The sequence below is a fragment of the Lissotriton vulgaris genome, chromosome 4_1, assembly GCF_964263255.1.
Source record: "Lissotriton vulgaris chromosome 4_1, aLisVul1.2, whole genome shotgun sequence".
Classification (NCBI taxonomy): Eukaryota; Metazoa; Chordata; class Amphibia; order Caudata; family Salamandridae; genus Lissotriton; species Lissotriton vulgaris.
The window spans coordinates 367,555,439-368,708,871 of record NC_141691.1 but is presented as its reverse complement, the minus strand read 5'-3'; the positions used below and the strand labels follow the sequence as shown (position 1 = coordinate 368,708,871).

General features: G+C 44.8%; 1 protein-coding gene across 2 annotated transcripts; it reads left to right on the top strand.

Moving 5' to 3' along the window:
* Nucleotides 1-347,995: 347,995 nt before the first annotated feature.
* CYSLTR1 (cysteinyl leukotriene receptor 1) lies at nt 347,996-914,103 on the top strand. 2 transcript variants are annotated; one of them, XM_086918746.1, is made up of 4 exons: nt 347,996-348,159; nt 591,448-591,539; nt 722,065-722,131; nt 910,475-914,103. In XM_086918746.1, the coding sequence occupies exon 4, from the start codon at nt 910,495-910,497 to the stop codon at nt 911,545-911,547; it is 1,053 nt and encodes a 350-aa protein (XP_086774872.1). In that variant the 5' UTR covers nt 347,996-348,159; nt 591,448-591,539; nt 722,065-722,131; nt 910,475-910,494; the 3' UTR covers nt 911,548-914,103. The 2 variants fall into 2 exon arrangements, with proteins under 2 accessions (XP_086774872.1, XP_086774871.1); XM_086918745.1 differs by lacking the exon at nt 591,448-591,539.
* The last annotated feature ends 239,330 nt before the right edge of the window (nt 914,104-1,153,433 follow it).

Genomic DNA, 1,153,433 nt, shown 5'->3' with positions numbered 1-1,153,433 from the left:
CATGACTGAAACCCGAGACTGTGGAGACCCCTGCGGACCCTGCAACCCCACACTATTTTTTTAAAGAAATGCCCTGTAACCTAGCCCACCCAGGGACCTCATTAGACCTAGGGGGTCAGAGGGTTTCTATCCTGCCACCTTCCCTTGTTTCATACCTTTGCTTCTCCATTGTTGGGTGACTCGCTTCTACCGAGCCACAAGATGGCTGCCAACACTTCTTGGTTTGGAGTGTTGGCAGCCAATCACAGTGAAGCTCACGCACGCGACTTAGGCTCCGCCCAGATATCGAAACTTTTATTTTTCTAATTTTCACCATTTAAAAAAAGGTCGTTTTTGACCCATGCACTACCATCGTGCCCAGTTCATAAGTTTCGGCTGTAGCTTTGCACAAAGTATTCTATGGGAAAATGATTTTTTCACTCTTATTTTTTGATTTTCTCAAAAACTACTGAACCGATTTACACCATGTAAAAAATAGGTCGCTTTCTGAACCAAGCTCTACCTTTCTGCCAAATTTGGGGTAATTCCGTTCAGCAGTTCGGGCTGGAGCTCTTTGCAAAATTTCTTATTGAAATTAACTTGAGGAAAACGCGTTTTGGGACCCCCCCTTTTTTCTCAGCCCCTGCTTGACGAATCACCCTCAAACTTTCAGGATAGGGACTGACCTGGATGGACTTTGTTCGGGAGAATTTCAGGAAGATTCGTCAAACGACGTCAAAGTTATTAGCAAATCAAAAAAAAATTCCTATGGAAACTAGGTTGTAACTATAACTACCTACTGGTGATCTCCAGTAGGTAATATATATATGCGCCATGGGTAGCCCTCCTGAAGCGCCTGGCGTTTTTGCTCGTTTATATTTATATATATATATATTTTTTTTTTTTATAAATATATATATATATATATATATATTTATATATATTTATATATATATATATATATATATATATATATATATTTATATATATATTTATATATATATATTAATATATATATAGATATATATATATATATATAGATAGATATATATATATATATATATATATATATATATATATATATCAAACTCACAGTTTGCCTGTAGTGAGACGACCAAACACCAGGTAGGTTTCAATATGTCTTGCATTTATTCTGCGAGGGCAAGCATAGCTTCCAAACAACTTAGCACCAAAATTCGTCCTTTCTTTTCCTTCCTTACGCGTTTCGTGCATGGAGCGCACTTCTTCAGAGGATGGGGGACATTACTGGAATGAAACCGGCATTTCTCTGCATCACCATATCTCCGTTTTCATTAACCGCCCTCCTGGGCGTGGCCATTACTATGGCCTACTGGGTGATGTATTTGATATATATATATATATATATATATATATATATGTATATTGATGACGCTGCAATGCGAAACGCGTCTGTCGGGGGTGAGGGGTTCGTAATAAATTATTCAAAAAAACGGATATCGGTGTGCTTGCCGTTCTTTTGACTCAACTAGTCAAATTGTGTTGGAATATATATATTCACTGAAAAAACCATAGGTTTTAGGGGTGTTATAGTTAGCTAGACATTTATTTTACTCATATAAAACCATTGAAATTCCCCCGTTATAGTTAGTTGTACTACCACTGCTGATGATGTCACATATTACATCATTCATGACATGGTCAGTGACATCATGGATGATATCTCAAATGACATCACTGATGACATTACTGATGACATTATCCAGTGAATGTAGTTTGGTTCGATATTTAAATAAGTATTATATATATATAGCAATCTGCCTTGAAGACTGAGTGGATGTATAAGTGTCTGAATGGAGGAATTAGTAGCAATGTGATTGACTGTCTAAGTGACGAATTTAATGTGTCTCACTAAATATATGGGATAGTGATTAAACTTTGGGAATACCTGTATCACTCTATCTCTTGTTGAGCAAACAACTTCATAAGTTGTTTACTAGCTATGTGACAGTCTATATTAGTTATTAATTAGTTAAGTGAGTATTTGTATGGGATAGTGAATGAATGTGTGTGTGTTTGGGTGGGACGTGTATGACTGTCCATAGATGTGTAAATAGTTCATTTAGCAGGTATATGAGCTTAATAGTGTATGTCGAAACAGTTGTTTGAGTGAGTAAATCTCGTTATAGATGTAGTGATGAGTAATTATATTTCTGAATGATATATGTTCAACAAACTAGAAATATAAAAGGCACCGTATGTGACAGTTGTTGTATATAAATAAGTATACCTAAGACTCAGTGATTGTATGAGTGCCTGTATGGATAACTGTATACTTGTAATAGTGATTTTATAACACACTAAGTATGACTTTCTAACTATATGAATACATAAAGTGGTGTTTGTGTAAGTGTGTAGCTTAGTAAATATAAGTATGAGCAATTGTTGGCATAAGTGAGTAGGATGTCTGCATAAGTGAATAGGATGTGTGCTGGTGTGTAATGTTGATGTAGGTGTATAAGTATATTTAATAATATTCTATTGATCTTTGTTAGCATGTATGACTGAATCTATACATAAGTGTTTAGATGTGTGTGTAGATGTAGGAATCACTAAGTGGGTTTTTAGAAACTTTTATTATTGGTGTGTCAATGGTTTCAAACATGATACTCCATATTTTATAATGAGTGTTGAAAGGCTATGCTACTGTATGATGAGGTGTATCAGTTTGTCACATGGATGATGTCATCAGTGATGCCATTTGAGATGTCATCAGTGATGCCACTGACCATGTCATGACCATGTCATGAATGATGTAATATGTGACATCATCAGCAGTGGATTGCGGGCGCGTGAGTTATAGTTAGTACAACTAACTATAAAGATGGGAATTTCAATGGTTGTATACGAGTGAAATGTCTTTCTAACTATAACACCCCTAAAACCTATGGTTTTTTCAGTGAATTTCTAAGATGTTTTAAATGCTAATTCCTAACTATAACATGTCTGAAACCTATGTTTTTTTCAGTGAATTTAAATTTTTTTTAGATGCTAATTCCTCACTATAACATGTCTGAAACCTAAGGTTTTTTCAGTGAATTTCAAAGGTTTTTTTAAATGCTAATTCCTAACTATAACATATGCAAAACCTATGGTTTCATTAGTGAACTTCAAAGGTTTTTTAAATGATAATTTTAAAATATATTTATTGTTGTTTTTCTATATTTTTTAACTACATTTTTTTAATCTTTTTATTTTTAGATGTTATTTTTTATATTACATTACACATATTTTTTTAATAAAATTGTTTTTAAATAAAAAAATCAAATTATTTTATATTGTTTATAATATACTTAAATTATTTTTTTTTTTTTTTTCCTTTTTCTTGGAGTCGCGCACCCAAAGCGCACCACGCTCGTCTACTCCTGCGAAACCTGTCCACCATTTTAGGGTTGCTGTCTAGGATCCGCGTAGGGTGTGCGACGGGTACGACTTTACCGACGTAGTTGCTATGCGACTTTTGCACGACTTCTGGCGCATACGCGAGATATACGTATTACGTGACATGACGGACTTGCGGTAGTGCGTGACGTCATAGGCATATCGGACGCGGTGGGTGCTCGACTCCTGCGATTTTTTTGTAATGTTCAAAAAGTTGTATATATATATTTAATATAAATAGTAGGAGAATACATTATAAAAATAATATTCTTTAACTTTCTTAAAAAGTATATCACTTTTTAATGCAATTTCGCAAAGTCGTGCTGGGTGCGAGCACAATGCCAGCAGGGTGCATGCTGAGTGCACGCATCCTACGCGTACCCCATGTGACCTCAAAAAATGAGATTTGATTGGTTCATTAGACCTACTATTGAAACTATTGAAGGACTCCATCCATTTCAATCACTCTTCTTAGAACTTTTCTTAGGGAAAGACCTGCTGAGAAGATCTGATTTTCCTTCCTTACTGGAGAAGAGATTGACCTGATTCAACTATGGCTGCAAATCCACCACCTTCCTCTGATTCAGACCATTCTTCAGAACAGGAATTTGTTTCAGAACCTCCACCTAAAGAAAGATACACAAGTTTTGTCTGGCAAATTTTCACAATTCCTCCAGGGTTGAAGAAGGTAAATGCGACTAAAGTGACTTGCAAGGCAGTGCTTTCGAGGGGAGACCCCAAAAAAAATATTCATATGGTACTGCAAGTATGCAGAAGCACTTGCAAACAAAACACCCTGTGAACTTTGCCAGGCAGGAATTAAGAAGACTAAGGGAGACTCCTCCTGATCAATCGGCAGTGCCTAGTACAAGTGGAGCAACACCATCAAGCTCATCATCGCCTCCAGACATCCATCCCCAATTAGGGAAAGTCTGGATGACATGCATAAAATGTGGACTGCTCATTGCATATGGGGAGAAGTCAGTGGATATGGTGTGTTAAGCCATTGAAAACAACAACAATTGTTAGTTTTCTTTTTTCCTCTCCTCCCAGTTTTTTAGTTCTGTTTTCGCGTTTCACATTTTATCCCCTCTTTAAAAAAAAATACAAAATCGTTCAAAAAATAAAAATAAAAATAAAAATACAAAACAACTAAAAGGAAAAAAAAACATTTTTAGAGCTAGCTACTCTGGTTAAAGAAAGAGCTAAACTAGTATGCTAGTGTGTGAACATTTAGATGAATGTATGTATAGTGCATAATTGACTGTAAAAATACATTTGTGATGTGTGTTGAATGCATAAGTGCAGAATTATGACGAGGTGCTGCAGCATGACACTATAAACTATTTAACTACAGCATGCTGTGGTACTTCTGAACCACAGGGATGCAACATATGTATATAAAATGTTGCAGGTCTGTGTTTCACTCTGCACAGCTGCTTAAACTGCAGCCATGTGGTGACACAGGCACCCTTGCACCATGGTGCAAGGATGTCCGTGTCATGTGGAGATTGTTTTTGTGCAAGAAGGGACACCTTCCTGCACAAAAACAATCAGTAAAGGCATTTTTCTACTTCAATATGTGCTGTGCATTGTAGCATATATTGAAAGTGAAGAAATGAGGAGAAGTGAAAACAATATTCCTCGTTGTGGTTTGCTACACCAATAGAAAGATGGTGCAGCATTCACAACCATGTCCACATTAATGTGGACATGGTTGTGCATGGACATGTCTCTGTGCAACCATGCGCTTAACAAATGTCATTAACCTAACCTAACCAATGATTTATGATAAATCTGGAGATGTGTCTTGTTCTATGCAAACACGCACAGCAAAACCTATAGAACACATTTTCAACAAAAAATGCTGTGTATGATGAGATTATATTTACATGGAAAAGAAAAGGTATACAGAATTCCTTTTCCTCACCTTGTAAATAATAAAGAGAGTTAATGGCTAGACCAATTGTTTTTATAGGAGTACATTTCTGTACTGATAACAAAAGAACAAGATACATTTACAACTACTTACATTTTAGGGAACTGTTAGGACATGTTTATATATTACTGAAGGGAAGCGCTGAGGTCTGATATGATATGTGCAAAAACACTCAGTGATGTGGTTTAAGTTAAAGAGTTTCATGTCTTTTAAATCTGAAATTACCAAGACCTGCAAAACAACCATATCAGTCTATTCTGTACTGTACCATGTATTTTGCATGTGTTCTGAAGCTGTCCCCTATTTCATACCTGTCTGCATTGGAATTTTATGGCACAAATCTAGTCCATCCATCTTCCTTTTCTTCAACTGTGTGGAAACACAGTCCGTGGTGCATTTTAAGACTTACTAAAACTTACCTCAACAGTAATACACCTAAAAAACGCTACACATTTTATTCACTTGTTTTTTATAATCTAAATTGTGGTAAATTCCATATCTTAGAATTAAGAACTGTAAAAGAAAAGAAAAAATAGTTATAACATGTAAATGTTTAATAACACAGCATAATTTTAATATTTTACAAAGTAATTTCTTTGCTTTTTTTGCTGTTCTCTGAATATATTGAATTTTACTAGAAATAGTGACTTCAATCATACTCATAACATAACAACGGGCAAAAAAAAACAATCAATTAGATTGTTTAAAAAGAACAATAATCCATCTATAGTAAAATACTAGATAATACAAATCACACATATATAAAATGATTACTGCTAAGAAAATGTTATAACTTAAATTTATAAACACTATAAATGATGCCAGTTAAAAATATACCCAGAGACAATGTGCAACAAAAAGTCCATAATACAAATAAGTACCTTTCCTTGATGCCAAATTGTATTTTTGCAGTCATTTATATGTAAATTATCCAATGAGAGTCCTATTAAATGATAATAATAATTTCCTCAGAGGCTAAATTATCTTCCTAAAACTTTGGCTTAAAAAATATTAGGTAAGTATTTGGTAATTCGAAAGGCAAACATTGTTTGAAAACCAACTCAGCATCATTACAAAGAGTTCAGCCATTCTCAATTTTGAGATATGCAGTGCAATATCCCGATGTTATTGAAGGACCATTGTGGAAAATAATTGCTACTGCTACAAAAGTCCTTCCTGATATTGAAAGTTGACTTGCTACAAAATGTTTTATTAAAGTGTCCAATTTTCTTCTGTCAGCTGTACAACGTTGGATCATTAAAATTATATATTTTCCATATCTTTGTATAAATAACATTTCTGATTTGCATTGGCTACACTCCATGTTTTGATTTGCAGCTTTAACTAATTTACTGAAAGACACTGATTTGTAGTCCGGTAATGTCAAATATAGAAATCTTTCAGTATCTACATTAGTGCTACGTGTATACGTACAATTTTCACATTGGTGTTCCCATTTATAACAAAGGCCAAAAATATTCTCTATGTCTACACCTTCATTTTCCAATACAGTAAGCATATACATTAGATATTCCTGAACATCTTGTTGGATATTTTGTGTAAATTGTGTAGGACCAGAACATACATCCAAAAGATTATGAACATCAGAAATGCTTTGTATTTTACTTTTATCAGTTCTCAATTTTCCATGAACAGAATGCAACAAGGAACAAAATCTTTTTTCCTGATTCTCCATAATTTGCTGTTGCAAACCTTCAAGAAAAAAACAACATTGACCTCTGGCGCCGTAAGAAGGAAGACATAACATGCAGAGGATGCGGGTCAGCAACAGAAACAATTATGCATGTGCTCTGCATCTGTCCCTCATTCAATTTCCAGCGCAGACGCCTGCTCAAGCAAGAATGGAACAGGTTGGGCGTTTGGACCTGCAGGCATGCCATTATCGCTGCTCTGTCTCTAGATAACATTGTTTTAAACATAAACCTGTCCAAATTCATTCAGCACGCTTATCGCAACCTATATAAAATGGACATTGCTGAGGCCATATAGTGATTGACAAGATTGAACATGTACTTTAATAGAACTTGCAATAACGGTGAGGGTTAATCAACAAATTGAAAGGTTTTAACTAGCATGCTTACTGTCACATTTTATTCTTTTATCATCTCTTATTCATAAAACTGTACACAGTGTGATTTGTGCAATCTTTTAAAGATATGTTTTTTATATCTAAATAAAGAATTACTACTTGTACTTGTCAAACATTAACCACTACATTAGCACTGCAGTTGACACCAGAACTATTTTCAAACTGATAACCAACAATCTCTTCAACAGTGTTCTTTTTCTTTTTGCTTGCAATCACAACATTATCTTCTTTTTTTTCCTACTCTATAACTTCACTACAGATATTCTCATACCTTCTTTTTTGACCTATCACACACTTTTCAAATACAGGATATTGACCTAAATTGGGAGCATACGCTCTTCTTTACCTATTATATTCTTTTACACAGTTTGCATCTGCAGTAACCTTTGTGTCATCAAAATCAATCAAAAACAAACATGATAAAGTTCTGACTCGGGACAAAGCAATATGTGCCATACCCTCTTTAAACATGGTACTTTCAATCTTCACCAAAGCACTGTCTACACTTAAACCTTGAGATTTATGAATAGTCACTGCATATGCCAGAGAAATATGAAACTGTTTCTACAGACATATAAATCTTTAACAAGCAAAAAATAAACTGAACAATGACCAATTTGTTTTACTTCTTCCACCTGATCAAATTTATTTTTGAAAATTCAATTCTATCTTTTTTCTGCTAATTAACAAAATCCACAACTTTGCCCATTGCTCCATTTACTAAACCTTTTTCTACATCCAAATTTCACCTCAAAATTACCCGACAGTTTATACCTGCATATAGATTTTTTTCTAAACCAGCAGTTTTAGATATCGGTTTTTCTAAAGAATCCAATTTTGTTTTGAATTTTTCTGTCAAAATAATATTGATTCCTTCATGCTCTATTTTATCAACTGATTCCGTTTTTATTATTTCTTCATTTTCCAGCTTCAATAGTTGTTCATTGAATATAGAAAACTCATGTAGTTTTGGCATTAAGCAGAATATAGATTTGTTTTCTGCAATTTTCATATATATTTTTTCAGGAACGCTATTTTCATTTGGAAACAAATTGGAAAGTAATCGACACTGCAAAGCTTGTTTGCCATGTTCTGTTAGTACTCCAATTCTTATATCTTGAAGAATAGTTTCATAATCAACATCATTTGCCTGTCGCAAATTTGTAATGAGTTGTTTGTATTCAAAATATGAGAGAAATATTAACATTTCCAACGCTATCCAAAGACTTTCTGGTGTCTTCATGTGCAAGTGTTTTAAATACTGGTTGTCCTTTTATGGGAGTAAGTTGCAGTAGGTCTCCAAAAACTATGACATGTTTTCCTCCAATAAGACATTGTACTCTGTTTTAAGAATTTGCTGCATTCTTAAATTCACAAAAGCAAGCATTAAGTCCATGCTTACCTCATCAATAATCAGAAGTTTCATTTTCTTTAGCACTCTTGAAACTTCACAACAAGCTTCTCCAGATAGCTTGTGATATTCCAATTTCTTTTCATGCTCCACAGGTAGCATAAGTAAACGATGTAATGTAATTCCTTTAATGTTGTGTGCTGCCAACCCAGTTGGAGCAGTTACAACACAAGACAAATGTGACTCCGTTGTTTTCTGTAAATAACTGGTGATTACTTTAATTAAGAAACTTTTTCCCGTTCCAGCTTGTCCACTCAAATACATTCAGACAGGTTGAAATGATGTGCATGTGCATTCTTTCTTTTCATGAAGAAATCCATGGTCAATCTGTTGTCTCACTTGCTGATATATTTCTTTCTGTTCAACATTTAGTTGTTCACCCAACTTTGCTAAGTCCATTATATCATCTTGAGCTTGATGCATTGCTGTTTCCACCCTATTGGGCGATTGCTGCTTCATTTTCAACAATTCGTTGTCCTAGTGGATCTTCACTCCGTGGAGCAGAACTTTGTCTTGAAAACTGTCTCTAGCAATCTCAGCTGCAATAGTAGCTTATTGATTAATTTCATTGTTCAACATTTTCACATAATATGCAAAAACAGTACATTGTATGGTATCTTTACAAGCATTGAAGCAATCTTGATAACTCTGAAAAACTCCAATTCATTCCAATTCTGAACGCCATGGTTTGAACAGTTGCAAAAGTGCTAAATAGTAAAATTCCCTTTTATCAGCACTGTTACAACTCCTTTTCCTGTGATTAATTAAATTTCCTTTCCTTTGTTTCACCAAACATCCTTCGGAACCAATCACTGCATATTTTCCATCATTGATGTTTCTATAGTATTCCGTTTAAAAGTGTAGTTTTTCAGCACTTCATAGAGACAAATGTTCTCACGATGATGACTTCTATTTGGATGATATGTGTCCAACATATTTGTTTTCACAATATCTGTACTTTCCGGATCTTTTTCTGCTAAATATTCGATTTGTTGTACAGATTTAAGTATTCGATTTCGTGTTGCACCAAGACCTAGACTCACCCAAATGATTCTTCTAGATTTGAAGTATAGACTTGCAGATGATAACCGATCTGAGCATTCATATGCTCTGATTTCTCGATGGGATAACATCTTCAAACTGAAACTGTATAATTTCTTACTTAGACTCTTCTCGTGAGAAATCTCTTCCCACATTTCTTTTAATTCCAACTTTTCTGATTTTTGTTCAAGTTCAAGTTCAAGTTCAGGAATTTGTATAGCGCGCTACTCACCCAGAGGGTCTCAAGGCGCTTGAGGGAGGGTGGGAGCATTACTTATCGAATAGCCAGGTTTTTAGTAGCTTTCTGAAGGAGAGGTGGTTCTGTGTAAGTCGGAGGTGAGTGGGGAGAGAATTCCAGGTTTTGGCCACTAAGTAGGAGAAGGATCTTCCTCCCATGGTGGATATGTGGATGCGCGGAATTGTGGTGAGGGCTTGATTGGATGATCGTAGTTGACGGGTGGGTGTGTAGAAGGACAGTCGTGTGTTGAGGCATTCGGGCCCTAGGTCGTAGAGGGCCTTGTGTGCATGGGTGAGGAGACGGAACGTAATTCTCTTGTGGATGGGGAGCCAGTGGAGGTCCTTCAGGTGACCGGAGATGTGAGCATGACGGGGAATGTCCAGTATGAGTCTGGCTGAGGCGTTTTGGATGCGTTGGAGTTTTTTCTGTAGTTTGGCTGTGGTCCCGGCGTAAAGGGTATTTCCATAATCCAGTTGGCTGGTGACCAGTGCGTGGGTGACTGTCTTTCTTGTTTCGGTGGGGATCCAGCGGAAGATTTTTTTGAGCATGCGTAGGATGTTGAAGCATGAAGATGAGACGGCGTTGACTTGTCTTGTCATCGAGAGGGAGGAGTCTAGGATGAAGCCCAGGTTACGTGCGTGATCTGTAGGTATGGGTGCTGTACCAAGGGCCGGTGGCCACCATGAGTCGTCCCAGGCAGAGGGGGATGATCCTAAGATGAGGACTTCCGTTTTTTCCAAGTTGAGTTTTAAACGGCTGTTCTTCATCCATTCGGCTACTTCTTTCATTCCTTCGTGTAGATTGGTTTTGGCGGTGTTTGGGTATTTGGTGAGGGAGAGGATCAGCTGGGTGTCGTCTGTGTAGCAGATGATGTTGAGGTTGTGATGGCGCGCGATGGATGCGAGGGGACTCATGTATACGTTGAAGAGGGTGGGGCTGAGTGAAGATCCTTGTGGTACACCACAGATGACTTCGGTGGCCTCTGATTTGAATGGGGGGAGGCGGACCCTCAGGGTTCTTCCGGCGAGGAACGAGATGATCCAATCCAAAGCTTTTCCTTGTATTCCGACGTTGTTGAGGCGTTGCATGAGTGTGCTATGACATACTGTGTCGAAGGCGGTGGAGAGGTCGAGTAGGATGAGGGCAACTGTTTCTCTGTTGTCCAGTAGCATTCGGATATCGTCTGTAGCTGCGATGAGGGCGGTTTTGGTGCTGTGTTTGGCTCGGAAGCCGGACTGTGAAGGGTTGAGGGAATTGTTGGATTCAAGGAAGGCGGCGAGCTGATTATTGACGGCTTTCTCAATGACTTTGGCAGGGAATGGGAGGAGTGAGATGGGTCGGTAGTTCTTAAGTTCAGAGGGGTCTGCTGTGGGTTTCTTCAGAAGGGCGCTGAGTTCGGCATGTTTCCAGCTTTTCGGGAAGGTAGCGGAGTTGAAGGAACAGTTGATGACATTGCGGAGATGGGGTGCGATGATGGAGTCTGCTTTGTTGAAGATGTGGTGGGGACATGGGTCGGTTGGCGATCCTGAGTGAATGGAGTTCATCAGGCGGATGGTGTCTTCAGTGGTGATAGGGTTCCAGGCGAAAAGGTTGTGAGAGTGTTGTTTTGGTTCGGAGGTGGGTGGAGTGGGCTGTTCCTCGGACTGGTTTTCAAAGCTGTTATGTATGTCGGCGATTTTGTTGAGGAAGAAAGAGGATAAAGAGTCACCGCAGAGGTCTTGGGAGGGAGTGATGTTGTTGGTGCCGGCGGTGGGGTTGGTAAATTCTTTGACGATGTTGAATAGTTCCTTGCTGTTGTGGGCGTTGTTGTCGAGTCGATCCTTGAATGCTGATTTCTTGGTGGATAGGATCAATTGGTGGTGTTTGCGGGTGGCGTCCGTGAAGGTGGTCAGGTTGTCAGAGGTTGGGTATTTTCTCCAGGTTTTCTCGAGGGATCGACATAACTTCTGGGATTTCTTAAAGTCGTCGTTGAACCAGGGGGCCTTTTTGCTACCTTGTTTGGTCTGATGGTTTTTCAAGGGTGCTAATACGTCAGCGCTGTGGGTGATCCATTGTGTGAGTTTGGTGGCATCTTGGTTTAGGTCCGATGATATGGCAGGAGGGTTTTGGTTTAGCGATTTGAAGAGTTGGTCGGTGGTGATTTTGTTCCAGTTTCTTCGAGGAATAGGTTGTGGGGGGTTGTGGGTTGAGGTCTTTTTGTAGCTGAAGTGAACGCAGTTGTGGTCCGTCCAATGGAGAGCTGTGGTGTGATCGAAGGAGATGTGTTTGCTGGAGGAGAAGATAGGGTCGAGCGTATGTCCGGCAAGGTGAGTGGGGGTGTCAACACGTTGTTTGAGTCCGAGATTGGCCAGGTTGTCTAGAAGGGTGGTGGTGTTGCTGTCGTTTTTCTTTCCCAGGTGGAAGTTGAGGTCTCCTAGTAGAATGTAGTTCTCGGAGGCGAGGGCATGTGGGCTGATGAAGTCTGTGATGTCTTCGTTGAATTGTGCGCGGGTTCCTGGTGGTCTGTAGATGAGGGTGCCTCTAAGTGTGGTTTTGGGGTCGGTGTGGATCTGGAAATGAAGGTGTTCGGCGGTCGCGAGGTTATCGTCGGAGCTGGTTGTGATTCGGATGGTGTTCTTATAGACGATGGCGATGCCTCCTCCTGTTTGGTTGGTGCGGTCTTTTCGGATGATCTTGTAAGCGTCCGGGATGGCTATGGCGATGTCGGGCGCTGATGAAGCGTTCTTTCAGGTTTCTGCGAGGAAGGCGACGTCCGGGGATGCAGAGTCGAGTAGGTCCCAGAGTTCAGTGGCGTGTCTGTGGACCGAGCGGGTGTTCAGCAGGATGCACTTCAGGTGGTTGGAGTTGGAGCTGTGTTTGGAGGTAGTGGATTTGGAGTTGGTCCTGGTGCAGGCGAACTTGCTGGAGTGGCAGGCGAATGGACCATGGGTGTGTCCTGGGGAAGCTTCGCAGCATTGTGGTGTGCGTCCGGGGTTAAGGGCAAAGAGGGTAGCGGCGTCATACGTTATGCGGGAGGAGTGGGTTTTGCGAGGACCAGGGGGTCTGGCGCTGGGCGCGGTCCAGGCGCGGACGGGCGTAGACGGGCTTACCTTTGGCATGGGGCACGACCGCTGCAGGTGGCAGCAGTCGCGCCCCATTTTGTAATGTAGGATGTTACATATCGAGCAACAGCAATGAATTGTCCGCAACATACTGAATATCCATGTTAGCATTTTACATGGACAGAATAAGCAGATTGTAATCATTTATGTATTTGGATTCTTTGCTTCTTCTCAAATTGTAGGTATTTTTTGGGAACTTTCTTGTGATCGTATGCCGTATAGCTGACATAAAACTGTTCACTCTTCCTTTCGATATTACAGGACTTAGAAATGCAAAACAACATTTGGTATAGAGCTTATCCTTAGACTTGTACTTTTGTCGAAAGTATTTTCCACATCGATGGCTTTGGAATCATAAGACCTGTTGTCTTAAGTTGTTTTATTCTGTGCTTTTGGGTATAGCACATGTGGCATATTCTTCAATAAAAGGCAAAACAGTATCTTTCGAATCTGTTCTGAATTTAAGGGCATCCTTGATCCATAAAAGCATATGTTTATGAGGAGCAGCTCATGCTTGATACTCATTTCTCCAAAAGAAATCCACAACTTTTCCAAGAGGAGGATTTTTTTTATTGCCGATAACAGACATCATAGCTTCAAATCTATGATTGAAATACCTGCATACATTAACAGGATCCAAATAGCACAATTCTCCAGGTGTCTTGTATTCAATATTTTTTATATTCGAATTTCCCTCTCGAAGAAATTCAAGTAAATCATCCCAAGCGTATTCAGCACAGATTAGGGTAAGGAACCATGTAAGAGTTCCTAAGTTCCTTAGCATACATTTAAGTTCTCCATGATGATGGTACCAATACCCATTAGTGCCACGCTGACATGCCATCAGATTACTCAGCTGAGATTCTAAATGATCATTTCTCTGGTGCACTTTACCCATAAATTCCTTTGCAGAAACATTTTGCAGATGAACTCCTGTTTTCAATATGTGAACGACTGTATATGAAAGTCCAAGCAAGTCACTCTAAAACAAAAGATGAAATATATATGGGATACATTGTCGAAACCTTGGATCTTCTGCATACAATATTGTTGTCTGATATTCAGATGCCGCAATCTGCACAGGTCTTCATCATATCGTACTCCTTTTCCTGTTGGGAACAACTGCGCAAAACAACGATCTTCCAAGCTTTCTTCCCATACTCTCATGGGTCTTACCTTCGCTTTTTTCATTTGGAATAACTTAATAGTATTCCCCATCACTTCTTTTGAATGAAGTGGATGTACACTGTAATGTTCATAGATTTCTTCACTTGTGGACATTTCCACTTTTCCAATTTGTCCACTTGAAGTTTCAGTATCTTCTGCTAAAAGTATTTCTTCTTCTCCCATATACACATTCTTATAATACTCATTGTTTTTTATCAGATACAAATTTGCCTTTTGCACTTTCCTAACATCCACTAATTCCTGCCAGAATTTCTTACTCTTAGTAAGCACGCCATTAACTAGAATAACTAGTGGTTCATTTTTTACAGACCTTACACCAATAGTTTCAACATTTTTCTTTAAATCTAGAGGTAAATATACAACTCTTGCTTTCAATCCTCTCTGTAAATCTGAAGGAGGCAATTTACCTGTTTTAGGCTCCATACAAACAATAGCCTTAAATGGGTGATCACATTGAATAAGAATAGACCCATAAGTATTTAAATTTATCAGTTCTGGAGGAATAGTCACCAACTCTAGATTATTATGGACAGCTCTAGCGGGCATTTTATTCTCATCTAATTTATTATAACAATATTTACAAATACACTGATCAGAACTTAAATTGAAACAATTCAATTTTTAAATACAGATCAACAGTCCTAGTCTGAATTTTATAGTGAATTCGCCTACAACAAATACAAGAATAATTTGGCCTTTCACCTGAAATCACCTTAAACTTTGTAATTTGTTCCTCAAAATGTATTGTAGTAGTATGTTGAACATTCTCTTCAACATTTTCTTCTATTAATGTCCAGTTTCTGCACTCTCTTGTTCAGGACCAAATTAACAAAACTCAATTTCATCACAAACCTTCTTAACAACTGATACTAACCAACACAAAAGAGCACTGTTCAACTCATTTAATTTCAGTGCTGGACTTTTTGCATAATACAATCTTCTGACTAACTTCCGCATTTGAGAATGATGTACTGCTAGCATCCTGAAATGATGAAAAACACTTTGACATACTTTTCTGGAAGGATAAGCCAGAGAATGACCTTGCAAACCAGTATTTTTTCTCACTCTGCAAGGGTCTAGTCCTTGCAACATCTTAATCTTTTGTTTAACACTTTTTTAATGTATTATCATAAGAAATTACCTAAAATATCAATAAATTCTTGTTGTACGCTACAAATACTAATGCAATCCCAAGTGTACACTGGGGCTTTAGGATGTCTGCCTAGAACTTCATCAGCTAACACTTCTTCTGCATTTCTGGTAACCATTTTTTCTTTCTCAATTGGACAACCATTTCTAACCTCATAAGCTGGACCACCGGTATCAACTACATGCAATCAATCATTGGTTTGAAAATAACTTTCTTCATTAAAGAAAGGCTCTGAACTTGAACTATGTTTCCATTCACACCAAAAGAAAAAATCACAAAAACTAGTTCTGTTAATTACTCTTTTCCTCTTACTTTTTGCCTTCATTAAATGGATTGGTTTATCTAGTGATCAAATTCTGTTTTAAACTAAAATTAATAGTTTTCTTTTTACTTCAAAAGCGTTTTGAACAATGGATTCAATATGCTTCTTCTTTTTATAAAATAGTGCTCATTGTCCATCTTTTTTCACCTCTTTCAGCAAGTTAAGTATCACTCTATTCTACATTTTTCTTTACGGATTTCTTTATACTGGTTTTGCCTTCTTTTACCATACATCAAATCTTCTGACTGTAAGTTTACTTTTTATCCTTTCCTGTAACACATTTTATTTTTTCTGGTTAAAATATTCTCATAAGTTTGCAAGTTCTGCACACTTTTTGTAGGCTTTGAAAGTTTTTTTTAATGAATTCCTTAGTTGTCTTACCAGAAGTTTATTTCTTTTTACCCATATGATGTTGGTCATCCAATACTTGTTGTGGTAACTTTATTTTAATGATGATGAACAATATCTGTAAAAAATAAACATAAGTAAATGTATTTTAATAAATATATAAATTATACTTTTCTATTACTATGCAAACTCATTCTACATAAAAATCATTTAACCACTTTCTTTTCTCATCACTAATTGAAATTGTAATTCAAGGTGTATACATAACTGTATAGGAATGCAAGGGGAGTAACTGGGTGTTTGCAGTAGTGTATGGATACTGACTGAGGAATTGTAGGTCTGAAACAAAAGTGTAAAAGTGTAACGGTGGCTATAGCACTACATTCATAGTGTCTAGGAGTGTGAAGCAGTCCATGCCCTAAAGCCTGACTCACTGTATGAGTACATGGATACTGACTGAATGATTAGAGTAGCATAAGGAGAGACACTGGGTAAATTCATAATTGGTTCAGTTTTACTTCTGTGAATGGATTAGTACATGGACATGAAAGGGTCACTATAGAACTGCAAGAGCAGTGAAAGGGTGTTTTCTGGAGTGTATGGATTTTGACTGGGGAATTGTAGGCCTGAAACACAAGTGTGCAGGTGGTAAAAAAAACCAACATGCATAGTGCATAGGAGTTTGAAGCAGTCCATGCCCTAAGGCGTGGCTTGCTGCATGAGTACATGGATACAAACTGAATGATTACAGTAGTACAAAGAGAGACACTGGGTGAATTTATAATTGGTTGAGTTTTCCTTCAGTGAATGGATTAGTACATGGTACTGAAAGGGTCACTAAAGGAGTGCAAGAGCAGAAACTGTGTGTTACCAGGAAGGTTTGGATAATGACTGTGGAATTGTAGGCCTGAAACACAAGTGTGTTGGCCGTTAGAAGACTACATACATAGTGCATAAGAGTTTGAAAAAGTCCATGTGCTCCGGCCCTGAATCACTGCATGAGTACTTGCATATTGACTGAATGATTAGATTAGTACAAAGACACATGAAGTTACCAAATGCTTCTCTCACAATGGTTTCCAAATGCCCACAGACTCACAGTGTTATTCTAGATAAGCAACTCTATTCACTAGTCTAGAAGAGGTAAGATAACTGCACACATTCCACATATTTTAGAATTGCACTTTAGTGTGGAAGCCTGACTCATTTTGCAAATACATAAGCAATGATTGGTTTCTAATTCTATCAAAACTTGAGAACAGTACAGGTTTTCAAGCAGTTATGTGTCTGCAAAAACATGATGTACCCAAATGCTTCTGTCACAATGGTTCCCAAATAAACACAGACTCACAGTGTGATTCTAGACAAGTAACAGTATCCCTTGGACTTTACCAAAAAACATTTACTACTCTGGAAGAGGTAACATGACTACACACAATCCACATATTTTACTGCACTTTAGTGTGCAAGCCTTATTCATTTTGCAAACAATAAGCAATTACTGGTTTCTAATTCTACCAAAACTTGAGAACAGGATAGGCTTTTAAGCAGGTATATATCTGCAAGCACATGAAGTACCCAAATGCTTCTCTCACAATGGTTCCCAAATGCACACAGACTCACTGTGTGATTCTAGACAAGCAAAACTATCCCTTGGACTTTTTCAAAAAACATTTACTAATCTGGAAGAGGTAAGATGGCTGCGCACATTCCACATATTTTAGAACTGCACTTTAGTGTGCAAGCCTGACTCATTTTGCAAATACATAAGCAATGACTTGTTTCTATATCTACCAAAACCTGAGGACAGGATACGTTTTTAAGCAGTTATATGTCTTCAAAAACATGAAGTATCTAAATGCTTCTGTCACAATAGTTCCCAAATCCACACAGGTTCAAAGTGGGATTCTAGACAAGCAAGGCTACTCCCTGCACTTTACCAAGAAAAACACATTAATCTTATTAAAAACAAGAACACCACATACAACCCCTCACAAATTAGGAACTCACCTTTCAAATTGATTTGTAGATTAAGAACTATGTCAGTCAGACACCAGATTTTCTTATTCAGAATGTCTGTACTGCACTGCTCTTATCAAAACCAAAAAATGGCAAAGTTTCCCTCTCATTCTGCACACATATACATGTAAATATCAAATCACATTGCTTCCCACATTATTTCAAAAGCTAACAGACATTTCTATTGGTTACACATTTCAACACTTTCCAATTGTCATAATTTTGAACCCTACCCCCAATCTGCTTACTGCCTGTTACCATAGTAACAGTTCATGGAACACTCAACTGAACACACAGGTCACAAGTTCAGCACACAATGTTGCTAATCCAAACAGCAAGTGTACTTGACTTTTCAAAATATCACCTTATCCTATGTAATGTTCCTTTCAAACAGTTTTTGTTAACCAATAAGAAACATGCTTTTAAAAAACAGAAACATACACCCCACTTTTCAGTCTAGAATGTTCTCAAACAACCAATCATTACTTTTCTTTTTTCAAAACTGCATTTTATCCACCATTTTAGAAAAATCCTAGTTTTCAAACTGTCATTTCATTTACAGAGACCATCTGAGTGCATCCAGACCTCCTTTCAAGATGCATAGAATGTGGATTGTGGGACACAGCTTTATTTTCTGGAGCCAAAGGTATGCAGAAAACAGAGGCATTGTCAAAGACCTAGCTTTGCCAAATGTAGATATTAAATGGATTGGACATAGAGGATTAAAGTGGCACCAATTGATGCCATTGGTTAAATCCTTTTTACATCTCCAACACTCTGACCTCATAATTGTGCACTGTGGTAGCAATGACCTAGGCACTTTGACTGGGGTAGGTCTGGAAATGTTTATGAATGACACCGTTGGAGAATTTATGTCACTTTTCCCCCAAACTGCCTTTGTCTATTCCAACTTATGCCAAAGGCAGAAATGGAACTGGTCCAATCAATTTTGTCCACAGATTGAGAAAGCTAGGAAACATGTCAACAAAGCTGTTCCTGCTTTTATCTGAGATTGTAGGATGGGGTCCATTTACCACAACAATCTGCGTTTCAATATGGATGCCATGGGCCCTTGCTGAGCGCCGCACTGGGTGTGCAACTCCTAATTAAAAAATATAACACCTATCACTAATTTCTATTCTCCCAGAGACCCCATCCCCGGGGCCTATATGCAATGTTGGGGACCTAGGGGGGAGCCCCAATGCCCCCACGGTCCCAGCCGGCTCCCTGCATCCTTCGGGAGCTCCCGTGTGGTAAAGTAATATGGTTTGCATTTTGAAAGAGAGAGCAGGTTTCCCTGATCTCTCTTTCAAAATCCAGACCAAGTTTGCAATGACAGGGCGGGAGCCTCGGCTCCCACCCTGCCATAGCAAACAGCAGTGTCCAGGAGGTGGGCACTCCGAAACACTGCAGGAGCCAGCCCTGGGGGGTGGTGGTCCCCAGGGCCCTTGAGGGCTCCAGGAGCCCCAATGCCCCCACTGTTCCAGCCGGCTCCCTGCGTCCTTCGGGAGCGGGCATTGCTATTCCACATGGGGAGCTGCTAACATTCAGCTCCCTGTGTGGAAAAGCTATATGGTTTGCATTTTGAAAGAGAGAGCAGGTTTTTCTGCTCTCTCTTTCTCTTTCAAAATCCAAACCAAGTTTGCTATGACGGGGTGGGAGCCTCGGCTCCCACCCTGCCATAGCAACAGCAGTGTCCCAGAGGTGGGCACCCCGAGACTCTGCAGGAGCCGGACCTGGGGGGTGGCGGTCCCCAGGGCCCTCGAGGGCTTCAGGAGGGGGGCATGCGGCACCCCTCCCACAATATAAAAAGTCCCGGATATGGTGGTCCCCGGGACTTGGGGGGCCTTTGAGCTCCCCAAACTATTTTTTAGAAAGCCCCCACGGGTAGCGGTCACCGGGGCAGGGAGGCCTTTGAGCCCCCTCACCCATGTATTTTGCTGGGGGCTGGCGGTTGAGCCCCCCCAACCATTTATTTTGTAGCCCCGGGGGTTGTGGTCCCCGGAGCTGGGTGTCCCCTCTGGGCCCCCCATAAAATTTAATGTTTTTGCCCCCGGTATTTTGCCCCAAGGGGACTACTTATTAAAAAAAGCGCGGGAGCCCGCGCTTCGTTTTTTCTTTTTTTTATGGCATGATCTGCGCACCCTGTGCGCATTTTGCCATTTAAAAAAAAAAAGAAAAAAACATTTTGGGCCCTGGGGGTCCTTGTGGGACCCCCTAAGCAGGTCTAGAGGGTCAGGGTATTTCTACCCTGCCCCCTTTCTACATTTTGCACACTTATTCCGCTGATTTCTTCAGGCTCGCTTCTACCAAGGCACAAAATGGCTGCCAACACTTCCTAGTTTGGAGTGTTAACAGACAGTTGACAGCCAATTAGCATGCAGCTCGTAATCGTAAGGGTGCCCTCAGGGTGCGCTCAGGATGCGCGGAACCACCGCGGCCATAGATATATATGTGAATTTACTTTTGATTTTCTCAGGAACTACTGAACGGATTTACACCATTTAAGCAAAATGTTGCATTCATTTCAACAGTTCAAAAACACTGTTGCTTGATTTATTTTCATGTGAAAAAGTCATTTCTTAAAGCTTCAAGACATATATTGTGAACAAAATAAATTACATGTATTAAGACAAAACATTATGAAACAACAAATCCAGTCAAAGATTTAAACCATAAGCAACAAGCACTTTTCCTAGTGCTTCAAATTACATACAAAATACAGGGGTTGTTACACCCCTAGGTTAACATTTTTAGATCCAATGTGCATAAAATTCAATGAACATGCTATACCTGGACAATTATTATTTAAATAACACAACAGTAAGGAGAACGCCGACGCGTTTGGAATCCCTTATTTCTTTATGGTATTCTCATCAGGGCTGTATATCGGACAGAACAATTTCTTCGCTTTGACTTTTAATTCAGGGATAACTCTGAAAAATATTTGGGCAGAAATTCGTTGTGAGAATGAGTTTTGTTTGTTATTTGCTGGCACGTCTAATGCGGTGAAGAAGGAAGAAGAAGTTAATTAGGTTCCTTCTATGTTCAGAGTTTAGAGTTTTACTTTGCGTTCGATAGTTGCAACATTGCTGCAATGAATCCTGAGCTCTTGCTCTGACTCGAACATGCATTAATCTTACAGCTGCTGCTTGCTGATGTCATAGAGAAGAGTAGAGTATCTCACGGTGGCATATAGTGGAATACAGTGTGGCACATCGGAAAGTATGGGCATATAGACGAGTACAATGTTGTAGAGTGTAGTAGAGTCTTGTAGAGGGGAGATGCAAAGAGTGGAGTAGAGTGTTGCAGAATGTAGTGGTGAAGAGAGGCATATCATACAGGGGCATCTAAAGTGTTGTATAGTGGAATAGAGTGGAGTGGAGTTTAGTAGCATAACATAGAGTGGAGTAAAGTGTGATAGAGCTGATTGGCCTGTTGAAAAGTAGAGTGGCATGGAGTAGAGTACAGTGGAATGGCATATTACACAGTGGAGTAAAGTGTCATAAAGTGCAGTGGCATGTTGTAGAGTGGACTGGAGTGGCTTGTTGTAGAGCATGGGTACTCATAGTGCGGCCCGCGAGCCCGGCAAGCCGTCCATGGTGCACTGAGGACCTTGCAGACATTGTACCTTTGTTTGAAAAAAAATTAATTTTTAATGGGTCAGCAAACAATGCAGGTTGAAGCAGCAGCTCTGCTCTATGGGGGCCGGTGATTTCAGTGATTGTCAGAGTAAAGATGCAGGGGCACTAAGAAGAGGTGAAATACAACAAAGCTTTATTAACATGTAAATGGTCTTTTAAAGACCTGTGAAGTACTCAGGTGCGGCTGTGTGTGTGCGCTGGGGAAGCTGTCTCAGGTCGGGCTGACACACGCTGGGTGAGATGACAGAGGGAGACAGATTGAGAGGGAGGGAGAGGGAGGGAGAGGGAGGGTGACAGAGCAAGGGAGACAAAGGGTGACAGAGAGAGGTAGACAGAGAGAGGCAGTCAGGGGGAGACAGAGGGAGGGGGACAGATGAAGGGAGAGAGAGGATGGGAGTGGGAGGGCGGGAGAGGGAGGGAGACAGAGGTAGGGAGAGGGAGGAAGAGGGAGGGAGAGGGATGGTGAGGGAGGGAGAGGGATGGTGAGGGAGGGAGAGGAAGGGGGAGAGAAAGAGAGACAGAGAGAAGGAGAAAGAGAGAGGGAGACAGACAGGGATGCAGAGAGGGAGTAACACATAGGGAGGGAGAGGGAGGGAGAGGGAGAGGGAGAGGGAAGGAGGGGAGGGAGACAGAGGGTGAGGGAGGGAGAGGGAACCAGAGGGAGAGGGAGGGAGAAGGAGGAAGGGAGAGGGAGGGAAACAGAGGTTGACAGAGCGAGGGAGATAGAGGGTGACAGAGCGAGGGAGATAGAGGGTGACAGAGAGAGGGAGACAGAGAGAGGCAGTCAGGGGGAGACAAAGGGAGGCAGAGGGAGGGAGGGAGAGAGAGGGAGAGAGACAGAGGTTGACAGAGCAAGGGAAAGAGAGGGTGACAGAGAGAGGCAGTCAGGGGACGACAGAGGGAGGGAGACAGAGAGAGGGAGGCAGAGAGGGATGCAGAGGGAGGGTGAGGGAGACAGGGAGGGAAACAGAGGGAGGGAGACAGAGGAAGGGAGGGAGAGGGAGGCAAACTGAGGTGGGGAGATGGAGGGAGTAAAAGGGAGGTAGGGAAACAGAGGGTGGCAGAGGGAGGGAGGAAGACAGAGGGAGGGAGGAAGACAGAGGGAGGGAGAGGGAGACAGAGGTAGGGAGACTGAGGGAGAGAGACAGTGAGGGAGACAGAGGGAGGGAGACAGAGGGAGAAGGAGGGAGGGGATGGAGACAGAGGGTGAGGGAGGGAGGGAGAGGGAGCCAGAGGGAGAGGGAGGGAGAAGAACAGAGGATGACAGAGCAAGGGAAACAGAGGGTGACAGAGAGAGGGAGACAGAGAGAGGCAGTCAGGGGACGACAGAAGGAGGGAGACAGAGGGAGACAGAGAGAGAGAGACAGAGGGACACAGAGGGAGAGAAAGGGAGACAGAGGTAGGGAGACAGAGGGAGGAAGACAGGGAGGGAGAGAGAGTGGGAGACAGAGAGGAAGGGATAAAGAGAGAGTGGGACAGAAACAGGGTGAGACAGAGGGATGGAGACGGAGGGAGACAGAGAGAGGGAGACAGAGGGGGAAACAGAGAGAGAGAGAGGGAGACAGAGGGACACAGACAGAGGGAGGAGGGTGACAGAGGGAGGAGGGCGACAGAGCGAGGGTGACAGAGGAGGAAGACAGAGTGCGGTAGACAGAGGGAGGGAGACAGAGGGAGACGGACAGAGGGAGACAGAGGGAGGGAAACAGAGGAACTTAACAGAGGGACGGAGACAGAGGGAGACAGAGAAGGAAACAGAGAGGGAGACAGAGAGAGAGAGGAGGGCGATAGAGAGAGGGCGGCAAAGGGACAGAGACAGAGTGAGGGAGACAGAGGCAGGGAGATAGATAGAGGGAGACAGAGGGAGGGAGACAGAAGGAGGGAGGGAGACAGAGGGACGGAGACAGAGGGAGACAGAGGGAAACAGAGAGAGGGAGACAGAGAGGGAAACAGAGAGAGAAAGGAAGACAGAGGGAGGAGGGCAACAGAGGCAGGAGGGCGACAGAGGGAGGGAGACAATAGGAGGGAGACAGAGGGAGACAGATAGAGGGAGACAGAGGGAGAGAGAGCGAGGGGGACAGAGGGAGAGGGAGAGGGAGAGGGAGGGAGGGGATGGAGACAGAGGGTGAGGAAGGGAGGGAGGGAGAGGAAGCCAGAGGGAGAAGGAGGAAGGGAGAGGGAGGTAAACAGAGGTTGACAGAGCGAGGGAGACAGAGAGAGGCAGTCAGGGGGAGACAAAGGGAGGCAGAGGGAGGGAGGGAGAGAGAGGGAGAGAGACAGAGGTTGACAGAGCGAGGGAAACAGAGGGTGACAGAAAGAGGGAGAGGCAGTCAGGGGACGACAGATGGAAGGAGACAGAGAGATGGAGGCAGAGAGGAAGACAGAGGGAGGGAGAGGGAGACAGGGAGGGAGACAGAGGGAGGGAGACAGAGGGAGGGAGACAGAGGGAGGAAGACAGAGGGAGGGAGATGGAGGGAGTAAGAGGGAGGGAGGGTGGGAAACAGAGGGTGGCAGAGGGAGAGAGGAAGACAGAGGGAGGGAGGAAGACAGAGGGAGGGAGAGGGAGACAGAAGGAGGGAGACTGAGGGAGAAAGACAGGGAGGGAAACCGAGGGAGGGAGACAGAGGGAGGGAGACAGAGGAAGGGGGACAGAGGGAGACAGAGAGAGAGACAGAGGGAGACAGAGAGAGAGAAGGGGAGACAGAGGTCGGGAGACAGAGGGAGGAAGACAGGGAGGGAGAGAGAGTGGGAGACAGAGAGGAAGGGATAAAGAGAGAGTGGGACAGAAACAGAGGGAGACAGAGGATGGAGACGAAGGGATACAGAGAGAGAGGGAGACAGAGGGGGAGACAGAGTGAGACAGACAAAGGGAGGAGGGCGACAGAGGGAGGGCAACAGAGGAGGAAGACAGAGTGCGGTAGACAGAGGGAGGGAGACGGACAGAGGGAGACAGAGGGAGAGAAACAGAGGAACGGAGACAGAGGGATGGAGGCAGAAAGGGAAACGGACAGAGTGAGTGAGACAGAGGGAGAGAGCGAGATAGAGAGAGGGAGGGAGACAAATAGAGAGAGTGAGATAGAGAGAGAGAGAGAGAGAGAGAGAGAGAGAGAGAGAGAGAGAGAGAGAGAGAGAGAGAGAGAGAGAGAGAGAGAGAGAGAGAGAAATGTGTGTATGCCAGGTCTGGTTAATCACTAGACAAGGGTGTCTGCTGCAGGGACCTGTGTTCAACCACAAGGTCACAGTTTTTTTGTTGCTTTAGCCCCACCCCCTCCCCCTCTGAACCCGCCCCCACCGCTACTGCCCTTCGCCACAAACCACGCTGTAAATTTGGCCTCCTAGAGAAAGTTTGTGAGTACCCATGTTGTAGAGTGTCAGAAAGTGTTGTAGAGTGAAGTAGAGAGGAATGCCATAGAGTTTATTAGTGTTGTAGAGTTGAGCGATATGAAGTGTTGTTGAGTTAAATGCCATACAGCAGCATGGAATGGAGGGGAGTAGTGGAGTAGAGTGGAGTAGAGTGCAGCAGAGTGTCATAGAGTAGAGTGCAGTAAATTGTGGTGGAGTGGCACAGAGGGAACTGCATAGAGTGCCGTAGAGTGTTGTAAGGTGGCACAGAGTGAAGTCGAGTGGCATACAGTGACACAGACTGGAGTCGGCTGTTGTACCGTGGAGTGCTATATAGTGGAGTAGAGAGTTGTTGAGTGGAGAGAAGTAAAGTGGAATAGAGTGGAGTGGAGTGTGATACAGTAGAGTGGTGATTGGAGTGGCATTGAGTGGAGTGGCATAGGATGTATGACGTTAGCACGCATACTATTACCACGCATACCATTACAACGCGGTATTTACAACGAATACCGTTACAACGCATAGCGCTTTGAGGTGCTGGATAGTGGTAAGTATAATTTTATATTCCAACTCCAGTCCCTGTGGACACTAGGGAAGGTGTTGGATATAAAATTAAACTTATTCCCTATCCTAGAGCGCCCCCCAGCGCAATGCGTTGTAATGGTATGCGTGGTAATGCCTGCGTTGTAAGGGTAGTGCGTGGTAAAAAATGTGTGCTAAACGTTGTATACCGTGGCATAGAGTGGAACAGCGTAGAGTGGAGTGGAGTGGGGAGGAGTACAGTTGGGTAGACAGGAGTGCGACAGAGTGGAATACCATAGAGTGAAGTGGAATAGAGTGGACTGGCATAGAGTGAAGGGCCTCAGAAAGGAGTTGCATATCGTGGAATATCATAGATTGGAGTGGAGTACAGTGAAGCGCCATAGAGAGATGAATAGTTTAGAGTGGTGTGGCATAGAGTGTCAAGGCAAACAGCAGAATAGCATGGAGTGAAGTGGCGTAGAGTGGAGTGGCCTAGAGTGAAGTGGCATACAGTGGCATGGCGTAGAGTGCAGTGGCGTAGACTGGAGTAGCGTAGACTGGAGTGGCTTAATGTGAAGTGACACTGAGTAAAGTGATGTAGAGTGGGGCAGCACAGAATATAGTGATTCAAGTCGAATAGCCTAGAGTGGAGTGGCATAGAGTGCAATGGCGTAGAGTGGAATAGTGTAGAGTGGAGTGGCATATTGTGCCGTGGAATAGTATACAATGGAGTGCATAGAGTGGTATAGCGTAAAGTGGAGTTGGGTACAGTGGAGTGGCATAGAGTGGAGTGGCGTGGTATGTTAGACTGGAGTTGTGTGTTGTAGAGGGAAGGCATTGTGGAGTGTCATACATCAGAGTGAGTTGTTGCAGAGGGAACTGTCTTGTTGTAGAGAGGAGAGATGTATATTGGAGTGTCGTAAAAGTCAGTGGAATGGATTAGAGTGGAGTGGGATAGAGTGAAATATCATAGATTGGAGTGGTGTGTAATACTGTAAGGTGGAGTAGCATCCCTCCAGACTTTCTGGGATTAGAGAATCTTCTTCTCCTGCTGTAATTAGAGCCCAACACCATCTGGATATTTCCTTTTTTATTGGGATGATTTTCACCATTTCTTTCTCTATGTCCTCATTACCTCTTTTTTTTCTCCGTGAGTAATTTAGCCCAGCTATTGAGTTGGTAATATTTGAATTTAGACACAGATGAGCTTGAAATTGTATCTATTTGGTCCCAAGAGATTAAGGAGTTTTCTGTCATCAGCTGGCCCCACTTTTTGATTCCTGCCGCTTTAAGGGACAAGGCCATGGAGTCTTTCAAGCTGTCCGGTGTGCCCGGAGATTCCCCAGTGGGGGCCAACGAACTATAGTAAGGTATGTTTAAAGTACTTCTGACTTGATACCATACTTTAACTGCATTGACTAGTATCTTTAGTTTTATCTTTTTGAAGAATTTTGGGTGTCCAAATTTGTATAGGAAGTGATCTATTCTACCTGTCATATTTTGTAAGTGATCGGGGTAAAACTGGTAGTTCTTAAGAAGAGGTCTCATGTTTTTAAATTAGAAAGCCCTGTAATATTCAAAAAGGTCGGGGCTGGCAATTCCCCCTTGATCTTTTCTTTGCCTTAGTTTTTTCCATGCGATCCTTGTTCCTTTGGATGACCAAATGAAGCTTGCGATTTCTCCCTGGATTTTCTTCAAATTATTTCTCTTGAATTCCAACAGTATTGTATTAAAGAGGTAGGTGAATTTGGGGACAATGGTCATTTTTATTGTGTTTGATCTTCCCAAGAAACTAAGAGGTAGCCCGTCCCATACCTTGAGCAATTTCCTAGTTTCTCTTATGATTCTGTCAAGGTTTATTTGGGGCACTTTTCCTAATTCCTTGACCAATGTGATGCCTAAGTATTTTATTTTCTCTTTAGAGTGTGGGGTGCTAGACTTACAAAATATCTGGCAAAGATCACTGGAAAAACGTTGGACGACCATAAAACCGGCCAACTTGAAGAGAAACCACCTATTCACCATACACAGGGCCTATTGGACACCGAAAAGACAATCAAAATTCAAGGGGGCCAGCATAAAGACCTGCCCTAAATGTGGTTTGGAAAGGGCAAATGATCTCCATATGTTCAAAGAGTGCCCCCTCCTTGACTCCTTCTGGCAGGAAGTCGGTAAGATGATGAGTCTAGTATTGGGAAAACAGTTGGAAGTAAGTATAAGTTTTAGTATCTTTGGGATCGGCTCCAATATTGATCGGGGTAAGTTAACAAAAAAACAAGAAAACCTGTTGTTTGTACTGGTATTACTAGCAAGGAGAGAGATATGCATAAACTGGGTCAAGCCAACACCTCCTTTACATGGGGAATGGCTAAACTCTATAATAAAAATAAACAGAAGTGATAGAAAAGGGAAACCCAGTAAAAAGTTCAAATTTTGGGAAATCTGGGAAAATTACTATGAATCAGGCACCTAACTGCACTAATATGGCCCCGGAAAACAAAGTCCAATGATTAAAGCGGTGACAATAATTCAGACCGGAAAGATTCCCATCGAGTAGCCAGGATGGCTAGATCACCCCACAAAAAACAGAATTATTGATTATGATAAAGGACACAGGAGACCCTGAACTAATAACATCCGCTAAAGGGAGACTCCCCATCTCAGGACGGCTAACAAGGGGCAGTGAAGGTGCAATAGTTAAAAGGAACGGGCTCCCGACAAAATCCTTGCACATATAATCGCAATATGAGGACTTAAAAAAAAAAAAAAGTGGAGTAGCGTATTATAGGGTGACATATGTTAGTGTCTTAGAATAGAGGAGCATAGAGTGGCGTGACACAGAGTGAACTGGGATATCAAAGAGTGGAGTGGTGTAGAGTAGAGGGGAATGCCATAGAGAGGAGTGGTGTGTGGTAGAGTTGAATGACATGCCAGAGTGGAGTGGCCTGTTGTACAGTGAAGTGGAGTGGTATGTTGTATCGCAGAGTATTGTTTAAACAGAGGTCGCATTAAAACAGATTTAGAGGAAATGTGTTAGAAGTATAGATTTTGGGTGTATCAGGTTACTTTGGTAGTAGATCTAAATTGATTCAGTAGTTTCTAAGTTATAAAGCCTGATTCACAAAGGTAGACTTACACTTTTGTGTAAGTTCACAATTGTTTGCTATTCTCAAAGGTATTTTACGAGTAGTATCTTTACATCTGGTGAGCCTCCGCACATTAAAAGATAGGAGAGTCTTTCTTTTAATGTGTGCAGACTTCACAGTTGTAAATATACTATGGCTAAATTTCCTTTGTGAATAGCAGGCAACGATAAACTTAATCAACAAGCATTTGCAATGCCATGGGTCTCGCATTTGCAAGAGTTTAAGCTATTGGTATTGTAAATGACAATCCCTTTTTCATGTTTTAAAAAGGAACAGGTAAATAAAAGGCATTGTCATTTACAATGCCAATAGCTCAAACTCTCACAACTGTGAGACCTATTGCATTGCAGAGAAATAAGGAACGGTGCTGGAAGGGCAGTAAAAAAAAGTTAAGAATTGTCTACAATGTCGAGAAGGACCAATTGATACATGGTAAGCAGTTGAAGTCCCTTTTGTGAATGTTAGTCCACTGCCCTGATGTCTACCTTTAGAGTGTGCTAATACCGAGGAGAGACCATCTTCAGATGAGGCCAGACAGACTTGCCCCATACCCCATGGCCCACACTCACCCAGCGTTTGTGGCTGCAGGGCCTTTACTGAACTGCAGAATTGCAGCAAAGAACTACTATACAGACTTGATGTTTACTCAATCACTCTCATCGAATCTCACTGCACCTGGCGAAATCTCTTGATGTGCGAGCACCAAGCATCAACTGTACTCCTGCAGCTATCCAGCCCCAGTATCCAAACATGAATACGGGTCTTGGGTCGGGGTCTTTGGTCCCATTTTGAATTGGAGTGCGTGGTTGGGTCAAAGTACCCACCCCGAAGGATGTAGGAAAACATCTGCAACAGTCGCCCCTCAAAGAGCTGGAGGATTGTGCATCAGAGCTGCCAATGTCCACGGCTACCCAGCAATGGCAACTGTATATTGCAGAGCACGACTTATGTTCACTTGCAAGTGGCAGATCTGGCTGAGCAGAGCATTAATATAAACGCAAAGGGGAGAGATCAAATTAAAAACTGCAAATATCTTAACAAATGCTAATATGAAAGGATACGAGGGCAGCTAAATTTGGTCGGGTGGGATAACACAGAAAGTGGTCCTGAGTGCATCAATGCTCGAACTACAAGTCCCACAGTACCCAGCTGAGCACTAATAGAAGCAGAAATAGGCTGTGAGAGTTGGGCCTCTTAAACAGAGGCAGGTGCTCCATCAACTCTCACGATTACTCAAATACAGTACCCACAGATTTCTGAATGCCCTAATTAAATCATGTACATAATGTTAGTCTGCATTTCTTTTGACTGCTCTGCTTCACATCCAGTGCTAAAGGAGTGTGCTTGGTACTCAGCTTTAATGTCTAGTAATAGGCAAGGCAATAAGAGGTAAAAGGCCACAATTATCCACACTGCAGTAGCCCCTGTGTGCCCTGGAACACCCAAGTCAGTTAGCACATGCACTTGTTAACAAAACTGAAAACTGCAAACATTACCTGTGTATACTTAAAAAAAAGTGTAGTAGCATCCGACAGGCCTGAACAAAAGACTTCTGGTAATAATTCTGTATACTAATATAACAATACGCCACTCAAGTGTTGGGTTCAATGGGAAACAAAAATATGTATTTTCCTACTTAGCAGTCATGCAATATGCACCCTGCTGCAATATGCACTGCTTTACATAGAAGTTGAGTAAAAAACCTAGTTACACAAGTTGCATAGGTTATCAGGGAACAAAGAAAACACAAGAGCAAGTCAAAGAAGAACATAATGAGGTGGCGGGGAGGGGAAATTGAGCCCGTAACTGGACAACGGATAAGTCATACTGCAAGGAAGACAGTTAAACATGAGATGTCCCTCCAAAGACAATGTCAGCAAACCCATTAGACCAGTCGGGGACATGAAATCCACGGCACCCGGGCCGGCCTCGCTCACCGTGCTGGAGCACCCTGGCTGTGGAGAGGGTCAGAGGAGTGTGGCGAAGTGACTGACTTGGACGGGTCATTGTTATTGATAGGGAGTAGTCGCCTCATTAATGGGGGATTGTCAAGAGTCAAGAGTCAGTGGTGAAACAATGACAAAGACCAGCCTCAAGCGGAGAGAGCAAGAATCCGATCCACGCCACCAAGAGGGCTCAGGTCACAGGCACATCGACCTCAGCACAAAATGGAGGAAATTCGATCCATCAAACCCCAAACACCAATCCGGGAGGAAAGGGCAAAAGACAAGGAACTCACTGCTCTCTCTGTCCGGAATCACTCGGGGAACACAAAGGCGGCAACGTTGCGTAGAGCACTAGCACTCACTGCTTTAACTGAGGCAAGCGACTCGGGTGCAAAAAGCACCCGCCACAGGAGGCGTAGAAAAGAGGAAGTCGTAGCGAGAAACTGAGCACCCATGGCCATGCCCGGAAGGTAGGTGACGGCTGTGAACAGCACTTGAGACGTGATCCCAGCCCATCTCCTCTCAGCTGCTGAGCACCCCAACTGAGCTTCGGCCATGATGCTTGGGCTCTATTGGCGGCATTCTTTCCAGGCTTTTTGCTAGCTGCCAGCATAATCTCAGTAAGTGAAAGCCGCGAATCGGCCCTGGAAATCGCAGGAAAGTATTCCACGGGTCTTCAGGTGTGGAGCGCATCAGAAAACAAAATCGCGGCCACCTCTTTACATATTCAGTGCGGTGTGCACACTAATATTAAAGTGAAAACAGGCATGGCCTGCTGTCAACAATAAAAAAAAGTACGATCTGGCGTACGAAAACTGTAATTAGTGGCAACTGCTTCCGGACTACACAGAAGTCAGTTTGACCTCAACAGCCAGTGAAACAACATTTAGCAAATGGCAAGCGGCAGGAGAAACTACAGGCTGCTTGCCAACAAATAGAGATTACTTTATGTCTCACTGAGATAGCGCATGCAGCGCATGCGCTGCCAAGGCGAGACCTAACAATGTAGGTTTACCATTGTGAATCAGCCCCTTAAGGCAGAAGACATTAATGATACATTTGGCCACAGTATATTGCTGAATACTGCCAATGAAAAAAGGTATATGATTGCATAATGTCAGTCCTTATAGTAGAAGGCAGCCATATTTTTTAGACTCCAATTCGGCTATGTTCTGACATGTGAGTGTAAATGTTGTGTTCCACAGTTTTATACATGTATAGGATGGGATGAGATATTTTATACAAGTGTGAAAGGGTAAGTAAAAGTTGTGTTATTACCAGGGTGGGTGGTGAACTCGCTCCATTTTGCAACTACACAGTCCACTTGGAGCACAAGGTTCGGCAAAAGTACTCTGCCTCCCACAAAGCCAGCAGAGTTTGCTGGTGCGGCCCACCCCCATTTATTTATTTATTTGTTTTATTTATTTATTTGTCTTATAAAGCACACTATCACCTTGCAGGCATCCTGGCGCTGGAAGCTCAAAAGAAGGACAGGACAAAAGTCAGACGGAGCAGGACAGTCGGATTACATCACTTGGGAAAAAGCCAAGTTTTAACCTTTTTCCTAAAGGGGAGAAGCTCCTCAGTTTGCCTAATCTCGAACGGGAGCAGATTCCATAATTTGGCAGCAGCCACCTCAAAAGATCTACCCCCTGATCTAACCTTCTTAAACCTAGGCACTCTCACCAGCCTAGCCGCTGAAGAGCGCAGCCGCCTGGCTGGGGTATACCAGGCAAATTTAGCTTGCAGGGGTAGAGGACCTATTCCATAAAGTGCTTTAAAAACTAGGCATAGGGCCTTAAATTATACCCTTTGTCTCACCGGGAGCCAATGAAGTTTCGCCAGGGCTACCGGCGCATGTGCTCTCCTAGTAAGCCCCAGGACCAGCCTAGCAGCCGCTGATTGCATTCTTTGAAGCCTGTCCAACAAAAGGCATGGGGACTCCTATAGTATGGCATTACAGTAATCTATCCTGCTAAGGATAGTACACCTGACCATTTGGGCGCACGCCTAAAGTGGAAATAATGGCATGATCTTCCGCAAAGACCGCAGGATAGCAAAACAACAGGAGTTTTTTTTTTTAACATGAGTCTCTATGCTCAACTTCTGATCAAGCATAACCCCTAAGTTGCGGACTGATTCCACTGGCCGCACTGTGGTCATTGTCTCAGGGGGCAAAAATTCTCTGGTAAAGGATGGGAGATCTTATTCCCATTGCTGAAAAGCACCTCCGTCTTCCCAGCATTAAATTGAAGAGAGTTGTTCTTCAGCCAGCGTGACGTATCCCGCAGACAATTGTGGAATACCTCCACAGGAATCGATTCCTCTCCCTCGAAGGAGAGGATCATCTGCGTATCATCCGCGTAGTTTATTATCTTGATTTTATAGGCTTTGATAAGCAAGATCAGAGGTCTTGAGTATAGGTTGAAGAGGATGGGGCTAATTGCTGATCCTGTGGCACCCCGTGTGGAACATGGGAAAACCCAGTTAGAAAAGGAGGCAAGGACACTGCCGGCTGTCTGTCCTGCAAGAATGACCAAAACCACAACAGAGCACTACCTCTCACCCCCGCATCACTTAAACGGCCCAGTAAAATCTCAAGGTTAACCGTATCAAAGGCGGCAGACAAGTCAAGCAGAATCAGAACCGCTGCCTGTCCCCTGTCTGCACGCCTTTGAAGCTCGTCCACGGAAGGTGACCAGTGCCGTTTCGGTCCCATGAGCTGGCCGGAAGCCAAATTGATCCCCCTCTAAAAAGTTATGCTGTTCCAGATGTTTTGAGAGAGTAGAACTGACCATACGCTCAACAATTATGGCTGGAAAAGGCAGCAAGGAGATTGGTCTATAATTTTTGGAACATTCAGGGTCTAAAGAAGGCTTCTTCAACAGGGAAGATATCACAGCCTGCTTCCACTGGGATTGAACAATACCAGTGGCAAGAGATTGATTACAGATTAGGCAAAGAGTTGGAAATAATTCCTCCTCGTACTCCTTCCAAATCTTGTGTGGCATGGGGTCCAAAGGAGATCCAGAGGAAATCCCCCATGCCAGCCCACTAAAGGCTTCTCTCATCAGAAGTGGAAGCTCTAGTAAAGGTTCACCCAACTGCCAAACTGGATTGTTAGTCTTATCAACCGGAGACCCGTGTCCAGTGGCCAAGAGTCCACCGCTCTCAGGGGAGTCCTTCAAATCCTCAATGATTAACTCCATTTTCTCCTTGAAGAATTGGGCAAGACTCTCACAGAGCTCCAGAGACGGGACAATAGAGTTCTTGGTACACTTGTAAGTGTGGTACCTGCTATTTAGGGATCATAAACAATGTCAAAAGAGTTCTGATTCTGGCCATTTGTCTTTTACAAGCCCCCACTAACTTGTGTTTGGCCAGTTGAACTCAGCCTCTGCTTCCATCTCTGCAGAGCAAACTCTCATTGAAAGGAATCTCCAGTGTGTCCTCCTCCCCTTCAAAATGGGGAAACATGACCACAGGCACTGAAGCCATGAGCACGCTAGAGAAAGTATCATGTGTTTGTCTCTTCCCCTGTGGCTGTATTTCGAGAACCCCCATGAGAGCAGTCCCCCTGGTAAAGACCCAACTGTGAGTGACGACATCCTGCTCTTGAGCTAACTACTAAGCAGTCTGAGCACACTGCACAAAGTGAGGCACTGGCAAGGCAAGAAGGTGCGTGCTGAGGGGTAGCCGCTCTCTTGGAACCTGATTGTCAAAAAATAATAGCCATGAGTGTGCATTCAATAATTCAACAGGGCTTGATAGTTTTTTTAAAAGCCTTAGAGTGATGCACGAGCCAATTTATCATATACAACTCAGCACCGTCTAATGACTGCAGAAACTTTTGATGTTGAGCAGATAGAATCCCATGGAGTTTCAATGGGCGCAGAGGCTTTCTTTAATGTGTGATAGAGAGCGGGCTCACCAGCTCGGGATTTTACCATACTCACCTGGGCCCATAAACACATACACACTTTGAGCAGGTAAACCTACGCTAAGCCAGAATTTTATTAAACAATTTAGGACCTATACCATTTGTCTTACCAATCCTTGTCACCGGTACCTAAAGTCCTAAGGGCTCAAGGGAGTTAGCATAATAGTAAATAAACTTTTGCCCACATTAAAATAACCACAGACTCGGGTAAGATGTAATCACTTTATCTAAGAAAATTCTTAAATGTCAGAGTCCATACTAAATCACTCAAAGCTTGTTCAATGAGGAAGAATATAATCAAAGAAAGATGGTGCAAAAATATTATGAGACTTTCTTTAAGAATTGAAACATAGGAAGGGTAAGAAAAGGGAAACAGTACAATGACATACCCACATGAATTTTATATTTACCTAGAATGGTGTGAAGACCAACCCTGGCCACGGGCAGGGATAAATAACAGGACTTCTAGTAGCTCAGATGCCAGTAAGACAGCACAGGTGTAGATCAGGACCAGTGATGCCCAAATTAGGATGGTTTCAGGTTAGAAACAGGTACCCTCAGCTAAGTGCAACGCCAGCATCCTACCCCTCACTGCGGCTAACAGTTGGACCCCGATTGGGTTAGCGAATCTTCTTCCTCAGGAACCCCGATTGAGTTATCAAATCTCTTTCCCAGAACCCCAATTGGGTTACCGATTCTTCTGTCAGAGTGCCCTGCCTGCACCTCTGCTCTCGATCGCCTATTGAGTGCATTCGGTCAGTGACAGGTCAGCTATTCAGACAAGTCAAACAAACTAACTATCTAAGCCTACCTTAGTTATACCATTTTCCATGGCTGTGTACCACCCACCCAATGTTGTAAATATGTGTATTCCCTCAATTTGATTGGTCAAAAGACGAGGAGAGGTCATCACACTATACCAGTTATGAGGTCACTTGATTCAATAATACAAATTATCTTCCCGCCCATAACTTTAATTTTCCCATGCATTTTATTCCACCCAACAATTAATGTTCTAATAGTAAATACAATGTTAAACAACTTATCTCTCGAGAGGGCGCGGGGTGAGTTTCTCAGGCGCATCTTAGGCAAGACTGTTGTTGGCATGGATTCAATGCTATGGCTTGTGGACTCTTGAGAACTCAGCACATGCGCAGTTGCAGGACCCAAGATTGAGCAACATTGTACTTGATTGGTCCAAAAATGAGCTAATAGCAAAGTCAAAGAAGAACAGTTTCAGAACAAAGAAAAAATGAATGCACTGTATACCACTTATCTCTACTCTATTCCCCTTACTTTACTTTAACTACAGCATTAGGAATTAAGCAGAACTAACAATTTAGTAAAAGCAACAATGCAAGTGTTAGCATATGAAAACATATAGCAGCCATGTTTTCTTCTAGTGTGTAGAAGCTCAGTTTTCCCACCAAGCTAAGAATACATCATGCCACGTGAGTGTGACAGACGCATGCGCAGAAAAATTCCCACATTGCGGCAGCCATTTTAAGACACTCTAGTTATGTTTAGTAGAAAGCACATTGAAAAGCTTCTCTTAGATACTAGAAATGTCATGTGGTGCATTGTTAGTAAGACAAACCATGTTTATTAGTGCATTACGGTTTATTTTGAGAGGGTTGAGTACAAGCAAGTCTCTTTATGTGTGAAATCTTGCTCCATCAATCCCCGAAACAGATGCCAACTTTTCAACATTTAATCATTTCTATTTCTTCAAGCACTCTTTTAGATTTTTAACCATTATTCATGTGGAAGTTTTTCATCTATTTATACAAATCCCCCATTAATTCTTCAAGCTCGATTTCGCTGAAGTTTCTTTTCTTCCCTTTCTGATTTACTTTATATGTTTGCGACATTTGCAACAAATTATTATCCCTAAAAGCAGTAGTGCTACTCCCACCAGTTGCATCAGAATTTTACCTACAAAACTCTTCCTATGTTAGTGAACCAACTACCTATTGAAGAGAGACCACTAATTAGTCTCTTCCCTGCACTGTCAACCTCCAGTGGTTTCAATTCTTCTCTCAAATTGGTAATATTTCTCGCGTACTTTTACATTTCTATGCTTTCGTCTAGAATATAAGTGCAACAATGTTGCATCTTCAACATTTTACAGACTACGCCCTTTTTTTGCCAATAATATATCAAGAGCAAGTCGATTTTGTAGAATCATTGATCTTACTGCAACTAATTCGGTATTGATCATCAAAAATCCACTGGCAGTGTCAGTCGATAAGCGATGTACTACTGTTGACAATTTGCAAATTCTTTGAGTGTTCAGAACCACTCCCACTGAAGGTATTATTGCACTAAATATGCCACTTACTATTTAAGCAAATGATGCTCTTTTACTATGAGTTAATCCATTTGTTTCTTCATTATTTCAAGTGATTTTCTCCACATGGTACACCTTTGGGAATACTATTCCAAAATAGCAACTCCCATACCAATGATCAGGCAATTTAAAATAGACCTTGTTCCCACAAATGTAATAAATTCCAGGATTAACTGGTTCAGTTCCATCTTTAAAACCCCAACCCCCAATACATTTGAAATTATGTTCATATCCACTGGAACCAATGAATATATTGTTATAATAATTTGTTTTCTCTCTATGGTGACAGAGTTTCCCTTTCTTTTCGAAATCCATTAACACAGCAGCTTGAGTTGTGCCATTAGAGGTAAATTCTGTATTTTCAGCCCATTTAGGAATCTTTCGTTTATGATCAGTGGCTTTTCTATGGAAATCCTGTCTCCTTTTCTCTACTAAATCTAGAAACATCTTTTCTTTGTCCTGTAATGTACATGTTAGATTGTTTTTGTGTGCTTCAGCTATGTCTATTGATCCTACTGTTAGAAAATAGTCTCCCATAAAGTGTGTAGAGTCTCTAGTACTAGAAATACGATTCATATTTCTGCGTAAAGGAACTTCAGAAAAAACGACGTCAAAATTAGAATAATAATACTGCAGTTTTCCAGTTCTATAAAACAAACTAGCTAAAATGCTACATGAAATACCATAGGTCAGAGGTAAGTGATGGTAAGTGTCCCCTTCAGCTACTGAAGTGGGCAACTTCATGCACACGTAGCAATCACTAATTTTCATAGCTTCTACATAATGTACTAACAAATTAGCTAATACATTTAAATCAGTTCTATTTCTAGCTCTTGTATAATGTAAATCTCCCTCATCTGGTGCTTCTAAACCTACTCCAGGTTGCTTACGAATAACTGCTTTCTCATGTATGTGTGTGTATTTATTGTCTTAGGTGAATCTACTTGCTCAGTTATATTAGTATTATTCTGTATTTCTTTGCTCATGAGGTAAGATATAGCTGATGTCAATCCAAACCATACTATAACTACCATTACTATAATGCATGTGATTATTCTGCAACACGTCTTTAGACGATTTATTTTCGGTCTTCCGTAAACATTATAATCAGCCATTTCTTACTAAGGAGACTTTATCCCCTCTTTGTACCTTTTCCAAAGACCTTAACCTATGAAATATTGTCAAGTTGTTCCCACTTCTTCGTCTGTCTGATCAACAATCAGCTCGTCATCACTTAGTTCCAGATTTTCAAAATCTTCAAGTATGACTTAGGTCCACTCAGGTCCTTTGAACTTATTGCTCAGTCTTTTCAACCGTGAACTTCTCCTTTTTGGTTGCTCTTTGGATGGTCCAGCTTGACTTGATATTTCATTTACTTGCTCTGGCTCTTCATTTATTGTTTTAAGGTGAAGTTTCAATCTTTTTACAAACCTAGGCCACTTATCTCCCTTTCTGAGTCTTTTAGCTGGCACTGTGCTTTGACTTTCTTCAGTTGTTCTTTTGTTTTCGATCAGTTGTGGCACAACTTGTTCTTTGTCAGCTTCAGAATTCCTCTCAATCTGACTTGGTCCAGGGCTTAATTTCGTTTCTTCTGCATGAATACTAATCTGGCCTTGTTCAGGTGTTTGCTGTATTTGACTTTGACTTTGAGTTTCAATTTGACTTTGTTCGCCCTTCTTTTCCTGAGCACATTTGTCTACCCCTATGTGGTCCTGCTCAGGTCTTTGGGTTTCTTAATTGTCTTCTGCCTGAGCTTTTGCCCTAATACCTACCTGTCCCTCCTCAGACTCAGGGGTTTTTGCTTGAGTTTCAAATGTCTGAGTGCATTGATCTTTTCTTATCTGGTCCTCCTCAGGATTACTATTGGCTTGGATTTCTGTAATCTGAGTACCTTCTTCTATTCCTAACTCATCCTCACTTTCACCCAGTCTATCAAGATAAGTTTGACTTCTGATTCTCACAAAATCTGCAGTTATGTTGACTACTGGAATCCATTCATCCTGACTGAAGCTCGTTTGCTCTTCATCAACCACTTCAGGATCAACTTCTCAAGACCCCTCAGCTACACAACCTTCAGCTCCTACTTCATCAGGTTCTGTCACCCTCTTGGTGTGACTGGTATGGATCCAATTCGAAATTCCCCTGCACTTCACAGCTGTGGTGGTAACCAATATCACTTAGTGAGGCTCTCCCCACCTTGGTGCTAGGCAAGATTCTCGAGTATGTTCCTTTATCACTACCCAGTCACCTCGAATCAGATCACGTGCTAGAGTTGATTGTCTGGTGACAGTATCTTCTCCAACCTGGTGAGAGATAGAACGCACTTGGTCAGCCAGTTCTTTGCAGTACTCGAGCACTAAATCATCAGATATATATATTTATGGTACCCATGCCTGCCTCATTGCTCTTCCCATGAGTATTTCATGGGGACTCAAGCCTGTGTTTCTGTCTGGGATGCTTCGGAGTCCCATCAGAACAAGAGGTAAAGCATCAGGCCACACCAATCGGGTAGATTCACACATCTTTCCCAATTGTGCTTTGGTTGTGTCATTCAGTTGTTCTACCACTCCTGAAGGCTCTGGGCGGTATGCACAGTGCAGCCTTTGCTCAATTTATTTACAACAAGGGGTGGTGAGGGACAGAGTCTCTGAATTAAACAGAATACTCTCACCCAGTCAAGAGATCAGGGCTAGATCCAACACCGTTTTTTAGCTCACTGCACCATCCCAGTTTCAGAACCTGACTGTATGCAAATTAGTCTGTTCCTGTCCCAGTGCATGATGGGAACAGGGCAAACCAAACTACAAAAGCCAATTCTTACACTGGGAAGGAAACAAGCTACCGGGGACCGGTTTCTGGCATTTCAGCCTCTTCGGCCCGGCTTGCTTGAATCCTGATGGTGCAATGAGCAAGGGACTCACATCTGAGTATACCCTTCCACGCTTAGGGTGGACAAAAATATTTACAACAAGGGGTGGTGAGGGACAGAGTCTCTGAATTAAACAGAATACTCTCACCCAGTCAAGAGATCAGGGCTAGATCCAACACCGTTTTTTAGCTCACTGCACCATCCCAGTTTCAGAACCTGACTGTATGCAAATTAGTCTGTTCCTGTCCCAGTGCATGATGGGAACAGGGCAAACCAAACTACAAAAGCCAATTCTTACACTGGGAAGGAAACAAGCTACCGGGGACCGGTTTCTGGCATTTCAGCCTCTTCGGCCCGGCTTGCTTGAATCCTGATGGTGCAATGAGCAAGGGACTTTGCTCAATTTGGAATGCTTCACAGATCAGATGAATTATTTCATTATTAAAATGAGACCCACGGTCTGGAAAACCAAAATGTGGTATGAGCTCTCTCAGTAGTAGTTTAGCTACACTGGTGCTATCATTTCTGCGGGTAGGGTAGGCTTCCACCCATTTTGAAAACAGGCAGACAATGACAAGGGTGTACTTTAGACCTCTGCAAGGGGCAACTGGATGAATTCAATCGGTAGGTATGAAGGGACCTTCAGCCTTTCCAATCTTTCCTGGTAATACTACAGTTCTCTTACCAGGATTCATTCTTTGGCATGTTATGCACCTCTGGCAAAGACTCTCTGCTACATGTTTATGTTTATGTTTATGTTTATGTTTACAGATTTGTAAAGTGTATGGCTGCCCGTGAGCATCCCAGCTCTAGTGATAGAGCAGATTACGTTGAAGAGGGAGATAATTAGGGGAACAGCCACGTCTTCAACAGTTTGCGAAACGAAAGGAGATTGGGATGAGCCCGAATGTCTAATGGCAGTGCGTTCCACAATTTGGAGGCATTATACGAAAAGAGACGGCCTCCAGATCTGGCCCTCTTAATCCTGGGTATTGACGTCAGGTGGAGGTGTGTGGAGCGAAGAGTTCTATTAGTTTTATAGGGCATGACAAGATCCTTTAGGATGGGGGGGGGGGCCTTGCCGTGCAAAATTTTATGGGTAGTGCAGAGGGCCTTGAAATGCACCCTTTCCCGTATGGGCAGCCAATGGAGTGACTTAAGGGCTGGTTTGGCTGAGCAACGGTTGTTTGTGCCCGTGAGAAGCCGGGCAGCAGTGTTTTGCACAACCTGAAGCTTTGCCATAACTTTGTTGGGGGCCCCGAGGTATAGGGCATTGCCGTAATCCAAACGGGACAGTACAAGGCCTTGAATCAGAAGCTTTTGAGATTGAGTAGGAAGTAGGGGTAGAATTATTTGGAAGGTACGTAAGAGGCCGTAGCAGGTTCCTGCGTTTTTTCTGGCTTGGGTGATAAGTGTAAGGCCTTCATCCAGCCATATCCCCAGGCTTTTGATTTCAGACTTTGGAATTGGAGGTGGACCCATACAGGGAGGACACAAGGTCTCCGGGCGAAAATGTGATTCGTTGCCCAGAACCAAGATCTCCGTCTTATCGCTGTTTAGCTTAAGATGGGACCTGTCCATCCATTTGGTTATATACCCAAGACAGGAATGAAGATTGGTAGGGGGGAGGTCCTGCTGACTTAGGGATACAACCAGCTGGGTATCATCAGCATAAGTTAGGAGCTTGATACCAAATGGGGTGACAATCTTTTCAAGGGGGGGCATATATACGTTAAAAAGGGTTGGGCTCAAGGCAGAGCCTTGGGGACACCACAGTGTATAGGTGTTATTTTAGAGATGAATTTGCCATCCGCCACCTGAAAAGAGCGGCGGTGTAAAAGAGATTTAAGCCAGGACAGGGCTGACCCTGAGAAACCCAAGTCCTCAAGCCTATGGGCCAGCGTAGAGTGGTTAACGGTGTCGAAGGCCGCGCTCAGATCCAGGAGGGTCACTGCCACTGATCCTCCTGCGTTTATGATCTTTCTGGCCTCTTCCACTACCACAACCATTGCGGTCTCCGTGCTCTGGCCCGGTCTAAAGCCCGACTGTGAGGGTTTAAGTAAACCATTTATTTCAAGGTAGTCCGATAGCTGACGGTTAATACTTTTTTTTGCTACCTTGCTGACGCCTGGCAGTAAAGAAATTGGCATAAAGTTGTTCAGTTCCAGGGTGTCTAAATTGGGTTTTTTAATCATTGCTTTAATTATTGCCTTTTTCCAACTCGGAGGTACAATGCCGTGGGAGAGCGGTGTTAATGAAGTTCGCCATATATGGAAGAATGGTGGGGGTCACTAATTTTAAGATATTCAAAGGAGCAGGATCTAACGGTGAGCCGCTTTTAATTGATTGAAAAATAGAGGAGAGCGTATCTGATGTTATTGGGGGAAACCTATCCAGATTGGACTTGAGTGGCTTGAGTGCTAATCTAGATGAATCTTGTAGGTCAATGGTGTCAGTAGTGTGCAGAGGGAGATGGTTAATGATTTTTTGGATCTTTGAATCAAAGAACTCGGCTACGACTGACCTAGGGATCCACGGGGGAGGGGGGGTTGGGAGTTTTTAAAAGTTTTTTTGCAATTTGAAAAGTTTCCCTTGACGAATTAGCAGAAGATCAAATTTTTTCTTCAAAAAAAAGTGAATTGTGCCAATTTAAGGGCCTTTTTATAATTGAGGATCATGCACTTATAGTCATGCTTCTTAAGGGGATCGAAGTTCTTCCTCCATGCCCTTTCAGATTTTTTACGAAGTTTTTTTAGGAGTTGAACTTCCTTAGTGAACCACGGCGAGGTGGTTTTGCCTCGAGGTTTGCAGGTGGATGTTTTCGGCAGAACTATGTCCAGTGCCGTTTCAATCCACATTGAGAACTCAGTATCTGCTGCTACGGGATCTGACTCACAAGATGGAGGTGAGAGCTCCATAGTATGCTTCCATTCTTCCGGGTCAAGTTTAGCCCATGGACGCGCGATCCTACTGGGTACTGGTCTAGGGCGATGGGTGGTAGGAAATCGCCAACTAAACGGTACCAGAATGGGAGTGGGAACTCTGAGGTCGGGAATGCTGGAAAAGATGAGGTCCAGGAGATGCCCCAGCTTGTGGGTGGGTTGGAGGCTCTCCAGCTGAAGCTGGTATGTCGCTAAGTCCAGTGACAGTTCAGAAGCTAGTTTATCTCCACCATTACCAAAGTGGATATTTAAATCCCCTAGAATCATGAAGTTGGAGAGAGTGGTGGCCAACACCAATGAGTTTTCTAGGAGTGAGCTGTAGAATTGTCCTGTAGCGCCTGGAGGGCGGTAGATAAGAATTCCCAAAAGGGATTTGCTTGGAAAGGCTTGGATAGTGAAAAAAACATTTTCACAATCGGATAAGGGACTGCCATGGAGTCGGCAGGAAAGATGGTCCTTATAGAATATGGTGATTCCCCCTCCCTTTCCCTTTGATCGATCCACATGCTGGATGAGGAAGCCCGGGGGTAAAGACTTGATTATGTCTGGGTCGGAATCAGGCCCTAACCATGTTTCTGTCAGGAACAGGATCTCCAACCGAAGATCTTCTAAGATTATATAAATTTCTTGAGCGTGTTTTGGTAAGGATCTGCAGTTTACCAAAGCCATGTTCAGAACAGTGTAGGGGGGTGGGCATACAATCTGGTAACACAGGTCTCCCATCAAGGTAAACAATAACACCATCCTCAGCCCTTCTACAACATCCTATTTTCTCCCACTCTTCCTTTTCCTTTATTTCTGCCTCCTTTTGCAAATCTCTCCCTTCTTTCCATGTTTTCACTCTTTCAAGCAACATAAGTTGGCAGCTGTTTCCATGTGCATCAATTTTCCTATTTATTGCTATTTTATGTTTGGCACAATGCTGGGCTAGTTGGTCAGAATATCAGTTGTACGTCTAAGTCCGACCCCAAAAATAGCCCTGCCCTACCTACTCTACAAACCCACATGATACCGTCCCCGCATGCTCCACAATTTCTTCCCTCTGAGGTAATCCCTAACTCTGAGATTGTGGGGTCCATCGAGCACATAGTAAGATCTCTCATCCTCCCAGTAATAGAGAGACTGAAAGAAATGTCTGTCCAACTAGGATCCCTAGAACAAGTGGTCAGGGAGAACATAGGAGCAAACAAGGTCCAATCAGACACCGTTCCACCAACGTTACCTTCGGTAATGATAGCTCCACCTCCAGCACCTGTCACAGGTAAAAAAAGGCCACCTCCATCTTCGTTATTTGCTCCTTTAAAACCTGCTCCTGTGGTAAAAATTTGTGTTAAAAATAACAATCCCACCACCCCCCCTAATAAGGTAAGGGCAAAGACCATTAATCCTTCCAATCCAAATCCTGCGCAAACAAAAGTGCCACAAGTATCACAGACAGCACCTGCTCTTAGGGCAAATAACACACAGAGGGGTAGGAATGTCTCAAAGCATCAACCCTTGCCTGTTCAAGGCGCACGGCCAATACATGTTGAATTAAATAAACCCAGGATTAAGCCTGTAGATCTCCCTCCGGAAGCGGTTCCGTATGTGGTCGTCCTGACAGGCGTTCAACCTTTAGAGGAAGGCAAGACGGAAAAGTTTTTCCAATTGAAAAACAAAGTCCTGCATTGGCTCCGTCAAATTCGTCCACTCCCTCCGTCCCTGAATGGTGAAATCATCCATGTTAGACGTCTGCCCTGGCTGGGCTGTCATAGAAAAGATGTACCAGGTGACATTATCATTGTTAATTTTTCAGATAGTAGAGCTGTGAATTACATGTTAACTGATTTTCAGGACAGTTGACTAGGGGGTATCACAACACGAGAACTGAGTTTCTTCTACCCAAGATCAGCAGTAGAATTCATTCCAAACCTAGGATCACAAACTAGCTATCCTAACAATCGTCCTAGGTCTACCCAGAATCGCTGCGTTTTCAGCAGTAATGGCTACAATGGCTATAACCCTTTCTTTTGGTCTGAACCCTTCAAAACGTCTAACAGATTTAATCTTCTATCAGGCCTGGATGCTAATGACTGACTGGTTCACTTACCAAAGCTTCCAGTTTCCTTGTCCCCAACGCTCCCTAAATGCATTAATGTAGTAAATCAAGAACCCCAACCTCCTTCCCCTGGCAGGGCTTTGGAGGAGACCCACTTGTGTGCGCAAGAGTCCTCCAACTCTATTTTGCTTGCAGCAACTCCAGGCAAGGGCCTACACAGGGCCTTGACTAAACCTCCAGCTGTAGACTTTGTAATAGAGGGGGTTCGGTAAGACCTGAGCAATCCCTCAACTTGATATTCTGGAATGTAAACGGTTTGCGTACTAAGGTAGATCTCCCATCTTGGCTCTTGAGTATTAATGTTTATAACATATCAGTTGCCTGCTGTCACTCTGTCATTTCCAGATTTTTGAGCAGCACTTGACCACAGCCACTTCTTTGGTAATTGAATTGGCCAAAGTCATGCACAACTCCGTAACCATACTGACTGTCAGGATATTTGGTTACTTTCAAATTTTCCCCAAATTTGCAGACTCTTGTCAATCCAACTAATTCGGCTACTTGTGCAGACTTGACTCCGTGTAAATAGGATGCTTCAACTGGAGCCCACAAAGTACACACAGCATAAGGAGCACTTAATCCTCCTTCCTCATGTCTCATGCATGAGCCATCCACAAACAGCTCATATTCAAAAGTTAACAATGGCTCTTCTTTTATGTCTGGATAGGGCTTAGTACTGTAGTCTGTGAGGTCAATGCAATCATGTTCAACTTCCCCTTTCACTTCTTCAAAGTGTGAGTCAGGTAACAATGTGGCTGGATTTAGGACAGTGCATCTATCAATGGTCACATTCCCTGCACTTTGAAGAATTTGCTCATACTTAGTCAGCCGACTATGAGTCAAATACTGAGTACGTGTTCTGGATAACAGAATCACCACTGAGTGTGGGACATAAATGGTTACAGGGTGTCCCATAATGATGGATTCACTTTGCTCAAGACTCATGCAGGTTGCAGCTACTGCTTTCAAGCATCCTCGCAATGAAGATGCCACTGCATCTAGTGTGGATGAAAAATATGCCACAGGACGTCTCATTAAACCATGAGTATGGGTCAGAACAGACAATGCAAAATTGTTGCGTGCATCACAGAACAATGCAAATTCTTTTGAATAATCAGGCATCCCTGAATCTGGAGCTGAGCAGAGACAGTCTTGCAGCTTCAAAAAGGCAGTCATGCTTTCATCATCCCACTCTACTGGGTCTTTTGCTCTTTTCATTGTCATTTGTATCAGAGGTTTAGCTAGGACTGCCAATCCCACAATCCACTGCCTGCAGTAACCTACAACCCCAAGAAAAATTCTAATTTCTTGCTGTTTTTGAGGTAGGTTCATATTTCTGATTATTTTGATTCTTTCAGAGGTAACTCGTCTGTCACCTCTCTCTATCTGGTGCCCCAGATATTTTACCGATGTGGTGCAGAATTGCAACTTCTCAGGTGACACTTTATGCCCTCCTTCTGCCAAATGATTCAGCAATGCAATGGTGTCAACTACACAGTCATTTTGAGTCCTAGACACAACCAACATGTCGTCTATGTATTGCACCAGGATAGACTGTCCGGGCAGGACCAAGGAATTACCGGGACTGCTAATTATTTCTTATAAAATCCCTTGTTCAACCAAACGCTTTATTTCTGCTGCAACACTTGCTTTTATTTATGGGCTCATTTTGCATTGTTGAGTATTTGGGTAAACTGCACATTCTTTCACTGTCACTTTTACTGGGTCAACATTTGCCATTAAGCCTACATCTTTCCCAGTGATATCCTACACTTCAGGATTCACTGTATGCTGTAATTCTTTTGGGAGATCTTCCACTAGAATCTTTTTATTTTCAGGTTCTTGTGTGGCTAACATTAATTTATAAACTCCATCTTTGTCTGGGGTTTGAATTTCAACACCACTTGGGGTACAAAAGAGTGTGCAATTCATTTTGCACAATAAGTCCCTCCCTAATAGGTTCACTGGATTGGAGTCGCACACTACAAACTTGTGCATTTCTATAAAATTACCTATTCTGATTTCCATAGGTTCTGTAACAGGGGTACTAATTTGTTTATTAGAAACGCCCACTACTTGGATCGCTTCTTCCGAGAGGGGTAGGTTTGGAGTGTCTGGTGTTCTCACAGTAGAACGGGTAGTGCCAGTATCCAACAAAAAGGTAACATCATTTCCCTCAACTTTTCCCTCAATGTATGGACCTGACTGATCTACCGGCAAGGATGCGCCTCTAAGGCACCGTCAGTAACTATATTCCTCAAAAAATGCGTCACTCAAAAGAAATTGTGATGTCTCTGCGTCTCTCCTTCCACTTCCCTCCCAATTTGTGGTATACACCTTGTAATTTGCTTGGCTCCCAGAATCTGGCATAAGTGCAAGTGGTAACTGTTTCTTTATTACCTGTTGCTGTGGCTTCCTTGACACCCCATTCTGCGTCTGTGGATTAAAATGATCATTTTGCACATTGTTACTTATCACAACCTTACACTCATTCCTCCAATGCCCCATTGTCCCATGCCCATGAGAAGGACATTTTTTCTTGGCCTCCTCTCTGCTCATCATACCTCTTGGCTTACCCCCATTTCTATCTCCTTGACTCTGATTATTTTTCAACTGATTTAACCGGAGTTCCTGTTGCTCTGCTAATTTTACCTGTGCCACATTACCTTTTCTTCTAAATTCTTTCATTTATTGTCGATTTCATCACCACAATATTTTGCATGCTTAAGTATTTCATCTACTGGTTTGGCCTGCCAGCAGATTTCATGATCTTTAATCATTTGCGAAATTTCTGGCTTTAACCCTGACACAAACGGATAAATAAAATGTGTCATGTCTTTCGTATCAATGCTCTCCAACCCACTGTACTGCTTGAATATCTGCAAGAGGCGTTCATCATATGCATGTTCATCTTTATTTTGGGTAGTTCTGTCTATTCTTGTTCAATCTGTTTCTTTCGGGGGTACTTTCCCCTTCAGAAATGATATGACTTGATGATACTTTTTCAACACGTCATCTGATGGTGTTCCTATCTTTGGGTCTCTGGGGTATTCGTCACTGGGCCAGTCAATAGTAAATTTACATTCTGTCTATAAATCTGCGGGTACTACAATGTCAAACAACCCATGTAAACTCTTTGACAGTACTTTTAAATCTTTTACAAATCTTTCAACTTGTCTGTACCACTCTACAGATTTCTCTCTGTGTTTTGAGAAATCATTTGTAAATGATGAAATATCCTGTCGGGACCATGGGACATGCACATAACCTCCTCCGGGCACTTCTCTCATTGGGCATAACCTTTCCACTTTTTCTGGTTCTTTTAGTAAATATTCAGATGCAGTGCTTTTCCCCTAGGCTTCCTCCCTTTTCTTTGCCCATCATGTTTTCCATTTGTCTACTTCACCCCATTTTTGCAACAACAACAATAATTCTTTGATTTTCAATTTACGTCCTGACACATTCATGTCTTCTACATTTTTATCATAAAATTCAGCCCGGTATGGTTTCTGTAAAACTTTAGATTTACCAATCTCAATTCCCCTTTCAGAAGCCAAACTCATTAACGTTTTTGTATTTCGAGTGATACTTCGACATATAAACAACAATTCATCTTCACTGAAAGTGTTTAACCTTTCCAAACCCACATTTCCAGCAATCATTTCTTCTAATTCAACTCTTAATTTAAAAATATCCAATACCTTTGGCTGTGATCTTGGCTTTTCTATTTCTCGGGACCATCTCTCTATTTCTTCCGGGGATACTATAGTAGCGCTTCTTGTACCTGAGGATGTTTCCATCTGTACCTCTCTGGAACTTCCAGGAGTGTTTTTCCTGATCGAGTCACCCACCGGTTCCCTTATAGGTAGATCCATCAGGGAAATCACTGACTCGCATTCACTTGTGTGATCAACTATCAAGGGTTCTTTTCTGGATTGCACTACAGGTATAGTCAGAATGGGAGTTTTTGGACAGAACTGATTTTCTCCATATAATGGAACCACAGGACCTATGGTTACCGGAATGGTCAATGCTTCAGGATTCATATTCAACTGGTAGATTTTCTGAATTAATTCACTTCTTTTGTAGTGTAGTTCCTATATTCCCAATAGGCTCTGCGCATTGGAATAATATATCCTATAGATGGGACGTAGGACTTATGTCTACTAGGTTTCTATCGAACATATTAAACTTAATTGTGAGTGCCAGCTAGCCCAGAGGTCACTATAAACTTTCTCGAGTTCAAAAGAAGGGATTAGTTTCTGACAACTGCATAAACATAACAACTTTGTTTCCCAAAGATAAAACTGATCTTCAGAGACGTGGAAACAATAAATAGATATTTTACTCAGTCATTTGTGCATGCTTCGTTTCACCAGAGGTGCAGAGAAATAGAGAGAAGGCCGTTTTCAATAAAAGTATTTATTGAACAGTCTTCTTTCTCATGCTGAAGATATGAACTGCTACAATCGTAATACTGGTTGCAAAGTATAATGCGTACAGTAAAAAGAGTATTATAAAATAATACTGTAAAAGCATTGTATGGTTCCTAGACCATAGATAAATATATACATAAATAACAAAAGACTAAAAAGTACTCAACTGATGCTTCTAAAATACGCCTACCCCGATGTACCTAACCTAAGTGTAGTACAAGGGAAGAAGTAAGTGAGGTGTAGCATGAATTTAGTATTCTTTGCCAAGAATCTATCCAAGATTTCTCTAAGGGTCTAATCAGCTCCGTACCTTGGTTTTAGAATGAAGGAGGTCAGTCTCTGGACTCGATTTCCCAACAACCCGCAAGGGTAGCTTTGAAACACTGGAGCTGGATTTCTCGGCAGGAGAAAAGACAGCGTCTCTCTCAGTGCGACTGCTGGAGGGTCGGCTTCCTTCGGCACTTGCTGTAGCAGGATGCGTTGGGCAAGTAGATAGTCGTACTGCTCCAAACAGGTGTGTGTTTGCTTTGGCAAGTTTGGGCATATTTATAGCTTGAAGGTGCCGAGATTGACGTAAAGGTGGACATAATAACGTCATCAAAGAGTCTCAATTCTTTGCAAACTCCATGAGTTCTTGGACAAGTCACTATTCAAGCAAGGGGAAGTCCCTAGCTGCTGAAACCGAGTTTTCCAAGAAATCGTTGTGGATTTTCGGAACTAGTGGAAGCAGCCATGTCGTATTTGGACTGCATGAGCTATGTCTAAATTTGGTTATGATTGCTATGCCTATATAAGGACATGGTGATTTATACCTATATAAGGGCATGAATCGGGAACATTACACTAAGGTCCTAAAATGCTATACAACACCAACTCCACTTTATTATGTTCAACATTACTAAGTTCAAGCACTAAAACATGTGTTTACAATCCCACCCACAAATACATAAAAATGCATTTGAAAAATGGTTGCACACGGAAAAATTAGCATTTGTATTGTACTGCACGCATTTCAAAAGCAATTATTTCATTTCAATCATGTAGCAGGTTGTTAGTATTGCTAACTGAATGAATCATAAAATAAATTTACATTTATGAAATGGCCCTAAATACAGAAAAAAGATTGAGACCATCCCATAGCAGAATATATAACCTCTTTTGGTTTCTTGATAAGGTCGATATTATTTCTAGGAAGTGTTCAATGAATTCTTCTTCTCTAAGAATAGGTCTACTTTAAGCAGATTGCTTTGTGCCAAAGTTCATTTTTGGAAAAAAGTCAAATCAAATCATAGAAAAATAGAGTTCCAAAGTTAGAAGTTTTGTTTTGAAAAAGCGAAGGTCGAACTTCAGAGTTGAAAGAACATTGTGTGCTAACTTCAAAAGTTATTCTCGGTGTCAGGAGAAAACATTAAATCGACATGGCTGGCAAAGAAATCATCTACCACAGTAGATGAAAGTTGAACCACTTCATTAAGTAGATCAATCGTACACAGATGTGAAGCATTGCAGTCAGCGTCAGTCGCATTAGCAAAGTTCGCATTAGATGGTACCTGTGTTCCTGATGGTCCGCATATCTCACCTTCAGCTGGAATTGCCAGTGAGATCCCTATGAATGCCGTCATCAGGATTGGTAGCCGTTAGGGGCAACACAATACATGAGCCGTTATCAGACCCAGTAAGGCGTCGGTTGGCAGTGCTGATGGAAGTGTTAGACAGATATCCAACACGCATTCCTCTCCACAAAGCAGGAATGGTAGAACCCGTAAGATGCAATCTTGCCAGATTGGTCTAAACGATAGGAACCACGTGGTATTCAGATCTCTCAAACGAGCCAAGCCAAAAATCTGTGTTATGCGTTCATGATACTGCAATGCCAGAAGAGCGTTCTCCATGGTAATCTGGGTATCGCTGCTGACCAGACTTGCCATAACTGAGCAGGAGGAACAAAAATAGTATCCCTGCTATGAATCCCAAGATGAGAGGCAGGCCGATGAATACAGAGTGCACAAAGTTAGGAAAAATGCCCAGGACTGATTCAAACGGTGCTAACAGTCCTGAAAAAATCATCTTAAATACATGTACAATACCACTGGTATCAGACATGTTTAAGATACGACCTAACATTTCTGTAAAATGTATGGGGCAGTTTGTTGATAATAAGGCATGTATCTCTGCAGAGGACCTTGCAACTTGCAGATCATACGTCTCTCTGGACGAGGTCAGTGGTACAGTTTTTTGTAAAAGAATGGCTTTCATTCTGCTTAAAGTATCAATTTGTATAGAAGAGATGTTCAGTGAAGGCCATAGTGGCGACTTCCCGTCTGTCTTAGTTTTTGGAAACAATACTTGCATACAACAAGTGACCTTGGCTGACACACTAAGGAGATAGGCTATTCCTGGCATCATTCCACAACATCTGTGATCATTCAGCATTATGTAACTCCCATTGGAAAGCTGCTTAAAAATTGGAACTATCACTGCTGCCGGGGAACCCTGCAGGTGGCATGATAAGTTGTTTGAAGAACCATCACAGGTTCCGTGTAAATTAATGCCTTGACAAAGAAGTGTACCGCTCAATGTTGTTTTATAATTTTTACCACTAAGAAATACAGAGTTTTCCACACTCCAACATTTGTGTGTATATGGTAAATACCAGGTCGACTTTATCTATTCTTTACCCAACCTTTCATGCAGGCCTGCTGGTACGTGTTTTAATCAATACTAAAACTGGAATATCGTCACTGGTATCGTAATGGTGACATGTATTATCCATTCAACGGTTGGTTTCTCAGGAACGGTTAATGGTAATCTCTCCAGTTTTTCTATGCTCAGCACCGTATAGTCTGCTCTCCTCTGTGCCAAAGAGATTTGTTTATCTGTAAGGTTAAATACAGTAAACAATGATGTGGTGTTGATTAGACGCCAAGGCACATAGCCTGAACGAAGGTTTTGTAATGTCCAGCCTAGCAGCATTATAGAACGCAATTGAGACTGGCCATGTTGTAACATTAGCAAGTCCTGTTCCATTATGTCTATGGCAGAGGATACAATGCTGTCCAAAGAATACATTCTGGACGACAGAGTTATTAGCCCATTGTCAGCTACAGACAGAGCTTTCTCTAAATTGATATGGTCAATTTCCCCTATTTGTTCTTCAGTTTCCATTTGTGTGACTTTCCATGCTTTATTATAAGCAGAGTATATACCGGTGTATATGAAACGTTTATGACGTTGTTTGCGAGGTCCAAGTAAGAATTCTCTCAAATCATTTCAGTAAAGTTAAGTGTTGTTTTATATCTGGGAGTGCAGATTTTTGTATCCACTCAAAGCACAGTTTTCCTACACTGTAAGTTGTTATTATCCCTGGATGTTGTCTCTCGACGAATCTTGGATCTGGCCTAGTTACTGTAAACCCTTATGTCTTGTTCAAGAATCTATCTTGACAGTTATTCGTGTCTTTGGGCCAGATTAACCATTTTTTCAAATCAGGATTAGTTCTGTTTTGTTGTAAAATATAATTTACGTCTTCCTCCTCATCTGCAGTTCTTTTACTATCAGGTGTGGGCTTAGGTATGGACGGGTTGTTTAAATCTTTTATCTTAGCCAGGCCAAGACTAGATGTCTGTTGCACTGTTTTATTTAAGAACATTATTTGTTCTGGGATGATGCAGGCTCTGAATAATGCTTCTAAACCTTGTACCTGCCAGTCTTTTGTGTCCCAGACAGTCTTTGTCTGAATGTTGTCTTTCCAAAAGTCAACACCTAATGTGGACAATTGAGCATAAAAGGCCGCAGAATAAATTTGCTTAGTATTAGTTAACATACTTTTCATGACTGTCTTAATAACATTTTTAAAATAAACGTTTTCTGGATTTGTGACATTAAAACCTGTAAAGTACGGAAATTTTTCATAAAATGTTTTCGAGCTACCTTTTGGTGGCGTTGGACAATGTTCCCATTGATTATAAGTTAAAAAAAATTCTGGGGTTTGCAGATTTGTGCAAATAATGATGACCAAAATGATTAAAACAATACATTTCTTCATAATTTGATGAACCATCTAAGTGTTCATGTTTTGCAAATTTTGCAAATTTTGCTGACATTTCTAAGTCTGTCATCGTGTTATTACCAATTTCAAAGTCCCAATCATCAGAAAATGTACTCGGTGAAACAAAATCACTCAAGGAAATGTTAAATTGGTTCGGAATCTTCAGCAGCTTTACAGGGCCATAAATGTCATAATCAGTTCTATCCCATGCTATACCATCAGGTAGAGGAACAGCTGTGATGTTCACTGATGACAGGTCTCTTTGTTCACAATGAGATGATTTGTGTGGCTTCAGGAGCAAGTTGATGTTCTTACTTGCTGTGTCCATTTTACTATATTTTCCACCTATTTGCTTTCCCAAACTTAAAACAAGAATGAGCCATAGTAGGGGAAAAATTCCACCTAACACAATCCAAAATTAAATCTATGGTGAAACTAGATATGTATTTGGAAGCTGGTGACAAAATTATTTTACTTGTTCCTTGAAATTTTTATTTGCTGGCGTCGTTTCAGGTTCACTGGGATCCTCAGAAAACGTATCAAAGTTAATGAAATAGCCAGAGGCAGTTCTGTCAATTGTTGGTATTGCATCCGGATTATTCGAAACAGCTGGAGTTGCTTGTTCCCTTGACATGTTAGTATAGTCAGATGCTACCTCATGGTAGACGGGAGTGTCTTGACGAACTGTTATCTGGGTTTCAAGAGGCACAAGTTCAATGGCCTTATTGCATAGTCCTTCTTTTCGTACTGCAGATTCTTCAAAGGGGATGAATCTTTCAGTTTGAACCTCTTGGATGGTAGCCAGATTTGGTCGTCTACTACATCTTTGGAGTACACTGGGTCTACTACTTATTATAGGCCACCTGGTGTGGTTTTGCCAGGTCAATTGATATGGACCGGTTCTCCTTTCTTCCAGCAAGGGGTGGCAGTAACACTGTTCTTGATCCATAGACTGCTAGTACAGGTACTGGTTTTCTGTAAGAAGGCCCAAATTCCTTCTTATCCGCTATTTTCTCTTTGACTAGATCCCCAATCTTTGGAATCCAGACAGGTCTTGCTGGGACAGGTGGTTTTTCTTCAGTGGTCGTTGGCTTTTGTATGGTGTTGCTTAGACTTCTTCTTGTTTCATTTAAGTCCTGTAAAACAGCCAAACGATCTTTGATATCAAAGGGTTTTTGTTCTACCACTGAAGTATGATAATCGAGGTCTTCGTCCATCATTCTAGTACCAAAAAGTATTTCATATGGAGAGATTACACTCAAAGAATTCCTTGGCAGGTTATTAAGACTACTTTGGACACTTATTCGATGTTTGACCCACCCGTCACCTGAACCTAATACCCTTGCTGTTATAGATTGCGTAATGTTTTTTCTTTCCACAACCGCATTTCCCTCAGGATGGAGTGGACTTGAGTACCGCAGTGCAAAGCCCAAGCTGGCCATGGCCTCCGTGTAAGCCCGAGAGCTAAAACCAGGACCTTGGTCAGAATGTAGCATGCCAATTGCATATGTGCCGATAATGACTCGCAAATCTTTTATAACAGTTCGGGTGTCAGCTGAGCGCTGAGGCCACATCCAAATGAATCTTGTGCATGAATCCACTGTGACCATAGTATATTTATAGTTACCATCCCTTTGTAAGAGACCACAGTGGTCCAGGTAAACGCATGCTAATGGTTTATCTGTAATAAGAAGGGGCGTCTGCGCCGGACGTTTCACTGTTGAAACTTTCATTTTCTGGCAGATTTCACATTCCAAAACATAGTGTCTGGTTTGTTTCCTCGTGTGTGGCCACCAGTATCTCTGTTTTAATAAAGAAACTGTGGCATAAACACCTACGTGCGCAGAGGCCAGGTATTCATGGACTGCTAAAATTAGTCCTAACCTGTGTTCCATGTTTGGGATTACACTATACCCCACCCCAGGAATTTGAGCAAACGGAACATTGTTTGCATCCGTTATGTATGAGTACTTGAGTGGAAAACCTTTTGGTAGTGTTTTACCACTGTCTTTTATTGAAGCAGTGACAGCTTGCATTATTTTGCTGTCTATTTTTGTTTTTGAACGAGTGATTGCAGCTACGGAATCTGTTTGCACAGCTGCCTTTGAATTCCCTTCAATGTGAACGCCATCACGCTGATGACTCGGTGTATGGATCACGTGATTCTTTTGTAGTTCTTTCTGTAACAGAACTACTGATTCCCAAAGCATTTTATGCTTGATTGTGCCACCTTTTGTGTCTTTGAAACCGTTTTGAACCCAGTTCGGCAAATATTCATTGTAAGATTGGACGCAGTAATACAAATCGCACACTATGAGTGTGGGGAATTCGCAATCTGTATTTCCAAGCGCCATCTTGAAAGCCTGTAGTTCAGCTCGCTGAGCTGTACAATCTCCTAGAGATAGAGTTTTTTTGACCATAGGTCTGAATTTACCATCGAACCAGCAACCTTTAACAATCGCACATGCTGCACTATAAGCTTTTTTACGCCCAATAGTGGGCTCTGCTGATCTGTCTGTATAAATTATACATCCGTAAGGTTCTAGAGGCAGAATCTCAGTGGGCAGAGGACATTCTTGTTTGCATTGGAGAAATTCTTGAGTCTTCAAGTAAGGGGTCAAAAACGTATTCAACGTCTGTTGCAGCAAGAGAATTAACCCATTGTATCCATCTTGGATGTAAAGCTTTTGCATTTGGAATGCTTGCTTTTGTCGCTGCCTCTAAGGCAGGTACAGGAGTAACAACTTTTATGCGTTTACCCTGTGCGAGTGCTCTCTCTCTCTTGCTACTGCAGTTTGAACCGCTATCAGAATTTTTTCTTTTGAAGTGAATTTCATTTCAGCTTGTGTGTGCAAGTGTGATTTGTAAGCTATTGGTACCTTTTCACCTTCATTAAAGGTTAGGTATGTGAATCTGCATCTCCCTGGGATGATTCGGATTACAAGGTTTCATTAATTTACACGTGTCTGTAAATGGGTTGTTGCTAACACGTTCGTTTGCACTGAACGCAAAATTTCTGTGTGTTTTTGAGTCCAACTAGTAGGTTTGAAATCAGGTTTGATTAATTTGTAGAGAAGTTTAACCCTTCTGCGTAATTTAGAATGTAAGTTCTTCCAAAATTCAGGAATCCTAGAAATGACTGTAAGTTTATCCGCGTTTTTGGAGGTTGGAGCAGCGCACATTTCTCTAAAAAGTTTGCTGCCAGGCTTTTGCCTTCACTTGAAATTTCCTATCCCAAGAATAGGACATTGAGGTGGGCAATTCTTGATTTTGTAAAGTTGAATTTGTACCCTTCAGAGGCAAAGCCAAGTATTATGGTGTTCACCCTGTTCAAGTGCCTGTCCAAATCATCATCTATAAGATAGATGTCATCAACATAAGATAATGCCTCATCATCATACGTTTGCAGTCATTCTGTTACTCAGGCTGAAAATAACCAAAGACTGTTCTTGAATCCCTGTGGGAGACGACAGAAGTGACCCTGTGTCCCCATAATAGAGAAAGCGGTCAAGTATCTGCCTTCAGGTGCAATGTTTTGACAGAAGAAACCGTTTGAAATATCTGTGTTTTTATATTTTTTGTGCACAATGTTATTCATCAGTGCTGCACTGTATGCAGTTTGTACTGCAAAGGTTTTGCAACAAGCATTTAAATGTCTGTAGTCCAAAACTAGACGATATGTATTGTCTGGTTTGGAGACAGGAAACAAAGGATTGTTCATGGACGAGGTGCATGTTTCAATCACCCCTTGGTATTGAAGTTGATCTAGGATCTCCCTGACCTGCTTTTTAGATTCATGTTTAACCGGATACTGCTTTTGAGCAGTTGGTTGATTTTTTAACTAGATCTTATGGCGAGGAGAATCCTCATCCCATCCCACATGATTTTTATATAATGCTGGAGCCTGGGCCACAGCCCATTTTCAGGCATAGGTGTATTTTTTATAAATCGGAATACTATTTGAGAAGGCTGGCATAATGATCTCTTCCCCATGTGGGAACTTCCTGATAAATTCAGGTGGCCAGTCTTTTTCAGCCAGAAGAATGTCATAACCCTTAGATAGTTTTTCCCAAAACAGTGCTTTTATTTTCCTAGGTATATCCCCTTCTATTCTGAGCGTTACTTCATTTAACTTATGTGGTACACTAACCCTGGTATCTGCAGTTTCAACCTGAATGCATTCATTCAGGTCCACTGTCTCCAGATGATCCTTCAGGAACTTGCGAGCTATGGTAACCTCTGCTGCGCTGTTCAGCATTGTCTGGGCCCACTCCCCATTCTTGAGTTGTGTCCTCAAGATCCTCGGCATGTCTGACTTTAAGACTTGCTACCTTCTTTTTGGTAAATTGGGTTTTCTTATTTTTCGGAACGTGTTGATCGTCTTTGGACTTCACGCGTTCTACCTTGTGTTCTGATCGTCCTCTTCTTTTGGATTTCTGCGAAGAAGTCTGAAAGGCACAAGAGGAACGTGTATCAGTACCTTGGTATCTATCAGGTTTTCTCAAATTTTCCCTGTTTCTGAGGTTATACCTCTTTTCAGAGGGCTCCTTTTGAGGAGACCTTCCTCTGGATTGAGAACGCTTTGATTTAGGAAGAGTCTGTCTACTATTTTCCCACTTCTTTTTAGGAGTAGTGAGTGTGTTTTTGATAAAAAAACTTTTTCAGGATTTTCTGTTAGTTCGGGCTTTACTGGTTTCCCTCTCAAACTATCTCTTCCTAGTTCTTCACAGGATTTTTCTATTATTCTGGCCAGTTCATATGTTGGCACAGTTACATCAAGTTCTTTTAGTTTTTGGTGGATTGCCACGGATGCTGCTTCACCTTTAATATTTGCTAATATTATAGCTGAGACCTGTTTGAAATCTTCCAGTAACTTCATACCGAGATTTAAAGCAGGTTCTGCCCCGTATTCATTTTGAATCTGTTTGAGGACATCTGGTATTACCGCCATGGACAGAACACCACGTGTTTTTGTGTAGATTGCAGCAAAGACTGTACCCCAAGTGTCACGGTGCTCCAGGTGTGGTGCGATCCCCATTGGTAAACAGATTGTACCAAGAAATTACAGTGATATATCATGGCCTAATATATCACTAAGTTTTAGTACCTTATAAGTACAAAATTGCTGAACGTTCATGAAATAGCAACAAGGATCCTTTCCTGACCATAATCTAGAGTCCTGACAGATTTCATGGAAATCCTTTCAGCCGTTTTGCTGCTACGACACTGTAAAAAGTTCATGAAAAATCCATTTGATTTGGGATGCCCCTTTTTCTTTGCACCCCCTTAGCTAATCATCTCCCAAAGCAGGCCCTACCTCATACTAATTAGCTCTGAAAAATAGATGACACGTTGGTCAATGATGGACATAGAAGAGGTGCACTCCAATTTTCCACCCTTGGAATAATTTCATATCACTAGGATTACTTAAACCATTGCAGGGGTTTGCCCTGCTCTGTTCACAATTTCTCTGGTAGTGTTCTTCACAAATACTGTAGTCATATATCTATCATCAGGGTTGGACTGGCCTGTAGGGCCGGTCTGACAATCAGTGTGTGGTGTTTCTGGGCCTGTTTTATGGCCTGGTAGGCTGGTTTTTACTGTTAATTTCTCTGGCATTCAAAGAAAAATTTCCTGCAGCAAGCTCACATCCAATCATTATTTCAGGCTTTGCAAAATGTGTATACAGCGCATCTTTACAAGTTCAAAACTGTCACATTTTACAAATGTATGCCACTTTTTAATTATCAAACCCACTAAAGTAGGTCACTTTTGCTTTGTTGCCCAGGCTTATTTTCTGTCCCACTCCAATCCTAACCATAATGAATTACAGAAATGTATATAAATGCGAGTATTACATTTCTGTAAGGTGGCACTGTGACGTGTAATTGGTTACTTCTTGAGACCTCTAAGAAAAACTCAGTTCAGTGTATTATTTAACAGTGCCCTACGTGGTTCCCTTGCTTTCTCTCTTTTCTTTTTTCTTTTCTTTCACATTTTCTCTTCTTATGTTTTCTTCTTTTCCCATTTTAAGGCACTTTTCTACATGCACTCCGGCATCATTTACCCTTGTAACTATTTGCTCTATACGACTCTGATTGCCAATATTTTCTCGTTATATTCGAGAGATCCTATTGTATCTCTGTTCTTAAACATTGACCAACAAATTGAAATTCCGTAATTTGATTGGAGAGTTGTTCTCTTGTTGTATTACACTTAAATCAATTTAAAAAGTTTGCAACAAAAAAATATTGTTCTGAAGCAACATGCAAATTCAAGGTATATACACTTGCATGTGTTTTAAATAGCACCTGTTATTGTCTTCTGTGATATATTGTGTTGCTGTGTCACGACAACACTATAATGATCCACTGAACCACAGCAGCAACGTCTCTTGATTTTCATTCAACAAAGTCTTTACCAAGATTTTATGAACACTTTGCCGACCTGCACTGGTACATTCTCTCCTATGCATTTGTGGTAATCTTCCTCGGATAAATTTATAACGTCTCTAATAGTAGTAATTAAGTTCAATTTATTTAAAGCAGTGCTACAACCAACATGGTCACTCAGCTACAAGAGGTCAGCTCAACTGTCACCACAGTTGAATCCTTATGATAGAGCGCGTCAGTCACCCGTCTATAAATTTACCATACTCACCTGGGCCCATAATCAATAACTCATAATTTAATCAGGTAACCTTCGCTCTACTACCAGGTATTTCACTTTCTAGGTTCTATACTATTGACTTACCAATCCTTGTCGCTGGTCCCTGTAAGCCTATTGGATCAGGGTGTTAGATTGAAGATAGATAGAGAAAAAATTATGTTTGCACTCGTAATAATCACAGACTCAGGTAGTTTTAAAATCTTTATCTAAGTGTCTTAAATGGTCATGATCCAAAGATTAAACACCAACAGACTCTCAATAATGAAAATCAATACTAGAATATAACTGTGCAAAAGATGTATTAGACAAATTTCAACCATTTAGCAAAAAGGAGGGTAAAGAAAGGAACATTATATGCAATCAAAATAATTTTGAGCGTTTATCAAAGGGATGGTAGGAAAAGGGAACATAATATGCAATTGAAACTTTAACGGTAAGAAGGGTAAAGAGAAAAGGGAACAAAACAATGACGAACCGACATGAATTTATATTTACCTAGAATGGTGTGAAGACCAACCCTGGCCACGGGTTAGTTTAAAGGATAGAACGCCAAAAGTTGCAGTTGCCAGTAGGCTAGCAGGTGCAGATCAGAATCAGGACAGGTAAAGCCAAATTGGATCAGGACAGGACCACCAAAGGTTAAGACCGGCACCCGCAGTTCAGTTCAAAACCTGTGCTACTCCCTCTCTGCAGCTGAGCTAACAGCCAGAACACCGATTGGGTTATCGATTTCACCGAAAAAGTGCGTTGCCATCACTTCAGCTTCCCAGAACCCCGATTGGGTTATCAAATCTTCTGACAGAGTGCTCCTCAGCCCTCTGCTCTTAATCACCTATTGAGTGTGTTGGGTCAGTGACAGGTCAGCTATTCGGACAAGTCGGACAAATTAACTAACTAAACCTACCCTAGTTATACTATTTTCTAGGTCAGTGTACCACCCCTCAATGTTGCAAGTGTAAGGATCCCCAAATTTGATTGGACAAAGAATGAGGAGAGGTCATCACACCATACCAAAATGTATCTTTTATCAAGGAATATTATAATAATGTTCCCGCTCATCAAATGTCATCTTCTCATGTATGTTTTATTCCACTCGACAATGAATGTTCCAATATTGGTTACATTTTAGTCCATTTGAAAATGTTACCTTCCTTCGTAGGGTCAAAAGGTAAGGTTCCCACAAGCATCTTCTAGCAAGTTGGCTCTTTGGCAGCGTTTCAAATGTCATTCTGCTTCATTGACTTTGTGATATGTGCGCAGTTGCAGTTTCTCCAAGATGGAGTTCAGCAATAGACGTCAGGTCCAAAATGATTTACATGTAAGAATAGAAAAGAAACCGTCTGAGAACACGAAATAAATGAATTTCCTGTATACCACTTATCTCTACTCTATTCCCATTACTTTATATTTAACTATTTGCGTTAAGGTTAAGCAGAACGAACAGCTTAGCAGAAGCAGCAGTGCAGGCTTCATGTATGCGGTTACACAGAGAAGCCATTTTAATTCTAGTGCGCAGAAGAGAAGGTTTACCCCCAAGCAAAAGATACGTCATGTCACATGAGTATGACAGACGCATGCGCAGTAGGAAATCTTGCGTAGCGGCAGCCATTTTAATTGCAAGCAGATTATCGTTAGTAGAAACAAATATGCAAGCTTCCTCTACATACCCAATGTTTATGTGAAATGCAATATTATTAAAACATGTTGATTAGTATATTAACGTTATGTCGAGAGGACGCAAGTCGCGTTACGTGCAAATCTTTGCTCCATCAATGCCCTCTTTGATGATATTTTATATCATCACTAATTAATAAAACAGATGCCAACTTTTCGCAATTCACCCAACTCAATCTCTTCAAATTTTCTATTTTGTTTCTTTTCATTGTTTGTGTGAACGTTTTTCACTTTCTTGTATATATTTCCATTCAACTCTTCTATTTCTAGCTCATCAATATTTCTCTTTTTCCCTCTCTTACTTACTGTATATGCCTTTTTGTGCTTCTGACATTTGCAGCAGATTATTATCCCTAAAATCAGTAAGCCTTTTCCCGCCATTGGCATCAGTATTCTACCTACAAAACTGTTTCCTACATTAGAAAGCCAACTACCTATTGAGGAGAGACCATCAGTAAGTCTCTTCCATGCACTATCAACCTCCAGTGGTTTAAGCTCTTTTTCCAAATGTGTAATATTTCTCACATACCCCTTAATTTCAACACTTTTGTCAGGTATGTAAGTGCAACAATGTTGCGCTTTCAACATTCTACAGACTCCGTCCTGTTTTACTAATAATGTATGAAGAGCAAGTCGATTTTGTAAAACCATTGATCTGATCGCAACCAATTCGGTATTGACCATCAAGAATCCTCCAGCAGTGTCAATTGATAACTGATCCACTACTGTTGACAATTTGCAAATTCTGTGTGTATTTAGAGCCACTCCCACTGTAGGTATCAATGCACTAAATATATCACCTACTATTTCACCAAAACTTGCTCTTTTATTACGTATTAATCCATTAGTCTCTTCATTGTTTCCAGTGATTTTACTTACATGATATAGCTTTGGGAAAACTATTCCAAAATAACAGCTCCCATACCAGTGATCTGGCAATTTGTAATAAGCTGTGTTTCCGCATATAAAATAGATTCCTGGAAACACAGGTTCAGTTTCATCCTTGAAACCCCAACCCCCAATTACCTTATAATTGTGTTCACATTCACTGGAACCAATGAATATACTATTATAATAACTTGTTCTTTCTCTATGGAGACAGAGTTTCCCTTTCTTTTCAAAATCCAGCAACATAGCAGCATGAGTTTTGCCACTTGGGGTGTACCCTATATTTTCAGCCCATTTAGGAATTTCATGATTCTTATCATTTGCCTTTCTTTGGAAATTCTCTCTCCTTTTTTCAACCATATTCAAATATATTTTCTCTTTTTCTTGTAATAAACATGTTAGATTACTCTTGTGTGCTTCAGCTATATCGATTGTACCTATTGTTAGAAAATATTCACCCATGTAATGTGTTACATCACTTTTAGTACGTACAGGATTCAGGTTACTACGTATAGGGAGTTCAGAAAATATCACATCTGAATTGGAATAGTAATATTACAAAGGTCCTTTCTTAGAGAATAAGCTGGCTAAAATACTACTTGAAATACCATATGTTAGTGGTAAATGCTACCGAAGTAGGTAACTTCATACAAACATAGCAATTTCCATAGCTTTCACATAGTGTACTAATAGATTTGCAAATACATTTAAGTGAGTTCTATTTTTAATTCTAGTATAATGCAGTCCTTCCTCATCCGATGCTTCTAAATCTACCTTCTGTTGTTTAATGCTAAGTGCTTTTTCTTGTGTATCTATTCTTCTAGGTTTATCTGTCGTTTGTAGCTCATTAGTATCATACTTCATGTCTTCATGTAAGGAATAGCTATTGTCAGTCCTAACCATACTATGAGTAGTATCGCTATACTACATGTGCATATTCTACAGCAAGTTTGTAACCACTTCGATGCTGATGACGAGCTTAGCTTGTCATCAGGCTTACCTGCCCTGTGCGGATGAGCAGCTGAGCTCGTCACGTAACGCGGTAATTTAAAAAATGCCGCACACAGCGGGAAAAGCTGCCGCAGCGATGGGGTTAAGCAATTTCTTATCGGTCTTCCATTAACAGTATGATCAGCCATTTCTATCCAAGGAGACTTAACCCCTCTTTGTAGCCTTTACACAGTCTTTTACCCTGTGAAAATGTCAAGTAGGTCTCACTTCTCCGTCAGTCTGATCAGCAATCAATTTGTCATCACTTTTGTCACTTTTTTCTAAATTTTCTAAATCTTCAAGAACGATGTAAGTCATTCAGGGCCTCTGAATTTATTATTCAGCCTTTTCAGTCGTGGACTTCACCTTCTTGGTTGTATTACAGACTGTTCAGCTTGAGTAGTTATTTCATTAACTTGTTCTGGTTCCTCATTTATTGTCTTTAGACGAAGTCTCAATCTTTTGACAAATCTAGGCTACTTGTCTCCTTTTCTGAGTCTTTTAGCTGGCACTGTGCTCTGGTCTTCTTCCCATGCTCTTTTATTTTCATTCAGCTGTGGCATATCTATTTCAATGCTGTCTTCTGTATCCTTCTCTATCTGACTAGGTCCAGGTCTTATTTCCATTTCTTCTGCCTGGTTACTAATCTGGCCTTGTTCAGGTATCTGCTGAATTTGACTTTGGGTTTTTTCACCCTCTTCTTCCTGAGCACTTTTTTCTACCACTATCTGGTCCTTCTCAAGCTCTTCGAACCCTTGATTTACTTCTGCTCGAGCTTCCACCCTTTTACCTATCTGTCCCCCCTCAGACTCTGGAGCTGTGACAGGTATCTGGAATGTCTGAGTATTTAGATTTTCCCTAATTGATCCTCCTCAAGATTACTATTGGCTTGAATTTCTGTAATCTGAGTCCGTTCTTCTGGACCTATCTCATCCTCACTATCACTCTGGCTATCTTGATAGGTTTGACTTCTGGTTCTCACATATTCTGCAGGTATCTCAACTACTGGAAACCAATCATCTTGACTTGTGCTTGGTTGTTCCTCTTCATCTACTTCAGGATCGATATCTTGAGACCCCTCAGCTGCACAACCTTCAGCTTCAGTTTCATCTGGCTCAGTCACTCTTTGTGGAACTCCTTTGAACTTTACAACTGTGGTGGTAAACAAAATCACTTGACGTGGTTTTCCCCACCTAGGTGCAAGGTAATATTTTTGAGTATATTTCTTTAGCACTACCCAATCACCTGGGTTCAGATCATGTGCTGGTGTTGCTTGTCTGGCGAAAGCGTCTTCCCCAACCTGGTGAGAGATAGACCGCACTTGGTCAGGCAGTTCTTTGCAGTACTCCAGTACTAAATCATCAGATATATTTATCAGTTTGTGTCCTGGCACCCATGCTTGCCTCATTGCTCTTCCCATCAGTGTCTCATGAGGACTCAAACCTGTGTTCCGATCTGGTAGGTAAAGCATCTGACAACTCTAGTCGGGTGGACTCATACATCTTTCCCAATCTTGACTTGATTGTGCTATTCAGTTGTTCTTCTACTCCAGAAGCCTCTGGGCGGTATGTACAGTGCAGCTTTTGTTTAACATTGAATGCTTCACAGATTAGACTAATTATTTCACTATTAAAATGTTTTCCTCGGTCTGATTCAATTGTTACTGGGAAACCGAGCCTCGGGATGAGTTCTCTGAGTAGGAGTTTGGCTACAGTGATGCTATCATTCCTACGTGTGGGGTAAGCTTCTCCCCATTTTGAAAACAGGCAGACAATGACAAGAATGTATTTTAGTCCTCGACAAGGGGGTAACTGAATGAAATCAATCTGTAATCGTATGAAGGGACCCTCTGCCTTCCCAATCCTTCCTGGTAACACTATAGTTTTCTTTCCAGGATTCATCTGTTGACAAATTAAACATCTTTGGTAAAGTGCATCTGCTATGTTCCTGAATTTCACATCGTAGTAGTAGTAGTAAAAGTATGTTTATTAGACCGTTGGTCTCCAAACAGAATACATATTACAATAAATAGGTTAAAACATATAAAAAAAGTTCACGAATACTTTAAAAAGGGACGATTCCTTCAAGGGGCAGTTCCTGCCTCTCACCCGCAACTTACAACGTTTCGTACAGCAATACTCCTAAAATTGCAGTCAGCAACACATTCAAGCTATAACGTAAGGATAGCATTCCAACCTAAACTCAATTTTCTTAGAGCATGACCTACTGTAACTCCATGCCAATTTCTATCCAATCATATTTGGTTCCAACAGAGTCCTTTTTACCTCCTTCATATATTTTGCCATGGCGATTGCTATATCAAGATTTGGCAAGTCAGTAAGCAGATTAATTGCTAGCAGGCGCTCAGTTATGCCATATTTTAAAAACAAAGGTTGTAAAAACAGTTTCCGCTGTGACACAAATTTTTGACAGTCTAGTAAAATATGTAGATTGTCGCACTTGGTACCTAATCCACAGCGGCATTTACCATCCGGTTGTACCAATTCTGCTTTTCTATTTCCCTGAGATACCCAACAGTTAATCCCTATTCTCCATCGGAGCACTTCAGCTCTTAATCCAGCATTAGGTAGTGTGTCCAAATAGGGTACCATGTATCATTCTCCCAACTATTTTTCATATAATGGAATGACACTTTCTTTCTCAGGTATATCATATCATTTTGCCTGGATATTTCTCTTCCTGTTGTTTTAAGATCCGCATTTGAAGCTTCAACCGACAGTGTCGCCTGGTCAAATTTTACATTTAGGCTTTTACGCAATGCGCACAATTTCATTCTAATCACATTCGATCAATTTCGCATTGAACCAACTCTGTCTGAACAACCTAATCATGGCATCTCTTCCCAAATGGGTATCTCCGTGGAACATCCTAGCCATAGGAGCAAGCAAACAGTCTGGTAACACAGGCCTACCATCAAGGTAAACAATGACATCATCCTCAATCATTCTCTGACAACCTATCTTTCTCCATTCTTCCTTTTCTTTTGGTTCTGCTTCATTTTGTACATTTCTCACTTCTTCCCACATTCTCACACCTTCAAGCAACATAAGTTGGCAGCTGTTTTCACCTACTTCAACTTTCTTGTTTATAGCCATTCTGAATTTGGCACAATGTTGGGCTAACGGGTCAGCATATCAGTTACCAGCTGTTACTTTGTCATTTCCAGATTTGTGAGCAGCACACTTGACCACAGCCACTTCTTTTGGTAATTGAATTGCTTCAAGTAAATCCTTTCCATAATGACCATTTTTGATTTGAGTACCTGAAGAGGTCCGAAACTCCCTTTGCATCCATAATTGGCCATAGTCATGCACGACCCAGTAACCATACTGGCTATCGGTGTATATGGTTACTTTTCAATTTTTCCCAAATTTGCAGGCTTTTGTCATGGCAACCAATTCAGCTACTTGTGCAGACTTGACTTCAGGTAAATAGGATGCTTCAATTGGACCCCCCAACGTACACACCGCGTAGGCAGCACATAAACCTCCTTCCTCATGTCTCATACGTGAGCCATCTACAAATAGCTCATATTCTGAATCAATTAATGGCTCCTCTCTTATGTCCGGACGTGGTTTTGTACTATATTCAGTCAAGTCAATACAATCATGTTCGACTTCTCCCTTTACTTCTGCAAGTGTGAATTAGGTGGCAGGGTTGCTGGGTTCAGAATATTACACCAAGCAATGGTTACATTTCCTGCACCTACAAGGATTCTCTCATACTTAGTCAGCCGCCTAGGTGTGAGATACTGGGTCTTGTTCCTGGTTAACAAGATCAGAACTGCATGTGGAACATATACTGTCACAGGATGTCCTATAATAATGGACTCACTTTGCTCAAGGCTCATGCAGGTTGCAGGTTGCAGCTACTGCTTTCAGACATCCAGGCAATGCAGATGCCACTGGGTCTAGTTTGGAAGAAAAATATGCCACAGTACGTCTGATCAGACCGTGAGTTTGGGTCAAAACGGAAAGTGCACAATTATCTTGTGTGTCACAGAATAATGCAAAATCCTTTGAATAGTCAGGCATACCTAATGCGGGAGCTGTACACAGACATTCTCGTAATTTCAGGAAAGCAGTCATGCTTTCGTCATCCCATTCTACTTGGTCTTTTGCTCTTTTCTTTTTCATTTGTACCAATGGTTTTGCTAAAACTGCAAATCCCACAATCCATTGCCTGCAGTAACCTACAACTCCAAGAAACATTCTGATCTCTTTCTGAGTTTGAGGTAAATTCATGTTTTTAATTATTCTGATTCTTTTCTATGGTAACCCTTCTGATACCTCTTTATATCTGGTGCCCCAGATATGTCACTGAGGTGGTGCAAAACTGCAATTTCTCAGGTGATACTTTATGCCCTCCTTCACCCAAATGATTCAGTAAGGTAATGGTATCTCCAACACAGTCATTTCGAGTTTTAGACGCCACCAATAGGTCATCTATATATTGAACCAGTACTGACTGTCCAGGCAGTACCAAAGACTCAAGGCACTTTTTCAGAATCTAATTAGAAATCAATGGACTCTCTGTATAACCCTGTGGAAAGCGGTTCCAGACGTACACATGACTGTCGATTTCAAAAGAAAAAAGAAATTTGCTTTCTGGGTGCAATGGAATTGAGAAAAATGCGTGACACAAGTCTATTACAGTAAACCATCCAGCCTCCCACGGTATCTGATACACAATTACTTCAGGATTTGGCACAACTTTACTGAACAGCATGGGACAACAATCTTAATAATTTTTCGAAGGTCTTGTACGACCCTATACTTGCCACTCGGTTTCTTTATTCCAATTATGGGCGAATTACTTGGACTTCTCATTATTTCTTGTAAAATGCCTGATTCAACCAAACGTTTTATTTCTGCTACAACCCCTGCTTTTATTTCTGGGCTCATTTTGTACTGTCGAGTATTTGGGTAAACTGCACCTTCCTTTACTGTCGAATAAATATTGAATAATCTTTATTTATTTGGATTTAAAATATCCTTAAAAGAGCACCTCAATGATTCCAACAACAATACACGTTATTGAGAAAAAAGAAAAATCAATTAAACAACAGTGATGTAATGAGAATCTTCCAGATCGCATTATGCGGCTTCTATTAATTATGAGTGATTAAAAAACATAATGTGCAGGACAACAAGGTTAACATACCATTAAAACAGAGAGGTTTGTGGTACTAACAATTAGCAATGTTGGGCTTATAAAAAAGTCTGATGTTCAGCAAATAACTGCGGGTTATAATAAAATGTGATCAGATAAAAAACAGCAGCAAACAGATCGATAGCAGCGGGTTATAATACAATGCGATCAAATAAAAAACAGTTTTAGCAGCATAGAAATGGAGTGCAGTTTAATTTGAACTATTACTTAAAAGGGGGAGGCATTGACAGGCCCTTCAGGTTACTGCGTAAAATGACGGTATGTATGACGTATATAGGTTGTAAGGCCTATATTTAAAGCTGTGTTTTCAGGGCTCAGAGCTGCAATATTTGCCTGTCTGCAGGTCCGAATACCCAACCTATTCCACTCCATTTTCAGTTTACTTCTGCGCTGTAACATAAGGGAGGGGCAAAGACAAACCACATGCTCCAAGGTTTCAGCCCTCTTGCCGTACCCTCTGCACAATAAAACTTCTGACGTGCGACACCAAGAGGGCAAATCTTTTAGGAATTGGCAGTCACCCAATCTGATAGCCATAAATCTGAGTTTTAGATGCAGGGAGTAAGTGCAGGACAGGTAGGTAGCAGGAAATATCAGCAAGTAAGAATTCATAATTGCCCATGCGTGTCTGCGTTTAGCAAAATGGGCTGTATCATTGATAAGGGAGCTCATTCTGACACATTTCTTAATGCTAGTTTTAAATGCTGTCGTGCTAGGGTTGAGGGCCCATAGGTCGCCCGCAGACATTTCACGGATGGAATCCTTAAAAAGGCGACCATACGAGCCACCTGGATTTTTCTGGGTAATATCTAACCAAACTCGTGACTCTAATGAGCCGGTATCTGCTTGTCTAAGTTTTTGGCAAAGATTTAAGTATGTGCCGTTGTTAGAGACTTCATAATTTAATAAGCCCAGTTCTAATCTGATCTGGGCAGCAGTTGCTTTTTGGCGAACCTCCCATCTTAGGTAGATGACTGTTTGTTTCTTCTAGGGTAGCCGACAAGTTTGCTATGAACAGATTAAAAAGAAGTGGGACCAGCACACATCCCTGTTTGACGCCTCTAGTTGTCATGATTTTCCGAGAGAGATGTGTGCCGGACCCCAACTTCACTTTAACCCATGTGCCTGAGTGCAATTGGATAATCGCCTCCAGGAGTTTTTCTGGGATCCCCCATTTTTTTAGCTTTTCTCATAGGACAGCCCTGGCAATCCGGTCGAAGGCGGCTTTAAAATCAACAAAACAACAAAAAACAGCCCTAGATGTAGAAAATGCTTTGTCAACAATTATGGACAAAGTTAGTCAGAGTACCAGAGTTGGCGGTGAAACCGGTTTGGTTCATTGGAATCAGGTTTTTCTGCTCTGCCCATGTTCTCAGCTCCTTCAAAATAATACCTGCATAGTGCTTAGCCTCGATGTCTAAGAGGGCAATTAGTCTATAGTTGTTTGGAGAGGCGTGGGAGCCTGATTTATAGATTGGATGAATTATTGCGCCACGTCAAGAGTCCGGTATAGTTGAAGTTCTTAGTGCAAAGTTAAAAAGGTTAGTTAGGTATCCCGACCAAAGTGGTATATTTGATTCAAACAAGTTCTGTGGTAGGCCATTTGGACCCGGAGCTCCGTCAGTTCTTGCTTTTAACAATACTTTGGTAACCATTTCTTGGGTGGTCTGTAGATCTTCACTGAAGAGGTCTAAACGTCCAGTGGGCCTGCTCCAGCTCTTACTCTGGCTTATTTCTGTCAAATTAGGGGCGCATGTGTCTATGGGCACTGTTCCCTCTGGAGACCTAAATTGGTCTGTCAGGAAGGCGGACCAATCGGTTTCTTGAATGTTTGCCGACCTATAATAGTTTACACCAGAATTGACTTTGGTGGAGTCGTTTATCTTTTTGTAGAGCCTGCCTAAATGATTTTTGAGCAGTTTTGTAAGCATTCAGGAGCTCGTTGTTTCCTGGGGATTTCGTAAGGAACCGCAAGACGTTGTTTCTGCATTTCTTCAGCACCCTTGTTTGGCTTGAGATTGAAAACGGACGGCTAGAAGAAGCCTTGTGGGAATGCTGTTTAGCTGGGAAGAGGGTTATCAATTGTGAACAGAGCATCGACCATGCAACAATAGGAGAAACCGCCAGGTCAGTTCCGCCTGGTATGAGAGCCAAACTTGCCTTCATGACATTGGGGCTTATGTCTTCATGTCATCTTAGATGCTTCGGGTTTTCAGTGTAAGATCCTGTGCATGTTGATGAGGCAGATTTGTGATACTCTGGCTTTACATTGAGGGTAACGATCTGGGGGCGATGGTCGCTTTCCGGTTGAGGATAAATACTGAAGTTGCCCAGGTGTTGGAGCAGGGCTGAATTGCAGATGGTATAGTCCAGGTAAGATTGTTTGCGGCCATTTGTCCAAGACCATTTTGGTGGAGTATCATTCGTGGATCTGCCGTTCATTACCAGAAATCCGGCACTGTAAAGTTGCAGCATGCAAAGTTCTCCCAGACCGCAGTAAGCTTGATTTGGTGGTTTGGGCTGTGCCTCTGCCTCAGTTAATGTAAATGGGAAAAGCCCTACGTAGTCAGCAGGGCTACCCTGAAAGAGGTTTGTGTTAAAGTCCCCTGAGACCATGCAGTTGGAATAAGGTTGGTCCATGGCCAGGTCGCACACGATTTTCATTAAACGTGTTAGATGGTCCTTTTTTGTGCGCGTACTCGGATTAATGTAGACGTTGAGAAGTACGAGTGGACGTTGTTTGCTCCATGAGTCAATTTTAACACCAAGTAGCCAGTCTTCATCAAAATTTAGTGGCACGATCGGACCTTTTAGGTTGTTTGAAACGTAGATCAACAGGCCACCTTTAGGGTGGCCATAGGAGCAGTCTCTAATTGCCGGTTTCCAAAATTCAATAAAGCCAGTCACAGGACAATTTTGGATAGGTCATGTTTCCTGAAGGGCTGTTACAACATGCCTAAATATGAAGGAGTACGTCTCTAAGTTGGTAATTTTCTGTTGGAGGCCAATGATGTTTCATGAACACAATATAAAAGAGGACTCTGGCTGGGGGTTTAAGAGATTTGCAGGTGGAGATGCTTTGGATCTTAATTGGGCCAAGGCCTTGCAATTTGGGTCTTCAAAAGGTACTTCGCGTGGTCAGTCTATTTTTGTACAGGACAGGGCAGCCGGAAGAAATCCCCATTCTTGGGTTTTGTCAGGATTAAGGTCTCCACTCAAAGAAATTATGTTCAATTCTGTTGTTCCTAAGGCATTTTTTAAGATTGAATATGGCCTGGTTTTGACTCCAATTCTAGGGCATTCGGCTTTTAGCAAGGTGGCTGGCTAATTAATTAGCACTGTGGGGTAACCTGGAGTGGAATAAGGATACATTTTGATGCCCAATTGCCGAAAGGTATCATTATGATCTAAGAATGCTTGTGCCCAAGTGACGGACCTGAATGACACCAGAGTTTCCTCGGAGGGTTGTGTGCCTCTTGGTGGAAGGAATTCGATGGACTCAATATCGTCCGATGTCAGGGCCTCAAAACCCGGGGCACCATTCACTAGTTTTATTATGTTTGACCTGTTGAGGTTGTCATGCCGACCTTTTGATTTATATTCGGGGGTAAAAGTATTTTGAAGCACTGTGGATCGCATTTAGCACCCTTGCTACTTGAGCTTGGGTTAGGCTGAATTGTTTTGTCGATTGAGGTGCCTACGTCTCATCCCAGTTGGGGTTGGGGAGGGTCTCGTGGGCCTCGCCTCAATGTCTGAGTATTTATAGATGGAGATGGTTTATTGTTATAAATTACTTTTGAGAGGTTGGATCCAGTATTTATTTTTTCAGACCGGGGTGTACTTGAAGGAAAAACTGGTTGAGGTTGTGTTATCGTGACTGTAGTCATCGGTGTAACTGATTCGTTAGGTTTGACCCTTAGTTTTTCAGTGATGGGCTGAGGCGCTAGTGCCGCTATTTCAGCAGATGGGGTGTTTCGATCGTGGCTACAAACAAAAATCTCTTGAAAGGCACTTGAAGTTGAGTCTGCCGTGGGTAGACTTTGACAGAGGTTTGTTGACATTGATGGTGATTGTGGGACGCTTTGGACTTTTTTATCAGTTAAGAACAACGTTGACTGTTGGATTTAATCTTAATTTATTTCTTTGTTTGCGCTGACGTTTGCGCTCTCTCTTGCTGCAGGGAGGCATAGGGCAGGGAGTGTTTTAGGGTTAGGGACAGCAGCAGCGGCTGGCTTGACAGGCAACCCTGCCACGTTAATGCCGGTGGGGTGTATTTGCCCACTTGCAGACCAAACTTTTAAGGCCGGTGATGCAGTCGGCACTGCTGAGATAGGAGGGCCTTGGAGTTGGTGGGGGTCTTCTTGATGGTTGATCTGAATTGTTAAAGGTTCTGGTTCCCCACTCGGCTGAGTCCCAATTGTGGGTTTTTGGGGTAGCTGGTAGGGACATTCAGATAGACTTCCTCCCTTCAACTGCTTAACCTCGCTTATGATGGTGGATAAGAAGGCTGGAAGCGAGGAGAGTGAGTCAATGATGGGTGAGCAGCAACAAACTGATTGTACTAGTTTTGAGGACGATTGTGCTCCTATAATTAAGTTGTTCAATTTGTCCAGTTTATTATCGATCCCTGCTGTGAACAACGCTAAAGTGTTCAGTAGGTCAACCTGCGTGTCTAATTTGTCAGAGTGATAATTTAAGGCAGTTACTGTCAATTGAAAGGTTTGAAGTAGTTGAGGCCAGATGCTCGATATTGTGGAGCCATCTTGATGTGGCTCTGTTTTTGCTCTAGGGTTAGGTGAATTTTGAGAATTTTTGAAGAAAAAGGACAGGTCCGCTAACAGTTGGTCATTTGGATCAGTTTTTTGTGGAGATTTTGGAGAAGTTGTTACTACTGCTGGTGGTGAGTATGAGCGTTGTTGGAGATTAGTCGAGTCTGGGCTCCCCTCTGGAAGGCTTGGGACATGTGGTAAGGGGGGACTAAATATACCGAAGTTGGGTGCAAGATCCTATTGTGCGTGGATTTCTGGGAAAATTAAATGAGAGTAAGGTGCAGGGGTAACCTCCCTAGGCGCATAGGAGTTTTGAGGTAGCAATGTTGAGAGGTTCTCTGATGGCAATGGTTGCAGTGCTTGGGGGCTTAGGTTATGAGTAAGACTCACTGGGGGTGATTGACTGGAACAGGCCTCTAGCATATAAATGTCATGAGGGGGGAGAAGCTGACTTAGTGAAGATTGATAACTTGGTGGAGGGTTTTGAGTAACCCTCACAAAACCCTCAGAGACGGTGTTCTGGTCGTCGGGTGCAGACCCAAAAATATAAACATACAGAGCTGGAGCAGGCTTGTTACTTGATGTTGACAACGTTTGTAGCAGGTGCGTGCTTGACTCTGCAGGTTTGTCAGAATCATAAGGCTTAGTTACCTCTAAGGATTGAGGGAAATAAGGGAACTTGGCCCCACCCGGAGCTTTTTTAAAGTAGTCCAAGAGGGTAAACGATTTTAAACCGTTCAAAGATGGTGCGCAAGGGGAATGCATACTGCTATTATTAGTATGTTGCCATCCATTTGATGATGATTTAGGAGCCTTCAATGTGACCGTAGAGGCCAATGGACTCGTGTGGTTGGCAGGGGGGCGCTCCGCATCAGTTGCCGACTGTTTTGATTTCTTCCGTTTTAGTGCGGAGGGAGCTTTTCTTATTTTCCTGGATCTCATTGCTTCTGTTGTTGGGCGTGGCTATTCAGAGCCAGTAAGTTTGAGGACTAGTACAGGTGGGCCTTCTTCCAAATGCTCTCTTTTTTGCCAACTGCATTAAGGTGTATTTACTGGGTGCCGGAAGGATCGTGTGGGGTCGTGAACAACCAAGATAGCTCCAGGGCGAGATTGCTAATCTTGTCTTGTCTTATCTTGTCTTATCATAGGCAGCAGGGTCAAATGGTTGGTGCTATACGCGTAGGCACCCCCCCGCCCACTTGGTCCCTACCCAACCCCTCGCTCGCGGCCACCTGTTCACTGGTCTTAGCTACTCCGCTGGCCTGAGGCCTGTGCTTTGGCTCCTAAATACTCCCCCCCAAATGCGACACCGCAACTAACCAGGTGGGGTCACACACAGGGGGGGGAGTGAGTGAACTGTCACCGCCCAGTTCCAATCAGGGTAGTGGGGCCAGCAGTTGTAGCGACGGGCTAGGGGGCGTTGGATGGGGTGGGGGGAGCAGAACTAAAGCTGGGAAGGCCTAGCTAACGAGCGCCCTAAGCGGCTGAACAGCGGGAGAAGGTGGGTGGTGGGAGGTTGTGAGCAAAGCAGAGCAGAAAGGAGCGGGGTCGCTGAGCAGCCGAGACCGAAACCAGGGCTGGGGCACTACGCGGCACGATGAAGGCGGCCCTGCTGAGGACGTTACACCAAGCCAGCGGCGGAGAAGTGATTAGACTAGGGCAGGCTAGCGGGGGAGCACAATGCATCCAGGGGGGAGCGAGGTCTTGGTCTTAAGGGCTCAGGGGGCTCGCACGGGTCCACAACAGGTCACAAGAGCTCACAGCCTGCACCTCGGCCTCGGCCCGCCGCAGCCACCGCGCCGCACCGCTCGTTCGCTCGGCTCCGCCCACTAGCCGCGACCTCGCCCTCGTCAGCACTCTCTGCATGCTCTGCGATCCGCCGTCAATCAGTGGTTCTCGGCCCAGGAAACAATGATACTCACTGTCAATTTTATTGGATCAACATTTGCCATCAATCCTACATCTTTTCCAGTAAAATTCCATACATTAGGACTTACAGTCTGTTGTAATTCTTCTGGTAAGTCTTCTATAGTCTTCTATAGTCAACTTTTTATTTTTAGTTTCCTGTTTTGCTAACATTAATTTATAAACTCCGTGTTCGTCTGGGGTTTATATCTCACCACCACTTGGGGTGCAAAAGATTGTGCAATTCATTTTGCACAATACATCTCTACCTAACAGATTCACTGGACTTGAATCACACACAACAAATCTGTGCATTTCTTTAAAATTGCCTATTCTAACTTCCATTGGTTCTGTAACTGGGGTACTAATTTGTTTATTAGAAACGCCCACTACTTGGATCGCTTCTCCCAAGAGGGGTAGGTTTGGAACGTCTGCTGTTCTCACAGTAGAACGGGTAGCACCAGTGTCCAATAGAAAGGTGACATCATTTCATTCAACCTTTCCTTCAATGTATGGACCTGACTGATCTACCGGCAAGGAGGCACCAAGTACGCGCTCCTCCTCCTCCCCTCTCAAGCACCGTCAGTAGGTGTCCTCACTGAAAAATGTATCACTCAAAAGATATTGTGATGTCGCTGTGTCTCTCCTTTCACTTCCCTCCCAATTTGTGGTATCCACACTCTGGTGTGCTTTGCTCCTATAATTTGGCATAGGTGCAGGGGGTAAACGATTTTGTATTAGCTGCTGCTGTGGCTTCTGTGGCACTTCATTCTGCGTCTGTGGATTCAAATCATTAGTTTGAACAGTGTTATTTTGCACAGCATTACACTCGTTCTTCCAGTGCCCCAACTTGCCACACCAGTGACAAGGGAACTTCTTTTTCGCTTCCTCTCTATTGAATTTTCCCCTTTGCTTAATCCTATTACCATCACCTTGATTCTGATATTGTTAATTTGACTCAATTGGGGCACTTGTTGCTCTGCTAATTTCACTTGTGCCCACATTACTTTCTCCTTTAATTCTTTTTGATTATTGTGGAGCTCATCTTCACAGTATTTTGCATATTTAAGGATTTCATCAATCGGCTTGGCCTGCCAGCAAATCTTATGGTCTTTAATCCATTGCAAAATTTCTGGCTTTAATCCGGACACAAACCTATAGATGAAATGCGTCATGTCCTTCATATCAATGTTATCCAGACCACTGTACTGTTTGAACACCTGTAACAGGTGTTCATAATATGCATGCACAGACTCATCTTTATTCTGGGTAGTTCTACCTATTCTAGTCCAATCTGTCTCCTTTGCGGGCACCTTACCTTTGAGGTAGAGTATTACCTGGTTGTATTTCTTCATCACCTCATTAGAAGGTGACCCTGTCTTTGGGTCTCTAGGGTATTCATCACTAGGCCAATCAATAGCAATTTTACATTCTGTCCACAAATCCACGGGAACAACAATGTCAAACAATCCATCTAAATCTTTCCAAAGACATGTTGAAACCTTCACAAATCTCTCGACCTGTCTGTACCATTCTACAGGTTTTTCTTGAAGTTTTGGGAAATCATTTGTAAATGACAAAATATCCTGTCGGGACCATGAGACATGTACATAACATCCACCTGGTACCTCTCTCATGAGGCATAATTTTTCTGTCTTTTTTAATACATATTCAGAAACACTTTGTCTTGATTGAGCCTGTTCCTTTTTCTTTGCCCATCTAGTTTTCCATTTTTCTAAGTCACCCCATTTCTTCAATAATGACATCAATTCCCTGATTTGGACTTTTTTCCCTGATGCATTCATGTTTTCCAAATCTCTGTCAGAAAATTCAACTCAATATTGTTTTTGTAACACTTTTGATTTACCAATGTCAATTCCCATATTAGCTGCCGTGTCCAATAATTTTTCATGAAACACTTTTGTATTTCTAGTAATGCTTTTGCATATAAATAATAACTCATCTTCACAGAATGTATTTAATTTGTCCAATCCCACATTTCCAGCCATCATTTCCTCTAATTCGAATCTTAATTTAAATATATCCAATACCTTTGACTGTAACTTTGGTTTCTCTATTTCTATTGTCCATCTCTCTATTTCTTCTGGAGTTACTACTGTGGCACTTCTTGTACCTGAGGATGTCTTCATCTGTACTTCTCTAGAGTTCATAGGAGTATTTTTCCTGATTGAGTCACCCACTGGTTCTCTTATGGGCAAATCCATTAGAAAAATCACTGACTCACATTCACTTGCCTGATCATTAACTATTAAGTGTTCTTTTCTTGGCTGAACTACAGGTGTAGTCTGAACAGGAGTTTTTTGACTAGCTTGCTCATCCCCGTACACAAGGAACAACTGGGCTGATAGTTACCGGAATTGTCAGGGCTTCAGGACTTGTATTTAATTGAGAAATTTTCTGAATCAACTTGTTTCTTTGTTTATTTAATGCTTCTCTTTCCCTGTCTTGTAGTACTTTTTCTAATGAAGTTTCATGTACCACTTGCGGAATCAAAGGTGGTTTAAAAAATGGAGCATTTGGATTAACTGTGCTCGGTTCTTCATTATAAGGTGGTGAATTTTTCAATAACAAATCCTCTAAATATTCATCATCTGACTCACCACTAGTCATTAAATGTTTTATTTTCATATTCTTTTTCCTTCCAGTAGGCTCTTCTAAAGTTAATACAGGATAAAATACTTCCACTAACATGGATTGTCTCCATTGTTTCATTTGTTTGTCTCTTGTTTCTTTTGGAAATCTGGGATAGAACTTACTCCAATTCCTGTTACTTCTGGGTCTATCTCTCTCAAAGGCCTCAGTTTCCCATTCCTCTAATGCCTCATACTGCGTTAATATAGGTCTGGGATCTAATTCATTCATGCAAGTTCTCAAATTGTACAAAACTCTGCCATTTAAAGTACCATTTTCCGGAAATGCTAAAACCCCATCATCTTTTGTATACTCCATCCAACTTTCTATCCACACACAAGTGTTATAACCCCTTTCGAGCATCATGTATGATGCAGGCGTATTTGGTGGTAGAATAACAATCCCTTCTCTTGTTTAAATTCCTTTATCTTTTTTTAAATAATTCTTAATTCTTTTAATGAATGACATTTTTCTTTTCTCTCCGTACATGATATACGGTCTTCCTCCTATAAACTGTTCTTGCGTAAACCCTAGATATTTCCTATTGGGTCTACCTCCTACAATTGGACCTATATGCCACATATAAGTTAAAGGCAAATCTTTAGGATAAATCTCACTTTGTTTACAAAATAAAAATTACTCCAATACCAGCGAGTCTTTTATTTTTCAGCGACCAATCAAAATTTTGATTTCAAATAAATCCAACCAATAGTTGAGCTGCTTTTCTCGTGAGACTAATTTCCACGCTCCTGTACTCACCCTTCCTTTACAATTATTACCTCAGCTACACACCCGTTGTCTCAACCAATACCAGCTCTGAGTGACATCAGCGCAGCTCCGCGACTGACTCCCTCCTTTGCAAGGTAATACGAAAACTTAATTTCTTTTACTTCTAATGCAGATTTGTATTATTTAACAATGTAAAAACATTAGCCACTGTACCTGAGTGACTAATTCAAAGGAAATTTCCATCTCATTCACTACAAGTAAATCCCTTCCGCTTACTCTTCATATACTACGAGTAGATCCCTTCTGTCTACCCTTCACGCAAGCATTAAGGAACCTGCTACTCCTTCAGAATTATCCACTCCGGGATATACTAAGGCCTAAGTTTCACCAGCGAACCCTTTTGCTATCAACCAAGCTCAGACGAACCTGCTACTCCTTCCGTGTGACCCTTTCTAGGTGATATCACACAAAAGGTTTTGCTAGCATACTCTCTGCTATCATTTATTCACACATTTATACAGAAAATCCTTAAATAGTGCTCCCGGTTTTACCTAACCATGCACTTATTTCCTCTAGGTAAGTGACCTCACTGCAGTGTGGCTTCCATTTACCACCCGCTATTCTGCCCCCTGGGATTCCAGACAAAACATATAACAGGTACGAACAATTTTGGTTAATATATAAATTCAATACAGCATCAGAATAATCAATGTAAAGTCAGATTTGATCAATAATCAATAGATAACTGTTACTACATATCATAACTAAACCCTAACCTTACCTCTGCTACCAAAAGAATATTCTGATAGATCGCGTAGGTCACCCGTCTATAAATTTACCATACTCACCTGGGCCTATAATCAATAACTCATAATTTAATCAGGTAACCTTCACTCTACTACCACTTATTTCACTTTCTAGGTTCCATACCATTGACTTACCAATACTTGTCGCTGGTACCCGTAAACCTATTGGATCAGGGTGTTAGATTTAAGATAGATAGAGAAAAAAAAACGTTTGCACTCATGTAATAATCACAGACTCAGTAAGTTTTAAAATCTTTATCTAAGTTTCTTAAATGGTCATGATCAAAAGATTTAACACCAACAGACTCTCAATAATGAAAATCAATACTAGAATATAACTATGCAAAAGATATATAAACAGATTTCAACCATTTAGCAAAAGGGAGGGTAAAAAAAGGAACATAATATGCAATCAAAATGATTTTGAGCGTTTATCAAAGGGAGGGTAAGAAAAGGGAACATAATATGCAATTGAAACGTTAACGGTAGGAAGGGTAAAGAGAAAAGGGAACAAAACAATGACGAACCCACATGAATTTATATTTACCTAGAATGGTGTGAAGACTAACCCTGGCCATGGGTCAGTTTAAAGGATAGAACTCCGAAAGTTGCAGTTGTTAGTAGGCTAGCAGGTGCAGATCAGAATCAGGACAGGTAAAGCCAAATTGGATCAGGACAGGACCACCAAATGTTAAGACTGGCACCCGCAGTTCAGTTGCAACGCCTGCGCTACTTCCTCTCTGCAGCTAACAGCCAGAACCCCAATTGAGTTATCGATTTCACCGAAAAAGTGCTTCACCAGCACCCCGATTGGGGTATCAAATCTTCTGACAGAGTGCTCCGCAGCCCTCTGCTCCTAATCACCTATTGAATGTGTTGGGTCAGTGACAGTTCCGCTATTCGGACAAGTCGGACAAATTAACTAACTAAACCTACCCTAGTTATACTATTTTCCAGGTCAGTGTACCACCCCTCAATGTTGCAAGTGAAAGGATCCCCAAATTTGATTGGACAAAGAATGAGGAGAGGTCATCACACCATACAAAAATGTAACTTTTATCAAGGAATATTATAATAATGTTCCCGCCCATCAAATTTCATCTTCTCAGGTATGTTTTATAACACCCGACAATGAATGTTCCAATATTGGTTACATTTTAGTCCATTTGAGAATTTTAACTTCCTTCGTAGGGTCAAGAGGTAAGGTTCCCACAAGCATCTTCTAGCAAGTTGGCTTTTTGGCAGCGTTTCAAAGGTCATTCTGCTTAATGGACTTTGTGATTTGTGCGCAGTCGCATTTTCTCCAAGATGGAGTTCAGCAATAGGCGTCAGGCCCAACATGATTTACATGTAGGAATAGAAAAGAAACAGTCTGAGACCACAGAATCAATTAATGTACTGTATATCACTTATCTCTACTCTATTCCCATTACTTTATATTTAACAATTTGCGTTAAGGTTAAGCAGAACGAACAGCTTAGCAAAAGCAGCAGTGCAAGCTTCATGCATGCGGTTACGCAGAGAAGCCATTTTAATTCTAGTGCGCTGAAGCGAAAGTTTCCCCCAAGCAAAAATACGTCATGTCACGTGAGTATGACAGATGCATGCGCAGTAGGAAATCCTGGGTAGCAGCAGCCATTTTAATTGCAAGCGGATTATCGTTAGTAGAAACACATATGCAAGCTTCTTTTAGATACCCAATGTTTATGTGAAATGCAATATTAATAAAACAAACATGTTGATTAGTATATTAACGTTATGTCGAGAGGACTGAGAACAAGCAAGTCACGTTACGTGCGAATCCTTGCTCCATCACTTTCATTCCAAACTCCTCAAGCATCACTCTCTGAAATGTTAGCTTAACATTCCAGAGAATGCATCATCACATAGACTAAGATTACTACAGTGTCCGCCCACTTAGGGGATTCATTTTCTCAACATGCATATTTACTTAGGGGTTCACGCTGGGAATCTCGAGTCTGCATTTTGAGTGTTTGGAGTTGACATTTAGGGCCTCATTAGGATCGCGGACGGACTTGCGTCCGTCCGCGACCCCAGAGCAGGAGGGAACCTCCGCATGGTATGCGGAGTTCCCTCCTGTGCAATTAGGATGTGACCGCCACCCTGGCGGTCACATCCTCTATTTTTAACATTGCGGCGGGTGCGGCTTCAAGCTGCACCCGCAGCAATGTTAAAAATGCAGTCATTGCATGTGCATGCAGAAAGAGGCAGGCACCGCGCGGTGCACCCCCCACACCCCCCTTCACCTAGGGGGCCCGCAACGGGCCCCCGCAGTGAAGTTCCGTATGCTTTTCCACAGCGGAAAAACCGCCGCGGAATAGCATAATTGATAGCCCATCCTAATATGGCGGACGGTGTCTGAGAGACACCTTCACCATATTAGAGCTTTTCCGCCGCGGTTGTAATCCGACCGCGGCGGAAAATTTGCGGACAGAAACCAGGACCCACCAGCCATCCTAATGTGGCGGTGGGTCTTTGGTCAGTCCGCTGCAGTTTTTCCGCAACCTCGGGGCCGGCGGTGGCTTCCGCCAGCCCCGAGGATGCAGAAAATTCGCAATCATAATGACCCCCTTAGTCTGTGGGCAGTGGCAGTAGAGTGAACTGTCTTCTTTGTTACTACAGGGAAAGGAATACCTTTTCAGGTAGAATCAAAGAGATTTCTACATGCAAAGGGAATGGCAAGGGCGTACGAGACAGAACATTTCTGCGGAGGTGGGATGGGGGAATGGGGAGGGACGCAGACAGCCTAGGGGAAAACCGAGCCAGGGTCTAGCTTAGATCTTAGAGCATGAGCTGAGTCATCAAAAGATGCAAATCAAGCAGCAAATGTCATGAAAATTATAGTAACGTTTGTGAAATACTTCTGTACTTTTAAATATTTTTGAGTGTATCAATTTAGTACCTAGGTTCACATCTCTGAATTGAAGGACATTTATTGAAAGTAATATTAAAAAATACCCCATACCCTGCCGAGTGGCCACACGTTAATCAAAATGTATCAGTTTGTCAGGTTCTCCATTAATATAACTAAGTTGCTATTTTGTGTTAGTTGTAAGAAATTGGATTTTTTATGGGGGCAGGTGACTGCCTACTCAAAGAATATTCACAACTCTTGTCAAGGTGAACCCTTAAAGTCATTAGAGTAGCATGAGCTCTAAACCCTGACAGCCATTGCACAGAGCAGACAGGCTTAATTTAGAGCAATGTGTATTTATGCAGTACAAAAACAGTACAAAAATCAAAGCACCCAAAACTAAAGTCCCAAACCTAATTAGATAAATAGAGTACATTTTAATAAACAAAATGCAACTACAAAACAATAATCCAATATTGGGAACTATCGATATGAATTGTTAAAGTTTTACATAAAAATAGTATCAAGAAGCACAAAGAGCCAATGATAGTCAACGGCCTGCCGTAGACTAGATTCTAGGTGCGATTTGAGCCCAACCGTTATGAGAGGCAGGTCAGATACACCAATCAGGTTCGTCATGGTCAAAGAATTCACCTTCTGACTCAGGGTCTGATTTAGAGTTTGGTGGAAGGTTAATGTCTGACATGTTACAAGTGCATTATATCTAATGGCATTTTTTATGTGGCAGACAGGTTTTCCATCATGTTAGTGACTGAGTAATCCATTCACCGAACTCTAAATCTGGCAGTTAGGGGTTGATTAGGATGGCAGGCAGATCGGCACCACTGTGCCGGCGGTGATGATCCACCCACCATCGCAACCTGATTTGCCCCCAGTCATATCATAGTGGCGGGGGGTATTGTGGCGGACGCAAAATACGTCCGCTGCTCTTCCTCCAATCGGCAATCGTTCCGATTGCCGGCCGGGTGGACTTGAGCCATAATATGGTGGCGATGCCTAGCAAGCATCCATATTAGGCCGTGTGGTATTCAAGGCCTTTCCATGGTGGCTATGCTGCCATGGAAAGGCTGGGGGGGGTTTACTTTGGGGGCCCGTTGTGGGCCCCCGGAGGGTGAGAGGTGGGGGAGTGCACTTGGGGGATACCTATGATACCCCCCTACATTGCTGTGCACAAGGTGGCAGGCACCGCACGTTGCCTGCCACGTTGTGCATGCAATCGCACACCATGGCACTTTGTCAAAAATGCGGAATGCGATCGCCAGGGTGGAAGTCACATCCTAATTAGCGGTGCGGGACCACCGCACATCTGGCAGCCGGTTCCAGCACCGCAAGGATAGCGTGCGGACTACAGTCCGCCCAGGATCCTAATCACCCCTTTAGTCTTTTAAGTCCCAGCCAACCACAAGAGTGCACTTGTAAGGCCCCAGGACCTCAAGAGAAGGCACTTAGGGACTACCAGAGTGTCAGGCAGAGACCAACAGTAAAGTCCAGACCAAGTCCAGGTGCACCAGTCACCTGGCAAATTAGAAAAAAAAGTTTTCCTGCATCTTATGATCTCTCTGCGTCACACAGGAGATTAGCCAAAGGAGCTTTGAAGTCTGATCTTCCTCCTGGGTGCAAAGGGGAGCAGGTCTAGGCCTTTAGGCCTTCCCTCATGTCACAGAAAGCAGGGTAGTCCTCTTCCGACCTTCCACAGGTCCAGACGTTACCTGAAGTGGGTGCCCAGAGCTATCATATTTTTGCATGCCACCAGCTGGTAGGTGGGGAACTCTTGGGCACTTCCTAACCAATAGAGTAAAAGGGCCATGGGCCAACCCTACCCACTTTGTCAGTAGTTCCTGCTATCCTTACTGCAAACAAGCCCAAAATGCAATGTCTTGCAGGATTTATAAGATGATAAATATCTTCAGCCACACTAAACGTGAGCCCTGAAGGCTTGGGTGTGTGGGTGAGTATTGTAGGGAAATCACCAGTTGTCCTTGCACATCTTCCACTAACTCCACTTTGAAGCAGACACTTCCGCCATAAGAAACCCAGAGACAGAAGTCAGCAACCAGACATGGGATACACAAGAATTGTTTTGGCATTCTGTTCTCTCTCTCTCAACTTCAAACCAAGTTTTACATGTGACTCAACAAACCTGTCAAACAGGATATGGCAGAGTGGTGCCACAGGATGCCCACAGCCCCTACTCTGAATATTCTGTGGAGTTCAGTAGAGTTACCTCTGTCAATTCACGTCAGTCTATTTTGTGTTCCTGAAAGGCATTTCACACATCTTTCACGTCTATTCAAGGCTAATCAATAGCTGAGCTACTGCTGGAGAGCTAATGAAAATTAGCCTCTTGGAGCATCAGACAGGTGTTGACCCTTTGCCATAGTATATATATATATTAAACGCCAATATGAATTATAGGAGCAGTGTGAGTCCCAAAGGACTGGGGAACCAGGCATTTAAGGGAAACCTTAGCAAGGCCATTTTTAAAGGCAAAATCATAAGGGTTTATTAAAAATTCAGGAATTATTACAGAAAGCAAAATGTTAATCAGTTTAAATCAGCATCAACATAATTCATAATAAGTGAGAGGTTTAACAAAAGGTTGGTGTCCAGAATAAAAATACTCTAAGTACAGGAAAAAACAACAGTCTGGCATGGGGACTGCTTGGGATGAAGATAAGAAAATGTCTGGCCACTTCCAAGCAAAGGCTCTTTTATGGATTCAGGGGAGTAGAAAGCCATGTTACCAGCATGGTATGAAGTGGCACCATGAACTGAACTAGTAACTTTACATGAAATAATCCAATTAATATTGCAGAAATTGTGTTACATAAAACAGTCTACCATAGAGACCAGCTAAAATATTAAATAATAGTGACTCCCTTTAACTTACATACAAAGGAAACAGCATTGCACAGTTGAATATTAAACCTTTTAAAATGATTAAACAAACATTTGTGGCTGCTAGCATTAACAACCATGATTATTGCAACAATACGGGAACATCTTCAGGATGGTTTTCTTCAAAGCACAAGGTAGATAAAGTACAAAAAGATACACCACAAAATGAGTCCCATTTCAACTATTTTTGGATAATGGAAAATTTACTCCAGCAGGCCTTTCAAATGTGGAGAATAAACAGAGTTTATTTTCATACTTGCAAATGGTCATGTTCTCTCCCTCTCAAGTTCAACCAAAGTGCATTTCTCTACAGACAGAGCCAGAATGTCAACTCAAGGCGTTGAACCATGAACCCATAATTTTCCAAAGCTTTACCTTAATGGGAAATATTTGGTATGTGCTAGACCTGTCAGCCTTAGGGTGGTCTTAACCCAAATAATTTGTCTTCCCTCTCCATTTTTAATGGCCTCATTTTCTCTTGCCTTAGGACTCTGTACACTGCTAACCAGTGTTAAAGTGCTTATGCTCTCTTGTCTAATCTGATAGCATTGTCTTATACCCAATTGGCAAATTTAATTTACTTATATGTCCCAGTAACATGGCACCACATGTGCCCAGGGCCTGTAAATTGAATGCTACTAGTGGGCTAGGAACAGTGGTTGTGCCATTCACTGAGTAGCCCTTTAAACATTTCTCAGGTCTGCCATTGCAGTGCCTGTGTGCATTGTTTAAGCTGCCATTTTGACCTGGCAAAATAAACGTCTTGCCTGGCCCAAAGCTTCCTTATTAATCCATATAAGTCACCCCTAGGGTAGGCTCTAGAGATCCCAGAGAGCAGAGTGCGATGTATATAAAAAGTAGGACATGTACTCTAGCCTGTATCTGGTCACATGACTGTATGTAGGTGATAGTGGGGCTTTATGTATTCCTCCCAGACAGCCACACACACTAGGTAGCTTAGGTGTACCCGGACGTGCCATCACTGGCTGGAGGGGAGGGTGGAGCTTGGCACAGCCCCACGTATCCCTAAATAAGCTGTGTCCTGCCTCCATGCAAAGGATGGCATACCTCATATAGTTAGTCTGGAGCCAGGGCAGGGGAGGCAGGTTGCCTAGGGACTTTGAAGGGAAACCTCTAAACATGTCTACCCCATTTCAAAGGCACAACTGGGTATAAATGCCAGACCTCAGACACTACCACTTCAGTACACCTCTGGACCTGTGGATACCCTGCTAGAAAGAAGGACTGCTGTGTTGTTAAAAGGACTGCTACTCTGCTAGACTGCTGCTCTGAAAGACCTGCTGCGCTGACCTGCTGCGCTGACCTGCTGCCTGCTGCCTTCTGCCTGGGTGAGAAGGACTGGCCCTGCATTTCTTGAACTCAGAACACAGAGTGAATCCAAGGGCTAGTTGTCTCGCTTCTAGATCTGAAGCCTCAGGGACATATGACCTTGGGCCTGCATCTGGACTCTGCCATCTGTGAGTCCACCCTGCCAAGTGGTGCCACCTCAGTCATGTACCCTGGAAGTGGACTTTTGGTGCTTTTCCATCCTCTTTGGGTGCAGCGCAACATAAGCATTTCATCTGCTGCACAGCCCAACCCAAAAGGAAATGACGCTTCTCTGCTGCAGCATGGAATGGACCCATTGCAAATTCCCGCATTACCCTCACAACGCCCTTGAAACTGCCACTACACAATGCATCCTTGGCATAGGACCTTGCTAATGGTATGCTCGATTATGACAGCCTCACAGCTCTTCCAACAGATGCATCGTCCTGACTGCACGCCTGCAGTGTAATGTGTGAAATTATAAGCAGTCCATTTTGGGGTGTCAGCTATGATTTTCATGGAGATGGTGTAAGCACCTGCTTGTGTAGCTCGCTTTCAACTAGCCAGATTCATATATATTTTAACCCTGCTGTTACCGCAGACATGCAACCTTCTTTTTTAAATGAGCCCCAATACTGTAAGATACTCTTCGCATTGCCTACACCCTCATTGTTCTCCTTAATTGTAGAATTAGATTTGTGACTACTCAAAGCATAACTTATTTAGAGGATGTGGTAAAATATTTTCTGTCTTTCAGGCAACAGAGTTCTCGCTGTTTAAGTCTCACCACAGAATTGGATGCTTGTTCAATCATGCAATCTGACATATCATCCAGTGAAGTGATATGTTTGTTCCTCTTCTTACCTAATAACTCCTCTAGCTTAAAGTGCTGTTCAAATGCATTCAAATATGTGGTTTTCAAATGTCGCAGAACACTGTCTGGGGGAATTTTCTTAGAAATCTTTAACCGAAGTAACCTAAAAACCTACTTTCCCAAGGTTTCAAAAGATTGCGAGCCACAGAAAAAATGCACTCCACTAGAATTCAAGTGCGAGTGACATAACCTAATATAAAAAAAGAAATGTGTAAAATACAAAAGACATACTAAAATATTTGACACTTCTGTTTCAAAAACAGACAAGACATAAAATTGTGCATAAGCAAACCTCTGTTATATCTGTTATGTGTCGTGAACAACACTTGATAAATCACAACTTACTACTAATGCCAAAGATAGTGAGGATCTACACAACACAGGCTAACAAACTTTTCTGTGGCAAAAACCCTAACCATTATGAGGTCTATTTATGATGGCGGGCAGACCGTAGCTGAATGCGGGACTGTCCGCAAGGGGTGCGGCAGTCCTGCACCTACAATTAGGATGCCACCGCCACCGTGGTGGTGGCATCCCCTATTCCCAGCATTGTGGTGGGCGGTGCTCACAGCACTGCCTGCCACAATGCTGGGGATGCACGTCGTGAATTGGCATGCACAAGGTGACAGGCACTGCGCAGTGCCTGTTACTCTGTCCATGCCAATGCAGGGGGGCACCATAGGTACCTAGCATTTGCACACCTAACTACCTGGGGGCCCGCTAAGGACCCCCATAGGCAAAGAACGCATGCCTTTCCATGGCAGCGTTGCCGCCATGGAAAGGCACATCTCCGCCTGCATGCACTATGTCAGACCCCTTTTCTGCCCAGTTGACTCGTCGACAGGAGGAAATGCGGCGGACGGTCTTCCCATCCGCTGCGGACCCCCCAGCCATCATAATATGGCGGGGGGTCATTCATGCGTGGATGGCGGGCGGATCGCCCCTGCCAGGCCCGCGTTGACTACCGCCGGCCCGGGGGGGGTGGGCGAGTTGCCCGCCCTACTTATAGGCCCCTATGTGTCAGTTTACCAACTATTGACCTCACGTTGGTAGTCCTTGGTACATTGAGGGAAAAAAGACATGGTCTGTGCCATTCTGCACAGGATCTGAATATGCCAATCACGGTGGCCAGTGGCATAGCATGCTTTACAGCCACAGAGTATCTCAAAATGAAATCAGTCTTTGACTTTTTGTGAAATGTACTTTTTTACATTATTAGAATCATTTTGTTTCATTCATTTTAATTACATCAAATTACATTTATTTAATACTCTAATGAAATTTGATCTATGTAATTTGCTTTTATCTTCAGCTAAAAGGTGGCTTACTGCAAAGCCAAGTCTTCACTGAGACTGAAGAGAGCACCAGTGCAAACATCCATCCCAAATAAAATCGCATCTAAGCACTTAACGATCTACAAAAATTTAGGGGCATATTATCAAGGACAGGCGATACATTATCGCCACTTTTATCGGCAGGAAACTGCCGATAAAGCTGCGATAATGGCCTTGATAATATGTTCTATGAATTTCAATCGAAGCCCATGTTAGATGTGTACACATCTAACATGGGCTTCGATTGGAATTCATAGAACATATTATCAAGGCCATTATCGCCGCTTTATCGGCAGTTTCCTGCCGATAAAAGCGGCGATAATGTATCGCTTGTCCTTGATAATATGCCCCTAAATTTTCTAGGGGAGGTGATTGAAATAGACATTCTCTGGTTAGCCTGCAATACATAAAAGACAAGAATCATTGATTTGTAAATGAAGTAGTACTTTGCAGACACTACTTTAAAAGTTGGGGCCTTTGCTATTAGAGCTGCATCTGTGGAAACGCCTCTATCTGAGAGGCAGATCATAAGTAAGTAAGATTCTAAAAGTGATATCCTTTTATGTCGTAATACTTCACAAAATTAGCTTGGCACAACAGAGTAGCAAAATATTCCCCTTGAGCGGATAACTGGTAGAAAAGGTCCAGTAATACATATGAAAAATAAGTATTTGCAATGCAATCGGTCTCGCATTTGTGGAAGTTAGAGCTTTTGACGTTGAAAATGGCAATGTTTTTTAATTTTGTGTTTTTGTGAATGCAGTAGAGTGATGATATTTGCATAGCGCTATTTCAAATTGAATTATCCTGTGGCGCTGGAGAACCCGAAAATGGGAAATAGGCTATGAGGGAGGGGAGACAAGAGTGATATGCTGGCAGGAAAAAAAAATAACATCCTGGAAAAATCCAACACATATGGAAATTTAGGATTAAGTAAAACATGTAAAATGTAAGCAGGAACATCACAGTTTAACTTAATGGTTTTACACATACTTAGAAATCAATTAGTGTTTTTGGCTGAAAAGCTAAGGACATGACTAGTAGAGAGATGATGCGATCAGTTGGATTTATTGCGAGTGGACTATACATCTACATGTTTGTAAATATCTGGTGGCATCACATAGTAACACTATTAAAGCAGCTTCCTACTGATAATTGTGAGTGTTGCGGCATTCTTAGAAATGAGGACATGCATGTTCGAGAAAGAGCAATAAACGAGACAAGTCCGCAAATAGTTGCAGGCTATAGTGCTAGCTGTGTCTATGTCAGGGTGTGCATGCATGTGTTTTTTTAGTTTGTTAATTAATATGTGTGAGAGAATATCTGCTTTTCTGTGAGTGTTAGCTTCTGGGAAGTGAGAATGTGTATACGCGGGTTATGCGCCTATGTGACGTGAGTTTTTGTTTGGCGAAGGTCGAAAAACAAGGGGCAGTGAGAAGATTGGGGTCATTTGGAATGGGAGAATGCAGAAACGTACCTACGAGTAGCTTCAGATGTTTAAGGAGCCACAGTGGAACACCAGCAGCAGGACGAACCCGATGTGAAACGCAGCAGCAGCAAGTTTGGTAGAAGGCGGCAGGGACAAGAAGAAAGGAAGCAACTAGGAGGTGAAAGGTGTCAGCCAAGAGGCGAATGGCAGAGAAAAAGCTCCACTTTCACTGCCAAGTACTTTATATTGGCAAGTTTTATCTTTATGAAATTAAAAATTGTAGGTATTTTCCATAATCGTGCTGCTTTTTCTAATTGTAGGAACATTAGTGCTGACGCTTATGTACAATTACTGTCTACTCTGATTGACCTCTCCAATCAGAGAGCCCTATGCGAGATGGCCACGGTATTGAAAGGTTCGCCCTTCGTTCACCCTCAGCTTCAGGTCTATAGATACACCGTGGCGGACACTCTCAGGCCTCAACTATTTAGTGCCCACCCAAACGCAATAACATAATTGGATACAGCTGCAAATACCTACTAATTCAGGCTAGAGAAGCAGGACTGTCAACATCAGCTGTTTATTTTATTAATAACTCGTTTTTATTTTTTCAAAGTTATATTTATTGAACATTTTGTTAAACTAGGTATATGCATCACCCAAGTGCAGCTTAGTTTTTACAAGGCGTTTCTGTCTGACGGGGTGTCACAGGAAGTGGCATATGGCTGATCGGACTGCGTGGCTACTGAAGTGCCCTGTGTCTATTATTTAGTGATTTTTTTTTTTTTTTTACCAGCACGATTGCCTAATGACCCAATGGAATACACAAGGTGGCCTATTTATGAGCCCCAGCATCACTTTTGCACCAACTGTGCTTCACTTTTTGTGACGCACCAGCGGCTTAGAAAATGAGCATTGTTGCACAATATTTACAAAGTGACGCATCTAGGTAGATGAGTCACTTTGTAAACCCCTGCACCACATCATACCTGCGCCAGGTATAATGTATGCAGGGGGCGTTCCAACGCAAGAAAGGGTCGTAGAAGTGATGCTGTGTTATCTATAAGATTTCACTGCGCCACTTCTAGGTCGCAAATGCGTCAATAACTTACACCTACCTCGCGGCAGGCGTAAGACTGACGCAGGCACATTTAACATGGGACTTGCCCATATGTATCGACCCATTGCTGCAGTTGCGTCACTTTTGTGACCCACTCCAGCAATGCGTAATTTTGGCTCTTTGAGATACATCAGAAATACTGACATATCTGTAACCCCTTGCAACATGATGAGTCACACTGTAAATATGATGCATCATTGGTGTCCCAAGGAGGACGCAATGAAAAGTGACGCATCGCTGTTTTCTCGCAGTGATGCGTCACTTTTCATAAATGAGGCTGATAAAAGCACTCAATTCAGTAGAAGTAGAAGTTAAAGAGTAGCTTTAATGTACAACCATCAACAAGGAAAAGCAACAGCAAACTGAATTCTGAGCAATTGGAATATAATCATTCCATTAATGATGTAATCAACCAAGTCACTCTTAAAAGAGACAGTAAACATAACACATCCCCTATACACAGTAAAAGAAATAAAAACAAAGCTTGAAGAGAGAATGTATAACATCAAACTAGAAGAGAGAATGTATAACAACAAAATAAATTAACGCATAATATAGTCATTGAATCTCCTAGGAAGCTGTAAAGACCTTCTAGGAGTGTCTCTCTGGCCACTTGTAGGAGAAGCAACACTAGGATTGCTAGAGATTCTAGAACCTCTATTAAAGTGATTCATTACATCATTGCACTTAGCTAATTTAGACATATTCCAAGTGCAACCATTATCCAAAGTGACAACATTTTTCTTTATAGAAACAATGGTGAAAGGACCACTGAAATTCAAAACACTTTTGTGACCAAATTTCGTTTTTTTCACCAGAACACTGTCACTCACATTCCATTTCCTAAGTTTGACAACCATCTTAGCATCATAACGTTGTTTATATTTCTGCTGATAATTTGTCAAAACTTCTCTCCTTTTCACCTCTTCCTCAACACTATCACTACTGACCCTCTCCGGAAGCCAAGTTGGGTTGAGCTTAGAACACGCCAATCTCCCCCTCAAAGCCTCAAAAGGAGATCTCTGCATGACAACATTAGGAGTCGTGCGATGTGCCCACCACGTCTCCCTTAACACACTGCTAAAAGAGACTTTAGACTCCAGAGCCCTCTGTGCACAACTCTTCACAACTCTATTCATACTCTCTGTGAGACCATTCACTTGTGGAGAATAAAGAGCTGTTTTCTGGTGAGTAATTCCAAGGCTTCTCAAGAAACTATCCATCTCATTGGAGGTGAATTGCACCCCGTTGTCGGTGAGCAAATACTTAGGCACTCCTTCTGACACAAACACATCCCTTAAGAACTCAATCACAGTTCTAGAATTTACAACACTCATGCATTTGGAAATCACCCATTTAGAGGTATAATCCACCAACAATACAACAAATCTCTCATGTGAGGACATAAGCTCAAAAGGACCTGCAATATCCAACCCCAACTTAGTCCAAACTGCAACAGGGACTTCAACAGGTGAAAGTGGAGATTGACTAGTAGTACGTGATTTGTCATTGACCGTACACAAATCTTTGACAACTACTTCCACCATACGATCCATACCAGGCCACCAGTATCTCTCTCTAATCCGAGCTTTCGTGAGGTTTCTACCCAAATGCCCTTCATGAGCGAAGTTAACAACTCTTTCTCTTAAATCACCCGGGGGCACAACTCTGTCACCTCTCATAAAATTATTTTGGAAGAAAGTTAAATCATCCCTCACCGTCCAGAAAGGCTTCAATTCACACTCAAGAACATCATAATTTGGCCACCCGTTTCTAATGACATTGCTTAACAATTGAAAAGTGGCATCATCCTTAACACACTGCAACCATTCTTCCTTGGATATGCTTGACTCCAATACCCAATTTATACATGTAGCAACACCATCTGCAACACAATCTCTTTCGATGGGAAGACGTGATAAACAATCAGCAGGCTTATTGTTTTGTCCTGGAATATATTGTACTAGAAAGTTGAACTCTTGCAAACCTTCACTCCATCTTTTCAACCTTGGCGTCATATGATCACTCTAATGACACAAAAAAATTTGAACCAGGGGACGAGGATCAGTTTTAACAACAAACGGGATGCCCCACAAATAAAATTTGAAGTGAAGTACAGACCAAAATACTGCCAACGCCTCTCTTTAAATACAAGAATAATTAAACTCTGCTTCCTTTAACCGCATGCGCGCTAGCGGGTTGTCCTGCTGCGCGCTGAAAATTTAAAAAACCTGCGTTACGTGACAAACCCAGCTTGTCATGCGCGCAGCGCAGGTAACGCCCATGACGAGCTGGCTTTGTCACCAGCATCGAAGGGGTTAAGGCCCTTGAAGCGAAAGCAACAACAGCTTCTTCCCCATTCACAACTTGGGAAAGCACAGCACCCAAACCCTTAAGACTGGCATCAGTTGTCAGGATGGTCTTAAGTTTGGAGTCAAAATGACCCAAAGTTGGCATTTACCAATCTCCATTTTAACCGATTCAAAAGCTTTCTCACAATCATCAGACCAAGTAAAGCGTACACCCTTCTTTAAAAGAGACCTTATAGGTTCAACAAGACTGGCAAAACCCTTAACAAACTTGGAATAAAATTCCGCCATTCCCAAAAATGACTTGACTTGGTCTTTATCTACAGGAGTCGGTGCCTTTACAATGCTCTCAGCCAATTCCAATTTGGGCTCAATTCCATTCCCAGAAATAACATGTCCTAAATATGTGACAGACTCTAATCCAATCCGACATTTTTCTTTTTTAACTGTGAGTCCACCATCATTTAACTTGTCCAAAACTGATCTCAGTACTTTGTCATGTTCACAAACATCCACACCCTGAACTAAAATTTCGTCTTGAAAAAACAACACATTGCGAAGACTACCAAGGACCATTTTCATCACTCTTTGAAAACACGCAGCACCTGAAGCTAAGCCAAATGGCATTATTAGAAACTGATAAGCACCTAAAGGTGTAACAAAAGATGTTAAATGTCTGGAATCCTTATGTAACACAATTTGGTGGTAAGCTGAAGAAAGATCAAGTACACTGAAAATCTTTGCCCCTTTCAAAATACTAATACTCTCAGCTATATTGGGCAAGGGCTGTCAATCAACCCAGATCCATTCATTCAATCCGCGCAGATCCACACACATCCTAATCGATTTCCCACCATCCTTGGGTGCTAAAACCACTGGACTTAACCATTCTGAAGATTCTATCTCCTCAATCAGACCTAAATTCAACAACCTCTCAATCTCATGTCTCAGTGGCTCAAGCATCATGTTAGGCACTTTCCTAAGTTTGTGCACACATGGTTTGGCAGATTTCTTAAGAATAATTCTATGTTCAAATCCCTTTAAAGACCCTAAAGTGTCAGAAAAAACTTTAGGATAATCTGCAAAATATTTGGCAGACCCACACACAAAATCAACCTTAGCTGGAAGGAAACTGGAAAGAAAGTCTTCCATCAACATGACTTGGTTCTTAGGATCTTTGTCTCAAGGATTAAGAATTATGCCAAAATCGTGCTGATGTCTCCACCCAAGAAGGTTGTCTCCTCTGACAGCAACATAAACCTTGCCACTAATGTTCTTGCTTCTAAAAGTGATATTGGCTACAGTGTATCCCAAAATCTCTATTTTTGACCCTGCATAACTCAGCGGAGCAATGTCAGGAGGTAAAAGTTGAACATTTTCTAAACTCACAACTTCATCCCAAATCTTGTTCCCAATTAAAGTGAAAGGAGACCCAGAGTCTGCCATGAGCTTAAATACAAATTTGTCAATGCCTATATCATAAAATGGCATAAATATATGTTCTGTATCAACCATTTCACCTTTAACATTGGATACCACAACTGTACGTACAATGTCAGAGACAGATTCATTACTATCTCTTTTCTTACCAGACCTACACACGCGAGCATAATGTCCGTTAATTCCACAGTTATTACAAAAGCTGTCTTTTGCAAAACAATTAGGAAAATTAGAAGTGTGGGGGAAACTTCCACACCTGAAACAACGTATTCTCTGGTTGCTAAAGGGGCGTTGTTGACGAAAACCACGTTCTTTAGACAAAAGGGACTCTTTACTAGCAGAAGAACGATTTTCAAAAGTGCTTTTCTGAGAAGATGGAGTCTTTTTGAATAGGTTTGTTCTTTGAACCTACACTGACTTTAGCAACTTCTTCATGACACTCTCCGACAAGGTCATCTTCTTCCAGCATGTGTACTGTGTCAAGGGCTTTCTTTTTATTATCACTAATGGTGTGACTTTCATCCTCTTTATTTTTCCTTATTTCTTTGACCCATGTAGAGGTATTCTCCATCCCCTCTACAATGGCTACAGCCTCTTTTAATGTAGGATTCTTTGACAATAACTTCTCTTGGACCCTAGAACTATTCGTACATCGAACAAGTTGGTCTCTAACAAGAGATTCGGATAGATCTCCAAAATCACATGTACGCGAAAGAGTTTTTAAAGCAGCAACATATGTTCCAACACGTTCACGTGGACCCTGAACACGAGTGAAAAATCTATGTCGTTCTAAAACAACATTATTCTTGGACCAAAATACTGTTCCTGCATAGTCATTGACATTTCGAAAACATCTGCAGGTTCACCACCAGCCCCACCAACAGGTATACTGTCCATACTGTCATATGTGTGCCTGCCTTCAACCCCTAAATTGTGTAACAAAATGGCTTGTTTCCTAAAAGCTGAAAATTTCTCTCCACCAATTGCAACCAAATACGAATCAAACAAATTTCTCCATCTCTTCCAAGGAAGAATGGGTTCACCTTCCTCTGAAAGAAATGGTGGTGGTTGTGACATGCTAGATGTGGTAGCCATATTGAAATAATAAATGAATAAGAAAAAATAAATACCAAAACAACGTGTTTCTAGGTAATATGCAAAAACTCACAACACAAAAAAAATAAATAAGCTGTGGTACACATAAATAAGCGCTGATATCAACTTTAAAATACCCCAATTTTCAATGTACAGCTGTGCACATCAGCGTAGAAAATAGCGATGCATAGTTTTAAATTTTGAAATTCACTGATGCACAGCCGTGCGCATCGGCGTTGAAACGGTAATCCAAATATTGAAATGAATCGATGCACAGCCGTGCGCATCGGCGTTGAAACGATAATCCAAATATAGAAATAAATCGATGCACAGCCATGTGCATCGGCGTTGAAAGCGTAGTCAAGGAAACCACAAAATAGCCGCTTACGCGATGACATGGGACGTTGCGTGACGTCAGGTCAAAGTTCTCAGCACCGCATCACCACATCACAACATCGGAACGAAGAAGTTGCCGAATGGAGTCACCGAATGAAGATCTCATGCGTTGCATGCAATGTGTAACGCGAGGCAATTTCAAATCCAAACAAGGTCAGTAAACATCGGTGAATCCGAATCTAAACAGATAGATTTTAATCGGATTTTCTGTACATAGCTATTTAGTACACGGCAATTACTTCTTCTTCCAGCTATTTTGATGGCAAACAAATTCTAAAGTCATAGTAAGAGCCAACAAACGTTGTGAAGTTATGGAACTTCAAATTCTTGAAAATTTAGCAAAGTATAACCAAAAGAAATATCAAGATGACTGTTCAATATTGAAGTACAGTAACAAATCCAAAGTGAATAGTCCAAAACTGCAAATAAGAATTTAACAGTTCAAGAGAATTTTCAGAGTCAGTCAATCCAAGAAAAGTAAAATCCAAGGTAGAACTGCTGTAGTTCAAATTCAAATAATTAGCAGCATTAGTGGAGAAAGATGCTATTGTAAATCCAAAATAATGCAGTACCTGTAGAGTATCCAAGTGCAGTAGTTGGTTCAAAATTTGTCCAAATCAAGTCCAAAACAAAATTTCCAATTCTAGGGGAATTGATGGTTGTAGGTGCTAGTCCCCAATCAAGCCTTGACCCTCGTTGCCAGTGATAAAAGCACTCAATTCAGTAGAAGTAGAAGTTGAAGAGTAGCTTTAATGTACAACCATCAACAAGGAAAAGCAACAGCAAACTGAATTCTGAGCAATTGGAATATAATCATTCCATTAATGATGTATTCAACCAAGTCACTCTTAAAGAGACAGTAAACATAACAGAGGCCCAAGGTGCTTAACTTAACTCTAATATGATGAGTGATGTAGCACATAAAAAAGTACAAGACAAGGGGTGGCTTTGCTGGGTATGTGGCGTTGCTGTTGCATAGCGCCTCAGACGATTGTTGTTATTTATATTGTTTTTACAGGGTGGATAAATTCCATGAGGATTTATATTTTTGATGGATAAGAGAAGCAAACAATGTTGGTGTTCCAGTGGGCGGTGTTGGTGCTAAACTGTTTTTATATTATTATCCCCAAAGATGAGCGTCAGTTGGTGAACAGTTTAGTGGATGTGCAAGTGGATGCATGGGTGTGTAAACAAGTCAAGTCAAGTCAAGTCAAAACATTTATATAGCGCACTACATACCCAGAGGGTTTCAAGGCGCTTAGGAAGGGGAGGTGGATTATTTGTCAAATATCCACGTTTTAAGCTGCTTTCTGAACGCTAGGTGATTCTGGGTGAGGCGAAGGTAAGCGGGGAGTGATTTCCATGTTTTGGCAGCCAGGTATGAGAAGGATCTGCCTCCCATGGTGGACTTGTTGATGCGAGGTACAGTGGCGAAGGCTTGGCTGGAAGAGCGGAGTTGGCGGGAGGGGGTGTAGAAGGACAGTCGAGAGTTGAGGCAATCTGGTCCGATGTCGTAGAGTGATTTGTGTGCGTGGGTAAGCAGTCGGAAAGTGATCCTCTTATTGACGGGTAGCCAGTGGAGGCCTTTAAGGTGACCGGAGATGTGTTCGTTGCGAGGGATGTCTAATATGAGCCTGGCTGATGCGTTTTGGATTCGTTGTAGTTTCTTCTGGAGTTTCGCGGTGGTACCTGCGTAGAGGGTGTTTCCGTAGTCCAGTCGGCTCGTGACTAGAGCGTGGGTGACTGTTTTCCTTGTTTCGGGGGGGATCCAGCGAAATGTTTTTCTGAGCATGCGAAGAATGTTAAAGCAGGAAGAGGATACGGCGCTGACTTGTCTGTTCATTGAGAGTGAAGAATCCAGGATGACGCCAAGGTTCCGTGCGTGGTCTGTCGGGATGGGTGCATTTCCGAGGGCTTCCGGCCACCAGGAGTCGTCCCATGCAGAGGGGGATTTACCTAAGATGAGGACTTCTGTTTTATCTGAGTTCAGTTTCAGACGGCTTTGTTTCATCCATTCGGCGACTTCTTTCATTCCTTCGTGTAGGTTAGTTTTAGCGGTGCTGGGGTCCTTGGTGAGAGATAGGATCAGTTGAGTGTCATCCGCGTAAGAGATGATGTTGAGGTTGTGTTGGCGGGCGATGGCCGCGAGGGGGCTCATGTATACGTTGAAGAGGGTGGGACTGAGTGAGGATCCTTGTGGTACGCCGCAGATGATTTCGGAGGCCTCGGACTTGAATGGTGGGAGGCGGACTCTCTGGGTTCTTCCGGTGAGGAACGAGGTGATCCATTCCAGTGCCTTACCTTGGATTCCGATGTTTCTGAGGCGTTGTAAAAGGGTGCTGTGGCAGACTGTGTCGAAGGCTGCAGAGAGGTCGAGGAGGATGAGGGCGACTGTGTCTCCATTGTCCAGTAGAGTTCGAATGTCGTCTGTTGCTGCGATGAGGGCGGTCTCAGTGCTGTGTTTGGCTCGGAAGCCAGATTGCGAGGGGTCGAGTGATTTGTTGTCTTCGAGGAAGGCGGCGAGCTGGTTGTTGACAGCTTTCTCGATGACTTTGGCCGGGAATGGAAGAAGCGAGATGGGGCGGTAGTTTTTGAGTTCGGTGGGGTCTGCTGTTGTTTTTTTCAGAAGGGCGGTGAGTTCAGCGTGTTTCCAATCTTCTGGGAAGGTAGCGGAGTTGAGGGAGCAGTTGATGACGTCTCGGAGGTGCGGAGCTATGACGGAGTCTGCTTTGTTGAAGATGTGGTGGGGGCATGGGTCTGTGGGGGATCCAGAGTGGATGGAGTTCATCAGGCGGATGGTGTCCTCAGTGGAGATTGGGTTCCAGGCGTTAAGGGTGTTAACGGGGGGAAGATGGTCAGTTGATGGTGGGGTGGGTTGGCTTCCGGGTTGGTTGTCAAAGCTGTTGTGGATGTCAGCAATCTTGTTGTGGAAAAAAGAGGCTAGGGAATCGCAGAGGGTTTGAGAGGGGGTGACGTCGTTGGAGTTGGCCGAGGGGTTGGAAAATTCCTTGACGATGTTGAAAAGTTCCTTGCTGTTGTGGGCGTTGTTGTCAAGTCGATCTTTGAATGCTGTTTTCTTGGCTTTTCGGATCAGTTGGTGGTGAGTACGGATGGCGCTTTTGAAGGCGTCCTTGTTGCTGGTGGATGGGTCTTTTTTCCAGGCCTTTTCAAGGGAGCGGCACAGTTTCTTGGATTTCTTGAGGTCGTCGTTGAACCATGAAGCCTTCTTGATGCCAAGTTTGTGTTGACGTTTTTTCAGTGGTGCTAAGGTGTCGGCGGTGTTGGATAACCAAAGGGTGAGGTTGGAGGCGGCTTCGTTGGCATTAGAAGAGAGGGCTGGGGAGGTTTGAAGGAGTGATGTGGAGATCTGCTCTGTGGTGATTTTGTTCCAGTTTCTTTGTAGAGTTGGTTGGAGGTGGATGATGGGTTTCGGCTTGTTGTAGGTGAAGTGAACGCAGCTGTGGTCAGTCCAGAGGAGATCCGTAGTGTGGCTGAAGGAGACATGGTTGCTGGAGGTGAAGATGGGGTCGAGAGTGTGACCTGCGATGTGTGTGGGGGAAGTGACCAGTTGTTTAAGTCCGAGGTTGGCGAGGTTGTCTAAGAGGGTGGCGGTGTTGCGGTCGTTGCTCTTTTCAAGGTGGAAGTTGAGGTCTCCCAGAAGGATGTAGTCTTTGGAGGGGAGCGCGTGTGGGGTGATGAAGTCCGTGATGTCTTCACTGAATTTTGCGCGTGGTCCTGGTGGTCTGTAGAGGAGGGTGCCTCTGAGTGTGGTCGTGGGGTCGATGTGGATCTGGAAGTGAAGGTGTTCGGAGTTAGCGAGGTTGGCGTCGGAGCTGGTGGTGATGCGGATGGATTTCTTATGGACGATAGCGATTCCTCCTCCTGTATGGTCGGTGCGGTGCTTGCGAGTGATCTTATAGTCGTCAGGGATAGCGATGGCGATGTCAGGGGCGGAGGAAGCGTTCATCCATGTTTCCGTTAGGAAGGCGACGTCAGGAGAGATGGTGTCTAGTAGGTTCCAAAGGTCAATGGCGTGCCTGTGGACCGAGCGGGTGTTGAGAAGAATGCATTCTAGGTGGTTGGGGTCGGGAATCTGTGTTGTGGTCGCAGCGGAGATGTTGTCGGTGCCGCTAAATTTGCAGGAGAGGCAGGAGAACGGTCCATGGGTGCGTCCAGGAGCGGCTTGGATGCAGTTGGGGGAGCGGCCGGGGTTAAGGGCTAGGAGGGTGGCGGCATCGTAGGTAATGCGGGGGGGCTTGGCTGCGCGAGGGGCAGGGGGTCTGGCGCTGGGCGCGGTCCAGGCGCGGACGGGCGTAGACGGGCTTACCTTTGGCGCACCTTCGGCGTGTCCGAAGCGCGTGGACGCTGCGCGTGGAGGCATTGGCCATAAATGGATGTTGGAGGGGGCGGAGCGTGGGAGGGGCAGCAGCTGGGAGGCGGTAGCGGGGAGGAGGGGCGGTCCAGGAAACTACTACCAGCAAAATGGAGGGTGATAGTGAAAGTGAGGCAGGGGCAGCAAATGGACCAGCAGGTCGTATAGCAAACACAGCGTCAGCAAAGTACAGCGCTAATTAAAATCGGGCGTCTAAGCACACAAGCACAGCGCTAGTTAAAACGGGCGCTTAAGGGCTAATAATGCAGTGTAAGCGTACAGGCACAGCGCAAATCACAGAGCACAATGTTAACACAGCGTCACCACAAAGTACAGCGCTAGTCACCCAAATTCGATCTGCGGCGTCCACAGTGCGTGAGACCAGCGAGGGAGGGAGGGAGGGAGGGAGCGACCGTTCAGGAGCAAGTCCAGGTGGTCACAGTGGGTCAGGGGACGAGGCTATCCCTGTGTTCGTGGGTGGGAGGGGCAGCAGCTGGGAGGCGGTAGCGGGGAGGAGGGGCGGTCCAGGAAACTACTACCAGCAAAATGGAGGGTGATAGTGAAAGTGAGGCAGGGGCAGCAAATGGACCAGCAGGTCGTATAGCAAACACAGCGTCAGCAAAGTACAGCGCTAATTAAAATCGGGCGTCTAAGCACACAAGCACAGCGCTAGTTAAAACGGGCGCTTAAGGGCTAATAATGCAGTGTAAGCGTACAGGCACAGCGCAAATCACAGAGCACAATGTTAACACAGCGTCACCACAAAGTACAGCGCTAGTCACCCAAATTCGATCTGCGGCGTCCACAGTGCGTGAGACCAGCGAGGGAGGGAGGGAGGGAGCGACCGTTCAGGAGCAAGTCCAGGTGGTCACAGTGGGTCAGGGGACGAGGCTATCCCTGTGTTCGTGGGTGGGAGGGGCAGCAGCTGGGAGGCGGTAGCGGGGAGGAGGGGCGGTCCAGGAAACTACTACCAGCAAAATGGAGGGTGATAGTGAAAGTGAGGCAGGGGCAGCAAATGGACCAGCAGGTCGTATAGCAAACACAGCGTCAGCAAAGTACAGCGCTAATTAAAATCGGGCGTCTAAGCACACAAGCACAGCGCTAGTTAAAACGGGCGCTTAAGGGCTAATAATGCAGTGTAAGCGTACAGGCACAGCGCAAATCACAGAGCACAATGTTAACACAGCGTCACCACAAAGTACAGCGCTAGTCACCCAAATTCGATCTGCGGCATCCACAGTGCGTGAGACCAGCGAGGGAGGGAGGGAGGGAGGGAGGGAGCGACCGTTCAGGAGCAAGTCCAGGTGGTCACAGTGGGTCAGGGGACGAGGCTATCCCTGTGTTCGTGGGTGGGAGGGGCAGCAGCTGGGAGGCGGTAGCGGGGAGGAGGGGCGGTCCAGGAAACTACTACCAGCAAAATGGAGGGTGATAGTGAAAGTGAGGCAGGGGCAGCAAATGGACCAGCAGGTCGTATAGCAAACACAGCGTCAGCAAAGTACAGCGCTAATTAAAATCGGGCGTCTAAGCACACAAGCACAGCGCTAGTTAAAACGGGCGCTTAAGGGTTAATAATGCAGTGTAAGCGTACAGGCACAGCGCAAATCACAGAGCACAATGTTAACACAGCGTCACCACAAAGTACAGCGCTAGTCACCCAAATTCGATCTGCGGCGTCCACAGTGCGTGAGACCAGCGAGGGAGGGAGGGAGGGAGGGAGCGACCGTTCAGGAGCAAGTCCAGGTGGTCACTGTGGATCAGGGGACGAGGCTATCCCTGTGTTCGTGGGTGGGAGGGGCAGCAGCTGGGAGGCGGTAGCGGGGAGGAGGGGCGGTCCAGGAAACTACTACCAGCAAAATGGAGGGTGATAGTGAAAGTGAGGCAGGGGCAGCAAATGGACCAGCAGGTCGTATAGCAAACACAGCTTCAGCAAAGTACAGCGCTAATTAAAATCGGGCATCTAAGCACACAAGCACAGCGCTAGTTAAAACGGGCGCTTAAGGGCTAATAATGCAGTGTAAGCGTACAGGCACAGCGCAAATCACAGAGCACAATGTTAACACAGCGTCACCACAAAGTACAGCGCTAGTCACCCAAATTCGATCTGCGGCGTCCACAGTGCATGAGACCAGCGAGGGAGGGAGGGAGGGAGGGAGCGACCGTTCAGGAGCAAGTCCAGGTGGTCACAGTGGGTCAGGGGACGAGGCTATCCCTGTGTTCGTGGGTGGGAGGGGCAGCAGCTGGGAGGCGGTAGCGGGGAGGAGGGGCGGTCCAGGAAACTACTACCAGCAAAATGGAGGGTGATAGTGAAAGTGAGGCAGGGGCAGCAAAGGGACCAGCAGGTCGTATAGCAAACACAGCGTCAGCAAAGTACAGCGCTAATTAAAATCGGGCGTCTAAGCACACAAGCACAGCGCTAGTTAAAACGGGCGCTTAAGGGCTAATAATGCAGTGTAAGCGTACAGGCACATCGCAAATCACAGAGCACAATGTTAACACAGCGTCACCACAAAGTACAGCGCTAGTCACCCAAATTCGATCTGCGGCGTCCACAGTGCGTGAGACCAGCGAGGGAGGGAGGGAGGGAGGGAGCGACCGTTCAGGAGCAAGTCCAGGTGGTCACAGTGGGTCAGGGGACGAGGCTATCCCTGTGTTCGTGGGTGGGAGGGGCAGCAGCTGGGAGGCGGTAGCGGGGAGGAGGGGCGGTCCAGGAAACTACTACCAGCAAAATGGAGGGTGATAGTGAAAGTGAGGCAGGGGCAGCAAATGGACCAGCAGGTCGTATAGCAAACACAGCGTCAGCAAAGTACAGCGCTAATTAAAATCGGGCGTCTAAGCACACAAGCACAGCGCTAGTTAAAACGGGCGCTTAAGGGCTAATAATGCAGTGTAAGCGTACAGGCACAGCGCAAATCACAGAGCACAATGTTAACACAGCGTCACCACAAAGTACAGCGCTAGTCACCCAAATTCGATCTGCGGCGTCCACAGTGCGTGAGACCAGCGAGGGAGGGAGGGAGGGAGGGAGCGACCGTTCAGGAGCAAGTCCAGGTGGTCACAGTGGGTCAGGGGACGAGGCTATCCCTGTGTTCGTGGGTGGGAGGGGCAGCAGCTGGGAGGCGGTAGCGGGGAGGAGGGGCGGTCCAGGAAACTACTACCAGCAAAATGGAGGGTGATAGTGAAAGTGAGGCAGGGGCAGCAAATGGACCAGCAGGTCGTATAGCAAACACAGCGTCAGCAAAGTACAGCGCTAATTAAAATCGGGCGTCTAAGCACACAAGCACAGCGCTAGTTAAAACGGGCGCTTAAGGGCTAATAATGCAGTGTAAGCGTACAGGCACAGCGCAAATCACAGAGCACAATGTTAACACAGCGTCACCACAAAGTACAGCGCTAGTCACCCAAATTCGATCTGCGGCGTCCACAGTGCGTGAGACCAGCGAGGGAGGGAGGGAGGGAGCGACCGTTCAGGAGCAAGTCCAGGTGGTCACAGTGGGTCAGGGGACGAGGCTATCCCTGTGTTCGTGGGTGGGAGGGGCAGCAGCTGGGAGGCGGTAGCGGGGAGGAGGGGCGGTCCAGGAAACTACTACCAGCAAAATGGAGGGTGATAGTGAAAGTGAGGCAGGGGCAGCAAATGGACCAGCAGGTCGTATAGCAAACACAGCGTCAGCAAAGTACAGCGCTAATTAAAATCGGGCGTCTAAGCACACAAGCACAGCGCTAGTTAAAACGGGCGCTTAAGGGCTAATAATGCAGTGTAAGCGTACAGGCACAGCGCAAATCACAGAGCACAATGTTAACACAGCGTCACCACAAAGTACAGCGCTAGTCACCCAAATTCGATCTGCGGCATCCACAGTGCGTGAGACCAGCGAGGGAGGGAGGGAGGGAGGGAGCGACCGTTCAGGAGCAAGTCCAGGTGGTCACAGTGGGTCAGGGGACGAGGCTATCCCTGTGTTCGTGGGTGGGAGGGGCAGCAGCTGGGAGGCGGTAGCGGGGAGGAGGGGCGGTCCAGGAAACTACTACCAGCAAAATGGAGGGTGATAGTGAAAGTGAGGCAGGGGCAGCAAATGGACCAGCAGGTCGTATAGCAAACACAGCGTCAGCAAAGTACAGCGCTAATTAAAATCGGGCGTCTAAGCACACAAGCACAGCGCTAGTTAAAACGGGCGCTTAAGGGTTAATAATGCAGTGTAAGCGTACAGGCACAGCGCAAATCACAGAGCACAATGTTAACACAGCGTCACCACAAAGTACAGCGCTAGTCACCCAAATTCGATCTGCGGCGTCCACAGTGCGTGAGACCAGCGAGGGAGGGAGGGAGGGAGGGAGCGACCGTTCAGGAGCAAGTCCAGGTGGTCACAGTGGGTCAGGGGACGAGGCTATCCCTGTGTTCGTGGGTGGGAGGGGCAGCAGCTGGGAGGCGGTAGCGGGGAGGAGGGGCGGTCCAGGAAACTACTACCAGCAAAATGGAGGGTGATAGTGAAAGTGAGGCAGGGGCAGCAAATGGACCAGCAGGTCGTATAGCAAACACAGCTTCAGCAAAGTACAGCGCTAATTAAAATCGGGCATCTAAGCACACAAGCACAGCGCTAGTTAAAACGGGCGCTTAAGGGCTAATAATGCAGTGTAAGCGTACAGGCACAGCGCAAATCACAGAGCACAATGTTAACACAGCGTCACCACAAAGTACAGCGCTAGTCACCCAAATTCGATCTGCGGCGTCCACAGTGCGTGAGACCAGCGAGGGAGGGAGGGAGGGAGGGAGCGACCGTTCAGGAGCAAGTCCAGGTGGTCACAGTGGGTCAGGGGACGAGGCTATCCCTGTGTTCGTGGGTGGGAGGGGCAGCAGCTGGGAGGCGGTAGCGGGGAGGAGGGGCGGTCCAGGAAACTACTACCAGCAAAATGGAGGGTGATAGTGAAAGTGAGGCAGGGGCAGCAAAGGGACCAGCAGGTCGTATAGCAAACACAGCGTCAGCAAAGTACAGCGCTAATTAAAATCGGGCGTCTAAGCACACAAGCACAGCGCTAGTTAAAACGGGCGCTTAAGGGCTAATAATGCAGTGTAAGCGTACAGGCACATCGCAAATCACAGAGCACAATGTTAACACAGCGTCACCACAAAGTACAGCGCTAGTCACCCAAATTCGATCTGCGGCGTCCACAGTGCGTGAGACCAGCGAGGGAGGGAGGGAGGGAGGGAGCGACCGTTCAGGAGCAAGTCCAGGTGGTCACAGTGGGTCAGGGGACGAGGCTATCCCTGTGTTCGTGGGTGGGAGGGGCAGCAGCTGGGAGGCGGTAGCGGGGAGGAGGGGCGGTCCAGGAAACTACTACCAGCAAAATGGAGGGTGATAGTGAAAGTGAGGCAGGGGCAGCAAATGGACCAGCAGGTCGTATAGCAAACACAGCGTCAGCAAAGTACAGCGCTAATTAAAATCGGGCGTCTAAGCACACAAGCACAGCGCTAGTTAAAACGGGCGCTTAAGGGCTAATAATGCAGTGTAAGCATACAGGCACAGCGCAAATCACAGAGCACAATGTTAACACAGCGTCACCACAAAGTACAGCGCTAGTCACCCAAATTCGATCTGCGGCGTCCACAGTGCGTGAGACCAGCGAGGGAGGGAGGGAGGGAGGGAGCGACCGTTCAGGAGCAAGTCCAGGTGGTCAAACAAGAGCGCTTGTAGTCCAGAGAGTAAGTGCATGGGCCGGACGGCACTGTTGTCAGTCAGGAACCTCTGCTAGTGAAGAGCAAGACCCATTCATAGCAAGTGGAGATTGAAGGGAGCGGTTAAGTCTGAAGTGTCTGTGAGATAAAGACAGAACCCCTGGCATGAAGGTGTTTTTCTTCTGGTGCCAACACTCGGCGTTAGGTGCTCTTTGGCACAAAATCTCTGCCTGCTGCTTCCCTCACAGTATAATGACTGATCAAACTTTAGCGACCTGTGCTCTGCCTCCCTGGGTTGAATACTGACTCCCACCAGAGACGAGATCTGGACGCAGGCACAGACAGGTAGCACGTGCGCCACAGGCCTCCTAGCTGGTACGATACAATCTGAATAAAGCAAAATGACCCCAATAGGCATAAGCACTGACTGTGGCCGCAGCTGAGGTCATAAGCAGGGAACAGGTCTAATATTAGATGTGGATACTGCCTGGCTGTCATCAGCCCTTTATTAACAGAGATGTTTGGAGCTAAGCCGGTGCTGCTTGTTGGAGTGGGGGACAGAAATAACTCACTCAGTGTCTCCAATGTGCGCTCTTGTTGTGTTATAGAATTACGTTCAAGACACACTGTCTTCAGTGAAAGTGGTGGGTCTTGTGACACTGGCAAACAAAACAAAAAACAGCCACCACCCCAGCCACCTCACAGTGCATGGATACATCAGAGGCACGAGAGCCCGTTGGTGGCAGATTAGACTCCAGGGCCGATTCACCGTTCACAACAGCTGAGTGAGCACTTGACAGCAGTTGAAGTCCCTGCTCGTCGACAGCTCCCTCGTCCTGCTTGCTTCCAGCATGCTCTGCTGCATGCGTAAGACACACCACAAGGCCAAGCTGTTCTCACGCTTCAGGGAGGAAACAAATCAAACATGCAGTGTTAAATGGCTCTTCAGGCTTCCATCAGAAAACAAGCTTAGAACAAGCACTCTTTGGATGCACTGCACGTAGGGACTGCATGCCCGCCACTGCTCGTTCCAGCGGCAGTACTCCAGGGGAGTCAACTTTAAAAATGAGCCTCAGCTTCTCTTCAACATCCGGGAATTCTGTGAAAATCACTTAATCTCCCCATGCCTGCCAAATAATGACTATGTCCTAGTGTAACGTAACTGGAGCTCATGTAATGTGCTCCGATACCTTCGGGTCCGGTTCGCGCTATATAAAACTACAAAAAATGAAACACGTCTGACCTGCAATAGCCAGATGGGAGGACAGAAGAGTGGCCATCACACACTGAACTGTGTGATGGCCAACCAAAATGTACATCACTGATAAATATGGACACAGGGCACCGCAAAAATATATGTGAAGTGAGTGTGTACATGGTTTCATGCACAATCATTTGATAACGGACCTTAGAAAACAGCGGGTGGCCTTGTGCCTTACCTTCTACAGATCATGGTTCCTTCCGTGCCTAAAGCTGCACTCCACCCAGTGTGTGTGAGATCAGGCTACCGGTGGCAGACTTGCATGTGCTTGGCCCATAGAGTGCATCATGCGCAGTCGAATTCCCTCACACTTTCCTCCTCAGCATCATCGACAGAGTGATGACTTGTTGTGAATGGTAGTTGATGCTTAAAATGCGAGTCGAGAGAGTCACGCGGAAGAGGAGGATATTATGACAAGATGGGAAGTGGAGGGCAGTGAGCGTTCCGTGGTTGCTTAACTATTAATACAAAAATGCAAGATCTATAGCGTTGCAAACAAATGGCCACCATTGTACTGGCTGCTTTGACAGTGAAAGCGTGGACGCGCGTTGAATGTAAGCAAAGAACGTCATCGTGCCTAACATAGGAGTAACTCCATAAAGAAAATAGTATAGGTGGCGTGTAACAACCAAGTAACGGGTCCAGTTGCCATGGGAGGTTACAAACGAAGACATGGCCATACTAAGGAGGGACTAACAAGACAATTACTGAATCAGAAGCCAGCATTTACGAAGGACAAATACACAAGCCAATGAAAAATATGGGCTGGGGAGTGGGAGAGGCTTCTCTTCCATACTGGACTACAGCAGTTTGCTAGAGCAGCTCTTGCGCGCTGACTCAGGCACGACCTAATAAATATTTCAATATTGAAGATCTCTTGAACCCGTTGAATTTAATTAGATTAATTAGAAATAGAAGGCTAAATTTAGAAGAAAACCTATTGAGTTACAGAAGGAGATGGCAATTTAAAACAAACATCTATGCTACCAACTAAATAGACTATCTCTAGTTCTTCGAGTTAGTTGCACTGACTGATAGATCCAACCTAATGTTACCTACGAAGGATCAACCGAAGTTACACACTCCTGCACTGCCAAAAGCATGCTTAACAACTAGCCTAGGTTAACCACATGAATATATACTAAAGGCTATTATGGTACATTACCCTATACACATTTCTTCATATACATATATACTGTACATTGACAAACATAGAGAGAATGTGCAGTCAGAACACAATTCAGTATGTGATGAAAGGGATCCTACAAGCAATCATTTAATTTAGGGAGATGCAGCTCATTCTATAGTTTACCAGTCAAGTTCTCCTACTGTGTGTAGTCATACAGTTGAACTCTTATCTTGTTAAGGAAACGTCCATTAAATATATTTTGATGTACAGCTTTCTTTTAAGATACTAATGGTCATTACTCTGTAGGTATCTAAATACACTATTGTTAGAGCTGTCAGCCTAAGCTTGGTCTTCCAACAAGCTTTTTGCCTTCGTCGTCCATTTTTGCTGGCCTTCAGACTCTGCAAACCTTACCACTGCTGAACTAAATTGCAGGTGCTTTCTCCTCAAAACATGGTAACATTTACGTACAATTGGTATATTTAATGTACTTGCAAGTTCCTAGTAAAGTGGCACCACTTGTGCTCAGGGCCTGTAAATTAAATGTGACTGGTGCGTCTGCAGCCCTGATTGTGCCACACACTTAAGTAGTGCTTTAAACATGTCCCAGGCCTGCTACTGCAGAACCTGCCATGTCGGTCTTGAAAAGCAAACATTTTGCCAGGCCCAAACATTACTTTTTAATAAATATCAGTCATCCGTTGGGTAGGCCATGGAATACCCAGAAGGGCAGGGTGCAATGTAGTTAAAAAGTAGGTCATGTACTTTATAGTGCCTGATTCTGCTGAGGTTGGGAAGCATTCCCACCTAGGGCCTTATTCTGAGGTGGTAGGGAAGGCCCCCTGACGGCATTTTCTCTTTCCAAATCGGATCAGGAATGTATCTTTCTGACCGAGGGCCCAATTATGATGTTTTTAGGGGCATATCATGTATGGAAGCATCCTGATGCATCGTACTCCGTCGATCAGACTCTCCCAATCTGAGTGGGTCGGAAACAATTTCCAAACCGATTCAGTCTGGAAGCTTTCCAACCCGTATCAGAAGTGTTGCATGCCCTGGTAGTGAAAAACTCTTAAATTTGTTTTTCACAACTGCAAGGCCTATCTCTCCCATAGGATAATATTAGAGTTACCTTATTACATTTTGTATGTGTAATATCCAAATGGGAATAGGTGACCAGATCATGTTTGGTGTCTCTGGAATCCTATTATAAAATCTTAACTTATGGTGAAGTCAGATTTAAATTACAATTTTGAAAATTCCACTTTAGGAAAATTGCCATTTTACTGCCTCAGCTATTTAGTTTCTGTAGCATGTCATTGGTCACACGACTGGGTGTAGTTGACAGTAAGACTTTATGTATTCCTCCTATACAGCCACAACAATAGGTAGCTTAGATGTCACCTGGATTGACGATTTCTGGCAGGATAGGAGCGCTAAGCTGGACTCAGCCTCACTTGCTCCTGAATAAGCTGTATCCTGCTGCTCTACAAAGGGCTCTATGCCCCCTGTACTTAGTCTGGAGCCAGGTCAGGGAAGGTAAGGTGCCTGGGGACTTCAAAGGAAAACATCTAAAAGCTTCTGTCCCACTTCAAAGGCACAACTGGGTATAAACCACTGGACTTCAGACACTACTACGTCAGTACACTTCTGGACCTGTGATCTTTGCCAGTAAGAAGGAATGCTGTGCTGCTGAAGGACTGCTACTCTGCTTGACTTCAACTCCGAAGGAACTGCTGCCCTGCTGTGATTACCTGATGCTCTCTGGACTCGGTGAGAAGGACTGGACCTGTACTTCTTGAACCCAGATTTCACAGTGACTCCAGGGACCAGTTGGCTGGCCTCCTGATCTGAATGAAGCCTCAGGGACATAACAGGCTTTCATCAACCTTGCACCTGTGCCTAGACCCTACCATCTGTGGGTCTACCCTGACAAGTTCTGGACCCTTGAAAGTGGGCCAAAGGTGCTCTGCCAGCCTACAGCAGAATCAATTCACCTCCTCTGCTGCATAGCACAACCCGGAGGATCGCTGCTACTGCTTGGATCTGAACCAATGCAAAGACCCACATCGCATCTCAGCGCATTGCTGCATCAGAACCGCCACTGCATGATACATCCTCAGTACAGAGCCATGCATCTCTTATCAATGGCAGCCTCAACAACGATGCCGGACTCTGCGTTGCAGCTTCACAGCTCCTCGATCCCAAAGCATTGTCCCAAATGTGTGGTGCATCCTTGACTCCGGACTTTCCATCACAAGCCCTGATCAATGGGACCCTAGACGGCGATGCAGGACCTCGCATCGCAGCCTTGCCACATCTTGGAAACGATAGAGCTATTTGGCTAGGCGCTGTATCTTAGAAGCCTATCCTCCCAATGCTCCGTAAACCGGAATTTAAGGTACTTTTTCAGCTGGCCTATCTGGGTACCTGTAACAGGCCCATACACCATCGCTGGCAGCCTGAACTTGTGACTTTGTCCGGGTCTGGCATGACCAGATATCCACAGTTGAATCACTGACATATTATCGAAAGACACAATATCAGCCTACAAAAATATCGGCACAAAATTATCGAACACAATAATATCGACATCCTATACATAACTAAAAACATACAAAAATATTGGTTACACAATATTGACCTACAGAAACATCGATCTCACTAAAATCGACAACATACATATCGAAAGTTTTAAATATCGACTACATTAAAATGTATACCCTACGTCAAAAATATCGTAAACACATTTATCGACAACAATATTATAGGTATTTTATATATATCGAAATTATTTATATATGTATATAACAATACTTTCCAACATTTAAAAATTAAATTAACACCAAAATACACATCTCTCATAACAAACTATAAATATAATTACATTTCAGATGTATTAAACATCTAATACATTTACAAATTTTAATAAAACTTTTTAATTTAATTATATAAAATTAAGACACTAAATTATTATTTTACGTTTGCCTTATTTATAAATAAAAAACCTAACATATATTCAAAGATACAAACTAACCAATGAAAACACTGAAAATATAAATTAATCAATAGCAAACTAATTACTAACTCCAAACCACTATATAAACAATTACATACTAAACACAAACCACCTGAAGAAAAAAACAACAGGAGAAAATACATTGGATAAATTCGACTACACATACAAGAACATCAAGATTGAACCTAAAATTCTATGAATTAAAAGTAAGTAACTAAAATAAACTAAATAAAAGTAACTGCTAAAATGTGAGAAATTACAAACATTATCAAATTAATAATGCATATCTACTTTTTATTTTCACCTACCACTACAGAATACTTTACTAACAAAGAACAGAGAACAGAATTCTGAAAACCACAAAACAACTAACAAAGTAAGTATGTTCAAACATTAAATTAACTGCTAAAATGTTAAAAATTGCAAACATGTTTGAATTACTAATACATATCTACTTTTTATTTTCTCCTACAACTACAGAATACTCTACTGACAAAGAACAGAGAACAAAATTCTGAAAACCAAGATACAAACAAAGTAAGTATATTCTAACATTTTCTGAAAAACATAAAATAAGTTTAAGCAAAAAGTAAAACTGTAATTGCAACCTAAAAAATATGTCTGAACAATTAACACAAATAAATGCATTTTTTCCTAACAGATCAAGAAAACACAGAAAATAAAGGCCACAACTAAACAGTCAAGTACATCAAAATCAAAGACAGAATTTCTAAAAATGTAAGTATATACTATAGAAATGTTTTTTAAATTAACTTAAAATACATACATTATTTTTTAATAACTACAAAATATATTTCTTGTAGAGTAACAAACAACAAAATGAGTGAAGGAGCTGAATTTGTTACCAGCCAGAAAGGAAAACTATTACTCTGCTACATGGGTTACACTTATACCCAAGAAAAACAATTTGGGATGAAAGTTAATTGGAAATGTTGCAAATATCACTCCAACAAATGTTACGGAAGGGCAACAACTATAGAAGCAAAAGTACTTTATGCTAGGGAACACAACCACCCACCAAACGTAACAGAAATAGAAGTTAGAACAGCATTGGAAAACATAAAAGAGGCAAGAACAGGTTCCCAAAAAGCAACAAGCACCATTTTAAAAGAACAAATTCCCAAAATACCTAAAACAGCGACTACTCAGATGCCAAATATTATTTCCCTAAAAAGAACAATAGCCCGAACAAAAAGAACAACTATTACTACCACTCCAACTCCTAGAACATATAGCGATATAAATTTAAATCCTAACCAAACTATAACTTTAAACAAACGACCATTTGTCATTTACGACAATGAAAGCAATGATAATAGACTCATCATTTTTGGCACAAATATACACCTCATAAAACTTCGGCAAAGCCAATATTGGATGTTGGATGGGACTTTTAACATCTGTCCCAAACCTTTTTTCAAATTATATACAATACATGGCCTATATCAAAACTGCAACACACCTCTACTTTATGCACTATTACCAAATAAAACTAATTCCACATATATGGAATTATTAAACACAATCAAACAAAAAACTAATGACTACTCCCCTTAAAAAATAATACTTGATTTTGAACAAGCAATGCTTTCAAGTATTTTAAAAATACACCCCCATACCTGTATTCAAGGCTGCTATTATCACTTTAACCACTGTCTATGGAGACATTTACAAAAGTCTACTTTAAGTATAGAATATGCAACAAACTCATCTTTTGCATATCAAATAAAAAAACTCACAGCCCTGGCTTACGTTCCAGAAACAGACGTAGTAGAACACTACAACCTTTTAATTGATAGCATCTATTATAAACAAAATGAAGCTAAATTAAGTCAACTTTTAGACTACTTTGAAGATACCTGGGTAGGCAGACTCCATAGATCTGGCCACAGAAGAAATCCTAAATTCCTAATACCCTGGTGGAACGTTTACCGAAGCACCTTAAATGGTGAATCAAAAACAAACAACGCTGTTGAAGGCTGCCACAATGCCTTCCTACAATCAACTGGCAGAACTAAATCAAGTTTAAAAAAATGTATAAAATGCCTACAAAAAGAACAAAGCCATCAAGAATTCAGAATGGAACAATCCATTACTGAACTAACTCCAAAAACATCTAAACAAACCAAACAAATGCACAAATACCTAGAACAACATGTAAAGTTGTACCCTAGCACAAAAGGCATTGAATACCTCAACATAATAGCCAAAACACTACTCTAAATTACTGTGAAGAACAACCAGTCCTAAAAAATAAAACCAATACAATATAAATAACAATAATATATTTTATTTAAAAAAAATGTGTGCAATATATGTAAAATGTTATTAAATATATACACACATTAAGTAAATTTGAAATAAATAAAACAAGTCAATTATAATAATAACATTACCCACCCACAATAAATAAAATTTAAAAAACTTACCAAGCATATTACAAGTGCTGTAGAATCCATGTTCACCAAAACAATCCAGTTAGGAAAAAGTTTGCATGAAAAATGAAAAAATGAAAAAATACAACTGTCCCAAAACTGAATAATGCATTCAACGAATATCCTTCGAATAACCATAAAATTCCCAAAAATGTGTAAAATATAGAACAAACGCTTCAGGAAACCCGAAAAATTTAAAGAAGTGTTCAAAATCCATTAGTTAATAAAACTAACAAACACTTCTTTTAAAAAAAAAAACAACTGCTTCCGATATCACGAACACCTGCAACAAAAATATATAAAACATTCATTCCCACCCACATAAAACAACACATAAACAGCTACTAACATCACTAGTAAGATTATATTTCACCTAAATATACTTTTAACATCGAAATATAAACTATGCAAACAAGCCTAGAACAAGCTAAAAATACGTACATCCACCATACGTAAATTCAACATATCAAACAGTTTAATTTAACTAATTTACTTCTAACAACACTAAATAGTACCACACTACTATCAAAATTACTTTAAAACACACTTAAAACATATAAAACAAACCTTACCTTTAGCGACGTGAAGTGTCTCCCAACCGTGAGCTAGTCTTCATCCAACTGACACAAAACGACCTAAAGCGGTCACAAAATAAAAGACCGAAAACTAATAACATAGATTACCTTACAAACATTTTATGTAATTTTCAAAAATATTCTTTACTAAATTTAAAAAAAAAGTATGTTAAAAAAATCTATTTTTGTTATTTTTTATTAAACTACTTAACAAAATGTATATATTTTGTAAAATTATAAAAATAAATATTATAAAATACATAATATTTAATATTATAATTATTAAAACATGGAAAAATTGTACAAAAAACTGTGTACCAAATTTAGAATTTGTATATAAATATACTTGCATTAAAAAAATATCATTTCAATATATTGTTTAAAAAATAATAATATTTCGATAGTAATATTAATTTAAAAACTATAGGTACAACCAACATGTATAACAATATAAAAATGTTATATATTATGTGAATTTTATTTATTTTTTTGTTATAATTGTAAACCATACTTACATCTTTCAATAAAATGTACAATTTCAAAGAAATATTAAAATGTAAATTGAACATAAATTTTTTTGTCAAATATATGTAACAAAATCAATTAGTATGAAATAAAAATGTAATACTAATATTTCATGTTTTGTTTTTTCATGTTATTAAAAAAATAAAAGATTGCAACTACACAACAATTGTATACATTTATTTATATTCATAAATAATTTACTATTCTCACTCCAGTCTACATTACATTGGGGTAGGTGCTGGACACTAATTAATTATGAATTACTATTCCCACTCCAGTCTACATTAAATTGGGGTAAGTGCTGGACAATAATTAATTATAATTTACTATTCCCACTCCAATCTACATTAAATTAGGGTAGGTGCTGGACACTAATTAAATATAATTTACTATTCCCACTCCAGTCTACATTAAATTGTGGTAGGTGCTGGACACTAATTAAATATAATTTACTATTACCACTCCAGTCTACATTAAATTGTGGTAGGTGCTGGACAATAATTAATTATAATTTACTATTCCCACTCCAGTCTACATTAAATTGTGGTAGGTGCTGGACACTAATTAAATATAATTTACTATTCCCCCTCCAGTCTACATTAAATTGTGGTAGGTGCTGGACACTAATTAAATATAATTTACTATTCCCACTCCAGTCTATATTAAATTGGGGTAGGTGCTGGACACTTATTTAAAATTATTTACTATTCCCACTCCCGTCTACATTAAATTGGTGTAGATGCTGGACACTAATAATTAAAAATTACTATTCCCACTCCAGTCTACATTAAATTGGGGTAAGTGCTGAACACTAATTAATTATAATTTACAATTCCAACTCCAATCTACATTAAATTGGGGTAGGTGCTGGACACTACTTAAATATAATTTAGTATTCCCACTCCAGTCTACATTAAATTGGAGTAGGTGCTGGACAGTAATAAAATATCATTTACCATTCCCACTCCAGTGTACATGAAATTGGAGTAGGTGCTGGACAATAATTAAATATAATTTACTATTCCCACTCCAGTCTATATTAAATTAGGGTAGGTGCTGGACACTAATTAATTATAATTTACTATTCCCACTCCAGTCTACATCAAATTGGGGTAGATGCTGGACACTAATTAATTATAATTTACTATTCCCACTCCAGTCTACATTAAATTGTGGTAGGTGCTGGACACTAATTAAATATAATTTACTATTCCCACTCCAGTCTACATTAAATTGGGGTAGGTGCTGGATACTTATTTAGAATTATTTACTATTCCCACTCCAGTCTACATTAAATTGGTGTAGATGCTGGACACTAATTAATTATAAATTACTATTCCCACTCCAGTCTACATTAAATTGGAGTAGGTGCTGGACACTAATTAATTATAAATTACTATTCCCACTCCAGTCTACATTAAATTGGGTTAAGTGCTGGACACTAATTAATTATAATTTACTATTCCCACTCCAGTCTACATTAAATTGAGGTAGGTGCTGGACACAAATTAAATATAATTTACTATTCCCACTCCAGTCTACATTAAATTTGAGTAGTAGCTATAAACCAATTAAATATTTATAATACATCAAACAAACTTTATACAAACAAATTCAATTATATAGTAATATAATATGTGTTTTCAAAACAAAAATATTATTATAAATTTTAAAAATATATGCGCATTTTTTGTTTACAATATGACAAAAATATGAATTGTGTATTAAATTTAAAAAAAAATTGAAATTAAAATGTTTATTTTTGTTAATATTTTAAATTTTTCATATATTTTCTAATTTTTTTTAAAAAAAATTAAAAAATATTTTTTGTTTTTTATATTTTTTTAAACATTCCCCACCTTTATCCCCTATAAACCCAACATCCCACTACTATATATTTTTTTATTTAATTTATTTACATTTTTTATTTGATTACAGTTTTTAAACAAATATTTCTCAAAAATTGAAATTTTAATGACTCCTCACCCTTTTTCCCTACAAACCCAACATCCCACTACAAAATATTTTTATTTTAAAATTTAACTTTTAAATTTCTTTAAATTAAAATTTTTTAAAAAAATATTACTTCAAATTTTACATTTTTGAAAACACTCCACACCCTTATCCCCTATAAACCCAACATCCCGCTACTAAATAATTTTTTTAATTTTTTTAATTTTTTTTGAAAAATTTTAAACAATTAATTAAAATGTTTATATTTTTGAAACACTCCCCACCTTTATCCCCTATAAACCCAACATCCCGCTACTAAATTTTTTATTTTTTTACTTTTTTTTAATTTAATTTATTTTTTTAATTTTAAACAAATATTACTTCAAATGTTTATATTTTTAAAACACTCCCCACCCTTATCCCCTATAAACCCAACATCCCACTACTAAATTTTCTTTTTTTTAAATGTCATTTTAATATATTTTTTTTTAACAAATATTACTTCAAATATTTAACATTTTATAACACTCTCCACCCTTATCCCCTATAAACTCAACATCCCGCTCCTAAAATTATATATTATTTTTAAAAATATATATATAAATAACATTTAATAACACATTGAAATTACTAATTATTAATAAACACTAAACATTTCTAAAGAATAAACAATTTTTACTAATGATTACAATATATCGATATTTTTATACAACAATATTTTGTGCTACTATATTTTTGCATCCGATATAAAACTACACATACTTACAACTATATTTTTGTAATCGATATTTTATGATTTGATATACTTTACCATCGATATAAAAACTTTGATATTCTGTCACATCGATATTAACCTCATTGGAGCGTCGAACGTTCAGTGCCCAGTGCTGAACGTTCGAAGAACGAATGCTGGCCCGTCGGCCAACGGTCGTGCGCAGCACTGGTAAGGTAGTGCTCGCGACGACCGTTGGCCGACGGCAGCACTTAAGGGGTTAAAAATTCAATGTTATGTCTGCCTACCTCACAGTTGATACTTTACACTTTTTAGCACTATTTTTACTAAAACCTTTTAAAATGGAATATCTCAGGTTCTACAGATTGGAATTTTGGACTTTTGGTGTTGATAAATGTATAAAAAATGATTCTATGTGTGAGAGGATGTCTCAGTATATGATGTACACTTATGTAAGTGAACACCTTCCACTGATCCAGACAACCCTTATGGTGATTTTAGAGGTCTTAGACAACCATAGAAAGCTCTCTAAGTGGTAGATGTGGAGAACAGCCTTCAGGCTTAGTCCAGAAGAAGTGTAAAGCAGCTTGTTTTAAGATAACATAACCGTATAGGTGTAAACTAGGTGAAAAAGAACCAGGCAGCGTATTTATAAACATATATATGTATTTATTATAAGACACTCACTAACACATACAGATATCTCCTAGCTGGAGATATACACAATGCACACAATATTTTGCAATAGAAAAAGGTAAGTAGCACAGAATACAAAGTGGTCCCCAGGAGGGAGACCAACCCATATACTAAAATTGTGGTATGCGAACCAGGGCTCGAGTTAAGACAATACTCAGAGGACGTAGAAGTGTCAGGGACACAAGGAACCTCCCAAGGTGAATATCTAGGAGCCCCATGGAGGTCGTGTGCAGGGTAGGAACAGGACTGGGTTCTATGTACAAATCAACGTGTATTGTCTTGACTCGAGTCATGGTTCCCATGCCACTATTTGAGTATATGGTTTGGTCTTCCCCTGGGGACTACTGTGTATTCTGTGCTACTTACATGTTTCTATTGCAAAGTATTGTGTGCATCTCCAGCTAGGAGATATCTGTATGTGTTAGTGAGTGTCCTATAATAAATACATATTTTTTAAATACACAGTGTGATTCTTTTTCACCAAATTTATACCTATAAGATTACGTTATCATAAAACAAGTTGCTTTATATTCCTTCTGGACTACGCTTGGAGGCTGCTCTCTATAGCTACAACTTAAGGAGCTTTCTAAGGTTGTCTAAGACCACTAAAATTGCCATAAGGGTTGTATGGATCAGTGCAAGGTGCCCACTTATATAAGTGTACATCATGTCCTGAGCCAGCCTATCACATTGGTGTGCAGCGGTTGGGATTCAAGCCTGCATTGTTATACCAGATACTGTTGGTGTGGATTAATTGAAAGACCACTGGGTACTAAAGAGGGTTTGTGAAGGGATATGGGTCCATTGTAACTCCTCTGAATGATCTGACATCAAAAAGAATGCACAAGAAAGTTCAGAGGACAGTAAGCTGTCAAAAGGCATTTGATGACCTAAAGCAGGCCATGTGCACTGCTCCCATCCTGCAAAGTCCTGACTACTCCAAAACTTTCATTGTCCATACAGATGCATCTGAGATAGGCGTAGGAGCTGTGTTATCACAACCTAATGCAGAGGGTCAGGATCAACCAATAGCTTTTATCAGCAGAAGGTTGACACCCAGGGATAAATGTTGGTCAGCCATTAGGAGGGAGGCCTTTGCCGTTGTCTGGGCCTTGAAGAAGCTGAGGCCATACCTATTTGGCACTCACTTCATTGTTCAGACAGACCACAAGCCCCTCTTATGGCTTAAATAGATGAAAGGTGAAAATCCCAAAGTTTTAAGGTGGTCCATCTTTCTACAGGGGATGGACTATACAGTGGAACATAGACCTGGAAGTAACCATGCCAATGCCAAAGCAGGTGGACTCTCCAGATATTTCCACTTAGAAAATGAAGACTCAAATGAGCAAGGTTAGTCTCATCTCCTTACTCTTGGGGAGGGGGTGGGTTGTGTAGAAAGTAGGATCTGCTTTTTTTAATGGTGAACCCCACTTTTTGCCTGGTGCTATGCTGTTTCTGACTAGCCTGGCTCGGTTCCTGCTAACCATGAACCCACTCTCTCAGCTTTCTCCCCTAAATTGTTATGATAAGTACTTAGGTACATTCCAGATGTGTACACGTATCAGTCCCTAGTATTTGGTACTTAGGTTCCCAGGGCATAGGTACACCAGGGGTCCCCCATGGGTTGAAGCATGTATTATGCCACCCAAGGGAGACCACTTAATTTTTAACTATAGGCCTGCGATTGCAGCCTGTGTAAGCTGGTGCTAGCCCCACTTATGAAAGATAGAGGTTTCCCTATATCTAAGATCACTTCACTTAAAACCTATAAGTCACCCCTTAAACTGGCCTTTTTAATCCTGAAGGCGGGGTGCTCAGTTTTAAGTGTAAGGGTGCCCCTGCATGAGCAGGACACCCTTACAGCCATCGGAGTCCATTCTTCCAGGTTGTAAGTGAGACAGCCATATAACATATAGATGAGCACCGCATCATTACTTCATGACCATCTCGAAAATGGCTGTAACACACCCTAATATGATTCCAAGCACTGTAAATGCCGTATGTTAGGTCCTCAGTGCTCCAGGTACCAGTCTTCTAGACCTGGACAGCACGACAAGGCTGCTGTCGACCAGAGACATGATTTTGTCCTCCTGCTGCTCAGTCAAGCTTGAGCAGGGGAGGGCAGAACAATATGTGTCCTGCCATAGGGAGGTGTGACCACCTCTCAGACAGATTTTACTGTATTGGGGCTAGTTGGAAGTGCTTGCTAGTGCCGCTCAGTCAGCGCGAGGGGCACCTTTGGTACCCTCTTGCATAGTCCAGCTCTAACCCGCTCTTGTGCGAAACTGGACAATGACATGGGAGTATCCTCCCCACTGTCCAACCCCCTCCCCCCGGGAGGGAACCCTGAATCATCCCAACCCTTTCCTTAAGGTACTTAAGGGCTTACCTGAGAGTTGGTTCCCTAGATTCATCATGGGACATGATTCAATTCAGACACTACTTCAACTTCAACCGACTAGGCACTCTGGACTTCGCTGGATTTCACTCTGGGAATCAAGGCTGCAACCGGGAAGACACTTGCTGCCCCTGATCTCTTTGCCCTGCTTGTTTGCTGCAACGTCCGTGCCTGTGCTCCATACAGGAAACCTTTCAAGGCCTGTGGGCATCGAAGACACCTGAAGGAATTTCCCTTGAAGTGAAGGAGTCACTTCCCTGCAGATGCAGGCACCACAACTAAGTTGACCGGACTGCTGATCCTGGGCTCCCACAGGCCCCGAAAAGCTCATCAACACAGGTGGTGGTTATTCACATTACTCAAAGCCTGCCCAGTCCTCTCAAAAAGTTTGAGGCCAGTATCCCTCGTAGGAGCAGCAGAAACATAACCCTTCTGCACAGCGTCGACTTGCTGTTACAAAAGCTTGTTGGCTTCCTTCTATCAAGTTCTTCAAGCTCCTAGTAGCCCCAGCCTCAAGCATCTCCAGGGACCAAAATCTACTACCACACCATATTGCTTGCACCGTGGGCCTGCTTCTATGGTAGCTGCTCGAGGTCCTCTTGCGACTCCAGTGCCTCCGTCCTGTGGATCCTGTCGAGGTTCACATTTGAATTCTTTGGGATCCCCTGATTGCTCTGGGCCTGCTCTGATTCCCCTGCTTGTGGTTAGTCTCTTGATTCTTGCTGGTCCCAACATTGCACCTTGTTCAACTTCCCTGTTGGTTGTAGTTGCCAAGGCTTGTTGGTGCTCCCTCTGGACACCAACCCCTCAACTCTCGACAGGCAACATGGGACAGCTTGTGTATGGCTTCTGGTCTTCCACAGTGTCACCTCGTCCACACAGTTGCAGTTTCAAAGTCACCATCAGCTCTTCTGCAGCACCCGACATCAGTGGGCATTAGTCTTCCGTGTCTCCTGGTCACTCCTGAGTGCCACAGACTCTGTCCCATCTGCTTGCAGGTTCTTCACATCTTAAATCCAATTTTGGATTCCCCCAGAAACTTTCTCCTTCCCCAGCAGCGGCATCTTTCTGAAATCCTCCATTGGGTTTGACAGCGGTTTCCGAAGCCACTTCACACCTATGCACCCGGCTTCACTATTGCAGGTATTCTGGTTCCTAAGGTATGCATGGGTGAGGTTACTCTCCACCCTCTTGTGTTCCATGGGGTTTATTCAGGGTCCACTGGGAAGGGTCCTCTTTCTTTAAAATTTAAACCGTGACTTAAACAATGATTTGTACAGAGAACGCAGTTGTGTTCCTACACTGCACATGACCTCCATGGGGCACCTAGATACTCCCCATGGGTAGTTCCTTGAGTCCGCGACACTTCTACATCCTCTGAGTATTCTCTTGACTCAAGTCGTGGTTCGCATACCACTATTTTACTATATGGTTTGGTCTTACCCTGTGGACCATTGTGTATTCTGTGCTACTTACCTGTTTCTATTGCACATTATTGTGCACATTGTGTATATCTCCGGCTAGGAGATATCTGTATGTGTAAGTGAGTGTCTTATAATAAATAACATATTTTTATGAATACATTTGGTGGTTCTTTTTCACCTAATCTTTACCTATAAGATTATGTTCTGGTAAAACTTGCTGGTTTAGATTCCTTCTGGACTAAGCATGGTGTCTGCTATCCACAGCTACCACTTAGAGAGCTTTCTAAGGTTGTCTATGACCACTAAAAGCACCATAAGGGTTGTCTGAATCAGTGCAAGGTGTCCACTTACAATGTGTACATCATATACTGAGCCAGCCTCTCACACTTAGGGCCCGATGTAGGTCGGTCGGTAACGGCCGAAAATCGGTATTTTCGGTCGTTACCGATCGGTAAATAGGTGATTGGTATGTAGGGGGCATTATTTTACCGAATCAGTAAAATTACCGATTCGGTAATTTTACCGATTCTGTAAAATAAAAAATCGGTAAATTTACCGAATCTGAGCCACCCATATGTAGGTGGGACTCTTCAGAGTCCCAGGAGCCTTACCGAATTGGTATTTTACCATCAAATCCAATTTGATGGTAAAATACCGATTCCGGTGTGCATGCACATGTGTGCATGCACACCTATGCAATGCGACAGGCAGACCTGCCCTTAGGGCATGCATGCCTGCCACATGGCAACCGAGCCTGTTTTGGGGGTGCCAGAGGGTGTGAAAGTGACACCCCCTGCACCCTTGTGAAAATCGGTATTTACCGATTCGGTAAATACCGAATCGGTAATGCCCATTCATTCCTATGGGCTTCAAAGCCCATAGGAATGAATGGGCATTACCGATTCGGTATTTACTGAATCGGTAAATACCGAAATCATCCAATTCGGTATTCCAGCACATCTGGAATACCTACATGTCGAACCCATAGATTTACCGATTTTTAATTACCGAATCGGTAAAATTCGGTAATTTAAAATCAGTAAATCTATTTCACCTACATCTGGCCCCTAAGTTTCTAATTTTGTTGTGGGCTCCTTTTGTGGTGTATTTCACTGTGTTACTGTTTAAGTCTTGCACAAATACTTTACACATTGCCTGACTTCTCTGTGCCAAGCCTGACTGCTCTGACCCAAGCTACCCGAGGGTTGAGAACAGGTTAATTTAGGGTTTGCTAGTGACTTCACACTGAGAAATATTGTGGTTGCTGCTTAAGAAGTGTTTTACACCCTCCCCCGCCCCCACCAGTAACTCAATTTCTTACAACTACGCACACAAACAAATGCAGACAAAAAGGGTAAAAGTTAAGCCATTGTAGCCTAGAGAATGGGCCACCTTGGAAACTTTGTGGGTCCCATATGTCATTGCTTTCTAATTAGAAACAATTTCAATAAGTCATCAAGGCAAAACTGTGCAATTCAGAAGTACATATTTGTACTTATTTGTAGACTGTAATGTAACTTCTCTTAATATTTAGCAACATAAGGAATCTCAAGGTACACCTTTTGGTATAGATTTGGTTGATTTCACTATAAGAGCTATATTGTGAAATAATGCAGGTATAAAACAGCACATACGCAACAGTGACTTGCAGACTTTTTTAAGCTTGTATGTGATCTGTCGCCCAATGGAAACCTGGGGCTTAGAGTGTATTTATAAAGATGAAAGTGCCTCTAATTTTGTTAGAAATACCTCACTGTAAGCAAAGGGTTTGATGATCGTTTTATACCCGCCAGGATCTTATGCACCCTGGGGCCAAAGTCAATGGGATTTATGGCCACTTTATGCCCCTGAGACCAATCTGACTTCTTAGGCTGAGAAACAAGCATCTTAATGCCCATGTTGTCACTTTTGTGGTTATCAGTAGATGTGACACTATGAATCATTCCACACCTGGCCATATCATTAAAGGAATTGGATATGTCCTCTGGATAACACCCAGCCTTAAAGAAAATTAGTATTTTTCTTTAATAGACCCTCACCCACACACCAAGTCTCATACTGGTCCCTAAAAAACAGAATGGGCTCAAGCATATGCCAGGGAGCATTTTGAATCTTACTTCAGCTGGGGTCTTCAGGTTATAATTAAAAAAAAACCTTGAACAACCAAGGTATCCCTTTAATAGCAGTTATTCGGGTATGGTTTCAAATGTAGGTGGGTGTAAAAATACAAAATGTTATATTAACCTCTAAATTTGTTGACATGTTTCAGCCCTCAAATTATTGGTCTCTTGGGTCAGGACAGGTATGATGCTCCGAAATTGTTTATGTCAGTCCTAATAATTATAATAAGACAGACAACAAGAAACACATTAATGCATGCACTAAGAAGGGTTACTCACCCAGTTTGCTGGAAAAAGTGTCTTGATTCCTATTTTGGAGACAAACAGGTATTTTAATAATGGAAGCAGGGGTGATGTTCTCAGTTCATGTCAACTCGCCAAACGATATATTTAGCATTCATGTTGCTTTATACACATTCTTTGCCAAATGCATATCTCAAGTCTGAAATTGCATACTTCATGCTGTGATGTGCCACACAAATACCTTCACAGAAAATGCGGTCTAAAGACCAGGGGGCAGACTTACAAGCCCCTTGCGCCACTTTTACTTCACTTTTAACATGAGAAAAGTGACACAGAAGTGGCGCAAGGGGCTTGTAAATCTGCCCCCAGGTGCATTTTGACTGGACAGTGCGGTCTAGCAATCCACAGCAAAGGTGAGTTCCTGTGGGTATGTGTAAAAAACATTACTGGGTACTTACCCGTTTTGGGAAAAGTTCATTACCACATCGGAAGACGGGGATGTGCCCCTGTAGTCACACACTGGTTCAAGTCTTTTCTGAAAGGTCACTCTCAGGTCATCACTCTGGCTCCGCTTTCAGCCCCACATGTATTTGCCCCCATCACTTCCTTCATCCAGTTGTTCAGGCTAAAGGGTCCATTAGGATGACGGGCGGACTTTGCCCGCCCGTCATCCTATTGTAAATCGGGACCGCCCGCCATAAGGGTAGGGGTCCCGGGGGTGCCATTAGGATGTGGCCGCCACAGTGGCGGGCACATCCTGTATTTTCAGCATTGTGGCAGGCAATGCCCTCTGCAGCGCCCGCCACAGTGCTGAAAATGCACTTTCACATTATCATTTGCAAAGCGGGAGGCACCACGCGGTGCCTGCCGCTTTGCAAATGACAATGAAGGGGATACCACAGGTACCCCCCATGTGCACCCCCCCTACTGTACTTCACTCTGGGGGCCCGCAGGGGGCCCCCAGAGTGAAGACCGCATGCCTTTCCGTGGCGGCATTGCCGCCACGGAAAAGCATTGAAAAATGCCCATTATAATATGGCTGGCGATGTCTGATAGACACCGCCACCATGTTATCCCTTTTCCGCCCCGGCCGCAAGGCGACCGGGGCGGAGAACAGGCGGGCGGTGTTTCCCACCGCTGCGGTCCCCTCCGCCATCGTAATATGGTGGGGGGAATGCAGGGAAGGATGTCGGGCGGATTGCCTGCGCCAGGGTGGCGGTGGCCACCGCTACCCTGGCGGAGGCAATCCGCCCGACATCCTAATGGACCCCTAAGTTTCTACTTGTGTGCAGATGATACCCTGTAGAATTTGTGGCTCCTGAAGAAGGCGTCTCTTGCAACGCCGAAACGCGCGTCAAATAATATTGATTGCCACTGTTTTATATTTTTTTATTGATTATATTGTATGGAAATTGTATAATTGTTTTTTTGTATTTCTTTCTGAACTTATGTTGTTTTATTGTTTGATTTTAACATGAATATTTGTATATATTAAATGAAACAAAGTCTTTTATAATTATTTGCTTCTGTGGTTCTGTGCTTCTGTGGTTCCTTCATGAACTTTCTCCCACATATTTTGTTAATATTATGCCATGATCTTTACACTGTGTATTTCCCTGCCTTAAGAATTAATATTCCGAACAGGGGGTCCTGGTTATTTACATTGTTAATGCAATTACGTGACATGTTTTAGGTTATTGACAAGTAGCTTGGAGAATTAGAATAAATGTAACTAGCAGAAAACATTAACACAAAGAAGTTGTGCTGTGAAGTTGACACTTCTCATAAACTAAATGTGATTAACAATAATATTTCTATAAGTTGGCATATGAATTAGTTGAAACGCTGTAATGATTATGCGAATCTGTGGCGCTGAAAGTGACATGTTCTTATTTTACCTCCAATCGTAGGCCTGAAATGCAAGTCCCTGAAAACTCTTGCTTTAGAATTATTAGTTGAATTTTATGTGCACTGTTTAATCTGTTCTTTCCCATGTTTGCATTGCAGGTGGAAAATAAATATTTTAGGGAAAAGTAATGCCTTTGTTTTAGTAGGTAAAGGGAGAAGAAGGTACAGTTACATGGTTTGGAAGTGATAAACACTGAGACGGATTCACATGGGAGAAGGCATAGGAACCAAGGACAATTTGTTACAAGATATATACATGGACAGCATCATGGAAAAGTACCCACATGACTGGACCCATTGTGCATAAGGAACATGCTGTGCATTATGAGACTCTCTACCTGTGTAGAACTGATTGTTGGAATTAGGGAAAGTGCTCACTTCATTCTTGCCTTCAGAAAGAGAGCATCTCAGAACAAGCTGCTTCTCTTGTGATTGTGGCTTTATGCTGCTTGACCCATGGATGGTGGAGAGAATTCTTAGGAAGACTCCACGCACTGACATCTTTTCCTTTCCACTGAAAATGTTTATGGAGATATGTCATCTTAGCGCTAGAGTAGGGATAGATTTAATGCTTTTTACTCATCAACCCTTGATGCAGGGAAAATTGGGCTCATGCTTCCTGAGTCTCTCCATCCTGCATCTTGAATTAATAGTCTTGTTCATGCCGCACCATTTAAATGTGATGTGTAGAATTGGCTTCATGCTAATTCTTTTGTATTTGTATACCCTCATGTTGAGGTGTCTTCATGTTCAGTTATTTTTGGCCTTGAAATAAATTAACTAACCATTGTTGTCCGTGTATTATTATGCTGTAAGAAGAATTGTTGACTGACTCGTTGTGTATTAACAATTTTCTTCCCTTCACACTTTCATGCTACAAAAAAGAACCATCTGAGTTTGTCTCTCGAAAAGGTTGAGAACGAATGGGTCCAGCCCTTTCAATTGGTAGCAGAGTAGAATGGTTTGCACATGAAGTAAGGGGAGCATTTAGAAGTGGTCTATAATAATGGGAACGTAGTACCCCATAGCCCCGAACTAGAGCCCAATGATCGAGAAAGGAAGACAACCGAATCTCGTGGAGATTGACAGAGTTTGATGGTGTTACCTGATCACTGGTGGAAGGAGGAGTGAGTATTAACAGGGTGTATGAAGTATGTTAGATTGCAGGAATGGTTTGATTGTGTAATGTCTTACAGAGTTGGAGTGAGAGTCCAGTGAATGTGGTTTCGGGTCAGATGTGGCCCAAGGATTGAGATGCAAGTCCTGAAGTGGCCTAAGATCCTGGGATATTAAATGGTGTAGAAGACCCCAAGATTGTGGTTGTCTGACCGAAGAAATAAGGAGTTGTTGTGAGACATCATCGGCAGTTCCATCGAAGAAAGGGAACTTTGTGTGAATGGAACATGTAGGAATCGTCTAGCAGACATTGTGTTCAGGGGTAACTAGACCAATTCCGGTGATCCACACTGGTCGAGGGTTACCATGTGCGAATGTTCTTGATTGATTGAATTCTATTGATCTTTCAGAGTGGCAGACAATTACGGTTTTAAGATGATTGTGTGAGGGAATGCCTATGGAGAAATTGTGAAGGAGTCATAATAAGAAATGACAACAAGAGCTGCAACAACACGTCACTTATTGTTGGTCTCGCGTCATTGCGCATGCGCTAAGGAGCAGTGTCTCTCTTCGCGTTTTCCGCCCGCGGCGTGTTGAATGCAAAACACCCAGTATGCCTTATTATTCAATTATCGGCAGCTACAAAAGGGGTGCTAGACGGCTTCACAAAATACCTCCACTTGCGCTCGGTCTACAATCAAGGGCACCGACGGGCAGGTGAGTCTCCTGTTGGTCGTTCTCCTAATTAGTTAGCCCCTCTGTGGGGCTCAGTCGAGTCAACTCGTACTTAAGAGATAAGTTTAGAGTGAGTTTGGATGGCCCCTTCATTCGATCAGACTTAGTTGCCGAGTTGAGACTTTGCTGTTCTATGCTCCTTAACTATGGGTGGCCTTGGGATCTATTCTTGGGGCTCTTTCTAGGAACTCCTACCTATAGTTTTATATTGTGACTCTATGTAGGTTTTTTAGGAGTCCAAACAGTAGCTACTCAGAGGCACACATAAGTGTTTTCACTGTGTCCCAGGACATGATAAATACTGCAAAAGCTATTAAGAGGCACACATAAGTATTTCCATTATATCCTATGACATGAGAAATACCGCTAGATGTGTATGTTTCAAGCGTCTCACGGAGGTAGGAATGTGGTTCAGTTCATGGTTTGACAGTTGGGGGTCTATCACACGTCTGTTGGGTTGTTGTGTAGAGCAATTGGCTTGGGCACTGTAGAGCTGTGTGCTTACTGTGTCCTTTTTCTACACTGTAGAGCGGGGCCTCATACTCCCGAGCGGTTGCCGGGTGAGGTGAGGTCTTCACCCACACAAAGCTGGGTGAGTATCACCGTGAGGAAATGCCTCCGGTTGATAAAGCTATTATGCTTCTTGTATAATGCTGAATGTAAATTATTCATGCAGGTGTGTTTGTCTGTACGGTCTATGTGCGCTGGGCGGATGTATGTGTGTTTCCCTCTGTTATTGTAAAACATTCTTGTTTTTTAGGAAGAAGACATGCTTCTCTCCCTCCAGTGGGCATTCAACTGTAAAAGTTCCTGGTAGATATGTAACTTTTCCTTAGTACATTCATTCATCTATTATTATTTTTTTCACCTTACACATTACTTATAGTTGCAGTAGCTATTCTAAACTTTTGGTCCTGAAGAAAGCCGGGGCAACGCCCCAGAGGCTGAAACATGTCGACCGTCCTGCACAGCGCCATAGGGTAGTCTTACTACTTGGCGTGTTTTTAACCCTCGACACATGGATTTTTTGTTTAAATGTTTCCCATAGTCTGTGTAGTCAATTTTATTTTTCACTGTCACTCGAGCACTGCACTTTATTAACACCACTTTATGATGGTAATCATGGAAATCATGGCTAGTTTACTGACATCCATTCCCACATTGGCACTATATGGTCAAACGTGAAATGGAGTGATCAGCAATATCCCACATGACGCTAACTCCACCGTAAGAGTGGTCTGATGGGATTTTTTCTGGCCTTTGGTTTCAATGGTATGCGTCCACATATGCATCCAACTGGTTCACATTCGCCAGTACAGCTACACACCAATTTTTTGACCTGGTCTGCTCTTTTGTGAGTTTTGTATCTGACAGTAGGGGAGCGAGTAGACAAGTCATTACATATTCCCCTTGACCCTCCACACACAGGTTTTGTTTTTGATATTGAGTAGTGCCACGCTGCGATAGGGTGGTTGGTGTTACACCGCGTTATGATTGCTTGGTAGTCATTGGGAAGTCTGTGGTTAAAAATGATTGTTCTGTCGTAATCAATTTAACAGATATTACATTTTAGAAATCATGCGATGATTTAGGGTGTTACGGGATCTTTTCACAGATGATGAAGGAGTTGCTACTCATGTGGGGAGGCACTACCTAAGGATACTCCAGCAGACTATATGTTGGCAAAAGCTAGACTCCACACTATAATTTGGCTCCAAAATTGGCACAAGACCACTAAAAAGGAGGGTAATTTGTCATTTCCACTCTTTGGTTCATTCGGGTTAGATGTGTTGAATCAACTTAGGGGAATGATGTTTGTGATGCAACCCTTGCCTAGACCCACTCAGTTTGAAGGGTTAGATGCATGGATGCATGCAGCTCATGCTAAGCAAAGAGAAAAATATCAAGGGAGGGTGAAGAAACCTATGAAGGCATATCAGGATGCACAGTGGGATGCGAGGTTTAAGAGGTGGAGAGTGGACACCAGTGAGGGAGAGAAGTTGTACTTAGTGCTGGTAGGAGATTAGGGACCACAGGATAGCAGCAGGAAGACAAATGAGAGGAAAAGTAGTGATAATGAAGACAGCTTTTTGGCTGAGCATCCACCACCTTACAGTCCACAAACAGGTGAAGGGGGATAAAGCGGTCAAGGCACTGAGAATGTGGGGAACGTACCAACCCCAGTAGCTCCTGATCCAGGGGTCGGGGAATAATATCAGCAAGAGTAGGGGGACGGGAGTGCCCGTCTAAGGAGGTAACGGAATGGTGTTAACGCTGATTCACCCGTTGCCAGAAGCTCTTAGGGTACTGATTACTGTTGGTCCTGTCATTCCTGTTTATGACTCAAGCCCAGTAGGAAACCTTGGTCAGAAACAATCTATACATGCCGGAGGGACTGGTTTGGGAAGAACAGGGAGCACGAACGGGAATTGCCATCCTTTAGTGCCTATGGAATCAAGTACCCCATTTACGACTACTTCTGACCCTTCCGGAGTATGGATTGGCTCCAGTAACAAAAGGCCTATACCTATGGTAAGCACTAGTTCAGGTCTGCAAATGTGGGACACTCCTTTGAGAGGACCAAGTGGCATGACTCAAGAAGCAAGTAGAAGTCAGACAACCTCTTAGAATCAGCATGTTCTAGACGTTACTGACTTAGAGTAATTGTTGAGGGACCTTAATATCAGCAAGGCTAGTCAGAGACAGGGTACCATCAAGGCTGCAATGAAGGTGAAGCTAGTGAATGTGATGAGGATGAAGGCTTAGTCAGAGGAGATCATGAGTGGGAGTTTACCTTTGGACAGAATAAAGACCTATGAGCCAGATGACTTGCTGTTTATGACTAAGGATGTCACCCGAAGGGTGACATAAGCACATAAGAAGTTGTCGGAGATGGCTCAGAGGTACGAAGTAGATTTATCCCAGATGAATTAATGCAGGAAAATGTCAGGCCTATTTACAATGACTCAGAGTTAGAGGAAAAGAGAGTGACTGGATTGAAGACACACATTCAGGAACTGGTATTAGGAATATGCATGCTGGAGAAGTGTGAGGAAGTGGGAGGAGAGGTTGTCAAAGAAGAAGAGCGTAAGAAAGGTGACAGGAGAGATGCCACCTCCTTGAGGGGGAACACAGCTAGTAGAGGCATATCCGTGGAGGGTATGTGCATATTCCCTGGAGTTGGGCTGACCTTGCTGCATTCACAACTCATTTCCCCAGACTAAGAGAGAAACCTGCTGAGTGGTACAAGCAAGTCATTTGCTTTGTCAAGATCTCAAAAGTGTTGTTCGACTTAAACACCTTGATGGAAATTGTGGTTCCTAGTGGCCTATGGTCTGCTTGTAAGATAGCTGTTGAGTGACCTAATGTGGAACCAGAGAGGAACGTAGTATTTCATGGTCCTTCGCCGATGGTTATGAAGAAGTACGATCAGGTGATCACATGGTTGCAGTTCAAAATAGCCCTACAGGACATATATTTTTTTAAACTAGATCGAATGACACAGGAACCTAAAGAATCAGTACATGCTTACTACGAGAGGCTTTTAGAAGCCTTCAAGCCAAACAGTGGGGTACACGCTCGACCCTAAAGATATTGGACATATTGTGTCCACATTTGGATTGAGATTGAGGTCAGAGATCAGCCTCACGATCCAACAACACCTGATGTGTTGGCAAAACAAATCTGTACATAAAATCTTACGGTATGCCAGGTATTGCAGTGAGGAGGTGGACTCAAAACATAGCTAGAAATAAAAATAATTTAAAAAAAACACAAGTTGTGTGAAACTAAGTCAAATGGAGTTTTATAAAAAAAAACATGCAATGTGAGCTCCTTTGTAGAGCAACTAAGCTACAAGTAATTTAAAATTGTTCTCAAACTGAAAATAAAACAAGTGGTCGCAATTGTCCCTGCAGTTTCCCTATGTCACGAGATCTCACAGGAGCAGCATCAGACAGTGAAGGCGCCAACTGGGGCTTCGAGGTGGGGGGCAGGGCACCGGCAGAGACGGTAGTCCGCTCACGAGAAGTCTATTTACAACAAGCGGTCTACAGCTTTGAAAGAGAAAGCACGCACAGTGTGCTGAATGCAAATAAAGCATGTCGACGTGACTCAAGCAGGACAAACTCAAAAAAGAATATAGCGCTTACCGTGTAAGAACCAAAGTAAAGGGGCCAGTAGTCATAGGAGGATACTAATGACGACATGGCCGTACTAAAGAGGGACTAACAAGCCTATGGAGGAATCTCACGCCAGCATTTACGCAGGATACAAGCACAAGCCATTGACAAATATGGGCTGGTATTCTCCTCCATACTCTATCTAAAACAGATCCCCAGAGCAGCGTTTGCGCTGGCTCTGGCTCAATGTAAAAATGAGGGCTAGATACATTTTAAAGGAGGAGGATTTAAGAGGTTAAAGATGGACTGTGAAAATTAGATCACACAATCAGAGAGATTTGAAAAACAAGATGTCCACACCCATGCGAACCAATTGGTGCCATTCACACTCGATTTCTAGCACAAAGACGCACTCGGTGTTGCACATGGCAACGCGAACAGGCACACACCAAACTCCGCCTGCACTCGGAACTCTACGTAGAGCAGCAGAATTTTTAACCACTTCACAGAGTTCCACGTAGCAGAATTCCATGTACTCCGCCCAGGCCTAGTTGACATCCTGATGGGGCAGACATAGTATTGGGTGACATGTTATGTGGTAAGCATTTCACCTTGACTTGGCCACAGTCAACGTCATTTAGGCTGCATCTCTCCGTATGTTGTAGGTTGGATATGTGTTAGGTATCTTTAAGTTAGATATTTGTTTCTCCACTTAAACCCTTGTGTAGTTCTGCATGGACATGTGTCCATTTTGCAGTGTGTACCTTACAGCGTTTTCATCTAGATGTGTGCCACATGGTATTAGAACAGTGTGTGCTTTCATAAGTTACGCTTACCCATTGCCTACATATGCAAGGCACTTAGTTATGCTATTGTTTGTCCCTGATATATTTCAGTTCCTAGGTCCAGTGCACATGGAGTATGTCAGGCAGGTGCAAAATATACTTTGCCCCAGTGCCCCAGCCTTTCAAGATAGCTCCTAATAGAGGCAAAGTTGTCCTGCAGATAGTGTTTCTATTGTGCCCTTAGAATCTAGGGGAAGCCAATGCCTCATTCCATTCCTGCTCATCAAGCGCGCCCACCTCCTGCTCCCATTTTTCCTTGAGAGTCACTAGTGGGTCCGGGGAATTGTTAAGGAGCTTTCGGTAAGTGAGGGAGGTGGCCTTTTCTTTCATATAGTCCGTCAGGAGGCGATCCTCTAGCGGGGAGGACTCGGTAACAGTCGAACCCGCCAGGATAGCCGACAGTAGTGCATGGCGAATTTGGACGTACCGGTAGGTTTCGTGTGGTCCCAGATCATAAACCTCTTTCAAACGGGCGAAGGTGATAACTCCCCCTCGTTCCCACATGTCCCCCACCGTGGAGATTCCAATGTCATCCCAACGGGAGAACCCCTTACTGACCCGAAGATTGCCCCAGGCTCGTGCGTCCCAGAGTGGAGTAAGCTTAGTGAGTGTATCTTTCCACCCTAGCGCAGCGGTGGCTGCATGCCAGGTGGCCACCGTGAGCCTAGTGGGGCCCACCAGCGGTCTAAGTTTCCCCCGGTCATAAAGCGGTGCCAGCAAGGTATTGGCACCCAATTGAGCTCTATCCGCCTGGAATGCCGGATCTGATTGCGATGCATGCAGCCATTGGTTGATGGGCCTGAGCTGTGCTGCCCAATAATATAGGTGCAGGTTTGGGAGCGCGATGCCGCCCTCGTACCAGCTCCTGCAAAGTTTGGCGTGGGCTATACGCGCCGGGCGGTTGCCCCACAGCAATCCAGAGACCACTGCCGCCACTCTCCTGAAGTATTGTTTTGGTACTGCGAATGGGGTATTGTCTAGGATGTATAGGAAACGGGGCAGGGACTTCATTTTAAACAAGGCAGCTTTCCCCAACAACGTCAACGGCAATCCCGCCCAAAAGCTTGCATCTTGTTTGAGGCGGTCCAGTGGTGGCAAGAGATTCAACCTTTCGTGTTCAGCGGGGTCACCTGTGACGTGGATGCCTAGGTATTTGAATGAGGAGCCGGCAAGCCGTAGAGGGCAGTCCGGACCAAGCGTTGGGTGATCTCCCGCCAGGGTGTACAACTCTGATTTGCTCCAATTGATGGTATAGCCTGACACCTCGCCGTGGTCATTACAGAGACGCAAGAGAGCTGGTATGCCATGATCGGGTTCCGTCAGGTACACCAGCATGTCGTCTGCGTATAATGACACGCGGTCCTCCCACCCCTCCCTCCATTTAATCCCTTTAAGTAAAGGGGTAGTCCTGATACGGATCGCCAGCGGTTCTAGAGAGAGTGCAAAAAGAAGGGGGAAGAGAGGGCATCCTTGTCGGGTGCCACATCTAAGGGGGAAGGAGCGTGAAATGTGGCCGTTTGCTACCACGTGTGCCACCGGTGCAGTGTAGAGTAAATTAATCCAGGAGATGAAAATTGGGCCAAATCCCATACACAAAAGGACCTCAAAGAGGTAGGCCCACTCCACCAGATCAAAGGCCATTTTCGCGTCCAGCGCCAATATAGCCGCGGGTTCGCCTATGTCGTCCGCTCTCGCCAGCACCCCGTGCACCCGTCTGAGATTGAGCGCAGTGTTCCTGTGGGGCATGAATCCTGACTGGTCCGGGTGGAGGAGATCAGACAGATGAGGCATGAGACGATTTGCTAGGAGTTTTGCTAGTATTTTACTTTCTGCATTAAGCAGAGAGATAGGGCGGTAGGAGGAGCAGTCCTCAGGGGGTTTACCGGGCTTAGGAATAGCCACAATCGTGGCAGTCCGTTGGTCCAACGGGAGCAATCCCTTACCATGACATTCCTCGTACATTTTGAGCAGGTGCGGGCTAAGAGTGTCAGTGCGCGCTTGGAACCATTAGACCGGGATGCCATTTGGCCCCAGCGCCTTGCCTGTACGGAGGGCTCCAATGGCCATCCGTAGTTCGTCTGTGGTAAACGGTGCCTCCAGCTCCGCTATGGCCTCCGGCTGCAGTGTTGGGATGTCTATGTCGCTCAGTGTGCATTGGGCCGCAATCGCAGTAACGTCCCGTTCCAGGGTGTATACTTTTTCAAAGTGGGACGCCAATGCCTCTACTACTCAATCCGGGTCTGTCTGAACCCTACCCTCATCATCTTTCACCTGCTGGATCCCTCTGGAGCTACCCCCTCTCTTGTCGAGCCAGGCCAGCATCTTCCCTGCTTTGTCTCCAACATCGTATACTCGGTTCTGTGTGTCGGTGATGTGTCCTTGTGTAATGAGCCGTGCGTGATCTGCGTATAGTCGCTGTTCAAGTGCGAGGGCATGCGCTGTATCATCTGTGGGGTCGGTTTCATGGGCAGTAGTGGCTGCGCGTAGTCGGAGCTCAAGGGCTGTGTGTTCAGCCGCCTGTTCCCTTCTATGTGTTGTTATAGAGCCTATAGCTTGCCCCCGCAACACTGTCTTGTAGGCCTCCCAGAGTACCTCGGCCGAGGCTGCGGTTGGTTCGTTTTCAATGAAATAGTGTGTCCTGGCCTTCTGCAGGGCCTTCCTGACCTTCGGGACTTTAAGATAAGAGGCGTGAATGGGGAATATGCGGCGGCGGGATCGTGTCCGTGAGGTAATGGTGAGAGTCAGTGGCGAATGGTCTGAGATGCCCCGAGGGTGTATGTGCACTTCTTCCACACGCTGCAGCCCATCCCCTAAAGCCAGGAAGTAGTCAATGCAGGATAGACTATTGTGAACGGTGGAGTGGAACGTGTATTGCTGGGTCGTAGGGTGAACATGGCACCAGACGTCCACCAGCCCCAGTGCCTCTAGGAACCGCTGAAACCGGGAGGGACCCCCTGGGGGGGTGGTTGTCGGGAACTTGTCGAGCTGCGGGTCTGCAGTTGCGTTGAAGTCCCCACCTAGAAGCATGTCTCCCTCAGGGAGGGACAGTAAGAAATCACCCAGGGCCGGTAACATCACCGAGTGTAGTGAAGGTGGGATGTAAACTGAGACTACTGTTAAGGGGCGCCCGTCCCATTGTCCCGCCACCGCCGCAAAGCAACCCTGTGTATCAGTTCTAGTGCTAAGGGTAATGAAGTTGGAGGATTTTCTGATTAGTATGCCTGTACCCCGGGAACCAGTGGAGAATTCAGAGTGGGCTAACATTTTATATCCCCTTCTGTCTAAGGCCTTAGTAGCGCTACCCACCAAGTGGGTCTCCTGCAGGAGTATCAGGTCAGGTTCATAGCGTTTCACCTCGGACAGAACGAGGCCGCGTTTCACTTTATCACCCAGGCCACGCACGTTCCAGGCAAGGAGTCGGAGGGTGGAGCCGCCTATACGCGTCTCCTCCACTCTCACTGTATTGAGCTGTTCACCCGCCATCAATAGAGATCAGAAACATAAACCATCCGTATAGACTCCATCGCCCCAGCAATATTACAATAGCACATTGTACAGTTCTAGATCGTCTCTGTGAATTTCCCGTAAAAAAGAACAAACCCCCCCCCAACCCGCCCCACCCTGCCTCCCTGCCTGACGGACTCAGAACTGCCCGCCACCCCAACTTAGCAGAGCGCTTATCCCATGCCAAAAACAGAGTACTTGCACGTCGGGGGAGAGTGTCCCCCAAAGCAGGCGGTCCCTCTGCTGCCCTCGGGCTGTCCGGGCCAGCATCCAAGAACGACTTGATAAGCAATCTTCTCGGGAGTAGATTCGAGTCCAATCAGTCTCTCACGGTGGTTTCATTCACCTTCAGCGGCCCCTGCGTGGTCTTGCGATGGTGATCCGCTCGCGCTTCCCCTGGCTGATGATTGTGAGTCCGGCCGGCTATCCTCTTCTGGCCTGTTGCGTCGACGACTGGAAGTGCGGTCCACCGTGCGCCATCCATCCAGCCATTCTCTTGCTGACTCAGCCGAGTCGAAGAACCAGACCTTTTTGTCAGCCACAACTCTTAGACGGGCCGGAAACAACATGGAGTACGGCAATTCTTGTTCGCGGAGTGATTTCTTTACCTCCAAGAAGGTCCTCCTCCTGCGGGTGACCTCTGCTGTGTAGTCCGGGAAGAAGGATATCCGCGAGTTCTGGACATGGATAGGTGGTGCCACTCTGGCCGCCTGGAGAACTGTGTTGCGGTCTCTAAAATTGAAGAGTCTCGTCAGGATAGGGCGCGGGGCGGCCCCCGGCGTAGGTGTCCCACCGGGGACCCGGTGTGCACGTTCTACTGTGAAGAAATTGGAGAGTCCCTTTGGGGCCAAGCGAGTCTTTATGAGGTCCTCCACATACAGATCCATGGCTCCTTTCGTTTCCGACTCTGGAACCCCCAAGATGCGGACGTTGTTGCGTCTGGAGCGCCCTTCATGGTCGTCCAATTTACTTTTTAGGAGCTTATTGTCCGCTTGCAGTCTTTCCACGGCTACTTGCAGGTCGGAGACGTCCTCTATCAGCGATTTAGCCACCACTTTCACCTGCTTCACCCTTTCGCCCATCTTCTGGAGGTCGGCTCTAATGAGGGTCACCTCGGCGGCAGTCGAGCCCACTGTAGCCTGAACCTGTTCCAGTGCGCATAGGACATCATCCAGCGTGGCCTTTTTAGTCCCATCATTGTCTGCGCCCTTGCCCAGTGATTTGCGCTGCTCAGGTTGAGTGGACGTCTGATTATCATAGGCAAATTTACAGAGTTTCGCCTGGGCGGTGGTTTGTCTTTGCCCCTTCCCCGCCATTTTTGCTCTGCGGCAAGACACAGTTGAAGATGGAGCGGGCCAAGCGCCCGTAGCCGACCGTGTGGGGGTGGCTGTACAGGAGGTTCAGTCCGGGCATAGGCCAGGGGTCGCCGACGATGACAAGGTGCTGCCGGCAGCCACGGAACTGCTGCGGCCTCTGCAAGCTCGGGCAAGATGGCGACTGCTGCGTAGCAAGTTCCACGTCTTGGCCGAGTGCAGTGAGGGGGCACTACGGTGTAGCGCCGTACAGAATATATTTGATATCAAAACATGATCTAGGATCTGTGAAATGTGAGTGTGTCACATGCATAATAGCATCTTGGTCAGAGTTTGAGTGGCAAGGCCTCATAGTATTTGTAGTCAATGTCACTTTAGCAACACTTGAGTAATGGTAAGCTTCTTGGCAGTGTAGATCAGTAGCAACATGCAAGACAAGTCAAAAAGAGCAAGAGGAGTCTAGTATCCTGGTTAAAGTTGGAGTGACTAAACTTGGTTGTTGTAGTCACTTCACCGGCATGGTTTGTGAACTTCAGCAGTGACATGGGAGACTACTGAGAAAGGGCAAAAGTTGTGTGTGATAGACATTAATAGGTGTGATATTGGTGGGTAGGTGGGGTTGATGATTACAAAATAATGCACACAACACTATCTCTGTATATAACTTACAAACACATTGGACAGCCACTACCGGTACTGTGGTCCACAGACCACCAAACTCGTAAAAAGGCCCTTAGGCTTTTTTTAATAACACATTAATTGAAGAGGCAGCTAGTATTAATAATCTTTCCTGTTCACCTACACATTCAGTTAATAATTCCTTTCACACTCTAGGAGGATACGTACATTTCTCTGAAGAACTACAAGAGGATTTTTGAATCAATGCTTTCGCCTCTCGAAAAGACTACGAGTAACTAGAATCATAACTTGGAAATCTTAACAGCAATACTAAAATCGCTTAATAAACGAAAAAGGCACTCCCTATCTATTAGATGCTCTATGCGAGAAACAATGCTAGAAAAGCAAACGGGTATTCATTCTAAAGGGTGCATTTTAGCAGAGAAGGGTCTGAAGCAAACACGGACATGGGTGATGCACACAGGGAAAATACGACCTAATAATGATAATAAAAGCAGAAGTCGAATACCTCAGGGACTGTTTTCTCACTTCAAAAATCGTTTTCAAAAGGCACACAAGACCATCTGCAATCCCTAGTGCCCTCTCCACTGCTATATAATATTCAAAACATTAAAGAAGACGAACGACAGAGCAGATACACTGAATTTAAATGGTCCAACGGAAACAGAAACAAATAGCAACCAATGAGGAATATAAGTACTAAATACCCAGAAAAGATTAACAAGGAGAGGAACTTAGCATACAATTACTAGAAAAGCTCAAAACGTGTAAGATTTAACATGAAGAGTGTTCCAAAAATAAAAACCGAGGTTACCTGCCCCCAAAAAACTGATTAATTTATCGGGGAGGGTTTTGAGGCATCGCCTTTTTGCCTACCACCCCTGGTGAACTAAACAGTGGATTAAATCCTAAGGTTCCTGAATTTAAACCTTCTGTCTTTTCCCAGGAGTAAATGGAGCATAAGCCTGCAAACATGGTATGAGGCCTAAATGCTGAACCAATGCATAAAGTGACAGGAATTCGCAATTCAGCCCCCTAGTCCTCAATTATTGAAATCACAGATCTCTTTCCAAATGATAGTAGTCCCTCAAACAGACAGAAAATTCTCAGCATTTTGCAAATATATCCACAACTTAAATGTCTTTCTTCAGCAGAGGTGAAGTTGTTTTCCTTTCCAGTGGCGTAACGAAACTTGAGGGGCCCCCCTGCAAGGGGATGTGGAGGGGCCCCCTCCGGACACAATCAGGAGCTCTCCGCAGGCTCGTAGCCAGAATGATATTTTTCGGGGGGCATAGCCCTCAGCTATGACGAAATATTAAAGCTGTGCACCATACGTATATTCATTCCCAAGTATTTGTAGGGGAAATGTACAGTATGCAACATTTGAAATTGCCCACTGCTTTTTCGTACTTTTTCAAACAACAGAAATTCTATATTGGTTGGGTCGAGATTCTGCTAGGTGCTGGGCATCAAGGTTTGCATGATATACAGGCAGTGTTTTAGGCACTGGATGTTAGAAGTAAAGGAGACTTTCGAATAAAACTGTGTATCATCGGTGTGTTGAAGGAAGCTGAGAGGTCCGGAAATATCAGGAGGCAGTGGTAACTTCATTTGGGATTAGGAGTGCATTGTTTACTACGTGTAAGGTAGTATTCTCAAAGCTACAGCATGCACTGAAGCCAGACTGGTAGTTCTACATATCTAAATGGCTTCATTTTCAAGTGCAAAGTATTCACAAACAGTGACCATGCAATAGTAAATCGATTTCATTATGCACAGACACTTGGCCGGTGTTAAAGTCTACGCCTCCTGTCCCTAAACTGCAAGAAGTGGGTCTCATAAACTTTCTGGTAGCTTTTTGCCTGGAAGATTGACAGACCGGGATCGTCGCCAGAGCTGTTTTAAAATGTAAAATCGCCAGTTGTGCTAGGATGACAGGCAGTGTGCTCCCAACCACTCTTCTGTCAGACTCGACTTTCTTGTTTACACCAGTGAAGGAGATATGACTTCTAGAAATGTTTCTAAGTCTGAATATGGAGGGCTACACCAGGATTCATGCCAAACAGCATCAGATCAACATTGAGGCCTTCCGAGGCATGGACTTCAAACTTCGCCCGCTCACTTTCCCGCCTTCGTCTACAATCGCACTGTGATTCCGCTCATAAGCAACCCATCGTCATCAAACACCACTTCAGATTAGCTTGTCTTGCCGATGACTCTTCAGAGACCACATTTTCCCCATAAAACTTTCTAAGTCAGAAGGTAAACCTTCCACTGGCAGGAACCTAGTCCCTGCATCCGACCCACGCTCTATCACGGTCGTCCTTAACTTTTGATTTTGAACTAGTCTAACATGATCAGATGCCCACAATTGATGCTTATTCGTATCTCCGGTTCTACTTATTGGATTTTTATCGCTTTGGTATAGTCTTGTTTATTAAAATGTTCTATATTTTCCTAAATTGGCTTGGGATTTTTGTTTTGTTGTGTTTTCACTTCATTACTGTTTGAGTACTGCATAAATACTTTACTCAATAAGTCAAAGGTAAGACTGACTGTTGTGTGTCAAGCTACCAGAGAATTAGGCTTAGGTTTATTTAGTGACTAGTGGTTTATGCTGATAAGGCTTCGGATTATTATGTGAGGTGGGTTTTCACTCTCTCAACCAATATTCCAAGATCTTACAGCAAGCAAAACTGGGAAACCAAGGCTGCTGAGATTTTGTTAAATTCAATCATGGGTAGGTGTTCAAGTCACTGTCTTAGCAATGTTGGTTTAGACTGCCTTGAATACCCACCTCTGTAAAAATCCATTATGACAGATGTTTATTGTGAATGATGCCCCCAGAATTAAAAGAATGTGGACACTGACAGCCAGCATACAACTCTCCTCTCAGGTTACCCAGATTCAACAGCACTATCAGTCCCATTCTATAGTGTCGAAGAAAGTGTGCATATACTTGATGGGGAGGCCATGCTGTGCTATGTGATACTGATTTGAGACCAAGATGCCCAAGCTAAAGCTTATTTTGAAATGGGAAGGAGAGAAATATTGTGGTAGTTTCAAAAGTCTATCGAATCAAGGGGTCACTTCATTTTTTTTCCTCTCCCACTTTCATTCATTTCCTCCCAACTTTGCCTATTGTCCTGCCTCTTCCTTGACAGCATTTTGTTTGTTCTTCTCTCGCAACTTGTTCTCTGCAGTCCATCACTGTGGTCCTTCAGCCCAGTCAAGTCAGTTTCTCACCCAGATTACTTATGACACTCCAGTTGAGTATATATTTCTCACCCAGATTACTTATGACACTGTGGTTGAGTGTATAGCTCAATGGTGTGGGGACAAAGAAATCACCGAAATATGATGCCCTGGTGGAAGAATGTTGTTTAAGATGGTCTCTGAATTGCCATTTCTTTCCTTAATTGTGACTGTGTCCTTGGCCAAATGTGTGCTCATCAGTGACATCTTAAGGAACTGATTGAACATCACTATGGGTTTGGCAATGGATATGAACTAAATGCTCACAGGTAGAGAAGGGGGAAATCTCTGGAGACCTCATTACTGTATTTCATGGGACTGACCTTTCGTCAATAGTATCTGGGGAAGTGCTGTTTTCCATTTTATCTAAGAGCAGGCGTGTAAGACTGTAGATGACACACTGTTATGAAATCAGATCACAGTATGTTTGGGGAACGGTGCTACAAAGCTTTTGAACTGACTTAGGGCAGGTTTGATGTTGATGTTTGAAAGTGGTTACATGTGTGAATGTCCAAGGTTTATTTTAAGCTGAGGATAATCATTCCAAACAACTTGAGGTTCCTGATGTTGGTTTCAATCATTAGTGTAAATGGACGATGTGCTTTGCTTGGAATCTTTCAATTCTGAAATAGTGTGTTGTCTTAAATGGGTTTCTTTTCTAGTTGTAGGCAAATATTGAAGACCCCCTGCTAATTAGCTCAGAAGATGTTGCAACATGGAACAAAGGTACAACCAGCATAACTCTGGCTCCAAGTACCTCAGGAGGGGTTTAATTGAATGTGTGAAGGAAAGAGAACAAACATGAGTGAATAGAACTTAAATCCAAGAGCAAAGCCACAATTTTGGAGAGAGCTGCCATCTTAAATACTCAGAGTGCATAAAAGGATGAAGAGACAGTAGGCTGACAACTCCTAGAGACAAAAAGGGTCAAGAAATAGGGTGAGTGTCTCACTAATCATAGAAAACCCCTCCTCCATTTTTATGGCAGAACCTGAAAAGCTGAAAGGACAGAAGAAGAAATAACCTAATTTAACCTAAATTTCCTAAGACTCCTGGATTGAACTCTGGACTGGGTGGATCTTCCTCCGGTCTGGCGACTTAAGCTCCCTGACTTCTGTCATGACAGGTAGAGGGCGAATTTGTTCCAAACCCTGGAGGTGGTGCCCTCGACTTCTGTGGACTTGTATTGTTGAGGAGGCCCTAGGATAGCGTAATACAGACTCTTTTTGGACCTAAAGTCACCTTTAAACTGGGAGAGCGTGTAGGTGGCTGGGTAGTAAAGGCTAGGAGACTGATTTGATGTAGAAGATCTTGAGGCCTGCTGCCAGTAAGATCTCATAATATGAGGCCACAAGTACAGGACAAGTAGGCAGGCCCACAACTCTAGAACCAAGGTACTACTAAGCAGGAGAAATCAAAAGTGCTGGTGGTTAGAAAACCCCAAGAAAATGTCCCTGCTGGTAGGCGCAGGAACAAAATGCCTCAAAGCCTGTGTGAATATGAGCAAAGGGGTGCCAAAATGAAAAAGTCACTTCTGGGATGCATACATGGAATTACAGTGGTTGCTCCGGAGTTGGAAGCGAACACCTACAATGAGAAATCCCATGTGAAATCTCTGTAGGGCTCTTGGCGAGCGTATTTGTCCATGGGTCCCCCTGGGGACCAAAGTGTGGGTATGTGCCCACAAGTTGGAGGTAGAGTAGGATCACCTGCCGAAGTTATCACTTACCATGGGAGACACCAGGCATGTGCTGTGGCCGTTAGAGGAAGGGAACCTAAAGAGATAGGAGCATCACTCTGAATGATTCACTCTCGGCAGTGTACACCCGAGGTGGGTATGGAGAGATCGTTGCCGTAGGAGCCTGCTTTAGGGCCATTGCACGTGTGCACTGGGAGAGCAGCAGGGAGTTTTCCGTAGAAGTTAAAGTTTTCCAGCTGGTGTGGACACATCAAACACAAGTCAAAAACCTCCTCAGGGCTACTACAGAGTCAGCAGTTCCCCCATAATCCGATGTGGGCTGAAAAAAACATTTGAATACCAGAAGGCAAGAGTTCCCATGAGAGGGGCACCTGCAAGTTAGCAATGTTGTACATATCTGTAATTTTCTGCATAAAATGAAAAATGTAATGTGTATTAAAGTACTTTTTATTTTTTAAGAACAGGCACTGCCTGGACAATCATTTAGTGATGGTTGTTTGTGCCCTCTTGGGTTCTGAGTTTCTAGTCCGCGGCACCTCCTTGAATCAGCCTTGGAATGCTTTGACTCACTGCTTGAAAGCCAAGTGCTAAAAGGAGCACTTTGGGCCATATGTATGAAGGTAGCAATTAGCGATTCTGTAATAGAGATTTTTAAGAAATCGCTAATTGCTATGTATCAAGAAAATCGCATTTTTTTAAGGATTTCTTGATATTCCTTCATTGCGAATTCGCAAATTGCGTATTCGCAATGAAGGAATACTTTCCCATTTATTTCTATGGGCCAGGAGGCCCATAGGAATGAAGGGGAAATTTGCGATTCGCAATTTGCTAATCGCAAAATGAGAATATTTTCAAGGGTGCAGGGGTGTCCAAAGGACACCCTGTTGCATCCCTGAAATATGCATGGGTGCACATGTGGCGCACATACATGCCCTAAGGGCATGTATGTGCCTCACCTGGCACTTTGAATAATGCTAAAATATGGATGTATGTCGTTACAATGCATACCTTTACAACGCCTTTTTTACACCGCAACATCCATTACAACGCATTCCATTGCAACGCATGCCATTACAACAAATTCTTCGAAACTACCTTTACAACGCATTCCACTACAAAGCATACTACATTTACAACGCATACCATTACAATGCATACCATTACATTGCATGTATGGTAAGTATTGGATAGTGTAGGGGTAAAAATTACTATTCTAACTCCAGGGGGTGCAACAGTAGGGTAAGTGTTGGATAGTGTAGGGGTAAAAATTACTATTCTAACTCCAGGGGGTGCAACAGTAGGGTAAGTATTGGATAGTGTAGGTATGCATTGTAATGGTATGCGTTATAATGACTGCGTTGTAATGACATGCGTTGTAGTGGTATGCGTTTTAGTGACATGCGTTGTAATGGTTGCGTTGTAATGGCATGCATTGTAATGGATGTTGCATTGTAAAAGTTTTGTTGTAAAGGTAGTGCGTTGTAAAAGTTGCGTTGTAAGTGTTGTTTGCCCAAAAATATGCATTTTTAAAGGAAATAGCAACTGGTGGTAATTTGCAATTTCTTAAGGCCAATTTGCGAATTTTTTTGGCTTCTTACATTGCATTTAAGGAATCGCAAATTTTGTGATTCCTTATTTTTCAAGCAGATTTCCTTGATACATACCAGTAGTCCAAATTGCATTCGCAAACGCCGAAATTCTGTGAATTTTGGCGTTTGCTAAGTCAATTTGGCTTGATACATATGGCCCTTTGTCCTCAGTTTGAGTAACTCTGGTACGGAGGCCCCTGGACACCATTGGTGAGAGGCCCATGCTGACATTATTTAGATCAAGTAACTTCTCATTGCTCTGTCATCTCCGAAACCAGATTTCTCACATTGACCAAGTTTCCAGGAGATTCTACAGCTATAATGAATCGTTCACATTTTTTTCATCATGCTCCAGTTTCTGTATACTTTTTTACAAAATGTGTTCATAGTGGAATTCAGGCTTGTTATGGTGCAAGTAGTAGAAGAGAGGGTGTTACGTATCCACAATGAAAGAAATTGTTTATTGAATTATCAACCGCGCTAGGCAGAGCTCAGAGCCAGATACCATAGATAATGCTCTCCACCTTACCGACAGATACTCGAGAGAAGCTTTGCTACACTTGAATAGAGATATAAAGGGCCCTTGCTTACACTCCGTACTTGGGGATAATTCCTCCAACCACTGCCTCTATTGTCCGTACAAATTTACACCTACTGTGCCTCAACAAACTTCTTCCATCCTAATGCGCATGGCCCTGATTAATTGCAGATCACTCCCCAAACACTCAATAGAAATTTACCACACTTTAGAAAATCGTCAGCTAGACGTTCTTTTTTTAACAGAAACCTGGTTGGGACCAGATTCCGGCCCGCACATTGTCAAGTCCCTTCCTCCTGGCTTCTTAATTCAACATGTAGACCGATCCAAAGGGAAGGGAGGGGGTATCGCTATAATCTATAAAGACCATCTTTCCTGCCGATTGCAAGGCAGCCCCCTCCTAGATTGTGAAAATGTTCTATTCTCTATTCAAATCTCCCCATGTAGATCTTTGTCAGGAATTCTTATCTACCGCCCTCCAAGACCCATGGGTCAGTTCAGTGAATCTCTCATGGAACATACTTGTACACTGGCTGCCATCCACTCTACTTTTATGATCCTGGGAGATCTTAACATTCATTTCGATAAAAATGAAGTCAAACTAGCCTCTGATCTAATAGCAGACCTTGAAACCCTTCAGCTTAGGCTACAGAGTAGACAACCTACCCATTCATTGGGCCACCTGTTGGATCCCATTTTTTACAACATTAATGATCTTACTACCTTAGATCATACTCCGGTACCATGGTCTGACCATTTCTTAATTTCACTGAATTGGCAGCCATATAACATCATACGCCCTAAATCTCTACCTAATAAGCCCACTCGTTCCTGGGCTACCCTAGACCCAGAAAAATGGAAGTTAAATCTAGAGCGCTCCCCTCCTAGACTTGTCTCCTACCCTGTTCACGCCGACGCGGAGTTCTCGAAATGGATAGGAGAGACATTGGACAAAACTCTACCTAAAAAATCTACCTGTAAGCCCTGAGGTAAAATTACCTCCCCATGGTTCACCCAGGAAATGCGGCTTCTGAAAAAAATCTGTGAGATATCAGAAAGAGACTGGAGAAAAAAAAATCGACCCTAAAAAAATTGAATATAAACATACCATTCTTAACTATAAAAAGGCACTTAAAATCACCCAAGTCAAATATTTCGAAGAAAAAATCAAATCATCTGCCAACTCATCAAGGGAGACGTTTCAAATTGCTAAAAAACTTCTCAAAGCACCTGATCCTCCCCCTCCAGTAGAGCCTTCAGCCAACCGATGTAAGGAACATCCTTAATTCCCTTTCCGTCACAAACATCCGATGCTCTCTCCATTGTTAATCCGCCTAGTTCCACACCCCAAACTACAGCATATCAATTGACCCACTTCGCCCCCCTGACAATAGATACTCTCTCCCCAATATTACACTATATCAAAAGTGGATCTCCAACTGATCCCGCACCTTTTAACATCTTAAAATCAGTTGCTCCTACCATTCTTCCTTATCTGGCAAATTTGACTAACACCTCGCTTACCCATGGTGCTGTTCCACCCAGCTGGAAAAAAGCAATTGTCAAAGCCCTTATTAAGAAACCTCAATTATATACACTAGAATTAAGCAATTTTCGGCCAATCTCCTTGCTCCCAGGCATCAGCAAGATAGCCGAACAATATGTCAACCATCAACTCTCTGAATACCTTGAAACCAATGGTCTCCTGGAGCCGTCCCAGACGGGATTTAGGCCCGGCCAGAGCACAGAAACTGCGATGTTGGCGGTTGTCGAAGAGGCAAGAAAGATCATCGATTCAGGAGGATCAGTGGCAGTGATCCTCCTGGACCTGAGCGCAGCCTTCGACACCGTCAACCACTCGACACTGGTCCATAGGCTTAGGGATCTTGGAATCACAGGGACGGCCCTGCCCTGGTTGGAATCCTTCCTGAACGATAGGTCCTTCCAGGTAGCAGATGGTAATTTTATCTCCAGGCCCACTGCCATCAGCTGTGGGGTCCCTCAAGGGTCATCCCTGAGTCCGACCCTTTTTAATGTTTACATGTCCCCCCTTGAAAAGATCGTCACCCCATTCGGGATCAAGCTTTTAACTTACGCTGACGATACCCAATTGGTAGTCTCCCTAAGTCAGCAAGACCAATCTCTCAACAACCTCCACAAATGTCTTAGTGACATAACGAAATGGATGAACAACTCACATCTTAAACTTAATAATCACAAGACAGAGATAATGGTTCTAGGCAATCAGTCACTTTACCAACCCAAATCCCTGTGGCCCCCCTGTATGGGCACACCACCTAATCCTAAACAGAAAATCAAGAGTTTTGGAATTTGGCTGGATGAAGGTCTCAATTTCTTCAGCCAAGCAAGAAAAACGGCCGGTGTGTGTCATGGCCTTTTACGGACCGCCACAAAAATTCTGCCTTTACTCCCAACACAATCTCAAAAACTCCTGATTCAGGGCCTTGTGTTGTCCCGCCTAGACTACGGCAATGCCCTCTATCTGGGGGCCCCTTAAAAAGTACTATCAAAACTCCAAACAGTACAAAATACTGCCGCCCGTCTTCTCACAGGAACTCATCGTCACTGTTCAGCCAAACCAGCCCTGAACCCCTTGCACTGGCTGCCCATCCAGGAGAGAATAAAATTTAAGGCATTATGCACGACACACAAAATTCTTCATGGAAAGGCTCCACCTATTTTAAAAAACCTTATCACTCCCTATAATACCAAGAAAACTTTACGTTCCTCACACTGCAACTTGGCATCCGTACCCAGAATCAAGAAGGCCCGCTCTGGAGGTCGACTCTTTGCCTATAATGCTTCCAAGCTATGGAACTCACTGCCCCCAGACATTAGGGCCCAGCCCAACCTACTCTCATTTCGGAAGGCACTCAAGACCTGGCTGTTCCCATAACGCTTCACTCTCGCACCTGGTTTCTTTATCACTAGCGCTGGGACGCTTACGGGCAGCCAGGCGCTTTACAAATCTGTAAAATAAATAAAAAAAATTAAAAAAATTGTTTTTGCTTCCTTTAATTTAAACAATGTTTTCTGTTGAACTTTATTTTTTCAATTTCACCCCAGGGAATTACTGTGGGGGATGGTGATGGCAGTAAATACTGTGTACAATTGATTATGAAGGGGAAGTTTCATGAACAATGTTCTTTTAAACCCTCCCCACTCACCTGAAGGGCATTGCCCCTCCAGTTTGGAGCTGAGGGATGAATCGAGGAGGCACAGGACAATGGTCAAGGAAGATGGAGTGGCATCCATTCTGCCAGAAGATTGGTAGATAGGATCAAGTGGTTTTACAAGGTGAAGGAATCCCAGGTAAGTCTCTAGAGAACATCACAAGTTAGGCTGCTGCAGCCGCGACCAGTACTCAAATAATGCGACACAGCATCCAGCAATGCTGGTGTAAAAACTATTGGATTGTAGAAGATGAGTGTCAGAACCTATAGAGCTCAAGTGGCGTCAATTACACACAGAGGGTCAAGTTTAGGAAGAATTAACCCAGCAAGGAGTTCATGGTCCGAGCTAACGCAAATTCGGCATACTAAGATGACCGCCGGGTTCGCGCTCGGGTTAGCAGTCTTGTCATTGTATTAGGTCATCGCCAGAGTTCAGGTGAGGCGCGCCCTAGATTGAAGCTGCGCACTTCACCGAGGATTCTACCCTGAGAGGAAGCATCACAGAAGACCGGAGTGTATCTTGTTAGTGTACAAATCTTAATCGATCTGAGAGGAGCTTACCATCTGGTTAGGATGCATGAAGGCAACAAATGGAATACAGCCTTTCGAACAAAATTTGGATTGTTCAAATACCAGGTCATGCCTTATGGACTTTGCAACGCCCCAGCTGCCTTCCAACATTTCACAGTGAGTGGTGTGGCTCACTAGTTAGAGGCGGCAGACCCGGAAGCAAAGAACAGTCCGGGACCAGGATTCAATTCCCAACGTGGCAGGGTCGTGGACCAGGGTCAACGGACTCAATAATTCTCGCTTCGGTGCCTACTCTAACCAGGGATCACACTCGGCAACTCTGGGCATTAACTTGCCTCATCTCTACAACGGCCCCCCACATTCGCCGGGGATGCCTGGTTTCACCTTGGAGATACCCACTAGGGACCATCTCACAGGGATAGCCAGGACGGGTTCCCCAGTGGTCTACAGCGCCACGACGCCTCAGGGCAGCAGTGCGCTTTACAAGACCACAAACATTACATTACATAAATGACGTCCTAAAAGAGTACATTAACCAATGTGTTATTGTATACATTTATTCCACAGATACGGAGAAACATCGAGATCAAGTCAAGGGGGGGTCTTAGAAAATTAAAGGACAATCGGCTACTTGTGAAATTAGAAAAATGTGCGTTCAATGTGTCTAAGGTGGAATTTCTCGGGCGCGTCATTTCTCCAAATGGAATACTAATGGGCACATAGAAGATTGAAGCAGTGATTGGTTGGAAGTCTCCAGCAAGTGTCTAAGAAGTTCAGAGCTTTATAGGGTTCGCAAATTTCTATCGACGATTCATTAGTGAATTTTCACGAAAGATTCTACCGCTCACCAAGTTGTTGAGAAAGGAATTCAGTTTGAATGGTCGAGGGAGGCTGAAGAAGCTTTTGAAGCCTTGAAGCGGGACTTCATCTCGGCTCCAATTCTACAGCATCCGGATCCTTCTGAACCTTTCTATGTAGAGACTGATGCCTCGGATCAAGCGGTAGGAGGTGTTCTATCTCAATGGAACAAAATAACGGGACAACTGCATCCAGTCACTTATAGATCCAGAAAGTAGAACCCCGCTGAAATAAACTATACCATCACCGAGAAAGAATTATTGCCCATAAAAGATGCATTAAATGAATGGTGACACTATCTCATGGGCGATTCAGAAAAGGGAGTGGTGATGAACAGAGTGTCTGAATTAAGCAGACCACTCTTACCCAGTCCAAAGATCAGGGCTTGATCCATCACCGTTATTTATCTCACTGCACCATCCCAGCTCAGAACCTGGCTATATGCAAATCAGTCTGTCCCTGGCCCAGTGCATCATGGGAACAGGGCAGACTAAACTACCAAGCCAATTCTTCACCAGAAAGGAGACAAGCTACTGGGGACCAGTTTCTGGCATTTCAGCCGTCTTCGGCCCGGCTTGCTTGAATCCTGATGGTGCAGTGAGAAAGGGACTCATGTCTGAGTATACCCTGCCACACCTATAGTGGCCAAAAACGATTCAGAAAAGGGGGTGGTGATGAACAGAGTGTCTGAATTAAGCAGACCACTCTTACCCAGCCCAAAGATCAGGGCTTGATCCATCACCGTTATTTATCTCACTGCACCATCCCAGCTCAGAACCTGGCTATATGCAAATCAGTCTGTCCCTGGCCCAGTGCATCATGGGAACAGGGCAGACTAAACTACCAAGCCAATTCTTCACCAGAAAGGAGACAAGCTACCGGGGACCGGTTTCTGACATTTCAGCCGTCTTCGGCCCGGCTTGCTTGAATCCTGATGGTGCAGTGAGAAAGGGACTCATGTCTGAGTTTACCCTGCCACACCTATAGTGGCCAAAAACGATTCAGAAAAGGGGGTGGTGATGAACAGAGTGTCTGAATTAAGCAGACCACTCTTACCCAGTCCAAAGATCAGGGCTTGATCCATCACCATTATTTATCTCACTGCACCATCCCACCATAAGCGTGGAAGGGTATACTCAGATGTGAGTCCCTTGCTCATTGCACCATCAGGATTCAAGCAAGCCGGGCCGAAGACGGCTGAAATGCCAGAAACCGGTCCCCGGAAGCTTGTTTCCTTCCCAGTATAAGAATTGGCTTGGTAGTTTGGTCTGCCCTGTTCCCATGATGCACTGGGCCAGGGTCAGACTAATTTGCATATAGCCAAGTTCTAAGCTGGGATGGTGCAGTGAGCTGAAAAACGGTGATGGATCAAGCCCCGATTTTTGGACTGGGTAAGAGTGGTCTGCTTAATTCAGACACTCTGTTCATCACCACCCCTTTTTCTGAATCATTTTTGTCCACCATAAGCGTGGAAGGGTATACTCAGATGTGAGTCCCTTGCTCATTGCACCATCAGGATTCAAGCAAGCCGGGCCGAAGACGGCTGAAATGCCAGAAACCGGTCCCCGGAAGCTTGTTTCCTTCCCAGTATAAGAATTGGCTTGGTAGTTTGGTCTGCCCTGTTCCCATGATGCACTGGACCAGGGTCAGACTAATTTGCATATAGCCAAGTTCTGAGCTGGGATGGTGCAGTGAGCTGAAAATCGGTGATGGATCAAGCCCCGATTTTTGGACTGGGTAAGAGTGGTCTGCTTAATTCAGGCACTCTGTTCATCACCACCCCTTTTTCTGAATCACTATCTCATGGGGGCACAGCATCAGGTGACAGTGTTTACGGACCATCATAATCTGAAATTTCTGAAAACAGCAAGAACACTTACTCCAAGACAGTTGAGATGGTCACTGTATTTTGCGGATTACGACTTTGTAATCACCTACAGACCTGGAGCGCAAAATGGAAAAGCAGATGCACTGTCTCGGATAGATACAGAAAATTCAAAGACTCCCTTGGAAAACCAATCTATCATTCCGAGTAACAAGATAATTGGCGCTACTACCTCAGTCAATCTTGAAAAAAGTATCTCTGAAGCGATGGATTCAGAAGCCATGCTTGATTGGGTGAAAGAGAAAGAAGGTAGAAGCATCATCCGACAATTGCCATATTTTCGGGAAACCTTATTTATACCTACCAAAGAGCTGGAGCGACAAGTCATGCAAGAGGGTCACGACGACAAGCTGGCAGGACATAAAGGGGAGGCGAAAACAAAGGAACTAATTAAAAGACACTATTGGTGGCCAGAAATGTCTAAAGACATAGAGAACTATGTAAAGACTTGTGAGATTTGCGCCCAGGGAAAATTTGAACGGCAAGCCCCGAAGGGGCTACTTCAGCCCTTGCCCACTCCACCTTATCCCTGGCACACAGTAACCTTAGATCTTATCACAGACTTACCACTTAGCCAAGGCCATAACACTATATTAGTGGTAGTTCAATTTCAATTTCAATTTCAATAATCTTTATTTCGTTGCAATTGCATCATAAAAGATATACAAAAAAACACAGTATATGTAATAATGCATATAAAAAAAAAAAAATACATAATACACATAGTTATACATGGCCACAATATCATCAGCAAATTTACATAATATATAATTCAGAAAGTGCTAGTGCATGACCAAAATATTATCCCTGGGCTTCTTAGTTAAATCACGAGAGTGAGCTTTAAGTTAATTCTCTTACCGACATGGCACATTTCACCGCCTTAAAAGGAATCCCAAATTCCAAACAGTTAGGCAATCACTTTAGTACTAGAATAGTGAATATACATGGCATCCCCAAGGTTATAATCTCTGACAGGGGGACCCAATTCCTTTCCCATTTTTGGAAATCATTCATGGAGGGTTTAGGAACAGAGGTGAGGTACTCCATCAGTTACCACCCAGAGACAGATGGCCAGACCGAGAGGGTGAATCAGGAGCTAGAACAATATTTAAGATTGTTTCTCTTGAAAAAAGAAGGGAACTGGTCAGATTATTTGTGGGCAGCAGAGTTTGCCCACAATAATGCCAAGAATGTGTCTACAGGGTTTTCACCCTTCTATATGAATTATGGTAGATACCCGAATTCAACTATCAGACAAACCGATATATCAGTTCCAGCTGTTGAGAAAATAGTGTCCCATTTAGAACAAGTTCATCAGAATGCTAAAGAAAAACTTGAACTGGCGAAAGAAAGGTATAAAACTTTTGCAGACAAGAAAAGAAGAGAAGGTCCTCCAATTGAAAAAGGGGGTCAAATCTGGCTAAGTACTAAGAATCTGAGACTAAAAGGAAACCGGAAATTCCAACCCAGGTTCATTGGTCCTTATCCAGTGGAAGAAAAGATAAATCAAGTGACTTATCAAATTACTTTGCCACCCAAGTTGAAGATACACCCAGTTTTCCATGTTTCCTTGCTGAAGATAACTCCAATTAATCTACGAAAGACGTTACCTCTCAAACCAGTTCAGTTAGAAACTGGAATTGAGTTTGAGGTAAAAGAAATTTTAGACTCAAAGTGGTCTAAGGGACAATTGTACTATTTGGTGGACAGGAAAGGATACGGCCCAGAGGAGCGATCTTGGGAAAAAGATTAAGATATCCACGCTCCCAAGTTACTAAGACAGTTTCAGCAACGATTTCCTACTAAGCCGAGACGGAAGGAATCTACCTTGTTGGGGGGTACTGTCAGAACCTACAGAGCTCAAGTGGCGTCAATTACACACAGAGGGCCAAGTTGTCGAATAATTATCCCAGCAAGGAGTTCATGGTCCTAGCTAATGCGAATTCGGCATACTAAGATGACCGCCGGGTTCGCGCTCTGGTTTGCAGTTTAGTCATTGTATTAGGTCATCACCAGAGTTCAGATGAGGCGCGCGCTAGATTGAAGCTGTGCACTTCACGAGGACTCTACCCTGAGAGGAAGCGTCACAAAAGACCGGAGTGTATCTTGTTAGTGTACAAATCTTAATGAGCGTTTTATGCGAGAATTCCAGTACCACTAAAACGCTAATTAGAGAAGACCGTTTACCGTTGTCAACAGAGTTAATCCAGCGGACGGCGTTTTCTTCAGAAGTCATCGTGCCGCGTAGTCGGCCATTCGAGCTACTGTGGAGAGAAAACAACATCAAATAAGAGCAAAGTCACATAAGAAATAAATTAATATTAGCAGTAAATATTACATAAGAAAAGCGTTAAAGGATACTTACCATATATGTAACAAATTATTGTTCTGAATTTACATCATTGAAGGTGAACCTTGTTCTTGTGAATACCCTAAGAGAAGTGGAAAGAAATACAATGTTACCAGCAAGTCAAAGCCAACTAAAATAAATAGCTATTCGGAACGAACTTATTACTTAAAAAGAAAGAAAGACAACACCTCCATCTGATAACTAATAAGTGAGTATAGGAAATAGTGGAGTATAATAATAGCCAAGGGTCTAAATCAGAGAGTTAAAAATATGTTCATTTGAATTGTGCAGAGTTACAGATTAGAAGAAAGAGCCATTAGGAAGAAGACGAGTCACATAACTGTTTCACTGAGAATAATACAAAAGAAGACTACAAGTGGTGAAAACAGAACCTAATGCAAGCAATAGGAGAGAGGCTAGTACTTGGAAGCTATAGGTAAGTGTAGGAAGAGAAATTAGTAAGATATAAGGAAGAGTGAGTTAGAGTAGGAAGTTTCATATAATAATAATTATTTTCCCTTTAGGTTACAATCGAACAGTCTGCAGGACGGACTAGATGAATAGGACCATCCAAGACAGTCTCTTCTCTTCTCTTCTCTGTTTGTTATTTTATCCAATATCCCCCTTCCACCCAAGATAATGATTTAGAGACTTGTAAGAAATTGAGCTCTGGATTGTTGTCAGGGTGGATTTGGGACAAGGCATTTCTGTTCCTGTGAGGCCAAGTAAATCGAGTTTTCTCAGATCTGACAATGAGATGGATCAACTCGAGGAGTGTCAAATTCATCCATAATTTATCTCCGAATTTGCTTTATAGAATACTGCCACTATCCTGCCACTGTTGCGGAGCCGACCTACCTGCAACCAGACGATTTTCTACAGGCACTCTTGCCACATGGAAAGGCTGCTCCAGGGCTCCAGGGACTACAATTCACAGCACCCTTGAGAGGCGCACACCACCTGCTTCATCTCAAAGTGCCCGGAGGCGCTTAAATCAGCTTTGCGCCTCCCGCAGCGCCGGACGTGCGCGGGCGGGCCCGGGCTCTGCCCGGGCAAAGTCCAGGCCAAGGGCGGGCCCGTCCGCGCCAATCAAAGGCAGGAAGAGGCCGGGCTGGAATACCCCCCTTGCATTTAAAGCTGGAGTCCCACTCCACTGTCGCACTGGAAGACACCGGGAAGAAGCCCTGTGGACTGGCTCGTAAATACTGTTCCGATTCCTAGTACCAAGAGCCAGGAGGGTTGCCTCTTGACTCCAAGAACACAGGAGATCCCAGGGACTGAACTACATCTGGACTACAGTAGCCATCAAGGTACTGACCCCTGTTGTTTTTCCCCCTGATTCTATTCCACTCTTGTCCTGTGTAATATAAATTAAAACACATTTTTATTCTCACATTCTCCATAAAGAGCAAACGCAAGGTCCTAACCACTGCGCTGGGGGGCGGGGTAAAGGGAACTCTTGACGCTTTTCTCACAAGAGCAAAGTCGGTGCTAATTCGCGAAATTCAGTTGACAGAGAAGAGACTATCGTTGGACACAATTTTAGAACATAAGTGATCCTCTATGGGAACCATAGCCAAGGTAAATCACCCAATGTCGGGACTCCCTCAGGTCAACCGAATCAAACCCCCAGTAACAGCACAAAGGCCCTAGTTCTTGCCATCCCATTGTCACAGGGGGTGGGTCTGTTAACACAATCCATTGATTTGCTAACTGCTGATTTAAGCCAGTCTCAGATCACTATAGAAGAGACGGAGGGGCATCTCAACCTAATCTCTCTGTCATCTGATGGGGTTGGAATGGGGAAGGCAAGATGGCTCCAGTTGTGGAACCAGTTGTGGACCCATCAGGCGTAGGAACAACGCCAAGAGTATGCGGGGAGGTGGTCACACGACCTAAAAGGGTCCTGAAAGCTATGGGTACTGCAACCACGGCCTCCCCCTTAGCTGACTCAATGGCTCCAGGTAATCGAACCGGAGGGGGTCAGCATATGTTGCAACCCAAACCAAAACAGAGGGGTGTGCCCAAAATGAGCAGGGCTAAAGAAGTAGGGGGTCCTGAAGTCAACTCATAGTGCCAAAATTTTGGGAACGCTGAGTTGAATCAGGGAGTGGAAAATGTATTGTGGTCACAACTTGAATCAATGTTAATTACCCACTTGGGGCCTGTGTATGAGAAAATGAATGTGATAGAAGGGAAACTTTCCCTGTTACTTGAACAGGGCAGCACTGTGTCCTCTGTGATTTTGGGGCCTTTGGCGGGAGTATTCGAGGCTGCACCACGCCCCAAGTCAGACCCGAGTAATGAGGGAACAGTGGGGGGGAACCATGACTGTGGACAGCCTGAAGGTGTAAAAGAGGTCACACACGAGAGACCAATGGCAGGAACTAATTGTGAAAATGCCCAAGGTTCAACTAGTGTCAGGCCAGCTTATAGGCCTAACCATAATATTGCCCCCTATCACACTGAGGGAAGAGTGGCCATACCTAATGACACTGAGCCAATACTAGCCAACCTTGCACAGACCACCCAGAGCTTGCCGATCCTAGACCTACCACCGGCATCATGCCCTTATACAGTGGTCCTGAAAGGGGTCCCGGCCTGCAGTGATGACAGTGAAGAAACCCCGAGAACCCTGATTAACAAGGCTGCCCATTGGTTGGCTAACAATACAGGGTTTAACATCTCACATCACAGGTATATTCTTATGTCAAGGAGGGTGTCCTGGATTGGAAACAGCAGGAAGAGCTTCCAAGGAGATTGTGTGATTTTAAACTTAAGGTATTCAGAGCTGGTAAGAGACCTTCTTTCTAGCCAACGCAGGGGACCGCATCAGGTCGAGGGTGGGTCAAATATCAGAATTCTCCCCCTGGGTTTTTTCTATAGGGACATGATGCGTATGAAAAACCAAGATGATTTTAGGCGGAATCTAGCTGGACCAGACTGGGAGGGCCGGACAGTCCTGCTAACTAACTGGTATGCACCTCTTCACAGTGTTTCAGCCCTGAAATAAATAGATTGACTGGCTAGTGGGCTGTCACCTGAGAAGGGTGTCACACGGGAGGGTTTGCCTCCTAACGGAGACTCAGGAGGGTCAGGCTTTCTAAAGCTAAGCGATTCCATTCCTTTTGCTGGATATGGAGAGCACAGTGGGATGGGCCCAGCGGGAATTTCCTGAAAACCTGGCGAGTCCCCCAGACCACACATTTGTTCAAGGCCTGAAAGCCCGGGCAGCCTACCACCTATAGATATCAAGATAATCTCCTGGAACAGGAACGGGAGTGTCCTTCAAACTAAAAAAACATGACTGGTTAGCCTACATAAAGAATTTTCACATCATTTGCCTACAGGAAACGTGGGAGGTAAATAGCAGTGCACCTGCCCTAGAAGAATACAAAATGTTTTTTGTACCTGCACGCAAGGTAGCCTCGGGGCGAGCCAAGGGTGGTCTGATCACCTATGTGGATTTGAGGCTACAGGGGAGATGGGAGGATCTGGGCTGGGACTCGGAATTTATGCAAGGGACCGGGTATCGCAACAGGGGCCTAAAATTCTTTTTTATTAATTTTACAATGCCATCACAGTGGAACAGACATTGATAAGACTGACTGAACTGGAGGGCCACCTGGCAGGAATCCAAGAGCAAGGGGCAATGAGTTTCCAGTTGGTATTAGTGGGCTATTTCAACTGCCATCCGTGCCCCTCCCTGAAAATCAGCAGGGGGGGAATGGTCCTCTTGCCCATTGGCGGAGGGTTGGCACTTGGAAAACTCAAGGGAGGGAAGGGAGTTAAGCAAGGTCCTGGGCACACACGCCCTTATGCACACTACAGATCTGATTACAGTGGGGAAGAATAGCCCGGTCAACCCAACCTTTAAAGGAAGGGGAAGGGACACTTTTATTGATTTCATTTTTGTTACCAACAGGTTAAAGTGCTGGATTATAAGTTTTAATATAGAGGCCAGTATTTTTTGTGATCATAATTCCCGGGTCGTGTCTTTTAGGGACCCCAACCCGCCCATGCATCTTTCCCGAAGGGAGGCCGGTGGCCTAATCAAGGCTACCGATCAGGGTAGGAGACTAAGAAGGGTTAATATTGATGGTGAAGCAATTTACAGAGAGTTACTGTCACAGAGTGAACATCAGGTTTGGAAGTGTCTAGATCATAACAGTAGAGGGGGCACACTTTATCAAAGCATTTGAGGGTGTCGCCCATCAAATTGATGGCTTGCTTAGGAGCGGAATGATGAAAAAGGACCTTGACACCCCCAGGTGGTTTGATCATCAATGCTCTCCCGCTCTGAGGGAGCTGAAGTCAGCCCTAAAAACTGCCCCAAAAAATAAGATGAAGGTATCCTGCTGTAGGGCACGGTATAAAAAGGCATTAAAATGCCTCAAAACCTTATTGCAGAAGCAGGCATGGGAGAACCTAAGAGAAGCGGCTCAGTCAAAGGACTTGACTGCTTTCTGGAAAGTCATTAATGACCCTTGCGTCCAAGACTCAGATAAACTCAAGCTAGCATGTCACATATCAGATGTCTATAATGTCTATAAACACATGTCACATATCAGAGTCTTGGTTTGAGCACTTTCAAGGTCTCTATAATTTTGGTAGCATTGACGATCTGACTGTAGCAGAGGTAGGAAATGTGAGCTCAACTCAGACAATATTTTCCCTGTGAGAGATAAAGGCGGGCATTGAGGGGCTGACACGGAACAAGGCCCCGGGCCCCGATGGGATCCCTCCAGACCTTCTTATGAGCCAAGTAGAACTTTGGGCGCCTATATTAACTAGAGTAATAAATGTAGCAGTGGACTCAGGGATGCCAGCGTCCTGGTTCATGGCCACAATAGTCCCCATTTTCAAAAAGGGTAATAGGAATAACCCACAATGCTATCGGCCCATTTCACTAATTGACGTGACTGTGAAAGTCCTAGGCAGGGCCATTCTCAATAGGTTATCCACATTAGTGACAGGCTGCAACTTAAACCCCTCACATGTTGGATTAAAATATGGACAAATCCAGAAGGCTCATTAGGCAAGCAGATAATAACGGACTGTATTGCCCGGGACCGGGCTCGAAATATCCCCTGGCTCAAATATGTGAGGGAAACTCTGACGGGTTTGGGCTATGCTGAATACTTTATCCACCCGACAAAACTGCTACCTCGGGACAAAGGCCTCATTAAGACTGAATTTTTAAAGTAAATGGCATCAATAAGGGAAGACAGGGAGCTGACCAAATCATTGGTGAGAGCTCACGTGTTAGCCAATCGTGCTTGGGCATGGAACCGTATCTGTCCCAAAATCACAATCCACAGGATAGATTTCTCATGACCCGATTTAGGCTGAACTTGCTCCACCACATCCTGTCAGTTACCGCAGGGTACACAGCATCAAAGGAGATGAAGGGTCCATGCGGCTGCGAACAACGGTCTCCGCAGGACACGCTTAACTTTGTTTTACTATGCCCTCTTTATGCCTATCCTAGGAAATTATTTTTTAAAAGTATTTTAAAGAATGCTAGATTCAAACAGGCAAAGGTGGCCCTACTGTTCCTGAAACTGTCCACAAAGGTCCTAACACTCTTTTGTACTGTACATTTTTTAAGATCATCTGTGAGACTTAGAAACACTAGAGGCGAGGGGTAAATGTTCTCGTTTTTAACACCTTTTTACAAGGAAACGGGTGGGTATCCCCTCATCACTATGAATTATTTATTTGTGCTCCAACTTGTCACATTTTAATGTACCTTGTCATTGAACTTTTGTCGACCCACTCTAACCCTGGACATCTCATGCCAGTCCATCAAGATTATCTTCTTGGCGAATTAGACCCATTTTTTGAACTGATTGTAAATTGAGTTTTAGCTTGGTTTTAATTTTTTTCGTGATGTTTTTTAATATTGTACTTTTTAAGGTATTCTTTTATGCCGAATAAAGTTATTTTGTTGATGATGATGAATACTGATAGAAAGACAGCAGTCATTAAGCAACAGCACTTCCCAGGCAATGGGTTATATTTCTCCTTTTGCAAACAGTAAAAACACAGACTCAAAAATACATATTAAACGAAAGTCATTAAACAAATAACATATGACAAGAAAGAATAAAACATACAAATCCACTAATGGCGTGTTTGTCTAAAGGTCCAAAAATCAATAATAGATAAGTGACTCCCTTCCTCTCTATCTCCTGCTTTTTCTTTACTTCTTTGTTTCATGAGTTAAAAACCTTGACGTGCTGTCAATCATCTAGCTGTTGTTCAATGTTTTATAGAAAATAGTTGGGTTCTGATATTAATTGATGATTTTCTCTCTGGAAATTACAAGAAGAACCTTAAACTTGATGTTGCTCCACTTAGGAAGATTTTTTATCAAGCAAGCCTAACATACGGATGGATACCCCAGCTTATTCTAAACATAAAAACGCAATCTTTTATATCACTTTCAGAACCTTTTTTACTTGTAATCGTTACGTTCCTTTCTTATATTTAGGCATTCCGAATTACGGTTGATATTTGATTATCATGAGAACTTAAATTAGCTTTTCTCTTAAATATAAAAAACAAGTTTTCATTTTTAATAACCACAGAAGTTAGCAATTTCCATCTGGGTTAGTTTAGGCTCGGTTTGCAGAACATGCACAAAAGATAAACCGCTAATCAACATGCTCTCCTTCAATGATCTTATCGCTATTCATTTGCTGACTCAGCCCAAACAAGGCAAACCATTTAGTTCATGTCTGCAAAATATATTAACACAGAAGGCCTGATTCACGAAAAGCATTTTGGAGTATGTAATGTTGCACTCCATTAGCAGTATTTCATGTACTAACAAATGCATTCACAAACCTATGACTGGCACTCTCCACCTCACCCTCATATTTCTTTTTTTGTCCCGAGATCTCTGTCCTTGGGAGCAGATCGCCGTACATTTAAAAATAGGATTTAGTAGTAAATATGAGAAAAGCAGGTCGGTGTAGTTGAAAAAAGGGAATAATTACAAAAAATGGGTGGAGTTACACACCAACGTTAGAGTGAAATAATTGCTGTTGATAAGGCACACTTCTAATTCTACTAATTAGCCAATGCTCCTTTTAAAATGTATTTTTTACATTTGCATGTAATTTTGACTCCATGGACAGAGTTTCATGAAATTCGGTAATCAACTGGTTTAGCCAGCTAGGTTGAGGTATGCCAGATGTCATTAAGATGCCTTCAGTGGACACAAGTTGAAGGGGAGTGAAGAAAGAAGAGTTTTTACATTTTATTTTCCTTGGGGTGTTTTACTTGCACCTACAAACCACTGAAAGGATTTAAAGCAAACTTGGCATGAAAAGTTTGACTTATTTAGAAAGTGTTCTTTTCTTGGTCTGGTTTAAATCCATTCATTAGTGTTTAAATATTAGCATCTAATTATGAAAAATTTCAGAAAAATTAAGTGAAATTATGTTAACCACAAATCTGGTGTAGTACTGTTTTTTAGTGTACTTCGGTATATTCTGAACATGAGGACACAATTTGCATTAAATATATTGCCTGAATCGCACAACATGCAAAGAGCAGCCGCTCTATTTTTGTCTGAGCTGAAAATAGATTAGACAGACACAATGCATTCAGATTACGATTGTTATTTTTGAATTTGTCAATGTATATAAGCGGCCAGTTAAAAAGTAGGGCCTATGAAGTATTCATTTCCTAATACGTTTGGCACCCTGTGATGAGTCTGTTCAAAATTTGGCTGAAGCTAGAGAGGATTACTATTGATATGTCAAGTTTTGTGCCAGTCCATCAGTAGTGGGATAGTTTAAAAGGGTGGGCCAGTAGAATTTTCATGTGCTTATAAATTTGACCCTGTTAAATTAATCTGTGTAAAATGTGGCAAGTAATTAGCAAATGATATCCAGTGCATGTAGTTCAGGTTTTGTGCAGACCCAAAGGGGCAAGAGTAAAAGGGAGTCAAAGATTGTTGCTTCACCAATAGCTTTGACACATATGATAGATTTGCAAAGACTGAGCATGTTTAACTTTCTTTTAGTATGTTTAAGTTTATACAGCTCCACCAAGGATGCACTCATTTATAAAGGGGAGTCTTTATTTGTAAAGAACATTGGAACTGTGTGATGAATCTGCATACATTTTGCCAGGAGCTGGACTGTTTAGTTTTTGATTGGAGTGTCAAGATTTGTATCAATCTGTCTAGTGATCAAAGTTAAAGGGGGGATTAAAACAATTTCCAATTTCTTATTAATTTCTCCCTGTATGATGAATCGGAAACAAATTTGATGAGCAGCTGTACACCTAGTTCTGGCTTTGTTAAGATCCAACGGGGGTCGCATTATTTTGATTTACTAATAACTTTGGCACGGTCTGATGGATGTGCGTGGAATTTGATAGCGACTTACCATGCTTAGCCTACTCTTGATTCCTCACTTTCATGCAAGCCCATGTACGGAGGACTTCAAGGGGTGAAAGAAGTGTTCCTATACCAATAAATTTGGCACTGTCTAATGAATATACACATCGTTTTTTTTTTTTTATTTGCAAAGTTTTTTATTTGCATCAAAGGATCACATAGGCAATAAACATTTCATTTTTACAAAGAGAAACAAAAATATAACAGTACTCCATGGCTGCATTAGATAATGATATAACATTACTTAAACCGTGCCACACATATAAATAAGAACAGATAGACATAAATTTTAAGAAAAGATTACTAAGACATAAATAAACCCCATATTCTGTCAATTTTTCGTCTGGCCTGCAATGCCCTTGAGTCTGCAATAGCGGTTTCCATACTATAAATCTCCTTAACTAAACTCCACCATTCTAAAACTATTGGTGGGTTCTTTTGGATCCATGCTCTAGCAATAGTTAACCTTGCACAAGTGATTAGGATATTCAAAAGATCTCTAAACCTTTCACCCCAATTGATGCCCACACAAACATCAATATTTGAGAGTGAGAAGGGTTGCTCAAGCCTTTCAGAGATAACCTTAGTTATTCCTTCCCAGTATTCATTAAGATGAGGGCAAGAAAAAAACATGTGAACAATATCCGCGCCACTCATATCACATTTAGGGCACTTCGTTCTATCAAAATAGTTATTGTTCGTTGCCCATTTGAGTATCCTTTCAGGCGTGTAATATAATTGACAGACTGTTTTGAACATTTGCAATTTTAGGCTGGAAGATTGAACTGATGCATTTAGGCTTTTAAGAGATGTGGTAATTAGATCTGCTGGGACACTCACTGCCAGTTTCCTATTCCATTTCTCTGTTAAAGAAGTAACATCGCCGGTCCTAAGATCAGAAAAGAGCTTATAAACCAAACTTATGATAGATTTATCTACATCTCTATAGATACAGTCCCATATCTCAGATTCTGAGACTGCAGTGAGTTCTAATTTTTTCACCATACAATCTCTAATCTGATAGTATTTAAACCTTGCCATTTCAGGTAGATTATAGCAGAGTTTCATTTTATCAAATGCCATAAAACCATGATGGTCATATAAATCCCCCAGAAATCTAATACCGGAGTTTAAAAAAATTTGACAAGCTGGGTCATGAAAAATAGTAGGGAAACCGGGATTGCCCCATAAAGGTGTTTTACTATGAAAAAGAGAGGTATTGCATTTAGCCATAATAGATCGCCAGACACTCACAGTGTCCCGTATGGTCTTAAATTTAACCCTTTTAAAATAGTTGGAGTCATTTATCCTATACAGAAACATATTGACATCTAATCCTAGTAGAAACTTGTGAAAGTATAAACATTTGTCCATAACTGTCAAACTGCAGATCCGAGTCATAAATGCTGACCAGTAATAAAATTTAAGGTCCGGAAAAAGCAGTCCTCCTTGACTAAAGGGGAGTTTAAGCAATGATACGGCGCGCCGGGCTTTTTTATATCCCCATACAAAACTGCCAATGATACCTTCTAGTCTGATGAAGAAGGAGTTGTTGACCCGTAGAGGAATTGTTCGGAACAAATATGAAAATTTAGGCAAAATTTTCATTTTTATTAAATTTATTCGACCAATCATACTGATTGGAAGTTTATGCCATTTCTTAAGTTGCATGGCAGTTTCTTTTAGTAAAGGTTCGTAGTTTAATCCTATGATAGAATCAATATCCGAGCAGATTTTAACACCTAGATAGGTGGCTGCATTACTTATTCCAGAGACAGGAGTGGTTGATTGGTAATTCATGACGACCTGAGTTTTGGTGGTGTTAAGTCTGTAACCAGAGACAAAGCCATATGTGCCTGCTTCTATTAAAATACCTTTCATGGTTTTAACAACATCTGGCGAGAAAACAGCAATATCGTCAGCATATACAGTTATATCTAATTTATCTGATCCATTAAAAAAAGGGCAAATTAGCGTTTGGCGTTGTAGGGCAATTAAAAAAGGTTCTATTGCAAGAGCAAAAAGCAGTGGTGATAAAGGACACCCCTGCCTTGTCCCTCTTTTAATGGAAAACAGAGAAGAGCATTTCCCCATATATGAGATCTTACCCATAGGATTATCATATATTGATTGGATCCATCGTAAATGTTGTCCTTTAATACCAAATGCCTGTAGAGCTGCCCAAAGAAAACCCCACCCCACCCGGTCAAATGCTTTTTCAGCGTCTAATAAAATCATACCGAGTGGGGTGTGTTTAGTCCGTGCTGCATCAAAGGCTGATATAGCCATGTTAATATGCGCTGTGGTGTCACGCTTAGGAATGAATCCATGTTGTTGGGGAGAGACAAGTTGGGACATGTATGGAGCTAATCTAGTAGCCAATATTTTGGCAAAAATTTTTGCATCACTATTAGTAAGTGAAATAGGCCTGTAAGATCCCCTCTCTTGTTGTGCTTTACCTTTTTTTAAAAAGAAAATAATTTGGGTTAAATTCCAGGATCTGGGTGCTTGTTGCCCTTTACCAATAGCACTAATCACATCAACAAATAGTGATATTAATTCTTCAATACAATATTTATACAGTTCCAGAGGAATAAGATCTTCCCCTACAGCTTTGCCCATTGCTAAAGATTTAATTGCGCCCCTAATTTCTAAAGGCGTGATATCGGCCTCTAATTGAGCCGATTGTTCTGGCTCTAAATTATTGACTTTGTTAACATTAATATAGTTATTAATACAATCATCTGAAATAGCAGCTTCCGGTGTATAAAGGGTTTGATAGAAGGAAGAAAATTGTTGTAGAATCGATTTTGGATCACAAAATAATTGATTATTGTCCCCTTTAATTTCTTTAACCATATTAATAGAACGATCTTCAGCAACTTTGTAAGCCAAAAGTTTCCCACTTCTATCTCCATTTTCATACTGTTCTAGATGATATTTTTTAAGTTTATTAATACTTTTGTTCCTCAGAAGGTTTTTTATTGCGGCTTTAAGCTCAGTTAGTTTGAAGTTTAATTCTTCTAGATTTGGAGCACTATTACAGATAGCATCAGATATCTGGAGTTCAATATCTCTGATTTCGTTTAGCCTTTGCTGATTTAAAGTTCGGAGTTCTTTGTTTTGTCGCCAGATGTATTGCTGGGTAAATCCACGTATGCTAGCCTTACAAGAGTCCCAAACTATCCATGGTAAGCTGGATTGTCTGTTAATGTCAATGAATTCTTTTATATGCTCTTTAAGTTGGTTTATGAACATCGTATCAGAAAATAAGTAACGAGGAAAAGAGAAGGAGCGGATAGTAGTTTCCTCAGTTGTTAGTGTAAATGTTATAGACACATAGTTTAGCAGATGCTTAGTGGGTTTAGCTTACAATTGATGATGCCACAATTTCAGCAGATCCATCAGGGGAAAAGGGGAAATGAAAGGGCAATGCAAATTGTATTCACTAATAACATTGATGCTGTTCAATTAATTTGTTTGAGATTATTCAGCTAGCAAATTAAGCTCAGTCCAAAGCCAGGAAGTCATCCAACCAACATGTGCTGCAGAAGGCAGATGCTGATCTGGTGGAGGGCATGGCCAAAGTATGGACTCAGTGCCAAATGGGTAGATGGCAGGTGAATGCAGTACATTATAAAGCACACCCCAGAAACAGTAACAAGTCAGTTATGGATCCATGAGCAAAAATCTTGAAAATGTTTAGTGACCATATTTCGGTTGCTAAATATTTTCACATGACACTGCGATTCAGTATTAGGAAGGGACACCCTTGGTATGCCCCTTCCTAATGCCAAATCAGTATGTATTCTAAATTCCAAACTGTGATTTGATTACATGTTAGCGAATTGCAATTTGGGAATGATAAATACAAAAATAGAACTTTCCAGTCGCAAATGGCCCAATTGGGTTAATCGGGCTGTTTTCAACCAGAAACCTACTAAATCTATCTGGCCCTTAGTCCACAAATACCATATGTGAGTGTTGGTGGGTTTCAGCAAGCTCACATTAACACATCTAACCCCTAAAGGAAACAGGGTAACAGATGTTGTTGGCAACCTCAAACATGATTCTTTTATTTCCAATGAGTCCATGGAATCAGATCTAACTCTTTCATTTGACACTCTTGCATGCCCCAGGAAAACACAAGAAAGATACGACAATGCATTTTCAAACTTTCTTTAAAATTATAGTAGTCTTACGATTATTATTAGAAAAATGAGGCATGTTACTGTAATCAGCATTGTTAGAAGGGTAAACAGTATGAACCATTCGACCATGTTAATTGCTGCTAATGTTTGCCTACTCCTCTCTGGATCTAAACTATACTAAAGAAAGCATAACAATAGCATTATTCTGCAAGATCAGTTGGGCTATTCTTACTTAGGGCCACTTCATCAATATTGAGAGTAGCAATTACTTAATTGCGATTCTCTGCGAACCATACCTTGGTCTTAGGTGTCCGGAAGCCGGTCAAAGTGCACAGGTTAGCTACCTAGTCAGCCGGGCTGCATCTCAGTCACAGTCTGCAGCGGTGCTGTGATAATTCCCAACATGGAAATGTTAAAGATTGCAGGAATCTGTTAGCATGAGCTGAATGCCATTTTGTACTTAGCAGCCATCTTAGTTAGCCATGTGCTTGCCATGTGCCTTTTCTCCTTTCCAGAGGCTTGCACATGCTCAGAAAGGCCTGGTGGTCAGAATGCACCTGCTCCTAGTATAGAACTGTCAGGCTATTCGTGCTGATGTAAGGAGAAATATCTCTCCTCCCACTTTGTTGAGAAAGCAGATTTTTTATAGCCATATGAGTCATTTTGCATGCTGGTATGTGCCAGGACCTCCCCTTGGTTTAATGCTGACTAATTTAACCTATGCATATATAAGGCCCCTTTCTCTGTACTCCTTAGACTGGCTCCTGTAGTGGCCTGAGGGTACCGTATGACGCAGTCTCTCTCATGTGAGGTTATTAAAAATGTTATTTTTATATTACAGATTCTGTGTATATTTTTTCTTAGTTGCTTAAAAGGACTAGTTGTATCAGTGAACCCCTTAGGAGGTTTATATTTCAGCAGAAATGCTTCTCTCAAAGAGCTTTGGCACATAGGTTGTTTTTTATAATAAAACACTGTTATTATCAACTGTGGCAGAGGTGCATAGCAGCTAAGTTGGTTTAGTCTACCTAAAATCTCCTAACAATCAAAGAAAGAAAGACAACAGTGGTATTGTGTTCTTCATGTGCAACCCTGGAATTATCTGTACAGACTACAGGGCGGCGTTTCAATTGCAAATACATATGTGTTGGCAAAAAGTAACGACGGTTGGCAAAGAGCACTAAGAGATAGAGATGGCAACTTAAGGAGTGAAATCTAATATGGAGAATACCTGCAAACCATGCCACAGTATTACTACCACTAATATCGGCACCACTTGTTCCATCATTGTCACCACTACAATCATTGGTACCACTTGCAACTGTACTGCTACCATTATTACCACCTTCAACATTACAACCACCAATACCTTCATCACCATTGCAACCACCTTTACCATTCCCACCACCCCCATTATGAACACTGCAATTAACACCACTACTACAAATATCACTATCATCACTACTGTTCCCTCCGATACTAATACTATTACTATCATTGCCACCATGACTACATCCATCCTCATTGCAATTACTAATACCAGCACCATCACAATCATCACCATTACCACCAGTACCTCCATCATAATTATCAGCAACACCAATGCCATCACTATTAAAACTAACTACTATCCCCTCAATTACCACCCCAATATTTACCATTGCCATGTTACCACCGCCGTTACCACCACAACACCCACCAATACAACAACCAACATTATCTTCATTGGTGTTACCCCATCACCAACAGTACCACCACCACTGCCATTGTCACATCATTACCACTGCTATATCACCATTACCATTGCAACCACTCCTACCCATCATCATCATGAACACCAACATTATCACTACCATCACCACTGACATTACCACCTCATTATCATTACCACAAGCATTATTAACACCATTATCACCATCACAGTTGCAACCACCAGCACTATTACTACCTCCAGCATTACCATCATTACTAGTTCCGTTACCGTGACCATCATGACAACCACCATTACCAACACCTTCACTACCACCACCACTTTTAATACCACCACATCAATTACATCATTGGTACCACCAACATAACCATCATTATCATCACCAGCTTTGCCACCACTATCACCACAAAAACCATTACAACACCACCGATAGCAGCACCCCCTTTACTACAACCTACATTCCTGTTCTCACCAATATCAGTATCATAGTCATCACCATTATCACTACTACCACCAATAATTCTTGCCATTGGTTGCTCATCAGCACCATTAACACCAACCCTCCTCCACCCTACTGCCCACCACCTATATCATTACCACCACAATTAACACTACCGCCAAATTTATTACCACCAGTATCACTACCACCATAACCCCCACCATAATAAACACCATTATCATCACCACCTTCATTACCATCTCCACTATTTGAAGCACTGCTAGCAATATCATCACCAGTATCACTGCTAGCAATAGCCCCACCACTTTTCCTATCATTACTATTAACAATTCTATTGTCCATCTCATTAGAATGATATCTACCACCACTACTTCAACCCCACTACCATTATTACAGTTACCCCCACTATTACCAACCCCCAGCGTTACACTGCCAATTTTCATCACCAACGTAAATACCACCAACAGCGTCAACACTACAGCTGCCATCACTGCTACTACATCTACGACCATAAAGAACACTATTACACCTATTAGCATCAATATTACCACCATTATCACCACCAATACACTACAGTTCTCGCCATTGCTCTGTTATGATTAGCAATGTATTCAATTATAGGCCAGGGGGGTAGTCTCCTAACCCTTCACCTACATTTACCCTACCATTGCCCTACATAACTGTTTTTGGTACTGACCTTTAACCTAGTTAGGTGCTACATAAATGTTGTGGGGTTTTCCCCAAAAAACTAGCCTCATTTATTATGATTGAGGATTCTCAGAATCACAGCAGGATGAACATTGTCTGCATAATAACTGTGTATATGGTTCATTACTACCGTCACCCTCAGCCAACATGAACAGCAAGGTAGAACCCCTGAGGGTGTATTTTGGATATATAAGTTCCATATCTTTGCTGGGGCAGGCAAAGGAGAAAGACTCCCATGCTGACATGCTGACACAAGACGCTGAGGTTCCTGCACGCAGACATCGCTCTTGGGGTGTCCATCTCCAGACAAAGATGGGATCCTTTGCTCTCTCAAATCAGGTAATGGCGTTGGGTCTAACCTAGGGGGAGTCTTTCCTCTACACCTACATAGATGCTAGGTACATTTAGGTACATCTATTTATTTTAATTTTATTTATTTCAAAGGTTTTATATAGCGCTGGCTAGACTCAGAGGTATCAGAGCGCTTTACATGAGCATCAGATCATAGTTACAGGTTACACTGTTACAAAGGTTACACAGTTATGAGAGTATGGCAACATAGTTACTTGTAAGGTCGAGATAAAACAATAAGCACAAATACGTAATGGAAAAGCAGGCAAGGGGAGAGATTCAGGGGAGGGGTAATGAGGCAGGAAAGAGAAGAGGAGGGTGACGGACACAGCATGGAAAGAGGAGGGGAAGGGCGACGGGGACACAAACCGGTAGACGAGTCAAATCAATGTCCAAAGTCCAGTAAGCTGTGATCCCAGGGAAAGTGGTATCACTTCTCTATCTCTTTTGCGGGAGGTTCCCTTTACGCAGCGGACTCTCTCAGAGGGGTCTCTGAGACTCCAAGGCCTACATACTGGATCCTTCCCCAAAAAGAGGAGAGGGAGTGCTTTGGCAAGGGTGCCATACCATACCTCAGCTGTGAGGGGCTCCCTTGGTGCAGTGGACTCTCTCAGTGGGTTTGCTAAGACTCCAGAGTATAAATATTGGATCTTTCCCCAACAAGGGAAGAAGGAGTGCTTAGTCAAAGGGCACAAAGGACAGGGGGCTCGGCAGACTAGCAGGCAAGGTGAGAGATTTAGGGGAGAGGGGATAGGAGCTAGGGAAGTAGACAAAGAGAGAAAGAGTACTAAATGAGAAAAAAATTAAATAAATGAGTTATTATATAGCGCTGGCTAGACCCGAAGGAAACAGAGCACTTTACATGAGGAACAATAATGTTGCAATTTACATCAGTTAAAAATACATAAGTATCAAGAAAATCATTAAAAGAACATAGGGGACAAGGTGAATGGTACAAGGAAGGGTAAGGGGATAGGGTAAAGAGGTAGGAGGAAGATAGGACGTAAAGACGAGGGGAAAATCTGCCCAAGGTCCGGCTGGGTAGATGATGGCAGGGGGGGAGTCCACAACCCATCTCCTCTTTAGCTATTTGGTAGCTCCACCAGGAAACAGCCAAATCGCTTGGTCTCTGCAGTCTGGGGTAAGTTCCACAGGTTCCAAGTTCTAATCTGTAAGCAGGTTAGGGGATAGGTTCAAGGTCTGGTCAATGTCCAATTGTTGTCCCAGGGAAGTAAAACAATGTGGAGGGGATCACTATGGAAGCCATCTTGGAGTCAGGCAGGGGACTGAACTGTACACTGGTGGCCATCTTAAGGTCAGGCACCTGGCAGTTGGAGTCAATTTCCAGGACAGTGGCTGCCAGAGAATACCAAATCCAGCGTGGACACACCATCACACGCACAGACATGCACAAGCACATACAAATGTGGGCACGCACTCTCATATATGCACACACACAAGCATATAGACAGAAACATCCAAAAACACAAGTTCACATAAAATCCCATGCTCTAGTACAAAAACACCCAAGTACATGCACATGCAAACACCATCACATGCACAGACATGCACAAGCACACACAAGGGGTGCCATTCCCACCCCTCCGCTGAGTGTGGCTCCCTTGACGCTGTGGACTCTCTCAGAGGGGGCTCTGAGCCTCCAGGGTAAACATGTTGGATCCCTCCCCAACAAGGGGAGAAGGAGTGCTTTGGTAAAGAGCACATGCTTATAATAGTTAGAGTTGCAAAAGTCCAGGGCAAAAGAAAAAAGTCCCCGGGAGAGGAAAGAGGGAAGGGGGGCTGGGAAGCGGGTCAGATCTGGCAGATCAGCAGTGGGAGAGAAAAAACCTCATGGGGACCAAACGGTACAGTAAATGGTCCCCACGCTTAGATGGGCTCTCATAGTCATAAATTGAAGTCTGGGCACCATTTTAGAGTCAGGCAAGTCCAAAGGTAGCTGGGCACAATGAACCCTGGGTACGATGGCCGCCATCTTAGGGTCAGGTAGCTGGGATCTGGTCGGCCCGTGCTGAATCCCCCAGAGTCAGGGCATCTTTCGAGGCATACACTCTCAATGTCAGGGGGCTCTCGTGTCAGTGGTAGTCCCCAACTACCAACACCAGAGGTCTCCTACCGGTGCGCCCCGAAGGGGCTATGCATTGACTGCTATGGGCAGGCAGTTGCACTGGTTGTTATCACGCTGCAACATCCACTGGGTAGATGGGAGTCTTTGTCGCTTTTTTATTTCAGGGTAGGTTTTCTATATGTTGCTACTGGATTAGGTTTTTCAGTAACCACAGTAGGAGGCATGAGCAGCCAGGCACCCTCGGCCAGGGTGCAAATTCCAGGTGCGCAGCTGCCTGCACCCTCACGCTGACCCACCGCTGCTTGCGCCCTCACACAGAGCTGCAGCTGGCAGGACGCGGCACATCATGATTGGGCATATGCATAGATGCCTTAGTTGGTCTCCACCACGATGAAGTCCTGCTCGTGTGAGACCACAGACGGGCCAGACGCCAGGCTGTTGGTGAAACACGTGAGGTAGATGTAGTGGGACTTCATCTTTCCCTGGAGGACAGGGTCGAATTCATGGATGTGCTGTAGGAAGGTGAGCAGCAACTCACCGTGCCCTCAACCAAGAGGTCTTTGCCGGGAGTAAAGTAAAGTGAGCTGAGCTGTATTGTGCAAGGGGGACCCCTCAGAGTGTACCGCTAAGCCTCCCATGGCTGCCTGACTGCGGGCGCCATTTTGGGGTCAGGCGTCAATCCCAGGGTTTAGCGAGAGCACTGCTAAATTGTGAGAGCACAACTGAATTACAATCACCCAGCGTGGCCCGGGCGACCAGGCAGCCCGATTTATTATTACTGCCCTCCCCTGCCTCCTAGTTGATCGCAGATGAAGCCCTCCTGGGCCAAACCTCTTCCCAGTAAGCGTGCTTGAGGCAAGGATGTTGTCTGCCACTGCATGCACCCACGGCAATATGGGCCGGAGGAGCTGGGGTCATTTTATTTTGCTGCCGCTGACAGTCTTTTCCAAGGCAGCTCGCCACCGCTACCTCCCTTCTGTTATGCCAGTAGCCTGGGCCCGCACCCTCGGAGAACGCCTTGCCGTCTTTGAATGTCCTGCTGACTTCACCTTGGTGCCATTTCCTAGACAGGCATCCAATCACTTTCATTGAGCGCACTCGGCGCGGCCGCGGGACACACCACCGAACTTGAAGTATGTCTCCAGGCAGCTCCGCACCAATTCTCATAGCTGCGCCAAGAGACTGGGGCTCCCGTTCGCTTGAATTCAGTGCCATTTTGTGAAGTTACTGACTGGTCACCCTCCATCTACCGGAACGCTTGCCGGCCACTGCAGGTGCTGTAAAGATCAAAGAAAGTCAAGATGACACAACCTATATTCGTTGATTGATATCGTTTTCAGTTCTTGGAAAGGATAAGATCACACTCAAAAGTTATTGCGTTGTGTGTTTTTTATTAGTCTGATGAAAAGTTCCCCTAATCAAAAGGGGGAACTTTTTAGCACAAGAAACCAGCCGACGCGTGTTTTGTCAAAACGGGGTAGACCCGTGACTCTTCAGGGCAGGGGACCGGTGATAGTTCCAACCCGGTCCTAATCGGATGTAAATGGACAAGAAAGCGAAAGGAAGGTACTCCAAATCGCGTCAATACCGGTGTCTCTGGAACAGGGTAGTCCGCCGTGGGTAGACAGTCGGACGGTTGGGGAAGCGGTCGGCTTGCCCTCACAAGTTGGCTTGTAGCCAGAACGAGGGTCTCTGTAGAAGTGCGTCAGTTTTCCGGGTATGGTAAAGATCAGCCAATGTCAACGGGTGGATCCACCTACCGTCCGTGCCAGGTGTTGCAAAGTTGGAGTTGCCGCTCCTCAGGGAACTGCTGTTTCACCTCCCGGTGCGGTGGAGCTTCACCGATAAGTTACTGCACAAGCGCCATCTTTTTTTTCGCATTGTAGGAGTATGCATTATTACTGTCATGCATTTATATGCTAAAGGCGACCTTGCAAACTCCTTTTGCGACCATAACACCCAAAAGTGGCCATTCCCTGGGTGATTAACCGCTCGCTTTTCGGGAACGTTCCAATAAAGTGCATTTTAGATGCGACTTTTTTATGAATAAACTTGCGACCAGTTTAAAATTAAAAATGTTTGTTTCCATTAAATCACACCCGCACGTGGGACCTCATAGAAATCATCTATCTTGTTTCAGATAAACAACTTTTTCAAATAATAACATGACGGATTCCGATTGTGTAATCCACGGAACCCAATAGGAAACGCTTGACCAACAATCAAGTAAGTAACATGCATCAAGTGACTCCTTTAAAAGAAGTCCCATTTGACCTCTACTCGCTGCTAGACATACTTGTAATCTTCTCTTCCAGATTTACGGAAGTGAAGCTTCTTAAAAACAAGCAAAGGTAGGATCTGAGTATATGCTGAGCTGAATGTAAGTTGAGAGTCGCTCATATAGATGACTGACAGTATGTTATTCAATTTATGTCTTTCAGATCTTCTTGTTCGGTCCTGAAGAGAATCCCTCGATTCTTAGGGATTCGAAACGTGTTGACCTTATTTTTATGTTTGTATAGACCAATCTATTACAATCATGTACTGTAAAAATTGAAAAGTTTTTGATGGTCTATTCTATGAATAGAATTTAATTTTTGTATTTCTCCATTGATTGGATTAGGTTCTTCCTGCCAACACAAATAAATAATGTGCAGGACCTATAACCAAAAATAAATTTATAAGGCGCAACAGCTACCCAAACAGGGTTTCCTGGCACTGGGACGGACTGGGTGAAAAACAGAGCGGCAGTGAGTTGAGATTATTGGTTAAATAACCAGTTCTTCAGGGATCTGTGGAAACGGGTGTAAATAGTTTCTTTGCGGATAGTAAGGAGAAGAGAGTTCCAGAGGGAAGGGCCAAGATAGGCAAAAGATCTTCCACCCATCCTGGAAAGTTTGAACCTGGGTACCGTAACGTTTTCGTGAGTTGCAGGCTGGAGATAGCGAGTGAGAGCATAAGGGCAGACAAGAGATTGCAGATACTGTGGTGCTGTGCCTGTTTTGATTTTGAACATATAGCTCAGGGCTTTGAACTTAATACGGTTCTCCACCCTGAGCCAATGTAGGTCACAGAGGTAGCTGGAAATGGAAGTGGCTCTGGGAGCCCAGCAGAGTAGTCTTGCTGCAGAGTTCTGTACCAGCTGCAGTGTATGGGTCACCGCCTTGTTGGAGCCAAGGTATAGAATATTTCCATAGTCAAGCCGTGAGGTGACAAGGGCTTGAACCACTGTTTTCTGGGTAGCATCTGGCAGCATCCAGATAATCTTCCTAAGCCATTTTAGGACAAAGTGAGCACGAGTGACTGAGCAAAAAGTACTGTACTGCTTCCATGATCTCTGAGAGGACAGGCTTGTCATGTTCGATAGTTGGTAGAAACTATTTGCTTCTTGGTAAGAGTTCATAGTGGCACTGTGAGCTAGCTGGTATACAGACGAATATATCCAGTGGCGGTGTTGGAATCAGTCTGGACACTGATCCTGCAGTTTATGTTGTCTAAACGTGCATATCCTATATAGATTTATAGAGCTACACAACAGCTTTCAACATCAACAACACCACCCCACTACCATTGTTATCACTCATTATCACAAGCATACCTGCTATCAGCAACATCATCACTACCACCATCACAAAGGATGCCACTTAGTGATAACCACTATCACTACCATTAACAACATCACCACCACTGTTGAACTTCACATCTTTGGTATGGTATTGCCCCAACTTGTTCCTTCACTCCTATGTTTTTTGCTGGCCTTAGGACACTGCACACTTTACCACTGCTAACCATTACTAAAGTGTTTGTGCTGTCTCAGTTAAACGTGGTGAAATTGGCTGACACCAATTGGCATATTTAATTTACTTGTAAGTCTCTAGTAAAGTGCTACTACATGTACCCTTGGCCTGTAAACTAAACTCTACTAGTGGGCCTGCAGCACTGATTTTGACACTTACTTAAGTAGCCCTTGAAACCTGTTTCAGGCCTGTCATTGTTGCCTATGTGTGCAGTTTCAAACTGCCATTGTGACTTGGCATAATAAACCTTTTGCAAGGCCTGAATCTTCCTTTTAATACATTTAGGTCATCTCTAGGTAGGCCCTATACAGCCCATAGGGCGGGGTGCAGTGTGTTTAAAAAGGCGGACACATACTTTTAACTTTTACATGTCCTGGTAATAAAATATATCTCAAATTTGTTTTTCACAATTGCATGACCTACCTCTCCTATAGGATATCATTGGGTTACCTTATACCATTTAATAAATGATAACGTTTGATTGGGACCAGGTAGGAATGTCAGGTTGGGTGCTTGAGATATTGTGATATGAAACCCCCTTTAATGGTAATGTTAGAATTTATGTCACTATTCTGAAAATACCACTTTTAGAAAATTTGCATTTTCTTCTCCTAATCATTTGGTGCCTGCATCCTGTTTCCTGGGTCACATGACCAGGTGTAGTCGGCAGTTGGCCTTTGTGTATTCTTCTCAGAAAGCATCACATTCTAGGGTCTGAATGCTGGCAGGTTTATCCATATCTGGCACCAGCATTTATGTTTGCAGACACTTGTGTAGGGGGAACTCCAGAATCTTCCCCCACTTCAAAGTGGGCACCAAGTATAAAAAGGGAAGCCCTCATACCCAATCTTCAGTAGACTTATGGATCTGTGGCTGCTACACAAGAAGGATGCCGTGCTGTTCAAGGCCTGCCCTGGCTGCTATGAAGGAAGTTTGGACATGTACCCTTCCTCCCAGGCTGAAGTGACTTCAAGGGTCAGCTGACTGACTTCCTGTTCGGAGCTAGGTCCAGAGGACTCCCTTCAACTACCTAGGTGGCTTTCTGTGCCTGGACCTACACCTGATCCTGCATGAACCCCGCCACATTTCTTGTATCAAACAGGGGTTCTTAGTTTGTTTCAAAGTTTTAGAACACACCATTGAACAGATTAGGTGCTATCAATTTATATCAACCCCTTTTCTTCCACAGACAGACATCAGACTGAAAGATTAAATCAGGCTCCTTAACAATCTTTCAATTGCTCCATTATGGGACATCACAAATGTCTGGGTTTTTTGGCTGAACTTGTATACAGTCATTCACTTCATTTTGTTTTAGGATGTTCACCTTTTCATAGCACTATTTTCACCTTAAAATCTGTTCCACTTGATTTTAACTGCAGAATTACCATCAGTGCAAAGTGTACTTAGTAAATTGTGCCAAATTCATAAATAAGCTATTAGAAATATACAAAACTAAAACAAATACACAGATAGAAATGGGTCTCCTACATCCAAATATCAAGTAGGAGAAATGTTCTAGTTGTCCATACCTCATATAGTAATTCCTGGTATACATCCAAAGCTTGTACCACAATTTGTAGAACATTTTGAAATAGCATTCCTAGCACACATCCAAAGCGTATACCACAATTTGTAGGGCGATTTGAAATAGTATAAATAATAGTCAAGCTAGGGGTGCAGCTAAAATTGCCTAATAAATGTACAATGCACCACATTTCCATGTTTCACTAGTTTAGAAAGCACAATAAATCCCACCATTTCATTCCCATTGCAATCACATTTACCACCATCAGCAAAATGACCACAATTACCACAAGTATCACCACCATTACCACCACACCATGTTGCCATTTTCATTTTAAAACCAGCATTAACACCACATCCCCCACCACTACAGCAATCAATATTATCATTGCTGGTATTATCCCCCAATTACCCATACCATTACCACTGCAATATCACCATTACCTCACCAACACTATCCCTCTCAGTATTACTGCCATTACCACCTCATCATCATTTTCACATGCATTAATTACACCATTATCGCCTTCACAGCTGCCACCACCAGCACTATTGTCACAACCTCCATTACCATCACCAACACTTTTAACACCACCACAGAAATTATACAATTGCTACCACAAACATAACCACCATTACTACCAGCTGTACCACCACTATCCTTCCCACTTCCACCACCATCATGAAAACCATTACAACCACCAATATAAACAACACCCCTAGTACCCCAACCTTCATCACTTTTATCAGCTACATCACAATTATAGCCATCCTCATTACCGCTACCAGCACCAAGCATCATTGTCATACTTTGATCATAATCAACATCAACACCTCCACCCAATTCCCACCACCACCACCATTACGATCACCATAACCACTACGACCACAAACATTACCACCACCACCATTATTACTACCATCATTACTACCATAATGGTCAACGATATTATCACAGCCACCTCCATTGCCATCTTCATTATCACAAGCATTGACAGCAATAACTTCACCAGTATCACTGCTAGGAACATTCTTACCACCATTCCCCATTAACACCTGCTTCATCACTCCCACTATCATAATAGCTCCCACCACTACTTCCATCTGTGGTACCATTATAACCATACCACAACCACTATTATCACCCCCACCATTGCCACTACCATTCCCATCACCAACATAATCACCACCCGAGCATCATCACTAGCGCTGCCATCACAGCTACTACATCTACCACCATTAGGACCGCTTTTGCCACTATCACCACCAGTATTACTACCACCGTCACCATCAATGACATAATCACTACTATCACCAACATCACTAGCACTGTCACTACTGCCACTACCCTTTTCACCACTGCTCTCACCATCAACAACCCCACCACCATTGCCAATGTTGTCACCTAATATAACAGGCATACCTGCTATCAGCAACATCATCACTACCGTCTCAAACATTACAAATGCTGCCACCTAGTGATAAACCCTCTCACTGATATTAAAAAGAGTACCACCACTTTTGGACCAGACATTTTTTATGTGGTTTTCCCCCAGCTTTTTGCCTTCGCTCCTCTGGTGTTTGCTGACTTTGTTTTTGCTGGCCTTAGGACCCTGAATACTTTACCACAACTAACAAGTACTAAAGTGTTTGTATTCTCTACCTTAAACATAGTAAAATTGGCTTACACTCAATGGGCCTATTACTTTACTTGTAAGTCACCAGTAAAATGGTACTACATGTCGCTAGGGACTGTAAACTAAATGTTACTAGTGGGCCTGCAGCACTGATTGTGCCACCCACTTAGGAGGCCCTATAAACCTGACTCATGCCTGCCTTTGCAGTTTTAAACTACCATTGTTGATTTAGACCCACTACTGCAGAACCAAACTTGCAGGACACTCTGTTCATCACCACCCCCATTTCTGAATCATTTTGTCCACCATAAGCGTGTAAGGGTATACTCAGATGTGAGTCCCTTGCTCATTGCACCATCAGGATTCAAGCAAGCCGGGCCGACGACGGCTGAAATGCCAGAAACCGGTCCCCGGAAGCTTGTTTCCTTCCCAGTATAAGAATTGGCTTGGTAGTTTGGTTTGCCCTGTTCCCATCATGCACTGGGACAGGAACAGACTAATTTGCATGTAGCCAGGTTCTGAGCTGGGATGGTGCAGTGAGCTAAAAAACGGTGATGGATCAAGCCCTGATCTTTGGACTGGGTAAGAGTGGTCTGCTTAATTCAGACACTCTGTTCATCACCACCCCCTTTTCTGAATCAATATAAAAGACCAGGCGCACGTGCTCTACGCCATTACAGAGTTGCTCTCACCAGATGTACTGCAGCCGGCACAGGCACACCGGCACGGGACGGTGACTTTTGGTCCACTGAGGTGTAGTGAGGGCAGACCTCTGCTTGTGCACATTGATATGTTAGCATAAGCTTATTAGAAGTTTAAACGCCATTTTGCACTTTTAACACTTTTGCATCACGATACTGCAGGTAGCTGCTATTGTAAGTTTGAATTTGTGAATATATTTACATGAGAATGGCTTGTTTGTCTGCACAGTGAGTTCTTAAGCCTCCAAGGTTATCATAACAATGTTTAGCTGTTGTTCGGGCTGATCGGCTCCCGGTTAGACACAACATACACGCAGCTGCAGTTAACTGAAATTCTGGCACCTTTAATATGGCACTGCATACATGATTTCACACACTTGGAAGAAATCCATTTCCAGAGAGACCGAGAGTTTTTGCAGATCCTGATCTTAGAGGTATGGGGTCCCCTACACAAGCCTAAGAGACCTTCTATATTTTATAAAACATAGTTCCTAGCCAGGGGGGGTGGCATACAAGGCACTATAGGACCTGTTCCCACCATCATTATAATATGATTTCCCCTTTTGTGTTTTATGGAATTGTAACAATGCTGCTTGTATTGTTTTTAATCATATGCCTGCTTATGCTTGCAAAAATACTGCATCTTAGAGCACTTTGTTAAAATAAACAGTTTAAACTTTACTGTGTCTCTTTTTTACCCAGGTTGTGGACTAGTATGATAATAACAAACAAAAGAGTGTTCTTGATTCCCACCATTCCTGAGAGTACCCTAAGTTACATGTTCTGATTTGTCTAATCATTGGTTACTTTGCTATAGGACAAAGAGCTGATGTGCCACTGATGCTAATCGGTTATGGGTTCTAGGTACTAAGGTGAGTTTTTTGGTCCACCACAATTCACTGAGGTTCTGGGTCTCTGTGCACAGTTCTGTGTCTGAGCAGAATCCCTGCAACATGGTGCACCTAACGTAGTAGTCTTATTTTGAGACTCACGAGTAGTGCTTATGTCAGTCCACTCACTATTGCTTCCAGTTGACAGTAGGTTTATTCAAGCTTGATAATTTACAAAGGTTAGAACTTTGAGTTACTACCCATTTAGTGTTGTGCTACATGTTCTTACTTCTTCTACTCTACTGTGTCCTTATAGCTGATGTTGAGATCCCCCAGCATAGTCGGATGGCGGTCTGCAGTCATTTGCAGGCTTATGCAGTCCCCTTGGAGGCATGACGGTTGTTTTTGTGGTGAGTGCCGAAGCTGCATACCCATTTGTGCATTCCTACTCATGGGTTACGTTCCCTGCGATGAATGCAGATAGCAATACGTTTCATGTTTACTCCCACTGCCGTGTCTATGGAGTATACTCCTTATTGGACACAGGGAATTCCGATTTCAGGTTGGCAGCACCTAGTTTGGTTTAATGGCACCCTTCCCCACTCTGTAACAGCAGTTCGGTTAGGTACTTTGTCCATCCCAGGAGCCTCTTGGCCTGTTTTGGATGGGTTTACTCCACACCCGCGTTACATGCAAGTTCCCGTTGGTAAATTGAGAACCATTTATACCTCTGCTATTGGGGTTATAAGGGCCTTGGTACAGTACGTAGCCCACAACGTCCTGGGCGGGGCACCTGGAGCTGTGGCGCATCCAGTTGGGCCGAGCAGTATGAAGCTTAGTCCCATCATGGTAAATGTGTCATGGGCAAGTGCCCCCAGGATAAGGATGATATGCCTTTTCGGCTTGCCGAGAAATTTGACCAACTGGAAGCAGTATTTCCCAATATGACTCCTGTTGAGAAACACAGGATTCTTACTATTAGTTTGCAGAAAGACTTAGTGCCGGAGGTAACTGATTGTGACACCTGGGGTAAGATATTTGCGCAGTCTATGCTAAGTGCTTTGGCACAGGGTCCATGGCTGTCCTACCTTCCGTCATTAAGAGTGTCCAGGATGAGCATGGAGTGTAGGCGGCTGTTGAATTGGGAATGAGACTCATTGGAGTGTTTAACATAGTTTCCAATCTGGTCCTTGCTAATGTCAAGTGTGATGCAGTGAGTTTTCAGGTGTCTAATGCTTTGCACGATGTCCCCGATGCCGATAAGCCCAGGCAGATTCCTTAAATTATTACGGCAGCTTATAAGACCATTGGCCACAATAGTTTGGGTGCTAAACCTTTTGCTAATGCAGCACAGAAGCAAACGCAGGAGCAGAAGTCTACTAAACAAGACCGCTCTGAATTTCGAAAGCAGAATTAGAATAAGAATAAGAAACAGGGGAAAAAGCAACAGAAACAGGGGTCACATCCTTCGTTGCCAATACCTGTGTCTACTGAGCACACTTATGATTTGCATGACTGCACTACTATTAAGTCAACTGATCGTTTTCAGGTTCCTGAACAACTTTCTCCTTGCTCTTTGCAGGAAACATCGGTCTCACCAACCAGTGGAGGATACTGCGGCAAAAGTCGGGGTGCCCAGCAAAGCCGTGAGCAGCCCCGCCAGACTGACGGTAAAGGCAAGAAAGACGACGCTCAACATCCTCGACCCCAGTTTCAGAAGAAGAAAGTTGCTGCTTTAACAGCGAGATATGCCACGGATAGTGAGAACACAGCTTCGGAACCTGTCGTGGGCACTGATGCTGTTAGGCAGTGTGGCGGAAATTACCATAGTGCGGGCAGCATTGCGTCTACTTCTGAAGGTGACAGCAACTGATTCATTTGTTACTGTTGAGACAGCTGACACTAGAGTGGCTCCTCCTGAAAGACTTTATGAAATAGTTCTTTTAATTGAAGGTGACATACAACGTACTATAAATGGGGTATTTTGGGAAAATCTTACAACTACCTATGACATTTTGTTGGCGGAAGTAGATTGGCCTCAGCCTTTCTTTCTGGCCCCTCTGCAAGGGGAGGAGGTGATCCTCCTTGCTTTAGTATACCCAGTGCCGAAGGAGCATACCCTGTATTTTGCAGAAGAGTGGGCTAAGGTGCTTGCACCGGCAGTGTACCGTACTCAATGTGGACGGGAAAAATGTTTTCCCAGTCATGAGATTCCATTGCGGTCTATGCCACAGCCTCAACCCCATGCGACGTGAAGCGAAAGCTCCCGTGGTGGAAATCCTTGAGCAATTGGAATATCAAGGTGTGATCAAAACATGTGGGTTTCCTATGAATAACCCTCTTTTTACTGTGACCAAGACTGATTGCTCGTACCGTTTGGCATTGGATTACCGGCACTTAAACTCCCATTGTCGATTCAGAATACTCACAGTTCTGCCCTTGTGGATAGTCTCGTGCGTAAAAGGTTTAAAACCACACTTGACATGCCAATGGCTTCTTTAGCCATAACCTGTCCTCGATTAGTAGTCAATGGACAGCATTTATCTGTGACAGTAAACAAAAACAGTTCTGAAGATGGGCTATGGGCTATAAGAAAAGTCCTGGTGTCTTTGCCGCACGCATAGTCTCTCTTTTGGAGAGACTCGACCCTGATGCGTGTTCGTATGTAGATGGCATTTATCTCACAGACGACAAGTTATGGACGCTTCTGTGTCGCGCTGACTGTATCATCTTTGCGTTTGCGGACTTCGGTTACAAATTTAACTTTGCAAAATCTCATATTGCAGAGTACACAATTTCATTCCTGGGCTATGAGCTCAATAATGAAGGTTGAGGTTTGGCACCTCACTTCCTGGAGAAAGGCGCACAACTGTGAGCTCTGACAACTCTGAAAATATTACAATCTTTACTGGGTTTTTTTAACTTTAGGCATACTTATATTTCTGATTATGCCCAGCGTATCAAGCCACTTAATGCCTTTGTACAACCTACTTTCTCCAAACCATGCTGGCTGCCTGAACATTCTGCAATTTTGCAAGCTTTGCAGTCTGATCTTCTTGAATCTAGATTCTTACTGATTCATGATAACCACACCAACCTGGTAATAAGAATTGTGCCTGGCGTGGTGGGTTTCACGTACCTGACTTTTAATGAGGGTGAACAGTCCCTATCGCTTGCAAGTCGCACTTGCACACTTTGGCTGAAATGCAGTTTTCCTCTGTGGTAAAAGTCTTGACTGCAGTGCAGATGGCAATTCTGAAAGAACGTGCACTGTCGCAGGGGAAACGCATGTTGGTTGTTACACCGTATCCTGCCTTGGAGGCAGTGACGAAGTCCAGTGTACCTAATTCAAAAGCTTTGCATCCCAGGTGGATACAATTGACCACATCTTTGACGTCTCCGGATGTCACCTTCATTTTTGATTCCTCTTTGCAGACTCAAGAGTTCTTGCAGTATGAATTTGTTCATCCTGCTCCTCTGACCATGTGCCCACTGGAGGATTTCCATTGTATCATTTACACAGATGGTTCGGCGGAATCGGCGACAGAGTCTAAACATGCTTATCCTGCCGCCTGCGCAATAGTGGCCGGTACCATGGTGAATGGAGAGATAAAGTCCGATGTTGTGCATGCACAGCCATTAGGGGACTGTTCTGCCCAGTTGGCAGAGCTCCATGCTCTGGTGCTTGCACTGGAGTATGCTGATCCTAGTGTGATTACTCTTATTGTGAGCGACTCTTACTACTGTGTACAGTCTTACAACAACAACTTATTATTTTGGACTCAGAATGACTATCGTGATTCCAAAGGTAGCACGATTAAGCACAAAATGATTTGGGTTCGAGTGGCTGAGCTTAAAAAACGGCTACCACTCATGTTTGTAATTCATACTCTTGGTCACCAACACGTGGGGGCACATGCTGTTGGTAACAGTCTTGCTGATGAAGCAGCGAAGACAGCAGTTGCAACATACTTGGTAGTAGCAGTTACACGTTCCAAAAGTAAGATTGATGATGACATCTTGGCAGCTACTGCTGCAACAGCGAAGGGAGGTAATTACCCAAAAGGTTTCCCTTCTAAATAATCTTATCATTTAAGTCCTGATAAAGTTCCCTATGTGAGAATTAATGATGTTGGTGACAGGTTAATTGCCAAAGCGGACCGCAGGCAGACTTTGAAAACAGCGGCTCACAAGAGTATGGCCTCGGCTCATGTCAGCGTGTCAGCTACTGTATCTCTCCTACAACAGCATTACTGGTGGAGTGGTTTGTACAAACAGACACATGATTATGTCCTTCATTGTGACATTTGCCAGCAGATTAAACCTTCAACTGCTTTAAACCATGAACAGGGTACTTAGTTTAAGGGATACATTTGCGCTCCACTAAACAAATTGGTTAGGTTCGTCGTACTTGTTTGTTTGATGTGGTGCTCCTAGGAAAGGGGTGACCCTAACAAACCCCTCGACAATGTATTACAAAGTATACACTTACAATTTGAGAAAACAAAACCTGTGCACACACAATCTGAATATCAACAATTAATATTTTTTTGTGTTCTTGGAAGTAATGAAGACGGGCAGTCTGTATTGGCACTTGTATTTATTGCGCCAGCCAACACGTGTTTCATTGGAGTGGGGTACACTCCAAATCCTCAGGGATAGATTCACAATGGATAAGGTGGGTAATCCCCCACGACTGGTGATAATTCCAACCCAGTCAGGGTATCGGTAGATTGGTCAGTTGAAAAGGCCAGATGATTAGCGACGCGCTGTAGCAACAATGCGACTGGATGAAAGATTCATGAGCCGGTACTGGGCCAGGACGGATGAGGGTGGGACTTTGTTGAGAGATAATTGTAAGTTGAAATGAAAATGGTAGCTGCCGGTAGTCTATCCGATGGTAACCATGTATAGTCGTACAAATTGTCAGTGGTAAGCTAGATCAAGAACCACTGCCTCAGTGGGCGCTCTGGTCCTGAGTGATATCTGGTCTGAAGTCCCGCTAATCGTCCTGGCGTCCTGCGCGTGGTGATGGTTGCAGATTAAACCTTGAACTGCTGCGTGCCCGCCCGAGACACAGTTGTACATATCTAATAAACCACTTGGGTGCATTTATTTAGATCACTGGGGTCCTTTCTCCTCTGATACTGCGTGTAAGTACATCTTAGTTACAGTTGATTCGTGCACACGCTTTGTTTGGGTTTGGCCGCAAAGGAGTGCTGATGCCCGCACTGTCATCAGGGATTTGCCTGTCTTTGTGGAAATTTTTGGATGTGGTACCTTCTATTCGGACCAGGGTCCAGCTTTCGCCTGTAAAGTGTACAAGGATGCCATGGCTTCATCAAAGTCAAATTTTCGTCTCCATACAGGCCTGGGGGTAATTCAGTTGTGGAGCGAAGGAACCGTGACTTAAAGCAATCCTTGACAGCTAAGGTTTTAGGTACAGTCTGTAACTGTCTCGCCCATCTCTATAGCATGCAACGTGCACTTAATAATCTCCCTAGAAGGTCTTTGGGTGGGTGGACCCCATACGAAATGCTCTTTGGCATCAAAATGTTTGTTCTGGACCTTGAGGGTCTAGACATGGCGGCGTCTGCTGCATCCTTTGACGTAGATAAACATTGTGATGTTTTACATTATCTACAAAAGACCAGAGACAGGCTTGCAGAGGAACATTTGCCCTCCACATTTGATGATGCTCTTCAGATACCTGTAGTTGGCTGGCTACCCCGAGTTGGTGATCTGGTACATGAGAAGGTGGAGAGCAAGAAGGATTTCTGCCCCTCATATCGTGCACCAGTTCCTGTACTTGGCGTGCAGGGAATAAGAATAGTTGTTTCACCTCCACTTCCTGGTCGCAAGGACAACAGGTACATCTCCACTGACAATGTCAAATTACAGCGAGTGGCCGATACTTCTTAGTATGACACCTGCGGTCTCTTGTCCAGTGATGCTGAGAAATTATGTTTTGGCTCCGGCAATGATGATACTGAGTATACTTACCCCACAGATTTGTCCATGCCCGATTTGCAGTCATGTGTGGCTAATCAGTCGCGCTTTTCATTTGACACTGACTCTGTCTCATTGAAGTCCCCTTCAAAGGTTTCTATTTTTGCTGTTTGGTTTAAAAAACATTTTTTGATAGCCCCTTGGACTTACATTTGGCTGGTGCTAATTTCAAATTTTTTATTCATGTCAATTAGATTTGTGGTGTATTTTTCCGTCTATTGAATGAACATTATGTTAAAGAAAGATCTACGATTAGACTAATTGATGGAACTTTGGCACTCCACTCCTCATCACTCATCCTGAAAAGGGTCCAGACGTTTGTGAATATCACAGTTTGGCCTGTCTTAGAAGGGATTGTATGGGATGCTGTAAAATTTCAAATCCACGGACAACTGCTAAGTCCTCCTCCAAAGATAGACTTACCCACACTAAATTATTATATTCCAAGTCCTTTATTGACCAATTGGCTATTAGGGGCTATGAGCTATGGAAAGAGACTATCACTCATAAATCTGTTTGGGGTTCTAAAAGTTGGCAAGTGCAAGGCACTCAGGCTTTGCATCGTGAATGTCTCATCCCAAACCATATGTTGTTTTTGAATTTGACTATTTCACAAACCACCTGCTTTGGATTGGCTACGTCTATAAAATTAAATGCTCCTTTTCTTCCTGATTTGGGAGCATACCCCACCTGGTACAATCACACAAGTCACTTATTGATTTACAGTCTCTGTTTATAAATTCGTCCTTTAATATTTCCAGTTTTGATCCTCCAGGTTGGTTATTATGGCAAAAAAGTTCAGATTCATGCCAACATTGTTTTCTGGGTTTGGCCGAGGGCTACACACAGGTCAGGGTGGATCCCTGTTTTGAGAGTGGACATTCAGCCACTACCTACTCAGTAGGCATTCCACTTTAGCGTCGGTTAAGCTTCATTTATCTAAACTGACTGACGATGTTGATTTGAATGACTTTGTGAAAGGTCCTGCAACAGGCAGATCCAAAAGATGGATTTACGAGGTTTGGAACCTGTCCCAAATTGAAGCTGCATCTAGGTTAAGGGCTGTTGATCAAGCTAATTTTGAAAAAGTGCTTGCAGTTGTAGATAATAGCATTAACACACTTTCTTCCCGAATTTACACGTTAGAAAATATTGTTTCTTCTGTTGTTGATATTGTGCAAGATGATGTCTCTGTTTTGTACCATGGTAAAAATCAATCACGTTCTATTATGCAGTTTGCATGGACATTACAAACGTTGAAGGCTGGTAAGGTGCCTCGGGACTACATGAACACTTCTTCTCTATTTTTACCCTTTAATCTAACTGTAAAGCAACAATTTATGTCCATGAAAGATGCTACATATTTGCTTTTGCATATTGAAAAGTTGGAACTGTTACCATTTTCTGTGGCCAAAACTAATTCAGCTGTTTGGCATATTCATGGTTTAATAACTCTACCATTTCCATTGTTTACATTTGAAGCATGTATGAAACACTATGCTGTAGGCAGATATGAACCCTTAGGTAGCGCTTATCTTCATGACGTTTGGTCCCTCCCATTTACCTATAGGTGCCTGAGGGTAGGGAAAGAATTTTATTTGAAAGGTGAAGATTGCACTTCAACACCGACCATTCATTGGTCTGTAGAAATATACAATTGCACATCTCTTGTAATTCAGACGCCCCAAATTTGGCCTGCATTTTAAAAGGTACACCAGCTCCGTCTATTGCACCGACTTTCACGTTGTTAGCGAACGGCAGTTATTTACTTTGTCTGTTGTAAAAATGTGCTGTTCCCTTTTCCGCATGGGAAGTTTGATGTATCCATCTGGCCTTTCACTCTGACCTTGAAAGCAGAGTTCAACAAGATAAATAGAATAAGGGCTCTTTTGTCTCAAAAAGAAGTCGCCCTTACATCCTCGTGTGAAACATTGGTACTTCACGTAGCAAACACTCGCACCGAGGTGCATGCCCTAATGAATACTGATCTCCGCCTGCATTTTGGTGCTTTGATTCACACTATATTTAATGCCTCTTCAACCACAGGCTTGGCGCACTATTTTAAATTAGTACATTCTGGCCTTGTGACCTCATTCCAAGCTATATTTGGTGTGATACCAGCATTTTTTTATTCAATTTTTTTACCGTTAATTTTCGCCTTGGCTCCTGATGTACTGTTGTTAATTTGCTTGCTCAAAAAAGGTTGGACATTCTGTGCCACACGACAACCTGCCCCGGCTGCTCCAGCTTCGTAACCGGATGCTTGAATACTATGGTACGCTACCTCTGGCTACATTGAGTGTGGCATATGGATTATCGCTCCAGTTTTCGTACTTTACGTGCGGCGTGCAGCCTGTCTTCCATTGCCTGGATTGCAGTTTTGAGTGGGCTCTGGATTTGTGTCTTTGCAATATGGTTTCACCTAACCGGGATTATGATCTACTAATGAGTCCCTTAGTTGCTCATGAACTAGACTGTTATGGTGTCGGGATTATGGCCAGCGCAGCGGCTCATGGAGTCCTAGGTAATTGGAATATATGGACTGCAGCCCATGACTTTCTGGCACGCAGTTATCTCGAAGAAGACCCAAGTTGTCCTCTAATGGTGTTAGGGGCTCCGGCTGTTGAAGAACATGTATGTTCTTTTCCATTACTGAATTGGATGGCTGAAATGTTCACGGCCAATAACAACGACTTCCTATTGGAGGCGGTTGCAACGTACTGTGCCTATATGCTGTTGGATTGAAGTCACATTTGTTTTTCTTTTCTTTCTACTTCATAGACACGTACTGGCCTCTTGATTTCTCTTGATTTTTTCTTTTTATCCATTACTTGTGTTCGACACCATACACCCCTGTTGGGTTTTGAATCTTTTGTGGTTACTAATTCAGAATTTTTCTCCCAATTATCCGGTTTGGCAAAATTTTGAACTTGGTTCTGTCTCATTTGAAATTGAACACTGCATTCTAAAATTGCCCCCCTTCTTGTGCGTTCTCCGATCAAGGGAGGGTGTGGCGAGGGCAGACCTCTGCTTGTACACATTGATATGTTAGCATAAGCTTATTAAAAGTTTAAACACCATTTTGTCCTTTTACCGCTTTTGCACACAACACTGCAGGTAGCTGGTATTGTAAGTTTGAATTCCTGAATATTTTCACATGAGAATGGCTTGTTTTCAGCATCCCTAGACTTACATCGCGACCTTAGTCTGCACAGTGAGTTCTGAAGCCTCCAAGGTTATCATAACAATGTTTATCTGTTGTTCGGGCTAATCGTCTCACGCTTAGACACAACATACACGGAGCTGCAGTTAACTGAAATTCTGGCACCTTTTTTATGGCACTGCATAGATGATTTCACACACTTGGAACAATTCCTTTTCCAGAGAGAGCGAGAGCTTTTGCAGATCCTGATGTGATACACTCCTGCTGATCTTAGAGGTATGGGGTCCCCCACACAAGCCTAAGAGACCTTCTATATTTTATAAAACATAGTTCCTAGCTAGGGGGGGTGGCATACAAGGCACTATAGGACCTGTTCCCACCATCATCATAATATGATTTCCCCTTTTGTGTTTTATGGAATTGTAACAATGCTGCTTGTATTATTATTATTATTTTTTTTTTTTCAAAACCTTGATTGTACCTTTACATAAGTACACAGCCATTCGCCTACAACCCAAAGGGCCGGACGCTATTAATTGAGCATTGGATGTCGTGCATGAGGATAAGTCCATACTTGATCACGTTGCTGAAAAGTAAAAGGTTCATCACACGGCAAAGTAAAAGGTACAAAACTGACGTTATGTTGCTAATCAGTAATGGTTTTAGTTTTCTGTTTTTTATGAAAATAACAAAAAGAACAATGAGGAAATCACATTGCGGTCTTCCAAATGTAATTAATGCTGTATAGCTGTACTGAAAGTCTACCCGACAGTATGTGTTACTATTTATAGTCACGGATTCAAACCCAATGCTTGTATTATTGTTAATCATATGCCTGCTTATGCTTGCAAAAATACTGCATCTTAGAGCACGTTGTTAAAAATTAAAAATGTTAAACTTTACTGTGACTCTTTTTTACCCATGTTGTGGACTGGTATGAGAATAACAAACAAAAGAGTGTTCTTGATTCCAACCATTCCTGAGAGTAACATAAGTCACATGTTCTGGGTTGTCTAGTCATTGGTTACTTAGCTATAGGACAAAGAGCTAATGTGACACTGATGCTATTCAGTTAGGGGTTCTAGGTACTAAGGTGAGTTTTTGGTCCACCACAGTTCACTGAGGTCCTGTATCTCTGTGCACAGTTCTGTGTCTGAGCAGAATCCCTGCAACAGAGGTACTGGTACCGTAACTGCTGAGCGGGTATGGAGACAGCAGTGATGGCCCGTCCCGGTGGTCTGGCCAGCTCAGGTTTCATGTGCCCTGCTGAACCGCAGTGTAGGTATGAGCCATCAGACAATGCAGGCCTACCACCATGTGGCGTTGCCTCGCTGTTCAGAGAGTTAGTAGCACTGCATGGGCTGAGCGGCTGTGCAGCCTGCAATGAAAAGCCGGGTACACTGGTATGTCCTCTGCCATGGCAAAATCAAGACCCAGCACCAAATGTGAGACCTTGTGGCCTGGGGAACAGGGCTGCATGATATGCAGGGTGCCCTGTCCGTGGGCCCAGGCTTGGGGCTTGCAGGGGCACGTGGTTGGCCCTCTTTTCTACACGCAGCTTACGAAAGGTGAGCAGAGAAGCTTGTTTGCACAGCGGCAGGTAGTCACCTCCGGTCAGTGGGGCTGGATGGGGTGCAGAAGCCTGGGTGCACAGCGGCAGGTGGTCACCTCTGGGCAGTGGGAGTAGATGGGGTGCAGCAGCCTGGGTGCGCAGCAGCGGGCAAATGCCTCTGGGCAGTGGAAGTGGATGGGGTGCAGCAGCCTGGATGCACAAAGGCGGGACAACGATTTAGGCGTGCACAGTTGTATGTACTCTGCCATTACTGATTCCATACTACGTTTCAGATGAGAAAGCTTGAGGGCTTCACTATGTCCCGGCACGAGGTAGGATACACACCGGTGACGGAAAGGTGAGCTGTGAGGCTTTTGTCCACAGTGTGGGCACTCGTTGTCCCTCTCCATCTCTTCCTTTCTCTCCCTCACACTCTTTCTCTCTCTCTTCCTCTCCCTCACACTGTTTCTCTCTTTCTCTCTCTCTTCCTCTCTCTCTCACTCTTTCTCTCTCTATCACTCTTCCTCTGTTTCTCTATTCCTCTTTCTCACACTGTTTCTCTTGCTCTCTCTCTCTTCCTCTCTCTCACTGTTTCTCTCTCTCTTCCTCCCTCTCTCACTCTTTCTCTCTGTCTTCCTCACACTCTTTCTTTCTTTCTCTCTCTCTTCCTCTCTCTCTCTTTCTCTCTCTCTCTCTCTCTCCTTTGATGGACTCATGACGCACAATCTTATTTTGCCTTTTGTCTAGCAGGCTGTGTTTCACAGATTGACAACAACCCCCCTGACATGGACCTCCCGCCACGAGGAGATGACTTCAGTTCCACTGAGTTAGTGCCAACAGACCTGAGCATGTGTGCAGCCTGCAATGATGCATGGCCATCCTGGCAATCAACACTCACTCTGAATTGGTGCAGTAGCCTGAGTGCGCAGGGGCGAAACAGAGAATTAGGTGTGTGCAGTTGTATGTACCCTGCCATTATTGATTCTATACTTTTTTTCAGATGACTAAACTTGAGGGCTGCACTATGTGCCGGCACATGGTTGGAGACACACTGATTGCAGAAAGGTGAGCTGCGAGGATTTTCTCCACAGTGTCAACACTCACTCTCCCTCTCCATCTCTTCCTTTTTGTCATTAACATTCTTTCTCTCTCTCTCACTCTCTATCTCTTCCTTTCTCTCTCTCACACTCTTTCTCTGTCTCTTCATCTCTCTCTCATTCTTTCCCTTTCTCTCTCTCTTCCTCTCTGTCTCACTCTTTCGCTCTCTCTCTTCCACTCTCTCACACTGTTTCTCTCTTTCTCTCTCTATTCCTTGTATCTCGCTCTTTCTCTCGTTCTCTCCCTTCATCTCTCTCTCACTCTTTTTCTCTTTCTCTGTCTTCCGCTCCCTCACACTCTGTCTTTCTTTCTCTCTCTCTTCCTCTCTCTCACTCTTTCTCTCTCTCACTCTCCTTTGACGCACAATCTTATCTTTCTTTTTGTTTTGCAGGCTGTGATTCACAAATTGTTAAGGGGTGCCTGTACCTACATTTATTTTGTTGTTTTGTTTAAATAAAATGGTATATATGTAAATCCATAGATGACTGAGATTTTTATTTTCCAACCTCACATGCATCTTTTTTATTATAATTGTACAACATCAGCCAATTTGTTACATTCCAGATTTCCTCTGGGACCTACTAGACACTGCGTCACCGGACATCGCCTTCCTTACAGAAACCTGGATGAACGCATCATCAGCACCCGACATAGCATTAGCCATCCCCGACGCATACAAGATCATCCGAAAGGACCGCACCAACCAAACAGGAGGAGGCATAGCCATCGTCCATAAGAACACTATCAGAATCACGACCAGCCTCGACGATAACCTTGCAACCGCAGAACACCTCCACTTCCAGATCCCCACCGACCCCAGGACCACACTTAGAGGCACCATCATCTACAGACCACCATGAACCCGTAAACAATTCAGCGAAGACATCACTGACTTCATCAGCCCACATGCCCTCCCCTCTGAGAACTACATTCTACTGGGAGACTTCAACTTCCACCTAGAAAAGAAAAACGACAGCAACACCTCCACCCTTCTGGACAACCTGGCCAATCTCGGACTCAAACAACTTGTTGACACCCCCAATCATGTAGCCGGACATACGCTCGACTCTGTCTTCACCTCCTGCAAACACATCTCCTTCGATCACACCACAGCTCTCCACTGGACGGACCACAGCTGTGTTCACTTCAGCTACAAAACCACCACGATCCACAACCCCCCACAACCTATTCCTCGAAGAAACTGGAACAAAATCACCACTGACCAACTCCTCACATCGCTCAACCAAAACCCTCCCGCCCTCTCATCGGACCCAAACGAAGCTGCCACCAAACTCAAACAATGGATCACTCACAGCGTTGACGAATTAGCACCCTTGAAAAACCACCAGATCAAACAAGGTAACTAAAAGGCCCCCTGGTTCAACGATGACCTTAAAAAATCCAAGAAACTATGCAGCACTCTCGAAAAAACATGGAGAAAAAACCCAATCACTGACAACCTGACCACCTTCAAGGCAGCCACCCGCAAACACCACCAATTTATCCGATCCACCAAGAAATCAGCATTCAAGGATCGACTCGACAACAACGCCCATAACAGCAAGGAACTTTTCAACATCGTCAAAGAATTTACCAACCCCACCGCAGCCTCAAACAACATCACTCCCTCCCAAGACCTCTGCGACTCGTTATCCTCTTTCTTCTACAACAAAATCACCGACATACATAACAGCTTTAAGAACATCTCCAAAGAACAGTCCACTCCACCCACCTCCAAACCGGAACCGCTCTCTAACAACCTTCGCGCCTGGAACCCAATCACCACTGAAGACACCATCCGCCTAATGAACTCCATCCATTCATTTTCGCCAACCAACCCCTGTCCCCACCACATCTTTAAGAAAGCAGACTCCATCATCGCACCCCATCTCCGTGATATCATCAACTGCTCCTTCAACTCCGCTACCTTCCCAGAAAGCTGGAAACACGCCGAACTCAGCGCCCTCCTGAAGAAACCCACAGCAGACCCCTCTGAACTTAAGAACTACCGCCCCATTTCCCTCCTCCCATTCCCTGCCAAAGTCATTGAGAAAGCCCTCAATAGCCAGCTCGCCGCCTTCCTTGAATCCAACAACTCCCTCGACTCTTCACAGTCCGGCTTTCGAGCCAAACACAGCACCGAAACCGCCCTCATTGCAGCGACAGACGACATCCGAACGCTGCTGGACAATGGAGAAACAGTTGCCCTCATCCTACTCGACCTCTCCGCCGCCTTCGACACAGTCTGCCATAGCACCCTCATACAACGCCTCAGCAACGTCGGAATACAAGGAAAAGCCTTGGACTGGATCATCTTGTTCCTCGCCGGAAGAACCCAGAGAGTCCGCCTCCCCCCTTTCAAATCAGAGGCCAACGAAGTCATCTGCGGAGTACCACAAGGATCATCACTCAGTCCCACCCTCTTCAACGTCTACATGAGTCCCCTCGCATCCATCGCGTGACAACACAACCTCAACATCATCTCCTACTCTGACGACACCCAGCTGATCCTTTCCCTCACCAAAGACCCTAACATCGCCAAAACCAATCTTCATGAAGGCATGAAAGAAGTAGCCGAATGGATGAAAAACAGCTGCCTAAAACTTAACTCAGACAAAACGGAAGTTCTCATCCTAGGATCTTCCCCCTCTGCCTGGGACGACTCATGGTGGCCACCGGCCCTGGGCACAGCCCCCATACCCACAGACCACGCACGCAACCTAGGCTTCATCCTTGACTCCTCCCTCTCAATGACCAGACAAGTTAACGCCGTCTCATCTTCTTGATTCAACGTACTTCGTATGCTTAAAAAAATCTTCCGTTGGATCCCCACCAAAACAAGAAAGACGGTCACCCACGCACTGGTCACTAGCCAATTTACCGAAAAAACTCCAACGCATCCAAAATGCATCAGCCAGACTCATACTGGACATCCCTCGCCAAGCTCACATTACCGGCCACCTGAAAGACCTCCACTGGCTTCCCGTCAACAAGAGAATAACGTTCCGTCTCCTCACCCACGCACACAAGGCCCTTTACAAACTAGGACCCGAATGCCTCAACACACGACTGTCCTTCTACACACCCACCCGCCAACTAAGATCCTCCAACCAAGCGCTCGCCACAGTTCTGCGCATCCACAGATCCACCATGGGAGGAAGATCCTTCTCCTACCTGGCGGCCAAGACCTGGAATTCTCTCTCCACTCACCTCCGCCTCACACAGAACCACTTTTCCTTCAGAAAGGAACTTAAAACCTGGCTATTCGATAAATAACGCTCCCCCTCCCACAAGCACCTTGAGACCCTCTGGGTGAGTAGTGCACTATACAAATTCTTGAACTTGAACTAAGGTTGGTATCACATTTGTTTGTGGGGGGTTGAGGAGGATGGTGAACAAAGGGCTGGTGGCGGGAGGTGTCGGAGTAGTTTTGGGTGTCCGAGCTGCATGATCGTTGGCTCCATTGCATCTGTTGTCATTCAGGTATGGCTTTGGGCTGGGCTCCCTTTCATGTTGCAGTTTGTAGTCTGACTTTACACCAGCTCAGAGCAGGTGTAAACTTCCTGCTAATAATGCACCTTATCGCCTGTTTTGTACTCTCTTCAGCGATCTTGCTGGTGGTTGAGAAACTTGCAAAGTGATGTGCTTGCTCCTTTTTGCACGGGAACGCCTACTCTACATCTCTACATCTCATTAGCAATATTTACCAGGGTCATCCATGACAATGCTTTTTGAGGCTGCTATCACTGGAAAACTGGTGATATGGGCTGTTTGCTCCAGCTTCTGAATGGCGCGCTAAATTTATCACCATTTTTGTTGCAATAAAGTGCTGTTAACTCGCCGATGTGTCCTTGAGAATATACCCCTTGGTGTTTGAAAGACTTAAGAAGTACTTGAGTGCTGCGCTGAGAGCTGCGCACCCATCGCTTTCACACGGGGGCTGCTCTAGAGTCGCAACTCCGTTTTTTTTTTTAAACGGCCACTTTCAATTATTTACATTCGCCTCGGGACCCCATCCCCCGAAGCATGCCGACATGTTCATTATTTTAAAAAAAACTAAATGAGAAGAGGGCCGCGTCGACTTCCCTCCTGTGGCCAATTCCGGCCCGAGGACCCCATTCCCCGGGGCCTGGCCTCACCGTTGGAGACCGTGGGTCCCGCCTGCTCACCGCATCCCGCTTTTCCACACGGGGAGCTGCTGACATGCTAGGGCCATCACGGGCTCCAGGAGGGGGGCCTCATGTCCCCCTCCCAACATGAGTGTAGCCCCGGGAGGTGATGTTCCCAGGGGCTGTGAGGGCCCCAGTGGGCCCCCGCTAATATTTTTTAAGAAATGCCCCCGGGACCTAGCCCACCCGGGGGTCTCATTAAAATAAAACACGGGAACCCATGCTTCATTGTTTTTAAAAATGTTGGCGGAATTCGCGACCCCAGGACGAATTGCGCCGAAATAAAAAAAAATGCTTCTTTTGACCCTGGATGTCCTTCTGGGACTCCCTGAGCAGGCCTAGGGGGTCACAGTGTTTCTGCCCTGCCCCCTTCTCTTGTTTTATATCTTTGTTTCTCTGTTTTTTGGTGACGCGCTTCTACTGAGTTATAAGATGGCTGACAACACTTCCTGGTTTGGAGTGTTGGCAGCCAAAATAAAATGAAGCTCGTGGTCGGGAGGGGTCGTGACTCCATCGCGTCCCTAGATATCAAAACTTATTTATTTTATTTCTTAGCAACTACTTAATGGAAAAAAAGGTTGCTTTCTGAACAAAGCGCTATCTTTTTGTCGAATTTGGGTTAATTCCGTTCAGCAGTTCGGGCAGTAGCCTGTCTCAAAATGTCCTATGGAAAATAACATGGAGAAAACGTGTTTTAGGACCCCCTTTTTTCTCAGCCCCGCTTGACGAATCACCCCCAAACTTTCAGGATAAGAGCTGACCTGGATAGACTTTTTTTGAGGGGAAAATTTCACGAAGATTAGGCAAACGTTGCCAAAGTTATTAGCAAATCAAAAAATGCCTTTCCTATGGAAACTAGGTTCTACCTATAACTACCTAGTGGTGACCACCGGTAGCTAATATATATACATATATATGTATGTATGAAAGTACTATATAGTTAAAGGTTTGTTAAACATACATATATTATATATATTTAGTGCTTATGACTTTGATGAGTGTACCCCTGGAAGTAATTTAGGATTACAGGTAAGTAACTTATCCCTATTATTGTTGCATAAGAACATTAATGACAGAGGGTGACTGTGTTTTGAAATCTTGATGTTAGGACAGCAGTGATAAGTGACATGCGGATGATGGTGTTTAAATATCTTGGTCGGTGTTTGTTCATGCAGTGACCATGATTGAAATCTATAAGAGATGTGATGTGACTCTGAGAGTTCACATCATTGTGGTGATGAGTGACTTAGTTGTGACAGTGAGAATATGGCCTTAGGCCATACCAGGCACTAACCAGACCAAAAGAGGAGATGTGTTTGTCCTTGTTTACCCTGGAAAGGAAACTCTGAGATTTGTAGTAAAAATAGGAGGGTGAAACCAGTACCATGATCTGTCTGCTGAACAGAAGGGTCAATGCAGTAATAAGAGAGATCTGTGGCATGCTGGTGCTTCCGGTGTGTGTAGGTGACTGATTCAGACTCTACCTTGCCTTCTTAACTTGTCCTGCTGGTTACCTGACTGGTGGTGAAAAAGTTATTGTGTCAGTTCACATGCCCTGTGCTGCTTGGGCACACCAGCGGATGGCGTAGCATGAGGGGAGGGCTTTTAATTTGGTCTAGTTGTGAAAAACCAGCATTGCATGCTGGCTGGTGGGCCAATACAGCAGGGCACAAGGCCTATTCTGTTCAGTCCTCTGGGGAACACTTACAAATACTTTGAATGGTCCTTTGGTACCGGTAATCAAGCTGAACATCTTGATTTGGGGGCAGATGGGACAATGCTATGGAAAACTTGACCTGTACGGGACTTGTATTGCTACAGTCCTCTGGTGGTTGGTGTAGCTGCACCTGTTACTGTTTTCTGGAGGTCAAAATCCAACGCCTTGAGCTGAATGTTGGTTGTGTGTTGGGGTGGCTGATGTTGCAGTTCACATGATCTAACTTGCATTGGTGCAACTGCGACATACTGGTACTCAGTGCCACCAGTGTCACCCAACACACTTCAAAGTAATCTGCAATCTTCTCCTTGGTTTTGCCATACTCTAGGTGCAAGAAAATCAGAGGAATACTGAAGAGAATGAACATCGTTTGTGTGGTGTACCCACAGATTTGTGGAACTTTTGGAGTGGAGTTCTTTACTGCTGTTAAACAGTGTTGACAGGCCTATGCTCACCCTTTCAACATGATGATATTAGTATACTCCTAGGGCCCGATTCACAGAACTAACTTAAGACAAAATCCTAAACTTACTACCATTTTGATATTCACAGAAGGTACTTACTCATTTCGGTATTCACAGAAGTTAGGAGTCTTAACTTTAGGACTCCTAAATGCCTTCAGTGAATACCGAAAGTCTTAAAATTAAGGGGCCCGATTCACAGAACTAACTTAAGGCAAAATCCTAAACTTACTACTTTTGGTATTCACAGAAGTAAGGATTTTGTCTTAAGACAAACTTAAGACAGACTTAAGACAGACTTAAGTTAGGATTTTGTCTTAAGTCTGTCTTAAGTTTGTTTTAAAACAAACTTAAGACAAAATCCTAACTTCTGTGAATACCAAAAGTAGTAAGTTTAGGATTTTGTCTTAAGTTAGTTCTGTGAATCGGCCCCAAGATTCTTCTCAGTTTAGGAGGAGTAAAGTTAGAACTCCTAACTGTAGGACTCCTAAATGCCTTCTGTGAATTCCGAAAGTCTTAAAGTTAGGATTTTTCTGTTTAGGAGTAGTAAAGTTAGGACTCCTAACTTTAATACTCCTAAACTGAGAAAAATCCTAGCTTAAGACTTTCGGTAATCATAGAAGGCATTTAGGAGTAGGAAAGTTAGGAATCCTAACTTCTGTGAATACTGAAGTGGGTAAGTGCCTTCTGTGAATACCAAAATGAGTAAGTGTCTTCTGTGAATACCAAAATGGTATTAAGTTTAGGATTTTGTCTTAAGTTAGTTCTGTGAATCGGGCCCCTAGTTAGTATATTTAACTTACCTATAAGTCACTAGTGTCTGGTACCAAGTGTAGCCATGGCCTGGACGATAAATGTCATTAGTGGACCTAAGCATCCATTGTGCCACCCACTTCAGTGACAGCGCAAACATGTCTGCAGGCCTACTTTTGTAGCCTGGCAGTTGCAGTTTTAAACTGCAAATTCATCCTGTCAAAATATTACTTTTTGACAGGCCTAAATATTCCTTTCAAATATCAGTAAGTCATCCATTGGAGGCCTTACTTTACATAAGGCAGAGTGCATGGTATTTGAAAGTAGGACTTGTAAAGGTCAAATGTTCACCATTTCCTAGCAGTGAAAACGCCCCAAAAACTATTTACAATGGAGCGAGTCTTGCTGTGCTCTAGAAAAACACAGGGTTGCATAATTGCATTTAATATTGCTAATTTAAGGTAGGAAACAGCAAGAAATATAATTCAAAGACTCTTTTAATATGTATTCAAAATCTAATTTAGTGGACAAAGGCCTTGGCTATGAGGGGGTGTGTCTGTTCCTTTGGAATGGATACAATATGGCTCTGCTCAGGAAATAAATTAACTTCACAGCGGCTTACTGTATAATAGGCATATATAAGCTGTCTCCTGGGTAGGACCCTTCATTGCTCAGTCTGGCAGTCAGGCACCAATCCTACTGGGAGAGCAGGTGCCTCCAGAACAGGTTGATAGTGATCACATAGGAGGGGTTGCTCATTACCCTGGCCTCACCTCTAGCGTGGGCGACCAGAATTTTAACATCAGAACAAAGGTTTTGCCATCTTGTATTAAGACACAGAGGGGCATTGTTGCATGTTAGGGAACATAAGGTAATGCAAAAGTGTGTGCCCTATTGCTAGATGGTGTAAAGATGCCCATATATGAGCGAGCTCTCAGTCTAGCTCTCTAGGGCTAGGGGTCATATTTAGCGTAAATACATATTTTGCCAGGGCCATCCACTCAAGAAAGTTGGTTCCATGGGTGCCTCAAATGGGGAGCTTGCATGGATCTGAGCATGGTCAAGGAACTGAGAGGCCTTCAGAGTATCTCCTTTCGGAGTCAGACACATATTTCCCTCAGGGTTCAAATCAGTGATGCTACAGCAATACCTTTACAGTGAGTGGTGGGTGTTTCTGGGTGGGACATGGCTCAGAATTTAAACATGTGGAGGGTATTGCAGAGCAGCACTTTCCAGCTGCTTCCCTACGCCACCCTCCCTTGGCAGTCAGCCAGCCTCCTGAACTATTGAGCCTCCTTCTGAGCAGATCTTTGCTGGGGGTAATGCTTTAACTGGACAACTTTCCCTACTCATGGCCCACCCTGAGGGAGCTTACCCCACAGAGCGAGGCCCAAACTCTGCCTGTATGAAAGGCGGAGTGCTGGTGCTGCCAAGCGCGGATCTTCTCTCAGCACCGGTAAGTCGCTCTGGCGGGCCCAGCCGTTTCCCCCGGAAGGGAGAGGCAGGCTGCTGAGCAGCCTGATTGAGACGCAGGGGTACCGAAGCCTGGCGGTGTGCTGAGTTGCATGGGAAATGTGCTGGGTGAGGAGGGGTGACTGGGTGTCGCGTGGGGCCCACAGACCTGCTGGGCGGCAGCAACTGAGGGCCTGGCACCACCGACCCCTTCTGCTGGGCCACTGGGGGCACACAAGCTGCCAGGGCCGCTTAACCTTTGCTCTGTTGGGTAGGGTGAGGGCACTCGAGTCGGATGGTCCATGTGGGGTGGAAGCTCTTTGCTTGAAACATTAGTGGTCCCAGCTGGGCCTCAGCTGTGAATGGGGGAGCCAACGGGCCATCTGACCTGGGGCATGCGGACTCCTTGACAAGCAGGCAAAGTGGGGGAGGTCTGCACGGACCGGCAGAACCCCGTCCCGGGCCCTTGGCAGAGCAGCAGGCCGAAGGACGGGCCCCAAGGCAGGAGAGCTCAACCCTGGGCCTGGCAGGGCCCCGGTATCCTATCGGGCTCACGGTCCCAGAGTCACAGGGGAAGCTGACCCAGGCCTGCCTGACCTTGTTGTGTTTATATCTAGGACCCTAATTCGATATTCCTGATTTATGCCCTTATGAGGTTATAATCAATAATATCCTGATAAAGGCATAAGAATCAGATCCATATTCAGTAATAGCCCATGCAGTCCAAAGCACAGCACGGCTACTCCCATCGACTCCTAGAAAGCACAACGCGTTCTTTAATCAAACCAAGCCTCCAGCAGCCCGGGAAATTCCCCCCCTGCTTTTGTTTTGATTTGAACAAGAACTACTGGAGTCCAGCAAGAACTGTTCGTTCTTAGTGACGTCTTATGTCCAACCTTACGTCAAATCCGGCACCTTTCAGGTATAAAATACCAACAGTTGCCTTAAGTAAACACATGGTGGTTTGGAGCAGAGCGGCCATCTACTTGCCCAAGAGCCCAGCTGATGCGAGAAACCACAGAAGCCGCCCCTCCCGTTTGACGCACTGAGAGAGACGCTGTCTTTTTCTCCAGCCAAGAAAATCCAGCTCCGTTTTTTCCAGCCTACCCTTGCGGGTTGCTGGGATATCGAGTCTTGAGGAAAGAGATACCAGACCTCCCACATTCTATTACCAAGGTACGGAGCTGACTAAACCCTTAAGAGAATTCTTGATGCAGATTCTTGGCAAAATAATCTTAACCAACTTAACTTAAACTGCTACTTACTCATCCCTTCCCAAGTATTAGGCTTAGGTCAGGTACACTGGGGTAGGCTTAGTTAGAAGCACCAGTTGAGTACGTTAGTCAATGTATTTATGTATGTATATATTTTATCCATTTTAAAGTATCATATGGCTAAGAAACCATATCAATGCTTTTACAGTATTATTTCCTAATACTACTTTTACTGTACGCACTTTACTTTACTTTAAGTATTGCAATTGTGGCAATTCATTTCTCTTGCATGAGAAAGAAGACTGCTCAATAAATAACACCTTTTATTGAAAACGCCCGTCTCTCTATTTCTCTGCATTCTGATGAAACTAAGTATGCACTGCTGACTGAGTGAAATAGCTTTCTATTGTTTTCACATGACTCTAGAGATACACTCTTATTCTGAGGGAGCAAAGTTGTCATGTTTATGCGGTTGTCGGAAACTGAATCCCTTCTTGTCTGAGCCAGGGGAGCTTGTCCCTCCCTATTCATTCAAGAAAGTTTCCAGTGACCTCTGAGCTAGCTGGCGCAAACCTAAATAAAGTTTAACATAGTCAGTAGAGACCTAGATGACCTCAGTCCTACGTCTACACTCTGTTTATGTTATTCCAATGCGCAGAGCCTATTGGGAAAATAGGAACTACACTACAACCCCATCGGGGCACCCTGCTATTTGGCAGGCCTGAGGACAGAGCCTGGGGTGGGGAGGCCTCCCTCCCCAGGGCCCTCAGGGGCCCCAGACGCAGATCCTGATCCCAGTCAAGTGAGGGGGCTTCCGGGCATGACAGAACTGTGTCTCGGGCTTTTGGCATAGCGGCAGGCCGGGGGACGGGGCCCAGGACTAGTGTACCCGACCTGGTGCCAGGTGTGGCCCCTGCAACCAGCCGGGGCTCCCAGGCCCAAAGGCACAGGTGAAATTTCTCTGGAACCACGGTACCCCATCCCGGTCACCCTGCCATGCTGCAGGCCCGAAGATGGAACCTGTGGTGGGGAGGCCGCCCTCCCCAGGGCCCTCAAGGGGGGCACTTCAGAGCACTTGTACCCAGTCAAGCAGGGGCAGGCTCCCCCGACACGACAGACCAGAAGACTGAGCCTAGGGCCCCTGGACCCTATTGGGAGTCCTGGGCAGAGGTGAGGCCTCCCCAGGACCAGGAGCCACCATCCTGGGCACCAAGACACACGTTCGTCCAGGGGATGGTGCCCCGGGCTGGAGGGGTATCCTGGCCTGTCCGGCTTCTGGCTGCGGACCGCTAGGCCGAGAGGTGTTTTGGAGTAGCCTGTTCCTAGTGATCAGGAGGAAGGGTACCCCCTTCCTGGTAACCTGTGCACACCGCAAGATTGAGGGGACCTAAGGCATGGATGCACCCAACCTCCAGGTGCCTGTCTGGGATCGGGGGGCAAATGAGCCCTTATCGAGACTTTCAGATGGCCAAGGGGGAAGATGCGACCAGATGGGGGACTGCGGACGGGGGTCCCCGACAGACCTCCGACCCGGGACCCCCCAGGCACCATGATGGTCGGGAGAAGCAAGAGAGAGGCCTGCCTGGGCCTGAAAAACTCCCATCCTGGGACCATTGTGAAGCAGGGGGACATGGCCCTGTCCCCTGTCCCCTGGGCCTGGCCGGAGGTCACGGGCCAGCACACACAGGGGAGTTCTTCCCAAGGCTGGCACCCAGGCTGCCTTGCCATGAGGCAGGCCCAAGGATGGAGACCAGGGTGGGGAGGGCACCCTCCACCCCAGGGCCACCAAGGGCCCCTACCGGAGCTCCTGAATCCAAGCCGAGCTGGGGAACGCCTAACGAGCCCCAGGCCCAGAGCTCAGCGGAGGACAGAGACCAGTGTAGGGAGTGCCCAGCCAGAGCTCTCTGGCCTGGACACCCAATGGAGGACTGCCCGGGCCCAATGGAGCCCATCCCGAGCACTTTGCCATGTGGCGGGCCGGAGGATGGAGGACTGGACGAGGGGGGTTTGCCCAGCCCTAACCCATCAGGTCCCCAGTTGGGAGCCCTCAGCCCACGATAGGTTCTGGCATACCCTGTGCCTAGTAATCCGGAGAAAGGGTACCCTCTTTTCTGGTAACCTGTGCATACCACAAGACTAAGGGGACAAGGCACAGATGCGCCCGACCTCCTGGAGCCCTGGCTGGGATCGGGGAGGCAAACAAGCCCTCATCGAGACTTCTAGGCAGCCCGGCCATCTGGTCGCCCCATTGCAAAGCATTGCACTCGACCAGATGGCTGAGGGGAAGGGGCAACCAAATATCTGGGCCCGAAGGACACCAATCTGCCTGCCCCGAGCCTTCATTGGAGGGCTCCCACCTGTCCTTCGGAGGTCTCGGGTGCTCTGAATCCAGGGGGCTTGGAGACCCCGGCTGGGCCTTTGGCCCAAGGCTCGGACAGGGTCCCAGACAAACATCTGACCCGGGGTCCCCAAGGCACCTTGACAGGCAGGCTAAGCAGGAGGGAGGCCTGCCCAGGCACGACAGACCCCCGTCCTGGGACCATGGCAACGCAGGGGGACAGAGCCCTGTCCCCTAATCCCGGCCAGAGGTCCCGGGCCAGCACACGCAAGGGAGGCCTCCATAAGGCCGGCTTCCCGGTGCCCTGCCACGGGGCAGGCCCAAGGATGGAGCCTGGGGTGGGGAGGGCACCCTCCACCCCAGGGTCACCAAGGGCCCCTGCCAGAGCTCCTGAACCCAAGCCAAGCTAGGGAACGCCCAACTGGCCCCGGACCCATGGCAGAGCGGAGGACGGAACCCAGTGTAAGGAGTGCTCTGCCAGAGCTCTCGGGCCCAGACTCCCAAGGGGGGATCGCCTGGGCCCGATGGAGCCAATCCCAGGCACTTTTCCATGCAGCAGGCAGGAGGATTGTGCCCCGGACAGGGGGAAATGTGGTGCCCGGTCCCAGCCCATCTGGTCCCTGACTGAGAATCGGCAGCACACGAGGGGTTCCGGCATACCCTGTCCCTACTAATCCAGAGGAAAGATACTCCTCTTTCTGGTAACCCCTGCACACTGAGTGACGAAGGGTACCCAGGGCGCGGAGGTGCCCGGTCTCCTAGAGCCCTGGCTGGGATCAGGGAGGTGAACGAGCCCTCATTGGATTTTTCCAGGCTGGCCCGGCCATCTGGTCACCCCATTGGAAAGCATTGCGCACGACCAGATGGCTGAGGGGAAAGGCGCAACCAGATGGCTGGGCCCAAAGGATGCCAATCTGCTCGCCCGAGCCTTTGTGGGAGGGATCCTGACTGCCCTTTGGAAGGCTCAGGCCTCTGCTTCCTGGGGGCTTATCAGAGCCTTTAGCTAGGTCTCAGTCACAGTGCTGCAAGGGGGGCCCCCTGATAGAACTCTGACCCAGGGTCCGCAGGCACCTTGACACACAGGTGAAGAGAAGGAGGCTTACCCTGGCCCGATGGACCCCGTGACAGGCAACCGGACAGGAAGTGGGCTACCACACCCCAGGGTTTGATGGAGCCCAGGTCCTGGAACCGGTCCCCACTTCTGAACCCAGCCAGGGGTGGTGTTCTTTTCCACGGTCATGAAAGTTACCAGTGATGATAGCATGAGCAAACTGGTGTGTATCAACCAGCAGCTCCCTTGGTGATGCTTATGTGAGGTACTTTCTGACCTTTCATGCCCTTTTTTCCCACCTGTTTCTAGTTTTCTTTTGGTGTTTTGACAAACATCTTAAAATGTGAAACCTGTGAATTAAATAGGACTGGCATTCTGGAGAAGCCAGCTTTTCATGGCAGAGATAGTTTCAGACTGCCCCTCTTATTCTAAAGAAGAATAGTGTTCTGTAGTAACCAAGTCTTGTGTATTACAGCCAGAAAGAAATTATTACATTACCCCCATGCTGATCACTCACCAATGGTTACCAATTGAAGCAAGGGGAGCTACAAGACAGCCTGCATCACCCATGAAGCTCTGCACACATCCACTCCATGTTATCTGGTGGACAAACTCAAACTATCAGGTGGCTCAAGTCCATCACATACACCACAGTAATGTTCATTGAACCCCTGTCCTTCAAAAGAGAATGACTGACAGCACAATCCGTCTAAGGAAGCGCAACCAGAATCTGGAACTCACTACCCCAAACCTGAGCAAAATACCTCAATGCAGACTTTAAAAAAAAACCTAAAAGCCCTTTTCTTATAAATGTATTTTAGCTAAAACACAGTAATCAACTCTTGGCACAGACTGCTGTTCTTCCTCAGACTTTTTCTAGCTGTATACTATCTCAAACTTTTTATGGTCATATTTACCTTTTGCACGCTCTATATATTACTTCAACCTTTAACAGACATATATATCTATTGTACACTCTGAAAACTACCTGAATGGATGAATGAATGAATGAATGAATGAATGAATGAATGAATGAATGAATGAATGAATGAATGAATGAATGAATGGATACTACCTAAACCCTCTTATGGTTTTTTCACATTTTGTGGTATATACTGATCTACCAAGTTGTACTCTTAACTCTGTAATTACTTATAGCAGTATTGTTTATCTTAAACTATCAGTAACTTCTATTCTGGGACTTATCTCTCCTGTAAAGTACTCAAGCCCCTTTGGGTCATGTCTGTGAAATATAAATATGCATAAATAGAACAATAAATAATCAATCCCAGTGTCCCTCTCTACCTAAAACCAAGATGGCAGAACTTTTCTTCCCCTGTGCAGAGCTCCTGTGCCCACCCTAGAGATGTGGCCAGGAAAATAAGAAAACTCTACTCTGTGGCCAATAAAATCATGTTTTGTCAGCCCCTCTTCCACTGGGTCTGATTCCTGACTGACTAAAGGGACAAAGAAAAAGGCCAGGACCAGGTGTTAGCTACATCTGTCTGTGACAGGGTAGGCATACTTTGAAGATATGCAAGGGGTTGGGGACAGCCCCCAGACCATCCTGTCAAGGGAAAGACTAGCTCTCCCCATGACAAAAACTTCTGTTTCAGCTGTGGGAGCCAATTCACAACTCATCAGGGAGTACTTTAGCTCCTGCATGACAGATGGAAGAGCAGGCAAATGGGCTTCTAGAGGCTTTTTGTGCAGGTTAAATGTGGCTTTTTAAAAGTACCTTTTGTAGGATATTTAGTACAAATCCAATTTAACAATAAACTGGATATGTAATAAATATTTTACAAAGTCCAAGAATGCATTTTTTAGCTGGTTCCTACACAGAGATACCATTATTTAATTGTAATATTAACTCCCAATGTGCTCCAATGGAACAGCTAACGCTGCTACAGGGAAAAAATATTTTGGGCTTTCACTGTAAGCACGTTTTACAATAAATATTTGCATGTCCTACTTTTAAATATCATGCGCCTTGCCTGTGAGAAGTTGGTTTTTGGTTGAGGGGGTTGAACCTCTACTCAAGCAACAGGCCACAATCATTGTCAGGGTGAACTACAAAAAGTTAACAAATTAACCTGTTCTCAACCCTGGAGAGGATGTAGTGTAACAACCATAACTTCTGACTTTGTTACTGGAGAACTGGGTTTGAGTCTCAATGTTGGCTCAACATCCTGTGATTCTGGGCAAATTATTCATTCTCCCCATGCCTGCAAAACATAAATGTGTCCTTGTGTAATGTGACTGGTGCTCATGTAAAGTGCTTCGATACCTTTGGGTTGGGTGTGTGCTCTCTTAACTGAAAAACAAACTCGGGTAGCTTGGCAAACAAGCATTGGCATAGCCAATAGGTCTCGCTTTTGGGACCTTATAAGTATTTAGTTTTGCACCACAGAATCCTTGGTGCAACAACATCAGCTGTTGCATGGCTAAACCTTGTACCTTATAATGTAATGTAATGTAATGGACATTTCTATAGCGCACCTATCACTCCAAGGAGCATCTTGGCACTTAGAAGTGTTTAGCCATGCAACAGTTGATGTTGTTGCACAAACGATATTGTGCTGCATAACTAAATACTTATAAGGTCCCAAAAGTGAGACCTATTGGCTATGCCAATGCTTGTTATTGTGAGGAACTACAAACCGCATGGTTCTTAAATGGTGTAAATGTAGGGCATGAACCGGCATGACAGCTATAAATTGTTTGTACCCAATGTTACTACTGTGGCAGCCCTAAGTCTTCCATTAGATGCGGCCTTGTGCAAGTGGCAATGTAAGTGAAGGTGCTTTTTGCTTCAAACCTGCCACTGCTATTTGGGGAAAACTATATAGCCATTATTAGAGTTAAAGGTTTATTAATAAATGTACTGTGTCAACAGATGTTGGACTACAAATCCCATGAAGCGTCCTAGCCGAACGTGCAGCAGAGTAATTTTTGCTGTGCGCTCGCGTTACTGCAGGGCAAAAGAATCAGCAGTGACAATTGATGGTAGCCGACCCGGAGACTGCACTGCACAACTGTTTCCGATGAGTGAAAGCAGTGAACTGTGAGTCGCACACGATCCTCGTGCAGCCGCCTGTCTCCGGAGCGGCACAGTCAATACTTTGATTCCAGGTACAGGGGGTCGAACAGAAAAGAGAGGGAGAGGGGCTGTAAGTCAGCGTCTGGTATCCATGGCAACGGAAACAGCAAACCCTGAATAAAAGTGAAGAAAGACTATGAGTCAGTGCTCAATGCTACATGTTGTTGAAGGAAGCGGGCCAACCATGCTTTAGGAAGAAACACTCAATTAAGAAATAATCTCATAGACGAAGTGATGATAAACCCAGGGTTATTAGAGATCAATTGTGCGCGAAATCGCAAGCTGGTGGCCAGGAAAAGCCTTTGGTAGCACTTAGAAAAGCCACTGACTAAATGTCTCGGCCAGACAGCGCATGCTGCTGGATCAGGCGAGACCTAAAAAGCAATTAGGCTTAATTTAGAAGCAATGTGTACAGCATTTATGCACCACACAAACAGTTATAAAATAGAAAAACAACATAATAAACATCCCAAACCAATTTTGAAAATAGAGTAAACTTTAATGAATTATATGACACCAAAATTAAAAAGATTCAGTAGAATCAGAAATATGTAATTGTAAAGATTTAGGTAAAAACATGGCCTAAAAGCACAAAGCGCCAACTGTGGTTATCTGGTCAAACCAGACAAAGTCACAAGATCAGGCTGACCGCAATGGAGTGCTGGCTTGATTCAGGGACCTTGGCTAGGGCAGCTAAGAATTGTACCTTGGATTTGGGCTGTAGCACTGCGCAGTGGAGGTGCTGAGCATCGATGCACGGCCCTGAATTGAGTTGCTTCACTCTGAGTCAAATCTGATGGGGAGCTGCGAGGGTTGTGACAGGTTATGTTACTGTAAGACCTGTTAGCCTTAGGAGCCTTCCCCCATACATTTTGCCGTCCTTCTCCATTTTTAATTATCTTGTTTTGATGGCCTTAGGCCTCTGAGCACTATGCCACTGCTAACCATTGCTAAAGTTCATTTGCTCACTCCTTAAAACATGGTAATAATGACTTATCCCTAATTATCAAATTTCATTTCCCTGTAAGTCCCTAGTAAGGGGGTGCTACATTTAACCAGGGCCTGTAAATTAAATGCTACTAGTGGGCCTGGAACCCTTCTTGTGCCACCCAGTTAAGTAGCCCTTTACACATGTTTCAGGGCCGCCATTGCAGAGTCTGTGCATGCAGTTTTCAACTTCCATTTCGGCCTAACAAAATAAACTTCTGGCTATGCCCAAACCTTCCTTTTTAATACATATAAGTCACCTCTAAGGTAGGTCCTGGGCAGCCCAGAGGGCAGGGTGCAACGAATTAAAAAGTAGGACATGTACTTTTAAGTTTTACTTGCTCTGGTAGTGAAAAACTCTTAAATTAGTTTTTTACTACTGCAAGGCCTTTCGCTCCTATAGGATAAATTTGGGGTTGCCTTATAACATTTTATAAGTGTGATTTATAAATGGGAAGAGATAGCTAGTTCATGTTTGGTGTCTCTAAAATCATAATTTAAAATGTTAATTTATGGCGAGTCGGATTTTAATTTGTAATTATGAAAAGGGTTATTTTAGAAGGTTGCTATTACAGAAATGGGGTTACCCAATTGGCCCTGGACCTGGGTGTAGTTTGGTACAATAAACAATGGTCCTAAACCTTATTAACATGCCAAATTAATCATAATCCTTAGTTCATTCGGTACATCAATTTACGAGCATGCTGAGAGAACACAAGTCTGCTCATGGTATTCAATACATTATTCAAGCAAAAGGGGAGACAAGGCAACAACCAGATTCTATAACCACAGGCAATTTATTTTCATTGCAAATGGTAATTATTAAGTATATAATGGGTGCCCCAAAGGAGTAATGTGCGAAGAGGAAAAGTGCTCTAGTGAGTTGTGGTGAGGGAAAGGAAAGGTATTTTGGATAGTGACATAAAAAAGATATAATACAATACTAAAATGTGGACTGGTTCTCAATCACTTTCCTTTTTGGTCTGGCCACAAATGCAGTTTAAGCAGTATTTTCACACAATTCTCTAAACAGGGATATGCATTCCCATGTGGCACATTGGTTATGAAGGATGGGGGTCCAGGCCGTAAGTTTGAAGGGGCGTCGACGTTTCGACCCAACTTAGGGCAATGTGGGTAAGTTAGACATCGGCCGTGCGGGTCTTCATCAGGACAGACTGAGGCAAACCAGAAGATTTGACGGGGCTTCAGATTACCCTAAGGAAATTAGAATGAGGCTGTTGCACTGAGTAAGGGGCCATAAGTACATGGGAGGGCATGGCAATAAAGGTTTACCCCATAGGAGATTCACAAACCGCGTTGAATCCAATTCCTTGTGAAAGGGACATTGTAGTTGATCACTAATGTGATATCTGTAATGTAATAGGGGTTTGTATCAGCCCATTAAAAAATAATAATAATGCAAGTGAATCAAAGGCCGCAATTTGCAGGTATACCAAGATTACCTGTAGATTCCAGAATGGTTAAACTGTGCGGAGAGAGGTAGGTCCAATTAGTTGGAACACTCCTCATCTAGGCTTGAAATAAATTCAAAGCTGTAAGAAAAATGGAGCTTGATTTAGTTATGCTAGTACTAAAGGTGCAGGCGGCATTTTAAAAAACATGACCGGCGTGTCCAGCATGGCATTACCTTGGGCTGCAAACAGTGTCTGTGTATGTCTGAGCATTGTGGGGGAATTCTGTTAGTTCTTTAGTCATGGGACACATTTTACAAACACCCCATTTGTGGTGACCTCTAACAGGCGGAATACCCCAAAGGGTGGTTTGGCCAAGGATGCGTTACACTTTACAAGAACATGGTAACTGCAATACGACTTACGTCATGTACGCCATCAGCTGCCCCTGTGGCTTTCTTTATGTAGGACAGACAGTACAGAAGGTAAAATGCTGCATCCTAAAGCAATGCAGCTGCATCCGGTGCAAGGAGTGCTCTTAGTCGACCATTTCACCACCTTTGAACATGAAACTGATAGCCTCAGGTGGTGGATTATTGAAAAAGTGAACCCCAACCCTAGAGGGGGTGACTTAGGCAGCATACTTAACAAACGCGAGTGCAAATGGATACACTCTGTGGATACTGTCTCCATAGGTTTGAATGAACTGGAGGAGATCAGCAGACAGGTGTCTGTATTTTGTATCAAATGAATCCATCTAATCCTGTATATCCATCATTAGACTGTCTCACTATGGGTCCATTGTATAGCTATTCCCACACAGCCACTAATGCGCCACTTTCCTGAGCCTGAAAGGTCACCTGCTCACACCCATTCCCAGTCTGACCTCTAGGCCACTGTAACTAATTGTTTTGCAAACCCTTTTCCAAACCATTTCCTTACAACACTCAGCTATCTGTATAATTATATGTTTGAAACACTTTAGCTATGCTGTGGCCTTTGAAATATTGTAATAGCAAGTAATCGGTTATAATATCGTAACCCACACGCTTTATTTATACTGTGTCTTTTTCAATATTGTAATACTAAGCATTCTGCTGTTATTTCGAAGCACATTATTTGCACTCTGTTCTTTATACTCTACTGTGCAGTAAACTCCCCCACTGCCACCTGTGCGGTATCATCATTATAAGGTCAATAATACTTTTATTTGATTTATAATAAAATCATAAAAAGGGTGCAGCTTACCACCATTTGGTCAATATTTACATCTTTAAAACAACACAAAATCAGCTTCAAGTCAAAATAAAACAAAAAGGATAGGAAAAGCAAAGAAAATATAAAATTACACGGGCTTTTCAGGAAAGTGGTATAAGGGGAAAAGTAAAACTTAAAGAGGTGAAATGAGTTGGATCAGGGTACACTTTTGTGACATGAAATTACACAAACTTTTCAAAAAGTGGGGTAAGGGGGAAAGTAAAACTTGGGGAAACAATGTGGGTTGGATCAGGGTACACTTTTGTGACATGAGTTGAAGTGCTAAGGGATGGAAACAAGAGAGTCCGTTAGCAAAATAAGAGTAAGTCCATGGCCGGCTGTGTCCAGACCTTTTATCCTGAGTTCTCTTTGGTTGCTGCCTTGTTTCCCAGCTCTTGAGCAGCATGCTCCAGAAATTTTATAGTGTTGCAAGATAGTTTTATCCAAGTCCCACTGAAGCATAGGATGACGGCCGCCCTGCAGGTTCTCACCTGAGCGACTCTTAAGAGTGGTAACAAAAGCACTTCCCTTAGTTTCTGCAGTGCAGGGCATATGCATATTAGATGCAGTAATGACTCTGCGCCGTTGTTACACATTATCATTATCATCATGATCCTATATTTGCAGATAGCTCTTAATATCGAAGCGCATTCTCAATACGCCCATTACACAAATCATTGTGCATTGTAATTTTTGGCCTTTAATCTATGTTTTATGGGGTCCCATACATTTTAATTAGTCACTGTCGAACAAGAATGTTTATGGCCACCGAAGGTTAGTCTTTCCTCTGTTTCTACCGCACCGGCACTGTCAGACTGATGTTGACTCGGTCTTAAACGTCCTTGAGGCATACGCGCTTGCACTCTTGAGCAAGGCGCGATGCCGATGAGACGCTGACTGTTTGCAGACTAAAGTAATTCCATGCTGCACATGCCGGTCATGTTTTTAAGCTGCCGACTGCAACTTTAGTACTAGCATAACTAAATCAAGCTCCATTTTTCTTACAGCTTTGAATTCATTTCAAGCCTAGATGAGGAGTTTTCAAACTAATCAGACCTACCTCTCCCCGCACAGATCAACCCTTCTGGAATCTACAGGTAATCTTGGTATACCTGTAATTTGCAGCCTTTGATTCACTCGCATTATTATTATTTTTAAATGGGCTGATACAAACCCCTATTACATTACAGATATCACATCAGTGATCAACTACACTGGCCCTTTCACAAGGAATTGAATTCAACGCAGTTTGTGAATCTCCTAGGGGGTAAGCCTTTATTGCCATGCCCTTCCATGTACTCATGGCCCATTACTCAGTGCAGCAGCCTCACTCTATCCATTAATTTCATTAGGGTAATCTGAAGCCGCGTGAAATCTTCTGGTTTGCCCCAGTATGTCCTGATGAAGACCCACACGGCCAAGGTTTAACTTACCTACATTGCCCAAAGTCGGGTTGAAACATAGACGCCCCTTTAAACGTATGGCCTGGACCCCCATCCTTCATACCCAACGTGCCACATGGGAATGTATGTCCCTGTTTAGAGAATTGTGTGAAAATACTGCTTAAACTGCATTTGTGGCCAGGCCAAAAAGGTCAGTGATTGAGAACCAGTCCACATTTAGAATTGTATTATCTCTTTTTTATGACACTACCTAAAATACCTTTCCTTTTCCTCACCACTACACACTAGAGCACTCTTCCTCTTCGCACGTTCCTCCTTTGGGGCACCCATTGTATATGTAATATTTACTGTAAAGTGTGCTTATGTTTACCATTTGCAATGAAAATAAATTGCCGCTGGTTATAGAATCTGGTTGTTGCCTTGTCTCCCCTTTTGCTTGAATGATGTATTGAATACCATGAGCAGACTTGTGTTCTCTCAGCATGCTCGTAAATTGATGTACCAAATGAACTAAGTATTATGATTAATTTGGCATTTTGATAAGGTTTAGGACCATTGTTTATTTTAGAAGGTTGCCATTTTTCTGCCTTATCCATTTAGTGCCTGTAGCTTGTCTCTGGTCACATGACTGGGTGTACTTGACAGAAGGGCTTTGTGTATTCAGCCACAATACATAAGGAGGTTAGGTATGCCTGGGTGGGCCATCACTGGCAGGATGGAAGGGAGGAGCTGGCCACGGCCCAGCTTACACCTGAATAAGCTATGTCCTGCCTCCACACAAAGGGCAGCATACCCCCTGTAGTTAGTCTGGAGCCAGGGTCGGCGGAATGCCTGGGAAAGGGAAAGCTCTAGAAGCTTCTCCCCCACTTCCAAGGCACAACTATGTATAAATACTGGAGCTCAGACACCATCACTTCAGTACACTTCTTGACCAGTGAATTCTCTGCCAAGAAGGTGGACTGCTGTGCTGCTAAAGGACTGCCACTCTTCTGGACTGTACACTGCTGGAATCCTGCTTCACTGACCTGACCTGTTGCATTCTTGAATTGCGGAAAAGGATTGGACCTGCAAGCCTTTAACCCTGAACCCAGATTGACTTCAAAGGCTAGTTGGTTGGCCTCCTGAGCTGAAACCTCAGGGACATAACAGGCTTCCACCCACCTTGCATCTGCACCTTGACTCTGCCATCTGTGATTCTATCCTTTAAAGTGGTGCCACTCCAGTATTGGGTCCTTAAGGTGCTTTGCCATCCTCTATGGATCCAGCTGAACTGACACATCTCCTGTGCTGTGAGGTTAGCACACTCAGGAGGCAGAGTCTAGGTGCAGTATTAAAGGGTATTGAAGCCCTTGGAGTCATTCTGGGCTTAAGGTGCAGGTCCAATCTTCTTGCTCAAGCAGCAGGCAGCAGATCAGTCCTTTTTGTAGCCAGAGAAGCTGGGCAGCAGAACAGTGGATCAGCTGGGTATTCAGTCCCGTAGCAGGGCAGCAGAGCAACCGAGCAGCTGGGCAGTCCTTCTTGTAGCAAATGAGCAAGATGGCAGAGTAGGCCTTCTTTAGAGTCTTCCACAGGTCCAGGCATGATCTGAAGAGTTGGGTCTTAGAGCCCAATATCTATACCTGTTGCCAGCTTTGAAGTGAGTGAAGCCTCTGGAGTTTCTCCCCTACAGAGGTGTCTGGAATTTCCTGCCTCCCTGCCCTGGTCCCAGTCTCTCTGGAGGCAAAATAGTATACTGTGAAATCCTTTGTGTGTGAGTTGAGCCAGTGCCATTGAAGTCTAAGTGTGGTAGCTGACAGCTCCACCCCATATCTGTGAAGGTACAACACTGATGACAGTCCTTAAAATGGCCGCTACTGCTATCTCCCGGTCCCCTCCATCAATGATTACTAGGGCTCGCCGAGCCCCGGGCCCCCCAGCGATACTAAGCGAGGCCTCTCAAGCCTATTAACTGTGCATAGGTGACCTGGGAATGTAAAACAGAGCACGAAAGTCCCTAACGGAGCCTTGCTCCACCATTTGAATCTGCCTGACCGAAAGATGCCGATCCCGAACTCTTGGGGATACGCTTTTAGCTAAAGTCTGAATCCATAAAGACAATGCAATTATGCAATGCTGCAAGGGTCATCATGCTTAAAGGACCAAACGTTCTTTCGCCCTTCAAGAAGCTATTAACAATAATGAGCATCAACTACATAGGGCCCCATTCCTTCAGCCAATTCTGCCTGGTCTCAAAATGGCAGATCCTCGACTCTTGATCCCACATTTAGATATAGATAGGATCTCCAAACTCTAACAACAGCTGCAAAGATCACCTATTAAGGAGTTCCCAACGGCCTCCTACTCATAGCCAATGAAGTTTCTGAAATTAGCTTCTAAGTCCTACTTGGAGCCCCACTCCCACACTTAACTTTGCCTGGCCTAAGATGGCCGATCCATGGCTCTCGGCGATCCCTGGAATCTTCAAAAAATACAATCTTCAACAAGAACCAATCGCTGCAAGGGCCACCAAACAAGAAAAACACAAAAGCCTTCTGCCCATAATTCCATAGTATCTTGCCTCTACGCAGCCTCCCATTCTCCAGCATGCAATTCACTTTGCCCGTTCCAAGATGGCCACCCTTGTCAACACAATGATCACCCCCTTACCACACTTTTACTTCAAAGACACTGGCTCATCTTATACACAAAGGACTGCACACTAGCCTATTGTGTACCCATATGGGCTGGCACCACAGCAGGTAGGCAGAATATTCCAGACACCTCTGTAGGGGGAACTCCAGAAGCCTCACCCACTTCAAAGCTGGGAACAGGTATAAATATTGGACACAACTCTTCAGATCACGTCTGGACCTGTGGAAGACTCAGAAGAAGTACTGTTCTGCTGCCCTGCTGCTCTGCCTGTAGGAAGGATTGCTCTACTGCCCTGCTGCCTGAAGAAGATGGGCTGGACCTGCACCTCCAGAGTGACTCTAGTGACCAGAGAGTCTATGTGAAGCAGACAGGAAGTGTTGTCTTTCAGTAATCTGAGTGTTACAAATATGGGAACTCCAAAGAAGACAACAAATGTCTCAAGAGACCACAGCCTCCCAATGGTGGGCAGAAGCCAGGGTTGCAAGTGTAGTGCTTTGGGAGAAAGTGGTCCCAGTTAGCATGTGGGAGAGAGTAGGGGTTACCCTTGTGTCGCTGGGGGATAGAGATATGGTACGAAAAGCCCTCATACCTTCACAAACTTCCAAATATAGGAAGTGGTTCACCATCAATGGGCAAATGGTGAAGACTCTCAGAGATACAGGAGCCAGTATGACTACTGTGAGGTGTCTTTTGGTGTCCTCAAAGCAGGTGGTACCCAATACATTCCATCAGAACAGACTCACAGACACTGTCAGGGTCACTATATAGTGACTCTGGTTCTCTTTGTCCCAGAGGGGGATGTTATGTTCTCTACAAGTAGCTGTGGGCACTGCCATGCCTGCACATTTACTGTTACGAAATCATCTGGAGCACATTGTCTAGAAAGAAGTTGAGCTCAGGCCACACCTGGAGATATAAGGGATGCCTGAGTGGGTCTGCATGACTACACAGTCCACGGCTGCCCAAGCGGGGAGTCAAGGAAGCCTGGAGCCTGAAACAAAGGCCTAGGCTGATGCCAAGAAGAGAAATGGCAAGGGGTGTGGGAAACCAGACCCTAAAACTCCAGTGGACCGAGTTGAAGTGAGAGCCTGAGGAGTAGTGGCAGCTGGTGAGATATGAAAGTTGTAGATGTAAAAGTTTGAGATGAGTGGCCTGTGGCGAGCGTGCGTAGTACGCTAGCCCACCTGCCATAAGGGGGGTTTGGAGGGGCTTTTCCATCCAGACTTTTTTTTTAAAAAGAGAGCACAAATGGTGCATTTTCAAGCAAATTTGCGAAAGCAAGAAGGTTAATAATGCAATTGAGAAAGAGGGCTCGTGACCTGGTGCTGCAGTTGGTACCGGACCGATAGGGGTGATTTATTTCACCTGACCTTGTAACTATCAACGTTGCACTCTTTTTTGTGCAGCATCACGTAGTGTGTAAGCATATAAAGGTTCTGACATTTTTTACACTTTTTGTGTTATATAATCAAGCTGGCATGGTAATAAAATACAAAAGCATAAAACATGTCAGAGCGTTTACAGGCTTATACAATATATTTCCTTAGATTGATCAGCGATTTGTTTATAGTGGGCTGAAGAAACAGTGGGGTGCACTTATAGCATGCTCCTGGATGTAAACTGGGCATGTCCCACAACAATAACTGTTTGATTAAACTCAAATCACAACTACAAGTGCAAGATGAATAGTTGATAAGGAATTGACTGAACAGAATGGGCAGCGCTAGCATTGGAGAGGTGAGCAATTAACACCTTCGCTGCGGTGGCTATTACGCCGCAGCGCTAAGGGGGCGGGGCGGTCGCGCGGCGCGCCCATGCTGGTGACGGAACCGCTCCGTCACCAGCCTCGGTTGAGCTGTGCTCATGACGGAGCAATTCTGTCATGGCCCTGCCCGCTCAATGGAACGCCCAGCGCAGGCGCGGAATCCGCGCCTCGCAGGCGCGACGAGCGGGCCATGACGGAACCGCTCCGTCATCAGCACAGAGCTACCGCGGCTGATGACAGAGCAGTGTCGTCATCAGCATCGAAAAGGTTAAGAGATGCTGTAATCCCCTCTGAATCGCCCTTCTCACACAGAGCTAAGAAGAGCCCAGAGCTCATTGTCGACTCAAATGAATCATCAAATTAAAGGAACATGGAATCCAGGGACATATTATCAAGCATAAGCGCCTATTTTTATCGCTTAGGAGCCTTGCTATTATCAAGGTTTATCTCCTAAGCGATAAAAATTGGCCGAAATGCATGAATATCGCTGAAAAGTTAGCGATATTCATGCATTACCGAGCTAATGCTCTTAGCCATGTTATCCACCTACCATTGGATATTGGATAACATGGCTAAGAACTGCTCAGGGCAGGCGTTAGCTTTTGGAGATATTCGCGCTTAGCGTGAATATTTCTAAAAGTTGGTAATCGGAGATAGCGATGTTAGCGACTGTTTTCAGTCGCTAACATCTTGGCACGCCCACTTTGCATGTCTTAGCGATAATTATCGCTGACATGCAAAGTGGGACCCTAAATGGTGTTAGCGACAGCTTGGTAATAGGGCGATGAAATTATCGCCTCATTAGCAGGAAAAAGTCCCGCTAATGCGGCGATAATGGCCCTTGGCAATATGTCCCACCGGCCGATTTTTATCGCTTAGCAGATAAACCTTGATAATAGTAAGGCTCCTAAGCGATAAAAATAGGCGCTTATGCTTGGTAATATGCCCCTATAAGCGGCACCGTGGTAATCCTCAAAGGAGAACGCTATCCAGAAAATGGAAACACCAGCATGTGAACCACCCACATCAACAGTAGTAAGGGCCTGCCTGGCACGATACTAGAAAGACAAAAACAGTATTTGGAGCAGGCGGGGTTAAAGGTAGTTTGTGCATAATGCCATCTCAAAACTAATACATTTCAAAAGTATAATGTATTGGCTTTGCTAACATACTTTGTTCCCGTACAGTCACTGAACGAGAGAAATCCTTTGGACAACAGAGCTGCCAAAAGGAAGATGGGAGGAGGTTTAGTGGAAAACTTAGCAGTCATTAGGTAATGTAACCATATAGTCTAAAAAAACATCATGCTGAGGATATTAAAAACCCAAGGAGTGCTGTGCACCTAACAAGTACAAGCACAGAAGATTATGAGAAAATTCAGCACACACACCTTATAAACTTCAGAAATAGTCTCCTGACTTCAACAAAAAAACATACAAATATTTCAGTTATATTAAATACTGTAGTACTACTGTATTTACAAGTTTTCAAAAGTTAAAGTATGTATGGGTGCTTAAAATCACATGCAAATGGTGAAATCAAAAATATTTTCACTGAATACACACACTAATTAAACTTAGCTGTGGAAGCTCAGTTCTTTCCAAATACGTTCCGTGGTAGCACCAACTAATGCCTGTCAATGCCTATGCCGCACGAAAAGTGGAGAGAGTGAGTGAGACAGCCCCCATGCAGCCTCATGTCAGGTACGCACTGCACCACAGCCCCCTGGTAATAACTATGCAGTGAATCTCTAAGCCAATCTTGACGCTGCACCTGCTATTACTGTGAAAGAAGACGATGCAGTGGAATAAATCAAAAGGAAGAATAACTTCAAGAGGAAGGCTTAAATTGATCCCTCTCGAGGACTTAAATTAAAGTCCAATTACCTTTGAAAAAAAATCAAAAACCATTTCTCAAGAGTAGTCCAAGATGAATAAAAGAATATATATATACACAGAAAACCAACAGCATGCAATAGCATTTTACATGCTAACAGTGGACACCCGACAAGACTGAAGTGGAGCATCCCTTATGGTCAGATGCTAAGGGCAAAAAGAAACTGCTCCGAGGAAAATGATTTGAATACAGAAATAGAGAATATGGGTTCCAGATTCCTTGAAAGAGGATACCCAATGGAGGTCATCACCATTGCAAAAAGTAGGATGCACCTGAAGAAAAGGGAAGAACTATTGTCCCCAAAAAACAAGAAACTTAGAAAAAACCAAGAACAGGAAACTGATCAGAGCAGAGATATAACCAGACTGATAGTTGATTATGATAATCAAAGTCCCCAGATGAGAAAAGCCTACAAAAAACATTGGCAAGTTCTTCGTTTGGACAACACCTTAAATGAGAGTCTGACAAAACATCCCAGTATAACATACAGGAAAACCTCCTCCCTGAGAGACATCCTAACGCAAAGTCATCTAGTAGTGCGGGAGGAGAAAAAACAGAGATGGCTCACAACACCTGGCTTCTGGAAATGCCATAAATGTAAAGCCTGTGAACATGGGGTGAACATCAAATCTTATCTACTACAAGATGGCAGAAAAGAAACCATTTATGACCATATCACATGTGATTCTAAGTGTGTAATTTACAGACTTCAATGCCCTTGTGGCAAATACTACATTGGGAGCACTGTAAATAAACTCAAGTTGAGAATACTACAACATCTGAGGGCGATAAAAAACAAAGACCCGTGTTACCCAATGGCCACACACTTTGCACAACACCATCAGAGTGACACCACCCTTTTGAAATATTCTGGAATAAAACTGTGCAAACTTCCAGAACGAGGCGGTGACCAGTTACAACTACTAAGACGCCTAGAATCGAGAATGATACTCAGTATGGGAACTGAAGCACCGTTTGGTCATAATTTGGATGCCGAACTGTATGTACATTTGTGATTTGACCTCCTGATCCAAGATAATTTAATGACACTTTGATTTCAAACCTGTGGAAACCCTTAAGAGTGTGGAAAATGTTGTTCCTTAATACTGGAATGTGTACATGTTATGATTAATTGATTCTGAACCGATAAATCATTTAGAATCCTAGCATCCCCTTCTGAGAAGATAATGAATGGATAGGAATGATGGTTTGTAGTTCAATAATAGTTGGATGTTTAGAAGAGAAAAAGCTGGGAATATAAGTACTTCACATGAACTATGGTTGTTTGCACAGTAAGGTTGGTCGAGATGGTATATTAAGCTATATACGATAGGTCATGTGATACCTTGATAATGACGTTTTATACTGTCCTGGAATTCAATCCTGTAGATATACTGTAGATACTTTATTGTGAACTTTGCAACAACCTATTAAGCGTAAAGACCTAAGTTCTCTTCTAGTAAAAACTTTAGAAACTGATTGTTTCTCTAGAAACTATAACCATCTTTAACTCAAGTGATCCTCCAAATTAACATTCTTATAGGGGATGGATCTAAATGTAAATAATGATTTTTTGTACATACTTTATTTTATAAAAAATCTACGGTTCTTTACAAAGGGGTACTTTACACTAAACTTGCGCATTGACATGTAAGAACCAGACCATGAAACCGGATAATACTTTATTTTGAATGCTTGGTCAAAAAACTTTGTTGTACTTTACGTTGATTGTACATAGTTATGTATATACCTTTACAATTATATGCGCAGTGATATGTAAAACAGACCATGGAACGCTATAATACTTTATTCTCATATGGTCATGGACTTTTGACTAATGTACTTTACGTTGATTGTACATAATTGTGTATATACCTTTTAACATGTACTTGCCATGTATATACACTATGCTGGGTTGGGTTGGTCTAGAAAACCATGGAAATGGTAGAGGGTACTTACACTATTTGCACTATATAAGTAAGGTCTAGACCCAGGGACTCTATGGTCCATGGTCCAGTGGAAGGCAGGAGCCGAAACGCGTAGACCGTCCATTTGATGCACGTTATCTTTTGCACTGGTGTGTAAATAAAGCGCTGAAATCCATCTGTTGCTGTGCCGTGGTCTTTACTCTACCTAACGTGGAAAGAAGAAATCTGTGGCTATATATATATATATATATATATATATATATATAAATCGACCCACTTCCTCCGTTTACACCGGGACCTTAAAAACTGCGGTGCAATCCAGGGGCGGAGGTCGCCCTGTATATATTGTTGTCCACCAAGCACAGCAACCGCTGTGCAAATGCACTCCAAGCCAGTTAGTTCAAGGAAACCATGAAAACGTGCGTGTGCTCAAAAGATTTAATTCTCCATTTGCAGTTCCAGCATACAATACACGGCTAGTATGGAACAAAAACCCAACGCGTTTCGGCGATGACTCTCGCCTTGCTCACGGGTAACTCGTGTATGAAAACAAACAATTAAATAAAGTTTTACCCAAAGTGCACATGTGGTCAATGACTCGATCATGAACATAGACGAAGGACATAGTTGATGATCACTATGGTGGCCATCTTAGCATGGTAAAATAACAGTGTGCCAAAGTAAATAATATCATTATACACAGTTATCAATCACTGTTACTCAAAGAATTATGGCACATTCTAAAGTTCATATGCTGTATGTCTACATCCACATATAAGCCCAGTGGCTTAATTACGACGGCCCTACGTAATGTATCAGTGACCTTCAATATAGTAACATTGTCGACTGCCACTGTAAAGTGGATACATATACTGACATGCTCTGATTGGTTTTGCTGTAATTACATGATAATTGTCCAAGTGGATATTCGTAATATATAAAATGTCAACAATTGATCATCATGGGTTAAGTCACCCTATCCACAAGCTGTTGTATTTTTCTCCTCTTGATTGTCCAAGTGGACTGAATAAACAAAGGTACATAGATCCTGTCTGGTTAGTTATTGATAAAACCATCAGATAGGGTTAGGAATGCTTAATTCTGTGCCAAGTGGCTAATTTACAAATTGTCCAAATATTCAAAATCAGAATAATCATATAGAAAATATATTTCAGGGTGAGTGGCTCAGAACCTTACTACACTCATCACAGATTTCTCATCCTTTCTTCCCCAGTGGGAATTTCAACCTCTATTCACTTCAGGTCACAAATCTTCTCAGTCCTGTACAACAGCGAAAGAAAACAAAAAATACAGCCAGTCAGCATCATCACATATTGAGTCAACAATGATACTACTCAAGCTATGTTCAGACAAATTTGGTACACAGATTGTGCTCCGGTGATATCAGTGATTAAAAACAGTTAAAATGATGTTGTATATGCAGGACATTTGGAACAAACATTGTTAGTCTCCATGGTTGTTTAGTTAAATCAATGCTCAGAAATTTTTGAGAACCAAGATTACTTGAGCTCCCCAGAATAATACCATACTGATTAAGATTCCTTCACTCTCCTAGGTGCCAGACCATTTCTTCCTCCGAATTCAGGCCCCCCGGAATCAAACAGTCTAAATCGATAATGTACCTGTTCTCCAGTTGTCTTAATTTTCGAATCTTGTCCCCCCCTCTTTTCATTTGTGGTAATTTGTCTATCACAAAGAATTTTAGGAGGTTACGGTTTCCTCCATGTAATTCCTCGAAGTGTCGAGCAACGGGGGAATTCTGTTCTTTATTTTGAATTGCCCTCATGTGTTGCAGGATCCGAGTCTTCGCAGGAAACATGGTGCTACCTACATACTTTTTGTTGCAGGGGCATGTGAGAACGTAAACACAGTATTCTGACAGGCATGTAAGGTGCTTTTCAATGGCTCTTTCTTTTCCCTCTACAGGAAAATATACCTTTTTGACGTTCGAACTATACTTGCATGCTTTGCATTTCATGCAGGTATAGAAACCTTGGATCTTGGAGGTATTCGGTTTGACCATGCTTATCTCATTACGGCCTACCTTACTCCTGAGAGTGTCTGATCTCCGATAGGTGCTACTGGGCCTTTCTTTGAGGATATCATTGAGGGTAGGTTCAGTCATAAGGACTTTCCAATGTTTGTTAAGACTTTTTCGTACCCTCCATGATTTAGAATGAAATGTGGAAATGAATCTGATCGTTTCACTTTCCCCATTTGTCTTTTTCTGTTCTGGGGTCAAAAGGGACAGATGAGTGATCTTGCTAGCTTTTTCAAAGGCACAATCTATGATTTCTTGCTTATAGCCTCTTTCTATGAATCGTTTTTTCATACATTCGCCTTCTTTGATAAAATCACAATCCCTACTACAATTCCTCCGGGCCCGGAGAAATTCTCCATATGGGATGCTTTCAATCAAGGCCTTGGGATGACTACTTTCTGCATGCAGTAAGGTGTTACCTGCGGTCTTTTTACGGAATAGCTTCATCGCAAGTTTGCCTGCAGATACCTCCACTGATAGGTCTAAAAACACTGCCCCAGATTTGCTTATGTTCCCCTCTAGGATCAGGTTGAGGTCATTTTTGTTCAGATCCTTGATAAATGACTCTGCGATGTTATTCGGACCATCCCAGATGATAAATAGGTCATCTATGTACCGCAGCCATATTTTCACATGGCTGCGGTACAGATGGTTGGTCCTGGCCACCTGCTGCTCCCAGCTCGCCATGAAAAGGTTGGCGAAACTGGGAGCAAAGCAAGTTCCCATCGCTGTCCCCTGGCATTGGCGATAGTACGTGTCATTGAACACAAAATAGTTGTGTTCAAGACAAAACTGCATCATAGTGATGATCATGTTTGTGTGTTCCAAAAATGAGATGGATCTTCTTTTAAGGAACATGCAGCATGCCTCAATACCATTGTTGTGTCTTATAGACGTGTATAAGCTACACACGTCTAATGTTATAAACAAGTAATTGTCATTCCATGCAAAATCTTTCAATTTGGTAATGAAGTCCCTGCTGTCTTTGAGGTAAGATGGGGTCTCTTCCACAAAGGGGCGTAGAAAGTGGTCGATATATCTGGATGTATTCTCCAGCAAGGACCCAATTGAAGAAACAATTGGTCTTCCTGGAGGATGTTTAGAGTCTTTGTGCAGTTTGGGTAACAGGTATAAGACTGCTATCATAGGGTTACGGTTTAGAAGGAACGAGTACTCATTCCATTCAATGAGCCCTTGGTCCTTCCAACCTTTTAACATATCAAAATATGTGGCATTCGTTTCCTCAATCTTTTCTATAGATGAGATCTCGTAACAGTCAGCACATCTCAGTTGCCGTATACCTTCAGCAATATAATCTTTCGTATCCATGACCACCACATTCCCCCCTTTATCAGACTGTCTGATTACAATAGATGAATCATCACGCAAAGCTTTTATGGCAATCCGTTCACATTTGGTCAGATTGTCTCCCGACCAATGTTCATGTTTTGCCAAATTTTTAAAGTCAGCAATCATCAAAGATTCAAAAGTATCAATTCCACAAGTAGGTAAAGAGGGATTAAATGTCGATTTCGGTCTGAAAGGGTTTGGACAATTCAAATTCGTATTAAAACCCAGAGACATAGCATTAATCCCTTCATTTGTTGGTGTACCCATTTCTAGACTTTTCAGAGTGATAAGTGCTTCCACTTCAATTATACTTTCATTGGCAGGTTTGGCATTGGGTGGAACAGATGTAGTGTTTTTTACTTTAAGTTTATTCCACTTGTGTAGTCTCAATTTCCGTGTAAATTTAAAAAGGTCTATACGTTCTTGTGAATAACAGAAATTAGTAGTGGGACAAAAAGAAAGGCCAAATTGGAGTACCTCATGCTCACTCTTGGATAGAGGGCGAGAAGACAAATTTATCACATTCTGTTGATTCATTTTCCTCTTCTTTTCTGGCCCCGTGTCTCCACTCCCATAGGGGCTGTATTTCCTTTTACCGCCTCCGCCTCGCCTGTCTTTTGGTTGGGCTTGTTGGCGTTTTCTCCTGGATTTCCTCTGCCTTTGCCTCTTCCTCTGAATCCTCTGCCCCTTCCTCGGCCTCGGTCTATTTGCCAATTCGGCTGTTGTTGGTTCTGATTCATACGTTTGAATTCCTCCCGAAAATTTGACGATTTGGTAGGATTCTTTGTCATATTTTCTGTTGATCCTGATGCCTGTTCCTCCACAGACACATCGCTCTCAACCACTTCATCACCGGATTCCGCTTCCATCTGGGTCTTATCAATGTTTGCCTGTACTCCTTTGCGTACCATGTGGTCATACTTTTTACTGAATGTGAATACTCTTCCAGAGCTGTAGTCAATTTGGTCTCTTAGGAATTTGCGTTCCTTTTTGGCTATTATTTCATCTTCATGTTTGCTGATTCTTTTATTGATTTCCTCCATCTTTTTGGTAAAGGTTTCTGGTATTTCTTCCTTTGAGATCTCCTCCTTGAGTTCTGCTATTTTTTTGAGCAGTACAAGTCTATCTTTCCATGCATGTTTTATAAGGATAGACAACATCCTGTTAGAACAGTCCATAAGATTGTCTGCCCACTCTTCTGCAAGTTCCATGTCAGGTTCCTCATACGAGGGTGCTATTAGAATCCGTAAACCCCTTGGTACTCTTTTTTCTTCTTGATATTTCTCCAGGGTTATTGCCTCCCACCATTTGGAGACTTCTTTACGGATTAACTTTTCCAATTTGTTATAGTTGTTCTGTAGATTCATTGTTGCAGATTGGGGTTCTTTATTGGGTTGTCCTGTAGGTGTTGCTACAAACATTGTTTGTGCCCTGAGCCTCCTGCGGGACTCCATATCATCCTCCATATTGCCGTTTCAATCACTGGGTGAAATACCCTTATGTATGCTGGTTAATCAAAGTAGTATTCGTGATGCTCACGCACTGTTTGTTATGTGAATCAAAGTTATTAACTGGATGCCCGTGTCACCTACCGGCAGACTTATTTTATGCTGCGGGTTGGACACAGGACAGTAGCGTAGTAAGTCAATAAATTTGAGCGAATTATATAAATGGAAATGTTCGACTGAGTCTTATGCGTCTAGTCAAGCGCTCCACACGGTAACTTCATCCATACTTTTGGAGAGTCTTTTTACTGTGCGCGCCATGTGAGCAATACTCGCATTTGCCAGAGAAAGAATAATAAACGTGAATGGACTCACCCAGGGATCACGCCGACGAAGTCCGACAGAGTCCTCTGTGTTCCGGACAGGCAGTTCCCTTCCGAGCGGTCCAAAGTCCAATCTGGCAATATTCCGCAATAATTCGCTCCGTAGTTTATACTCCAACGCGGTCGACCGGTGTCTTTCACAATAAATCGACCCACTTCCTCCGTTTACACCGGGACCTTTAAAACTGCGGTGCAATCCAGGGGCGGAGGTCGCCCTGTATATATTGTTGTCCACCAAGCACAGCAATCGCTGTGCAAATGCACTCCAAGCCAGTTAGTTCAAGGAAACCATGAAAACGTGCGTGTGCTCAAAAGATTTAATTCTCCATTCGCAGTTCCAGCATACAATACACGGCTAGTATGGAACAAAAACCCAACGCGTTTCGGCGATGACTCTCGCCTTGCTCACGGGTAACTCGTGTATGAAAACAAACAATTAAATAAAGTTTTACCCAAAGTGCACATGTGGTCAATGACTCGATCATGAACATAGACGAAGGACATAGTTGATGATCACTATGGTGGCCATCTTAGCATGGTAAAATAACAGTGTGCCAAAGTAAATAATATCATTATACACAGTTATCAATCACTGTTACTCAAAGAATTATGGCACATTCTAAAGTTCATATGCTGTATGTGTACATCCACATATAAGCCCAGTGGCTTAATTACGACGGCCCTACGTAATGTATCAGTGACCTTCAATATAGTAACATTGTCGACTGCCACTGTAAAGTGGATACATATACTGACATGCTCTGATTGGTTTTGCTGTAATTACATGATAATTGTCCAAGTGGATATTCGTAATATATAAAATGTCAACAATTGATCATCATGGGTTAAGTCACCCTATCCATAAGCTGTTGTATTTTTCTCCTCTTGATTGTCCAAGTGGACTGAATAAACAAAGGTACATAGATCCTGTCTGGTTAGGTATTGATAAAACCATCAGATAGGGTTAGGAATGCTAGCTTGGAGTGCATTTGCACAGCGGTTGCTGTGCTTGGTGGACAACAATATATATATATATATATATCAAATGCTCCAAAACACCAGCCGGTTGCACTCGTGAGCGGGTGCACGCCAAAACGGGGGTGTACCCGTTGTATATTAATTGTTTATTTGTACATAACAGTGTTAGGATATACCTCTCCAACATGGCGGTTCCATTTGTTACCATGTACATAGTCCTTCTTTGCTTACCATTGTAATAGCGGAAGTAAGATTTTTTTGTTTTATAATGAATTGAAACGCCTTACCCTTTGCATATCTTGACGAAGCCCTCTGGCGAAACGCGTCGTATGCTGTAAGTTCCCTCATTAAATCTATGTGGAACTACCCCCTGAGTGTGCTGCTTTCTTTACGAATTAAGGATTCGTGGATCGTTTGTAGCTGTGATAAATACAACGGGTACACCCCCGTTTTGGCGTGCACCCGCTCACGAGTGCAACCGGCTGGTGTTTTGGAGCATTTGATTTGGATTACTGGCTGCACCGAGTTTGCCTGCAACCCTACACCGCATTGCCCGGATCCTGAAGATACCGCCGCGAGGTTTCATCTGACTCGCATCATTCCAGGCGTTTGTATCATTTGGGTAAGGCGCGGTGTGCGCTATACTGACTATTTGAACTTGGTTGGGCGCTGGCATTTTACTCTGAGCGAAGGGGGGAAACAGCGTGTTCACACAGGTAGTTGCGGCTGCACTACCTTACATCATGTTTAGCGAGGCAGAGAGGAGAGAGGCGGAACTTGGGATGTTCAAAAATAAGAAAAAACCAGATGCGACACAAAAGGCAAGCACTAATCAAGCTGGAGGAGGCAGCACCACTTTAAATTCAAAATTGGCCACTTTGGAACGGCTTTACGAAAGAGAAATCCGCAAGTGGTGGGAGGCAACATCACTTCAGAACTACATAGATGTTGACCGTGTCCCTCGTGGATTACGAATATACACCATCCCAGCATATGAGAACCCGGACCCTAAATTACTAGATGCATGGGCTGCTCACACAGCGGCATCTTGCAAAGGTAGTCTGGTCATACTGGTTCGCTTCGCCTGGAGTGATAGAGACAAAGCCCTGACACAGATCAAAGAGATCGAGGATGATCTACTAAAGGAAGAGGATCAAACCAGCTTGGAAGAGAAACGTGAACTTATCAAAAAACGGCTGAAGAAATATGAAAACAAAATCAAACAACGCAAAGAGGAAAAGTTTGATAGAGACGAAAAAGATTATAAGATGGGACGAGTGTTAACCTTTGCTAAAAAATATGAGCATACAAGGAAACAACTCAAGATAAAAGCAAGCGGTCCTAACACCGTGGAACCTGCCACTTCCGAATCTGACACTAATGCAGATGATATGCTCAGTGAAGATGGGAGTGATGAGGCTTCTTCTTTTCAGGTGGAGTACAAGGTAATGCGAAACAACCAACTGGTAGGAGGCAGGGGCAAGCCCCCGGATTACCAAGGACCAAGAGGAAGACGAGGCGGGGGGCCGCAGGAAGAAATCCTCCAGGTTCGCCTCCAGTAACTCGCAGTATGAAGAATTATCAAAAGAAAAAGAACCCAGCTCAAACCTAGAAAACTCCATGAAACCTGATAATCTTACCATCATTAATCTCACAGATAAAGTTCTTACCACGGAAGAAAATTCCATTCTGCAATTGGGTTTGTCTTTCTGTCCTCAAAAGAACTTTGAATTTGCACAAACTCGTATTGACATTTTTAAGTTCACCAGAAAGTTAAAACTTCATAAATTTTTCAAATTAAAACCACACATTGAGAGCGTTGTGTCTGGTAGCACTAGCATCACGGAAAATCTCAGATGTCGGGACTTAGGTGGTCTTCGAGCTATGGAGAGTCTAGACCAAGAGATTAATTTGGGTCTGGACGTCGAAGTTACCAATACACAGATATTGACCACTTCCGACATCCGACAAAAAGGTGGTCAAAGTGAATTTAAACCGGCATCCACTTTTATGCCTATTATGAGCACCGACGCCATCGACATCTTCTCAGACGCTGTTCTGAGAGATCTTACCAGACTACGAAGGACGAAACAGTATACCTCTTCAAATGAGAATTTCACCAAACAACAGCAAATTGCGCTACAAACTCTGTGTTCTGATTCCAGCCTGGTTTGTAAACCCTCTGATAAAGGGGGGAACATTGTGCTACTCACTTCGGCACAATATGAAAATGAGGCCAATCGACTTTTGGGAGACATGGAAACGTACACTATCGTGGGAGAAAAAGATTACAATAAAAGTGTGGGTGAGTACCACGACATGATATCTAAATGGTACAACAGCACCATGCTCAACACAGACGAATATTTGTTTCTGCGTTGTCTAAGCCCAGTGATTCCTACGTTTTATTACCTTCCCAAGGTACATAAGGACATGTCCAATCCTCCGGGAAGGCCCATTGTCGCCTCCAACGGTAGTCTCACTGAAAACCTCTCCATTTATGTGGATTCTTTTCTTTCACCTTTGGTTATGTCATTGCCCTCTTATCTTAGAGACACCAAACATTTTTTGACTTTGATGGACAACATTGTATGGAAAGCCACTTACTGCATGATGGTATTAGACATCGCCAGTCTATACACATGTATAGCTCATGACGATGGGTTGAGATCCATGGCGAGTTTCTTGGATAAACGTCCTGCGTGTTACTATGAACATAATAAGATGTTGCTTGATTTTATGAATTTCAGCTTGAAAAATAATATTTTTCTTTACAGGCAGATCTCTGGAGTTGCCATGGGAGCTTGCTCCGCTCCAAGCTTCGCTAACCTCTTTGTAGGTTGGCGGGAGGAGCAAGCTCCCTTGGAGAACCACCAATCCAGAGTGGCATGACAGAATAATTGGATGGCATCGATATATCAATGATTTGTTTATCATCCTTGAAAGTCCAATAGACACTGCCATGTCGTTCATAGACTTACTCAACATCAATGACATGAATTTAAAGTTTTCAGGTCATATAAGCAGGACTTCTGTGAACTACCTCGATCTCACAGTGTATATAGATGACAAGGGAATGGTGCAAACTAAACTATTCAGGAAAGAGACGGCAGGTAATTTCACCCTCTTCGCCACTAGTAGCCATCCACGCCAATTGGTAGAAAGCATCCCTTATGGAGAACTTCTAAGGCTTAGACGTAATAACTCTAATCAAGAGGATTTTAAGAAGGCAGCGGAGGCCAGTCTTCAAAGATTCAGGATCAGGGGTTATAGTGAAAAGGTGTTAACCAGGGCTCTTGACAGAGCCAACAAGATGCAGAGGAAAACACTGTTAGAACCTAAGCAAACAGGTAAATCCATCAATGGGGCATTTCGCCTCATTACCACCTTTTCCCGCAATGCTGGCCAAGTCAAAAAGATACTTAAAAAGAATTGGAACATCTTAATGTCAGACAACATCATTAAAGCTGACTTGCCCAGTAATCCTCTTGTAACGTTTAGGAAGGCCAGATCGCTCAGAGACCAGTTGGTTTCGAGTCACTATTCAGTTCCTGAAAATAAAGCCAAATTACCGGCACTCAAAGGCTTCTACCCATGTGGCCGGTGCAAGGCCTGCAAATATAGCAAGCGGACGCTTGCTTTTAAAATTCCAGGTCTGCCAGCACCCAAAAAGATTACTAAATTCCTCACGTGCTCCACAGCATATGTCATCTACTGTCTCACTTGCCCTTGTGGCTTAAACTACATTGGGAGCACTACCAATGCAGTTAAATTGAGAATTTTAGAACACATGCGTGCCATTGCCAAAAAAGACGCCACCTACCCTGTAGCGAGGCACTTTGAAAAGAAACATAATAGCAACAGGGACCTGTTAGCTTATTGTTGTCTCGATAGTGTAGCAGTGAACATCAGGGGTGGCGACCGCCTTCTCAAACTTAGAAGGCTGGAGTCAAGATACATCATTGACTTGCAGAGTAAATACCCCAAAGGTCTTAATATGCACGAAGAACTTTCAGTCCATTTGGGTTAATCTGCATGCATTCATGATGGAGACCAATGTTGGCATTTGCATTGCATTCTCGAATTTTTCCTTCATAGTCCATACTTGTTATTCGTATTTCTGGTTTTAGGATTACATGATTGTTATTCATATTTAGAATTTTGTTCTTACATCCCCCTTTTCATTGGTTATTTCTTTTGTACAGGTGTAGTACACAGGCCCATCCAGGGCTATATTTAGGCCTGTTAATATGGCCATGGTTTTGAGGGTGCGTTCTCTGTGTTCACAGGATTCCGTGCCATGCAGCTTGATTATGCCGAGTACTGCTACTCGCTGCTTACTGTATATATGTATATATGTATTTACGTGCACCTATTGGTTCCCTGCATCACAGAGCATAGTGTATTTTACTAACACCCCATCTATTGTACTATACACCTGTCCACTTGCTATGCCCATCCCGGGCGTTATCACGTTAGAAGGACTCATCACGCCCATTCTGGACCTGATCAACCTTGCAACCCTCCATCACGCTTTAGAGGTGCTGCAGTTCATGTAAATATGTATATTGATTATGTATATTAATTGTTTATTTGTACATAACAGTGTTAGGATATACCTCTCCAACATGGCGGTTCCATTTGTTACCATGTACATAGTCCTTCTTTGCTTACCATTGTAATAGCGGAAGTAAGATTTTTTTGTTTTATAATGAATTGAAACGCCTTACCCTTTGCATATCTTGACGAAGCCCTCTGGCGAAACGCGTCGTATGCTGTAAGTTCCCTCATTAAATCTATGTGGAACTACCCCCTGAGTGTGCTGCTTTCTTTACGAATTAAGGATTCGTGGATCGTTTGTAGCTGTGATAAATACAACGGGTACACCCCCGTTTTGGCGTGCACCCGCTCACGAGTGCAACCGGCTGGTGTTTTGGAGCATTTGATTTGGATTACTGGCTGCACCGAGTTTGCCTGCAACCCTACACCGCATTGCCCGGATCCTGAAGATACCGCCGCGAGGTTTCATCTGACTCGCATCATTCCAGGCGTTTGTATCATTTGGGTAAGGCGCGGTGTGCGCTATACTGACTATTTGAACTTGGTTGGGCGCTGGCATTTTACTCTGAGCGAAGGGGGGAAACAGCGTGTTCACACAGGTAGTTGCGGCTGCACTACCTTACATCATGTTTAGCGAGGCAGAGAGGAGAGAGGCGGAACTTGGGATGTTCAAAAATAAGAAAAAACCAGATGCGACACAAAAGGCAAGCACTAATCAAGCTGGAGGAGGCAGCACCACTTTAAATTCAAAATTGGCCACTTTGGAACGGCTTTACGAAAGAGAAATCCGCAAGTGGTGGGAGGCAACATCACTTCAGAACTACATAGATGTTGACCGTGTCCCTCGTGGATTACGAATATACACCATCCCAGCATATGAGAACCCGGACCCTAAATTACTAGATGCATGGGCTGCTCACACAGCGGCATCTTGCAAAGGTAGTCTGGTCATACTGGTTCGCTTCGCCTGGAGTGATAGAGACAAAGCCCTGACACAGATCAAAGAGATCGAGGATGATCTACTAAAGGAAGAGGATCAAACCAGCTTGGAAGAGAAACGTGAACTTATCAAAAAACGGCTGAAGAAATATGAAAACAAAATCAAACAACGCAAAGAGGAAAAGTTTGATAGAGACGAAAAAGATTATAAGATGGGACGAGTGTTAACCTTTGCTAAAAAATATGAGCATACAAGGAAACAACTCAAGATAAAAGCAAGCGGTCCTAACACCGTGGAACCTGCCACTTCCGAATCTGACACTAATGCAGATGATATGCTCAGTGAAGATGGGAGTGATGAGGCTTCTTCTTTTCAGGTGGAGTACAAGGTAATGCGAAACAACCAACTGGTAGGAGGCAGGGGCAAGCCCCCGGATTACCAAGGACCAAGAGGAAGACGAGGCGGGGGGCCGCAGGAAGAAATCCTCCAGGTTCGCCTCCAGTAACTCGCAGTATGAAGAATTATCAAAAGAAAAAGAACCCAGCTCAAACCTAGAAAACTCCATGAAACCTGATAATCTTACCATCATTAATCTCACAGATAAAGTTCTTACCACGGAAGAAAATTCCATTCTGCAATTGGGTTTGTCTTTCTGTCCTCAAAAGAACTTTGAATTTGCACAAACTCGTATTGACATTTTTAAGTTCACCAGAAAGTTAAAACTTCATAAATTTTTCAAATTAAAACCACACATTGAGAGCGTTGTGTCTGGTAGCACTAGCATCACGGAAAATCTCAGATGTCGGGACTTAGGTGGTCTTCGAGCTATGGAGAGTCTAGACCAAGAGATTAATTTGGGTCTGGACGTCGAAGTTACCAATACACAGATATTGACCACTTCCGACATCCGACAAAAAGGTGGTCAAAGTGAATTTAAACCGGCATCCACTTTTATGCCTATTATGAGCACCGACGCCATCGACATCTTCTCAGACGCTGTTCTGAGAGATCTTACCAGACTACGAAGGACGAAACAGTATACCTCTTCAAATGAGAATTTCACCAAACAACAGCAAATTGCGCTACAAACTCTGTGTTCTGATTCCAGCCTGGTTTGTAAACCCTCTGATAAAGGGGGGAACATTGTGCTACTCACTTCGGCACAATATGAAAATGAGGCCAATCGACTTTTGGGAGACATGGAAACGTACACTATCGTGGGAGAAAAAGATTACAATAAAAGTGTGGGTGAGTACCACGACATGATATCTAAATGGTACAACAGCACCATGCTCAACACAGACGAATATTTGTTTCTGCGTTGTCTAAGCCCAGTGATTCCTACGTTTTATTACCTTCCCAAGGTACATAAGGACATGTCCAATCCTCCGGGAAGGCCCATTGTCGCCTCCAACGGTAGTCTCACTGAAAACCTCTCCATTTATGTGGATTCTTTTCTTTCACCTTTGGTTATGTCATTGCCCTCTTATCTTAGAGACACCAAACATTTTTTGACTTTGATGGACAACATTGTATGGAAAGCCACTTACTGCATGATGGTATTAGACATCGCCAGTCTATACACATGTATAGCTCATGACGATGGGTTGAGATCCATGGCGAGTTTCTTGGATAAACGTCCTGCGTGTTACTATGAACATAATAAGATGTTGCTTGATTTTATGAATTTCAGCTTGAAAAATAATATTTTTCTTTACAGGCAGATCTCTGGAGTTGCCATGGGAGCTTGCTCCGCTCCAAGCTTCGCTAACCTCTTTGTAGGTTGGCGGGAGGAGCAAGCTCCCTTGGAGAACCACCAATCCAGAGTGGCATGACAGAATAATTGGATGGCATCGATATATCAATGATTTGTTTATCATCCTTGAAAGTCCAATAGACACTGCCATGTCGTTCATAGACTTACTCAACATCAATGACATGAATTTAAAGTTTTCAGGTCATATAAGCAGGACTTCTGTGAACTACCTCGATCTCACAGTGTATATAGATGACAAGGGAATGGTGCAAACTAAACTATTCAGGAAAGAGACGGCAGGTAATTTCACCCTCTTCGCCACTAGTAGCCATCCACGCCAATTGGTAGAAAGCATCCCTTATGGAGAACTTCTAAGGCTTAGACGTAATAACTCTAATCAAGAGGATTTTAAGAAGGCAGCGGAGGCCAGTCTTCAAAGATTCAGGATCAGGGGTTATAGTGAAAAGGTGTTAACCAGGGCTCTTGACAGAGCCAACAAGATGCAGAGGAAAACACTGTTAGAACCTAAGCAAACAGGTAAATCCATCAATGGGGCATTTCGCCTCATTACCACCTTTTCCCGCAATGCTGGCCAAGTCAAAAAGATACTTAAAAAGAATTGGAACATCTTAATGTCAGACAACATCATTAAAGCTGACTTGCCCAGTAATCCTCTTGTAACGTTTAGGAAGGCCAGATCGCTCAGAGACCAGTTGGTTTCGAGTCACTATTCAGTTCCTGAAAATAAAGCCAAATTACCGGCACTCAAAGGCTTCTACCCATGTGGCCGGTGCAAGGCCTGCAAATATAGCAAGCGGACGCTTGCTTTTAAAATTCCAGGTCTGCCAGCACCCAAAAAGATTACTAAATTCCTCACGTGCTCCACAGCATATGTCATCTACTGTCTCACTTGCCCTTGTGGCTTAAACTACATTGGGAGCACTACCAATGCAGTTAAATTGAGAATTTTAGAACACATGCGTGCCATTGCCAAAAAAGACGCCACCTACCCTGTAGCGAGGCACTTTGAAAAGAAACATAATAGCAACAGGGACCTGTTAGCTTATTGTTGTCTCGATAGTGTAGCAGTGAACATCAGGGGTGGCGACCGCCTTCTCAAACTTAGAAGGCTGGAGTCAAGATACATCATTGACTTGCAGAGTAAATACCCCAAAGGTCTTAATATGCACGAAGAACTTTCAGTCCATTTGGGTTAATCTGCATGCATTCATGATGGAGACCAATGTTGGCATTTGCATTGCATTCTCGAATTTTTCCTTCATAGTCCATACTTGTTATTCGTATTTCTGGTTTTAGGATTACATGATTGTTATTCATATTTAGAATTTTGTTCTTACATCCCCCTTTTCATTGGTTATTTCTTTTGTACAGGTGTAGTACACAGGCCCATCCAGGGCTATATTTAGGCCTGTTAATATGGCCATGGTTTTGAGGGTGCGTTCTCTGTGTTCACAGGATTCCGTGCCATGCAGCTTGATTATGCCGAGTACTGCTACTCGCTGCTTACTGTATATATGTATATATGTATTTACGTGCACCTATTGGTTCCCTGCATCACAGAGCATAGTGTATTTTACTAACACCCCATCTATTGTACTATACACCTGTCCACTTGCTATGCCCATCCCGGGCGTTATCACGTTAGAAGGACTCATCACGCCCATTCTGGACCTGATCAACCTTGCAACCCTCCATCACGCTTTAGAGGTGCTGCAGTTCATGTAAATATGTATATTGATTATGTATATTAATTGTTTATTTGTACATAACAGTGTTAGGATATACCTCTCCAACATGGCGGTTCCATTTGTTACCATGTACATAGTCCTTCTTTGCTTACCATTGTAATAGCGGAAGTAAGATTTTTTTGTTTTATAATGAATTGAAACGCCTTACCCTTTGCATATCTTGACGAAGCCCTCTGGCGAAACGCGTCGTATGCTGTAAGTTCCCTCATTAAATCTATGTGGAACTACCCCCTGAGTGTGCTGCTTTCTTTACGAATTAAGGATTCGTGGATCGTTTGTAGCTGTGATATATATATATATATATATATATATATATATATATATATATATATATATATATATATATATATATATATATATATATATATATATATATATATATATATATATATATATATATATATATATATATATATATATATTCACTGAAAAAACCATAGGTTATAGACCATATATAGTTAGGAATTAGCATTTACAAAACCTTATTTTACTCACACAAAACCATTGAAATTCGCATATATAGTTAGTTGCACTAACTATATATCGCGCACCCGCAATCCACTGCTGATCATGTAACATATTACATCATTCATGACATGGTCAGTGACATCACTGATGACATCTCAAATGGCATCACTGATGACATCACTGATGACAACATCCAGTGACTGTATGTTTCTGTAAAGTTAAAATATGTCTTACATATACTGGCCTCCTCAGCCACCCTCAGAAAACCTAGGGGGTCAGGATATGTCTCCCGTGCTCCCTTATACCCATTCCCAACATTGTTTATCCTCCATCTTGTGACTAAATTCGTCCGAAACACAAGAAGGTGGACTCCCGTTACGCTACCGGTGAGCTACCCGGTTCGCGTACCGGGTAGCGCTTCCACCGCGAAAAATCGAGAAAAAATGTACTTTATTTTTTTGCCCCGCGGGGCCCTTTAATAGCCCCCACATCAATCCTAGGGAGTCAGGAGGGGTCTACCTTGCCCCTTTCATTCATTTCCCCCTTCGTTTATTTCCACCTCTTGTCTCTCGATCCTACCGAGAGACAAGATGGCGGCCGCTCCGGACTGTTTAGAATGTTGAGAGTCACCGGAGAGCCAATCCGCTTCTCCTCGCGAAGTTCCCTTACGCGTCTGGTACGCGAACCGGGGCGCTAACCTGGACACTGTCACAGATATATATATTTTTTTGAAAGTTAATTTCTCAAAATCCACTGGAGCACATATCTTGAGACCTAGCAAAGGCACATCGGGCAAACAGTCTCTACAATTTTACCAAGTTTCATAGAAATCCATTCAGCCGTTCGAGCTAAAAGTGAGTCCAACCGCCCTATGGAAAACTCAATGTTAAAAACATGTTTTGGGACCCCCCTTTTTTCTCGGCCCCCACTTGACGAAACCCCCCCAAACTTTCAGGGAACGCTCAGAAACAAAATGTGCCATTTTCCTGAAAATTTCAGCCAATTCCATCAACGCCAAAGTTATTCAACATAGAATTTTCAGAAATCCCTAGTCAAAAAAATCCTAACTATATATACCTACTGGCGACTGCCAGTAGGTTATATATATCTATATATATATATATATATATATATATATATATATATATATATATATATATATATATATATATATATATATATATAACATTTCTATGGCAAAATTTGAATAATGAAAATAAAAGATCAATGTGACAATTTTCTAAATTGAATTTCTTTGATGAACTTTTGACCTATTTTTTTGTATGAGTATAGTTAACGGTTTTAGTTCGTCTTGGTATGTAATGTGATGGCTGGTGCTATGCCGATACACGGCTTCATTGTTGCTAGAATCACCGGCCCCACGCGGCCCAATTGCCGATACACGGCTTTATCACTGTGATAACTTGGCACCACACAAGATGTGGATGCATAAAATGTTTGTGTAAAACACTTAATGTTTGAACATGGTATTTGCCCAGTTTAAAATGGCTGCGGTGTTTACATACGTTTGAAATCCTTTGGTGCCGTAATTGCTTTCTATGCACAATTGGCAATGACGTGTTGATTTAAAGCCAGGCAATACTGTCCAGGTGGTAAACACTGATGAAGGACTTGACGTCCGAAATGCGTCTGTTTTGTTGTCCGGATTAAAAACCGTTTGGAAAAACCCACCGGAGTGCTTTTACTTTGTTCACTAAAGAGCGAAGTTCTGAGCTGGATATATATATATATATATCTACGGAGGAAGGCACTTTGGAGACATTTTCTGCGCACACCAGAAGCGCACTTCAGAAGTCCCTGTCAAATTTGGGTCCGGACCAATTCTGGTATGCCTTATGGCTTTTTCCCTTTGCTCCAGGTATGGAGAGTGTCCGGCCCCTCGCCCCTGACTACGGAGGACTCGAGCAGTCGGGGTATTCACCTCTCTCGTGGCAATTTGCATTGCATTTGTCCCTGCACAAAGGACTCTTGTGAATGAGGGCGGTGGCAGTATCGACAGGGATCCGAGAAGAGGCTTGAAATTGAAAGACTTTGGCGTTTGTTTCCCTACCCTGCTACATCATGGGCCGGATTAACAACATCGTGAATTCCACCCCCCATTGTCACCGGCCTGAGGTGCTGTGCATCAAGCATCCTGGGAGTTGTGGTTCAGAGCATTCAGACTGAACTACAACAGGTGAGCCCAATGGTGAGGGGGAGGAGCGGACCACGCCAGTCATTCTTCAGGCAGCAGGGAAGGACTCACCTTTATTTTCCACTCTGGTGTTGGGCGCTGAAGAAGGCGGATAGCCGAAATGCATTCGCCGCCACCGGAGCTATGCTGATGTCAATAAAGCCTTTCCAACTGTTCCTCGTCTGGGCTTCTGCTTCTTTCTACGGAGGAAGGCACTTTGCAGACATTTTCTGCGCACACCAGAAGCGCACTTCAAAAGTCCCTGTCAAATTTGGGTCCGGACCAATTCTGGTATGCCTTACGGCTTTTTCCCTTTGCTCCAGGTATGGAGAGTGTCCGGCCCCCCGCCCCTGACTACGGAGGACTCGAGCAGTCGGGGTATTCACCTCTCTCGTGGCAATTTGCATTGCATTTGTCCCTGCACAAAGGACTCTTGTGATTGAGGGCGGTGGCAGTATCGACGGGGACCTGAGAAGAGGCTTGAAAGACTTTGGCGTTTGTTTCCCTACCCTGCTACATCATGGGCCGGATTGCAACATCGTGAATTCCACCCCCATTGTCACCGGCCTGAGGTGCTGCGCATCAAGCATCCTGGGAGTTATGGTTCAGAGCATTCAGAATGAACTACAACAGGTGAGCCCAATGGTGAGGGGGAGGAGCGGACCACGCCAGTCATTCTTCAGGCAGCAGGGAAGGACTCACCGTTATTTTCCACTCTGGTGTTGGGCGCTGAAGAAGGCGGATAGCCGAAATGCATTCGCCGCAACCGGAGCTATGCTGATGTCAATAAAGCCTTTCCAACTGTTCCTCGTCTGGGCTTCTGCTTCTTTCTACGGAGGAAGGCACTTTGGAGACATTTTTTGCGCACACCAGAAGCGCACTTCAGAAGTCCCTGTCAAATTTGGGTCCGGACCAATTCTGGTATGCCTTATGGCTTTTTCCCTTTGCTCCAGGTATGGAGAGTGTCCGGCCCTCCGCCCCTGACTACGGAGGACTCGAGCAGTCGGGGTATTCACCTCTCTCGTGGCAATTTGCATTGCATTTGTCCCTGCACAAAGGACTCTTGTGATTGAGGGCGGTGGCAGTATCGACGGGGACCCGAGAAGAGGCTTGAAAGACTTTGGCGTTTGTTTCCCTACCCTGCTACATCATGGGCCGGATTACAACATCGTGAATTCCACCCCCCATTGTCACCGGCCTGAGGTGCTGTGCATCAAGCATCCTGGGAGTTGTGGTTCAGTGCATTCAGAATGAACTACAACAGGTGAGCCCAATGCTGAGGGGGAGGAGCGGACCACGCCAGTCATTCTTCAGGCAGCAGGGAAGGACTCACCGTTATTTTCCACTCTGGTGTTGGGCGCTGAAGAAGGCGGATAGCCGAAATGCATTCGCCGCCACCGGAGCTATGCTGATGTCAATAAAGCCTTTCCAACTGTTCCTCGTCTGGGCTTCTGCTTCTTTCTAAGGAGGAAGGCACTTTGGAGACATTTTCTGCGCACACCAGAAGAGCACTTCAGAAGTCCCTGTCAAATTTGGGTCCGGACCAATTCTGTTATGCCTTATGGCTTTTTCCCTTTGCTCCAGGTATGGAGAGTGTCCGGCCCCCCGCCCCTGACTACGGAGGACTCGAGCAGTCGGGGCATTCACCTCTCTCGTGGCAATTTGCATTGCATTTGTCCCTGCACAAAGGACTCTTGTGATTGAGGGCGGTGGCAGTATCGACGGGGACCCAAGAAGAGGCTTGAAAGACTTTGGCGTTTGTTTCCCTACCCTGCTACATCATGGGCCGGATTAACAACATCGTGAATTCCACCCCCCATTGTCACCGGCCTGAGGTGCTGTGCATCAAGCATCCTGGGAGTTGTGGTTCAGAGCATTCAGAATGAACTACAACAGGTGAGCCCAATGGTGAGGGGGAGGAGCGGACCACGCCAGTCATTCTTCAGGCAGCAGGGAAGGACTCACCGTTATTTTCCACTCTGGTGTTGGGCACTGAAGAAGGCGGATAGCCGAAATGCATTCGCCACCACCGGAGCTATGTTGATGTCAATAAAGCCTTTCCAACTGTTCCTCGTCTGGGCTTCTGCTTCTTTCTACGGAGGAAGGCACTTTGGAGAAATTTTTTGCGCACACCAGAAGCGCACTTCAGAAGTCCCTGTCAAATTTGGGTCCGGACCAATTCTGGTATGCCTTATGGCTTTTTCCCTTTGCTCCAGGTATGGAGAGTGTCCGGCCCCCCGCCCCTGACTACGGAGGACTCGAGCAGTCGGGGTATTCACCTATCTCGTGGCAATTTGCATTGCATTTGTCCCTGCACAAAGGACTCTTGTGATTGAGGGCGGTGGCAGTATCGACGGGGACCCGAGAAGAGGCTTGAAAGACTTTGGCGTTTGTTTCCCTACCCTGCTACATCATGGGCCGGATTAACAACATCGTGAATTCCACCCCCCATTGTCACCGGCCTGAGGTGCTGTGCATCAAGCATCCAGGGAGTTGTGGTTCAGAGGCGCATTCAGAATGAACTACAACCGGTGAGCCCAATGGTGAGGGGGAGGAGCAGACCACGCCAGTCATTCTTCAGGCAGCAGGGAAGAACTCACCGTTATTTTCCACTCTGGTGTTGGGCGCTGAAGAAGGCGGATAGCCGAAATGCATTCGCGCCACCGGAGCTATGCTGATGTCAATAAAGCCTTTCCAACTGTTCCTCGTCTGGGCTTCTGCTTCTTTCTACGGAGGAAGGCACTTTGGATATATATATATATATATATATATATATATATATATATATATATATATATATATATATATATATATATATATATATATATATATATATATATATATATATATATATATATATATATATATATATATATTACCTACTGGCGGTCGCCAGTAGGTAGTTATAGTTAGGATTTTTTTCAATGTTAAATCTCAAAATTCTATTTGGAATAACTTTGGCACCGGTTGACGAATCTGCCTGACAATTTCCTGAAAATGGCCTCGTCGAGCTCCGGTCCTTCCCCGAAAGTTTGGGGGGGATACGTCAAGCGGGGGCCGAGATAAAAGGGGGGTCCCAAAACGCATTTTCCCCATGTTAATTTCCATAGGGCGGTCAATTTCACTTTTAGCCCGAACGGCTGAATGGATTTACACCAAACTTGGCAAAATTGTAGGGACTGGTAGCCCGATGTGCCTTTGCTATGTCTCAAGATATGTGCTCCAGTGGATTTTGAGTAATTTAGGTTCAAAAAAATATATATATCTATAGGCGCTCTCCGGTGCGCGCACTTGAGTGCGCTCCTGGCGCGACACGCGACTTGCGCGCAGAAAGCTGATTGGCTCTTGGGTGTCTGTAAACATTCTAAACAGTCTGGAGCGGCCGCCATCTTGTGTCTCGGTAAAATCGAGACACAAGGGGTTTGAAAAAAAAAGGGGCAAATGACCATAAGGGGGAAGAGTAGACCCCCTCTGACCCCCTAGGTTTGATGTAGGGACTAAAATAGGGTCCTGCAGGGCATTAAATTTTTTTTTTCGTTTTGCGCGGGGGAAGCGCATGGTACGCGCACCGGCGAAGCATGGGGAAAATCCAGGACCATATTTATGAAGGCCTTGCGCTGTTAGTTTTGCGCCTCCTGTGCGTCAATTTTTGTGACGCACCAGTGGTGTAAAAAAATGCGCATTGTTATGCAATATTTAAAAAGTGACGCATCTATCTAGATGCGTCACTTTTTAAATATAGTGCAACGAGGCACATTTTATTACACTGCTGGTGTTATGCGTCACTTTTCTGTGCGCACTCCTTATGACATTCCAGATGTGTCATATTTAATGTATGACGAATCATGTTGCAAGGAGTTACAGATACGTCAGTATTTCTGACATATCTGTAAACATAAAAGTGATGCGAGGCAGGTGCAAGATTTTGACGCAACAGCATCCTAAAAGTGACGCAGAGAAATCTTATAGATTTCAGTACGTCGTTATTACCAAGCTTTTTGCGGGGGAATGCCCCCTTTGCATACATTATACCTGACGCAGATATAATGTGGCGCAGAGTTTTAAAAAGTGACCCATGTACCTAGATGCGTCACTTTTTAAAAATAGCGTCAGGTATAATGCATGCAGAGGGGGTGTTCTCCCGCAAAAAGCTTTGTAATAGCGACGCAGTGAAATCTTTGAGATTTCACTGCGTCAGTTTTAGGATGCTGTTGCGTCAAAATCTTGTGCCTGCTTTACAGCAGGTGTTAGACTGAGGCAAGACCTTTCACATGCTGCTTTCCCCATTTGAAAGGACGCATTACTGGAGTTGCGTCACTTTTGTGACGCACTCCAGCAATGCGTTACTTGGAATGTCATAAGGAGTGCGCACAGAAAAGTGACGCATCGCACCAGTGGTGTAAAAAAATGTGCCTCGTTGCGTTATATTTAAAAAGTGACGTATCTAGGTAGATGGGTCACTTTTTAAAATCAAGCGCCACATTATATCTGCGTGAGGTATAATGCATGCAGAGGGGGTGTTCCCCCACAAAAAGCTTTGTAATAGCGACGCAGTGAAATGTTTGAGATTTCACTGCGTCACTTTTAGGATGCTGTTGCATCCTTTAAATATAGTGCAACGAGGCACATTTTATTACACTGCTGGTGTGATGCGTCACTTTTCTGTCCACAGTCCTTATGACATTCCAGATGTGTCATATTTAATGTATGATGAATCATGTTGCAAGGAGTTACAGATACGTCAGTATTTCTCACATATCTGTAAACATGAAAGTGACGCGAGGCAGGCGCAAGATTTTGACGCAACAGCATCCTAAAAGTGACGCAGAGAAATCTCATAGATTTCAGTACGTCGTTATTACCAAGCTTTTTGCGAGGGATTGCCCCCTCTGCATACATTATACCTGATGCAGATACAATGTGGCGCAGAGTTTTAAAAAGTGACCCATGTACCTAGATGCGTCACTTTTTAAAAAATAGTGTCAGGTATAATGCATGCAGAGGGGGTGTTCCTTGCAAAAAGCTTGGTAATAATGACGCAGTGCGTCACTTTTAGGATGCTGTTGCGCCAAAATCTTGCGCCTGCTTCACAGCAAACCTTTCACATGGTGCTTTTTCCATGTGAAAGGACACATTACTGGAGTTGCGTCACTTTTGTGACGCACTCCTGCAATGCGTTACTTTTGTGTTTACAGATACGTCAGAAATACTGACATATCTGTAACTCCTTGCGAATTGATTAGTCATATATTAAATATGACATATCTGGAATGTCATAAGGAGTGCGTCCAGAAAAGTGACGCATCGCTGTTTACACGTAGCGATGCGTCACTTTTCAGAAATGAGGCCTCCAGTTTATTCACTGTGTCATAACTTTCTTTTCTAACACTCACCTTCTTTCATTCCTCCTACTTCACTTCCTTTCACCTCTCATACCTTTCTGTTCTTTCTTACTCATTCTCCTTTCAATTATCAATGCACTATATTTCACTTACTCTTCATTTTTTAAGAATATAGCTCTTTGATGAGAATTGGAGGTAGTTCTGAAAAGAACTTTTGGTTTTCTTCTTTTAACTGAACAGGAACAAAAACAGGGAATGGAAACTGCTCAACAGGAGCAAAAAGAAAAGAAAAAAATTAGGGGTGGGAAGGGCAGCGATGGTTCTCCAATGCTCGAACCATGAGCAGGACACTTTGCTCCCCATAGGTGAGGAGTTGATTGCAGTATCTGCATTTGACGACCCCATGGTTAAATGCAGGTTGTATGTTTGCTACCTGCTCCTGTGATTGTTCTCTCCCAGAAGAAGTTGCTCCTCCTGTTGATGTAGAGGCCCCATCTCTGGGAACCTCTTGTGCCAGAGCCCTGACACTTTCCCGGGCAAAATTCTGGGGGTGCCTCCTCTCCACATGGCGAATCATGGTGAAGTTGCCAAAAGAGTATTTTTTTGGGGGGTTACCCCGTGACAGGACCTGTTTGCAGACCCTGCACTCTACTTCTGGTGCATTCACCTTCTTCTGGTCTGCTGGAAACTTAAAAAATTTCCAGATGAAATGTTCTTTGACCTTCGGCTGAGGAGGCTCTTCATCAATGAAATCATTGGAGTCATCTTCACTGCTGGATGGTCTGGCAGCCATGATTAATCAAGGAATATGGAACAGCAAAAAAGGCAGGTCTTTCAGTCACAAAAGTGAAAGAAGAAGTGAAGGAAATGGGTGGGGATTTCATTCATTGTAAAAAAAAACTGTTAGCAACCAATGAAAAGTGTTATTTTAGGGTCACATGACCCGACGCGTTTACGCTGCGCGCTCCGGAGCACTTCCGGTGCGTTTACGCAGCGCGATCGTAGGCGCTTCCGGGGCGCAAACGTGGCGCGATCGTAGGCGCTTTTGCGTGCGTTTATGCGCCGCGAACGTAGGCGCTTCCGAGGGCACTTACGTTGCGCGCCGAAGTGACGTCATCAATCATTTATAGAAATGCATAATCATTTTCCTTATTAAAAAAAACTAATTTTATTTGTATGGTACGAAATGTTTTGCATTATTATTAACTTTTCATTCATATTTTTTTTCACGAACGACAGTTGCGCTCTGGGTGTGCTTTCAGATGAGCTCTCGGAAAAGCTTACCGGAGAGCTTAGCTGAAAGCTTCCCGGAGCGCGCACCCAGAGCGCAAAAGAAAAAAATTATATAAAAAAAATGAATACTTAAAAAAAAACAGCAAATTGTAAAAAAAAAAAAAGGTTAGAAACTCGATATACAAAGGAATTAGCATTTAAAAAACCTATGAAATTCACTAAAACCATAGGTTTCACACCAGTTATAGTTAGGAATTAGCATTTAAAAAACCTATTAAATTCACTGAAAAAACCATAGGTTTCACACCAGTTATAGTTAGCTGGAAATTTTACTGATATAAAACCATTGAAATTCCCACGTTATAGTTAGATGGACTCACTATAACTTGCGCGTGCAATGCACTGCTGATGATGTCTTATTAAGCCAGTTAACCAATCAATTTTTAAAAACCATCCATTTAGACACTTATTTAAACATTTATTCTTCCATCAACTTTTACATATACATATATAAAATATATTTATTTTTCAGAAAGACACACATTCACTGGATGGTGTCATCAGTGATGTCATGAGTGATGTCACTGACCATGTCATGAGTGATGTAATATGTGATGTCATCAGCAGTGCATTGCACGCGCAAGTTATAGTGAGTCCATCTAACTATAACGTGGGAATTTCAATGGTTTTATATCAGTAAAATTTCCAGCTAACTATAACTGGTGTGAAACCTATGGTTTTTTCAGTGAATATATATATATATAACATTTCTATGGCAAAATGAAACCCCTCATTTTGTTCCTTTGAAAATTAAATGTTTTAAGTGTTAACACTTTATTCCAATCAAGATGACTTCAGGTGTGCCATACTTTTGTCATAAGTAAGACTGTTAGCGCTCTAGTTGTTCTTTAGAACACTCTGGGACATTCTGTCACTGGGCTATAGTTGGGCTACATCTGGCTGATATTTGGGCTACATTTGTTTTTTTTTGTCTCTGGTGGCCATCTTTGGGCTACATTGGGCTACATTGGGCTACATTTGGGCTCTAACATATATTTAGCCCAATGTAGCCCAATATATATTTTTCAAAGTTAATTTTTGTAAAAACCACTGGAGCATATATCTTGAGACATAGCAAAGGCACATCAGGCTACCAGTCCCTACAATTTTGCCAAGTTTTGGGGAAATCCATTCAGCCGTTCGAGCTAAAAGTGAGTCCAACCGCCCTATGGAAAACTCAATGTTAAAAACACGTTTTGGGACCCCCTTTTTTCTCGGCCCCCACTTGACGAAACCCCCCCCCCAAACTTTCAGGGGACGCTCAGAAACAAAATGTGCCATTTTCCTGTAAATTTCAGCCAATTCCGTCCATCAACGCCAAAGTTATTCAACATAGAATTTTCAGAAATCCCTATTCAAAAAAATCCTAACTATATATACCTACTGGCGACCACCAGTAGGTGATATATATAAATATATATATATGCAGAACACTCGTTTCAAGAAAGAAGCAGAGGCCATGTAGGGGATGACAGGAACCACTATTATTGAAGCTTTGACTCGTACACAGCGGATGCATTTCGGCATTTGTAGCCTTCCTCAGCGCTCTGTGAGCAGGGTGTGGGCACAAGATGGAGTTTTAGCAATGTCCTGCCGCACACCGATAGGTTCGCATCCGACCCCGCCTCCCAAGTGGTCAATCTACTACACCTGAAGATTTGAGGCTACAGCAAAGACTGCAGGTCCCAGAATGCAGTTCTTCAATGAGGTGAGTGATGGGGGGGGATCAGATGCTTGTGGCGGCTATATATATATATACACACACACACTTTTTTGAGCAACACAATACAAACAATTATATATACAGAGGTTATATATACAAAAAACAGTAACATAAACAATACATAATATCTAAACAAAAATATAATTTCTTGTTACCCTTGTTTGATATTACGGAAGCAGGGAAATAAATTAGTTATAGTGATCCGTATGAAAATGGAGATAGTCCTAAAAATAACACACAACCGGGGTAAACTTTTTTCAAAGAACCCTCTATCTTAGTAGGGCTGTGTAATACATTCTTTTTAATCCATTTAAAATTTTTGCAGGGCTACTCCAAATTGTGGAGTCTAAGCGTTTCAGCCCATATATTTAGGGCCTCATCAGGACTGGGGCCAAAAGGAAACCTTTACATTTCCAACTGTATGTAAGACAGAAGCCAAAGTACTCTCTGTATGTAAATATGTTGTAATGTACATTTGCTTGTTTCTTTTGGTTTGTACTATGACATACTGCCATTCCTTTTCCTTGTACATTCTTTCCTTCTCCTTATGGGAAACATCACTTACAACGCAACTTTTACAACGACATACCATTACAACAGAACTTTTACAACGCAAAAACTTTTACAACGCATGTATTTACAACGCATGTTTTTACAACGCAGGTACCTTTACAACGCATACCATTACAACGTAAGTATTGGTAAGTATATAATTATATTTTAAATGTTATATGTTTGGGGTAAAGGGGTATTTTTAGGTTTCAGGGTCAGTTTTGGGTTTTTGGGTAAAGGGGTATTTTTAGGGTTCAGGGTCAGTTTTTAGTTTTTGGGTAAAGGGGTATTTTTGGGGTTCAGGGTCAGTTTTTAGTTTTTGGGTAAAGGGGTATTTTTGGGGTTCAGATTTTTGGGGTTCAGGGTCAGTTTTTAGTTTTTGGGTAAAGGGGTATTTTTGGGGTTCAGGGTCAGTTTTTAGTTTTTGGGTAAAGGGGTATTTTTGGGGTTCAGGGTCAGTTTTTAGTTTTTGGGTAAAGGGGTATTTTTGGGGTTCAGGGTCAGTTTTTAGTATTTGGGTAAAGGGGTATTTTTGGGGGTTCAGGGTCAGTTTTTAGTTTTTGGGTAAAGGGGTATTTTTGGGGTTCAGGGTCAGTTTTTAGTTTTTGGGTAAAGGGGTATTTTTGGGGTTCAGGGTCAGTTTTTAGTTTTTGGGTAAAGGGGTATTTTTGGGGTTCAGGGTCAGTTTTTAGTTTTTGGGTAAAGGGGTATTTTTAGGGTTCAGGGTCAGTTTTTAGTTTTTGGGTAAAGGGGTATTTTTGGGGTTCAGGGTCAGGTTTTAGTTTTTGGGTAAAGGGGTATTTTTGGGGTTCAGGGTCAGTTTTTAGTTTTTGGGTAAAGGGGTATTTTTGGGGTTCAGGGTCAGTTTTTAGTTTTTGGGTAAAGGGGTATTTTTGGGGTTCAGGGTCAGTTTGTAGTTTTTGGGTAATGGGGTATTTTTGGGGTTCAGGGTCAGTTTTTATTTTTTGGGTAAAGGGGTATTTTTGGGGTTGAGGGTCAGTTTTGGGTTTTTGGGGTACAGGGGTACAGGGTAAAAATAAATTAAAATTAAATTTAAATTAAATTTAAATTAAATTAATTAAATGAAATGAAATTAAATTAAATTACATTAAATTATATTTTTTTCAATTAATTTACGATTATAAAATTAATATATATTTACCAATACTTACGTTGTAATGGTATGCGTTGTAAAGGTACCTGCGTTGTAAAAACATTAGTTGTAAATACATGCGTTGTAAAAGTTTTTGCGTTGTAAAAAATGCGATGTAAAAGCATGCGTTGTAATAACATGCGTTGTATCATCATATATCCCTCCTTATGATTCCATGCTCAGATGAGTCTTGGAGCATGGAGGAGCTGGCGGAGTTGTTGATAGCTGTTGGTGATGTTTTGCCATTAAAACCTACTTTTGAATTTATCTGGTGTTACAGCTTCTTTTTAACACTTGCGATGATTGGCAGCTTTGAAGGGACAAGCCACATTATCACTTAACCCTGAACCCACCTTTCACTTGGATTTATTCGGTTTGAATTGGATTTAAAATTTACTCTGGACTTGTGGATTTATGAATTTAGGATTCATCTGCTTTTATTTTTAATTTTTTTGCTTCCTGGATTCCACTACTGGATCTCTTTGGACTTGGGTTTAGACTGATTTAGACGGATTTCACCGGACTAAACCTCTTGAATTTTTATCTCTCTGCTTGGATTTCCCACTGACTGCCTTGTTCACACCAGGTAACCTCTGTGTTGTGTACTTTTCACAGTTTTTGACTCTTTCCCTGCATTTTCACTCGACGTTGGGGCAGAAGCTAAGTTGTTTACCTTTGAGTCTCAACGGCCTTACCTGCCGTTTCAAGCACGCTCCGCCTCGCTCTCTCTTCTCGCTCTGCTTCATTTTCGAACGCGCTGGGGTCGCGCTGCTTGCCCGCGCACCCTGCCATCGCTCTGTTCTCTCGCTCCTCTTCCTGGCTTCCCAGCTGGCTTTGCGTGTGACGGATGGACGTGGTGACGTCACACTCATGCGTGCCGCCATTTTAGCTTCTTCGGTTGCCTAGCTACCGCCTGGTGCACGGCTTTGGGAAAATATTCGTTGGACTTCCTACGTTTTCACCCGAATTGGTGAAATTTATATTGTTCATGGGATTTCCTACGTTTTCACCCGGTTTGGTGAGATTTACATTTCTCATATTGGATTGCTGACTTTATATTTCTGTCATCATTTTTTTTTTTTGCTTCGTGACTGCATGGATTCGGACTGTGTATCAGTTCAGATTCTTCAGTGATACACACACTCAGAAAGTTTATCTATTTATATTCTTCAGTGATACACACACTTTATTTATTTTTTTAATTTATTGGTTGTTCAACACTACTCATTTTATTTGACAATGAGTTCGTCTTCTTCCATGACTCAACCTCCTGCTTTATTTTGTGAGAAAGGCGATGGAAAAGATGGAGAAATCTTTTTGATTCTTATTTACTAGCTAAAGGTGGAGAAAAATTTTCAGCTGTAAGAAAACAAGCTATTTTGCTACACAACATAGGAGTTGAAGGTCGTAATATATATGACAGTATTGATGAAATACCTATAAATGATGGTTCTGGTGATTCACCTACAGATGTTTTTCACATGTCTCTAAAAATGTTAGAAGATTATTTTAGTCCCAGAATCAATGTGGTTTTAGAACGACCTAAGTTCTTTATGAGAGCACAGGAATCTAAGTAAAAGGTTGGAAATTACGTAGCTTCCTTAAAAACGTTGGCACGTACTTGTGAGTTTGGTGAGCTTACAGATTCTTTGATTCATGATCAATTAGTCAGATGCATGAATAGTTCAAGGGTACAAGAGAAACTCTTATCGAAAAATCCTTCTCTGAGGGAAGCTTTAGCCATTGTGGAGGGTATAGAAAACACTTCTGGTTGGGCTGAAGAGATGAAAGAACACAAAGTTTCACCTGACTGTTCTTCCAGCTCCAGCAGTATTCATGAGGTTACTCAACCCATGATCCCTACTCAACCATCTACTTCAGATGATAGCATTTGTACGGTTATGCAAAGCACCAAGTCAAAGATTCCTTTTGATCGTAGTAAGATCAAATGCTATAGATGTGGTAGTTCTAACCATTCTTCTTCCTTTCCCAACTGCTATGCCAAGTCTTCCAGCTGTCTCAAATGTGGTATAAAAGGACACTATGCTAGGGTTTGCAAATCCACTACTAAAGTACACTCCATTGAATGCCCAGTATCTTCTTCAGATGCTCCCAGATTGGTAATTTCGAGTGTCACAAGTGATGGCAGCATTGACGCTGATCCTATCTTCATGCCTGAGTGTAATGTGATAATTGGAGGAGAACATTTTATTGTTTTAGCAGACTCTGGTTCGCCCTTCACTCTAATTGGAAATGAAAACTGGAACAAAACCTTTCCTAAAGTTGACTTATTTAAACCTGATATTAATGCTGTTAGTTACAATGGTTCTCGTATTGAAGTATCTGGTTATACTGTCATGAGAATTAATTTCAAAGGTCGTGAAACAGTTGGTAAGATTTATGTTGCTTACAGAGGTGGCAATCTTTTAGGCTGGAGGCATCAAAGGGATTTAGGCATTATCCTCAATCCTAATGCTCTCAAACCCTCTGACCAAGTCATGCTTATTGATCAGATCTCTTCTTCCAACAGGTTTTTTGATGAATTTCCCCATGTTTTCTCTGACAAATTGGGTTTACTGAAAGACTTTGAACATCGGATTATCCTAAAGAAAAATGCTGTTCCTTGTGTATATAAAGTTAGGAAGGTTCCTAACATGATGCTTGCCCCTCTTAAACAGGAACTTTCTAGACTTATTGAATTGAATGTTATAGAAGAGATTGAGTCATCAGAGTGGTTGGCCCCAGTGGTTTTGGCCCCCAAGGATGGTGGAAAGAACATTCGCATATGTGTGGACCTTAGGGGGTTAAACAAATGCATTTGGGTGGATCGACAACCTCTACCTAATATCCCTGAATCTATCACTATGCTGTCTGGGGCTAAAATATTCTCTGTTCTTGACTTGTCCTCAGCTTACCACCAGGTTCCACTTCATCATGATTCAAAACATCTTACCTCCTTTGTCACACCTCTTGGAGCGTTTCATTTTGTCAGGATGCCATTTGGCTTAGCATAAGCAGCAGCTTGTTTTCAAAGAATTATGAAATTGGTTGTAGGTGATGTTTCTAACGTCATTTTCTTCCAAGATGATATTTTGGTTTTTGGCAAGGACAATATTGAACATGATAATGTTTTAAGGGCAGTTTTATTGAGATTGGCTGATAAGGGTTTGACAGTAAACAAAGCAAAATGTAAGATTAGTGTAACTTCTGTTACCTATCTCGGTCATGTAATTTCTGGGGAAGGAATACAGCCTAAGTTGGAATTAGCAAAGAGTATTGCAGAGGCTCCCACCCCACGTGGCAAGGATCAAGTCAGATCATTTCTTGGACTAGCCGAGTTTTATGCAAAATATATTTAAAAAATTGCCTCTGTTGTGGAGCCTATTAGAAACCTTCTTAAAAAAGGTGTTCATTTTGAGTGGAATACTGGTTGCAATGATGCGTTTCAACTTGTGAAGAAGACTATCAGCCAACTGCCTAGTTTGGGTCATTTTGTTACCAAGAAAAAGATATTCCTCTCCACTGATGCTAGTTTATCCGGTTTGGGTGCAGTTCTTTCTCAAGTGGATAATGGTGTTGAAATGGTTGTGGCATTTGCTTCTAGAGCTCTGAAAAAGGCTGAAGGAAATTATTCTTGCATCGAAAGAGAAGCTCTTGCAGTTGTTTGGGCTATTAAACATTTTAAATTTTATTTGTGGGGAATTCCTTTTATTGTAAAAATCTGATCATAAACCCTTAATACAAGTGTTTTCTTGCATGGAGAGAGAGAGATTAACCCCTAGACTTAAACGCTGGAGTGAGGGGTTAGAAGAGTTTAATTTCATTGTGCGATATTTTCCTGGGTCTTTGAATAAGGCTGCGGATTGTCTCTCACGTTTACCCTTACAAGATCAGACTGAACATTTTGATTTGGGCAGTGTCAAGGTGTCCTGGGTGAGTGAAAGTGCCATTTCTTTGGAAGATTGGGTTGTTGCTCAAGCTGGTGATCTGGTTTTTCCTTTGGTTAAGGATTTTGTGGTTAAAGGTTGGCCTAATAACAGCAGAGATATTGGCAAAGAGCTTTTGCCTTTTTGGTCGGTTCGTGATGAACTTACTATTGTTGATGACATTGTGATGCGTGGTGAGAGGTTAATTCCTCCTTCTTTAATGAGATCAAAGCTAATCAATCTTGCACATGATGGACACATGGGTAGGAGTCTTACCAAAGCACGTCTGAGAGAAAGGTATTGGTGGCCCAATATGGACAGTGAGGTTGAACTGGTGGTTAAAGATTGTTATCAGTGTGCCATTAATGACATGTCTAAAGTTGTAAGCAAGGCCCCATTATCACCAGTGACGATTCCTGACCAACCTTGGTCCAAATTGGGTTTGGATATCATGGGTCCATTTGATTTGTTGATAGCTTCTGAGAGATTTGTGATTCTTCTTGTTGATTATACTTCAAAGTGGGTGTCCACTAAGTGTGTAGCCTCAGTCACTTCTAAAGTGGTCATTGATTTCTTGCGTGATGAATTTGTGTCTAAAGGCATTCCCAAGTGCATCATTACAGATAATGGTGTGCAGTTTATCTTCACAGATATGGAGACTTTCTTGATTGACCATGGCATAACACATCTTAAAACTGCACTTCATGCACCCCGGGCCAATGTTCTTGCGGAGCGGATGAATCGTGTTGTCAAGGGGTGCGTGCAGAGAACTATTGAGATAAAAGGTTCTCTTAAAGATGTATTATGTGATACCTGGTGGGCACATCGCACCACGATCAATTACATTTCCAAGTCCTCCCCGTTTTTTTTGTTACGAGGTAGGCAAGCTTGTTCAAAATTGAATCCCTCTTGGCTTCCTTCTCAGTCTCTTCTGCCTTTGGATAAGGGGAATGTGGAGGACAGAATTCTCTGTTACCAACAAAAATATAAAGAACGTTATGATGTGAAGAATTCTACCAAACCTGTGTTGTGGTCTGTGGGTGAATGGGTCTGGTTAAAAAACCTAGGTTTTCTAAAAAAGGTAACTCTGAGTTCATGGGTCCTTTCAAGATTACCAAGATTTACAGGAATGTGGTTACTATGCAGAATGGTTGTAAATGGAGCATGTCTAGGCTTGCTAAGTTTTCTCCTCTGTTGCCTCCTTCTCCTCCCAACTTTGATTGTTCTTTCCCTGCCCCCTCTCCTGCTGGTCAAAGTGCTGTATCATCTTGAAGGTTTCCACAGAGAACTCATCAAGCTCCTGTACGCTACAGAGACTATGTTTAGGTCATTTATTATATTCTTATTTTTCTGTTGAGGTATCCTTTTTTGCTCATGATGTAATACTGTGCTTTTGTTTGTATTTCTTAATATTGTTATTTTCCTCTTTTCTATTAGTATAGGGGATGTGTTGTAATATACATTTGCTTGTTTCTTTTGGTTTGTACTATGACATACTGCCATTCCTTTTCCTTGTACATTCTTTCCTTCTCCTTATGATTCCATGCTCAGATGAGTCTTGGAGCCTGGCGGGGCTGGCAGAGTTGTTGAGAGCTGTTGGTGATGTTTTACCATTAAAACCTACTTTTGAATTTATCTGGTGTTACAGCTTCTTTTTAACAAAATATTTATGATATAAAGATGAAGCACTTCTAAAAGTAAAAAAAACTTCCTGGCGTCACAACAATTCTGCCACCTGGTCGCATGGATTTTTATTATTTGAGCAATTTGTTTTGGTTTAGTCCAAGTTGTGGGAAAAAGCTAGCCGTCTGCACCAGAACATCTCCAAAACCATGGATCGCAATGCTATTACAGCAGACCCAGAATTGGCTCAGGTGAGCAACTGCGCCACTCATTACTGCAATCAGCTTTGGGTCACCCCTGACTCATTAATGCGAGACTCTGAGAGACCTGGCCGGTGAAAGCCAGCAGTACAAACCAAAATGTGTCTGCACTTGAGACCACTTGTGCTGACTTTGATGAGTGTTACGTCAAAGATCACAAAAATATAGATGTAGAAATGTTGTTTATTCGTAGGTAAAGAAGCATCTCCTAGTAACACATCCTTGTACATCGGTCAGCTCACAGCAACTGACCAAACTATGTCCAAACAGTGAAACGGCACGATTGCAGATCGTGCCGTGAAGCAAAACAAGCACATTCAAATAATAACATAATATTCAAAGAAACACAATGCGCGAGAGAACAGCGCGCAAGAGCAACAGCACGCGAGATAAAGTGCATGACAGAAGCATGCGCGTGACAGAAGCATACACAACACACCTTCCCCCCTTATAAAACAAAACAAATAAATAAAAACAACAACAATAAAAAAAATTAGCTTTCAAATTTACCCTTCACAAAAACAATAAAGTCTGACATCCATTTAGGCTTTCTCATAGATCTTTTCTGTAAATACACATCAATGCTATTGACAGGTGTAGATTGAACATCCACATTTTGACCTCCCACACTGGAACAACTAGGTGCTGCTCCATCATTATTACAAATTGTACTTCCGTCTAAATTCTCATCCAAAAACGAATAATCAGTGTGGTTCACAGTGTCAAATTTCCTGTAAACAGCCTTATCTGATTTAAGAACAGCGATCCTGTTCAGATTCCATACCTTATTATTTGACAATCTCACAGAATTTTTCAGAACCTCAACAACTTCAAGAGGACCCATGAATGAACTTTCTCCTTTTTTGACCTTCCAAGGTTTTTTAACTTTTACCATCATGCCAACTTCCACAATCGGGTCAACTTTAGAACCAAATTTCTCATTAAAATACCTTTTGGTATTACAATTGGTGCGAGCAAGATTTTCTTTAACTTTGCCCAAATCTACACCTGAAAAAGTTGATTTAATCAACCATGACGGATTCACTTTAGTCCTAGGGAGCCTTACCCTCATTATCTTAAAAGGAGAATATTCAGTCATTGAATTTACAGTAGTCCTGTACATCCACACTTTTTAAAAAACTTCCACCTCCCATCTCTTGCCTTCATTTCCAACCGACTGTATGGCACTTTTTAAAACTCTATTAAACCTCTCTATTACTCCATTACCGCTAGGATTGTACAGAGAAGTTGTGGAATGCACAATACCTAACCTTGAAAAATAATCTTTAGCCCTATTTGAATTAAATTGAACTCCATTGTCCGTTATAAGTCTAACAGGCAAACCTTCTTCAGTGAAAACCTTATCTAAAAAACACAAAACAGACTCAGTATCTATCCTTTCAACAATCTTGATAATGGGCCATTTAGAAAACACACCAATAGCCGCAATGATATACTTAGATTCATAACCAATGGGACCCATAATGTCCATAGCAATGGTTTCCCAAGGATTATCAGGAATAACCTGCTCACTCATATTGGGTTTAAGAGTAGTTAAAGACTTGTCAGAATTTGCACAAATAACACAAACCCTAACAAAACGTTCAATAAACAAATCCATGCCTGGCCACCAGAACAAACTTTTAACTTGCTGTTTAGTTCTGACCATACCACTATGACCCTCATGACTTTGTGCAACTATAATCTTTCTCACACCAACTGGTGGAATGAAACGTTCACCTCTTTTAACCACGCTCTCATTATATGAAAGCTCAGATCTCACTTCCCAGAAACTTTTAAGCTCTGAGCCAATGTATTTCTTATCTGGCCAAGTACTAGTAATGTAATCAGCAACACTTTTCAAAACCTCATCCTCCTCAATTTTTTTACACCACAAAGTCTGATCAATAGGAATAGGACCTTCATCGTGAATCATAGCAATTTGAAAATCATCCCACGCATTATACAAATCTTCCTGAATGGGCAAAGGCATTCTGGACAAAAAATCAGCAGAAACATTTTCCTTCCCAGGAACATATTGTATGTTGTAGATAAAATCCTGCAACCGCATGGACATACGTGCAATACGGGCTGAAGCTCTCAACATCCCTTCGGTAGTGAGTAAACGTACTAAGGGTTTATGGTCACTCCTCAATATACACTCCTTTCCCCAAATAAATACTCTGAAATGTTCCAAAGCCCAAATACACGCTAACGTTTCCCTCTCTATTGTGGAATACTTCTCCTCAGAAGGAGTAAGAGCTCTGGACGCATGTGCAATGACAACCTCTTTGCCATTTTTGTTTTTTTGAGAAAAAACTGCGCCAAGCCCTTTTGAACTGGCATCAGTGGTAATAATATTTTGTAGAGAAGGGTCAAAACAAGAAAGGGCATTGGCAGAGCAAATAGCGTCTTTCACATCACAAAACTCTTTCTCACACTCATTTGTCCACTCAAAAGTAACCCTGTTCTTAATTAGTTGTCTTATATTGAATGTCCAACAAGAAAAATCAGGTACATATCTAGCATAGAACTCAACTAACCCTAAAAACGACCTCACATCATCTTTAGATTTAGGATGCGGTACAGACTTGATAGCCTCTAATAAATTAGATTTAGGCTTAATTCCTTCCTCACACAGTTCATGGCCCAGATAGTTAACAGAATGAACACCAAATTTACATTTTTCATACTTAATGGTAAGACCATGCATATTCAAGGCACCCAAAACATCTTCCAAGGCAGAGATATGATTTTCTCTGTTGTAATTGAAAACTAAAATGACATCCTGAAAACAGACAGCATTCTTGCAATTCTTTAAAATGTCTTGCATCACCCTCTGAAAAATGGCAGCAGCCAACGCCAAACCAAAAGGCATCCTGTTAAATCTAAAACACCCAAATGGGGTGATGAATGCTGTTAAATCCTTGCTCTTTTCACAAAGCTCTATCTGGTGGTAGGCAGCAGATAATTCTATGGTTGAGAAAAATTTAGAACCACCAGCAGAAGATAACAATTCAGAAATGCGAGGAAGAGGAAATTGATCTACTACAATATTATTGTTAAGGTGGCGAAGGTCAATGCAAAGTCTGACCTTGCCATTGGCCCGTCTGGCAACCACTATGGGAGAAACCCATTCAGAAGACTCAATCCTTTCTATTATGCCTTCTTTTACTAAAGCATCCAATTCGTTTTGGACTTCCTCTCGAACAGCAAAAGGAATATTCCTAGCTTTGTGCACTTTAGGGCATGCATTTTCCTTCAAACGAATTTCATGTTTGAAGCTGGTTAACCTCCCAATATTTTTTGAAAAAACTTTTGGGAATTTGTCTAATAACAAAGCTGAAATCCCATTATGTTCATCCACTAACATTACTGGATTTGGACTATTTGGATTCAAAATGATACCAAGTTTACCTAGATCAAACCAGCTAAGGACTGAAGGACCTTTCTTAGAAATATAAAGTTTTGCAATACATTCTCTATTTTTGAACCTGAAAACTAATGTTCTAAAACCTAAAATGTCTATTCTTCCTCCTGAATACCCTTCAGGATTAATGTCACTCTTTTCTAAATAACTTCCTAGTCTATCTACAAATAACTTCTTCCACACAGATTCACATACAATGGAATATGGTGAACCAGAGTCAGCATACATGTTGATTTTTACCCCTCCAATACCCATATCGCATAATGGTTTTTTCTTAATCACAGCATCATTAACATCTAAAACTGCAGATTCTTTAACATTTAAAACAAAAGAACAGTTGTTGGAATCACCCGAGAAGGTATCGTCTTCACTGTTATCGCTCTGCTCAATACACTTGACCTTCTGGCTGGTCTTACTTTTTCTGCAAGCAGAAGTAAAATGACCAGATAATCCACAATTAGAACATTTTTGTTTTAAACCAGGACATGTTTTGCTATTAGCCAGATGTGATTTGCTATTACACCTGTAACATTTTAAATTACTCTTATACTCTTCAGAATTATTTTTTGAACTGAAATTTTGTTTCTTTTTTCAAAAAATCCTTACGCTTATCGTCATATTTAGGATTAATTTTTGAGACAATATCCTTACTTACAGAGACATCCTTCCCTTTAACTTGTTGTGCACTCCTACATGAAAGTTCAGCTTTTCTAACAATAGCAACAACAAAATCCAAATTTTCATCACCATTAATCCACAATCTTTCTTGTATAGTTTCATTACATGAGTGCATAACAACCTGATCTCTAATTAGATCTTCTTGTAAATTCCCAAACTTGCAGTCTAAGGCTATAGTTTTAAGAAAGAAACAAAAATGTCAACAGATTCTTCACTTAACTGTTTTCTTTGAAAGAATTTGTATCTAGAGATTCCTATACGCACCTTAGGAGAACAATATTTATCAAAATCAAATAATGCCTTTTCAAAAACATTCGCATCCCACTAGCTTGTGAAGCAGGTAATTGATTAAAGGCTTTTAAACCTTCTGGTCCCAAGCAATGTAAAAAAATACCCTTTTTCTCTGGAGGTTTCATTTTACCATTAGCATCTAAAGTCTCAATATAATTTAGAAAATAAGCTTTCCACTCAATCCAGGGCATGCAAGGGAAACTTCCAGCTGCCCAATAACTCTGGGGTGGAGAAAGAGTGTAACCCTGTGCACACATAGTAATACTCTAATAACTTATCAAAGCAAAACAAATAAATATAAATGATTAATTATCAAGAAAAGCAATGTGTTCTAAAAAAACACAGTCACGAACTCAAGTTACACTGAATTGTTGAAGAAATTAAATCTTCTCTTTAAATAAAATTGGAGCGTTGAAAAATAAGAGTTGCAGAGTCTTCCTTAAAGTGCTCCAAATAATAAACAAGGAATGACTTCTTGTTCGTGAAATCCGATTAAATAGTCAATAAAAAGTCACCTCCTTTCTTCTTAAAACTTCAAACTGCCGATGAATAAACAAGAAATAACTTCCTCTTTGTGAATTCCAGTTAGAGAACAAACGAAGAAGTCACCTCTTTTCTTTCCGAGACCGGTTAAGGGGAGTGGTGCTTAAACCAGTTGATCCAATCACCTCTCTGCTTTAAAGAGAAACCAATGAATGCTTCTCATACACAAACCAATGAATGCTTCTCATACGCAAACGTTGTGAGATGTAGATAACCCTCTTATCCTTCGGTGCTCGTTTATGTATAAAAAAAATATTTAAAAAAAATAATAAAACCAGGAAATGCTTCCAAAGTGCTCCGTCCCTCGTCGCCAAATTGTTACGTCAAAGATCACAAAAATATAGATGTAGAAATGTTGTTTATTCGTAGGTAAAGAAGCATCTCCTAGTAACACATCCTTGTACATCGGTCAGCTCACAGCAACTGACCAAACTATGTCCAAACAGTGAAACGGCACGATTGCAGATCGTGCCGTGAAGCAATACAAGCACATTCAAATAATAACATAATATTCAAAGAAACACAATGCGCGAGAGAACAGCGAGCAAGAGCAACAGCACGCGAGATAAAGTGCATGACAGAAGCATGCGCGTGACAGAAGCATACACAACAATGAGTACAATGGGCGTGTCTATCAATAATGTGATGCCCCACCCCCTCAGGCTTGCGCTGGCTTCTCCAGGATCCATCTAATGCTGCAGCGCTCGATACATGCTGCAACCGGCAAGCGTTGCCTAAAGGACTTTAAAAATAGTTTACTAGTAATACTCACATTTAATTGGAGCAAACTATGAGTGGGGTAGTGCCCCAATGCCCTAAGGGAGGCACTGCCCCTGCCGAGGAGGCTGTCCTGGAACCTACTGGGGAGGACATTGCCACCCTGGGTGACCTGCCTTAAATTGCTGAATGGCAAGTTGAGGGCGGATTCACCAGGGAGGAATTCTGCAAGCTGCAGAAAGAGTGTCCAAGAGGGCTTGAGGTAGCAAGCTGGGGCCCAGACAACTGGTGACAAATTGTCATGTGTCCGAGTTAGGCCCAGTAGGAAATAGTTCCATTTTACATGTACATGGTTCTTTCCTAAAGTTGCCTTCACTTTGCCACATTGACTTTTGACACACATTTGCATTGTCGACCCACAAGTTAGTTTCTCGTAAACATCGACCTTGCTAACGTAGAGAACTTCTTGAGAATATTATTACACTACCTTGTCATTGTGTACAAGGCCCTCATGTGTGTTGTAATGAACAAAACAATTGCCAATACTGATTCATTATTTCTACTCATTCACTTTTGAGAGGCCATGTTGAAATTCCAACATCAACCATAGACCACCTGTTCCGTCTAGAACAAATCTTTTTTCTTTATTTTAGTATAGTTCTTACATCACAAAATTAAACATTCTTAAATCATTACACATTGCACCGCAAAAAATAGTTTTCTTAAATAAAAAACATTCTTTAGATCATCACACCTTTCACTCACTTAATCCCATCCATACATAAACGCGTAGACCTGTTTCTTCTGCCATAAGAATAGTGTACAAAGTTAAACTCTTTGACAGAGTACATTTGTGTTTTAGATTCTTCTTCTATGGCATGTAACAAAATGGCTTTAATATAGAAATTAATGTACATAGTGTGAATGTTGGTGATGTGGTGAATGTATGAGTGAGAACAGAATATGAGTGTGAAACAGAATTTTTATGTATGGATGGGATTAAGTGAGTGAAAGGTGTGATGATCTAAAGAATGTTTTTTATCTAAGAAAAGTATTTTTGCGGTGCACTGTGTAATGATTTAAGAATGTTTAATTTTGTGATGTAAGAAACAAACTAAAATAAAGAAAAAAGATTTGTTCTAGACTGAACAGGTGGTCTATGGTTGATTTTGTTGCAATTTCAACATGGCCTCCCAAAAGTGAATGAGTAGAAATAAGGTATAAGTATTGGCAATTGTTTTGTTTACTATTGTATTGAGGCTTAGCCTCACTGTTTTTGAGCCCAAACCTAGTTTTGGTATTGGCTCATGTATGTTGGGCAAATGTGTTTGTTATTACGTCCAAATGGCGACAAGGCTATCTATGGAATACAAACAATAGCAGCCTGATCACAATCATGGTTGAAGGCAAGGATGCCATTATCTATATATAACCTTTTGTTTTCAATTATAATCAGAGGAGACACTTCTGCTGACTTCGAGGGGTCCCTACATGCTGAAGCTTTTGCCCATCAGTCGACGGCATCCTGTGAGGCGTGTACAGTTTGTGACCAAGACTGGGTCCTACACTCTTACCCACCAGGTAATGGGGTTAGATCATCCATTAGAGGGTTTCTTGGAAAAAATACAAGACAATACAATACTAGACAACCTGTAGCTTTCATCAGTATAATGAAGAAGCTGAGGGTATTGCTAATTTCTGGATTCAGACGGACCACAGACCAACATTGGGTTACCTTATAATATTTAATAAGTAATAACTTTTGATCTGGAGCAGGTAGGAACATCATGTTTAGTATGTGAGGAATTGTAATTCAAACCATAATTAATAGTAAAGTCAGATTTTAGGTCACAATCCTGAAAATACCACTTTTAAAAAGTTGGCATTTTCTTGTCCATATCATTTGGTGCCTGCAGCCTGTTTATGGGTCACATGACAAGGTGTAGTTTGTATTTGACCTTTTTGTATTCCTCACAGACACCATCACAATAGAGGGTCTGGGTGTTGGCAGCATGGTTCATCTCTGAGTTGATATTTTTATTTATTTATTTTAGAAATGTTATATAGCGCTGGCCTTACCCGAGGGTATCAGAGAGCTTTACAGAAGATACATTGCAGAGAATCACAACAAACGAGACAAAAGAATGACACAACAACATTGCAGGATGCTGGTTGAGGGGTCTGCTTCGTAGCCATGGGACATCTGTTTCGTAGTCTCGAGGACATGATGTTGGAGCAGTGCGGGGTGTCTGTTACCCCTCTCCGAATGCTCCTATCAACTCCCTAGGGAGCAGTTGAGGAGCAAGATTTTGAGTTGGCTTTTGAATTTTACAAAAGAAGGAATGGTTCTGATGTGAGTGGGAACAGAGTTCCAGATTTTGGGAGCGCTTCCGGTGAAGGATCAAGCCCCAGTTTTTAATTTTCTAGTTTTTGGGTGGATGAGAAGGAGGAAGTTTGAGTTTCTGAGGTTCCTGGCCTAACCGGATTTTTTGAGTTTGGCCACCAGGTATTCGGGTTTGCCGGTATGTAGTGCTTTATGAGTGAGGCAGGGTGTTCTGAAGCTGATGCGCATTTCAACTGGGAGTCACTTAAGTTCTCTGAGTGCAGGGGAGATGTGGTCAAATCTCTTGATTCCGGTGACCATTTTGGCTGCCGCATTCAGACTGGTTTTGATGGGAGCTAGATGTGACTTTGCAATTCCTGATAGGACTGCATTCCAATAGTCCAGTCTTGACAGCACCAGTGTTTGAGTGGCCTGTTTGAGATCACTGGACAGAATGAAAGGTTTAATTTTGTTCAGTAGTTTAAGGTTAAGGAAGGCGCTCTTGGCCGATTTCATGATGTATCTGGTCATGTTTAGTTTCGGGTCTAGTGTGATGCCTAGTGATTTGACAGAGTCAGCTAGGATGAGAATCCTGTTGTGCGCACCCACCGCCTTTAGCCATTCAACAATTTGAGTGTTCTCCTCCTGGTTCAACATTAGAAGTATCTCAGTTTTGTTGGGGTTTGATTCAATGACATCCAGTTATGGACATGGTAACTAGTCAAAATATTTAGTTTTTAAATGCGACTAGACATAGTATCGAGTAAAAGATATAGAATAGACCTAATATCGACTAGACATAATATAGACTACAAAAATATCGACTAGAAAAAATTATTATCGACTAGAATCGCAATAATATCGAATCAAAAATATAGAATGGACATAATATCGACTAGACAGAATATAGACAAAAAAATATCGAATTTAAGGTAAGTTAATATTAATATTTAATTTTTGTGTAATATAATTTTGTCGCGGGTTGTGGATTTATAGGGGAATAGGGTGGGAAGTAATTTAATTATAATTAATTAAATATGTTATTTTATTCATTGGTATTCATTTAGAATTAATTGTTACATTATTATTAATTGGTAATTAATTAAAATATAATTGCTAATTAATTTGTATTGATTAATTGATAAATATTTTATTTTTAGTAATGTATTTATTGTAGCGGGTTGTGGGTTTATAGGAGAATATGTTGGGAAGTAATTTAATTATAATTAATTAAATAGGTTACTTTATTTATTGGTATTTATTTACAATTAATTGTTAAATTAATATTAATTGCTAATTAATTAAAATATAATTGCTAAATAATTTTTATTGAATAATTGATCAATATTTTATTTTTAGTAATTTATTTTTTGTAGCGGGTTGTGAGTTTATAGGGAAATAGGGTGGGAAGTAATTTAATTATAATGCATTAAGTATGTTATATTAGTTATTGGTATTTAATTAGAATTATTTGTTAATTAATTAAAAATTGGCAATTAAATAAAATATAATTGGTAATTAATTTTAATTGATTAATTGATAAATATGTTAATGTTATTAATTGCTTTTCTGTAGCAGGTTGTGGGTTTATAGGGGAATAGGGTGGGAAGTAATTTTATTATAATTAATTAAATATGTAATTTAATTTGTGGGTATTTATTTAGACATAATTGATAATCAATAATTGATTGGCAATTAATTAAAATATAATTGGTAGATACATTTATTTGAATAATTGATAAATATGTTAATTTTAGTATTTTATTTTCTGTAGCGGGTTGGTGGTTTATAGGCGAATAGGGTCGGAAGTAATTTCATTATAATTATTTAAATATGTTGTTCTAATTATTGGTATTTATTTAAAATTAATTATAAATTAATTATTAATTTGTAATTAATTAAAATATATTTTGTAATTTATTGTAATTGATTAATTGATAATTATGTTACTTTTATTAATTTCATTTCTGTAGTGGGTTGTGTGTTTTTAGGGGAATAGCTTGTGAAGTAATTTAATTGTGAGTAATTACATTTTTGAATAAAAAATGTATTGAGTTAATTTTTTAAAATACTTATAAATTGTTGATTATTTTATTATTAATAGGTAAATAATTAGTATTAGTAGGTAATTTTTATTATTAAATAATTTTTATTTATATTTTATTGATTATTTAATATATTTAACACAATTGTAAAATATTTTCATTAATTGGTAATTGGTGTTACTATTTATATTATTTATATGTAAATAAGAAGTATTTACTTGCCCTACTATTGCACTCATTATAGTTGAAATAGTAATTTTACCACTACGCTATCCAACGCTTTCCCTACTGTTGCACTCACTGGAGTTGGAATAGTAATTTTTACCCCTACACTAGCCAACGCTTTCCATACTGTTGCACTCACTGGAGTGGGAATAGTAATTTTTACCCCTACGCTATCCAACGCTTTCCCTACTGTTCCACTCTCTGGAGTGGGAATAGTAACTTTTACCCCTACCCTATCCAACGCTTACCCTACTGTTACACTCACTGGAGTTGGAATAGTAATTTAAATCCCGACGCTATCCAACGCTTTCCCTACTGTTGCACTCACTGGAGTGGGAATAGTAATTTTTTCCCCTACGCTATCCAACACTTTCCCTACTGTTGCACTCTCTGAAGTGGTAATAGTAATTTTTACCCCTATGCTATCCAATGTTTTCCCTACTGTTGCACTCTCTGGAGTTGGAATCGTAGTTTTTATCCCTACGCTATCCAACGCTTACCCTACTGTTACACTCACTGGAGATGGAATAGTAATTTAAACCCCTATGCTATCCAACGCTTTCCCTACTGTTGCACTCACTGGAATGGGAATAGTAATTTTTACCCCTACACTATCCAACGCTTTCCCTACTGTTGGACTCTCTGGAGTGGTAATAGTAATTTGTACCCCTACGCTATCCAATGTTTTCACTACTGTTGCACGCGATTGAGTGGGAATAGTAATTTTTACCCCTACGCTATCCAACGCTTTCCCTACTGTTGCACTCTCTGGAGTGGTAATAGTAATTTTTACCCCTACGCTATCCAATGTTTTCCCTACTGCTGCACTGGCTGGAGTGGGAATAGTAATTTTTACCCCTACGCTATCCAACGCTTTCCCTACTTTTGGACTCTCTGGAGTGGTAATAGTAATTGTTACCTCTACGCTATCCAACGCTTTCCCTACTGTTGCACTCTCAGGAGTGAGAATAGTAAGTTTTACCGCTACGCTATCCAACGTTTTCCCTACTGTTGCACTCTCTGGAGTTGGAATAGTAATGTTTACCCCTACGCTATCCAACGCTTTCCCTACTGTTGCACTCACTGTAGCTGGAATAGTTATTTTAACCTCTACGCCAGGGGTCTCCAAACTGGTCCTGGAGGGCCGGATCCATGCCAGATTTTTAAAATTACTACATGTATCTCAATGGGGATATCCAAAAAATCTGGCATGGATCCGGCCCTCCAGGACCGGTTTGGAGACCCCTGCCCTACGCTATCCAACGCTTTCCCTACTGTTGCACTCACTGGAGTGGGAATAGTAATTTTTATCATTACGCTATCCAACGCTTTCCCTACTGTGGCACTCTCTGGAGTGGGAATAGTAATTTTTACACCTACGCTATCCAACACTTTACCTACTGTTGCACTCTCTGGAGTGGCAATAGTAATTTTTACCCCCTACGCTATCCAACGCTTTCCCTACAGTTGCACTCTCTGGAGTGGGAATAGTAATTTTTACCCCTACGCTATCCAATGCTTTCCCTACTGTTGCTCTCACTGGAGTCGTTACTGTAAATTTAACCCTTTCGCTATCTTACGGTAAAAATATTGTATATGTTTTGTAAATAATATGTCGAAATATTTATATATATATATATGTATTTAAAATATATTTTTTTGTTACTTTAATTATTTCTTCAATTTAACGTTTATTTAAGTATTTTAAATATGTTTAAATTAATTTAATTTTTTATTATATTACTTTTAATTTACTTTTAAGACATTTTAAAAAATCGATATTTTGACAGTCTATAGTTTTTTACACTCAATATTTTGGAGTCGTAATTTTTGTACTTACCAGTTTGAAAATAGGAAGTCGATATTTTTGCAGTCGATATTTTTACTTCAATATTTGGTCCTCTCGATATTTTGATGTTGTGTCAGTGATCCGTTGGAAATCTCTCAGTACGTAATTGAGTCTTTGAATGTCACTGAGGAAGGTGGTTTCCAGGTATATCTGAGTATCGGCTGCGTAAAGATGGAAACGGATGTTGGCTGCTTTGAGTAGTTTGATGAGAGGTTCCATATAGATGTTAAAAAGTTGCAAGAAAGCACTGAGCCTTGAGGGAAGTCCTTGTTGACAGGGTGAGAGTCAGAGGCAAAGTTTATTTTTTTTATTTTTTGAGTGGGATTGTGCAGGACGGAGGAAAACCATTGGAGGACCGCCTCACCAAGACCGGCTCTTTCTTGGAGAGCCCTAATGAGGAGTTTGTGGTCTACTGTGTCAAATGCTGCTGATAGGTCAATGAGAATGAGGAGGCAGCATTGGTCCGATTCTAGTGAAATGTGGATATCGTTGATGATGTTGAGGATCGTGGTTTCTATGCTACAGTCTTTTCTGAAGCCAGATTGGTGCGAGTCCAGGAGGTTGATGTTTTCCAGGTGCTGGGTTAGCTGTTGGAGTACACACTTTTCTAGGATTTTGGACGGAAGGGGAAGGTTAGATACAGGTCTGAAGTTTTCAAATCCGTTGTGTCAAAGCTGGGTTTAATCAGCAGGGGTGTGACTTGTCCTACTTTGAAAAAAAACACAAAAAACACAGTTGATGGACAGAATGTAGAACAATGTCATACATTCAACCCAGTACAAGGATCTGGGCCTAAATCCATCGTTTTTTTGCACTCCACACCACCCTGGGTTAGACACTGGCTATATGCAAATCAGCTCTGACCCTGTGCCTCATGGGAACAGTCCAGTCCGAACTACCAAGCCATGTCTTTCCCAGACCGGAATCAAGCATCCAAGGACCGGTTTCTGGTTATCAGCCTTCTTCAGCCTAGATAGCTTGACTCCAGAGGTGTGGAGAGCCTGGGACTCACGTCTGAGTATACCCAGCACACTCGGGGTGAAAATTGCAAAAAACACAGTTGATGGACAGAATGTAGAACAATGTCATACATTCAACCCAGTACAAGGATCTGGGCCTAAATCCATCGTTTTTTTGCACTCCACACCACCCTAGGTTAGACACTGGCTATATGCAAATCAGCTCTGACCCTGTGCCTCATGGGAACAGTCCAGTCCGAACTACCAAGCCATGTCTTTCCCAGACCGGAATCAAGCATCCAAGGACCGGTTTCTGGCTATCAGCCTTCTTCAGCCTGGATAGCTTGACTCCAGTGGTGTGGAGAGCCTGGGACTCACGTCTGAGTATACCCAGCACACTCGGGGTGAAAATTGCAAAAACACAGTTGATGGACAGAATGTAGAACAATGTCATACATTCAACCCAGTACAAGGATCTGTGCCTAAATCCATCGTTTTTTTGCACTACACACCACCCTGGGTTAGACACAGGCTATATGCAAATCAGCTCTGACCCTGTCCCTCATGGGAACAGTCCAGTCCGAACTACCAAGCCATGTCTTTCCCAGACCGGAATCAAGCATCCAAGGACCGGTTTCTGGCTATCAGCCTTCTTCAGCCTGGATAGCTTGACTCCAGTGGTGTGGAGAGCCTAGGACTCACGTCTGAGTATACCCAGCACACTCGGGGTGAAAATTGCAAAAAACACAGTTGATGGACAGAATGTAGAACAATGTCATACATTCAACCCAGTACAAGGATCTGGGCCTAAATCCGTTGTTTTTATGCACTCCACACCACCCTGGGTTAGACACTGGCTATATGCAAATCAGCTCTGACCCTGTGCCTCATGGGAACAGTCCAGTCCGAACTACCAAGCCATGTCTTTCCCAGACCGGAATCAAGCATCCAAGGACCGGTTTCTGGCTATCAGCCTTCTTCAGCCTGGATAGCTTGACTCCAGTGGTGTGGAGAGCCTGGGACTCACGTCTGAGTATACCCAGCACACTCGGGGTGAGAATTGCAATAAACACAGTTGATGGGCAGAATGTAGAACAATGTCATACATTTAACCCAGTACAAGGATCTGGGCCTAAATCCATCGTTTTTTTGCACACCACTGGAGTCAAGCTATCCATGCTGATGAAGGCTGATAGCCAGAAACCGGCCAGTGTCTAACCCAGGGTGGTGTGGAGTGCAAATAAACGATGGATTTAGGCCCAGATCCTTGTACTGGGGTGAATGTATGACATTGTTCTACATTTTGTCCATCAACTGTGTTTTTTGCAATTTTCACCCCGAGTGTGCTGGGTATACTCAGACGTGAGTCCCAGGCTCTCCACACCACTGGAGTCAAGCTATCCAGGCTGATGAAGGCTGATGAAACCGGTCCTTGGATGCTTGATTCCGGTCTGGGAAAGACATGGCTTGGTAGTTCGGACTGGACTGTTCCCATGAGGCACAGGGTCAGAGCTGATTTGCATATAGCCAGTGTCTATCCCAGGGTGGTGTGGAGTGCAAAAAAAACGATGGATTTAGGCCCAGATCCTTGTACTGGGGTGAATGTATGACATTGTTCTACATTCTGTCTATCAACTGTGTTTTTTGCAATTTTCACCCCGAGTGTGCTGGGTATACTCAGACGTGAGTCCCAGGCTCTCCACACCACTGGAGTCAAGCTATCCAGGCTGATAGCCAGAAACCGGTCCTTGGATGCTTGATTCCGGTCTAGGAAAGACATGGCTTGGTAGTTCGGACTGGACTGTTCCCATGAGGCACAGGGTCAGAGCTGATTTGCATATAGCCAGTGTCTAACCCAGGGTGGTGTGGAGTGCAAAAAAACGATGGATTTAGGCCCAGATCCTTGTACTGGGGTGAATGTATGACATTGTTCAACATTCTGTCCATCAACTGTGTTTTTTGCAATTTTCACCCTGAGTGTGCTGGGTATACTCAGACGTGAGTCCCAGGCTCTCCACACCACTGGAGTCAAGCTATCCAGGCTGATGAAGGCTGATAGCCAGAAACCGGTCCTTGGATGCTTGATTCCGGTCTGGGAAAGACATGGCTTGGTAGTTCGGACTGGACTGTTCCCATGAGGCACAGGGTCAGAGCTGATTTGCATATAGCCAGTGTATAACCCAGGGTGGTGTGGAGTGCAAAAAAACGATGGATTTAGGCCCAGATCCTTGTACTGGGGTGAATGTATGACATTGTTCTACATTCTGTCCATCACTGTGTTTTTTGCAATTTTCACCCTGAGTGTGCTGGGTATACTCAGACGTGAGTCCCAGGCTATCCACACCACTGGAGTAAAGCTATCCAGGCTGATGAAGGCTGATAGCCAGAAACCGGTCCTTGGATGCTTGATTCCGGTCTGGGAAAGACATGGCTTGGTAGTTTGGACTGGACTGTTCCCATGAGGCACAGGGTCAGAGCTGATTTGCATATAGCCAGTGTCTAACCCAGGGTGGTGTGGAGTGCAAAAAAACGATGGATTTAGGCCCAGATCCTTGTACTGGGGTGAATGTATGACATTGTTCTACATTCTGTCCATCAGCTGTGTTTTTTGCAATTTTCACCCCGAGTGTGCTGGGTATACTCAGACATGAGTCCCAGGCTCTCCACACCACTGGAGTCAAGCTATCCAGGCTGATGAAGGCTGATAGCCAGAAACCGGTCCTTGGATGCTTGATTCCGGTCTGGGAAAGACATGGCTTGGTAGTTCGGACTGGACTGTTCCCATGAGGCACAGGGTCAGAGCTGATTTGCATATAGCCAGTGTCTAACCCAGGGTGGTGTGGAGTGCAAAAAAACGATGGATTTAGGCCCAGATCCTTGTACTGGTGAGGAAATATACATTTTATGGTCAAGTTGTGTTCCCTAGCGCGTACCCCACCGTCTCCATGTACCAGCTTAAAGTGCATGTAACTTCCCTCCTGTGCCAGCTATGAAGACGCAAATACATTTGCGTCCAACGTTAACTTGTCCTCTTTCAGATCCACCCTGAATGGGTTGAATAGTCCGTTCCTAAGTATGCTATGCCACCGTCTTTTTGTAGTGTACTTTACATGTTTTTCTGCTCTGGCAAAGTAGGCCCTGAATTTCTGCCATCGAGCCTCTTTTCTGGCTTCTGACTCTGACAGCCTCAGCCCAGGCTGCCTCTGTACCCGTGAACTCTGACTTACTTCCAGCGCGGCCCCTCGCGCTCAGCTCAGCCTGCTGCCTGCCAAGACTGACTATAACCTTCGAGTTATCTGTTCCGCTCCTCGAAAATACATTCCTGCCTACTAGCTTCAGTAAACATCCTCCCCAGCTGCAGAGCCAAAGGGCCGACCTGTCTTAGTGCAAGTAATTCATAGTCTCTGTTGCCATGCTTCCATGGAAGGCCCCGTGCCCCCACGCTTCTCATGCAGACACTCAGGCGCATATACACGCATTCACAGTTAGTATAGAATAGCTTCTGCCCTAGAGACCTTTCCGTCCAGATAATATGGTTCCCAAACATCAGATATCAGATATGATAGAAGTACAAGTTGATCTGACATGCCAGACTTCTGTCTCTTTCCGTTAGTGTAAATGTCAAGTCCCTGCACCCCCCAGTTTCACGTCAATCACACGTCATGTAGCTGCGCGCGCATCCAAGCTTCCGATTTCTGCTGACATCGCAACATTTCTGTTGGTGCCACCCCTTTGTGACACTTACCTGTGACGTTTCTAGCACACACCTCCAGTTCACGCCTAGTCCACGCCTTCTGATTACGTACTAGTATCACGTGTATACTGTTATCTTGTCTTCTCTCAGCTGTTACGCCTACTGCACTGTTTCTTATGATATGAATTAAGTATATAAGCTATGTATTGTCAATAAAATGTAGCGCGCTCTTACTATCTCTTCTTCCACCCCTGTGGTGGGAAGAACATGATATCTTGTCATGACCATTCCTTTTGAGGAATAAAACCCCTAAGAACTCTAACACCACGGACTCTGGTTCTTTCTTTCCGATTTGAGTTATTATTGATTAAGTACTTACCTGCATAGAAATTAAGAGAGTAAATTATATATTTACGTCATTTTGGCGCCCGAATAGGGACCCCTCCCCCACCTCACGCGCCGGTTGGTGCGTTGCAAGCTATGTCCCCTGCCATCAGTTAGATGGAACCTACGCGTACCGGCAGGATTTCCTGCATCTCCCTCTGACCCACGGAGGTGACGAAGACTGCGATCAGTACCCAGACGAGGCGGTGAGGAGTGCGGAGGATCCCGACCAGAGCCTAGCCGAAAGAAGCAAGGTCCGAGGTGTCAAGAGGCCCACCAGTTTTCCGAAGTTTTCCGAAGTTTCCCGAAGTTGAGCCGAGTCGAGTCCAGTCCAGTCGAGTTTTCCGAGGCCTTCTGTTTCCGTGCTTCCCGGTGAGTACCATTGCTGGGACGTATCTAGACGGGTTTGGGTACACAAGTCCGGTCTGCACTGTTTTTAGGCAGTGTATCTGTACTGTTTAGCAGTATATCTAGTATTCTGAATTTTCTGCACTGTTACACCAGTGTATCTGTACTGTTTAGCAGTACATCCAGTCAAGGGGGTAGTCATCTATGTCTCAAATGTCTTTTTATGTGATTAATGTCGTGGTATGAATGTGACCGTTTTAATGTGCATTATTGTGTTTCTTGTATAAACTAGCTGTATCCAGTATTAAGTAGTTGAGCATTCAGTACCAAGTAAACAAGATGCCGTTTTTCAACAAGTTAAAGCAGATAGGAACTAGGAAAGGGATACTAGAGGAAGAAATTCCTATCCCCTCTAGGGACACTCCAGGTAACTTTATGTATCATAAACATGGCATAGATGCCATATTGTATCTAGAGTTATGGGCCGACTATACCAAGCATCTAGACGAAAGACACAGATGGCCTGTTACCGGAACATGGGATGCCGAGTGCATCATGAAAGTAGAAGAAGCATTATGGAAAAAGAAAGCTAGACAATCTCAGAAAGACGCCATAGAATTTTGGCGTAAGGAATCACATAAGCGTGCTGAGAAAGCGCTCCGTAGAGAAGACAGACTTAAAGAATCAGAAAAAGCACAAGAAAACGAATTAGTTACTGAAGGGATCCGAGTAAAAACAGAACAAATAGACCGTGCCCGAAACAATCTCGTGAACAGTATGTATCTCGCGGCCGAGGGTACACCTGAGGCCCTTTCAGAAATACCGAAAAACTTACCGCCGCCATTAGTTCCAACTAAAGTAATGCATAAGACTACTAAAGACATATTCCTAAATTCTTATCTAGAGGATGTAGCACCGGCTTACACCAATCTGCCTGTTCGTGCCTTGCCTACTGACAGGGATGGGGGTGGCACCCCGCCCCCAGATCATATCCCACCGGTACCGCGACAGACCTCCCCCGTTCCGCCAGCCCCGCCACTTCCCGCACCCAAAATTGACCTACCGAAACCACGTCTACCTGATCCTACTAAACGACAAGTTCAAGTTCAGATACAGACTCCACAGGGAGATAATGCACAAGCATCCGCTTCAGGAGGTGCGACCGCGGGTCTTCGGACCCGCCATTAACACACAGATTCAATCTCAGGGATATGCAGAGTCCTCTCATGTTCAGGTCACCCCGCCTTGACGCATTAAAAGAAAACATTTCAGTTTGCAGATATGATCCAGTACCTGGAAAAGACGATCTAATGATATTGGCATCACTACGGTTAAGATCTGCTACTGATATCTTGCTATGCTATGTAGGAATGAAAGACCGTCTAGATAGAATATATGAGTTTGTTCAGACAGGGAAAGACCCTGACAGTATCAAGGATGCCATGGAGAAACAGAAAGTTGACGTTCAAGCACAGATACTACGATTTTTTATAAATTGTCTAATAAGAGAACGAGACAGGCCTGGAACAGATCAAAGTGAATTAGATGCATTGAACAAGTGGGGTCAAAATATAGCTGAAGGAAAACATGACAAGGGGACTTGCATAGCCAGTATGTACAAGAAAATTAGAAAAGCAGTGATAACAGTACATCAAAAAGAAAAAGCTTCCTCCGAGGAGGAAGAAGAACTTGAAGAACCAGAAAGGACTACAGATACTATAGCGTATGTAGGTAAAGGAACTTACCTTAGGAAAGGTATCCGTCCGGAAAGCAAGAGAGTTTTTCTCTCTGCCTTAACAAACCCGAATTCTGCGGAACATCAGTTCCAGGAAACCGATAAAAGACTTAGAGACCGAGTGGGGTACCACATACTCAATTCGATGGATGAACAAGAACTAGCCCGGTCAGCCATATTATGGGCTGAAAATCCGGATATGTACAATGATGACACAGTAGCACAGACATTTCTGAACCTCTCCCCAGACGAGCAGAAATTAGCAGGTGTATACATGATGCAGCACCTCCTTACAAAATACAGAAACCAACATTCTGATCCAGGTCCCTTACATGAAACATTAGAAGCATTACTCATGGATAGATGGAGAGGTCTCAGTACCAAATTAATACAAATAATTCTGGAACAACGACATAGATATAACACTTTCGTAAGCTCTGAATATGTTCCCGCTCCACCCCCAGAAAGGAAAACGTATCACATGCAATGCGTGAGTGGCATTGAAAGTCAGAACCCCTTACGAGAAGTACACCCAGTTATGGGTGCGGATCACCTCTTGAAACGTGTATATGTACACACGCCACTGACTAAGTTAGAACTGTTAGAAATGAAGAAACTAGTTCCGAGCCATGATAAAGACCCTGCAGGTTTTCACAGAGAGCTTAAAGACATGTTACTGATGGGGGATTACACGTATGATGATATTATGAAAATGTTAAAGGTACTGCTGCCCACGGGCATCTACGAGAAACTAAAGGAAAAAGAATGGGAGGTGGGAGAGAAAAAGATTGTATGGGCAGAAATAGAAGACGAAGAAAGCAAACGTGTCCCAGGGGTAGGCCTTGGGGACAGAACTAAAGCATTACCAGGTTTGATAGTACAGGTCCTGCCCAGATTATTGGCAACTAGAAAAGAAGATTGGGACGCCATCTCGTCCTGTAAACAGAAACATGATGAAGATACTAGTGACTTCTATTCAAGATTCGAGAAATGTTTCATTATTAATAGTGGCCTAAAACCAAGTAGCGAGTCATATCCACACCTTTTTGTATCAAAATTAGTCGAAAACTCCCTACCATTAGTTAAAAACCGAGTATACAAAGTTGAAAGTACTTGGCAGGCAAATACGCCATCCCAGATGTTACAAATGTTACAATACCATCAGAATAGAATTAGAGAAGAACAAGATCAGGAACAGAAGCGTATGAAAGACACGAAAATGAAAATGTTAGTAGCCCAGACGGTCCCAGCCGACGGTCAAAGGAAGGGTGGGACCCAGACAAGTCACACTACAGCTCCCGTTAAAGGGACATGCAATTATTGCAAGCAGCCAGGTCACTACGTACATGAATGTCCAGTTCTGAAACATAATATAGCAACAGGTAAAACTAAAGAAAGACCGCATCCGCCTAGACAAGATCAGGTCCAGCAACAGACCTCACAAAATGTACAGCCCATGCAGAATACACAGCCTATGCATGCCCCATCTCATACAGCACAGACAGTAGCAGTACCACAGCCCATTGCCGCGACTCAGCAAGTTTCACAACAGATGTACCAGTATGCCCAATCTGCATATCCAGATTACCCCCGATATACATGAAACAGCCTAGAGAGGGAATTTGGCTTGCCTCTTATAGAAATTCCTGTAGATCAAGAAGGTCCTTATGTACACAGTCAAGTATTGGGAAAAGACAGAAAGTTTTTAATTGACACAGGGGCAAGCCGCACCACAATCAGCCATAATGAAGTCCCAGGGGCACCCCTCTCAGGCTCACAGAAGGTTTCCCTTGGTTTTTCAGTACAGCCTATTGTAAATGAGGTATCGGAACCAGTACCGTTGGCTGTGGGTCCATTATCAAGAGTTACAGATTTGTTACTTACGAACTCATGCCCAGAAAATCTGTTAGGAATTAAAACATTGAAGGCTCTAGGAGCTATAATCTGCTGTTCCCCGGTTAGACTCTTTCTACGGGATTTCAAGGGTCACTATGTGTTGCGAGAATTCGATGTCAGATTAAGAAATGTACCAGATCACCTATGGGCAAAAGGCCCAACTGATGTAGGTTGTATGCATATCACACCATACCGTGTTACACTCAAGACAGGAATTGTACTACCCCGAATCAGACAATACAAGTTACCACCCGATGCTGTAGTGGCTTTACTGGAAATCATTGAAGAGCTCATAGTCCAAGGAGTGGTCGTAGAAACCGACTCCAATATCTGTAATTCACCCATCATTCCAATTCTTAAACGTTCTGATCCCAATGCACCGCCAGTATATCGGCTGGTGATTGACCTTCGAGAACTGAACAAATGTATTGTACCACAGTACCCTGTGGTCCCCGATATCTCTTCCCTATTGACTGCTATTGATTCAGAAGCAACGTTCTTTACTGTAATTGATCTCAAGAACGCTTTCTTCAGTGTACCTATTGATCCGGAGAGCCAATATCTCTTCGGATTCAGTTTAAATGGACGAAGTTTCAAATTTTCCCGCGCACCTCAAGGATTCACAGAAAGCCCCAGCATCTATAGTCAAGCACTGAAAAGACAACTAGATTGTATTCAAATGCCAGTTAACACCGCTTTACTGCAATACGTCGATGATCTGCTGATCACCGCACGAAGTGAGCCCGAATGTGAACAAGCATCACTGACAGTTTTACATTTCCTGGCAGACAAGGGACACAAGGTGTCTCCTTCGAAGCTACAATTCTGTGTTCAGCAAGTTGTGTACTTGGGTCACTTGCTGTCCAAAGTGGGGAGACAGCTCACTCCCGATCGCATTCAGTTAATTGTAAATATGCCACAACCCCAGACACAAAAGGAAGTGCGGGCCTTCATAGGCCTCACCTCGTACTGCAGACAATGGATTCCTCAATATGCATTTCTAGCTAAACCACTCATCCAGTTAACGACGCAGGAGGCAGCAACTTCGAATGCCCTCCCTTGGACTCAGGAACATACACAAGCCTTTGAGGAATTAAAGAAAGCATTATGCCAAGCACCAGTTTTAGCGACACCATGTTACAGCAAACCGTTTACACTTTTTGTTACAGAACGTGATGGTACAGCATTGTCTGTCCTCACTCAAGACCAAGCAGGTTCACATAAGCCTTGCGCTTATTTTTCAAGTACATTGGATTCAGTAGCCCAGGCACTCCCTGCATGCTTAAAGTCAGTAGCAGCAACAGCGTTAGCAATAAGACAGAGCGATTCAATTGTTTTAGGCCATCAGTTAACAGTACAAGTTCCACACTCTGTAGAGGTTCTTTTAAACAGAACCCAGACTCAGCACTTGACCATAGCACGACTGACAGGTTACGAATTAACACTATTCCAGCCACACATAGAAATCAGACGCTGCAGCATTCTGAACCCCGCAACACTGTTACCTACAATTATGACAGATCCAGCCCCGCATGATTGCATAGAGATCATTAATGCGGAAACAAAGCCCAGACGAGACTTAACAGATGTTCCATTGACAAATCCAGACCTGACACTTTATGTGGACGGTTCATGCATGCGAACAAGTACAGGAGAATTAGTGGCCGCGTATGCAGTGACCACTGAAACCGAAGTAAAAGAAACACATCGTATTGACACACTGTCCGCTCAAGCGGCAGAGCTTATTGCTCTGACCCGAGCCTGTATACTAGCCAAGAACAGAAATGTCAACATATACACTGATTCCCGTTATGCGTTCGGAGTTGTACACGACTTCGGCATGTTATGGCAAGAACGAGGTTTTCTGACCTCTCACGGTGCCAAGATCCAACATGGTCCCCTCATTCAAGCACTGCTAGAAGCAATACATCTGCCTTCAGGAATATCCGTCATGAAGTGTAAAGCACATACTAAAGTCACAGATTCTGTTTCCCAGGGTAACGACCTGGCAGACCAGACAGCAAAACATACAGCATTGACTCACACTCAGACAACTGACATGACAAAAACAACCGGACCGACACATTGTATGACAGTCAGAGATCCCACACTAGATGTTATCGATATTCAGACACATGCTACCCCAGAAGAAATAAAGAAATGGATTGAACTAGGAGGGATCCAGACAGATCAAGGTTGGATGACGAAGGGAAAATCTACATGGTTTCTCCCTGACTCTATGGTTCAAGTCATGATTAATACAGCACATAGCCCAGCACATCTAGGAGAGAAAGCGATGTTAGACAGTTTACAAAATCTTTGGAACAATAAACACTTACGAGCAGCAGCAAAACAGAAAGTGCGTACTTGCATGATCTGTTGCCAGTTCAATCCAGGTAAAAGCGTCCCTGTAGAGCAAGGTGGATTTCATCCTCCCGATCACCCTTTTGAAGTCCTCCAGATGGATTATATCCAGATGGACCGTTGTCGAGGATTTAAATATGTTCTCGTAGTTGTTTGTGCTCTGTCCCGCTGGACCGAAGCATACCCAGTCCCAGATTACACTGCTCCGACCACTGCCAGGCAGTTGGTTCGTGAATTCTTCCCACGGTACGGCTTGCCTCGTGTCGTGTACTCAGATAACGGTCAGCCGTTCTCATCCGCATTAATGAAAGAAGTTTCTTTATTGCTGGGATACCAGTGGAAATTCCATTGTGTCCGACATCCCGAAGCCGCAGGCCTTGTAGAAAGGCATAATCAGACACTAAAGACGCGTCTTGCAAAAATATGTCAGGAGAAAGGGGTCGACTGGATAGTCGCCCTGCCAGTGGCACTATTCTATATGAGAATGGTTGCCCATTCGAGATCAGGGCTATCTCCGTACGAAGTGGTTTTTGGTAGACCACCGAATATGTGGGGGACGCCCATTCCGAAAAAGATTACTGATGTTGATTGTAACATGTTGACAGATTACCTTGCCTCCTTGATGTCTGCACTCCAATCATGTTGTTCACAGGTTGCCGCAGCCTTCCCTGACAACACTGATGTAAAGCCACATGATGTCCGTCCTGGGGACCTAGTATTGGTGCGAAATTTTGATAGGAAGAGTCCGTTGGAGCCCCGCTGGAAATCGCCGAAGACCGTCCTTCTCACCACGAGGACCGCCGTGAAGATCGAAGGGAGAAAGGGGTGGGTCCATACGAGTCATGTAAAAAAATTCCATGAACTGAAACCAGACCGAGACTCGTCCACCCCCACCAAAGACTGTGTTGAGCCAAAAGACTTTAAGGTTTCCGAACGAGAAAAGACTCCCCAAGAAGAGTACCGATCGAAGCTCCGATCTCGCAAGTCAGACAGTTTAATTGTTTAAGTCCTCCCCTAGGTGAATCGGTTAAATAGTTTCTGACATGTATCCCCTAGATCGAGATAGAGAGAGAGAGAGAGAAGCCAAGAAACGTACATACTGTAAATCACTGCGTAGTCACTGTATAGTGACACTATTAATCATGTTTATTCTGAGTATTTTAATTATTGTTGCTAGCATCCTTCTACCTCTCTACTACCCTATTTTCAAGCGTGAACAATCTGCTTACAATGTTTCTGCTGAACACACTTTTAGTGAGTTACCTCCACACGAACTCTCCTACAGACTTGCGCTGCGCAACAACACTTTCATTAGTATGCTACATCATTCCCATCAGACTAACAATGCTACAAACTGCTGGATATGTGGCCGACTCCCTCCCTACCAGAATTACAAGGGAGCTCTGCCCCTGTTTCCGTACCCGTTCACTCACAATGGCTCCTGTGGTGCATGGTTTAAAATAATTAATTCCTTAGATCCTGATATTGCTGTTTTCGATGGGGGCTGGGTTTGGGGAAACCTGAACTTGGTCCTGCTCGACGTCTGTTACCCTGATAAGGAGGGACTACCCACTAGAATAGGAACTGATCTAGAAAATGAAGTGTATGGATTAGGTAATTACACAATTAGCCTCATGATTCTCACTGTTGAAGCGGAAGCTGCACCAGTTCTGCCCACTATGTCAGTATTGCCAGTCACTGGCGAATTATGTATCAGGAAGAAAGGTTCAGTACACTTAGGTCATAGTAAATGTACTACTGTGGTCGAATTCAGTGATCATGGTAAATCGTCCTTCAAAGCTATTCGTCATTCCTATTTTGTTTGTGGTCATACCGCATACATACGCCTACCTCCAGATTGGGATGGTACCTGTTATATTGCATTCCTTCTGCCACCTGTTTTCCTAGCTCCTCCTGATTACCACAGAAATACAAATCTAGTAAAGAATAGACCCAGAAGAGATATCCCACTTGTCGACTACACAGAAACGGCATGGGAACAGTATACCGATTTTAATAAAGGATTCTTTTTCTTTTTAGGACCTGTTCAGAATAGTAAATTAATACGCAGATTAACTAGAACACTTGAAGCAGTAGTAAATGAAACTGCCTCCGCCCTAGGTAACTTAACCGAAGAGCAGTCCGCCATGCGGGTTGTTGTCCTTCAGAATCGTCTTGTTATTGACGTCATCTTGGCAGATAGAGGTGGAGCCTGTAAGGTCATCGGGTCAAGTTGCTGTGTTTACATTCCACAAAACGCACCATCTGTATATCAAGCTATTACACGTCTCCATAAAATTGCAAATCAGATACATCAGAATCCAGGCACCTGGACTTGGTCCGGTTGGTTCTGGACAACGTTAACCACTTGGGGATGGAAGATCCTATCCTTCCTAGGCATTGGCCTAGTCCTAGTATTCAGTTGCTGCTTGTGCCTTCAGTGCGGGCCAGCGATTTGTGGACTGTGTGCCACATCTTGTATTGAACATTCCAGTTTTCTCTCAAAACGTAAAAGAAAGAAAGAAGAGCAAATGATGTTACAAGAACAAACTGATCGGTTCATGAGGATCGATATATCATGAAGGGTCCGTAGGGAACAAGGAGGGAATGAGGAAATATAAATTTTATGGTCAAGTTGTGTTCCCTAGCGCGTACCCCACCGTCTCCATGTACCAGCTTAAAGTGCATGTAAATTCCCTCCTGTGCCAGCTATGAAGACGCAAATACATTTGCGTCCAACGTTAACTTGTCCTCTTTCAGATCCACCCTGAATGGGTTGAATAGTCCGTTCCTAAGTATGCTATGCCACCGTCTTTTTGTAGTGTACTTTACATGTTTTTCTGCTCTGGCAAAGTAGGCCCTGAATTTCTGCCATCGAGCCTCTTTTCTGGCTTCTGACTCTGACAGCCTCAGCCCAGGCTGCCTCTGTACCCGTGAACTCTGACTTACTTCCAGCGCGGCCCCTCGCGCTCAGCTCAGCCTGCTGCCTGCCAAGACTGACTATAACCTTCGAGTTATCTGTTCCGCTCCTCGAAAATACATTCCTGCCTACTAGCTTCAGTAAACATCCTCCCCAGCTGCAGAGCCAAAGGGCCGACCTGTCTTAGTGCAAGTAATTCATAGTCTCTGTTGCCATGCTTCCATGGAAGGCCCCGTGCCCCCACGCTTCTCATGCAGACACTCAGGCGCATATACACGCATTCACAGTTAGTATAGAATAGCTTCTGCCCTAGAGACCTTTCCGTCCAGATAATATGGTTCCCAAACATCAGATATCAGATATGATAGAAGTACAAGTTGATCTGACATGCCAGACTTCTGTCTCTTTCCGTTAGTGTAAATGTCAAGTCCCTGCACCCCCCAGTTTCACGTCAATCACACGTCATGTAGCTGCGCGCGCATCCAAGCTTCCGATTTCTGCTGACATCGCAACATTTCTGTTGGTGCCACCCCTTTGTGACACTTACCTGTGACGTTTCTAGCACACACCTCCAGTTCACGCCTAGTCCACGCCTTCTGATTACGTACTAGTATCACGTGTATACTGTTATCTTGTCTTCTCTCAGCTGTTACGCCTACTGCACTGTTTCTTATGATATGAATTAAGTATATAAGCTATGTATTGTCAATAAAATGTAGCGCGCTCTTACTATCTCTTCTTCCACCCCTGTGGTGGGAAGAACATGATATCTTGTCATGACCGTTCCTTTTGAGGAATAAAACCCCTAAGAACTCTAACACCACGGACTCTGGTTCTTTCTTTCCGATTTGAGTTATTATTGATTAAGTACTTACCTGCATAGAAATTAAGAGAGTAAATTATATATTTACGTCACTGGGGTGAATGTATGACATTGTTCTACATTCTGTCCATCAACTGTGTTTTTTGCAATTTTCGCCCCGAGTGTGCTGGATATACTCAGACGTGAGTCCCAGGCTCTCTACACCACTGGAGTCAAGCTATCCAGGCTGATGAAGGCTGATAGCCAGAAACCGGTCCTTGGATGCTTGATTCCGGTCTGGGAAAGACATGGCTTGGTAGTTCGGACTGGACTGTTCCCATGAGGCACAGGGTCAGAGCTGATTTGCATATAGCCAGTGTCTAACCCAGGGTGGTGTGGAGTGCAAAAAAACGATGGATTTAGGCCCAGATCCTTGTACTGGGGTGAATGTGTGACCTTGTTCTACATTCTGCCCATCAACTGTGTTTTTTGCAATTTTCACCCCGAGTGTGCTGGGTATACTCAGACGTGAGTCCCAGGCTCTCCACACCACTGGAGTCAAGCTATCCAGGCTGATGAAGGCTGATAGCCAGAAACCGGTCCTTGGATGCTTGATTCCAGTCTGGGAAAGACATGGCTTGGTAGTTCGGACTGGACTGTTCCCATGAGGCACAGGGTCAGAGCTGATTTGCATATAGCCAGTGTATAACCCAGGGTGGTGTGGAGTGCAAAAAAACGATGGATTTAGGCCCAGATCCTTGTACTGGGGTGAATGTATGACATTGTTCTACATTCTGTCCATCACTGTGTTTTTTGCAATTTTCACCCTGAGTGTGCTGGGTATACTCAGACGTGAGTCCCAGGCTATCCACACCACTGGAGTCAAGCTATCCAGGCTGATGAAGGCTGATAGCCAGAAACCGGTCCTTGGATGCTTGATTCCGGTCTGGGAAAGACATGGCTTGGTAGTTCGGACTGGACTGTTCCCATGAGGCACAGGGTCAGAGCTGATTTGCATATAGCCAGTGTCTAACCCAGGGTGGTGTGGAGTGCAAAAAAACGATGGATTTAGGCCCAGATCCTTGTACTGGGGTGAATGTATGACATTGTTCTACATTCTGTCCATCAACTGTGTTTTTTGCAATTTTCGCCCCGAGTGTGCTGGGTATACTCAGACGTGAGTCCCAGGCTCTCTACACCACTGGAGTCAAGCTATCCAGGCTGATGAAGGCTGATAGCCAGAAACCGGTCCTTGGATGCTTGATTCCGGTCTGGGAAAGACATGGCTTGGTAGTTCGGACTGGACTGTTCCCATGAGGCACAGGGTCAGAGCTGATTTGCATATAGCCAGTGTCTAACCCAGGGTGGTGTGGAGTGCAAAAAAACGATGGATTTAGGCCCAGATCCTTGTACTGGGGTGAATGTGTGACCTTGTTCTACATTTTGCCCATCAACTGTGTTTTTTGCAATTTTCACCCCGAGTGTGCTGGGTATACTCAGACGTGAGTCCCAGGCTCTCCACACCACTGGAGTCAAGCTATCCAGGCTGATGAAGGCTGATAGCCAGAAACCGGTCCTTGGATGCTTCATTCCGGTCTGGGAAAGACATGGCTTGGTAGTTCGGACTGGACTGTTCCGATGAGACACAGGGTCAGAGCTGATTTGCATATAGCCAATGTCTAACCCAGGGTGGTGTGGAGTGCAAAAAAACGATGGATTTAGGCCCAGATCCTTGTACTGGGGTGAATGTATGACATTGTTCTACATTCTGTCCATCAACTGTGTTTTTTTGCAATTTTTGTCCTACTTTGAGGCAGTCTGGAACATCTCCATTTTTCATGGAGCTGTTTATTATCATGCATCAAAGCGGTGCTAGGGAGTGCTTCAGCTTGTTGGTTAGTAGGGGCGGAATGGGATCAAGGACATGAAAAGAGGGTTTGGAGGTGGAGATCAGCGTGATTATCTCATGTTCCTGAATGGGGGCGAAGCTTAGCCAAGATTTGGATGAGGGGCTGGGAGTGATAAGGACCGCCCCGGGTGTGGTGCTCTTGAGAGTCGAGTGTTGACAGTGTCCAGTGAGTGTTCGATCTTAGTAATCTTGTCTTTAAAGAAGTTGGCGAAGTTGTCACAGAGTTCTTTGGACGCCTGTATTGAGGAGGTCACAGGCTTGGAAGTTTGTTGCCTGATGATGCTATAGAGCTCTTTGGGTCTATTTTTTGCACTGTCCAGCGCTTAGCAGAAAAACAAGGATTTATTGTTTTTGATGTGATTGTTGTATTTCCTGCGAGCTGTTTTGCGTTGTTGGCAGAGGGAGGAGGTAGGGTTCTTCCTCCAGCTTCTTTCTTTGGCTCTTAGTTTTCTCCTTTCGCAATTTAGTGTCAGTTTGGAACCAAGACCTGGACGGAATGGAACAGCTTTTTTTCAACTTTCGAGGAGCAAGTTGATAAAGCATAGTCACCAAGTTAGAGTTGGACCGCGCAGTGAGTTTGGTAGTGGAAAGGTGGTCATTGGTGGAGGGAAGGAGCAAGCTGATTCTTTTTTCGAAGACTTCCATGGACATCTGGGAGAGGTTTCTCACCCATTCGGGGGGGTCTTGGATAGGTGGTTGATAGAGAATTTGTTGGTTGATTTGAAATAGGATCATGTGGTGGTCCGACCAGTCCACTGGGAGTACGTGTACGATCGAAATTGCGTCTCGTTGGGCGATGATGGCATCTAAGCTAGCTCCTTTGTAGTGTGTCTCCTCTGTACAATGTTGGGTTAAATTATTGTCACAGAGAAGATTGGATAGCGTTTGAATTAGTGGGTTATGTGTTTTATTCAATCGCAGGTTAAGATCACCAAGAATTAGGTGGTTGGAGTCTCAGAGAGCACAGTGAGCAATCAGGTCTGATAATTGTTCCACAAATGCCAAGGTGTTGCCTAGTGGGTGATAGAGAAGGTGACAGAGTAGTGTTCTATTATCTTTAGTCTTTATGTTAGCGGTAAAACATTCAAAGGTATTGTACTTGCATGAGTCTATTTCCATGATGGCGATGTTGTCTTTATGAATGATAGCTAACCCACCCCTCATTGGTCTTTGCTATTTTTGTTAATAATGGAAAAACCTAGGGGCACAAGCATGTCTAAGCATGGTGAGGAGAGCTCATTGAGGCAGGTCTCCATGATGAATGCAATGTCAATGTCCTGCGAGAGAATGGCTTCAGCAAGTTCGGTTGCATGCATGGATGCCGATCTGCAGTTGATGAGCATAGTTGGTGGAAAGATCTTTTTTGCTAGGGTTCTTTTCCTTGGGCGCCCTAGGAAGGGAGGTCTAGGAAGTTTTGTGCACAGAGGGTCTCTTCTGAAACCCGTGATCAGTTGGATCTTGGATTCTGGGGAGTCAGAGGGGGGTGCATTGTATGAAGAGGCTAGATCGGCCGCTTCTTTGTCAGACATCGCAGCTTTGGTCCTAGTAGGTCTCAAGGAGAAGGGCTCTATGTCGGTATTCAAGCGACTCTGAGACCTAGTGAAGCGGACTGTGTTTCTTAGGGTTTTTTGAGACAAGTCCTCCGTGTCCGTTCTTGAGGGTCTCTGTACCTGTGTCTCGGAGGTTGCTACTGGCCTAGTGGAGAGCTGGTGGTGATTGGAGTTGAATGGAGAAGGTACCCTGGGAGGGGATTGTTGGGGCCTTCGGGCCTTGTCGAGGTTGGTGAGGATTTTGCTCAAGCCCCGGGAAATTGCTTCTAGCTGGTTTTCTAGTGAAGCGAGATGCTGCGCCATGGTGTTGTGGGCAGAGGTGAGGGCATCATGGGGAGGATTGACCTGTATGTTGTAGGTCATGTTTATGATTAGATGCCTATTACTACTTGGTAGAACATTTTGCCCCCTTTTGGTACCCTGAGAGGGTGGTGCATTGCGTCATGGTGTGAAATCGCCCTTCTGAGATCTGGGCGAGTACCAGTGTGATTAGGGGTCGATGGCGGCCGAGAGGGTTCAAGGAGTTGGGGAGGGTGGATCAAATTAGGAAGTCAAGTTTGCAGTTCCCTTGAAAGTTGGAGAACACTTTTGTAGAGGCTCTGGAGTGAGGGGTGACTCAGGGGCAGGAGGAGGAGGTGTGGGTCGAGGTGGGGACAGTTTGTTTTTCCTGTTGGGGCCAGTTATCTGTTGGTTGGAGCTGGGTCGGGAAGGATCGAGGCAAGTGAGGAAGAGCGGAGCGGAGTGTGGGGAAGGTCCTTCTCCTACCTGGCCGCCAAGACCTGGAACTCCCTCCCGACCGGCCTGCGCCTGACCCAAGACCACCTCTCCTTCAGGAAGAAGCTGAAGACCTGGCTGTTCGAGCAGTAGCGGCACCCCCACCCCCACCCCCACCCCCAGCGCCTTGAGACCCTACGGGTATGTAGTGCGCTCTATAAATGTCATTGATTGATTGATTGATTGGGGAAGAGGACGTCGAAAGCCTCTAGGTTCTTGTTATTAGCCTGAATCAGGACAGTGCCGTTTGTGTCAATGGTCACAGACGTGATCCTACGCCTTGATGAATGGTTAGGGAGCGAGGTAGTAAGTCTGCATCTATGTGAGGTAGTTGTGATTTTGGAGATGTAGAGTTGTGTTCTGAGAGAAGTGTTCCATTCCTCTGGTCTTTCAGAATGAAAGATTAAGTCCATCTTAATCTGTCCTTTAGAGGGGCAGTGATATGGGTCCGTCAATAGAATTTCTTTGTGTTATCTGATCAATTTATGCTTGAAATTGTGTCTCGCTTTAGGAAAAAAGTTTAGGGGGAACCTATTCGGGAATGCGTTTGTGCTGTGAGGTTTCAAGTGGGTCGATGAGGGTTGGTTGGAGTGTGTTGGCGTTCCCGGTGCCATTGTGGGAATTTCTAAGAGAAGGCGATCGTGTATCAGAAAGGGAGTCTAGGAAAGTTTGGTGAGGTTGGGCAGATCAGCTGGGATGAGATGAAAATTGTCGCCCAAAGATGTGTCAGGATGGGTAAGATTGCAGCTGTGCGTTCCCTTACTAACCTGCCGGTGAAGGTCAAGGGGTATTGACTTCGGGGAGCCACCCGATTTGTGTCCAGGCCTTTGGGTCTGGTATGGAATGGGATTGAGCCTCCGTAGTTAGGAATCCCTCTCATTTCGGATTCACCCTGACAGGTTCGATATTTCACATTGTCACAGCAGTTTTGGCGAGTGTGGCTTCTGTCAGGGAGGATCATCTGAAAAAGCTGTGGGAGGTGTTTGTTTATGTTTTACCGGGCAAGGATACTTAGCAGTTGATTCGGGTAGGTAGATAGAATACCAAGTGGAAGCTGTAGTTCTTTTGCTATCATCTTGAGGATACCTTATTATTTAGAGATTGAAGAATTCTGGTCACCTGTAATCCACACTATGTTTAACCATTTCCTCGATGAGGGGTCACCTCAGCAGGGATGAGTGTGGTAGGTGACAGGCCCACCCCAATCAATTCCGAGATGACCCACCCTGGCAACACCCAGACCTTCTATAATGATGCAGTCTGGGTGGAATACACAAAGACCAACTGCCAACTACTGCTAGTCATGTGACCCAAGAACACGCTGCTGGCACCAAATGATTCAGGCATGAAAATTCCAAATTTCTAAAAATACCATTTTGAGGATTGTGACTTAAAATCTGACATTACCATCAAATAGGGTTTTAAATTATAATTCCTCAGATACCAAACAAGAGTTTCCTACCTGCTTTCAAACAAATGTTACCACTAATTAAATGTAATAAAGTAACCCAATGTTTTCCTACAGGAGAGGTAGACATTTATATTTTCAATGTGAAAAGCAAATTAGAGAGTTTTTCACAACAAGGACATGTGAAACTTGCAAACACATGTCCAGCTTTTTCAGTATAATGCACACTGATATGTGGGCTGTTTAGGGGCTACCCTCATTATCTTCATGGTTGTGACATATCATCCTTATCCATTTCATCACAGTATCAATTTTGCCGTTATATGATCCTCCCTGTTCGCTATTCCCAATGCATTTCGGGCTTTGTGTCAGCCCTTGATCAGGGGATTACTTAAGATGCGAAGGAACTCCGCAGTGTATCCGCGCTTCCGTCTGACTCGTGGCATGGCAATCATATAACGGCAATATTGATACTGTGATGAAATGGATAAGGATGATATGTCACAACCATGAAGATAATGAGTTGAACTAATAAAGAGACTTTGAATCCACACCATTTTGAATAAAGAGAATTTTATTAAACTTACAAAAGTGAATAAGACTATTTAGTCTCCAAAGCAGTGCACAGAGGAGCCTTCCCCCTGGCTGGGGCAGCTTTGCAAAACGTTTATTTTGCCAGATCGAGATGGCAGGTTAAAACTGCACACACAGCTTCCAAAGGCAGGGCTGAGACTTGTTTCAAAGGATACTTAAGTGAGTGGCACAATTGGTCCTGCAGGCCCACAAGTAGCATTTGATTTGCAGGCCCTGGTTACTAGGGACTTAGAAGTAAATTAAATGTGCCAAATGGGTGTAAGCTGATTTCATCATGTTTAAAGGAGAGAGCATAAGCACTGTAATACTGGCTAGCAGTGGTACAGTGTAAAGAGTCCTGAAAGTCAACAAAAACAGGTTCAGAAAACAGGAGGGTTAAGTTAAACATTTGGGGGAATGCCACCCTGAGGCTGACAGGTTTAACACTTCCTTATTGGACAGCAAGGCTTACTTAGGGATGACTAAATTTGCCAAGTAGGAGTAGACCAATTGAAAATATTTCAGGACTAAGGGCCCATACACTGGGCACTTTACAGCACTGTCCCAGTTTGCGGATTCCAAAAACCTGCAATAAAATATAACAAAAAATGGGGTGACCTCGTAAAAAGGGGCAAAGAAAGGCCTGTCCAACACTCTACTTTTCTAAATTGGTTTGGGGTTTTTCTTTTGCTGTGTTTTGACTTCATTACTATTTAAGTAGTGCATAAATACTTTACATATTGCCTTTAAGTTAAGCGTGTCTGCTCTGTGCCATAGTTACTGAGGGGTTGAGCTCAGGTTAATTTTGTGACTTTAAAGGGTCACCATGACATGGGATGTGGTTATAACTTGAGATGGGTATCAACCACTCAATCAATCAATCAATCAGGTGTTTGTTAATCACAACTACTCAACTGTAAGGGTCTCAAGGAACTGAGGGGTGGTGGGGGGGGGGGTCGCAGGTTCCAGTCCATCAAGGAGGGGGGTCTGTCGAAGAGCCAGGTTTTGAGGTTTCTTGGGAAGATGGGGCGATATTATCTGTCTGAGGTTGAGCGGAAAGTCATTCCAGGCTCTGGTCACATGGAAGGAGAAGGAGCAGCCTCCTGATCTGGGCTTTCTGGTATGGAGTACCACGACATAGGAGAGCTGGTCTGATCGTAGGGTCCTTTGTGGTGTGTGGAATTTGAGTTAGCTGTTCAGGTAGTCAAGTCAAGTCAAGTCAAGTCATAGAATTTGTATAGCGCACTACATACCCAGAGGGTTTCAAGGCGCTTAGGAAGGGGAGGAGGATTACTTGTCAAATATCCACGTTTTAAGTTGCTTTCTGAATGCTAGGTGGTTCTGGGTAAGGCGAAGGTAAGCGGGGAGTGAGTTCCATGTTTTAGCAGCCAGGTATGAAAAGGATCTGCCTCCCATGGTGGTCTTGTTGATGCGAGGTACAGTGGCGAGGGCTTGGCTGGAAGAACGTAGTTGGCGGGAGGGGGTGTAGAAGGACAGTCGTGAGTTGAGGCAATCTGGTCCGATGTCGTAGAGTTATTTGTGTGCGTGGGTAAGCAGACGGAAAGTGATCCTCTTATTGACGGGTAGCCAGTGGAGGTCTTTAAGGTGACCAGAGATGTGTTCGTTGCGTGGGATGTCTAATATGAGCCTGGCTGAGGCGTTTTGGATTCGTTGGAGTTTCTTCTGGAGTTTTGCGGTAGTACCTGCGTAGAGGGTGTTTCCGTAGTCCAGTCGGCTCGTGACCAGAGCGTGGGTGACTGTTTTCCTTGTTTCGGAGGGGATCCAGCGAAATGTTTTTCTGAGCATGCGAAGAATGTTGAAGCAGGAAGAGGATACGGCGCTGACTTGTCTGTTCATTGAGAGTGAAGAATCCAGGATGACGCCTAGGTTCCGTGCGTGGTCTGTCGGGATGGGTGCTTTTCCGAGGGCTTCTGGCCACCAGGAGTCGTCCCATGCAGAGGGGGATGTACCTAAGATGAGGACTTCTGTTTTGTCCGAGTTCAGTTTCAGACGGCTTTGTTTCATCCATTCGGCAACTTCTTTCATTCCTTCGTGTAGGTTAGTTTTGGCGATGCTGGGGTCATTGGTGAGAGAAAGGATCAGTTGAGTGTCGTCCGCGTAAGAGATGATGTTGAGGTTGTGTTGGCGTGCGATGGCCGCGAGGGGGCTCATGTATACGTTGAAGAGGGTGGGACTGAGTGAGGATCCTTGTGGTACGCCGCAGATGACTTCAGAGGCCTCGGACTTGAATGGAGGAAGGCGCACTCTCTGGGTTCTTCCGGTGAGGAACGAGGTGATCCATTCAAGTGCTTTTCCTTGGATTCCGATGTTATTGAGGCGTTGTAAAAGGGTGCAGTGGCAGACTGTGTTGAAAGCTGCAGAGAGGTCAAGGAGGATGAGGGCGACTGTGTCTCCATTGTCCAGTAGAGTTCGAATGTCGTCTGTTGCTGCGATGAGGGCGGTCTCAGTGCTGTGTTTTGCTCGGAAGCCAGATTGTGAGGGGTCGAGGGATTTGTTGGCTTCGAGGAAGGCGGCGAGCTGGTTGTTGATAGCTTTCTCGATGACTTTGGCCGGGAATGGAAGAAGCGAGATGGGGCGGTAATTTTTGAGTTCGGTGGGGTCTGCTGTTGGTTTTTTCAGAAGGGCGGTGAGTTCAGCGTGTTTCCAGTCTTCCGGGAAGGTGGCGGAGTTGAGGGAGCAGTTGATGACGTCTCGGAGGTGCGGTGCTATGACGGAGTCTGCTTTGTTGAAGATGTGGTGAGGACATGGGTCTGTGGGGGATCCTGAGTGGATGGAATTCATCAGGCGGATGGTGTCCTCAGTGGAGATTGGGTTCCAATCATTAAGGGTGTTCACGGGGGGAAGATGATCAGCAAATGGTAGGGTGGGTTGGTTTCCGGGTTGGTTGTCAAAGCTGTTGTGGATGTCTGCAATCTTGTTGTGGAAAAATGAGGCTAGGGAGTCGCAGAGGATTTGAGAGGGGGTGATGTCGTTGGAGTTGGCCGAGGGATTGGAAAATTCCTTGACGATGTTGAAAAGTTCCTTGCTGTTGTGGGCGTTGTTGTCAAGTCGATCCTTGAATGCTGTTTTCTTGGCTTTTCGGATCAATTGGTGGTGAGTGCGGGTGGCGCTTTTGAAGGCGTCCTTGGTGCTGGTGGTTGGGTCTTTTTTCCAGGCCTTTTCAAGGGAGCGGCAGAGTTTCTTGGACTTCTTGAGATCATCGTTGAACCATGAGGCCTTCTTGCTGCCAGGTTTGCTTTGACGTTTTTTCAGTGGTGCTAAGGTGTCAGCGGTGTTGGATAACCATAGGGTGAGGTTGGCGGCGGCTTCGTTGGCGTTAGAATAGAGGGCTGGGGAGTTTCGAAGGAGCGATGCGGAGATTTGGTCCGTGGTGATTTTGTTCCAGTTTCTTTGCAGGGTAGGTTGGAGGTGGATGATGGGTTTTGGTTTGTTGTAGGTGAAGTGAACGCAGCTGTTGTCAGTCCAGAGGAGGTCCGTGGTGTGGCTGAAGGAGACATGGTTGCTGGAGGTGAAGATTGGGTCGAGTGTGTGACCTGCGATGTGGGTGGGGGAAGTGACTAGTTGTTTAAGTCCGAGGGTGGCGAGGTTGTCCACGAGGGTGGCGGTGTTGCGGTCGTTGATCTTTTCAAGGTGAAAGTTGAGGTCTCCCAGAAGGATGTAGTCTTTGGAGGGGAGCGCGTGTGGAGTGATGAAGTCCGTGATGTCTTCACTGAATTTTGCGCGGGGTCCTGGTGGTCTGTAGAGGAGGGTGCCTCTGAGTGTGGTTTTGGGGTCGATGTGGATCTGGAAGTGAAGGTGTTCGGAGTTGGCGAGGTTGGCGTCAGAGCTGGTTGAGATCCGGATTGATTTCTTATGGACGATAGCGATCCCTCCTCCTGTGTGACTGGTACGGTCTTTGCGAGTGATCTTATAGTCTTCAGGGATGGCAATGGTGATGTCTGGTGCGGAGGAAGCGTTCATCCATGTTTCCGTAAGGAAGGCGATGTCCGGAGAAATGGTGTCTAGTAGATTCCAAAGGTCAATGGCGTGCCTGTGGACTGATCGGGTGTTGAGAAGGATGCATTGTAGGTGATTGGGCTCGGGGATCTGTGGTGTGGTCGTAGCGGAGATGTTGACGGTGCCGCTGAATTTGCAGGAGTAGCAAGAGAAAGGTCCCTGGGTGTGTCCAGGAGCGGCTTGGACGCAGTTGGGGGCGCGACCGGGGTCAAGGGCTAGGAGGGTGGCGGCATCGTAGGTAATGCGGGAGGGCTGGGGAGCGCGAGGGGCAGGGGGTCTGGCGCTGGGCGCGGTCCAGGCGCGGACGGGCGTAGACGGGCTTACCTTTGGCGCACCTTCGGCGCGGATTGGGCGCGGTCGCTGCGCGTGAACGCTGCGCGCGGGAACTACTGTCATATATGGATAGTGGAGGGGGAGGGGCGAGGGCGGCTCAGCTGGGAGGCGGGGCGGGCTCAGGGAGTACGACAACAACAACACCGGAGACAAAATGGAGGGGGGAGCAGAGCAGGGCGCCGGGGGATATCGCGCAAATAATGCTAATGCAGGCACAAATGTTTCAACCTAGCGATGATGAAACAAATACGTTTTCAAGTACAATTGCAATACTACAGTTGCTTGCTATGCAGCGCTGATCACCAATACCGCATTTCAGCAGACAGGCAGACCAGGGAGCGACCACTCGGGGCAGGAGCGACGAGGAGTCACAGCGCTACGAGGTCAGGGGGCGCTGAAATAGGTAGTGGGAGGGCGGCTCAGCTGGGAGGCGGGGCGGGCTCAGGGAGTACGACAACAACAACACCGGAGACAAAATGGAGGGGGGAGCAGAGCAGGGCGCCGGGGGATATCGCGCAAATAATGCTAATGCAGGCACAAATGTTTCAACCTAGCGATGATGAAACAAATACGTTTTCAAGTACAATTGCAATACTACAGTTGCTTGCTATGCAGCGCTGATCACCAATACCGCGTTTCAGCAGACAGGCAGACCAGGGAGCGACCACTCGGGGCAGGAGCGACGAGGAGTCACAGCGCTACGAGGTCAGGGGGCGCTGAAATAGGTAGTGGGAGGGCGGCTCAGCTGGGAGGCGGGGCGGGCTCAGGGAGTACGAAAACAACAACACCGGAGACAAAATGGAGGGGGGAGCAGAGCAGGGCGCCGGGGGATATCGCACAAATAATGCTAATGCAGGCACAAATGTTTCAACCTAGCGATGATGAAACAAATACGTTTTCAAGTACAATTGCAATACTACAGTTGCTGCTGGGAGATGTGGCAGTGTCTTGGCAGGTTGAGGACAAGTTTTGCGGCAGCGTTTTGGATGTTCTGTAGTTTGCGGGTGAGGATTTTGTTTATGCCGGCATTAGTGTGTTGCCATAGTCGAGCCTGCTGGTGACCAGGTTGTGAGTGACGTTCTTTCTGTGTTCAAGGGGGATCCATTTGAAGGTCTTCTGTAGGAGAGGGAGGGTGTGGAAGCAGGAGGATGAGACAGAGTTGATCTAGGGTGACCAACTGTCCGTAAATTTCACGGACCATCTGTCATTTTAGTATGATGTCCACAAGGTGTCCGTAATTTGGGGTTCCCAAATTACGGACGCCTTACAGACTTCATACTAAAATCGGAATGGGAAATTTCAGAAAGGAATGCTGTTTCCCATGCGAGAGGCCCTGTGAGTTAAAAAAAATTCACTCGGGCCTCTTGCTCTTATCTTTGAAACTGAAGAGGCTCCCTGCAGCCGCCCCTCCCAGACCTCCATCATGCAGACTGTGGAGCGGCCCATTGTCAGTCTGAGACTGCAGCTGATTGTCATTCTATAAGTGCTAATGGGCCCAATTGTAGTGAGAGCATGTGGGGTGCTTTCTCCTGCATGGGACTAGGGCAAAGCATTCTGCTTTTGTCTTGGCACCATGCTGGAGAAAATACAAATAAAATAACTAAGACCGTTTTCACTGTACATTTAAAAGACAGATTTCAACATACACAAAAAAATACTATTTATTAATGTTTATTGTTACTAGCACAAATCTTGATTGCAGAAAGGGCCCAATGTCGCTTTGCAAAGTTGCACGCATACTGAAAAACTGTGAAGTGGACAATTTGATCAACCTTATATTTGACTTGTATTTATTTTGGTTGTCTATTTACTTACTTATATATTATTGTGCCACCTCCTCTGATATGTCCGTAAAACTGACTTTCGTCCCAAATTTTTGTCCTGAATTTTGACCTTCTGTCCTGAATTTTTGTCCTGAATTTTGACCCTTTGTCCTGAATTTTCACACTGACCGACCTGAATTTGCACCCTGCCAGTTGGTAACCCTAAGTTGATCTGGCGGTCCATTTTGAGGTCGTAGTACAGGATGATTTCCAATTTGTGTGTGTAGTCTGTTGGGGTGGGAGGGCTTCCGAGGGCGGGGGCCCACCAGGTGTCGTTCCAGGGGACGGGGTCTGGGCCCCTGATGAGTATATCCGGTTTGTTGGTGTGTTGGTGTTTAGTTGTAGGCAGCTGTTTTTCATCCATTTGGCAACAGCTTCCATGCCTTCTCTAAAGTTGTGTTGGGCGGTGTTGGGTTCGTTGGATAGGGAGAGGATGAGTTGGGCGTCGTCCGCGTCTGACACAATGTTAAGTCCGTAGGTTTTGACGATGGGGGCGAGCGGAGCCATGTAGACGTTGAAGAGCGTAGGGCTGAGGGAGGACCCCTCAGGGACTCCACAGGTGGTAGGTTTAGGGTCCTAGAGGAAAGGGGTGAGTCTGACCGACTGCGTCTGCCGGAGTGGAAGGAGCGGACCCAGTCCAGGGCCTTGTCTTAGATCTCTACGTTGTGGATTCTGCGTATTAGGGTGCGGTGAGAGACTGTGCTAAACGCAGCTGAGATGTCGAGGAGGATGAGGGCTGCTGTTTCTCCTATGTCCTGTAAGGTACAGATGTTGTCTGTTGCCACGAGGAGGGCGGTTTCCGTACTTTGTTTTTTTCTGAAGGCAGATTAGGAGGAGTTGAGGATGTTGTGCCCTTTTATAAATGTGGTGAGATGGCTGTTGATGGCTTTCTCAATGACTTTCTCTGGGAACGGGAGCAGGGAGATGGGTCTGTAGTTTTTGAGGAAGGTGTGGTCCGCCGAAAGGTTTCTTCAGGAGGAGGTTGATCTCAGCGTGTTTCCAGTCATCAGGGAAAGAGGCGGTTGCCAGGGAGCGGTTGATGGTGTGGCAGAGCATGGGTGCGATGGTGTCGGCGGCTCTGTTGAAAATGTGGTGGGGCAGGGGTCCGTGGAGGCTCCGAAGTCGAATGACTTCATTGTCTTCAGTGTGTCTTCAGTAATGAGGGCTGTCCAGCTGTCGATCGCTGGCTTCAGGTGGCTGGTGAGGGTTCAGAGCATTGGTTGTCTTTGTCAAAGTTGTTGTAGATCCTCTTGATTTTGTGGTGGAAAAAGGTGCTGAGTTTGTCGCAGAGGTCTTGTGAGGGAGGGATGTCGTTGGACTCGATGGTGGCTTGGGCGAACTCCTTGCTGATGTTAAAGAGTTCTTTGCTGTTATGTGCATGAGTGGAGATTCTGTCTTCAATCACTTTCTTCCTCATTTTTCTGATGAGTTGGGGGTGGGCCTTGGTGGTGGCTCTGAAGTTGTTGTGGGCATCTGTGGATTTGGTGTTCCTCCAGGCCTTTTCGAAGCAGTGGCAAGCGCGTCTGGACTCTCGAAGTTCAGTGGTGAACCATCTAGCTTTCTTGCCGTGGGTGTTGCTGTTTTTTCTTGAGGGGGGCTATGGTGTTGGCACTGTCAGGGATCCATCTGTCCAGGTTTCGGGCTGCAGTGTTGGGGTTGTCATTTTCCGCAATGGTTGGGGTGGAGTTGCTGAGTGATGAGGTTAGCTGGTAATCGGTGATTCTGGTCCAGTTTCTTCGTGGGAGCAGGTGCTGGTGTCTGTGGTGATGGGTGTTCTGAAGGTGAAGTGGACACATAGATGGTCAGTCCATGGGAGTTTGGTGGTGTGGCTGAAGGTGATGGAGTTTCCTGTTGTGAAGAGGGGGTTGAGGGTGTGCTCTGCTGAGTGTGTGGGTTTGGTCACGATCTGGTGGAGTCCAATTTTGTGGAGGTTGTCCAATAGGAATGTGATGCTGGGGTCCAGTTGGTTGTCAAGGTGGAAGTTAAGGTCTCCCAATAGGGTGTAGTTGGTGGACGTGATGTCATGCGGGGAGATGATGCCCGTGATGGAGTTGGCAAAAAGTCTGCGGGGTCCAGGGGGTCGGTAGATGAGGGTTCCTCGGATGGTAGAGGTAGGGCTAGCCAGTATCTTGATACTCCATCAGGTCTGTGGGGTCATGAGGGAGTGTGCTCAGGCAGTGGGTGGATTTGTGAACAATGCTGATTCCTCCTGGGCAGGTGGGTCTGTCCTTCCTGGAAATCTTGTATCCTTGGGGAATGGAGATGGCGATGTGTGGTCGCGAGGTGGTGTTGGTCCATGTTTCGCTAAAGAATGCTACGTCCGGGATGGTGTTGTCGAGGAAGGCCCAGATTTCGGTGGCATGTTTGTTGAGGGATCGGACATTGAGGAGGATGCATTGTAGGGTCTTCAGTTCAGTTGTGTTCTTGCGGGCGGGTTGCGCTAGGCCCGTGGTCTTGGCGGTGCTACAGGTGTGCCAGCAGCAGTGACAGCTGAAGTGTCCGTGGGTGTCGGCTGGTGATGCTAGCTTGCAGTCGTTGCTTCAGCCTGGGTTGAGAGAGTGGCGTGCCACTGGGTCGTAGCGTTGGCGGTGCAGAGATCCAGGGTTCCTGGCACTGGTCTCAGTCGGGTCGCTGACGGGCAAAGATGGGTTTGCCTTTGACACACCGGTGGCGCTGCCTCTGCATGCCGCGCAGTAGCTGTCATTAAGTAGGGGTCAGGGAGGGCTGGACAGCTGGGAGGCAGGAGCAGGGAGGGGAGCTGGATTGGGCCAGTCATACTGGTCATGGTGGGGGCAGGGGCCGCGGGGGCAGCAGTGGCAGGGAAAAATGGGCTGAAAAAGGCAAAACGAACAAGGCAAAAAGAGAGAGAAAAGTGCAAATAAGGCAGAAAAAGTGCAAGAAAGAGTGTAGGAGGACACAGAAGGAGAGTGAAGTGGGAGATTGAGATGAAGGTAAAAAACGAGTGAAAAAGGAGAGAAAAAGCAGAGCTAGAGAATGGAGATAGAGGTACACTGGACCACCAGGGATGAGGCGCAGGTGAAACCTGCGGGTGGAGGAGGGTCTTGAACACCAAGACTCGAGAGTGTAGGGGCTCGGGGGAAGGCCTAACTTAATGGTGGAGCTGCGAGGGAGGGAGAGCAATTTCACTGAAAATGAGTCAGTGGTCTTGCACTCTGTCCCCTCAGCGGCCACCATTAAGTAGGGGTCGGGAGGGCTGGACAGCTAGGAGGTGGGAGAGGGGATGGGAGCTGGATGGGGCCGGTTGCACTGGTTGTACTGGGTCGGAGGGGCCGCAAGGGCAGCCACGATTGGGAAAAAGCAAGCTGAAAAAGGCAAAAGGAAAAGGAAAAAAGAGAGAGAAAAGTGCAAATATGGCAGCAAAAGTGCAAGAAAGAAATTAGGAAAGACACAGAGGACACAGAAGGAGAGTGATAGAGGGAGGTTGAGATGAGTGTAAAAAACGAGTGAAAAATGGAGGAAAGACACTGAAGGAGAGTGAAGGGGGAGCTTGAAATTAGGGGAAAACAAAAGAAAATGGAGGAAAGACCCAGAAGGAGAGTGAAGGGGGAGACAGAAGTGAGGGGACAAAAGAGTGAAAAGGGAGAGAAAAATCTGAGCAAGAGAATGGAAACAGAGGTTCACTGGACCACCAGGAATGAGGCGCAGGTGAAACCTGCGGGTGGAGGAGGGCCTTGAATACCAACACTCGAGTGTGCAGGGACTCAGGGGGAGTCCTCACTTAATGGTGGAGCTGCGAGGGAGGGAGAGCAATTTCACAGACAATGAGTCAGTGGTCTTGCTTGCCTGTCTCCGCAGCGGTCACCATTAAGTAGGGGTCGAGGAGGGCTGGACAGCTGGGAGGTGGGAGCGGGGAGGGGAGGGGAGCTGGATTGGGCCAGTCGCACCAGTCGTGCTGGGGAGAGGGGCTGCTGGGGCAGCAGCAGCAGGGAAAAACGGCTGAAAAAGGCAAAAGGAAAAAAGCAAAAAGAGAGAAAAGTGCAAATAAGGTAGCAAAAGTGAAAGAAAGAGTGGACGAAAGACACTGAGGCCACAGTAGGAGAGTGAAAGGGGGCGATTGAGATGGCGGTAAAAAACAAGTGAAAAAGGAGAGAAAATGCGGAGCAAGAGAATGGAGATAGAGGTCCACTGGACCACCAGAGATGAGGCACAGGTGAAACCTGTGGGTGGAGGAAAGCCTTGAACACCAACACTCGAGAGTGCAGAGGCTCGGGGGAAGGCCTCACTTAATGGTGGAGCTGTGAGGGAGAGAGAGCAATTTCACTGACAATGAATCAGTGGTCTTGCTCGCCTGTCCCCGCAGCGGCTGCCAGTAAGTAGGGGTCGGGGAGGGCTGGACAGCTGGGAGGTGGGAGCGGGGAGGGGAGCTGGATTTGGCCAGTCGCACTGGTTGTGCTGGGGGGAGGGGCTGCGGGGGCAGCCGCGGCAGCGAAAAACGAGTTGAAAAAGGAAAAAGGCAAAAAGAGAGAGAAAGGTGCAAATAAGGCAGCAAAAGTGCAAGAAAGTGTGAAGGGAAGACAATGAGGACACAGAAGGAGAGTGAAAGGGGGAGACTGAGATGAGTGTAAAAAAACAAGCGAAAAAACAACCGAAAAACAGTGGAAAGACACAGAAGGAGAGTGAAGGGGGAGTTTTAAATGAGGTGAAAACAAAAGAAAATGGAGGAAAGACCCAGAAGGAGAGTGAAGGGGGGAGACAGAAGTGAGGGGAAAAAATTAGTGAAAAAGGAGAAAAAAGCTGAGCAAGAGAATGGAAACAGAGGTCCACTGGACCACCAGGAATGAGGCGCAGGTGAAAGCTGCGGGTGGAGGAGGGCCTCGAACACAAACACTCAAGAGTGCAGGGGCTCGGGAGCAGGCCTCACTTAATGGTGGAGCTGCGAGGGAGGGAGAGCAATTTCACTGACAATGAGTCAGGGGTCTTTCTCGCCTTTACCCGCATCATGCCACCATTAAGTAGGGTCGGGGAGGGCTGGACAGCGATGAGGCGGGAGCGAGGAGGAGAGCTGGATTGGCTGGTTGCACCGGTCGTGCTGGGGGGGAGGAGCCAGGGGGGCATAGCGGCGGGCAAAAACAGGCTGAAAAAGGCAAAAGGAAAAAGGCAAAAAGAGAGAGAAAAGTGCAAATAAGGCAGCAGAAGTGTAAGTACGAGTGGCGGAAAGGCACAGAGCACACAGAAGGAGAGTGAAAGGGGGAGATTAAGATGAGGGAAAAAATGATTGAAAAACTGAAGAAAGACACTGAAGGAGAGTAAAGGTGGGTTCTTGAAATGAGGGGAAAACTAAAGGAAATGGAGGAAAGACCCAGAAGGAGAGTGAAGGGGGAGATAGAAGTGAGGGAAAAAACAAGTGAAAAAGGAGAGAAAAAGTGGAGCGAGAGAATGAAGACAGAGGTCCACTGGACCACCAGGGATGAGGCTCAGGTGAAACCTGCAGGTGGAGGAAGGCCTCGAACAACAACACTCAACAGTGCAGGGGCGCGGGGGGAGGCCTCACTTAATAGTGGAGCTGCGAGGGAGGTAGAGCAATTTCACTGACAATTAGTCACTGGTCTTACTCAACTCTTAACTTATTCCCATATTTCTTACAATAACAGTGTCACTTGTCGCTAGGCATGCCAAAAAATGTTCCTCAAACAGGATGAAAGTCCAATAATTTGAAACAGTTTGTCACAGTATGAATTGCTGGCCAATAGATTAGCCCACTTCCTAATCTGGGGTGGCATGGTGAGCAAAAGAATGCTTGTTTTCTGGCTTGTCAGTTCGGCATGGACTGTTCCCATGAAACACAGGGTCAAGACTGATTTGCATATGACCAGGTCTAAACTGGGGTGGCATGGTGAGCCAAAGTATGATGGATTTAACCCAGATCTCTTGACTGGTGGGTGAATGTTTTGATTTGTTCTGCATTCCATCCATCAATTGTGTGTCTTTTGCTTTCTCGCCCTAAGTGCGCCGGGTATGCCCAGACATGTGTCCCTGGCTCACTGTGCCACTGGATTCAAGCTATCCTGGCTGAAGAGGGGTAAAACCCCAAAACCGGTTCTGGGATGCTTGTTTCCGGTCCAGGGAGGTCCTGGCTTGGCAGTTCTGGCTGGACTGTTCCGATGAGGCACAGGGTCAAGACTGATTTGCATATGGCCAGGTCTAAACTGGGGTGGCATGGTGAGCAAAAGAATGATGGATTTAACCCAGATCTCTTGACTGGTGGGTGAATGTTTTTATTTGTTCTGCATTCCGTCCATCAATTGTGTGTCTTTTCCTTTCTCGCCCTAAGTGCGCCAGGTATGCCCAGACGTGGGTCCCGGGCTCACTGTGCCACTGGATTCAAGCTATCCTGGATGAAGAGGGGTGTCACTTCCAAACATAAGCCTGCATTTGGTTCTGTCTCCATATAATTCACTAATTTTTTCAAAGAAAACTAATACAAAAGTATATGCAGATTTGCTAATATTTTATGCAACACAGCAATCAATCAATCAATCAATCAAGATTTTGTAGAGCGCACTACTTACCTGTGAGGGTCTCAAGGCGCTGGGGGAAGAAGAGGGGGAGGCATTGCAGTCACAGCGCAAAGATGTGTGCGATGTGTAGCGTAGGTTTTAAACTGCGGGTGTACAAAATACTATGCTCAGAGATACTTTAACGCAATGCAGCATACATTTAAAGTTTGGAGAAAAAAATGTTTCTCCTACTTTGCGCATTCCTCAAAGAGTCATTTTATTTGGTACAGACTGAGCCCTGACTAATATTGGATCAAAAACCAATGGGTGGCCTCATGGGAACACATGTGCTACACAAGGGACACCCCTCTGACACAGAGAAACGCAAAGTAACACAAAGGGCTATTTGGGTTGCACTGGAAAGTAAATAGTTTAGCACCACTTGGTGGTGGTTAGCGTCACTTTCTGTGACTGTACCAGTGCAAGGCAGGGTTCTTCAGCCAGAAAGCAAACTTAGTAGCCATTTTTAAATTGGTGTATACCAACTTTCTTTGAAAACACAGTTCTCCACTACATTATTTAAAAACCCTTCAATTAAGTCAGTTTTGTAATACGTGGTGTGTCCACACTGTAAAGCAATATTCATAAATGTGAGTGTATTTAAAATGTAACGTGAATAAAAAAATATATATATTATTTTATTTATAAAGTTTTATATAGCGCGAATGTGACCCACAGGCGTATCAGAGCGCTTTACAATAAAAAAACATAAATGGTTGAGGTGGCATATAAGCAAAAGAAATTGTCAAATAATGCAAAAACAATATAAAGTAAATACATAACAAACATAGAGGACCCAAAATCTGCAGGAAGTTGTACATTAGTCAGTTAATGAACGTTAAGAGATTGTGCTAGCAAACATACATATTATAACTTCTAACTATTCAAAGTTGATCTATAAGATGTATAGATGACCAGGCGGACCCATAGCCAGCTAAGTATTAGACAACATACAGTATAGAGCAAGAAGGGCTGCAATAAAGCCTTACATACTGTAGAATGTACCAAATCATTTTAGATAGGTAGTGGAGATAGGATCTTAAAGGTGACTCAGTAGCCTCCTATAATTAAAATTTAGGAGATTAATTTGTTCATTAGTAGTCTTTTTACTTGCTTTTTGAATGCATAAAGGAAGTGATTCCACGCACTAGTAGAAGTAAAGAGTTCCAGATCTTTGGTGCAATCCCTGAGAAAGGTCTACAGCCTGTTCTCTTCTTATGGAAGGTTTGAGGTTTTAAAAGGAAAGTGCTCGCACTTTGTAGCTGTCTGCATCCTCTAGACTTTTCCTGCTTTAGCGCCAAGTAACTGGGTGTATTGTTGTGAATTGCTTTGTGCGTCATGCACGCCACTTTAAGGTTTATTCTTGCCTCGTAAGGCAACCAATTCAGTGCTTTCATGGTTGGTGAGATGTGATTGTTTCTTTTGGATCCAGATACCAGTCTAGCCGCCGCATTCAGTGCTGCTCACAGCGGGGACAACTTGAATTTAGGGAGACCACAGAGGGTGGTGCTTCCATAGTCTAATCTTGACTGAACTAGGGCGTGTACTGCAGTTTTTAGATCTGCCTGAGGGAGGAAGGGTTTGAGTTTGCTTAATATACTCATCTTGTGATTAGCTCCCTTGGTGGCCATAGAGATGTGCGACTGCACATTCAAATGTTTGTCAATGGAGATACCTAGGTATTTAGCTGAGTCAATGATAGAAGGGACACAGTCGTAGGAAGTTAGGTGTTTTAAACAGAGGTCTAGCTTTGGCGTGTGGCTCGGGTGAGATTAGAATGAATTCCGTTGTTTTGGTATTCAACATCAGATGGTTCTTAGTGAGCCAACTTTGAGTGTTCAGTAGAATAGTGTTGAGGGCAATGAAGTCATCAGGCGAGGAGATTTTTAGATACAGCTGGGTGTCATCCACGTACAGGTGATATAGAATGTTCACTGATTTCAGTGCATTCGCCAAAGGCTCCATTAGGATGTTGAAAAGAATGGGTGAATGGGCAGAACCCTCCGGCACACCAAGTGTGACCATGGAGGGTTGCAAGAGTGAATTCTTCATCTTAATTCTTTGTGATCTGTTATTCAGGAAGGAGGAGAACCATTGCAACACTGTGCCCGTGAGGCTAATCCTTCTTTCCAATAGGGACAGAATGTTGTCATGCTTGACCGTATTGAAGGCGCAGGCAGATCAAGAAGATTCAATAGGTATGATTCATTGCGGTCAAGCACTTTTAGTATATCGTTCATAATATGTGTGAGTGCAGAGTCTGTGCTGTGTCCACGGCGAAAGCCCGATTGGTGACAGTCTAAGAGGTTGTAGTTCTCAATGTGGTTGGATAATTGAATTTGTACACAGTTTTCCAATAGTTTTGCCAAGGTGGGGATGTTGGTAATAGGCCGGTAGTTGTTAAGATCAGATGGAGAGGCATCAGCTTTCTTTAGTATAGGAGTGACCTGCCCTATTTTAAGACAGTCCAGAATGATACCTTGACTCAGAGAGGCGTTTACAATTTTTACCCTTAATGTGAAGATAGATGTTTTTAAAATCTTGTACAGGGCAGGCGGCATTGGGTCCGCGAAATGATTGAAGGGGTTGATTGCTTGGAGAGTGTTGTCAATAGATTGTTGAGAGATTATCAAGAATGAGTGCCAAAAGGCATTGTTTTTTTAGATTTCCCTTGTAATATTAGAATGTACTTCGAATAAAGAACGCCAATAAGGATCTTGGAGCAAAGGATGCAGGAGGGCCTCCTAGCTTGGATGTCTAGCTCTATGGTCCTAGTCTAATCCTGAAAGAAATTGGAAAGCACGTCACATGTAGGAGTGGCCAGGCCATTTAACTCACTAAAGTTAGTTGTGTTACATGATTTTTGCTTGATGATTTCAAAGAGTTTTTGGGCTGGTTAATAACTTGGTTCAGCTGAGTTCTGAAAAAGTCTGCCTTAGCTTTAAGAATCTTCCTATTGTAAGAATTCCTTAACGTTCTAAGGTGCTCAAGGTTAACAGTGCTAGGAGTCGATTTTCAAAGACATTCAGCAGCTCTTAGTTATCTACGCTCCAAATTCAGGCCATCATTGAACCAAGGCTTGGAAATCTTAAAGGAGACATTTTTTACCTGTAGGGGCGCTGTAGAATCCAGAACTTCGAGTAACGTGTCATTTTAGAAGGTTGTAAGGTCATGTACATCAGTTATGTCCGTCATGAGGTTCAGAGTGGAGTAGCAATGGTTTACCAAGGTGATGGGATTGATATTTTGTAAGTTCCCTTTTAATTGCCTTGATTTAGAGGGTTGACCCCTTTTATGAATAGCTTCGATGTTGATGGAGAAGAGGATTCAGTAATGATCAGACCAATCGCATGGGGTGATGGAATCTAGGAGGATGATGTTTGATTTTGCAATGATGAGGTCCAATGTCTCTCCCTTGTTATGCGTAGGGCCATCACGGAATTGGGATAACTCATGTTCAGACAAAAATTCTTTAAAACAACCTATGATATGATCATTTGTGTTGTTCCAATGGAGGTTGAAGTCACCTAAGAAAATATGAGGTACTAAAGAGTTGGCATTGGATGCCATGATCTCCATAATCTCGTCAATACAAGTCACGTTATCACCTGAGGAATGGTAGAATATGTGTAACTTGTTGGTGATGCACTTTGTATCAGAGATATTAATGCATAGATAATCACAAGAGGATAGCTCAATGAAGTCAGCTTTCTTGACTGATAATGAATTACGATAAATTCAGGCTACACCTCCCCCTAGTTTCCCAATTCTATTGAGTCGAGTTAAGTCATGGGTAGGAGGAACCAGTAATTCAAGAATGGGAGAGGAGGAGCTATTTAGCCAAGTTTCTGGGAGTACCATAATGTCTAAATCCTCCTCTAAAATGAGATTGAATATATCAGTAGCATGTTTGCTAGCAGATCTGCAATTTATGAGCCCACACTTCAACTTGTTAATCAAGGGGTTTAAGGGAAGCTGTTCTAAATTGATATGTGTGAGGTTATCTCTGTTCATAGATCTGTTATTGAGTGTAGGTTCTCTGAGGGGATTGGAATCAATGGTTTCAATAGCGTCGCAATGGAACTTACTATTGGTTTGAGTAGCATCACAATGGGACTTACTACTTGGGTTTTTCCTTCTTTGTTCCCTTGCTATCCTGGTGTCTGATAAGGATCAAGAAGGAAGTGGTATTTACTTTCATTCCGTTCACTCCACCACCTCCCCCCCACCCACCAGTCCCTTTGAAGCAAGGAGAACATGTTAAACCAAGAACGACAGCACAAAGGGCAAACCCGATCTGATGTCACAAGTGGTCAAAGGGTGCATGAAGTCACTTTCATTGCTCCTGGGATTTTGGCGAATCAAGGTCCACGTGAAAACTTCTTTTAAATAACTGTATCCACCTCCAGAACAGATCACAGTAACACTGGTCTAAGGTATAAAAACCCTATTTTTTTTCGCAACAACTTTCAAAATGTGGAAATAAAAGTCGCTTGAAAGTTGTCAGTGTAAATTGCCTTGACCAATCGGTTTTGCACAACAGAGGCGTCTGGCGTATGTCTATCCTGTTTATGAAACCTCAGTTTCTCAAAAATGTATTTTCTAATATCCCCACATCCCTGATAGCTGGGATGCATTTTTATAAGATTCCAGGGTTTGTTATTACTTTGCTGTTCGCAGATAACTAAAATAATGCAAGATATACAAGGAATATGAGAAAGTGCAATCTAATTTGGCAGATAAATACACACACACATTTTTTATGAAGAATAATAAAAAATGTGTAAAACGTAGTAAATGTACATTATATATTATGGTAGTTAACGCCAGTGGAATTCTGCAGTGCACTCTATAGCCATTATGCCAACATGTTGGGTTTGTGAGATGCATTTTCAGATGTCACAGGCCACCTCACATCCCTTTAAATATATATGTATTGCTATGATGGTGAATTAGCAAGATTAGGAACTTTGGTATGAGGAGCCTGGTGTTCTCAGATTGTGGCTCAACTAGTTTTTTTTATTTATCAATACCATGAAATTGTTATTGTTTGAAAACAGTAGAAATGTGGTGTGAAGCTGAAGCACATAAGGCTCCTATTTTTCACTTTTTACAGATTTTTACAGATAAACACAGACAGAAAACGATGTATTTCCTGTCTGTATTTATTTCTAAAAGGAGAAAAATACTGAAAATTGTGGTCTTGTGAGAATCTCGATGTGGTCTGTCTTGAACTCCAGGCAAAACCTAAGCAGATAGACAGCACGGGGAGTTAAGAAACAGGATGAGATTTCCTGAAACATAAGCATATGTTAAGATGTATTTGTAGTACAATGCTAATCTGCAGCAGTGGGTGTAGTGTTTAGTTTAAGTGGCTGTTTAATTTGCTAAAATGCGACAGGCATCCACATATGAGTGCACGTCTAAGAGTTAAATAAATGTGGAATTATGCCATTTTACGACTCCTTTTATCTCAAAACACAAAATAAATATGGACAAATACCAATAAGATGTCCCAAAAATAAATATGATTAGATACAGGTGGAAATGTTAAAAAAATAAATGCCATAAAACCAGAAGCCCTAATCAAACAAGGTATTGTCTAGGCTCAGTTAGTATTCTGCAGCCTGTTGGCATGAGGCCTGTCTGAACCTATGTGGGCAGCACCTCTGATGCGATCCACTTTGCGAGTGGTATGGCACAAGAAGGGGTGAGAGGAAAAACAAGAAGTGGCGTATTTTTGCCCATAGACTCTTGTTGTTGCAATACCCGCTCTCTTACTCCTGCCAATGCTGACTCCTGCTTTGATTAACCAAATGCATTATTGAATGGTACTAAGAGGAAGGAGAAGTGGAGAAGTGGAGAAGTGTGGCTCAGTGGTTAGAGGCGGCAGACCCGGAGGCTGAGAGCGGCCGTGGACCAGGGTTCGATTCCCGACGCGGCAGGGTCTCGGGCTCAAAAATTCCACGGACTTGTTAATTCTCGCGCCGGTGCCTACTCAACTCACGGGGTCACACTCTGCGACTCTGGGCAATAGCTTGCTTAATCTCCACAACGGCCCCTCACGGCGGGATGCCTGGCTTTCACCTTGTGGATACCCTGCCGGGGGTATCTCACAGGGGAATACCAGGACGGGTTCCCTAAGCAAGCGCCCTGAGACCTTCGGGTGATTTGTGCGCTATATAAGTCAAATTACATTACAAGGAGCACATGGGAGACAGCAGTGATGGATCGGAGTCTTAAAAAGATGGATTTATATTTGATGCCTAATCATTGAAACAGTTAATACTTCCTCCTTTTTCAACTGGAGGTTCAAGGTCCACACTTGTTGGTAATGGAGAGGAACCCAAGCACTTCAAGAAAGTGCTCCCGTTTTCTCTTTAGGTTGTGTTTTGTACATAAGGCATTAAAGACATCTACCACCAGGAGGTAGTAAATATCTGGAGATGTCTGAGGGATGAAGCACTGTGTATTCGGCATGTGTAGAATTGTAGGTGGTGGTCATTATGCCTGAGAGGATCTTAATCATCCGTGAAGATATTTCATTAGGTGAGAGGGAAAGTAACATAGATTATTCTGGCAGTATTAAGATAATTTTTGTGGCCTGTGCAAACCCAAATGGAGCATGCCCTGCACGCAATTGCACCTAGTGGTATCATAATATATAAACAAAGATGGGCATATCTGAGCCAGTTCATATGTGTGTGTGTGTGTGTGTGTGCAGTCCACCTCCTTATGGCAGGTAGTAACGTAACTGATCCTGAGGAAGGCTGGGAAAACTCCATCATTTTGGGCCAGAGTCTGAACTTGTATTTGCTATTTTGTAAGCTAGAAATTACGGCAAACCAAACCACATGACACAGGATGCTTTACTCCCAGTCAAGATGATCATGAATAGGATTGCACTGACCCACTCCCCCTTAATGTGACACCTTCCAATTTGCAATTATGAGAACAGTAGAGGAGGGCCCGATGCCCTTGACTTTTCCCTCACCACAGACCTTCTCAGATCCTCACAAGCAGCAGCACTCTCACGCCCCCGCTCCCAGGCCCAGCACTTTCACTTTCCATATTATTTGGATTGATACTATTTATCTGACATGGGGTTTGACTTCCTTTCGCCTTGCACCAGAGAATCAAAGCAAACCAATCAGGCAGAACCAGCAGCAAACCCGTCTACACTGCACCTGCTGCACCTTTTGCTTGAGTGGCTCCCCTCCCCAGATTTTGACACTGCCTGGGCCCAGCACTCACCAGAGGTGCAAGTTCTCTTGTTAGGACAGTTACTGCCACAGAAAGGGAGACTGCAGTGTGACATAATTAGACTGTGGGCATGGGTTTGTGTGTATGAGGACTCTGAACTCAATGGTTTATACCAGCTGCTAGGTGGCTTGGGGTTAGAATGATGACCACCCAAGCAGTCCAGCTTCCTGTTCTGAGCTGTGATGTCATAGGTGTTAGTTGGGTGCTGCATTTAGCTTCTCTAGATGAGACAGAACAGTCCCATGTGGTCAGAAATTGTAAATAGGGCCAGCAATCACTTACCTTCCACAGAATTCAGGGTCGTTAACAAAATGGGAATATTCAACCTCATGAAAACTCTGACCTCTATGACAAACCGACAATTTTTTTTTTAAGTTTCACTATTCCAGGCTGCACACAAATCTCACGTCTTTTGATTTTTTTTTTTGCAAAAGGAGAGCTATGCTGATGGCACCACAATACCCCATGCATGCCACTGACTGAAAAAGACTTTAGTATGACATCATGGTAACACCCAGTACCAGATCATGGCCCACATAGATGGCAGAAAATATCCTGTCTGTGAGCTCAGATTTACTTTTTTTAAAAGGTGGTGATAGTGAGGTGAAGTGTTTTATTTATTTATTTTATCAATAGAAAGAACCAGACCCATTAGACAGCGAAGTGTTTACAGGAGGTGTTGGGGTTTTATAACAGGGACGTGTTTTCATTAAAGCTTTTCCTAATTATAGCAGACCATGGAAAGATCAGAAACAGCGTTGGTGGTTTTGGCCAAATGTTTAACTGTAATTCAGGGATGTACCACAGTGGGGGTTCAGAGTTCAAACGGTAGTCAGCTGTGCAGTGGACTTGAATATTAGCAAGGCCACTGGTATTATGAATTCTGCAGTTGCAACGTTTTCTGCATAATTATTCCGTGTTTGCCACAGAATTAGTCACTGGCTGCATAAATTGCAAATTTTAACAAAAATTGTTTCTAGCTCGAACGGATCAAGTCTCTAAACACTCAAAAAATGTGTTGCTGTGCAGTAGAAGTAGAAGGCCTGTCACAAAAGTTGGCAGGTCACGTTTCAGTTGCTTATTTATGTGTTTGGGTGCAAAACTTGTATTAATGGGATGAAACATTTGCCCAAACATTTATAACGTGATTAAAAATAAAAAAATAATGATGCAATGGTACCCAAACATTGTGCTGCATTATAAAGCATACTTTGCCTTTTCTTGCAGCATAATATAGTCAACCCTGCCACATAATTTGATATATCCCTGCTGCATTATTCCAGTGGCCTTGAATAATAGCTACTGAAAGTAATGAGCAAACAGAGCTAGAATTTCTAAAGTTTCATGATATCATTAATTGTGGCTGTGCAGGGAAGCAGTAGCGTAACAAAGGTCCCAGCAGCCCCCATGGTGTGGGGGGTCTCCGAGCTCCAGTGGGTCTCCTCAGCACATTGCCCTGGCCTGAGAGCTCTTGAGTGTGGTTGCAAAGAACATGGAGGGGGGCCCCCTCAAGTTTCGTTACTCCACTGCCTGGTGCGTGGCCCCCCCGCAATGCGGGGGCCTGTGTTACACCCCTGGATGGAACTACCCACCACATGAAAGACCGCAGAAAAGGCTCATGAAACAAGACAGACTGGGTGAAAAGCATCCAGGATCAAGTACAATTTATTCAGCCATGCCATCACACGTCATCCAAAGCCTTCCCTTGGAGGAATCCAATTTGGGTAAAAATAAAAGGTGAACTCATGTCAACCAGAGGGACAGGGTTTTTATCCGCTCTTAGTGATAGCTCTTAGTGATAGCTGTTAGGAAGGAAATTAGTTAGTAGCTAAATTTCATACTTGAGTCTTGATTGGGTCTCAATGCTCAGTTTTGCTTGAAAAAATAACAGCTCACACTTTTCAGAGGGTGGTTGTGTTTTATTTATACTCCTTTCCTATATTCTGGCTCAACCTAGTTTCTAGATATCCACCCTACACATTAGATGGCGGAGCTGTGTTCACATATGTAATCCCCCGACAGCGTTGGCCCTGTGGTTTGCACGGACAGACATATCTTCTCTTGTAGTTGCCAACCTCGGAACATCTTTTTTTCTTGTAAAAAAAGGTGAGACCCACACTTCCAATTATTTCTAATAGTCTTATTCTAAATGAAAAGATAAACAAAACCTGATATGTTTATCTTGGCAATTAATTGCGCCTTTTATTCATACGTTTTTAGAAAAAGAATACTGTTTTTTGACAAGAGAAGACAATGTTCTTCACATGGCCAAACAATCTTGTTGTCTTAATTGTACCAAAATATTCATCAAACATACATAAAAAGTGAAAAACAATCAATTATTACGAAACATAAAGAGTGAAGTAAAAAAGGATAAATGTCAAACAATTTCAAACAACATCAAAACAATTGTTCAAAGATACATGCATTTCATTACTAGTTATTGGAATATCATAAATGTATCTAAATTTAGGAATAAATGTCACAGTTATTTTCGAAAGAGTAAAGGTTAATCTCCTTTGCCTAATAGTGTTTTCAAAGAATGGAACTTAATTCCCTTTGCCGACGCGTTTCGAGTTTGGGTGCGTTGTCCCCAGACTCTCATCTGGGCCAAGTTAATCCTTTTCTCAACGTTCCATTCTTTGAAAACACTATTAGGCAAAGGAGTAATGAAATGCATGACAACAAGATTGTTTGGCCATGTGAAGAACATTGTCTTCTCTTGTCAAAAAACAGTATTCTTTTTCTAAAAACGTATGAATAAAAGGCGCAATTAATTGCCAAGATAAACATATCAGGTTTTGTTTATCTTTTCATTTAGAATAAGACTATTAGAAATAATTGGAAGTGTGGGTCTCTCCTTTTTTTACAAGTATTTCTGGGCCCTACCCCACTTCTGTCCATTGGGCCACACTCCTTATTTTCTTAGAAAACCTCGGAACATCAGCATCTTTGCTTTTAGCACTCCCACTCTATGGCAAGCCAAAGCAGTATCTCTGAATCCCAATGTCCTTGTGACATCTTCCCAGGGGTGTCCAGCTCTTCCTTAAATCCCGGGTAGAAAGAACAGGCACCTCCCCAAGCTCTGGTGCAAGCACTGAACTGGGGCAGCGCTAGGTTCATGGTGGCCCTGGGCAGGGAGCGTAGGTAGGGGGCCCCGGAAGAGGGGGTCTGGGTGGGGCGGAGCACGGAGGCCAGTGAAGAGGGGGGGTCAGGGTGTTTGGAAGTGGAATAGAGCCAGAGGCCACCAAATCCCTGCCAGGGGCCCCCACACAAATATGTATCCATCCTCAGAGGATTAATATATTAAGGATATATATTGATGTGGAGGCCACTGGGGTTTGGTGGCCCTGTGAAGGTGCACAGCTTGCACATGCCTAAGGCTGCCCCTGCACTGAAAAAAGAAGACAGGGGAGCCAGGAGAGCGGCAAAGATTCACCACGGAGCCTGGAAATGTCAGTAGCATCTCAGAGAGGGTAATTTCTAATCATATTATTATTATTGTTATTATTATTTGTATTGTTGTTGCTATGAATAAGAACAATGATAGCGACAACGATAATAATAATAGTGATTGATTACTATTATTAATTAATAATCTTCGTTTTATTACGATTGTAGTAATAGGCAGGGCTTTAAGTGGGCCGGGTCCTGCGGGTGCTGAGGTTCTGACTGGCCACTATCGGGCTCTCCGTTTTTGTCCTCACCCTCAGAGTGACTCTGCAGCAGTGCCACCCTTCACTGCCTAATGTAACTTCAAAGAGACTCCGCATAGTTCTTTCGCAGTGTCATCATTTCTGAACTGATGTATTTCCAATATGATATACAATAAAGCCATAGTTGTTGCTTATTTATCTTATGTAACTAGCAAACATTTACAGAGCCAATAGTCTTGGCTTGTTGCAGGTGTGTTGTCACTTGTTGCATTATTTATCCGGACGCAGTGACAGAATCAGCAAAATACCAGTCCGGGCGGCACACTGTGCTAAGCTCAGACGTTTAGCTTACACGTTCTGAAGCGCGCTGTTGAAAGTGTCTGAGTCCAGTACTTCCCCTTATATTCTTCCTTGTCATTAAGTAATCCCTATTCAGCCATGCCATCACACGTCATCCAAAGGCTTCCCTTGGAGGAAACCAATTTGGGTAAAAAAAAGGTGAACTCATGTCAACCATAGAGCCCGTGGGACAGGGATTTTATCCGCTCTTAGTGATAGCTCTTAGAGATAGCTGTTAGGATATAATTAGTGAATAGCTAAATTTCATACTTGAGTCTTGATTGGGTCTCAATGCTCAGTTTTGTTTGAAAAAATAACAGCTCACACTTTTCAGAGGGTGGTTGTGTTTTATTTATACTAATCTATACTACTATTATAAAGAGAGAACAGACACCTTTTGGCAAGGTAAACTCGGGAACCACAGCGCCAATTCACACACCCAATACATTGTTGTAATCCTCAGGGTGTGTAGATGGACATAGGCTGTATATAAAAAAAACGTAAATTAAAAAATAAAAGTTTAAAAACAAAGTTGTCCCCTAAAACAAGTGCCGGCCGCAACGTAGCGCTAACCCTGACCTACACCTGGGTGATGACTGTGAGAAGTTGGCCCGATATGCAACGTTCGCTATTCTAGCGACCGCTATGTATCGTTCCAACGACCCTTATGGTGTTTGGTTGTAAGTCAACCTATAGACCAGCTATCCTAGTAGCGTGGATACGAGCAGTCTAAGGCTAAAGACTCGAGAGGGCGCGTTAAGCTAGCTGTTTACCACACATGTACCCCTTGAACACCCAGTGAAAGGACACCACACAAGTGTTATGAAAATAAACAGTATATTTATTAAGAATCACAACAGCCCTGTACTCTTTATGAGGACAGGGTACTAAGCACAACCAAATCTCTCTAGCAAATACTTCAAGTGCACGTTTAAACAAGTGTCCGAGGACACGGAAAGGTTAAGGCAAGTCGGAAGCGAGGGACTCGGGACCCTAGAGTAAGGAGGCTATGCAGGCACCGAAATGCCGAGTTACCTAGCCACGAGGGCTGCGGCTGCACAAGTCTTACAGGCGTCGGGGTCTTCGCTGACGAGCCAGGAGCCGGAAGAAAAGGAGTTGCTGGCCGGCGACCAGTGATGAATAGTTCGTAGGGATCCAAGCCTGGATCAGAGATTGATGAAACCTGAAAGCAGAGGGGACCAAGTTCGTACTACTAGCCAGTAGTCAGAGGGTACCAGGAAGGCACCGGTTGGCCGTCACCTCGACCAGGTGAGTGGGCGACGCTAGGCTCTGCAGTCTCACGGACCAGGAGGCGTTGTCGGCGACCACGGTGGAGGTGCGAGCTGTCCCACGAAGGATGGTGCTGTCGGCGTCGCTGGGCCCAGGATGGGGCAACAAGCCTTGGCAGATCTCAGGGCCACGTGGTGGGCCTAAGATGGCGTCTTGGTTGGACCAGGAGGGTCCGGGATGCTTCTCGCAAAGATGGAAGCAAGGGCCAGTCTGGAGCAACCAGACCAGCAGTGATGGTTCTCGGATGTCGTCACAGAAGGGCACAAGCCAGCGGCTAGTGACCAGACAACGTGCTGAGCAGCGAGCAGAAGGGCCCCACGCAGATCGTGGAGATGCTGGGAGACTGCACTTCGGTGCTGGAGCGGCTCAGGGTCGGGGCTTCTCGGACCCCAGAGCACTCACCAGAGAGTTACCTCGATGGTCGTGCTGGTTTTAAGAGCGTGCAGGTTCTGATGATGGCCGGTCCCTCGAGGTCTCGTCGCACCCACAGATCACAGCTGAGCTGATGACGTGGGTAGAGGTCAGAGGTGCCAGGGAAGCCGGTTCTCGTCGAGCTGGGCCGTCGGATTCCTTGAGGAAGGACTTACAGCAAACCGCAGAGTTCTTAGATGGTGCCCGCTGATGCAGGGTGACTACTCCTTAGCCACAAGGGAGAAATCTTGAGAAGAGTCTTGAAGTCCTTTCGTAGAAAGTATTCTTGATTCAAAGATGATCTAATTTGGAAGGGTCCCCGCTCCGGCCTTTATCCTAAAGAAAGGGGCGGGTATGACTAGGTCCTGCCCTAAGGGTGGGACCAGGAAGGGGGTAGTTACACCCCTCTCCCCTGCCGGACTTTCCCCAGGCCAGGGCTGTCGCCCCTGGAACTGGTTCTAACCGGCAGATGCGTAGTGAGCACCGGGGTGCCACTCCGCAGTCACCTTCTTGCAAAAGCCCTACCTACCCAGAATACACAAACCCTGTCTGGGACGGTGCGAACACCGCCCTCGACAGGAAACCCTTTGTCCAAGCGCTCCTCGCTGGAAGGACTCCCAGCAGCAGGAGGTCAGACTCGTGTCTGTGGTGGCAGCATCCATTTTGTGGAGCTGAGGCTTTCGTTAACTTTAACCGGGGTTCACAGTTACGTACATGTCGTGTCCCTCTAGAAGGGCGGGATGCTAACCTCGTCGCCAGGGTTGGTGAGAGGGCAGCACCCCGATTCGTATGACACCTTACTCGACATGTCTTGATAACGCGACGCCGAAGTTACCGATGTGGTACGCGTTATCATGGAACAGCCATTGGGTCTTTTCTCCGCAAGCTGCAACCGGCTCGGCTCGGGCCAGAACACAGTTCACACGAGCCCATGCACTCTGCCTTCAGGATTGTCAAGGCCTGCCATAGGAGTGACTGATAGGAACTCGGGTGTCCATTGTATGGTTAGATATAGGGCTACTATATCTAAAGCAAAGGGTGATTACACGACTTCGGCCCAGCTGTCATGCAGCCAGTTGTGTCAAATTTAGGAGGCCAGCCAAGGGTGGCATAATACATGCTGCAGCCCCTGGCGGCCCTGGGTACACCTATGCCCTGAGTTACAGGGTCTGATAAGGTGGCCCAGTACCAATTGGTAAATGCACCTAGGGTACATATCGTAATTTAGAAAGAGAACAGCCAGGCTGTGGGTCTGATTGGCAGGCCCACAGCCAGAGAAAGTCGTAAACCAGTGAAACAAAAGCAAAAAATCTGGGTGATCATAGGATTGCAGACCCTACTCTCCTACATGACCCCCCCCCCAAACGTCGGAACAACTAGCTAACCTTGACCAGGTGAGTCTTCTTGTTCTAAGTGGAAATATCTGGAGAGCCCATCGGCATTGCCATGATCAGTACCAGGTCTATGTTCCACTGTGAAGTCCATCCCCTGTAGGGAAATGGACCACCTAAGCAGTTTGGGGTTTTCACCCTTCATCTGATTTAGCCACAAGAGGGGCTTATGGTCGGTCTGAATCTTGAAGTGAGTGCCAAACAAGTATGGCCTCAGCTTCTTCAGGGCCCAAACCACAGCAAAGGCCTCCCTCTCAATAGCCGACCAATTCTTCTCTCTAGGGGTCAGCCTTCTGCTTATAAAAGCAATGGGCTGGTCTTGACCATCAAAATTCAGTTGAGAAAGAACAGCTCCCACACCCAACTCAGAAGCATCTGTTTGGACAATGAATGGTTTGGAGTAGTCCGGACTCTTGAGGATAGGCGCCGTGCACATGGCCTGCTTTAGGTCATCGAATGCTTTTTGACAGCTCGCTGTCCACTGAACCTTCTTTGGCATTTTCTTACTTGTCAGTTCGTTTAATGGTGTCACGATGGAACCATAGTTCCTGACAAACTTCCTATAGTAACCAGTCAGGCCCAAGAAAGCTCGAACCTGAGTCTGGGTGGTTGGAGGAGCCCAGTCCCTGATTGACTGTATCTTGCTCTCCAGTGGCTGAACCTGGCCTCCACCTACAAGGTGGCCCAGGTATACAACCTGTGTCTGCCCTATCTGGCACTTGGTGGCCTTGATAGTGAGGCCTGCTGCTTGCAGCGCCTCTAACGTCTTCCGCAGGTGGACCAGGTGATCCTCCCAGGTGGAGCTAAAGACAGCAATATCGTCAAGATACGCCGCACAGAAGTCATCCAGCCCAGTAAAGACTTGATTCACCAACCGTTGGAAGGTGGCAGGTGCATTTTTCAGACCAAAGGGCATCACCACGAACTGGTAATGCCCACCAGGGGTTGAAAATGCGGTTTTAGGCTTGGCGTCCTCAGCTAACCTGATTTGCCAATACCCAGCTGTCAGGTCAAACGTACTTAGGTAGTTGGCCGAAGCCAATCTATCGATAAGCTCGTCTGCCCTTGGTATTGGGTGGGCGTCAGTCTTAGTGACTGCATTGAGACCCCTGTAGTCTACGCAAAACCTCATCTCTCTCTTACCACCCTGGGTGTGAGGTTTCGGCACTAGAACTACGGGACTAGCCCAAGGGCTATCCGAGGGTTCAATGACTCCCAGCTCCAACATTTTCTGCACTTCACTTTTGATGCAGTCTCTAACGTGATCAGGCTGCCTGTAGATTTTACTCTTTACGGGCAAGCTGTCACCAGTGTCGACCTCATGGGTGCACCAATCGGTCTGGCTGGGTGTCAGAGAAAACAGATGTCGGAACGACTGAAGAACCTGTTTACAGTCGCTCTGCTGATGTTCGGAGAGGCTGCCACAAAAGACAACACCATCTACCGAGCCATCGTCAGGATTCTGAGTGAGCAGGTCGGGGAGAGGGTCACTCTCCTCTTCCTGTCCCTCATCTAGGGCCATGAGCAAACTCATGTCCTTCCTGTCGACATATGCTTTTAGCCTGTTGACATGAAGCACCCTGTGGGGGCTCCGGGGAGTTCCCAGGTCGACCAGGTAGGTGACCTCTCCCTTTTTCTCCAGGATGGTGTGGGGCCCGGACCATTTGTCCTTGAGTGCTGCTGGGGCCACTGGCTCCAACACCCACACCTTCTGTCCGGGCTGGTAAACAGTCAAGACAGCCTTTTGGTCATGCCAAGCTTTTTGGAGTTCTTGGCTGGCCTTAAGGTTTTCGGATGCCTTTTCCATGTACTCAGCCATCCGCGAGCGGAGGCCAAGCACATAGTCCACTATGTTGGCTGCAGGCTTTTTGAGAGGTCTCTCCCATCCTTCCTTCACCAAACACAGGGGTCCTCTTACAGGATGCCCATACAAAAGTTCAAAAGGGCTGTAACCAACCCCCTTCTGTGGGACTTCTCTGTAGGCGAACAAGAGGCAGGGGATCAGGACGTCCCATCTACGCCGAAGCTTTTCCGGTAGTCCATGAATCATCCCTTTTAGGGTCCTGTTGAACCTCTCAACAAGCCCATTGCATTGTGGATGATAGGGTGTAGTGAACTTGTAGTTGACACCACATTCCTTCCACATAGCAGTTAAGTAGCTCGACATAAAGTTTGCACCTCTGTCGGAGACGACCTCCTTAGGGAAGCCCACTCTGGAGAATACTCCAACTAGGGCTCTTGCCACAACAGGTGCTGTAGTGGTCCTAAGGGGAATAGCTTCAGGATACCTGGTGGCATGATCCACTACCACCAGTATAAACTTGTGCCCTGATGCTGTTGGTGGTTCCATGGGACCGACGATGTCGATCCCCACCCGTTCAAAGGGCACCCCCACCACAGGCATTGGTATAAGGGGGGCCTTTGTCGTGCCACCTGACTTACCACTGGCTTGGCAAGTGACACAGGAGCGGCAAAACTCCTTGGTATCTTCGTTCATGTGAGGCCAGTGAAAGTGTGAGACAAGCCTGTCCCATGTCTTCGTCTGGCCTAAGTGACCTGCTAAGGGAATCTCGTGGGCCAAGGTAAGGAGGAAACCACGCTGAGACAAGGGGACGACCAGCCTCCTGGTCATGCCAGGCTTGGGGTCTCTTGACTCAGTGTACAGGAGTCCATCTTCCCAGTATACCTTGTGGGTACCTGTGGCGTTCCCAGCAGCCTCAGCAGCAGCCTGCTGTCTGAGGGGTTCAAGAGAAGGGCAGTCTAACTGGTCCTTCCCCAGGTCTTCCCTTGAGGGTCCCCCTGAGCCCAAGAATTCAACTTGATCAAGTTCGAACTCCCTAGGCTCAGTTTCCCTCAATTCCTGTAGGTCAGCCTCCTCTGAGACTTGATCCTCGACCTGGGGCAAGGGGGAAGGCGCAGCCTTAACCCTACCGCTCATTTTCTTGGGAGGTGTCTGGTCCGTTGTTCCAGGATCCAGCACCTGTTCAGTGGGGCATTTCCTGACCTGTGACCTAGTCACAGCGAACACATGTGCTGGCAAACCTAACATTTCCATGTGAGTCCGGTGCTCCACTTCTGACCATTGTGACGACTCCAAATCATTGCCCAACAAACAATCCACTGGGAGGTCTGGACTAACTACAACCTTCTTTTGGCCAGTTACCCCTCCCCAGGAGAAAGCTACAATTGCCATACTGTGATTGGTAGTGACATTGCTTGCATTGGTCACCAGGAATTCTGTACCTGGCATGATCTGTCCAGGGTCCACAAAGTTAGGCGTCACCATGGTGACGCTGGCACAAGTGTCCCTATAGGCCTGAGCCATCTTTCCATTTATGAAAGGCGTCTGTCGGTATTTGCCCAAAGTATTGGGGCTTACGTCAGGGGATACGTCCGCGTCCCCTGTACTGACAAGGACAGCCTGAGTGAGTGTGCCAACTAAGTTGTCACGCCCCTCAGAACCCAGGGTTAACCCTACTAAACCCTTGGGAGGCGCACTACCACTGCTGACTGTACTAGGGGGCACAGGTGCCTTAGGGGCTGCAGTGGCAGGAGTCTGCCCTCCTCCTTTCTTGGTGCACTCACTAAACCAGTGAGATTTACTCTTACAGTACTGGCACCATCTTTTGGATTGGCCTTCTTTCTTCTTTTGGGGAGCCTGACCCCCACCCTCTTTGGGTTGTTGGGGACCTGTCGAAGACTTCTGGTCATTTTGTTCCCCCTTAGAGTCTTTACCCTTTTGGTCTGCTTTCTTCTGACCACCTTGATTCTGGCCCTGGTTCTGTTTAACTCTCGTACGAACCCATCTGTCTGCCTTCTTTCCCAATTCTTGGGGAGAGGTCAGATCCGAGTCGACAAGATGCTGATGCAACAACTGGTTCTGACAATTGTTTAAAATTTGTTCTCTCATCATCAAATTATACAATCCTGCGTAATCAGTAACCTTACTGCCCAGCAACCAGCCCTCAAAAGCCTTAGTGGCACAATCGACAAAATCAGACCAATCTTGAGACTGCGTTTTCTGGGTATCCCTGAACAGCACCCTGTACTGCTCAGTGGTTAGGCCGAACCCTTCAACGAGTGTATTCTTCAAGACCTGGTAATTATTAGCGTCCTCTACCCTTGTGGTGAGGAGCTTGTCTCTTCCTTTTCCTTCAAAGGAGAGCCACAAGATAGCTGCCCACTGACTCTGGGGAACACCCTGCACAGTGCAGGCCCTCTCCAAAGCAGTAATCCATTTGTGGATGTCGTCCCCTTGTTTAAAGGGGGGCACTATCTTCCCAAGGTGCTTCGTATCGAAACTGTTTTCCCTATTACTAGGTACATTGCTGCCACCAGTGGGGACTACCCCACTTAACTGTTGCTCTCTAGCAAAAGCAAGCTTTTCCTTGGCCAGGGCAAGTTCTTCCCTTTCGATCCTCAGATTAGCTGCCCTTTCCTTCGCTTCGTACACTCTCCTCTGAGGGGACGTCATCCCTCTTTGAGAAGAGTTGTGAGAGCCATTGGTATGAAGGGATCTGCCAGAGCCTCTTGACAGAGATCTGGCTCGTCCATTCCCCATGTTAAGCGGACCTGACAGTAGCGCCGGGGTTTCCCCAGTACCACTATCATGTTTGCTTAAGTTGGACCGTGTTAGTCTGACGACTTCTACCTGTCCCTTATCTGCCTCATCCCCAGAGAGATCCTCATCCTCATCCTCCTCCCCATCTTCGTTCTCAGTTGCGAGGTGGATGAGGTCAGGATCGTCCCGGGTTCCCTCGAGGGGAGGCATGTCTCCTTCTGGATTAGAAGAGCTACGAAGTTTCTCAGCTCTCCTGGCATCATAAGTCTCCAAGAGACCAATCAGAAAGGACGTTGTGGGGTTAGACCCCTGCTGAATCTTCCTGGAGTGACACAGTCGTCTTAACTCCTTGAAGCTCAGCACAGTATATCCTGAAGGGATGACCTGTGGAGGGTCAACTGCCACAAGGGGAGACTCAGAGTTTCCTCCTTGGCCCGACATACTGTTTCTAGTGTGGTGTAAGTGATGCACCTACCTACACTATGTGTTTTCCTACTGTTCCCTTGCTAAGAGTTGTAGCCAAGGTGTGCTAAGCCTTGAGGAGCTACAACAGCTGGTTCAGTAGAACTCAGAGTATTCTAAGCTTTTAGTTATATGTACTAACAGTACTTGTGAGATCTTTCAATAAGATATTCTTAGGATACGTGTGGTAAAACAACAGCAAGCTCAAATCCCAACCGCTGCTCACCAATGTGAGAAGTTGGCCCGATATGCAACGTTCGCTATTCTAGCGACCGCTATGTATCGTTCCAACGACCCTTATGGTGTTTGGTTGTAAGTCAACCTATAGACCAGCTATCCTAGTAGCGTGGATACGAGCAGTCTAAGGCTAAAGACTCGAGAGGGCGCGTTAAGCTAGCTGTTTACCACACATGTACCCCTTGAACACCCAGTGAAAGGACACCACACAAGTGTTATGAAAATAAACAGTATATTTATTAAGAATCACAACAGCCCTGTACTCTTTATGAGGACAGGGTACTAAGCACAACCAAATCTCTTTAGTAAATACTTCAAGTGCACGTTTAAACAAGTGTCCGAGGACACGGAAAGGTTATGACGTAAATAATTAATTTACTCTCTTAATTTCTATGCAGGTAAGTACTTAATCAATAATAACTCAATCGGAATGAAAAAAGACAGAGTCCGTGGTGTTAGAGTTTCTTAGGGGTTTTATTCCTTAGAAAGGAATGGTCGTGACCAGGATATCATGTTCTGACCACCACAGGGGTGTCAGAAGGGATAGAGCAAACTTTATTGACATTACATAGCTTATATACTTAATTCACATCATAAGTAGTAGTGCAAGAGGCGTAACAGCTGAGAGAAGACAAGATAACAGTATACACGTGGTACTAGTACGTAATCAAGAGGCGTGAACTAGGCGTGAACCAGAGGTGTGTGCTAGAAACGTCACTGATAGGTGACGCAAGTGGGTGGCACCAAGGGGTGGTGCTAACAGAATTGTTGCAATGTCAGCAGAAATCGGAAGCTTGGATGCGCGCGCAGCTGCATGACGTGTGATTGACGGGGTGCAGGGGACTTGACATTTACACTGACGGAAAGAGACAGAAGTCTGGCATGTCAGATCAACTTGTACTTCTATCATATCTGATATCTGATGTTTAGGAACCATACTATCTGGGCGGAAAGGTCTCTAGGGCAGAAGCTATTCTATGCTAACTGTGGATGCGTGTATAAGCGCCTAAGTGTCTGCGTGAGAAGCGTGGGGGCACGGGGCCTTCCATGGAAGCATGGTAACAGAGGCTATGAATTACTTGCATTGAGACAGGTCGGTCCTTTGGCTCTGCAGCTGGAGGGGATGTTTACTGGAGCTAGTAGGCAGGAATGCATTCTCGAGGAGCGGAACAGATAACTCGAAGGTTATAGTCAGTCTTGGCAGAAAGCAGGCTGAGCTGAGCGCGAGGGGCCGCGCTGAAAGTAAGTCAGAGTTCACGGGTACAGAGGTAGCCTGGGCAGAGGCTGTCAAAGTCAGGAGCCAAAAAAGAGGTTCGATGGCAGAAATTCAGGGCCTACTCTGCTAGAGCAGGAAAACATGTAAAGTGTACTACAAAAAGACGGTGGCATAGCATACTTAGGAACGGACAATATAATCCATTCATGCTGGATCTGAAAGAGGACAAGTTAACGTTGGACGCAAATGTATTTGCGTCTTCATAGCTGGCACAGGAGGGAAGTTACATGCACTTTAAGCTGGTACATGGAGTCGGTGGGGTACGCGCTAGGGAACATAACATGACCAAAATTTATATTTCCTCATTCCCTCCTTGTTCCCTACGGACCCTTCATGAAATATCGATCCTCATGAATCAATCAGTTTGTTCTTGTAACATCATTTGTTCTTCTTTCTTTCGTTTACGTTTTGAGAGAAAACTGGAGTGTTCAATACAAGAGGTGGCACACAGTCCACAAATCGCTGGCCCACACTGCAGGCACAGGCAGCAACTGAATACTAGGACTAGGCCAATGCCTAGGAAGGATAGGATTTTCCATCCCCAAGCTGTTAATGTTGTCCAGAACCAACCGGACCAAGTCCAGGTGCCTGGATTCTGATGTATCTGATTTGCAATTTTATGGAGACGGGTGATAGCTTGATATACAGATGGTGCGTTTTGTGGTATGAAAACACAGCAACTTGACCCGATGACCTTACAGGCTCCACCTCTATCTGCCAAGATGACGTCAATAACAAGACGATTCTGAAGGACAACAACCCGCATAGCGGACTGCTCTTCTGTTAAGTTACCTAAGGCGGAGGCAGTTTCATTCACTACTGCTTCAAGTGTTCTAGTTAATCTGCGTATTAATTTACTATTCTGGACAGGGCCTAAAAAGAAAAAGAATCCTTTATTAAAATCGGTGTACTGTTCCCATGCCGTTTCTGTGTAGTCGACAAGTGGGATATCTCTTCTAGGTCTATTCTTTACTAGATTGGTATTTCTATGGTAATCAGGGGGAGCTAGGAAAACAGGTGGCAGAAGGAATGCAATGTAACAGGTACCATCCCAATCTGGAGGTAGACGTATGTATGCGGTATGACCACAAACAAAGTAAGAATGACTAATAGCTTTAAAGGACGATTTTCCTTGATCACTGAATTCGACCACAGTAGTGCATTTACTATGACCTAAGTGTACTGAACCTTTCTTTTTGATACATAATTCTCCAGTGACTGGCAGTACTGACATAATGGGTAGAACTGGCGTAGCTTCGGACTCGACAGTAAGAATCATAAGGCTAATTGTATAATTACCTAATCCATACACTTCATTTTCTAGATCAGTTCCTATTCTAGTGGGAAGTCCCTCCTTATCTGGGTAACAGACGTCTAGCAGGACTAAGTTCAGATTTCCCCAAACCCAGCCCCCATCGAAAACAGCAATATCAGGATCTAAGGAGTTAATTATTTTAAACCATGCTCCGCAGGAGCCATTGTGAGTGAATGGGTACGGAAAGAGGGGCAGAGCTCCCTTGTAATTCTGGTAGGGAGGGAGTCGGCCACATATCCAGCAATTTGTAGCATTGTTAGTTTGATGAGAATGATGTAGCATACTAATGAATGTATTGTTGCGCAGCGCAAGTCTGTAGGACAGTTCGTGTGGAGGTAACTCACTAAAAGTGTGTTCAGCAGAGACATTATAGGCAGATTGTTCACGCTTGAAAATAGGGTAATAGATAGGCAAGACGATGCTGACAATAATAATTAAAATACTCAGGATAAACATTATTAATAGTGTCACTATACAGTGACTACGAAGTGATTTACAATATGTACGTTTCTTTGCTTCTCTCTCTCTCTCTCTATCTCGATCTAGGGGATACATGTCAGAAACTATTTAACCGATTCACCTAGGGGAGGACTTAAACAATTAAACTGTCTGACTTGCTAGATCGTAATTTCATGCGATAACTTTCTTGAGGAGTTTTTTCTCGTTCAGATTCTGTAAAGTCTTTTTGTTCGGCACAGTCTTTGGTGGGGGTGGACGAGTCTCGATCAGGTTTCAGTCCAGAGAATTTTTTTATATGACTCGTGTGAACCCACCCCTTTCTTCCTTCGATTTTCACGGCCGTCCTTGTTGTGAGAAGTACGGTCTTCGGGGACTTCCAGCGGGGCTCCAGCGGACTTTTTCTGTCGAAGTTGCGAACGAGCACAATATCGCCAGGACGGACGTCGTGTGGCTTTACATCAGTGTTGTCAGGGAAAGCTGCGGCAACCTGTGAACGACATGATTGGAGTGCAGACATCAAGGAGGCAAGGTAATCTGTCAACATATTACAATCAACATCAGTAATCTTTTTCGGAATGGGCGTCCCCCACATATTCGGTGGTCTGCCAAAGACCACCTCGTACGGAGATAGCCCTGATCTCGAATGGGCGACCATTCTCATGTAGAATAGTGCCACTGGCAGGGCGACTATCCAGTCGACCCCTTTCTCCTGACATATTTTGGCAAGGCGGATCTTTAGTGTCTGGTTATGCCTCTCTACAAGGCCTGCGGCTTCGGGATGTCGGACACAATGGAATTTCCACTGGTATCCCAGTAATAAAGAAACTTCTTTCATTAAGGCAGACGAGAATGGCTGACCGTTATCTGAGTACACGACACGAGGCAAGCCGTATCGTGGGAAAAATTCACGAACCAGCTGCTTGGCAGTGGTCGGAGCAGTGTAATCTGGGACTGGGTATGCTTCGGTCCAGCGGGACAGAGCACAAACAATTACGAGAACATATTTAAATCCTCGACAACGGTCCATCTGGATATAATCCATCTGGAGGACTTCAAAAGGGTGATCGGGAGGATGAAATCCACCTTGCTCTACAGGGACGCTTTTACCTGGATTGAACTGACAACAGATCATGCAAGTACGCACTTTCTGTTTTGCGGCTGCTCGTAAGTGTTTATTGTTCCAGAGATTTTGTAAACTGTCTAACATCGCTTTCTCTCCTAGATGTGCAGGACTATGTGCTGTATTTATCATGACTTGAACCATAGAGTCAGGGAGAAACCATGTAGATTTTCCCTTCGTCATCCAACCTTGGTCTGTCTGGATCCCTCCTAGTTCGATCCATTTCTTTATTTCTTCTGGAGTAGCATGTGTCTGAATGTCGATAACATCTAGTGTGGGATCCCTGACTGTCATACAGTTTGTCGGATCTGTTGTCTTTGTCGTATCAGTTGTCTGAGTGTGAGTCAGTGCTGTATGTTTTGCTGTTTGATCTGCCAGGTCGTTACCCTGGGAAACAGAATCTGTGACTTTAGTATGTGCTTTACACTTCATGACGGATATGGCTGAAGGCAGATGTATTGCTTCTAACAGTGCTTGAATGAGGGGACCGTGTTGGATCTTGGCACCATGAGAGGTCAGAAAACCTCGTTCTTGCCACAGCATGCCGAAGTCGTGTACAACTCCGAACGCATAACGGGAATCAGTGTATATGTTGACATTTCTGTTCTTGGCTAGAATACAGGCTCGGGTCAGAGCGATGAGCTCTGCCGCTTGAGCAGACAATGTGTCAATACGATGTGTTTCTTTAACTTCAGTTTCAGTGGTCACGGCATACGCGGCCACTAATTCTCCTGTACTTGTTCTCATACATGAACCATCCACATAAAGTATCAGGTCTGGATTTGTCAATGGAACATCTGTTAAATCTCGTCGGGGCTTTGTTACTGCATTAATGATCTCTATGCAATCATGTGGAACTGGATCTGTCATAACTGTAGGTAACAGTGTTGCTGGGTTCAGGATACTGCAACGTCTGATTTCTATGTGTGGCTGGAATAGTGTCAATTCGTAACCTGTCAGTCGTGCTATAGTCAAGTGTTGAGTCTGGGTTCTGTTTAAAAGAACCTCTACAGAATGTAGAACTTGTACTGTTAATTGATGACCTAAAACAATTGAATCGCTCTGTCTGATTGCTAACGCTGTTGCTGCTACTGACTTTAAGCACGCAGGGAGTGCCTGGGCTACTGAATCCAATGTACTTGAAAAATAAGCACAAGGCTTATGTGAACCTGCTTGATCTTGAGTGAGGACAGACAATGCTGTACCATCACGTTCTGTAACAAAAAGTGTAAACGGTTTGCTGTAACATGGTGTCGCTAAAACTGGTGCTTGGCATAATGCTTTCTTTAATTCCTCAAAGGCTTGTGTATGTTCCTGAGTCCAAGGGAGGGCAATTGAAGTTGCTGCCTCCTGCGTCGTTAACTGGATGAGTGGTTTAGCTAGAAATGCATATTGAGGAATCCATTGTCTGCAGTACGAGGTGAGGCCTATGAAGGCCCGCACTTCCTTTTGTGTCTGGGGTCGTGGCATATTTACAATTAACTGAATGCGATCGGGAGTGAGCTGTCTCCCCACTTTGGACAGCAAGTGACCCAAGTACACAACTTGCTGAACACAGAATTGTAGCTTCGAAGGAGACACCTTGTGTCCCTTGTCGGCCAGGAAATGTAAAACTGTTAATGATGCTTGCTCACATTCGGGCTCATTTCGTGCGGTGATCAGTAGATCATCGACGTATTGCAGTAAAGCGGTGTTAGCTGGCATTTGGATACAATCTAGTTGCCTTTTCAGTGCTTGGCTATAGATGCTGGGGCTTTCTGTGAATCCTTGAGGTGCGCGGGAAAATTTGAAACTTCGTCCATTTAAATTGAATCCGAAGAGATATTGGCTCTCCGGATCAATAGGTACACTGAAGAAAGCGTTCTTGAGATCAATTACAGTAAAGAACGTTGCTTCTGAATCAATGGCAGTCAATAGGGAAGAGATATCGGGGACCACGGGGTACTGTGGTACAATGCATTTGTTCAGCTCTCGAAGATCAATCACCAGCCGATATACTGGCGGTGCATTGGGGTCAGTACGTTTAAGAATTGGAATGATAGGTGAATTACAGATATTGGAGTCGGTCTCTACGACCACTCCTTGGGCAATAAGCTCTTCAATGATTTTCAGTAAAGCCACTACAGCATCGGGTGGTAACTTGTATTGTCTGATTCTGGGTAGAACAACTCCTGTCTTGAGTGTAACACGATATGGAGTGATATGCATACAACCTACATCAGCTGGGCCTTTTGCCCATAAGTGATCTGGTACATTTTTCAATCTGACATCAAATTCACGTAAAACATAATGACCCTTGAAATCCCGTAGAAAGAGTCTGACTCCCTCCGGGGAACAGCATATTATGGCTCCTAGAGCCTTCAGTGTTTTAATACCTAACAGATTTTCTGGACATGATTTCGTAAGTAACAAATCTGTAACTCGAGATAATGGACCCACAGCTAATGGTACTGGTTCCGATACTTCATTTACAATAGGCTGTCCTGAAAAACCAAGGGAAACATTCTGTGAGCCTGAGAGGGGTGCCCCTGGGACTTCATTATGACTGATTGTAGTGCGACTTGCCCCTGTATCAATTAAAAACTTTCTGTCTTTTCCCAATACATGACTGTGTACATAAGGACCTTCTTGATCTACAGGAATTTCAATAAGAGGCAAACCACTTTCCCTCTCTAGGCTGTTTCATGTATATCCTGGGTAATCTGGATATGCAGATTGGGCATACTGGTACATCTGTTGTGAAACTTGCTGAGTCGCGGCAATGGGCTGTGGCTGCGGTACTGCTACTGTCTGTGCTGTGTGGGATGGAGCATGCATAGGCTGTGTGTTCTGCATCGGCTGTACATTTTGTGAGGTCTGTTGCTGGACCTGATCGTGTCTAGGCGGATGCGGTCTTTCTTTAGTTTTACCTGTTGAGATGTTATGTTTCAGGACTGGGCATTCATGTACATAATGACCTGGCTGCTTGCAGTAATTACATGTCCCTTTAACAGGAGCTGTAGAGTGACTTGTCTGGGTCCCACCCTTTCTTTGACCGTCGGCTGGGACCGTCTGAGCTACTAACATCTTCATTTTCGTGTCTTTCATACGTTTCTGTTCCTGATCTTGTTCTTCTCTAATTCTGTTCTGATGATATTGTAACATTTGTAACATTTGGGATGGCGTATTTGCCTGCCAAGTACTTTCAACTTTGTACACTCTATTTTTAACTAATGGTAGGGAATTCTCGACTAATTTGGATACAAAAAGGTGTGGATATGACTCGCTGCTTGGTTGTAGGCCACTATTTATAATGAAACATTTCTCGAATCTTGAATAGAAGTCACTAGTATCTTCATCTTGTTTCTGTTTACAGGACGAGATTGCGTCCCAATCTTCCTTTCGAGTTGTCAATAATCTTGGCAAAACCTGTACTATTAATCCGGGTAATGCTTTAGTCCTGTCCCCAAGGCCTAACCCTGGGATTCGTTTGCTTTCTTCGTCTTCTATTTCTGCCCATGCTATCTTGGCCTCCCCTACCTCCCAATCCTTTTCCTTTAATTTCTCGTAAATGCCCGTGGGCAACAGTACTTTTAACATTTTCATAATATCATCATACGTGTAATCTCCCATCAGTAACATGTCTTTGAGCTCTCTGTGAAAACCTGCAGGGTCTTTATCGTGACACGGGACTAATTTCTTCATTTCTAACAGTTCTAACTTAGTCAGTGGCGTGTGAACATACACACGTTTCAAGACTTGATCCGCACCCATAACTGGGTGTACTTCTCGTAAGGGGTTCTGACTTTCAATGCCACTCAGGCATTGCATGTGGTACGTTTTTCTTTCTGGAGGCGGGGGGGGGAACATATTCAGAGCTTATGAAGGTGTTATATTTATGTCGTTGTTCTAGAATTATTTGTATTAACTTGGTGCTGAAACCTCTCCATCTATCCATGAGTAGTGCTTCTAATGTTTCGTGTAAGGGACCTGGGTCGGAATGGTGGTTTCTGAACTTGATGAGGAGGTGCTGAATCATGTATACACCTGCTATTTTCTGCTCGTCTGGGGAAAGGTTCAAGAATGTCTGTGCTAACGTATCATCATGATATATGTCTGGGTTTTCGGCCCATAACACGGCTGACCGGGCTAGTTCCTGTTCATCCATAGAATTGAGTACATGGTACCCCATTCGATCTCCAAGCCTTTTATCAGTTTCCTGGAACTGATGTTCAGAAGAATTCGGGTTTGTTAAAGCAGAGAGAAAAACTCTCTTGTTTTCTGGACGGATGCCTTTCCTAAGGTAGTTTCCCTTACCTACATACGCTATAGTATCTGTAGACCTTCCTGGTTCTGCAAGTTCTTCTTCCTCCTCGGAGGAAGCTTTGTCATTCCCTTTCTGGTGTGCCGTTATCACTGCTCTTCTAATTTTCTGGTACATACTGGCTATGCAAGCCCCCCTGTCATGTTTTTCTTCGGCTATATTTTGACCCCACTTGGTTAGTGCATCCAATTCACTTTGATCTGTCTCAGGCCTGTCTCGCTCTCTTATTAGACAATTTATGAAAAATCGTAATATCTGTGCTTGAATGTCAACTTTCTGTTTATCCATGGCATCCTTGATACTGTCAGGGTCTTTCCCTGTCTGAACAAACTCATATATTCTATCTAGCCGTTCCTTCATTCCTACATAGCATAGCAAGATATCAGTGGCAGATCTTAATCGTAGTGATGCCAATATCATTAGATCATTTTTTCCGGGTACTGGATCATATCTGCAAACTGACATGTTTTCCTTTAATGCGTCAAGACGGGGGGACTGGAACGTGAAAGGATTCTGCGTGTCCCTTAAATTGAATCTGTGTGTTAATGGCGGGGTCCGAGGACCCGCAGTCGCACCTCCTGAGGCGGATGCTTGGGCATTATCTCTTTGCGGAGTCTGGATCTGAACTTGAATTTGTCGTTTAGTAGGATCAGGTAGGACTTGTTTCGGTAGGTCAATCTTGAGTGCGGGAAGTGGCGGAGCTGGCGGAACAGGGGAGGTCTGTCGCGGTACTGGCGGAACATGATCTGGGGGCGTGGTGCCACCCCCATCCCTGTCAGTAGGCAGGGCACGAACAGGCAGATTGGTGTAAGCTGGTGCTACATCCTCTAAATATGAATTTAGGAATATGTCTTTAGTAGTTTTATGCATTACTTTAGTTGGAACTAATGGTGACGGTAAGTTTTTCGGTATTTCTGATAGGCCTTCAGATGTGCCCTCGGCCGCGAGATACATTCCGTTTACAAGATTGTTTCGGGCACGGTCTATTTGTTCTGTTTTTACTCGGATCCCTTCAATAACTAATTCGTTTTCTTGGGCCTTTTCTGATTCCTTAAGTCGGTCCTCTCTACGGAGTGCTTTCTCAGCACGCTTATGTGATTCCTTACGCCAGAATTCTATGGCGTCTTTCTGGGATTGTCTAGCTTTCTTTTTCCATAATGCTTCTTCTACCTTCATGATGCACTCGGCATCCCATGTTCCGGTAACAGGCCATCTGTGTCTTTCGTCTAGGTGTTTGGTGTAATCGGCCCATAAATCTAGATATAATATGGCATCTATGCCATGTTTGTGGTACATAAAGTTACCTGGAGTGTCCCTAGGGGGAATAGGAATTTCTTCCTCCAGTATCCCTTTCCTAGTTCCTATCTGCTTTAACTTGCTGAAAAACGGCATTTTACTTACCTATTACTGAATGCTCAATCCTTATTCCTTAATACTCTTGACAGCTAGTTTATACGAGAAACACAATAATACACATTTAAACAGTCACATTCATACCACGACATTAATCACATAAAAACATTGAAGACGTAGATGACTACCCCCCTATACTAGATGTACTGCTCAACAGTACAGATACACTGGCGTAACAGTGCAGAAATTCGGAATACTAGATATACTGCTAAACAGTACAGATACACTGCCTAAAAACAGTGCAGACCGGACTTGCGTACCCAAACCCGTCTAGATACGACCCAGCAATGGTACTCACCGGGAAGCACGGAAACAGAAGGCCTCGGAAAACTCGACTGGACTCGACTCGGTACTTCGGAAAACCTCGGAAAACTTCGGAAAACTTCGGAAACCTGGTGGGCCTCTTGACACCTCGGACCTTGCTTCTTTCGGCTAGGCTCTGGTCTGGATCCTCCGCACTCCTCACCGCCTCGTCTGGGCACTGATCGCAGTCTTCGTCACCTCCTTGAGTCAGAGGGAGATGCAGGAAATCCTGCCAGTACGCGTAGGTTCCTTCTAACTGATGGCAGGGGACAGAGCTTGCAACGCACCAACCGGCGCGTGAGGTGGGGGAGGGGTCCCTGTTCGGGCGCCAAAATGACGTAAATAATTAATTTACTCTCTTAATTTCTATGCAGGTAAGTACTTAATCAATAATAACTCAATCGGAATGAAAAAAGACAGAGTCCGTGGTGTTAGAGTTTCTTAGGGGTTTTATTCCTTAGAAAGGAATGGTCGTGACCAGGATATCATGTTCTGACCACCACAGGGGTGTCAGAAGGGATAGAGCAAACTTTATTGACATTACATAGCTTATATACTTAATTCACATCATAAGTAGTAGTGCAAGAGGCGTAACAGCTGAGAGAAGACAAGATAACAGTATACACGTGGTACTAGTACGTAATCAAGAGGCGTGAACTAGGCGTGAACCAGAGGTGTGTGCTAGAAACGTCACTGATAGGTGACGCAAGTGGGTGGCACCAAGGGGTGGTGCTAACAGAATTGTTGCAATGTCAGCAGAAATCGGAAGCTTGGATGCGCGCGCAGCTGCATGACGTGTGATTGACGGGGTGCAGGGGACTTGACATTTACACTGACGGAAAGAGACAGAAGTCTGGCATGTCAGATCAACTTGTACTTCTATCATATCTGATATCTGATGTTTAGGAACCATACTATCTGGGCGGAAAGGTCTCTAGGGCAGAAGCTATTCTATGCTAACTGTGGATGCGTGTATAAGCGCCTAAGTGTCTGCGTGAGAAGTGTGGGGGCACGGGGCCTTCCATGGAAGCATGGTAACAGAGGCTATGAATTACTTGCATTGAGACAGGTCGGTCCTTTGGCTCTGCAGCTGGAGGGGATGTTTACTGGAGCTAGTAGGCAGGAATGCATTCTCGAGGAGCGGAACAGATAACTCGAAGGTTATAGTCAGTCTTGGCAGAAAGCAGGCTGAGCTGAGCGCGAGGGGCCGCGCTGAAAGTAAGTCAGAGTTCACGGGTACAGAGGTAGCCTGGGCAGAGGCTGTCAAAGTCAGGAGCCAAAAAAGAGGTTCGATGGCAGAAATTCAGGGCCTACTCTGCTAGAGCAGGAAAACATGTAAAGTGTACTACAAAAAGACGGTGGCATAGCATACTTAGGAACGGACAATATAATCCATTCATGCTGGATCTGAAAGAGGACAAGTTAACGTTGGACGCAAATGTATTTGCGTCTTCATAGCTGGCACAGGAGGGAAGTTACATGCACTTTAAGCTGGTACATGGAGTCGGTGGGGTACGCGCTAGGGAACATAACATGACCAAAATTTATATTTCCTCAGTTAAGGCAAGTCGGAAGCGAGGGACTCGGGACCCTAGAGTAAGGAGGCTATGCAGGCACCGAAATGCCGAGTTACCTAGCCACGAGGGCTGCGGCTGCACAAGTCTTACAGGCGTCGGGGTCTTCGCTGACGAGCCAGGAGCCGGAAGAAAAGGAGTTGCTGGCCGGCGACCAGTGATGAATAGTTCGTAGGGATCCAAGCCTGGATCAGAGATTGATGAAACCTGAAAGCAGAGGGGACCAAGTTCGTACTACTAGCCAGTAGTCAGAGGGTACCAGGAAGGCACCGGTTGGCCGTCACCTCGACCAGGTGAGTGGGCGACGCTAGGCTCTGCAGTCTCACGGACCAGGAGGCGTTGTCGGCGACCACGGTGGAGGTGCGAGCTGTCCCACGAAGGATGGTGCTGTCGGCGTCGCTGGGCCCAGGATGGGGCAACAAGCCTTGGCAGATCTCAGGGCCACGTGGTGGGCCTAAGATGGCGTCTTGGTTGGACCAGGAGGGTCCGGGATGCTTCTCGCAAAGATGGAAGCAAGGGCCAGTCTGGAGCAACCAGACCAGCAGTGATGGTTCTCGGATGTCGTCACAGAAGGGCACACGCCAGCGGCTAGTGACCAGACAACGTGCTGAGCAGCGAGCAGAAGGGCCCCACGCAGATCGTGGAGATGCTGGGAGACTGCACTTCGGTGCTGGAGCGGCTCAGGGTCGGGGCTTCTCGGACCCCAGAGCACTCACCAGAGAGTTACCTCGATGGTCGTGCTGGTTTTAAGAGCGTGCAGGTTCTGATGATGGCCGGTCCCTCGAGGTCTCGTCGCACCCACAGATCACAGCTGAGCTGATGACGTGGGTAGAGGTCAGAGGTGCCAGGGAAGCCGGTTCTCGTCGAGCTGGGCCGTCGGATTCCTTGAGGAAGGACTTACAGCAAACCGCAGAGTTCTTAGATGGTGCCCGCTGATGCAGGGTGACTACTCCTTAGCCACAAGGGAGAAATCTTGAGAAGAGTCTTGAAGTCCTTTCGTAGAAAGTATTCTTGATTCAAAGATGATCTAATTTGGAAGGGTCCCCGCTCCGGCCTTTATCCTAAAGAAAGGGGCGGGTATGACTAGGTCCTGCCCTAAGGGTGGGACCAGGAAGGGGGTAGTTACACCCCTCTCCCCTGCCGGACTTTCCCCAGGCCAGGGCTGTCGCCCCTGGAACTGGTTCTAACCGGCAGATGCGTAGTGAGCACCGGGGTGCCACTCCGCAGTCACCTTCTTGCAAAAGCCCTACCTACCCAGAATACACAAACCCTGTCTGGGACGGTGCGAACACCGCCCTCGACAGGAAACCCTTTGTCCAAGCGCTCCTCGCTGGAAGGACTCCCAGCAGCAGGAGGTCAGACTCGTGTCTGTGGTGGCAGCATCCATTTTGTGGAGCTGAGGCTTTCGTTAACTTTAACCGGGGTTCACAGTTACGTACATGTCGTGTCCCTCTAGAAGGGCGGGATGCTAACCTCGTCGCCAGGGTTGGTGAGAGGGCAGCACCCCGATTCGTATGACACCTTACTCGACATGTCTTGATAACGCGACGCCGAAGTTACCGATGTGGTACGCGTTATCATGGAACAGCCATTGGGTCTTTTCTCCGCAAGCTGCAACCGGCTCGGCTCGGGCCAGAACACAGTTCACACGAGCCCATGCACTCTGCCTTCAGGATTGTCAAGGCCTGCCATAGGAGTGACTGATAGGAACTCGGGTGTCCATTGTATGGTTAGATATAGGGCTACTATATCTAAAGCAAAGGGTGATTACACGACTTCGCCCCAGCTGTCATGCAGCCAGTTGTGTCAAATTTAGGAGGCCAGCCAAGGGTGGCATAATACATGCTGCAGCCCCTGGCGGCCCTGGGTACACTTATGCCCTGAGTTACAGGGTCTGATAAGGTGGCCCAGTACCAATTGGTAAATGCACCTAGGGTACATATCGTAATTTAGAAAGAGAACAGCCAGGCTGTGGGTCTGATTGGCAGGCCCCCAGCCAGAGAAAGTCGTAAACCAGTGAAACAAAAGCAAAAAATCTGGGTGATCATAGGATTGCAGACCCTACTCTCCTACAATGACAACAGGCGGGAAGGAGCGGTGACAAGCGGCGATGTGCGGCGAGGAGTGGAGTGCGGCGATGAGTGGCGCGGCGCCTCATGTAAGGCGAGGCAGGAGGTGGGAGCCGGTCCGGGCAATGTCGGTGCGGGCGGGGGCCTGGGAGTAGGGGCTAAGTCCAGAGCGGAGGTAAGGCAGAGGTGGGAGGCGGGAGGCGGGCAGGAGGCAGGTGGCGGCCAGCGGTATACGCAATGTCGGGCGGGCAGGGGGCAGGGGGCCCGGCCGGGACTAAGCAAATACTCAAAATTTAGCCCCCTTCTGCCCCCGGGCAACGCCGGGGCGGGCTGCTAGTTTCCTATATTCTGGCTCAACCTAGTTTCTAGATATCCACTGTTAGAACCGGCTGTCTCTAGTTGGCAGAGGTATGTACTTCTGACAAATAGGGACACTCCTTTTCTAGTCAGGGCAAGGGGATCACACCCTTCGATAACCCCTGCTCACCCCCTCGGTAGCTTGGCAGAGCAGAACAGGCTTATCTCAGAGGCTGTGTGTTAAGCAATTATGACCACATACAGTAATACAGTGAATGCACTACAAATGGACACGACACATTAGTATTATAAAAATAAGTATTTTTATATAAGACTTAGCACAAGACCAAATAACGACAAAACTGTACACAATCGGAATAAATACGTTCGGGAAGGAAAAAGGATAGTTCAAAGGTAGTTTCTTCTTTAGCACAAGAGTCTTTAGTATCAAGCAATTCTTCTTCTTGGAAACACAGTTCTTAGCAACAGGGTAACTCACACAGGAGCTACACAACGCCGGGGCAAAGATAATCCACAGGTTCGGCGTCGACCGCGAGGAGCGCTACGTCGGGCCTGGAGTCACACGGACCCCCCAACAACACAGTACCTTAGGAAAATGAAGCACACGATGATCAGCGGCGTCGAGCAATCCGGCGTCGCGCCTTCGGTGTCGATCAGGCCTCAGCAGGCGTTGTCGATGATGCAGTTGCACAGAGTGAGCAGCGCTCACGGCGTCGAAGGGCACACGGTTGATGCGATCAGCAGCGGGGCAGACACGAGGTCCTCTGGAGTTAGAGCCGTACTCCTACTCACTGGCGTTGCTGCTGGCGTCGGTTGGGCCCAGCGTCCGATCGTCGTGGTTGCTGGTTCTTTCAGAGGTGCTGGATTCACACTTCCAGCAGATAGCACTTTGTAGCAGGTGAAGTCCTTTAGCCCTGTGACTTCGGCAGGAGACTGGCACTCTTCCAGTCCTTGGAGATTTTCTTGCAAGCGTGAGAGTACACACAAAGTTCCTCTCTCCTGGTTCCTTGGCAAAAATAAAGAAGCACTGCAGGATTCCCCCAACAACAGCACACTGGCAGAAGGGGTAGGCAGTCCTTTAGATCAACAGGCTTCTTGTCCTTGGTTACAGGGTTCCTTGTCAGAAGTGATCTGATTTCCTAGTTCAGGGGTCCTTCTCTTATACCCCTTTTCGTCTTTGATCCCTTTGTCTATGCCGGGGGTTTCCCAACATCCTGGGTCTGTGGTGGGTGGAGCTAGGCGGTCACACCTGGCCTATTCATTGAGCTGGGCCGGGTCCTCAGACGCCCCGCAGGAGGTGGAGCCAGCATTGACACTGGCAGGAGCAGAGCTATCGCCCTCCTGGCAGGAGGTGGGGCCAGGATCGTCCATGGCAGGCACAGAGCCATCAGTCGCTCGGCAGGAGGTGGAGCCAGCATTGTATCAGGCAAGGCAGGCTATCAACAACTACTCTCCCCCTACTCTCAAAGTAATGTCCCACTCATCCCACACTGACTCATCCAGACCTCTTGGAGCCACCCAGCTCCTGTCACACACACGTAAGACCAGCAGAGACCAGATATGGTTAGACAAGAAAATAGACACTTTCTAAAAGTGCTATTTTCGAACCCAGAGTCCAAAAACCATCCATACCAACGGATGCGTAATTGAACCCCGAGTTCAGGGATACCAAACTCGACATTGCACCATGCTCCCCGAGCCAGCTAGGATTATAGCGTTAATAATCCCGGCGGCCCATTCTATCCAACGGAGAGCAGGCTACCTCGCAATAGTGAAGCCCTAAGATGGCGGCACTTCACTATCAGGACATGCCAACTTGGTCAGGCTTGTCCTACCTTACACTTACAATGCACCCTGCCCATGGGCCTACCATAGGGGTGACTAACATAAAGTTAAGGGAAGGTTGGAGGGGCTGGCAAGTAGTTATACCTGCGCAGCCGACGTGACAGTGCAAGACTGCACGTGGGTCTCGCAATGACCGACCCGTAGACGTTCTTTTACAAGGCCGCTCCTGTGGGTGGCACAACACGTGCTGCAAGCCCACGAGCGGCATTTGTATTTACAAGCCCCGGCACTCCTGGTGCACTAGACTAGGGACTGACAGTAAACCAAATAAGCCAAACATGGATACAATAGATACATCATTTTAACATAGGGAGCACTTGCGCTATGGCACTGATCAGCAGTGACACGGCGCCCAAAGCATATACCAGCAAAACATCGTAAAACAGTAGAGGCAAACAGAAAAATGGAGGAGAGACTCAAGCCAATGATGTCAGGTCTAACACGTGTCCCCTCCAGCTGAAATGTGGGGAGAACTACCCTTAACCTAGGGAGTCCTCATCACTAAGGCGGAAAAATCTGGACAGACCATCAGCATTGGCGTGATCTGTACCAGGGCGGTGTTCCACCGTAAAGTCCATCCCCTGTAGAGCAATGGACCACCTCAACAGTTTTGGATTCTCACCCCTCATTTGCATTAACCATCTGAGGGGCCTGTGGTCTGTCTGAACCCGGAAGTGAGTCCCAAACAGGTAGGGTCTTAGCCTCTTCAGCGCCCAGACCACATCAAATGCTTCTCTCTCTATCGCACTCCACCTCGTTTCCCTGGGAAGTAACCTCCTACTGATGAAGGCTACCGGCAAGTCTCGGCCCTCTTCATTCACCTGAGCTAGAACAGCCCCCACGCCATGCTCTGAAGCGTCCGTCTGAACAATGAATTCTTTCGAAAAGTCGGGTGCTTGGAGTATAGGTGCTGTGCACATTGCAGTTTTCAGGGTGTCAAAGGCTTTTGACAGGCATCAGTCCAGATCACGTTTCGTGGCTGCTTCCTGGAAGTCAGCGAAGTCAAGGGGTGCACAATGTTACCGTAATCCTTGACAAACCTCCTGTAATAACCCGTGAGTCCTAGGAAGGCTCTCACCTGTGTTTGGGTTTTGGGCTGTGCCCAAGCCAGGATGGTATCAATCTTGGGTTGCAGGGGGGCCACCTTACCACTCCCTACTTGGTGCCCCAAGTACACCACAGAACCCTGCCCAATCTGGCACTTACTGGCCTTGATCGTGAGGCCTGCTCCGCGCAGGGCCAACAACACTTCCTGGAGGTGGCGCAAGTGTTCCTCCCAGCTGGCGCTGAACACTGCGATGTCGTCCAGGTAGGCGGCGCTGAATTCCTCCAGTCCAGCCAAGACCTGGTTGACCAACCTCTGGAAGGTGGCAGGGGCATTCTTCATCCCAAAGGGCATCACCCGGAACTGGTATAGCCCATCTGGTGTGGAGAATGCTGACCTCTCTTTTGCCCCATCAGTCAAGGCGATCTGCCAGTACCCAGACGTTAAGTCAAACGTACTAAGGTACCGGGCAGCCCCCAACCGATCGATGAGCTCATCAGCTCTGGGGATGGGGTGCGCGTCAGTCTTCGTGACCGAATTGAGTCCTCGGTAATCCACGCAGAACCGGAGTTCTGGTGAAGCACCAGGCGCTGCAGCCTTCGGGACCAAGACCACTGGGCTGGCCCAAGGACTGCTAGAGGACTCAATCACCCCTAACGCGAACATTTTGGAGACCTCCTCCTTAATGTACGCTCTGACCTTGTCAGTCACCCTGTAAGCCTTGTGCTTCACAGGAGGGCTGTCTCCGGTGTCAATGTCATGGACACACCAATGCGTGACACCCGGAACCAAGGAAAACAGATCCGGGAATTGTCCCAACAGGCGGTGACAATCCTGTTTCTGCTCAAGGGTCAGTGTGTCAGAGAGGACCACACCATCTACTGACCCGTCTTGCTCTTTGGCATACAGGAGGTCAGGAAGAGGCTCACTCTCCTCCTCCGTCCCATCATCTGTCGCGAGGAGCATGCCCACTTCGGACCTTTCTAAGTGGGGCTTCAAACGGTTGACATGCAGGACCCGCAAGGGGTTCCTGGGAGATTTCAAGTCCACCAAGTAGGTGACATCGCTCTTCTTCTCCACAACCTTAAACGGTCCAGTCCACCTGTCCTTGAGCGCACAAGGTTCCACAGGGGACATGACCCACACTTCCTGACCAGGCTGAAGCTCTACCAGAGTGGCATTCCGGTCGTACCATCGCTTCATCTCCTCCTGGCTGGCCTCCAGATGTGCCTGAGCAAGTTCTCTGAAGCGCCGAGTCTGGTTCCGAAAGGCCAGCATGTAGCTGTATACATCCTGGGGAGGTTTCCTGGGAGATTGCTCCCAGCCTTCCTTGACCAGACTCAAAGGCCCTCTTACCGGGTGACCGTATAAGAGCTCAAAGGGGCTGAACCCTAGAGCCTTCTGCGGTACCTCACGGTAAGCAAACAACAGGCATGGCAAGAGGATGTCCCATTTCCGCCTCATTGGTTCTTCAAGACCCATAATCATGCCTTTCAGGGTCCGGTTGAATCTCTCAACCAGCCCATTTCCTTGAGGGTGGTAAGGAGTGGTGAACTTGTAGGTTACCCCACACTCCTTCCACAGAGACTTCATATAGTTCGAAATGAAGTTGGTGCCTCGGTCGGACACCACCTCTCTGGGGAACCCCATCCGGGAGAAAACACCCATCAGTGCCCGTCCCACCACGGGGGCCGTCACTGTCCTGAGAGGGATGGCTTCCGGGTACCTTGTGGCATGGTCCACCAAGACCAGGATGAACCTGTTGCCCAGGGCTGTCTTGGGGTCCAGGGGCCCAACAATGTCAATACCCACCCGGTCAAAGGGGGTGCTGACTACCGGAAAAGGTTGGAGGGGAGCCTTCTGCTTCCTTCCGCTTTTCCCACTTGCCTGGCAAGTGCGACAAGTCTTGCAATGGATGTCTACATCCCTACGCATCTGAGGCCAATAAAAATGGGTGACAAGCCTGTCATAGGTCTTGTCCTGCCCCAGATGTCCAGCTAATGGTACGTCATGAGCCAAACCCAGTAGGAAGGCTCTGAAGCGCTGGGGTACCACCAGCACACGGGCTGACCCAGGCTCAGCAGCCTTAGGCTCGCTATACAGGAGGTCGTTCTCCCAGTACACAAAATGTGACCCTGACTGATCACCTGAGGATTGGGCTGCGGCCTGCTGCCTCATGCCCACAAGAGAAGGGCACTCTTTCTGTTCCGCACAGAATTCCTCCCTGGAGGGACCACCATCCTGCTGCCAGTGGGTCAGCTCGGGCAGATCTCCCAGTTCGGCAATTTGTTCCCCTGTGGGCTCCAGGGCATCCCCCTCAGGGTCTACCTCCTTCTGGACCACGGGAACAACGGGGGCCGGTTTCCCGCGCCTCCTGCCTCTTCTCTTCACAGCTGGGTCCTGGGCCGTACTTTCAGGCTCCGGGACCCCATCAACACCCTTACTTGCTGTCATGGATCGAGTGGTTGCACACACCCACTCTGGCACACCCAACATTTTCAAGTGCGCCCCTCGCTCCACCTTGGCCCAAGGGGAGTCTTCCAAATCATTGCCCAGGAGACAGTCGACAGGCATGGCAGGCCTCACAGCAACCTGAAGAGTACCTGAAACTCCCCCCCATTCAAAGGAAACCTGAGCCACCTCACACTCTTTCTGGGAGTTATCGGCAGCTATCACGGGGTAGAATGCGTGGGGAACCACCTGCTCTCTGGACACCAAGTGGCACTTGACAGCTGTCACACTCGCTCCGGTGTCTCTGAGAGCTTCCACTCTATGGCCATTAATGGTCACCCACTGCCTATATTTACTAGTGTTACTAGGCAGAGGGGGTGGAGGGACCATTTGCATGTCTCCTAGCGAGACCAGGGACATTTCTGCGGGACCCCTCCCACCATGGACAACCATCTCCTCCCCTCCCAAGGCTACACTTGCCAACTGACGAGGGGGTGCACGCGGCGGTGCATTCGAATCCTTCTTGGGACACTGGGGGTCATAAAACCGGTGTCCCACCTGCCCACAACCGTAGCAGGTTAGGGGGCCCCTATGAACAGGTTTACCCGTCGGGGCCCCTGACTTCTTCTCAGGGGGAGGCTGGGAACCTTTCCCTTGGTTCCCTTGGGGATTACTTTGGGGCCCTTTCTGAGACTCCTTCTGTTTACCCTTGTCCCCCCCACTCTTCTGCTGGGGACCCTGCCCACCTTTGGCTGAGTCTCCCACTGGACCCTTGTGGACCCTGGTACTGACCCAGCGGTCCGCCTCCTCAGCAAGTTTTCTAGGGTTAGATATCTTGCTATCAATCAGGTGCTGGCGCAGCTCTGGAAAACAGTTATTAGACAAGTGCTCCCACGCAAACAAATCATAGAGAGCTTCATAACTTTCCACTTTGCAGCCCTTTACCCAACCATCCATGGCTCTGCAAAAATAAGACACATATTCAACCCACGTCGTACCAGGCAACTTCTTACATTCTCTAAAAGCTTGTCTGTACTGCTCGGGGGTTAAACCATATCGCAACATTAAAGCATCCTTCATATGAGCATACGACATCCTATCTGCAACAGGCATGTCTAACAGGGTATCTCTTCCCTCATTCACAAAGCGACCCCACAACCCCGATCCCCAATTCTTCTCAGGGACCTGGTGGGCCAACAATGCTAACTCATATGCTTTAAACCATTGACCAATATCTTCATTCTTATGGTAATCTTTGATCACATCTTTCGGGAAGTAAAACTTACTTTCTGCAGGCTCGGATGGAATGCTGCCACCAGAGGGGTTCAACTCTAACTTTTTAGCTTGGATATCCAGTTCCCTCAACCTGGCTTCACGCTCCAAAGCTAACTTCTCTCGCTCAAACTCCAACTTTTTGACCTCTAAATCAGCTTCCCTTCTACCTCTTGCATTTTCTAACTCCAACTGCCCATTTATCTTTAGCCTTGCCATCTCCATGTTGTAAGCTCGCTCTTTCGCCCTTTCTTCTCTTTCTTCAGGGGAAAGACCTTTGGAGGAAACACTGCTTCTGGGAGAGGGCACAGGTCCATTCACTGGCACCTCCTCATCCCCTTCCTCTGTGGGTACCACCACCGCATCAGAGGGATTTCTGGACTCCCACCAGGCCTGTAAGGCTTTACGAAAATCATCTTTTCTCGAGAGGCCTGTGGTAGGAACTTTAAACTGGTCGCAAAAGTGTTTCAGCTCATCTTTCTTGTATCTCTTAAGCTTGTTCCTCTCGAACTCTTCAACAACAACGATAGCAGGGGCAGTGACTCCGTTGTCACTCATGATGAAACTGGCAGTGTTCAGAAAATCAAGTTTCAGGAAAGCGGAGAACAAAAATAGGATCCTTCCGAATCAGATTGTGACTGCGTTATGGTCTGCTTTCACTACGTAGCGCACACTAATCACTGTACATGGGTCATAAATGCAAGGTCCAAATCCCACCGCTGCCACCAATGTTAGAACCGGCTGTCTCTAGTTGGCAGAGGTATGTACTTCTGACAAATAGGGACACTCCTTTTCTAGTCAGGGCAAGGGGATCACACCCTTCGATAACCCCTGCTCACCCCCTCGGTAGCTTGGCAGAGCAGAACATTCTTATCTCAGAGGCTGTGTGTTAAGCAATTATGACCACATACAGTAATACAGTGAATGCACTACAAATGGACACGACACAGTAGTATTATAAAAATAAGTATTTTTATATAAGACTTAGCACAAGACCAAATAACGACAAAACTGTACACAATCTGAATAAATACGTTCGGGAAGGAAAAAGGATAGTTCAAAGGTAGTTTCTTCTTTAGCACAAGAGTCTTTAGTATCAAGCAATTCTTCTTCTTGGAAACACAGTTCTTAGCAACAGGGTAACTCACACGGGAGCTACACAACGCCGGGGCAAAGATAATCCACAGGTTCGGCGTCGACCGCGAGGAGCGCTACGTCGGGCCTGGAGTCACACGGACCCCCCAACAACACAGTACCTTAGGAAAATGAAGCACACGATGATCAGCGGCGTCGAGCAATCCGGCGTCGCGCCTTCGGTGTCGATCAGGCCTCAGCAGGCGTTGTCGATGATGCAGTTGCACAGAGTGAGCAGCGCTCACGGCGTCGAAGGGCACACGGTTGATGCGATCAGCAGCGGGGCAGACACGAGGTCCTCTGGAGTTAGAGCCGTACTCCTACTCACTGGCGTTGCTGCTGGCGTCGGTTGGGCCCAGCGTCCGATCGTCGTGGTTGCTGGTTCTTTCAGAGGTGCTGGATTCACACTTCCAGCAGATAGCACTTTGTAGCAGGTGAAGTCCTTTAGCCCTGTGACTTCGGCAGGAGACTGGCACTCTTCCAGTCCTTGGAGATTTTCTTGCAAGCGTGAGAGTACACACAAAGTTCCTCTCTCCTGGTTCCTTGGCAAAAATAAAGAAGCACTGCAGGATTCCCCCAACAACAGCATACTGGCAGAAGGGGTAGGCAGTCCTTTAGATCAACAGGCTTCTTGTCCTTGGTTACAGGGTTCCTTGTCAGAAGTGATCTGATTTCCTAGTTCAGGGGTCCTTCTCTTATACCCCTTTTCGTCTTTGATCCCTTTGTCTATGCCGGGGGTTTCCCAACATCCTGGGTCTGTGGTGGGTGGAGCTAGGCGGTCACACCTGGCCTATTCATTGAGCCGGGCCGGGTCCTCAGACGCCCCGCAGGAGGTGGAGCCAGCATTGACACTGGCAGGAGCAGAGCTATCGCCCTCCTGGCAGGAGGTGGGGCCAGGATCGTCCATGGCAGGCACAGAGCCATCAGTCGCTCGGCAGGAGGTGGAGCCAGCATTGTATCAGGCAAGGCAGGCTATCAACAACTACTCTCCCCCTACTCTCAACGTAATGTCCCACTCATCCCACACTGACTCATCCAGACCTCTTGGAGCCACCCAGCTCCTGTCACACACACGTAAGACCAGCAGAGACCAGATATGGTTAGACAAGAAAATAGACACTTTCTAAAAGTGCTATTTTCGAACCCAGAGTCCAAAAACCATCCATACCAACGGATGCGTAATTGAACCCCGAGTTCAGGGATACCAAACCCGACATTGCACCATGCTCCCCGAGCCAGCTAGGATTATAGCGTTAATAATCCCGGCGGCCCATTCTATCCAAAGGAGAGCAGGCTACCTCGCAATAGTGAAGCCCTAAGATGGCGGCACTTCACTATCAGGTCATGCCAACTTGGTCAGGCTTGTCCTACCTTACACTTACAATGCACCCTGCCCATGGGCCTACCATAGGGGTGACTAACATGAAGTTAAGGGAAGGTTGGAGGGGCTGGCAAGTAGTTATACCTGCGCAGCCGACGTGACAGTGCAAGACTGCACGTGGGTCTCGCAATGACCAACCCGTAGACGTTCTTTTACAAGGCCGCTCCTGTGGGTGGCACAACACGTGCTGCAAGCCCACGAGCGGCATTTGTATTTACAAGCCCCGGCACTCCTGGTGCACTAGACTAGGGACTGACAGTAAACCAAATAAGCCAAACATGGATACAATAGATACATCATTTTAACATAGGGAGCACTTGCGCTATGGCACTGATCAGCAGTGACACGGCGCCCAAAGCATATACCAGCAAAACATCGTAAAACAGTAGAGGCAAACAGAAAAATGGAGGAGAGACTCAAGCCAATGATGTCAGGTCTAACATCCACCCTACACATTAGATGGCGGAGCTGTGTTCACATAAGTGATCCCCGACAGCGTTGGCCCTGTGGTCTGCATGGACAGACATATCTTCTCTTGTAGTTGCCAACCTCGGAATATCAGCATCTTTGCTTTCAGCACTCCCACTCTTTACCAAGCCAAAGCAGTATCTCTGAATCCCAATGTCCTTGTGACATCTTCCCAGGGGTGTCCAGCTCCTCCTTGAATCCCGGGTAGAAAGAACAGGCACCTCCCCAAGCTCTGGTGCAAGCACTGAACAGGGGCGGCTCTAGGTTCATGGTGGCCCTGGGCAGGGAGCATAGGTAGGGGACCCCGGAAGAGGGGGTCTGGGCGGGGCGGAGCGCGGAGGCCAGTGAAGAGGGGGGGTCAGGGTGTTTGGAAGTGGAATAGAGCCAGAGGCCACCAAATCCCTGCCAGGGCCCGCCACACAAATATGTATCCATCATCAGAGGATTATTATATTAAGGATATATATTGGTGTGGTGGCCCCTGGGGTTTGGTGGCCCTGTGAAGGTGCTCAGCTTGCACATGCCTAAGGCCGCCCCTGAACTGAAAAAAGAATTCAGAGGAGCCAGGAGAGCGGCAAAGATTCACCACGGAGCCTGGAAATGTCAGTAGCATCTCAGAGAGGGTCATTTCTAATCATATTATTATTATTGTTATTATTATTTGTATTGTTGTTGTTGTTGTTGCTATGAATATGAAAAATGATAGCGACAATGATAATAATAATAGTGATTGATTACTATTATTAATTAATAATCTTCGTTTTATTACGATTGTAGTAATAGTCAGGGCTTTAAGTGGGCCGGGGCCTGCGGGTGCTGAGGTTCTGACTGGCCACTATCGGGCTCCCCATTTTTGTCCTCACCCTCAGAGTGACTCTGCAGCAGTGCCACCCTTCACTGCCTAATGTAACTTCAAAGAGACTCCGCATAGTTCTTTCGCAGTGTCATCATTTCCGAACTGATGTATTTCCAATATGATATACAATAAAGCCATAGTTGTTGCTCATTTATTTTATGTAACTAACAAACATTTACAGTCAATAGTCTTGGCTTGTTGCAGGTGTGTTGTCACTTGTTGCATTATTTATCCGGACGCAGTGACAGAATCAGCAAAATACCAGTCCGGGCGGCACACTGTGCTAAGCTCAGACGTTTAGCTTACACGTTCTGAAGCGCGCTGTTGAAAGTGTCTGAGTCAGTACTTCCCCGTATATTCTTCCTTGTCATTAAGTGATCCCTATGTGTAGACTAACTTAGATACCACTAACACAATAAAACCGGCGCTGGGCTCTGCCGTGAGCCAGCGCAGCTCTTCATGCTACGGCCCGACGGCCGCACCCCTCCAATCAGCTTTGAGAGACCTATCGCGTGCAGCGCCTCCAGTGCTGGGCGTGTCCGCGGGGAGGCAGTTCAAGTCCCTAAATGCGCTGCATTCCTAACACATCTGAGCCATCAGGCACGAACCGCGCTCGCTGCTCGGCGGACTCCCGCTCCTTCCCAGCTGTGAAGAAAGCTACCAATAACCGCACGCTGACGGGGGTGCGTGAGCAGGAACAGACGCGCGCGGGCGGCTTGCAGAGCACACCCGACTTCCAAAGTAAGAGAGACGCTGCTTGTAAATGTATATGTTTAAAAAAGTTATCACACAACAGCTTTTTATTCACTTTATTATATTTTTTAACGATGGAGGTGAGAGCATGAATATAGCGATGCCCTGCCATCGCACGTCAGGCTTTGTTTTCAATGGAAATGTATAGATTTTTGAGATAAGGGCACAGCGCATGTATAATGTGAAACTGTCTGAAGAAATTGCCGCCTCTTCCTCAAAGCAAACCGGGGAGTGGTATGGCAATGTACGTTTTGCAATGGAATGCAGTTGATTGTGGCTTATTTCCTAGTTGTAGCCAGGCGGCAGATGTGGCACAGAACAATGCTTAAAGTTTTCTAAACGATGTACACGGGCTCCTTGTCCGAATGAAAGCACTTGTATTCAAGTTCTAGATTAGAATCATCTGTAAAATAAAAGTTTATTCCAGAATATGGTATTTAGGATGAATTCAGCCTAGTAATACTTTAGTAATTTCAGGTTAAATTGCTTAAAATGTGTTATGTTATGGTACATTCCATTTTATATTATTATGAGTTACATGATGGTATGCTGCATTATGGTAAATATACTTTGTTATGTAATTACGTTTCATATGTTCGTTTCATGTTATTTTATAAGACTTCTAGTGCACTCACTACTAGCTGAATAATCATTAGCCGTATTATCTCATTTATCTGCGGTTTTACAAGGGTTGCCAAAGCTTTACACATTTGTGATTAAGGTACCAAGAAGTAGCATGAACGAATGCTGTAAAGGGAAGGTATGGGACACTCTGTTGCTTATTCCCAATGAAAATCATCCCTTTATGTACATTATGCTAGAATGTTATGTTTTTCGCATTTATGTGGTGTGCATTTGATTTGGGCTTACAATGCCACATAATCATTATACCAGCTGTTCTTGTTGGATGAGAAGATGCCGTAGAAAGCAGGTTGTGCATGCTCTGCACAATATATATAGACTCCGGATGCATAGATTGCAATATATATGTTGTAATTGGCTGCTGAATGACATGCTGGCAGGGCCAGACTGGTCATTCCGCCACACTGGCATTATCACGCTGCGCTGCAGGACGCGGGGCGGTCATAAACCAACAATGACCCAATTGCCCCATTGCCTTCTGCAGTGAAGGGCTGGTTTGAATATTTTCGCCAGGACTGATTTTGGTCCAGCCCTCCATGTCGGCAGCTCCCCTGTCACTGCTTTGGAGGATGGCAGTCAGAGAGTTTATGAAGTTGGAGTTTCTGAGAGGGACAAATAAGCTTGCAGGAGTGGAAAACACAAACATTTCACAGGGCGTGATTGCAAGCTAGTATAATTGGAGAAAAAATAGAGAATTGTAAACATACTGACTATCACTATGCAGAGAAGGTATGTACATAGAGGTAAATAAAGATTTGCTATTCTTCACTTCACATCTATGTACCTTGAAGGTATGTATATAATCACAGCACATATACGTTGAGTTAAGAATAGTAAATCTATAGTTCTCTATATATGATTACATTTATGATATTATAGTGATTAATATGTTAGTCATAATTTTGACAAGTAAATATTAAACAGTTGATTTTCTGGTGGAAAACTCTTCAGGATTTCTTTAAGCTCCTGGGATTTAGAGAGGATTCACCGGAACGTTGCACTGAGAACTGTGGGGTTCCAGAGGTTTAAGAGTGGGTAAGTGGCCCCGGGATTTAGAACAAGGGCTTTGTCAGGCTCAATATACCTAGTCGGTTTGTGCAGCATGAAGTAATTCAGATAACACAACTGACAGGCACTCCCCTAGCATAATGGAAGTATATAGCGGACAGCAAGGCAATTATTGCTATGCTATACCATTGCTGGGGAGAACCAACATTGATGCTCTATTTCAGTTCCACAGCAATGGGGCAGTCTTGGGATTTCCAGCCGTAATATACACTCTCTGACTATCTAACCCCATTCTATTCTTTTTTGTCTCTTTCTCCCTCTTTATACTTCCCAATAATCCGCACTCTTTTTCTCAATGTCTTTTTCCGCCTTCTTCTGCCCAGTTCACCTTGCTACCTGTCTTCCACTTCTGTCCACTAATGATCCCTGCGTTGCCAATAAGTCTTTCTCTGTGCAGTACACTCTGGTCTAGTCACTCCTCCTCTGTCTCGCTCTGCATCTACAGTCTCTTTGAACCTCAAAGTGTGGCGGAGATAAGATTAATCATTTCCCTTAACACCCACATATTCACGGAGGCATAAACAAAGGCCCCAGATCACATGAAGCGTTGACAAAGTCAATAGGCTTGGCTTCCATTCTGAGTCCTGACTAAAAAAAAATTAAAAGCCTGCTGTAGTCACAGTTAAAAAACAAATCAAAAACGGTTGCTTGTATATATAGTGCATCTATAAGATGAAGAACACAATGCGTGATTATTCTCTATACATTAGAGATGTAAAATAGTGCCTCATGTATTGCAATGCAAACACTTCAAAGGTGGTGGAATGAGACACCGAACATCTAACAGCAAGTGGTGACAGGTTGGTACTCCTGTGAGGTGGAGCCACTCCCCATTCTATGTAGCCTATCCTTTGGCCATGTAAAGGACTCCACTGCCTTTTGGCTAGGTTTGCTCTATAGAAATATTGTATACATACATACAAAAACATGTTAAAGAATTGGTAACTATAGATGTGCACTTAGCTGTTCCATCAAGCCAGACCTAATAAAGTAGTATAAAGAATTAGCACCAAATGTAGAGCCAATTGTAGGGAATACGAGTTCTCTTCGATGTGTAACAGTGACTGCCTATTCACCGGGCTCACACTGTGGGAGAGTCGGGAGAGGAGGAGATCAGCCACTTGTGGGACACCCCCGCGCCGCACGGCCACCAGCTGCTGCGTGTGCCCCCAGTGCCTGCCTCTGCCTCAGCGCCGTCCTCGCTGCTGCCTTGAGCGCTCCCCTTTGGTTTTTGCCCGTTTTGTCGGAAATTTGTGCTTGTTTTCTTTCTGTGCCCGAGATCGTGCTTCCACTGTTTTTTCCCCATTTTGTCCTGTATTATTGCCTGCTTTTTCTGTGACGTTTTCTCTTCGTGTTTTTTACCTCCATTGTGCCTGCCTCCTTCCTGCTTGCCCGCCTACCTCGCCGCTCTCCCTCCCCGCTCCCGCTTCCCGCCACCGCCATTAGCCCCGCCCCTTTTTCTTCTGTACCCTCCCCGCTCCCGCCTCCCAGCTGCTCCGCCCACCCGCGCACTTCGCCTTAAATGGCGACCGTGCGAACGCGCAGCGGTCACGCGCAGCGGGCGCGCCGTTTGTGCGCCGAAGGCGCGCCAAAGGTAAGCCCGTCTGCGCCCGTCCGCGACCGGATCGCGACCAGCGCCAGGACCCCTGGCCCCCGAAGAGCCCGACCTACCCGCCTGACGTACTCCGCCGCCACCCTCAACGCACTCAACACCGGCCGACTCCCAGAATGCCACCTAGCCGCTCCACGAGGTACCCACGGACCTTTCAGCTGCCACACCTGCAAGTTCTCCTGCACCCGGACCAGCCTCGCACCAGCACCCGTCACAAAGTTAATTTGTAGTGTAGCGTGTAGCAATGGTCCTTTCTGATAAGCAAATAGACCCTGGCGAAATTTAAATTACACAGGCATAATTTGTGTAATTTAGGGAATTTCGCATTATGCTTGTTATATAATATGCTCTGAATTTTGCCATGTCACAAATTTCTACTACTGTTTGTGGCAAAATAATAGCATGAGAGCACGGGAACGACGCGAACATCCAGAACACTAGTGATTGTTCTTTGATGGAATTCTGTGTTTCACACTATTATTTAGCGTGAAACACAGAGCTCTCATACTGCACTCTATCCCGAGGTGCACCATTCAATATGATACTAGTGCAGAGAAATTGAGAGCCTCCATGCAATGCAATCATTCCACAGAGCTCTTTCAAAGCACATCTGTGCTGGCCTTCATCATTCACGTGTTCAAGTTTTGAAAACGTCAGGATTTTCTAATGCTCCCCTGTGGTGGCCCGCATATTTACTCTGCTCACAACATTACCTATAAAAACCCCGCTGGTATGGCTTGCTCAGGGACTGATATTTATTGGCAGAACTCCTGGAAACGCCCTGCTTATACCAAATGTTTTATTCCAAGGCGAAACAGAAGGATGTCACACAAGAATCCTTGGTGAAGCAGTTTATTAAACTTCAACTGTTTTCATGGCTTTTTTCCTGCAGTTCAACACAAAGTGCAAGGTGCATGTAAACCCCTAAGCAGACCTACGCGTTTCGGCCGTAGCCTTCTTCTGGGTCATGAAGTTTTAGTGCATAGAGTGTCATTTTTAAAAGGACAGCTGCTCCCTTTCCCATCACCAATTAAAACAACTTTGTATTCATCTTAAAGGGGAAAACACATATATAATATTACCTTTTAAATTTGAGATATATCACTGCCTAAATCTTAGTCAGTTGGTGGCCTGCTGTACACAATGGCCTTCAAGTACTGAGATATTTAATGTGCTCAGAACATTACCTATAAAAACCCATCTGGTATGGCTTGCTCAGTGAAATGATATATATATATCATATGGTCTGTTGGCTCAGTGGACTAATGCGTCTACTGGAGAGGCTTGTGTATGTACTCGTGGTCACAGGTTCAAATCCCGGCAGTTCCACTCAGCCTTTCATCCATCTGAGGTTGATAAAATGAGTATCATTGAGTTGGGTAACAATAAACATCTGTTTTTCAGCACCATGATACCCGTAGTGGTGAACGTGCGATTTACAAATATACGTGTTCTGTTATATATATATATATGCCGCTACATTGCTCCTTCCATCTCCCCTTGCCCTGGGCTGAGGATCGCTGTGGCCGGCGGAGCGCACTGGGCATTTACTCCATAAAACAATTCCATATTAAGGCAATCACCCAGAGTTGTATTCCTCATCAGCAGATGGCTTAATCAGTTACACGTACGTGTAACTGATTAAACGCCAGTAGGATGTTATAGTTAGTACCTAGTTTCCATAGGAATTCCGCAACATTCTATTTAGAATAACTTTGGCGCCGGTTAACGAGTCTTCGCGAAATTCTCCAAGAAGATGGGGCGCTCCACTTCTATCCTGAAAGTTTCGAGGTGATTTGTCAAGCAGGGGCCGAGAAACAATAGGGGGCCCAGAACGTGTTTTTCCCATGCAATTTTCCATAGGGACCTTTAGACACGGCTACAGCCCGAACTGCTGAACGGAATTACACCAAATTTGGCAAAAAAGTAGAGTTTGGTTCGCAGATTACGCTTTTTGTTAAATGGTGTAAATCTGTGCAGTAGTTCCTGAGACAATCAAAAAAATCATAGATATATCTATGGACAAATTACCGTACGGGTACCGTCCAAGGATTATACATGTACCATTACGAGCACGAGCTGCATGCTAATTGGCTGTCAACTGTCTGTCAACACGCCAACCAGGAAGTGTTGGCAGCCATCTTGTGTCTCGGTAGAACCGAGGCACAAGAAAACTGAAAAACAAGTGTGTAAAAGACGCAAAGGGGGCAGAGTAGGAACACCCTGAATCATAGGCCTGCTCAGGGGGTCCCACAAGGAGCCCAAGGCCCAAAAAATGTTGTAATTATTTTTTAAATTGCTGGATGCGCGTAGGGTACGCGTATCCCGCAAAAAAAAAACCAACCCAAAGTCTGCTTTTTTTCTAATTAGCCCCTGGTGGTCCAAGTCCTGGGGACAATGTGCTTTTTAGGTTTCGGCCTGGCCGTAGCACTGCGAAGCAGTGCTCCGCCCAGGGCGAAACCTTATGTCCTACAGTATGGGGCTTCGTCCCGCCTCTGTCTTCCATTGGCTAGCTCCATAAATGGAGGCTAGCCATTGGAAGAGATTGGCAGTCAGTCACTATTTCCCCGTCGGCCCGCGATTCGGGGGCGTTTCTTGGTCTTTTTTTATGTCCCGCCCCCACACCCTCCCTCTCGCCGTCCCGTTGCCCGTGCCTTCTTGAAGTTCTCCCTCCCGCCCGCCCACTGCCCGCTCACTGTCCGTGCCTCCTCACTCCGCCCACTCCTCTCGCCGAGGAGTTATCCTGCCGTCAGCGATCCATTTGTTTATCCCCCGCCCTCCTTCCTGTTGTCCGTGCCTTTTCCCACCCGCCCTCTGTCCGTGCCTCCTCCCTCCCGTCCACTCCTCTCGCCGAGGAGTTATCCCGCCCTCCTCCCGCCGTCAGCGATCCATTTGTTCCCGCGCTCCTGCAGGCAAACACAATTATTTGTAGGATATTTTATTGCTTGCGCTTTGTATAACATTTATAGAAATACATACTGTGACATAAGTTTGCGCAACTCTTGTCAAAAGCCTCTGTCGCGGTTGTTTGCGCCTGCGCATTGCACTGCCCCCGCAGCGCTTGCTCAGTGCACCACGCCCGGGTGCCGGTTGTTCTTCTGCGCACGCATTGCGCTGCTGCGGTGGGCTTCGGCGGTGCGCAGGCGTGATACTTTCTTTTCTCTCGGGTCTCCTTCTGCGCTGCCGGTTGGGTTTTGACAAGGACTGAGCAGAGGCGTGCGAGCAAGCCCCAGAAGAGCCGCGACAAGATGGTGCTCGACCTAGACCTCGTCCGTGCCGACAAAGGCGGAGACCCAGAGGCGGTGTGAGAAACCCAGCGCAAGCGGTTCAAGGATCCGGGGCTGGTGGACTGACTGCTGCAGGCTGACGGGGTCTGGAGGTGGAGTGAGTACACGAGGGGGCATGCACGAGCGGGGCCAGGTAGGGGCGTAAAGTGGGATAGGCTGTGGAGCGGGGTAAGTGGGGAGACTGGGACAGACAGGAAGGTGCATTAAGTGTATACAAAGGTGCGTGGACTAAGAAGTGGTCCTAAGTATACGAGGAGCATGAAAAAGGTGTTTGTAGGGGGAGGGAATCATTTGGGAGAGGAAAGAGAAAGACTTGGGGGCAGGTATAATAAGTGACCTGTCTAAAAAGAGACTTGGAGTAAGACAAGCCTTGATAAATGAGACCAGGGGAAAAGAAGGCCTCTCATCCAGGTGCTCCCTGGTGTTATAGATGCTGGGAGGAGGGTGGGAGTATTAAGGCTAAGAAGGAACTGTCTTCAAGAGGCTGAATGTAAAGGATGCAGCGTGAGCGTGACATTCTTTTAGAGAAGCTGGAAAATAGCGTAGCCAGAGTTACTGAATGAGACATAGTTCAAGGAATGTGTGTAGATGTACATTCAAGGGGCGATTGAGGTTGGGGACTCTAGATTAAGGGTCTAGGGAGAGAAGAGTTTTGGCCAAAGGTGATGAAGGGGCCAGTCACTATAGAAGATTGGGGGAAGAAGGTGCCTGGAAGGCAGAGAGGCTGAGAATAATACAGCTTGGCACTGACTCTGGAGCGGCTGAGATACTGTGGTCATGGCTATCGGTGTTTAGTGGGAGTGCACGAGAATGGAGAACAGTATGACAGGTCATCATTGGCTGTGTAAAGTGGCCCGGTTTGCACTATTGTTTCCTGTGTCATAATCACTGTGACTTTTCTGCTGTGTCGATGCTATGCCTCTTCCTGTCTAGATAAAAGTGTCCTCAATCTGGAACCTCCACTGCTCGTCTTATTTGTGTCAGTGTACGACCCAATTGCAATAGGAGTGGGGCCTCCGACTCCTGTTGTGATATGGGCGTGAGCTCACTCTTCGAGTTACAATGTTGTTATATCATTGTGACCCCAAACCATGCTTTCAGTTTCCCCAAGTTTTATTTGTGATAGTCACAATAACCAACACCCTCACATAAGAACATGCTTAAAACAATCCCTACAAATGAAAAGTGATTGTAAGATAACTGATTTATAATATTCTTTTCGGGCATAATTACAGCCAGAGTAACAGTGTGTGGGTGAAAGAGTGGTAATTGCACTGCTTTTAGAAAAATTTAAACATCACTGTTTTTCCATTTTATGCAAACTGCAAGGACTTCCCTTCCATGCTGGCCCTGGAGGGTGCGTTCCAACGGGGGGAGGGGGGAGGCTGTGTGTGTGTGTGTGGCTCTGTGTATGTGTGTGTGTCTGTGGCTCTGCAGGTATGTATGTGTATGGGACTCTGTGGGTCTGTGTGTTTGTGTGTGGCATTTGCGAGACATTAAGCTATTGGCATTGTAAATGGCAGTGCCATTTATTTATCTGTTTTGAAAACCAACACATAAAAAAAGTTGTCATTTACAATGCCAATAGCTCTAACTTTTTCAAAGGCGAAACCGTTGCATTGTAAATGCTTGTTTATAATGTGCCCCCCCCCCGCCCTGGGGCCTGCCACCCCCTAGGATTTAATCTTACGAATGCGGGGGCGCTCATGGCCCCCCACTGCCTCGGGGACCGCCACCCTGGGGCTTCTTTTATTTTGTAATATAGGGGGGTCCAGAGGGGCCCGTCAGCCCCGGGCTTTAACATTATGTTTGGGGGGCTCACGCCCCCCCAACCCCGGGGACCACCACCCCCCTGGGGCTTCTAAAATAAATATTAGAAACCTGTATGGGGGGCTCAAGCCCCCCCACATGCCCCTGAGGCACTGCATTTTTAAATTGGGGGTCTGTGACGGACCCCCCAGCCCCAGGGACCACCACCCCCGGGGCTTTTAAATGTTGGGAAGGGGGCCGTGCGGCCCCCCTCCTTGAGCCTTGTGGTGGACCTGGGGACCTCCACAACTAAGGGCCGGCTCCTGCAGTGTCCCGGGGTGCCTACCCCCGGGACACTGTAGTTTGCTATGATAGGCTCCCACCTTACCATAGCAAACTGCTTTGGTTTTTGGAAGAGAGAGCTGGAAACCTGCTCTCTCTTCCAGAAACCAAGCCGATTGCTTTTTTGAACGGGGAGCAGCATGTTAGCTGCTCCCCATGCAGAAAAGCAATGCCGGCTCCTGCAGGATGTGGGCAGCCGGCAGGGACTGTGGGGGCTTGGGGACCCCCCCACAGCCCCCAACTAGTAGGGCCAGCCCCGGGGGATGGGGTCCCCGGGGCTAGAAGTGGCCCGGGAGGGGGGCCACGCTGCCCCCGTCCACAAAAATTTTTTTTAAACGGCCCCAGTGGATGGGGTCTTCGGGGCCATAAGAGGCCACAGGAGGGGGGCAAGGCAGCCCCCTCCAAAGGAGTTTTATTTTTCTTTAAAAAGGCCATGCCCCGGGGGATGGGGTTCCCGGGGCCGAGAAAGGTCTCAGGAGGGGGCCACACGGCCCCCTTCCCAAAATGTTTTTAAAAAATGAAAAATTTGGAGGCAGGCCCTGGGGGATGGGTTCCCCAGGGCCAAAAAAAAGAAAAAGAAAGGGGGCTGCACAGCCCCCCTTCTTAAAAGTAAATTTAAAAAAAACGGGATCGGGGAGGAGGCCACGCCCCTCATTGCACCTCTCTGCAAACGCGCCCCCTGGCGCATTTGTAGAGGGGAAAGTAATTCCCCTTGAATACTGGGGGTACCTGGGGGCCAACTAACCCACCAGGAACCCACAGTATGTACCAGGGGGCTGCGTTGCAGAGAGGTGTAATGAGGCCTCGCCCCTTTTTACACCTCTCTGCAATGCATTCCCCTGGCGCATATTGGAGATCCTGGTGGGCTAGTTGGACCCCAGGGACCCCCAGTATTCAAGGGGAATTTGTTTCCCCTCTGTAAACGCGCCAGGGGGCTGCGTTGCAGTGAGGTGTAATGAGGCCACGCCCCTTTTACACCTGTCTGCAACGCAGCCCCCTGGCGCATATTGGAGATCCTGGTGGGCTAGTTGGCCCCCAGGGACCCCCAGTATGCAAGGGGACTTACTCCCCAACTTAGAATGCACTACGGGGCGCGTTTGCACAGTGGTGAAGGTAGGGGGCGGGGCTTGAGGTGATATGAGTGCAAACATGCCCTGTGGTTCGTTTTAAGTTGGGGAATTAATTCCACTTCAATCCAGAGGTCCCGTAGGGGCCAACTAGCCCACCAGGTACCTCCAGTAAGCACCACGGAGCTGCGTTGCAGAGTGTTGTACAAAGGGGTCATGGCCTCTGAACACCTCTCTGCAAAGCAGCCCCCTGGCGCATACTGGAGGTACCTGGTGGGCTAGTTGGCCCACAGGGGACCTCAGGATTGAAGAGGAATTAATTCCCCAACTTAAAACTCGCCACAGGGTGTGTTTGCACACATGTCACCCCAGGCCCCGCCCCTTCCTTCACTATTGAGCAAAATATTCCTCTAAAATCAGCTGAACTACGAATTCCGATTTACTCACCTATTATCACAAGAGACCTCAGTGCTGCATCTTTGAGCCCAGTACGGAACCTGAAAAGTAAATCCAAGCATACTTACCAGTAACTTATATTTCCTTCTATAGGAATCTATTGTGTGGTTTTCACCAGAAGAGTTTCTGTCTATTTTTGAAACGTACAAATATTCCTCTAAAATCAGCCGAACTACGAATTCCGATTTACTCACCTATTATCAGGAGAGACTTCAGTACTGCATGTTTCAGCCCACTACTGAACCTGAAAAGTAATTCTAACCGTACTTACAGTAACTTGAATTTCCTTCCGTAGGCTAACATTGACTGGTTTCACTTGGAAATTCTTCTAAGTGTGGAATTTTGCAACTTTAAAAAACTCCTCTAAAATCAGCCGAACGCCGAATTCCGATTTACTCACCTGTTATCAGAAGAGACCTCAGTGCTGCATCTTTCAGCCCACTACTGATCCTGAAAAGTAATTCTAACCATACCTACCAGTAACTTGAATTTCCTTCAATGGGATATCATTGCCTGCTATATAATATATATATATATATATATATATATATATATATATATATATATATATATATATATATATATATATATATATATATATATATATATATATATATATATATATATATATATATATATATATTACCTACTGGCGGTCGCCAGTAGGTAGTTATAGTTAGGATTTTTTTCAATGTTAAATCTCAAAATTCTATTTGGAATAACTTTGGCGCCGGTTGACGAATCTGCATGAAAATTTCCTGAAAATAGCCTCGTCAAGCTCGGGTCCTTCCTTGAAAGTTTGGGGGGGATACGTCAAGCGGGGGCCGAGATAAAAGGGGGGTCCCAAAACGCGTTTTCCCCATGTAAATTTCCATAGGGCGGTCGATTTCACTTTTAGCCCGAACGGCTGAATGGATTTCCAGCAAACTTGGCAAAATTGAAGGGACTGGTAGCCCGATGTGCCTTTGCTATGTCTCAAGATATGTGCTGCAGTGGATTTTGAGTAATTTAGGTTCAAAAAAATATATATATCTATAGGCGCTCTCCGGTGCGCGCACCGGAGTGCGCTCCAGGCGCGACACGCGACTTGCGCGCAGGAAGCTGATTGGCTCTTGGGTGTCTGTAAACATTCTAAACAGTCTGGAGCGGCCGCCATCTTGTGTCTCGGTAAAATTGAGACACAAGGGGTTTGAAAAAAAAAGGGGCAAATGACCATAAGGGGGAAGAGTAGACCCCCTCTGACCCCCTAGGTTTGATGTAGGGGCTAAAATAGGGTCCTGCAGGGCATTACATTTTTTATTTTATTTTTTCGTTTTGCGCGGGGGAAGCGCATGGTACGCGCACCGGCGAAGCACGGGGAAAATCCAGGACCATATTTATGAAGGCCTTGCGCTGCTAGTTTTGCGCCTCCTGTGCGTCAATTTTTGTGACGCACCAGCGGTGTAAAAAAATGCGCATTGTTATGCAATATTTAAAAAGTGACGCATCTATCTAGATGCGTCACTTTTTAAATATAGTGCAACGAGGCACATTTTTTTACACTGCTGTTGTGATGCGTCACTTTTCTGTGCGCACTCCTTATGACATTCAAGATGTGTCATATTTAATGTATGACGAATCATGTTGCAAGGAGTTACAGATACATCAGTATTTCTGACATATCTGTAAACATAAAAGTGACGCGAGGCAGGCGCAAGATTTTGACGCAACAGCATCCTAAAAGTGACGCAGAGAAATCTCATAGATTTCAGTACGTCGTTATTACCAAGCTTTTTGCGGGGGAATGCCCCCTCTGCATACATTATATCTGACCCAGATATAATGTGGCGCAGAGTTTTAAAAAGTGACCCATGTACCTAGATGCGTCACTTTTTAAAAATAGCGTCAGGTATAATGCATGCAGAGGGGGTTTTCTCCCGCAAAAAGCTTTGTAATAGCGACGCAGTGAAATCTTTGAGATTTCACTGCGTCACATCTAGGATGCTGTTGCGTCAAAATATTGCGCCTGCTTTACAGCAGGTGTTAGACTGACGCAAGCCCTTTCACATGGTGCTTTTTACATGTGAAAGGACACATTACTGGAGTTGCGTCACTTTTGTGACGCACTCCAGCAATACGTTACTTGGAATGTCATAAGGAGTGCGCACAGAAAAGTGACGCATCGCACCAGTGGTGTAAAAAAATGTGCCTCGTTGCGTTATATTTAAAAAGTGACGTATCTAGGTAGATGGGTCACTTTTTAAAATCAAGCGCCACATTATATCTGCGTGAGGTATAATGCATGCAGAGGGGGTGTTCCCCCGCAAAAAGCTTTGTAATAGCGACGCAGTGAAATGTTTGAGATTTCACTGCGTCACTTTTAGGATGCTGTTGCATCCTTTAAATATAGTGCAACGAGGCACATTTTATTACACTGCTGGTGCGATGCGTCACTTTTCTGTGCGCACTCCTTATGACATTCCAGATGTGTCATATTTAATGTATGACGAATCATGTTGCAAGGAGTTACAGATACGTCAGTATTTCTCACATATCTGTAAACATGAAAGTGACGCGAGGCAGGCGCAAGATTTTGACGCAACAGCATCCTAAAAGTGACGCAGAGTAATCGCATAGATTTCAGTACGTCGTTATTACCAAGCTTTTTGCGAGGGATTGCCCCCTCTGCATACATTATACCTGACGCAGATATAATGTGGCGCAGAGTTTTAAAAAGTGACCCATGTACCTAGATGTGTCACTTTTTAAAAATAGTGTCAGGTATAATGCATGCAGAGGGGGTGTTCCCCTGCAAAAAGCTTGGTAATAATGACGCAGTGCGTCTTTTTTAGGATGCTGTTGCACCAAAATCTTGCGCCTGCTTCACAGCAAACCTTTCACATGGTGCTTTTTCCATGTGAAAGGACACATTACTGGAGTTGCGTCACTTTTGTGACGCACTCCAGCAATGCGTTACTTTTGTGTTTACAGATACGTCAGAAATACTGACATATCTGTAACTCCTTGCGAATTGATTAGTCATATATTAAATATGACATATCTGGAATGTCATATGGAGTGCGTCCAGAAAAGTGACGCATCGCTGTTTTCACGTAGCGATGCGTCACTTTTCAGAAATGAGGCCTCCAGTTTATTCACTGTGTCATAACTTTCTTTTCTAACACTCACCTTCTTTCATTCCTCCTACTTCACTTCCTTTCACCTCTCATACCTTTCTGTTCTTTCTTACTCATTCTCCTTTCAATTATCAATGCACTATATTTCACTTACTCTTCATTTTTTTAAGAATATAGCTCTTTGATGAGAATTGGAGGTAGTTCTGAAAAGAACTTTTGGTTTTCTTCTTTTAACTGAACAGGAACAAAAACAGGGAATGGAAACTGCTCAACAGGAGCAAAAAGAAAAGAAAAAAATTAGGGGTGGGAAGGGCAGCGATGGTTCTCCAATGCTCGAACCATGAGCAGGACACTTTGCTCCCCATAGGTGAGGAGTTGATTGCAGTATCTGCATTTGACGACCCCATGATTAAATGCAGGTTGTATGTTTGCCACCTGCTCCTGCGATTGCTCTCTCCCAGAAGAAGTTGCTCCTCCTGTTGATGTAGAGGCCCCATCTCTGGGAACCTCTTGTGCCAGAACCCTGACACTTTCCCGGGCAAAATTCTGGGGGTGCCTCCTCTCCACATGGCGAATCATGGTGAAGTTGCCAAAAGAATACTTTTTTGGGGGGTTACCCCGTGACAGGACCTGTTTGCAGATCCTGCACTCTACTTTTGGTGCATTCACCTTTTTCTGGTCTGCTGGAAACTTAAAAAATTTCCAGATGAAATGTTCTTTGACCTTCGGCTGAGGAGGCTCTTCATCAATGAAATCATTGGAGTCATCTTCACTGCTGGATGGTCTGGCAGCCATGATTAATCAAGAAATATGCAACAGCAAAAAAGGCAGGTCTTTCAGTCACAAAAGTGAAAGAAGAAGTGAAGGAAATGGGTGGGGATTTCATTCATTGTAAAAAAAAACTGTTAGCAACCAATGAAAAGTGTTATTTGAGGGTCACATGACCCGACGCGTTTACGCTGCGCGCTCCGGAGCACTTCCGGTGCGTTTACGCAGCGCGATCGTAGGCGCTTCCGGGGCGCAAACGTGGTGCGATCGTAGGCGCTTTTGCGTGCGTTTACGCGCCGCGAACGTAGGCGCTTCCGAGGGCACTTACGTTGCGCGCCGAAGTGACGTCATCAAACTTTTACAGAAATGCATAATCATTTTCCTTATTAAAAAAAACTAATTTTATTTGTATGGTACGAAATGTTTTGCATTATTATTAACTTTTCATTCATATTTTTTTTCACGAACGACAGTTGCGCTCTGGGTGCGCTTTCAGATGAGCTCACGGAAAAGCTTACCGGAGAGCTTAGCTGAAAGCTTCCCGGAGCGCGCACACAGAGCGCAAAACAAAAAAAATTATATAAAAAAAACATGAATACTTTTAAAAAAACAGCAAATTGTAAAAAAAAAAAAGGGTTAGAAAATCGATATACAAAGGAATTAGCATTTAAAAAACCTATGAAATTCACTGAAAAAACCATAGGTTTCACACCAGTTATAGTTAGGAATTCGCATTTAAAAAACCTATTAAATTCACTGAAAAAACCATGGTTTCACACCAGTTATAGTTAGCTGGAAATTTTACTGATATAAAACCATTGAAATTCCCACGTTATAGTTAGATGGACTCACTATAACTTGCGCGTGCAATGCACTGCTGATGACGTCACATATTACATCACTCATGACATGGTCAGTGACATCACTCATGACATCACTGATGACACCAGTGTCTTTCTGAAAAATAAATATATTTTATATATGTATATGTAAAAGTTGATGGAAGAATAAATGTTTAAATAAGTGTCTAAATGGATGGTTTTTAAAAAAAAATTGATTGGTTAACTGGCTTATTAAGTGTATCTTAGTGAATACATATATTAGTGAGTAATGTTTAAATATTTAAATATATGTATTAGTGTTTCACTTTGTTTATAAGTGGCCGCATGGGTTGGTGAGTAGCTACATGTGTAGGTATATGGGTTATTAGATGTTTTTTTAGTATCAGTATGAGTGTTTGTATGGTTTGGTGGGGGTATTACTTATCACATAGATGCATGAATGACTGACTCTCTCTTTGTATGTGTTTTGAAGACAGCATATGTGCAGGACTGTATGGGTGGATGAGTGTGTATATGTGTGTGTTACTGCGTGAATGACTGTCTCACTAGTGTCTTTATCAGTAACTACATATGTTTTAATCTAGTATATGTGAATATTGATGTATATAAGTGAGTATATGTGAGAGTAAGAGATTGTAAGAGTTCCTGTTTAAATAAGTATGTGTTTCTATAAGTGATTGTTTAAGAGAGTAAGTATGTGTAAGTTTCCTTAGAAGTAAGGTGGTAGTGTGTGTTTAGCTGTATATGCAAATAAATGGATGTTCAATAGTTTACTTGCATGTGTGAGTATGTGTGAGAGTAACTTTTGGATGACTGTTGGTGTGTAACAGGATGTATAGGTGTATCACTACATATGATGAGTGAGTATATGTATGAGTGACTATATAGAACTGTTGGTGAATGAGTGGATGTGTATATAGATGGTGGAATTATTGAATTGGTTGTTGTAACTTTTATGTGTATCTCCATTTTTTTGAAAATGTTAATTTCTATTTTTGAATATGTGTTTCATGGGTTACATTACACTGAAAGGAGGTCTGTCACTCTGTCACAAGGATGATGTCATCAGTGATGTCATGAGCGATGTCACTGACCATGTCATGAGTGATGTAATATGTGACGTCATCAGCAGTGCATTGCACGCGCAAGTTATAGCGAGTCCATCTAACTATAACGTGGGAATATATATATATATATAAATTAAAAAATATATAAAATAAAAAAAAAAAATATTACAATTTCAATATTTTTTAAAACATTTTTTTCAATTTATATTACAAATATGTAATGTAATTTAAAAAATAAATTATCTAAAAATAAATAGTTAAAAAAAAGTAGTAAATCAGTATTAAAAAATATAACAATTAATACATTTAAAAATGATCATTTGCAAAACCTTTGAAATTCACAAAAAAAAACATAGGTTTCAGCCACGTTATAGTTAGGAATTAGCCTTTAAAAAACCCTGCAAATTCACAGAAAAAAACATAGGTTTCAGGCACGTTATAGTTAGGAATTAGCATTTAAAAACCGTTGAAATTCACTGAAAAAATCATAGGTTTCACACGTTATAGTTAGCTGGACATTTCACTTATACAAAACCATTGAAATTCCCCCGTTATAGTTAGTTCAGCTAAAAAGCAGGAAACGAAAAAACAGGAGATGGGGCAAATGCAAAACAGCAAAAAGACAATACAAAGAAACAGAACTACAGACGATACAACAGAAGATAATGGAAACACAACTTGAGGAAAACATGCAAGACAAAAATACAGTCATCAATCTAACAAACATGGCTCTGACAAAAGAAGAAGAAGAAACCTTGTCATTAGGATTAACCTATTGCAAACGGACAAACTTCAATTACACTCAGACCCGGATAGATTTGCATCAGTTTACAAGAAAACTGAAATTAAAAAAACATTTCTTCAACACCAGAGAGATGAATAATACGGAAAAAACATCACAAGGAGCCACAAACTGGCAAGTCGACGATATGGCTTTCATCAGGGCAATGGCAGAGTTGGACAAAGATGAAACAAGTGAAATAATGGACACCCAGGAAGCAGCAGAGCATGCAGGTATAAGCATTGGGAGTTCATCAAAGACAGATTTTAAGCCGAAATCAACATTTTGTCCAATTATGCCCAAAGACTGCATAGACATCTTCTCTGAGAAAGTCATCAGTGATCTCAAAACCCTATCATGGTCAAGTAGCAATGATTTCAATAAATCACATGCGAATGAAAGACTGGCTTATGAAAAGGTTATGACAAAAATAAGAGAAAGAAGCGATGTAGTTGTGTGCTGGTCGGATAAAGGTGGTAACGTAGTTCTCTGGCCACTGGAGATGTATAATGCTGAAGCGTTATCACAATTGTCTGACAGAGAATGCTACCAAAGGATTAGTGAAACAAATATCATCAATATAAAAGAAAGATACCACAGGAGTCTGTATGACTGGAAAGCAGCGGGGATAATTTCAAAGAATGAATTTGAGTTCCTACGGAACAATTATCCCATAACGCCAAACCTGTATCTAATCCCGAAAGTGCATAAGAACCCAACTTGCCCACCGGGAAGACCGATAATCTCCGCTATTGGAGGTCTTTTCGAAAACACAAGCCGATTTGTGGACTCCTTCCTGCAACCCTTTGTAAAGGACCTACCCTCATATACGAGAGACAGTGGCGATTTTTTGAAAAAAATCTATGATATCAAATGGGACTCAGATTATGTTTTTGTCACACTTGATGTTCAAAGTCTATATACGAGCATAAGACACCAAGATGGACTTAATGCAATAAGACACTTTTTGGGAGGCCGCAGCCTAGATTTGTACAAACACACACAGATGTTACTCCAAATGGTTGAGTGGTGTTTGGAAAATAATACATTCAGTTTTGATAAACTACTGTACAAACAGATACAGGGGACGGCCATGGGTACTTGCTTCGCCCCCAGCTATGCTAATTTGCATATGGGCTGGTGGGAGGAGCAAGTACTCAGGGTGAAACATATGGAGGAAATGACAAAAAATGTAATATTTTATTGTCGCTATATAGACGACATCTTCCTAATTTGGAAAGGCAGTGAATCCAGTGTCCGAGAGTTTGCTGAAAGGCTTAATGAAAACAGTCTAAACCTGAAATTTACTTGTGAAACAAGTACTAATAAGATAAATTTCTTAGACCTGGAATTGTTAGCCGTAGACAATGAAATCGAAACCAACAGCTACCGAAAACCGACTGCAGGTAACACTATCCTGCATGCTTCCAGTTTTCACCCTCCAAACCTAATTGACAGCATACCATATGCAGAGTGTCTCCGCATGAAAAGAAACTGTAGTACAACCACCACTTACAAAAACTCTAAAACAAAACTGTTCAACAGATTAAAACTTAGGGGATATTCAGAACAAATACTAGAAAAGGCAGAACAAAAATGTGACCCAAAAGACAGAAAAGAACTACTGTTCAATGTCAAAACTGCAAAACCTAAATCTGAGTCTAATACAGGAATCCCACGTCTCATTACAGGTTTTAATGCTTACCATAAACAAGTGAGAAACATAATTTACAGACATTGGCCTATAGTTCGGAATGATCCGATAATAGGCAAATGCTGTACCAAGAACCCACAACTCACTTTCAGGAAAGCGAAAAGTATGAGGGAAGAGCTAGTTGACAATGCCCCAGTGTTGAAAAGGAAAGAACTGCCATGGTTAAAAACTAAAAATGGTTTCTTTAAGTGCACTAAGTGCAAAGCGTGTCAGTATGGTACCAATGTTACCAAGGTAAATGTGCCAAACAGAAAAACCCCACTAGAGATACGAGCGAATTACTCATGCAAAACAGACTTCGCAGTCTATGTATTGCAGTGTAGCTGTAATAAAAAATACGTGGGGAGTACAATACACCCGGTCCACGTAAGAGTGCTCCAACACCTCAGGGCCATAAAAAACAATGACCCTACGTATCCAGTGGCGAGGCATATAAACATGACACACGAAGGCAATGCAGATAACATCAAATATTTTGTAATAGACCATGTGAAAAAAAGCATCAGAGGAGGAAACAGACAATTAGCCCTTAGGAGATTAGAATCAAGGTACATCATTCTCCTGGACAGTAAGACGCCGCAGGGTCTTAATGCAGACGAAGCACTTAGTGTACATCTATGATTCCCACAATAATGTAAAACAGAATTGATCCAGTAAGCTCCCAAACCGTTCCTCCGGTAACAGAGATCAGAATGTAATCATATGTATATGATATATGTCATCTATCTGAATTTGCAGTATATATGCTCACAGAACTTATTTTATGGTTGTCCCCAAAAACTAGATATCTCACTGTTTTAGCATTGCTAATTTATGCATTTAATAAATAGCTCAATGTGATGTTTATGTAGTAATAATCATACAATGTGTTGCCATTGCCCACTTGGGCTCAATTCAGAAATTGTTTAAAAAACAATCATGTGTGTTATCACACATTGAACCTCGGGATTTTCAAGGTTCTTGATTATAAAACGGGCACTAGACCCAGTATTTTTTAATCTAAAGTACAACCATGATTTTTGTACTCACACGGCAGATTGAACTGGTTTATTTGCTTAAACACATTGCGATAAATAGTTTTACATGCATTCTTTTGATATTTGCAAAGTGTGCAATGCTTTTCGGTTAAATTCATAATCGACAATGATATAAATTGTCCATTATTTACATAGAATGAAATATATGTGGTTTAACTTTAAGGTTGCTGTTTCTAAAGTAGGAGCAGTTGTACTTCACAGAACGCTGTAACTTTCCAGTGAGTTTGTAACTGGTAGTCATGACTACGGGGAAACCATTCTGAGATCCAATCAAATGTTGACATGTTTAAAAGCAATGACTCATTGTTAGCTCTGTGTTGTGAGCAAGGCGGCTTTGACCGTCGAAGCGCGTCAATCCTAATGCACTAAGAAAAATAAAATATTTGTTTCTGAACATGACCCCACGGAGTCAGCGCCTGATTGCTACTGTTTTCGTCAGGATTGGAGAAAATATATATATATATATATATATATATAAATTAAAAAATATATAAAATAAAAAAAACAAATATTACAATTTCAATATTTTTAAAAACATTTTTTTCAATTTATATTACAAATATGTAATGTAATTTAAAAAATAAATTATCTAAAAATAAATAGTTAAAAAAAATGTAGTAAATCAGTATTAAAAAATATAACAATTAAGTGAGACAGCATCGCCGTGAGGGAAACGGCTTACCGCATTTACCTCCTTGGGGCCGCCTGAACTGTGCCTCAGCACCGCCGTGAGGGAAACGGCGCAACGAACAGACACACCTTGAGCGACGGCGCCGAGCGGGCAGGGAAACTACAATTCCCAGGTGCCCCGGCGGCCGTGACGCCAGCAGAGCGCCCGGAGGCGCGTAAAAAAAAAGCAGCGCCGAGCGTGCACTGGGAGCTTCCTGAGTGAGACAGCATCGCCGTGAGGGAAACGGCTTACCGCATTTACCTCCTTGGGGCCGCCTGAACTGTGCCTCAGCACCGCCGTGAGGGAAACGGCGCAACGAACAGACACACCTTGAGCGACGGCGCCGAGCGGGCAGGGAAACTACAATTCCCAGGTGCCCCGGCGGCCGTGACGCCAGCAGAGCGCCCGGAGGCGCGTAAAAAGAGTGCAGCGCCGAGCGTGCACTGGGAGCTTCCTGAGTGAGACAGCATCGCCGTGAGGGAAACGGCTTACCGCATTTACCTCCTTGGGGCCGCCTGAACTGTGCCTCAGCACCGCCGTGAGGGAAACGGCGCAACGAACAGACACACCTTGAGCGACGGCGCCGAGCGGGCAGGGAAACTACAATTCCCAGGTGCCCCGGCGGCCGTGACGCCAGCAGAGCGCCCGGAGGCGCGTAAAAAGAGTGCAACGCCTCTCGCCCCGCGAGTCGCGCGCGGGGAGCGCCCGGGGCGAAGCCCGGGCAAAGGGCGGGCCGTCTGTGGCCGTCAGTGGACTGCAGTGGACGGGCGGGCCACCCCTCTAATATCTAACTTCTGTATCAAAGGTGAGAATTAACATTGGAGTACAAAATGAGTGAGAGTAATATTACTGATGCTGAAAATAAGGCTATTGACACTTCTGTCTCCCTCATCACTTCCTTTGAGTCAATGATAGACTCTGCTTTTAATGAAATAGTGGAGACTGAGAGAAGGTTTTCTATGGGTTCCCATTCAACTTATAATAAAATGTCTCTCACAAGTACCACTAGCTGTCCCAACGGAGACGTTCACATAAACCCAGAAATTTTAGTGGTAAAATCATCACATCCCCCCGTTGAAGTGCCCACTATTACGGATGATGAATACACTGTCACCTATATAGCACAAGATTCAGCTTCTACAACATCAGGGGTAGTAATATCCAAACCCTTACGGACAGTGACATCTCCAGTTTCCCTCCAGACAGAAAATGTTTCTACCATCATAACTGCCTCGCAGGATGATGTAATTACTCTGGACAACATCGATTCCAGCTGTAACAAAACAGGAAGGGAAAAACGCAAAAGAGGTTCAATTAAGCAGAGAGCTAATAAAAGAAAACAGCCCCTATTCCACAAAAACCAGCCGACACCGCAAAGCCTGTGGAATAAAAATACACCTATAGGGGCACAAATTGTCCCTACAGAGGTTAAAGATCCCGCTGATACGGGCAGCACTTCTGATGTATCTACCACTTATCAGCGCGGGAATTCAAAAACCATATGGACTCAAACAGCACTAATGGGTGACAACTACAATTTATCTAGACAGAATGGAAACATAATAGAAACTATCGTCAACACCATTTTTAACCGGATTGAGAAACAAATGATCAGTCAGTTTAATAATATTTTTAAAAGACTGGACAGATTAGATAATCTGGTCAAGACTGGGGAAACAAAAAAGAAGGGGTCAATTGTTTTGGACCAAGTCAGAGCAGATCGCCTTTTGAAGGAATTGGAAAATACAAACAATATACTGTCACTAAAGTCACAGGATACCACCAGCACCTTGGGCGGGGTATTGACCAATTCTGCTTCTTTACCCCCATCTACTACGCCATCAATAACTAAACCCATAACTACTAAAGAAGGGCTAACCGTGAATAAAGTTAATTCAACAAAACCGATTCCCATACCTGCTCCCAGGAAAGTTGTTATTCCATCTTCTTCTAACATTCCTGTTCCAAATAGCAACAAAGGCCCAATTAAACCAACTATAGCCCCAAATACGACTGCTGCTAATAATACTGTGGGGTCCGGCTCTCAAGGATCTACCAAACCTTTCAAACATCAAGGACCAGCTTTACATTTGCCACCAGATGCTTGTCCGTTTGTTTTGATTTTAGCGGGTGTTCCACCATTGAGGGAGGATCAGGGGGAATCATGGGTGCAACTGAGAAATAAGAGCATAGACTGGCTGACTAAACACAAAGGAGTTGGATTTGATATCTCAAGAGAGATCATATCTGCACGTAGGGTATCGTGGGTTGGCCCCTTACTCAAGGACAAGGAAGGTGACTGTATAGTTCTTAACTTTAACAACCCAGGGACTGTAAGAAACCTCCTTAACAGAAATTGCAACTATTCATCCATCTCTACTGTTGCAACTATGTTACCCCTGAGTTACTTTTATAGACAATTGGCCACACAACCTCGCCCACAACTTATGCAATTCCCCTTGCCATCAATGCATTTCCAACCACCATCCATGCATTTTCAACCACCATCTATGCACTTTAGGCCATCACCTATGCAATTCCAACAACCTTATTTCCCATTTCAAACGTATAACAGATTTGCACCCCTTTCGGATTTGGATATGCAAGGCTGACCATCCTCGACTATATTTGGCGAATTACCCTTGACTCCGTTATCCGAACCTGTGACTGTGCCTGAATCCTCGCCTCAAAGTATTCCGAGAGAACCTCCTCAGACCCTTGTCCATCTGCCTTTGGACTCTGAACTATCTTTAGTCAGTTGGAATATAGCAGGTTTAAAATCTAAATTGAAAATCATAGAGTGGCACAATTGGGTTAATAATAATTGTGATATACTGTTGCTACAGGAAACTTGGAGCACAACATCACCAACTATTGAGGGCTTTTGTTGTTATAATCTCAAGGCTTCCCCGTCTCATATGGGGCGACCTAGTGGGGGATTATCTATCTGGTCCAAAATAAAATGTGGGGTGCAAACTAAGTTGATCCCAACACCAGGAAATTGCTGTTTTATGGCTATAATGTACATTAACAGATTGAAATTATGTATTATTAATTTTTATAATAATGATTTTGTTAGCCACCCAAATGGTAATTTTATATTATTGTTTAGTTTTATAGATGAAATTATGGGGGGGCAAAAGTACGGACCCTTTGATGGTATTTGCATCGGTGGGGATTTTAATGCACATATGTATCGCCATAGTCCAATATGTAAAAACGGGGAAGAATTGAAAAATGATATAGCTTCCCGTGATCTAGTTAATGTTATGGATATTGTATGTACTAGCGCAAATAACATAACAACTCCCACTTTTATAGGTCATGGTAATGCCTCCACAATAGATTATATTTTCGCATGTCCAAGACTAGGTGAAATTATCTTAAAAGCAGAAGTCATCTGTTCCATTTACAGTGACCACTACCCGATTAGAATTAATTTACATAATCCCCAGACCTCAAGGGTTGCAGCGAAGCTAGTGGTAGGGCCTCAAAATCTAGCATTATCGACGGATAAATTGAGACTAGTATGGAAGGGAGCTGATAATAAAGGAATACTCTCCAGAGTTATTAAAAAGCACCCTGAGACGGTTGAGACTTGTCTGTCTTATACAAGTCCCAGTAATGAGGTGGTTGGCGCTTTTGGTGACCTATGCAGGGCAATTAGAACTGAATCCTCCAAACCTGTAAGGCAGAACATCGCCCAGGTACCTCGTTGGTTTGATTCCTCCTGCTCCAGGGCCAATAGGGATTTGAGGGCAGCACTCAATATTAATCCAAGGGACTCTCAACTAGTGAGAGAATTAAGATCAAAATATAAAAGTGCTTTACGAATTAGATCTGAAGCCCTAGTAATTAACCATTGGGAATCCCTTACGCGTGCGGCCAAATTGAAGGACACAATGGGTTTCTGGAAAGAGGTTAAGTTTTTAAGATCTTTTGGTTCCAATATCAATCCAATTAACAGCAACATAACAGGCGAGGCGTGGGTAGAACATTTCTCCCAAATCTATGCCTTATCAGCTACCCCTCTAGACACTGTCCCTTTACCCCACAGCACTGAACCTCTGGTTTTTTCACTATTAGAGGTTGAGGATGCAATTACTGATAGTGCTAGTAATAAAGCCCCAGGCCCCGATGGCCTTTCTATAGATCAGATAAAATCAGAAATAAATTTTTGGGCACCCCTTTTATGCAACCTATTTAATAACCTAAATGACAGCTCAATCCCTGTATCCTGGTCGAACAGTGTCATCGTTCCTATATTTAAGAAAGGTGACAGGTCTGATCCCGCCTGTTACCGTCCGATCTCACTGATCGATAATACATTAAAAGTCCTGGGAAGGGTAATTTTTAAGCGGATAAGGGACTGGGCTGATGATAACAACGTCCTTCATTGCAGCCAACTGGGATTTAGAAGTAAAGTAGGAACTGTTGAACAATGTTTAAACTTAAATTTAATTATGGCTAAATATATCATTGTTAAAAAATCCCCTCTTTATCTAGGTTTTATGGATTTGAGTTCTGCGTTTGATTTTGTTAACCGTTCTAAGTTGTGGTCACTTTTGCTTGATTATGGTTTAGACGACTCACTGGTGTATTTTCTTTCTTATTTACATAGGGACTTAAATGCGCGAGTAAGAATTAATAATGTTGGCGACTTATCTGATGATATCCCTATCAGCAGAGGTGTCAGACAGGGTTGCGTACTTGCCCCACTGCTTTTTATTTTATATATTAATAGGTTAAGTAGTACTTTGAGCGAGATCATTAAGGATGTCCCAATAATAAACGGTACCACCATTACTACGCTACTCTATGCGGATGACGCTGTATTAATGGGGCGTACACCGAAAGCTTTACGCACTTTAATTTCTGGGTTTGTTACCTTCATGTCCGATCTTGGTCTAAACACCAATTTTAAAAAATCTTTTATAATGAATTGCGGACCAAAGAAGTATAACATCACATCAATTAAATCCGGCAACGATATGTTAAAATGCACTAGCACTTTCCCCTATTTAGGGTTGTTATTCTCCAACTCAGGTTTATGGCATCAACATGCTGCCCTCGCGAGTAATAAAATTGGCAAATCAATTAACTCGATCCTATCCCTTCGCCAACCAAAATTGGCTGACGTCGTTACCCCCCTTCTTACTATCTATAGTACCCAATGTCGACCAACTGGGACTTATGGAGCTGAAGTATGGGGGTATTGTAACAGCTCGGCCCTCCAGGTGGAGGAAAACAGATTTTGTAGGAGGGTGTTAGGGGGAGTCCCTTGTGCTCCCACTCTGATCTGTCACAATGAATTAAGGTTGCCATATATTGCTGATTTTATTAAGTCGAGGCCTGCCATTTTTTGGATTAAAATATGGCTAAACTCAGCGGCAACACTAACGCGCAGTATTATAACTGACTGCTTGTCTAGTGATAGATCACATTACATACCCTGGCTTAATGCTGTTAAAAACAGTTTGCAGCGGGTGGGACAAGGAATTTTATTTAGCTCCCCTGATTCCATTATACCCGCCCACAAGAATATTATTAAACGGGCATTAATGGATTTATATACTGAGGAAAGGATGAGTTCAGAATCTATTAAACCTGTGGTCAGTAGATATCTATGTAACATTGACTTAGGTGTTGACAACTCACATAATCCTATAAGATATTTGTCAATGCCTATAGGAAGATGGAATCGGAGTCTCTTATTTAGGTTTCGGGAGGGAAGCATTTGCTTAGCTTCCCTATTGGCTACAACAAAAAACTTGAAGAGTTGGATTGTCCCTGTTTACACGGTGGAAAACAAAATTTATTACATTATTTCTTTTTTTGTGGCCATTATAAATTGTACACTTGCCAATATTTAAAACCAATCCTCCGCAAGTATAATTTACGAGACTCTATTCCTGCTCTGCAATTTTTACAAATGTTACATAAAGACGATGTCATTTACTCTGTCAGTTGTTTCATAAAAGCCTGTGTAATATCAAGGGCTAGCATGGAACATGGCTAATGGACTATAGTATTATGCCATCCTATGTATCTGTGCACTTTATTATTATACTAGCTACCGAATAGTGACTCCACTGTATATGTGTTTGTTTTGAACCAATTCTCGTGGGAGAACACAAGTATATCTGAAACTTAAGGACACTAAAGGACTAATGTTCCTCTCGTATTATGTGGTATGCTTTTTTGCACTGTATACTTTATGCACTTTATGCCATGTATGCTGCTTAATCTAATTGGATAATTTGTTTTTAAATTAGTTTTTAAAATGTTTTTAAAACTTTCTGTATGTACTTTTATGGATGTACTAAATCCGAATAAAGATCATTTGAATTGAATTGAATTGAAATTGAATTGAAATTAATACATTTAAAAATGATCATTTGCAAAACCTTTGAAATTCACAAAAAAAACCATAGGTTTCAGCCATGTTATAGTTAGGAATTAGCCTTTAAAAAACCCTGCAAATTCACAGAAAAAACCATAGGTTTCAGGCACGTTATAGTTAGGAATTAGCATTTAAAAACCGTTGAAATTCACTGAAAAAATCGTAGGTTTCACACGTTATAGTTAGCTGGACATTTCACTTATACAAAACCATTGAAATTCCCCCGTTATAGTTAGTTCAGCTAACTATAACTTGCGCGCCCGCAATGCACTGCTGATGACGTCACATATTACATCACTCATGACATGGTCAGTGACATCACTCATGACATCACTGATGACATCACTGATGACATCATCCTTGTGAAAGAGTGGCAGACCTCCTCTCACCGTAATGTAACTTTGATACACACATTCAAAAATAGAAACTAAAATATTAAAAAAATGGAGATACCAATACAAGTTACAACAACCTATTCAGTAATTCCAACATCTACATACACATCCACTCATTCACCAACAGTTCTATATAGTCACTCATTCATGTACTCACTCATCATATGTAATCATACACCTATACCTCCTGATACACACCGACACTCATCCATAGAGTTACTCACACACATACTCACACATGCAAATAAACTATTAAACATCCATTTACTTGCATATACAGCTATACACACACCACCACTTAATTCTACAGAAACATACACATACTTACTCTCTTAAACAATCACTTATAGAAACGCATACTTATTTAAACAGGAACTCTTCCAATCTCTCACTCTCACATATACCCACTTATATACATCAATACTCACAGATACTAGTTTAAAACATATGTAGTTACTCATAAAGATACTATTGAGACAGCCATTCACTCACTAACATACCCATACACACACTCATCCACCCATACAGTCCTGCACACATGCTGTCTTCAAAATTCATACAAACAGTGAGTCGGTCATTCATGCATCTATGCGCTAAGTAATACCTCCACCAAACCATACAGACATATACTGATACTCAAAAAACCAACTAATAACCCATATAGACACTCATGTAGCTACTCCCCAACCCATGCAGCCACTTATACACAAAGTGAGACACTGATACAGATATTTACAGATTTAAACATTACTCGCTAATACATGTATTCACTAAAGTGCACTTAATAAGTCAGTTATACAATCATTTTTACAAAAAAAACATCCATTTAGACACTTATTTACCCATTTATTCTTCCATCGACCTTTAGATATACATATATAAAAAATATTTATTTTTCAGAAAGACACACATTCACTGGATGTCATCAGTAATGTCATCAGTGAAGTCATTTGAGATGTCATGAGTGATGTCATGAGTGATGTCACTGACCATGTCATGAGTGATGTAACATGTGACGTCATCAAAAGTGCATTGCGGGCGCGCAAGTTATAGTTAGCTGAACTAACTATAGCATGGGAATTTCAATGGTTTTGTATGAGTGAAATGTCCAGCTAACTATAACAAATGTGAAACCTATGTTTTTTTCCGTGAATTTGTAAGGTTTTTAAATGCTAATTCCTAACTATAACATGGCTGAAACCTATGGTTTTTTTCAGTGAATATATATATATATATATATATATATATATATATATATATATATATATATATATATATATATATATATATATATATATATATTCACTGAAAAAAACCATAGGTTTCAGCCATGTTATATATATATATATATATATATATATATATATATATATATATATATATATATATTACTTGAACGTTTACAAATTACTCCTAAAGTACCTCTTTAGCGATCTACTCTGATCAGTATTATACCAGGATTGTGAAATCTGCAATTTTTTTTCAATGAACTTCTGTCATTGATGTATCCTGTACTGTTCTCCAAGGATTGTACATCTGAATATTGACACGAACAATATCTTTTAATATTAATATTGAGGGTAGAATGTCGAGGGACAAAATATTGAAAGGTAAGTACACATAGGGAATTACAGATTAATTATTCCTACCACCTTATCTACGTACCTTGATGATAAATGTACAGCATAGGTACATATATGTGGAGTTAGGTATAGAAAATATAGACCTACCTGTCAATATTTTATTTTAAATATTGTATCCCATCAACATTGTTGTTTCGATATTTAGTGGGCATCCTTCCCCAAATAAGGAGCTATTTAAAGAGTCTTAGAAAGTACCTCATTCTTTGAACCTCCAGCATGTAATTGTATCCTAGAAATCACAGATCCCTAAGATCTCCATGGTCTTTTCAGAGAAATACCGGGGTTGGATTTTACTATCTGGCCAATATATTCCTCAAGATAATGAGGATTATAAATTTCTGTTCCTAGAATAAGGAAAAGCATGAGGACTCTAAATACACCGTCCACTTTTCTATGTTTTCACCTTGTAGGGGAAGTAACAGGCCAAAAGTGGCAGACATATACCATCTGTGTGGAGCAGGTAGTACACGAGACAGTGTCTTTTTTCTTAGTCCAGAGAGAGGGGTTTTGAGGGAGTCATGGGTGGTAGCATGGAATGCAGTCTTTAACTTCAGTCAGGGGAAGCTTTTTCTGCACCCCCATACTGAAGTATAAGGGTGAGCAGTGGCCAGGCGCAGCTGGTGACCAGAGCCCACGCAGCTCCTCAGAAGTCTTGGTGTGACGCCTCCAGGCCTCGAATTCTTGTGTCCCAAGCCTGAAGAACCAATCATTCATAGCCCAGAGACACCTGAAAACTTGTAGTTACCTAGAGCCATTTGCCCATCGATCCAGGATACCGCTCTGGGGAACTGGTAATAAATGCCCCAGTGCATCTCCAACTCAATTTCCAGGATATCAGTGGTGAACTATTCACCCATCAATGAACCTCTGTCACTGGCCCCTCCACTCCACACATGATTATCCATAGACAGCAAAGGCCGGGCACTTCCTTAAAGCGTACACTGTCTCGCACTCATGTACCGATACTTCCACTGATCTCAAAAAGCACTCGCCTCTCAGAAACACGATGCTCACAACCCTGTGGAAAATGTACTTACAGGGCCCCGGGCTTAAATCGCAGATGCAGACCTGCCAACTTGAAAATAAAATCTGCCTTGAGAGAAGGGAATGTGGCCTTGGAGGGGCGGGGGCTTCATGCTAAACACTGTATTTGAGGCCCGTTTGCCCCAGTGGCCCGTGCCTCCATCTATCTCCTTTTCTCTCCAACACAACTGGATCACGAAGGCTGCTGGGACAGCAGCCGATGTCCTGGGGTGAGTTCACACCTCATATCGGACTTCGGCTGCATACAGCCTACAAAGAAGAGCTGGAAACCACACTTTTCAGTGGTTTTCCTGCTCCTCTTGCCTGTCACCTTGTTATTTTGGCTCCTCTGCATGTGACCTTGTGAAGAGAGCCGAAATTGTGTGGCACCGTAGGAGTTGGCAGGTCTGCAGATGAGTGCTCCTGAGGTAATTCCGCCTAAATAAGTTCTGCATGCACTGTAGCTTCATCAGCGGCCCAACACGTTAATGTTCAACCACTCTGTACATTAGAAACTATTGTGGCAGGAAGCATCTGTGTGCTTTACATAAATATAGTTTAGCTGGGAAATATAGCTCTGTGACTTGAATATGTGCCCCCCGAAAAATAACAGGCTCCAATCTTGAGAAGGTAGCTTAAAGGGTAGAACACCCGCTGTCGTGTTTAAAAAACGTAAGCTTGGTTAATTTGTGTAAACTGGATCGGTGACAAGAACAGCCAAACACCATATGAGAGAGCCAGAAAAGGAGTGCTGGCCGTACCAAGGTGGCAGTGCACGCACCCAGGGCATGTGGGTGGCAAGAATGAGGGTTATTCTGCACCTTTATAATTTCATGTCCTGTAACACAACATTTAGCTGGCATTATTTTCAGTTACATCTCTCAATTGTACTGTAATCTTAGTAATCGCATTTGTGTGTAAATTTTCCTTCAATATTCGACTTGTTCTAATGACAACTCCTTTTGATTTGATTAACTGACCTTTTAATACATAGGATTAGAATTAATTGACAATGTGCAGAGTTGAAGCAGGTAATTGTAGAATGTTGTTTATAAGTACTATTGATAAAAGAGCATACAACAAAACAGCGAAAACAATTCAACTGAACCACAACGGAATCACATTGCAATAATGCAGCATCGAAACACATCCGCACAAAAAACAACAGGACAAATTTCAATCACAACAAAATGCCATGCAACAAATATGCACAAACGTTCTTGTCACACATTACCACCTACAGATTCCTAGTTTTAAAATATGGTGGTAAAATATGTTTGGACCAAGCACTGTCTTAACTTATCACCAAAGATATGAAATAGCACCAATAAAAATGTTTTATGATCCGGCTCATGATCTCTGCAGTCCATTGTGACACTGAGGGATTATCACAGAGTGATGGAAGGACAGCTATAGTCATGACTGCGTCTTCTTTCTTGGCTCAGCTGTGACACTATCCCCAATCCAACGTTATGCACTGGAATCCTTTGATGTCCAGGATGGCCAGACGACTGATGAAGAGTAATTCATTGTAAACACTTATGCATCGCTGGCATGCCTAAGCATTGCACCAAGCTTGCTGTGATATGACCAGAGCTCCCTGCCGGGCCTCACGTGCAACAGCTAACAGTTCCCACGACCTCTAATTATAAACTCACAGTCTCTTCGATGTTTATTACACAGGGTAGCCACAAAGCGACACACACCAGACTGCACTTCGGGAGCCAAACATGTGGCATGAATTGGTTAAACAAATGACAGAATACAATATACTGCCATATATTCAGAGCCAGACTGGCAGCAGCGGGCACCAGGCATTTCCCAGGTGGCCCGGAGAGGTGGGCGCCGTTTTTTTGGCCTTGAGGGCTGGTTTTGTAGCAGTGCTGCAATATCTCCCCACTGTAACAAAAGCGGGAGCGGTGCTTTTTCCTAGCACCTCCCTCCCCTGGGTGCCGGTCGAGCAGCAATCAGCCAGGGCAGGTTGCTGTTCCCTGTCTGGTCCTGCATACATTACATTGACGGGGCTCCATGTGGATAAAGACAAACAAGAGCCGGTCATGGGATTCAGCCTGGAATGCTACAACACACACCACACTTGTGCAGAGATTTCAAATGAATGCTAAATATTAGTGAAGACAACAGTGACTTCCAAGGAACCCTATCCTGGTTGGCAGTTTTTGGGGCTTATAATGTCAAGTTAGGCCTATCATATTCTTATCAGGACTGGTCGGATCCAGGGAAAAGCACTGTTTGAAACACCTGGTACTTCTTGCTACCACTTTGTTCTACAAGGTGAAGAGTTATAGTGCTGCTAAGGACCAATGTTTCTGAATCACTCATTGGTTTAGGTTCCTTAGCATCAGTTAAGGCAACCACTGCAACTGCTTTCTGACCTTAAACCATACCTCAGGTCAAAAAGTCAAGTAAACACCTTCAGATGGCGCTCAAGCTGAAAGGTCATTGTGCTTTCTAGCAGTAGCGGCCGGTGTGTTTGCAGAGTGGCGGGGAGAGGGGGAGAGGGGGACGGTCGGTTAGACAAAAATAAAATTACATTTAAAAAATCACTTACCTGCTTTGATTTGCGCACACAGTGAGACTGGGAGCCTGTGCCTGCTCTCTTCACCCCGGCAATGCAGCTGGAGTTGGAGAAAGCTTCAGTGGGCATGATGATTTGGCCGGCCTGAGACCACCTGCCTGACAGTCATGTGCACTGAATACCAGTGCTCAGCACTCCCCCTCCATCCTGTCATCACCCTGGCCCGACTTCCAAGCCTCGGCTGGAAGAGAAAAAATAAAACGATAATAAACTAGGGTAAATTATCGTTTTAGTTTTCATATTTTTGGCTGCTGGCAGCACTCTTGCAAGGTATGATGAGGGTGTTCATCCTTGGAGCGCCAGAGTATGTGTAGACTTCTGGAGCAACTGGCTGAGGCCAGTCTGCTGAGTGCTAATGGAAAGGATGGCTGCGGAGAACGTCTGAACTTTTAGCTAAGGAGGGTCTTTTGAACAAAGAAGGGGAAGCACCACGTCACCCACTCCCCAAATTGGTTTGTAGATCACAATGGAAGGGCCACCGTTCCTTCATGAGCTTTCTACTCCCCAGTGGGGACAGATAGATCCCTTTCCTATTCCTCCATTGTACAGCAGGCATTCTGGGCCGATCAGCCTTCTCTGTGTTCTCTCCATGCACATGCAGAACACAAGCAATTTGAGAACTGAGTGCAAATATGTTTGGGAAAACTCTATCGAATACATGAACCAAACTTCACGTTGTCAGTACTTTAAAAGTGTTCTAATCTATTTAACCCATGATTTGACTACACTAAGTGTTGTATAGTTACCTGTTCAGCCACGTTCTGTGTGAAGGAGAGAATGTCAGGCTAATCGCAAAATAATTGGGTTTAGATTATTATTATTGAATCTAAAATTCATCAACTACTCCCAAATCAATTTCTCTTTGATTAAAAATAGAGTAATAATTTGGAAATTCATGTATGATATCAAAATTGTTTGAATTATTCAGTGACTGAAAGATGAACATGTAGCAGTAGATTTATCATTCTCTCAAGGAGCACAACGGAGCAAGCTACCTTGTTGTGTTGCACTGTGAGAAAGGTAAAGAGTAGCAATGTGCCGTATTTACAATTATACGGTGCCTTCCTATCTTTTCCTAGCACTGGTGTACTTTTGGCTAACTAGCAAATACTTAGGTACCCTTGTGTCATGGTGCAAAGGTGCCTGCATTTAAGGCAGGATTATTTGTGTGTAGGAAGGGGCACCTTTCTCAAAAATAATTCAGAGACGCATATTCCTCGTTCAATATGTGCTGCAGAATGCAGCACACATAGAAAGAAGGAAAAACAAAGAGAAATTAAGATAATTCTCCTTGTTATGCATCAGCTGGCGAGGCACAGCTTTTTGATGTAGTCCCAGGTCTGAGGACAGATCCACTCCCACTGAGTTTGGTGCCTGGCTGGCCAGAGGGACAATAGAGGGGGTCAGGCACCAGTGTGAGCTACATCTGCCTGTGACAGGGCAGACCCTTTTGAAGATAATTACGTTTCCAGGCAATGGCCTGTTGGTCATCATGTCAGGGGAACAGGACACCTACTCACACCCAAGCCCTTTGTCTAAGCTCTGGGAGCCAATTCACACCTCATCAAGAAGCTATTCAGCTCCTCAGTGGCATGCAAATGGGCTTCTAGAGGCTTTAGGCAGATAAAAGCGGACTTTTTAAAAGTACAGTGTGTAAAATGTTTGTTACAAATCTGGCTTTACCAATGAATTGAATTTGTAATAAATATTTTAAAAATCCAAAAATTGACTTTTTATTTGTTTTCGATGCACAGATACCTTTATTAACTTTAGTGATTCAGAAAAGGGGGTGGTGATGAACAGAGTGTCTGAATTAAGCAGACCACTCTTACCCAGTCCAAAGATCAGGGCTTGATCCATCACCGTTATTTATCTCACTGCACCATCCCAGCTCAGAACTCGGCTATATGCAAATCAGTCTGTCCCTGGCCCAGTGCATCATGGGAACAGGGCAGACTAAACTACCAAGCCAATTCTTCACCAGAAAGGAGACAAGCTACCGGGGACCGGTTTCTGGCATTTCAGCTGTCTTCGGCCCGGCTTGCTTGAATCCTGATGGTGCAGTGAGAAAGGGACTCATGTCTGAGTATACCCTGCCACACCTATAGTGGCCAAAAAGGATTCAGAAAAGGGGGTGGTGATGAACAGAGTGTCTGAATTAAGCAGACCACTCTTACCCAGTCCAAAGATCAGGGCTTGATCCATCACCGTTATTTATATTACTGCACCATCCCAGCTCACAACCCGGCTATATGCAAATCAGTCTGTCCCTGGCCCAGTGCATCATGGGAACAGGGCAGACTAAACTACCAAGCCAATTCTTCACCAGAAAGGAGACAAGCTACCGGGGACCGGTTTCTGGCATTTCAGCCGTCTTCGGCCCGGCTTGCTTGAATCCTGATGGTGCAGTGAGAAAGGGACTCATGTCTGAGTATACCCTGCTACACCTATAGTGGCCAAAAACGATTCAGAAAAGGGGGTGGTGATGAACAGAGTGTCTGAATTAAGCAGACCACTCTTACCCAGTCCAAAGATCAGGGCTTGATCCATCACCTTTATTTATCTCACTGCACCATCCCAGCTCAGAACCCGGCTATATGAAAATCAGTCTGTCCGTGGCCCAGTGCATCATGGGAACAGGGCAGACTAAACTACCAAGCCAATTCTTCACCAGAAAGGAGACAAGCTACCGGGGACCGGTTTCTGGCATTTCAGCCGTCTTCGGCTCGGCTTGCTTGAATCCTGATGGTGCAGTGAGAAAGGGACTCATGTCTGAGTATACCCTGCCACACCTATAGTGGCCAAAAACGATTCAGAAAAGGGGGTGGTGATGAACAGAGTGTCTGAATTAAGCAGACTACTCTTACCCAGTACAAAGATCAGGGCTTGATCCATCACCGTTATTTATCTCACTGCACCATCCCAGCTCAGAACCCGGCTATATGCAAATCAGTCTGTCCCTGGCCCAGTGCATCATGGGAACAGGGCAGACTAAACTACCAAGCCAATTCTTCACCAGAAAGGAGACAAGCTATCGGGGACCGGTTTCTGGCATTTCAGCCGTCTTCGGCCCGGCTTGCTTGAATCCTGATGGTGCAGTGAGAAAGGGACTCATGTCTGAGTATACCCTGCCACACATATAGTGGCCAAAAACGATTCAGAAAAGGGGGTGGTGATGAACAGAGAGTCTGAATTAAGCAGACCATTCTTACCCAGTCCAAAGATCAGGGCTTGATCCATCACCGTTATTTATCTCACTGCACCATCCCAGCTCAGAACCCGGCTATATGCAAATCAGTCTGTCCCTGGCCCAGTGCATCATGGGAACGGGGCAGACTAAACTACCAAGCCAATTCTTCACCAGAAAGGAGACAAGGTACCGGGGACCGGTTTCTTGGCATTTCAGCCGTCTTCGGCCCGGCTTGCTTGAATCCTGATGGTGCAGTGAGAAAGGGACTCATGTCTGAGTATACCCTGCCACACCTATAGTGGCCAAAACCGATTCAGAAAAGGGGGTGGTGATGAACAGAGTGTCTGAATTAAGCAGACCACTCTTACCCAGTCCAAAGATCAGGGCTTGATCCATCACCGTTATTTATCTCACTGCACCATCCCAGCTCAGAACCCGGCTATATGCAAATCAGTCTGTCCCTGGCCCAGTGCATCATGGGAACAGGGCAGACTAAACTACCAAGCCAATTCTTCACCAGAAAGGAGACAAGCTACCGGGGACCGGTTTCTGGCATTTCAGCCGTCTTCGGCCCGGCTTGCTTGAATCCTGATGGTGTAGTGAGAAAGGGACTCATGTCTGAGTATACCCTGCACACCTATAGTGGCCAAAAACGATTCAGAAAAGGGGGTGGTGATGAACAGAGTGTCTGAATTAAGCAGACCACTCTTACCCAGTCCAAAGATCAGGGCTTGATCCATCACCGTTATTTATCTCACTGCACCATCCCAGCTCAGAACCCGGCTATATGCAAATCAGTCTGTCCCTGGCCCAGTGCATCATGGGAACAGGGCAGACTAAACTACCAAGCCAATTCGTCACCAGAAAGGAGAGAAGCTACCGGGGACCGCTTTCTGGCATTTCAGCCGTCTTCGGCCCGGCTTGCTTGAATCCTGATGGTGCAGTGAGAAAGGGACTCATGTCTGAGTATACCCTGCTACACCTATAGTGGCCAAAAACGATTCAGAAAAGGGGGTGGTGATGAACAGAGTGTCTGAATTAAGCAGACCACTCTTACCCAGTCCAAAGATCAGGGCTTGATCCATCACCGTTATTTATCTCACTGCACCATCCCAGCTCAGAACCCGGCTATATGCAAATCAGTGTGTCCCTGGCCCAGTGCATCATGGGAACAGGGCAGACCAAACTACCAAGCCAATTCTTCACCAGAAAGGAAACAAGCTACCGGGGACCGGTTTCTGGCATTTCAGCCGTCTTCGGCCCGGCTTGCTTGAATCCTGATGGTGCAGTGAGAAAGGGACTCATGTCTGAGTAAACCCTGCCACACCTATAGTGGCCAAAAACGATTTAGAAAAGGGGGTGGTGATGAACAGAGTGTCTGAATTAAGCAGACCACTCTTACCCAGTCCAAAGATCAGGGCTTGATCCATCACCGTTATTTATCTCACTGCACCATCCCAGCTCAGAACCCGGCTATATGCAAATCAGTCTGTCGCTGGCCCAGTGCATCATGGGAACAGGGCAGACTAAACTACCAAGCCAATTCTTCACCAGAAAGGAGACAAGCTACCGGGGACCGGTTTCTGGCATTTCAGCCGTCTTCGGCCCGGCTTGCTTGAATCCTGATGGTGCAGTCAGAAAGTGACTCATGTCTGAGTATACCCTGCCACACCTATAGTGGCCAAAAACGATTCAGAAATGGGGTGGTGATGAACAGAGTGTCTGAATTAAGCAGACCACTCTTACCCAGTCCAAAGATCAGGGCTTGACCCATCACCGTTATTTATCTCACTGCACCATCCCAGCTCAGAACCCGGCTATATGCAAATCAGTCTGTCCCTGACCCAGTGCATCATGGGAACAGGGCAGACTAAACTACCAAGCCAATTCTTCACCAGAAAGGAGACAAGCTACCGGGGACCGGTTTCTGGCATTTCAGCCGTCTTCGGACCGGCTTGCTTGAATCCTGATGGTGCAGCGAGAAAGGGACTCATGTCTGAGTATACCCTACCACACCTATAGTGGCCAAAAACGATTCAGAAAAGGGGGTGGTGATGAACAGAGTGTCTGAATTAAGCAGACCACTCTTACCCAGTCCAAAGATCAGGGCTTGATCCATCACCGTTATTTATCTCACTGCACCATCCCAGCTCAGAACCCAGCTATATGCAAATCAGTCTGTCCCTGGCCCAGTGCATCATGGGAACAGGGCAGACTAAACTACCAAGCCAATTCTTCACCAGAAAGGAGACAAGCTACCGGGGACCGTTTTCTGGCATTTCAGCCGTCTTCGGCCCGGCTTGCTTGAATCCTGATTGTGCAGTGAGAAAGGGACTCATGTCTGAGTATACCCTGCTACACCTATAGTGGCCAAAAAAGATTCAGAAAAGGGGTGGTGGTGAACAGAGTGTCTGAATTAAGCAGACCACTCTTACCCAGTCCAAAGATCAGGGCTTGATCCATCACCGTTATTTATCTCACTGCACCATCCCAGCTCAGAACCCAGCTATATGCAAATCAGTCTGTCCCTGGCCCAGTGCATCATGGGAACAGGGCAGACTAAACTACCAAGCCAATTCTTCACCAGAAAGGAGACAAGCTACCGGGGACCAGTTTCTGGAATTTCAGCCGTCTTCGGCCCGGCTTGCTTGAATCCTGATGGTGCAGTGAGGAAAGGACTCATGTCTGAGTATACCCTGCCACACCTATAGTGGCCAAAAACGATTCAGAAAAGGGGGTGGTGATGAACAGAGTGTCTGAATTAAGCAGACCACTCTTATCCAGTCCAAAGATCAGGGCTTGATCCATCACCGTTATTTATCTCACTTCACCATCCCAGCTCAGAACCCGGCTATATGCAAATCAGTCTGTCCCTGGCCCAGTGCATCATGGGAACAGGGCAGACTAAACTACCAAGCCAATTCTTCACCAGAAAGGAGACAAGCTACCGGAGACCGGTTTCTGGCATTTCAGCCGGTTTCGCCCGGCTTGCTTGAATCCTGATGGTGCAGTGAGAAAGGGACTCATGTCTGAGTATACCCTGCCACACCTATAGTGGCCAAAAACGATTCAGAAAAGGGGGTGGTGATGAACAGAGTGTCTGAATTAAGCAGACCACTCTTACCCAGTCCAAAGATCAGGGCTTGATCCATCACCGTTATTTATCTCACTGCACCATCCCAGCTCAGAACCCGGCTATATGCAAATCAGTGTGTCCCTGGCCCAGTGCATCATGGGAACAGGGCAGACTAAACTACCAAGCCAATTCTTCACCAGAAAGGAGACAAGCTACCGGGGACCGGTGTCTGGCATTTCAGCCGTCTTCGGCCCGGCTTGCTTGAATCCTGATGGTGCAGTGAGAAAGGGAATCATGTCTGAGTATACCCTGCCACACCTATAGTGGCCAAAAACGATTCAGAAAAGGGGGTGGTGATGAACAGAGTGTCTGAATTAAGCAGATCACTCTTACCCAGTCCAAAGATCAGGGCTTGATCCATCACCGTTATTTATCTCACTGCACCATCCCAGCTCAGAACCCGGCTATATGCAAATCAGTCTGTCCCTGGCCCAGTGCATCATGGGAACAGGGCAGACTAAACTACCAAGCCAATTCTTCACCAGAAAGGAGAGAAGCTACCGGGGACCAGTTTCTGGCATTTCAGCCGTCTTCGGCCCGGCTTGCTTGAATCCTGATGGTGCAGTGAGAAAGGGAATCATGTCTGAGTATACCCTGCCACACCTATAGTGGCCAAAAACGATTCAGAAAAGGGGGTGGTGATGAACAGAGTGTCTGAATTAAGCAGATCACTCTTACCCAGTCCAAAGATCAGGGCTTGATCCATCACCATTATTTATCTCACTGCACCATCCCAGCTCAGAACCCGGCTATATGCAAATCAGTCTGTCCCTGGCCCAGTGCATCATGGGAACAGGGCAGACTAAACTACCAAGCCAATTCTTCACCAGAAAGGAGAGAAGCTACCGGGGACCAGTTTCTGGCATTTCAGCCGTCTTCGGCCCGGCTTGCTTGAATCCTGATGGTGCAGTGAGAAAGGGACTCATGTCTGAGTATACCCTGCCACACCTATAGTGGCCAAAAACGATTCAGAAAAGGGGGTGGTGATGAACAGAGTGTCTGAATTAAGCAGACCACTCTTACCCAGTCCAAAGATCAGGGCTTGATCCATCACCGTTATTTATCTCACTGCACCATCCCAGCTCAGAACCCGGCTATATGCAAATCAGGCTGTCCCTGGCCCAGTGCATCATGGGAACAGGGCAGACTAAACTACCAAGCCAATTCTTCACCAGAAAGGAGACAAGCTACCGGGTTTGTATTGTTACTTTAGTGGTGATGCATTATGTGCTACCGTCCACTAGAGACATTTAAATTACATGCCCTGACTATACCAAGTACCATATATTATGGGCATATTTGTAAGTTAAAAATGCTAATTAGGAGTGTAGCACATTTTGACATGTTTCAGGGGTCAGACTACCTGCACTGGGCACTTAACAGCAGTGTCTCTTAGTCCTCAAAGACCCAAAAAGCAACAATAAGATCTAGCAAAAAATGGGGGTGACCTGGCTACAGTGATCATTTTCTTAAAACTTCAACAAAAAATGTTGATTTGGGAGTGCATTCTCCCAAAGCTAATTTTAAGTCACTTTGGGCATGATTTAGATCTTGGCGGTAATGGTCTTGCCATCACATTTTCGACTGAATCCCCACCCGCCAACTTGGCAGTCCACCGACTTGGTGGCCCGCCTACTCTATTTAGATATTAGAGGATCAATGGATGAAAGACTGCCAGCGTCTTTCAGACTCTGCCAGGAATTCTTACCTGCATCAACGGCGTCATAGGCGGAAGCGGCTGCCGGCAGGAGTCAAGTCAAGATGACCTCCAAGCTAATCATGATTTGGGTTTCCATCGAGGCAAATGCCTTGGTGGGAATACCTCCTACTTTGAGTTGGTGGAATCATAGAAATGAGGCAAGAATTTACCTTTTGTATTGTTTTCCATTTCCATCATGAACCCCATCGTCCAAGTTCCTTCTTTGCAGCTCCGACACCACCACAACACCAAACAGCTCTGTTGTCACCAGGTTCCAAGGTTAGCAACTTTTACAAATGTCTTACTATGAATCATTTTTTAACAATTGCTGCAGCCTCTTGTATTTTCACATGCTCTTGCATACAGTTTCTTATGTGTAAGGCAGTAGTGTTCGTTTTCCAACTTATCATGGTAAAATAAATACACCTGTATTGACACTTTAAAAAAAAAATGTTTTTGTGGTGGTTGGAGATTTTGTGTTTGTGATGCCTGTAGGCGTGCATTCAATAGTGTGTGTATGTTGTTTGTGTGGCATGCAATATATAACAAAAAGGGGCATAAAACATTATCTGCATTTGCTTTTGAGGCAAACACAACATATATGTGTAATGACACGAAAATAAATTGTACTTGCTAGTCTCCACTCCACCAGGGGTCACTCCATCAGCAAACCACCACTAGGGCAACAGCAGCACAACAGGAACATCTATATAGGCTTGGTGGAATACCGCTGGCTTGATGGCGACGCAGCCAGCAGAACCAGCACACATCTAAATACAACGGGTGAGACTTCATCAACTCGGCGGAGTACTTGAAACCACCGCTGGAGTACCACCAAGATCTAAATCAGGCCCTAAGTGATAACAAACTCTGCTCATTATCAGTCAATTTAATAGCAGGTAAATAGTATTTTAAAGTAATTATTTAGAATGATATTGAGTATAATATAGGCAGATGATAATTTATTTAAATGAAACTGACGAGAGGCGCATTTGCAAAGTGGTGGGAAAAGGGGCGTGACCTCCAACCACCTCTCAGCAATCCCACCTTGTTGGGATTACTGGAGGTAACAGTCGGGCTAGTTGGCCCCTAAGTCCCCTCAGCAGTAAAGGGTCTTCATCCCCTAACCAAGAGCTTGCCAAGAGGTATGTTTGCAGAGTAGTGAAGAAAGGGGGCGGGGCCCCCAGAGAGTTGCCGACTCCCATTTTTTTGGCCACAGCCTTCACAGTCCCCCTTTCCTTAATCCTTTTTGACCCCAGGAACCCCATCCACCGGGGCCTCTCCCTTTGGGAGCCGGCATTGGTTTTAGGCTGAGTGAGCTGCAAACATGCACCCCAGGACCTTGCTGAAGCTGTCCCTGAAGGGTGCTCCTGGAGTGGGTCTGTGCAGCCCCCCTTTCATCTTCTGTATAGCCACAGGGAGGTGGTGGTCTCAGGGGCCAGGGGTTCGCAATGGATGCCTGTCTTTACTTAATTTCTGCACCGGGGAGATGGTGGCCCCCTGGGCTGCATAGGGGTTGGCCTCCCACGCATGTTTTAATCTAGCCCCTTGGAGGTGGTGGTCCCCGGGGCTGCAGGGGGGTGCGTGGCCCCCTCACTTAAAAGCATTAGTCCCAGGGAGGTAGTAATCCCCGGGGATCTGTGGGGGGGCTGGAGCCCCCCCATGCTTTTTATTATACAATTAGCCCCAGGGAGGTGGCAGTCCCTGGGGCAATGGGGGCCTCCATGACCCCCACATTATTACTTAACATTGCCCCCAGATCCTGGCCCTCCTGGGGGCCTAATTAAATGAAGCGCGGGACACCGTGCTTCAGTTATTTTTTAATTTGCAGATGGATTTGCGGATCCTTCGCAACTCCCGCTGAAAATTTTAAGACGATTCTTCAAACGGCGACAGAGTTATTGGTAAATCAAAAAATGCTTTTCCAATAAAAACTATGTCCTAACTATAACTAGCAACTGGTGACCTCCAGTAGGTAATAAATATACATATATACTTATGTGTGTGTGTGAAAAAAAAAATATATATATATATATATACTGTACTAAATGTTCCCAGGCCCACCTTTGAAGTTTGGGGTGAAGATTTAGCGGTGTTGGATACCTTGGTAGAGCTGGATTTCGCTTCTTATCCCGCCATTCCAAATCCTGTGCTTCTGGGGTTGATGCGGTCCAGGGGACTGGAGGGGACAATTTATTTCAGCGACATGCAGGACATCGGTGTGAGCAACTGTGAGAAGCCCAGCAGTCCGCACCAGCATCTGATTATCCCCGTATTACTCATGCTGAAATGCATCCGCCAATTATGAGGACAGCTCAATAAAGATGTTTCCTGATTTCCCCTACGTAGCCTCTGCTCTTTCTTGGAGGAGTGTTTTTGCTCTATATATATATATTTTTGAAAGGGTCAGGAAACACAGTCCTCTAATAATTATGAAATTAACATCTGATTTTATGATCTACATATTTATATATTTATATGTATATATTCATGAAGTTTTTGTACATGTTTATTTATTTGCGCATTTGCACATATATGTATATACTTCAGTTCATTCACCCACTTTGGGTTGTATTCAAGATAGAGTGGGGCTATACATTAACGTTATAGTCCTTTGTTTGTTTCCATGTACCCTTCGAAAGCATTTTGTTTTTGCATATGGTGGTTGAAACTTAGTCCACCTTTTGTGTCATTGTAAAGGAGGATAAATTCCCATGTGGCTTTGCGATCACATCATGTGATCAAGACAGTGGATACTGTCGAAACGCGTAATGGCGGGCATGCTGAGCAAGATTGAGCTTCAATAAACACACTTGTTTGGCACCATCTCTGGGTTCCTCTCTTCGTCTGTTCAGGGCTGCGCGATATCTGGCAGTGTTGGAGATTGGGACGAGCCTTTCTTTGATGTATTGCACCTGGAGGCTTCCGTTGGTGCGAGAGGAACCCCTCCCCCTTTGAAGTGGTTTGGCGGCGGGAAGCAGAGAGTTTCGTTTTCGGAGCTGTCTTTACAAACTTCGGCTTGAAGTTAGCCGCCGAGGACCCCGGATGCTGAAGAATCCTGCCTTGGTTTTTGGAATCGCAGTGCTTGGTTTCGAGAGAACTAATTGCACAGCGGTAATCCTACGAGGTAGGCGAAGTGAGATTGTCCGGTGGGGAGTGTGCCTGGGGCTGCGTTCACGATCCAGCAAGAAGCAATTTGCCCTTTGTGAACGCGTTTCCCAACTTTAACAAAGTGTGGCTCTAATTATACAAGTTACAGCACAAGCATGTCCGCGGATGTATTGCGGAGCAGAGAGGAGGCCGCCGGCCTCCTATTTGTACAACCCCCGGCTGGGGGAACTGACTCTACACGGCCAACGACCGTTGTAAATGCAAACCAGACAATTCGTGATTTATACAGAAAACTGGAAAAACTAAAAATCAAAGAACAGTCCAAATGGTGGGAAAATAAATCGTTGACTATGTACCTGCAGGAGGGACGGGTTCCTAGAGGGTTACGAATCAGCTTAGCCCCTAGTTATGAGACACCCGATCCAGATATGCTCACTGAGTGGGCGGAGGCAAACTTAGAGTCATCTGCAAAATTGATGAGAATATTGGTGAAGTACGCAGAATCTGACCGTTGCAAATTATAGACGCAGATTGAAGCACTGGAAGAGAAAATAGAAGGTATGGGAACAAGTGAAGCGACGGATAAAATGCGAGCTGAAATGCAGACTAGGCTAATCAAAGAGGAAGATATAATAAAGAAACGTAAAGCCTACAAATTCGAGCGAGATCGCTTGGACTACCTACACGGGCAAATCTTTACTTATGCCAAGCGCTATGAGAACATCAAGGCGAGGGCTAGAAAAACTCGTGTGGTCGCACCTGATAATGTTCCAAATGTCCCTTCCTCTTCGGATGCAAGTTCTGTGGGCAGCGAATCTGAAAATGAGGGGGCAAGAAGTATGCCGTTGGGGTTTACAGCACTCTCCAAGGCCCAGGAAATGAGCTGTATGTGTCAGGACCGCCGAGACACATTGAGATCCAGAGGACAGACTGGCGGTCAAATCGCCAAAGGGCCAACAGGAAACGAGGCGAAAGGAGAAGGTGCAACAAAAGTAAAAACAAACAACAGTCAAAAGAAAAGCCGCTGAAACAACAAAAAAGCAACAAAAACACAGGCGCCAGCCCCAGCTCAATAATGAATTTGACCGCATTAAAATTAACTGAAAAGGAAACCAATATTTTAAGTTTAGGTTTGTCTTATTGTCCTCCATGTAACTTCAATTACGCGGACACGAGAATGGATGCCTTCCGCTTTGTGAGAAAATTAAAACTGAAAAAATATTTCAAAATGCAACCGGCGAAAAAGAAAAGATTGGGAGCAACAGAAATGGATTCTGTCACCTTGGAAGCAGGAGACAGAGAGGATTTTGACGAGATATGGGGATTGCAGGAGGAGACAAACCCCTCAACACTGTTGCCTCTGGTAAGGTCGAGAGTTGATCAAATATCGGGGGCTACTCCTTTCAAACCTAAATCGGTGTTTCTCCCTATAATGCCACACGATAATATTGATGTTTATCAAGATCTAATTACTAAGGACTTGAAACAGCTCTACATCACCACTAGCAAAAAACGCAGAGTGATTAGCAATTTAAATCAGAGCTATAATACCCTTGTGAGAAAATTGGAATCGGACAACACTATTCTGGTCCGCCAAGCTGATAAGGGTGGAAACACAGTATTGTGGCCTCGCCAAATGTACATTGAGGAAGCGGAAAAACAGTTACAGGACCATTCATGTTACAGAAGGAGCAATTTGGGAGCAGTAAGGTTGGCATGGGAAGATCAGAATGCCAAACTAGTTGCATGGAAATGTGGCAATTTAATAACTAAAGAGGAACTGGGGTTTTTGAAGAAGGAATTCCCGGTTATCCCTTCCTTTTACTTGCTCCCAAAAGTTCATAAGAACACACAAATCCCTCCTGGGAGACCCATAATCTCAGCGATGAATAGTTCCACGGAGAAGATATCAACTTACATTGACTATTTTTTGCAGGACAGTGTTAAAAACCTGGATTCCTATGTACAGGACTCTTCTGATTTTGTCAGAAAATTGGGCAATTTTGTTTGAAATGAAGACTGTACTCGTGAGTTTAGATGTCACATCCTTATACACGTACATACGTCATTTGGACGGTATTAGGGCAGTGAATTATTTTCTTAATAGGAGATCTATCAATTTTTCTGCTCATAATTCCATGCTCACTGCCATGATTAAGATTTGTCTGAAGCAAAATTATTTTTTGTTCAACAGTCAAGCGTATCAGCAGGTCAGAGGGGTAGCTATGTGGGCCTGTTTTTCTCCCAGCCTAGCGTGCTTGCACATGGGCTGGTGGGAGGAGCAGGTCCTCATGGTGCAGCATCAGGCCATTATGAGGAGGCATGTTCCAGTCTATCTCAGATATATAGACGACCTCTTCTTTATCTGGCAGGGTACTATGCTTGAAGCCCAGGAATTTGTAGAGAAACTGAATTGCAATGATCTGAATTTGGAATTTACTTCCACCATGAGCAAAACACAGCTTTGTTTCCTTGACATAGAGGTCTATATACATGAAGGTTATCTAGCCACACGGTTAAATAGAAAGCCAACTGCAGGCAACACCATCCTGCACGCGGCAAGCCAACACCCGCATCACTTGATACAAAGCATCCCCTTCGGCGAGATGCTTCGTATTAAAAGAATTTGCAGTGATGAAAGAGAATGCACAAGAGCTATGGATGAAAGCAGATTGCGTTTCCTGGCACGGGGATATTCAGCAAGAACTATCACCAGGGCCATGGAGCGTGCCAATAACATGACAAGGGCACAGGTTCTGGCGCCCAAACCAAAATGTGATGCTGTTCAGAATGAAACTTCCAAAGAAAGCTCTAGGGTTGTGATTACATATAACCAACAACATAATGAGATCAGGCGGATTTTCAGCCGTAACTGGAACCTAGTGACGGGGGATCCCGTCATTGGGGGTGCAGTGGGCAGAAGGCCAGAATTTTCTTTCAGGAAATCCACCTCTATGTCAGATAGGCTGGTGAAGAACCATTTGGAACTTCCAATATCAAAAACCTTTATGAACTTGAAAAAAGGTTTTTTGAAATGTTCCAGTTGTAAGGCCTGTAAGAATGGATGCAATAAAACACGCTATAGCACTCCGTTCAAGGAAGAACCGGTATTGATAACTAAACAGTTATCCTGTAAAACGGAGTTTGCCGTTTACGTGCTGCAGTGCCCCTGTGAACTTAGGTATGTAGGGAGTACCCGGCTTCCGGTTCACAGGAGAATACTGCAGCACTTGAGGGCAATTTCCAACAATGAACAAAGCTACCCGGTGGCACGTCATTTTCAGGCGGTGCATGGGAGTGATCCCAAACACCTCACCTATTTTGTTATAGACTGTGTGCCACCCCTCAAAAGAGGAGGGAATAGGGATGGGCTACTCAGGGTCCTTGAGACTCGGTATATTTTGGAACTAAATAGTCGTACTCCTGGAGGTCTCAACGCCAGTGAGGACTTATACACCTGTCTATAGTTCCAACTTCCATATGATCTGTGGCTGCACCCGACTTACAATTGAATATACTGTTTAGTAATTGCATAGCACTGTTTGGAGAATAAGAAAGTAAGGATAAAAAGTCAATAGAATTGTTTTGCATTTCCGGTTAGAGCTGTGTGTTAACATCTGTCAGCCTAATGAACTTAAAAGGGAGGGGCTCTTCCCTTTTTAAACATTTTGATATAATTTACTTGCACTCAACACTTTGGATATTCTTTATTTGCACTTTTGCGATGATGGCTGCTCCTTGCCGCATTATGGGAATCTAACGGTATGAATTGTGTATGTTTACATAGGATTCTGTTTACATATAGCACTTGACACTTTATTGGAAATTCCCACTTGGGATATATTTTCTAAATGTTCTTTTTGAAAGGGTCAGGAAACACAGTCCTCTAATAATTATGAAATTAACATCTGATTTTATGATCTACATATTTATATATTTATATGTATATATTCATGAAGTTTTTGTACATGTTTATTTATTTGCGCATTTGCACATATATGTATATACTTCAGTTCATTCACCCACTTTGGGTTGTATTCAAGATAGAGTGGGGCTATACTTAATGTTATAGTCCTTTGTTTGTTTCCATGTACCCTTCGAAAGCATTTTGTTTTTGCATATGGTGGTTGAAACTTAGTCCACCTTTTGTGTCATTGTAAAGGAGGATAAATTCCCATGTGGCTTTGCGATCACATCATGTGATCAAGACAGTGGATACGGTCGAAACGCGTAATGGCGGGCATGCTGAGCAAGATTGAGCTTCAATAAACACACTTGTTTGGCACCATCTCTGGTTCCTCTCTTGGGACGAGCCTTTCTTTTATATATATATATATATATATATGGGGTGACTCGTTATTTTTGATATATATATATATATATATATATATATATATATATATATATATATATATATATATATATATATATATATATATATATATATATATATATATATATATATATATATATATATATATATCAAAAATAACGATTTCCAACAATGAACAAAGCTACCCGGTGGCACGTCATTTTCAGGCGGTGCATGGGAGTGATCCCAAACACCTCACCTATTTTGTTATAGACTGTGTGCCACCCCTCAAAAGAGGAGGGAATAGGGATGGGCTACTCAGGGTCCTTGAGACTCGGTATATTTTGGAACTAAATAGTCGTACTCCTGGAGGTCTCAACGCCAGTGAGGACTTATACACCTGTCTATAGTTCCAACTTCCATATGATCTGTGGCTGCACCCGACTTACAATTGAATATACTGTTTAGTAATTGCATAGCACTGTTTGGAGAATAAGAAAGTAAGGATAAAAAGTCAATAGAATTGTTTTGCATTTCCGGTTAGAGCTGTGTGTTAACATCTGTCAGCCTAATGAACTTAAAAGGGAGGGGCTCTTCCCTTTTTAAACATTTTGATATAATTTACTTGCACTCAACACTTTGGATATTCTTTATTTGCACTTTTGCGATGATGGCTGCTCCTTGCCGCATTATGGGAATCTAACGGTATGAATTGTGTATGTTTACATAGGATTCTGTTTACATATAGCACTTGACACTTTATTGGAAATTCCCACTTGGGATATATTTTCTAAATGTTCTTTTTGAAAGGGTCAGGAAACACAGTCCTCTAATAATTATGAAATTAACATCTGATTTTATGATCTACATATTTATATATTTATATGTATATATTCATGAAGTTTTTGTACATGTTTATTTATTTGCGCATTTGCACATATATGTATATACTTCAGTTCATTCACCCACTTTGGGTTGTATTCAAGATAGAGTGGGGCTATACTTAATGTTATAGTCCTTTGTTTGTTTCCATGTACCCTTCGAAAGCATTTTGTTTTTGCATATGGTGGTTGAAACTTAGTCCACCTTTTGTGTCATTGTAAAGGAGGATAAATTCCCATGTGGCTTTGCGATCACATCATGTGATCAAGACAGTGGATACTGTCGAAACGCGTAATGGCGGGCATGCTGAGCAAGATTGAGCTTCAATAAACACACTTGTTTGGCACCATCTCTGGTTCCTCTCGGATTTAAACCTTCCTATTTTGTGGCTCTTCTAAATGGGGTGACTCGTTATTTTTGATATATATATATATATATATATATATATATATATATATATATATATATATATATCAAAAATAACGAGTCACCCCATTTAGAAGAGCCACAAAATAGGAAGGTTTAAATCCGTTTATTCCGTGCAAGTGACAGCACACAGGAAGGAAGACTGTCCATAAATCTGCCATCCATAAACCTTCCTATTTTGTGGCTCTTCTAAATGGGGTGACTCGTTATTTTTGGTATTTAAACGGCCGGTCGTGGAAGAGCCCTGCCACGAGTGTTTGTGGACCAAGCTGCTTTGAAACTGAAGAGCAACGTAATGGACAGGAAGGTTGTTTAGTGCAAGAAGGCACTTGCAGCGCAAAGGTAATGGGACACTATCCAAACCCACTGGGGTCTCAATTTTTCCAAAGTTTGCACCGCAGTGAAGCAGCTCACTGGAGTACTATCGAAAGCACTACATTGACCATCAGGCTCAGGGGAGAGCCGACGCCCACTGAGGCAGGTGGTGGGAGTTACAAGTAATGCTGATGCTTCGTGCCTTGCTGGATCAAAGCCTCTGAAGAAATGCTCAAGGGAGCATGAAACGCGTCAGGCTGGCAGATTTATGGACAGTCTTCCTTCCTGTGTGCTGTCACTTGCACGGAATAAACGGATTTAAACCTTCCAATTTTGTGGCTCTTCTAAATGGGGTGACTCGTTATTTTTGAGATATATATATATATATATATATATATATATATATATATATATATATATATATATATATATATATATATATATGGTACAAACATAGATTTTTATCTTGTATCTGCATTAGAAACCTTTCACAATAATTTATGAATCTATAAATCAGTATATATATAAAGCACATGTACGCACAATACTCACGATTGCATGGTGTAGGTGCCCCCTCCAGTTTTGCTTGTGACCCCATTGTGTGTCCTCTAAAAATCCCTTCTAGAGACTCTATGGATATAAACAAAGGAATTAAAACGTCTTAGTTTTGGACAAGCAACAAAAAGTAAACAGGGATTATGTTTTCCTTTATTTCCTTCCACTGCCTTCGTAATGTTTCAGGATCGGAGCCGCAAAGGCATTGTCTGTGGTCGCAATGAGCATGCCAACGGTTGCAGCAGTAACCCCTAAATAACATCCATTCAAAATTCAATGGCTGTACCAGTACTTTGCCCAACAGCTATCTGGCTTTGTGGAAGCCATCTTGGCCACAACCTGCTGCTTGGCCCGCTGAGGATTTATGACTTCCATTTTAGAGATTAAGGGCCTGATTAAGAGTACTGCAGTCCCAAGACTACAGTAACTGCAGTGGCGGTCCAACTGCTGCCTCTTCGGCGGTCCTACCACCCATTTACTATCAGGGAAGACAAATTGCCAAAAGACAGCCACAACTGACAGGATCTTGGATCCGCAGTGGCGGCAGTCAAAACTGCATTGGCCTATGGAGGCAGTGCTGATGCCTGCACTTCCATCGCAATTACGACCTGCCTTTTCGCCAACCATTTTATGGCAGGGACCCCACCATAAAAATGTCAGTGAGAAGGCAGGGAAGAGGTCCTAAACTGGGCCCCCAGGCATTTTAGCCCATTGGGCATTGTGGCTGGGGGCACATGTTGTGCCCCCTATGCTTGCAATGTCGGGCACTGTGATGCGTACACTGTGTGCACTGTGTGCAACAGGGCGTTCACGACAGTGCAGGCTCTGCACTGTGGCGGCAATGCCTTCAGACTATCTCTGTGATCCGAAGCATGCAGCTGCCACAAGACTGCCATGGCAGACTGCCAGCCCAGTGGTAAACTACACATGCAGTGGTCAGGATGCCCCAGGCTTGGCGGAGGTCTCCCGACCACCACCTGGCAGTCGGACCTACACGGTCTTCATCAGGGCCTAATTCACAAGGTAAAACCTCTCAGTAGTATGAACCTGGTCTCTGTATCAAAACCACGCTCCATCGCAGTAGGTCTGAAACCGTATTCTTGTCCCATTCTAGCACAATCAGTGCCCCGCAGTAGGCCCGTGGCAATTTCTAGTGCTATTTTTATTTAAAAAGTCATATTTATGGTACCCCTTATTATTTATTTGTCATTTTGGTGTCATTTTGTTCAACAAAATATTCTGTATTACTCATCAATTGGAATGCAATTTTTATTGTGTTGTGTTTTTGACCGTTGAACTGTTTTGGAACTTCTAAATGCTTTACTCATTTTCTTAAGTCAAGTTTTTGGGCTACGTGTCACTGTACCAGGTTTGGAGCTCAGGTTCAACTTACTGAAACCTTTACCAAGAATGGAGGCATAATTACTGGTGGTGAACTACCATCCACCCCAACTAATAATCCACTTTCTCACAGCTATGTACAAGTCACAAAATTTTGGAGAAAAAGCTAGAAATTATCTGAAAATATATTGGTCCACAATGTTATGGCATCCAACTTTGGCTTTAATTATTAAAAAAAAAAACGCTATGATTCAAATTCTCTGTTTTATGAGTCATAGGGGAATTATGGTTTTGTTAAAATTACATAAAATTCATACCACATTAGAAGAGAAATGTTTGATTTTTCATTCTGATGCTGAAAGCTTAATACACATCTTGTTTAATATGAATACATTCCTATGTTGAGGAATTATTATGGGAAAATATGATTTAGATACTTGGTCTAAGTCCATCTTTATGAGCAACGTTATTTGTTCTGATAATTATTTGTTCTCTCTCATTTAAACTATAAAATATATAATAAATGAGTTGTTATTTTCGGTAGCTTAATAACAACTGACATCTAGTTGGAAACATCAAAACGACCTTGCTCTTCTAGGTGGACTCATGCTTGTTTTAATCATAGAGTTGCTGCAGCATAGTCTTTTTTAAATAATCAATCAGAACATTTATAGAGCGCGCTACTCACCCGTGAGGGTGTCAAGGCGCTAAGGGGAGGGGTGCTGTCACTGCTCAAATAGCCAGGTCTTGAGGTGTTTCCTGTAGGTGAGGTGGTCCTGGGTCATTCATAGGTGTGTGGGGAGTGAGTTCCATGTCTTGGCGGCCAGGTAGGAGAACGATCTTCCTCCGGCGGTGGTTCTGCATATCCGTGGGATGGTAGCGAGGGCGAGGCCGGCTGATCGGAGCTGTCGGTTTGGAGTGTAGAACGAGAGGCGGTTGTTGAGGTATTCAGGTCCTTTGTTGTGGAGCGCTTTGTGTGCGTGGGTGAGGAGCCTGAATGTGATCCTCTTGCTGATGGGAAGCCAGTGCAGGTTTCTCAGGTGTGCGGATATGTGGCTGTGGTGGGGGATGTCGAGGATTAGTCGGGGAAAAGAGTTCTGTATGTGCTGGAGTTGTTTCTGAAGTTTGGCTGTGGTTCCTGCGTAGAGGGCGTTTCCATAGTCCAGTCGGCTGGTGACGAGGGCCTGGGTGACGGTTTTTCTGGTTTCTTTGGGGATCCATCGGAAGATTTTTCGGAGCATGCGTAGGGTGTTGAAGCAGGATGATGAGGCGGCGTTAACTTGCTTGGTCATCGAGAGGGAGGAGTCAAATATAAATCCCAGGTTACGTGCGTGGTCAGTGGAAGTAGGTGCGGAGCCCAGTGCTGTGGGCCACCAGGAGTTGTCCCAGGCGGAGGGGGAATGTCCGAGGATGAGGATCTCCGTCTTGTCTGAGTTTAGCTTCAGGGGACAGAGCTTCATCCATTCTTCGACGTCTTTCATTCCTTCCTGGAGGTTGGTTTTGGCGGTGGCTGGGTCCTTGGTGAGGGAGAGTATCAGTTGGGTGTCGTCAGCGTAGGAGAGGATGTTGATGTTGTGTTTGCGTGCGATAGCGGCGAGGGGGCTCATGTAGATATTGAAGAGTGTTGGGCTGAGTGAGGAGCCTTGGGGTATGCCGCAGATGATCTTGGTGGCTGTTGAGCGGAAGGGAAGGAGGCGGACTCTCTGGGTTCTGTCAGAGAGGAAGGAGGTGATCCATTCCAGGGCCTTTCCTTGGATCCCGGTGTGGAAGAGGCGGGTTATCAGGGTGCAGTGGCAGACGGTGTCAAAAGCTGCTGAGAGGTCTAGGAGAATGTGGGCAGTTGTTTATCCGTTGTCCATCAGGGTCCTGATGTCATCGGTGGCTGTGATGAGGGCAGTCTCGGTGCTGTGGTTGGCTCGAAATCCGGACTGTGATGGGTCAAGTGAGTTGTTTGTCTCGAGGAAAGCAGTCAGCTGTTTATTGACGGTTTTCTTGATTACTTTAGCTGGGAAGGGAAGAAGAGCGATGGGGTGGAAGTTCTTGCAGTCTTTGCGGTTTGCTGTGTGTTTTTTCAGAAGGGCGTTGATTTTGGCGTGCTTCCATCTTTCAGGGAAGATGGCTGACGTGAAGGAGTTGTTTATGACGTTCCGGAGGTGGGGTGCGATGATGTTGTCGGCTTTGTTGAAGATGTGATGGGGGCATGGGTCCGAGGGGGATCCGGAGTGGATGGTGTTCATGACGTGCTTGGTGTCTTCAGTACTGATGGGGGTCCAAGCACTGATGGTAGTGGTGGGGGTCATTGGTTCGGTGTCTGGAGGCGGAGAATGGGGTCCAAAGCTGTCGTGTATATCTGCGATCTTACGGTGGAAGAATGTGGCGAGGGAGTTGCAGAGGTCTTGTGACGGTGTGATGTCGTTGTTGCTGGTGCTGGGGTTGGATAGCTGTTTGATGATGCTGAAGAGTTCCTTGCTGTTGTGGGTGTTGCTGTCTAGTCGCTCTTTGAATGATGTCCTTTTGGTGGTGCGGATCAGCTGGTGGTGTTTGCAGGTGGCGTTTTTGAGGCCTGTCATGTTTCCTGTGGTCCGATCGTGGCGCCAGGTTTTTTCGAGGGTCCGGCAGGATTTCTTTGATTCTTTGAGGGTGTCTGTGAACCATGAGGTTTTTCTGTTGTCGGTCTTGCCTGAGGGGTTCTTCAGTGGAGCGAGGTCGTCGGCGCAGTTAGTGATCCATTGAGCTAGGTTGTTGGCTTCGTCGTTGGGGTCAGAGGTGTCGGCTGGCGGGTTCTGGCTCAGTGACGAGAGGAGCTGGTCTGTGGTGATTTTGCTCCAGGATCTGCAGGGGATTTGTTGTGTGCGGCAGTGGGGTGTATTCTTTTTGAAGGTGAAGTGGATGCATATGTGGTCGGTCGAGGTCAAGGATAAAATCAATTACAGTATGCGTTTAAAAAAAACAAATGTCTTCCTAAAGACTATGGGCCAGATGTAGGTGGCTAAATACCGGTCGTTAACGCCAAAATTCGGTAAATTTCAGCGTTACCGACCGGTATTTAGCCATCCCTAATGTAGGTAAGGAATCGATAAATAAGGAATCGGTAAATACTGATTCCTTAATACCGATTCCTTATTGCTTTTGCATTTAAGGAATTGGAAAAACCGATTCCTTAAATGCATTGTAGGAAGCACATTAAAGAGTGCTTTTGAGCCTTAAGAAATCGGTAATTACCACCAACTTCAAGTTGGTGGTAATTCCCGATTTCCCTTAAAAACGCACTTTTTAACTTTTTTTAAAGTGCCATGTGGCACACATGCACATTTCAGGGGTACCGAATCGCTAATACTGAATGTCTTCACATTCATTCCTATGGGCCTCCAAGCCCATAGAAATGAATAGGTAGGTATTCCTCATTACAGAATCTCAATTACCGATTCGGTAATAAGGAATATTAAGGATTCAGTATTTTTTACAGAATCTTTACCTACATAGGAAATACTGATTTCTTAATAGCAAATCGGTAAAATTCGCTATTAAGAAATCGGTATTTCACATTTACCTACATCTGGCCCTAAATGACAATTATTTCAAGAGATGAGGATCACAAGCTTCCATAAATATATATACGTGCCAGGATATACTGTTGGTAGTCCAGTCAAACTAATGTTTATAATATATGGTGGGACATATGCCTTTTCCATTTGGTCAATCCAGATTTTCTACCATTTCCTGGACCCTATTTTGTGTTAGAACTTTGTAAATGTTACCCTGCTTACAAGTAGAAAAGTAACTGAGCTCTCCTTTAGCCATGGTTACATAGGCTTATTCCTGAATGGCACATTTTACTTGCTTGTAAGTCCCTAGCCTTTGGTATAAACTGTGCACCTAGGGCCTGGACGTTAAATGCCACTGGTGGACTACAGCACCAATTGTGCCATCCACTTCAGAGGCAGTGCAAACATTTTTACAGTCCTACCCTGTGTAGGCTAACGGCTGTTGTGTAAACCCTCCAATGCAACCTATTAAAATAACCATTGTTGTCAGATAAAATCCTCCATTTTAGACATTAGTTAGTTACCCATATGTAAGCCTTGTAGCACTCAAGGGCGGGTGTATGGGTTTTAAATCCAGGACATGTAGAAAATCAATATTACGGTGTCCCTACCGTGACAAGCCCCAACGAGGTATTTTTACTATGGCAGGCCTATCTGCCCTACGTAGAAAACCAGAGTGAAATGAAAATAATAATACAGCCAACTCAGTAAGGGAACCAGCAAACATAATTTAAATAAGAACTACAGGTTCTTTGCGTTTCAAACGAGGGCAGCAGTATGCATGAAAACCAGGGCTTGTGTAGTAGTTTTTATCACAGGATCGTAATTTTCATACTCTATTCTGGAGTGCCAATGATCTCAAGTAACTCTCTTTCATGACTGTCCACTTCCTGCACAGTTTGCGTTGATGAAAACAGATAACTTATTAAAGGCTTGCATGATCCTAGTCAGAACGTATGTCTATCAGTTTTTGCAAGTTACATGTTGAAGGTTGATTGCACAGTACATGCTGTTGTAGCACACATCCGATTTCACAGTTCCTGTGAAGCGTGTCTGCTCGCACCAAGCCTTGCGTGAGAGGAAGCTCTGTTATTATTGTGAGTCTCAGAAAAGAAGGAAGTTACACAGCCTACTTTTGGCATATCTGGCTAAGTGTGAAAATGTACACTTAGAAAATGTTTGGGGCAGTTCAGGCATGCATTAAGATAAACAGAATAAGCATGGCAAGGTCAACCAATCTCACTGAAGAAAAGGCATTGGTAAAAAGATGAAAAAGGTGCGGCGGAGTCAGGGATGACTAGCCTATAGGTCAATATGGCAGTGCTCGAAGTGCTGCTCTGACAGGTCAGTGTGTGCCATTTATAGGTCGAGCATTCTGCGAGGCATGCAGTAGTAGATTATGGAAGACAAGCTGTTCTCACTCTCCGCCCATATTTTTAATTGGTTTCCGTGTTTGTCCTTCGTAAATTCTCTCTTCTGATTGATTATGAGGCTTTTTAGTCCCGCCTTATTATGCCATTTCATCATTTGTACCCTTCCGTGGCTATTGGCCCCTTTATTTCGAGTGTTACACTGTACAGACCTGTTATTTAGAGCACAAATTTGTATCCCCTCCCCCGCACTCCCGTTGTCCGTGCCTTCTCGCACCGCCTGCCCACCCCACCCGCACTCCCGCTGCCCTTGCCTTCTCGCCCCCCTGCCCCCTGCCCGTCTATACTCCAGTTGCAATGCAATAGGTTTTGCGTCAATGAGAGTCCTATTGCATTGCAAATGCTTGTTTTAATGATGTACTGCACATGTGCCCCCTTGCAATTTTGCTAGCAAATGTAACTGACTCACAAGCTGTACAAGAAAATAACATTCAGGGGGAACCTGCCTTCTCAGCTGTGGTGTGCATTGTTTTATCACCCAAGTATCGTGCTAAAGGGTGCACTTTTTTCTGGCTGATGCCCACAACGAATACTAAAGAGAGGCAAATTCGAGGGTTGAAACTCTGAGGATGGTACGCTGCTTTCATACTGTGTATCCTTCAGTTGTCAAACCAGCAGGTCCTAGAATGGGACAGCTAGACCTCTGCTTGGCCGGGCACAAAGGTGATACAGCGGTGTTTTAAGGTGCACACCTCACACCACGATATAGGTACAATACAGTAAACACATCAGCGTGGTGGGTAAGCAGTCGTGGGGTTGGCGTGTCATTTGTGATGGAATTTTGACCTCGAGGGGTGTTCCCTTTCCAGTGCACAAGAGGTGGAGAAGGGGCGATTAAGGCGCTAGAAAGGGCATATTTTTTCATTGTCCTGGATGCAACCGAAGGCATGTGGGAAACTGTCGAGTCTCATCAGGGGAGGGTTGTGCCAATGTTTACTTTTTTGAGGGAGTTGGGGGGGGGGGGGGTGATGATGCCCACTGGAAAGTTTAGAATGTAACGGCGTATTCCTCCTGCAGTGGTGGGACACAAAAATGATGGAGCCCCTCAGCAGACTTTGGCGAGTCCATCTACCCCCCAAGTCTCCAATATTTGTTATTAATTCACCTTAGGCTGAGTGGAGCCCCTCGTGAATGGTTGAGGAGCCCCTGGAACATTGGACCTAGAGGCTGCAGTGGTCTTTGATGCCCCTGGACACCTACCCTATACAACATTAACAGCCTTATGTGTAGGGCGGTAGCAAAGCTAATTACTGTTTTGTTGGTAACACCGCTCCTAATCCTGGCTACGATATGTGTGCAGACACCAGCTGCCTATGATCACACTGCGGGTCAGAGGTGGAAGCATGACTCCATCTTCGTGTCTGACTTCGGGTGGCTCGTCCCAGTCTATGTGTGCACTTTGCTGTCGCTAGTTTTTGGCGGGAGGTAGACTTCAAACAGTGAAGCGGTTTTTAAATAATGGAGGAACAGAATGTATTATGATCAGTGTGCACCAATGCTTTCACTGGTGAGCTGGTTGAGGATCACCTGATAACACGAGTGTGAGCATCACTCCGGTGAAGATAAAGCTGAAGCATTAATACTCTGTCTTGGGTAACCTTTGTATGGAGGAATATTGCCTGACACTGCACACCTGCCCAACTCTGCCTCATTCTACCCAGAGCCTGTTGCATTCCACTGTCCCCCTCTGCCCCATTCTTGTATCTTGGTCGGGAGTCTACTGTAACCTCATTGCCGGCCACTGCCCACCAGTCCATCTCTGCTCCACTCCTCTGATTGCCTGATACTGCTCACCTACATAACTTTGCCCAATTCAACTCAAGGATGCAGTCTAGTATAAGCCTTATTGCCTGCCACTTCTCACCTGCCCAACTCTGCCCCATTTTTGTAGTGAGTAATGTAGTCTAATGTGAGCCTGATTGCCTTCCACTGCCCTGATCTGCCTCATTCTACCAGGGCTGCAGGTAGCATCAGCCTTACTGTCTGGCACTGCTCGCCTGCCCAGTTCTACCCCTTTGCTCTACCCAGGGCTGCAGTCTAGCTTGAGCTTGAGTCGAGCTTGACTGCCTGGCACTGCCCACCTCTGGCTCATTCTATCCAGGTCTGCGGTCTAGCATCCTGACTGCCCGGCACTGCTCACCTCTGCCTCATTCCACCAGGTCTGCATTCTATTGTGAGCCTGACTGCCTGGCACTTTCTTCATCTGTCACATTCTACCAGGCCTGCAGTCTAGCATCCTGGCCTCCTGGCACTGCCCCTCTCTGCCCCATTCTACCAGATCTGCAGTCTAGCATTCTATCATGTCTGCAGTCTAGTGTGAGCCTAACTGCCTGGCACTGCCCACCTCTGCCTCATTCTACCCGGTCAGCAGTCTAATGAGAGCCTGACCGCCTGGCACTGCCCACCTCTGCCTCATTCTATCTAGGGGTACAGTCTTGCATCCTGGCACTGCCCACCACTAACTCATTCTATTAAAGTCTGCAGTCTAGCGTGAACCTGACCGCCTGGCACTGTCCTCCTCTGTCTCATCCTACAAGGGGTGCAGTCTAGCGTGAGCCTGTCCACCTGGCACTGCCCACCTCTGCCTCATTCTACTAGGTCTGCAGCCTATCATGAGCCTGTCTGCCTGCCACTGCTCACCTCTGCCTCATTCTACCCAGGTCTGCAGTCTAGCATCCACCTGCCCTCCACTCGCGGAGCCACCACTCCTCAGCTTAGCAGATGATGCCACTGTTGTAACTCAGCTGTGTGCTTTTGTTCAGCGAGCACAGCTGTGCACTGGAGTGGGCGGAACATGTAAACACCTTACACACGCTGCATCAGCATGTTAATGTGTGCCACCTCCCTGCTGTAGAAAGGGAATTCTCTGCTCGAACAGATGTACATGGGAGAGAGCTGTCCAGACATGCTTACAATGCCACAGGCGCCCTTGAACGTCACTTAGGACTCAGGACTCACAACTTCTAACCATGGTACCCCTGGCCTGTTCTCTGTGACCTCATGGTCTGATCTTCACTCGAGTGTTGCTGGGCACAAGGGAAGCAGGAATAAGAAACACTGACTTGCATTTAGACCCCCATCTAAAATATATCCTGCTGCAGCTGAGACCATCCCTCCCACCCTCCATGTCTGCCATAAAGCACAGCCCGCCCTGCACCAGGAGGTGAAACCAGGGCCCTTCTACAGCCTGAGTGCTTTTATTAGGCCAAAGATAGCAATGGTATTACGCAATGCCACATTGTACACTCAAATCAAGGAGAGGGAAGGAAATAGCTACCCCCTTCCACTATTCCTCCTGAGCCGCAACAGTGTAATCACAGAGCGAAAGGTATTGGAGCGCTTTTTTAGTGCTTATAGCTCAGGGCATATGTAACTCTCACTTAACACTTTGTGTCTGTGTAATTTATAACACTGACACATCTTCTTCACCGCACTATTTATCACTACTTTGAAGACATCACAGGCCAGTCTCTTCCTCTGATATTTACAATCTAACAAGCGGTTGAGAAGGCGCTTTATTGCAATGCAATAGGTCTCGCATTTGTGCGAGTTTAAGCTATTAGTAATGTAAATAACTATGCCTTTTATTCATGTTTTAAAACCCAAAACATAAATAAAAGGCAATGTCATTTACAATGCCAATAGCTCAAACTCGCATGACAGCAAGACCTATTATTTATTTATTATTATTATTTAAAACACTTGTATAGCGCGGCTGTCACCTTACAGGCATCCTGGCGCTGAGATATCTCCGGGGGGGGGGGGGGGGGGGGGGGAATGGGGAGGCACGTGGGGAACAGCAATACAGTGGCCAGCAGGTTAATATTTAGGAAACAGCCAAGTCTTGACACTTTTCCTAAAAGGAAGGAGTTGTTTTGTTCGACGGATATCTAGGGGCATACTATTCCAGAGTCTAGCAGCCGCAACTTTGAAAGATCTGCCTCCTGTCCAAGCTTTTTTAAATCTCGGCACTTTTACAAGGCATGCCGTTGTAGAGCGAAGTGCTCTGGTTGGAGAGTACCAGTGAAACATGGCTTGCAGAGAGCTGGGCCCAAGTCCATGCAAGGCCTTGAAAACAAGACAGAGGGATTTAAAGGCCACTCGTTGTTTCAACGGGAGGCAGTGGAGTTCGGCCATCGCTGCTGTGGCAGAAGATCTCCTCGGCCAACCAAGAGCCAGTTTAGCAGCGCCAGATTGTACTCTTTGAAGTCTGTCCAACAGGAAGGCCGGAGACTCTAGTAGCAGCGCATTACAATAGTCAAGGCGACTTAGAATAGTGCACCTGACTATTAACGCTCGGGCCTCTAAGGAGAGTAGTGGCAGGATCTTACGTAGGGATCGAATGAGGGCCGAACAGGTGGACACTGTTTTCGCAACCTGGGCTTCCATGCTGAGTTTGTTGTTCATCATAACCCCCAGGTTGCGAACAGCAGCGACCGGCTGGGGTTTTTCCGAGGTTTCTGGGGGCCAAAAATCCATCGGGAAAGGGCGAGGGATCCGGCTTCCGGCACAGAACAAGACCTCAGTTTTGGAGGCATTAAACTGTAGTGAGTTGTTGTGTAGCCAGCCAGCCGTGTCTCGCAGACAGTCATGAAAGGATTCCAGAGTAATCGATTCCTCACCCTCCCAAGAGAGGATAAGTTGAGTGTCGTCTGCGTAGTTGATAGCCTTCAGCCGGTAAGATTTTATCAACGTGATCAATGGTTTGAGATACACGTTAAATAAAATCGGGCTGATGGACGAGCCCTGAGGCACCCCATGAGATACCGAGGAGAAGACTGATTGGAACGGAGGAAGGGTTACAGCCTGCTTCCTATCCCACAGGAAGGAACAAAACCAATGCAAGGCAGTACCACCCACCCCGGCTTCCCCCACTCTCTCCAATAGAATCCCATGATTAACCGTGTCGAATGCGGCAGACAGGTCCAGCAGAATCAGAGCTACTGCCTTACCCCTGTCTGCACGCATTCGAAGGTCCTCCACAGCAGTGAGGAGGGCTGTTTCGGTGCCATGGGCTGGGCGGAAACCGAATTGTACTTCGTCCAGGAATTGATGCTGCTCCAAATGTTTGGAGAGACATGAACTCACCCAACGCTCAGCGATTTTTGCAGGGAATGGTAGCAAGGAGATGGGTCTGTAATTCTGTAGGCACTCCGGATTTAGGGAGGGCTTTTTTAAAAGTGGCGAAACAAGAGCCTGCTTCCAAGAAGCAGGAACTGTGCCACTGCACAGAGATTGATTACAGATCCTGCAGAGAGTAGGAAAGAGTTCCTCTCCGGAGGTCTTCCAGATTTTATGGGGGATAGGGTCCAGAGGAGATCCAGATGATATACCGCGAGCCAGTCTGTCGAAGTCCGCCTCAGTAATAGGGGGGAGCTCCAACAGACAGTCTGCAGGCTGCCATCCTGGGTTCCCCGCTCCAATGTCTATAATACCTTCCCCAGAGTGAGGGGGACAGACCAGAGTAGGGGAAGTACTCAAGCTGCGAATAATGGTTTCAATCTTTTCATTGAAAAACAGAGCTAGATTATCGCAGAGGGCCTGTGTGGGAAGGGTCGATTTTTTTGAGCAGTCAGGGTGGGTAAGACTGTTCAGAATCTGGAAAATGCTTTTGGAGCTATTAGCGGCTGTGCATATTGTTGAGCAAAAATAATCAGATTTAGATTTCTGGATCAAGGCTTTATATTCGGAGAGTTTAATTTTCCAGAGCAGTTTGCTGGCTTCAGTGTAACCCTGCCTCCATTTCCTTTCCGCTGGTTTGCAGGCAAGTTTTAGAGCCTTTAGAGAGTCATTGGACCACGGGGACGACACTCTGCCCTTATGCCTGCCTTTTTTTAGTGGAGCAAGAGAGTCAACCCTCGTGGTTATCCTGAGATACAAAGCCTCGTAATTGTCATCGACTTGACGATCCGGGGAGAAGCTGTCATCCACTTTGAACACAGCCTCAGTAGTTCTCAGCCTTTCAAGAACTTTCCAGTCTCTGTACATAAATTCAGAGGTGGTGCCATGTGCCTGAAATCTAGCCCCCTTAATATTAATGTGGAATTTAAGAAGGGAATGATCAGTCCAACCCATGGGGAACATTTCATCCAGGTGTACTAGCTGTGGGACCGAAAAGATACGATCAAGCTGATGCCCTGCTCTATGGGTGGATTCCCTGACTAATTGCTGAAGACCCACACTTTCACAAGAGATCAGAAGATTATGCAGCCCAGTATCTAAGGTGCCATTCGGCCAAAGGTTAAAATCGCCTAAGATAATCAGTTTGTTGTGGGAGGTCGCCATGTTGGAGAAGGTATTAAGTAGCGATTGTTGCTGCTGGGTGCTAAAGGCCCCTGGAGGTCTGTAACAGATAATCACCGTAAGATCGGCCCTGTGTGACTGTTAATGGAGAGGCCAAGCAACTCAGTCCCAACAACTGAGTCCATATCAAGAATATTGATATTCCACCTCGTCCTTTCGGTCAGGGGAGATGCAGGATTTTGTATTCCTGCGGGTAGGCCCAGCCCAGTTCGACTTCGCAGTCAAGGTGGGTCCAAGTCTCAGTAAGAAACAAGGCATTTAACTGATGAGTATCCACCAGTAGTTGGATTTCTTCGGCATGCTTGGGCAAAGATCTAACGTTAAGAAGGCCGCATGATAACAGACCCCTAATCACAAAGTCTTTCAAAGGGAGAGCAGTGTCTGCAAATGAAAGGTGACCCTCATGCGCGTACTCACCCAAGTTGAGCAGGGTCTCCCGGGAGTATAATGGCGGGGCTGCAGCTGCACTCGCGATAATTTGAGCAGAGTACCCGGCGCTAGTCGCGACCTGGTCGCGGACGGGCGCAGACAGGCTTGCCTTAGGCGCACCTCCGGCGCACTGACGGCGCGCCCGCTGCGCTCGTCTGCTGCGCTTCCGAAAAGTGAGCATAGTTATGGGAAAAAGGAGGGGCATGGCTTGGAATTAGGGGGCGTGGCCTAGTGTCTCGTGGGCGATGGCGGCGATGTTGTTTGCCCTCCCCGCAGCAGCGCTGGTTCCGCTGCATGAGAATGTCCCCCAAGACCCTGACACAGCTGAAGGATCAACTGAGCAGCTAGGTAGGCACAGAGTGTTTTTAAAATCAACAATCAGGCTATATACAAATAGTTAAAAAACGAAGGTCGATGCTCCCGGCTTCCGCCTCAGGAGTAGCTATCTCTAGATGCCGGCTTGTGTGTCAGCACGGCTTTTAAAGTGCAGAAGGGGGCGTGGCTGGGAATTAGGGGGCGTGGCCTAGTCTCGTGGGCGATGGCGGCGATGTTGTTTGCCCTCCCCGCAGCAGCGCTGGTTCCGCTGCACGAGAATGTCCCCCAAGACCCTGACACAGCTGAAGGATCAACTGAGCAGCTAGGTAGGCACAGAGTGTTTTTAAAATCAACAATCAGGCAATATACAAATAGTTAAAAAACGAAGGTCGTTGCTCCCTGCTTCCGCCTCAGGAGTAGCTATCTCTAGATGCCGGCTTGTGTGTCAGCACGGCTTTTAAAGTGCAGAAGGGGGCGTGGCTTGGAATTAGGGGGCGTGGCCTAGTGTCTCGTGGGCGATGGCGGCGATGTTGTTTGCCCTCCCCGCAGCAGCGCTATTTCCGCTGCACGAGAATGTCCCCCAAGACCCTGACACAGCTGAAGGATCAACTGAGTAGCTAGGTAGGCACATAGTGTTTTTAAAATCAGCAATCAGGCAATATACAAATAGTTAAAAAACGAAGGTCGTTGCTCCCGGCTTCCGCCTCAGGAGTAGCTATCTCTAGATTGCAAATGCTTGTTCTGACTGTTTGTCAGCCTGTTTTATAATCAGCTGGGATGGTTTTTACTGTTGATTTCCCTGACATTAAAACAAACATTGAAAGCACCAAGCTCATATCCATTCAGTCTTCCATACCTTTCAAAACACTTATACAATCTGTCTTTATAGTTCAAACCTGCCTATGGTTGTAAAGATGAGTTCATTTTTTTAGGTATCTTAATCACTATTCTGATCACTTTTATTGTAGTGCCTGGACCTATTTTCTGTCCCAGTCCAACCCTGGGCAGAGGACTTATTTGTGGAAAGAGGTAGCTTGGCATCTTTGGTGGCATCTTTGGTTTCATGTTCTGTTGTAATCGAATCTAGACCCCTAGTGTAATTTTCCCGATTCATGCCATTATATAGGTATACTTTATCATATCCTTATATAGGCATAGAAATCACTACCCTATTTGGTCTGAACCATACAGCCCAAATACGGCATGGCTACTTCCACTAGGTTCCGAGAATTAACAACGATTTCTTGGAAAAACCCGCCTCCAGCAGCTAGGAACTTCCCCCTGCTTGAATATTAAGTTCTCCAAGAACTCCTGGCGTTTTCAAAGAATTTAGCCTTTGAGTGACGATATTAAGTCCAAACATGCGTCAAACTAGCCACCTTCCAAGTATAAATATGCCCAGGTTTGCCCAGTCAAACACACGGTGGTTTGGAGCAGATCGACTATCTATGTTTGAGAAAGAAGTCTATTCAATAAATACTATTATTGAAAACGCCCGTCTCTCTATTTCTCTGCATTTCTGGTGAAACGAAGCATGCATGATTGACTGAGTAAAATAGCTATCTATTGTTTCCACGACCCTAGAGATTAGGGGCCAGATGTAGCAAAATCAGAAATACCGACTCTTAATTACCAAATTTTACCGATTCGGTAATTAAGAGTAGGTATTTCTAATGTAGGTACCAATTCGGTAAATTTTACCGAATCGGTAAAATTAGGTATTTACTGATTCGGTAAATACCGAATCGGTATTTGCTATTGAATCCTATGGGCCTTGAAGCCCATAGGATTCAATATCAAATACCGATTCGGTATTTACCGAATCAGTAAATACCGAATTTTGCAAGGGTGCAGGGGGTGTCACTTTGACGCCCTCTGGCACCCCTGTTTTAGGCTTGCCCTAAGGGCATGTATGTGTGCCACATGGCACAGGTGTACATGCACAGATGTGCATGTACACCTGAATCGGTATTTTACCATGCAATTGTATTGCATGGTAAAATACCGATTTTCAAAGCCCTGTGTCAATGTTAAAATTGGCACCTACATACCAAACATGCATTTTCGGTAATTTTACAGACCGGTATATTTACCGATTCGGTAAAATATACAGAATTGGTAATTTTACCGATTCTGTAAATTTACCGAATCGGTAAAATTACTGATTCGGTAAAATTACCGAAAATGCATGTTTTTTATCCCCCTACATCTCAATGGCCATTTACCGGTCGGTATCGGCCGAATTCGGTTGTCATGTTTATGCGGTTGTCAGAAACGAATCCCTTCTTGTGAATTCAAGAAAGTTTCTAGTGACCTCTGAGCTAGCTGGCACTCACTATTAAGTTTAATATATTCGGTAGAGACCTAGTAGACCTCAGTCCTACGTCTAAACTACAGTATATATTATTCCAATGCGCAGAGCCTATTGGGAATATATGAACTTCACTACAGTTCTTTAAGTGAACAAATTGAAAGTCTAGCGCTGAAATCTAGTCACGTACATTTTTTGTATGTTCTTCTCTGAATTGCTGATGTTACACCCAAATGATGATGTTACATGATGGCATATACAGAAATATTTGTGCAACAGGGATAGGAACCATTACATAAATAGTGGAGCACATAACAGAGAACTTCACCTTGAAAGGGGGAGAAAAAAAGCCAACTGGTATTATTTAGACAAGAGAGTCTGTCTTGCTTGGCTTTCTCAGTGCTCAGTGATGAACAAGGTTACTCCAGCTGAGCAATGTGACCTGTTTTTCTCTTTGTGAGATTATGAACACTTGGCTGTCACTAAGGTGCTAATGGTCTGGTTGGCCTTATAGAACATCACAAGATGCTGTGTTTGTGTCTGATTGATGTGGCCTTGCCGCTCCTCCTCTAAGCTAGGAGATGTAACTGTGCCTAACTATGTAGAGAGGGGTGCACCAAAAGGCCCACAACATTCAAAGTGAACCTAGTTAGTGTAGGGTACAGGATACTCTCTTACTGCACTCTGCACTACCTACAGCCTATGGTGCTTCCGTACGCCTAATGCATGGTACAGTGGTCTGATAGAGAGCTGAAAGGTTCATCAGACAGCTACAGATTTCTGGGTGGCAGGCAAACTGAGGACTGCTCTCTCTTTTTGAGAATGTCTCAGACTGCATCTGTGGGGCAATGTGCCAACTCTTTCCTTCAATCTTTCCCAGCCGGTGTGACTTTGCATAAAAGGTTTACAGAGCACTACCAATGGTTACTAATCAAAATCCTGTTGTGCCGGGGACTCAGGGACATTTATCTGTGTGTACCATAGAAGCAATACTACTGAAATGATGTGTCTCATGAAAGAAGGGAGTGGCAAATTGACTTGATAGGCACATTCAGCTGATAGGCACAGGTACATGAAAATCATACACTCTCTGACAGCTCACACTTTCTGATCAATTACAAATGGACCAAGAGACACTAGAGCACCAACGGTTTTCCCTTTGTCACATGAGATTTGGGCTTATCTAACATTCTGTGAACTGTCTTTCTACTGGGCATGTTTAGTTAGGAGGCAGAGCAATCTCCTTGAATCCTCAGAGATTGTAAATTCTTATATCAAACTTACAGGTCAGCTCAGTATGGAGAATTCTATTAATTCAGAGGAACTACAAGCCTTGTGGTGATGTAGAACGGTTTAGAAAGATTGGTGAAAGATAGTAACAAGATCTGATCGCCCAAAAGGATAAAGGACAGGGCAGAACAGGCACTCCCATCCAGTGGTAAAAGTTGAATGTTACATTAAAATGTAAATGGAAAAAGTTATCTGACATCAGTAGTGGGATGATTTAACCCATCCAATCAAAGCACAAGGAGATCAAAAGGTTCCTCTTGGTGGGACAATTACCAGAATTGGAAAGCCACCAAATTAAGTGCGGGGAACTGAAACAGACAAGAAAGCAAAGGACAGTCCTCAAGCCCATCTAGCTATAAAAGGCTACCTGTAACTAGATTGGTTAGACTGTGATCAGTGCAGTCAAATATTTATGTCTTGATTGATTAACAGCACAACTTTTGCTGGATATTACATGATCACCTGCAGGGCTTTCAGGAGTAATACAGAGAGGGGCTTTGGCTCCTCCCACATGTTGATAGCCATGAGTACATCTTTCATAGGGCAGAATTTGTGTGGTTCCACAAAAAGTATTTTCCATTCACACAGCTGTGATAATTTTATTTATGTGTCCAGTATCCAGAACCTGAGCTTGAGCTAGATCTTTCAGGCGCACTCCCATGACATTGTAATGCTATTAAATTGTCTTAGATAACTAAATAATTTACATGTTTGTTTTTCTCTGGCAGTAGCACAGATGGGAGGCAGGCAGGCATCAACTGTAGACTTCAAACTGCAGTTTTTTGTTTGATGGCTCAGGGCTACACTAATGTACGTTGCCAGACATTATGTGGTCAATAAAAAGGCTTTTAGAGTCCTACTGAGAGTGGGATTTAGGTTCCACCCCCATGTTGGTTCCCCTAAGTACATGATTTGTTGGGCTGCAGTAGTGCTCTTCCATGAAAAAGACTGCATGTATTGTACTTTTTGGCTTGTGAAACGTGTATACTAGTTAAGCAGGACTGAGTTCCTTGTTAGCCTGTCCTGTTAGCCTGTCTTAGGAGAGAGAGCATTTTACGTCGACAACTGTCATTTTGTATATCTTTCTATTTTTATGAGTTTGTGTCTGATGGTTGGCTTTTGATGAAGCTCACACTTAAAACTGCAAGCCTGAGTGTTTATGGTAACAATCTATATGTCTGTTTGGTGCACTGGAACACGTTGTGTCTGATTGCATAGGCCTGGTCTGCTTATTCTGAAACATTTTGACAAAGACAGTTGTTGCAGCTTATAAATTGGTTAAAGCCAGTAAGAATTTAATAGTTAGCTGGTAACAAATTGTCATGCAGGTCATAGGCAGGTACTTTGTTAAATGTAATCACACAGATTATCGTAGCAGGCAAGGATTTTGGCATTAGCCACCCACTCTGAAAACAAAGGTATTGTAAACAGTCTATTGTTGTTTTAAAGTTAATGCATGACCACCACATTTAAAACCAAAGTGTTAGTCATATGGGAATAGTAAAATAATAATACACTATGGACAATAGCATTTCACAGTGGTCTCCTGGTTTAGAGGAAGTGACCAAGTGGGATGCAGTTTACTGCAAATTAAATAGGCAGCAAACAAGCGACCCATCAGTACTGCTTAGAGGGGTGTACCTAACATTAAAATAAATAAAGGAGAGACAAAGAAACGGAAAAGGAACTATCCAAATTGAAAATTCAGAACAAAAGAACTGTCCAACCGGCACCAACACTGAAGCACCCTTATTTTCAGGTGGACGTACATATGTGATCAGAAAATGCTGTCATTCACAGGGCACGAGACAAGCGAGCCAATGACTGATATGGACTGAACAATTAACTCATGCAGTTCACTGTAATGGATGGAAGCATAGTCTAAATGGCACTCAGCAGACCAATGACAAAACAGCTCTGACCCAAAGGCCCTCTATATAGCTATTTAGATATTTATTTATATGGATGTATGTATTATTTAATTTTTGTTTTGTTACAAGATCATGGCAGACAGCTAAGGAGAGATTCTAATAAGAATATTTTCACTCCCTAAGGTTTGTCAGAAGCAGTAATCAGCCCCTAAATCATTTCCTACAAAGGCAATCTGTGACTTTTACAGTGACAAACAGCTATCTGCAAGCATTAAATGGAGAAATAACAATCCACCCTTAAATGCCTATTGATTTTAACAATTGCCTTTCAACAACAATATGTTAAGTTTAATGTATGTATTATAACTTTTCATAATAAACAGATCAGACCTATGGCGAAAGAAATATATTTTGTTAGTGAAGCAAACAGGCCTATAGCTGTTATCATTGGCTAATCACCATAACTAACTGAGGCCTCTTGTACTAAGTGTAAGCTTATTCTCACAGCAGCATGTTTTTCTTTTTCTACTTGTATTCTTTTAGTTTATCATGGTTATGTTCTTGAGTTTCCATGTGCTATATCGTGTTTGTGTCAGATGGTGAATGTAAGAATGAGTCAATGGATGGATGAATGCATACCTGAATACAAAATTAGTGACAGAGTACACATATGACGACTTATTACGTGCTTAAACCCATCAGTGACACAAAAGTCACTTTCATTCATAAGCCTGGAATATTGGCATTGCAGTGCTTGTGTTCAGTAGTGTGATTGGCCTTCCACTACTAATAAGCTTTTCCACAAGGCAACCATCAGGGATGCAATCCTAAAATTACACTGTAAACACAATTACTGCTGACAGAGCAAAATACTATCTCTCCTAAGAGGTCCTAACAAGCATTCAGATAGTATAAATGTTCGATATTCATGAGTAATTTCAATCTACTGTTAAATGCCTATTGGAGTTAATATATGCTTTTCATAATCAATATGTGGGGCCTACTGCCTTTATTGTAACTTTTCATTATAAACAATCAGGATGTAAGATTTATAATACTCGGAATTCTGCAATCTCTGTATAAATGTCTGTCTCTAATTTCTTTATAATCTGCGACTTCTGATGCACTCAGTCATCAATTATAAAGAAAAGATGTCAGAAGTAAACTGTAATAACTTATTACAGTTGAGTTCTGATATCACAGGGCCTGCTGCCATAGCCAGCAGACAGGTGAAAGGCAGGTCAGGTCCGAAGTAGCTGTGCAAATGAAAAGTGCTTTTCGTCTTTTGGCTTTTTGTAACTCTAAAATGCAAATCAGTATGTAGGTATTCATGGCAGGATGTTTATTTTTGCACTTTTTGGGATATTACATAAAAGTAATATTATTTCTGCAAATTCCTGATACACCTTTCTTTTTTTAAACTGACTTCTATTCAAATGTTTCTCATATATTTTGTCAAAAACTAGCTAACAACTATTTTTGGTGTGTTTAATTTTACACAAGGGATTCTATTTTTATTCTTCTTTGTTTGAAAACATGGTCTCTCTTTAATATGAAAGAGCTATGCACCAAGGATTTAAGTGGTTTATGGGAAAGGTGATGGTGTTACTGTGTATTGTAATGGATAAAGAACCCCTTGCTATACATGATAAGGATATTGCAAGTCACCTCGAACTTCCATAAACTTTGGCCTCATTCTTCTTTATGGCCATGGAACTCATCGGTCACTTGGAATGTTGTGTGTTTCCGTCATGTCCCATTGAAGTTTTTCCTATATTAGCCTAACATGCTGAAGGCCACGTTTTCCTTTGCACTCATTACTATATAAACATGCTTGCTTTTGTGCCACATTGCACTTTCAGATGGAACCTGCATATGTTTGTGTGCTCTGTTCTCTTCCTGGGATTTAGTCTGAACACAGACAAGGTCAAACAACAAAATTCGTTATTATTCTCTCTGTTCAGGCACTAGCACCAATGCATAAGACAAGCAAGAATGCAGCTGTGCACACGTCTTGTTATATAGATGAGCCAATGAGCTAAAAACACACACATGGAACAAGAGTTATGAGAGAAAAGCACTGCATCTGCTGAGCTGTAGAATTTCCATCTGTGTATTTTAAAGTAAGAGATCTGTTGGTAATCCCGGAGATCTTTCATATATATTGATTTAGCTTTAGGAGCAGCGGAGGGCGGGGTTAGGTCACTCTGTGTGGCACGTATACTGCCTTTCAGAGCATTATAGTTTAAATAAATATTCTAAACTTCCTTTGTGTCTCCTGGTTAACTTATTGTGGACAAGTACGGGTGAGAGAACGAAAGGGTGTGTCCTTTTACCATGATCCCTGAGAGGGTTGAGAGGGTTGTGTTCTGGGGTGTCAATTCCCTTGTTTCTCTTATAATGTTAGGAGGGCAAGTGAGGCAATATAGCTAGTCAGACTCAGACTCATAGACACTGAAGTGGTATGGTGACTCAGTCCTGCATACTGATGTTCTATGCTTTCACGCATAGTTCTGTTCCAGAATCCCTGCAACAGCAATATCCCTATAATGTACAGTAGGCGGTACTTTATCCCATATATCATTGGTGTCTCATCATAAGCAAGTCAGACCTACTGGGTTGGTTTCTAAGCCTTCCCACTAGGCAATCATCAGGTATACCATAACAATATCACAAATATTGTCAAAACAAAGTTGTCAAAAAAATAGAAAATCCCTACTAATCGAGCCTAAAAAGGGTTACTGTAGTGCTTATCATCTATCCCCATGGTATGTTTAGGTAGGTCGCCAACACCAATACCCTTGCCTTACACTGTAATCTGCTATATTCCATGTTACAAAATACCCACTACAGGGTTTAGTACAGTGTAATATCAATACACTCTTAAATGTATCTTGCCTATAACACACCCTTTTCACAATAAATGAGATAGCTCTACTTGCTTTGTCATAACGTTTCATTATAGAGATCATATCTAAGGAATAAAACAATTACAAATATATAAAAAATTACAATTGGCAAGACAATATACAAACCCTCTCAACAGGACCTAACAAAAACCATCTAAGTGAAATTCTGCTCCTAGAATTTGTTAGAGTGGGTGACCAATAGCAAAATCTTCACACAGTATAGTAATATGTTAGAACAGATTTATACAGCCTGTAATATAATGTTATACCAATCCATAGTTGCTAATGGTTTTACTGTATCATTCGCACAATAAATAAGTCAGGATTACTACGTTTGTAACAGCTTTTCATAATAAAGAGGTTAGACCTATGGCATCAGGTTTAATGGCAGTTGAAATCCACATCAAATGTGACTCCCTTATAGGTGAAATGGGGAACTTTCCTAATTTCTTCACCTCCGAGTAAGAATTTCTTTGTCTTAGCATGTTTTGGACCACATTTCATTATGTATGATTTAGAGCGATTGGTCTTAAGTCCTAGGTTGTTGATAAAAACAAAATGTGTAGGCTCTTAGCTGTCCTCGCTATGAGGTCAGCATTGTCTGCATATAGTTACACACAAATTCTGCATGAATCCTTCCCCGCCCTGCATAAATGTTCCCCTAGCCCGTTAATATATAATAAAAAATGGAATGGGGACAGAACAAACACCTGGCTGACCCCCATATCAGAGGAAAATTCTTCTGTTAAATCCCTCTCCCTGTTAAACCGCACTTTGACTGATGTGCATTCGTGGAGCCTGCTAAGCAGGGTGATAATTGCTCCATCAATCCCTAAATGTCCCATTGCGGATGATAGTTTAGGACGGTTCAGTGTATCAAAGGCACATGTTAAATCCATGAAAGCTAAGTGCACACAGCCTTTTTGGGCCTTCTTATATTTTTGTACAATTAGGGCAGGGTTAAATGAATGATCCACGTTTCCGAGCCCTGGTCGAAACCCAAAATGATAGACCCAGAGCACCTGGGACTTGGACGCCCATAGTTCTAATTTGGCCAAAATATCCCTGCCCAAGATTTTAACTGAGCCACCCAGCAGCGAAATCGGGTGATAACATAAATAATAAATAAAACGCATAAAAACGCATAACATAACAGTGAGGTTGACTCTTGTCCCACTTTTTAAAAATCGGAACTCTAATGGCTTCCTGCCATGTCCGAACTAGGGGTCCCCCTATAACAGCTTTTATAACATTGGTTATTAACAGGGCCCAGAAATCAGGTAGATACTTCTAGAGATCTATTGGGATTCTCTTAGGCCCCAGAGCTTTCTCTAACTGGCTGTTCTCTATCGCTAGTATTACATCAGCTACCTCAGCTGAATTATTCAGGGCCTGAGCTGCTCTTATGTCAAAGGGAGCTTTTGAATCCAAAATCACGTTCACGGGCTGAAGGTTGGGGGAAAATATCATGTGGCACCTAAATAATATACGAGCCGTACAATAAACACACTCCATAGTAAACCTACATAGTGCTGAAGAAAAGGCAACATCATAATGATTTCAAAGAAAAAACAAATAGCTGAGCTCCTTTTTTGTTTTGGGGCTCCAGGCGTATTGTAAGGTCAAAAATAATGCTGTGCAGATTCTAGTCGAATTCTGCCTATGCAGCCCTGAGTTTAAGCAGGGGTGTGGAATTTAACAAAATATCTACTTGTCCATGGGGAAGGTGCCTTTATAAATCTACTTGTCCTGTAAACAAATCTACTTGTCCCTTTTGTGCCATGTAGTGCGACAACAAATGATGGCAGCAATCTATTTATATAAGAGCTCTGATATAGTTTCTCCGATTATGCCAGGGCTTCTACCATAGTAGAAAGTGAATACTTGCAATCCCCTTTTGTTGCCACATTTCCACAGATCTACATACTCAGGCTGAAGGTAGTGCTAAGCAATTGTTCCAGGGTTAGAATACCCTTTTGAGTCTGTGCAAACCTACAAACTTGCATGTTTTAAGGGTTTTCAACAACTCTTCTCTAATATTTACCATACTGAGAAATGTTGGAAATTTACCCCTGACAATGGCAGACGTAAACCATCTTCCAGAGTTGGGGAAAAAAGCGATTGTAGGGAAAGTAAACTTGCAAACGCTCGGATTTTAGCATGAGAAATCTGCACATGCATATTTGCTCATGCTAAAATACAGTTCACAAATATTGTCTAGGAGTGCTATTTCTTGACCTACTTCTGTAAATTCTTGGGAATTCACGAAAGCCGGAAACTGCACTTAATGCAAGGAAGTATATATAACATGAGTGCACTTTTGAGACTTTCTTTAATATTCAGGCCCCTAATTTGGTCTGGCGTTGACCATTACCTTTTGCGTTAATTGAAATTCTGTCTCTCTATCTGTATCGTCTGGCTTCACTATGAGTGACAGCATTCTGCTCTTTCACAAGGAGCATATTGGCACATATAGTAATTTGGTTCAGTGCCAGTAACTAGTGTGGCAGTGTGTGCTTTTTGAGACTAAAAACTATTTTCACTTTTGTCAATGTTGGTTATAATGGTGAGGCCTGGCAGCTCACACACCAAGTAGATTTTACAAAAACCATGCTAAAACAAGTCATCATTGACAAAACTAAAACTCTGACCACCAATTTCGGACCTACTGGCTTTGTCAATGCTTGTTTATTTTTGTTTCCTATAATCGTATTGAAACTGGTTACACTGATTTTCCATTATGAATATTTTTGAGAAATACTAGCATCCATCAACACATGTTACTAAATGATGCTGCAAAGAAATAGTACCTGAAATTTACAGTAGTTAAGCTAAATGCTTTTTTCCCTCTTTTCATTTATTTATGAACATTTTATTTTGAAAGCAAAGAATCATCAATCTTGCTTTCAAGCTTCTGAAAATATTTGCATCAAATCAGAGCACATTCTGGAAGCATTATACATAGCCTCAGATTGCTAAACTTTGAAAACGTGTGTACATATTTTTATACTGGAACCACTGTCAGTAGTGCAGTCAAAGCTCACAACATTGTCTTAAAGTGCTCACCCTAATAATAAAGGCCTTTCAATTAATGAACCATAAATACAATTATGAACAGCATTAACATATCTGCAACAATATTACCGTAACTGCAGACCGTGCCCTTCCCTCTGATCCATAATGTGGTACTGCACACTGGCAGCCAAGGAATTTGTGCTGCAGGGGGTTGGGCCTACTTGTCCCTAGTACAAAATATACAAATGAACATGTTGCCCTTGAACCCAAACAATATGTCCTGGGTGTCAGGCTATAGCAATTCTACATTCCTGTTAAGGTAGAGCTGTTTAGATCCAGGGATCTATTCACAATGGTAAATCTACACATGTGGATTAACTACAAGTAAATTTACTTTTACACTTTTTGAGTGACTTTATTACATTTGCCTGTTTACTTTTTACTAGTGGAAAGATACTCAATAGTGTAAGCTTTTGAGTACCTTTAGTGAATCCTTCAAATGAGAACATAAATGTACTACTAGTAGTGACTTTGTGCCCATATTTTAGGTTCTGCACACTTGGCGGCGACCTCCGCGATCAGGTAGATTTCCTTAAAGTAATGTATAGGGAAACGTTTATTACACTTTTAAAAGAAATATGGAAAAATTATTTTATGTTAAATAATAATGTTAATTAATTTTATATACTTATTTAAAATGTAGAAAAATCTAAAAAAGATGCAGCAATAATAAGTTAGGGCCCGATTATGATGTCTGACGGATTTCCACGAAAAGGCCGTTGGTCCGTTTGATATCTAGAGCTGTGGTCCGACTGCCGCTTTATGATGCCGTATCGGTCGGAGGGACCAACAGAAGCTTCTGACGGGCTTAAAGAGCTGTTGTTCAATTGGTCGGATCATAATCTCTACAATAAAGTGTTGTGCCTTCTCAGGCACCGCAGTAGGGATTACAATGTCCCTTTCCAACAGCCTTTCCATGGCAGTCTGACTGCCATAGAAACGCTTTCGGAGAGGAACATTATGGGCCCCTAGCAGGGCCCTCATCCCCCGTGGGCCTCTGATCTGAGGAACCACATAGTATATGACACACACATGGATGTTTGAAAGCATACCATTTACTATCGTGGCTTGTGCTGCAGCCCTTTTCCAACTGGCAGCACAAATTGCAATAGAAAAGGCTAAGCTTCTGACTGCCGTGCTGGCAGTTGCATTGCACTAAGGCGGGTGGAACCTCCGATTCCTTGTCAGGCGGCCCCTTTCCCGCTACGATGTCAGTCGGATATCGTAATGAGGGCCTTAATTTCAAATTAAAAATATAATTATTATGAATATGATAAATTATAATAAAATATTTTTTTCTGAAGTATAAATACATTTCCAACCTAAAGATAAAAAATAAAAATGTATTATGATTTAAAAATATTAAACAGGATGCATGGAATTAATTCAGAGTAATATAATTGTTTTAATAAATATTATTTTATTAATTTATTTAAAGGTTTACTGAAATATCTTATGTAAAATAATAATTATGTTTTATTCATAACAATGTTTTAACATTCTAAAAAGATTATTTATAAATAGTTTTGAATATTTAAGTCATTCTAACATTAGTTCCCATGGGCTATCATTATAAGACCCTACCTCCATTATTTTCTATGAGGGAGTTGAAGTACCTGTGAAGCGTCTGTGGGTGTTGGTGGACTATCTGTGGCTCTGAGCTGGATTACATGTATGAATGGTTCTTTTTTGGCTGTGGTAACTATAGAAGTGCATTTAGTGAATAGAAAGGGGCCTACTCTTTGGAAATTGTGTTAATGCCCCTCCCAACCATGGGGGTTGAGGTTGTTTGCCAGAGATGTCCTGGGGCCCATCAAATGGGCCAAGAACAAACCCTTCTGCACTTGACTCTCAGGGTAAGGAGGATGAGCAGCCATAGGATTCTCAGGTAGGTAGTGTGGGATTGCTCAAGCTCAGCTTTCTAACATTAGTTCCCATGGTGTATCATTATAAGACCCTACCTCCATTATTTTCTATGGGAGTGTTAAAGTACCTGTAAAGCATCTGTGGGTGGTGCTGGACTCACTGTGGTTCTGAGCTGGATTGCATGTGGAATACGCTGGGCCCTTTTTGGCTGGAGTAACTATAGAAGTGCATTTTGTAAATAGAAAGGGGCTTACTCTTTGCAAGTCGTGTTAATGCCCCTCCCAACTGTGGGGGTTGAGGTTGCTTGCAAGTGATGTCCTGGGGCCCATCAAATGGGCCAAGAACAAACCCTTTTGCACTTGACTCTCAGGGTAAGAAGGATAAGCACCCATAGGCTTCTCAGGGAGGTAGTGTGGGATTGCCCAAGCTTAGCACTCAACAGTTAGCCAACAGATACAATCGGCTGAATTTCCAGCCCAGTGCTTATCTTTATACGAAATAAAGCACTTTAATCACAGATTTCCACAAAAACTGCACAATATCAAATTATCATATGAGTGCAATCCCTAAAGGTGCTACACCCACCCTGCTCCCTGCTAAAGAATCTATCTTTCATGATTGGGTTATTTGATTTCCTTGTCAGACCCTAGTACAGTGCACCATGTGTGCCCAGAGCTTGTAAATCAAATGCTGCTTGTGGGCTTACAGCACTGGTTGTGCCACCCACAGAAACAGCTTGTAAACTGTGTCTGAGGCTTGCTATTGCACGGCCTGTGTGCAGTCTGTGAATGACATGTCGATTTGGCAAGTGTACCCACTTGCCAGTCCCTAAACCTTCCTTTTGCTTCATATCAGACACCCCTATGGTAGGCCCAAGGGCAGGGTGCATTGTAAGTGTAAGGTAGGACATGCCCTGGTGTGTGTAGCATGTCCTAATAGTGAATTACAGCCATTGTCATTGTTCACTATTTCAAGGCTACCTGTTCTCCATGGGTTAGAATGGGCAGTTAGATTATTACATTCTTATAATCCTAACTGACTCGGGGAACAGAAATTCAAATTTAGTATGCCTGAACTCAGAATGATAAAATACATGTTTTAGTAAAATTGGTTTTAATATTCTGTGTTTGAAAATACCTATTTTAGAAAGTAGGTATTTCCTTGCCTAACTGTCCAGGCCTGCCTCTGCTAGGTTGGGCATTCTTATCTGGACTTTTGAGTGACAAGGCTGGGGGATTCCAGGAGACAGGCTGGGGCAGCCCAGTGGTGAATAGAGCGATCTGCATCTAGATGGGAGGGAGGAGTTGCACCTGGGACCTAATATGGCTGGGCCTTCCCTCTACAATGCTGGCTCCACCTCCTGTGGTGTGTCTGATGTCTCTGCCCTGCACTGTGAAAGGAGAGAAGGAATCTTGTCAATAAAGCGCTCCAGGGTTGTGCCTTACTTCCACTGTGCTGGGTCCACCTCCCGTGGGGCGTTTGATGTTTCTGCCCTGCACTGTGAAAGGGAAGAAGGAGTCCTGTAAACAAGGTGCTCAGGAACTGGTTTGGACTAGGCAGAGTCCTCTCTGCCTTCAGAGAACAAAGGATTTTGGGGTATAAATATTGGAACCCAGTCCCAAGAACTTTAGATCACTTCTGGAAACAAGGAACCTTTTTGCCAAGGAGAAGAACCAAGGAAGCTGCAGGAGTTTGACTGCCCCTCTGCCAGTGTGCTGGTTGCTGGGTTGGCCTGCAGTGGTTGCTTTATTGCCAAGGAAAGGAGAAGGAACGTTTTAAGGACTTTCATCATCTACATAAATAGGCTTCTTGTTTGCTCAAAAATAAGTAACTGTATATATCACTGTTTGCTCCTTTTGCTGCTACTCTTTTTCCTGCTAAGAGTCCCCCCACCAACCCACCCTCCGATCCCGAAAAGGAAGAACCCCCCGCTAGCCATGCTATCCATATTTCTACTACCCTACTAACCTCATGGGTGTCATGGTACCACACGCTAGGTGACCCTGCTTCACCCAGCAAATAGGAAACTCAAACTTTCTTTAGTATTAAATCAAGTTCTAGATCCAGCCGAGATTTCTTTCAGTAACACCTAAGCCTCTTCCAAATTTGAGAATAGATGGAACTTCCCCTTAACCAAAACCCGCAACTTTGACTGTTGTGCTATTGATGCTTGGGCACCATGAGCTGTAAATAGATATAACATCTTTATAAATGACTTTTGCCAACTCGTTGCCACAGCTGTATTGTCAGAAAATATGCAATATTTAGAGGTTTCATTTACAAAAAATTGTCTTTGCTGAATCGCCTTTATTAAGTCTTCAAAGTTCACCAAAATTGTTCATGGTATCGTTGAATTTGGGAAGGGATGAGTGGGAAATCAATGTGCCCTTGCGATGGTTAAGTCTCCATCAAATTTAGGAAGAACTTTTTGTTTAATAAACTTGTTGACGCATTGAAGAGTTTGAGTCCCTTCAATTCCTTCGGGGAACCCCACTATATAAAGGCTCGACCTCCGGGAATGATTCTCGAGTTCCTCTAACTTGTGTTCCAAAAAGCTTTTGTTTTTTACTGCTTCATTCACCTTCCCGAGCATCTCATTCATTTGGTCTTCCAGCAGCGAGGTTCTGGTTTCAGCTTCCTGCAATTTAATTGGAAGACATGTCATTGCTTCTTCAATTTTGCTTAGCTGTTGATATAAAGAGGCAATCTCGAGTTTTTGAGATTTTTTTCAATTCCCTGACCTCTTCCAGAATAAAGTTCAGCATGTCTCTTATGTCCATCTGATGTGTAAAGGGTGCTTCTACCCCATTGCTACAGTTGATTTGTGATGCCATCCCATCCTGGTTCAAATTTTCAGTGGATGAATTCTCAGTTTCCAGGAAGGTGGCACCCGGCAGTTTCCCCCGTATCAGAGGCTCAGACTGAGGTCAAAGTTGAGACTGGGATTGGACTGGCTCCTATAGTAGTGGAGGATATTGTGCCTCTCTTACTGGTGTCTTGTTGACTTCATATGGAAGTATGATTAGCTGAGTCGGGTTTAGAGCCTTCTTTTCTGCCAAGGTTGATGGTTCTAATGAGCCCCCCTGGTTTTGGTCATGGACTGCCGTTTTTTTGGGGTGGGATGGATATGGGGCCTGTCCAGGCAACGGGCCACACTGTTATGTTATCAGGTCTTGTGCAGAACCTTCTGGTAAATCACCTGACACATCTGGTGGCACATTTGGTGCTTTTGTAATCGATCTGGGAGGTGGTGGTAGGGACGCTTTTTTCAGAAAAAGAGGAAATTCCTTTACACCTTTTAACTCCTTTTTATGTCCATCAACTATTGGGGTGTCTTGTCGTTGTTTAGCCGATGATGCTGGAACCTCCATCAGATTAGTTGCAGCTATATTCTCATCTTCTACCAGTTCCTGGGACAGAGAGGGGGCATCTCTTCTTCTGAACTTTGAAAGATGACATCTGAGCCATGGGGATTGGTACTATGCTCCCTTCTAGCTATCCGTGCAGTTGACTTTGCCTGGGCTAAGTGAGTTTTGGCTTTCAGCCCGGCTTCTGGGTCAACTTTGGCAACTGCGCTAGAATGTTTTAAGATGTTTACCCTTTTTTTCAGCCCTCCTATTTCCCCTCATATCTGTCCAAGTATCTCCTGTCTGCACCCACTGTTCCTGAATCTCCACAAAAGTCCAGGGGCTATGCACATAAGATTATGTACACAGGACAAAAGGCCTCCCATCTCCTTCCTCCTATTGCTGTTCCGTACCTCTTAGCCTCAGCGCCTCTTCAGCTTCCTCCACATACAGCCAAAAAAAACACCCTGTGCTTCTCCACTGTTGATCCTGGCATTTGAGTTATTCCTGATTTTCAGAAGTTTAGGTGTCTTCTTCCAAATAAAACTCTGGCGCTATCACCTCCTTTCATCCCCAGCGCCTCGAGACATGTGGTGCCGGCAGGTCCGCAGTAAGGAGAGAGACCTGGGAACACCAGCGGCAAAGTCCGAAGCAGTGCAACTTCCCGTTATCTTCCTGCGAGAAAATGAACAAATAGATCGGCGGGGCACCGTGCAAGCGACTTTTCCTGCCACATTTACGACGAACATTTAGAATGTTATCCTCCAGCGGGGGGAAGCCGGCAGCAAAATTGCCAGTGGGGGCTCCGTGTTTTTGGCGTTGTTTTTCTTGAATTTTGGATGGTTTTCCTGCTGCATCTACATGAGGAACGCAGAGGTCCAATTTACCATTGCTAAGGGCGGAGCAGGCAGCGTCACCGAGGCTACTCGGAGGTGTGGTTCTCCGTAGTCATCCTCCATCAGCAACAACACTCTTGTATGCCCTCAGTAGCACTCATTCCCATTCTTCTCAGACTTCTGTTAAATATCTTTTATTTAGCAACCAGCATAATATAACATGAATGCTGGTCTATTTGCCTAATTGTCATTAGGTATCTATATGTGGGTTCCTGTTATTTCCTGGTCTGGGTTTGGTATTGGCATCTGTAGCGTGTATGTGTGCATGAGTGTATGTGTGTGTGTGTGTGTGTGAGTGAGTGTGTGAGTGTGTGTGCGTGTGCGGGTGTGTGTGTGTATGCACACGGGTGTGTGTGTGAGCGCACCCCTGCACATATATTTCTATTACTCTGTATATATACATGAATGTATGACCTTGGTCACTATGTTCAACTATGTTCATGCATGTTGTGTGTCTGCTTGAATGCACGATCCAAAAGTCAATCTTCTGGCTTTGTCAATACTAGATTATAATGTTGAAAGTTTTAGAGGCACTCCACCTGAAAAAGCTGTTCTTAAAAAAAAGTGGTTCTAGCAAGCCCCTTGCATAACTCTATCCTCTGTCTAAAATAACTAAAAGATAGCAGCCCATCAAACTCGAGAATACTAACGCAAAAATAAAAATGTCCCACTTTAGTTCCTTCCTTCACTAATGTCTGTCTGTCCCTGCAGAGGCTAAACTCTCTTTATTAACGTATTTTTACATTAGGCGGATTAATATGATTTTAGCAATAGAAGATAATGTGAAACCCTGTTGGTACTATGGACACTGGGAAAGTCAGGATGAATTTGATAAACTTATTAGAATACAGTGTTGCTTTTGATCAATGGAGATGTGCGCCTTTGAGATTATGGCTGTGCTCGCATGTTGTGCGATCAATATATTTTGCGAGATTTTCAAATTGCTTTGACAGTTGGCTTTTCTGTTGATCTGTACATTTCCTCTACATGGCCAACGGGCTGGCACTTGAGCCATTGCCTTTTGGTAAAGAGATCCTTTTCCTAGAAACAGCTCATGCAAAAATAGCTAACCTATTACAGCAAATGTGGCTTGGCTTACGAATAACAACCCCTCCAATCAAAAGAAAGTTCAGTGCTTAATTTTTGCGGGTGTATGTAGGTGATATATCCGGCCCTCATTCCTGGGGAATTCCATTTTGACTGGGGAATTCCACTTAGAACCCAGGAAAAAGAATGCAAACATTGAAGCAAGAGGAAGGAAGAGAAAGTTAAGGAAACATTGACAAATGTAGACTAGAGAAAGCAGGATGAAAAATATCCTGCAAGAGTGAGATGAAGGATGCAGTGTTGTGAAATAAAAATATGAGGGGGAATCAAACTAGGCAGCTTCAGTATTCAGCAAACCCCACATTCGGCGACGCCCGCAGCAGCTTCCTTTTAAATCTTTGTCCCCCTTCTTTAAATACCTGATTTACAAATTAGGCATTGTTTGTGACCAACGAACAAAGCAGGGATTCCTTCTATTAAATGGGTTATGTGTGCCTCACAGAACCTCCTAAACCATGTTACTGATAAATATCTTAACTTTAAAAAAAAAAGGCAGCGATCTGGAAATAATAAACAGGAACACTAATTCATAAAAATAAACGCTGCGCTTGTAAAAAAAAATTAAAAAATCCTGATTTCAGGAAAGCTGCCTCGGACATTATTTCTGCCCATGGCGTTGAACTGCAAAATGAGGAACACAGGAAACGAGTAGATGCTTCCTTCGATTGTCGAGTAGATGATGCTGTATTTTCTGAAAGCAAGATGGTATTGTAGCAAAACAAGGAATTGATGAGACTAAACGGTTCATGTAAGGAGAGGCTATTACAACCCTGGCACTGTATACATTCCTTCTCTGTACTTATAACCCTTCCCCCTGTTTTTCTGTTCACCCACAAATTACAAGAGAGTACTAATACAGGTCTTGTAATTTCTTGTGCGGATTTACTGGAATATCCTGCATTGTTATAGCTCGCCCTCACCAAGAGGCGCCCATTCCACAGTCCTGCACTCAGGATTGGTGCAGTGTAGGTGGGTTACTTGACTCCATAGGGACAGTGATGAGGGTGAGAATCTAGATGGATTCGCCTTGACTTAAGCAGTGCTGCACATTCTCAGTACTGTTGTTCTACTCAGAGTGCATGTTTAAGTCTCATCTTTGCCTTTCAGAAAGTCGAATACCTTTCTCCAATTTAAAATGGACGGCAGAGGGACAGCCCACCGTTGCTATGGTTTGCGCCTGCATTTCGTCCTAAAGCAGACCTGCATCGCTTGTGTTGTTTCATCCATGTCCTTTCTGCCTTCCTCGCCTCCTTGCTTTCTGTGCCAAATTGCTCTTCTCACACTGGGTCCATGTCTGTGCCCCTCTTCTTATACCCAGAAGTAATCCACTAACGCCTCCTACTCACGTGTTGGTGACACCCCACGCCTCACTGCTCTATGCCCACCTATTCATTGTGCTTCCTTATTCCTCAGCGATATGGTCCCCCGTGAATGTCACTGATGCAACAGGTGCCATTTTCAGCATGATAAGTTACAAAGCACTTCTTAAGGCAAATGTCTTTCATTGTACCTAACTAAGAAATGACTCGACTTATTTGAAAACTTTCTGTGTCCTGTGTGTAGATGCCACCTGAGGCTTCACATATATCGTCACTTTCAACTATTTCTATTGAAACCATACATAGAGTTAAGCAGGACCATCTCAAGGCTAGGGGTGTGATCAATGTGTGATGGTTGCAGTGGACGAACCCATATACCTATAAATTCTTCTTTTCAGTGCATCAAAGTCTGAAATTATATTTAAATATATTTATTGGGTGCAGGGACTCATATGAACTACCTCAGACTGTTTCTGAAGTCTGAAAGTCTTCTCCCAATGTGTAATTGTATGAAGGATGGTTCGGTGATATATGACTTTCGTATAATGTTTTCTGACCCCTTTCACAAGTGCAACCTTTCATCTTATTTGAGGTGTTTCAGGTGCTATTCTCGACCTTGATGATGTTAGAAATAATGGAAAAAAGCAAATCAGATGTCGTATTCTGGACAATTTTGAGAAGGTCTTCTGGATCTTTTTTCTTTTTCTGCCTTTTATTGGTTATGTTATGAGATAGGTGTGCAAACTAAAGCGCCGGGACACTCTTCGAGTAGCCGTGCGCTATACAAAACCCAGAATAACATAACAGAATAACATAACATTTACAAAGGGAATTGCAAAGTATACTGACAGCCAGCGATGCAGGTAGAGGTCATAACTTCCGATTGTGTTGTTTGAAATCAGGACATTACTTCTACATACAGAAAAGAGTAACAATGCGCCCTACAAAACAAGAGGGGTATAGTAGACCACTATGAGTCTGCCTTTTTCTTCTCATGCACTCCTCTGCTGATTGTGTCATATGCAGCATGCCATCACAAACAGTCCCTTTAGAAGAGCCTTAAGGTACAAATGCAAACTTTCATTTTTGTAACAAATAGGTGAAATGAGACTCTGCTTTCTGCAAAATTACAATGTTAACTAATGACATCAGCATTGGACATGAGAATTACTTTTTTATTGCTTAAAAACATATTTGAATACTAAATTCCAACGTTAAGAATAAAAATCAACCTTTATAAAAAATTCAACTGTAAGTCTATTGATGAACCTTAGTGGTTTATACTAGACCAGAAATCGCAAGTGTGGGTATGGTCCAATTTATTTTAGGTAATTCCATCTCTACGAGCCTGTTCTTCCTTGTTACAGTTATTGATGAGATGAGAATAGCCGAGGTGATGAGGCGAGAGCATCTTCCAAGGCAGACACACTCATGCAACATTCTCCTATTGAGTCTTCAAAACACAACTCATCAAAGACCTTATCTCCGACCGCCCTCCACGGAAATTAACCAGCTGCACAGAATAAATACTGTTTTGTAACTAAGCTAAAAGTGAAAGAACTAAATCAACACCAGTTTGCATGTGAGGGATGTAATGACTCTCCTAACCAGGATGAACAGTCTTGGAGTAATGGAATTACTGTTAAGTAATTAGAACATTACCTCTTCATTCTCTTCATCATTCTAGATATTACATAATAAGGTATACCAGACATAACCACTGAGATGACCGGCTCTCCACATTATGTACTTAGGGCCATATTATGAGTATGGCGGTCCTCAAGACCACTGTACTTATGGTGACGGTCCGATCACCGCCACACTGCAGGTTCACCCGCAGTATTCTGAGTGTGGCGGTCGGACCACTACGAGACCGCTGGCTCCATCGGGATGAAGGATGCCTGGGCCGACGGTCTGCAACCAACAGGAATATGCTGGCTGTACTGCTGGAGGCACCACCGAGCATATTACAAGTTGACTTTTCACCGCCCTTTTCATGGCTGTGAGCCTGCCATGTAAAGAGCAGTGGAGAGGCAATTAAAGGGGCAGTAACAAGGCCCTCTGCTGGATCTGGGCTTGGGGTTTCATTCAGAGTGGCATCTGTTGTGCTCCCCCTGTAATTGCGCCCCCATTTCTGCATGGTGTGGCATGCATGCCACACCGTGTAGGAGCATGCAGACAGTCCTGTCATGGTGGCAGGCTGCATGTTATGCTCTCCGATGAGCCTAACAGCCCACCGTCCTAAGACCGCTTCAGCACCGCATGCCCGCCTTGGATTTAACTCTGAATTCGGTGGGCAAGCGCATCTTGGCCTTGGTGGTCCTCGTGTGGATGGTGCAGTTGTGATGCCGCACAATGACTGCCAAAGTTGTAATAAGGCCCTAAGTGCACACAAAACTGGCAGAGAGCACATACATCAGGGCCAGACTGGCAAACCAAAGCAGCCCTGTCAAATTTTGTCAGACCAACCCCCATATTGTGAGTAGCATGTGAGCATAGTGAGTATGCCTACCTGCTACAAGGAGAGGTTGGGGGAGTTATGCCCCCAAGAAATGTGGAAAAAAATGTCAAAAAGCGTACATTTTCCAGCATATGTTATGTTCAAATGTATTTACTTTTAAAGCCTAGTAAATGGTAACTTTTGGGTGAACCTGGATATCCAGTTTTAAACCTGTCAGCTGTAAGGTGGTCTTCCCTTCACCTTCCTATTTTTCTGAATTTGTTTTGCTGGCTTTAGGACTCTGCACACTATACATCTGCTAACCAGTGCTAAAGTGCTTGTGCTCTCTCCCTAAACTATTGTAAAATTGACTTAAACCTGATTGACATATTTACTATACTTATAAGTCCCTAATAAAGTGGTATAGAAAATACTCATGACCTGTAAATGAAATGCTACTACTGGGCCTGCAGCACTTATGGTACCACCCTCTGAAGTAGTCCTTCAAAACATGTCCCAGGTCTGCCATTGCAGCCTTTATGCAGTTTTAAACTACCATTCGACTTGGTAATGAAGCCCCATTGCCAAGCCTTAATCTCCTCTTTTTTTTGCACATAAGTCACCCATAAGGCAGGCCATAGGTAGCTAATAGGGCAGGGTGCTGTTTTACATGTCCTGGTAGTGATCAACTCCTAAATAATTTTTTCATTACTGTGAGGCCAATCTCTCCTATATGATAAGATTGGCTTCCCTTAGTACATTTAATAAGTGCTAACATTTAACTGGGAGCAAGTAGGATATTCATTTTTGGTGTCTAAGAAATTGTATTTTTAAATCCTCTTTATTGGTAAAGCCAAATTTTAAGTAACAATTTAAAAAATGCCACTTTTAGAAACTTAGCAATTTCCTGCCCTAGCTATTTTGTGCCTGTTCCTCTGTCACATTACTATCTTAAGGTGGAAGTTCGACTTTGTTTGTTCCTCCCAGACAGCCACACAGTAGAGGGATTAGGTGTGCTTGGATGATCCATCAATATTAGGAATGCATACGGAGCTGGACACAGCCCCACTTACAAGTCTATGGGATTGTGCCTGCCTTCACACAAATTAAAACTACCTCTTTGATCATGCAGCCAGGCTGGAGCCAGGGCAGAGGAGATAGGACATTTTCAAACACTTCAAAGAGAATTCTCTAGACACTTCCCTTACTTTAAAGAAGGAACCAGGTGTAAATATAGGACCCTCAGACCCAATCTTGAGTTCCCTTTCTAGACCAATGGAAGGACTCTCAGAAGACTGCCTGCTGCTGTAACCTGCTGTGTACTTGGGAAGCCTGATTCGCTGCACCTGGACGGACTGCTCTGCTGCCTGGCTCCTGCCTTAAACCCTCAGAGTCCGGCCATGCCGCTTGAGCCCTATTACACTGATTAACTTTAGGACTACAAGCGTGACCCCCAGGCCTAGTTAGCAGACCTCCTGATCAGAGCCTTAGGGACAGAAAATGCTCTAAGGAGCTTCAAACTGCAGCTGGACCCAGCCTGCATGAGTCCCAACCCTCCAAGTGTTGCCTCTCCAGTCCAGGAACCCTGGAAGTGGTGCTAAAGGTGTACAGCGAGCCAACATCCAAAACTTGGGATCTGGAAATGTTATGGCTAAAAACTGCTCTGTGAACTGAGGAGGCCAGGGCCAACTTGCTCTTTAATCTGCCCATGGTGCATTGCCGGTCGACCTGTCTTTTGGAGCTTCTCCCGCTATGTTCTTCTCTACAGAAACTTCTGTCCATTTGTCCTCTGCAGAAGGGGTATCCGGCCTAATGGAGCCCTCATCAGCTATTGCCTCCAGCCACTTCCCACCGGAGATTTTTAACTTTCCAAAAAGTCCAACCGTGGAAATCTTCACCACAACTTCGTCCAGCGGCTCCCCAATGACAATGCCTCCTTCTAGGACATCCCCTACAGCCTTGCCCCTCTTTACTGTCTCGTGAGATATTTGGTGAATTTTTTTTAAAGTACAAAGGTAAGCTCTGTCTGGGCCCAACCTACCTTTTGTATTTGATTCACGGTCCATCGTGTTAAGCCATATTTTTCAACCAGTCTCGTGCAAATAGATGTACATGATTGACGCTCTGATTTTTTTCAGGCACTATTTTTTACAATAAACTTTAAAAATCCATAACTCCGGTTCTACTAATTGAATTGTTGTTGTTTTGGTAAAATTGACTCCACATCCCTAAATTGGTGTGGGATTTTTCTTATGTTGTGTTTTCACTTTCTTTTTGTTTGTGTGCTGCATAAACACTTAACACATTGCCTTTAAGTTAAGCTTGACTGCATTTGTGCCAAGCTACCAGACAGATAAGGACAGGTTAAATTAGTGACATTTGTAAATGTGTCTGTTGCTTGAGCAGTGGTACCACCCCACTCAACCAACAACCCAATTTCTCACACCCAGTAATAGTAGGAAATGCTACTCACCTATTAAGGGGTAGATGGGATAGAGCTGTTACTAGAATATATTATGGGAGGTCATAGAAATGTACTGGTAGCTTGTTTTCCAGGATCAGGGAACTGAGTCTGTAGCCAATCCAGCCTTGTCCAAAACAACACAAGAATTAATCTAAAAGAATTAACAGTAGTAATAGTTTGTTTGCAGGCAAAATAAAAAAAAGATTCCACTTTGAAAGCTTATAAAACCCATCAGTGATATCCTTTATGTCCTCATTTTACACCAAAGGACACAACCATAAGATAATTACAGTGCCTTGTGACATGGATGGCTCTCTTGCCACAAGAAATTGCTTACTGGGGAAAGACGTTGGCAACACTAAATACTTCCTCCCACTGCTTACAAAAGTCAAAGCGGAACTCGGGGCATATCTTGCTGTAGACATTGGTATTAAATTGGTTTGTAATATTGATGAAGTAGCCAAGATAGTCTAGACAATGGAACAAGAAATGCTAACCTCATTGCAATAAGTCAAAGATACATAATTACCCGACAAGAGTAGAAAGAGAAGGAATTATGTAAAATTGTATTCCAAGCACACTTTGCCGTGGAAATGGGTATCCTCTGGATGAGATCTCTTAAGCCAGAGTTAAAAATACATGCAAACATGAGACAAACACAAAAGAAAAGAAAGAAACCTTAGAGGTCTATGAAATGCAGCTCCAAAAAGAGGAGTAAATCATGTGGCTGAGAACCATCATAATTATATTTTAAAGGGGAAAACTGAGTGGAATATCACTTGAGAGAACTTTTCTCAGTAGCCTTGCTCCTCGTGATCAATGTGATACTGAGTTGGGTCCACCTTCAGGCAGTTTTGACTCTAAATTCTATAAAAGAGCAGCTTATCATGGCCAGATTGGGGTGTGAGGGTAGGATTAGGGTAGGAACAAAAGCTGGAAAAAAAAGACGGAACGTGAGTACTAGGTACTTTGAAATCTGGTACCATTGAACTCTGGGTGTTATTTATTCTCCATAATATAATTTGGATAATATTGCTATGCCTTGGTAATGAACTTCTCAGGAGAAAGGAATGGGTAGCGACTGCTATATATTGGCTGCAACAACCCAAATAGATTAGCACTATGGTAAGGTTCTAGCCACACTTCTGTACAGCAATCTATTTTTGGGAAATATTTCCATGTTACAAAACAATCCAGCCTATAACCTTAAGATACTGTTTTGGTATGTTGACCCTGTGATTAATTTCTTGTTGAAAAAACTTACAAGGTCACAGGGTGCTAGTCTTTCACAGTTCTCATTTGTAAACAACAGTTAACAGTATTTAAGACGTGTCCAAAATCAGCTCAGTTAGTTGTCAGTGTTAACCTTCACACCAGGGTTCTCCAAGTCTTTCTTCATCCTGACAAACCGAGTAAAAATATGCCCAAAATCCAAAGTAACAACAGTAATAAAGTACCACTGTTTGCCTTCAAACTAATAACTTTACAGAAGTAAAATAGTCTGCGCAGAATGCTCCTATCTTTGAGGGCTCTCTCAAAAGCACCACAGCAACTGACCAGTCTTGCTCACTAGTTATCAAATACACCACATTAGCTGTTACTAGGAAATGCTGACATGCTACTCTGGTCATTGAGAACTCTCCAGAACATCAAGCATGTGAAGCACCTTGACCCTTTTTATAGTGCAGCTTTCAAAGCAGCCCCTGCGCTATGTGTACTGGTTAGTTAATTTCTGGTCAGATTTAGAGAGCGATATTTGCTTTGTTTGTTATCATTACCTGCATCTTTTGTCTGCAAAGCAAAGTCCACCAGCTACCTACCCGTATGTTCTGTCCAACTGGGATAAATGCTGGACAATGGGGATTGCGCCCAATAGTGCCCAATACTGCCATCCCAAGACAGTCAGCGGAAATAAAATACTCTGATCTGTTTTTGAACATACGATTAGCAGTTCATTGAATATTATAATTTTTGATCTATCCGCTACAGACTTCAGACATCTGCTTATCCACAGGACAGTAAACCTCCTGGTTTCCACATCTAGGACACCACTGTCCAAGTGAAAGCTCACTGGAAGTAACACCTTGTATCTTGGCTTGCTATATCCCAACATGGCTTCACTTCAAACTGCAGCTAAAAGATACACCTGCAGACAAGCTGAGGTGCAGGTTGTCTGGTCTCCATCTCTGACTGTGTGAGTGCCAAGTGTTGTCCATCTTTTATTTCAACAACGGAAGTCATGGGAATAAAAGATGGACAATGGTGATTAGATCTGTCAGATTCAGACTCTGAATGATAATGGCCTGCACTGATGACAAATAACCCTGGGAGGGAACAGCCTTTACAACGCATCTTTTACCACACAATGCCTTACCACGCATTGCCTTTAATATGCAGGTATTTATCACTCATATGCCTTTACCATGCCTGCCTTTACAACTAAATTGTAAATATATATATCAGGTAAGTGTAACTAGTAATAGTTAGGACCTAATGTTTTTTTGTTTTGCTAATAACTTTGGTGCCATTTGATAATCTTCACAAAATATTTTTAAAAAGTTTCTCTCTCACTCCAGCTGCTGTCTGTAAAGTTTCAGGGTGATTTGTCTAGCAGGGCCTGAGAAAAAGAGTGTGGCTCCAAAACACGTTTTCCCCATGCAATTTTCCACAGGGATTTTAGACACACATATAGCTCGAACCACTGACCACAATTATACAAAAATGTTGCAGTAAGCTCGATCTTGGTCTAGAAAGAGTGCTAATTGTAATTTGGTGTATATCTGTTCAGGAGTTCTGTAGTTATTAAATAAAGAAGATTAATGTATATCTAGAGATGCAGATCCATGCACCAATAGCAACGTCATGATTTGCTGGCCGCAACCCGAAAGAAAAGTTGCGGCCACCATTTCGGGGCACAGTTCCCAAGGGGGGAAATAAAGCAGAAATAGGATATGAAAGGTTGTGCCCTAAGGTAACTATAACTCGTGCCCTCGTCTTACACCACTAATCAGCCCACATATTACGTTACTCATGACGTCTTCTATGATATCTTTGACATTTGCAGTGACATCATTGATGAGAAAACTGGTCATGGAGCAGGCACAAGTTTTAGTTGCCCTAGGGCTTGAGTTATAGTCACTTGAGATAACTATAACTGCTGAAATTTCTATGGTTTTGTGTGTGTATTATCTGAATCTAACTATAAAATCCCTGTAACCTTTGGATTTTTTGTGGAATATTTATATATATATATATATATAAAACATTTTAAACAATGTCACTGATCATGTCATGAATGATGTAATATGTGACATGATCAGCAGTGGATTGCGGGTGCGCGATATATAGTTAGTGCAACTAACTATATATGAAATTTCAATGGTTTTGTGTGAGTAAAATAAGGTTTTGTAAATGCTAATTCCTAACTATATATGGTCTATAACCCATGGTTTTTTCAGCGAATTTTCAAGGTTTTGTAAATGCTAATTCCTAACTATATATGGTCTATAACCTATGGTTTTTTCAGTGAATTTCAATGGTTTTTTAATAGCAAATATCAAGCTTTAAAATGTCAAGTACGTGGTAGGTAAAAACATTTTCGTGTTTATGCACGCTGATGTGCTTTGAAGGCTGCCCCCCCCCTCCTCTTTTCTTTTAGGAGTATTCTCTCTTTGCAGATAGTGAAGGGTAGGTAACGCTGGCCTTTGCCCCCGTTGTAATCCGTCGTGCCTGCTTCCCTCTCCATTTGATTGGTTGTTATCCTAGCATTTATTGTTTTGGAATTGGTTCTCTTTGGTTCATTCTCTATTTACAAACAAGCACAGAGTCGCAATACTCTGTTTAGTCTTTGCAGATAGTGAAAAATCGTTAAAAAAACAAAAGGAATCAAGCAAAATCAGTAGGCCACTAATGGGATCTCTTTTTGACCTCACTAAAATAGAAACATTAGGAACAACCCCTCATGAGAAATACGAAACTGGTGAGAGGAACTGAGCTCGACACCATGATGGCTGCAAGACAGCTTGGCTCCGCCGCCCACCCCACCCAAAATAACAACAAACCCTATGCAAATATTATAAATATATACAACACACCAGCAAAGTAACAGGGTAAAACGTTTTATTAAATAACTATTTACATGGCAGCCTGCTGCAACATCGATCCAAACAAGCCTTTGTATTTGGGGCTCAAAATCAACAAGTAACAGGGTAAAACGGTTTATTAAATATCTATTTACATGGCAGCCTGTTGCAACATCGATCCAAACAAGCCTTTGTGTTTGTGGCTCAAATTTCAACCATCAATAGTAAGATTTTCATAGGTGAGTGTAGGTTCATGGTTTTCCATCCACAGACTAAAAGCCTGTAGTGGGAGTGAAAGAACAATAACTAGGTAAGAAGGAAGGCAGAGGTTGTGGGAAGGACTCTGGATATGGTATGTTGCTTGGTCCCTGAGATTCTTCGATGTTACTGCCTTGCACAAATGGATGTTCGGTGCCATAGTTGAGGGTTCCGAGCAGCGCTTGTAACACTGTCTGAAGCTTATTTGCACCTGCTGCAGCTTCACTATTCTCAAAGTAAGTGGGGGCTGTTTGTGGACCTGACTGCATTGGAAAACAATGTGATGCGGTGCCTCCCTGAACCGCTTGACGGAGGCCCCCGAGATAATTGCGCCTGCTCCACACCTTGTCCCACAATCCGTTTGACCTGAAGACACGTCCTGCGGTGCCCTGGTCCCACCATCACATATACCTGCGCCAGGAGATGGCGTGGGGTGCACTAGAAGGGAGAGGCGGCGCGAACGAGCCTCCCCCACCTCCCCAGGTGGAGGTTTCTCAGCTACACCCCAGCGCTTCACTCGACCAGCTGACTTGCGCCCGCTCTTGCGACACAGTGCCTCGCTCGGCCAGCTGAATTGCACCTGCTCTTGCTATTACAACGCCTCACACACCACCCAACGGAATTGCACCCAATCTTGCGGTACAGCGACAGGCGGCTGCTACGGAGCTCACAAAATGGCGGTCGGCTCCACAGACTTGGGCCTGGCCTGCAAAGATCGCAGAACTCGGACGCTTGACTGCTAGGGCATGGGCCCCATTCCCAAAAGAGTCCCCTCAGCCTTGAAGATTCTACAACAGTCACCGGGACCCCCGACTCCTGTAGACTTCCGGTGGGGAGCGGCTGCCATGATTGCTCGCGGAATGGCCACGACGTAGCCACGAGATGGTGGTGCTCTCATGCTGATGCCAGCTTCAGTCTGAAACATCCAGAAACACTGTAGACTACCATTTTGATCAGTTCCGGTGGAGCCCCAACGTGACCCGGTAGAGAAGAACTTGCCCTCCCCTCTTTGACTGATGGTTCTTGTTGCCTGTCCCTTCTGTTGTCATTTAACAGAACTTTTTGGACTGCTGAAAGGGGTTGTGTTCCGACCGCTGGTTGGTGGAGACATTTTGACTATATTCTGGACCTGCGTTGTCGCGTAATGCGTCATATGACGCGCCGCGTTAGCGCACCCGGAAGTGCTCCGGTGCGCGAGGCGCAGCTTCCCGGAAGCGATCCAGGGCGCGGCGCGCAGCGCGTAACGTAAGCATAACAGGTCATGTGACTTGTTAATAAAACTTTTCATTGGTTCATTTTACTTTTGTTTTTCTAATGATGGAAGGCTTGGTCATATGACCTAAAAATAACACTTTTCATTGTTTTCGAACATTATTTTTTCCCAAATGATGAAAGCCCCACCTTTTTTTTTCTCACTCTGACTTGTAAAGCAAAGGACCCAGATGCATTTACAGTTTATCACTAACAATGTTCCAGGCTAATGTATTTTCCCGGGAAATTTACAACTGTCCTGCAAGTAAAATATTCCTATTTCGAGAAAAAGGGCGTTTCTTCGTCTCATGAGGGAGCCGTTGAACAAAAGAGGCTCGACCTGCTGTCTTAGTCGCTGATAGGCATGAATATCGGATTCTTATCGATCACTTTATGTTGCAGGAGTGGAAAACACAACAGCCCATGACCATTTATCTTTACTGCTTTCCTGCGTATTATACCTTTTAACCGTCATGTAATCGGGCTGCTTTATTTCACTTGCCTTTTACTAATTCGAAAACAGTGGCTATTATTCAAAACTTTACCAATCTAGGTACTACTACCATATTTTGTTTTAAAAACCTTTATTGTGAAAATGTCAGTATACAAATACGGGCCTATAACCACGTGGGCCGGCCACGGAGCAAACTGTAATCGTATATGATGAGGGGACATTTACACTGTAGAAGAACGTAACGGGCGGGCCATTAGGTTGCAAGAACTAAGGTGTCTAACAGTTGCGGAATCGGTGGACGTACATTTTATAATTAAAGTACGACAGGGCCAGTTACAATAAAATTATCTAGATATACATTTGCGGGCAAGTACAATGGGTGACGTTAATTCGAACTTTCAATAGTACAGTAATCAATAACACATCAGAACTTAATATCAATAGGGATGTCCAAATGTTCAATCAGTACTCGCCCCCGCACGCTATGTGCTTCAAAACTGCATACGTATCTCGTGATATCAAGGTTGGGCAACCAGTACACAACAAGGAGTTACGAGTCCCATTTATACCGGCGCCATTTTGGGCGAGGCCGGGCAGGTCCAGGATATAGTCAAAATGTCTCCACCAACCAGCGGTCGGACCAGAACCCCTTTCGGCAGTCCAAAAAGGTTCTGTTAAATGACAACAGAAGAGATAGGCAACAAGAACAATCAGTCAAAAGAGGGGACGCTTTCGGGAATGGGGCTCATGCCCTAGCAGGCAAGCGTCCGAGTTCCAAGGTGTCCCAGGGCCATTTTAGTGGACCAGGCCCAAATCCAAAGAGCCGGCCGCCATTTTGAGAGTCCTGTTGCAGCCGCCTATCTCTGCACCGCAAGAGTGGGCGCAATTCAGCTGGATGGTGGGCGAGACGCTGTAGCCGCAAGAGCGGGCGCAACTCAGCTGGATGGCGGGTGAGGCACTGTGCCGCAAGAGCGGGCGGAACTCAGCTGGATAGCGAGTGAAACGCCAAGGGGCGCCCCGCTACAGCTGAGGAGCCTCCACCTGGGGAGGCGGGAGAGGCCCGTTCAGGCCGTCTTTCGGTGCAGCATTGTAGGATGGCCACACCAGTGCGACAACTTGCTGGACACCACCTCGGTGTCATCCGGATCTCGACGCGTTGTGCTGCCTTCGGCCTACTGTAGCAGCAAGTGCAGGCGCAACTCAGCTGGACAGCGAGTGAAACGCTAAGGGGCGCCCCACTGCAGATGAGGCGCCTCCACCTGGGGAGGCGGGAGAGGCCCGTTCGCGCCGCCTCCCCCCAACCCCCCGGGCACCCCACGCCGTCTTTCGGCGCAGCATTGTAGGATGGCCACACCAGTGCGGCAACTTGCTGGACACCACCTCGGTGCCATCCGGGTCTCGGCGCGTTGTACTGCCTTCGGCCTACTGTAGCAGCAAGTGCGGGCGCAACTCAGCTGGACAGCGAGTGAAACGCTAAGGGGCGCCCCACTGCAGATAAGGTGCCTCCACCTGGGGAGGCGGGAGAGGTCGTTCGCGCCGCCTCCCCCCCCCCCTCGGGCACCACACGCCGTCTTTCGGCGCAGCATTGTAGGATGGCCACACCAGTGCGGCAACTTGCTGGACACCACCTCGGTGCCATCCGGATCTCGGCGCGTTGTGCTGCCTTAGGCCTATTCGCACATCGTTCCGCTACTGACGCTGCCTCACAGGCCAACGGATTTTGTAGGCTTTTTATAGCCCAAAGCCGCATAACAGGTCATGTGACTTGTTTATAAAACTTTTCATTGGTTCATTTTACTTTTGGTTTCCTAATGATGGAAGGCTTGATCATATGACCTAAAAATAACACTTTTCATTGGATTGAAACATTTTTTTTTCCCAAATGATGAAAGCCCCACTTTTTTTTCTCACTCGGCAGTCCAAAAAGGTTCCGTTAGATGACAACAGAGGGGACAGGCAACAAGAACCATCAGTCAAAAGAGGGGAGGGCAAGTTCTTCCCTACCGGGTCACGTTGGAGCTCCACCGGAAGTCATCGAATTGGTAGTCTACAGTGTTTCTGGATGTTTCAGACTGAAGCTGGCGTCATCATGAGAGCACCACCATCTCGTGGCTCCGTCGTGGCCATTCCGCAAGCAATCATGGCAGCCGCTCCCCACCGGAAGCCTGCGGGAGTCGGGGGCCCCGATGACTTTTGTAGAATCTTCAGGCAAATGTCCAAGTTCAAATGTGTCCCAGGGCCATTTTAGTGGACCAGGCCCAAATCCGAAGAGCCGGCCGCCATTTTAAGAGTCCTGTGGCAGCCGCCTATCGCTGCACCGCAAGAGTGGGCGCAATTCAACTGGATGGTGGGCGAGACGCTGTAGCCGCAAGAGCGGGCGCAACTCAGTTGAATGGCGGATGAGGCACAGTGCCGCAAGAGCGGGCGCATTTCAGCTGAATGGCGACTGAAACGCTAAGGGGCGCCCCACTGCAGCAGAGGAGCCTCCACCTGGGGAGGCGGGGGAGGCCCGTTCGCGCCCCACGCCGTTTTTCGGCGCAGCATTGTAGGATGGCCAGATCAGTGCGGCAACTTACTGGACACCACCTGGGTGCCGTCCGGATCTCGGCGCGTTGTGCTGCCTTCGCCTATTCGCACAACGGACCGCTACTGACGCCACCTCACAGGCCGACGGATTTTGCCGACTAAAAGACAGACCAAAGCAGCCCATTGTTGCTTTGAGATGGATGTTGCAGCAGGCTGCCATGTAAATAGTTGTTTAAAATGTTTTTTTTAACGTGTTTACTTTGTTGGAGCGTTGTATATATTTATAAGTTATTAAAGTGTTATAATCCTACTACTTTGTTGGAGTGCTATATATTTTTAATGTGACACATAATTGTGAAGACTTTGATGTACAAAAAGGCATCCCTGGAATCTTCTGCTTCAGGCTCGGTCCCACACACCCTTACAGTGAGAATCCCCTCCCCAATCACAATACAGGATCATTATCAGATAGTAGTAACGCGTGTGGTGTGACGGATCTCATGGGGTGGGGGCCTTGATCTACTGTAACTCCTTTGAAGAGGGGTGATTCTTTACAGTTGGGGCCATAAACTACATCCGCAGGGCTAGGTGATATCCTGGGACCGGCCTGGACAATCAGACACAGAGGAACAGGAGTGTCACAGGGTGCGGTAGTGAATAGGGTGAAAGGGAGGTGTCGGGCGGGCACAGGGTGTGATTCTCAGGGAAGAGCAGCGCAGATGGGGGGAGGTTTATGGCCCATGCATGAGAGAGAGAGCAGGGGTGACCGGTGCGTGGGGGAGATGCTTGCGAGGGTGGGGAGCCATGCTGAGGATCGGCGGCGTGCAGAGAGTGGGTCTGGTCAAGGCATCTAAAATGGCTGCCGTGTACGACAAAAGTGTGGCATTGGAAAAAAGGCAAGATGGCGCAGACAATGTTTATCAATACGGATTAATTTATAACAATTATTTTTAACAATATATTTACTCGCAGTGATAAAATGGCGGTCAACACTTCCTGATTTCCTTCGAATCGAACATTAACAGACGTCACGCAGCAAAAAAAATAAAATCCGCTCACGCGCAGCCGCTGGAAGACATGTATCAACATATATGAGCATCCTCAGCCACCCTCAGAAAACATAGGGGGTCAGGATACGTCTCCCGTACCCCCTTATACCCATTTCTCACATTGTTTTTCCTCCATCTTGTAATTTAATTAAAACGAAACACAAAATGGCGAATTCCCGTTTCGCTACCGGTTCGCGACCCAGTTCGCGAACCGGGAAGCGCTTCTACGGCAAAAAATCAAATTTTTTTTATTTTCCCCACGGGACCCTTTAATAACCCCAACATCATTCCTAGGGGGTCAAGAGGGGTCTACCTTGCCCTCTTTCTTTAAATTCCCCCTTCGTTTTTCTCCTCCTCTTGCCAAGTTTCGTGCAAATCCATTCAGATCTAAATAAATATATTGTGCTCCAAATTCTTCCCCACTTGCAAAGAATCATGCACATTCACGGGGCTGATTTCCAAAGGTTGTTTTATTTCTCAACAACACACAGACGCATTCGCGTTTTGGCACACAGCCGTTCTCGATATATATATAAATATATATATATATATATATATATATATATATATATATATATATATATATATATATATATATATATATATATATATATATATATATATATATATACATATATATATATATATATATATATATATATATATATATTACCTACTGGCGGTCGCCAGTAGGTATATATAGTTAGGATTTTTTCCCTATGGGATTTCTGAAAATTCTATGTCTAATAACTTTGGCGTTTGTGGACGAAATTGGCTGAAATTTTCAGGAAAATGGCACATTTTGTTTCTGAACAGCTCCTGGAAATTTGGGGGGGGTTCGTCAAGGGGGGGCCGAGAAAAAAGGGGGGTCCCAAAACGCGGTTTTCCCATGTTAATTTCCATAGGGCGGTTGGACTCACTTTTAGCCCGAACGGCTGAATGGATTTCCACGAAACTTGGCAAAATTGTAGGGACTGTTAGCCCGATGTGCCTTTGCTAGGTCTCAATATATGTGCTTCAGTGGATTTTGAGAAATTAACATTTAAATCAAGATATATATCTGTAACAGCGCTCCGGGCAGCGATCCGGTTAGCGAACTTTTCGCGTATCGGAACTTTGCGATGCGAAGCTGATTGGCCCTCCGGTGTCTGTCAACATTCTAAACAGTCCGGAGCGGCCGCCATCTTGTCTCTCGGTAGGATCGAGAGACAAGAGGAGGCCAAAACAAAGGGGGAAATGAAGGAAAGGGGGCAATGTAGACCCCTTCTGACCCCCTAGGATTGATGAGGGGGATATTATAGAGCCACGCGGGGCCCCAAAAAAAAAAAAAATCCGATTTTTTCGCCGTAGAGACGCGTCTTGGTAAGCGAACCGGGCAGCTAACCGGGCAGCTAACCGGGAAGCTAACCGGCAGTGTAACGGGAGTCTGAGGAGTAGCTGATTGGCTGTCAACATTGTAAACAGTCCGGAGCGGCCGCCATCTTGTCTCTCGGTAGGATCGAGAGACAAGAGGAGACCAAAACAAAGGGGGAAATGAAGGAAAGAGGGCAAGGTAGACCCCTTCTGACCCCATAGGATTGATGAGGGGGATATTATAAAGCCACGCGGGGCCAAAAAAAAAAAAAAAAAATCCGATTTTTTCGTCGTAGAGACGCGTCTTGGTACGCGAACCGGGCAGCTAACCGGACAGCTAACCGGGAAGCTAACCGGCAGTGTAACCGGAGTCCGAGGAGTAGCTGATTGGCTGTCAACATTGTAAACAGTCCGGAGCGGCCGCCATCTTGTCTCTCGGTATGATCGAGAGACAAGAGGTGGAAAAAATAAAAGGTGTAAATGAATGAAAGGGCTAAGGCAGACCCCTCCTGAACCCCTAGGATTGATGAGGGGGCTATTAAAGTTCCCTGCGGGGCAAAAGAAAAAAAAAATTGCGATTTTTCGCGGTAAAGGTGCTTCCTGGTACGTTAACCGGGCAGCTAACCGGCAGCGTAACGGGAGTCCGACATATTGTGTTTTTTGAACGTTTGTGATATGTGCACGTGTGGATTTTGTCTAATTAAGGTTAAAAAAATATATATATCTTTAAGCGTGTTCTGGCGCGCTTACGTTTTGGGTTTGGTTTGCGCTGCAGAGACGATACGTCACGGTTATGCGATGCATCATGAGGCGTCTCACGGGCTACGTGATACGTCACTTAATAAAGAATATATTTTACAGCTATAGATATTAGCTTTTAAAAAACCATGAAATTCACAGAAAAAACCATAGGTTATAGACCATATATAGTTAGGAATCAAAAAACCTTATTTTATTTGCGCAAAACCATTGAAATTCCATATATAGTTAGTTGCACTAACTATATATCGCGGACCCGCAATCCACTGCTAATGATGTCACATATTACATCATTCATGACATGGTCAGTGACATCACTGATGACATCACTGATGACATCTCAAATGACATCACTGATGACATCACTGACATCTCATTTGACATTACTGATTACACCACTGATGATATCATTTATGTGATAATACATCTTCAGGCACTAATATAACCTTAGATACACTCAGTGTAAACAGGCACTCACAGACTGTCACACATCCATGGAGTTACTCACACACCTAGTCAGTCATGCAAAGAATCAATCACATCTCCATTTCCTCAACTATACAGTTATACACACCTTACTTATTCAAACATATAGTAACACATATTTACTCTCTTATACAATCCTTGATACAAGTTCACAATGATTCATACAGCCACTCACACATTCACTGGCTCTTATGTTCAGTTATATATATATATATGTCAACTCTCACATGGAGTGTGTTTTACATATGTACTTACTTTGACATGTAGCACTGAGATATCCATTCACTCACCAATATACTCATGCACACAGTCAACTGTCCATACAGCTGTTTCTACATGCACTTTTGAACCCATACACCTAGGGAATCAACTGCTCACACATCTATGCACAGAGTTATACACCTCCCAGCCACCCACACCATACAAATACTTGGGCAACCATTCAATAACCCATATAGTTACTGATATAGCTACTGATTTAAACATGCAGCAGTTTACAGAACAACATAAATAATGATTGCCAAATTAAGACACTTTAATCACTAACCCATACACTCAGTGAGACACATTTAATCATTCTCTCATACAGTCAGTCATGCACCTACTAAATCCTTCATCCAGACACTTATACATCCACTCATTCTTCAATATGTAAGACATATTTTAACTTTACAGAAACATACAGTCACTGGGTGTTGTCATCAGTGATGTCATCAGTGATGTCATCAGTGATGTCATTTGAGATGTCATCAGTGATGTCATCAGTGATGTCACTGACCATGTCATGAATGATGTAATATGTGACATCATTAGCAGTGGATTGCGGGTCCGCGATATATAGTTAGTGCAACTAACTATATATGGAATTTCAATGGTTTTGTGCAAATAAAATAAGGTTTTTTAAATGCTAATCCCTAACTATATATGGTCTATAACCTATGGTTTTTTCAGTGAATTTTCAAGGTTTTGCAAATGCAAATTCCTAACTATATATGGTCTATAACCTATGTTTTTTTCTGTGAATATATATATATATATATATATATATATATATATATATATATATATATATCGCTGCGAGACTCCTCCCCAGCCGGGAAAGAAAAAGGCAGCACTCGCGGGGTGTTTTGTCAGTTATTCAACTTTATTTAAGCGCTTCTCACAGACGCGTTTCGGGTCAAGCCCTTTATCAATGTGTGGGACACATTGATAAAGGGCTTGACCCGAAACGCGTCTGTGAGAAGCGCTTGAATAAATTTGGATAACTGACAAAACACCCCGCGAGTGCTGCGTTTCCTTTCCCAGCTGGGGAGGAGACTCGAAGCGGTATCTATACACGGTGCATCACCGTGTCAGCGGCACCCACCGCCTGTGCCCCGTCGCTGTTGGTGCAAACTTGAGCTGGAATATATATCATCAACGTGATTCCTACATAACGCGCTCACAGCCGGTACCATCATTCGGGGCGGAATCAAGCGCACGCACAATTTTGTCCCCAAAAGAAATAAGGGAGTATACAAGTTATTTATTCACACCACCAACAGTGATGAATGACCTCATCGTTACTGAACCCATCATAGGCACTAAGTGGCATATTATCAAGAAGGGCGTTAAAATTATTGCCACTTTAGCGGCAGGAAACTGTCGCTAAAGCAGCGATAATGGGCTTGATAATATGCGCTTGTGAATTCCTATAGAAGCCCTTGTTCACACCAGAAAATGGGCTTCTATGGGAATTCACAAGGGCATTTTATCAAGCCCATTATCACTGCTTTAGCAGCGGTTTCGTGCCACTAAGCAGCGATAATTTTAACACCATTCTGGATAATATGCCCCTAATTCTGGAATAGATAAAAGATAAAAATTATATGGCAGAAGATAAATGAACACACCATGTTATAAAAATAATGTCTTTCATATATGGCACTTAGCCCAAAATCAAAATTGATGATAGCAGAAAGTATATTAGAATAGTAACACACATATTATGTCTGACTGCTAACGAATTATGCACCTGAAATTCACAACTAATTCAGTGAATGAGAGTGGTGGTATAATGAACATGACCATTGAGATAAAAATTAACCAAAAGGTTTCAGAGGAAACATAAAACGTTGTTACATTGTAGTTTGTTAAAACTACATATCCCACAATGCTTCATTAAGAGCCAAGTGGGCATGTTTGTATATAATGAAATGAAAGTAGGACTCACCCAACTGTGATCAGGATTTTTTAGTCGAAACACGTTGGTGTTGGTGGTGTGATTAAATACCTTGAATACCTTACTCCTGGAGTGCGGTCTATTTCTTTTGGCGACAAACTCACTGTAAGGAAAAAGCTGCACCGCGAGCTGCAGGTAACAGCCAGGATTTAATCCAATAACCCAAGTGCAAAAAAACGGAAGAAAAAGATGGTTGCTGCGTTTTGGCTGGTTGCCCTCAACTGAAACATAGAGCCCCATGCCTAGATAGTCTATTTAACTTGACAGTGTTGTAAATAATCCTTCATTGCTGTTCCGTTCCAAATAAAGCTAGAATGTGACATTTCATTAAACTAAAGTGAACATTTGTCCAATACATGTCACCATTTTGTTGTTTGACTACAAATGAAATGAAATAAGTATGTTGATGCATAGTACATGAAACATGCATTCTATTCATTAGGAAGTCATCATTGTTATTTAAACAGGATCAGTCAATAATATCATGATGGTCAGACAGATTCATTTCAATGAAAGAACTTTAACAATGAGGTGGTGACTAAATTCCCACATTACATACAAAGTACAGGCATCAAGTTATTAGTTCTGTTCATAAATGTTAAGTTCATAAATGCAGGCAACTGACAAATGGGTGATATTATAGTTTAGGGATGGGTACGTTTATTGGATTGCTGCTCGGAGGATGAAGTCCACTTGTGCGCTGAGGTCCTCAGGACACAAGAGAACCTCATCACCCCACCAGCAGTGTGCCAAAAGGTGCATTTGCAGAGAGGTTTAAAAGGGGCGTGGCTTGGGCCACCTCTCTGTAGTCCAGCTCTGTGGCGCTTACTGGCGGTACCTGGTGGTCTAGTTGGCCCCCAGGAACCCTCAGTATTTAAAGATAATTAATTCCCAAACTTAAAACTCACCAGTGGGCGCATTTGCAGAGTGTTGCAGGGAGGGGGCGGGGACCCCGGCGAGATGCCGGCTGTGTGGCCCCCTTCTTTTAGCATGTTTGGGGCCCTGGGGACCAAACCCCCAGGGCCTGACCCCTTTTTATATAAAAAATAAAAAAGAAAACAGGAAGGGGCCTGTGCGCCCCCCTCCCGGGGCCAATTTAGGCCCCGGGGACCCCATCCCCTGGAGCATGACCAGACTTGTTTTTGTTTTTTTTAATTAATTTGGTGGGGGCCGCGTGGCCCCCCTCCTCAGGCCAATTATGGCCCTGGGGACCCCATCCAATGGGACCGGCCTTCTGCTTTTTTTTAGAATTTATTATAGGTAAGGGGGGGCCACGTGGCCCCAATTCCCTGGGTCACTATTGGCCCTGGGGACCCCATCCCGGGGGCTTGGACATTATTTATTTTATTGTAATTTTGAGGAGGAGAGCAGCACGGAAGAAAATTTCCCCTTCTGTTTTTGAGCAAATTAAATGCCAAAATATTTTTAGGTAGGTCATGACATTAAACGCCGCCCTACATATCTGTTTGAATCATGTGTTGAAGAAAAGTGATGAACTGGTTTAATTAAATGCAGTACATTTCAGGGTATTATGTTTTTGCAGAATAGTGTTGAATTGGTTTTATTAATTGCAGTACAGTGTATAACAGTAGTCATATGTATGTTTTTAAATGATTGTTGATTGATGGGTCACTTTCTGTTTAAAGTGATAATAATAAAATGTTTCTTACCTTTTAGAAAACTTTGCTCTGAAGAAGGTGAAAGAGACACAACTCACTGAAACGCTGCGTCGACTTTTGTAGTTTTCCTGTGATGTTTATTTTTAACAATGTACTAAGAATGATATGTTTTTGAACATAAGACAGAGGAATTGCGTTTTGGTGGGCGGAGGAACATGGCGGCCGCAGCGCAGTCGGCCACGGGCTCGCTCCCTCAGGCTGCAATTGGCTGCAATTGGCGGCTGTTTGAACTGAGCTTAGACGGCATTCAGATACTTGCTTTTTGAGCCGTGAGCTCTCTGTCTCTCCCGGTTGAGTTGCGTATCCTCCACTGTCTTGTCTTTTCACCCGGCGATGCGAGGGGACCTGCTGAACTGTGAGCCGACTTCCCCTGAGGCTGTGTACGGTGATCTGGTCGTCTCGAGCGTCGGCGGAGCAGCTGTTGAGAGGCTGCGCTGGAGATGAGAGACCGCAGTGCTCGAGTGAAGACGCAGTAGTCTCCATTCCCTGCTGTTTCAGCTCGCTGAAGGACGTGTGGTTAATTCTAAGTGCGACTACCTGGGTTCAGGGCAGGTAGGTGGGTTGCGTCCTCTGCGCAGGGCACTGATTGCGGCCTCGAATGGTCAGAGGTATCTTTTTGGAGACCAACCAGCTGTGAGGAGTGTTAACAGCAGTAGCAGCGCAGAGGAGGGGTCCGGGTGTCCCTTAGACTGTACGGAGGAGAGTGCCAAGATACAAGAGGGTTTCCCCCCCTAAATTGAACAGATATACACTGCGGGCGAGGGCAGCTCTTCTCGCAGCCTATAAAGAGATAACCCACTCTGGTCTGTCCCAACGGAGTTCTCCGCCAGTAGCAGTGGCAGAAGTTAGAGCTTCTGTGTCAGGACAGTGCAAGCAGGGGGAGGGGCCTCTGGGTCTGTTGGGTCTGCTGGTTGTGTAACCCCAGATAAAGTCAAATTGCAAAAGGGCAAGACGAAACCACGAGATAAGAAAAAATCTACAATGAAATCGAAAATTACTCCATCTTTGAAAACCTTTTATCAGGTTATGTCTCTCTCGTCAGCAACTAAATCATCTCAGTCAGCATCTATATCAGCTACTAAAGCTGCTTTTAGCTCCACGCCGGGGTCTGTTTCATCTATTTCACTTCACACACCAGGATGATGGCGGAGAAGGGTTGTGTCCCTACACAGCTAACCAAAACAAAACCTCCCAGCATTTAGGACCTGATGAGTCAACTGATGTAGAATTGTTGGTTCATTCAGAGATTAGCCTTGCTAATAGATATTCTGTGTTGGGGGAGGAGGAAGACTTAAGCCAAGACCTGGATGACGATCAGGGTCAAGTACGGGGAGAGAGCTGTGTGGAGCAAGATCCTTTGCAGAAGGACGGGCTAGATCATGAGGCGGAGCAGGCCCTATTTATTTATTTATTTATTTAAAGAGTTTTATATAGCGCTGGCGAGACCCGAAGGTATCCGAGCACTTTACAAGAGAATCAACAATGTATCAGAAAAAGATCAACAGTTACACATTACATCAAAAAATTAGGCAATACATTAGGAGAGGAGGGGAAGGAGAGAGAAAAGTAGTGGAGGGGACAGGGAAGGTGAGAAAGGGATGATAAGGGAAGAGACAACAAGTTGAGATGAGAGAAAGTCTGTATAAAGGCCGACTGGGTAGGTGACGACCAAGGAGGGAGTCCACGGTCCATCTCCCCTATAGCTAAACCAGGTAGCTCCATCGGGCATCAGACAAAATAGTTCTGTCTCAATACATTCAGAGAGGAAAGGAGAGACATAAATAGAGGGACAATGTGGGAAGAGACGACAGGAGAGATGAAAGGAAGTCTGGCTAAAGACCAACTGGGTAGGTGACGTCCAAGGAGGGAATCCCTGACCTGTCACCCCTATAGCTAAACCAGGTAGCTCCATCGGGTATCAGACAAAATAGCTAGATCTTAAATGACGAGGTAAAATTCACAGATAAACAGGGTAGGGACTAAGGGCCAGCCGGACAGGTGAGGGCAGAGGTAAGTAGCAGGAAAGTGGAGAAGAATAGAGAGGGGAGGGGTAGGGGGTAGGTAGTTCGGTAAAAGTTCCCAAAGCTCCGATTCGAATCATCATAAAAGCAGGTCCGTTCCTTCTCAGGTGCCATCTTGAGGTTAAAACGCCTGGTATAGCAGTGTAGTAGCTGAGTGGGGGGCCCTCACTGAAGGAAGTATCACTTGCATGAGACCCTGTCAGGAGGTTCACTTATCTCAGGAGGGTGCCAGCAGATAGGCAGTGGTGTAGTGTAGAAGCACAACAGAAAGCTGTAGACCTCAGAGACCCATCGGCAATGCGCCCTTCACAGCATCGTGGTAAGTTAGACAAATAGATTTACAGTTTCTGAGACGAACCAATCAGAATTGGCTAATAGGTTTTCTGTCTCAGAGGCAAATCAGGCTGCAATTCAGTCATCCTGCGAGGTCCTGGCCAAAAAGTTAGAGGAAGCCACGGTAAGGACTGAGGCCATTGAAGAAGAGATCCCAAAACTGAAAGACTCGATAGAGATCACCACTTCCCATTTGGAGAAACTCTCCTCCCAGAATAAGGAACTGAAGGATAACCTTGAACGATTAGAGGATCACTCAAGGAAAAATAACTTATGTTCTTGAATGTGCTGGAAGCTGTGGAAGGGGAAGACATAAAAGGGTTCCTGATCACTTTATTGATGGGTACAGTTCCTAAGAGTCACCCAAATATCGATCTTAACTATGACATTCAAAGAGTTCACAGGGACCCCTTTAAAAGAAACTTGGGAAGACAGAAACCTTGCGAAATACTGGTGAATTTTCTTTCATATTCTGTAAAGGAATTTATCTTGACAGCTGCTCTAAAGACGGATGTAATTTCCTCTTCAATCTCAGATCGACCTCCTTTACTTTTTCCATCAGGTCTGACATCTTTCACATAACGGTCACAAGACAGTGGGAGTAGGGGAAAACATTAGAGGAGCTAAATAGTCTCGGGCCAAACCGCAGTCGAGGTTCCCAGCCTCACTGCATGTGATCCAGAACAATCACATGCATATGATGCATTCAACTGAAGAAGTCGATACTCTCATTGTAAAAATTCAACGTGAAAAACAGGGAGGGATGTGAGGGAGGAATATGGAGGTTATTTTCTGAGAGCAGGATTTCTTGCAGCCGCTGAGGTATATTTGTTTTAAGTAATGGAATATAGTCAGTGGGAGTAGTGCCCAAATAGGGTTCCTCAGGGTGAAGGGGGGTATGGGGATATTAGGGGGCACGGAGGGGAAGGGGAAGGGGGAGCACAGGGTGGGGAGCAATGTAGGGGAACAATAAATAAAAAATATTCCTCATCTCGCCAGTTTAACAACGAGCATTATCAAAATTTAGGAAAAGACGTCTTAGCCTATGATAGGCAACATGAAAGGGGGGGTCGTAAGATCCATGTTATCTCTTGGAATTTGAACAGGTTGAGGTGCCCGCGTAGGCAAAGATTGATTCTAAAGTACTTAGAACTTTCACCAGCACAGGTCTGTCTCTTACAGGAAACCCATCTAAATCCAACTGAACGACAGATAGCGTTCACTAAAATTCAATGGATTCAGTGTTTTTGCTCCTCAACGCAATCAATATGCAGCCGTGGAGTAGCAATTGCAGTAAAGAAGGGGATCCCATGTAGGATCAAGTCAGTTCAAACCGATCGAACAGGCAGATGGATCATAGCCCTCCTGGATTTTGAGGGGATGGAAATGATCTGCTCATCTCTCTATGGTCCAAATATGGTTGATCTGGCCCCCTTAGTTAAACTACAAGATAGTCTGATTATGGTAAACCCCCCTTTGGTAATAGGAGGTGACTTTAATGTCAGACTTAACCCAGTTAAAGATAGATCGAGTCATGCAGTAGGGACCCCAATATCACGTAGGATTATAAAAAACATAATATCTAATATAAATCAATCAGTCAATCAATCAATCAGAGTACTTGTAAAGCGCGGTACTTACCCGTGAGGGTCTCAAGTGCTATGGGAAAGGGGTGCCGCTACTGTTTGAAGAGCCATGTCTTGAGGAGTTTTCTGAAGGCGAGTAGGTCTTGGGTCTGCCTTGGATGGGTAGGGAGGTTGTTCCAGGTCTTGGCAGCGAGGTAGGAGAAGGATCTGCCACCGGAGTTTTTCGTTGGATGCGGAGAACAATGGCGAGGGCGAGGCTGGCAGAGCGGAGCTGGAGGGTGGGGGTGTAGAAGCTGAGTCTGCTGTTCAGGTAGGCTGGTCCGGCATTGTGGAGTGCTTTGTGTGCGTGGGTGAGGAGCTTGAAGGTGATCCTCTTGTTGACGGGGAGCCAGTGTAGGTCTCTCAGGTGGGGGGTTATGTGGCTACAGCGGGGGTTGTTGACGATCAGTTGGGCAGAGGCGTTTTGGATGCGTTGTAGTCGTCGTAGGTGTTTGGCTTGGATTCCTGCGTAGAGTGTGTTGCCATAGTCCTGTCTGCTGCTGACGAGGGCCTGTGTCACCGCTCTTCTTGTTTCGGTCGGGATCCACTTGTAGATCCTGCGGGGCATGCGGAGCTTGTTGTATCAGGAGGAGGAGACGGTGTTGACCTGTTTAGACATGGAAAAGGAGGAGTTGAGGATGAATCCTAGGTTGCGTGCATGGTCGGTGGGTGTCGGTGCTGTTCCCAGTCTAGTCGGCCACCAGGAGTCATCCCAGGCTGAGGGGGTGGGTCTGAGGATGAGTACCTCCGTCTTGTCCGAGTTCAGCTTCAGACGACTGTTCCTCATCCAGTCGGCGACGGCCTTTATTCCTTTGTGGAGGTTGGTTTTGGCGGTGTGTGGGTCCTTGGTGAGGAAGAGGATGAGCAGGGTGTCTTCGGCGTAGGAGATGATATTGAGGTCATGTTGGTGGGCCACTTGTGCAAGGGGGGTCATGTAGCTGTTGAACAGCGTCGGGCTGAGTGATGAGCCCTGGGGGACGTCGCAGAAGATGTCAGAGGCTTCAGATCGGAAGGGCGGGAGGCGGGCGCTCTGGGTTCTGCCGGAGAGGAAGGACGTGGTCCAGTCTAGGGCCTTCTCTTGAATTCCGGGTTCTAGAAGGCGTGTCATTAGAGTGCGATGGCAGACTGTGTCGAAGGCGGCTGACAGGTCCAGGAGGAGGAGGGCTGATGCTTCTTTGTTGTCTAGTTGGCACCTGATGTCGTCTGTGGCGGCGATGAGGGCTGTCTCGGTGCTGTGGTTTCGTCTGAACCCGGACTGGGGGGCGGGTCCAAGATGTTGTTGTCTTCCAGGTGGCGGGCCAGTTGCATGTTGACGATTTTCTCGATGTCCTTCGCCAGGAACGGGAGCAGGGAGATGGGCCGGAAGTTCATGAGGTCGTCGGAGTCCGCATTGGGCTTCTTGAGGAGGGCGTTGTTTTTGGCGTGTTTCCAGCTTTCCGGGAATGTCGCTGTTTCGAAGGAGATATTGATGACCTTCCGTATTTGGGGTGCGATGGCAGTGTCTGCTTTGTTGAATACGTGGTGTGGGCACAGGTCTGACGAAGATCCTGAGTGGATGGAGTTTGTGACCTTGCGTGTCTCGTCGTCGTTGACGTTGGACCAGGAGGTCAGGCGCTTGGCACTGGTGGTATTCACAGGGGAGGTGGGGTCTGGCTTAGTCGGGGAGGGCATGGTGTTGAAGCTGTCATGGATGTCAGCAATCTTGTGGTGCAAGAAGATGGCCAGTGAGTTGCACAGTTCTTGTGAGGGAGGTATGTTGTTGGCGTTGGTGCTGGGGTTGGAGAGTTCCTTTACGATGCTAAAAAGCTCTTTGCTGTTGTGTGCGTTGTTATCCAGGCGGTCTTTGAAGGAGGATCTCTTGGCTAATCTGATGAGGTGTTGATGTCTGCGGGTGGCATCCTTGTGGGCTGCGTGGTTGTCCGGGGTGCGTTCGTGGAGCCATATCTTCTCCAGTTTCCGGCATGCGTGTTTGGAGGTCTGCAGCTCGTCGGTGAACCAGGTGGCTCTCTGCTGGTGTGGTTGTTGGAGGTTTTCTTGAGTGGGGCGAGGGTGTTGGCGCAGTCATCAATCCACTGTCTGAGGTTGCGGGCTGCGGTGTCTGGGTTGGTGGGGTCGGTGAGTGGGTTTTGGGCGAGGGTGGTGATCAGCTGGTCTTCGCTGACTTTGCTCCAGCAGCGGCGAGGTAGCTGTTGGGTGCGGTGGTGCATGGCTGGTCTATCGAATGTGAAATGGATGCAGCGATGGTCGGTCCAGTGGAGTTCGGTGGTGTGGTCGAAGGTGACGTGGGTGCCTGTGGAGAAGACGGGGTCCAGCATGTGGCCAGCGGCATGGGTGGGTGCGGTGATGAGTTGTCTGAGGCCGAGGTTGGTGAGGTTGTCGATCAGGGTGGCGGAGTTGTTGTTGTTCTCGAGGTGGAAATTCAGGTCCTTGAGGAGGATGTAGTCCGTTGAGGCGAGTGCGTGGGGGCTGGCGAGGTCGGCGATGGAGACGCTGAATTGAGCTTGGGGTCTGGGGGGTCTGTAGATGAGTGTTTCTCTGATGGTGGTGTTGGGGTCCGGAAGTGCAGGTGTTCGGTGGTGTTGAGGGTGTCGTCTGCGTGGGTGGACTTGTGGATGATGGCTATTCCTCCTCCAATTCCGTGGGCGCGATCCCTGCGGGTGATCTTGTAGCCGTCCGGGATGGCTATGGCAATGTCAGGGGCCGAGGAGTTGTTCTACCAGGTCTCGGTCAGGAAGCCAACGTCTGGGGCGGAGGTGTCGAGCAGATCCTAGAGCTCGACGGCGTGTTTGCGTGGGGATCGGGTGTTGAGGAGTATGCTGCGGAGGAGGTTGGGTCCAGTCCTTGGAGGTTTGGTGGCTCTGTCGCAGGTGAAGCTGCAGGTGTGGAAGGAGAAAGGTCTGTGAGTCTGTTTCGGGGCGGCTTGGAAGCAGATGTGTTTTTGGCCAGCGTTGAGTGCGTAGAGAGTGCTGGCGTCGTAGCGGAGTTTGGTGTTGTGGCGTTCGCGGGGTCCAGGGGTTCTGGCCCTGGGTGCGGTCCATGTGTGGACGAGCACAGACGGGCGCAGACAGGCGCAGACGGGCTTGCCTTTGGCGTGCCTTCGGCGCCCCTGCGGCACGCCCACTGCACGCTGCCTCCATAAGAGGGGGAGAGGGAGGGAGGAGCAGCTGGGAGGCGGGAACGGGGTGGCCAATTGGGAGCAGGGGGGGGAGGCCGCAGGGACGCAGCAGCAGGAAGGAGCGGAAATGGCAGGAAAGCAGGCAGGGAGCAGGTATTAGGCAGCAGGCGGCCGTGTGGTGGTGTGGGGAGTGACCTGCCTGCGAGCAGGGTCAGAGGCGCTCCGACGCCACTGCGCAGCTTTCTTAAGAGGGGGAGAGGGAGAGAGGAGCAGCTGGGAGGCGGAAGCAGGATGGCCAATGGGGAGCAGTGGGGTGGGGCCGCAGGGACGCAGCGGCGGGAAGGAGCGGAAAACAGTGGGAAAACAGGCGGACGGCAGGGAGCAGGTATGAGGCAGCTGGCGGCCGTGTGGAGGTGTGGGGAGTGACCTGCCTGCGAGCAGGGTCAGAGGTCGCTCCTACACCATTGCGCGGCCTCCTTAAGAGGGGGAGAGGAAGGGAGGAGCAGCTGGGAGGGGGGAGCGGGGTGGTCAATGGGGAGCAGTGGGTGGCTTCGCAGGGACGCAGCAGCGGGAAGGAGCGGGAAACAGTGGGAAAACAGGCGGGCAGCAGGGAGCAGGTACGAGGCAGCTGGCGGCTGTGTGGTGGTGTGGGGAGCGACCTGCCTGCGAGCAGGGTCAGAGGTCGCCTAGTAGATCTCTGGAGGTCCAAGATGGGCGAGGCTAAAGGTTTTACTTTTCACTGTAAAAAGTATCAACATTACTCAAGGATAGACTATGCGCTGGTTAATAGAGAAGCTCTTGGTAATTTTATCAATATTTCGATTTTGCCTAGTCATTTATTGGACCAAACTCCTCTCTTATTCTTATATTCTATGGGCAATAATTTTTCTCAAGATGGACTTTGAACAGAGCAATGTTATTAGACTCAGAAATTGTACACTCCATTAGTAAGAACTCTCTTGAATTTTTACCACAAATCTAGGATCTACTTCAATAGACTATGTATGGGATGCCTATAAGGCCAGTTTGAGAGGTATATTACACGCCATTATAAGTTCCAAGAACCGAATAAAGACTCTGGAACTGCAGTCCCTTGAGAGCAAGATATCTGTTTTAGAACTGGAAAGGAGTAGTGCTAATCCTGATGATATAGAAAATGTAAATCATATCGGAAGGAATTTGGAAGAGGCTAGGCAGAATGTTAGGTCCTTTTTACACCTGAAATGTAAGGCCCAGTGGCAAACTAGAAATATGGAAAATTTTGACGATGGAAAAAAGGCAGGGGCTCTTCTGGCTTGGAAGGCGAGGCTGGATAGGGCAAAAACTGTATTAATGAACTTATCATTGATGATAATGGGCATAAATCTAGTAAGCCGGAAGAGATGCAAAAACGCCTTTTATCTCTTTTTTCAGATATATATAGGGAAGATTTAGATTCTTCCCAGGGCCAGATATTCTCCTGGCTAAGGGATAAGTCTCTACCTATTCTCACTGAAACCTCTACAGAGACGCTTGATGCACCCATAACTAGAGAGGAGATTAGGACACAAATAAATGGATTGAAAAATAAAAAGGCTGCTGGTCCTGATGCTCTCCCTAATGAAATATATAAGCTGTTACTTGAAGAACTTGTACCACTATTGTATTCACTATTTAATTCAGTTTATTGTTCTAATGGGGTGATGCCTGGATCCTGGAAGGAGGCAATGTTAGTTTTAATATTAAAGCCAGGAAGGGACCCCTTGATGGCTGATTCATATCGTCCGATCTCCCTGCTGAACACCGATTATAAGATCTTCATGGGCGTTCTAGCAGGGACATTGACAAAACTGGCACCTAATCTGATCAACCCTGATCAGAAGGGTTTCATGGGGGGAGAGCAATCCATGAGCAAACCCAGCTATTGATTGGGAATATTGACCTGGCGGAGACAAGGGTAGACCCCTTGGCAGTTGTAGCCCTGGACGCTGCCAAGTCCTTCAACCGGGTGTGTTAGAGGTACCTTTGGGGAGTATTGGAGGTTATGGGTATGGGTCCTGTCTTTGTGCAGACTTTAAAGCACTGTTACTCGGGCGCATCGGCAAAAGTTCTCCAGAACGGCTCGTTGACCCCAAACTTTGACATACAGAGATGGACAAGGCAGGGGTGCCCCTGTCCCCTCTCTTGTTTAAAATCTATATTGAGTCCTTAGCCCAAACTATCATACTGGATAACACTATCACTCCGTTTAAATCTTCAAACTATGAATGTAAATTAGCATTGTATGCGTACAATGTGATTGTATATACTAATGACCCAGAGCTAGCTATTCCACAACTTGAACACAGGCTGAAGGAATTTGGTTCGATTTCAGGATACCTTGCCAATTCGGCAAAAAAAGAAGTAATGTGCTGGAATACGCTCTACAGAGATGGCCCCTCCAGTAAAGAATTTAGATACCTAGGTATTAAAATTGTTAAAGACCTGTCTAAAATCCCCCTGATAAACTTGGGGAAAATCAAAAAGGAGATTGAATATCTTTTTGCTAAATGGAAAAACCTCCCCTTAACCATCTATGGGAGGGTAAATCTTGTGAAAATGTCTGTTTTACCAAAATTAACGTACATTTTGCAATCCCTTTAAATTTCCCCCCAAAGAACATAAGCTAGATTCAAGGGAAAATGCGCAGTTTTAAATGGGGCCAAAAAAGTGCTAGGATGTCATGGAAAAAACTAAGAAGGAAGCTCCTAAAAGGTGGGTTGACTCTTCCGGATGTTAATTGGTATTTGGTGGCTTTCCAATTTAAGGGCATCAGGATGCTGCTGACTACCCCGAAGGAAACTAAGTGGGGTAGAGTGCTGGGGGAAATGGCACTGGCTGAGGGAGGTAGTGGACAAGGAGGGTTTCTTTATAAGTTCGGGCCCCAAAGTTTTTTAAACAGGTTCGTCTTAAGGTTCTCAAGTCAGCTTTGACTACTTGGTATAAAATCAGGCATATTTGGGGTATAGGCTACTTCTCGGACTACGCCTCTATTTGGGATTTCCCGAGGACCCCGCCTTGCATGTGCGAAAGCTTGGCCACTCCGATTAAAAGTGCTGGTCTTGCAAGGTGTTTGGACTTGGTGGATTCAGATGGGATTCTCCCGTGTGAGGTTCAATGAGCCAAGATAGGCTCAAGATTCTCCAGGTTCAAATTTCTCCAGTTAAGATCATGGTGCGAGACAGAAGTGGCAGAAGTTATTGGGAACTGGGATCTTGAACAGTCATTACAAGACACTCGGCCTAAAAAGAAAGAAATATCTCTTTGGTACACTAGAATCTTAGAAGCAGAGGAAATAGAGGCCCCCCTCCCAAATATCAGTTTAGAAGCAAACTTCACTTGCCAATGGCATTGAGATTTCTTTGAACCATCACTTAAGCTACTTTATAAATATATAAAGCCTGCTAGTCTGAAGAAAAAAAAATTTTTTGTGATCAACAGGCTCTATTATACCCCGGGCAAGATCACCAAGCTGTCCTAGATAAAAAACTTGCCAAAGCCGATGATATTCATATTTCTTTTGAATATCCGAAAGTAACCTCTTTTTGGAAAAATGTGGGAGACACCTTAACATCTATTTTTGAAAGCAATATAGAGATAGATCTTCACTTCGTGATATTTGGGAAGAACGATTCAACCAGTGGGGTGCTCTCACAGATCCAAATGGTCTTGCTGCTATATCTGGTGCTTTTGGAGAGGAGGGAGACCTGCATAAGATGAAAGGCAATAACCCCTCCGGGGAAAGAAGATTGGCTCAAAGCCGCCTTTAATATGGCGCGCTTAGTACAAGACGGCAGTGAGGGAAACTTATCAAATATATGGCTTCCGCTGCTAAGTTGGGGTAGGCGCCTGCGACTGATAATGGCTAAATATAGGTACCAACGCTGAGTTCTATGATTACACCAGACCTCCAAAACGTGAGGAACGGTTGGTTGGCCTAGACAGATGCAGTTAGCTGAAGGACGCCCAGTAAGAATTAAAAGATCAGCTTGCTAAATCTGTTAATGTCTTGGGTGAGATGAGGACAAAAAAATGATATGTTTTTAACCCATATGTGACCATATTGTTTTAATTGTTTAAAAAAATGTAATACTCTCATATTAAGTTTGTTTATTGTTCCTAAGGATCTCCTTTAACTATCTGCATTGTCTATTGCATAACCATTGTCACAATACAAAGTTACATGTTAAACACATGATCCAAATATATATAATATGAATAGGAACTCATTTTGTTTTCATTGTTGGTTTACCCCTTCCCTTTTCTTAGTATTAGGGTTTCTCCTTCTTTTTTTTCATTGTGATTTACACCCAAACTCAACACAACCATGACTTATGTTTGTCACTCCAGCACAGAAAACAAGCATTTGCGATGCAATAAGTCTCGCATTTGTGAGAGTTTAAGCTATTGGCATTGCAAATGCCTTTTATTTATCTGTTTTGATAATTAACACATAAATAAAAGGCATTGTCATTTGCAATGCCAATAGCTCAAAATCTTGTAAATGCGAGACCTATTTCATTTCAAAGAAGCAACTGCAATTGTCCCGGGCTGCTTGGAAAGTGAAAAAGCACATGGCGCGCTGAGTGTTGCAGGGAAGCATGTCGTGCCTGCTGTTGGAAAAAGTCATTAAAGAAAATTTAACATTTAACAGCAGAAGTAAAAGGGCCAGTCCTCATGGGAGGTTACAAAGTCAGCACTAAGGAGGGACTAACAAGCCTTTTAATGAATCGGAAACCAGCATTTACAAAGGACAATGACACAAGCCAATGCAAAATATGGGCAGAGAGTGGGCGGAGCTTCATGTCCATACTCGAATACAGCATGACTCACAGAGTAGCTCATGCCCAGGCTCGACCTAAAAACCTGCCCAAAGCTGTTGAAGAGAAAATCTAATTGTTTAACCCCTTCTCCGCGGGGCTAATTCCCCTGCGGTGCGGGGGGGACGGGGCCACATGCGGCGCCACAGTGCTCTTGAGGAGCTCGGCTCGTCACGCAGCATGGTGGCGCTGTGCTCATGACGAGCTGAGCTCGTCATGACCACGCCCGTTTAATGGAACGCCCAGCACAGCAGGGGAATTATCCCCGTTTGGGCGTTCCGCAGCGGTCATGACGAGCTCAGCTCATCATGAGCACAGCGCAACTGTGCCTCATGACGAGCTGAGCTTGTCATGAGCACCCAAGGGGTTAATAATATAAAGAAGAAATATGCTTACTGTCCATTTGCTTTCACCGCAGTGAAGTGACTAAGATAATCATACTCCTTTTCATACTTGAGAACATCCCTGTGTATATCCTGCAGAGCTTTTTAGGTCTCCATATACTGCAAGCTTTAGCTGTCTGTTTTGGTAGACCTAGTTCCCTGATTCTTATTCAATGACTTTTCTCCTTATTATTGTTTTGTTCCCACCCTTGGATCATACTTTTTTTCCATTTTTTTGATTGATGGCGTATAACCTTCCTCTGCTAGTATGCAGGGAATTACGTTCTTATTTCAATTGCAGCACTCAACAGGAGTGCAACATTTTCCTCGTTACCTTTTACTTAAAATAAAATAATTCCAAGATAGCTGCTGTGCATGCACCTGCATATGTGGCAGTAATCTTGTGGATTTTTTTAGTTTTTTATAAGATGGAAGATAACCACCTCAGAGCAGTAAAAAAACAAGTTTAGGTGAGACCTTTTGGCTTTGCCACTGCTTGTTTTGAATGTTAAAGAGAATTATTTTGTGCTTTGCTTGAGCATAAAAGACCCTTCAGTAGGGGTTCAAAATGATGGGCGTATAGCAGCAGCAGCCTGTCTGTGCGGACTGAGAGGCCACGTCCCCACCTTTTTCCAGGCAATAAGAGTGTCTGTCAGGCTGAACAAAAGTCAGTCTGACAGAGGCTCTTTTTTTTCAGGGTCAGGCAGGCAGGAGCTAGACATGCGCTAAATGTGCAGGCTCCCAGCTGCCTGAGCTGGACATTGCCAGGCTGAGGATTTTACAGCCCTGTGAGCATGACCTCCTCAGCCTGGCAAAAGTTCCTGAAGACCCTTCCCGTGTTGACGAGGGGGAGCGTCACTGATTGCTTCAGACCCGGGCGCTTCAATTTTACGCTCTGAAGCGCACAAGACTGAGTGTACATCAGTGACACTTCATCACAGAGTAGAGTGGGGTGGGGGCAGCTGATGAGGTTGGAAGTGTTGCCTTCCCTCACTGGCTGACCAATGGTGAGCCAATGAGGGAAGGCAGCAGTCCCAACCCTCCTGGGACCTCTGAGGCTTGGGACTACTGCCTTTCATCATTGGCTAAACTCGGAGGCTACCCTCTTGGAGAGATGACGTTAAGCTAAGTTTTATGTGTTTTTTTTAATGTATGGTGGGTACATCTGTGTATGTATGAATGTATGTGCATTTGTTAAAGAACGTTGTCAATGGTTTTGTGTGATTGTGGGAATTAATGGACGTGTGAGGTGTGTGTGTGTGTGTTTGTGCATGCGTGCGTGTGTGTGTGTGTGCGCCCCCACCCATCTCCCTGGTAAAATTACCGGCTGCCACTGGTGTATGGGTTATTTAAATTTTTTTATGGATTATTCAGCAGCCTAGGATAACAAGCATTACCAAATACAAAGGTTTACCTATAAATGAAACTGCTTCTTCCATCAGTGACAAGTTTGTTGTGACTTTGGGTATGTGAATGAATGATATGTGTTGATGGCTGAAGGAATAGATGGGTAAATCCATGTATCGATGAGCATAAGTTTACGAGTTCCTGTGGTCCAGTGCTTTGGGGCCCTTATTTTAGAGAGTTAGACATTTGTTTAGCCACGCCGTTGCTCGTGTGCGTGTTGTGAGAATGTCTTCACTTGCTCTGGTGAGCAGGAATCAGTCTTGGTATTTTGAGGGAGTTTGAAGAGTGGGTAGACTTGCAGGCCTTCCAGACCCTTTTGATTTCCTGTCCTTCAGCGATCTGGATAAAGATTTTTTTTGTTTAGTTTTCTATTTCTCATTTTTTTGTTTTCCCTTGAGAGCACAGGTGCAAACTACAGCAGCTAGCATGAGGCAACCAAAACAAAGTTCAGGGAAATCAGGAAAAAAACAAGATTCAAATGCCAGCCTCTCACGGCAACAAAATAGTCGCTTAAATGGCAAATCTTTTTTCCAGAAAGTGCACTGGAGGACTACAGTGTGAGGTAGGGCAACTCAGAACCTTCCGAAGCAGATGTTCTGTTTAGACTTCGGTGTAATGCCCTTTTATTGAAGACAGCTGTTGTGTCGGGTGATCTACGCTCATCAAGGGGCATCTAACCCTGACTAGGCCTAGCACGTGGTCCTAGAATAAACTCAGCCAGACACTGGGAATAAAGTTGCTTGGTCGGTCGGCGCGCGTCTCTGAACGCCCTCTCACGTGCTCGACCTCTTTTTATTATAGGGCGGTCACATGACCAACTTGTCCGTCCCTCCGGACCTCGGGGGAGGACCCTCGGGGACACAACATTCCTCCTAAAACACGAAAAACAACAAAACCAACAACACACTGTAACACTGCAAATATAGTCTGATCGGGCCCACTGGCTCATTAGCATCGGGACTGATACCTTCAGCGTCTTTCACAAATGCTAGCGCATTCAGTTCAAAATATTGCAGGCGCACGTATAAATTAGAACAGTCTTACGTAAAGTAGTCTCTCAGCCAGCTGGAGGGGGTGGGGTTAGCACGTAGCTGGCGCTGGGACCCTCGCTGCGTCATCGGCTCGGTTCCAGTCTCCACCTCTTGGCTTGGCGCCTCGTTGTCGGCCCCCTCCGGATCTGGGGCCTCATCCAGGGCCTCCAGGTCTCCGCCCACATCCTCACCAGGGACCGGCTGCTCAACACGTGGCCGGACCTCGTGCTGAGATGTTGATTCACCAGGCGGCACCATAGTTGCAGTTTCGGTTTCTCTGTCGCCTTGCTGGCGCCTTGGCTCACTGCTCGCCGGGTGGTATAGTTTGAAATGGGATACATTGCGAGTCACCTTGTCTCGTCCTCGAGTAACTGTGATGCGGGTGCCCTTCACGCCACTGACTCGCCATGGTCGTCTTTCATAACTGAGTTTGAATTTTCCCCCAGTGGCCCGATTTTTTATGAGTACAAGGTCACCTCTTTTGATGTGGGGGGGCACCGCCCTCCGTTTCTTGCTGATCTGATCATAGGCGGCCCGCCTCTTCATTTCTACAGTCTGTTCGTTTATCAGTTCAGGGGCCCACTGGGGATGATGAGGAATGGAGTCCGTTATTACTCGTCCTACGAGAAGGTGTGCAGGAGCTACCCCCGTTGTAGAGTGAGGGGTCTGGCGGTAGCTACGGAGAAAGGTGAAGATGGCCATCTCCACAGACTGTCCTTTATCATGTGCAATTCGGATTACTTTGTTCAATGTTCTCATGAATCGTTCGGCCTCTCCATTGGCCTGAGGCCATCTTGGGGTGATGCGCCTGTGGCGAATTCCTTGGGATAAGAGATAGTCTGCAAAGTCTTGGCCCTGAAATGGCGGGCCATTGTCCGTTCTGAGTTCTTTCATGGCTCCGTGCGTGGCAATAATTTTCTCTATCTTGGGAATCACACAGTCGGCACTGGTGCTGGTGATTATTTCGACTTCCGGGTACTTGGAGTGATCATCGATCATCACTAGCGTGTGCCGTCCATCCGGAAGGCTGCCAAAGTCCATGCTGACCCTTTCCCAAGGACCTCGGGGCCTGGGTTCCACGATAATGGGTGCTTCGCGGGGGCTGTCACCTGTGGTCTGGCAGGCCGTGCATGTGCGCACCGCTGTTTCCACCATGTCGTCCATTAGCGGGAACCACACCTTTGTCCGCAGCCGGGCCTTTGTTTTAACCATTCCCTGGTGTCCTACATGCGCCAGCTGAACTACTCGGCTCGTCAAGGCCGTCGGGATCACCAGACGATGCCCTCGCAGGAGGCACCCTGCCTCGTCTTCATTCAGTTCAGCCCTCACGTGGTACAGACCGTCCATGATTTTCTGGGCCACGGGGGTGAGCATCTTCCAGCTCTCCCTAGCTTTCTGCCAGTTGGCTGTCCGGAGCAGATCTTTGGCCCGCTGTATGCAGGCGTCCTGAGCCGTGGCGCTCACCACCTCTTCCAGGGATATGGGGCGCGGGCATGATCTGGCCACGACCCATCGCACATAGGCCTCCGTCTCTTCAGCTTCCTCCATCTCCTCTGGGGTGGCCGCCCGGGGGTGTCGTGACAGATAGTCCGCCGGATTCTTTGCCCCTGGCTGGTACTCAATGGTGCAGTTGTACTCCTGCAATTGCAGAATCCACTTCTCAATTCTGGGGGGTGGTTTGGATGATGTACCTGAGAACAGCGACAGCAGTGGCTTGTGGTCCGTTACTACTGTGAAGGGTTTGCCATATACATACAGATGGAAGTGCCGGCATCCCCAATGGATTGCGATGGCTTCCTTTTCAATTTGGGAGTACCTTTGTTCAGTGTCCGTGAGGGACCGGCTGGCAAAAGCGACGGGGGCCCAGTCCACCTCGTCCCGGGCTCTCTGCATCAGGACGGCTCCCAATCCCGCCGGTCCAGCATCTACAGCAATGAGAGTGAAACGTCTGGGGTCAAAAAACGCCAGCGTGGTGTCGCTGGACAGCGCACTCTTGATGGCTTGGAATGCTCTTTCCTGCTCCGGTCCCCAGTTCCATGGTGTGGAGTCTTTGGTTAACTCACGCAGAGGGAGGGTCAGGTTAGCTAGGTCTCTTATGAAGCGACCACAGTAGTTCACCATTCCGAGGAAGCTTCGGACTTCCGTGACAGTCGTGGGCGGAGGTGCATCTTTGATGTCCTTGACCTTGTCCGGATCAGGAGTAACGCCATCGGCCGAGAATACATAGCCGAAGAACCCCAGCTTGGTCTGAAGGAACTCGCATTTGTCTCGGTGCAGAGTGAGTCCAGCGCTGCGGAGCCTGCGGAACACCTGTGCCAAGCGTTGGTTGTGCTCAGGAATTGTCCTCGCGTGCACCATGATGTCGTCACTAACGTTGATCACCCCCGGTATGCCAGCAATGAGCTCTTGGATGACATTCTGGAATACCTCGGCAGCACTGGAGATCCCGAAACTCAATCTGGTGTACCTGCGCAGTCCGACGTGAGTGGAGAACGTCGTGATGTTCCGAGACTCTCTATCCAGCACGAGCTGGTGGTACCCCGCTCTGAGGTCCAACTTGGAAAACCACCGGGCTCCAGCCATCTCTCCGATCAGGTCATCGATCGTGGGGGTGATGTGTCTTTCCCGTTTGATGGCCGCATTGGGGAGGCGCATGTCCACGCATATCCGGACCGCTCCCGGCTGCTTGGGCTTCCGGGTGACCACGATGGGCGATACCCAGGGGGTGGGCCCGGACACTTTCTCAATGATGCCCGCTGCTTCCAACTTCTGTAGCTCTTCTTCAACCAGGGGCCTCAGATGAAACGCGACCCGCCGGTGTCGCAGGGCCACCGGTTGGACAGTGGGGTCCACATGCAAGTGTATTTCCCGGCCCTTGAATCGGCCGATCCCTTCAAACAGGTCCGAAAAGTCTATGATCAGTTGCTGCACTGACTCCTCGTGCACCCCAAATGCAAAAGAGACCACTCCCAGGTCTTCTGCCGTCCGGCAACTCAGGAGCATGCCTTGGCCCTCCTCCGACACAAAGACGTTGGCACGCGTGATCTTATCTCCGTGCCGGACTGCTGCTTTGAACTTTCCTCGAATACGGAGGGGCACATCCTGGCCATAGGCAAAAACAGTGATCGGAGTGGGGCGGAGGCTGGGTGGAGAAGCCATGTTTCCATAAAGGGACGCACTCATCAGGTTTATGGATGCGCCCGTATCCACCGTCGCCATGATGTCCTGATCGGCCACTTGTATTGCGCATTGTGGTAGGGTCATTGTGCGTCGGGTGGCTGTGCCGATCATGTGCACCTTGTGTGGGGACCTTTCCTCCTCGTCGTCGTCCATGTCACTGTTGCTGGGCCCTCCTTCCGCGCTTTCAGGCTCCACCACCGCGTGTACTGTCTGGCGGGGCTTGCTGAACTTTTTAGACCGACACACCTTTCCAAAATGGTTCATTTTCCCGCACCCGGAGCAGATCTTGCCCCGTGCTGGACATTCTGGCGCCGGGTGTCTCGGGCCTCCGCAGTAACCACATGACTGCGCCGAGGCTCCGCCCTGCGGAGTTGTTGTTCTCTTCACCCATTTGGGCTGTGGGCGGACCTGCAGTTTGTTCACCGGTTCCACTTTCATATTGGCCTGCAGAGCTGCTTCCATGTGGGCTGCCCTGGCCTTGGACAGCTCCTTCGTGCGGCCCAGCGTGAGAATGTCTGGGAGGGGTTTCCCGGATTCTTCCAGAATTCTCTCGCGCAGTTTGGCAGAAGCGCAGCCCTGAATGATCTGTCCTCTGATTTCCTCCGTGACATCCTGAAATCCACACGTTAGTGCCAGTTTCTTCAGCCTCGAGTGATAGGCGTCCAGTGATTCTTCTGGCAGTTGCCGCGCTTGCCTGAAGATGAACCGTTCATAGTCTTGGTTGGCCATGGGTTCAAAATGCGCATTGAGCGCATTTATGAGCGTGTGGTGGGTTTTGGGAGTTGCTTCCGTGAGGGTGCGGGCGATGGAATGAATGTCCTTGCCACCAAGATGGAGGATCATGGCCCGCTTCTGCTCCTTGTGGACCTTGGTGGCCTCAAAGAATATGAATAGCCTGTCCACCCATTCTTTCCACTTCGGTGCGAGAGTGGACGGTGCACCTTCCACCACGAACGGCTCAATGGGCGGAATGTTAGCCATCGCTTTGGACGGCAGGGAGGATCTCCGTGGGTAGCCGGGATGTGATCCAGCGGCAGCCGGAGCACCGGACGCGCCTCGCGCGACCAATCGGACTGCTGTGCGCCGCAGAGCGATGCAGGCCAGCACTGCTCACCTGATGAGAGCCAGGGATCAGAGTGTTTCCTCCAGGCAGGCAGAGCGGGGGGGGGTGTGTGGTGGCAAGGCACGAGCACCGCGGACACGTGGTAGTGCCCGCAGCCGCCTCACCCCAATAGGGACACACACACGCACCCCGCGCGGGGAATCGATCACCACCCTCGTCGCCAATTGTTGTGTCGGGTGATCTACGCTCATCAAGGGGCATCTAACCCTGACTAGGCCTAGCACGTGGTCCTAGAATAAACTCAGCCAGACACTGGGAATAAAGTTGCTTGGTCGGTCGGCGCGCGTCTCTGAACGCCCTCTCACGTGCTCGACCTCTTTTTATTATAGGGCGGTCACATGACCAACTTGTCCGTCCCTCCGGACCTCGGGGGAGGACCCTCGGGGACACAACAACAGCCAACTCCTTCCTCCGCGTGCCAGCCTCCCTTCTGGTTTTCCTCATGATGCCTCTAAATAGCTGTTGCTAAGGAATCAAATGAACTACCGACATATACAATGTACCAGAAACAAAAAGCCCTGTCTTTGCTATGCCACCTCCTCTCCCGAACACGGCTACGGTATTATGCTACCATGCTGTACAAATATAATAATGCCGTACAACAGCAATGCGTTCCTTAACAGAATCCTTGCTTAACTTATGTTTCAACAATTGTTTTATAAGCTTTTTTTTCAATAACTGTACAGAACAGATTACATGGAACCGCTACAACCTTTGCATAAAGCAAGCGCCTGGGGCAGACTAAGTTATGCTAGGTGCAGAAATAGCTGCATTCATGGACACCATCAATCGTGTCACGTGATTCACTACTGCTCTTCTAAGATGGCACTCTCTTGCACCTCTCCGTGGACATTGCTACCACCGGACGCTGTTTACTATTTTAATTGTACCCCACTCATTCTCATGCTGTCCGTGGAGGGGGGATGCCTTCCGGATACCATCATTCGCTTCCCCACTATAAGGTCAAGCCTTAGTTGAGTGATGAGGGGTGCTCCTTCTCCCTTTACAACCTTTGTTGCTGCAACCATTACTATTTTAATTTTAAATAATGAAAATAGTAATAAACTATAATAATAAAAAAAACAATAAACTGTTGCAAATGCCCATGCCCCATATAAAATAAACTGCTGCGTATGCCCATTCCATGATGATTTCTGGGGTGATAATTCAAGTGTGACAAGTAAAGCAAACACAAGTATGGCAACCCATAAAAACATGCAAGGATGTTGGCTGCAGTTGCGGGTTCCTTCTTTTGGCAGATCATCGTGAATTACCTGAGAAAAGAATGCGCTGAAAGATGGGATTTTCGGGATCCTATGCTAAGCTTATACACCTACACTGATGACTGGTAAAGCCTAAGGTATGAATAAGAATTGGAAAGAAGTGGGGGAGCTTGGCGCCTGTCAAAGAGGGAAGCAGAGGCCTTCACACCGTGGATGAAGGGAGAACCTGCGGACGTACAGATGTTCATTCATTTATCAGCTTCTACACAGCCATTGATTCCGCCTCTTCAACCCTTTCCACCTTTCAGCCCAGTAATGCTAAAAAAAGAGGAATCTACGCCAATTCACACTAGCATGTTTCCAAGCTTAGTATGCAATACTGCTTGTATCTGGTGCAGCAGCAGTTTAGGATCAAGGCTGGCTTTACCTTGGTAAGGCCTGAAGACATCTTCCATGACCTGAACATCCTGCATTGTCAGTGACATGCTTCAAAACTAGAACATCTTGGCCTTTCCACATTTTCAAATGTAGTGGCCAAGGAACACGCAAAGCAATGCGTTCCTGAGCAGAGGAGCGGGTCTCTCCTAATGTAGCGGTAGGACCCTCCCCAGAGCACAGAAGAGCAGTCTTTTTGGTGATAGGTGAGTCATCTTCTGCTGGTTGGGGCAGATTTAGGGTTTTACTGATGGCAGGAGTTGGTTTGAAATATTTCACACAAAGAAGCGCCTTAGAGGCTGGTGGTCATGAGGAAAGGGCCGGTGTTCCGTTCTTTACAGTTGACCTTATCTTTCAGTTCAGAAGCTTCATCATGCCCTTTACAAAGGTAGCGTCCATTGCAGACTGCAAGCACTCGGACCTGCTTTACAGCTGGATGGCAATACTCACATGATGAGCAGTGAACATATATACAATATCGCAGTGGGCTGCCATTTCAGTTCAAGGACACTTCACAATCCATGTACTAAAATGAAAGTACTCTGTGGAAAGTCAGCCCAATTTACAACCGATGCCCAGGCTGCTGGCGCAAGACGCCTCTTAGTTCCCATTCTGAATAGTTACCAAATAAAGAGACGGGCGCTGGACGCAGGTTCATAAGAACAGAGTTTTATTTCTCATGAGGAGAGCCTGTCATTTCGGACACGAAACACCGTGTCTTTCGGGAGGTGCTCTAACAAGTTCTCTGAGGCCTGGCCTCTTATACCCTGGTTTATGGCATGTGACCACTCTTTATTACAATCAAGACATTGTGTAGTAAGGAAAAGAAAAAAAAACATCCCCATAATCCTCGTGTCAATCCCCACCCCACATGCATCACAATAGAGGTCCTCAACCTGCTGATAAGAGGAGGGGGCTATCACGCAGCTGAGTGTTCCGCCGATTCCTTTGGAATGTGTGCACCTGATTGATTCTCGGAGGGGTGGGGAGGTCATGAGCTCTTTTGAAGAGGGACGAGTGCATACAGTGGTGGGCAATAAACTGTATCTTTAGGCGAAGGAGATGACCAGTGGTCCGTGCGGACAATCGGGCTCAGTGGAGGGGCCATCAAGGGAGGGGTATTCATGAAGGCAGGGAGGTGTTGGTCAGGCGCGGGGTGTGATTCCCAGGGACAGAGTCGCACAGAGAGAGAGAGAGGTCTTATGACCCGTACATGAGGGAGCGGGGGCAGTCAGGTACAGCTGGGGGGGGTTATGTCAGCTGAGGCGAGGGGTGCTTCTTCAAGAGGAAATGGGGGGTGCGCGGGTCAAGCAGGAGGGTTACTTTTCAGAGCAGGGTCGCGCAGAGGGAGAGGGTTTTATGGTCTATGCATGTGAGAGTGGGGGAGGGTGTTCAAATATGCGCAGGAGGGAAGCCGGGGATTCCAATGAGCGGGCAAAAAGGCCATGGTGCCTAAAATGGCTGTCATGTACATATGGGCATGGGCTTTTACTGGCGGAATGATGCGGTCAATGTTTCACGGTATTCCTGGTGCTTACGGGGAGGGGAATGGGGAAAGGCAAATGAACGCCGCTTATGTACATTAATATTGCTAATTTCCACAGTCGCCGCTTTTAACATAAGTGAGTTCATTTCCTAATCAACGGGTGCACATATAAACATGTATGGTTGTTGAAAATTTAACAATACTAGCAGATTGCATATAACCATGAGCAGTCGATGTGATTGGCAGAACGCAATACATAGAAATTTACATTTGCTGGATTACTACAAGCCTAGGGTGCAGCATATTACACAGTATAGATGCTTCTGACTTTCTCATCAATGTAAGGTGACCGACAAACATTTTGACAACAATACCAAGTGGTTGAGGGAGGAATTCAGTCCAATATATCTTCGTCACAGTGTCTTTTTAGCAGTGAGCCATCACTGGTAGGCTCTAGTCCGTTTTCTTTCGTTGGCGCTGTTGAGCACCGGCGGTGGAGCTATAGGTCCAGCTCGGATCTATCCTTACGCGTTGCAGGGTGCGGTCAGTCCTCTGCTGTTAGACCACAGTCCTGTTCCCTAACCAATTCTTTACGGGCGCCTTATACTCGGCACCTGTATTTCCTTTTTCCTTCTGTAGCAAACCCCATTTCCATCTGAATGCTGTTTCTTTCTTTCTGAGTCAAAAAGTCATGTGGGAAAAGAGGGGGTTGTTGGATAGTTGAGGGAAGAGAGGGCGGAGTGGGATCAGATCTTTTCGGACACTTCCAAGGGACCAAGGGAGCAAAGGATAACGGGCAGGCAGGCCCATCAATCGGGCCCAAAAAGGGGGGCGAAGACTTCAGGCACACGAGGGTTAGCAGACTGAGGGCTTCAGGGCAGCCCGTCAACTTTTCATTTTCCACGTTTGAGATTGCTGTCTCGTCCCGTATCTTGTTGCTCTGCAGCTCCACCATTGGTCGAGGTCACATGTGTCTCAAGATCTGCAGCCAGGCTGTACGTCACGTCCGACCCTTCTCCTCCGGCGATCGTATATCTTTGAATAGGTACAAAACAAGCTTTAGAGAACTGGCAGGAGAAGACATTTATGCATGTGAATTCCTCCTTCAATCCTACGCACTTGGGAGATACGTTCATTGGTCATAGTCAGAAGTCTATTACCATGCAGTGTATATGTCGGCATTCCTACTGGGTTAACGCCAAGTTTATTCATCGTCTATTCATGACACATATGGAGAGAAATCAGACTCCTATCAACTGCGCATTTCAGCAAACTCAACATTTCGGAACCTCCAGGGAGACTCGTCTTTCTAACCCGAGTCTTAACAGTCTAACATTTCCCTTCAGAGCTGGTCAACCAGTTCAAACAGGGCGAGGGTGCTATCATCGAGGAGCGACAGTTAATCAAGGTCATCAGTTATACTTCGGGGGTAGCAGATATGGAGCATGGGTCAATGGGAGTAGCGGGGACGCTTTGAACATTCGCGCTTGAGTACATAAGGGTGGGGCAACCTGGACATTGGGGATCAATCTGGGCATTGGGGATTGTATTTCTAACGAACTGAAGAATAGGAAGCCATTGACATATAGTCCCCCCCCATAAAAGGCCAGATTGGGGGATATCAGTCGTCTTACCTGCCCTTTCTTTCTTAGCCAATTCAAGTCCATTCATTTTTGCAGAAAGGAGAGGTAGTAATATGGCAAGTCACAATCGTTTTAGTTTCTGTCAATTTTGCTGAACACCTTTGCGTTCAAATAAAGAACCCAATTAGACTGGTGCCGACGGGGCACAATTTTACCACGAAATGAAAGAGGGAATAGGTGGACTCTCATAGAGAGTTAGAGTCGTCTGCAACCTAAACGAGCCATTCGGTACACGTATGACATGTAGAGAGAGAGAGAGAAAGAGAGATAGGGAGATAGAGAGGGAGAGAGGGAGAGGGAGAGAGAGAGAGACGTGTACGGTAATAGGTCATTTAGTGCGCTCACAACACGGAACAGCAGGGGTCAGGTAACACAGAGACGCAAACAGAGGGAAGACATAAACCCATACATTACATACACACAAACTCAGACAAGGGAAGACAGTACGTGTGTTACAAAAAAAAAATTCACGACAAAACATAGAACAGTTATTGGCCAAAAAGATCTCTTTCTGCATGCTGCGCATCTTTAGTATCCTATTTATCTACGTTCTGAGCTCTTTTTACCTTTTTTCTCCTTTTCCTTTCGTTTGCCATCTTTGCGAGGGTTCTCGGTCACTAATACTTACACCTCGGTCAGTTGGTCAGGAATTAACCTGGTCGGGGTACTGCTCATGGTGGGATCTTTGAATCATTTTTCCTTTTCTCCTTTTTTGGCGAAAAGGCTCCCCAGGCTGAGGCGACGGAGGGCGTTAATCGGGAGAACAGTCGGACAGCTGGGCTATATCTATAAGAGTGCGAGAGGGAGGTGGTACATTTTTGAACATCAACATCGTTCCTACTTTTCCAGACGGGTGGTGCCTAGGTAAACCTTACCCCGGAACTTTCCTTGTCCTTTCCCTATCTAGTAAAAACGTCATAGTTGCACTATCTGTCGTGCTGGTTCGAGTCAAATTCTGTCATACAGTACTAACCCGTCAAGTTTCTATGTCAGTCCATCCTCCCAGTCGCTACGTTCTAAGGAGGAACAGTCATATCTAAGTCTACGCTTTTCAAAACTCGTTAACATAAGTACTATGCTCAGATCCCCTTTTTCTCCTTCTGTTGGTCGTTCGATCAACGCGCTTCCATACTTCAACCGATGTTCAGACGTGACCTGCAGAAGGGAGGAGAAGAAGGGGGTGGGGGCAGCATCCAAAACACATCAGCGCGCATAAATCCGAAAATGTTTTTACCTACCACATACTCGACCTATCTCCACGGTGTCCATTCTCCACCATCTCAGCGTTTAAGCCCGGAGGGACCAGTAGTGTTAGATAGATAATCATCGACGGTCTGCGTATCTACATGAATCACTTGACCGCGGCCTTTTAGGTCAGGTGGCATTCCTTCGGTATCGCTTAAGGGCGTCTAAAACACTTTTCCGGCTGCCTGTGACACATAGTGTAGCTGCTAAGTATCGGGCCCTTTAACCTTCAACCTTAATCATGCTGTGTGTATTTTACTTATATCGGTGTCAGTAGCCATACATTTCGAAACTCATCAATCCAAACGCTACAATTATATTTGCCTGTTCAAAAAGAAAAAAAAAACCTTTAATAAAGATGTTGGCGCACAAATACGGGCCTACAACCCAGTGGGCCGGCTACGGAGCAGACTGGAACTGCGCATAAGAGGAACGAAGTCGGTGGCCATTTATCTCATAATATAAAGTGCAGCAGTGTAATAAAATCGTATCGAAATTCATTGGGAGCAAGCATCATAAATGTCGACAATTCGAACTTTTAATAACTATTGGTTTCAAACTTTACATCATTTCATTGTCCAACTATTCACTCAATATCTATCGTGTATCAATCCATTTAAAAATCACGTAACCAGTATTCATCTTATGCCGAATTCATTGTTGAAATACATGATCAATACCCATCTAATATCTGTTCATTATCCATCCACATAATTAGTACCCACCCCATACCAGTTCATTGTCCCAACACATAATCAATATCCATCTTATATCAAATCCTTTTCTGAACACATTATCAATATTCATCTTATCTACTTTCATTGTCCAAAAACTACATGCATATCTCAGAACATCAAGGCTTGAGCAATCAGGGTACAACAAAGAGCTGAAAGTTTCATTTGTATCGGCGCCATTTTGGGCGAGGTCAGGCAGGTCCCAAGTATAGTAAAAAATGTTTCCTCCATCTTGTGGTTGGACCAGAACCTCTTTCGCCAGTTCAAGAGTTTGTTTTTCGAAAGGGCAACAGAAGAGACTGGCAATGTGAACCATCAGTCAAAAAGTGGGGAGGGAGGCAACAATTTTCCTACCGGGTCATACTGGTATCCCACCGGAACTGTTCAAGTTGGCGGTCTTGCGGGGTCTTAGTCATTTCAAATCTGAGGTCGGTGACGGCAGGAGTGCACCGGTGTCGCTGTTCCCAACGGGGGACGAGGGCGGCGGGGGGCGCCCGTGGAGGGGTCGGACCCCCGGCTCTTTTAGAATCTTCAAGGTTGAGGAGAGCACAGGACGTGCACCGGTCCTGGGCCAAGCGCCGCTTTTCGATTGGGACCCTGTTGATCGAAGCGCTGGGGTGTCGCTGGATGCCCCCACCTGGGGGTGGCTCGTTCGCGCCGCCTCCACCTTCCAGCGACCCCACGCCTTTTCGGCTCCAGCACCTTGGTATGGCCGTACCAGGCAATGACGATGGGGGGGGGTCGGAGGCAGCAAGACATCCCCCCCTCCGTGCGGCCTGCAGGGCACCGTTTTTCGTAGCGACCAGACCAGGCGAGACTACCTGCAACTCTCAAGTGTTGCCGCTGAAGGGGCTACCTGCAACTTTCCAGTGTTGTCCAAGCCATAATTGAAAAGAAAGAAGTGTTGTCGCAGCCATTATTGCTGAAAGAAGCGCTGCCGACAAGGGACCCCCCCTCGCCTTGGCTCCGGTCTTTGATGATGGCCGGATCAGGCAAGAGAGGGGGGGGGGGTCGGTGGCTGAGGCAAGACATCCCCCCCCGTGGCCCGCAGGGCAGAAGGAAAGAAGGGAATGGGGAGACCATAACAACCTTCGGGCCGTCTGCCCCACAGCCTCCCCTTCCAATGGCAGCCAGCCGAGCCCTGCTCTACACGTGCTGAGGCCTCGCCTTCCGGATGGGCGTAACCGCGGACCTGTTGCACTTCGAGAGCTTCCGGAATGGGGGTAGGTATCTGACTGTTATTTGCGTGTGGCGGGCGGTGGGACAGACATGTTTGGAGCAGTGAGGGGTGGTGAAGCCTAATCTACCTCGTGTCTGCCTTGGTGTCAAGCTTGTCTTCCTTCGCCATTTTTATGTTTCTTATTGCAGGTTATTTCTAACGTTTCTTATTTTATTTTTAGCGAAGTTGATAACTCATCAGTGGCCTACTGATTTTGCTCGACTCTTTTACTTGTATTTTTATGCCATAACCTTTTATAAGCTATAGCGACTAGTCCACACTTAATGAACATGTCCTTATTAGGTGTGCCCTCCAGTGGAGCTGGATGGTTCATCTCTAATAAGCGGTCCGGGCTAAACAGGCTACCAATCAGTGGGGAGAAGATAGGCATGACGGATTACAACGGGGACAAAAGTCTGCACTACCTATCTTATCACGGCGGGCAAAGACTAGACAGAATATTTGTATTCTTTGTTGTTTGCAGGCGGTGAATACCTCAAGAGAACCAATATCGAACAATCAATGTTCGGTCAATCAAACAATCAGTGGGGAGAATAAGTAGGTACGACGTGTTAAAGGTTTGCGTTACCTACCTTTTCGCTACCTGCAAAGAGAGACCTTGTTCTTCCCTGTTTGCAGACAGAGAATCTCCAGACAATAATCCACGAACAACAGTTCGGGAAACAGTGGGGGAGGAAGATAGGCACGACGGATTACAACGGGGACAAAAGTCTGCGTTACCTATCCTTCACTGCTTGCAAAGGGAAAGCCTGTTGTTTCTCCGTTTGCAGACGGTGAATCTCCAGAGGAATCAACAAAAGAGTAATACTAGTATTATCCAAATCAAACAATCATTTCACAATTTGTCGCATTTACGCGACCTTACCCGGACCGGACCGTGTGGGCAGTTCTTCGCCTTCCTTCCTCCAGTGCCCGATCGTTCTCTTACTCCATGATTTTACCGCAGCAGTCCTGTGGGATCCCAGTCAGGACAATGGGTCACTCAAGAGAGGTCCGTTCGGAATCGGTGAAGTTCATTCAATCAGCAGCCGGACGAGGGTCCTCTCAAGGCAGGTATACTCCGATCGTTTAGATGTTCACCCCATCGTCTGGACCTCTCTTACCGGACCTTATGTCGCTAATGGGCCCCGCGTTTGGGACGCCAATTGTGGAAAGTCAGCCCAATTTACAACCGATGCCCAGGCTGCTGGCGCAAGATGCCTCTTAGTTCCCATTCTGAATAGTTACCAAATAAAGAGACGGGCGCTGGACGCAGGATCATAAGAACAGAGTTTTATTTCTCATGAGGAGAGCCTGTCATTTCGGACACGAAACACCGTGTCTTTCGGGAGGTGCTCTAACAAGTTCTCTGAGGCCTGGCCTCTTATACCCTGGTTTATGGCATGTGACCACTCTTTATTACAATCAAGACATTGTGTAGTAAGGAAAAGAAAAAAAAACATCCCCATAATCCTCGTGTCAATCCCCACTCCACATGCATCACAATAGAGGTCCTCAACCTGCTGATAAGAGGAGGGGGCTTGGGCTATCATGCAGCTGAGTGTTCCGCCGATTCCTTTGGAATGTGTGCGCCTGATTGATTCTCGGATGGGTGGGGAGGTCATGAGCTCTTTTGAAGAGGGACGAGTGCATACAGTGGTGGGCAATAAACTGTATCTTTAGGCGAAGGAGATGACCAGTGGTCCGTGCCGACAATCGGGCTCAGTGGAGGGGCCATCAAGGGAGGGGTATTCATGAAGGCAGGGAGGTGTTGGTCAGGCGCGGGGTGTGATTCCCAGGGACAGAGTCGCACAGAGAGAGAGAGAGGTCTTATGACCCGTACATGAGGGAGCGGGGGCAGTCAGGTACAGCTGGGGGGGGTTATGTCAGCTGAGGCGAGGGGTGCTTCTTCAAGAGGAAATGGGGGGTGCGCGGGTCAAGCAGGATGGTTACTTTTCAGAGCAGGGTCGCGCAGAGGGAGAGGGTTTTATGGTCTATGCATGTGAGAGTGGGGGAGGGTGTTCAAATACGCGCAGGAGGGAAGCCGGGGATTCCAATGAGCGGGCAAAAAGGCCATGGTGCCTAAAATGGCTGTCATGTACATATGGGCACGGGCTTTTACTGGCGGAATGATGCGGTCAATGTTTCACGGTATTCCTGGTGCTTACGGGGAGGGGAATGGGGAAAGGCAAATGAACGCCGCTTATGTACATTAATATTGCTAATTTCCACAACTCCGTAGGTAGCCTAAAACCAACAATAATATTCCTGGAGACTGATTACATGATAATAATGTCATTATAAAGGAGCAATCGATTAATTTATCTGAGAGATCCATAGTTTCCAAAAACTTAATAAGGAAGTTGCATAGTACCATCATTGGTCTCATGTCTCTAGATCAGCAGAATTACATACATCATAATAATATTTGGTAGAGGAGCAAACTTTGGGCTGATTATGTCTGTCTAAGGCAATTAGCTCACATTAGGGCATGCTAAGGAAGCAGAAGCAATGTTTAAAGAACTTAGTGACTGATAGTTTGGCAGATGTGTTACTCCATCACAAACATGATGGATATCCCGTACGCTGTATTTTAAATGCCATTAGATATAATGTACTTGTAATACGATGGACGGCATCTTCGTCACATTTATGACAGAGTAACCGGTTCTCCAAACTCTAAATTAGACAATTAATTACATATAAAATCCAAAAGTTCACATGAAAGTTTGACAGCGAATTATAAAGCTGTAAAATGTGCTAATCAAAATCAGTTCTCGAAGATAGTTATTCTTGGTTCAAATGCAAATCCTTATATCGTGGAACTACCTGTCCCTACACAGTATAGCCTCCACGTCCCTTACTTCTGCAACTCTGCAGGAAGCTGAAGACCTGGCTTTTCATGTAGGCTCGTAGGTGTGCCTGAACTCACACCTGCTCAGCACCAGGATACCCTCCAGGGTGAAAGTGTGCTCTACAGATCTACAAAACATAACATAACAGAAACGGCCCCCAGGACTTTTGATGATCTTTGTTTTTGTACATATTGGCACCTTACATCATTGCAACCCGATTTCAGTGTCAGGTCTAGGACAATAGCCTAATGAAGGAATTGATAGAACACAATGCTACAGTCTACATTTTGAGCGGCTAAGGGTCAAGCATGTTTTCTAAAATTTTATAAAAAAAGACCCACAATGGTAATTGCCAGTAATAACCCCCCTTTTCAATGGTATGCTCCAGAAGTCACTATACTAAATGATTAGAGTGGGGGGCCTTCAGTAGCAATTTAAAGAAAGGCACCCTTATTAATTCAGGAGACCACCAACTATTATCAATGTTGTGCCCTGCAGTCAGGATGTTTTCTAAAATCCTGCTTACTGAGCTGAAAACTTGTATTAGTGATACTATCTATTCTCTCACTCAGATGGGCTTTCACCATGGATTTATATATAGTACACAGTGGAGTGCCTCTGGTCCTTTTTGCAAGTCAGGCATTAGACCCCCATGCTGTGCTGCTCCCCTCTGCTTTAATTGACATCTCCAGGGTATTCAGTCACCTGTAATTCATGAACACATGTTGTTCAGATAAAGCAAGGGTAGTGCTATAATGGAGCCTAAAGTCAGATTATGAACGTTTGATGAGTGTCCCAATCAGTGAGAGACTGGCACCTGCGAGCGTTGGGGGTGGGGGCTGTCGGTGGTGCACTGACTGTTCACCAGCTCAATATGGAGCACAGTCAATGCACCTCCTGATGGCACCTGATCCTGTGTGTGTAATATGACATGGGACAAATTAAACCAAACGTTCTCTTGAGATCTTGCTGGCTCATATATACTGCCTCTGCGGTCTTCATTACAGAAGAGCTGCTTAAGTGTCTGAGGCCCTTCTTTAATACCGAAGTGCCCTGGTGGTACTAAAACCGTATACACACACACACACCTGTTGTACCTCTGGAATCACTTTCATTGGTATCTGCCTGGAATTTATGCTAGAAGAGAAGAAGGGGTCAAGCTTTATTTATCTGCTCATTCATTTATAGGCTATCACCATGTGGATAGGCACAACAGTGTAATCATTGAATTGGTACCTCAATCACCATTCATAAAAATTCAACCGGTGACAATTCCAAGATCATCACAGTAATGTTTATTATATTTCACCACTTGCCTTCAGACACTTTGGAGCCATAAATTACCTCACAATCCCCTGCAGGCTTTGCTGCTGTTTAATGGGAAACAACCATTACAACACAGGTATTACAATGCACTACCTTTACAATGCAGCTTTTACAACATAACTGCCTTTACATCTCATGCCATTACGGCGTATGCCATTACCACGCATTATAAGGTAAGTAATGGGTATTTTTTAGTTTTAGGATGAGTATGCATTTTGGGGTAAATGGGGATAGTATTTTCACCCCTCCACTATCCAACACTTACTCTACTGTTGCACTCACTGAAGTGGGATTAGTAATTTTTACCCCTACACTATCCAACACTTACCCTACTGTTGCACTCACTAGATTGGGAATAGTACACTATCCAACACTTACCCCACTGTTGCCCAAAAAGTATTATACTCTTTAATGGTATGCATTGTAATGGTATGCATTGTAATGTTATGCGTTGTAATGGTAGTTTGAAAAATGTATTGTAATGGCATACAATGTAAAACATGCGTTGTAAAGGCATGCATTGTAATTATTTGCATTGTAACATCATATATTCCTATTTAGTGAGTACTCTAGAGAAGTGCGGTAAAAAAGATTTCAATGAAAACTTATAAACGGGAACCAGTGATAAATAAATCTCACAATGCAGCACTTATTCTCTAGTATTGATGCACAAATGTAGGTACTCCTTACTAGCCATAAACAAGCCAGACCATTTTCAGACCTGCAGAATAGGGAACAATGAGAACAACTAATGGGTCCCGCAGACTCTTGAACTCGAGCTCATGAAGATCACAGACCACCAGACTACTCAGGTTGCAGATCCCACCTCTGCTATAGAGACGGCTTTGTTGGTTTTATTAGGTCTCGCCTATGCAGTGTGCATGCAATGCTTCGGAGGGCCTTTAGCTGTCGCTCTGCTCATTTTCAAGCACGCACTCATGCTTGTGGTGGCATCCACCTTGCAGGAGCGAGCAGAGGTGCACCACAAGCACGAGTGCAGTGCTTGAAAAGTGAAGACTGCAGGCGCATGTGCGCACACACACACACCTCCAGGGCTTGTTCTTCTCATTCTGCTTTGGCAAAGTCAATCACTTGTTGTTTTTTGCATTACACTTTCACTTCAAGTGAAAGAGCACTGCAAATATAAGCAATCGGCTACCTTTGTGCAATGGTGCAAATGAAAAAAGCTTTTTTTAATCAGCCCTACACCCCTTCCATCCAGCTTGTTGCACATACTAGGACACAAGCAGATGATATAGATGTGCAGCGTTCTCCCGTGAGTTTCCTTGCGTTGCACTTTAATCCCAGTTCCTTGAACAAGAAGACAGATTCCCGGTTTCTCAAGTGGACACCACGGCCTTGAAGTTAAACCCACAGTCAAATAAAGCCTGCCTATAGCATCAAGGATCAAATCGCAGCCAAACAAGAAATGTGCCCACATCACACTTATGGAGCTATCCCTCTCAAGACTTCATGTGGAGGGGGAGAACACCTGAAAACTGTCTGCACCACACACAGGGCCCTGTAACCCTCTGCACTCATCCACCTAACTAAAAGAATGACGAATGGGGGACATAATGTTGGAGCCTCCCACCTTCAAAGGAGAACATAGAACAGCTGATCATTCTTAGAACCAATATAAGAATTTGGAATTCTCTTTCTTCGACCTTCGTAAGACCCTGTTTAGTTTACAGGGAAACTCAAACCCTTCTCTTTAGAGAGGCTTGGGCTGAATCTCTGATCCCCACACACTCTGCTGTTTCTCACGTTTTCTGTCTGTGTCTCAAATATTCTCATGTTAATTGACAGTAATTGTACTCTTGTACAGCGCTCTGATGCCCTTCAGCAATGTCTGTGCTGTGTAAAATCACAAAAATCAATAATACGTGTATAAAATTGTCCTACTTTTGGTATCTCTAGCTCTTGAAGCGCTGCGCACAATACAGGCTCATCAACAGGCCCAGAGTAAAGTATGGCATCTTGCTGCCCCTCCCTCTCTCGGATAACTAACTATTCTTAAATAACTGCTCGAGCCTCTGCAGTGGTGGAGATTAGAGCCCTGCAGCCACCAGTAAACTCATCCCAGTGGGCGGGTGGGTGGGCGAGTGCAGTGTAATGCCGGTGGAGGATAAACGGGGAATGATGGCTGGGCTCATCCCAGGAAAGGCTGCGCGGGGCAGCGCATCCTGCAAAGCTCTGTGCACACCCGCAGCAACCCACAGATCAAGCTACCCCGCTTACCTCATACACCAGATTAACCCAACCACATTTACCAGAGTATACACCATGCAACCTGCAGATGGACATAGATCTCACGCCACTGCTCGTCTTACACATGCATATGTCTCACATTTCACCCGACATATCAGCCTCTCATACTATCTCACCCCAGTGACTGTGGGATCTTACACCAGCACATCAATCCAGTCTCACCTCACAGATCCAATACACAGTCTCACCACACAGCTCACTCTTCAAACCTAAGGCTCACCCGTCAAACCTGCAGCTCACCTTACACTTCGAAACCCAGAGACTAATCGGTGCTATCTCACCTATGACCTGCCGAACCCGCCGATCACATCTCACCCACAGCTCACTCACCAACAGTCCACCCCAAATATCATCTCAAAACTCCACAACTCACCCCATCGACCTTGACACGGCTCATTCCACACCCCATCTCTCACACTTCACCCCACAGGCCTCATACACTTTAAAAGTCACATATGATCCCTCTCTCCTTGGAGGGGCATAGCTATTATCAGTGCCGCTGGTGCAGTGGCACCATGGCCTTAGGAATGGGCAAAGGCTGTTGCATGGCTGCACACCTCACGTCACGGACTGCTCCAGCCGCATTTCCCACCAGAACCAGACATCACGCACGCGGTGCCGGTGGAAACCTACACCAGGCTACTCTGTCAATTCCCACTGAAACATTAAAACACAGATGCCGGTTAACATCAGTAGGGGAGACCCCAGCCTGCGAGGAACCAAGAGCAAAGGTGCGTTAATATCAGGTGCCGCCTGTTTTTCTTGAGTAGACGACTGACAGTGTTTCATTTCTGGAGGTCCCTTTCTAATAAAGATAAGCAGCAGATGGAGCACACATCAACTCCGTCACTGGGATGTGCAGTTTACAGCCTCTACCGGGCACTATAATTACCACCGCTCCTTTCCCACCAGGAGCAGACATGCACATTATGTATTCCAGAGTTTAAACCGAGTCCCCTCTGCCCTTCCATGAGCTTCAGTGCTCTGTGGGGGGTGGGTGGCCATACAAACGGCCCTAATATGTTCAGCCCATTGCTAGTGTTGTCCAATGGTTGTTGCAAATGCTGACATCTCTTCATATTGTTTCATTTGTCATTCATCCGTTAATTCAGTTCACAAACTACTGCTCCAATGATAGGGGCTTATTTATAAGCCCCTTGCACCGCCGGTATATCACTTTTTCCCATATTAAAAGTGGCGCACGGGGCCTGTAAATATGCTCCATAGTAGAGAGAGAGCTAGCCGTAGAGAGGTTGTGGCCTTGCAGCTAGAGCTGCTGACTTTGGAGCTGGGGAAAGGTTTGTACCTGTCTGTTGGCTCAGTTTTCTGTGATTCTGGGCATATCACAATCTCCTCGTGCCTACCAAGAAATGAATGTGTCCTTGTATAACTCAACTGGTGCTTATGTAAAGCGCTATATAAATAGTGACATCTGTATTTACGGCACTTAGAAACAGTAGCTGTGTTTTATGAGGTACTAGCTTACCCGTCGCTTGTTGCTGCGATTTCAGAAGAAAGGAAATTTAAGGAAACTTGTTATGCTAATATTCAATTTACATTGTGTCATTTTTATTGAAACTTATTCATTTTAATCTGGAAAACATTTTAAAGTGTTGTTTTCATTCTGTTTATTTATTCGAGTGCTTGTGGATACACTGTATTTTTTGTTTTTCCGTTCGGTGCGTACACAAATAAATCAGAAGGTTTTCCGACGCATGAGCTAGCCACATACAGTTGTCCATGTGAGGAGCACGGATTCTCCAAATCTAGTCCACACACTTGCAGCGATTGTCCTTGTGCTTTGTTGATGGTCATTGCAAAAGCGAGTCGCACCGGAAACTGTAAACGTTCTGTATTGGAAAGGCTATGAGGGCCCGGGGGGACCGGGGAACGATATTTGACAAATTTTTCTCTTTTTTGTTTGCCAGAAACCTTTGCGGGAGTGTACTCAACAACTTCCCAAAGTTTCATGCCGATCGGATGAATGGTGTAGTAATAAATAAAGGACAAACAGACAGACATACATTCGTTTTTATATATATAGATTGTATGATAAAAAAATGTTTTATCAATAGCCATGGTGCTTTCCTGAAGTCTATCTCTTGCTGTGTTTTCAATGTTGAGAGATTACACCTATTACAAACAAGCATTGGCATAGCCAATAGATCTCGCCTTTGGGTCCTAATAATTGTTTATCCATGCAGCACTTGATGATGTTGCACCAAGGACATTGTGCAATATAACTAAACACTTATAATGTCCGAAAGGTGAGACAGACTGGCTATGCCAATGCTTGTTTTCTCTACTCTGATACGAGGAGGAAACCATTTTTGCAGTGCCAGGCCTTGGTGACCCATTAAGCATTTTCTTGCATTTCCAAAATGTATTCTGAAAGTAGATGAGGGGGGGGGGGTCTTCCAAAAAGACTGCAAAAGACAATAATCCCGAGGCCCTGCTAGTTTTCTCTAACATATCTGCACACATGCTCGACCATTGTTTTTCCAGAGTTTCCATATTTGCTCTTTATCTCCATCTGCATATCATTCCACTTTTTACAAGTGAGTTATAGGAATGGTTTCAGTTGTATCAGTTCCACTTGTTATGCTTTAGCTAGATTACACATTTATTTGCATTGAATTTTCATGCAAGGCACTGTTCATTTGATTATTTAAGGGGCTTGTAATGAGTTCTTTATTTAATTGTTCCATTTCCTTCAAATGTACTACTCGGACATCAAGCATTTAATGCCTGCCAATGAGTCAGCTTAACTGAGTTATTAATATGATCAAATTTGTGTACCAGATAACTGCATTTGAACATCAGCGCTCATGTACCAACATCTAATTGGGTATTCTGCACTCTAACTGAATATAGCTAGATTGTGTATAATGAACTTCGAAATGGAACACACGTGAGCTAATGTAATGTGTTTAATGTGTGTTATAGATCTCTTGATGGATAATTTGACATAAGGATAATTAGTGGGGATGAGGGTTTGCGCGCTGAGAGGCTGATTTTTTTAGCCCCAGGAGGATGGGAAGGGTGGCATTACTGTAAAGAGCACAGACGTGCGGTATAGCTGACTCCTCAGTCCTGCTTCGATCGACTTGTGCCACATTCAGTGGCATAACACAGACCCCGCAACCCCCCCTTTGCGAGAGGGAGGGGCAGGTTCCAGTGGGGCCCCTCAGCACAGTACTCTGCCTAGAAACCTCCTTCATGAGTCCAGAGGGGGCTCCGCCACGTACCTTGCAGGTAAGCCCCATCAAGTTTCGTTATCCATTGGCCACATTTTACAACATTAATGCAAACGGTCTCATTGTTGTAGCATCGTGCTACAAATAACCACAGACGCTGGTTGTACTTGAACTGGAGTCTTTATTATCTGTGTCCAGCTCTAACCCTGTCCCTACTCTAACTGCCTTCATCCTGTCCTGTCTCCTCCTCTTCCCCTCAGCCCACCTTGCTCCCCCCACCCCAGCTACTAGACCGGCAACTGTATTACATCTCCCCCTTTCTTGATAAACAAAACACACAACTACTGCTTCAGTCCATCTCTACAATGAGCCTCTTTAGTGGCTGAATATCACGACGTGGTCGCAAAGACATGGTCCCAGTAAACACACTTGGTGAGGGCCCACCCTGCTGACCTTGATTCTCCAAGTGACCATGGTCAGGTTCTTCCAGTGCAGGATTGCTGGTAGGGTTCGTCACTGGCCCCTTCATGTCTTGAGGAAACCTCTTGGTGAGAAACATTTCTGGTATTTCGTCGGTGTTCAGATTCCGCAGTCAGCATGGTGCCCTTTTGTTGAGTCACCAGCAGTGGCTCATCACGAAATCGACAATCAGTCTTTTTCTGCTGCTCCTGCTTGACGAAGATATGATCTCCTTCATGCAAGGATGGCGATCTCGCTCTCCTTTTGGCATCGGCGTATGCCTTCATTTTGTCTTTGTTGTGTCTGTCAGTCACGGCCATCTTCTGGTGAATGCGACTTGGCAGTACCTCTTGCAGGGCTCCTTCCCATGTCGGGATGCGATTTCTCATTGTTCGTCCTAGCATGAAGGTCGCAGGGCATTGCCCGGTAGTTGAATGAGGAGTCGTCCTGTACGCCCTGAGAACTTCATTCAGAGCGGCCTGCAGCTCCTTCTTCTCAGCCGTCGCTTGCTGGAAGGTTCCTTTGATGGTAGCCATAAACCTTTCAACGGTGCCATTGGCTTGTGGCCAAAGTGGTGTGACTTTTCTGTGCTTGAAGTCCATGTGCTTTGCAAATGCTCTAAATTCGTGTCCATTAAATGGGGGCCCGTTGTCTGTTTTAACCTCTCTGGGAACACCCCAAGTTGCGAATACCTCGTCGAGCACCTTGAGTGTGCAGGAGGCACTGGTGGACGATATTATTTGTGCGATCGGAAATCTGGAGTATTCGTCAATTATAGCACCCACATACTTCCCAGACTGTAGCGGTCCATAAAAGTCCATGCCAACTTCTTGCCACACTCCACTGGGCAGGGAGGTCATTTGTAGTGGTGCCGGAGGATTACTTTTGCTGGTCAACTGACAGAGATGACAGTCTTTCAATGTATCTTCTACCATTTGGTCAAGAGAAGGGAACCAGACACGTTCTCTTAACGCTCGCTTGGTGGATACTACTCCTCTGTGGCCTTCATGGGCTAGATTGACAACTCCTTGCCGCAGCTGACTAGGAATGACAAGTCGATGATCTCTTAGAATGACTCCATCAGTGGTGACCGACAGTTCATCGCAGACGTGCCGGAATGCTTGTATCTCTTTCCGGATTGTGGGGTCGGTGTCCTCTTCCTGCGGGTTATATCTCCATCTGTTGGTTTGAATCCGGTGGAGTACCATTTGCAGGATGGTGTCTTGGGCGGTGACCTCCCGGATGACATCCATGGGAATGGCAGGTGGCAATGCCTGGTCAGCCACGAAGTGGATATACTCCTCAGCGGTCGATAGTTTGGATTCTGAAGACAGCTGAGGGTGGCGGGACATGTAGTCAGCCGGGTTCTCCGCCTTCCCCGGTTTGTGAACAATCGTGAAGGTGTACTCCTGAAGCCTGAGACCCCATCTCTCAATTCTCGGAGGCATCTTGGATTTCGGGTTGCCATAGATGGTGACTAGCGCCTGATGATCCGTGATCAGAGTAAAATGTTTGCCATATATGAAGACATGAAATAGTTTGCATGCCCACACCACTGCAAGACTCTCCTTCTCTGGCTGTGAGTACTTCTTCTCAGGATCAGAGAGGCTGCGGCTGGCATAGGCAACAATCCGCCTTTGGTCAGAGTCATTATCATATTGAGCCAAGATGGCCCCTAAGCCAACGGGGCTGGCGTCGACTGTGATATCAGTCTTCCATTGGGGGTTGAAGTATGAGAGGCTGTCAGCTGACTCTACAGCATGCTTGATGTCTTTGAACGCCTGCTCACACTCAGGGGTCGAGTAGAATGGTTGGCCAAGCTTGGTAAGGATCCGAAGGGGGTGACTGATGGTCGCGTAGTCACGGATGTAGCGAGCACAGTAGCTGGCCATCCCTAAGAAGGACCTCAAGTCATTGACATCCTGCGGGCCCTTGGTGTTGTTTAGAGTCGCGATCTTGTCCGGGTCAGGGTTCATGCCCTCATCTGAGAAAATGTGGCCAAAGAATTTCAAAGTGGCCTGGTGAAACTCACATTTGTCTTTGTTCAGCGTCAAATTCGCGTCCAGCAGGGCATGGCGGACGCGATCCAGAGCGATGTCATGCTCACGAACATCCGATCCGTAGACTAGGATGACGTCGCTGTAGTTTAAGGTGTTGGGGATATGCTGAATGATTTGACGGATGGCCTCCTGAAAGATCTCAGCGGCGGAGGAGACACCAAAGCTCAGACGTTTATACCTAAAAAGTCCTAGGTGAGTAGCAAACGTGGTGATATAGTGAGATTTGGCGTCTAATTCCAGTTGGTGATAACCTTTATTCAGGTCAAGCTTTGAGAAGACCCTAGCGCCATTCAGTGCAGCGATCATATCGCTCAGGTGCGGTCCAGGGTGTCGCTCCCTTTCAATTGCGGTGTTGGGTAGGAGCATATCAACGCACCGTCTCACTTTGTTGGGAGTCCCTTTCTTAGGCACGATGACCACCGGCGATACCCAAGGGGTCGGGCCATCCGTGCGCTCAATGATGTCTCCATCTAGGAGTTCCTGAAGTTCGTCCTCGACGGCACTTTGAAGATGGAACGGAACTTGTCGTGGGTGCTGCACGACGAGTTTGATCTGTTCATTAATGTGTAGCCGAATTTGACACCCTTTCAGCTTGCCTAGGCCTTGAAATTATTTGGGAAACTTGTTGACACAGTCCTGATTGTCGTTAACTTTGAATAGAATTTCCACCAGACAAAGACGCTCCGCGGTGGGGAGGCTGAGTAGGCAATCGGCTTCAGGTCCTTTGATAACATGTATGACTGCCTGTATGGTGATGCCATCATGGCTAAGCGTTGTGTGGAATTTGCCCAGACAAGGAAGTGGCTTCTTGGACATCCACGTAAAGACGCGGACTGGTGCAAAAGTCAGTGGTGGTTTCGGGACCATTTTCTCATGTTCTGTAACTGGAATATAGTTTAGCGAGGCTCCGCTGTCCATTACGAATTTGGTGTTGTGATTCCCCACTCTGATGTCAAGACGTGGATACTTTTTTAACTGATCAGGATCCGCAATCATGTTCAAGTATTCCACGGTGTAAGTCGAGTCTCTGGAGGATGATGATCTCGAGTCCCGAGATGGGGATCTGCGTTCCCATCGTGACCTGCGTGATTCTCAGCTGGAATGAGATGAGCTTGGCGACCGCACGGACTCTCCTTGAACGGCTCGAATGTGATGTTTTTTGTGTCCGAGCGGGACGATCTCGTCATTTCACTTCGCCGTTCCTTGTGGTAGTCCCCGCACATTGCTTCAAAGTGGTTGGATCGCCCGCATTTCCTGCATCGCTGACCCATGGCCGGACAGGTGTCTATGTGAGGATAGTCATATCCACACCGATAACATCGCTTGGTCCTCTCCTGCTTTCGGTCCCTTCGCCCTGGTTCTCTTCTCCGGTACTCCGGGCGTCATTGGTGCGATGACGGTCTGGGTCTCCATTGTTTCTCCCGCGAATACTTTCTTCTGCTGCGAGGCTGTTCTTGAATACGGTGTGCTTTCTCGTGACTGATGCTGTGTCCTGTTTCAATGGTGGCGGCATGTTCCTCCGCTTGGTCGTATATCCGAGTCATTTCTTCAATCTCCTCCAACTCGTGGGGTTTCCTCAGCAATCGTCTCCTGAGTGTCTCTGAGTGGCAGCCGGCTATGATTTGTGATTTGATGGCAGCGTCAGGCGAGTAATTTTCAAATTCACAATGTCTCGACAGCCGTCGCAACCGGGTGATGAATGCACTCATTGCTTCCTCTTTTGGTTGACGTGCTTGATGAAACGCATGGCGCTCATAATCCACGTTTCTTTTGTGGAGGAACTTCTTATTTAGTGCCTCACGCACTTTGTCATAGGTTCCAGTATCTGCAGGTGAAAGGTCCTTTATGATTTTGCTTACTTCCCGGCCTGCTAGGTTGCGGAGGGCAATTAACTTCTCCTTGTCTTCAGTCACTTTGGATCCCTCAATATAATCTTCGAAGTCTTCTAACCATTCTTGCCACTTGGGGCCCATGCTCCCTCCTGTGGTCACGGTCAGAGGTTCCGGAGCTCGCAGGTGTGATCCTCCTGCGACAGCAGGTTTCCGCTGTGGTGAGTTGGTGGGGGTCACCATTGTGTCGTTGTTTCCCTTTTACTTTCTTGTTTGCTCTTATTTCTTTATTTGTCTTTGCCAGTGCTTGTTTATTTACTCTTGACAATGCTTGTTTATTTCTGCTCGCCAATGCTTGTTTATTCTTTCTTGCCATTGCTTGTTTATTTACTCTTGACAATGTTTGTTTATTTCTATTTACCAATGCTTGTTTATTCCTTCTTGCCAATGCTTGTTTATTTGCTTCAACCAATGCTTGTTGATCTCTTCTTGCCAATGCTTGTTTAATTGTTCTGGTCAATGCTTGTTTCTCTGTGCCTGACTTCGAGATGGCCGCTCTGTGATAGTCAAGGGGTCTGTCCTGAGAAGCGCCTGACTTTAAGATGGCCGCCGTCACTGCAGTCACACGAGGCTTTCTCTCCAGACTCATTCAGTTCCAGTGCACTCTGGACTCACCGGCCGGCGATTTCAGACGCAGCACACATCAAGGTTCACTTTTCTTTGGCCGCGGCAGCTACCAGGTGAGGTTGGGGTGGGCTCCCGCCTTACTTTTCACTTTCCCGCTCTCCTTCGCCGCTAGCATGCCGAAGCTCATGCATCGTGTGTGAGGTTTTCCGACCTCTGAGGGCACCCGGGCTCCACTTCCAGCGTGCTCGGCAGCGCTTGTCACCAGGCTCTCGGGGACAGCGTCCTCCACGTCGGGGGACCTTTATCTCGCTCTGAGGTGCTGGACAGGGTCGGAGTGGGCTCCCGACTCCTGTTCTTTCACGGGTGCCAAGTTGCACGCATCCGGCGGTACTCGCGCTTTCGGCGCGAACAGCTTCTTCTTTCGAGCGTTTCAGCGCTCGTGGCAGTGGCTCCCTCTGGGCTCCCCACAGTCGCTGGAGGGGCAGGGTCACCTGCTGCTGACCTCTATCTTCAGGTAGCAGCACCACACGGCAGCGGAGTCTCTTCCTCGACGCTGCAGGGGACAGGGCACTCCTATGAGGTTCTGTAAGCTACAGTCATGCCTATCCCATCCTCGTCGCCAGTTGTAGCATCGTGCTACAAATAACCACAGACGCTGGTTGTACTTGAACTGGAGCCTTTATTATCTGTGTCCAGCTCTAACCCTGTCCCTACTCTAACTGCCCTCATCCTGTCCTGTCTCCTCCTCTTCCCCTCAGCCCACCTAGCTCCGTCCACCCCAGCTACTAGACCGGCAACTGTATTACATCTGTGAGTGCAGGCAGACGGCTTGGCTTCGTTAACACAACCCTTGGTAAGAAACATCCTAATTTACTAAACTTTCACGCAATGCAGTTCGGGAAGGCACTGCATTTTGTCAAAGAGAGAGAGCAGACATGGGTCACTTTACTAAGATATGTTGCACTTCTGCTTCCTCCTTGTGCTGGTGCACTTGTGGCTGCCTAGTGTCACGCAGGCACACTTGTACAGTGGTGCCTATGTTGTGGCCAGGGTAGTTTTTGTGCAGAAAGGGGTACATGCCCACATAAAAACTATGCTTAGAAGCATATTCCTCTTTCTATGTGTTTGATACAAAACTTTCGTTAATGTGACCCGAGACATAGCATCTAGGGTTATTGGTGCTTTTTGTGGCACTATTTCATTGTTTTTCAATAGCAACATAAACATTTGTAACCAGGTCTATGGTTCATGCCAGAATCCATGATCCAAAACAGACTGGTTAGCTTCTGTGAAAATTATTTGCATTAATAACGGATAGCGTGTTGTAAAACACCAGTGCAACATCTTTCATCTGGGCAACAATATGTAGCACAGTTATTCAAAGCAGTTCATCCGATGTGCCATTTAAAAGAATGCTGCAGGTAGGCACACCAGGGAGCATTTCAAAATATACTTGAAAAAATTATGTAAATTATCAGATAAGGCATAAAGTGTAAATTTTATAGGTAAATAAGGTGTTTAAAGTTAGGCTAGATAAAAAGAAAGTAGATTATCCTTTTTTTGAAACTGCTATTGTATTTGTAACAACATTAAGGAATCACCTTACGATTGCGAGGTGGACATTGGCAGAAGAGCAGTTATATCCCAAGCTTTTGAAAATGTGACTTACAACACTCGAAAGTGAAAGTATCAATTAGACGCCTCTTGATTACTGATGCTATACGATCTTGTGTTATTCAAAAACACAGTAGAGTTATAGAAATTGATGGATCCCGACTATTTTTATACATCTGTCATTAGGACCAGTGGTGCACTTCAATGAAGCAGTTATTTAGTATTCCAACTTCTCGTCCATTTGGACACTGAAGTTTATTGTTTGAAAGAACCAAGTTAAATGTTTCTGTGCCAATATTTTAAAGACTCTCATTAAAAGTACCTAATAACACTACCGGAACTGGTCATCAGAAGACGTGGCTACACACACACACGTCCCATCACAACTTGGCTACAATTGTGGTTGTTTTCTTGTTCATTTTCATTTTTGATCTATTTATATTTTTTTATCTACAGCATTTGAATTATTTAATGAAACGTATGACTCCAGACCTTACTGGCATCAAAACACCCGAGGTTCTTGAATCCGTATATTTGATTCTGTGATCATGGCATCAGCTCCCGATGTTTGGGTTCGTAAAGCCAACATTTGGATGTGGACTGAAGAATACATTAAATATACCAATTGTAACCTTAACATATACCAGAACGACTCCGCCGTGAAGAAAATCATAGCCTATACTCTTTTCAATGGCAAGTGTTATATGTTTATCCTATTAGTCGAAGTAAATAAGTAGCACAGTATGGTTATGGATAGACATGCCTAGGAAAACAATGATTTATTGGCTGAAACAAATTGCTGGTCCTTTTTTGCAAATGCTGTATGGAAAGTCAGTAATGTACTCATCATAGATTTTCACCTATGAATTGCATAGAATTCTAACTTTTTTTTAGCATTCTCAAAAATCACCAAGAAGCACACACACACAAATCTTCAAATTTTAAGTTTCTGCATTTCAGAGGGCCATGGGGGCACTCACGAGCTACTAGGCCTAACTGTGGTGGCTGAGGCCTTTTATGCCTGAGGGTCTGGGGCTGGATCTACTATGGTTTTTTTCTTCACTTGACTCTCAATGGTAGCTGTGGACGAACAGTAAAAGGCTCTCGGAGGGGGGGTATAATGTCAGTACTGGTTGGTGAACGTGATTAATACTCAAAGTGCACTCAGCAATGTCAATAAATCAATGTCCAATCAAATACGCGTTTTTATATTCAAAAGAAGTACTTATTTCTAACTCTATAGATTCAAAGAAAAGTTCATTTCATTCATAAGCTGTAAAACTGGAAATTACACCCTTTTTATCATAATGTGGTCAGGGTTATTCTTCATTCACTGGTGACCGCATCGTTGGGATGCTCCCTAGTAGGCCTTACTCAAGAGGCCACTCCTACTCTTAGGAAACCGTCAAAAGTGTCTATGTTACCAAAGTGCCTTAAGCAGTGAGTCCTCCAAGGCCCGGCAGGCCTTGCAGCAGGAAGGGGTTTCAGCAGGTGCCTGACCATTGTCACTTGCAGTGCTCCAGTCCTGCGCTGCCGAGACGGTCTGCAAACGGGATGCGGGGCAGCACCTAGAAGGTGCAGGCTTTTCCCAAGCTGTGCTGGCAGTTCCAACAGCAATCAGAGGTGCCCCTGGCTTCTATTGCTGCAGTAAGTTCAGCACTTCCCCCACACAAGAGGGGTTAGTCCTCTTTCTCCTGACCGGATCTCAGTGATAGAGCGATGCCCTCTTGACGTTCTCCAGAGTTCACAGGTCAGTTCAGGGGTAGTTCTCAGTGTTTATTTCCGATCAGCAGGTCGAAATTTCAGTTTTCTGGGTGATGACTCTTTTTAATTTAATTTCTTTATTTGCATTTTTTTATATAAACAGTACCGTTCACAGAAGAAGTAGTATATGGTATACATATTTGGGTTCCACTGGTGCCTTCACTTGTACATAGATACATAGCAAATCAGATCAGCTTAGTCTCTGTTGACCGGTAGAGGAAAGTTATCGTTACATCTTTAATGCACAGTCATTATCTTACATTTTTATTTTTATTTTTTATTTTTTTATTTTTTTGAAAACCTTTATCAAACATATGCACAGTACACAGCGTCTGCCTACAACCCGATCGAGTCGGCTGCTATGACATCAAAGTGAATTATAACCACAATGCATTGTAGAAAAGCCAAAGGTCGATTCAGTACGGTGCAGCGGTGTAAACATCATAGTAAGGATAAGGAAGGTTCAATTTTGTAATTTTGTTGAAATCAAACAAACAGCAAAAACACTCACATGGTGGCAACAATATCTAGTTCACGTGGGGGGGTAGGGACAGGGGAAATCGACATATGAGAATGGAACCAGTTCCACAGGGGAATGAAAGGGATGTTAAAAAATAGACGCTAATCAAAAGGAACATCAATTACGGAGATGAAGGGATAGTTTCAGTATAATCAAGTGGTGGGGTACAAATGTCTCCCCGGTATTCGTTCCACTGTGCCCAGATTCTACCCCATTTCTTAGGACGACCTCGAGCCTCATAGACTGTCTTTTCCCGAAACATGCACCAGTCCATGTTATCTTTCCAGGCACTTACTCCCGGTGGTCTGTGAGAGCCCCAAAGTTGCGCTATGTCTCTTTTAGCAATCATGTTGCCTAGAGTGACCCAGAAGGTCTGAGCGGTCGTACAATCTGTGGGTTCCCATACGTTAAGCAGGCAGCGTCTCGCCTCAGGAAGAAGGGAGACCCCAGTAACTCGCCCCATCACATCATGCACCCTAGACCAAAAGACGGAAATAACCGGACATTCCCACAAAATATGAAGAAAGGTGCCATTCATTCCACAGCCACGCCTGCACAATCCATCAGTTGCGAGCCCCATCCGTACCAGACGCACACCAGTCACATACACTTGGTGGAGGATCTTCAGTTGTACAAAGCGCAACCGAGCTGGAATGGCCACCTCCTTGGGAGAGGAAATCGCCATTTGCCAGTCTTCGTCATCTAATTCAAGGCCATCCGCCACCCAGGAGGCACGAAGTTTCACCAGAAGGTCCGCCCTGGTGTTGATGAGCTTTTTAGAGATTAAGGAAATCGTACTATCCGGGACATGGCCATCCAGAATACGGTCTTCCAGCGGTGACGACTGGGGAATTTCCGGCCCCGGGGGGAAGGTTAAAAGCAGGGCGTGCCGTACCTGGAGGTAGCGAAAATATTCCTTATCGTCCAGTTGATATTCTAACTTCAGGGCCTCAAAGGACTTGACTGTGCCCTTGGCCCACAGATCCTCCACCTTGCTAATACCAATCATATCCCATCTGTCAAACCCTTTCATACGCCACAGGTTACCCAGCCGTTCAGAATCATACAGTGAGGTCATGCGCGTCAATCTATCACTCCAACCCGTAGCCACAGTAGCGTCCTTCCAGGCAGGCACGGCACATCTCGTAGGGCCAGTCAGAAGCCGGAGTGGTGGCTTCGAATATAAGGCTCTGTTAAAGTTACCGCCCGGCAACAGGAATTTATCCATGGCGAAAGCGGGAGTGGGCCCTGGAGAATACGTCGCATGATTGATCGCACTCAAGTGCGAGGCCCAATAGTAACGCCTGATGTCGGGCAGAGCTATACCGCCATCATACCACGGGAGCGTGAGTTTTGATAGGGAGATACGGACCCGTCCATCCCAAATTAACTGCCTCTGAAGGCTTTCCACCTCACGGAAATAACGGGAAGGAACAGGATCGAAAAAATTCTGTAGGCTGTATAAAAACCTGGGGAGGGACATCATTTTAAAAAGTGCCGCTCGTCCCAGCGGGGATAACGGCAAATCGTGCCACCTACGCACATCCTGCTTGAGGCGACGAAGAGGAGCATAAAGATTACGGTCATAGCGCACGGAGGAGTCCATAGAAATAAAAATCCCCAAATATTTAAAGCCATCCGCGGCCACGTGAATCGGGAATCTACGGGGTAGCGGAGGCAATACCCCCGCTATAACATAGACACATGATTTGGTCCAATTAATAACAAGCCCGGAGTTCTTCCCAAAGGAGGTGAGAACATCGAAGAGCACATTGAGAGACTTCTGAGGTGACGTGAAATAAAGAAGGATATTGTCTGCGTATAGCGAGACGCGATCCTCCAGATCCGGTGTCCACTGGATCCCCTTTATCGATGGCTCCCAGCGGAGCCACACTGCGAGGGGTTCCAACGCCAATGCAAAAAGAAGTGGAGAGAGCGGGCACCCCTGACGAGTGCCACGCCCCAATGGAAACGACGCAGAAGCTCTGCCGTTAACTACAACCTGGGCTAATGGCTGCTCATACAGGAGCCGCACCCATGCAATGAAACCAGGACCGAAACCGAAAGGGCAGCCCATAAGTACGGCCACTCAATGGTGTCAAAAGCCATTGTGGCGTCCAAGGACGCCACCACTGTGGGTTCAGAGAGAGTCTCTGCTCTCGCGAGGACACTGTGGATCCTACGAAGGTTGAGAGCCGTATTCCGATGGGGAATAAAACCGGACTGATCCGGATGGATCAAGTCACAAATCACTGACAATAAACGATTAGCCAGAACTTTGGCCAGGATCTTAGGCTCAGCGTTAAGCAATGAAATGGGACGATACGAGGCGCAGCAGTCACGAGGTTTGCCATCCTTGTGGATGACCACTATGGTAGCCAGGCGCTGTTCGGGGGGAAGGAGGCCCTCTTCAAGCGCATCAAGAAACATAGTACGCAGATGCGCGGCCATTTTGTCCGGTCTCAGTTTGTAAAGTTCGATAGGCAATCCGTTGGGCCCCATTGCTTTGCCCGATCGCAAGGACCTAATGGCGTTTGCAATCTCATCCACCATGAACGGCGCCTCTAGGACCAATCTATTCTCCTCCGACACACAAGGCAGTGCGATGTCATGTAAAAGCAAACAGGAATCAGCCTCATCACGGTCGCTCACAGACCCATACACAGTTCGGAAAGTGTCCACAAAACATTCAACAATCCCGCCCGGGTCAGTCACACTTTCACCATCTTCACGGATTATTTCTGGCACCACACGACTCAATCTATCAACTTTGTCCAACCACGCCAGGAGCTTACTAGCCTTATCACCCACTTCATACAGACGACCTAACTGATTCATACGCATCACCTTAGCCGCGTCAGTAACCAGGGCTCTATAATCTGCCTGTTTCAGCTCCAGGGAATGTAAGAGCGCAGGTGTATCATCTCTACCCAATTCAGTTTCGAGCTCTGTTATTTCGGCCTCAAGAGCTGACACAGCCTCCCTCCTCGCCTTCCTATCTGCAGCAATAAGGGACAGCGCGGAGCCCGGTATGACAGTTTTGAAGGCCTCCCACAGAATTGTAGGGGAAGCGACCGACCCCAAATTCTCATCAAAGTAACAATCGATCGCCTTAACCAAGTTCGAGCGAATCTGAGGATTCTTAAAGTGCCAGGGAGAAATAGGAGGGACCCTACAGCCAGAAAAGCCGCCCACCGAAACCTCAAGTAACAGAGGGGAGTGGTCAGAAATACCCCTGGGGAGATGTCGGATCCCACTAACGAAGGAGGAATTGGCAGTTAACATCAAAAAATAATCAATTCTCGAGAGGCTACCATGAGCACCGGAGTGAAAAGTGTACTGAGTTTGCGCGGGGTGCAACATCCGCCAAACATCCACCAGCCCAAAGGTCTCAATCAAGTCAGTCAGCCACATCTGGGACAATGGTAGAACCCTGGGGGGCAACCGGTCACACTCGCCCGATATTACCAAATTGAAATCCCCACCCATGATCAGGAGACCATCTGGAAGCCCTAGAAGAGTCCCACCAAGGTCAGCATAAGTGGTGGCCTGCAGTCCCGGGGGAATATAAACAGCAACAAGTACAACCAATCTTCCCTCCCATCTCCCCGAAACAGCAGCAAATCGGCCCCGGTCATCGAGGGTGACGTCGTCAATTGCAAGGGCCAAGGAGGATTTCACCATTATGCCAACCCCCCGGGAGCCGGATGTAAAGCCAGCGTGAGCCACAAGTCGGTATCCTCGGCGTTCGAGAGCTTTACAAGCATTCCCTATCAAGTGGGTCTCTTGGAGGAAAACAACATCAGGGGAGTGGCGTCTGATGAACAGAAGCACAATACCACGTTTAATCCTATCCCCCAAACCATTGACGTTCCAAGATAGCACTTTCATGTCACCCCCCCCCATTTCAGTATGACTCCCATACTACCACCGCCCGAAACCACAGAGCAAGGATATGAATAAGCGATAAAGTACCATGTGAGAAAAAACATTGAACACAAAAAACAACCAAAATCCCACCCACCACCTCCCAACCATAAACCCGTTACAACACCCCCCACCCTGCACCACTGCTGACTCATAAGCCACCCCAAACTGCAGTGTGCCTGTCGCCCCTTTCAAAAATCTACACAAAGAACCCCTGAGGAGGAAGGAGAGACTATCCCAACCCGCACCACCCCTGGGCCGAAAAGTAAAAGCATATGAAAACACTCTGCAAGTAGTTACGACTCAGAATCGGACCCCAGGACCCAAAGTCATTCTTGTGCCGATGCACCTCCGTCCGCGCCTCCGGGGCCTCTGCTCTCGGCATCGTCCTTCGGCAATGAGTCCAGCCAGTCACTAACACTATCCGGTTGATCAAAAAAGAAAGCACGTTCTCTGTATTCAATACGCAGACGAGCGGGGAACAACATATTATATTTGAGTCCCTAGTCTCTCAGGCGGCGTTCCACTCCCAGAAACCCAGATCGTTGCTGATGCACCTGAAGGGTAAAATCAGGGTAGATGGAAATGGAGCTGTTCTCAAATTTCAGCGGGCCATGTCTACGAGAGGCCTGAAGAATGGCGTCCCTGTCCCGAAAGTGAAATAGCCTAGCAATAATAGGCCTTGGGGAGGCCCCCGGTGTGACCTGTCCACCTGGGAAGCGGTACGCACGCTCCACCGCGAAGAACTTACTAAGGCCTGCGGGAGCCAGTTTGCCAACAATCAACTCCTCGACCAGTAAATCGATCGAAGTAGCACCGCTGTCCTCCGGCACCCCGACCAGGCAAATGTTGTTCCGTAGGGCCCGGTTATCGTTCTCCTCCATACGTCTGATCAAGAGATCATGTGATGACCGGATATTCACGATCTCCGATTGTGCTTCCGCCATATCAGTAACCAGACTGGTGGCCTTAAGGTCCAATTCCTTGACCCTCTCATTAGTTTTAGCCAGGTTGGCTCGAATAAGAGTGACATTGACCGCCACCGTGTCTATCTTGGACCCGATGGCCTCATATTGTTGACTCATATCCGCCGTGAGTCCTGAAGTGGCGGCCATTAGATCTTGAAGGGACACCTCCGATGCGGCCACCAGGTCCGTCCTCATGTCCTCAGTACCGCGGCCAGCAGCGCTGGGGGAGCCTCTTGACTGAGTATAACGGTCTATCACGTTAGTCTGGACCGATCCCCCACAGTTGGTGACTTTCCTGCGCTTCTCCAGCTCTGGTTTCGTCGCCATGTCGAAGTCGGCACCTCGTTGGGTCTGCGCGGTCGCGATAAGATGGCAGCGACCCTCTGGACTCCAAAGCCACACTGCCACGAAAGACCGCAAATCGCCGGCCCAAGGCCTGGTCAGACGCACAGCTGGTCAGACCACCGGAGTCAGGAAGGCAGTGTAGCTCTCCGGCAATCAATTCAACAGGGAAACAGAAACCGAAAGTGAAAGTGGCAACACCACCGATAGAGCAGATGCCAGGCGACCGTTGTTGTTGCATTACTGCACGGCCATTCAAAGCAGCAGAGTCCCCGGTTCCGTCCAGGGCTAGGCCTGAAAACCTAGGACGACGTAAAATGGGTTCCTGAAGTCCGATCTCGGCCCGGAAAAGTGTAGCAGCATCAGGACGAGTAGTACTTCAAAAGCCCATCCAAGTAACCAGGATAGCAGAAGGATAGATCAAGAAGGGCGGCGCGGGTCTCAGGAGCTCTCTGCTCACGCGACCATCTTGGATGCCCGCGTAGCTCCTCCCCCCTATCTTACATTTTTAAAGTGTCCAATAGTTATGGGAACAGTAAATTCCTGGATCCAAATCATGTAATTTCTCAATGGGTTTATGTGTCCACTTGTCAGTCTGGTTTTACCACTCAAACCCCATGGCCCACATCATATGAACATCTTGATGCAAATTTAACACATTATTTAACAAAACAACAATAACATTCCGTTACATCTAGGTCGTTCCTAGCAAATAGTCATGGCTGCATTCTTAAGGAAGTTTTTTGTACATATCTCACACCCCCACCATGCAGTGCTAAGTAAGATACAGTCCTGTATCTCTCCAACCGTCTTGCATATCACTCTTGCTCCTTCCCATACTGCATGTACATTCAGTTGACATAGCTTGAACCTAGTCTGCATTGTGTTTAGGCGTCCATGTCTGACCCTGACCTTGACCTATCTTCATTTTGTGAGTTATTGCTTTCGGTTTCCTGTCTGCAAGGTTCAGCTCCATCAACATCACATCCCAGTCTGGGTGATGACTCATAGCTTCGCAGTACCTGGTACTGGCAGAATCTTCGTGGCATACAAGTTTGCTGCAGTACCCTCTGGCAAGGTATCAGAATTTGTTTTGCTTCATAGCCTCTTATACCACTGTGGCTCCTCTTGGCATAGCGCTACACCTGCCGGTCTTTGGGCTTTCTCAGCAACAAGTACTTTCATGGTAGCCCCTCCTGGCATACTGAGTTACCACAATGAGACGTTACAGGTTTCACGCTCCCTGCATGGAGCTCGATTGACATCTAAGTTAACATCGACCCTCTCCTGTCATATGGGGTTGTCTTTCCAAGCACAACAGTCTCCTCGCACCAGGAGCTTTCTTAGCAGAACTCCCCACTGGACTTCACTCCCTTCAATATTCTCCTCTTCCTCACAGGGCACTCTAGTCTTGCCAATCAGTCAGGTGCTTGTGGTCTTGAGTTCCCTAGGGGATGTCCCCACTCCCATCAGGGAGATTAGCAGGCCATGGCCCCCTATCCTAGTCATAGGCACAAGTCTTGATGAGCTTTACACCTAATACAGCCTATCTGGCTGCTTGGCAGATACATTGTTTGGGTCTCAACCTACCCTTCTTGTAGTTTTTTTTCCCAGACACCAATTGTGATTTAGTTTCTGGATCTCTGAAATGTTATGTTGAAGTCAAGGCCATCTCTGCTTGCTTTGTTACTGCTTCAATTATTTATTATTCCTTAGTTTCTCATAAATTGCACAAATAAAAAAAGACTATGCTTGCTTATGCTCAGCTAGTGCTCATGTTTGTTTCATTCTGCCTAACTTCTGCTTGTACGAAAAATAAACAATAAAAGAGAATTGTTTAAAAATTGCCTCTCCCTCCATTCTCTGCTCTTCTCTCCCTTTCCCTTCATACCTGGTGAGCAGTGCCCATTGTGATGCAAGATCACAATGGAGGTCATTCTTTCGTTTGTTGGGAGCTTTAGGATACTCTACTTTCCCTTCATGCAGGGGCAGGCAACCGTTCACAGATAATGCACCTTCAAGAGCGGTGGCGAATCACAGCCCGTCCCGACGTTGTCCGGGAGAAATTAGGCTTCAGGGCCCCCGCCCACCCCGACGTTGTCCGTGGGTCCCCCTGAGCCTTCCTCCATATATTGCAGTATTATACCTCTATGTTTACGGGTTACTTTGTGCGCTTTTGTAAACTGCACATGTCAGTTTTTCCTCCTGTAATGCAGTATTATACCTCTATGTTTACTTTGTACGCTTTTGTAACATGCACACGTAACTTTTTCCTCCTGTAATGCACAGTTTGGCTCACTTTTGTAATGCTCCGTTTGCTTCCTCTTGCTCACGATGTACGCTTTTGTAACCTGCACACGTAACTTTTTCCTCCTGTAATGCACCGTTTGGCTCACTTTTGTAATGCTCCGTTTGCTTCCTCTTGCTCCCGATTGTCATTTTTGCTTCATTTTTCCGCCGCTCACTGCTCCTAAATAAATAAATAAATAACCTACCTCATCCGCCGTTCACCGCTTCTCCCCGCCTGTCCGCCGCTCCTCACCGCCTGTCCGCCGCTCCTCACCGCTCCTCCCCGCTCCATGTCCGCCGGTCCTCCTCGCGCTCCTGGACGCCGTTCCTCCCCGCGCTACTCACGTCTGCATGCACGTCGCGGACGGCGCTTCTTCCAAGGGACTACTTTTTTCGGTAAATTTTTTAAATAACATATATTTATTACGTTTATATAGCCTATGTCCATCTGCGCACCCTCACGATTACAACGATGTATTGGGTGTGTGGATTGGCGCTGTGGTTCCCGAGTTTACCTGCCTCAAAGGTTCAAAGTTCTTACTTTAGAATAGTAGTATAGATGCAGCAATTAGGCCGAGGGACAGCGGCGGTCCATGCAGGTAAGCAAGCGCATTGTTGGGAGGTCAACAGACAGCGGATTAGGGAAAATGAAATAAATCATATTCTGTCGTCTGTTAACATCACCCTGCCCACCCTACCACGCTTAGACGCATGGACCACTGCAGCCGAGGGAGGGGTGTCAGCAAAGCAGGTCTGGCAGAAAATGAAAGGCCATTAAAATATTTTCATTACGACTGGGAGCTGACAGGGGAGTTGGGGCGATCATTTGCCCTTTCAGTCCATGGCTAAAGGACCCAGGAGAGTGGGGTTGGGGGTCTCTTGTGCCTCACATCACTGCACCACGGCTGCAAGACCCCAGGGAGGGGGCTGCCCACTTGTAGGTAGTAACACTGATGCCTTTATAAAGGCGGTGCTCTGGTGTGGGCCTGTAGTTTTGAGCATACCAAGGCCCTGGGTAACTCCCACACTGCCCATGCCCAGCACTGGCTCTGCCCGACGTCATGTTAAAGCCAATATCCCCATCGTGGGTTAGCTGTAGGCTAAAAGTTTCAAGCAGCAAAACCAAATGAAAAACCAATACAGGAAACCAAGTGGTAGGCAGAGAATCTCTGGGTTATCTGTGGGTTTGCGGGACAAGGATTTCGCTTATTTTTGTTGCAAGTGTCCTTATCAACCTCTTCTGCAAATATTCTCGACTTTTGATTTGCTTTCAGCTTTTTCATATTTGTCTGTGTGGTGTTGCGCTCTAGTCTACGAGCGTGAACGCGATGACGCGTCACGCTATAGACAAGAGCGAGGCGCGCGCGCTGCGTATAGATAAGAAGAAAGGCGCGAAGATGTGAGGCGGTTGGCGTCCGATGCAGCTACTAGCAAGACGCTCGGCGCTCTTTATGATCTTGAGTTGCACTTGTTGTTCAATAAAGCAAGTTGAACTTTACCTTGCCTCAGAGCACTGTGTGGGGGACAAACCAACATCATTACAGTGGCGACGAGGATTGGGATTTCCCCACCGTCCACACACAGCCAACTGGGAGTCGGGTTCCAGAAACGTAGAGGAACTTCCCAGGCCGAGAGAGCAGCGGATGAGAAGCAGCAGCAACGCGGAATTGTAGAGCGCGGCAGAAGCGCACCACCACTACTCGGCAGCGGACCAGTCACAGGCCACACCTCAGGTCAGTGCGGTCCCGGAGGAGAGGGGTCCCTCAGCCTGCACGCTGGCAACTAAAGGCACAGTCCAGAATCAAGAGGAGGGTGAGCAAATCTCCAACCCTCCGCGAGGCGCCGAGGACAATACCCCAGGCAGCCCCAGAAGCCAAGGAGACGCCGCAGGAAGTGCAGAAAGCTCCAGTGCACCGAATAGCCCCAGGGCCCAAATAGAAACACCGAAAGACGTACCCAAGATGGCGAACCAATCCTCCGCGTTGATGGCACCCATCCCCTTCTTACCCAGGCCGGGTGAACCCCAAATGAAGTGGGAAGACTGGAGGGAATATTTCAGGACTACATAGAAGCACTCGAAGACGAAAACGGAGGACCATACGCCCCAGCTCGAAAGAGGAGGCTGTTGCTCCACAACTTAGGCCCGGAAGGAGTGAGGGTGTTCGCCAACATAGTTCCTAAGGAACGCAAAGCAACAGAGGACGACGTGTTCAAAAACACGCTGGAAGATCTAGACAACCACTTTCGTCCTGCTGTGTGTGTCTCCATAGACCGCTACAATTTCCAACAAAGGAAACAAGAAGCAGGGGAGTCTATCGACGACTACGTAGCTGCTCTACGGCGCCTGGCCATCACATGCAAGTACGGAACACTACAAGATGAGTACATAAAGGACCAGATAGTGATGCACACCACCAACAAATCGGTCCAGGACAAACTATGGGCACAAAGCGAAACGTCGCTTAAGGACGTCATAGCCATGGTGAAAAAAGCAGAGATGTCGAAGCGCTGCGCAGACGCGGCCAAACGAGAAAACACACAGAAACAAATGGTCAACAAGATCGATGAAGCCCCAACCATGCACAAACAAAAAAGTTCTTTTGGAGACCAGAAGCAAGAACCCAGATGGACAGGGAAGCAAACAGGTCGACTGCCCACAGAAAGCAAGTTCTCATGCTACAGGTGCGGCAGCACAGCCCACTCGGCACAAGACAAACGTTGCCCAGCGTTTCGCGCCAGATGCGCGTTCTGCGGCCTGGTCGGCCATTTTGAAAAAGTTTGCCACAAAAATTGAAAAAGGTCCACCGTGAAGTGCATCGAGTCAGCACCGTCAGAAGTCGGAACGGAGGATGATCTGGAAGATAGCGACATGGTACTATGCATCGAAGGTCAAGTACTAGATGTGACAGGAAAACGCACAGACAAACCACGCACGGACATGTTCATCGGCGGGGTGAAAGTGCACGTGGCAGTGGACTCTGGATCCCCCTGGACGATAGTACAACGGTCCATATGGGAAAGAGACTTCGAGCCCACAGTAGGGCCAGAGCTGCACCCACCAGACATCCGTGCCATTTCCTACACCGAAAACGCCCTTCCCATGATAGGCTTCCGACCACTGAAATTTGAATTCCGAGGCAGATCGGCAACCTGCAAGTTGTATGTGGCAGAAAGGGGCCCCTCTGTCCTGGGATGGAGAGATGCAGGATACTTAGGAATAAGACTGGATCCAGGGGGCAAGGAACAAATCCTCCTAACAGAAGAACAGCCCATCACGAACGGTGAAGAGTGGAAAGAACCCTACCCCAAAGTGTTCGATGGCACGGTAGGGAAATTGGACAAATTCGTCCACAAAATAATACTCAAGGAAGGAGCGACACCAGTGTCACACAAAGTCAGGAACATCCCCATATCTACGATGGAGGCTGTGCAAGCTGAACTCCAAAGACTAGAGAGGCAGGGCATCATAGAGCCCATAGACAGTTCAGAGTGGTTGGCCCCCCTGGTAGTGGCCAAGAAGCCCAACGGCAAGGTCCGTCTATGCGTGGACCTCCGTGAACTCAACAAGTGTCTCATTGTGGAAAAGTTCCCTCTGCCCAGAATTGATGAAATGCTGGCGAAAACCAAAGGCGTCACCCACTTCTCCACCATCGACCTCACGTCGGCATACCACCAAATCGACCTGCACCCCACAAGCAGAAAATACACCTCCTTCATCACGCCCTTTGGATGCTACCAATTCGGCCGTATGCCCTTTGGCCTGGCATCGGCCGCCGCGGTCTTCCAAAAATTAATGCATCGCTTGTTCAAAGACATACCCGGAGTCCAGTACTTTCAGGATGATATCCTAGTAATGGGAGCCAACCGGGAAGATCAGGATGGAAAACTGACCAAGGTGCTCACAGGGCTGCAAAACAAAGGCCTCACAGCAGAAAGGAGTAAATGCAAAATAGGGTTACCCTCCGTAACCTATTTGGGACACGAAATAGGAAGCCAGGGCATATCGCCAAAAGGAATGAACGTGAGAGCCATCAAAGAGGCCGAGGCTCCGAAATCCAAAGAGGAGGTACGGTCGTTTCTTGGAATGGCAGAGTACTATAGTCGATTTGTGAGACACTTCGCGACAAAGACGTACAGGATGCGTCTACTCATCCGAGACAAGTCGAAGTTCGAATGGGATGCGGAAGCCCAGGGAGAATTTGAAACGGTGAAGAAAGACATTAGTGAAGCCGTCCCGTTACAGGGCTATGATCCCTCAGGGAACACCATCCTGACAACAGACGCCAGTGACAAGGGCCTGGGAGCGGTGCTGGCACAGGTGAGGGAGAACGGCTCCGTAGAGACAATCAGTTTTGCGTCACGGGCCTTATCCCCCACGGAACAAAGATATAGCGTCATAGAGAAAGAGATGCTGGCTGTAACGTGGGCAATGAGCAAGTTTCGGCAGTTCATCTGGGGCCCCAGGTTCAAACTCCAAACAGATCACAAACCCTTAGTCAAGGTCTTGACATCCTCGGGCCATGACACAACCACCAAGCGCATTGCAAAGATGATGCTCAAATTGCTGGACTATATATGACGTCGAATATCTGCCAGGCACCCAGAACAGGGTGGCAGACTACCTCAGTAGAGCCTCCGCCATGGAGGAAGCGCCAGTGACAGCACCGGAAATGGACAAGATGGTAGCGAACATGATGGACAATGAGATGTCGATAAGCAGCCAGGAATGGGCAGCGGCCTATGAGCGAGACCCGGAGATGTCAGAGGTCAAACAACACCTCACATCCGGCTGGCCAGATAAACGGAGGCTCAAGGCGGAGATGAGGAAGTTCTATGAAATTCGAGAAGAACTGTCCCTGAGCGACTCAGGAATTTTCCTGTACAGAGGTGAGAGGGTCGTTCCACCCGAGACCCTCATACCGGCATTGCTGAAACAATTACACGAAGGACACCTAGGCATTGTGAAGACCAAGGCCCGGGTGAAGCAGATGTATTGGTGGCCAGGCATGGACACTCAAATTGAAAGACTGGTGAGAGAGTGTGAGCAATGCCAAGGAGCTGACAAAATACTCCGACCCTTCAGACCAGCGCTAGGGAAATTCGATAACCCCCAAAGCCCATGGGAAGACATAGCCATTGACATCCTGGGGCCGGTGCTGGACAACAGAGGAATAAACAAATTTCTGTGTGTGGTTATCGACAAATACTCCAAGTGGCCGGAAGTGGACGTGCAGGAGGCCATGGATACCGAGACTATTTTGAGATTCTTAACCTCCTTGTTCTTAAGAGAAGGCATACCCAAGAGTATACTGAGTGACAACGGACCTCAGTTCATCTCGGAAAAATGGTCCAGATTCATGAAGAGGAACGGGATCATATCGAAGCACACTGCAATATACCACCCAGCGAGAAACGGCCAAGTGGAGAGGTTTAACCGCGTACTGATGGGCTCAATACAAGCGGCCATCATGCAAGGGAAGGACTGGGAAGCAGAAGCACTAAAAAAGGGGGGTTTCCTTTCTGTGGTTATTTCATAATTCTCGTACAGTAGATCCAACCAATAGTACCAGACACCTGTTGTGAAACAGTTTTTAACTTGTAGATGTTTTACAATATCCTCAAAATTATATATACATATAGACAAAAAATTGTATCAAAAGTCACATTTATTAAAAAAGGAAGACACAAGTATAAATGCTAGAGAATTCAAACAATATCATAAAAATACATACATATACTTTTCTTCCAAATATTACAATATAAAAACATGAGAAGACATAATAAAAAGAACACTGTTGTCGACGCGTTTCGGTGCTTAGTCGGATAAGACACCTTCTTCAGGACTAATGATTAAAACTTCATAAATCTAAAAGAAACATATTTGACATAAATTAATACAAGGTATTTGAGGATTTGTTTTTTTCACACAGAAACATATTTGTCTCACTACATACAGGGTCATGGCTATTAGTGGTCAAAATATCTTACTTTTCAAGCATTTTCAATTTGCTCTACCAGTCTTGATCCTGGAGCGAAAAATTCCTTTGGTTTGTATATTCACCTCTGTTTGCCAATCTAGAGGATCTAGGGTAACAATAATACTTGGTGTTACATACGGCTATTTGTGTGGTATATATAGTATTAATTTGCATGCACCAATGCTTACTTGGTAACGGTGTGCGGATACCAGGAATTTAGATGGGCATTCCTCAGAGCGCCTATTTTCTGTATAGGTCGACTTAAGTTATTCGGGAGCCTTCTTACAAGTAAATTGCTTGTTTTAGACAACCTTCACATCTATAAATGGAAAGCAATGGACAAAGTCTGTTGCCATGTTGAGTATATAGTGAATCTGCGTCTGCTTTAGTCTCGTAATATACCGCCAGTATTATAATCAGGCCCATATATGTTTAAAGAGCTGCTTTAGTCTCGTAATATACAGCCAGTATTGTAATCAGGCACATATATGTTAAAGAGCTACTACAGATCTGTTTGGTCAGAGTTAGCAGAGCATTAAATTTAACCTAGAAATACATTTGTGCAAAAGCATGGTATCATCAAGTTATTTGGAATTTTAGAAGCAGCCATATTCTTAATAAACAGTATGGGGCAGAGAGTTCAATATGGCTTGGTTCAAAACACGGGTGTATAACTCAGTGTTAATAGGCAGAGTCTTACCTAGATTGAATTATATGCGCGCAGTCTGCCTGGTCTCCCCGGTCTCCAGAGTCAGTATGGAGCGCGGGGCACGTTTTGAATGTAGTGCTGCTTGGGCTCTGTTGGGGCAATGTTAACACAGCGTTAAAGATGTTGTGGATTTTTGTGAGCACACCAACCTAATAAATTAATAAAGTGGTGCTCCGCTTTAATGCAGCAACATTATTTAAAAAAGGGAGAGGGGGTCAGAAGTCCCTTGTGGCTAGGCTGCTAGCGTAAGTATTCGTTTCCATATGATCGGGTCCGGTCTTACCTCGATGTAGTCTTGTGCGCGCGGTCTGCCTGGTCTCCCCGGTCTCCAGAGTCAGTATGGACGGCGGAGCACGGGGGCAGAATTTATACCCGCGAATATCGCAGTAAACAAGGTGATAAGTTGCACCTGTCTCTCATTAGGTCATGGTCGTGTTCTGCGCCATTTTAGTAGTTTTTACAAGGTAGACTATGCTGCCTCGAGATAAACGAAGGACTTTGTTTAGATGCCGCTTCGTTGTCACGGGAACGTCTTTAGTGCGATAGTATCAACCAGTGAAGGCGTACATCCGTTTTTGCAGCGAAACCAGAGCTTTAATAGTTGCCGGTTGCAAAAGTAGAGGGACAAGAGCCGTTGAGTTGCCAGGTCACAACATTTATGTTAACAAAAAGTCCTTTAGAGTGTGACTTTAGTTTTCAGTTGAATGATCTTATGAGGCCGCGCCATTTTAGTAGTTTTCCGCTATTAATTCAACTACTAAAGGACTCGAACGGGATTTGGTACGCAATGAAGGATACGTATTCATTGAGATACATGTCCGAAGATGAGAGTAGGCTCCGGTTCTTATGTTGGTGACTCTATCTATTAAAAAACGAATAATGAGTGCACAATTACAGAATCACAACATTCACCATTGCTGAAAACTTAATTAGTTCAGATCCATAATTTACGAACTAAAGGCATATTGAATTTTGATGCGCCTAGAGTGTTTTACTTTTTCTAATATCATTACATGTGTATGGCATTTGATTAATTTATGCCTATACTTTAAAGGATTTTCCTTCTCTATTTATGTAGAATACTTTTTTTTGTCAAGGGTTACAATGTTTCATGCAGATTTACTTAACTGCGGTATTCATATTCATTTTAAAACATACATATCAATATGGTAAGAACGCTCCTATTATGCAGCTCTTATTGTGACGGGGCTATTTTTGAATAGGGAATATGCAACCAATTTTTTGGTGGAAGAGCATGTATTAATATGTATATATGGACAATTCCATATATATGGCTGTAGATAATGGAACGTTCTTGTACAGCATTGGGAACCAATTCATGTGACATCTTGTTAATAATATGTCATTAATACTTAGGTCTATTCAATAACCGCAGTATGTATTCCAGTATCTTTACACAGTACATCGTTATGAGAAATGGTCATGTTACTTAAATCAAAGCAAGATCATATGTCCATTTTGATTAGTGCGTCAATTTCGTGTGAGATGGAACAGTGTACACACAGTTTTATTATCGTTTGGTGACGTCACTTATTATGGTAAAGGGGCCGAGGTTGGTTTGATCATGCTAGTGGGTTGACTCTATCTAACCAGTCTTTCCCACTCTTCTCTGCTGTTCAGTCCATGGTGATATGTGCGGAATTTAGACATTAAGAACTGCTCCCTTTGTTTGCGTTTGAGGTCTGTATTGCCTCCTCTAGCTGATGTTTTAATTTTTTCTATTATGAACCATTTAAGTTCATCCTCCTTGTGGTTTTTGGTTGACCAATGGTCAACCAGTGGGGCATTCTTTTTTTTATTCTTGAGCGCCGATCTATGCTCATTTAGTCGTAGTCTCATTTCACGGCCTGTTTCACCAATGTACCCCTTTTGACAAGGGCAGATTAAGAGGTATACTACATTGGAAGTTCTACAGTTGACATGGTCATTCATCCAATGTGATGTACCGTTCAGCTCCACCTTATCTGCATGAATGATAGACTTGCAGTGGGAACATGATCCACAGGGCTGATTACCTCTTATAGGTGTCCCTAGGTCTATGCTCAGTTGCCTGCCGTTCTTTGGTTCTCTATAGGTGTGGACCAGGCAATTACGTATTGTCCTGTTTCTCCTGTAGGCAAAAATCGGTTTTGAGAGTGGGGTTTTGCCTTGTTTATTAAGAATGAACCAGTTTTTGTTGATAAGATTTTTTATTTTAAAGCTGATACCATTGTAGTTAGAGACCATGACAATGGTATTTTCTGGTTCCTGTTTTTTATTTTTAGGTTCAAGTAAAGTCGCTCTGTTTTGGTATTTGGCCCTTTTGTAGCTATCTCTTATCAATCTTTTTGGGTATCCTCGCTGGAGTAGTTTGGTTTTAAGATTTTCTGCATGTTTTTCAAAAGAATCTTTGTCGGTACAGTTTCGTCTTATCCTTATAAATTGACTATATGGGATGCCTTCTTTCTGGTTCTTGGGGTGGTAGCTATTATGGTGGAGCAGGGTGTTACGGTCGGATGGTTTGACGAAAAGCTCAACACATAACTTCCCCATTTCTGGTTTAATTTTTATGTCCAGAAAGTCCACTGCCTCTTGGCTTTGATTGCTGGTGAATTTGAGGTTGGCATCCCCGCAGTTCAGCCACTCAATGAAGGCTGTGAGCTCAATCTCGCTGCCATCCCACACAAAGAAAACATCGTCTATGAATCTAGACCAATGTTTCACATTTTCATAAAATGGGCTAAGTTCATTGTAGATATGATGTTTCTCGAAGTTCCCTACGTATAGGCAGGCGAGGCTTGGCGCGCAGGTAACCCCCATACTTGTCCCTTTTATTTGACAAAATAAGTCATTGTTGAATAGAAAGATGTTATTAAGTAGAACAATTTCGATACACTCAGCTATGAATGTATTTTGGGCAGAGAGATAGCCTTCCTCGTCACTTAAAATCTCTCTCATCATCCTAATGGTATCTTTTTGAGGTATGTTGGTGTACAAGGACTCAATGTCCAAGCACACCAACCATTGGGTTTCACTGTTAAAGCTTATACCTTCTACCTTTGTGATCATGTCTTTGGTATCTTTTATATAGGAGGGCAGTGTCTCCACTAAGGGGCGAATAAAGCAGTCAGCATATTTGCAGAGTGGCTCCGTAATGGAGTCTATACCTGAGACTATTGGTCGCATGGGGGGGTTATGGATGTCCTTATGGACTTTTGGGAGTCCATAGAGGGCTGGTATTTTAGGGTGATCGTTCACTAGAAACTTGTATTCATCCTCGCAGATGATACAGTCCTCTTTTGCTAAGGTCACTATGCTTTTCACTTTCTTTTTAAGATTGTTCCACTCGCCTATGTTGGATTTTCTGTAATGCAATTTATTGCTAAGTAGGCCATACATTTTTTGGTTATAGTCCTGGGTATTAAGGATCACAATACTGCCACCCTTATCCCCAGGTTTGATGGTGATGTCATCATATGTTTGTAAATTGGTCAAGGCTGCTCTTTCAGTTTTAGAGAGATTATTAGTGGTCCATATCTTTTCATCTAGCAATTTTTCCAGGCCAATAGTAATGACCTTTTCAAACGTGTCTATTTCTTGGCTAACCATAGAGATATCAGGGGTCCAGGTCGAGGGAGGTTTAAGTCCTGACTGGTTGTTCTTAGGTCTATTTTCCTTATTTTCAAAGAACCGTTTGATTCTAATTTTGCGAAATAGGTCTCTTATGTCCTTCTCTATTGAGTATCTGCAGATACCGCGACTAGGGGCAAAGCCTAAACCTTTTTCAAGTATCTTAACCTCATCTACTGTTAGAATTTTATTGGAGAGATTAATGATTGGGGCCTTTTGGGTATGGCTATCTACTCCCAATCCGTGTGGCTCCGAGTTCTCATGTAGGGTCTCCTTATTGTTCCCTCCTTTTGACGAAAGCCCTGACGGCCCCTCCCCCGGGTCCTGAAGCCACGGGTCTGTCTCTTTTGATGTTGGCCTAAAAAAGGTTTTTGATAATCAGGGAATTCATCTCCACTTTCATCTCTTGATTCGTTGCGTTTACTGCTATCTTGTGCTCTTTCAGCCTCCGAATCACTTGTATGATATGAGGTATCTGAAAAGGTCACGTTTTTCTTATAAAATTTGTTTTTGTTATATCTGTATGGGCGGTTGTTGAACTCATTAGGGATAGGTTGTTCAATGTAATCCTTCTGCAGATATGGGTATACCTGTTCCAAATTAAAGTTGGCTATATCTTTTCGTAATTTGTTAGTTTTTTTATTTATCATGTATTCTTGATACCCTGTGATATCTTCTTTTATCTCTGCTAGTTTTTTAGTGGCTTCATCTAGTGCAGTAGACTCATTGAGTTCCTTCTCCAACTTATCTATTTCCTCTTTTTCAATTATCAGGAGCCCCTGTGCTGTATCTATAATGAGCAACATCCAGTCGCGACTGCATCTATTTGCTATTAGTGTCCAACTGTCTTTAAATTTCTCATCTGTGACAAATAACCCGGGCTCATTAGTAATTTGTAAACCCTTAGGTATGACTCCCTTTTTGCAGTATTGGATGATAAATTCTGCATGGAGCTCAGTCCGGATCAGTTTTTTCTTTAGATTCCAGAGTCTGTTCCATTTGTCTTCATCACTGCTGGATAGTGTGACAGTACTAATACTTTTTGAAGAACCACCTAAGAGCTTTTTACATTGGTCTTCTGAGAACCCGAAGGTTCGTAATGTATCCATATTGATAGTTTGGACTCTCTGGCTACTGGAGCCTGAGTAAACCGAAAACCGGAGAGAGTTTTCCCGAGGGGACCCAGAAAGGACTGGGAAATAGTGACACTAAAAAAGGGGGGTTTCCTTTCTGTGGTTATTTCATAATTCTCGTACAGTAGATCCAACCAATAGTACCAGACACCTGTTGTGAAACAGTTTTTAACTTGTAGATGTTTTACAATATCCTCAAAATTATATCTACATATAGACAAAAAATTGTATCAAAAGTCACATTTATTAAAAAAGGAAGACACAAGTATAAATGCTAGAGAATTCAAACAATATCATAAAAATTGGTTGGATCTACTGTACGAGAATTATGAAATAACCACAGAAAGGAAATCCCCCTTTTTTAGTGTCACTATTTCCCAGTCCTTTCTGGGTCCCCTCGGGAAAACTCTCTCCGGTTCTGGGAAGCAGAAGTACATAGCATGTTGTGGGCGTACAGGATCACCCCCACCGTGGTAGGTTACAGCCCCTTCCAAATCCTAAGAGGCCGATTCCCGTTCACCCGGGACAATGTGGTTTGGAAAGAAAAAACTGTAACCAGCAAATGGTCCCCAGCAGTAGTGCAGCACAACTTAGAAAAGGCCCAAAGGGTATACGCTGCCCACTATGACAGACGGCATAACGTAAAAGAGACTGTGTTGGAGGAAGGAGAATGGGTTAGAGTCAAACTACCCACCCTACAGAGGAAGGGAGAGAGCAAGTATAGCTCACCCTTACAAGTCAAAGAAGTTCGAGGTAGAGCTGCGCTACTCAGTGACGGCAAAGTGTGGTCCCAAGATCGCATGGCGAGAGTCAACAAGATCGTAAGGTGGCCTAAACCAGAGGAAGAGGAGACACGCATAGGAGGAGAAGAGGAGACACCTGTAAGCGAGGAAAGCCTAAGAGAAACCATCGAGGACAGAGAAGAAGGAGGAGGAAGTGAAAAACAGACTACAGAACGTGCAAATGACCACTCCAACCCCGCAGCTGAAGGGGAGAGAGACAATGAAAAAGACACTGAGAATCTTCCTGGAGTAAGCGGTGGTGAGGAGAGCAACCCGGTAAGGCGGACCCGCACGGTAAGAACTGTCATCTTACCTGCCAAATATAGAGACTATGATATGAGCGGACTATAGAGATTCTTCCCCAGTTTATCTAAAAAAGTTGTTGTGTCAAAGGGGGGAGATATGTGGTGTTGCGCTCTAGTCTACGAGCGTGAACGCAATGACGCGTCACTCTATAGACAAGAGCGAGGCGCGCGCGCTGCGTATAGATAAGAAGAAAGGCGCGAAGATGTGAGGCGGTTGGCGTCCGATGCAGCTACTAGCAAGACGCTCGGCGCTCTTTATGATCTTGAGTTGCACTTGTTGTTCAATAAAGCAAGTTGAACTTTACCTTGCCTCAGAGCACTGTGTGGGGGACAAACCAACATCATTACAGTCTGTTCTATAGCTGCATATCATTCTGCTTCAACAAGATATAGGAATGGTTTATACGGACGTTGTTTTTTTAACTTCTCCTTTATATGATTTAGCTAGATTAAATTTTTTATTTTTATTGAATTTCACACCGTCACTGTTCATTTGACTTTTAAGTGTTTTGACATTAGTTCTTTTTTAGTTGTTCTGTTCCCTGCACATTTGCTTTTTAAACATTAATCATTTCGTGCCTGGCAATGGGTCTACTTATCTTTTTAACATGATCAAATTTGTGTACCAGATAACTGCCTTTTAAGATCTGCACTCAGGGACCAATATGTAATTAGGTATTCTCCATTTTAAATGACTACAGCTGGATTGTTTATCATGTCGAGCCTATAGCGGCTTTATCCTCACCAGATAGAAGGCTTTCTTCCACGCCTTCCCCAGGCCGCATTTCTGGGGGACAGCTCTCCTTTCAGCCCGGCGGCGAGGGGGGAGGCAGCGGGCAAGCTTATTTGCTTGACTTAGAATCTATTGCATGAATGATTCCTAAAATCAATTGAGCGTACTGCATTCAAGACAAAAAACACTCACTCGAGTACTGGTTTACAATTCAGGAGCAAAACAGATAGTCCAAAATAAATACAAATATTGCTCGACGACCAGTTTTCTAAAGTTGCAAATATTAATTCTTTACGGTGGATTGTATGATGCGCCGTGTGAGGTTGTGTTTATCTGCCTCGTAAGTGGGTGTGTCTGTACGTGTGTTTCTATGTATCTCTACGTGTCTATGAATGTGTTTCGGATCTGTGGGTATGAAAGTCAGAGTGTGCCTGTGTAGTTTACGAGTATTTGTACTTTGTGTACATGGAGCGCATGTATGTGTGTGTGTGTGTGTGTGTGGCGTGCTCCTGTACATGTTCGGAGTCTGTGGGTATATGTGTGTGTTTGTGTGTCAGTAAGTACTTGTGCATTGTGTGTGTGCTTGTGCATGTGTGTTGTTTTCAGGGGCAGTTGTGTGTGGTGACAGTGGGTGTCTTTATATCTGTGAGCGTCTTTGTTACATCACCGTAGATCACCTCCCTGGTCACAAAGAATGACACATGGGAGACACTATTTCCCTTTTTAAGACATCACATATGTTGCTTAACTGTATTTATTGCAATTACACTGCTGTCTAGACGGCATTAAATACACTTTCCCTGACATTGTGGAAGCTGGTACGCGGGCCCGTGGCTCCCATGTGTCATTCTTTGTGTCCAGGGAGGTGATCTCTGACCTCGAAGCCCTGACAAATTTGCCGTAAACAAATAAAGGCAGTGAAACATGTTGGCCTACTTAGAACGGGTATATAACATGCTGTGTTTTTAATATTGGGCAAGCTCACAATTTCAAATTAAAGGGTTAAAATTGTGTATGTGAGTCGTAGCTCATTTTTATTTTTTAGTTTGAGACAATTTTGTCTCTTGCACTTCACGGGGTCTGGTTCTCTTCCTTTCTTCTTTATTAGTGATTTTTTTCACTAAGTACACCTCTACACATTTGTTTTTCTGGACACCATATATTTTTTCATTTTAACATGTTAAAGTTGTCGATGATGATGATTACGTGGGCGAGCAGTTGAGAACCTGCCAGTAGCTCCTATGGTGGTGCGCACATGAGGCACTTTCTCTTTTTCACACACATTTTCTGGGTGGGACACTTATTCTAATGTTTAGTGGATGTGTAATTTTGAATTGTTTGACATACACCTGTTTTGTGATTCCTTTTTTAGTTAACCTATTACCCTGGGCATAGAAGACCGTATTAGAATGTATAATTTTTTAAACAGTTGCTGGGTTGAGGTGAACACCCCCTGACTTCAGTCTTACTAAAAAGAGAGAAAAAAGTATCCCGATGGCCAGATCCTTGTTGTTTGAACAGTTGATGGGTGGAGTGCGATCTGGCTTGAAACTTTCCCTCTGTAGCTCCTTGCTGTTTAGGGGTCAGTCTATTCAAGGCCAATTGCCATGTTCAGTGGATCAGCGGGGTGGGAATTGTCAGTGTGGTTGTCGGGATTTGCCAGGTGTTGAAGATAGTAGATGAGGGGGCCCCATATATCAGAAGGTCTGTTTGCCACAGGCATCAATCCCAGATTTCCCCCAAGAGCAATTGACAGTGGGCAGCCTTGGCCAGCCAGTTTTTAATAAACGGCGCTGGCCAGCAGCCCCAATGAATTGCCACCCGGTGTCTGGCCAGCACCAGCAGCATGGCGGTGAGCTTGCGGTTGGGGTCTGAGATGTCTTTGACGTGGCCCAGCAGGCAGAGGAGGAGGGTCGGGAACAATACACTCCGTGATGATGTTGATAATTGCAGAGCACACCTCCACCCAGAACCTAGAGACCTTGGGGCACAGCCATGTCAGGTGCACAAAGTCGTCGCAGGGGGATGAGCAGCACGCACATCAATCATTGTCTAGTAGCCTTATCTTGTGCAGCGAGGCAGGCGTGCGATAAAACCGATGTAGGTATTTGAAGTGAATGAGCTTTAATCAGTAATTTTGGGAAAAAAGCTTGGCCTGGCTGCAGCAGTACTGCCATTGCACAGGGGAAAAAACGCGTCCCAAGCAGCACGAGCGCGTTCCATGTCCCTCGGGGACACTGCCAGCATCAATGCATACAATCTTGGGACAAACTTACATGAGGAAATGGAGGAGTGAATGTATTCAAGTGCGACTCAAGGCTTGGGCGTCAGGGGGAATGTCAAATGAATGGCTTTGCATGGGGCCCTGATCTGATAATAAAGCAATTTGTCGAGTGGTGCGAGTCCTCGGGAATAGTGAAGAAGTTGCTATTGGGGTAGAGGTCTGCATTAGTGCAGACACCCAGGGCAGCAGCCCGGCAAACCATGCCAGCTGTCTGTAGCGTAGGGAATGAGGGGTTATTAGCGAGCTGCATGGAGGGTGTGAAAAGGTCCTTAGTGCAAGTGAACTGACAAATCCCCTCCAAGGCCCAGCGCACGTATTCCACAGTGTCGACCACATCATGGGGGATCTTTTGATTCAAAAACATTGCAGTTGGCAGTAGCCAGGGTGAGGCCAGGTCTGTTTCGACTGCTACGTGGGGTTGAAAAGCCGTTGGGTGGATCCAGAAATGGAGAAGGCTAGGTTGGGCACACATTGCATAGAGCCTAAAGTCGGGTGCATCCATACAGCCGCATGTCGACGGGTGTGTAAGAAGCTCGTAGGCGATGCGAGGCTGGCGTCCAGCCCAGATCAATGTAATGATGGCCAAACGTAACTTTTTAAAGAATTGTGAGGAGAGTGGTATAGGGATGTTTAGGAATAAGTATACAAATTCGGGAGCACAACAATCTTCGCGTTTGCGATAAACCCTGCTTCCATCAACTTCCACCTGGAGAACAACAACGATCGCAACACCACCACCCTGCTTGACAACCTCGCCAACCTCGGACTCAAGCAGCTGGTGACCACCCCCACCCACCTCGCCGGACACACTCTCGACGCTGTCTTCTCATCCAGCAAGGACATCGTCTTCAGCCACGCCATCGGACTCCACTGGACGGACCACAGCTGCGTCCACTTCACCTTCAGAAGATCCACGATCCACCACCAACAGCAACAGGTTGCTCGAAGAAACTGGAACAAGATCACAGCAGACCAGCTCGCCGCTTCCCTGAGCCAGCACCCTCCCGCCAGCTCAGCGAACCCCAGCCAGGCCGCCGACAACCTCACAAAGTGGAGCAGCAACTGCGCAGACGACCTCGCCCCACTGAGGACCCCGCCTAGCAGACCCGGCAGCAAGAAGGCCCCATGGTTCACCGACGAACTCAAGAGCTCCAAGAAGAACTGCCGAGCCCTCGAGAAAGCCTGGAGAAGGGAGCCAACACCGGACAACATGACCATCCTCAAGCTCGCCACCACGGAAGCACCATCAACTGATCCGCGCCACCAAGAAAACAGCATTCAAGGACCGGCTGGACAACAACGCACACAACTGCAAGGAACTTTTCAACATCGTGAAAGAGCTCTCCAACCCCAACGCCGGAAACAACGACATCACCCCGTCGCAAGACCTCTGCAACTCCCTCGTCTCCTACTTCCACAACAAGATCGCGGACATACACAACAGCTTCAGCCCACAAACAACGCTCCCAACGACCGCACCAACGCCCCCCACCACCACCCTCAGCGCCTGGACCCAGATCAACACAGACGACACCATCCGCACGATGAACTCTATCCACTCCGGATCCCCGACCGACCCGTGCCCCCACCACGTCTTCAACAAGGCCGACGCTGTCATCACACCCCACCTGCGGGACATCATCAACTCCTCCTTCGACACCGCCACCTTCCCTGAGAGCTGGAAGCACGCCGAACTCAGCGCTCTACTAAAGAAACCAACAGCGGACCCCACCGAACTCAAGAATTACCGCCCCATCTCGCTCCTCCCGTTCCCAGCCAAAGTTATCGAGAAGACCGTCAACAAGCAGCTGGCCGCCTTCCTCGAGACGAATGGATCCCTCGACCCCTCACAGTCTGGCTTCCGAGCCAACCACAGCACCGAGACCGCCCTCATCGCTGCCACCGATGACTTCCGAGCCCTGCTGGACAACGGTGAAACAGCGGCCCACATCCTCCTAGACCTCTCCGCGGCGTTCCACACTGTCTGCCACCGCACCCTAGTGCAGCGCCTCAGCAACACCGGAATCCAGGAGAAGGCACTGGAGTGGATCATTTCCTTCCTCGCTGGAAGGACACAGAGAGTCCGCCTACCACCGTTCAGATCTGCAGCCACGGAAGTCATCTGCGGTGTTCCTCAGGGCTCCTCGCTCAGCCCCACCCTCTTCAACGTCTACATGAGCCCCCTTGCGGCCATCGCACGCCAACACAACCTCAACATCATCTCCTACGCCGACGACACCCAGCTGATTCTCTCCCTGACCAACGACCCCGCCGCCGCCAGAACCAACCTCCACGAAGGGATGAAAGACGTAGCCGAGTGGATGACGACCAGCCGCCTGAAACTGAACTCAGACAAGACGGAAGTCCTCATCCTGGGCTCCTCGCCCTCCGCCTGGGACGACTCCTGGTGGCCCCCCGCCCTGGGCGCCGCACCCAAACCGACAGACCACGCACGCAACCTGGGCTTCACCCTGGACTCCTCCCTCTCCATGACCAAACAAGTCAACGCCGTCTCCGTGTCCTGTTTTAACATCCTGCGCATGCTACGGAAGATCTTCCGGTGGATCCCCACCGAGACCAGGAAGACTGTCACCCAGGCCCTCGTCACCAGCCGACTGGACTACGGCAACGCCCTCTACGCCGGAACCACCGCCAAGCTCCAGAAGAGACTCCAGCGGATCCAAAACGCCTCAGCCAGACTCATCCTCGACATCCCCCGGAGCAGCCACATCTCCGGACATCTGAGAGACCTGCACTGGCTCCCCGTCAACAAGAGAATCACCTTCCGTCTCCTCACCCACGCACACAAAGCCCTACACGACCAAGGCCCGAGCTACCTCAACAACCGCCTCAACTTCTACGCTCCCAAACGCCACCTCCGATCGACCAACCACGCCCTCGCCGCCGTCCCCCGCATCCGAAGAGAGACAACAGGAGGAAGGTCCTTCTCCTACCTGGCCGCCAAGACCTGGAACACCCTCCCGACCGACCTTCGCCTGACCCAAGACCACCTCTCCTTCAGGAAGAAACTCAAGACCTGGATGTTCCAGCAGTAGCGGCACCCCCCCCCCCCCCCCCCCCAAGCGCCTTGAGACCCTCTGGGTAAGTAGTGCGCTCTATAAATGCCTTGATTGATTGATTGATTGATTGCTAGTGAGAGGGGGAGTTTGTGCCAAGATTGTATTTTGGATTTGAGCCAATCCATGGTCCTACTGAAGTTAAACCTCCATAGTTCATCCATATCCCTGCTCGGCCAGACGCCCAAGTATTTAGTAGGGCCCGACACCCAGATGAACGGATAGTCGGGCGGGAATGGCTTGTTGGCGTCAGTGAGAGGGAAGAGCACAGACTTGCTCCAGTTAACCTGAACGCCAGAGAGGCAGCCAAAATGGATCACCTCCCTCGTCATGGGGGCCAGGTTCTCTTGCGAGTTACAGATGTAAATCTTGACTTCATCAGCAAACATGGAGGTCACTCAGGTGGCAGACGAGAACCTAATGCCCCAGTTTGCGTGATGCTGGTGCAAACCTTGCGGCCAGTGACTCCATGTCGATGGCAAATAACATAGGGGATAGGGGACATACCTACCTGGTGCCTCTAGTAGGGTCGGTGACCAGCCCATTAATCCTAATGCGCGCTGTTGGGAGTGTGTATAGGAGTTGAATCTTTTGCACAAAGCTCGGGCTGATATCCAGTCTAGGAAGGAGATAGAATAGAAAGGGCCACTTGAGTGTATCAAAGGCCTTGGCGGTGTCCAAGAGGGCGGCCACGGCAGGCAAAGCGGTGTTGATTTGGTGGATGACCAAAAAGATAGTAGGCAAATTATGTGAGGTGGCCCGGCCAGGGATAAACCCTCATTGATCAGGATGGGATATTAGCAACATAAGGGGGAGAAGTCGATTGGCTAGCAATTTTGCATACGTTTTGTTAACAGTCTTGATTAATGATAGAGGACTGTATGAGCCACATCCTTCTGAGGATTTATCGGGCTTAAGGATAGGAGAGATAATGGCATCGCGAAAAGGAGGGGGGGTCTGCCTGATTCGTTGTACATTTCGGCCAGGCCAGGATAAATAATGGTGATGGATTACACCCAGATCTGTTGACTGGGTGTGAGTGTTTGATTGGTTCAGATGCTCCGTCCATCATCACCCCCTTTTGTACCGCTTTGTTCGCGATAAGTTGGCAGGGTATGCTCAGACGTGAGTCCCTTGCTCACTTCGCCACTGGATTCAAGCAAGCCTGGCTGAAGACGGCTGGAATGCCAGAAACCGGTCCTAGGAAGCTTGTTTCCGGTCCAGAGAAGGCATGGCTTGGGAGTTCGGGCTGGACTGTTCCCATGAGGCGCAGGGTCAGACTTATTTGCATATGGCCATGTCTGAACTGGGGTGGCAGAGTGGGCTAAAGAACGGTGATGGATTAAACCCAGATCTGTTGACTGGATGTGAGTGTTTGATTGGTTCAGATGCTCCGTCCATCATCACCCCCTTTTGTACCGCTTTGTTCGCCATAAGTTGGCAGGGTATGCTCAGACGTGAGTCCCTTGCTCACTTTGCCACTGGATTCAAGCAAGCCTGGCTGAAGATTCTGGAATGTCAGAAACCGGTCCTCGGAAGCTTGTTTCCGGTCCAGAGAAGGCATGGCTCGGCAGTTCGGGCTGGACTGTTCCCATGAGGCACAGGGTCAAACTGATTTGCATATGGCCATGTCTGAACTGGGGTGGCAGAGTGGGCTAAAGAACGGTAATGGATTAAACCCAGATCTGTTGACTGGGTGTGAGTGTTTGATTGGTTCAGATGCTCCGTCCATCACCACCCCCTTTTGTACTGCTGTCTATGTTGGCACAGATTATGTACACAAAATACTCTCCCCGAGAATCTTGCAATTTATAGAGATATGTGATGTATCCCTCCCAAAGCTACTCAGTACAACTGTTGGGCATACGAAAACAATTTAACAGATTGTCCTCACACACCACCAGGTGTCATGCTTCATCATAGGACAATCCTTGCTCTCCAAAACCTCCATTTGATGGAGAGCAGGCCTACACCTGGAGTCAGGGAGGCACTAGGAATTAAGAATGGATCAGTGATATAATTGTGTTAAAATCCAATGTGGCATCCTAAAACAGTTTATTCGCTAGACATGACACTTGGTGATTAAAATCAATTATGGAGATAAGGGAAATTAGTACCCCATCACCACTGTTACCGTCAACATGTTTCTGCCTTGTGGCTCAATTGAGTCTGTGGCTTTCATCAGGACGGGAAAACAAAATCCTAATGAGGCAATTTGCTTTCCCTCCAAACCAGAATGATCTGTGTCTACCTCTTAACTAATCTTGCTTTCCAATGCCTCTGGATAGACAAGAATATCCTTACCATTCCATATTCTACTTGTAAGGAATACACAACAATACTTGTATATTTGAAAGCATGCAACACTTGCATGCTTCCTGTTTTTTTTGGCACATCACACATGAGGTAAAATCATGGTATTATTACAGTTGTGAGACCAGCTCATGATCTTACCCCAATGATGGGGTTTCTATGCACCATGGAAGAAGTGCACAGGGCCCCATAGTCACAGTCTAAAGCGTAATGAAAAGGAGGGGTAAAGCTTTTAGTGTGAGCCTCTAGTTACCTACATGAGGTACCTCCCATGAGAGTGTGTCTATATGTTGACAAGGACCCACGGGGAAAAAAATACCTTAAGAAAAGGTCTCTTTCCCCTGATAAGAAGAGCCATGAAAATTCCTTCTGTTTCTGCAACTACAACTACACTGGTGAATATTACAGATTGCTTAGCTCTCAACCTTTGCAAAAAGGGCAACCTCATATGGTGCGTTCTTTCTCTCATCAGGTTAGGCTTGCTGACTCCTCTAGTGATACTGAAACGTTGCAATGATGTGAGCCCTGGTGACTGGGTTCTCATGAAGAAGCATGTGTGCAAGTCCTGTCTAGAAGCCCACTGGAGAGGATTGCGACTAACAATGCTGTGAATTGAGCAGGGCTAATGAACTGAATGCATGCATCACACCTGAAGAGAATGACCCAAGCAGAAGAAGAAGTGGGGGCAACACCCACTGATTCTCTGATTCCAGCTTCATTCGAAGTTTCTGAGGTGTCAGAGAAAGAGGAAGAAGACGTCCTATTTGAGATTATGCAGACCCATTTGCCTGAAAAACATCCAGAGCGAGTCTGAGAGAAGCACCAGGGTCTCTAGCCCAAGGAAAGACGCAGAGACGAGGACTGAGACTCTGATTCTGTCGAGTCACCGGTGAGCCATCAAACAGGAATCTGTGCACAACCCGTTGGAGACGATGCAGTAAATGCAGCAGGGATACATCCAGAATCCGAAAACGAAACTGTGCTCCATGAATCAGAAGTGACAAGTTCCACAAAGGAGAGACTGCATCACAAAGATAAATAGCCAAACAATGAAATGCAAAAGGTAGAGTGCTGACAAGCTCAAGAAGACTAGAGACTATAAGACAGGAAAGAGAGCTAGAAGAACAAGAAGACTTACAACAGGCAGGGCCTAGTGGCAGTCACACTTAGCGACCAAAATTCAAGAACAAAGAAGGTTCAGCAACCGAAAAAAAATACTCATGCCCTGAATGGACTTACTTAGTCAGAGGCGACATTGGCTTGAGTGACTATCAGATTTACTTTGAATAGTCCCTGTGAAATGCAAAATGGTAGCCAAGGAAAATTAATTTATGCCAAACAATTTTTTATCATGCAAGAACTCACTGAAAGAAGAAATCATTTTTGCTTTTGGACCTTACGCCATCAGTTGAAGGACTTTAGAGACTAGAGGAATCCAGCTGAAGAAGATGATGGTTGCTTAGGTCCTCATTTATGGGTTTTTGCCGTAGAGCAGCAAAGCAGGCCTTGCTGCTGTGCAGCCTGGTGTAAAAGAAAAGGGCAGGAATGCACCATATCTGTTAGATACATCACATTTCTCTCCTTTTCCACTGCGCCGGAGCACAATGGGCTGCCGTGCTCCAACGCAGGCACCTTTGCACAATGGTGCAAGGGTGCCTGTGTTGCGGGGATGATTATTTTTGTACAGGAAGGGAAACCTTCCTGCACAAAAACAATCCAATAGGCTTTAACATCTTTCTATCTGTACTGCAGAATGTAGCAAACATAGAAAGAGGAAAAACAATGGAGAAATAAAGATATTTCTCCTCGTTGTGCCTCCATTTCGCCTCCCCTGGCAGGTGTACATTTTTGGCGCTGCCTCAGATTTAGGATTTCTCGTAAATCTGGGGCAGTGTCAAAAAGCCATGAATGTTGCTAGGAACACCCCTAGTAACACCCATGGAATGCCCCTTTCACACAGTTTTCTGCTTGGAAATGGGCACATATTTAAAAGGCCATGACAAGCTATGTAATGTGCTTTTATGTGGTCTTATAAATATGCCAGTGGCACATTGCGACATTGGAACGTAAAAAAAGTGGCGTTCTGGTGGTGCAATAGTGATGGTAGGGCCTCATAAATGAAGCCCTTAGAATCTAGATAGAGTGAGGACTGCAGCACAGACTGTGGACTAAACTGACTATGACTAAGGACTGAACTGATATTGAATGTCAGCAAAGATCAAAGTACAAGTTTTTTTTTTTTGCTGCCTGGAACTGTGAACGAACAGATTAACCTGGACATAAGTGTGCTACAAAGTTGTCGTAGTAAGGTTAGTGATGGCTATAGTAACTTTTTTAGTTGGCTTGCCGTTAGACCTCTACCTTCTGGACGGATATGCCTCACTTAACTAAAAGATAAATCAGATGCTAATAAATAGTAAAGAAAAATAAGTAGGAAGATGAACACATAACGAAAATTCTGAAAGTATCTTTAGTTATAATGTTTATTATCAAATCCTAGCAGAGTACTTACAGCTAATGAATGTAGAAAATTGTCATGTGTGCTCTTATTACCTTCCTTTGCAGTTAAGGAAACTAGTTATTTTCAACTCCCGCTGTCTTATTTGTTTTCCTATAGTGTGCTTATCAACCTGTTGGATCACTAGGATACCATCAAACTGTTTTATTCTGATTATGAATCACGTTTAGAGAAATAAATCTCACTAAGTCTTCGAATTTGTACTTCTGGTAGTAATAGAAAAAACAGTGAAATTATTTCAGCTTTATTTTTAAAATAATACGACTAACACAAGTGCACATGAACTGTCATGTAAAATTACCACGCTGAAAGGATTTTTATGGATGAACTTAATGAAAGGATAAGAAAGGAGAGGGGACGTTCAAATGATGGGACAAAAAGTAAGTGAAAAGCATCTTACTGCTGAAGGTGCGTGGAGCGTGGACTGCATTTTGCCAGTTGTTATTTCAGGGAGGAGAGGAGGACTTTGCCCCACTGCTCGCCGCACCCGCTCCGCGGGTGCCGCTTTGCGTTTGGACCCGGGGAAAGTGCAGAGCGCTGCTGTTGTTTGTGGCCTGTAAACGGCGGAGGAGACTGCTTTGGACGCACGCAGATACTCGCTGTACCAGGAGTCCCTGCGCTGACTAGAAACACCTGGTCCACCGTCCTGCTGTCAGCCACGCCCCCAGGCTCCCCCACGAACAAAACCTCCCCCCGTAGTACTTCACTGGGCTTCTTGCTGCTGAAGGTGCGTGGAGCGTGGACTGCATTTTGCCGGTTGTTATTTCAGGGAGGAGAGGAGGACTTTGCCCTACTGCTCGCCGCACCCGCTCCGCAGGTGCCGCTTCACGTTTGGACCCGGGGAAAGTGCAGAGCGCTGCTGTTGTTTGTGGGCTGTAAACGGTGGAGGAGACTGCTTTGGACGCACGCAGGGACTCGCTGTACCAGGAGTCTCTGCGCTGACTAGAAACACCTGGTCCACCGTCCTGCCGCCAGCCACGCCCCCAGGCTCCCCCACGTGGTTTAAGGGAGCCGAGAGCTCACGCAGCATGGGAGTGCGCGGAGGACGGCCGGGAGAAGCCCGGGACAAGGGCGGGACAGTCTGTGGCAGTCCGGGGCAGGCCGAGGCTGGGCTGGGCCACAACCCTTGGCCCTACATCTAGGACCTTCTCTCTCCAACCTGTGAAACATCGAAATATATTATTTTAAGACTCTGATACGTAATATTGGTGTTACACAATCTTATCGTATTTTTTCATGATAGCTTTCGGTATTTTAATATAATATTGTGTACCTTGTTGGTGGTTTTCATAATGTCTAAACAAAAAATAACGAAAAAACCCCCAGTGCCTGCCACATTGGATAACTATCTAGTCAAAGTAGTTAAGAAAATTAACAACGATCGGCGATTACCACTAGGACGTGGTAGTCCACCGACTCTATCTACTTCTTTTGGCGCATCTGTAATAGATGATAGCTGTGAGGTGGAAAATGTGGATGTTACTGACAATGAGTCCCTAGTGTTAGTAGCCCCCAGCCAGGTTGTGCTGGATGATTCTCCTGCTCCTTGTAACACATTAGTACATGCTTCCCCGCCGCGCAGAGTAGTTAGAGCCTGCAGGAAAGTTCCAATTAGACGTGGGGGAAATTGGAGTAAAAAAAATAATTTGGAAGCCCCCCCAAAAGTATAGTGAGCGAGGAGGATGTCACGGAAAAGGAAGGTGCTGCCAAACTAAATACTGAGCAATTAAATCTATTGGTTAGCATCATTAATGCCAAGCTAGATAGTATTATTAAACTCCTAGTGGCCAAACTAGATCTGATTTCTGCTGAAGCAACCAGATTGGGAGGCCTTTTGGATTCTCATATCGCCCTGGTTGGAAAGCCTAAGACCACTGAGAAGGGCACAAGAGTGATCAGAGAGGTTAAAACACCAGTAGAGGGTAGGCAAATGTTAAAGAGACAGTTATACTAGACAGTCCACCTAGCATTTGCCAAGGAAATAAGGCCACCGCCGTGGTTGAGAACAAAGAGGGGTGGACAGAAGTGAAGAGAAGGCGTTTTATCGATCTCCCCCCAGATTGTGCCCCCTATGTGATTGTCCTAACTAATGTGCCTCCTGTTGAAACATGTATGACCCAGTCTCAACAAGAATCACATGACTCCTTAAAAAACAAAACAGTCTCCTGGTTGCATAGGCATTGTGGGTTTCCAGTCAAATATTCAGACCAAATTGTAACAACCAGAAGGGTGAACTGGATCGGCAACTCTACAAAGAGTAGCGGTGATTGTGTTATTATTAACTTTAAACACCCCCAACATGCTGCTACTGTTTTGTTGAGAGCAGCATCCTTACCGTCCGTTGATAACAGTGTCTATGCCCGTCCACTTGGTTACTTTTATAGCCACCTTTGTAAAGCCATCCCCAATGATAACAACAATACTAGGCAATTCCCATTTATGTACAGGCCCGGTCTGGTTATCCCATTGCAAAATCGATGTCATGCTTTAAGCAGCTTAGACACTAATGACTGACTTCCTCAGGTTTCTGAGACCCCCCCCAAGCGAGATTCCAGAAGCTTTGGTGAGCGAGGCTAGTAATAAACCTATGGTAGCCGAGCCGATTCAGGTTTCCGAGCCCTCTCTGTGTGAGATTCCATATGTATTGGCAAGCGAGACTAGTGATAATCCTATGGTATCCGAGCAGATCCGGGTTTCTGAGCCCCCCTTGTGTAAGATTTCAGATGCATTGGTGAGCGAGGCTACTGATCACTTTATGGTAGTTGAGTTGACACAGGTGGTCAACCATGACCTGACCAATGACCTTGGGGTCCTACCTAAAGGAAATCAAAGGGAGGAAGACGGCAGTAATGTAATTGTAATACCTGATAGTACGGGGATAAGTGGCAAAGGGATAACAATTGCTAGTTGGAATATTGTGGGTTTGAAATCAAAGGGGAATGTCCTAGGGTGGTTGGACCTGATTAACACCTATGATATACTATGCCTCCAAGAAACCTGGTGCCGGGATGATGTTAATTTTGACGGGTTTGTCTCTTGTAATCTTCTGGCGCAGGGCATAGGACCAGGGAGAGCTAAAGGTGGACTACTGACACTCGTGTCTATTATTCGCCCGATTGTAGTTGAGGGGTATATAACTGTGGGAGCACATGTGCAGATTCTTTGGTTATCTGAGGCCCAAGGACGTAACATTTTACTGCTAAACTATTATAACAACATTTTTGATAGCTCAAGGGTTATAGTAATATCTGATCTGGCAAGTGCTATTGAAAAGTTAATTTTAGAAGTAAACGTCATTTTTGATTTTATTTGGGTCGGTGATTTTAACACTCCTTTATGCAAATTTTCCACCCAGAAAGTCTGTAGGTTCACAAGTAATGCTGGATTTGATGATTTGCATTTTGGGCACAACAGCTATGGGGAGGTATTAAATTCATTTATGGGCTGCTATGACCTGGAAATTTTGGGCTTTGCTAATGGCGAAGAAGGTGAAACTATCTCTACCTTTAAGAATCGGCATACTAGCTCGGTTATTGATCATGTTATTATCTCTTCGAACATCAATTCTAGTTGTGCTGTTCCAAGGATTGAAGAAACTTCGATTAGTGATCATAATCGTATAATCCTGGAAACAACATTTTGGGGTGGAAGTTTTGTCAAAACGGGTATTTCAATTAATAATGTGGAACCACACAGACCCAATGGGGTCAGATTGAGATGGACAGGGGACAGAGCCAATTAATTAATCAGATCCATTGTCAGGGATTGTATGTCAGATATCACCTTTATCCTTGATAATGGTTCCGATCACATCCAGGTCTTATCTTCTTTTAATAACATCAACAAATTAATTGATGCCAGGTTCACTATGCCTAAAAGTGCTCAGACTAAAAACGGCCCAGACTGGTTTGACCACACATGCACTAGTTTACTAACTGAATTAAAACATGCACTCGCTAAAAGGCTGAGGGACACTAACTTTATAAGTAATTTAAGAACTGAATATAAACGTGCTCTGAAACGGAAGAGGAGTGAGTTACAGCAGCTGGCCTGGGATTCTCTTAACCAAGCTGCTGAATTATCTAACAGTACTCTGTTCTGGGCTACTGTTAACTCTCCTTTTCTGAAAGAAGAAAATATGCCAGAGCTAACCTAGAATATATCTAGTGATGGCTGGGTTGCCCATTTTTCAACCATCTTTGATTCAAATAATTGTGTGGACCCCAACCTTGGAAGGTGGGCTGTTTTGCCTTTGGATTTTTCGGTCACAGAGGTTGAACTTGCCATACGTGCTAGTAAAGGGGGGAAAGCCCAGGGCCCCTACTGGGTTCCTGTGGATGTTTTTATAGCAGCTCCTGAGATGTGGAGTCCTACCTTGGCTATCACTTTTAACGCCACAATATGTACTGAGGCACCCAAATCATGGGGGGAATCTATCATCATCCCAATACATCAAAAGGGCAGCAGGTCTGATGTGAAAAATTACCACCCCATTTCCCTTCTTGACTCCTCAGTTAAGATCATGAGTAGAGTCATGCTGGTTAGGCTAGAGGAATGGGTCGAGCAAGAGGGTATTCTAGTGACAGCCAGTATGGATTTAGAAAGGGCCGGGGAACACTAGACCAGTGTATAAACCTTGATCTGTTGATCGGGAAATACACTGAAGCAAAACAAGAATCGCTGTACCTTTGCTTTGCAGACCTAAGTAGTGCTTTTGACATGGTTGACAACTCTATTCTGTGGCCAACCCTGCTACAGCTAGGAGCACCAGAGGGTATTATCTTTTTTCTCGCAAGGCTGTACGGGAAATTACAAACATCTGTGCGTTACGGCGTTAAAGGTGAATGCACTCCTAAATTGAATGTAAGAAGAGGGATTAGACAGGGCTTTGTTTTGGCCCCCCTACTTTTTATCTTATTTATTAACAGTATCGACGTAATTTATAAAAATGTTAAAGCTGATGCCCCCCAGACTAAAGGCGTACCTGTCCCTGTGTTATTATATGCAGATGACGTTTTTCTGCTCTCTAGAACCCCTTTGGGTTTACAGCGTCTACTTGATAGATTTTCTGTCTTTATTAGGGACAGAAAATTGATCATTAACAAGGGGAAAACACATACAATGACGCTTGGGGCTAGAAGCACATTTTTAAATACTTTTTTTATAGACCAGGATAAGGTGCAACAAGTAGATGAATTTTGCTACCTCGGTATAACCTTCTCCAAAGATAGAAAATGGTCCAATGAATTTAGCAATATTCATATCAAAATGGCTAAAAGTGCCCATGGCGTTTTTAGATTTGCTGCTAAGGTGGGGGACCGACGTACCAGGGACATGCTTAAGATATATCAAGCAAGATGTATCTCTATTGCTCTGTATGGGGCTAGTGTGTGGGGTCACAGAAGAGACCACCCTTTGCAGCAGGAGGAAAATTCCTTTTTAAAAAAGATCCTGTTTTTACCAACCTCTGCCCCTACTGAGTTAATCCATCGGGAACTGGATATCGATCATCTAATGGATCTGTTATCCCTGAGACCACTTATGATTTGGCGGTCAATTTAGCTCCAGGAAGAAAAAACTTTTAACAGATCTGTTATTAAGGATTGTATCTCGCTGGATAAACATCTAAATATACCCTAGTTAAAATATGTCATTGTTTGTTTCTCAGAGATATTTCATATGAATGTCTTGACTGACCCCAGTGCAGCCTCCCAGATACCCAAAATTGAGTTTAAAGCTAAATTCTTGGCTTATAATGTAAGGAAACAAGCCTTAGCCTATGGCACTCTATCAACTGTTATGTTTTATAATAGTTATATTACTGCTGGAGGTTTCCCCAATTATTTCGTAGGGGTGACAAAGCCATCTCACAAGTTTGTGCTGACCAGACTGAGGTTTGGAATAGCTCACCACCTAGCGGCTCTGCCGAACCTTAAGAGACATCCAGTAGGGCCATGTATGTGTGATGGCGTATCTAAACAGAGCACTTTGCACTTTTACTTTTTCGGAAACTGTACATGCATCTGCGTACTGCTTATCGAAAACCTATGTTCGTCAAATATGGTGTACGTACAGTCAATCAGGCAATGAATCTACTTTTTAACTTACAATCTGTCGATATCTGTTTTTATACTGCAACGTTTTTAATTCAGTCTACTAATATTAGCAAAAGTATGCGTTTTTAAACAAATTAGGTTTGTGTTCTCTTGGTTGTTCTCTGCCCTGAAATCTGATGTGTATTTTTATATTATGTATGACTTTTCTTTTTCTCTGTTGTTTGTGCTTTTATGGTCATTTTATATGCACCGAATAAAGCCTCATGAATTGAATTGAAGTGAAAACCGGGGAAAGAGAAAGATAAAAGGACAGAAATAAATCCAAGGTTAAACTTGGATTTGGCAGAGGGAAAAACTATGCGTTATCCGTGAAAGGGAAGGGAGCCAGACTGCAGAAATGGTGAGTAGGAGCACCTGTGACCAGATATTTCTGTTGAAGGATCCAGCATTAACAGGACAAGAAGCTAGAATAAGGAGTTTCTGCAATGTGTGTGGTAAATCTACTTATTTTCAGTGACCACGTTATTGGGTGGCAAAATGCTATGTGGCTTTAGTCTTTCTAAAGATATACCATACAGACATTTTGAATAGAGAAAATATTCCTTATTCTTCTTGGAATAGTGATGGTCACCATATATATTTACAGTTATTTTCCTGTTGCCTCTGTCTGTCTGTCTGTCTCTCTCTCTCTCTCTCTCGCTCTCTTTTTCTATATCTATCCTACTTCCTCTCCTTAACTCTGTCTTCTTTTCTCTATCTACCATTACGCACTATGCTCTGTGTTACATTTTAGAAATGTGCATACTTGCCATGTGTGTCACATTTTATTACCCCATCCTGTTGTTGATGGGTGAAGCATTCCGCATTAGTAGGTGAGCCAACAAAAGCGGAACTGTGGCGCCTTCCCTTGTGCACTTCAGAAAGTGTTACAGTGTACAGTGTAGGATGTATCCTTCTATGTCCTTCTTACAAACAAAATGATATGATCTTGTTTTCGGGCAGGGAGACGGCACCATCAGATTACACCCAAATAAAACATGCGGCAAAAAGGTTGGGGAAAAGAGAAATGTTGGCAGAAAGATGTGCTTCTGTACTTTTTTTTTCTTCTCATAATTCGATATATAGCTCCTAGTGGCTCTGATTGCTCAAAGATGATAGCTGCAATACTCATCAATACATCAACACACAACCCTACTTGAAAGTCCCTTCCACTGAAGACATTCAATGTCTCAAACACTCCCAGAGCCGGGTGACTTGCAGCTAACTACCAGCCTACCAGAGAAGCTCAACTTCACCAAAACTGGAGTTTTGTTATTTGCCAAGAATAACTCGCAACAATAAGTCCTGACCTGACTTACACATGATATCCAGACAGATTCAAAACTCATGATTTTACCACCACAATGCCACTCTAAATTAGCTCTATAAACCATAATAAGCAACTGTTCCTCCCTAAAAGCAACATCGGAGCTGCAAATCAAGCAAGCTCTTGTTCTCTGGCATCTTGATGATGGCAGCACCTTGCTCCGCTGTCTCCCATATCCCACATTAGCCTCCAGTAAGGGCAACCTTACAACACAGCACACGTCTACAGAGTCAGACGAATATGGCCACGTCATCCCTCCACGCTATTTTTTTTAAAAAGGTCCATTTTGAATAAAGCCAGCATGAGCAGCATCCCTGCCTATCTGACTGACATACCCACCTTCTGCAGTGGCTCTCAGTATTCCTGCAGCCAGGACGCAATCAGATTGGAGACATGGAAGTGTGAAAAAGAAAGACATAAGGCAGCAGACCTTACCTACCTATCAATCCAGGATTTGATCATGTCATACTTGTAATCAGCAGGACCGCCCAAGATCTGCAACATTATTTTTATCTGACATAGTTTCATGTTTGCAAGTGTTCTACTTTAAACTACAGACAGACGTCAACATGTAGAAACACAAGTGCTCTAACTGATATGTACGACACGTGGTGATGATTATTTTATGAGCAGAGATCATAAAGAGGGACAATACCAGTGGACTTCTTAGCTATCATAGACTTGCATTTCAGCGCAAGAACACTTCACAATACATTCGTTGCAGTGGCAGATTGTAGGCCCTCATGAGTAAATTACAATGAAATGTCTGGAGTGGTGCAGACAATTACTCCTTTGGGCGAATCCAAAACATAAATGACAGATTCCACAAGCAATGTCTGGCAGGTGCCTACTCAAACAACCAACAGCTAAAGAAGGCTGATCTAAAGCCCTCTCTTTGTACTTTCTTCCTTCTCATATCATCAGTTGTGGCAGACAGCTACATCTGCTTCTTGTCAGAGGCAGACTGCTGACTCGCTCCATAGCATCATTTGTGCAGATTCGCAATGGTCTTAACTCTAAATAGTGCTTGAACTTTTTGTACGCACCATGCTCGATGTCCAGTTTGTAAATCCATCTTGTTTTTAAATGTGCAAAACCTGGATGATATCTTGCTCTTGTATCCGCACAAATGCTTTGCAGTGGGTGGTTAGCAAGCTGGAGTCACCAAGTCTATGTTTCATCCTAATAATTGGCCCTGTCATATTCTAAGGGTAGAAACAGGTTATAATTCCTCATTATAACAAATAAGATTCCATCCAGTTTCTTCTGTGTTTTATTACTGTTTTCTTTTATCTGAGGCCAAAGTATGGCCTCATTTTGGAGAAATATGCTCATTCACTGATATGAAAGTGGACACCTGGTGTATGGTCTCTTTTCGGTTCAAGGGTCACATCATATATTTTACAAATATTTGCACCCCAAAAAACAGTTTTGTAAATGAATAAAAGGTTTACTTTTTTGTAATCAGTATGATATGATTCAGAATAAAAGAGTAATGTGACTATGCTGTGCGTGAACTGAAGAAATATATACAATGAGTAGAAATGACAAACATTAGCAAATGCTCTGCCAAAATAATCAATTACTTAATTATAGATAAGAAAAGCAAGCTATTCAATTTTTAATTAATTTTAAATATTAGAGATGATTCAAGAGGCTCGGATGGAACCTACAGGCAGTCAAAGAAATTGAATATATATTTCCCTTTATTATCGGAATCCAAGGTTTTTGGAAACAACAGAGAAGTTACATGTTTCGCCTATTGATGCTAAAGTTGCTGCAGGCTGGATTAAATCTTGTAGAGGGCTGTCCGTAGCCCATGGGTCTTGGTGGAGAAGCAAGCGGGCCTGGATCAACAACCATTTGCAGTGAAATACATTAGTGGTGTGAGAATTCATATGATGCCATTTTGCAGATGACTAATAACAATCTAACACACTTTAAAAAAAATAATTGAGGCCATTGATGGCAGAATTTTCGGAGATTATGGGCCTGATGTACAAGGGAGTGGTTGAAATTTGTATCCAGTGTTTTTGCAACCAGTAAAAATATATAAAATTGACCTGCATACTAATAGGTAAGTCCATAAAATTCTGATTCAGAGTGGGTCACAAACAATGCTACAAAGTGAATATTGAGCAGCAAACACCAGTCGCTGACCATCATAGAGATGGAGGCATGCAAGGGTCAGCAGACCATCTTGTCTGTGATCACCTTTAAATATAATTGTCTCTGTGTTTTTTAAAGTGGCCGAAACAGAGCAGTGTTTAAAAAGAAACGTTTCTATTTTTGAAAAGGTTTGTTTTAGAGTTGGCAGTGGTTCCATGAACTAGGGCCCACTCCAAACAAACAGTTTTTTAATATTCACAAAGGGGAAGGGATCCCAAATGGCTTACTTCCTATATTGAGGTGTCTGTAACTTCTGATTGGTTTGAACCTGGCATTGCGGTTGCAAACCATTGATACATAATGTAACAAACCGCTCTTTGGAAGGGGTGCACTCAAATCACCTGTATCAAGTAGCAATTCCGTAAACCATTTTTAAACCATGAATCACAGCTACCGCTGTAATTCGGAAGAATGAATTAGTACATTGGAAAAATCATTTTAGTCATCACAAACCCACTAATTTAGCAAATTGCAGGGGTTTATGACTGCTAAAAAGTTTAGTATATCTGGCCCTATAGCTCCTAGTATGAACAGAGTGGATACCCTAATGGACATCTGTCGAGGATAAGATATGCCACTTTGTGGGTTATTCCACTCCATCTGTTCTTGTCCCTAATAGGATAGGGTGAAGCTATATCATAGCCTTATGCTTAATACCTATTTTAAATACCTATGGGCCAGATGAACATAGGTTTGTGTTTGCAATTGCTTAATAGAGACTTTTTGTGATTCGTTATTAGGTAATCACAAACAACTATGTACTACAGTGCAAGGGCGGCTCCTCCGTTTGAGTAGAGAAGTGTAGCCCCACAAACAAAACCCCCAGGTCAGACTTGAAAAATAAAATGGTAATAAAGTTTGTTTATTACCATTTTATTTTTCAGCAACCGGCCCATCCTAAACTGAGCATCAGGATGGGGTGGGCCATTGCTGCTGAGTGGCAGCAGGGAGCTTTGTGCTCTCAAGTTTAAAATGCGCATATCTCCTTGGCCGGCCGTCTTACGAGGGCCAGTCAGGCATGAACATTTCAGACCTTGCTAACCTAGCTATCTTAAGACAGATGGGTTAGAGAAAGCAAAGGCCTCCAGTGCTCGTGTGAGTGCTGATAGAGGCTGCTCACACCAATCCTAGTGCTGCTCTCATGCTGCATAAGAGCAACGCCTGGATTGACTTGGGAGTCGGGAGCCTGCCTGCTGCCTGCCTCGAGGAGAGATGGATCGAGGAGGACGCCATGCTCGTAGAAAAGGTAAATGCTTTTATTTTTTATTTTGTTATGTGCCCCCACCCACCACCCTTGAAAAATATCATTCGCCACTGCTACAGTGTGTTTTAGACAATTTGCGATTGCCGGTGGGTCCCAAATTGACCTACTTCAGTAATATTCATGAGGCAAGTCGGCCCATTGGGAATCTCTAAAATCACTGGTATGTGCCCTATGTCTGTGACTGCTTTTAAATAAAGCAACATTGATTTTTGTGAAAAGCAGCCCATTTTCCTTAAATGAACAAAGGATTTCTTAAAAAAAAAATGAAAAGATTCTCTTTCTTTTGAATTTTTAAGTGTAGGCTGTGGTCCGTGGGCCCACTGCCTGCTGTTAAAAAACGCCTTTACGACCATTCACGATTGGGTTACCACCTACTTGAAGTAGGCAGTAAAATGCAAATGTTTTGTGACAGCATTACTATCGCTAAACATTCACACTTACCACTGTGAGTTACTATTAGGAAGCGATGTCCTTAACGTGCCCCTTCTTGATACTGAATCGCCAACCCATTTTGCGATTCGGTAACAGGTTACCAAATCGTAAAATAGGGGTTAGTACATAGCAAAATACTTTTTCCCGGTTGTAAATGGCCCGATTCTGCAAATCGGGCCATTTGCGACTGAAAAAAAGCATAGTACATCTGGCCTCTATATCCTGAGCAGAGGTTACACTTGTTTTTTTCAGATAAATGAGGTAGAGGTAATATTGGAAAGCCAGAACATTCTCCATTGCCAATCCATCTCCAATTCATTTACAGTTTGCAAGATATAAATAAGCAGGACTAACTGCTCCTAGGATAACGCAAGGTGTGACTGTGTAATGAATGACATGTTGAGGATACACCTCCGTTAGACCGCAATTTCTGAATTTGAAAACCTTGCATTAGGATGAGCCACAATTCTGCAGTGGTCTCAGATCAAAACTATATTGGTCCGAAGATTTTTTCATTTTGATTAGAAGCTTTACAGAAATAATTCAGGCTCTTAATGGTTGGAATTCAAATGCATATTAAATATCTAAAACATATCGTATGCATTCCCCTGAGCCTCAGGTAGTTCATATTTTTTTAAATTATCTACTGTACTTTCATATTGCATTATGCAGCATGTAAACTTAAGTAGATAACAAATATTTTTTTTTCATTTTGTGCTGTGGAAGGGCCCCAACATATTTAAGATAACTGTCGAGATTTCTTTTTGACAATTTGGTTTTTATATGAACCATAATTCTTGACTTTTGATCTGTTATGTTTTTTTTCATTTGATTTTCAAGCACATAACCTAATTCTGTTCTTGTCAGCGTTTTGCTTCTTCACACTCTATCTTCTCCATGGGATAGTTATAGTACACATAGAATTACAGTTCCCTCTCCCATTGCCTCTCTCGCTCTCGCTCTCTCTCTGTCTCTGAATGAATGAATACTTTATTGTATGATTACCTAAAATCATTTACAAAAGCAATGCATATTAATATCATAGGTAAAACAGTAAGTTGATAAAAGAAAAGCATTTAAAAAGCATTGAAAATGCAGAGAAATTCAAAAGAGAAGGGAAAAAAAACATCTAGAGACATATACATTGGGTTGGACAATCATTGCCCTAGTGTCAGTTCATCTTAACTTATCGGGCTTAGTACCATCTCTCTCTGTCTCCTTCACACTCTCTCCTTCTATTTCTCCCTCTCCTTATCTCTGTCTATCACAAACTCAGAATTTTGTTTATATTTTTCACAATGCAGCATATATGCCTTTCTTCATTGCTCTCTGTCGGCCCATTTTGCACTATGCTCTTTGTTACATTTCAGAAATCTGCAATCTTGCAGTGTGTGTCACATTGCATCAGTATCACCACATCCTGCTTTTGATATGTGGGCCAGCAAAAGAGGAACGGTGGCGTCTACACTTTCGCACTTCATTAAAGTGTTGTGTGATGTAAGATTTGCCTTTCCGTGTGTTTCTTACTAAAAAGATATGATCTTGGGCACGTGCAAGGTAGAGGACCACAAAGATTTTAAGAGCAAGTATGTCTGCAAAGATTTCATCAGCGCACACCCAACCAAATCATGAGGCAGAAAGTTGATTTTTCTACAGCATTTGATATGTCATTGCATAGGGGAGTGGGTGTTTCATAGATTAGGGCCATTAACCCAGAATCTGTGCCCCTCTGGTAATGCACATAGACTTGGTGATAACCAAGACCACACATCAGAAGGCTAACATTTCTGGTGGCAGAAAGCTAGGGGAAAGGAGAGAGTTTGGTAGAAAGCTGACTTCAATACATGCTGCCACAGTCCTGCACCAAACAGCGAAATGCATTGGCAGGAACCGCCGAGGTAGCAGTTCCTGACAATGCACTAAAAATGACGGCCTGCATGGCGGTCATTTATAAATTTGGTAGGCAGTCCCTCAATCTATGAAAAACCCACTCCCATATACTAAGACATACCACATGCAGAAAAAATCTAAATGTACTGAGTCATGAAGTCATCTTTGTGCCAAACTCTCCCTTTTCCTCCAACTTTCTGCCGCATGATTTAGTTAGGTGTTCTCTGATGGTATCCTTGCAGACATATCTACTCATTGATTCTTTGTGGTCCTCTACCCCAAACATGCGCTAAACCATATCTTTTTTTAGTATGAAACACATAGAAGGGCAAATCTTAAATCATACAACACTTTGCTGAAGTGCGAAAGTGGTGACGTGACAGTTCATCATTTGCTGGCCAACAAACTAATGGGTAACACTTTATCTATCAACAGCAGGATGGGGTGATACTGATACAATGTACCATTTCTTCAACAGCCCTTCCTCAGTTGGGCCATCAGAGAGGTTTGGTGGTGGAGTAGTCACCCCCGTAGTCAAACCACTGGTCCACCCATATTTAAATCAGGCGGGTAGGCCATTTTGTTGGCGGTAAGGCTATTCCATTAGTGTTGAGATGGAGTATGCTTACTGCCAACATATAAACAAGCATTGGCATAGCCAATAGGTCATGCCTTTGGGACCTTATAAGTGTTTAGTTATCCAGCACAATATCCATGGTGCAACAACATCAACTGTTGCATAGCTAAACTCTTATAAGGTCCCAAAGACGCAACCTATTTGCACTGCTAATGCTTTTTGTACTTATTATTGAACCCCTAGTTTGCTTACTTATGAAAAAAATATGGAACATTGTTTTCTCCATACAGAGTTATTGATAAACTGAATGCAGAATAAATCACCGTCTATGCGAGGCAACGGGACGCCGATTGGACGCCAATAGTCATGGAGATTTTGTGAATATGGCTAACAGTCTATATTACATATCAACTCGACAAAGTGGGCATTACTCCATCTGACAGGAAAAACCTGAGAAACAGGTGCATGGCAGATACGGAGTTCAGGATGGTGTGATAGCAGGCGTCGCAGTGAGCAAGGCCACAGCTTTACTCTACTCAGTTACAGGTTCGCTCTAGATCAGCGACAAATCCATATTCTCTGGATCCAAGTGCTCCAGAACATACTGGTCAGAATCAAACAGATAAGGATGGTTGTCCTGCACTCATTTACTTGCCTTTTTTGAGTATCTCTATCTCACCCATCAAGAATACTTCACTCATCAAAGCAATAGGCTTGGAAACTAGCTGGGATAAGAAAAAACATAACAGAACTACCTTAGGAAAGAGGAGCTTTTCACACACGGACCTGGAGTGATATTACGTTGCAGCCTAAGCACGGTAGGCCTTGACCTCAGATAGCATATTGTAAGGCCTTAAGTTCTGCTGGTGGTCTTTGGTATGTAGTCATGCAGGATTTCAGCATGCATCGCCATTGTAGTAGAGGAACAAATTTGGTTTGCTGTACAGTGTGTAATCTTTAAAAGCTTTAACACTAATAAAAAGAACAATTAAAACACCTTTCACTGACCCACAGTCAAAGAAAGGGAACTGATCACCCAGATTCAGTACAATGATTCTTACCCAACTCTCATGTCTAGGTTTCACTCATTTGATGTCAGAGTAGCGATTAAGACCTTTCTAATCCCACTGACTGCTTTCCTACCTGGCTTGAGGATGCAGAATCCCAAGCAGTGCAAATGCCACATATTGTAGAGTGTTGATAGATGAGACAGAAGACAAAATAAACAAGCGTGACTGCGGTGGGCAATGGGCCAGTTCGTGGCTACTGCAAGGTGCATGTAAGCACTGTTGTACAGAAATTGGAGTCGCAGAGAGTAGGTATATGCAGTCACAAGGAGTCATGGTCTGTGGATCTGTGAAGCACTCTGCCACCGATTGCCATCACTGATAACTACTTAGGGAGTTTCCTCAGCTAGATAGTACTATTCTGGCTGCTATCACCCCTTGGCTTAACAGGAATTGCAACTTAAATTGCTCTGTGATCTTGCATGTTGCGGCTCTTGTCCCTTGTAGACTGACAGCAGCCAGGAGTGACGTCACTAATCCAAACCATAACATGCCTGGGCGGTTGATGCCGGGTCAATGAGCTGGCGCTCTGATGTGGGGGCCTGAGCAGAACAAAAAAAAAACACTTCTAATAAAGTAAATAAAAAGCAGGTGTTCAGGGACGAAACAAATATGTATACAGAAAACAATGCTACTGAGAATTGGACGCATACAACCCTAGCTTTATTTTTAAACGCAATTGAAACAAAGATACAAATATGATGAACAAAATTACAGAACGTCTTTGCATTGTAGGAAAAAAGCTGTACATAGAGTTAGAGTGGTCCACTGCACGTACGTGAACAAATATGCTTCAGCGACAGCACAAATATATATTCTTATGGCGTTGAGTCCCACTTACCTTGACTGCAGCTCAGAAACCCAGAGTTGGGCAGCTACACCATTTACCAGTCCGTAATCCATCCCCTCCTCTTTGGGCCAGGAGGGAGATCTACTGCTGGGCATGCCATTAGGTCACGGCATCACCGGGCATCCCACAGTTGCAGCGGCAGATCCTGAGAACTGCCAGCTCAGTAAATGAACAGCTCAGGAAGGATTTTGTGTGTGAAGAAGGATACCTGGGCAGCCCACTCCGCCCATTCGAGAAAGCAGAGAGAGGAGATGCCCAAAAGCAGGCAGAGAAGAGGACTGGGTAAGATATGCATTGCCCCAGGTGGCCAGCTCTACGTGGTTTAACTTACTGGCATGTGTCACTGCATATATGATGTCCATTGTCCACCACATTAATGGAATAAGAGATTCTCTGAGAATGTACAAAGAGCCCGCATTTCACAGTGTTTCAGTTTTACAACTCGTGAACTGAAGTGGCTGCAACACCTGATACATCAGTGACAGATACGTTTAAAAATGTAAATGCTCGGGGCAACGTTGAGGAGTAAAAGGAGCACTAGACCAGGCAGCAACCACATAGATTGAAAATGTGCACATAGGGATTCTCCCTAGGGCGGCCTTGAGGTGCAAAATACTAATAGGCCAAACCAAACAATGCCTAACAGATAAAGGAGCAAAAAAAAGGGGTGGGTGCCACAGTGCCAGTAAACTCCGCCTCGCGGTGGTGATGGAGTTTTTTGTTGAACTCCGCACTCAAAGGGTAGCACTGAGTGGGAAAACTCAGATAACTCCATCAGTGGAGCAGAGTTCACTGCGCACCCCTACTGTTTCAAGTCCCAGGAAAGGTCAGTCACCAGCCAGATACTTTTGTAACCTTCCCTTTTTGAAGATTTCTAACTTCTGACTTACTCCCTTTTTGAAGCTTTGATTCTTCCAGTGTGTAAAGGCTGCAGGCTGTAGCTAAAGAGGGCTTCATGTGGCTGGATATCTTCTCTGCGTAGTCCCAATGAATTGGGTTTAATGCTGCAAAATGCTTGGAGTGGGAGCAACCTGAGTCTTTGGCCCAGCATCACCTCACCTTCTGTAGAGGCCAAAAGTTTCTAAGACCCAGGATTCTGGATTTGTTAGCACACTTTGACACCAGTCAAGGGTCCAGGACTTTGGGGACAGCCCTTTGGGTCAAGATTCACTCCAGCAGAGGCTAGCAGCAGGCTTGGAACTAGACAGTTTGCCAGGAGGAACTTGTCAGGATTCATCGAGTAGCCACTGTAGCTTCCTCAAGACTGTTATCCAAATCCTTGTCATGGCCCCGTTCTGCACGATCTAATGTGTGGTTCCCTTGCTCCTCTGGCAGACTGAGAAATTCCAGAGGTAATCCGAGTCATTGAACTAGAGAACTGATAAGATTGAATATAGTTCCCCTCCCTAAGATGGCCGCTCAATGTTCCATTTAGAGTATTCGATAGATGCGCCCTCTAGTGGGCTTCTGGAAGGCGCGCGCTCCTAACTGCGCACTTCAACGAAGATTCCGTTCGAGAAGCTTGTTCTTGTCGCTGCTCCGCGTCAACTATTCATGACGGGAGAATAACAGCAATTATAGAAGATATTCAGCGTGTCATAGTAATTGGGTTTACAGAGACGTTTGTAAGTGAAATCCCTACCGTGCGCTCTCACAGCTCAGAGAGGCACCTCAGTCCAGACGAAGTTCCCGGCCGCTGTCACAGAGCGGTGACAGCTGTCATCCAGATTTCATAGCTGCTCTTCATGAGAAGACGTGTGTCGTGGAAGACTTGACCAGACTCGACGAAGTTGAGTATCCAACTGAAGAGATTCCAGAACTCTACAAGTAAGAGGTTACATCTTCTCGTCAAGCCAGCAAGTACAAGAACTGTATTGTCAGCATTCATATTTACCCCCCGGACATTCCCCCTTGCGTTTTTCCTTTCCTTTCCTCCCCCTTGTACCTTCCTGTATCCTTTTTGCGTGCTACGGAAATTCTGTTGAACTCTTGATTGCACATCTGACAAGAAGATCAGCTCTTCATAGAACCCCCAAGACCAAGTCTGACAAAGGGCTTCACAGGTATTAGTTCAGTCAGAGAGAGAGAGTGAGCGAGTGTGGAGAAATATTCTGGGTGGAGATTTTAATGTTCATATATGTCTTCACTGCAGGAAGCTCAGTCCGATAACATTCCACAATATAGAAGAGAGGCAAATACCTGGGCAGAAATTGGTAGGACAAGTTTCGTTTACCTTTTAAGAATAGTCTACATAGTGAAGGAAGGTTTGTGGTATATTCTCTGCTTCTTTCCCTTCTGTGTATTAGGCACCTTCAGAGTCGACGGCGAGACATATAGCAGTCACTAGAAGTAAGGGGTGCCAGTCGAAGTACAGGTATTCTCTTCTCTGTCCACTTCCCCTTTCCCTGCTGCTGGTGGTCTTGCTCTTGAAGCGAGGGTACCGGTGGAAGGGTGATCGGCACATTCGTCAGTACTGCCCCTACGAAGCGTTGGAGCACCAGGACATCGTGACAGATTGAAGTGCCCACGTATTTTATCTTCGCCCGGGCAGTATGGCTGAGGGAATGGACTTGAAGGAATTAGGTGCAATCTTAGTGGGTATTCAGAGAGATTTGGGAGCAGTTCGGGACGAAAACCAAAGTTTAAAATTAGAGTTAGTGGCTTCCCGTCAAGAGACAAGGCTGTTGGCACAAAAGGTAGATGGATCCAAAATCTGTAGCTCAAGTAATTCATTCGGTATCCCCGCTGATTCCGTTGGCGACTCCTGAAAGGTTTTCAGGAGATCCTCAAAAGGCGCAATATTTTTTGACCCAATGTTCCCTTCACTTCATGTGCCGCCCCACTCTGTTTCCGGATGCCCAATCTCGAGTAGCATTTATCCTGTCATATTTGAGTGGAGATGCTGCCAATTGGGCCATGCCTTTAGTTAGTGAGGATGATCCTTTGCTTAGTGACTTCCCTAAATTTAAGGCTGAGTTTCTTAGAATTTTTGATCGGAGAAGGATATCTCAGGCCACCGATAACGAGTTATTGGAGCTGCGTCAGGGATCTAATGATTTGATTACTTACCTCACGCAGTTTAATAAATTAATCCTGGAAACTAGTTGGCCAGAGGAAAAGAGAGCTGCCTTATTCTATCGTGGATTAAGGGATGAAATCAAGGACACTCTGGCTCAGATCCCTAATAGACCCACAGAATTGTCAGCTTTGGTGGATTGGGTTTTGGAATTGGATTTTCGGAATTCAGAACGCAAGGGTGAAAAGAAGAGAGATTGGAAGATAAATTTCCCGCGCTTTGACAGAGTGAAGAGTGAAAAAGGACCCGGAGGGAATTCTGAGTCGGAACCCATGCAAATTGGGACAGTTCGAGGTCCCTTGAGCAACGAAGAAAAGGAACAACGGAGGCAAAAGAAGTTGTGCTTGTATTGTGGTGCCGCCGGCCATTTTGTAAAGGATTGTTTGAAGCGTCCCAAGACTCCGTTTAAGGGAAACGAGATGAACCGCCAGTAGACGGGGTCGCTCTGGTGGTGAAAGAAGACAAGACGGCTCCAAAATCTCATTTAATTTTAAATACACTACAGACCATGACTCCTCATGTGATTCTTCAGGTAACCATGCAATTCCGTGAACATCAGATTTTCGGAGTGGCAATTATGCTCGACTCCGGTGCCACTGGAAACTTCTGTGATATCCGTTATGCTAAACAGATGGGAATCAAAGCAATCGCAAAAGACCATCCAGAGCCAGTTCGTGCTGTAGATGGAACAAATTTGACTTCCGGACCAATTACTAGTCACACTGAAGAATTGGAAATTACTCAAGGGGATGGGCATCGGGAAGTGTTGCAATTCAACTTAATCGACGCACCACAATTTCAATTGATCCTGGGACTGCCATGGTTAACCCTTCATAACCCGACCATAGATTGGGAAAACCGGACAGTCAATCTGCATTCTGAGTTTTGCCTGTCCCACTGTTACGGTACAAAAAATCATGAGAAGGAACCTACGCCATCTATGCTGTTGTCGTTTGGTGGTCAGTCCATTGGAGCGATAGTGACGGAAGAAATCCCTCCAGAGTATCGAGATCTAGAGACTGTGTTCAGTGAACAGGAAGCCGAATTGTTGCCACCCCACCGTGCTTATGATTGCACCATAGACTTGGAACCTGGAGCAGTTCTCCCATGTAGTCGAATTTATGCTCTGACAGAAGCTGAAAATGTACATTTAAAAGAATACCTAGATCGATATCTTGCTAATGGATTTATCCGGCCATCTCAGTCTCCAGTCTCCTCACCACTGTTCTTCATACCGAAGAAGCAAGAAGGTAGCCTAAGAACTTGCATAGACTATCGTGCATTAAATCAGGTCACCATTAAAAATAGGTACCCGTTGCCGTTGATTTCTGTTCTTTTGGATCAGATTAAGGAAGCTCAAATTTTCACCAAACTGGATTTGCGAGGAGCTTATCACTTGGTTCGCATGAAAGAAGGGCATGAGTGGAAGACCGCCTTTCGAACCAAGTTTGGTCTTTTTGAATATTGTGTCATGCCATTTGGCCTTTGTAATGCTCCAGCAGTGTTCCAACATTTTATCAACGACATCATGAGTGATTTAATTGATAAGATTGCCATCATCTACCTGGATGATATTTTGATTTACTCTCAGAACCCTCAGGAACACACTCAGCATGTACGTTTGGTCTTAGAACGATTGCAAGCGAATCAGCTATTTGTTAAATTGGAAAAGTGTGTTTTTCATGTGTCACAAGTGGAATTTTTGGGATTCGTTATCTCACCTCAGGGAGTTACCATGGATCCAGGAAAAGTAAAAGCAGTGGAAGATTGGCCTGCCCCCAAGAACGTGAAAGAAATTCAAAGATTTCTGGGCTTTGCCAATTTCTATCGGCGATTTATTCAGGGATTTTCTCAACTGATAACTCCCATCACTGTTCTCTTGAATAAAGGAGTTAAATTTGAATGGACGGATGATTCAAATTCCGCTTTCCTGAGTCTGAAGAAACAATTCACTTCTGCCCCCATCCTTCTGCACGCGGATCCTGCTGAACCATTTTATGTGGAAGCTGATGCTTCAGATCAGGCCATCGGGGGAGTCCTTTCCCAACGCCATCCAAAGACTGGACAGTTGCATCCCGTGGCGTACCGCTCTAGAAAACTGAACTCTGCTGAAATTAACTATACCATCACGGAGAAAGAGTTATTGGCGGTAAAGGATGCTTTTGAGGACTGGAGGCACTATCTGTTGGGGGCACGACATACAGTCACAGTTTATTCCGATCACAAAAATTTGCAGTTTTTAAAGATGGCTAAGACCTTGACTCCACGTCAGTTGCGCTGGTCCCTTTACTTTGCAGACTTCGACTTCGTGATTACATATCGACCTGGCCCTAAGAACGGAAAAGCAGACGCACTGTCCCGATTACAGACTGAAGAATCTGAGCATACTGTTGAAGCGAAACCAATTATTCCAGAAACAAAGATAGTGGGTGCACTTACTTTGGATAATTTCAAAGAAGAGGTCCGTAAGAATTTAACCACAGAAGAGATTCAGCAGTGGGTTCTACAAGGAGAAGAACGCCAGTGTCGACAGCAGTTACCCTATGTCAAAGAAGCCTTATATCTTCCTACCACTGATCTCCAAGAAAAGGCCTTGCGGAGCTGCCATGATCATCCCTTAGCAGGTCACAAAGGAATTGCTAAGACTCAAGAACTGGTGCAGCGTTATTTTTGGTGGCCTGGGATGTCCGATCAGATCAAGAAATATGTTCAGTCTTGCGAGTCTTGTGCTCGAAGTAAACCCACTAGACAGGCTCCCCAAGAGTTTTTGCAGCCTTTGCCCACTCCCACTTCTCCATGGCATACAATTTCCTTGGATCTCATAGTAGACCTACTGTTGAGCAAGGGATTTGATACCATCCTGGTGGTGGTAGATACCTTCACCAAGATGAGTCATTTCGTCCCTCTGTCAGGAATTCCAATCGCAGTCCAATTAGCTAGAGTATTTAGTGAAAATGTCGTAAAAATTCATGGTGTCCCTAAGATAGTGGTCTCAGATCGAGGTCCCCAATTTATTTCTCACTTCTGGAAGGCCTTCCTAAAGGGTATGGGGATAGAGGGTAGACTGTCTTCTAGTTATCACCCAGAATCCGATGGGCAGACAGAAAGGATCAATCAAGAATTAGAACAGTACTTGAGGTTATTTCTATTGGATCAAGGTGGGGAATGGTCAGAAAAGTTGTGGATGGCAGAGTTTGCTTGCAATAATGCGAAGAGTGCGTCTACAGGTTACTCTCCGTTTTATTTGAACTTTGGTAGACATCCTAACTTTATGGTTTTGCAAGAGGAGTTAGATGTCCCTGCAGCCAAGAGAGCCCTTTTAGATTTGAGTTCTTTGCACAAATCAGCTGAGAAGAATTTAGAGAAAGCTAAGGCGTCCTATAAGAAGTTTGCAGATTCACATAGACAAAAGTCCCCACAGTACCAAGAAGGAGATCAGGTGTGGTTGTCCACTAAAAATTTACATTTGAAGGGAAACAGAAAGTTTCAACCCAGATTTGTGGGTCCATATACCATAGAGAAGGTGTTAGGACCAGTTACTGTAAAATTGAAACTTCCGACCAAGATTGGGGTACATCCAGTTTTCCATGTATCCTTGCTGAAAAAGGTTCAATCACCTATACGACTTACAAAACCTCCTGACCCACTTAACATTCAAGGACACACAGAATATGAGGTTAAGGATATTTTAGATTCCAAGTACTTAAAAGGTAAATTGAAATATTTAGTGGATTGGAAAGGGTTTGGCCCAGAGGAAAGGTCCTGGGAACCTGTCAGTAACATCCATGCTCCACAACTGCTGAAACGTTTTCACTCCAGATTTCCACACAAACCAGGACCGATGAATCGGTCCTTGAGAGGGGGTACTGTCAGGATTCATCGAGTAGCCACTGTAGCTTCCTCAAGACTGTTATCCAAATCCTTGTCATGGCCCCGTTCTGCACGATCTAATGTGTGGTACCCTTGCTCCTCTGGCAGACTGAGAAATTCCAGAGGTAATCCGAGTCATTGAACTAGAGAACTGATAAGATTGTATATAGTTCCCCTCCCTAAGATGGCCGCTCAATGTTCCATTTAGAGTATTCGATAGATGCGCCCTCTAGTGGGCTTCTGGAAGGCGCGCGCTCCTAACTGCGCACTTCAACGAAGATTCCGTTCGAGAAGCTTGTTCTTGTCGCTGCTCCGCGTCAACTATTCATGACGGGAGAATAACAGCAATTATAGAAGATTTTCAGCGTGTCATAGTAATTGGGTTTACAGAGACGTTTGTAAGTGAAATCCCTACCGTGCGCTCTCACAGCTCAGAGAGGTACCTCAGTCCAGACGAAGTTCCCGGCCGCTGTCACAGAGCGGTGACAGCTGTCATCCAGATTTCATAGCTGCTCTTCATGAGAAGACGTGTGTCGTGGAAGACTTGACCAGACTCGACGAAGTTGAGTATCCAACTGAAGAGATTCCAGAACTCTACAAGTAAGAGGTTACATCTTCTCGTCAAGCCAGCAAGTACAAGAACTGTATTGTCAGCATTCGTATTTACCCCCCGGACATTCCCCCTTGCGTTTTTCCTTTCCTTTCCTCCCCCTTGTACCTTCCTGTATCCTTTTTGCGTGCTACGGAAATTCTGTTGAACTCTTGCTTGCACATCTGACAAGAAGATCAGCTCTTCATAGAACCCCCAAGACCAAGTCTGACAAAGGGCTTCACAGGTACTAGTTCAGTCAGAGAGAGAGAGTGAGCGAGTGTGGAGAAATATTCTGGGTGGAGATTTTAATGTTCATATATGTCTTCACTGCAGGAAGCTCAGTCGGATAACATTCCACAATATAGAAGAGAGGCAAATACCTGGGCAGAAACTGGTAGGACAAGTTTCGTTTACCTTTTAAGAATAGTCTACATAGTGAAGGAAGGTTTGTGGTATATTCTCTGCTTCTTTCCCTTCTGTGTATTAGGCACCTTCAGAGTCGACGGCGAGACATATAGCAGTCACTAGAAGTAAGGGGTGCCAGTCGAAGTACAGGTATTCTCTTCTCTGTCCACTTCCCCTTTCCCTGCTGCTGGTGGTCTTGCTCTTGAAGCGAGGGTACTGGTGGAAGGGTGATTGGGACATTCGTCAGTACTGCCCCTGTGAAGCGTTGGAGCACCAGGACATCGTGACAGAACTAGTCAGTTTGGCAGTAGCAGGAATGGCCTATTGTAGCGTGTTGTGTCCCTGTGGCTTGAAAAGGAGGTCAGCCTTAGGAACCGTGCATCCCACTTCTTTATCCTTTATACCAGATGGAGAGCAGATCATGTTTCCTCTAAGCTCTTCTCAGTTCACAGACAGCTGTCAAGTCCACTTGTGTTTTTCCTCTGCTCCGGAAAGTATTCTGAGGAGGGTACTGGGGATGCTACTTTATGTCTGGCATCATCCTGCACGGGGGGAAATTCCGGGCCACTCCCAAACCAATTGGGTAAATATTCCTAGATGTGACTCTACCCACTTTTGCAGCAGTTCTTGTGTACCCTACTGCATACAAACACACTGTGCCCCTCCCTACTAAAAACCAAGTGGCAGAATGAATAAATGAATGAATGCATTTGAAATTTGTATTGCGCGACTTAACCCAAAGGCATCAAGGCGCATATGTACAGAGATCTCCGTGCCCTTTATGTGGAGGACCCTTTCTTCCCCGTGTACAGCCAGTTCTGGGGGCAGGTCTTCTCCCATTGGGATTGGTACCTGGCTGGGGGAAGAAACAATGACTCTGCCAAGATGTTAGGTAACAATTAGCTGAGATAGGGTAGGCCTTTTTGAAGTTCATCAAATCAAGTTCCCGGGCATAGCCCATTGGCCGTCCAGTCATGGAAACAACATCACCTTCCCACACCCAAGGCCCTTTGTCCTTTCTCTGGGAGCACATTCACAACTCACTGAGGGAGATATTCAGCTGCCAGGTGACAATTGGAGCTCATGCAAATGGCATTTCAGAGGTTTTAGGCAGGGAAAAGGTAACTTTCTGAAAGTACCTTTTCCAAACTATTTATTATAAATCAGGTTCTACCAGTGAATTGGTCATGTGATAAATATTTTAAAATGTCCAAGAAAAGCCTTTGTAGGTGTTTCCGAGCCAGAGATAACATTATTTTCTTTAATATTGTAACCCAGTATTTTCTTATGCAACTGCCAACCCTGCTACAGTGAAATTCATCTTTAGGACATTTTCAGTCTAAGGACATGTTTAACATTAAATTTTTATATGCCTGTGGTCCGTCCCTTATTATTATTTTGACAGATTGATTTTGCAGTTTTAAAACCTTACAGCCAGGATACAAATGGTAGGCCTGCAGTCTTGTTTGCACTGCCACTGCAGTGGATGGTACAATTGGTGCTGCAGCCTACTTGTGAACTTTAAATTACGGGCCCTGGGTGCACTTTGTACCATATACTAGGGACTTCTAGGTAAGTTAAATATGCTACTTAGGGGAATGGCAATTTCATTAGGTTCAAAGAGGGGGCACAGGCACTTTAACACAGGTTACAGCCAACAAAGCAGTCAAGGCATAAATGTGGGGGTACATCACAAAAAAAATTCCAACAGATTATATAGGTTAAAAAATTATATATGCTACAGGAATCAAGGCAGGTTATATTGAGAGTGCATTTGTTGCTGAGAGTCAGGGGAGTACTTAAACGGAAACAAGAGCAACCTTCTTCTTTCATTCACATATTTGCCAATACTAAGGGTGTCTATTGATTTATGAATGGAATAGAATTAGATTCAGCTGAATCGAATTGTACTACAAGTTACTGGCTGTTCTCCTTTTTGGGAAATGAAATGTTTGCATAAGATTGTCTAAAACTGAAAACTTCTGTCAATAAATAGGAATTAAATATGACCTTCGATTAAATCTACACAGAAACTCTGTGCTATCTTAATTTTCTTACAAATGAGTTCCATGTGAACGCCTGTTCCAAGTTCTGAGATTCAGGGAGTAGCATATTTCTCGTAATTTCTTTTTTCGTGGTTTTCAGTTTGCAGTCTCATGGTGAACTTGTCAACTAAAATAACTCAGTGATTTTGAGGACAGTTATCAGAATAACATACTGTTTCTATTAAGTCACAGGATAATCACTTTTGCTATGCTAAGTAAAAGTGCCCATCTAGTCTGCTTTCTTTAACCAGTCATATATTGCTAACATTTACAATCAGCAAGCATTCTAGAATATTAATTTGTTTGATGATGCATACTTATTTTTTAAGATCTGTTGTGACATCATTCAGCAGTTGGATACTTCAAAGTCAATTATAGCAAGTTAGGAATCGACCAGTATGTCCATCAGGCAAATGAGGTGCATTAATGCAATGTTCCAATGCAATCAATTGGTAAAGAAATGTGTGCATCATTGGTATACATTTGTACATTGAGTCAGTGAATTTAATACATAATTAAGGGAAGTGTTCTACATTTAAAACAATATATTGGACAATACGAAGTTATGTGGAACCTTGCAGTCTGGCGTGTAGGAGTTATGAATTAATTGGTATAATCTCCTATGGCATCATTATCAACTGATGTCTTTTGCTGAGAAGCGACATAAGTAAGTCGTGACTGTGGCCTTTAATTTCACCAACCGTTGTAGATCTGGTGGGGTGGCGAGAAGTGCAACTTTACACTACCAGGTAGCTGGCTTCATCCATAAGATAAAGGAATGGCCAAAAATTAAAAAGGAAGGGAATCTAAAAGCAAGAAGAATTCTAAAAATTTCTATGGAGATTGTTTTCAAGGGTTATTAGAATGTTTCGTTCATAGCAACAGACCTGCCATTTAAAGCTTATGGAGATCTGTTAGTCTCATAAGACCAGAGGCATCCAGCCCACCCCACGTTAGAGCCCCCACAAACCTTGTGCCAAACACTTGTGTTGATGTTTAGGATAATTCTTACTTAAGCCTTCATACGTTTTTTTCACAAAAGGTATTCTGGCCAAATTTGCATGCTTTATTTCCCGTAAACTGGAACTTGTTGTGGTACCCAGTGTTTGTTGATTCCCCTGGAGTTAATCGGGGAATTACAAAAATGTAGCAAGATTAGATTATTTGGAAAAATGAGAACATGTGCCGTGCAAGAATATATATATATTTTTCTAAAAATTGACAATCTCTAACGGCTTGTTTTGCTAAGATCACACCTTTTGCAGCTTTCAGGAACAGGCATAGTTGTAAAAAATATTTTTTAAAACAGTTTTTACCATTTTGTAAGCAGTGGTCAATTTTTTGTTTCTACTTGTAGCTTGTGGCGGAAATAGGTGTGATACCCATGTATGAACCTCAATTCAGCAAGTGGCCTTTTCTGTAGCTCACACATGGTTTTTCCAAAGAAAGATATGCAAAAAAAATAATAATAATATCAAATATTTAAATAGAAATAGGTGACAATGTTTTTATTTGTGAAGTTTTGCCTAGATGGATTATTTACAAAAGTAATATACTATCGCATCCATGAGACTCTCCTGGTGATGGGGAAATTGAGGATCTGTTTCACAAAAGTAAACATACTATTTTGTGTAAGTTAATTTTTTTGTTGTTATTCACAAGCTACCATTTAATAGTAACGTTATGACTTTGGAGACTCTACAGACGGGGCAGATAACTACGCACATAAAAAGATAGGCCTGGCCTATCTTTATTACTGCCTGTCTTTATATGTGCAAAGTGTTTACCAGGAGTTTTAAGAGTCTGCAGTCGTAAAGATACTACTCATAAAATTGTTTTGCGAATTGCAGAAAATCTTACACTCGCACAGAAATGTAAGTTTATCTTTGGGAATCAGCCTTATGAATTTTAATATATATTTTTAACAGAAATTAGGTGGACACTGGGCACGGATGTATGTCAATACCGCGCGTACCATTACAACGCGGTTGTAACAACGCAAGTCATTACAACGACTTGCGTTGAGGGGGCGCAAATTAAAAAAATATAATTTACTATTCCAACACCAGCCCCCGTGGATAGTAGGGAAGGTGTTGGGATAGTAAATTAAATCATTTATTATCCTTGAGCGCCACCCAGCCCAATTCGTTGTAACAACTTTCGTTGTTATAACCGCTTGGTAATGGTACTTCGTTGTAACGCTCGCATTGTCAACGTTGTATACCGGACACTGGCTCATAGAGGTGTCAGTCCTTACACCCACCCCTAAAACCCCAACAGTCTTTTCTGATCGTTCAAGCAGATAAAAGTGCCTGATTCACTAATGTAAACTTACACTTTTGTGGAAAGTTTTTTTTTTTTACAATTCACAAAGCAATTTTACAGGTAGCATCTTTATGGCTGCGAAGGCTCAGAACTCATTGCCGAGACTCTGCACATAAAAAGATAGGCACAAAAAAAGATAGACCACGCCTATCTTTTTATGTACGGATTTCTTGTCCTCAACTGCGGAGTCTCAGCAGTTGTAAACTTACTATTTGTTGGTGAATAGTAAAAAAAGAGTAAACTTACCCAAACTTTTACCTTTGTGAATTGGGTCCCAAGTGTCTCAAGGGTATTCTACCCAGGGAGGGCTGATTGTGGGTAATCTCCCACATCTGACCTCTAGGGGACTGAAAAACTACTGGGTACCATAACCTTGGGGATATGATGCCTAGACAGTGGGTATGAACATCTTATCCTCTGCAGTGCAGTGGTTAAGTTCCTGTACACGTAGAGGCTATTTAAGACTTTCTGGATTGTTGAAAACATTGATGATTTTACTAAAAGTCCTACTAAATCTCAAAAGCATTTTAAGGTCCATTAGAACACTATAATCTTGGGAGCTCCATTGAAGACAATTGAGCAGCAGTGGCCTATATGAAGTGCTATAAGCCCACTGCTCTCAACATTTCAGTGTTCTAATGCACAGCCTCTGCCTTTTAATTTCCCCTGCCTCCCTAAAATATATTTATTAGGCAGATGAAAGTGAAAGGAGGACATATGCAGCCTTTATCCTCCCCTCCAGCTGTGGCTCAGTGTCACAAGGGCTTGAGAAGGAGGGAGGGGTGAATGCTGCTCAGACCCTGGGTCTCCCTTGCTTAGCTGAACTACAAACTGCAGTTCTGCCAAGCCAGGGAGAACCATAGGGCACACTCATGCTGCCTTTCACAGCTCTTGCTGTGAATATTCAACAGCTGTGACCCTGCGCACAGCTGTTAACTTTAGAACATTTACAGCAAAAGCAGTGCACAAAGATGTTGGAGCTGGGGGGATTTTCAACCTCCTCAATCTCTGAAAGACCTTTGTTTTTCTTTTTAGAACATTCTGCCCTTATGGGGCAGAATTTTATAATAGCTTTATAGCCCACCAAAGCTGCGCTATACTAGCCATTAAAAGCCTGCAACCTTATTAAAGGCCCTCGTCTTCAGCTCTGACCTTTAACACTGGAGTAGGACTTTAATGGCCAGTATAGCCTGCTACAGCGAGCTATAAAGCTATATCAGAACATTGGAATGTTGGGAGCTTCATTGAAGACTATGGAGTAGCTCCGGGCTTATAATGGCTGGATTAAGCCTTCTGCTCCAACATTCCAATGTTTGTCTTCCTGTTTCTCCCCTTTCAATTTAGAACATTCTACCCTCAGTGGGTGAAATGTTCTTATAGTCTTGTAGCAATTCTGCCATGGTCTATTCGGATTATTAAAGGCCTTCTAGTCACTCAAGCCTATTACTCAGAGTCAGGATCTTCAACAACCTTTATATCACTTGGCAGACTATATTCCACAACATAGTCCACTTGATAGAAGTTCTGTCAACATCTTTCAGAAGTAAATTTATCTACATTGAGTCTTGTTCAAACCAGGAAACATTTTCGAATTTGAATTTTGAATTAACTACCCTGCATTGAAAGGGCAGACAGAGTCTATGGAAGCATTTATAGGATGAAGGGAAAGTTATTTCAGTTCTTCATTGAAGAAAACCAATTCATTTTAAGGACCAGCAAACATATCAACTGCTTTGGGCATAGAACATCATCTATTGTCTGGACATAGCACATTATCTATAGCCCCTAAAGCATCCTCATCAAAAAGTGAACTCCTCTAAGATATTTCTGCTGTGAACAGTCTATCTCTGAAGAAGGTAGATTTGTGTTGTTCAGTTTTCTTTATACCTAATATGTCTTTTCTGTCATGTTTTCTTCAATCCAACAACTAACCTAAAGATCAATAACTTGAATATTGTTTTGATCAAGACTGAACATTGGAGCGCCGTCTCGTTTTTATTATTATCACTGAGTTATGTCTGTAGCGTCTGGATACTGTTAACTTAGATTTCGGTTTCTGCATGTAGAGAGAAACTAGGCTCTTGTTGAGCAGTTTTAGGAGCTAAAACACAACTGCTTGTGATCTGACCACATAATAGGCATGGAAACCAACATGTGAACAATTTAAATTGCATTGTTCGGTGTAACTCTTTCCTCTTATGCAAAGATTTAATTTATTTTCATTATGGAACTAATGTACCTACTTCAAATAGATTGGGATGATTGGATTACTATTTAATGGGCAGGATTGCATTTATTTTCTCTGCTCAATACATTTCTTCTCAATCAGCACATAACAAAGGCAAGACCTGCCCATCTTGTACTGAAAAGACAGTTCAGACTAAAGAGAATGATTGGGGGTTAACTTCAAAGTTTGTCAGGGTAAAACTCTGCTCTTTTGGCTTTTAGCAGTTCATATAAAAAGTGTACTGTAATTTTATTGGCTCTAAAAGCTATAGGGTGTTGAGACAGAATATTGAGTTGGAAATGTCGACTTACACAAATATCGTCATAAATATTGTTTGTAAAAATATAGATATTTAAAATATCGATTTTTTTATCAGTGTTATGTATTTTAGTTGATATTTTAAATGTATGTGATGTGTGTTTTTTGTATAAGTATTGTTTACGTTTTTTAATATGTGTGTTACATTTTTAGTAGCTATGAATTTTATTTTAATTAGATGCATTTTTTTAGTTCCTTAGTGGGTTGTGGGTTTATAGGGCAATATGGTGGGAAGTAATTGAATTGTATTAATATATGATTATTTTTATTTATTTTATTTAGATTTTATAGTGTTAATTGTGGGAAGTAGTTTATTTGTAATTAATTATTGATTGGCTGTTAAGTAATATTAATTAATTAATTGATAATTAATTATGGTAATTGTGTAAAACTAAATAGGTGCAGGTTGTGGGGTTTATAGGGGTAACGGGTGGGAAGTAATTTATTTTTAATTAATTAATTAATATGTATTTGTTAACCCCTTCGCTGCTGGGCCTTTTCCCCTCCTGTGCTGAGCCCTTTTTTGGCTATTTGGGGTAGTGCGCGCTTAGGCCCCTGTAACTTTTTGACCACATGAGCTATCCACGCCAAATTTGCGTCCTTTTCTTCCAACATCATGTGGATTCCAAAGGCGCCCAGGGTTTGTGGATTCCCTTGGAGGGGTCCCAGAAATTAACCAAAATATAGTGATTTTTTTGTTTTTTTCAGAAAAATGGGAAAAACGGGCTGCAAATGAAAGCCTCTGGGTTTTTCCCTGAAAATGGTATCAAAAAAGGGTTTGTGGGGCTGAAATCTCCGTTTTCTCAGCTTTCAGGGAATGACAGTCTTTTGTCAGGGAACCAACATTTTTCACACAGTTTTGGCATTTTTCTGGGACATAGCCTATTTTTGCTATTTTTAGAGCTTTCCACCTTCTTCCAATTAATGGTAGAAAAGAGTTTGAAAGCAATAATGGATCCTAGAAAGCTGTACATTTTCGAAAAGTAAACAAAATTCTGAATTCAGAAAGGGGTCATTTGTCTAAATCCATGAAGGATTCTTTATCGAAACTAACAGTTAAATCTTGGAATAATAGAAAATTAACCAAAAGAACCCAACGAACCCAGATCCAAAAACTGAGCAGCAACTTGCAATGGTTTTTTTTCTTTTACTGGGTATAGGGCACTTTGTCTTAGAAAATGTATACATGGAAAAATCTGTATGAAAGACACCTATGTATTTCTGAATTGGGTACAAAATATAGAGTTCAGAAACAGTATATAATTGCACATTTTCAAAATTGGGAATACCCATACTAGCTTGAGAATTATTGGTCATTTTTCAAAAACATTTTTTTTTTACACAATGTCTGTCATTGAAAGGGAGAAATGCTAGAAAGCTCATTTGGTAATAACAGTTGATTTACAAATCTGAATTACCCGAAGTCTCCCGATAAAAACGGTACCTCACTTGTGTGGGTCGGCCTTGTGCCTGCGATAGGAAACGGCGCAAAATGCAACGTGGTCACACCTCAATTTTGCAGTTACAAATTGACCCTTTTATGGCAAAGTGCCTACCAGTAGTTTTTGCACCCTACCTCTGCCCGCACCTAGGGAAACCTAGCAAACCTATACATTTTTGGAAAGTAGACACCCTGGGGAATTCAGGATGGGGGTGACTCGACTGCCTACCACCAGGCTTTGTTACCCAGAATCCCTTGCAAAGTTTAGAATTTGACAAAAAAACAAATTTTCCTCACATTTCTGTAGTGTAAAGTTCTGGAATCTGCGTGGATCAACAAACTTCCACCCACCCAGCGTTCCCCCAGGTCTCCTGAGAAAAATGGTACCTCACTTGTGTGGGTAGGCATAGTGGCTGCGACACGAAACAGCGCAAAACGCAACGTGGTTGCACCTCAATTTCCCAGTGAAATCTTGTGCTTTTTGGACAAAGAGACTACCTTTAGTTTTTGAGTCCTAGCTCTGCCAGCACCTAGAGAAACCTAGCAAACCTATACATTTTTGAAAACTAGACACCCAGGGAAATTCAGGATGGGGTGACTCGTCTGCCTACCCCCTGATTTTGTTACCCAGAATCCCTTGCAAAGCTAAAAATATGACAAAAAAACACATTTTCCTCACATTTTTGTGGTGGAAAGTTCTGGAATCAGCGTGGATCAACACATTTCTACCCACCCAGCGTTCTCCCAGGTCCCCCGAAAAAAATGGTACGTCACTTGCATTGTTAGGCATAGTGGCTGTGACATGAAACGGCGCAAAACGCAACGTCGTTGCACCTCAATTTCACAGTGAAATCTTGCGCTTTTTGGAGGAAGAGACATCCTTTTGTTTTTGAGCTCTAGCTCTGCCAGCACCTAGGGAAACCTAGCAAACCTATACATTTTTGAAAAGTAGACACCCGGGGAAATTCAGGATGGGGTGACTCCTCTGCCTACCTCCAGGTTCCGTTACCCAGAATCCCTTGTAAAGTTGAGAAATTTGAAAAAAAAACACATTTTCCTCACATTTCCGTGGTGGAAAGTTCTGGAATCTGTGTGGATCAAAAAATTTCCACCCACCCTGCGTTCCCCCAGGTCTCCTGAAAAAAATGCTACCTCACTTGCCTGGGTCTGACTAGTGCCTGCGACAGGAAACAGCGCAAAACGCAACGTGGTCACAACTCAATTTTGCAGTGAAATCGTGCACTTTTTGGGCAAAGAGACTACCTTTAGTTTTTGAACCCTAGCTCTGCCGGCACCTAGGGAAACCTAGCAAACCTATATATTTTTGAAAAGTAGACAACCAGGGGAATTCAGGATGGGGTGACTCGACTGCCTACCCCCAGGTTCTCTTACCCATAATCCCTTGCAAAGCTAAGAAATTGGAAAAAAAACACATTTTCCCTACATTTCTGTGGTGGAAAGTTCCGGAATCTGCGTGGATCAACAAATTTCCATGCACCCAGCGTTCCCCCAGGTCTCCCGAGAAAAATGGTATCTCACTTGCGTGGGTAGGCATAGTGGCTGCGAGAGGAAACAGTGCAAAACGCAACGTGGTCACAACTATATTTTTCAGAGAAATTGTGCACTTTTTGAGCAAAGAGACTACCTTTTGTTTTTGAACCCTAGCTCTGCCGGCACCTAGGGAAACCTAGCAAACCTATATATGTTTGAAAAGTAGATACCCAGGGGAATTTAGGATGGGGTGACTCGACTGCCTACCCCCAGGTTCTCTTACCCAGAATCCCTTGCAAAGCTAAGAAATTGGAAAAAAACAACACATTTTCCTCACATTTCTGTGGTGGAAAGTTCCGGAATCTGCGTGGATCAACAAATTTCCACCCACCCTGCGTTCCCCCAGGTCTCCCGAGAAAAATGGTATCTCACTTGCGTGGGTAGGCATAGTGGCTGCGACAGGAAACAGTGCAAAACGCAACATGGTCACAACTCAATTTTCCAATGAAATTGTGCACTTTTTGGGCAAAGAGACTACCTTTTGTTTTTGAACCCTAGCTCTGCCGGCACCTAGGGAAACCTAGCAAACCTATATATTTTTGAAAAGTAGACAACCAGGGAAATTCAGGATGGGGTGACTCGACTGCCTACCCCCAGGTTCTCTTACCCAGAATCCCTTGCATAGCTAAGAAATTGGAAACAAAAACACATTTTCCTCACATTTCTGTGGTGGAAAGTTCCGGAATCTGCGTGTATCAACAAATTTCCACCCACCCAGCGTTCCCCCAGGTCTCCCGAGAAAAATGGTATCTCACTTGCGTGGGTAGGCATAGTGGCTGCGACAGGAAACAGTGCAAAACACAACGTGGTCACAACTATATTTTTCAGTGAAATTGTGCACTTTTTGGGCAAAGAGACTACCTTTTGTTTTTGAACCCTAGCTCTGCCGGCACCTACAGAAACCTAGCAAAACTATATATTTTTGAAAAGTAGACACCCAGGGAAATTCAGGATGGGGTGACTCGACTGCCTACCCCCAGGTTCTCTTACCCAGAATCCCTTGCAAAGCTAAGAAATTGGAAAAAAAAACATTTTCCTTACATTTCTGTGGTGGAAAGTTCCGGAATCTGCGTGGATCAACAAATTTCCACCCACCCAGCGTTCCGCCAGGTCTCCCGAGAAAAATGGTATCTCACTTGCGTGGGTAGGCATAGTGGCTGCGACAGGAAACAGTGCAAAATGCAACGTGGTCACAACTCAATTTTTCAGTGAAATTGTGCCCTTTTTGGGCAAAGAGACTACCTTTTGTTTTTGAACCCTAGCTCTGCCGGCACCTAGGGAAACCTAGCAAACCTATATATTTTTTAAAAGTAGACACCCAGGGGAATTCAGGATGGGGTGACTCGACTGCCTACCCCCAGGTTCTCTTACCCAGAATCCCTTGCAAATCTAAGAAATTGGAAAAAAACCCATATTTTCCTCACATTTCTGTGGTGGAAAGTTCCCGAATCTGCGTGGATCAACAAATTTCAACCCACCCAGCGTTCCCCCAGGTCTCCCGAGAAAAATGGTATCTCACTTGCTTGGGTAGGCATAGTGGCTGCGACAGGAAACAGCGCAAAACGCAACGTGGTCACAACTCAATTTTTCTGTGAAATTGTGGCCTTTTTGGGCAAAGAGACTACCTTTTGTTTTTGAACCCTAGCTCTGCCGGCACCTAGGGAAACCTAGCAAACCTATATATGTTTGAAAAGTAGATACCCAGGGGAATTTAGGATGGGGTGACTCGACTGCCTACCCCCAGGTTCTCTTACCCAGAATCCCTTGCAAAGCTAAGAAATTGGAAAAAAAACACATTTTCCTCACATTTCTGTGGTGGAAAGTTCCGGAATCTGCATGGATCAACAAATTTCCACCCACCCTGCGTTCCCCCAGGTCTCCCGAGAAAAATGGTATCTCACTTGCGTGGGTAGGCATAGTGGCTGCGACAGGAAACAGTGCAAAACGCAACATGGTCACAACTCAATTTTCCAATGAAATTGTGCACTTTTTGGGCAAAGAGACTACCTTTTGTTTTTGAACCCTAGCTCTGCCGGCACCTAGGGAAACCTAGCAAACCTATATATTTTTGAAAAGTAGACAACCAGGGAAATTCAGGATGGGGTGACTCGACTGCCTACCCCCAGGTTCTCTTACCCAGAATCCCTTGCATAGCTAAGAAATTGGAAACAAAAACACATTTTCCTCACATTTCTGTGGTGGAAAGTTCCGGAATCTGCGTGTATCAACAAATTTCCACCCACCCAGCGTTCCCCCAGGTCTCCCGAGAAAAATGGTATCTCACTTGCGTGGGTAGGCATAGTGGCTGCGACAGGAAACAGTGCAAAACACAACGTGGTCACAACTATATTTTTCAGTGAAATTGTGCACTTTTTGGGCAAAGAGACTACCTTTTGTTTTTGAACCCTAGCTCTGCCGGCACCTACAGAAACCTAGCAAAACTATATATTTTTGAAAAGTAGACACCCAGGGAAATTCAGGATGGGGTGACTCGACTGCCTACCCCCAGGTTCTCTTACCCAGAATCCCTTGCAAAGCTAAGAAATTGGAAAAAAAAAAACATTTTCCTTACATTTCTGTGGTGGAAAGTTCCGGAATCTGCGTGGATCAACAAATTTCCACCCACCCAGCGTTCCGCCAGGTCTCCCGAGAAAAATGGTATCTCACTTGCGTGGGTAGGCATAGTGGCTGCGACAGGAAACAGTGCAAAATGCAACGTGGTCACAACTCAATTTTTCAGTGAAATTGTGCCCTTTTTGGGCAAAGAGACTACCTTTTGTTTTTGAACCCTAGCTCTGCCGGCACCTAGGGAAACCTAGCAAACCTATATATTTTTTAAAAGTAGACACCCAGGGGAATTCAGGATGGGGTGACTCGACTGCCTACCCCCAGGTTCTCTTACCCAGAATCCCTTGCAAATCTAAGAAATTGGAAAAAAACCCACATTTTCCTCACATTTCTGTGGTGGAAAGTTCCCGAATCTGCGTGGATCAACAAATTTCAACCCACCCAGCGTTCCCCCAGGTCTCCCGAGAAAAATGGTATCTCACTTGCTTGGGTAGGCATAGTGGCTGCGACAGGAAACAGCGCAAAACGCAACGTGGTCACAACTCAATTTTTCTGTGAAATTGTGGCCTTTTTGGGCAAAGAGACTACCTTTTGTTTTTGAACCCTAGCTCTGCCGGCACCTAGGGAAACCTAGCAAACCTATATATGTTTGAAAAGTAGATACCCAGGGGAATTTAGGATGGGGTGACTCGACTGCCTACCCCCAGGTTCTCTTACCCAGAATCCCTTGCAAAGCTAAGAAATTGGAAAAAAAACACATTTTCCTCACATTTCTGTGGTGGAAAGTTCCGGAATCTGCGTAGATCAACGAATTTCCACCCACCCTGCGTTCCCCGAGGTCTCCCGAGAAAAATGGTATCTCACTTGCGTGGGTAGGCATAGTGGCTGCGACAGGAAACAGTGCAAAACGCAACATGGTCACAACTCAGTTTTCCAATGAAATTGTGCACTTTTTGGGCAAAGAGACTACCTTTTGTTTTTGAACCCTAGCTCTGCCGGCACCTAGGGAAACCTAGCAAACCTATATATTTTTGAAAAGTAGACAACCAGGGAAATTCAGGATGGGGTGACTCGACTGCCTACCCCCAGGTTCTCTTACCCAGAATCCCTTGCATAGCTAAGAAATTGGAAACAAAAACACATTTTCCTCACATTTCTGTGGTGGAAAGTTCCGGAATCTGCGTGGATCAACAAATTTCCACCCACCCAGCGTTCCCCCAGGTCTCCCGAGAAAAATGGTATCTCACTTGCGTGGGTAGGCATAGTGGCTGCGACAGGAAACAGTGCAAAACACAACGTGGTCACAACTATATTTTTCAGTGAAATTGTGCACTTTTTGGGCAAAGAGACTACCTTTTGTTTTTGAACCCTAGCTCTGCCGGCACCTACAGAAACCTAGCAAAACTATATATTTTTGAAAAGTAGACACCCAGGGAAATTCAGGATGGGGTGACTCGACTGCCTACCCCCAGGTTCTCTTACCCAGAATCCCTTGCAAAGCTAAGAAATTGGAAAAAAAAAACATTTTCCTTACATTTCTGTGGTGGAAAGTTCCGGAATCTGCGTGGATCAACAAATTTCCACCCACCCAGCGTTCCGCCAGGTCTCCCGAGAAAAATGGTATCTCACTTGCGTGGGTAGGCATAGTGGCTGCGACAGGAAACAGTGCAAAATGCAACGTGGTCACAACTCAATTTTTCAGTGAAATTGTGCCCTTTTTGGGCAAAGAGACTACCTTTTGTTTTTGAACCCTAGCTCTGCCGGCACCTAGGGAAACCTAGCAAACCTATATATTTTTTAAAAGTAGACACCCAGAGAAATTCAGGATGGGGTGACTCGACTGCCTACCCCCAGGTTCTCTTACCCAGAATCCCTTGCAAATCTCAGAAATAGGAAAAAAACCCACATTTTCCTCACATTTCTGTGGTGGAAAGTTCCCGAATCTGCGTGGATCAACAAATTTCCACCCACCCAGCGTTCCCCCAGGTCTCCCGAGAAAAATGGTATCTCACTTGCGTGGGTAGGCATAGTGGCTGCGACAGGAAACAGTGCAAAACACAACGTGGTCACAACTATATTTTTCAGTGAAATTGTGCACTTTTTGGGCAAAGAGACTACCTTTTGTTTTTGAACCCTAGCTCTGCTGGCACCTAGGGAAACCTAGCAAACCTATATATTTTTGCAAAGTAGACACCCAGGGAAATTCAGGATGGGGTGACTCGACTGCCTACCCCCAGGTTCTCTTACCCAGAATCCCTTGCAAAGCTAAGAAATTGGAAAAAAAAAACATTTTCCTTACATTTCTGTGGTGGAAAGTTCCGGAATCTGCGTGGATCAACAAATTTCCACCCACCCAGCGTTCCGCCAGGTCTCCCGAGAAAAATGGTATCTCACTTGCGTGGGTAGGCATAGTGGCTGCGACAGGAAACAGTGCAAAATGCAACGTGGTCACAACTCAATTTTTCAGTGAAATTGTGCCCTTTTTGGGCAAAGAGACTACCTTTTGTTTTTGAACCCTAGCTCTGCCGGCACCTAGGGAAACCTAGCAAACCTATATATTTTTTAAAAGTAGACACCCAGGGGAATTCAGGATGGGGTGACTCGACTGCCTACCCCCAGGTTCTCTTACCCAGAATCCCTTGCAAATCTAAGAAATTGGAAAAAAACCCACATTTTCCTCACATTTCTGTGGTGGAAAGTTCCCGAATCTGCGTGGATCAACAAATTTCAACCCACCCAGCGTTCCCCCAGGTCTCCCGAGAAAAATTGTATCGCACTTGCTTGGGTAGGCATAGTGGCTGCGACAGGAAACAGCACAAAACGCAACGTGGTCACAACTCAATTTTTCTGTGAAATTGTGGCCTTTTTGGGCAAAGAGACTACCTTTTGTTTTTGAACCCTAGCTCTGCCGGCACCTAGGGAAACCTAGCAAACCTATATATGTTTGAAAAGTAGATACCCAGGGGAATTTAGGATGGGGTGACTCGACTGCCTACCCCCAGGTTCTCTTACCCAGAATCCCTTGCAAAGCTAAGAAATTGGAAAAAAAAACACATTTTCCTCACATTTCTGTGGTGGAAAGTTCCGGAATCTGCGTGGATCAACAAATTTCCACCCACCCTGCGTTCCCCCAGGTCTCCCGAGAAAAATGGTATCTCACTTGCGTGGGTAGGCATAGTGGCTGCGAAAGGAAATGGTTCAAATTGTACGGTGGTGAATTTACAATACCAAATTGCTAAACAACCTTCATTTTTTGGGGGGGGGCACCTGAGTTTTTGTCCCGGGGCTCGGTGGTATTCTTTGGAAAGTACCAAACCCAAACAGATCTGAAAAGTAGACCCCCGGGGGAGTCCAGGGAGGTATGGCATGCGTGGGTCCCCGAACGTTTTCCTACCCAGAACACCTTGCAAACCTTAAAATTAGGTAAAATAATCACTTTTCCAAACTTTTTTGCGTGGGATCACCGTGCCGGCAAAAATGTCCTACCACCCAGCGCTCCCCCTGTTCTCCCGAGTAAAAGGATACCTCACTTGTGTGGGTGCCCCAAAGCAGAACAGGCCAAAAATGAATGTTGAAAAAAGTAGTATTTCAGTGTTGCAAATTAAGCCCCCCTGCCTTAGTCACAGGCCTTTGGCCCACCCACACAAGTGAGGTATCATTTTACTTAGGAGAACAAGGGGAACGCAGGGTGGTAGGACATTTGTGCCGACACGGCGATTCCACGCAAAAATGTATGGAAAACTGTTTTTTTAACCTAAATTTATGGTTTGCAGGGATTTCTGGGTAGGAAAACATTGGGGGACCCACGCATGCCATACCTCCCCAGACTCCCCCGGGTGTCTAGTTTTCAGAAATGTTTGAGTTTGGTAGTTACCAAAGATGCCCGCCGAGCCCCGATCCAAAAACTCAGTCCCCCCCCCTAAAAAAAGAAGGTAATCTTGCTATTGGTTATTGTAATGTCTCCACCGTACGATTTGGACCTTTTCCTGTTGCCGCCACTATGCCTACCCACGCAAGTGAGGTACCATTTTTATCGGGAGACCTGGGGGAACGCTGGGTGGGAGGAAATTTGTGTGAGCCCAGTGACGCCACGCTTTCCCACGCGAAAAAAGTGTGTAAAAACTGATCTTTCCAGCAAAAATTGTGGTTTGCAAGGGATTCTGGGTAAAGGAACGTTGGAGGATCCACGCAAGCCATACCTCGTTGGAAGCCCCCGGGTGTCTACTTGTCAGAAATGTGTGGGTTTGGTAGGTTTCCCTACATGGCCGCCTCGCACGGGGCCAAAAACCCAGGTAACCCCTCTTGCAAAAACCGGTGGTATTGACATTGAATACCACCAGCTTTTGAAAGAGAGGTTACCTGGGTTTTTGGCCCCGTGCGAGACGGCCATGTAGGGAAACCTACTAAACCCACACATTTCTGAAAAGTAGACACCCAGGGGCTTCCAAGTAGGTATGGCTTGCGTGGATCCTCCAACGTTCCTTTACCCAGAATCCCTTGCAAACCACAATTTTTGCTGGAAAAATCAGTTTTTACACACTTTTTTTGCGTGGGAAAGCGTGGCGTCACTGGGCTCACACAAAATTCCTCCCACCCAGCATTCCCCCAGGTCTCCCGATAAAAATGGTACCTCACTTGCGTGGGTAGGCATAGTGGCTGCGAAAAGAAATGGTTCAAATTGTACGGTGGTGAATTTACAATACCAAATTGCTAAACAACCTTCATTTTTGGGGGGGGGGGACCTGAGTTTTTGGCCCGGGGCTCGGTGGTATTCTTTGGAAAGTACCAAACCCAAACAGATCTGAAAAGTAGACCCCCGGGGTAGTCCAGGGAGGTATGGCATGCGTGGGTCCCCGAACGTTTTCCTACCCAGAACACCTTGCAAACCTTAAAATTAGGTAAAATAATCACTTTTCCAAACTTTTTTGCGTGGGATCACCGTGCCGGCAAAAATGTCCTACCACCCAGCGCTCCCCCTGTTCTCCCGAGTAAAAGGATACCTCACTTGTGTGGGTGCCCCAAAGCAGAACAGGCCAAAAATGAATGTTGAAAAAAGTAGTATTTCAGTGTTGCAAATTAAGCCCCCCTGCCTTAGTCACAGGCCTTTGGCCCACCCACACAAGTGAGGTATCATTTTACTCGGGAGAACAAGGGGAACGCAGGGTGGTAGGACATTTGTGCCGACACAGCGATCCCACGCAAAAATGTATGGAAAACTGTTTTTTTAACCTAAATTTATGGTTTGCAGTGATTTCTGGGTAGGAAAACATTGGGGGACCCATGCATGCCATACCTCACCAGACTCCCCCGGGTGTCTAGTTTTCAGAAATGTTTGGGTTTGGTAGTTACCAAAGATGCCCGCCGAGCCCCGATCCAAAAACTCAGTCCCCCCCCTAAAAAAAGAAGGTAATCTTGCGATTGGTTATTGTAATGTCTCCACCGTACGATTTGGACCTTTTCCTGTTGCCGCCACTATGCCTACCCACGCAAGTGAGGTACCATTTTTATCGGGAGACCTGGGGGAACGCTGGGTGGGAGGAAATTTGTGTGAGCCCAGTGACGCCACGCTTTCCCACACAAAAAAAGTGTGTAAAAACTGATCTTTCCAGCAAAAATTGTGGTTTGCAAGGGATTCTGGGTAAAGGAACGTTGGAGGATCCACGCAAGCCATACCTCCTTGGAAGCCCCCGGGTGTCTACTTGTCAGAAATGTGTGGGTTTGGTAGGTTTCCCTACATGGCCGCCTCGCACGGGGCCAAAAACCCAGGTAACCCCTCTTGCAAAAGCTGGTGGTATTGACATTGAATACCACCAGCTTTTGAAAGAGAGGTTACCTGGGTTTTTGGCCCCGTGCGAGACGGCCATGTAGGGAAACCTACTAAACCCACACATTTCTGAAAAGTAGACACCCAGGGGCTTCCAAGGAGGTATGGCTTGCGTGGATCCTCCAACTTTCCTTTACCCAGAATCCCTTGCAAACCACAATTTTTGCTGGAAAAATCAGTTTTTACACACTTTTTTTGCGTGGGAAAGCGTGGCGTCACTGGGCTCACACAAATTTCCTCCTACCCAGCGTTCCCCCAGTTCTCCCGATAAAAATGGTACCTCACTTGCGTGGGTAGGCATAGTGGCTGCAACAGGAAAAGGTCCAAATTGTACAGTGGCGAATTAAGTTTTCAATTTGAGAGCGTGTGATTCAAGGAAACTGTGACAGACAATTTCAAGTTTGCAGGAGATTTTGAAAACAAATCAATAAAATTCACCAGAAAGACATGACCATATACTTCCATGGTTTAACAATAAAATCTAAATTTAGTAAGTTATTTATAGCTAAAATTTACACCGTAACAGAGTTACTCAAAAGTCAAACATTCAAGCACGGCTAACTATTCCTCAAAGACACACACACACAGGTTGGATTTGGCACGAGGGCGAGTGATGGTTCAGTACATAAAATTTTATTAACAAGATATTTCAAAAAATGAAATGCTCTGTCAATAAATAAATGCATAAAAACCAAACCAGTGACTCCCAGCTCGTGAGCTGTAAAGCCACGACAAGGCACCAACCGTTTTACAGACCATTCACGCACCTTTCATACCTGTTACACACCAGACCATTGACACCATCCGGAAGGAAAAGCAACACATTACAGCATTCACAAAAAGGGACAAGGTACACCCTACTTCTAAAAGGGAAAACAAAAACAAATATTACTGGACAGCCATCTAAACCGCAAACACACACACATACTGGTTGGATTTGGCACGAGGATGAGTGATGATTCAGTACATACAATTTTATTTGCAAGTGATTTCACAAAAATGAAATACACTGCGTATAATTGAAAGTATGATAAACTGAACCACTGACTCACAGCTCGTGAGCTGTAAAGCCACGTCAAGGCACCAACCTCTTTAGAGGCCATTCATACACCTTTCGTACGTGTGACACATACAAAACATTCACGCCGCCAGCCGCGGACCCATCACATTACAACACTCACACCAGCAGACCGCGCCATTCAAGGGCCCATCATTTTCACACGCCCATATATCATCCACAGCAACTACACAAAATGATGGACTGCGTAGAGTGTCACTCAACTAGCAGTGTATGTAGTGACCAACAGAAAGTTAGTACTCACGCACCGCCAGCTGAGCGCCAGACCACCCACACCACCATCCAAGCACCAAACCATGCACACCGCCAGCCAAACATCACTCAGCGCACACAGACAGCCAAGTACCACTCCACGCACACCGCCAGCTAAGTACCACTCCACGCACACCGCCAGACAAGCAGCACTCCGTGCACAAACAGCCAGCCAAGCAGCACTCTGTGCACAGACAGCCACGAACCACTCCACGCACACCATCCAGCCAAACACCACTCCACACACACCGCCAGCCAAGCACCACTCCATGCACAGACAGCCAAGTACCACTCCATGCACAGACAGCCAAGTACCACTCCACGCACACCATCCAGCCAAGCGCCACTCCACGCACACCATCCAGCCAAGCGCCACTCCACACACACCGCAAGCCAAGCGCCACTCCACACACACCGCAAGCCAAGCGCCACCCCACACACACCGCAAGCCAAGCGCCACTCCACACACACCGCAAGCCAAGCGCCACTCCACGAACACCGCAAGCCAAGCACCACTCCACGCACACCACAAGCCAAGCGCCACTCCACGCACACCGCAAGCCAAGCGCCACTCCATGCACACCGCAAGCCAAGCACCACTCCATGCACACCGCAAGCCAAGCGCCACTCCACGCACACCGCAAGCCAAGCGCCACTCCACACACACCGCAAGCCAAGCGCCAGTCCACGAACACCGCAAGCCAAGCACCACTCCACGCACACCGCAAGCCAAGCGCCACTCCACGCACACCGCAAGCCAAGCGCCACTCCACGCACACCGCAAGCCCAGCGCCACTCAATGCACACCGCAAGCCAAGCGCCACTCCACACACACCGCAAGCCAAGCGCCAGTCCACGAACACCGCAAGCCAAGCACCACTCCACGCACACCGCAAGCCAAGCGCCACTCCACGCACACCGCAAGCCAAGCGCCACTCCATGCACACCGCAAGCCAAGCACCACTCCATGCACACCGCAAGCCAAGCGCCACTCCACGCACACCGCAAGCCAAGCGCCACTCCACGCACACCGCAAGCCAAGCGCCACTCCACGCACACCGCAAGCCAAGCGCCACTCCACGCACACCGCAAGCCAAGCACCACTCCACGCACACCGCAAGCCAAGCACCACTCCACGCACACCGCAAGCCAAGCACCACTCCACGCACACTATCCAGCCAAGCGCCACTCCACGCACACCATCCAGCCAAGCGCCACTCCACACACACCGCCAGCCAAACACCACTCCACACACACCATCAGCCAAGCACCAGTCCACGCAGCCCACCAGCCAACCACCAGTGCACACACCACCAGCCAAGCTCCATTCCTTGCACTCCACCAGCCAAGCACCATACACTCACACTGCCAGCCAAGCACCTAACCATGCACTCCGCCTGCCAAACAAAAATCCACACACACCACCCGCAAAACACCAAACCATGCACTCTGCCAGGGAGGCACCAATCCACACACACCTCCAGCCAAGCGCCAGTCCACGCACACCGCCATCCAAGCACCAGCCTGCACACACCACAATCACATTTAGAATTATTCTTTTAAAAAAAACACTAAACAAATGGAAATACCTACAAATCAACTTACACAAATTCTAAAACTAAACACATTGCACTAAAGCCAAACCTTGAAACAAACCAATTTTTTTTACAGAATACAGACCAGGCAATTCACTTCACAGCTCATTAAAACTCCCAATACTTCTTTTTCGTGTGGTATGATTTAAAACAAGCTGACAGACACAATCCAGGCTTGGAAGGACAGTCAGGGCAGTACATACGAGACTCCTTCCGCACGCCTCTACGCCAACAGACTCTGCATCTTCTAGTCGGAAAGTCTTTTGCGGTAGTGGGAGGAATGAATTCAGCAAAGTGGCGATCTTTCAATCTAGCCACCTCCTCCACCACTCCAAATCTAGGAACACTTGCCTGCTCCACTAGTACAAGGCTGGCTATTACAGACTCCTGAAACTTAACAAAAGGCATCTTCGACTCAGGACAAGACTTCTGGAACACAACAAAAGCATTGAAGGATGCCAAATGGAAAAGATGAATAGCCAGCTTCTTGTACCAAACGTAAGCCTTTCGAATAGCATCATAAGGTTCCAACCTCTGATCTACTCTGTCAACACCACCCATGTACTTATTGTAATCTACAATGCACACAGGTTTGCGCACTTCAGCAACCTGACCCCAAACAGGCAGAGGTACAGTTCTTTCGTCATGGATAGTAGTCAGCATGTACACATCTCTCTTGTCTGAAAACTTCACAGCCAGAAGCTCCCCACATCGCAATGCAGTAGACTGTCCCCTCACAAGCCTTTTGCAAACAAGTTCCTTTGGGAAACCTTTCCGGTTACTGCGCATTGTGCCACAAGCAACAGTGCCCTCTTTGGCCAACTCCTTGAACAACCGCACACCAGTGTAGAAGTTATCTACATACAAATGGTGGCCTTTGTGGAATAATCCTCTACCTAGTTCCCATAGAATCTTCTCAGTCACTCCAAAAGTGGAAGGACAACCAGGAGGGTTAATGCTGGACTCCTTACCAGTGTACACCCTGAAATTGTAGACATATCCAGTCTCACTGTCACACAACATATACAGTTTGATTCCATAGCGTGCCCTCTTACTAGTAATGTACTGCCTAAAAACCAAGCGGCCCTTGAACAATAGCAAAGACTCATCCACTGCAATTTCTTTTCCAGGAGCAAAGATCTCAGAAAAACGATCAACAAAGTGATCAAGGACAGGCCGAATTTTAAACAAACGGTCACAATCAGGGTGATCACGTGCCAAGGCTAAACCATTATCAACAAAATGCATCATCCGAAGAAGAAGCAAAAACCGATCACGACTTATGACTGCTGGATATATAGCTGTTGTCATCAAGGGACTAGTGGACCAATATGAAGACATTGATGGCTTCCTTAGCAAGCCCATCAAAAAAGTTAATCCCAAAAACTTCTTCATCTCTTCAACATTTGTGGGAGTCCACAGAGTAGCTCTAGAATGGGGCTTAAGACTGGCACTGTTGTCCCTCAAAAACTGTTCCGCATACAAATTGGTTTGATCAACAATCTCTTGCAAAAACACATCCTCCATAAACAACTGAAAAAATGTATTGGCTGAAAATTCTCAGTATTCACTCTACACCCAGGAACACCAGTGAACTCTGGCAACGCCGGCTGCACCATGCCAGGGGGAACCCAGAGGCCATCCCCATGAACGGGGGGAGCAGCCACCTCAGCCTGCAGACCAGAAGCCACTTGTTGCTGTACACGTACGGGAAGCCTAACATCCACAGATACTTCTGGCTGCACATCACCAACAGAAAACATAGCATCCCCAGAAGGCTCTTGCTGCACTACACCACCGGGAAACAAAGCAGGTCCAGATGCATCTTGCTGCTCTACAACAATGGGAAGCCTAACAGCCCCAGAAGCCTCTTGCAGCACTTCACCAACGGGAAGCCCAGCAGCCTGAGAAGCTTCTTGCTGCACTACACCACAGGAAAACAAATCAGACCCTGATGCACCTTGCCGCTCTACAACAATAGGAGGCCTAACAGCACCAGATGCCGCTTGGCGCACCACAGCAATGTGAAGCCTTTTGGGCGCAGGCTGCAGCCCACATGCCTCATGCCGACATAAAAAGAAAGGATACCTTGCAGCCCTTGGAAGTAGCACAGCTGCCTCTTGGTCCACTACCGGCGCAACAATGTCCTCCGCTACCATAGACACTTCATCAGCACTAGAAGAAGATTCTTCATCCGATGATGATGAATCCAGGCAAAGAGAAAACTCACTGCCTGAATCTTCTCCACCAACCTCCAAATCCGAATCAGAGTCAGTCTCTGAACCATGGTCAGAGGAAGACTCAAAAAGCAAACTAAGAACCTGCTGAGCAGTAATCCTGCGACTAGCCATTATCCTTACAAAGAAAGACAGCACACACAAGTGAACAACAACCTACACTGTGCAAAGTAAGAAGTAAACAAGGTAAGGCTTTCACACAAAGATCAATACAATCCAAAACAATTTCACTCTTACCAAATACAGCTACACTCACCAGCACCTACTCTGCTGAGACACAGCAAAAAGAAATGATATCCCACTAGAAAGAAAAGAAAAAAAAAACAAATTAGAAATCAAAGTGCACATCAAACACTAATGCTGAAGAAAAAAAGAAACAGAGCCACACAAACTGATATAAGTACAACCTTTTTCAAAAAGACAAACATCAAGGGAAAGTAGTACAAAATACATTCACTTACCAAGCACGAGCAACTACACAAGCTGCAAAACCAACAGTGACGGACCCGCAACCTACAACAATCCAAACAGCAAAAGCCTGGAACAAGGCAAAAATGGAGAAGATAAAAAAATTACTACCACATTTCACAAACAATATAACAATTGAAAAAACCACACACAAATTTGCCCCCCAAATTTACATTTGCACAGAGGGGCCATCAAATAGGGCAAAGACCAATTGGGATTAGATGAGGTTTAACATCAAGACACTGGTTAATTTTTTGAATTTATTTTACTGCCTAACCCCTTAGGTGCCAGTCGGTCTTCTGCACCTACCAGTACCCCCATCACACGGGGGCAGTAAGGACATTCATACACCTTTCGTACGTGTGGCACATACAAAACATTCACACCACCAGCCGCAGACCCATCACATTACAACACTCACACCAGCAGACAGCGCCATTCAAGGGCCCATCACTTTCACACACCCAAATATCTGCCACAGCAACTACACAAAATGATGGACTGAGTAGAGTGTCACTCAAATAGTAGTGTGTGTAGTGACCAACAGAAAGTAGGTACTCACACACCGCCAGCCGAGCGCCAGTCCACCCACACCACCATCCAAGCGACAGACCATGCACACTGCCAGCCAAACACCACTCAGCGCACGCCGACAGCCAAGAACCACTCCACACACACCGCCAGCCAAGCACGACTCCGTGCACAGACAGCCAAGTACCACTCCACACACACCGCCAGCCACACACCACTCCACGCACACCGCAAGCCAAGCACCACTCCACACACACCGCAAGCCAAGCGCCACTCCACGCACACCATCCAGCCAAGTGCCACTCCACACACACCGCCAGCCAAGCACGACTCCGTGCACAGACAGCCAAGTACTACTCCAAGCACACCATCCAGCCATGCGCCACTCCACACACACCGCCAGCCAAGCAGTACTCCATGCACAGACAGCCAAGTACCACTCCATGCACACCATCCAGCCATGCGCCACTCCACACACACCGCCAGCCAAGCACCACACCGCAAGCCAAGCACCACTCCACGCACACCGCCAGCCAAGCACCACTCCACACACATCGCCAGACAAGCAGCACTCCGTGCACAAACAGCCAGCCAAGCAGCACTCCGTGCACAGACAGCCACGACCCACTCCACGCACACCATCCAGCCAAGCGCCACTCCACACACACCGCCAGCCAAACACCACTCCACACACACCGCCAGCCAAGCACCACTCCATGCACAGACAGCCAAGTACCTCTCCATGCACAGACAGCAGAGTACCACTCCATGCACACCATCCAGCCAAGCGCCACTCCACACACACCGCAAGCCAAGCGCCACTCCACGAACACCGCAAGCCAAGCGCCACTCCACGCACACCGCAAGCCAAGCACCACTCAATGCACACCGCAAGCCAAGCACCACTCCACGCACACCACAAGCCAAGCACCACTCCACGCACACCGCAAGCCAAGCGCCACTCCACGCACACCGCAAGCCAAGCACCACTCCACGCACACCGCAAGCCAAGCACCACTCCACGCACACCGCAAGCCAAGCACCACTCCACGCACACCGCAAGCCAAGCACCACTCCGTGCACAGACAGCCAAGTACTACTCCAAGCACACCATCCAGCCATGCGCCGATCCACACACACCGCAAGCCAAGCACCACTCCACACACACCACAAGCCAAGCGCCACTCCACGCACACCGCAAGCCAAGCACCACTTCACGCACACCGCAAGCCAAGCACCACTCCACGCACACCGCAAGCCAAGCACCACTCCACGCACACCGCAAGCCAAGCACCACTCCACGCACACCGCAAGCCAAGCACCACTCAGCGCACACCGACAGCCAAGAACCACTCCACACACACCGCCAGCCAAGCACGACTCCGTGCACAGACAGCCAAGTACCACTCCACACACACCGCCAGCCACACACCACTCCACGCACACCGCAAGCCAAGTGCCACTCCACACACACCGCCAGCCAAGCACCCCTCCGTGCACAGACAGCCAAGTACTACTCCAAGCACACCATCCAGCCCTGCGCCACTCAACACACACCGCCAGCCAAGCAGTACTCCATGCACAGACAGCCAAGTACCACTCCATGCACACCATCCAGCCATGCGCCACTCCACACACACCGCCAGCCAAGCACCACACTGCAAGCCAAGCACCACTCCACGCACACCGCCAGCCAAGCACCACGCCACACACACCGCCAGACAAGCAGCACTCCGTGCACAAACAGACAGCCACGACCCACTCCACGCACACCATCCAGCCAAGCGCCACTCCACACACACCGCCAGCCAAACACCACTCCACACACACCGCCAGCCAAGCACCACTCCATGCACAGACAGCCAAGTACCTCTCCATGCACAGACAGCCAAGTACCACTCCACGCACACCATCCAGCCAAGCGCCACTCCACACACACCGCAAGCCAAGCGTCACTCCACGAACACCGCAAGCCAAGCGCCACTCCACGCACACCGCAAGCCAAGCACCACTCCACGCACACCATCCAGCCAAGCGCCACTCCACGCACACCATCCAGCCAAGCGCCACTCCACACACACCGCCAGCCAAGCACCACACCGCAAGCCAAGCGCCACTCCACGCACACCGCAAGCCAAGCGCCACTCCATGCACACCGCAAGCCAAGCACCACTCCACGCACACCGCAAGCCAAGCACCACTCCACGCACACCGCAAGCCAAGCGCCACTCCACGCACACCGCAAGCCAAGCACCACTCCATGCACACCGCAAGCCAAGCACCACTCCACGCACACCGCAAGCCAAGCACCACTCCACGCACACCGCAAGCCAAGCACCACTCCGTGCACAGACAGCCAAGTACTACTCCAAGCACACCATCCAGCCATGCGCCACTCCACACACACCGCAAGCCAAGCACCACTCCACGCACACCGCAAGCCAAGCGCCACTCCACGCACACCGCAAGCCAAGCACCACTCCACGCACACCGCAAGCCAAGCACAACTCCACGCACACCGCAAGCCAAGCACCACTCCACGCACACCGCAAGCCAAGCAGCACTCCACGCACACCGCAAGCCAAGCACCACTCCACGCACACCATCCAGCCAAGCACCACTCCACGCACACCATCCAGCCAAGCGCCACTCCACGCACACCATCCAGCCAAGCGCCACTCCACACACACCGCCAGCCAAGCACCACTCCGTGCACAGACAGCCAAGTACTACTCCAGGCACACCATCCACCCATGCGCCACTCCACACACACCGCCAGCCAAGCAACACACCGCAAGCCAAGCGCCACTCCACGCACACCGCAAGCCAAGCGTCACCCCATGCACACCGCAAGCCAAGCACCACTCCACGCACACCGCAAGCCAAGCACCACTCCACGCACACCGCAAGCCAAGCGCCACTCCACGCACACCGCAAGCCAAGTGCCACTCCACGCACACCGCAAGCCAAGCACCACTCCACGCACACCGCAAGTCAAGCACCACTCCACGCACACCGCAAGCCAAGCACCACTCCACGCACACCGCAAGCCAAGCACCACTCCACGCACACCATCCAGCCAAGCGCCACTCCACGCACACCATCCAGCCAAGCGCCACTCCACGCACACCATCCAGCCAAGCGCCACTCCACACACACCGCCAGCCAAGCACCACACCGCAAGCCAAGCACCACTCCACTCAGACCGCCAGCCAAGGACCAGTCCACACACACCGCCAGCCAAGCACCACTCCACGCACAGACAGCCAAGTACCACTCCACGCACACCACCAGCCAAGCACCACTCCACGCACACCGCAAGCGCCACTCCACGCACACCGCCAGCCAAGCACCACTCCACGCACACCGTAAGCAAAGCGCAACTCCACGCACACCGCAAGCAGAGCACCACTCCGTGCACAGACAGCCAAGTACCACTCCACGCACACCATCCAGCCATGCGCCACTCCACACACACCGCCAGCCAAGCAGCACTCCGTGCACAGACAGCCAAGTACCACTCCACGCACACCATCCAGCCAAGCACCACTACACACACCGCCAGGCAAACACAACTCCGATTTGCCCCAAGGGGGGGCAGAAATTCAAAAACAATTACTTGCCACCAGGAAGAGACCCTTGCCCAAGGGGTCGCTTCCAAAATATATACATTGCCCCAAAACAGATCCCTGGTGCCAGTGGGGAATTTCTGCCCCCACCTGGGGGCAAAGCAACTAAAAAAACGGGCCGATTTGCCCCCCGGGGGGGCAGAAAAACAAAAAGATTATCACAGCCCACCTGGAAGCGACCCTTGCCCAAGGGGTCGCTTCCTAAAAGCTAATTTCTAGATCCCTGGTGCTAGTGGGCATTTTATGCCCCCCCCCCCGGGGGCAAAACGGCAAAAAAACGGCCCTATTTGCCCCAAGGGGGGGTACAGAAAATAAACAACAAAATCAAGGCCCCCTGGAAGCGACCCTTACCCAAGGGGTCGCTTCCCAAAACAAACATTGCCCTAATAAAAAATCCCTGGTGCCAGTGGTTTATTTCTGCCCCCCCCGGGGGCAAAACGGCCGAAATAACGGGCCGATTTGCCCCCAGGGGCTGCAGAAAATCGAAAATAAAATGTCTGCCCACCTGGAAACGACCCTTGCCCAAGGGGTCACTTCCTAAAAGCTAATTTCACGATCCCTGGTGCTAGTGGGCATTTTCGGCCCCCCCCGGGGGCAAAACGGCAAAAAAAATGGGCCGGTTTGCCCCCAGGGGGGACAGAAAATAAACGCCAAAATAAAGGCCCCCAGGAAGCGACCCTTACCCAAGGGGTCGCTTCCAAAAACAAACATTGCCAAAACATATAATCCCTGGTGCCAGTGGTTTATTTCTGCCCCCCCTGGGGGCAAAACGGCCGAAATAACGGGCCGATTTGCCCCCAGGGGGGGGCAGAAAATCAGCAAGAAAATGGCTGCCCACCTGGAAGCGACCCTTGCCCAAGGGGTCGCTTCCGAAAAGCTAAATGTTCAATCCCTGGTGCTAGTGGGGGCATTTCCGCCGCACGATCGCGACGCTGTGCGCAATCGTGAGGCAGAAATGCCCTGCAAAGAGACTTCAGGGGAAAGGAAAATCTCTTTCCTCTCCCCTGATGCCTCTTTGCGGCCCCAAACCCCCGCCGGACACCAGAAACTCACCCTTCTCCTTGACGCGCAGGAAGCAAATGGCTTCCCGAGCGCAGGGAATCCCTGATGATGTCAGCGCGCGCTGTGCGCGCTGACGTCATCAGGGATTCCCAGGAGGGGGCGGGGGCGGCAGCGGAAGCTCTTCCGCTGCCGCCCCAAGCAAAACAACGAAGATCAGAGAACCTCGGGGGGAGCGCCAGCGCTTCCCCCGAGGGTGGGGCTCATGACGAGCTGGGCTCGTCATCAGCACACGACCACCGTGCACCATGACGAGCCCAGCTCGTCATCAGCATCGAAAGGGTTAATTTATATAATTAATTGATCAAAAATTAATTATGGAAATTGTGTCATTAATTTTATGTGTGGGTTGTGGGATTTATATGTGTAAAGGGTGGAAAGTAATTTATGTTTAATTAATTAATAATTTGTTGTTAATTTATATGAACTAATCAGTCATAATTAATTATTGTGGTACTTGTGTGATTTGCTTGGGTGTGGGTTGTGGAGTTTATGAGGTAAACAATGGGAAGTATTTTATGTTTAATTAACTAATTAATAAAACGTTTTTAATTCATATTAACTAATTAATTGGAAATTAAAAATGGGATTTGTGTAATTAAAGTAAGGTGTCGGTGTTGGGGTTTACAGGGGTAACATGTGGGAAGTAATTTATGTTTAATTAATAAAAAAATTTTGATCATGAATATTAGCTAATTAATTTATATGTAACTAGGGTATTTGTTTATATTTTTGTGTGTGGGTTTCATTGTTTTAGGGGTACAGTGTAGGGAGTAAATTAAATGTACTTACTTTATATTTAGTTGGTAAATACTGTTAGTTTTTAATTGAAAATAAGTTTTAATTGTGTAGTACTTTTTTTTACAGTTTAATTTTAGCTGTGGATTGTGGGGATTATAGGGGTAAAGTGTGGGAAGTTAAATAATTTTTATGAGTTTTAATTTGTTTTATAAATAATAATATTTCTTTAATTGGTAATTATGTTAGTTAAAGAAGTACATTGTCTTTTAGATTGAGATGTGGGTTGTGAAATATGTGGTGTTGTAGAGTAAGAAACAAAAAAGTACATGTATCTAATAATATTTTTGTTTCTAAATAATTAAATTAACAATATTTATTTGTTTGGTAATCATTTTTATTTTATTTATTATAATATCTGTAGGTATTTGCCTTATGTATTTATTATTATATGTTTTTCAAACTGTTTTTAATATTAAATATATTTGTATTTCAATTTCTAACATATTAATATATTTTTAATTTATTTTGTTTTTAAATATTTTTGTTGTTAAAATTTTGTTTGTTTTTAATTTTGAACTGAATAGAGTGACAATATTAATTGTTACTCCTCTGCGTTCCAACACTTTCCCTACTGTTGCACTCACTGGAGTGGAACTAGTATTTTTTACCCCTCCGCTATCCAACACTTTCCCTACTTTTACAATTATTCGAGTGGGAATAGTACATTTTCTCCCGCCACTATACAACACGTTCCCTACTGTTACGCTCACTGAAATCTGAACAGTAATTTTTACCCCTCCGCTATCTAACACTTTCCCTACTGTTGCACTCACTGGAGTGGGAATATTAATTTACCCCTCTGCTCTCCAACACTTTCCCTACTGTTGCTCTCACTGGAGTGGGAATAGTAACTTTTACACTTCCGCTATCCAACACTTTCCATACTGTTACCCTCACTGGACTGGGAAAAGTAATTTTCACCCCTCCGCTATCCAACACTTTATCTATGGTGCACTCTCTGGAGTGGGAACAGTAATTTTTACCCCTCTGCTATCCAACACTTTCCCTACTATTACACTCACTGGAGTGGGAATAGTAATTTTTAACCCTCGACTATTCAACACTTTCCCTACTGTTGCACTCACTGTAGGGGGAAATTTAAGTTTGAAGATTTATATATAGTTCAATGTTTTAGTTTATAATATATATTTTTAAATGAGATTTTATATTATGGGTACTGTTAGAACTGGGGGTCTCTGATTGGCAATAGTATACACCCATGACCAAATAGGGACCCTTGTTTCTAAGTCATGGAAAGGGGATTACACCACTGGATAACCCCTGCTCACCCCCTTGGTAGCTTGGCACGAGCAGACCGGCATATCTCAGGGGCAGTGTGTTAAGCATTTGAAAACACATACAGTAATACAGTAAAAACACTACAGATGGACACAACAAAGGTTTTATAAAAATAAGCATTGTTTATATAGACTTATCACAAGACCATAAAAGACAAACATCCACAATACTGTACTCAATAAGAATTCTTCAAGATGGTAGAAATAGTTAAAAAATAGGTCATTCACTTAAGAATAGTCTTTAGCAACAAATAAACCCAACTGGAGTTATCACGACTTCAAGGTTAAAGAAACCTCAAAGTACGGCGCAGACCGCGAGGTGCCCGGCGTCGGGCCTGGAGTCAAAACAGACCCACAAAGAGCAGTACCTTGGAAAAGCGAAAACAAAGACAGCTCACGGCGTCGGGGAGATGCAGCGTCGTTGGCATGGTGCAGAGTTGCTTCCTTACTTTTGGGGAGATGATGCGTCGGTGTCCTGGATGCTTGCGCAGGCAGGGGATGCGTCGGTTCCTGACCGGAGAGGAGGTGAAGTCACGGTGGCGCCGAAACCATGGTTCCGTGTGGTGTCACAATGTTGATAGATTCTTGACCAACCATGTCAACGAACGGCCCCGCGATGATGTCGGCTTTGGAGTCGATGCGGCGCAACAGCAGGCGTCGGGCCGATGTCGCAAGTCGGAGCAGTGCTCACGGCTATGGCAGGCTTATGATGTTGTTTGCTGGCAGCGATGTTGTTTGTACCGCGGTCGGTGTCTGGTCTACGTTGCAACTCAGAGCAGCACTCACAACTTCGATGCAGATGATGGCGTCACTCGCCGGTTTCGGTGTTGCACAATTCCTCCTGTAGCAGCTAGAACAGCAAGTTCCAGTTGCAGGCAAACAGAAGGGGTGAAGTCTTATATCCCTGAGACTTTGGTCAGGAGGCAAGATCAAATCAAGCCCTTGGAGTAATATTCTGCGAGGTGATGAAAGTTTTTTTAAAGTTCCTTCTCCTTTCCTTGGCAATTAAGATACCACTGCAGGCCAACCCAGCAACACAGCACACTGGCTGGAGGGGCAGTCCAACTGCTACAGCTCCCTTGGTTCTTTTCCTTGGCAGAGGTTTGTCTTGTTCTTCCAGAAATTATCTAAAGTCTTGGGTATGGGTTCCCATATTTATACTACTATTGTCTTTGTTCTCTGAAGGCAGAGAGCCCTTTGCCTAGTCCAAACCTGTTGTGATCCGCCCTGGAGCACTTTGTTGACAAGACTCCTTCTTTCCTTTCACAGTGTAGGCCAGAGACATCAGACACACCACATGGGGTGGAGCCAGCATTGTGGAGGGAATGCACATCCATATTCAGGTCCCAGGTGCAAGTCCTCCCGCCCATCTACATGCAAATCTCTCTATTCAGCCCTGTGCTGACTCACCCTGTCTCCTGGAAGCCCTCAGCCCCATGTCACTCAAACTCCAGACAAGAAATACACAACCCAGCAGAGGCAGGCTTGGACAGTTAGGCAAGAAAATGCCTACTTTCTAAAAGTGGTATTTTCAAACACAGAATGAGTCAGTTCGGATTATAAGATGTAATAATCAAAACTGCCCATTCTGGCCTATGGAGAACAGGTAGGCTTGCAATAGGGAAAAACGAAAATGGCTGTAATTCACTATTAGGACGTGACACACACCAGGGCATGTGCTATCTTATCCTTACAATGCACCCTGCCCTTGAGCCTATCATCGGGGTGTCCGATATGATGAATAGTGGGTGCACTTGCCAAGTCTACATAGCATTCACAGACTGCACACAAGCCCTGCAATGGCAGGCCTGAGACACACTTTACAAGATGCTTCTGTGGGTGGCACAACCAGTGCTGCAAGCCCACCAACAGCATTTGATTTGCAAGCCCTGGGTACACATGGTGCACTGTACTCGGGTCTGAAGAGTAAATCAAATTACCCAATCATGGAGTCACTAATCAATACATCAATTTAACATAGGGAGCACTTGCACTGTGGCACCGAATTGCAGTGACACAGTGCCCAAAGCATCTAACCAGCAAAACAGAGGTGGCAATCAGTAAAAAATGGAAGGGAGACTCACGCCAATGATACCAGGTCTAACAGGTATATATATATATATATATATATATATATATATATATATATATATATATATATATATATATATATATATATTCACTGAAAAAACCATAGGTTATAGACCATATATAGTTAGGGATTAGCATTTAAAAAACCTTATTTTACTCGCGCAAAACCATTGAAATTCCATATATAGTTAGATGCACTAACTATATATCGCGGACCCGCAATCCACTGCTAATGATGTCACATATTACATCATTCATGACATGGTCAGTGACATCACTGATGACATCACTGATGACATCTCAAATGACATCACTGATGACATCACTGATGACAACACCCAGTGACTGTATGTTTCTGTAAAGTTAAAATATGTCTTACATATTGAAGAATGAGTGGATGTATAAGTGTCTGGATGAAGGATTTAGTAGGTGCATGACTGACTGTATGAGAGAATGATTAAATGTGTCTCACTGAGTGCATGGGTTAGTGATTAAAGTGTCTTAATTTGGCAATCATTATTTACGTTCTTCTGTAAACTGCTGCATGTTTAAATCAGTAGCTATATCATTAACTATATGGGTTATTGAATGGTTGCCCAAGTATTTGTATGGGAGACTGAGTATGTGTGTGGGTGGCTGGGAGGTGTATAACTCTGTGCATAGATGTGTGAGCAGTTGATTCCCTAGGTGTATGGGTTCAAAAGTGCATGTAGAAACAGCTGTATGGACAGTTGACTGTGTGCATGAGTATATTGGTGAGTGAATGGATATCTCAGTTCTACATGTTAAAGTAAGTACATATGTAAAACACACTCCATGTGAGAGTTGACATATATAAATAACTGAACATAAGAGCCAGTGAATGTGAGAGTGGCTGTATGAATCATTGTGAACTTGTATCAAGGATTGTATAAGAGAGTAAATATGTGTTAGTATATGTTTGAATAAGTAAGGTGTGTATAACTGTATAGTTGAGGAAATGGAGGTGGGATTGATTCTTTGCATGACTGACTAGGTGTGTGGGTAACTCCATGGATGTGTGACAGTCTGTGAGTGCCTGTTTACACTGAGTGTATCTAAGGTTATATTGGAGTCTGAAGATGTATTATCACATAAATGATATCATCAGTGATGTAATCAGTAATGTCAAATGAGATGTCAGTGATGTCATCAGTGATGTCATTTGAGATGTCATCAGTGATGTCATTTGAGATGTCATCAGTGATGTCATCAGTGATGTCACTGACCATGTCATGAATGATGTAATATGTGACATCATTAGCAGTGGATTGCGGGTCCGCGATATATAGTTAGTGCATCTAACTATATATGGAATTTCAATGGTTTTGCGCGAGTAAAATAAGGTTTTTTAAATGCTAATCCCTAACTATATATGGTCTATAACCTATGGTTTTTTCAGTGAATTTTCAAAGTTTTGTAAATGCAAATTCCTAACTATATATGGTCTATAACCTATGGTTTTTTCTGTGAATTTCATTGGTTTTTTAAAAACTAATATCTATAGCTGTAAAATATATTCTTTATTAAGTGACGTATCACGTAGCCCGTGAGACGCCTCATGATGCATCGCATAACCGTGACGTATCGTCTCTGCAGCGCAAACCAAACCCAAAACGTAAGCGCGCCAGAACACGCTTAAAGATATATATATATTTTTTTAACCTTAATTAGACAAAATCCACACGTGCACATATCATAAACGTTCAAAAAACACAATATGTCGGACTCCCGTTACGCTGCCGGTTAGCTGCCCGGTTAACGTACCAGGAAGCACCTTTACCTCGAAAAATCGCAATTTTTTTTTTCACCCCCCAGGGAACTTTAATAGCCCCCTCATCAATCCTAGGGGTTCAGGAGGGGTTTGCCTTACCCCTTTCATTCATTTACACCTTTTTTTTTTCCACCTCTTGTCTCTCGATCCCACAGAGAGACAAGATGGCGGCCGCTCCAGACTGTTTACAATGATAACAGCCAATCAGCTTCTCCTCAGACTCCCGTTACACTGGCGGTTAGCTGCCCGGTTAGCTGCCCGGTTCGCGTACCAAGACGCGTCTCTACGGCGAAAAAAACAGATTTTTTTTTTTTCTTTTGGGCCCAGCGTGGCTCTATAATATCCCCTCATCAATCCTAGGGGTCAGAAGGGGTCTACCTTGCCCCTTTCCTTCATTTCCCCCTTTGTTTTGACCTCCTCTTGTCTCTCGATCCTACCGAGAGACAAGATGGCGGCCGCTCCGGACTGTTTACAATGTTGACAGCCAATCAGCTACTCGTCAGACTCCCGTTACACTGCCAGTTAGCTTCCCGGTTAGCTGCCCGGTTCGCGTACCAAGACGCGTCTCTACGGCGAAAAAATCTGAATTTTTTTTTTTTTTTTTTGGGCCCAGCGTGACTCTATAATATCCCCTCATCAATCCTAGGGGATCAGAAGGGGTCTACCTTGCCCCCTTTCCTTCATTTACCCCTTTGTTTTGGCCTCCTCTTGTCTCTCGATCCTACCGAGAGACAAGATGGCGGCTGCGCCGGACTGTTTAGAATGTTGACAGACACCGGAGAGCCAATCAGCTTCGCTTCGCAAAGTTCCGATACGCGAAAAGTAAGCGGACCGGAGCGCAGCCCGGAGCGCTGTTACAGATATATATCTTGTTTTAAACGTTAATTTCACAAAATTCACTGAAGCACATATATTGAGACCTAGCAAAGGCACATCGGGCTAACAGTCCCTACAATTTTGCCAAGTTTCGTGGAAATCCATTCAGCCGTTCGGGCTAAAAGTGAGTCCAACCGCCCTATGGAAATTAACATGGGAAAAACGCGTTTTGGGACCCCCCTTTTTTCTCGGCCCCCCCTTGACGAACCCCCCCCAAATTTCCAGGAGCTGCTCAGAAACAAAATGTGCCATTTTCCTGAAAATTTCAGCCAATTCCGTCCACAAACGCCAAAGTTATTAGACATAGAATTTTCAGAAATCCCATAGGGAAAAAATCCTAACTATATATACCTACTGGCTATCGCCAGTAGGTAATATATATATATATATATAACAACACAACTGGGAGATCGTGTCTTTTTCAGTTACAGGGCAATGCTGTCTGTGTAAACAACTATGAGAAACAAGTGTAGCTCGATTTTATTAATTGTCATACAATTCATTGTAATTTTATTTATGTTTGACACATCAGGGCAATATGCTGTGAGAGCGTTGGCGCCATATGTGAATATTACATCTATGCACCTCAGTCTGTCACTGAGACAAGCTTCCACTTTTGGTAGGCGGTACATATGTTTCATGTGCTTTCATATTTTAGGAGAATGTATCTTCTTTATTCCCCAGCAAGACACGTTGATTGCGCATTTTGCCATTATGTGTATTCATCTTTGCTTTGCACTTGCACTTAATTTATGTGTGGGATAATAAGTATTTATAGCGATGGTTTGAATGCACAGTCCGTTTTCTATGTCTACCGGTGTTTTAAGGAAGGGGAGGGCTATATATACCTTAAAATGCATGGCGCCAATTAGATTGATAAAGCCTGCTGCGCAGGCGAAACGCGTCTCTCTGTCTTTGTGGGGTCGTGGGAGCCCTGACAAATATTAAATAAGCCCTATACCTACACGCCTCGAGTACGTGCCTCTTCTTTGTGGAGTAAGAGTTTTTCTTGGATATATATATATATATACAACAACAAATCCAGCATGCGAGAATTAAACTCACTGGTACCATGGCCTCAGTTTTCAAAACGGTATTTATTTTCGGCAAAGGGTAAACCCGACGCGTTTTGCAGTTAACCTCACTGCTTTTTCACGGGTGAATTCTTTAAAGTGCAATACATGTATTTAAAGGTGCAGGGTTCAATTACATCACAGCCATAGACATAGTAAATAAAGAACTTCATTACAATTTTATGTCATGAAATCGTATTTCATACGTAATTCAACACTTGGTGAGCATATGTTCATATTAAACTGACTGCTTGCTTTCAAAAAGCAATAAAGTTTTTGTCCTTCACAATCACGCCCTAGTGGGCTAACTCATAGTTTCCAAAACAATTTTCACACATTGTATTTCATTTATAATTCAACACGTGGTAAAATACCAACGTCTTCATCTTGTATTGGCTACTCGCCATGAAAATCAATAAAGTTTTATCCGGAACAAAAACATCAGAATTGTCCTACTCAAATCCGCCCTAATGGGCTGTCTCATTCTCATTGATGATATTGCTCCAGTGAGCTCATTTTCATGCGTTCTTTATAAACTTCCTTTTAAGTTCTTCTATTCTGCAACAAAATCAAATAGATTCTTTGTTAAAAACTATTTAACCCATAGTGATAAATCATAAACAAAAAAACTTTAAAATATTAAAAAGATACTCAGTAAGAAAGGTGCGATTACTGGCTAATTATCTATCTCTGATTGACATTTCTTCATCAAAATTTAAACCAAAAGGGATCAGTGTGTTGTACTTTATAATCATCTTTGATTCAAGTTTCCTTAATTTAAGTGTGCGGTTTCCTCCTCCTTCTCTTGACGGTATCGCATCCAACACACAGAATTTTAGGAGATTTTGATTCAACTTATGTTTCTCATTAAAATGCCGGGCGACAGGGTACTGTCTATCATGTTTAGCAATTGCCCGTAAATGCTCTAAAACACGCAGTTTTACCTTCTTAATGGTGCTGCCAATATAAAATAAATTACATGGGCATTTTAAGGCATAAACCGCAAAATCTGTATCACAAGAAAAAATGTTCTTGATTTGAAAAGCAGGCTTGTCTTTGCAAAGTTTAACAGTTTTGCAATTCTGACTAAAACGACAGGCTTTGCACTTAGTGCAAGTAAAGAGACCCTGTATAGGATTCAATTTCTTAGTTTCCTTAATGTCACTTGTCATTAACGTGTCTTTTAGTGATTTACTTCTTCTAAATGTTATCGAAGGGTATTGTCCAAGATTGTCCCTTAGGTCCTCATCTGTTTTGAGAATCTCCCAGAACTTTTTTAAGCTCCTACGTACCTCCCAAGCCTGGTTATGGTTTGTAGTTATAAATCTCAACTCATTTTCTGTAGCTTGTTCTGTTTCTTTCTCCCTAAGCAACTCATCTCTTTTTATTCTAGCGACCTTCTCAACCGCTGATTGAATAGTTACAACACCATAGCCGCGATCTTTAAATCTTTCGACCATGACTAGTTCTTCTTTCTCATAATCTTCTTGTGAACTGCAGTTGCGCTTGGCACGTAATAGTTCCCCATAGGGAATACTGTTGATTAAATTTTTAGGATCACAACTTTGAGTTAATAATAAGCTGTTACCAGCCGTCTTTTTTCTGTGTAATTTACTGCATATGACATTATTCACAATACTCAATTCCAGAACTAAAAATTCTCTGCTCATTTTACCTGTGAATTGTAGGTTACAATCACTCTGGTTCAAATTACTGACAAATTCCTCTGCTTGTGTTTGATCTCCATCCCAGATACAGAATACGTCGTCAATGTACCGTACCCAGAGGACGACATGATCATACTGATTGATGTTCCGGGCCAGCTGCTCCTCCCACCAGCCGAGGTAAAGACCTGCAAAGCTGGGGGCGAAGCAGGTTCCCATTGCTGTCCCCTGGGTCTGTTTGTATAAAACTTTATTGAAAATGAAAAAATAATTTTTCAAACAAAGCGTTATCATTTCCAGTAACATTTCTGTATGTAGGGTAAATGATAAAGATCTTTCTCTGAGAAAATGTCTGCATGCATCTACACCAGCTCCTTGCGGAATGCTAGTGTAGAGACTGTACACATCCATGCTCATTAGGAGGTAGCTGTCCTTCCATTCAATTCCATTGATCTTTTTTTAAAAATCCCCAGTATCCTTAACATAAGCAGGTAATCTCTGTACATATGGTTGGAGAAAATGGTCTACATACTTCGACACATTCTCAAGTAAACTACCGCGTGAGGACACTATAGGTCTCCCTGGTGGTACTTTGGCAGTTTTATGAATTTTAGGCAGCAGATATACGATAGGAATTTTGGGGTCTTTACAATTCAGAAAAAGATATTCATTCTGTTCAAAATACCCTCATCTCTATAACCAGTCAACATTTTTGACACTGTTTCTATTGTTCCCTCATATTTTCTTTTATTTGCCATACAGTATTTTGTACAATCCGATAGTTGCTTCATTCCTTCTTCTAGGTACATTTGTAAAGGCCAGACCACCACATTTCCCCCTTTGTCTGCATTTTTAATCACAATGTCTCTGCGTTCTTCCAAAGACCTGATGGCCTCTCTTTGAATCTTTGGTAAATTTTGTTTACTTTTTGATCCTTTCTTGTCAATGTTTTTAAGTTCTTGAATCATCCCTCTTTCAAATCAATTTATTGCATCATTATTGATTTGTGGGACGAAAATGGATTTTGGCTTGAAATTACTTTTGCCACTCATTCCAATGTCAATGTCCGTATTAATCAAATTTAAAAAAGGATCATCTATAAAGTCTTCTGTATTGCCTAGTTCTTGTACCACATGCAATGTTTCAATATCAAGGACATTAAGGCTTGTTGGAACCTCAGAGACATTTTGTGATTTCCTAGTCTTATGTGTCGCAAACCATTTTTTCAATTTTAACTTTCTGGTGAAATTAAAAAGATCAATTCTAGTTTCCGTGTAATTAAAGCTTGACGATGGGCAAAATTACAACCCTTTAGCTAGAACATCTAACTCAACATCAGTAAGTAAATAATTTGAGAGGTTTACCACTGTTTGGATGTTCTTCATTTTTTTGCTTGTTTTCCCCTTGTTAGCATTCCCACTGGGGTTCCTCCTGTATTGGTGGTGGCGTAGTTCCTCCCTCTTCCTCCTTTGCCTCCTCGACCACGACCTCGTACTGGGCTTTCGCTGTTGCCTTGAATATTTTGTGTCCTTCCTTTTGTCATTAGCGTGATCTCCTTTAAAGAACGTTCTTTTACTCCTTCTGCCTCACTGGGTATGCTGCTTTCATTTCCCCCTGTTGGGCTGCTTGGTTCACCCTGCAGTGGTACCGTTTCTATTGGCGGAGGTGGTGTTATATTTTGCTTGGCTTTATTCTTTTCACTTATGTCTTTTCTCAGATGGTCAAATTTTTTGCTAAAGGTTAGAATCTGACCGTTTCTATAGTCAGCCACGTCTCTTTCAAAATTTAGTTAGTTTTTTCAGTTTGATTTCTTCTTTGATTTTTAATAGTTTTTTGATCATTTTATTCATTTCCAGTTCAAATTCTTCCAAAGTGTAGAGGTCTTTCAGTTTCTTAGTTAATTCCTCAATCTCTTCATTTAGTTTGATACACTCCTTTTCAGCATATTTGATAAGAATTCTTAACATGTTTCGTGAACATTCCTCATTGTTTCCCATCCACTCCTCTATTAGTTCCGGATCTGGGTTCTGAAAAGTGGGAATAGTATAAATACGCAAGCCTCGTGGTACTCGTCCGACATCCACATATTGTTGAAGGGCCATAGCTTCCCAGCCTTTAGATTGCTCACGTTTAGATGCTTCCCACAGTGCATCCCATAGTTTACGCTTTTCATCTGTACCACCGATAGCATTTTGCGATGTTCCTGCGGTGGCGCCTGTATTCGCGGTTTTAGTGAACAGCTTGCTTACTGCCTCCTTTCGTTTACTGCTTCTCTCCATTGCCATTATAATTGCTTTATTTCTTTACGCGTTTTGTAATTTCACCGTTGTGCTCGCGACTAATTATTTTTCATTAATCAGCCGAAACTCCATCAACCCTTGCCGAGATAACGTGTCTGTTTTGGATCACACGATCTAAACACCAATCGTTAATGCTCCGTTGTAGCGATTTCGAAAAAACCTCTGGTTTCCCTATTTCACCCCGCAGAGCTTCAACCTCGATGGCGTCTTTCGTCAAGATTATCCTCCAATCACAGCACTTCCAAGGGTGGGCTCGGATTTAGTATTTCAAATCCCAACGTAGTTTGTAGCAAATCCAAGCCGCTACATATGGCGGGCAACACGGTAGGGACGCCACTCCCAAAATATCCAACAACAAATCCAGTATGCGGGAAATAAACTCACTGGTACAGTGGCCTCAGTTTTCAAAACGGTATTTATTTTCGGCAACGGGTAAACCCGACGCATTTCGCAGTTAACCTCACTGCTTTTTCACGGGTGAATTCTTTAAAGTGCAATATATGTATTTAAAGGTGCAGGGTTCAATTACATCACAGCCATAGACATAGTAAACATACTTTGGCATTTGAAGTCGATGCAATCTTCATAATTATATTCAAGAATTTAAATAAAGAACTTCATTACAATTTTATGCAGTGAGGTTAACTGCGAAACACGTCGGGTTTACCCGTTGCCGAAAATAAATACCGTTTTGAAAACTGAGGCCACGGTACCAGTGAGTTTATTTCTCGCATGCTGGATTTGTTGTTGGATATTTTGGGAGTGGCGTCCCTGCCGTGTTGCCCGCCATATGAAGCGGCTCGGATTTGCTACAAACTACTTTAGAATATCTATATATATATACAGTTGTTGTCATGATTGAGTCATTTCCAGTACGAGGATTCAATTTTCATTTTAAGCCTATTATGGCTTGACGTTGATATAGATTGAAATCTTGGTTGTAGTATCAAGACAGCGTTTTGTTTCAAATTATGCCCACTTGGGCTTCACAGCAACAATGTTGAAAATTAATCCTTTATAAAAATGCATCATGAGTTATTTTGAATGATGATAATGTATTCCATTATCTTGCTAAACATATGCACTGTGTAATCAACAAGAGTCTCTTTACTATATCTATTGCAATGGAGGTGGTCTTTGTCTCTTTAAATATGAGCACTGAATCAGAAAACTTTACCCGTGACAAAGCTGTGATTGCAACAGCGAAACGCGTCGGGTGTATCCTGTTGTAAAATCAAGGATTAAATCATTTTCAAACCTGTGGCGACGGCTCCAGTGTGATCATTTTCCAGGACTGGATTGTGTTTTGTATATATATATATATATATCCGTAGAACAGCGCTTTTGTCTCCATAGGCCAGGGGTCCCCCTCTCACCATAGATTTACGCAGACACGGTCCAGGTTCGTGCAAAAATTATTTAATCCGTGCAAGCACATCGCATGACGTTTCGGCTCCGAGGAGCCTTGTTCACATGACAGTGTCTAACATAGTGAGCCATTCTTTTAAAGGGACAGTGTCAGTTGTAAAAAATGGGTCACATGTTTGTTTTAGAAATGGACATAAAGAAAATACTTATAACTTGTGGATAATTACCCAAACAAGCATAGCAAGTTCATTAAGGCATGGCATTCAATACGTTTTCTTTCACATATTTTTTTTAAAAACCTTACAAATGTATGCTGGAATTTGTGAAATAATGGTTAAATACCTTGTCATATAATACACATTTTCATATATATATCCTACTGGCGATCGACGGTAGGTAGTACCTATTATGCATAGGAAATCAGCAGCATTCTATTGCCAAACGTTTGGCCAACTCTGGTACGCTCCTATCCTGAAAGTTTCGGGGTGATTCGTCAAATGGGGGTGAGGAAAAAGGGGGGTCCCAAAACATGTTTTCCCAATGCAAATTCTCATAGGAACATTTTGTGCCGCGGCGGAAGCGAGGCTGAGGAAGTCAGTGGAATATGTGTGCAACAAGGAGAAAGGGGGCGGGGTAGAAATAATTTTACCCTCTAGACCTGCTTAGGGGGTCCCAGATGTACCTCCAGGGCCCACAATTGTTTTTGTTTTTTTTTAAACCCGGCCGGTGCATGCAGGGTGCGCGAACTGTGCCATAAAATAAATAAAATAAAACGGAGGTTTCATTATAATTAGTTCCCGGGAGGTTAAATAATGGGGGCATAATTATAACATTTTATGTGGGGCCCAGAGGGGCTCCCCAGGCTCGGGGATCGTCACCCCCAGGGCTAAAAAGAAAAAAATGGTGGGGGAGGGGTCGAAGGTCCTCAAAGCCACGGGGACCACCACCCCCGGGGCTTTTTGTATTGTGGGAGGGGGACTGCATGGCCTCCCTAATGGAGCACTTAAGGGCCCATTAACCCCCAGGGCTAAAAAATAAAACATGGCTGGGGGGGGCTGCAAGGTCTCCAAAGCCCTGGGGACCACCACTCTCATGGGTGTTATGTATTGTGGGAGGGCTGGCTCCTGCAGTGTCCCGGGGTGTCCATCCCGCCCTCCCATAGCAAGGAAATCTGTTCTCTCTTTCAAAATTTAAATCAGATTGCTTTTCCTCATGGGGAGCTGCATGTTAGTAGTTCCATATCTGGAAAAGTAATGCCGGCTCCCATACACGTAGAAGTTGTGCACCAAAGGCTCTGGAGTCGCGCACCCTACAGATTATGAGTCGTACATCCAGCGAGTGCACACCAAGGGGCCGCACTGAGCGCTGCGCTGGGTGGGCAACTTTTACTTTCACCAGAAAAAAAAGCCCCTATCAGTAATTTCTAATATTCCCGGGGACCGTATCCCCAGGGTCCTAAAAAAAATGTTGGGGACCGTGGGGGTAGCCACAATGCCCCCTCGGTCCCGCCGGCTTCCCGCATTCTACGGGAGCCAGCATTGCTTTTCCACATGGGGAGATGCTAACTTGCATGTGGAAATGCAATCTGGTTTGGATTTTGAAAGTGAAAACAGATTTCACTGCTGTGTCTTTCAAAATACCAACTAAGTTTGCTATGGGAGGGCGGAAGCCGCGAGACTCCCGCCCTCTCATAGCAAACAGCAGTGTTCCGGGAGTAGGCACCACGGGACACTGCAGGAGCCGGCCTTGGATGTGGCGGTCCTCAGGGCCCTCGAGGGCTCTAGGCGGAGGGCCATGCAGCCTGCCTTACACAATACACAAATCCCCGGGGGTAGTGGTTCCCAGGGCTTGAGGGCCGTCGTTGAGGCCCACACATCTAATTTTCCAGGGGGGGCCTTGGACGCGAACATGGCACAAGGGGCTTATAAACCTGGTACACAGTGTTTTGTTTTACTTTGCTGTAATATAGAGGATCCAGGGTAAATATAACGGTTTCTGTACAGCCAGTACCTTTCAACCCTAACCCCAAACGGCTTTCTGCCTGTTACCATAGTAACAGTTCATGGAATACTTACGTGAGCACAGAGGTTAGAAATTCACCACACTAGGTTGCTAATGGAAACAGTTACTGTGTTGGAGTTTTAAAACTTTTCCATAGGAACCGTTAGTTGTAGCTATAGACTCTGGTAAAGATATGGAAAAGAGTTAGCCTCAGAATTATACTTCAAATTATCAATATCATTTCTTTTGGGGACTGTCACCCTCCAAAAAAAGAAGATGTATATACTTTTTTTATATTAACTTTTATTGAAACAACAATAAATAACTGGAAACGTAACTTAAAGATAATATAATAAATAACTAGAAACATAACTTTAACAAAACAATATAATAAACAAAATGTGATATGGACTCCTATAGAAGTACGGTAGGTAATCTGCAAAACAAAAACGAAAATTAGTGTTTAAAATTAGATCGATGTGACTAAATGAGGTCAAACATTACAAGTCAAGGTAACACTTGGCGATATTTCCTTATTTTTACGTCTGCAGTGTGCCTGATACATTTCTCTTGTCTTATAGGCCCGCGTTCATGAGATCCATCCTTGTTCCAGGCCTGCCTTTATGCGATCTAACCACCATTGACAACAAAAAAGTAGCACTACCTGCTACCCAATCACTGAATATTGTTGATTTTAACATGCCAGTGCCTGGTATAAGTTATCAATTTTGTTGTGAATTTTTACAAAACACATTAAAATACGTTTAAAGTCTTAGTAATAATAATTAACATTAAAACCAGTATTAGCATATTTATTGGGACACAAAGTCAAGCAAAAATGAATACTCTTCTGAAAGTAAAAATGCAGATATATATTGAAGCCACGCCCTGTCTGTGATCTGACCTGTTGAAAACAAATTTGCAGTCAACTTTTTGTCATTCAGCGCTCAGCCAGGGGCTAGAGGGATGTGCATGTTCTCCATGCAGGCTGCAATGCAGCATGCATGGAGAAGGGTAAAGTGTGCATGGCTGGGTTGGTTGGCCTAACAGGGCCGACCAAACAGTCTTTGCACACTTAGGAGTGGGCAAACCACTCCTCCCCTTTCCTGCTTGGAGAGCAGAGCAGTCCCGTAGCAAAGCAAACATAAAATGGTAATAACTGTTTGTGCCTTACTTCATGGACCTCTAGTAATAACTTATGATACTGAAGTCTGCTTACAGCAAGACCATTTGTCAGACTACAAAGACCTCTAGAAACAATCTGGCGCTGCACTCTCCTTTACTCTAGTTACCGCGAGTAATGACCTAAGGCGCTATTACCTTCTACAGAAATAAAGCCGCTTCTGACTCAAGGGAGGGGCCTCCATTATTGATCTAAGGCACTCTAGTCTGCTATAGTAAAGCATTTGTGTTTATTCCCAGGTCCTACCGTAAAGACCTAAGGTACTGCACCATGCTTCAGAAAGGAAATAAAAGTGTTCTGACTTTAGTTTCAACCTATGGTACTGCCATGATCAAAGTTACTGCAGCCTGATACAGTAAAATATTTGTGTGTTGCTCCAGGAACCTGCGACAGAAAAGGTTTGTGTCTGAATCCAGGGAGCTATAGTATTTTACCTACGGTACTGCAGGCTGTTGCAGCTGGGCCTTATACTTGCTTTAAGAAAACTCTAGTAACAGCATTGCCTGCAACAGAAAAGTGCACATTGCAGCTTTGCCAAGGGCATGAGAAGGACACTTTTGGCGGTGGCCTTTTTGTTTTATTCTGAATCTGAAGATTTTGGCAGATAGTGGGACTGAACTTACAATATGAACAATCATAAACAAAGCTGATTCGTTTGGGTTACATTTTCATGTACAAGTTAGAACTTTCGGCTTTGGCAATGCTTGTTTAATAGAACAAGACCTATTGTCATTGTTGTACTTGTTTCAACAATTGGTAGTGATTCTGGTCAATTGTTGTATATATTCTTTTGCCACCATAATTCACAAATGCAAGCAGGGAAAGTTTTGTTTCTCCCTCTTCAAATACTAGTTAGCAAAACTGATTTTAGAGGCAGCTTTTCAAATCTACAAATGTGTTACTTTCTTTTCCAGTGTTTCAGAAATCTCTTCTCTGTGGGGCATTTTATAAGTAGCAGCAAGTCATCAGTTCGTTTTATGTTTTTCCTGTTTTTTCCCGTAGTAGAGATGTGGGAATGCACTCATTCTAATTAAAAGGTCAGTGAAAAGGAGGTCTTTTTTGCATATGAAATAGTTAATGATAATCAAGGTTAAACTTCAAAGAAGGTCTCAAAGGAAACAAAGACAACTTGGGCGATTTGAGGAAGGTGGGACTTTATTATGCTCAAAATGGTTTGCATTTCTCGTAGTCATTTTATAGCTTTTACAGTTCGACAAAAAAGAATCTTAGAGTACTAAGTGTGAAATTAGGTGGTGTCAGAACAGGAAGTGTCTCGTTCTGAAACAAAAATCATATATTTAAAACAGAGTTCAAGTTACACAAATACAGCGTCCATCATGATTACTCGAGTCAGGGTCAACATCTCAAGCTCTGCTTTGAAGATGTGGAGCTGAATTTTTGCCAAATATTTTGGGCATGCTTTAAAGTTATTTTTAGCTAGGCCTTTATAAATGAAGTAATCTGGCACTATTCAGGCTCAAATTGACATTAGTTGAAATATTTGTCTGAGCTTACTCAAGTAAGAAGTGAACACAACAATCTCAGTCCACTTTGCGAGTATCAGGGACCGGCTATGCTCTTTATCGTAATGCCGTTTATCTTATTTCAGCATCTAGGAAAGGAACTCAGTGCTTGTGAGAAAGTAAATTATTTAATGGGGTGGTTGGTATTGCAACACAATTAATAAAGTTACTAACTGTTTAGGTTCATTCAAGTGTTTCAGTAATTAAACCCGAGCTCAACCCCTGGTAACTGTGGCACAGAGAAGATAAGCTTTACCTGGAGAAAATGGCTAGAGCATTTAGAAGTACCAAGGCAGTTAAAAAGTCAAAAACACAACACAAACAAATCCCTCTCTAATTTATAAAAAGAGAGAACATTTTAATAAGCAAAATGACAGCAAAACAACAAAAATCCAACACGGGGAAAGGAAGAATTTAAGAGAAATAGTGCCAAGACGTACAAAGCCCCAATTGTAGTCTATGGTTTCAGTAGGCTAGTACCTAGGTGCGATTTGAGGCTGACCATGATGGGGCCCTTGTCAGGTACAACATGTAGATTGCCCCTGCTATGGCCTAAAAGTAGGGACGTTTAAACAAATTCCTAAGTCCCAATCTGAAAAGGGACTTGACTTTTGGAGGGTTCCATAAACACAAAATATGTCTGGGGGAATAAAGATTGGCACATTCAGGAACTGAAGCCTTATTTAGAGCATGCCTCATACCACAACAAATTATCTTCTTGAACAACACAGTGAAACAGACATCCTTTCTTGGTCTAGCCAAGATCAAGAACCTAAACATCCCTCAAATTCCCTCTCTTTCACACTTTGAGGGATGGCAACATTTTTACACAAAATAGTGAGGATACATTAGATGACATTCTACATGATGGTTCGTACAACTCATCAGACCCCAATTGGAAGGGATGGTTAGTTAGGCCTATCGACACAAACAGGTGTCAGTCAAGATTCAGGGTACCACTGAAGGGTTTAGTATCCATAGGCCTGACCGACGCTACGTACAACGACAACACTTGGGTGGTAACCTCCTACAGTGATGGGAAGTTATGCCTAGAGTAGCTAAAGACCTCAACACTGTCCCAGATGAAACAACACTTGTCCTTACTCTCAGTTGACTTGGGTCATAGGTATTTTTTTGTTAGGTCCCCAAAAATCATATCAGAAGTACTTCCTTTAGGCCACTTACAACGAGGTTTGGGAGATCTCTCAACAGGAAGATCCTGAGAGACTACGTGAGATTGACAGGGTTAACCTAGAAAAGGCTTTGGCAATGATCGACAATGGCATGACCACACTAACATCCAGGACATATTCACTGGGCAACATTGTGTCTTCTGCAATAGATATATTAGAACAGGATTTGTCTATTTCTTCCACATGGGCAATCACAATTGCTATCCATTTAATATTGAGCTGGATACTGCAATCGCTGCATTCTGGTCACGTGCCCTGGTGAACAGTACGTCTTTGTTTTCTGCATACAATCTAACAGAAAGATACACATTAATGGCACGAAGAGACGCAAAACAAACAAAGCTGCACATTGAAAAATTGGACCAATTACCTTTTATCGTGGCTAAGTCACCCTCCACAGAATGGTTAATCCATGGCCATATTACACTACCAGTCACGATATTCCAATTTCATTACTGTCTACAGCATCACCAGGAAAGTTTGTTCGGACTAGTGCCTGTGTCTCACCCGAAGACCTTGCAACCTGGAGATCAAAAGTCTCTTGGGCTGAGGTTAAGGCCACATCCTTCTGTAACAGCATGGCTTTCAGTCTGCTCAGAGAATCAAACCGTATAAGGGAAACATCCAATGAAGGGCATAGTGTTGCCTCCTTAACTGTGTGGGTCAACGGAAACAATACTTGCACACAAATAACCCTGGAACTTACTGTGACCAGATATGCAATGCTGGGTACCATCCCTCAACAACCTTGATCACGCAAAATCGAAACACTTCATTTCAAGAGAAGTTTGAACACTGGATCAATCACGGCAGCTGGGCATCCTTTCAAGTGACGTGATAGGTTTGCAACCAAAGCATTACAGGCTCTGTGAAGCAAAATATCCTGACAACTTAGAGAGCCACTTAAAGTACTCTCACAGTCTTAACCGCAGAGAAAACATCAGTGTCCCTGTTCCTACATCTAAATCTGTCCGGTAATACCCAAGATTCATGTATGTACCCCTCTCCCAACACTTCATACCTGCCTGGATTCACCGCTATCGTAATGGGCCCCTAAGTGAGCATGTTTGACTGACCAAAAAGTGCTGTGTGGGTTCCAAGATCCCTGAAGGATCAAGGGTTGTCATGTGTGATAGTTATCAGAAACTATTCGCTTCTTGGTAAAACTAGGGGGCTTATGGTGACACTGTGAGCTACTGGTCTAAAGGCTAACATATCCTTTGGAGCTGTTTGGAATCAATCTCTTAGTTTATGTTATCTAAACGCGCATATCCTATGTATTATTAGGAACTACACGACTGCCCTTAGAGTCTGTTAATGATAATGTTCCTACCCAGCATCTTGTCAGGCTTTAACCTTTGTGACAATAAGTGCTAATCAAAGCATACACAACATAGTAGTTATGTACATGTCCACCATTGAAGGAGGACATCTTCCCCAGTGTGGTGAAATCCCCATTCCTTGGACAAGCATCAACATTGGTGGACTTACAGTTGGATTCACAGAAGTACTCCAACCACTGTGTATTATCCGTCAGTTTAAAACCACCACCACGTTGGGGTACTTAACCATGCTTCTTGCCACAACTGAAATAACAACAACTCCTCCACTGCTGCTGTTCAATTGTTCAGCTGAGAAGAGATGCTGGATGATGGATCCCCAGTAGAGCACCCAGCTTCACTCAGGAAGAGCTGAAGATGCTGACAAGGTACCCTCAGTTATATGGTGAAGCAGCCAAACAGGCAATTTGTCAGTCTAATATTGTTTAATATTTTGGCTGAGGAGGTCATGGACCTAGTAGTCATAATATTATGTGTTTATAACTTGATTTCTAATTTAATTTTCAAACTTTTGTAGTGTTATGTATATTTTTACCAAATGTCATTACGGTTTTAAAAGAGGGTCAAATTTTGATCAATTTAATTTTATTGCTAAAACTAATTTAGATACTAAGAAGAGTATATTCAGCATCTCCAGGCCTCAACAAAAAAGCTTTATTCAGTATTAGCCCAATATATCGGCCAATATTTGCTAATCTTACACTGCCGGCTAAAGATGATTGTATACCATGAATGGTAAATTAGGATTGCAAATTTGCTGTGCATCCACCATATCCAATAAGGCCACATCCTGCAGAAGGTTCAGAATGCTGCAGCTCAGTTAATTCTGAATATTCCTAGGCAGGCCTCGGTGGGGAAGGCCTTGAGGAAATGTTGGCTCCAAATACAGGCTAGAGTCACATTTAAGGTCTTGTGTTTTGGCCACAGGATCTTCAATAAGAAAGGTCCAAGTTTTTTGCACCCCCTTCCTACCACATATAGACCAGCTCGTTATCTAAGGTCTGTTGGCACGGCAAAGATGATTGTGCCTCAGGTGCAGAAGGTATAGGCTGGAGGGATCTCGTTTGGCTTCCTTGTGGCTAAGGCCTGGAATGACCTACCTGTTGACTTAGGGACGTGCCCATCAGAGTTTTTGTTTTGGAAAAAAATAAAAACATGGCTCTTCCAGCATCCCCCGGGAGGCCGAAAGTAGGCCTTTGTACCTGTTCTTCTGGGGACTCAGGCTAGAGGGAGGATGGGAGGCTCATGCCAGCTGTCAAGGCATTGTTGGTGTTCTAGCACAGGGACACTCAATTGGAGTAACCAGGCACTCTATAGGCTGAATAATAATAATATGGGTATTGGTGTACGGGATAAAAATATGAGTCTGTCCTGTTCACTGTATTTCACGTGATGTATAGTAATTCATCTGTCAAAGTATAAATAAGACCCAAAGGTTATTTACATGTTGGTGGGCAGAAAGCTATTGTACGAAGGTGACAGAGGTTTTAACTTGTGCCACATTGGCGGAAGACTGCCTGCCATATTCACAGAGGTCCACCTGCCTAGTGGATATGTCTGTGCCTTCAAAGGAGCTACCAGCATGGAGGACTCTCTGAAGGCACAGAACTCTCTGCAAAGGCAAGCAGGTGGAGAAATGTTAATATGGTTGACTGTCATCTTCCAGGGTGACTTAGGTTAAGACTTCGGCCACCTTTTCTGGATGAATATGTGACGTTATTCCGCACACAAATACCCCGCATACCATCACTCCGCAAAAAAAATACCGCAAGTACTATTACTCCGCAAATTAAGACAATGAAAATTTTTACAACGAATATGCCTTGGCCACGCATGCCTTTACAATGCAAAGGCATGCATGTTAAAGGTATACTCGTTGTAAAAGTTGTAAAGGTAAGTAAGAGTACCCTACCCTACCCTACCCTACCCTACACTCTGATGTAGTACCCCTGCACCACCCAACCTTGACACACAGTCCTTTTCCTACATTTACACTACCCAGCACGACCCCCCAACACTACCATAAAGCACTTTACTTCCCCACACAAACACTACAACACTACCTTAATACACTACCCCCAGCATGACACTACACAAACATTACAACACTACCCTAAACCCTAAATAACTACCCCCAGCATGACCCTACACTACACAAACACTACAACACTACCCTAAACCCTAATACACTACCCCCAGCATGACCCTACACTACACAAACACTACAGCACTACCCAAAACCCTAATATACTACCCCAGCATGACCCTACACTACACAAACACTACAACACTACCCTAAACCCTATAACACTTCCCCCAGCACGACCCTACACTACACAACGACCACAACTCCACACTACACTAACACTACACTACACTACACAATCACTACCCCAGCACAACCCCCACCCATAAAAAATTAACCCAAACCCCCTTACCTCTCTCGTCGTCGTGGTTCCACACACCTCCTGGTTCCATCTTCATGAAGTCTGTTTTTTTTCACAACGCAAGTGCATTTACCATACATGCCTTTACAACGTAATTTGTTGTGAAGGCATGCGTGGTAAATGCACATGCTTTGTGAAAAAATGTGGAGTGATGGCATGCGAGGTCAATGACCTTGCGGAGTAATGGTATGTGGACTGAAATTCCGCGGAAAAAAGATGCGGAGTAAAGGTTGATTACCTTGCTGGATAGCACCCCATCAGTCACTAAGTAAACATTTTGGTATATTAAGATAAATGAATGACCATATTAATTATAGTTTAACTTTTTTATTATATGCAATCTTTATTTTAAAATGGGTGTGCAGTGTAAATTGTTCAAGTAATGTAAACTAGTGATGCATCTTTTTTATTGGCTTTTACAACCACTGTTTAGATCAGCACACATGTCAAGGCAAAAACCTTAAAAACCATCACTGAAAGTGTCCTGACCAGTGGGGTCTACGAGCAATGCAGCATCCATGCCAAGAAACACTGAGAGCCCATCCACAATGGAGCTGATTAATTGCGTACATCAGTTGGGGAGGTGACCCAGAGGAAGAAAATGGTGTGGTGCTCAATGACACCCTTATGCGTCACATATTAGAAGTGGCCTACCTTAGATTGGCTGAGCAGCTACATGTCGGATCACAGCAGTAAAGGAGTTAGTCTCAAACATTATATAATGAAACATTAACATATTTTGTGTGTGTGTGGTTGAAGAATACATTAAACTGAGGGTATTTCTTCATAGTTGATAGAATATAATTTCAAACTATTTTGGAGTTGAGATTGTATTGTTCTGCTTGAGTGTACTGAACAAAAAATGCATAATTTCTTGGCCTTTGAAGCAGTAAATATTCTTTGCCTATAGCAATAGAAAAAAATGTATTGAAAGTTATCCAATCCATAAGATTATGAAAGAAATTATACAGGCATCTTTTTTTGAGCTGAGCTGAGCTGAGCTGAGCTGAGCAGGAAGAATGACATAAAACAAGATTCCTTCCTCCCTGCAAAAAGACTTTTTTTACCCACCATATTTGGACCAGGAAAACACAAAATACTTCTCTGCTTCCATACACTTCCATATTTGGAACAGGAAAACACAAACTCCTTTTCCATGCCCATGTCTAACATGCTATAAATGCATGGGGCGGAAGAACAAATCAACCTTGCGCAGGCACAGTTAAAATTAACCATGGTCATATGGCCACTATTTTTCATCTATACACAAAATGACACTTTGAAAATTTGTTTCATACAATTAAAAATAATAGTAAACGGCACACATGCACAACTTTACTGCAGTGAAAAGAGAGGCTGTGGCGGATGATCCATCCACAGCAGTAAAAATAATCACTATTAGCATGGTGGACCTTTCTTCACCTGGGAGGCATAGGTCATATCATCTGGATACATGGCAGGGCAGTCCAGCCAAAGGCTAAATAAGGACCACAGTTATCTACTTTTCTACTCAATTGAAACTTTTACAAATATATTGTTAAACTGTCCAGGTGCAATGTGCTTTTGCATCATGGCAAAATTTAAACACATGAATTTGTAGTTGAGATATGTCAATGTAAAAGATTGAAGCTTTTTTAAAGTTTGATGGACAGAATACTGCATCAAAAGCATGGCAATTGTCATATACAGCATTCAAGTCAAAGGCAAGTTAATTAGAGCAGATTGAATATATTGTTCAACAAATTTAAAATGAGGTGTACTTAAATTGATCATGTGAATGGCTTGTGCACAAAGAAAGACTATTTGTATAATGGTTAAAATTACATTGTAATATGTGTAACTGATAGATGCAACTGATGTGACAGTTTACATATTTTGTAAGTGTTTTGCAGCAGAAGCTTTATCTATTGTAATCACTGTTTTGGACCAACAAATGAGTTTTATAACTTGTGGTTACTGAATGCATATTCTAGACTTTACCACAGAGGTATTAGGTGAGAATTCAGAATGTCCCAACCGTTAGCTACCCAATGAGGACCAATAATTGGCAGTCAACTCACAAGTTAGATATTAAGTTCAAATACACTACTCTCAGACCCATGCTATAGAAATAAAGTATTGTAATTGGAAGACCCAACCTCCTAATGAAGTTCAGTCTAACCAGAATCTTACAAACTAAGAGTTCATCAGTTGCTACACAGAATAAAAGCTGCAGAACCTGATGCTCTGAAAATAATCTATGACTGTCCCTGTCACGCATTTAGAAATCAATATATCATAAGCCCAGTTTCTACAGAAAGAACATTAAGATACAATGACATGACTCAGGCAATTTAGATCATTTGGTTATTGTAGTAAAGATCCAAAATCAATGCATATAAGTAACATTTTAAGTATTCCCGTCATAAATCTTACAGCTCGTAGAATTAAACCACACATATAGTCAGAGTATTCTATTCATAAAGAGGATGGTTAAAGTTACAGATTCATACTATCAATTAAAGTAGGAAGATGATTCAGAAGGGGCAAAGGGATCAAGTTAAAGTCCACTAGGGGAAGGTCCATGGGCAAAGGGGAATGGAGAAAAAACAGGAAAGCAGATCTGCTCCCTCCCCAGACAGCTCCAACTAGTTCAGCTGGCAAGTTCATTTGCAGGGAAAGAAAGGCAGGGCCATGGAAAGGTGATCAGTCTGTCGGCAAAGAAGGATTCCAAATTGATCAGCTGCAGCTAAAGCAGAAGCTGCAGTAGCAGTCTCACGATCAAGAGCTCCCTCCTCATTTGGAGAGACAACTTTTTATCCTAAAAATCATCCATATGTGACATCAGATGTCATTCCACAATGGTCTGACCATCGTGTGAAAACTTTTTCATCCGTAAGGTACAAGTTTAATAGTTCAGCATATTTTCTCATGTTTCTCATTTGAAACGACTGTCCATTCCACCCTCACAGGTTAGTTGACAAAGAGCTACATACTTTGTTGCTCTTCATTGTGTTAAGAAGAGGTCAAGTTCCCACAGATCACTCACAAAGAATATTAGAAAAGTGTCCTTTGCATAAGAAAATGTTGCATACACAGAACATATAAAGCAGTATTTGAAGAAATGTAGCAAAGTCTATTACCAGACTATGAAATAATCCATCCTTGGGGAAAAAAGGGAGCAGCACCAAATGATGGATCGAATGCTAAACAAATCAAACATTCACCCCAGTCAAGAGAGCTGGGCTAAATCCTTTGATCTTTTGCTCACTACACCAGTTTGGGCCAAGTTATATGCAAATCAGTTTTGATCCTGCTCCTCTGGGAATGGTCCAGCCTGATCTGCCAAGCCGGGTCCTCCCTTGTCCAAAAACAATCATCCTGAGACCTGTTTCAAGGTACCACCCCTTATCAGCCAGACTAGCTTGAATCCAGTGGCACAGCGAGCAAGAGACCCATGTCTGGGCATACCCATCCTACTTAGGACGACAAATGGTGAACCAACAAATGATGGATGTAATGCTGAATAAATAAAACATTCACCCCTAGTCAGGAGATGTCGGTTAAATCCATCATTCTTTTCCTCACTACGCCACCTTCAGTTTGGCCATATGCAATTCAGTCTAAACTATGCTCCTCAAGGGAACACTCCAGCCCCAACTGCCAAGCTGGGTCCTCCCTGGGCCAGAAACAAGCATCCTGAGACCGGTTTCCAGGTATCACCCCATATCTGCTAGACTAGCTTGTATCTAGGTCTGGGCAGTTAACTCTCCTCCGATCATGGAGTTTGCAGTTTTCCGCACTCCGTGGAGGACACAGAGTTCCAAAAAACGTATGGAACAGAGTTTTTTCCTCACTCACATTTATGAAAGTTAAGTTGGCACGTGCCAGCTAGGAAATTCTTACATTAGACTAACTCCCAGCAAGATTTCCCGATGCTAGGGGTCGTGGAAGGTCACTACCGCTTTCGTGTTGATGAAGCTGCCGCTCAAGTAGAACTTATTCTTAAGCAGCAGAAAGAAGCAGCACCCTCTTGTGCTGTGCATGGTGCTGTTTATGCTGATTTTACAGTACAGGACAAACAGCCCATGCTAAAAAGAAATGTAAACCCTGTCACTTAATGCACTCCGCCACTTGCAGAACTTCACATAGCATTGCAAAGTTTTCTGTCACTTTGCTGCTGCGCCACACCTCTTAAGTGGCAAAAGGTAGGTGCTACCCCAAAACCAATCCCAGGATGATTGTTTCCGGACCAGGGAGGACCATGCCTGGCAGTTCAGGCTGGACTGTTCCTATGAGGAGCAGGGTCAAGGCTGATTTGTATATTGTTGTGTCGAAACTGGGGTGCATAGTGAGCAAAAGAATGATCGATTAAACCCAACTGGGGGTGAATGGTAAGCGGTTGAAAAGTTTCAGCACTCCGTCCATCATCTAGTTGTGTTTGCTATGGGAATTAAAGGCAATTGAATGCATTTAAAGTTAGCATTTCTTAATTAGGTTCAAGCATAATGAAATAAATCAAGCATTTCATCTAGAGAAATAATTTGTAACGTTGTCAGTGATTATTGCGTTCCGGAAACAGCTAAAAACCCTGCTATTCAATGCCTAAAAGTAACCTCAAGAGTGCTTCTTCTGTTTTAGCGCCTGGACGCCTCAGGGCAGCTGCAGCGCTCTACAAGTCACATTTTCATTTCATTTCATTTCATATTGCATAGAAATGTCTAAACTTGAATATGGCATACTACCACAATTTTTAAAACACATACATGTAAATGATTCTTAAAAATAATTTTACTTAAATTGTTTTTTATAAGATTTTGATCCTAATAATGTCTAATGTGTTATGAATGAAACTTTCAGTATTAATGCTTGACATTATTTATTATTTTTTTTTGCAGTTTGTTATAGCGCAAACAAACCCAAATTGAGAATCAGAGCGCTTTACATAGCACCAGTTACGTCACACAAGTTTCATTCATATAGTATTTTGCATGTAACTTTTGTGCCACTTTAGTCTCATGTGATGTACTACAATGAAAGCAGTAGAGATACTAAATCGCACCACTAACAATTTTCATAACCATGTTTAAATAATATAGTGATCAATCAATAAGCATGTTAAATTCATTACATTTAAGCTCTTCTATTTCTACAAAAGGCAAGCACACTTTTATGAAGCAGGTACTTCAACTTTTCTTAGTTTCAATGTTGTTTTTGTCAGTTTTTCAAAATGTACATTAGCGTTTTCAGTGTCAAATATGTTTGTATTTTGTGTAAGGAATTATCAGTTTTTATGCTGCTTCAAGCCCCTCTCTGATGGCGAATCATCACAGATCACAGTTTTGTTGTCTTTAGACTTTCTCCAGACATTACATTTAATTGAAATATTTACATTGTTATTCTTCTAGTTCAAGATCAGATCTTGTTCTTTTCCCTCCATGTGTATTCTTTTTATACATACAGTATTTGATAGATACTATCATCAGCATTAGGCACAAAGAGATCACCACTAATGGTCTCAAGATAGAAATCACTACTCCATTACCCAAGTTACCCAACTATTTGCTAACAGTTGACAATACTTTACCTATCATTTCTCAGGCTCCATCAGCTTTTAAATAGTTGAAGTCTTTGTTTAAGTCAATAATGTTTTTAATGTAGCTTTCTAAGCCTCTGCTCTTATCTGGTATGTATGTACAACAATGTTGGACCTTTAACAACCAACATACTCTGCCATCCTTCGAGAGAAGAATGTCAAGGGCAAATCAATTTGCATCACCATCAATCTTATTGAAATAACTTCAACATCTACAACAGAAAATCTTTCAGCTGAATGGTGGCAAATTTATAAACTATAGCAGAAACTTTTCTAATTTTCTGTGAGTTTAATTCTATCCTACAGAACATGTTAAAACTCCAAAGATATCACCCACTATTTCATTTGCCCTCACACCTCTCTTCATTCTCCTGTTCTCTTCTTCTAATTCTCCTTCAAATTGTTTCACGATACATTTTTGGGAAAACAATTCCCAGGTTACAACTTCCATACCATCCTTTCAGTAATTTATAAAAAGCATTCTTCCCACAAATATAATACACTTCATGAAAGATAGGATTGACTCCTTCTAAATATCTTCCCCAGTAATCATAAACATCAACAATATGTTTACAATCACGAAGACCTAGAAATTTGTGTTAATATTTTTATCTTTTTCTATATATACAAAATGTTCCTTTATGTTGATAGTCTAAAGTAAATGTAGCCATTCCTTCTACTATTTTGTTTTCTTCTTCCTGTAATTTTCAAGGAGTTAATTTAGGATGTGAATTTGTATTAACTTTTGCATTACCTCATCCACCTTCTACTAAATTTAAGAATTTCTTTTAAGCTCTCCCTAAATTACATATTAGGTTTATTCTGTGTGCATAAGCCATGCTCAAAGATTGAGTTGGTCTAAATTGATAGCCTATAGACACAGCTAGTGAAGCTTCAGAATGTAGATTTAAGAGTTTTAGCACAGGTTAACATATGTTAATGGTTAACTATGATAGATAACATATTCCACTACTGATGTAGGCAATTGCACACATATGTTGCAATCACCAACATCCTTTGTGTCAATGTATTCATTTAGTAGACTAGTGTACACATTTAATGAACGATCAGTGTTTGGAAAATCATTATGTAAAGAGTTTTTATTCAAAGCAATAGAATCAGCGCTCTTAATTTTAGAAGTTTCAGAAGAAGTTGTAAGCTTAGAATCTACTATAGGTACATAATGTGACAGGTTTAAAATAATAAGCAATGCTACCAATATCAAATTAATAACAGAAAAGATTCCAGTATATACATGTTTGAATCTAAGAGAGATTTAAATGTTAGGCCGCATTGCTTTGCCCAATTCAGACCATTTAATTAAGAAAATAAATAAAGCAGCGAGTAGTTTGAGCAGCTCAATATCACCACAAAAATACGAAGGTACATTTAGATAGTTTTGTTCAATATGCAAAACATGCAGATGAGTTTAATTGTTGAGTACATTCAGGATAAAGTGCGTCAGTCCTTCAAGTGGTACACCAAGATGGAAATTCAAATCCAGAACAATGTTTGTTTTAAGAAGGTTCAGGTGGACTCATATTGTTAAAGCAAAAGGCAGCAAACTCATGCTCCCATTCATTTCCTACCAGATAAGACCATTTAGGAGATTAATACTTTTGACTGGGTACTCTTGGTCTTTTTGTTCTCCTTACAGCTCATCATCACTGTCACTCTGATTGGATTGCTCTGAGCTTTCAGGAATAATTGGTTGTACTCGTCCTTTAGTTAACCAGTTTCTCAGGATCTCACTTTTTCTGGGCCAACAGTCTCTGGGTACAACTTCTTGTTTCACTAAATCCTTTGATAGGATTTGTATCTCTTGTAGTCAAATCTACTGACTGAGACCCCTCAGTACTGACAATCGTTGACTGTCTTAGACCCCCTCAGGCTAATCAAGTGTTATCCCAGCTGCGGGTTGGTCCCCAACAGCTTACCTTACCTGCTCCCTCTGTCTCATAGTAACCACTGGCACATCAGGTGATGTTGTATCATCAAGGGGACATAGGACTCAGCACGTATGGGCAGAATGTACCGAATGCAGATGAACCACACACAGCTCACAGCAGGGTTAGTGACCAGGATCACCTGATATGGCCCTCACCAATGGGGTTCCAAGCACAATTTCTGCATGTGCTTCTTCACCATTACCTAGTCACCATGACTCAGGTCATTACAATGCTCCTGCAAGGGCAGCTTCTTCACCCTGGTGAGACACAGAACATACAACATCAGCCAAACCTATGCAGTAGTCCAGGATTAGATCATCTGTGATATTGACGAGACCATTTTCAGGACCAGCAGGCTGTCTCATCACTCTGTCCATAATGACTTCATGGGGAAACAATCCTGTCCTCCTGCCTGGTGTACTTCTGAGATTCATCAACACAAGAGGCAATGCATTAGGCCACTTCAAAAATGTTGAAGCGCACACCTTTGGCAATCTGGATTTCAGTGTGCCATTTATCTGCTCCACCAATCCAGAAGCCTCTGGATGGTAACTGCCATTGAGCTTTTGCTCAACTTGCAGTGATTCACATAACATTTTTAGGACCTAATTGCTCATAACATTTTCAGGACCTAATTGTTAAAATGAGTTCCTTTGTCTGACTCAAGAGAAGTCCAAAATACAAAACGTGGAATTGCCTCTCATAAAAACAATGTAGCTACTGTAAAACTAATTTCTTCATGTAGGATAAGCTTCCACCCATTTTGAGAAAATGCAAACACTGACCGAAACATATTTCAAACCATTGCAAAGTGGCATCTTCAGTAAGTCCATTTGCATTTGGTTAAACGGACCCGCTGATTTCCCTACATGACTCACTTTAACTTGTTTTTTTTCCTAGCGTTTTGTTGTTGACACACCATGCAGCGGTGGCACAAATATTCAACACTTAATCTGAATCTGAGATTAAACCACGCCTGTCAAAAGAGACATATCAAAGCATCTCTTCCTACATGTACATAGGTGAAAACAAACTCTCAGGTAATACAGGTCTGCCTGTAGTGTAAACCCAAACTTCATATTCCATTTTGGTGCATCCAGCTCGCACCCAACTTTGCTTTTCAGCTTCTGTCATTTTTGACTAGATTCTCCTAACCTCTTCCCATGTGTCAGTATCAGCGAACAACAGGTTTCGATTAGTGACATCTGATGTTTCATTCAACAAATACCCATTAAAGGTTTGGGAATTTAATGTACAAAATTTTGCGATTTTATCGGCATATCTATTGCCTACAGTCACTTAGCCAGTGCCTTGCCAAGGAGCTACGCACTTAACTACTGAAATGTGGGAAGGCAACTGTAGGGACCGCAACAAGTTCCTCACACTTTCTCCATTTGATAAAGGCAATGCGAGGGAAGTCATGAACCCACGCTGTGACCACAATTGCCCAAAGGCATGTACAATTTAAAATCTGTAGAGACTATCAGTAAAGATTGTTACTCTAAGTTGTTCTGAAATGCTGCAAGCCTGTGTCAAGGTGATCAGCTTGCAACCTATGCCGAATACACTCCTTGCAATCATGACACTTCCACAACATCTGCAACTGTACAAACAGCATAGGCAGCGTTCACATTTCCTTCACTGTCTCTCAAAGAGGAACCTTCAACAAACAACACATAATCAGATGAAGGCATTGGCTCATCCTGTATATCAGGTCAGGGTTTGGTGCATTACTAAGTCACATCCAAGCAATCATGTTCAACTTCATCAGTAACAGTTTCATTTCTAGGCCATGGAAAAAGAGTGGATGCGTTCAGAATAGTGCACCTTTAAGGGTCACATTCTCTGCGCTCAACAGTATTTGTTCATACTTTATAAGTCCACTGTTTGTTAGATACTTTGTCCAGTACATATTAGCAGATGTCCCATAACTATACTTTCACACTGTTCAAGACTCACAAATGCAGATACAACCACTTTCAAACATCCAGGCAGCACCGCAGAAATAGGATCAAGAGTTGCTGAGAAGTAGGCTATGGGCCTGCAACTACTTGCATGCATTTGTGTCAGTACTTAAAGAGCCCAGCCGTCTCTTTCACTACAGAATAGCACAAAGCACTTGTAATCAGGCATTCCAAGAGCCGGTGCCCTACAAAAGCGTTCTCGCAGGTTAGAGAAGGCAGTCATACAACTGTCATCCCAAGGTACTAGATCAGACACATCTTTGTGTGTCAACATCTGGAGAGGTTTTGCTGCTAAGGAAACATTTGGAACCCATTGATGACAGTAACCCACCATTCCTAAGAACATACAGACTCCTTTTTGGGTAGTTGGCGGGCTCTTGTTAAGAATAGCAGCGAGTCTTTCATGTAACACTTTATTTGCTCCTTTTTCAGTGTGGTGTCCTAAGTACAGGACTTCAGTTTGGCAAAACTGTAATTTGGTTGGAGATACTTAACATCCATTCTCAGTGAGAGGATTTAAAAGGGCAATAGTGTCAATCTTGCAATCCTCCTTAGTATTTGACACCACCAGTAGGTTGTCAATATATTGCCATGGCACTGGATGAATCGGAATTGTCAGAGACTCAAGATTTTTATTGAGAATCTGATAAAAAATCAAGTGGCTTTCCGTAACCCTTATGGGACTCGGCGCCATGCCAAACTGCACTCACTGTTAGAAATTGGGGTCGCTAGTTGGCAGTGGTAGGTGCCTTTGACCAAATAGGGACCCTTGCTTCTAGTCAGGGTAAGAGGCATCACTTCTAAAATACCCCTTGGTAGCTTGGCATGAGCAGACAAGCTTATCTCAGAGGCAGTGTGTAAAGCATTTGTGAACAAATGCAGTAATATTGTGAAAACACTACAAAAAGACACCACACCAGTTTAGAAAAATAAATAATCTTTGCTAGACTTAACACAAGACCAAACAACAAAATTCCACAATACTGTAATCAAAAATAGACTTTGAAATGGTAGAAATAGCTTAGTTCAATCTAGATGGTAAATGCAACACTTTACTCTGAAAGTGTCTTGGATGCGTCACGCAATACAAACAAAAGGGTTGCAGGAAAGATGATGCATCGGTTCCTTGCTTCGGGGAGGTGATGTGCAGGGTCCTTACTGCAGCGCAGGGGAGGTGATCCATTGGTTCCTTACCGGAGAGGAGGTGATGCGTTGGTTTCCTACTGTTATCTGGTGCGAATCAACAAGATGGTGCCTCGATGCGATGGGATGATCCGGTGTGATGTGACAAAATGGCGTCTTGATGCGATACAACCACGTTGGATGTGATGCGTGCATGCCCGACGCCGTGCGGCAAACTCAGTAACTTCTGAGCCACGACAGGCCCTGCAACTCGCTTCTCTGGTGATGAGACTTTGACCTCTGCGGTGTCGACACGCTTCGCCGGTGATGCAACACGCTTCATCGATGATGCGACAGCAAACAGCTGCAGCGGCGGCACGCTTCTTCGGCGATGCAACGGCAACTGCTGCGGTGGCGACACGCTTCTCCTCATTGCGTCGCGCTTCCAGCACCCAGTGACTCGAAGTCTTCTCAGAGGGCCCAAACAACAGTAGGCACCTCTCTGCAGGCAGAATTTCTCAGCAAGGGAATTCAGGAGAGCTGGTGTTGAAGTCTTGCATCCCTGAGACTTCAGGCAGGAGGCAAGCACAGTTCAAGCCCTTGGAGATTCTTCTTCAAGATAGCAAAAGTACACACAAAGTACCTTTTCTCCTTTCCTTGGCAATAAAGTAACCACTGCAAGCCAACCCCAACAGAACAGCACAGATGCAGTCTCCTCCTTCAGCTTCCTTAGTTTTTGTCCTTGGCAAAGGGTTATCTTGATTCCCAGAAGTGATCTAAACTTCTGGGGTCTGGGTCCACCTTTTTATACACAAAAATCCTTTGTCACTGAAGGCAGAGAGTGTCTGTACCTAGTCCAAACCAGTTCTGGGTGCATTCTGCCAGTGCACAACTTCTTCCGTTGTCAGTGTGGGCCAGGGTCATTAGACACACCACGGGAGGTGGAGCCAACATTGTGGACGGCAAGCACATCCCTACTCAGGCCCAGGTGCTACTCCTCCCAGCACACCTAATGCAGATAGGTCTATTCAGCCTTGTGCTGACTCACACTGTCTCCTGGAGCCACCCCAGCCTCTGCCACTCACAAACCAGACATGCAATTCCTATCCTAGCAGAAGCAGGTTTGGGTGGTTAGGCAAGAAAACACCGACTTTCTAAAAGTGGTATTTTCAAACACAGAATGTTAAAACCAACTTCACTAAAATATGTATTTTATCATTCTCAGATCAGGCATAATAAACTCGAATTTCTACCTAGTTCCCTGAGTCAGTTAGGATTATAAGAGGTTATGATCAAGCTGCACATTCTGGTCTATGGGAACAGGTATCAGGTGCACATGGCAGTCTCCAGGGCATCAAAAGCTTTCCAACAGGCATCTGTCCTGTTCATTTTCTTGGGCTGATTCCTGGAAGTCAGTCTGTCAAGGATGCAACAATGCTGCCATACCCCTTGACAAACCTCCTGTAGTACCCAGTGAGTTCTAAAAAGGCTCTCACCTCTGGGTCTTGTGGGTTCCCAAGCCAGGATGGTCTCAATCTTGGGCTGAAGGGGCGCCTCCTGGCCGCTCCCAACCTGATGTCCCAAGTACACCACAGAACCCTGTCCGATCTGGCACCTATTCTCCTTGATGGTGAGGCCTGCTCTCCGCAGCGCCAGCAACACTTCCCAGAGGTGGCGCCGATGTTCTTCCCAACTGGCGCTGAACACTGCAAGGTCATCCAGGTAGGCAGCACTGAAATCTTCCAGTCCAGCCAACACTTGGTTGACCAACCTCTGAAAGGTGGCAGGGGCATTCTTAATCTCAAAGGGCATAACCCGGAATTGGTAGTTCCTATCTGGTGTGGAGAATGCTGACCTCTCTCTGGCCCCATCAGTTAAGGCGATCTGCAAGTATCCAGACGTTAGATCAAATGTGCTGAGGTACAGGGCCGCCCCCAACTGATCAAAGAGCTCATCAGCTCTGGGGATGGGGTGTGCGTCAGTCCTGGGGAATGAATTGAGCTCTCGGTAGTCCACACAGAACCGGGGTTCTGGCATGGCACTCGGTGCGGCAGCCTTTGGGACCAAGACCACTGGGCTAGCCCAAGGACTGTTAGAGGACTCAATCACCCTTCATGCAAGCATCTTGGAGACCTCCTCCTGGATGCAAGCTCTCACCCTGTCAGTCACTCAGTAAGTTTTGTGCTTAACAGGAGGACTGTCCCCAGTGTCTACATCATGGACACACCAATCAGTAACACTGGGAATCAGGGAGAACAGATGAGAAATTTGTCCCAACAACTGGTGACAGTAATTCTGCTGCTCAGAGGTCAGGGTGGAAGAGAGGTTTATACCTTCCACTGAACCATCTTGTTCTGTTGCAGACAGGAGATCAGGAAGAGGCTCAGTCTTCTCCTTCATTCCATCATCTGTCGCTAGGAGCATGCCCACTTCAGACCTCTCTAAGTGGGGCTACAGGCGGTTGACATGCAGGACCCACAAAGGGTTACTGGGAGACAGCAAGTCCACCAAATAGGTGACATTACTTTTGCGCACCACCACCTCAAATGGTCCGGTCCACTTTTCCTTGTTTGCACAGGGCTCCAAGGGGGTTATGACCAAGCTATCTGACCAGCCTGAAGCTCAATCAGAGTGGCCTTCTGATCGTACCACAGCTTCATCTCTTCCTGGCTGACTTCCAGATTCGAATGGGCGAGTTGCCTGAAACACTGGGTTTGGTTTCTGGAGGCCAGCATGTAACTATATACATCCTGCTTTCACCCAGCCTTCCTTTACCAAACTCAGAGGTCATCTTACAGGGTGACCATAGAGCAGTTCAAAGGAGCTGAACCCTAAGGACTTCTGTGGGATCTCTCTGTAAGCAATGAGAAGGCATGGAAAGAGAGTATCCTACTTGAACCTCATAGGATTCTCAAGACCCATAATCATGCCTTTGACGTTCCGGTTGAATCTCCCAACCAGACCATTACCTTGGGGTTGGTAAGGAGTGGTAAACTTATAAGTTACCACTTTGCCACTGGATTTAATCTAGCCTGGCTTGTCCTGCCCCAATGTCCTGCTAAAGGCAAATCATGAGCTAAACCCAGTAGGAAGACTCTGAAGCGCTGGGGTACCATCAGCACACAGGCTGACCCAGGCTCAACAACCTTAGGCTCGCTATACAGGAGACTATTTTTCCAGTAGATCCAATGTGATCCAGACTGATCACCTGCTGCCTGGTTTGCAGCCTGTTGCCGCAAACCCACAAGAGAAGGGCACTTGTTCTGCTCCTCGCAGAACTCTTCCCTGGAGGGTCCTCCTTCCTGCTGCCAATGGGTCAGCTCAGGCAGGTCGCCCAGTTCTGCTACCTGCTTCTGTGTAGGTTCTAGGGCATCACCCTCAAGGTCTGCCTCCTCCTGGACCGTGGGAACTGTGGGGGCGGGTTTCCCGCATACCACGCCTCTTCTCTTTAAGGCAGGCACCTTGGCCACTCTTCCAGGCTCGAGGTCCTCTTGAACACCCTTACTGGCTTACTGTGTGGTCACACGCACCCCCTCAGGCAGACCCAACATCACCAAATGCGCACTTCGCTCCACCTTAGCCCAAGGGGAGCTCTCCAAATCGTTACCCAACTGACAGTCAACAGGCATGGCTGGCCTCACAGCTACTTGAAGAGTACCAGAGAGCCCCCCACCCAAAGGGAACCTGCGCCATCTTGCAGTGGCTCTCTGTGTTGTCAGTGGCAACAAATAGGTAAAATGTATTGGGGACCACCTGCTCTTCAGACACCAGCTGACAACTGACAGCTGTCACACTGGCTCTGATGTCCCTCAGAGCCTCCACTCTATGGCCATTGATGGTCATCCACTGCCTGTACTTTTTAGTGTTATCAGGCAGCTGGGCCCTGGGGACCACCTCACAGTCTCCTAAAAGGAGAAGGGACATCTCTGTAGGACCCCACCCACCTTGGGCACCCATCTCCTCCTCCAGGGCTACACTAGCCATTTGCCGGGGTTTTGCACCAATGTGTACTGTTTTGTCTCTCTGTGGGCACTGGGGATCTTAGAACCTGTGGCCCACTTCAGTGCACTGAAAACATTTCATGGGTCCCCTACGAACAGGTTTACCTGTCAGGCCCCGGGCTTCTTCTCAGGGGGAGCCTGTGAACCCTTCTCTTTGTTCCCTTGGGGATTACTTTGGGGCCCTTTCTGGAACTCCCTCTGTTTACCCTTGTCCCCCACTCTTCTTCTGGGGATCCTGCCCACTTTTAACAAAGTCTCCCAGCTGACCCTTCTGGACCCGGGTGCTCACCCAGTGGTCTGCCTCCTCAGCAAGTTTCCTAGGGTTAGTCCGCTTGCTATCAAGAAGGTGCTGGCATAGCTCTTGAAAACAATTATTTGACAAGTGCTCCCATGCAATCAAATTATAGAGTGCTTCAAAATCATTCACTTTGCTACCCTTCACCCAACTATACAATGCTCTGCCAAAGAAAGAAACATATTCTACCTAAGTGCTAGACTCCAGTTTCTTACAATTCCTAAACCTTTGTCTATAAAGCTCAGGGGTCAACCCACACCAAGACATTAAGGCCCCTTTCATGTGTACATAAGAGTTCTGATCTTCAGAAGGCAAATCTAATAAGGTGTCCCACCCATCACTGAGGAACCACCTCCACAACCTCGCTCCCCAATCCTTCTCACGGATTCAGTGGGAGGTCATAGCTACCTCATAGGCCTTGAACCATTGCCCAATATCTTCATTCTTATGATACTCCTTAATAACATCCTTGGGAATGAACACTCTTGTTTCTACAGGCACGGATGGTGTGCTGCCACCAGAGGGAGTAATTTCTAAACTCTTGGCTTTCAGTTCCAACTCCCTCAACATTCTTTCATGCTCTAAATGCATCCTCTTTTCCTCCAAGGCTAACTTCTTATTCTCTTTCTCTAGCTGACCACCCATTTCGAGATTGGCTAGCTCCATCTTATGCATTCTATCTCTCTCCCTGTCCTCCAGCTGCTCTGGGGACAGGCCCTTTGAAGAAACATTACTGCCTGGTCTTGACAGTACTACTCCCCTGTCAGGCCCAATGGCCTATCCAGCTGATCATCTGTATTCTCTGCCTCATCCCTAGGCTCTTCAGGGTGCTAAGTAGCATTTCTAGATTCCAACCTGGCCCTCAGCGCCTTTTGGAACTCTTCCTTCTTGGCGATGTCTTTCACAGGGATTTTAAATTTTTTGCAGAAGACTTTAAGCTGGGGCGCAGTGTAGGTATATCAAACTGTAGATCCATAGATGTGTTGGATGCTGCTTTGCTCATGGTGAAAAACAGTTGGTAGTTCTCAAAATACATAAAGACGTTCCAAGGAAAATTCTACCAAAAAGTATGTGGTTGCGTTGTGGTCTGCACTCACTAGTGGTTTACACCAATCACTGTATATGAATCAGAAATGCAAGTCCAAATCCTCACCGCTGACCACCAATGTTAGAACTTGGGGGTCTCTAGTTGCCAGAGCTAGGTACCTTTGACCAAGTAGGGAGCCTTGCTTTTAGTCAGGGCAAGGGACTACACCTCTAAAATAACCCCTGCTCACCCCCTTTGTAGCTTGGCATGAGCAGCCAGGCTTATCTCAGAGGCAGTGTGTAAAGTATTTGTGAACAGATACAGTAATACAGTAAAAACACTACAAATGGACACTACACCAGTTTAGAAAAATAAATAATCTTTACTTGACTTAACACAAGACCAAACAACAAAAATCCACAATACTGTAATCAGAAATAGACTTCAAAATGGTAGAAATAGCTTAGTTCAATGTAGATGGTAAATGCAATACATTACTCTCAAAGTACCTTGGATGCGTCACGCAATACAAACAAAAGGGTCGCAGGGAAGGTGATGCATCTGTTCCTTGCTTCACGGGAGGTGATGCGTTGGTTCCTTACTGCAGAGCAGGGGAGATGATGTGTTGGTTCCTTACCGGAGAGGAGGTGATGTGTCGGTTTCTTACTGTGATCCGGTGCGGTGTGACATGATGGTGCCTTGATGCGATGCGATGATCCGGTGCAATGGGACAAAATGGCATCCTATTGAGATGCGACAATGTTGGATGTGATGCGTGCATGCCCGATGTCTGTGTGTCGAACTCGATAACTTCAGAGCCGCGATAGGCCCTCCGACACGCTTCTCCGGTGATGCAATGGTGACCTCTGCGGCGGTGACACGCTTCTCCGGTGATGCGGCACGGTTCGACGATGATGCGACGGTGAACAGCTGCAGCGGCGGCACACTTCTCCGGCGATGCAACAACAACTGATGTGGCGGCGACACGCTTCTCCCCGTTGAGTCGCACTTCCAGCTCCCAGCGACTCGCAGTCTCCTCCTTCAGCTTCCTTGGTTCTTCTCTTAGGCAAAGGGTCGTCTTGATTCCTAGAAGTGATCTAAAGTTCTGCCTTTTTATACCAAAAATCCTGTGTCTCTGAAGGCAGAGAGTGTCTGTACCTAGTCAAAACCAGTTCTGGGAGCATTCTGCGAGTGCACAACTTCTTCCTTTGTCAGTGTGGGCCAGGGTTATCAGACACACCACAGGAGGTGGAGCCAGCATTGTCGAAGGCAAGCACAGCCCAATTCAGGCCCATGTGCTACTCTTCCCACCACTCCCAATGCAGATAGGTCTGTTCAGCCTTGTGCTGACTCACCCTGTCTCCTGGAGCCACCCCAGCCCCTGTCACTCACAAGCCAGGCATGGAATACACAACCCAGCCGAGGCAGTCTGGGATGGTTAGGCAAGAAAATATCTGCTTTCTAAAAGTGGTATTTTCAAACACAGAATGTTAAAACCAACTTCACTAAAAGATGTATTTTATCATTCTGCGTCCAGGCATACTAAACTCTAATTTCTACCTAGTTCCCTGAGTCAGTTAGAATTATAAGATGTTATAATCAAACTGCCCATTCTGGCCTATGGGAACAGGAAGCCTTGCAATAGTGAAAAACAAATTGGCTGTAATTCACTATCAGGACATGCTACACACATCAGCACATTTCCTACCTTTTACATACAATGCACCCTGCCCATGGGCCTACCTTAGGGGTGACTACTATGTAGAAAAGGGAAGGTTTAGGGACTAGCAAGTGGGTGCACTTGCCAAGTCGACATGGTAGCCCCAGGCTGTACATAGGCTCTGCACTGGCAGGCTTGAGTTACAATTTACAAGCTGCTTCAGTGGGTGGCACAACCCATGCTGCAAGCCCCCCAGCAGCATTTCATTTACAGGCCTTGGGCACACAGGGTGCACTGTACTAGGGTCTGACAAGTAAATCAAATAAGCCAACCACAGAGTCACTAATCCATTACAACAATTTACAATAGGGAACACTTGCACTTTGGCAATGAATAGCAATGGCAAAGTGCCCACAGCATCTAGACCAGCAAAACACATAGCAAAAATAGAGGAAGCAACCGCAAAAAATGGAAAGGAGACCCACACCAATGGTGCCAGGTCTAACACTCATGCAACGGAAAAGAGAAAAATGCCTGGCATATGTCAATGATTGAAAACCATTCGGCTTCGCATGGAATATAAAACAATATCATAGCTGAATTCGATACCACAGGACAACATGGATCAGCTATGGCATTCACCTTCAGCAAATCATGCACAATACAATATTTGCCATTCAGCTTATGCAAGCCCATAATGGGTGAGTTGCATGCACTCTCCATTATCTTCTTTAAGATCCTTGCGCAATCTTTAAGTCCATCAAGGGAATATTACCATCACTAGTATCTGGAATCAGATTGTAATGTGGGATTCTTGGAGACTCTGCATTTGGTTTGATAGTGATTTGGACTGGTTCAACACCTTTGATTAGTCCAATATCTTTACCTTTAAAGTCCAAGACTTAAGGTCACACTGTATCTCTTAGGTAAATAAGCACATCATCTCTTGTTAAGAGAGGATACCTTCCCATGTCAGATTTCTGTTGAGAAAATTTAAAAACAACATTGGTATGAAACTCAGTACCTTTTAGTGTGCAGTGGATTGAACAATCAAGCTTGCAGAAGTCGCTTCCAAGCAGATTCACTGAACTTGAATCACACACCAGAATTCAATGTTGATCCTCAAAGTACCCTATTTTAACAGAAACTGCTTCAGAAATTGGGATGGACATCTTTGTATTTGTAACTCCTACAACTTGGGTACTTTCTCCTGAGAGGGGTAGGCTTGGTACCTATGCTCTTCTTACAGTAGAGCGGATAGCACCAGTGTCAATGAGAAATGAGACATGACTCCCATTCACTTCGCTGTCCACATATGGACAACTCAGGATTACCTCTAAGGTTGCACCAAGCACGCAGTCCTCCTCCCCCCTCAGGCACTGTCAGTCTGACAGGTCCTGACCAAAATCATCTGTCTGAATCAAATACTGTTGTGATGCATTCTGATTTTGAAAAGAGTTTCTATTCAGCTGCTGACTTTGCTTCATTTTGTACCTTCCTACCTGAACATTCTGTTGAGGCTTTGGAGCTTGTGCTATCTGCATTGATTGAAATATATTAGGATTTTGAATTCTCTGTATTTGTAACTGTTGAGTCTGGGCCATGTTATGTCCCTTAGAGTGTGTATACCCTCCATACGGTAACCGATTTCCAGTATTAGTCACATTAAACCTACACTCTTGTTTCAAATGCCCTCATTTTCCCTACATGTGACATGGATTTGTTTGCTTAAAAGCTGGCACATCAATACTAGTTTTAGAATCTATTGAAACACCACGATCTCTACCCTGTGTCTGATTATTCTGCTGTTGAAAACCAGTAACACATTGCATCATCAGGACTTGATAATATCCTCCCTGTGCCGTAATTGTGTTTTTAAAACCGGACTGATTCTGACCTTTCTGCCTAACTCTCATTTGTGCAACAATCAATTTCTCTTTTAGCTTCTGATGTTTCACTTCAATTTTGTCTCCACAATACTTGGCATAACACAAGATCTCATTAAGTGGTTTATTTTGCCAACAGATTAATTGCTGCTAAATCATAGAAGAAATCTCAGTTCTCAAACCATTCACGAATCTGTAAACAAAATGTCCCATATATTTCGTGTCCACATTTTTCTTTCCACTGTACTGTTTGAAAGCCTTTATCAATCTCTCATAGTGAGAACAGACTTACTTAAGGGCCAGATATACAACCGTTTTTAGCGGTCACAAATGAAGAATTGGGCTGCTTGCGACCTCTAAAATGGCTGTCTGCATGTACCATCCTTATTTTGTGAGTCGTTAACTTATTACCGACTCGCAAAATAGGGTTTGCGAGTCGCTATTAGAATGGGGCATTTCAAGGGTGTCCCTTCTAATAAAGAATTGCAGTAGCATTTAGGAATGTCATGCAACTGGAATGCGGTTACAAAACTTTCATATTTTACCGACTCTGCGAAGAAGGTGATAACCCATTCACAACTTTGAAAGGGTCCCCAAGGGAAAGTAGGTAAGCCCTGCAAAGCTCCAGATAGGAGTAGTATGTGTTATACAAGCACTACAAAAGAATACATTACAATACAGTACATTGATATGTCCCCTGTTATTTAACTGAAACCTGATGCGATCCTCTATAGCTCTGGTCCTCCCAAAGACGGGATGTAGAAAGACCAGGGGCTGTATTACGTATGCAGTGGATTTTCCTGGTAAGCTTTGGGTGCTCCTTTCAAAAGGTGCACCCAGCGCTAACCCGGAAAATGTGCAGTATTATAGTGATTGCGCTACCCGCAGGGCAGCACATTCTTGTGAAAAATGGAGCGGATGCTTTGAAGCCTCTCCATGTTCCACAGTGGAGGCGGCAACCCACCTGCACTTTGAAGGGGAATTAGAGATCCCCATGCAGGCGGGTGCAGTGAATGACTGCACCCGCCTGCAAGGGGATGTTTGGGGGTCCATGGGACCCCATTTTCACCCTCCAGAGGGCTGCCATCACTTTCTAGGTGGTGCACTGTCAGTGCTTCTTCTGACAACTTCTTTGCCTCCGCGCCCACATCTGTATTATGGCACGGCACAGAGGCAAAGCGATTTCCTCATTTGCATGGGACCACGCCCCAATGCAAATGAAGGAACGCCCTCTGATGATAGCGCCGGCCCTTTTTATGTGGTACAAAAGGGGGTGGTAATAGACGGAGCATCTGAACCAATCAAACACTCACACCAGTGACTCCGCAAGATAAACCAGGGGAGTCACATAGATGTTAAAAAGGAGAGGGCTAAGTGATGACCTCTGCGGAACGCCAGTTGACAAAAGCGATGGCGCAGAGGGACATGGGGGAAGCCAGACTTGCTGTGATCTATCCTCCAAGAAGGATCTAATCCAACTCCATGCAGAGCCCGCAATACCAATTTCTGTTAGGCGATCAAGGAGAAGAGAGTGAGGCACCGTGTCAAATGCCGCTGAGAGATCCAGCATAACCAAGGCTGCTCTCCCACCAGCATCCAGACAATCCCATATCGCCTCTGCCACTTCCAATAATGCTGACTCCGTACTATAGGAAGCACGGAATCCCAATTGCGCTGGGTGTGGCAAGCCTGCTGTCTCTACAAAGTTGGTGACCTGAGACGCCACCACCTCCTCACAGACTTTAGCCAAACTTGGCAAGAGCGAGATAGGCCAGTAATTAACAGGGAGCAGCGGATCAAGGGACAGCTTCTTGAGGAGAGGAAGTATCAAAGCCTGCTTCCATGAAGGCGGGATACAGGCCTCACGAGCGACTGATTGACCACTAGATTGGCTTCCATATTGATTGTGTCAAACAATTCCGCCAGGAGCCTGGCTGCACAATGATCCTTAGGCGAGCCAGATTTAAGTGCTTTGAGAATTCTAAGCGAAGTCGACATGTCCAGCGACATGTAAATGCAGAGAAAAGGCAGTCCGTTTCTTTCTCCTGTATCTCCAACGTGACATTCAAGGTCCGCTTGGGTGCATTCAGAAAAGATTCTTGTATATCAGCAATCTTATCACTAAAATATTTTGCCAAGGTATTGCACCAGACATCAGAAGATGGGATTACCGCCATCTGGGCACTAGGAGTCACGAAAATCTGCACAATAGCAAATATTTCTTTGGAATTATTATTAGCCCGGTCAATGCGAGTAGCAAAATGCCGGCCCTTGGCTATCTCAGTAGCTGAATAATAGAGTTTCTGTTTGTCTCTGAGGGCCTGTTTAGCAATAGGGCAGTAGCCACTTGAACGCCACGCTCTCTCCAAAACCTTACAGGCAGGTTTCAATGTCTTCAGCTCCGAAGTGAACCATGGCTTAGAAGGAGACTCTTTCCCAAGCTTACAGTGACCAGAGGCAGATAGAGCACTTACAGAATCAGTGATCCAGTCAGCAAACTTGGCCACATTATCCTCCAGGTCACCTGAAAGGAGAGGACGCGATGCTGCCAAATGACAACTGAATTGCCCTGCATCCAATTTCCTGGCGATGGGGGAACAATGGCAGCTAATTGGTCGAGGCGGACGCTGAACAACCCAGAAGAAAAATACGGGCAAGTGGTCCGACCAAGCAACAGGAAGTGGCTTCACCACTGATATAGGGAAGTTAGCACAAATAGGATCAAGAGTATGCCCCGCTTGGTGGGTCGGACCTTTCAACCATTGAGAGAGCTGGGCCAGCTGAAGAGCTGAAGAGTATCCTGAAAAGCTGCTGAATTTGCCGACCCTATAATGTCAAGATGGATATTAAGATCCCCCAGGAGCAGATAGTTAGAAAAGCACAGTGATCTGTCTGCCAAAGCACCCCGCAGGATTCCAGAAATGCATCAGCTGGCCCAGGTGGTCAATATAATAATGACCCTCCCAGTGTAAAGTGTGCCTATATTTGTAGACTGAAATCCAGGGCCTCACAGTCCCCCCAGATGGCCAGACCACCATCTCTGCCATAGCAGCCTGGCTGAAGACGGCTGTAATGCCAGAAACTGGTCCTAGGAAGCTTGTTTCAGGTCCAGGGAAGGCATGGCTTGGTAGTTCGGGCTGGACTGTTCCCATGAGGCACAGGGTCAGACTGATTTGCATATGGCCATGTCTGAACTGGGGTGGCAGAGTGGGCTAAAGACCGGTGATGGATTAAACCCAATCTGTTGACTGGGTGTGAGTGTAGTATGTGCAGTGCAAGGCAAGGACTGTGTTGAAGTTAATAACAACAACATGCATTTTTTTGTTAGTTGACTGACTGCTAAATAGTCATATTATTTCTTCCGATTTAACTTCTGTCACTTTCACCCAGTTTTAAATGACACAAGCTGCACTTTTTCTCCTTCCTCGTTACACTCTGACAGATTCCAAGGGCAATGGGCACACTGCATGTTTGTTACATTAGTTGGATACATTGGCATGAATACCCCATGGTGCCTGCCACACGATGCAGGGATTTACAAGGGTGCATCATAGTGCTCCCTTGGCCCCCAACCGGATGCTTTGGAGGAAAGGGGGCCTTGCTAGGAGCTCCCAAAGTCTCTTTCCTACATGTTTTCCATGTAGGAAAGCACAACATGAAAAGACTGTCAGAAACCTTCATAATAATGATGCTGGAAACGCCGTCTGCACACGATTATGTGGTGGTTCTTTGTCAGAATCTACCCAGATGGACTGGCTGGTTTCAAATCCGACCACAACCATTATAATATGGCGGTCGGATTTGAAACCTTGTATGTCGGTCGGAAAGCAGCCAACCTGCATTCGAAGGCTTTCTGACAGACATCCAAAATTAGGCCCATAGTGTCTTGCGAATTAGAACTGATGGAACCCTCTTCGCTCCAGATGGACTGAGTAGAACTGTGATGAAAGTGTTAGAGTGGAATCCACTGAAGGCTATTTTATAATGCTGAGTTTGCGGTTACACGCAGAAGATTAAGGCATGTGTTACTAAGCTGTGTGTGTGGCGTAGTCCTTTGTGGGTACCCAGGCTAGGGGAGGATGCTGCACTATTAATTTTCTTTAAGAATTCTGCATCTGTTTATATGAACTCTTCACTACCCCATTAAAAGACTGAGGGGCATATCAAGGAACTATCGCCAAGTTATCGGCACTTTATCGCAGCCAAAGTTGCGATAAAACTAACACCTTATTCACAAGCTGGTACAAACAGCCGATATCACCAGTTTACCTGCGATAGCAGCCGCCCAAAACATTGCCATAGATGACCCCAGCAACTATCGCTAATGAGATGGAGTGTAGGCGTTCCCATGCCAAAAGCCGCGACAACAACCCTCTGCAACATTCTCAACGACCAGCCATATCGGCGATAAGATCACTAAACAGGCAATGAGGTGCATTAGCAGCAGGAAATTAGCACCTGCTCTGACCTGGTGTAAAGTCGGACCACAGCCGGCACCACAAATAGGAGCCCAGCCCCGGACTACACCTGAAGGGCAACAGATGCCATAGAGCCTCTGATCAAGCAGGCCGGACACCCAAGAGGGCCACAACACCCACCGCCACAACCCCTCAGGACCACACCCCACTCTCCGGACCCCACCGCCCCCGTACCAATACTAAGGCAGTGCAGGCAAAGACAGCGACCCGCTTAAAATGCACCAACCTCACACACCCAACACCAGAGAATGCCATTGCCCACTACAGGCCCAAAGGGACAACCAACATCCCACCACAGACAAAACTGCTGGCTGTGCTGCACCTGTTGTCCTCTGGTACCTACCAACCAACAACTGCCAGAGTCGGAGGAGCCACATCTTTTCTCCTAAAACCTGTCCTGGATGCCATCACCAGCTTGGTACCCCAGTACCTATCCTACCCCCACACTGCACAGGAACCTCTGGAGACCAAGGAAGACATCTACGCCATAGCAGGCTTCCCGCAAGTTGTGAGCGCAAGTTACTGCACATGTGTCCTAATGGTGCCCCCTGGCAACACTGCACACAAGAACTGCAACAGAAAGCACACCCATCCCATCAATGTGCAGGCAATAGCGGTCCCCTGAGAAATCTCCACCAACGTCGCCGACAACCACCCAGGCAGTGTGCATGATTCCTACATCTTCCAACAGTCCATCATCAACCGCCGCTTCCAGTATGGAACCTAAGGAAATGCACTGCTCATTGGTAAGTACCAAATGAACACAACATGCACCTCAAATCCACAAACATGCAACACACACCACTGGGAATGCGCAAGTCACAAACTCACTTACAACATGCCAAACACCAATGCCCACCCACCAGACATGACAGCACAACTTACTGTGGGAACCTGGGCCAGCCATGTACATGAGCTATCAGCGTCATGGCACCTCAGCCACACGATAGCTGAATGTGGTGAGAGGCTGGAACCAGGCATGTGCGAAGGAGGCAAGTGACCCATGAATGAGAAGGTGCCCATTGCCAAATGAGGTGTGGATGTGATGGGCAGACTTCAGTATGCAGACCACACACATATCCATGTCAACATTACACCGCTGGTGAATGGAGTGTAGTGGACAGTGGACGCAACCATGTCACCCAGCCACTGGGGAAGTTCGCGTAAATGTAGCTAGTTACGTCCCCCCCTGTAAGCATGAGAGGAGTGGGCTGGCCCGGCATATGCCAGGCCAACATAGGGGTGTGAATAAAATGCACGTAACTCTGGGCGTGGTCATCTTCCGGAATGCCCAACGTCTCTGCCAGGGCGGCGCCTCACACGCTGCCACTTCTGAATTAAACACGCGTGACAAGACTGCTTATGCTTGAAGGTTTATCGAGGCTTACAAGTGCATACAGAGTTGGAGTGAGAGAGGATACGTTTAACTCTAGTCTACAGGTGTCACACCTTCAAAGCAGGTGGAACATGTTTCTTATATGGACAAAGATCTCTAATTTAGATATTGGTCTACTATTGTGTTTAGTCTTGGGACAGTCCATTCGGACGAAACACGTGTTGGCTGCCTGTTTAGGATGATATGAAAATTGTACTTGATTTGGAATAAAGGATATGCAAAGACAAATCAAGACCGCTTTATGGACTTCTTGCTTACTTGAGTGGCTAAAGCCAATTGCGCTGAAATGGACTTCTTTTTGTGCCTCGGCATTTGTGTAGCCCATTGTTAAACCTCAAGAGGGATTTTCCATCTTGGGAGTTGATTTGGCCTCCTATGAGCAGAGGGGGGCTCTATGCCTGGAGAGCACTATAGTTTACTTACATATGGGATAATTACTTTCCGATGGACGAAAAGGATGGATGTGCATGTGAAAAGGGACATATCTGCTTTGTTGTTTTTTGTGTATTGATGCCGTGTGCTGCGGTGCCTGCGATCCTGTGCACCTGCTGCACCCAGGCCGCTGGTTCCTGAACACAACTTGCTCGCCCCTGCGTACCCAGGTCTCACTGCTCACCTGCCGACACCGGCATGTGTCGAAGAGGGCCCACCACGTGCCGGTGCAGGCTTCAAGCCCGAGGCCCATGACCTTGGCAGCCTCCTCCAACCATCACGGCCTCCACGACACAGCCCAGCTGTACTCATTTCGGGTTGACGTACTCCACCGGCATACACAGCAGACTAGTAGGTCACACATTTGGAACTTAGTCTTGATTACACTATGGCAGAGAACAATATTTATGGCTTATTTGTTTTCACTGTACTCCCTTCGATGTGGTGCCACCAGGTCTTAGTAGTGCATCACAACTGCAAGTTTCTGTGGGCTCACGTTCGCCTTCCATGGGTTCGGACCCCAACCGCACCTGTTCGGCCACCTCCTTTTGGCCTTCTAACACCTGGCATTGGAGTGCCATGTGTGGGTCGGTGAAGTGTTGTGAGCCTGCCGTGCTTTCGGGTGCTTCCTGCTGTGTGGTCTGTTGCAGGGTCTGTGTGCTCCTCTAAGTAGCTTGGCTGCCCTGCTTCTGGTGGTGGGTTGCGTGGGCCATCCATGGGCTGTTGTAGGGCATCAGTGTCAAAGGTGTGGTGGTCCTCTCCGGCATCACTGATGTGTGGTCTTCTGTGCTCTGCTGGAGGTGAAGTGTATCCCTCTGCAATGTGAAGGGGATATGCATGTTGTTATTGTGTTGACATGTATGTTGGCGCATTGTTCTTGTTTACATGCAGACTGTATGACAATGTACATTGGGACTGTTTTGGAAGTGCAGGATTTAGATGCAGGACGTGTACATTTGGGACGGATGTGAGGTTGTACACGTACATTTCCATTTCACAGTTTCCAGCTCTTTCAGATGTAGTAGGCCTGGTTCTGCATGTGTGCGGAGCCAGTTGTGTCCTCTGTTCTGCAGTCTCGGGGTTGCGCATTGTTCCACATTGTCGTCAATGTGGGTGTGCTGTTCTTGCCACGGGGATCGGGGACATGATCCTGGGTCATTGTGGGTGTGCAGTGTGCTACACATCGTTGAACATGTGTGCCATTGTGCCCATCTCCCCCTGTCCCCCCAGTCCATGGTCCTTACTCACCCTGTTGATGTTGTGTCAGGTCCTCCAGAGCTGTGTCTGCACTTCCAACTCCTTGCACTATCGCCACACTGTTGACTGTGGCCTCCATTTCCTCCAGTTCCTCCTGTGGCACAGAACTCCCACATCCTGTCGTCATTGCTTCCTTCCTGTTGGCAGGGGTTTTGTGCCTGGTTTAGATTTTCACATCATGCCAGCGCCTCTTGGCCTCCTCCATTGGCCTCCTCGACACTTTGACTGCATTCCTGGTGGTCTAATTGTGGGTCAGTCGATGGTAGTGTTCTGTCAACTCTGTGACGCTGATCTGGTTTTGCTGCAGACTGCACCCCGTCTTCCTCTCTCTCTTCTCCTTGGCCTTCCCCGACCCCGTTGTACCTTGCTGGTGGTCTGTGGAGGTTGTGGGGTTCACGTTGGTCTCTGCTCTCAGTCTGCACCCATGTTGCTACGCACTTTGGTTTGCTTCTGGTGTGTTGTTTTTGTAGCTTTTATAGTGCCTTTTCCCGCCAGACGCGTGGGATTAGCAAGTCTGTCGTTTGTTTTTCTCTGCTTTTTGTACCGCAATTGTCTCATCGCAAGATTATTTGCATTCGTGTTTCACTTTTTTGCGGCGTGGCTTTGATTTTAACGCAGTTATTTGTTGCGTTATCTGGAGACTATCGCATGGTACCGCTGTGTTGAGAATACTTAGTTAACACTGCGTAATTATCCCGCAATAGACTGCGATGTTGAGTGTTGCGTTAAGTTACTTTTGCGATGGTTATCACATGTTTTTGAGAATATGACCCTAAATTCTTTAACAATCTTTGTGTAAGTAGAAACATTCCTCGGAAATATATGAAAACATTTATGCAACTAATATTTATCATGAAAAAACATGTTCATGGAAAGGTTAAGAAATAAACATTTTATGCCTATTTAGCGTTTCTTGTCAAATCAGCATGTCAGACAATGTTGTATTAGCCATTTGAGACCTAGTACAAGTAAATATGGATGCCTACTACATTTTGTATGCAGTTAAGCACATGTGTTTTTCATTAAAGCTTACACGTTAATTTCTGCATATCATTAAAACTATTTTATTTTCTTGTTATTTTTAAAATACCTCTACACTTCAAAGCCACTGTGTGTGTAGACATGGATTAGCTACAAAGCCACCTAGTACTGCTGTCTTTAAAAGGCAAATAGGATGGTATCCAGGAAGGTGTGAAGGTTAGGGAACATGCATGGGCAGCGAGGGCCGAATGGGGTGTGACGTTCACCCGACATTGAAAGTAGCTAACAGCTGCAGAAACATTTAAGTGAGCCAGGAAGTTATTTCTATACATGGGCAATGATCACAAATCAATTTGCATTGGAGTATGTGTATGTTTGGACACTGATGTCAATGATGTCAATAGTATAATGAATCAGACACCATAAATCTACCCTCTTTTGTCTGCAGGGCTTCTCATTATGTTATAAGGCAGACTCTGAAGGAAACCTATAGGGATATATGCAAAGTAAACAGTGCAAAGTCTAGCCAGTGACAAGAACTGCAAGCATAGATTTTATAAATGAAAATCATTTATACGCAAAATAAACTTGTTTTAAATATATATAGTCTACCAGCAAGAGCCTCCACCGATACATGTAAGTAAGAGCTTGGTTTTGGCACTATAACATATCTAATGGTCGACTATTTAAATTCCATGTTTACTACCAAATCTACATAAGTCTCTAAACACCACGCTGACCACTCAGTACTTGTGAAACTCCTTTCCAGAATGTTAATGCCTGTACCAGACCACTTGTAAAAACAGAGATATCATCCCTGAGAAAACGGAACAGACTTCCTGGACGGGAAGAGTGAGGAAACTCGCTGAGAGTACGGTTATATTTTTAGCACTAATGACGGTTACAGTCTCGATAAATATCTTAACAGAATTGGTTCGAGTTTTTTTTAGGAAATCAAAAATTTGTTAGTGTACCTATAAATTATGTGACCCACTCACAAGAGGGTTTTCTCTTTGTGACAGCCCATTTCTTTTTTATCAAACATTATATCAAGAAACAAATGTAGTATCATGGAAGCTGACGTGAGCCACATAATTGCCACAGTTTTGTGGTATTTAGGGAGGTTGCGGAAATGTGTTTGGTATTCATTGGCAGCTGTTTTCAGTTGATGATGCATTCTATAGATATTTTTGATCTGGCAAGACAGTGATGTATTGCTGTGTGAACTCTTGGCTGATTTGCACTCTGCTCTCTACCATGAATGCACTCAATCAAACAAACAGAAGTTGCTTTCAGAATGAATTGAATACCTGCAGCATAATCGTTTGCATCAAGTGTCACAGCCACTGGCTCATGTTCTCAATGTGAATGACCATCAGAGTACTCTAGTTGAATCCAGATGAGTAGCCTTGGTGTTTGTGATGCCGGTTTGTTTATCGTATTTTCTTTTTATCTTGTGTTTTTTGTTTGGGTGCAATGTGTCCTGTTATTAATGTGAAGTACAAAAAATTCTACAGATATATTTTAATGCCCTCCCAAAGTACTGGCTACATGTATTGTATTGTATTGTACTTGCATTTGTATAGCGCTTACTACCCCTGACGAGGCGTCAAACCGCTTTTTCGGCAAGTAGCCCGCTACTCCGGGACCCATAGAGGATTATAGTGTTGAATTAGTATAATGAAACATGCAAGTACATTTTAAGTGGTGGATATGTTAGTCAGTTATTAGGATTCGGAAGAATAGCAGAAGGATAGAAAAGGTAAGAAGGTTTGTATTTATATAGCGCTTCTAACCTGTGATGGGGTGTTGAAGGGTTTTTTTTGGCGAGTAACACGCTACTTCAGAAACCCATAAAGGATTAGTGGATTAGTGGTGAATTAGTATAGTGAAATATGAACCTTTTATTTTTCCAAAATGTAAGTTTATTTAGATCATTGATCTTTAAACCACAAAAAATACACAGTTATTTTAAAATTCTTAAAAATAATTACTACAATCGCATATCGTTCCTTTAAGGACTATGAAGTTCCATATCCTCCATCATGGTTATATTAAAAACAATTTCATACAACAAATAGAATACATTCAAACATCCTAAGGGTAGATCAGCTTCACTAAAACCTATTTTAAAATATTAAGGAATAAAACTTAATTCTCTATTCCTCATTACTCAATCTGATTCTCCATTTCCTATTCCATGTACAACTTTTTTAACAGCCTTGATAAACTTTGCCACCGCAATGGCGATATCAAAATGATACATGTCTGTGAGGAGCTCAATTGCTTGCAGACGGGACCCAATGCTATGTTTTATAAATATCAGTCGCAAAAACTGTTTTCGCTGGTCTACTCATTTTTGACAGTCTATTAATATATGCAAGCAATTACATTTCGTACCAATCCTGCATGTGCATATACCCTCTGGCCCCAACAATTCCTTTTTTATTTTGTCATTTGACCGAGCTGGGTTAATCCCAGTTCTCATCCTTAAAAGTTCCATCCTAAGCCCCAGATTTGGCAGGGTGTCTAAGTAGGGATACCAATTTTCTTTCCTCCAGCTATTTATCAAGGGTTGCACAGACTCTTTTTTTTAACAGATATTCCATATTGTTTGATTTGGACAATTCCTTCCCTAGGAGTTTAAGCTCATGCTTTGATTCTGTAAGATACAGGGACTGCGGGTCCATTTCCACTTTTAAATTATCACAGAAGAAGTACAGTTTCTTTCTTATTACATTTGCCCACCTAAGTTCACTCTTCTGAATTTCCTCCATACACCATCGTGACACTTTCAACTCTTCTCCTGTTCCCAGCCATTTCCAGAACCTTAACAAACCTACTTGTACCTGGACATCCCACAAAGTCACATCTAGCTCTAACCTAATTGGCTGTAACATTGATGAGCTAGGTAGTGACAATAGTGCTTTTAAACATTTCCCCTCTTCTCTGTTCCAGGTACCTTTTCCTCCTAAGCATAATATTTATGCACCATATTGCATTTGTGGGGGGATCATTGCATTGAATGCCTTCAACAGTGGTCTATGGGACATGTCACCATAGGTACTATTGACATTTTTCATCCCGCAAACTGAAGATAGGGCTTTAACTTTCTGGGCCTCCAGGTGCGTAGACCATTTTAGGGACTTGTCAAACCATATCCCAAGATATTTATAATGGTTAACAATTTCAAATTTCTTTTGCCCCATAGTCCAATAAAATTTTTGATTTCTCTTACTGAAGTACAGAATTTTTGTTTTATCCATATTCACTGTAAGGCATTTAGATGCACAGTAAGTATTGAACTCATTTAACTTTCTCTGCAGACCCAACTCCATTTGGTCTAATATTACTAAGTCGTCTGCATACATCAAACAGGATACATGCTTCCCACTAACTTTTGGGCTTGCACTTCTATCGGTCATCAAGGAAGATGGTAGGTCTGCAAGAAATATCAAAAATTGAAGTGGGGCTAAAACACAACCCTGTCTAAAGCCGTTATTTATAGCTATTTCCGGAGTCAAACCCCCTCTGTACATTTTCATAATATTTATGTGAGCGAGGACGAAGCAGTTAAGATAATAAGTCAAGATAATTACATCAAGTTTAGTCAGAGTAATAATTTCTGTACTTAAAATGCTGGACTACTCTGCTGACAACAGTAACAGACAACAGCAGCGTATTCGAACAGCCATGTCTTGAGGATCATTTGGAATTCCGGAAGTGAGATGATGGTCGGGAGGTACATGGGGAGGCCGTTCTAGGTCTTTGCGGCAATGTACTAGAAGGAGCATCCTCCACCTCTGCTTCTGTAGAAATGGGGAGTATAGTCACGTAAAAGGGAGGTGGAGGGTAATCTTCTTGATGGTCGGTGGAAGTTCTGGCAGTGATTAATGAATGTGATTCCTTGGTTGTGTAGAGCATTGTGTGTGTGCTAGCAACTGGAATTGGCATCTCTTCTGTACGGGGAGCCAGTGGAGTTGCCTGAGGTGGTGTGTGATGTGGGTTTGTCAGGGAAGGACGAGGATGAGTGTGGCTATGACGTTCTGTATGGTCTCAAGTCTCTGTAAGAGGTGCGCAGCCATTCTTACATAGAGGATGTTGCTGAAGTCCAGTCTGCTGGTGAAGAGGGCCTGTGTCATGGTGCGTCCCATGTGTAGGTGGTAGCTACTAGAAGATCTTATGCTGCATGTGCAGAGTGAGGAGGCAGGCGGAGGAGACATCGTTGAACTGTGATTTCATGGTGAGCTTGTTGTCAATGATGAATCAGAGCTTTCTGGCATGGGCGGAGGGAGCGGGTGTGGAGCCTAGGTCTGATGGCCACCAGGAGTCTTTTCATGTGTTGCTGCTGTTGCCAAAGATCAGTACTTCTATGTTGTCTGTTTTCAGCTGCAGGCAGTTGTTCTTCATTCATTCTGCTACATTGGTCATGCATCTGTAGAAGTTGGTTCTGGTGGTGTGTTTGTCGGTGACGAAGATAATGAGTTGGGTGTCATCTGTGTAGAAAATTATGATCTCCACATACATTTCCAATTGCATGATCCCCACATACTTGTCTGGACACGTTCCATTGTGTGAATCATTTTCTTAGCATCCCCCGTACATATCATGTTGGGCACCACCATAGATTCGCTAGTTTGATGATAACCCCTTTGCCATCATGTGGTAACCGCCCATTACGGGCTGGACTCTGAAGAACCGCCTGAGGAAACAGACTACCAGCCATTGCTCTGTGTATCTAAATCTGTTGAACATTACAAAGTATAATCGCAACCATCATCCCTAAGGCTTTGTCCTCCTAGCTGTTCCATACCATTTAGGAAGACGTAGTGACATTCATTTTGGCGCAAGACATCCGTTTTTCTGCATCGGTCAGGCTGGACGTGCATCAGAATCTTGGATAGTACCTGTGGTGGCTTTCCCTGAAGAAGGCATTCTTATGCCGAAACGCTAGCAGACACCACTCGGGAACTACAGTCGCTTCACGACACAGATACCTGTTTTTTATTAAAACCTAAAGAAAAGGTCAATTTCGGAAAAAATTTAAAAATAATCATGTGCTGATATTTGGATCTAATGCATCAGAACATGTATAAAAAATAATTTTGACAGACATGGTCTTAAATATTGAATATACCTGTACATGTATACATTTTTGAATGTTGAGTGAGTGTAATTAGATGGATGTAGCGTGTATGCAGGTTGCTTATATTTTATATTGAAAAAATGTTTTTGTATCTTTCCATTACAATTGTCTCGCCTAGTAATCACATGTTGGTTCTGGATATTGTTGTTGTTGAAGTTGCCCTAGAAATCTACATTATGATCCCCACATACATCCAGTCTTTTTTATCGCCACCAAGCTTTCACAGCTTATCAAAGTTTATCTGATAAATGTATTTATGTAATGCTATTGTTGCTGTCATGTCAAGTAAATGTGCCATTTTACCAAGCAGATTGAGTGCTAATTGCAAATAATACATGGGATCATAACAACCGCCGGCCACATCACATTTCATGAAACTTTTCATGAAGACCATCCAGGGAAAAGAAAAACTCAACACCTCTTACCTAACCTTGCATCCCGTACTACCACCAGCAATGAAGGTTGGAGATTGTCACTTTGTTTGATGATGTCTTGTTGGGCTGAAACTTGTTGTGACGGATCACTGACATAATATCGAGGGACATAATATCGACTACCAAAAATATCGGCAACAAAATATCGACAAGACAGAATATCGACTTTGTATCTACAAACAGGTAAGTAAAAAAATATCGAGTAAAAAATATCGTTTACAAAAATATAGTTTGTAAAAATATCGACTTTATTAAAAACAATGTTAAATTAAATTAATATTATAAATTATTTACTAAAATATACTTAAAAATAATTAAATTACCTTATAAAAATTAAGTAATTAATTAAAGTTATAAACACATTTTTTTACAATCATATTTGTTAAAACATATATATATATAGTAACATTATATAATTAAAAAATATCCAATATTATTACCGTAGGAGAGCGGAAGTGTAAAATTACTATTCCCACTCCAGAGAGTGCAACAGTAGATAAGGCGTTGGATAGCGTGGAGGTAAAACTTACTATTCCCACTCCAGAGAGTGCAACAGTTGGGAAAGCGTTGGATAGCATAGGGGTAAAATTACTATTCCCACTCCAGAGAGTGCAACAGTAGGGAAAGCGTTGGTTAGCGTAGGGGTAAAAATTGCTATTCCCACTCCAGAGAGTGCAACAGTAGGGAAAGCGTTGGATAGCGTAGGGGTAAAATGTACTATTCCCACTCCAGAGAGTGCAACAGTAGGGAAAGGGTTGGATAGCATAGGGGTAAAAATTACTCTTCCCACTCCAGAGAGTGCAACAGTAGGGAAAGGGTTGGATAGCGTAGGGGTAAAATTACTATTCCCACTCCAGAGAGTGCAACAGTAGGGAAAGGGTTGGATAGCGTAGGGGTAAAATTACTTTTCCCACTCCAGAGAGTGCAACAGTAGGGAAAGCGTTGGTTAGCGTAGGGGTAAAAATTACTATTCCCACTCCAGAGAGTGCAACAGTAGGGAAAGCGTTGGATAGCGTAGGGGTAAAATGTACTATTCCCACTCCAGAGAGTGCAACAGTAGGGAAAGGGTTGGATAGCGTAGGGGTAAAAATTACTATTCCCACTCCAGAGAGTGCAACAGTAGGGCAAGCATTGGATAGCGTAGGGGTAAAAATTACTATTCCCACTCCAGAGAGTGCAACAGTAGGGAAAGCATTGGATAGCATAGGGGTAAAAATTACTATTCCCACTCCAGAGAGTGCAACAGTAGGGAAAGCGTTGGATAGCGTAGGGGTAAAAATTACTATTCCCATTCCAGAGAGTGCAACAGTAGAGAAAGGGTTGGATAGCGTAGGGGTAAAACTTACTATACCCACTCCAGAGAGTGCAACAGTAGGGAAAGCGTTGGATAGCGTAGGATTAAAAATTACTATTCCCACTCCAAAGAGTGCAACAGCAGAGAAAGCGTTGAATAGCGTAGGGCTTAAAATTACTATTCCCACTCCAGAAAGTGCAACAGTAGGGAAAGCGTTGGATAGCGTAGGGGTAAAAATTACTATTCCCACTCCAGTGAGTTCAACAGTAGGGAAAGTAGATACTTCATATATTATTTAAAAATATATATATATTAATATCTCTAAAAAAATTAATTAAAAGTAATTACCACTTTAATATAATATAATAATTAATTAATTACAAATACTATGTTAATGTAAACATTACAATTAGTTATCTATTAACACTAATTAATTACAAACTAACAAATAATTAATTAGTAATTAAACAGTTACTTAACAATTAAAATCTAATAAATACACAAAAAATGAACATATGTAATTAGTTATAATTAACTTACTTCCCACCCTATTCCCCTATGAACCCACAACCCGCTACAGAATTTAAATTACTTAAATTAACATAATTATCAATTAATCAATTAAATAAAATTGATTGGCAATTATAATTTAATTAATTACCAATAAAAAATAATGTAACAATTAATTATAAACAAATACCAAGAAATACATTTACATATTTAATTAATTATAATTAAATTACACTACATAAATTTACATATTTAATTAATTATAATTAAATTACACTACATACATTTGCATATTTAATTAACTATAATTAAAGTACTTTCAACCCTACTCCCCTATAAACCCACAACCCGCTACAGAAATTAAATTAGTTAAATTAACATAATTATCAATTAATCAATTAAATAAAATTAATTGGCAATTAAAATGTAATTAATTACAAAATAAAAATTAATTAACAATTAATTATAAACAAATACCAATAAATAAATTTACATATTTAATTAATTATAATTAAAATACTTCCCACCCTATTCCCCTATAAACCCACAACCCGCTACAGAATTAAATTACGCAAAATGTAAATAACATTAAATTCATTAATTAAATTACATTATAACATAAATAAACACGTTTAACACTTAAAATACACTATAAAAAATCGATATTATTAAAAGTTCGATATTTTTCTTAACCTATATTATGTACTTCGATATTTTGACTATCTATATTTTAAAATTCGATATTACATTACTTACCTTCAAAACAATATTTTTGATGTCTATATTCTGTCCATTCGATATTCTGTCCAGCCTATATTTTGCACTCGATATTATGTCCAGTCGATATTTTGTAGTCGATATTTTGTCTGTTTACCGTTGTGACATTCTTCACTAGTTGGGCCCTTTAAATTTTATCCTTTCACACAGCGACTTGTTACATCAGGGAATTCACTGTGATTCACCAGACACTTGTAGTGAAAATGTAAAGCGATGAGGCATAAAAGCCTGCCCTCAATTGCAGAGAGGTGTGAGCACAGCAAGCAAGCCCAAAAAGAGGTTGGTTAAAAAGCTATATGTTTAAAATGCCATTCTGCAGCTGTCACTCTCATGAGCCTTCTGTGCCCATAAGCCACCTTTTAGGCTATGTGGGCAGCACAAGCCACTGATGATTCTCGTTATTGCCGGAGCCCACTCTTATCATAAAACAGTAGGAAAATGAGGAACAAAGAGGTTCCGAAGGGAATTCTGATTAACAGGTGCTTCAATAAGTGGCACATTTTTGGACAATTAAAAGGAACATTACCCTTCACAACCAAAGGAGCTGGAAAAATAACACATTACAGAAGCAATCACCTCCTACAGCTTCCTTTTCAGTCCCATTTTTCCCATGGGGGATATATGAGTACCCTAAGGATTAGCCCGCTGTTGCTGAAAGGATAGAAATGGCTATTCGAACATGCCATAATTAATCATTTAATATTTATATTTGAACTGCCATGCCTTGAAACAAGATTCATTGCCTGATTTAGAGGTGGTGACTACATCTCAAACATGATGGATATATCTTGTCTGCCATGTTACAATCCCATTATATCCTAAGGAACTTGTAATATGGTGGACGGGATATTCGTCAAGTTTATGATAGAGTGATTTCTGATTTATTGGCCCTATTTTTTAGGCAGTTACTCGTCATAGGGTTAAAAAGTCCTTTAAACACGTAAAAATCATTTCCTTAAACAAAAATTATATAGAATTTTTTTCTGTTGCAGGTATGGTGGAAGGAAAGTCCAGAAGAGATTAATTGTTGGTTGTACCCCCAGCCCTTAGCAAGTCGGGGAAAATGCTGCATTGTTTGTGAGCTTCCAGTTGTTGGCGTTCAGTCAGCTCTCATGGTGTGAATATCTTTCAGAGCTAGCCAAACTGGAACCAAACATGTATATTGTTAGACCTGACATCTTTGGCTCTTACACCAAACATTTTCCCTTCAATCCTCCAGTTTGATGGATTTCTTTCTGTTGGCTTTAGTACAATGTGCACTTTATCACTGATTACTAGTGTTTGCGCTCTCTTCTCCAAACATGGTAACATTTGCCTTCACCTAATTGTTATATCTAATTTACTAAAAGGTACCCAGTAAATGGTACTACATGTACCAGGTCCTATAAATGAAATGCTACAAGTGTGCCTGCAGTGCGCATTGTGCCGCCCACTGAAGTAGCACTTTAAAACATCTCAGGGCTGTCACTTCAGCCTGTAGTGCAGTTGTAAACCACAAATGGAAAATAATCCTTTTGTCAGGCTTAAATCTTCCCTTTTAATGTATATATATCGGTCGCCAGTAGGTAGTTATAGTTAGGACCTAGTTTCCATTGGAAATCCACAACATTCTATTTGGAATAACTTGGGCGCCGGTTGACGAATCTTCGTGAAATTCTCAAAGAAGATGGGGCGCACCGCTCTGCTGGGTGATTCGTGAAGCGGGTGCCGAGAAAAAAGGGGGTCCCAAAATGTGTTTTCCCCATGCAATTTTCCATAGGGACTGTTAGACAAGTCTACAGCCCGAACTGCTGATCGGAATTACACCAAATTTGGCAAAAAGGTAGAGTTTGGTTCGTAGATTGTGCTTTTTATTAAATGATGTAAATACGCTCAGTAGTTCACAAGAAAATCAAAAGTAAAATCATAGATATATTTGCGAAGTTGTACCGTATGCGTACTGTCCCAGGATTATACACGTACCATTACAAGCACAAGCTGCATGCTAATCGGCTGTAAACTGTCTGTCAACACTCCAAACCAGGAAGTGTTGGGAGCCATCTTGTGCCTCAGTAGAACCAAGGCACAAAAAACAGAAAAAGAAACGCGAAAAACCCAAACAAGGGGCAGGGTAGAAACACCCTGACTCCCTAGGCCTGCTTAGGGGGTCCCACAAGGACCCCCAAGGTCCCAAAAAAATGTTTTCTTTTTTTTAAAAACATGGGATACGCGTAGGGTACGCGTACCCTGCAGATAAAAAAAAGTGTTGTTTTTTTTTAGCCTCCGGAGTGGCTAAATCCCAGGGGCAATTGACTCTTTGTAAAGGGGGACCAGAGGGGCCCCAGGGACCGCCACCCCCGGGGCTTATCTTAATAGGGTGGTGGGGCTCTGAGGCACCCCAGCCCCGGGGACCGCCAACCCCAGGGCTTTTTTTATTTGTAATAATGGGGGCCCAGAAGTGCCCACAAGCCCCGGGGACTACCAACCCCTGGGGCTTCTATGAAATGTATGCGGGGGCTCACAGCCCCTGGGGCGTATTTTGTTTAAAAAAAAAAACCTGTGTGGGGATGCTCAATACCCCCCACACCCTGCAGGGACCGCCATCTCCCCGGGGCACTAATATTAAAAATACGGGGGTCTGTGACGGACCCGCAGCCCTGGGGACCACTACCCCCCGGGGTGTTTAACTGTTGGGAGGGGGGCCGCACGCCCCCCTCCTAGAGCCCTTGATGGCCCTGGGAAATCGCCATCCCCCAGGCCCAGCTACTGCAGTGTCCCGGGGTGCTTACCCTGGGACACTGCTGCTTGCTATAGTAGGGCGGGAACCTCGCGGCTCCCACCTACCATAGCAAACTGCTTTGGTTTTTGAAAGAGAGAGCACGAAACCTGCTCTCTCTTTCAAATATCAAAGCGGATTGCTTTTCTGCATGGGGAGCAGCATGTTAGCTGCTCCCCAAGCAGAAAAACAATGCCGGCTCGGGGAGCTGGCAGGGACCGTGGGGGGCTTGGGGACCCCCCATTGCCCCCCCAAAAAAAGAATACATTTTAAAAATGGCCGGCCCCTGGGATGGGGTCCCCGAGGCCAAAAGTGGCCACAGGAGGGGGAACAAAACAGCCCCCCTCCTAATAATTTTTCTTTTTGTTTTAAAAAAAGGCCCATGCCCCGGGAGATGGGGTCCCGGGGCAGAGTATGGCCTTGGGAGGGGGGCCATATGGCCCCCTTTCCAAAAAAATTTTTTATTTAAAAATTGGGGGCATGCCCTGGGGGATGGGGTCCCCAGGGGCAAAAAAAAGAACAAGAAGGGGGGCTACACAGCCCCCATTCTTAAAAGTACATTTAAAAAAAATGGGATCTGGAGGAGGCCACGCCCCCTCCCTGCACCTCTCTGGAAACGCGCTCCCTGGCGTGTTTGCAGATGGGGAACTAATTCCCCTTGCATACTAGGGGTCCCTGGGGGCCAACTAGCCCACCAGGAGCCTCCAGTATGGGCCAGGGGGCTGCGTTGCAGAGAGGTATAAAAAGGGCCGTTGCCTCAGAACACCTCTCTGCAACTCAGCCCCCTGGCGCATACTGGAGGTTCCTGGTGGGCTAGTTGGCCCCCAGGGACCCCCAGTATGCAAGGTGAATTAGTTCCCCCTCTGCAAATGCACTGGGGGCTGCATTGTAGAGAGGTGTAAAAAGGGGTGTGGCCTCATTACACCTCTCTGAAACGCAGCCCCTTGGCGCATACTGGAGGTTCCTGGTGGACTAGATGGCCCCCAGGGACCCCCAGTATGCAAGGGGAATTAGTTCCTCCTCTGCAAACGCACCAGGGGGCTGCGTTGCAGAGAGGTGTAAAAAGGGGCGTGGCCTCAATACACCTCTCTGCAACGCAGCCCCCTGGTGCAAACTGGAGGTTCCTGGTGGGCTAGTTGGCCCCCAGGGACCCCCAGTATGCAAGGGGAAGTAGTTCCCCCTCTGCAAATGCACCAGGGGCCTGCGTTGCAGAGAGGTGTAATGAGATCACGCCCCTTTTTACACCTCTCTGCAACACAGCCCCCTGGTGCATACTGGAGGTTCCTGGTGGGCTAGTTGGCCCCCAGGGACCCCCAGTATGCAAGGGGACTTAATCCCCCAACTTACAACATGCTACGGGGTGCGTTTGCACAGTGGTGAAGGTAGGGGGCGGGACTTGAGATGATATGCATGCAAACATGCCCTGTGGCGCATTTTAAGTTGGGGAATTCATTCCTCTTCAATCCAGTGGTCCCCTAGGGGCCAACTAATCGAACAGGTACCTCCAGTAAGCGCTGTCATATGGATACTTCGTTACATATATTGCGTTAAGTTAGCATGAGTGTATTACATGTTTAAACAGCCATTTTTCCTTCGGCTTCAGTTTTGCACACGACACCTACTTGTTGTTGTCGCTTTCAACCTAGAAGCGGTGATGTGATTTATTTGAGAATAATATGTTATTACTATGCTATCAGCTTTGCCTGGTACACTTGGTACAACTGTCTGCACACTGAGAGCTGCACACTCTAGGAATAACCTAACACAAGGTTGCTGGGAGGCCTGATCCTCGCACCACATTAGACATAACACAAATAATGTTGATGCCAACATTTTGGGCTCTACGCGGGTTTAAGATAGAGTTACAGGGAATGAACGTAGACACTTGGTGCTGCGCATGAAGAGAGCTGGTAGCTGTTGATGTGATCTACTCCTACTGATATTTAGAGGTATGGGTCCGCCCTGCTAAGCCCGAATGAGACCTTCTTAGATATAAAATAATATGCTAAATAGGGTGCGCGAAATATAGGTGATATAGATTTCTATAGATTTTGCATTGTAACATGCTATCACCTTTTGCTCACTATGGATTAGTGACTATGCTGCTAACTCTGATTTTTATAATCTGCATTTTGGTATTATACAAGATACTGCGTTTGAGAACTTTGCATTGAATAATAAATATTTCAAACTTGCACGTGTGTTCTTTGACTCTCAGTTTTGGTTTGAAATGATTATATAACGAAAGAGTGTTCATGTGTTCCACGATTCCTGAGGTATTCTAAAGATCATGTTCTGGTTTGTCTAAGACATGGATCATTTCATAATGATCCATGAGACACTGTAGCTAGCTAGGTAAGGGGATTTCTGACACTGAGATGAGTTTTGGATCATCCTAACTCACTGAGGTTCTAGATCTCTATGCACAGTTCTGTGGGAGAACGGAAACCCTGCTACATGGTGCCCGTACGTTGTTGGCCTTATATCATGACACTCGAGTAGTATATCATTCAAACCTTGACACCTTCATTCCCGTTTCCGGTAAACGGTGGTGTCGGAAAAACCTACCTATTTTTTAAATAGGTCTTTTCAAGCTTGAATTCTTCTAAAAACGGTTTCTTTGAATTACTACCCAGTTGTGCTACAAAGTGTTCTTTGTTTTTTTTTTCTCTTCCTGTGCTACCATGGCCGTGGACATACCGCAGCATAGCCGCGTCGCGGTTCGCGACCACTTGCGGGCATATAATGTCCCTGTGGAAGGCTTGGCTGTGGTTCTAGTGGTGAGTGCGGAACATGCGTACCCGTACGAATTGTTTTATTCCTGGGTGACGTTTCCGGAAGTGGACGCTAATTCGGGTGTCTTACATTCATACACTGCCTCGGCTGTACCGACGGCTTATGCTCCGTACAGGGCACTGGAAGTACCTATCGATGCTTGGCAGCACGGAGTTTGGTTTGGTGGCGCCCTACCCCATTCTTTAACGGCTCCGAGGTTAGGTCCATTGTCCATTCCGGGCACAAATTGGCCCGCTTTGGGTGGATTTACTCCTCACCCTAATCGCACTACTTGTAGTGTGGCTGACCTGCAGCGTCTTCATGAAGTCGCGGTTGGAGTGATTAGGGCGCTTGTTCATTACATTTGTCGTAATGTTCATGGCGCAGCCCCCGCAGGTGCGCAGCTTCGAGCAGAACAGGCTGGTTTGAAAATCAGTCCTGTCTTGGTGAATTCCGTTATGGGCAAGAAGCCCCAGGATAAGGATGATTTTCCTTACTGGCTTGCCGAGAAATTCGACCAGCTGGAGGCTGTGTTTCCTATAACGACTCCGGGTGAAAAACACCGGATTCTTACGCTCAGTTTACCGAAAGATTTAGCCCCTGAACTTGCTGACTGTGAAACATGGGGTAAGACTTTTGCAGCGGTTTACTCGAGGTGCTATGGCACCCCGTCTGTGTCAAACCTTTCTGCGGTCCTTAAACGTGTTCAGGATGATCACGGACCGGAGTCGGCGGTTGAATTAGGTATGCGCCTGAGCGGCTCGTTTGAGACAGTTTGCGGTCTTATCTTTGCGAATGTCAAGGGGGATGCAGTGAACTTTCAGGTGGCCAATGCTCTGGCGTTAATTCCCGATGCCGAGAAACCCCGTCAGCTAGCAAGAATTATTGTGGCGGCTTATAAAATGGTTGGCCGCACTTCTAAGGGTGTAAAGGCTTTTTCTGAAAAAGAGAAGAAGCAGCCCCAGGGACAGTCTTCGGAAACGGGTGGACAACCCAAGTCCAAAAAACAAAATTGGCCTAAAAAGCAGAATCAGGGTAAGCAACAACAACAACAGACACAGGTTTCTAGTCCGGCGCCTTCACAACCTGCGCAGTCAGATCGAGTTTATGATTTGCGCGATCGCGCGACGATTAAATCGCCTGAAAGATTTCAGGCTTCTGACCAACGCTCTCCTCGTTCCTTTCAGGACTCATCGGCTCCGTCAACCGGTGGTGGAGGGGGCGGCAGGGGCCGGGGTGGCCAGCAAGGACGTGGTCAGCCCCGCACGCGAAGTGAAGGGGATCAGCGGGACGACTCTACGCCCAAGAGACCGCAGTTTGCCAAGAAGAAGGTCGCAGCCTTAACGGCGCCTAGATATGCCCCAGATAGTGAGAACGCGGCTTCGGAATCTGACGTGGGCTCTGACCTTGCTGGACAGCGCGGCGGAGATTACCATAGTGAGAGAGGCCCTCCGTCCACTGTTGAAGGTGACAGCGACTGACACTTATGTTGTGATTGAAACGGCTGATACACATGTTGCTCCCCCTGAACGACTTTTTGAAATTGTCCTGTTAATTGAAGGTGACATGCAGCGAACTGTAAAAGGGGTATTTTGGGAAAATCTTTCGTCTACGTATGACATTTCGCTTTCGGAGGCTGACTGGCCCCCACCTTTTGTTCTCGCAGCTCCGCGAGGGGAGGAGGTGATCCTCCCCAGTTTCGCGCACACTGTATCGAGAGTGGAAGCGCTGCATTTTGCAGAAGAGTGGGCTCTGGCGCTTGCGCCGGCTGTGTACCGAAATCAGTGTGGCTGGGATAAATTGTCCCCTAGCCATGAGATTCCTTTAAGGTCACAGCCGCAGCCACAACCTCAGTATCCCATACGGCGTGAAGCCAAAGCTTCTGTCGCGCTATCCTTGAACAATTGGAATATCAAGGTGTAATTGAAACGTGTGTGTCACCAATGAATAATCCCCTTTTTACTGTGAACAAGCCGGACGGCTCATATCGTCTGGTTTTGGATTACCGGCATTTGAACTCGCATTGCCGTAGCTGTGCAGTACAGAATACTCACGGCTCTGCCCTAGTGAATAGTCTTGAGCGTAAACGGTTCAAAACCACGCTTGACATTTCCAATGGTTTTTATGCACACAGATTAGATGGTCTAAGTTCCCAATGGACCAGTTTTACGTACAAAAAATGTTTAAACGACTCCCAATGGGCTATAAGAATAGTCCTGGAGTGTTTTCCGCCCGCATAGTCTCTCTTTTGGAGAGCTTCGATCCAGTTGCTTGTTCTTATGTGGATGACATTTATCTCACAGACGACGAACTTTGGGAGCATCTGTGTCGAGTAAACAGCATAATTTGTAACTTTGCAGACATGGGTTACAAGTTTAACTTTGCAAAATCACACATTGCGGAGTACACAGTGTTGTTTCTGGGTTATGAACTTAACCACGAAGGAAAGGGGTTGGCTCCTCACTTCCTGGAGAAGTGCGCGCAGTTGCGCTCTCCGACAACGCTGAAAAAATTACAGTCTTTACTGGGTTTTTTGAATTTCGGTAGAACATACATTCCGGAATATGCCCAGCGTATCAAGCCTTTGTATGCGCTGATACAACCATCTTTTTCCAAATCATGCTGGCTGCCTGAGCATTCAGCCATTCTGCAGTCTTTGCAGGCTGATTTGCTCGCTTCTGACTACTTACAGACTCGTGATAACCAGACCAACCTGGTGATAAGAATTATCCCTGGGACGGTGGGTTTCACGTACCTGACTTTTAATGAAGGGGATACTGTACTTATTGCTTACAAGTCACACTTGTACACTTCGGCTGAACTGCGTTTTTCCACTGTGGAGAAAGTTTTAACGGCTGTGCAGATGGCAATTCTTAAGGAACGTGCCCTGTCGCAGGGAAAGCGCATGTTGGTTGTTACCCCGTGTCCTGCCTTGGAGGCGGTCACGAAAGCCAGTGTACCGAATTCTAAAGCTTTGCACCCTCGGTGGATTCAGTGGGCTACATCCTTGACATCCCAGGATGTCACGTTTATTTTTGACGCCGCTTTACGGTCGCAGGAGTATTTACAGTATGAGTTTGTTCATCCTGCTCCTTTAGCGATGCGGCCGTTGGAGGATTTCCATTGTATCATTTACACTGATGGTTCGGCGCAGGTTGCGCATGGCTCTAAACATGCCTACGTTTCCGCTTGCGCCATTGTGGTCGGTGCCATGGTGAACGATGAGTTCAAGTCCAGTGTCGTGCACACGCAAACACTAGGGGACTGCACCACACAATTGGCAGAACTTCGTGCTCTTATGCTCGCATTGGAGTACGCTGATCCTTGTGTGACAACTTTAATCGTAAGTGATTCTTACTACTGTGTCCAGTCTTACAATGAGAACTTGTTCTTTTGGATTCAGAATGATTTTCGTGATTCCAAAGGTAGCACAATAAAACATAAAATGATCTGGGTCCGAGTGGCGGAACTTAAAGAAAAGCTGCCGCTCGTGTTTGTGATTCATACTCTCGGCCATCAGCGCGTGGGGGTCCACGCTGTTGGTAATTCGCTTGCTGATGAGGCAGCGAAGTCTGCGGTATCAAAATACTTAGTTGCAGCAGTCACAAGGTCCAAAAGCAAAATAGATGATGACATCTTGGCGGCTGTTGCTGCCACGGAGAAGGGAGGTAAATATCCTGCGGGGTTCCCTTCGAAGTACACATACCACTTAAGTCCCGATAAGGTTCCTTATGTGAAAATTCCTGAAGTTGGCGAACGTCTAGTTCCCAACTCGGATCGCAGAGCTTCTCTGATTACAGCGGCTCATAAAGGTGTGGCGTCTGCGCATGCGGGCGTCTCAGCCACTGTAACTCAGCTACAACAAAGGTTCTGGTGGCGGGGACTGTACAAACAGACGCACGATTATGTCCTTATGTGTGACATTTGTCAGCAGATTAAGCCTTCTACTGCTGCGCGTCCGCCTCAGACACAGTTGTACATCTCTAATAAACCGCTTGGTTGCGTTTATTTGGATCACTGCGGTCCTTTTTCCTCTGATACTGCGTATAAATACATCTTAGTAGCAGTTGACTCATGCACACGCTTTGTGTGGGTATGGCCGCATCGAAGCGCTGATTCGCGGACTGTCATTAAGGATTTGCGTGTCTTTGTGGGAATCTTTGCCTGTGGTACTTTCCATTCGGACCAGGGTCCGGCTTTCGCCTCTAAGGCGTATAAGGATGCTATGGTTTCGTTGGGAGTCCAAGTCAAGTTTTCAAGTCCCTACAGGCCTGAGGGCAATAGTGTAGTAGAACGAATGAACCGCGACTTAAAGCAATCTTTGACAGCCCGAGTTATAGGCACTGGTAGAAACTGGCTAGCCCACCTCATGGGCGTGCAGCGTGCGCTTAATAATCTCCCTAGAAGGTCTCTGGGTGGGCGGACCCCATACGAAATGCTCTTTGGTATCAAGATGTACGTCCCTGACCTCGATGGTGCAGACTGCCAGGCCCAGGCCGCGGCCTTTGACGTAGATGAACATTGCAATGTTTTACAGGATCTACAAAAGACCAGAGACAGTCTTGCTAAGGAACACTTGCCCTCCATGTCGGATGATGCGTTGCAGATCCTGGTAGTTGACTGGCTACCCCAAGTTGGAGAACTGGTTCGAGAGAAGATCGATAACAAGAAAGAGTTTGGTCCCTCATATCGAGCACCGGTTCGAGTTCTTGGAGTGAAGGGCACAAGAACAGTCATTTTACCACCACTTCCAGGTCGTAAAGAAAACAGATTTATTTCTATTGACAATGTCAAGACACACAGGGTGGCCGATTCTTCATAGCATGACACCGGCTGTATCCTGTCCTTCCATGGTGAGGCACTCTGTGCTGGCTATTACATCTAGTGCAGAACAGGAGGTGTCCCTCGAGATGCCTGCCATATCCAGTCCTTTATTAAATACTATTCCTGTTACTAACATTGATGAATTGACCTATGCAGATCCTGCTGATTTATCTATGTCCGATTTACAAGCTCTTTTGGCTAACCAGTCCAGATTCTCTTTTGACTCTGATTCGGAACTTTCAAAGAAACCATCGACTATTGCAAAATATGCCACGTTGTTTAAAAAACATTTTCTAATTCCACCTTGGACATACGTTTGGCTGATACTATTTTCATTTTATCTTTTTATGTCAATTGGTTTTGTGTTTTATTTTTTCCGCCTGATCGATGGCCATTATGTGAAAGAAAGAACAGGAATTCGGTACCTTAATGGAACATTGGCCCCTCTTTCCTCCTCACATTCAGCACACAGACTAAAAAGAGACTTAAATACAGTAGAGATTACTGCTTGGCCTGTCCTTGATGGGATTGTGTGGGATGCGGTTAGGTTTCAGATACATGGCCCCACAGAAGTTATTAATGTTCCTAATGTGCTTAGAGTAAACATGGGAGATGTGATTAAGCAAGATATTCGTTCTGATGATTGGGATCTTCAGGCCGTAGAAGAATTGTTCTCTGATTTGAAATATTATGCGGCCTTTGATGCTGAGGATTTGTACTTAGATTCTGTCAATTATGGTGATTTGTTTTGTTATCAACATTATGGGAATCATTTCTTACACAAAACAAGTTCCAGGAGGGTTCCTGTGAACTACACACAGTGGGAACATTGTCCTGCTCCTTTACAGGGGAGCTCAAGTACATTTCTGGGGAAATTCTCTTATTTTACTGATTTTAATCAATCAAATCCTGAGTCGTTTTATTTTAAAGTGAAACAGAAATTCATGTCCAAAGTTAGACTTACCGATACAAAATTGCTGTATTCGAAGTCCTTTCTAGACAGGTTAGTTATAGATGGCTATGAGTTATGGAAGGAGGCTATTGACCTTAAATCTGTTTGGGGTACCAAAGATTGGCAGGTACAAGGCACTGAGGCTTTGCATCGTGCATGTCTCATCCCGAATCACATGTTGTTTTTAAATTCTACTATTTCCCAAACAACATGCTTTGGATTGGCTACATCTAAAAAATTAAATACACCTACCATCCCTGATTTGGAAGAATATTCAGGTTGGAGTAATTTCACTACATTGTCCATCAGTGGGATACAAGCACTTTTGCACAATTCCACCTTTAATATTTCCAGTTTTGATCCAGAGGGGTGGCTTTTGTGGCAAAGAAGCTCTGATTCTTGCCAACGTCGTTTTTTGGGTTTGTCTGAAGGTTTTACACACATCAGGCCAGATCCCAGGTTCGAAACAGATCACACTGTTACTACTTATTCAGTAGGCAAATTGTGTCAGAACTGGTTACAACATTCCACTTTGGCTGCAGTTAAACTGCATCTGTCCCAGTTGAATGAGAACATAGAGCTAAATGATTTTATAAAAGGCCCGGCTAGGGGTAGATCTAAACGCTGGCTTTATGCTGTGTACAATGAAATTTGGAAATTTTCACAGATTGAGGCAGCTAAACGCCTGAGAGCTATTGATCAAGCAAATTTGGAAAAAGTGCTTGCAGTGGTCGATAACAGTATTAACATGCTTTCTTCCAGGATTTACACGTTGGATAATATTGTTTCTTCTGTTGTTGATATTGTACATGATGAAGTGTCCACGTTATACCATGGTCAGATTACGTTCTGTAATGCAGTTTGCATGGACCCTACAGACATTTAAGGCTGGTCGAGTTCCCTGGAACTCATTGAACGTTTCGTCCCTTTTCGCCCCTTTTAATCTGACTGAAAAGCAACGCATGCTTTCAATGCGTGATGCGTCATTTTCTATGTTACATATTGAAAAACTAGAATCCTTACCCTTCTCTGTTGCTGAAACCACTACTGCCACGTGGCTTATTCATGGATTAATTACATTACCATTTCCCTTATACAAATTTACTAATTGTATGCGGTATATTGCTATAGGACGATATGAACCACTAGGCAATGCATTCCTCCATGAGGCATGGTCATTACCATACACATACAGATGTCTGAAGGATGGGAAAGAAGTGAATCTTAATGGTGAGGAATGCACACAGTCACCTGACCATTCATTAATATGCAGACACATTCAGTTGCACGGTTCTTGTAATCAGGACCGTCCAAATTTAGCATGTGTTTTAAAAGGCACGCCAGTTCCAGCAGTAGTTCCCACATTTACATTATTGACTAATGGTAGTTATTTGCTTTTAAACAACGAAGTATGTTGTGGGTTATTAATTGGTGTGGCTTATGTGGTAACTGTATCAGAGTGTGTGGTGTGTTTTTAAATACTGATTTGCCGTTTCATTTCTGTGAGCTGGTGCACCAGATCTTTAATGCATCTTCCACGACTGGGCTTGCACATTTTTTTAAATTGGTTAGCAGTGGCCTCGTGACTACATTTGAAAAAGTTTTTGGTATCATTCCCACGTTTTTCTACTCTATTTTTTCGAGTTTGTTTGGTGGACTACCTGTTTTACTGGCTGTAGCCGCGGGCATTTTGTTGGTGTTTTTCTTCATAAAACATGGATGCCCATCCTGCGCAAGAAGCCGTTCAACGCCTCCTGACACTGTGCCATAATTGAATGCTCAATTACTATGGAACATTGCCGCTTGCAGCATTAAGCACGGCTTATAGATTGTCATTTCGGTTCACCGACTTTACGTGTGTCCAACCTGTGTTTCACTGCCTGAGCTGCGAGTTCGATTGGGCCATTAATTTGTGCCTATGCTTGAGGACTGCTCCTGACGTCGATTTTGATCAGCTAATGCGTCCCGTGGTGGCTCACGAGCTGATTTGTTCTGGCGAAAGAGTTATGGCCTTGGCAGCGATAAATGGAGTACTGGGCCAATGGGAGATCTCTGCAGCGGCGCATGCCTTTCTGACACACAGCGTTCTGGTGAACCCACCGAGTTGTCCTCTGACGTTACAGGAGGATCCGATGCTGGAGGAGCACGTATGTTCTTTCCCATTGCTGAATTGGATTGCTGAACTATTTTCGGATGATGGCAGTGATTTCATACTGGAGGCTGTTGCAACTTACTTTGCATATACTGTCCAATCGTGACATGCCTGGGAGGATTGCTTTGTTATGGAATATGACTTTCCCCTTGCTGGATTGGAGGGATGAACTGTGCTCAAATGATGGAGAGTTCAATCATGTGATGTCGCTGAAAATAACGTCCATGTGGCACATGACTTTGGATATCGGATAAGTGCCTTGTTTTTTCTCTTACAGACATTTAAACTAATGCGACCTGGTCCTACATTTCATATTTTTGAGACCTGACGAATAACTTTTGGTTCGAAAGTTTTTTGTTTTTTTTAGATTTGAGGCCACTGTAGGCATTCATACATATTCATTCATACATATTTTTTAGCTTATTTTAGCTCAAGATTATTGAACTTTGCTTTCATTTTTATGTATCTGATTTAGTATTGCCTTTTCCCTTATGTTTGACGGTGCTCGGATCAATGGGGGGGTGTCATATGGATACTTCGTTACATATATTGCGTTAAGTTAGCATGAGTGTATTACATGTTTAAACAGCCATTTTTCCTTCGGCTTCAGTTTTGCACACGACACCTACTTGTTGTTGTCGCTTTCAACCTAGAAGCGGTGATGTGATTTATTTGAGAATAATATGTTATTACTATGCTATCAGCTTTGCCTGGTACACTTGGTACAACTGTCTGCACACTGAGAGCTGCACACTCTAGGAATAACCTAACACAAGGTTGCTGGGAGGCCTGATCCTCGCACCACATTAGACATAACACAAATAATGTTGATGCCAACATTTTGGGCTCTACGCGGGTTTAAGATAGAGTTACAGGGAATGAACGTAGACACTTGGTGCTGCGCATGAAGAGAGCTGGTAGCTGTTGATGTGATCTACTCCTACTGACATTTAGAGGTATGGGTCCGCCCTGCTAAGCCCGAATGAGACCTTCTTAGATATAAAATAATATGCTAAATAGGGTGCGCGAAATATAGGTGATATAGATTTCTATAGATTTTGCATTGTAACATGCTATCACCTTTTGCTTACTATGGATTAGTGACTATGCTGCTAACTCTGATTTTTATAATCTGCATTTTGGTATTATACAAGATACTGCGTTTGAGAACTTTGCATTGAATGATAAATATTTCAAACTTGCACGTGTGTTCTTTGACTCTCAGTTTTGGTTTGAAATGATTATATAACGAAAGAGTGTTCATGTGTTCCACGATTCCTGAGGTATTCTAAAGATCATGTTCTGGTTTGTCTAAGACATGGATCATTTCATAATGATCCATGAGACACTGTAGCTAGCTAGGTAAGGGGATTTCTGACACTGAGATGAGTTTTGGATCATCCTAACTCACTGAGGTTCTAGATCTCTATGCACAGTTCTGTGGGAGAACGGAAACCCTGCTACAGCGCCACAGAGCTGCATTGCAGAGTGTTGTAAAAAGGGGGTGTGCCCTCTGAACACCAACGCAGCTCCCTGGCGCATACTGGAGGTACCTGGTGGGCTAGTTGGCTCACAGGGGACCTCAGGATTGAAGAGGAATTAATTTCCCAACCCAAAAAGCGCCACAGGGCGTGTTTGCACACATGTCACCTCAGGCCCTGCCCCCTTCTTTCACTATTGAGCACAATATTCCTCTAAAATCAGCAGAACTACGAATTCCGATTTACCTACCTGTTATCAGGAGAGACCTCAGTGCTGCATCTTTTAGCCCACTACTGATCCTCAAAAGTAATTCTAACCATACTTACAGTAACTTGAATTTCCTTCCATAGGCTAACATTGACTGGTTTCACTTGGAAATTCTTCTAATTGTGGAGTTTTGGAACTTTAAAAAGTTCCTCTAAAATCAGCCGAACTATGAATTCCTATGTACTCACCTGTTATCAGGAGAGACCTCAGTGCTGCATCTTTCAGCCCAGTACTGATCCTTTAAGTAATTCTAACCATACTTACAGTAACTTCAATTTCCTTCTATAGGCTAACATTGACTGGTTTCACTTCCAAATTCTTCTAAGTGTGGAGTTTTGGAACATTAAAAATTCCTCTAAAATCAGCCGAACTACAAATTCCGATTTACTCACCTGTTATCAGGAGAGACCTTTTAGTGCTGCATCTTTCAGCCCAATACTGATTCTGGAAAGTAATTCTAAGCATACTTACAGTAACTTGAATTTAATTCCATAGGCTAACATTGACTGGTTTCACTTGGAAATTCTTCTAAGTGTGGAGTTTTGGAACTTCAAAAAAATCCTCTAAAATCAGTCGAACTACGAATTCTGATTTACTCACCTGTTATCAGGAGAGACCTCAGCGCTGCATCTTTCAGCTCACTACTGTTCCTGAAAAGTAATTTTAACCGTACTTACCAGTAACTTGAATTTACTTACATAGGATATCATTGCCTGCTATATAAAATATATATACATTGAAAAAATATCAAATAAAAAACTAATAATTTACAATTTCAATATTTTTAAGAACATTTTTTTCAATTTATATTAAAAATATGTAACGTAATTTAAAACATAAAATATCTAAAAATAAATACTTTAAAACAATGTAGTAAATCAGTATTAAAAAATATAACAATTAATACATTTAAAAATTATCATTTAGAAAACCTTTGAAATTCACTGAAAAAACTATAGGTTTCAGCGACGTTATAGTTAGGAATTAGCATTTAAAAAACCTTAGAAATGCACTGGAAAAAACCATAGGTTTCAGCCACGTTATAGTTAGGAATGAGCATTTAAAAAACCTTAGAAATTCACTGAAAAAACCATAGGTTTCACACATGTTATAGTTAGCTGGACATTTCACTCATACAAAACCATTGAAATTCCCCCGTTATAGTTAGGTCAGCTAACTTTAACAAGCGCGCCCACAATGCATTGCTGATGAAGTCACATATTACATCACTCATGATATGGTCAGTGACATCACTCGTGATGCGTATTGTACTTGTACGCAGTGGAAAAGGAAAAAAAAGAAGTTTGTTTTATTCCTAATTAGCTCCCGGGGGCAATTTTTTTCTATAATGGGGGCTTGGTAGTGTCCAACAGGAAGAAAAGAATGAAAAAAAAAAGTAAGGTCGAGGACAGTGATGCTCCTGCTTCCTGCGTTTTATCAGGTCAATAGACTGTTTCGCATAACACATAAGTTTATTGCAATAAATGTATAGAATTTTAACTTGAGCAAAATCAGGATGAATTTGTGTGCGTGGACTGTTTGCTGAAAATGCTGGTGCAGCAGTTGGGTGCACAGACATAATATTGAGTCCAAAATATCAATTGGACATAATATCGAGTTGTAAATATCGATTGGACAAAATATCGGCAGGACAGAATATAGATATCCAAAATATCGTTTTTAAGGTAAGTGATGTAATATCGACTGTTAAAAATATAGAAAGTTAAAATATCGAAGTATATAATATATATGGTAAAAAATATTGTTTTTTTAATAATATATAATTATTTATAGTGTTTTTTTATGTTATAATATGTGTGAAAAGTGTCTTTTTATGTTATAATTAATTTTAATTAAAGAATTTTGTTTTTATAATTATTGCGTAATTTAATTGTGTAGCGGGTTGTGGGTTTATAGGGGAATAGGGTGGGAAATAATTTCATTATAATTAATTAAATATGTAAATTTATTTATTGGTAGTAATATTTAATTAATTGTTAATTAATTTATATTTGTTAATTAATTAAATTGTAATTGGTAATTAATTTAATTGATTAATTGCTAATTATGTTAATTTTAATAATTTATTTTCTGTAGCAGGTTGTGGGTTTATAGGGGAATAGGGTGGGAAGTAATTTATTAATAATTAATGAAATAATAACATTTATTTAATTCAAAATAATTGTTAATTAATTTTTAATTATTAAATAATTAATTGTTAATTTGGTTTTAATTTGTATTAATAGGTAACTAATTGAAATAATTATTGTTAATTAGTAATTTTAATATATTAATTATTATATTATATTAAATTGTTAATAATTTTTAAATAAGTGTTTTATTGATATTATTTCGTAATTGTTTTAATAATATATGAAGTATTTACTTTCCCAAATGTTGTATTCTTTAGAGTGGGAATAGTAATTTTAACCCCTACGTTATCCAACGCTTTCCCTACTGTTGCACTCTTTGGAGTGGGAATAGTAATTTTTACCCCTACGCTATCCAACGCTTTCCCTACTGTGGCACCCACTGGAGTGGGAATAGTACTTTTAGCTATCCAACACTTTCCCTACTGTTGCACCCACTGGAGGGGAATAGTAATTTTAACCCCTACGCTATCCAACGCTTTCCCTACTGTTGCACTCACTGTTGTGGGAATAGTATTTTTACCCCTATACTATTCAACGCTTTCCCTACTGTTGCACCCACTGGAGTGGGAATAGTAAATTTTACCTCTACGCTTTCCAACGTTTTCCCTACTGTTTCACCCACTGGAGTGGGAATAGTAAATTTTACATCTACGCTATCCAACGCTTTCCCTACTGTTGCACCCACTGGAGTGGGAATAGTAATTTTAACCCCTACGCTCTCCAACCCTTTCCCTACTGTTGCACTCTTTGAAGTGTTAATAGTAATTTTTACCCTTACGCTATCCAAAGCTTTCTCTACTGTTGCACTCTTTGGAGTGGGAATAGTAATTTTAACCCCTACACTATCCAACGCTTTCCGTACGATTGCATTCTTTGGAGTGGGAATAGTAATTTCTACACTTTTGTTATTGTTCTTTAATAATATTGGCTATTTAATTATATTTTGTTACTATATATATATGTTTTATCAAATATGAATCAAATTTTTTTTTAACTTTCATTAATTATTTAATTATTATAAGTTAAATTAAGTATTTTTAAGTATATTTTTGTAATTTATTTTTAATATTAATTTAATTTAACATTGTTTTTAGTAAAGTCGATATTTTTTAAAACTATATTTTAGTAAACGATATTTTTAACTCGATATTTTAGTACTTACCTGTTTGTAGATAGAAACTCGATATTCTGTCTGTCGATATTTTTGCAACGATATTTTGATGGTCGATATTCTGTCCCTCGATATTATGTCAGTGATCCCAGCAGTTGATGTGCCTGGTGCAGTAGCAGATGGGTTGTCCTTCAACCTCTGTGTTGCAGCTCGAGCAAAGTTGTTGGGGTGTAAGTTGTTTACATGTCGCTCCATATTTGCTGTGCTAAAGGAGAATTTTTTTAGATGAATCACCCCTTGAAAGAGTTTGAAAAATTTTACAGGTTACTTTTGGAGCATTAACCTTTTTTTGTCCTTCTGGAAAACTAAAAAACTGCCAAATCAGATCTTCTTTCCTCTTCTTTGGAGTTTCTTTAGGAATTAAATATTCTTCTGAAGAATGGCTGGAATATGAGTCCATTGCTGTTAATATGGTAAACTTTGTTCTATTTGACAAGATTCTCAGAAGAAATGTTTCTTTTTATAAAGTCAAAGTAGAATTTTTAAAATGGGACGGAAGCTTCAACAGTTGTAATAGGAAGTGTTATGAACCAATGAAATTTCTTCTGGCTTTGCGTACGGTTACGCTGTTATTATGGTGTTCTTAGGAGGCGAGTAGGCATGACTTTTCACCGCAATTGGTGTAATTGCTTTTAAAAGTAATGTAGGATTATTGGAACTTAAAAAAAATGTTTTCATAATTATCCTAGATAATGTGTTCTGTTAGTATGTTCAATAAATACATAAATCTATGTTTTTAAACAATTAAAAACATTTGCGTCTTTGCCTACAGGGCCCCGTACAAGACGACACACGGAAGCTTTGATGCGTCGCGTAATGTGGAAGCGTATTCGTAGCGTGTGGTGAGAATGATTAGCAGTACAAACTATGGTGCGATCACTCTCTCACTGTGAAATCAGAGCACAGGGCGCGCTATGAGAATGGTTAGAAGTGGTCACTCATTGGAGATTCGATTCGGCTGTGTGGCTTAACCACTGTATCATAACGTTACTTTTTAACCTGTTTAAGTTTGAGGTTTGCATGTAATTCTATGGTATAGGCGGATATGGATGTTTAAGCAGTGCTTATCTCCATTAAGCTTGGTTATTATCATTTACATATAGGTGTCTGAGGGAGGGAAAAGAAGTCTATGTGAATGGTGAGGATTGGAGAATAGCACCATATCACTCCTTAATTTGTAGACACATACAATTGCATGGCTCTTGTAATCAAGATGCGCCTAATTTGGTGTTAGTTTTGAAAGGCACTGCGACACCTGCTATCATACCAATGTTCAGTTTACTGGAAACGTGAGTTATTTAATTTGAAATAATGCAGATTGTTGTGCAATGTTTCCAGGCATCGGTTACATGATTACGGTAACTGAGCATGTGGTTTGCTAAAAAAAAGTTGTGTTTACTCCTCTGCATGGGAAGCTGGATGTTTCCATCTGGCCGTTGATTCCGACCTTGAAAGCAGAGTCAACCAAGTGAGCTGTATAAGAGCGCTATAGTCTCAAAAAGAGGTCGCTCTTACATCTGCTAGAGAAACATTTGTCCTTCATGTAGTAAACACCCGCACAGAAGTGTATGATTTATTAAATGCAGACGTGCCTTTGTATTTTGGGGAGTTAATTCAGAGTATATTTAATGCGTCCTTGACTACGGGGTTCTTACTTTTTTAAAGTTAGAAGCAGTGGTCTTGTGAGTTCTTTTCAAACTATAATTGGTGTCTTTTCGGCATATTTTCATTCAATATTTTCCAGCATCTTTGGTGGATTCCCCTTAATAGTTGCATTAGTTGCCGGTGTGCTTCTATTAATTTGTTTACTTAAATATGGATGCACATCCTCCAGCACCTGACAATATGTCCCGGCTGTTGCTGCTGCGCAACCGAATGCTTAGGTATTACGGAGCGCTGCCTCTGGCTACATTGAGTGCAGCTTATGGATTATCGTTTCGATTCTCCTTTTTTACATGCGTTCAGCCTGTCTTTCATTGCCTGAGCTGCGATTTCGACTGGGCCCTGGATTTGTGTCTCTGCAGTACGGTGTCTCCTAACACGGATTATGACCAGCTGATGAGCCCCTTAGTGGTTCATGCCTTGCTCTGTTCTGGCGGCGGGATTATGGCCTTAGCAGCAATACATGGAATAATGGGACGTTGGAATGTTTTTGCAGAGGCGCATGACTTCTTGGCACGCAGATACATTGAAGATGACCTGAGTTTTCCTCCGATGGTGATAGAGGCTCCGGTCATTGAGGAACATGTATGTTCATTCCCACTATTGAATTGGATGGCTGAAATGTTTTCAGATGAGAACAATGACTTCCTCTTGGAGGCTGTTGCTACATACTGTGCTTATACGCTGTTGGATTAAGACTCTTTGATTTTTCTACCCATTTTTTATTATTTAGTTATTGTTTTCTATCAAACAGCGAATAATTTTTTATGCAAATTCGAACTTGACTCTGTTTTTCAGGCTTGGACTCTGCGTTCCTACTTCGCCCACATTTATATCATGTGGTTCTATTGAGGGAGCTGAGGCTGAGCCTTGCACTCACACCGTGTTAAGTTAGCATGGGTTCATTAGAACCTTAAACGCCATTTTTGCTTTTCTGCTCTGCTTTGCAAACGGAACACAATTTTGATATTGTTTAGAGAAGGCTGAGTATTTTGTTTCACATGAGAATAATTTGTCATGCTACATTTCTAGACTGCCTCGCTATTTTAGTGTGTATAGTGAGAGCATGGAACATCAAGGTTATCTTGGATACTGTGTCTGTTACTTGGAATGATGGTCGCATGTTTGACCGATAACACATATGCAGGTGTGGTCACGTCTGATACTGGTGCGTTTAATAATGCATTGTGGAGGCATAATTAGACACAGTTGGAGAACATTGGTATCCTGACAGTTTGTGCAGAACTCAATGTGATCCACTACTGCTGAGTACCAGAGGTATGGGACCGTCCATGTAATTCTATGAGACCATCTGTAGTTATAAACTAACCTGGTAGGTAGGGAGGGTGATATGTAGGTATATTTTAAACCTGTTTCCCGTTAGCAATATAAGTTGCTTTCTCACTTTGTATTTTATGGAATAGTAACAATGCTGACAACCTTGTTTCTGATAATATGTTTGGTTGTATTATCTAAGGTACTGTGCATGAGATTACAGCATTAGAAATAAACATTTTAAACTTGCATGTGTCTTTATTTACTCCTTGTTTTGGACTGGTGTAAGATTATAATGAAAGAGTGGTCTTTTTATCTACCTTACTTGAGGTAATCTAAGTCATATGTTCTGGGTTGACTAGTCATTGGTGTTGTTGCTATAGGACGAAGAACCAATGAGTCACTGATTGCTAGTCTGGTAGGGGGTTTGGGTACTAAGGTGGGTTTTGGTACAACGTAATTCACTGAGGTACTAAGTCTTTATGCACAGTTCTGTGTAGGAGCAGAATTCCTGCAACAGTAGTTACAACAAAAAGGCTTGATAAAGGGCCTTAAGTTTGAATCAGAATATGAAATTGAAGAATAATCCTAGCCAAGAAAGGGAGCAAGTGTGCAAATTTACAATGTCTTCGGCTGCACTTTGAATAGGTATATGAAATAGAAGAATAGTTGATAATCACAGCTAATGTATGCAGCAAGTAGTTGTGTGTATGTGTGGATGAGGTGTTGATTGAGCGGAAAATGAATAAGGTGAAAATAAGAGAGGCTGCCGAGATGCAAACTTTCCATTTCTTTGAATGGAAAGTGGGTGTTTAATTTTCCAGTGCATATATATATATATATATATATATATATATATATATATGTTCACTGAAAAAAATTAGGTTTTAGGTATCTTACAGTTAGGAATTAGTATTTAAAAAACCTTGCAAATTCACTGAAAAAGCCATAGGTTTTAGCCTCCATATAGTTAGGAATTAGCATTTAAAAAACCTTAGAAATTCACTGAAAAAACCATAAGTTTCACACATTTTATAGTTAGGAATTAGCATGTAAAAAACCTTAGAAATTAACTGAAAAAAACATAGGTTTCAGGCACGTTATAGTTAGGAATTAGCATTAAACAAAACGTAGAAACGTAGAAATTCAATGAAAAAACCATAGGTTTCACACATGTTATAGTTAGCTGGGCTACCGCCCAGCTATAGTCATTGATCTACCGCCCCCCAGGTGCTCCTGGGAATTTTATTAATGCCGTCATCGAATCAGTGTCACAACTAGCATCTTCTACCTCCAACTTCCTCATGCTAGGTGACCTAAACCTCCACTTCATGGACCCTACGGACTGGATAGCCTCTGACCTCCGGCAAGACCTAATGTCACTCAATATCCGACTGGTCAACAACGAGCCTACCCATGAGAAGGGACACCTATTGGATCCCATCCTCACTAATGTAGCAACTATTACCACCAGACCACCCGTGACCCTTCCATGGACGGACCATTTTCTGGTCCCTATCTCCTGGGAAATATCCACCACGAACCCCCTAACAACTAAAATTCAGGTAACCGACAGACGGTGGCGTAAACTCACACCTGGGGAATGGACTGCCGCCCTTGCAGACTCTATCCCAGAGCTCTCCACCGATCCTGCCACGGCTGACAAGCAGTTTAATGAGTGGATTACCTCTTCTCTAGATACACTCCTCCCCAAAACCGCGACCTTTAAACATCCCAAAAGACTATCCCATGCTCTATGGTACACCCCAGAGCTTAAAGCCCTGCGCCAAGAGTGCAAGAGAACGGAACGCTCTTGGAGATAAAACAAATCAGAAACTAACAAAGACATCTATTCTACCTCCCTCTTAATCTATAAAACCGCTATTCGAAAAACTAAAAGCGCTTTCTTCCAGGAGAGAATAGAGAAAGCGGGATGCTCCAGTAAGGAATCTTACATCATCCTTAAAGAGCTTCTGAAAACCCCAGAACCGGGACTGATACACCCCACTGATCCTAAAGCTGATCAGGAAAAATGCCAACAATTGGCTAATTTCTTCCGTGATAGAATTCAAACAATTCTTGATTCAATCCCCCTCGCGAATCCGTGTGAAGAAAACGATCTCCCGTACTCCCTAACTGTCTCTCTTCTTGGGGTCAAGTTACAACTGAAGAAGTAGGAAACACGCTACAATCCATAAAGAGCGGATCGCCCAGAGACCCCGCCCCACTCCGGATCCTCAAGGAGGTAGCCCCCACGATTATTCCCCCTCTGACTTATCTGATTAACGCCTCACTCCAACAGGGAGTTGTACCCCCGAGCTGGAAGACGGCCGTCGTAAAAGCTCTATTAAAGAAACCTTCCCTCGACCCCGAAAATCTGGCTAATTACAGGCCCATCTCCCTACTCCCAGGAGTCAGCAAGATTGCTGAAAAACTGGTTAATAGGAAACTCTCTCAGTTCCTGGAGGTCAACAATAAGCTAAAAAGTTCCCAGACGGGCTTTCGTCCAGGGCAGGGCACTGACATCGCCCTCCTGGCAGCGGTAGAGGAAGCCAGAGCACTATTGGACGGAGGAGGATCAGTGGCAGTGATCCTCCTCGACCTAAGTGCGGCATTCGATACCGTCAACCACCAACTGCTCATTAGAAGACTTAAGAGAGTTGGTGTGGAAGGCTCAGCCCTATCCTGGCTCTCATCCTTTCTAGCTCAACGGACCTATCAGATCTGGGAGAAGAACGCCTGCTCCTCCGAAATTCCCCTCCAATGTGGTGTGCCTCAGGGCTCCTCCCTGAGCCCCACATTATTTAATATCTATATGTCCACATTGGAGGAGGTCATCACCCCATTCGGAGTGAGCGTCGTCAGCTATGCTGACGACACACAACTAGTGGTGTCTCTGTCTCACCCCAGACAACAATCAGCAGACCTATTTAACTTGAGGTAATTGAAATTTTTATGGTCAAGTATGTCCCCTAACGTGTACCCCAACGTCTCCATGTACGTGCTTCTAGTACATGTAATTTCCCTCCATGACCGAATATGAAGACGCAAATACAATTGTGTCCAACGTTAACCTGTCCTCTTTCAGATCCACCATGAATGGATCGATAATTCCGTTCCTAAGCATACCATGCCAACGTCTTTACATGGTACACTTTTACGTTTTTTCTGGCTCTGCCGAGCTAAGCCCTGATTTCTGTCTCCGAGCCCTTTCTGCTTTCTGCCTCTGAAAGCTGCAGCATGGACACGTATCCCTGACCGCTGCCTTACTTCCTGCCAAGCGAAGCGGTGCCTGGCTCAACCTGGCCTGCCTGCCAAGACCGTATTTTGCCTTCAAGTTATCTGTTCAGCCTCCTCGAAAATACATTCCTGTCTAGTGATTTAGGTAAACATCTCCCCGGCTGCTGAGCAAAGAGCAAGCCTTCCTGTCTCCATGCAAGTAATTTACAGTTCCCGTTGCCATAGTAGGCCCATGGCCCCTGCACGTAGACACGTAGATACATATGCACGCACTAGTATTCAGTATAGATTAGCCTCTGCCCGAGAGACCTTTTACTTCAGATAATACATCCTCCAAACATAAGATACTAGATATGTTATAGGTCCAGGTCGTTCTGACATCCCAGACTTCTGTCTCCTCTACTAGTGTTAAAGTTCTCCCCAGTTACACGTCTATGTCACGTCATGCTAGCTGCGCACGCATCCTCACTTCCTGCTGACTCTGCAGATTACCTCTGTGCACACACCCACTTATGACACTTTCTGTGACGTCTACATTACGTTCACATTATACGCCTCCGTGTACGCCTATTACACGCCTTCTTCCACGCCCCTTGTTACGCACATGTGTTCTTATCTTCTTCTTTTCACCTGTTACGCCTACTGTATTGGATTCAATGATGTTACTTTACTATATATAATGTGTACTGTTAATAAAACGTTGACTGTCCCTTCCCGAACCCTAGTGGTGATGGAACATGATCTCCAACCTCGAGGTTCTTTCATTAAAACCCGTATGACTCAGATACCACGGACTCTGCCTCTCATTTTTATGAGCTGTCTTGTAATGATAATTATACGGAAAAATTGATTAGGTAAAATATTTACCACATAATTTGGCGCCCAACGCGCCGGCGATGCGTCGCAGGCCTTGCCCCCTGCCACAGCCGTGACGGACACCTATGCGCATCTGCAGGTTTTCCTGTATCTCCCTCAGGCCTACGGAGGTGACGGAGACTGCGGTCGACATCCAGACGAGGCGGTGAGGAGTGCGGAGGATCCCGACCAGAGCCCAGCCGAGAGTAGCAGTGTCCGAGGTATCCAGAGGCCCACCTGTTCTGAAGTACCGAGGCGCATGCGTAGTAGCAGTAGCGGTCCAGTCCAGAGTCCAGTCCAGTCCGAGGCCTTCAAGTTCAAGTTCAAGTATTGCTCCCTGTGAGTACCGTTGCTAGGGACGCATCTAGACGGGTGCATTAGTTTGTGTCTGGTAAAGACAGGTCTGGGTACACAGTCCTGGTCCGTACGTGTTCACTTAGGTGAGCGCGGTATGACGTGTCTCTTTATCCCCTTCCACACTCATGACGAGCTGGGCTCGTCATGGTGTAGCCTCCTCAAACACTGATGACGAGCCCAGCTCGTCATGAAATAAAGGAATACAGCAATTCCCAGCACAGGAGGGGAATTGCCTTAGCAGCCATGGAGTTATGGGACCGGTCTGTACTGTTTAGCAGTGCATCTAGTAATTCAGTGATTCAGTATTCAAGCCTTCAAGCATCATTTCTCGTGATTCCAAGTATTGTGTTTTATGTACTAAGACAGTATCTATTCGAAGTGTTTTAATGTGTTTTATGTCGTGGTATGAATGACTGTTTGCTTTTCATTACTGTGTTTATTGTGTTCAAGTCAAAGTCATAATGCCGTTATTTACAAAGTTACGTCAGATAGGAACTAGGAAAGGGATACTTGAAGAAGCAGTGCCTGTCCCGCCTAGGGACACTCCAGGATATTTTATGTACCACAAGCACGGCTTAGACGCTGTGTTGTATTTAGATTTATGGGTGGATTATACTAAGAATTTGGAAGAGAAGTATAAATGGCCTGTTTCAGGAACATGGGATGCTGAAGGCATCATGAGAGTAGAAGAAGCATTATGGAAAAAGAAAGCCAGACAATCTCAGAAAGATGCCATAGAATTGTGGCGTAAAGAATCGCATAGAAGAACAGAAAAAGAATTCAGAAAAGCAGAGAGAAGTAGAGAAGAGTCCGAAAAAGCCAAAGAAAAAGAGTTACTAGAAGAAGGAGAACAGGTCAGATCAGAACAATTAGACCGTCAAAGAAATGCCCTCATTACAGGCATGTATCCAGTTCTCGCCGAGGGCCTGCCTAAGGCGACCCCGGAAGTACCCTGTAACTTGCCACCACCATTGGTTCCGACTAAAGTACGTCACCATAAGACCGCAGCAGATATTTTCCTTTCTTCCTATTTGGATGATGTAGCTCCCGCATATACCAATGTTCCCGTACGTCCTGCTAATAATAATCTGCCACAGCATATTCCTGCTGATCAAGTCACGACCCCTCCACGTCCAGGACTACTTCCCGCACCTGTTGTCACTTCCCCTTCTGCCGCTGCCACTGGTCCCCCTATTCCTGGTCCTCTTAACCCTTTTGCTACAGATTCGGCTCAGTCGTCCCCGTTAAATGTGTCTGTCCCGCACGCAATGACGTCAAGTCATGCTCATGGTTCTGCCTCAGGGGGTGCTTCAGGAAGTCCATATCACACCCCGCCACAATTACATCGAGTGACAATGAGAGAGTTAGCTACACAACGTACTCCGGCAGCGATGCCGCATGAAAAACTTAAACAGTATCTTACGGATTGTAGATATGATCCAGTACCTGGCAAGGCAGGAGAGATGATGTTAGCCTTGTTACGTCTAAGACGTGTTACAGATTATCTAATGTTATTACCAGAAATGCCAGAACATCTAGACAACATATATCATTTTATTAGGACAGGAGAGAGGCCAGAATGTGTTCGAGAAGCCATGGCCTATCAGAAAGTTGAGACACAAGGTTTACTTTTACGATTCTTGATTAATTGTTTGATAAGGGAAGAAGATCAGACAGGTGTTGTTAAGGAAGAGATGAAAGTACTGACAAAATGGAGTCAAAATATTGCGGATGGCAAACATGACAGACAGAATTGTATAGATGCCATGTCCAGAAAGATCCGTAAAGAAATAGTAGCCATACATGCCCGACACAAGGCTGATAGGACAGCCGAGTCGGACGAAAAAGACTCCTCAGAGGAAGAAGAGTCAGAGAATCCAGACCCATCTCAAGATATAATAGCGTATGTAGGGAGAGCGAAACCTCCTAGACAGTATCCTTTAAGTAGTCCTTTCGACGGATCACTGACAGAATTTCGACCTCAGAAATATCGACCTACAAGAATATCGAGTCAACAATATCGAGGGCAAAAATATCGACATCCTATCTACAACATGGTAAGTACAAAAATATCGAAAAAATAATATCGATGTAAAAAATATCGATGTTAAAAATATCGTTTTTTTTTTATATATATAAATGTAAAAGTAAGTATATAACACTAATAAATAAAATATACATATTTAAAAGTATCTAATAATGTTTAAAATTAATAAATAATACATATATATTAATAATACATTAATTAAATATATACAGTAAAGATATGATATATATGTACTGAACAATAAGTATTAGTAATTAATTTACTAATTTATAAATTAATGTAATATATTCTAATTTACTAATACATTTACAAACATTAAATAATAACATAAATAAAATGTAAGTAATATAAAAAATAAAATAAACATGTGATATTTTAACAAATAATTATATAAAACGTTGGATAGCGTAAGGGTAAAAATTACTATTCCTACTCTAGAGAGTGGAACAGTAGGGAAAGCGTTTGATAGCGTAGGGATAAAATTACTATTCCCACTCCAGAGAGTGCAACAGTCGAGAAAACTGACCCTGAACCCAAAAAACACCCCTTTACCCATGAACTGAAAACTGACCCTGAACCCTAAAAATACCCCTTTACCCAAAACCTGAAAACTGACCCTGAACCCTAAAAATACCCCTTTACCCAACAACTGAAAACTGACCCTGAACCCTAAAAATACCCCTTTACCCAAAAACTGAAAACTGACCCTGAACCCTAAAAATACCCCTTTACCCAACAACTGAAAACTGACCCTGAACCCTAAAAATACCCCTTTACCCAAAAACTGAAAACTGACCCTGAACCCTAAAAATACCCCTTTACCCAAGAACTGAAAACTGACCCTGAACCCTAAAAATACCCCTTTACCCATGAACTGAAAACTGACCCTGAACCCTAAAAATACCCCTTTACCCATGAACTGAAAACTGACCCTGAACCCTAAAAATACCCCTTTACCCAAGAACTGAAAACTGACCCTGAACCCTAAAAATACCCCTTTACCCATGAACTGAAAACTGACCCTGAACCCTAAAAATACCCCTTTACCCATGAACTGAAAACTGACCCTGAACCCTAAAAATACCCCTTTACCCAAAAACTGAAAACTGACCCTGAACCCTAAAAATACCCCTTTACCCAAAAACTGAAAACTGACCCTGAACCCTAAAAATACCCCTTTACCCAAAAACTGAAAACTGACCCTAAACACCCAAAATCCCCTTTTACCCAAGAACTGAAAACTGACCCAGAACCCTAAAAAAACCTTTACCCAAAAACCCAAAACTGACCCTGTACACTAAAAATACCCCTTTTCCCAAAAACTCAAAAATGACCCTGAACCCTAAAAATACTCCTTAACCCAAAGTTAAATAATATTATTTAATTAGCAATTAATAATTAATTAACAATAACAATAAAGTAAATATATTAGCACATAAGCTGTAATTAATATAATTTAATAATTAATATCATTTTCCCCAATTAATTAATTAACAGTAACTAAAAATTATATATATAAATACATTACTCTAATTAATGTAATTAACTAATTAATATTATTTAATTACCAATTAATTACTAATTTAAAATATGTACAAAATTATATTAATTAATTAACTAATTAATATTAATTATTTGCCAATTAATTAGTTATAAATATTTAAAAACATATATTAATTAATTAATTATTATTAAATTACTCCCCACCCTATTCCCCTATAAACCCACATCCCGCTACAGAAAATATATATCAATTAATCAATTAATTATTTCCCAATTAATCAATATTAATTAGCAAATAATTATAATTAATTAATTAATCCTACTAATTATTAATCAACTTACCATAATTAAATTACTTCCCACCCTATTCCCCTATAAACCCACAACCCGCTCTGGTACTAAAACATCAAATTTCCTTATAAATTTATATATTATTATAGAAAATGTATACACATATAATAGTAATTATTTTAAATACTTAAATTAAACATATAACACATACATAATAAAAAACTATAAAATAATACAAATATCGATATTAGTGTCATCGAAATTATTAACATCGATATATATGCTATCGATATTACTAACTTCGATATTACTTACATCGATATTAAGTATTTCGATATTACTTACCTTGGGTCGATATTCTGTCCTACGATATTCTTGCCTTCGATATTATGCTCCTTCGATATTTCAGACTCGATATTATGGTAGGTCGATATTTCCAACTCGATATTTTGACTGTCTACCCTTTCGACAGACCCATTCGTCCAGAAAGCAAGAAACGTTACCTTTCCCCGATACCAGAGCAATGTTCTCTTGAACATATATTCCAAGTTACTGACAAAATCCTGAAAGAAAGAATAGGTTATCATGAACTTACTACCTTACGTGATCAGGAACAAGCCCGGTCAGCAGTCCAATGGGCCGGGTATGACAGTATATATAAAGATGATTTAGTAGTGCAAACGTTTTTAAGTCTTACTCCAGAAGAACAGCGACTAGCTGGTATATATATGACCCAACATCTCATTACACAGTATGAAAACCAACAATCTGATCCAGGTCCATTGTACAATCTATTGCAAGACTTACTCCTGAGAAGATGGAGAGGTCTAGGTACCGATTTAATTGATATCATTTTAGAACAACGTCATAAATATAGAACGTTCCTGACTCCACGTCTTGTTTCCGTTCCACCCCCAGTTAGACAGCCATATCACCTAGACAGACAGAATCCCTTACGAGAAGTACACCCAATCCGGAAGCCAGATGATACGCTTGAACGTGTGTTTGTGTATACTCCTTTGACTAAAATGGAATTATTGGAAATGAAGAAAATTGTACCTTGTCACGATAAAGATCCTGCAGGGTTTCACCGTGAATTAAAAGACATGTTACTGATGGGCGATTACACATATTCAGACATTCTTAAAATGTTAAAAGTATTGTTGCCAGCAGGGATTCACGAAAAACTGAAAGAGAAGGATTGGGAGGTGGGAGATAAAAAGATTAATTGGACCGAATTAGAAGATGAAGACAAAGGACGTACCCCAGGTTTAGGTCTTGGGGACAAAACTAAAGCATTACCAGGATTGTTAGTACAAGTTTTGCCTAGATTGGGATGCAATTTCAGCCTGCAAACAGAAACCAGACGAAGACACTAGTGATTTTTATTCTAGATTCGAGAAATGTTTCATTATTAATAGTGGCCTGAAAACAAGTAGCGAGTCATTTCCACATCTTTTTGTAACCAAATTAGTTGAGAATTCCTTACCCCAGGTTAAGAACAGAGTATTGAAAGTCGAAAGTACATGGCAAGCAAATACGCCTTCCCAAATGTTACAAATGTTACAGTACCACCAGAATAGAATCAGAAAGGAACACGATCATGAACAAAGACGCATGAAAGACACCAAAATGAAAGTATTAGTTGCCCAGTCTGTTCCAGCAGATGGTCAGTAGAGGGGTAACATGCAGAACACCCAGACTAGTCGTCCTACAGGTCCTGTTAAAGGAAATTGCAATTATTGCAAACAGCCAGGTCATTTTATTAGTGATTGTGCCGTTCTGAAACACAATATTGCTACAGGCAAAATGAAAGAAAGACCACGTCAGCCTAGGCCAGAATATGTTCAACAGAATATTCAACAGAATCCGCAACCTGCTCCACAACATGTTCAGCAACAGACCATAGCGGTACCACAGCCCCAGCCCATTGCCGCAACACAACACGTTACACAGCAGATGTACTATGCACAGTCAGAGTATCCAGATTACCAACAGTATTCATGAAACAGCCTAGAGAGGGAAGTGGGTTTGCCTCTCATCGAGATTCCTGTAGATCAAGAGGGTCCTTATGTACATAGTCAGGTATTAGGAAAAGACAGAAAATTTTTGATTGACACAGGGGCAAGCAGAACTACCATTAGTCATGACGAGGTTCCAGGGGCACCCCTCTCAGGCTCACAGAATGTTTCCCTTGGATTTTCAGGAAAACCTATTGTTAATGAAGTATCGAAACCAGTTCCCCTTGCAGTTGGTCCATTGTCCCGTACTACAGATTTATTGCTTACGAAATCATGTCCAGAAAACCTGCTTGGTATTAAAACGCTGAAAGCTCTAGGAGCTGTAATTTGTTGTTCTCCGGAAGGAGTGAGATTGTTTTTACGTGACTTTAAGGGTCACTATGTGTTGAGAGATTTTGATCCCCGATTACAGAACGTACCACAGCATTTATGGGCACAAGGTCCGACTGATGTAGGTTGTATGCATATCACTCCATATCGTGTTACTCTTAGAGAAGGTGTTGTTCTGCCCAGAATCCGACAATACAAATTGCCACCTGAGGCTGTAGTAGCCTTATTGAAAATCATTGACGAGCTCATTGCTCACGGAGTAGTTGTAGAAACTGACTCCAATATTTGTAATTCTCCAATCATTCCGATTCTCAAACGTACTGATCCAAATGCACCTCCTGTATATCGTCTAGTGATTGATCTCAGAGAGCTTAACAAATGTATCATACCTCAGTTTCCAGTGGTCCCAGATATTTCATCCCTATTGACAGCCATTGATTCTGAAGCGGTGTTCTTTACTGTAATCGATCTCAAGAATGCCTTCTTTAGTGTTCCCATTGATCCGGAAAGCCAGTATCTTTTCGGATTCAGTTTAAATGGCCGAAGCTTTAAATTTGCACGTGCACCTCAAGGGTTCACGGAAAGTCCCAGTATCTATAGCCAAGCCTTGAAAAGACAACTTGACAGTATCCACATGCCTGGTAACACTGCCCTACTTCAGTACGTCGATGATCTATTGATCACTGCCCGAAGTGAACAAGAATGTGAACATGCATCTCTGACAGTCCTATATTTTCTGGCCGACAAGGGACACAAGGTGTCTCCTTCGAAGCTGCAATTCTGTGTTCAGCAAGTTGTGTACCTTGGTCACTTGCTGTCCAAGAGGGGGAGACAGCTAACACCTGACCGCATCCAGTTAATTGTACATATGACACAACCCAAGACACAAAAGGAGGAACGGGCATTTATAGGTCTCACCTCTTACTGTAGACAATGGATTCCTCAGTATGCATATCTAGCCAAGCCCCTTATACAGTTGACAACCCAGGTGGCAGCGACATCGACTGTCCTCCCTTGGACTCAGGAACATACACAAGCTTTTGACGACTTGAAGAAAGCCCTATGTCAAGCACCTGTTTTAGCGACACCATGTTACAGCAAGCCTTTTACACTTTTTGTCACAGAACGCGAAGGTACTGCATTGTCAGTACTCACCCAAGATCAAGCTGGTTCACACAAACCATGTGCTTATTTTTCCAGTACATTAGATCCAGTAGCCCAGGCTCTGCCTGCGTGCTTGAAATCTGTAGCAGCAACAGCCCTAGCTATAAGACAGAGTGACTCCATAGTATTAGGACATCAATTGACAGTACAGGTTCCACATTCCGTGGAAATTCTTTTAAACAGAACACAGACTCTGCACTTGACTATAGCACGACTGACAGGTTATGAATTGACATTATTCCAGCCACACATAGAAATCAGACGCTGCAATACATTAAATCCTGCTACACTTTTACCGTTAAGTACAACAGACCCTATGTCACATGACTGTGTGGAAGTCATTAACACTATGATGAAGCCCAGACAAGACTTGACAGATATCGCATTACCAGATCCAGACCTGACACTTTATGTGGATGGTTCATGTATGAGAACAAGTACAGGAGAGTTAGTGGCCGCATATGCAGTGACCACTGAAACTGAAGTCATAGAAACACATCGTATTGACACACTGTCTGCCCAGGCAGCAGAACTCATTGCTCTGACCCAAGCCTGTATTCGAGCCAAGAACCTGAAAGTTAACATATACACAGATTCCCGTTATGCATTCGGAGTTGTACACGTCTTCGGAGTCCTTTGGCAAGAGAGAGGTTTCTTAACTTCACACGGGGCCAAGATACAGCACGGTCCCCTCATTCAAGCTCTGTTAGAAGCAATACATTTGCCCACAGCCATAGCCATCATGAAGTGTAAAGCACATATGAAAGTCACAGATGCCATTTCCCAGGGTAACGACCTGGCAGATCGAACAGCCAAACATACAGCTCAGACTCATACTTATACGACTGATATGACAAAGACAGTAGTTCCAACACATTGCATGACAGTTAGGGATCCCGCCCTAGATGTAATTGACATACAGACACATGCCACTCCAGACGAAATCAAGAAATGGACAGAACTAGGAGGGATCCAGACAGATCAAGGATGGATGACGAAGGGAAAAGCCACATGGTTTCTCCCCGACTCTATGGTTCAAGTTATCATTAGCACAGCACATAGTCCTGCACATTTAGGAGAAAAAGCCATGTTAGACAGTATTCAAAACCTTTGGTTCAATAAGCATTTACGAGCAGCCGCAAAACAGAAAGTGCGTACTTGCATGATCTGTTGTCAGTTCAATCCAGGTAAAGGCATTCCCGTAGAGCAAGGTGGATTCCATCCTCCTGATCACCCTTTTGAAGTCCTCCAGATGGATTATATCCAGATGGACCGTTGTCGAGGATTCAAGTATGTCCTCGTAGTTGTATGTGCACTTTCCCGATGGACAGAAGCATATCCAGTCCCAGATTACACTGCCGTGACCACTGCCAAGCAGTTGGTTCGCAAATTTTTCCCGAGGTTTGGTTTGCCTCGTGTCGTGTATTCAGATAACGGACAGCCATTCTCGTCCGAGCTCATGAAGCAAGTTTCCCTTTTGCTAGGTTACCAATGGAAGTTCCACTGTGTTCGGCATCCCGAAGCAGCTGGTTTAGTAGAGAGACACAATCAGACTCTGAAAACTCGTCTTGCCAAGGTCTGTGCAGAAAAAGGAGTAGACTGGATAGTAGCCCTTCCAGTTGCCCTCTTCTATATGCGAATGGTAGCCCATTCTAGGACAGGGCTATCCCCGTATGAGGTGGTTTTTGGCCGGCCACCGAATATGTGGGGGACGCCTCTGCCCCGTAAATTAACCGATGTTGACAGTAATATGCTGACAGATTACCTTGCTTCCTTGATGTCTGCACTACAATCATGTCGTTCACAGGTCGCAGCAGCCTTTCCCGACAACACCGAGGTGAAGCCACACAAGATCGTCCCTGGTGATTACGTGTACGTTCGTAATTTCGACTGGTCGAGCCCTCTGGAGCCCCGCTGGAAGGAACCTAAGATCGTTTTGATGACCACAAGGACTGCAGTGAAACTCGAAGGGAGAAAAAATTGGCTCCACTCGAGCCACGTCAAGAAATGCTATGGACTTCCGCCAAAAACTGTTTCCCAGGACTGCCGCATTCCAATCGTTGATACTAAACTCCCCCTGGTAGAGAAAACTCCGTCCCAGGAGTACAAATTAAAGTTGAGGTCTAGTAAGTCAGACAGTTTAATTGTTTAAGTCCCCCCCTGGGTGAAGCGGTTAGACAGGTTCCTGACATGTACAAGATAGACCCACATAGTGAGAGAGATAGACAGGAGATCAAGAAACAGAAATATTGCAAGAATCTCCGAAGCAGATGTATTGTGACTTTACTTGTTATGTTTTTTCTGAGTCTTACGATTATATGCCTAAGCTATGTGTTACATATATACTTTCCTATACAAGTACATTCTTCTTTCAATGACACTGCAGACCACACCTTTAGTGATCTGCCCCCGCACGAACTTTCTTATCGACTTGCACTGCGTAACAATTCCTTCATCCGTATGTTACATCATTCTCACCAGACCAGCAATACCACTAATTGCTGGGTATGTGGCCAACTCCCTCCCTACCAGAAAATGATGGGAGCCCTGCCTCTTTTTCCTTACCCATTTACACATAATGGTTCATGTGGGGCATGGTTTACATTAATGTCCTCGTTAGATAGTAAGTCCAAAGTTTCCCAAGATAATTGGATATGGGGAGACCTGAATACAGTTATGAATAAGGCATGTTTCCCTGACAAGGAGGGTCTTCCCCAAATGACAGGTACCGATCTAGAAAACGAAGTATATGGATTAGGAAATTTTACACTCAGCCTCATGATTTTGAATGTCCAGTCAGAAACTAGTTCGAACTTACCCTCAATATCAGTTTTGCCAGTGAAGGGTGACCTATGCGTTAGAAAGAAAGGTTCAGTACAACTAGGACACAGCGATTGTAATACAGTTATTGAATTCAGTGATAAAGGCAAGTCTACATTCAAAGCTTCCCGACATTCCTATTTCATTTGTGGCCATACAGCTTATATACGTTTACCTCTAGACTGGGATGGTACCTGTTGCATTGCATTCCTATTGCCACCTGTTTTTCTAGCCCCACCTGACTACCATAGAAATTCTCATCTCATTCATGTTAGACCCAAGAGAGATCTCCCGATTGTCGATTATACTGAAACCACATGGGAACAATACACAGATTTCAATAAAGGATTCTTTCCTTATTTAGGAACTGTTTCAAATAGTAAACTGATATGTAAATTGACCAGAACCCTTGAAGCAGTAGTGAATGAAACTACTTTTGCCCTAGGAAACTTAACAGAAGAGCAGTCTGCTATGAGACTTGTCGTTCTTCAAAATCGTCTCGTCCTTGACGTCATCCTGGCAGATAGGGGCGGGGCTTGTAGAGTCATCGGATCCAGTTGTTGTGTTTTCATTCCAAATAACGCACCGTCAGTATATAGAGCCATAACTCGGCTCCACAAGATTGCAAGTCAGATACACCAGAATCCAGGCACCTGGACTTGGTCCGGTTGGCTCTGGAGCATCATATCAGCCTGGGGATGGAAAGTCCTATCCTTCCTTGGAATAGCCCTACTCATAGTATTTAGTTGTTGTCTGTGTCTACAATGTGGGCCAGCGATTTGCGGCTTGTGCGCCACATCATGTATTCCCCATCCAAGTCCACGTTCTCATGCCCGAATGAAAAAGGATGAACAAATGATGTTATATGAACAGATAGATGGACTCATGAAGATTGATATATCCTGAAGGGAACGTAGGGGACAAGGAGGGAATGAGGTAATTGAAATTTTTATGGTCAAGTATGTCCCCTAACGTGTACCCCAACGTCTCCATGTACGTGCTTCAAGTACATGTAATTTCCCTCCATGACCGAATATGAAGACGCAAATACATTTGCGTCCAACGTTAACATGTCCTCTTTCAGATCCACCATGAATGGATCGATAATTCCGTACCTAACCATACCATGCCAACGTCTTTACATGGTACACTTTTACGTTTTTTCTGGCTCTGCCGAGCTAGGCCCTGATTTCTGTCTCCGAGCCCTTTCTGCTTTCTGCCTCTGAAAGCTGCAGCATGGACACGTATCCCTGACCTCTGCCTTACTTCCTGTCAAGCGAAGCGGTGCCTGGCTCAACCTGGCCTGCCTGCCAAGACCGTATTTTGCCTTCAAGTTATCTGTTCAGCCTCCTCGAAAATACATTCCTGTCTAGTGATTTAGGTAAACATCTCCCCGGCTGCAGAGCAAAGAGCAAGCCTTCCTGTCTCCATGCAAGTAATTTACAGTTCCCGTTGCCATAGTAGGCCCATGGCCCCTGCACGTAGACACGTAGATACATATGCACGCACTAGTATTCAGTATAGATTAGCCTCTGCCCGAGAGACCTTTTACTTCAGATAATACATCCTCCAAACATAAGATACTAGATATGTTATAGGTCCAGGTCGTTCTGACATCCCAGACTTCTGTCTCCTCTACTAGTGTTAAAGTTCTCCCCAGTTACACGTCTATGTCACGTCATGCTAGCTGCGCACGCATCCTCACTTCCTGCTGACTCTGCAGATTACCTCTGTGCACACACCCACTTATGACACTTTCTGTGACGTCTACATTACGTTCACATTATACGCCTCCGTGTACGCCTATTACACGCCTTCTTCCACGCCCCTTGTTACGCACATGTGTTCTTATCTTCTTCTTTTCACCTGTTATGCCTACTGTATTGGATTCAATGATGTTACTTTACTATATATAATGTGTACTGTTCATAAAACGTTGACTGTCCCTTCCCGAACCCTAGTGGTGACGGAACATGATCTCCAACCTCGAGGTTCTTTCATTAAAACCCGTATGACTCAGATACCACGGACTCTGCCTCTCATTTTTATGAGCTGTCTTGTAATGATAATTATACGGAAAAATTGATTAGGTAAAATATTTACCACAAACTGCCTTACGCAGGTCCACTGTTGGATGAACAATTCAGCCCTAAAACTAAACGGGACGAAAACTGAAGTTCTGCTCCTCGGCCCGAAAGGGCTCACACTCTCCCCGAACATCTGGCCAGCCTGTCTGGGCCCTCCCCCTGATCCAAAAGAAGAGGTAAAAAGTCTGGGTGTGTGGCTCGACACTGACCTCTCATTCACTGTGCAGGCAAAGAAAGTAGCCGGGACCTGCTTCGGGCTCCTGAAATCTCTGAGGAAAGTCCTGCCCCTCTTGCCCTTCAACTCCCAAAAATTGCTAATTCAAGGCCTAATACTTTCGAGGCTTGATTATAGCAATGTGATCTATCTAGGCGCTCCTGAAGCGACCCTTAACAAGCTTCAGAGAATCCAGAATACTGCAGCCCGGATTATCACAAATACCCCTGCCAGAACCTCCGCTAAACCTGCTCTAAAACTCCTCCACTGGCTTCCCATAAGGGAGCGGGTCAAATTCAAGGCCTTGTGCCTAGCCCACAAACTACTACAAAATCAAGGCCCCCCTGTTCTCAGTAAACTCATCACACCCTATAAATCCACAAGACCCCTCCGTTCGGACACAGAAAATTTCATCACCACCCCCAGATTCAAGAAAGCCCGCTCAGGAGGAAGACGTTTCTCAGTCCAAACTGCACGCCTTTGGAACTCGCTCCCCTGCGACCTGCGACTCGAACCACAATACCTTCGCTTCAGGAAGCGGCTCAAGACTCATCTTTTTCCCCAATGATTCATGCTTACCCATAACACTGATCTTCTACCCCCCCACCCTTTCGCTTTGCCCTCGGCCCGCTGAATTGAAGAGATAGGGCTCCTAGCGCTGGGATACCTCAGGGTGACTACGCGCTCTACAAAAATAAATAATAATAATAATAATAATAATAATTTCACTCATACAAAACCTTTGAAATTCCCCCGTTATAGTTAGTTCTGCTAACTATATCTCGCGCGCCCGCAATGCACTGCTGATGAGGTCACATATTACATCACTCATCACATGGTCAGTGACATCACTCATGACATCACTGATGACATCTCGAATGGCATCACTGTAACGTGCCTGAAACCTATGTTTTTTTCAGTGAATTTCTAAGGTTTTTTAAATGCTAATCCCTAACTATAACATGTGTGAAACTTACGTTTTTTTCAGTGAATTTCTAAGGTTTTTTTAAATGCTAATTCCTAAGTATAACAAGGCTAAAACCTATGTTTATGTATATATATATATACATATATACATATATACATATACATACGTATATATGATGTGATCAAGGGCAGTTCCTGCCCAAAACGCGTCGTGCCAAAGAAAACCTATAAAAAGGATAATAAACTTACCTGTGACACTCGTAATGCTGCGTGGTGGTCCGTGATTCCTGTGGTCAGAACCGATTCAAGCAGAGACCTGGTCATATATATATATATATATATATATATATATATATATATATATATATATATATATATATATATACATGTGAACAAGGGCTGCTAAGCCCGAAACGCGTCATGTTTGGTTGGTTGGGGAAAATACTGGAAGAATAAAAACACTTATCTGAACATTGCGGTCTGTCTCCTGCTTCGCCAGTCCGGCTGGATTGGAGGTGGTGTGTTTGGAGTCACTGTTGTATATATATATGCCAGTAGGTAGTTACAGTTAGGACCTTAGTACCATAGGAAAACTGCAACATTCTATTCCCAATAACTTTGGCGCAGAATGATGAATCTTTGCTAAATTTTCAAAATGTATGGCTCGCTCCAGTCAGCACTTATCTTGAAAGTTGCGGTGTGATTTGTCAAGGGGGGGCTGAGAATAAAGGGGGTCCCAAAACGTGTTTTCCCCATGCAATTTTCCATAGGAATCTTTAGACAAGCTTACAGTCTGATCTGCTGAACAGAATTACACCAAATTTGGCAAAAAGGTAGCCATTGGTTCAGAAAGAGCCCTGTTTGTTAAATGGTGTAAATCTGTTCAGTAGTTTTTTAAATATTAATAGAAAAATAAATATATATATATACATATGGGCAGATCCTTACTACACACCTCATCGTGAGATCTGATTGGCTGTTAGGACTTCATCCAAGAATTGTTGGCAGCCATCTTGGGACCAATATACACGATAGCACCTCATTAAAAAGCATTGCAGTTAATGGAAGGCTTTGAGACTTTAGTTACATTATAAATCATTTGTTGATGATACCATACTCATTTTGCGAATTGTGGTGTGTTCTAAGGTGATTTTACCATGTGAAAAAGCCTTCTGCTGGTATATCATGAATCATGTTTGAGAGAAAACTATTTTCTCATGCTTTTCCCACAGAGGTTTGGTTTGGAAGTTGATCTATAAGCTAAACTGAGAGCATATTTTCTGTAAATTCACAATATCTTTCTCAGTCATGTGAGAATGAAGTCTGCCATTCTCAATAAAACATGTACATCCAACTAGGGCAGAGACTGTCAGTTGATTCCTTTGTGTTCTACTGTAGCTTCCCAGAATGTTATAAAGAACAACTAGAGCGCTGACAGTCCTCCGTATGACAAACAAATTGCACACCTGAAGCCATCTTGATTGGAATAAAGTGGTAACTCTTAAAACATTTAATTTAAAAAGGAACAAATGAGGGGGTTCATTTTGCCATAGAAAGTATGATTGGTGCTGCAGAAAGGAAAATTAGGGCACATTTTGAGTGACTTCTCAAATCCTCTTCTATTTCATTAGAACATTCTGACATGCAGACTGGAACAGGCACTTTCAATACCACCAGCAGACTTTTCTGGTGAGCAGTAGCTTTACTACAGTGATCTGATAAGCAATTAGAGTGCTAACATTCTGAATTTATGGCAAATGTGTGACATATCTGAAATGCCTTCTTGATGGAATCAAAGAAAAAAAACGGAAAGTATTTCCTACTGAGGAGACTGTAGTAAATGAGGAAATTAGGAAACTTCATAACAAATAAGTCTCCCAAGATGGCCACCAGAGAGAAAAGAGCCCAAATGTAGCACAAATATCACCCAGATGTAGCCCAAGTATAGCCCATTGACAGAATGTCCCAGAGTGTTCTAAAGAACAACTAGAGCGCTAACAGTCTTACTTATGACAAAAGTATGGCACTTCTGTAGCCATCTTGAATGGAATAAAGTGGTAACACTTAAAACATTTAATTTGCAAAGAAACAACATGAAGGGGTTCATTTTGCCATAGAAATTATGATTAGTGCTGCAGAAAGGAAAATTTGGGCACATTTTGACTTCTCAAATCCTCTTCTAGTTAATTAAAAAATTCTGACATGCAGACTGAAACATGCACTTTGAATACCAGAAGCAGACTTCCCTGGTGAGCAGTAGCTTTACTAAAGTGATCTAATGAGCAACTAGAGAGCTAACATTCCGAATTTATGGCAAATGTGTGGCACATCTGAATGCCTTCTTGATGGAACCAAAGTAAAAAACTGAAAGTATTTCCTACTGAGGAGACTGCAGTAAATGAGGAAATTAGGAAACTTCATAACAAATAAGTCTCCCAAGATGGCCACCAGAGACAAAAGAGCCCAAATGTAGCACAAATATCATCCAGATGTAGCCCACATTTAGCCCAATGACAGAAGTGTGCAAAACACTTTTTATTTTCTTTGTGTTTTTGCAGTTTTATATAGTGCAGACTTTTCAGGTATTGGAGTGCTTTACATGATCGTGGGTTACATCACACAAGAATAAATTCATTTTGGTTGTAGACATGGGGAGATTAAGTGAATTGACCAGAATCACAGAATGTTGAGCTGAAGCAGGAACTCTAACCTGGTTCCCTAGTTGCAAAGTCTGCAGCTCTGGAAGTAACACCACATCCTCTTCCCTAAGTGCAACATTTAATGAAGTGGTCAACTGGATAAAAAAACATAAGTGCTTTGTCACTATTTGAAAACTCAGTAAATATGTCCTCATTTTAGTTTTTTTTGGTGCTGCTACTGCTCGAATAGCCAGGTCTTGAGGTGTTTCCTGAAGGTGAGGTGGTCCTGGGTCAGTCGTAGGTGTGCAGCGAGGGAGTTCCATGTTTTGGCTGCAAGGTAGGAGAACGATCTTCCTCCGGTGGTGGTTCTGTGAATCCGTGGGACGTGGCGAGGGCGAGGCTGCCGGAGTGGAGCTGGCGGGTGGGAGTGTAGAACGAGAGGCGGTTGTTGAGGTATTCGGGGCCCATGTTGTGCAGTGCTTTGTGTGCATGGGTGAGGAGCCTGAACGTGATCCTCTTGCTGATGGGGAGCCAGTGCAGGTTTCTCAGGTGGGCGGATAAGTGGCTGTGGCGAGGGATGCCGAGGATGAGTCGTGCGGAGGCGTTCTGTATGAGTTGTAGTCATTTCTGGAGTTTGGCGGTGGTTCCTGCCTATAGGGCAATTCCGTAGTCCAGTCGGCTGGTGATGAGGCCCTGGGTGATGGTCTTTCTGGTTTTGGTGGGGATCCATTTGAAGATTTTTCAGAGCATGCGCAGGGTGTTTAAACAAGAGGACAAGATGGCGTTGACTTGCTTGGTCATTGAGAGGGAGGAGTCCAGGATGAATCCCAGGTTGCGAGCGTGGTCCGAGGGTGTTGGAGTGGAGCCCAGCGCCGTGGACCACCAGGAGTCGTCCCAGGCGGATGGGGATTGTCCGAGGATGAGGACTTTTGTCTTGTCTGAGTTCAGCTTCAGGCGGCTGAGCTTCATCCATTCTGCCACGTCTTTCATTCCTTCCTGGAGGTTGTTTTTGGCGGTGGCTGGGTCTTTGGTGAGAGAGAGTATCAGCTGGGTGTCATTGCATAGGAGATGATGTTGATGTTGTGTTTGCGTGCGATAGCGGCGAGGGGGGTCTTGTAGATATTGAAGAGGGTTGAGCTGAGCGAGGAGCCTTGGGGGACGCCGCAGATGATCATGGTGGCCGCTGAGCGGAAGGGAGGAAGGCGGACTCTCTGGGTTCTGGAGAGGAACGAGGTGATCCAGCCCAGGGCCTTTCCTTGGATCCCAGTGCTGAAGAGGCGGTTATTAGGGTGCAGTGGCATGCGGTATCAAAGGCTGCCAGGAGGTCAAGGAGGATGAGAGCGGTAGTTTCTCCGTTGTCCATCATGGTCCTAATGTTGTCGGTGGCTGCGATGAGGGTGGTATCGGTGCTGTGGTTGGCTGGAAATCCGGACTGGGACATGTTGAGCGAGTTGTTTGCCTCGAGGAATGCAGTCAGCTGTTTATTGACGTCTTCTCGATAACTTTCGCCGGGAAGGGAAGAAGAGAAATGGGGCAGAAGTTCTTGAGATCTTTGGGGTCTGCAGTGGGTTTCTTCAAAAGGGGGTTGATTTCTGCGTGCTTCCAGCTCTCAGGGAAGGTGGCTGACGTGAAGGAATTGTTAATGACATTCTGGAGGTGGGGTGCGATGAAGATGTTGGCTTTGTTGAAGATATGATGGAGGCATGGGTCCGAGGGGGAGCCAGAGTGGATGGTGTTCATGACGTGGGTGGTGTCTTCAGTGCTGATGGGGGTCCAGGTGCTGAGGGTGGTAGTGGGCGTAGTTGGTTCGGTGACTGGAGGCGGAGTCTGCGGTCCGAAGCTGTTGTGTATATCTGTGATCTTGCGGTGGAAGAATGTTGCGAGGGAGTTGCAGAGGTCTTGTGATGATGTGATGTCGCTGTTGCTGGCGCTGGGGTTGGAGAGCTCTTTGACAATGCTGACTGTTCCTTGCTGTTGTGGGTGTTATTGTCTAGCCCCTCTTTGAACGATGCCCTTTTGGTGGTGAGGATCAGCTGGTGGTGTACGCGAGTGGCGTTCTTGAGGGCTGTCAGGTTTTCTGTTGTCCGCTCGTGGCCAGGTTTTTTCAAGGGTTCAGCAGGATTTCTTTGATTCTTTGAGGGCGTCTGTGAACCATGATGTTTTCCTGTTGCTGGTCTTGTTTGGGGGGTTCTTCAGTGGGGCGAGGTCGTCGGCGCAGTAGGTGATCCACTGTGCGAGGTTGTGGGCTGCTTCGTTGGTGTTCGCGGTGTTGGCTAGCGGGTTCTGGTTTAGTGATGAGAGGAGCTGGTCTGTGGTGATTTTGCTCCAGCATCTGCGGGGAGTTGTTGTGTGCAGTGGTGCGATGTATTCTTTTCGAAGGTGAAGTGGATGCATCTGTGGTCAGTCCAGTGTAGTATGGTGGAGTGGCTGAAGGAGACATGGTTGCTGGCAGAGAAGATGGGGTTGAGCGTGTGGCTGGCGAGGTGGGTGGGGGTGTTCACCAGTTGTTTGAGAGGTTGGCGAGGTTGTCAAGCATGGTGGAGGTGCTGTTGTCGTTGTTTTTCTCCAGGTGGAAGTTTAGGTCCCCTAGGAGGATGTATTCTGGTGAGGCTAGGGTGAGTGGGCTGATGAAGTCGGCGATGGTTTCGCTGAATTGTGTGCGCGGGCCCGGGGGTCTGTAAATGAGCGTTCCTCTGATGGTGGTCTTGGGGTCGGTGTGAATCTGGAAGTGTAGGTGTTCGGCGTTGGAGAGTGTGTCTTCGATGTTGGTCGTGATGTTGATGGTGTTCCTGTAGACATTGGCGATTCCTCCTCCGGTTTGGTTGACGCGGTCCTTCCGGGTGATTTTGTGGCCGTCCGGGATGGCTATGGCGATGTCGGGGGCCGAGGAAGCGTTTATCCAGGTTTCCGTGGGGAAGGCGATGTCTGGTGCTGTTGTGTCAAGGAGGTCCCAGAGTTCGACGGCGTGTTTGTGGATGGAGCGGGTGTTGAGGAGGATGCACTTGAGGTTGTTGTTGCTGTTGCTGCTGTGTTTGGTTGGCGGGGCAGGTTCGAAGGCATGTAAATTTGCAAGCTTTGCAGGTGAAGGGTCCGTGGGTTCGTTTCGGGGTGGCTCGGTAGCAGGCGGGTAGTTGTTCGGTGTTGAGAGCGTTGAGGGTGGCGGAGTCATATCTCAGTCGGGTACTCTGGGTGCGGCGGGAGTCAGGGGTTCTGGCATTGGGCGCGGTCCAGGCGCAGACAGGCTTGCCTTTAGCGCGCCCGCTGCGCGGCCTCCATATGAGGGGCTGTGGGAGGGAGGAGCAGCTGGGAGGCGGGAGCGGGGTGGCGAATGGGACAGTAGGGGGCGGGGCCGCTGGGATGCAGCAGCGGAAAAAGGTGGCACGGAGGGGAAACGGGGGAGAGGGGCAGGGAGGCACAGAGAGACGAAGCGAGACAACAGTGATCAGGGGGTACAGAATGCAAAAAACGGGGGAGATGGGGCACAAGGGCACAGAAAAACGAAGGTGAGACAACAGTGATCAGGGGCACAGAATGCAAAAAAGGGGGAAGATGGGGCACAAGGGCACAGAAAAATGAAAGGAGACAACAGTGATCAGGCACAGAAGGACTTACTCAGGCAGCAGCGAGAGCACTAGCGGGGCAGCACCACAGGAGGACCATGTGGCTGCTGGGGGGGTGACCTACCTGCTGGCAGGGTCAAGGGTCACTCCCTTCAGCGCTGCGCGGCCTCCATATGAGGGGCTGTGGGAGGGAGGAGCAGCAGGGAGGCGAGAGCGGGGTGGCAAATGGGACAGCGGGGGCAGGCCGCAGGGACGCAGCAGCGGGAAAAGGTGGCACGGAGGTGAAACAGGGGAGGGGGCAGGGAGGCACAGAGAAACGAAGGGAGACAACAGTGATCAGGGGGTACAGAATACGAAAAACCGGGGAGATGGGGCACAAGGGCACAGAGAAACAAAGGGAGACAACAGTGATCAGGGGGTACAGAATGCAAAAAAATGCGGGAGATTGGGCACGAGGGCACAGAGAAACGAAGGGAGACAACAGTGATCAGGGGCACAGAATGCAAAAAACGGGGGAGAGGGGGCACAAGGGCACAGAAAAACGAAGGGAGACAACAGTGATCAGGGGCACAGAATGCAAGAAACGGGGGAGAGGGGCCACAAGGGCACAGAAAACACGAAGGGAGACAACAGTGATCAGGGGCACAGAATGCAAAAAACGGGGGAGAGGGGGCACAAGGGTACAGAAAATCGAAGGGAGACAACAGTGATCAGGGGCACAGAATGCAAAAAACGGGGGAGATGGGGCACAAGGGCACAGAAAAACGAAGGGAGATGGGGCACAAGGGCACAGAAAAACGAAGGGAGACAACAGTGATCAGGCACAGAAGGACTTACTCTGGCAGCAGCGAGAGCACTAGAGGGGCAGCACCACAGGAGGACCGTGTGGCGGCTGGGGGGGTGACCTACCTGCTGGCAGGGTCAAGGGTCGCTCCCTTCAGCTCCCACAGCTCCCTCCATATGAGGGGCTGTGGGAGAGAGGAGCAGCAGGGAGGCGGGAGCGGGGTGGCAAATGGGACAGCGGGGGCGGGCCACAGGGACGCAGCAGCGGGAAAAGGTGGCACGGAGGGGAAACAGGGGAGGGGGGCAGGGAGGCACAGAGAAATGAAGGGAGACTACAGTGATCAGGGGGTACAGAATACAAAAAACCGGGGAGATGGGGCACAAGGGCTCAGAGAAACGAAGGGAGACAACAGTGATCAGGGGGTATAGAATGCAAAAAACAGGGGAGATGGGGCACGAGGGCACAGAGAAACGAAGGGAGACAACAGTGATCAGGGGCTACAGAATGCAAAAAACGGGGGAGATGGGGCACAAGGGCACAGAAAAACGAAGGGAGACAACAGTGATCAGGGGCACAGAATGCAAAAAACGGGAGAGGGGGCACAAGGGCACAGAAAAACAAAGGGAGACAACAGTGATCAGTGGCACAGAATGCAAAAAACGGGGGAGAGGGGGCACAAGGGCACAGAAAAACGAAGGGAGACAACAGTGATCAGGGGCACGGAATGCAAAAAACGGGGGTGATGGGGCACAAGGGCACAGAAAAACGAAGGGAGACAACAGTGATCAGGCACAGAAGGACTTACTCAGGCAGCAGCGAGAGCACTAGCGGGGCAGCACTACAGGAGGACCGTGTGGCGGCTGGGGGGCGACCTACCTGCTGGCAGAGTCAAGGGTCGCTCCCTTCAGCGCTGCGCGGCCTCCATATGATGGGCTGTGGGAGGGAGGAGCAGCTGGGAGGCGGGAGTGGGGTGGCAAATGGGACCGGGGGGGGCGGGGTTGCAGGGACGCAGCGGCGGGAAAAGGTGGCACGGAGGGGAAATGGGGGAGGGGGGCATGGAGGCACAGAGAAACGAAGGGAGACAACAGTGAACAGGGGGTACAGAATGCAAAAAACGGGAGAGTTGGGGCACAAGGGCACAGAAAAACAAAGGGAGACAACAGTAATCAGGGGCACAAAATGCAAAAAACGGGGGAGAGGGGGCACAAGGGCACAGAAAAACGAAGGGAGACAACAGTGATCAGGCACAGAAGGACTTCCTCAGGCAGCAGCGAGAGCACTAGCGGGGCAGCACCACAGGAGGACTGTGTGGCAGCTGGGGGGGGCGACCTACCTGCTGAAAGGGTCAAAGGTCGCTCCCTCCAGCGCTGCGCGGCCTCCATATGAGGGGCTGTGGGAGGGAGGAGCAGCTGAGAGGCGGGAGTGGGGTGGCAAATGGGACAGCGGGGGGCGAGGCCGCAGGGACGCAGCGGCGGGAAAAGGTGGCACAGAGGGGAAATGGGGGAGGGGGGCAGGGAGTCACAGAGAAACGTAGGGAGACAACAGTGATCAGGGGGGATAGAATGCAATAAACGGCAGAGATGGGGAACAAGGGCACAGAAAAACAAAGGGGGACAACAGTGATCAGGGGCACAAAATGCAAAAAAAAACAGTGGAGAGGGGGCACAAGGGCACAGAAAAACGAAGGGAGACAACAGTGATCAGGGCACAGAATGCAAAAAACAGGGGAGAGGGGGCACAAGGGCAAAGAAAAACAAAAGGAGACAACAGTGATCAGGGGCACAGAATGCAAAAAACGGGGGAGATGGGGCACAAGGGCACAGAAAAACGAAGGGAGATAACAGTGATCAGGCACAGAAGGACTTCCTCAGGCAGCAGCGAGAGCACTAGCGGGGCAGCGCCACAGGAGGACCGCGTGGCGGCTGGGGGGGCGACCTACCTGCTGGCAGGGTCAAGGGTCGATCACAGACCATAAAGGGCAGGACGGACGGATCAGGGGCATTACAATGGGACAGACAAGCCAGGAGGGAGGGGATAGGGCTCTGCACATGGAAACAGAGGGCTGGTGGTAAGGGGGCAGGGCTGGAACAGCAATATGACCATGGAGGTCAGGCAGGATGGGCACTAGAAGCAAGACACACCATGGAGAGCAACAGTGAGACTATAATCCTCGCTGAGTCCTACGTTGTTTAATCTATACGTAAGGCCGCTAGCTGAGGTTGTCAGGCAGTGGGGTATGACAATGGTGTCATATGCCGACGACACCCAGCTAGCGGTCACGATCAGCGGGGATGCCAATGTGGATGCCCCCAGATTATAACAAGGACTGCGGGCGGTCGCCAGCTGGATGACGTCCAACTGTCTCCAGCTGAACGCTAGTAAGACCGAGGTCATGATTTTTGGCAAACAACCGGAACTTTGGGGAGAGAGATGGTGGCCAGGGGATTTGGGTCTTACACCCACCCCAGTCTCCGAGCTTAAAAACCTCGGGGTCTGGCTGGACCCTTCCCTTACGTTTGCTTGTCATACCAAACGTACGGCGGCCTGTTGTTTCGGCATCCTACGCGGGCTTCGTCCTGTGCTCAAGTTCTTTGATGCCTCTACTAGGCAACTCGTGATCCAAGCCACTGTCATCTCTAGGCTGGATTACGCGAGTTCCTTATTAGTAGGCCTGAACCAGGCAGAGATTGGACGTTTGCAGCGGATCCAGAATGCCGCAGCAAGATCGGTGGTTGGTCTTCCTAGATCTTGCCCTACTTCCAGTACCTTGCGCTCGCTGCACTGGCTTCCGGTGGCTCAGCGGATTCGGTTTAAGGTCTTCTGCGTCGCCTATAAAATTCTGAAGGGGTCTCCAGCCACGATTCTTTCTAAACTCCTGGTCCATTACATCCCAGCCCGAGCTTTAAGATCTGCTGATCTAGAACTGGCTGTTGTCCCTCGCTTTAAGCGGAGTAGGGCCGGCGGACGCTCCTTTCAAGTCCGTGCCGCGGTGCTCTGAAACTCCCTTCCCCCGGCGATTCGAGCCCTCAGGGATCTGCTTTCCTTTCCCCGTGCGGTGAAAACCTTCTTGTTTCCTTAGTTGTAATAATTGTTCTGATTTATTGTTTCGTTGTGTTGTGCTGCTACCTTGTCGGGCCCCAGGACGCTTCTTTGCTGGAGCATCTGACCGCGCCTAATAAAAACGCATAACATAACATAACATAACATAACATAACATAACATAATGGCATACACACAGACCATGGAGGTAAGGTGGGATGGGGTGACGGGCAGCTAGCTGACCAAACAGAAAAGGTGGGAGGCGCTGTGGCAGTACGGAAGACCATGCATGGCACGCCGGAGGGTTAGTGGCAGCACAATGGCTATGATGGGCAAGAAGGAGGTTGCAGGGGCATGCACAAAGGACCATGGAGGATAATAGGGAGGGTCAGAACCTGGGCACAGATAAGAAAGTTCAGGGGAAGAGGCCTAAAACAGACCACGTGGGGCACGCAGGAGGAGCAGTTGCAGCACAACAGACCAGGGAGGGCAGAAAGGTGTGGCAGTAAAATGGACCATGGAGGACAGGAGGAAGGGGGTAGGGGCATGGAATGTGGACAGACAGGTTGGAGGTGGCAGGGACAGGTTACAGTCATCTGGCAATGCGAGGCAGGTGGGAGGGGAGTGGCAGCTCAAAAGAACACTCAAAGTAGATAGTAGTGGCAGGTCCATGGAACATGGTGGGCAAAAAGGATGCAGCAGAGGCATGCATACAGACATCGGAGGGCAGGGGGAAGGAGAATAGGGGCAGCAAGCTAAGCACAGAGGCTAAGCAGGAGGTCAATGATGGGGCATAGAACTGGGCAATGGAGGGCAGGTGGAGTGGACTGGTACATCATGCTAAATGGAGGGCAGTGACAGCACTTCAGACTATGTATGGCAGGAGGGAAGAGGCTAGTCCATGGATTCAGACAACAAAGGATAGGGAGGAGGTGGATGGGGCAGCAAGCTCACTGTTCAGAGAAGACGGGAAGGCCAGTGGCAGAACAACGGCCCCACAGGGCTGTAATAAGGGAGCAGGGACATGGACTTGGACAATGGATGGCTAGGAGGAGGGAAGGCAGGAGCAGCAAGCTTGGGTGGGGGCAACACAATGCCAGGCCCTGCTTCCAACCCCTGACCATCCGTTGTGATATGCATCTTACTTAACGTTAAAGAAAAATTGAAATTTGCTGAAAAAGACAAAGATTACAGGGACAGGTATAGTTAGACTCGGATTTTACTCATACACAACCAGTGAAATTCAGCAGTTATAGTTACCTGAGCTAACTATAACTTATGCCCCCGCAATGTACTGCTAATGACCTCAGACATTACATCATTCATATTTACAACAAGGGGTGGTGAGGGACAGAGTCTCTGAATTAAGCAGAAAGCTCTCACCCAGTCAAGAGATCAGGGCTAGATCCAACACCGTTTTTTAGCTCACTGCACCATCCCAGTTTCAGAACCTGGCTGTATGCAAATTAGTCTGTTCCTGTCCCAGTGCATGATGGGAACAGGGCAAACCAAACTACAAAAGCCAATTCTTACACTGTTCATCACCACCCCCTTTTCTGAATCGTTTTTGGCCACTATAGGTGTGGCAGGGTATACTCAGACATGAGTCCCTTTCTCACTGCTCCATCAGGATTCAAGCAAGCCGGGCCGAAGACGGCTGAAATGCCAGAAACCGGTCCCCGGTAGCTTGTCTCCTTTCTGTTGAAGAATTGGCTTGGTAGTTTAGTCTGCCCTGTTCCCATGATGCACTGGGCCAGGGACAGACTGATTTGCATATAGCCAGGTTCTGAGCTGGGATGGGGCAGTGAGATAAATAACGGTGATGGATCAAGCCCTGATCTTTGGACTGGCTAAGAGTGGTCTGCTTAATTCAGACACTCTGTTCATCACCACCCCCTTTTCTGAATCGTTTTTGGCCACTATAGGTGTGGCAGGGTATACTCAGACATGAGTCCCTTTCTCACTGCTCCATCAGGATTCAAGCAAGCCGGGCCGAAGACGGCTGAAATGCCATAAACCGGTCCCCGGTAGCTTGTCTCCTTTCTGGTGAAGAATTGGCTTGGTAGTTTAGTCTGCCCTGTTCCCATGATGCACTGGGCCAGGGACAGACTGATTTGCATATAGCCAGGTTCTGAGCTGGGATGGGGCAGTGAGATAAATAACGGTGATGGATCAAGCCCTGATCTTTGGACTGGCTAAGAGTGGTCTGCTTAATTCAGACACTCTGTTCATCACCACCCCCTTTTCTGAATCATTACATCATTCATGACATGGTCAGTTACATCACTCATGACATCACTCATGACATCTCAAATGAGCTGTGAATGGAATGGATCTATAATCGCTAGAACTTTATTTAGGGATAGGTTGGGTATATGAACACCCCTTTTTTTCTTTTCTTTCGTGTAAGAACCATTATAATACGCAACATGCCCAGATTAATATGTCCGATAGCCTTTCACTTTAAAGAAATGGGTAGTCCATTGTTTATGTTGATGTTTGCAATCCTAAGTATGTTTATTATGAATTAGTCACATTGACGAACATACAGGTATGGCGGTCACGGGGCAAGATATTATGAAATGACATTGTGTGCATAATAACACTTGTTTTCTTTTCTTTATTGTATCAATTTCAAAATTTTCACATCGTGACCAGGCCAATATGGCCGCCAGCTTTTTGTATTACAGTAATATGTAGTCCTTTGAAAATGTTGGCAACTGGAGGCATTTGTACATTTAAATAAAGGATACTTATCCTATCACTCCACCAATTTGTAAGCACTTATAAATTAAGTGTGCACTCCGTTTGCAGCACTGTCATCATTCCAGTTACTAGTGGTATTCTTATAAAATGACCTAGGCACCAACACAAGTACACACAAAATATTCTGTGCATAATCCCTACAAATCTCTAAGCAGATACATACTATTGGTCCACTCCATTAAATACTGTACCCATGCAGCGTAGGATACCTCCTGTCAGTCTCATGCGATTCTTCAATCACCGATCCAGCACTATGTTCTTATTCTATCAGTCTGCCAATACCAAAGCACTTATGGGGCAGATTTAAAAAGCACCCCGCGCCATCAGTGATGTCATTTGAAATATCATCAGTGATGTAATCAGTGATGTCACTGACCATGTCATGAATACTGTAATATATGACATCATCAGCAGTGCATTGCGGGTGCGCAAGTTATAGTTAGCAGAACTAACTATAACAGAGGAATTTCTATGGTTTTGTACGAGTGAAATGTCCAGCTAAGTATAACGTCTCTGAAACCTATGTTTTTTTTCAGCAGATTACAGATTTCTTTTCTGCAATTTTCAGGAATATTTTCTCAGGAACTATATCTTCATTTGGAAACAAATTGGAAAGTAATCGACTCTGCAAAGCTCCTTTGCCATGTTTTGTCAGTATCTTGAAGAATAGTTCCATAAACAACACCATTTGCCAGAGACTTTCTGGTGTCTTCATGTATTTTAAATACTGGTTGTCCTTTTACAGGAGTAAGTTGCAATAGATCTCCAAAAACTATGACATGTTTTCCTCCAAGGAACACGTCATACTCTGTTTTAGGAACTTGCTGCATTCTTAAATGCACAAAAGCAAGCATTAAGTTTGAGACCATGCTTACCTCATCAATAATCAGAGGTTTCATTTCTTCAGCACTCTTGAAACTTCACACTAAGCTTCTCCAGATAGCTTGTGATATTCCAATTTGTTTTCATGCTCCACAGGTAGCATTAGTAAACGTTGTAATGTAATTCCTTTAATGTTGTGTGCTGCCAACCCAGTTGGAGCAGTTACAACACAAGACAAATGTAACTCAGTTGTTTTCTGCAGATAACTGGTGATTACTTTATTTAAGAAACGTTTTCCTGTTCCAGCTTGTCCACTCACATACATTCGGATAGGTTAAAATGATGTGCATGTGCATTCTTTCTTTTCATGAAGAAATCCATGGTCAATCTGTTGTCTCTCTTGCTGATATATTTCTTTCTGCTCAACATTTAATTGTTCTTCCAAGTTTGCTAAGTCCATTACATCTTCTTGAGCTTGATGCATTGCTGTTTCCACCTCATTCATGGCGATTGCTGCTTCATGTTAAACAATTGGTTGTCCTAGTGGATCTTGACTCAGCACAGCAGAACTTTGACTGTCTTGAGAACTGTCTCTAGCAATCTCAGCTGCAATTGTAGCTTCTTGATCAATTTCATTGTTCAACATTTTCACATAATTTGCAAAAGCACAGCATTGTATGGTATCTTTACAAGTATTGAAGGAATCTTCATAGCTCTGGAAATCTCCAAATAATTCCCGTTCAGAATGCCTCGGGTTGAACAGTTGCAAAAGGGCTAAATTGTGAAATTCCCTTTCATCAGTAGTGTCCTAATTCAGCTTCCTGTGATTATTCAAATTTCCTTTCATTTGTTTCACCAAACATTCTTCGGAGCCAATGACTTCATATTTTTCATCATTGATGTTCTCTGTAGTATTCTGTTTAAAAGTGTAGTTTTGCAGCACTTCATAGGGACACATGTTCTCAAGATGATGACTTCTGTTTGGGTAATATGTGTCCAACAAATTCGTTTTCAAAATATCTGTACTTTCTAGATCTTTTTCTGCTAAATATTCAATTACTTGAACAGATTTCAGTACCTGATTTTGCATTGCTGCAAGACCTAGACTCACCTAAATTATTCTTCTAGATTTGGAATATAGACTTGCAGATGATAACCAATCTGAGCAATCATATGGTCCAATTTCTCGATGGAAAACATCTTCAAACTGAAACTGTATAATTTCTTACTTACAGTCTTCTCGTGAGAAATCTCTTCCCACATTTCTTTCAATTCCTTCTTTTCTGATTTTGTAATGTAGGATTTTACATATCGAGCAACAGCAATGAAATTGTCGGCAACGTACTGAATATCCATGTAAGCATTCCACATGGACAGAATATCTGGATTGTAGTCATTTATCTATTTTGACTCTTCGCTTCTTCTTAAGTTGTCAGTATTTTTGGGAGACTTTCTTGTGATGGTATGTCGTATAGATGGCATAAAACTGTTCGCTCTTCCTTTGGATATTACAGGACGTGGAAATGCAAAACAACATTTGGTGTAGAACTTATGCTTAGACTTGTACTTTTGTCGACAGTATTTTCCACATCGATGGCTTTGGAATCGTAAGACTTGTTGCCTTAAGTTGTTTTCTTCTGTGCTTTTGGGTACAGCACATGTGGCATATTCTTCAATAAAAGACAAAACAGTATCATCCGCATCTGTTCCAAATTTGGGGGCGTCCTTGATCCATAACAGCATATGTTCGGTTCAGTTCAGTTCTTAAACTTTATTCGGGTACCTCGATACCCATTAAAGCACAAAGTCATAACAAATACAAGAAAATACAATATTGTATATAAACATACCAAATATTACATAATTGTTCATATTTCTTTAAAAACTGCCAGTTAATAATGATTTAGCTCATAATAAAATATTACATACAACCATTAAATCGTTGAACATTTTTCAGTTACATCCAGAGGCTCAGGTATCCAGCATAGACCTGCGTGTTCTGATAGCTATTCTAAGAAAAGTGCATGGGCGAAAGATCAAATCTTCATCATCCAGGGTTACTATACACAAATAGGCCTCTTCCAGGCTAATAGGCCATTTCTTTTTAAAATTAGAATGGAGTATTTAATATAATATTTACAAAAAAATTTAAAAATGTACACTCGATTGACCACTCTTCCCGTCACATGGACATGGTGTTTGGTTAAGATTGGGGTGGTAACCGAGAGGGAAACAAAGTGCAAATCTGATAGTGCCAGCTCTTAAACGGCATAGTAAGCTCCTTTCCCAGCGACTCATAGGTAAGGTGAGGTATGTAAAGAGGGGGTAACAAGGCTGTTCAATAGACATATAGTTGCGCACAGATGTTTTCCTAGATTCTAAATCAATCCTCTCTTTGTTATAACTAGAGTAAAGTGCATTCCTCAGTTCCTTTTTTGGCACTACTTCTGCTGTGCTGGGATCTAGGAAGATATGTTCTTTATTAATGCTGTACAAACTTTGTTGCACACCTCTTAGTCATGGAATTTCCATCCCCTTGTCACACTTTAAACAGTTGCTAATAATCTGTCGGGTGAGGGAAGCTGCTTGGTTCTTCCACACTGAAAGCCAAAAAAGAGCTGGGCGAGCACAAACAAAATCAGATATAAAATTAATGTTGAGTTCCTTGTGGAATATGTATTGAGGGGTAGAGATTGGGACACCCAACAGTTTCCTACAGAACCTATTTTCTTCTTGTTGGATACATGAACTTTTTACTATGCCCCAAATTTCAGCACCATATGTAGCCACCGGGATACACTGTAGTTTGTAGATTTTCTAAAATAGCTAAAATGGCCCGGTAGTCTTAGGACAGGGAAGACACAGAATTGAATTGGGGGCCTTTGAGAACTTGCTACTGGAGTGGGCTACATGCTCACTATAGGAGCCGTTCGCAGCAAAGACCAACCCCAAATAAATAAACAAACGTAGATATGTCAACTTTTGGCTATCTACTGTGATAGTACCTATCTCTCTCTTCTCCGGCCCACTGCACATTAAAAAGGATTTCTTAAAGTTAACACGCAAGTCTAAGTCATTTATAAAATTGTTAAATTTTGGACCAAATTACGCAGGGAATTGGGGGTGCGGCCTATGAGGACAGCATCATCTGCATATAAAAGTACTTGGATTGGTTTCCCATTAATTTTGGGGACATCTTGGGTGGCAATTTTTAGAGAATTGTTCAACCCATTAATATAAATGATGAAGAGAAGGGGGGCCAGGTCACATCCCTGTCTGACCCCCCTTCCTACATCAATTGCTCCCGAAACCCCCCCTCCCAAACCAATCCTCACCTGTGCCTTAAGATCTTTATGAAGATGCGCTAAAAAATGTACCAAAGGCTCATCCAGTCCATCCGCCAAAAGGATTAGCCACAGCTTTGCCCTCTTAACAAGGTCAAAAGTCCATAAACGCAATATAAATAGGTGACCACCGTGCAATGGTCTATTTACCAATAACCAAGTTAAGGTTAAGGCATTGTTCTACTGTTCACACCGTGCTCCGGAATCCCAACTAAAATTCTATTGTACAGAACTCTCCCCAATATTTTTAGAGTATTATCTAATAGGGATATAGGTTTCTAGTTACACGGCTGGGACCTGTCTCCTTTCTTATAAACCGGTACGATGATACTCTTGGCCCATGTAACAGGTAAATTGGCGGAGGACAGGCTATTAAAAACATTCAGAAGCAGTGGGGGCCAAAAATGGGGGTTCCATTTAATTAAATCAATTGGGAACCTGTCTGGCCCCGGAGCTTTATTCCCTAGACTCTGCTGACTGGCCTCTTGTACTTCTGTAACGGTTATCTCTATTGGGGCTAAAGTGCCAGGTACATATGTTTCTGTCCCCGATAATGGGGAAGCGTATATTGCTGAAAAGTGATTTTCCCAGGCGTCACTAGAAATATTGCAACTCATCGGGGTTGATAGCTGGCCCATTGATCGAAGATCCTTTACTGCTGACCAGAAAGTGTTATCTTTTTTTATGCTGGTCGCCTCAGAAAGAGTTTCCCAGTGTTCAGTCAGGAGGGCCTTCTTTCTATTTGTAGTCACCACATCATATTCCTTTCTGGCTAGGTGGACCTCCGTTACGCACCTCGGGTTGGCCTACATAAGTTCCTATTAGCCAATGTGCATTCATGGTCAAACCACCTTGAGCTACTTACTATTTGGGGTACGGGTTTTGATAGAAGTGTTTTTATAGCTTGACATAAGAGATTAAAATCCTGGATTATCTCTGTGTGTAGGGGTTGCAGTGACAGGCAAGAATCAACAAGATGCATATTGCCTTTAATTATTTCCCTAAGTACTTTATCACTATCAACCCCTTTCCAGTGTAGTCTTAACTTATCATTTGATAGCACCAGATTCGAGGCCCTGATTTCAATCTAAAATACAGGTCTAGGGGCCGAATTCAGTAATATTCTAATGGTGTTATGATCCCCATGATCCGATGCAATGACTTCTGCTCCTTTTAGTTGGTCTTCACGTAAAGGAGAGATAAAAACAAAATCTATTGTGGAGCAACAGCCCCTGCCCCTAAAAACCTTCTTGCTGTTCCCAGAATTCTGAAGGCAAGTTGGGGTGGGAGGGCTTTTTTCTCCCTTGTTCCTAGGATGTGGAACGCCCTTCCTGCGGAACTTAGGGATCAATCCTCTCATTCTCAGTTCCGGAAGGCCTTGAAGACCTGGCTCTTCAGGGAAGCCTACCTCTAGCCGGTATTCCTCCTCTTTTTCACACTCATCTTTTCTTTCCATCTTCAGCGCCTTGACGCCTTCAGGCAAAGTTGCGCTACACAAGGCTCTAATCATTCATTCATTCATTCATTGGTTGCATATGGTCAGTTGTATTTGACCCACCCACCAGATCCATAACATTGACCAGATTATTTGATTTTAGGAGCAGAGCAAGTTCATCACCCCTACGAGCTGACTGTCCAGAATAGCCCGACCCTCCATCGAGCCCCCTACTAATAATTATGGGCCCGATTCACAGAATGAACTTAAGACTCAATCCTAAACTTACTATTATTTTGGTATTCACAGAATGCACTTACTACTTTTGGCATTCACAGAGTGAACTTACTACTTTTGGTATTCACAGAACTTAGGATTTTGTCTTAAGTCTGTCTTAAGTCTGTCTTAAGTCTGTCTTAAGTCTGTCTTAAGACAAACTTAAGACAAAATCCTAACTTCTGTGAATACCAAAAGTAGTAAGTGCATTCTGTGAATCCCAAAAGTAGTAAGTGCATTCTGTGAATACCAAAATAGTAGTAAGTTTAGGATTGAGTCTTAAGTTCATTCTGTGAATCGGGCCCTGTGGCATTAAAATCACCCCCCAGCAAAACCCTTATTGGACAGTGAATCCATATTTGAGATAAAATCAAATACCCCAATACATTTTTCATTTGGGATATAGCGAAAATCATTATTATAAAAATGCACCAGATAGAATCAAACTCGCCTTTTAAAAATCACCACTTGAAAATATTGGCTGCAGGTTGAAATAACCTTAAAACTCCTGTCTATAATGTTTTGGGGTATATGGGTTGAGCATGACAAAGGCCCTTCAGGAGTTTGTGTATTGAATGTCAGGGGTGATAGTCAGTCTTGACTGTCTAGGTTGGAAAGTGCGTAAAACCTATTACTTGTTGATACATGTGCTTCAGAACTCCTTATTGGTATAGCTAAGAGTCTGTAAAAGTAGCCCAAAGGAAGTGCACTGATGTCTGTTGTGGCGGGTAATGACTGCTCTTTAATAGATAGTAAACGGCGGACCATTTGCGGTCTGCGAAAATTGAGAACAATACAGTCAACGTCAATGCTCTTATTTGATTGGCCAACACACTCCACTCTCCTGACCATGATTATTTCATTCATTAGGCGGGGATCGAAATTTCTATGTTTTTGAAGCCAGTCTACGGATTTATTGTGCAAATCTGACCATGTCTCTCTCTGTCCATCAGCAAGGTTTGGAACGCCAGTTAAGACTAACACATAAGGGCTGGCAGCGGGTGGCAAGTTTAAAACATCAGAATTGGGATTTATATTTAAGTTAGGAGGGCACACTCTGATCTCTTTGGCACGTTCATCCTCAGCAGTTCCCAACTGTGGCTGTCTGTCGAGGGCCCTTCCTATCACTATATTCTGGTTACCTGGATTATCCAATCCCGATATCACCTGGCTGGCTCTCTCAGTACAATTCGTATTAGACACGGGACCAACCCCTTGCTTCCCGCAAGATACACATGGGTTAGTTGAGGGAACAACCGTGGTGACAATGGTACTTAATGGTTGCATCCCACTATTGTGATTGACTGTTACAGTTGGTATGGTTTTAGTTGCCATCGTGGCATCATTAGTCAACTTCCCCCATTTAGCTCGTCCAAAGATGAATTAATATGCAACAAGTTCCCCCAGAGCAGGTAAAAAATTTTAGCAAACTCCTCCCTTATGCATTCCAATCTTGTTTCCAGCCCTTCCATTATAGTGTCCAGGGTTGCCGTGCCCATATCTGCGGTGTGGGGACCATTCTCTGGGCTGTTTTCTGTCTGTGTAGCAACGGAGTTTGTTTTTACAGTCTCAACCACTTCTAAACTGCTACTTAGCGTTCCTTTGTTAGCATTTTTGGCTTTCTGTTTGGGCCTAACATGGCTTGTTTTAACACCATTTTTCTTCCCTTTGGCTGGTGGAGCAGCTGATGTGTGGCATTTAGCTGTTTTTCAAGTGTTCCCCCGTGTATTAATAGCGAGTGCACTTTGATTAGGAGGGGCCTGAGGTGGTTTAATGGCAGAGATAAATTAAGAGTACTGGGTCCTGCTATTGCTAGAGATATATTTGCAGTGTCCGGAGTACAGGGATTGACTTGGCCCTCCATCGACAGACGTGATTATTTATTTATTTATTTATTTAAAGAGTTTTATATAGCGCTGGCTAGACCCGAAGGTATCAAAGTGCTTTACATGAAAATCAACAATGTAACAGAAAAAGATCAACAATTACAAAATACATTTAAAAATAGGTAATACATTAGGAGAGGAGAGAAAGGAGAGAGAAAATTAGTGGAGGGGGCAGGGGAGGTGATAAAGGGAGAATAAGGAGAGAGACGAAAGGAAGTCTGTCTAATGACAGACTGGGTAGGTGACGACCAAGGAGGGAATCCACGGCCCTTCTCCCCTATAGCTAAACCAGGTAGCTCCATCGGGTATCAGTCAAAATAGTTCAGTCTTAGTACATTGAGAGAGGAGGGAAGGAGAGACATAGATAGAGGGAGGATGTGGGAAGAGATGACAGGAGATATGAAAGGAAGTCTGTCTAAAGACCAACTGGGTAGGTGACATCCAAGGAGGGAAATCCCCGACCTGTCTCCCCTATAGCTAAACCAGGTAGCTCCATTGGGCATCAGACAAAATGGCTAGGTCTCAAATTGAGGAGGGAAAATTCACAGATAGGCAGGGTGGGGCTAAGCGCCAGAAAAAGTGAGAGCAAAGGTCAGTAGCAGGAAAGTGTAGAAGAGTAGAGCGGGGAGGGGTAGGGGGTAGGGGAAGAGGGAGTATACCTGACAGGCCAGGAGATAGCATTAATCCTAAAAACCTGCGAGAGTAAGCAGTGACTATCCTGTTTACTATAGCACCCTTTTGTGTATATATATTCAGCTGATGGGAGAAAAACTACAGTTTAAAACAATTTCAAGAGCCCTGAATTATTGAAAAATAAAGTCAATGTATAACAGCAGATCTGCAGAAGGGTGAGGGACACCAGATTAGCAGAAGGGCGCAGGTCCCCGATGGATGTACTGAGTTGGTAGACGTTACAAGATGGCTGCCACTTGAAAGTGGAAACAACCTAGTTTCGAAATTGCCTGTGAGAAAGTGGCTGAGGAGGATTTCCAGAGTCAAAGTCAGGAGAAGTGGTCTAGCACGAAATGTGCTGTGATTGAGCGATTGAACAAAAACAAAATCACATGATGTCAGTCAGAGATTTCCCATTGCCAAAGCCAGTTCAAACCATCTGCAAGCAATGCGGGGAGCTGATCGGGTGACCAGAGCAGAACTGGGCCGGTATCGGGGCCTCAAAGAGGAGCTACGGTCATAATTATGCACGCATTAATGGGCTCACCTTAGGTCCGATGTGGCATCAGGTGGGGGATGCAGCTGAGAGAGCGCGCCGGGCCGAGTGGAGAGGGTAACTAGGCTGTCGAGCGATACAAGGCTGAGGTTATTGTGGCCAAATAAAAGTACCTAAGCAGAAGTCCGTGGCAGGATGTCGGAATGTCCCAGCAGCTTGTTGAAGGCGTGCCCAGGGATTAAACCTCCGTCCGAGGCCCGCTGATGAAAAAGGCGAGTCAGGCGAAGGGGGTCCTCACAGGCAAACATCCGAGCCAAACGCCAGATGGCGATTTATGCACAAGTATACAATCTACAGCTGATATGCCTCGAACACATTGCTGTCAGTGGTTATCTTGTGTCTTTCTTTTACCCAAGACAATATGAAAAATCCAATCATTTTTGGTTTGACAGTGGTTATACATTTGCTGACTGAGAATAATATATGGTTATGGTACAAAAGACTTGATGTAGCATATAAATTTACACAATTACATTTGAAAAAGGACAGTGACTGAACTGCAGTATGGCTCTGTCAATCTGACAGCATTTGCTAGAAATAAATAGGCACAATGCAACTGGGTCCAGAGACAGTCTTCTCTCTGTCATCTGGATCTCGTGCATAAGTACTGACTCTGCCCTTATGATGAAATCGTCCAGTGTTGCAGCCACCCCTCTCTGCTTACTCATTATGAGACAAGGAGGCAAGTGAACCCTGATGCAATAACTTAAACTTCAGTGCGGACACAATAATGATTGATAGTTGCGGGGTACTCACATTTGCCTTACTCCTTAGGGTTTCATCATTAACAGCAAGACCAAATTGTTTGTCCCAGCCCAGCCTCCTTCGGCCTCTGACGGCCTTAGACGGGTCCGCCCTTGGCCCAGGCTTAGCCCGGGGCCGCCCACGCTCGTCCCGCGACGCGGGAGCCCTGCTCTCCTTAAAACGCCTCCTGGCGCTTCAGGGACACGTTGGCGGCGTGCACGCCCCGTGTGCTGCTGGGGGCTGTAGTCCGGCTGTGGCGGCAGGCAGAATGGCGGTCAAAATCAGGACTTAAAAGACTTGTGCACAAGAAGGCCCAGCACCAGCGCTTGAAATGGATATATAGAAGGGTAAGTACTCATTACCCCAGAATACATGTCCAAGTGTGGTACAAGTGCTGAGAAGTACAGGTGCTCTTCATTTCTAACTGCAGAAGTGCAGGTGCTCACTTAAAGCAGTGTCCTGCACCAATCCCTTTGAATGGTGCTCTGGCTTAGAGTTTCTCCCCATCCAGGAGAAAACCCCTGCTGCACCCATGCTTAGAGCAAGTATGCAAGACAGCATATGTATATGAGGAGCACCTCTTGCTTGATAATCCTTTCTCCAGAATAAATCCACAACTTCTCCAAGAGGAGGATTTCTTTTATTGCAGATAAAAGACATCATAACTTCAAATCTATGATTAAAATACATGCATACATTAACAGGATCCAAAAAGCACAATTCTCCAGGTGTCTTGTATTCAATATTTTCTATATTGGAATTTTTCCTATCGAAGAAATTAAAGTAAATCATCCCAAGCGTACTCAGCATAGCTTAGCGTTCCTAAGTTCCGTAGCATGCATTTCCGTTCTCCATGACGACGGTACCAATATCCATTAGTCCCACGCTGACATGCCATCAGATTAATCAGAAGAGATTCTAAATGATCATCTCTCTGATGCACTTTATCCATAAAATCCCTTGCAGATAAATTTTGCAGATGTACTCCAGTTTTCAATATGTGATTGACTGCATATGAAAGTCCAGACAAGTCACTTTCAAACAAAAGATGAAATATATAAGGGATACATTGTCGAAATCTTGGATCAACGACATCACCCCATCACAAGACCTCTGCAACTCCCTCGCCTCCTACTTCCACAACAAGATCGCTAACATACACAACAGCTTCAGAACACAGCCGACGCACCCCATGACCGCACCTGCACCCCCCACAACCACCCTCCGCGCCTGGACCCCGATCAACACCGAAGAAACCCAACGCACGATGAACTCCATCCACTCCGGATCACCAACCGACACTTGCCCTCACCACATCTTCAACAAGGCCGACGCTGTCATCGCGCCCCACCTGCGGGACATCATCAACACCTCCTTCGACACCGCTACCTTCCCAGAGAGCTGGAAGCACGCCGAACTCAGCGCTCTACTGAAGAAACCATCAGCGGACCCCACCGAACTCAAAAACTACCGCCCCATCTCGCTCCTCCTGATCCCGGCCAAAGTCATCGAGAAGACCGTCAACAAGCAGCTGGCCGCCTTCCTCGAGACGAACGGATCCCTCGACCTCTCCCAGTCTGGCTTCCGGGCCAATCACAGCACCGAGACCGCCCTCATTGCAGTCACTGACGACATCCGAGCCCTGCTCGACAACGGGGAAACAGCCGCCCTCATCCTCCTGGACCTCTCTGCGGCATTCAACACTGTCTGCCAACGCACCCTAGTGCAGCGCCTCAGCAACGTCGGAATCCAAGAGAAGGCACTAGAATGGATCATCTCCTTCCTCGCCGGAAGGACACAGAGAGTCCGCCTCCCCCCGTTCAGATCAGAAGCCACCGAAGTCATCTGCGGCGTTCCTCAGGGCTTCTCGCTCAGCCCCACCCTCTTCAATGTCTACATGAGCCCCCTTGCAGCCATCGCACGCCAACACAACCTCAACTTCATCTCTTACACCGACGACACCCAGCTGATCCTCTCCCTCACCAACGGCCCCGCCACCGCCAGAGCCAACCTGCACGAAGGGATGACAGACATAGCCGAGTGGATGATGAACAGCCGCCTGAAACTGAACTCAGACAAGATGGAAGTCCTCATCCTGGGATCTTCGCCCTCCGCCAGGGACGACTCCTGGTGGCCCCCTGCCCTGGGCAGCGCACCCAAACCAACAGACCACGCACGCAACCTGGGCTTCATCCTGGACTCCTCCCTCTCCATGACCAGACAAGTCAACGCCGTCTCCTCGTCATGCTTCAACATCCTGCGCATGCTACGTAAGATCTTCCGGTGGATCCCCACCGAGACCAGGAAGACGGTCACCCAGGCCCTCGTCACCAGCCGACTAGACTACGGCAACTCCCTCTACGCCGGAACCATTGCCAAACTCCAGAAGAGACTTCAGCGGATCCAGAACACCTCAGCAAGACTCATCCTGGACATCCCCCGGCACAGCCACATCTCCGGACACCTGAGAGACCTGCACTAACTCCCGGTCAACAAGAGAATCACGTTCCGACTCCTCACCCACGCACACAAAGCCCTACACAACCAAGGACCAAGATACCTCAACAACCGCCTCAACTTCTACACTCCCACACGCCAGCTTCGATCGACCAACCACGCCCTCGCCGCCATCCCCCGCATCCGAAGAGCCACCACAGGAGGAAGGTCCTTATCCTACCTGACCGCCAAGACGTGGAACTCCCTCCCGACCCACCTCCGCCTGACCCAAGACCACCTCGCCTTCAGGAAGCAGCTCAAGACCTGGCTGTTCGAGCAGGAGCGGACCCCCCCTCCCCAAGCGCCTTGAGACCCTCCGGGTGGGTAGCGCACTATATAAATGCTATGATTGATTGATTGATTGATCTTCTGTATATAATCTAGTTGTTTCATATTCAGATGCAGGAATCTGCACAGGACGTTCATCACATCGTTCACCTTTTCCTGTTGGAAACAACTGCGGAAAACAACGAGCTTCCAAGCTCTCTTCCCATAAACTCATGGAACTTCCTTTGCTTTTTTCATTTGGAACAACTCAATAGTGTTCCCCATCACTTCTTTTGAATGAAGTGGATGTACACTGTAATGTTCATAGACTTTTTCACATCTTGACATATCCACTTTTTCAGTTTGTCCACTTGATGTTCCAGTATCTTCTGCTAAAAGTATTTAATGTTCTCAGATATAAACATTTTTATAGTACGTATTGTTTTTTATCAAATACAAAGTTGCCTTCTGATCAGCGTATTTGTAAATATTGTTATAACAAATTAGATGAGAACAAAATGCCCCTCGAGCTGTGCATAGTAATTTAGAGTTAGTTGCTATTCCTCCAGAACTGATAGATTTAAATACCTATTCTCATTCAATGTGTGCACCCTTTCAGGCTATTGTTATATTTTCCTAACATCCACTAACTCCTGCCAGATTTTCTTACTCTTAGTCGGCAAGCCATTAACAAGAATAACTAGTGGTTCACTTTCTACACTCTCTACACCAATAGCTACAATATTTTTCTTTAAATCTAACGGTAAATACACAACTCTTCCTTTTAATCCTCTTTGTAAATCTGAAGGAGGCAATTTACCTGTTTTAGGCTCCATACGAATAATAGCCTGAAACGGGTGCACACATTGAATGAGAATAGACTCATAGGTATTTAAATCTATCAGTTCTGGAGTAATAGCAACTAACTCTAAATTATTATGCACAGCTCGAGGTGGCATTTTGTTCTCATCAAGTTTGTTATAAGAATGTTTACAAATACGCTGATCAGAACCCAAATCAAAACAATTTTTTTACTAACAAATAAGTTGCAAATTCCTTCCACTTATCATTATTTTCTTTTTCACTTTTCAAATACAGATCAACACTCCTAGTCGGATTTTTATAGTGAGTTTGCCGGCAACAAATACAAGAATAGTTTGGCCTTTCACCTGAAATCACCTTAAAATTTGTAATTTCACCTTAAAAAATGTTTGTACAACTATATTCAACATTCTCTTCAACATTTTCTTCTATTAATGTCTCAGTTTCTGCACTCAGGACCAAAGTAACAAAACTCAGTTTCATCACGAACCTTCTTCACATCTGATACAGACCCACGCAAAAGAGCACTGTTCAACTCATTTAACTTTAGTGCTGGACTTTTTGCATAATATAATCTTCTGACTAACTTCCGCATTTGAGTATGATGTACTGCCAACATCCTGAAATGGTGAAAAACATTTTGACATACTTTCCTAGAAAGACAAGCCAGAGAATGGCCTTGCAAACCAGTATTTATTCTTACTCTGCAAGGGTCTAGTCCTTGCAACATCCTAATCTTTTGTTTAACACTTTTTTTTACTATATTCTCGTAAGATATTGCTTAAAAGATCAATAGATTCCAGTCACCCTACAAATACTACTGCAATTCCAAGTGAACACTGGGGCTTTAGAACGTCTACCTAGAACTTCATCAGCTATCACTTCTTCTGCATTTCTGGGAACCATTTTCTCTTTCTCAATTGAACAACCATTTCTTACTTCATAATCTCGACCACTGGTGTCAACTGCATGCAACAAATCATTGGTCTGAAAATAACTCTCTTCATTAAAGAAAGGCTTTGAACTTAAACTGTGTTTCCATTCTCCCCAAACAAATCACAAAAATTAGTTCTATTAATTAATCTTTAGTTCTTAGTTTTGGCCTTCATTAAATGGATTTTATCTAGGGATCGAATTCTGTTTAAAATTAAAATGAATGATTTCCTCTTTACTTCAAAAGCCTTTTCAACAGTAGATTCAATATGCTTCTTTTTATAAATCAGTGCTCTCTTTTTATATTTCATCATATCTTTCAGCAAATTATGTACTACTCTATTATAATTTTTTTTTACGTATTTCTTTATATTGATATTCTCTTCTTTTGCTATAAGTTGTATCCTTTGTATGTATATTGCCTTTTTTTCTTTCCTATTTTTTGCACGTTTTTTGTGCTTGGAATATTTTCAGTCGTTTTAACATTTTCAATATTCTTTCTGAGTCTAGTACATTTTTTAGTAAATTTGTTAGTGGTCTTACCAGAGCATTTTCTCTTTCAAGTCACATTATTTTGGTCATCCATTACTTGTTGTTGAGTTTTCTATAAATAACCGTCCTTTAGCTCTCTTTTTCTTCTTCTGTTTTTCTCAGGCATGATAACTTAATTTTAATAATGATAATAAATATCTGTAAAAAATAAACATAAATAAAAGTATATTAATAACTTTATAAATTATACTTTTCTATTACAATACAAACACATTCTACATAGATACTAACTGGGAAATTGTAGGCCTGAAACACAAGTGTAAAGGTGGTTACATCACTACATGCATAATGCATAACAGTTTGAAGCACTCCGTGTCCTAAAGTCTGGCTCACTGCATGAGCACATACATGCTGAATTAATGATTACAGATTATAAGGAGAGACGGTGAGTGGATTCATAATTCATTGACTTTTACTTTACTGAATGGATTAGTACATGGTACTGAAAGAGTCACTATGGGATTGCAATAGCACTCACAGGGTGTTTGGTGGAGTGTATGGATACTACCTGGGAATTTATAGGCCTGAAAGAGAAGTGTGAAGATGGTTAGACCACTACATGCATAGTTCATAGGAGTTTGAAACAGTCCTTTCCCTAAATCCTGGCTCAGTGCATGAGTACATGTATACTGACTGAATGATTACAGTACTATAAGGAGAGTCAGTGGGTGAATTCATAATTTATTTAGTTTTAATTTAGCGAATAGATTAGTACATGGTACTGAAAGAGTCACTATGGGATTGCAAGAGCACTCACAGGGTGTTTGCAGGAGTACATGGATACTAACTGGGGAATTGTAGGCCTGAAAGACAAGTGTAAAGTTGGTTAGACCACTACATGCATAGGAGTTTGAAACGGTCCGCGCCCTAAATCCTAGCTCAGTGCATGAGTACATGTATGCTGACTAAATGATTACAGTACTATAAGGAGAGTCTGTGGATGAATTCATAATTTATTTAGATTTAGTTTAGTGAATGGATTAGTACATGGTACTGAAAGAGTCACTATGTGATTGCAAGATTACTCACAGGGTGTTTGCTGGAGTGTGTGGACACTAAATGGGGAATTATAGACCTGAAAGTCAAGTGTGAAGGTGGTTAGACCACTACATGCATAGTGAATCAGAGTTTGAAATGGTCTGTGTCCTAAATCCTGGCTCACTGCATGAGTACATGTATACTGACTAAATGATTACAGTACTATAAGAAGAGGCAGTTGGTGAATTCATCATTTATTAGATTTTAGTTTAGCCAATAGATTACTTCATGGTACTGCAAGAGTCACTATGGGATTTCAAGAGCGCTCACAGGGTGTTTGATGGAGTGTATGGATACTAACTGAATTATAGGCCTGAAAGACAAGTGTGAAGGTGATTAGACCACTACATGCATAGTGCATAGGAGTTTGAAACAGTCTGTGCCCTAAATCCTGTGGGTGAATTCATAATTAATTTAGTTTTAGGTTAGTGATTGGATTAGTACATGGTACTGAAAGAGTCACTATGGGATTGCAAGAGCACTCACAGGGTGTTTGCTGGAGTGTATGGATACTAACTGGGGAATGTGGGCCTGAAACACAAGTGTGAAGGTGGATACACCACTACATGCATAGTGCATAAGAGTTGGAAGCACTCCACGTTCTAAAGCCTGGCTCACTGCATGAGTACATGTATACTGACTGATTACAGTACAATAAGGAGATACACTGGGTGAATTTATTATTGGTTGAGTTTTACTTTAGTGAATGAATTAGTACATGATACTGAAAGAGTCACTATGGGATTGCAAGAACACTCACAGGGTGTTTGCTTCAGTGTATGGATACTGACTGGAGAATTGTAGGCATGAAACACAAGTGTGAAGGTGGTTAGACCACTACATGCATAGTTCATAGGAGTTTGAAGCACTCCGTGCCCTAAATCCTGGCTCACTGCATGCGTACATGCATACTGACTGAATGATTGCAGTAGTATAATGAGAGACAGCGGATGAATGCATAATTGATTGAGTTTTACTTTAGTGAAAGGATTAGTACATGATACTGAAAGAGTCAATATGGGATTTCAAGAACACTCACAGGGTGTTTGCTGGAGTGTATGGATACTAACTGAGGAATTGTAGGCCTGAAAGACAAGTGTGAAGGTGGTTAGACCACTACTTGCATGGTGCATAGGAGTTTGAAAAGGTCTGTGCCCTAAATCCTGGCTCAGTGCATTAGAACATGTATACTGACTAAATGATTACAGTACTATAAGGAGAGTCAGTAGGTGAATTCATAATGTATTTTGTTTCAGTTCAGCAAATGGATTAGTACATGGCACTGAAAGAGTCACTATGGGATTGTAAGAACACTCACAGGGTGTTTGCTTCAGTGTATGGATACTGACTGGGGAATTGTAGGCATGAAACACAAGTGTGAAGGTGGTAAGACCACTACATGCATAGTTCATAGGAGTTTGAAGCACTCCGTGCCCTAAATCCTGGCTCACTGCATGCGTACATGCATACTGACTGAATGATTGCAGTAGTATAATGAGAGACAGCGGATGAATGCATAATTGATTGAGTTTTACTTTAGTGAAAGGATTAGTACATGATACTGAAAGAGTCAATATGGGATTTCAAGAACACTCACAGGGTGTTTGCTGGAGTGTATGGATACTAACTGAGGAATTGTAGGCCTGAAAGACAAGTGTGAAGGTGGTTAGACCACTACTTGCATGGTGCATAGGAGTTTGAAAAGGTCTGTGCCCTAAATCCTGGCTCAGTGCATTAGAACATGTATACTGACTAAATGATTAAGTACTATAACGCGAGTCAGTAGGTGAATTCATAATGTATTTAGTTTCAGTTCAGCAAATGGATTAGTACATGGTACTGAAAGAGTCACTATGGGATTGCAATAGCACTCACAGGGTGTTTGCTGGAGTGTAAGTATACTAACTGGGGAATCACAGGCCTGAAAGACAAGTGTGAAGGTGGTTAGACCACTACATGCATAGTGCATAAGAGTTTGAAACGGTTGATGCCCTAATTGCTGACTCACTGCATGAGTACATGTATACTGAATGAATGATTACAGGACTATAAGGAGAGTCTGTGGGTGAATTCATAATTAATTTAGTTTTAGGTTAGTGATTGGATTAGTACATGGTACTGAAAGAGTCACTATGGGATTGCAAGAGCACTCACAGGGTGTTTGCTGGAGTGTATGGATACTGACTGGGGAATTGTAGGCATGAAACACAAGTGTGAAGGTGGTTAGACCCCTACATGCATAGTTCATAGGAGTTTGAAGCACTCCGTGCCCTTAATTCTTGGTTCACTGCATGCGTACATGCATACTGACTGAATGATTGCAGTAGTATAATGAGAGACAGCGGATGAATTCATAATTAATTTAGTTTTAGGTTAGTGAAAGGATTAGTACATGATACTGAAAGAGTCAATATGGGATTTCAAGAACACTCACAGGGTGTTTGCTGGAGTGTATGGATACTACCTGGGGAATTGTAGGCATAAAACACAAGTGTGAAGGTGGTTAGACTACTACATGCATAGTGCATAGGAGTTTCAATACTTTATTTTACAGTTAAAGCGTAACTCATTTTGTAAATACATAAGCAATGACTTTTTTAATTCTATAAAAACTTGACAACAAGAAAGGTTTTCAAGCACTTAGGGGTCTGCAAACACATGAACCACCCAAATGCTTCTATCACGACAGTTCCCAAATGTACAAAGACTCACAGTGTGATTCTAGACAAGCAAGACTATCCCTTGAATTTTATCAAAACACATTAACTGATCTAGAAAAACTAAGATGACTGCACACATTTGACATATTTTAGTACTGCATCTCAGTGTTAAAGCTAACTCGTTTTCCAAATACATAAGCAGTGTCTATTTTCTAATACTATCAAAACTTAACAAAAAAAGGTTTTTAAGCACTTATATTTCTGCAAACACATCAAGCAACCAAATGATTCTCTCATAATTTTCCCAAATGCACACTGATACACAGTAGGATTCTAGAGAAATAACAGCATCCCTTGCACTTTAGCAAAAAATATTTAGTAGTCTGGAACAGGTGGCATAACTGCACACATTCCACATATTTTAGAAATGCAGTGTACTGTGGAAACCTTACTAATTTTGCAAATACATAAACAATAACTGCTTTCAAATTCTACCAAAACAGGGCAACAGCATAAGTGTTTAACCAGTTATATATCAGCAAACACATGAAAAGCCCACAGGCTTCTCTCATAACAAGTGACATAAATGCACACATTCCACATATTTTAGAACATAGTCTCATAACGAGATTCTAAACAAGCTAGACTACTCCCTGGACTTTACAAAGAGAAACACATTAATCTTATTAAAAACTTACACACCACATACAACCTCTCACAAAAGAATAAGTTACCTTTCACATTGATTTGTAGATTAAGAAGTATGTCAGTCACACACCAGATTTTCTTATTCAGAATCTCTGTACTCTGCAGCAAAACCAAAAAAAAGGCAAGCTTTCCCTCTCATTCTGCACACACATACATGAAAATATCAAATCACATTGCTTCCCACATTAATTCAAAAACTAACACACATTTCTATTGGTTACACATTTCAGCCGATTCCAAGTGACATAAATTTGAACCCTACCCCCAATCTGCTCACTGCCTGTTACCATAGAAACAGTTCATGGAACACTTAACTGAACTCATTGGTCACAAGTTCAGCACACAATGTTGCTAATCCAAACAGCAAGTGTGCTTGACTTTTCAAAATATCAGTGTATCCTATGAAATGTTCCTTTCAAATACTTTTTGTAAACCAATAAAAAACATGCTTTTAAAAAACAGAAACATGCACCCTACTTTTCAGACTAGGATGTTTTTAAACAGCAAATTATTTATTTTCTTTTTTCAAAACTGCATCCTATCCACTATTTTAGAAAAATCTCACTTCTCAAACTGCCATTTCACATACAGTGACATCTGAGTGCATTCAGACCTCCCTTCAAGATGCTTAGAGTGTGGATTGTGGGACACAGCTATCATTTCTGGAGCCAAAGGTATGCAGAAAACAGAAACATGGACAAATACCTAGCTTTACCAAATGTAGATATTAAATGGATTGAACAGAGAGGTTTAAAGTGGCTCCAATTGATGCCATTGGTTACATCCTTTTTGCATCTCCAACACAGTGAACTCATAATTGTGCACTGTGGTGGCAATGACCTAGGCACTTTCACTGGGGTAGGTCTGGAAATGCTTATAAAGGACACCTTTACAGAATTGATGTCACTTTTCCCCCAAACTGCCTTTGTCTATTCTAACATATGCCAAAGGCAGAAATTGAACTGATCCAATCAATTTTGTCCACAGATTGAGAAAGCTAGAAAACATGTCAATAAATCTGTTTCTGCTTTTCTCCGAGATTATAGAATGGGGTCCATTGACCATAACAATCTGTGTTTCATTATGGATGGCATCTATAGGAGAGATGGTGTACATTTTACAGATGAGGGTAAGAGAGTCTTGGTCTTGAACTTTAGACTCTGCATAGGTACTTACTTGTAGGTACCAACATCTCTCAATAAACACAAGGGTTATTTTTAAAGCCACCTAAGAACTAAACACATAAGCTTGATGTATATCTGAAAAATAATATTTGTTTTTTTGCTTGGAGTCGCGCTCCCAACGCGTCATAGTCGTGCACCGGACGCATAGAAGTCGCTCACCAAACGAGTTGGAGTCACGTACCCTACAGGTTATGAGTTGTGCATCCAATGCGTGCACACCATGGGGCCGCATTGAGCAACGCGCTGGGTACGCGACTCCTAATTTTACTGTAAAAAATAGCCCTAATCACTCATTTGTATTATCCCCGGGGACCCCATTCCCCGGGGTTTATATAAAATGTTGGGGACCATGGGGGGAGCCCCAATGCCCCAACGGTCCCGCCAGCTCCCCACGACCTTCGGGAGCCGGCATTGCTTTTCCTGCTAACATGCAGCTCCCTGTGTGGAAAAGCAATATGGTTTCCCTGCTCTCTCTTTCAAAATCCAAACCAAGTTTGCTATGGGAGGGCGAAAGCCTCGCCTCCCGCCCTCCCATAGCAAACTGCAGTGTTCCGGGGGTGGGCACCCTGGGACACTGCAGAAGCCGGCCCTGGGGGGTGGCAGTCCCCAGGGCCACAACAAGGCTCCAGGAGGGGGGCCGCAGGGTTCCCCTCCAACTATACAGAAAGCTCCGGGAGGTGGTGGTCCCCGGGGCTTGGGGTGGGGTCATTGAGACCCCAACCACAAATTTTGCTGGGGGGGAGCCTTGGAGCCCCCAAACCATTGTTTGTGTAGCCCCAGGGGGTGGCGGTCCCCGGGGCTGGGGGCCCCCTTTGGGCCCTCATAAATGTTTTTAATTTGCCCACGGGATTTGGCCCCCCAGGGGCTAATTATAAAAGAAGCATTGTTATATTTATTTTTTGTTTATGGCAGGATCCGCGCACCCTGCGCGTACTTTGCGGTATTTAAAAAAACAAACACATTTTTTGGGCCCTAGGGGTCGTTCTAGGACCTCCTAAGCAGGTGTAGAGGGTCAAAATATTTCTAACCTGCCCCCTTTATACATTTTGAACACTTATTCCACTCATTTTTAGTCCCTTGCTTCTACCGATGCACAAAATGGCTGCCAACACTTCCTTGTTTCGAATGTTGAGAACCACTTGACAGCCAATTAGTATTCAGCGTGTGATCGGGACGGTGCGCTTAGGGGGCACTCAGGATGTGCGGATCCTGTGCGGCCATAGATATATATGTACTTTTAAAAGTAATTTTTTCAGGAGCTATTGAACAGATTTATACCATATAAGCAAAAGGCACGAGTCTCAACTGAGGACTTCCTCTTTGCCAAATTTGCCGTAATTACGTTCAGCAGTTCGGGCTGTAGCCGCGATGAAAGGTTCCTATGGGAAATTGCATGAGGAAAACACATTTTGGGACCCCTTTGTTCTCAGCCCTCGCTTGACGAATCACCCCCAAACTTTTAGGATAGGAGCAGACCGGAGCGCTCCCTGAGTTTTGAAAATGTCGCAAAGATTCATGAACCAGCGCCAAAGTTATTCCAGATAGAATGTTGCAGATTTCCTATGGAAAGTACGTCCTAACTATAACTACCTACTGGCGACCACCAGTAAGTAATATAAATAAGTATTATAAATAAAGGACCTAGTTTCCATAGGAAATCTGCAACATTCTATTTGGAATAACTTTGGTGCTGGTGGACGAATCTTCGAGAATTTCTCCTAGAAAATGGCCTGCTCGGCTCCGCTCCTTCCCTGAAAGTTTGGGGGTGATTCGTCAAGTGGGGGCCATGAAAAAAGGGGGGTCCACAATGTGTTTTCCCCATGCAATTTTCCATAGGGACCTTTAGCCAGGGCTACAGCCCGAATGGCTGAACGGAATTACACCAAATTTGGCAGAGAGGTAGAGTTCGGTTCACAGATTGTGCTTTTTGTTAAATGGTGTAAATCCGTTCAGTAGTTCCTGAGAAAATCAAAAGTAAAATCATAGCAATATCTAGATGCAGATTTCAGAACTCTGTACAGCAAGTGTACCTTCCTGAGCACGAGCTGCATACTGATTGGCTGTCAACTGTCTGTCAACACTCCAAACCAGGAAGTGTTGGCAGCCATCTTGTGCCTCGTTAGAACCGAGGCACAAGAAAACAGAAAAAGAAACGCAAAAAACGTGAAAAGGGGGCAGGGTAGAAACAAATTCCCCCTCTGCAAATGTGCCAGGGGGCGCGTTTGCAGAGGGGGAAGTAATTCCCTTTGAATACTGGGGGTCTTGGGGGCCAACTAGCCCACCAGGTACCTCCAGTAAGCGCCACAGAGCTGCGTTGCAGAGTGTTGTAAAAAGGGGTGTGGCCTCATTACACCTCTCTGCAATCCAGCCCCCTGGCGCATACTGGAGGTTCCTGGTGGGCTAGTTGGCCCCCAGGGACCCCCAATATACAAGGGGAATTAGTTCCCCCTCTGCAAGTGTGCCAGGGGGCTGCATTGCAGAGAGGTGTAAAAAGGGGCGTGGCCTCAGAAAACCTCTCTGCAATGCAGCCCCATGGTGCATACTGGAGGTTCCTGGTGGGCAAGTTGGCCCACAGGGACCCCCAGTATACAAGGGGAATTAGTTCCCACTCTGCAAACACGCCAGGGGGCTGCGTTGCAGAGAGGTGTAAAAAGGGGCGTGGCCTCATTACACCTCTCTGCAACACAGCATCCTGGCACATACTGAAGGTTCCTGGTGGGCTAGTTGGCCCCCAGGGACCCCCAGTATGCAAGGGGAATTAGTTTCCGCTCTCCAAATGCGCCAGGGAGCTGCGTTGCAGAGAGGTGTAATGAGGCCACACCCCTTTTTACACCTCTCTGTAACGCAACCCCCTGGCGCATACTGGAGGTTACTGGTGGGCTTGTTGGCCCCCAGGGACCCCCAGTATGCAAGGGGACTTAATCCCCCAACTTATAACGTGCTACGGGGCGCGTTTGCACAGTGGTAAAGGTAGGGGGCGGGGCTTGAGGTGATGTGTAAGCAAACATGCCCTGTGGCACGTTTTAAGTTGGGGAATTAATCGTTATTGCCTGTGCGGAGTGCGTGGTACTGTTGAAGTACGTGAAACTGCATATATATATATATATATATATATATATATATATATATATATATATATATATATATATATATATATATATATATATATATATATATTAGGCACTAAAGGCTCATACAGCAGGGTACATTGTTATTTAAAAAGTAGGGCATGTGGGCTTCAATTTTACATGTCCTTAGCAGTAAAACATTCTTTAAGTCATTTTTCACTGTTATAAGGCCTATCTTACCTTATTACATTTAATGCATAATGAGCTTTGATTGGGAGAAGATAGAGATATGACCTTTACACTCAAATGCCCACTCATCCATTGGTGGCACGCTGGTCTACCGTCCTCCTGGCCATATCGGCAAATTTGTACAGGTCCTGGAGGAAGTTATAGTTCCTAGGATTTTGCGTCACTCCCGGTACCTTCTTCTGGGGGATTTTAATATCCATGTTGACAGCCCGGACCTACCAGAGGCGGTTCGCCTTGCAGAAGTTCTCTCCATGGCCCAACTAAAACAATGGGTGGTCGCCCCAACCCATTCGGGCGGCCATATTTTGGACCTGGTATGCACAAATTTCGACATTAACATGGCCCATCCTGAGCCAGTATCTTGGTCTGACCATGAACTTATCAGATTTACTTGGCCTCTGCTGGTCTCTACTGCGATCCAGCCTCAAATTGCCCACACACCGAAGATCAATTTAAATACTCTTTCAGCTGGTCTTGCTGCCTCTCGTCCTTTGCTTCCTCCTGACATTGATGCTGCAGCCAGCGCTTTTAACCTATGGGTGGAGCGTGCGACTGCCGCAACAATTAAGAGCAGCCGGGTTTGTAGGCTTCGCTCTACCCCTTCTAAACCTTGGTTCTGTCCCGCTCTCCGAGAACTTAAATCAGGCTGCAAAAAGCTGGAAAGGCTATGGAGACTGGCCTACCTGCCTGAGGCGAAAAAGGATTTACGGACGGCCCAGAAAAAGTACTATGCAGCCATTAGATCTGCTAAAAGTAGCTACTACGCAGGGCGCATCAGCAAAGCTAACAACAATAGCAAGGAAATATTTGCGATTGTCAATAGCTTTGTATCCCCCTGTGCTTCAAAACCTCTGCTGTCCGCATCAGAAGAATGGTGCGTAGAATTATCCGAGTTCTTCGTAGAAAAAATTGCAAAAATTCAGGTGGACTTGCAAAATGTTTGTAATGGCCCTTCCTCTCCTTTAACAATTCCGCTTCCTTTAATGCCAAGCCGCACCGCCCAATTGGCCACTTTTACTCCTCAATTAGATTCGGATATCACTGCCATTGTTGCTGCCTTAAAATCCGGATCTCCCTCGGACCCATGCCCGGCCAGAGTACTTGCGGGCGTAGCGGAATCGGTGGGAAATGAGGTCACCCAAATTATCAACCTCTCGCTCCACTCAGCTACCGTCCCTGACTGTTGGAAACAAGCAAAATTGCTCCCACTATTAAAAAAAAATGGACTTGATCCGGCCACCCCGTCCAATTTTCGCCCAATATCTTTGCTGCCAGCGCTTGCTAAAGTATGCGAAAAGATTGTTTTTAGTCAACTAGAGAAATTTGTGGAATCCACGGAGACCCTACACCCAGCTCAATCTGGCTTTAGAGCAGCCTATAGTACAGAGACGGCTCTAGTCGAAATATCGGAGGCTATTCGGGAGTGCCTTGACGGGGGTGGCAGAGCGGCTCTGATTTTATTGGACCTCTCTGCTGCCTTCGATACGGTGCCTCACTCCCTTCTACTCTCCAGACTAGCCGATATAGGTATTACTGGCTCCGCATTTGACTGGCTGACCTCATTTTTAAATAATCGCACGCAACAAGTTTGGTTGCCCCCTTTTGCTTCCACTCCTAAACTGCTTTCGACTGGTGTTCCTCAGGGGTCTATGTTAAGCCCTTTGCTTTTTAATATTTATCTTACCCCTCTGATCTACCTGGCTGAACAGTTAGGGGCAAAAATTATGGCGTACGCCGACGATACGCAATTGCTGTTTACCTGGCCCAAAGATAATTTAGATACGTCGGCGGCCCAATTATGTCTATCTTCTGTCTTCAAATGGTTAGCTAATGCCCAGTTAAAATGTAATGAAAGCAAATCTGAGATCCTGTTATATGGTTCTTTCCCTGAGGATTTTTATGACTGTCTCTGGCCCACCGACCTACCCCCTCCAAAAGCTGCTTCGGGCCCAGTGAAGAATCTGGGGGTTTGGTTCGGTAAGAACCTTAAGTTTGAAGACCATATAAATAAAATCACTGGAGTCTGTTTTTTCACTTTAAAAACTGTGCGCAGGTTTTTCCCTCTATTACCGAAAGAAGCTAAAGAGACTGTCATACGGGCTTTAGTACTCTCTCGGTTAGACTACGCTAATGGACTGTTTTCTGGCCTACCGGCTTATCTGATTCACCGACTTCAGGTTATTCAGAACGCCGCCGCCAGACTTCTGTTCAATGTCCCAAGGCGTTCCAGTGCTCGACCTCTTCTTCGTGCTTTGCACTGGCTTCCTGTTGCCCACAGGATTTTGTTTAAAATCCTAGTGTTGGCGTATCGAGCCATACATCACACTGGGCCTGTCTACCTGAGAAATAGGTTCTCCCTATATGTTCCTAATCGCCCTTTACGCTCGGCCAACTTGTGCCAAATGGCTGTCCCCAAATTTAAATATTGCAGACTTGGCGGTCAATCGATCTCAGTAAGAGCAGCGAAATCCTGGAATACTTTACCCCTTCATGTAAAAACTGCACCGACTCTCTGTTCCTTTAAGAAGAGTCTAAAAACCCATCTTTTTAATATTATAGCCTAAACTCCCCCACTCCTGGTAATCCTTGATATTTACGCTCACTCAGTCTGCTCTGCCTTCAACGTGCCAGGATACTATTTTCTTAGTAATAGAGCGCGATATAAAAGCCTTAATAATAATAATGAATTGTAATATAAAATCCTCTTTAATGGTAAATGTGGACTTTAAGTCACAATTCTGAAAATACCACTTTTAGAAAGTTGGAATTTTCTTGTCCTAAGGTTTGTGCCTTCTGCCTGTGCTCTGGGTCACATGACTGAAAATGTCTTTACTGCTGGGGTCTGTGTATTCCTTCCAGATAGTGACACAGAGGATGCTTAAGTCTGGAAAGGATGGGCTATCCTTGCAGGATGACTCAGAGGATCTGCACTCAGCCCCACTTGCACTTCAAAGGACTCTGCCTTACACACACACAAAGGAGTCTGACAACAAGCCCGACCTGTCTTTTGCCACCCCATAGTTCTTGGAGCCTTGACAGGGGAAGGGAATGACTTTCTAGAACCAGATGTGTGGGTAGCCTACAGAATCCCTCCACTTCAAAGGCAGGCATCAGTTATAAATATTAGACCTCCAGAGCAACTCATCTGTACACTCCTAGACCTATAGACATTGCTGAAGAAAGACTGCCCTGCCACAAGAGGGCTGCCCTACTGCTACCAAAGGACTACCCTGCTGCTCTGGGAAGGAAGACTAAGACTATGTTCCCTTTATCTCAGGCTAACCTGAGTGACTCCAAGGGTCAGTTGGCTAACCTCCTGTCTGAGTTGCAGGGACACAACAAGCTCTAGAGGCCTCCCTCCAACTGCCTAGCTGACCTGCTGCACTGTACCCACCTGGACCTGCAACTGGGCCTGTAAGACCATTGCAGGTCTCTGCTGGAGGTAGTTCCTGGTCCCCAAGAGGTATCTCCTCATGTCCTGGACCCTTGGCTGGCATCGGCTTTGCTCCTCCTAAGACTAAAGAGGACATCCTGAAGTTCTGGTCTCTTTGAAACTGCGAATGGGCCTGGTCACACCAAGACTCTGCTGCCTGTGATGAGCTCCTATGCAAAACTCCAATGAGCCCATCTTTTCATGTTATAGCGACCACCAGCAGTGATCGGCAGTGCCAGGTCTTCACTTCTCACTACAGCAACGCCAAGCAGCGGTGACCACCAATGCGAAGCACCGCCAGGACTCCCTGCGACACTTGATTGGCTGTTCGCAATATAGAGACGACAGCCTGGCCTGCTCGCCTGGTCAGCTGTATGTGCTGCAGCAATGACCATCTGCTACACTTTTCCTGCTCCTCGCGGTCTCTTCCAAAACAAACTGAACTCTTCACACTGGTCTTTGATAAGGTAATTCTTTTCAGCAGGGCTAACCTGGTTCCGACATCTGGCCTGAAGTCCATTATGGTAGGCCTGAACTTGTGACCTCCTTCCGGTCTATCTCGACCAAATGACCGTGAGTGGTGCTTAGTGCTTTTAGGCTCTATATCTACTTAAACTTTAAAATCACAAATCTACTGGTCTATTGATGGATTTTTGTTGTTCTCATACCATCTTATTAAATAGTAATTTGCACTATTTACTTTATAAATTTGTTTGTGAGTTTTCTTGTGTTCTGCATGTCATTATTATATTTAAGCTTTTATGGGATGGGACTACATCTAGCCCCAAGGAACCAATCGCACAGCATCATGCCGCCCCTGGCGTGCATGTTTTTTCCCAAAATTTTTAACCATTTCTCCTTCATGTTCCAGTTTTTTCTCCATAGTTTCAATTTGACTTAAACCATTTTATTCTCACTTTTGTCCAAATCCACAAACCGAATGCAATGCCAATTTTCAATTTTCTAATATTCCAACTGTGCCTCAGGCCTCTTGAAAGAATACGAATAATGCCATGTTCATCACAAGCAGTCTTTATTTGTGTAAAACCCAATGCATTTCGGGCCTCTGAGTGCCCTTCCTCGGGGGTCACTGCAATTAATAGTAAAACAATAATTATTAACACTAAAGTTCTCAATACATGTATTGTTGCAACACACATACATCAATGCTACGCTTTTTGCTACAATGTCTGTCCACCTATTACATGCTTTTCCTTTCATTTCTCCCCATCTGCACGCAAATGGAACTAAGGAATGATAAATTTACCAATGAAAATTCATTATTATATTTAAGGCATTGGAAATGTATTGCAATTTTCCAAGCAAAGCGTCATGTGGAAGATAAATCTTAGAGGTTATTGTATATGCATTCTAATCTATGGGTAGCAGCAACTAATACGGTGCAAGCAATGCGAGGAGCTTACTTGAAAATAAGTGGATTATTATTATCAGTCTGGTAATCACCTTGACACACATTTTAATCTTGTACTCCTTCAGTTATCCCACAAAGAGCGATTATAAAGCAAATATTAAGAAAGCAAGTGCAGAACCTAAATATTTTAATGTATTGCTGATGGTATTGGTGCCATTTATGTGGTGTATTTAGCTTCAAAAAAACAATATATGCATACTTTTAAGAAATTCTTGTTTGGTTGTATTATATCTAGTTTGAACATCTTTAAAACTAACATGAGAGAACTGAGATCTCCCATAATATGTTTCACACAATTGTATTAGTGTATAGGAAAACTGAAGGTATTCCACTTTAGAGCATCTACAGGGAACTAGATGAAATTAAATTCAAGATACCATATGTACTTTGAATCACAGCTTCAGAAATTTTGAGTTTAATATTTTACTTAATGTGCTATCATTGAGCTCTGAAATTGTATTCTTTCTGTTTTTATAGAAGAGAAGGGCCAAATATTGAAATTTACTGGATCTTCAAGACATAACTACATCTTCTTCAATTGCTGGTAAGGCCTTTCTGAACACAATGCATATACAAAATATTTATTCGTACATGCAGCTGTTTTTGTTAATTTCTCAGCAGACTTTAATAAGGACTATATATGGCTCAATATAAAGGCAAAATATGCTGCTTTTGCAGCTTCCGTATTGAGACTGCATGTTTGTTTTTGCAATCCATTGTGGCATAATTGGAAACGTTTTTTCTATTACTAACAGTGACTTGCTTATTTCTTACATAGAACTTCCTGCGGAGTTCATATTACCTCAAGTAAAACATGCTTTGAAAATCAGGACTCAAAGAATATTATTATCTTGGAATTTAAACTGCCTTGTTTAACTTAAAATATAACTATACTCAGCTACGATTTAGCATTATTAATGGTAATTATTCCTTCCACAAGTTAACATTCGTGGTTTGTGAGCCATAGATTCCACTGGGCCTGTCAAAGTGGCCACGGATAAAGCTGCATTATCAAATGAGGTATGTGGTGACTTGTCACTTAGACTAGTGGGGGAACATTATAATATACCAAAGCGACAGAAGCCACACACATTATAATATACCAAAGGGACAGAAGCCACAACACAGGCTGCTATGTGCTTGATCTGCTGAGATTCGAAACTGCGATACTCTTCAGGCGTTGTCCCTGTGAAAACACCCCTTGAAGCAATGCGAGCTTATATTGATAGATAGTTGTGTCCAGCAGTGCATCAACTCCATTGCAACATGGACAATGGAGTACCTCTGTTAGGTAAATAACAGACTGCATACACCTATTGCTGATTAGCAACTTTTAGAAATTCATATACTACATCTCAGTGCAAACCCATAAAGTTATGACATCCTTCCCCATAAATGCTAAAAGTGTTTACAAAAGTCTTAAATGTGACATTAAAAAAGTTATGTCATATTTATTCAAGTAAAGCCTTTATAACAACGAGTTAAGAACTTAGAAAATGTGTACTGTTCGTGGTGCTGAATTTGGAAATGGAGTTATTAATGGATATTTCAAGTGAGAGTGAAGTAGGGCCTTCCAAGATTAGGTATAACATGTTTTAAGTGCAACAAGTCACATGGCTTAAAACATTGAAGAAAATGTTTTTGAATCAAAGCAAAATAACTTTTTGTCCACTGGAACATTTACATATAGAAGATAGGGAACTGTTTCTTGTCCACTGGAACATTTACATATAGAAGATAGGGAACTGTTTCTTGGCCAAGTGTCATGAAAAGACAATATGAGTTAACCCTTGCACATAAAAAATGTGATGATCCTCAGCGGAGAACATGTTTTTGGAAGAAATGCATCCCAGTAAATTTAACTACAGTTACATTTATAACAGGCACATTTTTTAATAGATGTGCATGGTATTGATGGATAATATCATGAAATGCATATATGAAGATGGATCATGAAGAATCCATTAAAATTAAAATGAATTTTATATTAAATTAACAATTAAACAAACACTTTATAAAGAAAGCTAGATGTAGTAAATCCAAGGCAAACCTAATCTTAACCTAAATTAAATTTAAACCTTGTCCAAAATCTAAGCCTAAATACACCCAAACAAAATTTCTCACACTTTCTTCAACACTAACCTTACCCTTAAATACATCCCTTATTACAAACATGAACCTAACTCTTACCCTTGTTTGAATGTAAACATAACCTTTATTCTTAAGCTACCCTTGATATAAACTGTAAATGGAATCATGTACATCCAAGTCCAGGCACACATGAAAGTAAATAAACAGTATGTATAGTCTCTAAACAATTAGTGCAAATAAATTCAACGATCAATGGACAATAAAGACAATGTTGCTTTGTCTTTAATTCAGTGCTCCATTCGACCAAAACAAAACCAGCCGACACCTTTTTCGTCGCAAACAGAAGCCTTTAGTACATTGATTGTTACCACTTTAATGGATACAGCCCAGCCGGTTTGGAATTAACACCGGCAGCGTGGTTACAAAGACCTTTCTCTTCTACATTCAACCCTGAGGAAGTCGCAGAACTAATTCCACATGCGACGAAACACGTGTCGGCTGGTTTTGTTTTGGTCGAATGGAACACTGAATTAAACACAAAGCAACATTTTCTTTATTGTCCATTGATCGTTGAAATTAATTTGCACTAATTGTGTAGAGACTATACATACTGTTTTTTTACTTTGGTGTGTGCCTGGACTTGGATGTACATTATGTTAGTGTGAGAACCCTTTCCCACACAATTTTGAGGGGTAATAGGGCTCATCCCCTCTCCCAGTAGCACCATCCTAATATTCCTTCACAGCATCAAGTTGCGTCACACAGCCAAGCGCCTACATTCCCTGGCCTTCAAAACCCCTTCTCTATAGATACTGTAAATGGAATCATGTTCCCAAATCTCAACATAAATCTGACATTAATCATGATCCCATATAGAACCTTAACTCTTCAAACAACCCTAATTGTATTTCTACCCTTAACCCACCACCAAAGCTTGCCACATATTTCTGAAATAATGGAAAAAAATATGTTTTCACTGTATAATTGATTATATTCACCACCATTCAAAATAAACGTTCTTCATTTTCACTTCAGCAGGAGAGTGTAAATGATATATGAGCAGAACTTTAAACTCTAGTATAGGCAGCTATGGTCAGCCACAGGGCTATTAGAACATTCAGCTTTATGAAGACAGAATATTCAAATTTCAAACCAGTCACATAGCAGATTCAATTGGTATGTAAAAAAAAACAATAGCTCTCAACAACTTCTCCTGCCCCTAATTCTCAGCTCCTGGTGTCCATGTTTGTCGGTTTCTGTCTATTCTTCATCTCTACCAATTGCAGTGGGAGAGATGGGTGCTGTGGAGGCTTACCCTAGGGAAACCCTTGCAACTCCGGCTAGACGTGGACAACAGTAACAGTCAGAGCCCTGAAGGTGGGAGGGAGAAGCCACCACACATTCAGTCACATACAGGCTATTCCACTCACATTTTTCTGTACAATTCTACACAGCGAAGAAGGAGAGACTGTTGATAGGGGCATTTCAATGCTCCTTATTGTGGAACTGTAAATGGTTCATTAATATTAAACATGAAGAGTAGATTTCATTTGGCAGAAGGGGCAATACATCCCCTGCTGATCTAGCTGGCCATGCGCTAGCACTACCTACAGGGATAAACTGGACACTCTGTTGCACCACCTATAACTTGCTTGCGAACTACGAATTCTAGCATTGTCATATGGCACAGGCTGCACCAGAGGGTAGCAACAGAACTCATGCACTGCACTTTCTTGTCAGCCACCACCATACACCCTTACTGTGAGAAGGTGGGGCTCATGGAGATGTGCATGGCTAATGCAGCTGGCATGTACACTAAAACCTGCACAATTTACTGGTGGGTAGCTTATTAGCATTATTCAGATGTTCAGAGAGCTATAACGGAGCAGGAGAAGAAAAGGCAGCTGCTGCCCATGATCCTATGACCCATCACTCCCTCTAACTCCAGCAGTTTGCTCATAGTTAAGCCAATCTGATAGAAAAGGGCATTTTAGTTATAGGGCTGCATTGCCTCTCCAGGCTGAAATATGTGAGGGAGCTGAGTATATTGTCCCCACTTGACCTGGCTAAAATTGCTAATTCTTAATAGGCAATGAAGCTTGCAGCTTACAAGCCTCAGGCAAGCTAAAAGTGGTCAGGGAAACAAGAAGCTGCACCCCTTCCTCTGTTGCTTCTTTTTCATTTCATTTGACTCAGGTCAGTGTTAGGGTCTTGGAGGGGCACTTTGTGACTCAGTTAGATGATCTGACCTTAAATACATACTCTTCCTTCCTCATGGTTATGCCCATTCCTAAATAGACTCTACACATGCTAATGTGGGTTTCCAACCTGAATTTCCCCTCATTATATAAAAGGTAAATTCTAGGAATATTCTCAATCTCTCTCTAGTTCCATCTTGCCTTTCTTTCTCCCTCTCTCTTTCTCCATCTCTCTCTTTCTTAAAATGTCTCAATCTCGCTCTCTCTCTGTGGACGTATCTGGGTGCCCACCTACTATGCCAACCTTCCATTACCACTGAATGTACACATCATGCCCTTGTGTGGAGATGGACTGACTTGTAATATTAAATCATACAAGTAGAATTTGACAAGTGAATGAATCTCTTTGCAAGTAGAAATTCACATTTTGTAAAAAGCAACACATTAATTCATATTTGGAAACAACACCATCTGTTCATATAAATATGGCATAGCTGCCTTGTAAATTGTGTTCTCAGTGGCCAGTCAGTATAGTACAGTGTGCTTTTTTGGGGCTTTTTTACACATGTGTATTTTTTCCATTAGATGAAAGTACTTTGGGCCTGATTAGGAGTTCGGCGATCTAACTGCGGTACCCCTCCAGTGGCGTTCCCTTAAAGCATGCCACGGCATCAGTCTCTCACCCACTACATTATGATGTGACTGCTGGCCCAGCTGCAGTGTTTCTGAAAGCGGTGCATATTTTTTCAATATGTTGATGCTTGTGTGTATATTGTTACTGCAGAAGTGTTGAATGTACACTTATACATGACACGTGAAAAAATACCTATTACAAGAATTTTTCAATTTCTGGAGTCTGGTCTATATGTGCCCGGTCCAGTCTATGGGTAAGTAGTACAAAAATGACACACCTGGATTTTGGCACCAACAGGATCGTTTTCTTCAGGGTCAAGATGTTGCTGTGAAGGAGGTTCCCAGAGGAAGTAAAGAAAAGGAAATGGATTAGTATGCACCCCGAATTCTTAGATTCTGCTGATTCGAAGCAGGTGGCCTTCCCGCCACGGTCAGCTTGTCGGAAAGCCAACTCGTAATTCAGACAGTGGTGAACTTCTATGTACAGCCCTTTGACAGCTGCTTTCTCCTGACCGACGTTGAGGCTGTCTGCAAATGGCTGGCAGTGTCGAAGGTGCTCCTGTGATCTTTTGTTCAGCAAACCTCCAACATTATCATTCGGCGGACGGACCGCCTAGTGAATCTGACGCTGGTGCTGCGGATGTCCCAATACCACCAAAGGTGTAATCAGACCATTTGTCTTTAGGTCTTTTTTAACCCTGATTTCATGATTAGGGAGCCTATCAGTCCTGGACTTTACATTCCTCAGTGAATGTACAACTCTTTGCAGAGGCAGTCTTTTAAAAGATTGCAATTCGTGATTTCTTATTAGGAATCTACTAAAATGGATTTGCTTGAAGTGGGTACAGTTTGCGTACCGACTTTTATTGAATGCATTTGTATTTTGAGAACCACATGTACTAATAGGCTGGTTTACAAAATACTGTTTTGTAGTGGGTCTCAATTCGACCAACCTTCAAAAGGCAGATTGCAAATTGAGACCCACTACATTGGTTAAAATCATAGGCATGGTGGCCTGCAGGTGTGAGCAGACCGCAGACCACCATATCTGTGATTGTTAATAAATAAACAACCCATTTTTTGAAAAAATGCAGCCCGTTTCCTTAAAACAGGATGTCTTTATAACTTTACAAGCATTTTGTAGGAGCAGGCAATGGTACGATAGACCACAAAGTGCTCCTAAAAAACATTTTTGGCGACATTCACAAAGGGCTGTGGGTCCCTATGGGACCCCTTCCTATTTGAGAAGGGTTACCCCTAACTTCGAATTGGTACTAAATTATTAATGTTCTGCAACCGGATTTTGTTTGGAAATTATTAATAGATACATTACGAAATCAGTATTTGGAAGGGGCGTCCTTTAAACAACCCTCTTAAATTCCAATTCTATATTTAGTCTGAAACCCAAATTGCGATTCAGTTATGTGTTACTCATTGAGTTCTGTACATTTACAACACTATTTTGCAGTCGCAGAGGCTCACATTTGACCTCTGTGAGTGTAAAATTGCTTTGTACATCAGGCCCTAAGTCTTTGGATTTTTCCTAAAGATCAAGAGATATGCTTTCCAGGCATAGATGAAGTGGGAAGGATTTCCATAGCATGGGTGCCAAGACTGAAAACTCATGTCCACCCATAGGTTTATTTCTGAATCTTGGAATGCTTTGTAAATTGGCAGATGAAAAACGAAGCTCCAGACAGGGGGTGTTTTCCTGAAATCTATAATCTATGAATTGTGGAGCCATGCCTTTGATGGCCTTAAAAATTGGGCAGCAGTATTTGAATGGTACCCACTGTTACACTGGGAGTCAATGTACAAATATCAGGATAGGGCTGGCGCAAGTGCCCTGTGGGGAGTTCGGAAACCGAATCGAAATAAACACATAGGGGCCGAGTACGATCCTGCTAGGAAAGCCCTCCATACGGCTCTTATGCGGAGGCCTTTCCTAGCGAATTGTGCTCTGCAAGTCCTAGCGTCCGATTCCGATGCACCCGTATAGTTACCGACTTGGTTCGCTCGGACCCCTATTGAACTCTATGGGAGCCTGTATACTGTATGCGTACACAGGCTACCATAGCCAAAAGGAGTGGGTGGGGAAAAGTGTACACCCTGTGGCGGCCAAACTGTGCATGCAGGGAAAGGGGGGACCCATGGGTACCCCCACGGGGCCGATTCGGAGGGCACCGGGTGAAGGGGGGCTGCTCCAGCCCCCCGAAGTCTGATTCCCACAGCTGTTTTGTCTCACTGAGATCGAATCGATATGAATTGTGCAGCGTACTCACTAGTACGGAAGCCGGCTCCATTGCGTGGTATGATTCGGCTGCGAATAAGTCAGACTGACAGGATCAGGTTTGGAAACGCATCCTACTTGGTCGTTCAGAACGGGGGCAGATTTAGTCAGAAACATAAGCTCCGAATCGGATTTGCGCATTCCGGAACCCGTCTGGATGCCTTCCTAGTGAGATCATACATGGTCCCTTAGTGTAACATAAATGTTGTGTCAAGAATATCATGACACAAAAATATTGCTGTCAAAAATATCCATTTTAGGTGCTGCATTCAATATTGATGCATTTATTGTCGATTTAGTTAATATCCTTGTGTATATTTTTTTGTGATAAATTGTGTGCAATGCATTCTATTTTTATGTTTTTCTTTTTCATAGGATTTGTTTATAATTTGTTTTTAACAATAATTTTTTTTATTAAATCTTTTTTCTATTTAGTAAAATTATATTTTTTTCGAAGCGGGATGCTGGGTTTATAGGGGATAAGGATGTGAAGTGTTTTAAAAATAATGTATTAGTGTATATATTTTAATGTTTTTTTAACATTTTTGGAAAAACATAAAAAATATTAAAAGTGGGATGTTGGGTTTATAGGGGAGAAGGATGGGAAGTATTTTATACAATGATGTATTATTGTGTATTGTTTGTATGTAAACAAAAATTAAGGTAGAAAATACATTCTGGACATATTTAAATATTTGTTTATTAATACGAAACATATTAAAATAATTGGTAATTTTTGTTTAATTTAATCATTAAAATATGTTAGATGATTCCGACTGCCGATTAGAGTCGGACGGCACGATCCAGAAAGGCTATCCAAATCCAGCATCGTAGTTGGTCGTTCAAAAATACGCCAGTAGAGATGTACGATTCTGCTCCGTCATTCCAAATGTTCATTGAGTTCAGATTGAGATATTCCTAACACCTAACTTGCATCATACTAAGTCGATCAGAAACCTTTCCGAGTCGGTCGGAAAGACACTTTCCCTATCTGATTTGGACAGAGAAATGCTGTTTGGAGGCCTTCCAAACCACATCTGAATCAGGCCCTTAGTGTCCAACTCCTTCCCTAACTTATTTTACATTGGAGTGGAATAGTATATTTAACCATTTTAGTGTCTAAACCCTTCCCCGAGATGTTATAGTGCAGTGGGAATGAACAATGTTGCCTCTTTAGTGTCCAGCACCTTCCCTGAGTTAAGTTATGTTGGAGTAGGAAAAGTAAATGTGTCCAACATCTTTCCTGAATTATTGTGTCTTTGAGAGAGAATAGTATATTTACCCCTTTTAATGTGCAAAACCTTACCTGAGATACGTTTTATTGCAGTGGGCATGGATAATGTTGACTCTTTAGTGTCCAGCACAGATTGGAGTGGGGATAGTAAATGTTGTATCTTCAGTGTCTAAAACCTTCCCTGACATATTATCTTAGAGTAGGAATAGTATATTTCCTGCTTTTAGTGTCCAAAATCTTCCCTGAGATAAGTTTTAGTGCAGGCAGTGGGAACCGACAATGTTGTGTTGTTTGTGTCCAGCACTTTCCCTGAGTTAAGTTAGATTGAAGTCGGAATAGTAAATGTTACCTCTTCAGCATCCAACACCTTCTTGGAATTATTTAGTCTTGGAGTTGGAAAAATATATCTAAATTGTTTATGGTCCGAAACCTTCCTTGAGAAAAGTTTTATGGCATTGGGAATGGACAATGTTGAATCTTTAGAGTCCAAGTAATTTCTTAGGGTTCAGTTGGATTGGAGTGGAGATAATAAATGTTGCCACTTTAGTGTCTAAAACCTTTCCTGATTTATTTTATTTCAGAGTGGTAATAGTATATTCAACCTTTTTACTGTCGAAAAACTTCCCTGAGGTAAGTTGTATTGTAGTGGCAATAAATAATTCTAAGTATATAATGCTAGATATGTGTTTACTTTGTTTGCAGTGAAGTGGGACTAGTATGTGTTATGTTTGTAACATTAACTAATCTGTTTGCAATTCATTATCATTTTAACATTAATAAGTATTTGAAGAACTCAATAGACATATAGAGCCTTATTATGAGTGTGGAGGTCCTGGGACCGCCATACTTGCAGTGGTGGTCCGACCTTCACCACCCCAGTGGTTCGACTGCCATATTACGATGGTGGTGGGACCACCACATGACCACTGGTCTTGGAGCACCAGCATCGGTGATGCCAGCACCAGCGAGCCTACTACGACCTGTATTCCGACTGCCCAAAGGGTGGCGGAAATGCTGGTGGGGACCCTAACATGGCCCGTGGGTGATTCAGCCCATGGGGGTGCGTCCGGGGAGGCCCATCCTGTGCCCCCCTTAAGTAGCACCTATGTTCATGCACCGTGTGGTATGCACGAAATGGTGCATGCCACACTGTGCAAAGATGTGCTGTCACAGCGTGGGATGCTGGTTAGGCTATCTTATTATCCTAACATACCCGCTGCAGTGATATCGCCGCAGCACTGCCCTCCTAACTAGATTTCATCTTGTAATCTGGCAAGCGGTTGATCACAAGCTTGGCAAATGCCAGGACACCGCCAAACTTGTAAAAATGCTCTTATTGTTTTATTAGTTTGCATTTTGAAGAAAAAAACACTTATTTTAATTTTTCATATTTTTGATATATATTTCTCAGAAAGAAAATGTGTCAGTTTTTATTTACTATATAATATATTTTAATAGTTGTTAAACAAATACAGAATAAATGTTTTTGAATACATTTTCAGTAATATATATTTTTATGTTTAAAACATTACACAATTTCAAATACTTTCACAAACATATTATACATATCTTTTCATACTGTTATTTAACATAAAGATTTGAAACATTGATTTGATAATTTTATGGTATAAAATTATTTAATATATAACACCTTTTTTAATAGTTGTTTAACAAGTACAGAACAAATTATTCTGAATATATTTTTAGCAATATACATTTTCATATTTTTTTTAACATTATACATTTTTATATATTTTTGACAATTACATCTCATTTATATTTTTATGTTGTTATTTAACATGACTATTTGTAATATATAAAATCATTTTGTAACTGCTATAATAATATTCAATATATCTAACAATTTCTGTAAACAATTTTGCAACATTGTTGTACATGTGTTATATTTTTTGCCAATTTTAAACATTTAATTACATTTTTAATAATATTTCAGCAAATTAATCTTTGATTCCCATGGGGAGTCAGTCTTTTTTTTAAGTTTCATTAGGTGGGCATTTTTCTTTCTGCCGCTAAGTAAATTCAGAATTCTATTGGTGTTATTTTGGGTCATTTATGGAAGAAAGTGTCCCCAGGGCTGATCGCTCCTTGCACCGCGCAGCTCACTCTGAGTGCGCCTGGTGTCCCCCGCTGCCACTGCGAGTTCGCCGCTTCCCCTGAGGTGTTTCCTTTCTGCTTCTTGCATTGTTTTCACTCCTGATTTCTCACTGTATTACTGTGCTGTTGTTACTCTGTACTTGTGCCCTGCTGCCACCCCTGGCATCAGCTGTTACTTCCGCCGCCCTTAGGACCGTTTTTTTTCCCACTTGTTTCACCCCCCCCGCTCCCCGCCGCTGCTCCCCTGCGGCCCGCCCCTTTTTGCCTTCTGTAACCCCTCCCATTCGCCACCCCACTCCCGCCTCCCAGCTGCTCCTCCCTCCCACTTCACCACTTATGGTGGAGTCCACGTGTACGCGCAGCGTTCACGCGCAGCGGGAGTGCCAATTGCGCGCCAAGGGCAAGCCCTTCTGCGCCCGTCCGCGCCCCTGGTCCTTGCCGATGACAGCGCACCCGACGGACTTACGACGCCGCTACCCTCCAAGCACTCAACACCGGCCGGAACCTCGCCTGCTACTGAGCCACCCCGAAACGATGTATACGTATAAGATGTATTTCAAGCACAATTCCAAACTCACTTGTGCCGCATGCAAACCAAAAGGTTTCACAAAGCGTACATCCTTTGACAAGTGAGTAATTGGTCAATCATTCTGCCAAGGTAGAGAACAAGTGAGTTTTTTATTCTCTTTTAAGTTTGTCTCACGGAGTCACATTACAAACACTGTCTGCCAGAAGGAATAATATCCTGCCTCACTTCCCAATATTGTTGTCTTCACCTTTTAACATAACTAGTTACCAGTTGCTGATCTCAGGGCTATGCAGGGCATGGCAGAGGTCCAATGAATGTGACAGATGTACCGATTTCAGTGACATTGGACTTTGAAACTCTATCCTCTCCTTATTTGGGAGCCAGAGCAAACAACGGATAATGAGGAAGCTAAAATCAATTTTGTCTACTCCATGACAACTCTTTCCAGTAAGATTTGAATCTTCTGAAATCTACTGATCTAAAAGTTTGTCTGCCTATCATCAAGCAAACAAAGGATTGGGATATAGTAGCAGGATCCTGTGCGACAAAGAATAACCATATTGCCCACATCAGCAGAATGTAGTGGCTGCAAAGCCTAGATTATACATTTGCCTGATGTTCTCAAATGACAGAAGGGAGATGATTAAATACCCCAAAGCGTTTACAAACCTGATAGAGGGAATCTTGACAATATTGCTGGAGAATTTATAATAATTTAAGCTTAGCTTCTGCACCATATGTTGGGCACACTAAATTGAATGTTTCATATGTTTAGAGTGAGCTAGCTTTCTTTTGTCTCACTCTGCATAATGCACATTCTTCTGTCTAGCTCCCTGTCATCTTCAGTGATATTTCCTGTGAACTGTAAATGGAGCTGAGTATCATACATGTTAGAAGCATGAGCAAAAATTGTAAGTATATTTTGAATAGGACTGTAGATAAGGGGTGGGGAGCCATTCAATGCACACAGATCACTATCAAGTGTAGGGATAGATGTTCCTGGAATTGCATCTCAGTATTTCTTTCTGCAATAAATCATTGAACCAGTGCCTTATGAAAGACACATATTTGGGGAAGTGACTGTGTGGTTACACTATTTTTCAGAATTTTGGTGGGGAATGGTGCCTCTGCAACAAAGTCATAGTTAGTTGGATCCTCCACACCTCAGGGGGTTTTCAATAACGAGTAGGCAATATTTTAGAAGTATTACAAAATGTGTCAGCATTGTTTTTTATAAATGGCCTCCTAAGAATTACATACATACAAATTTAAAGCATGTTTGGCTTGGGTCATGGATTTGCAATGCTTAGAATTCATGCGTTCATGTTTGCTGTGTACAGTGATTTTAATTCTAATCTCTGGAATCTCTCTTAATCAGTTGGAAAGGTAGGAGACTTCAGTCAGAAAATATGTGTGCAGGCTCTGTTCATCTGGACTACCTCTATCTATTTTTAGGTCGCGCCTAGGCAGCGTGCATGCATTGTCTGCAAGATCTGCTTTACTCAAAAAGGACTTAGCTCCCTTCTGCTGGCCTCCCATCCGTTCAATACAGTGTTGCTCTTTTTAGCTGATTCCTTAATTGCTCATGCAGTGACGTGTCCCTTCCATTTCCTCCTGCAGGAGCACCACAGACGTACAGTTTGTTTCCGCTTCCAACAGTCTTTCAGAGAACTCTTTTTTATCACTGTTGCAGTGTGGCATGCTGATCAAAGTTGTTTGGCGGCTGTGCCTTTCTTTTGTTTTGCACGGCGCGGCTCACACACCTCCGTTTTTTTTACTTCCCTCTCTGTTAATTCCACCCCCTCCCCAGACTCTCTCCCACCCTGCCCCTCTCCCACCCTGCCCATTGCTTCGCTTTTCTGCCCCTCAATTTCCATCCTTGTTGCTCTGCGGGAGAAAGTGAAAGTAATTGGCAGCTCATCAGTTGAACAAAGTGGTTGCCAGTTGAACAAAACCACATGGGTAAAATACATTTCCATTTACAACGCCAAAAGCTCTAACTCTCACAAATGCAAAACCTTTTGCATTGCAAATTTGCTGTTGATGGAGTATTCCCCCCTTACAGCCTTATTCCGATAACAGGCGGTCAGATAGCCACCCACCATCATGTTGTTCAGGAGACTGACCATCAAGCAGGCGGTGGTCTGACCTCCCAATTACGTTGCAACTACCAGGCTGGCAGTTGGAAAGGTGCTCTTTTACACTGTGACTTGTGCTGTGGTCCTAGAAAGGTGCTGCAGCACAAACAGCAGTATAAAAGAGCAGTTTGTGCACATCCAGGCACTGTGTGTTAGACACCATATGGTGCCTGGCATACCATGCATGGATATTTGTGGGGGCACTACATGTGCCCCCAGGGCCAATTAGCAGTGGCCCATGATGGACAGGGGCCCTGTTTGGGGTCTTTAAAGTCCATTTCTGACAGCCTTTTTATGTCAGTCGGACCTCCCTGAAAAGGCTATTGGAAAAGTGAATTGTAATCCCTATGGCGGTGCCTGCCTCAGCACCACTGTCATTGGGATTTTGATTCCGACAGCCGCTCCATCAGAATCAGTAGATCCTGTTGGAGGTGTTGGTCTTTCCCCTGATGACTGCTGGTCCAACCACATGCATCCAAATATGACAGTAGGATCAAAGTTCTGTCTATTGGGCATACCACCACCGATGGCCAGTCGGTGGCGGCACACCCAACTTCCTAATCAGGCACTAAGGAGCTCATTACGATGGCGGAGGGCCCGCCACCAACTGGCTTCCTTCCTCCATTGTACTGCTCTTTCCCCCCGCCATATTATGATGGCGGAGTAATCCTTGAGTATGCGTGACGGACATAAAGACGGTCCGCTGCGGTTCTGACAGGCGGCCCTTTTCGAACCGCCTGTCAGAACTGAAACATAGCCAAAGATTGCGAGGGATTAGGATATCCCTTTCATCCATTCGTTTTGCAAAACGAATGGCGGAAATGGATTTGGGGGCCCGTAGCGGGCCCCTCCTTGATCCCTGGGACTGGGTCAGGGCACGGGGGGGGGCACCTTTGGTATCCACTGGGGGGGCACCTATGGCATCCTTGCACCATGTGTCAGGCACCGCATGGTGGCTGCCACGTAGTGCAGGAATATGCAAGTGCCTTTATTTTTGCATTGCGGCGGGGGGCTGTTGTGCGCATCCCCACCACAATGCAAAATGTAGGTGAAGCGACCGCCATGGTGGTGGTCACATCGTAATTCAGATTGTGGGGAGGCCGCCTCATGGGCGGCTGGTCCCAAATCCAAAACAACAGAAGTCCGTCCGCCATCGTAATGGACCCCTTAGTGCGGATTTCTGTGGGTGACTCAATATACTTTTAATTAAATGATGGTAACATTGGCTGTGTGAGGGTATATTTTTTGTATAGATTTGATCATAGGTTGCTCAAAGTCAATAATAGATTTTGAGGATAGCACTTGTTTCCCTGTTGCTTAATGTGGTTTAACAGTTCCATATAAGTACTGCTTTGTTTGGGAGTAATGCGTACACAAAGGGTATATTCATGTTTTGAAATTCACCATGTATGGTGTATAGTTAATGGAATGGGTAATGGGAACATTTTAAATGTGCCTTCCAACATCCATGTTTGACATTGGGCTAATTTTAGTAAGTTTACAGAGGGGGCAAATATAAATATACTTTTGTCATGCTTTTATCATCATATAATTCCAATTGCGCTTTTCTGTGGGTATTTGGATGGGATGTCTATATCTCTGAATGTTTTAGGAGCAGGTGAAGTGTCGCTGGTGGCCCTTTTAGTTCTTTTTATACGGCATTTTAAGGTGGTAATTGATGGTTAATGTCCTGTTATATATTCTGGTATGTGGGGTAGTATTTGTTCCTGGGAACTAGTGCTTGCTTCTCATATATTACCGAACACTTCCCTAACTGCTATTTCTGTTACATTGGGAGGGTGGTTATGCATTCTTACACCTATTATTACAATTTCTATGGTAGTTGCCCTCCCATAACATGTATTAGAATAATCGTTGCTACATTTCCATTTAATATGTTTAGAAAAAGCTTTTTCTGGACTGTACATGTATTCCATATAGCACAGTAAAAGTTTCCCCTTCTGTGATGTTGGGAACACCACATTACGAGATCACTGCTGGGCTGAGTGTTCATCGCAGCCATGGTGGTGGCGTGCTTCGGCTCTAGGAGGGGGCCTGAAGCCAATGCCGGTCAAACTGCTATGCCTCCTGTAAGTCGGGTGCACTGTTTTCATGCACCCTGTTGTGCATGGCAAACAGTATGCACACCAACCGTGCTGGCATAGATGGGCACAACATGGGCCACAGTCCTCATTGGCTTAGTCACCCAGGGGTATTTTGTAGCCCTTTACCTACCTTTCCACTGACCATTTTATGCCAGTGTCCCCACCATGAAAAGATTGTCGGAAAGGCAGGTCATATTTCCCACGGCGGTGCCCATGCTGGCACCACCAACATTGACCGCTGCTGTCCCCAATGCCATCGCAATGGGAGCTCAGATCTTGGCAATGGTGATGGTTCTGAGGCAATCTGGAGGTGGTCTCACTGCCTCCATCCTAATCCAGCAGTAGGACCACTAGGTATGTAGGTGTTCTGATGGCCAATAAGCAGCGACGGTTCCCGGACTGTCAGGGTCTTAATAAGTCCCTGTGGGCTCGTTAATATGGTGGTTGGACCACCCGTCCAACCACAGGGGCTGCGGTCTGATTCCGACCGGCCACTGTATTACGATGCAACCACTGTGATCACATCTACGGTGGTGCACATATCCTTGAATATGCAGCTGCAAGTAGGTAAAAATCCACAGAAAACATGTGCAGTTCTACACACATGCATGACATATGTAGGGATATGCCTTGTGCTGCATGTACCCCATTACTGGAGTGTGGCGATCTGTGCACAGTCTAGTTAATGGGTATACATATCACCTACAGACTTACCTGTATTCCAGCACCAAATGTGTCATAGGGATTCAGCTGCTGTGGTGTAGTAGGGACAGGGAGGAAAGCATCCATGCCAGAGACTGTTGTGGAAAAGCTGATTTGGGTGAGTATGCACTCCAGAACCTTCATTTACGACAAATCAAGGCAGCCGGTCGGATCGCCACTGTCGGCTCGTCGGAAATACACATCGTAATCCGGATAGCAGTTGGAACTTCCTGTACAGCTCTGTGGCTACTGCTTTTCGAAGACCGCCATCACAGTGGCTGGAGAAAGACTGTCGAAGTCGGTCATCTTCACTTTTGGTTGGACTGCATTCAGCATGCATCGTAATTCGGCAGTCAGACTGAGCGCTTCTGACTGGACCGTGCCGGTCCGACCGACGCCGACAAGGCCACGGATGTCGGTGCAACCGGCATCGCAATTACTCCTGATCTCTTTATTTACTGTAATAACATTAATAAAGAAATATAATTATTAAATACATGTAGTTTAATAAAATAAAGTTAATAGATATTTAGCTGATTTCTTTGTGGAAAAAATAGAAAAAATCCATGCCACTTTTACAAACAGCACTGACATAGCTAAAGGGAATGCAGATAATCAAGATTCCCTAACGCACAAATCCCTATTCACCAGGTTCATAACCCCGAATAAACAGGACCTAATGAAAATTATTAATGGAATACGCTCTGGCTCCCCCACTGATGCATGCCCTCCGGAACAATGTAAGGCTGTCATGGAAAATACTTTAATAGACTACATCAGTAACATGATAACCTTATCGTTCCAGGAAGGCCACGTCCTGAAAAGCTGGAAATCTGCTCAAGTAATACCTTTAAAAAAGAAACCGAACATCCCAATTTCCCAATTTCAAAATTTAAGACCAATTTCCCTTCTCCCGTTCTGTGCCAAAATTATAGAAAAGGTGGCAAAAAAACAACTTATGGAGTTTCTGGAGAAATAAGCCCTCCTCCATACATCCCAATCCGGTTTTAGACCAGGCTATTCAACCGAATCGGCAGTCCTGTACTCGACTGAACGTATTCGGAAGATGGTGGACGAGGGAGAGACGGCAGAGTTGGTCCTATTGGACCTAAGTGCAGCTTTTGACACCGTGCTGCACTCAACGCTGCTGTCCCGCCTCTCGGACATGGGATTAAAGGGCTCAGCACTTACCTGGTATCAGTCCTTCCTGACTGACAGAACGTTCCAATTACACTGCCCACCCTTTAGATCATCTCCTCGCAGTGTGAGCCATGGGGTTCCACAGGGCTCTAGTTTGAGCCCAACGTTATTTAACATCTATATGGAGCCCCTGGCACACATTGCTGAGGAGTTTGGGGTGGGCATTGTCAGCTACGCTGATGACACCCAGTTGGTGTTTAAATTAACTCCAGAGAGCAGAGAACTGGCCACCAATTTCTATAACTGCATGTCAGCGACTGCTACCTGGATGAACAACAACTGTCTCCGTTTGAATGGAGACAAGACAGAGGTTCTGATAGTAGGAAGAGCTGTCTCTGTATGGTCTCACGCATGGTGGCCCAGGGAACTAGGTGAGCTGCCTACTCCCGTGGAGTCGGTGAAAAATCTAGGCGTCATGCTAGACTCTGACCTCTCTGGTAAAACCCATGTAAATAAAGTGACAGGCAAATGCTTCGGCATATTAAAAGTGCTTCGCAAGGTACTCGACCTTCTCCCCACCGAAGCCAGGAAAACCATAGTTCACGCTTTAATATCACCTCATCTGGACTATGGCAATGCCCTCCTGTTAGGCCTTAACCAGAAGAGTCTGCACCAACTACAATGTGTTCAGAACTCAGCAGCTCGGTTGGTGCTTGGTCTCCCAAGAAAAACTTCCACCAAAGCCGCGCTATCCAAACTCCATTGGCTCCCAATTAAAGAAAGAATCATATTTAAAAATCTCTGTTATGCCCACCGTATTGCCCAGAATAGAGGCCCCGACTACCTGAAAAGTCTTACCACCATCCACCGCCCGACGAGAGATCTAAAATCGTCAGGTACGATGCTATTCAAAACTCAGCGTATCACAAGAGCCAAAATGGGAGGAAGATCTTTCCGTTATCTGGCCACAAAACACTGGAACGCACTCCCGCTCCATTTGCGGATGGAGCCTTCTGAAATGAGATTCAGGGCAAAATTAAAAACTCACCTGTTCCCCATAAAGTAACGCTCCTGTTGAACTCCCTGACACCTCTCCTCTGGATTGTTTTGTACTAGCAGTTAGCGCGGGGATACACAGTTTTGTGCAGCCAGGCGCTTAATAAATGTTTTATTATTATTATTGTTATTATTTTAATTTTTTCCGAAACTTACTTATATCTTGTTTAGCAAAGTTTTGTCTTTTTGGAAACTTTTTCCCCAGCAAGCTTCTTCTTGAAACAGGTGTGTTTTTCTGTTGAAATGGAAAAGGTAGTTCTATTTATTGCAGATAATATATTTTCCTTGGTTAAGGAGGTTTAGGTCATTCTGAGTTTTAGCTGTTGTTGTTTTAGTATATTTTAGTTCAGATCTTCAGCTGCATTTATGAGCCAGCATCCTCCTTCCAATTACCGATTGGTTCTTTTTGGACTGAGACAACCAATCCATAGCATTGGAAATCAGTGATTTAGACCACTATGGCATGCCCAGTCTCCTCTATGGTGCCAATGCTCCCACAGCTCTCTCACCCGCTACCTGGTCAACCCTGCTTGGTTTACTCCAGGCACCACAATGGATTGGTTGGCAAAGGGTGCTGACAGCGATGATGCCGCTTTGGGTCAGGGAATGGCTTAGCCATACAGCAGCCTTGGAGGCCTTAAAGCGTGGGACTCATAGGCATCGCTAAGGTTGGGGATGTCTGGATGTGCATGTTTCAACACCACACCATGCACAATGAAACAATTCTACGGCTTTATACAGGTACAGCATACCCGAGGCCTCCCATGGCTCCTCAAAGCCCCTTCCCTAACGTAATCCCCTATTGGTACACCTGCTGGGGGCATGACTAGTAGGGAAGGGTATCTCTTGTTTATATTGCTCACTGGTCAGCAACACCCCAGAACCCATGACCAAGCTGAGATAGAGATAGGTGGGCGATGCGGGCCCCTTTGACGAGAATGACAGGGTAGAGGACAAAATGGCAAGTAGTACATTGGCAATTTCTGCAAAGCTTTGCATCAGCCAGCTGAAATACTGACACCATGTATACTACTGTCCCTCATGGCTGCAGAGGATGAGGGATGACCTACCACCAATGTCTGGTACTGCCAGCACCCAGCAGGCATCTTTTCCCACATGGTCTGTGATGCTCGACTATCCAAGCATACTGGAAGCAAATCTGAAACACCTTGTCCCAGATCGTCAACAAGACAGTGCTGCCAGACCTAATGCTGGTTTTATTAGGCCTGTTGGGTGCATCGGAAGGTAGTTGCCATACCACACGTCTGGTTGGGCTTGACCTGATCATTGTCAAAAGGGACGTTACCCGACACTGGTGCTCACGCTTAGCCCCCCCCCCTTTCTTGAATGGACCCAGGGCCTTGACTATTTTGCTGTCACAGAGAGATTTCTGTATACATCTAGTGGGATGCACAGAGAAACACTGAAAGGTGTGGGGGAATGGTTTGCTTATTCAGAATACCTGCAATGGGAGGACTAGCTTTCTGTGACACTCTTTTGTTAACTGTCCTACTGGGACATGTGGGTTTGGGATCACTGCAACAAGGTTATTTCTACTATTGTTTTTCTTATATGTAACCTGAAAATTATTAAAGAGAGTTATACAAATAAAAAGAACAAATTTCAGAAAACAAGAGGAGTCAAGGCAAAACGTTTGAGAGAACACCACACCAGGATGAAAGGTCTAACACATAGGTACTCACAAACTTAGTCTCGGGGGCCAAATTTACAGTTTGGTTTGTGTTCGAGGGCCGCACCAGTGGGGGTGGGGTCAGTGGGAGAGGGGGCGGGGCTAGAGCAACAAAAAACACTGACCATGAGGTTGATCACAGGTCCCTGCAGCAGACGCCTTCGTCCACTTATTCACCAGACCCGGCATACACACATCTCTCTCTCTCTTTCTCTCTCGATCGCCCTCCCTCTCTCTAGCTCTCTCTCCCTATCTTCCTCCCTTTTTCCCTATCACCCTCTGTCTCACTAACTCTGACCATCTCACTCCCTCTCACTCTCTCTCACTCCCTATCACTCCCTCTCTCTCCCTCTCTCCCTCTGTCTCACTCACTCTGACTGTCTCACTCCCTCTCTCTCTTTCTCTCTCTCTCTCTCTCTTTCTCCCTCTCTCCCTCTCTCTCTCTCTCTCCCTCTCTCTCTCTCACTTCCTCTCCCTCTCTCTCCCTTTCCCTCCCTTTCCCTCCCTCTCACTCTCTCTCGCTCCCTTTCACTCCCTCTCACTCCCTGTCTGTCTTCCTCCCTTTCCCTCCCTCTCACTCCCTCTCACTCCCTCTCCGTCTCCCTCCCTTTCACTCCCTCTCCATCTCCCTCCCTTTCCCTCCCTCTCACTCCCTCTCCATCTCCCTCCCTTTTCCTCCCTCTCACAAGCTCTCCGTCTCACTCCCTTTTCCTCCCTCTCACTCCCTGTCACTCCCTTTCCCTCCCTTTCCCTCCCTCTCACTCCCTCTCTGTCTCACTCCCTTTTCTTCCTCTCACTCCCTGTCACTCCCTTTCCCTCCCTTTCTCTCCCTCTTACTCCCTCTCCGTCTTCCTCCCTTTCCCTCCCTCTCACTCCCTCTCCGTCTCCCTCCCTTTCACTCCTTCTCACTCCCTCTCCGTCTCCCTCCCTTTCCCTCACTCTCACTCCCTCTCCGTCTCCCTCCCTTTCCCTCCCTCCCACTCCCTCTCTGTCTCACTCCCTTTTCCTCCCTCTCACTCCCTGTCACTCCCTTTCCCTCCCTTTCTCTCCCTCCCTTTCCCTCCCTCTCACTCCCTCTCTGTCTCACTCCCTTTTCCCCCTTCACCCCCTGTCACTCCCTTTCCCTCCCTTTCTCTCCCTCTCACACCGTGTCCCCCCTTTCCCTCCCTCTCACTCCCTCACTGTCTCCTTCCCTCTCCCTCCCTCTCCCTTTCAATCCCTTTCCCTCCCTCACCCTACCTCCATTTTCCTCCCTTTCCCTCCCTCTCATTCCCTCTCACTACCTTTCCCTCCCTCTCACTCCCTCTCATTCTTACTCCCTCTCACTCCCTCTCCGTCCCCCTCTCTTCCCCTTCCTCTCACTCCCTCTGTCACCCTCTGTCATCTCACCCTGCCTGTGTTCCAGCCTGGGCGCACACACACTCACAGCCGCACCTGAACACTTCACAGGTCTTTAAAAGACCATTTGCATGTTAATGAGGCTTAATGTATTTCACCTCTTCTTAGGCCCCTGCAGCTTTACTCTGGCCATCACTAGGATCGCCTGGTCCCCACAGAGCAGCAGAGTCTCTCACGCTGCTGCAGACACACTTAAAAAAAATGTAAAACACGGGTACGGGTCCGCGGGCCGCCACGGAAGGCTTGCCGGGCCGCTGGAGGCCCTCAGGCCGTACTATGAGTACCCGTGGTCTAACAGTTATTAATTATTCAGAATATTTTAAACTTCAGTAAACATACAAAACAGCACATATTTTTTATAAGACACTACCCATCAAATAGCCCAAAAAATTTTACATTATTATTTACAACATAAGTTTAAGAAAAATACAAACTAAATACAAATGGGATATTAACTATCAAAATATTTTGGTAATCAATATGATAAACTTCAATATTATTCTTATAAAAACAATACACTTACCCACAATATTCAGGTCCTCGATATTTAGTTAATATTTGCAGTCACAATATTTTTACCTTCGTATTAAGGTCAAAGATATTTTGGAGTCTATATTTAGGAGCTATGCTATCCTGAAGACATAGCGAGAGGAAATCTGGAAGGAGTCCAGGGACATCTTGAAAATGTATTCATATATTTGTAAAAAGGTGTGTATTTACCTGTGTGTGTCCGGTGAAAGGTATCCTTAGCTCCACCCAGTTCATACTTTTTTCCATTAAACAAACATAGCATGTGAAAGGTTTTGTTTTCTTAGCTATTATTTTCCTCAAGGTCATTCATTTTATTTGTAAAGTCCATTGTAATGGCGGTCCCCATTCTTACCCCACCCCCATCTATGCTAAAGCCTGGTACAACTCTCTTAATAACACAATTAGGGTGCAGTGTAAGTCCCATTCTGACACTTTTCCTAATTTACTCATGTTGACGTTATTAAAACCCATTTTATTCCAATGTCAGAAGTCTTTAAAATAATTGTCTTGACCCTTTTATTCAGTTTGTTGACCAATAAATGAGATATCTCAGTCATCTCGGGCACTTTGGAGGTGTGCGCGTGTGTGGGTGTGTGTGTGTGTGTGTGCAGTTAGACCTCATTTTATACCCATAAAATGGCTCAACAAACTCTTCATTCTCAGGCAACTATAATAAATATTTTCTTTTAAAAAGTCCTTGAAGTATGTGATGCCACCATCATATATATTTTATCAAAATCTATTTATTACCGATGCCGCTTGAATGCAATAGACATAAAGAGGCACTCTCTTGGTAATCACACAACATGTAAGAAAAAACTTTCTTTGTGGTTACAAATGCCAAACTGAGATTTGGTAACGTTCTCCCAAATAGCATATTGTGTTTGCAAATGGGAATTTGGAAGGGGCATGTTTAGATCGTCACTTCCTAACATCGATTTGCAGTGGTATGTATGAATGTTTTGCGACCAAATTACTGTTGCAAAACATTTATATTTTACTGATACCTCAGAGGAGGTGGATAAAGTTTCGCAAATTTGAAGGGGTCCACAAGGGACCTCTTTCCCTTTTTGAATGCTGATACAAAGATGTTTTAAGAGCAGGCAGTGGACCCCCGTACCACTGCCTACTCTTCAAAACTGAAACTTAAGCATTTCAGGTTATCTTTTTAAATGCACCCGTTTGCCCTTAAGGAAAATGGGTTGCATTTACAAAGAAATGTTTTGTTAAAAAGTAGTCCCAGACATTGTAGTCTGGTGACTTCAGCAGGCTGCTATTCCTGTGACGGCTGCAATTCCTAATGGGGAACCAGGTTCGAGTCTCGGCAATGACTCTGAACATCCTGTGATTCTGGACAAATCACTTAATCTCCCCATGCCTAACAAAAAATGAATGTGTCCTCACGTAACGCAACTGGTGCTATGTAAAACGTCCTGATACCGGGTCAAGTATGGGCTATATAAAACTCCGTTAACAAAAAAGTGTCTTAGATAATTTCTGTTGTTTTTCTCTGTCAGCACTGCAGTACAGAAGGCAGAAGGGATGTAAATGACATACGTGAATTTGTTGGTCTGGCTTGGCAGTGCAACAGATTTTTTGACCTTTGAAACTCCACCAAAGTTACTCTACATTTCTTTCCATTCAGATACCCACGATTCGCACGCTATTTACTTGTAATGTTTCACATTACCAATCAACATTCGTTTAAAGCCAGACTTATTGGCATTACCATTGCTTGAAATTCAACCGCTTCCACTTTTAGATTCTGTCCACCATACATCATTGTATTGCAGCTTCGTAGACCACTTTCCTTCCTGTCTTTAGTCAGCATTTTTGTACACAAGTTTATGCTCCAGAGCAGCATAAAAAATGTATTAGAAACAAGGCAGCAGCCTTGTCTAAATCAAGCCATCTGTGCAACAGCGTAAGCAGACTGTATACAAGTTCTCGTTCTATCTTCACTTTACTAGATCAATAAGCATTCCAGGGATGTTTTGCCATGCTGTAAGTTGTAGCTTGAGTGTATTGTTAGAGCAAGCAAGAGGTCCTCTCTTACCAATCAACTGGGATACAATCTGAAGACATTATATAATGCGTGCACAGACACTTTGTTGGTAATTGTTTTCAAAGATTGAGGGTATGCGTGAAATAGCAAGACCTATTGACTTTGCCAATGCTTGTTTTAGAGATATCTATAATAAACGTCCTGCTTTCTTTCAATAGTAGAACAAAGTGCTTTAAGGCTCATTGTTTTTTTTTTCCGGTTCAGAGTTTAGTTTTGGAAACAATATTTCGCTCTCATCACTTCACTCTAACATAAAAATAGGAAAAGAAATAATGGTGTTTTAGAAAAAGTGAGCCCTTGTGAAGCTTTCTTTGTCAAATTATGCCACAAACCGCTTGATGCCAGTGCCAATCAAAACAGCGTTTTCCTTTTGAAGACTGGTCCATATGCTTCCAGTTCCTGCCATGATTAGACCCTTCTAAGCAAGTTGCAAGCATGCCTCTAAAATCCGTTGTCTAGGCAAACAGCAAAAGAAGTCTCGTTGCCTCTTTCTTTAATTAACGCACGTTTCTGGATGCGTTGTGCGCAGTCATGCGTTTATTGTACGCATCAGATGTTCCTTATGTATGTACAGATAACATGGTAAATGAACAGGAGAGTCTCGGTAATTCGATGGGTTCTCTGCAGTTGCTTCACCTGTGCCATGAATTGTTCTGGTGATTTGCTAGTGATCAGTCATCAGTTACAAAAAACCGTGACACCCAGAACCCATACCGTAGTAAGGAGGAAACTTAACTAAAGGACTGAGGGGTTTCATTTGTTGTTTGGGGGATGCAAAATATCTGCCAAATATTGGACCTTGTGCGTATGCCAAATTCTGAATAACTGCTTGTGCCTGGCTCTTAATCTGAATTCTTTTTCAAAAGAGTTTTGTTCGGGCAAAGTAAATGTACCTACTTTCTAAAGAAAAAACATGTTTTTTCTCTGTGGGTGTCGTATATATGATTCGTGTACCAAAAGGCTTGCATTTGAATGTCATCACCCTGCAATGGGTTGAGAGATAGTCAGTGTCCTGGACTGTAACAGGTCATAAAGAAGGCTTCTTGAAAAAAATTAACTAGTTGTACAATTTATTCATAACCCCCTTGTTACTCTACATTACACCTCTATTATCAAAAAGAAATGAAGCTGCAGCTTTCAGTGTTGAAAACAGTGCTCAATCAATAATCAGGGGTTGAAGAGGAAATAGGAGTAACACTCGCAGTTTTGCAGTTGATCTTACACAATTCTCTTCTTTATGACACCTAGCAGGAGCAGATGTGCCTACCGACATGTTGCACCCATCAAGGACTATCAAAAGATTCACTATAATCACATGTGAGCCGTAAGGACATCTGTTTCAAGACCAGCAGTTTAAAAGGACACGAACATTTGTGCCTGGGAGCATGAACGCTATGAAATAGAGTATTCCTGAAGGTTCTTAAATGCAATACACCTAATGTCAGATTTAACGTGTTGTGGATCATCTGAGGGCGGGCGGGGCAAAACACGCACGAGTCACGTTTCTTTCCATCAGTAAAAACATGATTTAGCACAATAACATCAATGCATCAGAAAGAGGCATTCTGGGAGGAGTAGCTTGAAAGAAGCAGGAAGTTAGTTGATTGTTGGAGTAAGGGGGTGGAGAATGGAAAGGGGCGACCACTCGGTCCCCCCGAACGTATGGCAGAGTGCCTCGATCCCCCCGGGAAGCCATTTTGGGCGGGAGGCGCGTCTCGGCTGGTATGCCCGAAGCGGCGTAGCCGGGGCGCGCTTTTTCCCGCCCTAGAGTGGGCTGGCCTAGACACTGACGCGGCCGGCCACGCCCTCGGGGCAGGCAGGGGCGGGTTTACGCCTGCCCTGAAGATGGATAAAAAGGGACGCAAGACCAGAAGACATCCTCTTGTTCCTGTGCTCTGAAGCTGCACCTCCTCGCTGCACGTGAGCTCGAGACGGAACGAAGAGCCAATTTTGAGCGTTTTAATCGTTCTTGTTTGTTTTGCAGTTACTTTGTTGGAGAATGCCGAAGAAGGTGGGAAAGCGCATGACTACCGACCAGATGCTGCGTGTTCTCATGAAGGAGATGTCCGAGCTGAAGAAGAGGGTGGACAAGAATGAGGAAAGGGGTCCAAAACGTCCTTTGGCGGGAGCAGCCCCGGGAGGGAAAAACAAGAGGCCCAGGAGGGGGGCAGCGGGTGAAGACATCCCGGGTCCCAGTGCCCCGCTCGAGGCTCCAACTCCCGTGCCGGAGGAGGGGAATCCGATTCCCGTTGTGGTCACCCCCGTGTCCGAGGATGATATGCCGCCCGAGCTGGTAGCACAGTTGGCAGCGTGGTTGGGTAAAGGTAACGAGGGCGCCACGGCTGTCGATGCGCAGGCGCTGATAAAGCAATTGCGTGAGAAACGGGAAGCAGCCAAGGTGCCCGTGCCGGCTGCAGTAGGGGACAAGACACCAGGGACGATTGCGACCACAGAGGCAGCGTCAGGTGCAGGTAAGCGGCCATTGCCGATCGCGAGGGATGAGTCAACACCCTCTCGGAGAGAAAAGTTGGGGCAACATGTTCCTTTGGCAATTAAGGAAAAGATTTGGGCGGGGGAGTATGTGAACATTTTTTCATTGCTTGTCGATCATTATGAGGTAGAGCATGTAAAGAGTCAGAAGGATCTCATGCATCCGAGTGTTTGGCGCGCAAAAATGGCCGCCTTTAAAGTGAATGAGAATATCGGCAATTGGGGCAATGCTTGGGGAATCTTTACTTCAATCTTGGGGGAACGTAGACCTGAGTTGCTTTCCGAGTTCCCAATCTATCAATCACGAATCATGGGGTACTCGACATCGCACCAGGGTAATCATTGGTTCTGTTACGATAATCTGTTCAGAAAGGAAAAGGAGCATAATAAAAGTTTAACCTGGGATTGTTATGATGCCTTGACTTGGGATAAAATGAGGGAGTCAGGAATGTTGAAAATGCCATTGGTGGGAAGTAATGTTGGCGAATCCTCCCGGCAATATGCGGGGACGCCCTTTCGATCAGGTACGGGTGCCGACGATCACTCGAAACCTACCGGCAATACCGGAAAAAGGGGTTTCTGCTTTAATTACAACAGAGGTAAATGTACTAGACCCCAGGGATCGTGTAAATTCAAACATGAATGTAGTGGTTGTGGGTCGTCCCATCCTGAGGCCTCGTGCAGAGCCAGAACGGGTGATAACGGGGGGAGAGGAGGTGCCAAACAGGTCTAATATAGTCCGAGGGGCGCCTTTACCCACTCCGATTGATACCCTGGCGATGATTCCTTGGCTCAGTGACTACCCGGATCGTACTTCTGCTAGGGTGCTGCGGAACGGTTTTTCGTATGGTTTCCGCATTCCGGTAGGGGACTTTCAGGGTGTGGATAAGTGTAAAAACCAACTTTCCGTCCTGCAGCATACGACCGTAGTACAGGATAAGATCCGGAAAGAGGTGACTCGAGGTCGGGTCGCCGGCCCGTTTAGTGTACCCCCGGTCCAGAATTTTGTTTGTTCTCCCTTAGGGGTAGTCCCCAAGAAGGACCCCGGTGAGTTCCGACTGATTCATAATTTATCAGCTCCACGAGGTCTTTCCGTAAATGAGGCAATCGATCCAGAAGTGTGTTCGGTGCGGTACACATCCTTCGATGAGGCCGTAGCCATTTTGAATCGCCTGGGGCCCGGGGCGCTGATGGCGAAGTCAGATATCGAGTCAGCGTTCCGATTGCTCCCGGTACACCCAGACGACCAGCGTCTCCTAGGATTCATGTTTCAGGGTTGTTATTACATGGATAGGTGTATGCCAATGGGGTGCTCTATATCCTGTGCTTATTTCGAGAAATTCAGTAGTTTTCTACAATGGGTCTTCACAAAGAAAACGGGTTTCCAAGATGTAATGCACTACCTTGATGATTTTCTGTTTCTTGGGGCAGCCGGGGGTCTTGAATGTGGCCGGGCCTTGGCCGAATTTCGTGTGTTGATGAAACAGTTTGGTGTGCCATTGGCGCCGGGTAAAACAGTGGGTCCTACGACTTGCCTCGAGTTTCTGGGGATCGAGTTGGACTCCATTGAGGGGTGTTTCCGTTTGCCAGCTGAGAAAGTGTTGAAGTTCAGGGCTGCGCTGCAAATGTGTATAAATGCATCAAAAGTTACGCTGCAACAATTACAGCAGGTGGTGGGACAGTTGAATTTTGCCTTGAGGGTAATACCAATGGCCCGCCCCTTTTCCCGTTCAATTGCCCAAGCGATGGTCGGCCTTAAAGAGGGCCATCATCGCACGAGACTATCGGCCGGGATCCGCCAGGACATGCGTATTTGGTTAGCATTTTTGGCGGATTTCAATGGTAGAATCGTCTGGAATGAACCAGCCGTGTCTTCTGAAGAGCTGGGGCTATGGACAGATTCGGCAGGAAGCATAGGTTTTGGCGCCATCTTCGGCACGAAATGGTCGGCACAAAGATGGCCGACATGGTGGCATGAGAATGGTCTGACGAGTAATATTGCTTTCCTGGAACTGTTTCCCATCTTGGTGGCCTTGAGAACATGGCCCGATGGGTTCAAAGATCACTCTGTCGTATTTTGGTCTGACAATATGACCATGGTCGAGTGCATCAATAGTCAGGCAGCACGTTGTAAACTGATTTTAAGACTGCTTAAGGAAATTGTTTTACTGTGTATGCAATTGAACGTGCTATTCAGAGCAAAACATGTTCCAGGGGTGATGAATCAGGCGGCTGACGCACTGTCTCGTTTTCAAATGCAGGCTTTCTCGGGTTTCCTCCCCTCAGCGGACCCAGAGCCGGCACCCTTTCCCGAAGCTCTCTGGTCTCTCGGTGCCCCGAACTTCGTCACCGCGTGGGAGAGAGTCTAGCACCAAGGACGAGGAAGGCATACGAAGGGGCGTTTCGGGCCTAGTTAGCCTTTTTGGGGAGTGATAGAGAGCGACTTTGGGGTCACGAGGAATGGGTAGTGAATTTCCTGATGTCCTTACGTAGGGCTGGGAAATCGGTGGCTACGGCCCAGAGGCATCGTGCTGCCATTTCCTTTGTTGCCAGAGCACACGCTATTCAGGACCCAACAGCGTCTTTCGTTGTACAGAAAGCGCTGCGTGGGTGGCAACGCCTTGAGGGTCGCAGAGTAGATGAAAGGCGCCCGATAGGTTTGGATAGATTGTCTCAGTTGTTGGCCACACTCCCGGCCACATGTTCATCTCAGTTTGAGGCGGTGCTGTTCCGAGCCGCTTTTACGCTAGCATTTCACGGAGCAATGCGGGTAAGCGAACTAGTTGCAAGGAACAAACTGGATGTGGCGGGGGGTTTGTGCCAGGAACACGTTCAGATCAGGGGAGAAACAATGACTGTCTCCTTTGTAAAGTCCAAGACTGACCAAGATGGGATGGGTGACTGCGTCATCATACGCAGGATTCCTGGGTCCTCCATATGTCCGGTAAAGTGTTTAGAGGATTACCTAGCACGAAGGGTGGCATCATGGGGGGGGACTTTGTTAAGACACGCTGACGCCACCCCACTGACGAAATTTCAGTTTCAGCGGGTGCTTGCAATGTCAATTGCCGCTGCGGGCTTGAACCCGGGCGAATTTGGGACCCATTCCTTTCGGATAGGGGCTGCTACGGAAGCTACAGCCAGGGGTCTTAATGTTGAGCAAGTAAAACGAGTGGGGCGTTGGTCCTCCAATTGTTATAAAAGATACGTGCGGTTGCACATGTTGTGAAGCTGTAATAATGTACTCACGCTTCTTGTTTTTGTTTGGTTTTCAGTTACGCAAGCCTACGAGGCGGGGCGGACTATGCAGTCGACCCTACACCGGGCCAGCGGTCAGACATCACCGGCTGTGAAGAAGGAGGTGTGGGTCGTGGGCCACTCATACGTGAGGCGTGCCGCAGACGTATTCAAAGCAGGTGACATGACTCACGTAGCTGGGGAATACGGGTACAGGATGTCCTTCTACGGAAGGGGCGGTCTCTGTATTGACCAGTTTCAAACATTTTTTGAGGGTTTGTTAGGGCGGACAAGGTCACCGCCGTCTATAGTTATAGTGCATGTTGGGGGCAATGATTTGGTCACCATCGGTAGACGACTACTCCTGGAGGCAATGCTTTCCACTGTAAGTTGGTTGGCGAGGAGAGTTCCGGGGTGCACGATTGCATGGTCCCATTTGATTCCACGAAAGGTGTGGCGGGGGGCTATCTCTATTCCTGCTTTGAACCATTCTGTTAGAAAGCTTAACAATAAAGTGAGTAGGTTGTTCCGTTCCAGGACATTGCATTCTATTTCTCATAGCTGTATTAATGATGACAGTATGTATTTGGGGGATGGTGTGCATTTGTCTTGGGTGGGGAATGAGTTACTCTTAGGAGACTTCTTAGCATGGTTAAAATCGTTGAAACATGACCTTTAGGTAGGATTTTTGTGGGGGGTCCGGATAGCCGGTCAACTATCCGGCCTGTGGCGGTAAGGTCATGATCGGTGAGCACTAATTGGAAGATCCCTATGAGTGGGCGTCACCCAACACGGATGGGAGCGCTCGGGGGAGGTGGCCTTTGGCCCCTCAACGGGGAGGCGGTCCCTTCTAAGGATCGGTCGCCGAAAGAAGAGGAAAGGCGGTCAAGGCCCCTTCCTGTGTAGGAGGGGTTACAGCCCCCTCCTGGGGAATTTCCCGGGGCCAGTGACATCTGCGACGGCAGATGCGGTAAGTTGTGTGGGGTTGGGGGGAGGTCTACGATACCTTCTAGATACCTCACACGAGTCTTCGAACGACCTTTAACTGGCGTCGAGTTGATAAGTGCCCCCGTCAAGTCAAGGGAAATTGGTAGTAGTTGCACTTGAGTACGCCTCAGTGCTGTCGCCCCTCCCAAGTGGGGGGGGTATGTCTGGTTAGGGATCTTGACACCGGTTACGACCTTGCCGTTGGCCCTTAAACGTTAGGATGTACAATTTCAATATTTCAAGTAAATGTTTTTGTAGGATGTTAGTTCGGCTAGGAGAACCTCTGTATTAGAGAATCTGTTAAGGTTAGCCAAACATCGCAATGTGGTATGAAATTGTACATTAATGTTTAAATGTTTTTAATTTTTTGTTTTAATAAATACGGCCGGGAGGGTCACTCCCTCCCACTTCCAAAAACTTCAAGAACTGTTTCCGGTTTCCCTCCTTTGGGGATTGTGTTGAGAGGGGGTGGCGGGTATCTCAGCCATATGGAAAGGGGCGACCACTCGGTCCCCCCGAACGTATGGCAGAGTGCCTCGATCCCCCCGGGAAGCCATTTTGGGCGGGAGGCGCGTCTCGGCTGGTATGCCCGAAGCGGCGTAGCCGGGGCGCGCTTTTTCCCGCCCTAGAGTGGGCTGGCCTAGACACTGACGCGGCCGGCCACGCCCTCGGGGCAGGCAGGGGCGGGTTTACGCCCGCCCTGAAGATGGATAAAAAGGGACGCAAGACCAGAAGACATCCTCTTGTTCCTGTGCTCTGAAGCTGCACCTCCTCGCTGCACGTGAGCTCGAGACGGAACGAAGAGCCAATTTTGACCCACCCACCAGCCCCTGAGGACAGCCAGTTGTTTTAATAAAGTTGATCAATTATTCTATTTCGTTTACAGGTTGTTTTAGTGTTATGTTGATATTGAATGTGTAATAAAGATTGGTCTAATTTTACAAGTTTGTGATTAAAGAACTTCGGATTTAAGGTCCATTTATAAACAGGCTTTTTCGGTCATAGTGGCCACTGTAGTTTGGTTTGGTTAGCATTTGTCGTATTTATTTTGGTCGGGCGGTAAGGTCATGATCGGTGAGCACTAATTGGAAGATCCCTATGAGTGGGCGTCACCCAACACGGATGGGAGCGCTCGGGGGAGGTGGCCTTTGGCCCCTCAACGGGGAGGCGGTCCCTTCTAAGGATGGGTCGCCGAAAGAAGAGGAAAGGCGGTCAAGGCCCCTTCCTGTGTAGGAGGGGTTACAGCCCCCTCCTGGGGAATTTCCCGGGGCCAGTGACATCTGCGACGGCAGATGCAGTAAGTTGTGTGGGGTTGGGGGGAGGTCTACGATACCTTCTAGATACCTCACACGAGTCTTCGAACGACCTTTAACTGGCGTCGAGTTGATAAGTGCCCCCGTCAAGTCAAGGGAAATTGGTAGTAGTTGCACTTGAGTACGCCTCAGTGCTGTCGCCCCTCCCAAGTGGGGGGGGGTATGTCTGGTTAGGGATCTTGACACCGGTTACGACCTTGCCGTTGGCCCTTAAACGTTAGGATGTACAATTTCAATATTTCAAGTAAATGTTTTTGTAGGATGTTAGTTCGGCTAGGAGAACCTCTGTATTAGAGAATCTGTTAAGGTTAGCCAAACATCGCAATGTGGTATGAAATTGTACATTAATGTTTAAATGTTTTTAATTTTTTGTTTTAATAAATACGGCCGGGAGGGTCACTCCCTCCCACTTCCAAAAACTTCAAGAACTGTTTCCGGTTTCCCTCCTTTGGGGATGTGTTGAGAGGGGGTGGCGGGTATCTCAGCCATAAAGGCACACGTAGTTTAAAGAGTAAGAGGTTACGGATTGAAGAAAGGAAGGAAGGAAATATGACGGGAGGATTTGTTAAAGTAAGTACGGAGAGAACTTTTTGGTAGAAGGGCTACGTTGTAGTAGAGCATGATAGGAATAATATAGAAGTGGTTTTAAAAGTAAAATCTTTCAGCAGGGTGGGAGAAGTCTGTTGAGGCAGTGTTTCTGATGGTTTGTGATTAGAGGGAAAACGTTAATTTGGGAGTAAGGTATTGTGAAGTAATCTGGATGCATTAAGAGTTTCATAATCTACCATTGTTCTTTTAAAATTGCAGTGTATCCCTGATGAAGGGCAAAGATGCTCGAAATGCATTGGATTGAGGATGTTTTAAATGTACCCATCGTGTTGCAGGATGAAAGGCCTGTATTGGCAAACTGCAATCATTTTAAATGTGGGAAATACATTTTATCGTCACACATGTGATTGTTAAAACGAATTTGAACTGTACAAAGCAACGGACTAATTTGGCAATAAAATGAAAAGCAAAATGGAAAAATGAAGTTACCTTTGATAAGGGATTCAGCTGTGCGTCCGTGTAAGGAGCGTATTTTCTCTCCACCCTTGATTGATAAGTCATGCCAGTGGTTGAAGGGCAAAAACCATTAACACTTGGGCTGCACGCAAAAGGATTGAATTATTAAGCGACTCAAAAAACAGGATTAAATGGTGTGCATTTCGTCACTCGTGTTCGTAATCATTTTAAACTCCTCACTCACACATTCAAGGCACTGCACAATTTAGGCCCCACCGAAAAGACGCATCTCCTTCCATCACCCACCCAGACACCTCTGCTCCGCAGGACTCTCACTTGCACACATCCTACCCATACAAAGAAAAGGATCAGGAGGAGGTGTGTTCTGTTACATCGCTCCTAAAGCGTGGAAGACTTCCCACATAACATCAGAGCCTCCTCCGCTCTTGAACTGCACATCAGACTGAAGACCTGGCTTTCAAATGAATCAACCTACCATAGGCAGGCCTAGGTCCACACACCTGCTCAGTACCATGGTATCCTCATGGGTGATAGTGCACTTTACAAATACACAAAACATAGCCTAACAGCAGGTGACGATGAAACTTGGAAGCTTAGGAGCTTCTAGACAAGGAAATTAAAAATGCCCATGCAGCCCTTGATACTGTTATCTAAAGAGACCTAGTAAGTTTAGATAAAGCATTTTAAAAAATTGTTATCTGGCATGGGAATGTATTAAGAATGTCTTAAGCAGGTATCTAAGTACGAAAATACACTTTGTATGGATTTCGGTGCACCACCATGTAGGTGTGTCCTATATTTATTGTTAAATCTATCAAGCTTGTTGAAACACTGTGCGAGCGGACTTTAGAAATGGCCAGAGATATTGCTCTAGAAGTCGAGAATCTATATGAAATGATCATAATAATTGCTGTTTTTGCCAATCTAAATCTGTGGGCTCCAAAGAGTTTTTCTTTTCTTTTTTTTTATTAATGTACTATATTTTGAGATGTAATATATAAAATTATGATCTAAAGCGCAAATAGTTTCACTGGTAATATTGACAGGATTAGGGTTACCTTGATCTATAAAGTACATGTTTTTTTCATAACAAGTTAAAAAAGACAAGATATAAAGTCAATAGAATTATTGGCAAATCAGACATCTCTACAATACCAACATGCTTCTATGTTATTGGCCCCGTCACAGTAGATATCTACTAAGTAGAGTCATAAGCACAACCTAAAAAAAGAATCATACCAATTGCAACCATTATTTTCTTAACACAATTAATACAGTATTAGAGTGTGATTCTTATGCTTGCACAGAATGTATTAGTATTGGGAGATGCTGGATTGAGCAGCTTAGAATTCTCAGTTGTCCTATGCAGCTCGCTAATGTTATCAAGTTTTGGCAAAGCCAATAGGTCTCACCTTTGGGGACTATTGGCTTTGCCAATGGTTTGTAGCCACACGGAAAAGCATCTGGGATGCTGTGCAGCAAGGCTAAATTTCCACACACACACACACACACAGAACATTGGACTTAATCCTGGTTTTGTAAACCCCTCAGTCTCTCAAGAAGTTTCTTTGTCAGCCGTCTGTAGATGATGTCGGAGTAATCAAACTGTGTCATCAGGGCTCTCGTCCCATCCACCTGGTGATCAGTTATGACTAGCATCATCTCCATAGCGGTGAGGACTGTACGTTAACACTCAAGATAACTCCATTGACTCTTGGGAAGGAACAAGACCGCACTGTTAAAAATCACTTCCAAATTTGTGATATTTTTTTAAGTTTCTAAAGAAAGTTTATTTGGAATACAATAAAATGTAGCAACTGATAACAAGTGAAATATCATCATAAAAGAATTAATACTTAACATATTAACAATGGCATCTATATAAATAAATATATAAGATAAAAAGGTCTATGGCTCAAATAAAGGAAAAAAATAAGGGGTTGAGAAAAGGGAGAATAGGAGCAATAATTGAGAATGAACAAGTGTTAAAATAATACAAAATTGCATTTGAATATAATAAGGTTACTATTGAATACATCAAGGTGGTTGAGTAACTTCCTGAGTAGATGGCGATGGAGCAAAGGAACTCTTGGCACAGTTATCTAAAAACATTGTAACAGGGTACCACAAAAGTAGTCATTTTTTTGTCAAGGACATGGGAAAAACAAAAGTTGTGTCGAGTCTGTGGTTATTGCAAATAGAGTACCACCAAGCCAAGTATGAAAGTTTGGAAGAGTCTTTCCAATTTTTTGTATATCTGTTGAAAAGCAGTGGCAATAAGCAGAACAATAATTTGCGTTTGTGATTTCGGTCTATTCCAACAATCCGCAAGACTACCCAGGATTATGTTAGTTAATTTATTTTCAAGATTATCTAAAGCCTTCACCCTCTACTCTTGCTTACTATACCTGCTCTCACAAAGATCCTAAACTAAAGCTGAACTTTCCTGGGAAACCGATTTAGCCATACAATGGCCCATATCTATTTGGGAACAAATTTGGATGAAAATTAGGAAATCTTCCAGAGCAGCCAGTACTACACAAACTCTTTTTTTATTTATAATAAATTATTGCTAACACCGGCCTCCTTACCCAAAATGCATTCTGACACTCCTGACACTTGTTGGTCTTGTTTGTTACCACAAGCAGACCTTCTTCATCTACATTTTATATGCCCATCAGTTCTACAGTTTTGGAAAGTACTCTGGTCCCAAATTAATTCCATCTTTAAAACCAAATGTGTTATATTTTTTTAATAAAGGATAATATTCCTGGTCTATTGAACACTCAAAAAGCAGTGATGGGGTTGCTACATATCCAAGCACCTTCATCTCAGGTTTGACTTTTTTCGCACACAGGTTTTTCTCCTTCATCTAGTGGAGACACATTAATAGAAAAGCAAAAAGACAAGGTCGGATTTCCGACAGAACACTTTGCGGATACAAGCTCTCTATTTTTGTTTTACATCTAAAATAGATATGTGGAAATAATAAGCACTGTACTTGAAATCCTCCCAGGACACCTAGTTTTAATTGCCTTGTGCTATCTTTATGTCACTGCTCACTAAATCTTCACCACGGTGAATATATGTTCACTCTGCAGTGGAGCTCAGTGGACACTGTAGAGAATTGCTGTTTATATTGCAGTGAAGGTCAATAGACTCTGTAAAGAATACCTGTGTATGCAGCTGCGGACATCAATGCACACTATAGAGAACAGCCAGTCATCTACCCTGCAGTGGAGCTCCGTGCACACTGTACAAAAAATCTGTTTATACTGCAGTTGAGCTCAGTGTACACTGAAGAGAATATCCGTCCATACTGCAGTGGAGCTCAGTGCACACCGTGGTTAATATATATTCATACTGCAGTGAAGCACAGTGCACACTGTACAGAATATCTGTTTATACTGCTGTGGAGCTCAGTGCACACTGTCGAGAATATCCATTCATACTGCGCTGGACTCGGCTGGAGGTCAGTGCATACAGTAGAGAATATCTGTTCATACTGCAGTGGAGCTCAGTGCACACTACCAGTACGATCTGCTTATAGTGCAGTCCAGCTCCATACACACTGTAGAGAACAGCTATTTATACTGCATTAGAGCTCAATGCACACTGTTGATAATATCCGGTTATATTGTAGCAGAGCTCAGTGCGCACTGTAGAGAATAGCCGTTTACACTGCAGTGGAGCTCAATGCACAATGTAGAGAAGATCCGCTCATATTGCAGTGGAGCTCAGAGCACACCATAGAGAATACCCGTTCACACTACAGTGAAACTCAGTGCACAATGTAGAGAATATCCATTCATACTGCAATGGAGATCAGTCTACACTGTAAAGAACCGTACACACCACTAACAGGCGCAATGCAGACTGTAGAGAAGATATGCCCAGAGTCCACTGGAGCTCAGTAAACACTGCTTGTCAAATGAGTTCAGACGCACGCAGGAGGCACGGGGTGCTGGGTAGCCTGAGCGAAGGGTGTGGGGTCTCTAGGCACTGTGAAGAGGAACCCTCTTTTACACCTCAGAGTGGCCCAAGGACCACACCGCACTAGTTCAAGTCCCGCCAAGGCCACCACAGCTCTTCATCCTTTAAAGCTCGGCCAAATGAGTAGTATCAAATTGGAAATTGGCACCACCTCATATTTACCGCATTCAGATGTTCTCCAAATAATAAGATTATACAGTATATGGCGACTATGGGAGACAAGCAAACCGATCCATTCACAAGGTCCCCCCCATTGACAAAAGAAACACGACAGCGTGCTGTATCTGCCAGGCCTGCGACTTCACATTTAATGAGCGTGCAGAGAGATTCACATTCTGCCCTGAAATGCAGAATTGACACTATCTCGGTCAAGGCGAACTCTAATGCCAAGTAAATACTTAGCCCGATCACCCCGCTACAATAGAGTGGAAATCATCATTATGGCGGGACTCGGCGAACAAATCCACAGTATTTAGAGGTAGGAACCTTACGTAGCAGAGAGTAAATCTCCCTGCCACTAATGAGCAAAACGGAGCAGAAACCTCAGGCAGAAGGGGTGGGGGGAGTGGTTTAGAGCACACACGGAAGAAAAGATGGGAATTTAACTGCACTGGAGGTCAGGGGAAAAGATGAAAACATCCATCAGCACACGGTGCAGAAAGGAAACCCGCAGTGACATTTAAAACAAGCAAAAGCAAAACCATGGCGCATTGCCTGTAACCTGACCCACCAGGAATGCAGCTGCCACCCTGCGAGCCGCTGCTCGCTCTCAAGGGCAAAACGCTGTGAGAGTGACACATTGGAAAGGAGGTGAGACATGCACCGCCTTTGGCCATTTGTGTGCTTTCATTATTGAAAGACACACGCAAAGGCCAATCCAATGTGTGGGAGGAGTGGGACCCACACGGAGAAGTTTTGAGCCCTCACAACAAGCCTCCGATAGAGCAGCATATGTGCGCTGCACTAGGCTCGACCTAAAAACAGTTGTAACCAATTCTGCTACAGGTTGTGGAACTTAAAGAGGTCCCAAAACAGTCTTTATATCTCCATTGTTTCATCTTACATATTTATGGTGTTTGCACTTTATGGAAATTGCTCTTTTAAAACAAAGAAACACGTTACTAAAAATCCATACTTCCTTTCTCTATCTTTTCACACAATTCGTTTTAACTCTGCATTGTTAATATATATTGGAGTGGAGCACAATTCATTGCTCAGTTCCTGCTTTGTAATCCACAAGAAATGTTTTAAAATCAACTGTGCCCATTCCAGGAGCAGATCGTTGAGGCTTGCCTCAATTGTGTATTGAGCACAGAATGCTAACGATTTGCGAAGAAGCTACAGAAGAACTTAGTAGAATACTTGAGATCAAGTGGCAGACTACTGCTGCTAATGGAAATAATGGGTCACCTAGGATTGTTCTAGGTTAAATGAGAAAGAGCTCTTTAAATCTATAGAAAATATTTTATACTAGCTTCCTGAACCACACTCCGTTATTTCCATGAAAAATCATGGGAGAAAGCTGTGTTTTCCTCAATGAAGGTGCATCAAATCCTAGCAAAGAATGAAGATTTTTCACTTGTTGAAATCACCCTACAATCTACCACAATTTCCAAAACGAATATGGGCCCAACAATAAAAGTTTTAAAATGTGAATAAGCTCTATCATCGTTATTATTTTTGTGATGCTCAGGAATATTCTTCACTCCAATGTATTTCAACAAAATCAAAATGCTCATGTTCCTGATTTAGAAACAATGGCAGGGTCTGATTGTCAAAAATAACGCAACTGATGAGTTTCACGTTAACTACGTCCAATGGAGCACCATAAAAAAAATCATCTAATAAATAATTTTGTAAATTGCATTCCACATTTCAAGGCTATGATGCAGTAGCAATATTATCCAAAAGGGAAGGAACCCCCAGGTAGTTATAGATCTGGATGAAGGAAAGCCTTCATCTTTGACTGGCCCTCGGCCTCCACTATATTGAGGTAAATGCCCTTCCTGTGAGGTAATATCACTTAAATAATGTTCTCTACATCAGCAAGTGGCATGTCTATAGTAAAATAGAATTTCAATGGCAACATTCTACCTAATGATATTAATGAGATTCAGGCTTACTTGACTGAAGTCCTTAATATTTCAACGGTCATCTATAAACCATTTAAAATGAAGGGGAATACATTTTCACTTGACGTTTGAGTGTGGATGCTTGCGAGGGGTGGCTCCCATCTGGGCTGGTCCCAGGTTGGTCTCAGCTCGGTAACTGCAACTGCTTCGCGGTCTCCTGCAACTAAAGAGATGGGCCCCATCGAAGCTGTTGGGCCGAGGAGAAGGGAAGAGGAGGAGAGGATGAGTGTCCCGCCCAGCAGTGGGTGGCAAGAGGCAGGCAGGCAGGGAGGAGCCGGCAAGTGGTGATAGGAGCACCAGCCTGCGGCACTGCGCGTCACATGGAAGCGACCGGCATTAGGCCGGTGTGGCTTATTCTCATTGCTGCCTCCTGTCTTGGGCTTCAGTATGTCAGGGACGTGAGGATTCCTGCAGCCCTGCAGGGGTTCCTTTAGCCATGCCCTTTACCTACAGCTCAAGTTTAAGCCCAACAAGCTCATCACTAGTACATCTAGCCCGGATGTCAACATGCATGACAAAATGGAACAACATAAGCAAGACATACAACATAAAGAGATTGCCAGCTGTATCAAATGGCTTGCCTCATTCTACATGTTCCACCTCTGGAGACTTTACTTCAGGTATAGAAATGAGCGAAGACATACAAATAAGGGGTCTGGGAAATGGGCAGAACACACACACCAGTAAGATCCAAGGCTAATTGGGTCACCCAACAAGAAGGAATAAAACCATCTGAACACCAAGGCACACCTATAAGCAAACTTCCAATTCAGTAGATTCTGTTGGCATGAGAGCCCAAAAACATCAAGACTGTCATACTTGTAGCTCTGTGGGAAATTGGCACAAAGGGAGCCCTGCACTAGTTTGGCAGTTAAGCAGCTGTGATGCCCACAGAGTGTAAAGAACCCAAAGATGGCTCCCACGGCATTTCATAACTCCGATGCATTTCCTAAATCCACCAGCAGCGTGAGCGATGATTGTTGGCCTGCATTACTGACCACACTTCATTCCATCATTCAGTCACTCAAATTTCACTCTGAAAAATTAGAAGTTCAGGTAGATCTTTCAAGCACCCTGGTGGTGTTTGTATCAGGGATAGATGACAACCTAGACATGCTCACCAACCTCATTGTACAAGCCCATGTAGTGTAGTTCCTATTTTCCCAATAGGCCCTGCTCATTGGAATAACATAAACAATAGTATGGACGTAGAAGTGCGGGTCTTCCAGGTCTCTACTGACTATGCTAAACTTAATTGGGGTTGTTACCAACTAGCTCAGAGGTCACTGGAAACTTTCTTGACTGAATAGGAAGTGATCAGCTTCCCTGGTACAGACAAGAAGGGATTCAGTTTTCCAACAACCGCATAAACATGACAACTTTGCTCCTTAGAATAAGAGTCAATCTCTAGAGTTGTATGAAACAATAGACAGTTATTTAACTCAGTCAGTTGTGCAGATTACTTTCACCAAGATGCAGAGAAATAGAGAGACGGGCGTTTTCAATAAAAAGGTATTATTTATTGAACAGTCTTTCTTCTCATGCAGGAGAAATGAATTGCCACAATTGCAAGACTAGTTATTATAAAAAGTGCGTACAGTAAAATGAGGATTGCGAAATAATACTGTAAAAGCATTGATATGGTTTCTTAGCCATACAATGGTTAAAATGAATAAAATATATACATTCATATATACATTCAGCTAACGTACTCAACTGGTGCTTCTAACTACGCCTACCCCAGTGTACCTGACCTAAGCCTAATACTTGGGAGGGAGTAAGTAAGTAGCAGTTTTAGTTAAGTTGGTTTTGCCAAGGTTTGCTTCAAGAATTCTCTGTAAGGGTTTAGTCAACACCATACCTCTGGGATAGAATGTTGGAGGTCTTGTATCTCCTTCCAGGACTCGATATCCCAGTCACTCGCAAGAGTAGGCTGGAAACGCCGGAGCTGGATTTTCTCGGCAGGAGAAAAGACAGCGTCTTTCTCAGCGCGTCGAGGAGGAGGAGGGGCAGCGTCCGTGGGCAGCTTGTATCTGCTGGGCTCTGCAGGGGACAGCTGTTCTGCTCTTATGTTCACCACACCATCGCTATCATCGATGTCATTGAGACAGCAGTGTTTGCTTAAGGCAACGTTGGTAATATTTATACCTGAAAGGTGCCTTGTTTGACGTAAGTTTTTGGACATAAGACGTCAATAAAGATGTCACTAGGAAGTGATCGTCTCTCAGTGCTCATTAGAGTTCTATTACTAATCAAAACATAGCAAGCGGGGTTTTCCCAGGTTGCTGAGTTTTATCTTGTTGAAGAACTCGGAGTGTAATCTAGGAATCTTAGATAGTGGCTTCTGCTGTGTCATTTGCTCTAATGAGCTGCAGAGGAAGAGATTCTGAAATTTGGCTCTGATCGTGTTAGGCCAGAGACGAGTTTCTGAAATATCGCTCTTGATCGTTTATGCCATTATAGGGGAATAAATGGATTATAGCCGTATAGGGGCATAAGGTCACAGTATTGATCGGGGTCCTACATTAGAACGCGACACCCTCTCTACGAATTTATGTCCATAAATTTACTAAAAACTATAGCAAAAGATGCATGTGTAACATTACCCACCCCAAAATACATATTTGCATTTGAAATGGCGTATTTGAAATACATGGATTGTACTGTACGTCTTTAAGCATAGAAATCATTCAAAATTATAGCATATGTAATCAGTGAACGATTTTGCGAAAAAATTACACATGAAATATCTCTTAATACAGAAAAGAAGGGCGAGATAATTTCATCACATATACATGCATTGCTGTAAAATGTGCTAGAGGCAGATGTAAAGTTATTATGTCTCTAGATTTACCTAAAAATAGAAGCGTCTGTTCTTTATGAATAGGTCTACTTTAAGCAAAGAATTTCGTGCCAGAAAAAAGGTAAATATTTTGAAAAAGTGTTCAATTCAAAAAAGATTTTGGTGAACGGGGGAATAGAGTTCCAACGCTTTTCAGCAGTTTTTGTTGATCAAAACTGAAGGCCAAATTCAGAGTTCATGGGAACGCTGTGTGTCGGAATGCTTTTCAAAAATTATTGTTTCTGTTCAGGGGAGAACACCATATCAGACAGTCTCTCAAAAAATTGGTCTACAAAATCAGGTGACAGTTCGACCAAGTTCAATAGTGCTGTAACTTGGCAGGTGGGAGAATGATTGCTATCATCAAAGTCTTGATCAGCAATGCTCACAGAAGGTTGTACCTGGGTGATGTCGCTTTTATTTCTCGCTCCACTGTTACCACCTAGTCGTAGCACAGGAGTCTCAACGAATGCCGTCATCAGGATTGGTAGCCGCTGGGGACAACACAATGCGTGAGTTGTTATAGGACTTAGCAAAGTATCGATATCCATTGGTACTGCTGATGGAAGTGCAAGACAGATGTCCAACACGCACTCATCTCCGCATAGCATACATCGAAGCACAGGTAAGATGCAGGTCTGCCATATAGGTCTGAATGAAAGAAACCAGGTCATGTTCAGATCTCTCAGCCTGGCCAATCCAAGGATTCTAATTATTCGGTCCCGGTAGCGTACTGCTAGGATCGTTTCTTCCATCCTTGTCGGAGTCATGTCTGAGTTTTGGCTTGCCATATCGGAGCAGGAGGGTCAAAAATAAGATGCCTGCTACAAGTCCCAAAAGTAGGGGTATGCCGCCAAAGACTGAATGGACAAAATTAGGAATGATTCCCAGAATTGCTTTGAATGGTGTTAGCAGTCCCGTAAAAATCGTCTTAAATATGCCTGGAATGCCTATGGCGCTAGACATGTTAAGGATTTGGATAAGCATTTCTGTGAAATGCACGGGGCAATTTGTTGATAAAAGGTCATGAATCTCTGATGTTGTCCTTGCAACTAGGAGATCATTCGTCTCTTTTGATGACGTGATGGGCACTATTGTCTGCAAAAGCACAGACTTCATTCTGCTTAAAGTATCAATTCGTATAGGAGAGAAATTCAAACGAGGCCATATGGGAGTCTCAGTGTCTCCAGGGCCGTTTGGAATCAATGCTTGCATACAGCATTTGACCATGGAAGTTACGCTTATGAGATATGCTTTCCCTGGCAAAAGGCCACAACAGCTGTGATCCGTTATTAGAATGTAACTCCCATTCGAGAGCTGCTTAAAGAAAGGCTCTATCTGCGTTGCAGGTGTGACATGTTGGTGGCATGAAAGGTTGTTAGAATTTCTTTCACAGGCTCCGCGTAAATTAATACCCTGGCACAAAAGTATACCGCTTGGTGAATGTTTAGAATTTTCACCACTAAGAAATACGTTTTTGTTGCTGTCACTATAGCATATGTGTGTGTATGGTAATTTCCATGCCTACTTAATGTATCCTTTACCCAATCGTTCATACTGGCCAGTAGGTATGTATTCAAGGCAATTTTTAAATCGGAAAGTTGTTATCGGAATTGTGATAATCCCGTGTATTATCCATTCAATGACAGGACTTTCTGACATTGTCAAAGGTAATCTCTCAAGTTTTTCGATGCTCAGGATTGTATAGTCTGCTCCTTTCTGTGCCAAGCTTATTTGTTTATCAGTAAGGTTAAAGATAGAAAACAATGACGTTGTGTTGATTAAACGCCATGGCACATAGCCTGAACGAAGATTTTGCAGCATCCAGCCTAACTGTACAATAGAACGCAATTGTGACTGGCCATGCTGTAACATTAGCAAGTCTTTGTCTATTATATCTATGGCAGATGATACAATACTGTCCAGTGAATATATTCTGGAGGACAGAGTCATTAACCCATTGTCCACTACAGAAAGTGATTTTTCCAAATTAATACGATCAATTTCTCGTATTTTTTCAGCTGTTTCAATTTGTGTGACTTTCCAAGCCTCGTTGTAAGCCACATATATTCTGGTCGCTATGAAACGCTTTTGACGCTGTTTGCGTGGTCCCAGAATGAAATCGTGCAAATCAGCACCATCTTTAGGTAAAGATAAGTGTTGCTTAATTTCAGCCAGTGTGGATGATTCTAGCCATTCAAGGCACAGCTTCCCTACACTGTATGTTGTTACTATCCCTGGATGTTGTCTCTGGGAGTATCTAGGGTCTGGTCTGGTCATTGCTAACCCCTGTGTTTTATTCAGGAATCTATCTTGACAGTTATTCGTGTCAATAGGCCAGATTAACCACTTTTTCCAATCAGGATGTGTTCTGTTTAGATGTAAAATTTTTGATACGTCTATTTCAATATCTGCTGTTGCATTATCAGGTATTGGCTTTGGAATAGACGGTTTGTTAAGGTCTTTAATCTTAGCTAGGCCAAGACAGGTTGTTTATTGAATTGTTTCATTTAAAAACATTATTTGTTCTGGGATCATGCAGGCTCGAAATAGTGCTTCTAGGCATTAAACCTGCCACTCATTTGTACCCCAGATGGTTTTTGTTTCAATGTTACTTTTCCAATAATCAAAACCAAATGTCATCATTTTTTCGTAAAATGCTTCTGAATATATCAATTTAATATTTGTCAGCATAGTTTTCAATCCTGTTTTATCTAACAGTTTATATTAAAACGTTTCTGCATCACTGGTGTTAAACCCTGAGAAGTACTGAAATTTCTCATAGAATGTTTTTGAACTGCTTTTAGGTGGAGTAGCACAATGTTCCCATTGGTTATATTTTAAAACATTTTTAGGTTGTGCAGATTTATGCAAGTAATTATCACCATAATGCGAGAAACAATACATCTGTTCATAACTAGACAAACCTTGTAAATAATCATGCTCTGTAAATCTAGCTGACAACACTAAATCAGACATCATATTATTAATACTTTCAAAATCCCAATCATCAGAAAATGTACTTGATTTTACAAAGTCACTTAAGGAAATTTGAACTGATGAGGATATTTCAGGATTTCAACCGGACCATATCCTTCATAGTCAGTTTTGTCCCATACTATCCCGCCGGGTATTGGAATGGCTGTGACATTTACTGTTGACAGTTCGCTTTTCTTCACGTGGGACGATCTGTGTGGTTTGAGGACTAAGTTGATGTTCTGACTTGCTGTGTCCATTGAACTGTATTTTCCCTCAATGAATTTTCCCAAACAAAGTACCATGATGAGCCAAAGCAGGAGGAAAAATATACCTAGACCAAACCAGAACTCTAACCATGGAGAAACAAGGTAAATTTCCTTGAGTTGATGAAAGAGTTCTGTTGCTTTTTCTTTGTAAGTCTTTGTTTCTGGCATCACTTCAGGGTCGTTTTGATCTTCAGAAAAGTTATCGAAGTTGATGAAGTAGCCAGAGGCAGTTCTGTCAAATGTTGGAATTGTTCTCTCAATTTGTCTTTCGGTTGTACATTCTGATGCCACGTCATTGTAGACTGGTGTTTCTTGACGAACTGTTTCAATCTGTGTTTCAAGTGGCACGAGTTCCATGGCATTATTGCATAGTCTCTCTCTGTGCACTGCAGGCTTATCAAATGTGATTAGTCTTTCAGTTTGAACCTCTTGTATTGTTGCAAGTTTGGGTATTCTGTTGTTTCTTGGGAGTCCACTGGGCCTACTGTTGATTATAGGCCACATGCTTGTGGTTTTATCAGGTCGATTGATACAACTCTGTTCTCCTTTTTACCAGAAATGGGCGGTAGTACTACTGATCTTGTTCCATTGATTGCTAAGACAGGTACTGCTTTTCTGTAAGAAGGCCCAAATTCCTTTTTCACCGCTATTTTTTCTCTGACTAGATCCCCAATCTTTGGAATCCAGACAGGCCTTGCTGGGGCTGGTGGTGCCTTGTCAGTGGTAGCTGGCTGTTGCTTTAATTTTATGTTGTTTAAGGATTTTCTTGTTTCATTCAAGTCCTGTAAAACAGCCAAATGGTCTTTGATGTCAAAGTCTGTTTTCTTATCTTTTACCACTGATACCTGACTATCTAAGTCCTGAATGTACATTCTAGTTCCGAACAATAGTTTGTATGGGCTGAAACCTTTTAGAGAATTTCTTGGCAAATTGTTAAGACTTAACTGGACACTTATTAAATGTTTGACCCACCTATCACCCGAACCTAATACCTTTGCTGTTATAGATTGCTTTATGTCCCGATTTTTTCTTTCTACCACACTGTTCCCTTCGGGGTGTGACGGACAAGAATACCGCAAGCCTACGCCCATGCTGGCCATGGCCTCCTTATAAGCTCGAGAGCTGAAAGCAGGACCCTGGTCAGAATAGAACATGGCAATTGCGTATGTGCCGATAAAGACTCGCAGATCTTTTATAACCGTTCTGGCGTCAGTCGAGCACTGGGGCCACATTTTTTAAGTGGGTTTTAGACTAAATGATTAATAGGACGCTGGATGGCATGTAGACAGCATTACGCTGTTTCTAATTGGTAGCCGGGCAACAGACTGGACCAGTTCACTACTGCGATCCCTGTCACAGTCGGGACAGTTCTTTACATATATTTGATGTTGCACGCTCATTCCCGGCCACCAGTATACTGATTGTAATTCAGTCAGAGATTCCTTGATCTTTTTGTGCCTAGGACCCAATCCCATGTGTGCGTCTGCTGTTAAAAATATTCTCCTGTTCATGTTTGGAATGACCCTATCCCCCACTCCAGGGATTCGAGCAAAAGGAACGGAGTTTGCATCAATTACGTATGCATAATTGAGTGGATAGTTCACGGGTAGTTTTGCACTGTCGCCTGTTAAGGACGTTTTAACTGCCAGCATGGTTTCCCCGTCTATGTGTTTTTCTGAATGCTTTTTTGTGGCTACGGAAGCCGGTTTAGTTGCTTCCGCTATGGCTGTATTAGCCAATGAATTCCCTGCAACATGAACGCCATCACGTTGATGACTCAGAGAGTGTATCACGTGAGTCTTTTGTAGTTCTTTCTGTAAAAGAACTACCTGTTTCCAAAGCATTTTATGCTTTATTGTGGCACCTGTGTCATCTTTGTAATCATTAATAATCCAGCTCTGCAACTTGTTATTGTAAGAGTTGACGCAGAAATGCGAGTCGCACACGATTAGTGTCGGGAATTCACGTTCTGCATTTTCAAGCGCCATCTTTAAACATCTGATTTCAGCTCTCTGAGCCAAACAGTTTCTAACTGATTCAGTTTTTGTTATTTTCGGTCTGAATTTACCGCACAGCCAGCGACCTTTAACAATCGCACAGGCTGCATCGTAGGATTTGTTCTCTATGTTGAAATGCTGTACAAATCTATCTATATAGATTATACAGGCGTACTGTGGGAGAGGCAGAAGTTCAATTGGCAGAGGATATTCTTCTTCATATGTCAAATCATTCAGTTTTTCCAATTGCGGGGCGAAATAGAATTTCACATCTTCCGCTCCAAGAGAATTTACACACTGTATCCATTTCGGATCCAGTGACACTGTAGGCAGATTTACTGGGCTGAATAGGGCGTCGAAGGTGGATTCCGCTGTGAGGATATTAATCCTTTTACCATGTGCTAGTTCCCTTTCATTGGCTAATGCCGTTAGTACTGCTTTCACAGTATTTTCTGAAGGACTGAATGTTTTTTCTGCTTGTGTGTACAAGTGTGATTTAATTGAAATTGGTACCTTTTCTCCCTCATTAGAGGTCAGGTACGTGAATCCGCATCTCCCTGGGATTACTTTGATTACAAGATTGCGTGTGTTGTCACGTGTATCTAATTTTGTTTTTGCTAACATGTTTGTTTGCAGTGATCTCAAAATTTCTGTGTGTTTTTGAGTCCAAGTGATTGGTTTAAAATCAGGTTTAATTAGTTTGAAGAGAGGTTTAACCCTCTCCGCATAATGTAGAATGTAAGTTCTACCGAAATTCAGGAAGCCTAGGATCGATTGTAAGTTCTTCAGCGTTTTTGATGCTTGGAGCACAGCGCACTTCTCTAAGAAGTTGTCCGCTAGGCTTTTTCCTTCACTTGACAATTCGTATCCTAAAAATAATACTGTCAGATGGGCAATTCGAGACTTTTTAAAGTTGAATTTCTAACCCTCTGCTGCGAACCCAAGTATAATGGTGTTCACTCTTTTCAAGTGAGTCTCCAAGTCGTCGTCTGTGAGATAGATATCATCTACATAAGATAATGCCTCATCATCATACATTTGTAGTAACTTGTTGCTCTGGCTGAGAATAGTCCTGGGCTGTTCTTGAATCCCTGTGGGAGCCTACAGAAATTTTTCTGTGACCCCATTACTGAGAAAGCGGTCAAATATCTGTTTTCTGGTGCAATATTTTGACAAAAGAAACCATTAGATATGTCTAATGTCGTTTTATATTTTTTCCTAACTATGTTATTCATTAGTGCAGCACTATGTGAATTTTGTACTGCAAATGTTTTGCAACATGCGTTAAGGTGTCTGTAATCCAAAACTAGACGATATGAATTGTCTGGTTTGGAGACAGGAAACAAAGGATTGTTCATTTGAGAGGTGCATGTTTCAATCACCCCCTGGTATTCAAGTTGATCTAAAATCTCCCTGACTTGTTTTTTAGCTTCTTGCTTAATTGGATACTGCCTTTGTGCAGTCGGTTGACTTTTTAACTGGATTTTGTGAGGAGGAGAGTCCTCATCCCATCCTACATGATTTTTATATAATGCCGGTGCCTGGGCTACTGCCCATTTCCTTGCATATGTATATTTAGTGTGAATCGGAATGTGATTCGAGAAGGCAGGCATAATCATTTCTTCGCCACGAGGGCACTCCCTGACAAACTCTGGGGGCCAATCCTTTTCAGCTAACAGAATGTCATAGCCTTTTGAGAGTTTATCCCAAAATAGACCCCTTATTTTCCTAGTGTTATCACCCTCTATACGCAGTGTTATTTAGTATATCTTATGGGGCTAGCTAACTCTGGTGTCAGCAGTTTCTACTTGAATGTATTCATTCGTGTCGACTGTCTCCAGATGACTCATCAGGATCTTGCGAGCTATGGTGATTTCTGCTGCACTGTCTAGCATTGTCTGTGCCCACTCCCCGTTTTTCAACTGTGTCCTCAGTATTCTCGGCATGTTCGATTACTCTAATACTGGCTACCTTCTTTATTGGAAATTGAGATTTTTTACTTTGAGCAGGTTCCTTGTCTTTGGGCTTGGTGTGCTCTCCTGGGTCTGACCGTCCTCTTCTTTCCAATTTCTGTGAAAAAGATTTAGAGGGACGTGTATCAATACTTTGATATCTATCAGGCTTCTTCAAATTATCCCTATTTCTAAGGTTGTATTTTTTCTCAGAGGGCTCCCTCTGGGGAGACTGGTGTTCTCGAGTCGGAGTTCTTTCCCTCCATCGAGGAGACCTTCCTCTGGACTGGAAAACTTTTTCTTTGGGAGTGGATTGTTTATTTCCATCCCAGCTCTTTTTAGGAGTGTTTGAATTATTTTTAATAAATCATTTTTCAGGATTTTCGAGAAGTTGGGGCTTTACTGGTTTTCCACCCAAGCTGTCTCTACCTAGTTCTTCATAGCATTTTTCTATGATTCTGGCAAGCTCAATTGGTTGATCTGTTATATCTGTTTCCTTCAACTTCTGGCGGATCGCCACAGATGCTGCTTCTCCTTTGATATTGGCTAGTAATATAGCCGAGACCTGTTTGAAGTCTTTCAGTAATTTCATACCAAGAGTTAAAGCAGGTTCTGGACCGTATTCATTCTGAATCTGTTTTAGCACTTCTGGTATTACCGCCATTGACGGAACACCGTGTGTTTTTTTGTAAATGGAAGCATAGACTGTACCCCAAGTGTCACAGTCCTCCACGTGTGGTGCGACCCCATTGGAAAGCAGATGGTCAGAATCCTGTGTTTCTCAATAGGGGTAGTATTCAGAAATACTGCCTCTATTTGAGTAATTTTCTGCGCTAACCAGAAAGGAATTTGTTCCCGTTTTATGGGTGTTTTACCAAGACATGATTGTATGTTCTGTGGTGTAATTTTATTGGTGTTCCCCTGATGAGGGGTTAGCTGTGGTACATTAACAGCTATTTGGACTGTAGCAGTCCGCATTACATATTGGACTAATTGTCTATGTATTTTAATTAATGTTTTTAGCTGTGCTAAAAGTTCTTCTCTAGACATTTTTGCAATGTCCGGATGTGGTGTGTAGCTGGCTAGAACCGGCCACGTTGCTCCTGGTCTACCTAGTGGACCGAGCCTGGTAATATGATCATTATGTTTTAGGGCGCCTTTAAACCAGAGCAAAGGCTCTTGGAATTTTAATGGGATTTCAATCTCCTCGAAAGGAGCGTACTCTTCCGGTGGATCCCCTATTTTGTAATAGTGGAACTCGTGTGTTGAAATTTTATCCAAGCATGGAATATCTCTGTCTGCCGATATTCGTGTGCCTCTATCACGAAGACGACTGTGCCACCTTGTGTGGTCAGTCCATTTTCTATAAGTTTTGACGTTATAGATTTTCGTAAATGTGCCGGGATGATTATTGCACCCGGTTCAGTAGTACCGTCGGGACCCTGCTCAGTCGCATTTACTGCGGGTGCAGCGGTTCCGTTTTCTCCTGGCATTATATAAATGCAAGGTTTGCAGAGCGGGTCTCCAAGGAGACAAAGATTAGGTGCACAATATTTTGGAACACTGTATCCTTCAACGTTGAATAAACCAGAGCTTTACATAGGAATCTCTTCCTACTAAGTTCGGGCGGATTTTAACCTTCCACCCACTCCAGACGTCTATTGGAGTATTTACGGTAGAAAGGGGTCTGTGTGAAAAATGCACGACTGAGTTACTCTAACGTCTTGCGTTAGTTTTATCGCCTTACCAAACGTTGGGCTCCATGTAGTGTAGTTCCTATTTTCCCAATAGGCCCTGCGCATTGGAATAACATAAACAATAGTATGGACGTAGAAGTGCGGGTCTTCCAGGTCTCTACTGACTATGCTAAACTTAATCGGGGTTGTTACCAACTAGCTCAGAGGTCACTGGAAACTTTCTTGACTGAATAGGAAGTGATCAGCTTCCCTGGTACAGACAAGAAGGGATTCCGTTTTCTAACAACCGCATAAACATGACAACTTTGCTCCTTAGAATAAGAGTCAATCTCTAGAGTCGTGTGAAACAATAGACAGTTATTTTACTCAGTCAGTTGTGCAGATTACTTTCACCACGATGCAGAGAAATAGAGAGACAGGTGTTTTCAATCAAAAGGTATTATTTATTGAACAGTCTTTCTTCTCATGCAAGAGAAATGAATTGCCACAATTGCAAGACTAGTTATTATAAAAAGTGCGTACAGTAAAATGAGGATTGCGAAATAATACTGTAAAAGCATTGATATGGTTTCTTAGCCATACAATGGTTAAAATGAATTAAATATATACATTCATATATACATTCAGCTAACGTACTCAACTGGTGCTTCTAACTACGCCTACCCCAGTGTACCTGACCTAAGTCTAATACTTGGGAGGGAGTAAGTAAGTAGCAGTTTTAGTTACGTTGGTTTTGCCAAGGTTTGCTTCGAGAAATCTCTCTAAGGGTTTAGTCAACACCATACCTCTGGGATAGAATGTTGGAGGTCTTGTATCTCCTTCCAGGACTCGATATCCCAGCCACTCGCAAAGTAGGTTGGAAACGCCGGAGCTGGATTTTCTCGGCAGGAGAAAAGACAGCGTCTTTCTCAGCGTGCCGAGGAGGAGGAGGGGCAGCGTCCGTGGGCAGCTTGTATCTGCTGGGCTCTGCAGGGGACTGCTGTTCTGCTCCTATGTTCACCACACCATCGCTATCATCAATGTCATTGAGACAGCAGCGTTTGCTTAAGGCAACGTTGGTAATATTTATACCTGAAAGGTGCCTTGTTTGACGTAAGTTTTTGGACATAAGACGTCAATAAAGATGTCACTAGGAAGTGATCGTCTCTCTGTGCTCATTAGAGTTCTATTACTAATCAAAACATAGCAAGCGGGGTTTTCCCAGGTTGCTGAGTTTTATCTTGTTGAAGAACTCGGAGTGCAATCTAGGAATCTTAGATAGTGGCTTCTGCTGTGTCATTTGCTCTAATGAGCTACAGAGGAAGAGATTCTGAAATGTGGCTCTGATCGTGTTAGGCCAGAGACGAGTTTCTGAAATATCGCTCTTGATCGTTTATGCCATTATAGGGGAATAAATGGATTATAGCCGTATAGGGGCATAAGGTCACAGTATTGATCGGGGTCCTAGATTAGAACGCGACACCCAAGTGTCTCCTTCTGCATCTGAATCTTCTGAGCTTCCAGGACTAGGAAAATGCGTTTGCTCTCCAATGCTCAATAAATTGTCAAATCTACCTGAAGTCCTTGCATCCATTTTTAAAGATCTAAAGATCCAAACAAGTCAAATAACAATATCCTTAGTGCGCAGTTGTGGTGAAGGAAGTAAGTCAGTGCAAGGACCCATTGAACCAGTCCAAAATGTTTCCTCCTTTCCATGTTCCACTGCAATCCCTTTTGTAGACTGTCAAAACATCAAGGTGGAGAGACAAAACATGTCCCCAATGGCCTTGATGACCTCAATTGTTTCAAAGGACATTCAAAGCTCAGTATCAGGGAACATGCACTCAATATGGGCCCATGCAAGACTTTGTGCTAAGCGGAAACACACACAAAGCACCAGAGCCGAGGCTCACTGCTAGTTATAACAATTGGACAAAGTAACCCTGGAAATAGAAACCCCTAAAATTACAGACAAAGGGTTGAGGTCTGAGTTTATGGCATCCTGCAGTCCTCCCAAAGAAATCCCCTTAATGCCCATACAGACAAACCCCACCCAATGAAAACCCCTACAAAGCAAGAGCGCGAAAGATTGCGGGTAGCAAGAAACAAACATATAATCAGGTAGTCAACAGCTGTTGAGCACAGATCCTCCATCAAAATATATTGAATCTTTAGGGAAAAAGAATAAAGGGCCTGATTTAGATATTGGCGGGACTTCCGTTGTCCCTCCGTGGTGGTGGTTACAAGTAGTCTGTTGAGCTGATGGAGTCCCTTCTGCCGTATATAGATGTGTGCTGGCTGAACTGCTGTCCACATCAACAAGCTGTTTACCATCACATAAGTGGCTCATCTCCATCAACGTGGTGACTCCATTGCTGGCTAACAGTACCCTGTTGCTGTCAAGTCAGCTAGTTTGCACAAAGCCAATTTAGATTTTCCCATTGTGCTGGCGTTGTCCTAGCAGGGGTTTCCTGGCGGAGTGAGTCACTGGTCGAGTGGAGGTGGGTAAATACCACTTTTATAATGTCTTAATATGTAGTATGGTCTAGGGCCTGCTTTGCGTGCATGTTATGTAAGCATGGCTTATTAGAAGTTTAAACGCCATTTTACCTTTTGCTGCTTTTGCTGAAGACACTGCTTAGCTGTTTTTGTAAGTTAGCCTTCACGAAGGTTTAAACATGAGAAAAGGTTTGTTTTCAACATCTCTAGACTTACATTGTGCCACCAGTCTGCGCAGTGAGTGCTAAAGCTGTCAAGGTTATCAAAAAATGTTAGTTGTTTTTCGACATGTTTGGATAACGTTTTCTAGACACAACATTTTGGCAGCTGTGAGCCAAGTAAGATTCTGGCATCCTTATTATCACGCACTAACCATAATTTCAGGCATTTGGAAGATTTCCGTTTCCAGGGATGCAGAGTCTATGCTGATCCAGATGTAATTTACTCTTACTGAGCAGAAAGGTAATGGGGTCCCCAAACTAAGCCTAGGAAACCTTCTGTAGTTTATAATATAGTTCCGATATAGAGAGGGTATTAAAACTAGGCGATATAGGACTTGTTTTCACCATCATTGCAATATGATTTCTCCTTTTGTATTTTATGGAATTGTAACCATGCTGACCATATTATTTTTAATCATATGTCTGCTTATGTTGGCTAAGATACTGCACATGAGATCACGTCGTCAAAATATTTTAACCTTACTGTGTCTCTTATTTACTCCTGTTGTGGACTGGTATGAGAGTATAACAAAAGAGTGTTCTCACTCCCCACCATTCCTGAGATGGTCCTAAGTTGCATGTTCTGGGTTGTCTAATCATTGGTTACTTTAGTACAGGACAAAGAGCTAATGTGACACTGATGCTAGCTGGTTGGGGTTTTTCTAGGTACGAAGGTGAATTTCTGGTACACCACAATTCACTGAAGTTCTAGGTCTCTGTGCACAGTTCTGTGTATGAGCAGTATCCTTGCAACATGGCGCGCCAACATGTGTGGTCTTATTGTGAGACACTTGAGTAGTGCTTATATATCAGTCTACGACCCCCTCACTATTGTTTCCGGTTGACAGTAGTGACGGATAAAACCTACCTATAGTTACATAGATCTATTCAAACTTGTATTTTAAAAATGTTTTTCTATTGAATTATTACCCAGTTGTGCCTTTATATATATATATTGCATTGTACTTCTTAATCACTGTGTCATTATGGCTGCGGTTGATATCCCAGTACACAGTTGCTTGGCTGTGCAGAATAACTTGCAGGATTATCTCATTTCATTAAAGGGGCATGCAGTTGTTTTTGTTGTATCAGCTGACGCAGTGTACCCGTTTGAGTTGTTTTACTCAAGGGTCACGTTTCCTGCGATAGATGGTGTGTCTGTTGTTTTTCACACTTACACCCCTGCTGATGTGCCTGCAGTGTACGCTCCATATAGGACAGTGTAAGTTCAATCAATCAATCAATCAAAGCATTTATATAGCGCACTACTCACCCAGAGGGTCTCAAGGCGCTCGGGGAGGGGGATCCGCTACTGCTCGAACAGCCAGGTCTTGAGCTGCTTCCTGAAGGCGAGGTGGTCCTGGGTCAGGCGGAGGTGGGTCGGGAGGGAGTTCCATGTCTTGGCGGCGAGGTAGGAGAAGGACCGTCCCCCTGTGGTGGCTCTTCGGATGCGGGGGACGGCGGCGAGGGCGTGGCCGATCGATCGAAGCTGGCGTTTGGAAGCGTAGAAGTTGAGGCGGCTGTTGAGGTATCCTGGTCCTTGGTTGTGTAGGGCTTTGTGAGCGTGGGTGAGGAGACGGAAGGTGATTCTCTTGTTGACCGGGAGCCAGTGCAGGTCTCTCAGGTGTTCGGAGATGTGGCTGCGACGGGGGATGTCCAGGATGCGTCATGCTGAGGCGTTCTGGATCCGCTGAAGTCTCTTCTGGAGATTGGCCGTGGTTCCTGCGTAGAGGGAGTTGCCGTAGTCCAGACGGGTGGTGACGAGGGCCTGGGTGACCGTCTTCCTGGTCTCGGTGGGGATCCACCGGAAGATCTTACGTAGCATGCGCAGGATGTTGAAGCACGACAAGGAGACGGCGTTGACTTGTCTGGTCATGGAGAGGGAGGAGTCCAGGATGAAGCCTAGGTTGCGTGCGTCGTCTGTTGGTTTGGGTGCGCTGCCTAGGGCGGGGGGCCACCAGGAGTCGTCCCAGGCGGAGGGTGAGGATCCCAGGATGAGGACTTCCGTCTTGTCCGAGTTCAGTTTCAGGCAACTGTTCTTCATCCATTCGGCTACCTCTTTCATCCCTTCGTGAAGGTTGGCTCTGGTGGTGGCGGGGTCGTTGGTGAGGGAGAGGATCAGCTGGGTGTCATCGGCGTAGGAGATGATGTTGAGGTTGTGCTGGCGTGCGATGTCTGCGAGGGGCTCATGAAGACGTTGAAGAGGGTTGGACTGAGCGAGGAGCCTTGAGGAACGCCGCAGATGACTTCGGTGGCTTCAGATCTGAACGGGGGGAGGTGAACTCTCTGTGTCCTTCCGGCGAGGATGGAGGTGATCCACTCCAGTGCCTTCTCCTGGATTCCGACGTTGCTGAGTCGCTGCACTAGTGTACGGTGGCAGACAGTGTCGAAGGCCGCGGAGAGGTCTAGGAGGATGAGGGCTGCTGTTTCTCCGTTGTCAAGCAGTGCTCGGATGTCATCGGTGGCTGCGATCAGGGCGGTCTCGGTGCTGTGGTTGGCTCGGAAGCCAGAGTGCGAGAGGTCGAGGGATCCGTTCGTCTCGAGGAAGGCAGCCAGCTGCTTGTTGACGGTCTTCTCGATGACTTTTGCAGGAAACGGGATTGGGTGGTAGTTCTTGAGGTCGGTGGGGTCGTCTGATGGCTTCTTTAGTAGAGCGCTGAGTTCGGCGTGCTTCCAGCTCTCCGGGAAGGTGGCGGTGTCGAAGGAGGTGTTGATGATGTCCCGCAGGTGGGGTGCGATGACAGCATCGGCCTTGTTGAAGACATGGTGAGGGCAGGGGTCGGTCGGAGATCCGGAGTGGATGGAGTTCATCGTTCGGACGGTGTCTTCGGTGCTGATCTGGGTCCAGGCGCGGAGGGTGGTGGTGGGGGGCGGTGGTTCGGTCGTGGCGTGCGTCGGTTGAGTGCTGAAGCTGTTGTGTATGTCTGCGATCTTGTTGTGGAAGTAGGAGGCGAGGGAGTTGCAGAGGTCTTGCGAAGGGGTGATGTCGTTGTTTCCGGCGTTGGGGTTGGAGAGCTCTTTAACGATGTTGAAGAGTTCCTTGCTGTTGTGTGCGTTGTTGTCCAGTCGTTCCTTGAATGCAGTTTTCTTGGTTGCGTGGATGAGTAGGTGGTGTTTTTGGGTGGCGAGCTTGAGGGCAGTCATGTTGTCCGATTTCTGCTTGACAGCATGCCGTTTGGTTTAATGGCACCCTCCAACGCATAATAACCGCGGTCAGAGAAGGGCCGTTATCAATCCCAGGCGCTACTTGGCCTGTTTTAGCTGCTTACAGCCCGCTTCCTCAGGTGGAGCAGTTAACAGCTCCGCAACTAAGACCCCTTTATGCTTCTGCTGTGTCAGTTATTAGGGGTCAGGTTCATTACATTACCCGCAACCTCCCGGATGGGACCCCGGGTGGTGCAGCGCATCCAGTTGGTGGGGGTGGGCTTAAGCTTAGACCCATTATGGTGAATGCGGTCATGGGCAAACGTCGCCAGGATAAAGATGAGATGAATTTTTGGCTCGCTGAGAAATTCGACCGACTGGAAGCAGTATTCCCGAATACTACTCCTATGGAAAAATGCAGGATTCTTACCATAAGTTTGCAGATAGACTTAGTGCAGACGTAAATGACTGTACAACTTGGGGTGTGAATTTTTGCAGCAGTCTATACTAGGTGCTTCGGCACCCTGTCAATGGCTGTCCTGCCCTCCGTCATTAAGCGTGTTCAGGATGAACATGGGCCGGAGACGGCTGTGGAGTTGGGAATGCGACTCGTGGGAGCATTTGACATGGAAAGCGATCTCTTCCTTGCAAATGTCTAGGGGGATGCTGTAAGTTTCCAAGTGTCTAATGCTTTGCGCGATGTCCCCGATGCAGACAAACCCCCACAGTTACCGAAAATTATTACGGAGGATTATAAGACCGTTGGCCATAATAGTTTGGGTGTTAAGCCTTTTTCTAAGAAACAAACCCAGCAGCAAACTCAACAAGCATCATCTATTAAGGTTGACCGCCCAAAAGTTCAGAAGCAAATTTGGAGTAAGAACTAAAAACAGGGGAAACAGCAACATGGGTCCCATCCTGTTTCTCCTACACTTGCCTCTACTGAGCGTACATATGAGTTGCGTGACCGCAGTACTATTAAGTCACCTGATAGATTTCAGGTTCCTGAACAACGTTCTCCTCGCTCTTTGCAGGAAACGTCGGTCTCAACCACCGGAGGAGGAGGCGGCGGCAGAGGTCGAGGTGCCCAACAGAGCCGTGAGCAGCCTCACAAGGCTGATGGAAAAGGCAAGCAAGACGAGTCACAGCAAAAAAGACCCCAGTTTCAAAAGAAGAAAGTTGCTGCTGTAACAGCGAGATATGCCACAGATAGTGAGAACGCAGCTTTGGAATCTGACATGGGCACTGACACTGATGGACAGCGCAGCAGAGATTACCATAGTGCGAGAGGCCCTGCGTCCACTACTGAAGGTGACAGCCACTGACACCTTTGTTGTGGTTGAGACAGCAGACACTAGGGTGTCTCCCCCTGACAGGCTTTATGAAATTGTCCTTGTAATTGAAGGTGACATAGAACGTACCATAAAAGGGAAATTTTAGGAAAATCTAACTACTACCTATGATATTTTGTTGGCGGAGGTCGACTGGCCCCCACCCTTTGTCTTAGCTTCTCCCCAAGGGGAGGAGGTAATCCTCCCTAGTTTCGCGCACACAGTGCCGAAAAGCAGGCACTATATTTTGCAGAAGATTGGGCTAAGGCGCTTGCACCGGCTTTGTACTGTACTCACTGTGAGTGGGACTAATTTTCCCCTCGACATGAGATCGCTTTGCGGTCAATGCCACAGCCTCAACCACAATACCCCATGGGGTGAGAAGCAAAAGCTTCTGTTGCGGAAATCCTTGAACAATTGGAATATCAAGGTGTAATTGAAACGTCTGTGTCTTTGATCAATCACCCCCTTTTTACTGTGACCAAACCAGATGGTTCGTACCATTTAGTATTGGATTACCGCCACTTAAACTCACATTGTCGTACGTGCGAGGTGCAGAATACTCACAGTTCTGCTCTTGTGGATAGTCTTGTGCGTAAAAGGTTTAAAACCATACTTGACATATCCAGTGTTTTTTTTGCCCACAATCTGTTCCCACTAGTAGTCAATGGACAGCTTTTACCAGTGGCAAACAAGCCACTTTCGCCGTTTGGCTATGGGCTATAAGAACAGTCCGGGTGTACTTGCTGCTCACGTTGTCTCTCTTGGAGGGAATCGACACAGATGCAGGTTCGTATGTGGATGACATTTATCTCACAGACGAATTATGGCTGTATCTGTGCAGAGTGTACTGCATCATTTTCAATTATGCGGATTTTGGCTACAAATTTTACTTTGCAAAATCTCACAATGCTGAGTACACAGTGTTGTTCCTGAGCTATGAGCTCAACATTGAAAGAAGAGGTTTAGCTCCTCACTTCATGAGGAAATGTGCACTTTTGCGAGCTCCCACAACACTGAAGAAGCTACAATCTTAGCTGGGCTTTTTTGAATTTCGGGTGCACCTACATTCCCGAAAATGCCCAGCGTCTCAAGCCTCTTTACTCTTTGATGCAACCTACTTTTTCCAAATTGTGCTGGCTGCCTGTCATTCAGCCATCTTGCAATCTTTGCAGGCTGATCTGCTTGAATCTAAATTCTTGCTAACCCGGGCGTGGTAGCAACGGCCGGAGCCCGGCAGCCCCAATGCATTCGTCCACTGGACATTAAGGCATTACCCCTCGCCAACACAGACCCATTGGGACACCTTTCCTGTATCTAAACTTCCGCTAATTTCTCCATCCCGACATCGTCCCGCAAACCCGCTGGTGAACGCTCTGTTTCCGGAATTGTCCACATTCCTACCAGTCATCCCTTGGCGCCGATCCTTCCTCCAACTGGAAAGGACTTCTCACATTTATCATGTCCTCTGAAAATGTCCTTGTTCCCGGCTGTTATTTTAGTCGGCCACGCCATCAGAGGCATTACCCCCATTAACAACTAGCCTCGTAGGCTTGTAAAGTAATTCAATATTCAGGCATCAACTTTCTATTCCTGATCATGATCCTTGTATTCTTGCCTTAAGGATCGAAACGCCGTCGACATGTTAAATAGTTACAGACAAGTTTTCCATTGTGTTGCCAATCGTGTGCTTACTATTTAAGGACAGCTTTATTTATTCCTATCTGTATACATGCGTCCTTTCTCCTTTTTTTGCCTGAAAGTTTTTCCCTTTTTCCTCTTTCATTTCTGTCCTTTTTGTATTGGATACAGGACTGTATCCCACTGTATATTTGTGCTCAGAGAATCTTTTTATTCCTTACATTGATTAAATGTGTCTGGCTGGACACTTTTTTGCTTATAGTACACATTGTTGACTATAATTCATTGTTGCCTCTTCGCTAGATAAGTTAAGGTCCATTGTTGCCTCACATAATATTGCTGCCCAGGTCCTTAACCACCTAGAGGGTTCCCTTGTTGTAATATAACCATTAGGGGACTGTACAGCCCAATTGGCAGAGCTCCGTGCTCTGATGCTTGCATTGGAATACATGGACCCCAGTGTGACCACTCTGATTGTAAGTCACTCTTACTACTGTGTTCAATCCTACAATGACAATCTACCCTTTTGGACTCAAATTGATTATCATGACTCCAAGGGGTGCAAAATAAAACATAAAATGATCTTGGTTCGAGTGGCTGAGCTTAAAGAGAGGCTGCCACTTGTATTTGTAAGTCACACTTTGGGTCATCAGCGTGTTGGAGTTCACGCTGTTGGCAACTGTCTCGCAGATGAGGCTGCGAAGACAGCAGTTGCAACATATGCTGTAGCAGCGGTTACACGTTCCAAAAGTAAGATGGATGATGGCATCTTGGCAGGTATTGCTGCAACAGAGAAGGAAGGTAATTACCCTAGGGGTTTCCCTTCTAAATACTCTTATCATTTAAGCCCTGATAAAGTTCCTTATGTGAGAATTAACGAGGTTGGTGACAGTTTAATACCCAACATGGACCTCAGGCAGGCTTTGTTTACAGCAGCCCATGCCGGGATGGCTTCGGCGCATGCCGGCATGTCAGCTACTGTTTCTCTTCTCCAGCAACAATATTGGTGGTGGGGTTTGTACAAACAAATGCGTGATTATGTCCTTCAATGTGGCATTTGTCAGCAAATTAAACCTTCTACTGCTGCACGCCCGCCCCAAACTCAGTTGTACTTACGTGTGTTTATTTAGATCACTGCGGTCCTTTCTCATCTGATACTGCGTATAAGTACATCTTAGTAGCAGTTGACTCTTGCACACGCTTTGTGTGGCTATGGCCTCAAAGGAGTGCTGATTCCATAACTGTCGTAAGGGATTTGCGTGTCTTTGTGGGAATTTTTAGATGTGGTACCTTCCATTTGGACCAGGGTGCAGCGTTTGCCTATAAGGCGTACAAGGATGCCATGGCTTCATTGGGGGTCCAGGTCAAATTTTCATCTCCATACCGACCTGAGGGTAATAGTTTTGTGGAGCGGATGAACCGTGACTTAAATCTATCCTTGACAGCTAAGGTATTAGGTACTGCCAGAGACTGACTTAACCACCTCAGTAGCGTACAGCGTGCCCTAAATATTCTCCCTAGAAGGTCTCTAGGTGGGCAGACCATTGGCCTGGCACACTTTTTTAAAGTAGTATGTTCTTGCCTTGAGACCTCATTTCAAACTATATTTGGTTTGAGCCCTGCATTTTTTCATTCGATTTTCTTCGAGTGTATTCCTGTTAATTCTCGCTTTGGGAGCAGGCAAACTGCTGTTAATTTGTTTACTCCAGAATGAATGCACAATCTGTGTTGCCACTCCAACTAAGTGGTGATCTGCAATGTCACCGAGTTAGGGACTTAGTCATGCCAACTACACATTTCCGATGACACTGAAGATATAACCTCGGACCCAGATAGCTTTCCATTTCCAGGGGCAAGGCTGTAGGTATACATGTGAGGTCAACTATTACCCTTGTTACCATCGGAACCAACTGGCTGCGCCCCCACTGGCAAAGCGGGAAATGCATTCCCCTGGCTGCCGCCGCATTAGTGGTAAACTGTTACCCCTGTTTTCAAGGAACGAGCTGGTTTGTGCCCCCACTGGCAGAGCGAGTTTGTTGTGCAATGGCAACCGCCGTGCAACTGGACTTCTGAACCAGCGGAAGGAGCGTTTGTCCCTCACCCTATGCCTGCCACATTTGCTTCCTAGGGGGTCCCCCATGAGAGGAGCCCGGGACCAGCCCATACTCCAAAATGGCCCCGCAGGCGAAATGACACATAATCCTTTCCCCGTCGGGCAAAGCCCAAGGTATGCTAAGCATCCGATCGTTACCACGCTGCCACCGGGTAAGGCAGGGACCAGATAGCAAGAGCCCCTGCAACCCTATCTGAGGGGGCACTGCCAACCCTCCGAGCCTCACCGCAGGCCAAGGTCTGTTGCGGGCAGCACGGGGATGCCCTCCATCCTCGCGTTGCTGCGCTGCCAATCCCCCCCATGAATGGTCCCCAGCCCATCGCTGAAGACACCGCGCAGGAAGCGCCCAAGTGCCAAAGCCTGCTCCCTCCGCTCCGCCCACGTCATCAGCTCCCCTGCGCTGACCTGGCAGGAAAGGGACAATACTCCCAAAGCGTGCGGGTTGGAGAAAGGAAGGTACACAGTCGCTACCTCAGCACAGTGGGCTCAATTGCAACCCTGGAAGGAGGGAGGAACGGCGAGGCTCCCAGTCCCCCCATCCCCCAACGCATCGGTGCCCCAGGCACAGGAATTCCCAACCCGGACACAGATGTCACACTGGCTAGACCCACAGGTGAACCATCTGCGCCGATGACGAGGGTCGGCTGCCCTCTGCTGTTGGGCAAGCCCGCCGAGAGATCCCACTCGCCTGCAGCTAGGCCTCCTCTACGGATGCCTCATGGGGCCCCTATCGGTCGGGCCCACTCACTCTCTGCCCCCAATACCTGCGAGTGGGGAGACCCTGCTGATGAAGGAAATAACTCCCACAAGTTAGGACGTGACCTCGACGACAGCTGGGCAGGCCTGCGTGGCTGCTGCCTGTGGGACAAACACCTCCCCCACCCTGACCACCGTCCCACTCCTCGCAGGCCAACCAGTACCAAAAGGAGCGGACCTGGCGGGGGACAACCTGGGTACAAACTTGGGACGGGGTCCCTCCCGCTCGTGGCACGCATGGTGGGACCCCAACGGGCGGTTGGCAACTAACCTCGTTGCCCCTCCGACCTCGGCAGCAGTCAGCACGACCAAAACTGAGTCAGGATTTGGAACAAAGAGGAGGCCAGGTGGGCGGGGGAGGCTATTATACTGCACCCCACAGCCCCTCCCTGGCCGGAAATGACGCGGGCACCCCTAGGGGGTCACCAACACTGGGCTGCTACCTCACGTGCCTCATGTGGCACTAAGGTGGCCGCCCTCTTAGGAGGGTCCCCTTCGTGGACACCGGGAAGCCTGCAAAACCTGGTTTCAGACCTGTACAGAGTATTAAAAGAGGGCACGCCATTGAAACTGGAATTACCATGAACATTAGAAAGACGGGTTAGGGAGATCTATAAGTGATGCAGAACGGGAGAGCATTTTGGCATTTTAGGATCATCCAACATGAAGAAGCAGAATTTTAACTCTTAATGAGATGGTATCTGACCGCAAGTAGATTCAAATTAGATACCCCACAGTAGCAGACACTTGCTGGAGATGAGGGCACCTAAATTCATTTCTGATGGGAATGTGAGGCGATTAAAACTTATTGCAAAGAAGTGCCTATTAAAATTGATACAATCACAGGCGTAAAGCACTCAGAGACCTAACAGTAATTCTATTGCATCGTAGAGCGACATGAGCAATGGGGGAATAACACAGGCATAAGCTGCTGGGAGCAAAGAAGCTGCTAATTACACTTCACCGGAACAAAAAAGGTATCTACATCAGAGAGACTCCGGATGCACAACTTTTGGCATATATTAGCATGAGAGAATCTGTTGTCTATAGCGATTGAAAATATCGTACAACTGCTCTGCTAACACTTTATCCCACCCAGGATCTGGGCTTCAGGTCTGCTTGATGTCGAATTGGCCTGTTGTCAAAGAACTTTAATATAAGAGAAGGCTGTGGGGGGTGCAGACACCCTTGCAAAGTCCTAGGAGGTGTGCAGTGCTGTGGGGGAGGAGGGAGTGGTTTGAGTGGGGTAGCTGAGTATTCCTGAGATTGTGTGGCGATCGTTATTAGGCCCCTACGAAACTTCTGTTAGGCTTGTAATGCAAAATGTCCAAAATTACACCATTACAGTCGCATAGTTACACGCTTTTCGTGGCAGCATTTTGGACGAGCGCATGGGAACAATGTAAAAGAGCAGAATGCAAGTAAGTGGCTGCTCTTTGCGGCGCTTGTGTTTTCTACGCTATTATGCTAGTGCAAAATATGTCATTTCACGCTGAAATATAGTGTCAAAGGTCAGTGTTGGATTTTGCCTATGTGTACTTTTTCTGAAAATTCACATAACTACGCAAATGAAAATCACTCGTGTTTCGCACACCCTTAGTTTTTTTTCTTTAATCAAATAACCAGAATGAAGCAAGCTCTGCATTGTGACAAGACTCCACTTGGGCAAACGGACAGCGGTATGGGCACAACATAGGTCTGAGAAGTGTGGCTCAATGGTTAGAGCGGCAGACCCTGATGCAGAGGTCTAGCCCGGGACCAGGGTTCAATTCCCCGCCTCGGCGCGTCTTGGGCTCAAACATTCCACGGACCTGATAATTCTCGCCTCTGAGCCTATTCCAATCATGGAGTCCTACTCTGCAACTCTGGGCAATAGCTTGCTTAATCTTCAAAACGGCCCCCACAACGCTAAGGAAGCCTGGCCTCCACCCTGGGGGTGCCCAGGAGTGAATGCCTCACAGGGAAAGCCAGAATGGGTTCCACAGCGGTATTCGTACAAGCGCCTTGAGACCCTTGCGGGTGAGTAGTGCGCCATACAAGTATCAATTTACATTTACATTTTTTTAAGCTCACAGTATTGGTACTGTAAATATATGTTCTAATTTTTGTGAATATATCTGATCACCTATGCTAGTATCATTTCTTTTATATGGAAAATTAATAAAAATAAGTTAATAAGTTATACTTAATTGTTAAATACATCATGCACCCTTGGAGTTTAGTGTCAAATCTGATGAAGATAATTTAGCCAAGAAAAAATTAGCAAGACTAACAGGAGGAGATTATTTTAACAAATAGAGGAGTGTAGTTTGCCTAACGGCTAGGGCGGTGGACCTCGAATCTGGGGAACTGGGTTTGAGTTAGAGTTAGAGTTAAGGTCTCGGAAATGACACTGAACATCCTGTGATTCTGGGCAAATCACTTAATCTCCCCGTGCCTAACAAAAAAGGAATGTGTCCTCATGTAATGCAACTGGTGCTATGTAAGGCGCTCTGATCCCCGATGTGGGTCAAGTTTGCGCTATATAAAACTCTAAAAAAAAAAATTGTCTTTCATTTACTTCCTTAAAGTTTTATTAAAAAATGATAGCTTACGTTTTTGCCTAGGGAATTTTCCAAGTTAGATGTAAAACGTTGTGAGTTAAAGAAAACAATAAAATGTTTTTGAAATATAAACTCTTTATAAAAATGTTTGCATTTTATTTCTGACTGTGCTTTGATGTGGTACAAAATGCTACTCGTGCCAGCTGTTTTGCACTGAGAAGCTTCAACCAGCAAGGAAGCTTTCTTTCCAATTGATATTAAGGACACTGTTTAAAGATGTGTCAGGGGGATTTGTTTGTTTCTTTAAATCCATAGGAAAATAATTACTTTCCTTTATTGATGACAGAAATATCCTATTGTTTTGTCTGTGCAAGTTTACAGGAAGTGTGACTGAAATAAACGTGGTTGAAACAAAAATACCCTGTAAATATCCTGCTTGATCTCTGAAATTGTTCTTCATCTACCAACTCCTGGCTTCGACCCAAACCAGTCAAGGAACCTGGGGGGATATTTACGAATATTTGACTTCTAAATATCAGCTAAACCTTAAATGTAAAACATATAACTAGAAGCCCTCAACCCCTACAAACTAACCACAAATGAATTGTTTAAGATATAACTAATACGCATTTTCCCCTAAACAACCTGTTCCACACGATAACACCTTCAACAGAAAACTGAAAAAATAGAACAGCTATTGTAATCAACAACACTTATATAAGTATAAAATGAAAAATAATTGTAAGCAAAAGGTAAATTATTACAATTTATTTAACAGTATTATTAAACTATTTTCAGACAGAATGACAGAAAGAGCACAATATATCACCTCACAGAAAGACAAACAATTGGTTTCGCACATGGGCTACAATTACAGCCAAGAAAGCACTGAGAATGTTAATTTGAAACATACATCATACTACTCTAATACATGTAAGTACTCCAAGATTTGAAAGAGGTCATTACTAATTCCCAGGAGTCAACTACTAAAATTCCAAATTTTATTTACTAAAGTACCTGAAAATATCACAGGACAGATACCAGCTGCGCCCACTTTAAAATTCTTAGTTGCACAAACTTTGAAAGCCAAGAGCAATATTCCTGCTGCCCCTAGAAGGTACGAAGACTTAAAAAATTCCTGAACCCTTAACCACCACAATTAATGATGAACTCTTCCTCCTACGTGATAACCTAAAGAATGACCAAAACATTATTATATTTGCTGCAGTAAATATTTTATTAAGAATATCAAAATACTGACATTGTTGCAGGTATTCTGCATTAATACAGAACTATGCGCAGGAGTATCGAACCATGGTGTATAGGGAGTGGGTCTTCCTACCACCTTAGTACCCACAAACCCAGAACCGACTAGCTATAGTGTCTTATTTGCTCTCCTACTCACTTCCAGAGACACAAATGATTAGACAACCCAGAAAACAACACTCCCAGATCTCTCAGGAATCGCGGTAACAAAACACACCCTTTCGCCCACTCTCTTGTATTTGTCAACAATAAGATCTGACAGAGACACAAACCAGTTTAGAATATTTATATTCAGCATAGCAGCTAGTTCCTAAGTCAAGTTTTATGAGGTTCTCCTACTACCTTCTCTACTTCCCCTCACTCCTGTTGTCTGTGCCGTTTCACCCCCTCCCCCGCCTGCACTCCTGTAGTCCATGCCTTCTCCCCCCACTCCAGTTGTCCGTTTCTCCCCCGCCCCCCTCCTTTTGTCTGTGCCTCCCCCGCCCACACTCCCATTGGCTGTGCCTTCTGCCCACCTCCCCCTGCCTACATTCCCATTGTCCGTGCCTTCTCCCCCTCACTCCTGTTGTCCGTGCCTCCCTCACCCTCCATCCCATTGTCGGTGATGACTACTGTTTGCAATACAATAGGTCTCGCGTAAATGCGAGTCCTAGTGTATTGCAAATGCTTGTTTTGTTTTGGCAAAATTTTGAATTCCACAGTGTGTAGTGAATTTTCTGTCCCCCTTAGGGGCAAATTGATGGCAAAGCTTGGTCGGGGGGGGCAGAAGATTTGGCATTGGCCATTCCCGCCCTCCAAATGGAACAAAACAGAAACTTCCAGAAATCCACAAAAATCATCCTAGTACCCAGTGTTACCACCCTTGTGCCAATAAAACTAATAAGCTAGGAACTCGTACAGTCTCCCATTGACCTTAGTTTGATCCATTTCTGTCGCAAGCACTTGTCCACACAAGTGGGATACCATTCTTATCGGGGCAAGTGGGAACTCAGGGTGGTGGCAAATATGTGGCTTACTGCAGATTCCAGAACTTTCCGTCACAGAAATATGAGGAAAATTTGTTTTTTTTAACCAGAGTTTGAAGTTTGCAAGGACATCTGGGTAAAATTAACCAGTGAGTGCCAAGCATATCACGCATCGATATACTCCCCTGATTGCCTTTGAAAAATATGCAGGTTTGCTAGTTTTCCCTATGTGCCAGCTAGGCTAGGACCCAAAATCCGCAGCTACCCACTTTGCAAACAAAGAGTCAGTTTTGAATGGAAAAATGTGATTTATCCATGCTGCACTTCGAGCTGTTTCCTGTCATAACCATAAGGCCTACTTGCACACGTGAGGTGCTATATTTTTATTGGGGCACTTACAGGGATGCTGGGTGTAAGGAAAGTTGTAGCTTCCCACAGATTCAAGAACTTTCCATCACAGAAAATTGAGGAAAATGTGTTTTTTAAACAAAGTTTGAGGTTATAAAAAACCTCGCATGTCACCCCACCCTGAATTCCAACTGAAGTCTAGTTTTCAAAAGTGTGCACGTTTGATAGGTTTCTCAAGGTGACAGCTGAGCTACAGACCAAAAATCCACAGCTAGCCACTTTGCCAAAAAGGGGTCCGTTTTGAGTGGGAAAAATGTGATATATCCATGTTGCGTTTTGGGCTGTTTCCTGTCGCGGACACTAGGCTTACCTAAGCAAGTGAGGTGCCATTTTTTTCAGGAGACAGGGGAATACTGGGATGAAGGACATTTGTGGCTCCCTGAAGATCCCATAGTTTTCCATCACAGAAATGTGAAGAAATAGTTTCTAGAATGCCTCAACTCACGACTGTCCTTCTACACCCCCTCCCGCCAATTACGTTCTTCCAGCCAAGCCCTCGCCACTGTACCTCGCATCAACAAGACCACCATGGGAGGCAGATCCTTCTCATACCTGGCTGCTAAAACATGGAACTCACTCCCCGCTTACCTTCGCCTTACCCAGAACCACCTAGCATTCAGAAAGCAACTTAAAACGTGGATATTTGACAAATAATCCTCCCCCCCTTCCTAAGCGCCTTGAGACCCTCTGGGTATATAGTGCGCTATATAAATTCTCTGACTTGACTTGACTTGACTTACTCAAAGAATGAGGTTTGCTAGGGATTCTGGATTTAAAAACCTGGTAAGAGCCATGCAAGTCAACCCACCCTGAATTTCCCCGCTTGTCTAGTTTTTACAAATGTGATAGTTTGCTAGTTCACCATGCGTGCCTCTTGAGCGAGGGCCTAAAATCTACAGTTTTCGAGTTTTCAAAAAAAGGGTCTGTTTTGAGTGGAAAAATGTGATATATCCTTGTTGCGTTTTTGCCGGTTTCCTGTCGCAGGTACTAGGCCTACCCATACAAGTGGGGTGCCACTTTTATTTGGAGACTTGGAGGAATAATGGGTGGAAGAATGTTTGTGGCTTCCCGTAGACTGCATACCTTTCCATCACAGAAATGTGAGGAAATGTGTTTTTTAGTCAAAATTGCAAGGGATTCTGGGTAAACAACCTGGTGAGAGCCACACGTCACATCACTATGGATGCCCCCGATGTTTTATTGAAAAATGTGCAAGCTTTCTAGGTTTCCCTAGGTGCTGGCCCAGCTAGGGCCCAACATCCACAGCTGCCCACCTCGTAAAAAGAGGTCAGTTTTGAATGGAATAATGTGATATATCCATGTTGCGTTTTTTGGCTTTTTCCCAGTCTACTAGTGTTGAAGTTACATACTGTCATTGCTGTGTGACTATCCCTAAACCCCAATAATCTACATATAGGTTTAATCCATTAGGCCCATTACCTTAATTATGAGGTACACAAAAGTTTCACATCCCATAGGATAGGAATTTCAAGTATATATATCTTACAGTTCCAAGAACTAGTGAAAGCTAGCTTTGGTAGAGTCACCAATCTGAAGTTAATGTAAATTGCACCTGCGTGAGGTTTGGATACCATGTCTAAATAGGAATCAAATTCAAAAGTGCATTTAAAACTTAAAAACACATCTGTCAAACTACCCAGTACTACTCTTGAAATCCCCGCCCCCAATACAAAATTCCAGTAAGCCAGTTTGAGGGTTTCTTTGGTGTTTTGTGGCAGTACTTGGGGATGGGTCCAAAAATCTCCCAAACCCAATAGGTCATTTTTTATGTGAGCCCCCAAGTGATCTTATCTGCACACAGACCCACCAGTAAACATCGGAGCCAATCCCTGTATGGTTCTAACTCCTCTGTTGTCCACACCCTTGACCAATACAAAATAAGTCTCAAAGCAGCTATATCGGAAATGGGTCTCAAGTTGAGATCTATATGAATAGGCAGAGTTGGGGTACTGTTAGGTATTTTTAATAAAGACTTAAGAAAGGTGTTCTCTGCTGTCTCCAGAGAATCCAAGTTATAATGGCCACAAATATCTACCCCATTTAGAGCAGCCCACAAGTTTAGGCTCTATATATTTCAATGGGGGTCTCGGGATCAGGAAGGAAGTAGCCCTATTTTCAAACCTTATGATGGACCCAGCACATTGTTTTAATAACAATGTACTCTTTCTCATCTGTGCTGGCCATTTCTGTGAATGTTCAAATCGGACTCCCAGGTAATGAAACTCGGCAGCCCTCTCGAGTACCCCTCCTCATTCTAAATAGAAATTACTTTTCATTTGTTTTCTTCTTGTCTCCAAACACTGTATACTTTGTTTTGTTGTTAATACTTTCTAGGCCATAATCTCGACAAAATAGCAAAACTTCTCTAAAGAATAGATAGGCCAGGGGGATGTTAGCTAACAACAAGGTGTCATCAGCAAATAGTAAACACAGAGTTTTCAGATCGCTGATCTGGGGGAATCATCTTCACAATTACAAAGGTATGACAAATACTCATTAATATATAAAAGGAAGAGCATCGGGGACAGTACTCACCCTTGGCACACTCCTCTTTGGATCGGAAATTTGTCGGAAAATTTGCCCGCCAGTCCCTTTCTAACTCTTCCAAAATTAGCAGTGTAGAGTTCCTTTATTATTGTTAGCAAGCCTACTGATACACCTGACCTGGCCTGTGTATTCCATAATTCGTTCCTCGGGACTAAATCAAAGGCAGATCAAAGATCAACGAAAGCAACAAATAATCTCCCTTTCTCAAGATCCACGATCCTCCAGTTAATGGCAAGAAAACGTATGCATTGATCGACTGTAAAATAATGGTAATGTAGTTTCTTGTATAGCGCACGTATCACCACAAAGGGTATCTCGGCACTTGCTTTGGGAACCCGTCCTGGTTTTTCCCTGTGGGATAGCCCAGCTGGGCACCCACAAGGTGAAAGCCAGGCATCCCGCCGCGGGGGCCGTGGTGGAGATTGAGCAAGCTATTGCCCAGAGCTGCAGAGCGTGAACCCCTGATTCAAATAGGCACCGAAGCGAGAATTATCAGGTCCGTGGACATTTGGGCTCCAAACCCTGCCGCGTCAGGAATTGAACCCTGGTCCCGGGCCGACCTCTGCTTCTGGGTCTGCCTCCTCTAACCGGTGAGCCACACTTCTCCACTGTGCTGATTTTATTATGAAATCTCGTATGTAATGGGGAAGGGTCTCTATGTGGTCTATCCAGTCCCATAGTTTGCTAAGTGTTTGTGAGCAGAATACTTAATGAATGTTATAAATTAGTCTTATGGGTCTATAGTTGCCCGGAATTGTCCTGCCCCCTTATGGATCAGGATTATAATGGCTCCTTGCAAGGATCTGGGAACCTGCTTCCCTGCCAATACAGTGTTAAACACGAAATCTAAGTATGGGCCCTAGATCTGAGGTTCACTTCGATAATAATGTATGGTTATTTTATCTAACCATGGGGCTTTCCCAGGTTTCTGTTCCAAGATGGCAGCAGTGGTTTCTTCAAGGGAGAACTTAATTGGCCCTTCCTCTTCCTCATCCGTAATGGCTAATGGTTGGGTTTCTTTTATTTCAATTGAATGATTCTTTTTCTCATAAAGGTGCCCAAAGTGGGAGGGCCACTCGTCAGGGAGAATATGCAACCTGGTCTTGCTTCATCAGTAGAGTAATGCTGACTAACCAACTACCAAAAAGGGCTACTATCTTTGGCTCGAGTTGCCCCTAATAAGTTGTCCCAAACTGCATCTTCCCACTGTGCTTTGCTCTCTTTTAAGACAGAAACATACTACTATCTAGTCAAGACGATGGTGCATCTGTCCTTATCTTTTAAGAATTTTAAAAGAGCACACTTGGCGCGTTTACACCTTATATTAAACCACTCATTTGACCTCTCTGGCTTAGGGCCCATCCCTGCATTGCAATGTTTTACAAACAAATGAGTGCCCTAATTTATTAAAATCATCATTATGGGCCACCATGATCTGTCCAGGGCTCTGTTCATTTTATTGACATCCAATCAGTTCTTCCGACACTAAGAGGTATAACTTAGCTAACAATTCCTCAGATTTGTGGAAGGCCTCGCATTTAACAGAGCACTGGTCGCTGGTTACGGCTACCGGGCTAGTGGAAACCTTATTAGTTAGGGGACCTGTCCCCTTTCGGGCCATCATGTCCCGGAATAACCAAAATCGGGAAATGATTACTATCTTGACGGTCACTTACTAGCAGGTCAGCTATTTCATGCCAAATTTCCAATCCAATAAAATACAGTCACAATGATGAGTATAAGGCCCCCTCGTGAAAGTTGGCTCACGTCGCTTTCTGAGGGAATTCTCCCATTAACCGGTCTAAGGCAAAACATGACCATAATGTCTATACTCAGCAGGGTTACTGTGCTTACTTTGGGAGCTTTGTAAGCAGAGCAAAGGGGCGGAATCTCACGAATGATATTCTCTTTCTTACTATTATCTAACTAAGGGGCATAAGGTTCAAAACAAGAATTAAAATCTCCTGCTATAATTGCTCTGAGTTACATGACAAGGCATTCAAGATTTGCAACGTTTTTGAATATTGGGAAAAAGGACTTGATCTATTATAAATGTTTACCAACAGATAAAGTATCCCAGTCTTTGGTGTAGGAATAAGGGCTAATATATCAGTGGAGTCAATGTGTATTTGTTTGACATCACAACCTAGTAAAACATTTGTCCAGGTGATGATCCCATCCATGGGCCTTCCCACATCTGAGGGATTGGCAATAATGCAATATGAGTTGAAACCCTGCCTATAAATATGAGATGTAGTTCAAGTTTCCTGAAATAAGCACTTATTAGAATTATCAATATACAAACCCCAGTCTACATCCTCCAATGTTGCCCATAGCCCCGCAGCATTCCAAGTGATTAAAATAGGTGGTGCTTTGTGGGAATTTCGTGCTATCTGTTCTCCTAAGGTGCATTGATGAGACAAATGGGAATAATCTGGGATAACCAAGGCATCCTTCATTTTTCCATTGGTATTTAGAAAAATGGACGACCTATGGTTTAGTTCAGAGGAGGAACTCTAAGGTATTTTTAGATTTTCTGGATCTCATGTTTGTCCAGTAAGTTTTATTCAAGAACTCCCTCCTACCGCCAAGTCTTTGAGGAAGTTGAGTCGGCCCTGGTGGTATTATCCTACCAGAGTGTGCAGAGGATGCCGATGATGAAGCATGACACTATTATGTGTGTGAGGCATCCTCTTCCATAAATGATGGCTCTCCCACTGGGCTTGACAGGAATCCTGTTATGTCTGTTTGGCAGAAGTGCTGAACACTTCCCTGAAGTTTAGGAAGTTGTGTTCCTTGTGACCTTTGGCTTTTTGCATTTTGGTGAGTCCCCGCACCTTTTTGTGTTGTGCTAGGTTGATACAAATCCAGGACTTTTCTGGTTGACTTCACTGTTCTAGTCGCTGTGTTTTTACTATCAAGTATGGTTTCTACCTCTTCTACCAAAGTATCAATATCACTAGTCACACAATTCGATGTTCTACCAGGATGCTGTTTCAAAAGTTTTGGGTTTTGGATTTGGTGGTATCTCCTGCTGGACTATTTTGGGCTTTGCGGTTGTCCATCTTTTGTGGACAGACAATTGTACTTTTATAAGGAGCAGTACACATAACACTTGGACCCGGTTACTGTTAAAGAGGTGCATGAAATGAACAAAGAAGAGAACAAAGGGGGATGGCCCAGCCCAGCCCAGCCTCCTCCTGGCTCTGATGAGCATGTATGGGTCCACCCTTGGTCTGGGCTTTGCCTGGGCACAGCTTGGGTGCATCCCAAACAGTGGGTCTGCTGGTCGCACTTTGTAGCTCATGACTCCAAGCCCTAGCCACTTGCAGCGACTCTCCAAGGGGGGCTCCTGGTTCTAGGGCAGCTGGTAAATGTGGTCCCCTCTGGTCTTTAGAGTTGCTAGGGGCCAAAGATCCCCCACTTGGTGCCACTGGTATCCCACAGAGCAGGTACTCTGGCCATGCTTTTTAGTGGATCTCATGTTTGTCCAGTAAGTTTTATTCAAGAACTCCCTCCTACCGCCAAGTCTTTGAGGAAGTTGAGTCGGCCCTGGTGGTATTATCCTACCAGAGTGTGCAGAGGATGCCGATGATGAAGCATGACACTATTATGTGTGTGAGGCATCCTCTTCCATAAATGATGGCTCTCCCACTGGGCTTGACAGGAATCCTGTTATGTCTGTTTGGCAGAAGTGCTGAACACTTCCCTGAAGTTTAGGAAGTTGTGTTCCTTGTGACCTTTGGCTTTTTGCATTTTGGTGAGTCCCCGCACCTTTTTGTGTTGTGCTAGGTTGATACAAATCCAGGACTTTTCTGGTTGACTTCACTGTTCTAGTCGCTGTGTTTTTACTATCAAGTATGGTTTCTACCTCTTCTACCAAAGTATCAATATCACTAGTCACACAATTCGATGTTCTACCAGGATGCTGTTTCAAAAGTTTTGGGTTTTGGATTTGGTGGTATCTCCTGCTGGACTATTTTGGGCTTTGCGGTTGTCCATCTTTTGTGGACAGACAATTGTACTTTTATAAGGAGCAGTACACATAACACTTGGACCCGGTTACTGTTAAAGAGGTGCATGAAATGAACAAAGAAGAGAACAAAGGGGGATGGCCCAGCCCAGCCCAGCCTCCTCCTGGCTCTGATGAGCATGTATGGGTCCACCCTTGGTCTGGGCTTTGCCTGGGCACAGCTTGGGTGCATCCCAAACAGTGGGTCTGCTGGTCGCACTTTGTAGCTCATGACTCCAAGCCCTAGCCACTTGCAGCGACTCTCCAAGGGGGGCTCCTGGTTCTAGGGCAGCTGGTAAATGTGGTCCCCTCTGGTCTTTAGAGTTGCTAGGGGCCAAAGATCCCCCACTTGGTGCCACTGGTATCCCACAGAGCAGGTACTCTGGCCATGCTTTTTAGTGGATCACTCTAAGTCTGCTGGGCTTTGTAGCGCATCACTCTAAGTCCCTCTCCCTTACAGCGACTCTGCAACAGGGGGTCCTGGCACTGGGGCGGCCCGTAAATGTGGTCCCCTTTGGTCCTTGGGGTTGTTGGGGGCCAAGGATCCCCCTCTTGGGGCCAATGGTGTCGTACATAGCAGGTCTGCCAGCCCCACTTTGTACCTCATCACTCTAAGCCCAACCCCCTTGCATCAACTCTCCAAAGGGGGCTCCTGGTGCTGGAGCGGCTGGTAAATGTGGTCCCCTCTGGTCCTTAGGGTCAGTAGGGTCCAAGGATCCCCCTCTTGGTGCCACTGATGTCCCAAAGAGCAGGTCTTCTGGCCACGCTTTTTAGCGCATCACTCTAAGCCCCACCTTGCAGCGACTCTGCAACCGAGGCTCCTAATGCTGAAGCGGCTGGTAAATGTGGTCACCTCTGGTCCTTGGGGTGGCTAGGGGCCAAGGAACCCCCCCCCTTGGTGTCACTGGTGTCCCACAGAACAGGCATGCCAGCTGAACTTTGTAGTCCATCACTTTAAGTCCCGCTCCCTTGCAGCAACTCTGCAACTTGGGCTTCTGGCACTGGGGTGGCTGGAAAATCTTGTCCCCTCTGGTCCTTGGGGTTTCTAGGGGCTAAGGATCCCCCTCTTGGTGCCACTGGTGTCCTACAGAGCAGGTCTGCCAGCCGCACTCTAAGCCCCACCCCCTTGCAGCAGCTCTGCAATGGGGGCTCTTGGTGCTGGGGCATCTGGTAAAAATATGGTCCTCTCTGGTCATTTGGGTTGCTAGTGGTCAGGAATCCCCTCTTGGTGCCACTGGTGTCCTTCTCTAAGCCCGTCCCTTGCATAGACTCTGCAATGGGGGTTCCTGGCACTGGGCCATCTGGTAAATGTAGTCCTCTCTTGTCCATGGGGCAGCTAGGGGCCAATGGTCTCCCTCTTGGTGCCACTGGTGTCTCCATGTCATTTATTCTCCATCTTCTGATGATGAAAGACCTATCTCGGCAAAGCCTCCTGCGAAAAGTGGGAAAAAGGCGGTCCTCCTCTGATGTCTCAGATGGAGAATCAGCACATGATGAAAAGGCTGTGTCTAAAGCTTTGGAGCAGTCCCAGCGATGTGCCAAGTCTGCTAGAAGGAAGGATGATTGGGATTCATCTTCTTCAGATGTAGATAACCATCCACTTAATCAGGAAAGTATCTTAGGTGAGAGGATATGTGGGACACTGGGTACACGCGCAGAATAATTGGGATTTTCCTCCATTTAAAGGGGATGAGGAGGATGAGAAGCCATTCCCGCAATATGTGAGGCCTTCTTCTATAGCAATCCCATTTTATGGAGCTATTAAAGACATGAAACAGATTGGAGGAAGTGAATAAAGTCACTGTGCCACAATTTCTTCAAAAGTTGTATATGTTGGAGGGTGATGATGTTCTCCCCATAATGTGAAAGTATATGCAGTTTTGGCCAAGTTGATTGAGAAAACATCCATTAATCCAGAGGTCGGTGCTTCTTCTTATCCTTTTGGTTAAAAGAGGTGGATTCAGAATTGCGGAAAGAGTTTGATGCTGAGAATGTATCCATGAAAACCAGTTTATATGCTGCATATACTGTTCATTTAAATCATCAGGGGCGGGAAAAGAGAAGTTTTTGATCCACTCGGCCTCCAATGGCTAGTATACAGATCAAGGGGGAGTGGGCCACTTGTCCCTTGTCACCAGGATCACCAATTGCATGGTTGTTCTTTCTTATAAAAGAACCCTCATATACGGACTCAGGCGTAGGGCAGTATATGTTGTTTCTCCGCATATGTGTACCGTAACAGTATGATCATTGAGTCTTTTCTTTGTAGGTTATGCTGTCCTCACAAGGAGGAACGCCCACTGGTTTGACAGTAGTGGTCAGAGATAAAAAGGGTTGTGCAAGTGTTCAAGTCAGGGTGAGTTAAAATTCCTAATTCCGGTCTCTTGTGCTTTATTCTTGAGGCGTGAGGAATTGGAAATTAAAAGTGAGAGGTCGTGCATATGTAGACTTAGTTACTGGTCTAACGCACTGGTGATAGTGATCATTAAGGTCAACATGTTTCAGCCTCTTGGAACCTCTAGAGGCTTTTGTCAGGACCGTTGGGATTAAGAGCCACTTTTGGTTCTTAAATGTGAAAGGGGTGATGTTAATTTTTACTCACCACCTTTTGCAGTGTGGGTCAGATCTATTTGGTCTGTACCCTAAACATTCGTAGTGTGTACTACCATTGAGAATGCCACTCAGTCAGCAGGGCCTATTTCGGTGTTCTTACAAAATGACTTGTTCTTACTCTGTATGTGGTTCTCGGAAAGTGGCATGGATCGACAGATGTGTGGATATCTCCGCGGATGTGGTCAAAGTTGTGGTTGAGATCAGACGCAGTTTGAGGATGAGGGACTGGAAAAAAGAATCTGCTGAGAAGACAGCACAGATCCTTTTTCATGGCAAAATTCTCTTTAAAAGTTAATAAGATTCTATGTTCTCTAAAGCATTTAAGGATCAGAAACATCCCCTTTCGTATAAGAGTAACTCTGAATCCAAAAGGTTTTGGAACAAGAGAGTGAAATCATCTCCCTGCCGAGTCTTATGTGATACATAAGCAAAAGTACCAATTGAACAATGTTTCTCTGAAGAAGGATTTTGGGACTAAAAGGCCAGGGAAGAAGTGGTCTCAACAATCATAGTTCCCGCAAGTACATGCCAGCAGGAGGTCAGCCACATAATTTTCTCGATTTCTGGCAAAAAGTTGTAAGAGATGCATCTGTGTTGAACATAATCAACAAAGGTTATGCAACTGACTATGTGAAAAAGCCTCCAAATACAGGCGTAAAGATGACTCATCTTCCTGCTTCTGGTCCAAGACACCTGGCTCTTCTGAAAGGGGTCAATTTGTTGCTTAAGAAACAAGAAATTTAAAGAGTTGCTTAGCAGTAGATGGGGACTGGGGCTTACTCAATCATTTTCTTGGTACATAAGATCTCAGGAGCGTACAGGTCTGTCCTGGATTTGAAGTGGATAAACCCCTGGATGAGAACTTTTCATTTTTGGATGGTAATCTTGCAAGCCATTCTCCAACTGGTTCGACAGATGATTGGTTGTCATCAATCGATCTAGAAGATGCTTATCTGCATGTGTCCATCAGAAAATCAGACAAAAGGTTTTTGTGGATCACTCTAGGGGACAATCATTTTCAGTTTCGAGTTCAGCCATTCCCCTCAAATCCTCTCCCAGGGTGTTCATCAAGGTGTTGGCACCATTAGTGATCCTTCTTCATGCAGAAGGTGTGTTTGCCCATCCATACCTCGCTGCTTTAGAAGGTGTGCTTTTGTGTCAGACCGACAGAGTTTTGACAGTGGCGTGGACTAACAATTTTCTAATAAACTAAAAAAATGTCCAGTCTTCTACCAGTTAAAGATTCCAACATTTATAGGAACTCACTTTCTCACACATTAGGGAAAATTGTTTTGCCACCACAAAGAATTGTGAAAATTCAAGGTCATATTTTGGAATTGTCAAGTCACAAAACTCCAAGAGTGGGGTTGTGGTACAGGGTACAGGGGAATCTTGCCTCTACCATCTTCTTTTTATCATGGCATGATCCATTTCCACAAACTGGCTTCCTGGATTTTGACAAACTGCAATCTAAGTTCTCAGGATCTAAGGCCAGAATTCCGGTAATTCAACATGTGAAAGGCAATTTTGTCTGGTGCATGTCCACGAACAGTGTTCTAAAAGGAGCTAAGCTGAATCCTCCAGCCCCCATATTTGTAACAAAATATGCCAGGCTTTCAGTTTGGGGTGCATGATGGGACTCCATGTAGGTGCAGGTCTTCTAGTCTCATGAGGAGGCTCAGAGATCATCTAATTAGAGAAAGTGCGAGGCTGTGAGGCGAGTTCTTCTTTCCTTGCAGTCTCTTCTAATATGGTGAGCAGTGTTGATTTGGACAGAAAAGTTTACCACCATGGCCTATGTGAAGAAGTACGGTGGACAACATCCAAGGCACTGATAACCTTTTTCTTGGGCTCAGATCTTTCTAATTTCTCTGAGGACAATATATTCGGGGAATATCCAATACATCAATAAATATGCTAACCTGGGAAATTCGTACCTCTCTAGAGTTTTCTCTAGATCCAGCAGTTCTTCACTATACTGACTCATTGTTTGGGTATGTCAGTGATGGATCTTTTTGTTTCATGCTCCAATGCCAAAGTTCACAGATTTTGCGCAAGAAAGAGGGAGGAACAAGTGTGGGCATTGAATGCTCTCTCTTGTCCATTGTTAAGAGGTGTTCTTTATGTGTTTCCCCCCTTTTACCTGATATGAACCACTATTGGTCAGAGCGAGAAAGAAGTGTGCAAGTGAAATTCTGATTGCCCCTCAGTGGCCTCGAGTGAATTGGTTTCCTCTTCTGTTGTTGATGACAGTGGCTCTGGAGTGGTCACTGCAGCTAGTTTCTTTCCCTCTTATGTTTCCAATTCTGATGATGTAGTCATTGAGAAGGCTCTGCTTGATGGCCTAGAGATTGAGAGGAGGACCGCAAGGGAGAATTGGTGGTTGCATTTATGCTTCTAAGAAGTTATTTACTCAAAAGTTTTATGATAGGCTCTGGAGAACAATTGCTCAGTGGTGTTAGAGGAATGCTTAGATCCTCACTCTGTGAGTTTGATCATGGTTAAGGAGTTCTTGCAGGGTGGATCAAGTGTGGAATTGTCAGTGGCTACTCTTTCAGTAAAGTAGGCCGCAATCCAGGCTTTCACAAATCCTTGGAAGAAATTGGTGGATGGTGAGGGATCAATTCCCAGACTTTTGAATGGGTTTTCCAAATCCTATGCTCAGCATTTATGAGCTTTTGCTACTTGGGATTTGAGCCATAGGATCTTGCTGAGATACAGTTTTTGACTCTCAAGACTTTCGTTTTGGTGGCTATCACTTCTGCTAGAAGGTTGGGAGGGTTAGGAGCGTTCTATTGTAGGTTCCCCTTTTGCAAAGTTTTTCAGGACAGAGTGGTGCTAGTAACGGTTCCTCCCTTTTGAGCCAGAGGTCAACTCTTCCTTTCATAGGGTGCAAGAAGTAATTTTGTCAGCATTTTTCTTATCCCCTACTTCAGAGGAGGAGGCAAGGTTGCAACTGCTCCATGAAAGAAGTGCTCTTCTTTTGTGTCTTGAGAGGATGCAGACATTTCAGAAGGCAGAATCCTGATATGTCAGCTTTGGGCTAGGAAAGAAAGGTGAAAAGCCAGCAACGTCATTGTTGAGTAAATGGATTAAAACGTTTACTGCTAAAGCCTATGAGGTGGAAGGGCAAGTTCCTCCATTACAAATTCATGGAAGGTTGACCAGTGGTATGCCATCTACAGTTGCTGAGTTGCATGGGCATTCACTTTCCAAGATATGAAGGGTGGCTACATGCTCTAAATCCTCTACTTTTGCTAGGCACTACAGATTGTGAGAGATTCAGATCCTTACTGATGTGCATTGATACAAAGTTCTCTCTTCTTTGAAGGGATAGGGGAGAGTACATTTTTTTGTTTCAATAAAGTTGTGTTGTTTTGCGTACATGGTCAGTTGTTCAATTTTGTGGGCTTTGTACATGTCATATGTACTGAATTGAAGCTGGGGAAGGACGTTGGAGTAATATCTAAATAAATTACTTACCAGTACTGGCATTAGACTATGTGCTACTGCCTTGCTTTAAATCATATTCCCTTCTGCCCTCCTAGCATGTGCAAATGATGCATTGTTGGTTATGAGCTTGAATATTGACAGGAGGAATGGCGGGGGAGGGGCGTTTATTGCTGCTCTTGGTGTGTGATTGGGGCTGGATAAGGCAGGAATGCCTCATACGTACTGAATTAAAGTGAGGGAGTAGGACTCAGAGTAATGCCATTACCAGTAAGCAATTTGAACATGTCTCAGCCCCAAATAAATAAATAAATATATTAAACTTACAGTTCTGTATCTGCCGCTCTATATGCAGCTCTATATGCATAGCCATGATGTCAAATATATAGTCACCAAGAAAGCAAAAATAAAAACGTCCAATGTAAATCCATCAAAGTAATCTAAAGTCATGTCATAAGGAACCATTAAAAAAAACAAAAATATATATTAAAAAAAGAAAGGCTCCAGGAAATCCAAACAAAAAAAATAATAATATTGGTTTACTAGAAACTAAATTAATTTTGTTTAAACCAATGCAAAAAACACAGGTCCGTAAGATGACTTCCAATCCATAAACCCGTAAAAAAACAATAGAATACCCACCCACATTACACACCATTTAATAATGCAATATAAACATTACATCACAACTGTAGTAAATGCAAAATATAAAATGACTATTTCTAAAATAACATGGGACTACTATCAAACTCTGAGCAGGCATAACATATATAAATATAAAACAACAGAACAAAAACTATAAGTAACTAAGGGCCTTATTAAAATCTCGGCGGATGGATTATTTCTACGGCGTCCGGTAGAAGTGGACAGCATACAGTCTCCAAGCGGGTACCTGGAGTCGCAGGCGGTATGCCAATTTTGCCACCACCCCTCTCCCGAGACCCATGGTGTAAAATCTTCTTACACCTAACGGGTGCAATCTGGTTTCTCTACAAATAGAGCAACCACTCACAACTTTTTGATTGCATCATTTCACTATTTTTCACATTCACCCCCTCAGGTCAGTGTCAGGGTGGGCCTTCGCGCACCCATACCGCCAAGATTTATTCTTAATGGTCCTGATGAATGCCCAGTAAATCAAACCACTTGGGCAGAAACATGCCGACCACATCCACATGGGAACTAGCTGAACAATTAATTCAGCAACAGTTTCCCACACACTGTTTTTAGTGTGTCTGAGTGGCCATTGAATATACTTTTTTTTGGACACAATCCAGACATTTTAAAAATACTTTACCACACTATCACCTGTCACCACAAATCCAGCTCCGCAGTAATTGTGGCATTGCAGCACACCGGGAAGGCACTCGGCCTCTCCTGGTGGGGCCCGATGATGAAGCATGTCACCAACTAGGTTGGTGAGTGAGGGCTTTCTTAAAGAATCCAGTGAGATCCTTCATGCTCGCTCTTTTTGTTTGAAACTACACTCTTCTGTTGTTTATACGGATGGATTACTCCATCACAACGGTGCTAGATATCCTGTCACCTAAAATATAAAGACTATTATATCCTATGTGATTTAAATTTCAGCAGACGGGATATCCGTCACCTTTGTGACACAGTAACCCATCCACCAAGATCTAAATCAGGCCCTATCTCTCAAAAGAAAAACTACCACTATTATTACAAAAACGTATTCTACCCACATCCCCCTACTCAAAACCCTCCAACAAAGCGTAAAAAAGGTCTTACTGATCCAGTGATTGGCAGCTGGTAACCTCGACTCACTCACAAGAGATCTGCTAAACAATGACAGGAATAGACTACAAAAGTACACCTTTTGGTACACAAATGACACTAAATGAAAATAAAAAAGACTATCACTCTATAAAAAAATGGGACTTTAACTAAAAAGTAATATAAACACGTGGAACAATATCAAATGTAAAAAAATGTTAATTAAGTATATTTTGAAAATATAAATAAAAATGTGCAGTATAAAATAAATAGTACTATGAAAATAATATAATATAGTACTATTTATAATGTACTTTAAAAAGTATATCAAACCTGTGATCAAAACATTATGTTTAAGAAATGTGTATGATTTTTGCAATTTTGAAAAATGCCATTGTATGAAACAATGTTAAAAAATATATAACATGTTTTTAATTTAAAAAAACTGTAAGAAATGTAGTTACAAAATTAACAATAAAAGTTTTTTATTTTATGTTTAACTGTGTTGGTTACGGTCCTTTTAAATAAACTACTTAAAGGTTTCTTCTAATACTTATAATATAACATATTACATTTAACAACTTGTATAGTAAAATAGTTACATACTCCGACTACTATTGAAACCATTTTAGAGGTTATGTTGAATACTAAAGGGATCACAATTACTATTTTGACTCTAATCGAAGCCATTTAGGGGAAAAAGGTGAACACTAAAGTAGTCACATTACCTATTTCCAATCCTATCAAAGTAATTTAGGGGAAGGTTTTGGACACTAATGGGGTGATATCCCTTATTCCCACTCCAATCTAAGCCATTTAAGGAAAACTGTTGGGCACTAAAATAGTCACATTAACTATTCCCAGTCTGATCTATGCCATTTAGGGGAAGATGTTGGACATTAAAGAGGTGACATTTGGTAGTCTCACTCCAATCTAAACCAGTTTGGGGAAGTTGTTGGACACTAAAAGGGCGACATTTACTTTTCCCCCTCCAATCTAACTATATTGGGGAAGGTGTTGGTCAGTAAACGGGTGACATTTAAAATTCCCACTCAAATCTAAACCAATTTGGGTAAGTTGGTGGACACTAAAGGGGTGACATTTACTATTTCCACTGCAATCTAACCATATTGGGGGAAGGTAACGGAGACTAAAGCATTGAAATTTACAATAGCCACTTCAAAGTAAAACATTTTGCATAACATATTAAAAAATTAAAATATTACATTCAGAATCAATACTCCATACTCTCTCATATTTTTTATATATTTATTAAGAGAAGGTGTTGGGGACAAAGTTGGCCACATTTACTATTACCACTCCAATCTGAGCCATTTAGGGGAGTGATTTAGACACAAAAGGGGTGACATTTACTATTTCTACTCTAATCTAAGCCATTTACGGGAAGGTGTTGGACAATAAAGTGTACTATTCTCACTCCATTCTAAACTAGTTGAGGGAAGATTTTGGGCACATGAGGGGTTTCATTTACTATTCCCTCTCCAATCTGTACAATTGAGTGGAAGGGTTTGGATGCTATGTCATTTACTATTCCCTCTCCACTCCAAATGATTTAGGGCAATGTTTTGAACACTAACGTGATCACATTACATATTTCAATCTAAATAAATTTTATGAAGGTGTTGAACACTCAATATAACACTTTATATATTTAACACTCCAATTTTTTTATATTATTAACCAAATCATATCTGTTTAAAGATTTACTAAAAAATAAACATTTTAAATATAAAATATTGTTTGAAATCTTACAAGAAAAAAACAATAATATTACATTATATAATACCAAGCATACATTTAATAAAGTTAACTAATGTTTGATCATTTTGCATCACACATATATCAATTAAAAAATACATAAAAAAACACAAGAAATAACTAAACATATAAATAAAAGACAACCACCTTAAAGGAAATAAATATACATAGGTAGGAATAATAAAAAATATTTTCTCATATACTCTTTAAAAAACATAACAGTAAACCTATACATAAGGAAAATAAATTGTATACTTTTCTCCAGCTGATACTTAAAATAAATAAGTAACATTTAACATTAAGGACCTGATTACGATGTCGGTCGGAGTTGCCTCCAACCGACATTGCAGCGGCCCGACACCAACCTACCTCCGGTCGGTGGTCCCGGCATAGAAATTACGATGCGACCAAACATGGGAGCTCATTACAAAGTTGGGCGGAAAGCCTCCGCCCAACATCGTCTCAGATTCAGGACCGACCTACTCGCAGTCGGTGGTTCCGACCGACGGATTAGGATGAGACCGAACACTGTTCAGTCGGATTCCCATGTTTTCCTATCAGAGCCCATGTTACACTGGAGAACCAGCCATAACACAGGCTCCTATGGGGAAATTGGGGTGTTTGCAGAAAGCCCTGCACCCTGTGGCAGGCCCCCCATGGAGCCTGCCACACAGGCAGGGTTTTACAGGGGGGTCCCTTAGGTACCCCCTAGGCCATCAACCGTAGGCGGCGGGGCAGGGCCCCAAAAATCCCTTCTGACAGCCTTTCCGTGTTGGGACTGCCGACACGGAAAGGCTGTTGGAAAACAACATTTTAATCCAATGGGCGGAATGGCTGTCCATCGGGGTGTATTATGTGGTTCCAACCAACACAAATACTCTGCGAGTCGGTCTGAGCTGATTCAGAAAGACTGACCGGTTTACGTTCAGACTGCGAACATCGTAATCGGGATGTAAACTGACTGAGTCGTTCGGAAAGGCTCTGACGTGGTCGAGGAAATTAGGACTGTCTGGAGGCTTTCCGCCCAACATCGTAATCGGCCCATGGTGCGGTTGAACATTCCAATTTCTCTATAGGATCTTGTGCTGCGGTCGGAAACTGGCCAAAGCACAAGCTCCCATGGAAAATTGGGAGTTTGTGTAAATCCCTTCGCCCTTTGGCAGGCTCTGTGAGGGTGCAGGGATTTACAGGGTGGCAAGGGAGCCTGCTGGGGGCCCCAAAGTTGCTTTCCGGTACCTTTCCATGTCGGAAAGGCTGGCATGGAAAGGCTGTCTGAAACTGACATCGTAATCCCAACGGCAGACACGCTGTTGTAAAGGGACAAAGGGATTACGTTGTGGTACCGACTAGCCAACAGGCTCGTTAAGCCCATCGGAAGCCAGTTAATAAGACCCTCCGACCGCCTTCATTGTAATGAGGCGGTTGAACTGTAAACCTACGATGTCGGCTGGTGTGCCTCCGACAATGTCAGTCAGAGGCTCACTGGCCGACATCGTAATAATTATGAATATAAAATGTCTGGCAAAATATATTTTTAATATTTATAACTGAATAAATGTGTAAGAATAATATAAATATGAAGAAAAAGAAAAAATCAATGTAACAACACAAAAAACTATATTTTTGATTTAAAAAACATTTAAAAATATAAATGAAATTTAAAACATATTATACACCAAATAATACAAACATATTTTAAATATCTCTTCATCCTTTTCAGCTAGTAAGCCAACATCCCACTCCTATCATATTATAAAACTGATACACATACAAAATTCCTCTAACTTATACTTAAAAAATAATTATACTATTGACAAATTACATTAAATAAATTAGAAATGAAAAATTAACAAAATAAATAATATACATTACTAATTAAATCATACATAAACATGATAATATGCAATGATAATTTATGAAACAATATTTTTGACAACATTTAAAACCACACTTAAAACAATATTCTTACCTGGGATATTTCTGTCCACAATATTTTTGATATCACAACATTCTTCACAAAATCTTTTGTTCAATATTTTTCCCAAACACCTAGAACGGTGTGAGACCGCTTTACATGAATCAACCAAGACAAACGGTCTGATTCTTGACGCTCTGGCACTGCCTGACTTTTTTACATGAAAGAAAGGTAGGATGGAAAGTTCAGGTGAACAACAATACGCGAGAAGGACTTATCGAATTGAGACGCAGACTTTGGCACTCATCGATGCATCACAGACATATCAAGGTCCAAGCATCCATTAAGTAACATACTAATTCATTACTGGGGACACTTCTGAATATTCATTACAAATTGCGATTACCATTGTGGGTTGATGGAACTATGATTCATCAAAAATCGAGGCAATTGGATTAACTTCAAATCCAATGTGTGATTTACTTTTGTCAAACGACTGGTTCCTTCTCTCACTACAATTGCTTACATGCTGTTGAGTCAAGCCTTGAGAAAGTCCAGGGGTACGAAACGCACGTCGGCTGCCGTGTGTTATCCTTTATGGAATTAAAGTGAATGACTGGATACCTCAACACCTGTGGATCGTTTATTTGGACATTATCTCTGGAACTGTACTGATCGACTGTGCTTTTTTATCATTTTACTCATTGAGGATTATAGTAACATTGCTTTGGTGTTTATGGTAAAAACTTTGTAAGCTAGTCGGTCCACTTTGAGCTTTATTCTGACTTCAGTGGGGAGCCAATTTAACTCAGTCAGGATAGACGTAATGTGGAAACATCTTTTCATAGACGACACATGCCTTGCAGTGGTATGAAGGGCAGGTTTTAATGGCATGAGGGTACTTTGAAGAAAGCCAGTTACAACAGCATTGCCAAAGGCAAGTCTATAGAGAATGAGAGCACAAACTGCTGATTTTAGATGGGGAGGGGATAAAAGAGGTTTTCATTTTTAAAGCGTGCAGATAGAGTTTCGCTGATTTGGTAAACTTGTTATCATGGGGAGACATGGAGAATGTCATGTGTAAGGTAATCCCAAAGGAAGAGACATTGTGCTTGTCTTGCAGTTTGAGTGTACAGATGAGAGATTTCAGAAAAACCTAAAACCACTTTGGTAAGACTTGGTACAAAAACCAGTGTTTCTCTAAAAATAGTAAAATGGAGCATACAAAGGTTTGTAACAGAATGGAGGCATTACCAATGATTTCAAAATGATATTATTATTATAATATATATAGCTATAAACGAACCATTAATGTGCTGTAATAAAACATTAGAGTATATGTTATTCCCTGGTGCTAAGACTGAATGCTGTGACCAGTCACCACATTTCTAGTTATTAAATAATAATATTGTTGATGCAATGCGCTATTGTTACTGATAGTCATTTCATTTTTCATTTTCAAAACTTTATTCGATTCATAAAATGGATCATAAAAGTACTGAACATACAAACCATCGTACCTCATAAAAGAAAAGAGCATTTTAAGTACACAATTTACCAAAATTCATAAAAGACATGATAAAAGGACCATTATAAAAATATAAATGCATAGTTTTGGCCAGAGAACATTATATACATATTGGTACTAGCCATAGCCCTTCCTAATCTTTAGCGAAACTCTGATAAAATTTAACATGGCACAGCAGGTTTCAACAGAGGATAGTGATGACAGGTAATCATACCCTTCCTTATAAGTGCAAGGTTGCCGCCCCTTCAGAATTGGTTTGATAAACCGGATTCTTGGCTCTTGGTATAAGGAGCAAAAGAGGACCACATGTATGGTGCTTTGGCTAACCCTGTTATTACATGGACAAGGGGGCAGCCTCTCACACCAACCCCCTTGTTTCGGGAAAGCAAGCAGAAAATGCAAAATATCCAATCTAAACCTTGTTAGTAAGAATCTCCTTTGAACATTAAGAGTAAATGTTAAATAAAACTGAGGTTGGGGCTTACGAACATAAACATTGACATCGTCCAAAGATGGTGAATTCAATGATTTCCAGTACATTGTCTTTATGACCGCCTTTTGGTTTCCCTCTATTTTTTCTGGATTGTCAAAAAAGGAACCCAAGCCAATCTTATTAAACATGTTACAAACGTAGGACAGCCAAGGGATCTGTTTTGAATTTTCTAAGGCCATGCAATCGATGATAATATCTTTATTAAGTTGCAAGTCTTCAGATCGCCATATTTTGCCCCATAACAATAAAGGGGACAAACGAATAGTATCAGAAACACTGACCATTCCCATTTCTTTGTGGCAAAAGATGTTTGAGGAGCCTTTGGGGACCGATAAAACCTGTTTTATAAAATTATTTTCCACCGTTATTCCCTGGTGCTAAGACTGAATGCTGTGACCAGTCACCACATTACAAGTTATTTAATAATATTGTTGATGCAATGCGCTATTGTTACTGATAGTCAAACATTGCTACTTCTGCTTGACTGAATATTGTCCCCAGGATTGATTATTGTAGTGCAACAGCTCCAAACTGTGGTTCTACCACAAAATGTAGCGAAGGAAGAACTGTAGGGTATTGCATGTGGAACCTCAGATGACTCTGCTATCAGAAACCTATGGCTTGACCCATTGCCAAAGGACCAGAAGGTAACAGTGATGGTCACCCTATTCTATTTAAGGCAGGGTGTCAATCACTTAATGTCACTGAGCAGTAATGCATGACAGTCATGGGCAGAAAAATCTATGAATGGCATCAACTTCCGCAGAAAGCTACCTCTTCATCAGGGTCAATGATTTTTCAGTTTTTTATTTTACAGAAAAGGCACTTCGGGTGTCTGTTTTTTAACAACAAAACTCTTTGCCACGTGAAAGAAAGAAGTATGGAGCCTGCCCAGCAACATATTCTACTTTCATTGCAGCCTCCTCACTGGTGACTGCACTGAAGGCTTTGGAGATCGAAGGAAGTCGAGGTTAAGCCCCCACTGTATTCTACATTGACCTGGAGGGATGGATTTCCAACCACCAGACCCTAAATAAGTCCCTCATGACCAATAATCGTGCTGGAGCCAAAAATATTACACCGTTTCAAAATTGACTGAGATCTTACTTTCCATTTCGTGACTTGAGGTCAATGCCAACCACATTTGATCAGGTGGTAAGTATTTGACAATCATTTGGTGAACCTATCCACAACTTTCTAAAAACAAGTCGGGCCAAGCATGTATTCCCTCTGCTCCAAATTGTGTTTTGAGCAACTGTTTGTTGGTAAGGCTGTTGTTGAAAAGCTGCTTTAGACTGGCCTTTGGTCTGATGTTTGGCTTGCTCTCACACAATTTTGTGGCATTCACAAATGTTATGAAAGGATTTATTATTTTCATGCAGCTGTGTTTAACGGGGGATGTCCGATGAAGGATTTTGGTACTATGTAAATGTTTCTGACTAATTATGCAGCACATATTTTTGATGAGTCTGAAGAAATAACGCATTGATTTAAGTAATGGTTTCTCAGAATGCTGCTCAGAAAATTGGCATCAGTGCTCTTTAAATGAAGTTATACAACTTATGCCATTCCTCATTCATAGGAGAAAATGGCATTGCAATTACATGTATGTACAAAACAACTTTTATTACAGATTTGAAGGGTATCATTAGTTCAGACAGCATCAGGAGAGGTGGAAGCAAAGTCATACAAGAGACACATCTGTATAAAATGGAGAATCAATCAATCAGGGGTTTATATAGCGCACTACTCTGCCGTGAGGGTCTCAAGGTGCTGGAAGGGAGGGAGGGTGCAGCTCCGGATCAGTCAAAGAGCCATGTCTTGAGATCCTTTCTGAAGGTGTGCAGGGTTGGCAAGCATCTGATGATTACTGGGAGTTCGTTCCAGGTCTTGGCTGCAATGGAGGAGAAAGCCCCCACCCATTCTGTTTCTGTGAATGCAGGGAACCTCTGCCAGGGCAAGTCCGGTGGAGCGGAGGTTTCTCTTGGGTACGTGGGAGGATACTCTCTCGTTGAAGTATTTGGGTCTGATTTTGTAGAGGGATTTGTAGGCATGGGTGAGGAGTTTGAACGTGACCCTTTTCTCGACATGGAGCCAGTGGAGGTCTTGCAGGTGTTGAGTCATGTGTTTATGATACAGGGTTCGAAATACGAGTCTGGCAGCAGAGTTATGGATGATCTGTGTCTGTGTTGTAGGGTTTTGTTGATTCTGGGGTACAGGGCGTTGCTGTAGTCCAGTCTGCTGGTAATGAGTGTGTGGGTGACGGTCTTTCTGCAGTTGGGGGAATCCACTTGAAGGTTTTGCTGAGGATGCACAGGCAGTTGAAGCTGCTGGAGGCGAGGGCGTTGATCTGGTGGTTCATGGAGAGGGAGAAGTCGAGGATGATGCTGAGGTTGCAGGCGTGGTCAGTAGGAGTGGGTGGATTCCCGAGGGCAGAGTGCCACCAGGTGTTGTCCCAGGCAGAGTTGCACGATCCGAGGATGAGCACCTCGGTCTTCTCTGATTTGAGCTTCAATTAAGGAGAAGAATGGTGCCTCAGTTAAGCCATTTAATTTCATGGGGTGCCATGGTGTTGGTAGATTGAGGGATGATGTTGTAAGTGACTGTCATGTTGTTGACATCATCATGTGGTGTAAGACAGTGGGGGTTTTGAAGGCCTCAGCGAAATTCAAATTATGCTGGCTTAACTTGTGTAATTGTTGGAATTTCACTTTCTCTTATTAAACGAAATTCCCGAAATGACTCCGTTATGCCATGACATGTATTTACACACCATCTGTAGCAATATTTTTCCACAAGCGTGTACGAGTAATGCGAAAGGCCAGAGTGCAAGTGGCTGTTGCTCACGTACTTGCGGTTTTAGTTTCATATAGTGAAATGGATCCTCGCTTCAAAAAAATTGACTTGATGGTGCATTTTGCAATAGAGTATAGGGCTAAATGAGGGATTTGCGAGGGGCATGGCCAGGGAGGAGTCCTGGCAAGACACATTTCTCATGAGCCTTGCATGGGAGCTCACCTTTTCCCCATGAAACAGTGAATCTCAGCAGGAGAAGGCCCCCACAATGGTTCCCCCCATGATTGTCGAATAAAGGGTGAGTCAAAGACCCCTCCCAAGAAATACTGCTGCCCCTGATAACAGGAGGATTGGCTATGCTGGGTGGCTGGTGATGGTGCAGCAGCCATCTGTGAACCACGCCGACTGGGACCACCATGCTATCGCTCCAACCTCACATAGCGGAAAGACCAGCACCGTGGACATCGGCACAGTGCCCCAGAGGACGAGAGAGGGTGCCCAGAAGCTGATAGTGAGTTGATCATGCTGTGACTAACGTGAGTACCATGTGTTTGGATCACAGAGGGCCCCCGAGATGGCATTGCTTTAGTGGGCTCCGTCGTGAGAGCTGGGCCGCCCTGAAGACTTCTAGGACCTTAGGGGGAGCTTTGGAGGTGGTGCCAAGAAGGCATACCCTGACACGGCATAGGCATTGCCTTGAGAGGACACAGTGTGCCTGGGGCGGCCCTACAGAAGTGGCTGGTTGGCCCCTGCCTGCCAGCAGCCCCACCTACACAGTGGAAATATCCTCTCATATATTTTGCGGCACCGGGGGAACCAGCAGATTTGATTCTGCACCATGGTGGCTTTGGCCTGAAATCTGTGGCCTTAGTCCTGACAGGACTTGAGAGTGACAGTGGTGGTGCAGCCCTCTGCTGCACTTATAAGGTTCCCTCTATTTACTTAGAAGTGCTGCAGACCCAAGTTGCCCGGGGTAGCTGCATAAAAATCTGTTTGGCCGGGGTTGTCCACTGGGGCCCACTGGCCTGAAAAGAGAGCCTGTCTGGCATCCCCACATCGCGAACCTGGAGAAGAACTGCAGACCTTTGGGGCCTGATGAGAACCATACTGGAGCCACTGTGACATGCTTGTCCCTAGAGGGTTAACTGTAAGGGACACCAAACTGCAGGCCCTTCCCCACTATTAAGGTGACAAATAGGGCAAAGACCCCTCTCCTCCTCGATCAGAGACATGCCTAAAAAGCACAATCTTCCTTGTCCACAGGTGAGGGGGACCCCTCAGCAAAGCCTCCTGGCCCAGGGGGGAGTCCAGATCTCCAGGCCTGAGAATCCAAAGAAGCCATTTTGTAAAGCTCTCACATCGCTCTGACAGGATTTCACCTGTGTCATCACTGACCCGCCTTGCTGCAGTGGAATCAAAAGTGGCAGTCTACACTTTCAATAATATGGACCACACGGACCACATGGAGAGGCTGGAACAGGCTCAAGCAGTGCTCCAAGACAAGATCTATGATCTTGAAAACCGCTATGGGCCCCAATAACATACGGATTAGGGGCATGGTGTTTGCAGTTTCATAGGCAGACCATGATGCCCACGTCCAGGCCCTCTTTGTGCACCTCCAACAGCTACCTGACGACCAGCTGATGCTCCTGGACTACACCTATAGAGTGCTCATGGCCTACCAATAGCAGAAAAATTTATCCCTAGACACCCTCACCCTAGTACACTATTTCCCCCTAAAGGAGAATATCCTGCTAGCAGCTAGGCAACAAGAACCAACAGAGTACTAGGGTATATCTGCCCACATGGCCTGCCAGAGGGAATTCAAAGACATCACTCAGCATTTACAGCACAGCAAGGTTTCATACATGTGGGGCGTTCCACTTCGCCAGGGTTGTGGCCTGCAAACCGCAGGAGGCTCGCAAGGCCTTGGGAATGCTACCCACTCCGACATGTAGACTTCTCAATAGTCGAGAGACCCTGCATTGGTAGATGAAGGGACTGGATAGTGATTCCAACCTACGCGACTGGGGAAAAAGAAAGCACCTAAGCAGCAGACCCAGGCAGAAATAGAACACTGGTCGCCGTCATCGGATGACGGCACTCCACTCTGAACTTCAATTGAAGCAAGAGGGACCACAGACACCCTATCATCAAAAGTTTCCAGATGGTATAGCTTCACCTCCTGCTGAACAATGATTCACCCATATAGAGACTGACTGTGAGTAATAATGAGGGTTTCCAAGAGCCTGCCCTTATCTCATTGAACTGCCTTTATTATTTCTTAAGCCTCTTACTTTGATCTCCCTTTTCTGAATGGCCTATTGGCCCAGCATACCCAGGGGGCCTAGTGGGTCACCAAGATGTTAGTTTCTACATTCATGTTTTGTTCAGTATTGTTCTTTAGCTTATTTCTGCTTTTATTGACACCTATTTACGCCAAGGTTTGGGATGGCAAGATAGAAACACTCTTTATCTTCTATATTTATTTATTTAACGATTTGTAAAGCGCATGGTGACCCGGAGGCATCCCCGCGCTGTAAGAACTTGAATAGGCCGAGGAGGGAGGGGGCGAGAACTTATTTGGGAAACAGCAAAGTTTTAAGCTGTTTGCGGAAGCGTAGGTAGACAGGTTCCAACCGCAAACAGCGAGGGAGCGAATTCCAGCGTGTGGATGCTTTTACTGAAAAGCGACGGCCACCAGTGCGTACTCTCCTGAACTTAGGGACATTGGCTAGTCGCTCATTGTCCGAGCGCAGGGATCTCGAGGCTTTATACGGGGTCACCATATCTCCCAGAATGGAAGGGCCTTGTCCATTGAGGAGTTTGTGAGCGATGCACATTGCCTTAAACTCGATCCTCTCTCGCACTGGCAACCAGTGGAGAGCCTTAAGCGCTGGTCTGGCAGAGACTCTGGAGGGAAGATTCATTAGCATCCGGGCAGCCGCATTTTGGGCTCGTTGTAGCTTGCCCAGGGTGGTTTCAGGGACTCCCAAGTAGACAGCATTGCTGTAGTCCAATCGCGTAAGAATCAGTCCTTGAACCAGGAGTTTCCTTGATTGGGGGGGGGAGCAGTGGAAGGATCTTACGGACTGAGCGCATAAGTCCGAAGCAAGTTCCCGCTGTTTTAGTTGCCTGGGTTTTCATGGACAAGTCTGGTTCGAGCCAGACCCCCAGGCTCTTAATTTCCCTCTTAGGGGCGGGCACCTCATCCATAGCATCGGGCCAAACTGAAGATGGAATTGCTGACCATTTCTTGCCCATCAGCATAACTTCGGTTTTGGACCCGTTGAGCTTGAGTGAGGACTCGCACATCCAGAGATGGATTTCCTGGAGGCAGTGCAGGAGATTGTCTGGGCATTGGTCAAGATGTGAGAGCAAGACGACTAATTGCGTGTCGTCCGCGTAACTCACAATTTTGATGCCGAAGGGGGCGACTACGTCCTCTAAGGGAGCCATATAGGCGTTAAAAAGAGTGGGACTAAGTGAGGAACCCTGCGGCACCCCACTAGTCAAAGGCAGAGAGTCAGAATGGGAATTGCCATCCCAGACCTGGAGCGAGCGGCCCGACAGAAATGACTCAATCCAGGCCAGCGCTGTACCCCCAAGTCCCGCCCTGGCCAGCCGGTGGAGCAAGACACGGTGATTCACCGTGTCAAAGGCTGCACTAAGGTCCAGGAGGATCACTGCCACTGACCCTCCTGAATCTAAAATGCACCTTGCCTCCTCGATGACGGCGAGGAGGGCAGTGTCCGTGCCTTGGCCAGGACGGAACCCAGTTTGGGACCGGCGCAACAGGTTATTAGATTCCAGGAACTGGGACAGCTGGACGTTAACCAGTTTCTTGGCAATTTTGCTGATGCCCGGGTGAAGCGAGATCGGTCTGTAGTTGGCCAAATCAGTGGGGTCCAGTTGGGGTTTTTTGAGAAGGGCTTTAACTATCGCCCCCTTCCAACTAGGGGGGACGGAGCCTTGGGACAGCGAGGTATTGATCAACTCCAGGATTGTGGGCACAATCGCAGGAACGACAGCTTTCAGAAACCTCATGGGAGCAGGGTCACGGGGAGAGCCGCTTTTCATCTTGGCCAGAGTCTTTCCGACCTCGTCCGGTGAGACCGCCCTAAAGGTGGTCAGCAGTGTGCGGGGGCGCCTCCTGGGCAAGTGTCAGGCGCAGCACTGTCCCAGTAAGGTAGCTGGCTAGGCTGCGGAAGTGAGGCTAGATATGGGAGACTTTAGACTCAAAGTACTTAGCAAGTTCATTGCTCCTGTCCGATAAGGTCCTGGTAGGTGAAGGGGGTTGTGGTATTTTCATGAGTTCTTTGGCAATGAGATAAGATTCTCTTGCAGAGTTAGTGGCATTTTTTATCCGATCATCATAATAAGAGGCTTTAGTAAGTTTCAGAGCAGATTTATATGCTCTCACCGTTTTCCGGTAGGAATCCTTCCTAGAGTGGAGCCAGTCCTTCCTCCATATTCGCTCCGCTTTTTTACATTCCTTGCGGAGGGTTCTGAGTTCCAGGCTGAACCATGGAGCTGAGCCTATCTTTCCGCTTGTATCTTCGCGGGTTTTTATAGGAAGGATCAAGTCGAGTGAATTGGAGATCCACTTCCTAAAATTGCTATCAGCTACGACGGGATCCCCCGAGGGGGCGGGGGTCGTTGATTCCAGAGCTCTGGCCCAGTCCTCTGTTGAGAGTCTGGACCATGCCCTGTCCCGGGTGTACGTGACAGGCTTATGGGGCTTCTTAAATTCTCCTGGCAAGAAGATAGGAACTAAGAAGTGGTCTGTCCATGGGATGGGGCAGGAAGGTTTGGCCTGGAGGGTGTGAACATTTGTGAAAACCGGGTCTAACAGATCGCCCTTAATGTGGGTGGCTCCAATATTAACCAGTTGGAGACCGTAGACAGCCAGGTCTAGAGTCAGGTCAGCAGCCCCTGTGTCTAGGGGATCATCAAAGTGAATATTGAGGTCCTCTAGCACAGTGAAGTTAGGTGTAGAATGGGCCAATGCTGATATAACTTCCAGTAGGGCGCTAGTAAAGGGACCAGAATGTCCAGGGGGACGATACACCGGGAGGCGGAGATCACTCTTACAACCTGTTATACCTACTTTACACATTATTTTCCTTAATGTTCAGGGCTTGAATACTCCACTCTAGTGCAAATCATTGATAAGTTGGCTATGCCAGAAAGAGTTGAATGTGGAACTCCTCCAGGAGACACACCATCCTCAGGATTGACACAAAACGCCTTCACTCCTAATGGTACCCCACACAGTTCCATTCATCCTATACCAGCAAATCTTGGGGGCAGTCCATTATCCTTTGGAGGTACCTCTTTTTCAAATTAGATAGCACATACAGAGACCAGAAGGGCGGATAAGTGGGAATACATGGCACGCTTGGTTCCACCCAGATAACCATAGCTTCTATATATGGCCCTAACGGGGAAAGGGAATCGTTCTACTCTGAGGCTATCTCCTTTCACAAGGGGAGACAGTGATCTCAATGTCCTTCTTGATTCGAGATTTAACCACTCTCACCCCAACAGGGCAAGCCTCGTGCACCATACGCTCTGACCCAAGGAATGTCAGATTTGTCCCTGATGGATGCCTGGTGCCATCAACACCTCCATGAGCATGACTACACATTCTATTCTAATGTTCACAAGAAGTAATCCTGTCTCAACTATTTATCAGTCTCTTGGGCTTGTGGATAGTGATATAGATGTCCGGTTCCTGTCAGATCATGCCCCAGTGTGGCTGACGACTGGTCCCGCTGACCCTTAGCAACCATTTTCCGAGGCCATGGGTAAGAGAAGGAGAATATACTCTCTGTCTTCTATACCTATTACTTAGTCCTGTACCAAGCCCAACACTTAGATGAGCAATGTCAAGCTGACCGCCTCCCGATTACGCCTCCTCCAAACAGGGAGGAGGAGTTAGACTTCTTTGAAGAGGATATTACCCCAGAAAAGGTCTGAGCTGCAGTTCACAATCTCACTTGCCGTAAAGCTTGGGCCCAGACAGCTATTCAGCCACATTCAAGAAAGCCGATGCCTCTCTGCTAGTAGAACCCCCGGTGAAGGTGTTCATCTCTTTCCTGTCATTATGGGTGGTCACCTACACAATGCTAGAGTTCCATCTTACTCTCCTTTTGAAACCTGACAAACCCCTCACACACACTTTTCTTTGTACTGACCTACTGTATTATTAAACTGTGATGTGAAACTTTATGTATTCATACTCAATGCCTGCCTCCACCACATCTGGCCTGCCCTTATAGCACCCCAACAATCAGGATGTATCTGTAATAGACTGGCTAATGACAATATGTGGCTAACAGTAGTACTCATTGTGGTGGCGGAATAGTGGAAGCAGCTGATGTTTCTCCTCTCTCTCGACGCCAAGAAGGCATTCAATAGGGTGGATTGGGCATACCTGTAGAAGGTGCTGGACAAAGTTTCTCTAGGCCTCAAGATGAAAACTTTTATTCAGGCAACTTTTAAGAAACCATCCACCAAACTAAAATGCAATGCTTCCTTTTGTACAGCCATTTTGCTTACTTGGGGCACGCAGTAGGGGTGCCCTTTGACACCCCCCCCTTGTTTTAGCCTTAACAATGAAACCCTTAGTGGCTATGACCCAAAACAACCCCGCCATCCATGGCATGACGGTAGACGGCAGGGAACACAAAATGGCCCTCTTTGACGATCTTGTATAAACCACAGGAGCAAGAACCCATCAACCACTTTGGGATTGGGGTAGATAATATGGTATAAACATATGGTATCCCAACTGGTCTTATTTGCAGACAATTAAAGAAGATATGTTAAAACATTATCAAAAAGGCAACAAGGAGACTCTATCAAATTATTACATGTGCTCATTGCATCATATTTATATAGAATAAAGAATGGGCAAATAACAGTTGTAGCAGCCCTGTAATTAACAAATAAAACAACCCTAATTGTACTTGGTGCTGAAATTGTGCGAGCGAAATACACGGTGGCGACGCAAGTGACAATGTGATCAGCATAAACAGCGCATGGTAATTATATACAGTGAGTAGATGAAACAATATGGTTCCAGCTGAATTTTGGAGTTTTGGTTCTACTTTGGGCTGGCTGTAGTTTGGACGAACCACATTCTAGTTTGCGCCTCGTACTATTAAAATAAAAATATTAAATATTAAAATAAAGTGTGGGTACATTGTTTTACCTGCACTATAGATCTTCTCACTTTTTATTAGAAATTCTGGTATAAGTTAGAGAAACGTGAGTAAGGTGGGGATTTGTGTACCTTGTCCTGAAGAAGGTGTTTTTTGCACCGAAACATGTTGACGCACACATAGAGGAGGTAACGCACATTATCAGCGTAGCAACCTCCCACACCTTATTTTAATAGCACCAGCCCGGGGGCTTATTAAATATTCTTTAGTCACCCCCACGAGCCAGGTCCTTTTTAACCTTCACTATTTTTTTAAACCCCACTAAAACACTCACATAAAAAAAACTCATCCACACCACACATAGTCTACCAAGTGCTCCCGCGTATCCGCAGGTCGCAGCACGCCGTACCCCGTAGAGGGGTACGATGACCCCGATGATGAAGCATGACGCCAAGGGGCCTGTTGGTGTGTGAGGGGACCTAAAAACAAGAAGGGTGTTCCCCACTGTGGAGGATACACCTAAAATTCAAGGAGTGGATTCTGTTTGTTTATTTACATATGCTTAGGGAGAATTAATCCATTCTGATTTCCTTTCTCTCTCTCCCCCCTCTGTTTGTTAACTAACCCTTTTCGGTGCTGCCAGCTGGAAGTCTAGGGACATTCACCAGGACAATGACATAGGGAGCAGATATGGGCGGTAGATCAATCACTGGAAGGTAAACCGAGCTGATATCACATATTTCCAGTTGCTTAGCAACTTGTTTATCTGTGGGATACACCTTGTTACCAGAGGAGATTTATTTGGAGCCAAACTAGAGTCTGGTACAGAGGCTTGATTTACTGCTCCATCCTTGTTGTTAAGGATCTGATTTGGGTGAGGGATGAAGGTGCACTGGTTCTCCTGGGAGCAAGTATTTGCCCTAGGGGCAATTGACTTCACTAGTTTGTCTTCAAATAGTGATCAATGATGGGTCGTAATTTAGAATCCAATCGGCAGTCACGGTCTCTGCAGATAGGAGCGGTGGGGCCAGTTGGGGGGGATTTCGTGAGATGACCAAGAGAGATAATTAATTAATTAATACATTTTCATTTGTAGTCGTCTCTCAGTCACCCCACCCCAGCCAGCCCCACTGCTCTTACCTGCCTGCAGCGGCCACGGCTGCCAAGAGGTCCCCTATACGATGGCTTAGTTGATTCCAAGTATCCTCAGCGATGGAAGATGCTGGCACTGACACTTCGTCATTGCTATGACTTTTTCAAATTGCCGGTATATCTCGGCAATATTTGTCATAGTTTAGCTATTTTTCTCGGACTGTTCTCTGGATCCAGGCCACAATGTTGGTCTCTATGGTCAACTCCCTTTCCGATTGCTGGTAAAAGTGACACACATCCCCTGACAGGCCATCGCTGCATTAGTAGCATTAGTAATTTGGGCAATCTCCCCAGTGTAAACATGTTCGGTTAGGCCGGATGTACTCGACCATGGGGGCTCTGGAGATCATATCCACGGTCCAATTTAGGTAGTTATCAATAGTCGAGCAAATATGTGGGAGTGGGGGCGCACTCAGGGCACCAGGAATTCCCTTCCTTTTTCCCATGCTCATGTATCGCAGTGGGTCTGGTCAGCGATAGTAATGGTAAAACAACAGTATTCCTTAAGCCTCAAAAAACATAACAATACATCAGACAGAAGATGGGCAGTACCTTAAATGTTCTTGCTAATCCCCAACAGCAGAATTTAGGGGGTGGCCGAGTCCAGCCTCTTCTGGACTATGACTAGCTAGGATGGCGTCGCCAATTATTTTTGGCTCTCCGGCGCCTGTGGAGTCCATCCCGGCCCTCCTCCAGGCCGGCTAGGAAGAGATCAGCTGGTGCGGCATAACAGGTAAAAGAAGCTCTCTATAAAGGTACTTGAATAGGGAGGTGATTTGAGGAGGAGTATTTTTATCTTAAATGGCGCTCATGCATGTTGGAAGTTGGACCCCAGATAAGTTATTGTGGATGTCTCCAATTGGAAGCCACTTCTCTGAATGTAGTCCTTTAGACAGCTCTGTGGGTCAGAAAAATTAATTTTGAAACCTGAAGCTTGACGAAATGGTCTTACTCCATCATCAGTGTTCTAATGGGGGTCTCTGCCAGTTATAAAACATAGTATGTCATCGTCACAGAGGTACAAACACGTGGTATCCCAACTGGTCTTATTTGCAGACAATTAAAGAAGATATGTTAAAACATTATCAAAAGTAAACAAGGAGACTCTATCAAATTATTACATGTGCTCATGGCATCATATTTATATAGAATAAAGAATGGGCAAATAACAGTTGTAGTAGCCCTGTAATTAACAAATAAAACAACCCTAATTGTACTTGGTGCTCAAATTGTGCGAGTGAAATACACGGTGGCAACGCAAGTAACAATGTGATCAGCATAAGCGGCGCATGGTGACTGGTGTATAATTATATACAGTGAGTAGATGAAATAATATGGTTCCAGCTGAATTGTGGAGATTTGGTTCTACTTTGGGTTGGCTGTAGTTTGGACAAACCACATTGTAGTTGGCGCCTATGATTGTGCTGAGTGGTCGACGGCGTTTTGATCGGGATCTTTGTCAGGACTGGGTCGGATTGGCAATAGTGCTGTACATGGGGGGTAAAAGAGAGGGGTGAGGGGATGGGGTGGTGGATGAAGGCGCAGGGATGGTGGGGGCTAAGAGGCGTAATTGAGAGCTGGAGCAAGCGTGATAGGGATTTAATTTAGGTATTGTAGCACCGGGGGCTGGGAGCTTGCGTTGGTCAGTAGGAGGAAGGTGGAAGAACTGTAGTGCTAGAGAGGTACATAAGAGGGCTCGAAGATCGCATTGAGAGCTGGAGCAAGCGTGGCAGGCATTTTAATCTAGGTATAGTGGCATCGGGGTTGGCAGTTTGCGTTGGTCAGTAGAAGGAAGGTAGAAGAACTGTGGTACTAGAGAGGTACTAGAGAGGTACATCAGAGGACTGGAAGGTTGTATTACTCATTCTAGGGAAGGTTAAAGTACTGAAGTACTTAAGAGGTACCAAGGGTCTGAGTGATTAATGGTCTAGAGAACTGGAGAGGTACATCAGGGGCCTGGAAGCTCGCATTAATCATTCGAGGGAAGGTTAAAGTACTGTAGTACTTAAGGGGTACTAAGGGTGTGGGTGAATAATATTATCATTACGCTTGAGGAATTGGAAAAACTATCCGATGGCAAGGATCGGGGCGGCGCGTGGTGTTTGGCTGGGTAGCTGGTGTGATAATGCAATGAGTGAAGGAATGGTACAGTGGTCTTAGGGACGGTCCTAGATGGTCCGGGGCAGGCGCATAGTAGAAGGCTGGGCAGGGATGACCTACAGCGGGTTCGTCTGATGCGGCAGGGAGGGACCAAAACCGTGGTGTCAACTAGCGTGCGGGATCGATGCACTAGGGCCATATAGGGAACAATGCGTACTGAGGAGTCAAAGAGGACTAGGTAATACCTGGAAAGGGCTTCTGACGTGCTTGTGTCATGAATCTGGTAAATCCTTATGTTCCCGCGTGGCCTGGGAGGACAAAGGAGGTGTAAGTAGTGTGTGGGATAAGCGCCGAGTCGCTGCATGTAAGTGCCGGATGCTCACCTGAGGGCAAGGGTGAATCTGGATAAAACAGGGAGCCCCGGTGGGAAGTATCCGTCTTCCGATCCAAACGTGATCGGTGCGAAGAGACTCAATCTGCAAAAGCAAAAGGTGGGAAATTACGGAGAGCCGTCAACAGGACGGGCGGATTGGGGGGGGGGGAAAATTGGAGTGGGCTGGTCCAGGGGACCGGAGTCAGGGCGATAAACATACCTCAGTCGTGCGGAGTTGGCAGGTCTATGTCCGAATGAATTGAGCGTTGCCAAGGTAATGCCGGTGAATCAGGAAGACTAAGACGGTTTGGATAAGGGAGTGGCAAGGTCACGTGTCAACAAGAGGAGGAGTCATGACATGAGAGACTGCATGCTATAGGGCGGCGCAATGAACAGGGAGTGGCCAGTGTCTGTGATGTAGGGCTCTGACGGAGAAGCATCGGTGTTGATGTCTGTTGTTGTGTGATAACAACTGGGGAAAGGATGAAAAGGAAAATATCTGACGGTCAATTAAAACACCTCGTAGAGAATATCAGTAATTTGACTACACAAACTAGTGCAGTCGTGATACGATACCATACCCATCTTTAACCTTTCAGATCAAATCCCACGACGAAACACGGATCCTCTCCCGTGGTCTCAGTTTTGTTCCTACAGAAAAAAAACCTCATCCACACCACACATAGTCTACCAAGTGCTCCCGCGTATCCGCAGGTCGCAGCACGCCGTACCCCGTAGAGGGGTACGATGACCCCGATGATAAAGCATGACACCAAGGGGCCTGTTGGTGTGTGAGGGGACCTAAAAACAAGAAGGGTGTTCCCCACTGTGAAGGATACACCTAAAATTCAAGGAGTGGATTCTGTTTAGCACAGAAAAGGGGACTAATGAATAAAACTATACACTGGGTGCATGCTAATGCAACTGGTCACTTGTATATATCCAAAGAGTTACTGTTAGCTAGACGTGTGGCGGGAAGTGGTGGAAAGTGTAAAGGTTACAATGGTGATTATATTGTGGTTAATATATGTAACCCTATTGTTTTTCAGGATATATTGTGTCAAGCTAGTGTAGGAACAGTCAAGACCAGCACTATTGCCACTTGTTTTCTTTTATAAACATTTTGTCATTCCATTCTGCAACAGTGATGGGTCAAGGGATTTAAAAAGTGCACAACCAACAGTACCGCTGAAAAATAGATTTACTGTTTTATGTGGGTAGGAGGATAACGATTGATGGAGCAGTATGGAGTGCGACTGCTCCATTATTGCGGAAAAGGGTGGGGAAGACTCTAGTACAACTTTCGTTGACCAAGCGACTACAAACCCAGCCTAGAAGTATCCCCCTAAAGGGATAGCAGCGAAAGGATCCACGGCAAAAGGTGGTGCAGAAGGTGGTGCAGACTTTGCATGTATTAACCTTTTAAGCTGGAATGTTGCAGGTCTAGCTTCCAAAATACTGATTGAAGGCTGGCAATATTTTATTCTAAATTATCACATAGTTTTTATGCGGGAAACATGGGACCAGAAGGAGATAGCCTTTGATGGATTTATGTGTTTTAGTCTGCCAGCAGTATCGTCGCCTGCGGGTAGAGCCAAAGGGGGTTTGACCGCTTGGTTCAAAGTAAATATTGGTTGCTCTATTTCTCCTCTTTTCTTGGATCAGGGGGAGGCACAAGTTATTTGTCATGGTGAATGTTTATAATAACAATTTCTCCAGTAAAGGTGACTGTAGTTTTCCGGGTCTTTTTGCAGTAATTGATATGCTTGCAGAAAATGAGGCGCAGGCTGAACACCCCCTTAAATTGCTGGTGGCAGGTGACTTTAATGCAAAATTGGGGCACTCGTTATCACTATCATCAAAACTTTTGAACCACCTGACGGTGAAGCTGATTGCAATGTAATGGATACCAGGGGGCGGGTATTATTTTCTCGGTTGGCTGAACTGGGTTTGGCCAACAAGATTTTTAACCAAGCTGGCTGCGACATTTCTACATTTATAGGGAGGGGTGCTAGAAGCACTATTGGTTATACCTTTATCTCCAGGAGCATATCCCTAATTTCAAAAAAACAGCGAGGTCATTACTCAGATCTATAGCGACCATAGCCCCATTTTGGAAAATTAATGATCCATTCTACTCAGCATATGTTGAAGCCAATGCCTCCCCAGCTTTTATTTAGTAAGGATGATGGGCACAGAGTGGCGTGGTGTTCTGCAAACTTGTCATACCTTTATAGGTAGGGCAAGTTGGAGATCTCCTGGCTAGGCTGACTCTTAACTGCTTTAAATGGAACTTTATGCCCCAACAATTATATGTTCTTCAATCTCTCCCCCTTAACATCCCCAATCTGAAACAAACACTGATATGTAAAACAAATTTCCATCTTTGTGTGTGGATAATCCCAGAGGGTGGCAAGGGCGCCCCTCTTTCGATCCACAGTCAAGAGTGGTTTGGGCTCTTCCAACATCTTGGTGCCACAACTTCGTCCCTCACTTGATTAGAATCACAACCTGAAAACAAAACTCCCATAGATGCTAAATATCTCAACAAAACTTTCCCTAGAGGCATGTCATGGCTATTTTGACACATCCAAAACCTTACCCCCCTTCCCAAGAAACATGCCTATGTGAGACAGTGGAAGAGGAAATTAGCCATTGACATTTCAGATTAAATATGGGGTGCTATCTGGCAAAGGGCTTTCAAATCTTCTATTTGCCTTCAATATAAGGAGGCACACTGGTACCTCACACCCATAGGATTCACCTTGATGTTGTCAAACGTCCTGTGCAGGCCCATTGTTGCTTTCCCTATGTTAGCATGAGCACATTGCAGACTGTCTTCTGCTTTTCACTTGTTACTATACAAAAGTACCTTGCTTTGTGCCACACTGTACTTTCACACAGAACCTGCTGTTTTTTTTGCATTCTGTCCTTTCCCAGGGTTTAGTCTGGCCTTAGCAACTAGACAAAACACACAAATGCAACTGTCCTTTGGGAATACGTACTTTGTCATATAGCTATGCGCAGAATAGGTAACGACACACTTGGAAAGGGATCTTTCCCGGGAAGAGATTGTGATAGCAGCTGAGATGTAGAACTTTCATTTGTGCATGGTAAGGTACGGGGTCTGCTGCCAACACCCAGAGATCTTTTGATATATAATTGTTTTGCTTCAGTAGAATGGGAGAGGGGTTAGGCTACCCTGCCCTATATAATGAATGCTCTGTTTATGATTTATGGACTACTTACAGGGCTCATCATATTTGCGTTAAGCATTTTCTTACTAATTGTGGCACAAATACTGCATACTAGAGCACGATAATTAAAATGAACAATTTTAACTTTTCTCCTGTCTCTGTCAGATCTTGTTGTGGACTAGAATGAGTGTGAGAGCGAAAGGGTAGGTCCTGCAATCACAATTCCTGAGAGGGTTGGGAATGTTGTGTTCTGAGGTGTGTAATCACTTATTTTTCTGTGAGTTAGTAGGAGGGTAAGTGAGACACTATAGCTAGTCAGTCTCGGGCTAATGGGTACTCAGGTGGTAGGATGACTCACTCACTGGCTACTAAGGTTCTATGATCTCAAGCATAGTTCTGTGACTCTGCAGAATCCCTGCAACAATGTTTAGGGGCTCAGACTTGAACTGGAAGGGGTATGGCAAATGCAGCACTTTCTTACAGATCTGGTGGTCCTGTCCAATAATACAAACATTCCGGGATGACGTCCTCTGCACGACACATACCTTCCCTAATGTCTTGCTGCCATGCTAGCTCTAGCGATCGTACTGGGAGAACCAGAAGTGAATAGACTCTTCCCCACGACTATGGCAGCGTGATTGAGCATTGCCCAGATGTGGAAGTAACCACAGGTACTCTCACTTAATATGTGGTGGGGGAAGGCCTGGTCAAATTATGCGTTGGTAGAACACCCAGCAATTATTAGGGATTCAGTGGCAACTTCAATACAACATGGCAACCATTTACCACTTAGTAAAGATACAGAAAGTATGCTGTTCCCAATTACGAGACAAAGGAAAACTAGGGGAACCGGTTTAGCGTGGTCATGAGATGTAGGAGGACGGGGATCCCTCTGGGAATTTGGGGCAGTCACACACCCGGCTGGGTGTCTTGCTTCATCATAGGGCTGCTCCTCATCAGGTCAGCGCTGCAATAACTGACAGGCTTCCTATGAGGGGCCCTTTGGCAGAGATCTTTTATTCCAAATTGCCATTTGGTGCCGTGTGGGTGAGGTGCCTAACCAGTGTAGAGGAGTGAGTGGAGGTGTGTAACCTGAAGGAAGTTTAAAACAGGTTTGGAAGTACTAACGAAAACAATTTTAATCAATAGGTCTCCCAACCTGATTAAAAGAGTCAACGGAGCATGTCTGAGGTTATGTCTCAGGTAGGGCACTCTATTGTGTGGTCAACATGTTTCTTACCTAGTAGTCAATCAATCTGGTGGCGATTAGTCAGGACCTTATAAAATCAAATCTATCTGCACACGGATGGTTATATGGTGTAAACTACCTCTTTAAACCAGCCTAACACATACTCTGTATAGTACCCAATAGAACATGACCAATCTGGTGCAGGAATAAAAACAAATATTAAGATCTGAGACTTCAGTATGAACAAAACTCTTGTGTTCCCTGTGTGACAAGCTCACAGCACAAAGTGGTGAAGGCTAAAAACATACACAACGTGAATGCCGCATGGGTGACTCTCAGAGATCTTTTATTGTGAAAATGACACAGACACGTATGTTGGAACACCACCATGGTTGCAGAAAGAAATGATGAACTCACCCCAGTCTGGTTTCTCATTTTACTTCATCAATACCCGGCGGGTATCAAACAAGGAATTTCCCTATGTACTGTGTGGGTTTGTATGTTAAAAGAACAGGAGATTAGAGCACTACACGTAAGATGTTGTAGGTATGAGATTAGGTATATGGGGTAGTGATGGAGTTGTTTAACACTATCAACAGTAAACGAGAGGCAACCATTAATATACGTTAAGTAAACAGACTTGCCCAGATCCTATGGTGGTCAAATAGACATGAGCTGGGTGTAAAGCTTGTTTGCTAAAAGTTGCGTGTGTCCTGTCCGGACAGATATTTGTGTAAATGCCTCATGTCCGGTTACAATAGTCTAGAAACATTTGGTCTGCGGTGGGGGTACCAAAGGTTGTTTGGTGTGGTACAATAACTGCATAGATAATGGGTCCTGCTAGGTCTTCAAAAGATCTTGTTGGTAAACTGTGCATATTGAAAACCAAACTAACTTTAGATGAGCTTGCGTGCTGCAGAGTAACTAAGAAAACCTCAACATAAAGGAGAATAGCAAAGGCTCTGGGCAAAGTGTACCCTGAGAAGCACAGCGTCATCAAGTGTTGGATAGCGGAGGGGTAGCTTTTGCTGTGGTCTACGGCCCTACTTGTTTGGGGCTCACTTCTGGGTTCAGACAGACCATTGGCCCCTCAGATGGTTAATGCAGATGAGGGGGGAGAACCCAAAGCTGCTGGACTTTATGGCATCACACTGCCATGGTACAGAACACATCAATGCTGATTGTTGGACTTGGTCCTTTTGGCAGGTTCATCCCTAAATTGTTTGCCTTTCTCCCTGCCTTATTTATGACATGGTGTTGGTGGTTTTAGGCCTCTGGGCACTTTAGCACTGCTGTCCAGTGTAAAGTGTGTGTGCTCTCTGTGTTACATTGGGAAGGTTGGCCTGCCCTCCCATAGGAATGCATTGGGGATTCCCTGATCAGTGTGTCAATGGTAATTCCTGATATGGGAGGAGCAGAGTGGTCGAGTTTATTATGTATGGAATTGTAATAATAAATGCTGCGCAATGGTGTGCGCAGATTTATTATGACTTTTTGGGAAATACCACTTTTAGAAGTTGGCATTTCTCTGTGCTATGTGTCTGCCTGCCTGATGTGAATTGCATGTCTGGCTTGTGAGTGATAGGGCCTGGGAGGTGTGTGTGGCTACAGGAGGGGCAGGCTGAGTTAGGACTAGGCTGAATGGAACAACTGTGCTGGGAGTAGTGGGAGGAGTAATCCCCTGACTCTGAATAGGACTGCGCTCAGCCTGTACAATGCTGGCTCCGCCCCCTGTGTGTTTCTGATCACCTAGTCCCCACCTGACAAAGGGGAAGAGGAGCTTGGAAAACAAAGTGCTCCAAATCCCCCCTGAACCAGTTGCATTTGGTCCCCCAAGCCCTGCGCTGCAGACAAAGCAGGGAATAGGTATTAGTATTGGGGCTGTGACCCCACGTGAGCTGTCCTGGTGCTTGTTCCTCACCTTACAGGGGCGTGCTGCTGCTGGGGTCCAGGAGGAACCGCCATGAGAGCTTGCCTCCCTGGGCTCTGCATTGCCCCCTTGATCTCCATGGAATTGTTTGGACAACTAGTGCCCTTTGAGCGCTAATATTTTAATTCTCCCACAGGAGCGCTGGAGCTCTGCAGCGCCGAGCTGCACATTGTTTCTGAAGGAATCTCCAGTGTAGGGATGCCCTCGAATTGCTGAGGGCAAGCAGGAGCCTACCCTGCTTTTTGTTTTATTGCTCACAGGTCCCCATCCCACTTATTTGCCTTTTGCGGGTGCCCACCCTGCATTTCTGATTTAATTGGTGCGGGTGCCCACCCTGCTCTCTTTTTACAGAGAAATCACCGCCGCGGCCTAGCATGACCAGGCAGTCAGGTGGCCTTGCCTGACTGTGGGCAGGGCATAAGAAGGAAGTGCAGCCGGAAGCCAAGGAAATTTTGTCTGCATGCGTTGAGGACGAGGGGAGCTTGCCGCCGCCTCCACAAGCCCTAAGGAGAAGTCCCGGCCATAGGAGATGGACTGGGGGAAGAGGGGCAGAGTCGTCTACCCGGAGAAGAGCAGAGTGCGTTACCAGACGCTGCACCTTGTCAGTGCCAGTCCCAGCAGAGATAGGGAAAGTCATGCAGAAAGCCCTGTTTCATGAGCGGACCAGCAGTTGCTGGACGCTCCAACAATGGGGTGCATGTTTCTTGTTAGAGGGCCCAGAGGGGCCCATTGTAGTATATGGTAATTAATGGTTAGCTGTATTAAAATGTTATAAGTTGTATTCATTTGTATGTCACATTAGAATCTAGTGTATTCTTGGAAGTCAGAACTTCCACTTGGTAATTCCATGTTCTATCTTTATTTATTTGCCTGTGAAATATTCATGTCAGATGCTACGCTCCAATTGAGGAGTTAACTTGTCATCCAGTGGATTGACAATAAACCTGAGCTTAATCTACAATGCTTCATGGTTGCGTTTATCAATGAGTTCACTACAGAAATTTGGCGACGAGCTTGGGATAATTTGCCAACCCCGAACCCAAAGCGTTTCCAGAGATTGTGCCTACGTTTCTCTTCGCTGGTGAATACTACCGCAGCTTGATTGCTGTCGACATCATCGTCATTGCTTGGTGGTGATTTACTACGTCATAAACGTAAAGGTTTCACCCATCTCATTAGGGTTAAGCCTTCTGCTGTTCCCAAAAGTCACAAAGTTGGCAATATTCCGTTGATTGCAAGAGGGGAGGTCAAACTTGAGTTGAAAAAATTAGAAGATGAAGGTATTATCGAGCCTATCGAGGCTTCAGACTGGATTTCTCCGTTGGTAGTCGCTAGGCGATCCAACGGAAAAATTCTTCTCTGCGTTGTTAGCAGAAGTCTTAATGAGAATATCATTGTGGACCAATTTCCTCTCCCGAGATTTGATGAAATGCTTTGTATGACAAGAGGTTTAAAGTGGTTCCACCATTGACCTCTCCACAGCATATCACCAAATTGTCCTACACCTGTCATGCAGAAATGTCACTTCCTTTTGTATCCCTTTTATTTGTTACCAATTTCGCAGAATGCCTTTCAGCTTAGCTTCTGCAGCCGCTGTATTTCAGAGGTTAAAGGGTCAGTTATTTGGTGAAATGCTGGGGTTTACTTTCTTTCCGGACAACATTCTTGTAATGGGTCATCAGGGGTCTCCTCCCCCCGTACCTCCCTCTGCTCCTCAGTCGTCAACTCAGCCCCCCATCCACCTATGACCCTCAAAGGCACCCCCTGACTCCCCCTCACCTTTCCCCCCAGCAACCTCCTTCCTCCCCTGTGTCCCCACCTTTGTCACAACTCTCCGCAGAGGGGATGGGCTCTCCTGCCTCCTCGCACGGCCCCATGGCTCCTCTGCCACGTCCAAACGTGTCCCCCTCTTCCCCTTGGCACCTTGTCCCTGCACTCTTCTTCCCAGGCCCCCCACACGCCTTCCTGGCCGAGTGATCAGAGTGGCCAGAAACCTCACCTCCCAGAGGCAGGGAGACGCTCCTTGCTCCTCCCCCCGCCCGTGCTGCTCTTCTTCTCCTGGGCCCCCGGCCGCCCTCACAGATGCCCTCTCCGACTGCCACGGCGCATGGCGCTCAGCCTCCCGCCATCCTCCAACCGCCCGATGCCTCAGGGCGGCCAGTGCACTGCCTCACAGTCTGAGCGGGAGACGCCAACCGCACTCCCCGCCACTCAACACACCCCGACCGCCCCCGATTGACCGGGGCGGTGAAAGCACGGTTGCCCAGTCTGCGGGGAGGGCGCCACTGGTGCTCCCCGCCGCGCCTTCCTCCCGCCCGCAACCCGGCTCTCTTCCCCACTACTATCCACAACCAGGGCCGCGCCCCTAGCATCTTAGCGACTCTGGCTCCTCACTTGCACCCAGGCCGTCTTGCGTGGCGGCAAACAGGCCAAAACAGCCACCGCCACGCCAGCAGGCGCGCGCCTTGCTGGGCGCGCCCCGCTCTGAGGGCCCACCAAGAGGTCCATCCGTCCTGCCTCACTAAGCAGGCGGATGGCCTCCAAAACCCGAAAGTGTTCGCCAGACATTCTTCTTCAATCCTAAAACGCGGAAATAACCGACAGCAAAACTGCCACAGAGCCTGCCAGAAAAAACCTGACTACTGCGCTCCCAGCCACCAGGTCGCCTGAACCTAAAATGGTGGCTGGGCCAGTCCTAACCCCCAATATCAAGCTTTTGGGATACCTTTCAATATTGGGCTACCTTTGGGCTATTCCCAAGGCAGCCCAAAGCTGCAAAATGGCTGCTTCCAGCTCGCCCCCCTCCCCCTCCCAAATCTGCCCGGGGGCAGATCTTGCGATACTCGGCTGCCCCCCAAGCCCCCATACGCCTGCAATGTTCACTGCTTGCCTCTTGAATGCTGCTGCTTACTGGTGCGCCTGCTCCAGTAATACAAGTATTGATTGGACTTTCCAGCGCAAACCACATATTGTTAAGTGTGTTATTTATTGCTGCACCAAGCTCTGCAACACTGCACAGTGCAAACACAAGACAGTAAAGTGCCAAACAGTCCGATATGGGAGCTCATTCCTCCCACAAATGCGTCCTATTGCCCATAAATGCAAAATAGGATGTAATTGGTGTACATAACACCACACCTGATTAATAGAGTTCTCGACTGTTCTACTGGCAGAAAGAAGTATGGGCATAACAGACTGACCCCAAAGGGCCCCAGGACAGGAGAGAAATGTTGGTGTGATTGACCGTGTGTTTGTTTCTCGCTTAAGTCAGAGTCAGGAGCCTTCCTGCAGAGTCTCAGGAAGGTTCACTTCAAAACCTCTGGGTGTTTAGTCTTCAAAGCGTGACCGACAAGAATTATTCAAGCAGTCAGCTGTGGACAGTATTGTGTGATGTGTGATGTGGCAAGTAATCTCCCAACAACCAACCAGGCGTAGGATGCTGTTCTGTGTGATTTATTTATTTATTTTAGAAGTTTGTAGAGCGCGCAGCTACCTCCGACGGAGGTGTCCCGGCGCTGAAGACAGTATCTCGTGAAGTTCAGAGGAGCTCAGGAGAAAGAGAGTAGGTTAGATCAGGGAGAAGAGCCAGGTCTTTAGTTTTTTCCGAAACAGAGGCTCAGAAGTCAGGAATCTCAGTTCTATTGGGAGGTGATTCCACATTCTGGAGGTGGCTACTGCAAAGGCCCTTCCTCCAGTTCGTGCTAGACGAAAACGGGGGCAGATCATAAGGCGGAGATGGTTAGATCTGAGATTTCGGGGTGCTTGTGAGATCTTCAGTCTGTGTCTCAGGTAGGCGGGCCTCGACCATTAAGAGCTCTAAAAGCAAGGGTCAGGGATTTAAACTGAATACGTAATCTCACTGGGAGCCAATGGAGTTTGATCAGATGGGGTGAAATGGAATGACGGTAGGGGACATTACAGATCAGCCTGGCTGCTGAATTCTGTACTGTCTGTAGTTGATTTTTTTTTTTTTTTTAATTTTTATAACCTTTATTGAAAAAGTGCACACAGCTATTCAGCCTAACATCCCGGAGGCAAGGCAGCATGGTGAATCAGGAGATCAATAGTGCAAGAGCATTTGACACAGTATCATGAAGGTTGTTTTTATATTTACATGATAGAAGGAACATAGAACAAGGAAAGAGAAGACGCCAAGGGCGTTGAAGAGTGGCAATGGAACAGAAAAAGCCTTCAAGGTGCTGGATCGGGGCAGGGGGCAGCGTACACATGAGCACAAATGCAGAAGAGTAAATTAGGATAGAGGGGGGGAAAAGGAAGAAACAGGATTCAGCAGTATAACGTAAAACAGTTGGTGTCACAGGTTATGGCGACAAATGTTCCTCCAAAGAGACAGGTTCAGGGGGCAAGCAAATATCTGCCCTGTAAGCATTCCAAGCCCCCCACACCCTAGACCACTTTCTGGGCTTACCCCTGGCAACATAGACTGTCTTTTCCCTAAACATACACCAATCCATGTTGGCTTTCCATTGTACCACCAGGGGAGCCGTCACAGCCCCCCATTTCTGTGCAATATCGCGTTTGGCCACCATGTTGCCAAGGGTCACCCACTGCGTCTGAGCCACATTGTGATCGGATGGCTCCCAGATGTTAAGGAGGCATCTCCTAGCTTCCGCAGTCGCCACTACCCCAGTCACCTCGTCCATAATCCGATGCACACGTCTCCAGTAGGAAGCTATGACAGGGCACTCCCAGAGAATGTGCAGAAAAGTAGCAGAGGCGCCACAGCCACTGCGACAGAGCCCATCGGTCGAGTAGCCCATATGTACGAGCCGGGGGCCAGTCACGTACACTCTGTGCAAAATCTTGTACTGCACCAGCCGAAGCCGAGAGGAGATGGCGACCTACTTATGGGAGGACACAGCGCTCTGCCAATCCTCGTCGTCGAGCTCCAGGCCATCTCACACCCATTGTTCCCGCACACCGAGGAGGAGGTCAGTGCGAACATTAATTAGTTTCTTATACGACAGTGAGATGGCACTGTCTGGCATATGGCCGTCCAACACTCTGTCCTCCAGCGGGGAGCTCTCTGGGATTGCCCCCTCTGCCGGCTCAGCAGATTGCAGCGCGTGTCGCAGCTGGGCATAACGGAAAGACTCCGTGCCGCCCAGCTGATACTCAGCCTGTAACTGGGAGAAGGTCTTAATCTCGCCCTTAGAGATCATATCGTCCACCCTGGAAATACCTATGAGATCCCATTTGTCAAAGCCCTTGGTGTGCCATAACTTGCCCAAGATATCGGAGTCCTACAAAGGGGTGAATCTAGTCAGTCTGGCCTGCCAGCCCTGCGCCTTGGTGATCGTACGCCAGATGTGGACCGCAGTTCTCGTTGGACCCGACATCCGCCCGTCCAAAGACCTCGAGTACAGCGCCCTGTAGTAATTGCCGCCACCCAAAAGCCACTTGTCCATGGCGTAGCCGGGGTTGTTTTCCGGGCCATAAAAACCATGATTGATAGCCGCCAACTGGGAGGCCCAGTAGTATCTGCGCACATCCGGCAGTGCAATACCCCCGTCGTACCAGGGAAGTGTGAGCTTCGTGATAGCGACGCAGGGACGGCCATCCCATAGCAAGGCACATTGAAGGCTCTCAATCTCTCGAAAGTAGCGAGCTGGGACCGGATCCTGAGTGTTCTGCAGAGCATACAAAAACCTGGGCAAGGACATCATCTTAAATAATGCCGCGCGTCCAAGTAAAGAGAGTGGAAGCTTGCGCCAACCCTCCACATCACGCCGGAGGCGCTGAAGAGGGGGAAGCAAGTTGTGGTCGTATCGCACCCTCGCATTACCGGAGATGTAAATCCCCAAATACCTAAAGCCCTGGCTGGGCACCTGGATGTTACAGCCTCTAGGGAGGCGTGGTGTGTCCCCTTTCAGTACGTATAGGGAGGACTTGGCCCAGTTGATAACGAGGCCAGAGTACCTGCCAAAAAGTCTAAGTACATCGCATGCCACAATGAGTGACTTGCTGGGGGAGGTGAAGTAGAGCAGAATGTCATCAGCATAGAAAGAGATTCTGTCCTCGAAACCAGGAGCCCAGCTTATGCCACGCAGATCCGGGTGCGTGCGCATCATAGCCGCAAGCGGCTCAAGAGCGAGCGCAAACAAGAGAGGCGACAAGGGGCAGCCCTGTCTGGTGCCTCTATGAAGGGCAAAAGATGCCGAGATGCGGCCATTGACGGCAACGTTAGCCAGTGGGTCAGCATAAAGGAGCCTTACCCAGGCAATGAACGCCTGGCCAAAACCGAGCTTCGACAACACCGCCCAGAGGTAACTCTATTCGAGAGAATCAAAAGCCATCGTGGCGTCCAAAGAAGCAAGGACCGCCGGCTCCCCCAGGGTGTGAGCCCTGGCCATGGCGCCGTGGAGTCTACGCAGGTTAAGGGCAGTGTTGCGATGAGGAATAAAGCCCGACTGGTCCGGGTGCACTAAGTCGCCAATAACCCCAATCAGTCGATTGGCGAGTAGCTTGGCAAAATCTTAGGCTCAGCATTGAGGAGAGAGATGGGTCGATAAGAGCGACACAAGTCTCTCGGCTTCCCATCCTTATGGATGACCACAATGGTGGCCAACCTCTGGTCTAAGGGAAGTAGACCGTCGTCCCGCGCTTCCAGAAACATGTTACGCAGGTGTGGGGCAACCACATCCGGCCTGACCTTATATAGCTCAACCGGGATGCCATTAGGGCCAGACGCCTTGCCCGATCGCAATGAGCGAATCGCAAGGGCGATCTCAGCAACTGAGATGTCCTTGTCCAAGTCGTCGCGCTCCTCGTCCAAAAGACAGGGAAGCTCGACTGTCGAGAGAAGCGCTGTCGAATCGGTCTCAGACCGGTCCGAAACAGATGTGTAGACACCTCGGAAGTAGTCGTCAAAGGACTCGGCAATGGCGCTGGGATCAGAGACGACAACTCTGTCATCTCCCAAAATCTCGGGTACGACACGGCTAGCCATCTCTCTCCTATCCAGCCAGGCCAGCAGCTTCCCAGCCTTATCGCCGACGTCGTATATCCGACCCTGCTGTTCCTTAGCTATAGTAAGGGCAGCATTCGTGGCAAGGTCATGGTATTCCGACTGTTTGAGGGAAAGGTCGTGCAGGAGAACGGGATCAGGTTCTGTCTCCAGCTGGGAGTCTAACTCCATGATCTCCTCCTCGATGCGCACCAAATCGGCATCCCTGACTCTACGGGCCTCCGCTATAAGAGCGAAAGCCGCCCCCCTCAACACAGTCTTAAACGCTTCCCATAGAGTCACGGCCGAGCTAACCGAACCCTCATTCTCAGAAAAGTAGAGGTCGATGGCCTTGGCCAGGAGATTGCGAGTCTTGGGGTTGCGGAAATACCATGGATTAATAGTCACCGGCCGATCCGACAAAACAATGTCAAAGTCGAAAGAGACCCACAACGGGGAATGGTCGGAAATGCCCCGTGCCAAAAAACGGGCCTCAGAGACAGCAGGCGCATATGCAGCCAGTGTGAGAACATAGTCTATCCGGGAAAGACTGCCATGGGCGCCGGAATGAAAGGAAAAATGACGGAGCGTGGGATGTAAAAGCCGCCAGCTATCCACTAATCCCATAGTCTCAAGGAAGGAGGGCAACCACAGTTGGGAGCCCCGGAGGTCTCTAGGCGGATGGCGGTCCAAAGAGCCGGAGCAAACCGAGTTGAAATCACCCCCCACTATCAGCAAACCAGCAGGCAAATTTAAAATGGCGCCACCAAGGTCTTGGAAAGTGCTAGATTGCAGGCCCGGGGGAACGTAAACTGAAAGTAATGTCAGGGCACGTCCCTCCCACCGTCCCGTCACTGCGGCGTATCGCCCCCTCTCATCAATCAAAGTGACGTCGATCTCAAGTGGAAGGGGCGCACGAACAAGAACTCCCGCCCCCCGAGAGCCCGAGGAGAACCCCGAGTGGGCCACCATTTTGTATCCCTTACGATTAAGCGCCTTGCACGTATTCCCAACCAGATGCGTCTCCTGAAGGAGAACAACATTGGGCATGTGGCGTTTAATCAATTGAAGCACGACCCCCCTCTTGACACGGTCACCCAACCCGTTAACATTCCAACTGAGTACACGTAGTTTCCTACCCCCCATCATCGTGTCGCCAGCCCCACCCAACCCCAGCAAACCTCAACAGCAAATGAAACTGAACAGTGTATACAACCCATTGCCTAAGAGATAGAAAGAGAAAAAAGTAAACAAACAAACAAACTTTCCCAACACCACCCCCCACCCTGCACCCCTGCAGCAGACTAAAAAGCCCCCCCAACCAGCAGTGTACCTGTCGCCCCATGAACTAGTCTACAAAAAGTCCCAAGAGGAGTATGGAATCTCCACAAACCCCTCCCGCCACCCTCCATGTAAACGACAGGAGAAGCACCAATATCGAAATAACATGGTTATTATCAGTCACAGACAGCAGGGACACCAACCGCCATGATCCGCACAGTAGAAACAAGTCCTAGAGGTCTGAACCACCAGTTGCGCCTCCGGAATGCTCGTCCTGATCTTCCCGGCGTTGTGGCAAAGTGTCCAGCCAGTCGCTTACATTTTCCGGCACATCGAAGAACAGGGCACGGCTCTCGTGCTCAATCCGAAGTTTGGCAGGGAACAGCATCGAGTATTTAAAGCCCATGTCTCTCAGGCGCTGTTTCACACCCGCGAAACTCTGGTGCTGCCTCTGCACGGCCCTGGTGAAATCCGGATAGAAGTGCACCTCTGAGTTCTGGTATTTGAGCGGTCCATGCCGTCTGGACGCCTGAAGGATCACATCCCGGTCTCTAAAGTTGAAGAGCCGGGCAATGATGGGTCTAGGCGCCACACCCGACTTCGGCGGGCCGCCTGGGACCCGATGGGCCTGCTCCACCGAGAAAAAGTTGCTAAGGCCAGAAGATGCGAGATGCGCCTGTACCAGGTCCTCCACAAAAAGGTCCACTGCCGCCTCCTCCGCTCCCTCCGGAACACCAATATTACGGACATTCTGCCGCCTGGCACGTCCTTCAAAGTTCTCCAGCCTTCTAGAAAATTGGTCGTTGACTAGTCTCAGGGTCCGGACCTCCGTCTGCAGGTCCGAGACGTCGGTGGTTAGGCTGGAGGTCTTGAGATCAAGAGACTTCACTCGGTCGTTAGTTTTCCCCAAGTCAGCTCTGATAAGAGTAAAGTCCACTGCCAGAGTGTCCACCTTGTGAGTCAGGACCTCGTGTTGCTTTTGCATTTCTGAGCGAATGCCCGCGATGGCCCCCATAATGTCGCGCAGGGTAGGCTCGGAGCCGTCAGGCGAGCTCGCACGATAAAGGTCTTTAGAGGAGGCCACCACAGTGGGTGAGGTCCGTTGCTGAGCATACCGGTCGATTTTGTTCAGCTGCGTTTGAGTCGTCCTACGGACACCTCTGTTCGACGTCTTGTCGGGGTCCCCTCTGCCAGCCATGTTGGGTCCCAGGAGGACAAAGGGCTACTCCGCCCGGACAAAGAAACACACGAACAGAGCAGAGGCAGTGTCAATAATCACACCAGGCCGGTAGTAGGCAACTCCGCAGCCACAAAACTCCGTCAGCAGGGACCACAAACAGCCGCTTCGCATTCAATCATGTGGAGCGTCGGTGAAGGCAGCAACCACCCAGGAGACAATGGCGCATCCTTGGCACAGAGTTCAGCTCAACGTAGCTTTGTCTAGGAACCACCAATTTAGAAGCGGAAAGCTGCTCCCGTGTCTGCGACCACCCACCAAGTAGAATCCACTAATGTGGATCAGGATTTCCAACAGGATATTTGCGGAGGGTCCGCGGAGCTCCGAGCTTACGCGGCCATCTTGGTTGCCCGCGAAGCTCCTCCTGTAGTTGATTTATGAGATACTCCAACGTACAGACTATTTGCGTAGTCCAAATGGGCAGTTATGAGGGTGTGGACTACTGTCTTGAGTGAGTCTAATGGCAGGAAAGGGATGATTTTTTTTTCTTTTTTTTTTTTTAATCATGCGGAGCTTTCCAAAGCAAGATGCTGTGACTTTGTTAATTTGGGTCTTGCAGGAGAGGGCAGTATCAAATTGGAAGCCCAGATTACGGGCAGCTTGGACAGGTACCGGGGGAGGATCTAATTCAGCCGGCCACCAAAGGCTGGAAGAGATGGGGGATTTCTGGTTAAAAAATAGGACTTGGGGGCGTGGCCAAGATGGCGACCGGGACGGAGGCATAACTGCAAAGCTCCTCGGTCTCCGAATCCCCCACTATCGCCCTTCTCTGAGCTTCTGCTGGCTCCCCCTGCTCGACCCACATCACGGAGTGATCCGCGGCCCCGCAGGGTCGCTTGCAAGCGGAGCGGCCACCCTCTTTCATCGCGGCTGACGCAGCATCCGGCCGCGGCGGGAGTCGGCCCGCGCCTGGACCGAGCGCTGCTCGGCCTGCTCCACAGGGGACGAGGACGCCCTATCTCCCGACCCGGCCTCCCCTTCGGCCGGAGTGACCCTCGGACCTGTGAACATCTCCTGGGCCGTGCGCTGCCTGCCGGGCGAGGGTGGGGCCCGAGCCCCGATCGCAGCTCCCGGGCCGGGCGACCCTCCACTTCAGCCCCGGCTCCGGCTTACTCGTCTGTGGGGACTCTCTGCGGCGGCACGGCACCCGCCGACGGCGCTGCCGTCCGGTGCTGGACATCTACGTCCGGAGCGGCTCCACGTGCCGGCGGGCCCCTCCGGGGCCGTGAGCTTCCTGCCGGGTGGAGGCGGAGCCCGGCGCCTGGTCACAACTCCCGGGCCGGGCCCTCTACTCGAGCCCCCTGGCCCCGGCCTACCTGGCAGCGGGGCCCGCCCGGCACGGGACTTCTGCATCTACACGTGGGTTGCCACCCACCCCTCCACACAACACCACCGCAGCGGGTGCTCGATTGAGGCCTGGGCGGACTGCGGCCCGGGCACTGGCGGCGCTGCTCTCCGGTCGGGGCCTGGGCTAAGGGACGGCCTGGGCCAGACTCTCCGGCGGCCCGCTTCTATTACTGCCGTGAGGCCCCCATGCTGCCCGCCAGTCTCCACGGGGCCGGACTACAGCGAGCCATCCAAGGCCTGGGACACTCTGGACGACGTCTACATCGCCATGTGTACCGAGGGAGAATCACTGCGGCCTACAACACAACACCCCGGTCCCGGTGAGCAGACGGCGCTCACTCCCTTCTAGGGTGTAGGACCCTCCCCGGGCAGAGAGCGGGCCCTTTGGCGGCATCTGGGCGGCGCCCGGCGGACCACGTCCACAGAATCCAGAGGTGAGAGGGAGGACTACTCGGGGGGCCTGGTGGTCGTGCCCCCGGCGGAGGGATCACTGGTGCATAACTACTGCCCACCTTTCTCCTCCCTGGGGCACACACTACAGACCTCGCCGGCACCTTCAACTGACACCGTGCCCTGGCACTCGACCCAAGCTACGGCATCTAGCCCTCCTCCCTTCGCGCCAAGGTCCGCCGCGCCTGGTGGCGGCTTCTGAGCCCTCCCTGGACTGTCCTTCTGGCGCTCTCCCTCTGGCAGCGCGCCCCTGGCCCCGAAGCTCTGAACCTACCCTTACCTTACTTCACGATGTCTTCCACCAACCGCAGAGGGGGCCGACCGATCAACGAACTGCTACTGAAAACGTCCTCTAAATCCGAGAAATCTCGTGCACCTACATCGCCCTCGGCCACCCCGACCAAGGAAGATGACGACGCACCTATAACGAAATCATTCCTTGAAGGCCTCTTCAACACACTGCAGACCCTGCAACAAGAACTGGTCAGTGAACAGAGAGAGCTGCGCAGAGACCTGGACGGGCTGGGGGAAAGAGTGGTGGCAATGAAGGAATCTAGCCAGACCCGTTGCAAAGACCTGGTCCTTCTCCAGCAAGAAATTCTCCGCCTTCAGGAGCAACAGGTGGGCCTCCAGGCACATGCGGAGGATCTCAAAAACCGTTCCAGACGGAACAACATACGGGTCAGAGGTGTGCCATCGAAAGCGGAGGGGAATAATGTCACGGAATACCTCCAAGACCTTTTTCGAGAGATACTCAACGAACCCGCAGACTTCCCCATCCGCATTGATAGGGCGCACCGCTTGGGACTGCCCCGCCGTGCCCCCGCACCCCCTCCGGACATCTTGGCATTCCTCCCGGACTTTCCCTTGAAGGAGAGAATACTAAGAGAAGCGCGCCGAGCGCAGCCTATTCGCTTCCGGGACCACTCCATTCAGCTCTTCCAAGACCTCTCCGCCATCACTCTCCAGAAGCGCAAGGCCTTCAAGTCAGTCACCACGTTCCTGAGGGACAAGGGCGTGCCTTACTCCTGGGGACAATTTACAAAAAGGGGGTGGTGATGAACAGAGTGTCTGAGTTAAACAGACCACTCTTACCCAGTCCAAAGATCAGGGCTTGATCCATCACCGTTATTTATCTCACTGCCCCATCCCAGCTCAGAACCTGGCTATATGCAAATCAGTCTGTCCCTGGCCCAGTGCATCATGGGAACAGGGCAGACTAAACTACCAAGCCAATTCTTCACCAGAAAGGAGACAAGCTACCGGGGACCGGTTTCTGGCATTTCAGCCTTCTTCGGCCCGGCTTGCTTGAATCCTGATGGAGCAGTGAGAAAGGGACTCATGTCTGAGTATACCCTGCCACACCTATAGTGGCCAAAAACGATTTACAAAAAGGGGGTGGTGATGAACAGAGTGTCTGAGTTAAACAGACCACTCTTACCCAGTCCAAAGATCAGGGCTTGATCCATCACCGTTATTTATCTCACTGCCCCATCCCAGCTCAGAACCTGGCTATATGCAAATCAGTCTGTCCCTGGCCCAGTGCATCATGGGAACAGGGCAGACTAAACTACCAAGCCAATTCTTCACCAGAAAGGAGACAAGCTACCGGGGACCGGTTTCTGGCATTTCAGCCTTCTTCGGCCCGGCTTGCTTGAATCCTGATGGAGCAGTGAGAAAGGGACTCATGTCTGAGTATACCCTGCCACACCTATAGTGGCCAAAAACGATTTACAAAAAGGGGGTGGTGATGAACAGAGTGTCTGAGTTAAACAGACCACTCTTACCCAGTCCAAAGATCAGGGCTTGATCCATCACCGTTATTTATCTCACTGCCCCATCCCAGCTCAGAACCTTGCTATATGCAAATCAGTCTGTCCCTGGCCCAGTGCATCATGGGAACAGGGCAGACTAAACTACCAAGCCAATTCTTCACCAGAAAGGAGACAAGCTACCGGGGACCGGTTTCTGGCATTTCAGCCTTCTTCGGCCCGGCTTGCTTGAATCCTGATGGAGCAGTGAGAAAGGGACTCATGTCTGAGTATACCCTGCCACACCTATAGTGGCCAAAAACGATTTACAAAAAGGGGGTGGTGATGAACAGAGTGTCTGAGTTAAACAGACCACTCTTACCCAGTCCAAAGATCAGGGCTTGATCCATCACCGTTATTTATCTCACTGCCCCATCCCAGCTCAGAACCTGGCTATATGCAAATCAGTCTGTCCCTGGCCCAGTGCATCATGGGAACAGGGCAGACTAAACTACCAAGCCAATTCTTCACCAGAAAGGAGACAAGCTACCGGGGACCGGTTTCTGGCATTTCAGCCTTCTTCGGCCCGGCTTGCTTGAATCCTGATGGAGCAGTGAGAAAGGGACTCATGTCTGAGTATACCCTGCCACACCTATAGTGGCCAAAAACGATTTACAAAAAGGAGGTGGTGATGAACAGAGTGTCTGAGTTAAACAGACCACTCTTACCCAGTCCAAAGATCAGGGCTTGATCCATCACCGTTATTTATCTCACTGCCCCATCCCAGCTCAGAACCTGGCTATATGCAAATCAGTCTGTCCCTGGCCCAGTGCATCATGGGAACAGGGCAGACTAAACTACCAAGCCAATTCTTCACCAGAAAGGAGACAAGCTACCGGGGACCGGTTTCTGGCATTTCAGCCTTCTTCGGCCCGGCTTGCTTGAATCCTGATGGAGCAGTAAGAAAAGGACTCATGTCTGAGTATACCCTGCCACACCTATAGTGGCCAAAAACGATTTACAAAAAGGGGGTGGTGATGAACAGAGTGTCTGAGTTAAACGGACCACTCTTACCCAGTCCAAAGATCAGGGCTTGATCCATCACCGTTATTTATCTCACTGCCCCATCCCAGCTCAGAACCTGGCTATATGCAAATCAGTCTGTCCCTGGCCCAGTGCATCATGGGAACAGGGCAGACTAAACTACCAAGCCAATTCTTCACCAGAAAGGAGACAAGCTACCGGGGACCGGTTTCTGGCATTTCAGCCTTCTTCGGCCCGGCTTGCTTGAATCCTGATGGAGCAGTGAGAAAGGGACTCATGTCTGAGTATACCCTGCCACACCTATAGTGGCCAAAAACGATTTACAAAAAGGGGGTGGTGATGAACAGAGTGTCTGAGTTAAACAGACCACTCTTACCCAGTCCAAAGATCAGGGCTTGATCCATCACCGTTATTTATCTCACTGCCCCATCCCAGCTCAGAACCTGGCTATATGCAAATCAGTCTGTCCCTGGCCCAGTGCATCATGGGAACAGGGCAGACTAAACTACCAAGCCAATTCTTCACCAGAAAGGAGACAAGCTACCGGGGACTGGTTTCTGGCATTTCAGCCTTCTTTGGCCCGGCTCGCTTGAATCCTGATGGAGCAGTGAGAAAGGGACTCATGTCTGAGTATACCCTGCCACACCTATAGTGGCCAAAAACGATTTACAAAAAGGGGGTGGTGATGAACAGAGTGTCTGAGTTAAACAGACCACTCTTACCCAGTCCAAAGATCAGGGCTTGATCCATCACCGTTATTTATCTCACTGCCCCATCCCAGCTCAGAACCTGGCTATATGCAAATCAGTCTGTCCCTGGCCCAGTGCATCATGGGAACAGGGCAGACTAAACTACCAAGCCAATTCTTCACCAGAAAGGAGACAAGCTACCGGGGACCGGTTTCTGGCATTTCAGCCTTCTTCGGCCCGGCTTGCTTGAATCCTGATGGAGCAGTGAGAAAGGGACTCATGTCTGAGTATACCCTGCCACACCTATAGTGGCCAAAAACGATTTACAAAAAGGGGGTGGTGATGAACAGAGTGTCTGAGTTAAACAGACCACTCTTACGCAGTCCAAAGATCAGGGCTTGATCCATCACCGTTATTTATCTCACTGCCCCATCCCAGCTCAGAACCTGGCTATATGCAAATCAGTCTGTCCCTGGCCCAGTGCATCATGGGAACAGGGCCGACTAAACTACCAAGCCAATTCTTCACCAGAAAGGAGACAAGCTACCGGGGACCGGTTTCTGGCATTTCAGCCTTCTTCGGCCCGGCTTGCTTGAATCCTGATGGAGCAGTGAGAAAGGGACTCATGTCTGAGTATACCCTGCCACACCTATAGTGGCCAAAAACGATTTACAAAAAGGGGGTGGTGATGAACAGAGTGTCTGAGTTAAACAGACCACTCTTACCCAGTCCAAAGATCAGGGCTTGATCCATCACCGTTATTTATCTCACTGCCCCATCCCAGCTCAGAACCTGGCTATATGCAAATCAGTCTGTCCCTGGCCCAGTGCATCATGGGAACAGGGCAGACTAAACTACCAAGCCAATTCTTCACCAGAAAGGAGACAAGCTACCGGGGTCCGGTTTCTGGCATTTCAGCCTTCTTCGGCCCGGCTTGCTTGAATCCTGATGGAGCAGTAAGAAAGGGACTCATGTCTGAGTATACCCTGCCACACCTATAGTGGCCAAAAACGATTTACAAAAAGGGGGTGGTGATGAACAGAGTGTCTGAGTTAAACAGACCACTCTTACCCAGTCCAAAGATCAGGGCTTGATCCATCACCGTTATTTATCTCACTGCCCCATCCCAGCTCAGAACCTGGCTATATGCAAATCAGTCTGTCCCTGGCCCAGTGCATCATGGGAACAGGGCAGACTAAACTACCAAGCCAATTCTTCACCAGAAAGGAGACAAGCTACCGGGGACCGGTTTCTGGCATTTCAGCCTTCTTCGGCCCGGCTTGCTTGAATCCTGATGGAGCAGTGAGAAAGGGACTCATGTCTGAGTATACCCTGCCACACCTATAGTGGCCAAAAACGATTTACAAAAAGGGGGTGGTGATGAACAGAGTGTCTGAGTTAAACAGACCACTCTTACCCAGTCCAAAGATCAGGGCTTGATCCATCACCGTTATTTATCTCACTGCCCCATCCCAGCTCAGAACCTGGCTATATGCAAATCAGTCTGTCCCTGGCCCAGTGCATCATGGGAACAGGGCAGACTAAACTACCAAGCCAATTCTTCACTAGAAAGGAGACAAGCTACCGGGGACCGGTTTCTGGCATTTCAGCCTTCTTCGGCCCAGCTTGCTTGAATCCTGATGGAGCAGTGAGAAAGGGACTCATGTCTGAGTATACCCTGTCACACCTATAGTGGCCAAAAACGATTTACAAAAAGGGGGTGGTGATGAACAGAGTGTCTGAGTTAAACAGACCACTCTTACGCAGTCCAAAGATCAGGGCTTGATCCATCACCGTTATTTATCTCACTGCCCCATCCCAGCTCAGAACCTGGCTATATGCAAATCAGTCTGTCCCTGGCCCAGTGCATCATGGGAACAGGGCCGACTAAACTACCAAGCCAATTCTTCACCAGAAAGGAGACAAGCTACCGGGGACCGGTTTCTGGCATTTCAGCCTTCTTCGGCCCGGCTTGCTTGAATCCTGATGGAGCAGTGAGAAAGGGACTCATGTCTGAGTATACCCTGCCACACCTATAGTGGCCAAAAACGATTTACAAAAAGGGGGTGGTGATGAACAGAGTGTCTGAGTTAAACAGACCACTCTTACCCAGTCCAAAGATCAGGGCTTGATCCATCACCGTTATTTATCTCACTGCCCCATCCCAGCTCAGAACCTGGCTATATGCAAATCAGTCTGTCCCTGGCCCAGTGCATCATGGGAACAGGGCAGACTAAACTACCAAGCCAATTCTTCACCAGAAAGGAGACAAGCTACCGGGGACCGGTTTCTGGCATTTCAGCCTTCTTCGGCCCGGCTTGCTTGAATCCTGATGGAGCAGTGAGAAAGGGACTCATGTCTGAGTATACCCTGCCACACCTATAGTGGCCAAAAACGATTTACAAAAAGGGGGTGGTGATGAACAGAGTGTCTGAGTTAAACAGACCACTCTTACGCAGTCCAAAGATCAGGGCTTGATCCATCACCGTTATTTATCTCACTGCCCCATCCCAGCTCAGAACCTGGCTATATGCAAATCAGTCTGTCCCTGGCCCAGTGCATCATGGGAACAGGGCAGACTAAACTACCAAGCCAATTCTTCACCAGAAAGGAGACAAGCTACCGGGGACCGGTTTCTGGCATTTCAGCCTTCTTCGGCCCGGCTTGCTTGAATCCTGATGGAGCAGTGAGAAAGGGACTCATGTCTGAGTATACCCTGCCACACCTATAGTGGCCAAAAACGATTTACAAAAAGGGGGTGGTGATGAACAGAGTGTCTGAGTTAAACAGACCACTCTTACCCAGTCCAAAGATCAGGGCTTGATCCATCACCGTTATTTATCTCACTGCCCCATCCCAGCTCAGAACCTGGCTATATGCAAATCAGTCTGTCCCTGGCCCAGTGCATCATGGGAACAGGGCAGACTAAACTACCAAGCCAATTCTTCACCAGAAAGGAGACAATCTACCGGGGACCGGTTTCTGGCATTTCAGCCTTCTTCGGCCCGGCTTGCTTGAATCCTGATGGAGCAGTGAGAAAGGGACTCATGTCTGAGTATACCCTGCCACACCTATAGTGGCCAAAAACGATTTACAAAAAGGGGGTGGTGATGAACAGAGTGTCTGAGTTAAACAGACCACTCTTACCCAGTCCAAAGATCAGGGCTTGATCCATCACAGTTATTTATCTCACTGCCCCATCCCAGCTCAGAACCTGGCTATATGCAAATCAGTCTGTCCCTGGCCCAGTGCATCATGGGAACATCCGTTCCGCCTGATCTTTAAATGGGAAGGCAAACTGCACCAGCTCCGCTCACTGCAAGACACTTGTGCCCTGCTGGGACTGGAGATGCCGGAGGATGCTTCTGACAGTGACTCTAACGTGGGCTCCTCCCCAGCTAACCGCGCACGTCCCTCGGGCGGCGACTGGCAACAGGTGCGTAGACGCCGCACGCCCAAACATCGCCTCCGTCCAGACCCAGGGACCATTGCCAAAGACAAAGCTGCAGCCATAGAAGAAGTCGTTAAAGACACTACCTCTCCTTCCTGAGCGAGCCTCTATGGGGGAGCCACAATCATCTCACTTCTTCTAAGTGGGGGACGGGGTGGGTGTCGCCACAGCCTCTTCTACCTTTTTCACTCCACAGGCCTGAACTGACTTCGGATAGGCCCGGGACTATGACTACTGGTTGGGAGTTGGAAGTTGGGGTTAGGGTGGGAAAGGGAGGGCGTGGACGTTGGATGGGGGGAGTTGGGATGGTTCTGGACAAGGTGGACAAAGGGGGCACGGGGGGACTGCGGGAGGGGACCAGTATGCCAAGGGACAGGGCCGAGCTTCACACACTATGGATTGCTCGCTGTGCATAAGGATAGCATTGCCACTGCGCTGCGCTGTGCCCACAACATCCCAAGATGCCTGATACACTTAAGATACTTTCTCTCAATGTGAAGGGCCTCAACAACCCCATTAAGAGACGGGCGGTGATTTCATATCTAGAACACTCAGGGGCGGACATATGCCTGTTGCAGGAAACTCACCTCTTAGCTAAGGATTGGCACAGGATGCGCTCAAGAGCCTTCCCCCAACAATTCTTTTCCTCTCTTACTACCAAAAAAGCAGGGGTGGCGATGCTTATTTCCCGACGCTTTCGAGGCCGGGTGGGGGTCAAAGCGGGAGAAATCAAGGCCGCCTCCTATCATACACCCTGCTGGTGGGCACTAGCTCGATGACAGCTGGCTCCATATACGCCCCCAACACTGGCCAAGAAACATTTCTTAAAAATGCACTCTCTGAGGCGCTGCAGCCCTCTAGCACCTATTTACTCATTGCGGGGGACCTCAACCTTGTAATGGACAAACATAAAGATAGGTCTGGGCATCGCCATGGGGACACTGGCGCGTTATCTGCAACGGGAGGGTCATGGCTAAAGGACAGGGGCCTGTCGGATCTCTGGAGAGCGGCGCATCCCAACTCGACACAGTTTACATTCTTCTCCCATGTCCATCGTACCTATGCGCGCCTAAACCACTTCCTAGGTTCCTCCGAATTATCACCTCTTGTCACCGACGTTTCCTTTTTTTTTTTTTAAATGGTTTTTATTGATTTTTGTATAAAATCATAGAATACATAAATTTACACTGAGAGAGTTCACCGGAGCCCCCTAACCCTCCCCCCACCCCTTAGTCTGGCAGATTTCTATAGGAAAAGAGAAAATATAAAAAGAAAAAAAATATATGAAATATATGGATACCACATTATGCATTGTTTAGCCCAGTATAATAACTGTGTGCTGTGCCCAGAAATCAATCACAGAGCTGGCATTTGAAAATAATAAATCAAGCTACATCAAACTAGACACATGTGTAATAAAAGCACAACATAAAACTAATCTTCAAATAAGAATACAGAGGCCTTTGTCATTTGAACTACAAATACAAGAGCAATTATCAGTTCCTTTGTTCCTTACTACCTGGGTAAATAGTTAAATCCCACATATAGACTTCACTAAGAGTGACACCAATAAATCTAAATTAGGTTTGAATGTGTTGCCTATTATTGTTGTTATTATTACCTTGATTATCGCACCATTCCTGTAGCGGAGCCCAGATTTTCAGGCCAGCAGTGCGTTTCTTTCTACCTTTCCCTTTATAGATTGCAATTTCCAACTTAAATGTGGCTAATAATCTGGCGAACCATTGCTGAAATGAGGGTGCCAGTTCATCAAGCCAGGCCGATGCAATACACATTCTAAAAACAGCCATTGACATAAATATAAATTCCGCCCCTTGTCTATTCCAGTTTGGGTCACTCGCTCCTAAAAGCATTGTTTCAATAGTCAAGATAATGGGATTTTTCACCACCGCTAAATATCGAGTTTCAGTTGGGATAGGCCGTTGCAGGTAGCAAAAATATGTATACTGTCTGCATTCGGAAAGTGGCACCGGGGACAGTAAGTTCCTTTACCCGAGCCCCATTTTGCAATTTTGTCGGGAGTGTAATATAACATAAAGAGGGTTTTATAAAACTGTGTTTGTAGTTTGGTTGATAGCAAATAATTTTGAGACATTGCCATTGTACTTTCAATTTCAGCGCGGGATATGCCAATTTTGTTTTCCCATTTCGAGGCTATCTTTCCGATATCATCAGGTACAGAGTTGCTTAATAGGGTATATATTTCACTAATGGTGTTAACTTTACTGGACGACAGTGTCTCAAATATCTCACATTTTACACTGATGATTTCACAGAGAGTTCTTTTTGTTATGAAGTCCCGTATTTGTAGGTATTTGAAGAAGTCTCTGTTATTAATTTGAAATTTCGTTCTTAGTTCCTCAAATGTGTGAAACCCCGAAGGAGAACAGAGATTGCCGAAGTGTGTAATTCCGGCAGCTTCCCATTTCTTCATACAGCTATCCCTGAAAATAGCGGGCAGATCTAGATTATCTTTAAAAAGTGTATAGTGTGAGATTCGCCCAATATCCATTATTTTTCTTATTTTTTGCAATATTTTAAAAGAATGTAGAAGTGGCTTAAATTTTACTTTTTTGTGATAACTGTCGTGTAGATGACGCCATAAATAACCAGAATTGTTTTCACCTAACAATAGGTTATAAATAGAAGGTTGCCCACCCCTTGATGCTACATTTGTTAATTCAATTTGAAGAAGTTCTTGACTGTTAATCATGTTTGCTGCCCAATAATAGAGCCGCAGGTTAGGTAAACCTAAGCCCCCCCGTTCCTTTGGTAGAGTAAGGAATTTTAATGCACGTCTTGGTTTAGAATATGACCAAATAAATTTTGAGAAGGTTTGTTCCATTGATTTTAAACAGGAGTCCGGGAATTCTAGGCATATTGCTCTAAATAGGTACAGCAATTTAGGGAAAAACGCCATTTTAATGGCGTTTACTCTACCAATCAGGGAAAGGTGCAGGTTATCTAGTCAGTGGAGATCCTTTTGTATTGTCTTTAAAACAGGTTTTACATTACTATCTACCAGAACTTCTAGTTTGGCGGTGATAGAAATACCCAAATATGTTGCGTTTGGAGTAACTCTGGGGTCGGCAAAAGCTAAATTATCATTAATCACAATTTGGGTTTTACCTTGATTAAGGGCGTATCCGGAAACGGCTCCAAATTTGGTGGCCTCGTCAACGATAGCAAGCATAGATGGTGCGGGGTTCTTAGTGACGATTGCTATGTCATCAGCATAGGCTAAAATTTTAGTGGAGAGATCGCGTGATATAATAGGCTCTATTACCAAATTCATTTCCAATCTTTGTAAAAAGGGATCTAAATAGAGGGCAAATAGCAGTGGCGAGCAGGGGCAGCCTTGTCTCGTCCCTCTTGATATCTTAAATGATTTGGTAAGATTGCCATTGACAGAAACCATAGCGGTCGGGTTGACATATAATTGTTGTATTGCCATGTTAAAGCTTGGGGGAATTCCAACTCTTTTCAAAGCTGCCCAAAGGAATTTCCAGGAGACCCTATCAAATGCCTTTTCCACATCTAAGAGTATGAGGGCCATAGGGTCTCCTGAAATTCGTGACTGATCAAAAAGTGTGATAACTCTATGGACGTGATCAGTAGTAGATCTTCCTGGGACAAAGCCATGTTGGTAATTGGCTATAACTAAATGAATAATTGGGGCCAGGCGATTTGCAAGTAGTTTGGAGTAAATTTTAGAATCCGCATTAATCAAGGTAATTGGTCTATATGAGCCTAATTGATGTGGTGTTTTTTTTTTTTTTGGAAATATTATAATTTTTGCACTGGACCAAGATTTAGGAGGGGTTCCCCCTCTGAAAATATAACCAAATAGAGTCACCATTATATGTTGAAGTTTGGTTAGGAAAGTTAAAAAAAATTCCGACGGAAGACTGTCTAAGCCTGTCGCCTTTCCCTTTGGTAGATTCTTGATTATTAGTTGAATTTCCTCTAAGTTTGGATCATCCATTAATACCGATTAGTCTGTTTCACCAAAACTTGAGGTGTTTAGTAAGTTAAGATACTCATTTATCATATTTTCTATATTGTTATCCTCCCTTCCCTCAGTATATAATGAGCTATAAAACTGGAAAAAGGCTTCCTTAATGTCTTCGGGATCAGTAACTGTACCTTTTATTGGATCTGATATCTCCTGAATAGTATTGGTCGTCTCTAATTGACGCAAACGGACCGCTAGTTGGTGACCAACAAGTTAATTTACCTCGTATACCATCTCTCGATTAGCAGTAGCTCTTTTTACCGCTTTAGCTGTAATATCATCAATAATTACTGCTCTAGCTATTGCTACTTGAGTTTGGTTTCTTTTGATTATTTCTGTCCCAGCATGCGCTTTGATGGCCTCAATTAGACCCTCTTCCGCCTGTCGAAGTTCTTCTTGTTGAGTCTGAGATTTAATGTGAGATAAACGGTTTGATCTTACGGAGTATTGTAAGGTTTCCCCCCGAATCCCCGCCTTTAATGCATCCCAGACCACATCTATTCCAGTACTACCCAGATTCTCCTGTATAAAATTTGGGATCCACTCTCGCATATGTGAGCAGTAGTTAGGGTCATGTAACAGGGTTTTTTCAAAGGTCCATGATCTTATTCTTTTTTCAGTGGCGCCTATATTCACCATACACATTAAAGGATTATGATCGGAGAGTATTTTGGTTAGTTTATTAATTTTACTTATATTTTTTAAAGAGTTAGAAAAGAAAAAAAATCAATTCTGGCATACGTGTGATGTGGATATGAGTAGAATGTATACCCAGTATCGTGAGGAAGTTGTGTGGTGGATTGCCATCCGTCTACCAGTCCATGCATGCAGCAAAGATCTTTTACTGCCCTAAAGACCTTTGGTTTGCGGCCCTTATATACCCAGTGGTCCTTAGACGACCAATCATGTGGCAAATTTAAAATAAAGTCACCACACAGTATAATCGGTAATGGCCAGTGTGCTAGTTCATTAGAGATTTCGTTAATGCTTGAGGGGTCATCTTCATTGCTACCATAAAGAGTGCAGATCGTCGTTTTCCTCCCTTCAGTATCTTGTCGCATTGTGATCGCCCACCACCCATTTTTGTCAACTTTGCTTTTCGGGAATGTGTGTCCCTGACCCTTGAACAAGATAGCAACCCCCTTAGTCCTAACACCTTGAGTGGTAGCGCATACAAGCCTAAACCCGAGTGATTTTAAAAGGTGGGTTTGAGCAGCCTCAATATGGGTTTCTTGTAGGCATATTATGTTTGCCCCAACTGAGTGGAGCCAGATGGCTACATTTTGACGTTTATTTATGTCAATCAAGCCACAAATGTTAACAGATAAAATTTTTAATGAAGACATCGTAAAGTCTTAGGTATAATTTTCAAGGCTTGTTCAAACATTGTAGCCAGCCGAGAACTTATCTTCTGTAAGAAGCATTTCGCCATGTGGTATCCTTTTTTTAACCCCACCAAAGTAATTAATATTAGCCAGACTGCCCCTTCTGTCCCTCCCCTTTGAGCTCCATCCCTCCGCAATCCCACCCTGTCAAAAGAATAGCCCTCCCCCCCCTCCCACTCATAGAGGCGTCCTGGATCCGAGGGGATCCAGGTGTGGGCATCTGGGTGGTCAGATCGCCGACGACCACTCTCACAGCCTCCTATCCTGCCTGTTTGAAAAGAACAAGAATCAAAAAATAACTATCGAGAGCTATATTTCCATACCTATAAGAAGACATAAGTACACAACTGCAGTAACTAGATTGAACCCAAAACTAGTGTATGTAACAAAAAATATGCTATCACACATGTTAAGAGGGCATAGGCAGGTGTGCTATAAAACAAATAGCCGAGTAGCGACCATAGGTATATATTCAGTTAGTAGTATATAGTCTTTATCAGTTTGTCTTCCTGGCAGCATCTGTTAGTTCTTGCAGGTAGCTTTCCGCTTGGATTTCCCTGTAGAAGATACGCGTTGTTCCTCTAAAGATTACTTTCAGACGACAGGGGTTCTGCAGGTACACTGTCGCACCAATTTTTTCAAAGGGGGTATAAAGTTGTCGCATTCTCCACCTTCGTTCCACAGTGAGATGTGCGAAGTCTGGTCCGACAAAGAATAGAGATCCGTTATACTCCCGTTTGCTGGTAGGCCGTGCCAGGTCATAGATGGCCTCATGAAGCAGAAAGTTCCCAAAATAAACCAGGATAGCTCTTGGGTATTTAGGAGATTTCTCTGTGTATTTCCTTTGCATAAGGGGAAAGCGATGTGCTTGCTGAATTTCCTTGTCCATATCCCATTTTGTTAGTTCCGGGACGGATTTTTTCAGGAGATTACTTATGTGTCCTCTGACGTCATTATTCTCCGCAGATTCTGGGATACCCAGAAAGCGGAGATTGTTTCTTCTTGATCGGTTCTCCTGATCCTCGACTTTAAACCTTAAGTCTCTAATGATTTCGTCTTGGGTTTTATCCTGCTTTTGTAGGAGAGCTACATCTTTCTCTAAATATTCCGTACGAGTTTCTAGCGAGGACATCCTTTCTGAAATCTCGATGCAGGTATTGCCAACTTTTTTGACCGCTCCCTCTAATTTCTGAATAGCAAGATGATTGCGTTGACTGTCCTTTTTTATGTCTTTATGAAGAGCTGATATGGTGGTTAAAATATCTCTCAGGGATGGTTCTGCCGTTGTACCTTTTCTAGTAATATCTCCATGGATTATATTAGTGTCAGTCTCATTTGAGTCTTCCCCCATGTGTTGATCTGCAGCTTCCTCTTCTGAATTTGAGTGGTGGAAGTTTTTTTCCTTCCCATTAGTTTTAATATTTTGTCCATAACTACTATCGGGATCTGAGCTTTCCACAGCAGTCAGTTTTTTAAGCCGTCTATTCCTTGATCTTCTTTTCACATTTTTTTTCCCCTTTGGAGTGATGCTTAAGTCACATTCTTGAGATTTCCTGGGTTCCTCGCAGTCAGAGTCATCATGGGGTGATAGAAGGTTATCGTCGTTCATCACATCACTTAACCCACTTGAAGTTGAGACACCAGTCTCGTAGATATCTGCATCTGATTCCTCTGTTGGATTTTCAATTTCAGATTGAAGCAGTTGTTTCTCCCCTTTGTAAGTGTTTTGTACATGGCCTGGAGTTCCAGTTAGGCCAAGATATGAATTACTAGTTTCTAATTTGTTGGCGTAGGTTGCCTTAGCACAGGGGGAGTTAGAGTTAAATTCTCCCATGTTGCAATTGAGGCCCCCAGGGGCCGACGCTTTAATTTGTGATGTGGTTGCCTCAAGCCCGGTGTTCTCTAGTGTGTCACAGACAAGATCTATATCTCTTGTGCCGTTATCCTCAAGCCTATGGGTTTGAGTAGAAATCGGATCTTTGTGAATTTTATCACCTCTTTCCTTGGGTATTGGGCTGAAGATAGTAGAGATACTGGGCTGCAGTGCAATTGCATGCTCGTTCGTTTTAGAGCTACCTTTCAGGTTTTTGATCGTTTGTAATCTTTTGGCCTGTTTTGCCATCAGCTCCACATCATCATTTGAATCGATATCTTTCTCTTTCTCCTTCTCCTTGCGTTTACTTTTCTCATTATCCCCCGGGACTTTCTTATTCTGGTCATTTTCAGTGTCCCTTTCGTTGGTTTTGTCTTTCTCTTTGCCTTTATTTTTGTCCTTTTCTTTCTCTTTTGCTTTATCTTTTTCCTTATCCGAACCTTTACCCTTTGGTTTCTCTTTGTCCTTCACTATTCCTTCATCTCGTGCTTTGTTTTTAGATTCCTTTGCTTTCGCTACCCGGGTTTCAGGCCCTTTTATTTCAGGTCGTCGATGAGTGTGTGTGTCCATTACGTGCATGATTTGCTCCCTTGGAGTTTTGGTTGCATAGTCGTGAAGAGTATCCACTGCATCCTCTGTAGTTTGGCCTGATGATGATTGCTTGCAAAGATCCTTCAATCGATCTTTTGAAACATCTGCGCCGGTTAGATTCTGTTTTTCAGGTTCATTCAGCTCATTCAGCTCATTCAGCGACTTGTGAATTTTAGGCTCCCTGGCCTCCCTATGCTCCTTGGGTTCCGTGGATTCAGTATGTGTGCTCACCAGTGGAAGACCAACTCTTGTCTCGAAGTCTTCCATAGCCTCTAATTCTTGCTTATCAACACGTGAGTCGCCTTGTCCAGAAGATTTATGCGGAGCTCTGCACGGTCGTATAGTCGTAGTACTGATGATCGTGCTGGTAATTTTCTTACTTAGGCCCTTCTTCTGCTCATTCTGCTGTATACTCAGTTGGGTGGATGTTTTATGCCCACGAGGTTTGCCAGTTGAGCGGGTAGTATCAGCTATAAAGGTTAGATTACCAGCCCAACTTTTGTTCAAAAAAATAAAAACCTGAAGTTTTATTGTAGGTGTTTTCATTAGTGCTACATCTGTGTATCCAGTGATAGGGGGACGGTTCACTCCAGTTCACTCCTGTATACACTCCTATATACACTCTTGTAGATAGCTAGTCTTCTGGATATATCACCCTCAGCAGTTGATGCATTGGCAAGAGTTGGCAAGAGTTATCAGTTATCAGCGTAGTTATCAGCGCAATACAGAATAAGCCCAGAGTAAGCGTCTCACAAAAAAACATAAGTAAGTAAGTAAACGTAAATAAACCACAGAGGTCACCTACATGCACTATAGCAAGCACAGAGTAAGCAGTCAAGCAGCCCAAGGAGTCCAAAATAAACTTAAGGACACTGTAAGTAGCCCGAGAGGTCTTGCTGTGCGCTGTTCACTGTCTCTCTGTCTCTCGGTCTTGCGTTCTCTCACATATAATACCACAAAAGAGTCACAAAAGAGTCTCAAAAGAATAGCCAAAAGTATCACACAAAGGTCAGTTATTGACTCTGTTCGAGTGACTACATCCGACCGCCGTAGGTTTGGGCTCACTTAAGTTAGTCTAAGTTGTTAAAAAAAAAAAAAATTTAAGACCGTTATTAATTGTTATTGATTGGTATTGACTGTATTGACTGTATGTTCTTTTCCTTTTTCTTGAATCTCTGTCACAGACTCCTAAAGGATGCAGCTCCGCCGAGGCAGCACTAGGCTCTGGGCTCTGGGGTCTGAGCACACTATGGAGAATCCCCAAGACCTCAACAGCACGAGAAACACGAGCGAGCTAAATGAAGCAAAACAAACGTGGGACAAACGTGGGTCTGATGCGGACCGCTAGCAAGATTATTATTTCCCCCTCCTCACCTCAACAGTTTCGTGCTCGGTAGTTTGGATATCAATGCTCAGCACAGCAAACCCTCAACATCAGTGTCAGCGACGGTATCAACATTGGTACATTGGTAATTCACCCAGCACACGGCAGGGCGATTCCATCGCCGAACACCGCCTCCATCCCGAAGTTGCTGAGCCTGGTCTACGGAAAGCTCCGAAGGCTCTGAGGCATCCCAGGGCTCTGAAGAGGTTCAGACTGTTTTCTCTGGAGACTCGAAGGCCGGCAGACAGCCCTGCGAAGGATGTCGGATACCAGTGCTCAAAAACACATGCAGTCAGTAGTCAGCAGCTGTCGGCAAAATCGGATAAAGTATCAGGAGACTATCAGCAAACTTCGATCACGATTTGCGAGCTTCACCACTGCCGTCGGAATCAATCCTGTTTTATAAACACTTTCACTGCTACCGCTGTCATTTCTCGCAGATACGGGCGGTTCATAAGCTGCTTTCTCCTCCAGCTTCCTACCCGGGTTGATGGCGGCACCCCCAAAGATGAAGACAGCGGTAAGAAGTAGGAGATAAAGAACCTTGGGTAAACTTGGATATTTCTCCCGGCTACTGCTGCTCCTACTGAAAGTTGTATTAGGCTTCTAGGCTTTCTCATAGCTCCCGAAATCCATAGTGTAGGCAGGCTCTCAGAGAGAGTGAGAGTGACACAGCAGCTGCTCACTCACTCAAACGCCATCTTGCCTCAGTTCTCGTCTGAGTTCAGAGTGATGGGGTGGGGGTCAAAGCGGGAGAAATCAAGGGCCGCCTCCTATCATACACCCTGCTGGTGGGCACTAGCTCGATGACAGTTGGCTCCATATACGCCCCCAACACTGGCCAAGAAACATTTCTTAAAAACGCACTCTCTGAGGCGCTGCAGCCCTCTAGCACCTATTTACTCATTGCGGGGGACCTCAACCTTGTAATGGACAAACATAAAGATAGGTCTGGGCATCGCCATGGGGACACTGGCGCGTTATCTGCAACGGGAGGGTCATGGCTAAAGGACAGGGGCATGTCGGATCTCTGGAGAGCGGCGCATCCCAACTCGACACAGTTTACATTCTTCTCCCATGTCCACTGACCTATGCGCGCCTAGACCACTTCCCAGGTTCCTCCGAATTATCACCTCTTGTCACCGACGTTTCCATAGTCCATGCAGCTCTTTCCGACCACGATGCGGTGGAACTGACGCTCACAGTGCCTGCTACCGCGTGCACCCCGACCTCGTGGCGGCTCAACGAAACCATGCTGCAGAGACCGGCTGTCGCTGCGCAAATCCGTAAATGCATCTCGGAATACCTTGCCACCAACGATGGCTCTGTCACTTCCACTTCGGCCCTCTGGGGCGCTTTGAAAGCCTTAGTGAGGGGGTAATTGATTGCCATAGCGGCAGCAGACGCCAAACTACGCAAAGAAAAACGGGACGCCCTCACGGCTCAAGTGGCTGAACTTGAACGGGTCCACAGCTGCACTGGTGCCCCGAGGATCTGGAGGCAGTTGAAGACCGCCAGGGCCCAATTAGCTAGCCTTGACACTGGCAGGGCTGAATTCTCTGCCCTCAGGCTCCGCCATTCCTACTTCGTGGGAGGCAACCGCACTGGGCGCCTTTTGGCTAGCGCCGTCAAAGCCAAAACCCGGCGCTCCAAAATCACGACTCTCCTGAATGAATCTGGGGAGACCATCACTGACGAGGCGACAGTTGCTGACGCCTTCCGCTCATTTTACGCTTCACTATATAAGGAAGACCACATACCACCTACAGATAAGGATACTTATTTACGCTCCGCGCATATCACACCGCTGTCCAAGTCGATTTCGGATGCCCTGGACGCTCCCATTCGACAGGACGAGGTCCTGACCGCAATTTCTCGCTTAAAGCCGCTTAAATCTCCGGGCCCCGATGGTTTCTCATCGGGCTTCTACAAACTGTTTGGCCCACTTCTGGCGCCGACACTTACGAAGCTGTTCAACTCGTTCGAAGGCCCGAGTTCCATACCCCCCGACATGCTTGCAGCGGACATAGTAGTGTTGCCAAAACCGGGTAAGAGTCCTATGCAATGCTCAGCCTTCCGTCCCATCTCATTACTCAACCTGGACTTGAAGTTATTCACTGGGATACTAGCAGCACGTCTAGGCTCCTGCCTCCCGGGTATCCTCGAACCAGATCAATCGGGATTCGTCCCAAACCGCCAATGCAGTGACAACACAAAAAGACTCCTGCATTTGATAGACAAAACGCACTTTCAGGACTCGGATTCGGCTCTGCTAGCCATAGACGCAGAAAAAGCATTCGATCGTGTCGACTGGGCCTACCTGCGAAAAGTCCTGCAGCATTACCAGCTGGGCGATCGATTCCAATCGTGGATTGCGGCCTGCTACTATCATCCCCAGGCCAGAGTCCACCTAGGCAGTCTTAAATCTAATCCCTTTGAGATACAGCGGGGAACGCGTCAGGGGTGCCCTCTTTCGCCCCTCCTATTCGCCCTTCGCAGCTTCAAGATCAATCGGGGGAAATCTTTGATTCTACCCCTGGGCAGCAATGCTCATTCACACACCCCTGCACCAACCTTTGGCTGCGACCTCCAGCTCTCCTCGCAGCTCCCGTACCTGGGAATCACCCTCACCTCCAACACTGCTGAGACGGCATCCCTTAATTATAAAACGCTCACCTCCCAGATCCAGGCTGACCTTGCCCACTGGTCAAAACAACCCCTCTCCCTGTTAGGCTGTGTGGCGGCGGTGAAGATGTCAGCCTTGCCTAAGATCTTGTACATCTTTCAGACCTTACCGATCCCCCCGCCAGCTGGGGCGTTGTCGAATCTGCAAACCGCTCTCCACCAGTTTATCTGGGGAAAACAGCATGCGCGCCTGCACAAACAGGTCGCATACAGGACGGTGGATGAGGGTGGCCTCGGGGTCCCCAACCTCCTACAATACTTCCGCGCCTCGCAAATCCGCTACCTGGTGGAATGATACAGGCCAGAATCCGAAAAGAGGTGGCTGTTCCAAGACAGGGCGATGGCCCAGACCTCCCTATGGAAGATACCGTTCCTCGCCCGTCAACATAGGCCAAAATATCTCCTTCATTTACCCATCATGCGCACCATCTTGAGAGCTTGGGACGCAGTGGCGGTCAAGAGAGAGCTGACGTCTTTCCCATCCCCACTCACTCCGATTCTAGACAACCCGGACTTCCCGCCGGGTAACGACCCCCGCGCCTTTCCACAATGGCGCGGCACGGAATGCCGCTCCGCTGGCTTCTTTTTTGAATCCGAAAGCTTCCTCTCTCTTGCCGACATTGCAAGACTATGGGGTGACCAACCCTCACATGTTCCAATACTTCCAACTTCGTCACTGGATGACGCACCCTGATCGTGCTCCCTTGATGTACCGGCTACAGACCCCGTTCGAAAAATGGCTGCTCACCAGAGAAACCGACAGACACCTTATCTCTGATATTTACAAGATGCTCTCTTTGACCCCCGGCCCACACAAAACGGCAGGGCAGAAACGCTTGGAATCGGAGCTTGGCAGGGCATTGTCACCCAAAGAATGGGGGTTTATTTACTACAGAGTGGCACATACCACCCGCAACACAGCTGTCAGGGAATCAGCAATGAAACTCGCCATGTACTGGCACCTCACACCGGTCAGACTTAACCGGGGCAACCCTCTTCGCAGTGCGATGTGCTGGAGAGGATGCGGTAAGCAGGGCACGTTGACTCATCTGCTGTGGGACTGTCACTTTGTCCGGGACTACTGGAAGACGGTCCTAGATGACATTGACTCTACCATCCAGACGGAAATTCCACGCTTCCCAGCATATGCAGTTTTAGGATTGCCCAATGCGCTCACATTCCCCTTACGGTCCACGCGCGGCAAACAAATGGGCATCGCCATGCAAGCAGCGTCACAGCACAACCTGTCACTTTGGGGCTCACCCACAGCCCCTACCCACACGGGCTGGCTACACAAACTATGGTTCACTTTAGGCATGGAGCGCATCCAAGCCACTCTGACACACTCCACGGACTCCTTTCAGAAGACCTGGCAACCACTTCTATCTTTATTGTCCAAAGAATTTAATGAAATCACATGCCCCAAGTATCTTCGCCTTTTGCGACTCACGGAGCCACCGCGTAACCCGCTAGTGAGCTTCAACGCCCTTCAAAGCGAGGCTCCAGCAGTGTCATTCCAGAGATCTTTTGCGCAAGGCATACTGGTCAGGGTGGAGGGAGGGTGGGGGAGTTGGGAAGGGGGTGGGGGGAAGGGCTTCTCGGGTTTTGGTCATTTGACCCTTTTACTTGGCACGTTAGTTACAGCACAGGCTCTACATCCCTTTGTTGGTGTATTATTTTGCTTTCTTGCCGATTTCTAGAGAAGACGTGCCTGTCTGTCTTGCACGCTTTATGCACCTGCTATGCTTCTGCTGTTCTGTAATGCCTCTCTCTGCTTTTGAATTCAATAAAACAAATTTGACATTAAAAAATAGGACTTCCGTCTTGTCTGTATTAAGTTTTAAGTTGTTAGAGGACATCCAGGCGGCGATATTCAACAAGCAGTGGCGAAAGTTGTGTAAGGAGATTTTAGAGTGATCTTTGAAGGAGAACACCAGCTGAGTGTCGTCAGCATAAAAGGTCACTCTGACGCCCCATGATTCCACCACTTTTGCCAGAGGCTTCAGGTATACATTGAACAGGAGCGGGCTAAGGGCAGACCCTTGTGGTACCCCCCAAGTCAAAGGTTTCTTGGTAGAGAAGAAGGAGCCCAACATCACTTGTTGGAATCTGTCCGTGAGGAATGATTTGACCCAGGCGAGAGGAGTCCCGCCAACTCCCACCTCTTGCAAGCGTGTAAGTAGTGTATCATGGGAGATGGTGTTGAATGCTGCGGATAGGTCGAGGAGGACCAGCATGGCCTCCTCTCCCCTATCCGTGTACTCACGAATCGACCCAGACACTTCAAGTAGAGCTGACTCAGTACTGAAGTCCGGCCTGAATCCTGACTGAGAGCCGTGAAACAGTGAATTTGACTCCAGATAATTGAACAGCTGTTCTTGTACCGCCTTCTCGAGCACTTTGGCTGGCTTGGGAAGGAGTGAGATCGGTCAGTAATTGCTCAAACATGTTGGGTCGATACCTGCTTTTTTTTGAATGGGGACTAGCAATGCGTGTTTCCAAACGGAAGGGACAACACCTGAATATAGGGAGGAGTTCCATATTTCAAGCAGGGGGTTAATGACTAGCGGGGCAATCTCATTCAGGATCAGTGCCGGGGCTGGATCCAGCGGTGAGCCTGATTTACATTTTAAAAATAGGTTCAAGGCATACTCCTTGATGAGTGGTTTAAAAGTAGTAAATGCTTTAGTGCAGGTGGTGTCAGGATCTAAGGTGATTTCTGTACGATTCTGAACGATTGTTGCCGTAATGTTGGCGATTTTTTCCGCAAAAAAGTCTGATAGGTCTACACTAAGTACTTGGGAGGGGGTGACGGGAGCGGACAGAGCAGTGGGATAAGTAAACTCTTTAACGATGTTAAAGAGGGCCTTAGTGGAGTTTTTTGCGTTAGCAATAGTTTCTGCAAAGTGTACACTCATGGTGTTACGTTTGAGTTTAAGAAACTCTTTAAGGGCCTGTCTGTAAAGAGACTTGGTTGCAGGGTCATACGTCCGGCGCCATAGGCGCTCTAGCTTTTTACATTTGCTTCTGTTTTCCCTTAATTCCAGGGTAAACTAGGGAGCTGACGGTTTTGATCTGCAGGAGGTAAGGGTCTGTAAGGGTGCGATTTTCTCAATGGCGGTCATGAGATCTTTATTAAATGTAAGAACCGCTCCATTGAGATCATCAGGGAGTGAGTCTAAGCTATTATTGTACGATTGCACTACGGCAGTACATGAGATCTTGTGCCATTTTCTGCCTTGTGCTCTGATGGCAGATTCCTTCTTAAAAGGTTGGGATAAAGACACCTCGAATGGAATCAGAAAATGGTCAGACCATGTCAGAGGTGTGGTAGGAAGGATTTTCAGCTTCATGCAGTTGGAAAAGATTAGATCAAGGGTGTGTCCAGCAACATGTGTGGGGCCCCTTACCCCTTTTGTCAGATTCATACTTTGCATGGAGTCTAGAAGATGGGTGGCGCGACTGCAGCCACTTACATCTACATGATGGTTAAAGTCTCCCAATACCGTGAAGTGAGGGTGTTTAAGAAACAGATCTGCGGTAGCTGCTAAAAGTTCAGAAATGTCAGACTGTGGGGAATTAGGGGGGCTGTAGACCAGGATCCCTGAAAAGATGGCTGTAGTAATGTCCGAGACAGAGAAATATAGTGCCTCTATGGGCCCTATATTCGTGATTTTTCTAGACGTGATCGTCAGGTGAGTCTGTAAGATTACTGCGATTCCGCCTCCCGTCTTGGAGCCTTCGAGGCTTATACCTGTAAGGCGGTAGCCCGGGGGCAAAGCTAGGGTGATGTCAGGATTGGAGGAGTCTTTAATCCATGTCTCAGTCAGGAACAATAGGTCCCAGGACATGGAAGACAGCAGCAGCCAAATGTCATTAGCGTGGCATGGTAAAGAGCGACAATTCAACAATCCCATAGAATATGTTTTTATGGGTGTGGGATGACTGACTAACAAGTCATGGGGGCAATTTGTATGAGGGGAAAAGGTGAAAGGACATCTGTGACATTTAAACAGGAGAGGGCTAGTCAGAGAGAGGTTGCACGGTGTGGAGGGGGTGCAAGTTGTCTTTCCTCTATAAGCTGTGATCTCGTCCAGGCCTGCCTCTGTGCAGGAAGGGGACAGGCAGCATGGCTGGCCCTTGGCCCGGAACTGGCGCGGACGGGCGCAGACGGACTTGCCTTAGGCGCGCCTTCGGCACGCCCGCTGCGCGTCCGGAAGATGCACATAATTTATAAGAGATGGTAGACGGCAAGGGGGTTGTGGCCTCACAAAAGGGGCGTGGCCTGAGGGTGAGCCGGTAATGGCGGCAGTGGTGTTTGTATTTATGCTCCCGCAGCAGCGCTAAGATCCGCTGCGCGGGCTTGTCAGGAGCGTGCTTGAACCCCGATTCAGTGTCAGGAATGGAGGTCAGGTAGGTTAAGTTAAAATACACAACACAAATAGAGACTCTCAAAGTTTTAAAAATGATAAGCCGTTGTGCTCCCGGCTTCCGCCTCAGGAGATTCAGTCTCTAAGTGGCGCTAGTCCTGTGTGTTGCTGTTGTGTTCTGTGTTACTATTGTGTTCTGTGTGATTTACTGTTTAATACGGTTGTGCTCTGTGTAAGGTCCTGTGTGTTACTGTTGTGTTCTGTGTGATGTCCTGTCTGTTACTGTTGTGTTCTGTGTGATATCCTGTGTGTTACTGTTTCGGACTTTTACGCCTCACTACTTTCAGATCCCACTAGCCGCCACTGGCTGACAGCGCTTTTGCGCCAGCCCGGCAAGCGTCCCTTATCGCAAACTAAAGCAATTGCAGTCATTTTCATGCATTATCCCAGTAAAGTGAATCGTCACATTATAAAAGCAAGCAGCTCAGCAATCCAAACACAACTCTGTGCCTTGAGTGTGCACTTTGTCTTCTTGATTGCTGGACACCACGCGTTAATAATTCTTGTACTCAGCAGGTTCTGCGTTTAGCAGCTGCTAAGAGTCGTGGGCGAGTATGGCTCTCATTCAGTGGTCCTGGGCTAGAACTGTGAGAGGTTGTCACGTCTAAATACAGATGGTCAAACCGTGAGAGTTAGCTTCTGGCCCTGGCACTGGCGCGAGATTGCACTATTTCATAGTGCTTCCCCTGCACCTTGCTGATGCAGAGACCCTGTCTCGGTGGGAGCATCACACAGCAAGATGTTAGAGAAGGGGCGTGCCCACTTCTTCAACAAGGTGAAAGGTTATTTAAAAAGGTTTGCAAGGTCTGAAAGCGGCCTGGCGCAGTGGCAGGCTGTAATATATAAACTGTCGTGACACAGGAAGGAAGAGAAATAATCACCCCTCAACCCCTAAGGGTGAACTAGAGCCCCTGTGGGAGTGAGGCTTCCGACAGTGGGATATTTATTCTCTGGCTCTCTCTGTGCTGCTCATCGTTTCGTTCTGCCCAGTTCCTTTTTTATCGGTCTCTGGTTTGGCACTTTGGCTTCATTTATAACTCCATGGCAATTAACAATGGCATATCAGAGCTTAAGAGAAAAATGTAACCGCTGAAATCTGCAGATATGCCTTTTTAGTTTGTGCAGTATTTATAGCTGTGCGATATATTAACTATTCAGAATACGTACATTCTTCATTTCAAAGATGTTTACGTTTTTGATAAAACGAGCTTCTCTTCCCTGCAATGCAAGAGTGACTTGTGTTTTATACAGAGCTTCATCCAGTGACTTTAAATAACATATCTTAATAATACCAAGTGAACGGTAACCAAGCTACGAGGATGGCTGAACCTGACTTACGGATTCAGGCTCCTCATCTCCGCACATGACATGTTGTCAGCTGCATGCGTTCAGCTTACTGAGCTCTACTACCGGTTTGGACAGATGGTTCCTCAAAGTGCTTTTTATATCCCTTTGTTTACCTATCCCCGCCCATCTCAACCCAAATAATATCTGACTTATGGGTGAATTTTTTATAACATCTTGGGTGTTTCATCTCCCACATCTTTCCATCTCTCCCCCTCTCTGCTATCAGCTTTCTCCAACATCACTCCCGCCATCTCTTTATTTCGGCAAAATGTTTGCCCCCTTGTTATTGGCTGTAACCTGCAGTTTATCCCCTGCCTCTCCCCATCATTATCCTGACCAGTGCAAGTTCAGGAAAGGGAATGTGCTGCACAAGGGAGTAGTACAGGAGCTGACGATTGTCAGTTATCAGATAGGTGTGAACACCATGCCGATACTTAGGTATACATAAGTTAATTACAGTTTTTTGAAAGCATAAATAATATACTAAATGTGGGCAGCAGAACATGTAGATATTGCCTTCAATGTAAATGGGTATAAATATAGAGGGGTTTAATCATGCAAATACAACTTTACCAAGCATCATGTATGGATACATGCATATATGTATATATATATAAATATATTCACTGAAAAAACATAGGTTTCAGGGACGTTATAGATAGTTGGACATTTCACTAGTACTAACCCATGACAATTCCCCCGTTATAGTTAGTTCGGCTAACTATAACTCGCGCTCCCGCAATGCACTGCTGATAACGTCACATATTACATCTTTCATGACATGGTCAGTGACATCACTACTCAAATCACTGATGACATCTCAAATGGCATCACTGATGACATCATCCAGTGACTGTGTGTTTCTCTAAAGTTTAAATATGCATTGAAGAATGAGTAAGTGTATAAATGTCTGGATGGAGGATTTTGTATGTGCGTGACTGACTTTATAAGTGAGTGATTAAATGTGTCTTACTGAATGCATGGGTTAGTGACTAAACTGTCTGAATGTGTGTATCAATATTTCTGTTGTTGTGTAAGCTGCTGCATGTATTGGTCAGTAGCTACATAAGTGTCTATATGGGTTATTGATTGGTTGCCTGAGTATTTGTATGGGAGACTGAGTGTGTGTGTGGGTGGGTGGAAGGTGTGTGACTCAGTGCATAGATGTGTGAGTGGTTTATGTTTATGTTTTGGCAATTTTTATAGCGCGCAAATACCCAGGGGTGTCTCGGCGCTGACTGAACAGTCGATGGCTATGGCAGATCTTAATGTGGGAACAGCCAGGTTTTTAATTTCTTCCTGAAGCTAAGGAGAGTTGGGGCAGTTTTGATGGTGATCGGGAGTGAATTCCATAGTCTGGCTGTGGAGATCACAAAGCATCTGTCACCCCAGTTAGCTTTCCTTGTACGTTGGACTTTGAGCAGATGAGCTGAGGATGAACGAAGGGTCTGGGGTTTTCAAGCGGACGGAGGGCGTCTTTGAGAAACTGCGGGCCTGAGTTGTGAATGGCTTTATAGGCAATGCACAGTGCCTTAAATTTTGTACGGCTTCTGCCAGGGAGCCAGTGAAGTTGTCGGATGTAAGGAGTAATTGAGGTGAACTTGGGAATGCCCAGTAAGATTCTGGCTGAGGCATTTTGCACTAACTGAAGCCTATTAAGGACCTTTTCCTGTGCATTGAGAAGGAGGGCATTACAATAGTCCGTTCTGGCAAAAACGAGGGTGCTGATCAGAGTTTTTCCAGCTGAGGTGGGAAGGTAAGGAAGACGTTTCTTGATCTTTTTTAGGGTGAAGAAGGAGGTGGAGACTACGGAGTTGACGTGATGGTGGAAGAGCAGTCTGTCATCGAATATGACTCCGAGGTTGCAAACCTTAGTAACAGGTTCTGGTGGAGGTCCCATCTCATTGGGCCACCATAGGGGGGCCAGGCAGGTTCCAATTTCCCAAATGTCATCACCTCTGTCTTTTCAGAGTTTAATTTTAGACAGTTTGAGGACATCCAGGAGCTGATGGCGAGCATTCCATCTTGAAAGTTTGCTGCAACTGTCGGTCCATCATTATGTACTGATAGGACCAGCTGGGTGTCGTCGGCATAGGTTGTGAGACTAATGCCGTAGGACTTAATCACCCTCGCTAAGTCCGAAACATAGATATTAAACAGGGTCGGACTTAGCGAGGAGCCCTGTGGTACTCCGCATGGAAGGGAGAAGGTCTGGGAGAAATAAGGGCCCAGCTTTACTGCCTGTGAACGGTTGGCAAGAAAGGAGGCAAGAAGTTCTTTGGCATTGTTGTGAATGCCAATTGCTGAGACACGGTCGATCAGAGTGGCATGATCGACCGTGTCGAAAGCTGCAGATAGATCCAGCAGTATTAATACTGCTGCTCCGCCTTTATCTAATGTCAATCTTAATTCGTTTGCTGCTTTTATTAAGGCTGTCTCGGTTCCGTGTTCCTGCCTAAAGCCAAATTGGGTATCGTCCAGTAAGTTATTTTCATCGATAAATTTGGCAAGTTGTATATTCATTACTTTTTCGAATATCTTTGCAGGGAAAGGGACACAAGCAATGGGTCTGTAGCTGGATGGGGAAGTGGGATCAAGGGTGTGTTTTTTCAAAAGTGGCTTGATGATGGCCTTCTTACAGACTGAGGGATCAGAGCCGGTAGTGAACATAGCATTACAAATGTTCGTCAAGGCGGGGGAGATGGGGTTGGGGATGAAGTTCGAGGATGGAAGGTGGACATGGGTCCAGGGGTGATCCTGATTTGGTGCTAGAGATTAGTCGAGAGATTTGTTTCTCAGAGACTGATTTGAAGTTACAGAAGGAAGGGACGTTGATAGCTGGAGATCGTTTAACTATGATGGTTGAAGGAGGTTCGTGATGAAAGGCTGAGAAAATAGAAGTGACTTTGGGCCAGATGTAGGTAGCCAAATACCGGTCGGTAACGGCCGATTTCGGCCGTTACCGACCGGCATTTGGCTTTTGAGGTGTAGGTGGGTCAGTAGTTACAGAATCGGTATATTTACCGATTCGGTAAATTTACCACTTCGGTATTTTACCGAATCGGTAAATATACCGATTCTGTAAATCCATATGTAGGTGGCACAGTTTGCAGTGCCACAGGCCCTTAGGATTTCTTATTTTACCACCCAATCCTATTGGGTGGTAAAATACCCAATTCCAGTGTACATGCACATCTGTGCATGTACACCTATGCCATGTGACACACAGACATGCCCTTAGGGCATGTATGTGTGCCACATGGCACACAAGCCTGCATTTGGGTGCTACAGGGTGTCAAAGTGACACCCCGTTCCCCCTGCCAGGATTCGGTATTTACCGATTCTGTAAATACCGATTCTGTATTTCACTTGATTCCTATGGGCTTCAAGGCCCATAGGAATCAATGGGAAATACAGATTCGGTATTTACAGAATCAGTAAATACCGACTCTTACAGAATCGGTAATTTTTTACCTACATCTGCCTCCTTCCAATTTACCGACTCTTAAATACCGATTCAGTATGAGTCGGTATTTAAGAGTCGGTAAATCGGAATTACCTACATCTGGCCCTTTTTCCTTAAAGAAATCTGCAAGGGAATTGCAGAGGGATTGGGACGTGTCGGAAGGGGGGACAGGGTGGTTTGAGAGATGATTAACTACTTGAAACAGTTTTCTTGCGGAGTTTTGGGCCTGATTGATTTGGGAAGTATAGTAAATCGTTTTTTCTGAGGTGATGAGGTCTTTGTTTTTGGATAGGGCGCTTTTATATGAGATTTTGTCAATAGGGTTGTAATACCTGCGCCAGTGTCTTTCCCGATTTCTCCAATGTTGTCTTTGGGATTCAGAGAACCATGGGGCAGAAGGAGATTTTCTATTGCATTGAGAGGTTTTGGGGGTGCCAGTTTGGAGCATGCCGTGTCCAAGATGTTGAGATAGTTGCTAGAGGCTAGTGATGGATCCGGTTCCATTATGTTTATGCCCTCGGTCAGCATCGAGGCAAGGTGATAGGTATCGATATTTTTCCAGTCTCTTGATGAGATAGGGGGAGATGGTCCGATTTGAGAAGGAAGGGACTTGATTTTAATAGAAAAACAGACTGCTGAGTGATCTGGTTGATTCACTGGGCGTATGTGTTCAAGAGTGCATGTGGAAACAGCTGTATGGGCAGGTGAGTGTGTGTATGGGTGTGTTGGTGAGAGATTGGATGTCTCAGTAGTACATGTCCAAGTAACTACATATGTAAAAGGCAGTGTACGTGAGACTTGGAGTGTATAAATTACTATACGTGAGAGTCAGTGACTGTGAGAATGCCTATATGGATGAGTGTTTACTTGTACCAGTGACTGTATAAGAGAGTAAGTATGTGTTAGTATATGTTTGAATAAGTGAGGTGGTGTTTGTATAACTGTATAGATGAGGAAATGGGAGTGTGATTGATTCTTTGCATGACTGACTGGGTGTTTGAGTAACTCCTTAAATGAGTGGCGGTGTGTGAGTGTTTGTATAGGAGTATGAGTGCATATGATAGTGTTGTATTGATGAGTGACTGTATGTGTGAGTGATTGTATGGGTGAATGAGCGGATCTGTGTGTAGACCTAGAAATCAGTGAGTGCGTATGTAGTAACTGGTATTGGTGTGTCGATGGTTTCGAAAATGGTAGTCTGTATTTTACAGTGGGTGTATCAAAGATTATATTAGAGTGTGAGGAGGTGCATCAGATCTTGACGTGGATGATGTCATCAGTGATATCATCAGTGATATCATTTGAGATGTCATCATGATGTCATCAGTGATGTCACTGACCATGTCTTGAATGATGTAATATGTGATATCATCAGCAGTGCATTGCGGGGGTGCGAGTTATAGTTAGCTGAACTTATTATAAGGGGGGAATTTCTATGGTTTTGTACGAGTGAAATGTCCAACTAACTATAACGTCCCTGAAACCTATGTTTTTTTCAGTGAATTTCTAAGGTTTTTTAAATGTTAATTTCTAACTATAACGTGCCTGGAACCTATGTTTTTGCAGTGAATTTCAATGTTTTTTAAAATGCTAATTTCTAACTATAAGGTGCCTGAAACCTGTGTTTTCTTCAGTGAATTTCAATGTTTTTTTTAAATGCTAATTTCTAACTATGCCTTCAAAGTTAGGACATGTGAAGAAAGAGGAAGAAAAGTGCAGCAAGAAGCAAGACAAATGCAGAAAGAGGCAACAGAAGTCCAGAAAGACGAAGAAAAGTGCAGGAAGAGGCAAAAGATGTGCAGAAAGAAGCAACAGAGGAGAAGAAAGTACTTCTGTGCCCCAAACTTTTTAGTGACGGGTACTGGTTGCAACTGACTCTGACTAACCAGGACTGGAGCCAGTGCTATACTTGGTATGTCAGGCCCCGCCCCCTCCTTGCACCACTGTGCAAATGCGCCCCCTGGTGCGTTGTAAATTGGGGGATTAATTCCCCTTGAGTCCTGAGGGTCCCTGGGGGCCAACTAGCCCACCAGGTACCTCCAGTAAGTGTCACAGAGCTGCGTTGCAGAGAGGTGTAAAAAGGGGCGTGACCTCTGAACACCTGTCTGCACCGCAGATCCCTGGTGCATACCGGAGGTACCTGGTGGGCTAGTTGGCCCCCAGGGACCCTGAGTATTCAAAGGAAATTAATTCTCCCAACTACAATGTGCCAGGGAGCGCGTTTGCTGAGTGCTGCACTTAGGGCCATGGCCTTTGCCATGATGCCGGCTTTTTTCTTTTCAAGGGGGCTCTCCCCGGGGACGCCATCCCCGGGGGCTTGGCCACATTTTAATTTTTTTTAAATAATTATTTTTAAAGGAGGGTGGCTGTGAAGCTCCCCTCCTGGAGAAGTGTGGCTCACTGGTTAGAGCAGGAAAACCCTGAAGCAGATGTCAGACCCGGGACCAGGGTTCAATTCCCGACGCGGCAGGGTCTTGAGCTCAAATGTCCATGGACTCGATAATTCTCGCTTCGGTGCCTGACCTAATCATGGGTTCACACTCTGCAACTCTGGGCATTAAGCTTGCTTAATCTCCACAACGGCCCCCCTGCGGCTGGATGCCTGGCTTTCACCTTGGGGATGCCCTGTATGGGCTATCTCACAGGGAAAAGCCAGGACGGGTTCCCAAGGCAAGCGCGGAGATACCCCTTCGGGGGTCGATTCAGGCGCTATTTAAGAAACATAATAATAATAATAATAATAAGGCCTCACCTGGAGAGCTGCTAAAATGCAGCTCCCCTTGTGGAAAAACTGTGGTTTGGATTTTGTAAGCAAGAGCAGGTTTTTCTGCTCTCGCTTACAAAATCCAAACCACAGTTTGCTATGACAGGGCGGGAGCCACACGGCTCCCGCCCTGCCATAGCAAAGAGCAGTGTCATGGTGGAGGGCACCCCGGGACACTGCAGGAGCCGGCCCAGGGGGTGGCGGTCCCCAAAGCCATGAAGGGCTCCAGGAGGGGAGCCAAACGCCCCCCCCCTTCCACCTAGTGCACAGCCCCGGGATTTAGTGGTCCCTGGGGCTCAGGGTCCATAACGGACCCCCACATTTGCATATTAGTGCCCCGGGGAGGTGGCGGTCCCCGGGGCGTGTAGGGGGCTTGAGCCCCCCACACAGGTTTTTTTATTTTCAGTGATAAGTCCCGGGGGTGGCAGTCCCCGGGGCAGCGGAGGGCCGTGTGCCCCCGCAAATAATTAATAAAAGCCCTGGTGGTGGTGGTCCCCAGGGCTTGGAGGGGCCTTGGAGGCACCCCCACACATTTAAAAATCATCCCTGTGGGTGGCGGTCCCTGGGGCATTGTGGGGGGGATTGGGGCCCCCCACACATTTTTTCAGATCCCCCGGGACCTGACCCACAAGGGGGCTTCAATACAACGAAGCACGGGAAACACAAGGAGATGTGGGACAGAGCGCTGAAACTTTTCAAGCACTCACCCTCAGTCATAGATCTGAGTTGAATCCATCATAATTCTTTAGCTCACTTCACCCGAACTGCCAAGCCAGGTCTTCCCTCAAACGGAAATAAGCATCCTGGGTCCGGTTTCTGCGTAACACCTTTCATCAGCTAGGCTAGCTTGAATTCAGTGGCAAAGTAAGCAAGTAAAAGCGGTCCCGGGATGCTTGTTTCTAGTCCAGGCAAGACATGACTTTGCAGTTCGGGCTGGACTGTTCACATGAGGCACAGGGTCAAGACTGATTTCCATATAGCTGTGTCTGAACTAGGTTAACTAAGTGAGATAAAAAACGATGATGGATTCAACCCAGATCTGTGATTGGGGGTGAGTGTCTGAAAAGTTTTAGCACTACGTCCATCATCTCCTTGTTTTTGCTTTGTTCACCCTAAGTTGTCAGAATATGCCCTGGCATGGGTCCCTTGCTCACTTTGCCACCGGATTCAGGCTAGCCTGGCTGATGAGGGCTGTTAGCCTGAAACCGGTCCCAGGATGCTTGTTTACGGTCCAGGGAAGACATGGCTTTGCAGTTCGGGCTGGACTGTTCGCATGAGGCACAGGGTCAAGAATGATTTGCATCTAGCTGCATCTGAACTGGGCTGGTGAAGTGAGCTAAAGACCGATGATGGATTCAACCCAGATCTGTGACTGGGGGTGAGTGTCTGAAAAGTTTCAGCGCTCCGTTCATCATCTCCTTGTCTTTGCTTTGTTCGCCCTAAGTTGGCAGGGCATGCCCAGACTTGGGTCCCTTGCTCACTTTGCCACTGGATTCGAGCAAGCCTGGCTGATGAGGGCTGTTAGCCCGAAACTAGTCCCAGGATACTTGGCTCTGGTCCAGGGAAGACATGGCTTGGCAGTTCGGGCTGGACTGTTCCCATGACACACAGGGTCAAGACTGATTTGCATAAAACAGTGTCTGAACTGAGTGGCAAAGTTAGCTAAAGAACTATGATGGATTCCACCCAGATCTGTGACTGGGGGTTAGGGTCTGAAAAGTTTCAGTGCTCTGTCTATCATCGCCTTGTTTTTGCTTTGTTCATCCTAAGTTGGCACGGTATGCCCAGACGTGGGTCCCTTGCTTACTTTGCCACTTGATTCTAACTTGCCTGGCTGATGAGGGCTGTTAGCCCAAAACCTTACCCAGGATGCTTGTTTCTGGTCCAGGGAAGGCATGGCTTGAGAGTTCGGGCTAGACTGTTCACATGGGGCACAGGGTCAGGACTGATTTGCATATAGCTGTGTCTGAAATGGGGTAGCGAAGTGAGCTAAAGAATGATGATGGATTCAACTCAGATCTGTGACTGGGGTGGGTGTCTGAAAAGTTTTGGCGATGCGTCCTTCATCTCCTGTCTTTGCTTTGTTCGCCCTTAGTAAGCAGGGTTTGCCCAGACGTGGGTCTCTTTCTCACTTTGCCACTGGATTCAGCCTAGCTTGGCTGATGAGGGCTGTTAGACCAAGACCTGTCCTAGGATGCTTGTTTCTGGTCTAGGGGAGACATGCTTTGGAAGTTCAGGCTGGCTGTTTCCATGTGGCACAGGGTCAAGACTGATTTGCATATAGCTGTGTCTGAACTGTGGTGGTGAAGTGAGACAAAGAACGATGATGGATTCAACCCAGATCTGTGACTGGAGGTGAGTGTCTGAAAAGTTTCAGCGCTCTGTCCATCATCTCCTTGTCTTTGCGTTCTAAAGTAAATATATATCATGCCGCTGCTTACACCCTCACATAGTGCCTCGCTTATGACATGTTCTGTGACATCATTAATAATGTCACTGCTGACATCTGAAATGGCATAATTGATGACAGCATTGTGCATGTGGAGGGGTGCTAGATATACATATATATATAGGTGATCAAGGCCGCTTGATGGCCGAAAAGCGTCTGACAGTATGGAATTGAAATAAAAAATAATGCTGGAGTAAAACTTGGTCTGCGATCGTAATTTTCGTGACGGAAAACAAAGGTTTTTGCGAGTTGCTGCATAATATATATATATATATAAATATTTATATATATATATATATATATATATATATATATATATATATATATATATATATATATATGTATATATATATATATATTCACTGAAAAAAACATAGGTTTAACACTCGTTATAGTTAGGAATTAGCATTTAAAAAACCTTTGAAATTCACTGAAAAAACCATAGGTTTAACATCAGTTATAGTTAGCTGGACGTTTTACTCATACAAAACCATTGAAATTCCCACGTTATAGTTAGTTGGACTCACTATAACTCGCGCCCCCGCAATCCACTGCTGATGATGTCACATATTACATCATGAGCTTTATGCTTTGCTCACTATAGGTGATGGTTTTCCCACAAAAAAAACAAGTGATCTTGTATTTCCCAAACTGGGGTTGAATGTTTGGGACCATCTCTCTTGTCTCTGGTCCCGATGGAGTGGGTTGCTTTCCTTTTGAGGTGCTGGGTGAAGATTGGGGAGGGTTACTGGCCAGTTCTCTCACCTCTGCCGCAGCATAGTTGTTGGGATGCTTGCGCTGCATGTGGCGAATCATGGTGTTATTGCCAAATGAGTATTTTTTGTTAGGGTTCCCCCTTGAAAGTTCCATGTTACAGATTAGGCAAGTCACCTTTGGCGCATTCACCTTTTTTTAGCCACTTGGGATGGAAAAAAACTCCCATACAATGTTTGGCTTTGGCCTATATGGGGTATTGTCTTCTGGCAGGAATGTCCTCCTCCCCTCCTCTTCCTCCTCCTCCTCTTCCTCTTCTTCATCCCACCAGTGTGGTGTTGGGTGGTCCTCTTGGTGGTGGTGGTGGTGGTGGTGGCTGAGATGCTCCTGCTGCTGCTGCTACTGAAGCCCTTTTTCAGTCCAAAAAGGTACAGAGAGGTCTTTCAACAGGTCTTCTTCACTCAAAGTACAAAGTGAAAATGAGGACAAAAGGTGGGGGCTTTCATCATTAGGAAAAGAAAACTGTCCTGAACCAATGAAAAGTGTTAATTTCAGGTCACATGACCAGGGCTTTCATCATTTGGAAACCAAAACTGTCCTGCACCAATAAAAAGTGTTATTTTTAGGTCACATGACCCGATGCGCTAACGCTACGCGCCCCCGGGCGCGCCCCGGGGCGCACCCAGGGACGCGTCGCGTAAGCGCGTCGGATGCTTACGTTGCGCGATCATATGCGCTCGAGTGCTTCCGGGTGCGTTTACGCCGTGCGTATCACTCGGACGCGGCTACGCGATACGTAACAATGATGTTTTCGTTCGCGGAAAAAGCGCTAACGGGACGCTAACCGGTACACGCCCTGGGGCGCGCTGCAAGACTGCGCTTTCCAGTACGCTCACCTGGACGCGCACCGGGAGCGCTCCAGGGCTAAAAAATAAAAAACATGAACAACATACATAAAAAAAATAGTAATACATAAATATACATTATAGGATTCATTATAAAAAATATTACATTTCATAGATATAGAAATTTGCTATTAAAAAACCTATGGAATTCACTGAAAAAGCCAAAGGTTTCACACCAGTTATAGTTAGGAATTAGCATTTAAAAAACCTTTGAAATTCACTGAAAAAACCATAGGTTTCACACCAGTTATAGCTAGGAATTAGCATTTAAAAAACCTATTAAATTCACTGAAATAACCATAGGTTTCACACCAGTTATAGTTAGCTGGAAATTTTACTGACATAAAACCATTGAAATTAGTTGGACTCACTATAACTTGCGCGCCTGCAATGCACTGCTGATGATGTCTCATATTACATCACATATTACATCACTCATGACATGGTCAGTGACATCACTCATGACATCACTGATGACACCATCCTTGTGACAGAGTGACAGACCTCCTTTCAGTGTAATGTAACCCTTGAAACACATATTCAAAAATAGAATCTAACATTTTCAAAAAAATGGAGATACCCATACCAGTTACAACAACCAATTCAGTAATACCACCATCTATATACACATCCACTCATTCAGCAACAGTTCTATATAGTCACTCATACATATACTCACTCATCATATGTAATGATACACATATACATCCTGTTACACACCGACAGTCTTCCAAAAGTTACTCACACACATACTCACACATGCAAATAAACTATTGAACATCCATTTATTAGCATATACAACTATACACACACTACCACCTTACTTCTAAGGAAACTTACACATACTTACTCTCTTAAACAATCACTTATAGAAACACATTACTATTTAAACAGGAACTCTTACAATCTCTCACTCTCACATATACTCACTTATATACATCAATACTCACATATACTAGATTAAAACATATGTCGTTACTGATAAAGACACTAGTGAGACAGTCATTCGCTCACTAACACACACATATACAAACTCATCCACCCATACAGTCCTGCACATATGTTGTGTTCAAAACACATACTAACAGAGAGTCTGTCATTGATGCATCTATGTGCTAAGTCATACCCCCACCAAACCATACAGACACTCATACTGATACTAAAAACAACATCTAATAACCCATATACACAAACATGTAGCTACTCACAAACCCATGCAGCCACTTATACACAAGGTGAAACACTAATACATATATTTAAATATTTAAACATTTCTCACTAATATATGTATTCACTAAGATACACTTAATAAGCCAGGTAACAAATCATTGTGTTTAAAAAAACATCCATTTAGACACTTATTTAAACATTTATTCTTCCATTGACTTTTACATATACATATATAAAACATATTTATTTTTCAGAAAGACACACATTCACTGGATGGTGTCATCAGTGATGTCATGAGTGATGTCACTGACCATGTCATGAGTGATGTAATATGTGACGTCATCAGCAGTGCATTGCAGGCGCGCAAGTTATAGTGAGTCCAACTAACTATAACCTGGGAATATATATATATATATGTTCACTGTTTGTGAACACAGAGGTCGGTGGATGAAAGAATGGGGCAAGACAATTTCTTAATAAATTTAATTAACATCTAGTACCCCACCCCACTGCACGGAAACATTGCTCTGCGGCATTATGGGACTGGTAGTCCCCTGTTATTCGCGGAGAATGTATAAAGTGCAGGGAGCCAACTACCACTGGACAAGGCGGAGCTAACATGGACTTTGTGTGGGAGAAGAGATGTCGGGACCTAAAGCATTCGATAAAGGCATAAAGGAACCCGTTAATAAATTACTTGGAAAATGAAGCCCTGCTGTGTCCTGCTTTGTTGAATCCAAACGGAGGAGATGTGTTGAGCTGATATATATATATATATATATATATATATATATATATATATATATATATATATATATATATATATATATATATATATATATATATATATATATATATATATATATATATATATATATATATATACATATATATATATACATATATATATATATATATATATATATACATATATATATATACATATATATATATATATATATATATATATATATATATATATATATATATATATAATGCAGATGCTCTTTATGTAATATACTATTACTGTTTTTTAGTGTGGGGAGAGGCCAAAGCTCATTAAAGGAAAAGTCTTAAATAAATCTTGATGCCCCACTTTTCCCTTTGCAATGGTAATAAATAGCATATCACACTCTGTGTCCCTACATATATGATATTCTATTAAAAACCAGGGTGCAAGGAGTTAGCATTTGTGCAACAAGGTAAATTCATATTGAAGAGACCTAGGGCCAGATGTAGGTGGCCGTTTCAGGCCATTTACGGATCGGTAACGGCCGATTTTGGCCGTTACTGATCGGTAAATGGGTGACAGGTATGTAGGGGCATTTTTTTACCGATTCAGTAAAATTACCGAATCGGTAATTTTACCGAATCGGTAAAATAAAAATTCGGTAAATTTACCGAATCTAAGGCTCCCAAATGTAGGTGGGACTCTTCTGAGTCCCAGAGGCCTTACAGAATCGGTATTTTACCATCAAATCTAATTTGATGGTAAAATACCAATTCCGGTTTGCATGCACACGTGTGCATGCACACCTATGCCATGTGACAGGCAGACCTGCCCTTAGGGCATGTACGCCTGCCACATGGCACCCGAGCCTGTTTTGGGGGTGCCAGAGGGTATCAATGTGTGGCTATCCTAGAAGAATTGTCAAAGTTGCCTCAAAAAGGGCTTGGTATTGTCCACGAGATGCCCTATTGACACCAAAGCCAAAAGAAAATAAAGATAGAATTGCATGTGTGACCACTTTTTGCCCCGTATCTAATAAAATCAGAAAATCAATCTTGAAGCACTGGCCCACCATAAATGCTGGAGTCATAACCCTGGAGAGACCCCTTTTCGCATTTAAGAAAAATAAGAATCTGAAAGACCACCTGGTGAGGGCAGCCTTACCAACTCCCACCCCCCGCACCACTATTGACTCTAATTGGGGGATGCCACCACTGAGGGGCCATGTTAAATTTGGACACTGCATTGTCTGCGATTTCACAATTGAAACCAGGAGTATCAGTCACAATGGGGTAAGCTTTGATATGAAATCGTACACAAACTGTAATACTTGCAATGTTGTGTACGCTATTCTCTGCCCATGCAACAAAATGTATATAGGCCAGACAAGTCAAAAGGCCAAGACCAGAATCAGCCAGCATCGAAGCAGGATAAGATGTAACACACCGAATGCCCCCATGGTGGAACATTTTTCCGAGTTGAACCACACAGCAGATGACATCAGGTGGACCATCTTGAAATCCATCAAACTTCCGCAAAGAGGTGGGAATCTGTCCCAAATAATGAACAGAGAGGAACTTAAATCCATCATTCAATTCAATACCATCAGGACTGGTTTGAATAGGAGTGAGGACTGGACCAATTTGCTTTGAATGCAACGTAATATACTTGTCTTCTGGGGCCCTACATTATATGTACATGGATGTTTATAATCATTGTGTATATGGTATATTGTACGCTTATTTGCCATATGTTAATTAGAATTGCATGTGTCCTCATTCATCCCCTGGGCACGCACCTTAAGCACTTTAATTCACTCCCTCGCCACTCCAATATGGCCACCACAACCGACTAGCACCCTCTTGATCACTGCCAAACGCAAACACAACCAACTAGGTCACTTATGAAATTGCCAGTTCGTTACCATTCAATTCATGTTCAACCTCGGTAAGCCACTGTGATGCTGTTAGTTTTAATTCCCGGCATGGTTGCCAATCAGGCACGCACTGAGACTCTCTGACCACTCCAACATGTCCGCCGTTAATACGGAGGATCACATGACTAATGTCACGTGACCGCTACCCTTTCAAAGCCCTACGCGTAAACTTCCCAACACGGAAGCTGCAACGCCAGCGCAGAACAGATGCATCGTCATCCCGACACCAGCGAGGTAAGAACCAGCCCCTGCCCTGACACGTTCAGCAGAAGGGCACACCCTACCCTGACATCTTTTTCCCCCTTTTTTAATCATAGCGGATTGTTGTATCCTCCGACCGCCGCTCCAGACCCCCTGGAACCTGGGTGAGAACGCCAAGCAAGGCGCTCATTCAACTGTATCCAGCCAATTGATACCGCTAAGGGATACCATTTCCCTATTCAAGGTGAGCAATTAACCGCTCCTGCTCCCCAGCTTCAGTGACTATATTTTGTCCAATGCCTAATTCGGGTAACCTCTCTCCCATAGACTGTTCTCCCAGTTATCTCCTCTTTACGAGGCACCCCGCATTGGGCAGCCGTTCCAGGACATTAAAGATATAGGTAAGGGCCACAGCTCGATATTCGCTAGTTGACGATCACTAGTTTGGGCATCACCGAATTGCTAACCATGACCATTATTTCACAGCCTCTTTACCCTCAATGTACCGCAACCTCGAGGCAAAACATTAAATGAAAGCGCTTCTTCAAATCCATCTCTGGGTATGTTGTTGATGTTATAATCCAGTACATCTCACGTCACATTATTTTAAGACCTGCACTCCTCCACTATTGTCTCACTGACTTGTGATGAATTCCGTCACTCCAGTAGTCCATGTAAACACAAGATGTCATCTCCTCACCTCCACGGAAATGACTATCCTTTACAAAATAGGCACGTCCCAGGCACCGCGCATTTCTCTGGTCGCCGCCGTCCAAGACAACACCCTTCACCGCACTGCGATTTCGAAAGTGCATGCCAAGTAGTGTGTGACGAAGTTGACTTCCTGTCCATATCTTTGAAAAAAGACAGAGTAGCGTTCTCTAAAAATATTTTTTGTCTCTCTGTTTTTTCCTGTTTTTCTTTACAGGCTTGATTGTTCCATGTTAATCCAGGCATATATTAAGTCCTGATGATGATCCTTTTATCTTAGAGCATAGGATCGAAACGCCGTCGACACTGTTATGTAGACATACATTGTTATTTATTGTGATTTACTGTTGTATGCTCTACTAAAGGGAATACTGCCAATTTAAATCCTAAAGCAGTACCACTCTGTTGCTCAACTCTTCCTTTGCCTGATGTAAAATATTCTTTCCTCTGCACCCCTTTTCACAAACTTTTCTCTATCCTGATGAGTACGGCACAGGCTTGTGCCTTACTTCAAACACTATTATGTTTGTTATGCTATTGAAATATTTAAATTGACTTCTTGTCAAACATTCCTAAAATAAACTCTTTGCCCGGCTGGGTATAAGAAGAACTGTACATGGTGTCCGATTGTGGTCCATATGTTATCCAATTTTCTAGAAATTGCTTTGAGCTTAGGACCGTTGTTCTGTTGAAAAAGAGGGTGTCAATGTGACACCCCCTGCACCCTTGTGAAAATCGGTATTTATGCCCATTCATTCCTGAGGGCTTCGAAGCCCATAGGAATGAATGGGCATTACCGATTTGGTATTTACCGAATCGGTAAATACCGAATACTTCCGAATCGGTATTCCAGCACATCTGGAATACCTACATGTCCACAGCTTAGATTTACAGATTTTTAATTACCGAATCGGTAAAATTCGGTAATTAAAAATCGGTAAAACTATTTTACCTACATCTAGCCCTTAGTGACTATTGGTAGAGTGGTTTCCCTAAGTATTATAGCTGTTACTTGCAGTCTTAAGGAATTGAAATTTGATTTCATCGTGTCAGTTTTGAGATCCTGTGGTAATGAACTTGATTTTGACCATTTCACTGTAATAATAAATGTGTGAATGTGCTTTTATTATGGAAGTTGCTCTGAATAAAGTGCTGTTGGGCCACATTCATGTTCATGGGCATAGCATGAATATTATATAGGCAGATGCACACAGTATAATATGCTATTTATTGCCATTGGTGAGTGTGGGTAGGGGTCATGACTCAAGAGAAGTGAAGCCTCAAGTGTGTCTTGCAGCCACTTTCTTCCCTGACAATTTCACTTTGGTAATACATGTTTGAATCAATGTGTATTAATACAGTTGATTCAAACTGAAAATGTTTTAATGTGATACTTTTCCTTTCACTCGTGTGTCATAAATATGTTATCAATGCCAATGGAATGGGTATTATGACTACCAGAAAAACAGCAATTGCTAGTATGAAATCATGTATTTCGTGATGCAAACTGCAAAATTGTTTGAAGTGTTATAATTTACTGAACAGAAGGCAATATTATGATAATGTTAAATTACTGATGGGGGGTGAGGGGTGGCCTGCTTTTGTTTTCTTAGCTACCTATATATCTGTCTATGGGTTTCCCCAAATAAGTTATCAAAAGGATCCTATATAAGGTCCAAAAATTTGCCTCAGCAAAAGTGCTCTAGCTTCATTCCACTGGCTCCCCATTGAGGCTAGGATTACATTTAAAATGCTCTGGGCCTAATTTAGATCTTGGTGGATGGGAATACTCCATCAAAAATGTGACGGAGAACCCTTCTGTAGTATTACGACATCTTTATATCCTATGGAGATCGTAATATGGCGAATGGGATATTCCTCATGTTTGTGATGGAGTATTCCATCTACCAAGATCTAAATAAGGCCCTCTGTCTGGCACATAGAGGGCTTACCACCAAAGAACCTGCCATGACAAGGGCAGTCTTGCACCTCTACTCTCCCAGTAGGGCTCTAAGATCCTCTACAGGTCATTTCTTGAAGCTACCTAAAATTCACAAGGCCAGGTGAGGTGGTAGGTCCCTTTTATATCTCATATCCAAAATTTGGAACACTCACCCCATTGAATTAAGTTGTCTAAACCACGAATCACAGTTCATTAAAATGCTAGAAGCATGGCTTTATTGACATTAAAAAAAACCTGTGTTCCTCCTGATGTTCAAAGCAACGCTATGTCTTAGCCAGCGCTGGGAAGCCTACAGATAGCCACAGCATTTTAGAAATCCATAAACCATAGTATCTTCAATTCACTATTTCATTTACCAGCACTTCATCTTTCACACAGCGTGGGTAAAGAAGTGAGTGTGCTTTTATTATGGCAGTTGCTCTAAATAAGGTGCTATTGGGCTAAATAATATTTTTTATGCAACACCGGGCAAATGTGGTGCCATCCATAATATGCTATCAAATATCTTCCCCTGGAAAAATATTCTTGCATGATTTTTATGAATAGACATCACTGTAGTTAGAATCCCTTAGAGAATTTCAAATATCTGAGTACATGTTTGATAATTAGTTTGCACATTTTCTTCTGAAAAGGAGGTATACGCTGGGTTGATAATCATAACAGCATCATCTAGGACACATTGTTTCTGTAAGATAATGAAAATTATATTCTACTGTTGGGGACAGGAAATCATAATTGTAAAAAAGACATAAAATAAAGAAACATTTAAAGATTTGGTGAAAAAGTTCATTTTGTTGGTTCTTGAAGTGTGAATTACATCCTTTAATAAACATACATTTTAGACTAGGCTGCTATACTCAGATTACAGTGATATAAAAGAAGAAACTCAAATGTGTTTCTAGTCATGCTAAGGGACATGTCTTATAAAATACTTTGTGTTTTTCCAAGATCAGCTTTTTCATTCAACTGTGCGAAGCAACAAACCTTGATGGCGACACAGTCTACAAAATGCTTTTTTTCTCAGAAAAGTTGCTTAAATAAATTAGTTTACATATCCCTTAATCTGATAGTGTACCTGTAGTTTTTCATGTGAGGTAATCTAATAAAGGAAGTTTATGAACGTTTTCTACCAGAATATTGAATTTGTTAATGTACCGGCCAAACTATTGTGGCCAAAATACCGACGCTCACAGTATAGTCACAATATTGTGAAGTTAAGTATATATATGTAAGCATAGATTTAGTATAGTTAGGCCAGAATTATATTTAGATGAGAATGTCCAGAGTAAAAGTGTTTTCTGTTTTGCTAATAACTTTGGGGCTGTTTGACGAACCTTTATGAAAGTTTTGATAAAAAGTTGAACCACCTCAGCTACTTTCTGGAAAGTTTTGGCTTGATCTGTCAAACTGGGGCCAAGGAAAAAGGGGCGATCCCAAACATAGGTTTCCTATATTATTTCCGTTTAGGAAATGTCGAGAGGCAATACAGAAAACATGGCTGAACAGAATACCACCAAATATGGCAGAAAAATCCGCTCTGTCGTTTTTGAGAAATTTGTGTTTAAAGAGGTGCTCGGGTTGGTCACGAAGGGGTTAAAATTAGTGTAATATCAGGACGGTTGTTCCTGTGAGAGTCCTGTGGTACCATCATTTTAAAAACTGGAGTGATCTGAATGGCTGAGAAGGCTTTTATCAGGTCAGTTTTTATTGTCTCAAGTGACGAGTACCAATCCCTTGGGCCCAAGCAAAGTAATTGACTGACTCAACATGAAGAAAAATGTTGGTTTAAGAATTGGGCCCTATTTCCTGAACCAAAAGTTTAGAAAGCATGTATGGGGCAGGGCAGGAGTACCCTCACCCCCTGGCACTTCTAAATGGGTCCTGGAGTGACTACCCCAGTGTCCAAATAAAATAAAAAACATTGTGGGTCCAGTAGTATTGCTGAACTAGGAAAATGTATGGTGGGGCCTGTGGACGGTTGGCCTGTCGCTAGGGGGCTTGCCCGACAGCCTGGCTACTGCCCCGGCCGTCGGGCCAACTTACACCATGCACCGCTGAAGGCCATGCACATGGGAGGTTGACCTCCTGTGAGGGCCTTGGCCATGCCCTGCGCCCAACTCCACACCTCACATGAAAACCCCAGAAATTCACTGCTGGACATTAAGAAGACCAGAAACAGACTTGACTTGCTGTGATGAGTCTTGCCTTTGGTTAGACTTTTGATGGCATAGATGCCAGTAAACTGATCCAAGACATCCATGTGAAAACAGCATTCTGCTAAGAGGGCCGCAAACATCTGATGAACAAGCCATTCACCTTATCCCTCCATGCTGTCTTGCTTTTATTGGACTTGAAAGTAAGGCCTGGAGCTGACCCAAAATGACCTTGCCATTTAAGGTTTCTATGTTTGAAAAGTCACCAGAGAATTTGGTCTGAGTCAATGAGGTCTGAGTAAGATACGACTTGGCACACATAAGTGGTCTTCCAATGCTGGAGAGCCCAGCTGTGAAAGGGGGCATAAAAGATGACTTGGATAGAAGCAGCCAAGAATCTGATATGGCAAGCAAGGCTTCCTGGTAGGAATTGGTGGCAGCAGATCGAGCTGTTTGAAGCACCTGTTAGTTCTGGGAGTTTTTTTTATAATTATATGGTGCATTACATGCTGGAGTTATGTGGAGATTATCTATCTAAAGTGCTTTAAACACTCTCTATGGTAGTTTACATACTAAAGTATTTTGAAAAATTACAATCATGATATAGCTTTACATTCTTGAGCAATGCAGATTCTAGCCTGGATATGGAACTTCTTTTCATTTTAGATACTACGAAAACTGACAGCATTATATGATGTGCATTCTACTGTAAAAGTATTCTATGCTGTGTTGCCTAAAATATGGCTCTGGCCTAGGTCTACAAAGTTGTACTTTCCCACCCATGGGTGCCTGAACTGTGTTCAGTGCACCAACGCTTGAGTGGGAAGTTCAGGTTACTGTAGCTCCGCACAACCCCACTTGGCATACCTGGGGTGTGATGCTCTTGTTTCCTGAGTTACTAACAGTCCCATAAAGGAAACAAGTGTGTTTTCTGATGCCCTATTTATTTAACCTATTTTTGGCCAACATGACTCTGACCCTGGATGCTGTAAGCTGACAACCACCGAATCTAGCAGGGCTGCACATGAGGGCTGCAGATCTCAAATTTGTTGTATGTGGACAATGTTATCCTCTCAGTCAAACAAAATCTAGACTCCAGCATTTGATTGACAAACTTCATCACTATTCAACCGCAAATGGAAGTGGAATCAATCTGGAAAAAAACGAAGGTTATGTTTATTAACAAGAGAATAAGTGGAAATCACAAACACTATAATAATAATAATAATAAAATATATCTTTATTTGATTGTTTACATATAACAATCATAAAAGTATATTTCATAGACATTTGACACACAATAAAATTTATAGGAAGAATGTTTGTTCCCACATGAACACGAACACAAGCGGAATTACAAGATTATAATTAAAAGAGATAAAAAATACAATTTTGATTTAAAAAGATATTCCTATCAGTAGCAAAATTAATTAACCTTCCATACTTTTCCTATGTTTAAGTGCTAGTTTTAAAAAGCTACATACAAACATGGTCCATTCACTGTTTAGCATTTGAATGTAATAAAGTGCTGGTCTGAATTGTGCAAAATACAGCTGTTTTAGTAGAGGTTTTAAAAACAGGTTACGAGGAACTGTGTAATACGAGCAGAAAAATAAAAAGTGTGCCAGATCTTGCAGAGACTTATTGTCGCAGCCGCAAGCTGGCAACACGTGTCCTCTATGTGCCCCACTTGGTACAGCTAACAATAGATGGAACATATCGAAACGGAACCTTGTCAACAAAAAGCGTTCATATCCCGACAGAGGCCAAGCTAGATAGGGTTCCATGTGTAAACTCGTTTTTGTGAGAGCGTGCAATCTCACACTGTTTTTCTTATACTCTCTCTCCTCCCTTGCCAAGTACCTAGATGCCATAAAGGTATTCTTCACGTAAATTACATCAGTTTTAGTTATTTTCTCGGGGGCTAGAAAAAGGTCCGGCCGACCTAGTTCAAGGAGACATCTTCATACGTATTTTATCCACGGGATCTTATACCTCCCTTCCCACTCTAGTGCCTCTTGCAAGATGTTTCTGGTGAGGGGTATATCTGTATTTAGCCAGCTGTTTAGCCAGCACAGCAAGGGATTTACAGCTATCCTGTCACTTAGATAGGGCATACCAAGTTCCTCGTGAACAGAGATGTTTGCCGTACCCCTAGGGAGCCTTAAAACTTGCTTTAAAAAGTTATTTTCGGTGACCTCAAGGACATCTAAGGGTTCAGATCCCCAGATTTCACACCCATAGCATGCAACTGCAATGCTTTTGGCTTGATATAGCTTCAAGACAGCGGCCACCGGGCTATTACCCATTTTCTTTGCAAAGTCCATTATTGCTGCGTTAGCGCGCACTACCTCGCCCTTTTTCTTTTGTATTGCGGATGCCCATGTTAATTTATGGTCAAAAAGGACTCCAAGATACGAAAAAGTCTTAGTTGTCGGTATTTTTTCGCCATTTACAGAGTGGGGGTATATCTTTTTGGGACCTAAACCTGTCATCATTGCAAAGGATTTCGAATTATTAATGCTCAGGCCTCGGGAATTCATAAATGCAAAAAAAGTGTCTAACAGGGTTTGAAGACCAATCGCCGTTCTGGAGATTAGGACGGCGTCGTCTGCATATAGCAAGATGGGCACGCCCTTCCTCCCTATGTATGGGTAATCTATACCAGTTTTTAATAAGTGCTCCTCCAGTTCATTGATGTAAAGATTAAAAAGAAACGGGGCTAAGATGCACCCTTGTCTAACACCCCGATTTATCCTAAAATCCCTGGTTACTTTCATATCTTGTGTAAAACGGACGTTTGCTCTTGTGTCCGAGTGGAGATCAGCTAGAAAGTTAATAAGCTTTTGCTCCACTCCCATTTTTTGCAAGACCCCCCAGAGCCTGCCTCTGTCAACGCAATCGAAAGCGGACGATAAATCCAAAAAGGCCATATAGATGGACCCTTTTCTTGCCATGGTATATTTGCCGTTTATTAAGTACAGGTTCAGACATTGAGCTATCGTAGAGTGACCTGGTCTGAACCCGTATTGTATTGGCGACAATATGTTGTTTTCATTGGCCCATGCTACCAGCCTATTTAAAATGATACCCCCCACCACCTTGGCAACTGAGTTAATCAGTGATATAGGCCTGTAACATATTGCACTACTACGGTCGCCCTTCTTAAATACAGGCACTATGGTCGAGGACCCCCATGCCTTCGGGCAACCAATTGAGATTCCGGCATTTATTACTGCAGTAAGGACTGGGGCCCATAGATGGATGTTTGATTTAAATAAATCGGGAGGAAGGCCATCAGGACCGGGTGCTTTGTTACTAGTTAAACCCTGAATCCCCTTTTCTACCTCCCCCACTGTAAAGCACAACAATTCTTCATCAGAAATATTAAAAACAATGTCCGCTTGTGGCTCGTCACTTTTAAAGATTGTACTATAGTGTGATATCCACTCTTCCTCAGGTATGTTGGTCCCAAGCATAGAGTTACTAGGGTCATCAAACAAAGGCTTGTTTATAATGTTCCAGAACTTAGAACTATTACCCAGGATTACGGGGTCACACAGAGATTCCCAGATGCCTGCTTTCACTTCTTTCTTCCGAGCTGCCAAAGTTGTCTTATAATTGGTTCTCAATGCTTTTATAAGAACTGGATCTCTTGGGATAGCCTTTAATGCTTTTTTAAAATTTCGTCCGGCCTTAGAGCAAGCTTGGTCGAACCATCTTGGTTGGGATTCATGATGTCCCTTCGGTGGTGTGATTAGCAATTGACCAACTCACGGAAAAGGCGGTTAAGGTCACTTCAGGCAAGGTGGTAGGAGAGACACAAAGGGCTAGTTCTTGACCACAATTGTTATTAATTGAGTTGTACAGAGTATCACTGTTGACTTTTGACCACTTCAGACGTCGATTTCCGTTTATTGGCTTTAGAGAGCCGCAATCTTTCCGGGGCTTCCGGTGTTCAAAGATGCCTCCTCTAATTTGAATAGAGATGGGGTTATGGTCACTGAAGATACTTGTTTGGATTTCAAAGTCAGTAGCTAAATCAACAAGGTCTCTTGAAAGAAGAATATGATCTATATAAGAACCATTTCCAGAGCCTTTGTACGTGGGGACATCAAAGATGTGAGAATCCTCCGACATGGACATTGCAACAGTCAAGTTCCTGTCATCGGTTAGATTGTTGACGTGGGTACCACGCATCGAATGATCAAAATGGAAACCAGATCTGTTGTTACATCCTAAAGTACCAATAGGTGTCGCTACAGGGTTACCGCATGGGTGCGTATTGAAGTCTCCAGCAATGAGGGTGCTTCGAGGCAGACTTGATGCTTTAGCTTTTAGGAAGTTATGTAGATGGAGGATATTACACTCCCTGTTTGGAGATACAGCATTGTAAAAGTTAATAAGGGTCAGTGCTCTTTTGCCCCTCCTGAGCACCAAGGCTTGGATGTGTCTGTTATCGGATTCCCTGTTTGAGACCTGGCAGATAAGTGCAAGGCTGATGTAAATTACCAGGCCCCCCTTTGATCTTCCACTGTTCGACGGGGCTGCCGGTTGGAAGAAACTTTGGAAGCCCTCAATATGTACATTTACCTCTTCCAGCCATGTTTCTTGGAAACACAGGATAGTGTAGTTTTTTATATATGATACCCATATTGGGTCCTTTACCTTGGTGGCCAGACCAGCTACATTCCAGGATAAAAGTTTGATAATACATGGTGATGTGCTACCTGGGCGTTGATTGTAAATGGAGATATCACTTGAACCCCTTGAACAGTTATTATGTCTGCTTGTATTTCATTAGTGATGAGTAGAGGATTTGCCTCACTGAGGGCTGTACAATAGACTTGAGTGGGAGAATGTGAGGGACTGGGCCCATTTGGAGGCAGCATGCTCTCTAAATGGCTTACTGATAAAGCTGCCTTAGATGTTTCACCTAGCTCTTGAGTAGAGTTATGTGTACACTTTGATGTGGTGCTCACTATTTTATGGGAAACTACATCCCTATATGGAAACTCAGAGTGAATAGGGGGGGAATTAGGGGTACGATTTGTCAATCAATCTCATCCAGATAATCTGGGGCATAAAGAGCGTCAAATCTGTTTGAGATGGGAACCCCGTATTGCGTGTTTAAATGATGTGGATGTGGGTAATACTGCTGCTGTAGGCGAAATAAAAACTCCCTTCTCTCTTGTTGTCTTATGGGATAGCTATTTTGCCTACTCGGCCATAAGGGTTCTTGCCTGTAGTTTGTGTAGTCCATTGAGGTAGACGGGCCATAAGGCCATAAGGTTTCCCTAGGTTGGTAATGGGCCGTTGGCTCGAGCAACCCCCCCTGTCCATAGGTTAACTGTGATTGTTTTACATTATGGCTAGGGTTATTAGAAGGGTAAAAATAGCTCAGATCCATTGTGCGAATCAAACTATTTGTCGCGCCGCTTTTCCAACTACTAACAAAACTAGCTCACTGCTATCACCAAATTTTACCACAATACAGTCACCCTCAGTCGATTTAAATCTGGTACCCACCCAGTCTACCCTTTTCACGTGGGAAATGTGGCCATTTATATGTCGGGGAATCGGTCTGTGGGTTGTAAGCCAATGGCTCACCTTGTTTTTTAATTCCACTTGAGATTCTATTTTCTCACCCGTTAATTTGGGTACACCAATCATAACGATGGTGTACAAACTGGATTCAGGTGGAAGGTTTATGTGGAGTGGTCTTTTCGCTACCACTGGTTTTAACAATTTGTCTCCTGTTTGTTTTGTGGGTATACTCAGGTGTGAAGTTTTAGTTTGGCTCGGTGGTTCTATGTGGGTTGGTACTAGTTTGACTGGGGAGCTCTCGGCGGCCCATTCACTTTCCTCAATTTCAGTGTCAGGTAGAATTTGGGCATTACTCAGGGTTGCAGCCACTATGTGAGGAGGATTGACTTCTGTGTCTAGGTTTTTATCAGGTTTGGTGGAAAGAATTTTTTCCTGGCGAGCTGGCAAATTTTGTTTATTAACAGTGTTATGGGTAGCTTTCTTTGTCCGTGCATTTTTGTTGCTAGTTGAAACAAGGGAGCTACTAGCTGGTATAAAAGGTGGAAGTTGTTTTTGGTGCGTTCAATATTTTGAGCAAGGTGGAAGATGCATCATTTTGGGCCCTTTCAAATTTCCCTAAAGCCTTCTCGATGTTAATAACTCTCTCACTAATGGGCATCAAGAGAGACTTGACTAGGGCTTCTAGTTCACCCAAAAGCAATTTATTGTTTATCAGTGTGTGATCTGTCTGATCTGTATGGTCTATGGTCATGTGTGTAAGAACTGTCTGCTTTTTGCTCAAGAGCGGACCTGAATCTTGACTGGTTGTAGATGGACATAAGTTTACTGTTTTTGGTGTAGGGTTGGCCAGTCTAAAAGTAGACCAGATATCCTTAGCTGAGTAATGTTGTTTAGCCTTTAGGGGAGACATTTTTTTGGCTAAAGATGTTTTTTTACTTCGTGTTCCACGACACCTGTTTGTATTTTTTATCACTTGACTTCTTCCTGGGACAGATTCTGTTGTTATAGATGTTGAACCTACCAGAGGTAAGGGCCCTGGTTCTAGATGGACTATAGGCGACAAACATGTATTGGTACCGTTTTTGCTAAGTAGCATAAGACTGTTGTCCCTGCTGTTGCCTATGGAGGGTATAGACAGGGCTGTTGGTGTGTTGTCTCTGGTTTGGGGACTAGGAAGCCCCGTAAATGACAACATTAAAATGGACTCTTGAGAATTCATTGTGTTGTCCTTAGTGTTAACATTTTCGGTAGTATGTAAAGAGAGGTCCGGAAAACACAGGTCTGGAGTTAAAGAAAGGCGTCTTTCTGTATCCTGGATAGCATCTGCCACTACACTGATCGTTTTCTGTAGCACGAGATCAATAGCGGTTATTGTAGGAAGAGGGGTATTGGAAACACTTTTTATTCTTGTTGCAGATCTCGTGGCCACAGGGGTCTTTCTGGTTTTGGACATCTTGACTTGATTATCTAAAGTCTGACAGTAGTAAATTGCTCCTTTAGTAAGCACTATGTTGGTAAAAGTACAAAATGATTCACCTTTGTTGGTGTGCACGGCACAGGGTATCAAGGGGGTGGCCCGTCCTGTCCTCCAGGGTCCACTGAGGGCCACAGAGAGCCCGCCCTTTGCCCGGGCTTCGCCCGGCGTCCCGCGAGGCAGGGCTGACGTTGATTTTAAGCGCCTCCTGGCGCGGTTTCAGCCGTCGCAGCCCGCATGGGCTGATGGGAGATGTAGTTTCCTGCCCTGCTCTCCACTCGGCAGCTTCGCTTCACCAGCGAGCGGCGGGAGGCGGGCAGGACGCTGTAGAGGCTGGGTTGTGATGGCTTTTCAAATCAAGACCCCCGTCGGGATAGTTGGCGTCGTGACTGGCAGCAGGATTCTCCGTTTCTAACAATGACAAGAGTGCTTCCCCCCTCGTCAGGGGCTGACGCTGATTTTAAGCGCCTCCTGGCGCGGTTTCAGCCATCGCAGCCCGCATGGGCTGATGGGAGATGTAGTTTCCTGCCCCGCTCTCCACTCGGCGGCTTCGCTTCACCAGCGAGCGGCGGGAGGCGGGCAGGACGCTGTAGAGGCTGGGCTGTGATGGCTTTTCAAATCAAGCCCCCCGTCGGGATAGTTGGCATCGTGACTGGCAGCAGGATTCTCCGTTTCTAACAATGACAAGAGTGCTTCCCCCCTCGTCAGGGGCTGACGCTGATTTTAAGCGCCTCCTGGCGCGGTTTCAGCCGTCGCAGCCCGCATGGGCTGATGGGAGATGTAGTTTCCTGCCCCGCTCTCCACTCGGCGGCTTCGCTTCACCAGCGAGCGGCGGGAGGCGGGCAGGACGCTGTAGAGGCTGGGCTGTGATGGCTTTTCAAATCAAGCCCCCGTCGGGATAGTTGGCGTCGTGACTGGCAGCAGGATTCTCCGTTTCTAACAATGACAAGAGTGCTTCCCCCCTCGTCAGGGGCTGACGCTGATTTTAAGCGCCTCCTGGCGTGGTTTCAGCCGTCGCAGCCCGCATGGGCTGATGGGAGATGTAGTTTCCTGCCCCGCTCTCCACTCGGCGGCTTCGCTTCTCAGCGAGCGGCGGGAGGCGGGCAGGACGCTGTAGAGGCTGGGCTGTGATGGCTTTTCAAATCAAGCCCCCCGTCGGGATAGTTGGCGTTGTGACTGGCAGCAGGATTCTCCGTTTCTAACAATGACAAGAGTGCTTCCCCACTTGTCAGGGGCTGACGCTGATTTTAAGCGCCTCAAGGCGTGGTTTCAGCCGTCGCAGCCCGCATGGGCTGATGGGAGATGTAGTTTCCTGCCCCGCTCTCCACTCGGCGGCTTCGTTTCACCAGCGAGCGGCGGGAGGCGGGCAGGACGCTGTAGAGGCTGGGCTGTGATGGCTTTTCAAATCAAGCCCCCCGTCGGGATAGGTGGCGTCGTGACTGGCAGCATGATTCTCCGTTTTCACAAACACTATTTACAGGGTCAGCCTCTAGAAAACTAAATGGGTATAAATATCTTGGGGTACTATTTGAGGCAAAAGGCTCATTTCAACCTCAAAAACAGGAGCTATCCCAAAAAGGCAATGCATTAATATTAGCCTTCCATTCCCTATACAGATCTATGGTAGGATTAAACCTGGCACCCATATTAAAGATCATTTCAGCCACACTTCTTCCAACTTTGCCATATGGTGGTGAAGCCCTTCATTGTTGGTTTGCAGCCCTGTTAGACGCAACAACTTCGAAAACCTATTGATATATTTTTTATCTACCTTGAAAATCATCTCCAGCCCAAATATGTCTGGAATTTGGGTTAACAAAATAAACTAGTGTAAGACAAGGTACACACATTAGATACTGCTGGAAGCATCATTTTATAATCTCTTAACCCTTTCCATGCTCATGATGAGCTCAGCTCGTCATGAGGCACGGTCGAGCTGTGCTGATGACGAGCTGAGCTCGTCATGAAACAATGGGAATCATCCAAGATCAGCACAGGAGGGGAAAGCACCTAGCAGCCAATGTGTTAAATAAAGTCTTATGGGCAGAAATAGTGAATGGACCAGTCACACTGGCAAGCCTTTATTTAGATTTGGCTGTACAAGCCTTAGGATACAAGCACTTTAGGCCCTTACAATGGCCTTTCTGCCCTTGAATAGATATATTAACAGTATAATGAAGAAGATGTCAATTGTCAAGGGCATCGTGGCCTTAGGAAGCAGATCACATGCTTGGATGGTCTAAAGCAACCTCAAAACCTTAGGTACCTCAGCAATACCTTGAGTCTGGACCTCTGTATTCTTAAAACAAAAACGTATGACCTACCACTTTGGACATCTGCCCTCACACATGCATAGTCTAGCATGGCTCCGGAAACCAGAATGAAACCTCAGCCATCTATCCATGTCTGTCAAAAAACTTGTTGTTCATCTAGTTTGTATTGCCCGAACTTTGAAAGTATAGGAGAGCGCTTTCAATCAGCAGACCAGACAAGCAGCTCTTGCTTGTCTGTATCATATTGATATGAGTCTCAATTGCAGCTTGGGTGGGTGTCCTCATGCACCATGCTGACACTGTTTTGAACCATGTCATCAAATGGTGGAGATGCACTGATGACGCTTGTGTAATTTGGAAAGGCTCGCAGGAATCAGAATCAGCGCTTAAATGTGTTACTGATAATAATGATAATACTTTGAATCTCCAATTCACGGCTAATGTTAGCAATTTGAAGGTGGAATTTCTTGATGTGGAAATTTATGTGGAAGCCAATGCCATACATACCAGATTACATAGAAAGGCAACTGCTGGCAATTCTATATTGCATGCAAGCAGTGCCCCCCCAGGACACCTTATTAAAAGTATCCCTTATGAGGAATTTTTACAAATCAAAAGGATATGCAGCAAAAAGGAAGATCTGGAAAAATGTTTGTCTGAATCAGTGGAAAGGTTTACAGCTCGAGGGTATGGTTCAAAGGACTTGCAGTCCGCAGTGGACCAGGTTATTCGACCTGAAACTAGCATTGAGGCTTTGACAACTTTACAACCAAGTGTAAAACCAAAACCGGTGGTGAGATTAATCACCACATTTAGTTGTCAAGAAAAGCAAGTTAGAAGGATTGTCAATAAGCATTGGCCCATTCTCAAGACAGACATGACCCTAGCTCTGGAGCTGGAATCTTATCCGGCAATAACTTTTAGAAGAGCTCCCTCTATGAGAGACGCTCTTGTTAGAACCAGTCCGGAAGTAAGCAACACAAGCAATTGGTTGACTAATAGAAAGGGTTTTTATAAATGTAGCTCGTGCAGGTCTTGTAAGTTTGCGGTTAACAAACAGGAATTTGTAGATCCTTCTCTTCTACGTCATATAAAATTCAAGGCCTCTATTCATGTAAAACTGACCATGCAGTCTACGTGCTTGAATGTACGTGTCAACTTCAGTATGTTGGTACTACAAAACTCCCTGTTTGTTAATTTGGATTCTTCATATCCAGTCGCCCATCATTTTAAATTGGTGCATCAAAATAACCTCAAAGAACTCTGTTATTTTGTGATTGACGCAGTTCCCAAATCTATTGGAGGTGGGAACAGAGAGAAAAAATTGCGCCAATTAGAGAGTCAATATATCATACGGTTAGACACGAAGATGCCCAATGGACTTTACACAGGAGAGGATTTGTACAATTTTCTTTAACCTTTTATATTTTAAGGAAAATTACAGATTCTGACATTATAGGAACTGATATCAATTTATATATTTATATATTTGATTCTTGTGTTTATATTGATATAATTGAGTGTACAGTCTATTTTTGCTGCTAATGATGACATTAATTAAATTTATTCTAATAATTTCTTAGGTATCCTGAAAAATTTAAATAGTATCTATATGTAATTTGTTTTATACAGTGTGTATAGGTTGATTATTTATTGGATTTTAGCTTCACTTTTACTGTGGTTTTTACTGGTTTTACTAGTTTTCTGGTTTTACTGGTTTTTATCCGGTATCTGTGTGGTATTGAAGTCCGGTAGTGACCAATAGTGTGCACACTGGATACACATGTTTACTTCCACTGTTTACTTCCACTGTTTGCTGTTTCCCTTATATGGCATAGTTTTGCACATCTGTCGTTTCATGCACCTTATTGTATCTATTTATATGAAAACTGTGATGCATCCATTAGTCCAATTATTTCTTATTTCCTCGGCTTTGCTATGAAATTTGTAGTTGACCGATACACATTTGCACTTTGGTTGTTATTACTAATCTTTTTTAAATGATCTGGTTGCTATTACCTTTGCCTGATCTGATAATATTAGATGGACAGTGCTTAATATAGATTTGGGCACTTGCCCTTTATTTCACATTTGTGTATTATTTATGCACAATTGATTTTTTTACAGCACTATGTAAATATTTGAGAGTGGTGTTTATGATTGTAGATTACCTCTTTACCTTTTCAGCTGTGTTTTTCTATATCTAACAAGGTCTCCATTTATTTTAGGAAGCTTTGTGTTTGAAAACTCGCCAATCATATAATAGGGATATTATGTAAAGTGGGATGTCTTCCGAACCTTTACCCCATACACTTATAGTCTGTCTTTTACCTCTATGATTATTGTTTGGAGGGAAAGCATGGAACAATTGAGTATTTAAACAACGCAGGAATTTAAGCATGTCATGTGATCAAGACCGTGGAGATCCGGTCGAAATGCATCATGTTGGGAAGAATGGAGCAATAAACGCCCTTTAAGAAAATCGAAACCTGAGTGGTGGTTCGTTCCTGTAAGCATGGAGTGGAGTGGTGTGGCTCACTGGTCAGAGGCGGCAGACCCGGAAGCAGAGAACGGCCCAAGACCAGGGTTCGATTCCCGACGCGGCAGGGCCGTGGACCAGGGTCAGCAGATCGATAATTCTCACCTTGGTGCCTACTCTAACCAGGAATCACACTTGGCAACTCTGGGCATTAGCTTGCCTCATCACTACAACGGCCCCCCACATTTGCTGGGGAGGCCTGGTTTCACCTTGGAGATACCCAGTAGGGACCATCTCACAGGGATAGCGAGGACGGGTTCCCCAGCGGTCTACAGCGCCACGACGCCTCAGGGCAGCAGTGCGCTTTACAAGACCACATACATACATACAGCATCACTGATCAATTGTTGCAGCATTTTGGTGTGGACAGGACTTGGTGGTATATATATATACAAATATATATATATATATATATATATATATATATATATATATATATATATATATATATATATATATATATATATATATATATATATATATATATATATATATATATATATAAAACAAAAGCAATTTTTCATCACAAACCACCGGCAAGGCAGCTGAGCAGAAAAACCACGCGAGTCCCAATCTTCATTTGGCAATATTTAATGGAAAGGCAAGTTCATCAAATCTGACGTGTTTCGGGCGTCCGCCCTTGGTCACAGATCGTCAGGCAAGTAAAAGAACATCCCTTTTAAAGGGTCCATTGCACAAATTACAATTACCATTTTTTTCTTTTTGCAACACCATGTGATTAGAAGCATTAAAACTGAGAACATACTACATATATTAGACATAGCTAGTCTGTTTTCCAAACCATCATTTGATATATGTATATATACAGGTGAATAAAAGGAGGTATTGATGCATTATTTACATTTTGTTGCCAAAGTTTACACTGACATTAACATTTTTATAAAATTGTAAAATTTGTCATTATTTTTAGAATTCAATATCAAACAAATATTGATAACGCCCATTTGTGGTGGCGCATGATACCCGCATAAATGCGCTTGTATATACGATTGCAAAAAGACAATATAGTGTAACCACTGTCCATATGTCACTGAAAAGTGCAATGCGCGTAGAAAAAGTGCAAATGCATATGTGCAATTAACGCCACCTAATCTGTGCAAATATAGCATATAAATAAATATAAATACTTATAAATGCTTTAAAATCATCTAGGTTTTCCAATTCATAAAACCTGATGTTTCGACATATGAACACAATGATGTTGTTTATGTTGTGGTCTATTACAATAGTTCAATTGGCTGCATGAATGCACCAAAATTGTGCTCAAAGCAATGGAGCAAAGTTGTTTGAATATCTTCATTTGTGTAAACTTAAATAAGGCAACAAGTTGCAACCACCCTTGTATAAATTACTGTTCATACAAAAACCAAGGAAACAGAATAAAGCATTGGTCTTAATGTCTATGTTCCAAAATTCCAATAGGAAAATATTGTGAATTCAGTACCCAACTAAGAAAAAATCATTGTGCTTGTGGTAATAAAGAAAAGGGATAAACTACAATATGTGTAATAAAATTCATACTGAAATTTTGAGAAGGATAAGGCAGATAAAGCAGACAAAATTGGCCCATAAATGGAATGTTAAACAAAGACTGGTTATAAGATATATATATTTACGTAATCTTCAAACCTCCACACACGAGCGGCGAAAGAAGAGGCAGACCCCACGTTATCCGGGCAAGTTGTTTTATTCAAATGCCTTTCAAAAATGCAACGTTTCGAGTACTAGCGTACTCTTGTTCACACACCACATTCTTGTTTGAGGATTTCTTTTATGTATGCAGTTCTGACCCCTCCTATGGGCCACGCCTACCACACGTGCAACACATAGTTCAGCCTCCAGCCTGATTTAAACAATTTAAAGCCACAGTACGTAATAATACAATGTGATGTGTGTTGGCGATAAACAAGCATTAAAACCATGTTTCATAAAATAATGCATGATGTGGACTTCATCATAATAATTGAAAAATAATTTATATTGTTGTACAAATACGTAAATGCTTGATAATCAAATCCAATTTAAAGAGCCACCGACTACGAACTGAAGTTTTAGAATTTATTACAAAGCCAAGAATAATTGGACATACAGACACCTCAGCAAGAGGTTCAAAAGGTAAACTGGCACTAATATAAACATAATCCTACGAAGGAGTCTCAGACGACTCAGAATAAAAAGCAAAGTCAATTCAAGAAAAATCAGGCATCCAATAACAGTCCCTACATTTACAAAAAGAAAAGGAAAAAGGTTAATCTGTCCCGACACTAACTCTAAGGTGACATCCCTACTTAACAATTCCCTTCAGGCAAGAGTAAAGGTGTCAGCCGTGAAGACTTCCTCAGAAGTACATTCACGTTTCTTAGGTAAGTAGCCTAAACTATTCAACTTGTTCTAAGATGCTCCTTCCTACACCCCACTCCGCCCTAAGTTCCCTCAAATGCTTTCTAGGATTGCCTACATCCTGCTCTGGCATCCTCCTAACAAAATCTGTTCTCCACCCTCGGGTACTGTCTCTAATACAAAACTCCCAAAATCGTAGGTACTCCCCAAGGCACACCCCTTGGGCAGGTACTGGTTTTCTGATTTTTCCAGCATGGCATTCTTCCATCCAGCATCCGTTGAGGTGTCCTTGGATCCCAGGCACCTTCTCCGCCAAATGTTGCAGATGGACATGCCTCTGGAAGCTACTCGTCCTCACGCCTACCGGCCTAACTTCTAAACAATGGATCTTTCTACCTAAAAAGGTCCGTGGCCTTGCACCTGCAACTGAAATACATGAGAAGCAATCTTGTGCACATTCAATGTTACAATTCAATATTCTCTGAGAACAACACCCTTCCCAGCAAGAAGTTATTTCACAAGGATAACCAAAGCTAAGTAAAGAAATCACAGTTAGGCCTCTACTGGCTTCTCTATGTCCCAGGCCTTCAAACATTTAAATGCATTTCTAAATGATTCTACATTATAAGCAATGCACTCTATTCCATTACAAAACAACGTTACATTTCAACTCTTAATGTAAACTCTTTTCCATGTTAAAGTGTCACATTCTGTCTGATACACGTGCAACTCTCAATATGGCACGTTTACTAATTAAGCAATACACATGTTTATAGCATTTCTACGTTATATAAAGCATCACACTCTTGTTATAGCTCTACATTACTCTGCAGATGCTATGAATATTCTTTTACATATTGCACTTATCCCCGGCCTGCTGGTACATTTCTAAAAGCGCACATTAGTATGTCCTCTAAAAATGCGGGTGCTGACTACAGGCGATTATAATGCACCCCTACAATTTTTTTAAGTAACATGGCGCTCTCTCAGTTATATTACTAACAATACAGTCTACAAACGAAGGGCGCTCTTTCCAGCTTGTGCATGCGTCAAGGCTGGACTGGCCTTGAAATTATATTGTTCACCAAAAACAAAATATAAAGCAGCACTCTCCTGGGGATTTCGTGATTTCATTTATTTGTAAGCCATCTCACTCCACCTATACATTTCGACCATAAAGGTCTTGGTCACGGTACATGTACCGTGACCAAGACCTTTATGGTCGAAACGCTTAGGTGGAGTGGGATGGCTTGCAAGTAAATGAAATTACGAAATCCCCAAGAGAGTGCTGCTTTAGCTTTTGGTTTTGGCGAACAATATATATATTTCTTAGACTCTTCTCGCTTCAACCTTCAAAGTAGAAGTCACGGCACAGCAAGCAGGTAAGATTTTACAAAAGTTCTGTATTTACACACCATGTGCAAATTAACGTGCATTGAATAGGACGGCCTACGCGTTTCGGCTACTGCTAGCCTTCCACTGGACCATCATATATATATGAACAGAAACTTCCTCCAAAAGAATGAAGCGGGAGCCCGAGGTGAACCGGTAAGGCAGGCTTTATTGGTTAAAAGACAGTCCCAGTGGCAGCAGATGCATTTCGGCGTGATGCCTTCATCAGCGCCTAACACCGGAAGCCTTCATCTGTGTTAGTTCATTCCTGCTGTGTCTAAGAAGTTGCTGACGTAGTCCGCTCCTCCCTCTGGCAATTTCAGCACACCTGTCATAGTCCGTTTGAGTTTCAGAACTACGACTCCCAGACTGCCTCATGTTTGTAGCAACTTGGGTCGGTGAGAAGGGGAGGGTGTAAAGATAATCCTCACAGCGGTCATGTAGCAGGGTACGATGCAAAACCCTCCACTGCCCCAAAACCAACGTGCCTGTCCTCGGGTCCCCTCAAGACGCCACAACCCCAGAATCAGCGAGTCCAAAAGGCGGGGATCAATATGCGGGGAGCACAATGTCCAAAACGAGGTAAAATACCTCACTGCTCTGGGCCCCCTGAAGTTGAGGTGGGTTCGAGGCTATCCCTCCCTGGAAAACGTAAGTGCCGTGAAGCAAAGCCAGTTATTGTCCAGACCCAGAAAGTGGCGGGCGTTCCTGTAATGTGCTGCTGGCAAGCACAGAAAATATGAACAGAAATATATATATATATATTTATATACATATACTTGAAGATGAAGGATCACAAGAAAACAACAGCCTGCCAGGGCAAAAATCTGGATCCAAAAGGATACAATGAGTCACAAAGAAATAGAGGGGCAGATTTATGTTAACTGGCGCATCCCCAGGGATGCACCAGTTAACGTGCGCCACAGTGCGCCACAGCTCCGCCACCCATGGTGCGCCGCATTTATAATGCGGCGCACCATGGTGCAAAAACGGCACAGATGCGTCACTCATCTGTGCCGGAAATGTGGCGCATTGCTGGAGTTGCGTCGCAAGCGTGACGCAGCTCCAGCAAGGCTCGGGGGTGCCGCATCTACACAATGCTGCATCAAGACCTACGCCTGCTTCAAGCAGGCGCAGGGTTTTGACGCAGCATTGGCCTGAAAGTGACTGAGTGAAATCTCATAGATTTCACTCAGCCAGTTTCAGGAGGTGTTCCTGCGCAGGAACACCCCCCACCCCCCCCCTGCGCAGGAACGCCTCCTTATGGCACAGGCCTTTACAACGTGACGCATCTCCTAGATGCGTCACGTTGTAAATAGGGCGCATTGTTTGCGCCGCAGTTGCGTCAAATAAAGTGACGCAATTGCGGCGCAAGGGCATCATAAATCTGCCCCAGAATATCCAAGAATGAAGTGACTCAACCAGATAGATTCACCAAAGAACAAAAATATATTTCCACTACAACGTTTCAGCTTCCGCCTTCCTCAGGTAGTTTCAAGATAGTAAGCTCAGTGGCTGCACAGATGAGACAGCTGAATTTTCAAAAAGCATCATGAGTGAAGATTCCATTTGGAATGTGGATTCAATGCAGCCTTGAGAGTTCTTGAGATATGCAGTAATCAGGTTGTATTGTCAGTAATGTTCAGTCTATCTGGATGCAATGATTTTAAACGGTACATCCAGAAGTTTTCCCTGGAGTCCAGTAGTTCTTCCTTTGAGACATGTTCCACTATAAAAACTTGGAGAAGCTTATGAAAGCTGAGCAATCCAAGTGGTGGGACACCGGTCCCTTACTAGATATCTGGAAGTGGGGAGGATACCAAGGGGACTACGATTATGCTTGCCCTGAGCTATGAACCCTAACCCTTGGATGTTAGCAGAATGGGCAGATTGCAATCTTGAGTCCTCGCGTAGATTAGTAAATATTCTTGTGAATTACGCCAAGAATGATAGGGAAGTATTGCAAATCAAAATCAATGCCTTGAAAGCTGATATTGAGAAACTAGAAGTCACGGCTGTGACTACTAAATATCGAGAGGACATGATGGCACGCCTGCATTGTGAGGATGAGGTTATTAAAAGAAGAAAGGCATTCAAGTTCCAACATGACAAATTGGACTACGAACATGGCCAAGTCTTCACCTTTTTGAAAAAATATGACAATGTCAAGCATCGAGAAAAGTGAGTCCTCTTCCTCCAGTATTACGAGATTGCAAGAAATAATACACCAGCAGCCATGTCAGCCTCAGACATCTGTTCAGCAATGTACATCGAATCCGACAATGAACAAATAAGGGTTCAGTGCTTGGGGTTTAAAAAAATCTCCCTGGCCCAGGAAGTTGATTGCTTGCGCCAGGACAGAAGGCAGACACTGCGTCCCAGTGCTCCTGGTGCAAATACCTGCAACAACACAACAAGAAACGATGGGAGAGAAGACAAGGCGGCCACAAACGCAAAGCAAACGAACAGAAAACAAGAGAAACAATGAAGCGCAAATAGTATTGACAGGTTACAACAGTGATCCACAAACTGTCATCAACTTGACAAATGTGTCACTAACTGAAAGTGAACTTCACATATTGTATCCTTCAGTCCCAAAAGTGATTTTAATTATGCATAAACCTGCATCGACATGTACAAATTTGTGCATAAACTCAAACTGCGTAAATTTTATTTGCTGCAAGGGCCACCAAGGGTCAAACAAATTGAAGCACCAATAAATGAAAACACTAGCCCTTCAATACTAACAGCTGGCAATGTGGGACTATTGCAAGATCCACAACAATTGCAGCATGATAATGACGGTGCTGAGCCATCCAATAGCCAAGATCCATCACTATATGGGGGTGCCACAGTGACTCATTTGAAGCCTAAATAAACATTCTGTCCGATCACGCTACGGGAATACATGGATGTTTTCAATGACAAAATATCACAGGAATTGAAATCTCTGAACAAAAAACAAACTGGCATAAAAAAACAGTACACTATTCAAGATAATGTATATTTTATCAGTTGATGAAGAAGTTGCAAGCAAATGATGATATAATTATCCGCCAATCGGGCAAAGGAGGGAACGTGGCGCTGTGGCCATGAGACTAATACATGGACGAGGCTATGAAAAAACTCAACAATATGGACTGTTACAGATGCAGCACAATGTTAGCTGTTAAGGCTTTGTGGAACACCTTCTATTCTAGTCTGCTGGCATGGAAAAGTGCAGGGTTGTTAACAGCTGAAGAATTCAAGTTTCTCAAATATGATCACCCTGTCATGCCAGTGGTGTATTTTATCCCAAAGATACACAAAGGCATGGTCAAACCACCAGGAAGGCCAATAATATCAGCCTGTAACAGCCTAATGGAGAATGCAAGTAAATATGAGGACTTTTACTTACAGGATTATGTGAAGGGACTTCCTTCCTGCATTCAGGACAAGGGAAACCTACTGATAAAAGTAGCTGACATTGATTAGAATACAGACTATTTGCTCATATCATTGGATGTCTCGTCCCTTTATAAGAGTATTCATCACAGGGACGGTTTGAAAACAATAGAGTATTTTTAAACACAAGACTGATTTGTTTTTTCCAGCACAACAAAATGTTACTGGCTATGGTCACAATGTACCTTGAAAATAACTTCTTCCTTTTTCAGAACCAGGTGTTCCAGCAGGTTAGGGTTGTGGCAATGGGGGCTTTTTCTCCCCCAGGTATGCCAGTCTGCACATGGGACTGTGGGAGTAACAAGTCCTCATGCCCACCTATGGCGAAATAATGTATACCCATGTAATAAGGTGGTACAGGTACATTGATGACTTGCTGATAATTTGGAAGGGCTCGGAGCAAGGTGTTCTACAAATTTTTTTTTTCTTCTTTGTGCTAACTGAGCCCCAGTTGACCTCCAGATACGCCTCGAGCCCTTGTAAAAATAGCATCTTTGTCGGCCGGGTCGCCCAAAGTTTTTGTGTTTAGCCTCCGTAGTGGGATCTTAGGCCGCGGTCTGTCTAACGAGTACATGAGCAGGAGCGGGGAGTGATCGGACAAGTATCGTGCCAAATATTGTATCTCCGCTACTCGGTGCATTGTCGTATTCTGGAGAAAAAAATAGTTCAGTCTACTGTGGGTATTGGCAGCAAGTGTGTGGCACGAGGACACCCGACGAGCAGGGTTGCGTGCCTCCATACATCTAATATGTCATAACTCTGGAGCATCTGGCCCATCGCTTCTCTCGATCTAGGCTTGGCATCCAATTTTTGGGGGTACCTATCTAATTCCCCATCAAGGGCACAATTAAAGTCTCCTGCAGTAAGTAATTCTGTGTCTGGGTCCAGGTCTACCTGTCCCAGAACCCAACTCAGAAACTCCCCATCATCACTGTTCGGAGCATAAATATTTACCAGGCATATACTATGCCCATCTAGCATCCCCACCACCATCACTAACCTTCCCTCTGGACCCTGCTTAGTGTGTGTGGCCTTGAAGGGGACTCCTGGCGCCAGCCAGATCAGTGCTCCTCTGGGGAACCCTGAGTAAGATGTGGCAAAAAAATGCCCCCACCATCCATGTTGGACATATTTGAGACAGTCTCCCCAAAGGTGCGTCTCCTGTAGCAGGGCTATGCTTACCCCATATCGCCTGAGGTAGGTGGCCACCCTGATTAGCTTAATCATGTTATTGAGCCCCCTAACATTCCATGTTATCAGTTTATACCTTTGTGTATCACCTGTCATTTGTTAGCAGTTGGTGATATCACAGCGCCAGACTATCATACAAGGGACCCCCGTAAAATTGCAGTGTGACCACCCAAAAAGCAGACATCTTATGTGTACCGAAAAGCAGCTATGTTTAGACCTGGCAGCAACCCCTTCAAAACCAGAACAAGAAACCCCAACACCCCCCACCCACAGGCGGTAGTACTGCATTCTCCTAACCCGGTCCTGGTCAGAGGACTCAGAACTCCGCCCAAAAGCTCCAGCCACCCTCTATACCACCTCCCTCAACATGTAATCAATGAGTAGAAAAACACAAAAACGCAGGTTCTCAAGTCTGGAGGAATCCCTCTCCCCCAGTTTTGATGTTCAGCCGGCTGACTGCTACCGCGCAGTCCCGCCTGGCCATTGGTCTAGCCCGGCCGCCTTGGCGCCATAGTGTAACCTCTTTAAGAAACAGGTTTCGAGCACCCCCTCTGTTCCCCGAGTCTCCGGGCGAAGGGCCCCTTTTACAAGTCTCTCAGGCCCGATCAGTTCCCCCTGGGTCAAAAAATAGATACTCACAGTGTCCATGACCCCGTTTTTCCCGCTCTCACCACCGGGTCCACCAGTCATTTCTATCCAGAGTTCTCAACGGCTTGGCTGGGGGCACCTCCTGACTCCGACTGTGTTTCCTGTACAAAACATAATGGGGAGAACTGGTTCTGGGTCGGAACCGCCTCCAGTTCAGCCCTGAGAGTGCCATCCGGTCCCACTGTAATACGCCCTCCTTCTGCTAGAACACGTCTTCTCGTATGCTGATCTCCCTCTCCACCTCGTTGGTTCCACCACCGCTCACTACGACGTCTCTGCTCCTGCCAGCCCTATGTTTGGTCGTGGCCTGCCCAACGAGTCCATCCAATCATCCGCGTCCGACGGGTTAACAAAGAAGTGTGGTGTCTTGTCGCCGTTTTGTACTCAGAGCCTGGCTGGGAATAGCAAGCTGTATGTAATATTCTGGCTTTGCATCCTTCGCTTAACCCTTAGGAAGTCATTCCACAGATCTTGCACCTTCCTTGTATAGTCTGCGAAAATATGGATGTTCTGATTGTCAAATTTGGGCGGGCTCGTGTTGCAGATGTGTTGTAGGATGATGTCCCGGTCCCTGCCAGGCTATCATGGCCCTGGGTGGGGATACTGGTTTCAGTGGCGGCCCTAGAGTCCGGTGAGCCCTCTCCACTGCAAACATTTTGGAGAGGCGCAGGTTCAGGAACACCTTGCCAATCCAGTCCTCGAGGAATAGGACCACCGCCGGCCCTTCTGCCCTTTCTGGAAATCCCAGGAAGCGAAGAGAATTCCTCCTGGACCGCCCTTCCGCATCTTCTGCTCGATCCTCCAGCCGGGCCGTGTAATCCTGGAGAGCTGTGACCGTCTCCCTCAACTGGCGGACTTCGGATTGCAATGTACTCAGGTCCCCCTCTGTGGTGGTAACCCTGTCCGCCACCTTCCTGAGGTCCAGGCGCAGATGATTAATGTCTATCGCCATCCCGCCCATTTGGTTTCCAACGCCACCCTGGAGTCACGGATCGCCTCTAAGATATCAGCTTTATCCCAGGCTGCTGCATCCTGGTGGGTCCCCAGCTCCCGGTCCGTTCTGAGGCGTTCCGCCGATGTTGGACCTGGGACAGCCTATTGCATGATTTTATTTGACTGGGCTCCCCTCGTAAGCCGGTCCCTCCCCATATCCAGTGCGGCTGTCCTAGGATGCTTCTCAGGGGAACGCGCTGTTGGAAGGTGGAGGGTTGCACCCCAAGTTGCTGGGCGTTTCCGGGCTGTATCGTCCACCCCACGGCTCTTAGGCATCCCCCAAGACCCGATCAACTGTTATCCGGTGTAATCACGGCCAGGACCACCCCATGAGTCACGATCCGGCCTCTGTGTTGGTTACTAAGTCCTACCGGTGCTGGCCACTGGTCACAGATAATGTAGACTCTTGTGCCACCCCTGGGCCCCTTCAGTCAAAGCCGCACCACTATGCACCTGCGGCACATCAGCCAGGCCGCCTTGGGCACGGGTGACTGCGCGGATCCCCGAGTCCCTGTCAGGCTACTACAGCCGGAGTGGATGTAGGCCGCAACACACTAGACCTGCGGGGACCCTGCCTCCTGGCCTCCGAATCTCGTCTACTGGACTACCATACGTTGGTTCACCGCCTCTCCACCCCGTTATTGAATCCGGGACTGCCAGGGCACACTAGTCCACAGAAAGGAGGATCTCTGGGCAGCCAGCCAAGCTGCTATAAACACAATCCAGCTTTCGGGCCTCCGCGCCGCCTCCAGGCAGCTGCAGCCTGGGTGCAGGCGGGCCACACCGCACCGGCTTTGCGTGGGCTCCGTCTCCAGTCACCAGGATCTCATCTGCCAGCCGGCCAACCAGCGCCGATATCAGTCGCCCGCACTCCCATCCGTGGGCCTGTCTATGACCTCACCTTGGCGCGAAGGCCCACCCAGGCTCACCACCAAACCTCACCTCCACCCCCTCAGAGATCTTCAGGGCACAATATTCCACCGAAGGGGGGAAATGCCACTCAGGCAGTCCGGTCCCTACGGGCACTGTTCAAAATACGGGCCTGTGCGCCACCTCAAGGCAGTAGCAGCCGGAGCGCGAGCAGGCCACACCACACCAGCCTTGCGTGGATCCAGTCGCCGGGTTCTGCCGCGGGCAGCCATCCGGCCGCGCACCGCCGCCACCAATCGTCTACACTCCCCGCCGGGGTCCGCACCCCGTCCTGCCTTCTGTCACGGGAGCACCTCCAGACTCCGAGGCCCCCTCAGTCAGGGCGGCGCCTCACCGACCCCGCAGTGTGAAGGCCGCCATCTTCTGATTCCGGGCTCCGGCGGGTCTGCCGTGGGCCGCGCGGTGTTCTTCGGTTGTCGGCAGTTTTTCTGTCGCAGCTCCGGCACCGCGGAGGTCTGGGGGGGCCCCCACCACTGGATCGATCACGGCGACACCACTACGCCAGGATTATACAGGATTTTTTAACCATTAGGGCAGGAGCTGTGCGAAAGCGCATCTAGCCGGCCATTTTGTTAAGCCACGGCCCCCAGGTGTTCTACAATTTATTGAGCAAATCTATGAAAACAATTTAAACCTAAATTTTATAGGCCAGGTCAGCAATGAGTTTATCTGTTTTCTTGATGTTGAAATCACAGCCCAAAACAACCAGCTACATACAAGGTTGTAAAGAAAACCCACGGCTGGGAATACTTTGCTACACGCTGCTAGTCATCATCCTGCACATCTGATCTGCAGCATCCGCAATGGGGAAATGCTGCGGATTAGGAGAATTTGCAGTTCTGACCTTGATTGTCAAAAAGCACAAACTGAATGCCAAGACAGGTCTCTGAGTAGGGGCAATTCCCTAGGAGAGATTAACAACGCCATTGCCAAAGCAAATCAAAAGGGTAGATCACAGGCTTTGGCCTGCAAATCCAACACTGATCCAAAATTGACATCTGAGACAACACAACCGTCCAGATTGATTCTCACTTACAGTAAACGAAAGAAAATAATACACAGGATTGTCAATAAGAATTGGGCGTTGGTTAAAAATGATCCAGTCTTGGGTGCCAATCTGACTAGATTGCCCAACATTGCGTTTAGAAAAGCCCGCTCCATAAGCAATTCTTTAGTCAAAAGCAGTCCTGAAGTGAGAACCAATGTATCATGGCTAAATACCAGTAAAGGGTTCATTAAATGTGCCACATGTAAAGCTTGCAAACACGGAGTCAGCATAATGGAATATGTTACACCCTTTAAGAACAAACCGACCCGCATTGACAAAAACTGACCTGCAAAACCGAATATGCCGTTTACTGCTGGAGTGTCCCTGTTGCCTGCGATATGTGAGCAGTACCAAGCTGCAGGTCCACAAGAGAATACTCCAGCACATAAGGGCAATCAACGATGGCGATGTGTTGTACCCTGTCGAAAGACATTTTGAGAAACTTCATGCAAAGAAGTCACAAGAGCTCAAGTATTTTGTTGTGGACTCAGTCCCCCCTCTGAGAAGAGGAGGTGACTGTGAAGCACTCCTAAGGAGGCTTGAGACAAAATACATATTAGAGATGGATTGCAAAACACCTCAGGGTTTAAATTCCAGTGAGGATTTTTATACTTGTCTTTAACACTCTGGTTTTAAGCATTTATGAAATTGTTTAAACTTGCTGCTGCCTCAGTATTGTTTTTTAAATTCAATTTTTACCATTTATGCACATTTGCACTTTAGAACCTTTTTTCTTTGGTTCTTTAGGTGACACTTTACACTTGCACTGGCACTTTATCATCAGGCATGGAGTATCAGTTCAAAGCCCACTTGGGTTTTATCACTCTACCCTCATATAGGAGACATCATTGGTAATGAGACAAGTTTGATAAAACCTAATTATGATTGGATCATGCTGTTTTATACTTGAAAAGTTTACATTTGTTTTACTTTTTAAACATACATTTTATCTAATGTAATATGTGTTAATGCTCTTTCATTCTGGCATTTTTTAACAGGTGTCATATGTATTTATTCAAATATGTATTTATTTAACTACATATTTATCAATATTTTAATTTAGCACTGTTTAAATTGCACATTACCAAGTCTCAATTTGTTTGTTTCCCAATGTCGAAATAAAATTGTGAGCGTTGACCATCATTTCAACATTTCCATGTCTATGAACATTATTAGTCACGTTAATCAGCACTGTCACTTTAAAAGGTTGAAATCGCTCTCCTAGCGTGTCATGTGATCAAGGACCCATGAGGGCTGAAACGTGTTATAGCGGCAGTGCAGGGCACTAAATAATGAGAATTGCACCAAATCCTGTGTTCGCATCGTCTTTTATATATATATATATAATAATAAAATTGATACAATTCAAGGCACCCTGTACAGCCTACAAGGCCTTGCATGATATCGACCCTAAATTCCTGAGAGAAGTGTTCAAATTGTATGAACCCGGTAGAAATCTGAGATTTATGGGGGCAAAGAAAGCTGTAGTCTCTAGATTCAAGAGGGTGAAATGGGGAGGAAGCAGTCTCACTGCTGGGGCCACAGAGGCTTGGAATCTGCTCCCACCTCATAGCTGGGCTGCTCCCTCCTTGCTTGCCTTCAGAAAGGAGCTCGAAACTTGGCTTTTTAATAAGTCACCTTTAACTAGGGCTTCATCCAGGTGTGTTGAAGCTGTTTGCTAGCGCCAAGACACATCAGGGTATATGAGCACTCTACAACTTGCTCAACATACCATAAAGATGTTATTAAGAGTTCAACTGAATTTAAAGGGACTGTAATGACTTAACCATTAAGATAAAGAGTTTGTCTCTTGATCTGTGGCTGCACTTTTTTAACCAATAAGTCGTTCTTTTAACTAATTTTGAACAGATTACGCATGGTGTTAAATGTTAACCTTCCATACAGCTTTGGTATTATCTGCAATGAATTTAATAATTATGCTTAACAAATTGATTTGATTTAATTTGTCAGGATAGAGCCCAATTTCCCTGCCTTCTTAAAATATATTCCAATATAGTGACAAGTGTAGGGTGGGGGCTTCTCTTTAGTGGGGCTGCTGTCAAAGAGTCAATCCAGGTATTCCAGGAGAAATGTGGCCTCTTTGTTCAAACATTTATTGTACCTACGCATGTTAATATATAGCAACAAAATATTAAAAGCAGAAGTGTTATAAAAAAAAAGTAGAACTGCTTTATCCGTTTTGTTGTCAAATTGGTAAATATATATTTTATTATTATTTCTCAGGCTCCCTTGAGACAACGAAGATGGCTGCTTCCGAAAACATATCCTCCTTAAATTCCTCGAACAGCAACTGCTCCAGCATCGATGACTTCCGGAATCAAGTGTACTCAACAGCTTATTCGATGTTTTCCATTTTCGGCCTATTTGGAAATGGATTTGCCTTGTTTATCCTCGTCAAAACGTACAGTCAGAAGACAGCTTTCCACATCTACATGCTTAACCTGGCCATTTCGGATCTGCTCTTCATCTGCACACTCCCTCTCAGGGTGGTCTACTATGTCCACAATGGCAATTGGTTCTTCGGTGACCTCCTTTGCAGGATCACCTCCTATGCTTTCTACGTCAACCTGTACTGCAGCATCTTCATGATGACAGCCATGAGCTTCAGCCGCTTCATAGCCATTGTGTTCCCTGTCCTGAACCTCAAGCTGGTGAACGTCAGGAAGGCCAAGCTCGTGTGCGCCGGCATATGGATCTTTGTCACCCTGACGAGTGTCCCATTTCTGATGACCGGCTCTTATAAAGTTGTTGGTGAAGGTGGAAACAAAACAAAGTGCTTCGAGCCCCCAGCATCCAAAAATTCATCAACCTTGTTCATTTTGAATTACGTTTCCCTTGTTTGTTTTTTCATCATTCCATTTTGTATCATTCTGGTATGCTACACTCTCATTATCAGGACTTTGCTGAAGAATCCAATGACCAAGCAGCAGACATCTCGCAAGAAAGCTGTCCGAATGATTGTCATCGTAATGGCGGCCTTCCTCGTGAGCTTCATGCCCTATCACGTGCAGCGCACGGTCCACCTCCACTTCCTGCGCGGAGGCCGGTCCTGTGAAGACACCATGTTCATGCAGAAATCCGTGGTTATCACGCTGGCCCTGGCTGCCTCCAACTGCTGCTTTGACCCACTTCTGTATTTCTTTTCAGGGGAGAACTTTCGGAGGAGGCTGTCTACCTTTCGAAAGCCATCTGTTACCAGTATATTCCCCACGAGGAACAAGCCTTCTCTCACCATCGACCCATTCAACGAGAAACGCGAGGAACAAACCAAAGAGGATAGCAGCAGTGAAAGTTAGCTGTGTTTTGAGCACAATCAGGAGTGGGAAGGACTTTAGGTGAAAGGCTCTGTAAGCTAGGAGTCACGTTTTGGTTAAACCAGTGTTCTCTACAGCTCAGTCACAGATAGCCTCTGAAAAGAATCATTTGCAAGGTACGACAACATACGCATAGTAAGTATGCTGTATGTCCCCATTCTCTGCCTTGCTGAGCGGGCGTCTGAAATGATGAGAGCGAATGCTGTAATACAATGTTGGTGTGTAGTGGAGGCTAGTAGAAGGAGGAAGCATCACCCCCTGGCCGGACGTACCTGCTGTTGCTGCAGCCCAAGGACTATTTGAGGCAAAAGGCTCCTTTCAAACTCAAACACAGGAACTATTCCAGAAGGCAATGTCAGCCATTGTTAACGACCTGCATGCATTTTCACACAGGTCCTTAACAACTTGTTGCCAAAGTGCTGCAGTCAGGGCGCAGGTAGAAGGTAAGTTCTTTATTTCATGGCAGGCTCTTAAGTTAGGCCCTGTAAGTGCTCCATTCTCCCTCCAACTGTGTTCATCTCCGAGCTTCCACTCCACACCACACTACCACATCCCATTGCGTCATCCACTCTCAGCCTTCCAGGCACCAATTTGGACATACAGGGAATGAGGACACACAGGATCCTGCAATATATTTCTCTTTTCAACCTGCCTTTTGGACCTTGCAGCTTGCATGATAAGCATATGGTCTTTACTAGCCAGCGCTATATAAAACTCTGCAAATAAAGAAAGAAATACCAAGTGAACATATATGAGTCACATCAGTGAAACGTAACTCAATGGTAAAGTCCAAGAGAAAAATATTTAATGGAGTCATGTCTGGTTTGATCTTGCAAACAACATTGTTTATATTTGCTGTTCGATCAGATGTTGAGTTTGTGTTCATAAGCTTTGCTCTGATGATCATTTTGCCAAGGAAATTTACCACAAATAGCCTTTGGATTTGTGTTCATTTTTCTGTAATGATCCAAAAACAACTTTTTCCATCAATGTAAATCTCATTGTTAAAGATTCATATCTCAATGTAGTATTTTGTTGTATGCACTCAGAACATGTTTAAAAAAATATGTGTTTTAGTGGAAAAATATAAAAAAAGTTTCAATATGTTATGCCAAAGCAGCATGTCTTCAACCACCCTTTGTAAACTAAACATTTCCCCGAAAGCCTGCACCTCTCTTTAATTTCGACTTTGTGACAGCCCGTGGGCGCTTAAGATAACATCAAGCATAATGTCCCATTGGAGGCTCATTGAGTCAAACTGTGATTTAATGACCTTTACCACACTCAGTGAACTGTCAACAAGCTGTATAGCCTCCTTGTAACATAAGTCATGCTCTTTTACTTACACTGCAGTTTGCTGATGACTGTAAATAGCAAAGGAAATCTGCATGTGTTCTTGCACTAGCTTGTTTGCACCCGTCCAACTATTTAATCATTTATTCAATTTCGAAGTGTACTTACCTTTGTGATGTAGTTTTACAGTGTATAGTCATTTGTGCCCTACTGTCTTTACTTTGATATCTGTTTTTGTATATATTCAATTACTAGAATTGATGCCAGAGTATGTTAGAATAGTGTTCTACGTTGTACAGGGAGACCTTCTCGTATCAAATTCAAGGCCTTGCCTCAGTCACTTATAAAGGCTCCAGCCCTAGGACTTCCACCTATCGGATTATTAACTCCTGTCAATGGCAGTCGAACATTCCTGCTAACAACAGTTGAGAGTTGCAGGTCAAAGGTTTTGTGCACAAGAAACCATCCTCTTGAACTCCCCCTTGCTGCACTCAGTGAAAACAGAATTACCTCAACTTCTGTAATGTTGTCAATAAAGGTCTCTTATGAATGCCTTTTCTTAAGCCGAGTGCATTTCTTCATGCTTAGCTGTGCCTCTTCGCTATGTGCTTCCACCCCTATAACCACATCTTCTCCTCCTACTCTTTCCATCCTTCCTACCAGTGTGAACTTTGAAGCTACCAAGGTACTAGCATGCTACATCTTCTTTTAAAATATCACAAACTAGCACAAAGGAATGGAATGTGCTATGTGGTTCATTTTAAGTTGCTTCTTTTGGGGCCATCGATAGGATTTACAGTGGACTAACAATACAGCAAGGATATTGCTTTTCTGATTTGAAGCTTCCAACAGTGACAGTATCCTCAGCAGAACTTTGTCGCTACTCCCCAAGCAGAGATTCATTGAAGATCCTTAACTTGTGCCATCATAGAGAAGCTCTTTGCTGAGTTAAGAGAGATGTGTTGTAAATTATGCTTTTCATTATCTCTTTTATTAAAATGAAGATGTTTCCCAAGAAGCACTTGAAGTAAGACCTAGAGTTTGATTCACAAAGATACATTTACATGAATTGATATACCTACGTGTGAATCCACTCCTATAATTAGGTGGAAGTCTCCACTCTTGGTATTCACATTCCTAAGCGGAGGCTTGCACCTAGGTTTAGATTTAGGAGTCTCCACACTCTTAAATGAGATGGTGGAGCCTTTTTATACGCCATTTTAGGATCGTAGTATTGGCAACTTTACAGCTGCTTGTGGAGTTCCTTGCCTCTGGTATGGAGATCACGTATAGGAAAATATGAAAAATATTATTAAAGTTTGTTATTTTCCAAAAACATATTTTACTGTAAAATCGTAATGTACATTAATTTAAAATTATTGATATATTAACTAGAGCTAAAAAAAATAAAAACAAACACATTACCGCCTAAAAACCTAAGGGTTTGGGTCACAAAATGTATATTTTTGGATTATGTAAAGTAGTTCTTCTGTGAGATTACCTAATGTGCTCCAAAATGTAATTTAGAAATCTACAGATTGAAACGTTCAACTCTACCGCTCCAATTTATTCTATGTGTATATTTCCATATTGGTGGCAGGGATCTCCATTTATGGAGCTATGGGACCGATGTAGGTAAATCCCATTTACCGATTTAGAAATACCGAATCTTACCGATTCGGTATTTCAAAATCGGTAAATGGGATGTAGGTCCCAACATCTGGATTCGTTACCGAATCCTTAACAATTCCTTAATTACCGATTCGGTAAATACCGAATCGGTAATGCCCATTCATTCCTATGGGCTTTGAAGCCCATAGGAATGATTAGGCATTACCGATTCGGTATTTACCGAATCGGTAATTAAAGAATTCTCAAGGGTGCAGGGGGTGTCACTTTGACACCCTCTAGCACCCCCAAAACGGGCATGTGTGCAATGTGGCACACAGACATGCCCTAAGGGCACGTCTGTCTGTCACATGGCACATGTGTACATGCACAGATGTGCATGTACACAGGAATCGGTATTTTACCATGGATTTGTATTCCATGGTAAAATACCGATTCTGTAAGCCATGTGCCAAAGGTAAATTTTCTACCTACATTGCTTTTTCGGTAATTTTAACGAATCAGTAAATATTACCGAATCGGTAATTATTTTACCGATTCGGTACATATTACCGAATCGGTAAATATACCGATTCGGTAATGATACCGATTCGATAAATTTACCGAAAATGTGCCCCTACATCTCGGTAGCCCTTTACCGATCGGAAACGGCCGAAAATCGGTATTTTCGGCCGATTCGGATCGGTAAAGGGCTACCTACGTCGGGCCCTATACGTTTTAGCAGCAGTGAATTTGGTAGAAACAAGGGGGAGTGAAGGGGAAATGGAAATAAAAATTACTAGATTGGAGGGAGTTAGTGAAAATATAGGAAGTCACACGTCTTCAAAAGAGTACGGCCAATGCAAAATAACCTTTTAAACCTACTACAGCCCCAATAGTGTCAAAACAGGTAAAAATGTACTCTAGCCTTGGAGTATGTCATGCACCACACATGGCCAGCCAGTGGTACTACAATTCACTCCTATACCAAACAATGATTTGACAAAGGCATCAGCACTGAAATGGGTTATCCTTTGTATTATGAAATTAAGTATTATATGCAAACATATTAAGCTGGATTGCCAACATTATGTCTTTGCACGAGGAAGCAGGGATTTATTTATTATTCAGACGTTCCCTGACCGTCATAAAACACCAGGCATGCTAGGAAAAGTGGCCACTATCCAAGTAATATTGAGCTGCATCAACCCTTTCACCGGAGGAAAGATGGGTTCTCTCACAGGAAGCGGCTCAACACAGACTTTTTATTTGGCAAACTTTGATCTATGCTTTTCTGCTTCCCATAGCCTTATTAACGATCGAAAGCAACGTTTTACAGTACTTACAAAAACACCCAATCACGTTAGCCCTTAGTGTATAAACAATCAATAAAACACTCGTGGTATAGTACATCCACTCTTAAATATGAGAACCGTAAATGCACATTTAAATAAATTCATTGTTTGAACATGAAGTATTATTACATTTCCATTCTTCAGTAATTTGCACTTAATGTGTTGTTCAAAATTTTATGCAGTGCATCTTCAATAGACCGAAATAAAATACTGCCTCACACTGAACAAATTGGTCTATCCTCTAATTTACTCAGAGAATAGTGTAAAATAATGCAGTGTCCGTTTTAAAAAAAAAAAAATCACTTTTGAAAGCAACAGTTGATTACATTAGAATATTCCCTAATAATGCTAGTGTTTCATGAGTACGAAATACTTTGAAAAAGACTAGAGTTTTTTGGCTAAACAGGAACAGTTAGTTTAATTAAACATAGCTGCCGGTAGAACAGTTACAGGCACACGATCTGAGGGCTGTGTCAATATACAATTGGTCTGTGGCCTTCTTTTATATTGTTTATCGAATGTCATAAAGGTTTTTAGTGATCCATACATGGTGGTGAATGTAAGTTGCTACCTTTGGAGTGATACATTATTTGTCTAATAGAAAATACCGGTAGGCCTCGACCTCGCATGGACATAATGTGGCCAGTGGGTAATGTGTCCAGATGTCCGGCATGGGGAGAGGGTGATCACTACATTTACTGTGCACTGATTGGCTATATGTTCCTAACTCATGTGGTGTCTGATGTTATGGTATTTTAGGAGGGTGCCTACCCCCTCTAGACATATTGGGGCCAAACTCCCTTGACCATTGTAATGACGCTGCGCCTATCTGTGGGATTGATCTAAAGTTTCCTGTTTGTGCGTTTGTCTGCCGACTATGCTCCATCCCACCTGTGACCTTTTTTGGAAAGTGCCTCTTTTGACATGATTAGCCCCCAATTTTTGCTTGATGCGTGATGTGATTTTGAATTGTACGTGCACTCAATCAATCAATCAATCAATCAATCAAAGACATTTATAGAGCGCACTACTTACCCGGAGGGTCTCAAGGCGCTGGGGGGGGGGGGGGGGTGCTGCTACTGCTCGAACAGCCAGGTCTTGAGCTTCTTCCTGAAGGAGAGGTGGTCTTGGGTCAGGCGCAGGTCGGTCGGGAGGGAGTTCCAGGTCTTGGCGGCCAGGTAGGAGCTGGACCTTCCTACTGTTGTCATTCTTCGGATGCGGGGGACGGCGGCGAGGGCGTGACTGGCTGATCGAAGATGGGTTTGAGAATAGACGTTGATGCGGTTGTTGAGGTAGCTCGGGCCTTGATCGTGTAGGGCTTTGTGTGCGTGGGTGAGGAGACGGAAGGTGATTCTTTTGTTGACGGGGAGCCAATGCAGGTTTCTCAGATGTCCGGAGATGTGGCTGTGTCGTGGGATGTCGAGGATGAGTCTGGCTGAGGTGTTCTGAATCCGCTGGAGTCTCTTCTGGAGCTTGGCGGTGGTTCCGGCGTAGAGGGCGTTGCCGTAGTCCAGACGGCTGGTGACGAGGGCCTGGGTGACCGACTTCCTGGTCTCGGTGGGGATCCACCGGAAGATCTTCCGTAGCATGCGCAGGATGTTGAAGCACGACCAGGAGACGGCTTTGACTTGTCTGGTCATGGAGAGGGAGGAGTCCAGGATGAAGCCCAGGTTGCGTGCGTGGTCTGTCGGTTTTGGTGCGGTGCCCAGGGCGGGGGGCCACCAGGAGTCGTCCCAGGCGGAGGGCGAGGAGCCCAGGATGAGGACTTCCGTCTTGTCTGAGTTCAGTTTCAGGCAGCTGGTCGTCATCCACTCGGCTACGTTTTTCATCCCTTCGTGAAGGTTGGCTCTGGCGGCGGCGGGGTCGTTGGTCAGGGAGAGGATCAGCTGGGTGTCGTCAGCGTAGGAGATGATGTTGAGGTTGTGTTGGCGTGCGATGGCCGCGAGGGGGCTCATGTAGACGTTGAAGAGGGTGGGGCTCAGCGAGGATCCTTGAGGGACGCTGCAATGACTTCGGTGGCCTCTGACTTGTACGGTGGTAGACGGACTCTCTGTGTTCTTCCGTCGAGGAAGGAGATGATCCATTCCAGTGCCTTCTCCTGGATTCCGACGTTGCTGAGGCGCTGCACTAGGGTGCGGTGGCAGACAGTGTCGAATGCCGCGGAGAGGTCTAGGAGGATGAGGGCCGCTGTTTCTCCGTTGTCCATCAGGGCTCGGATGTCATCGGTGGCAGTGATGAGGGCGGTCTCGGTGCTGTGGTTGGCTCGGAAGCCAGACTGTGAGCGGTTGAGGGATCGATTCGTCTCGAGGAAGGCGGCCAGCTGTTTGTTGACGGTCTTCTCGATGACTTTGGCTGGAAACGGGAGGAGCGAGATGGGGCGGTAATTCTTGAGATCGGTGGGGTCTGCTGTAGGTTTCTTGAGTAGGGCGCTGAGTTCGGCGTGCTTCCAGCTCTCCAGGAAGGTGGCGGTGTCGAAGGAGGTGTTGATGATGTCCCGCAGGTGGGGTGCGATGACAGCGTCGGCCTTGTTGAAGACGTGGTGAGGGCAGGGGTCGGTTGGAGATCCGGAGTGGATAGAGTTCATCATGCGGACGTTGTCTTCCGTGCTGATCGGAGTCCAGGCGCGGAGGGTGGTGGTGGGGGGCGGTGGTTCGGTCGTGGCATGCGTCGGTTGAGTGCTGAAGCTGTTGTGTATGTCCGCGATCTTGTTGTGGAAGTAGGAGGCGAGGGAGTTGCAGAGGTCTTGCGATGGGGTGATGTCGTTGTTTCCGGCGTTGGGGTTGGAGAGCTCTTTCACGATGTTGAAGAGTTCCTTGCAGTTGTGTGCGTTGTTGTCCAGCCGGTCCTTGAATGCAGTTTTCTTGGTGGCGCGGATCAGTTGGTGGTGCTTCCGGGTGGCAAGCTTGAGGGCGGTCATGTTGTCCGGTGTTGGTTCCCTTCTCCAGGCTTTCTCGAGAGCTCGGCAGTTCTTCTTGGAGCTCTTGAGTTCGTCGGTGAACCATGGGGCCTTCTTGCTGTCGGGTCTGCTCGGCGGGGTCCTCAGTGGAGCGAGTTCGTCCGCGCAGTTGCTGATCCACTTCGTGAGGTTGTCGGCGGCCTGGCTGGGGTTCGCTGAGCTGGCGGGAGGGTGCTGGCTCAGGGAAGCGGCGAGCTGGTCGGCAGTGATCTTGTTCCAGCTTCTTCGAGCAACCTGTTGCTGGTGGTGGTGGATCGTCGCTCTGTTGAAGGTGAAGTGGACGCAGCTGTGGTCCGTCCAGTGGAGTCCGGTGGCGTGGCTGAAGGCGATGTCTTTGCTGGATGAGAAGACGGCGTCGAGTGTGTGTCCGGCGAGGTGGATGGGGGTGGACACCAGCTGCTTGAGACTGAGGTTGGCGAGGTTTTCGAGCAGGGTGGTGGTGTTTCTGTCGTTGTTGTTCTCCAGGTGGAAGTTGATGTCCCCCAGGAGGATGTAGTCAGCGGAGGGGAGGGCATGCGGGCTGATGAAGTCGGCGATGTCCTCGCTGAATTGTGTGCGTGGTCCCGGGGGTCGGTAGATCAGGGTGCCTCTGAGGGTGGTTTTGGGGTCCGTGTGGATCTGGAAGTGCAGGTGTTCGGCGGTTGTCAGGGTGTCGTCGGTGTTGGTCTTGATGCGGATGGTGTCCCTGTAGATGATGGCGATGCCTTCTCCAGTCTGGTTGTCGCGGTCTCTTCGGGTGATCGTGTAGCCCTCTGGGATGGCGATGGCGATGTCGGGCGCTGAGGAGTCGTTCATCCAGGTTTCCGTGAGGAAGGCGACGTCAGGAGCTGTGGTGTCGAGGAGGTTCCAGAGTTCGATGGCGTGTCTGTGGACGGAGCGGGTGTTGAGGAGGATGCACTTCAGGTGGTTCCTGCTGGTGTTCGGCATGGCGGGTGCTGGTGCGGGGCAGGTGCGGATGCAGGTGAACTTGCAGGCGTGGCAGCTGAAGGGTCCGTGGGTTCGTCTCGGGGTGGCTCGGTAGCATCCCGGGATTCGGCCGGTGTTGAGTGCGTTGAGGGTGGCGGCGTTGTAGGTCCGGCGGGTGGGCTGGTGTCTGCGGGGCCCAGGGGTCCTGGCACTGGGCACGGTCCAGGCGCGGACGGGCGCAGACGGGCTGCGCGTTGGCCACTCTGCCATAAGAGGAGAGTGGAGGGGGTGGAGCGAGGGAGGGGCAGCTGGGAGGCGGGAGCGGGGCGGCGAATGGGAAGGCTCCAGGTGGAGGGGGGGCGGGGCCGCAGGGGATCAGCGGCGGGGAGCGGGGAGGTGGCGGGGGCACAGCGGGAAAAAACGACGGTAAAAAACAGCGCGAAAAACAGCGGACCGGGCAAGGGACAGGCAGGAAGAAAGAAAGGCAGGGCAAAAGCGGGGGAAAGCAGCCCCAACACACGGGGGGAGACGATAGTGCAGAGGCAGGGACAGAGTGGTCACCTAGGCAGCAGACGCGGCGCTGCGCTCCAGAGGCAGAGACCACGCCTCGTGGTCAGGGGCACAGCTGCGAGCAGCGGCGGGAACGGGCCAGCAAAGGCACACCCGCGGGGAGTGTGCGCAGTGCGTGAAGGAGTGACCGGCCCAGAGGCACACCAATGTCACGTATTTTGCACTTCTCATTCACCTTGACAGTTGTTGTATGAAATGTATGAAATATCCATTGAATGAATTTAATTCAGATAAATACAGAAGTACAACTCATTGATCTCGGGTCCTTTTTCATTAATTGTGAGGCCCTAAAATTGTGTTAAAATTGTGTTGTTTAGAGGGTGTTCTCCAATTACAATAACAGAAATTTGAATTACTCGCGTTTTCACCCAACAGAACCATTTTTCTATTAATCCTGCAATATCAGAGCCATTCTTGGGTATTGTAAGTGCACAGGGAAGCCATAAAGAGTACATGGGCTGGATACTTGTCATTATGAGTTTCCTAGCTCCATGATGGCTTCACTGTACGATAAGATGTTTGGTACCAAATATCATGTCTTAATCAATCCTCACTGATGCCAGTGAGGGATTTATTAATAAATGTACCCATGAGACCCTTTGGGAGAGTCCCCTGAAAACCTACCAAGCACTAGTGTGGTCTCTGACTACTCATAGTTAGTCTGCCACCACCAGACATCGTCTGACCTTATTGGGATAGAGCCTACATTCTTAGTGGCCAGAAACAAAGTCTACTCTGGGCGTAGGCGCTTCACACCTCCTCCAGGTCGGAATGGACTTCCAGTGCAGGAAGCTTCAAAGGCGCTGATGCTTTAGAAATTCAGCCCAGGCTTCCCCAGATAGTGGAGGATGCCAACCCCCTGTCCTGGTTTACATTTGGTGGAAGGAAAGGCAGGGAAATTAGTTAGATGAGGAGTATAGTCCATACTCAGCCAACAACATCCATAGGGTAGGGCAGTCAATGTGAACCACTCTCCTAAAAATCAGCCATCTCGGGATGGTGGAGAAACAACCTATCAGGGCTAGGGTGGTGCCCTTTCTCACAGGAAGTGGTCATTTAGAGGGGGTAAGCACCATAAAGGTAGCTAACCCATTGGCTACTACCTGTCTCCCCCTGTAATGAGCCTAAATTCTGTATTTAGGTGGCATCCCTAGACCTTGAACTTTGATTTGATGGACAAGAAGAAGACCAGGACAAAGAAAACTTGATGTCCGAGAACTGAAGCTCTGCTGCAGTTTAAGTTTAACTTTAACTTTAGTTTGTCTTAAATTTATTAAGACAAAATCCTAACTTAGGACAAAATCCTAACTTAAAACAATATCCTAATTTAAGACAAAATCGTAACTTAAGACAAAATCCTAATATAGGACAAAATCCTAATTTAAGACAAAATCCGAATTTAGGACAAAATCCTAATTTAAGACAAAATCCTAATTTAAGACAAAATTCCAATTTAAGACTTTAAGAATTTATGCCTTCTGTGAATACCAAAAGTAGTACATTTAGGATGTTGTCGTTGGTTAGTTCTGTGAATCGGCCCCAATGCTTCTAGAAATATGCAGTCTACAGATGAGATCACAGGTGGGCACTGACTATATCGGAGAAACTGCGAGGCAGCGTTGGTCACAGAGGGTGGAGTGGATATTGCATCCCTGACTCTATTGCCCAGTAATCTGGAAAATTATAGACAAGAGCCATATATAAATGGGGTTAAGATTTAAGCTCTGTGAGATACTGGTGCCAGTGTCACTATGGTAGCTGAACAACTGGTTACCTAAGGCCAGTACTTGCCTGAAGTGACTTACACAGTCCTCAGTGTTGACAATCAGGCTAAGGTTCATCCAATGACCATGGTGTCCGTAGAATGGGGAGGAGTTACTGGCAACAAAAGGGTAGTGGAATCTTCTGCCATCCCAATCCAGTGTTTGCTTTGCAATTATTTGGAGTGCTCTGCATGGCCTGATATAGAAAAAAAACACCAGCAATGCTGGGAATATCTGAATGGGTGTATCTGAAAACCAGAGCAAAGAGTAGAACCCATGATGAAAAGAAGTATTGGAGCCTGAAATTATAGACCAACCTTCCAAGAAAAAGGGCAAGAAGTCTGGGCAGCCAGCTTCTATACAGACACCAGATCAATTCCCCTCTCCTTAGGGAGAAGACTTGTCATCCCCAGAGGAAACTGTGCCCCCGGATCGTGAGCCTTACACAGCAGATCATTTGGGTCCAGAGGGACCCTCCGGGAATATCTGTACCAGGGGCAGAGTACCTGTCCCACTCTTGAAAGCCTGAGGCAGCAAGCCGCTGATCAGGAAAGGAAAGCATCAGTGGTTCCTCCAGGACCTATTGGGAGGAGGGACTCTTATACACTGAGGCCAGAGACCCCAAACCTGGTGCTTCTAGAAGAGTGGTAGTGCCTCAGCAGTTTAGAAGTTTAGAGAGTTTCTTCCAACATTGGCCCTTGACATTCACCTAGCTGGGCATCTTGGCCAGACAAAAGCCTGGAGTGGGTTAGTCATCCACTTCTACTGTCCCGTAATGTATCAGAAGGTGAAGAACTTTTGTAACTTCTGTTTCAGCTGTCAAGCCAGTGGCAAGACAGGTAGCAACCTGAAGGCCCCCTTAATTCCATTTCCATTGCTTGGAGTAGCCATTCTAAGGGGTAGGATTGACATTATTAGTTCCCTTGGCCCTCACATAGCATCAGAGAACACATGTATTCTATTAGTATTGGATCACTCCACCAAGTAACCTGAGGAAATTCTCCTAAGTGTCACAACTGCCCCTGCAGTGGCCAAGGTCCTGCATGGTATTTTTTATAGGGTGGCTTTTCTATGGACGTAGTATCAGACAGAGTACACACTTTATGTCTGTACCATACTTGAAGCACATGTGGACTGAGTGTGGCATGACCTATATGTTCATTACACCATGCCATCTGCAGATGAATGGGCTTCTTAAAATCTTTAACCTCTTAAGTGCTGCGCCTATACCAATGGCCGACGGCACCACTACCTCGGGAGTGCTGCCGTCGGCTGTTGGACGTTCCAGCTGCACCTGCGCAAAGGAACGTTCAGCACTGGAGCTGGACGTTCCAAAGCAGCTAAGGTGTTAACAAAGACCCTAAATTGTTTGATTGGTGGACTCCCTGAAAAGCTCTTAAGGAGATGGGTTGTTTTACTAGCATGCCTCCTTTTTGTTACAGAGAGGTGCCACAAAAGGTAGTATGGTTCTCCCACTTTGAACTTTTATTTGGACACCCTGTAAGGGGACCACTCTGTCTGGTGATGGAAAGATGGGAGAGACCCCTCCAGGAACCAACAGAAGACATTCTGGATTATGTACTTAGCCTTCGCTCAAGAATGGCTGAATAAATGAAAAAAGCAAATGCAATCCTTGAGGCCAGCCTAGAGCACCAGAAGCTCTTGTATGATCAAAAGGCTGAAGGTGTGGGTTTTGGATACAGTGGCACCTGAAGACCTCCAAGACAAATGGACTGGGCCCGTCCCTATCCTTCAGTTGAAAAGGCATGTCACCTATTTGGTTGACCTTGGCACATATAGATACCCCATAAGGGTGATACATGTAAATCACCTAAAACCCTATAATATGAGGGATGGCATGGCCATGCTCATGGTAATTGAGGAGGAGCAGGAAGCAGAGAGTGAACTTCTCCCTGGCCTCCTTTAAAAGAACTCTAAAGATTTTTCAGTGGAAGGAGTGGTCTTTTTAGACACCCTCACTGACCAACAGCAGGCTGATTGTAGGCAAGTCCTAACTCAGTTTGATGAGCTCTTTTCATTGACTCCTGGTCAGCCTATCTGGTGTACCCAGGATGTGGACACCAGTGACAGCCTACCTGTCAAAAACAAATGTACAAGCAGTTTGATCATGTTAAAGAACGTGTAGGAGGCTGGCGTAGAACATGGTGTAAACTTATTTAAGGGAAGCACCTTGCACTAATGCAGGCAAACCTTATAGTGATTTTAGTTGTCTTAGACAACCATAGAAAGCTCTCTAAGTGGTACCTGAGGAGAGATGCCTTCAGGCTTATACAGAAGGAGTGTTAAGCAACTTGTTTTACCAGATCTAATCATGTAGTGTTATTTTAAATGAAAAAAGAACCACACGGTGTGTATATAAAAATATGTCTATTTATTACACAACACTCACAAACACATTGGTATATCTCCTACCCGGAGATATGAACACAAATACACAACCATACTTCAATTGTAAACAGGATCGATCATGCGCAAAACCCTAACCAGGTTGAGACTACTGGTCTAGTAATGCCAGTACCGGAGAACACGACTGTAAGAACTGAGAAGTCTACCTATCAGACAAACAAAGAACACTACCAGTGCCAAAGAGAAGAGTCGCCCCTCCTCCTGAACCACAAGGCCCCCCTCGTAGAGCATACACTGGTTGAGACAGAAGTCACCAGCCTTCCTACATCCCACACCCTCTCCGGCACAATTCCAACGTCGTTCACACCTCCACCATCAAATGAACTACCAACTACACAGGATTTATCTAACTACATCAACCTCCCGATACCGCTCGCTATAACAACACCAGCGACATGCAGACCTTCACCCACAAACATGCCCCTAGTAACTCGGAACATATCCAGCACCAACGTCACGCCTCATAGAATTGGAACCGACAATCAAAAAGAGGAGATAAAGGAAATAGCAGCGCAACTAAGAACCGAGCCAAAAAGGAGAAGACTAGAAGGGAGGTACAGATCGGCCGCCCTTAAGAAATCTCATCAGAACAAGAAGGACTTTAATAAGCTTCAGAAACTAGTGAGTAAGCTAGCAAATGCCACTATTAATACCGTACAGACGATTGAAAAAATTGGAGAGATGACGGTGAACATTCATTCTAAAGTCACGGATATCCAAAACCTTGCTCATTCTTCACTTAGAGAGCGTAACGAGGTGGACATGCGTTTAAAACAGAGAGACAACAGACCATACAGGACTAAACCACTATCTAAAGAGGAAACGCTGGCCTTAATCCGAACATATGATCGATCGGACCACATCGAAGGGGAGAGAATCAAAACATTACCACCTGATGCAGAACATCGAGAAAAAACAATAGAACATCCAACCCCCATAACTTACAGCACATACAGATAACCCCAAACAAAGCCAAAAATGTGAACACTAGTACAAAGGAAAAACATCTGACCTGTCTACTACTCAACTGTCGATCAGCAACCAAACATGCATCGGACATAGCGGACCTCATCCTCAACAAGGACATTGACCTGGCAATCCTTACTGAAACATGGCTTACGGAATCTTCATCCCCAACCATGGATCTGTTAGTACCACCGCAATTCAACATTTTGAGACTTGATAGACCCATAAAGCTAGGGGGAGGGATAGCCTGTATTCATCGATCTGACATAGAGGTTAAACAAATTCAGGCCGACCCGCTAGAATCCTGTGAGTATCTTGGTCTTAACATAAGATCAACCAACATTCAACAATGCAACTTGCATACATTTTACCACCCACCAGGAGATAATGAAAAGTTTATAGTAGAGTTAATGGAGATCATAACAGCCAACTCTAACAACGCTGCCAATAACATATTTCTAGGCGACTTCAATCTTCATTGGGAGAACGGCAATGACAAACTGGTCAACGTGCTGAAAGGCTTCCTCACTGAACTAAACCTCACTCAAGCGTGCACACTACCCACACACTCTAAAGGAGCGACGTTAGACTGGATTATCTCAAGAAACAATGCTGCAACAATCCACTCCATAACACCATGTGACTGGTCTGATCATCATGCCATAACTTTCATGATACCCACATTGAGAAAAGGTAGGACCAGACAACCTTTCAAAGCCAAAAAATGGACCCGGGACACAAAAGAAGCAAATATGAAACTACTGGTCGAAAGCTGCGAAAGAGACTTAAAGCCACCCAACAACCTGGAAAAAGTTAATGAGCTGACGGATCACTACATAGCAGCTGTTGAAAATATCGTTAATAACACCATGCCATTAAAATTGAAAAGAATCTCAGAGAAGACAAAAAACCCATGGTTTAACGAAGCACTAAACGAAGATAGACGCAAATTGAGAATGGCCGAAAGAAAATGGAGGCAACACCCATCATCTCCTGAACTGGAAGCCCTCAGAAAAATAAGGAACCAATATAATAAAAAGATCATCAACTCAAAAAAGGAATTTATAAGAGCAGAACTGGATAATGCCAAAAACAGACCACGAAAACTATTTGAAATCCTAAAGGAGCAATCAAACAAACTAGCCAAATCAGTGCTAGAAAATTCAAAAACACCTCTAAACTGTGATGAATTTTCCACATTTTTCACGGAAAAGGCCAAAACACTCGAAGTAGAGCTTAGGAACTCGGCGTCGAACCTTCCCAACGAACCTCCGTTTACTAACGATGCTGACTCTACAACGGATTGCACAATGAATTGCACCATCGCAAAAAACAAGGCGAGCTGGGAATCATTCGAACTATATGACCAACACACGATTGCTAAGAAGCTCGCAGGAATCAAACCTAACAACCACTACCAAGACCCTCTGCCTGCAAAATGCGTAAAAGAAATTAATCACATCCTGATTCCAATATGGACCGAAATAATAAATGCGTCACTTTCACAAGGGATCCTTCCCGACTGCCTAAAAACAGGTCAAGTCGTTCCCATATTCAAAAAACCCACAGCGGATGCATCAGATCCAAATAACTTTCGCCCAGTGACCAACATCCCTCTACTGGCCAAGCTGACTGAGAAATGTGTGCAGAACCAACTGAGCCAACACATCACCAAATTCTCCTTGCTAGACGAATGTCAATCGGGATTCAGAGCAGGGCACAGCACGGAAACAGCGATTCTCCATATTATTGATGACGCGCTGCAGGCCCTTGACCAAAATCAAGCATGCTTACTGATTCTCCTAGACCTATCATCGGCATTTGATACGGTAAATCATGAGGCATTACTGGCCAGGCTACGGGACAGGATGGGACTATCGGGAATTGTGCTGAACTGGTTTGAGTCCTTTTTACAGAACAGAACGCAACGCTTCCTGGTTAACCAATTAACTTCACCTCCGTGCCCTATCTCAATTGGAGTCCCGCAAGGTTCGACATTATCCCCTGATCTGTTTAACCTATACGTTGAACCACTCACAGAAATTCTCCAAAAATCTCAAATATCTTATCACATGTATGCTGACGACACGCAAATATACTTAAAGATCGCATCCCTAAAAGATTTGGAATTAATGAATGAGACACTAAAAATGGCACTTCAATGGTTAACCACAAACCACCTGAAGCTGAATTCACATAAAACAGAGTTCTTACTAATTTCGCCACCAAGGAGCCATACAGAAATAAAGGATTGGACGAAAGTCGTGACTGCGCTAAACTGCACCCCAACCCTTGTCAACTCAGCTAAATCTCTAGGAATCACCCTAGACGAGAATCTAGACATGAAAGCCCATATTAATTCAATGGCGAAAAGTGCCCGCTTTCACTTGAACTACTTAAGAAAATTGAAACCATACATCACAGAGTCTGACCTCAAAGTGGCAATCCAATCCTTAGTTATCTCGAGGATTGAATATGGTTGCACTACCTTGGCTGGATTACCAAAAACGTCCACAGCACCATTGAAAGCCTGCCTTAACGCTGCGGCAAGACTTATCACCGGAACCAGGAAATATGATCATATATCCCCGCACCTGAAAGTATTGAACTGGCTACCGTATGAAGCAAGAATCCAAATGAAGATAGCATGCATCACACACAAAGCATTACACGAGAACACCCCAAGATATCTAGCCAAGAAAATTCAGTTGTCCGGTGGCAACAGACCAGCTAGGAGTGCTAAGGAGTTGCTTCTACGGCCAGCCTTCTTCCGAAAGAAAAAAACCTATGACAGAGCGTTCTCAGGAGCTGCCCCCAGAATCTGGAACTCACTCCCTCCAAACATCAGGAAGATCCAGAATCTGGTAACATTCAAGCGTGAAGTGAAGAGCCTGCTGATGAATAGATACATTACTTAGTACACTATTCTTGGTTCGGATTTACTACTGCCCAGTACTGATTTGTACGCCATTAGAAAGGGAGACATAGATAATTCTATAATGGAATACGTATCCTATGATATGAGAACCACCGAAAGGCCATTAGTAATGGCTACTTTGAGTGAACTGGAGAACGGCATCTTGCATGAACATATACCGAGCTACCTCATATCTGTTATATATACATGCTTTTGTTAGTAATTTTGTCATATCTGTTATATATACATGCCTTTGTTAGTAATTTTGTCATAGCATATTTATGTACGCTAACGTCCACAGGTGTTACGAATATATATATCATCTACCTCACAGCGGTTGCTCGCTAACTGTTTACATATATGTTTACACTTTTTCTCTCTCATGTTAAGCGCTCTGATACCCACGGGTCTTGTTCGCGCTATACAAAACTTTATAATAAATAAATAAATAAATAAATAAATAAGTAAATAAGTAAGCACAAAATACATTGCCTCCAGGGGGAGACCAAACCATATACTAAAGAAGTGGATCCAGAAACAAACCCTTGGGAAACAGAAGGTTTGGGAGTATCCCACCCTGGGGATACCCCAAGAACCAGGTTACCTATACCAGGGAAGCTGGGTGCAAAGATGCAAAGTGACGGAAACCACAGTAGACTACAATGGAGGACTTCAGCAAAGATGCCACTGGAGAAGACTGTGTAAGAGTCCCGTGAAATCAAAGGGTGGATTCTTGAAGAGGAGAACCTGCAAGCAGAGAGGACATAGTCTATGCCATTTATAGGTGACCAGGAGGCTTGGAAGTGCAATGCCCACTGTTGGAAATGGCCCTTTTTGCAGGATTATCCCCAAACTTTTTGTTTTTTCCTCCTATTTTCTCCTGACATATTTGTGTTGTTTTAGGGCTCTGGGCACTCTACCACTGCTAATCAATCAGTGCTAAAGTGCATATGCTCTCTGTGTAAACTGTGTTATGGATTGGGTTTCCATGATTGGCCTATTTGATTTATGTGTGAGCCCCTAGTAAGGTGCACAGCGAGTGCCAAGGCCTATAAATCAAATGCTTTTGGTGGGCTGCAGCACTGGATTGTGCCACCCACACAAACAGCCTGTAAAGTGTAATTCTGGCTTGCCATTGCAGAGCCTGTGTGCATCCAGGGGCTGCCATGTCGACTTGGCAATTGTACACACTTGCAAGTCCCTTAACCTTTCCTTTTCTACATGTGAGTCACCCCTAATGTAGGCCCAAGGTACCCTACTGGGCAGGGTGCATTGTATGTGAAAGGTAGGACATGCCCTGGTGTGTGTGGCATGTCCTGATAGTGAAATACACCCTAATTTGTTTTTTACTATTGCAAGGCTACCTGTTCCCATAGCCCAGAGTCGGCAGTTTGATTATAACATCCTATAATCCTAACTGACTCAGGGAACATAGTAGAAATTTGAGTTTAGTACGCCGGAACTCAGAATGATAAGATACATCTTTTAGTGAAGTTGATTTTAGCATTCTGTTTGAAAATACCACTTTTAGAAAGTAGATATTTTCTGATCTAACCATCCAGCCTGCCTCTGCTAGTTTGTGTATTAGCTGTCTGGTTTGTGAGTGACAGGGGCTGGGGGAAGCTCCAGGAGACAGTGTGAGTCAGCACAGGGCTGAAAAGACCTATCTGCACATAGATGGGTGTGAGGATTAGCACCTGGCTCTGAATGGGACTGTGCCTGCCTTCCACAATGCTGGCTCCGCCTCCTGTGGTGCGTCTGAGGACCCTGGCCTACACTGACAAGGTAAGAAGGTGCACACTGGCAGGATGCACCCAAAACTGGTTTGAACTAGGTCCAGGCCCCTCTGCCTTCAGAGGACGAAGGAATTGTTAGAATAAATATTGGGGCCCATACCCCAAGATTTTAGAAGTAGCTGGAATCAAGGAACCTGCCAAGAAGGAGACCTGGAAGAGCTGCCAGGATGAATACTGCCCCTTTGCTGTGTTGTTGCTTTGTTGGGTTGGCCTGCAGCTGCTGCTTCTGCCTTGGGCAGTGAAAGGACTGGACTGAACTTTCTCTACTTGTGCTGAGTATCTTCAAGGGCCTGAAACCGAGCTAGCCTCCTATTAAGAAGTCTCAGGGACTGCAAACACTTCATCACCCTCTGGGTACCGCTCCTGGAACCATTGTTTCAGTTGCCACAGAGAAGAGGGAACTGTGACCGACTCCGATCCGCTGCCTGCACCGCATCACACTGAGAGGCACCGCAGCCCACACTCCCTCACATCACTTAGTTGGCTTGGTCTCACCGACACGATCGCCGCTGGCTCGACACCCGTGATAGCCTCATCACGCTCCGCCAGCGCCAATTCCCACCAACCGGCTCTGTCACTTGCATCGCAACCTGCCAGCACCGCATCGAGCATTGTCTCGCCCTGCACCGCACGCGTTGGTCTCACCGATGCCATCTACACGATCGTCAACGAGCAGCTGCCTGCAGCGCATCGAGAGAACATCGCGCCCTGCACCGCTTCCACTTTGCACATAACTGCGACGGACGCCTCAAATGGTTCTGTCACCTGCACCGCAACTTGCCGGCACCACATCGAGCACCGTCTCGCCCTGCACCGCAAGCCTTGGTCTCACCTACGTCGTCTAGACGATCTTCACTGAGCCGCTGCTCTCACCGCATTGAGAGCACACAACACGTGCACCGCTTCCACTTTGCATCGCAACCACGAGGGATGCCAAGACCATCTCACACCGCCGTGTGAGCTGCACTAAGCAAGGTACTGTTAACAAGTCTGTTCACGCTGTTGCTGACCCGTACCGATGCGGTCAGCTGGAACTGCAAGACTCTGTTGTTTTCAGCATCGCGGTAGGCTCGGATCAAGCTACAGACTCGTACGAACTGTGTTTTCAACGTATTTTTGCAAATTAAAGACATCTTGCAAATTAACTATTTTTGAAGTACTGTACGGTGGATTTTTATTGTATTTGGTCTTGTTTTAAGTATATAAAAATATTGGATGTTTCTCTAAACTGGTGTGGTGTCCTTTTTTAGTGCTTACATTGTATTACTGTTGTTTTTGTGCATTTTGTGATAAGCCAGACTGCTTGTGCCAAGCTACCAAGGGGGTGAGCAGAGATTATTTTAGGAGTGTAACTTCCTTATCCTGACTAGGAAGAAGAGTCCCTACTTGGACAAAGGTGCAAACCGTTGCCAACTATAGACTCCCATTTCTAACACCCACCAATGTCAGATGGTTCAGGAAAGTTGATGGGTGACTGGAGGTGTGGGGACTAGGCGAAGCTAAGGAAGACTAGGAGCTGTGCACGAGCTGTCCAGCCCAGTTATTTTAGTCATCAATTTTCACAACAATGGAGAGAGAGAGGGAAAATAATAATGCTAGGCACTATGTGAGGTGGGAACTCCTGGTCCCCCAATTAATCTGAAAAAACAATAAAGGAGTAAACCCTCGTGGGTAGAGAGAAAGGTAACTCTCTTACAATGAGCACTAGTGCTCTGGTTAGCACATTTTACCCCAACCTGTTACTGGATAGAGCATATCCTTATAGAAGACCCCTCACTCACCAACCTAGTTGGTGACATGCTTCATCATCGGGGTCCCACCCCATAGGCCGAGTGCCTACAGGGTGTGCTGCGACACCTGATTACAGTGGAGCTGGTTTCGTTTTTATGTGTACAAGACTATCAAAATTGTGTATTAAAAAGGGCCAACACTACTCACTTCAAGTATTTATTCTTGAGCGCTTGAACCCTTAGTAAAAATAAAGTGTGGCACCTTTGCCCAATTAGGAAGGCTTTGGTGTCAAAAAGTCGTGTTAAAATATATAAAAATAGCGAAAGTGTGCTATGTGAATGTGAATGTACAAAACTATTGTTTAAAAAGGTCTACATGTTTCAACCCAAACATGGATTCAAGGGTTTTCGTCAGGACCGTAGGTGATTTGAACTGGGTGGTCCGCCCACGCTAAGGAGCGTCCTGCCCTAGTTCAATTTAGAGGTCGTCGAGCAAGAACCAAGTAGGTTAATCGGTCTGATGAACAGAAGCGACAAGAGAACGGAATCCTGTCCACTTGGTAACGCTGGTGCCTATGAAGCGAGAGTTTCGCTTTCAAGCGTTTTTTCAAAAGTGAAAAACGCACCTTTTTGCACGAGATCCCTATTTACGATCTCTAAATTGAACTAGGGCAGGACGCTCCTTAGCGTGGGCGGACCACCCAGTTCAAATCACCTACGGTCCTGACGAAAACCCTTGAATCCATGTTTGGGTTGAAACATGTAGACCTTTTTAAACAATAGTTTTGTACATTCACATTCACATAGCACACTTTCGCTATTTTTATATATTTTAACACGACTTTTTGACACCAAAGCCTTCCTAATTGGGCAAAGGTGCCACACTTTATTTTTACTAAGGGTTCAAGCGCTCAAGAATAAATACTTGAAGTGAGTAGTGTTGGCCCTTTTTAATACACAATTTTGATAGTCTTGTACACATAAAAACGAAACCAGCTCCACTGTAATCAGGTGTCGCAGCACACCCTGTAGGCACTCGGCCTATGGGGTGGGACCCCGATGATGAAGCATGTCACCAACTAGGTTGGTGAGTGAGGGGTCTTCTATAAGGATATGCTCTATCCAGTAACAGGTTGGGGTAAAATGTGCTAACCAGAGCACTAGTGCTCATTGTAAGAGAGTTACCTTTCTCTCTACCCACGAGGGTTTACTCCTTTATTGTTTTTTCATTTTAGTCATCAAGCCTCATTTCCAGGTTGGAAAGAAAGAAAGGTTTTGTGTGGACTACAGGGTCACAACAACTGATGCACAACCAATTCCTAAGGCTGATGAACTGATTGACGGGTTGGGGGCAGCCAAATATCTGAGTACCTTTGATCTCACATCTGCGTAGTGGAAAATTGGTCTGACCCCTGGAGCCAAAGAAAACCGAGCATTCTCAAACCTAAATGGGCACTTCAAGTTCACTAAGAGGCCCTTTGGATTAAGGAATGCCCCTGCCACCTTTAACAGGGTGGTGAATAAAGTCCTTGCTGGATTGGATTACTTTAGTGCAGCATATCTGGATGACATTGCTGACTTTAGTCCACCTAGCATGTTCCCCTGATCTACCTCCGAAAGGTCCTGAAGTATATGAAGACTGCAGGCCTCTCAATAAAGGCAAGTAAGTGCCAGATGGGGCAGGGTAAGGTTGTATACTTGGGCCACCTTGTGGGTGGAGGCTAAATTCAGCCACTACAGACAAAAATCCAGACTATTCTGGATTGGGTCTCTCATACCACCCAGACCCAAGTCAGGGCATTCCTTGGCTTAACTGGGGTACTACAAGCGGTTTGTGCAGGGATATGGGTCCATTTTACCCCCACCCCCTGCACTCACAGAATTGACATCCAAGACAATGCTCAAAAAGGTTAACTGGACAGTGAACAATCAAAAGGCTTTTGACACCCTGAAGAAAGCAATGTGATCAGCACCCATTCAAAAAGCTCAAAATGGGAGGCATTGACAAGATTCTGGCAGAGAAAGACGTGGTTCCTGGCTCTCCACCACCCAGTCCCCCTGATACAGTATTCTACCCATGATTCTGGCAGGCTTGACCCAGTGAACTGGCAGACTAATGTAGCAGTGGGGGTGCCCTGAAGATCTGGGTGAGGATTTTGTCCTCTGGTCCTGCCAATGGGCCCTGCGTCACTTTAGTGAGGTGCAAGGGAGAGCTAGGATATTGGCCATGCAGCCCTGGTGGTGTGGTTCTGTACCCTTAACCTAGCTTCACTGGGGTGATTGGGGCTTGCCAGAATTGCTTTGCATCAGCATCAGTCCGCTGGATGGCTCTCCCTTAAATCTGATATGGCTGGGCCCATTACAGGAACCAATGAGCCATGCCCAGACCATCACAGTGGGGCCCGCTACCCATCAGAGACGCTTGACGACCCAGTGTGGGCTGGTCCTGTGCCCCTCTGCTGCATTGCAAAGCACCAAGGGGCAGATTTATGAGGCCCTTGCGCCACGTTTACGCCGCTGTTGCGTCACGCAAGGCGGCGTAAACGTGGCGCATCCCTACGAACGATTTACAACGTGACGCATCTAGGCAGATGCGTCACGTTGTAAAGCCCTGCGCCGCTTGTGGGTGTTCCGGCGCAGGGTGGGCGTTCCGGGGCAGGTGCGCCTCGCAAAAGTGGCTGAGTGAAATCTATGAGATTTCACTCAGTCACTTTTAAGCCAATGCTGCGTCAAAAGCCTGCGCCTGCTTGAAGCAGGCGTAGGTCTTGACGCAGCATTGTTAAAATGGGGCACCCCCGATCCTTGCTGGAGCTGCGTCGCGCTTGCGACGCAACTCCAGCAATGCGCCACATTTCCGGCACAGATGCATCACCCATCTGTGCCGTTTTTGCACCATGGTGCGCCGCATTATAAATGCGGCGCACCATGGCTGGCGGAGCTGTGGCGCACTGTGGCGCATGTTAACTGGCGCATCCCTGGGGATGCGCCAGTTAACATAAATCTGCCCCCAAGTACCTGCTGGGTCGGAATGTTGCTCCGGAGGTCACTATTTCTGCTCGATAGAAGGGATGACGGGGGCACACAGCTCAGTACTGTGCCCTTTTGTTACAATGGAGATGCATGGGATGCCAGCCAGTGAGTGTTCCTGAGGCCTGCTTGCTCTACTGATGGAAACCCTGTGGGCCTTCACAAGTGGTCACTACTGATGGCCCCATCTCCCCACTGACCTGGCCCTAGTGCAGCCCTACAGTGACTACCAGAGGTGATCTTCATGCTCTGGGCCAGCCCATCTGATCCACTAGGACCAAAAATTCACGGAGTTACCCTCTCAGGAGGTTGGGTAAGTCCTTACCGCTTTGCCTTTCTATGGATCCCCTTCTGCTCTGGGCACCTGCAGGTGTGGGCCTATTTCAACATTGAACTTACTGTGCTGGGGCCCTTACGTTTGTGGGTGTCTGCTGGGCCCTGCACACCTGCCTTGTAGTCGTACTGCCTGCCCTTATAGCAGGGTCTTCTGTGTGTATCCCCTGTGTTGTCCTCAACTGCACTGCGGGCCACCGTGGTCACATCATCTATGCACGGTTCCTGGGTAGCCTCCCTTGATACGGGCCTGTCTCGCTCCCCAGTTAGAGTCATATTGCAACTGCCTACATATTGAGGGGTGGGAGAGGTGCCCCATTTTGAAACCCACAGTCCCTCCATTGGAGTTATCTTGCAGCTGCCAACATATTGATGGATAGAGGGGGTGCCCCACTCTGCAGTTCACAGTGCCCCAAGCTCTCCAACTTTATCTGCTGAGATTGTGGCAGCCCTTTTCGGGCCCTAAGTTGAGAAGCATCAACCCAAGGCATGTCCTACTCCTCACTCCTGTGTGGTAAATAATATATTACCCTGTCATAATTTCTATACTTAAATGAAAGTTCATGCATTAAATGAGAGGCAGAGTCCGTGGTGTCCGATTCAAAAGGGCTTTATTTCAATAACCCGGGTTAGCAGAGAATCGGTTCCATCACCACTAAGGTTCAGGAAGGGTCTTCTGAACTTTATTCACAGAGTACAATATTTATACATTAGATTGCATAGAGAGGAGGAGTGCTCTTGGCCGAGCAAGAGAAAGAAAGATAAGAAACATGTGGGCGTACATGTGGGCGTTCACTTGAGGAGTCATAAGTGAGTCACAGGTGGGTGGATACATGGAGGGGGTCTGCATGGCCAGCTGGAACCTTTGCCCTACTTGTGTGCGCAACTTGGTCATGACGTGTAATTGACGTGTAACTGGGGGGGAGCTGACTTTTGTGCTAGTAGAGAGGCCTTTGGTGTCAGGACGACCTGCACGTCGTGTATTATCTGATATCTTGGGTCCGGGGATGTTTTATCTGAAGTAAAAGGTCACTCAAGCAAAGGTTGCTCATCTGCAAGAGCCAGTGTGGGCATACATTTCTTGGTTCATTACATGGGGCTATGGGCTTTCTATGGATGCGAGCTGTGCAAATCACTTAAACGGAGACAGAAAGACTGGGCTCTATCTCTGCAAACGGGCTCTGTTTACCTTTCTTCACTAAGCAGGAATGTGATTCTGTAGGGCAGGCAGATAACTGTGTGCAGAATACTGTCTGGGCACCCTCGTGCGGGGCCTCATCGGCTGACTGAAAATATGCGAGAGGTCAGGGATGTGGAGCTGCAGCCCTCAGAGTGTCTGGAAGCATGAAAACCTTAATTCGGGTCCATGGCACAAGCTGAGCCACAGAATGGGTCCATCTTGACTTAAAAACGTGCACAATGCAATTACATTGGCAACATAGGCCTCAATGCAGAATTAACGTTTCTTTCATGGAGGGCCTGGTAACTGACATGTTAATGTTGGACGCAAATGCATAGGCGTCATCATTTCGGCCATAGAGGGAAAATGCATGGATGTCATGCACATATACTACATGTTGGGGTACACGATAGGGGACATATAGGCCATATAAAAATTCATTTTCCTCATTCCCTCCTTGTCCCCTACGTTCCCTTCAAGTCACATCTATTTGCATAAGACCTTGTATATGGTCATACAGCATCATTTGCTCTTCTTTTCTCTTCTGGATACGTGGATGGGGTATACAGGCAGTGGCACACAAACCGCAAATCGCCGGGCCACACTGCAGACAGAGACAGCAGCCGAATACCATAAGCAGTATCATTCCTAGGAACGACAACATTTTCCATCCCCAGGCTGATATTACACTCCAGAGCCAACTGGACCAAGTCCATGTGCCTGGGTCTTGATGTATCTCGTGAGCAATCTTGTGGAGCCTTGTTATTGCTGCGTATGAGTTTACTGTTTTGGACGGGACCTATGAAGAAAAAGAATCCTCTATTGAAATCTGTATATTGCTCCCAAGCTGTCTTAGTCTGATCAATCTCGGAGGAATCTCTCTCTCTCCGGTGTCTAACACGCTCTAGTCGTGAATCTCGATGATAATTGGATGGGGCTAGAAAGACGGGGGGCAGCAGGAACGATATATAACATGTTCCACCCCAGTCTAAGGGTAGTTGTACATAGGCTGTCTGTCCACAAATGAAATAGGTATGGCGAGATGCATTGAAAGAAGACTTTCCTTTATCATCAAACTCTACCACAGCATTACACTCGCTGTGACCCATATGTACTGATCCTTTCTTTCTAACACACAAATCACCTTTTGCTGGTAGGACTGTAATAAACGGTGGACCTATATTTTGCTTGGGCTGAACATTCAAGATCATGAAGTTAAGGGAGGCATTTCCTTGCTCGTACTCTTCATTTTCTAGATCGGTTCCCTTTCTTTGGGGAAGTCCTTCTTCATTTGGAAAACATGCCTCATTCATTACTTTATTCAGGTTTCCCCATATTCACTCGCTCTGGGAAACTGTGGACTTACTGTCTAGGGATGTCATTAAGGCAAACCATGCTCCACACGAACCATTGTGGGAGAACGGAAAAGGGAAGAAGGGCAGAACTCCCTTCGTCTTTTGAAAAGGTGGGAGTTGGCCACATACCCAGCAATCTGTTGCATTGCTGGTCTGATGAGAATGGTGCAACATCCGAATAAAAGTATTGTTGCGCAGGGCTAGTCGATATGACAATTCATGGGGTGGCAGATCACTAAATGTATGCTCTACAGTGTCATTAATAAAAGAGTGTATATGTGAAGAGATAGGGGGAAAGAAAACATGTAGAATTAAGCTGATACATATTATAGTGATGCACAAAAAGGACATAAAAATCAAAGTTACTATACATCGACTGCGTAAGGTCTTGCAGTATTTCTCTCTCTTATCTCTCTGTCTGCTATTCTGGTCTACGATCTTATACATGTCAGGAACCTGTCTAACCGATTCACCCGAGAGGGACTTAAACAATTAAACGCTGTCTGACTTACTAGACCGTAACTTAGACCTGTACTCCTGTTGCGGAGTTTTTTCTAGCAAAGGGGGCTTAATATCGGGAATGTCATTGTTATTGTCATTGTTCTTGTTCTTTATCAAAGTTCCATATTGTCCATAGAATCGTTTACAGTGTTGGGCGTGAAGCCATCCTTTACGTCCTTTGACCTTGACGGCAGTCCTCGTGGTGAGTAATACCAACTTCGGCGCCTTCCAACGCGGCTCAAAAGGGCTTGATTGATCAAAGTTCTTTATCAGCACAAGATCTCCAGGTGCTACCCCACATATTCGGTGGTCACAAAAAACCACCTCGTAAGGGGACAGTCCTGTTCTGGAATGAGCTACCATACGCATGTAATAGAGGGCAACCGGCAAGGCTACCATCCAATCCACGCCTTTTTCTGCACAGATTTTCGCTAATCTCGCTCTAAGTGTCTGATTATGGCGCACTACGAGTCCTGCTGCTTCAGGGTGGCGTACACAATGAAACTTCCTAATATATCCTAACAGTAGGGAAACTTGTTTCATTAATTCAGAAGAGAATGGCTGACCGTTGTCTGAGTAAACGACACGGGGCAATCCATATCTCGGGAAGAAATCACGCACCAATTGCCTGGCGGTGGTCACAGCGGTATAATCTGGGACTGGGTACGCTTCTGTCCATCTGGATAGTGCACATACAACTACCAGGACATACTTGTAACCTCTACATCTGTCCATCTGGATATAATCCATCTGGAGGACCTCAAAAGGGTGGTCAGGAGGATGAAATCCGCCTTGTTCCACCGGGATGCCTTTACCTGGATTGAACTGGCAACAGATCATACAGGTACGTACTTTCTGCTTTGCTGCTGCACGCAGGTGCTTGTTAAACCAAATATTCTGTAAACTGTCTAGCATAGCCTTTTCTCCTAAGTGTGCTGGACTATGTGCTGTGTTTATCATGACTTGTACCATGGAATCTGGAAGAAACCATGTAGCTTTTCCCTTAGTCATCCAACCTTGGTCAGTCTGGACCCCTCCTTGTTCAGTCCATTTCTTTATCTCATCTGGAGTGGCATGTGTCTGTATGTCGAGTACATCTTGTGAAGGATCCCTGACTGTCATGCTTTTGGTCAGTAATGGTATCTCTGTCTTTGTCGTGTCTGTTGGTGTCTGAGCTGGTAGACAGTCAAAATATCGAGTTGGAAATATCGACCTACCATAATATCGAGTCTGAAATATCGAAGGAGCATAATATCGAAGGCAAGAATATCGTAGGACAGAATATCGACCCAAGGTAAGTAATATCGAAATACTTAATATCGATGTAAGTAATATCGAAGTTAGTAATATCGATAGCATATATATCGATGTTAATAATTTCGATGACACTAATATCGATATTTGTATTATTTTATAGTTTTTTATTATGTATGTGTTATATGTTTAATTTAAGTATTTAAAATAATTACTATTATATGTGTATACATTTTCTATAATAATATAGAAATTTATAAGGAAATTTGATGTTTTAGTACCGGAGCGGGTTGTGGGTTTATAGGGGAATAGGGTGGGAAGTAATTTAATTATGGTAAGTTGATTAATAATTATTAGGATTAATTAATTAATTATAATTATTTGCTAATTAATATTGATTAATTGGGAAATAATTAATTGATTAATTGATATATATTTTCTGTAGCGGGATGTGGGTTTATAGGGGAATAGGGTGGGGAGTAATTTAATAATAATTAATTAATTAATATATGTTTTTAAATATTTATAACTAATTAATTGGCAAATAATAATATTAATTAGTTAATTAATTAATATAATTTTGTACATATTTTAAATGAGTAATTAATTGGTAATTAAATAATATTAGTTAGTTAATTACATTATTAGAGTAATTTATTTATATATATAATTTTTAGTTACTGTTAATTAATTAATTGGGGGAAAATGATATTAATTATTACATTATATTAATTACAGCTTATGTGCTAATATATTTACTTTATTGTTATTGTTAATTAATTATTAATTGCTAATTAAATAATATTATTTAACTTTGGGTTAAGGAGTATTTTTAGGGTTCAGGGTCATTTTTGGGTTTTTGGGTAAAGGGGTATTTTGAGTGTTTAGGGTCAGTTTTCAGTTTTTGGGTAAAGGGGTATTTTTAGGGTTCAGGGTCAGTTTTCAGTTTTTGGGTAAAGGGGTATTTTTAGGGTTCAGGATCAGTTTTCAGTTCATGGGTAAAGGGGTATTTTTAGTGTTCAGGGTCAGTTTTCAGTTCATGGGTAAAGGGGTATTTTTAGGGTTCAGGGTCAGTTTTCAGTTCATGGGTAAAGGGGTATTTTTAGGGTTCAGGGTCAGTTTTCAGTTTTTGGGTAAAGGGGTATTTTTAGGGTTCAGGGTCAGTTTTCAGTTCATGGGTAAAGGGGTATTTTTAGGGTTCAGGGTCAGTTTTCAGTTCATGGGTAAAGGGGTATTTTTAGGGTTCAGGGTCAGTTTTCAGTTTTTGGGTAAAAGGGTATTTTTAGGGTTCAGGGTCAGTTTTCAGTTCTTGGGTAAAGGGGTATTTTTAGGGTTCAGGGTCAGTTTTCAGTTTTTGGGTAAAGGGGTATTTTTAGGGTTCAGGGTCAGTTTTCAGTTTTTGGGTAAAGGGGTATTTTTAGGGTTCAGGGTCAGTTTTCAGTTCTTGGGTAAAGGGGTATTTTTAGGGTTCAGGGTCAGTTTTCAGTTTTTGGGTAAAGGGGTATTTTTAGGGTTCAGGGTCAGTTTTCAGTTCGTGGGTAAAGGGGTGGTTTTTGGGTTCAGGGTCAGTTTTCTCGACTGTTGCACTCTCTGGAGTGGGAATAGTAATTTTATCCCTACGCTATCAAACGCTTTCCCTACTGTTCAACTCTCTGGAGTAGGAATAGTAATTTTTACCCTTACGCTATCCAACGTTTTATATAATTAATTGTTAAAATATCACATGTTTATTTTATTTTTTATATTACTTACATTTTATGTATGTTATTGTTTTATGTTTGTACATGTATTAGTAAATTAGAATATATTTCATTAATTTAGAAATTAGTAAATTAATTATTAATACTTATTGTTCAGTACATATATATTATATCTTTACTGTATATATTTAATTAATGTATTATTAATATATATGTTTTATTTATTAATTTTAAACATTATTAGATACTTTTAAATATGTATATTTTATTTATTAGTGTTATATACTTACTTTTACATTTATATATATTAAAAAAAATCGATATTTTTAACATCGATATTTTTTACAACGATATTATTTTTTCGATATTTTTGTACTTACCATGTTGTAGATAGGATGTCGATATTTTTGCCCTCGATATTGTTGACTCGATATTCTTGTAGGTCGATATTTTTGTAGTCGAAATTCTGTCATAGATCCGTCTGAGCTGTCAATTTAGCAGTTCGGTCTGCCAGATCATTACCCTGGGAAATGGTGTCTGTAACTTTGGTGTGTGCTTTGCATTTCATGATAGCTATGGCTGTAGGAAAATGTATTGCTTCTAACAGGGCCTGAATAAGCGGGCCGTGCTGAATTTTGGCACCATGAGAGGTCAAGAAACCTCTCTCCCTCCAGAGAACTTCGAAGTCATGGACTACGCCAAAAGCGTACTGTGAGTCTGTATAAATGTTCACTTTCAAGTTCTTGGCTCTTATGCAGGCTTGTGTCAGAGCGATGAGCTCTGCTGCTTTCGCTGACAGTGTGTCTATTCTGTGGGTCTCTATGACTTTAGTAGCAGTGGTCACGGCATATGCGGCCACTAACTCTCCTGTGCTTGTTCTCATACATGAACCATCCACATAAAGTGTCAGGTCTGGGTCGGGCAATGCAATGTCTGTCAAGTCTTGTCTTGGTTTCGTCACTGTGTTAATGACCTCCACACAGTCATGTGGTGCAGTATCTACTGTACTTGAGGGCAAGAGTGTAGTAGGGTTAAGAATGTTACATCGTCTGATCTCTATGTGTGGCTGAAATAACGTCAGTTCATATCCTGTCAGTCTCGCTACAATCAAGTGTTGTGTCTGTGTCCTGTTCAAGAGAACTTCCACTGTATGTGGTACCTGGACTGTCAGGGGGTGGCCCAACACAATCGAGTCGCTTTGTCTTATGGCTAGAGCTGTTGCTGCAACTGATTTCAGGCACGCAGGCAGAGCCTGGGCCACTGGGTCTAGTGTACTAGAAAAATAAGCACAAGGCTTGTGTTTTCCTGCTTGATCTTGTGTAAGGACAGATAATGCTGTTCCTTCCCGTTCAGTTACGAAAAACATAAAGGGTTTGCTGTAACTAGGAGTCGCTAAAACTGGCGCTTGACATAAGGTTCTTTTTAATTCTTCAAATGCCAAGGTGTGTTCTTGTGTCCAAGGGAGGACAGTCGAAGACGCTGTCTCCTGTGTTGTCAACTGTATTAGTGGTTTGGCTAGAAGGGCAAACTGGGGAATCCATTGTCTACAGTATGAAGTGAGGCCAAATGAAGGCCCGTACTTCCTTTTGTGTCTTGGGCTGTGAAAGGTTAGAAATTAACTGAATACGTTCTTGTGTCAGCTGCCCACCCCTCTTGGACAGCAAGTGTACAAGGTAAACCACTTGCTGGGCACAGAATTGTATCTTTGAAGGGGACACTTTGTGCCCCTTGTCAGCCAGAAAGTGTAAAACTGTCAGTGATGCATGTTCGCAGTCTAGTCTGTCTCTGATCGTGCTGTGATCAGGATATCGTCAACATACTGAATCAGTACTGTGTCGGTAGGCATGTTAATACTGTCCAGCTATCTTTTTAATGCTTGACTGTAAATGCTAGGGCTCTCTGTAAAACCTTTAAAAATGTAAAGCTACGTCCACTTAAACTGAATCAGAAGAGATACTGGCTGTCTGGATGAATTGGAACACTGAAAAAGGCATTTTTCCGGTCAGTTACTGTAAAGAATGATGCTTCAGAATCAATAGCAGTCAGTAATGAAGAAATGTCTGGGACCACTGGGTATTGTGGTACTACACATTTGTTCAATTTTCGAAGGTCAACAACTAGTCTGTAAACCGGTGGTGTTATGTTCATGTAACCTACGTCAGTCGGACCTTGTGCCCCTAGGTGCTGTGGTACATTCTGGAGTCTGGGGTCAAAATCTTTCAGAACATAATGTCCCTTAAAATCACGTAAGAACAGTCGCACTCCTTCCGGAGAACAACAAATAACTGCTCCTAGTTCTTTTAATGTCTTTATACCTAGCAAGTTTTCTGGACATGATTTAGTAAGTACCAAGTCTGTGGTACGTGACAGTGGACCAACTCCAAGGGAAACCTCTTCCGATACTTCATTACCAATAGGCTTTCCTGAAAATCCCAAGGAAATATTTTGTGAGCCTGAGAGAGGTGCCCCTGGAACCTCGTCATGGCTGATGGTAGTTCTGCTCGCCCCTGTGTCAATCAGAAACTTACTGTCCTGTCCTAGTACACAACCTCGTACATAGGGACCCCTTTGATCTACAGGAACCTCAATAAGGGGCAAGCCATCTACCCTCTCTAGGCTGTTTCATGAGAAAGATTGCTATTCCGGGTAGTCTGACAGCGTGTACTGCCTCACTCCTCTGAGATGTGTGAAAAACACTCAGGGTTTGACTCAAAACTCAGCAAGGCTGAGCCAATAATAACTAGAAAAACTACACATCTGCCTATGCTGAGCAGTTTTTTGGAAACAATTCTTTGAAAACTGTGCATGAACAATAAACATGAACAATGGCTTAAGAAATTGCAACGTTTTCTTTTAATTTTTTTGCAGACTATTAAACTTTTTAGTCTTTTGCTTATTTTTTCGGCATGAGAATACAAAACAATGTGTGTGAGAAAATATTAAACATTTACATATACACAAGAAAAAACATTTTGGTATGTACACAGTTCACTCAAAATAGCATTCAACACATTCTTGGCCATCCAGACATACAAAAAACATTCATACAGGTCCCATCATCATAATGCAATTTGTAAAAATGCAAGAATAATAATAGTTGTGAAATTTAAACAAAAGTGAAACTTTTTCAGTTTTTCAGAATGAACATAAATCAATCACTTGATTGACAACACCGTCACAACAATGATGAAATGGGACTAGGTCAGGTCGACGCGTTTCGAACCCTATCTTTAGCAGGTTCTCATCAGGACCACAGTATAACTAAAGGGGGAACAAAGCAACAGTTACTAAACTGAACCTAGGAGGTCACCATCTCAACCAATAACCCCTGTACTCAGCCTACCTTAATATGCGGGTCAGAAGCTCCTCAAAAAATGAAGTAAGCCGGTGTATTCCCATCAATGGGGAGTGAAGGGGGGCTGTGAGAGAAGGATAAATACATTCAATCAGGCCAGCTCACCACGCGCTGCGTGTGTCTGCACTAGAGCGGGGCTACATGGGGACAGATGGGGGGTACTCACCTTCCAGCGCGTGTGCGCTCACCAGTGTTTGTTGTGTGGCGCTCGGTCCGCGGTTTTTGGATCCGGTGCCTCTGGGGATGCAAAACAAACGATCAGCGTGTGGAATCGGGCAGGCGGAAAGACGCGACCTGAGCCGCTTGTCGATCGCGCTGAGGCGTGCCAGTGTCCGCTTACCTGGCAACCAGTTTGGATATTCAAAGCAGTATTTCGGACGTGCTCCCTCCTCCTGCAGTCACTGCTTGCAGGTTACTGGAGCCGTGTTGTGGATTGGATAAGAGTGGGAGCCTCCCAAAGCATGTAGGGAGTTGTAGTTTGGAGGGAGGGAGTTGTAGTTCAGAGTAAATGGGAGGAATTCTGGGAGATGAAGTCCTATGGGCTGAATCATAGAGCAGTTTTGTAGATTTCCGAAATTTCATTTAAGCCACTCACTGCTGTGTTATACTTCATAATCAAAAGTGCCTCTCTTTGATTTAATCTTAATTCTGGGTTCCCCCCTCGGGGATCTTTTTCGATTTTGGACAGGATGGTCCATTTGAGGTCTTCTTTATCATGCTTATTCATCAACCAGTGGTGTACCAATGGCGCATTCTCCACTTCCCTACGAATTCTCGATTTATGCTGCGTGATGCGTTGTCTAGCCTCCTGAGATGTTTTCCCGATGTATAGTTTGGGGCAGGGGCAGATAATCGCATAAACTACATTCCTGGTTTTACAGTTGGTGAATGATTCGTGCTTCCAGTGGATGTTGTTGAAGGAGAATACTGTTTCTTCCATGGTGTCGTGACAACAAATGCAAGTGCCACATTTGTGATGTCCTTTTGTCTGGGGGAAGCCAAACAGGCTTGTTAGAGTAGGTGTTGGTTTACTGGGTAAGGCTGCCCTTACAATGTGATTCGCCACGCTCTTCTCTTTCTTGAATGCGAATAATGGTGAACTTCTCATGTCCTCATGTAGGTCTTGTACTAAATGCCAGTTGAGATTTATCAGCCTTTTAAGTTGATTGGCAGCAGGGCAAAAGGTTGATACACAAACCATTCGATTTTGCTCAATCTTGGCCTTCTTGACCATTAATGTTTCGCGGGGCGTCCACCAGGCTCGCTTAAGAGATTGCTTAAGGAGTTTTTTCGGGTATCCTCTCTGGAGAAGCCTCTCCATGAGTGAATTGGCATGGTGGAAATATTCTTCTTTGTCTGAACAATTCCTGCGGATCCTCAGGAATTGTCCGAAGGGTAAATTCTCTCTTAAACTCCGAGGGTGATTGCTGGTAAACAGCAATGCCTTGTTCCTGTCGGTTGTTTTTCTAAATAAAGTTGTTGTCAGGTTTCCATTGGCCGGTCACTCCTCTGAGAAGCAGCCCCCACCTCCAGAAAGATGTTCGCGCTCAGAATCTTGAATCTGATCCAAGCAGGAGCCGAGCTACACTGTGATGTAAAATTGAATCACTGCCAACACTGAGCTCATTGCAGGAGCAAAGCTTCCTGCCAATTATTCTGTCTAAGCATCTCTAATCTCTAGTCAGGGAAGCTCACTTAGGCCTACTGTATCTATCTAACTCCAAGGGCCAAGCGTCTGCCAATTTATTTTGCATGTGCAAGGATCCCTTATCTGAAGTCAATGAAGCTGTCTGCGCCGACAGCAAGGAAGAGTGACTTGACCCTCCCCTTACATAAACATCCCTACGCATAAAGAAATTGGAATATAGCCAATAATAACAAGACAGGCACTGCTCGGCGCTCCAAGAGGGAAAAGCCCTCCCTTTACAAAAAATCTTTCGCTGGAAGTCAGGCTAATCCAAGGTCGAAAAACACATTCCTTGGAACTCTAAACATAACTGTTCCCACGTCAGAATCAGTATTCTCTAACTAACTAGAGCAAATTTAAAACGTGATAAAAAGCAAATTAATCTGTAACACAGTCACATGCTAGCATTTTAAAATAATTCTGTTACAAAGTACTGCTACTTGAAAGCTCCACTTTCTAAGAAACACTTATGTCTAACTAATGCAGCTAGAAGGCAAGACATTTGAAACATGGGCATTTATTTAGCATGCAGATTAACACACAAAAAGGGGGGCAATTTGCTTCTGCACAAAAGGCTTATGCACTTTGCATTTGAAAAACGAATTTATCATGGACTGTGGGGTTTAATATTTCTCTGCACACTGCATAACAAAGAAGTCAAAATTTAGTGTGCAAGCCTTTCTATTCTACCTATCAAAAAGGGCCAGGTTCATTAATTTTCAAATAGTCATTTTTCCTAACTGAGTGGGTTAACTTTCACACGCTATTCTAAGGGGCAGCTTGCATTGGATATTTTCTAGAACACACTTTTGTAAAAGCACATGGTTGCATTACACTAATTAAAAGCACATTCTATGATGGGTCTGTTTTATATTTTCTTCTCAACCATTAACGCACTAATTCTAAGACACTGGTCCGTGTGCCATCCACAGCTGAAAACTCTTATCACAACCCGACTGGTTGATTTATAACATTCCGACCTCCGCAAAAAACACATTAAATCATGTGTTCCAAGGCAAACCCACACAAATTCGTGGACGCATTTCAAATAGAAAGTTAAATGAACACTGCTGTATGATGTTACCATACTGACAAAGCACATAGGCTGAAACCAGCAACCAATTAAAGTAAAATCAAACCTCCATTCATCTAAACACTCACTGACTTTTAGTGTCAGCTCACATAACCATGCATGTTAAACAGCATGTTAAAACAAATACCGCCGTCTCAATCCAAGATATTAACCCTTTGGCAGCTCAAACACCATCATTCCCCAATGACTGCAGTACATGGGAAAGTCAAGAACTTATCACTCCACGTTTTCAAATAACACGTACGCACATCTTCAAAACATTTTCTCCAAGCAGTTGAAAGAGATCCAGCTCTCTCCTGACTAATGCAACAATATCATGCTCTGTACAAGCCATATCCACATGGCGCTATTCACAAGCCATATTTACAAGAAAGTCAACAAGTCCAAAAATGACATGCTCTTCACAAGGCATATATTCAAGGCGCAATGCACAAGAAACACAACAAGTCTAAATGAGAATATGCTCCTCACAAGCCATATTTACAAGGAGCTATGTACAAGAAACTCCACAAATCATATTACACTGAATACTTTCCCATTGCATAGCAGAAGCAAATGCAGCAAGCCATTTAATGAGCAATTTAAAAACCTTTTTCACACACAAGTACAATTTCCTCAACACCAAGATGTAATTGGCTCCCTTTCAGACAGTTACCCTTCAAGCCTTACAGTTCAAACACCAAGATGAAAAGCATTTCTTCCACCCTGCATAAGTCAAATGCCATGATGTACTGCAATCTCCTCACACTGCAACTGTTCAAGCCCATAGGTCTAAATACAATATGGCATCTAGCCCATGTTCATTATATATGTAATGACCAGGTGTGTCTCTAGGCGGGATTTTAACTGGCTCTTCTAGTATGCCTTTTCTGGTGCCTATCTGACGTAACTTTGAAAACAGTGGCATGATGAAACCAACGTAATGAAAACACAATACACACTAGAACAGACTGACTGAAACAATCATTCACACTACAACACGCTAAAACACTAAAACACTAAAACAGATACATTTTAACTGATACATAGACTTGAAAAACATGTACTTGAAAACAGTTAACTTTATGCACTGAAATACAGTACAACCATACCGGTCTCAGAAAGAGACACGTCTTTACCATGCCCACCGAAATGGACCCGTCTTTACCGTGCCCGTGTGAACGGACACGTCTTTACCGAGCTCAACTAAATGAACCCGTCTTTAACTTTATGCATTCCCACTAGTGGTACTCACCGGGAAGCAGAACTTGAAGGCCTCGGAAACTTGATACTGCGCATGCGCCGGGGAACAGGTGGACCTCTGGAGACCTCGGACCTTACTCTCTCACGGCTTGGGCTCTGGTTGGGATGATCCGCGATCCTCACCGCCTCGTGTGGATGCCTGGTCGCAGTCCCTCCTCCTCGTGGGCCTGAGGGAGTAAGCGGGAAACCTCCGCTGCGTGCACTCTGAAGTCCGTCACGGCTGTAGAAGGGGGGCGAAGGCTGGACCTACACCACCGGCGCGTGGGGAAAGGGACTAGTTCCTGTTCGGGCGCCAGATTAATGTGGTAAATAATATATTACCCTGTCATAATTTCTATACTTAAATGAAAGTTCATGCATTAAATGAGAGGCAGAGTCCGTGGTGTCCGATTCAAAAGGGCTTTATTTCAATAACCCGGGTTAGCGGAGGATCGGTTCCATCACCACTAAGGTTCAGGAAGGGTCTTCTGAACTTTATCCACAGAGTACAATATTTATACATTAGATTGCATAGAGAGGAGGAGTGCTCTAGGCCGAGCAAGAGAAAGAAAGATAAGAAACATGTGGGCGTACATGTGGGCGTTCACTTGAGGAGTCATAAGTGAGTCACAGGTGGGTGGATACATGGAGGGGGTCTGCATGGCCAGCTGGAACCTTTGCCCTACTTGTGTGCGCAACTTGGTCATGACGTGTAATTGACGTGTAACTGGGGGGGAGCTGGGGGGAAGCTGACTTTCGTGCTAGTAGAGAGGCCTTCGGTGTCAGGACGACCTGCACGTCGTGTATTGTCTGATATCTTGGGTCCGGGGATGTTTTATCTGAAGTAAAAGGTCACTCAAGCAAAGGTTGCTCATCTGCAAGAGCCAGTGTGGGCATACATTTCTTGGTTCATTACATGGGGCTATGGGCTTTCTATGGATGCGAGCTGTGCAAATCACTTAAACGGAGACAGAAAGACTGGGCTCTATCTCTGCAAACGGGCTCTGTTTACCTTTCTTCACTAAGCAGGAATGTGATTCTGTAGGGCAGGCAGATAACTGTGTGCAGAATACTGTCTGGGCACCCTCGTGCGGGGCCTCATCGGCTGACTGAAAGTATGCGAGAGGTCAGGGATGCGGAGCTGCAGCCCTCAGAGTGTCTGGAAGCATGAAAACCTTAATTCGGGTCCATGGCACAAGCTGAGCCACAGAATGGGTCCATCTTGACTTAAAAACGTGCACAATGCAATTACATTGGCAACATAGGCCTCAATGCAGAATTAACGTTTCTTTCATGGAGGGCCTGGTAACTGACATGTTAACGTTGGACGCAAATGCATAGGCGTCATCATTTCGGCCATAGAGGGAAAATGCATGGATGTCATGCACATATACTACATGTTGGGGTACACGATAGGGGACATATAGGCCATATAAAAATTCATTTTCCTCACCTGTAATCTCTCTTTACCACCCTGAAAATGGAGCATCAATCCCTTAAGAATGACCTCTCACAAAACATGAGGGAGTTGTGTCTCCTAGGAGACTGTGTGTCAACACTGAAAGACAACGGAACTTCTAAGGGAGAGTAAGTAGAGATGCTGAGACAAGAAAGCGTACACCTGCCTGAGCAATGGGAAGAGTTACAAGCTCAAACAGAGGACCTTGAAAACAGACCCTGGCTTAACAACATTCATCTTCTAGGGGGTCCATCTGGTGCGGAAGAAACCGGAATAAGAGAATACATTCGGACACACTTTTGCTCTATCATTGAGTGGGACAACAACACAGTTTTGAGCCTCAACAGGGTCCACTGGGTCGGCCAGCCCGGGGCATGGCATCCAAATCATCGGATATTTTGGCTTGTGTTCATGTCTTTCAGACAAATGGAGATATTAGGAGAGCTGCTAGAGCAAAATAACCCATTAGTTTCAGAGGGCACACCAAAGACCTCTTCCAGGATGTCTCCCTCCTCACCCTTCAATGTCACAAGGACTTTAGACCAGTGACTGATTTCTTATGCTCCAAAGATGTATCCTTCGGATGGGTCACCCTTTTTGACTGATCTTCCATTGGGAGGAACGGCTCCATCAACTGGGTTCACTGAGGGATGCTGGCAGGGTTCTAGTACTCCAAGCTAAGGGCACATTTACTACCTATGAGGGCTCTTCTCATGCCTCCCTGACACAGGCATCATCGCGGCAGACTGTGGGAGTGGCCCAGAGGTTCACCTGCCCTGGTCTGTCACAGCCAGCACAGGAGCGCCAGGTTGTCCTGGATAAGCTCATCAGGCACAGGGGATAATCTGACTTGACAACGCTTCAGACTAAATGCAATTGTTTACTTTATTAATTTGGAACCATACCATTTTTCACTGGCGGGTACCAGGTGGTAGGTAGATATCTGTCACCTCAGAGAACTGTTTGATTGCTCTGCTCCAGGCCTAGATGGCTATGCAGATCACCAACAACAATGGACTTTTGTGATTTATTGTGTTTATTTTACTGTTATTGTTTCATGCAAGTTTTGGAGGCTACTGTTCCTTCACAATTTCTGATCAGAATATGTCTTCTTCACTCAGGGTTTGTCTACTTAGCTTATTCGGGTTGCACCCTAAAGACATTTTACCTCCGCCGACTTCAGCGACTTTCTGACTGACTGCCCTGGAGATTAAGATTATGAGCCTCAACGCTAGAGGCCTCAATGACTCCATTCAACTGTGAGCGATCCTTTCTGTGCTCGAGCTCTCTGGCAGGGATATTTCCCTGCTCCAGAAAATGCATTTATTGTTCAAAGTCTTCCATTGCATGAAGTTTAGCTGGTTTCCTCATCAAAAATGGCCATCTAATGCTTCAAAGCTGGGGGGTGGCTATCTTGTTTTCCACTAAGTTCAAGGGGGAGGTAGTATTTAAAGTAACTGAAGATAAGGGACGCCTTCTCACATAACTTTGACTTGGCTCTTTCCACTTTACCCTGCCAAACACATACGCATCCAACAATCTGCAAGAATCTTTTGTAATAAATGCCCTTTCTCCAGTGTTTCAGACCTCAGATACTGCTATACTGATTGGGGTTGACTTAAATGTAGTCATGGATAACGAGTTGGATCACTCTGCCCAATGCACAGACCAAACAGGGGCTTTACACCGAGGGGCATTAGCCAGCTAGCAGAATGTACCTTGTGTTATGTCTGGCACATGAACCATCCTAATACAAGGCACTTATTACTCAGCAGAACATAAGACATATGCATTCATTGATTGCTTTCTTGCGTCCACAGCCCTCCAACAACTAGTACAGGTCTTCTTCATAGCTCCACTATCAACCTCAGACCTTGCAAGTTTTACTCTCACTGTACGCATGCATGCAACACATGCAAACCTTTCGCGGTGGACCTTATAGATTCCTTTCTCCAGACTCCCTTGATGGTTTCGGCCATTTGCAAGACAATCTGAGATTACCTGCAGACTAATGATGGCGACCAGGTTGTTATGGTTTCCCTAAGAGAGGCATTGCAACTGGTGGTTCGTAGTAAATGTATTGCTATAATTGCTGTCCAGAATCTAACACAAAAATAAAAACAGCAGGCTCTTGAGTTGAAAGTCTTAGAGCCTGAGGCGATACATAAGCGTACTGGTGCTCCGTAGGTTTGGAGAGAGCTCGAACAAACTAGTATGCTCCTCAAAAGGCTTGATCTAGATAGGGCAGAGTATGCCTTGGTTTGCCTAAGTTTTATCTTAGTAGTAATCGCTGTGGCTGATTGCTGGCACACCACCTGTGGGTCAAGATTCATTCCAGATCCATCCAGGTGATCCAACCTACCCCAAATAAAGAGGTACGCTTTGATCCACATATTGCAGAAGTATTCTAGCATTTCTATGGCACTCTCTACACAGAGTAAACAGATGCTCCTACTGACCCCTCTGAATAACTCACAAGTTGCTCACTGTCCCCCTTCCATACCATACAGATTCCCTGGACAAGCCTATACGCATCGAAGAGGTAAAATTGGCCATTAACCACCTGAAACCGATGAATTCCTCTGCACCAGATGGCTTTGCCCCAAAATTTTACAAAACTTTCTGCCAAGAGCTAGCCCTGGTCCTCATCCGACTGTTTAACTCCTTTTCTTCTATTAGCTCCCTTACAGTCTCTATGACAGAAGCCTCTGTCTCAGTCACTCCCAAACCTGAAAGGGACCCAAAGTTATGTGGGTCCTATAGATACATAAACGTTTTAAAGGTTAATTTCAAGTTATTCACAACCATCTCGCCCAGCACCTTAATCCCTTATTCCGGAACTGATTTCCCCAGATCAAGCTGGCTTCAGACCGCCACGTCAATGTGGAGACAACACAAGGTGCATTTTTAACCTCCTAAACAAAGTCTTGACAACACAAAACGAGGCGCTGCTCCTCTCCATCAATGCAGAGAAGGCATTCACTACAGTCCATTGGCCCTACCTCTTGAAGACCTTGGAGCTCTTCGGTTTTGGTAATAGGTGCCTCTCTGGACTAAACGCATTTACAGCTCCCCCCGATGGACAGTGCGTGTTAATGGACTCTCCTCTCCATCTTTCCCTGTGCTGGGACACTCAACAGGACTGTCCTCTTTCTCCCCTCCTTTTTTCCCGGTGTATGGAGTCCCTTGCCCATAGCTTATAAGCACATCCAGAGATATCACTGGTATCCTGTTCAGCAGAAAACATCTTGTCAGCCTTTACGCTGATGAGGTGATCTTGGCAATCTGGAACCCATTGGCATCTCTACCTGCCATTGTTACAGGACCTCAGACCTTTGGTGTCATCTCTGGCTTCAAATTCAACATGCAAAAAACTCAAATTCTGAAACTTTCTATTTTAACCCTGCCTGAACATCTCCTGCACATTCAAATTCCTTTCGATTGGGACTCTGACTCAATCCTCTACCTGGGGATCGGGCTTGCAAACTCTATCCTCAAAACCATCTCTATTGATTATGCCACGTTGACTAAGCAAATCCGATCAGATCTACATAACTGGGAGCATGTGGGACTCTACTGACTGGGCCAAGTTGCGGGTATTAAAATGACCACTCTGCCATGCATTCTTTACCTGTTTCAAGCCTTGCCGCTGACTCCATCTAAATTAACCTCCCGGCTGTAACTCCTAGCACAGCCGAGGGCTACAACCCCCTCACTATGAGGGAGAAGCTCAGGGATGGTTTAGGGTTGCTTAGGATATACTAAAATCCAGCAGGTCATGAGCTAAGGTGTATTACTAAGTGATGGGTGCAGCGCTATGAAAAGAGTGAAAAAAGTGTAATACAACTGACTACCAGGGGAAAAAAAGGTTTAATATGTCTCTCCTGGTGTCAGGATTAAAAACAGTGCTAAGGCAGTTTTTATAAAAATAAACTGCAACAATCTAGTTAGAGGGTCGGTTTACATGTTTCAGCTATCATGACCTATGGAGTGTCTAGCCTTCCCCAGGACCTCAGTATAAGCTACTGCATAATGCGTGACAACAGAAATGCTAAAGATAAGGAAAACATGAGTGTAACTGAAAAGAGGAACAGCTACAACCTATCGCACCACTTGTTTCAGTTCTTGGAGCGTGGTGTAGTTAAACCCGTAGTGTGTGGGTAAATAACCTCACCTCACTTGGCCACTGTTCAGGACATGAGGCACCGCTCTATTCTGGCTTAACTGAGCTGTAGTCAGAGGTCCATAGGTCATGATAGCTCAAACATGTAACATGCTGAAACATGTAGACCGACCCTCTAACTAGATAGTTGCAGTTTATTTTTTCAAAAACTGCCTTAGCACTGTTTTTAATCCTACTGCTACTGAGATGTAACAGAACAGTAAAAGCTGTGCTGCAGTCTTGACTCGGTTTGTCCGCACAATGCAGAGGTTGTTCAGTGGTTTAAGCTGCTGTCAGATCAGGTAGGCAGCACCTCATGAGGATGCAATCCAGTGAAGCAGTAACCTAACACAGACCGCGACAGGAACACACCCAACTAACACTAATTACATGATATGAGGCAGTTTTCCAAAAAGCCTGACCACTAATTGATGTGACAAACATGCCTATAAGACGTTAACTACAGATAAACAGCAGGAATAAGCAGATCACTGTCATGTCATTGCTTACTCCTAAACATTGCTTATTTCACAGAAGTAAATCCACAAAGCGGAGTTCCTGAGTAAGACATTTGATTCAGCGACAGCAGAGGCGAGGCCACAGTGCCACAGCTCTTGGTTTCATGCCCTTGCCCTTTATCAAAACAGGACCTTAGTATAACTGTGCAGCAGATGCCATCAATTTAATTTTGTTTAGACAAAAACAAGAGGACCCAGTAAGGTAAGCAAGGACCTTGGGCTTCCTTGGTGAAGAACTGATGTAAATAAACAATCAAGATAGATGAGAATCAGTGCTACCATTAATGCATTGTCCAATTGCTTATAATTAAGGCGCCATGTCCTCCAGGCTTGTATAAAATTGTGCTGATGATGATGATCCTAATGTTGTTTTAAAGGATCGAAGGGATTAAAAGGTTGTCAACTTGCTGGATTACCACACAAACTCAATTGATATTTTAGTGTAACGGTTGTCGCTTTCATTTTGCTTGTTTAACCGTCCACATTGCATACAAGCTTTTCTTGCCCTTCCTGAATGTTTTGTTTGGTGTATATGTTTTGTGAATGTGTAGGACGCAGGACTGTGTCCCACTTTATTGTTTCTTATTAATTCTCCAATTTTGCTATTCATTAAGGGGCATATTATCAAGGGGGTTTATCTCCGCTTTTTTGGCTTTAAAAGCCAAGAAAGCGGAGATAAAATGATCTCCCTATTACCTAGCTGTCGCTAACACCAGTTAGCGACAGCTAGTAGGAGATAGCGACCATCTTGGGTCCCACTTTGCATGTCAGTGATATTTATCACTAATGATATGCAAAGTGGGCGTGCCAAGATGTTAGAGACTGAAAACAGTCGCTAACATCGCTATCTCCTATTACCAACTTTTGGAGATGTTCGCGCTAAGCGTGAATATCTCCAAAAGCTAACACCTGCCCTGAGCAGTTCTTAGCCATGTTATCCAATGGGAGGTGGATAACATGGCTACGAGCATTAGCTCGGTAATGCATGAATATCGCTGACTTTTCAGCGATATTCATGCATTGCGGCGATTTTTATCGCATTTGCGATAAACCTTGTTAATACCAAGGTTTATTTGCGGTAAAAATCGCCGCAGCTCAGCGGTAAATTTTTGTCTCTAACCAAGCAATAGCGATAATTATTGCTATTGCTTGGTAATATGCCCCTAAATTCTACTGTGCGGCTGGGCAGGAATAATATAGCACGGATTCTAGTTTATATTGATTGTTTATTTGGAGACCTTAAAATCGTACAAAAAATCTATCTTGGCAGCCAAGACAGCCTATTTTTCACAAAAAATTGTGAACTCAAATAACAAAACGAAAGAGATTTTCTCAATTGTAAATGAGCTTTCCCTACCAGACAGAGTCACCCCCCAACCTCAGCCGACCCAAATCCTCTGCGATTCGCTCAACTCTTATTTTATAGAAAAAATCACAACAATAAAACATAACATCCCAACCCCGGCATCCCCTACGCCTCCTCCTCTTCCCCCTTCAAACACTAGCATCTTGACTGAATTCCCTCCTATATCTATACAAGAGTTTTCTTTACTGCTTCATAAAGTCAGCTCGGGCTCCCCCAATGATTGCTGTCCTCCGCAGGTTCTGAAAGGAGCTTTTCTTGCGTGCCCAGGCCCCCCGCTTGCATTACTTAACAACTCCCTTGCTACCGGGGAGGTCCCATCCTCCTTCAAACAAGCTGCAGTCTTACCAATCTTAAAGAAACCCAATGCAGACCCTACAATACTCAGTAACTACAGACCCATTTCCCTTCTCCCCTACCTAGGCAAGATCTTGGAGACCTACGTTACCCGCTGCTTGAGCTCTTTCATTGAGAAATCATCTTTTCTAGATCCTCAACAAGCGGGATTCAGACCCCTCCATTCTACAGAGGCGGTCATAGTAGCAGTCATGGACTCCCTTAGGAAAAGAGCTGACAAAAACATCTCTCAAGCCCTTGTCCAACTGGATCTCTCTGCGGCGTTTGACACGGTCGATCACACCATCTTGATCGACCGTGTCCACAACGCCGGCATTTAGGGAGTGGCCCTTGACTGGCTCAGATCTTTCCTTCACCAGCGCTCACAGTCCGTCCACCTCTCTACCTTTTCCGCACCTTTCACCTCCCTTCACTGCGGTGTCCCTCAGGGCTCTGCACTATCCCCTCTCCTTTTTAATTTGTATCTCCAACCACTTTTAGCCTCCCTCCGCAACTCCCCGGTCACAATCTTTAATTATGCCGACGACCTTCAGTTAATTTTTCCCATAGACTCCCTCCCTTCCTCCCGCATCAACTTCCAGTCCACCATGCTGACCATTGCTGAGTGGATGTACCACAGCCACTTAAAGCTGAACCCCACCAAGACCGAGCTCGTCCTGGTGGGTGGCCCCAACCACCCATGGAATGCCACCTTCTGGCCTACATCTCTGGGGACCGCACCCACTCCTGTGAGCTCAGTCAAAAGCCTGGGGGTGATCATTTCCGAAGACCTATCAATGAGACCACACATCAACGTGGTTACATCTGCATGTTTCTTCCATCTCAGACGGATCCGCAAGATCAGTAGGTTTCTTACCAAAGAGGCCCTGATCCAGGTTGTCATTGCGCTTATCACCTCCAGGCTCGATTACGCCAACATTCTGTATGCAGGTATTCCTGCATGTCACCTCCACCGACTTCAGCTGGTGCAGAATCAGGCTGCCCGCCTGATCTTCTGCCAGCCCAAACACCAGCACGTCACCCCCCTCCTCCGCAGTCTGCATTGGCTTCCTGTTTCCAAGCGCTGCACCTTCAAAAGGCATGCACTACCTTAAAGGCCTTATCGGACGCAGCTCCCAGGTTCATCTCTTCGGCCTTGTCCCGACACATTCCTACCAGAGCCCTGCGCTCAGCATCTTTAAACCTCCTTGAGGTCCCTAGATTCAAGAGAAAAAAGCATGGTGGCCTGAGTTTTTCTGTCCTGGCTCCCGCCACCTGGAACTCCCTACCCCCCTCTCTCCATCTCTGCTCAAAATACGACAATCTCCGTACCCTTCTAAAAACTCTGCTCTTTCAAGCGGCGTACGACTAACTCCTCACCCTGGATCAACGCTACATATATCAAGGAGCGCCAAGAAACCGATGGTGATAGTGCGCGTTACAAATAATTTTAATAGAATAGAATAGAATACATTCATTTCTCACTAAGGACCACTGTTCTCATAAAATAAATGACATTTTGGGCATCCTTCATCAAAATGGTGCCCCACCCACATCATTTTCTACGTTTCAACTTGAGGCTTCAATCAGAAAGTGGGTGTTCTAAGCCCAGGGTCCAGGAGACCATGTGAAACTCCCAGCTGGTGACAGTCTTAATAAAGAGCAGAGCTGTCACATACAGAAGCAAGCAGTTAGAAATCCAGGGGCAGAATTTACAAGAAATTGACACATCTGTACAGATGCAGCAGTTTCCCTGCGCCTCCATACGAAACCCTTGCGCCACCATGGACGTTCTGCATTTACAATACAGCGCACCATGGTGCAAGGTTTGACAGATGCAACAGAAAGTCTCAGGCAGTCAGTCAAAGTAACGTTTATTTAGACCACAGGTCTTTAAAAAACATAAAAACATGACGTTTGATATACATTTTAGTGTCATGACTAATTTCATCAACAATTATCAGTAAAATAGATATCCTGTAAAAAGGAAAAAGGAGAAACAGAAAAACAGAATTCCATATACTTCATTACACAATTACACAATATATAATTCACAATCACACATATTAAATATGGTAACTAAATAGTTTTAAGAATAATTAAAAAAAAATTCTATTAAAAGTTACCCTTTCTAAAATTCTTTTATCAAATAAAACTAAAAGTCCCAGCTCCGTTATGGCTTTCATTCTAAAATCTTTTTTACGACATCCATTTTCTACCAAAAGCTATTGCAATATCAAGGTTTGGCATGTCAACAAGCTTGAGCATGACATGCAATGCCATATTTTAAAAAGATGGGACACAAAAACAGTTTCCGCAGAGCTAATACTTTTAAGCAATCCACTAATATGTGCAAAATATCACATTTTGTACCTAACATACATGTACATTTACCATCGGATTGCATCACCTCTGTTTTTATTTTCTCATTTATTATCCAGGGATTAATTCCAATTCTTAATCTTAATACTTCACATTGGATCCAATGATTTGGCAATATATCCAAATATGGAAACCAGACTTCCTTTTGCCAGCTATTTAACATAAATTGCACCAATTTTTTTCTCTCTCAAATACTGCTAGTCTTCCTTCCATGAGAGTTCCTTTCCTAGAGTTCTTAATTCAATCTTAGTGGGTTCTACTTGTAACATCTTTTGACATATTCTCACATTTGAGTTCCCACATATAGAATACAATTTCTTTTGAACTCCTTTGGCCCATTTTAACTGGCTATACTAGATCTCATTCTTACACCATTGCGAAACGTTCTGGTCCTCTACCAGACCCAGTTTTTTCCAAAATCTTAATAGAGTCACTTGAGCCTGTACATTCCATGATGTCATCCTTAGCTTTCGGATGAGCCCGGTAGTGGCATTAAGACCTTTATGCACTTCCCTTACTCAATATCCAATCACTTGCAACACTTAAGTAGAGTAATTCTGACCCATATTGTAATTGTGGGGGTATCATGGCCCTCTAAACCTTAATTAACTGTCTGTGTGACATTTCTCAGTAAGCACGATAAAAGAAATTCAGGCCACACACTGATATATTGGCCTTGACTTTTAGGGCCTCCAAATGCGTATGCCACTTAGGGGACCTGTCAAACCAGAATCCAAGATGTTTATATTCATCCCCTATTTCTAGTTTTGTAGGACGCAAATACTAACTACCCTTCAGTTATCTTTTTCCAAAGCATAAATTTTGGTTTTGTCCATATTTACACAATAAAATGTTTTACCACACAACATTCTCTAAATGCATCTAACTTCCTTTGTAAGCCCAGCACTGTCTGATCTAAGATTATTAAACCGTCAGCATACAGCAGACACGATAATTGTTCTCCATTCATTCTTGGGCTTGCACTTCTATCCACCTCTAACACAGATGGCAATATGCTAGAAATATAGCAAAGAGTTGGGGGGGCCAGCACACAACCCTGTCTTAGACCATTATTAATTGTTGTATTCAGGGTCAATGGCCCCTCCGTATCCTTAATGATCTATACCCAGTTCAACCTGTGAAAATCCTATATTATGGTCAGTAGTCGTTTTGGGATATCATATTTATTTAAAGTTTCCCAAAGGCACTTTCGATCTACCAGGTCAAACGCTGCATGAAAGTCTACAAAACAACAGCACAACTTCCCTCTTTGCTCAATACACTTTCGTGCAGCCATCCATAGGGCAAAAAAGTGATCAGTCGTAGAGTGGCCCTCTTTAAATCCACCCTGCTCCACAGGCAAAATTGACTGCTGCTCTACACAATCCTTCAATCTTTCCTGAACTATCTGTAGGAAGAGGCGTTAAACGAAGCCTTGGTAGAAGTAGGTTTATTAGGAGAAACGAATGACAGCTTTACATCCACCAAGGTACCTGCCCAGTTCCCGCAACCGTCTCCAAAAAAATGAAGAATCCCCCGGAATACAACATTCTCCTCAATGACATCCCCAACATCTCCCATGACTTACCCAGAAGAACACTACACTATCTTTGAAAATACTTTCTCTCCTACATACAGGAGATTGATCAGTCTATGATTTTTCGGTGCTTTGATAGCTCCTTTCTTATGTACTCATCTGATTATTGCTCCCCTCCAACTATTGGGGATTTGGCCCGAATCTAATATAACCAAAAATATTTGTGATAACATTTTGGTCCACCATTTCAACTGCGCCTTTACTATTATTGGGGAGAGGATGTAGCCTTGCGGCTAGAGCCATTGACCTTGAAGCTGGAGAACTGGGTTCAAGCCTCGACAACATCCTATGATTCTGGGTAAATCACTTAATCTCCCCATGTCTAGCAAAAATGAATGTGTCCTTCTGTAATGAAACTGGTGCTCATGTAGAGCACTCTAATAACCGATGTCTCTGGTCTAGTTCATGCTATATAAAACTCTCCCTCAAATTATTTTTAATAATTGTGGGGAGGTTATCTGGTACTGCTGCTTGAGTTAAATAAACTTGTTTATAGTATGGTTTACATTAGCCACTGTAAAGCATGCTTTTACATCTTCTGCCTCCCCTCCCCAAGATCTTGTTTCTCTTTCTTCTGGCACTTTTCTTGTACCATACAACTCACCCTAGTACTTTTCCCATACTGCTTCTTCCACCACACAGCTCATAACCCCTTGGGTCTGTCCTGAAGGTTCCTGTATTAACTTCCAATATTTCCGTACATTTTTTTGTTCAATGGCTAACAGCAGATTCGCCCAGCATTTCTCTTTGTACTTCCTTTTCTGATTCCTTACTAACATTTTATATGCCTTCCTCAACTTTATGAGTTTAATATATCTACCTAGATCATATCTATGACTCAATAGCAATAGGAAAGGTGTGTATAACCTTCTTTCAATGTTATTAATCAATTATTGAATTTCTCAAAGAAAGTCTAGTCCACAGGCCATTTTTTTTTGTTCCAAAGAATTTTTGTTCCAAATGTATTAAAGAAAAAACATTATATAATGTCATTCATTCAATTTCATCAAATCTTTTCAGACAATTTCATCAAATCTTTTCAGCCTACGCATTTCATCGTAACCCGGACTTCATCAGGGCTTGTTCGATTCTTGTTGAATCTTTATTCATATCGCAAGTCAAACATGCATCTTTTTTAAGCACTCCTATTAATAACCTCTTCATTTCATGTAACCAATTTCTTATACATTCTAAAAGCAGATATGGCTGAATACCCCCATTCACAAAAACATTCTTTTGTTAGAAGAGGACCAAGAAGTGAAGCAGCTTTCAGTAATTAAGTGACGAGTGATCCAGCGCGGCTAAAATAAATCTTTCCTTAACCCATAAAAACATCTACGCAACCTTAATCGTTTCAAACGCTATATCTGTGGTACCCATAACACCGCATACATACATTGGATCAAACACTAAGGAAATTAGCTGCTGGACAAACAGAGTACTTTATTAAAATGACTTACACATTATATACGTTAACTTAGGATCCTGTCAGTTTCAAACATCAAAATACTCTGCTATTTGGTCAATGGACCAACTAGTAGAATCAGTTGATGGCGATTAAGTCCAGCTCAATCACAATTAAAAACTTTAACATTTATAAATTACGATTGTATTTTAAAGAATCACTGACTCATTTAGAGTTAGCATATAATTTTATCTAAAATCTTTCAGCAGATAAGTAAAGTTCCTTATTAGGCGAAATACATTTAATATATTAATCAGCGTTTTTGTGAAAATGTAGAAATTAGAAACAGAAAATATTAATTACCCTTGGCCATAGGGCGATGACAAGAATGGTTCACCAGGAAAGAAAGATGAACCGCAGGTCACAGGATAGGACTTCCAAAACTGACTGACTGTCCCGCTAACCTCGGACGCAATCTCCTCCCGGGACAACTCCTGCAACGATCTTGCTCCTTCCCCAGTCAAAGTTCAAAAAGTTCAGAATGACAGAGTCTCTCGCAGCATCAGGATAGGAAAACAGCAGCAGCGAGCACACAACTTAAGAGCAGACTCTGTTATACCCTATTCTCTGGCTCACTACACTCAACATTGCAATCTTTGGGGGCAGAAATCACGCTAATTGGTCCATTGGAGGGGTGGTGATGGTCACCTTATAGCCCTCCTTGTTCAAACCGGTTTGCAGACAATATCACATACAATAGTTCTCAGGATCCACAATGTCCAAAGGTAATTCAACTTGTTAATGGATTTTGTAACAAACTCTGATGGTCACACAATAGTTCATCCTCTGTAGCTCATTTCTTCCATCCGTTCCCATGCATACATGCTGAACTCTTGGCACGACTTTTGCTGCAGGTCAGGCTGGCCTTGACATCTCTCAATCCGGGCACATACCGCATACACGTGACTGGAGCATTCACTTTGCTCATGCGCGGGGGCACGTAACCTTATCCGTTTCCAACTGCCATTTTTGAAGTGCAGACTAGTAGGCCTGAATGTAACTAATATAAGGATAAACACAACAAAATTAGATATAGAAAATAAGCCTTTCTTTTTACTATCCACCATTCTAAAGACCCATGTAAGGTATTACCTAGCAGAAGCGACATTTAAAGGCATTTTACTTACCATTGGCACGCTTTGCCACAGTGCACTTTCCTACGCACCACAAATCATGTAATTTACTCCATTTACTACGCAATTCACATTTCTAATGTTATTTTACTTTGCATTTGCAAATGAATTGCAATTCCAGCAAGTTGCTCAGTATGTTGTTTAATAAAGGTGCATTTGTTGATTAGTACATGCGTTAAACAGTTAGTATCATTAAAGTTATGGCATCATTAACTTCCATGGGGTACAAAACAATATTTTGTTTCCCCTGCTCCATCACAATTTAAACAACCCATTAATACCATACAGCACATAAGTGCTATGACTGGAGCCATGATAGAACTTTGCCAATCACTACAACATCAAATAGAGCGGTGTGTAATTGAAATCAATGGCTTCTAAGTGTGCTTTTGTTAGTCTAGTCTGTTCTTTGTACCCATAGGTTGTTTGCATGCTGGCCGGGGAAATTTATACTTCTAATGGAAACATAGAACTAATGCCCAATGCCTCTTTCTTCCCTCAGTTTACACTTGCTGTGCTTTTACTTCAAACCTTCTGGCTATTTGCCATGCCTATGTTCTCCCTTTGTCCCTGCATTTGTAACTTTTTCTTACTTCATCTTTCTCCTTTTCATGCTTCTTTCTCTTTTTTTTTTCTCTGGGCCATAATGTGCGATTTAAATTACCTCCTCCTCCCCAAAAAATGAATCCAGGTACCCAAATGCCGAAACCACTGGAGCACATTGAGTTCCGTTTGCAGGTGTCTGATCGACTTATTTCAGTTTAATGTGCAGCCGTTGCATTCAGGGGCAAAACTGCAGGTTCCAGAATGCAAATAAGAAAAGCAGGGCTGGGTGACACATAACATGAAATATCATAGAGCTCTCCGTAAGACTCTTTGCTGTTGACTATGGGTCTAAGGTAATATGTATCTCAATATTCAAGTTTTATCATTAACCTGCACTTATAGCAACTCCACAATATCGACTGCAAACAGATTGTCAAGGTAAGTCGACATGGAGTTAAGAATAGTAAATCTCTACATCTCTATATATGCGTACTATGGAGAGATGTTGATAGTCAATAGTAAAGAGTCAATATATGTGCAGGTCGCTATTCTTTCAGAATACCTAACTCAGTAAAAGGTTGTGCTGGCTTGTTTATTCACAGGTAAATAAGTGGAGGTAATCATCAATTAGGTACACATGTACATCCAGAGTTAATGAATTGGTAGGTGCCTGTTCTACATTGGCAACTAATATGGGCAGCCTGCTTTTTCAGGTCTTGCCTATGCAGTGCGCATGTGCTGAATAGGAGAAAGACCTTTAGCTATTGATGCACCTTTTCAGCCAAAAATGTGCATGTGTTGCATTGCTTTTAATGGTAACGCGTGCACGTGTGGCCATTCCCTTTCGGGAGCGAGCTTTCACACCATATGTTTGTAATTAAGTTGCAAACATATGGTGCCCCTGTTTGTTCCCGGAGGGGAAACAGGCGCACGCCCCCTCCTATCTTCCCTCCTGCCTCCTTCTTTAGCGCTAGTCGCGCGCGCATGTTTGTTTTCTTTCGCTGATTCCCCTCAAATACACGTCACTCAAGCAGCTGCTGGGTTGGATTTGCACTGCCATGAAATGCCTCGTGTTGTACTAAAACGGAGTCTTCAGTGCATGCACTGTGAATGACATCATCACAATGTGACGCTAGCTAAATCTGACTATGTGCTCTTTTAAAAAAATATATATATTCGCGCAATACTGGACTGCTGATTTTAGCGCAGCGTTGCCACAATGTTAGTCAATCAGAGATTCCGGGCCTTTTGTCTTATTATGAGCGTACCTTTTCAAGCAGGCATAATGCACAGTGCACATATGCCAGCCGTGTAAGGCGCTAAAATATCTGCCCTTACTTTGTATGCCAAATGAGTGCAGTGTTTGACAAAAACACAAAACTACTGGGACTGAACGGCATCCTGGGCAGCCACTGTCTTCAACCTAATCAAAATCACTGCCTATTCTTCGGCAATCGTGCTGATTGCATGCTGTAGCGCTGTGTTCGTTTCTAATTAAAACCCGTAAAGAAATGTTTGTGGACAACCTAGTATGTCCTTTAAATAACAAAAAGAGCTGCACATGTGGCATGGCTGATGATTCAGCTCAGAGTGTTGCTCATGGAATGCTTTTCAGCACAATATTCCCATCCAACAGCGCAGCGTATAACGGATTTCACTTTTACCCAGATCCAAAGTATTTGAGTTATTGACCTCAGGACAATGACAGACCGAGACTCTCTCCTGCTGTGGCCCGCACGTGCCATCTTCATTACAGACCAATCGAAACAGAGAGCATTTAACCCTCTGAGCTCTGGCATCAGCTGCCTCATGGATGGACACACTTTATAATCGGGGAATTGGCTCAAGCAAAGAGCTGGCTCGCGTTTACTCGCTTCTTAAGACTTTAGTTCTACAGCAATCCATAGTAAAGCACATGCTGGAGGGAACTAAGCGGGGTTTTCATTGGCTCCCTCTCTTTATTTTATTTATTTTATTTATTTTATTTATGACATTTATTGAGCGCGACGAATACCCTAAGGCGTCTCGGCGCTAGACCGTTCAGTTTGTTTCCATATTGTGCAGATAATTTCACTGATTAAATAGCCATGTCTTTACTTGTTTCCTGAACTGGAGGAGAGAGGAACTCGTCTTAATGTGAAGAGGAAGTGCATTCCATAGCTTGGATGCTGCTACAAGAAAACGACGATCTCCCCATGACACCGTCTTTGAACGTGGAACAACCAATTGATGCTGCTCCGATGATCGCAGGTGTCTCCTGGGATTATAGGGTTTTAATTGTTCCTTAAGGGTGTTGGGTCCTTGGTTGTTAAGGGTTTTGTAGACAATGCATACGGACTTAAACTTTATTCGATTTTTTATGGTGAGCCAATGATATTGCCTTATTGTTTCAGCGATAGGGTGAAACTTGGCAGTCCCAGACAGCAGGCATGCTGCCGCATTCTGTATAGACTGAAGCTTGTTTATGACTCTGACCTGGGCGTCAAGAAAGAGTCCGTTGCAATAGTCCAATGAGGACAGGACTAATGAGCAAACCAGTGTTTTAATTAATGCCTCTGGTAGGAAAGGTCTGATCTTCCTTATCATTTTTAATTTAAAATGAGCCGTTGTTGCAACTTTATTTGCATGGTCCATAAAGCTGAGCCCGTTGTCAAAAATGACTCCCAGGTTCCTGACCTTTGTGATTGGGATGGGGGGTGATCCGTGGTCCGTAGGCCACCAGCAGGATGGCCATTCTGGGAGAAGGGAACCGAAGATGACTACCTCGGTCTTCTCCGAGTTTAGTTTTAAGCAATTTGTGGCCATCCATGCACTTATTGCTTTCATTCCATTTTTAAAATTATGGGCTACCTGCTTTCCATCCCCCTTAATGGCCAGGACCAGTTGCGTGTCATCCGCGTAAGATGTTAGGCCCATCCCGTATGCTCTGATGACATTTGCAAGGTCCGACACGTAGATATTGAAAAGTGTCGGACTAAGGGATGAGCCTTGGGGGACACCACATGGCAACGTGAATTGAGTGGATTGAACTGGTCCAAGGGAGACTGCTTGAGTTCTCTCCTCGAGAAAGGAGGCTAGCAGGTCTTTGGCAGCATGGCCAATGCCTAGCCTTTCGACACGGTCGATCAAGGTGTTATGATCGACCGTGTCGAAAGCTGCTGACAGATCAAGTAGGACCAGGATCGCAGTCCCGCCTTGATCCCTTATGGCTCTAATGTCGTCAGCAGCCTTAATAAGGGCAGTCTCGTTCCCATGAAATCTCCTAAAGCCGTATTGCGAGTCATCCAGCAGACGATGCTTCTCAATATACTCTGTAAGCTGAATATTCATCGCCTTTTCTGTCAATTTGGCCAAAAATGGTAGGCTCGCTATAGGTCTGTAATTTTTAAGTTCGCATTTATCGAGGCCAGGTTTTTTTAATAAGGGCTTTAGTAGAGTTTTCTTTAATAGCTTGGGGTAGATTCCTGAGGATAGAATGGTATTGCAAACTTGTGTCAGCGTTGGTATAATTGAATCCCAAACTGGTGATAGCACTGACAAAGGACAAGGGTCCAAAGCAGAGCCAGATTTTATAGTAGAGACTAAGGTCGATGTAAAGTCATCTGACAGTTCCTGAAATTTAGAGAAAGCAATAGTCTGCTGTGGACCTGAGAGCGCGCCATTCGTCCTAGATGATTTGACTGTGAAGGCTTGAAAGATATCGTCCACCTTAGTAAAAAAGTATTTAGCCAATTCCTCACAGAGGGCTTGGGAAGGAGGGGGAATAATATCAGGGGCATTTCCTGCCAATGTCTTGGTAATTTCGTACAGTCGTCTACTAGAGTTTTTTGCTTGCTCAATTTGGTTGGTGTAATATACCTTTTTTGCTTTGATGATCATGTCTTTATAAAGTCCTAAGGCATCTTTATAAACTTTCTTGCTTGCTGTATCATAGGTTTTTCTCCAGCATCTTTCCAAGTTCCTGTTAATTTGCTTTTGTTGTCTTAGCTCAGTGGAATACCATGGGGCAGTTGGTTTGGACCTATTCTTAGACACAGTTTTGATGGGGGCTGTATTCTCGGTGGCCTGGGCAATCCATGTGTAAAATTGTTGTGTAGCTACATTCGGGTCGGTAGAAATTACTAGACTGGTTTTATCCAGTTGTGTTTTCAATTTAGTATGGTTAATATTCTTCCAGTCTTTAAACGGCGCATGGGATATTGTGGCAGAGTTCTTGTTACGTAAGGAATTGACTCTTTGACTGCATGCACTGCTCACATTGAGCGAGCAACTACAAACCATAACATTCTGGTCTGAAGAATCCTTTGTGAGCACAAGACTACAGGCCGTGAGCATGCGCAGTGTGCTGAAAGTGATGCTAGAACAGAACGGAGTGAATGGTACATTATCTAGTTCACATCAATCAGTGCCTTAAATGGGCTTTCAGTTCAAAGTGCTGATCTATTTATGGATTCCCAGTAGCATTAACAAGCATAAAGCAGCCTTGAAATCTCTGATCGACGGAGGCTGGGAGGAACATATCCAAGGACACTGCTGTAGATTACATTCCAATCCAAAAGGCCAGTTACGCGTTGTCACCTTTGCTGCAGGGTGGCTGGCATTAAATGCCACATGCATGCACAGTCCCATTAACAATTAAACCAGGGGGAAAGTACCTTAACGACACAGACTTTCCTATGCATTTGTGGCTTTGTAGAATGCCACTCAAGGGAACACATTGAAAGCTTGTTTTCTCCCCTACATTACTTACCCACACTTCTTTAAAAACCCCAGTTCTTGCCCCTACACACTACTCCTTCCCGATGCCCAGTCTCCCACACTCCGCGCACCATCAATCCTGTACCATCCACCACACCACCATCCCTGCCCCTCCTGCGCACATCATTCATCCCTGCCAAGGCATTCCACCACCCAGCAGGAAGGCTCAGCATCAGAACAGCAAGGACTGGACCCCAGGATGAACTATAATTCACCTAAATCACATTCTGTTTTGTACTCGCAATAGGTCTCGCATTTGCACGTCATCATGTGCGTAAGTTTAATATTCACTATTCACGGGGGCTGCGCCGCCATGTGCATATTCATGGGTGACGCACTTCATCATGCGCATACGTTTAATATTCACTATTCATGAGTGCTGCGCCGCCATGCGCATATTCACGGGTGCCGCACTTCATCATGCGCATAAGTTTAGTATGATTCACAGTGAGCGTGCGTACCGAGGAGGCTGCATAGCGCGGGATGTCGGCTTCGAGCTTGGCGCTGCAGCCACGACATGCACTCTCTCTCCTTTTCCTGGCCGCGCTGTTCTCGTCAGCTACCCAGGGGATGGCGCATCTTTAGCACAGCGCAGTGCTGGACCCCTAGAGCCGCTTCCAGGTGCGAGGAAGGAAAACTGTGCGAGACGATGGGTTGCGAGCATGCAAATAATTTGGCTAAGGAGAAAACAGAGGTACACGGGGCCAGTGGTTGAAAATCATAGACTTTTGTGAAGCGTTAGTAGAACAAAGAATAAATCATGTGCGATTGAATATAGAGAACCGAGTGGGAAAACGCATAAAAGCGCAAACGTACAATGATTGTAGTGACGTGGTGACAATAACTCGTGCATATCGTTAGAAATCCAACTAAATCCCTCTGCGATCCCGAAAAAGTTAAGTGCTCAGTTACAAGTGCCAGACAGTTATTATAGATATCAATGTTAGGTGACGCTTACCCGCTAGATAGAAGTTAGTCACTCGAGCATGAGGTTAACCTCAAGTGAATCCATGGACGAACCCGGAAGACGCTACAAGGTTGTGCACATGCGTGTTATATTACGTGTGTTTAAGCATGAAAAAAGGACTGAATCGGCGGTATGCAGCCAATGTAAGCACAGAAACAGGACTGAAGGTGACGCACAAAAGTGAATGTGTATACATGAAAGAAAAGCTAAGCCTAAATAAAACTTAAGGGTTAAAGGGTAAGCTGGAGGACACTAGAAAGGAGCATATCAGTCACGGTACATAAAGGAAAACATGTATAATAAATGGAAAGAGATAATGCAAAAGGAAGGTTGCTATTTAGCATACAAATACTGTGCGCACATATCCAAAATAAGACCATGTCAAATTGAATACGGGTAAGTTCTAAACCCAGAAACACAGGGGAAACCAAATATTATAGATGGTAAATGCCATTATATTTTGTATGCCCTAAAGGAACCAGAAATAAAATCTTATGGAATGATATAAAAAATGTGAAAGGATACCGTAGTCTGCTATAAAATAAAAGGCAACTTCAAGTGGTCACTGGCTAAGGGATGACCCATGAAAAGTACATACCAGTTATTTCAACAATGAATGAGCCATAATATTTGGTATCCCGATACTAAGAAATGTTAGAAAACTCAAGGAAGGGTGCTAGTTGGCAGAACAATACTGTGCTCACCAAGCCAACATAAGACCTTGTGCAATGAAATCCTGGTATGTTTTAACACCAAACATCTATGGGATACTGAATATTATAATCTGTATGGGTGATTATATTTGGTATCCCCAAAATGACCTTGATGTGAAAGCATGCGAATTGCATTCAAATGTACTAAAATGTACTGTAATCTGCTCTCAAATAAGAGGCAATTACAACTTGTCAATTGCTAAAAGGTAAACCATGTAAAGTAGGAGATACCACATATAGCAAAAAATGAGCTGTAATATTTGGTGTCCACATAGAAAGAGACTCTGGAATACACGAAAAATGGTGCGATATGGCAGAAAAACACTCTGTTCACCCTACCAACTTAAGGACATGTCAAATTGTGTCCTGGTAAGCTTTAACTCTAATAACATATGGAGTTGCAAAGATTACAGCCCTTATTGGCTATTATATTTGGTATCCCCCAAAGGAACCGAATGTGGAAGATTCTGGAATGCAATCAAATTGCTTAAAAATACGGTAATCAGCTGTCAAATTAAACACAATTTTAACTTGTCAATGGTTAAAAGGTAAACCTTGTAAAAAATGGGATAGCAGATATTACATCACTGCATATTCCATAATATTCATTATCCCCATTGAAAGAGATATTGGAAATTATAAACAAGGGTGTGATGTGTCAGAAAAGCACTGTTTTCCATGACACTTTAAAACCATGTCAAATCCTGGTAAGTGTTACCCCAAGAAACAGGGGATACTAAATATTATAGCCCATATGAGCCATTATATGTGGTTTCCTGTAATGGAACCATAAGAGAAAGCTTGTGGAATGGTAGCAAAAGTGCTAAAAGATACTGTAATCTCCTATCAAATATAAAGCCATTTCAGTTGGTTAACAGCTAAAAGGTACACCTTGAAATGTATGGGATATACAAGAAATAAATAAGCCACAATATTTGGTGCCCCTGCAGAAAAAGATGTTGGAAAATACAAAAAAGGGTGTGACTTGGTGGAAATATACTGTAGTCTACAGGCCAACATAAAAATGTTTAAAATCTTATCAAGGTAAGCGTTAACTCTGTGAATGTACTTGATACAAAATATTACAGCAGCATACAGGTACATGGTATCCTCCACAAGACCTGAATGTGAAGGTGTATTTAAAATTTAAAATGTAGCTAGATCTACTGTAATCCCCTGCCACATAAAATAAAAATGGCTAAAAGGTAACCATTGAATATTAGGGGAACTGAGATACAATGGCAATGGGTAATCCGTAATATTTGGTATTCCTATATTACAGAGTGGAACTTACTACGAAGGGTGTGAAGTGACAGAGAAATACTGTGCTAACTTAGCTAAAAAAGGAATAGCAAGTCAAATTCTATGTCGGTAAGTGTTAATACTTGGTACGTAGATACTATCAAATATAGTGAGTATTGGCCATTTTTTTGGTACACTGTTCACTTATTATATATGGCCACGTCGTGTTATCTACAAATTTAGAATTTTTGCAAAATGTCAAATACACAGTGCTATTGTGCAAGGCAAGTGTGTGCTGTAACTAGTGGCAAGCCAGACTTGCTGCTTTTGAGCGGAGACCGCTGAAAATATAAACTCTTAAACAGTCTCAAATTTGTTTTCCAAAAAATAATTGTATTTTTACATTTGTAAGCAAATCTTTTCTCTAAACCATTTACATGAGTTTAACAACAAAAATCTGTTATTTAATCAACAAAAATGTTTACATCATCACATTTCAAAACATAGATGTCAATTCTTTAGACTTTAACATTTCTTTCTGTGTGTGCCCAATGCATTTTGAGCTCAATGGAGCTCTTCGTCGGGGGCCTGTGAAAATGAAATACAGAATACAATAACTCAATCTCCTCTGAAGAATATAAATTCAATACAATGAAACAACCATGTAGATTATTGAAAGCGGTAACAGTACTGCAAGAAGAAAGCCTTCACCGACACCTCTGTGTATGTGAAAATCAAAACGCTGAGATAAACTTACAAAAGTCACGCTCCTCCAAGGCTTTATCCTTCTGTTGGCAAACGAGACACAAACCCAAAATGATCTCTCTGACCCTATTGTGAAATGTAACAAACCCAAAAGAAAACGGAACCTAAAATCTTTCTTACCTTGAACACAATGAACCCAGTGTTCAAACAACTCTCTCACGCACCCAGTAATCGCTCTTCTCCTATAAATGACAAGGAAACCAACAGCTATAAACCGGGATAAGTCACCCTGCAGTTAAGCTATCAACCACACTGCCTCGCGCTACAAAGCTCACCTTAATCTTCAATCCTGATGTACAGCAACCAACTCTCTCTCGCTTACAACCGCTACGCTCTGGGAACAGTGGATACTAAGAGACTTGCCTCTCTCGAATCTATACACGAAGCCGATGATCGACATAGAAAACGGACTATAAACTCAAAGTCAGGATTGAAGATTAAGGTGAGCTTTGTAGCGCGAGGCAGTGTGGTTGATAGCTTAACTGCAGGGGGACTTATCCCGGTTTATAGCTGTTGGTTTCCTTGTTATTTATAGGAGAAGAGCGATTACTGGGTGCGTGAGAGAGTTGTTTGAACACTGGGTTCATTGTGTTCAAGGTAAGAAAGATTTTAGGTTCCGTTTTCTTTTGGGTTTGTTACATTTCACAATAGGGTCAGAGAGATCATTTTGGGTTTGTGTCTCGTTTGCCAACAGAAGGATAAAGCCTTGGAGGAGCGTGACTTTTGTAAGTTTATCTCAGCGTTTTGATTTTCACATACACAGAGGTGTCGGTGAAGGCTTTCTTCTTGCAGTAATGTTACCGCTTTCAATAATCTACATGGTTGCTTCATTGTATTGAATTTATATGCTTCAGAGGAGATTGAGTTATTGTATTCTGTATTTCATTTTCACAGGCCCCCGACGAAGAGCTCCATTGAGCTCGAAATGCATTGGGCACACACAGAAAGAAATGTTAAAGTCTAAAGAATTGACATCTATGTTTTGAAATGTGATGATGTAAACATTTGTGTTGATTAAATAACAGATTTTTGTTGTTAAACTCATGTAAATGGTTTAGAGAAAAGATTTGCTTACAAATGTAAAAATACAATTATTTTTTGGAAAACAAATTTGAGACTGTTTAAGAGTTTATATTTTCAGCGGTTTCCGCTCAAAAGCAACAGTGCGCTAAGGTTAAGTGTTGCATACACTTAAGATAAGGTTGTTCAATTGTCAGGCACGCTACAGGACAGACGTGCTACCTCAGCTGCACGCTTAGGGTTACATTTTATAATCTGCATAAAACAAGATAAGATTTCAGGTAAACAACTGAGTGCTCCTCTTATCAAAAAAAAAAAAAAAAAAAAACAAGCCAGACTTGCTGCCATGACACAGCACCATAAGCAAACCAAATGGACGATGCATATAACACCAAAATCCAAGAGATGTAGACTAAGGATTGTTTCCTTATTAATCATTTTTTTATTTATAAACGTTTTCCTTAAATTTGTATGCACTTCTCTTGGCTCCTTAAGAAGTTATCTAGTGCACCTGTGCTTGTAAAATATTCAAGTTGTTGATGCTCACAAAGCATATTTAATGTCCTTCTCATTTAGCCACATTACCATTTTACTTGCTATCATTTTTCAGCTGTCCTGTCAAACTTAAAAGAGTAGCTTTTCCAGTCGCAGAATGCAACATGGTGTAATTAAAAAGTGAAGACTGCTATCTCAACATGACATACAGTTACTTGATAATCGTGTTATACTAGAAAAAATATCATGTGCTTATGCTTGCTATTTTGGAACAGCCAAGAGCTGGTAGGTGGAAATAAATTTGTGTAAAATGATGAGTCCTCATTAGTAAAAATCATGCCTCAGTTTCCTTTAATAAGTATTAAAAAACTAGACACTTTTAAATGATGTATTCACATACTTGCTGTTTTATGTTTATATGTCAAAAGAAAACATACAGAACGTTAAATATTTGCTTTGTAGGTCTCGCCTAGACAGCACATGCGCTGTGAATTTGAGATCTTTTGTTTCTAAGAGTGGGCTTAGAGCCCGCTCATTGCTTGCCATTCGTTGGCTTTATTGTCACTGTCTTTTGTTTGATTTTTATTGGTAAGATGCCCTAAGCTTCCTTTCTTCTTTGCGTGTTGGTCCCTCCACTCGAGCATAGGCACACTACTTGTATCCTTTCACTGATCATGTTTTTGCAGCATTACTTTTTCTTTGTGTTTAAGCACTATACCAGAGTGTGTCTTGTTCAGCTGGCTCCCTCATGAACATCTCCCACTTAGGGTCCCTCCCTCATCCATGTTGCGTACCCACACTCCCTCCTTTCATTGTTGTCCATGTTGTTGCTTGCCTCACCCATCCATCTTCCTTTTCTTGTTGCCTGTGTTTTTGCTCGGAACACCCACCTTCCCATCTTCTGTAGTTGTCAATTTTATAGCTTCCCCCACCCACTCTCCTTCCTTCCATTGTTGCCAGTAATGTTGCTTGCTTGCTCCCACCCTTCCGCCTTCCATTGTTGTCTGAGTTACTGATTGCTTCTACCTGCCCACCTTACTTCGTTGGTTGCACTTGTTGTTTCATGCCCCCGGCTCTCTCTTCTTCCGTTGTTGCCTAGGTTGTTGCTTGCAGCATCACCCTCCATCCTCATCCCATTGTTGCCTATGTTGTTGCTTGATTCCACCCACACTCCCTTCTTCCGTTGTTGCATCACTTATTGTTGCTTCCCCCACCAACTCGCCTTTCTTCTGTTGTTGCCTGTGTAGTTGCTTTCAACACCTACACTACCTTCTTCTATTGTTGCTTGTGCTGTTGCTTGCAACCCCACCCACCCTCACTATTTCCGTTTTTCTTGTGTTGTTGCTTTCCCTACTCACACTCCTCAGTTGTTGTCCGTATTGTTCTGTACCTTACCCACTCTCCCTCCTGTTGTTGTTTGTGTTGCTGCCAGTGTTTGCTTGTCCCCACCCTCCCACCATGCATTGTCCATGTGCTTGCTCTGAGCCCGTTCCTTCGACCATCCATTGTTCATGTTGCCCCCCTGACTCACCCAACCACCCATGGTGCCTCCATAGCTGCTTATTTGTGATATTTCCATGGTTTAAACCTACTAATGAGTGACATTCATCGACCAAATATTTTGACACTTGGAGTGAAACTTTCTCATGAGTATAGCCAAGCACTGAAGTGCAACAAAAGCGAAATGACAGCCTTTTGAACAAAGAAAAGCTCTAAAACAGGTGTCTCCAACCGGTGGATCGCGAGCTACCGTAGCCTATCATTCTCATTCATTAATCTTAGGCCTTTTTCATAGGCGTTGCCTCCCCTCACCAAAACCAGCTTCTCAGATTCAGATTGGCCTAACTGAGCTTAGCTGGGGTGGGGCAGGCCAAAGATGACGCTAGTGCTGAACTGCGTCTCCACACCACCTTGCTTTCACAGCATGTAACCACAGTCTTGATCATGTGCAAGTTGTGCAGAGCAAGCAGCAGGTGGGCCGGAGTGGAGCAGCATGTCCCGGTAAGCCTGCTAGCATGCAGGTTGCGCAAGCTGTATTGTACTGCTTCGAACCTCGGCCTCTTCCGTGGCACATATTTCAGCAGCAGATAATCGGTAAGAACTGCCCTGGCCAGTAAACATCTTAATGCTCTGTTCTCTAGACGAGATTTGTGATGTGTGCCTTCTATGCTTAGCTGCTGGATATGCCGGCCATGAAGGACTGGGAATGTCTTTTTAGCCCGCTTTCCATCACTGGGTTATAAATCAGGGGGTGTTCCAAAGTTTCAGTTTCCTTACCCAAGGCACAAGATAAACAAACTCTTCCCGTCTGCACTCCTAAAAAGAATGCAAAGTGTTCCACTCTTCAGAACAGCTATGAATTTATGACCCAGTGTGAACTCTTTCATACCTTCTGTGGTCAGGTCACTGACAGAGGGTGGTCACACTCGTCCAAATTATATGTGTTTATATCCAATATTCACAGATAGTGATGTGTGTTTTTAATATTAAAACAGCAGCAGCTCACTAACATTACTGCAAATAATCTCTGTTACGTGTCCTATTTCTAATGCGATATCCTGTTTCAATCTAAAAGAAACTTTTTTATTGATATTGCATGAAATATTAATTAACACAACATTTCTATTTCTTTAAATATAATTTTCCTTTAATTTATTTTGAATGTGGGTGATGTGTGAGAGTGTTACAGACACTTTGCAGATCTGTTTAAAAATTATTAAAGGTCATTCAGACAAGGCTCTCTGCAGAACATAGCTGGCTCTATCGGGCCCCCTGAAAGGCCAGAGCCCACTTTGCCCATGCAGTCTCTGTTCCTAGTGCATGTGGTAATCAACACCACTCCTACTACAGTATTTTTTTTTGGTTAGCAACGTTCGGATCATGGACAGATCGGGAGTCTTTTAGTTAAATCCTCAGTCTGGAGGTTGAGTTTGACTGCTTCTTGGGAACAGAGGTTATCTGTTAAGAGTGCTTCGACACCAAAATAGCCAGCCTTACTCTTTATTTAAAAAAAACAGTTACAAAACAATAGGTGTTTCACATACTTACATAAAAGTTGGATCCCAAGTTGTTTTACAGATGCATTAATTGTGAGCCTCTCCCCTGGCCTAGTAGCTGCATTTGTGATGTGGTTTTGCAGATTTTACTTGCACATTAAATGCTGTCTAAAAAAAACTGGTGTTGAACTCCGCTTTAATAATGACTACATTTAACCATTGAAATAAAGCAACGTGTCAAACTCTTTTCTTTCTCCAAATAAATAGCATCTGTCTCTGAAGTTATCCTATTTACTAAGGAAGCTATGGGAGAGTATGTAACTGCCTAGACAGAATAGCCACACGAAGAACTGGAAACCTTCCCATTGGCCCCATGCCTAGAGCATCTGTGGAAGGGAGTGTGGCCCCTTTTGTTCAAACCAGTGGCGGCTGGTGGAATTTGAACCTGGTGGGGCTTTTGAAGTAGGCATCAACGAACGGGAGCGAGCGAGCGAAGCGAGCGAGCCCGACGGCAATAAGGGGGGTGTGGGGGGGTTCTCCCCCCGCGAAGAAATTTTTTAAAAATTGGCATTTTTTGGTGCAATTTTCCGCACTATTTCAGTGATAAATGGACTGAAAAATCAGTTCTTCTAGGCATTCATAAAAGAAAACTCATACATTATTTCAGAGAATTTCTGTGTTGCCAAGCAAGACTGACTTCTGAAGAGGGCCAGGGTACTAAGCCAGGTTGCATATCCACAAAGAAACACACTTGTAATTTTGTTCCTACCAAAAGTGACGGCTGGCCATTTCCTTTTCTGCATCAGCTATTCAACGTTGATTGCCCAGTAATCTTTATGACATATTAAATAGCTACATGTATAAGAAATATCAATTTGAAACAAACATTTAATTTTTAGGAAGTCAGCAAAAGCTTTGCATTTTTGAGCAACTCAATTTTGCAAAATAATTAAGTAAATATTGTATTTAAAATAGTTCATATAGCGCTCTGAAGCCCTTGGATCTATCAGTATTTTAGAAAACCACTAATTAAAAATAAGTTAGGAAATGAGTGTAATATGCATTGCTTATAATATAAGAAATATCAATTAAAAATCTTTCATTTATTTAAGAAAGAAAGAACAAAAACGTTATTTGCATAAGCAGGCTAGGTACAAATGTTTTACTTTATTTTTAAATACTTTGCATGCCACTCTCAGGCCCTTGTGGCAGTCAGTATAGTAGAAAATGGCTACATAAAAATAAAATATGAAAATAAATAAATGTATATTTTAAGAAATATCCCTTCAAAACCAATATGATATTTGTAAACACAAACAAAATTATTTTAAATAATACTATGTAAATTGTTTGAATGCCACTCTCAGGTTCTTGTGCCCTTCAGCCAGCACAGCAGAAAAAGTTAAACAAAAAGAAATTATGGAAATAAATAAATGTACATTTTAAGAACTTTCAAAACCAATATATTTTTAAACACAATTGACAAAATAAAAATAATATTTAAATACTTTGCATGTCAATCTCAGGTAGAAGGGTTCCTGTCCCTGTCAGTACAGTAGAAAACAGTTAAATAAAAATAAATTTTAAATAATATTAAAATATGAAAACAAATATATATAAATTCACAGATACATAAGCACACATATATAAATACATATCAACTGTACAGGAGTTGTATGAATATTAAATGGAATGAGAACATTTCCAACAGTACTTCCTAATGTTATCAAAGAAAACAAACTGAGCTATAAACACCTGAAACTATGTTCACACATCAGATTCATATTTTCTATTTATATAGAAAGTTTGCTCGTCGATCTTTAATATGAACAAACTTTTCGATTGTTCTTTTGTTGAATTCTGGTATTTCCTTTATTAGCTCTTTTTCCATTGACAGCATAGCCAAAGCATTAAGTCTAGCTTGAGTCATAGTGTTTCGCAAAAAAGTTTTTACCCTCTTTAGTGTGGAAAAACATCGCTCAGATTCTGCTGTTGTCATGGGTGTAGTAATGACAACTCTTAAGAGCTTTATGGTCTCAGAAAAGGATTTCTCTAAGTTGTTTTCACATAAAAAGCTAAATAAAGCCATGGCACCACCAGTAGTTTGACGGAAGTCTCGTCTTCCATACAGGACCGAAAGTTCTGTACTCAATCTGGCTTTGTCTAACATAGGATAGGCTTCTACCGTTTCTGCGAGTGCCTCAGCTGGGAAAGATTTGTCATGGCTTTCAAAAAGGTCACTTCGCAATAGTGTTGCACTTACAAGATGCTTTGTGAAAGCAAAGCGCTCTCTGGCATGGACCACAATAATGTCACAGACTTCTTTTGCTTCTTGGGTTAAAGTATTTATTTGCAGTCTCCGGTTTACAAATGTACATTCTTCTGGCAGTGTAGAATCCAAACTGTCAATGGATTCTCGTACTTTGGTGATGCTTGTCACAAAGTCTGTAGTAGCTTTCTGGACAGACACAGTGTCAAAGTCTCGCTTTTGCAATTGATTATATAAAATGTCTACCTGGGGCATTATTTTGAAAAAAAGAAACAGAAAGAATATAAACTCTCTATCATCTAATGTTCTACTAAATCCCTTAGCTTCACATATAGTATTCGACTCAAAATCACCACTGTTTGCAATGGTTGACATGCATTCAAGAAGATCTTCTCTGAATTCATAAATTAGCAATATTGCTCGAATATTGAAGTTCCAGCGAGTTGCAGACCCTCTTGGAAGTCTTCTTGAAACTATTTGTTCAAGAATTTCCGTCCTTTTCGGGGAACGTGCAAAAAATGCTGTTATACCACCAATCTCAGAAAAGAAAATTTTAACTCTAGATATTCTGGAGGAAGCCTGTTCCATAATTAGGTTAAGTTGGTGGGCATAGCAGTGAATATAATGTGCATTTGGGTAAACATCCCTGATTTTCTTTTGCACCCCACCTGTTGCACCACGCATGACGCTGGCACCATCATAGCTTTGAGCAATTACTTTTCCTTTAGCACATTGCTCAGGGAAAACAATGTTTAATTCATTAAGAATGGCTGAGGCAATTGTTTCTGCAGATGAGTCTTTTAGATGTGTGAAACAATAAAACCTTTCAGCTACCTTGCAATTTCCATCAATGTAGCGGAAGACCAGAACTGACTGTGTCTTAGTAGAGACATCGGTTGTATCATCAGCTTGGATAGCTACATAATCAGTGGTTCTCAACTGCTGTATAATATAGTCTCTTATTACTTCCAGCATACAGTCCAGCAATTCATTTTGAATAGTTTTAGAAGTGCCTTTAAACACGGTGGCTGTTTTTAAATGTGTTTCCATAGCACTGTCAATGCTGGAGACAAAATCAACAAGGCCCCTGAACACGCCAGGATTTAGAGACTCTTCAGTTTCATCATGTCCTCGTAATGCCAATTCAAAGGCACCACAAAATCGAATACAGTCAATCAATTTTGATAAAATGTATCGGTTTTTATCCACTTCTGCATTATGTTTTCTTACTCCCACACGGTATGCTTCGTTTAATTGCTGTACAATGTCCGATTTTCCAAAAAGAGATAATTTTAACATATTTGTCAAATGGGATTTACAGGAATCATGTTTTTTTATTTTTTCAGCCAGATGCTTTAGGTCAGTAACTCCTGTTTTTGTCCAGGTAACTTCACCTCCAAAGAGTAAGCATGGGAAACAGAATAAAGCATTTTTAGAAGCGCTACCAGTAAGCCATTCAATCCTATCATACCATGTACTGGTAAAGCGACGTGTGTACCCCTTTCCCCTATCTTTTGTAGACTGCTCAATTTTAATTTGAGGTTTATCAGCTCCTAATGTTTTCACTTGCAGTTTATCTGCATATGTCAAACCCAAAAATGGGTTTATGAGTAAACTGTCAACTGTGTTCATTGTGTCCAGCAATATATCAGATTGTAAATAGAAAACCTAGCCTGTTTTTTAAAATTCCCTTGGTTGAAGACACAAAAACGATATTACGCAAAATACTAAATAAACACTAATTTAAATTGTCATGCACACACAAGTAACAGCAATTATTCATCCACATCCATCTTCAGTCTGTCAGGAATGCAACTGCAGCAGCACGTACAGCTGTTCCCCAAGCGGTATAGCCTTGTAAATTTTTGCAGAATTTCTCCTGGGATCCTGTTAATAATTAAAATATGGTGTGAGCTTCGAGGCTAGGTGCCATAGCATGCACAACACCAGTGGTGATTGAAAAGCTTGAGCATGTCAATTCAGTGATCTGCCTAGAATTTAAAGGGTGTACTTATAAATTTTGACTTGACTTTAGATGGCAAATAATACAAAACATATTAAAAAATGTCTTCAAAAGAATGAGAGACTAATTGAGCAATACCCTTTAAAAGGGTTCTAGGCAGATCTCTGATATATCCAGTACTCATCTGTACCCAACACAGCAAAATAAATGCATATTTTTTCAATTAAGAGTTTAACATTGCAGTTAGACCATTTTGATATTCTACACATTGATGAAATGACCTATTTTACACACAAGACAGACTAAAATTACAGCCTATAGACAGTGCTAGTCCTATCAGTGATCCTATTACTAAATGGACAACAGTCACAAAGTCACAACAGATTAGATCGATTTTATATATCCAACTCACTGTACATACTCTGTGTGCAGTAAAAATATTGTGTGCAAAAAAATAGGCTGAAAAACATTGCTGTAAAAAATATTGTTGACTAAAAAAACTAGAATGAAAATAAACAGTGGCCTAAAACATGGTAAAATGCCATGCATTATAGAGCAAAGATGAGTGTACTGGGATCAGGGGTAAGAGGCATCCTCCTAAAGTAGACAGGAGCATTTAAAATGAGGTGGGGTAAAGGGGCCGGAGACTAGCAATGCATTTTAATAATTCAAGTATTAGTTAGCTTTAAGGGATAGTTAGGACATTTTAGGGTAGCACTAAGTAGTAGTAGAGGGCTATAATGAATTAGAGTAGTACTTTTTTAGGCAGGAAGAAAGGATAAAATATATGGGCAGTTTGGGGTTTAAAGGCTTTAAGGGTGAAACGCATTAAGGGATAGTAAGGGATTATCAGGCCACAGTTAAATAAATGAAAGTGTATAAAAATATAAAAGATTTCAAAATCAACATTTTGGGAATTTTCATAGTTCATGATGAAAAACAAAAAATGATTCCCTTGAACTTTCAACTCGCTACAAGCTCACACTCTCTGAACTGTTCTGCTAGGATAAGCCAACAGGCAGTCCTCCACACCTAAAGACCACACAGTTGGCATCCATATACAGCTGAATGTGGACCTTTGCCGTAAATAAAGAACCATGTCCTACCTTGTGGCCTGAGATTAAGGACCACGAAGCTGAGTTTTGGTCAATGTCCTCTTACAGCAGAGTCAGAACTACCACTTGTCCTCTTTCGATATCTCTCAGTACTGATCTTGAATGTGATTATATCACGATCAGTTTTACCTCCAATTTTTCATGTGCTAAAAGAATTAAAAACATAATTATTACCAGCAATTACATTGCATTCATGTAATGTTTCAAGTCAATGTGCTTCCTGTACAATAATGTTTTACACAAAACAAATAAAAATAATACATTCAGGTGTTTTTAATGGAATGTGCATGAGTGCAAGTGAGCTCCTGGGTCTCTGCAAGCATGGTGATGTGTGAAATTTTGTGTAGAGTTGAATATTTCTGCAAAGAAGTGCATGCCCATGTTTAAACATGAATCTATGTGAACGAATGTGTGTGTATGTTTGAGTATGTGTGCATTGCAGTGAGCACCTGTGCCGCTGGCCCGAAACTCTAGAATCCTGTTGAAGTAGTGAGCAGAGGTATGGGAACACCTCATGTGACTAGAGGAGGGATGGTGAGTTAAGGTTTTACACCGGCTACATTCAGGGGGCTAGAGGACAGATAAGCCAGTGATCATTTCCAGCAACCAGACCCCTAGGTTGAAAACTTTCAGCACCAAGGCCACTGCCACCTCTAAATAGCCTATAGTCCATCGCCTTTCTGGAAAACAACAGTTGGCATAGGACGACCCCATGGTTCTACGTGGAGCACTCTCTGCCAGCCGGGTCAGGAAGTTTTTTGGTTTATAACTTGAGCTAACTGAAGAAAGTCTTTTACACTGTGGGAAAGCAGGCAGTTTGGCAAGAGATTGGTGATTATTTCTTCCAGGCAGTGCCGAAATGTGATTTTGCCAAGAAAATAAGTGGGACAGACTGCATGCTTTTCACGACCACGATGCACTTACTGCCAGCGTACTTGCTGCCTAAATGCAGCTACTCAGAAAGCATGCAAGGTGGTTAGGGCCCAGGTGTGCTATAGCTTGAATGAATAAAGCACTCTAGTGTGGTGATGCGGACACCAGCACTAGTATGACCACTAATGAGTGGTACTTGACAGGACTACAAATGTGAAAGTGAACGCTCTTCAAAATTTCAAAAAGTGTATCTTTTTAACATTTGAAAGCTTTGACATTATGAAGTCAAATTATAGCACCGCACTAAGACTTCATTAAACATAGAAGGAGGGAGGGGCTGACACCTCCACCTGAATAGGGCTATGCCTTTTCCAACACAAATAGCTATATAACCGCCTGTAGTGTGCCTGGAGCCAGAGAAGAAATGGCAGGGGCCTTTTGAGGATCAAAGACAGCCGTCTTTTATTGTCTCCCCCACTTCAAAGACACATTTTGGTATTAGTACTGGACCTCGCTGTGACATCCCCAAATTAGTTAACTTTGGGGTCTGGAGGAGACTCTGCAACTATGAGGTACAACGCTGCTAGGAAGGACTGCCCCTTTGTCACTTGCTTTGCTGTACTGCCTATGCACTCTGCTCAGCTATGTTGGCCTGCTCCCTGCTACCTCTGCAATGAGGGACAACTGGGTCTCTATATCCTACAAGTTCCCAAGAACTTGTTAGCTTTCCTCCTGTTATGGAAGAATCAGGGCTATGTGTATGTTATTGGGCCACCAGACACGCTCACATAGTCTAGCGCCTGCTGTGTTGGCGCTCGGTCACCTTTTGCTACTAGTCGTACTCGACACTGCTGTTTCTGAAGATACCGCAGCGATGTAGATCTTTACCCTCAGTCAGCGCCGGGAGCACCGAGTGGCATGAGCGCATTCTGGTTGCCTAGCAACACAACGATTTGAGCTCGCTCTCTCCAGGCTCTTTGGGTTGAAGATTCACAAGACTGCACCTACTGTGGCTGAACACCAGTCCTGCCTGCCTCTGTACCTCTTACCAACATGAGCTCCATGTGTGAGGCCCACCAACACAGCAGTATGGGGCCACAGACCTGCCTGTGCTCCAGCGGCCATGCCAGAGCCCAACTCCTCTTCCTACCACGTGGACCCCGTGTGCGACACCCCCGACAACGAGAGCAGTGACTCCAAGCCCCAGGTACTGTCCCGAAGGCCTGTGCAGGCTAACTTCAACCCCCATTGCATTGAAAACCTTTTCGAGGCGGAGGAGGCCGGTGGGCTCATTTGAGGATTACTGTAACTCCCTTAAAGGTTCCTGAGCACTGTGATGAGCTATTAACGTTACTAGTACTGGCATAACTCTTGATAGACTATTAGATTGTTGTCCTTTAGGCCTGGTTTTAATTACATAAAGATGGTCTATTTTTCTAGAACTAGTGTGGAGTGTTTTGCGTTGTCTTTCCCTGTGTTACTTTACTATGTGTTGCAGAAATACCTCTTTGATAAGCCTCCTCTGCGCCAAGCTACCAGACGAGGAGCACAGGTAATCTTGCATCTGAATTAACCTGAGTGGTGGTGGGTACTGCTTGGCTTAGGTGTATACCTTAGCCAAACAAAAACCCCATTTGTAACTGACACATTCAGCAGCGCCTGCTATCATTCCGAGCTGTAATGTGCAAGTGGAGGGGTCAGCAGCTTATCAGACTTCACCTGGGACCATAACAAAGGCCGAAGTTAAAGGGCCTTCAGGCCTCCTTCTGTTCCAAGGAGATATCTGGAGCCTCAAACCTAAAAGCAAATAAACAGCTTCCCTCTGCCTGCTGGACCTCTCAGCCGCCTTCAACACTTCAACACTTTTTCCACCACACCCTCTGCACAAGATTCCACGATGCCAGCATCCGGAACAAAGCCCTGGATGGATCTGCTTCTTCCTCACTGGCCGAACACAGAGAGTAAGACTTCCACCATTCAACTGAAAACCCACAGAGATCAGCTGCAAAGGGTCTCAAGGCTCCTCCCTGAGCCCCAAGCTCTTCAGGCCCTATTTGCAGCCATCGTCAAGAACCACAGACTCAACGTTGTCTCCTACGCCGATAACATCCAGCTGATTCTCTACCTCACAGAAGGACCCACAGCTGCCAAGAGCAACTTCCACAACAGGATAAATGCAGTCACCACCAGGATGAAGGACAGCTGCCTCAAGCTTAACCAACTCAAACAAGACCTAAGTCCTCAACCTGGGATCCACCCCCAAGTGTTGCCACCCCCTCTGCCTTGGTTTACTCTTGGTGGCCCAGGCAGAGGGGGTCTGCAGCACTTGGAACACCCCCTCCCCCCCCCCCAACGCCCACTGACTACATGCAAAACCGTGGCAACCTCCTGGACTTCTCTCTCTCAATAAACCACCAAATCAACTTTGTTTATTCCTCCTATTTCTACATGCTCCATCTACTTCATGAAATCTTCCAGTGTGCCCCAGTGAGTACAGGAAAACTGTCACCCATGAGCTTGTCAGCACTCTATCCAGCACCACCCAGAAACTCCAAAAGAAACTGCAGAACATCAAGAACACCTCCGCCAAACTCATCCTGAACATCCCACGCCGCAGCCACATCACCGGCCACCTGAGAAGGGAAATATCCATTTCAACGAATCCAATACAACGCATGCCATTACAACGCATGACATGACAACACAACGCAAGTACCATTACATCGCAATGCTATTACAATGCTTAGCATTACAATGCAAAGCATTATAATGCATATACCTTTACCACACATGCCTTTACATGAATTTCTTTGTATAGGCAAGTATGGTAAAAGCATATGTGTTTTACATGTAAGTATAAGGTAAGTATAGGGTTTAGGGTGGGTTTGGGGTGTATGGGTATAGGTTTGGGTTGCCAAGATTAATTTTAGGGTTCAGGACGGGTATATGTTTTGGGGTGCCAAGGTTAATTTTAGGATTCAGGGTGGGTTTGGATTTTAGGGTGCCCAGGGAAATTTTAGGGCTCGGACAAATTTGGGTTTTGTGGTGCCAAGGGTAATTTAAAGTTTAGGGTTTGGGGTTGTAAGGGTAATTTTAGGGTTTAGGGTTGGTTTGGGTTTTGGGGTGGTAAGGGTAATTTTAGGGTTTAGGGGGTATGGGTATTAGGGTGGTAAGGGTAATTTTAGAATTTTAAGGGGGTAGGGCTATTGGCACTGGTACAAAGGGTCATTTCGGGGTTGCCTGGGGGTATTATATATATATATATATACATATACACACACAAACAGAGACACACAATTACTTACCTTAACCACTTTTACCAAGTATATGCCTTTACCACGCATGTCTTTGCCTTGTAATGGCATGCGTGGTAAAGGTATATGCATGGTAAAAGTGTGCTTTGCAATGGTAATGCGTTGTAACAGCACTTGTGTTGTTACAACCACGTTATAATGGCATTCTTTGTGTTGGCATGCGATATAATGTCATATATTCCCTGAGAGACCTTCACTTGCTATCTTTCAACAAAAGAATTACCTTAGCTCAAGCGCCTCACGCACGCCTACAAATCCCTCCACAACGCCAGACATACATAGCTCAACCACCACTTCTGCTTCTACACTCTCCCTTCAACATCTCCACTCCGCCCAACTGGCGCAGGCCACCATCACACATCTGTAGACCGGTGCTGGAGAAAGATCCTTGTCTAAACTTCTGGAACGTCCTGCCTCTACACCTCAGGCAATCACCATCACGTCCGCAATTAAGGAAGGACCTCAAGACTTGGCTCGTCAAATCAATCGTAGATCCCCTCTCTCAACACCCCACACACAGCGCCTTGAGACCCTACGGGTGAGTAGTCTTGCTTTAAATAGTAATTGATTTGAAGCAATGGAGCAGAAAGAAAGGCTTAAAGCTTATCACATCATAAGACGCTTGCTTTTGAATTTTAAAATTTAAATACCACTATTTTGTTTTTATTTCTTTTTATAGTGCTACTCATCCATATGTAGGGTGTCAAAGCGCTTTAGATCACATGTACACATATATTGACAATAAATGAAGAGTGTAAACCAATGTACAGGTTGTGTTACAAAAGTAAGTGAGGGTTACAAGGTTGAAGAGTTGCATGCTGTTTATAGCTCACTGTGCTATATGGGAAGGATTAAAATGTATGCACTGTCACTGCACATAACCAAATGAGCTCTGTATTAAAAGCAGTAACCCACTTATCTAGTTTCATAAAATAAAAATCTGTCATCTGCATATTACATAGAATTTTGCATGGAGTGCACTGCATGACACACATTAACCCTTGCAAGTTTATTTAAATGCACTCATGAGTCATGATACTAGACTAGAGTGTGCTATATGTTAAAATAATTAGAAAGTAGTATATTTAAATAATAGAAATATTGCAAAAATAATTTAAATGAACAATAATTAATACTTCACACTTACCCTAGTTATCAGGCAGCTTCTGTCTTGGTCAGTCAGTTGATGCTAGTTGCTGGCTGGCTGTGCTTCTTCTCCTTTTGTTGTCCAGCAGCTACTGGTCCAGAGAGAGCTGAAACAGTAAAGCTTTCACTTTCAGGATGAAAGTGAAAGCTCTTCTCTATGCAGCATGTGACACCACGTCACAGGGTCATGAGTTAAGTCTCATGACTCTGTGACATAAATAAAATGCTTACAGCGTTTTCTTTTTTTTTTAAATAAAGTTAAAAGTTTCACTGCAATAATCATTCAGTGTAATGATTATTTTATTTTTAAAAATGATCTTTCACAAATGAGTCGTTTTTGAGATGGCTGGGGTCAGTTATGCATGACCCCACCCCCTCCAGTGACGACTAATCAAAGGGTGGGGTGAGGGTGTACTCGTCATCATTCCCCAGCCTGTAATGCAGCCTCGGGCTTACACTGTACCCGCCCGAGGCTGCTGTAAATTTATGATGCTGCCTTGCGTCATTTCTGGGCGGGCCCCAAAAGGGCCATTCTTTATGATCCCGGGCTGGCACCTAATGCGCCCGGTATTTACACTCCGGCAGGGAGGCTCCTAGCATTAAATTGTGACACATGCGCAAAGCGCATGTGTCACAAATGACCCCACACGCTGCCTTCATTTCCTGCCTGGCCTGCCTGCTGCTGCAGTGACGCTCGCTCGAGTGCGTCCTAAACTGATGGCAGGCAGGCAGGCAGACAGCAGGATGTCACGGCCCGGGGCTTTCATCAGCACTGCAGTGCAGCTCGGGATTTAAAATGCCTGGTAAGTAACATTGCTGTTACTTAGCATTTTAAATCCCCTGGCTGCTCTAGTATGCCGGCCGAGTCGATAGGGAGGGCGGAGCCCCGCCGCCCTTGAAGGAAAACCGCTGCTGGTTCAAACCACAGTATGGGCTCTGAAGAAATTAGGGTGGCTTACAGTCAATATAACTGGGCGTGAGGGGTCTCACGAAAACATGCACAAGTTGCTTGGCCTTTAGTAGCTCACAACGATTTTCACTGTTAAGAAGTAGCTCTCACTACAGAAAAGGTTGGAGACCCCTGCTCTAAAACAATCTTAACACACGTATTTCGTAACACTCTATAATTTTTATTTTTTAACAAAACACAACTTTCTAATTGTTCCGCCTTCGAGTTTGTGACCATAAAGACAGGGCTCCTTATACCATTTATAAATCTTATTTGCTGTCGGTGTGTATTGTAAATTCAAAAACACAACGTTTTGCTTAACTTATGTGGGTTTAGATCAACTCGGTTTTATCCTTTTCCGGGTTGCCATTTGGCGTAAACCAGAAGTAAGCGGTTACGGTCTAGCCTTCACCTTTGGAGGGGAGTGCCCCTATATCGTTCGCGCGAGAACACTTTCTCTTCCGCATTGCTGCTACACTATTGACTGAGAGACGCCGGACTCGCGGCTGGGCAGAACAAGAGGTATTAAACTAGAAGTTTGGTTTGATAAAATGCTGGTGAGAATGTACGGAGCGGCTTTGGGTTAATTTTAATGCTTTTTGATATTTTTAGGTCCAGGGACATTCGGACCTTACTGGATGTTAAACACAAGGTACTATTATTTTCCATACGAGATCTTCTCGTTTAGACTGGATTGCTCATAAATAGTAAGCATACATGCCCTTAGAGGTGTTAGTTTACTTTAAAACAAATTATTTTGACGTGTGACACATTCAGTATATTATATTGCGAAAATTTCTACACGTTTTTCTATGAATTAACGATTGGATCATAAAGATCACTCCTGTTCCGCCCATGCGCTTTTGATACGGCATTCTAGAATATGATAATTATATTTTTTTCTTTAAAGGTGAGCTTCAACTACTCAATTTGTTAACCAAAGTGTTGTTAGGAGGCTTACCATGTAAGGCTGAGACCAAACTATCAAATAATTGTTGGATAAATTGCCCTCCATTTACATATAACATTGGAAGGTTAGGGGTTTAATTATTCAGGCAGACATCGGGGAAGTGACTGCCATTCAATAGAACGGGTACAATTGTACAGAAATGAGAATCGTTTTGGTCGGTTAATATCCTTGGGGAACTTAAGACCTTTAAGGTTGGTCTACCATAGCGCTACAATGCTTAGAATTATGTTTCCTTCTAGAGGTAATTTGGAAGCCTATAGAGCCACTAAGATATCGCCAACAAGCAGGGTCACATTTATCGTTCGGTTAAATAAGAGAGCAATGCGCTGAGATGTATATAGTTTCGCGCTAGCTAGTAACAACTATAAGGCCTCTGACTTTCAATAAAAAAAAAATTCTTAACCTTATCACAATGTTTTTAGATTCTTTTCATTTATTAAGATCTTGAATAGCATTGCGGCAACTTGTCTTCTCGCATATATACTGGGTTAAATACATTAGCTTACCTAGACCTTTTTCTTTCATTCTTGTACACATGACTGCGGGGTTCTGTCCACAACAATGAAGAAATGAGTGAAGAACATTTTCACAAGTGACCACACAAGATACCCTTACCGGGTTGGAATTATCACCGGTCAAGTGGTAAGTGTTGCTGTCTCAAACACATCGGTTCGGAAGTTCATAAATGAATATATCCGTTCCCAGTCGCAACAAGCCCATTACTTAAGTTGATTAATTTTTTATAGGAATTACAAAATACGCCATCATTAGAAGAAAGGTATGTGTTGGCACGAATATTGCTTAACATGCCTCATTATCGCTCACAACAACGGAGGTGGAGGGACTTTTCCTTCTTTTCTTTTTGTCTTTAACGTTGACAGTAAAAAAAATTCTCATCTTTACCTTGGGACTTTCACCCTCATGAGCACAACATTTTCGAATATCCTTACTTTAATCTGCAAATGCATTGTTCTTAGCAATCTCCAATGTGCTTTTTCTTCTACATTTAAGTGTGTACGAGAATATGTATAATTTCTACTTTTTATGTGTAACGACGCGTCGTGTTTTTGGTCACTTTTTTCACCTTCTCTGAGCATATGCATGTCACTTACACGAGTGAAATGTGTTTTCTTCAACATAATGTCGATAAAATGGGGTTCATAGGACTTTTGATCTTCAAACCCCTCATTTCTCAAATTTATTGTGCGTATAGTGCACAAAATGTTGTATCACAACATTGAGATTGTTCTTCCTAATGTTGCCATGTGCATGTTAAATTGCATACAAAAATTACAGTACTATGTATATTTTGTTTTATTTCCAACCCTGAAGAGTCAGAGCAATCTGTACTCTGATGAAACACGTGTCGGCTGGCGTAAGATCACTTGAGCAATAAAAGACAAATATTGCTCACTCAAGAAGAAGTGAAAAAATAATTTCAAGGATTATATCGAACGGATGCATGCTCATAACACTTTGTATTTGAATTGATAATGTGGGTGCGTAGGAAATTGTTTGCATAATTTCTAGACAGGTCACTTTATCTTTCTCTTAATTGTTGCCCTGCCTACAACTTACCAACTCCCGCTGCTGGCCCTCTGCGGGCTGACCCTCAGGCTTTAGCTGCTCCTGTGTGTTTACTCACACTGGCTACCTTTTGACACTCCACTAGTGCAGAGATGTTGCTACCTAGCCTGCTGTTGTGTTCTGCTGCTCAGTGGTGCTGGTGACGTTGTGGAGTAAGAGTAGGTGGAGACCTTGTGCTCTCTCTCATGGGTGTGCACCAGCGAACCTTTGGGGGCATTTCTGCACAAAACTCACCAGCTGCTAACTTGTGTGGTTCCCCGCCGCCGCAGTCAAACGCGGCCGCCGAGCGGGAACTACACTACCCAGGATCCTTTGGGACGGCGCCTTCCTCCCCGGACTTCCGCGCCCGGATGCGTTTAAATTCCAGCTGCCCCTCCCGCGTCGCAGGAGCGCGCGGGGCCCCGCCAGGCTAAGCCCGGGCAAAGGGCGGGCCCTCTGTGGCCCTCAGAGGCCAGAGGAGGACGGGACGGGCGCAGCCCCCTAACATTTCCACTCCAAGGTACTTGCCCGTTACCTGACTACGTGTCCGGGTAGATGCCCTGAGGATCACTTACACTATTGTTGTACATTTGCTTTGGGAGTACCAACATACTGCTATCTAGTTACTTGTTCTGCTTTGATCTGTATTTTGTGTGGCAACTTATCTCTTCCCCCACGCATTTGTTCTGTTAATAGAATTGCCCAATAGATTTGATACTTGAGACCACTTTGTGATTGGTTTAGTATATACTATTACTATCATGTCTCCAAGGGGCAGTCGCAGTAGAACAGCTGCTGTCCGGGGTGGCTCAGTAACTGGCCCTATTGATAATTTCATAATTAAGGCCAACGATGCTATAAACCAGGGTATTTCTCTTTTAGAACATAGGGTCTCACAAGATCTGGCCCTTGCTAAACGTTCATCCCTTGGTCTTATTGCTTCTGCTACCACACCTACTCAGGTTATTCCCAACAACATTAGACCCTTAGTAAATGTATGTGCTGATATTCACACCATTCCAAGTGAGGTAAATTTATCTGCCTCAGTCTCTCTGATAGACTCGGAGACAGATATTAGCAAGGATTTGGAGAAGACCCCAGACCTGCATATCGATCCTACCCCTGAAATAATATCAGTAGATAATACGAGGCAATTAAGAGGCAGACGTGAGGGTGCCATTCAAAAACAAAAACTATATGCACCGAAGTCCCGGTCTACAAAGGCTAGAAAACATGGCCCCCAAAAAAGGAAACCTGGGAAAGGTACAAATTCTAAACCCCAACAAAACATGAGCAGGACTACGGAGACTATCGAGGAGGACGAAAGAGAGGAGGAATAGCAGGGTGGGATATCAGATAAGGAGGGTAAAACTAACGATAACATCGACACTGTAAATGACCGCATGCTGGAAAGGTTGGGGGAGTTACTTAGTATCTACTTGTCTCCAATTGAAAGTAGGCTTACTCGGATAGAAAAGCAAATAGCCGAATTGAGCATCCCCATTAAGAGTCTATCCAAAGAAGGTGCTGCAAACGGTGCAATAAAACCGAGTTCCACTAAAATAGCAGGGACCAAACCAAACACCTTACAAGCACCAATTATAAATACAAATACCGTATCCAAACCTCCAACAGTCCCACCAAAAGGGACAACTGCTAGCCAGCCAACAGCCAACCCTAGTATTAATAGTGTAGCCGTAGACACAAGGAAGGACCAGAATACTAAACAAACGAATGGGACTACTGTGGGTAAATCTCTGAACCCCGCCAGTAGTTCCCCCATGGTTCAACCGTCACAAAAAACAACTAGGCAAGTTCCCTCCCGCATTAACCTTCCACCGGAATGCGGGGCATATGTGCTGGTCCTAGTTAACGTTTCCAAATTAAGGAAGGACCAAGATGAAACTCCCACATCCCTCAAAAATAAAACCTTACATTGGTTAATTGCAAATTGCAATTTTCCTATAGATGGTGCAAGGGAGATCATCAACACTCAGAGAGTGGGCTGGATAGGCCCACTCAGGAAAAAGTTTGAGGGTGATTGTGTTACAATAAGTTTTAAAAAACCCCAATGGGCAGAGAAAACACTAGCTAGTGCCCCATTACCCTCACCATGGGAATTTAACACTACACTCCTTCCACTAGGCTATTTTTACAGACATTTGATACCCCCTAAACAAGCTATGGTGAATCACCCCAAAATTCCTTATCAAGATTTGAATTTTGGAGCAAGGATTAAATCACCGCTCTTTACACAAAACCAGGATTTTAATTTTAATCACATGAATGGCCGCAACTAGCGGAATCAGGCCCCAATGTCAGTACCCATTTCCCATCCTCCGCATTTCCAGCAGTTCTCAACTATGCACCAACATAACTATAGAGATAGGTCTTATCCAGTCCCAGACCCCTATCAGTTTACACCGATAACTGAAGCTAGGTCTGGGCACATTGGCCAAAAGTACCATATACAGCCAAGCTACAGTTAGTAAACTAGAGGGACATCCAGCATTAGTTGTAGTTTGTCAGGATCTGAATGGTCCCATGGAAATCATGCCCGCTAATAGTATTTTGCCTGTTGCTGTAAACACAATCTATGATAGAACAGGGAGTACTGGGAGTAGACCAGGCAAACGTTGCACCACCCATGGTTTATCAATTTTAAGCTGGAATGTTGCAGGACTGGAATCTAAGTTGTTGGACCCTGCATGGATTGAAATAATTAATGATGCGGATATTCTTATGTTTCAAGAAACATGGGCTGTTGGGAATATGTTCATAGAGGGCTATCACTGTTTTAGTCTAACATCACCTAAACCCAGTTTTGGTCGAGCAGTGGGTGGCCTATTCATTGGGATTAAGATCCTGGCAGGTGGCATAATTAGAGACTTGCAGATTGATAACCTTGATAACCCCAATATCCAAATTCTTGAATACAAGTTAAAGTCAAAGACCACGATTTATTTAATCAATTTTTATAATAATGATTTTTATTATGTACCGAACAAGAATCTTTTGGCATTATCAAAGGTTTTAAGTAAACTGGAATGTTTCTTATCAGTAGATACTGAGTCTGGTATTCTAATAGGGGGTGACTTTAATGCGAATTAACAGAGAATTATGGGCCTGAAAATCAGACCTATCTTGATCTAGCAGAACGCAGGGGTTCGGAACTGTCTAAAATTTTAAACGAATTTGACCTAGCTGACGCTATGAGAGTAAGGTATAACGCCAACACCCCTTATGCCCCCACGTTTATTAGTAGGGATAGCAGTTCTACTATTGATTATGTATTCACGTCACCACTGCTAACAGATCGCATACTAAAAACTTCTGTGGTGCAAACATCCTTCAGTGATCACAATCCATTGGTTGTAATCTTAAATTTTGCACCTAGTCCGATCTTTATGAATTTAAATGGTGCAAGGGATATCACTCTGTCAATTGACGGCCTTTGACTGAAATGGAGGGGAATTGACTGTGGGGCCATTCTAGACAGTTTAGCAATGTCACACTCACATCTGATTAATTCTTGTTTGTTTCCCAGTGGCAACCATGACAAACTAATTGTTGATTTTGAAGTATTGTGTTCAACCATTAAAACCATTAAAACCATTAAAACCCTCCTGTCAGTTCCATTACCCAAGGAAGGCAAAGAGCCAAGGTGGTTTGACTCATCTTGCTCCTTGGCAAATAGGGAGCTAAGAAGGGCACTTTCTGCCAAACCTCAGTGTAAAGTTACCGTTCAATCCGCCAGGAAAAACTACAAAGTCAAAATATCTGAAAGGAAGGCTATTTTACTCTCTGAACATTGGGACTCTTTGGTAACCAGCACAAATTTGGGCGGCAGTGGTCCGTTTTGGTCCGCTGTCACCCAAATTAGTTGTAATATAACAAGCGCAGTATGGGAGACTCACTTCTCTAGAATTTATGCAGCCCCCTCTGAGGAGTGTCCACTCTCTAATTCAGGACAATCAGGTGGCCTAAAGATTCTGGGCCATGAAGTCAAACTAGCCATAAAAGAGAGTTTGGGAAATAAGGCGCCCGGACCAGATGACCTCCCCATAGATATTATTAAGCATAATGCTGCTTTGTGGACACCAATACTTCTTAATATTTTCAATAGTCTCCCGAAAGCAGCCATGCCGGCCACATGAGCTACCAGTATTATCGTCCCAATCTATAAAAAGGGAGACAGATCAGATCCTGCGAATTATCGCCCTATCTCCCTTTTGGATAACACCCTAAAAGTTTTGGGCCGTATAATCTACAATAAAGTATTGGAATGGGCGGTTGACACTGACTTTATAGACCCCTGTCAGATGGGGTTCCGGAGTGGGGTAGGAACAGTGGAGCAATGTTTGAATTTGAAATTGATAATTGACAAATATAGTGTTGCTCGCTCATCCCCTACCTACCTTGCTTTTATGGATCTTTCATCCGCTTTTGATCTTGTGAACAGATCCAAACTCTGGTCAATCCTTTCATCCAACGGCCTTGATGATACTCTTGTAAGATTTTTAGCCTATCTCCATACTGACCTGAAAGCACGGGTTCATATTGGGATGGGTGGAGAGGTCTCAGGAGCCATTGACATAGGGAGAGGGGTGAGCCAGGGGTGCGTTTTAGCACCCCTGTTGTTCATCATCTACATTAATGGTTTATCTAACTGTCTGATAAAAGTCACCACAGATGTCCCAATAATCTCAGGGAAACCCCTACCTGTGCTTTTATACGCAGACGATGCGGTGCTTATGGCCCACACTCCTAACGCTCTTCGTCTGCTTGTACATAGTTTTGTCAGTTTTATGGAGGGTCTGGATTTGAGAGTAAATTTAAAAAAATCTTTTATTATGTCCTGTGGCCCTGGCAAAAGGAAACTCAATACTATCCAGTTAGGTACAGATAAATTAGAATCTGTTCCTAAATTTCCCTATCTAGGGTTGGTTTTCGCTGCGAACGGCTCGTGGAGTGGGCATTTGGCCCACGCCATGAGCAAGTTCTCGAAAGCCAGCAATTCTGTTCTGGGTCTCCCTCGCCCAAAGAAAATTGGCGCCACTAAGGCTATTTAAAAATTTTTTAAATTGCAGTGCTCACCTGTTGCCACGTATGGGGCGGAGGTATGGGGGTCGGGAAGTAGCCTTTGTATCCAAAGGGAGGAAAATCGCTTTTGTAGAAAAGTGTTGGGCTCACCGATTTCCTCGTCTAATTTTATTTGCCATAGTGAATTACATCTTCCTTATATAAGTGATTTTATTAGAGCAAGACCAGCACTTTTCTGGATTAGAATCTGGAGGAATGATGCTGCTGTCCTCACACAAAATATTATAAAGGACTGTTTAAATTGTGATCATGGAATGAAGATCCCGTGGCTCTTAGAAGTTTTTAAATCACTTAATGAAATTGATAGAGGTACTTTGTTTACCAATCCTATGACAATTGAAACAAAGGATAAAGCCGAGGTTCAAAATGCACTTTATGCACTTTACAGTAATGAACGGATAGGAAGTGAATCCCAGAAATCAAGTGTTATGAAATACATAGGAAATGAATTGTGTAAACAAACTTTGCCGCCCTATCTCTCCCTTCCCATGTCCAGTTGGGAGCGATCATTATTGTTCCGCTTAAGGGCGGGTACTGTAAAATTTTTGTTGTCCTTTCCTCTGGGGTTACGTCATAGTGCTGATTTCACTCCATGCCCTTGTGACGGTGTGAGTATACAGGATGACCTGCACTTTTTATCTTAGATTCATTAAATGGTTTTTAACTCCGTATTTTAAAAAACACAGACCACTCACACTTAAAGAATCATATACAATGCTGATTACTTTGGACAATGATGAACTAACTTTTCGCATCAGCACTTTCCTAAGATCGGCCATACGATCACGTAAGACGATGGAAAACCCTTGAACATAGAAACTAGTCTCAATGGTGCTATTATGAAAATAATATAATGAAATGAAATTTATTGTATAATCATTGTATGGAAATTATTATTATGATATTATGAAATGTCTTTCTGTATAACATTCTTTTTATTTGTTTGTATACATATCTAAATGAATTGTTGTTGTTATCGGTACTTTTATGAATTTTATGAAATACGAATAAAGGTCTTTTGAACTTGATGGGTGTGCACTGGGAAAAACTCCCTACCCATTGAAAGTGTGCCACACTTTGCAGAGCCCCAGCTTTTTAAATTATTACAGCGTGGCACATGTCATTGCCATGACTAGATTCAAGCAGATTGCCATCCTGTTCTTCCTCACGTGTGGATGCCTGTTGAGAGAAGCACGTGTGACATGAGTAACATTTTATCTTGTGTGTTAGTAGGTGGGCCCCATGGGTCCAGCCCACTGGTAGGGATGCCTTCCTGGGGGCCGGCATGTAGGATTTTGAAAAAAGCATTCTGGTGCCAGACTTCCACGCTAAACTGCATTGGTCTAACCACTGAAGCATGATACTTGGCCGAGCTGTACCACCAGCCTGAAAAAAGAATACAGTCCTTTAATTCCCATATCCTCCATTGTCCGTGTTGCCCCCAACACCCAATACTTCCCTGCTATCCCGCCAGCAATTGAAAAAAAAGGTTACGACCGTATCATATCTCCTTTTTAGCTCAAGCCTAGAGTCAGCATGCATGCACTGCTCTGCGAGGCATTATGTATCTACAATACGGGCTTAACCAAGTCCATCGATTGTCATTCATTCCTTTTTCTGCCTTTCAGAAATTCTGTATTTTTATTGGTGCATTGCTTATAATTGTCTCTCTTTTGGGTGCTTGGTTCACGCCCAGGGGATTTCACTAATTGTTCCATCTGAATGGCTATAACACGTTCATGGATCCTCCTGGTCGGCCATCGCAACGCACGCTTACTTTGCTCTTTCCAACTTGATCAACACAGCATTCAGTGCTTTATCCATTCAACTGTGTGGCACGTCGAGCTTCAACTTTAATCATGGACTCACTGGCACTTTAAACAGCATGCTTCAAACAGATGGACATATTAACCTCTGCACATTTCTCTGTGTATTTGGCATGTTTCTGCTCAAGCGAGCGTTATTGCAGTTTAGCTTTCCTTTCTTTTTCACAGACGGCAATTGTGAGTCACCTGGGGGGGCATCTACCAATGTGGCCTTATGTTTACACCTGAAAGACCGGTCACCGGAAGCACAAAAGACAAATAGAAATGTTACTCGAGAGATTTAGATTGAGCGCGCTCGGTGCATCGCTTGCATGCAGTATGTACTGCTTCTAGAGAAGTGATCCTATACGTTGTCTCAGAGCTCTAACTATTAACGCACATGATTCCTTGTTTCTCTAAGCTATAATGTGGTGTTGTTAGAAAATTTATGAAACATCACCCCACCATGTAAAATGCATTGTGTAGTTCCCCTTAAAGTGATTTGCAGGCCTCTCTCCCCTTCAAACATTCTCCACGGGAAACAGTGGGTACCAAAGAAAGCTAACCAGGTAGGGGGCATGGATTTTTGCCACCCTTGGCAAAGTGACATTTTGTGCCTCTCCACCCCCTGTACTCTTTGCTAATTTTAAGATAATGCTGATGGCCATCTGCTCCTCTGGACTTAAGACAGCGGCCTGCTCTTGCCTTGTTTCTGAAACTGACTCTGGAAGATGAGTCCTTTTTCACGCTGAGCCCCCACTCCATAGTGTGCCCTCCTCTATGGCTGGGATCTGTCTACAGTATTGATGATGTGGGTCTAGGCTCACTCTGTTGCCCTCCCTTCCCAACTCTTACGGAAGGTGCTTTCTGTTACCTTTCAGACTCACCATCTGTTTTCTGCACTGTTGCCCAATAGCCACGTGAGAAAAAAAGCAAAATCCACACATTTCTTCTCTGTTTGATTTTGCAAATAAAAGCTGACAGGTGGTATCTAAACCAGATTACCAGCTAGGTGTATTAGTTGGTCTTGCCATCAAATAACAACCGGGTTATTTTTGCAGTGCTTGCAAGTGTTTACCGTTTATAGCGCTGTAAATAACCAGTGGTCATCATTACCCAACTCACTTAGCTGATTTTGTAACTATGAAAGAGACAGTTGGCCCTGCCACTATCAAACCTGTGTCTAGGAGGTCAGCATCGCTATAAAATAAACAGGACTGCCCCAAGCGAGATCCAACCACCATCGCACGTCTAATAATGTAAGCAAGGCAACAACAGCTCAAAAATGCCAGGAATAACAGTAACCCAACTCTGCACTGTCCGAAGCAATGATGTGGGTGTCTTCCCTCTTTTATCTAGCATAAATGTTTATGCTTGTTTTTTTAACTCACTCAACAGCTTTTGGTGTTTGATAAGTTTACAGTTTCACAAGCAACCTGCTCGTTGCCAACTGAGCAGTGAATTCAAAATCCCATGAACCACATACACATCTATGGGTGCATAGTTTAGAGCCCCAGAATCAGATTTCCCCTGACAAATGTGCCAGGCTAAGTTCAGATGAATATGGTTCATGCCCCCCCACAGATGTGCATAGCCCTACCACCATTTACAACCAAAACAGCGCCCCACATTGGTCAAGCCCCCACTAAAAACAAATCATCACCACAAATGTCACTGGGGATTCACTCTGCATGTTTTCATTGATATATTTGGATAAGCCTTTGCATATAATAAGGTTTTGTTAATTAGTGCACAATAAAAGGCCAACTTTCTTTGTATTTATGTTTCATCATTTTAAAACTTTGGAACACAATCCACACAAATACACTCCCCACCATGCAACATAATTCCAATCAGAATAATTTCACCCAATGCGGCACACTTCCCCGCCACACAATTCAACTCTACCATTTTCATTCTACACCACATAAATTCGGCAACAAACCACATATTTCAACACAACAACACAAGTACAGAACACACCACATACATCCAAACCACACCATACAATTCCATATCACGCCACAAAATTCATCAGCACTCTACACAAAATTCCAGTACACACAACTCAATATCACATAATTACTATCCACATATTTTAACTGCACACCATTCCACATAATTCCACTTAACAAATCCACTCCACAACACACAATTCCACCACACAATTCCACTACTAATCATTCCAATCCAACACACATAATTCCACCCCACAGTACATACATCCACTCCACACCAATTCCAAAGACATTGGTAAAACAGAGTGTCATTTAAAGCGCCAATACCTCTAACAATCACAAATGTGAGTCCAATTTTCATTGTAAATGCTTGTTTTACTTTCATTCATGCTGCACTTCAGCCATGCTGGTGCACATTACTTAAAAACAGAGACAAATAACTCTCAAATAGCAAGACATATTAACTTTGCCAATGCTTGTTTTAATTGGCACAGAAATATAATGCAGGATGGTGTTACGCCATTAAGTTGGCAGCTTTAAAATTGTATGTATATATTGAAACAGTCACTGTTGTTGTACTTACAGTGTCAGTTATGTGTTTTGAAAACAGTTTTGTAAATTGTTCATTGTATATAATCTGAAATGTTTTATTTCTCCCTTTTCCTCTCCTGCTTTTTCCCATTGCCTTTCCTCTATCCCTCACACTTTTAATATTTCTCCCATATTGATGGGTTTTATCCTTTTAGGTTTTTAAATCTTTGCCATTATTTCTGTCAGCTCTGCCAAGTACCACGCATCAGGTGTTAGACTAACGCATTTTAATCTTATGGTCCGCATCATCGCACTGAAATGGAAAATCACGTATTTGTAGCGCCTCAATGTCAATCCAGAGTGCTATTAGTGCTCTGTTAGAAACTGAAATCCAGGTTGAAACGCACAGTATATGCTGCTTGCGCAGGCTGTGGGCGGCTGGCTCAGCTTGTGACTGGGCTGGCTTAGGCAGCTGAGAGCTGAGGCTTCAATGTAAGAAAGTTTATTCACTCCCCCTCAACACCGGCAATCCATTCAGGTTAAATGTCTGACTCACTTTGAGACTCGTCACATGATGGCACCTCACAGTCAGTGTTAAAATGATGGCCAACAGCTTCTATCAAGAGACTCACTCTTTTTATATATTGCAGTGCAAGCGGGCAACACAGCAGTCACTGAAAAATGTGAAAATCTTTTGACACGTGCCCGATCCCGTCCCAGTCCAGACAGCTGCAGGATTGGTGGTGGTTTTTCAGGCAGCACTGAGCTGTAGCCAGGCAGCCTCATCTCAGAATGCATGCTGTGGCGCAGCCATCAAGGAGTCATCAACTTGCTTCCTGGAGGAGCGCAGCTGCAGCAGACTCCGAAGACAGCAGCACCCAGGAAGGATAGTGAGCCTACACCGGCAACAGGTAAGGGAACCTGATCCCCCACCTTGAAACTTAATCTCACTCCACGAGGGCCAGGACTAGGTTCCCTGGTCCATTTGGTCTTGAATTCCCACAGAGAAGGCCAGAATAACAAGTTAGGGATTATATTCACGCACTCAGCAGGCAATGGGTGCAACAGGGATGAAGTGGTCTGCACTTAGCATCTAACCCCACAAATGGCATGCTGCCCCGTCGGCGCTTCACAGCAGATAAACAGCAGTTATCTGCAGCGCCACAGGAAGTAAGGGAAAGGGACCCTGCATGAGACACCTGCCTACACCTGGAATCTTTCCCCCATGCCCTCCAAAAACACCAGAGAAACCCATACACTGGCCCCCTCTCCACCCAGCGTCCCCGCTTCCATACCTTCAATCCACATACGACTGCCCAGGCACGCCCCGTGCACACGAGGCTGCCACAGGTGAGTACGGCCTACACATAAACAAGCTGAAAGCTGAGCCCTAAGGAGCATTCACCAGGATGGGTACAACCTCCATAGAGCCTCAGTCTGTTGGTGCCTTCCTAGCGAAGTGAGTCCGGCCCCTAACATCGACAACTTGACACCTGGTTATGGTAATAAGGGTAATGGTGCTTGTGCAACTTTCAGCACTGCCAGCAGCTGTGACACTTATGAACCTAGGGGACATATTAGCAAGGAACCTTGTTAAAATTATCGCCGTTTTATCGGCAGGAAACTGCCGATAAAACGGCGTTAATTTTAACGAGGTTCCTTGCTAATATGCCCCCTAGTGTTTTTAGTAACTTTGTGACAGCTGCAGCCTGCCGGTGTTATCCGGCGCTGTGGGGTGGGGCAGGTAGTGGAGTGCCAACCGGGGCTTACACCGCTCAGCTGCACTCCTCAGCTATCATTTTTATTCAGATTGATTAACCTGTATTGTCTTTGAAATAAACCACATCCTGGCTGGCTAAATCTTTGCCATTGTTTCCCTCAGCTCTGCCAAGTACCACGCATCAGGTGTTAGACTAACGCATTTTAATCTTATGGTCCGCATCATCGCACTGAAATGGAAAATCACGTATTTGTAGCGCCTCAATGTCAATCCAGAGTAAGGTGTGCACCTCACTTTCCTGAGCCTTGTCAATGCCTGTGCTGCTGTCTGGAGCGGCTTGCGAGTACTAGGTTATTGCCCTTCATATCTGGTGCTTTGCAGTAATTTTAAGAACTTCTTTGAGTTCTGATATTTATATGCTTCCCTCATCTTTATTACTTGACTTTGCTCGCGAAAAAGAGTCATGCATAGTTGTTGAAATGTCACTCATAATTACACTGAAATTATGAGAATATCACACGTAGTAATCTAAACCTTTGGCAGCTATGTTCCCTTCTCTGTAATTCTCTCTCTGTTTTAATTTATGATGTGATTTCATCCCTTCAAAAATAAAAATTCCATTCTTTCACTCCAACTCTGTGTAAATGTTTAATTTTCATTTATTTCATGTTTCCTTCTTTGAGCTACTTGTTATTTGCTTAAAAAATAAAAATTCCATTCTTCCACTCCAACATTGTGCATATGTTTAATTTTCATTTATTTCACGTTTCTTCTTTGTACTACTTGCACTTTGCTTAAAAAATAAAAAATCCATTCTTCCACTCCGACACTGTGCAATGTTTAATTTTCATGTATTTCACATTCCCTTCTTTGTGCTACTTGTATTTTGTACTGTATGCATTTAATTAGAACTACTTTCGATTTGCTTCCCGTCTCTTGTGCAGTAGTGGCACTAGTATTCAGAGAAATGTCAGGTAATGTATAGCTCTTATCCCATCAAATCGTGTATCCCCGCACTCAGCCCGAGCGAGATCGACTGCTTCTGTCTGATCCTGCCCGGGCTGAGTTTATTCTCCGAAGAAAGCCGTAAGGCAGGGGATACACGATACCAGATATTACACAACACCTGTTCCCAGCTTCAAAGGCGGTAGATCTGGCTATTAGGCCGAAATCTCTCCCATTTTCAAGAGATGACAATTAAGGAACTACAATTGTGTTCTATATTAGCAGTGTGTATTTGCTCTCACCAATGGCGGTAGCAGAAGATGGCCATGCCACACAGTCATGATCCGAATTTAAGATAATACGAGCAAACTTTCTAATAGTGCTAAACCTGTACTTTATGAAGGCACTTTCCTGACATCTAGTGGCAAAATGTGCATATTGCAACTTTACAAATAGCACTAAATGGTGATTTGAAAATACAATTTCTTTTTCAAACCCGCACTTAAAAGAACAGTTAAAATGTGAAATGTTGAAGTGATGAATAAACAAACATTAGCAAAGCCACCAGGTTTGACTTTAATATGCTAACCCAAAAAAAGGTATTTGTGTTTCCTTGGGGCTAATTCTCAAGGAGAGATCGCCGAGTTATCGGCACTTTATCGCAGCCAAAGTGGCGATAAAACTATCGCCCCAGTCACAAGCTGGTGATAACTGCACATATCACCAGTATGGCTGAGATACCCGCCACCCCCTCTCAACACAATCCCCAAGGATGGGAAACCGGAAACAGTTCTGAACTTTTGGAAGACGGGAGGGAGTGACCCTCCCGGCCGTATTTATTAAAATATGAAACAAAATTAAAACATTAAAATAACCGTTTCATATTATGTACAATTTCATTACCACATTGCGATGTTTGGCTAACCTTAACATATTCTCTAATACAAAGGTTCTCCTAGCCGAACTAACATCCTACAAAACATTTAACTTGAAATTTTGAAATTGTACATCCTAACGTTTAAGGGCCAACGGCAAGGTCGTAACCGGTGTCAAGATCCCTAACCAGAAATATCCCCCTCACTTGTGAGGGGCGACCGCACAGAGGTGTACCTCGAGTGCAACTACCAATTTCCCTTGACTTGACGGGGGCCCCAATAAACTCGACGCCACTTAAAGGTCGTCCGAGGACTCGTGTGAGGTATCTAGAAGGTAGCGTAGACCCCCCCCCAAACCCCACACAACTTACCACATCTGCCGTCGCAGATGTCCTGGCCCCGGGAAATTCTCCAGGAGGGGGCTGTAGCCCCTCCTACCCAGGAAGGGGCCTTGACCGCCTTTCCTTTCCTTTCGGCGGCCCATCCTTAGAAGGGACCGCCTTCCCCGTTGAGGGGCCAATGGCCACCTCCCTCGAGCGCTCCCATCCGTAATGGGTGACGCCCACTCATAGGGATCTTCCAATTAGTGCTCACCGATCATGACCTTACCGCCCGACCAAAATAAATACGACAATTCTAAACTAAATGACTAATTTACTTAAAAGACAGTAAAAACAACAACTTTATTAAAAGCATGCTACTGATCAATACTAGAGCAGGATTACTTTATTTGCAAAACATACCACAAATTGACCATTCTTTATTGCATATTCAAAGTTATCACGATAATAATCCGAACCTGCAAACAAAATTAGAGTTACCACATCAACTTCATTCAAAACCACTTGCTGTCCTCAGGGGCTGGTGGGTGGGTCAAAAATTGGCTCTTCGTTCCGTCTCGAGCTCACGTGCAGCGAGGTGGTGCAGCTTCAGAGCACAGGAACAAGAGGATGCTTCCTTGGCTTGTTGCTCCTTTTATCCGTCTTCAGGGCGGGCGTAAACCCGCCCCGGCCTGCCCCGAGGGCGTGGCCCGGCCGCGTCAGTGTCTAGGCCAGCCTACTCCAGGGCGGGAAAAAGGCGCGCCCCGGCTACGCCGCTTCGGGCATACCAGCCGAGACTCGCCTCCCGCCCAAGATGGCTTCCCGGGGGGATCGTGGTACTCCGCCATACGTTCGGGGGGACCGAATGGTCGCCCCTTTCCATATGGCTGAGATACCCGCCACCCCCTCTCAACACAATCCCCAAGGATGGGAAACCGGAAACAGTTCTGAACTTTTGGAAGACGGGAGGGAGTGACCCTCCCGGCCGTATTTATTAAAATATGAAACAAAATTAAAACATTAAAATAACCGTTTCATATTATGTACAATTTCATTACCACATTGCGATGTTTGGCTAACCTTAACATATTCTCTAATACAAAGGTTCTCCTAGCCGAACTAACATCCTACAAAACATTTAACTTGAAATTTTGAAATTGTACATCCTAACGTTTAAGGGCCAACGGCAAGGTCGTAACCGGTGTCAAGATCCCTAACCAGAAATATCCCCCTCACTTGTGAGGGGCGACCGCACAGAGGTGTACCTCGAGTGCAACTACCAATTTCCCTTGACTTGACGGGGGCCCCAATAAACTCGACGCCACTTAAAGGTCGTCCGAGGACTCGTGTGAGGTATCTAGAAGGTAGCGTAGACCCCCCCCCAAACCCCACACAACTTACCACATCTGCCGTCGCAGATGTCCTGGCCCCGGGAAATTCTCCAGGAGGGGGCTGTAGCCCCTCCTACCCAGGAAGGGGCCTTGACCGCCTTTCCTTTCCTTTCGGCGGCCCATCCTTAGAAGGGACCGCCTTCCCCGTTGAGGGGCCAATGGCCACCTCCCTCGAGCGCTCCCATCCGTAATGGGTGACGCCCACTCATAGGGATCTTCCAATTAGTGCTCACCGATCATGACCTTACCGCCACAGGCCGGATAGTTGACCGGCTATCCGGACCCCCCACAACACTCCTACCTAAAGGTCATGTCTTAAAGTCTTTAGCCAAGCTATCAAGTCTCCTATGAGTAACTCGTTCCCCACCCGGGACAAATGAACACCATCCCTCAAATACATACTGTCACCAGTAATACAACCATGCGAAATAGAATGCAGTGTATTGGAACGGAACAATCTACTCACTTTGTTATTAATTTTTCTTACTGAATGATTCAGAGCAGAAACAGAAATAGCCCCCCGCCATACTTTTCGTGGGATCATATGGGACCATGCAATTGTGCACCCTGGAACTCTCCTCGCTAACCAACTTACAGTGGAAAGCATCGCCTCAAGAAGAAGTCGTCTACCAGTGGTGACCAAATCATTGCCCCCAAGATGTACTATTACTATAGACGGCGGTGACCTCGTCCGCCCTAGCAAACCCTCAAAAAATGATTGAAACTGGTCAATACAGAGTCCGCCCTTTCCGTAGAAGGACACACTGTACCCGTATTCCCCTGCCACGTGAATCATGTCACCTGCTTTGAATACGTCCGCGGCACGCCTCACGTATGAGTGGCCCACGACCCACATCTCCTCTTTCACAGCCGGTGAAGTCTGACCGCTGGCCCGGTGTTGGGTCGACTGCATAGTCTGCCCCGCCTCGTAGGATTGCGCAACTGAAACCAAACAAAAACAAGAAGCGTGAGTACATCATTACAGCTTCACAACATGTGCAACCGCACATACCTTTTATAACAATTGGAGGACCAACGCCCCACACGTTTAACTTGTTCGACATTCAGACCCCTGGCTGTAGCCTCTGTAGCAGCCCCTATCCGAAAGGAATGGGTCCCAAACTCGCCCGGGTTCAAGCCCGCAGCAGTAATCGACATCGCAAGCACCCGCTGAAACTGAAACCTCGTCAGTGGGGTGGCGTCAGCGTGTCTCAACAAGGTCCAGCCCCATGATGCCACCCTTTGTGCTAAATATTCCTCTACACAACTCACCGGGCACATGGAGGACCCGGGAATCCTTTGTATGATTATGCAATCATCCATCGCACCCTGATCGGTCTTGGACCTGACAAACGAGACAATCATTGTCTCCCCTCTGACCTGAACGTGCTCTTGGCACAGTCCCCCCATCACGTCCTGCTTGTTCCTCGCCACTAGTTCGCTTACCCGCATAGCCCCATGGAATGCCAGCATAAAGGCGGCTCGGAATAACACTGTTTCATACTGGGATGAACACGTTGCAGGGAGTCTGGATAATAACAGGGCCAACCTATCCAAACCTATCGGGCGCCTTTCATCTACTCTGCGACCCTCAAGGCGTTGCCACCCACGTAGCGCTTTTTGCACAACGAAAGACGCTGTCGGGTCCTGGATCCCATGAGCCCTAGCCACAAAGGAAATGGCGGCCCGATGCCTCTGGGCCGTAGCCACTGATTTGCCTGCCTGATGTAAAGACAGCAGGAATTTCACTACCAACTCCTCCTGGCCCCAAAGCTCCCCTCTAGCCGCCCCCAAAAAGGCCCAATAGGAACGGAACGCCCCTTCATATGCCTTCCTCGTCCTGGGTGCTAAACTCTCTCCCACGAGGTTACGAAGTTCGGGGCACCGAGAGACCAGAGAGCTTCGGGAAAGGGTGCCGCCACCGGGTCCGCTGTGGGCAGAAAACCCCAGAAGGCCTGCATACGAAAACGAGAAAGCGCATCAGCCGCCTGGTTCATCACCCCCGGCACATGTCTTGCCTTAAATAGCACATTCAATTGCATACACAGTAATACAATTTCCTTGAGCAATCTCAGAATCCATTTGCATCGTGCTGCCTGGCTATTGATACACTCAACCACGGTCATGTTATCAGACCAGAATACCACAGAGTGATCTCTGAACCCCTCGGGCCAAGTTCTCAGGGCCACCAGGATGGGGAAAAGTTCCAGAAAAGCAATGTTACTTGTCAGTCCATTATCATGCCACCATGACGGCCATTTTTGTGCCGACCACTGAGTGCCGAATATGGCACCAAAACCAATGCTCCCTGCCGAATCTGTCCACAGCCCCAGCTCCTCAGAGGACACCGCCGGTTTGTTCCAGACAATTCGACCATTGAAATCCGCCAGAAATGCCAACCAAATGCGCATGTCCTGGCGAACCTCTGCCGAGAGCCTTGTGCGATGATGACCCTCCTTCAGGCCGACCATGGCTTGAGCGATCGAGCGGGAAAAGGGGCGGGCCATCGGTATTACTCTTAGGGCAAAATTCAACTGTCCCACCAATTGCTGTAATTGATGTAGCTTAACCTTGGACTCACTTATACACGTTTGCAGGCATGCCCTGAATCTTAACACTTTGTCTCCTGGTAAACGAAAACAACCTTCTTCCGAGTCGAGCTCGATCCCCAGAAACTCGAGGCAATTCGAGGGACCCACAGTCTTACCTGGTGCCAATGGCACGCCAAACTGATTCATCAAGACACAAAATTCAGTCAAAGCCTGTCCACATTCCGGATCCCCGGCTGCCCCCAGAAACAAAAAGTCATTGAGATAATGCATAACATGTTGAAACCCCGTCTTCCTTGTGAAGACCCATTGCAGGAAACAACTGAACTTTTCAAAATAGGCACAAGATATAGAGCACCCCATTGGCATACACCTATCCATGTAATAGTGACCCTGAAACATGAAACCAAGGAGACGCTGATCGTCTGGATGTACCGGGAGCAACCGGAACGCTGACTCGATATCAGATTTTGCCATCAGCGCACCGGGCCCCAGGCGATTCAATATGGCTACGGCCTCATCGAAGGATGCGTACCGCACCGAACACACTTCCGGGTCTATCGCCTCGTTTACGGAAAGACCACGTGGGGCTGATAAATTATGTATCAGCCGAAACTCACCCGGGTCCTTCTTGGGGACCACCCCTAAAGGGGAACAAACAAAGTTAGCAACTGGTGGCACATTAAATGGACCGGCGACTCGACCTCGAGTAACCTCTTTCCCGATCTTCTCCTGTACCACGGTCGTATGTTGCAAGACCGATATTTGGTTTTTACATTTCGCTATACCCTGAAACTCCCCCACTGGGATGCGGAAACCATATGAAAACCCGTTCCGCAACACCCCAGCGGAAGCGTGATCCGGGTATTCGCTGAGCCAGGGAATCATTGCCATGGTATCAATCGGAGTAGGTAACGGCGCCCCTCGGACTATATCAGACCTGTTTGGCGCCTCCTCTACCCCCGTTATCACCCGTTTTGGCTCTGCACATGGACTCAGGATGGGATGATTGCCCACACCCACCACATTCGTGCCTAAATTTGCATGACCCCTGGGGCCTCGTACATTTTCCCCTGTTAAAGTTCCAACAAATCCCCCTTTTACCTGCGTTGCCAGTCGGCCTCGAGTGGTTGTCGTTACTCGTACCTGATCGAAAGGGCGTCCCAGCATATTGGCGGGAGGATTCACCCACGCTACTCCCTACCAATGGCAACTTCAACATACCAGTATCTTCCATTTTGGACCAAGACACAGAATCATAGCAATCCCAAGTTAAGTTCTTATCATGTTCTTTCGCTTTTCTGAAAATATTGTCGTAACAGAACCATTGATTGCCCTCGTGTGATACAGAATACCCCATGATCCGTGACTGATAAATCGGCAATTCGGACAGCAATTCGGGCCTACGCTCACCCATGATGGATGTAAAAATCCCCCACGCTCTGCCCCAAGTGCCAATGTTTTCATTTACCTTAAAGGCGGCCATCTTTGCGCGCCAAACACTCGGATGCATGAGCTCCTTCTGGCTCTTAACATGCTCCATCTCATAATGATCAGTAAGCAACGAGAAGATGTTTATATACTCCTCTGCCCATATCTTCTCTTTAATAGCCAGAGGGACATGTTGACCCAACTTTTCCCTTCGTGAGGGTGCAGACTCGTCCCTCGCAATCGGCAATGGCCGCTTACCTGAACCGGAAGCTGTATCTGCGACTGGACCTGTCCCAGGTGGCTTCTCTACTGCCGCAGCCGGCGATGGTGCCTTCGCCGCTTCCCTTGTTTCTCGCAGTTGCTTCATCAACACCTGCGCGTCGTCAGCCGTGGCGCCCTTGCTACCTTTACCCAACCACGCTGCTAATTGTGCTGCCAGCTCGGGCGGCATATCCTCCCCGGACACGGGGGTGACCACCACGGGAATCGGATTCCCCTCTTCCGGCACGGGAGTTGGTTCCTCGAGTGGGGTACAGGGAACCGGGATGTCTCCCCCAGCTGCTCCCCTTCTGGGCCTCTTGCCTTTTCCCCCCGGGGCTGCTCCTGCCAAAGGACGTTTCGGTCCCCCTTCCTCGTCTTTATCCGCCATTCGCCTTTTTAGGTCGGTCACCTCTTTCATAAGAACACGCAGCATCTGGTCGGTAGTCATTCGCTTTCCCGCTTTCTTGGGCATTCTCCAACAGAGTGTCTGCAAAACAAACAAGAAAGATTACAACGCTCAAAAATTGGCTCTTCGTTCCGTCTCGAGCTCACGTGCAGCGAGGTGGTGCAGCTTCAGAGCACAGGAACAAGAGGATGCTTCCTTGGCTTGTTGCTCCTTTTATCCGTCTTCAGGGCGGGCGTAAACCCGCCCCGGCCTGCCCCGAGGGCGTGGCCCGGCCGCGTCAGTGTCTAGGCCAGCCTACTCCAGGGCGGGAAAAAGGCGCGCCCCGGCTACGCCGCTTCGGGCATACCAGCCGAGACTCGCCTCCCGCCCAAGATGGCTTCCCGGGGAGATCGTGGTACTCCGCCATACGTTCGGGGGGACCGAATGGTCGCCCCTTTCCATTTACCTTTGATAGCAGCTGCAAAAAAAATCGCCACAGATGACCCAAGCCACTATAGCTTATGAGATTCAGAGTAGGCGTTCCCATGCCAAAAGCCGCAACAACACCACTCCGCAACATTCTCAACAACCAGCCAGATCGGCGATAAGATCCCAAAACAGGCGATAAGGTGCGTTAGCAGCAGGAAATTAACACCTGCTCTGACCTGGTGTAAAGTCGGAAGACAGCCTGCACCAGAAAAGGGAGCCGAGCCCACAGCCACACCTGAGAAAGCGCCATGTTATTCTGAAAATTGTAGGGGTGCATTATACTCACCCGTAGTCAGCACCCACATATTTAGAGGATTTTACTAATGTAGTTTAAGAAATGTAAGGTTTGGGCCGGGGATCAGTGCAATATGTAGCGGAGTGTTTATTAACCATAGACAAAATAATGCTTTAATCATGCTAAATGTTTGCCTAAACGTAGAAAATGTAATCTCATGTGAAATGTTGAGTTAACAATGAAGTGCCTTAGTGAAGAATAAAAGTGCTTATTAATGAGTGATTTAAAATAGGTTTTAATGTGAAGAAGCACAGCTTTCATTGAAAATAGAATTAAAGTTTAACCGATGAAATGTATGCTCATGTTATAATAGAAACGCAATTAGAATGTGCAAGGCCTGAGGTGTGTTAAAGCTGGTAGAGGCCTAACTGTATTTTCCTTTGCTTAGCTTTAGCTGAAGAAATAATTCTTATTCTTGGGAAGGCTGTTCGTAGCAAATGTTGAATTGTAACTTCGAATGTTGCAAAGGGTTCTTCTCAGATATTCCAGCTCGGAGGTGCAAGGCCATAGGCCTCATTAGGTAGAAGGAGCCATTGTTTGGAAGTTAGGATAGTAGGAGCGAGCCAGAGGAGATGCCAATGAATTTGGGAGTGCAACATTTAGCGGAGAAGGTGCCTGGGACCCAAGGACACTCTAACGGATGCTTGGTGGAGAGGAGCCATCCTGGAAAATTATGAAGACCTATCCCTTCCAGAGGGGTGTGCTTGGGGTGTTCCTAACGCGGCCCCAAAGGCGTGTCAACTGTTTTGGGGTTTGTATTAGGGACAGCACCGAGGGTGGAGGTCAGATTTTTAGTGGGCTTCAGGAGAGAGTAGATGTAGAGGCAGAGAGTGATTTTTAGGAAAGGCAAAGATGTCGGGAGATGGTGCACTTAAGGCAGAGTAAGGTGTAGGAGGGAGGACCTGAGAGCGAGTTCTCTAGCGGAGGATACTAGGGGGAAAGTTAGTGTACCTTTTAGGAAGTCCTCATTGCTGACACCTTTATTCTTGCCTTGGTGAAATGCTAAGTATGGATGTCACTCCAGAGACAGTGTAGGGACAGACTAACCAGATTCTTTTCCTTTCTGTAATTCAATCCCGGACTCAGGTTGGGAGTTTCATCCTTTACCTGATGATTCTTGAATTGATTTTGCTTTTCATTCTGAGTCGTCTGAGACTCTTGCGTAGGATTATGAATGTATTAGTTCCCGTTTACTTCTTGAATCTTTTTCTGAGATGTTTGTACATCCAATTATTTTTGGCTTTGTAATAAATCTTTAAAATTTCTTTGGTAGTCAGTGGTTCTTGAGTACAATTTGAATTTGGCTGGTTACATTGTTTAAAATTGTAACAAAAGATCTTCCCTCCCTGACAGGGAAAAAGGTTCAGTCAGCCTTATCTGGGATTCTGGAAATTGGTAAGACAATCGAGAAAATAATCCCAGCTTCTCCAGTTGGTAGTAGTGTAGGATTGTTACCTTCTAGAGCGAGGGGAGAGCTAGATTAGGATAAGTGTTTCCCGAGGCCCATAGAAGTTAGGTGATGATTGCCCAGTGGATTGTTGGCGGAAGACGGCGTTTCATGGAGACCGGCGGAGAGTAGCAGTGTGGCGGAAGCAGCAGTTCCGAGGAATGTGAGTATGAATAGGGTTTATGTTGTTGATTGTGGGGTTTATGTTTGCGCTTTGTGTTGTAATGTCTTGCGGAGTTGGAATGCCTGTTGTATGAAAGGAGATCAGGCTGTGAGTACGCGCAGCCCGGGAAAATCTTATGCTCAAGGAGCAGCTTAAGTGGTTCGGGTGTATCAAACACCTATAGTAATTGTCAACCATTGTTAAGGGAATCGTGAGGGACCATCGATTGCCCGTTGGACTGAGATAGGGGGAACGAATGTATGAGTGTGTGAGTAACTGATGCTGGTCGTGAGTTGCTGTGTGGTTGTAACCTATCAGTTGAGGTGATTGTCTGGTCGTTTTGTGGACAGACAGTTGCCAGTTCGGTGACAATTACGCAACTGTGGACGTACAGTCAGACTGTGGATGTACAGTCAGTGAAGTGATTACTCAGTCGGAAGTGATCATTTTGGTGTATGATTGGGACGCGTGTAAGTAGGAGTGCCGAATGGAAAGGAGGGGAACTGCTGCGAAGCGGAGCGTGTGACGTCAGAAGGCGTCGCGCTGGGATAGGGCGGTTGTTGTGGATCCGCGCTGGGATTGGTGGACTGTCATCAGGAAGTAAAAGAGCGCTGCGAGAGAGGAAACGTTGGGTTTCATCATGAAATGTTTTAAAGGGTTGCGTGATTTGTTCAAAAGTGAAAAAAGATTGGAACCTCGGGGGGGAGGGGGAAGAAGCCCCGCCTGAGGACACACCGGCTCATTACATGGCTACGAATGTTGGGTTACACACTATTTTGTGGCTTGAAAACTGGGTGAAGATGACAGATGGAAAGGAGGAGTTAGCGTTTCCCAGATATGGAACTTTTAGATTAGAGGTGTTGTACCAATTGAAATCGATTATGGGTTCCTTGAAACCCCTACCAGACCGACACAGTTTGAAGCCTTGAATGCATGGATTAGAGGAACAGAGAAAGGCGACAGGAAAGAGTGACAAGATCAGTTAGGGCAGTCCAGGAGGCAAGATGGGATGCACTGGAGAAGAGGTGTCGAGTACAGGCCATTGAGGGAGCTAAGCTGTACCTGTTGTTGGTCAAGGCCGGGGAAGCGCAGAGAAACAATACTGAGGATGATGACAGTGATACGGATGATAGCTTAATAGAAAGGTTGTTGTCGGAGAGGCCACCCCCATATAATCCAGAGTTGGGAGAAGAAAGGTCAGCTCCAGTAGAGGAAGTCAGGGAATCACAGAATCCCCCAAGGATGGAAGTCGTGGGGAAGCTTTTAGCTGGAGAAATGCCAAAGGTAGAGTGTGTCAATTCTCAGAGGTTGCCGGATGCCTTTACAGTACTGGTTACCATTGGTCCCATAGTGTCGGTATACAATCCAAAGCAAATGAAAGGTGGAAGTCCACCACAGGCAGGAGTAGAAGGGAGCATCAACTATAGAGGAAGCTGTGTGGTGGATGAACTGGGTCCGATGTTGAGACCTGTAGAATCGAGTACCCCCTTACCAGCGACTGCAGATTCATCTAGAGGACCGATGGATCTGAGGGGTCTGAGACCGAAATCCTTTGGAGAATTGAGGTCAGATTTGAGGTCCTGGGAGACAGTTGAAGGGACTCACAATGATAGGCCTAGAGAGGATTGGGATCAACGAAGTGCTGAGAATAGGAGGGTTCCCCGCAATATCCCGAAATGAATAGGAGCGGGGGACAGGACAGTGGTTGTAGGGAGTCAAGCGGTGCATCTAGTCGAGGTACTCTGAGTGCAACGATAAGGGCGAAGAGGATTGACGTGATGAGGTTGAAAGAAGAAATGGATGAGATAATAGAAGGAAATTTGCCTATAGCGAGAGTTGAACTCTATGAAACGGATGAATTGCTGTTTGTAGCGAAAGATTTGACTAGGAAAGCTAGATCGGAGAAATTGACTGAATTGGCAAACAAATATGATGTGGATTTGTCAAAAACGAAAAATGTTGCAGAGTAACCATAAGTTGCATTATACTGATCAGGACCTTGAAGAAAAAAGGGTGATCGGGTTGAAAACTCACATTAGGGAGTTGATTATAGGAATAGGGGCTTGGAGTAGATTTGACAAATAGGATGAAAGGTGGTCAAAGAAAAAGAGTGTCAGAAGGAGTGGGACAGAGACACCCCCGCCAGGAGGAGGAAAGACAGGGGTTGGAGTATACCCTTTACGGGAGGTAGCCCATGGGGGTTATGTGCATGTGCCCTGGAGTCAGAGAGATTTGGCTGCTTTCACAAATGATTTCCCAAAACTGAGAGACAGCCCGGTGGAATGGTACAAACAGGTAGAGAGGTTTGTCAAGATCTCCAAGGTACTGTGGATTGACTTGAACACCTTGTTTGACATTGTGGTTCCAGGGGATTTGTGGGTAGCATGCAAGGTTGCTATCGAATGGCCCGCTGTAGAGCCAGATAGGGATGCTCTTAACAATGGACCGTCACCTTTGGTGATGAAGAAGTACGAGCAGGTGATTACCTGGCTAAAGTCTAAAGTGCCGCCTCAAGATAGTGATTGGGTAAAAATAGATAGCACGATCCAGGAACCGAAAGAGACAGTGCATGAGTTTTACGAGAGACTGCTACAGGTCTTTCAACAGTACAGCGGGTTGGATGTAATGGACCCTAAGGATATAGGACAGTTTGTTTCGAAGTTTGTCCTAGGATTGAGACCTGATATCGGTCTCATGATCTAGCAACATTTGGTTTTTTGGCAGAACAAGCCGCTGGACGAGATTTTGAGGTACGCTAGTTACTGTGGGGACAAAATAGTCAGAAGAAGGGAAACAGCGATGACTCCAAGCCAAGGGTGGATTTGGCAACTCTGAAGAAGACCACCGAGTGTCATCAGTGTCATAAGATTGGACACTGGAAACGCGAGTATCCCTTTAATCCTGAAAATCAGATACAGCAGGAAGAGCAGGTAGTTCAGGCACAGGTACCTCAGGTGACAACACCGGCAGTGGCAAAGACAAAGACGATAAAAGGGGAAACGACGTCTCCTCGAGCCCAGGTTCCCCAGCCACCAAGGATCCCGACAGGGACTCAGACCTACCAACAGATGCCTCTCTTTGATGAGAACAATGACTGTCTTTCAGACCCGTTGGCATAACGGTGCCTGAGGGGGGAGGAAGACTGCACTCTTGGGGCAGTCTTCGAGGTAGACCAGAGGGGACCATTTGTAGAGGCTGATGTTTATGGTCACCCCACTACCTTTTTCGTTGATACTGGTGCTACCCGTTCTACTGTAAGGTCTGCAGTAGTCCCTAACCTACCCCTCTCGGGACAATCAATCCAAGTTGTAGGTGTTGCTAATAGGATGATAACCAGCCCCCTGACAGAACCAATTCCTGTGAAGATAGGGACGTTCAAAGATAAACATCAATTTGTGGTATGTGATTCTAGTCCTGTGTGTTTGCTCGGGAGGGATCTCCTTTGCAATCTTAATTGTACCATCTATTGTACGCCCAAGGGAGTAGAGTTGCAGACGAATGACGATGATGTTACCTTTAAGGTCCCAAACGAGCATGTGTGCATAGAAATGTACCCTGCGCTGACAGTGGAGGAGCTTCCTTTAGACCTAAGAGATTCAGTCTTGCAGGAGGTGTGGGACTTTACAGGGGAAGACATAGGTTTGATTAAGGGAGTTGCGCCAGTTAAGATTCAGGTCAAGCCGAATGCTGAATTTCCAAGAACCCCTCAGTACAATTTGACTCCGGAAACGATTGCGGGAATAAAGCCTGTTATTGAGTCCATGATTAGGCTCGGAATTCTGAAGGAGGTTTTGGGCAGTCCGTGTAATTCACCAATTATGGGATTGCAGAAACCGAGCGTAAAGTTTTGGATTGTACAAGACCTGCGCCGGGTGAACAACATAGTTGTTCCTTGTTGTCCAGTGGTACCAAATCCATCCGTAATCTTGTTTCAGATCCCGTGCAGGCTGAGTGGTTCACTGTTATCGACCTGTGTCAAGCCTTTTTCTCGATACCCTTGCACGAAGAGAGACCGTTTTTTTTTCGCTTTCAAAGTGGAAAGCTGTGTATTAACGTGGTGTCGTATCCCTCAGGGGTACACAGAGAGTCCATCGATCTGTAATCAGATCTTGAAAAAGAACCTTGCGAGTCTAGTGCTGCCGCAGAATTCAGTTCTCGTGCAGTACATAGATGACCTCCTTGTTGCGTCAGAGACCGAGGATGCATGCAGAATGGACACCATCGCTTTGTTGAATCATTTGGCTGAAAATGGGCACAAGGTGTCGCCAAATAAGTTGCAGGATTGTTTGAATGAAGTGCAATATCTGGGACACAGAATTGAGAAGGGCAAAAGGAAGGTGTCTCCTGACAGGATTCAGGCCATCATGAATATGATGGTGCCGACAACCCAAAGAGGGGTCTGGATGTTCCTAGGGATGGTTGGCTACTGTCGCCAGTGGATTGCCAATTTTTCAGTGAAGGCAAAGCCTTTGCAGAGACTGGCGCACAAGGACGTGAGTGATCCGGTACCATGGGCCAATGACTGTACGACTGCTTTCCTTGAGTTGCGAGAGGACCTTTGTCGTGCTCCGGCTTTGGGGCTGCCTGATTACAATAAGTCTTTTTCATTGTTTTGCTGTGAACGAGATGGTTGCGCATTGGCAGTCTTAGTTCAGGAACATGGAGGTGTCCATAGACCAGTCGCATACTTTTCAGCTACTCTAGATCCAGTAGCTTCTGCGTTGCCCGGATGTCTCAAATCCGTTGCTGCCACAGGTATCAGCATTAAGAGATGTGAAAGCATTGTGATGGGTCATGCACTGACAGTTTATGTGCCACATTCAGTTGAACTGTTGATGACCAGGACCAAGAAACAGCACTTGACAAACAATAGGCTCACACGCTACGAGCAGGTTATCCTTGCTGCGGAGAATGTGACCCTCAAGAGGTGCTCTGTTTTGAATCCTGCCACTCTGATGCCGTTGCCTAACACACTTGATGAAGATTGTGAGGATCATGACTGTCTCGATGTAACTGAACTTTGTACCAAACCGAGACCTGACATTGTTGATGTGCCATTGACCGACCCTGCTGAAATTTTCTTTGCCGATGGTTCATGCATAAGAGACAGTGTTGGTCAGTTGAGAGCAGCTTTTGCTGTATGCACTATCACTGGAGTTGTTGAAGCTGCATGCCTGGAAGGAGTACACTCCGCCCAGGTGGCTGAAATATTTGCCCTGACGTGTCCCTGCTTAGCAGGAGACAAAATTCGGATCACAATTTACACCGACAGTCAATATGGGTTTGGTGTGGTTCATGACTTCGGACAGTTATGGTCCCAGAGGGGTTACAGGACTTCTTCTGGATCTCCTATCAGAAATGGGGAGTTTGTTTGATTGCTGCTAGAAGCCTTGCAATGTCCTAGTGAGATAGCAGTTGTGAAATGCACAGTCCATGGTAGAGGGACAGATTTCGTGTCACTTGGAAACCGCTATGCAGATGAGGTTGCACAATACTGTGCTGAGCAAGATTACAGTTTTACTGAGAAAGAAATAGGTGGGTTCCCAGAAAGAACAGAGATGAATAAGATGCTTGAATTGGCCGACACTTGGGATGAGTTCAAGAACGTGCAGGAACAGTTGTCAGACCATGAGAAGAACATGTGGATCAATTCAGGCTGTGTGAGAGGAGATGTGGATATTTGGGTTTCAGCTGATGGAAGAGCGGTCCTGCCAGATGAGATGTTGAGCCCGATGGCAAGACAAATTCATGGTGCAGTGCATTTGGGAAGAGATGCAATGATGAGAGTGTTTAAACAGAACTGGTATAACCCAAAGTATCGTGCAGTAGTAGAAGCTGTGTGCCAGAGGTGTGTCACGTGCCAGCAAATGAATGTGGGAAGGAGAACTGCAGTCACCATGAGTCACATTGGAAGGTCCGGAGGGCCCTTCAACCAAATGCAATTGGATTTTGTTGAGATGCCTAGGGGCAATCATTTGAAATACATCTTGGTGGTGGTGTGTGTGTTTTCAAGGTGGGTGGAGGCACATACCCCACGCGTAGATGCGATACACTTACAGTAGCTAAGCTGTTGCTGAGAGAGCTTGTGTCAAGGCTTGGGGTTCCGACCTCTTTGGAATTGGACAGGGGTACGCATTTTCATAGCGAGATCTTGAAGATGCTTTGAACAGCACTGAACATTGATCAGAGACTCCATTGTAGTTATCGTCCAGAGGTGTCTGGTATAGTAGAGCAGATCAACAGGACTTTGAAGGATCGAATGGCAAAAGTGTGTTCGTCCACCTCCCTGAAATGGCCGGACGCTTTGCCCTGGTCTTAATGAGCATGCGCAGTACCCCAGACAGGTGAACAGGTCTCTTGCCACATGAAGTGTTGATGGGGAGGGCAATGAGGTTACCATCGGTGCCATCAACAGCCTTGCTGAGTATCACAGATGATATGATCCTTGATTATTGGAGGGGACTCGCTGATGTCATCGGGTACAGGCTGCTGTGGTCCCGGCTTCCAGTGATCTTTGCCACGACCTGAGCCCAGGAGATTGGGTGTTAGTGAGGAAGCATGTGAGAAAAAGCTGTTTGGATGTTCGCTGGAGGAGACCCTACCAGGTAATCCTTGTTACGAACACTGCAGGGAAGTGTGGACGATTGCCGAATTGGGTGCATGCTTCACACACCCGTCGAGTTCCAGCATCCTTGGAAGAAACAGCTCCTCTCCCAACTGAAAATCCGGCTGAAGTGGCAAGTCAAGCTGTGAGGGTGTCTGACGAAGCTGGTGGCTCACTAGATCAGGCTGAGGAGGGTCACATCAAGAGCGGTGCGGAAACTCCCTCAGAAAGGGGAAGTGACTGTGAGAGTGACCCAGAGCCAAACTCAGCTGAAGAGAGTTGTGAGCAGAGTGTGCAAGAAGGAGATGAAAGGACCAGCGGAACAGAGAAGCAGTGGCCAAGGAGACAAAGGCGACTGAATGTGAGGCTGGTCCCTGAAAGAGATCTTGCACCCGTGTCTGAAGGGTGTCTGAAGGGTTGGAGTCGGAAGGATAAGCAGCAGAACAAGCCCAAGGAGGTCCAAAGAGGTCAAGGCGAACGAGGGTGCCTTGCTGGAGGTACGCAACTCCTGAGTGGACCTATCTTGTGACTGTTGCCAGGTGTATTGAGATCGGGAAGGGTGAGGGCAGTGACAGTGATCAGTACCAGTCCTAACATCAAGTTGGATGTGCTGTTGTTGGTACCAGGACTTGAGATCGAAGGTGTACTGACAATCACAGTTCCGAATCCCCCGATACTGAGTGGAATACGTCACCCGATTCTAAGTAGATTGCTTTTCCCTACGTTTGGCCCTGAGAAACCATCTCATGAATCAATTGTTCTTCGTCTTGAACTTTTGGAGTATTTGCTAGAAGCAGTTGGAGCTGAATTGATTACTGACTATTGACTACAGACTTTGTTATATACCTTGCTGTCAATAATCTAGGGCCTAGTGGAAGAAGAAGAAATTTAGGGACTTCCCATAGAGGATGGAGAAGGGTTAGGGTTGTCTGTTGCTGTTGTGAATAAGGAACTGAAATTAAAAGGGGACTTCCAGCTTCTAAGAGGTGGTTCGAGCACTTCAAGCAGCCGAAGAAGAAAAGAGATTCTGTGTGCTGTTGTTAAACAACGAACTTAAAGTAGTCCTGAGACCATGGAGGCTGGAAACCCAAACCGTAGACTTAGGTGCATGGTAGGCACATTAGTGGGAAGAGTGATACTTTTCATTATGTTAGTAGTTTTAGTTTCATATTTGGCACCACATGAGCAGGCAGTGGAGGTTGAGGGAACAACTACACCTACCACTCCTAGCAAGAAAGAGGTTGAGATAGGAGACAGAAAAGCTTCGCTGCTATAAGAGAGTCGTAGTTACATGCAGATCTGTCTAAAGGCAATTTCAAGCTTAATGCGTATGCAAAGTTGTTGTATGAATATATAGATGCTATGGATGCGAAAGATTGTTATGTGTTTATGCAGTTGCCTGCTTCTGTAGATGAGGGTATTAGATACCATCACCTTCCATTAACGTATGGAATTTCATGGGAAACAGCGTTTACAACGTAGCTTTTACCATGCAGTACCTTTACCATGCAACTTTTACAACGCAAGTCATTACAACGACTTGCGCTGGGGGGCGCTGTAGGATAGGGAATAGTTTAATTTGCTATCCAAAACCTTCCCTACAATCCACGGGGACTGGAGTTGGAATAGTAAATTAAACTATTCACAATCCAGCACCCCCCAACGCAAGTCGTTGTAATGACTTGCATTGTAAAACCTGCGTGGTAAAGGCATGTGTTGTAAAAGCATGCGTAGTAACGACATACATCCGAATTTCATGCAGTTTGCTGCTTAGCATTTTTTATGAGCGAGAAGATTTTGAATATTTCTTTTCGAATTATGATGCGGTCCTTCCTGAAGTGCCCGCGTACAAGCATTTGAATAAGTATGATTATTATAAGTCCGAGGACAGGCCTGGGACATATTTTATTCCGACCCAAGGGTTGGATACAGCGTACGGTCATCGTCATAATTTGACGTGCTTGTTGTCAGAGACAGAGAAGAAGTTTATAGATCAAGTGGAAGTAAGCAAAAACAGCTGCGGGATTCAGGACAGGGCTAGGTAAATTGGACTGAGGAAGAGAATCTTCACAAGTCAAAGGGAAGTTATGGTCCGATAGCTCTAGATGAGGTGCAAAAAGGGAAACTATGCATTCACAGACCACAGACATATTATGAGAATGTCAATGTGGGTCACACCACATGTAAACATACGTTCAATCTGGAATACTATGCAAAGGATTTCTTGCTTGGGGTAGTGCAGGTGATTCCGACTGTGTATTTGGTTTGTGGAAGGAATGCTTAAGTCCGACTGCCTGAGAAATGGTATGGAACGTGTTATTTAGCGATCCTTTTCCCTAAGATTTATCACACGGAAGACTTTGAAATTCTGGGGGTGGACAACATATGAGAGTAAAGTGTGGTGCAAGTGTGGGAGAGATAGTTGAAGATGTGTTTGAGGCAGTGATACCGAATTTAGGAGTGATCCTGAATGATGTGAAGATCAGAAGGTTGGCGACTGTTGTGGATGAGTTATCTATGAGTACTGCCAAGTCCTTAGTGTTGGTTGAGGGAGAGATGTTGTCGATAAGGACTATTGTTTTACAAAACCGTCTTGCTTTAGACGTCCTTCTAGCAAAGGAGGGAGGAGTCTGTAAACATTTGAAGGTCCAAGAATGTTGTACTTATATACCAGATAATAGTAAAGTTCTTAAGAAATATATAAGTAACATTACTGCAATCCATTATGAGATCGAATATTTGACAGAAGAAACTGTGTGGGAGAAAGTTGGCAAGGGATTTGTCCAGGTTGGAAGTTGGTTTGCGACCCTTGGGAAGGGAATTCTTGGTTACATCCTAGAGCCAATCATCATAGTGATCTGTTGTGTGATTGGATTGTGGGGTCTGGTGAGAGCCTACAGGGGTACAAGTCAAATAGGCTTGACAGGTCAATGAGAATGCAGGAGAGGCACATGGAGAGACTGCAGGACAGTCAGTATCAGAATTTGAAAAACATTGAGATGCTTAAGAGATCGAGGATGGCAACTAGTTCTCTATGAACGAGTTCTTACTCTTAGGGATGGTGTAGTGTATGATGACACAGATCATCAGAGGGGGGAATTGAGAGAGCGCCATGTTATTCTGAAAATAGTAGGGGTGCATTATAATCACCTGTAGTCAGCACCCACATATTTAGAGGATTTTACTAATATAGTTTAGGAAATATAACGTTTGGGCCGGGTATCAGTGCAATATGTAGTGGAGTGTTTATTAACCATAGAGAAAATAATGCTTTAATCATGCTAAATGTTTGCCTAAACATAGATAATGTAATCTCATGTGAAATGTCTTGTTAACAATGAAGTGCCTTAGTGAAGAATAAAAGTGCTTATTAATGAGTGATTTAACATAGGTTTTAATGTGAAGAAGCGTAGCTTTTATTGAAAATAGAATTAAAGTTTAACTGATGAAATGTATGCTCATGTTATAATAGAAACGCAATTAGAATGTGCAAGGCCTGAGGTGTGTTAAAGCTGGTAGAGGCCTAACTGTATTTTTCCTTTGCTTAGCTTTAGCTGAAGAAATAATTCTTATTCTTGGGAAAGCTGTTCGCAGCAAATGTTGAATTGTAACTTCGAATGTTGCAAAGGGTTCTTCTCACATATTCCAGCTCGCAGGTGCAAGGCCATGGTCTCGTTAGGTAGAAGGAGTCATTGTTTGAAAGTTAGGATAGTAGGAGCGAGCGCAGAGGAGATGCCAAGGAATTTGGGAGTGCAACATTTAGCGGAGAAGGTGCCTGGGACCCAAGGACACTCTAACGGACGCTTGATGGAGAGGAGCCATACTGGAAAAATACGAAGACCCATACCTGCCCGAAGGGTGTGCTTGGGGCGTTCCTAAGGTGGACCCAAAGGCGTGTCAACTGTTTTGGGGTTTGTATTAGGGACAGCACCCACGGGTGGAGGTGGGATTTTTAGTGGGCTTCAGGAGAGAGTAGATGTAGAGGCAGAGAGTGATTTTTGGGAAAGGCAAATATGTAGGGAGATGGTGCACTTAAGGCAGAGTAAGGTGTATGAAGGAGGACCTGAGAGTGAGTTCTCTAGCGAAGGATACTAGGGGGAATATTACTAGGAAGTCCTCATTGCTGACACCTTTATTCTTGCCTTGGTGAAATGCTTAGTAGGGATGTCACTCCATAGACAGTGTAGGGACAGACTAACCAGATTCTTTTCCTTTCTGTAATGCAATCCCGGACTCAGGTTGGGAGTTTCATCCTTTGCCTGATGATTCTTGAATTGATTTTGCTTTTCATTCTGAGTCGGCTGAGACTCTTGCGTAGGATTATGAATGTATTAGTTCCCATTTACTTCTTGAATCTTTTGCTGAGATGTTTGTGCATCCAATTATTTTTGGCTATGTAATAAATCTTTAACATTTCTTTGGTAGTCAGTGGTTCTTGAGTACAATTTGAATTTGACTGGTTACATTGTTTAAAATTGTCACAAAAGATCTTCCCTCCACGCTTCTATGACAGGGAAAAAGGTTCAGTCGGCCTTATCTGGGATTCTGGAAATTGGAAAGACAATCGAGAAAAGAATCCCAGCTTCTCCACACCTGAAGACAAACAGAAGCAATGGAGCTACTGATCATGCAGCTCGGAGCCCCAACAGGGCCACAACACCCACTGCCACCACCCCAAGGCCCGCCACCCCCTCTGGACCTAATCCGCCCCCACCCCCCGGACCAACATAGAAGCAGGGCAGACACAGACAGCGGACCTTCAGAAAATGCACCAGCCTCACAGACTGAACACTAGCGTATGTCATTGTCCACTACAGGCTCAAAAGGACAACCATCCTTCGCATCCTGAACATCATTGCCCGCAGGCTGATGGTACCAACACAGCGGACAACCAACATCCCACCTCAGACAAAGCTGCTGGCTGTGCTGCACCTATTGTCCTCTGATACATTTAAACCAATAACCGCCAGAGTCGAAGGAGTCTCACCACCATTCCTATCAAAGTTCCTCAAACCTGTCTTGGATGCCATCATCAGTTCGGTACCCCAGTACCTATACTTCCCCCACACTGCGCAGGAACAGCTGGAGACCAAGCAAAGCTTCTACGCCATAGCTGGATTCCCACACGTGTTGGGGGCAATCGATTTCACACATGTCCTACTTGTGCCCCCTGCCAACACTGCACACAATTACCGCAACAGAAAGCACACGCATTCCCTCAATGTGCAGGCAATAGTGGACCACCAGGGACTCTTCACCAACGTCGTCGCCAACTACCCAGGCAGTGTGCATGATTCCTACATCTTCCGACAGTCCATCATCAAGCAGCCCTTCCAGGTTGACACCTACGGAAATGCACTGCTCATTGGTAAGTACCAAATGAACACACCACACACCTCAAATCCACCATCATGCAATTCACAATTCAGGGAATGCATATGTCATAAAGTTACATACAACATGCCAAACAACATGCCCAGCCACCAGACACAACAGTGCAACTTACGGTGGGAACATTGGCTAGCCATGTACATAAGCCATCAACCGCATGGCACCTCAGCCACACATTAGCAGAATGTGGGGAGAGGTGGGGACCAGGCATGTGCGAAGGAGGCAAGTGACCAATGATTGAGAATGTACCCAATGCCAAGTGTGGCATGGATGTGATGGCCAGACTGCAGTATGCAGACCACAGACATGTCCATGTCTACATACACCACTTGTATATGGATTGTAGTGGACAGTGGACGCAACCATGTCACCCCAGCAAGTGGGGGAGATCACAGAAATGTAGCTTGTGACGTCCCCCCCTGTAAGTGTGTGCGGAGTGGGCTGGCCCAGCGTACGTCAGGCCAGCAAAGGGGTGTGAATAAAAAGCACTTAACTCTTGGTGTGGTTCTATTCTGAATGCCCAACGTCTCTGCCAGGGCGGCGCCTCTAACCCTGCCATGAGACTGACGCAGTGAGTGGTGGTGCCTGCTAGCCTGTGTGCCTGCTGCACCCCGGGCTGCTGGTCCCCGAACCCATTGTGCCCACCCCTGCGCGCCCAGGCCTCACTGCTTACCTGCTGACATCGGCGTGGGTCACAGAGGGCCCACCACGTGCGGCTGCAAGCTTCAAGCCCGAGGGCCCTGACCTTGGAAGGCCCATAGTACTCCTTTCCATTATGGCTGTTTTTAAATCACTATACTCCCTTCGATGTGGTGCCACCAACGCCATGCATGGCATTCCAACCACACATGTCTGTGGGACTTTGGCCTACACTGCGGCCCTGCAGGCCTCACACCAATCCAATGCAGTCCGTATCATGCAGGACACAGCATCGTCGCTGACTAAACACCTCCTTAGCTCTGGTGCCACTACCTCCGTCAGCCACAAATCTTCTCCACATGCCATTCCAATTTTGTGTGTTAGAGATCCAGGAGGAGTTGGCTGGACAGTGGTTGACCCCGCTGACCGCTGCTCTAACCTACACTGCAGTGAACTAGGTCACACATTTTGAACTTGAACATGATTTCTTCATGGCAGTTTTCATGTCACAGAATGCAAAGAGAGGAGTAAGAGGAAGACGCGCTTCAGTCCGGAGGAGCGAAGGGTCTCCGTTACGTTATGTTATGTTATGTTAATTTAGATTTATATAGCGCCAAATCACCGACAGGTCTCTTAGCGCTTGCTTTGGGAACCCGTCCTAGCTTTCCCTGCGAGATAACCCCTACTGGGCATCCCCAAGGTGAAGACCAGGCATCCCATTGCAGAGGGGCCGTAGTGGAAATTAAGCAAGCTATTGCCCAGAGTCGCAGAGTGTGAACCCATGATTCAAGTAGGCACCGAGGCGAGAATTATCGAGTCCGTGGACATTTGGAGCTCAAGACCCTGCCGCGTCGGGAATTGAACCCTTGTCCCTGGTCTGACCTTTGCATCAGAGTCTGCCTCCTCTAACCAGTGAGCCACACTTCTCCATTACGGAGGTGATGGGCCACTAACAACAACTGCACTAGTGCCACTGACTCTGTACAACGCAGGCCTATGACACGTAGTTGTGGGCCACTGCTGACCGTTGCCTCCAGCACACACTGCTGTGGAGTAGATCACACATTTGGAACAGAGTCCTGCTCTCTTCATGGCAGAGTTTATATCATTGTACTGGCCTCATTGCAGACTACATCCTCTTCCAGCTTGAGTGCCACTAAGTATGTGCCCGACACTTTTTTTGGCATCTGAGTCGATTGGCTGGGGGTTATCTTCATCATCATGTAGCTGATACTGACATGGTGGCAAAGAGGAATCTATAGCATTCAACTCCGCCATTTGCCTGTTTCTGCCTGCTTCTTCCCTCTGCATCAAGCCCTGGAAGGATACCTTCCACTGTCCCCCGCAACCCTCCGCGACGTTCACCCTGGACAACAAGGAAGACCCGCTCAGCTCGCGTAGTCCTACCTCAGTTCAGCGCAAGTCACCATCCTGTGGCGGTGTGCCTGTGGCGGCCGCAGTGCATCTGGGGCCACTAACTCTGTGCAGCTCAAATCATGGACCCTTGCCATTTGAAGCTTGTACTGCTGGTTTTCTGATCACTGTTGTGGTTGTTGCCAGCACCAACCAAGCCCTGAGGGGTGTTTTACTCTACCCAACACCCATCTAGCACAGGCGTCACTGGACATGTGACCCTGGCAATAAACGGGGTCGGGCGCACGTGCCCGCAGTCAGTTCCACAAACCTACTCAGTGTCTCTGTGTGGTCATTATGTATGCATGAGGGCACCGGGCCATACCACATTACATTGTGCTGTGTATGGCGGGCGCAACCATGTCACCGCAGGCAGTGGGGTCGACCTGGGACACGTAGCCGTGTCGTACCTCCCTGTGAGCGTAAGCGGAGTGGACAGGCGTACAACAATACAGCGTAAGGGTGTGGCTCTTCCACACATGGATTTGGGTGTGGTTAAGTTTAGGCCTTGCCAAGGAAGTGACTAATATGTGTGTCTCTGTTGTAGTGTCTGCACCACCCGTCCCGCAATGGACAGTGTTGCCATGTGGCATGCCACCTGAGTGTGGGCTCGGCCGAAGGGGTACATGAGGGAGGGCATGCCCGCTCGGGGTCAGGGATCACACATGCCAACTGTTGTGTGTGTCGCTATTAGTGCAGCATGCGCCCAATGTCTACCCTCTACCGCATGGCGAGTTCAGCCAGGCAGGTGCTCTACATCTGTGTCAGCCCTGTCCTTACAATGGGCCTACACACATGTGGCCGGCCACCTTCGGCACACATCATCACTGTGTCGTAGTCAGGCTTGTGGACATGCGCAGTCAGTCATGACAATGGTGTGCTGTAGGGGTGCAATAGATGCAACCGCGCGGGACACACTAGTGACTACGCTCGGGGGGAGGGAGGAGCAGCAGTGAGCATACGTAATACACATTGATGCCTCTTATTTGCTTAGTTGTAACGATATCCCACTCTTCTGTGTTTCACATGTGTCTCAATTCATTCCATTTTGGCTGTCATTTGTGGCCTACGAGTGAAAACAGGGATTCTTTTGGGCTCTGAAATGTGCCGCCATGATGCAGGGAAGCAACCTGTAACTCAAGTCCCATGACATGGGCAGCATGTATGTAAGGGGGAGTCACTGCCCCAACATTAGTCCATGCTTTCATTATTGTTTGGTCATGGACATAGCACGTCTGTGTGCAGGGGGTGATGATTGTCCCTCTGCAAAGTGAAGAGGAGATGCGGTTTCACATTGTGTTTCATGTATGTTTGCGCATTGGCGCAGAATGCATGTCAATGTACATTGTGACTGTTTGTGAGGAGATGCCTATCTGATGCGGGACAATGGTCATTTGTTCTATGTCACAGCTGTGGGGTTGTGCTCATACGTAGTCATCTCACCATATTTGGTACTCTGCTTAATGGAGCATTTTCCCGCATGATGCGTGGGAATCACAGGCCTGTCGCTGGTGTTTGTATCGCAATTGGCCTCAACGCTATTATTTTCGCTTTGGTGTTTTGCATTTTTTCGGCGTCACGTTGGTTTTAACGCGGACATTTGATGCGTTATCGTGAGCCTATTACATGGTACCGCCGTGTTGTGAATAAGCCATTAACATAGCATTGATTTACCGCGAGAGACTGCGATGTGCAATGTTGCGGTATGCTTATTTTGCACTGATTATCACACGTTCTTAAGAATATCCCTCCATGTGTTTGCCAAGGAAGGTTGCTGTGAGATGCTCTTCTAGTTCTTCACAGAGCTGATGCACAAGTGAAGCACAGATTAATGGACAAAGCCCCGCGCACATTTATTTAAACTACAAAATCCATTAACAACTCCAATCTCTGTCAAGGTGAAAACTCATTTCTTCATCCCTACGATAATGGATTATCCATAGGATAGCAGCAATTAGATCAAATGCCAACAGATGATTATATTGTATATCTAAATGTGTAAAAGGTGTGAAACAGTGGCTGAAAATGCCACAAACCATTTCAAATCATCTGCGCTCACATTCTTTGCAGGGTGTGGCTTGTCCAGTTACACCTGTATATACTTGAGGAGCACTAGCATCACTGGACTGCAACAAGGGTACCAGCAGGGCTTTATTTATTTATTTATTTAAAGTTTTATAGAGCGCGAACTTGACCCGTGAGGGTATCAGAGCGCTTTACAGGTTGAAAGAGTAATACAGAGAGAATAGCAATGAGTCAGGGGGGTAAATAGCGATGAGGGTCCTATGGTGGGCAGGGAGTCAAAGGGGTATGTACAAGGAAGGAGGGAGTGAAAAGGTACAAGGAGCATTTTACAGAATAAATGATCATACGTTAGGGAGGAAAGTGCAGGGGTGCTTTACATTAACACAGTGATCAAGGATCATACATACATCATCATGCAATAGAACAGGGTATCACAAAGGTGATACGTCTCTCGGTACTAGTGGCACGGGTTAGTCAAGGAATTTAGCCATGAGGAAGGATTTAGCCTCTTTTTTAAAGCGTGCCAGGGAGTGGATACTTCTAATGTCAGGCGGGAGGGCATTCCATATTCATGGAGCAGATCCGGTGAAAGTGCGATTGTAGTTTTTTTTATTCTTAAAACGTGCAGGCCGGAGTAGAAAGGTGTTTTCCGATCGAGAGTTTCTGTTTCCTCCAGATATCGTGAGCTTCTGAGCTAGATACGCAGGGGAGTTGGTGTGTAGGGCCTTATGCGTGATGCATGCCAACTTGAGGTGAATCCTAGCCTCGAGCGGTAGCCAGTTCAATGCTTTTAGGTGAGGGGTGATGTGATCAAATTTTCTAGAGCTAGTAAGTAGGGTGGTGGCTGCATTGAGGCAGGCTTTTAAGGGTGCCAGAGTTATCTTGGGTAAACCAGAGAGGGTGGAGCAGCCATATTCCAGCCGAGAGATGACTAGTGATTGGACTGCTAGTTTTAGGTCAGGAGCAGCTAGAAATGGTTTCAGTTTCCATAGGTAACTCAGGTGGAATCTGGCAGATTTGGCCATTGAGTTGATGTGCTTTCGCATGGTTAGGTTGTGATCCAAGGTGATTCCCAGTGATTTTGCAGAGTCTACTATGGTCGGGGTGCAGTTTAGGGCTGTGATAGCTTTCATCCAAGTCTGTATCTCAGAGTTGCTCTTCGGTGGGGAAATTAGAAGGAATTCAGTTTTGCTGGCATTGAGTTTGAGTTGATTAGATGCAAGCCAACGGACAGTCAACTTCAGGGCCTCATTCATGGTGAGGACCTCCGCAAGAGAAGAGATTTTTATGTAGATCTGAGTATCATCAGCGTACATATGGAAGGAGATATTTGCATTGCGGAGGATTTCAACAAGGGGTTCTAGATAGAGATTAAACAGGGTGGGGGACAACGTTGATCCTTGAGGGACTCCCACCGTGACCCTGGAGGAGGAAGAAAGTTCGCCATTGATTAGGAATCTCTGAGATCGGTTTTGGAGGTAGGAACTGAACCAGTCAAGTACTGGGCCGTCAAAACGCATCCTAAGTTTGAAGCGTTCCAGTAGCATCTCATGGTTGACAGTATCAAAGGCCGAGGATAGATCTAGGAGGGTTAGGAGACAAGTTTTGTCTTGGTCCAGGGCTTGAAGAGCATCATCGACAATGTGGAGCATGGTGGTTTCAGTGCTATGTCCTGGTCGGAAGCCGGATTGGCAGTCATCGAGTAGATGGAAGTTGCTGATGTGGTGACTTAGTTGTATGTGAACGCACTTTTCCAACACTTTTGCCAAGAGGGGAATGTTGGAGATTGGTCTAAAGTTGTCTGGGGAGGCTGGGTCCAGCGATGGCTTTTTCAGAATAGGGATAACTTGACCTGCTTTCAGTGATGTTGGTATAGATCCTTGCCGGAGAGAGGCATTGATTATTGTGGTCCAGTGTGGAATGATGGATTTGGTAAGCGTCGCAAGGCAGTTCGAGGGGAGCGGGTCGTTGAAATGGTTGTTAGGGTTCAAGGAGGAGAGGACATTTGTGACAGAGTCTTCATCATAGAGTAAGAATTCCGACCAGTGCGCTAGGTTCTTGGGTGAGGTCAGTGTCATTAGCAGCGGTGGAGGAGGCGGATGGTCGGTGATTGGTGGGGTGAGTGAGGCTGCTTTGAGTTCGGTACCTAAGGTTAAAATTTTGTTTGTGAAAAACTAGGAGAAATCTTCGGAGGATATGAGAGCCTTGGGGTTTTCTTTCGCTGTTTTGATCAATTTGTTCGACTGGAGTTTGATCATCTCAAAGAGTTTGCGAGGTCTGTTCTGAGCGTTTCCAAGTTCCGCTCTGAAAAACTCTTTTTTTGAAATGAGGATGTTTTTGTTGTAGGCATTTCTGGCCTGGCGGAGGAGTTTGAGGTGGTCTGCCGACAGGTGCTGTCTCCAGATTATTTCGGCTTCACAAAGGGATCTTCTCTCGTCGTTGAGGGAGCCAGTGAACCATGGGTTTCTGTCTTTAACTTGAGTCCTTTTTAATTTAAGAGGGGCGAGTTCATCCAAAATGTTCGACATTGAAACAGTGTAGTGGTCATTGAGGTCACTGGCTGAGGTGATGTGGGGAGGGGGGGAGGTCGGAATTGCAACGTGACTCAAGTTCAATTAGGTCCAGGTTTTTGGTGTCTCTGACCCAGCGCGCTTTGGGAGCACTGGTTGAGGAGCCCATGATTTAAGGGTGCAGGGTAGAAGAAAGGCGATGGCATGGTGGTCTGACCAGTCGCAGGGGTCGTTAGATATGAGCTTGACGGTTTTCTCATTAGCGATGATCCAGTCGAGAGTAGCACCTTTCGAGTGGGCGGGGAGTAGGCAAGCCTGGGTCAGGGCTAGATCAGCCATGAGGTCTTTGATGGCGTTGACATGAGGATCCTTAGGGTCGTTCCTATGCAGGTTGAAGTCCCCAAGGAAGATGTCTTTGGAGTTGGGGGAGTTCTTAGCCGTGATAATTTCCATGAGGTAGTCAGTGAATTCATTGTTATTGCCTGGGGGATGGTAAAAAGTATGCAGATTGCACAAGAGGGTGGAGTTGTTCCAGACAGAGAGGGCTAGGTATTCACAGGAATCAGTGGTATCCATTGAAAGCTCTGAGATAAGGAGGTTAGTGCGATAGATGCAAGCGATTCCGCCACCTTTTTTGTTAAGTGGTCTGTCTAGTCTGGTAATGTTAAAATTTGGGGGGACTAAGAGGTCGAGGCAAGGAGATGATGTATCATTAAGCCATGATTCAGTTAGGATGGCTAGGTCAGTGTTATTGTTCAGAATGAGAGCAGCGACATCAGCGGCATGCTTAAGTGCCGATCGGCAATTGATTAGCAGTCCTGTTAGACTGGTGAGGGAAGTGGTAGTGGGAGTCGGGGCAGTCCGCGAGACAGGTGCAAGATTGCTTCTGATCGCCCTTCTATTACAGAAGGGGGCCAGTCTGTGTGGGTCGATAGCGACCGTGCAGATGGGGTGTGCGATACTCATGTCAGGTAGGCAGGGAGGGATAAGGGCTGGGTTGAGGATCAAGGATTTCGATATCGGTGAGGTCAGGGGAATCGGTGGTGACTGGGTAAAAGTTGTATGAGCAGGCGAGGTCGAGGATTTCCTCCTCCGATAAATAGCTAGTGTGCTTGCGAGGGCGAAGACGTTTGAGAAGTTCAGGGATGGGCGGGGGAGACCGCTGAGGCATGAGGTTTGCGAAGGCTACTACGGCGGAGTGGAGAAGGTTTGTTAGGTCGAGGATAGAGGAGTGGACGTTTTGAATTATTTTGGAGGCTCTGGAGTATATATTGTAGATATATGTGGAGGGGGTTAGGGGGGATGGGGTGGATGGAGCTGGGAGTTGTGGAGGCTTGGGTGGTAAGGTGGACTTTGCTAGGAGTCAGGGAAGGGCGGTGTAGTTGTTAGCAGGGCAGGCTTGATCTGCTGCAGTGGACGTCATTGGGATGGGGGAATAGGAGGAGAAGGGTGGACACTTTTGGTGGATTGGGTGGTGGGGAGGATTGTGCGGACCATTTTGGTGGATTGGGTGGTAGGGTGGATTGTGATAGGGGTCATGGAATGGGGAGTGTGCATGTTAGTGAGGCTGGGCTGATCTGCTGTGGAGGACATCACTAGGGTGGGGGGATTTGGAGGAGAAGGGTGTACAGTGTTAGGGGTCAAAGAGGGGGTGGATAGAATGTTGGTCTGGCTGGTATGACCTGTAACAGCAAGGATCACTGGGTATGTGGTTGTCTTAAAGTCCGAGTGAGAAGCCTGGGGGGGGCGACCGAGGGTTCAGGGTTAATTACGATTGGGGGGGTTGAAGAGTGTTAGGAGGGGTTGAGGTGTGTTGTGAGGGAAATCGTGGGTTCTGAGCGAAGCGTGAGGAGGAGGGAGTTCAAGGGTCTCTGGACGAAGGCAGTATGAGGGTTGATAGGAGTAGTGGGGGGGGTGTGCTCTATATTGGGCCGGGGGGGCGGGTTATCGACAGGCCTGATGTTGGTTGGCGTTCCAGTGTCCTGCACATGTTTACGGAGAGTGGTATAAAAAGCTGAGAATTTGTCGAGGTTGCCTGTTGAGGCTTGTACCAGTACAATACCGCTTTTGTAGAGGGTGATGGTTAGGTCGCTTGCAGTGATATTGAAGGCCCTATTGAGAGCTTAGTGCCATAAAGAGTGTTAATGGAGAAGCGAACATTGAGGAGTAGAGAGACGGTGTTGAGCCAGGCGGGAATTCTTTTTGTGTAGAAGATGAGGTCGTTGGTGATGGTGCTTTTGTCCGCACAGAAACGAGGGTCGGAGATCAGAGCCTCGTGATGGTTTTTCAGGGTGAGGTGTTTGAAAGCTTTCTTGGCGTTTTTTGAGCGATTTGGGGGTTAGTCCATGGTGTAGGTATATGACCCCGAAGCAATCAAGCCAGGACCCAAAGGGTTGGTTTGGGGTGGGTACAATTGTGGGAAACCAGATCAGTGAGCAATAGTTATGATGGCCATAGTCATTAGGAGAGTAGTGCTTAAAGGGGCAAGCATCAGCGTTTCAGCTTCACAAGTGGTGTCGGAGTCTTCTATCTTCAATGAGCCAAGTGAGCGGTGATACGTCAGGAGTGCCACTAACTATTAGAAAGGATAATCAAGAAGTAATCCATAGGGTATTGTAGCACAGTCGCTGTAAAGTCAGGCAGGCCTTCAGTGATGGTAGAGTGGGAAACCAGGATTTAACGTGAGCAGCAATAGGTCTAGTATGACCCTCTCATCCATAAATCCGGGTAGTCGCTCAACTTGTCAGGCTAGGATGATAAACAGTGTATATGATAGGAATAAGGAGGACACCGCCATTTTTAACAAATTGGGTAGAGTAGGGCGACCGAGAATGTCTTAACCTGTCGCCATTTTGGAGTCAGGCAGTCCTCGGCAGTTGTTTTGATGATAAGAGCTATGAATAAACCCAGCTGATACAGCCCACTCTACAGGGCTGCAATGACATTTAAGCCAAAGCGATTATATTTCAGCTCGTATTGTGATTGCGGTCTTAAATGACTACGGGGCGACCGATGGCGGCTTAAACAGTGGCCATTTGGAGTCAGGCATAGCTTTGCGATCAGATCGAATAAGAGGAAACTGTGAATAATCCAGTTGAAAACAACCCACTATCCAGAGCTGAAATGAGGATCAAGATGATATGTTTTATGAGGACTGAGACAGTGCCTCGTAGTGTTTTGATTAGGGCGCTGCCATTTTGTTTAGTTTAGGGCGCCGCCATTAAGAGGGTAGGAGACCTTGGCTCCCGATCTTCAGAATCAATACCATCCCACTTAAGGCGTAAACTAGAAAGGAGTACCTCAGTCCGGTAGCATCAGGAGATCAGCGCCGGTAGTTGGAGCATCAATGCCCGTCGTCGTCACCCGCGGCAAACAACACGGGTCCGGTCACCAGGGGGACAGCCACAATAGCTTCTAGCAACGGTTCAATTTGCTGAAGTCACACGGTGGCTGAGGCCACGGGAACTTGGTGCGGGCGTCGTGCGGCAGCCGGGACTCAGCAGATGGGGGTCAGCGGCTGCAGGCGGGAGCAAGGCATCAGCTCATCACAGCCTCGGGACGAGCCTGTGCCCAGGCTGGAGGGTCGTCCTCCGGCACCAGGGAGATGTCAAGTCCCAAGTGCGAGACGCCGAAGAGTCCCACATGGTCAAGACAGAGGGCCGCGCTACAAATCCCTTTCGTCCGGAGCTGCGGTCCGAGCTGAACCGGGTGCCGCTGGTGCTCAGCACCAGCAGTTCTAAAAAGCAGATGCTGAGAAAGGTTCCTATTGGGCTCTTCATTTTTGCCCTCACCATTAAGGTGAGAAAAAAAATCTTAACTCTGCAGCAGTACCACCCTTCACTGCTTTTAGTACAACTTCAAAGAGACTCGTTTATAGATCTTTCAGTCTCATTACTACAGAACTGACGCCTTTTCAGTGTTATATACTATGAAGCCATAGTTGTTGCTTATTTATCTCACATAACTAACAACCATTGACAAAGCCAATAGTCCTGGCTTGTTGTAGGTGTAATGTTACTTGTATTATATAGCTGGATACAATGACGAAAGCAGCAAAATACCAGTGGAGCAGCACACTATGCTAAGCACAGATTTGTAGCTTACTTTAAGGTATGCCATTAATTACAATGGGCACACCGCTTTGAGAGACCAACCACCCGCCTTCGTTTTTTTATCCCGTTTAAAACCTGGGTAACAGGAAGGCTAAATCCAATTGGAGTCACTGAATTTCACAATATATTTAGCAAATGTTGGTGTTCTCTTAAGTGGAGACATAAGGATGAAAGCCTTCGTCTTCAACACAGCCAACGCTGACACACTGGTTTTCGTCAGACTTGATTTCTGTAACAATCTGTTGTTTGTCCTCAACTTTGCTACACGTGAGTCACTGTCAAGAGCAGGGACCTCTACAAACTGCCATGATTAGTATTGAAATCAGTTCACAGCCTTATCCTGCAGTACCTGTGTGACACCTAATCATGCTAAATACAAATTCATAATCTCAGATCTGCATTTCAAAATCTTCTAACACCTACACTACGCCGTGCCACCTCCTAGTTCAGAGCCTTCTATCTGCTAGAATGATTTCATTAGAACTCTTTACCACCTGATGTTCATGTCACTTACTGACTCATAAAGTTCCAAACCCTACTGAAAGAGCTTCAGCTGCAACTCTACTTCTAGCCTAGACGTAAGCATGTAGATAATATACCTTTACCTTTATATGCCTTTAAAGCATTTAGATAGCTGCACTTGTCATGTTTGTCTTCAATTGTCAGAATTATTCATTGCTGTTAGTGCTGAAAAAGGTCACTTTGCAGGGAAAGAATGAATCCTGGTCCAAACTTCCCAGGTAGCAAGCCAATGAGTTTTTGTTGTTGTTGCCCTATGCCGATAAGACATTTATGCATGTACCCTGAGGGCCCACAGTCACATGGAATGCGACCTAGAGCTGGGCTCTGTGGTGCGGAGGGGCTCACCATGCAGTTCACTGCTTTAGCTTACTGTGCTGTGCAGGATTGACAGTGGAAGCAGCATCAGATTGTAGTGGCAGGCCAAGCATTTTTACCTGTCACCTGCCAAAGAAGAGCAGTCTACTGGTTAAATTGGTCTTTCACTCCTGTGCAACTGAACCCTTCACTCCATCCATGTGGGATATTGCAGGAGGCTGGCTTAATATATTTTGCACGCTTATTTAAATGATGCACCTTGTACTAATCCATTCAACCCTTATGGTGGTTTTAGTGGTCTTAGACAACCTTAGAAAGCTCTGTAAGTTGTAGCTGTGGAGAGCAACCTTCAGTCTTAGTCCAGAAGGAGTGTTAAGCAGCTTGTTTTACAGATATAATCATGTAGTGTAGGTTAATCGAAAAAGAACCACACAGTGTAATTATACAATTATATCTATTTATTACACACTACTCACTAACACATTGGTATATCTCTACCCAGAGATATCAACACAAATACACAAGAATACTTCAATTCCTTCTGGTTGACGATAAAGATATTTAATGATCAAAAATATGGAACAATGTTATGTGCTTCTTGTATGTAACCCAATGCCTGAACCTGTATGTGTATTTTATACTGCTATTCTTGAATGTTCTGATCAATGCATTGTATGCACTTGTTTTGGTTGTATTTTTAAAGTTTATGTTATTTTGTGAATAAAAAAGATATTAGAAAAAAAGAATACTTCAACTGCTAGAGGTAAATAAGAACAAAACACAGTTGTCTCCAGGGAGAAACTAAACCATATACTAAGAAAGTGGAATGGGAACTGTGACCAAAGTTGGGACTTGGACCAGGAGAATCAGAAGAGCTGTGTACACCAGGAACCACCCAAGGTAAGCATCCAGGAGCCCCACAGATGCTGTGTGCAGAGTGGAAACACAGCATACTCATTAGAAGTCAATGGGAAAGTCACGGTTGCAGTTTTGAAGAAAAAAACCCTTCCCAGTGGAACCTAAAGAAACCCAGTGGCAGACAGAAGGTTGGATAGTCACCCCACCAGTATACACCCTAGGAACCAGGATACCCACACCAGGGAAGGCGGGTGCATAGATGCAAAGTGACATCGGAAACCGCCGTAGACCACAATGGAGGACTTCAATAAAGATGCTGCTGACGAAGACTGTACAAGAGTCCAGTCGAATCCAAGGGTAAATTTGAAGAACCTTCAAGCAGAGGAGGCAGAGTCTATCTTACTTGGAGGTGACCAGCAGGCAAGGAAGAGCTATGCCGAACCGGGAGATGCAGGAGTGATAACGGTGACCTTGTCGCTGCAGCACTGAGGACCAGGCGAAACTGAGGAAGACCAGGAGTTGTTCACGAGCTGTCCCACATCAGAAGTCGCGAACTAAGAGGTTTGTGTCCAGCAGGGGCACCAACAAGCCTTGGCAGCAGCAACAGACGTGAAAAAAGATGAAGGAGCAACTTTAGGACCAGTTCAACACAACAGTGGAGAGGCAAAGCGTATCAGTACTACTTTGTGGCTTCAGATGCCATGCAATTTAGTCAACATAGATGACAGGAGTAATGGTTGTCCAGACGATGACATGATTTTCAAGTGCCTTTATTGTATTCATAAAATCCACAGCCAAAATCCACAGCCTACGCGTTTCACCCAAACACGGGCTTCTTCAGGGCTTAGTGTCATGTCCTGGTGCTACACTGGTGTCAAGAATTCGCTTCCGGAACGAATCTTAAAAGGGACGGGCTCCGACATAGGAGACACTACCCCATGCCTTAATTGGCACGTGATAGCGACACGGCCAAGCTTGAAGTTCTTCTTCCATCCTCTGAATTAAGGAGTGTGGCAGCATACAAGGGATCACAAAAAAATATACCTTTAACAAACACAAGTGGGATACAACTGCCATTTATGGGAGCTTCATTTGGACCAAGCAAATTCTTGACACCAGTGTAGCACCAGGATATGACACTAAGCCCTGAAGAAGCCCGTGTTTGGGCGAAACGCGTAGGCTGTGGATTTTGGCTGTGGATTTTATGAATACAATAAAGGCACTTGAAAATCACGTCATCGTCTGGACAACCATTACTCCTGTCATCTATGTTGACTAAATTGCATGGCATCTGAAGCCACAAAGTAGTACTGATACGCTTTGCCTCTCCACTGTTGTGTTGAACAAGTTTATATGTTAAGACCATTTCTGGTGGCTGGTCTTAGGAGGTGATTCAGAAAAGGGGGTGGTGATGAACAGAGTGTCTGAATTAAACAGACCACTCTTACCCAGTCCAAAGATCAGGGCTTGATCCATCACCGTTATTTATCTCACTGCCCCATCCCAGCTCAGAACCTGGCTATATGCAAATCAGTCTGTCCCTGGCCCAGTGCATCATGGGAACAGGGCAGACTAAACTACCAAGCCAATTCTTCACCAGAAAGGAGACAAGCTACCGGGGACCGGTTTCTGGCATTTCAGCCGTCTTCGGCCCGGCTTGCTTGAATCCTGATGGAGCAGTGAGAAAGGGACTCATGTCTGAGTATACCCTGCCACACCTATAGTGGCCAAAAACGATTCAGAAAAGGGGGTGGTGATGAACAGAGTGTCTGAATTAAACAGACCACTCTTACCCAGTCCAAAGATCAGGGCTTGATCCATCACCGTTATTTATCTCACTGCCCCATCCCAGCTCAGAACCTGGCTATATGCAAATCAGTCTGTCCCTGGCCCAGTGCATCATGAGAACAGGGCAGACTAAACTACCAAGCCAATTCTTCACCAGAAAGGAGACAAGCTACCGGGGACCGGTTTCTGGCATTTCAGCCGTCTTCGGCCCGGCTTGCTTGAATCCTGATGGAGCAGTGAGAAAGGGACTCATGTCTGAGTATACCCTGCCACACCTATAGTGGCCAAAAACGATTCAGAAAAGGGGGTGGTGATGAACAGAGTGTCTGAATTAAACAGACCACTCTTACCCAGTCCAAAGATCAGGGCTTGATCCATCACCGTTATTTATCTCACTGCCCCATCCCAGCTCAGAACCTGGCTATATGCAAATCAGTCTGTCCCTGGCCCAGTGCATCATGGGAACAGGGCAGACTAAACTACCAAGCCAATTCTTCACCAGAAAGGAGACAAGCTACCGGGGACCGGTTTCTGGCATTTCAGCCGTCTTCAGCCCGGCTTGCTTGAATCCTGATGGAGCAGTGAGAAAGGGACTCATGTCTGAGTATACCCTGCCAAACCTATAGTGGCCAAAAACGATTCAGAAAAGGGGGTGGTGATGAACAGAGTGTCTGAATTAAACAGACCACTCTTACCCAGTCCAAAGATCAGGGCTTGATCCATCACCGTTATTTATCTCACTGCCCCATCCCAGCTCAGAACCTGGCTATATGCAAATCAGTCTGTCCCTGGCCCAGTGCATCATGGGAACAGGGCAGACTAAACTACCAAGCCAATTCTTCACCAGAAAGGAGACAAGCTACCGGGGACCGGTTTCTGACATTTCAGCCGTCTTCGGCCCGGATTGCTTGAATCCTGATGGAGCAGTGAGAAAGGGACTCATGTCTGAGTATACCCTGCCACACCTATAGTGGCCAAAAACGATTCAGAAAAGGGGGTGGTGATGAACAGAGTGTCTGAATTAAACAGACCACTCTTACCCAGTCCAAAGATCAGGGCTTGATCCATCACCGTTATTTATCTCACTGCCCCATCCCAGCTCAGAACCTGGCTATATGCAAATCAGTCTGTCCCTGGCCCAGTGCATCATGGGAACAGGGCAGACTAAACTACCAAGCCAATTCTTCACCAGAAAGGAGACAAGCTACCGGGGACCGGTTTCTGGCATTTCAGCCGTCTTCGGCCCGGCTTGCTTGAATCCTGATGGAGCAGTGAGAAAGGGACTCATGTCTGAGTATACCCTGCCACACCTATAGTGGCCAAAAACGATTCAGAAAAGGGGGTGGTGATGAACAGAGTGTCTGAATTAAACAGACCACTCTTACCCAGTCCAAGGATCAGGGCTTGATCCATCACCGTTATTTATCTCACAGCCCCATCCCAGCTCAGAACCTGGCTATATGCAAATCAGTCTGTCCCTGGCCCAGTGCATCATGGGAACAGGGCAGACTAAACTACCAAGCCAATTCTTCACCAGAAAGGAGACAAGCTACCGGGGACCGGTTTCTGGCATTTCAGCCGTCTTCGGCCCGGCTTGCTTGAATCCTGATGGAGCAGTGAGAAAGGGACTCATGTCTGAGTATACCCTGCCACACCTATAGTGGCCAAAAACGATTCAGAAAAGGGGGTGGTGATGAACAGAGTGTCTGAATTAAACAGACCACTCTTACCCAGTCCAAAGATAAGGGCTTGATCCATCACCGTTATTTATCTCACTGCCCCATCCCAGCTCAGAACCTGGCTATATGCAAATCAGTCTGTCCCTGGCCCAGTGCATCATGGGAACAGGGCAGACTAAACTACCAAGCCAATTCTTCACCAGAAAGGAGACAAGCTACCGGGGACCGGTTTCTGGCATTTCAGCCGTCTTCGGCCCGGCTTGCTTGAATCCTGATGGAGCAGTGAGAAAGAGACTCATGTCTGAGTATACCCTGCCACACCTATAGTGGCCAAAAACGATTCAGAAAAGGGGGTGGTGATGAACAGAGTGTCTGAATTAAACAGACCACTCTTACCCAGTCCAAAGATCAGGGCTTGATCCATCACCGTTATTTATCTCACTGCCCCATCCCAGCTCAGAACCTGGCTATATGCAAATCAGTCTGTCCCTGGCCCAGTGCATCATGGGAACAGGGCAGACTAAACTACCAAGCCAATTCTTCACCAGAAAGGAGACAAGCTACCGGAGACCGCGTTTCTGGCATTTCAGCCGTCTTCGGCCCGGCTTGCTTGAATCCTGATGGAGCAGTGAGAAAGGGACTCATGTCTGAGTATACCCTGCCACACCTATAGTGGCCAAAAACGATTCAGAAAAGGGGGTGGTGATGAACAGAGTGTCTGAATTAAACAGACCACTCTTACCCAGTCCAAAGATAAGGGCTTGATCCATCACCGTTATTTATCTCACTGCCCCATCCCAGCTCAGAACCTGGCTATATGCAAATCAGTCTGTCCCTGGCCCAGTGCATCATGGGAACAGGGCAGACTAAACTACCAAGCCAATTCTTCACCAGAAAGGAGACAAGCTACCAGGGACCGGTTTCTGGCATTTCAGCCGTCTTCGGCCCGGCTTGCTTGAATCCTGATGAAGCAGTGAGAAAGGGACTCATGTCTGAGTATACCCTGCCACACCTATAGTGGCCAAAAACGATTCAGAAAAGGGGGTGGTGATGAACAGAGTGTCTGAATTAAACAGACCACTCTTACCCAGTCCAAAGATCAGGGCTTGATCCATCACCGTTATTTATCTCACTGCCCCATCCCAGCTCAGAACCTGGCTATATGCAAATCAGTCTGTCCCTGGCCCAGTGCATCATGGGAACAGGGCAGACTAAACTACCAAGCCAATTCTTCACCAGAAAGGAGACAAGCTACCGGGGACCGGTTTCTGGCATTTCAGCCGTCTTCGGCCCGGCTTGCTTGAATCCTGATGGAGCAGTGAGAAAGGGACTCATGTCTGAGTATACCCTGCCACACCTATAGTGGCCAAAAACGATTCAGAAAAGGGGGTGGTGATGAACAGAGTGTCTGAATTAAACAGACCACTCTTACCCAGTCCAAAGATCAGGGCTTGATCCATCACCGTTATTTATCTGCCAGAAACCGGTCCCCGGTAGCTTGTTTCCTTCCCAGTATAAGAATTGGCTTGGTAGTTTGGTCTGCCCTGTTCCCATGATGCACTGGGCCAGGGTCAGACTAATTTGCATATAGCCAAGTTCTGAGCTGGGATGGTGCAGTGAGCTGAAAAACGGTGATGGATCAAGCCCTGATCTTTGGACTGGGTAAGAGTGGTCTGCTTAATTCAGACACTCTGTTCATCACCACCCCCTTTTCTGAATCATTTTTGTCCACCATTAGCGTGGAAGGGTATACTCAGATGTGAGTCCCTAGCTCATTGCACCATCAGGATTCAAGCAAGCCGGGCCGAAGACGGCTGAAATGCCAGAAACCGGTCCCCGGTAGCTTGTTTCCTTCCCAGTATAAGAATTGGCTTGGTAGTTTGGTCTGCCCTGTTCCCATGATGCACTGGGCCAGGGTCAGACTAATTTGCATACAGCCAAGTTCTGAGCTGGGATGGTGCAGTGAGCTGAAAAACGGTGATGGATCAAGCCCTGATCTTTGGACTGGGTAAGAGTGGTCTGCTTAATTCAGACACTCTGTTCATCACCACCCCCTTTTCTGAATCATTTTTGTCCACCATAAGCGTGGAAGGGTATACTCAGATGTGAGTCCCTAGCTCATTGCACCATCAGGATTCAAGCAAGCCGGGCCGACGACGGCTGAAATGCCAGAAACCGGTCCCCGGTAGCTTGTTTCCTTCCCAGTATAAGAATTGGCTTGGTAGTTTGGTCTGCCCTGTTCCCATGATGCACTGGGCCAGGGTCAGACTAATTTGCATATAGCCAAGTTCTTAGCTGGGATGGTGCAGTGAGCTGAAAAACGGTGATGGATCAAGCCCTGATCTTTGGACTGGGTAAGAGTGGTATGCTTAATTCAGACACTCTGTTCATCACCACCCCCTTTTCTGAATCATTTTTGTCCACCATAAGCGTGGAAGGGTATACTCAGATGTGAGTCAGTCCCTAACTCATTGCACCATCAGGATTCAAGCAAGCCGGGCCGAAGACGGCTGAAATGCCAGAAACCGGTCCCCGGTAGCTTGTTTCCTTCCCAGTATAAGAATTGGCTTGGTAGTTTGGTCTGCCCTGTTCCCATGATGCACTGGGCCAGGGTCAGACTAATTTGCATATAGCCAAGTTCTCAGCTGGGATGGTGCAGTGAGCGGAAAAACCGTGATGGATCAAGCCCTGATCTTTGGACTGGGTAAGAGTGGTCTGCTTAATTCAGACACTCTGTTCATCACCACCCCCTTTTCTGAATCATTTTTGTCCACCATAAGCGTGGAAGGGTATACTCAGATGTGAGTCCCTAGCTCATTGCACCATCAGGATTCAAGCAAGCCGGGCCTAAGACGGCTGAAATGCCAGAAACCGGTCCCCGGTAGCTTGTTTCCTTCCCAGTATAAGAATAGGCTTGGTAGTTTGGTCTGCCCTGTTCCCATGATGCACTGGGCCAGGGTCAGACTAATTTGCATATAGCCAAGTTCTGAGCTGGGATGGTGCAGTGAGCTGAAAAACGGTGATGGATCAAGCCCTGATCTTTGGACTGGGTAAGAGTGGTCTGCTTAATTCAGACACTCTGTTCATCACCACCCCCTTTTCTGAATCATGGTCTTAGGAGGAGGGCAGAAGTGGAAATAATAGCGTGAACCAAAAAACGGTTGTAATAACTGTCGGTTAGTGCAGCGATAGTACCTGCCACCCTTTCTGTGTTGCAAACCAACTTTAGGACCAGCAATGTACAAGGGACTCACCAAGTGCAGGAGAGTCAGAGCATGCCTCGAGCAAGAAGGGGTCCGCACTGAAGAAAAAGAAGACCCTCAGTAGGACCCACTGGCTGAAAGCACAGGAGTAGCAAGATGACCTTGAGCAGCTCACCAAAGATGAAGGCCCATGGTGTGGAGGATGTTATGTTATGTTATTGAAACTTTTATAGCGCGAGTATACCTGTAGGTGTCTTGGTACTTTCAGGCTCATAAACATACTGCGCTGAAGTATAGCTAATTTCCGAAAAGCCAATGTGGTGTGGTGAGGACAAAGATCTTGGCAGGTAGTCATGCTGGTGGCTTTAGCTTCTTATAGCCAGAAGATCTCTGGAGTGCAGAGCCAACAAGCCTTGGCAACAACAAGTCAACGTGGAGCACAGGGGTTTGGTCCCAGACGTTTCGACGAGAAATACTGGTCTCAAAATTTGAGAGAAGACCGGTCAGGCCTTGAGGGAGTTGTCGAACCACCTCCTGGGTTGCCGGTCCTTTCCAAGTCTGTGCGACGTCAGGAGCAGCAAACAGGTCAGCTTTGTTGTGTTTCCTGCAGATGCAGGGGAGTGACTGCTTCACTCCACAGGAGATTACTTTGGGCGTCCTTGGTGCCCACAGCTCTGTTGAAAATTCTGGAAGAAGCACAGATACAGACAACGAAGAAGACTTGCAGAACAGCGAGACCTTCTTGATTCAGTCTCGGTCCCAGGCCTAGTCCAGCAAAGTCCAAGTATCCAGACGGTCGAAGAGTAAAATGGTTTCAGGCTTGAGTTTTGTCCCACGATGAACCTGAGGACCCACCCACAGGTAAGCCCTTTTATACCTCAAGAAAGGGGTTAGGACGATTTAGGGGTCCCTCCCAGAGGAGGCGCTGGACAGAGGGGAGAATACTCCACTGTCTTTTGTCCAGTTTCCCGCAAGAGCAGGAGCCAAGGGCTCCCTGAACTGGTTCTAATTAGAGTATGCAAGGAGGGAACCAAATGTGCCCATCAAAGCAGTCTTGTGGCACTGGCAAGCGCCCCCAACCCAGCCCAATGCACAAAGTCCTTTCTGGGAGGAGGTCACACCTCTACATGACAGGAATCTTATTGTTCTACCTTCCCCTACTCGAGCTCAGCTCAGCAGCAGGAGGGCAGAATTGTGTCTGGGGTCAGCAGAGCATTAGTTTGCCTGCAGACCCTGGAAGGGTGTTACCTGGAGAGCTGGGGGCTTCCCAGAGGGGCCCCCAGTGCAGTGAATCATACCTCCAACAATGGTAAGTGTTGGGGTATGATTCCAACATGTTTGATACCAAACATGCCCAGGTTCGGCACAGCCACTATATAGTTAGTCATCATGTAATGATGTATGGCCACTATATGTATCAAAATGGCTGACCACACCTACAAAGCCTGTAGAATCCACTCTGCGGTTTGTAGGGGTGTCCTGCTCATGCAGGGGCACCCTCACATTTATAACCCAGCATCCTGTCTTCAGAATTGAAGGGCCTACCTAAGGGGTGACTTAAAAGTTTTAAGTGTAGTGACCTCAGACATAAAGAAACTTATATCTGCTGTAAGTGGTCCTAGCACCAGCTAACACAGACTACAATGGCAGGCCTGTAGTCACAGTTTGAGTTGTCTATCATGGGTGGCATAATACATGCTGCAGCTCGTGGTAGAACCCTGATGTATCTATTCCCTGGGTACCTTAGTACCATCTACTAGGGACTTACAAGGGTACACCAGTGGCCAATTTGGGAGGTTCCAACGTACTTACCATGTCAAATTTAGGGGCGAAGCACAGTGGATGGGATGCCAGCCAGACTAGTCGAAAAACACATACTGACACCAGCAAAAAGGGGGGCAACCATGAAAGCAGATCCTAGTTCCCTACAGATATGGACGGCACATTTATGTTTGTTTTCTTTATGGGCAGTAGGGTGTACATGGTGTTTAAGTGCTGCATGTGACAGCCCATGTATCCACATTGATTTCCTTTAAATGGGGGGTATCTATGATTGAGGTTGGAGAGAGCCTGGTAGACAATAACGGGAATTCCAGACCTCTTTGGAATCATTTCTCAGGTCCTTTGAAGTGGACTAGACTTAAGAGTCTGGAGGACAGGAGGGAGAAGATCCCTTTTTAGTGTGAGGACAGGCCTAGCCTCTTTCATTAGCCAGTTGACATCACAGGAGTTACCCCCAACATGATAGAAAAGTAGACACATGAGGACATCTCTCTCTCTCTTTTGTGCTTTAGTTTCAGTTCTCCCCAGACAAGGAGCTGCTAGCCCCATCCCACCTCCCCTCTGCCACTCAACAACAATGCCACTGGCTTGATCAGTCTCAGAGGAATATACAATGGTCAGGAAGTTCAAAAACATGTCACACAGCTGGACTTGTGGAATGCATAAACTCGGTCTGCAAACTTGGAATAAGCGGGGAAAGAAACGACACATCAGTGTGTCACGATTTATCATCAAGGAGTATTTAGGATACAAACCAATGCTAACCAACAAACTCTTCCTTGCTCCAGGGATACAGTTGTTGACTGCTACTCCCTTTCAACAGATCTGGGAACGGGAAGCTGTGAATTCTGCAACCCGCCAAGAAGAGCTGTCATGAGACTTGTTAGATTTGGGGGTCTCTAGTTGGCAGAGGTAGGTACATTTGACAAATAGGGACCATTGCGTCTAGTCAGGATATGGGGGTACACTCCTAAAATAACCCCTGCTCACCCCCTTGGTAGCTTGGCACGAGCAGACAGGCTTATCTCAGAGGCAGTGTGCAAAGCATTTGTGAACACACAAAATAACCCAGTGACAACACTACAGATGGACACCACACAAGTTGTATATTAAAAATAAGCATTTTTATATAGATTTAACACAAGACCACAAATGACAAAAATCCACAATACTGTACTTTAAAAATGGTAGAATTAGCTTAGTCCTCTTAAGATGTAAAATGTGACACTTTGAGTCAATGTACCTTAGGATGCTAACGCGATACAACTAAAGTGTTGCAGGGAAGGTGATGCGTTGGTTCCTTTCACACAAGGACGGTGATGCGTCGGGTCTCTACTGATGCGTAGGGGATGAGTCGGTTCTTCTCTGCGAGGTGAGGGGATGCGTCTGTTTCTTACTGCACTTCTGTGGTGATGCGGCCCGCAAAGCTGTGATGCAATGAAGATCCGGTGCAATGAAGCAAAGATGCCGTCTTCTCTTGGATACAACACAATGCGTGCATGCCCGATGGCCATGTGGTGACTCAACGATTCTTCTGAGCCGCGACGGGCCCTGCAACACGATTCCTGGTGATGCGGCGGCATCTGATGCAACGTCGATCCTCTTCTCCGCCGATGTGAGGCGCTTCAGCAACTATGCAACAGCTTGCAGCGGCAACACGCTTTCCCAGCGATGCGACGAAAGCGGCTGTAGCTGTGACGCGATTCTCCGATGATGCTGCAGTGTCTGGTGTGACGTCGATCCTCTTCTCCGATGTATCGAGGCGCTTTTGTATTGTGAAGCAACTGCAGCAGTTCAGCGACACGCTTCTCCTTTGTGAGTCACGCTTCCAGCTCCTTGCGACACGCAGTCCCTAAGAAAGCCCAGCACAACTGCAGGCACTTCCAAAGAACTCTTGGGGAGCTGGTGGGTGAAGTCTGTTGTCCCTGAGACTTAAGCAGGAGGCAAACTCTTTCTCAAGCCCTTGGAGAGCCTTCACAAGTTGATAAAAGTACACACAAAGTTCCTGTCTCCTTTCTTTGGCAGTCAGGCAACCACTGAAGGCCAATCCCCCAAGCAGCACTTCAGCTTAGGGATAGTCTCTACTCAGTCTCTCTGGTTCCTCTATTCAGTAAAGGCTTCTTCTTGTTTCCCAAAAGTGATCTAAAATTCTGGGGTCTGGGTCCCCCTTTTTATACACAGTTTCTCTTTGTTCTCTGAATGCAGAGAGGCCTTTGCCTAGTCCAAACCAGTTATGGTCAGTCCTGGAGCACTCTGTTTACATGCCTCCTTTCCTTTCACAGTGCAGGGCAGGGACATCAGACGCACCACAGGAGGTGGAGCCAGCATTGTGGAGGGAAGGCACAGCCCTATTCAGGTCCCAGGGGTGCAACTCCCCCCACCCATCTACATGCAGATCTCTCTATTCAGCTCTGTGCTGGAATCTCCCAGCCCCTGTCACTCAAACTCCAGACAAGGAATACACAATCTAGCAGAGGCAGGCTTGGATGATCAGACAAGAAAATACCTACTTTCTAAAAGTGGTATTTTCAAACACAGAATGTTAAAACCAACTTCACTAAAAGATGTATTTTATCATTCTGAGTTCAGGCATACTAAACTCAATTCTCTACCTGGTTCCCTGAGTCAGTTAGCATTATAAGATGTAATAATCAATCTGCCCATTCTGGCCTGTGGGGAACAGGTAGCCTTGCAATTGTGAAAAACGAAAATGGCTGTAATTCACTATTAGGACATGCCACACACATCAGGGATTGTCCTACCTTTTATCTACAATGCACCCTGCCCTTGGGCCTACCATAGGGGTTTCTGATATGAAGAAAAGGGAAGGTTTAGGGACTGGCAAGTGGGTGAACTTGCCCAGTCAGCATGGCAGTACCAGACTGCACACAGGCTCTGCAATGGCAAGCCTTAGACACACTTTTACAGGCTGCTTCTGTGGATGGCACAACCAGTGCTGCAAGCTCACCAGCAGCATTTGGATTTACCAGCCCTGGGCACCCCTGGTGCACTGTACTAGGGTCTGACAGGTAAACCAAACCAGCCAATTATGGAATCACTAATCCATACATCAATTTACCATACGGAGAACTTGCACTGGGGCACTGAATAGCAGTGGCACAGTGCCCAAAGCATCAAACACCTGCAAAAACACCTGAGGCAACATCAAAATATTTAAGGGAGACCCACGCCAAGGTGCCAGGTCTAACAAGACTGTCTTGAGGGACAGAGCTACTGACTGCTGAGAAGGGGTGTTGGAGGTATCCCTGCAAAAAGAAGAGACTGTTTAGAAAAGTGGTACTACAAGGAACTGTGGTAGATAGAATTGTAGCAGCGTGCTGCACCCCAGGGAAGTATATGTACCACCAGGCGGTGGTGAAGCCTTGAGACCTTGGTGGCCCTGCTACTTGCCTCGAACAAGAAGCACCACTGCTGGTTTTGGGTTTTAGGAAAATCACAAAGACATTTGGCAGCTTCAGCCGAAGAAGCAGATGTGTGCCTCTGGAAGTTTAGTTTGATATTCAGATCGAAATTGCAGTCAGTGGTCATGTATTCATCCGCTTTGATTAAGAGTGCAACCCAGCATGGGCTACTCACTTTGTTTGGGTAGTGTGAAATGTCTGTGATAAGACCCATCTCATAGTGATCGAAGCAAGCAGAGTGCAGCTGCCCTGGCCTGTGTTCCAGCAGCCTCTCCTGCACCAGCCCGAGGCACCTGTCTGCGTACAAGATGTGAAGCCCAGAGAAAGCGACACCATCAGCCAGGCGGGGAAAGAGTCAGTGCAGCCTCTCTTGTGGAGCATGTGGGTTTACAGACATAGGGGAGCAGTGCAACCCCCACCCGCAGCCTGCGGTAGTAAGCCCTGCCCCACAAAGGAGAGATAAAACAGGGAACAGAGCGGTATGTTTGGAGATCATAACCCATCACCTTTACCAGGGGTGCAATTTGTCCTAATTCGAATGAATGTATGCATGCAATAGCGTACAATGAGCAACAGCCCGAGCTAGTGGCAGTCGGTTCCCCCAAACAATGGTTACACCATTGATAAGTGGCTACAGTATTATTGCCCTCCGACACTATGTACTTTTTCTTTTACGAAAAAGCTTGAATATGATTTATTGTTATTACATGGCTTATTGAGCTCTGAGTTTCTACCACACGCTCCCTCTTAGATTAAGCCTTGGACTTCACAACTTTCTATTCTGAGAGGCAAGTGCTAATGGGGGTTTCCTTGATGCTCAATTCGTTCAATAGAAAGGCTCGATTTGTTCCAGTATGAGCCAGTAATCCCTGTTTGACCCGAGACTCTTTAACTGCTACCAACACCTACCAAATAAACAAACCAATATTATGATCTATATGTGCAAGGACCCTTTCGTAATCTTGGATTAGGTTGAGTCAATTTTAATGTAACTGGTTTCTTAATTGTGCCGACTCACAGCTAAGTAGGTGCTATACTGCGCACTCTCCATAAAAAGGCTATGAACAAGAAATGTCTTTGTTCTGATTGGCACAGTAATGTGATTAACAGAAGATGGGCTAAACTTCTTCAGCAATGTGGTTGAGGATAAGTCTATCTGAATTCTTTGGAAAACTCCAACGTGAACATTCATTTATATAGCTCTGGGAATAAGTGTAGTGTCAACTTGGGATATAAATGTGAACTCTTAAAAAAAGGAGAGGCATCATTAGTGGAAAAAATCAACCGAAAGCAGATTCCTGCTCCTCTTGTAAGTCTAGATGAGGAAAATGTGGTATCTGGAGATCCATTTATGGTGTCTATGGGGCAATCGGGGTGGGGGCCCAAGATGAAGGGGTGGGTATTGTTTGGATATAAGGCTGCAGAAGTCACATTACATGTAAAAGGCTCAAGGTCACAGAATGTAATCTGACAGATGGGCACGAGAAAGGAATGTTTATTGTCACCCCTTTGTTTTGCCCTAGTGATAAAACGGCTAGCAATCAAAATACGTAACCATGTCCAGGCTGAGAGTACACTATTTGGTGAGAAAAGCACGAGATTTCCCTCTTTGCAGACGTACCATTAGCTCTGACCAATCTGTAAATGTTGATTCCGGAGCACTAACAGTTTTTTAACATTTTGAAATTCCCCCGCATTTTGAGTGAAAAATGTGGATTTCCCCCAGCTTTGCTGGACAGAAAATCAGGATTTTACAAATCTCTCCTTCCGCGTGTAAAGTCCCTCTGCTTGGTCAAAGGTGTGATATTGGTAGAGCTTAAATCCTCCAGAGAATGAAGCATTCTTGATGCCCTGACTACGGCAGAGGATGCACTCAGCCAGGCTAGCTTGAATCTGGTGGCATAGTGAGCACAGGACCCACTTCTGGGCATACCTTTCCTTTTTTTTTTTTATTTATAAAGTTTTATATAGCGTCAACTAGACCCGGTGAGGGTATCAGAGTGCTTTACAAATGTTACATCAAAGGAAAAAGTGAGAACTAGGCACATGAGTAGCTATCAGAAGAGCGTAAATGTTGTCCGTACTCCTTGCAGGTACGGAGGTATTCAGGAGTGCATTAGCTATTCTCGCTTAGAGTTCATTGTGGATCCTGGTAAGTGAGCTGCGTCTGGTTGGTACCCAACACGAAGCAGAACTGGGATCAGGGGAGAGTTTTATTCTTTAGAATGAATTTGACTTCTTTTTTGAAGGAGATGGTAGAGGGGTTCATTCTGATTGCCAGGGGCAGGGCATTCCAGATCCTGGATGCTAGGCCGGAGAAGGTGTGGGTGTAGGTTTTCTTTTTCTGACATTTTTGTGGTTTCAATAGCAAGGTGTTGGTGCTTCTCAAAGTTCTGCTACTGCCTGATTATTCCGGTTTATTGGCTAGATATTTTGGAGTGTTGAATTGTAGGGCTTTGTGTGTCATGCAGGCAATTTTTAGCTGTGATCTTGCCTCATAAGGGAGCCAGTTCAGTGCCTTTAGATCAGGGGTGATATAGGTGTTCTTTTTAGAGCCAGTGACAAGTCTTGCAGCCGTGTTGAGTGAGGCTCTTAGAGGAGCCAGTCTGGATCTGGGTAAGCCACATACTGTGTGTTGCCATAGTCTATTCTGGATATCACTAAAGCTTGTACGGCTGATTTTCGGTCGTCGTTGTTGATGAAGGGTTTTCGTTTTCTGAGAATGTTCATATCAAAGTTTGCTCCTCTGGTGGCTGTGCTGATGTGTTCCTGCATGGTGAGATTCTTGTTGAGTATTATTCCCAGTGGTCTTGTGAAATCAATAATGTGTGGTGTGCAGTTGAAGGCTGTTAGGTTTTTTATCCAGTTTTCTATGTTGTTGTGTCCTTATGGTGGGGAGATTCTGAGAAAGTCTGTTTTAAGCGCATTAGGTTTGAGGTGGTTTTTTGTCAGCCAGTTGTGGGTTTTTTACAAAGTTGTGTTGAGTGAACAGATGTCTTCCGGAGATGATATTGTTAGGGATAGTTGTGTATCATCCGCATACATGTGGTAATGAACATTGGAGAGTTTCAGAATTTCGGTTAAGTGTTCCATGAATAGACTGAAGAGGGTAGGTGATAAGTAGGAACCTTGAGGGACTCCCATTATGACCGGCATGGTCATGGACAGCGATTGGTTAATCTTGATTCTTTGAGTTTGGTTGTCTAAGAAGGAGGCAAACCACTTTAGGACAACCCCTGATAAACCCATTCTGTGTTCAAGTAGGTCCAGGAGACTGTTATGTGTGACCTTATCGAAGGCTGATGAAAAGTCCAGGAGGATTAGGAGGCAGGATTTGTTTTGATCTAGTATTATGAACATGTCATTGACAATGTGTGTCAGGGAAGTTTCTGTGCTATGATTCTGCCAAAAGCCTGATTGGTACTGGTCAATAATGTGGAATTGAGCTATATGGTTACCCAGGTGGGAATAGGCTCATTTCTCCAGGAGTTTTGCTACAGAAGGTATAGTGGATATTGGACGGTAGTATTCTGGGATTGTGTGGTCTGCTGTAGGTTGTTTTAGAATGAGGGATACCTGTCCTGCTTTTAGGCAGTTTGGAAAGGTTCTTTGCGAATGTGATGCATTCACTATCTTTGTCCAGATGGGTGTAAGAGAAGTTTTGATCTCTTTGAAGATGTTGACTGGAAGAAGATCGCAGAAGTGATTTGATGGTTTGAGTGTTGTTACTAGCGCGAGGATCTCATTTTCATCAAAGCTTTTGAAAGTGCTCCAAGAAGCTTTGTTTTTGAGGGTAAGTCCATGTTGGCTCGGGTTTGTACAGTCTGTGGCGTGTTAAGGCTAAGTGGAGGTGACAATGTGAGGTATTCATTTGCTGTATGAAGCTCTTTTTCTATCATTTCAGATTCTTCCAAGAAGTGGGAAGCCAATGTGTTGCAGTTAGGTCATGAATTGAGACCTGATGAGGAGTTGTTGGGTTGATGAGAGGATTGATGTTTGATAATTATGAAACAGTTTCCTGGTCGTTTTCTAGCATTGTTTAGTTGATCTTTGAAGAAGTTTGCTTTAGAGATACTGATGTGTTTGTTGTAGATGCTCCTCCTTGATCTTAGTTGCTTAAGGAGCTCTACGCATGGTGAGGATTTCCAGGCCCATTTCGCTAGTCTTAGGTTGCGTCGTTGATCATTTAGGCTCCCATTGTACCAAGGTTTGGAGTATTTACAGGAGAGCCTTTTTAGTTGAAAGGGCGCGATTGCGTCAAGAATGCTATTCATCGAGTTGTTATAGTAGGTTGTGAGGTTGTGGACATCTGTCATGTCCGCTGGTGGTGGTAGTAAATTTTAACTGAGGGATGACAGGATGTTGTGGTTCATGTCACGAGTGTTTCTTTTCCATTGTTTGGGTTTCTCAGGTTGGAGTTTATGTGTCTTTGTTGGTTCAGTGATAAGGTGATGCTGTGATGGCCCGTCCAGTCACATGGGTTGATCAATTTAAGTATGATGGAGTTTGACCTAGCAATGGCAAGATCCAGTGTTGCGCCCAGGATGTGGGTTGGGCTATCACCGAATTGGACAAGTTTGAGGTCAGTTAGGAATGTTTTTAGGTTGTTGACTGTGGGGTCGTTATGCTCGTTCCAATGAAGGTTAAAATCACTGAGGGAGATTTGGGGGCAGTGTTGCCCCTCGTTAGAAGGCATAATTTCCATGATTTGTTCGGTGAATGCAAGATTGTTGCCAGGAGGGGGGTAGATAAAATGTAATTTACATGGGGGACTGTTGTTGCTCGCAATGCTTATGCCTAGGTATTCGCAGGTGGTAAGGTCGGTTGCTTGTGACTGAGTCACTGTAAGGTTGATGCGGTGTCTGCAGGCTATGCCACCTCCAGAGCTTTTTGTTCTATCTGCTCTTATAATGTCATAGCCTGTGCAAAAAGAACAAATGATGGAAGAAATGCTGAATTAATCGAACATTCACCCCCTAGTCACAGATCTGGGTAAATCCATCGCTTTTTTCGCATGCAACGCCATTCCAGTTTAGACCCAGCCATGTGCAAATCAGTCTTGACCCGGTTCCCCATGGGACCAGTTCAGCCCGGACTGCCAGGCTACGTCCTCCCTGGACAAGAAACAAGCATCCTGGGACTGGTTTCAGGGTAACACCACTCATCAGCAGGCTAGCTTGAATCTGGTGGTATAGGGAGCACAGGACCCACGTCTGGGCATATCCTTTCCACTTAGAGCAACAAATGCAAAAAGAACAGATGATGGACGTAATGCTGAATTAATCAAACATTCACCACCAGTCACAGATCTGGGCTAAATCCATCATTTTTTTAACACCATACCATTCCAGTTTAGAACCCAGCCGGTATGCCCAGATGTGGGTGCCTTGCTCACTTTGCCACTGGATTCAAGCTAGCCTGGCTGATGACGGGTATTACCCCGAAACCGGTCCCTATATGCTTGTTTCAAGTCCAGGGAGGACCCTGCTTGGTAGTTCGGGCTGGACTGTTGAGGAACAGGGTCAAGGCAGATTTGCATGTGGCTAGGTCTGAACTGGGGTGGTGAAGTGAGCTAAAGATCGATTGTTAGACCAGGCATCCTTGGTGTGACTTTTCCCTGTCTTTTTGCCTCTGTCTCCTGTATTTTTGCTGTGGGCTGGATTTCATTTTCGCTGGTCTAGATGCTTTGGGTACTCTGCCACTGCTGATCAGTGCCAAAGTGCAAGTGCTCCCTATGTAAATTGTGAATATGGATTTGTGTTTCCATGATTGGCTTATTTGAATTACTGCTAGGCCCCTAGTACAGTGCACTGTGTGTGCCCCGGGTCTTTAAGTCAAATGCTGCTGGTGGGCCTGAAGCACTGATTGTGCCACCTACACAAGCAGCCTTTCAAAGGGGTCTCAGACCTGCCACTACAGTGTCTGCGCGCAGTCTTTACTGCCATGTCTACCTGGTAAGTGTACCCACTTGCCAGGCCCTAATCTTCCCTTCTATTACATGTGAGTCACCCCTAAGGTATGCCCAAAGTACCCGTGTGGGCAGGGTACAATGTATGTGAAAGGTAGGACGTGCACTGATGTGTGTGACATGTCCTGATAGTGAAATACAGTGTATTTCGTTTTTCACTATTGAAAGGCTATCTGTCCCATAGGACAGACTTGAAGTTTAGTTATAACATCTTATAAGTATAACTTCCCATTGTTAAAAGATGGAAAGATGAAGTTTAGTATGCCTGAACTCAGAATATAAAAATGCATCTTTTAGTAAAGATGATTTTTATATTGTGTGCTTTGGAGTGACAGTGGCTGGGGATGTGCATTCACTGTAGACGGCCACTGGTGGGCTTGAGGATTTCCTGGATGAGTCAGGGTTGAGATGAATAGACCTGCGCTGCATTTAGAGTAGGGGGAGTAGATTTCCTTGCACCTGAATTGCCTTACACCATGGTGTCTCCACCTCCAGCTTGGAGTCTGGACAGAGAGGACAGAACCGGTTTTGACTAAGCACAGAGCCTCTCTGCCACCAGAGACTACAGGAACATGCTGTATAAATATTGGGGCCCATAACTTTAGAATAGTTCTGGACTCAAGAGGAACCTCTGCCAAGGAGAAGAGCTGGGAAAAAGTGAAGGAAAAGTACTGCCCCTTTCCTAGTGTGGTATCTGGGGTGGGCCAACAGTGGCTGTTTCTGCCAAGGAGAGGTACAAGACTTTGCTGTGTGCTCTGTATCCTGCTTGAAGAAGACCTCCAAGGGTTTGGTGTAGAGCTTGCCTCCTGTTCTGAAGTCATAGGGACACAAAAACGTTATTTCCTCTGTCCTCCTGCATCTGAAACTGTTGATTTAGCTGCCTCAGAGGGAAATTGCAACACTGATGCCGTTGGGTGATGCCGCGACCTGCAAGAAAACTGTGGGTTCCGCTTGTGAAGAACAAAAAGCACCACCCAACTTGCATCGCAGCCCCAACGCCTGCCGAAGCCACACTGTATCAACTCAGATGCCGTCACCTTGTTAAAATCTAGTTTGCGACATCAACATTATCGGCGCCATCTTGCCCCTTTTTTTTGGCTCATATGTGCGCGTAAGTGGCAGCCATTTTGAATGTCATGGCCTCTCTGCCCACTGCCGATAGCCAGCGCGTCTTTCTCTCTACCCCCTAACCTCGCAAGCATCCCCCGCACGCTGACAGCCCCCGCTCTCACATGCTTGGGCCATAAAACTCCCTTTCAGCGTGACCCTGCCTCGGATCCACATCCAGTACCCAGCCAACACCTCCCTCCATCCCTTTCATGATTAGACATCCTTTGATAAACACCCTTTTCCTCTGTGCCCGATTGGCCGCCACCTGGCCCTGCGGATGCAGTTTATTGCCCCCATACAGTAGCAAGCTTCTCTCATCAAAGGATCTACCACTGATCAAAGACCCCACCCCATGAGATCCGATCAGCCGCACACATTCCGGGAATCAGTGGAATGTCCAGCTGCGCGACAGTCATCACCTGCTGAGACCGGGGTGGGGACTTCTACTGTAAATGTGTGTGAGAACGGGCTTGAAGCGGGCATTCCGAGGATGTCTTTCCGTACTTCAAAGTGTTTACAGGAATGTGTCACTGTAATAAAGATCATAAGCTTGTGTATAAGAGGCCAGGCCTCAGAGATGCGGTTAGAGCACCTCGAAAAGATACCCTGTTGTCTGATTTGATGTGTTCTGCTCCGTCGGAATAAACTCCTGTTTCCTGCCTTCCAGTCTCCAGCGCCTGCCTCTTTGTTTGATACATTCGAATGGTATGAGAGGCGGTTAACGCCGGGCAATACTTAAAGGTTCTTGGTCGACATCGGCTCTACCTTTTCTACAATTGGCAACCCAAACGTGGGGCCCATCAGCGACACGTAGATCCAGTGAGAGAGGTCCTGACGACAGAGTGAACAACTGCAACGATCGGGAGAGCTCCTGCCCGATAGACCCTCGTCTGGCAGCCGATCATCCGAACTTCACCGGTTCCGAGCAGACCTCTCTTGAGTGATCTACGGTCCTGACTGGGAACCATCAGGAGTGCCGCGACAGTTACGGAGAATAGAGGACGATCGGGCGCTGGATGTGGAAAACGAGAAACTGTCCATGCAGTCCGGGTAAGGTCGTGTAACACGACCAATTGCGAAATGATTGTTTGATTGTTTGGAAAATACTAGAATTACTCTTCGATTGTTTGTTCTTTTGAGATATTCTCTGCCTGCAAACGGGGAAGAATAGAAATATTCTCTCTTCCTTTGCAGATAGTGAAGGGTAGGTAATGCGGACTTTTGTCCCCCGTTGTAAGCTGTCATGCCTATCTTCTCCCCACTGATTGGTAGTTGGTTCAGCCCGGACCGCTTATTAGAGGTGAACCATCCAGCTCCACTGGAAGGCACCCCTAATAAGGACATGTTCACGAAATATGGACTAGTCGCCATAGCCTATAGCAAACTATGGCACAAATAAACAAAAAAGGATCAGAAAAAGTCAATGGCCACTGATAGGATCCTTCGATGATGATAAAATGAACGCGCTGGAAACAGCCCTTCGCAACAATAACACAACGCCCACTATGCTTGATAGTCTCGGCATATGGCGCAAATAAACCAAACAACGAAAAAAGAGAAACGAAGTCAGATTAGAGAAAGAACTACGAAAAGCAGCTCACCTAGCTGCCAGAAAGTTAAAGGAAGAGATAAAGGAGAGAGAGGAAGCCAAACAGAAGCAAGAGTCTGAAACATCGAGTCGGTGTCCTGTCAGAACACCCTCTATGCTCTACCCCGAGCTACCCTTGAAACAGCGAGTGAACGATGATCTATTACTAGGTCCTCCAATCATCTACATGCCCCCTCCATATGCCCCTTCCCGACCCTTAGTACAACACTTGCCACCCCCAAGCACAGATGAGAATAGTACCAGGGCCTCGGTCCTCATGGCCTCCTTGCCGGCCGAAACCCTTGTACTCGAAGCAGCGCAAGCAGCAGTATTAGACAACCCTGATGTCCGAAAAAAGGATTCCACTAGAATAAACAGGTTGAGCAAGGATGAGCGAGCAGGGATCGACAAGATAGTAAAGACACTAGTGGAACGGAAGGAGAGTGAGGAGTACTTAATGGATATGTACAATTCATATGCCGAGAGCCACAGAAGACACTTTGTCGTGCGATTTTGTTACCATACCCTAAATGCTTATGAGGACCGATACTGAGACAAAGGTCCCGAGAGCCTAACGACTCTATATAGAAAGGTTGACATCGGGGATGAGGGCAAGTGTGACGTGACGGACCTCCTCACGCGTACGCTTGAAGTTTTCCGCCACCTCACTGAACAGGGGTTGGAAGCTAAAACTACGACTCCTGTGGCGACCGAACCTCGAATAGAACAAGCTAGTGCCATGATGCCTATAAGGGAGGCCGCTCCCTACTGGGTTTCCCCAAGAGGTACGGGAACGCACGATGATGTTAACCATCAAGATGCGAAAGGGAGGGTAGTTTATAACTGGGTCTACCAACCATGGGATCGGCAAGATATTCTGACGTTCCGAAAATCCCTGCCCGATTTACGGAAAAACCCCACTGCCTTTTATACTGAATTAGGTACAGCCTTAGGTTCAACGATTATGACCCTAGCTGACATCGATTTGTTTTTTGGGGTATGTCTGCCAGCTGATGTGTGGCAGCAAATCCAGAAAGTCGACCACCTTGAGCTGTTCGGACAAACCTGGTCACACCTCGATGGCATAGACGGACAACGAGAGCCTGGACAGAAACCTTTGAAGTCCATTTTAGAACTCCCAGACAAAATCGTGCAGAAACTGAAAACCCTGATCTCAGAAAAGAAGGTGGACTGGTCGATAGTAACGGCCTGCCGCCAGAAACTCCAGGAAGACGTGTCAGAATACTTCTCCCGGTTTGAAACTGTGTTTTCCGATTACAGCGGCCAGGACATGACCACTGCAACCGGACATCCTCTGTTTGTTCAGAACTATGTTAAAGGTCTGTCGCAGGAAGTCTCTCAGAATCTACAGGCTAGCGAGAGTAGTTGGGCGGCCACCAAACCTGCGGCTATCCTCCAGATGGCCCAGTATTACGAGCATCAGAAGAACGAGAATGATAGGGCGACTGAGAAAAAGAAAAAAGACCTGAAAGAAAGGGTGATGATCGCACAGTTGCAAGGGGTGACTATAGGACGAGAACAGTACAAGGGAAATTACCAGTCGAATGCTCCTAGAAACCCAACTCCTAAAGACCGTGCACATGCACCCTATGCTGGACGAAAAGACATCGACGAGAACCAGTTTGCATTTTGCAAAGGATTCGGCCATTGAAAATCTCAGTGTCCGGTCCTATTAGAAATGAATAAGAATAGGGACACAAGAGATGTAGCGGGTGGGCCAAGAAATAGAGGACAGGGACGAGGGTCCACAAACGACACCAGCAACAACAGGCCAGGCAGACCGAACACATTTGACCGTCCCCGACAGAACCAGTACCAGGAGTCTGACTGCGATGACGCCCACGACTTCGCAAAGGACTGCCAGGGGCAAGGGAGGGATCCAGTCGAGCTCTATGTTGACCAGAAAGGTCCTTATGTCACCGCTAAAGTCCTGGGTATGAAGTCTCCATTTCTGGTAGACACTGGCGCAACACGTAGTGCGTTATCTAAACGACTGATTCCAAGGGCACCCTTGTCTGGCTCACTTGTATCATTGATAGGTTTCGATGGAACGCCCTCCACCAATCCCTTGTCCACACCGATCTCCTTTGACTTAGAAAATAACACCACTGACACAACGTTTTTGCTCTCATCCAACACCCCTGATGCCATTATGGGACTATCCTTACTGAAGCATTTCCGAGCTACTATTAGGTGTTCGCAAGATGGAGTTCGAGTCTTTCTGTACGATAACCCGACTCTGCCCAGACTTTGTCCCTCCCGACGCATGTTTTCCATCTCTGATGCTGACCCGTCCCTACTTGACACTCTACCTCCATATCTGTGGGCCAAGACTGACTCAGACGTAGGACGCATGATGATCGATCCAGTGCACATAACTGTTCGACAGGACGCAATACTCCCAAAACTTCCAAAATATCGGATATCGCCAGAGGGCGAGAAGGCATTGGTAAAGATTATCCAGTCCCTGATAGATGCAGGAGTGGTAGAGGAAGTAGTTAGCAATGTTTGCAACAGCCCTATCCAACCCATTATGAAAAAGCAAGGTGAGGGAGATAAGAAAGCGTACCGCTTTATCATCGACCTACGAGAGGTCAACAAAGTAGTTGTACCTCAGTACCCCGTAGTCTAAGACATTACCACTATTCTGACTCTGATTCCTTCCACTGCTACCACCTTCACTGTCATTGATCTCAAGAACGCTTTCTTCTCTATCCCCATCCACCCGGACAGCTGATACATCTTCGGCTTCACCCTAAAAGCCCGATCGTATAGATTCTGTCGAGCACCCCAAGGCTACACTGAAAGTCCCAGCATCTATAGCCAGGCCCTCAAGAGACAATTGGACACAGTCCAGTCACCCGATGGAGTGGTGTTGATACAGTACGTCAATGATATCCTTTTGGCGGCCGACACCACTCCACTTGCAGCCACAGCCACCATCCAACTCCTGCACTTCCTTGCGGAAAATGGCCACAAGGTCTCCAAGAAGAAGTTGCAATTCTGCCAACCCCAGGTCACTTACCTAGGCCACCTCATGTCCAAAGACGGGAGAAAGCTTACCCCCGACCGGATTCAGACCATTCTAGAGACCCCTGTCTCTAAAACCCAGAAACAAGTCCGCTCCCTGCTAGGCCTCACCTCTTTCTGCCGACAGTGGTTGCCAAATTTCAGCCTCATTGTGAAACCACTGCTTTCCCTACTGGCTAAAGATGTCCCCTTCCCGCTCCCTTGGACCTCTGAGTGCCAATCCTCCTTCATAGAACTACGGGATGCCCTCTGCTCAGCCCCCGTCCTAGGAACCCCCGATTACACAAAGCCCTTTTCCCTTTACACTCACGAAAGGGAGGGATGCGCTTTGTCTGTCTTGACCCAGTCCATTGGCCCAAAACAACGCCCATGTGCCTACTTCTCTGCTACTCTTGACCCCGTAGCCAGAGCTTTGCCTGCCTGCCTTCGAGCTGTAGCGGCCGCAGCTATCTGTATCCGACAGAGTGAGGGGATCGTACTCTCGAACCCCCTCACGGTGTTAGTACCCCATGCGGTCGACACCCTCCTGAACCAGACTAAGACGCAACACCTGACCAGTGCACGACTGACTGGGTACGAACTGACTCTGCTTGCACCCCACATCACACTGAAAAGATGCACCACACTGAATCCGGCCACTTTGTTGCCCCTACCTGAGAATGACCCCAATGTGTCCCCTGTACATGACTGTGTGACCCTCACGGACGAACAGACTAGGAGTAGGGTTGACCTCAGAGACACAGCCTTCCCAGACCCTGACGGAGAACTATGGGTGGACGGCTCTTGCATCAAACTCCCCGGCGGCACCACCTCAGCTGCTTATGCAGTTACCACAGCCCGAACTGTAGTAGAGACAGCCCGCATCACATAACGATCTGCACAGGCAGCAGAACTGATTGCCCTTACACGAGCATGTATCCTAGTAGCAGGAACCACAGCAAACATTTACACTGACAGCCAGTATGCCTTCGGGGTGGTTCATCATTTTGGGCTCCTATGGAAGGAGAGGGGATTCCTGACCTCGCACGGCACACCCATCTTACACGGAGATCTAGTCTGCTCTGACTGAAGCGGTCCTCCTTCCCAAGCAACTTGCAGTAATCAAATGCCAGGCACACAAAAAGGTGACAGACATCATTGGGCAGGGGAATGCACTGGCCGATATCACTGCCCGAACCACTGCTGAGAATAGGACAACGACATGCATGTATGTGACCAGGTCACAAGCAGAAAAATGGACAGACGCTAGAGAGACTATTAGAGACATCCAAATGGCCAGCTCACCACAAGAATTGACTGAATGGGCACGGGTGGGACTGAAAGACGATGAAGGCTGCTGGCGGACAAAAGACACGAACAAATGGTTGCTACCCAATTCATACCTGATCCCCATACTGACCATGGCACACTCTCCTGAACACATAGGATCTGCCCCTATGACCGAACTTGTCTCCAAAGTTTGTCACAATGACAAGATCTCAGACTCTGCACAACGACTGGTCCAACAATGTCTGATATGCTTGCAACACAACCCTGGGAAAGGAACTGTAGTACCCCGGGGAGGGTTTGGGGTTCCCAATCATCCATTTGAAGTCCTGCAGATGGACTACATCCAACTAGAAAGATGCCAAGGTCTGAAATATGTGCTTGTTGTCGTGTGCGCATTTAGCAAGTGGGTGGAAGCCTATCCAACTCGCGACAACACTGCCATTGCCACTGCAAAAGAACTGCTGAAAGAATTCTTCCCTCGCTATGGCCTTTGTCGAATTTTGTGGAGCGACAATGGCCCCCACTTCGTAGCCGAAGTTATCCAACTCATCTTGAAGGGGTTGGGTGTAAAACAAAAATTTCATGCAGTCTTTCACCCCCAATCAGCTGGACTAGTTGAGTGACATAATTCCACACTGAGGCTCAAACTAGCTAAAATAGTGGCTACCACAGGACTAAACTGGCCAGACGCTCTCCCACTAGCATTGCTATCAATGCGTTCCACCCCCACCAAACACCATTTGACGCCTTACGAGGTCGTTTTCGGCCGGCCCATGAGCATCTGGTCTGCACCAAAACCAACTTCCATTCACGACGTCCCGGACGTCCTAATGTCTGATTATTTGTACAACCTGACTAAGACACTGTCTGTTATCCATCAACAGGTGCTGCAGGCCATTCCTGATGCTTCCAGGGACCCCGGACACAACATCCAACCCAGTGATTTTGTGCTAGTCCGAAATTTCCAGCGTGCAAAGAGTCTGGAACCTCGGTGGACGGGCCCCTGGCAAGTCTTGATCACCACCCGTACAGCTCTTCGAGTGGAAGGTAAACGGAATTGGCTGCACGCACACCACTGCAAAAAGATCTCCTCAACCCTGACGACGACCGAAGACGTGGCCACCCAAGAAGAGCTCCTGAACAAAGATCGACCATCCCTGAGCTGTTATCCTGATAAAGAGACGCTTGAACTAACAGAATTTCCCGATCCCACTGTGCCATCCAGAGAAGGGTATAACCTGCGACGAAAGGAGGGAGCTTCGGCTAAGCAGACCACTGACTAAGTTACAATTCTCAAGAGCGGTAGCCTAACACTACTAAGGCTACCAGGAGAGAAGCCAAACGAAGTTTGTAGTTCTACCCGCTACCGACCCCCTTGAAGATGATGGAAGCGCCCGATATGAAGATGATGGAAGCCCCCGGCACGAAGATGATGGAAGCAACCGGACATCCGAAGATTCACTACAGAAACCCAAAGACTGACAAAATCCACAGCTCAAAGACTTTTGCTCTCTTTATCACCTTTCTCTTTTGCCTCCTCCTCATGACCACCCTCTGGATCGTGGAAGAGAGCGCACCAGCTCATAAGACATTTCTGACCACTGCACAGCCTACCACAATGAAAGAACATTACCTGGTCTCTCTTTCACCTCAACTCCGAGAAAGACGTAAGGAGTTTTGGAACAACTCCTTCGTGCAATTGCTGCTCCAGCACAATCTTGCCACCAATGCCACCAACTGCTGGATATGTGGGTTGTTACCCCACGCTACTGGACATTCCATCCCCTTCATCCCTTCACCTTTCTCAGTTCACGACTCCTGCCTTGCTTGGCTGATCCTCTTGCAAGAAAGCTACAGGGATAATGCCACTTCCAGCAGAACTATGACACATTTCTTTCATGGGGTCTGACAGAACAAAACAGGGAGAACTGCTGCACACTTTTGCCCCCTGACATCCAACGACTCTATTCATATGGACATCCCTGTCAAAGAACGGATTGAAATGCAGGTGTTCAACAACCCAACCAAACCCACCTTCTCCTACCTCCGGAAACGAACAGCTGCCACCCTGACTATGGCCCTATCTCTCGTCAATGTCTCAGGTCTTGTGTGCATCGAAGGACTTGGGACACAACTGGTAGGCCACAGCGCTTGCCGCATCACCAGAACTTTGGACTCAACTGATCCACCCTCTTTTGTCACTTCTCCGAATATGTACTTTGTTGTAAAAAAGCTTACACCTGGCTCCCCAAAGGCTGGGGGGGGTATCTGTTTCATTGCCTTCATTCTTCCGCCGACCTATGTGGCTCCAGAAAACCATCACCGACAAAGGCGAGCAAAAGACATTGAGCAAGCCGACTCCACCGGAGCACAGTTCCTGGACGCAATGAAGGGACTTGTTCCACTCTGGGGTCCGATGGCGAACAGCTGTGCCATCCGACATTTGACCCAGGCAGTTGAAACGACAATGAACATTACAGCTGGCATCCTCACCAACAATACAGCCGAGCTTCAGGCGGTCCGCCTGGTGGCTCTTCAGAACCGCCTTGTTCTAGATGTGGTTCTAGCGGATAGTGGAGGAGCATGCTGTATCATTGGGTCCAGCTGTTGCACCTACATACCGGACAATTCACCCTCAGTGTACAAAGCCATTGAACAACTCCACAGACTTTCCTCAGAAGTTCACCAAGAACAAGAAGAATGGTTGCTTGGGGGTTGGTTCTGGAGTACTGTAGGTGGAGGTTATTTATGATCATACTGATACCGATTGTCGTAATATGTGGATTCTGCCTGGGTATTCAATGCTTGCCGCCCCTGTGTTCACTCTGTGCAAACTGTCTCTGCCCTAAGACTCTGAAAAAGAACGCATGAAAGCATTGTACGATGTCGAGGTTAGGAATATAATAAGGATAGACATAGATTGACAAGCTGGGTAGATATTTTGAAAAGGGAGGACTGTTAAAATCTAGTTTGCGACATCAACATTATCGGCGCCATCTTGTCCATTTTTTTTTGGCTCATATGTGCGCGTAAGTGGCAGCCATTTTGAATGTCATGGCCTCTCTGCCCACTGCCGATAGCCAGCGCATCTTTCTCTCTCCCCCCTAACCTCGCAAGCATCCCCCGCACGCTGACAGCCCCCGCTCTTACATGCTTGGGCCATAAAACTCCCTTTCAGCGCGACCCTGCCTCGGATCCACATCCCGTACCCAGCCAACACCTCCCTCCATCCCTTTCATGATCATACATCCTTTGATAAACCCCCTTTTCCTCTGTGCCCGATTGTCCTGCTCGTTCCCAGGCCGCCACCTGGCCCTGCGGATCCAGTTTATTGCCCCCATACAGTAGGAAGCTTCTCTCATCAAAGGATCTACCACTGATCAAAGCCCCCACCCCATGAGATCCGATCAGCCGCACACATTCCGGGAATCGGCGGAATGTCCAGCTGTGCGACAGTCATCACCTGCTGAGACCGGGGTGGGGACTTCTACTGTAAATGTGTGTGGGAACGGGCTTGAAGCGGGGATTCCGAGGATGTCTTTCCGTACTTCAAAGTGTTTACAGGAATGTGTCACTGTAATAAAGATCATAAACTTGTGTATAAGAGGCCAGGCCTCAGAGATGTGGTTAGAGCACCTCGAGAAGATACCCTGTTGTCTGATTTGATGTGTTCTGCTCCGTCGGAATAAACTCCTGTTTCCTGCCTTCCAGTCTCCAGCCCCTGCCTCTTTGTTTGATAGATTCAAATGGTATGAGAGGCGGTTAACGCCGGGCAATACTTAAACATTCTTGGTCGACATCGGCTCTACCTTTTCTACAACCTAGGCTGCAGCCTGCACCGGAGCCAAGGCATCACACATGACGCTCACGACTCACACCCCTGACTTGCACCGCAGCTCCAACCTCATCGACAATGGTGCTTCATCGTCACGGAGCCGATACTGGATGTGAGTGACTTTCCGAATCACTCGGCATCACACCATCGTAAGGAACCAATGCCTCGCTGCCATCACGACATCACCTCCCTTGAAACAGTGAGGAACGACGACTCACCTCCCTGACAACAGTTAGGAAATGATGCCTCACCGCTCCTGCGTTGCAGTAAGGAGCCAAGGCCTCACTTCTGCTGGGGTCATAAGGAACCGAGGCATCACCTCCCCTGTGGTCGAAAGGAGCCTACACCGTCTGGCGCCAACAAAACATCACTTCCTCGATGCCGTGCACCATTTCTGCTTTCATCATTTGCTAAGGCACTTTTCTTTGGAGGTCTGTGTGACTCCATGCCCGACGCAGTGCACCTCGCGGTCAGTGCCGTACTTTGAGATTTTCAGCAGTCACGAAATAGTAATAGCTCCAGGTGGAGTTATTTGTAGCAACAAGCTTTATTTGTTTGAATAACCTACTTTTGAGTATATCTTAGTATATGTATTGTGGAGTTTTGTCATTTTGGTTGTGTTTGGTTTAGATAATTATTACTTATTTTTCTATATTGGTATGGTGTCCATTTGTAGGGTTCTCTCACTGTATTATTGTATGTGTGAACAAATGCTTTACACAGTGCCTCTGAGATAAGCCTTTCTGCTCATGCCAAGCTACCAAGGTGGTGAGCAGTGGTTGTCTAAGTGGGTAACTCCCTTATCCTCACTAGAAGCAAGGGTCCCTACTTGGACAAAGGTGCAAACTATTGCCAACTACAGACCCCTATTTCTAACAACGATGATGAATTCAACCCAGATCTATGACGGGGGTGAATGTCTGAAAGGTTTCAGCAGTCCGTCGATCATCTCCTTGTGTTTGCTTTGTTTGCCCTAAGTTGGCAGGGTATGCCTAGATGTGGGTTCCTGGCCCACTTTGTCACTGAATTCAAGCTAGCCTGGCTGATGAGGGGTGTTACCACAAAACCGGTTCCAGGATCCTTGTTTATGGTCCAGGGAGGACCAGGTTTGGCAGTTCAGGCTGGACTGTTACCATGAGGAGCAGTGTCAAGGCTGATTTGCATATGGCTGGGTCTGCACTGGGGTGGCGAAGTGAGATAAAGAACGATGATGGATTCAACCTAGATCTGTGACTGGGGGTGAGTGTCTTAAAAGTTTCATGCTCTGTCCATCATCTCTTTGTGTTTGATTAGCATTCCAAGGCAGTGGAGCTTCAAAGGAACCACCACCTTTGAAATGCGAATCTGGCTCCTCTCACAGGAGAGGAAGCCAGGCCCCCTTTGTCCAGAGCCCTTTTGACCCTGGATAGGTGGGTAAAATTAGCCAGTCAGGTAGCGTGCCCACCCCCAAGCTAATACCACCCCTTATATGGGGTAACTGAAGTGGACATGACTATTCAGAGTTTGCCATCTTTATGATGGCACAGTTAGGTATTCTGGGGCAGGGTTACGCCCACTTTCCTGCCCTGCAACCCATCATTGTTCTCCTTTTGGAGAGTTTTTGACATGTGTCTCCAGGAGGATAGAAAGCAGTTTTGAGGAACAGGCTCCATGTGTGCTTGGGAAGGCACAGGAGTTTTAAAAGAAACGTTTTCACCATGCCATGTGATACATGCGTGTCTCAAACCTCTAAGTCAGATTTTTGTAGAACTGGCTTCAAAAGTCTGGAGTAACTCAAAGCAGCGCAAATTGCTGTATTGTGTTACTCTGCCTTGGAAAGGCGCTCAATGAGCATTGCGTGGGTGTTTCCACTCAACTCCCATGGATTTTGACACATCCCCAGTTTTATTAGAATTTGTGGACCTGGGGATGTGCTAGAAACCTGCACCTCTCCAGGGGAGGTATATCAAGGAGAAATAGGAACACGCCTCCCAGGGCTGTTTTTTGTCATCATATCATACCTCTTTTACTATTCAGATCTCCCAAACATGCCTTTCTAAACCCTTCCCTCTGACTCTTCCCCCTCCACCTCCCCTGTACTCATCTGAAACCCCCTCCTGCTGCTATGAACTCCCCCCCCAAAAAAATATCCTTCTAGACCCTTACCTCTTCTAGCCTCTGCCATTCCCTTTCAATCTAAATAGACTAAAATGTCCACTGCTCAAATTAATTTCATATTTCCCTATACTAATTTCCCACTAATCCTATTTGGGTTCCGGAGTAACGTGCTACCAACCAAAAAGCACTTCAACACCTTATCAGGAGCAGCAAGCGCTATATAAATGCAAACCTTTCCCTCTTCTATCCCTCCACTATCTTTTTACAATCCAAATAACAGGCCAGCATGCCCACCACTCAAATCAAATTAATTTCATATTTCCATAGACTAATTCACCACTAATCCTTCTTGACTTGCGGAGTTGTATGCTACCTGCCGAAAAGTGCTTCAACACCTCATATGGGGTAGCAAGCGCTATATAAATGCATATACTACCCTCTTCCATCCCTCCACTATCCTTTTCAAACCAAATAACAGACTAACACATCCACTGCTGAAATTAATTTCATCTTTCGCTATACTAACTCACCACTAATCCTTTTGGATTCCAGGGTAGCGTGCTACTCGCCGAAAATGCATTTTGACACATCACCAGGGGTAGTCAACGCTATTTAAATGTGATTACATTACAATGCACCATCCCTTAGGACTCCTAAGGTCTGTGGTTGGGGTGCCTTACATATAGTACATGCAGTGCATGGACATTACACAGAGGAAGTTGCAATATTGTGTTTTCAGAAGGGCAAGAACCCTTTCACGCATACCGCAGTGGCAGTCTGCATGTGCTTTTGTATGAGTCCCTTAAGGTGGCATAAGTCATGTTGCAGCCCTTAAGGGCCCTCTTTAGCACCTATGCCCTAGGTAGCTGGGATACCATTTACTAGAGACTTACAAGAGTTCTAAAGTATTACCAATTGGGTTAAAATTAGACATTTCGTTTTTAAGGGAAAGAACACTGGCACAGGAGCTTGGCTAGCAGGCTTCAGTGCACTGTGAGAGTCAAAAAAACAGCATCTACAAAGAATTCCAGATTCCTACACAATAATATTAAATCTTTAAAAGCAGAATATTCATCGTAAAGGCTACTTAGCTAAGGGATCCATTATGATGGCAGGTAGACTTTGTCCCCCCGCCACCATAATGGTACACGGGACTGACCACCAGAGGTGCGGCAGTCCCAACATGGCAATCAGGATGCCACCGCCATGGTAGCAGTGGCATCCCGCATATATTGCATTATGGCAGGCGGTGCTGTAAGCAGCACCAACCACAATACAATATATGCAGGTTGTGCATTGGCATGCAAAGCGTGACAGGCCCACGTGGTGCCTACCACCTTGTGTATGCCAATGTTGGGGGGTACCATGGGTACCCCCAAGTTCAGTCCCCCACCCCCACCTGGGTCCTGCAACGGGCCCCCACAGTAAACACTGTATGCCTTTCCTAGGCGGAGTCTCCGCCATGGAAAGGCATTGAACCGTCAACATCATAATATGGATGGCGGTGCCTGCAAGGCACCCCACCATATTATAGGCCTATTTTGCCCGGTAGGCAATCGTGACGATCGCCTACCAGGCGGAAAAGCGGCGGACAGACTATTCGTCCGCTGCAGTACCCCCGTTATTGCTAATGTGGCGGGGTAATAGGCCGTCCGGCGGGGTGTTTTGGCGGGAGGATCGCCACCGCTGGTAGGGATGTGACGATCCGCCACATGCTAATGGGTCCCTTAGTATTTTCACCTGGTATTGTACATTTTCACAAACTGCAGGAAAAATCCTACTCTGGGAAAAAGTGTCTGCTTCCAATCATATGCTTATCTTCCGCATCAGACGACTTAACAAATAATATTATCAAAATATCCTCTCTTAATATCAATTCTATTATAAGTAAACCATTTTCAAATTAATAAACCAAGTATAGAGTGTTTAAACAGTCTATAAAAACGTTATTCATATAAGTAAAAAATACCTGCATGGAGCAGCAGCAAAAAAGAAGGAAGATGGCTGGTGGGTCTAGCAATTTATTATGGTGGAACCTTTGTTAGTATTCTAAGGGCCCGATGTAGGTAAACGCGATTTTCCGAATTCAAAATACCGAGGCGGGCCGAATCGGTATTCTGAAATCGGAAAACGAGATGTAGGGAAAAAATAGCGAATGAATACCGAATCGGTCGTCATCGGTAATGAGAATCGGTACGTTCCGAATCGGCAAGGACCGATTCGGGAAGTACCGAATCGGCTAACAACGAATCGGAAATTACCGATTCGGCCAACACCGAATCGGTAAAAGCCGATTCTGTAAAAACCGATTCGGCAATCATAGATTCGTAGCCATGAAAACACACCCATGGCGAAAAAGCCCATAGGAATGCATTGAAGAAACCGAATCGGCTTTTACCGATTCGGATAATACCGATTCGGATAATACCGAATCGGATTTTACCGATTCGGTAATATCCGATTCGGTAAAAGCCGATTCAGCCAATGAGGTGGCTCCCCCTCCCCCACCCAAACAGGGAGTGGCAACCCTGGCAGGTGCAGCTAATTAAGAAGTTTCTGGAGAGCCAGCCTGAGCTCAACACTCACAGTTTGCAGCAGTTGGAGTAGGAGGTTGACAACTGAACTGAAAAACATGGCAGAGCAGTGCGAAAGCCAGAAGTCCTCCCAGAAGAGGAAGCCGAAGTTCACCACCACCGAGCTTCAGGTGCTGGTCGAGGAGGTGGTGAGGGTGCACCGCCAGCTGTTCGGAAAGCTGTCCCTCAATGTGCCAGACAGCACCAAGAGGAGGATCTGGGCCGAGATCGCCCAAAAGGTGAATGCTGCGGGTGTCACCCCCAGGTCCGTAGAAGAACTGAAAAAGAGATTCTACGACATCCGCAGCCTCACAAAAAAAAAGATGGCTGAGATACAGAGGCAGGCTGGACTCACTGGAGGATGCAGGAACCCGGCGCCACCCCTCACCGAGCTGGAGGAACTGGTCTCCAGCACCATTGAGAGGGAGAGTGTCAGTGGAATCGGGACCCTGGACAGCTCTGCAAGAGCTACAGCTACAGGTAAGAAGCATGCGCATCATGACACACCCTACCAGACACCTCCCCATTAGACACAATGCATAGGCAAACCCCAGCACAGTACTGTCACCAACATACAAGAGACAAGCATCATGGTACATGTAGTCAGCAGTAGTTAGCTAAACATGGCAGTGCAGAATCACAAGACAGGAAACAGTGTGACACAGTGTAAGGAGATGCAAGGACATGTGGAATGCTTAAATTGTACTGACTGTAATACATCGGCACTCAGTTTACAAATGCTTCTTTGTACCTAGGGGCACCATCAGGCGGAACAACATTGATATCAGAGGGAGCAGCACCGTCTGACACTGCAGTCGCAGGGCCGAGCACCAGCCAGGCTGCCCAGGAGGAGGAGGAGGAGGACGGAAACACCCTAGGGCTAGGTATAGAGGGAGACCTGGTGATAGACTTCGATGCACTGAACTCCCCACAAATGGCCAGCACACCCCCCTTGCAGTTCTCCCCAGAGAACTCCCCTACAAGGGACACCATTCCGCCTACACCAGCTCCTGCCACAACCATGGCCTTGCCACCTGTACTACCTGTCCTGGGAGCAGGGGCTCAGGGACCGGCCAGCACCACACCCCCACCAGTGGCACCCCAGCCCACTCAGCAGGCCGGAAGCAGCAGTGCCCGGCGCCGTACCATCACCACCACTGCTGCACCAGCACGGGAGGGCAGTGTATTCCTGGGCCTCGAGGGACAGATGGTGAAGATTCAGAGGCAACAGGCTAGATCCACGATGGCCTGCCAACGCCAGCTCCTGCAGCACAACCTGCAGATGGGAGAGTTGGTCAAGGGATTCCAGGCCTTCGTGGAATCGAACAAGGAGGTGGCAGCAGGGTTAGGCAGGCTGACCACTGCCATTACCCAATCATCTAGCAGACAGGAGGAGCATGAGCTGGTGCGCAGGCGGGATGCCCGGGTGCTGAACCGCGCCATGGGCCGCCTTGCTGCGGCGACGGCACAACTGTGCCATCGCAGCGCGAACCAGGAATCTAGCCTGAGTCAGCATACAGCTGAGCTCACAAGGGGGATGGCCCGGATCACCACTGCTATGGAGGCCATGATTATTTCGAACACCGCCTCCAATCCTGCCCTGGACCTGGGTGATGCTGGGGACAGCAGCAGCCGCAGCAGCCCGGCCAGCGCTGCGTCTGAGCCACGTAGGAGCACCAGGCGCTCCGCTGATGCTGCTGGGCATTCAGAGGGGGCTGAGGGACACCCCAGTGGGTCTGGCAAGCGGGCAAAGAAGTAGCCTTGCAAGGGCGGGTGAGGCAACCTGAACCTTGAACTTTTTTTTATTTCCTAATCACCATTTTTTGTTGCACATCAGTGCTGTAACTGTGTTGCAACAGTATTAAAATTTGTCTTTTCCAACCAACATTTTGGTGTCTTTGCATCTGTCCTCACTCAGAAATAGTTCTCAGTAATCTCCTCTCGTCTGTATCTGCCCTCACTTGGCGTACACACCCCAGCTGGCTGTGTCAGTGGCACAGCTTCGTCGTCGTCATGGTCCTCGTAGTCAGACAACTCCACCTCAGTGCCTTTCTTCACCGCAAGGTTGTGTAACATTGCACATACACCTATGATCTTGCAGCAGGTGATGGGGGTATACTGCCTTGCACCTCCACTCTTGTGCAGGCATCTGAATCTACTTTTCCAGATGCCAAAGGTCCGTTCAACAACATTCCTTGTGCGTATGTGGGCCCGGTTATACCTCCTTTGGCTGGGTGTGGAGGGGATGAGGTAGGGGGTGAGTATGAATGAGCGGAGGGCATATGCACTGTCGCCTGGAAGAGAAAGGGGTCACATTAGACACATGCATACATGTATTCCACCTAGCTACTATGTGTTATGGGGGTCTGATGATGTGTCTCACCTAGGAGGTATCCTTCTCCAAATTCGCCAGCCATCAGCCGTGCATATATGCCGCTCTGTTGGAAAATTTAGGAGTCATGGGTACTCCCTGGAAATTTTGTAACCAGGTCTGTGATGGTGCACTTTGCATTGCAGATCACCTGCACGTTGATGGTGTGTGTAGACTTGCGATTGCGGTATATGTATTCGGTGTCCGCTGGTGGGCAAATCGGAATGTGCGTGCCATCTATGCAACCGATGATTTGGGGAAATTGTGCCATCTGGTAGAAGTCAGCTTTGGTTTGTAGCAGTTCTGCGTGGGTTGCAGGGAAAGAGATGTATTGGTCCATCCTGTGTATCATGGCGTCAAGGAATGTGTGGAAGAACCTTGACAGGCTGCTCTGGCTCACCCCTCCTGCTGCTGCTACACCACTTTGATAGCTGCCAGACGCTAGCAGGTGTAGGCTGCATAGCACCTGGATGTGCGCAGGGATGGCGTGTGCCCTTGGGGTGTGGTGGTCCAAGAATGGCTTGAGATCCCTGATGAGCTCAAGTATGGTGTCAGAGTCCAGCCTGTATCTCTGTAGTATCTCTGCCTCTGTGAGCATGAACAGGGTTATCCTCTGTCTGTAGACCTGTTCATTTCTTAGCCATTCCCTCTGTCCTTCCTGCTGTAGCCGTAGCCGCCTCGCAATGACATAGAAAGCTGCCATCCTGCAAGTTGCAATGCATTTTGGGCCTGTTTATATGGGTTGGAGTTGGTTACCACCTGATTGCAATCCATGGTAAATACCGAGTGAAATCTACCGATTTTGAGCCGATTTCTGTGTTTCTGTGCCTCCCTACATCTCCCCAACTGTCGGAATCGGGGAATTTCCCGATCGGCGATTCATACAAATCGGCATGTTTTCCGATTCGGCTCATGTCCGAATCGGTCTTTCTACCGATTCGTTACATGGACCGAATCGGTGATTTTCCGATTCGGTGTCACTAACGATTCGGTACATGGACCGATTCGGTGATTTTCCGATTCGGTGTCACTAACAATTCGGTACATGGACCGAATCGGTGATTTTCCGATTCGGTGTCACTAACGAATCGGTACATGGGCCGAATCGGTCTTTGCATCCGATTCGGTGTTTTTCCGATTCGTTACATATCCGATTTTCGGTATGTACGTATCGGATTCTTTCCCATTCGGTACTCATTCCGATTTGGTTTTCACTCCGATTCTTTATGTTTTTTGTTCCCTACATCTCGATGGATGTTTACCGATCGGTAAGGGCCAAAAATCGGTATTTTCGGCCGTTACCGATCGGTAACGCCCTACCTACATCGGGCCCTAAGTTCTTTAACCCCTTGCGTGCGGGGCGTATTCCCCGCCTGTGCTGACTCCGCCTTGCGCGGGCGGAGTCATGAAGGAACGGTTCCGTCATCAGCACAGCTCAACCGATGCTGATGACGGAACCGTTCTGTCATCAGCATGGAAGGGGTTAAAGGGGCTGATAAGAGTTTTGGCAAAAAAGGAAATGGTTGGTGGCAATAAAAGATAGTGCAATAATGTTAGCCTCTGGTCTTGCCATAAAATCAGAAATCTGAAATGCTGAGCCTAACACTGCTGTGAGACGCGATGCTGAGGATAAGCACATAGTGGCCTTTTTACTGGGCAACAACCTTTATCTAGCACCAGGGGATATAAATAACAGGTAAGTTGTAGAGGGGGAATGGGGAAAACTAGTTAAAAGGTCAGTCTGCCACAGCACCCTTCTACAACGCCTCAATAACATCGGAATCCAAGGAAAAGCACTTGAATGGATCACCTCGTTCCTCACCGGAAGAACCCAGAGAGTCCGCCTTCCTCCATTCAAGTCCGAGGCCTCTGAAGTCATCTGCGGCGTGCCTCAAGGATCATCACTCAGCCCCACCCTTTTCAACGTATACATGAGCCCCCTCGCGGCCATCGCCCGCCAACACAACCTCAACATCATCTCTTATGCGGACGACACTCAACTGATCCTTTCTCTCACCAAGGACCCCAGCACCGCCAAAACTAACCTACACGAAGGAATGAAAGAAGTCGCTGAATGGATGAAACAAAGCCATCTGAAACTGAACTCAGATAAAACAGAAGTCCTCATCTTAGGCACATCCCCCTCTGCTTGGGACGACTCCTGGTGGCCGGAAGCCCTCGGAAAAGCACCCATTCCGACAGACCACGCACGGAACCTTGGCGTCATCCTGGACTCTTCACTCTCAATGAACAGACAAGTCAACGCCGTATCCTCCTCCTGCTTCAACATTCTTCGCATGCTCAGAAAAACATTTCGCTGGATCCCCTCCGAAACAAGGAAAACAGTCACCCACGCTCTGGTCACGAGCCGACTGGACTACGGAAACACCCTCTACGCAGGTACCACCGCTAAACTCCAGAAGAAACTCCAACGAATCCAAAACGCCTCAGCCAGGCTCATATTAGACATCCCACGCAACGAACACATCTCCGGTCACCTTAAAGACCTCCACTGGCTACCCGTCAATAAGAGGATCACTTTCCGACTGCTTACCCACGCACACAAATCACTCTACGACATCGGACCAGATTGCCTCAACTCTCGACTGTCCTTCTACACCCCCTCCCGCCAACTACGCTCTTCCAGCCAAGCCTTCGCCACTGTACCTCGCATCAACAAGACCACCATGGGAGGCAGATCCTTTTCATACCTGGCTGCTAAAACATGGAACTCACTCCCCGCTTACCTTCACCTCACCCAGAACCACCTAGCGTTCAGAAAGCAGCTTAAAACGTGGATATTTGACAAATAATCCTCCTCCCCTTCCTAAGCGCCTTGAAACCCTCTGGGTATGTAGTGCGCTATGCAAATTTTATGACTTGACTTGACTTGACTTACTTGACCTTACATCCTTCTACAATGACACAGTACTCGAAATCCTGGACTCTACAGCGCCGCTACAGGAAAAAAATGTCTCCTCTAAGTTTTCCAAGCCCTGGTTCATGGATGGCCTGAACTTGGAGCGCCAACATCTAAGAGCTACAGAACATCTTTGGAAATTGGCTCCTAACACTGATAACCTTGAGCACCTTAGAAGGTTAAGGAATTCTTACAATAGGAAGATTCTTAAGGTAAAGACAGACTTTTTCAGAACTCAGTTGAACCGAGCTATCAACCGGCCAAAAATCTCTTTGAAATCGTGAAGCAACTATCATGCAATACAACTAACTTTAGTGAGTTAAATGACCTGGCCACTCCTACCTGTGACGTGCTTGCCAATTTCTTCCACAAAAAGACTAGGACCATCGAGCTAGACATCCAATCAAAGATAGCCCTCCCGCAATCTATGGTCTGTCTAAAAATAGGGCAGGTCACTCCTATACTAAAGAAAGTTGACGCCCCTCCATCTGTTCTTAACAACTACCTTCCTATAACCAACATCCCCACCTTGGCGAAACTATTGGAGAAATGTGTACAAATTCAATTATGCAACCACATTGAGAACTACAAACTCTTAGACAGTCACAAATCGGGCTTCCGCCGAGGACACAGCACAGAATCTGCACTCACACACATTATGGATGATATACTGAAAATGCTTGACCGCAATGAATCATGCCTATTGATACTTTTTAATCTGTCCTCCGCGATCGATACGGTCAAGCATGGCAACCTTCTGTCCCTATTGGAAAGAAGGATGGGCCTCTCGCGCACAGTGTTGCAATGGTTCTCCTCCTTCTTGAATAACAGATGTCAAAGAATCAAGATGAAGAATTCACTCTCGCAACCCTCCATGGTCACACTTGGTGTGCCTCAAGAATCTGTCCTTTCACCTATTCTTTTCAACCTCCTAATGGAGCCTTTGGCGATTGCACTGAAATCAGCGAACATTCTATATCACCTGTACGTGGATGACACCCAGTTGTATCGTAAAATCACCTCGCCAGATGACTTCATTGCCCTCAACACTACTCTACTGAACATGCAAATTTGGCTCACTAACAACCACCTGATGATGAATACCAAAAAATGGAATTCATTCTCATCTCACCTCCAAGCCGCACTCCAAAAGCTAGACCTCTGTTTAAAACACCTAACCTCCTTTGACTGTGTCCCCCTCATCATCGACTCAGCAAAATCCCTAGGAATCTCCATTGACAAACATTTGAATATGCAGTCGCACATCTCTATTGCCACCAAGGGAGCTAATCACAAGATTTAAAAGCCCGTCCAGTAACAAGCCATGGTAAGGGAAGGTCTGTACTTGGCCTAACGTATGTGTGCCTATTTTATATGAAAACTTTTTGCAGGGTTTAGTTCCCGCCAGCATAAAATATGATTTCGTTAAGTTTGCCGACAGGTCTAGGGTGGCCATAAAACTGACAAACCCATCTATCAGGAGCTTCAGTCCCCTAGAGGTACGGGCTTGGAGAACCGCCTCGTCTGTGTACAGAAGCACGGGGACCGGGCAGGACCTTATGCGGGGGGAATCTACTTTTAATTTGCCTAGTGCCTGATCTAGATTGTTAATATAAAAGGAGAATAAAAACGAGGCCAGGATACAACCCTGTCTGACCCCGCTTTTACAGGTAAAAGGTGCTGTGGTGCCTCGTTCCAGATTGTAACGTACTTTGGCTGTAGTATTCCAATGCAAGGCTTTCATTCTATTAACCAGGCCCTGGTCAACCCCTAAACTGGACATCAGGACCCACAGCTTTTCTCTATTAACATGGTCAAAGGCTGCAGTGAGGTCCATAAACCCCAAGTATATAGCCTCGTTACTAGCTATGGTGTATTTTGCCACCAGTAAATAAAGGTTCAGGCACTGGTCTGTTGTAGATCTCCCTGTCCTGAAGCCATACTGAATATCTGTGATGATGTGATGTTCATCGGCCCAGTCCGTAAGACGATAAAATACTACTCGTCCCAGCACCTTGGCCGTGACATCAATCAAAGATATGGGGCGGTAGCACTGGGGGTTATCCCTGTTCCCTTTTTAAAAAATGGGGACTATAGTTGCCGAGGAGCATGAACGCGGAAGGCCAGTTGCGATCGCCGCATTAATCACCCTAGTGAGTATGGGGGCCCACAGGTCTACCTTACTCAGATAAAGATCTGGCGGTATGCCGTCTGATCCTGGAGCTTTATTTTTCGTTAGGTCCTGTATACCCGCTATTACTTCCTCCAAGGAAAATTCTATTGTGGTGGCCCACCAAGATCCCTTCCCTTCGTCCTTATTATTCTCAATAGTATATTATACAGGCTTTTAAAATGGTCATACCATTGTGCTGGCAAGATGGTGGTGCCAACTTCTGGGGCATTTGTGTCATGGAAATAAGGGTTGTTTATTATTTTCCAGAACTCGGTTAGGTCCCTTCTGTCCGCTGCGTCCCTTAGGTCTTCCCATGCTTGGAATTGGAGGGAGTGTTTCCTGCACTTGAGCGCCTTTTTGTATGCTATCCTGCACTGTGTGATGCGCGACTCATCTCGTGGCACAGTTTTCAAGCTAGATTTTAGCAATTCCATCCCCTCGACAGAGTGCTGAAAGTGAGGGCCTTCCTCCATCGGGCAACGATGCCGGTCCTCATTGACAGGGATCAGGTTTGGGCACAGGTGGCAATTGAAGTCACCCGCTAATACCTCTAACGGGGCCACTGTTCCCTTCCTCAAGGACGTTTCTGTACTTAGTTGGTTGTCTAGTTCTTTTATTGTGGTTCCCATCCCATTAGCTACCGCTGCGTTATTCAAATTTATCAGAATAACATTTAGCCCATTAGTATGGAACCCAAGAGGGTTAGTGGGCCAATTTAAGTTGGTCCGTACTCCTTCCAAGTGTAAATCTACGAATATGAAAAGTCCACCCATAGCTCTTCCCGATGTTGATTTCAATGCAGGCACGGAGAAAAGCTTGTATCCTGCTAGGTGAAAAGGGCTACAATCAATCACCCAGGTTTCCAGCAAACAAATTACCTGGAACCTGTTGATGTACTTCCTCCACTCTTGGTTGTCAAATTTTGTTGATAATCCAGCTATGTTCCACGAGACCAGTTTTATCCCCTCCTGCATCTGTATCTCTCTAGGGGTTGCTTTAGCTGCGTTATTATACTCACTTCCCTCACCTGTTGGGTCCTCATTAATCTTAGTCCAATTATATGGGTTCTCTGGTTACTGATGGTCCACGAGGAAATGGTTCAGCCCTGGGGCATCCTCGCTCCCCAGTGGTCTGACCAATAATCCAGGCGGAATTCCAGCAATAGGGAAAACCACATCACGGTCCCTGGGAGTCCCCTCCTGGGCCTCAACGCCATGATTAGTGGGTGGAAGGGGAAATTCCATTGCTCTTCAGTCAGTCCTGCTCGTCCAAAGACATGAGGGGATAAAATCTATTCCTGAGGCTGGGCAAACCCTGATGTCTGAAAGAAACATATGGCATTGGACGGCAAAGACTCCACTCACCCATAGAGCTGTCACTTACACTTTGCCATCCAGGGCCCAGTCCAGGGCACGAGGTTCCCCTTGGGTAGAAGGAGCTCAAGGGCAAGGGTCTGATGGTACTTGAGTGACTAATCGTTCCCCAGCTTAATATTTGGTCGACTATGCGGAGATTCCTAAAATTAACCACCACGCATTTGCCAGTAACGTCCTTTGACCTATTCCCCAGCCAGCTCACCCTCCGAACAATTAGAATTTCCCCTCGTTCATTCCCTATCAGTGGCCTGTTTTTGTTCAGCCAGAACATGGTTTTATTATTAAGTTCATCATAAGCCTCGGTACAGTCTGGCTTCAGCTCCGGGACCCCCGTGAGTATAATTACATATGGGGTCGCTTCTGTGGGTAGGTTTATACTGGGTAGAGGGTTAACAGGTGCTTTGGGAGGTGGCCCTTCAGGTTGACACCAGGGAGCAGATTCTCGGGCAGTTGCTTATGAGCTGCTGCTTGTGAGATGTGTGTTGCTGAAACACGAGTAACATCGCCTAAGTTCCCAGTATGGCCCTTAGGGGGACAACTGGCATGAGGCTCTTGAGGGTTTGGGGCAATAGGGGACACATAACAGTGGTAGTATGCACTTCTGGAGGGTTACTTGATAGTGCGACTAACGGGGGCTTAGTGATAGTCTTGGTGATAGTGAAGGTGCAATATTACCCGCCCCCACCCCCTTTGATTTGACTACCGTTACCACTTTATCTAACCGGCTTAGAATTAGTTTCATTTGTGTGTTGATTATCGACTCAAAATAATTCTGCAATTCACTGATAATTTGAGATACCCAGTTCGGGGGTACTTGTGGTAGCAACCCATCTGCCTTGGATACCTCTGTAGACACATTACTATTTCCAGTCAGGCAGTAGTGTTTTTTTTCCCTCTTCTGCCTCGGTTTCTTGGTATTTAACTTCCTTTTCCTGACAGTTTGTCCCTTCCCCCCCTCTATCTGTGTCACTAATATATCGTTAATCGCCAACTGGGCGCAGGGAATGTCAGTGGTTGGAGAGACTACTAGGTCATTTGGGGGACTTACTGCCATGTTGATTTCGTGTTCTTGTGTCAATTCCGTAAGATCAATTTGCGGGGTTAGTGAGAGGCTCCTCTCGGTGCGCTCGATTTCATTGGCGACCGCACCGATGGCTTTTCACAACATTCTGTCAATTGCAGTGGGCTGAGCAGGTTTGGTTACAGAGCAGAGGTTCGGCGACATATTCATGTTCAATTTGGCAGATCTTGTTTGTACAGTGCTAGCCATTATGTATGAATTCTACCGGTTTACTAGCTAGAATACAATCACTTCGAAGATGCAGGAGCAACACCCAAAAACGAGTAAACGAGAACAAGGCCAGCTATAGGGTCCAATAAAACCACCCGACACAACAAAAAGGGAAAATATAATCCTGCTTCAGCCCTGCTTTAGTTCTCAGGCAGTGTTGTTTGGCCAATTTCCCAGTCCAGTCATTCATATGCAGTGACTCTACCTCTTGGCTAGTCCTCCGCTGTGTTCTTGTTCACCGACCGAGTTCCCAGTAGTCTCCACAGAGGGGGGGCCCAGCCCGGCCTATGCCGGCCTCTGACGGCCACAGATGGCCCGTCCTTTGCCCGGGCTTAGCATGGCGGGAGGAGCCACTTGTTTTTCTGTTCCTCCAGTTATAAGGGGGAGGGGCGAGTACTCCGGGTCGAGCACCACAGCATCCTGGGGCTTGAAGTCCTCTACAGCCCCCTACAGACTCACTGCCACAACCAGCACCACGATGCGTCTCCAGCGGAGCAGGAGACGAGAGCAGTTCAAATAACCCCCGTTCACAAGGGGGAGGGGCGAGTCATCCGGTTCGAGTCCCACAGCGTCCTGGGGCTTGAAGTCCTCTACAGCCCCCTGCAGACTCACAGCCACAACCAGCAGCGCGATGCGTCTCCCGCGGAGCGGGAGACGCGAGCAGTTCAAATAACCCCTGGTCATAAGGGGGAGGGGCGAGTCCTCCGGTTCGAGCCCCACAGCGTCCTGGGGCTTGAAGTCCTCTACAGACCCCTACAGACTCACAGCCACAACCAGCAGCGCGATGCGTCTCCCCCTCATTTAATTATGTATTAAATATTTTATTGAGCATATGCAAAAAACAAATGCACCTCAGGTACTTCTGCAAGGGCCGCCACCGTTCTAGGGAGGCCGGGGTCCGTGACCCCGCGGGTACCCACCATAGGGCCAGCGGGGACAGTATTTCATTAACACAGCAAGCCGCCTACAACCCATTGGGCCGGCCGCGTCTTAAGAGGTGCTATACGGTGCAAGCTGGTCAGTGCAAGTGCATTGTGAAAAAACACGAGGAACAAAGAACTGTAAACAACCCCACCACCCACCCCACCCCAGCCCACCCTTCTCCTTGTCCATGTCCGGTATCCAGCTCTAGGTCGTGAGTCACTCTCAACAGTCAGCGGACGCCACTCGTGTGGGGTCCGTGCGCTTGCGGGTATGTGTTTTGGGATCCGGGAGAGGTGTTTCGGCTAAGCGTAGCAGACGCAGGTAGCGCGGGCAGCTCACCTCCCGAAACTCCCCGGTGAGCAAGGCGAGGAATGGGCGCCAGAGTTCCGCAAAGTCCGCCCCCCTCCCTGACGCTGCCAGCGATAGTTTCTCCATCCCCAGGATCGCCCATAGTCTGTGAAGCCACCCCAGTTGTTGCGGAGCTTGGGTCGCCCTCCAGTGTGCCACAATGTTTTGGACCGCAGCCCCAAGCACAAGTGCAATCAGGCGCCCGCGCCAGGATTTCAGAGGATACATGAGTGCGTTTGGGAGGCCTAGCAGGATGTACGCTGGGAAGCGCGGCAGTTGTGTGTCTAGGTGCGCATCTATAAGATCCAGGATAGGGTCCCAGTAGGGGCGCAGCGCCTTACAGCTCCACAGCAGGTGTTCCAGCGTCCCCAGTTCCCCACATCCCCTCCAGCATCTGTCACTGATCCGGGCATCCCAGCGGTGTAGTCTCTCAGGGGTGTGGTACCAGTATGTTGCTACCTTAGTTAAAGTCTCGGTAAGGCCGGTGTGGTGCGCCGAGTGTCTGGCTCTATGATACACCCCCTCCCATTCCTTCCTAGTGAGCTGCCTCCCCAGGTCCCTCTCCCACCGGACTTGGCCTGCATTGTAGGTGTGTGCTTGCGCGAGGAGCAGCTGCTGATAGAGGTCCGATATCAACTTCTTATCCGAGGTGCGCGTCAGCAGCCATCGTTCGTAAGGTGTGAGGGGCCGTTGGGCTCCGGGCTGGATCGAGGGGTGGAGCACCCAGTGGCGCACCTGTAGGTACTGCAAGCGTTCCGATTCGGCCACACCGTAGTCTGCTTTGACCTGCCGGAACGGCAGAATGCCCTTGGTGTCGAACATGTGTCCCGCCGCGCGGCAGGGTGTCGTCCGCCACGTCGTGAACGCGCTGGTGTCCAAGCCTGGCGTGAAGTCTGGGTTCGCAAAGATGGGGGTCATGGGCGAGGGGAAGGTGGTCAGCCCCTTGGCCACGGCTACCCCATCCCACACTCGCAGGGCGGTGCTGGTGATTTCAGAGGCGTACAGGTTAGGGGGACGGTGTCGGCGCGGAAGGAAGGGCACGCCTTGGAGCGTGCGGCCGGCCACTGCCTGGTCCAGGAAGAGCCAGTGCTTACCGGACTCCAGCTGGAACCACTCCACAAAGGTGCGTAGCTGTGTTGCCTGGAAGTACAGCGTAAGGTCAGGCACGCCGACGCCCCCGTTCGCGGGGGGTAGGGCGGCGAGAGTATGCTTGAATCTGGGCCGTCGGCCGTTCCAGATGAACCGTGACAATTCCGACTGAGTCTGTTGGAGCCAACCCGCCGGGGGGTTCAGAGGAAGCGTCTGGAACAGGTACAGAATCTGCGGTAGCAGTGTCATTTTGACCGCGGCAATTCTGCCCAACCACGATAGCGTAAGTGGCTTCCAACGCCGGAGTTGCTCCCGGAGTTTGCGGGTGAGGGCCTCATAGTTGGCTCGCGCGGTGCCACGGACAGTAGGAGCTAGGCGAACGCCCAGATAAGGGACGGTAGCGTCCGACCATTGGAATTGGAATTCCGATTTAATCTCGTCCATCACCTCCGGGCTCAGGGAGATGTTCAAGGCCTCAGATTTGGCTTCGTTGATTTTGAAGCCCGAGGCCAGGGCGAAGGTGTGTAGCTCCACAAAGAGAGCGCGCAGGGACCGCATCGGGTCAGTGAGGGACAGCAGGACGTCATCGGCGTATAGGCTGATTGTGTGCGTGTCGGCCCCAAATTTAATACCGGAGATGAGAGCATGTTGCCGCACCCTCTGAGCCATCAGCTCCATGTACAATGCGAACAAGAGCGGTGACAGCGGGCAGCCCTGGCGCGTGCCTCTGCCAATGTCGAACCTCGGGGAGGTGTGACCGTTCACTCGCACCGTGGCGTTGGGCCGGCGGTAGCAGTTGAAGATGCAGTGGCGAAGTTTCTCCCCAAAGCCGAAGTGGCGGAGGACCTGGTCAAGGTACGGCCAGTGCACTCTGTCGAAGGCTTTCTCCGCATCGATGGTGAGCAGCATGCAGCCGGGTTTAGTGCGTGATCCGGCCTCGATGAGGTGTAGCACCCGCTTAGTGTTGTCGCTGGTCTGCCGTTGGGGGATAAAGCCCGCTTGGTCGGGGTCTATCAGTTGTTGCATATAGGGGGCGATGCGGCTCGCGAGTATGCCAGTGTAAAGTTTCAGGTCTATGTTCAGTAGCGATATGGGTCTGTAGGAGCCGCAGAGTGCCGGGTCACGACCCGGTTTGGGAATGACAGAGATAGACGCCTCCAGCAGATCCGGATGTATGGCACCAGGCGTGTCAAATGTGTTGAATAGGTCACGCAGGAGGGGGGCAAGTCGCTGGCAAAAGGTCTTGTAGAACGCCGCGGTATAGCCGTCGGGTCCCGGGGATTTCCCGACTTTTAGGCGGGCAATGGCCGAAATGACCTCTTCCAGGCCTATGGGCCGCTCCAGGAAGTCCGCCTGGGCTTGGGTGAGGGCGGGGAGGTCCGCGCCTCGCAGATAGGCTGGGCCGGTGTCAGGGTCCAGGTGATCCGCGTCGTAGAGCGCCGCATAGTAATCCCCAAACGCCGTCGCAATCGCCGCGTTCTCCGTGACCAGGCCGCCACTGGGCAACCGGAGAGAGTTCACCTGCTGCCTCTGAGTCTGCGCCCGAAGTCTACTCGCCAGCAGTTTCCCGCAACGGTCGCCACCGGTATAGTAAACGTGTTTGAGGCGCATCGCGGCGTATTCCGCCACATCTTGATCCAAGGCCGCCAGCATTTTCCGCTCGGCGCACAGTTGACGCCATGCCCTGGACGCCCCCGTGCGCTGGTGCATCTGTTCTAATTCCGCCACGCGCTGGGAGAGCTCGGCTCGTTTCAGTTCCCTCTCCTTGTTGTTGGCCGTGGCAATGGATATGATTTCCCCGCGCAAGACTGCCTTAAGGGCTGCCCACTGGGTCGCCTTGGAGGTATCGTCGTTTGCGTTGTGCTCCAGAAAGCGGTCGATCGCCAATGTGAGCCTGGTCTGGGTGTCAGGCAGCTGTAAGAGACTGTCCCGCAGTCTCCAGTGCCGTTGAGGTGCCGGCATGGCACCCACCCGAAGCGTCGCCACCACTGGGCAGTGGTCTGAGAGCGAGGCCGGCAGTATCTCCACGCTCTCCACATGTAGCGCTAGCTGCGTAGAGCCCAGGAAATAGTCTAGCCTCGCATACGTCTTATGAGCGGCCGAGTAGTACGTGTAGGCGGTGACCTGGGGGTGCGTGTGCCGCCAGAGGTCGATGAGGCCCAGGTCCGCCAGGTGCGCGTGACCCGCCGCTGTGAGCGCCCCTACTTGCCCCGATCTCTGTCCCGAGCGATCCACCGTGTTATGAAAGACTAGGTTGAGGTCCCCCCCTAGCAGCAAGTGGGTGTGTGTGGTGGCTGTGATCGTCTCCAGGGCTGTGTGCAGGAACTTTTCTTGTCCCTCATTCGGACCATAAACTGAGCCCACAAGCAGGGTGTGACCCGCGAGCTGGAAGCTATAGAGTAGGAGCCGCCCTCTAACTTCGGCTTCTTTTTGGAGGACTTTCCCCTCAAAGGATTTAGCCACTAGGATCGCCACCCCCGCAGACTTCTTCGGGGAAGAGGAAAAGAACTGCCACGGGAACGCGCGGGATTTGAGTCTATGCTGGTCGCTGCGCACAAGGTGTGTTTCCTCGAGGAGGCAGATGTCCGCCTTGGAGCGCTCGAGATAGGATAAGATCGCCTTTCGTTTGTTCGGGCTGTTGAGGCCCCGCACATTAAGCGTAAGCACTATGAGGTGTCGTGACATATCTGGGATCGTACGAGGGAAGCCAAGCCTGCCCGGTGGCCGTGAGTGTGGGCCCACGGGTCGTGGAAGTCGCTGCGCTAGGGGCTGCGGTAGGGCAACCCTCGGTGACCGAACGTTCTGGACAAGGAGATCCCCCCCGCCCCTCCCCCTTCCCTCCCCAGGACCCCCCCAACTCAAGCTGTCCCCCCTGGTCCCCGCTCAACCGGAGCAGTCGGAGCAACCCCCCCACCCGGAACCCCCCCTCACGTAGTGCAAACAGTTCCCATCCAACTCCCGGTACCCACCCCCCTACCCCGTCCATCACCCCAACTGGTAAAGAAACATAGTCCAAGATTGTCCCAGGTCCAGACTCATGGCCACTGGACCCGTGGTAAGGTAAGTCCGTAGAGTGGGGGCCGTGGCGGCGTCGCGAGCAGGTCGGCCTGCTCGAAGCACTCCGCCACAGACGAAAAGACAAAGTCGCCATCAGGGAAGACCCAGGAGCGCTCTGCACGCGCCCCCGCCGCCGGACTAGGTTAGCCCGGACCCATCATGGCTTGTGGAACCGGTGCGTCGCTCTCCCAGCGTTCAGTTATTGTTCGACGGCGCCAGGCCTTGCGCCACCGTCTCCACCGCGGCCCTCTGGCCCTCTTCTATCTCGGTCGCCGCGGGGCGTTTCGGTCTGCGTCTGCGTCGTTGCTGCTGCCAGCGGCCCGGGCCGGACTCAGCCGGAGCCTTGTCTCCCGGTGACTCATCGTCGACCACCGGTTCCTCCAGGCCCAGCACGCGGCAAGCGTCCCTGAGGGTGCGCGGCTGATGAAGGATATTGCCGAGCCGAAAGACTAAGCGGAAGGGGTGCCCCCAGCTGTAGGAAATGTTGCGCTGCCTCAGTTCCGCTGTCACTGGCCGAAAAATGCGCCGTTTCTCGAGGGTGAGTGCAGCCAGATCCTGGTAGAGCGCCGGTGCATGGTCGCCGAATATGATCCTGTCCATGCGGCGTGCCTTGTTCAGGATCTCCTCCTTCGTCCTGAAGTCCTGCACGCACACCAAGATGTCTGGGGGGTGCGTTGCATCGGCTCTCGGCGGGCCCGTTCGGTGGGCTCTATCCAGTCGCAGGGGGGCATCCGCCTGTCGGCCCAAGATGTGGTTGAAGAGGCCCTGCGTGAACCGAAAGAGGTCCTCCGTGTCCGGGGCCATTTTCACTCCTCGGATCCTGATATTATGCCGCCGGGAGCGGTTCTCCAAATCTTCAGCATGAGTCTGGAGATCCACCTGCTGGTCGTGAATGCGGGCCAACTCCTGCCGTAGGGCCTCTATTTCGGCGTCCCGGGTGTCGCTCTTCGTTTCCAGGTCTGCCACTCTCTCCCCTATGGCGTCGGTGTCGCGGCGGACCTCCTTGATCTCATCCTGGAGCTCCTTCTTTAGGGCGTGGATGTCTTCCCTCAGCCCCGTGAACAGGGACTCCAGAAAGGACCGCGTGACTGGAGCCTCGGGGTCTGCCCCCCCCCGGGGGTGGTAGGTCCACCGTCTGCTTGTCCGTGTCTCCTCGGGGGTTTGACCCCCCGGGGCCATTCCGCTTCCCCACGGTGGGGGGGGTGAAGAGATCCTTGATAGTGCGATCTTTCCTGGGCCTTCCGCCGGACATGTCGTCCCCGAGACCCCAGCTGCGTCCGCCGGTGACACCTTCCGCTGGCCGCAGACCTGTCTTCAATCTTGGTGGGCACCGCTCCGGCCCCGGGACGACCAGTGCCGCGTGAGTGGCTCCCCCGCGATCCCCTCAATCTTCCACCACTCCGGGGGAGCAGTGTGACGCGGCCTCTCTACAAGCCCGTGGCCGGGCCAGGGGGGCCGTGGGACGCTCCACAGGGCTATAGCCAGGTATAGGGGCCGCGTGACAGGAGCAGGAGCACCGGCTGTGGAGGGCAGGACGGAGAGCGCTGGACGGGCCGGGTGGGAGGCCACCCAAGATGGCGCCCGCGGCACACCACGATGCACTGTTCTGGGGGCGAAAGCCCAGAGTGGTCGTTGAGGCCTCCTCGCGGCGAGGGGGGTCCGCTCACCTCTGTGGGGGTCGTGGCCGGGGGGGGCTTGGCTGCTCGTGTGGGCGTCTTCGGTGCCCGCTCAGGATGAGGGCCCTCGCGCTGTCCCACCACGTGCGTAGCTCTTATGGCGCCTCTCCGCACCCCCCGCACCGACCCTTCACCACCTCCTCCGCTGAAGGCCCAGGTGCGCAGATGCAGCCAGGGACCGGGTAGCACCGCAGGCAGGGATGGGTGACTGCTGTGGACCTTGCCAACTGACCCCGTGTCGGCTGAGTGTGCTTTCCGGTGTCTCGGCCTGCCGACGTGTCCCGCTGCCAGCGGACAGGACCGTGGGGGTGTCTGCCGGTCCCTGCCGACTCCCGGTGAGCCCACGTGGGAGGGGGTCTGCCGGGCTGGGGGGTGGGGGCCTCCCTCACCGCTTCTCCTCACCTCCGTGTTACGGGTCGTCCACCCGACCCAGGCCGAGTCCGCCGCCAGGCGCCACCAGTCAGGCTGCAGTAGGTCCGCGTGGCGAGCCCGCAGAAGCCCCCGGCAGATGGTCGCGGGGGCCTCGCGCTTGGTCGCGCGGGCCGGGCTCACCGACGCAGCGGCTGGGCACAGACGTCCGCGACTCGGCCCGCAGGCTCCGCCTCTCGCGGCCTCGCTGTCGTTCCGCGTTCCCCTCAGGCCGTCCGTGCCGCCAGATCACCGGGCCGGGCCCAGCCGGGGTTCTACCGCGGGAATCGCCCACACAGCTGTCCAGCAGTCCCCCGCAGCAATGCCGGCCTCAGCCCGCCGGGGAAGTGCTCGGGTCCGGGCTGTTGCTGAAAAAAGCGCTATAGATAACGGCCGGCGGCGGGAGCTCCGACAAAGCACGTCTGCTCACGCCGCCATCTTGGCCACGCCCCCCCCTCATTTAATTAGAGAAAAAAAGCACTTTATGAGCATGTTAAAGAAATGCTCAAGTCAGTGAAGGGTTTTACAACAATTGCAGCCGTGCTAATGCAGAAAGGGGGGCAATTCAAAATTGTAACAACAACAGGAGAAAATAATGATTTATAACACTAATGAACACGAGCTAAATATAAGAAATGGAATAAAGGAAGAAACGGTGCCGGGAACACAGAATTATGTAAAAAAAAATCAAAGTTATTATTCAATGATATTATTGACTAATAAAATATTGGCTCCCCACTTTACACTGGACAAATATATAAGAACAAATATAGTGTAAAACAAGAAACAAAGGCAGAGGGTGTCAAAGTCAATAGATTGGTCGACAAGTAGTGGAACCAATCACAGTCAATGTTTTATCCCAATCTGCCCATCGGGAGTCAATAGCGTTTTGGCCCTTGTTGTCCAGTGGGTCGTCATCAGGAAAAACAAAATTGGAGCACAAAGACAAATATATTGCTGGCCTCAAAACAAAACAAGCTACTATTAGAAAAACGGTGTTGAGACAGAATATCGAGTTGGAAATGTCGACCTACACAAATATCAAGTTGGAAATATCATGATTCAGAATAATTGACAGAAAGAATATCGTGGTCAAGAATATCAAATTTAAGGTAAGTAATATCGTTTAAAAAAATTTAGAAGTCATTAATATTTTTTGCAAAAATATCTTTGTTTAAAAATCGATGTTTTAATTAGTGTTATGTATTTTGCTTATATTTTAAATGTATGTGTTGTATTCTTTTATATAGTATTGTTTATTTTTTTAATATATGTGTTAAACTTTTAGAAGTTATCAATTTTATTTCGATTACATTTTTTGTTTTTTAGTTCCGTAGCGGGATGTAGGTTTATAGGAAAATAGGGTGGGAAGTAATTTAATTATAATAAATTAATAATTATTTTCTATTTATTTAATTTAGATGTTATAATGTTAACTGTGGGAAGTAATGTATTTGTAATTAGTTACTGATTGCTTGTTAATTCATATTAACTAATTAATTGCTAATTTACTATAGTAATTGTCCAATTGTTTTTAGGTGTGGGTTGTGGGGTTTGTGGGATAAAGGGTGGCAAGTAATGTATTTTTTAATTCATTATTAATTAGTTCTTAACTAATATTAATTCATTGATTGAAAATTAATTATGGAAATTGTGTAATTAATTTTAGGTGTGGGTTGTGGGGTTTATAGGGGTACAGGGTGGGAATTAATTTATGTTCAAATAATAATGAATTGGTTGTTCATTAATGTTAATTAATTAATTGATATTTAATTTAGGTAGAAGTTTATATTTTTTTGATTGTGGGTTTTACTTTTTTAGGGGTAAAAATGGTAAGTAAATTAATTTTACTTACTTTATAATTAGTTTTTATATACTATTAGTTTTTTTATTGAAAATAAGTTATAATTGTGTAACTCATTTTTTACAGTTTAATTTTATGAGTGGTTTGTGGGGATTATAGGGTAAAGTATGGGAAATGTATTCATTTTTATGAGTTTTAATTTGTTTTTTTATTAATATTATTTCTTTAATTGATAATTAATTATGTTAACTATGCAAGTGCATTATTTTCATAACATTTAGATATTGGCTGTGAAGTGTGTGGTGTTATAAGGTAGGAAATTATACAAGTAAACTTCTGCAATAATTAATGTTTTTGAAACTAAATATTTTCTACTTAAAAATATTTATTTGTTTGAAACTTATTTTTTGTTTTATTTAATATATTATTTGTAGGTGTTTGTAATATCCATTTAAAATTATAATTATTTTTGTAATTGGTAACATTAAATATATTTGTATTTTAATGTTTAATATATTTCCATATTTTTTATTTATTTAGTTTTTTTCAATATTTTTGTTATTAATGATTTGTTTGTTTTTACTTTTGAACTGACTGGAGTGAGATCATTAATTGTTACCCCTTTGCAATCCAACATTTTCCCTACTGTTGCACTGATTAGAGTAGGAATAGTAAATGTTATCTTGTCACTATCCGACGCTTTCTCTACTGTTGCACTCACTGGAGTGGGAATAATAAGTTTTACCCCTCTGCTATCCAATATTTTCCCTACTGTTACGCTCACTGGAGTGAGAATAGTAATTTTTACTTCTCTGCTATCCAACACTTTTCCTACTGTTGCACTCACTGGAGTGGGAATAGTAAGTTTTACCTCTCCGCTATTCAACACTTTCCCTACTGTTGCACTTACTGGAGTGGGACTAGTAAATTTTACCCCTCCGCTATCCAACACTTTTCCTACTGTTACGCTCCACAGAGTGGGAATAGTAATTTTTATCTCTCGGTTATCCAAAATGTTCCCTACTATTGCACTCACTGGAGTGGGAATAGTAATTTTAACCCCTCTGCTATCCAACGAAAGATTTTTAAATAGTTTAATCTTTTAAATTATACAAGAATGGGTTTTTGTAATAGATTTGATGTTATTTGTATATACATATATATATATACATATATATATATATATATATATATATATATATATATATATATATATATATTTTTTTTTTTTTAATATAAATTTGTGTACAGTCCTCTGGTGTGCCGCCTGGTCCTTGTGTGGATTCCCTGCATTGCCCTTGGTTTGAAAAATTGTGACGGTTGCTGTCGCCACTGCGTGCACCAGCATCGCCTGACAGGGATTGGCTTAGTGCAGCGCTTGGCTACGATCATTTATTTATATATATGTATGTATATTTAATATAAAATACATAGAAGTTAATTTATTAAGTGTGTTAAAGTAAATATGTATATATAATATATTGATTATTATGTATGTGTGTTTAAAAAAAATTCAATTGAGGTTCTTTTTTTTTACTTTAATATATTTAATATTTAATATTTTATTTTAAATATATCCAGATATCGATATTTTGTATAACTATATTTTTAACATCGATATTTTTGGCCGATATTTTTGTACTTACCTGTTTAAGTATAGGGGGTCGAAATTTTTGCATTCTATATTTTTCATCGACATTTTTTACTTCTATATTTTATACTTCGTTATTCCGTCAACGAACTATAACATTTCAGGTGGAAGTTTTGAAAGATTAGGGGGCATATTTACAAGCCCCCAGCACCCCAAGAACGTCAATTTTTACGACGTTCATGTGGCGATAGGGGCTTTGCCTTATTGACCATGCAGCGTTAAGCCACTCAATGAGAAACGGAAAACCTGGTCTTACCCTGACGCAACGAAGAGAAATGGTTAACTTCTTGTTTTTTCTAAAAACAGCAAAGTGCCAATGATTGTTTATGTACAGGAAGGTCCCCCTTCCTGCACATAAACAATCATTTTTTTAAAGTGCTGTTTTGCAACTTCTACGTGTGCTACATTAAGCAGCATCCATAGAAGTTACAAAACAGCATTTTAAGATTATGTATGTGGATGAAGGGGGAACCTTCCTGCACTTAAGCAATATTCCCCTGCAGGCAGACACCCTTGCACTATGGTACACGGGTGCCTCCATTGGCACTTTGCTGCTAAGTGTAGCACCAGCGTAGGGGGAACCGCAGGACTGCACCATATTGTTGTAAATATGGTGCCGCCCTGCATTTCTGAAGTGACTGAGTGAGGCGTTAAGCCAGGAAGGCTAAGGGCTCACTCTGCCAATTCCCTTATAAAATTGCCCTTAAGTCCAATATATTATAGGAAAGTCACAGCACCAAGGCAAAGTCCTAGTGTCACTCAGGACCTCGTTCTGAGAAGATTCACCAGATGCACATAGAAATAATCCAGGGAGCGTTCTCCTGCTCACCGCTACCCGGGAAGACAAAGTCAGCGTGTGGACTGCATAGTAGAACATGTTTGGCAGGAGAGCCTATTGCACTGCCTGTTCTCCAGACTGAAGCTTTACATCGTGCAGTCTACTATTCCTGCACCCTGGCCCATGCTGAATGAAACCACACTATATATCAGGCTTCAAAAATTCCTCTCACCTGCTCGCTATGGTGAGGGAGATTTTTGACAAGGTGAGAACTTTCTGGCGCCTACTAGTCGGCTGTGTCAAGAAGCCTGCTACACTAATGGATAGGAGCAGCTCCCACTGTCCCTGAGGCTGTCTGATTAAAGCGCTAGGTTCCAACACCTCTGTGTAGTCCTGGCAGAAGCGCCAAGCTTACACTTGACTCCTTCATTCAGAGTACAGGCTGGCACTCAGAGCCACCTCTAAATAGAAGTGCACGAGTCCACCAATTCAGAAGATGAGCCACATGCTTGTTCTGGTCTACCATGAAATTGACTTTAATTGTTGCGTTTTTGCTTAAAAGGTTACAAATTATGGTGCACACTTAAAAAAAAACCATGCAGTGCAGTAAGTCACCGTGCTGCACTGCGTGACTGTGAAAAAGCAGGAATGAGCCGTAATTAACAACAGACGGCACATTCCTCTCTTTTCCCAGCGCTGGTGCACAATGTGCTGCCTAGTGCCAACGTAGTTGCCTGTGTTGCGAGCGGGATTGTTTTTCTGCAGGACGGAGCACCTTCCTGCACAAGAACAATCCCCTGAGGCATTTTTTTCTTTCTATGTGTGTTGCACAATGCAGTACACATAGAAAGAGGAAACAATGAGGAGGAATAAACATGTTTCTCCATGTTACGCCTCACCTAGGGAGGCATAGCAGTTTGGGGTCTATCACTTATGGTGCATCTGGGAATGCATCACAACCCATGGTTGTTGTGTGGGAACACATACGCATCATCAATTGGACGCCTCCCTGGGCAGAGTAATGCAACGCAGTGATTTGCGCTGCGCTGCTTTACTCCAGATTTATCAAGCCACCCAGGGCTTTGCAAGGTGACCTTACGTGGCTCGATGAATTGAATGTAGTAGTTGTGTCGCTCATGCACCCGGTTGTATTGGTGCAAGTGCGACACAACTACTAAATTCAAAAAGTGCCCTATGTATCTCTGCTTCCCGCAACCCATTTATAACCTTTTTTTGTGGCAATATCGCTTTTATTTTGCCTTAAACTTTTTGGATTGGCTTGATCATTGTATTGTGTTGTTTGCTTAAAATGAATGCTATACTGATTCAACCTATCACATATTTCTCTTGGCTCTTGCTACTTACCAATGGCTTTCAGGGGTAAGGTAAGTTACTCAGTGAAATGCGTTGTAATAGAGCGTTATGGTATTTTAGCAAGTTACTTAGTAGGGTCACACAAGTCCAAATGAATAAGCGACTTCCGGACATACACGATTTTGTGCCGCATGCTCCTTTGTTGTTGGTGATTTGTTCCTGGTTTTCATTGCTATGGTCATGCATCCCCTTGAAATTTTGCATATAAAGGGGTCAGAACAGGGGTAACATTTCGACTGCAATTTGAAGTTAAAATTGACCCTAAGGGCAAGGTGGAAAATTCCCTGCATAAAATATGCATAAGAAATACCAGTGCCCTGCTGGGGGTTCTCAGAGGCTTTGCTTACAGCTGCACTGGCAGGAATGGATTTCCCGGTCACTACAGCCCTCTGGCGCGGAATTGGTTGTGGTAGATTTGATTTTATAGACCAATTGTTGTTTTCAGGCCCAATGTACGCAATCTATGTTATTGTTATGCCCGTTGGGTGTTTTGGGGGATTGGATCAAAGTGCGTGTTTTCAGCGCTACATAGCCAAGGGTCACCTGAACATATAAAATGGACGTAATATTAAATAACGAGGAAAATGTCGTTTTTTTGTCACAAGTAGTATTTAGAGAACTTTCTGACAATAAACCACGAAAAACTGATGACGGAGTATGAGAGAGTGTCTGGTGTGGGAAGTGGGATGTGGTAAAAACACTGAATTTGAATGAACTCTTACGTGATGGGGATATTGAGATTGCTCAAATGGAATGCCAGGGATCTGCACAATTAGGTTAAATATTGCATGGTAACTTCGTATTTGAAATGGCACTGTGTACAGGTGGTCTATTTACGACAGATGCATCTAAGTGAACAAGAAAACAAAAAAATCGCCAAGATGTCGAGGGGTAGGCACATCATTGCTCAAACTCATCTTACAGTGGTTGGTTGACATCTGGATAGCCCCAGGTTGCCTCTCTGAGGATCCCACACAACTTCACACACTGATTGCAGCTACATATTAGTTACATGAAGATTATGTGCAGGAGATAACTGCATCTTGAACCTGTCATGCCCCTAACACAGAATATAAAGTTATTTTCTACATTGACAAACAAGTGCTGCCCAGGCATGGGAGGAATGGTAATTGGAACAGCAAGTTGAACCCACCGAAGTGATGCAGTATAAGGTTTATGCAGGAAATGTAATGAAAGATGAAGAGGGACCTAGATATGGTGGACACCACCTGAAGTTTGTGAAATGACAGAGAGAGTTAGTTGTGCATCAGTACATGGAGTATATAGAAAGCTGTTATAGCCAAGAATTGAGTGCCGGGAAGAACCAACTTCAGTTTCATGGTGGAATGCTGTCTAGGAACATTTATAGCTATAACTGTCAGATGTACACTCCGCAGGATCCGCATGCAGCAACTATGCTCCACCTCCGGACCCTCCGAACAACCTGAAGTATAAACACAGGGTGTTCAGATGATACGGTGAGGGAAAAAACCCCAAAAGGGGAAAAACCCAGAAAGAACAAAGAGAAGAAGGAAGGGGCAGCAGGGAAAAAGAAACTGAAAAACAAAAGTACAAAGGTTAAATACAATACTTAAACCTACTCTCATGAATTCTCACTAGGTCAACAACCCCTGAATTCACCTGTAATATATGGACTCTACGCCACCCTATTGCTGTATCTCCCGTCTTCCTTCCATCCTGCTCAACACAAAAGAATGTATTAGCAACAACCCACAGTACTCCATTATCTAGAAGCCATTGTTGTTGATATCCACATACCCCATTGTATTTATATGTGCTTGTAAATAGTTCCAAAGAAATGCGCCAAATGCACCAGAATCAAATGAGCACCCTTATGCTCAACAGAAAAGCAAAGAAATCCACTCCGTGGTGAAATGAAAGCACATATGTTATCCTTCCTTCCAAAGAGTACAACAAGATGACCAAACACGGCTGGGCGTAGTTTCTTCACTACAGCACTCCGCTTTGGTGTTATCCTTCCTTCCAAAAAGTACAACAAGATGACCAAACACGGCAGGGCGTAGTTTCTTCACTACAGCACTCCGCTTTGGTATTTGTATATCCACTAGTTCTGAGTAAGTGAGCCCCAAACCAATGCTTCGTGACGGCAGTGCGGAGGTCCCAGACTCCCCCCCTGCACTCTGCCACTTGTATAGCCAAATCACTTTCCTTTACCCCACACGCCCAGGAATCCTCCAAGTACGTGTGCCAAGCAATTATATATTCTGTAAATAGTCCCTCGCAGCCGCGAGGCAAAACAAACACTCAGCGCTGTTCCGATATGAACGAGCAAGCCGATACAAAGTTGCTAAACGGAACGCGCCAGCCAGCGCATTCAAAACGTTACCCAGGTACAGGCTCTCGAACTCTTCCAAGCTGGAAACCAACCGGCTACTTGGAACCCTCGGAGCCGAAGAACAACAGCATCCTCCGAGCACAGGAATCACTAGCACCGAACGGCAGACTCCGCCCGGTGATATCCTGTAATCCCGCCGGGGATTGTGGGAAAAGTAGTCTTTTGCCAGGGAGTGCAGGGAAACGTAGTCTTTTAGGTAAGCGCGCTAGTCTACACCCTGACAATAACAGGGTGCTTTAAAGTTGACTCTTTGCCTCACCACAAGCTAGTGCAAGTTTCTTAGTGCAGTGCTGATGGAGGCCTGTTTAGGAAGCTTGAGCTGAGCCCAAGCAGCAAAATTGTGGACCCGTTGAAGCCTGTTCGGACAGAACTGGGATCCATCCAAGTAGTGGACATTGCAATAGTCTAGCCTTGATATCACCTTCATCTTCACAGCATTCAGTGTTATGCTGCTACCTCTGATAAGCATAGGCAGAGGGAAGAGGATACTGATTTGCTATTGATATTGCTAGTGATAACAATTTGCATGTAATTGGCATAAAAATAATGGTAAAACCATAATGCTCAATGACCTCTGCCAGAGGGCGGACATGTGCATTAAAATGAGTTGGGCTAAGTGGCGAGCCCTGCAGTACTCCCTGCTGCAGGGAACGCACAGTTGAGTGGAGAGGTTTTTGAGATACCTGAAAGTTGCGTCCCTGCAGGAATGAGGTCAGCCAAAGCAGCACATTGCCACAAATGCCACAGTTCCCGAGCCTCATGGTCAGGATGTTTTGCAATAGGGTGTGGAAGCCAGCAGTGAGATCCAGCCTAAGGATGGCTGCAGTTCCACCCGCATCCATGATCTAACGGGCCAACTTGGAGGCTAGCAACAAGGCAGATTCGGTACTATAAGAGGGGCGGAAGCCAGATTGAGTCCCATGCAGAAGACTGTTATCCTGCAGATAGCTGGAGGCCGCTTATTCACATGTTTCTCTGCAATCTTTGAGAATAGAGGCAGCAGTGATATGGGTCGATAATTTTCAGGCTTAGTGGTGTAGAGAAGAGGATTTTTCGTGAGGGGTACCAGCATGGCATGTTTCCACTGCTGGGGGATGCATCCAGAGGACAGAGAGAAATTGATAAATGCCCATAAAACAGGTGAACTAGTTTCACAAACTTGCTCAAAGATGCTGGGAGAAATTGGATCTGCTGGAGAACCAGATTTAATGGAGGAGAATAGAGAACTTGCCCCTAGATTCATCAAAGTCCCATTTTGCGAGTCCTTAATAGCGATTATTAAGGAATTGCTATTAAGGACTTGCAAAACGGGATTCATGTAGGAATCGCTAAATAAATTGCGATTCCTACACATTCCTTCTAATCGCAAATAAGGAATAACTCCCCATTCCTAAAGGCCCGTAGGTATGAATGGGGAGTTATTCCTTATTTGCGATTAGCAATTTGCTAATCGCAAATATGGATGCGATTTCAAGGGTGCTAGGGGTGTCCAAAGGATACCCTTTAGCACCCCTGAAATGTAATCTACATTGGTGTTGCGCACACACATGTCCAAAGGACATGTGTGTGTGCAACATACAACTTAGAAAAATGCATTTAAAAGCATTTTTCTAAGTTTTCGCTATTTACCACGAGGTTTGACCTCGTGGTAAATAGCGGCCCGAAATTGCGATTTCGCAATTTAAAAATGGTTAATGAATTGCATTTAAGGAATCTCAAATAGAGATTCCTTAAATGTAATTCCTCACAATTTAGCGAATTCGCAATTACCGATTTTTGCATTTGGGATGATGAATCCCAAATGTAAAAACTGCGCTCGCAAAGGGCCAGATTCTCAGAATCTGGCCCTTTGCGAGCCGATTTTTAAATGATGAATCTACCTGTAAGTTCCTCAGGTTGGATAGGGCAGAAATGCCGAAGCTTGGCACTATCGGCTGAGGGGTTAAACCTTATCTTCAGCTAAGAGTGGGTTCTGGCTGCTGCTGGGAAGGAGATGTAGATGGTTTCCACTTTTTCTGAGAAAAAGGAGACCTAAGCATTACAGCTCTGGTCAGAATCCAGAGATGTGGGTGAGACTTAGTGAGGATAGCGAGGTGAGGCATTTCACAATCTGTAACATTTCACGAGAATAGTTATTGTTGGCTAGAATTATCTTAGAATAATAGTCTTGGCAGGAATGGTTGCTAAGCAGGTGATATGCTTTCAGAGTCACCTTTTAATCATCTCTACAGCCTAAGTCAGAGAATCTGAGCCAAGGGCACTCAAGCATTTTGCATTTCTTTTTAGGTGCAGAGAGTTCATCATTAAATCATACTGCTGAGGGTTGATTTCTGTGTGTGACTTACTTTACAAGAGGAGCAATCTGGTCTAGTGCTGCTCTGAGCCAGCCATCAAATTGAGCTCTTGCATTATAGATGCAGTTGTCCAAAGATGAATGATTGCTGTTAAGGTTAAGGCTGAGCCTCTCAGGTGTCACTTTAGACGATTGTCGTGTCCACGTAGGGGCAGGAACATGGTTCACTGGTGTCTTATCTGGAAATATACGTATGGGGATTATTATACATGGAAGGACGGAGACTCGGCTTCCCAGCTCCTAGTGGATCTTTTAAAAGACCAGGGAACAACACCAATAGAAAATTCGAGGCACCGTCATCTATTTTGGGGGTTCTACTTTTACTGAGAAGCAAGGGAGACACATTGAAACAATCAAAAAGGTATGATGTAACAGGGAGTGTATCCTAGTGAAACAGAGAATTGAGGATTCACATTTCCTGACCCTCGAGAGAAAGTGATCCATTGAATGCTGGACAAAGTGCAATCCAGACCAGTTCTTGACTCTTGATAAAAACAGTAGCAAAGTTTTAATTGTTATATATGGTGTTTGCACATAAATGAATTTGTAGTAATGAATGCAGGGGATTGACTCCAAGTACCGCAGAAATTATAAAGAATTTTGACTTGTGACAAAAAAAATTAAGAATTGGATTGTACTTTTAATTATAATTCTTGTTTTTATGATTTTTTTTTACAATTGATATGTGATGTGCAATTTGTGATGATATCAAGAACGGAGGATTTGCTAATGAGTTTTGCAAATTGCCTGTAATATTGATAGGCCTTATTTAACACACAGAGGCCAGGCATATCCTGTTTGTTGCTGTATCGGTGAAGGGTTTATATTGAGGACAGGAAGAAATGACACTCTGGCAAGTACGCAAATATTCCAAGATGCAAATGAATAAGAACGGTGCTAACAGGTCAGGGGGAACAAACCCAAACAAAACAACCCCTGCGAGTGTGTAAGTCAAGACCTACACAGTGAATATAGAACAAAGTCCTGAGCAACACGTATTAGGGTGATGGTTTTAGTGTAAAAACCAAAATTAAATAACTTTTCTTGCAGAAATTAAGCAGGTCTACATCAGGAGTATCTTAATGGGGATTTTTAATCCAGATCAATACAGAATGAACAAACCAGCCGACGCGTGTTTCGTCACAACGTGGTACAATTGTGACTCTTCAGGCCTGTTATGTTTGCAAAGGATCTTTGGAATCGCAATACCGGTGATAATTCTGTCTGATCTGGTAGCGACACAGGTTAATCAAAAATAGTCTTGGGAAGGTTGCCGTAGATTCTTCACAATGTCCCAAAAGTTAGAGGGATGCTGGTAGACGGACGTGTAGGTCCGTAAGCAAGGAGATCTTTTATTCTGAATCCGGCGTGTTTGATTCGTGTTTCAATATCCAGTGTGATGGGCATTTTTGGGACACCCTCAAGAACCTACGGCAACATCCCGAGACTATTTTTAATTAACCCGTGTCGCTACCGGGTCGGAATTATCACCAGTATATCTAATTTTTAAACAATAGAGAGAGTCCTGGTGCCTCCGCCCAAGCCCGGAGCAGCGACAGTCAAAATATCAACTTGCCAAAATATCGAGGTAAAAATATAGAATGCCAGAATATCGACTTCCTATCTACAAACAGGTAAGTACAAAAATATCGACTCCAAAATATCGATAGGAAAAAATATAGACAGTCAAAATATCAAATTTTTAAATATCTTAAAAGTAATTTAAAAGTAATATAATAATAAATATAATTCATTTAAACATACTTAAACTACTTAAATAAACTTAAAATTAATAAATAATTAATGTAACTTAAAAAAATATATATTTCAAACATATTTATATATATATATATATATATATATATACATATTATTAACAAAACATATACAATATTTTTTCCGTAGGATAGCAAGAGGGTTAAATTTACTATTCACACTCCAGAGAGTGCAACAGTAGGAAAAGTGTTGGATAGCGTAGGGGTAAAAATGAGTATTCCCACTCCAGAGAGCGCAACAGTAGGGAAAATGTTGGATAGCGTAAGATTAAAAATTCCTATTCCAACTCCAGTGAGCGCAACAGTAGGGAAAGCGTTGGATAGCGTAGGGGTAAAAATTACTATTCCCACTCCAGTGAGTGCAACAGTAGGGAAAGCATTGGATAGCGTAGGGGTAAAAATTACTATTCCGACTCCAGAGAGTGCAACAGTAGGGTAAGCGTTGGATAGTGAGAGGGTAAAAATTACTATTCCCACTCCAGTGAGTGCAACAGTAGGGAAAGCGTTGGATAGCGTAGGGGTAAAAATTACTATTCCAACTCCAGAGAGTGCAACAGTAGGGTAAGCGTTGGATAGTGAGAGGGTAAAAATTACTATTACCACTCCAGAGAGAGCAACAGTAAGGAAAACGTTGGATAGCGTAGGGGTAAAAATTACTATTCCCACTCCAGAGAGCCCAACAGTAGGGAAAGCATTGGATAGCGTAGGGGTTAAAAATAACTATTCCCACTCCAGAGAGTGCAACAGTAGGGAAAGTGTTGGATAGCGTAGGAGTAAAAATGACTATTCCCACTCCAGTGAGTGCAACAGTAGGGAAAACGTTGGATAGCGTAGGGTTAAAAATTACTATCCCAACTCCAGAGAGTGCATCAGTATGGAAAGCGTTGGATAGGGTAGGGGTAAAAATTACTATTCCGGTATACACCCGTTACAACGCATCTGTTACTCCGCACTACCATTACAACGTGACTTTTACAACGCATACCATTACAACGCATTGCGCTGGGGGGCGCTCTAGGATAGGGAATAAGTATAATTTACTATCCAACACCTTCCCTAGGGTCCACGGGGACTGGAGTTAGAATAGTAAATTATACTTACCACTATCCAGCACCTCAAAGCGCTATGCGTTGTAATGGTATGCGTTGTAATGGTCGCGTTGTAATGGTAGGTAGTTGTAACGGTATGCGTTGTAACATAGTACATCCTACTATTCCCACTCCAGTGAGTGTAACAGTAGGGAAAGTGTTGGATAGCGTAGCAGTAAAAATTACTATTCCAACTCCAGAGAGTGCATCAGTGTGGAAAGCGTTGGATAGCGTAGGGGTAAAAATTACTATTTCCACTCCAGTGAGTGCAACAATAGGGAAAGTGTTGGATAGCGTAGGAGTAAAAATGACTATTCCCACTCCAGTGAGTGCAACAGTAGGGAAAGTGTTGGATAGCGTAGGGATACAAATTACTATTCCCACTCCAGTGAGTGCAACAGTAGGGAAAGCGTTGGATAGCGTAGCGGTAAAAATTACTATTCCAACTCCAGAGAGTGCAACAGTAGGGAAAGCGTTGGATAGCGTAGGGGTAAAAATTACTACTCCCACTCGAGTGAGTGCAACAGTAGGGAAAGCGTTGGATAGCGTAGGGGTAAAAATTACTATTCCTACTCCAGAGAGTGCAACAGTAGGGAAAGCGTTGGATAGCGTAGGGGTAAAAATTACTATTCCAACTCCAGAGAGTGAAACAGTATGGAGAGCGTTGGCTACGTAGGGGTAAAAATTACTGTACCCACTCCAGTGAGTGCAACTGTAGGGAAAGCGTTGGATAGCGTAGGGGTAAAAATTACTATTCCCACTCCAGTGAGTGCAATAGTAGGGAAAGTAAATACTTCATATATAAATATAAATAGCATAAATATTAATACCAATTACAAAATAATTAAAATATTTTACAATTTTATAAAACATATTAATTAATTAATTAAAATTACAAATAAAAATTAAAAAATAATAAAAATTACCTACTAATCCTAATTATTTACCAATTACCAATAAATTAATTTACAATATAAAAATAAATAAAATTCAACGCAAAGTTTTTAAAAAAAATGTAATTACTTACAATTAAATTACTTCCCAAGCTATTCCCCTATAAACACACAACCCACAACAGAAAATAATTTAATAAAAGTAACATATTTATCAATTAATCAATTACAATACATTACCAATTATATTTTAATTAATTACCAATTAATAATTAATTAACAATTAATTCTAAATAAATACCAATAAATAAATTAACATATTTAATTAATTATAAATAAATTACTTCCCACCCTATTCCCCTATAAACCCACAACCCGCTACAGAAAATAAATTACTAAAATTACCATATTTATCAATTAATCAATTAAAATTAATTACCAATTATATTTTAATTAATTACCAATTAATAATTAATTAACAATCAATTCTAAGTAAATACCAATAAATACATTAACATATTTAATTAATTATAGTTAAATTACTTCCCACCCTATTCCCCTATAAACCCACAACCCGCTACAGAATTATATTACACAAAAATTAAAAATTAATATTAACTTAGCTTAAAATCGATATTTTTGTTGTCTATATTATGTCTAGTCGATATTATGTCCATTCTATATTTTTGATTCGATATCATGTCCATTCTATTCGATATTAAAATTTTCTAGTCGATATTTTGGTAGTCTACATTATGTCTAGTCGATATTTTGTCTATTCTATAGTTTTTTACTCTATATTATGTCTAGTCGATAATTAAAACTCGATATTTTGTCTCTATACCGTATGAGATACAGTCTCCTGTTACCTGCAGCACAATGAAAAGGCTTACTTTTTCAGGATCCCAGCAGAGGCCAATGATTTGCTTGACACACTGGGGACTGCATCACAGAGGAGTACCCTAGAGAGTACAGTACCTAGTCTGAGGGAGCTGAGACGGGGCCCTCACGCAAGTAGACATTCTGCGGAAATAATGACGAATCATGATGACCGGCGTTATGGTAGAATTACGGTCTGCCTGGATGGCACCCTGGCAGACTCCGACAGTATACCAAATACTAATGAGCCTCCACAGCAGCGGAGAAAGAACAAAGGCAGAGAAGGGGGCTACAGGCGTCGAGTGAGAACATGCTGGCACGCTGAATAGAGGGTGAACCGGACTCCAGTGCACGCGATCGGCAGCACTTTTATGGTAACGTTTTGGCAGGACTACCAATATACTGTGTCTGAAATCACTGTTAGTATGTACACTATGGTTGCCAGTGGAGAGTGAGTAGGTATGGCCATAACAGATTCTTTATTGACAGGTATTTATGCTAATGTGGATATTATGGTAGCAACTGGCAGGATGCTCCACGTGGGTCATGGTCCGTCGGACGGGCTGAGTACTTCAGCCTCGCCTGCTCATTGTAACCCCGTCCCTCTGCTAACAGCATAATGACACTGTGGGATTGGGGCAGTGCACCCTGCATGAGGGCTGAGTTGGGGGTGGCTCTCCAGCTCGGACACACTGCCCGGTTTGATACAGTTTTCAGGGAGGGCAATCGTGGCTCAGATTGACTGTCGAAATGTGGATCTAGAATATAAGAAATGCAGGGGTAAGGTGAGGGGGAGGGAAGGGAAGGGTGAGCCAAGCATTGCCCCTAATTTACAACAAACATGATGGTATCTGATTGGAAATACGTTACCTGGAATGTCCGGGGACTGAACAGATATGTCAAGAGGCAGAGAATACACTCATAGATATGCAGATACCATGTTTCAATAGACTTCCAGCAAGAAACACACACATGGGGGAATGTCTGCCCGCCATCCATCGTAGGTGACAGGGCAAATTTATGCAATCTCTTCTTCCAGTTACGCTAGAGGGGTGCTGATCTGGGTAGCACTGAGGGTTCCATTTGTGGTAAAAGAGGTTAAGGTAGACCCTGAGGGTCATTACGTAATTGTGGCCAGGACAATAGATGCCAGAAAAATTTGTATAGTGAATGTGTATGCCCCGACGAATGACGATCGCTCCTAGTGAACTCCTGGGGGCAATAGCCGAATACACATGGTTTGCGTTAATCCTGGCTGGAGAACTGAATTATGTGCTCGATGGAGCCCTTACCCTCCTAAATTGACCACTAAGCCTGTTATGACAGCTGCATTGTAGGATTTGATCAAGGTTTTGGGACTGCATGATGTCTGGAGAGTGCACCATTCCCAAGATAGATAATACTCATGCTAGGTACCAGCTGTTAATACATATAGTGGGATAGACTACTGTCTGGTGTCAGAGTGACGCAGCAGTGGGTGACAGCGGCAGTATATCTGGCCCGCTGTCTCTCTGACTACTCACAATTATTGGTTTCTGTTTGTGTGCAGGTACAGGTGCCCGCAGTCCCACTATGGAGAATGAGCATGGAAGCGCTGTCAGATCAGGTATGTGTACACAAATTAACCAGGGCACTAGACGGCTATTTTAATGTAACGTGGGCAGTGTCTCTTCCAGGGCAATGGACGGGGATGCCATGAAGGTGGTAATAAGAGGAGAGTGTCTGAAGATACCATATGGGGTAAAAAGAGAACTTCTCACAGATCTCGATAGGCTCGAGAAAAGGCTAAGTGCTCTGGAGAAGGATATGGTTGAACGACCTCTCGGTCTGCAGGCCCGGCCGTATTGCAGAGCTGAAGTACTAGATACTTAGGATAGATTAGATCAATTCTCCCGCTCCACATATAGGAAAAGGGTACACAGGGAGGGTGACAAAGTGAGCCGAATGCTCGCAATGCTCATCCAGGGTGAGAATCGGCATTCACTTATAACGGGACTCAGACACAAACAGGATAGACAAAGATCATTGCAGCAGGAAATCCTGGAACTGTTCACTGAACACCCGCAGGGCCTATATGGAGCCCCTGATACAACTAGCTCCCGGGAAATCAGGTCTTACCTGGAGGAGATACGACTAGCAAAACTATATGAGGAAGACAGAGAGCTCCTGAACACTGCTATTACTAAGGAGGAGATATTATTGATGCCAGCAAGAAAAACTGGCTAAGTGATTTTTTTAGGTGTATCAGGAGACCTATGAGAGGGGGGTGCTCCTGGAATCCTTGCGGGAGGCGATCATTGTGATGTTGCCAAAGCATGAGAGAGACAGCCAGGTGGTCTCCTCCTACCGTCCACTGTCAATGCTAACTGTAGACCTGAAAATCCTGATTAAGGTGCTAGTCACAAGACTACTGTGATTGTTACCACAACTTATAGTGGAGCACCAGTGTGGATTCATCCCCATTAGGAATACACAGTGCAACCTCAGGAGGTTGTCGCTGGTTCTTCACTATTCTGGCTTAGGCAAAGGGCAGCACGCCATGGCTTTACTAGATATAAAACAAGCATTCAATTCACTCTACTTCATAAAATGGGTGCAACTATCGTATAAGGAACCCCTAACTATTGTACGCACAGATGGGTTGGTGTCGCGGGGCTTTGCATTGTGTAGGGGGAACAACAGGGATGCCCACTGTCCCCGCTCTTATTTGCGATAGCTAAGGAACCGCCTGTCTAAGGGCTCAGGCTTGACTGCAAAGCCTTTTTCTCCGCTTACTTTCCTCCCTGCTGACCGGGCCACTCGCAGCCGAGCGCTGACGCTGTTGAGGTGGTCCCGGCCAATATTAGCACGGCAGACATATTGGGTGTGCTGGAGTGCTTGTGACACGCTCTAGTTGCGTACTTAAGGGTTCCCCTTGAGGCAAGCACCTGATAGCTGTCTGTGTGTGTGTGTATCCTCCTGAGGCGGAAGCCGGGAGGTTGTGCATGTTGTTGCCACGATTTTATCTAAAAACGAACGCTTTTTAAAATTGATGTAAGAATTTTAAAACCTATTCCTAAGGGCTCAGGCTTGACTGCAAAGCCTTTTTCTCCGCTTACTTTCCTCCCTGCTGACCGGGCCACTCGCAGCCGAGCGTTGACGCTGTCGAGGTGGTCCCGGCCAGGATTAGCACGGCAGACATATTGGGTGTGCTGCAGTGCTTGTGACGCACTCTAGTCACGTACTTAAGGGGGCGGGCATGCCTCCGCGCAGCGGTTGCGACTAGCGGACGCGCCGGACCTGTGCCGGAGTCGTGCCAGAGTCCTGCCCGTCTGCCCCCGCCAGCGCTGAGGAAGCGCCAGAAGCCAGCTATGCTGCCCAGCCTGTTTCCCCCACCCCTGGTAAATGCATCTATCCATTACATACCCTGCTGTCTTTCAAACCCTTAGAGATGCCCTGCCATCATTTGGTCCCCCCAGAGGGCTTCGTGGAAGCATTCACCTGCTCGTGTTCGGGAAAGGAGGCTAGCCACCGCCCACATCTCCCCCGAAATAGACAACCAAGATTGGGAAGGCACAAGCCTCCCCAGCCCACTAATGAGACAGGGTTCCTTATGAACACCAGATCCCTCATCAAAAATAATCTCGCCTTCAGAGACTTTTCCTCCAATAAAAGACCTCCCTGGGTCTTTATCAGGGAGACCTGGGCTGCAGACCATTCTGGACCCGAACTTCTGGATGCTATCCGGGAGGGTTATTCCCTCTCCAGAATGGATAGAGTCGGGCAAATTTGTGGAGGTTTGGCCATCTTACACAGATCTTCTATAAGATGCAGAACCGAGCCCCTTTCCCTGCCATCCGATCCCTTTCAGGCTCTTTATTTTGTACTCAATCCTTCCCCATCAATCTCTTTTGCTGGGATTTTGATTTATAGGCCTCCTGGCCCTCGGCCTCCTTTCATTCTGAAGCTTCTCAAGCTGCTTGAACCCTACATAGACAGACCTAATTTCACCATTCTTGGAGATTTTAACTTTCACTTAGATATAGAGGACTCCACTGATACTGCTTCCTTGAGAGATTCTCTGTCATCCCTCGGTCTTAACCAGATCGTAAAAGGCCCAACTCACTCAGCTGGCCACACCCTGGACGGGGTCTTCACTAATAACCCCAGGGTAGAGCCCGGGACCCCCCTTCCTCTGTCCTGGTCAGACCATATGGCCATTCCCCTGGACTTTTTACATCCCAACCTCCCCTTACCCCTAGCAGGTCCGAGCAAGTGGGAACTCAAAAGAAACTTCAGAGCAATAAATAGTCACCTATTAGCCCCCTTTTTGCCCACCCAACCTCAATCTCTTACAAATGACATTGACTCTGCTGCTTCTGATCTGCATAACGCTATCTCAAAAGCGGTGGATAAACTTGCTCCCATCAAACAGACTTGCTCCGCTAGGAAACGCCCCTAGGCCCCTTGGTACTCCGATTCTCTCAGATCTCTGAGGCAGGGTTGTAGAAGACAAGGGAGGCTCTGGAGAGACAATCTAGACCCGGAGGAAAGGATCAAACACAAACTCCTACTTAAAGACTATAAAATTGCGGTGCTCGCAGAAAAAAAATCACATTTCTCTAAACTGACTGCTTCCCTTACCTCCTCCAGGGAACTAATCAAAATTGTTGACTCCCTGTCAGTTCTGTAAGCCCCTAGTCCGGTAACAGAATCTCAGGAGTTATGTGATCAGATATCAGCCTTCTTTCATTCAAAGATAGCTGATATTCACTCTAGCTTAGAAGCCTGCAACCAAGCATTAGGATCCTCCCCTACCCCTCCTCCCTATCCTCTTACCGAAGACCCGACAGAGTCGCCACAGGGTAGCTCTCTTACCTTTCCCCCGATCACATTAGAGCAACTCAACGGGTACTTGTATAGGCTTAAATCAGGCTCCTCTCTTGATCCCTGCCCTCTAAAGGTCTTCAAAGAGTGTAGAGATGTTCTACTCCCTGTGTACCTGGAAGTCACCAATCTAGCCATCCATCAAGGTGTTTTCCGGACGCTCTGGAAAATGGCCATAGTTAAGCCCCTCCTTAAAAAGGCCTCTCTTGATCCTAGGATCCTTAAAAACTTTCGGCCTATCTCTCTTCTTCCAGCACCTGCAAAAAAACTAGAGGCCCATTTAAGCCACCATCTGAGTGCCTTCCTGGAGAACTCCAGCCTCCTCGATCCCTCTCAGCACGGCTTTCGCAGGTCCCATAGCACTGAGTCCGCCCTGACTGTCGTCACCAATAACATCCGTGCCAAGGTGGACAGTGGCCAGGCTACACTTCTGGTCCTGCTCGACCTTACTGCCGCTTTCGACACCCTATCCCCCTCCATCTTAGTCGAACGGCTCAAGGAGATAGGAGTGGACGGACCTGCACTCAGTCTCTTAAAATCCTTCCTGGATGGCCGTGCACAGAGGGTCAAGCTGGGTGATTTTCTTTCCCCAGCCAAGCCTGTGCAGTACGGGGTGCCTCAGGGTTTGTCCCTGAGCCCCACGCTCTTTAACATTTATGTTACACCTCTTGCCAGGCTTGTAAGATCATTTGGGCTGGAAGTTCTCTCCTATGCTGACGACACTCAGATCATGGTCTCCCTTTCACAAACGGTTGAAACTACATCTCGAAACTTCAGGAATTGCATGGAATCGGTTGCAAACTGGATGGTGAGGAACTCCCTTAAATTGAATGGGGAAAAAACGGAGGTGTTGATTTTCGGAGGCAAGGAGGAGATCTGGTCAATGGATTGCTGGCCTTCTTCTTTAGGAACCTGTCCACTGCCCTCTCAATCTGCCCGGAACCTAGGTGTCATTTTTGATGCCAAACTCTCCTTCCAAAAACAAGGACGACTTCCACCTGCTGTGGTGTTCTTAGAACCCTGAGGAGATTAGTTCATTATCTTTCCACCGATGCCCGTAAACTGGTTACGACGGCCTTAATCTCCTCAAGGCTAGACTATTGTAACTCGCTGTACCTGGGAATTAACAAATCCCAGATACAGCATTTGCAAACAGTTCAAAACGCAGCAGCCCGTTTTGTTACTGATGCCTCGAAACTTGCCTCAGCCACTGTTATTAGGAAGGACCTTCACTGGCTTCCTGTCCAGGCCAGAATAGAGTGTAAAGGTCTTATGTCTCACCCATCGTGCCTTGCACGGGCTTGGCTCTGAAGACATTAAACCCCTGGTAACTCCGTATGTCCCCGGCAGGGCACTTCGGTCAGCCAATAAACACCTTTTGCTTGTCCCTAAAACCAGCAAAGCAAGATGGGGTGACAGAGCCTTCAGCTCTTGTGCTCCCAAAATTTGGAATACTCTTCCGGCTGAGATCAAGGAACTTACCTCCCACCCCCTTTTCCCAAAGGCTCTGAAGACCTGGCTTTTCAGGCAGGCCTACAACTGATCCTTCCTCACGTCTTCCACCACACAGCTCTTTATTCCATCTCTAGCGCCTTGACGCCCTTGGGCAAAGTAGCGCTCTATAAATTCTCTCTCAACTCAACTCAACTCAACTCCCACTTGCTTGATGTTTTACATGAGTGGGGCATACAAGTCGGGACACCAGACACGTGGTATCACTATACGCGGATGATGTGCTACTTTATCTTAGAAACCCCAGTCATTCGGTTCCAATCATGCTGGAGGCTCTGGTGGACTTTGGTAAGCATGCTGGACTATGCATCAACCATTCCAAGTCTAAATTGTTCCCACTGGGCACCTTGATGAGGAGACCTGATGTGGACCTGCCGGGTCTGGCCCTCCCCTGGGAGAGGAAGTGTGTGAGATGTGAGATACCCGGGTGCAGGAGTTTGAGGAAGCTAGTATAGGGAGAGTCATTAGAGGTCTGAAACACAGCGTAAAATTTTGGAATACACTCAAACGATCACTGATGGGGAAAATATCCTCTGTTAAGATGGTAATGCTCCTCGGTGTTTATATATTTTTCAAGGTACCCTATACGATATTCCTAGGAGTATCTTCCTGGAACTGGAGAAATTACTGTTGGGATTGCTCTGGCATACCCGGAGGAAGAGAGTGAGCTTGATGACCTTGAAGTGTGAATGGCAGGAGGGCGGCTGGAAGTACCCTGTATGTAGTATTATTACCTGGCGGCACAGTCCAGCATGCGGTTTACTGGTTGGAAGGAGGGGATAGCTGGAAGTGTAGACTGCTTTGTGGCACATGTGGTGGACTTCCATTGCCAGAAGTTCTGATGATGGGAGCGGGGGCCCCTGAGTGGCTGCCTTACGCTGTCCGTGTAGTTTGTGGGGTGTGGGACAGGAATGTACGGACGGTTTTAAAACAGGCCCTATTTGCGGGTGAAATGAGCATTTGGGCATTACGTCCTATCTGTATTATATAGGAGTCTATGTTTCTGCAAAGATGGCGTAGAGGCGGTCTTGCGACGATGGGAGACCTCTATCCCTACAATAGATTTATAACATTAGCAGACTTACTGGAGACATTTCAATTGTGCCCTGGACAATTTGTACAGAATGCCAAGATATCTGCTATTATGCGCAAGCTCTGGCTGTCATTCCCGGACATGATGCTCGTCTCACACGCTAGAGGTTCTCCTGGTGATGGCTGAGGGGCAAAAGTCTGATTTCCCATATATAAATAGGGCCCTGAGGAAGGACGCAACCAAAAAAAACATTGCTGATACAGGAGCGATGGAAGGCACAGGTAGAAACGCTGCTAACAGAAAAAGATTGGGAGAAGATATATGAAGGGGTCAAAGGCACATCTACGAATGCGAAGAGTAAGCTCCTCCTATATAGTGTGGTTCATCAGGTGCATTTAGCCTCCAGTGGATTGCAGTCTATATACCCGGAGAGCTCATCGGAATGTCCAAGATGTGGGGGGCAGCCAGCAGATTATTTACACATGTTATGGAGCTGTCCTGATATTGATGATTACTGGCAGACAGACTTTTCGAAACTTAATACTGCCACGGGGTGGGCGATACCTATGGAAACATTGCAGTACTTGTTAGGGTTAATACCGTTTCGTAAGAAAAAGAAAATAAGCAGGCTGGGATTGGGTGAAAGACATGGCTTAGGGGATAAGTGCTGAAGGATTTCATATGAAGGCAACGAATAGGGACAAAAAAGTGAGTGATTACTTGAGAGAGTGGGCGGCAATGCTTGTGGAGTTGATTACGCCACCAGATGAGCTGCCCCCGACGAGCGTAGGGGGTGGGTACAACTCTGGGCCACAACACATGGTCACATCACACCGAGAGTATCTGGGCAGACAGGAAGCACAATGTGCTCAATATTTGCATTTGCAGATATATGAACGAAGAATGTGTTCGCTGGAGTATTCTCTTTCACAATAGGTAACCTGGAGTCACCTGCATATCACTAAGTTTACTGAGCCCTAGGTGAGGGGTGGAGGGCTTGTGGGGAAATAGTCTATACATTTGTAGGGTCAAGATAATAGTTTGATGTCCTGAATGTAATGTATACAATGTTATAACTTATTTGAAATGGCAAAAAAATATATATAAAATAATTAACAAGGCAACAATGCCTTCATAAGAGTAGAAGTGATCTGACTTTTCAGAAGACACAGAGATGTCTGCCAGGCAGATATATATATCTTTGAATATGGTTGGTGGATATCTATCAGGGTGGCCAAGGTTTTGTTCTTGAAGACCTTGGGATTGCAGACCGGTCTCCAGACACTAAATTAGACCTCAAGTCTGAAAACTGGAAAAACCCCTTCATTGATTGGTGAGTTTCTGAGTGTGGTATTGAGGTTGAAATAGTGAGTGAATGAAAGAGACCCTTAATGGGTGGATGAAATAAAGGTTTTATAGAGCACATGTATGCCTTGGTGTCTTAGCGCTAGCTGTCATTAGTCTATGCAAAGGATAGTAGGATCAGCTATAGTTTAAGGACAAATAACCATGTTTTCAAAGCCTTCCTGAACAGCAGCAAGTTGGTTTGGCTTCTAAGGCTGATGGGCACATGTTCCACAGTTTCGGGGCTAAATGGAGAAAACTTCTGCCACCCCACTTTAAAGTCTTTATTCTTGGAACCACAAGTAGGGAGGCCGATGCTGATCTAAGGTTTCACTGTGGAATGTAACGCCTGATGTGTTGACTGAGGTAGGCTGACCCAGCCCCATACAAAGTTTTGTGCAGAATGCACATAGATTTGAACTGGATCCTTGCCTGGACAGGTAGCCAATGCAGATCCTGAATAGCGTGGCTTATGGGCCTGAATTTTGGAATCTTAAGGAGACGTGCACCCGCATTCTGTAAAGTCTGCAGCTTGTGTATCATACTCCTTTTTTCTCCTAATACAGTGCATTAGCAAAAATCAATTTTACAGTACCAAGGCAATAAAGATATTTTTGCTGAGGGCCATGGGAATAAAAGGTAGGATCTTTCAAAGGATTTTCAAAGTAAGGAAGCATGAGGAGGTAATGCCATTGACAGTCGGATAGTCGGATAGTGTGAGCTGGACATCTACCTTGATCCCAAGATTTCTAACTTCATTCACAGGCTAAGGGCAGGGCCCTGCTGCTTACGGCCACCAGGTGGCATTCCAAATGTAGGTGTCCCTTCCGAACATGACTACTTTAGTTTTGCAGGCATTTAATTTCAAGCAGTTATCCAGCATCCATGTAATAATATGACTCATACAGTTATTAAAACTCATTGCCACTCTCTGAGTTTGGATGATATGGAGACGATTATTTGCGTGTCGTCCGCGTAGCATATGACGGCAAAACCATGGGAGTGTAGAGGTTTAGCTAATGGGGTGACGTACACGTTGAACAAGGTTGGGGAGAGTGACGATCCCTGGGGCGCCCCACACGACAAAGCGTAGGGGTGCGATTTGTATTCTTCCATCATTATTGATTGTTCTCTGAGAGTTAGTTAGGTATGAAGAATGTCAGAGGCTTTATTCACAATTCTTATTTCACCCAGGTTTTGGATAAGTATATGGTGATCAACAGTATCAAATGCGGCCGATAGGTCAAGCAAGATCGGTATGGCTTTCCCCCCGTCAAGTTTGATACGTATGTCCTCTGTAGCGGCAATCAGTGCGAATTCTGTACTATGGCAGGGAAGGAAACCATGTTGCGCTGGATCTAGTTTATCATTTGTCTCTATGTAAGAAAGTAGTTCTTCATTTAGGGCTTTTTCCTGAGATTTTAGATGAAAATGGTAGGCAGGAGATTGGACGATAATTGCTTACCTCCACGGGATCTAAGGTTGTCTTTTTCAGTATAGGTCTTACCAAAGATTTTTTCCAGGTGTCAGGAAAATGCCCTGTGTCCAGAATATTATTGAGAAGAGGTGTTTAATTCTTTGCAATTATGATAGGGACCATGTGAAAAACCATGGCAGGACAGGGATCCAGAGGGGAACCCGACTTGGTTAACAGTATTAACTTCTCCACTCTGTCAGATGTTAAAGTATTGAATTCATGTAGGTAGACCTGCGTATTTGCCCTGTCCTCGTTGGGCCTGTCATTGGGCCTGTCTAACCTTGTTTCGGCTTTGCTGTTGGAGAACTTGTCGTAGACTTTGACTACTTTGTCGAAGAAAAATTCTGCAAGTCTATCGCAAAACTGACTAGTGGGATTAAACCATTTGCTGTTGCCGAAATTAGCTAAGTTAGAAACTGTATACATGTATGAGTGTCATGTTTGAGTGTCAGGTCGAGTAACTGGTATGCTGTTTCCAGTTAACTTGTAACAGTATGGCGCCCACACAGTTCAATGCGTCATATCTTTCTTTGCTTTTTTCTTGAATTTCTTTCACTCTGCGGCACACATCCATTAACTCTGCTAACCTACTAGCTGCTGCTGTTTTTTCAAACAACCAGTTGGGTGACAACTTGGATGAGGAACGCCTACCCCTCAGCAATACAAAAGGGGTCACCCCTGTGGTAGCATATTGCACTAGCAGCTCCATAGCCTTTCTTGCACTGCATTCATTACATCAACTCCAGATGACACAGCAATCTGATCTCCTTGAACATTCTGTTCACTCTTTCAAACATTCCGTTGACTTGGGAACTGCACAATGCAACAGATAGATTTCTGTACTGAATGACTTCAGGAATGTTTGCATGAAATGTGACTTAAACTGAACCCCATTTTCAGCAACCAATTCTTGAGGGACTACTCTTCTGAACAAACTGGGTAATAATTGAATAACTGACTGCACGCTAGGTTCCCTCATAAATCTGCCCTCCTCTCATCTGGACAAGTAACCCACTACCACCATAATGTGCCTCATGTTTGCTGACAAACTATACATTGGGCTGATAAAATCCATTCCCAGTCTTTCCCAGAGACCCCTGGGAAGTTCGACTGGGCACAATGGAGTCTTAAATACACATATGATAGCCTCGCTACAGTCAGTACAATTTCCCAGAATTACCTAAATTTGATTGTATAGCTCGGGCCACCAGAAATACATCTGCATCCTCTTTTTTGTGCCTGTCAACCCAACATGACCTTGATAAGCCAACTTCACCAATCTCATCCTCAAATCTGGTGGAGGTATCAACAAACATCCATGCAATACTAAACTGTCATCCACTGGCAGTTCGTCTTTAACCTTTAAATAAGGTTTGGATTCTTCTGTAACTTTCCTCTCAATAGGCCAACCATTGGTGATGTACTGCCTGAGACTTATCCGACACATCCCTTTCCGAAAAAGAATTCCATTATTGTAATGAAATTGAACCTCCTGCAATCTCTACACCATCAACCCTTCCTACCACACCTTCAATATTATCATCAGTGGAATCCTTATTGCTAATGTCTACTGGACACCTGGAAAAGAAGTCCGCTCTTGTGTTCTTTGAACTGGGAATGTGAATAACTTCAGAATTGAATTCATACATTCTTGCCAGCAATCTGACTAGTCTGGGACTGGCTTGATTAAAATTATTTTCTGATACTAAATATATTAAGGGTTTATTATCAGTTAGCAGCAAAAAAGTCCTTCTCCACAAGTATGTAGCAAAATGTTTCGTGGCCCACACACGCCAAGGCTTTGAATTCATATGTACTGTAATTGTGTTCTGCAGATGACAGACATCTAGACATGAATGCTTTAGTGTTTTATTTGCCCTCAACTAACTGGGGGAGGACAGCACCCAGTCCTATGCCACTAGCAACCGTTACAACTGATTCTACATTATCTTTGAAGGTAGTACGCGCAGGAGCCTCTCCTATCAATTTTTTAAGTTGCCAAAAACCTCCCACTATCTGGCACCCCACTCATATTTCTCACTCTTGCGCAACAGTTTTCTGAGGGGATAAGTTTGTATAGGTTTGATTCCTGTCCCTGATAGTGCTTTCCGCAGATATGCCACTTCTGGCACAATAAACCGGTGCTTATCTCTCTTTACCATGACCCAATGCTCCTGTAAGAAATCAAACACTTCACTAAATACTTTTAGATGACTCTCTTCATCCTCTGTGAGTTTCAGGATGTTATCTTGTTATGCCATCTCGTGTTTACTTTTCCCAAAGAGTTTGAATATAAACTTCTGGAAAACTGACGCTGAAGAGGATATACCAAACGGCAAGCGAAGGAATCTATAAGCACCGAAAGGAGTATTAAAAGCAGTTAAATACTTTGATTTCTCACATAACTCCACCTGATGATACGCAGCCATAAGATCTACGGTAGTAAATATCTTGGCACCTCCTATCTGTGCCAGCATTTCCTGAATTTTAGGAAGTGGAAAACAATCCACTAAAATGTTATGTTAAGGGACCTAAGATCTATGCACAGAAGTGTGGCTCAATGGTCAGAGCGGCAGACCCTGATGCAGAGGTCTGTCCTGGGACCAGGGTTCAATTCCTGCCTCAGCGGGTCTTGGGCTCAATTTCCTCAGACCTGATAGTTCTCGCCTCTGTGCCTATTCTAATCATGGGTCCCACTCTGCAACTCTGGGCAATAGCTTGCTTAATCTCCACAACGGCCCCAATAGCGCTGGGATGCCTGGCTTCACCTTGGGGGTGGCCAGGAGTGGACATTTCATAGGGAAAAGCCAGGAAGGGTTCCACAGCAGTATGCGTTACAGCACCAGGACACCCCAGTTGGGGTATTAGTGCACTGTACAAGTACAAATTACATTTACAGTCTCATTTTTCTTTTCGACTATAACAATGGTAGAAATTAATTGAGACGATTCTTACCTGCTCAATGACTCCTTTTGCACATAAATTATCAATATGCTCTTTCAACTGACTCCTGACACTCAATGGCAAATTCCCGGCTGTGTGAACTATTGGTATGGGTCCACCTTTCAGTATTATTTCATGTTTGAACCCTTTGACTAACCCTAACTGATATGCAAACAGCGGAGCATGATTTTGTAACAACTCATCCAATGAATTGGGAGTGTTGGAATTATCAAGTGTATCAATTAATAAAATGAAGCACTCTGTGCCTGGTCTCAAAATCATTCCAAATGTACATTGATCTATCCAACCAAATATATTGTGCCCTTCTTTTGTTACGTTTAATTTGGTGGAAATTGATCTGTCCTAAAAGTAACCGTTTCAGGAAAATACCCCATCATATCAATGGTATCCCCTAAATGTCACATTACGTATGTCCGATGGATCTAATTGAGTGGCACCCCACTCTTTAAAGAACAACTTGTTAGTAATGATGGTGATAGGAGACGCTGAATCCACACTGACCTCTACTTCAACATTGCCTACACCGACTTTGCAGATAGGATCACCACCAGTCTTGGTAGCATTTTGTTGTGTTTCAAGCATTTGGACTCTCCTCTCCAATTGTTCTGCATCTTTGACATGCCCTATAGATGGACTGCCCTCGCTAACAAATGCCACCTTTTGGTAATTCTTACACATTCAGACAAAATGTCCAAGTTCTTTGCATTTTAGACATGTTTTCCCAACTGCTGGTTATTCTTTAGCATTTGCCAAATGCGAACGTGATCCATTTCTAAATCAAGATGGATTGGAACTCGAAGGTGTCTTCCAGGATCTTTTGTGGCCCTTTGAAACTGTTGTATTGGCATTGACCTATTCTCCATCTGTTACATTTTTGCATTTGTTAATTTCTTTTAAGGCCTTTACCAATCTTTCAATGCCCCTTGCAATTTCCAAAGTCTCTTGAAGGTTGGGATTGTGGCATCACAGCAGTTTTTCTTGGATGTGCTTACCGTTACATTTCACCACAATTTGATCCCTGAAATAATTGTCCATATTTCCATCAAAGTCGCAAGTGGAAGCTAGCACTCTTAACTCCACCAGCAAATTGTCTACTGATTCATGTTGTAGTTGCCTGCATGTGAAAAATCAATGACGTTCCACAATTATGCTAATGTCATCTTTGAAATTATTGTGTAGTCTGATGGTAGCCTCTATATAAACATCACAATCCCCTTTATATGGCTAAATGGCAGGTGGCAAATGATCAAAAATTATTTGGCCTTCAGCTCCTAAACAGTTGTAAAGTAATGCCAGTTTCCTAGCGGCAGCAAATTTTGACCCATCAATAGCAATTAAATAGCTTTTGAAGTTTTTAAACCTCTGTTTCCACTTGAACTTAAATACCTCTGGTTCAGCTAAAATAAAGTGAAAAGTTGGAATATGAGCATTTTGAATTGTGGAAAAACGTTGGTAACCTCTATATTACAAGTAAATTATAATATGAAACAGTGCAGATAGCATATACAAATGGTGGCTGCATACAGGTTTAACTAGGGAAAACCAGTGCTTAATTTGTGCCGGTGCTTTCCGGTGCTTAGCACCGGCACCTATTTCTCAGGGCCGGGTCTATGAAAGTTTCCTTAACCCGAGCGGTAGCCCCAGTAATTGTTAAACAATTATCCCAATCAGTGAAGAAAGCATGCTTTGCTTCTCTAACGCATTTCAGCGTGGTGCTAAATGCATTGTCACACTTAAGCATTTGTGCCACTGACCGGCACTCTGATGACAACGCTGAAACGGGGCCGCCGGCGCCGCCTCTGACACCTGTGTGCTCTGCGCCCGGCCCGGGCCACAGCAGACTTGACTTTTGACTTGCCAGGCTCAGTATCACTAAATAGTTAAATATCATGCTCTCACTAGTGGTGTGCTACAATGTTGCAATCTGCCCGGATACCCGGGTAGGGCCTGCCCTCAGCAGTTGCGTTACGGGCAGCTCTGTGGCGCCGTTGTGCTGCCGGCTGTCTGCGTAGGAGGACGAGGCAATACTTTAATATAATATAATTAACCCGGCGGCCGTTAGACAGGCGGGATGGGCACAGCTGCAGCATCGACCTGAGTGAGTGACTCTCATGTTAGCCTCCCCTTCCTGTTGCCCCATATGCCTGGACAGGCCTGCAGTCTAATGTGCGCCCGCTCCCCCAGTCACAAGGCCCGGGACGGAGGCCTACTTTAAGGCAGCATCCCAGGGGAAGCCGTCCGCTCTGGATCACGGCAGTCGTCACCCTTTTCGCTCGACGTTGGGCCAGAGCTGAGCCCAGCTCATACCAGGGCTAGCAGTGGCCAGGAGACAGACTGTAGAAACTCAAGGCGGCATAGACCCAACGGGGGGGGGGGGGGGGGGAGAGTGCGAGTTGCAGCACCATGATGACACTTTGCACCGCCCGGCCGCACTCCAATTAACACAGTCTGATCCCGAGGAGAGACCGAGAGACAGGGCAGTCAGTGGTATTGTTAAGGGGCTGGCTGCCAGTTACATGCTACTTTGGCCAAAACCATGTGCCAACAACACACAGTGTTATTAGCTGTTTGCTTTCCTCCATTCAGGTAAGCCATAAATATGCCTGCTTCGTAATTTATTATTTCGTTTGCAAAGTTTTTGATTGTGTCAGTAAACAATATATTTTTGGGACATTTGTAGCATTGACTGGTGGTAAATTTGAACTGTGTGACGATATAAAAACGACATGCATTACTAGGCCTATGCAATCAACAATAATGCAGCTGGTTTTGGCATGTTGTCACTTTTCACCGGTGGGTGCTTTTACATGAAAACATCTTACTTTTCATTTTTCCCTTGTCACCTGTCCAGTTGGTTTCGTGCACAACACTTACCTGATCTGTGTTGTGTGTGAGGTTGAGTTTTTGGTATAGGCGCAGGATGTTTTTTCAAACTGTAGCCTGCCGCCCGCCCTATCTGGAAATAATTGGCCGGCCAGACGGAACTGAACTTCACACTTACCAGTGAAGTCCTCCCTCCAGTCGTGTGCGTTTGTCACAGTTTGGAGGACTCAGGACAGGCTTTTATTGCATCCCTAACGTGATCCGTGGAAGAGAGACACTACAGCAACAGAAAGGCTGTCTGTCAGATGACAGCGCCAGCACTATCAAGCAGGCCTGCAACACTTTCAGGGAGCAGAGCTGGCCAGAGGAGCCGAGAGCTTTACTGTGTGAATCACCGCTCCGGTGCAAGGACATCCCTGCAGCTGTAGTACACTTGTCACGAGCTCTTTTAGTTCAATAGCAATTTTGCAATCATTTATCACTACAGGCCTTCATGTGAAGTTGGTGCCCTTCCATTTCTGGTGCTGTGCAAAAGTTTTAAGATTTCCTTAGAGTGTTTTGTTGCTCATATTGGTGTAACTTCTGATATTTATGTGTATCTCATATTCATTGCTTGATTTTGTACACAAGAAAGTGTCACTCATAGTCACTGTATGTCACTCATAATGACACTAAAATTATGAAAATGTCACATAGCAATCTGAAACCTTGGCAGCTATGCAGAGTTTAATAATTAGTGCTTGTGTCAGCGCCGCCCCGGAGTGGCACGCACAGTCTGATATCTGATAAATTATTTTAGTGACACACAATCAATATAGTTTACAATCTGCTGTGAGGGATGCTCTGTCTCATCATCCTTCTGAATGAGCCAGGTTTATCTGCAGATCTGATTTAATCACAGTAAATCTGCAGGCCCGGCCGCAGGGCTGCTCTGTCTTCTCATCCTTATAATGGGAGCCCTGACTAATTGGGTTTATCTTTCCAAACTACGGGTCAGTGCGTGACCGTTTTACCAGCCAGGCTAACTCTCGCTGCTCTCTCAGCACTGGGGCCCAGGCAGGGACGAGGGAGGGGGGCGGGCAGGGGGGAGTAGTTTCTTGTTGCTCGAATGTCTGTAATTTCTGTTATTTAGAAGTTTCCCTCGTCTTCATTGCATGATTTCTGCTCGAGAGAAAGTGTCACTCTTAGTCGTTGTAATGTCTCATAATTTCACAGAAATTAAAAAAATGTCACACATGGCAATCTGAAACCTTGGCAGCTATGCGTTATGCGCTTAGTAACTCCGCAGCTCAATGAGGGGGAAAGGGCCAGTTCGAAAAACACATTAGCGCAAACTGGTCAAATCCACAGCCTTAGTAAACAAGAAAGGACAAAAACAGCCTACGAGAATATACAAGTACAAACGCGATGAACCGGAAATGACGTTTGACTGCTGGGCAAGGAGATCTCGGTCAGGCTAGACAGTGGGGCCACAGCATAGTACTGTATGGTATGGGCTACCTTCAACCTATAAGAATGGCTCCGTCCTAACACGCAATCCTCTCTGATGGTACCCAGGGCCGTCAAGGTGGCCCATGTATCCAATAGCTACTATTGACACCTGAGCGGGCCTCACTGAGTCTTGTGCCTACTGCCTGTTGGGGTGGCGCCGGGTGCGGCAATAATGGTGTTCTGTGCTCGGAGTTGCTTTGCCAGCACTGAGAATGTGCAGCTCGCACCTGCAGCTCGACCGGACATCCCACGCTGTGGGGGGCTTACGTTGCAGTCACTGTGACTGAAGTAGAGAACACTGCTGGCCACAGCTTCGTCTGCACTGACCGGCAGATAATTGCCACGGGGTCACTGGCAGCCAGCTGCTTGACTTAGCTTGAGTCAGATGCCCACGCGCCAGACCACACTGCAGCTGGCTGGTTCTGAAGATGATAGAAGTCTGCCCACGCCCACCGCACACGGCCTGCCACTTAACTTCAAGTACTTGTCACAACTTTTTGAATTTTCATTATGCACAGATAATGCTATTAATGTCGATTAAATTTTAATGTTGTTGTGTCAGAGCGCACAATCTCGTTAAGGCCAGGGAGCTTTAAGCCGTCAGCCTTCACAGCCTCCTCCCTCAGTGCATTTCTTCCTTCTTCCTTCATTTGTTCCTTAGTATTTTTTTCATGCTGCTCCCTTCATCCTTTCTTTAATTTCTTCGTTTCTTATCCTCAACCCTTCCTTCTACTTTTCTTCCTCCTTTCCTTTCTTCTTTCTGTTCATTCATCCCACATAGTTCACTTCCTTCCTTCCTCTATCCGTTAATTTCTTCCTTTCACATTTTTTTATTTCCTTCTTCATTCATCCATTACTTATATATTTTCTCACTCCAGTACTCCTTCCATTTTGCATTTGTTGCTACTTTCTTTACTATATTCATTCCTTCATCCTTTCCTTTCTTTTAAACAGCACAGTACAAACACATTCTCTTTAAGTTTGCAAAGCTGCCTCAAGTCCTCAAATAACCTTTCCTAAAACTGCATTTTGAGATATACACACATTCTCTAATTTGCGTTCACTTTTAAGTTGTGGTCATACTAGCTTCCCATATGTTATGTTATGTTATATTGATTTGATTAGCGCACTAATGACTTGAGAGGGTGTCCAGGTGCATCGGCAAGTGTGAGGACCCCTAGGTGCTTATGCGAAGAGCCAAGTCTTCAGCTTCTTGCAGACCTCAAGGAGTTAGGAGGCAACTCTGACGTGTTGAGGCATATGTTTGTGGGCGGAGCCGATAACAGAAGTGGGTGGAGCCCCTGGAGGAAGTGGGCGGAGCCATGGAGAGTGGGTGTGGCAGCCTAAAAAAATGATAGCACCTGCACTTAATATTTTACAAATTAAGCACTGGGGAAAACTAAACTAATCCCTCCCAAGAACAACAATTCAGGAGGCTAGGTTAATCATGTAATCTTTAATTTTAGTGTAACACTTTGAGAATTGCTGTTGGAGAATAGGCTCTTTGCGGGTTAATCCTATCATAAGTTTGTATGCTTTAAAATGTTATTTAGCCATCTGTTAAAGTGTACTCTGAATGCCCCGTTTATATCCTGAACTTGTACTGGCAACACGTTCCTGAGAAAACAATAGAAATTAACCTGACGCGCTCTAGTAATTAGCACAGTGTAGCCATGAGACAGCAGAAGGAGCGTGACTTATGGCGAGCTTTAGCAGACGTGTAGCAAGAGACAAACACAAGAGCAAAGGAGGCTGATCGACACTCCCGAAAACATACAAGGTGGCCAGGGAGCTCAGGAGCAGCATGTGCGAAGACAGTTTGTTGCTGTATGTGCACTCCAGTAGCCGCACTGCTCGCCGGTGAGCAAATCAAGAAGCGTGTGTATGCTAAAGCGTTTTGTGCGATAAACTACACTCCAAACCATGTAGCGTAAAAGGTCATTTATTAGAAAAAGGTTGCACATATTAAAAGAAGTCTATACTGTTGAACTTAATTCAAATCGACATTTTAACAACTGTTACTATCTCAGTCTCCCCATGCCATTCGCAACTCACCATCTCGTCCACACCCTTCTCCATTTCTCACTCTGACATTGTTCCATATATCCCCAAACTCTCCTTCAACCGTCCTCCAATCGTCCCATCATCCATCCTTGAAGTTCATTCCATTGCTCATTGCATCCCGCACCCCGCCATCAGTCACCTGTGCTCTCTCCGCCCCTCGAGGGGTGGATCTGCCCGTCTGAGACTCACCATCCCTCCAAAGTACTGCCCACACCTGCAGCCTATCCTAAACAGTGTGTACAAAAGGGTCCCAGAACATAGGAGATCAAAGACAATTTACAAACACATTAGTGAAAAAACATAAACCTGAACTTATTACACAATTGTCATTTAATTACAATGTGCAAATGTATTAAATCATGTTAGACTCATAAGATGCAATCAATTATTTGAACAGAATTAGTGCCCCGGAAAAGGGGAGGGGGAGGGAGAGTGAAGATGTTGAAAGGAGTGCAGAATGGTAGGAATTGTGACATAACATTGGTCAAATCGACCTCAGTAAACAACACAATAAATCGTTTTTAGAAAAACATTATGGACCAATGGTTCAAAAGACTATTACATGTATGTCATGCTTCCTAAATATTTCAGTCAATGATACATAGGGAAGGAAGGTGACAAGGGGGAGACTGTCGACGTTTCGACCCACAAGTAATTGCAGGTGATTACTGGAGCTTTGCTAGGGGGTCTTCATCAGGACGGAATGGAGAGATGGGGCAAATTACCATAAGGTGATCTGGTCATGGTACAGAGTTTTCATGATAGGCGAGGAACATCGTGAAAATTATTTTAAAATGACTAGTAGTCAATAAGTATTCCACAGCAGTGGAGACAGAACGTTGTTCCGTGATGCGATGACAGCGGCTTTGGCGGCGACACTCTTTTCCGAAGCTGTGAGACGCTTCAGCTTGATGCAACAATTGCAGCGGCGACACCCTTGTTCCGTGATGCGATGACAGCAGCTCCGAAGGCGGCACGCTTCTCCGTGGATGCGAGGTGCTTCTCTTGATGCGGTGCAATGCGACAGCTACAGCGGCGACATCCACAATGTGATGGCTGTGAGAAGTTGGCCTGGTATATAATGCTCACTAATTCTTAGTGATCACTTTGTATCATGCCAAGCAACCCTTATGATGATGGTTGTAATTCAACCTTGTAGACCAGTTATCCTAGTGGTAACGTGGACAAAGCAGTCTTAGGCTAAACTCTGAAAGGCATGTGAAGCCAGCTGTTATACCATACACAACCCCCTTGAATACCAAATGAAAGGGACACCACACAGATATATATTGAAAATATATATTGATTTATTAACTATAAAATCCCCTGGACTCTTTATGAGCACAGAAGCACAAGCGTTAAATCACAAGACAGTTTAAAATACCCAAAAGTTGCACAATATGGATGAGCCCTAGGGGCCATCTAAACCATATACTAAGAAAGTGGTATAAGAGATACCAATAGGAAAGGGAACAGGCCTAGGGCCTTGGGAATCGCTGGAGCTATTCGAGACTAGCAATGATTAAGTCGGGAAAGGCCCGCGGGACTCGGGTGCAGTGTTCAAAGTGCACGCACTTTCCAATGTAAAGTCAATGGTGCGTAAAAGTTACACAAAGTTAGTTTAAGGGCACTTCCGCTGAACCTAGAGGAACAAAACTTAAGACACAGACCCTAGAGGTGTGTACCAGTGTAGGGACACCGGCGTTGCAATGTTACCTCACCCACAGGAAGCGGGTGCACAGGGTCGAAGTGGCGTCGGGTTTTGACACGCAGGTTCTTGGCGCTTGAAGCTGAAGATGCTGCTGGCGATGTGAAGGAGAAGTGTCCGGTGGATCCAAGGGTGGATCTGAAGTGGTGAAGACCTGAAAGCAGAGGGGACAATGTTCAAAGTCACTGACCAGGGACCACCGTGGAACCAGATTGGAACCAGGCAAAGTCGGGTGCAAACAGGTGATGAGGTGTTGCTTCTCTCTGCAGCCACGTAGACACGAAGAGGTCAAGGACGTCCAGGAGTCGATCACGAGCTGTCCTTCAAATGCTCTAGCTGATGGCAGTGTCGGCAACTCGATTGAAGCGAACAAGCCTTGGCTAACGCAAGCCACGGGGAAAGTGAAAAAGGCTTATTACTCGGACCAGCAAGGTCAAAGCGGGTACTCCTTTCTACAGGAGCGAGGGCAGGTCTGGAGCAATCAGACCCACAGTGTAAATTGTAGGTTTCGTCGCCAAGATGGCCGCTGACCACGTGACAAGCGGCCGGGATGGCGAGTCGAGTGGCACAAAGACAAAGGGCCCCACGCAGATCGTGGAGATGCTGGAGGGCTGATCTTTGGTGCAAATGCTGCTCGGTTGTGGGGCTTCTTAAACCTCAAAGCACAGAGTCGAGGGTGCCTCGGGTGCTGCGCAGTCAGCGTCTCGGGGGTCTTTCAAGATGTCCGCTCCCACGTCTCTCGGTGCCTCCACGGGTCCCTTCTTTGCAGGGACTATGGATCGGGCTGGGAGAAGTCTGGGAAGCTGGGTCTTGTCAGGCTCTGCACTCGGGCTCCGGCGGGAGGCGGCAGCAAAGCAGACATCGAGGTGCTGGCTGATGCCTGTGTTCACAGGGTGGCCCCTCCTAGGCCACAAGGGAGATTCTCTTCAGTCTTCTGTGCAGCAGAATGTCGAAGTCCAGTCTTCTTCTTGTTTAAAGTTGATTTCAGGATGATCTGCTGTGCAATGGCACTGCTCCCCCTCTTATTCCCAATCTGAGGGGTGGATCTCCTGCTAGGTCCCTCCCCTATGGGTGGGACCAGGAAGGGGGGTGGTTACACCCCCTCTCCTTTGTCCAGCTCCTCGCCAGGACTGGGGCTGGAAAGCCCCAGAACCGGTTTGGGCTGGCTTATGCACAGGGACACCTTGTGTGCCCCAGGCATGTCTCAATCTATTCAGCCCTGTCCTACCCAATACACAAAACCCTGTCTGGGGTGGTGCTCGCACCTCCCCAGGCAGGAAACCCTTTGTCCAGGCCCTCCTCGCTGGAAGGACTCCCAGCAGCAGGAGGTCAGACATGTGTCTGTGGTGGCAGCATCCATTTTGTGATGCTGAGGCTCTGTTTAACTTTAACCGGGGTTAAGGCTACACACATGTTGTGTCCCTCTAGAAGGGTGGAATGCTATCCCCGTCGCCAGAACTGTCGAGGGGATAGTATTCCAATTCGTATGACACCTTACTCGACATGTTTTGATAAAGCCAAACCAAAGATAGCATATAACCGCGAGGATTATAATGCACTTAAGAGTATATGGTATGGCAATATCCCGGAACAGCTTAGGGAGTGGTTCCCGACAGCTGCAGACAGGCTCAGCTCATTCTAGAGCACAATCTCACATATTTCCAAGCACTCTGCCTCCAGGATTGATGAGGCCTTCCATAGGAGTGGCTGATAGGAACATATGTGTCCAGTTTAGGGTTAGGCACAGGCATACTGTACTTAAGTAAGAGGTGATTACACCAACTTACCCCAGCTGAGTGATCAGCCAGTTGTGTCAAATATGGAGGCCAGGCCAGGGGTGGCACAATACATGCTGCAGCCCCTGGTAGGCCTTGGAGACACCTATGCCCTGGGTACCTAGGGTACACTGTTACAGGGGCCTATAAGGTGAACCAGTTCCAATTGTGTATGCACCTAAGGTACATGGAGTCCATTTTAAGGAGAGAGCAATCAGCCTGGGGCCCTGAATAGCAGGATCCCAGGCCAACTAAGTCAAAAACCAGCTAAACACCAGGCAAAAAGTTTGGGGGTAACCATAGTCAGATATCCACCTTCCTACAATGGCAGCGGCTGTGACAGCCACATGCTACTTCCTTGTTGCGAGACAGTTCACTTGAAGCGGTGCAGTGCGACAGCTACAGCGGCGACATATAGATGCGATGGCAGCAGCTGCGACAGCGACACTCTTCTTTGGGGTAGCGGGACGTTTCTTGAGATGCAGTGCAATGTGACAGCTACAGCGGCGCCATCCACGATGCGACGGCAGCGGCTGCGATGGCGACACGCTTCTCCCTCTTGAGTCGCGCTTCCAGCTCCTTGCGCCACGCAGCCCCTCAGAAGGCGCAAAACAGCAGCAGGCACTTCCAAAGAACTCTTGGGGAGCTGTGGGTTGAAGCCTGTTGTCCCAGAGACTTCAGCAGGAGGCAACCTCTTCTTTCATGCCCTTGGACACAAAGTCCTTTCTCCTTTCTTTGGCAGTCAGGCAACCACTGCAGGCCAATCCCCCAAGCAGTACTTCAGCTTAGGGATAGTCTCTCCTCAGTTTCTTCAGGTTTCTCTCCTCAGCAAAGGTTTCTTCTTGTTGTCCAAAAGTGATCTAATTTCTTGGGATCAGGGTCCCAATACTTATACCCCAAAATCCTTTGTCCTCTGAGGGGAGAGGGACCTTTGCCTAGTCCAAACCAGTTTTGGAGCACTCTGTTGACATGGCTCCTTCTCTCCTTTAAAAGTGTAAGGCAGAGACATCAGACGCACCACAGGAGGTAGAGCCAGCATTGTGGAGGGAAGGCACAGCCCTATTCAGGTCCCAGGTGCAACTCCTCCCTCCCATCTAGATGCAGATCTCTCTATTCACCACTGGGCTGACTCACCCTGTCTCCTGGAATCCCCATGCCCTGTCACTCAAACTCCAGACAAGGAATACACAACCTAGCAGAGGCAGGCTTGGATAGTTAGACAAGAAAATACCTACTTTCTAAAAGTTGTATTTTCAAACACTGAATGTTATAACCAACTTCACTAAAAGATGTATGTTCAGGCAAACTAAAACTTGAATTTCTACCATGTTCCCTGAGTCAGTTCGGATTATAAAATGTAATAATCTAACTGCCCATTCTGGCCTATGGAGAACAGGTAGCCTTTCAATAGCGAAAAACGAAAATGGCTGTAATTCACTATTAGGACATGCCACACACACCAGGGCATGTCATGTCTTATACTTACAAAGCACCCTGCCCTTGGGCCTACCAAAGGGGTGTCTGATATGAAGAAAAGGGAAGGTTTAGGAACTGGCAAGTGCGTGCACTTCCCCAGTCAGCATGGCAGTATGAGACTGCACACAGGCTCTGCAATGGCAGGCCTTAGACACACTTTTACATGCTGCGTGTGTGGGTGGCACAACCATTGCTGAAAGCCCACTAGTAGTATTTGGTTTACAAGCCCTGGGCACAATCAGTGCCCTGTACTAGGGTCTGACCAGTTACCCAATTCAGCCAATCATGGAATCACTAATTCATACATCAATTTACCATAGGGAGAGCATATGCACTTTAGCACTGATCAGCAGTGGTAAAGTGCCCAGAGTCATAAAACCAACATAAACAGGTCAGACAAAATACAAGAGGAAAGCAAAAAGTTCAGGGATGACCCTGCAAAAAGGGCAAAGTCCAACAGCGATGAAATGGTGCCAAGTTTGGTTCACACGACCCTCGCTACAACCATTCTCTGCCAAACATACCCAGCGCCCTTTTCCTTACTGATCGTCTTGGATCGCCTCAACCATATCCCCAGCCGCCCACGATCCACCCCCACTTACTAATATTGAACCTCATGCTGGTGCGCTGTCCCTAACAACTCTGAGTGCACCAAAAAACCTCCACACATACACAATTTAAGCAATGCGACCTCAAACTGGTCATAACAGCACAATGGTAACACACCCAACAAATTCTGTAACAAATCAATTGTAACTGCCTCTTGCGGTGCCACCTTCCCACCCCCACCACCCTTCGCTCCCTGCCCTTCCGTTCAACATTTTGACCAATATCTTATCCTTGGCATGGTCAAAACCCAACTACAGTTTGTTATAGTACGATATACCCTACAGTTTCCCCGCAATGGTCGTGTGTGACAAGCCTTTGTCGATGCATCCAAGCACAAAACACAAAGTTCCCTGTTCAGCCAATCTGCACGCAGCACATCCAGAGACACGCCCGTGAAATCCCCAAATTCACTCCATGCCAGCCGATAACTTATTCTGGTCCATTCAGCCAGGGATTTTTCAACCAAACCAACCACTTTCATTCCCCTATGCTCAGATGTCCTCCGGCAGCTCTGTCTTGCATTCTTCCACATCTGGCCCCAGGCTCGGGAACCGGTGCCACTGTAAACGAGATAATGTATCAGCGATATCATTGCTGGCCCCTAAGACCACATTGGGATGCAGACACACAAGGATAAATTGTCGCAACAGTCGAAGCACCCTCAGGTCTCTCGCTCTGTCATGATTTGCTGGAGATACCCAGTATAGTGTGCAATACTCCAGTAGACTGCCAACACTTTTGCATTTAATAAGACATTCCTTTATTTTCATATTTTTTGTTGCCTTCTGTATTTTGTTTATCTGCCATGTTTCACTTTGCCAAGAACTATATGGAACATGTTATGACCGTGTACTTTTGTCAATGTTTGTTTTTTGTAGGGACATGCTTGATTTCCAGACCTTTTGCCCCTTTAGAGCACCCGTAGTTTAATTCAAGAGTCGCAAACTTGACTCTCTAAACACCATAAATATAAGCCCATGCTCAGTGTGGATTATGGAGAACACTGAGATGAGACGCAGTGGGGTTTGCTGTTGCCGTTGGACAGATTCTCGTGGCAGTGCTTGGCAGGTCATTCCTCTTACAGCCTTCTTCTTTTCCCGTCAATGCAGGTAGGATCGTATTATTATTATAATCTGCTCGGCTATCCTGGAAACTTAAAGCCGATGCGTCTTTATTGTTGTCTTCGCTTGGTGGGAGCAGCTTTCAGGATATTGTGCAGCATTACGTAACGCTCAGAGAGCGATTTTTAGATACTTTTGTTACACTTGGCTTATTACTCAATGGGAGCGGTTTTAGACTAATTTTGGACATGTTTGAATTGCTGAGTAAGAGCTGCGATTTACACGATTAAGATTACCGCTCTAAGAAAGTATTTGGTACGCTTTACAACATTTAAGAATATTGTTTTAAAAAAGCATTTGGCATGATTTACAGCACTTAAGATTATCATTCCAAAGAAAGTAATTGGTACGAATCTATACTACTATTATAAAGAGAGAACTTGCACCTTTTGGCCAGGTAAACTCGGGAACCACAGCGCCAATCTACACACCCGATACATCTATGAAAATGTCTGGGTGTGTAGATGGACATAGGCTATATAATTTTTTTAAAGTAAATTAAAAAAATTAAGTTTGTAAACAAAGTAGTCCCCTGAAAGTAGCGCCGGCCGGGACCTAGCGCTGGCCGTGACGCGACGTGCGTGATGACGACGTGTTGGAGCGGCAGACATGGAGCTGTGGTGAAGTGAGGAGCACGGGCGCGTCATGGCGAAGAGGAGCGGAGCGGCAGCTGAGGTAAGTAAACCTTGAAATCAGGGCGGGAGGGAGTCGGGGCGGGAGGGGAGCGGGTGAGTACAGATAGGCAGGCGGAGGAGTGGAGGCGGGAGGGAGTCGGGATGGGAGGGGGTCGGGGCGGGAGCGGGTGTACTGCCCCCAGCCGCTTTCTGCCCCAGCCAACGCTGGGGAAACCTGAGTTCCCTTCAACAGGAACCCATAAGGCCCTTGATTTCATCGACAGCTTCCAGATTATTGTTTTACGCCTCATCTTTTGTGCGTACGTTTTATTCACATGGTGTGCACAGGCTTCAAAAAGGTAGCCGTTATCCAGAAGGCTGGGGTGTGTAGTTGTCGGAGCGCTAGCAAACTCACTCCAAACAATGTTTTTTGTACTGCATGAATGTCAATATAATTATTACAAATAAAACATGTAGCAGAATTCTCAATGGTTGCCTTGCATGTGTAGAGGAGCGGAGCGGCAGATGACGTAAGTAAACCTTGAAATCAGGGCAGGAGGGGGTCGGAGCGGGAGGGAGTCGGGCGGGAGGGGAGCGGGTGTGTACAGAGGGGCAGGCGGGAGGAGTGGGGGCGGGAGGGAGTCGGGACGGGAGGGGGTCGGGCGGGAGCGGGTGTACTGCCCCCAGCCCCTTTCTGCCCCAGGCAACGCTGGGGCAGGCTGCTAGTAGAATACTAAAGAAGTATATTTGGGTCCTGACATTTCAGAGTATGAACAAGTTAAAAGCCATACTATTTACAAAAGTGAAAGTTATTCGAGTGACTGAACTTGTAAATTCACGATTAGTAGTATCTTATATAATTTGGGACCTGACAAGGAAAGGCAAATATTACGAAGTTCCACAACTTGCTTGAATAATTCATATACTAATCGCAAATAAGCAATCTGCACATGACATCTTTTTCTTTACCAGTATGCTATGTTCATACAATCTTTTAGTACACTAATGCATGTACATTAAGTGTTTGTTGTGTCTGTCATGAAAGTTTTCAACAAGTGTTAATCAGTGGAAACATCTTGTCCCAGATCTACCTCCCCGCAGACCCTCCCTGAATTCCCTTCCCCCATCTATCCAATTTGATCCAAATTGCATCCCTAGCATTGGGAAATCCACCGGGTGAATGGGCAGCAGTCGAAAAGCCGATTTGACCTCACACTTTGGCATCTCTGCTACTCGCCCGCAGCCCCACGCCAGGCGAATGGCATCATCCACCGAGGCATACAGCACTCTCGAGTCTTCTTCAGCAATACAGTCATTTACTGAGCCACCCTCTGGCCAGGATAGGTGGTGGATCATACTGTATTCTCCCGGCTCCTTCTTTGGCACTACCCCCAGGGGAGAGATGATTAGATCAGCCAAAGGCCATTCAAAAAATGGTCCTGCCGTCCTCTCTTCCGCTACCTCTATTGCTAGTTTGGCGTCAACTACCTCTGGTAACTGTTTTGCGGGCTTCAAGTTGTCTGCCCATCTGCACCCCATGGGATCCTGATACCCAATCAGTAAACCCTCTGGAAACCTCCATTGTAACCTCAATGCAGCTTCCTTCTCCGGGTAAATTTAGAGCCATGGTCCCATGGCCTCAATTCAACTGGCATAGGGGCCCTTTGGGCCAGACTACCCCCCTCCCTTTGGTTGCTCTCCACTGCTCTGCTGGGGTTACCTGAGTGAAGCATTGAGTGATGGAATGGCATCCCCCACATTTGGAACATTTGTGCTTGAATTTGCAGGAGTGTCTGGAGCAATATCCCTTATTGAAGTTACAGCAGGCCCCCCATAGTGGATCCTGCCGGTTTCTGCTGGTATCCTGGTCCTGTCGCCCCTTTGTGTCCTGGTCCGCCCGTCCCCTGTGGGACAGGTGAGGCTGAAAGGGCTGGTAAGTCACCGGCAGTCCACTAGCTGTATGTGTGACTGCTGAGGTTTGAGTGGAAGACATCCACTGCATCCAGAGCTCCGAATCTACCTCCCCCCATGGTTTATCCCAGTTAATGCTATTCCTGGGCCTAAACTCCTCGTCATAACTCAACCAAGCGAAGTCCCCGAAATGCATCTGTACCTTGCGGATGATGTCTATGTATTTAACCCCTTCCATGCTCATGACAAGCTCAGCTCGTCATGAGGCACAGTGGAGCTGTGCTTATGACGAGATGAGCTCGTCATGAACAATGGTATATCTTGGGTTGCAGCACAGTAGGGGAAAACCTCTAGCAGCCAAGGTGTTAAGCAAAGCTCTCGCCCTAACCAAATGTTTTTCTCAGTATATGCTTGCATAAATCAGAAAGGCTAACGTCCAGTTTCCCATATTAATGGGAACTCTTGGTAGTCTTGTTAGCTCCCACTCCTCTTCTTGGGAACCCTCCTTGGCCTGAATATCCCGGTGCAGTAGTTTGAAGACATCAACATACTTGTGTCTCCAGATCCTACTTTTCTTTTTTTCTATAAAATGGGACTCCAGCAGCATCGCCGGCCCCATGTTTGGCAGCTTTTTGTTATACTTGTCCTCAGGCTTGTCCTCTTTACCTTCTGCCCGCACGGCACTGTCCGTCTGGACATGTGCCCCCCCCCCCGCCCCCCCATCTTTTTAGGCCCCGGCCCCTTCTTGTGCTCCGGCAGTGCCGCCCCTGCTCCAGGCCGCAACCGTTCCACCACCCTGTCGCCTATTCCCACCAAACTTCTGGCTTTCTTCTTTGCCCCCAAAACTCCCTCTTTCCATGCAGCCCACCAGTCTTTCTTACCTGGCAGCACTCCATCACCTACCGTCTTGTCTCTTTGTCGTGTTCCACCGCTTTGCGCCCCTTCATGCCTGGCTGTCCCCGGGTCCTTGGAAGCACCCTGTAAGACACCAACACTACTGGTTGTCCTCCCCACTCTCTCCACTTCATCATCCTCATCCCGCAACTCTCCTTCCTCCCATTCGTCACTCTCATCCTCGTTATCCAGCACCAGCTTTGTCTTGTCTCCATTTTCTGCACACGCTTTCTCCTTTCTCACATTCATTCACTCCAACTTCGTGGGGCCTTCGGTGGCCATACGTCCTTGTGCGCGTGCCCTCGCCGGACAGCAGACTGCCCCGGACCCCACTACCGCTTGCGGCCAGCGTCCTGAGGCCGTCATGCACCCCACCGGCGTTGCCACCTTTCTACCAGCCCTCCTGCCGGTTTTGCCCCATTTCCCCCAAGCTGCTCCAAATGGGGGTTCCCTAACACCACTGGGCCCTGCAGCCATCTTAGCTCTCCCTGCATTACATCTTGTGTCTGTCCTCTCCGGAACCCAAATCCATTGGCCACCTTGTTGCTCCCCACCTGAACCAGCCCCACCTGCTCTGAGTTCCTGTGCCAAAGAACCCCAGCTCAGAATCATCCTCTTGCACCTTACCCTCGCTCAGACGCCCTTTACCAGGAGTGGCCTGCTGTAGCCTGATTTGAAGAGGCCACCCGGTCCCCACCCAGCACCGTCTGCTGCAGCCCGTACCTCTGCCCTCTCCCTCTCCTCACAAAGAAGGGCCCACAGCGCCTCAATCTGTACCACAAGCCTCTGCTCCTGATTTTTGCCTCCAGATCCACCCCGGGCTCTCCTTTCCCTAACCGGACCTGTGCCCCTCCCCAACCTGACTCCCTTTTCCCCTGTGCCCTCTTCCACCTTCCCTGTTTTGCATTCCCCTAGGCAAGGAGTGGTCCCACCCCCTTCAAAAGCTCCAGCCTTGGTCCCTGCCTTATGCCATTTCACTTTTTTAGTTGCAGGCCCAGGTGTCTCACGTGCCTCCTGTTCCTTCATTGTGTGGCTCATAGGGGGCAGCGGCAGGTCTAATGTGCCGTCCTCTGTCCTCTCCTTAGCCTGTTACAGACACTCCTGAGGCGGAAGCCGGGGGTACGATCGCCATTTTTTAAAGCACTGAAATTGAAAATCTGTTTTAAAACTACCTGTTGTTGCACATTTCCTCGAGCACTCCCCCCTCCTTAGAGCTGCTCTCACACACCACGCAGCCGATCTTAACGCTGTCGCGGGCCTGTCAACAATTTGCCGCCATCAATCAGGGAAGTGAGGCCACGCCCACCGCCCTGAGGCCACGCCGCCCCTGGAGACTAAATAAGACGCGCTAATTCACAAGCCCGCATCAGCCTGTTACAGACACTCCTGAGGCGGAAGCCGGGAGGTACGATCGCCGTTTTTTAAAGCACTGAAATTGAAAATCTGTTTTAAAACTACCTGTTGTTGCAGATTTCCTCGAGCACTCCCCACTCCTTAGAGCTGCTCTCACACACCGCGCAGCCGATCGTAACGCTGCCGCGGGCCTGTCAACAATTTGCCGCCATCAATCAGGAAAATGAGGCCACGGCCACCGCCATGAGGCCAAGCCGCCCCAGGAGACTATATATGATGCTCTAATTCAAAAAGCCTGCATTAGCCTGTTATAGACACTCCTGAGGCGGAAGCCGGGAGGTACGATCGCCGTTTTTTAAAGCACTGAAATTGAAAATCTGTTTTAAAACTACCTGTTGTTGCACATTTCCTCGAGCACTCCCCCCTCCTTAGAGCTGCTCTCACACACCGCGCAGCAGATCTTAACGCTGCCGCGGGCCTGTCAACAATTTGCCACCATCAATCAGGGAAGTGAGGCCACGCCCACTGCCCTGAGGCCACGCCCCCCCTGGAGACTATATAAGACGCGCTAATTCACAAGCCCGCATTAGCCTGTTACAGACACTCCTGAGGCGGAAGCCGGGAGGTACGATCGCCGTTTTTTAAAGCACTGAAATTGAAAATCTGTTTTAAAACTACCTGTTGTTGCACATTTCCTCGAGCACTCCCCCTTCCTTAGAGCTGCTCTCACACACCGCGCAGCCGATCTTAACGCTGCCGCGGGCCTGTCAACAATTTTCCGCCATCAATCAGGGAAGTGAGGCCACACCCACCGCCCTGAGGCCACACCCCTTCCACTGTCCCCAAAAGGATGTGCCTCAGCTGGACGTGCAGCGGATGCGCGTGCGGGCTCGCCGCCAGCACACCGATGGCGCGCCAAAGGTAAGCCTGTCTGCGCCCGTCCGCGCCAGTACGAGCCCAGGACCCAGCCCCCCTGTTCCTCTCGTTTTATCCCCCATTACCTACTCATCAGACACTCTTCGTAAACTGGCAACAAGGACCCCGGACCTCTGTATTCACTCAACTTCTCCCTATGAGCATCATAACAAATGCAATAGATGTGCATACAAACTCCCTCCGCAGTCACCCCCCAAAGTGAGGACAATCAAAATGGCTCTGCTCAACTGCAGATCAATCCCCAAGCACAGCACCGAAATAAATCTACTAATTCTGAACAACGATATTGAAGTGCTGTTCCTCACGGAAACGTGGATCAATTCCGCCTTGGACCCAGACATAGTCCAAGCCCTCCCTCAGGGCTATACAATTAAACATCTGGACAGATTGCAAGTATCAGGAGGCGGATTAGCAATAATCACCAAAGCCCACCTCACCTGCCATCTTAAGAACAGTCCAGTCCTTAACTGTTAAAACGCTCACTTTTCCCTACATCTCTCCCCGGAAAAAACTCTGTCGGGTCTACTCATATACCGACCCCCGGGACCACTTGGACAGTTCCCTAACTCTCTGGTAGAGACTGCCATCTCCCTTGCCTGTTTATCTTCCAACTTTACAGTGCTAGGAGACCTCAACATCCACTTCGATGACCCAGGGAACAAAATAGCGGGAGACCTCAAAGAAGATCTCTCAGCACTCAGCCTCTCCCTGAAAAACCTCCTGCCCACTCATAAAAAGGGCCACCTTTTGGACCCTATCTTTTCAAATATCCAAGAACTCTCCACATCCTCTCCCCTACCCATCCCCTGGACAGATCACCACCTTATCTTCCTCAAAATCCCAATCGCCAGTCAAATCAGCTCCAATCTTCCACCCCAAGCGCCTTCGCGCCCGTGGAACAAACTAAACACGGATGCCTGGACTCACCAGCTCATAGCCTCCACCCCTACCTTGAATACGGATCCCTCAATAGCAGATATCCAATTCCGAGATTGGATAGCATCGTCTCTGGACGCGGTTCTCCCCGTCAAACAGCTCCCTAGTAAGAGGAATTCGTACAAATCCCCCTGGTTCACTTCGGAACTACGAGATCTCCGAAAAAAATGCAAAAAACTGGAACGTCTCTGGAGAAAAGATTGGAACCCTAACAACAAAGAAACCTATAAATCGGCCATGAAGCAATATAAAACCCTCATCAAAAATACACAAGCCTCCTACTACGAAGGGAAAATCATGGCTGCCTCCAACTCCTCCAGGGAGACCTACCGCATAGTAAAATGTCTCATGAAAGTCCCTGAACCGCAGCAGGCCGCTGATCCCACCGATGCCAGGTGTACCCAACTCGCTGAGTTCTTCTCAGCCAAAATGCTAAAAATCATAATGACTTTCCCCAATACCTATACCCCAACCGACCTCCCAGCTGGGCCCATCGACCCAGACGCACCAACTCTGAAAGCCTTCCTCCCAGTCTCCACCGAGAGGCTGTTGGACACTCTCAAACGTGTGAAGAGCGGCTCCCCTGATGACCCAGCCCCCATGAGCAAACTCAAACTAATAGCCCCCACTATATCCCCCCATCTCACGAGGCTGATATATGCCTCTCTCTCCAGCGGGATAGTCCCCGCCAGCTGGAAAAGTGCGATAGTTCGGGCACTCATAAGGAAACCTCACCTAGACCCCTTTGGATCCTTCAAACTTCAGACCCATCTCCCTCCTCCCAGGCATCAGCAAAGTGGCAGAGAGAATTGTAAATGAACAGCTCTCAACATTCCTAGAGACTAACAACCTCCTTCGCCACTCACAGACAGGGTTCAGACCTGGACAGGGGACTGACACCGCCCTTCTGGCCGTAACAGAGGAGACAAGGTCCATTCTGGATGCAGGAGGATCAGTGGCAGTGATCCTCCTGGACCTGAGTGCCGCCTTCGACGCGGTGGACCACACCATCCTTCTCCACCGCCTCCGAAAAACGGGCATGTCGGAGACCGCCCTGGCATGGCTAAAATCATTCTTGGAACACAGGACCTTCCAAGTGGCCGACAGCCACGGTCACTCTAAATCTCTCCCCCTGAACTGTGGAGTCCCTCAGGGCTCCTCCCTGAGCCTCACACTTTTTAATGTTTACATGGCCCCTTTGGACGACATCGCCTCTTCATTCAGCATAAAGGTGGTCATGTACGCCGATGACACACAACTAGTCGTCTCCATCAACCAGGCCGATCAATCAATGGAGAACCTAGTCTCCTGCCTGCACAATATATCTATATGGATGGGCGACTCCAGGCTCAAACTCAACAGAGCGAAATCCGAAATCATGCTTCTAGGCGACCCAAACAAACTCCCCAACACCCTTGCCTGGCCAGCTAGCATGGGCAACCCCTCCCCTATACTAAAACAAGAAATCAAAAGCCTGGGCTTTTGGCTAGACCAGGACCTCAGCTTCAGAGCCCAAGCAAGAAAGACAGCCGGCACCTGCTTTGGGCTCATGCGAGCAGCTCGTAAGATCCTTCCGCTTATCCCCCCCCAGTCTAGGAAAATTCTGATTCAGGGCCTCATCATATCAACATTACACTACGGACACGCCCTATACCTAGGTGCACCTGTAGCTGTCATAAAAAAACTTCAGCACACCCAGAACGCTGCAGCAAGACTACTGACGGGAACGAAATCTAGATGCTCAGCCACAACCTCCCTCAAGGCGCTTCACTGGCCTCCCATCCAAGAACGCATCTCCTTCAAAGCCCTGTGCATCTCCCATAAAATCTTACAAGGCAAAGGTCCACAAATACTGAGACCTCTCATCAAGCCTCACAAATCAACCCGACAACTCAGGTCGGACACCCTGTTTCTGGCGAGCGTCCCCAGAATAAGGAAAGCTCGCACTGGCGGCCGCCGCTTTTCTTATAACGCTCCCAAGCTCTGGAACAGCCTCCCCCTCAACATCCGCAAAGAAAACAATCTACTCTCATTCCGCAGACTGCTGAAAACCTGGCTGTTCCCCCAATAATCCACCCCCAGGAGTACTGTCAAGCTGTTACGTTAGCGCTGGGACGCCCGAGCGCTCTAGAAATCCTTAATCAAATCAAACCCTTCATTCTCATCTTGCATCAACTCGGGCTGACCGCTTGCGAGCCCTGCTTCTCCAGTGCAGGCCCCGCCCCCTGTCACACCGCGGGCTGCGTAGGTGAAGGGAGCAGCACAGGGAGGCTTCTCCTCCGGCCCCGTGCTTCCCTCTTGCTGGCTCTTTCCTCATGCCCCACCCCCGACTCATCATCCGACGGTGGCTCGTCTTGGCAAGCCACCACCACAGCCACAACCCTACTAGTGGCGGCACGTGCCGCACAGCGCATCCCGACTCAGGCCTGGTCGAGGACGCCCCCTGTAGGAAGTCTGCCCTGCTTGCCTCGCCTAACGCGATTAAAGAGGCCCTCACCGCCTCGGAATCTTGGCCAGCTGCCTTGTGGCAGGTAGCCTCGGACACCCTTGGAATACTCTTTTATTTGGAAACAAAAGAGGCCCCCTACAGCCCTCCCCACTAAACCGCTTCCCACAAGTCTTCCCCTGGAAACCTTTCCACTAACTTTTCCCTGAACAAGCAACCCCTTACCAGTGGTGTTCAGTGTCTGGAAGAGGTAGGGTCCGCCTCACCTGACACCTATATAGCCTAAGCTAAGCCCTCCCCTTTCCCTAGCTAAACCTATCCCTGCCTTATCCTCTGGCCCTTGCACGAAGCACCCCAGGGAAAGACTGGTCTGCGACCCTCACTTCCCCCAGGGGCTAACAATGTGGTCTGATGACAGTATTAGAGCGATGAAGTAGGCTGCTACTCCAAACGGGCCGGGTCGTAATGCGGTTACTGAGAAAAAGAAAAAAACTGAAAGTCTCACTGCATGTCACAGTTTGAAGATTCAGGCTCCCTTGCCCTTTACTGCACTGCCTAAGGCCAGGCTTCTACGCACTCTCACTCGGGAGCAGGCGTCCACTAATATGAGCCGCTCGAGCCTCCATGCCATAAAGGTGCATCCATGCCATGAAGGTGCTGTCTGTCCATACGCTGTCTACTGGGGAAGATCCCAAGCTTATCGCCAACTCATGTTGTATGCCGATAGAAGGAAGAGGTACAATGAGGAGGAATTGTGTTCTCTTTGGGGCATATGTAGGTAATTTCCATTTTGCGATTCTCAAATAGCGATTTTTAAGGAATCGCTATTTGAGAATAGCAAAATGGAATGTAGGTTATAATTTGCACATTTTTTGCGAATCTCTAACATTCCTTATTTGTGATTAGCAAATTGCGAATCACAATTAAGGAATGAGTGTCCCATTCATTCCATGGGCCAAAAGACACTTAGGAATGAATGGGGATACATTCTCAAATAGCGATTTTCTGTGAGAAAATCGCAATTTGAGAATCGCAATTCCAAGGGTGCCAGGGTGTCATAAGGACACCTGTTGCACCCCTGGAATCTGCCTATGAGTACATGTGGCGCACATACATGCCCTAAGGACATCTATGTGCGCCACATGGCACTTTGAATTTTTTTTAAAAATGCATTTTTAAAGGAAATCGCAAAATACCATCTACTTGATGTAGGTGATATTTTGCGATTCCTTATGCCAAAATCGCAATTTTTAAGGCACCCCTACATAGCATTTAACCCCTTCCATGCTCATGACGGAACAGTTCCGTCATGAGCGTCGGTTGAGCTGTGCTCATCACGGAACCGTTCCGTCATGAGCCCGTTGACTCATTAGAACCTTCAGCACTGCGCGGAAATTCGCGCCGCGCTGAAGGGGTTAAGGAATCGCAAAATTACTATTCCTTAAATGCTATAAGCAAAATAAGGAAACGCAAATTTTGCGATTCCTTATTTTGCTAAGTGCCACCTACATACCAAAGGGGCGTTTGCGATTCACAAACACCGAAATTCGGCGAATTTCGGCGTTTGCGAATCGCAAACGCCTACCTACATATGCCCCGGACAGCGCATGGGTGAACCTGGTGATGGTTGCAGACCTCCCCCTCAACTGCCAAGGTTTTGAACATCCACCACGGAACACTCCACCTTGAAAGTTCTAAATATTATTTAACAGTGCATCAATGGAGTATGCTCTATAAACACTACATAAACATAACAAAATGCTATTGCCTGATTCTGTTAAATTCAAACCCGAGGAAATCAGATTTTACTGGGTGTTGGAAATATTTTTACACGGGAGTATTTCCTTGCCAAACACCCCTTCTCCATTGCTCATGTTAGAATCTCCTGTATCCCAACATAACATGCGGTACCAGCGTTGCCATTACAGGCACAAACACCGTTTCCATTTTTATCGTTATTGGCAACTTTTGTCACCAATCTGTACATCGAGTGCCGCTACATCCGGCACACTTGGTGCAAATGCTTTTAGTGCCGGGACGTTTTCACAAAGGTTTCTACAAGTGAAGTCTAAATAACGCCACCTCCCTCTATTAATCAGTGGTTATCACAAGCTTCACAACAAAATACAAACACATTGCCAATTCTGAGCAAATATCGGGCAGCCCTAACGTGGTCGTGGGAAGTGTGGGGGACGCGGGGGATATATCCCCCCCCCCCAGATTTTGGGATGAGGGAGTTGTGGGGGACAAGGTGGGGGGGGGGGGGCGAGGGGGATAAATAAATCTTCTGAGCACCTCGAGTGTTAGCCGTGCCATTTCTTCTCCTATCATTCTGACTGAAGGGACAGAAATAATTGTTTTACAATAGTTTTATAGTTTCTCCTGCTGTGCTGCAGTGTCTTAGTGAGCTGCAGTGAGCCCCTCCCGTCTGGTCTCAGAGCAGGTAAGTAAAGAACAGACATTGAAACAGGTCCCTATCAGGCCCTGTATTCATGTCCTTAACTATAATGGCAAAAACCACTGATCGATTTTTGAACAATTAATGTAGAAAATGTTTAGGTAATCCATGTCAGTGATATGTTTTTTGTTTATATTTCAAGTTTTACTTAATATTGCATACCCTACATGTGTTAGCTATTTCCAGGACGTTATGTTTCTGTTTTTTTTTCGTTTAACATTTTAAATTTATAGACATCATATTTTCCAATAGAGTCGCCTCCGTGAATTTATATCATGCCATAGCAGAGCGCTCTGGAGTTTAGACTGAAGGCAGCTCATGTTTCGCACAATGCCTGTCAGAGGGTCAAAAAACCAGGCCTACACTCTGAAGTCGTAGAATGCAAAGAAAGAAAATCCTTGACTGGGGCATGCATGGACCTGGGAAACTTACCAGCTATGCCTCCCTACCATGCTTGCTGCTTCGAAACTGAGCTTCATGATGAAAAAGAAGCATATCATGCGCCGCCCATCCCAATTCCTACACACTGCTACTGCCAGGAAAGAGATTAGTGTTAGAGTGAATCCATGTACTCTACACCAAAGTGTGCAGTTTAAATATAGACAGTAATACAGTCCCTGTCTAAACTCCACTCATTTATCAGTGCAAAAAAAGCATGGGAACTGTGATCCTGACTACAATGGAGGCGCGGAAGAGTTGTTGCAAGAAAAATAACACTTATGTAATCATGTTGCTGCATTTCACTTACAGATAACACGTGAATACAGTTTTATTTATAGACCTAGACAACTTTTTACCCTAATGTCAAGGTTCTGTCTTTTTTCTGTTTTGTGAAATATTCAATAAATATATTGTGATTTAAACATGTCGAAGCCCAAGCCCCCCTCACCCCTTCCAAAATCCTTGAATTAATCATGTTCATCCCTGATATAAATTCAGCATGACTTTTTTCAAGAAGCACCTGCAAGAGCCTCCTAAGCAAGATCCTTGATATGTGTGAGATTAAATCACATGCTAGGACTACACTGTTAGAGGTAGAGTGGCTGAAGTAAATTAATCCACTCCCTGAAGCACAGTACATTTGAAAGTCTAGGGCAATGGTCTTCATTACTTCTGTCCAGAACCTTGCATTTAGTTACTTTTCACCAGCTGTTTTTTTCTGTTCCATATTTTTTCCCATTTACTATTTAAAGACGTAATGTGCCGCTTTTGGAATTAATTGTGGATCACCTGATGGTGATTTATTTTCAAATTAGACTGAGTATAACCAGTCTTGACAAGTAATATCATCCTGTATTGTGCTAATCTTTTGTACATGTGTGCGTGGGCTAGCTTTTGGCTTTTACTAATATCATGTTGAGCAGTTCACCATCAGCAGGGCCACTTGAATAATGCAATTCTGAAGCTGCTGGATTCAGTGACTGCTGCCTCTGAATGGGGGTGGTTGGGGATGGGCCCTGAGGGATGAAAAGATTAAAAAAATACAAATAAACTGTAGGAAGCTGGATATGTATATACTATACCTAAGTGAGGTATCGCAAGCACAGAGTCCAGTGGAACCCCAAAGGTAGGCAGAGATAAGTAGATATCACCTTACTCTATTTGTGGTAGCGTGGGTGAGCAGTAAGGCTTTATCAGAGGGTAGTGTTAAGCATCTGTTGTGCACACTCAATCAGCAAATGATTGCACACAATCGAAGACTGAACTGCAGACCAATTGGTTTTGTATAAAAATATTATTTTAATTATTTTATGTCCTAGAATCAAGCAAGCCTGGTAAAGGTAGGTGATTTATACTTCGAGGTAATAATACAGTTTGAATTGTAGTTGTATATATACTTTGGTTTGATTACAGTAGAATTACTGGTAATGCAATACTTTGAAATATTGTACATATACTTTGTATTTACTTTTTAATAGGATGTCAAGTAAATTACTTTACAGATTACTTTTCTTACACAGTGTGTTATACCTGGATACTGCACTGGGATGTTTCCTGTAAACATGAAAGTAAAAGCGGTTTGTATATTTGGTTACAGTTTCAGAGACGGTTATAGATTTTCCAACTCCACACTTGGAAACTTTTTCATAGAAAAACAGTCAATGTTATCCTATGGTAGAAAATAGTGTTCTTGGTTCAGAGGTAAATACTTTGTTGTGGGAGTTGGGTTTCTGGGATTAGAATCAGGGGTCCCCAAGGGTTGAGGATGCACTCTCACAGTTCCTTCAGCTGCACTAGGCCAGCTGGGTGCAAAGTGCTGAGGCTCAATGTTATCCAATGGGGGATAGAGGGCCTCCGGTTGGTGGCGGCTTACGAGCAGGCCACAATGTTGTGGCAGCAAAGCTCCAGGAATTAAGTTCAGGACAAATGGGGGTTCACAATAGCATCAAAAGGTACACCCTCAGCGGCACTAGGGCGGCCTGGTGCAGGGTGCTGGTTTGTCATCGGGTGCCCTGTTACATTCAATGGGGATTCTCCGGTTTGCAAAACACACTGCAGGCTCGGGGACAAAGGTCTTCTTTGAGCGACCACCACTTGGAGAGGTAAGTTGGGATGCTGTGGGTTGGCTAGCCACCGTTGGTTGGGCTGCCCAAGGCAGTGGGGTGTCAGATGCAGGGGTGTCTTTTAGGGTCGGATCTTCTTACCAGCTCCTGGTCGCGGTTGGGGGGGGATCTTCCGGATTGAGGCTGCAGGTGTTGGTTGGAGGCTTGAGGCAGGTCAGGGATCACTGGACCTCTGGTCTGGACCTCTGGAGAGACCTCCTCATGGTATTGGGCCACTCGACCTCAGGCCAAGGGTGACGGGTTTAGAGTGGTGCAGACTCGCTGATTTTGCCAGAGCTGGAGTCTGTGGGTGAACAAATACGGTGTTCACATGAGACTAAGTCTTTTCTTTGGAAGGCAGAGCAGGTCCTCGGGATTCTTGACACACGGGATGCAGGACACACCAGAGTTTCGCTGCTGCTAGTTCAAGGTGGGGATAGGCCGCTAGGGCTGAAGCTAAGTTAGTGGCGTCCTCCTCTTCTTAGCTTCGGCACAGCAGTTCGGCCATTCTTCTTTTCTCCTTGGTTGTTGCTTGTCTGAGGAGGCAAAGTTACGGGGTGCCCCCAAATACTTAGGGGGGTTACATGCAAGTAAAAGGTTGGGACCAATGGATCCCTTCTTTGGGGTGCGTACACCCCCTATTACGCCCCCTCCAGGGGGAGGGGGGCTTATGCCTCACTCTGGTTGGCTGGGTCACCTCATCTGCATGATGGTGGGGACTGAGAGTTGTGCTTCACCTCGCCTCCCCCAACTGAAGGGTAGGGTTGGAAAAGGTGGGCACACCTCACTTCCTTACTTGGTTTTTCTGCTGGTTCTCCCACCCAAAGTAGGGGTCAGAACTGGTGGGGATCAGTTGCATGAAGCAGAAAAAGGCCTGGGGAAGCTCACAAAGGCGGGAAGCCTTTGAAGCTTCCCCTTCAGGGACCCTGCCCATCCTGGGGAAGGAGTCATGGCACCTTGTCTCTGGATGTGCATTCATGTTTCAGGCCCCCGAGAGCAGCAGGCTTTCGTCCCAGGGGTCCAGAAACATGTCTGGTGGTGGCAGCTAGGGAGCAGCCACTCAGCCTGGACACTAGTGTTAAGTCATTATTCAGGGGGCATCTCTAAGATGCACTCTGTGTGCATTATGCATTAATCCCACACTGACATCAGTGTGGGTTTAATGTGCTAAGAAGTTTGATAACAGAAGTTTGATAACAAATTTCTCAGTTTTCAGTAAAGCCATTATGGTACTGTGGAGTTCGTAATATCAAACTTCCAGCACCATATACTCCTAATGGCAGTACTACGCTTACAATGTCTAAGACTTGGCTTACAACGCAAAACCAAAGGGGATGATGGATGGAGTATTGAACATTGCAAGCACTCACCCCCAGTCAACTGATCTGGGTTTAATCCATCATCATTCTTTAGCTCACTCCACCACCCCAGTTCAGACATGGCTATATGCAAATCAGTCTGACCCTGTGCATCAGGTCCAGCCCGAACTGCCAATAAGAATTGACTTAGACACTGTAGGGGTACAAGGCTCATGACCCTGTACCCTCACCACTGGTATAGTGCACCCATCTTGAGAGGTGGCTGATCTATGCCAAGGCAGTGGGTTGTAGGCATGGCACGCAGGAATGTGCCAAAGAATATAAGTGCGAGACGATTGTCACGACCTCAACTTAGCGCACTGCTGTGGTGAATCGATTTCACTCTTTCTCAAATTTTTCAATCAAGTTTAAATTTTGGTAATACAATAATAACACTTCACAATTTGTCTACAGTTTATCATTGATCCTGTAATTTTCTTTTTTTGTTTGTTGATGTTTGTTAGAACTGGGATTTCTCGTTGGCTAAGGCTTACACCAAAGCCAGGCAGAAACCACCATTCTAGTCAGGGCAAGGGAGTCACACGCCAAGATAACCCCTGCTCACCCCCTGGGTAGCTTGGCAAGAGCAGACAGGCTTATCCCGGAGGCAATGTGTAAAGCATTTGCGCACGCACACAACAGCAACAACATCCTAGGCCACTACAAAAGGAACTCCACACAAGATTATATAAAAATAACTTTTGTATTGTCAGAACACATCAGATAGTAATCACACAATATACATTGTGCCAACTGGCACGGGCAATATTCACACAGGATTATTTACACCAGGACAGGGCCACATGGGCCACTGTCAGAATCAACACTTAGCAGAAATAGCACTTCTAGAACTTAGAATAAGTGTAGCACAACATAACAATTATAGGTCACAACCAGTAACCACTAGTAACAGGTGGGTACACACTACGCAATACCAATAACCATAGGCCTAGATCACGCAGGACACATAACCTCTCTAGTATAACATACTAGGCAAAGCAAACTTCTAAGCATGAGCACCTTTAGAAGTATAACACAAGCATAAAGGCAAAGCACATTACGCAGCAAGCACATTTAGGCCTAAACAGTATAACTACAGTAGGCAATCTCTCACTAGTCTAAGCACATTAGACTCTGCCTCCTAAGAATAAATCGCATTTAGGGGTGTAACTCATAGTGAGGTAAACTCTCTCTAACATAAACCTACATAGGTAAAATAACCTCATAATCACATTGCGCAAAAATCACATTAGGCAATTACCAGTATAAACATAGTAAGATCACATTGCGCAAAAATTACATTAGGACCTTGCGCCCTACCCACATACTAGCCCCCTGGCCAACTGGCCATCTCAAGAAAGGGCTCAAATGCCCTGTGTCCAGAATGTCAGGGCGCGCTGCCAATGCAGCGCCAGTCAGGGGTACGCCACTGGCGCAAACCTAAACGTTGCAGCTGCCCACTAATTGCTGGGCAGCTGATGATAGTAACAGGGCCTAAACGTTGCAGCTGGCACTAAGTGCTGCGCAGCTGTATGTAAATGTATGTATGTAAATGTATAGGCATTTATATAGCGCACTACTTACCGGTAGGGTCCCAAGGCGCTTCGACCGCTGCGAAACCCTTCCTGGCTTCCCTGAGAGAAGGTCCCTTAATGGGTATCTCCAGGGTGAGACCAGGCATCCCCGGCGGTCTGGTGGGGCCGTTAGTGAAGATGAGGCAAGCTAATGCCCAGAGTTGCCGAGCGTGATCGCTGATCAGAGTGGGCACCGAGGCGAGAGAATTATCGAGTCCGCTGACCCTGGTCCAGAAACCTGCCGCGCCGGGAATCGAACCCTGGTCCCGGGCCGTCCTCTGCTCTCGGGTCTGCCGCCTCTAACCAGTGAGCCGTAGCAGGCCTGGCACCACTGTGCCATCTCTGTACCTCCCAGGGACTCTCACTCAATTGCGCCTAAATGGTGCAGCTGCCCACTAATTGCTGGGCAGCTGGGAACTCAAAACTGCAACATGGGCTCTCACTGGCCCTCTGGGACCAGGCTGCCCCAAACTGAGCATTATGGCTCTGACAACAAATATGCCACTAGGAGCACTCCAGCTCCTGAATGAATTGTGCGCCCAGTCAGAGCCACACAGGCTCTCTAAAAAAATACAAAGTGCCCCAAAAACTGGAGCTCTCTGGCTCTAAAATGACTGGGGCAGGCTAGGGCTACACGGGGCTCTGTAAATAAAAGTTGTCCCCAAGGGTTGGAGCCATGTGGCTCTAAAACAAATGTGCCCCCGTAGGCTGGAGCGGCCCGCTGCCATCGGGGCCGCTCTGAAAACGGGCACTGCCCTGTTATGGGCACGGGGAGGGCGAGCACGACAACGTGCCCCGACATCGCCTCCCCCCCCTAAACAACAAAATGTGGCCCCTCTTAACAATTCTGGCTTTAGGCTATACATGCCCCCAAGATCGATGGAGCGACCCGCTGCCAAACGGGGCCGCTCAAAAATGAAGCCACTTCACTTGTGCCACGTTGGGGCGGCCCACTGCACAACCGGGGCCGCCCTGACTCTGTGCCTCCTGGGCACTACATTATTTCCGGGTCGCCACCCCTCCACAGAGCCCAACTCACCGGCTCAGACTTCTTGAAGGCTCCTCTTCGCCTGGTCCCGCACGGCAGCAGCTTTCCTCAGGCTGCACACGGAACCTTTCCCCGCCCGGTCCCTCTCCCCGGGGCCGGGTCTCTTCACAGGCGGCGGGCGGGGCTCTCCCTCGGTCACGGAAGCCCAACAGCGGCAGGCGCCATCCTCTTCTCCGGTCTCCCTCTCAACACGGGAGACCGGTAACATCGGCCATTGCTTCCCCCAAGCTTGCGGAGGCGGGGTAGGCTCCCGACCTCCTTAAAAATATAGACAGTTTCCTGTGGGCACCAGCAGGGCTCTCTCCAAAACACGGGAGCCCTGCTAAAACTGGCGCCGCCATGCTACTTCTTCTTCCGGTCCCGCCTCGGCTCCGCCCCTGTCACAGGCGGACTTGCCTGACTTCCGGGGCGTCCGCGGCGGGGGCTGCCACGCAAATGTCAGCAGCGTTAGATGAGGGGTAGGCTCCCTTGCAATACAAAATAAATAAAGGAGCGTAAAGAACGGGGCAAGCAGGGTGGGCATCTGCCGGCAATTAAGTAGCTGAAAATAAAGCGCTCACGAAGCGCTAGGGAGCAGGCAGACCTCACGCCCTCCAAGGAGGGCTCCCATAGCAAAGAGGCCTCAGCAACTAAAAGTAAAAATACTGCGCTCCCATCTGGCAAAAGGTCCTGGGAAAGGTTTTAAGGACAAAAGTCCAAAAGGGGTCCAAAATAAGTCCTCTAGGGCATCCAGGGGTTGGGCAGGGCCCAGGGAGGCAAGCCTTCCCCTGGGCCCAAGCAGCAGAACGCCCCTGGTAGATTCCAGTCAGAAACAAGAACATCTTCAGGGTGTCACAGCACCCTTTTTATACAGCACAATCCTTTGTCTAAAGGAGTAGGGTGGGGGCAAAACCAGGCGCAGCTGGTTTTGGAGCACTGTGATGTGCTCAGACACCCCTCCCATTCACTTGTCAGGCTAGGGTCATCAGGGAAAGCCCTGCCCTATTCAGGTCCCAGGTGCACCCGTCCCTCACATCAGCATGCTAATCTCTCCACTCACCACCGGGGCAGACCCATCCAGACTCCTGGAGCCAGGCTCACCAGCCAGCTCCAGCCAATCACGGGCCAGCACACTTACTGCACAAACATGCTAACTTCTAGAAGTGGCACTTCCACACTAGACACAACCATGCCGCATACATCATTGAGCAGCATTCAATCTCACGAGTTTGCACATACCAAACTCAGCCCTGCACTCACCACACATCAGGAACTACCATGGTCACACATATTTCCCATGCATTCCTATGGGAGGGCAGGTCACTCTCACCACACACACAGAAGGCGCACCACTTTACACAGGACCACAGTGAAAAAAGTGCACAGAGACCTAAAATCCCTAACACCAGGTTACAGAAACAGGCTAGGCAAAAGCTAAAAGTTTCGGGTGAACCTGCCAAAAAGGGCCGGGTCCAACAATGTTTATCTCCTGTTATTAATATTTTCTTCGATTAAACATATATAATAATAGTTTAACTTTTAATATGAAACTAAATCATAGCGCTGATCATTGATAGTTGGCCCAATGCATTTCGGGACTTGAAGTCCTTTCCTCAGAGGCCGCTGTAAATAAAACATTGAAAAAAAGTCATTGCACATTCCTGTATCATTGTATTCACATCACTTGAACGCTTTTATATTTACAAAGTTATAGGCCAACTAAAAAGGTTCTAAGACACACCTCTTGCGGCATGCAACGTACAAAGTGTTAACGATCCTGGTTCAGTGTCCTTTATCTATCATAGGGTGTATAGTCTAAATGAAAGAGCTCAGAGATGAAACAGTGCTCAAACCAAATGAAAACCTAATAAAAAACAGTGAAACATGTGTCTTACGTGCTAATTGAATTTCTGTGTTATTGTGCTCAAGACGCTCACGGAAAAACATTCAAGTTGAGTATAAAAGTGAAGTTGCAGTTCGCGTTCGGTGCATGAGCTAAAAACGTGTTGGGTGATCAAGCTTCCGGTAGTACGGGTGCCGTTATTCAGACCAAAGTGCTGTCTGACTCTGACATGCGTGACCTCAACTGCAAGCATAACGTACAACAAAGGCTAACCTTAATGGGCCCACGCAGCATGGATAAAACCCAGATGTCTGCGCCAAATGATCTGTACACAATAAATAACTGTCAAGCATCGCAAAGCGTGAAGACTGACTGCCTGTGAACTGTCTAAAAAATGACATACCTTAGTCTGTCTGAATACAAATACTCGAATCTGCAATAAAATAAACACCAGATGGTCACCTATTGCTCTGTCAAATCTACGTGCCAGAAAAACATACACGTGGATAAAGATCGACGCTCACCTTAGTTTATAAGATGTCTTTGGTAGAGTGCCAGTTGCTGCTGAACACGCTCACTAGAATAGTCAATCAAACTGAAATGAACTACCGCAAGCTTAAAAAGGTTTCGGTTCTAGTCGAGGGTACGAGAAATAGAAGACGCAAATGCTTAAACAGTACTAACGCAAAGTTCACGGCGGCCATCTCAGTGTGGTAGTGCTCGTGTAAATAAAGTATTGTGAATAAAACCTTACGTGAATACAACCTTAACAGACGAGATGATAAAAGACTTCTATGCTGAACCAACTCTAAACATACATATTTTACACGCTGTAAAAAAGAGATCCTTCATAACTCAATATTAACAGAGACATTTCTACATACATTTAAAGCCCTCTATGTAAATCTGTAATATAGTAATTACAATGCCTATGATGAATAATGTGGATCGCTCAGTTAATAGTGAGGGTACATGTACAACATCATCAAAATCATCATATGCTTAGAGTCTGGACCCTGTACAGTGACTATGCCTTATACCAAGGGTAAGACTGCCTGCCTTAAGAGATTAGAATCTAAAATATTGATGTGAGGTTAAAGGGGCATTAGTGACTCAATTATATAAAACAGCTCAAATCTGTCTGTCAGGCCCAAGGGTTCCATCGTTTGATATTTTTTAATTAAGATTTCCTCACGTTGTGATAAGTGTTGGCTGGAATCCCTTCCCTCTTTGTTTACTATTTTCTCAATCACCATGTGTGCCATGTCAACTCTTCCCTTTGTTCTGCACCAAAACACGCAGCCTGCAAAGGCAGTGTGTGAGTGTAAAGGTACAGGGCCTCTAATTTGGCACAATAAGTGCTGCAGCCCTTAGAGGCCTTCTATGGTCACAGTGCCCTGGGTACCTGTGGTACCTTTTACCAGGGACTGACCTGTTGTCAGAGAGTGCCAATTGGGTTTGGTCTTCAATGCAGTTTTTAGGGAAAGAACATAGTCCCTTGGCACCTGATTGGGAGGAGCACAGGGCACACTCAGTCAAATTACATTGGCAGTTCAGCAAAAAGTGGGGGAAATCATATAGAAAGAGAGCACTTTCTCACCGAAACGTACCTGCTTGGCTGCGCCTACGCTGCAAGCCTCTATTCTGTCTACTTATCTTTTTCACGGCTGCTGCCTGCAGCCTGCACCGGAAGCACCCAGTCTTCTGGATTTTGCCAGCCAATCATGATGTTGTTATAAAACAGGGGGTGACCCAATTAAGTCAAAGGACCTGGGTAGCAAATATTATAGTGAACAAGTGGTCCTTGACATAGATTCAACAAATAACAGAGTTTCTGAAATTCTAGTTCAGTTATTTTTTTGCTCAGCTGTAGAATCAATCTATATAATTGGTGGAATGTAGTACATTAGCCCAAAGTAACAAGCTTATACACAAAGAGTTACCCGACACTCAAAAATTCAATTGAATCCAACTGGATTCTCTGATTTAATATACAATTCTTGAAGAAGAGGATGCAAATATTTACATATTATAATCAACATAAATCTTAATTCGTATAAAAATGATGACCGTGCACAGAGAAAGATAAAGGTTAGTGCTCAAGTGATTGATCGAAGAGATCAGGAAAACAAAGTGTGAAATTTAATATATACAAAGTAATGAGCCTGCCCTAATTCACGCTTGTAAAAAATGGATTCTTTTTACTCGCTTCTATTCATCAAACACAACCTCCATTGTCCTTAATTTGCACTCTTTGCAAGGGGATTCGGAGGAAGAGGGGAAGGGGAGGGGGGGGCAAAAAAATTATATAGATGCAGGCTCCAGAGGGAGAAGTGTCGACGTTTCGACCCACGTATATTCCGGGTGATTAGATTCCTCAACTAAGGGTCTTCATCAGGACGGGACCTGGGAGGGGTAGGGAATGTTTCAAAGTGCACGTCGGTTGAAAACCAATGTCAATGGGCACCCTTTGTGGTGAAATACCATGTGTGCGACGATTAGTCTGCACCAAAGGTTTGTTTTTAAATTGGGCGCACCGAAACTTTCGGGGCGACGTAGTTGAGGAAATGAATCGGTGCCCTCTCTCTAATTTATCTTGAAAGCGCGATGTATTAAATCTTTACTTTATCTTGAGAGCGCGATGTGTTCAACGACCGCTTTCTTCCTCATTCCGTCAACTTCCCAGTGTGGAAGCGAGCGTGATAGCCGTGTCTGCCTGGTTGCCTAGTAACCGGCGCCACTGAGTCACGGGAATGTAATCTCAGATTCTTTACGAACGAAACGCGGAGAGGTTCAAACGCTGCCTTTCTCTTCCCTCGCGTCTACAAAATGCGGAAGTGACGCGAGGGAAGAGAAAGGCAGCGTTTGAACCTCTCCGCGTTTCGTTCGTAAAGAATCTGAGATTACATTCCCGTGACTCAGTGGCGCCGGTTACTAGGCAACCAGGCAGACACGGCTATCACGCTCGCTTCCACACTGGGAAGTTGACGGAATGAGGAAGAAAGCGGTCGTTGAACACATCGCGCTCTCAAGATAAAGTAAAGATTTAATACATCGCGCTTTCAAGATAAATTAGAGAGAGGGCACCGATTCATTTCCTCAACTACGTCGCCCCGAAAGTTTCGGTGCGCCCAATTTAAAAACAAACCTTTGGTGCAGACTAATCGTCGCACACATGGTATTTCACCACAAAGGGTGCCCATTGACATTGGTTTTCAACCGACGTGCACTTTGAAACATTCCCTACCCCTCCCAGGTCCCGTCCTGATGAAGACCCTTAGTTGAGGAATCTAATCACCCGGAATATACGTGGGTCGAAACGTCGACACTTCTCCCTCTGGAGCCTGCATCTATATAATTTTTTTGCCCCCCCCTCCCCTTCCCCTCTTCCTCCGAATCCCCTTGCAAAGAGTGCAAATTAAGGACAATGGAGATTGTGTTTGATGAATAGAAGCGAGTAAAAAGAATCCATTTTTTACAAGCGTGAATTAGGGCAGGCTCATTACTTTGTATATATTAAATTTCACACTTTGTTTTCCTGATCTCTTCGATCAATCACTTGAGCACTAACCTTTATCTTTCTCTGTGCACGGTCATCATTTTTATACGAATTAAGATTTATGTTGATTATAATATGTAAATATTTGCATCCTCTTCTTCAAGAATTGTATATTAAATCAGAGAATCCAGTTGGATTCAATTGAATTTTTGAGTGTCGGGTAACTCTTTGTGTATAAGCTTGTTACTTTGGGCTAATGTACTACATTCCACCAATTATATAGATTGATTCTACAGCTGAGCAAAAAAATAACTGAACTAGAATTTCAGAAACTCTGTTATTTGTTGAATCTATGTCAAGGACCACTTGTTCACTATAATATTAGCCAATCATGATGAGCAGCCCTTTTGGCAGCTCAGACAGTGCCTGTGGAGGCTGGGCAGGTTCTCCACGGGCTGTGCAACACAGCCCAATGAAGAACATGCCAACTGGGCATGACTGTTTGGCCTGCCGTAGAGGGCCAGTCAAAGCGTCATGTGCATGTAGAGAGGGAGTGCAAACCACTCCTTCTCCCTCTGCGTTGAGCCACACCGCCTGGAGTCGCAAAGGAAAATAAAATGATAATAACTTCTTGTTATTATCATTTTATTTTTATTTTCCACTGCTCGAGCAGTGGGGTGACTCTGCTCTGCCTAAGCGGAGGAGCCGCCACGAGCTGGATTTGTTTCATAAGCATAATCTTCAGCGTTTATCAAAAAAATGTTTTCTAACTCCAACGAATTAAGTTACTAAAATTGCAGCAAAATGAATTGCTGCACAGTGGAAAGTCATTTGCAAGCTGACTTGTCAACCTTTCAGTTGCTTATTCCTGTATTGAGCTGTTAAACTGGTACTAATGTTGTGAAACCGTTCGCAGAGCTATCAATTCTAAAAAAGTCAAAGTAAGTAATATCTACTAAAAATGTACCCATTATGCCGCACAATTAACTTTACATTGCTGTTTAATTTAGTCAACCCTACCATATAAGTTGGTCTTCCCTGCCATATGCTACTAGTGACCATGAACGTTGGCGATAACTGCATGTGAAATATAATGCATACACCTTAAATG

Coding starts and splice junctions, on each gene's coding strand:
- CYSLTR1 (XM_086918745.1), top strand. CDS start 910,495: ATGGCTGCTTCCGAAAACATATCCTCCTTAAATTCCTCGAACAGCAAC.